Source organism: Vulpes lagopus, chromosome 8 (assembly GCF_018345385.1).
Source record: "Vulpes lagopus strain Blue_001 chromosome 8, ASM1834538v1, whole genome shotgun sequence".
Lineage (NCBI taxonomy): Eukaryota > Metazoa > Chordata > Mammalia > Carnivora > Canidae > Vulpes > Vulpes lagopus.
Window position 1 is genome coordinate 101,392,519 of NC_054831.1, and position 1,153,433 is coordinate 102,545,951.

The 1,153,433-nt window shown below is 41.1% G+C and overlaps 3 protein-coding genes across 3 annotated transcripts; 1 reads left to right on the forward strand and 2 right to left on the reverse strand.

Annotated features, from left to right (window-relative positions):
- Positions 1-139,877: 139,877 nt before the first annotated feature.
- Positions 139,878-678,690, forward strand: MAST4 (microtubule associated serine/threonine kinase family member 4). The gene is given in 31 exon segments (XM_041765742.1): positions 139,878-140,111; positions 140,113-140,398; positions 281,528-281,681; positions 306,922-307,046; positions 416,582-416,613; positions 430,887-430,922; positions 565,637-565,725; positions 602,462-602,531; positions 607,783-607,861; positions 611,987-612,144; positions 614,283-614,358; positions 616,301-616,510; positions 622,041-622,142; positions 624,700-624,832; positions 628,423-628,490; positions 631,070-631,155; positions 638,701-638,909; positions 640,488-640,626; positions 642,207-642,339; positions 643,183-643,348; positions 645,219-645,320; positions 650,634-650,756; positions 650,958-651,070; positions 652,925-653,052; positions 653,410-653,645; positions 657,571-657,771; positions 660,022-660,251; positions 661,187-661,309; positions 669,910-670,046; positions 672,152-672,333; positions 672,653-678,690. Coding segments are annotated over 31 exon segments (7,503 nt in total). The 5' UTR covers positions 139,878-140,028; the 3' UTR covers positions 676,147-678,690.
- Positions 678,691-686,783: 8,093 nt separating this feature from the next.
- CD180 (CD180 molecule) lies at positions 686,784-708,199 on the reverse strand. Its single transcript, XM_041765048.1, has 3 exons — positions 708,004-708,199; positions 699,694-699,860; positions 686,784-689,395 (listed from the first exon to the last, which is right to left on the reverse strand). Exons 1-3 carry the CDS (start codon positions 708,094-708,096, stop codon positions 687,667-687,669), a joined length of 1,989 nt encoding a protein of 662 aa, XP_041620982.1. The 5' UTR covers positions 708,097-708,199; the 3' UTR covers positions 686,784-687,666.
- Positions 708,200-860,198: 151,999 nt separating this feature from the next.
- LOC121498114 (dimethyladenosine transferase 2, mitochondrial-like) lies at positions 860,199-861,693 on the reverse strand. The gene is made up of 2 exons (XM_041768116.1): positions 860,732-861,693; positions 860,199-860,629 (listed from the first exon to the last, which is right to left on the reverse strand). The coding sequence occupies exon 1, from the start codon at positions 861,611-861,613 to the stop codon at positions 860,834-860,836; it is 780 nt and encodes a 259-aa protein (XP_041624050.1). The 5' UTR covers positions 861,614-861,693; the 3' UTR covers positions 860,199-860,629; positions 860,732-860,833.
- Positions 861,694-1,153,433: the final 291,740 nt, after the last annotated feature.

A 1,153,433-nucleotide genomic window follows, 5' to 3' on the forward strand; every position in this document is an offset into this window, starting at 1 on the left:
TGACACGGCTCCTCTGTTTGCCCTTTTACCTCTCTGGTCTTCTTGGTGATTCTCTTTGGCTACTGCTTTGCTTCAGCTCAATCCTTAAGTGTTGATGCTCTGAGGGTTCCATCCTCAGGTCTCATCACCTCTCACTCTGGACACTGTTCCAGCAGTGTTTCCTTTGTTGCTCTAGCTTCTATAATGATCAATACCTAACCCACATCTTTTACCTAAATCTTGTTTTTTTTTTTGTTTTTTTTTTTTTGCTTTCAAAACCATATGTTCAACAATCTCCTTTAAACTCAATACATCCAACACCAAACTCATTTCCCCCACTTTAATTCCCCTTTTCCATGTATGGCATTATTCTCCACGCAGAAACATAAGCCCAAAACCTGTGAATCATCCTTTGTCCTCCTTTTCCCTCACCTCCTCCTTCCCCAAGTCTAATTAATCATGTCTTTCTATCTACTCAGTATTGTCCTAGCTCAGGCTACTTTCTTCTCTCCCTGATTATCACAATGGCCAAAGCCGTTTCTCAAAAGTGAAAATGTCATAACTCTACATAAAATATTTTAACGTGTCTTTCATCCTTAGGAATGAACTCCGAGCTCTTCACTTGTCTTGAAGACACAGTGTCCCTCGCTCCTGTTTTCCTGTCTAACATCATCTCCTCCCATTCTTGGCCTCTTTCTACCTGCCCACCATCTCTCCAATTCTGTGCTCCAGCCATTTGGACCTACATTGGTTGTTAAATTTATCATGCTTCCTCTTGTCCCAGACTCTGCACATGCTCGTCTTTCTGCCTTGAACACAATCCTTTCCCACTCCAGGGCTAGCTAAGTCTTCCCCATGAGTCAGCTTCAGCTTAGCTGTTGCCATGGACTTTTGTCATTTTTGGGTGCATTCAGCCTTTCTTTAGCAATCTAATTGCTTTCTGGATAATTAACCCTTTTTTCCCTTTTGTGTATCCTTGTTAGATGGTAAAATGAAATGTCCGCTTCTATCACAGAACCCGAAGGGAGTTAGCTCTTTCTCTCATGGCCCCAGTATAATCAGGTAGATGAGCTGTGACCTAAGCTGCTCAATCAGATGTTTTCTTCCAGGACTTTGAGTCTTGTATAAATTGTGCCAGATGAAAGAAATCAAAGTTCCTCCCTGCCCCCGCAGGGCTCCCCCTGGACTGTTCTGGCTCCGAGACTCTGCCTGTGTTCTAGTTTCCAAGCTCTTCAAAACTGCCTTGATTTGTCTCCATACACCTGTTTCTCTAGCTGCTCCATTGATTCTGCTTGTATTCAATACCCTTTCACTAAATGTCCTAATTTTTAAGTTAAATTTGGATTCTGTTGTTGCTGTTTTTAATCTATAAAGTCTTTTGTGGCTCCTTAGACCTTCTGTGGGCTTATCCTTAGTATAGTCCTTACTACAATGTATTAAAATATTTACATTTCTGTCTGTCCTCCCAGACCATAAACTTCTTGGGAGTAAGAATAATAACTTGCTCATTAATTGTACACCCAGAAGCACAGACAGTGGCTTATATATAATAAGCATTTAATAAGCAATTAAGGAATATGTGAATCCAATTCATTCTTTGATAGGAATAGAATAAATGTGGAAAAGACTCATGATCTATTGATTTCAGTGTTTTCCAAACAGGCTATTGTCACCTTATATATTGTCACCAGAAAGTTTAATTAAGGCTTCCATATCTACCAGGTGGCAAAAACATGCTGATTGTTTAATTGTGTGTGATCTGCACAATTAAAGCCCAAACCAAATCGGATCAGATTCAAACTAAAAATACCAAAACAAAGACTTCCCCTTCTGGGTAGATAGAGAAGACCTATTTTTCTCTGTTCTACCCCTCAGAACAACAAACCTTTCTGGGGAAAGCTCACTAATCATTAGGAAATGCAAATCAAAATTGCAAGATATCACCTCACCCCTGTCAGAATGGCTATCATCAAGAAGATGGGAAATACGAAGTGTTAGCAAGGATATGATGAACCTGGAGCTCTTATGCACTGTTGGTGGGATTTTTAAATGGGTATAGTCATTATGGAAAACAGTGAGGAGGTTCCTCAAAAAGTTCAAAGTAGAACTGCCATATGACCCAGAAAGTCCACTTCTGAGTATATATCTGAAGGAAACAAAATCACTATCTGAAAGAGATAGCTGTCCCCCTAAAATCCTTTCAGCATTATTCACAATAGCCAAGACATCGAATCAGCCTAAGTGTCCATTAATGGGTGAATGAATGAATAAAGAAAATGTGAGATACACACTAGTCAACCATAGAAAGAAGGACATCCTGCCATTTGTGATAACTTGGAAGAAACTTGAGGGCATTAAGCTAAGTGAAATAAGTCAGAGAAAGACAGATAGTGTATGATCTCATTTATATGTGAAATCTAAGAAAATCAAATCCCTAGAAACAGAGATCAGATGTGGGGTTGCTGGAGGATGGGGTGGATGGGGGCGGAGAGGGGTCTGGGCACTGAGGAAATGAGAAGGTGGCCAAAAGGTATGAACTTCCTTACAAGAAAAAATAAGATGAACTTCACAAAATGATGACTATAATTAACCATGCTGCACTGTATAATTGAAAGTTGCTAAGAGAATAGATCTTAAAAGTTCTGATCACAAGAAAAAAAGTTGTGAACAGGGGAGGGGATGGATGTTAACTTATTGTGGTGATCATTTCATAATGTATATATGTATCAAATCATTACATTATATGCCTTAAAATTACACAATGCCATACATCAATTATATACCAACAACACTGGAAAAAACATAAAAGTGTGATAGTATTCATTAAAAATCATGTGTAATTAGTCATTAGGGAAATGCAAAATCATAGTGCAACACATACTGATGAGAATGGCCAAAAATGGAAGTGTGAAGGAATTAGCATTCTCATGCATTGCTGGCAGGAGTGTAAATTGCTACAAACAGTATGGTAAATTGGCAGTTTTTACTGAAACTAATCACATACATGCGGACTCTAAATAAATGGAGGGACGTACCATGTCTCTGGATTGGAAGAGTAGGTTCTCCTCAAACTGATATACAGATTTTATGTAATGTCTATCAAAAGCCCACAAAAACTTTTTGGGTAGATATAAACAAAATTTTTCTAAAATTAATATGGAAAGGAAAAGAAATTAGAATAGCTCAAAAAATTTTGGAAAAGAATAAAGTGGGAGGGGGTTGCCTGGATGGCCTAGTGGTTGAGCATCTGCCTTCAGCTCAAGTTGTGATCCCGGGGTCTTGGGATTGAGTACCATATCGGGTTGCATGCAGGGAGCCTGCTTCTCCCTCTGCCTTTGTCTCTGCCTCTCTCCCAATTTGTATCTTTTATGAATAAATAACTGAAATCTTTAGAAAAAAAGAATAAAGTGGGAAGAATCAGTCTACAGTGATCTCAAGATTTATATAACTATGGTCACCGAGTTTGTATGGTATTGGTGGAAGGATAGACCCACAGATCACAGACCCATAGAATAGAGAACTCATAAATAGACTCACATAAATATGCCCCACTGACTTGGATGAAGTTTCAGTAGTAATTTATTTAATGAAAGAAATAAAGCCTTTCCAACAATGGCATTGGATCTTGGATATTTACAGGCAAAAAAAAAAGAAAAAAAAAAAAGAAAAGTCTTATCCCCAATTTCACACTTCAATATAAAACTTATCTAAAGACACAGATAATTTAAAGAGATAAAAAAAGATATATGATGTAAACAATCATAAAAAAGAGAACTAGAGTGGTTTAATTAATATCAGACAAGGCAGACTTGAGAATAAGGATTACCAGCAGCCAAGCATCATTATATAATGAAAGAAATATCAATTCACCAAGAAGAAATAATTCTAAATGCATGTTCAGCTCTCATAGATTGACAAAATAACAAATTAGTCATCATCATTATTATTTTTAACAGTTTTGGCATTATAGGCAGAGTCTAAGAGAACAAGTCTATCAGAAATGAAAAGTCACACTTATTGTATCCTGTGATAGCTTCCAGAAAGAACCCTTAGTTGTTTCTCAATCAAACATCCCTTGGAATCATGTATTCTTCTGTCATCATATAGGGTAGAAATCTTGAGCAAATATGGCAAATGGCTTCTGACAGGCTGGCTCCTGATTTCTGACCCTAAAAGGTATGAATGTTTGAAGCTATAAGTCAGAACTGGAGTGAGCAATCATAAATGACCTCACACTTATTGCCCTCAGTCCCAGGATGCAGCTTGCTTTCTGCCTTCCGACTTAATGAAAACTCACACACACACACATAACACCTCTAGAAACCAAAGCAATAACTTTATAAATTCTCTGAACTCCCTGCCTCCACAGCCCCCTCCTTACTGGCAGCAGGAGGCCTTGATGGGTTGGGTCATCATCACCTGGCATGTCACTAGGAGGCATTTCCCAAGTTTCCTTCCATCATGGGATGGAGAGGCACCTGATTCTGATCCCTTCTGTATTTCTCCACAAGGTAAGTGAGAAATCACAGGCCAGTCTATTGACTGGCTTTTGACCCATCTGCCAAATGTGTTCTTTATTTTATTTTTTTCCAACTGTGTCTTTGAATCACAGAATAGAATGTATGGAGGAAAATCTAATCAAAAAGATGTTGGTAGGTTGCTGCAATAAAAACCTTAAGATGAAATTATCAGGAATAATCATCAAGTCCAATATTTACGTATAAGAGATTAGTTTGGTTGAAATAAGCATGAAGGAGGCCAGTGTGAGGAACCCATGGTAGCAGGGTCACCATCTGACAGCAAAGCTAGTAAAAGTCAACTTAAAATGATGAGGACATGTGATGAGACGAGCACTGAGTGCTATTCTATATGTTGGTAAATTGAATTTTAAAAAAATTTTAAAAATGGACGGGGACAAAGAGTACACATGGACACACATGTACATACCAACTTACAGACTGGCCTTACTCTTGACAAGCAATGCAAGAGGCCCAAACAAAGTATGTGCCAACAGATAGCATGTTAAAAGAGTGATAACATGTGACCAAAGGAATTTATTACATCAGTACAAGGTTGTTTCAATATTTGTATGTTTATTAATGTATTTCACATTAATTGATATAAATAGAAAAATCACATGATTATTTTTATGAGTGTTGCAAAGGTTTTGGAGAAAATTGAACACCCATTCTCCATTTTTTAAAAAAAGAGTTTTGACAAAATGTGGATCAATTGCTATTCTATTATGCAAAACCCAGCATTAAGCACAACAGAGTGGAAGCGTTCCTATTGAAATTGGGAACAAGGAAAAGACATACTATCACTTGTATTATTTCTCATGGTCTGCTGGTATTCTTCAGCACAATGAGAGAAGAGAAAGAAATGAGTGGTTTAAAAGTTGAAATAGAGGACATGAAATTACAGTTATTATAGTTATTAGCAGATAGCATAACTATTTGCCTCAAAAACCCAAGGGAGAGTACATTGAAATGCTGGTCCTATCAGGGAATTCTGAACAAAGATAACTGAACAACAATCACACAGGGAAACCAAAAGCTTTCTCATGTGCAAACTATAATCGATCAGAACAAGGGACCCCAAGAGCAAATACAAAATACAGAAAATACTTATGAATAAACTTAATAAGAAATGTGCAAAATCTATAGAAAGAAAACTTTTTTAAAAAATTTAATTTATTCATTTGAGAGAGAGAACATGAGCAGTGGGGAGAGGCAGAGGGAGAGGGAGAAGCAGATTCCCCGCTGAGCCAAGAGCCTAACTGGGGCTGGATCCCTGCACTCTGGGATCATGACCTGAGCTGAAGGCAGATGCTGAGCTGACTGAGCCACCCAGGCGCCCTCACAAAAAAACCTTCAATACTAGTGATGATCACAATAGGACATTTGAGCAAATGAATTATATATTGAATGACTAGCTAGGGAGTTTTATCACCATAAAGGTACTAATTCTCCCTCAGATATGCTAAAATAGTACTATACTTTCAATAAAATCCAAACTGGAGTTTTTTGGAACGAGGCAAGTTAATTTCCTAAAATTTGTATGGAAGAAAACAATCCAGGAAAACTAGGAAAATTCTGAAAAGGAAAAATAATGATAGGAGACTGTCTCTATCAGGTATGGAAACATAATATTCAAAATATTGTGACACTGAACTTTAAATAGACCAATGGGGGAAAAACCTCTAGAAGTAAACCCTCACACATGCAGAAGTTTACTTTGTGATAAACATGGCTTTTCCAATCAGTGGGTGGGATGGTTGTTAGCATTCTGCTCCATTCTTGACCTTTGTGGCTCTCACATGTTACAAAAGTTGTGGCTGGAAGCCACTGCCCAACATTTCCAGACTTCCTCATCATCTTCCTTTGGTTCAGGTCCATGAACGCGTGGCCTATGTCCATAGTCATTGGGTGAGGTATTTTGGAATTGGATAGCCCAGCCCCATTAAGCCTTGGGATGACTGCCGCATTGGCCAATGATGTTGTGAGAAGCAGCAAAGCAGAACCAGTAGGCTGAGCTCCTCTAAAATTCTATCTCACAGAAACTGAAACAATACATGTTATTTTAAGCTATTAGGTAGTGTGGTAATTAGTTAATGCAACAATTGATGACTAATGAACTTGCTCGCTCCACTCCATGGTGAGCGTGTGGAAGTAGGCACCCTCAGAAATTGCTGGTAGGAATATAAATCATATCAAAGCTATGGGCACATATAAAGCAATATTAATTATAGTAAACATGTAATTTCACATTTAGAAATATATCCAGCGATGTCCTTCCAGAGGTGTGAATTGTTAAACATCTGTTATTTAATAAATAAATTTATATTTTAAGATGGTAATACATTCAATAAAAGTCCTATTTGTGGTGGCGTTGTTTGTAATGGCAAAGACTGGAACCTAAATGCATTATTGGGACTATTTAAACACAATACATCCTTGTGACAGAGTTCTCTGCAACTGTTAAAAGGAATGTCATTCTATAACAAGAACAAAACACTACATATGCCATACTACCATTTGTGTAATACGAAAGAAGAGCATACGTGTAGATATTTTTGAACGGTAATGCAAGAGACTGATAACAATGGAGATGGGTATCAGGAGTGGGAGAGAACTTTTCACTATATGCTTTTTGGGGGATATCATTTGAAAAAAAAATCTTACCATGTACAAGTATTGCCTATTCAAATTATTAAATAATTGAAAAACTAAAATAGATGAGCGGTCATCCATTTAAGAGATAGTTTCCAAATGTGCAGCTGATGTAGAACTGGAGAACTTTTCTGCTACAATCGTGATAGCTGGGAGAGTATCTTCAAGCCTGGACTCTAACTTCAGAACATTATAACCTAAGCCATTATGTTTTCTTCTGTTTAGAGAAGGAATAGGTTTATAGGAAGTGAGTAGTCTGCTTTAGAGTCTAGATAAAGAGAAATTGGGGAACAAGGAATTTGTCAATGTTTATCCAGACCATGGGAGAAAGGCAATATTTAGTAGACAGGCATACTTAAGTATTGAGAGGAATATATATATATATATATATATATATATATATATATATATAAAGTATATAGTTATAACTATATATAAATAGTTATAGTTATAACTATATATAAATATATAGTTATTTATTCATGAGAGAGAGAGAGAGATGCAGAGACACAGGTAGAAGGAGAAGCAGGCTCCATGCAGGGAGCCTGATGTGGGACTCGATCCCGGGACTGTGGGATCACGCCCTGGGCTGAAGGCGGTGCTAAACCGCTGAGCCACCCGGGCTGCCCTTGAGACGAATATTTTATAGGAGTTGAGAGCATTCAGTTCCTTTGGTTTAGATTCTGTGCTCAATTGAGCAAACTTTTAATGACTAACTAGGCTTCCCCAGGTTTTTGCAGGAGATCCCTTACATATTAGACACCAGTATTGTCACTATAGCACTGTAGACCTCACTGGAAATTTTAAAAGGGTGTTTTAGGTTATACATCAATCTTAAGGGGGTTAGGTTTATCTGAATCAGGCCCAAGAGCTTGAACATCCAAGACTGCTATGATACCATGAAGTTTCCTAACACATAATTGAGAAGCAATGCCCTCTTAGGTGCCATCTTCCTCTGACGCCAGTGGAGTAGCCAACCCATCTCTCTTTTGAAAAGATAAGTCTCCTTTTTCTTTTCTTTTTTTTTTTAAGATTTTATTTTTCAAATAACTTCTACATCCAACATGGGGCTCGAACTCACAACCCTGTGATCGAGTCACATGGTCCCCTGACTGAGCCAGCCAGGTGCCCCAGATGAGTCTCCTTTGTTGAAATGTAGTAAGCATATGCAAAGCAAAAGGGAGAGAATTCCAACAACAGTTCATACGAAAAATCCTTGGGGTACTGGGTGGCTCAGTTGGTTAATCTGCCGACTCTTGATTTTGGCTTAGGTGAGGATCTCAAGGTCATGAAATGGAGCCCCACGTTGGGCTCTGAGCTTGAGATTCTCTCCCTCTCCCTCTGTCCCTCCCATGCATGCTCAATCTCTCTCTTTCTCAAATAAATAAATCTTAAAAAAAAAAAATGAAAATCCTTGTGTGATCTGATGGCATGTCCCAGCTAAGAAAAGAAGATCGAAGTTTCACAGTTGTCACAGGCATCAGATAATGAGAAATTGCCAGTTTGTGGGATTGTTAATCCATTTAGAAAATGTTTCACCTTTATAATTTGAGAGGAATATGACCTAAGATCTGGGAAATTTCCTAGAATTTCTGACACCATGATACGATATCATTTGCCCTATAAGACATATGCATAATAAAAGTCAAATTGAGAATTGAATATTGGAGTATCAGCTAGGACACTCACGGGCTAAGCGATTTAAATGACTTAAATGTCATACCAACCTGGTGGCATCAATCCAGAATTTTTTTTTTTTTTTTTTGCCATAAACCAAAGGACAAATTACTATAAGGTATGGGCCTTTAGAGTCAACATGATTAGTTAAAACTTCAAGTGTTGACGTGGTGATTGTCAAAAGTCAACTGTTCTTCGCTCAGTTCTGGGCACCTCGTTTAAAGAGGATTTTTGACTTGAGAGGGCAAGAAGGCTAATATCTATGTCCATCCAAGCATTTGGGTCCCATCCATTCACTTATTGATTTATTTAACTTACATTTATTGAATATATCCTGTTTGTCAAGAGCCGTAGCATGTTTTTTGGTAGTCTCATAGGGGAACTCTAGATGTACTAGCCAAAGAGAAGATTTGAAGGGGACATGGGGGGCACCTGGGTGGCTCAGCGGTTGAGCATCTGCCTTTGGCATGATCATGATCTCAGGGTCATGATCTCGGGGTCTGGAGGTCAAGTCCTGCATCGGGCTCCCCACAGGGAGCCTGCTTCTCCCTCTGCCTGTGTCTCTGCCCCTCTCTGTGTCTCTCATGAATAAATAAATAAAATCTTATAAAAAGAGGGGGTGCATGGAAACTGTGGGAAGAGGGAGGAGGCTTTTCCGTGTTTTTTTTTTCTGGTGGGCACAAGTAGCAACTGAGAAAGAGCACCCCACTTGGGCACAAGTTGCAGAAGAACCTTTTTACTTTGAAACAAGCTTAGCAACATTGGAGTCCGCTGCCTGGTCACACAGTGATCTTCCAGCTGAGCAAAGGAACCATCAGGACACAGACAGGGAATGTGAGGCCCAGAAGGACTGTGTGACCCGAGCAAGAGCCCACGGCCAGTTAGTGTGGCAGGGAGCCTGGCACCTGGAATCCCAGTCAGCCCAGGCCAGCCAACCCTTCACTTGTAACGATTTCACTGCTGTTCTCTCAAACTCAAAGCTCCACTATAGGTTGTAATTTATCATTTTGATGAAACACAGGCTTTGAGGCGAACATGTGGGAGTGAGTCCCTGGGCTGGCAAGCAACTACCCACATCTCAAAGACACTTTGAAGTTCTAGGCTCGTAGAGTACACAGTAATAATTCTTGTGATGTATCCCAGTTTTTCCATTACAAAAAGTAGTTGATGCTTCTGATCATGAGCAAAAAGTGGAGGTTCCTATCAGCGATATGAAATTTCAGACAATTAGCATGGCAGGCTCAGTTCAATGGTGATGCAGATCCATGATGTGAAATGGTTTCATGGACTGTCCTACAGCTTTGGCAATCTGCCACAGAGGCGGATGGGGAAATGTTCGAGAAGGACAAGAACAGGGGCGCCTGGATGGCTCCGTGGCTGAACATCTGCCTTCAGCTCAGCTCGTGATCCCGGGGTCCCGGGATCAGGTCCCACACTGGGCTCCCTGCATGGAGCCTGCTTCTCCCTCTGCCTGTGTCTCTGTCTCTCTCTCTGTGTGTCTCAGGAATAAATAAACCTTAAAAAAAAAAAAAAAGGAGGACAAGAATATATTGTTTTCATTCAACTATAGCCCACTCTCCCTTGATCTTTTTCTCTCAATAATTTGAGCAACACTGGTTTTAAGGAAGGAGAAAGGATCCCTAGTAAAATCTTACCATTCAGGTAAGAAGTGTGTGGAAGGACGTGAACGGAGTCTCATGATCCGTGGCTTCCCTGCAGGTCTCTGCAGGCAACTGGAGAATCAGGCCCTGTGCGGCTTGACCTGGGGTGGGGTGCCACAGTAAGGACACCAAGTCTGAGACATTTCTGTCTTCCCTTCAAGGAGCAGGTCTCTTCCTGTCACCTCTAGACCTGAGGAACTCTTTCAGCATCAACCGTTTCCCCCAGAATACCACAGGCAGTTCAGGCTTAAATATTGAAGACATAACCAGATTTTCAATGGATGAGTCCAGCTCTACACAACCCCCTCCTCCCCACCTTCCCCCGGTTTTCCTCATATGAAGTTTCTTAAAGTGTAATCCCTGGACTTGCAGCATCTGCATCACTTGGGATCTTGTTAGAAATGCAAATTTCCAATCCTCCCTACTCTGTCCCTTCCAGATGTGCTGAATAATGAACTCAGGGGATGGGGGTGGGGGTTGGTTCTTAGCAGTTAGTGTTTTCACAAGCCCTGGCAGTGATGCTGACAAGTGTTCCAGGTGAGGAACCGTAAAGATAGGCAAGACCCAGAAGAGTGAGTTGTGTTTAATGGTTGGTTGCTGTCCAGCCAGGCCTGTCCAGGCTCCATCTCAGCAGAGAGGAGATCTGATGGAAGCCAACAGCCATCAACACCATTCCTCTTTGCATCCAGAATCTACTGGGTTTCCTGGGGTTCCCAGAACTCAGAACTGTAAGTAGAAAATGCTGTAAGAAGCCTTCTGCTTGGCTCCCCGTGGCCTTGCCGAGGCTTAAGGGGCACCCAGGTTCTTCACAAATGGAGAACGGAGATGTCAGCACACCCATGATAAGTCATGAGCGCTGAATCAATTTGCAGAAATGTGCCGAGACCCCCAAACCAGCTGCCTTTTTGCATATTCCTACCTGCAAAGCTGTCAACACAGCATTTTTGCCAGCACTAGTTTTACTCCAGAAAGCCAAAGCTTTCTGACCATTTATATGATTCATATCTTTTATTCCTAGAACTTTACCAAATGAAATGTTTCATAACTAAGGTAACATTCTCTGCCTGTGTGTGTGTTGGGTGGTGGTGGTGGCGGGTGTATGTTGTTCACCTGGTAACGATTTCAATCGTGGTCATTTTCCTCCTCCCTTTGTCACTTGGTTCTTGTTTTTTTTTTTTTTTTCTTTGCTACAGGCTGTGTTTATGTGACAGCTGTTTTACATTGAAATAAACACTCACACCACTTCAGCGGAATAAATGTCAGGAGAACAGCAGGAAGTCTGTTTCTTCCTGTTGCAACCTCTCCCCCCTGTCAATGTGTGTGACCACTAACGACAAGTCACGTTTTGCAGAGTCCACACCTGGAAGCTAATAGGTTGTGCACATCCCTAGAAGGGCCCAGGGATGAGGGAGGCCCGAAGTCTAAGCCCCAAATGGACCTTACATAGCGGCACTTGATCCCCCTACCTCCTTGTTGATGTTCTTGGTGCGTTCGGGGAGGCGGTAAACAGGGGAGAGGGAAGGAGATGCTGACCAGGGGGTGTGGTGAACGGGAGGACCTGCAGCCTGTGGCAACACCTCCACAGTCGAGCCTTTTGTGATATGGGGGAGAAGTCACCAGCCCTGCTGGATCTCACCTGCTTGAAAACATAGACTATTTGTCAGTTCGGACGAGTCCTGTTTCCAGGTGGTGCTCTGGTTAGCAGATGGTTAACTGCTTAGTGAAGTCTTTTTCTCTTGTTATTGACGGGGCAGCTGATTTCAGGCCTTAACCCTGAAATCTCTGCTCTTTTTCCTGTAGTTTGTGGAAAGAAGGGGGAAAGAAAACACCCAAATTCAGATAGTAGGCTCAGAAATTCTTATTGTGGGGGAACTGAATACATGTTATGAGTGGAAAATAAACCTTAAAAATTTGAGATGTGGGGCACCTGGGCAGCCAGATGGCTGAGCCTCTTCCTTTGGTTCAGGCCGTGATCCCAGGATCCGCATTGGAGCAGCGAGCCTGCTTCTCTCTCTCTGTCTCTCGTGGATAAATAAATAAAATCTTTAAAAAAATTTTGAGACGTGGTTCCCTCTGGCTGGAGAGGGGTGAGGGGCTCTCCTGCATGCTCCCCATCTTCTCTCCTAGGTAGGGTGCTGGGGGCCAGATGGGGAACTGGCCCCAGTATAGCTGTGTAATGAATGCCTGTTGTGTAAAGTAATTCTGGGTTTATGGATAATAGTGGGCCTCTTCCTATAAACCTCTGTCCAGTCGTTAAAGAAAGGGCAATCTTGAATGAATAGAACAATCTGGGTTGGCCTTTACCTCGTTGGCAGATTTCATCCTGGTAGTGTGCGTGTTTTTATACAAAACCTCTGTGTGCTAAATAAAGGTCAGCACAACAGTAGGCAGCCTGTTCCGTCCCATTATGTCCTTGTCTCATCTCAAACCAGTTTAGCCTCCAAACCTTCCTGACAATACAAGGCTTTGAGGGTGGCTGCGCCACAGAACTCCAGGTGGCAGAGCTGTCCCACTGCTCTATTTACAGTCATTTCCTGCACAGCCTTCAGGATCCTGGTGGGAGCTGGGGTGGGTGAGATTATAGCTAAGTCATGGGGACAGAGAATGACTCAAGCTCCTGGAGGGTCCTGTGTCCCTACAGGCAGCCCTGGCATGGACACTGTCCCCTCCCAGACAAAAACTGGGGAGTTGGGGCTGGGGGGCTGGCAGGGAGTTGGTTGGAGGAAAGATTCATGACAGTATATGGGTTATGAAACAGGAGATCCCTAAAGAAATGGGGGGGGGGTTGCAGAGAAAAGCGGTGTATTATGGTTGCAAATATTTCACCACATTAAATCACGTTAGGATGAATGACAAGGGAGGGGCCTGAAGGTCACCTGTACTGAGCACTTGTTGTGTGGTAGGCATTGTTCATAATACGCTGCGTGCATTGTCTCTCAAAACAATGGATTCTCTCATGTAATCCTCATAATAATCCTTTGATGTAGACAGTCTGATCATCAGAAATTTCCCCAGAATGAATGGAGGTTAAAGAACATACCTGGGGTCAGCTGGGGGGGTGGTATAAGTGGAGAACCAGAGATTCTAATTTACATGCTATAAATCCAGCCTTTACACTGAACTGCTGTTAAGAATGAGTTTCAGACTTTGATGTGTGTCCAGGTCACCTGGAGATCTTATAAAAAGCAGAGACTAATTCCATGGGGCTGAAGAGGGTCCTGGGATTTGGCATTTATTTTCTTTCTTTAGTTTCTTTTTTGTTGTTGTTGTTGTTAATTTGTTGTTTTTGTTGTTAATTTTTAAGGAATCTCTACACTTAACATGGGGCTCAAACTCCTGACCCTGAGATTAAGAGTCACATGCTCTACTGACTGAGCCAGATGGGAGCCCCTGGGATTCTCTATTTCTATGAGGCTCCCAAGTGGTGTTGCTGGTGGGCTGTTCCAGGCTTCGGGCCACCCTGAAGCAGGAGAGAAATGATATGCCTAAGGGCCTGGGGCCTGGACTCACATCTCCAAGCAGAGCTGCATGTTTCACATTGTGTCACCTGCCCTGGCCACCCTGTGAACCCAGGAAGGACACAGGGGAAGGGACTTTTGGAATTTCTACTGTGACACTTGCTCCCAGCTGCAGAGAAAGCCTTTGCATCCATGACCAATGAGCTACCTACTGCTTCCCTATTTAACGACCCTAGGGGCCAGAGTGTGCAGCAGCAAGAACATAAAAGCCATGCTGCTTAGAGCTGTAGAATCACATCCTCCATCCTTACCCTCGGCTCTGCCCTTGGAGCCTAAATCCCATCTTATAGCCACAAGAAGACATTTTTGTGCGTCTCCTGTTTGTACTAGTGACATGGAAACAGCCCTGGATTGGAGGGCAGGGGCTTGAGTACCATCCTGAATTTACATCTTCATTTGGTCAGTGATGGGAGGCTGTAAGCTCAGCCTTTCTCAGGCTTCATTTTCTCTATTGCTAAATGGAGCTAATAAAACTAATGCCCAATCTATAGTTTAGGAATGCTCCAAAGATTAAGGAACTTGCATTTATAAAGCAATTTGTGCTCCCTTGGAAATAAGTTCTTATTATGGAAATGTATAAATAATAATATAATTATGGCCAAAATCTGTGAATGCCTTCTGTGGCATTCAGCCATTCGTTAGGCTTAATGACCAAGCCTTTCTCTTTGGTTTTAAAAACCTCTTCTCATTACAGCTTTTCCCTGAAGTAGTCAAAGGAAACAGCCTGCCTGAAATCCACACTCAATTTCACCATCAGTCAAAGCCCACTTAAGTACCAAGACACTGCATTTTTCGAGAGCGAGTCCTGCATCCAGGCTGGAGCAGCCTGTGGCTGGGCTTCCGCAGGGAAAGAGTCAAACACGGGTTGCACTCCATGTAGACGGGTTGCAAGGGAACCCAGATTGGCTCTTTATTTCCCAGAGAGCAGCCAGTCTTTTTGGCCATTTCCCAGCAGGTGCACGTTTGCACCCCCAGTGTCTCAGGCTGCATTAGTTTCAAGAGTCAGGAGAGAAATCTCTCGGTGGGCATCTAGGGCCAGGGAAGGTAGAGCAGGCTGTGGGGACACGTCTGACAGGCACTCTGAATCCCTTATCTGAGGTGCCACTTCTCCCCTCCTCCGCTGATCCACAGAGAAATTGTTCTTGTCTTGGGGCGAGATTGCTTTATTCCGAAGGGGGCAAGTTCACCCGGCGCACCGTCTGCCCGGGAACCAGGCAATCACATTGGGACCATGTTTTATCTTGTACACGGGCTGTCTTGACAATCTTTCCATCACTTCATTACCATGTTTTACTTCCCCTGGCTCCTGACACACAGCGTGGGGTCCTCCTGTCTTTTCCCATTTGATTCTCATTTGTTCCCCTGCCACCTGCATTAGGAAACGAGGGGTTCAGGGTGCTGGGGACCAGGCCGGTGGGTGGAGGGCTCAGAAATCATTTCTACACCTTCGAGCAGGGCGGCACCAATGCAAGTGCACTCGGAGCCCCAGAAGGTTGATGGGTTGGTTTGTTTCCTGCCAAACAGATGAGCTTTGATGTTGTTGTAAAGGGAGGGAATGGTGAGTGGGGTCCCCAGCTCCCCGGGGGCCCCCTAACTTTCCTCCTCTCCCAAATCATCCCCTGGCTGCCCTCTCTGGGCCGCTTCTCTCATTCCTAGTTTTACTCTTGCCCTTCTTCCTGGTCCCCTTCTGCTTCCCCTTCTCCCTGCTTTTGTCTCTTTTTCTCCTCCCAAGTCTGTGCTCTGTATCTGGAAGAGCTGTGCCTTGTCCTTGCCTCCACTTAGGATCCAGTTTCCACACTGTCCTCAGGTAACTCTCATCAAAGAAATCCAGGTGAAGTCCGCTGTGGCATCCCAGCGCGACCACCCCAAGTGCCCTCTGCCCTTGAGTCTCCAGTCAAATCTTTAATGGTCAGAATTGACTGTTCCCTTTCTCCGTGGGTTTGAATCCCTCACGGGGCCAGGAACAGGAGAAGGTGCCTACGGCTGCGGTGGAAACCAAATCAAACCCTCTTGACAAAGGGCAGAAGTATCCTCACACCTAATCCGATCGCTGGTTCTGTCTAAACTGGCAGGTGCTCGGTTCTCCGGGCCCTGCCCTCCCCGTGTCTCCCGGGACCCCGGAAGCTCAGGCCCAGGGGGAACTGGTTTATCTCCAGCTGCCCACAATCTGCCTCCTGCTGGTGATGCTTGCTCAAGTTGCTGGCTCCCTGCCCCATGGAAACATGGGTTTTACAACCAGCAGCTAGGTCCTTCTTCCTCCTGGCTGTAAGATGGGAACGATACCATGCACCCCCTGGGACTGCTGGGAGGCTAGAACAAAATGATCTATGTAGCATATTGAGTACAGAGTCTGGCATCTATTATGGAAATGATCGTTGATTAATTATTTCGGTCATCGAATACCTATAAAGCATGGAGATGAGTTCCATTTGTAACACGAAAGCACCCTCGCCCACCCCTCCCCGACAGCAGCCCTTTGTCACTGTCCCCAGGGAGCTGCATGAACTACCAGTTCACACATCAATACCCTCCCCACTCCGTAACTTTTGCTTTCAGTCCTGGATCCTGATTTTTTTCCAGTAACCTGAATAGAGATGGCTTTGACTCTATACAGTCCAATCCCTGGAAGAAAATATCTTTTTCTTCAATGTATTTTTTTTTTTTTTTTTTACCAGTAAAGAACCATAAGAATCATCATTGTTGTTACATGAACAAAACCTTCTCAAGGACTTTTGGAGAGGGCTTTGCTGGAGTGACTTTGAAATGCCACATTTAGAACCACAAACAATTGACATTGAGCAAACAAAATAATTCGCATTTTCCTCACAATAAGACTTTGTCTTGCTTATCGAATTCAATGCAGTTGGCAAAATATTGTTTTCAAGAGAACTTTTCTAATGCAGAAACCAGCTGCTGGATAGTTTATACTTGGTCCTAATAAAAACACACAGGATACTGGCCTGACTCCTCATGTGTATGTTCTTGCTGGTAACATATACTTAAGAGGCACTATTTCATTTTAAGTGCTTTGGATTTTAGGGAATTAAGCTTTGTTTTAATTTTTTTTTTTTTTAGATAGGAGTGGTGTGTGTGTGTGTGTGTGTGTGTGTGTGTGTGTGTGTGTTTTAGTGCCTGCCAACCGGTTGACCCTCTTCGCTGCCTCTTTCCTTTCTTCCTTTATATCTATTTTTTAAGGCTTCTTTTCCCAAACAAACGAATGATAGCTATATGTTTTTCAAACACTCACTAAGATTCAGCATCTTTTAAGCTCCACAAAGTCCCTCTTATACTTGTTTAAAATACAGATGCAGAGAGCATGGTCTAGTGTCACAAGACCTGTTTTCACTCTAAATCGGGTCATTCAAGGATCAATATACTGACCAATTGCAGGTCAATTGCTCACAGTCTCCAAGCCCTTGATTTGATTTGACTTACCTAGATCAACATTTGGCTTCAAATTGAATTGTTTTGCAATTTAATATATTGTTTGTTTCTCTACTAGTCATGGCTGTGGAAGCAACCCATTAGAAAAGAAAATTATTGAATAGATGTACCAGGAGAATGCTTTTCAACCTCTCTCTCAAAATTGGAGTCACTAAAAAAAAAAAATTGGAGTCAGAACCACTCAAAACTGCTTTGAATGAAATTCCTGGGTTGATCGTTTTTTTATTGATTTGACTGCTTACTTTGGTCAAAATACCTATCACCTGACCAAGTGACCAATTTGGCCGATAATGTATATATGACACTGAATTTACACCATAGTTTATTCAAAAATGGTCACTATAGCAACTGCATTTATTCACTGACTCACGCCTTCAACATAAGTTATAGAGCATCCTATTTTGTTCTAGGCGTTCTGGGAATTGGAGATGCAATGAGGAACAAAACTGTCCCTGCCCTCAAGGAATTACATTCAAGGGGAAAAATAGACAATAAACAAGAAAGTAAACAATCCACTTAGCAATTTTAACAGAGAGAAGTGCTCTAAAGAAAAATGAAGCAAGAGATTGGAGAACAGTCAAGGGGACCATTGGTCCTCAGTGGTAAGGGGTAGGCAGCCTGGGAAGGTGACATTGGAGCCAGCCATCTTTAAATATGGTGAGCCCACTAAGCTCTTTTCTTCTCAGCCTGCCGACCCACTTCTGGAAGGAAGCCTGGAAATTTAAATTTTTAATCAACTTTCCTTTCATTCAAAAGAAACTACTTCTTCTAAGCTGGTCTACCACTGCTGTTTCTCAGACTTTTCATTTCTGTGGGCAGAATATGGTATACATGAGCAGATCTTTCAAGAAGCCACAGAAAATATTTTATTACCTCCTCTTTGTTCATTCAAACATGCCTTCTCTACTTTTTTCCCTTCTTTTTTGATTTAAGAGCTCCTTTTGTTTTCCCACAAAATAATGGCCACTGTAAACAGAATTTAAGCAAGTACTCAGGCAAAAATCCATTTCAGGATGTAGAGATGAAATAGTTGTACCACAAATAAAGTCTCTTCCTTCCAAATCCTGTTTCTCAAATAGCATTTTAGTCCAATCCTCCAAACCTTGCTCCAAAAAAGCAAATGCCTTTGAAATTCTTCAAGTTCCAACCATGAAATGTGTCTGTTGTGAGTTTTTGGTTTCATTTCAAAGATTTTTTTTTCCTCCCTCATTGAAATTATCTAAATAAAGTATCTGAAGCAGTTGGGATTTTTTCCAGTTTGTTTAGTTGAACCGAAGATGCTAATTGAATTTAGGAGTTTTTCCAAGAGGAGATCATGGTTGCATGAATGCATCATTGCCTGCCCATGTGGATTCAACACATCTAGAGAAACAAGACTCAGTTCTGTGGATATAGGCAGATTTGCCCAAGGCCTAGGTTATTCTTCAGAAATAATGTTAGCAACCAACATCTATTAGTCATTTTCATGTGCCAGGCATTGTTCTAAAAACTTTTAAAAACTATGTTTTACAATTCTGTGATGATCCTCATTCTACAGATAAGGCAACTGACACAGAAGAGATTAGTAACCATCTCAAGATTATAAACCTAGAAAGTGGCAGAACTAGGGATTAAACCCAGTAAGACTGGATCTGAAACCTCTTAGCCTCTACCTGAAACTGCTCCTCACTGGTAATCAGTGGTCTTGGGAGGTCTAGCCAGTGTATAATGGTGTAGCTTTGCAGGTTGATTATGTCCTGGCATCCTTCCTGACTGGTTGGTTGATGGCCCATTCTGAGTGGTTGGTGTCCATACTACATTGATTGTTAAAAATTCTAATTCTATGGCAGCTTTATCCCATTTCTTTCATTCTTCAGGTAGAGAAGGAGAGAAGTTTTGTTGCTTTTTTTTTTAACGATTTGTTTATTTTTTGAGAGAGCGCAGAGAGGGGGGCAGAGGGAGAGGAAGAGAGAAACTCAAGCCGACTCTATGCTTAGCATGGAGCCCTATGCAGGGCTTGATCTCATCACCCTGAGATCATGACCTGAGCAGAAATCAAGAGTCACTTTTGGGGACATCCAGGTACTCCCAAGAAATTTTTTTGTTATGTAATGTTCCATCAAAGCATCTTGAGATATTGCCAAAATGGTTGATTTTTTTTTTTTTATACAATTGCTCTACCAATATTACTGATGACCCCTCTCTGGTCTTCTGTGTGGCTGCATTCTCCTACATATTTTATCTCTGTAGATAGATAGGTATAGATACTATATAGTCATATATATCCATCTATCTATTGAATATATAATATATTGATGCTCTCCGTGAGTCAAACCTCATCCTGCTACTCAAAGAACATATTCAAGGGACATCTGGGTGGCTCAGTGGTTGAGTGTTTGGCTCAGGGCATGATCCCAGGGTCCTGGGATCGAGTCCCGCATTGGGATCCCTGCATGGGCCTACTTCTCTCTCTGCCTATGTCTCTGCCACTCTCCCTGTGTCTCTAATGAATAAATAAATAAAATCTTAAAAAAAAGCAAGAATACATTCGAGCACATCTTCCTGGTTAACTTTCAGCTGACCTCGTTTCATTTAACCACTGATACATGAATGATCTATATCTATTTCCAGGCTCATCTTCTCTCCTAAGATACTAACCCTTATTCCCAGCTGTTATATTGCCTCCATGGCTCAAACTCAACACATCCAAAAATAAGGTTCATTAACCTTCCCCACAAATCAATTCTTTTTATAATATCCTTCCTCTGTAAATCTCATCTTGGTTAATGCCAACATTATCTTTTTTATTTTTAAGATTTGTTTATTTATTTTAGACAGCGAGAGAGAGTGAGGGGGGTGGGGCTGAGGGAGAGAAACTTCAAGTAGACTCCCTGCTGAGCATGGAGTCCAACCAGGGGCTGGATCCCAGGACTCATGAGATCATTACCTGGGCCAAAACCTAGAGTCAGACGATTAACTGACTGAGCCACCCAGGTGCCCCAATGCCAACATTATCAACCTGGCATTCCAAACACTGACACCTGTCTATCTTGCTCACCTTCTACCAATGATCAAGTTTTAATGATTTTACTTCTGAAATCTATGAAATCTGAGGACTTCTCCCCACTTCAATATTAATGCAGGGCTACTCATCCCTCCTATCTCTCCTGGATTTCCTTTTAAAATGTTGAAGTATAATAAGCATATAGGGAACAACTGAGATTGTTAGTGTACAACTGAACCCACCCGTGTGACCAATATCAAGGTCAAGAAGGACAATATTACATGACAGCCTTGCTTCCTTCATGATTGGGGTCTGAAATTATACCACTGATGTTTAATGAGGCTAGGGCTCTGATACTTAACAAAATTCAAATATCCAAGGTGGTGTATCATTTCAAGCCACCATTAGTTTTGTATATAACATATGTGAATCCTTTAAGAACACAGTTGAGTAAATGGAGAAAGGGAGAGTATAGGCCACTGTAATTGAGAGATGGCAATTTACCCAAGGGGTGAAGGTTCTGAGAAACATGGTTGGACATGCAGCTCTTGGGTGCCAAAGACAAGCTGCCCACGCCACGAATTTGCTGGGGTCAGGCTGTTATGGGAACAAAATAGGGTAACGAAACTCTTCCCCTCACATGTCCTGTTCCCTACTTGGGTACAATCATCTGTTGTAAAACTTGAAGGAGTCAGAAATAATAATAGCAGGACCAAAAGTCAGGGTAAAACTCATGGGGTCTTCGAAGTCAGAGTAGGTAAGACCAAAGAACTGAAAACCCACTTTGGTGAATTTACTTAATTCAGTTTAGATCAAATCCATTCTCAGTCTCATAATACATCAAAGTAAATTCTCTGCATTGAGCTGTATGTGAGGCAAAATCCTGAAAGGTATGCTCTGTATCCTTAGGTCCACAGGAGAGATCTCTCAGAGCAAGCCTTCTCTGAAATTCATTGTTGCTCTTCAGGAGGGGCTCTTTCTCTAACATTAGGATCACAATCTACACCCTCCACTAGACTTAGGCTTTTGGCCCTTACTGCCACCATTCCAATTAATTCCACAGCTATTTGTTGAGAAAAACTCTAGCCTTCTTTATAGCCGTTAGAAGAACATTCAGATTTATATTTGACGACCGGAAATTACAATAAGAATACTGGTCAAAAATTGTTAAAAAGAACCTCCCTTAGGCTGCTTGCATGTAGAGAACAATTGTTACCATTGTTGCATGTCATGGAGTTATGGCATGGTTTTTAAGCCCTACTGAATGGTGAGAAGAGATTTTCAAATGCAATTCTGTTGCTCCTAATTCTATCAGGAACTATTCAGTTGCCCTTGAACATGTCAACAAGCAACTCAATTGCATCCGATTTCTTCAGGAACAATTAGATTGCTCCAGAGTAACTCAACTGACTCACTTTCTCAGTCAGAGCTCAGTTGTACAGAAAATGAAGGACATGTGGTTAAAGAAATACTCAGTGGATGTCAGGCAAGAACTCATCAGAAGCCTTTCTGCAGAAGCCGTTGAGCTGGAGTAGGGAAAGAAAATGTGGAAGATGTGGTAATACTTACGTACCACACATTTATTCTTGCCTTAAACAGACTGCACTTGCCAGGTGGTGTTCTAGGGGGTAAAGGCGGGGCTAGGTAGAAAGATCATAGTCTTTTACTTCCACAGCTCAATTCTATTTGTGGTTATGGTGTCTGACTTTTGTGGTGAGGAATCCACCCTCCATTCTGGATCTATGCAGTTTGTTGGGGGTTTCCGAAGAGGGCTTTATCCCACGTTTTAGAGATGGAAGGTCTGATCATGGTTTAAGCCAATTACTTTGTCCCATTTCCCTGGCCACAGTGATCGATTCAAGAGATGCATGTGACTTAATCCAGCCCAATTAGAATGAATCTTAGCTTTTTTTTTCCTTTAAGAAATTCTCTTAAAGAATTCTCTTTCAAAAAAAAAAAAAAAAAAAAAAAGAATTCTCTTTCAGAGAATATTTATTTATTCACAAGAGACACACAGAGAGAGGCAGAGACACAGGCAGAGGGAAAAGAGGCTCCTCACAGGGAGCCCCATGTGGGACCTGGGATCACACCCTGAGCTGAAGGCAGATGCTCAACTACTGAGCCACCCAGGTGTCCCGAACCTTAGCCTTTTAAGAGGGCTTTGCCAAAAGACTTTTGTTTTTCTTCTATCTAAAAAGATCCTTGTTTTTTTGTCCACATGAGAGGTTTTAGCTTCTATATACATTTAACCACCACACAGAGAGAGAGCTCAAGCTGTCAAGGGTCACCATGCAGTTTGAGCACTAAGCCAGTGGAGCAAAAGGCTCAGCCAAGGGATGTTAAAAAACAGTTAAAATCAATTCTTTCATCCCTGAGTCTAATTGTACCTGGAGCCAGCCCTGTACCCCTTATACCTTATAAGTCCCATTCTCAACTTTTTAGTGAACAGATGAGGTGAAATGCTCAGTGGATCTTGACAAAAAAAAAAAAAAAAAAAGTGTGTCTTCAATCTGAATCAACCCAGGATCAACAAAATTGAGGCTGATAGGAAGAGAACAATAGAATATTTTATGGAGGAAGGGGTGGTTGGATTCTTTCTGTGTGTCATGATGATAGTGACTCAACTGGATGAAAAATTTAAAAACAAGAGAGTAAAGATTTCCAGCTATGTACCCCCACATAATCAACATGGTTCCCAGGTCTTTAGTGAACTGATCCTTTATATGGCAGTGACAGCCACTACCTTGTATATCTATGTGTGTGTGTGTGTTTAAATATAGATATAAATCTAAATGCCCTTGTCATTATTATCTTCATCATGGTGGGCAATATGGGGGATTGCACTCAACTTTTCATTCTTCTGGTTTGCTTTCCTATTCTTCAGAGGCTGGAAGCTACAACTGGCATTTTGCTAAACTCCCTTACATAAGTTCTTGAATAGATGTATGTTTCTACAGCTAGATGCACCCAACTGAAGTTTGAAAGGCACAAGTGACCTATTGGACATCTTTCTTCTGTTTTTGCAATATTTTGCTGGTTCACACACTTGGGGAGGCACTGGGTTTCTCTGCAGCAAGTTTCCAGTGCCCAGTCACTGGCTTCGTGGGTTATTGAGAGGTAGATGATAGAGCATCTATTTTTTTCCCCAAGTTCAGATCTAGTGGGCATTGGTATAATCTTAAAGCTTCCACTTGCAACGGCATTAACAGCTTCCTGATTCCTAAATCAGGTGAGGGTGCTATTTGGGAAGTCAGAAGAAGTTGCATTTGGAGCCTTGCATGTGCCTACATTCAAGACTAAAGCAGCATCTTCCCTGATGGCTGGATCTGCACAGCTGTTCTTGGAGGCCCAGCTTCCCCCACTACTTTAGGCTTTTTTTGTGAAGCTACAGACATCCATGGCCTTCTATTAAATCTGTTTCTACTTAAGATAGCTAGAGTCATTTCTGTTTGCTGCTACTGAACCCTGATTGAGACAATCACCATGATCAAAAGCATTTACAAAGGGTTCAGTTTTGAGTACTATAGAAACACAAAACTCTTGCCTTTCCTTTGAGAAATTCATACTCTAAGATAACACATAATATGCAGATTTATGTAGGATGAAAAGCAAAATTGGAATATTATGTACAGGTCAAGGAAGGAAAGTTAGAGGATCAATGGGAGAGGGGAGAGAATACCAAGACTGTCTGAGTTTGGTGCCCATACTGAGTGGAGTGAGAAGAAATACTTCAGACCAGGAAATCCACGAGAAAAAAATGACGTTGGATTCTTACCTTACAACATACACAAAAATTAACTTGAAATGAACCAAAGGACTACATGTAAGACTAAAGCTCTAAAATTCTTAGAAGAAAACAGGGGGAAATTTTTATAGCATTGCATTTGGCAAGGATTTCTTAGATGTGATACCAAAAGCAGAGACAACAAAAGTAAAAATAAAGAAGTCGGATTTCATCAAAATTAAGAAGTTTTGTATATCAATGGAAAATATCAAGAATGAAAACCTACATAATGGGAGAAAAAATTTACAAGTCATATCTGATAAGGGGCAATATCCATAATACATAATGAACTACAACTCAACCACAAGAAAAAAACATGATTTTTTAAAAAAATATTTTATTTATTTATTAATGAGAGACTCACAGAGAGAGAGAGAGAAGCAGAGACATAGGCAGAGGGAAAAGCAGGCTCCATGTAGGGAGCCTGATGCAAGACTCGATCCCAGGACCCTGGGATCACGCCCTGGGCCGAAGGCAGGCACTAAACCGCTAGGCCTCCCAGGGGTCCCAAAACATAATTTAAAAATGACAAAGAGTGGGACCCCTGGGTGGCTCAGCGGTTAAGCGCCTGCCTTTGGCCCAGGGCGTGATCCTGGAGTCCCGGGATCAAGTCCCACGTCGGGCTCCCTGCATGGAGCGTGCTTCTCCCTCTGTCTGTGTCTCTGCCTCTCCCTTTCTCTCTCTCTCTGTCTCTCATGAATAAATAAATAAAATCTTAAAAAAAAAATAGACAAAGAGCTTGAATGGACATTTCTCCAGAGAAGATGTACAAACGGCCAATAAGCCCATGGAAAGATGCTCAACATCACTAGTCATTAGTGAATGCAAATCAACACCACAGTGAGCTACCATGTCATGCCCATTAGGATGGCTATCATAAAAAAACAACAGAAAACAACAAATATTGACAAGACTATGGAGAAATTGGAACATTTATGTTTCGCTGGTGGGAATGTGAAATGGAGAAGCCTCTGTGGAAAACAGTATGGCGATTTCTCAAAAAATTAAAGATACAATGATTATATGATGAAGCAATTCCACTTCTAGGCAGATACTCAAAATAAATGAAAGCGGGGATTTGAGCGAATATAGTAGCATTATTCACAATAGCCAAAAGGTTGAAGCAACTCAAGTGTGTATTAATGAAGGGACATGTAAGATGTGGTATGTACATACAATGGAATATTATTCAGCCTCAAAAAGGAAGGAAATTCTGACATGGTACAACATGGATGTACTTCGAAGACATGATGCTAAGTCACAGAAGCATAAATATATGATTCCACTTAGTTTAGGTACCTAGAGGAGTCCAGTTAGAGCAGAAAATAGAATGATGGTTGCCAGGGGTTGAGGGGAGGGAGGATGGGTGGGTTTGTGGTTAAAGGAGATAGAGTTTCAGTCGTGGAAGATGAAAACATTCTGGAAATGGATGGTGGGGATTGTAAATACAGTGTGAATGCACTTAGTACCATAGAACTATATGGTTAAAAATAGTTAAAATGATAAATTTTATGTGCAACTTACCACATTTTTTTAAAAGGAAAAATTTTAAAGATGAGTTTTTGTTAGAAAACAGTGGAAGAGGGATTCCCCAGGGTGGTGTGTAGAGAAAGGAAAATTAGGCAGAAATCAAAGTAGTGGGCGATATGTTTAGGGGCTAGCTTGGGGGATGGGTTTTACTATTTCAGAGTTGCCTTGTTTGAGATTCAATTATCTCTAAACTTTCAAAAAAGCAATATCTGTATACACTTCAGTAGTATTTTTTTGTAAATGATGAGTAATACCTTCACACAATGCTGATGATGTATGTTACACTCAAGGCAGGATTTTGTGAATCTCCTATGTCCATTTTCAAGTCTCAGGTTTAATTCTACAGTAGGATATTTTAAAATCTATTTTACGATGTAAAGTAATAAGAATAGCATTTGAAAGCTGGCTTGGAGTGGTTATCCACGTCACCTCGTAGTGGTTCACCTTGTATTTTTCTTGCTCTAGTTTGTCTCAGTGACATCATGGTGAAAGTTTGATTCACTTACAGAAGATGATCTGTTAGGAAGAAGTGCCAATGATGTTTGTAAAAGGAGCTGTGTGTTCAGGAATACTTTGATTTCAAAGTAATTAATTCCAAGGGGAACCTTTCTGAGATGAAATAGGGAGGTTATTTGACCATGAGAGCTTTCATAGTCATGAAGAAAAAAGGAAGCACAATTCTTTTATTAAATTGACATTGCATCAGGAAAAAGGCCTAAAAATGATTGATTGCAAATATAATGTAGAGGATAGAAGCATCTGGTTCAGACATAAATAACAAAGGCTCTTCAACATATGGCACTAATTTGCGTTTATGCCTATGTAATCTCACCTTTTCAAATCGCTATGCCTTTCCCAAGAAGGGCTGTTCTGGGAATCAGTGTGGAGTCCTAGCAGGGGAGAAAAAGTATCTCCTTGGCCTGTTTCTGGAAGGAAAAGGTGCTCAATCTTATTACAGGGACTTGTGGCAGGTGTGTGTTTTTGGCTCCAATTCATCCATGATCACAGCTGCAAACCCAAGAATGGGGATGGCATTAGTTCTAGTGGCCTTGATTAGAAATCAGACTGCAAGTGCTAAGTGCAGAAGCACTTCAAGCTTTAATTGAGATTTAAATTCTCCTTATTTCTAATGCAAGACCAAAAACCTAGCTTTGGCAAAGCTGGAAAAGCTGGGATTTTTTTTAGGCCTGCATCTCCTTAGTGAAAGGAGTTAGACTGGGTTTAGCTTTAAGGAAACCACAGAGGACTCAGCAGCTCTCTCAAAGCTGGTGGGAGTAAAGGAATGTTATTAGTGTTTTTATCATAGTAAATTTATACTGATTTTGATGTTTTAGTTTGTCTACAACATGTTTTCCTTTTAAAACAAAATGTATTTAATTTCAAACAACAGCAAAAGTAATTAGTGTATTTTATAAATATTTTCAAATGTGTTAAATAAAAAGTAATTGAAAAAAAGAAAAAGAAAAAAGAAAAGATCCTTTCGTTGGTGTCTGATCGAGAAGAGGGGCAGCAACATTTTCTCTCCTTTGGGCTTTGGGGGTAGGCTGGTCTTTAGGAATTTGAATCCCAGGCATCCGTGTGAGCTCCAGGCCTTGGTCCTCTGCACTCTGCTCGGAAGAGCTCACAGAATAAGAAAGCAGGAGAGATACATTTGCAGAGAGGATTAGAGCTATCCAGTAGCCCTCACGTAATGGAGAATAATCTTGCCTTTGTATTTAAGTATTGAGAAAATGGTCCTTCACTCTTTTATAAAATGCTACATTTAAACTTGCCTTGTCTCAGTTTTTGGAAGAAAGGGCTCTAACCAGCGCCCCCCCCCCCCCCCCCAGCACTGTCCAGAGCGCTTCACTCTCACCTTGACCCTGACTCAGGGCGGCTCGATTACTCAGCCCATGGTCATCTGCAACCCTAACCTTGTGCGTAATTGCAGGCTGAGATTTCATCTTTGTGAATAGCAAGTCTTGTTCTTATAAACATTCTGTTTTCTCCTGGAAGAAACCATTCAACTTTTCATGATCCTCTTCTCATAAATCTCATTTTTATATTAAATTTTTCTTAAATAAAAAAAGTAGTTGCCTTCTGAGCTAAACGGTCCTTTCCTTCCCTCCAGCCAGCTGCTGGTTACTACCTGGAGCAAGAACTCTGATGTGATGCTCCAAGTGTCTAGGGCTCACCCTGGAGCTTTACTAACTTTAAACTGTTTTATATAGACTACTTCTAGCTTTCAGAATAAATATTTATCTTTTTTTTTTTAGCTTCCTTGCGGATACATACGAATTTTCTTGACAATTGAATTTCAAGTCTTATCTCTTTGCTGGGACAAGAGCTTCTATTTCATGCTCTGATCTAAAGAAACACAGCAATTGATTTAATAGAATTTTTCTCCCTCGGAAATGGCTTAAGTAAGTGGGTGTTTCAAGATTGTGTAGAGAGATACAGCGTATAGCTCCTCCATTCCTTTCATACTTGAAAAACCTCATTTTAGTGTCTAATAAATTTTAAATACTGATTTTTTGCTCAGATCTTCTAATTAAGAAGCTCATCCCATATTCTAAATTTATCTTCCAGAGATTTGTAATCTCCATGAAAATCAGTCGGCTGAATAGTAGATGAAAAATGTTTGGGACCCATAATAGTTCCCTGCTGCAAAGAATATAAACAACCAACCAAAATGCAAACAAACTGCACCGTTATGTCCAAAATATTTCTTCCTATAAATGTGATGGTCGCTAAAACGGTTCCATTCCTCCAGGAAACCACTTTTCTCAAAGAGTAACCCCCAACAGGGTGAGAAGGAATTCAGAGATGAAGTAAGGAGTGTTTTTGTGTGAAACTCTGTGTGACTAGTCTTACTCTGGAAGCCAAACTATATCTACCCAAATTATAAAAATTGTAAAAAGTGGTTTGCATCCATTTCTGGCAAAATTTCGGAAATGCCAAATTTTTAGCAGTTAGGACTTTCAGACTGTAGACTGGGAAACATAACAGCTACTTTTTGTCTCTGTGGTAGCAAAGGCTCTGGAAACATCCACAGGGAGAAGGAAGATAAAAGGCTCTGGGCACTTAGCGTTTTCCTTGATGGAATCATGGCTCCGTATAAGACTTGAGGAAACCAGAGGCAGTTGTCACCATGGGCGTGGACCACACTCAGTCTGAGCTTCTTTCATTGTGATGCTTCATCTGAATTGATGCTTGACCTTTGATTTAATCTAATGGAAGGAGTTTTTTGTTTTTAAGAAGTAAATGTTATTTTTTCAGGGGCTTGAAAGGTTATAAAGATAATTATTGTTACCATTGATGACTATTCATTCAGTTAGTATCTGGGAGACTTTATAGGTCTACTAGAGGATAGAGAAAGCACCCCTTCTTTTATAAGATGTTTAAGTCTTTTTTTTTTCTTGTTCTTCTCCTTAGCATTTTTTTTTTAAAGACACTAAACTGAAAGATAGATAATGTCAGCAGGATGTTGGCATAGTTTGTATATAGACAGCCTGAAAATATGGGAAAATACAGGTAATCAAATTAAAAGATAACTTAGGTAAATAATCAACAATGGATGAATCCTGGAGTAAGTTCTGTTTACTTCCTTCTAAATGTACTTTTGCTGTTGGGTCTCTTTTTCATTTCCCCTAGGTTGTCTTTTCTCCTTGTCTTTACCTGTTAAAATGACATGACAGCACAAAACATGAACCTTTAGGAGGCCAGACATGATCTCCACCTCAGATCTCTGTAGAACCTAATTTCTGTGCCACTTACCCTGCGATGGTTTGCATGAGAGTTAACATGACATAGGTCCTGATTTGACTGGGAAATCCAGATTAACTATTTTTCCTAATATCCCTTCTTATTTAGCATTTGTTGCAGGTTTTTGGGTTTTATTTGTAACAAAATCTTATTAATAATGGCGTTAAAATAAGCTGGGATGAGTTTGGTAGACCACCGCTTTGCACTTCCATCTTCTGCCCACGTCTCATCTGGTAGTGTGTGAGATATACCTGTGCTCAACAGAGTTCTCATTTTAACATATAGTTAAATATAAAGATGACCAGAAGTAACCTCTCTTTTCCTGCACTTTCTTATGTACGGTGTTGACTAACATTTCCCTTTCAAGGACAGGAAGCAGGACAGTTATTGATAAAAGCAAGCACTTGGGAATGCAAGTAGTGAAGGACAGCTTGCTCATATTAGCCTGTGGTGGTGATCAAAGTGATGGGCACTGTTGCTCTAGCTGGACAGTGACATACCAGCCGGTGGTGCCATGACCTCTAGCAGCAAAGGTCAAGGCCTCCAGGCCACTTGGCATGAGGGTCAATGGGAAATTGAGAAAGCTATAGGCTGTACCACAAATAAGTCCAGAAAACAGACTGAACAATCCTGCCACAAGACACACAGAGAAGATTGTTGGAATCCTTTTGTTCTGACATTTCTCTCATTTATTATATGATACAAACCAACATTAGTTTATTACTTGGCATCACCTTCTTCTTGCAAAAAAATCTTGTCATTGCATAAGCTTTATTTTTTAAAAAGATTTTATTTTATTTATTTGAGAGAGAGAGAGAGCACAAAGCCAGAGGTGGGGTTGTGGTGAAAGCAGGCTCCCCACTGAGCAAGGCCCATGAGCAGAGCTCGATCCCAGGACCCTGAGATCACAATCTGAGCTGAAGGCAGACATTCAACTGACTGAGCTACCCAGGCACCCCAAGCCTTATTGTTATTAATGAGATATGAACCACATAAAACTCACCATTCCAACAGATTTAAAGTGCCATAGTCAATGGTTTTTGGTGTGTGCACAGTGTTGTGAAACCATAACCACTGTCTAATTCTGGAACATTTCTATCACACCAAAAAGAAACACTGTGCCTGTTGGCAGTGACTTCCAACTTTTTGCTCTCCTTCTATTGTCTGGCAACTGTCAATCTATTCTGTGTCTTCATGGATTTGGCTATTCTAGATATTTTAAATAGAGTCATAGTACATGAGGGATTTTGTGTCTGGCTTCATCTCTTAGCATCATGTTTTTTCACGTTCATCCCCATTGTAGGAGGTATTGGTACTTTATACCTTTTTATAGTTGAATAATGTTTCGTTGTATGGGTATACCACATTTTGTTTATCCATTCATCATGTAATGGACATCTGTATTCTTACCCTTTGGGAGCTATTATAATTAATGCAGCTATGAGCATTTATGTGCAGGCATACCTCAGAGGTATTGCAAGGTCAGTTCCAGACAACTGCAATAAAGTAAATATTCTAATCAAGTGAGTCTTATAAATTTTTTGATTTCCCAGTGCCTGTAAAAGTTAGGTTTACATATACTTTAGTACACTCATATTAAGTGTATAGTAGCACTACATCTAAAAAAAGAATGCATGTAATTTAATTTTAAAATACTTTATTATTAAAAATTTCTAATTCTCATCTGAGCTTTCACCAAGTTGCTATCTTTTTGTTGGTTGTGGGTGCTGTCTCAGTGTTGGTGGCTGCTGAGTGATCAGGGTGGTGGTTGCTGAAGGCTGGGGTGGCAGGGGCAACTTCTTAAAAAAAGACGAGAGTGACGTTTGCCATGTCACAGAGACTCTTCCTTTCACAAATGATTTCTCTGTAGCTCGTGATGCTGTTGGATAGCACTTTACCCAAAGTAGAACTTCTTCCAGAATTGGAGTCAATCCTCTCAAATCCTCCTGCTGCGTTCTCAACTGAGTGTATGTGATATTCTAAATTTTTTATTGTCATTTCAGTAATTTTCACAGCATCTTACCAGGAGTAGATTCCACCTCAAGAAATGACTTTTTTTCCTACCCATAAGAAGCAACTCCTCAGCCTTTAGGGAATTGAAGAGAGGCTCTTGTTCTAGATTAGGCTCTTGTTTAAGAAAATGTTGTGGCTGGTTGCATCTTCTACCCAGACTACTAAAATTTTTTCCACGTCAGGAGTAAGGCTTTCTTATCATTTGATTATAAACTGGGGTAGCACTTTTAGTTTCCTTCAAGAAGCCTTGATTTAGACCTATTGCGATGTTTGACATGCTTTCCTCAGTAAACTTAATCATTTTTAGTTTTTGATTTAAAGTGAGAGACATGTAACCCTTCTTTTCACTTGAACACTTAGAGGGCATTCTAGGCTTATTAATGGGCTAATTTCAATAGTGTTGTGTCTCAGGGGATAGGGAGGAGGAGGAGAAAGACAGGGGAAGAGCAGATTGTTGGAGCAGTCAGAGCCACACACAACATTTTCAATTAAGTTTACTGTCTTATCTAGGTACTGTACATGGCACCCCCAAAACAATTACAGGAGTAACAACAAAGAGCACAGATTATAAATGACCGTAACAAATATAACAATAAAAAGATTTGGAATAGTGTGAGGATTGCCAAAATGTGACACAGAAACTTACAGTGAGCAAATGCTGTTAGGAAGATGGGGTCCAATGGACTTGCTTGAAGCAGGGTTGCCACAAATGTTAGATTTGTAAAAAAACCAAAAAAAACAAAACAAAAAACAATTATCTGAAGAGTGAAACAAGGTATGCTGTCCATACCGTGGACATATACTTTGGAGTAGAATTTCTGGGTCATACAGTTACTTTTCAAGGAGCTGCCAAACTGTCTTCCAAAGTAGCTACACCATTTTACATTTCTGCCGGGGATGGAAGAGACCAAACTTCTCCATGTCTTCATCAGCACTTGTTATCGTCTGGTGGTTGTTTATATCCTAGTGGGTGTGAGCTATTTTCTCATTTTTGGTTTTGATTTGAATTTACCTAATGACCAATGAATGATGTTGAACATCTTTTCAAGTGCATATTAGCCATTTGTATCTCTTTTTGGAACAGTATGTCATAAAATACCTTGCTGATTTTTTAATTAGGTGGTTTGTCTTTCTATTATTGACTAGTAAGTGTTCATAATATGTCCAGATATTTGACCTATAACAGATAATTACAAATTTTTCTTCTGTTCTGGGAGTTGTCTTCTCAAGTCTCTTGATGGTGTCCTTTGATGTACAAATGCTTTGCGTTTTGGTAAAGATCAATTTATCTTTTTTTTTTCTTGTGTGGTTTTCAATTTTGGTGTCATATTGAAGAAACCATTGCCTAATCCACGGTCATGAAGAACTACACATAGGTTTGCTTCTAAGCTTTTCTAGTTTTAGCTCTTAGATTTAAATCTTTTAACTATTTTGAGTTAATGCTTATTTATGGTGTGAGCTAACAACATAATTTTCTTTTTTTTTTTTTTTGCATGGGGATATCTGGATGTCTCAGCACTGTTTGTTACTTTGTCTAGCTAATTGTCTTGACATTCTTTTCAAAAATCAGTTGGTCATGGTTATAAGAGTTGATTGCTCAAGTCTATCTTTATGCCAGTACCACAGTATTTTTATTACTATAGCTTTATAGTTAAGTTTTGAAACCAGGAAGTGTGAATCTCCCAGCTTTGTTCTTTTTCATGATTGTGTTGGCCAAGGTCCCTGAAAACCCTTCGTTTGGTGTTTAGGTAATGATGGGACCAGGATTTCTTTCAATGCCTAGAAATGAAGAAATATCCTAATCTTTGCAGAGGGGCTTTGTGTTGGGGCATGAACACTTGGACAGGAATTAACAACCCTGTCTCAGCCTTCACTTCTTGCTTCTGTAGGCCCCAAATTCATTCAGAGGGGCGGGCTTAGAGCCTTCTCCTGTCTTTTCTGAGCCTGAATGCAGCTGAACCTGAGTGTGACCTGGGCATGTGTATGACTTCCTAAATTTCCTGGGATATATCAGAGCTTTCCTAAGCCCTTACTTTTTAAAGACATCTCACTCCAAGACTTCCCTCCCAAGTTTTTTGGTTCATTTGTTGTTTGCTCCAATGGTTACTTATTGAATTAGGCAACAGGAACTAAAAGTTTGCCTATAAATGGTTTCCGCAGTCCTGGCCCTCCTTGCTTTAGCACAAAGTGAGAGTGCCAGTCACCAGTGCCAGTCAGGTCAGAGAAAGATAAACCTTTTGAGAAGTTCCTCCTGAGAGCCACCAGCTAGATCAACTAAAGACAGTATGCAATGCTGTCTGCTCTCTGCTCTACTGTTACCATTAAGGTAGAATGTTATTTTCAAGGCTACTGTTGAGCTAGGGACAAGGAAATGGGAACAAAGTGAGTTAAAGTGTCATAAGTTCATTGTTTTTACTGAGATGCAGGCACTTTTCTTGAATAAGCACTTCCTGGGGTGCTGCAAGCTTTTGGTTAGTTTCCAATGATCCAAGAAAGTTGGTTATGCTTTTATCAGTTTTTTTTTTTATTGCTCTAATGGATGAGTTGGCTTTTGCAATTCCTTATGCCCCTATTTTGCGTAAGCAATGAGCTTTTCACGTGCACATGTTTAATGAAAAAAACTGAATTTTAGTTTCTCAAAAAATCAAACGTGATACAAGGCAAAAAGATTTTACCATTCACCATTGAGTCAGTGGTGACATCTTTGTCCGCTAAAAAAATAGGAGACACAAATGTGCTGAAGAACTATCAATATCTACTTGAAAAGTTGGTCGTTATTCTAAGAATATCATGTTCAAAGACAATTGAACATGTATAGCTGCAGAAAGTATGTTTATACATCACTTTGTGAAGTATGACTTTTCTTTGGATAAAATGACTGTTGTTATAAATTAATTTCTTTCATTTTTAATTGCAAATTCTCTTGTGCATATACGAAACAGATGAAGCAATAACTGTCAATGTGTTGCATCCATTAGCAAAGAAAGAATTTGCAAGTGGAAAACTGATGCCTGTTTTATGTCCATGACATTAGATGTTTCAGACAAAATCAGTTAATATTTGTAAGGCTTCAGTTTTTTTCCCCATAAAATTAATGGAGTCAAAGTAAAGCTTTTTAGAAGTTCATTATGTGGACTTTGAAATATCTGACATCATAGTGAATTTCACTTATAACTACAGTTCAAAGATTTACCATTGAAGAGAACATGATTTGTTTTTGTAGTCATAATACAAATACAAATTTTGGTAAGGCACAGAATCATAGCAATAACAATGTTCTTACTAAATTAGGAAACTATAGAGCAGAAATGTATTTGGAATTGGTTGTATACATGCATAATTCATAATTGTGTGTTCAAACAAGCTGCAGTACTCTACCAATAAAAATAGAAGTTGTAGTTGTTAAGATTTACAAATATTTTTATATATGCATAAAGGAACTGAGCCACAAAGTTTGTGTGTGCGCGTGTGTGTGTGTGTGTGTGTGTGTGTGTGTGACAAAGCTGGTGTTGAATTTAGAAAGATATTTCAATCTGGCTGTATGTGTTCTCTCTTTATTGCCCATCATCAAAATCTTGAGCCTTTGGAGAACTACAAATCCACACAAGTGACCCATGAAGGTATTATATTACTTTGTAAATGAGTCCTTTAAATCATGTATGCATTTCATTCATAAAATAGCATTTCTTACCATAAAAATTACTTAATCATAAACAGAGACAATATACTTGACAAGTTTTACCCTATAAAATGATCAAGGAAAATTATTCTGAATTGAGCCAAAAAGGAAGTACATGTGAAAATATGGGGCTCAAATATTTATAACATTTCAATTTTAAAAAGTAGAATGGGGAGAACTTGGTTGGCTTATTTGGTAGAGCATGCAACTCTTGATCTTAGGGTCATGAGTTCAAGCTCCATATTGGATATGGAGGCTACATAAAAAAAAAAAAAAAAGTAGAATTGAGAATATCTTCCATTTAGTAGAATTTGCAGTGAGCTTCCCATCTACTTCAACCCCTGTACAGAGTGTATTTTCTCATTTAAAATATTATGGCCCAGAGAGAAAAGTCAACAATTGCAAATTTAGTAACTATAAATATAAATAGCTGAGAATGAACAGCTGGACTCTCCAGGGCTTTCTGTACCCTGAACAGCCACTACTGAAAACACTGAATTCTCAGGCCCTCTGGCTCTTCCTCTATCCATCGACCACATTTATACTTCCTGAGGCAGAAGATTAGAAGATGCTTCCTTGGGGAGATTGAAGAGCTACAGAAGAAAGAACTACAAATATTGACAGTGAAACCCTCTAGTCAACAAGCCCTGCCTAGACCCAGAGTTTTCAAAGCAGCATTTTAGTGTCTCTCTCTCACATAGGAGCAACTGTATTGATCAGAGTGCTCCAGAGAAACAGACCCAATAGATTGTGTGTGTGTGTGTGTGTGTGTGTGTGTGTGTAAAAAGATGATTTACAATGAAGTAGCTCACATTCTCATAGAGATGGGCAAATCTCAAGATCTGCAATGTGAATTAGCAAACTGGAGACTCCGAAGAACCAATAGGTCCAGTGTGAATCTGAAGGCTTGAGAACCAGGAAGGCCAGTGGCGTGGTTCCCAGCCAAAGGCCAGTAGGCTCAAGATCCAGGAAGAGCTAATGTTTTGGTTGGAGTCCAAAGACAGAAAAGAATTCCCTCTTACTTGTGGGAGACTTAAGCCACTTTGTTCTATTCCCATTTTCAGCCAGTTTTATTCAAAAAACATGTAGTAATTCCCAGGACTGACGGACTACATCTCTAGACATAGAGGGTCCATCAAGTTCACTGCCAAAAGAATATTAATAATAATTTTAAAAAGATAAACATCAGTGTATATTTAAAAAGGAAAAAAGTAGGTCCTATACAAAAGATCAGGAGTCAAAATGACATCAAGCTTCCCTCAGCAGTACAGAAATCTTGAAGGCAATGGAGCTAGACCTTCAAATCCAAGTAAAGGTGACTATGGGTCTAAAAGTCTTAACCCTACTAAATTACCAATCAAAGGTGGGGTAGAACAGAGACATTTTCATTCCATTCCATTCACCCTGTCTTAAAAAACAACTAGAGAATGATCTGTAGCAAAATAAGGAAGTAGATCAAGTCAGGATAGGATGAGAGGCCATTGAAATGGGTCCTAGGAGAGCAGTGAAAGCACAGCCGCGGGCAACCATTCCCAGTAGCTGGGGGGTATAATCCAGAAACAGGGAATGTCAGGAAGGAGGTTTCCCAGGAAGAAATGGAACAAGGGAGGACATGGTAAGGCTGACCTAATAAAGAAGAACATCGAGTGGTTCTGTAGAGTTGTCAGAACTATAGCAAGAATCAGTGAAGGTTTTGTGGGAAATTGAGCAAATAGAAAAACAATGAGGTTAACAAAAGGAAATTAGACATATTAGTTGGCCCAGCAATCCACAGTGTTTATACATCCACAGTCATTGGGAGCATGACAGTAGAAGGGAGGCGCCAAAGATAGAAATATATGTTTGTGAAACACTCAACAGCACTTTCCTGGCTCCTATGGTGTCCCTGGCTCTGTGCTGGGCTGGTGACCCCAGGTGATGAAGTTGGTCCTGCAAAGACCATATTATATTATATTATATTATATTATATTATATTATATTATATAAAATATATATATTTTATAGGTGATGAAGTTGGTCCTGCAAAGAACATATTATATTATATTATATTATATTATATAAAATATAATATATTATATTATATTTAGTGTAGCCTGAAGGCTGAGATGGAAAAGTAACTTTGATCTGTGTTAGTAGGATGCTTCCAGCCTTTCCTGGAACCCTTGCTCAAAAAGGAGTGGCTCCTTTTTGGAAAGCCTTGATTGTGTCAATGAAGGGCAGTTTACCCTTGAAAAAGGATTTTTGCATTTTCCCCAGGGGGTCCTTGTCATTGTGAGCTTCCATTCTTTACCTATTTGTTTACACACCATTAATTAAGTGTTGCAGACTGTGAGGTATTCCTGGAATTCTAAATTTCCTCTTCTGAGAGGAGATAGAGTACTGTATCTTTTTAATATCTAATATGCTTCCTCCATTGCTGCACTGTCCCTTCCCTGCTCTGTACCTACCTTCTGGCACAAGATCAAAGCTCCTTCTTTAAGTCTCTATGGTTACAAGAGTTCCCCTAACATTTGTTCGAATGAGACACTCATGATAGGCCTCACAATGAGGCCTATCTGAGCCACCTGATTCAGAAACAGGATGCCTGTCCTGTTCAAACACACCATTGAGAGGACATCTGGTGAGGTTTGAAGGTGGATGACATTCTCAGCAAGAGAGAACATTTGGTTAAAAAAAAAAAAAAATGTTAGAATAAAAACATTAGAGCTCCCCCCTTAGAGGAGGGAATCTAGGACATCACTGCCCAACAGAACTTTTCTGAGCTGATGGGAATTTTGTGTATCATCCAGTACCTTAGCTGTGGCTCTTGAGTACTTGAAGTAGAGTTTGGGAGACCAAGGAGCTGGAGTTTAGATTTCATTTAATTTTAACTTATTTCAGTATATATTTGAATAGCTATGTGTTTCCGGTGGCTACCATATTAGACAATTGGGTCTAGAAAGAAGTTGTGAACATTTCTGGTTTCGTAAGTTACAGATACATCTTTTTAGGATTTTCTGAACTCGTTATTTCCTCCACCTTAGGGACAAATAATAATAATCTAGAACTACACTAGTCAGATTGATTATTTTAGGGAACATGGAAAGAGGGAGAACAGAGATAACCACTGGTTGCCACTGGAAATTAGAATGACCTAAGTAGTAACTCTCTTTGGAAGAAGAGAGGCCAGAAGGCAGGAAAGGGTGTTTAGAAAACCTGTCAGGGGTGAATAAGAGAGCCAGAGGGCCGCGGGCTTTCCAGTTGCTAGGGGCCCAGGCTACTGGGAAATCACACTGCAAATAATGTGACTAATTTTTTCATTCATTTGATCAAAATCAACCACTCCTTTCAGAAACACCTTCCAATTTAAATACTTAAATTTACCATGAGTAAATAAAACATGTTTTACCTCAGTAAAGTGTAATCAAGGCTCTAATTCTTTTTAAAAGTAATAGGTGACGTCTAATTAAGTGTTTACTAATGAATGGTTTGAACATCAAAACGTGTGCACAATGGCAAATGTGCACATACAGTGTTAATCTTACCTTACGCCTCTTCTGTACATGATCTAGATCCTTGTTTAATTTATTGACTGAAAGAAAGATCCCAAGGAACTCCCTGTTAGTTCTCTAGAATGTGTGCTGTCCTTCCCTCGACTTACTGGAAAGGGCTCTACCCTGAGTAGCTGAACGTATTTCACACACACGTGTGTGGACAAATGTGAATATCCTGCTTCGTTTTTTTCGTTCACCTTTAGGTAAATGAATAGGTGACCCGAGTCTTTTGGAGACCTACTTTCTCTCAGAAGATATAACCAGTTTCTTTGAGTCCAACTTTGGCCAAATGTCTTTTGTCTTAAGTATCAATATTTACTCTGAACTATCACAGATCTGTAAGTCCAGGACCTGAAAGATATTCCCCATGCAAAGTAAAAAGTAATCATTCAAATAATTCACATTTGACTCACAGCATTACGAGGAGGGCTCATTGCTTCAGTGGAACCATTAGTATATCATACGGCATTCTGGGAAGAATTCCTGAAAACTTTGCAGATTGCTGAGAAATCACTGACTCAGGGGCGTTTATTGACTATGAACAGAAGTAGCTATACCAGTACTCAGAATAACACACTTGATTATATTTAGGACTCTCAACTGGGTTCTGAAACCCTTCTCTGAAAAGTCACAACTTGATCAACAATTCTTTAAAGAGCTCTAGAGATTGGCAGGTTAGCAAATTTCAGCTGGTTAGTGAGAAAAAAAAAAAAAAGCACCATTCAGGGAAAGAAAAAGATATTGAATAAAATGTTTTTCAGAAAGCCTAGAGGGACACGTGGGTGGCTAAGTGGTTGAGCATCTGCCTTCGGCCCAGGTCGTGATCCCGGGGTCCCGGGATCGAGTCCCGCATCGTGCTCCCCGCAGGGAGCCTGCTTCTCCCTCTGCCTGTGTCTTTGTGTCTCTCATGAATACATAAATAAATAACTCTAACAAAAAAAAGAAAGCCTAGACATTTTATCTTTCCTCCCTTAGCTCTTTCAGTTCTCATATGAGAGGATTACAAGTGTCCAGGTACCTGAATAGTCATGTACGTCGGTCTGTCCGTGGCATTTGTCGGGCTTGTCCTCTGTGCAGACGGGTGAACCAACATGGTCCCAGGGGTTCAGAAGAATACTGCGTATTCAGATCTTCCTCTCAAGGAACCGTGTGTGACAAGAAATAAGAGCATATTCACAGAATAATATAGTGAGAGCACGTGAATAGAGTAAAATCTCCAGGTACGTAATTAATGAAGGCTCGTTGAGTAGAGAGATTAAGAGAATTGGGTCAAGTTAATCAGAGAAAGTTCCTAGGGGGTGATTTTGGAGCCAGGCTTGGAAGGTGAGAAAGAGAGTAATAGGGTGGCACGGCAATCCCTCCCCTGCAGCCTACCCCCCTGGCCCAAGGCGGGGGTGACAGGGGCTTGCCCCTCCAGTGTGGCCCATGTCGGTTGTTGGCATGACCCAAGCAGGGCAGACTCACACCGTGGGGACTTCAGATCCGACACGGGCCGGATCCTCCTTAGGAACAGAGGCCGTTGAGGGCAGGGAAGTGCACGGTGTGTTTTGCAGCAGATGAGCTGCCGCTTGCGGGTCCCAGGAAAGGAAGCAGGGTCCTTGGGAGGGACAGTGCCCTGGGTGGCGGAGGGAGTGCTAGGAAGCCAGGTGTTGCCAATCCTACGGGGGGTGTTGGCCACTCTGAGTACCTGCTTCCTTGAGGTAAGGTGCAGGCTGCTTTCAAGCAGGGCCCATGGGCGGGGATGGAGAGAGCCGAGCTCAGACGGCCACGTGCTGTAGCAGGTGCCCCGACAGAGCGAGAACACACCGGGACCCCGGTGCAGTTTCCCAAGGGCTCATGGGAAGACTTCCCGGAGCTGTGGATGACAGGCACCTCTTGCACTGAGCCCCAAGGACCGGGTGGTGGGCTCCGAGGCAGTGGGACGAGCTGGGAAAAGAATAGAGAAGCGTGAACAGGGGTGAGGCGCCCCAGGAGCCTGAGCTCTGCAGCGCGGATGGAGGGCCCTTCTCAGGGGCTGGGAGAGAGGAGAAAGACACTTGGGTTACCAGACCTGTTTGCCTCAAGCCCCAGAGAGAAAGCAGCTTCTGTTTTGCAGAAAATCTCCTTGGCAGGAGAACAGGTGGGCCTGGACCAGCCGCCAGCTGCCGGCCCCATCCAGGTGTAGCGAGCTCGGGCGGCTGAGCTGCGGGGTGCTTGGACAGGTAAATTCTAAGGAGAAGAAAAGGACGGGGGGGTGTCTGCAGACTGGAAGAGGCTTAAAACACACCCTTTCTTTTTACTAGGCAAGCCTAAACTATAGCTTTTATCACTTGGGTGCGAAATGATAGAGGAATCATGAAAGTCTTCTGTAAAAATCAGAGTGGTGATTCCTTGGAGGGGGAGCTGGGAGGCAGGAACGGAAGGGCTCCTGGCTGGGCCCATGAGGGGGCTGCTGGGGCTGTTTATAACCCTAATCGGGGGGTGATAGGGCTGTTTGCCTTCATCGTTTGCTGGGCCAAACATTCATTGGGTGAGGTTGTCTGAGTTTTCTGTATGAGAAGTTTTATTTTTTATTATTTTTTAAAGATTTTATTTATTTATTCATGACAGACAGACAGACACACACACACACACACACACAGAGAGAGAGAGAGAGAGAGAGAGAGAGGCAGAGGGAGAAGCAGGCTCCATGCAGGGAGCCCGAAGTGGGACTAGATCCCAGGTGTCCAGGATCAGGCCCTGGGCTGAAGGCAGGCGCTAAACCGCTGAGCCACCGGGGCTGCCCTGTATGAGAGATTTAAAATGAGCGATGCTTTTCCAGGAACAAACCAGCTTTCAGGCAGAGGTGGGTGTTGCATATGGAAGAGAACTGGCCGCCACCAAGCCCAGCTCCATCCTAACGGAGCCAAAGTGACAGCGATGGGTGACACGGGACACGCTGACTGTGACAGGGTCAGCGGTGCCGCCCCCTGGTGCTCAGAGCTCAGGAGCTGAAGGCATCGCATGCTCTGCTTACGGAGCTGTTACCTTCCACAGGCACCTTTCCAAGAGCAGCAGCTTGTGTTTAAAAAAGCAAAGCAAAACAAAACAAAACAAAAAACCCACAAAAAACAAAAAACAAAACAAAAACAACCAACAACAAGAGAGTAACAAACAGTATCCATGACCTGAGTTTCTCTTGGCCAAAAATCTCAGTTCTGTGCAACCTCCCTTGGATGAGTAACTTAATCTTAGTTAACTTGGCTTAGACTACATCCCTTCCCTCTTCCGTTTGCATCTTAAGAATGGGATCATGTGGTTCCAGGGCTGGGGGAAAAAAAAACCCACATTCGTGAAAACCTCCTGCCTTTTCCTTTTACCAAATCGTCTATGCATCGTGCAGGCTCGCTGTTAAGTTTCAGATCACATCTCCCGGTCCCTGAGACGCTCACACATGTTTGTTTTGTAGCAAGGAGCTGAGCATCTCGGCCCCTGGATTCCAGCGCTGGGCGTACACGACCGCAGCGACATTACCACATTAAACAGGAATAAAAATAAAGCAGCAAGTCATGCGGTCAAGCAAATATGTTCCCAGTTCTCCTCGTCTTCTTCAAACACCAAGTGCCGATGTCTCTGGCCTTAAATTAGCCAAGCGCTTTGCTCCTCTGTGCGTGCATGGTGCTTTTGATACTGGTCCCCGTGGTAATTCCGGCCTCCTCGTTTTAATGAGTCAGGCCTGGACCTTGGTGTCCCCATATGTATATTAAGTCATCACACAAAGGCGGGGTGGATATGGTGTGAATAACAAATCAAGGCTCAGAGGCTTCAGGTCAATAGGACCCTCACAGGCGCACACCGTTCAATGTTAGAGCCAAGGTCGATTGAAACTGTAATGCCGCTCGGTAAAGGGAGACAAGACCAAGAATGAACCTTCAGAGTGGAAAGGCATTAGCTATCGAGAGTTAACCAGCATGTGTTAGCTATTTTTATAAAGAGAGCTCACTTTGAATAGTTTTCATGCAGAAAATTCCATTCCTGTATGGAATTCATGGGAGAGTAAAATCTGTTTTCTGAAATCTCATTTCTTTTTGGGATGGGTCATTTCAGAGAACCAAGCAACCTGAGTAGCCAGAAATTCATCTAGTTCAACACAAACCATGTTAGAACCATATTGGTGGAACAACTTTCCGGAAAAATGTGTCACACGGTCTCCTGAATGGCCAGTAGGAAGCATACACGCTTTAGAGGGCAAGAGACGTGGACTGCTTAGAGCCCCATTTACTCATTGAGTGTCTTTGGTTAACTGTCCTTACTGAGCCTCAGTTTATTAATCTGTAACAGGAGTGTAGTTGTGCTATATGCTAAGTATATATAAGTTCATCGTATGACGTGGTAAGTACTCTTAGGTATTGACTTTTCTTTCTTTCTTTCTTTTTTTTTTTTTTTTTTAAAAAAGATCGTATTTATTTATTGATGAGACACACACAGAGAGGCAGAGACACAGGCAGAGGGAAAAGCAGGCTCCCTACAGGAAGCCTGATGTGGGACTCGATCCCAGGACCCCGGGGTCATGCCCTAAGCCGAAGACAGACGCTCCACCCTCCACCGCTGAGCCACCTGGGTGCCCAAGGTATTGAATTTTCTGAGGCCACTAGCCTGGCTCTGATCTTCCAGATGTTAGATAAACATCTGGGAAAGCACCAATACCTCGGAGGGGCACGGAAAGGATAGAAGGATCCCCGGTTTGAGAGTCTCAGAGGAGACTGGGGTGCTTTGGGTAGGGCTGGCACTGGTGGCTGAGTCAGCAGCCTGTTTGTGATGTGATTGAGAAGGATCTCCTGTCCCCACTCCCTCCCATCTACCTAGCATAATCAGGGTGCTCATTCGAGGTCAGATCTTTGATGCTTGAGGAACTTCCTCTTAAACAGAATTTTGGGGGATGTGCAGACATGACAAGTCACCAAACAGGTGCCCCTGCACACAAGGTCTTGCCACCCATCTTCACGGAGTGTAAGTAGTTGTAGCTTCCAGCTGATTTGAAAAAAATGAATTTCTGTTGTTTGTAAGGCACCCCAGCCTGTGGCATTTTGCTACAGCAATGGGATAGACTAAGGCACCGAGAGTGGGGCAGGGACCTCTACCCAAGTGAATGAGGACAAAAAAGGGTGGTAAAATTTCTAGGCAGCCAGGGGACGGTTCTAGGAGCTGCAATTGTAGGAGGGTGGGCGCTGGTGAACCCTGTCGTCTTCATCACAGGCTGAGGCCTGGTGTTGGAGGGATCCCCTTGGGGACCTGGTAATCAGACAGGAACACACACAGATGGAAGGGAGCAAGGCAAGCAGCTGAATAGTGCTTTACGTGGACAGTCTTTAACCTTGGAGCAGCTCTACAAGTTTGATACAAATGAGAAAAAAATGAGCCTCATAGGAGTCAGGTAACTTGCTCAAGCTAGTAAGTGGTGCAAGTCTGTGTGATCGTGGATCCCTTGCCCTGAGATGTCTCTGGGAACAGGGAGGTGAAGATTTATTCCTTTTGTTGTCTGCTTAGCATCTTTAGCCTTTGGAAATGGGCTGTCACATAGCTTTACCTTTCTCATTATGGGGATGAGGGAGGGGAAGAGAGGGGATGGACTTGGCTCGGCTCATCAGATGACTCCGAATCCTTGGGCCTAGTGAATTCTCTGGAAGAGCATGTGACCCAAGGGAGCTCTAGTATTTTCAGTGATGGATGCTGGCAGGGTGGGGAGAGGTTCTCTTTCTTTTAACTGGGATTGGAAACCAAAAGGCAGTGTAAGCCTGGAGCTACTGAGGTCATTTTTCCTGCCATACTGAGAGAGCGTATCTGAGAATAAAGCCATCATGAGGATATAATTTGAAGATACTTTAAAAAAATATTTTATTTATTCATGAGAGACACACAGAGCGAGGCAGAGACCTAGGGAGATGGAGAAGTAGGCTCCTCGCAGGGAGCCTGATGCGGGACTTGACCCCTGCGCCTGGGATCATGCCCTGAGAGGAAGGCAGATGCTCAACTGCTGAGCCACCCAAGCATCCTGAAGACACTTTAGATACATAAGAAAAATGTACTCTTTTTGATTCCTTGGGCTATTTTGAATCCCTTCTATGTTTTATTATCGTGTATTTTGACTAAGACCATGCCAGTTGCCCAAATCTATCCTGTTACTAAAACCGATATTGCCTCTGAAAAGTATTCAGCTGCTAATCAAAAACTAATGTGATTTTTTTTTGAAAACTAACATCTGTTTCTAAAGAGGATGGCCTAATACTGTTTACTTTTTAACAAGAAGCCAATTATAAACTCATTTGTGGGTCAAAAATAGCAATTTCTCTTAGATTTGTCAGGTTCTGTAATATCTTATTCTGATGTAGGCTATTCTATCAAAGAAATATCTAAATTTTGTAAAAAGGCGAGCATTAAACAAACCTACTAAACAAACCTACTTGAAATGGGACCGTTGGGTAGCAACACCAAACTGGATTTCTCAGGTTCTGAGAAAAAAATGAATATGAAGATGTTTTTAGATTCTAAACCTGTCCAGACTTCTGTGCTTCCTTCTGATAAGTTGAAAGAATGTCACTCTTTGAATTTGCTCATTAAGATGGAGAGAAGTAGACATCTGGGAAAATCGTCCCAGGAGTTAGTCTGCCTAGGAAATGACTTGTTAGTGGCAGTACTGCCAAGGCTCAGGTCTTTCCTAATTTTAGAAAAAGTTTTAGGTGATTCCATTCAAAGGAACCCATCAACTGAAAAACAACTACCGTTGTGGACAGATACTCTGTAATCTTGGAAATGGAGTGGCGTAAGGTCGAGTCTTGACAATTCAATACATAATATTAAAAAAGAAAGGTTGTTGAATATTCATCTGGATCTGTACATGGGATGAAGATATTGTCTAAGCCTGAAATCCCAGACTCTAATGACTGGCTTAACACACCTCCCCAGGCTCCTTCAGGCTCCCCTGGGCCCTGCTTCATGTTTCATTGGCTTTGTGAGACAAGTGCATTCGCTGCTGGTTAACATGGTTCCACCTTTGGGCAAAGTGCTCCCTCTTTCCCTTTGGTTCTAACATGTCTGCAGGGGCCCTTGAAAGTGCCTTCTGGCACTTCTTATTTCAAAGATTTTGATTCCTGTTGGATGCAGGTGCTCTGTCCCCACTCTCTCGGCCCCCATCCCTGCCACAAAGTTTGAGAGATGCGTTCAGTTCTTGGCTCATCTGTAAAACCTGATCCCCACTGACTTGCTCAGTCTACCGAGTTCTCTGTTCTGTCCTTTCCACCCCCATCACATTACAGCACTCAACAGCTTGGTTAATGTATTAACTAGTAATTACTGTGCATTTATAGGTACCCGGCCTTGTTTTAGGTATTGAGGCTGTAACGGTGACAAAATAGGCAAGTATCTGCCTTCTTGGATAGTTTGCAGGCAAATACAGGTCGACAGGTGGAGAAGGCCCTCAACTAGTTGCCCCACCTCATTCCATAAATAAACTTTTCTATTTGCACACACATCCTTCCCCTCCTTTTCATGGATAAGCTGTCCTTCCACCTCTTCAAAGCTTACCTTCTTACCTGAGATATTTCTTATCCCCTCCTGACTCCTCATGGCATTTTCCTCCTTATTCAGTTCCTTGTTCATGAATTGTGGCCTTCTTTACTCTATTAGCTAGTTTCCCTTTGCAGATATATACAAGCCAAGTATAAATGAAAGCCTCGTACAGTCTTTGGTTGGTGATGTAACATGGGAACGTGCAACAAGGGGAATACAGGTGGTGATTGCATGTAAGCAAACACACCTGTACAAATCACAGAACTTGAATGCATTTTATCCTTGGTTGTGCTTTATTAATCAGTTTCCTAGCACCCTTCCTGAATGGAAGAAAACTAAACTCTTGACAAACAGTGATCCCACAAAGACGCTATCAACTGAGAGTCTTTCTGAAATAATCAGCTCTCTCCATCTATCTTGGCTCAGGCTGCTATTACAAAATACCATAGATGGGCTTAAACAACTGACACTCATTTCTCATTGTTCTGGAGGCTAGGAGGTCCCAAGATTGAGGTGCTGGGAGATTCATTGTCTGGCTCAGGCCCTTTCTCCGGCTTGCAGGCTGTTGCCTTCTTGTAGTTTGTTCACATGGGGAAGAGATAAAAAAAAAAGCTAGTTCTTTGGTCTCTTATAAGGGTGCTGATCCCATCATGCATGCCCCACTCATGACCTCTTCTAAACCTAATTATCACCCAAAGGCTCCACATCCCAATATCATCACACTGAGGGGCAAGGTTTCGACTTGGGAATTTTGAGGGGACACAAACATCTGTCCATAGCACCATCTCCTGGTAATTCTGCCTAAATTTCCTTTGTATGTATTGAGACTATGTTGTTAGATGCATATTGATTAAGTGTTTTTTAACATTTGTTTATTTTTTTTTATCAGAGCATAATGTCCTGTTTTATCCCTAATATTATTGCCTGAAATTTTATTTTGTCTGACAACAACATTGTTACCTGTCTTTTTTATTAGTATATTTTTAATATATCATTTCCATCCTTTTAAACTTCCTGTGTTAAGTTCTAGGTGTGATTCTTTTTAACAGCTTACAATTGGATTTAGTTGTGATATTTTTAAAAACATAACCTGAGTATTCCTGCCTTTTAAACAGAGCATTTTAGCCCCTCTCTCTTTGATGCAAATTCTTGTATATTTGAATTGATTCCTGTCTGTTATTTTGTGTTTTCCATGTATTATTTTTTGGCTTTTTTTTTCTGTTTCTTTTTCTGATTCCTATTGAATTTCAACCTAAAAAAATTAACTCTTAATCCTTTTACTGGTTTTGGAAATTAAACATTTCATTTATATTCTTGTGGGGGAGGTTTTCTTTAAAATTTTTAACATGCGTAGTTGACTTAAAATCAGTATTATTGTTGCCCAGTATTGTGGTTCCATCCTGTTTTTAAGAACTTCAAAATCATTTATTATTATTAAAGCATATTTAATTTGCCCACTGAAAATAAGTCTCTTTGCTCATCATTGCATCCAACTCCTTTTTGGAGTGAATTGTACACTTTTCCAGTATTTGTTTCAGAATGTCCTTATTCTGGCCTCACTCTTGAATGATAGTTCCTTTGTGTATAGAAGTGAGGGTTGCCTGTTATTTTTCTCTCAGCTCTCTGATTTGATCCTTTTGGTTTCTAGATTCTATGTGGTAGTGCTGAGTAATGTACTATCAGCTGTTCTATTCTAGATACTCTGTTCTCCCTGGATGTTTATAAAGCTTTTCCCTTGATTCTTGGATTCTGAAATTTCATTATAGTGTGATCTAGTATATTTTATTTAAATTTGTTTATATTCAAATTGCCTGAAACTCAGTATGCTTATTCAGCCTAAAGATCAAGAATTTAAAAATTCAGGAAAATTATCTATTCTTGTCTCAGATATTGGCTTTCATCCATTATCTCTGGACCAGTGGTCAGTCAGCTACGGTTGATGGGCAAATCTGGCTACTGCCTGTGTTTGCAAATAAAGTTTTGTTGGAACACAGCTATGCTCAGTTGCTTACATATTGTCTGTGGCTGCTTTTGTTTTATAAGTGCAGGGTTGAGTACTTGTGACAGATTATATGACCCACAAAGTCTGAAAGATTTACTGTTTATAAAAATTTGCCACTCTCTGCTCTAGACTTTTACTCTGGAACTTGAATTGGACATTAAGTGGACTTTTCATTCTATACCTTGTGTCTATTAATTTTTAGTTCTACTTTTCTCCAATTTTATTTCTCTGTGCTGCACTCTGGGTAATTTTTTTAAGTTCAGAATTTTTCAGTATTAAATTCAGTATATTGTATTTTGTGTAGCGTTTCTGTGACTATGTATTAGGATTCGGGGCTGGGTAGCTAGGTCTGCCAGTTTTCAGAACCGAAAATCTGCCTATCCCATTAATCTAACATGCTAACTCAAACACTCATGGCAGCCATTAACAGGTAATCTAATCATCTGGTGTATTAGAGGTCTCCAGAGAAACAAAACCAATAGGATTCTTGTTTGTTTTAGAAGTTTGGCTTGCAAAATTATGGAAGGTGGTTAGTGCAAAATCTGCAGGATAGGTCAGCAGACTGGAGACCCAGGGAAAAGTCAGTTTTGTAGTTCAAGTCCAAAGGCAATCTGCTGCAGAATTCCCTCTTGCTCAGGGGCATTCGGTCTTTGGTTCTATTCAGGCCTTTAACTGATTGGATGAGGCTTACTCACATTTTGGTGTGCAATTTGCTTTACTCAAAGTCCACCAATTTAAATGTTAATTTCATCCAAAAACATCCTTACAGAAGCACCCAGAATAATGTTTGACCAAATATCTGAGCACTGTGGTCCAGCCATATTGACACACATACTTAACCATTTCAAGTGCACCTTTTGTCAATTTGGCAACCAGGTTCGTCTTCTTAAATCCATATTTAATCTCCATATAAAGATAATAATGTCATACTTCTGCTTCTCATGACACAAGTATCCTGCATGCAATAAAAAATGAACTTTTTCCCCAGAAAATGATGCACAGTCCCTGGTGACGTTTATTCTTCTCTTTGATATCCTGTAACCGAAGTATTATGATGTAAAGTTATCAATTATTAAATACTAAGATATAAAGTCAACATAACCTTATGCTACATGATAAGGGGATAAAAGAAGAAAGGCAACAAAGATATATAGTTAAGTATATATATGAGTGTATATATATATATTCAAATATATATTCATAACACTTAGATATATTCATAACAAAATAAATATCATAACAGTTACGGTGGTCCTTGTTTCTATAACTGGTCACATAGCTGTAGCTGATAGAATGTTGTCGTTTACTACCCATTCCACATTACCTTCATTCTCAATGAGCACCTAATTTGGTCATGGTTCTTTCCTTGGTGGGATGATGCAAAAGTTCATCCCTAAAGAATCTGAGCCATTAGAAGTCCTTCTTGGGTTGGGTAGTTATAGTTTTCCATGGACTTAAATCACAGCACATGGTAACACTAAGAGATATCCTAAGGGAGCTCCTGTATTCTAGGCCCTCTCTTTACCTCCATTGTGGAATAGCTGTCCACTTTCTCCTTGGTTGTCAAGATCAGTCACCCGAGCCAGCACAGTAACTGTTTTTTTTTTTTTTTTTTTTTATTTAGAGGCACAAGGAGGCCAGAATAACTAGGTGGCGATCTTCACATCTAGTTCAGTGGAATCATTATTGTGGCTCTTGGTGGAAGTGTTCTTCCTATGAGAATGAAAAAGTCTAGCCCAGCAGCAGAGCATAAAAGTTCTAGGGACAGAAAACAAAATTTTGCTCTTTTTTTTTCTTGGGATGACACTCAAAAGTACCAATCTCATTTTTATCCCTGGTTCCTGGACCTGTGAATTTTGGCTATAGGACAAAAAATACCATATGTTGGGCACTTAGAGCATGCCCAGCCTTTTGGAGGAAGTTTGACCCAGCCCCATAAAATCATGTCATCTAGCTAGCTGGTGCTATAACCGAGTCTTTAAAAGGCCATGCCACTTTTAAAGCCACTGTTCTATTGAGTCACCTGTTTCAGGAAGGTGGGAAACATCATAAGACCAGTGATTTCACAAGTATAGACTGATTGCTGCATTTCAAGTGATTTCCTTGATCAGAAGTAATGCTGTGTAGATTACCATAACGGTGGAAAAGGCATCCTAGGAGGTCACGGCTTGTAGTTTTGGCAGAAGCATCAAAGGCAGGAAGGGAAATGTATATCCAGGGTAAGTGTCTTTTTTTTCTTCCCGGTACACAATGTACTAAGTCTCTTTTCTAAAACTGTGTATAATCATAAACACAGCTGGTGGACTTGTTGTAGGTACCAGAAATAAACTGGAACTATGGGAAGCCTGTGCAAGGCTTGACAGTATTTTAAAACAAGGAAAAATGTAGTAAGTCTATATGACACCCCTAAACCCACAAAAGTATTGAAGCATTCATATTCCAAAAATCGATCTGAGCTACAGAAATGGTTGAGGGAAACCTCTACAAATATATATATACTCATTTCCCCTTCTACTAAACATAGCCATCTTTTAAAAAGAAACGCCAATGACCCATATTTTTAAATGAAAATACTACCTTTAGTAAAAAAGTAAAGTCCTTTAAAGCAGCTAATCGAAATGCCATTTCAGTAATTATAGTGGGTAACAGGATCACAAAACCACTAGCAAAGCAGAGCTATGTCTGAAGCTTCCATATCATCTAAAGGACAAGTAGACTGGCCAGGCTTCATAGACATCAGATAACTGAAGTCACCCAATGCCGTTATATCCTCACATTTCAGTGTCCTAGTTCTTTGCTGAGGAGCACTAGAGCAAAAAAGAAAAGGCTGTGGTAAGGAAAACACGCTATGGCCTCTGGTAAGGATTGGTCTGTTGGGCATAAGAGTTTAGTGTTGGTTTCTATCTATAAGCCATCTAGGTCACCTCCCAAATACTTGCATCTGTTAGTGTTTTGTGGGTGACTCTAGGGAAGGACAAGAGACACTTTTAGCTGTGCTTCATCCTTTCTGCCTTTCCATTTCTCTGGTAGCTACTTGCCTGCCTGCTGATGTGGCCTTGTGCTTCTAACTCCGTTCATTGCTCTTGATGGCTTCCATGGTTTCTCTGGCCTGTCCTACCAACAGATCGGTCATATTAGTGGGACTCTGAGTCCTAAACACCCCTGACACCTGAATCCACTGTGTCCTCGATGATTTCATTGTGGAGAAACTGGCAGAGGAATATAGTCCTCAAGGTGACTGGCCTCAGGAGCGCAGTGTTGGCATTCTGCTCTGCTCAGCCTTTCCATGTAGCTATTCTTCTAGGCCCTGTCCTCAACCCACTTCTTTATTTACCCTGACACTTCCTCTGTGGACCCTGGACAGTCTTATTTCCCCCTGTGGCTTCTCCCTCCATCTTTTCTCTGATGAATCCCTAGGCCATCCTTTGGGTTCCACCCTCTGAGCCACAAGCTATAGAGGCTAGCTCAAGCAAAATGCACATTATCAAAAATAGACTGTGTAGCTCCCAGAATTTTTGGAAAAGCTAAAGAACAAGACTCAGCAAGGTGAGTGTTCCAGGGCTAGGAAGTTGCCCCAAGCCCTGCTGCCTCAAGCACTGGACACTGCCATTGGCACTATCAGAGGGAATTTTTCCTTGGAAAATGGGTGTTTTTGGCGCCTGCAGAACAAATATTCCATTGGCTTTGTTTCTTGAAGCTACTCATTCCTTCTTCATAGTCTCAGATGGGTACATCTGACTGGTCAAACCTGGATCAGGGGCACATGTCCTCACCACAAGGAGGCTGAGAAAGCAAAATCTAGCCCTTTAAGATATTGTACCAGGATGTGGGCTGTCTCTCACTGGGACTCCTTTAGTGGGGAATTTCCCCCTAAACAAGCAAGAAACATGGGGAGTAAGACTAAATGAGGAGGAAAGGGAAAGGAAAGTAGAAGGAAAAACAAATGCCTACCACAGAGACATATGTCCAAGTGCCCATGTTCAACTTCATTAGCTCTCCTACAAACACCTCACATTCTATGTGTTCAAAAGTGAAATCTCTATCATTTACTCCCAAACAGTCCTCCTACTCTCTTTCTTTTCTTAGTGTCTGGTCGAACTCACCCATCAGGCACCTACCCTCGGAGTTCTTCTCGCTTCCTTCTTAAAGCCACTGGTCATCAAATCCTATGGATTGTACATGACAAATGTTTCTTAAATTCCCACTGTATTTAAATGAGATCCAAACGTCATCAATTCTTGCATAGCTTACACAGGCATGCCCTAACTATTCTCCTAGCCTCGAACATTACGCTGTGGCTCTTGGCACCATTGCTACCCCATTTGTTACGGGATTATTGACAGTCTGCCCCCCCCATCTCTAGTTCTACTTTCCTCTGCTCTGTTAGCGCCATCTCTTCAGTTATCTAAAAGTAGAACAGTGAAAGAACCATCTATAAATGGAATTAAATTGTTTGATCACAAGTTAGACTGCCGCTCTTGGCCTTTGCTCACTCTGAGGTCAAGAATGCTGTGGAATGGCAATGCTCCCCTGTAAAACTACTCACAGGAAAGAACAAATTGAAAAACAAAAAGGATGAGAGGTTAAGTACATCAGATTTCTTAACAGGCCATACTGACTGCTCTTGGGTCAGGCATGGTGCTTATTTTTTTGGTAGGCTAAGGGTTTGGTAAAAACCCCTTAGATGGTGCCCAAAGGGCCACACCTTCTAGTATACACCTTTTTTATGTTTCCATCCCAGGTTCAATGGGGGGACCTTTGCCTCTCTCGAACCATAGAATTTGGCAGAACTATCCTTATGCTAGTCCTGGGACAAAATCTTAGGAAGACTTGACAGCTTCTGCTTCTATGCTTTTGGAAATCCTGAGCTGCCATATTAGAGATGTGACTACTCTACTGGAGAAAACTGGTGGAGAAGCCATATGAAAAGGGAAGGGCCTTGAGATCACATGGGAAGATAAAGAGGTCCCAGTGACCCAGCTGTCCCCAGTATTCCAGCTGTCCCCACCAAGGCACCAGTTCTTATGAGCACACCAACTTGGATGATCCAACTTAGTCATGCCCCCAGATGACTGCAGCCCCAGCTGATGTCACATAGAGCAGAATGGCCCAGATGAGCCCAGTGAATTCACTGAATCATGCAGGTAATAAAATGGTTGTTGTTTAAATCCCCTGTTCTGAAGTGGTTCCTTTACACAGCGATAGATAACTGAAGCAGGGGTCGTTGATTATCTGTGTGGTCTTGTTTAATTATTCATTTAACTGAATTCCACTTGCAGGCATTTAGCTTTTTTTTTTTTTTTTTTTTTTTTTTTTTTGTGGGTTAACACTAGCTGTTCGATGCAGAACTCCTTTAGTTCATTATCATCGCAGGGCTTTGATTTTTTTTTTTTTTAAAAAAGATGGACTCATGTCACGGCCCTTATCAATATTTGAAGCCCAGGAAAGCCCATGCCTACCAAAACAACCAGCTTCAGGCTATAAATTAAATTGGCCAGACTCCTCTTCTTTTCTCCATCAGACTTAGCATACAGCATGATTGCCTTGACCCATGAAAAATAGTCGTTTGAGGCCCTGAAAGAGATAGATCTGAAATTCCTTTGGTAAGAAATCAGGACAATGATTGGTAGAAGAGGAGGGAAGTTTTAATCTGGGGAGATTTTGTGGAACCAGAGGTGAATAAAAGAAACCCTCCAAATCAAATAATGTGCATCATGTTTGAAGATGATTTGACCTGGTGGCGGCAAGGAATGACTGCTCTATTGTGTTGACATTTTATTCCCCCTGCCACAGGATAAGGCTGTCGCAGGGGAGCAGCTGCCTGGCCAGGGATCCTACTTCCTAGTCCCTTCTGCTCCTTAGGTGTGGCCATTGGTTGGTTCTTGCCAATGGAATGCCAGTGGAAGGGATGCATTTCTCTTAGCCCAGGATTTTAAGAAGTCAGTAAACCTTTTGTATGTTCTCTTTTGCCTTGTGCCAGCTGGACATGGATGGCATTAAGGTTCTAGGGGATGGCAAAACTTCCAAATGGAAGAATCTGGATGTATGAGTTGTGACAGGGAGGAAAGCTATTTGCCAAGTAGGAACCCACCATAAAGTGTTACGTGAGAGGAATAAATTTTTACTGTGTTTGGGCTTTTACAACCTTGAAGTTTCTTTGTTACAGCAGCTAGCATTCCCCTAATGAATATAGTTGTTCATTCTTTTTGTCTTTTTCATAGATGAGATCATTGCTAGTTTGTTTATTTATTTATTTATTTATTTATTTATTCATTCATTTATTTATTTTAATTAAAAAATTTTTTTGCTAGTTTTAAAATTGTGGGGAATTTGATTTGTTTTTTCCTTAGCCTCTGTTCTCACATCTATAAAATGGGACTATTGCTATGTACCTCATAGGGTTCTTATTGTGCTAAATGAGATATCACAGTATCTCATCTATTACAAATGTGCTAAAGGGAAGGACTTTATACTCATCAAGTCCTTCCAGTAACACTGTGAAATAAGTTCTACCAGTATCTATGTTTAATCGGGGATAGAAGGGAAGCTTGGAAGGGTTAAGTTCTTGTCCCATGTTGCATGAGGGGTTAAGTTCTTGTCCTGTGTTGCATGACTAGTGACTGCAGAGCTGGGATTTCAACCACGGCAGAGGTTCTGACTTCACAGGCCACATGCCTAAGCAACTAGACAGCTATCAGGCCCAGCACAGAGCCTGACATAATGAATGCACAAGAAATACAAATTTCATTTTCCTTCCACTTCCAGGAAAGAAGCAATACAAAACGTTAATTATCAGCGTACATCTCTGTGCCTAAGTGCACAACACACACACATACACACGCGGACGCTTAAGTGACTTCACCCTTATTCACACTCATTCAACCTGCTGTGTTGAAACTGATTGCAGACTAGAATTTACTCATGGTCCCTGCCAACCCTGCCACACAGCACACACAGGTCCTCTACCTGGAATATTATTTCATGCCCACAGTCCCAGCTGCAGCCGCACGGTCGAAAGGACCAACAAGAACACTGAAGAAATGAATCCCAAAATGACTAATGCATTTTAAAGTTGCTTGTGAAACATTCATGTTATCGACCTGCTGGAGGAGCATTGATGGAAAACCCAACTCAGGATGAACATTACCACGGGAAGTGGGGGGAATGCTGGGTCCCTAAAGTCTTTCTTGTCTCACTCATTATACCACATATTTCTTGAAGCAAACTAGTTTAAAGCATCCAGTCTGAGCTGTAGCTTAGAAATAGACTGCCCTTCATTGCTGTGGTCATGTGGCATTTTATATACCTTGAAGTACTTTTTAAAAAAATTATAAACCATGATAGAAGTGCTAGTTTCTTTCTCTCAAGTCATAGCGGCTATTATTAGATTGTCTACAGAACCAGGCTCACAGTGCTTTTTCAAAACGGTACAGCAATTTCCCCCAATTCTAATTGCTGTACCAGGAGTAATTTGTCTTCTGGGCTTTGGAGCTGCTGAACTACTTTCTTCTTTTGCCTGAAGTTTTATCAAGGCAATATGCTTAATCAATGTTTGCTGATGTTTATGGTCTAATGCTTACTGACAGCAGGTGCAAAAAAAAAAAGTAAATCCCCATCTGCATAAAGATCTTCCTTAAATTCACCAGCATGCTGTTTTGCTGTAATTTTAGTAGACAGGTGATTTTTCATGGCACCTTCATGCGTTGCATCCCCCCCATTGCTGGCTCCATTTCCCTACCTGCTGTTCCCTGAAGCTGTGCTCTCATTTGCACCACCGTGTGGTAGCTCCTTTCACACATCTACTTGGCCTGTTGATGATCTCTCCTTAATGCCTGGTGTTGATGTGCTGCTCCAGGAACTAGACAGTCTCTCTGAGTAATTTAGACTCTGTTGCTAATCCATCAGTTAAGCCGAGCCAGAGGTGGACTATGCAACTGTACCTTTAGGATATCGGCAGAAACCCTAAAAGAGCTTCATTGACCTGAAAGGCCTATTTCCTGTGATATACAATGGAAGGGAATTTAAGCAAGGGAAGTCCATTAACCTTGATGATAGTCACTTGGCTAATTACCCAACAAAACCCTGGAAATGTGCATCTAACTGTAGCCTCCTCCTCATGATTATTTGTTTACCGAAGGGAGGTGGCTCACCTTTGGGCTCCCCATTAGAGAGGGGTAGTTTGTAAACCGATGACAGTATACACTGCTGCAGGTGGGCATTTTTTCACTTTGGCTTCCTCATTTCAGTTGGCCTTTGATTCTTTCAGGCAAAGGGAACAGTTTGTCATGCATTTCTGCTAAAAGGGAAGAAAGGAAGAGGGTTTGGCCCTTGGAGAGACTCTTCTTGGCTCCTCGAGGTTACCAGTGCCCTCTATCAGCTGGCATGTCTCCTCCTGTCCTATCAATATGCAGAGTGGTGCTGAAAATCACATGAGGTCCAATATAGATCTGAAATTTTAAAGTGGTATACAAAGGTATGGCATGATTTTACTCTGTAGTAGTAAAATTATAGTAGCACCATGCATGGACAGCAGGTATCTTTGCATCTCAGGCAACTACAATAAAGACAGGCAGAAGTAAACCATAATGTTAAGTGACTAGTTTGCTTGTTCTCATTGAACATACACAACTGCTCTAAACGGAAGCACTCCAAAGACTGTGAGAATAAGATAGACATTTTTAAACGTAACGGAGTTGTGAATACAGCACTGCTGTTTTACTGATGCAGCTTCCCCCTCCCCACCCTACATTATTTCTAAAACACTACATGAAGATCATGCTAAGTCGGCCTTAAAACAATAAGAGAAAAAGGATAAAAGAAGAGGGTGGGGTAGAAATCAAGCCCCTCCAGGGGTTCAAAGGCCAGACATAAAACGAGGAGCAAGTGAGAATTAAACAAAGCTTTGTGAAAGAAATCTCAAAACAGGATGCATCAGAACCAATAGAAATTCAAGATCAATTGTGTCAGCAGATCAAAGACAAGACCTAGTCTAGTGAGAAGCGTTAACTATCATCAGGGGGGATGCATCCTACTTACTAGGCTTGCAATAGATGCTTTCCCTCTCCATGGTAATCGGGCTAGCTTTTGGGTAAAGATAACCAAATGGAGGAATGCAGATACATTTATCCATAGATTGGGGCTAGAAACTGAGAAAAAAGTATATCAAGCTTTGTAAAAAGCCATTCTAGGGAGCTTAGGTACTGAAGATTATAGAGGCTAGAGTTGATGGTCCTTGTTAAAGGAGCTCTTCTACCTAAACAGGATCAGTCCCCCATTGGCAGGTATTTTGTAGGAAGATTTCCTCTGACTGTGCTTCCGTGAGTAACCCTTGCTGCTTATCTGGCAGATAAGCAAAAAACCTGTTCCTCAATTTTAATTTAGCAGACTTAAATAAATGTATTGTTGGCTGAAAATCAGGACCATGGAGTGATGGTAACAGTCATGGTAGGAAGACTTGGCAGGAACAACTGCACAGATTTGTCCAGACTCTATTTAGAGACCTGCATTAGATGGAGGGTGATAGACTGCCAGTACTCTGCCTAGCTGCCAGGAGTCTATATTCATCTCAGTCCTGGAACATTTAAAACAATGCTCAAAATGAACCATACTGTCCGTGCAGTATGAGTGATACACATACCCACCAAAGTTAAAAGTTACAAGTGTAACTATGAAATTGAAGTGTTTTGAATGTTTGTCTTTTTGGTTAAGATAAGAAACAGTACTCTCTTGCCAAGATAAGACAAGGGCCCATTTTCTTGTTGGCCCATAGTCAATAGCAAAATAATTCTTGATTCCTAGGGCAAAAACCGGTGTAAAAGGAGCTAAGGAAAGCATCATGAATAACAAGTGTGATTAAGCAGGTGATTCAAAATGCAACTGAGCTGTCATATAGTGGTTATCAACAAGTGGAATAGAAGAAAACAGGAAATGGGACAGATTAGCTGTTAATCAAATATTTGTGTAAGCTCCATAAGGATTGTTATAAGGAAGTATATTATTAACACCAAGGGGTATTTGAGAAAACACACAAAGACGACCAGCTGATCTGCTCTATGGGGTGGACAGCTATGTCTCAGATAACAATCCGGTTTCAGATCTATTGGTCACCTCATTGTAACTTAATACTGTTAAATACATATTAGGAAAAATTTTTTTCACAGAGATAGTCCGATAAGTCCATAAATAGGTTGATATGGAAAATCATCTCCATGACATTCAAGGCAAGTAGTCTCTCTCCAACCTTTCTAAAAATCTCTCAGTTGATAAAGTTTAAATAGAGGAAAGGTGAGAAACCTTAAGATTTCAGATAAAACTTGGGCCTCACTTTACTTTCTTTGCCTTGAACAGAGAGCAAATGGTTTTGTTATCACTTAGAATAATTTTTCCTATAGAGAATGTATTCCATGCACAGCAGTCCTCTAACACAGTTCTTGCTGAATAAGGATACACAAGAGAGCCTAAATGAATAAATGAGCTAACTAATTTATTCTCAAAGTATTTTAAAATCTCCCAGTCTGATTGTGGATTATATATTACTCCTTGAAGTGCTTTCAATTTTTGCTTTATATATTTTAACATCATATTATTATATGCATACAAATTTAAAGAAGCTTTTCTTTCTGGTGAATTGAACATTTTATTGTTACAAGTGTCTCTTTTTATCTTTAATAATGCTTTTGGCCTTTAGGTTTACTGTATTTGGCATTAAAATAGTCACATTATTTTTGTTTGGGTTAGTGTTCAAATGGTCTATATTTTTTCCCTTGTTCTGCTTTCCATATCCTTATATTTTTATGTTATCTCTTATAAGCATCATATCTATTTGTTTTTTGTACAAATGGCTGGTGATCTTTGTCTTTTAACCGAGACGTTTGGTTCATTTAATGTAATTGCTATTAAATGGGGATTTAAATCTCCCATCCTAATACATTGTTTTTGTTCCCATCCTTCTGCCACCTTTTGAGTTGGTCTGAGTAGTTTTTATTGATTACATTCCTCATCCTACATCTTAGCTTGGTATCTGTTCTGATTATCTAATGTCACATAACAAACCATTCCCCAAATTAATGGCCATTTTAGTTTGGTTATGATTTTGTTGTTTGGGGACCCAGAAGGACCTAAATAGGTAATCTACTTCTGATTTCTGAGCTGACTGCCTATGCATCTCATCCTAACTTCGTGTTTATCTATTTACTTAAAATTTTAAAAAGATTTTATTTATTTATTCATGAGAGACAGAGAAAGAGAAGCAGGGACATAGGCAGAGGGAGAAGCAGGCTCCCTGTGGGGAGCCCGATGTGGGACTCGAGCCCAGGACCCTGGGATCATGCCCTGAGCCAAAGGTAGATGCTCAACCACTGAGCCCCCCAGGTGCCCCCAGCTTCATGTTTAGTGAATAGTGTTGGTAGCTTGAAGTCAGTCGTGATGGTGATATTTATACCATGGAATCTGGCAAATTCTATGACTCAGGGCTTCCTTTCCTCCCGCTGCCCTCCTACAAGAACCAGTTTATAGCATCCCATTATGACCATAGCATTTAGCAGAGAGACTATACAGATCCCTTTGTGTGACCCAGGGTTACAGTAAGTTCCCACGTGGTTTCTCGTTGATGGTGTTAAGGGTCCAGTTATAGAGAAATCACATAGTAACTAGTCCACCTAGATGGGTGTGACAGAGGAGAAGAGAAAGAATTACATGGAAAAATAGCAAATAGTGCTTGAAAAATAAAGCTGACTTTTCTCTACATACATGTTCCTCAATTCAGTCATATTGGGACCAACATTATTAAAAAACAACACATTGTGCCTGCAGGGAAGAATCTGTAGCAGAAGCTGATGAACTCTTAAAAACAAACATATTTTAAGTAGTCACAGAAATTAAAGTCAGGGAAGGAAAAAGTAGTGAAAATATATCATTTAGAGCAGGAACATTTTCATTAAAGAATTAGTGAGTGTTTCTTAAGAGCCCAGAGTAATCAGGACAGTAACTAGGGAGTTGGATTCCTATTAAGAGACCATATATGGTTTATGTAATGGCTCCAGACAAGGTCTGTACCTTTTTTTTTTTTCTGTCACATGTACTTGTAAAATAGGACTAAAGATAGCTTTCACCTACCTCACCCACCATCACATGTTGAGGTAATAAATTAGGTTGAAATAGAAGTTAGTAAATATCGGTTGACTACTTTGACTTAGAAAGAAATACCTGTGTATAGTTTATTGCTATTTGCAGCTAGAGACCTATGTGTTCTTTGCGTGGATTCAGTTCTTGTAAAATTTTTTTTTAATTTTTATTTATTTATGATAGTCACAGAGAGAGAGAGAGAGAGAGGCAGAGACACAGGCGGAGGGAGAAGCAGGCTCCATGCACCGGGAGCCTGATGTGGGATTCGATCCCGGGTCTCCAAGATCGCGCCCTGGGCCAAAGGCAGGCACCAAACCGCTGCACCACCCAGGGATCCCCGATTCAGTTCTTGTAAACCCCAGTTAGAGAGCCTAGTAAGTGTATGAAAGAGGCAGATGCTGTGGAAAATCCTCACCGAAGCACCACAGGAAACAGCAAAGTGGCTGACTTCCCTCGCTTCTACGTCGCTGCAGTCCTAGTTTATACAGAAAAAGTCCTATATTTTAACCACTGCCTGGCCACTGTCTGTTCTGTGGTGAACTCAGGGATTTCCATGCTTCTCCTGGGCATTCATGACATTAACATTTGAAAACCTATCTTAGGAGTTCAGACTTCAAACTGCCCTTTCAAGGAGCCCGTCACATCACATGTAATTTCCGTTCTGTTTCAAAACTGTAGAAAAAAGCCCCTTACAAAACAGGCAATATGATCTCAAGTTTACTAAAAACATAGATGCCATCAAAAAGAGGGGAGACTCTTTTCCAAATTATTTTTATGATTGTTTCGGAGCAGTGGATGATACTCGTTTACCTATCTGTGTATTTGCATATCCTAAATTTCAGAAACGAAGATACACTATCAGAAAAGAATAATGCACACACACACACACACACACACACATATTTGTGGTTGTTTTTCCATGTGTAAGCCTGGCACTTTCAACAGCACCGCATGACCTCAGATTCCTAAGATAATACCTTTGGAAAGGAGAGGTAAGGGCATGTGAGTTGACTGCCCTTTCAGAGAATTTATAGAACTGTAGCTATGGAATTTTTTGTCTGAAATGTATTTTGAATGCCTCTCCTGAATAATGCTCCTCACAGCTCCACACGAGGCTCCCCCTTAGAGGATGAGCTGAAGTTTCAGGATGAGCTGGTGTGTTGAGTCTCTGTGGAAAGTCAAGTTTTTCTCTCTCGGCGTTCCTTCCTTCCTTCTCTGGTTCATGGCACTCCCTTCCATCCTTGAATCCCTATGATTTGTGCAGGTGTGGCTTGCCAGCTGGCCTAGAGTTATGGCAAACTAAGTATTGACATCATCTGGCCAAACACCTAGCCAAGGAAGTGAACATGCCTGATATATGTGTGCCCTGATTTACTTTGGAATGCCAGTGCACGGCTCACAAAAAGTCAGTTGTACTTTTTCCATATGGCATCCCCCAAACCCACGTACTCCTGGCCAAAGGTCAGGGTGTTTTAAGTGGCTAAGGAAAGACAGGAAACCCTGCCTCATCATATGTCCTCTGAACTCTCTGATTAGGGAGGGATTATGTATTCGATGTGATGTTTTGAATATTTTAACTTCAGGACTTCCATGCTGGACTGTGTGACTTCACCTGGTTATAATTTGCATCTTACCAGAAGAGTCAGCAGAGCTCTAACCCCTTTGGAGACATTACCTCATCAATCCTCCCCATGGTCCTTTGGGAAAGATGGGGTCAAAGCATGTTAGGGAAGAAAAAGGCAGAAATCAGGCTTTTCTCTTCGGACGGTGACTCAGAGGCCTGGGCCCTGGCTCAGGAAGGAATGTGGGCTCCTGCATCCATTGTGGGGGTCCCGTACCTGGGAGGTACCTCCTTTCTTCCAGGGAACCCCCTGTTTCTAATCCACATGGAGATTCCAAGGACTTCTGATGGGAGTTCTGTTCTTTGTCTATAACTTCTTTAATTTCCCAGCCTATCCCAAATCCTTTTAGAGTTTAACTCCAACATATAAACCAAACATATCTTGTTTGGTCCCCTAAATGTCATTCTGTGGTGTTCAATCTCTTTGTCCAAACCGTAAACTTTTTATGGCAGGGATGGTATTTTATGATCTCTGTTATCACTAACAGCAGCTGCCCAGCACAGCACGACAAATGCCCGCCTCTCCCCGCCTCAGCCCTCCCCAGCTCTCTGCTCAGCATTGTATTCTCTTTTGTGCATACTACCTGGTGTGTGTCTTCCTCTCTAGAATGTGACTTCCATAAAGGCAGGAGCTTTGGCCGTTTTGTTCGTCTCTGCATCCCAAGCGCTAGGATGGGCCTGGCACATGGGAGGCCCCCATGAATGGGTAAGCATCACTGGGGGGAAAGAACTAGTGTTTGTAGGAGGAACTCAGTTACAGTAGGGATGTGTATTTTTGTTGCTATTAATTGTTGGGGGCTGGTTCTCCAGTTACTTTGCTCTGGCTGTTTTTTTTTTTTCCCTACTCTGAGAGTGACCAAGCCAAAGATCACAATTGATGAGTTTGGGTTTACAGAGATGGTGAGCCCATTTTAAAGGGAGTATAGATGAAGGAGGGCAGGGAACTCCCAGCTGAATGTCATGTTTAGAGGATAGGTGTTGACTGGCTTTGAAGAGAGTTTTTCATGCTCAATGACAGAGAAAAATGTACCATCTAACAGAGGGGCTCGGGAGAGTGCCATTGAACTGCCAATAGGGAATAGGACACTGTGCACATCCGCAGGCTCCAAGAGTCCCAGCACCAGCAGAATGCTAGAGAGGGAAACCGAGGTAGAGAGAGATGCAGGCATTCACTCCAAGTGGCATAGCTAAATAATGTCTGAGCTGACTTCTGACCAGTGCACTATACTAAATGATCCTTTAAGAAGTTTTAACTTGTGGACACCAGGGTGGCTCAGCAGCTGGGCGTCTGCCTTTGGCTCAGGGCATGAGCCCTGAGTCCCAGGATAGAGTCCCCCATTGGGCTCCCTGCATGGAGCCTGCTTCTCCCTCTGCCTGTGTCTCTGCCTCTCTCTGTGTGTCTCTCATGAACAAATAAATAAGTCTACCAGGACCCACATCTGGTCAGCTTCCATGGGTTCTCAGAATCCCTAAAAGGCTCTTAGCTAGTTTTATAGTTAGAGACCATGTAGAATCAGGTGCAGCATTTTGGGCAGCGTCTGGTTGTATCCGCTCAAAGCAAGTTCACCTGCTTTCAGTAAGTGAGGCAAACCTTACAGGAAGACGAAAATTCCTAATCTTACAGAGCACCCAGGTACAAGCCCACCAGATCCAGGAGATGCTCAGAACTGCCTGCTGCCTGCGAGGACACGAATTATCACCCTGGCAGGGTGCCCTGCAGGGCCTGCTTTGTGGCTGTCTTTTGAAAAGCTAAGCAGGGATAGAATCAGGCACTTGCCACCAGGCTGACAGCTTGAGCATAGCTTCTTGCTAAGAAACGGGGCCAGGAAGGCCATGCACACCCCCTGTGCGGGCTCTTGACGGCAGAGGGTGATGCTTTCCTTCTCTCCTGGGAGCTCATGGTAATCCCTGCCCGTAGCATGGCTTTCTCATCTCCTCTTCTCTCCCCTCAGGCAGGTCATACGAATGGAAAACAACACTGGAATGAATGCAAATTTTAATTCGGAAACAAATAAGAAAACCCCTTTTAACGATTGGGATCAAGTTGATACTCTATGTGTTGATGCAACACCTATTCTATGAAAATGTTAACTTTGACCTCATAGGTTCATTCAACAGCCTATGCATACGTCTTTCCTAATAGGACAAAAGTTGGTGGCAAGGTACTGCTCATTACCAGCTGTACCTTGTTCTTTCTCTCGCCTCTACAGTCACTCTTTATCCATCCTTATCTCTCCATGACCCTTTCTCCTTGCCTTCCCCCTCTTCCTCCCACTCTCTTCCCTCCCACTCTACTCTTGGGTCTTAGGCCTGCCAGGGACACTCACAGCCACCTTAGGTCTGTCGCCAGCAGGCAGAGAAGTTCCTGGCTTCTCCAGCTGTCAAGATGTTCTTCAATATGGTAATTTCTCTTAGAATATTCTAGGCTGTGGTTTCCTATTGCTGCTGTAGCAAATTGCCACAAGCCCAGTGGCTTACAACAACACAAATTCATTATCTTATTTCTGGAAGTAAAGAAGTCTTAAAAATAAAAGTATCAGCAGGGCTGCGTTCCTTGTGGAGAATCATCCCCTTGCTTCTGCTAGCTTCCAGAGGTCACCTGCAATTCTTGCCTCATGATCTCTTCATCTTCAAAGCCAGCATTAGAGCATCTTTAAATCTCTCTCAGCTTCCATCATCACATGGTGGCTTCTCTGGCTCTCACCACCCTATTTCCTTCTTACAAGGACATTTGTGATTACATTGGGCCTACTAGATAATCCAGGATAGTTCCCCATCTCAAACTCCCTAACTTCATCACATCTGAAAACTCTGTTCCGTCTTGCCACATGGACATATTTGGGGGCCATTATCCTTTCAACCTCAGCTGTGAAACCCATGACCTTACAAGCAAGTTACTAGCTTGAACATTCTCAAAGAACAAGCAGCGTTAGGTCCTCTGGTGGGAACAAGCTCATTTTCCAAAAACAGAACAATCATGAAATACATGAGCAGGGTCTTGCATGGAGATAGGATTGTAGCAGCTTGTGGGTGAATTTCAATCTCAGTGGTTTAGTTTGGGAAAGGGAAAGTGACAATACACTCAAGCAGATCTTTGGAATAATCTGAACTCTTGAGTTTGAAGTCTAGCTCTGGTGATCTTGGGTGTGTTTTTCTTAATTATAAGCAAACCTCTACTTAACTGTAAAATGGGTATGATAATTCTTCCCTCGTAGGGCTGGAAGACTAGTACAATTGTGTATATAATATGCCTAGCATGGTTCCTGGTTCACAGAAGTTACTTATTTTACCTCTTTTCTTGGTAAGTAGATTAAAGGTCAAGAGCGAAATTGCAATGTGGCTCAAGGTAATTAGGTTGAGAGTAATCAAATGGATGTTGAGCAATGGAATTTTAAAATAAACTCAGAGGATACATTTACACAATCCAGTGGAAACTTAAAAAATCTGTTTCTTTTTATCTGGCTTCATACTGATTACATTCTGATTACATAAATTGAATGAGGCTATGTAAGGGAAGCCTTGACCTGTCTCCTGTCTAGACCTGAAGAACTGTAGAAACATAACAAATATCTCTCATTCTCAAGTTTGACAGAAACATACCATCTAAAGATTCAGTGGGTCTTTGGGAACCATCCAGAACAACCTCCCAGCAAATGTCGGTGCTCCTCACTCATTTTTATTTGACTGCTTTCAGCAATGAGAAGTTCACAACCTCTTGAAATAGTTCATAGTGTTGTTGGCTGGTTCTTACTAGAAAGTTCCTCCTTATTTTAGCTAGGGAACTGCTTCCCTAAAGTTTCTGTCTTTTGATTCTAATTTTGCCATCAAAACGTACACAAACCTAATATAACTTTTTTGGTAACAATCTTACAGATGCACACCCCCTCAGCCTTGTCTTTACTAAGTTAGAATTCCAAGGTATCTCAAATTTATTGTCACTTACTATTCTTTTCAGGTCTTTCCAAATCTTACAGTTACCCTTCTTTTACTACTACCTTGTGTAGTTCATCAAGGTCTCCCATAAAGAACGTCGCCCAGAGCTAAACAGAATATTCTGGATGTGGTTGAGTTAGTGCATGGTATGCTGAGACTTCTATTTCTGCTGGATCTGACTTAACTTTCCATTGACGGAGTCTAATTTAATCAGTTTCTTTAAACATTAGTCTCATAGTTCTGTCATTTGGCTCATTCTGAGCTTGTAGTCAATCAATGCTTTATAAATAAGCATTCCTTTTCCCTATCCTTACCCGTCCAATTGATTTATTATAATGTTTGTGGTGCAAGCAATATTATAAGAGAATAGAAAAATATGAAATAGGTGACCCAGGATCTTACTCCGCCCACATGGGCAGTTTTCAATTGTCCATATTCTTTTTTTTGATTCTTTGCACAGAAACTTCCATAAATTTTACAGTTTTCAACATGACCTAGATAATTCTTCATATTCCCATTTTAAAGACTAGCATGTTAACATTTTCCCGTGCTGTGACATTATTTTTCATAATTAGATGTAAAGATGCACTAAATTCTTTAAGATGGACCATATTTCCTCATCCATTCCCTGTCTTTGACATTGAAGTTGTTCTATCAAGTGTCCATAAAATGTTTTTGCTTTGGGGAGATTTTAATAGAGTCCTTGAAATCAATGACTTTCTGGACCCAAATCAGGATTTTGTTTCTCTATTTTAAATTTCATCCTTTTTGGTTTTATCCCTTGTCCAAGCTACTTCTCCATCCTCCCACTCTTTGGTCTTAACATCACCTTTCAAGTCTAAACAAATATTAGAACACGAGGACTTTAGGTTTTACTATTCACATTAGTTCCTGTCCTTCGTTCATAACTCTGTGGCCCCGAAACAAAAGCTTCTTCATTGCCAGCCTAAGAACTCCTGTTTCAGGGCCAGTTAGGGAGCCCATCCCTTCCCTTAAACTCTTCTTTTTCTTACCAGCCAGCTGATGCCTGCAATTAATGGAAGCCAAAAGTGGTTAAGTTCCTTGGGGGCAGGCTCTGGGTTGCTTTCACTTGCTAGATTCCAACCTCATCATGGAGGGCTCTCAGTGAATACTTTGTAGTAGAAGGAATGAAAGAATATAATTAAAGATAAGACTTCACAATTTAAATCAGCCTGGGGAGCTACTACTTCATTCACACTAATGAGTAAATTACTGGTATTAGATATTTCCCTGGGCACAGACAGGTTTTACTACGTGAAGCAGAGGTTGTGAAGCGTGCCAGTCCTGTTGGAGGGAAGATAGTAATGGACTTGGGAAAGCTGAAAGAGGTACATTATAATTTTGCCCAGGGCCAGTCTTGGACTCTACAAACCCAGACTGTTAGCGCCGGAACTAGCCACATCCATTTCACTGCTTGGAAATTATAAGGCTAATGGATACTACTCTCAGATGCATGGGATGTTTCGTGGCCTTTTATGAGTTTTGATTTATCTGTTTAACTTGGGCTGATGCTGCCAAACGAGAGAAGGGCCTTCGACCTTTACTACAGGAAATGTCTAGTGGGGGGCAGAGAGAATAATGGGAAATAGTGAAGACTTGATAGTATCTATATCGTGCTCTACTACTTTACTAAAGAGCTAGCAGGGTTCAGATGGTGGATCGATATCATTTCGTGGTATTTGTCATTCAAGTCCAGGCCTGGCCTTAAAGAGGAATATTAGAGTGACCCATCATCTGAGTTTGCTTAGGGCTCTCCTGGTCCTGACACTGAAAGTTCTAGATCCCTGGAAACCCTCAGTCCTGGGAAAACTTCAACGGTTGGTCACCCTTGTCCAAAAGCTGCTAGCAGTCCTGATCGGATTCTCTGAGAATTAAACTGAAAAGGACCAAAGGAGCCTCATTTCTGTGGACATCTCTAACTCCTGGCCATATCCCTTGGCAGTGGCTTATGGAAGGTAAAGAGAAGCTTTCTCTCTACCTCTTCTTTTTGGGCTGGCTGTGAATTTTATAGGGTGTGACCTAAGAAGTCACACCAAAAGAACTTCCCTATCCAAACCTGTGTTCCCAATTGATCTGTCAAGCTGGCCAGGACACCTTTGAAGCCTAAATGATCATTTGTAAAAAATTATTTCTAGAAAATCATCTAGAATAATCATAAGTGCTACCACAGATTAATTCACTAGTATTTCCATCTTGGTAAGTTTACCAAACCATCACTTAGAACAGTGTTCTGAAATGAGGGGACAGCAGATAGGAATATTTTACTAGGGCCAGGGAAATAAGTAAATCAAGGAATGGTGCTCTTGTTGGGGCCCCAGTGGCACTTTTTGTCCAGCCAGGACAGGAAGAGGCACTAGATCCCTTGGAAGAAAGTTACCCATTATTTATAATCCAATTTATAATGCATGTTGACTCTAAGTTCCAGACCAGAGAGACTCTCCAAGTTAACCAGCTTAGACTTTGAACATTCATATGATTAGTCAGATGGTGTTTTTTTCTCTTGGCACCGCACAGCTACACTGCCCCTGCATGCAGGGCTCATCTATTAGACCAACGTTCAACACCTCCTGGTGGCAGGCAGGCTTATGTCTTTCTTTTCTTTTTCCCTTCTGTTTTCGCTCTTCATAGACCAATTCACTTCTTGTTCCGTACACACATGCTCTTCTTCTTCCCCTTCTCTTGATTTACAGATACCCAGAAAAATCTTTTTTTTTTTCTTCTCTTTCCCTTCTTGTGTCACTTTTACAAGTGTATACATCCCTACATGCATGTAGACATATACTTCCATGTACACACACACACACACACACACACACACACACACACTGATGTCTATATCCTCACAGCCTGCTTATATATACCTATTCAAGTAAAAAATGAGGGGCAGAGATTGGAAGTGAAATTCAACATAATAAAGACTCAAGACCTTCCATTTCTAGAGTATTTCCAAGTGCTCAGGAGATTTTCTTCACAATTTTAACAAAACTCTCCATCTGCCCTTTTATTCTCCACTACTTTACCTAGCTTTTCCTCAAGCACTAGCACTCCACATAAATAGAACAATTTCCTACTCTTTTTTTCCTTTTCCCCCCTTTGCTTAAAAAAATGATAACCAGTATAGTAGCAGCGATTTTTTCTATTTTTGTTATAAATCTAAGGCATGTGCGGCAGTATCGCATGTTAAACAAGGCTTTGTGGACAAGGTGGAGATATAAACACCATTTTATTAGGAATGATTAGAGACAGGGAAAGCAGGTGGCGTGTGCTTTATACAACAAGATTTATGTTTGAGACAATAAAAGACACAAGCAGGAGCGCCTGGGTGACCAGTCAGTTAAGCGTTGGACTCTTGGTTCCTGGTCATGCTATGATCTCAGGGTTGCGAGATCAAGCCCCACATCAGAATCCTTAGCGGGTAGTCGGCTTGAGATTCTCTCTCCCTCTGCCCCTCCTTCTACTCGATCTTTCTCTCTCTTTTTCTCTCTCAAATAAATAAATCTTAAAAAAAAAAAAAGACAGAAGCACATCAGGTTTTCGAGCTATGATCCTTTATTTGTTATGAGAGGGGCCTCAGAAATCTTCTAAAGACCCAAACTGTGGCATGTACTTGAAAATAGGGCAGAGGGCCTGGTCTGTTTTGGAAAATTCCATAATACTTCAGCAGTTCTGGCCTGAGAGCATAATGTCTCCGGGACCTTAAGGAAAATTTGGTATGTGGGTCTTGCCCTTCCAGCTGGATCTCCTGCTGAGGCCCTGGCTGCTGGAACCAGGAGGGCAGCCCTGGGCCATCTGAGTCCCAAACGATGGATTTAAACTGCATTTGTATGCCAGAGACTTCTTGTATTTTACAAAGGTCTTTTTATTAATTCACATTGGCAAACCTGTAAAACACAGCTATTATCACCATTTTATAGATGCTAAGTAATTTGCCCAAGTTAATAGTATATTTGACTTTTCTTTCTCCCTCAGCTCCAAAGAATCAAAGCCTTGTTGATTTTTACTTCAGCATCCCATTCACGCTGGTCGATCCCGTCTCATTCCACTGGGGGCCACCCAGTTCCAGGCTTGGGTCACTTCGTGCCTGCACCCCTGCAGTAGTCTCCTCCCCACCCTCTTGCCTCCAGCCTGCCGCGGCCTGGTATATCCAGAAACCCAAATGTTGCCGCTAGGGCTCAATGTCACGTTCTTTGTCATTGCGCTGCTCTAGCTGTATCCCTTCCCCACGCACACAGGGCAAGGACATCCCCATCCTGCTATAGCATCGTGTCCAGGGTCTCCCGTGGTGTTTCCTCAGCCTCCCCTTGCAGGCCTAGCTCCCTGCACCTGGTGTGACAGTCAAACTCATACATTCCTTTTGCCTGAAACACTTGAACTCCACATTCACACGGCTGCATATTACGCTTCCCCACCTGAAATTCCACCTCTTTTCCCTGCTCTCCATCTAAGTCTGTGCAGCTAAGACCTCACCTTTCTGTGAAAAGTCACACTTAGGGTCCACACCAGCCCTGGAGTATCCATCATGTAGATCCGTGTGACACCTCTGTCATTTCTGCTTAATATTGTTATTTTACTCTTTACAGTTATTAACTTTTCATGAATTTCCCCATTTTTCATGTTTTTCCAGTTATATAGGCAGCTTGGAGGCAAGAATCATGTTTTCTCCTGTTTTGATGTAGCAAGATAATATCTTGAAATATTAATCTTTGTGCTTTTGTTCTTCTTGTCCTTGCGAGTGACTTCCCGCCCACCCCCCCTCTCAGGCAGAGGCATCTACATTGCCTGAGGGAGGAAAGCAGGAGCAAGAGAAAAAGCAAGAAACTGTTCATGCTCCAAGTTTCTTTTTAACTTCCGCAACAGATTTTTTTTCTTTTTTTTTGAGAATCGAAAGAAGGCTTTCTACCCTAGCCAGAGTTTATGCCATAGCAGTTGAATTGGAAAGAGAGTGTGGTGTGTTGCTCATGGTCTACATGGCTGAAGAAGGCCTGCATCTGCCTCCAGATTCTTCCCAGACCCAGTTATAGATGATCCACATAGATACCTTCTACCAAGACTGTAGTCCGGGACACTTATAACAATACCAATCTGGGAGGGGGCTTTGATACCCTGGGGGACATGGAAATGGGAGTAAAGGAAAAACCCAGCACTGAGGCTTGGGAGGACAGATAGCAGAAAGCTCCCCTCTCTTACCTTGTATCTTGTATCTGCGCTGGCCAAAATGGTAGCCACTAGCCACATGTGGGTCCTGGATTCTTGAAACGTGGCGCATGGGATGAAGGAATTGAATTCTAGTAACTATGTATGGCTCGTGGCTACCATACTGCACAGCAGTTCTGGAGTGCCTGACTGTAGTTCGTCTGATTCCAATGATTCACAGCATCTAGCACCATTCCTGATGCATACTAGGTACTCAATAAATATTTTCAGTATGAATTAATGACTGACACATTTTAAAAGCAATACATATGCGTTGACCACGGGTTCAAGACAGACCTGAAGTCTCTCAGCTTCAATGTTCTCTGTTCCACTGATCACACAGAAGCTCCTGTGGTTTTCTCCATTTAAAAAGCTTTATGGGAATTGATTTTTCTAGAGGTGTATAATTCCCAGACCATTGACATCAGCAGATAGCTAGCTATTGAGCCTGACAATCACTGCACTGCTTTGAATCTGAAAGCACCTAGACCAAGCTTGCCGAAGCTTTAAATTACTCTCTCCACAACACCCTGAAGGGAACTTGGGTAACATGCTTTTCACTTTTAAAACAACTTTAGTTTTGTTTTATATTAAATTTGGGACCTCACTGTCCCAGGCTCCTCAATCTGTGGACAAAGAGATAAAGTCATATTGATATTCGAATGGCAGCAGCTGCTTCAGCCCCTTGCTAGGTCTGTGTCCTTACCATGATTTCTGTTTTATAGGAGAACACTTTGGAACTAGACGTAGCCAGGTCCCCTGGGAACTGCTTCACATCCTTGAAAATGTCCAGGTTCTAGCGTGGAACAGGGCTGACCTCCACTTTCCTACGTGGGCCATGAGGCAGCTGTTGATGCTCCAAGTCGTCCCCAAACAGGTTTCATTTTGTTTTGTTTTGCCGAACATAGTTCCTTCAGCTCCTGGCCCTCCCACTCCTTTGGGGATCCAAACCAGTTCATTAGGTAGAAGGACTAGACTGGATTAAATAAACAACAGATACCAGTGCATTCTATCATATGTAAAGCTTCTGTTTTTTCAATTAGTAGACATTGAGTATGTGCCACGCTTCCTATCCAGGCAAGACATCTTCCATGTGTCTCCCCTTCATGTGGGAAAACTGAAACTCCTGCAACATTTCAGTCCATGAAGATAGAGACCCATAGGGATCAGCATTCACACCAGTCGCCAGATGTTGAAACTTCGGGTTGGGTTCAGCTGGCAATCATTAGAAGTCATTCCTTTACACCAAAGGTTATCAAAGCTTAGTGTGTTTCGGAATCACCTGGAGGGATTATTAAAACACAAGATGCTGGGCTCCACCTGCAGAACTTCTTACTTAGTAGGCCGTGGGTGGGACCCAAGAATTTGCCTTTCCAACAGGTTCCCAGGTGATGCTCATCCTGGTCTGGAAAACACATTTGAAGAGCCACTGTCTTAATCATTTCGTGACTAGGGTTCTGGGAAAACAGCTTATGGATATAGGACAATCGTCCAACTTCACTTCATCTTCATTTCGCTTGTGCCAAACCTTAGTCGGTAAAGACCTTTCTTGCCTTGAATCCAAGAAGACGACAAATGTGATGAGAATTCTCCATACCTTCATGCTCAGTTTTAAAAAAATTAGTTTGTTGAAGGTTTCGATAAGCCTTCCAACAACCTGGTTTGTAGGTGGTAGACGGCAGTGATTCACTGAAGAGTCAAGGCGTTGAGTGATTTGAGTAAATCTCTGTAATCTCACCGTAAGGACTTGCGAAACCAGGCAGAGCCCTGTCTGCTCCATGAGCCTGTAGGAGTGTGTCCACCATCAGAGTGACATTGTTACTCTAATTATATAATAGAAATTATTCCAGAACAAGATCAGACAATAGGACTCCTATGCCCTTTCTTTATTTGGGTGAAATTTCCCCAAAGCTGCAAAACGTTTACTGAGTTCAATGAATTCATTAACAAATTCACTCATCTTACAGGTGTTTTATGCACATGACTTTAAAGGGTCAGCTGGATGAAATTTTCACTACTACCAAATGCTTTGTGTTAGGAAAACACAACTTCACTTAAAATATTTTAAGAGCCTGGATTCTTCTCTGTGCTGACTCACCCTCCTGGTCGATAAATTCTACTCTCTGTGATCAAACTTCACTGTTGCAGTTTAAACTCATTTCTGCTTGTTTCTATCTCATATAATGGGAATGAGCTGTACTGTTAATTATCTATTGGTAATTACTCTTAATTTATTTGAAGACAGCTAGTCACTCTTTTTCTTTTCATGCAAAATTACCTCCAACCCTCTGTAAAGCGTCTCTCATAGATCCTAATTTCAGTCTCCTTAATTTGTTCATAACTGTCCTCTAGACCCTTCTTTCCAGGCCTTTTTTTATTTTTATTTTTTAAGATTTTATTTATTTATTCATGAGAGACACAGAAAGGCAGAGACATTAGCAGAGGGAATCGATCCCAGGATCAATCAAGGATCATACCCTGAGCCGAAGGCAGACCCTCCACTCCCCGAGCCACCCAGGTGCCCCCACCCGCCCAGGCCTTTTTAAAAAGCCCGGACCCAAAATGTGCATTCTTGGGTCCTGACAGTTGTGCCCTCATCACAGGGGCCCTGAGTAGTGAAGATTCCCAATCCTATGATTCCTGGACACACAGCCTTGATGGGCTAAGTCTCCATCCCATGCAGTGGTAAAGCATTCATAGCGAAACCTCATCCGGTTTAAGGAACATCGTGATGTTGCAGAGTTCTGTTTTTAATAATCATTTTTTAAAAATATGAATTCAAAGAAGCTTTTGGATTTTTACAAATTAGCTCAGTTTGCCATTAAGTGAACTTAATACTGGGTTCTACTAACGAATGCAAATTTGTCTGATTCCTTTTCGCCCCTGAGTCACTCTGATTTATTTTAAGGTGTTGTTCATAAAAGTTAAGGCAGTTCTCATGGATATGTGATAAAAATAATGATTTTTTTTTAAGTTGCGAGAAACCTATTGCTTCAGGCTCCTTCTAGGGAAAAATTGAGATATAGACAACGTCAACGGTGTCCTCCACCCTAACCCTGCACCACCCCCCCAGAGGTGCGGCATCCTCCAGCCTCCGCTCTCCAGCAGGTTACATGTGGCTCAAATCCACTGACTGCAGTCACCATTCTTACATCATTCTCCTGTTATGAGAGAACAGGATGAAGAGGTCTCTCCCACAAGTTACACTTAGATTAACAAAGGGTATAAAATCCTTAGAACTTGTACCTTCGTTTCTGCTTGCTCATCTTTTGCGACATTGTTATAAATTTTACTTCTTCAAATGTAGTTAACATTTTCAGAATATATTGATATTTTAATTTAAACAATTACTTTAAAATGTTTTTTTTCGAAAGAGAAAAATATCCTTTTATCTACATATTTACCATTTCTGGCTCTCTTTATTCCTTTATGCATTTCCATCTGCTATCATTTTCCTTCTGCCTGAAGAACTTCCTGTAGCATTGCTTATAATTCATGTTGGCTGGCAGAGAGTATTGTTTGTCTGAAATATCTTTAGTTTGCCCTCAAATCTGAAGGTTTTTTTATGGCTAAAAAATTTTAGGTTGCTGCTTTGTTTCTTTCATACTTTAAAGATGACTTTCCATTATCTTCTGACCTGCATAGATTCTGTTGAGAAGCTTGCTAAAATTCTTATCATTATTTCTTTTTTATAGACAGTATCTTTTCCCCCCGCTTTAAAAAATTCTTTATCTCTGGTTTTAGTAACTTAATTACAGCATACCGCTTTTTGTGTGTGTTTATTCTGCTCTAATTCACTAAGCTTCTTGAATCTGTGAGTTTATAGGTTTCATCAAATTTGGAAAATTTTGACCATTATTACTTTAAAAGTTTTTTGTTCCCTCCCTCCTTTGTTCTGAGACTCCAACTGCATAGAAATTAGCCCACTTGACAGTGTGTCACAGGTCATGGCTGCTCTTTTTATGTTTTTCCAGTTGTTTGGGTTTTTTTTTTTTTTTGGATTTTTTATTATTGTGCCATGATAGTCATTGTTCAGTGTCTAGTCTTCTATTAATCCTACACAATCTCTTTTTCATTTCATATGTTATTTTTTCTTCCTTGAGTCTTTGGATCTTGTCTATATCTTCCAAATTTTTTGCTACATCATGGTAACATTTTCCTTTACCTTCCTAAACATATGGAGAATATTTATAATAGCTGCCCTAGTATTTATTTAATTTTTTTTTTAGATACTTGTTTGTTACTTCCACCCTCCCTCATTCCTGGATCTGTTTCTATTGATTGAATTCTCTCCTGGTTTTAGGTCTTGTTTTCCTACTTCTTTGTATGCCTGCTAGTTTGCTACTGATGCTAGATGTTGTGGATTTTACATTATTGATTGCTGGGTTTTGTGGTATTCCTTCTAATAGTGTTGGATTTTGTTCTGGCACCCAACTAATCTAACTAGAATTCATTTAGAACTTTGGAGACTTCCTTTTGAATTTTATTAGGGCAAATCCAGAGCAGCTATTAGTACAATCTAAAGAATATCTGAGGATTCTGCTTGTTATATCCTATGGATTATGATCTCTTTCCATTCTTGCCCTCTGTGAACTCGTGAACTCTAGATACTGTTTTGCTTACTTCTTCCTGATGGTAATGTCCCTGGATTCATGTAGTTTCTGCTCAGAATGCACAAATTAGTACTTGGGTAAAGACTCAAGGGGACCCCTCAGTAGATTTTCTGAGCTTTTTCTTTGTGCATTCAGTACTCTGTCTCATACACTCTTACTGCCTTGATGTTCCTGAACTATTTGCTCTGTATCTTCACCTCACAGAGACTGCTGGACTCTGTTTGATTTCTCCTTTCTTGTCCTGCAGCCTCAATGTGCTTCCTGGCAGTAAGCTACAACAGTTGTTCAACTGAACAATTCTTTGTTTCTCTTCTGTTAGAAGTCACAGTCCCTGGATATCTGTCGTTCAATGCCTACATGGTAGGCAGCTTCTAGGAAAGCTCTCAGTGGTCTCCACCTTCTGGTATTCATATATTTTTTTAAATATTTTATTTATTAATGAGAGAGAGAGAGAGAGAGAGAGAGAGACAGGCAGAGGGAGAAGCAGGCTCCATGCAGGGAGCCTGACGTGGGATTCGATCCTGGGTTTCCAGGATCAGGCCCTGGGCTAAAAGCAGCGCTAAACCGCTGAGCCACCTGGGCTGCCCTGGTATTCATATTTTATGTATCCTCCCTCTCTTGTGTGTGGCCTAGATCTAATGACTAACCATTAGCATATAGCAAATATAATAGGATGCCACTCCAATGATTACAAAAAGTTCTAGAAAACTATGACTTTCTTCTAGCTTGCAGACTCTCTCTTGCTTGCTTTGATGAAGCAAGCTGCATCCCATAAAGTCTAGAGAGTAATGGAAGCCCTAAGTCCAGCCCTCCACATGGAACTGAATCCTGCCAACAACATGAGTAAGCTTCGAAGTGGACCCTTCCTCAGTCCAGCATTCAGATAAGACCATAGGAGTGGCCAATATCTCAAGTGCAGCCTCAGGAGAGACTCTGAGCTAGAGGCTCATTCTTGGTATTGGTAATTTATGTAATTTGGTGTTAGTTAAACTATGCCTGGATTCTTGAAACATGAAAACTATGGGATAATAGATGTGTGGTTTTATTAAGCTGGTAAACTTGGGGATATTTACTCAGAAGTAACTAGTATGGTCTGAAAATCATTATTTCACTTAAGCTGTTTTTGTTCTGCCATTTAAGGCAGGAGGATAAATTAGGTCTCTATTACTTCATCTTGGTCAGAAAGAAGTCCAGATTATTCAAATGAGAATCTCTGGAGGTGGAACCTACACATCAATACTGTATAAAACCTTCTGGGTAAATATGACCCAGTAATTCCACTACTAGGTATTTACCCAAAGAACACAAAAACACTAATTTGAAAAGATGTATACACCCCTAGGTTTATTTATTGAAGCATTATTTACAATAGCCAAATTTTGGAAGCAGCCCAGTGTCCATCGATAGATGAATGGTTGTAGGAGATAGGGTATATATAGAATGGAATATTAATCATAAAATAGAATGAAATCTTGCCATGTTCAGCAACCTAGATAAATCCAGAGGGTATAGGGGGGAGGGGCAAGATGGCTGAAGAGCAGGGTCTCCAAGTCACCTGTCCTCAACAAATTACCTAGAAAACCATCCAATCATCCTGAAAATCTACGAATTCGGCCTGAGATTTAAAGAGAGACCAGCTGGAACGCTACAGTGAGAAGAGTTCGCGCCTCTATCAAGGTAGGAAGACGGGAAAAAAGAAATAAAGACACAAAAGGCCTCCAAGGGGGAGGGGCCCCGCGAGGAGCCGGGCTGAGGCCGGGGCGAGTGTCCCCAGGACAGGAGAGCCCCGTCCCGGAGGAGCAGGAGCTGCACCAACCTTCCCCGCGGAAAGGCCTCCCGGGGAATTGGAGCAGGATCCCCAGAAAGGCGGGGATGCCCTCGGGCTCCCTGGGACAGTAACAGAGGAACCTGCGCCCCGGGAGAGTGCGCCGAGCTCCCTAAGGGCTGCAGCGCTCGGCGGGGCCCGGAGCAGCTCACAGGGGCTTCGGCAACCGCTCCGCGGAGGGGGCTGCGCAGCCGCATTGCGAATCCAACAGCGCAGGCTCCGGAGACGGGGCGCCGGGACACAGCCCAGGATCCGGCCTCCCCCAGGGACAGGCAGAGGCCGGGAGGGCCCAGGACAGCAAGGACGCTCCTGCCCCGAGCTGAGCAGATCAGCGGCCCCGCCCCGGAGCCCCCAGGCCCTGCAGACGGAGAGCCCCGGAGCTACTGCGGGAGCTGACTCCAGGGTCCCAGAGCTGCCCCCGCCACTGTGGCTTCCTCCCGGGGCCTCACGGGGTGAACAACCCCCACTGAGCCCTGCACCAGGCAGGGGCAGAGCAGCTCCCCCAAGTGCTAACACCTGAGAATCAGCACAGCAGGCCCCTCCCCCAGAAGACCAGCGACACGGACCAGTTCCACGGGAAGTCAAGGGACTTAAAGTATACAGAATCGGAAGATACTCCTCCGTGGTTTTTTTGTTTTTGTTTTTTTTGTTTTGTTTTGTTTTGTGCTTTTTTTTCTTTCTTTCTTCTTGATTTCTGATTGCTTCCCCCACCCCACCCCACCCCTTTTTTTTTCTTTTTTCTCCTTTCTTTCTCTTTCTCTTTTTCTTCTCTTCCCCCCTTTTTTTTCTTCTTTCTCTTTTCTCCTTTTCTCTTTTCTTTCCTTCTCTCTCTTTTTCTCCTTTTCCCAATACAACTTGTTTTTGGCCACTCTACACTGAGCAAAATGACTAGAAGGAAAACCTCACCTCAAAAAAAAGAATCAGAAACAGCCCTCTCTCCCACAGAGTTACAAAATCTGGATTACAATTCAATGTCAGAAAGCCAATTCAGAAGCACTATTATACAGCTACTGGTGGCTCTAGAAAAAACCATAAAGGACTCAAGAGACTTCATGACTGCAGAATTTAGATCCAATCAGGCAGAAATTAAAAATCAATTAAATGAGATGCAATCCAAGCTAGAAGTCCTAACGACGAGGCTTAACGAGGTGGAAGAACGAGTGAGTGACATAGAAGACAAGTTGATGGCAAAGAGGGAAACTGAGGAAAAAAGAGACAGGCAATTAAAAGACCATGAGGATAGATTAAGGGAAATAAATGACAGCCTGAGGAAGAAAAACCTACGTTTAATTGGGGTTCCCGAGGATGCCGAAAGGAACAGAGGGCCAGAATATGTATTTGAACAAATCCTAGCTGAAAACTTTCCGAATCTGGGAAGGGAAACAGACATTCGGATCCAGGAAATAGAGAGATCCCCCCCTAAAATCAACAAAAACCGTTCAACACCTCGACATTTAATAGTGAAGCTTGCAAATTCCAAAGATAAGGAGAAGATCCTTAAGCAGCAAGAGAAAAAAAGTCCCTGACTTTTATGGGGAGGAGTATTAGGGTAACAGCAGACCTCTCCACAGAGACCTGGCAGGCCAGAAAGGGCTGGCAGGATATATTCAGGGTCCTAAATGAAAAGAACATGCAACCAAGAATACTTCATCCAGCAAGGCTTTCATTCAAAATGGAAGGAGAGATAAAGAGCTTCCAAGACAGGCAGGAACTGAAAGAGTATGTAACCTCCAAACCAGCTCTGCAAGAAATTTTAAGGGGGACTCTTAAAATTCCCCTTTAAGAAGAAGTTCAGTGGGGATCCCTGGGTGGCGCAGCGGTTTGGCGCCTGCCTTTGGCCCAGGGCGCGATCCTGGAGACCCGGGATCGAATCCCACGTCGGGCTCCCGGTGCATGGAGCCTGCTTCACCCTCTGCCTGTGTCTCTGCCTCTCTCTCTTTCTCTCTGTATGACTATCATAAATAAATAAAAAAAATAAAAAAAAAATTAAAAAAAAAAAAAAAAGAAGAAGTTCAGTGGAACAATCCACAAAAACAAGGACTGAATAGATATGATGACACTAAACTCATATCTGTCAATAGTAACTCTGAACATGAACGGGCTTAATGACCCCATCAAAAGGCGCAGGGTTTCAGACTGGATAAAAAAGCAGGACCCATCTATTTGCTGTCTACAAGAGACTCATTTTAGACAGAAGGACACCTACAACCTGAAAATAAAAGGTTGGAGAACCATTTACCATTCAAATGGTCCTCAAAAGAAAGCAGGGGTAGCCATCCTTATATCAGGTAAACTAAAATTTACCCTGAAGACTATAGTGAGAGATGAAGAGGGACACTATCTCATACTCAAAGGATCTATCCAACAAGAGGACTTAACAATCCTCAATATAAACGCCCCAGAATGTGGGAGCTGCCAAATATTTAAACCAATTAATAACCAAACTGAAGAAATACTTTGATAATAATACACTTATACTTGGTGACTTCAATCTAGCTCTCTCTATACTAGATAGGTCTTCTAAGCACAACATCTCCAAAGAAATGAGAGCTTTAAATGATACACTGGACCAGATGGATTTCACAGATATCTACAGAACTTTACATCCAAACTCAACTGAATACACATTCTTCTCAAGAGCACATGGAACTTTCTCCAGAATAGACCACATACTGGGTCACAAATCGGGTCTGAACCGATACCAAAAGATCGGGATAGTCCCCTGCATATTCTCAGACCATAATGCCTTGAAATTAGAACTTAATCACAACAAGAAGTTTGGAAGGACCACAAACACGTGGAGGTTAAGGACCATCCTGCTAAAAGATGAAAAGGTCAACCAGGAAATTAAGGAAGAATTAAAAAGATTCATGGAAACTAATGAGAATGAAGATACAACCGTTCAAAATCTTTGGGATGCAGCAAAAGCAGTCCTGAGGGGGAAATACATCGCAATACAAGCATCCATTCAAAAACAGGAAAGAACTGAAATACAAAAGCTCACCTTACACATAAAAGAACTAGAGAAAAAGCAACAAATAGACCCCACCCCCAGCAGAAGACAGTTAATTAAAATTCGAGCAGAACTAAATGATATTGAGACCAAAAGAACTGTGGAACAGATCAACAGAACCAGGAGTTGGTTCTTTGAAAGAATTAATAAGATAGATAAACCATTAGCTAACCTTACTAAAAAGAAGAGAGAGAAGACTCAAATTAATAAAATCATGAATGAGAAAGGAGAGATCACTACCAACACCAAGGAAATACAAACGATTTTAAAAACATATTATGAACAGCTGTACGCCAATAAATTAGGAAATCTAGAAGAAATGGACGCAGTCCTAGAAAGCCACAAACTACCAAAACTGGAGCAGGAAGAAATAGAAAACCTGAACAGGCCAATAACCAGGGAGGAAATTGAAGCAGTCATCAAAAACCTCCCAAGACACAAGAGTCCAGGGCCAGATGGCTTCCCAGGGGAATTCTATCAAACGTTTAAAGAAGAAATCATACCTATTCTACTAAAGCTGTTTGGAAAGATAGAAAGAGATGGAGTACTTCCAAATTCGTTCTATGAGGCCAGCATCACCTTAATTCCGAAACCAGACAAAGACCCCACCAAAAAGGAGAATTACAGACCAATATCCCTGATGAACATGGATGCAAAAATTCTCAACAAGATACTAGCCAATAGGATCCAACAACACATTAAGAAAATTATTCACCATGACCAAGTAGGATTTATTCCTGGGACACAAGGCTGGTTCAACACTCGTAAAACCATCAATGTGATTCATCATATCAGCAAGAGAAAAACCAAGAACCATATGATACTCTCATTAGATGCAGAGAAAGCATTTGACAAAATACAGCATCCATTCCTGATCAAAACCCTTCAGAGTGTTGGGATAGAGGGAACTTTCCTCGACATCTTAAAAGCCATTTACGAAAAGCCCACAGCAAATATCATTCTCAATGGGGAAGCACTGGGAGCCTTTCCCCTAAGATCAGGAACAAGACAGGGATGTCCACTCTCACCACTGCTGTTCAACATAGTTCTGGAAGTCCTTGCCTCAGCAATCAGACAACAAAAAGACATTAAAGGCATTCAAATTGGCAAAAAAGAAGTCAAACTCTCCCTCTTCGCCGACGACATGATACTCTACATAGAAAACCCAAAAGCCTCCACCCCAAGATTGCTAGAACTCATACAGCAATTTGGTAGCGTGGCAGGATACAAAATCAATGCCCAGAAATCAATGGCATTTCTATACACTAACAATGAGACTGAAGAAAGAGAAATTAAGGAGTCAATCCCATTTACAATTGCACCCAAAAGCATAAGATATCTAGGAATAAACCTAACCAAAGAGGTAAAAGATCTATACCCTAAAAACTATAGAACACTTCTGAAAGAAATTGAGGAAGACACAAAGAGATGGAAAAATATTCCATGCTCATGGATTGGCAGAATTAATATTGTAAAAATGTCAATGTTACCCAGGGCAATTTACACGTTTAATGCAATCCCTATCAAAATACCATGGACTTTCTTCAGAGAGTTAGAACAAATTATTTAAGATTTGTGTGGAATCAGAAAAGACCCCGAATAGCCAGGGGAATTTTAAAAAAGAAAACCATATCTGGGGGCATCACAATGCCAGATTTCAGGTTGTACTACAAAGCTGTGGTCATCAAGACAGTGTGGTACTGGCACAAAAACAGACACATAGATCAATGGAACAGAATAGAGAACCCAGAAGTGGACCCTGAAATGTATGGTCATCTAATATTCGATAAAGGAGGAAAGACTACCCATTGGAAGAAAGACATCTTCAATAAATGGTGTTGGGAAAATTGGACATCCACATGCAGAAGAATGAAACTGGACCACTCTCTTTCACCATACACAAAGATAAACTCAAATGGATGAGAGATCTAAATGTGAGACAAGAGTCCATCAAAATCATAGAAGAGAACACAGGCAACACCCTTTTTGAACTTGGCCACAGTAACTTCTTGCAAGATACATCCACAAAGGCAAAAGAAACAAAAGCAAAAATGAACTATTGGGACTTCATCAAGATAAGAAGCTTTTGCACAGCAAAGGATACAGTCAACAAAACTAAAAGACAACCTACAGAATGGGAGAAGATATTTGCAAATGACATATCAGATAAAGGGCTAGTTTCCAAAATCTATAAAGAACTTATTAAAGAACTTATTAAACTGAACACCAAAGAAACAAACAATCCAATCATGAAATGGGCAAAAGACATGAAGAGAAATCTCACAGAGGAAGACATAGACATGGCCAACATGCACATGAGAAAATGCTCTGCATCACTTGCCATCAGGGAAATACAAATCAAAACCACAATGAGATACCACCTCACACCAGTGAGAATGGGGAAAATTAACAAGGCAGGAAACAACAAATGTTGGAGAGGATGTGGAGAAAAGGGAAGCCTCTTACACTGTTGGTGGGAATGTGAACTGGTGCAGCCACTCTGGAAAACTGTGTGGAGTTTCCTCATAGAGTTAAAAATAGACCTGCCCTACGACCCAGCAATTGCACTGTTGGGGATTTACCCCAAAGATTCAGATGCAATGAAACGTCGGGACACCTGCACCCCAATGTTTCTATCAGCAATGTCCACAATAGCCAAACTGTGGAAGGAGCCTCGGTGTCCATCGAAAGATGAATGGATAAAGAAGATGTGGTTTATGTATACAATGGAATATTACTCAGCAATTAGAAACGACAAATACCCACCATTTGCTTCAACGTGGATGGAACTGGCGGGTATTATGCTGAGTGAAATAAGTCAATCGGAGAAGGACAGTGTCTGTTCTCATTCATTTGGGGAATATAAATAATAGTGAAAGGGAATATAAAGGAAGGGAAAAGAAATGTTGGGAAATATCAGGAAGGGAGACAGAACATAAAGACTCCTAACTCGGGGAAACGAACTAGGGGTGGTGGAAGGGGAGGAGGGCGGGTGTTGGAGGGGAATGGGTGACGGGCACTGAGGCGGACACTTGACGGGATGAGCACTGGGTGTTTTTCTGTATGTTGGTAAATTGAACACCAATAAAAATTAATTAAAAATAAAAATAAAAAAAATTAAAAAAAATCTAGAGGGTATAATGTTAAATGAAATAATTCAGTCAGAGAAGGACAAATATTATATGAATTCATTCATATGTGAAATTTAAGAAACAAAACTAACAAAGGAAAAAGAGACAAATCAAAAGACAGTCTTAACTATAGGGAGCAAATTGATGGGGGAAATGGGGGAAATAGGTGAAGGGGATTAAAAGTACACTTATTTTGGGGCACTTGGGGAATGCAGTCAGTTAAGCATCCAACTCTTGGTATTGACTCAGGTCATGATCTCAGGGTCATGAGATCAAGCCCTACATCAGTTCAGTGTGGAATCTGCACCAGATTCTCTCTTCCTTTCCTCTGTATCTCCTGCATGTGCTCTCTCTCAAATAAATAAATGACTCTAAAAGAATTTTAAAAGAGTACACTTCTCATGAGGAGCACTGAGGAATGTATAAAATTGTTGAGTTACTCTATAGTATACCTGAAACTATACTGAAAGTAAAATTTTAAAAAAAGAAAACCTTCCAGCTGATTCCAATATACTGCCAACTATGAAAGCCGCTATCTTAGATGATCATTCTTACCTCCTGATCACATGTGAATCACTTAAGGATCTTGTAAAATCAAGTTTCTGATCAGTAGATCTGGAGTGGAACCTGTGATTCTGCATTTGCAACAAACTCCCAGATCATGCTAATGATGCAGGTTTGTGGCTCATACTTTGAATAGCAAGGACTTAGATTATTTGGTACCTTCTATTTATTCCATCTATTGAGAAACTTGGAACTACTTCCTCGTATGTGTCCCAAAGAATATTTGAGTACTTCTGCCCTCTTATTTAAAAACACCCCTCTTCATTAACTGAGGTCTCATTCATTAATTCAACAAATATTTATTTTATATTTCTTGTATGACAGTTGCTTTGACAGATAAATAAGTCACAGCACTCCCCTACCACCACCCCCTCCCCCAAACATCCCTTGCCATCTGAAGCATGCTGTTTAGTCAAAGAAGCAGATAGGAGAGAAAGTACATTATGAAGCAGGCTGATCAGTGCAAAAGTAGAAGCCCAAATTAATTTTGAATTCTCTTTTGGCCATTCACAACTCCAAACTTTAAACAGCACCTCTTTTAGAAGCCTTCCCTGTGCGTAAATTGGGGAAAAGAATCCTAGAGTAAAAGTGAATCCTAAAACACTTCAGAGCCTTGATCTTGGTATCCCTCACTCTCATGTGAATTGGATTGCTCCTGGTCCTCCCAGAAGTCCCATACCCTGAGATAGGTATGGAGATGAGGTCCCTCCAGTAGACCTCATTGTCTTTACCCTCTGTATTTAGGCAAACAAATTTAAGAAATGTCTCAATTTTTCCTCAAGTCCATGTTATTATAGAAAAGTTTCAACCATCAAAAACTACCATCTTTTATTTTTCTCTCTTCTCATTTCTCAAAAGGTGGGATGGGGAGTGAAGTGGGTAGACAATGACATGTTTCACATTTATTTTATCCCATAGCTGAGTTCCTGACTTTTCCCTCTGGGGAAATTATTTTGTGAAATCTCTTTCAATGCTCTACCCAAATGTTTCAGATTAACTGGTCGCAATAACAAATGAACTTATCTATGTAGAAAACAAAGCAGAAATTGCTAAGCTTTACTCAGACGGGATCATGAGTAAGGGAATGTTAGTTTATTTTTTGTAGAAGAACCAGGGCAGTTAGGCTTATGAACTGACAACAACCCAGAGTTTTTTTCCCTGGAGGTGGAAAAATCAGTCCCTCAATATTTCTCTGCAATTTTTCAATAAAGATTAGAGAGGTGAGTAAGACTCTGTCCTCCTCACAGTTAGAACATGAGGCCCTTTGCTATTATTTCATATCTGAACCTACGTCAAACTCAGCCTCTCCAGAAAAAATATGGTTAGGGAGATGAGAGAGCTGCTAAGCAGTCCAGCTGAGTCCTTATACCACTCACAAATTAGAAGACTTGGAATTCTAGAACCAAATATAGGAATTGTGGCATCCAGGTTTGGAAGATTTATTTTCTTCTACTCCTAAGGACTCAGTGGTTTACTGACCCAAAGCCTAAGAAAAGAATCCAGGTGACTGATTGCTATTTGATGTCTATAATCCTGATTTGGATCATGATGAAGGGAGTGAGTGGGGCAGTGTATCAGTTAGCTTTTGCTGTGTAACAAACCGTCCCACAACTTAGTGGCGTACAGCAATAAACAGTTATAATCTCAGTATCCTGTGGGTTGTATGGGCCCTTCTTACCTAGGTCAGCTTAGCTGAGGCTGGATGATTTAGGTTAGCATCACTCCAATGGCTGGATGATTTTGGAATGCCTGGGAGAGAGCCTCTGTCCACTAGGTCTCTCATCCTCCAGAAGGCTAGCCTAGGCTTGTTCACCCAGTAGGGGAAGAGTTCCCAAAGAACACCAAGAGTTGTAAAGTCCAGCATGCCAGCAAATTTCAAGCTTCTGCTTGCATCACATTTGCTAACGAGCTGCTTGCCAGGGCTAATTACCTGGCCTCACCCAGATTCAAATAATGGAGAAATATACCCTCCCCTTGATGGGAAGCGTGGCCAAGTCCCATTGTAAAGGGCAAGCATATAAGGAATTGCGATCTATCCAAGGCACCCCCATCTTCTCCTGTTCTCAACACCCTGGTTGAATCATCCCAAGCTTCAGCTCCCCAGGGAGTCAACTATGCACAAACTGGTCACAAATGGTAATTTTCAGAGTTCTCACTCTCAGTCTCCAATACCACGAGGTTTCTCCTGCACCCCTTGTCTTCTGGCGATCACAGCTAACATCTCTGGCCCCTGCCTCAGGCTGGAAGGCCCATCTACAACGTAGTCATTGAATGAACTCCTACATGTACCCTGATCCTGGTTTCCAGATCACTGCTCTTGAATCCTCTCACGACTTCCTCAGCAGAACAGTAGATGAGCTCTTGGCCCTGTGCTCTCAGTTCACGTTGTGTAGAATTCCAGATTGCCCTATGACATCTCATCACAACCTTTATCTGTCACTTTCCCTGGCCTATAAAGGAGAGGCACCTTGTATTCTTGGTGCCTAGCCCAGGGTCCAGTGTGCAGTAGGCATCCAGTCAATGTTGATTGAGTAGATGCTATATGGCATAAATAATGTTGCACTTGGGTAGTTTATGACTTGGTTGGAAAGACAATACATTTACACGGAAATCCAAATAGATTTCTCTCATGCCGGAGGAGAAACCTGTGAAACATGTAGAGAATGATATAAATGGTTTGCTGTAAGAATCAAGGAAAGGGGGGAAAAAAAACAGTTCCTGATTCAGTTTATAGCCTCTTATTCACCTTGACTTCTCCCTTTTCCAGCATTCCTTTGTGTCTTACCCTGCCCTCAGATCTAATCTGTCATCATGTTCCATGGCTCTGGAAACAGCCCTTTGGGGGGCCTAATCCCCATCACTTCTGGACCTCGTACAAGTTACTCAATCTCTGAAAAATCTCAGTTTCTTCATCAGTTTTCTGAGGACCCGAGAGGACTGAATAAATTAAGACACCTAAAAGCACATGGCATGGTGCTCGATAAATGTCAGTTTTTATTGATGCTCATAATATTGTTATCCGTACTGCATTTCCAGCCCTGCTCCTGCTTCTGTCGGGCCTTGTCCTTTCTCTCCTGGACTATTAAACTCACCTTCTCAAGACTTTCCCCTAACCTATCCTGCAACTTTCTCTTATTATCTTTTTTTTTTTAAGATTTTATTTATTCATGAGAGAGAAAGAGAGAGAGAGAGAGGCAGAGACATAGCCAGAAGCAGGCTCCCTGCAAGGAGCCCCATGTGGAACTCAATCCCAGGACCCCAGGATTATGCCTTGAGCTGAAGGCAGACGCTCAACCGTTGAGCCACCCTCTGATTATCTTTTCTAAAGCACACATCTGGCCACTGCTTTTACATGCTTCGAAACCTTTTTCGCTTCCCTTTGCCTAAAGAATCTAGTTCAAACTTTTCAGCTTTCCCCCAGCAGTACTAGACAATTTTCAGTTCCCCGAATATGCCCTGCTATTTTAAAACCCTTGCTTTGCACAAAGGCAGATTTGCAATGATGCCATGAGGTTCGGGCTCCAGCCTCTCATTTGCACATGTACCTTCCAAAGCTTGGAATGATCTTCAGGATTCAGGGAGGAAGGAGCAGCCTAGCTAGGGGCCTGAACCCAGTATTATTGCCCCCCTGGGGTGGTAGTTCTGGGGCTACAGGCCAGACCAGAGTGTTGCCAACCCTACCTCTCCATCTGCCCAGACCTCAATGACGGCTTGTCCCTGGCAACCTCATTGAGCTTCTGGACTCTGTCTTTGACCCCCAGGAGAAGCTCTGAAGTAGAAGCTGCTGCACCCCTTCTTGGGGGGCGTTACGCCTCGGGCTCCCTCTTGCCCTCCTACCCCCACCCCAGGGTCACCATCAGGGAACAGGGCACCTCCCAGGCTTTCCTCCACTTGAGCAAGAAGCAATAGAGGAAGTTACAGATGAGGCAGGGCTGGTAACAAAGTTATGAAATGAAAAGAAATTTCTGAAACCATTAGTAACAAAAACCAGATGTCTCTCACCCATGCCCCAGGGAAGAGTGAATTGTCCTCCCAGTCTCTCTGCAGAAAATATACCATCAGTCAAACTAAAGGGCCAAAATATGGGGGGTGGGGGTGGGGGTGGAAAGTATCAGAGAAGTGGTTCAGGTGGTTAATTCACTAATAAGAACAACATCCAAAAAAATATGTTGCTCTTCTAGAATTTGTGATGTTAATGGTTCTTTATCAGCTTTTGACATTTTTAAGATTTCACCTAATTTACATTTGTGAAGTGGCATTCTTTTTTAATTGAGGACCCCAAGGGGCCTTATTGTCTTTAGCTCCCCATAAACTGAACTGCCCCTGTAGCACAAATGAGGTTCCTTGTTTACAGAGCACTTTCTCTGAAGACACAATTTAAATGTTGTCCCCTTACCTGGGTTGGTCAGTGGTTGAACGTCTGCCTTCAGCCCAGGGAGTGATCCTGGAGTCCCGGGATGGAGTCCCACATCAGGCTCCCTGCATGGAGCCTGCTTCTCCCTCTGCCTGTCTCTCTCTCTCTCTCTCTCTCTCTCAATCTCTCTCTGTCTCTCATGAATAAATAACTAAAATCTTTAAAAATAAATAAATAAAAATAAATGCTGTCCCTGATGTCCCCCTTTCTGAGCTATCACAGCCTCGTGCAGGTACCATTCCTGCTGTATGTGGCACACTGATCAAAAATCACTTACTCCCTCTTCAGGGCAGGAGGCCTCTTTGACCCATCTTTGTGTCCCCTACACCTCATGTTGTGTCTCTCCCACAATAATTGTTTCATAAACATGTGTTGAATACATGAATGAAAAAGTAAATTAATGCATGAACAGCAGGATCACTGGACGGGGGGGTGGGGGTGGGGACACAATCAGAAAGAATTTCATGACACCTGGAACTTGTGTGGTATCTTCAAAGATGGTTATCTTATAATAGTGATCATTACTTGAGTCTGTACATGTGTTAAGGTGTGTATAAGAGCACATCACAAGAAAGAAGGACATTTTATTGCATGCTAATTTCTTTTCTTAAAAGATTTTATTTATTCACGTAAGACAGAGAGAGAGGCAGAGACACAGGCAGAGGAAGAAGTAGGCTCCCTGCAGGGAGCCCGATGTAGGACTGGATCCCAGGACCAGGGATCGCACCTGAGCTGAAGGCAGATGCTCAACCACTGAGCCACCCAGGTGCCCCCTGCATGCTAATTTCCAAAATGAAATTTATGTTATAACAACTAGGACCAGACAAAACCTGGTATTTGTGATGGACAACAGGGAAATTACTTTGATACAAATAAGTATTAAGGTTTATTGCTTGCGTAATACAATTTCTAAAATAGAACAAAGCAAATAATTTGTATTGGGAAATGGTGTGAGATAAAACTGCACGGGCACAGCAACTAGGCCTCAAGTCAGGACAGGTATCTAACCTAGTATGTAGCAGAGAGACATGCAGGTGAGGAGAGAAGGGTCAGTGATCACAATGAGCTTAGATGACAGAGGTGGCAATAGCAATGCAGTGCAAGCCAGAGAGCAAAGATGAATTGAAGGGAAGAGCTGACAAGACTTTAGAAATTTTTCAGAAGTAGGAATAGAGAGGTCATTAAAAAAAATGGCAAGTTTCGGATCCACCAGAGGAGCAAGGAGGCTGCCATTGAGAGATACAGAGGGACTGAAAGAAAAAGTGGTTTGTGCAAAGAACAGAAGGAAGGCTCTGGCAAGCTCCGTGTCTCACCCCCTGCTTTGAGGAGGGAAGCCAGAATGCAGAGACTGGGGTCCCGGAGCATAAGAGACCCTGGCAGGAGGCACCGTCCTAGTCTCAGCTCCAGGGAAGCAAGTGTCACTGGAGAGAGCTTCTTTCTCCCTGGAGTGCTTACCAGGTGCCTGCCTGGGTGCTCAGCGTGTCACCTGCTGCACCCTCCTTTCGTCTTCTTGGTGACCCTCAGAGGTCAACACTCTTGTCATCTTCATGTTATGAATAAGGAAATCGATGCTTAGAGAGCTTAAGTAATTTTGCCCAAAGTTATAGCTTGAGTGTTTTTAAACTTTCTTTTTAATTGGAGTGTAGTCAACTTAACAGTGTTTGTATTAGTTTCAGGTGCACAGCACAGTGATTTGACATTTATATAAATTACAAAGTGATCGCCGTGCCAAGTCTCGTTACCATCTGTCACCGCAAAAAGTTATTACGATATTATTGACTATATTCGTCATGCAGGACTTTACGTCCCCATGACTTATTATTTGTTTTATAACTGGAAGGTCGCATCTCTTGATCGCCTTCATTTATTTCACTCATCATCTTACCTCCTCTTCTAGCAACTACCAGTTTGTTCTCTGTATTTATGAGTCCATCTCTGTTTTGTTTGCTGATTTTGTTTTTTAGATTCCACGTATAAGCAAAATCATACGATATTTGTCTTTCTGATTTATTTCACTTAGGGTAATGCTCTCTAGTTCTGTGTTGTAGCAAATGACAGGATTTCATTCTTTTTTAATGATGGAGTACTATATTGTACCGTGTGTGTGTGTGTGTACACAAACCACATTTTCATCATTTATTCACTTACCAATGGACACTTAGGTTGTTTCTATATCTTGGCTAAACAATGCTGGGTGTATAGATCTTTTCAAATGAGTTCTTATGTTTTCTTCAGATGAACACCCAGAAGTGGATATTGCTGGATCGTATGGAATTTCTATTCTTAATTTCTTGAGGAACCTCCATACTGCTTTGCATATTTGCTATGCCAGTTTATGTTTCCACCAACAGTGCGTGAGAGTTCTCCTTTCTTGGCATCCTGTCCAACACTTGTTATTGCTTTTTGATACTGGCCATTCTGAAGGGTGTAAGGTGATATCTTGTTGCAGTTTTGAATTGCATTTTCCTGATGTTTAGAGTTGGTGAGCATTTTTTCATGTGTCTGTGGGCCATCTGTATGTCTTTGGAAAAATGTCTATTCACACCCTCTGCCCATTTGTTAGATTGTTTTTTGGTGTGGAGTTGTCTAAGTTCTTCATGTATTTTGGATATTAACCCCATATTGGATATATCATTTGGAAATATGTTCTCCCATTCAGTAGATTGCCTTTTCATTTTCTTGGTGATTTTCTTTGCTATGGAAAAGCTTTGTAGTTGGATTTACCAATTTGTTAATTTTTGCTTTTGTTGCCCTTGGCTGAGGAAGCAGATCCAAAGAGAGTTCTTTAAACTCTTGAACCTAAGACCAATATTTATTACCTCTCTCCAATAGCCAAAAATGACTTTTAGGTTCTATTTATTTTAAAATATGGTTAAGAAAAAATCGTCTAAAGTGGTACATAATACTTAATAATACCACAGTTTCTACTCAAGTGACCGAGTCCTCTTTACTCTTGTTCATCTTTGCACCAAGTTTGCTTAGTTTAATGGGAGAGGTTTTATTGCCTTTTATACACATAGCAGTCACAGTTACATCTTGGTACACGATGGAGGCTTTTCCCAAGAACCAAGGTGCTTACAAATTAAATCTTTCTAGAACTGTTTGCATCTCTGTCAGGATCCATTTCCCTGAGTTCTCTGTAGTTGGCTCTTTCGACATTGAATGTACACTCTGTGCCAAGTAAGAATGCAAACTGCTTCTCTCTGGCCTAAGTAGGTTAACCCACACTATGTCTTTCTTGGCTTCATTGCCCTGGTATGTGGCTTTCTGCCATTGCCAAAGCCAAAGATGAGGGAAGCAGTGAGTCACGTAAATAATCATTAGTGTTTTCTTGACATATCACAAGGAAATTTGCAGATGCTTAAATGTTTCCATTCTTTCAGCTGATCCTTCTTACGTAGAACAAGAGATCAGAGCAAAAGGATGTGAATCATTTGGAAATGACGAATGGTGGCCTCTGGCAGAGAAAGGGATATGTCAGGTGTGTGATTTTTTCCAACCCTAAAATATTTGCTTTCAATGCACTTAGCAGGATTATAATTATAGGGTGTTAAACTCTTAGAAGTGTCATGCCTACTCAGCACTCCACTTGATGATGATAATAAAAAAATAACAGCTTTATTGAAATATAATTTACATATTTACAAAGTATGTTATCATTATCACTAATTTACTGAGTAGCTGTCACTTTCCATTCCTCCCTCCCCCAGGCCCTGGCAATCACTAATCTAATTTTTGTCTATGGATTTGCCTATTCTAGAGATTTCACATAAAGGGAGCCATACAATATGTTCTTTTGTGACTGGCTTCTTTTACTTAGCATAATTTGTTCTCATGTTGTAGCATGTATCAGTACCACCTTATTTTCTTATGACTGAATAACATTCCACTATATGGCTATACCACATTTTGTTTATCCATTCTTTAATTGATGGACATGGAGTTTCCTTTTTTTTAGCTACTATGAATAATGCTTCCATTATTCCATGAATAATACTCATGTACAGGTTTTTGGGTGGAAATTCTCTTAGATATATACCTATGAGTGGTATTGTTGGGTAATATGGTAACTATAGTAATATGTTCAGCTATTTGAGAACCTACTAAACTGTTTTCCAAAGTGGCGGTATCATTTTACATTACTACCAACAGTCTCTAAGGGCTCCAATATCCTTACATGCTCACCAGCACTTGTTATTACATGTCTTTTTATTTTTTTTATTTTATTTATTTATTTATTTTTACATGTCTTTTTAATTATGGCCATTCACTGGTTGTGAAGTAGTGCCTCATTATGGTTATTAACTTTATAATGGTAAAATAGACATAACATAAAATGTACCATTCTAACAATTTTTAAATGTACAGTTCCGTGGCATTAAGTACATTCACCATGTTGAGAAACCATTATAATTGTTCATTTCCAGAACTTTTTCATCATTCCAAACAGAAACAACCCATTAAACAATAACGTATCACTTCCCTCTATCCCTTCATTATAGTTTTAATTTTTATTTTCCTGATAGCTAATGTTTTCCTAATGGTTGAGCATCTTTTCATATGTGTATTGGCAATTTGCATATCCTCTTTGGAGATATTTCTGTTTAAATCCTTTACTCATTTGTAAATTGGGTTGTCTTTTTATTGTTGGGTTATAGGAGCTCTTTATATATTCTGGGTACAAGCCCACAAGATATATGATTTGCAAATATCTTCTCTGGTTGTCTTTTGTTTTCCTGGTGAAGGAAGCACAAAATTTTCAAAATTTTGATGGAGTCTCCTTACCTGTTTTTTCCTTTTGTTGCTGGGGCTTTTAGTGTGGTAGCTGAAAAGCCATTGCATAATCCAAGGTCTTGAAAATTTACCATTATATTTCTTTCTAAGAGTTGTATAGTTTTAATTCTTACATATAGGTCTATGATCTCTTTTCAGTTAATTTTTGTATACAGTGTGAAATGGAAATCTGATTTCATTGTTATATGTGAATATCCAGTTATTCCATTATGATTTGTTGAAAAGATTATTCTTTCCCCCATTGAATTGTCTGACACCATTATAAAAAATTAATTGATCATAGGGATGCCTGGGTGGCTCAGTTGGTTAACTCTTGATTTTGGCTCAGGTCATGACCTCAGGGTCATGACATGAAGCCCTACTTTGGGCTCCATGCTCAGCGGGCAGTCTGTTTGGGATCCTCTCACTCCCTCTACCTCTCCCCCCTCAGATAAACATATATTTTTTTAAAAAATTAATTGTCCATAATGAGCTTTCATGTAGATTCCATTGATCAACATGCCTGTCCTGTCAGGACCAGACTGTCTTGATTATTGCAACTTTGTCATAAATGTTGAAATTAGGAAATGTGAGTCCTCCAAATTTGACCATTTTTTTCAAGATTGATTTGGCTCTTCTGGGTTTCTTGCATTTCCATGTGAATTTTATGATCATACTAGAAATTTTTTTTCTGTGAAAAAACCAGTTGGGATTTTTTTCTTTTTTAAAGATTTCATTCATTTATTGATTCGTGAGAGACACAGAGAGGCAGAGAGACAGACAGAGGGAGAGGCAGGCTCCCTGCAAGGATCCTGATGTGGGACTTGACCCCCAGATTGGGATCATGCCCTGAGCTGAAGGCAGATGCCCAACCACTGAGCCACTCAGGCATCCTGCCAGTTGGGGTTTTGATAGGGATTGCATTGAATCTATAGATCATTGTAGAATTGCCATCCTAATAATATTATGTCTTTAGATTCATGATGTTGGCATATCTTTTCATTTATTTAGGTCTTCTTTAGTTTTGATGTTGAAAAAACATTATTTTATAGTTTTCAGTGTATAATCTTTTGTTAAATTTATTCTGAAGTATTTTTTTCTTTTTGATGCTATAAGAATTACAATTAGAATCTTAATTTCATTTTTTGTTTATTCACTGCTAGTGTATAGAAATATAGTACTCTACCCCCCTTATGTGAAGTTTCATTTTCTGCAGTCAACTGCAGTTCAGAAGCAGGTGATCCTCCTGACCTATTGTCAGAAGGTCAGAGGTAATGTAACACTACATCCCAATGCCTGTGTCATTCACCTCACTTCATCTAGTCATGTAGGCATTTTACCATTTTACGTCATGGCAAGAAGAAGAGTATACAATGTTTCGTACAGAGTACAATGTTTTGAGGGAAGCCACATTCACATCATTTTTATTACAATATATTGTTATTATTGTCCTATTTTGTTATTATTGTTGCTAGTCTCTTACTGTGCCTAACTTGTAAATGTGTATGTATGGTCTATATAGATTTGGTATTATCTGCAGTTTCAGGCATCCTCTGGGAGTCTTAGAATGTATCCCTCTCAGAAAAGGGAGGACTACCACACAATTAATTTTTGATGAGACTTCATCAAAATTTAAGACTTTTGTGTTTTCTTCACCAAGATAGAAAAAGATAACCCAGTGACAATATTTGCAAATCATGTATCTTGCGGACTTGTGTCCAGAATATATAGATACGTCTCTATATATCACATATATAGAAATATAATTTTTGAATATTGATATTGCATCCTGCAACCTTGCTGAACTTGTTTATTAGTTCTAATAATATTCTTGGCAGTTTCTTGAGGATGTTTTATATATAAGATCATGTCATGTACCAGTAGAAATAGTTCTTCTTCTTTTCCAAACAGGATGCCTTTTATTTCTTTTTCTTGACTAATTGCACTGGCCAATGAGTATTTTAAATCCAATTTAAGGAGAGTCCAAAGAATTTAGAAATATTTTTTTTGTCAGGTGAGGAAAAGTCAGTAAGTACAAGGCCAAGAATATCTAGGAACCCACTATCTTGCAAAAAAAAAAAAAAATATGTTGGTGTTCCTGTTTCCTCATTTCCCAGTGAAACCATCTCTTTTCTGACTTCCCCATTTAGGAAGGAGGTGTATTTGAGGCAGAGTACTTTTATCTTTTCTTTTAAAATGTGTGTTGTTAGATGTTACCCATTGTCCTGGTGATCAGTGTTCATTCAGTTCTCTTTCACCCTCAATCTCCTGTCTTATCTGAAACCACCCTACTGGATACAAAGGGCAGGAAAATGTAAACTTTAAATGGCAGAAACCAATGAACTTAGGTTGCTTTTTAATTATAAGCCTGGACCGGAATCCCCAACCACCAGGATAATGAATATCAGTTTTTCATTTTTGGTCTTCTCACCCTGACTTGGAATATCTCATTTTTTATTTATTATATTTCCTCATCTATGTCAATATTGGGAAATAAATGTCCTAACTTGGAGGCTATGTTTATGATTGGGTCCCTACTGCACATACATTATTTAGCCTCCTTATTACCTGGCCAATGTAGAGAATTTAAAGCATCAACATAAATCTGATTTTAATTTTCTCCCAATAAGAACTGAAAAATACATCTAATTATAAGGATTCTATAGACTACAATTGGAGAATATTCAGTTCCTGCTGATAACCCTGACAGGTCTGAAATACTGTGTGATTTTTGGAACTACTATATTACGCTTTGAGCTCATAGAGCTATTTTTCAGGGAAGCAGCTATAAAATAATAGAAAGCATTGCCTGCAATGAGTGCAGCCCTGGGTTCTGCTTCTTCTCCAGCCAGCAAGTTGTGTAGCCTTGGTGAAATGAAGGAATTGGACTAAAGAATCCCTGCAGGCTCTGCTGAGGGATTGTGATCCTCTGACTGAGGTGTGCTGTATGCAAGCCGAGTACCATGTCATTTCAAGAGGGGCATGACTTTCAGAAAGTGCAGCGCACGTGCAGTACAATCACAGCTAGCAGGGGAGCGGAGCCTCTGGAAGGAGGAGAGATCACATCGGGTTTGATTTTGAATCCTTACCTTCTAGTCTGTAGAGTCTTCACCTTCAAAGATCACAAAGGAGTGGGTGACCACATGACAAAGTGTCATAGTGAACGAAACCTATGTCTTCCCTGAGAATTGGTTTTTCTAGATAATGCTTAAGAACAGAGCTCATAAAAAGGAGAAGAAGAAGAAGAAGAAGAAGAAGAAGAAGAAGAAGAACAACAACAACAACAACAACAACAACAACAACAACAACAGAGTTCATTTAAGCAGAAGGCCACATAAACTTAAAATCTCCTGAATATTCCTAGCATACAGCCTAGGGATTTTCTCATTGATGTTCGTTATTCCTAATGACCATCCTGATGGGGGGCTGATGGGCCAGGTGAGGGTCCAGAGAGGGTCTGGTGACCATGGGCTCACACCCCTGCTTACTGGTAGGTGACAGTACATACCTGTTTGCCTAGGACATCCTGTTTCTACCTCTTACCCCAGATAAATTATTAATAGGGCCCTTTTTCTCTCCAAAGTCTCCTGGTTTTAGGGGCTCCTGGGTGGCTCAGTGGTTAAGCATCTGCCTTTGACTCAGGGTGTGATCCCGGCATCCTGGGATCGAGTCCCACAACAGGCTCCCCACATGAAGCCTGCTTCTCCCTCTGCCTCTGTCTCTGCCTCTCTCTCTCTCTCTGTCTCTCATGAGTAAATAAATAAATCTTTAAAAAAAATAAAGTCCCTTGGTTTATATAATAAGTTATATCACCACTGTAACAGGCTACTTATTCCTGGGACCACTTGCTCAAGCCGGCTTTTTTAGTAGTAAGATCATTTAAAATGTTATTCAATTATGTTTTCTCACTTGCTTTATTTTCTTGCCTTAATGGCAGTAAGAGCTTCCATTTTTTTTCTGTGATCACAGGTAGCACACACTGGGCCGAGATTTTACCCAGGACATCTTATTCATAGCACCTTGGGAGAGTGAGAATTATTAACTCCCTTTACAGATGAGGAAACAGAGGCTCTGAGAGGAAAAGCAGCAGATCCAGCATTTGAACCCAGGTCTCCGGGCATCAGAAGTCTTTTTGTCATTATGCCTTTGTATGTTCAAACCAAAGAATGTTTTTAATCTCCAGGAAGTGAAAATTGTCTCTTTCGTAGTTGTAGATGCAGACAGGTGATGAGGGAAGGAATAAAGCACTTCAAATCCTGGCAACCACACCCATTGTGTATTCTCTGTGTTCCTCTGTCTCCTCTTCAGGAAAATGGGGCTATTTCATGGTTCCTACCCCATAAGGGTATTGTCACGATTAAGAGCTAATATATAGAAAGTGCTTAGAACAGTGCCCCCGGGGGCGCCTGGGTGGCTTAGTCAATTAAGCATCCAACTCTTGATTTTGGCTCAGGTGGTAAGATGGAGCTCCCAGTGGAGCTCCCTGCTAAGGGGGTGTCTGCTTCTCTCCCTCCCTCTGCCCCTCCCGATCTCTCTCTCTCTCTCTCTCTCAGAAAAAAAAAAAAGAGAAAAAAAGAACAGTGGCCAGCACACTGAAGTCTCTCCATTCGTTAGTGATACCCTTCATCACCATCATCATCATCAACACCATTATCATTGATACTTGAAGTAAGTGCCACAGTGTGTGGGCCTTGCTGGTAAAGCTACCAGTCGCCTCCTCCCACAGCTGCGTGCCCTATCCTCCCTACCTCTGTCCTCTCACCTTGTCATCTGTCTCAGCTTATATTAACTTTTCATAAACAAGTCTTCACTATTATAATTTCGGTGAGTACAGAATATGTAAGAAGTTAGTGTTTCTACTGTGGGAACATATGTTTTTTGTTCTATGAAATCATTTATCCTGCTTTGAAGAAGCAGGTGTAGTCACACCTGAAACATGACTTGAAAAGGAGACTCGGGGATCCCTGAGGACTTCTCAACTTTGCCATAATTCACAGTGTCGTTTCACTCCTCAGTTTCTCCATCCCTAAGATGGATAGAACAACAGTTTGGAGATTCTTGTGTGAAACTTAGTTTTCAGTCGAAGATTTGGTAGTTGACCATTGACTTGATTTTGGCATCATAGTGACTGAAAAATTTGAAAAGTCATTGAAAGTTGTATACAGAAAGATTTTTATTTCAACTTATTTTATTTATTTATTTATTTATTTATTTATTTGTTTTGTTTTGTTTTGTTTTTGTTTTATTTTGTTTTGTTTTGTTTTGTTTTTAAGTAATCTCTCTACCCAACATGGGGCTCGAACTCACGACACTGAGATGAAGAGTCGTGCTTGAGCCAGCCAGGCGCCCCTGAAAAACATTTAAAGTTAAAAATTACTTTTTTTCTAATCACCCCCAAAGAATAGCATATTCATTGTTATTTAGATTCTTTGTGCATGTGGATTTTTTCATGTGTCGGTGTACATATACATATAAAAAGAAATGAGATTAAACGGAAGTAGTTTTGCAGTCTTTTTTCCACTTTACAGGGTATTTTTTTTTTTACCACTTTCTACTTTAATAATAATCATTCTGTTTACTACTATTTTTGGCAACAGAACTAATTTTCCAAAAGAAGGAGATAAAATTGAAGCTTTTGAGGTTAAAGCAGGAATGTGAGATCTAGGGCCCCACCCGCTCAGGCTCCCAGTGGCTTTTTGCCCCCATTACCTTTCATCCAATCACCACCAGGGAATCCTACAGCTCTAAGAGGTGCCAGTAATACTATATTTACAGATGTACCATGACATATTTAACTAAGCTCCCTTCTTTTTTTTTTTAAAGATTTATTTATTTTGTTTATTTATGATAGACATAGAGAGAGAGGCAGAGACATAGGAGGGAGAAGCAGGCTCCGTGCCGGGAGCCCGATGTGGACTCGATCCCAGGACTCCAGGATCGCACCCTGGGCCAAAGGCAGGCCCTAAACTGCTGAGCCACCCAGGGATCCCCAAGCTCCCTTCATTTAGATTATTTCCAACTATTTCCTGTTATAAAAAACACGGCGGTGAACATCTTTACAGCTAATCTTGGCACATAGGCTTATTTATATACTTATTTTCTTTGTACATTTTTTTAGAAGCAGGAATTCTGGATCAAATAAGATATGTATTTTAAATCAATTTTTTAGGTGATATTGCAGAAATCATCTTTTAGAAGCTCTATACAAATTAATCCGCCAACCAATGAGTATTTTCATAAAAAGTAAAATCCTGGCCAACATATTGGTTGGCAAAATCAGAAAATTTAGAACCCACACCACATACTTTAAAATTATTAGAGGCAGGGAGGCAAAATCTCCTACCCCTACAAGGATTTTGTTCTTAGATGCTTATAGAGAACCTAAAGGCAAAGGCCCTATCCTCAGAGAGCTTGTATTTGAGAGCAAAAAAATAATAATAATGATAATAATAATAAAACCTGGGGAAAATCTTGCTCATTCCTATGAACCAGGCTTAGGACAGTTTTAATATAGCCAACACTCTTAAAGTAGGAATCCAAATGAGCCAACTGGCCTGAACAATGTTGGCACTTCTGTGGGCATTGCTGGTGAGACAAGATACAACCTGACTTAATAATGCAGTTTTACCCAGTGTGATGATCATACACAAGGCTTACTGGGCCCTGGGCCCAATAAGTGGTCTCACTTCAGCCTAAGGGAGAGTTCTTGAAAGTGCCATCTGGGACTCCCTTCACGAGATCACTTTTAGCTCCCTGAGGGTACTGTCTTCCTCCTAGTTGCCGGCTACATCACCAGCCCTCTTACCCTGAAATTCTGTGGTGTCAGTAAAGTCACATTAGGTGGGGACAACAGGCTTGGGTGATGCAGCAGCAAAGCGACATCTCGTTCAAGTAGGGTACAATTTTCCTTTCCTTTTGTCCTTGTAAAGAAGAGATTGACTTCTATTCCCCAGGAAATTCTTATGGTTTTTTGCACTGATTGACTATCTTTAACAGTCATCGAACTCTCTGTAGATCCCTCTGCAGGGAGAAACTATTTACTTGTTGAGAAAGTTGGTCTGGGGTACCTTGGGTACAGAGCAATGCTATACTTTTATTCGATTCCTCCTGCTACAGTAGGTTACTAAGAGACCCTACACCAGCACTGTGCAAAAGTCTTTTTAATCAAACTAAGTGAAAGTTGGCCATAGATGATTTCCTAGATATAAATTATCCTTCAGATTCTCTTATGCCATAGGTTGCAAGAGACTCCCCATCTCCAAACACCACATTGCTCCTGGGCAGAAGTACCAAACTCCTGCTTTTTTGAAGACCCCAGGGGCCATTCACCAACCTGACTCAGCTCCCCTAGGTCTCAGCTCTGGCTACACACTGGCATCTCTTGGAGACCTTCACCTGCAGACACCTGGATCCAGTCCCAGATCTTCCGACGTAACTGGCCTGGGATCTGGGCTGGGCATGGGACTATTTTAGGAGCTCCCCAGATAATTCCAATGTGCAGCCAGGATTGAGAATCTGGACTTAACCCAGTACTTCTCTGATTTTTTATTTTTGTCTAAGAGCTGGGTTGAATGTAAGTCACTTGAAGGAAGCTGGGAAAAAGAAGAAGAAGGAGATTGGAAGAGAAATAATTTCTCTATTTTAAGAATGCCTGTTTCACTTTTCCAAATATATACTGGGACAAGACTGGGGTTCTTTGTCGTCATCAACTTCATTCCCCAGAGGGCGGTTGAACACCAGGGCAAAGACATGGGCAGTGTGGGAGAAGATCATTTGGAATTAGTATTGGTTTGACATAAATAATGCCTTCTTACAGCATCATTGCTAAATGGCCAGAGTGCATAGAGCAATCATTCCAAGCTCAGTTCTTGGCAATTCAGAAGAAGGCCTTTTTCCTCTGAATCAAGCGCTTAATTATTTAATTTGTCTGGGATCTCATTGTGGAGCTCATTACTAAATTCATCAGGACCCAGAGAATGTCAGAATGATTTAGCAGTCTTATAAATTTCTCTCTATTCCCTAGTAATTCTCATCGTATGTTAAATGCTGCAGAATGGCAGGAAGATGTAACTTATCAAAATGACTGGGGATGACTTTGAAAACATCTTTTTAAGAGGAGAAAAGAGCTGTGGAAGTCTTTTAAATCCCCAAGTTAATATTTAAGTTAGTGCTAAACCTGTTCTCATTCAAACCATTGATTGCTTTATTAGAAGTAATTGCTTATCTTGGTTTAAGAAGCTTGGTTGAAGCAAGTTACTCCCTTTCATGTCTTATTCATGCAAACTCTTTATCAAGTATTTTTAAATGTGTTTTAACTCTTAAAATTTTGTGAAGTAGACAGGAACCTACAGAAGGAAGAGGTATGCTTTTTTTTTTTTACAACAATATATTACTCCTATTAAAAATAACATTCCCGCTAATGTCAAATGGTCTTTTGGTACCTAATGATCTTGACAAGAACAAATACAACCGTGCAGACTTGAAATTGGGAGAGAATATGGTCATTTATCTGTGGTGCTGTGGGAGAGACATTTTCTTTTTCAATTTTCTCCCTCCATTTTCTTATTACAATTACTGTTTGGGTTCATTATGACAACTCCCATCATTATGACTTTTCCAGCTCACAAGCCAGAGAAAGATTAATGGTAGAAGAAAATACAGTCTTTGGCATTAGAGCTACATCTAGCTGTTAATATAACAGACGCACAGGAAATCCATTTATAAGATTTATGCTTGTGACGGAGAAAGTGGTACAAGGTATAAAATGTTAAGATGTAGAACCTGAAATCTTGGCAGACAGCATGTATATTTCATTCATTCACTCACTCATTCATTCAACAGATCTTGGGCATCAATTAGCTATGCATGTCACATACTAACATAAATGTAAACCCTAATAAGACCTAATCTCAAAGGGATGTGGGGTGAAGATGCAGAGATGGGGAGCTACTTACATGGTTTTGCCCATTCTGAAGGTTAGAATTTTGATTCTCATTATCTGGCAGGAATCCTTGGGTCTAGGGTGTCTATAATAATGAAAACTAGAGGTTGTTGAACACAAAGCTCTGTTGAGAACAACTGAATCTATACGTGAGAACTATATATTTACTAATTCACCCTACAGTGCACAACTAATAAGAGCCCCACAGTGAGTCAAATGTAGTTGTATATCTATGTGGTGTCTTTTTGTGATGGATTTGGGGATGCCTTTCTTGCTGCAGATCTCTTACTACTAGCCCCAGAGAGTTATTGGCTCTGTTTCTTCACCTTGGGAGGGACGGCTCCCAGTCTTGCTTACGAGGGCTCTCCACATGTTCCCTCTGCGGGATTTTCTTTCTCAGCCCTATGGCTTTGGGTGGGGCCCTTAAAAAAAGCTTTGAAGCAAAAGAGTCATATCCTTCTGGCAGGTCTAACTGTAAATGCCTTTGTCGTTGTTCAGCAGTGGGGAGTCTGGGACAATTGTTGTGCAACACCATGTAACACCTTCCCAGGTGGAAATAGGTTAGGAGTTAGCTCAAGGATGTTGCCCTTCAATCACTTCTTGCTCAGGATCAAGTCAACACTGTGCCAGGCACTGGAAATGCAACAATTGACAGCAGTAGCCCCATCCTCAAGGATCTCACAGCTCAGTGAGGGAGTCAAACAATTATAAAACTGTGTGATCAGTGCTGTGATAAGGGTATGCGGGTGGTAGCGGGGGTACAAGAGGATCACAGAGAAAGGTTACTTAATCAGGAAAGGCTAAAAATACCAAAAGTTAGGGTAAATCACACAATTTTTAGAAAGTTGATTTTACAAAATAACCAGGACCTTTCTCCAAGATTTTATAGTTCTATTTTAAAAATAAATTGGTAACTCTTGTACTATGCTTGTCAAGGCAGTATCCTGTTATCATTCAATTTCATTGACTTTTAAAATGTGAGATGTATGGGACGCCTGGGTGCCTCAGGGGTTGAGCATCTGCCTTCGGCTCAGGTTGTGATCCTGGGGTCCTGGGATCGAGTCCTGCATCGGGCTTCTTGTGTGGAGTCTGCTTTTCCCTCTGCCTGGGTCTCTGCCTCTCTTTCTCTCTGTGCGTCTCTCATGAATAAATAAATAAAATATTTTAAAAAATAAAATAAAATAAAATAAAATAAAATATGAGATGTATTCAGAGATTGTCAGGGATGATTTCCTACAAGAATCCTTCCAGAGCAGGGGGCAACAAATGACAGTCAACCAGAGAAAACCAAGAAATGGAGAGGGAGCGTTCTTTGCAGAGGAAACAGCCCTCCTGTCCAGGCTGGGAGACAAGGGGTGAAGGCTCAGGAAGGTTGGGTCAGTGCTTCCCATGCGGCTAGCACTGGGGAAGGGAGCTGAGGGCAGGGAAGGAATGAAGCTGGAGTGGTAAGCACTTAAGTGATTAGAGTCTTAAGTGCCAAAGACTCTAACCCCAAAGGGGTTCAGACTTCATCTTGAAGGAGTGGAGGAGTGAGAAATCATAAAAAAAAACTTTGAATAGGAATAAATCAAGATCAGACTTGTATATTAAATAAAACATTCCTACCTTGGAGGATAACTTGAAGGGACAAGGCTGGAGGCAGGAAGACTGAGGGGAGGCCGATGCTATAACGCAGGGAAGCTGGTGGCCTAAGCTTCGACAAGAGGGGTGGAGGATAGAAAGAAATGATGGGTAGACGGATCATTCATTGAACTGGATTTGGTGACTGGTGAATAAAAAGATGAGGGAAAGGGGAACATCCTCATCCCTGATGAGCCTGGGGTTCCTGAATGTGGTAAGACACATAGTAAACGTTCACTGGCAGGAAATAAACTCCCTCCCTTTATCACGAACACCACAATTTTAACATTTCTATGTTATCCTCTCTCTCTTCTACAGTTTTGTTATTTGTTTCGAACAAGTAATACATTTGCATGGTTCAGAATTCAAAAAAACCTCAAGAAGGTATATTTACCTTGATCTTTTGTTTTGTTTTGTTTTGCTCGATTTTGTTTCTTAATGGTCTATCCTACGTAACTTTCCGTATCCGCGTAAAATAGAGGACAACTTCTTTATTTTCTGTTTATAGCTGTATAGTATTCATGGATATATGATGATTGATGACATTGGTTTCCCTGCTGTGGGCCCTTGGATGGTTTTCAGTCTCTTGCTATTATGAAAAATGCTTCCATAAATAACTATTCATCGTTTTGTACTCGGGTGTATGTGTCTGTTGAAACGGGCTTGATGGAGCAAAGGGAAAAAGCATTTATATATTTGCCGTGCAGCACTGTGTTTTAAAAGTTGATCATCCCCAAGAGCATCAGGAAGCTCTCTTCAAGATGCTTTGTATTTGTGTATTAAAATATAAATTGACCGATCATGTGTCATGTTTGGAATGTCAGCATTCTGTTAATGTTCGACTTAATAACACTTTGAATGGCATAGGTGATACAGTAAATTAATACGCGCAAAAGTAATTTGGGATATCCGGGGCTTCACAGAACGTGGGTTTGGAGTCAGATACCTCACTTTTTTGGTACCAAAAACTGATAGATTTATCATTTGATGTTATTTTTTCCCTCATACTCCTTAAAACACCCAACTTTTTCAGAGAAAACAGGTCCTTGATGCAAGCAGGTTGAGCAGGTAAGAGGAGATGCATTCATTACATGTTCAATATCTCAAGACATTGAGATAGCCTAAGGCCTATGCTAGTATTTTTTACGCAGCAGTCAATCAAAACAAACAGAAACAAATATTTAAAAAAGTGTTTCCTTGGATCTGGGATGTTTTATTGGTAGAAATGAGTTTTAGATAAATGTGTCTGATTATATACATTTTTGATAAATTTGCTGTAGAGACAAGACAGCTCTTCCATTCAAATCTCCACTGTGTGAAACTAACATCTAGCCTAGATCTTAGAATGCAGATCCCACATGCCTGACACCTCCAGAAGGCTTATTGTTCTTTCTACCAGTTGGTATGGGATTTGGATCCTATGAAACAGTTACAATCTCTGTGCCAGCTCAGGCCACACAGCACTTCCTTTCTGGCAACGTCCAAGTCAAGGAGCCCTCCCTATCTTAACTCTAAGTCTGGGATTTGAGCCTATTGAGTCTGTGGTAGTTCCATTTGCTTTTTTTTTTTTTTTAAGATTTTTATTTATTTATTCATGAGACACAGAGAGAGAGAGAGAGGAAGAGGCACAGGCAGACAGAGAAGCAGGCTCCCTGCATGGAGATTCGACGTGGGATTCGATCTCAGGACCCCGGGATCACGACCTGAGCCAAAGGCAGACACTCAACCCCTGAGCCACCCAGGTCACCCAGGTGCCTCTCCATTTGTTTTTGATATTTAGTCAGTAGGAAAACTGAGAGGATATTGAATGTCCTTAGGTCTCACCTAGAAGCACAGATATTACTTGGACAACAGAAGAAGGAAAATGCTGTGGCAAAAACGGGAGGGTTGTCTTTGGTTTTCTTTTTCTTTTTCTTTTTCTTTTTTTAGGTTGATGATTGCTTTACTTTTTTAATAAATTTATTTTTTATTGGTATTCAATTTACCAATATACAGAATAACACCCAGTGCTCATCCCGTCAAGTGCCCCCCTCAGTGCCCGTCACCCATTCACCCCCACCCCCCGCGGTCCTCCCCTTCCACCTTTGGTTTTCTTAATGTCTTGCTCATTGTTAACATGAGCCAACTGCACCCCTGCGGACCTACTCAGCACGTGGTGTCTGTTGACCTACTGGGCGCCAACTCATCTTCCCCAGAAGTTCATATATGTTGCCTCTCGGTACTGAACTGTCCCCTACCTCCCTTGCTCTCTCTGTCAATATTCTGCTGTTGTGTTCTCATCACAAGACAGGGACTCTGGGATGAATTATCCCAGCAATTTGTAAACTTCATTATGCTTCAGACTCACTGGAGGGTACTTGTTAAATCCCCAGGCCAGGGCCTAGGAATCTGCATTTTCATCAGCAGGCTCCACCTCACACCCCTGGTGATTCTGACTTGGCCAGGAGACCACACGTGGAGCAGCCCTGTTCTTCCATCAGGAGACCTGGGTTTGGTTCCACCTCTGCCCCTGCCAGTTCTTTGGCTTTGGGTATGTCATGTCAACTTCCAATGCTTCTACTTCCTCCCCCCTAGAGCATGGCGACCAAGGAAAGAAATTGCACTGGAGATCTTAACCTCCTTTGCCCCATTGTCTTTCCTTTTCAGCTACGCAGGAAACCCCAACTTTGAGAGGCCCTACCATCTGCCTCCTCTTCCCTGCACTCTGGCTGTTGAATAAAACTAGAGAAAATCACAGCTTTCAGCCAACTGGTGCTGTCCAACTGAGCTTTCCCCACTGTGCAAATACCACAGTGCTCCAGCCACTCTCTCATTCTGCACAAGCACAGTTCCAAAAGTTCTTTCTCTCCTCAGACTTCAGACCTGGCCACTTCCCTCACAACTGAGCATATGAACTCTCCTTCCAACTCACAGAGAAAATAGAAGCCATGAGAAGGACATTCCTTGACTTCCGGCCACCAAACCTACAAATGCTCCCGCTTCCACACCCGTCCTGCCCCGCTTCCTTCCATTACGTTGTCTCTTCCCCTGGCTAAGCCAGTGTCTTCTTGAATGCTCTGGATCTCATTTCTCAGTGCTTCCCCATCTGTCTTGTATCTTTAGCATCTTCCTCTCTGCAATTATATTCCCACCACCCAGAGGTTAGCACTGCTAATGTGTTGATAGATTTCCTCCCAGTCCTTTTATACAGATATAAGCATACATTTTACACAGCATTCGTATTTTTGTCAGTTCGAGTTCAAGCAGGGAGGCAGAGTCACTATCCTATAGGATTTATGAAAGGAATCGGATCTTACACAATTGTTGGTGGAGAGAAGTGGAAGTCCACAATGGGGATGTGGGAGGAAGACAGGAGTCATTAACCAGTCAATGAAGAAGCCAAGGACGTTATCTTGGATTATCCCAGTGGGCCCTGCGTTCGAGTAAGTGTCCTTGTAGGAGGGAAGCAGAAGGAGATTTGACCACAATAGGAACAAATGTGATGACAGTTGGAGCGAAGTGAAGAAGGGGTCATGAGCCAAGGAATGCAGGAGGCCTCTAGAAGCTAGAAAAGGCAGGGAAACGTTCACCCCTAGAGCCTCCAGAAGGAACCAGTCCTGTAAACTTGTTGGCGTTAGCTTAGTGTAACTGATTTTGGACATCTGGCCTCTGTACCTGTAAAAGAATAGATCTGTGTTGTTTAAAGCCACTAAGTTTTTGGCAATTCATCACAGAAGCAAGAGGAAACAAATGCCACAGGGTGAGATCCCAAAGGGAGCACCTATGAAGAAAAGCTTCGTGAGAGCTGTTGCCTCTGTGTGGCTTTGTCCTCTATGGGTCCACAGGCGAGCTCCTAGCTGGGTCTGAGACCCCTGTTGGTGGGTCAGCAAGACCAGAAGCAGGAAATGCTGGATGTTGAGTGGAGAAGAGCTGGAACTCACTAGTCAACCCTCCATCTGTCCTGAGCTACATCTGACCACAGACACCTTCAGAAAGCAAAGCAGCTTTGTCATTTTTGCCTTTGAAATCCCACGCAAGTTCTTGTTTTGGCCAGCTCCACCTCACACAAGGAACAGAAACCATAGTTCTGGGACCCACAGTTCCCAGCTGAACCAAGCTGATGCAACACATTCCTTCCTAAAATCACACGGTTTTATAGGTTTTCGTCCCACTTACATTATGGCAAGAGCATTTTCCTATGTCATTGAATAGTCTTCCAAGCTTAGTTTGGAAGAAGTTGTGATGATCTGTAATTTATTTAGCCACCCCTCTATTATTGGGGACTTAGGATGTTGTCTTTCATTCTGTTACTAACAGCACTGCAGCAACTCTGTGTGCATACAGATCTTTGTCGGCATCTCTGATATTTCCTGGGAATGGGTTCCTAGAAAGGGGATTACTGAGTTAAAGGAAGTGAATTGCTACAAATTGTGATGATTCCTGCCAACCTGCTTTCCAGAAATGATGTATCAGCTTTCATTCCTATTAACACTGGGCCCTGGCCAGCATTAAATACTGTGTTTTAAATCTGTTCACAGAAGCTCTTCTTGACTATTTCTGATGCTGGTGATCATTATTGCTCGAGAGTTGGAAGTGAGATGAACTGGCTGCAATACTCGTCTCCAGCTGGCTTCCACCTTCCTCCTTTTACCTGCATGGGCACCTGCTTCTTCAGAAGCTAGACTCTTGATCAAAGACAACCTGCTCTCATAGGCAACCCAACATTTTCCAGTCAACAACTTGGGGAAGTATATTGCTTTAAGTAATTTATGCCCTCCGTAAACACTTGTGTACGAGGAAAACGGTGACTCCTATTTCACAAATAGAGAAACAGAAATGAAATGAGAGCAAATTATTTCTCCAGCTATTAAGTAGCAATAATCTCTGAGTAGATTAATACTTAGCATTAACTTTCCTGAAGTTTTCAATTATTACTTAGGACATTTCAAAGCATCTACATTATGCCAAAAACTAGATTCTGCATCAAATGTAGGAAGAGCATATTCTTTGGTTTACTGCTTAAACACTAGAACACATTACCTGGCTAATTCCCACTGCAAATATTTGAATTAATAAGGATGGTTTTATGGCACACTATTTTAAATAATCTTTTTGATTCTCAGCTTTACTGCAAAGGAATGAGAAATAAAACGTGATTGCATAATGCCAAAGTGACCCAGGGGAAAAAAACCCTCACATGAGAGAATTTCGTGTAGGAAATCATTAAGCGGTCTGTCTACATGTTTTTCCAATTTTATATTTCAGCTAAAATGTAATGGTTAGATGGATAAGCAGTAATTGGTACACTGAGAAAAGAAATTAATACTGACTTATCTTTTCTCCAAACTGCAAAGTTTATTTTTATACACAATCTCTGAATGCTAATAAAATAATCTAGTTTCCATTTTTTTCAAAATTAGAGATGCCTGAGTTTCTGATGACAGTTTTGCTTTATGAAAGCCTATTTTTGGGTTACCAGACTGTCTCTGATCTTCAGGGTTGTTGCAGTAAGTAAGCCAACCACTTCATACCTACTTAACACACACAAAATCCCAGGAAGCTGAGCTACAGGACACATGGCAGAGATGATGAGTAGTTCATAGGGTGGTCCCTGCATACCTAACAATATCAGCACATCTTGGAATTGATTAGAAACAAATTCTCAGGACCAGCTCAGACCTTTTGGATCCAAAACCTGAGGAAAGGGTTGGGCAGTTTGTGTTTCATTTTATTTTATTTTATTTTATTTTATTTTATTTTATTTTATTATTATTATTATTATTATTATTATTATTATTATTATTATTTTTGCAGTTTGTGTCTTAACAAGCCCTCTGCTACATGTTGAAGTCTGCTTAAGAGCTACTAATCTAGGATGATGCCTTCATTGTGCTGGTGAGGAAGCCAGAGCCCAGAGAGGATGGGTATTAGTCCCTGAATCACATGAGAAGTTAATGGCATAGCAGGACCAGACTCCCTAGCCTCTCAACGATTTCAATAGTCTTTTTTTCTTTTTTAACATTTTTATTTATTTATTTGATCGAGAGTGCGAGTGAGCAAGGTTACATGTGAGCTGGAGGGAGAGGGAGAGAGAATCTGAAGCGGACTCTGTGCTGAGCTCAGAGCCTGACATGGGCTTGATCTCACAACACTGAGATTACGACCTCAGCAGAAACCAAGATTCAGTTGCTTAACTGACGGACCCACTCCGGCGCCCCAGTGATTTTGATGGTCTTTTACAACATGTGGCTTCTCTGAGATACCCAGTGAGAAAGTGTACTTAGCATGCTCTGCCAATGCAGCTGGGCAACCTACGTGGAAACTTTTTCTAGAAAGGAAAACTTGGTGCTACAAGAAACAATCTATACCAAGCTTAGCCATGAAAAAATTCACTGCTGTGCAACAGCCAACCATTCCTTTAATGAACTAGGTAAATGGACTATTATTATACCTCTTGATTAGATGTTTTACTCATAAACACCAGGGAAAGCTCTCTGTTGAGATCACAAAAATTCTCAAAGAAGTCCGTATAAAATCTGACTAGTTATCCATCTTATAAAACATGAAAAACTGTGTAGCTCTACCCCTTGAGGGAATTTCCCTTTTCAAATGACCTTATTCATTGGAGGCAGATGAAAAAATGGGGAAAGTTTGCCAAATTACATCTGCATAGTTTCTCTCTGTGATTTCTAACCAAAGGGAAATTTCTATTTCTAAACGAAACTCTGGATATAATATCAATGGGAAGAGGATGTGATGTAATTGTTTTTGTGGTATGTTATGAATTTCATAGATAATAAAGAAAAGGGGAAAAATAATTTTAATTCATATTGTGACCTTATTAAATAATTAACTTTCTCTTCATTTAATCAAGTTGTATATCACCAGATGGAAGACGGATTTATTTGATTGAAGTTCCTTCCTAGTCACCAAGGACATCTTAAGCCCCACAAATATCAAGGATATGATACCTCCATCCTAACAGTTTCCCAGTTCAGCAAGGATCAAATGATCCATGTGGCATTGTCTTGGCTAAAACACAGGTTTATCTGCACAACATAAATGCATACCCAATATATGCACCACATTAGCACTTTTCTGTGTGTTGTAGACATGATCTGTGCCTTAAGAAATATTTGGAGGAAATACCTAATAGATTCCCATTCAAGAGTCCTATAATAGGCCATAGTGATTTTTCTGGAAAACCAGAATAAGACTATGAGCAGAGCATTATAGACTAGCCCAATAGAAATGGAAAAATGAAAGAGAAGAAGAAGTGGAATGTGAGCTACATATGTATTTTTAAATTTTCTAGTAGCCACATAAGTACAAATAAACAGATGAAATTAATTTTAATAAGTTTTAACCCAATTATCCAAAATAGTATCATTTCAACATGTAATCGACATAAACATTACTAATGAGATTTTACATTTTGGGGGGTATTCTTTGAAATACAGTGTGGACTTTATACACATCTCATTTTGATGAGCCATGTTTTAAGTGCTCAGCTAGCCACACAGGGCTAGGGACTACTGTACCGGACAGCATGGATATAGACTCAGTAGTCAGCTGAACATATTTCTAGATGCTTCCCTCAGCCTGCTTTCACCCCAATCCTCACTTCCAAAGTGTCAGCCTTACCTTCTGACCTCTTTAAGTCAGTCTTCTGAAATGCCTCTGGGTTTCATTCTTTGTTCGATTTTTCTCCACAATCTCTCCTTAGGTCTAAGGCTTTCAATGCTAGCCATATGCTCTCAAATTTATATATTCACCCTACACCTCTATTCTGAGCTCCAGCCTCTCATGTAAAGTATACACTCAGCATTTCCTCTTGGCTATTTAGTAAACACCAAAAGTGTAGTATAATTAAAATAAGTATTGATTACCAGCCCCCAGCATGATTACCCTATCTGCTTCCCCATAATCCTCCCTCTTGACAATAAATCTCACTACTACCTACACAGTTGTTCAGTTCAATAGCTCTCTTTCCCACACACCCAGACCCCACATCCAATCCATTAGCCAACTCTGTTGGCTCTCCCTTCGCCATATATATGTATTCAAATTCCTCTCTATCTCCACTATTATAACCCAAATCGAAGATACGATGTTCTCTCTCTGGATTACTGCAACCATCTCCTAACTAGTTTTTTGCTTATAGTCTAGTTTTTAGCAACCACATTGAGCTTTAATGCATACATCATATCATATCTTTCCCTTGCTTACAACTTCTCCATCGGCAATAAAGGCATGAAAAGATGCTCAACATCACCAGTCATTAAGGAAATGCAGGAGAAACCTACAATGAAATGCCATTTCACATCCAGTAGAGTGTCTATCATAAATAAGACACATAGGAACCAATGTTGTTGAGTTTGTTGAGAAATGGGAACCCTCATGCATTGCTGTCGGGAATATAAAATGGTGCAGCCCCTCTGGAAAAGCAGTTTGGTGATTTCTCAAAATGTAGAGCGTAAAACTACCATGCCACCCAGCAATTACACCTCTAGGTATAGACCCAAAAGAAATGGAAACATAAGTCCGCTTGAAGACTTGCACGCAACCGTTCATAGCCCCACCATCATTCACAGTAGCTAGAAACTAGAACAACCAACTTATCCATCAGCAAGTAAGTACATAAACAAATCGGTGATACTTCCATACAATGGAACACTGTTCAGCATTAAAAAGGAGCAAACTACTGACACGGGGCCTCAAAAACACTATGCCAGGTGAAAGAAGCCAGACACAAGAGACCATAAAATGTGTGGTTCCATTTATATGAAATGTCCAGAAAAGGCAAATTTAAAGAGGCGAAATGTTGATTGACAGTTGCATGGCGCTAATGGTGGGACTAGAGAATAACTGTAAGTGAGCTTGAAGGATCGTATTGGGAAGATGAGAACGTTCTAAAATTGATTTATGGTGATGATCGTGTTCTTCAGTTGAAGTTATTAAAAATCATTGAACTGTGCACTTGAAATTGGTGAATTTTGCGATATGTAATATACACCTTAATAAGGTGTTTTTGGTTGTTGTTGTTTTTTTTTTTTTAAAAACCAGAGACTTCCCATTACACTTAGAATGAAACCCAGACTCCTTACTATGGTCTGCAGAGCCCCACCACTACCCAACTCTCAGACCTCATTTCCTCCTGGCCTCCTTTTTGCTCACCTTATCCCAGGTGCATCAGTCCTTTATTCTATTTCTCTAATAGGCCAAGTTCTCCTCTGTCTTTAGGTGTCTGTTCCCCAGCGAGGGTTGCAATCCCTTCGGTTCACATGCCTGCTTCTCTCTCAACAGTCAGGACTCAAATCACAGAACTTCCTCAACTCCACCAGAGCTGAAGCAGCTGCCCCCGCCCACTGCAGCGCAAGTTCTCCTGTGCGGTGCTGCTTATTTCTCATCTGCATGGCCTTTACCAGGACCTGACATCATCTCATGTATCTTGCTGCTGTGACATGAATGTTTGTGCCCCACTTCCAAATTTGTATGTTGAAGTTCTCACTTCAACAAAGGTTGAAGGTGCTAGGAGGTGGGGACTTTGAGAGGTGCTTAAATCATGGGAGTAGGGCCCCTGTGGGTGAGATTATGCCTTTACTGGAGAGGCTCCAGAGACATCCGCTGCCCCTTCCACCATGTGAGGGCACAGAGAAAAGTCTGTTCTGGAAAAGGAGCTTCCTTCGACCACATCAGCACCCTGACTTTTTTACTTACTGTCTCCAGAACTGTGAGAAGTAAATTTTTGTTGTTTACGAGCACCCATTCAGCGGTGTTTTGTTATAGCAGCGCCAACAGACTGACACACGCTTGAGACACATGTTTACCCCCTGTCTCCCTTTGCTAGCTCCCACATCCCCCACTGGGGGACTCACCGCCCTGTGTGTATCAGAACCTATGTGCTGACACGCAGGAGGCATTCACTAAGCCAGACAGATTAATTGACCTGCTGAATATTCTGGGGTGTTTCATTTAATGCTCTGAGTTTCAGATGATTCTTCTGAAAAATAATAAATAATTATATCTGTTCCCTGCCCTCCTTCCTCCACCCCTCTCACAGGGCTGTTGGGGAGGGTTAAATCAGAATTCTGTGAAACACTCTGGTCACAAAGCTGAATGTTATCATTTTCACGGGAGGATTACCTCATGATTCCTTTGGACTGTCCTCCTGTTTACAGATTTTGGAGGCAGGAAGCTACTATAAGTGAAAGGCTGAGTTGAACACTCAATGCACCCCAGGATATGGATGACACAGCAAACCAGCAACCATTCTATGTGGTTATCCAAGGAAACCAATTCTCTACTGCCATGTAGGACAAACAATCCCTTTCCTGTCCCCTGATTCCGTAAGTGAAAGGCGACCTCATACGGCCTCATAGGAAACCAGCTATTCTTTTGGTGACAATGAGGAATCTGTGGGGAAGTAGATCTGTTTGTTTGCCCTTTGCCTTTGCCATGTAAAGGGGGACAAGGGTGGAGCACTTGCCATATTGGCTGAGAGTATAAAGCCCAAAAGTCCTCGTATAGGAAACTGGACTTCAAAACTGGCTCATTTCACATAAGTCACCCAAAAGATATGACGGTAATTACTTCTTCCTGCTTTTTAAGTAAGCTACCAAATACAGAGTTATGCTCAACTCTCCATTCTTTTTCTTTTTTTCCCTTCCTTTTGTAATATGTATATATAATGTAGTCTATATACATTATGTATAACATATATAATGTTATGGGTAGCATTATATAATACATAGTTATATATATGTTATATATAGATAATATATATAAAGACTTCTCTTCACAGCAAAATTAAGGAAGGCACAGAGTCACCTGGGTGGTTCAGTCAGTTAAGTGTCCATCTGGCTCTTGATCTCAGCTCAGGTCTTGATCACAGGGTTGTTAGTCCAAAGCTTGTTGGGCTCCATACTGGGCATGGAGCCTACTGGATGGATAGATGATAGATAGATAGATAGATAGATAGATAGATAGATAGATAGATAATAGATAGGAAGAAAGAACAGAGATTTCTCATACACCCAACATGTGCACAGCCTACCCCATTGTCAACATCCCCGCCAGAGTGGCACTTCTGTAACAACTGGTAGACCGACAGTCACACATCATAATCAGCCAAGTCCACGGTCTACATTAGGTTTCCCTCTTGGTATTGAACACGCCATGAGTTCACACAAATGTGTTATGACTCGTATCCATCATTGTAGTATCATGCACTGTATTTTCACACCCTGAAAATCCTCTGTGTTCTGCCTATTTATCACCTCTGATATTTTTACTGTCTCCAAAGTCTTGCTTTTTTCAGAATGTCATATGGTTTGAGTCATAGAGCATGTAACTTTTTCAGATCAGCTTCTTTTACTTAGTAATATGCATTTAACTTTCCTCCACATCTTTTCATGGCTTGATAGCCCCCTTCTTTTTAGCGCTAATATCCCATTGCCTGGATGTCCCAAAGTTTGCTTATGCATTTGCCTGGATACTGAAGGACATCTTGGTTGCTTCCAAGATTTGGCAGTTATTAATCAAGCTACAGCAAACATTCACAGATAGGTCTTGGTGTGGACGTAAGTTTTCAGCTCTTTTGGGTAAATATCAAGGGGTGCAATTGCTGGATGACATGGTAAGAGTATGTTTAGTTTTGTAAAAACCATCGAACTGTCTTCCAAAGTGTTCACTATTTTGCATTTTCACCCGCAGTGAATGAGAGTTCCTACTGCTCCTCAACCTCACCAGCATCTGATGTTGTTACTACTCTAGATTTTGGTCATCTAATAGGTATGTGATGGTATCTCGTTCTCATTTGCATTTCCCTGATATGATGTGAAGCATCTTTTAGTATGCTTATTTTTCATCTATATATCTTCTTTGGTGAGGTATCTGTTCAGGTCTTTGGCTCATTTTTTAACTGGTTGGGGTTTTTTTTGTTGTTGTGTTTGAAGTATTCTTTGTAAATTTTGAGTTAACAGTCTTTTATCAGATGTGTCTTTTATAAATATTTTTTTCCCAGTCTGTGGTTGTCTTCTCATTCTCCTGACATTGCCTTTGGCAGAGCAGAAGTTCTACATTTTAATGAAGTCCACCTTATAATTTGTTTCTTTCATGGATCATGCCTTTGGTGTTGTATCTAAAAAGCCATCATCATAACCAAGTTCATCTAGGTTTACTCCTTGTTCTAGGAGTTTTATACTTTTGCATTTTAATTTAGGTCTATGATCATTTTGAGTTAATTTTCTTTTTAAAAAATATATTTGTTTATTTATTCATGAGAGATACACAGAGAGAGGCAGAGACATAGGCAGAGGGGAGATGCAGGCTCCCTCTGGGGAGCCTGATGTAGGACTCGATCCCAGGACCCTGGGGTCATGCCCTGGGCTGAAGGCAGATGCTCAACCACTGAGCCACCCAGGCATTCCTTGAGCTAATTTTCTTGTAGGGTATAAGGTCTGTATTGAGGTTCATTTTTTTTTTTTTTTTGTATGTGAATGTCTGGTTCTAGCACCATTTGTTGAAAAGCTCTATCTTTGCTCCATTCTTTTCCTTTTTAAAATGTACATCTTTAGCAGTTTCATTGAATGTTCTCTTGAGAATTATTTCAAAAGCAATCAAAATCCTTCTTTCTCTCAGACTAAAATACAGTTTCCCAATTGCCTCAACATTTTAAAACTTTAATCCCCTTATAAATTCTTCAATGCAACAAGAGCTATTTGCACTTAAATTGTCATTTCTTGTTGCCCTATAACTTGAATTTTAGTTTCTTAGGAACAAAATACTCTGTTCAAAAATACTTTCTCCTTAAAAAACTGAGACTTTCTAGTGTCTTTTAGTATTCAGGGTTTTTTTTTTTAATTTTGTTTTGTTTTGTTTTCACATTTAGTGTTTCTAATGGCAGTAAGATACACAATTGATTCTCATTCTAAGTCATCTCTCTCTCTCTCTCTCTCTGGAAACTTTCTTTTGATCCTTGGTATTCTAAAATTTCATTAATTTATATTTATTTCAATCTGTTCAGCATTCTGTAGGCTCTTTCAACCTGGAAACATGTGCCTTTATTCAGCTTTGGGAACTTTTCTTCCATTATTTCTTTGATGTTTTGTCTCTGCCTTTTTATTATTTTTTCCGTTTTGGAGTTCCTCTTAAAACATTCTGACTCCCTCTCTAGTTATATTTGGTCTATGTGATTTGGGTGGTGGTTTCCTCTACCAATGTGATCACATCATCTTAGTTTTTTAGGATTTCTTCATAATTTCTAGATTACTAATAACATACTCTTTGTACTTTTCCAGGGCTGAATGTGTGTGTGTGTGTGTGTGTGTGTGTGTGTGTGTGTGTGAGAGAGAGAGAGAGAGAGAGTTAGTGCATTTCTTGTGATTTGAGGCTGGGAGTTAGAAATCTGTGACTAATATGCCATATCGATCTAGGCTCCTAAGTGATTATTTCTGTAAGGCTGCAACTTGTCCATTTCACATGTGAAAGTTCCTTAGTTGAGATTTCACAGTATCTTCCTCAGATAATGTTTTTGGAAGAAGTATGATTTTTATGGATATAGGATACAAAAATTAGGGGTGCTGGGGTGGCTCAGTCAATTAAATGTCTGCCTTTGGCTTAGGTCATGATCCCAGGGTCCTGAGATCAAGCCCTGCATCGAGCTCCTTGCTCAGAGGGGAGCCTGCTTCTCTCTCTCCATCTGCTTGTCCCCCAATTTATCTCTCTCTCATTCTTTCTCTCTCTCTCTCAAATAAATCAACCTTTTTAAAAAAAGAATACAAAAATTATTCCTTAATTGCTGTGATTTCATGTAAGTAAACCATTTTCTTTCTAGTCTGCCCCACTCCTTTCTAGGTTCTACTTTCTCTTAATAGTTATGAGTGTTTTCCATACTCTACTACTTTATATGGACTATCAATGCAGTCACTATGAGGAGGCAAGGGTTCAAATTTTCATCCTATAATTCTTGAATATCTGGAAAAGAGATGGTTCTTTTATGTGGTTCAGGGATGGAGGCTTTTTAAAACAAGCTGCTTAGAGAATTAACCTTATGTCAGCGACACCTTTATAGGTTCTAAACATTTTAAGCAGGAGAGAGATCATTAAAGAAAGAAAGTGGTCATGCCTCTCAACTCCATAGTCCTGGGAACCAGTCAAAGGAGTAATAATGTTCCAGCCAGAGTAATCAGAGCAGATATGGCTAATAGGTTTCAACTTGAATTGAAATAAATGATTGATAGGGGCTGCCTGGAGCACAGCTGTGTTGGAAAAGATTTTGAGGGCACATCTGGGTTCACGGGACAAAGTGTGATTAATGATGTCTGCCATGGTTATGAGAAGAGGTAGTGGTGGTAGCCATGCCATGTATATTGAATCCCTGAATAGGAGTCTTTTGATGAATAGAACTATTCATCCATGAGGTTGCCAGATTGCAGTTAGAAGATTATGGGCATGTTCTGACAGCATGGAGGTAAGATGCTAATACTATTTGGACTGATTTTATTCAACTTGTAGTCAGAATGATTTCCTGGGTTGCCAGCGCCAGTAAGTTGCAAAATAAACTGTGTCATATTTGCACATCTACTGCTTAGTTCAAACTTATGCACTGGACCATAACATATCCCAGTGCAGACACAAACAGAATGTTACACAGAAAATTGGGATATTAGGCTCTTTGGATAATCATTCTAATAAAAATCTTCCTGTGTCCTAAAAGGTAGAGGTGGATTCTTTTTAAACTTGCTTTATTTTATGCTTCATTCAATTAGTATAGAAATACAAAGAAGACAGTAGTATTTACCCATAGTATTTCTAGACATAATATTGCTATTATTTTGGTGTAGAACCTTCTAGACTCTTTTCTATGTACTCGTTTAAATTAATGGGATCATACGGTGCATCCTGTTTTCAGCCTAAATTTCAGCCTCTTTCTTTCTTTCTTTCTTTCTTTCTTTCTTTCTTTCTTTCTTTCTTCTTTCTTTCTTTCTTTCTTTCTTTCTTCTTTCTTCCTTTCTTTTTAAAGATTTTATTTTAAAATCTGTGTCTTAAAAAACAGACACAGAGAGAGAGAGAGAGAGAGACAGAGAGAGAGAGAGAGACAGAGACAGAGACAGACACACAGGCAGAGGGAGAGAAGCAGGCTCCCTGCAGGGAGCCCGATGTGGGACTTGATCCTGGGACCCCAGGATCATGTCCTGAGCTGAAGGCAGGTGCTTAACCACTGATCCACCCAGGCGTCCCACAGCCTCTTTCTAAGTTAATAATAAATATAACTGCACTATACTATTTAATGGATCAATAATATTTTGTCATATCTATATCCCATATTTATCTAATCAGGCTCCAAAGGTTGTTTCTCATACTTTGATATTACAAACAACACTTTGGCGCATATCCTTGTACATAAATATTTGTGCACAGATTATTTCCTTAGAATAGTTTTCTAGAAGAGCATTTCCTGGATCAAATGAATACATCTTTGTTTTCATTTTAAGAGTTTTGATACTGTCCTCCAGAAAGCTTCTAACAATATACTGAATAAATCCTGAAGAGTGTGACATAAAAAGCACCATAAAGTTGTTAAGATCACTACTGTGAGTGAAGAGCCTGAGCCATCTCCCACCCATACAGTCTCCTTTCCTACCTCATGATGTTATATCTCTTGATCATAGAGACCATTATAGTTAGAACTACAGCAGCCAGTTCAGAGGCAGGCGTAAGCACTTGGGGCCTGTGGAGCGGAGCCAGATATGATCATGGGGGTTGCTTCATTCCACAGACTAAACAGCTGCACAGTTCCACCTGTCTTGGGACTACCGAGCTCCCAGGAAGGATGAGGCATTTCTCCCTGTACTTCCTAGAACATGCTAGGCTCATGCTGACACATTATGCAGGTTCCAGTTGTATTCTCTCGGTTCATCTCTGAGGTTACCTGCCGGCATGCAGGGTTTGGAAGGCTGGAAAATGCCTGGCTGGTGGAGCCCGGAGGAAGACTAGGCTGTGATGCCCTGAGTGTCAGAGGGTGAAGGGGGTGTCGCCTCACACAGTGAATATTATAGGGAAGTTAGAATTGGTGACTTCCTTCTGGAAAGACTCAGATCGTCAATGGTCAGGATGGTGTTACTTTACCTACCAGCCTTTTCTCTCTTCATCTTGAGACACGTTTCTATTCCATTCTAGCATTTTCTTTTCTCTTGAAGTCCTTTTTGACCTCCCAAAAATCCCCTTTGTCATTTGTGGCGGCTGAACGAGTGTTTGGTGTTGTGTAGAAATACTGGGACGAAAACAAATCACAGTCAGTGGCATCGTAAATTATAGTTCGTGGTATCTATAAAAAGTAGGAAATTAAACTTCAAATCATCTATACCTACATGTGTTAGGGAGAAAGTTGTCTTTGCTCCATTTTCAAATAATAGCATGAATATGGAGTTATCCCAGCCTCAAAGGTTTCATTCTCCCTGGAAATTGTTGTGTTGGTGCCTTTTTAAAACTGGAAACCAGAGCAACTGGGACCACTCCCATATACTGGAAAACAGTGAGCTAGAAGGCACAGTACATGACTGCTCGCTCACAAGATTTGTAGGGCGGGTTTCTAAACACACCCAGTCTGAGGAGGTGGCATGAACAGTCATTATCAGTGATAACAGAGTTTAGTTTCAGACCTAGAAAATTCTAGTGGCAAACACATACAGACACACACACACACACACACATCTCCCAGGAGACTAGAAAAAATCCAATTGCTCACATTCCATTTGTTTTCTTTAAAAAACATATTAAGAGTAAAGATTTGCTCTTTCTTTCTAAAAGAAAAAGCAAAGAATTTAAAGACAGGAAGAAACTAAAAACAATTGGGGAATTAAACATATATTGAAGGGCAGCCCCTGTGGCGCAGCGGTTTAGCGCTGCCTGCAGCCCGGGGTGTGATCCTGGAGACCCAAGATCGAGTCCCACATCAGGCTCCTTGCATGGAAGCTGCTTCTCCCTCTGCCTGTGTCTCTGTGCCTCTCTCTCTCTGGGTCTCTCATGAATAAATAAATAAAATCTTTAAAGAAAACATATATTGAAATTTATTTCTAGAAATCTTTTACTCTTCGTTTTATGTGAGAGTCATAAAAACATGTTTGTCCATTTACAAAAGGTAGTGCATGTGTGTGCGTTGCAGAAAGTCTGGAAAATATGGAAGATTAAAATACAGAATTCCTTATATTCCAGCCACCCAGACACCACCCAAACATAAGCGGTTTGTCTCTTCTTTGTCTCTGTATACATAAATAAAATGTCTCCTCCTTTATCTTCTTCTAATTTTTTTATGTGCTTTTGTATCCTATTTCCCTCACTTAAAATTTTATCATGAAAATTTCCTTTACATTTTTGATATTTATTTAGCAACTATTTATTGAGTGCTTACAATGTGTCAAGTATTTTTTCTAGGCACTGGAGATATGGCAAAGAAAAAAATAAACATGGCCTTTGCCCTTTTGGAGTTTGTAGTTGAATGGGAAGACAATTAAAAACCAAGTGTAATGGAATAAGACAAGTGTCACAATGTGAAAATAGAAAATATGAGAGTAGCACTTAACTGGGAAGACTTTTTTTAAAAATTTGTTTTATTTATTTGAGACAGAGAGAGAGAGAATGGCAGGGATGGCAGAGGGGGAGAGAGAGAGAGAGAAGCAGACTCCTCACTGAGCAGGGAACCCGATATGGGGCTTGATCTCAGGACCCTGGATCATGACCTGAGCTGAAGGCAGACGCTTAACTGACTGAGCCACCCAGGTGCCTATGTGAAGACTTTCTTGAAGAACAGAGCAGATAGCTAAAGGATGAGCAGAGGTTAGCCAGCAACTACAGTTGCTCTTATGGCTACACAATATTCCCTAATATAAATAGACCACAATTTAACTAATCTCTTATTATTAGACAACTAGACTACATCTGATCCCTTGCCTTTATAAATAATACTGTAATGAGATAGCTTGCATTTAAATCTTTGTCAATGTTACTGATATTTCCTGGTATCATATCGCCAGGAATTAGATTACTGGGTGAAAGAAAACAAACATAGTGCAGTTTATTGATACATATTGAGGTGCTTTTCAGAAAGACTTCTCTACACCCACGCCCAGCACATGATATTATCCATGGTACTCCTCTCTTGCTGCAGTTGAATATTATCATTATTTTTAAATACTACATTGATAGACAATATATTTTACTGTGTTTTAATTTATCTGTCTTTAATTACCAGAAAGATGAAATATTCTTTTTTTTATATGCATTAGCCTTTTGGATTCTCATTTATTATCTCTTTATGCCTGTTAGTCAGTTTTCTATTGGAGGCTCATTTTAGCAGGCGTTGATTTTCAGGAACTATTTTTATATTACAAATTTGTGTGTGTGTGTGTATGTGTGCATGTAGGTAATTTTAGGAATGGTTTGCTTTCCAGATGTATCATATAAATTCAGATCATTTGTTTCCTGTCACCATACCTTGCTGTGATCAAGAATGGAAGGTTATTTAGTGAGCACATATGCAGAGCAATGTTGCTAAAAGAGTAAGCAATTGGACTATAATCTTGCTTTAGATTCTCCTGTTCCAAGTAAATGAGCCTCGGAAGCCATTTAACCAAAATGTCAAAATTCCCGTGCTAGACAAATATGAAGACAGGAAGAGATTTAAGATAAAGGTGACCCTTTATTTACCAACCCATCTAGATCCATTGCCTATCTTTACACACAGACAGGAAAAGGAAATGCCCACCTTAAAGTATTTCCCATTTCTGAATAGAGGAATGGTCATGATTACTGAACCCCAGGGCTAGGTCTGTGGGTCTGTCTTGACAATCCTGGAGACAAAGGTTGGTAAGGTGCCTCACCTGGAAGTAGCAGCTGTGCCTGTGTCTCTACCTCTCTGTGTGTCTCTCATGAATAAATAAATAAAAATTTTAAAAATAAATAAATAAATAAATAAATAAATAAATAAATAAAGCATGGATCAGAAAGCCTAATTTAATTGGCTTAACATGATTTAGAAAAGAACTTAGAAATCAGTAGGAGTGCTATAAATTTTTAATCCATGACTTAATCCTAACATAAGAATAACTATAACCCAGATAATTTCCTTCTGCTTCAACTGTGGGCCCTACACTGGAAATTTTAAAATTCCTTATTACCAAGCCATACATAGATTTGATTCCTTTTTCAATAAACGTGGACTCCGCTATATCGAGTTTGGCAATGTGCTATTTAACTTGACATCAGTTTAAAAACATCTTCCAATTCCTTAAGTATTCTCCAAACAATGGGACTTTATAGTTCTTCACTAAATAGACATTTCACATTAAATTGACCAATTTCTATTTTATTGATTTTTTTTTGTTTCAAGTTCCTATTTATTTTCAGAAAATCGTTGTTTATTTATTTTAGAGAGGAAGATTGAGAGAAAGTGGGGAGAGGGGCAGAGGGAGAGAATGTTCAAGCAGACTCCCTGCTGAGTAGGGAGCCCAATGGGGTGGGAGGCGGGTGTCTCCATCTCATGACCCATGAGACCCTGATCTGAGCCACCCAGGTACCCCTCAAGTTTCTATTTAAATTCTAATTAGTTAACATATAGGAAGTTGACCAATTTTTAAACTATCTTGCATTTTTTAAATCATAATAAACTCTATAGTGAATGTGTGCATAATTTTTTATGCACTTCTGATTTTTTTGTTAGGATAAAAATTAGAATTGAGTCAGCCTGGTGTCCCAAACATTTATATTTCTAAAAATTGATATTATTATATGAGGGGAAAAGGGGTTCACAGCAATCCCCCATAAGTCAGTAAGAGGCTCTTTGGAGTGTGGTGTGCTGCATACCCACCCACTTGGACCCATGCGGGGCAGGGGGAGACAAAGTCATAAACACATCCCTAAAATGTTTCAGTGCATCAGAGGTCAGCTCTCTGTTACAGCGCTCCCGTCTCTTGTTTTCCAGTAGAATTATCTCTGCAAAGAAAATCATCTCTTCCCTCCTCCTCTCCACATTTAGGCTTCCTCCGAGAACCTCCTTCCCCACCTTTTGTTACTCAACAAATATGTATTAATTACCCGCAAGAGACCCAACAAAATATGAGGCACTTGCTTTTAAGTTGTTTCACTCCCTGTAAATATTTCAACAAAGTTATTTTTTCCAACCGTAGGACCATTATTTCCCCAGTTCTGTTTTTTAAATCATCCATATGCTGCCTTCTTTCTCCCCTCCTTGAATTTAAGTGCTTCAGCTTCTCTTGGAAGCAAGCAAATGCAGCCTTCTTGTCTTCTCTTTCTCTCCCTTTTTTTTTCTTTAGTAACTTTCTGTTTTCTAATTTATTTCTCCCATCATTCATTCGTTTTTCTCAACGTTGTTGTATTTTCAGGCCCCCCAACTAAGATTTGATTGCATCTTACCTTCGAATTAACCTCTTTACTTTCTCTTCCTTGTAAAAATTAAAACAAAAGTACTGTCAAGGGCATGCATTCACCCTTGAAATTATGGCTTTGTTATTCTGCTAGTAGAAAGTTAGCCCAGCTAAGGTGTGAGGTCATTCTCTCTCTCTCTCTCTCTCTCTCTCTCCCCTCTCTCAACAATTGTAAACTCTAACTAGAAAAGGAAACTTTTTGGTGAGCTTTGCTTTGTATCTCTAGCTGGTTTGGGAAGAAGCTTTACATATGAAATCATGGTTTAGGATCAATTGCTAGATGGGAGAGAGTCAGACTTCCTCATAAGAGAGGGGGTTGGAGAGGTGGTAAGATGAACTTTCTTCTGGTTTGGGGAAGAGACTGTCCCACAGCACTCATGGTGTAATTGCAGAGGTAATATATATATATATATATATATATATATTCTCTCCCTCCCTCTCTCTCTCAATTTCCACTAAGATTTCTGAAAAAAGAACAGAACAGAAAAAGAACAAGGATATGCTTTAAAAAGAAGAGTTAGAATTTGTGGGAAAATGCTTTAGCAGTAGCCTGGAAAACCAGGCAGTTACAGAAATATTCCTTAATCTGAAATAGCCAAAGGTATGCCAATTGGGGAAAGTCATCCACAAGTTTGAGGTTTGATTCCTGGGGAGGTAAAGAGTTAGTTAATTCTGTTTAAACTTAGGATAAACCCAGAATTAAATTAAGCGATGCGTAACTTCAAAGAGCATGAGAAAGGAGGACATAACTGTATCAAGAACCTTACATTTCTTTAAATTGCATCCTAATTATATGTCCTATTTCAAGAGTGATTAGTAATATTAGTAAATTTTGTGTTTATATGTTTTAATAGGTTTACTGTCATGTAAAGGGAGACATACTAATCTTTATTTCTCATTTCATAATGCCTATGGGACATCATTTTAGGGGGCAGTAAAATCAGAACACTGATAGTACTCTGACAGTTGGCACTATTTATAGTTTAAATGTTTATATGTTTAAGTCCTATTAAAGGAATAAAAAAATCCTTTAAGGATTGACCTTGGAAACCCAAATGATAGCAAATGGTAGGCCAACAAAGTTGCCCATCTCATAACAAAAAGTCATCAGCAATATTTTAAATTATATGGTTTGATCACTTACTACGCATAACCAATATCACTGGATAATACATTTGAAATATTATCTGTTGTATATTTTGTTCCTGAAAAATCTTAGTCTTTTTTCTCCCCATGGTATCCATGGCATTTATTTGTAGGAAATAGCAAATGCAGTGTAGAATAAAGTAATTCTCACTTGGAAGAAAGTTATTAAAGCCCAGAGCAAAGAAAGTAGTCTGAAAGCCAAAACATTTTTTATTTTCAAGAGCTCTTAAAGCTCTTAAGAGAGCATAGGTTTGGAAGAGATTCTGAAAAATTTGGCTCTGTGTATGACATTCTATGCCCTGAATTAATATTGTGACATAATAAGAAATACATAACAGTGTATTTTTCCTTTTGGTATAAATTTGGAGAATTTGTACCATGAAGTCTAAAGAAGCTCCATATCTACTATGGCCCCTGGGTGGTAGAGGGGGAATGATGGGAGGAGATGCCCAGGGTTCTCAGGATCCCACCCACCATAGTGGAGGATAAAATAACGGGCTCGGTGGAGAGTGAAGAAGGAGTGATTTGCAGACTTGAGAAAGAACAGAGATGTTCAGGTCAACAACTAGGTCAACAACTCTAGGCCATGACAGGCTTTACATGTTAGCAATCGCTCTGATGAAGACAGAGCTTCACACTCAAGACCTACACTTGAGCAGAATCCACTGTGAGCAGTGGACCCTAGGGAAAGCAGTTTCCCTGAGATGACCACACATCAGCACCCTTGGAACTTGGACCATTTCCATGGGAAGACAAAGAGGAATGAGTAGAACCCTGGATTTGAACATGCACACAGGCTTTAAAAAGGTGTTTTAAAATAGAAAAAAAAATGACATTTACGTGAGTGATGGCAGGTGAAATCGGCCATTAGCAGAAATGGGGACTGATAGTTCATTTCAGTTAACGAAAAGTAGTTTTTGCTTTACACATCTGAATTGTACAACAAAGTGAAATTCAGATTTGTGACACAAATAATTCCCATCCACAGAGAGCTTATAACTTTAGAGAGACCTTAAAACCTAAAAGTGTTCTCAAATAACAACCCAAGATCACAGTGAAAGGGGCATCAGAGACTTCCAGTTGTCTATATGAAAGCTATGTTTTTTTCTTAGTTGACCACCGTGGTGTTTGGCACACCTGACTCCTCCCTGCTCCTCAAAACCGTCAATTACCTTGATTTGGGGGATCCACAGGCTTTGGTTTCCTTGCTTTTTCTCTGATCTTCCTCTTCCTTTGAAGGACATTCTTCCTTTGCCTTCCTGCTTGGGCTCTCTGCCTTTTGCACCTCTGCCCTGGAGGAATCTCATCCATGCTCTTGGGTTTCACTGCCATCAACATGCTCTTGCCCTCAAATCTAAATGTTCAGTCCACTTCTCTCTTCAGAAACCCAGGCTTCCAAACTCAATTATCTCTAAAATAATTTTGTGTCAATGTACCACAGCCTAAAAAATCAGTATTTCCAAACTCATCTCACGTATTTACTGTGGACATCATGTATTATAATTGCCTGTTTCCCTGTCCGTCTCTAACAGGTTATAAATATCTTAAGAGTACAGATAGTGTCTTTCTCAAAACCAGTTGCTTCCCCAGCACCCAGCACAGTGTCTGTCACTTAGTAGATGCCTCAGTGCTTCTTGAATGAATGAGGATAGAAAATAAATCCTTAGAATTTAAAAGAGTGAGAGGTAATCCTAGGATAGAGGTCAGAGAAAGAATTTACGAGGGCATTCTAGTTACTTTTGTCGTGTAACAAATAATCCCAAAGCATAGTGGCTTAAAACACCTATTTAGTTGGCTTCTGATTTGAGGGTCAGGGATTTAAGCAGGGCTTGGTGGGGGCACTTCTTTCCTAGTTCTTTCCTTGGTGGGGCAGTCATTTGAAGTCTGTGGGGGTGAATATCCAAGATGTCTCTCTTGATAAGTTATTATGCTGGAACTCAGATGCGCTTCAACTAGAAGGTCTAGATGTGGTCTCTCCAGCATGGACTTCCTACTTGGTGCCCGGCTGCCCCTAGAGCAAGTATTCCAATACAAACAGGTAGGAGGTACATGGCCATTTGTCACTGAGCCTTGGAAGGTATGCAAAATTCCATTCCCTTTGTTGTAGTCCATTGTTTAAAACCAAATCCCTCAAGGTCAACACAGATTTAAGGACATGGGACCTACACTCCACCTCTCAATGAGAGAAGTGTCAAGAACTGGAGGAAATGTTTTAAAATCGCCACGAGGGAGACTGGATTTTAGTCAAGTTTGGGCAGATACATAGAATTTGAGTAGTTGTCGGATTTGAATGCATGGAAAGAAGGTTAAATAAACTTCTAGGTGCATAGGAACCTATGGGTGACAAGACTGGAGCAGAATCTGAGCCCCATACGGTGAATAATCCAGTTTGGCATATGTGTAAGGTCTGTGGAGGGAGGTTTAGGAAGGTGAACCTGGAGAGACCTGGGGCCTTGCATGCCAGCCTAAGAATCTTGGCTTTTATTTTATTAACATGCAGGAGAGTGGCAGGATCCTAGCAGCATTTCTGGAAGATGAATCTGGCACGGGGATGTAAGATAAGTTGGAAGGGCTGGACAATAAGCTAGGAAATCATGAGAGGGCTATTGCAGTTATCTTAGAGGTCATGGGTACCTGAGTCAGGGAAGCAGAATTTAACATGGGAAAGAAGGGATGAATGGGAGAGTTAATCGGAAGGAAGAATCAACAAACTTGATGAACACTGGGCCATGGAAGGGTCCTAGAGCTGGTGTGTAGTGTGCTTCCTACAGAGGCAGCACAATGTAGCTCAGGTCTCCTGAGCCCATGGCAATGGGAAGAATTCTTTAATTCCTAGGAAAGTAGCTCCTGCTCCTGCATTAGGCATCTAATCGAGTAATTACAGTTAATCTTCATCCAGGCAATTTCGTATGCAAGATTATGTTTTGAAACTACAAGTTACTCTAGCTGGAAGAAAACATCAAGTGGAGGCTGTTTTCAAAATTTCTCCTTTGTCTCTTCTCCCTGCTACCTGCTGACTAAAAATATCCCATGTTGCATCCTCGTATTAGATACCACCGTAATTGTGAATTCTTCATGTCTTTCTGTATGAAGACCACTCAAACACATAAACAAGCAAACCACACAACACAGTGATGACAGCAAGAACAACAACCGACGATTGAACCTCATAGTATCTGGCCTTTTACCCTATTTGAGAAGAGCTCTTGACTTTCCTTGTTGATAATCTATATTCCCATTAGTATGAATGAGCTGAGCTGTGGAAATCACTCAGTGTTTTTATTTATGGCCTATTCCTCAGCTTTCAAATTAAGCTTATATTTGGTATTAGTAGATATTCATTACCTTTCTAAAATGCCATTTAAAAAACTGATTGCTTGGGGACTAGATGGCAAAGAAAGGAACATTTCACACTCAGGTGCTTGACCCTATTCATAAAATGTTAGATTTAGACCTTCTATATTTTGTATCCTTCTACTAGGAGACCAGGCTAACCCTCTTCTTCCCATCTTTCTGTTTTTAAAACAATTGTTACCTTGTTTATAGAGTAAAGCTTTTGCATTCTGTAAAATAACATGCATGTTGACAGCAAGACATAAATAATGAACCAGCTAAAGCAACATTCTAGCTAGCTAACACAATTTAAGAGACTTATTTCTATTGGATTTTTTTTTAATGTAAAAAAAAAAAAACAACCCACGATAAATGGAAAGGGAGAAGAAGCAACCCACTAGAAATGTAAAACTAAGAAATAAACAAGTTGTTCCCCACAAAGAACATTCTGTATATGGATGTCTGTGAGGCTCAGAAATCACTCAGTCCTGGAAGCTGTAAGTGAAGTCTTCTCTGAGGTGCTTTTTCCCCCCAAAGAAGTCATAACAGGTATATGCACAGTTCTATGATGCTTTTCTGTTGGGGAAATGAAAGTACTTCCAAAACAATCTCATAACATTGTGATGGAGGAAATGATGGCAGGTTTTATATTACCCCCATCACGCGGGTGATGGAGGCCCTGATAAATGGAGTCAGGGACAAAGTCACAAATAGATGGTAGGCCTTCTGGCGTACAGCTAGGACGTCAGTAGCTAAGTGAAAAATATGTTCCCATTTTGCTCAGCCCTTTCTCATTTTGGAGGGAGAACCTATCTCATTGATTTTAACCCCGGTTCATTTCTACACAGACACACATCCCCCCCCAAGGGGTAGGGCCCCTGACTCAAATTTTAAACCTGAATCTTATATCGCAAAATGTTATCACAATAAATGCTAAGATAAAAAAAATCAACAAACAGTTGGAGTGTTCCCTCCACTCATGTGACAACAGCTTTATGATTATAAACTGATCTACTACAACTTTGAGTAGTGCCGCTTGGGGACCATATACCCCTTTGGAAATCTGATAAAAGCTCTAGGTGACGTCCCCAGGGAGATGCACATTCCCAATTACAAGAGCTCCTGAAGGCAGGCCTCCCTTTGAAAGGTCCATGAATGCCCTGGTTAGAAACCCAATATTAGTAGAAAGAGCCTAACTCCAGAAAGACCTTGGATTAAATCGCAGCCCCGCCTCACTGTGTAATTTTGAGAAACACTATTTCATTTCTCAGCACTGATTTCTTTATCTGTAAGAATGGGAATTGTACCCTTAAATTGGACTTATTGAGGAGATTTCAAATATAATGCATCTAAAGCATTTGGTACAGCGTCTGGCATATAGAATGTGCTCAGTGCATGATAACTCTTTTCCTTCATGAGATAATTAGCAGGGGAATGACGGATGTGTGAAGCAGGCACCCTGAAAATGATACTCACGCCCACCTCTACCTGGCGGCTGCAAACATTATGCCAGGGGCAGATTAGTACAATTAATCAAGAGCTGGAGACTTTTAAAGTCTAAATCATTCGAGTTTACCCTGTTAGCCAAATCTTTTGACACTCTTCCTACATTATGATGGTTCCTCATGGTGTGAATCCCATCTTCCCAAGATAGAAAGCACAGCTCCCACATTTCTCAGTTTCTTTTGCCTCCAGGGTGCAGTCATGTGACTTAGGCTCTGCTAATCAAATGCACACACGGAGCCGTAGATACAGAAGGGATTTCTGTGAGGAAGCAGGTTGGGGGCAGGGCCTGCATTTTGCAGGCACAGCTGGTGGGAGGGCCTTGTGGTTCCGAAATCATCAGGAGCAGCAACTCTCTTTCCAGCCAGTTGTGCACTGACGTTCTGGGAATTGTTTCTGCAAGCTCACTCCGGAGCCTGTTTTTCTTCAGTTCTGCCAAACATTCTACTATCCTCTTATAAGTAACTTCCTTACCTTAACCAGGTTGGATGGATTCTCTGGCTGGCTTCTAAGAACCTTGACTTTCCATGCTGACATGCCCCACGATGTCAATGTCATCTTCCTTCCTGCCACCATACTTCCTATGCATGAATCCTGCCACACGCCTAAGTATTATAAAGAGTCCTAATATTCTTAGACAGGAATGGAGTTTCCATACGAATAGAGTTTTTTATAAACAAGGGCATGGAACCTTCCCACTCAGACTAGCATCCTGAGTGTTATCCTTGGGTTCTCATACCTTACGGAAGCCTTTCCTGCTTTGCCAACAGGCTGGACCAGTAAGAAATCTCAAGGGCCTGTCAAATGTTCCTTCCACCCTATTCACATCATGTGCAGGTAGTTCTCATTAGCTTGTCTGTTTCAGGAAGGCAAGTAGTTGGGAAGCAACTTTGGTGAGCATGATAGTAGTAGTGGTTTGAGCTGAAGATTTTAATGCAATTCTTATTTTATTAAAATCAGGGACTCTTTAGGAATGAGGCCACCTTATTACATAAACAGATTTTTTTCGCCTTCCTGCTAAAATGTCTTGGGTTCCTTTTCATCAAACTAAACAAGTTTTCGACTGAGAAAACTGTAAACCTAGAATTTTAGTAAAAGTGGTTTAAAGCCGTGTGATAGCAGTAGTGGCACATGCTCACTCCCTCGATATTTATCATGAACTCTTTTACATCAGATATGGTGCAAGATGCGGGCACAAATTACATGCTAGATTAATAAACTCTTTAGCCCTCAAGACCTTCCTAACCTAGTAGGAAGACAAGCAGACAATTCCTACAGAGCGTGGTGTTAGGATCCATTTCTGCCATAGCTGGAATTTTTTTTTTTCCTCCCAGGTCACTCTTTTTCTCAAGCATTTTAACCTCCAGTAAGAGAGATCCCTGCTCATACCTGAAATGTTAATGGTTTCCTAAGATCTGCTAGAAGCAGCAACCTTGTTGAAATCAGGAATACATCTTTAAGTTTAGAATCACTCATAACTTTCAGGTGACTTCTTCCCACCCGGACTGGGTGGCCAGTGGATTCGCGTCAGCACACCTGCATTTTTTGCAGTTTCTTAGTGGCAGGCAATAGCTTATTTTAGCTAATTCAACACAGAAGGAAGTTTTATTGGTAGTTCAGAGAAGCAAAAGGAAAGCCAGAGAATAAAACTTGGAAATGTGCAGAAACCACAGCAGCTCTGGATCTAGTGAATGGGAGATAATTGAGAGCTTTGTCCAAACACCACTGTCCTTATGTTATTCTTCTCAAGATTCAACGCCCAAGGATATCCCGCTCTAGGACTGAGACCATCAAAGCTGCTCACAAGGAAATCAACAATTTCTTTTTTTTTTTTTTAAGATTTATTTATTCATGAGAGAGAGAGAGAGAGAATGAGAGAGAGAGAGGCAGAGACAGAGGCAGAGGGAGAAGCAGGCTCCCCACAGGGAGCCTGATGTGGGACCCAATCCCGGATTGCAGGATTATGACCTGAGTTGAAGGCAGGCGCCCAATCGCTGAGCCACCCAGGTGTCCCAACAATTTCTTAAAAGTAAATTGGGGTGCTCTTCCCCAAAGGAGGCAGAACAGATATAGGGTGGCCAGATACCAGGTATGTCTATCATTATGATTATGTCCCAGGTGTATGGTCCCCCTGGCACCAGCCGTGGACATTTTTCTGGGCACAGCACTTACCTCAACTACCTCCAAACTAGTCCACTTGATGAGGTCAAGGAAGGAAAAAATTATCTTCTTTGACTAAGAAGAAAGGAAGGAAGAAGGAATTTGGCCATTGAGAGCTGGAATAGTAGCTCTCAACTTTGGCCACCATTAGATTCACCGAGGGATTCTTGCTTTTTAACATTTTATTTTCAACTACTTTTAGCCTTACAGAAAAGTTGCAAAAATAGTACAAAGACTTTCCTAATATCCCTTAATCTGCTTACCCTAAAGATAAGCTTACAGAATCATAGTAGAACCATCAAGAGCAGGCGTTAACATTGGCACAATATTATTAACTAAACCTCAGACATAATTCACATTTCACCATTTTTTTCCACGAATATTCTTTTTTTATTCTAGGATTTCTTCCAGGATCCCACATCGTACTCAGTTATTACTTCTTCTTTTCTGTAACGGTTGCCCACACTTTCTTTATCTTTCATTCCCTTGTGTCTATTGAAGAGTACTGATTAGTCTTTCTGTACAACATACTTCAATCTGGGTTTGTAAAAAAAAAATCTGGGTTTGTCATATTTTCTTATGATTTGAGTGAGGTTATGCATTTTTTTGTCAAGAATACCACAAAAATGATGTGTATCATAGCAAAGAGTTCAGGATGCTGATATGTTGTATTACTGCTGATATTTATATGGATAAGTTGATATCTGAGGGGTTTCTCCACTGCATGGTTACTTTCTTTAACTTTATATTGGTAGGTGTTTTGGGGGGAGGTACTTTGACCCCATGCAAATCCTTTTTCTCCTCAAACTTCAGCTTGTTAATTTAAGCACACATCCTTTAAAAAAATATGTTTATTTATTTTAGAGAGAACGACTGGGGGGAGGGGCAGAGAATCTCAAGCCGACTCCCCGCTGAGCACAGAGTCCCATGTGGGGGCTCGATCCCAGGACCCACGAGATCATGACCTGAGTCCATATCACAGTAATCAACTAAAGTACTCAAGCACCCCTTCGGCACACGTCTTTAAGTCTTATCTGCAACAATTATTCCTTTGGTGTTTGTCTATTGGTGATTCTCTATTTCCCTCTTCCTTTCCAGATTTGTTAGTGTGAGGAAGTACTATCTCTGTTCCTCCATTTAAGTTTTTATTTCATTATTTATAGGAGTTTGGGCCCATGGCTATGTATTTTATTGTATGGTTTAGAATCTAAAACTATCATGATTTATTTTGTTGCTCAGATTTGTCTAGTTCTGGCCACTGGGAGCTTCTTCAGGGTGGCACCTATGTTCTTCGGACAAGGTCCTTTCTTCTTCTTCTTCTTCTTTCTTTTCTTTTCTTTTCTTTTTTTTTTTTTTAGCATTTCCTTAATTTGTGGCACTGTGAGTTATTCTAGGCTCATCTTGTATTTCCCTGCCTTGACTCTAAAATGAACCATTTCCCACCTAGGGAACTTGTTAAAGCTTAGTTTGCAAGCCCCAACTCAAACCCACTTATCAGAAAATCTCGGAGATGGGACACCAGTATATTTTAAAGTTCTATAGGTAATTCCAGGACACAGCCAAGTTTGAGACCTGAACTAGAACAGTACTTTTCTGCCATTCATGTTGCTATCAAGTCCCACAAATCTGTTAAGATTCTGATAGAGTAGGACTGGGGGGTGGGGACTGAGATTCTGCGTTTGTAATAAACTCCTCGGTCAGCTTATTGGCAAGCCACACTTTGAAGATTTTTTTTTTAAGATTTTATTTATTGATTCATGAAAGACACATACACACAGAGAGAAAGAGAGAGAGAGAGAGAGAAAGAGAGAGGCAGAGACATAGGCAGAGGGAGAAGCAGGCTCCATGCAGGGGGCCTGACGTGGTACTCGATCCCGGGTCTCCAGAATCAGGCCCTGGGCTCAAGGTGGTGCTAAACCGCTGAGTCACCCGGGCTGCCTGCAAGCCACACTTTGAAGGGAAAAGGACTAGAAGGCCCTATTTCCTCAAGTACAAAAAGCCTTAAAAATTACCCATAGGGTTGCAAACTGTCTCATGGCTGTGGAAGGAGTTACTACTTCCTAGGTTACTATCCAGCATCATTTTATTTTCTAATTAGTTGGGGTTAGTGGTGGAAGGAACCGCTTGCCAAGCAGTATAGACAGAGTCAAGGAAATTGCTCTATGAACTGAAATGGGAAACAGAACCTTTGGACTCTGAAAGCAAACCACTATAATGGATAAAAATGAGTAAATGTGTTTGCTTGTTTTCTGTTTCCTAAATGGGCAAAGAGTACTGAATAAATCTTTTTGAAAAATGAAGAGCGATAATAAAAGAACATTTCATGCTGAAAGCATAACAAAAAAATCCCAGATGTGAAAATCCATCTTGTCCATCTTGGAAAGACAAATGTAAAAGACTGGAGTCTTCTGTGGGAAATAGGTCACCATTTTGAATTTTGTTTAAAAAGAATCCTCGAGGGAACAACATCCTCGATTCTTTTTGTGTATTAGCTCAGTTTTTCCAGCTGTTTTCAGAATATGCATGCTCCTGTCCAGCTGCTCAGTTGCCTTGGTCTCCCAAAAGTGGTTGCACTCCAAGAGAATAGGAACAAAGTGGTCCTAAGGGACGCACTTGCTGTCAGGCTCTTTCTAGTCACCTTTTACGGAGCCAAGCACATTTGCCCTATAAAATGGCTCTTTGATCTACAAATTGGGAACATCTTCAGTAATCCTCAAGCTTTCCTATACCTGACACTCCTTTGGAATGGCGCTTTAAAAATGCTGATTCCCAGACGTTGAGTGGGGCCAGGGAACCAGCATCTTTGTTATTGTGTTTGTGTCCTGATCTGATGCAAGTGTTTCACACGCGACTCACTGAGAAACATTGATCTAAGAGATCAGATCGGCAGCATCCTTCCCTTTGGTCTGCTGCAGGCTTATTTCGATTTGCTAACATAGCATAGTTTCCTGTCCTCCTCAGCCTCTGGGTCAGAGACTCCAACAGCCGCCAAGTAACGTTATTACTCTTCCTCCCTTGTCTTTTTCAACCATCATTTAAAAATTCTTCTACTTATCGCCTGGAACCTTGTCCTGTAGCCCAGCCTTTCCTAGAGCCTTAGATGCAAACAAAAGCCTGAGAAACCGTGGGAGCTTTTCCTCCTAGCTAGGTGGTCAGAAAGGGCCATGGGCTGTATTATGCTATGCCTTTTGGTTTAAATCAGAAACCCCAGTCCAGGCCATGTCAGTGATCACCTTTTCATTGATGTTCACTTTGTCCTGAAACTGCATTTCACTGGTCAAGAGGGAGCAGGCAAATCACCCATAATAAGAACAACAACAACAACAAAACCTGCCAAAAAGTGTAAAATCTCCATCTTCATAATCCAAGAATACGATAGTGCATTAAGTAGGAACATATTTACTTGTAATTTTGCAGGAATGTTTGTTTGGAGTTGATGATGCTCTGATTTCATGTAGGTAAGATGGAAGGACAATTGATTTCAACTTTATTAAAATCCTAAAGGTAATCCTTAGGAGGAAGGTCAAAACAATGGGAATGGACTAAAGATGTGATGACTTTTCATCCAACATCCTCCATCTCAGAGAGACAGAGCTTGACATTCACAATTGGCCTCACCCACAAACAGAGACTGGCAGAGGCAACAGAGACTCCCAGAGGCAGGAGTTACTTGCCTCCTGTTACTTAGGAGAACAACATAGAAAACTAAGGTAAGTGTTTAAACACTGAACACAATGAACCCTTACGCAAGTGCCCAGGGGAGCTTGTCCTTGAACCAGGCCCTTGGGTGACACAACGAATAGACACCGATTACCTTGTCCTCCCTTGTCTGTAGGCTGGTCTGGTTCTGTCAGATGAAGCTACACTATTTATTGCTTCCCAAGAGCTCTAAGTCATTGCTATTTTTCTGGCTCTTGCTTACAGTGACAATACAGGAAAAAAGCCATACTTTTCTACCTAACATTAGGGACATTTATGAGAAGTCCTTTTGGTGGGGCACTTCCCTTGACACTGGAAGGAAGATGATTATAATTTATCAGATAAGAAAGGTGAACCACAGGATTTTGATAAATCAAAACTGATTTTGTTTCAGTGGTTTGGCCATACCTCAGCATTTGTCCAGAGGTCTAGCTGTGATATTTTTGGGGAACTAGCCTGACCTTCTGATCACCCTTTATATAGAGAGTCATCCTTTGAGTTTGCCCAGTTCTGGTCTGGAAACTCTCAGCCTGAACCATAGTCATATTTCCCTTGTGGGTCAGCTCTGGGGATGATTAAATACACTGCTTTTGACTGCATGTGTCAGAGTGGAGTGTAAAATATATTTAGCTGATCACAACTAGCATTTTTATTTTCAACAAAACATATGAAAATTTCAGACCGTGTTGCTTATAGAAACTCAGGGTAAGTATTATTTAATGGGATTTTATTTGTAGTTGTATTTATGTGTGTTATGAGTTGTAAAATATATTTCTCATGCAGGGTTAAGGTTTAAAAACTTAAATACTGATCTAGCACCTGATTCTGATCGGTAGAGGCTGAGAGCATGAATGCCTGGCCCAAACCGTTCAAATCTGAATCCTGGCCCCATCACTTGCCAGCTGTGGGACTTTGGGTAAATTATGTAACTTTTCTGTGCCACAGTTTTCACACGTTTCACATGTGGAATATGAGAATAATGATCATGGCTACCTCATAGAGTTGATAACGAGGATCACAAAAATTATCATTTGTAAAGTGCTTAAAAACATTGTAAGTGCCTTATAAATGTTTGTGGGAAAAACAATCTGTTGTCCAAGGATCCTTTCATATTCTTTTACATACTGAATCAAGACAACAATGTCCTGCTCTATGGATATTTGTGATGGAGCAGGTATATGCACTTGAAAAGTGGCCTGTTCTGAAATAGCATCATACTGGGATGTTTAACAGTGCCTCAGAAGCAGACCAGTGGGTTCAAACCACAGTGTTGTCACTCATTTGCCGTGTGACCTCTGGCAAGTTATTTGACCTTGCAGATCCTCAGTTTCTTTATCTACAGAGCGGGGCTAACAGAGTCTGGCATGTAAGGTTGGTGGCCAGGGTTAAACGAGACCATCTAACAGGCAACGCTTAGGGCCGAAGCAATAATCGCCACCATCGTTTCTCCTGTTACTAATTCAGATCGTGTCATTGCCTCTTCTTTCCCGACGCACTGAAAAGCAACCTCTCCTTCTCTTTCATGTGAATGGTTTGCCTAAGTCCCGATTTCACTTTGGCTGTGGCGAATCAACCACATAGGGGTTCAGATAAAGAGCAATAGTCCTGACTAGAAAAGCAATTGTGAGGCCCAGGGCTGGATTCTGACCGCCCCACTGTGCTCTCTCTTCAGCCTTGCTGTCACAACTTAGCCAAGTCACTGGAATTGTCCTTTTGCCTCAGCAGGTATTCACATCCCCGCAGATAATCCTGAAGTGTCACAATGCAAGCCTGACAGCCAGAGCCCGCTTTGCAGTATGCCTGTCTGTGGCAATAGGCTCATGCCATGTTTCCTTCCCCTCCGTCCTGGGGTGGGGTGGGGGGAACTGGTCAGGACAAAGCTTGCTGTCCAATATAATGAAGCACTATGTGTGATGTATCACTTGTAAATACCCTGATAGCATGAAAGGGCTCATTAGCTGAAGGGGCTTTCAACTCCAGTCCTTCAGTTCTTAAGGACCTTTGGCAAAACTGTTCTGATAAAGAGAAATCTAAGATTCTTGAGGACCTGTTAACTGTTTTTCTAGAACTCCCCCCACTTCTCCCATGACACAGCTTAAAACAAATTAATAATGGAGCCATGTTATGCAGCATCATTCTCTTGTCTGACCAAAAGCTCCTCAAGGGCAGGGGACCTGCCTCGCTCATCCTGGTATCCCCTGCAAGCACCTGGCCCACATCTCAGTCAGTGTCTGTGGAATTTAGTCAGGTTGAATTTATATCTTAGGTCACAGGGGCAGATCTCAGAATAGGGCTGGAGCCCAAGGCAAGTGAGGAATCATTTATTTCCTGCTGCCAAACCGAGAAATTCAAGTCCACCCGGTCACCCTGAAAGATGCATTCTCCAGCCACAGGGGCGGGCTCTACGGTGATTCTCCTGCCTTTGGTCAAAGTTGTTTCTCCTGGTTCTTTGGGGGTAAGGACCACGAAGCACTTGGTCTTGCATCCTGCCGGCATCTCATCCTCGCCTCCAGGGCGAGGAGAAAGTGAGCTGGAAATGTAAACTCGTTTCATGCTCTGCTTAGCTGAGGTGGAGAGATGCACAATGGTTAGGGCCCCTGAGCCTTTTCTTTTCTTTCTTTTTTTTTTTTCAGGTTATTTGATAGTTTTTTAATTTTTTATTGATGTTCAATTTGCCAACATATAGAATAACAAACGCCCAGTGCTCATCCCATCCAGTGCCATCCTTATATCAGATAAACTAAAGTTTACCCCGAGTCTTTTCTAATTCAACTTTGTTTAGGACCCCGGGGCCCAGCGCTGGGCAACCTCTTGTTCCCCATTAAACAGAGAGGCGTTTATTTACTTTCTTCCCTTTCAGAGGTACAAGTCGTTGACTCCAACTTTTCGTTTATGAACAGAAATAAAGAAAACAGTCTTTGCGAAACTATCCATGCTTCCTTCCAAGCCCGGCGCTCTGCTGAGGCTGGTGTGTGCGTGTGCGTGTGTGCATGTGCGTGTGCATCTTAGACAGCCCGACAAGACAGGCATTAACTGGACAGTGCCCGTGTCCAGGTGGGGGCCCTGAGGCCCGAGGAGTTCCAGCCGAGGCTTGGGAGCGGGTCTCAGGTCCGTTTAGATGCAGTCGACACGCCCAAGGAGTTGCCCCGGGGCGCGCGGGGGCGTGACCGTGTCTGCGGTCGCTCTTCAGGTCCCAGCTCGGCGGCTTCTGGTCCGCGTCCCCGACCCCACCCCCCGACGCGGAGTCGGGTCTCCCCCAGGGCCCGGGCTCCCGGCCCCCCCCCCGCCGCCCCGCCCCCCCGCCCCCCGGCCCCGGGGCCCCCGCGCTCCCGCGCCCCGGCCCCGCCCCCTACCTGACGCCCGGGCGGCCGGGGGCGCCGCAGCCTCCGCCCACCGGCGCGCCTGCCCGGCCATTGGCTCCCCGGGCTGCCCGTCTGCGCCGCCGGCCCCGCTCCGGCCCCGAGGCGGGCTCGGCCGGCGGAGCCGCAGTCCCGGCGGCGCGGGCGCAGCGCGCGGGGCTCGCGGGTCGGGGCGCGGCCGGCCTGTCCCTGCGCGCGGGAGCCCGGGCGGCCGCCGGGGCCGGGCCATGTAGTCGCCGGCGGGGCTCCCCGCAGCCCGGGAGCCGCCGCCGCCGCCGCCGCCGCCCGGAGCCGCGCCGCGCTGCTCCTCCCGGGGGCGCTGAGCGCGCGCGTCCCCGCCGGACCCCGGCCGCGCACTTCGGGCCCGAGGGGGCGACATGGGGGAGAAAGTTTCGGAGGCGCCGGGGCCCCGGCCGGTGCCTCGCGGCTGCAGCGCCCCCGGCGCCCGCGCCCCCGCCCCCCGCCCCCGCGGTGGCCGCCGCGTCCTCCGCCGGGTCCTCCTCGGGCTCCGAAACTCCGTCGGAGGAAGGGGAGCCGCGCCGCTGCTCCCGCGAGCCGCCGCCGCCGCCGCCGCCGCCGCCGCCGGGTGGCGCCCCGGGCTCCCGGCCGCCCGCCGCGTGGGCCCCGGCGCGCGTGGGGCTGGAGCCTGGAGCCCGTGCGCCGCCGCCGCCGCCGCCGCCGCCCGGAGCTGCCGCGCCGCCCGCGCCCCGGGGCAGCAGCGCGTCCCAGGAGGAGCAGGACGAGGAGGTGGGCCCCGCCTTCCCCCGCTGCCCCCGCTGCCCCCGCTGCCCGGACCCCCGGCTCTGCGCCCGCGCGGCCGCTGTAGGGCGCCCCGGGGCACGGCGGGGGGACCCCAGGTGCCTGCCCCTGCCGCCCGGGCCGTGCCGTCGGGTGCTGTCTGCGCCTGCCCGGGGGGCGCGGGGGGCGAGGGGACGTGCGCTCCACGCCTCGCGGGTCCCCGCCGCTAAGCTCTTTCTTCCCGCCAAGCGGTCGGGCCGAGGGGATGGGCGGGGGGCGCGGAGGGGTGCTCCGACCCGCGCCCCCAGGACCCCAGGTCCCCCGGCCCGACCCCGCACCCCCGGCTCCCCCGGGTCCCCCGCGCGCCCTGGGTCCCCGGAGAGAGGGGTGCCCCGACCCCGCGCCCCCGGGTCCCCCTGCTCGCCCGCGCGCCCTGGGCCCCCGGAGAGAGGGGTGCCCCGACCCCGCGCCCCCAGGTCCCCCTGCTCGCCCGCGCGCCCTGGGTCCCCGGAGAGAGGGGTGCCCCGACCCCGCGCCCCCGGCTCCCCCGGCCCTCCCGCGCTCCCTGCATCCCCGGAGAGAGGGGTGCCCCGACCCCGCGCCCCCGGGTCCCCCTGCTCGCCCGCGCGCCCTGGGTCCCCGGAGAGAGGGGTGCCCCGACCCCGCGCCCCCGGCTCCCCCGGCCCTCCCGCGCTCCCTCCATCCCCGGAGAGAGGGGTGCCCCGACCCCGCGCCCCCGGCTCCCCCTGCTCGCCCGCGCGCCCTGGGTCCCCGGAGAGAGGGGTGCCCCGACCCCGCGCCCCCGGCTCCCCCGGCCCTCCCGCGCTCCCTCCATCCCCGGAGAGAGGGGTGCCCCGACCCCGCGCCCCCAGGTCCTCCGGGTCCCCCTGCTCGCCCGCGCGCCCTGGGTCCCCGGAGAGAGGGGTGCCCCGACCCCGCGCCCCCAGGTCCCCCGGGTCCCCCTGCTCGCCCGCGCGCCCTGGGTCCCCGGAGAGAGGGGTGCCCCGACCCCGCGCCCCCAAGTCCCCCGGGTCCCCCGGCCCTCCCGCGCTCCCTCCGTCCCCGGAGAGAGGGGTGCCCCGACCCCGCGCCCCCAGGTCCCCCGGGTCCCCCTGCTCGCCCGCGCTCCCTCGGTCCCCGGAGAGAGGGGTGCCCCGACCCCGGGCCCCCAGGTCCCCCGGCCCGCCCGCGCGCCCTGGGTCCCCGGAGGGAGGGGTGCCCCGGCCCGCCCGCGCGCCCCCCATCCGGACCGTCCCCAGCATGCGGTGCGCGCCCATTGCCCGACTGGATGGGGAACCTCGGGTTTGCCTGGGGGGTGGCGGAGGGGGGAGGGGGGATGGAGGGGGAGGGGAGCTTTGTCCACCCTGGTCTCTTGGGAGAATGTTCTTGCAAAACTTGCGGGTCGCGTCCGACGCGCTGAGCCTAAGTAGGACTTCGTGAGCTCTCACTGCCTTCCTGGGCTCCCTTCCGCCTTCGGAGCGCGGTTAGGGACGCACAGAGTTCTTCGTTTGCTTCGGAGGTTGCTTGGGCGGAAGTCGTCTTGGTCAGGCGGGGCTATAAATAAAACCTCATCCTAACATAGATTCCTTGTGATACTGATTGCTCCGTGCCAGAGCCCTGTCTCTCTTCTCCGGTGGGGTTAGCTGGAGCGAGTCATTGGCTTTGTGCCTCCCTCAGACTGTGCGAGTTAAGGTCACCGTCCTGACTTTGGCTCCCAGGGGCCTCAGTCTGTACCCAAGTTGTGCAGCTGGCACGAGGTGGTGGAGTGAAGTCCTAGCTGGCAGAGAGGGAGCAGACGCTGTCAGGTCAGTGGCCAACCTTCTGGCAGTAACCGTGGCTGATTTCCCAACGCCCAGGAGGACACCCCAAGGATCCTGGACAGGTGTCTGGAGGCCCACTTTCTAGTACTGTCTCTGCTCCTCAGTTGTGAGGCCTTGGGCAAGGTGTTGCATTCCTGACATTCCGTTTTATCTGTAGAAATGAAGGTTTTAAACCAGTTAACATAAAGTTCATTTCCCCCACAAATACTTTTTTTTTTTTTTTAATCAGAAATTTAGGATGGATCGAACGTTCAGATTGATCCTAGGCACAGAATGCCAGGAGTTAAGCTGAGGGCCGCACCTCCCACAGAGATGCCAGGGTCCCTCAGTGGTTAAGTCTGGTTTTGAAGATGCCAGGCACGTGACAGCTGCCTCAACTTTCAAGAGGAGCACACTTGTCGTTGAACAGCTGGGGGTATGCCCTAACTCATTGATTCACTAGCAGATTCTGATCTAGCGTTGGCGCTGGTAGAAAAAAATGCCCACCGTCTTCTGTGTAGCTAGGAGAGGGTGCCCTGGGGTTAAATGTCATGGTCTTGCCTATCTTGGGTAGGGGAAGGAGGGAACTGCTCACTTCTGATCCAGATTCTGTAGTTGATTTATTGCCTGGCCTCAGGGTGACAGTGTTTTACTTTCTCGGAAGTGGATGTAATGATAGCTTATTTCACAGGCAGCGCAGTGAGGATTGGTTGATGGAAACAGTTTTGGAAAGTGGGATGACTAAATAACATTGGTCAGTATTTGTGAAATCTCAGAATTGGATGTAAATGGATACAGTCTTGCAATTGATTGTGTGACTTACTCTGTGGCAGGGGTTGCTGGAAATTATCCAGGAGTGGAAATCTTGACTTGCTCTGAGAATTTTCAAGTGTGGCTGTCACGGTGGGGTTTTTTACCTCCTCAGGAGTACAGAAGTGATGGTCTTGGTGGGAGGCGTTGAAGTCTAGTGCGCTTTTTTTCTGTGTCTTTTTTTCCTTTTTCATTCTTTAACTTTTGTGGGGCTGTGGGCTTCTTTGAGAATCTAATGTAAGCTCTCCACCTGCTCCTGAGAAAATGCACATAGCTATAAACACTGTTCTCGAGGATTCAGTCAAGAGAGTCAGGTTACAAACACCAAGTTTACTGGGAAGACCTGTGTTTGCATCCCAGGGCTGCCACCTTAGCTAGGTGTGGGACTGTGGGCCATTCGACTCATCTAAGCCCTGGTTTTTGCACTGTTAAATGCGAATAATCATGATAGAGTTAGGCATTTTATACCTAAAATGCCTAAATGTCATTTGATTTAATCCTAGCACAGTTTCTGGCATATTGCATCAAGCACTAAGTACATATTAATTTTCCACAGTTAATTTGTGATGGAAATTTTTTGAAAGGGAAGTGCGAACTTGGGCTGGCTTGTTATTTTTGTTTAGGCACAATTATCCTGCTGCTTTGAGAGAACCTGAGGTTGTGTCTGTCCAGGTTAATTATCATTTTATTGGCATAAGCTGGGAAACATTTTATTTGTATCAGGTTGTATTATGGCAGGGCACCGTCAGTGTAATGTTAGTTATACTACAGCAAGGCCCTGAGTATAAAGCATTAAAAGGCTTAAGTGCAGCCCATAAAATGGGAAGAGGTTCGTTTAGATTTTGAAGTTGTTATGTCTAGCTTGGGAGAGTCACTGCTTTCCAAAGTGTTTTTCTTTTTGCAGTAACTTACTGCATCACTTTTTAAAAAATAGCAGAATTCAAGTTTGTAGAGTGTTTATTGCAGTGCTAAAATTTTTTTTTGTAACTTTAAGCTGATTTGAATGTGTCTAGTAGTGTCAGTATTATTTGACTTATTTTGTATTTTATCTATCAATATGTGTGTGGCCTTCTTAAGTATTACAGATTTAAGTCAGCCCTTTATGCTTCTGATGCTTAAAAATAATGGTTTAACAAGGCAGCAGTTGTAGTTCTTTTGCACTTAAAGTGAAACACTGGACAGTTAGAGCATGGCATTTGGTTTAATAAACTGCATCTGACTCCCTCTGCTGCTTTCCTAAGCCTGTGCATTTAGAGTCTGTAGGTTTTGAGGGGTAGTGGGCTCTGTCGATCTATGATGATCTAGATTGTTCCTTTCATCACATTTCTGAGATTGACCTTTAGGCACTTCACTTTGTCCTTTCCCAAAGCAACTGTGATGACACTAGCGAAATGCTCAGGTGCTATTTGCTGTGTCATGAGCGTCTTGAGGGTAGGGATTTTGTTCCATATGCCTTGCACAGTTCCTCTAATACATTAGTAGGGATGCAGTGAATATAGGTTGAATGAATAAGGGAAAAAATGACATCTTTGAAAATAGTTGTGCATTTGATTGAAGGGTGACTGTGTGTGTATTCATTTGTTTTTATCTGTTGCAAACTATGCTCAGACCTCTAGATCTCTTATCAAAAAATACCTCATGGGTACAGATCCTTTTTTTTTTTTTTTTTTAAGAAAGGGGGAGAAAAAGAGGGAAGGGGCAGAGGGAGAGGGAGAGAGAGAATCTTTTTTTTTTGGAGAGAGAGAATCTTAAGCAGGCTCCACGCCCAGCATAGAGCTGAATGCGGGGCTGGATCTCACAACCCTGAGACCATGATCTGAGCTGAAATCAAGAGTCCAACACTCAACTGAGCCACCTGGGCGCCCCAAGATCCAGGTAAATTTTGAACAAAGCCAAATCACCGAGGATCTACTCAAAATACCTCTGAAGGGACTTGTGTATTAAGTCTGCTTTTCACTGTGTATATTAGAACTTGAAACTTTGAAGGATTCTTAGAATGGCCAAAAAAAAAAAAAAAAAAAAAGGCTTAGTGGGTGAGAGGATTTTCAACTTGATATAAAGCAGCTCATTTATACTCTGTGGCGCTAAAGGGTTTGTTTTGTTGACATACGTTGGGAAACAGTTTCCTGTGTTACAGTAGGCATGGTTATGGGGCTTCTGTGAACTGTTCTATTAAATAGTGCTTGAGTTTGAGTACTGCTTTTAGCAATACTGGGTGCGTGTGTGTGGGGGATTCCTGCACATGATAGTGATGCAGCAGATGAATTTCTGGTGTTGACTGGTTAAGAAAATAAATAGCTAAAAACAACCATGGATTTAGTAGAGCTTTTCTTTTTTTTTTTTTTTTAATTTATTTTTGATAGTCACAGAGAGAGAGAGAGAGAGAGGCAGAGACACAGGCAGAGGGAGAAGCAGGCTCCATGCACCGGGAGCCCGACGTGGGATTCGATCCTGGGTCTCCAGGATCGCGTCCTGGGCCAAAGGCAGGCGCCAAACCGCCGCGCCACCCAGGGATCCCGAGCTTTTCTTTTTTTAAGATTTTATTTACTTATTAGAATGCAAGAGTGAGCATGAATGGGGATGGGGGCAGAAGGAGAGGGAGAAGTAGACTCCTCACTGAGCCCAGAGCCTGACTCGGGGCTCCGTTCCAGGCCCCGAAGATCACAACCTGAGCTGAAGGCAGTCGTTTAACCCAGTGAGGCACCCAGGTACCCCTCAGTAAAGCTTTTCATTGAGTTTGTATTTTATTAATCACAGCAGCTTCATAATTTGAACAAAAGTAGTACATAAATCTTGGTGCATTTATTATTTAGTCTCCTTTTTTGACTCACTATTTCATTAAGAGAGCCAGCCACGAGTTTGGAAAATCAGTCAAGCAATATATATTGCATGAGACTCTTGTGAAGCATTGGCTTCGGCATTAAGGACCAGAGAGAGTGGATGAGACAGAGATAGCTTGGACCCCACAAAGGTTCTAGTGTAGTTGGGGGAGATAGTCCCTAAACATAGGATTATTAGTTGGTTTCAGAGGTGGTAAATGGGTACAGCGGAGCAGGCTGTGAGGGCGGGTGTCTGTCTCATGTAACTCATTCAGTCTGAGGTGAGAACTGCCTCACTGAGGAGGTGCTGTGTGAGCTGATTCCAATGGGGAATGATTGGGGAATGGCTGGGAGGAAGGAAGGGCTCAAAGCTATGCATGGAGTAAGAGGCTGTGCAGCAGGAGAGAGAGTACGGTGGGTCTGTAGGTTGTCTGGCATGGGGCGGGGGGAGCATGGCATATGATGCTTGAGACAGATGCAGTAGGTCATCCAGAACCTTTTGGACTTCATTCCAAGGGTACTGGGAACCACTGAAGGATTGAGTCAAGAACATGGTAGGATGGCATTTGTGTTTTGGGAACACGGGAAACTTGGAGCCCACACATTGGTAACTGCTTGTGTGGCCTGTTTAAATGTTCCAGGTTTGGAGCTGATGACCTAGAGGAAGGCATCGTAATAAATGGTGTGTACCTGGAATGGGGGCTCATTCCTGGCGGTTCAGGTGCTCCAGGTAAAGACATGGGAAATATCATAGAAAAGGAATGTAGCTCTCTTCAAGAGATTATCATAGTGTGAATATTAATGCTTCTTTTCACTGCGATGTTGCATTAAGCCCACTATTTTCTTGGAGGAAAAGCTTTCTTAATGGGATTGGGGGCTGAGCAGAGGGCCTGGCAGTCGTTAACTTCCACAGTAAGCTGCAGGAAGACCTTTACCCAAGAGGACTACAGGGTGAAATTGCCCTGAGGTTGTATGAGATTCCCTGTTGATGGAAAGTGGGGTGTTTGTGAGCTAATACACATTCTGGGAGTCTAACTTGTTCGCTTGTATTTTTCTAGAGAGGGAAGGGTCGGCATCAGAGAACTAAGGATTTTGCTCTTTCCACTTCTGGTCTGAGATATTCTAGGGAAAAGTCAAGTATTTCTATTTTGCCTCTGTTTGACAGTGAGTGACAAAGCTATGCATTCCCTCGGACTTAGTGGATACAACGTATGAATGAGTCCAGTGGTTTCTCAGTTTGCCCCTTTGAGGAAGGGTATGGAAGGACTATAATGTGGGGTGCAAACATGATAAACTGTAGAAAGAGCCTGTTAGAAAATTTCTCACAATGAGAAAGGTCCATAACAAGGTGGCCTGGCGTTGGAAATAAACGGAGCGCTGTGTATGTGTATGCACGCATGCACCTGTATGTCTTAGAAGATGTGATTATCCTTTTTAGATGGAAAAAACACCATGCCATTTTTAATCACGTTATCACAACCTGTACTGTTGTCTGGAAAGGTCTTGTGCTCCTCTCCTTCATCCCGTCAGGGCTAGCCGCCAGTTTTTCTCTGCTCTGCGGTCAGGGCCAGTAGTGCCTGAAGGGACAGACTGAGGACACTCGTTCAGCCACTTATGGGTTGTGTGACTTTGGGAAGGTTATTAACACTGAGACTGTTTCCTCATCTGTAGAACGGGCATGACAATGTTTATTGCAGCAGGTTGGCATGAGAATTAATGAAATGCTTTATATAGAGTACCCAGCACGATGGCTGGCACTCAGCACGCAATTCATAATGGCATTTGTTGTTATTACTGAGTATGGAAGAGCTAGTGTAGGCACAATATCCATGCCAGAGCCAGGAATGATTGGAAAGTAGAGGTCCCTTCTCTAATGCGTTATGCTTACCTGCGTGTTTGGTTGGCAGTCATCGCAGGCCCTTGCATTCGTGTGTAGGTAGGTGGGTAACATAGTTATCACTTTTAATTTCATGGAGCATTTCTTATAATGTACTAACGGGGAAGCTTTATGGTGTCTGGTTCATTAACCCTTCTATTAAGGTGCTATCTCTCTTTTACTCATAGAACCTGCTCTTTGTGATTATTTATTAAATAATATCCTAAAAGACTCTATGCACGTGTAAATTACTAGCTGTGCCCAGGAATTTAGTAAGAAGGCAGCATGTCAGCTGTGTGGAGAGGCTGGTGACATGGCCATGTGCTTAAGCATCATAGGTAATGATTTGGAGGCTGATTTGATTAGCAATGATTTGATTAGCAAGACAAATCAAACGATTTTCAGGAAGCCAGCTTTGGTTCACCTAAGCATGAGGGTCGGGTGAGACCAGCCAGGGGTTCTGGGGGCCACCCGAGCTGCTTCGCAGAGAGGAAATCTGTCAGAAGTGCAATAGTACTTTTAAAAGTGCGAGAATTCATGCATGTAAATCACCTCCCAACCCCATTCTGTTTTTGTCCCTTTGGGGGAGTGTGGACATGTCAACCTTTAGGGCAAAAATAAAAATAATCTAGGAGTACTTATGCTGTAAGTCAAATGCTGGTGCAGGGGCTGCAGTTCCTTTCCCTCTCACCAGCCTGGTGCGCCGCTCTACACGCCTGTTCACGTTGCTGTTTCTATAGCTTTGCGTTGTTCAGAGATTCTTGTTCTCTTATGTCTCCGATATTTTGTCTGAATTTTTTATCTGGTGCTGTTCTTTGGGGTTAAAGCATAACATAAGGCTCAGCAGAAGTCCCATCCTCCAGCAGCTTCTGTGTACTTGTCTCTTCCCCTCGCTTTGCCTGTCTGCCTCAGCACACTCTCACCTTCTTTAGTGGGAAGGATGGGAGCGAAAACCCTTCCCCTCGAAGGCGAAATGTGGTTCAGGACCGTGGTCAGCGGCACACATCCGGTAAAGTCACACTTCAATGTATGGAGCCCGTGGGCAGGTTCTGGTGAACCCTCCCACCTCTCTCTCTCTCTCTCTCTTAAAGATTTTCTTTATTTATTCATGAGAGACACACAGAGAGAGGCAGAGACACAGGCAGAGGGAGAACCAGGTTCCCCGTGGGGAGGCCGATGCGGGACTTGATCCCAGGACCCCGGGGTCACGCCCTGGGACGAAGGCAGATGCTCTACCAGAGGCACCCAGGTGTCCCCCTCTCACTTCATGTAGAGCATTCGCTGCTTATTTCATGATTTGAATTCATAACTGTCTCACATGCGTTTCTGTGGCAGCCTATGAATCTGTACCCTAAGCTTGTACTCTTTTGCCAGCCCATCAATTCCTCTCTTGGACACAGTCGATATAATTTTGATTATAGTACTTACTTCCACTGAACCTTTCAGCCCAAGTGGTTTGTACTACTGATATTGGGGGCTGGGGGGCATTAGGTATGTGGGTGGGGGAGTGGAAATACTTACAAATTGGCATTCTTTTCTTAACTAATTTTATAGGCTATCATGTGGAAAATGAAAATTTAATTTTATTATTCTTGACTTTATAATTTAGTGGTATTTGCAGTGGATGGCAAGCTCACAGGTGCACCTAAATCAGTTTGGGCATTGGGATGTAGATTAATACATTCACATCAGATGTGGGCCTTTTGGCCTCTGTCTTAGAACTTGGTCAGCTCCTTTTTTGATAAGCTAAGAAGGTAGGCATGTAGCTCGCTCCTGGCTGATGATTTTGTGCCTTTCTTTGTTTTAACAATAATACCATCATTTCTCTGGCTTCTGGTGTTAACATTCGTTTCTTAGGCATTTCTTCAGGCAGATATGAGTATACCTTTTGCAATGTAGGAAGGGCCTCAGTGCATCATCATCAGTGGAAGGGAAATAAAATTGGGTTAGAATTGGTTAAAATCTTATATCCTGGGGACTTCAATTACAGAAATTGCAAATTTAAGATAGCTTCTTAAGGGCAGTCCTTGCTACCTAAACTACATCAAGGTGTTGAAATGCGATGCAGTGGTGAGGAAATCTATTCTGTGTATAAAGGTTAAAGGATTACTTTCACAAACGGGTTTTTAATGAATAAATCGTTTCTATTAGGAGGGTGTCCAGCTCCTACACACGTAACATAAACTCAGAAAATCGGCTTGGTTACTCCCTTAGTTTTAGCTGGAGTGCCTAGTTGAAATCACCTGCAGCTTAATTGATATCCTTTGCGGCTCCTTTGAAGTTGTCATCACCTCAGGCTTGTTTTAAAAGGGCAGCTGTGAGGATGCTCCCTCAGGTGAAGCCCAGAGGAGGAGGGGGTGGGTCCTTGCAGGCAGAGCAGCAGCCCCAGAGGCGTGTTTGGAAAAGTTTGACTGAAGGAAAACCTCAGACTCCTCTTAGGTCAGTAGAGTATCTATCAGGAACACTCAAGAAGATGCTGTCCTTTCATTTTTGTAGCTCTCTTGTGACTAGTGAGTAGGAGTGCCAGGTTAAGTTAGTGCATCTTTAGGGTGTCCTGTGAGCATCAAAGAGCCACAGAGAAGGAGAGGCAAATGGCTTGTCAGGTAAGGAATGACTCTCTTCTCTCTCCCTGTGTTTTCATGCTTCAACTTAGGTATTTATTGTTTGGGATGCTCCTTCGGTAAATTATATTTAACGTGCCACGTAATTTCTTTGGGATTTCTTGGTGTTTTGTTCTGTGGATATTGACTAAGCCTACTGCTGGTTTATGGTTCGAATGGTTCTAAGACCTTGTAAGACTAGTTTTCATCTGTGGTGGTCGGTGGTTTTTCTGCATGGTGCAGGTCCGCTATGTGAAGGAGAGAGAGATGGAAATTATAATTTGGAACTCTCTTAATTTTATGAAAAAGTCAACATCACTTTTATTTTCAGGAGTTGCACTTTGGAAATTAGAACATTTCCACCTGGAGCAAGCTGAGGGTAGCAGTTTTAAAATTAGGGAGTGAAGGCCAGCCGGGAGGAGTTGCACTGGTAGAGAAGCAACTTGACAATTTGGCACTTTTTTTTTTCTTTCTTCCCCTTCTGAAGCGTGGCTGTTGGAATCTTAAAAAGAACATGACAAACCACATTAGTTGAAAGATGGTAGTAAACCTTTAGTTGAGTAGAATATTTGGGGGAAAAGCCTTTTTTTTTGGTTACGGAATTGTATGATTCACTAAAAACTTAAAAGCTTTTCTCACTTTCTTGTTTTCCATCCCCCCACCCCTAATGTCCTGGTGTGTGGGTTTCCTGCCTTATTATTCTGTGAAGAGGAACGAGGTGCTTTTTTTTTTTTTTTTTTAACGATTTGACATCTTGTCATCCTTTAGGGCTCTCACTTTGGGCATCAATCGTCTTCGAACACTATTGAAGATGTAAAAGTCTGTAAGAGGAGGTAGGGAGTGAGGATAAAACTGCATGTACTGTCCATGAAAGTAGTTTTTTTTTAACTTTAAAAGTTGAAGATAGCTCACTATGTTGTACACCTGAAACTAATGTAACATGTGCGCCAACTGTATTTTAATGAAAAAGCTGAAGCAAGAGAAGCTCTTTTTCTGAGGGTTGTGCCCCATCCCTTTGTTCCTGGGCTATGCCAGACCTTGTATATGTTGTTAATATTGGCATAATGTTGGCGTAGCCTTCTCTGGTCCTTCCTTTGTTTTCTCATTCTCATTTTGTACGGTTGTTTTGTAGTCTGTGGAGTAATGTCTCTCTCCCCCACTACATAGTGAGCCCCTCTGAGTGGGAACAGTGTCCTCCTATCAACTCACATCCCCGCAACAGGAAGGATGTACAGTGGACACTAATATACTGCACAAAATTGCATTTTGGCATATTGTGTGTCAAGACCCCATTCTGAGGGTTTTGCATGCATGTATTCATTAAACTTTTACCAAAGTCTTTGAAAATGTCATAACTGAGTTGGTCCATACTACTGTACTGAAGGTATAGCTATGGGATCTCTTTGACGTAATACACTCGGCTTTCCTTCACGTCCCAGCCTCTTGATCCCAGCACAGAACTTTAGATGATGTGACGAGAATAAACGAATAATCATTAATGCAAAGACCACTTAGCAGATAAGCTCCTGTGCCTGTGGCATGAAGAGTTCGGTTTAAATGTCTGTTGGGAGAACTTAAGGTCAGAGCTAGGATTTAAAGCTATGATCCTAAATTTTAGGTCATCATCTAATGGACTGTGTGAGTTTCTACAAATGAAAGTTTAAAACTGTAAACCACTTTTAATTTTCTGGTTGGCTTTGGGAAACAATTCGGCTAGAATTAATTTTTGGTGATTCATTATAGTCATGCCGGTAGCAGTAAGCCATCACTGGTCCCATGTTGAAAGAAATTAATTTCTGGTGGACTATTGATGCCCAGCCTTACAACATTAGCAGTGATACTGGGCTGTACTCCGTGGTGCTTAGGAAAATGCTGCTGTCAGTGGAAATGGGTTGCAGGAATTCTGGTAATTTTATGAGTAGTGGCTGAGTATTGGTGGAGGAGTTGCAAGGCCCGAATCTGTCTTGGCTTCTTGCAAGGTGGATTATAGCCTCTAAGATTTTCACATGTGAAATAAGAGGTCCTTTTCAGTTACAATTTTTTGTTTCCCTCTTACATACAGAAACATTGGAATTTTAAACTTGTCATCAGTATATAATTTGTTCTAGAACTATTCACCTTTTCTTTTGACAAATTTGGTAGTCCGTTTTCTGATTTGTGGATAGGCACACATTCTTGAGAGGAATTGTCACAAAGACATTTACTCAGAGCTTCTTCCTTTCAGATTATGCTGACTTAAGCATATAGGAAAAGTTTCATGTTGCATTTTTATTCATCTTTTAACATTTTTTGGTACATTTCTGTCAGTCATCAGAATAAATTGAGGGTACTCTCTCTCTTAACCCCCAATCCTTGCAGAGGAGTTTAACTCTGGATAGCAAGGTGGTTTTGTATTTCATTTGATGCTATAGCATACTGTTGTGTGCATCAGAAGTGACTGTTCTAGGGGCATCTGGGTGGTTCTGTCAGTTAAGCATCTGACTCTTGATTCCCGATCCTGTCATGATCTTAGGTTTGTGGGATGGAGCCTTACTTAGTGCTCTGCGCTCAGCAGGGAATCTGCCCAGGATATTCTCTGTCTCCCTCTGCCCCTTCCCCCTGCTAGCACCCTATCTCTTTGTCTTTTTCAAATAAATATCAGAAAAAAACAATTGTTATAGGTGAAAATGATAAAGAATGGTTTTTTGGTGCTAGCTCCTGGAGACCCTAATTGCAGAATTGGATCTTTTCCTTTATTATTTTTATTTTTTATTTTTTGGATCTTTTCCTTTAAAAGCAGAATCTGCTTTTTATTTTACCCTGGGCTCCAGACAGAAAAGACTTGGGTTTTAAATTTTCATGCTGTGCAGAATTAATCTTCTTGGGCCATGTGTTATGTCACAAGTCTATCATTGCCATGTCCTAGACCCACAATTTCTGATTTTAAAAAATTGTTTCATTTAAAAGATTTGTGTCTGCTTGACCAGGCAGCCAGGGCTCTCCTGTACTGTTCTTAGCTCCTAGCTACCCAGCCTTTGGAGTAGACTAAAGTTTATGAAGTTACATCAGAATAAAGAGATTTTTTTAAACCAATGTGCTGGTTTGTATTTTATTTATTTTTTAAAAACAGAGGCTAATATCTCTAGCCTAAGTTGTTAGCCTTAGCGATCAGGGTTGTTTTATAAGTTTGTTTGGAAGTTCGTTGTTTGGAATTTGGGGTGTGAAGTCCCATGGAGAGGTAGTTTTAAGAGGTGATTGGGTTTCTAGATTTACCTACAAAAGCATAATTAGCCCACAGACTGAATGGGATACTGGGGAGCAAGCCTATAGTGTTGGGGGCAATATAGCAGCTTCTGGAGGTGGATGCTGGTGGCACAAGTAATCACTGGTGTTAATTCTCAGCATCTTCAGATGGGATGATGAGGGCCCTGCCCTGTGGGTTTTCACCAGGATCCCCCAGTATGCGGGGGACAGGGAACTCTCATAACTCAGCCTCTGGTCTGGCCATGTGATAGCGACCTTCCTTTGTCTTAAGGATACCTTCCTGGATGCCCAAGACCCCTTCACCTGTGGGGGCAAATCATTTTAACCAGAAGCACTGCCCACTGGTGGTTTTCAGTTCATTTCTCATGGGGGAGACCTGGACCTATGAAGGTCAGGAATTTACAGTGGAAGATGGTTACTTCAGAAAGCCCATCAGAGTACCTTCTAAGTAAACCAAGCACTGTTAATAGAAATAATTAAAACTGGGGGACATTTGTCCAAAACATGTGTTCTTTCTACATAAAATTTTGGTATAGAGCCAATGATTTTCTAAATTTGCATGGTCTGACTCTCCCTCAGCAGCAGATGTTATTAAATTTTCCTTTGCTTTTTTTGTTTTAGTTCCAGTACCCAGGTATATAGTTCCTATAGAGATGAGGTTTTATTATTTATTTATGTAAAGATTTGTTTTATTTGAGAAAGAGAGAGTGAGCACACATGCACAAGCAGAGTGGGAGGGGGTGACAAAGGGAGAAGCAGAACCCCCACTGAGCAGGGAGCCTGATGCAGGACTCGATCCTGAGACTCTGGGATCATGACCTGAGCCAAAGGCAGACACTTAACTGACTGAGCCACCCAGGTGCCCCTAGATGAGGTTTTAAATAATTGCCACACACCCTCCTTCCATTGGGGAGCTTGCCTGTAAGTGCTTTCCGGGGCCTCTGTTTTCTGAACCCAATTCTGCAGAGTTTGATAAAGGGTGGCTGCATCAGTCCAAGTTGCGGATGTTTTATTCGTAGTGTTGAGAGCTGCTTGCTTGCTTTCTCCCTCTCATCTGTCTGTGTAGCCTCCTCTCAGGAGAGAGTTAAAGCTAAGTTGTGGGATTAGTGCAGTCGGCTCTTGTAAAGAGGTGGTGAAGGCCCCATCAACGTCACTTATGGGTAACTAAGCTCCAGCAGTGGAGATGGCTCCATCAGAGCGCCTCTCTGTGTCCCTTGAGAGACTGTCGGTGGTAATTAAAGGGAAACAGAAACACTGATTGTAAAAAAAAAATAAAATAAAATAAAAATAAAAATAAATAAATAAATAAATACAGGCTTACCCAGGGATTTCATGATGGTAGGTATAACGTCCTGCTGAAAAATGTCAGGGGGTGCTCACTTTATACTCCAGAAAATCCTGTGATCACCTGGGCACTGTGTCGAATTATTCAGTTACTATTACCTGCAGTCGATAGGAATTTATTTTGACACTTAAGGACATCTAAGGATGGAAATTTAATTATTGCTGCTGTTCTTTCTGTGGGCTTAGATGCAAAGTGGCAGATGACATAACACAATTACCATTATGTTTTTTTTTTTCCATCTTTGACAGATTTGGTGGGCTCTTGCTGGGGGTGGGGTAGTTTGTGGGTAAAACAGTTGCTCATTTAGGATGTTCTTAGAAAACTAGGGCCTGTTACAGTGGTGCTTTCTGGGGTGGGGTGCTCATTTTAAAATAAACTTGGGGGCTAGAGCTATCTCTCTGGTATTATGCAGGTATAGGGCTGGTGCCTCTCTCTCCTTCCGTTGCCTTTTTGGCTGATATTTTTGGAGGACAGAAGGGTAGGGAATACCAGAGGGCTGAGTGTGTGGCCGCAGGATCCTGGGATGTCACAGTGTCTCCTTAGCATGTTGTTTTGATAATAGGTGCTGGCGAAGATGCCCTTAGTACCCAAGCTGCTGCCAGCCCTTCTTCCAGTGGGGTGGAGCTGGTGAGCAGCACACGTTTTCTCTTTGTCAGGTCAATAGGTGTTTATTGAATCCACTTCTTGGAAGGTCCTTGTAGGGGTTGGCAGGTGGGAGGGTAGGAAAGGCTATGCAAAAGGAAGTTTTTTAAAAAACCTGGACCTGGCTCAAGCAACACGTAGTTGGTTTAGGAGACAGCATGCCTAGAATGAACTAGGGGCCACCTAGGTGGCTCAGCGGTGGAGCATCTGCCTTTGGCTCAGGGCGTGACCCTTGGGGTCCTGGGATCGAGTCCCAAATCAGCCTCTATGCAGGAAGCTTGCTTCTCTCTCTAGGTCTCTGCCTCTCTCTCTGTGTCTCATGAATAAATAAAATCTTAGAATGAATTGACTTGAATGTGCACAGTGCACTATGAACCAGTGAAAATGTGGTTCCGACTGAAGGTGGGTGAGGGGAAGGAAGTACAGAACCTCCCTGATGGGATTTTCCTGAGAAAGGATTGCCCTGGTGCCTTGAAGGTGAAAGCATCAGAGGGGAGCCTGTTGTACCAGATGAAGTGATTTTTGATTTGCCCTAACAGATACGTTCTCCAAGTATAGTTGCGGTCTTGGAAAAGCTTTTTTTTTTTTTTTTTTTTTTTAAGATTTATTTATTCATGAGACACACACACACACACACACACACACACACACACACAGAGACAAAGACACAAGCAGGCTCCACACAGGGAGCCTGATGTGGGACTCGATCCGGGGTCTCCAGGATCACACCCTGGGCCAAAGGCAGGCGCTAAACTGCTGAGCCCCCCCCCCCCCCGGGGATCCCCTGAAAAAGTCTTTTATTTTTCTCTTCTAAAGTAATGCCGAGAAAGAAGAGCGAGAAATCGGTAGGTTGGTTTTTCCATAGGTTTATGGTGAATTCTTTGAGCCTGTGTAATTTATTTATAGCTTCATAACTTTCTAATCAAGATTTTTATTTTTAAAGATTAATCCTACCCTGGATAATCAATGTTTACCACAAATACTGTGTTAGTCACTCTGTTAAGGAACTTTGTGTTTTTCTTTGTGAGGGCAGAGTTCAGGGAGAAAGTATGTTTGGTAAGAATTTACCAGGTAAGACACTTTGGAGACCTCCCGAGGCTAGCACTGAACTTTCCTTGCTTTGAGATCCCTTTCGATTACTCATGACTTGAAATTTGCCAAGTTGAGAGCAATGATGATTTTGGCTCAGCTGGGATTTTAGACACTCCCTTAATCCGCCCCCCTCCCACCTCACCCCCCTTCTCCTGAAAGCACTCTTGCAACACTTGAAGGAGAAGCTGTTAACCTCTGGGTCTCTGGCAGGAATCCTGGCCTGTGTCAGAGTGGGGGCACCTGACCTAACTGAGGACCTGCCCTGTGGCCATGGGAGCTTTTTGAGAGCTTTTTGAGATCTCTGACCCACGTGGACTTGTTTTAAGGCCTCAGCATCCCTAGGCTAACTGGTTTTATGAGGCAGATCCTGTGATTTTTTTTTTTTTTATAAGGTAATTTCTCTGGGCCTGTCAGGGTTGGGAAGTTCCCAGTGCTGGAGGCAGGGAGGGAGCTGAACCTCCCGAGGATAAAACCTACCCTCTATAAAACTCCTGGGACTCGGTGTCTCCTTCAGGATTCTGCAAGCATGGGAAGAAATTCCTTCTCCAAAGAGTTTGCGATTCTGGTCTCCTGGGGTGGGGATCACATGTGATGTGGTGGCTGCTTCCAGAAGCCACACGAAATTAGAAAGCAAGGCAGCAGAGGATACTGGAGAAAATGAGTGTACAGCACGGGTGGGGAAAACTTGCTGGAGGTGGTGTTACTTAAAATGTGCGAACCAAGGTGGAATGATGAGGGCGGTTGTGCTTTTATAAGGAACAGTAAGTTCCCGAATGAACCTCCTCTTACCTCTGTTCTCTCTTCCCTGGCCCAGCATATCTTAGCCTTTGCTCAACTCTCTGGAAAAACACCTAAGAAAACAGTCTTTGAGGCCCTGGATGAGTGGCCTTCAAAGATCCTCTGTCCCAGTTATTTTTAGTTTAACCCAATGTGCGCTCTGGATTTGTGAAATTTGTAATTACCACTGTGCTATTAATTTTGACTCCTAAACCTATCGCCTTTTTATACCGACTGCTTGCAGACCCTGGGTTCATGCATGAAATGACAGAGTGGAAGCTATGTCTTCAGGACGGGGCTGTCCGGCCTGGATGGTCAAGGAGTTTAGGTCTCTATTGAAATGATATTTGGGGTATCTGGGAGTCTTTGCATTTTGAGGAGGGTGATGATCCATCCCAGTCTTGGTTTTCAAATATCTTATGGGAAGTCTTCTGTATTACAGAACAGAAGCCCATTCAGGGACCCCTCAGTCTTGCCATTCTTTGGGGGAGCAAGTTCCTCCTTATTCTTTGAGCTGACAAATTTCTTACGGACTGAAAAGGTGTGGTACTGTGCGCACTTCCCAGCATGAAGGTGCTGCTGAGACAGTGGTGTGGGGGGAGTAGGAACCTCAGTGTCCACACTGAGGGAGAGGCCCACGGAGCCTCCTGTTGGGACACGGTGGGGTGCTCCTACTGTGGATTGTTTATCTGTAGCATCTTGTGCTTTGTTTGCTGTGGGGGCGCATGTTGCAAATGAAACATAAAGCGATTACACCAGCATTTGGCTCTGCTTTTATTTTTTTTTTTTTTAATTTTTATTTATTTATGATAGTCACACAGAGAGAGAGAGGCAGAGACACAGGCAGAGGGAGAAGCAGGCTCCATGCACCGGGAGCCCGACGTGGGATTCGATCCCGGGTCTCCAGGATCGCGCCCTGGGCCAAAGGCAGGCGCCAAACCGCTGCGCCACCCAGGGGATCCCTTGGCTCTGCTTTTATTCTTCTTTGGTATCCTGGAGCTGGAACTGAGGTGTGGTGGTAATTTCTTGCTTTGCAGTTACTTGCCTGGTGGAAAACATGAGGTAGTTTGAAGTAGAGTTTCTGCTCAGTCTCTCTCCCAAAGTCTAAATCTATAGAATGGAGAATGTTGACCTACTTCTTAAGTGGAATAGAGAATGTTGACATCCCTCTTGGGGTGGAGGGTGGTTTCCCTTTGAGAGCAGGGAGCACAAAACAGATTTCCTTGGATGGGAAGGGAGCAAGGTTGGATCCTTGATTATCTCGCTGGCAGCACTGGCCAGGGAGGAGCTCACTGGGCCCTTGGTGGGCCTGGGGAGGCTGGACTGGATTTTAGATGTCGGCTTCCTGCCTTGCCAGGATGCTGGTGCCACCTGAGAGACACAGAACTGTAAATGTGTTGGATTTCAGGGCCCTTGGGGTCTAGTTGGCAACGAGGATTCAGTAGTAAGCATAATAGGCTTCTCTTTGTGTGACTTCCTAGGAATGGCTTTGAGAGATCAGTTTTTCGCCTTGGGCCTTGGACTCAGAATTAATTTGATTTCAAGAGGAGACTTTTTTTTTTTTTTTTTTTTTTGGTGCATTTGACTTGGTGAATTAAGGTTTCCTACCTGCTGTACCCACAAGCAAAACTTGGGTTCCTGAAGGTGCTGTAGCCCCATAAACTTAAAATCTTGGCCCTGCCATTTGTATAATTTGACTAAAGATTATAGTATGACAGTCTGGACAAATAAGGTTCATAGAGCTTTTTGTTTTATTTTTGCTCAAAGGCCTTGTGCTCCCTTCCATCTCTCCTCTTTGCCCGCCCCCAGTGAGTTGGTGGCTTCTTACGTTGGTCATCACCCGCAGGTCTGTTAATGCACTGAGCTCGTTGTGTTGTCATGTCTTCTGCCGTCACTAGACCGCGAGCTACATGAGAGCAGAGACCCTGTCTTGTTTATCTTCATACTCAGAACAGCTGTGTCCCAGAATGTAGTAAGTCCTTGAGTAAATAAATGCATGGAAGTAAGTTGATTCTGTGGCTCAAGAGAAGCTGAAGCTCTGAAATGAATGGCCGCACTGAGAGACTTGTACTAGACAAACTCAAAGCCGAGAGTTGCCTTGAGAATCATGGGCATTGTAGTGTTTGAATCGCTCATTTATTCTATGTCCTCATGGGAAGGTGAACAATTCAAATTCAGACTGGAATTCAAAGAAGAGTTGATTAAAATAACAATTTTTAAAATTTTAAGTGTTGTATGTTCAAATTTGATATCCGGATTCATTTCTAGAAGCCTGGCACTGCTGTCCGTCCAGTTGTCACGAATTAGGCAGCCTTGCTTGGAACGAGACCAGTTGAGCCTGGCTGAACACTTGAGTCCCTCGATTGGGGAACTCCTGGTTTTTTCCCCGTGGAATTCCTGAGAGGGCTGGTCCAGGAGAGGGTGAAGCTCAAGGCCTCCTTGGAGGTGAAGCACTCTGTTCCTGCAGACACATATTTTGAGAGGCCCTGGGGAAGCCAGGGTCTTGCTTTCTTAGCCTCCTAAGATGAGTCCCGGACAGGACCTTCTCTGTATTTGGGTGTGGGCGCTGCGTCTCCATCCTCTGAAAGGGCAAACATTTTTAAATATTTGTAAAAGCAAATTCAGGAAAGAAGACCGAGACTTCCTCGGGTAAATAGTTGGTGTAAGTACTGCTCCTTTCTTTCCTTTTACTAATTAATTTCCCTGACAGCTTGGCTGGCGGCTCTTATCCACAATTGGTTTTTGAATTGCAGTGCTCAATTATGTGTGTAATAACACGCTATAAAAACATATAAAGCCAGGAAAAAAAAATGGTTTCGACCAGAGAGGCTGAGCCTTGGAAGTAGACACCTTGCACATCCACATCTGGACTGAAAGAACTTCAGATCTGTCGCTAAGGATTTAATTGACTGAATTTCTTCCTAAAGGTGAAAGGAAACATTAAATTTGAGAATGAGGAACTTCAGTTACCTGGAGACCTAACCAGAAGCAGTAGCTCATTAAAATGTTTGGGATTTCTGATGGTGTTAATTTGAAATGGTGTTCCATGGCTATCTCGATGTTGCTCGTGCATTTCAGCCTAGGCCTTCCTCGAGGCCTACTGTGTGCTGAGCACTGCAGTGGTGTTTTGCATACATAACTTCCTAAAGTTCTACCTTCAGCCTTACAAGGAAGGTAGGGGTACCTCCGTCTCCTGGTTACGACAAGTGAAGCTCCCAGCTCCCCGGAATAACTGCTCACAGTTTATTTCCTACCAGAACTAGTGTTCTTTCCCACCGGGGGTCAGTGAAAGCAGAGAGGAGCTAATTTTTTTCTTAAGTTGTGCATAAACAGATTGACTTATCTTGACAGTTATTTAAGAAAATGTTAAAAAAAAAAAAAAAAAAGTGGAATTGCAGAGCCCTTCCTGAATTCCTGGCTCTGAAAAGTGTGAAGTAAAAGGAACCCTGTGGTGGTTTTAAGCCACTAAGTTTGTAGATAAAATGGAGCACAAAAAATGGAGCTCAGATGCCTTGATTCTTTCTCTTTCCCTTGCTCTGGAGGTTCAAACTCTCACCGTAACGTGTCCTCTCCCCACACGGTTCTTAGAACCTTCAGGGGAGTGTATGACATAAGCACAAACGTGGAAGGGCCATTTTCCAATAACAAGAAATAAAACAGCAAACTTACAGAGGGAGAAAGACAGTGTTTGAGACCTCCAGGAGCACAATAAGCAAAACAGGTAGCCTGTCTTGCTGGCATTTGTGTTTACATAGGAAAGTTGGTGCTCTGGCAGCGTTTTTGGTTTCTGCTTTGAGCACATTTGATTGTCCTTTGCAGCTTTGACATGTCTGGGAGATCCTGACTCCTTGGGCCTCTGGCTCTTTTTTTCTTTTTTTTCTTCAAGATTTTATTTATTTATTCATGAGAGACCCAGAGAGAGGCAGAGGAGCAGGCTCCCTGCAGGGAGCCTGATGGGGGACTTGATCCTGGGACCCCAGGATCACACCCTGAGCCGAAGGCAGACACTCAACCACTGAGCCACCCAGGTGCCCGGGCCTCTGGCTCTTAAAGGCTGCCAGGTGGTTCTGTGAGTGGCCAGGGGTGGGATGTAGAAGCATTGGCTTCACTGCCTTGGAGAAAGCTGATGTTTGCTGCCCAGTGGCATTTAACTGGACCCTTTGCGAGCAGGAGCTGTGCTAGATCTACTTCGTGTGGATCATCCTTTTCGTCCTCACTGCAAGTCATGAGGTCCAGGACAGCAGCCTCATTCTACAGCTGAGGAAGCAGGGGTTACAGAGAGCTCAAGTGGTTGGTACTGGTCTTCTGGTTAGTGACTGGCATGATTTTCACTCCTCTGTTGCCGTTCGACTGTCTAACTTGTGGTACGTGGATTTTTTTACTGGACCTTCCTCTTTGATCCAAGGCCTTGGCATAATGGGTACTGACCTGTGCCTTGAGAATAACAGGATTTTGCATACTTGGCACCCCTTTTTGCATTGCTCATGAATATTTTGTAACTTGAAGGTTCGAGATTGTGTGTGCGCGCGTGCGCTTGAATGTGTAATTCCTTGTAAAGTCATGTCCTCGCTACAACCTAATTTTTGAACCAACGTGAATGTCTCTGTTTATAGAAATAAACACTTTTCTCCCTACTGAGAAACAATAGGAACACTGGTTTAAAAGATCTCCAGTTAACTGGATGTGACTTCAGATGTTTACCCTGTTAATTGTTGAGTGGATTCTCAAATAGCAAGGCAGCCGTTAACATGTGTGATGCCCATTGAATTGATGGTGCTCTTCATTTCCTTTGGTAGTGTGCGAATTGCTGGTGAACAGCTAACGAAGAGGATTTTTTTGACTTAATTTTGCCGAAAGGATGATTATTTTCAGAATGTGAGGAAAGAGGAGCTAGAGAAGGAAGCCTTACCTGTCTGCCTTTCTAGGACATCAGTGCCTTCTTCTGGTCTTCTAAGCCAGCAAGAGGATGTGGTGCAACCACAGTACCCTTGACAAATGCGACGTTCCCTTCTTGGCAGTGCTCTAAGGGCCATCCTGTCACCCCAAGGCAGGCTTGTGACCCATGTGTTGGGGTGGTAGAGATCATGCAAATAGTGGCAAGAAATCCACCGAGGAAGAGAGTAATAATAACATTTGTATGTTTTTGTTGTCATTTGTTAGTTGATTTGATCCTCAAACAGAAGTGTGACTGTTGGGCGAGAGTAACTTTTATAGGAATAACTGTAGTAGAAGGTTTTGCACTTGGGAGTTGATGGGGTTCTTCTTTCTGAGCCTTGAGTCCCTCCTGGTGACAGGGGCTCACTGGATTCTGAATTAAGGCCGTGCCACCTGCACAGCAGGGACTTGGCGAGCAGAGCCCCGAGGCGTATGTATGTCACTTCCTTGGAGCTGTTCTGTCTTATCAACCTTTTGTTAGCAATATTTTTCTTCCCTGAAAACTCATAAAAATTCATGTTGTAATATCAGTGCCTGCCGGATTCTGTAGAATTTTGTTGAGCTGCTTATATGCTTCTCTCCTAATAGACACGTTCTGTTCATAAACAGGGATACAGATGTGTGCTTGTGAATCTATATAGGAGGCTCATATATATGCCCAAGTAGGTTTGCTGAAGGAAATAAACTTATTTTCCCCCACTGGTTCAATGTGACTAAGATAATTCTATGCATATTCTCAGAAGATTCCATTCTGGTGAGTATTTTAAATTTCATTAACCTTGTATACATTTTACCAGGGAACTTTCGGCCTGTTTGTTGCACAAGCAAGCCAAAGCATCATTAGGGTATCCGGAGAGAAATAAAATGAACGTATTTACTTCATGATAAGTATTTTTATTGAGATCACCTTTTGTGTTAGAAAAGATTTGTAAATTCTTAGCAAGACAATGTATGTACTTGTGTCCTTAAAAAAAAAAAAAAAAGTGTGATGTTAGCCTAACACATTAGACCAGAATTTCAGTATTTTAAATATAGGTCTTAAATTACAGGAAACTTTAGGTTCCTAGTGCTTTCTAGAATGAGGAGAGGGGCAATATGTAAAATGTTCCCCTGTAATTTTAGCACGCCATTACTGAAATCGTTTGTAGGGAAAATCCAATCCCATTAAGCTTTACAATGAAAGATGAAATCTTGGTGGAGTATCAAGTGGATAGCGTGTCCTTTTCTCTAGCATTTTTATTATTAAGTGATTATATTGGATATGTATATTTGTGAAGGGGAAAATAAGTGGATCTCTACAGCACTAATTTTCTTCTACCTTAAAACTAACTACATCTTTACAGCTTAGTACAATCTAAATAAAGGTTCATAGGACTTAACCTTTATTATGGATAATGAAGTTATGCTATGAAATGGGCAGATCAGTCTGTAATACTTGATGTTATAGCAGGCAACCCTAACTGATGACCTCTGGAAAAAAACAAAAAAACGTATATAGCATTTCTGGCAATACAGAACTTAAATCTGTGGGCAATACTTTCTTTTAGGAAATGTTAATTATCTATAAATGTAACTTAACATTTCTATGAATTTGATGAGAAAATATTGTTAGTACTTATTTCTCGAATCCTTTCTTCCTGCCTCTTTGTCCATTCTTTACTCCTACCTCCTAGGAGGACAATTGTGTTTTTATGGGTCCTGGTCCCCCTCCCCCCCCTTCTGTCTTATCAGAAGTGATAACTCATTTTGTTAGAATGGTAGTGATCTCAAAAGTAGAGGATTAGGACTCCACTTGGGGTTTAATCAGCCTGAGCAGGTGCATTCTAAGTAAGAGAGATACTGTTTTTAATGCAAATGTCCCCCCTTATTCAGAAGAAGGGAGACATGGATAGGAATTGACACAGCAGTTAAGTAGGAATTGTTTCTAAATAGATTGTTTTTTTTTTTCTTCTGAATTCTCTGAGCACCAGGCACAGTCTTGCTAATAAATGGAAGTGAAATATAAGGAAGAGAAGTTGAAGGTGATGGTCTTAATTTTTTGCTCTGAGGAATCACAAATACTTAAGAAAAATGAAATCAGAGGCTTACATAAATAAAAGGATCCTAAGTGGTCTGGTATTCATTTTAGAATGGAATTGGATTTGGGACCCCGGATAAGAGGGGATGGTTATATGAAAGTGCCCAAAACCTTTCTGGAAGGCAGCTTAACTGAAACGGGCTGAGCCTTTACAGTGAGGGTCCTGAATTTTTCCTATTCTTTTGTCCCGACGTGTGCTGCTGTGTGAGAACGGACATACTTTTTTGAATAGTGCTGAAGAACAGGAGCATGCAGAGTAATCCATAGCTCTCTGTTAGGTGAATATAATGTTGGGTTAGTTAACTTTGAACTTTAGAGAGACAGCATTTTTTGACAGAAATGGTCTTAGCCATACTCTACTTTTTAGATGGTGGTTACAGGAGTGTCTGTCATTATTACACTGTACTTTGATGTTTCAGATATCTTCTGTGCATTTGGAAAACCAATTTAGAGACCAGTCACTAGTGTGTCCTTCCAAAATTAGCTGTATCAATTCATTACTCATTCCTTTCCCATCTACTTAAAAAAAAAATCTTGAGTACCTACTATGCTCCAGGCAGTGGTAGTGGCCCTGGAAATACAGTGATAAACTAAATAGGTAAAAGTCCACATGGTCTCTTGCATAGAGGGAGACCAACACTATATGAAACAAGTGTTCGAGGGGGCATCTGCAAACTTTTGTCTGTAAGGGGCCAGACAGTAACTCTTCTAGGCCTTGTTGGCCAGGTGATTGCTGTCACAACCGCTTGACTGCCACGGTAGTGTGAAAGCCGCTGTAAGTTATACATAGGTGAAGGGGTCTGGCTGTGTTCCGACAAACGGGAATTTACAGAATCAGACAGTGGGCTAGATTGGGCCCCTAGTCTGTAGCTTGCAGACCCCTGCTAGAATGTGATGCCTTTAGGAGAAAGGAAAATGAAAGGGAATCATATGGGGGCAAGCAATGTTGGAGTTTGAGGGGTGATCAGAGAAGTCTTGGCTGAAGTTACTTGAGTAAAGAATAAGATATGTTCAGCCCTGTGTATATATATATCTGGGGCTGTATGTGTGGGCAGAAGGATGGTCTGTACAGAGGAAACCACTGGTACAAAGGTCCTGGGTAGAACATACTTGGAGATTTTGAGAAGTAGTAAGAGGGCCAGGGTGTTAGTAGTACAGTGAGTGAGTGATAGAGATACTGGAGATGAGATCAGAGGCAGAGGCTGGGGATGAAGGACAAGGCCCCATCACGATGCCTGGTAAAGCCTTTACAACTTAAAAACAATTTTTGTATTTGTCACTTGGGTAGTCACTGAAGGGTTTTGAGAAGAGGGAATGGTGCAATTTAATTTTTAATAGGATCACTGGTTTCATGGTGGGCAGTAGGCTGTTGAGGAGATGGAACTGAAACCTGGCGGATCTGTGAAGAGGTTATTGAGGTAATCCAGATAGAGATGGTGGTGCTTAGACTAGACTCCTGTTGGTGGAGGTGGTGAGAAAGAAGCAAGTGGTGGAAGTGCATTGACCCATGGACTCAACAGGATTTGCTTGTAGACTGGAAGTGACATATGAGAGCTAGAGGAGAGGAAGAGGACCCCATCATTTTTGACCAGGTAAATTGGAAGAGTGGGGTGCCATTTACTGAGTTGGAAGGATGGTAGAAGGACAACCAACAGGACAGCCAGCCTGAGTGTTTGCATTCTACCTGCATGGAGTCCCTGGCCTGATACAGCATGTAGCTGGAGGGTCAAGCCTAAGCACAGTTGTGTCATCTAGAAGCTATGTGTGTGCCCTGGTGGCCAGCATTGTCCATTTAACAGGGATGCATTCTGTGGCTTTCCATGGTGGGGTTTGTTCACATTTTCCAGTTTGTTGATGCCTCTGTGAATCCCGAAGAGCCTTGAACTTCTAAAGGGCAGGTAAAGATCCACATACAAATTCTTTGAGTAATTTTTTTTTAATCCTTAAAAGTTATTAGAAGAAATGCTAATACCCAGTGGATCATCATCAGGCAAACCTTCCTCTACAGGGAGATGTGCGGGCTGGCATCTGGTGTCTGATATCTTGGTGGATTTTTATAAAAGAGTCACGGATTCCACGTAATATTGATGGTTCTCACTGTGCTGCTTGGATAGAGTGCAATACTCGCCTGTTCCAGTGTTAGTGTGCATATAAATAACATGTAAAATTCAGTGCCAATAAGCAGTTGAGGAGAGTCATGCCTGCTTAGAGTCTCCTGTAAATTGTCTGCTGAAACATCTGCAGATTGTTTCATGAGTGCATTGCTGAATTTATAACCGTTAAAGGGCAATAATAGTTTGAAGACTGTAAGTGGTGGTTCTTATTTCTAATAAGACAGATGCTTTGGTCTTTATCTTATTAGGAAAATAGATGTCAACTGTGCTTAAAATGCTCTGCAATGTAGTACAGAGGGTACTATGTCCTTTCCAGGGGTGGGGTTGAGATTCCTATTAGACATGTAAGTGGCAGTAGGAAGAGGTAGTTAGATGAATGATGCTGGGGGTGGGGAAAGACATCCGGCTAGGGAAAGACATTTGGGGAGTCATTCATGATACATAAGGTTCTAGAATCAATAGGATCCCTCAGGGAGTTAGCCTAGAAGAGAACCAAATCCTGAGGTACTTTGGAACTTACATGATGAGGATGAGTATGAGATGAGGAGCAAATAGTAAAGAAGCCCAAGAAGGCATTGCTAGAGGGGAGAGATTGAAGAAGAAACCATTGGTGTCTTGGAAACCAAGTGAAGATGGTGTTTTGAGTAGGAGGTCATCAGCCACATCCAGTGATGCTGAAAGGTTGAGGAAGGTAAGACTTGGAGCCTTCACCAGGATGGAAGTCACTGATGACCGTCAGCAGAGCAGGATGGGTAGACTGGTATGTTCATCAGTTTTTAGATTGGCCACAAATAATTCAACTATGCATAAACGGTTTAGGGAACTGTGACCTATATTAACAATTACCATTTTTCTTTCAACCATATATCATCATAATTTTAGTATTAGTTAAGGCAAAACAACTTTGTAGAGAAAAACGCAGTGCTTATTGACTAACAAAGCTGAGGTAGGAAGATTTAAAGCTGCTTACGAAAAGAATGGTCTTTGCCCATTGAGCCATGTGACTTTGGGGTCCCATAGTCACTTCGGTGTCAGTGATTCATGCCAGGCTTTTTCAGATTTGCTGGAAATTCGGACAGATTTCTAAAAACTCTTCAGCTTCCCTTGGACACAGTGCTGTGCATCTCTTCTTTTTTTTTTTTTTTAATGTATATCACAGAGCTATCTGAAACGGGATTTGTGACAGTAGATCAAAGGTGGGGCAGTTGTGCATCTGTTGAGTTAAAATCATGTGTTGATTATGTACAATTATGTCATAACATGATAAGGTTGGATTTCTTCCTGTAGCTCTTCGGGGGAATTTTTACATGTGCTTAGATGCTTAAGTTAATAGATCAGGGAATTGGAGCAAAGGACAAATTAAAGGTAGCAGGGAAAAACACTAAAAGTCACAGAGTGGTTAGTACACAAGAATGTATGACAACAGGTCTGTGTACTTGCTAGAAGAGGGCTGAAACTTGATTTTGGACGTGATAGTGTTCCAGCAGTCTAGACCAAGAAAGAGACACGATCGATCTGCCATTCAGTGTTCTAAAGGCGAAAACAGACCAGTTACTCAGGCAAAGTGGAGTTTTTCTAGGTATTGAGGTCTGAAACATTTTCCCCTAGCAGGAGCAACCTTGAATGATGAGTGTATCATGTCCTCAACAATGTCCCTACAATGTATATTCTGGTTACCTAAAATTGCATCTCACATAGAGGGAGAATGTGAAATGCAGGCTTACATTAGGGGCCCAAACAATGCTGCTGTGGATAGAGAAAACCTGCATAGTGGCATTCAGTGTTGTTCCTTTAAGTCATCTCTGTGTGTTTTGACAGTTGAGTGAGTGGAGCACAAACTGAGGATTTCTTCTAGAAATTAAGAAGCCTACTGGGGCTGTGTGTTTGCATGGATAACCACCAACATGGGGGCGGGGGGAGTGATGCAAGAGAGGCCTGTACTTCTTACTGGAATCCCTTTCGATAAAAACATAGTTGGCACACAAACACTGGCTCTCCCTTCCCCCAGATTCCTTTGGGAGGCCAGTTGAAATTCTGATTTTTGACACTGTTTGGTACAAACTCAGAGGTGAAAGTAGGAGGAAAAAACCTCTCCAGCAGGGTCCTGCATCTGATACCTGTCTGCCCAGCTCTATGATGAGCCTGGCAGAGATCAGACTCCCAGAGCCACCTGTGGATCGGCCTTTCCAGCTGTAATCCTTTCTCTCTGCAGTCCCAGCTGTCTTAATCCCTTCAAGTTTTACCAAATTACTTAGAACATTTCATATTTAACATTACAAACCATTTCCACCTGGGCCTGTTCATATCCCCATTTATCTCCGGGAAAGAATTTCAAATAAAGCTTCAGGTGGTTTTTACAGCGGTTGCAGCACCTGCTCTCTGCCCGTCTGACATTTGTTGCTTTGGGCGTAGCTCAATATTCTGTGCGGCACTAGATGTCAGGCCACTGAGAATTGTCTGGTGTTTTGTCCCCAGCTCCTGGGGGTGGGTGCAAGAACAACCAGGAATGTGTGGATACAGGTGAAAACAACTTAATAAAAACCTAGTGCTGACTGCTTACAATCAACCAGAAAGGTGTTTGATTGAGTCTTTGATATTTATGTTTGAATAAGGGCATATTTTTATCTTATTTTATTTTTTATGGATAGGAGCATATTTTTATTTTTTAACACTTGAATTAATTATTGACTTACAAGTAACATGCGTGGAATGGTGAGCTTTCTCAGAATGGAGTGGAGGATTGAACATCCATTTTTAACTCTGTAGGTATGCTCTTCATTGATGAGAAAGGACAGTTGAAGGATGGTAGTGCTTATCCTTGGCTGTCATTTGAGTTTTGAGGGGGGGGGGGAATTCCCCAGTCACACCCCAGACCAGTTAAATCCTTTCCTCAGGGATAGATCCTGGGTATGGCTTAAGTCCCCAGCGGATTCTCAAGTGCAGCCAGTTTTGAGGACTGCTCCAGGTTGTTACCAACTTTGGCCATTAGCATGTAGTGATACTGAACCACAACTGGTTGTAAAGAGTCGATGGACCCTCAGAAAGGCCTTTTGCCGCCCACCCCCCCATCATTATCCTGCTAAATCTGCATCCTGATTCTGTGAATGCGCTGAGGAAGAAACACCTGTACACATTCCTTGAATAACAGTAATGGGGATTTTGTTATTTTGGCAGTTTGGGTGGGACCTGTTTATCCCTGTTCTATCTTGAAGAAGAGACTTCGATACGCTATCAGCGCGAACAAAGTTGTGAGGGAAGTTTAATATAGGTGACAAAACAAATGTATAAGCACTTCAGAGGGTATCTTGAAATTCAGACCAAATATTGAGTTATTTTGTGTATTTAAATCATTTTCTCTAAAGACTCTTGACAATTCCACCTGGCAATCCTCATCAACCAGTTTCTGTCCCAGTGTGTATATATATAAAACTAGGGCTTCTGGGGCTGTTGAGGATTATTTTAGCATCTCTTTTCTCATATAGCTCCATTTACCTCTAGAGAACATCAGAAGTTAAAGAAAAAGAAAAAACTGGTTCCAGAGAGAAATCTCTCTAAATCTCTACTTCTTTTTAGATTGCTTAGGCTGGTTAAATTTTTTAGTCCTGACTCAGAGCTAGCATTACAGACAGTGGTAACTGTGTTGGGCCTTCAGGGTGCTGCCTTCAGGAGTAAGTGAGAAGGTGTGCAGGGCCTTCATCCTCTTTCTTAGTATGCAGACTGCTCGGTGGCTTTGCTTTTCTATATTTGCATAGCATTTCTACAGTAGCTCCCCCTCCCCTTAAATTTGTAGCTTTTAATCTGCCACAGACCTGCAAACCAAAGGATCAAGTTAGATTTGTGGGTCAAACCTAATAGGCTATTGGTAAGGACCTAAGGACCTTTCTAAAGAACAAAATCTGGGAATGGCATTGCATGGACGTAACTGACTTGTTTAATTCTGATTCCCCCCCCCCCCCCCCCCCCCCCCCCCCGCTCTGTTCTAAAAAGCTGACTTGGGGTAATTTCCAAATTGGGTGGGGCTGAGGAGTTTTACTATATGTAAAGCATTGAAGTGGAACCTTCAGAACATTGTGGAATTGGGAGTTGCCATGTCTTACATACACTTGCATCTAGAAGTCTGAATCTGCTCTCTGAGTATGCAGTCTTGCTGAGGAGATGATGCACACAAATGTACATGAAGGAGAGCAGCCGCAGTAGGACCAGGTGCCACAGTGTGGGAGTGTGGGAGGCCGGGGTTAGGGGGATGGATATGAAGATTCATGTAATGACTTTCTCATGATAGGTCCATGCTTTATGTGTGTATTAACTGGACCCCCCCCCGACCCCCCTCATGTGCTCTAAAGTGTAATTCCAGATAGAAAGCTCTTTGGTGATAGTCTGGCTCTGTGACACCAACTGATGACAAAGCTAGGACAGAGGCCCGGACCAGATCCTTCCCTGGTGCTTCCAGAGGGATTGTGGGTCTGCTGACATCTCCTTCTCAGATTCCCCAGAATTGGGAAAGAACACATTTCTGTTCAAGCCGCTATTTTTCTAGTGCCTTTGGTATAGTGGCCCTAACAGTATCTTCTCTGTATGAACAGACTTAAGAGTAGAGTAGCTCTCCCGGAGTCAGAGATCTTGAGAGTATTTTTTTTTTTTTTTTAAATACCAATCTTATGCCATTGACATCATTAGTACAAATGATGTTAGTATTACGGGGGGGGGGGGGGGGGACACAGCATAGTGGTTGTCTGCTTACCAACACGTCGGTGAGTGTGGGATGAAGTGTATCTTATATACAGGTGTGTTTTATGTATATATTTTTATTTATATGCGTTTTGTGTATATTTTATATGCCATCTATAAAAAACAAATTTTTATGAATAACAAAATTCAGGCATTACAAATGAACTTGAATTCTTCGTACTAACCGATAATTAATACTAATTTCCTTTGCAATCTCTTCAGCTTTCCTGAATTAGTGATCATGAATGCTAATGCTTGAGGTTTGGCAATATGCTTGAGAGCAGCAGAATTATCTATGATGAGGTCTTCTATTTTTACTTCCAAAACCACGTATATTTTGCATCCTACCAAATATGTAATATTTGACGAATTTTTTAAAGGACTCCTAGCTAGTATGAAACGGATGTCTTTATCCCATGTTCCCTCTGAGGCTTACCTGTGCACATTGCCTGTTGTGCACCTTTTGGGGTGCAAGTACCTTTGTTTGCGAAACCTGATTCTGGAGCCTTGGATCTCTTTTTCTTTTTTCTTTTTTTTCCTTGTGCAGGAGAAGATCCTCAAGTTATCTTTTGAGGAAAATCTGGTCCTGTCATTTCCACAGTGGCTATTTCCATAGTCACTACTCCGCAAAGATGAGAATGCCTTCTGTTCCGGGCTAGGCCTCCCGAACCAGCACCGCCGTCTTCGTTAACACATTACATATTTGTGTTTGAGCGCAATTGAAGTGTTGGTTTTCTACTAGGAACTTAATGGGAAATAAGAACTAGAAATTAATAGCCATTGATGATATAATGCTAGATTGGGAGCTTAATAGTTAGAGAATTACTTGAAGAATATGCAGTCAATCCAACTTTTGTTATTAAAAATACTTTATTATCCTCATGCCTTATTATACGCACATCACTTACTCCATTTTATTATATACCCAGTTGTACATCTGTCTGAGTTAGATATTTCCAAAGACCCCTCTAACATCCTACTGGATTCTGATTGTGAAAATGTTGGACTTTTAATAATAGCTTCCGAATAGTTTCGTGGAATTCAAGTGCTTCCCTAAAGTGTTTACTGGGGGCTAGGTTGTTCTGTTTGTTTTTTTCCAACCAGGGTATCTGCCTTTACTAAAAACTGTCAATGTATGCATCCCTAATTCTTTTAGATACACTGTATTTGTTGCTGAATCACTTCAGCTCACCAGACTGTTGAGTTTCTGAAAACCTGCTTTGAACCCTTGAAATTGGTTGTTCTTCATGGTCCCTTGGTTGAAGGCTGGCTGCTTTCCCCAGCACTCTCCTGAGAAAAGTCCCTTGAAACCCTTAGTGACAGTAAGGATCCTATTACACAGTGACCTCATTATGAGGGCACGAGGGAGAAAATCCTTCCCAGGCTGGGCACCGAGAGTTGTGTTGTTGTAGAGGAACTGGTTTGTTTGTTTTTATGAAGGTTGCTCTTCATGTAACTGATGCTGTTGCTTCCTCGTGTTGCCTAGGAACATGCTCAAAAGCCTAATTTGTGGCCTCGCTATCTTTAGTGCACAGAACCTCAAATCCTAGTGTGTTGTGTTGTGATTTTTTTTTTCTTTTTTGAAAATTAAACTCCGCTTTGGCCTCATTTTTTTTTTTTTTTTGAAAAGAAAAAAAAATTCCTTATCGTTTTTCTCTTTGATTTCTTGGAGAAAAGTGTACACGTTGTGAATTGCATTAAAGTGCCTTTTTTCCCCCCTAAGATGCTTTTTAGGAATGCACCAGGCACAAAAGAATAAGTGCTCAGTGACGAGAAACACATTTACTGTAGTTCCCTCAGCAGTGATGAACAGAGGAATCATGTTTGATGGGAACCTGTGTCTTTCTGGGGCAGCCCCCTATCCCTAGCTGAGAGTGCACTGGGCTGGGCCCAGGGTTGGCCTGACTAATGGACCTTGCCTCTGATCACGGGCCCAGTCAACCCAACCCAGCCCATGCTTTTGGAACCAACCTGAGCCTGTCTGCTTCCCTGTCCTAGCCAGTGCTCCTTAGTGCTCTCTGTCCATAGGGCCCTGGTGGTCCTGCCCCAGCAGTGCTTCACATAGATCACCAGACTTGCTGAAAATCCACGCCTGCCACCAGGATGGAGTCTCGGCCATCTTAGTGTTGTGTGTGGAAATCTTGGGGTCCAGGTTCACCAGTGAGAGGTCTTTAGGTTCTCTTGAGCATGAATCCGTTTAGTGTGGGTGATGCTGCAGATGGAAACCCCACCCGGTCCTCTTAGCTTAAAGCACCAAAAGTCTATTGCAGGGCCATGGGGGCAGCCTTAGCAGCCTCTGTTTGCAGGCTTGTTCCTAATAGTGCCAGGAGGGAAGAGGGCTCAGGGAGTTTCCCTGAGCAGCTAAATATGCTGATTTGTAAATGACACGTGTCACATCTGCTCACCTCTCCTTTTCTAGAACTTGTTACGTGGCCTGTAACCAGAAAGAACAGTGTTGTTAAATGCCTTGCAAAGTGAAAACAAGAAATACATGGTTAATCACAGTAATGACTCTCACACTAAGTTGTGTGACTAGCATGATCTTTCATTGTTTATACTCTTCCTTCCTTTGCCCCTGCCCTCACTGACCCCCCTCCCCCACTTTTCTAGGATATGTGAACTTCAAAACAGTCAAAAGTTTGGGGGTAGACCTTGGTATAGCGGTGTGAACTGGAGCCAGGTATACCCTGCTGCATATACCTCTGTGAACTGTCGACCAGCTGAAGGTGGGCTTTCGAAATCAAACTTGTTGGCAGCCCATGTGGAAACAGAACTTGGGAGAAGGAAACTTGGCCTGTAAGATGGGGGTTCATAACTTGGGGCCTGGCGAGAGGTCGTTCAACTCCCTGATATTGTAACCAGAGTGCAGTGTGTGCCTGCGGAGAAGAGGAGCCCTGGCTTTCCTCGGGTTCTCAAGGGCACATGTGACCAACCTCACGCTGAAAGTTAAAGACCGCTGCTGTGAGATGAATACAGCCCCTTAGGTCAGACAAAGCACTGTGGACTTGTGATGCTAAGCCCGGGCAGGACTTGTTCCCAGGGAACGTACCTCTCTTTCACTTAGAGTAGACTCAGGTGAACTTCATAGGCGTGTTTATTGTAACGCTCAGTAAATTGATGGAAGTCAACAGAAGCGATTTCAGTGACAGCAAGCCTGGAAGGGACTGGAAAGTAGGTTTGATACACCCAGCGGTGGGCACTTGGGACACCAAGTAATGAGGCCCTAACTGCCTCTCTGTTGATCTGACCTAATCTAGATGCATAATAGAAAAGGTGGGTCCTGAATCCCTCAGACTGTGATCCCTAAACGTTGTTTCCTTTCACCCAGCCTTTGATAAAAATTTTTGGTAATACATTTTGGGGATTGTAATTACTAATACTTCAGGTGCTGTGATACGTGTTTGTATGACACATGTGGTCAGGAAAGCTACTGAGAAGGGTGTGCTCCCTGAAAGTGTCTGGGGGAGAGCACGGAGATTGTCCTTAGAATTACATTGCTTCAGAGGATGCTTTATTTCCATCTTACTGTATGACAGCGAGTGATTTTTTATTATAAAAGTAATATTATCAACAATAACAGAAAATTACTAAATTATTTTTTTATGTATAAACTAGAAGTGACAGCGCTATGGAAATCTTGATAGCCTTCTAGATTTTGTATACAGTTATGTACTTAAAAAGACATGGCTCATAGAAGACAAATTAGTAGTATAGTTTTTCCACTTAAGTTTCTTAAGCTTTTTCCATATTAGAAGTCCTAGACTTTTGTTTAAATGGTTTCCCATTGTGTGGCTATACGATCATGAATTTCCTTTTGTATACATGAGTTATTTTCATTAATTAAAAAGATGATTGTAAACCAGGCTTTGATCATACTGTGACATAAGTCATAGGTGTGATCTTCCTCTTAGGGCAAATTCCAAGAAGCTGAATTGCTGGGACAATGGGTAGATACATTTTTAAGACGCTGGATATGTATGTTATATTGTCCTTCAGGAAAGCAATATAGTGTATATGAATATTTTTCTCACACTTTTCATTTTTGTAATGGTATTTTTTTCTTGAAATTTATTGACCTCATAAATGACAATATTATCCCATTGTTTGAATTTGAAATTTTTTGGTTATTAATGAAGTCAAAAACTGTCATGTGTATGGGCAGTTTATTAGTTTTTTTTTCTCCTAATATGCTTATTTGTGTCTTTTAATAGGATCTTTTTCTTACCGATTTATAGGAGTTCTGTATAGGTTTACAGTACTAATCCTTTCTTGTCAGTTTTAGTAAGTGATGTGTTAATGGGGTATTTTAACAATTTTGTTATATCTTGAAAATATTTTAAAACTTTATTATATACCTATACATTTTCTTCCTTTTAAATCTTTCAGGGACTTTTGTTTCAGAATCAAAGACTTTAAAATTAGGTTCCTAATTAGTTTTAGCTCCTACTCTGGGATTCTTGAATCTTCTGTGTGTCATGAGCTCCATTGGCAGTCTGGTGAGATCAGTGGGGCTGCAAGGGGGGTGGGTAGAGTGATTCACTCAGGAAAAGGGGGATAGGTGACCTGGAGAAAATTAAAAAAAAAAAATAGTACAACTGAAAAAAGTTTGTCTTCTTTTTATTGCCACCATTTGCTTCCACTTCTAAGCAAGTCCGTGAATGAAATGCTTTTCCCCACCTGAATGGATCTCTTCTCTTACTCGTTTATTACATCACTAGGATGTAGACCCATGAGAAACTTCAAATGCATTAAAAAGGATTATGAAGGAAACCAATTAAATTGAAAGACTGGTATCAAAACAGTTAAATGTGTAATATAGGAAAAAAATCTGCTTTATTAAAGCATTGACTGACAAGCTCTAGCGCTGGGTTTCATAGTTGGAATTGTAAGGTAGTAATGAGTGATATTTTAAAATATCAAAATTATGAGATCTGAAGATTTCTAGTGGTAACAAAGTCACAGGCATCGCAACTAGTAGTTTGTAGCTCTCCTCAATAATGAGTCGACATGCTAACTAGCATGGGTTGATGGGGGAAGCAGATGGCGTTGTGTCACCCCAGTTCAAGACTCCCCGAATTCTGTCTTTGGGTACCCTGGGGGTCTGTGTACCTAAGGATGCTTTGCTAAATGCGATAGTTATGGTAGCCTTTAGTATAAGGAGTATTTCTCTGCCACGTGATGCAGTGAAATGAAATCAAGAGTTCGGCTGGATGTTCTGTCTTCTCTGGTAGAGTAGAGAGAATTCAAAGTTACCAAGGGAGGTGGAAATAGATAAGAGGTACTCCATGAGGCTGGGATTGAATCTGCCCCTGACTAGTGAGTGGTGTCCTGCCGGCAGTGTATTAGGTTAGCCAGTGTGGCAAGCAGGGCCCTGGGTGTCTCAGGGAGGTTGGTATGGTGGGGGAAACATAAGGCTATGTAAGTTGAAGTGATGGAGGGTCGGCATAATTGGGTGGGATTGTTAGATGAGATGGCGTTTAAGCAGAGACCTGAAGGAATGAGGAAGAGCCAGCCCTGCAAAGAATGGGAGAGGAGTTCAGGGGTGAGTTCGTAGGCCCAGGGAACCACACATGCTGAGGTGGTGAGACGGGGGGTAGGGGGGGAGGTTGGCACATGTGAGGATGGACAGGCAGTTATTGTGGTTCAGCCTGGGGGGGCAGGGAAGAGGACAACTAATTGGAAGAGGGTTGGAGAGGAAGGCAGAGCTGATCATGCAGGACCTTGTGAACCTTGAGACAATCTTGAGAATGGACTCAAATTACAGAAGGCCCTGGTGCATTTCACACTTTGGGGTGATGTGTTCAAATTGGTCTTGAAAAGGACCACTCTGGATGCTGGAAGGCAAATCGTGTGTTTGTGTTGGGGGGGGTCATGAAGTTAGGAGGTCTGTGAAGAAGCCACTGAGGTGCCTGAGGGAAGGCAGGTGACACAGGAGATGGAGAAGGGACTCAGCAGAAAAACAGGATTTACAAGATTGGGTAGAGCATGAGGCAGGGGCAGAAATCAAGGATGATCTTTGAGTTTTCAGTTGGAGCTGTTGGGTGCTGTTTACTGAGATGGTGAAGAAGAACAGTACTTAAGAGGGAGCAGTGGTGCTTTGAGGTTCTACTTTGTGCATATGTAGGGCACTTCTTAGAAACCCAGGCACCAACACTTTGTAGGTAATTGGGTCTGTGAGCCTGGAGGTCAGAGAACTGCTGGTTTGAGGTAGAAATTTGTATTCAGTAGAAATGAGGCTGAATGGCATAAGAATCGGTATATTGCTAGAGAGAAGGTATAGAGGTGACGGGGGTCCTGGCTGGAACCCTGAGGAGCTCCGTGAGGTAGAGGTTTGGGAGAACAGAAGAGGGAGGAGAGAGAGAATGGAAAAACCGAGAGATGAGGAAAACCTGGCTGGAAAGGATCTCTCAGGGGATGATTCCTTGGGACTGCTGAGAGGCAGCCTATGTTTAAAAAAAAAAAAAAGTAAGGAGCACCTGGGTGGCTCAGTCAGTTGAGCGCCCAGCTCTTGATTTCAGCTCAGTTGCTCAGTTTCCTCAGTTGTTACAAAATGTTTACTTCCTAGGAACAGAGATGCAGATAACCTTCATTGCAAGTGATTGATACATTTTTTAAAGTATTTTTAAAATTTTTAGTTTCCTACTCCATGTCTTAATCCATTGCAGTTTGTTGAAGAATCAGTACCATTAATCTTCTGTGCAGTTTCCCAGGGTTCAGAATTTGCCAACTGCATCCCTGTGGTGTCATTTAACAGCTTCCTCTTTCCCCTGTATTTCTTATAAATGGCAGATCCAGAGATTTAAACAGAATCAGAGTTTTAGGTATTTTTCTTTGTACTAGAATGCCCCCCTAGTTGATGTCATCAGCTGCCATCAGGAGATGCATATTTGTCTCTCGTGCGATGTTAGTAGCTATTTATGATCACTGAATCCATTATTAGGGTTTGCAAAAATGATCAAATTCTAAATCTAGCAATTCTTCATTAGCTAACATACTTATATTAAGTAAAGTATCAATCATTTGAGTATCTTGTACAGTTCTCATTGGGAAGGCAGGATAATGATACTTTTTCTTTATTTTTAAGGATTTTTGTTGTTTATTGTGGTAAGAACACTTGAGTTTTTACTCTTTATTTTTTTGGTTTGGAGAGGGACAGAGAATCTTAAGCAGGCTCCCTACCGAGCACCAAGCCCAACATTGGACTGGGTCACAAACCTGGAGATCATGACCTGAGCAAGCCAACCAGGCGCCCCTACTCTTGTAATTTTTCAATGCACAATGCCTTATTAACCACAGGCATAGTAATTTTTAAACTTTAACTTAGGTTTGCATTTATGTAAAACATTTACTTTGTTCCCAAGTGAAAGCTACAAAACAAGATGTCTGTTTATTCCACCTTCCCTTGCCTCACACCCCAACCATTCTTTGTTTTTTTTTTTCCTGTTTTCTCTTCCATTTTTTTTTTTAAGAGAGGGAGGTGGGGAGGCGCAGAGGAGAGAGAGAACCTTAAGCAAGCTCCATGCCTACCACCCAGGTACCCCTCCATTTCTTTAAAAAATGGCTGTTACTCCTATTAAAAATCACTAGCTAGAATTTTGATATTACCCATAGCTACCCATTCTGAGAATAGTCAATTCTGAGAATACTCAGGCAAAATCAGGGGTACAGCGCTTAGTCAAATACTTGTGTGCACTGCACTGTCTCTTGGAGTGTCTACTCCCCCCACCCCTGCACCACAGGGGTTTAGGATGGACACGGCATCAACAATATTTGGAATATCATGTTTCTACATCGGTTCTGCTCATGGAGCTAGAAAGCTGAAAGAAGCAGCACCATGTCCTTAGTTAAAAATCGAATCTGTAGTTTTATACATAAACCATCATGTACATGTAGATTTCTGAACAAGAACCATTTTCTCTTTTGGGGGGCTGAATGATTTTTTTGAAAATATATTTTATGTATACACACATACATGTGGCTGATATGGGCTTTTGTAGAGATTGGCGCTCTAGGAGAAAAAAGGGCTTTTGCTTTGGTCACGTACCTGGCCCTATAGAATTAAATAGGAGAAGTACTTGCAGGGTAGACTTAGAAGAAAAAAAATGTACTAAAATGTCAGGGAAGCATATGTCCTTGGAGGAAGGTACTATTTGGACTTCCAGGAGTGCTGACTTAGGAGGTCTTTGCAGAACTTATTATTGAGGTATTATCTGTCCGAGCTTTTGATGTGCCCTTTGTGACATGGTGTACTGCTTTAGGATATCCACATCTCCTGTTAACAGTTTGCTTCTGAACATTAGTTAGAGTCCAATGTAAGGTTCAAGGCGTGAAAGGAATCAAAAGGAGTGAGAATCTAAAAGTTGAAACCAAATGGATATTTGTGGACTTTGAAGAGTATTCTTCAGTATTTAACTTGCTGTCATACAGAGTACGGGGGTAACCCCATAACCTGTCCTCCTTGGACCAGGCATCAGGCTGCTGTGTTTAGAAGTTTCTCTTTGACTTTAGCTGTTTTATTATTATTTTTTAATGTTTTATTTTGGTTTAGTTTTTTAAAAACACTTTATTCCTTTTTAAACATTTTTTTGTTTTGTTTTGCTACTCAAAATAAGTTTTCCTTTTATTTTTAATTTCTATTTTTTTTTCTTTTTTTTGAAAGACCTATTCCTCTGGTCTCAATTCACTTCCAAAAACAAATTAAGCTGTATTCCTTCTGCTTAAGTCATCATTAAGTATAAATGCAAATGGAAAATCCATTTACATTCCTAAATTGTTGGGGATGTTTCTAAGGGATTTAATGGGAAGAAAAGAACATGGCTTGATTTTTATCATATTCAAGAGACTCAAATAACTTTCAGAAGCATAAAATGAATTTCTACCAAGACTTGTAATACTCAGTATTTTCCATGAATTACTGTGTTCTGTATTTTAGTTTAGAGTTCTTTATGTAAATAAGTGTTCATTGACAATTGTGGTTTTGTTTTTTGTTTTAGCTTTGCACTATGATTTTTAGTACTTACAGTATTTTGGTAGTTAATAAACTGTTGGGGAAAACTTCAGTTTGACCTAGTACTGGCTTGCAAATTGGAAAAAAAAAAAAAGATTTCATTAGATATGTGAATGACAATACCAATAGTTCTTAAATTATTGGAATAGTAGCAAACAGCTTTATATCATAAGGATCTACTGATCAGACCTTTGTTTCTCTAGGGATTATATTTGAGGGATACTTAGGAGCTTATTGGTTTTATTGCCACATTGCCTATAGGTAGAAGAAAGGATGGAAATCATCATTTAAAAACATTTATTGTGTCAGAGTGTTTTCTGTGGGTGGTCTCTGCTCACACACTCCCATCTTCTTACTCTAGTTACCTCATGGAAGTCTCATGAGTCCTTTTGAATTTATGGATTGAATTTCTCTGACAGGTTACTGTGGAATGATTGCTGTTCTACAGTGGGGTAGGGTTGATTGTCAAGGGCAAGAGGTGGAGATAGTCAAGCCTACAGATGGTAAAATGCAAAGTAACAGTATCTCACCATAATAGGTCTGGCGTTGGGCAGGAAGGCACAGTTCTAATGAGTTGGTGTTGTTTTGGAAAGCTATGTTTGAAGGAGTTGGTTTCTTTTTAATTGAAATTGAGTAAGAAGAGGTCATGTATAGGCCCGGTCCTACCTTTCTGAAATGTACTTGACCATGGTACAGCCAGGCTCTGACCTCTAGTGATAGGCGGGGGTGGCCCAGTCTGTGTATTTTGGGAGGTAATTTATCAAGGGGCAGTACGCCGACGACAGTGTTAGAGTATAGGTACCTGGTGGAACCTTAGGAAACCTCTGGAATGGGGATTGGATGTGGAATTGATGGGTGGTTTTCAGGGATCAGGGATGGTGGCTCCCCCTTTCCATACATAGGTATCAAAGTTTTTGTTTTTTTTTTTAGAAATGTTTTCTTAATTTTTTAAAAAAGATTTTATTTATTCATTCATGATAGACATAGAGAGAGAGGCAGAGACACAGGCAAAGGGAGAAGCAGGCCCCATGCCAGGAGCCCGATGCGGGACCCAATCCCGGGACTCCAGGACCGTGCCCCAGGCCAAAGGCAGGTGCCAAACCACTGAGCCACCCAGGGATCCCCAGGTATCCCCAGGTATCAAAGTCTTGAACATGTCTAACTTTTTTTTTGGTAGAGGGGGTTTCTTGGGCATTTCGTTAAAACTGACCATGAAGCATTAGAACCACTATCCACTCAGTTCTTTCATGTTCTAGGTGATGAAATTCAGGCTCCGAGAGATGAGAAGCCATACTTCATTTTTCTGAGTTATAAGAAAAGTCTGGCTTAGGGTCTAAGTTTCTGTCACTCCTTGTCCATTGTTTCTGTAGGCACACTGACTTCATGGACCATTACCTAAAATGTGGCTTCCTACGTTTAGGTCTTTTAGACTGTCAAGTGGAAGGGAAAACCATTACGCCAGTTAGATTCTCAGATGAGGCAAGAACGTGACTAGGCCAATGCCACTTTAGTATGATGAACCCTGAGATCTGAGTGGTGGTTGGCAGTTGAGAGCTACAGAATATTTACTTCAATTTGATGATTTTCAACTATGTGTGTTCAGTATCCCAGCCAGTAGGACACGGTTGGTGAAGCTGTTTTATGCTTTAACTTGGTAAATGTCTGCATGTAAGGAGAGACACAGGCCCCCTTCCCATAGCTAAATGTCTTGAAAGCACTCTTAAAATACTTAGCTGCCCTTTTATCGTTTCTTTTTAAAGCAATACCAGTTTCTTTTATTGAAGTATGATTGACATGTAACATTAGTTTCAGGTGTACAACATAATGATTGGTATTTGTCCCTATTGAGAAGTGATCACTATGGTGTGTCTTGTTAACATTCCTCACCATGCAGCCATGGATGTTGTTCTTGTGATGAGAACTTCTAAGATCGCCTGCCTTAGCAACTTTCAAAGATGATGTACAGTATTATTAACTGTAGTCACCATGTTGTGTATTACATTTCCATGATTTATTTAGTTTGTAACAGGAAGTTTATACCTTTACACCCCCTCCACCCATATTACCCACCACCTGCCACCTTTAGCTATATACCCTAATAGGTATATGACCTTGGTGTTTGCTTTTGTTTTTATTTTCTAGGGGAACGGAGGGAAAAACAATGGAAAGAAATCAGAGAGGGAGACAAACCATGAGAGACTCCTAACTATGGGAAAGAAACAGGGTGGCTGGAGGTGAGGTGGGTGGGGGATGAGGTATCTGGATGACAGGCACTAAGGAGGGCAGGTGATTTGTGAGCGCTGGGTGATATATAAGGCTGATGAATCACTGAACTCTACATTGGAAACTGATGATGTCCTATATATTGGCTAACTGAATTTAAATAAAACTGCCCCTTTATTTAAAAAAAAAGTAAGGGAAGCTTAGGTCTAAAGTTATGTGACTTAATACTAATTTAAAAGTGCTTGGAATTCTCTGGCAGTGTTTGGTAATTCTCCTTTGAATTTTTTACTTTTCAAATGTTGATAACCTTTATGTCGTTCTTCAGATTCTAGTCTTTCCACCTCTCATCTCCTTTCCTCCTCATCTGGTAGGACATTTTTCACAGATTTGATATTTTTTCCAACTTGGGTTTTAAAATATTTTACAGAGAATTTTTTTATTCTTGTAAGGCTTAAAATAATGGTGTTTTTGTTCTATATAGTTAATGCTTTGATTTTGCTCTAACAGGTTAAAGTGTTCTAGAAATGAGATTGATGGCATGGAGATTGTAAGGCATGTGCTAACAATCGTAACAATGGACCTTTTTTGTACATCCTCCACTCCCCATTGTTTCATACTGATTCCCTCCAGAATATGTGGTAGATAAATCTTAAAAACCTTTCTCGCTACCATTCAGTCAGGTATCAGGATGTGCGATCTTTTTGGTCATTAATCATTGATAAAGGATATACTTTTTTAAATGTTCTGTCCTAAGTCATTTTTGACAGTTTTTAGAACCCAACATTTATAGGGATGCCATTGGTTATAGGCAGACATCAGAAATTGAATTGTGACAGCAACATATTTTTAAAATCTCAATTATAGACTGACTTTAATCCTTTACTTCCTTCAAAGCAGACGCCATGAGCATCTCTAAGTGCCAGAAATTCTCTTCAATTGTTACCTTTCAAAAAGTGACCTTCTACATTACTTGTCCTTTTTGCCTATGTAGAAATAGTAAAAGCATAGTGATAAAGCATAAATCCAGTAGAATTTTCCAGAAAGCAAGTATTACAAGTTCAGAGAAAACAGTGTTCATTATCTGTGTCTGTAGAGATAATATTAGTTTCTTTGTTAATCTCTTTGAATACCAACTATGAGAAAACCATTCTACCCTTTATTTCCCATTTAACTGATTCATGTTTTGCTTATTCCTCAGCTTCATTAGATGACGTCAGCAGTGCTGTGAAACCATTTATCACAACTATTAGAACAGGCCAGATGACTCAAGGATGCAATAGCCCCAAGCAGCTGCCCTTGCTGGCGGAAGCAAATGTCAGACTTGAGGTGGACGTCACATTTCTTTATGATGTGTAGGCTTAAAACCTATAACATTTAAAAGCTTATCATTATCAATGTGATGGAAAACTTAAATGACTTTTAATAGGACCTTTCAATAAAGTGTCCAATTTAGCTGTTTTAAGTCATTCTTACTAATTTCAACCTTGGATATTTGCCCTCTGCTTGCAAATGTAATTTAGCATCAATTAATTTTTTTTTCTCCAATATACTTAACTACCACTGTAGGACTAAGGTTTGGGATTATGGAAGGTCAGTGCTTCCTAAACACATTTCTAAATGATATACTGAATCCCTGGCCAATTAAGCTGCCTGTTATAACGTGTATCCCCAATTCTCTTCTGATAAATTTGGATGTTTTTCAAAAGTTTGGTTCCAGGATCACTTATTGGGACAGGTTTAAATATTTTGTACTTTAATAACAAATCATAAAATCTTTAAAGAAACGGTGAGTTGGAAGAGCCATCTCCAAAACTAGTTATTCAGACCTCTCCTTGACCCTCTCCTCCCATTCCCAAGTGGCCTTCCTGTCCTTAAATTCAGTATCTAATTTCAAAATATTTGATAAAGCATTGTTACCAAATGACTCAGCTTTAGCTTCTATGGCTTTTAAAAAACTTTAATATCTGGAAATTCTTTTTTTTTTTTTTGTTTTTACTTTTATGTTTACTGAAGTTTGAAAAGTTCTCATCCGTGTTTTGCATAGGCTAACCAGTTCATAAAAGAAAAACTACCTAGAACTATCTGCAGGGTTTTAAATAAGGGGGAAAAAAAAGTTAAAATGCTCCAAGTAATCCAACTGACCTAAGTGGTTTATAGTTTGGATACTTAGTGTCTCTGTAACCAAGCAAAATTCATACGGCACAGGGGTCACGGATTTCAGGCTCTGTTAATGTAGAGCCAAGGCACATTATATACTCACGTGACCAACTCCTGTGTCTGTTGCCACTGGTAGGCTATAATTGCTTCTCGAGAATTTACTGGACCATTCGTTTTTCATGCCTCTGCTGTCTTACACATGAAGGGAAAAGGCTGATTTTTTTTTTTTTTTTGAGTTGAACTTGAGAAATACACAGGTCAAGGTAGGAATTTGAACTAAGCCTTATAGCTTCACCTTAATTATATCTGATAAGACATTTGCATATTGATGGGCAATTTGGGGAAAATGTCTGCCTTTTAGTGGTTAATGTAGCTTGTGAGTGAGCACGGAAGAGGGAGAGAATGAATTGCATTTCTCTCTGCGTGCTGTTTCAGACTTCATGACACTGTGTGACTTTGGCCCTAGTTTTTCTGAAAATCTTAATCCGGAAGCTGCTTTTTGTTACAGGTCCATAGCATCTTTAGGGAATCTTAGTTATTTTTACTAGAGTTTGTTGTGCTATGATTAGAACAAGAAGATCTGGGAAAGTTGAACTTGGCATGGCAGAGATTCTGCTGAGCAGAGAGAGAAGAAAGACTCAACTACATAAGATGCTCAAGAGTCGAGCAAAAGCAAGAAAATAAAACAGTGTGTCTGTGTTAGGTCTCTTCCACAGTTTATATTTTGGTTTCTATACCAGAAATTCTGTAGGTGTCTATTTAATGGTAGCAGAGAAAGGCAGTAATGATTTGGTGATTTAATTGCCTTTTCTTTTAAAAAACTAAATGATGATATCCCATCTCTGGCATTCCTACTTTTTTTTTTATTTCTGAAGAAAATGATCTTATTAATTTTAATATTTCAATGCAGACTCTCAGTCTTCCGAAGAAGAGATATGAGCTTGATCGAACTGTATCCTGAGATCTTTTAGGTGAGAGCTTTGTCAAATATTTTCCTTCTGTGTTTCAGTATTTGAATTGCCATCTAGTGGGATGACTTCTGTGTGCTTGATTTAGCAATGTGGCTAAGATGAAGTTGCTTTTTCCATTATTTGCACAATAGTCATACTTGTAGAATTCTTAAAGCAAAGATCTTAACAGCGAGAGTAGTATGTACTGGGTTAGTCAAAATGAAAAGACTGCATTTTAGAATCCCTTTATATTTCATTTTTCCACTTAAAATTTCTTAGTGGGTAAATTTGGTCATACTTGCCTCATTTTAAGTAACAGGTTTATACTTCGGATTTCAAAAAATATATAAAGAGGGATCCCTGGGTGGCGCAGTGGTTTGGCGCCTGCCTTTGCCCCAGGGCGCGATCCTGGAGACCGGGGATCGAATCCCACGTCGGGCTCCCGGTGCATGGAGCCTGCTTCTCCCTCTGCCTGTGTCTCTGCCTCTCTCTCTCTCTCTCTCTCTCTGTGTGACTATCATAAATAAATAAAAAAATTAAAAAAATATATAAAGAATGTGGTGTTTACACGTGTGCGTGTTTTCTTTGGGAGCAGAGCGGGTTGCTTGCTTCTGTGATGCAGTGTTTCCCTGAAAGCCCTGGCTCAAGTACTGAATTAATCTACTTGGATACCATACCAGTTACAGACAGTACTTGGGCATACATGCTCTCTCTGAGGCATTGCTGACCGAACTTCAACTGTTGAGTTTTGTTTCTGGGACACAATCAAGGTTGTCTGGCCAGTAAACAGAATGTCAGAGGAGAGGTGGGAGCCATTGCCATATTCAACAAGCAGGAATGTTGGGCCAGATGCTGTGTTTATCCATAAACTTGCATAGGTCAATGGGACCTCTACTTATGAGCAAGTCCCACCTGGTAGAGGAGGAGCAGAAATGAGCTGTACCCTCACCTAGTTGGTGTTCAAGTCCAGCTACGATGGTGCATCTTGACCCAAACACCCAGCAGATCCTACTCTCCCCCTCTTTCCCCCAGCATAATCTTTCTTTGTTCATTCTAGGAGCCGTCTTTATTACTCAGAGTTACCTCTAGCTGAACTCAGAGGTCTGAGCTGAGAAGCCTTCTTGGATCTCATGGGCTGGCCTGGGTGCCTCTGTGCTGTGCTCTTCCCCAGCCCCTCAGCACCCTAGGTTGGGATGGCCTCTCTACACCCATGTTCCTCCCACGATTCATGGGCACATGGAATGCTTCTCTCATTTTTCACCGCCGAGTCCACAGTGCATGGTCGGGCTAAGTATATTCTTGCTGGACATGCCTTTCAGGTCACCCTCCTTACACATCACAAAGTCAGCGCTCCTGTTTCACTACGTTCTTGGAGTGGGTCTTTTTTTTTTTTTTTTTAATCAGTGTCTCAGTGGTGGCTCATCAACATCTTACTTTCAGGGACTATCCCAATGTAAGTCTCTGCTTTTCCAGGTAGACTAATTTACCTAACTCCAGTTGACTATGTGGATCCATCATTCATTGCCCATGCTGTGGGAGAACTAAGTCTCATAAATCAGCTTATTCAGTTGGGGTTTGTGCTTAGACTCTGACTTCTCTTGGGTGACTGGATGGGTCGAGGCTGGGCTCTACTGGTGGCCCCGCCTCCAGCTGTGATCTGGCTGCACTTGTCTCCTTGCTGTGAATTGAGCTCAGGTCTGCTGCAGAAGAGCTCATTCTGGAGGCCCAGGCTCAAGAGGTAGAGGCCACCAGGAAGCATTTCTAAAGGCGATAGGACACAGATCAGCTCTCTGGAAGAAAAGAGAAGCCTGGAATCATAGCACTTGCCCATTTGTGTGGTCTATCTGCTCCTATTGTGGCTGATTTCAAGCTACCAGTATGACCTCACCAGGAAGCATACCGCTCTATGGTACTTTTCGTCATACAGAGATAATAGAAAACCTCAGGAACACATGGACTATAGAAATAAAATAATTAGGAAGTTAGGCAATTGAGCCCCTTTGTTTTTAATATAATTTACTTTTGGGTTTCTATAACTTAGTTTCTACAGATAGATGTGTCTAGCAGCTGACCTGTACATTTCTGAATATTTAACTGTCCGTTTTCCCCGGGTGAACACAAATGCACGGTGTGCAAGGAAGATCAGAACGGCCACGCAGTGGCTTCTGTACACGTTCCACTGGTCAAAGCAAGTCTTAGGGCAGAGCTCAGAGTCACTGGATGGGGGAGCTTGCTGCTCTGCACAGGGCTTGGTACAAGTGGGGAGAAGAATCTGTGCCTGTGGGTCAGCTGGTCACACATGTTGCCTTCTGGGGCCTTATCTGTATGATATAACCTGCACTTACCCCATCTTTGGAAAGCTCAAAACCTACTTGCCACGGAAGAACCTTGGATATAAATTTCCTTAGCAGATTTGCTTAAGATAATTTTAAGTGTCCTACAGTGTAATAGCTGTTATTAAGAAAAAACGTGGGCTTATAAAATGAAAAATTTTTTTTCTCTGTGTGTCATAAGGCCATGCCTGACAGTTCTAGGTGCAGAATTGATGTTTCCTAGTAAACTGTGACTGCTCCTTTATCGTTCAGTATATTCGTCTATGCTTTGTTTTCTCTAAAGACTTGCCTGATGGTAACACTGAGCTTTTAATCTCCCATTCTGTTTTGGCCCTGTGTGTGCTAAGTAGCAGTGATACCTTCATAATATTTGTTAATGTTCTTTTTTGATGGTTGGTTGGCTGGGATACAAGTTTGGGATACTAATAATTGATTATTACCACTGATGAGTTAGATAAATTGCAGATGCATTAGATGACAGTGGATAAACAATGATTACTTACATTAAGACAAAAGTCTTAAAAAGGAGTTTTAAAAAACTCCCTTTACCATGGGCTCAGGTAGAATTTTGTTTTTGTTTTTCTTTTTTAAGAATTTTTTAAAAATTTAATATATTCTGTTTTATTTTATTTTATTTTTTTAATTTTTATTTATTTATGATAGTCAGAGAGAGAGAGAGAGAGGCAGAGAGACACAGGCAGAGGGAGAAGCAGGCTCCATGCACCAGGAGCCCGATGTGGGATTCGATCCCGGGTCTCCAGGATCGCGCCCTGGGCCAAAGGCAGGCGCCAAACCGCTACGCCACCCAGGGATCCCTATATTCTGTTTTATAAATTGCATTTATGTCATTGTGTTATCTATTGTTATGCAACCAGTTATCTCCAAATCAGCAGCTTAAAATTTGAGCATTTATTATCTTTCAGTTTCTGATGATGAGGCATCTGAGTGTGGCTTAGCTGGGTGCCAGGTTTTTCATAAGATTACAGTTGAAGCGTCAGCCAGGCCTGCAGCCTCACCAGAATCCTCAGCTGGGAGGGCAGCCACTTCCCAGCTCTCCTTCATGGTCTTGCTGGCAGGATTCGGTTCCTGGTGGTTGTTGGACGGAGAGCCTCACTTCCTCACTGGCCGTTGGCCAGAGAACCCCCTCAGTTCCTTGCTACATAGGACTTCTCTCTCCACTGGAGATGAAAGTCCCAGACTTTTTCTAACACGATATTGGAAGTGATGGCCCGTGCTGCTTGCCATATTCTGTTCCTGCGAAGCCAGCCACTAGGTTCAGCCCACATTTAAGGGGATGAATTACACAAGGGTATGAATAGGAGGCGGTGATCGTTGGTTGGTTCTTTTAGTTCTTTACCTTACCACAATTATATTGTTGTATAGTGATATCACTATACAACAATATAATTCCTATTTTTCAGATAAATAAGCTAACCTCTCCAATCTGTTACTTATTTGTTTGAAGGCCAGGACGCCAGCGTACACTGTAAGTGGTTCTTCAGCTTTGAATCTTTTCCATCCCAGAAGACAGAATGAAACAATGAGGTCTACCTAATGCTAGGATGTAAACTGCAAGAAAGAAATGTTCATTGTGCCCTGTCACCCTGTACGGTGTCAGAAATAAAACCAGGATTGCAAGAATATGTAGTATGATGATTGATGAAACAGCAAGGATAGTAGCACTTTCTTTGCTCTTCCTGTTCTGGTGTCCTTTGTATGTATTTCCTTAGCTACCAAGAGGCAGTGCAGTAAAGCGAACACTTTTAAATAGTTTTCAAGCTTGAAAATAATCCATCAGCTTCGATTATTTCTCCTGCTCCAAGCTTCTTAAAAATGGATGCTCTCTACTGCCTAAATCAGAAGAGCAAAGTAATATGACTAATTGGTCGGCAGAGCAGTTACAATTAGATTTTGTTTTTATTCTAAGGTATACAGAAAAATAGAGTCCGTATCCATAAATATCCATTTATCTACCTAACTGTGGTGCCTAAGAGATAGAATCCAGTCTTGAATACAAGCTGAGAGAATGACATAGTTGTCCTATTTTTTGATTGATCCTTGGTCATAGTAGGTCCTAAGAGTCCAGTTTCTGGATTGTTGTTCTTCTCTTTTTCCTGAATACTATATTTGGTTTTAGAGATTTGTACATGAATGAGTAGACTACCTTTCACTTTATTTGGGTTTCCTTAAACATTTGTTCAAGGAAAACTGTTTTATTTTAGGCAAGGACTATCATTGCTTGCTTCTCTGCTCTGAGTACCAGCTTCGTCTTGTTAGGGTGGGTCCTGATGCCTTTGGGAGGCCACGTGGCTCTGTTCTTCAGCACATCTTGAGGGAGCAGTTCATGTAGTAACCTGTGGCTGGCCAGAGGGGCGGAACTGTGCTAGATGCATCATAGATTTTCAGTAGCTCAATCTTAAGATCGGTCTCACTGAACGAGTGCTAAGTGCTAACAGTTGGTATGAGGACCAAGCATGTGTCATCAACGGTGCTGTGTCGTCCTTACCTCCTGGACATGTGGTATACGTTAATCTGGGGCCAAGAATATGTGTAATTCAAATCCTGCCAACACCCAGTAGTTTCTTCCTTTTTTGCTTGTCTTCTCCTTTTCTAACATTGAGGTGATGGTTGTGGGAAGTTGGTAGTTTTAAATATTTGTTCCTTCTCTGTCCTCACTACTATTACCCTGGTGACCAATACCTCCTTCTTGTCTCTAGCCCTTGTTTGGTACCTGGTGGAGTGTAACTAGTAGGCTAGGCTCCCAGTGCTGGCGTCACTCTCTCTACCGAACCTGTGAAGGTTTTCTTGACCATGACATCAAGTATAATGACATCTTTATTGCAGTCGGGGCTCCTCCTCATCTGACCCTTCATCATCTGTTTCCCGGCTCTTCAGCAGCGTGAGTCTGCATGTCATTTCTGCACAGGCCAGGTTTATTCGTGGCTCCTTCCTTGGCCTGTGCTTGGCCAGCTTCGTCTCACTGTGGAACGCCATCTGCTCTCTTCTCCAGCCCTGATTTAATCCATCCACCACACACCAGCGGGAGTCCCACTTCATCTGTGTGACTTTCTCTGATGGCTGTGGTTGTTCATTCATCTCTTCCAATCCCGGTTCCTTTCCAATTGGATAGCTTATAACCCACACCATACCTTTGGTGTATTTTACTCTTGTTAGTCTAGAGTAACTAGAGTTACTCTAATTGTTTTCTCAAAACAATTATAAGTCTATGAAACTCTAACCTTCCCAAATAAAATTGGTCCAAAATTGTAAAGTTCCACTGTGGAAGGCCAAATCTGTTGTCCACTCCCCCCCCCCTACTCCCCCCCCCCCCGCCAGAGATTCCTGACCGAAGCACATAAGCATCTCAGATTCTCCTGATTGATTTAGTGATTTAATTGATTTAACATACATAGTGAATACTTTGCCTTCTGTGAGACCGTGTACTAGATATTTGGCCTGCATTGATAAATGAATGATTCAGGTCCCCGTCTGGGCTTACAGGCCAGTCAAGGAGTCAAGCATTAAATAATGTTGTGGTTAATGTAATAAAGGAAATGGTGTGACATGTAAAGAATAGGGCTTGATGTGCAACAGTCTTGGGAGACCTCTCTGGGATAGAATGTTTAATAAAGTACTGATGTTAAACAAAAACAGAAGTACGGGGTACTTCTCCATCAGGCATCCAGAAGGGAGAGTAGTATCCATCAAACATCCTATACCCTTAGTCTTTTTCAAACCAACCACGGGTGGTTTGATTCTAAAGGACTCGGCCTGCGGAGGGGTCGATAGTATCTCTGGGAGCTTCAGCAAGGGACTGAGGACCAGGAATGGCCATGGGTGGTCAGAGAAGAGACGGGAAGGGGGCTTGAGGACACAAGCAATGCTGCAGGATATGCTACCTTGCGACTCTTGATTCAGAGAAGAGAGGAAGAGGGGAGGGAAAGAGGGGCGCCTGAGGGGGGCTCAGCAGGTGAGTGTCTGCCTTTGGCTCAGGTTGTGACCCCAGGGTCCTGGGATCGAGTCCCGCATTGGGCTCCCTGCAGGGAGCCTGCTTCTCCCTCTGCCTGGGCCTCTGCCTCTCTCTCTACTCTAGTGCTTTAGTAAATGCTAGGCGTTGAGCTAAATGCTTTGTATTTGTTCCTGGATTTCACCTCCACCACACACAGGGACATGGTGAGGTAGACGTGCTCAGACATACTGCACTGAAATTGAAGTCTTAGAACTTTGTTGTTAAACACTTCAAAACTGTCTTCAGTGTTAGGGTATTAAGGCCTTTGCTAGAAGATTGCTACACTTAACACAGGTCTTAAATTTAGAAGTGCTGGAACTTTGATAGAAGAATAGGCTTATGTGCTTTGTAGCTGAGGGAGTGGAAGGACGGGGAAGGAAAAGTGATTTTTTTTCAAGTTCCATAGTTAGGTGGTGGCAAAGCTGGCCCCAGGACCTGGGAACTTACTTCCCAGTCGGTAATAAGGCAAAGAGATCATCTTAGGAACTGGAAGTTACCACAAAGGGCAGGCAGCAGTAATCTGAATGTTAAGAGATTCCATTTCTAAGAGCTAATTTGCCAAAACCCAATAATCTTCATGCTGGGGCCACCTTTGGCCCTTATTAAATTTTATTTAAATAAAATTTATTTATTTTATATTTTTCAGGAAAGCAGTCTTGGGTTGGCTCCAGCCTGCCCTGCAGCAAACACTCGAACTGGGGTGCTCTGGGTCACAGCACAGAAAAAGCACTCTGAGTAGTTTCTCTCTCAAGGAGCCTTCACCCTAGTTGGAGAAAACAGGCTGATCACTCTGTGATCATTCTGCACTTAACTCTTGTGTTACAACGAGGTGGAAAGCCCCGGTGTGTTAACGTTCACACTGTGGAACTGGCTTATTAATAAACAGGCCAGGGCAGCTGAAGTGTGGTAGTCCCTGTGCTAAGTGCAAAGAGTGGCATGATTCAGAACTAATATTGTGCATAAAAGAAAGAACCCCCCCCCCAAAGCATTAGCAGTACGTACTTTTTTTTAAATTGGAAACTCTTTGTTGATAATTTAAGCCTTTAGAAATATAATGACTTTAATAATTCACTAGGGGTGTATGAAAGTTGGGAATGGCATTTAAAAAATATTTATCTTAGAGTGTGTGGTGTTATGAGGAGGGAGACAGAGAGTCCTAAGCAGACTCCCCGCTCAGCACAGCAGGGTCCAGTCTCACGACCCTGAGATCATGACTTGAGCCAATACCAAGAGTTGGATGCTTAACTGACTGACCCACCCAGGAGGCCTCAGAATGGCATTTTGAAGGAGATGAACAAAGAACGTGGTAAGGATGAAAGTGGTACCCGTGGCTTATCAGAGGCAAGAAAGGCGAGCTTCCTGGAGGTGGCCTCTAGGGGCCAAAGCATGGAGGTGAGAGCGCTGGAGGAGAGACCAGATTAGCGTAGAGACCTTTCTGCTTTAATGGGCTGCTGCGTATCAAATACTACTCAGGGATTTTCTTTTTTTAAAAAAAAATAATCCTAAAACATGAATACTGTATGTACGTTATCTTTCATAAGATTTGTCTTCTCTAGCATATTTTCTTCAGAAATTGCCTGTTTGCTTGCTGATGGGTGGGGAATGTTGTTCAATCCTGTTTCATTACATTCCACATTTAACCCTTTTCCATTTATTCAGTAATTGAAATAGCTTCCTGGGTATGTTAACTCTGTTTAACAGTGGAAAATAAGCTTGTGTGTATCACCCTTCCGTCACAGGGTTATCTGGTCTTTTGTAATTGGGGAAGAGGAAGCACTGAGGAATATTGATGAAAAGACCATGTGGGTGGGATTCTAGATTCGATTGAAGAAACTCTGATAACCCCACTTGATTAGGTTCACTGGTTTTTTCCATGTAATGGAGAAGCTGTTCTCAGATAGTCTGTTTTATTGGCTAAAAGAATTGCTTTTTGCATTGCAAGTGCATCTTATGTGACTGGACTTTATGAAAAAAGAATACGTCTCACTTTTAAAGTACTCTAAAGTGTTAGGCTCGCAAACATTTTATAAATTACCAAATGAAATGTTTTCCTTTTCTAGTGTCTTGGAAAGGAAAAATGCTTTTGTTTACACCTGTGAGACCTAATTCTTGGTTATATAATGCATGTAAGTTCAAATATTCAGTATATTGATTTCATTTTTTCCTAACCAACATTGCATTTCAAAAGCCCACATGCCTTATTTTGCCCAGTAGTGCACAATATCTCTTGATTTCATGTATTTATTTTTGCAGTTGTAAATATTATTCACCGTATTTCTAAGATTCATAAAGGGAAGAAACTTAAAAAAAATATTTGTTCCAAGAAAAATGTTCGTTCCAGAGCCTTTATAAATTATTTCTATCTTGCAGACTGATGGCTGATGACCTGCATGAAACGGATCTGTCTTTGCCTTTTATTAATGACTGAATAAATTCATTATTCATTATTGTTTTGGTATTTGGATGTCCAACTAAATCAATAGCCTATCTAGTTTACGGGGTGACAAGCATAGATAAAAATTATCATTGTCTTAACAGGGAACACTGTCTTATCACCAAGGAGGTTATCTTCAGCGTCTCTAATAGGTTAGCAGTCTGCAGACTGATCACAATTGGACACTCCACCCAGATACCCCTTCACATTCTAATTGTATCCTCATAAAATAAATATAATGCTACCCTAAGACCGCCTGGTGAAGAAATTGCATATTCTGTATTAATGTGCTGATAATCTATTTCTCCCCGATTCAGTAGCAATGTCTTTCTTCAGCATTTTATAACAAAATGAACTCGGTATTTGTAGTATAATTCCCCGTATACATTTCCAGTTAATCGAATTTTGCTTTTGTAAATGTATGGTCCTGAATGAAAGATGCGTGTGTGAGTACTGTCGGCCGGGGAAGTTTAATTTCCATTCAGCTGAAGTTCTGCTTATTTCTATATGCTCTTTCTTCCTCCTTTGCTGTCTGTCATTTTCCTTGTTAACCATGAAGATGATGGGAAAGTGTGCCTTGCTTACTGATGGGTATGTGTAGGTTCTTTCGTTCTATCCCAATTGGGATAAAACATAGAAACAGTTAAACAACGGAAGCCACCCCCACAGGAGAAGGCAAAAAAGACCGTAAAAGAGGAAGGTTAAAAAGTTGAAGGCTACTTTGTTAAAATCCTACCGCAGTGCTCTTGTATGGGAGAATGAGTTTGTGTTAAACTGTACCAAGAGCGATCGCATATTTAGGATCTGCATGTAGACATTTATTTGGGCACTAGTGAGCTCTGGATTATCTGTTTGCATTTTTCAGTACCAGATGCTGCTGCTGCCTTTGCTGCCACTTCAAAACCAGTTGGTCATGTCTGAAGATCAATATTAATTGGAATATATGCAGTGTATAGATTTAGAGCCGAGGGCTAGGCATAGGTGAATACAGCCTACATTATCCCACTTTTTAAATGTGCATTATGAAAATATATAGGTTAAATAGTTGGCGTTTAGTCATCACTGTGAACATACCCTTGATTATTATTATTTTTTTTTGTTTCCGGCTATGCATTTAGTGTGGGCCTGTCTAGATTAAAGAGGAATGTCATTTCATTCTGGAGAAAACAAAGGCTCACAAAGACTGGCCTATTTCCAGACAGATTTTATGTAAGTTTAACTGTTAATTGTAGAATGGTTATGGGTTTTTTTTTTTCTCCTTTTAAATCAATATCAAATTAAACCTAAGCAAGTGGAATTGTCAAGGCAACAGCTAGCATATAGCCCTTCAAAAAGAAGTGAAAGAGAGCTGGTAACTGATATTTTTAAACTGAACTTGAAGGAAAGTGGTCTTTTGTGAAGAAGCATTACGAGCCCTGCAGGGTGTGGTGGGGAAAAGCCTGGTCTCAGGGTCATTCATCCTCTGAGAGTTGCGTACCCCTTGGGTGCCAGACGCAGTGCTCTGGCTCAGAGTGGCAACAAGTAAGAAACTTTACCACCTCAGCAGCCTGCAAGGTAGGTGGGAAACCATTTACTGTCTGGTAAGTTGGGGGGTAGCCAGGCTGGGACTTGAACTCGGGTCATCCAATTTATATTCTGTTATCTGTGGTCTACCAAATTGCCATAGAGTATCCACTTTATCTGAGTGCTGTAGCCTCATCAGACCGTGTATGTGCAAATAAATGCTAACCTGCTTCTTGAATGTAAGGTGGCCCTGATATCCAGGCCTAAGGGATGTCTTAGGCCCAATGATGAGCAAAGTAACTCTTTATTTTCCTTTAAAGATTCTATTTAAAGCGAGCTTAGCTTTATTTATATCATGTAAATTATAACTTCAATTCCGATGGACTTTTCCTATGATATTGCTAATAGCGCAATCCTATAATCATTGAATCATTTAGTCATTCAGCAAATTGTGATCAATTATATTGCCCTGGTTTTCATAGACTCGGGAGGCGTGTGAAGAGAAGGGAAGCATAATCTTCATGAGCAGTTTATAGCCTGTGAGGAATAACAGAGACGATTATGCTGTATAGGGCATGCTGTGGTAGAGGTATAAATGAAACACCTTGGGATAATCCTCACAGAGAGGACCCGTTGATTCTGGGTCTTTCAGGGTCAGCAGGAGTTGGCTGGGTGGGAACTGATGGGGGCATGGCCTTGGCACGTGGCGCTGTGCTTGGGAAGACAGCTGCGGTTCTGCATCGTGCGTTGCCCAGCTTTTGGGACTCGCTGTGCGGTGTGATGCCCATTTGCAGTAGCTTGATTCTCCCAAACCGGAGGGCCATGGGATGGTGAAAGCCAAGCCTCAGATCCTCTCCTGCCTCACAGTGACCAGGACTCATTCAAAGAGCACCTTTGAGTGTCTAGTGAAACATGATTATGTTGTCTGCCGCAACTGAAAATTTGTGATAAATGCAGTAAGGCCTGGCCGGACTTACTGATGGTGGTGCAGGAAACCTCATCTTCATGTTACAAATCTGTGGTTTTTGCAAGCTTTGGTAAGAATTTTAATTTATTGAATTGTTTTTGGATGGCAAATAGTTTGGGGACTTTTTTTAATAAAAAATTTTTAAAAGACTTATTTATTCATGAGAGACACAGAGAGAGGCAGGCTCCCTGTGAGCCCGATGTGGGACTGGATCTGGATCCTGGGATCACACCCTGAGCCGAAGGCAGATGCTCAGCCGCTGAGCCACCCAGGTGTCCCATAAATAACTATTTTGTTAATTACCAAGATGAAAGGGAGACCATTAAATTTTATTATTCAGAGTTTCAGTTAATGGTGCTCTGAGTTCCCAACCCCAGCAGGATTTTTTTTTTTTTTTTTTTTTTGGGTTAATTCAGTGTGTGTCTTAACAATTTAATTATTCCCTCACACCAGATGACTCCTGTCTGAGGACTGCTTGGCTAAAATGTGAAAAATCAGATACGAACATCTAGTTTGTTTCTACTTTTATATGTATACCAACTTAAAAAGGTTAAGGGAAGGCCTACCGCAAGCTGTTGCGTAGGATCTTTTTGTCCCCACTGATAACTATCAGTGAGGATTCAGCTGAGTGTCGAGAGACACAACCTGGAAACCGAGGCTTGGACTTAGCAGAGGTTTTATTTTTCTCCCTGAACGAGAGAGCGAGGTGGGCAGGTTGTACCTTATATGGTGGCTTCTGTGTTCCTTCAGGGATCCAGGCCTTTCTCAGCCATCCCAGGTGTGTGCATGTCCCGTCCTGGACCTAGGATAGCTGCTCTGCTCTCAGTATTACATTTAGGTTGCAGACAGGATGAGGGGGTAGGGATCACCCACACTCTTGCTGCCTGCCTGGCTACAACCCCATCTAGCTACTTGTTTGTTTGTGTCACTGGACAAAAATGTCACACGGCTATTTCTTGTCACAAAGGAGTCCAGAGAGTGTGGATGTCTTTTTTTTTTTTTTTTTTCATTTTAGCTGGGCCTGTTACTATTCTAAATAAATCTGGATTCAGCGAGAAAGAAAGAAACCAGGATATTTTGGTGGGTGGCTCTGCTGTGTGTCACCAGACTCCGTCTCGGGATCCTCAGGTATTCCGAGGCAGAGCCTGGATCTTACTTGCATTTGAGCATCACCTTGGAGATAGATTAACATTCCCTCCAGCAAGACATGGGAACGAGAAAGAGAATCCAAAGAAAGCCCAAGGAGACACCTGTATTTGTCCTTTATAAATTGGGAAATCAAATAGGCTACACACGGAATCTCTAAATAATTTTAACTGAAGGCTGTGTTCCCAAATATTTAACAAAATAGAATTCCAAGAGCCAGTGTCCGTGTTAGGTCTGCCCAGCTTTTATTTGGAAAGCAATGGTGGTGCAAGTAATAATACTGTCATTTTTAAGCTTGCTTTTCTCCCCATCCCCAACCCTGGAAATACAATTTGAGCACTAACCGAACCAAAAGGAAGCCAGGCCATCAAGCTGGTATTTTTTTGGTGGTTTTGGTAAGCAGAACAGGAAGGCTTGCACTACATCGTGAGTGCTATTCAGGGTATTCTTTGGCCCTTCAATATATATATATTTTTTTCTTTTTATTAGCACCTAGAATGTATCAGGCAATATTCTAGGCTCCAGGGATAACAGAAAAGAGGGAAAACTCTCGGCCCTTGTAGAACTTTCCACTTAGAGTGCTAGGTAAGCTCTTCATCATCTAATCAGAGTGATGGGTTTTGTTTTGTTTTGTTGTTTATTTTTAAAATGCTCTTGGGACTATTATGGGCCTTGCATTTTGTTTTTCTGTCTTTGAAACTTTTCTTGGCTGATGTGAAACATAATGGCTAATGAAATAAGCTGTAAGTCTTCGAGTTCAGAAAGGGAAAACACAGGCAATGAAAAGCTGTGAGCAGAAAAACATCTTTAGAGTGTGTTAAATCATTTCATTTTAAGCTCTTCATTTTATAGTTCCATCATGTCAGGTACCTTAATTACAGAATCTTTTTCTTAATTAAATACTGTAAAACAGTCAAGGATTTTAGTTCTTTAGGCGTTTCATAATGTGTTCAGAAGCACTTAATATTTTGAACTTTGGGCCTATAAAAAGTTTATCTTAAAATTAAAGGGGCAGTGGTTTTTGAAAAGTGCTATAGTCAAGTAATTAGAGCGCTGAGCTTGCTGGATGCCTTTTATTGCTTCCATCTGTTTAAAGATAATGAAAAGAAATTGGGGGAAGAAATGTAGATTGTAGATCATTAGCTATAGAAAGTGCTTTTTAAAGAGAAATACTTGATCTCTCAAAGACAGTTAGTGATGGATTCTTTAATGATTTTGATCTTTCATTGATGAGTTCCCAGTGTTATATGCTTGTATGCTTGTACTTGGGTTGTATGCTACTTTGGGTGCTGTGGATTTTTTTTTTTTTTTTTACAATATAACTTAAGTCAAAAATCCTAACAGAGATGCACCCTTTTAGGAATGGTCTTCATCTATTCAAGTAAGTCAGGCAAATCATTCATGGAACTTGGTTCTTCGTTATTGTTTCCTTCAAACAATTATCTGCGTACCTCCCACCTCCCACCAGTCCCTGATTTCCCAGCAGTGAACAACATAGGTGTAATTTCTGCTTTCATGTAGCTTGAAATCTAGAAGAGGGAGATAGTTGAGTAATAGACACGTAATAATGCCAAATGGTGATAACAGCTATGGAGAAGAATGAAGCTGAGCAAGGGGGAGAAGTGACAGGAGGAGCTGCTGGTCTTATTCTTTGGTCATTGCTGTGAAGTCTCCATTAGAAGGTGACATTGGAATAAATAAATACCTAATGGAAGTGAGGGAATGTGTCACAGGGCTGTCAGGGGACAGGATATGTAAGGTGGAGGAAACAGAAAGGGCCGAGTCCTGAAATGAGAGCGTGTCTGACTTGTGATTTGTTCAAGGACAGCAAGGAGGCCCCTGTGGCTACTACGGTACAGTGAGTAAGAGACCAGAGATAGGAGATGAGCTCAAAGATATCAGCGGGAAGGTATTATAGGGACTTAGGCACCATGTTAAGAACTTTGCGTTTTATACTGGTTGAGAAGAAAGGCCGGTTCCCTTTAAACAAAAGAGTGACTGATATTTCTTAAGTCTTATGACCAGGATCATGCCAACTACTATGATAATAGACTGTGGGAGGCCAGGGTAGAAACAGGAAGAGGCCAGCTGGGAAGTTGCATCAGTACCACAGGTGAGAGAGGATGGTGTTTGGATCAGGATGGCGGTAGAAGCAAAGGTGGTAAGAGGTGATTGCATCCTTGGTCTCTTTTACAGATAGATCTGAGGACTTGCCGAGGGATTTGGATGTAGGGTATAAGGAAGAAAGGAGATAAGGATGCCTCCAAAGTTTATGGTTCAAGTGAGGAAAGTAGAATTGCCATTTACCAAGATGCAGAACGTTGCTGGAAGAGAAAGTGATAAAATCGAATCTTATTTTGAACATAGTACCTTTGATGATAGGCTTATGAGACAGTCAAGTGTACATATATCCAGTAGACAGAGACAAGCATTTGATGTTAAGGGGGGAGGTCACAGCTGGGAATATTAACTTGGGAGTCATCTGCATATCGGAGGCATTTAAAGACGTGGGCATGAATGATGTCATGAAGGAAGGGCATAGAGAGGGAAGAGAAAATAAAAGGAAAAGCTAAGACTTTTCCAAAAAACAAGGGGATGGGGAAACCAATTCACAGGTCATTCAGACAGTGAACACAGACTTAGAAATAACTATGAGTATGTTTAAGGAACTAAAAGTGAAGATTGAGAATTATGTTAGGAAGCTGGAAATGATCAGAAAACTGGAAATGTTATGTAACCAGAAATAATCAAAATAAAGATTTAATGGGTTTAATGGAAGATTAGACTTATTTGAAAAGTTAACCAAACATATTCTTACCGTATGATCCTGCAATTGCACTCCTAGGTATTTTTATACAAAGGAAATCAACTTAGGCCCGCACAAAACCCTGAGCTTTGATGTTTATCGCAGCTTTATTCATAATTGCCAAAAGCTTGGAAGCAACCAAGAAACACTTAAGTAGATGTTGGGTAGATAAGCTGTGGTAATGTCCAGGCAAGGGAATATGATTGGGCACTAAAAAGAAACTAGTTATCAAGGCATAAAAAGAGATGGAGGGACCTTAAGTGCGTATTACTCGGTGAAAGAAGCCAATCTGAAAATGTTACCACTCTATATGGGACTATAATAAATGTGTGACGACATGTATCTATTGCCCAGACCCTCACAATGCATAATAATACCAAGAGTGAAGCCTAACGTCCTTTGAAACCCTAATAGAATTCGATGACCTTGATGTGTCGGTGGAGGTTCATCATTTGGAACGATGTACCACTCTGGTGGGGGATATTGGTAATGGGAAAGGCTATGCGTGTGTGGGGACAGGGGTATATGGGATGTCTCTCAGTTTTGCTGTGAACCTAAAATCTTAAAAGAGAAAGTCTTAAACATAAAGGTCGGTCCAGGCCTATGCAGAATTTTTAAAAGGTGGCAGAAAGAGAAGTCCTATGGATGTCTTTAGGCTGAAGACGAGAAAAGAGCTGAAGAGCTATATGGACTGTGGTGGCAAGGTCTGAACATACGTGTAACTGGAGTTTCAAAGTAGGGAAGAGGGAAAATAGAACAATATTTGAAGAGCTACTGGCTGAACATTTTTAAAAAACCAATAGAAAAGGAACAGGAGAAAATTGGGTGCAATATATGGGACATTGTTTTGAGTTTTGTTTTTGTTTTTTTTTGTGAAGGGGGTGGAGAAATAAGGTGAGGACAAACGGGACAAGCGGGCAGACAGGTTTCTTTTCTGGGTAGATACTAGAGCAGGCTTATATGCTGATAGGAATGTTCCAGGAGAGGGACTGTTGGTTCAGGAGAGGGGGAGGCGGCTACCTGTGCCGTGTCCTTCGGTAGGTCATTGACTAGGATCCAGTGGCAAGAAATCCTACCAATCTGCTGTATAACTGCTCCCAAATTTCTATTTGGCTTTATTTTTTTAAAGATTTGATTTACTTATTCAGAAAGATAGGCAGAGGGACAAGAAGCAGGCTCCCTGCAGGGAACCCGATGTGGGACTTGATCCCGGGACTCCGGGATCATGCCCTGAGCCAAAGGCAGAGGCTCAACCACTGAGCCACCCAGGCGTCCCTCTATTTGGCTTTAAGTTACATAATTAACAAGGATAGTCATTTGCTATAGATTGTGTTGTTCTGACTCTCTTTGATTTGCTCCAGCATTAATAGCACATGGAAGTAAAGTCCTCCTCATGCCTCATTCTGGTGATCTACTAACTCCCATGCCCCAAATCCTGTTAGTTACTGAGACACCTGCCTTAGACCCTGGGCCTGTTCTTTACTGACACTGTTTTTTTTTTTTTTTAAATTTTATTTATTCATGATAGACATCATGATAGAGAGGCAGAGACCCAGGCAGAGGGAGAAGCAGGCTCCATGCTGGGAACCCCATGTGGGACTCGATCCCGGGACTCCAGGATCACGCCCTGGGCCAAAGGCAGGTGCTAAACCACTGAGCAGCCCAGGGATCCCTAGTGCTACTGTTTGAACCACAGTGGTGGACAGAGCTGACTCAGCAGACAGACCGCTGAGGTTTGAAATCTATTTTCTTGACATAGTCTGTGTAGAAAATGGGGCAAGTTATTTAACCTCTTGGATTTTCCATTTCCTCATTGGTAAACAGTGGTGGATAGTGTATTAGTACCTACTCGGCAGGCTTATTGCGTGTGTTAAATCAGTTAGTGCATACATGTTTCTAGAATTGTGTCTAGCACACAGGGAATGCTTGATATATATATATATATATATTTTTTTTTTTTTCCTCACAAAGACTATGTATAACAGCACCTTGGGGGCTCTTAAAAAAATACTGATGCCTGGGTTTTACCCGTTGAAGTTTTTTTTTTTTTTTTTTTTTTTTTAATTTTATGTAAGTAATCCCTACACCCGACATTGGGCTCGAACTCAGGACTCCGACATCAAGAGCTGCACTCTTTTCCACCTAAACCAGCCAGGTGCCCCTGCCCTTTGAAGTTCTAATTTCTGCGTGGTCTAGGGTCAGGTCCCTAGTCCAATAGTAAGTTACTAAAAACGGAAGCCCTTCAGTTATTCTAATTTTGTAGCCAGGGCTGCCCTAGCCCTGGAAGTCACCAGCCTATTCCTGCCCTCAAGAAGCTTCTCTTAGGCTTTAGTTTGCCAAGGCATTTGCACGAGTGCTTTCAGTTGAGCTTTTAAAACGTGGCTCATATCTTTATTCTGGATGACTTTGAAATGTCTGCAACAGTGATTACGTTTATCTCCACGGACCCCCCCAAGCAGCCAGAAAAAGGACGTAGTGTTCTTGTTGCCCGAGTCCTATCTGGTAATCTGCATTCTGCTGTATGGATTGTTTCATACGGAACTTTGTAGTCTGGGAGAAATTGCAGAAATCACACCAAATGAATTGTGCGGCGTGCCAAAAATAAAATGGAATATTCATGCCTGGGTATTTGCTTTTTTATGTGACTTAAAACGTACAGCCTTTGGGACAATGTTATCACGTTGACTCCATTCTGGCAGGGAAAGCTAATTTAGTAGAGAAATTGGCTGGAGTGTCTCCTCTAATAGAAATAAACACAAAACCACTTTAGCGTCTCTTCTTTTCAAGGACTGCTGTTTTTTTTCATAATATTTGCAAGCCCACAGATTGATCCAGAAGCCCCTGTAGCTCATGTACCCGTGACTTGAAAATGTTTAAGATGCTTTTTTCCCCCCATGAATTAATAGTACCGAGAAACATGGGGCCATTTTTAAAATCCCAGCTTGTGCATGAAATTTAGTGTTCCTTTTTCGGCAAACCTAGGAAAGGGGCCAGATGGGTAAACACACGTCAATAATGCTGGGGTGAGAATAAAAGCTGGGTTGCATAGGGGTGAGTTAACCAGGGTCCTGCAGGATGGCAAGGGGTGGCACAGGGAGAGGCACAGTAGACCGACAACCACAGGATGAGTAGGGGTGTCCAGACCTGGGGTGGAGGAGCTGGGAGGGGGAAAGGGAGAGCACCATCCTTTGCGTTAAGGGGAGGAGCAAATGCTGGGGGTCTTGAGACATTGTGACCTGTGCGTGCCAATCCTGTGTAATTTTTTTTTTTTAGATTTTTAAAAAATTTATTCATGAGAGATACACAGAGGCAGAGACACAGGCAGAGGGAGAAGCAGGCTCCCTGCAGGGACCCTGATGCGGGACTCGATTCCAGGACCCTGGGATCATGACCTGAGCCAAAGACAGGTGCTTAACTGCTGAGCCATCCAGGCGTCCCTATCCTGTGTAATTATGAATGGCTTCGCTCTTTACTAACAAAAACAAACTCATCTGGATGGTAAGTTGGGTATCTAGTACCACGACCCATGGCAAAGACCTATACAGGAGAATGGTTCATGGTTCAGGAAACGTTGAGGTGTTTCTGTTCATTAGTTGCATTTCGTTCAGATAATATGTTTTGTACCTGGCTAATTAGTCCATTTGGAAAGTGACTTAATCTGTGGAGACTGATGTCATATTACTGCCAAGGTCTTTGTCTTCTGTGGGTGACATTTTTCCTTTTTTTTTTTTTTTTGTAAATGGAATTTAGTCCCATTTTAGGATACACGATGATCTTTGCTTCTTAGCACTTTTCCATTGGCCCCTGTGCTGTCTTCTTTTGTGGTGTTACTGCACTGGACCCCCAGTACCTCTGGCAGCATCATGGAAAGCAGTGACCCTCAGTTTGCAGCTCCATATGCATGGTTTAATCTCAAATTCCCATCTAGTTAATCTCTGTCCTTGCTGACGTGGGGTTCCCATGTCACCACCCAGTCACTGTCCATGGATTTTATTCTGTTCCTTGTTGTACTTCCCAGACTGTAATTTTGGGAGCATGATCTGTTTACCTAGTACATCGGTCTGTGGAATGGGGTTGCTGATACTAATAGCATCTCTAAAAATTGGTGGTTGAATTTGATACTCACATTCTCAAAATGCGATTCATTTTCACCTGCGCATTGGAGTTGGAGCAAGTTAAGGGTCTTTGCCACTGTTTATCAACACAGAAGCTAGCATTTCAAATAATTGCATTTTGAGGTTGGCTTTAATAGTCACTTAATTTCTCCCTCCTATATTGAATTTGAGATTGCTTAATTTATTGAATCACTTGCCTATTCCCCATGTGTTAAGGAAAATCTTGCACTTGAATTCAAAGGAGGAGGATTGCATTCCATGGGATCAGTGAGTTGGCCCATGCCTTTGTACCAAGTGCCAGACCATTCGGAGCAACCTCAAAGTTGTAGTTTGAAGCAACTTTATTTTGTAATGAACATGATTCAGGGTTCAAGGAAAGAACTACGGTTAAACTTTTTATTTTCAGCTTTATATCTGTTATTACACATCAGGACCCATGGTCAGGAAGCTGTCAATGACTCTAATGTTGGAGTGGATTTTATGTATCATTTTTATCCTGAGAGAGTCTCCTTTACTGCTCTTCTGAATATGTATTACCTGCATTTATTTACTTGCTTTGACATTTTAGTTCTCTTGACTGTAGCAAGTGCACGAGATGTTTGACACCCAACCTCGAGGAGTTTCTCCCCCTTTTTAACAGAGATTTGAAGGATGGCCTCTCTGCCGAGGTTGGCAATTTATATGTAGTTAAGAAAGGAGTGGAGTGAATTGTGGGAGATACTGAGGCTAAGGATCTTAGGGGAAACCTCGCGTCTTGACCCATAGTTGGGTCCCCCAGTAGAGTTGTCTTCTGTAAAATGGGCACAATAATAGTACCAATCCCACAGGATGGTGATGGAAGTCTAAATGTTAATTCACATAAGAGGCTTGGCATAGTGCCTGGAGTATAAGAGGTATGGCAACATTAATGGTTATTGGTTTGGTATAATTTTGCTTGAGAGAATAGCCAAGATCTTATACTTAATGTCTCGAGAAAACTGTCCAGGCTTATAAAATAGAGTTTGCTTAACATTCAGAAGGAGTAGAAGAAAGAAACCAGGGGTTGGAGGAAACATAGCCTTGGCCTAATCACATCTCCAGCTACTGGCTGCTCAGCGAGTAGGAGCAGCAGTACTTTGCAGAGCTCTTGTGGCTGAGAGTGGAGGGATCCAGCAGGGGAGAAATCTGAAAGCTACTCTAGACTTGCTGAGGGGAAAAAAAAAGAATGGGGAAAGTGTGCAAAGCTCTAAGAATCCTGAGCTTAGGGGGTGTCACAAGAACGCAGTATCTATAGTGTGAGTTCCTGTAGCTGATTTCTCAGTCTGGTTCCCGTGCAGGAATTGAGCTAGAGGAAAACTGTAGAAGCAGTGTGAAAGAGCTTTCCTCTCGTCCAGCATCAGTCCTATATCTCAGGCTTAGTTCTCAGAGAAGCTATTCTCCGAGACACATGAGTAGCATTCTCAAGTAATTTCTAGCTAGGCGTTCTCTATGCCTGGGATGTTTCGGGCACACCAGCAATTGAGAGAGGTCCTGTGGTCTACTGGTACAGAGATAGGGGTGCAGATTCTTGGTGATTTAAAATGAGAGGCAATGAATAGGGATAGTGAAGGCTATCCTTGTACTCAGATGGTTCTGTGTGTCCTTTGAGACTGCATGGCTAAAGCCTGCCAGGACCTGTTAGGAGTGAGGTCACAGTTGGGAATGTGGCTATAGGAGGGGCTGGTGGAGATGGGATGCTGGGCATAGCAGGCTGGTGCAGGGACCTGGGGTTGTCTCCCTTGGATTCCGCAATGGTGGGTGGTGGTGGGTGGGTGGGTGAGCAAAGACCAGCAAAACAGAGAACCAAGGCTGGCAGGTCACTGTGCTGGAAAGTCCTGCAGGTGAGGAAAGTAGGAACTTGGGGCCCACGGTTCAAGAGGGCGTTGGAAGTGATGGTTCACAGTGCCCAGACTGGAGAGAAGGAGGTTGTTGAGGGTCTGGAGGGCCCTGTGAGTGCCAGGGGGATCTGTTTCTACTGGAGGTGAGCCAGCACCGTGGGGAGCAAGAAGGGATAGCATTGCTCTTCTGACCTAGGTCACAGGGTGCTGGCATCTGAAAGAGCATGACATTTGAGTTGCCCCTTCAATGAAGAATAGAAGTTTGCCAGGAGAGAAGACGGTAGAAGCAGAATCGGAGGATGAAGCTTATCTCTCAACTTGAACTTGAATGTCCGGCTTTTCAGGGGTAGAGAGAAGTGATAAGAGATGAGCCTGAGAAGCCAGGTTACCGCTGGGACGTACAGGGCTTTATAATGCCTCGCTTAAGATGTGGTAGTTTACTCTGCAGAATTGGGGTGATTCCCAGAGAAGGCGTGGCAATTAACCTTCTGCACTACATGGTTAAAAACTTTGGTGAGGCTATTACAGAAGCTGACAATTCTGTGGTCCTGATCTTACTCAAAAGGAAGCATAAGAAAAAAAAAAAAAGGAAGCATAAGAACCAACACTTAAAAGTCACATATAAATGGCTCTTGGAGTTACTGTTACTCTGAATTAGTCAAGGCTCTGTAGATTTTTCTCCAAATCACCACTGCTCGGTAATGTATACATCTTCGTTTTGAGAAATAGGTCATTAAAATACTTTAATGTTCCATATAGTTGGTACAACTATAGTGCTTGTAGTTTGTAAAAATCTACCAACCCCTCACCTTTGTCTTTTGAGTGGATCAATTCTTACAGAGCTTGTTATAGGTCAGGGTTGTGGCAGCCGCTTGGTGATGTTACCTTGCGAACATGAGCTGTCCGATGAGGTTTTAGATTATGCTAATTTAAAAGGAGTTTGGGCTAGAGAAATTATCAGAAAAACTATTTTTTACTGAAGGTGTAGAGAAAAGAACTAAGCAAGAGATTATCTTTTCACCAAGGATTCCAGGCAGAGTGTCTCACCAGAGCTGGTGTGGACTTCATTATAAGACAAGCATAGAATTTCTTCCAAAGAAGATGAAGGGATAGGACTAGGGGGTTGGTTAGAGAAGGAAGCATGATTTTTTTTTCTCTTTTGTATAATAAAGAAGGCAAGATAAAGTTGTTACCTGAAAATTTTTGAACAAATCAAAACCAGGACGCATGTATTCCAGTTTGCCTGGGCCAGTGTCCATTTACATTGTGTCAGCATAATTATTAATAGTGCCCTCTCTCTCGTTCTAACGTGTCCCACTTTGGGAAGAGAAATGACTCTGTCACTTGTTGCACGTGAAGGCCTTCTTCCCTGACACAGCTATTACAATATTGTACGTTGCTGTTTAATCTTTGACCAACTACATTAGGTTTTTTTTTTTTTTTTTTTTTTTTTTTTTTTTTTGTAGCTTTAATGGTGGGCCTGGCGTCTCAGTCTTTTCCATTTAATATTCTCATATTTTTCTACATTGCTGCAGTTTTGTGCTTTTTTTTTTTTTAAATTGCTGCTGTGTCAGGAATGCATTGAGCTATAATTCGACTAGTAGTGACTTGCACAGTAAACAGTTGATTTTACTTAAGCTTGGAAGTAGATGGTCTAGGGCAGGTGTGGGTGCTCAAGGATGCTCTCAAGGGTGGAGACCCAGTCTTCCCATGCCACCATCTTTGGGATATGGTTCTTATCCTGCTGCCCTTCAGGCATTGCCCCTGTACTCCAGTGGTAAGATAGGGGAGGGGCTAAGTGCAAAAGAGGCCCTACTAGCTAATTTTTTTCCTCTGTAGGGATCTAGCCAGTAAATTGTGTGACTGTCTGACTGGTTGGAAGTGGGTTCCATGCTCGCTTCTAGCTGCTAGTCTTTCTGGGAAATTTTCAAATGCTATATTGGAGGATGACGAGGGAGTTGGGGCTCTGAATGGCTTCTTGATACACAGTGTACCAATGTCTGTCACAGCTGCAAGAAAGTACTTTGTAGGAGTGTGGTTGTTGGAATAATAATTTTCTTTCAAGGGTTAACTACTGCCACACAACTACAAAACCATGTAGCATCTGTGATGGAGCAAGGATTAAGAGAGGTTAAATCGAACTCCTTCAAAGAGTGAGGTACAGTGGCTCTTACATGGTGTCCAACTTAATTTCTTAAATTAATTCTGAAAACAAAGCTGATTCACCAACTCTTGCAAGAGTGTGTATTTCAATAGCTGAGATTGTGTTAGGCATGGCTGACTCTACAAGGTACTTAATGTCATTAAAAATTCAGAAAAAATGCTGTTCGATTTTTTTTTTTTTTTGGCTGTTCGATTTTTAAAAGCATCTTGTAATGTCAACTATGTTGGCAAACCAATTTTAATGTCTTCCATTTTTAGCTGAGCTAGAGACTCACCAAAGGTGTACGTGAACATTCTAATTCTTTTGAATCCTTGTTAAGTGCCTTGATCGTGTTTGATGTAAACATACAGTGTATTTTATGTAGTATCTGATGCTGCTATGATTCCAAACCATATTTAGTCAACGTCTAGTACAAGCAATGAAATGTCATTGACTTCCTTTCCCATTTTCAAAACTGTCCCTACACATAGCCCTTGGGATCTATGGTATTCTTTTTATAAGTTGAAAATTTTGTTGGGTAAGATCTGTCTTTTTTTTTTTTTTTTCTTCTTTATCCTTTTATCCTATGTTCAGTTTTATGTTCTCCCCTCTTGGGAGTCACTTTAATGTGAAGTCACTTTAATGTGCGTTATTTATTTGAATGACCTATTGTAAGTATTATAATTGAGTGTATTTCTATATTTTGTATTGCTTGTATTTGTTATTTGCATTTTTAAATATTATCTATTCCCAAGGATGATGGAAGAAAGAAAGGGAAAGGATACATAAAATCTTAAAATGTATGTAAAATAAATATTTCCTTTTTTTTTTCACTCCACGCAGTGTTTCTAAGACCTCTTCCATGTTGTATATAAGTACATAGAGTCCTTGTCTGTAACTGTTCCATGGGCTGTAGTTTATTTAACCACTGTCTCATTGATGGGTACTTGGGTTACCTCCCGACCATGTCCAGCATTTTCCTCTTGTTTCTTGTTACCCCCAAGATGGCCTGGTGGTCTTTTCCTAGGCTTTTTTCATGTGCCATGGAACACACCTTCATACCTTCTTCTGTCCTTGTTCATGCATTCGTCAGCAAGACAAGCAGCAGCACGGGCCAGTTGTATCAGAGCATGGCCTCTCTACACCCTAGCGGGGGGAAGAGTCTTGCTCCCTTTTTTGCCACTGTAAACAAGGCTCCAGTGACCATTCTTGTTCATGTTGCCTTGTAGACCTGTGTGAGAATTTCCATGGAACTTGAACACAGGAGCAGAACTGTTGGGTCATGGGATAATTTTATATGTCATTGTACTTAAATATAGTGCCTGAGCACTCTCTGTAATGGTCACACCACGAGCACTTTTCTTACCATTTTTGTGAGGTCTTCCCTTGTCCATGTACCTTGCTGCCCTTGGTATCTCTCAGCTTCTTAATATTTGCCAGTCTGTTTGACATACAGTAATAGCTCCTGGTTTTAATGAGGTTTTCTCTGACTTCATCTCTTTGAGCAAGCCATCAAATGTATGTGTCTCTTCAGTAAGCTGCTCGTTCACAGCTTTTGCTCATTTTTCCGTGATGCTTATTTTTGTTGATTTGTGAAGGTTTCTTATATACTGTAGGAAAAAAAAATCCTTTGTCAGATTTATGCATTTGAAATACCTGCTAACATTTTCTTAGCTATTGATTAACTTGTTTTTGTAGATTGCTAGGCCAACAACCTGGCTTTTTTTTTTTTTTTTTTTGGTGTTAAATTTTCAAAAAGCATTTATTGTATCTTAATTTTGAAGAAGCGTTTCCACTTAACATGCTAAGAAATCACTGTGCCTTTCTGAGACATAAATTGCTGTATTTTTATCTGTTGAAACTATAATACTTGTGGTTTTTTTTTTAACATCTGTGGAGAGAGTAGTTGAGAGCAAATTGAAATAGAAGTTGAAAGTTTAAGCTTCTTTTATAACTTTCCAGCCTTTCTCTCATTAGCATAATAAAGTGGTCATCTACGTGAAAGTATACCTTGCATTTTTATATTTCGTTAAAAAGTTTAAAACCACATTATATATGTAGTTTAAGGCTCTTTGGGTTACATAAAGTCTGAAAAAGTCATGAGATGCAAGTATATTTATTCAGCTTTGTTTCCCCAATAGAGAACTTGGATGTATAATGTGAAAGTTAAACCTTGTGACAAGAATGTGCTGATCATCAAATCATAGAATCTATGTTGCCTTCAACACGTGAATGAATATATTGTGTGGGACTTGTAAGATTCTAAACGTGGAAATAAAATTTATTAACCTGTGCCGGAACAAAGTGCAATGAGTAACTTTTTTCGAGGAGGGGAGAGGTAATAGGTCTTAAGAGAGTAACTGGCTTCCATTTAAACATAACCAGAAGCCAACTGCCTGCTTGGTTTGTTGCAGGAGTGGTTTTGGACCCTTTAGGCAAAGGCAGAGACAGAAGATCATTTCTTGGCTTGTCTGCTTGGATTACAGAGAAGGAAAAATACTAAATTTCTCATTAGCTTTTGCTTCCTTATTAGAGGGAATGATACAATGATCTGGAAGGGTAGCAACAAATCCTAGTAAGAGGGATTAGACACCTGAGATGAGTGAAAAAATGAGACACAAGTGCTTTTTTATCTTAAAAAGAGTTTAGGTTTTCTGGTTTGGATGTGTTGCATTCCAGCATCCTGAGAAAAGATGGAATTGCAGAAAATAGATTTCTCCTGCCTTTCTAAACTCCTGGGGGAGTGAGAACAGTGCCAGAAGTGGAGACAGTGGTGACTGATTTCTGAGGCATAAGACAGAGGTGAGTTTGGCCATGGTGGTTTGGGTTCCAGCAGAATTCCAGACTGATGAATGGGTAGATGATGAGTCTTGAGTCCTGGGTTATGAGCAACAGAACCCAACTCTGAATATCTAAAATACAAGTGGGTCTTATTAAAGGATGTTGGATGTCTTGAGGGGAAGACTTAGAGAGCTGGTCTCAGAAATTGGCAGACCCCAGGGGAGGCCAGACGTAAAATTTCAGCCAGCCGGTGCTGAGGGAAAGAAGCCAGGAGAAAGCTGCCACCAAGGGCTCCTGCTATTAGACAGGCATTGCTGCCTGCTGGACTCGGGCCCTGGCTGCCGGGACACATTCTGAATTGCCTTTGCTTTCTGTGTTGTTTCCGGCAACTCCCAGCCCTCTCTAGGCACAGCTGTTGGCCGACCTTCGGGAAGTTGCCCGTGCTCTAGCTGCCAGGGTTTTGTGAGGCTTTGCCCATATTTAGCCTCCTTTTTGCCTTCCATGGAAGGTGAGGTCTGCACAACCCCACCAAGGTTCTCTCTCTGCAGGAACCTCAGTCGTAGGAAGACTGCTCAGAAATGGGAGAGCCACCAGCAGGACAAATGTTCGCTACAGGAGTCCTAGGGAAGGAAAGAGCTTGCCTCTGGGAGGTGGCATGTTAGCTCTGACCCAGCCATAGCAGAGGAGACCTACTTTTTTGATGAAGTTCCTCACTTAGAGTGTACAGAAATGGTGGTTCTGAGTTTTAGAAAGGCCTTCGATGAATTCTCTCCAGAGAAGTCTCTCCTGTTCAAGTCCTAAGTGATGGAATATCTCCTCTCGGAGACTGTCGGGTAATGGAAGTGATGCCTTGAGGCAGCTCAAGAGGGCAGACTCTCGGCTGCTAAATGACTGGGCCCAGAACATCAGGGGATGCTCATCAGATCTGCTGGAGCAGTTAAGCAGGAAGGGATAGTGAGTGCATTGGAACACGGACCTGAATCTAACCGGGTGAAAGGTAATAAATATCACATCTTAGTCTGGTTTTCAGGAAGCCAGCTGCATATGTATATGATGAATAAAGAAGTCACCGCCTTCTGACATCACATGTAGAAATGCCTTGAACATTTTAGCTGAGTGGAGGCACCAGATGAGTCAATAGGTTGATTTTATTTTATTTTATTTTTATTTAAGATTTTATTTATTCACAGAGACACAGAGGGAGAGACAGGTAGAGACACAAGCAGAGGGAGAAGCAGGCCCCATGCAGGGAGCCCGACGTGGGACTCGATCCCGGGTCTCTGGGATCATGCCCTGGGCTGAAGGCGGCGCTAAACCACTGAGCCACCTGGGCTGCCTAATAGGTTGATTTTAAACAAAACTCCCAAGGCGGTCTGAAAGTATTCATGCAAATAAAGGTCCTTCACAAGGAAGAGATTTTTCTTTGTTCTTTGTGGATCCGATGACATGTGAAGTGTCCATTGATTCTTGCCCCACTCAAGAATGCTTTTTTTTGGCAGAGTTACCAAAATACAAGTGGAGGTGAAAGCATGGCATGTGAGGGGCACTTACAGGAAAGAGTCGTTACCCTCAAACCCTTTGAGACACAGTGGCTGTCTGCAAATAGAGGCAGGTGTGTGGAAGGAGGAGTCGGCCCTACAACCTCAGAGGACAGAGGTGAAACCGGTGGATGTCAGTCGCAAAGAGGGAGGTTCCCAACAGCTAGAGCTGGCTCCACCTTGAAGAGAAGCAGGTGGCACGTCTCTCAGGACCACTAATCGTGACCAACTTTACTGTTGGGGAATCGAAAGCATTTCACCAGTGTATTGGCCCACCTTACTCTCACAGGCTTTAGCATTCCCTGATTGTTAAAGTTGCCCAAAGATCTCTATTCACGAGGCTGTGAAACAATTTAAATATCCAGATGAGGTTGGTGAAAGACTCCATAGCTTTCAGAGCTAGGAATATTAATTCATCATAAAGCTGGAAGGGAAGGTCTAATAAAGAGCAACATGAGATGATAAATATTTGATTTGAAAAGCTGGGATCGTAAACCCATCAGAGCACTTGCTGAGAGGGAAGTTTTTTCTTAATTGGTGCCAGGCTGCCATAACACATGTGGCAGCGCTTCAAGAAGCTTGTCTTTTTCATATTCAACATGTTTTCCTTTTACCTTTTTATCCTCACGATGTCGAAATGTTGGAATTCCCTGGCTGATGAAGTAAATTCTAAGGGTAATTGCTAAGGGAGGTTCACTTGCCAGACACCTAGAGAAGTCTCTTTCATACTTTAAAACATATAAACAAGGTGCAAAATAATAGTTCTGTCAGGAAAATTACATATTGATTCATCATCCAGTATTGGGAATTGAACTGAAGAGTTTGTTCATAAAACGGCTCCTTTTTGAAGGTCATTTAGTGGAGGAGCAGCCTTTGAGGGGTTTGTAATGCTCTCTAGGCAGCGCGGATTGCCGTGTTCCTTGGTGGCAGTGGATCCAATGCCTCTTGCAACCTTTTTAAAATTAATAATTTTTTTTTTTTTTGCAACGGAGGAGGGTTTTGGAACAGATACTCAGAACAGAAATTTAAAAGTTTAAGAAGTGGTATTTTGAAGGTTTTAGGTCTTTACGACGCAAATCCATGCCTGTGTATCTTCAGGAGTAGTATTTATTGGGAGAGACGAGCATAAAAGTAGTGAGATTGCAGCATGATTGGAAAATTACAGCCTTATAAAGGATCCCCCCAGTCACAATGGCTGGAAACATGCCATCACCAGAAAGTATGTAGTAAAGTCTGTACTGATCCCCGGATGAATTTCCTTCCTTTGGCCCTCCTCTCCTCGCTAACCTCTTTTTTTTTTTTTTTAATAAATTTATTTTTTATTGGTGTTCAATTTGCCAACATATAGAATAACCTCTTTTCATGTATTGTTGAGGGATGATGAGAGGGTGTCTGAAGATACACCCTGCCAGCTCCCCAGTTGGGGTCTCCTCAAAGCTTCTGCAGTTGTTTATTTATACAAAATATGGTCAGCAACGTTGATGAAGAGCCTACTATGTGCCAGAGTGACCGTGGCGATTAAAAAAAAGAAAATGTGAGCTGGATGCAGCTCCGAGGCTTGTAGGAGAGATGGGAGGGAACCGGGGTTTGTTGATTCTGCAAAGGGAGCTGGGGATGCCCAGAGGAGCGGCGTGTACCTGGGGCGGGGTCCTTAGCAAGGGCTGCTCCATCTCATCCGGAGAGGCGGGTGGGGGGTAGCCTGGCACATCTGGGGGAAACGGGGAGTCCGGAATACATCTGCCGAGGTTCGGGGGAGGAGGGAGATGGGGTGGGCCAGGGGAGGTGACGGGCAGGGCCGCGGTCTGGACTCCAGGTCAGGGCTCTTGCGGTGTGGTCCAGAGTCACCTGATGTTGAACATAGAGAGGATTCCCGGACCCGTCCCCTCCTTTCTTCTCAGGTCAGAAGCTTTGGAGGGAGGACCAGGCGTATCTGCTGATGAAGCCTACCAGAGTTTGAGAACCGTCTTCTGTGGGAAGGGGGAGCGCTGAGAACTGTAAAGTCCTGCCTTGGTCGGGGATTGAGTTGTAGAGAGAGGGCTGCGGCGGTGGAGATGGATGAAAACGGTGGGACATGAGGCAGACCGGGAATTTGTGACTGTTCAGGAAGGAGGTGGGGGTGGGGTGGAGGGGCACAGATTTAAATCCTGCATCAGAGATAGGAGTGATCAGATGTAGCGATCAGCTGGATGTGTTCAAGTGGGGCCAACCGCTTGATTTCTGCTAGAAATTGAGAGCAATTTGTGTTCAGAAAGATACTTCAGGAGCACCATTCTGGAAGTGTTCATGGTGGCAGGTATGGGCTCGGGGCAGTTTCTGTGTGAGCATTTTCCACCTCTGGGCTCCTACCTGAGAAAAGAGGCTGGCTAGAAGCTCTGTCTGTAGGCCCCACTGAACAGGAGGCTTGGGGAGGCATCTTCTTGCTCTTCATCACTGCTTAAATTCAATGAACTTGGCAGGCCTAGAGCAAACCTGCTGTATGAAGAACGTCCATAGTTACACCATTCCAGCTCTTCCAAACAGGTGGAAAGTGCAGGCTTTTTGGTAAGCTTCTAGGCCTTCCAAGGCTGGGGAGGCCTATACCTGGGCACTTCTGAGCATGTACCCCTTCCAGATAATTGATGCAGCAGCCACTTGGGCCAGCTCTGGGCAGTACCATCCCTTGCCTCTCCCCTTGACTGATGCTCTCGTGCCGATGGTGGAATTCGTCATCCTCTGGAGTCTGGATTTGGAGTTCTTAAACTCAGTGTAGACTTTTTCCTTTCTGTTACATGTGATAATTATTATTTTTCTGTTATGCTCATGTTGATGAGCTTCCTGGCTGTAAATTAGGTCCTGACTCCCACTTTGCCGAAGACTGGTGATGTTCGCCTTGAGGAAGGGAGGATAACCTTGCAGAGAACCAGCGGGCATTGTTTGCACTGGGTCTTTGGCATAACTTGAAAATGGTGCACCTGCATGCAAGGGTGAGCAGGGGAAAGGCTGGGGTACACTGTTGTGAGCCTGGGTCACGTTCCACTGACTGTTTCCTGACTCTTCTTGTCCTGCAAAGCCACACTAAATTGAGGCAGAGTTCTGTTGACTTGACTTTATATATTTATTTATTTTTATATAGGATTCACTGCCTTGTAATTTAATGTATTTGGTTGTCCTGGAAGGAAATAAGGGAAGAGCCAGGCAGCAGTTGCTAAACCTGTCTTCCTTGCTGTCATTCATTGTCCTCCAGGGTGCCTCCGAACCTCATTGACAGTCCCCTCCGTGCCTGCGGCCGGCGCCCCCTCCCTTAGTAATTAAAGAGTGAAGGAGAATGTCAATTCAGCTTCTCACTGAGAGTTGGTGCTAACCACGAATCTGATTTTAGGGCAAGGCCTTTCCCCTCTAGCTTCTTTAAATCCCCTATTAATTCAGACACTTTATTTACTGAACAAACAAGCCGTGGTTTCACAGAGGGTAGTGAACAAGCGCTTTACTTCGATGGGAAAAAAGCTCTTTGGGTTATTACACTCATGTTGAAGCATGAAACGTTTTCCTTCATTCTTTGTGATGTCATTCTACCCCTGTCCCCACGCCCCCCTCTCCCCTCCCGGTCCCCTCAAGACTGCAGTGATGTCTGGTAGTTTTGATGAAATCTCTTTTCACTGAAAGAATATTCAGGAGCCTTCCCTACAGGAGGGAGTCCCCTTCAGTTGAAGCAAATACGCACCGGAACAAGCTGCTCTGAGGAGCCCAAGGGCACAGGCTACCCTGCCATCTGGGGGACTTGCAGATCCCCTTCTGTATGGTGGCCGGCTCTCCTGACCTACCACACAGGGGTGCCTGTTTCTGCCCACAAGGGGGGCCATAGGAGAGTATGTGTTTTGTTCCATGAAGTGCTGCCAACGTGCTACTTCCACACCCAGTTCTATCTTAATTCCCACACTCAGACCCATAAATAAGTATACCCAAGGTGCTAACTTTGAGAGTTCATGAAGCACACATGTACTGGACTACCTTCTAAAACAATCCCTGCAGTCACAGTATTCTAGGTCTAGAAGGGACCCAAAGAGGTCATTTCCCATCTCCTCATTTAGTGGAAAATGCAAAAGATCCAGAGAAGGTGAAATAACTTGACCCAGGTCCTCTAGTTTCTGAGCCAACACAGTAAGGACTCGAACTCTTTTCCAGCTCTTTATCTAGAAGTGCCTCCCCAGCTGCCGGCAAGGATGACCGAGCTGGTGTATGGCCACGTGTGGCCAGAACCATGTGTTCAGTTCATCTGGGGTCCACTGAGGTGCAGACCAACCCCCTGGGCCCCACTCCAGGCTGACTGAATCAGCATCCAGGAGGGGTGGGAGTCCGTGACCTTCATTTAAAGTCAGCTTGGCCGATGACTCTCAGCATACTGATGCTGGAGACCTGCTGAAGGAAGTCCTCAGGATTTCACTGGGGCTCTGGCCTTCCCTTGCTCAGCCACAGACTTCTCCTGAACGTGCTTCTTTGGCCTTAATTGCTTTATATTTGTGCTCCTCACCCCAAAGGGCACAGTTTGGCTGACAAGAGGGAATTCCAGGGAGGGTCTGGATGTTTAAGGAATGGACCGTGGTTGTGACAAGTGCAGTTATTTACTGCTGACCCACCTGTACCTCTGTCATTTTCTCTCTTCTCTCCAACTACTTCTTCATTAAGAGACAACAACAGTAGCAAAGATGTTTTCAGTTGTCACTGCTTTCCTGCACATCTCTTATTGAATGCCCCCCCCCCACCTCCATAGCTTTACCATCATAAATTCTTCAATTCAGGATCATTTTGGGGATGGGTGATGACAGCTGGACTATCAGTTAAGGTGACTGGTAACTCAGGAGTAAGCAAGAGGATGGGATGGCTGGATATTCTAATGTGTGGGTTTGTGTTAACTGCTTTAATATGTACACAGATGTCTCGGCTTTATTTCAGATCATAAAGACACTTGTTCCATGGTCTATATGAAGGCATTTGGGTTGGATGGGTCTCTTGCCAGTCCCCATGGTGCAACTTCCACATGGACAGTTATAAGACTGTCCCTTAAGTCAGGGCCCAGAGCAGTTGTGGTTGGACCTACACCACAGAAATAGGTTAAAACGTATTGGGACATGCCTAGCCTTAACGTGGTGCTGAAACCAGGGGGGCACTGAGGTTAATTTTATCAACGGTTTAATTAACTCCAGTTAAAAAAATTTTTTTAAGTGTTTTCATATGCTTGTGAGTCCCCGAAAGACAATGTGAGGAATCACCTAGACAGTAAATGTCACACATGAAAGATGCCATGTCATTGCTGACACTGATAGCTGTGAATCGCACCAAGAGGTAAGCTGAAAATAAAGGTGGGATCAGTTTACTTGGGCTTTGGAGTCTGACCTGATTCAAATTCTAGACCTGTTTGGATGAATGGATAAAGAAGAGGTCACTCACACACACACACACACACACACACACACACACACACACACACACACAAATGGAATACTACTTATCAAAAAATGAAATTTTGCCATTTGCAATGATATGAGTGGAATTAGAGGGTACTATGCGAAGTGAAACTAGTCAATCAGAGAAAGACAATTATATGATCTCACTCCTATGTGGAATTTAAGAAAACAGGATGATAGGGGAAGAGAGGAAAAAATAAAACAAGACAAAATCAGAGGGAGACAAACCATAAGAGACTCTTAATCATAGGAAGCAAACAGGGTTGCTAGAGGGGAGGGGGATGGAGGGATGGGATAACTGAATGATGGGCATTAAAGAGGACAAGTGATGTGACAAGCCCTGGGTGTTAGATGCAACTGATGAATCCCTGACCTCTACCTCTGAAACCAATAATACATTATATGTTAATTAATTGAATTTAAAGAAAAAAAAGTTAAAGCAACCAAAACATTTTGGTACCAGTACTATTATAGATGAATGAACGAAAAAGAGTATAGATGTAGATCTCTTTGCATACAGACAACTTATTTTTGGCAAAGGTTAAAAGGCAAGTAAATGAGAAAAATTTTTTTTCAACAGTTGTGCTTCATTACATGAATGTATGTATGGAAAACCAGTGAACATCCACGTGTCTCTTATACCATACAAACAAAATATTAATAATTTGAAATAAATCGGACTGAAATGTGAAGACTCAAACTACCAAAAGAGGAATACATAAGAAAAAACATTGAGCTAGTCAAAGATACCAAATACATTATTCATAAAGAGATATTGATAAATTCAGCTTCACCAAAATTAAAAATGGATGCTATTTGCAAGACTGTTTCAAGAGAATGAAATGATCAGCTACAAACTGGGAGGAAATATTTGAAAACCATGTATTCAATAAATAACATAAAATCCAATTATATGTGCAATCCTCAAATTCAATAATGAACAACTCTGTAGGAAGTGGGCAAAAGATTAGAACAGGACTTGACCAGAGAAGCTACTTGGATGGCAACTAAACACTTGGAAAGACACTTACCATCCTTATTCATTAAGGAAATGTAAATTAAAAACAAAATGAGACACTACTGCGTAACTGTTAGGATAGTTATAATTTAAAAAGGCCTGACTGTATCAGGAGGGTAAGAATATGGAAAAATGAGCTCTCGTAAATACCTGGAAGGAACATAAAGTGAAAGAATTATATTGGAACCAGTTGGGCAGTCTTTTTCCATTAAAAAAAAAATTACACAAAAAATTCTAGACCTGTTTGGCTAGCCTTATAACTGGAAAAGAGAGGAAACAATAAGACCAATCTCTTTGAATTGTTAAATTAGATAATATATTTATACTTCCATAGGTGTGCATTTAGTACAGTGGCTGGTGTAGAGTAATGAAGGAGTAAATGTTATTGATTGTTGTTACTGCCCGGGAGAAAGCGTGTCATTGGTAATAACCTACTTGATGGTAACGTTAAAGAGGTGGAGAGAGGTGAGGACAAGTTATGACATAAGTAAGCTGGAAGAAATCTGGATTTTCCTTCCTCAAAGATTGACCTTTGAAGAGGTTGTTTGTTGGATTCTAGATTATTCTTTGGCAGGTTTCTTGGCTTGTTGCTGAGGGAAGCCCTGGATGGAATGAAAGATGCCGGAAGCAATGGAGGGTTGTTGGAGGAAAGACGTGCTTGATGGAGGGGACCCAGCCCTTATGCAGTCAGAAAACAGGATCCTGCATGTTAGAAGCGGGTGTTCACTTCCTTCTCATGGGTGAGCGGCTACCTCACTGTCCTAAAACACGAGCTCCTATTTCTCCAGAGTTGTGTCAGCATCATTTCGGATGCTATTTAAGAAATTGAATTTTCCTCAAATTCCCCCAGCTGTAGCTGTGGAAGCTGGCTAACCCTTTGGTACCATGTGGGTCGAAGCAAGACTACCATCCAGATTAGAACCAACGTTTGAATGCCTCTTTATCGTTCATTTCCTTTTAACAATTATTTGGGTGGTTTGGACTCTTTGATACCTTTCTGCTGCCTGTTGACCACTTGGGTTGAAGAGGTGCACGTGGCCGAATTTCCCAGGCTAAGCTAGCGTCTAGTCTGTTGGCCGGAGACCGTACACATCTGTCTTCAAACTGCCCTTCTCGCGTGGACTATCCTGTTGTCTGCTATTTGGCTGGACGTCGAGCCTTTCTGTTAGCATCAAGGCTGATGGGTCACCAGTGGTGAGGAAAGAAGACTGTCCCAAAGATGACTAAGTTGATACACCAGCATTTCTGGAGCAGATTACCCTGGTCAGGTGTGCACCTGTAGGAGTCCTGTTCTAGATCAATGCAGATGGCCTGGCTGGGCGTCATTGAGGCTGTGTGGCCCCAGAGGCTCACCTGAGACTGGGGCTTGCCTGGCCTCTGTAAGCTAGACTCCTGTGATGCATCTTCCTTCCAGCTCTCTTTGCTGGCTCTGAGGTGACCAGTGGCTGCAGGTTAGACATCGCTTTTCACCCTTGGCGCTCTGAAGTGGGCCTGACATAATGCAGACCCTGGTATTCACGGTCACCTGGCACGCAAGCCTATGCAATTCTTGATGAAAGAAAAACTGGAGTGGAGGGTGCGGTGGGTTTGGTGCTGGGGAGATAGGTGTTTTGCCTTAGGAATCCTGGAGTCGGGGCATAGGAGGCTTAGGTGTTCTTCACTCTCCTCTTTTAGATTTTGGAGGTTTCACGCCTTCAAGTCCTAACGTGGCAGCCTGTTTTAAAAAGGCACAGTAGGGTGAGTGGGCATTTAAGGAAGGTCGTGTTTTGTCCTGTACTCATGAGGCAAGGCCAGGCAGCATTTGCTCTGCAGGGCCTGTGGCGGTGTCTTTCCAGCCAAGTGCTGCACAGATGTGAATGGCCTTCTTCCTGCAGGGCCTGCCTGTGGCGTGTGAACGTGGACGATGAAAATGGAAGGGGGGGGGGGAAGAAACTGGAGGGAAGGAGTCTACTGTACAGTTGTCACAGGGAACATAGGCATTTCTTGAATCTTCCAGCTGTAGCAGGACTGGTTTTTTGTTTTTTGTTTTTTTTTCTAGAAGAGCACGAGTTAATAATTCACACACATTTACCAGTTAAGTAGAAATTTCATTTGAAGCAACAGTAGGTTCAATTAAATGTTTAGAAATCAGGTGCATAAATTGCTCTGGAAGGAGTGTGTGTGTGTGTGTGTGTGTGTGTGTGTAACTGAATGTTTTATACATAAATATTTGGCAAAAAGTCAGGATTGAAAGATTTCCTAAAGGTTTAGTTGCCAGTCACATGTCGAAAACATAACCATTTGCTTTGTCACTTATAAGCAGGAGGAGTTTGGATTTCTATCCCAGGGCTCTTGGAAAGGGTGAGGTCCAGCAATTTTGGAAGGTTTATAGTAGAAGAGGAGGGGTGATGAAGGGGGTCAGTTTCTCGGCGGATGAGATTCGCTGTGGAGAGGCCCCCCCCCTTGGTGTGGTGGTCACCTGCTCTGCCCTTGTGGGAGCTAAAAGGGTGTGAGGCCGGCCCCTAGGATCCTGGGAGCCCTTAAGGGATAAGAACAGGAACAGATGGGTGTGGGCTTGGGCACACATGTACTTAACAAACACACATGGCCACATGAGTTCTACAAAGATAATCTGTTAAATTCTAAAGGACCAGAGAAGATAAAACAAGGAGCTAAAAGCAGGACAGAGATGTTAAGAACTAAATGTTTGCGGGGTTGTTTCAGGAGATGCAAACACAGTTGATCACTTTGCTCTTATTACTTTCTAGAGGACTTTTTCTTAAATCATTAATAAAATAAGAGTAGGTAGGGAAGAAAAATTTACCCCCCACCCCCAGAATGGTGCTGGTTGAGGATGTGTTTCACAGAAACAGATTCACCATAATTTTGCCCTTTGTTTCACCTTGGGGGGCCATATTTAGGAGGTAGCTCTTATCACCACGTCCAATACTGAAAAAAGAGGGAGTACCTTCTCCTGAACTTTGCTTTAGAGGGAAGAGTGATGGTTGATGCCATCAGAGCCCAGAGGTTAAGAATATTGGCACTATTAGGGTGCCCGGCTGGCGTAGTTAGTGGAATATGTGACTCTTTGTCTTGGGTCCTGAGTTCAAGCCTCACATTGGGTTAGAACTTTAAAAAAAAAAAAATTAAAAGGAAAAAAAAAGTGCTAGAGTCCAAACCACCTAAGTTAAAATCTTGGCCCTGACAATAGTTTTGTGACCTTAGGCTGGTGTTAACCTTTCTAAATGTCAGGCTCTGTATCAACAAAGCAGAGATAGTAACATTATTTAATCTCACAGGCTGGTTAGAAGATGAACTGAATCAATGTATTTTAATTATTTAGACCAGTGCAATCGTCCACACTCAGCTCATGTTAGCTATTACCACTTCCTACCATGATCATTGTTGTGTTTTTGATACAGTGGTGAACATGAAATTTTGGTTGAAAGGTCTTTTTCTAAGGAAGCCAGCTGGAGAGTCCTAATGAATTTCCTAATGTGGAGATTGAAACATTAGAAAGAAGATTTGTCATGGAAGTACAGCCTATTTTATAAAGATTCCAAGGAACGTCTGTGACTATTTCTCAGCTGTCCCTTGCTAGGACGGGGCTTACCTCCCCTGGCTCGGATGCTGTAGGTCACAGTGTCGGAAGTCTAGCTGCCTGCCCCAGGTCGGCTGCTTCCTCATTAGCCTGCAGTCAGCCCCCTGCCTCTGCTTCTTCCCCACTCTTAACCCTACATTTTATGTTCTTTTTTAAAAAATGGTTTTGTAAGTTCCAGTGTCTCCCTTCTCCGTTTCAAACCCCACAGCCTGGTGAGAGCTTGGGAGCCCCTTGGGCAGAGATGCTAGCGTGTCCGTTCCTACATCACCCGGTTGGTAATTGGGCACCTTATGTGGAAGGCATTTATACAGAATTTAAAATGTAAAATATAGCCATCGTGGTTTACCCTTATTTAGACAACCTTTCTATTTATGGTGGTCTTAAAGTGGTTGTTTATAAGGCTGAAAGGGACACGAGGAATGTCCTTCTTTTTTTTTTTTTTTTTTTTTAAGTGTTTTTAGTGGTTTGGTACAAATCCTGCCTTCAGTCACCTATCTGAAGTTGTTTGGTTTCATAACTTCCTTGTTTGCTAGCAGCTTTTTTTTAAAGGATAAAACTGACTTTAAAAAAGACATTGATCATGAATTCAGCTGATACTTTGTCATATTTGAATGTGAGGCAGCAATTTTCCAGGTGCACATGGATATAGCACAAAATATTATTACCTTGTGAGCATGTGACCTAAGTGGTTAGACTGTCTTTACAGCCAGGTCTTAGATCCATGAGAATTGTCAAATTTTTCCATTGTTAGGTAGACCTTAGGCTTGGTTGGGGCATTTAATGTGGTGTGACTCAGAATCCTTCTAAGGTCATGCTCACTCCATATTTGTTTTTTAAGCACAGTTCCGGGGCACCCGGGTGGCTCAGTGGGTGAGCGGCTGCCTTCGGCTCAGGGCATGACCCCAGGGTCCCGGGATCGAGTCCCACATCGGGCTCCCTGCAGGGAGCCTGCTTCTCCCTCTACCTGTGTCTCTGCCTCTCTCTCTCTCTCTCTCTCTCTCTCTCTGTGTCTCTCATGAATAAATAAATAAAATCTTAAAAAAGAAATCAGAGTTCCCATAAGGCTCAGGTTCTTTTGCCTTGGAGCCCATCTATGCCAAGTAGACTAAAGGGATGACCTATTTTTCAAGTAGCAGTGACGCTGGGCTTATTAATAAGGATGCCTGTAACTTTGACATGCTTACTCAAATAGGTATGATGTAACCCTAGGAATGTTCTGGCTACCATATCTCCTGAGGGCACTGTCTGGAACCAGTTCTGTTCATGGTTTCAGACCAAGTTTGGGTCAGCTGAGCCTTCATGGCCAGACTAATCCCTTACCATTTTGTAGAGCTGAATTCTTCAGTGCTTGAACCTGCAGGGATGGCCGGGATCCTGGGCTCTGGTGAGAGGGTAAGGAGGAAAAAGGATTGCTGAATCTTTATATCTTTATTCTTTTCCCGGTCTTTCCACATTCCCTCTTATTTATTTTTCAGTTTTTTAATTAAAAAAAAATCTTATTTGAGAGAAAGCAAGAGCACACACACTTGCACCAGTGGGGCAGGGGGTGGGGGGCAGAGGGAGAGGGAGAAGCAGACTCCCTGCTGAGCAGGGAGCCTGTGGCGGGACTCGATCCCAGGACCCTGGGGTCGTGACCTGAGCCAAAGGCAGACACTTAACAGACTGAGCCACCCAGGTGTCCCCACCCACCTTCTCTTTTTTAAATGGTTGGTGAATATTGCAAAATCTTTCCTAATGCTTCTGGAATGAGACAGGAAAGCAGGATCACTGTCTTGTAATGGACTACCCGATGGAAAAATGATTCCCGGTGAGAACAGTGATTTCCTGGTCTAAGAACAAGGGTGACATTTTGGGCTCTTAGCAGCGGGTGGGAGAGGTGGGAAAGGATCCTTTTTGGATCAAGACTGGCCACCATGGCTGATATAATCTGGGTCCAGGAGGGACCGTCCCATGGCAGTCATCCCAGGGTGGGAACTGGGGATAGAGTTAACTGTGAAGAGGAACATTTGGTAAAATTTGGCTTAAAAGGTCTACATTTAAATTTATGTCCCTAACCTTTCTGCATCAGAGTAAAACCACAAAAGAGCTTCCAGGCTTTTCAGGCATGTCAACGTTTATCCTATCACTGGAAAAAAAAGAAAAATTGAAAGGAGGATCTGAGAGTCTCTTAGTAACAGTGTCTTAAGAGCCAGTAACTGCTCTCCTTAAGCAGTTTCTTTTTTTGCAATTTAAGCTCTAGTGAAAATGAAGACGGTTGGTTACTTTGATCTTTATAAAAATGCTTCATATTCCTGAAGACCATTAATTGTCCCTTAGTTTTCTTTTCTTCAGGCTATCTGATCTTCTGTTGCTTCAGTATTTTATCTTAGGTCTCTGCTGAAACACTCTGCTGAGCTCTTAGAGGAGAGACCAGGGCCGGGTTCCATCTGTACCCTGGTCAGGGGTGCTTCAGTCCCAGAGACACAAGGAAAGGCCGAGCTCCTTGAAATACTTGAGCTTACTGAGCTCCATGGTTGATGGTTCGATGTTAGTCTTTTTTTCTTTTTTAAAGTAGGCCCCACACACAGCATGGACGAGGGCTCGACCTCACAACACTGAGACCAAGGTGCCCCTGCCTTGTCTATTTTTGTCACTCCTGTCGACTGAGGTTTCTTGTTTCTGATTGAGCTTTTCCCTTCTCAGAGGCTTCTCTGTCCTTTACTTTGCCTTCCTACCAGAACCTTCCACTGTTCCTTCTTGCCTATAAAACTTCAGCTCAGGGATGCCCGGGTGGCTCAGTGCTTGAGCGTCTGCCTTCGGCTCAGGGTGTGACCCCGGGGTCCCAGGATCGAGTCCCACATCGGGCACCCCGCACGGAGCCTGCTTCTCCCTCTGCCCGTGTCTCTGCCTCTTTCTCTGTGTCTCTCCTGAATAAATAAATAAAATCTTAAAAAAAACTTCAGCTCAGCACCTTACTGTTGACTTGCCTTGATCTTAAACATGCAGCGGCTTCAAACTCTTTGGGAATTCTAGGCCTACCCTTGTCCAGCCCATGCTAGTTGCCTTCATGGTGCTTGTCCTTGAAATTGGTGAATAACTTCTCCAGTGACTCTGTGACCTTAGCTCTAGGTTTCTCTCTCTTTTTTTTTAAAGATTTTATTCATGAGAGAGACACACAGAGAAAGAGAGAGAGAGAGAGAGAGAGAGAGAGAGAGAGGCAGAGGGAGAAGCAGGCTCCATGCAGGGAGCCCGACATGGGACTCAATCCCGGGTCTCCAGGATCAGGGCCTGGGCCGAAGGCAGCGCTAAATCGCTGAGCCACCTGGGCTGCCCTCTAGGTTTCTCATTAAACATGTGCCTTTTGATCCTGAAGGTCATTAAAAGGTACCGCGTCTGGGGGTGTAGTGTATTGACCAGCACTATCCACACGGGAAGCTCACGCATTACAAGGAGGTAACAGGATCTCCAAGTATATTCTCTAGATCTTTTCGAGCAGCAATATAGATCTCTCGGGTTGTTTTGTCACATGATTTGGGTACACCTAGAATCGGCCTCCTCTTGGAAAGCTTTACGTATGTCGTCGACATGGGATGTGGAAACTTTCTGGGGCAGTGAGAGTCCTTGCAGCTGCGTTAATCATTATAAGGAATAATTAATCCGCGTGAGGTGATGGAAAAGCCCTGATTTAGGGAAATGCTTCCTGTTCCCGCACTAAAAGGGCATGGGACCTCAGACAAATCCTTTAGCTTGTAATGCCTCAGTTTTCCTCATTTGTAAAACGAGACCCATGATAAGTACCTTGTCCACTTGACAGGCTCCCCCCTTTGAGGATTAGATAAGGAGTAAAGAAGTACTTGAAGAACTCTGGAATATCTTGCCAGTCTAAGATGTTTAGTGCTGTTACTTAACCAGGATGGGTATCTGGGAATGAGCCTAATTTTTTTGTGTCTCGTGTTTCAAAAACCACGTAACCTGTGTTGAGAAGCTGTACAAGTTTGTTTTCATTATCCAAGATTAGAAAGTACTTGCTGCGGTTTTCTTCTGGTTGTTGCTTCCTTCCCACCCTGGAGCTAAAATGTCACACGCCATCAGCTGTCAATTTTCGGAAGATTTTCAAACTCCCTTTTCTAGAATGTTACTAGAATGTTCTGCAAGATGCCTCCTTGCTTCCTTCTCTTGCCTTGATTGGAATTGTCTCGTCCAAGCTGTTACCCATTATGGGGCTTTCTCCATAGAACTTGTTGGAATTGTGAAAGAAGCAAGTACGGTTAAAGAATTTCTTTTTTTTTTTTTTTTTAAGATTTTATTTATTAATGAGAGACACACAGAGAGAGGCAGAGGCACAGGCAGCAGAGAGAGAAGCAGGCTCCATCCAGGGAGCTCCATGTGGGACTCGATCCCTGGCCTCCAGGATCAGGCCCTGGGCTGAAGGCAGGTGCTCAACCTGCTGAGTTACCCAGGTGTCCCTGGTTAAAGAATTTCTTATCCAGCCCTGTTCTTAGATGGCAACTTCAAAGCCAGGCCAGGCATTAGAACTTTGGATGGAGTTGTTTTTACTTCAATGACCTTCTTCCTATCGTTTTTGGGAGTGTGAATGGGCCCCCTGGTGACTGTGTCCACGACACCTGTATGTAGAACAGCTACCGGCTACTCTTCATCCCCCCTTAGGAGGCCTTTGGGACATCTTGAATTAAAATTGCTTTCCCTTTAGGGTGGTAATTTTGATTTCCCCATACTCGCTGTGCGGGTGTTGCTGAGTGCACTTTGCTAAGTGACTGAGACCAGCGTGTTTAGGAACTGCTGCCCTAGGCCTCGTCCACCCCAATAACTGCACACATCCTCCCGAATTTCAGTTTCAAATATTCCTTCATCTGACCACACCACCACTTTTTCCCCTCCCTCTCATGGACCCCACCACTGGTGCTTGGAAACCTCTAATCCTCAGGCTTTGCCTCAGTTTTACAATCTGTCCTCCTTCTCATGGCCTGGCTTCCTTCCTAACCCAGCGTCGAGTTACGTGGACTAAACCCCAGCAGATCGCTGAAGCTGCTCTCCCTCTGCCAGTGGGCAGGTCCTCCCCCAGCCCTGACGATGGGAGGCCCAAGCATGGGGCCTACAGCTGAGTCCCCTGCAGACCGTCCTGAAACCGAGCTCGCTGGCTCCCTGCAGCTCTGCGGTATCACGTTGTTCCCATTCCCTGAGACGGTGGTGTCATGACGCCTCGCCTTCTCTGTTCTCTCACCTTCTCTCCTGCTTTGCCTACCCTTACACACCCACCCTTCATCCTCAGGCTGCTGCAGGCCTCACACTCCTCGTTTTCTTCTCCTTCACCAGCTGCTGCTCTCCTGATTGTTTTATAGGAACCTCCTCCTCTGCTTGATCTTCAGGGGTCAGAGTGGTTCAGCACTTTGTCCCCGGCTCTTTTCTCCATCTAGGCCTTTCTAAAAAAGTGACCTCTTAGTCCCTTGACGATAAACACACCTGTAAGGGGGTGTGTCCTGCCCTCCTCTCTCCCACGAGCTCCAGGTGCCTGGTCCAGCTGTCTGCCTGGCATCTCTGCCTGGAGACTGAAGGGCCTTAATAAGCACAAGATGGGGTTCCACATTCCCCATCTCATGCATGGAACCCCGTGTGCGCTCAGCCCCCTAGGCTGTGGATCACTCTTCGTTCTTCTGCATCCTTCAGTTCCCCCGCCTGAGTCCTGTCTGTCACATGATCTCCGCTTCTAAACCACTCGTGGGCAGATCCCTCGTCATGACCCTCATGCAGCGCTGCCGTTTGCCCTGGCACCGTCCCATGGTGCTCATCTCTGCCTCCCACTTCGTCCTTCCTGACCTCCCTTCTCTGTTTATCAGCTTGTATCTGGTCTAAAGCATAAACTACGTCATGATAATCTTCTGCTTAAAATCTTCCAGTGGCATCTCAGGGCGATTAGGATAAAACTAGACTTCTTGCTTGCCCCCCGTCCCCGGCCCTATGTGATCCTGTCCCCTTCACCGGTTCTGAGACCCCCTTGCCCCCAGCAAGGCCTCCCCGACCCCTTGCTCCCCCCCTTGGGGGGAGCTCCCCCCTTGCTTCCCTTGTTAATACCCAGCTTTCGTCTGAGTCTTGGAGTTCGCTGCGATTTCTTCCTTAAAGGCCATCTGCCTGAGATCTTGTGGTGGTTTCTCCTCATTGTTTAATTCTCAGTCAGAGGGAATCATCAGAAAAAGGGCCTCTCACCCTAGCTGAGGTGCACCCCCTGCACCCCGGGTCTGGCATCCTGTAGCACACGCACTGCTGCATCTCGTGTGGGGACAAACCTGCCGTGAGTGCAGCCCCTGTGTCCCCCAGGTGTCCCCCGTGTGTCCCCGTGCTGTGGTTGCCCGCCGCCCGGGGTATTTCTGTGGGTACAGCTGTGGCCTTATTTACCACTGTTCTCCCTCCCTCCCTTGTAGCAGAAGGTGTTGGAGCTTAAATGGATAATTCTGTGTTTGCTCCACTGGCAGCAGAGAGAACAACGGCTATAGTTTTAAAAAGCAGAGTTACGTTACCTTTGCATTTCTTAGCACCAAGGCGGTTTGTAAAAATCCGTCTACCGGGTCATGATGGAAAATTCTTGTAGTTTCTCTCTCACCGTCGTAACCCCACACGAATCGTTGTTCTGTCCCTTTTTTCTAATTGATGCTTTTCTTGAATCTTGGTGAACTCCTCTGAGCCCTAGATTTTGGTATGCAAAGTGCTTGGACTTTTGTGTTAAGTGTTGTTAGAACTTGTCAAAATTGGGCGGCCTATTAGAATTTAATCAGCCGAAAAGTCACACCGAGGTGGAAAAGAATTGCTTACTGGCAGGCTTTATATTAACAGTTAAAATATGTATTGCTTTATTTTTCTTTTAAAACTTCTCATTGCAAAAAAAAACCCCAACAAAAAAAACTTCTCATTGCAATTCTTGCGTGGGCCTTTTAGCAATTTAGACCATTGGGAAGTGGGCCTTTCTAGTTCATTTTTCCTGAAGATTGTCTTGCACGCAAGTACCCTCGTCCCACCTTCTGCATCTGAATATTCAGCTGCTCTGATGTGAAGCAACGCCGGGAGCAAGTGCTTTCCCTGCATAACGTGAGGCTGTGACATAGAGATAGAGATGTCATCACTATATTGGGAGTTCTGGAAAACCTGTTGAGATCCTTTTTTTTTTTTTTTTTTTTCTCCTAAAGCTAATTGCTTAATGTGTGCGTTTTTGGGGTGGTTTTATCTTTTTTTTTTTTTTTTTTTGTCTTTATATACTTACTGAGAAAGAGGCCTTTGGAATGATTTAAGACTGCAATTCGGAAATATATTTTTTATTTTTTTGTGTTAGATTGTAAATACTATTCACCTTTACTATTTTAGTAGAATGGGGTACATTTATGACCTTAATCATGAATGTAATCGTTAACGTAATTACTAAAGTGTTGATAATCATGGCTAATGACGAATATTATGGAGGTCACTACTAACTACTGACTATTTTAATATCTCAGCGAACGGCGATGAAGTTTGAGCGGTAGAAGGTGACTCACGCTCGGATATTACTGCACAGGTTGGATGTAGATGATGTTAGAGATACACGACACAACTCGATTTTCTATAAACGTCTTAATTACATTCTGAGTTGGTGGCCTTCACATTGCATGTCTTGTAGCTATATTTTCTTTCGTCTTGTTTTGCCTTTGTTTCATTTTATAATTAGCAAAGTGCATCCCTATGTCTCTCTCATAGAACCTCTTAGAACCAGTTTTCTGTTTCCCTCACTGATTTTCGTGCTGGTCTGGGTCAGGCAAGGCCAGCCAACGTGCATTTACTTACCTAGTTTCCTGTCGTCTGTTAGACCTTGATTTTCTGATCTTGAGTTTCTCAAGGGCTTTAAAGACTGCTATTTGAATTTAGATGTTTCTTTAGTTAGGGCTTCGTTTTAAAGAGAATCTTACTTTTTTTAGAACTTGATCTTCAATAAACACAACATAAATGATGGGGGGAAAATTAGATTTGAAATGGAGGGAATAGGTCAAGGCCTAATGCTGGAATTTTACAACCTTGAGCCAATTGCTTAACTCCCCCCACCCCACCCCTGAGTTGCTTAACTTTTCTTAATCTCTGTTAGTTTTATTACCAGATGGATGTGGTGGGCATATCTACCTTATAGGTAGGTCATCGTTTTAAAAAAAAAAATGACACCTGTGAAAATGCCTTGGAAATACTGTTTTTCACCCTTCGCGTACTCTGCTTTACCAAAAACAAGGACTTTTCAAGTTAAAAACTTTACTTTTTTTTTTAAAGATTTTATTTATTTATTCACGACACAGAGAGAGAGAGAGAGAGACAGAGAAAGAGAGAGAGAGAGAGGGAGAGACACAGGCAGAGGGAGAAGCAGACTCCATGCAGGGAGCCCGACGTGGGACTCGATCCTGGGTCTCCAGGATCACACCCCGGGCCGAAGTTGGTGCTAAACTGCTGAGCCACCGGAGCTGCCCAAAAACTTTTCTTTTTTAAAGATTTATTTATGGCAGGGAGAGGCAGTGGGGGAGAGGATGAGGGAGAGAGAGAGAGAGAATCTCAAGCAGACCCCCCTGCTGAGCACAAAGCCTGACCTGGGCCTCAGTCCCAGGACCCTGTGATCATGAACTGAGATGAAGTCAAGAGCTGGCTGCTTAACTGACTGAGCCACCTGGATGCCCTTCCAGTTAAAAACTTATTAACAATTCAATTCGCATAGGGCTCAAAATCTACCATACTTTTACAATTTTCCTGGGCTAGTGTGATCCAGAGCTGATAATGAGGATACAGATTTGTGTACTTGATTTTTTTCCCCCCCTTGGAACCATTTCTCTTAATTATGCCATGTCTGTTTGGAGTATCAAAGTCCGTTCTTCTAAAAGTACCCTCTGTTGGGTTGATTCATTTGTTGATTAGAAGAATAGCTGTAGTAGAGAGGCCTTACTGACTGCCAAGTATCCGGCCTTAAGTTTCCTCATCTGTGAAGTGGGAATCCTAGTGACTGCAAAGACCACAGTAGGTAACCTATACAAGGACGTAGTCATGGCATTTAAGAAGGAACTGTTGAGTAATATTGTATTTACTGTTAGTCCTGTCTGTAGTCTCGTGGCCCCAGTTGTGAGCCTCAGGCTAGACTCCATATTCCCTAGCTGCTGTTGCAGCCTTCTACCTCCTTCCTGAAGCTTCTTGCTCCGTTCACCCTCTTGTGAGATGCCTGCCTCACATCTCCACTGTTATTACTTTATTCTTTATTCTTACTTCCCTTTTGTGCTTCTCTTCCTGTACATAAGAATCTGGAGCTTACTGTCCTTTAAGTAGCCAGTCAGAAATCCCATATATTTTAGGGTACTGGGTGCCCTGGAGGGGAGAGGTCACTCAACTAGCAGGAGGGTTTTTCTGGGGCTTCCTAATCGGGGTTCAAGCTGTGAATGTTTGGTGTCCTTCAAGCCACAAAACCAACCCTGCACAGTCATCGTGGTTCCTCTGGGGATCTAGTTGCTGGATGGGGATCCCTTCCTAAATGCTCCCAGAAATGGTTTCTGGGGGAGTTGGTATCGGAGGAGTGGATTTCACATTTTTTTTTATTTATGTGCAGTAATTTGGAATTCTGCTTGCACAAATTCACTTGAGATCATCTGAAGATTAAACTTACTGTGTGTGCTGTCTGCATTTCCCCATAGCTTCCTTTTTTTTTCCTTCTGTTTTTAATGGGTATAGCATGAGCATGTTTAGAATGATAATGACAGAAACCTCACCATAATTAAATACATGTGCTGCTTTAGTTCTACAAAAGTCCCAGGTGTGTTTCTAATCTCTGCTCTACTAGTACATAGGGATTTTTTTTAAAAGATGAAAACAAAAGATATAAATGATAAAAACAAAATCTGAGCCAAATACGTGATTATACAGGCGAAAGCTGTGGTGTGATTTTTGGATAGCAAAATCAAATAATGTTTCACAGGAATGGTTTCAGGTTTCCCCAGAGTCGGCTCTGACACCTCCATTTAAGATGCTGTGAAGTGAAAACCTTGTTGACTACAGAATTTGGTTTTCAGCATGTGTTCTATAGCCATATGCCTGGCATTTACCATTAAACATTATTTAAAATCGGAGCACTCAGAACCTTGTGACTTATAATCAGAAGACATGTTTCCATGGTTCCCTTAGAATATTCTTTGTTTTAATGTGTTAATCAGTGACTCAACCAAAATTAATCAATAAAATCAAAGTCCTTTTTGTATATTGTAATTGTAACAGCTCACATTTTTCAGTATGTGCTGTGGGTTAGGCAGCACTTTGAAGGCTTTGTGTAGATTATTTTGTGCACCCCTCCAGCACCTCTCAGGGGTAGGGACTGTTGTCCCTAGAATACAGGTGGGTAGCTGAGGTGAAGTGACTTCCCCACGATCACACAAGCTATAAATAGTGGTATCAGATGCCAAAGCCCCATGACGTGAGCATATACTATATGTTGCTTTGGGTCTTAAACGGTATCCCATATAAGAATACATTGGAAAGTTGATTAATCCAAAGATTTCTGGGCACTGCCCTGAGATCAGTACATCTGTTCTGATGTACTGTAGATGTTAGTACATCTAGCCACAGCCCAGGAATCTGCATTTTTAACTGCCTCCCCCTGTAATACTGATTGAGTTGATCCAGGGACTTCCCTGAAAAACAGTGCTTTACTGTCCCCAGAACTTTTTATCTTCAGCAGTACAAAGGACTTTAGGGTAACAGAAAGGCCTTCATGAATCTAATTTGCCTGTGGTGATGACCATAACCTATGCCTGGGGCAGGGAGGACTCAGTAAATAGGACAAAGTGAGTTGGAGGACATAGCCCAGCCCAGACACACCCCTTATTCCTAATGCCATGTGAAGTGGGATGGGGGGGGGGCAATTTATAATTTGAAATTTAAATTTATTGTAAAAGAAAGTAGCCTTTGCGGTTCATAAGACGTGTTATTTTATATATTCTTTTAAGGAATGTTAGTTGTTATGATGGTTATTCCATAGCTTCTTTTTACCTAACGCTAGTCCTGCAAAAACATGGAATTTTCTAAGAAAATGTGTGTTCTGACTAATGGTGGAACAGAGAAATAGTAATGTTCTGTTGTCTAAGATAATCACATGAAGCCCTCAAACCAGTGATTCATAAACATTCTTCATCTTCGGTTAGTCTGTTTCTTTCTTCAGACCAGGCATTTTGAATAATTGCCATTATGTAAAAAGAGGATTTAGCTCTCTGGGGACAATCCAGCAGAGTTTGACTTAGTTTTATAAATAGCCATAGCTGAATTACTCTGTTTAGTGAATGTTTTGAGTACAAGAAACTTTGCTCCTTGGCCTTATCTAAACATCTAAAAATAATAATGATGATGATAATACAATTTCTTCATAATCTGATGTAGGTCAAGAAACTACAACCACGGTGCAAGTCTTTGAAAACTATTGTAATTTTTTTTGCTTTACATTAGAAATTTTTTATTGAATAATCGACCTAAAGTATTCATTTCAGGTGTAAAACAGTGATTTGATATTTATATACATTATGAGTTAGTTACCGCAATAAGTCTGGTAGCCATCTGTCACCATACAAAGCTGTTACAGTATTATTGACTTTATTCCCTATGCCGTACGTTACATCCCCATGTCTTATTTTGTAACTAGCGTATCGTATCTCTTCATTCTCTTCACCTTTTCTCTCTTCCATCTCCCCCACTCCCCTCCCCTCTGGCAACTGCCAGTTTGTTCTCTGTATCCAGGAGTCTGTTTCTGTTTTGCTTATTATTTGTTTTGTTTTTGAGATTCCACATGTAAGTGAAATCATACAATTTTGGTCTTTATCACCCTGACTTAACTTCACTTTGCATAATACCCTGCAAGTCCATCCATGCATGGTATTGCAAATGGCAAGATACCACTCACAAAGCTATTGTAATTTTTACTTGAAAGTATCCCTGCCCTGGGTGGCTCAGTTGGTTAAGCATCTTCCTCGGCTCAGGTCATGATCCCAGGGTCCTGGGATTGAGACCTGCATGAAGGTCGCTGCTCAGAAGGGAACCTGCTTCTCCCTCTCTGTCCCTGCTCATGCATGTTTTTTTTCCTCTCAAATAAATAAAATCATATATATATATATATATATATATATATATATATATGTAAATGCATACATACATAAATATGTATATATATATACACATAATATAAAGATTTATATATATGTACACACACACACCTGCCTCGACTGCCCTTCAAACTCTTTACTGGGAAGTATGTGGACTCTTTGTGCTGACTTCAAAGGGTCGATTTCTTGAGCTAGCATGCACTCAGTAGTGCTTCATGAAATAATTACTACAAGGACAGAACCTGTGTTGTCATTGATAATACCAACAGCTACCATTTGAGTGTCCATAAGTACCAGATCTCTTACACATCTACTCTGGTCTTTCCAGGGAAGGGGATGGTACTTCCATTTAATGGATGAGAAGACTAGAAATCAAAGAAGTAACTCTTCTAAATTCACACAACTACCAAGTGAGAGTCAAACCCACTTGTGTAAAATGTGTCCTAGTTTAATTACACCCTGTGGCCCCTGCAGCCTATTTACCTGTATGATTTGTGGGAAAGAGTATAAGAGTTGGAGTTGAGTCTTGGCTTAATCACCAGCTTGGGTTACACTTAACTCCGTCTGAACTGCAGTTTCTTTTTTTCTTAAAACTAAAATCTTAAAAAAATATCTACACCCAACGTGGGGTTCCAACTCAGAACCCCAAGATCAAGAGTTGTACACTCTCCTGACTGAGCCAGCCAGGCCCCTCTGCACTTCATTCTCTTCTCTTCCCCTCTCTTCTCATCCTTTTTTTTTTTTTTTGTAAGATTTTATTTTTTATTCATGAGAGACACAGAGAGATGCAGAGACATAGGCAGAGGAAGGAGAAGCAGGTTCCATGCAGAAATCCTGATGTGGGACTCGATCCTGGGACTCCGGGATCACGCCCTGAGCCAAAGGCAGATGCTCAACCACTGAGCCACCCAGTCGTCCCTCTCCCTTCCTTTTTAAGATTTTATGTATTTGAGAGAGAGTGTACATGCGTAGCAGGGAGGGGCAGAGAGAGAGAGAGAAGCAGACTATCTGCTGAGCAGGGAGCCCGACTTGGGGCTCGATCCCAGACCCTGAGGTGATAATCTATGCCAAAGGCAGATGCTTAACCGACTGAGCCGCCCAGATGCCCCATACTGCATTTTCTTGATTTGTGAAGTGACACGGGTGTGACTGGGTGGCTGAAAGATGGCCTGACCCTGTAACGGGCCTCTCAGAGTCTCAGGGAGCTCTTGATCATGTTGAATTTTACTGGTAGAGGCAGGACATAATGACACAAAGAATCTGTTTTTGGAGCACCTCATACCTAACTGGCTTTGGTGAGATCCTTGAACTCTGAGCTTTAGTTGCCTTTTTCCTTAAGGAGGTTGGTAGTGGCTGGCATGTGGTAGCCAATGTACACTGTCCTGACCTCCTTATTAGGATTGAGTTTGCAGTTGGCTTTCTGCTTTGCCTAAACTTGGCTTTCTGTTTGTAAGTGGTAAACAGTCATTTTCCCCTAGTTACAGTCAGCTCCACGTTTGCCTGTTGTTCAGGTCTTAGATGGGTTTTCTGTCGTAAACCCATTTGTTAGCCATTAATCATTTACAACAGTAACGATAACACCCAAAAGAATTGAGTTTCAGTTTTCATGCATTTTCTTGAATTTATTCCGGGGGTGAATTTATTTCCTGGGGTGGTAGCATGTATTTGAGAAAATAGAAATTTTCTGGGGAAAAACACATTTAAAAATGCTGAAATTTTAAAATAATGTGAAAATGGGGTAGGTATTAATAAGATTTTACATTGAGAGGTAATTATGGGCTGTGCCAGTAGAAAGCATATAATTTTCTCTGGTAGGACTCTGTCTTTCAGAGCTAAGCTTGTCCTTCTTTCATGTATCTTACTGGATTTTTTTTTCCTAAAAGCACCCAAAACATTTTTTTACAGGTGCCTGTTTTATAGAACTTTCCTGTGAAATTCTCTTATTTTTCCTTCTGTTAAAATTGACAATTTCCACAGTTCTAGAAAGGCACCAAGAATATCACAGACACCACCCAGATTTAACTGTTGATGTTTTGCTTTCTTTCAAGTTTTTTTTTTCCTAGATCCTCAATTTCCTGAAGGTTCAAAAATCCTTCGTTGTCTTGCCTTACAGTTAACAGAGAATGTATGTTTTGAGGTTGGCCATATTACCTCCAGAGACATTGAAGCATCAGAATGCATTTGCAAAGCCAAATCGATGTTGTGACTGTTGATCTCTTCATTTCCTACTGAGTTTCATTATGAAACTCACTTTATATGATTTTGATGAAAATCTACTGAACTTAGAAAGCAGTGGAATTCAGTTGTGTGGTATTCATTTTACATCTGAATTTTGGATGGGAGTGCAGTTTTGAGCCTAATCCAGTATCAGTGTGTTGATGTTGAAACTGATTTTCCAGAGACTGGATGTGGGGTGAAAAGAATCACGAGGTGTTGGCATCCCCACTTTTCGACATACCAGCTTTCTCATTCTCATCGTCTCCCAGCCTCTTCTGGTACGTGTGGGCGTTGCAGTAAAGTGGATCTTAAGCTTTAGAAAAGGAAACGTTCCACCCAAATTTGGTACCATTCAGTCATGTGGCCTGCAGACTGTTTGAACTGTAGGACTGACTCTTACCTGTTCAAGCCCACCACCTGAGACCTTCATACCCTTGACTCCAGTAATAAAAGGGAAGAAAAAGTTACTGGTCTCTGCTGTCTTCCTCTGGATGCTGTTGAAGTCAGGACTCACCCTCTCTGGAACTGGTGTGACCTTTCTCTGCTTTGGTCCTACTTGGCATGCTTCAAGTTTAGCTTCTTCTGGATTTGTCTCTACTGGATTTCTGTAATTTCGAATCATAGAAACCATGTGACTTTGCATTCAGATCCATTCTGATCTGATATGCCAGAGCAAGCAATGGGATGTGTGTGTGTGTGTGTGTGTGTATTAGGGAAATATTATATGTTTCTTTTAAACCTTATCATGATATGATAGGAGATGTTGGTGGTGTTTTCTAGTATATAACCTGTCAAGGTCAGAGTGTGAATACTTTTATTGTTCTTGCACTTGATAAGAGTACAAGACACAAGGACCCTGTGGTAGCATCTTGACCTTGTTAGCTGGGCCAGCCTTTTCTCACTGATTGTTGTCTTTCTCCATCCTTTTCCCCCTAGATGTGAGTTTTCGACACATGCCCATCTTCCCTAGCCCGGTAGATTCATTGGAGAGCTATTCGACTACATTCTTAATCTGATTTTCTTAGCATGAAATGATAGATGGGATTGCTGGAAAGCAGGACTTGTAGCTCTAGACTTTTTATTTGCAAAAGCATCTTCTGTTAGAAACATTGACTTATTTCTGTTTCTCAGGAACCTAATTTTTCTGGTTTCTTGATCGACCGCTTGGGTGTCGTCAGCGGCCTCCTTATCGTTGTTTCTTTCCCTCACAGTGTGACAATGGCCAAGCTCTGGGATTTTTCCCAACTGGGACTTCCCCAAGAGGAATTTATTTTATGAGTCATTTGGATCTAATTATTCAAAAGAAAAAACAAAAAAAATTGTTTTGAAAAAGGAACCTCAAAACCTTTGCTCATGTATAGTAGTCGGAGAGAAAAGTCTACATATTTTATGTGTCTTATTTGGATGAATTTTCTGAGAGTACATCATGTAATCACAACCTGTATTTTTTTCTTATTTTTTTATTGAAGTTCACACAACCTGTATTAAGAAAAAGACTAGTCCTCTAGGTGCTTCCTTGTGTCCCTTTATGTCAGCAGCACTATTTCATAGAGACAACTGCTCTTCTCACCTCTAACCCTGTGTATTAGTGTGGCCTGCTTTTGAACTTCATATAAATGCCATCGTACACTGTGTCCCCTTGTGTCTTGCTTCATCTTCCACCCATGACCCCTGTGGGAAGCCCACTTGTGGTTAATATGTAACAGTCGTGTAATTCTTTCCCTTTTTGTGCAGCATCCCTCTGCCTCGACTTCCTCTTACTGTTGTAACAAAGTATCCCCCAGCCTGATGCCCCTGTGGTTCTGCAGGTCACAAGTCTGCAGGGCCTCTGGGCTGAAGTCAAGGTGCTGGTGGGACACCGTGGCTTTGTAGGCTCTGAGGGGGAGAATCCATTTCCTGATCTTTCCCCGTGTCCCACGGCCACCTGCATTCCTTGGCCTGCATTCTCACATGGTCAGAGCCTATCACTCAGCGTGGGCCTCCCCTTTACCTCTTCTGGCTTCAGATTTCCCTCTGTCTCCCTCTTGGAAGAACATGGGCGATTACATCTAGGGCCCACTTGGAGCTTCCCCCATCTCAGCGTCCTTAACCTAACTGCCCCTACAACCTCCTGTTGCCCTGGAAGGTAGTAGTCACAGGCTCCATGGATTGGGATGTGCAATTTGGGGAAGGGAGCATTTTTCTGGCTGCCACACCTGTCGTGTGAAGATACTATCGTTGATTTATCCCTCCTGCCACGAACAAACGTGTGTGGGGTTTTCAGTGTGGAGTCCCTAGGAATCCCACTGCCATGGGCACATGTACACGTGGGTTTTCCTGCCCATGACAGGTGCATGTGTGCACGTATGTGCGTGTATGTCTAGGAGTTGGTCATAGGGTGATGTGTCAGTTTGACCTTAGGAATCCAGGCCAGTCCATTTTTTCAAAGTGCTTGTATGGACTTAAACCCCTCCTAGCACTTTCATACGAAAGTGCCAGATACCTGTTTACGGGAACAGAGCATGGTTCTGACCTGACAGCTTTGTTTGAGGATTTAACCCATTGGTAGCTCCCATTTTATTTATTTTTTAAAGATTTTTTATTTATGTACTCATGAGAGATGCAGAGAGAGAGAGAGAGAGACAGGCAGAGGGAGAAGCAGGCTCCATGAAGGGAGCCCGATGTGGGACTCGATCCCGGGTCTCCAGGATCACACCGTGGACGGAAGGTGGCACTAAACTGCTGAGCCACCCAGGGATCCCCGGTAGCTCCCATTTTAGACCCTCTGTATATAATTGAGCATTTTTCAAAGTATGCTTATGTGAACAGAGTCCTGAGAAGTACTGTAGGGGAAGAAGTTGCCTTCTACCAAATGGATTTGGGAAATACTGGATCCTACCAGCAGATTCACTTTGCAAATAAACACATCAAAGATTTTATGCCTGTATTATTTCTACATGACCTGTGGATTTAACATGGATCCAGTTTACCTGTACTGAAGTCTCAAAGAAAGAGTTCCAAATAAAAACAAACAAACAAACAAAAAAAGCATTCCAATACTCTGAAAATTCTAGAAGAAAACCATTACTGAGGATGATTTTATTAATGTTTTGTTTTTAGAGAGAAGTTTATAGTTCACAGAAGAATTGAGAGGCAGGTATGAAGATTTCCTCTATATTCCCTGCCTCTGTACATGCACATTCCTTCCTCTATCCACATCCCCTACCAGAGTAGTGTATTTGTCATCATTGATGAACCTACATTGACCCATCACATCATGATTACCCCAAATGCATGGTTTTGTTAGGTTTCACTCTTGATTTTATACATTCTGTAGATATGAACAAGTGTATAATGACCTCCATCATTATGGGGTCATGCAGAGTAGTTTGCCCTAAAAATCCTGTGTTCCACCTATTTATCCCACCTGCACCTTCTCAACTTCCGGCAATCACTGATCTTTTTACTGTACCTATAGTTTATTTATTTGTTTTATTTTTTTTTAAGATTTATTTATTCATGAGAGACAGAGAGGCAGAGACACAGGCAGAGGGAGAAGCAGGCTCCAAGCAGGGAGCCCGATGTGGGACTCAATCCCGGGTCTCCAGGATCATACCCTGGGCTAAGGCAAGCACTAAACCACTGAGCCACCCAGGGATCCCCATGTCCCTATAGTTTAGCCTTAGTCATATGGTTGGCATCATATAATATGGCCTTTTCAGATTGGCTTCTTTGGCTTAGCAATGCACGTTTGAGGTTCTTTTATATATTTTCATGGCTTGATAGCTCTTTCCTTCTTAGCACTAGATAATACTCCATGCTCTTGGTGTATCCGTTTTCCCTGCTGAAGGACGTCTTGGTTGCTTCCAAGGTTTGGCAGTTAGGAATAACGTTGCGACAAATACCCATGTACAGGTCTTTGCCAGGATGTTAGTGTTCAACCTCCTTTGTTCAGATACCAAGGAACGTGATTGTCGGATCATATGGTACAAGTATGTTAGTTTTGGAAGAAACTGCCAAACTCTTCCAAGTGGCTGGGCCAGTCTGCATTCCGACCAGCCGTGTTGCTCCACATCCTTGCCAGAATTTGGTATTGTTGGTGGTTTGGATTTGGGCTCTTGACATCGGTATATGTGGCAACTCATTTTGTTTTAATTTACATTTTTCTGGGTGGCCCATGATGTGTGTGGAGTATCTTTTCATATGCTTCCTGGCTATATGTAGACCTTGTTTGGTGTCTATTCAGGTTTTTGGCTAAATTTTTAATCGGGTAGTTTGGTCTTTTTTTTGTTCTTGGGTTTTACACATTCTTTGTATGTTTGGGATAACAGGCCTTAATCAGATTTGTCTTTTGCAAATACTTCGTCGCAGTCTGTGGCTCGTCCTCTCATTCTCTTGACACTGTCTTCCCTAGAGCAAAAGTTTTTGATTTTAGTCAAGTCCAGCTTATCACTTTTTTCATGAATCACACTTTTGGTATTAAATTTAAAAAGCCACTTCCATACCCGAGGTCGTCTAGGTTTTCTCCTGTGTTCTAGGAGTTTTATAGTTTTCTATTTTACATTTAGGCCTAAGATCCATTTTGAGTTAATTTTTGTGAAGGGGGTGAGGTGTGCGCCTCGATTCATTTTCTTGCATGTAGATGCTGTTCCAACACCATTTGTTGAAAATCCTGTCTTTGCTCCATTATGTTGTATGTGTTCCTTTGTCAAAGGTTAATTGACTATTTATGTGGGTCTGTCTGGTTTTTTCTGTTCCATGGGTCGGTCTGTCTGTCCTTTGACCAGAACCATATGGTCCTGATTACTGTAGTTTCATAGTAAATCTTGAAGTCACGTAGTGTCAGTCTTGCAACATTGTTCTTCTCTTAAAATTGTACTGGCTATTTTGGATGTTCTGTGTCTCCATAAAAACTTTAAAATTACTCTGTCAGTGTCCACAAAATAATTTACTGGGGTTTTAAGTGGGATTGCACTGAATCTCAGAGATCACACTGGGGAGAACTGATGTCTTGGTAATTGTGACTCAGGATTTTTGCTAAACAAGTTATGGAAGCTGTTACACTTGCAGAAGGTAAAAACGCTAATTATATCTGAGTATTCTCTCCATAATGTAGAACTTTAGAAACCATCAGAAATTGCTTCTGTTTAGTTTTCCTTTAGTGAGGCCTATGCTTTTGGGGAAAATTTGTGTGTCAGCTTAATGTTGACCTAGAAGCCCAACATAAAAAAAAATAATTGCTGCTGGGAACATTGTTGGTGGGATTCATTCAAAAGGGCTTGTCCCTCATGGCCTGTCTTCCCTCTGGGTTTCTCCATGCATTATTCCCTTGCTCCTTAAACAGCCTGCAGTAGAGGGAACATCTTGCTCCTTGTTTATTCTCTCTCTTGGTCTATTTTGTTTTGGTTTTTCTTGTTTTCATCTCTGGTCTGTAGAGGGGAGCTTGGCCATGAGATCCTGGGCAATGAGCACTCAGCTAGAGGGGAGTAAAGGTTTCCATGGTGCCATGGACCTAGGAGGGAAGGTTTCCTAGCAGAGCTTGGACTGAATCCTAAGCTGAGTCCTGAAGGAGGAGGACCTGGGATTTGACCAGGACTTTTTAGCCAGGTGAGGGAGGATGTAGAGAAAGGATTCACTTTTGGTAAAAATGCTGTGAAAGAAAGATAGCCAACGTTGCTACCCCCACTTACGCCCTTCCCCCCCCAAAAGAAGTGCCTATTTCTGTGGTCTTTGAAACATTGCTCATTTAAATAATTGTCTTATCTAGGTAAAGGACAGAGTATTTTTAATGTTATAAAGTCACGGCTTAGGCTCCTCTCCATAAAGAAAAGACTCCTTTGGCACTTTTAGTTTTGACTATTTTCTGACAAACTGTGGGTGAGTAGCATATCCAATGTATTAGTTTTGACATATGGTTACACCCAGTGCAGCCTCAGCCAAGCTGTCTCTGGGGATTACAAAGGCATAGAGTTAAATTTCCCAAGTTGGAAAAGAGGCTTTCAGAAATGAATTTCTCGCTCCACTCTGAGTGACTTCTCTGCTATTTCCCTGGGGAGGTTGCTAGGCATTTAGCACATCTCCACGTTAGAAAATTCTTCCAAGCGTTTCAGTCCGAAGTGTGTGTGTGTGTGTGTGTGTGTGTGTGTCCGTCCTTGGCCTCAGTTTGGTGTTGTGGAGGCTGCGTCGAATTTCCTTTATGTTCATATTTACAAAAGGTTTCTGGAAGATTCTCTCTACCTGTTACCATGGGACAGCCCTCGGGTACTAGTTGTCTTAGTCATGCCCATTGAGGCCTAGCTCTGCTAAGATGGAAGGACGCCATGGGACAGCGGAGTCCAGGCTGGTTCCCACCACCTCCACGCAGCTGTTAGCCTTCCTGTATCCCTGAGCTCTTGCTGGGACCTAAGGGACTTCAGCTGTGACAATGTTTTGTTGCTCTTGGCCATAGCACAGAGGCTCACATCCTGTACATCTTAAAAAATGTCTTCTTTGAAAGATTCTTTTCAGTATGTGTGGGGTTTGTGTGGTATGTGATGCATATGTTTAAAAACAGGGTTTTTTTTTTTTGTTGTTGTTTGTTTGTTTGCTTTGACAGGGTAGTGAAGCATAAGCAGAATGAAAGAGGACTTATCGGAAGGTATTTTTTTTTTTTTAAGTATTTAAAGGTGGACCTTTAAGCATGGGCTATTAACTTACAAAGTCTTTTTGCTCATTAAATCAGACAGCCTCTTCCGCATGCTGGTGTTTTGTTGGTTTAGCGTAGGGACTTTTCTTAGTAAAGTCTCTTGAGAAACCTACTGAACTTGAGGGCTGGAGAACCAGTTCACCTGCCCAGTGGAGGCTGACCCTGGAGAACATAATTGGCTCAGCGTGTGGACGGGGCTGCCTCAGGGCTTCTGGCTCTGGAAGGTGGTGCACGCATAGTTGCTGTGGCTCCCAGGTGGCCGTTTGCAGAGGAGCGGGCTGTGAGCCTGGTGACCAAACTGAGACATGGCTGTCACAGGTTGTGTTTGTTGATGACACAATCTCATGGTTTCCAGAAATACCCTTGTTTGGCTTTACATGCCTCCCTAATCTCCCCAAATTGACCTTATTATGCTCTTTTTTAAAAATATTATTTATTCACAAGAGACAGAGAGAGAGAGGCAGAGACACAGGCAAAGGGAGAAGCAGGCTCCCTGCAGGGAGCCCGATGTGGGACTCGATCCCAGGACCTTGGGGTCACTCACTGGGCCTAAGGCAGCTGCTCCACCGCTGAGCCACCCAGGCACCCCGTGCCCTCTCACCATCATGCTTTGTTGTCCTCATTTCCTCCTGCTGAGCCTATGTCCCTTGTAAAGAGGTCTTATTCCTCCTTGGTTACTCTCTGTCAGTTTTTCTTCTATGCTTTTTGTTGGACTTCCAGTGGAGTTTTTCTTCAGTAAAACTTGGCTTTTTCAACGAGTGACCTCGTTTTGTTCTTAATACCTCTCTTTCATGTGCTTAATTCAGTAGCTCTGAACGGCCTGCCTTCTTTTGGTCTTTCACAGTGAGTACACTTAGGTCCTGGCATTTTCTTTTTTCTTTTCTTTTCTTTTCTTTTCTTATTTATTTATTTATTTATTTATTTATTTATTTATTTATTTATTTATTTATGGTAGTCACAGAGAGAGAGAGAGAGAGAGAGAGAGAGAGAGGCAGAGACACAGGCAGAGGGAGAAGCAGGCTCCATGCACCGGGAGCCCGATGTGGGATCCGATCCCGGGTCTTCAGGATCGCGCCCTGGGCCAAAGGCAGGCGCCAAACTGCTGCGCCACCCAGGGATCCCTCTTTTTTTTTTTTTTAAAGCATTTGTCTAAGGACTGAATCCTAGTGTGTGTTTTTTTTTTTTTTTTTTTCTGATAGTCATACACAGAGAGAGAGAGGCAAAGACACAGGGAGAGGGAGAAGCAGGCTCCATGCACTGGGAGCCCGACATAGGACTCGATCCCGGGTCTCCAGGATCGTGCCCTGGGCCAAAGGCAGGCGCTAAACTGCTGCGCCACCCAGGGATCCCCCAGTCCTAGCATTTTCTAAGAAGCAACGGATTTCCTGAATTCTCCAGAGGAGAAGCAGTGGATCTTTCAAATGCAGAGCAGTAGTAGTGAGTTATAGAAGTGACCTGCATGTGTGTGGGAATGTTTTTTCCTTTGGGAAGCTGGGAATCCGAGTCTAGTGCATGTCATGAGGTTGCCTTGCACTAGAGTTGACTACAACCAAGAAGGTAGCTCCTCAGTTCCTTCCTTTGGCTGGGCGATTCAAAAAGCTTTCTCAAATCTCCAGAGTTTCAGGTGAGGATGTAAGTAACTCTTTTCAGAGAAAATACAAACCAACTAATTCAATTCCTAACGAACTTTCTTCCCAATGGGAAATCAGTGTGAAATAAAGCTGGCAAGTTTTTCAGGTTTTCTTTTCCTCTTTGAGCTGAAGAATTTCTTATTTATAAACTATCAGCTGAGTAAATATTAAGACCAAATGTTCAGTGGGTTATACATTATCCTTACCTTTTGCAGAGTGAGCCGAAAGAAAATATTCATCATGCCTCACCATTCAGTGTTTTAGAAATCTGTTTTTCCTGAGTCATTGAAATCAGGGCACATATCCAGATCTACAATATTGTTAAGTGCAATTAAAACAGACTTTTTTTTTTTTTTCCTTAGAGAGTTTGTATTTTGTTTTGGAAAAGTTTGTGATCAGCCTGCCTGAATTTACACTTAAGTGTTTTTAATTAAGTGTTGGCTATTGTTGTCAGGCCCTTAACTCCCTTGAGGACAGGGAGTAGTCAGCTTTATAATGAGATGTTAAATATCTGTGGTAGGAGCACTCTTGTTTTAGTACAATAATAATAATAACTAGCTAATGTTTGCTGGGCACTGATAATGTGCTTCTGAGGGTAATGGGAAGGACTTTCGAAGTTCATTGTGAGATAGGATCTCAGATAACTGGCTAGTGAAGGATGTTGTTTAATGTGAATTTACTGAAATACCTTATCTGGAATGAGCTTTTGATTTTTTTTTTTTCTTCCAAATGCAGTTTTGGCCTCTAACAATATGATCACTTTATAGTTGTATGTGATTTGATATGTTAGGATTTTTTATTTATATTTATGAATCAGATGGATTTATATTTCTTACACTATTTTTTTAGTTTCCATATTAAGGTTGGGCTGGGTTTTATAAATGAAATGGGAAACTTTCCTCAATTCTTTTTCTATACCATGTAACATTTTAAAAGGAATAAAAATTCTGACTCGTAAAGATTGGATGGTGCTCCCACCATCAAATCACGTAAAAATTGTCAACATTGTCTGTTTCCACGCAGTTATTGAATTGTTCAGAGTCTACTTCTCGAGTCAATTTTGACAATTTATATTTTCTTAGGAATCCTCTCTTTTCATCTTCCCTTTCAAATTTTCAGCATAAAAATCATACATATTCCATTGTACTTGTATTAAATCTCCTTTGTCTCTTTGGCTTATATTCATTTTCTCATTTCCAGTGTTGTATAATTGTATTTTCCCTCTTGATGAGCTTTTGTGAGAGGTTTGTATATTTTATTGATCTTTTCAAAGAACCAGCTGTTCTACTGCTTATATTCTAATCCCTTAATTTCTTTTTTATCTTTGTAATGATTCTTTCTTTTGTTTCCCTTAGGTTTATTTGATTTTCTTTTAGCTTGTTGAGTTGAATAATTGAATATCTTCTTATATAATAATAAAGGTACCTTTTTTTTAGGGTGACTTTTTCTGATCTCTTTCCTCAGATTTTAAATATCTTTCCTTCCATCTCCACTCTTAGCTGAGGAGTGAAGCTGATGAACTTGATCCTTACGTTGGTGAGAACATTGAAGCAGAAGTGAGACTCCGCCACCCAGTGTCTCCACTCACATCCTCTCTCTTCCTGCTTGTTGCTTAGGTAACCATTTACGTTAGTCAGAGAGTAATCATGCTCATGTCAAAGGCCAGTCCCTCTCTTAGTGCCCCCATCCTGTCTCCTCTCACCTAACACAGAAGAAACCACCCATGGCCATTGGGACGGGTGGGTATTGAGGAGTAGTTGCTTAAAGGTACAAACTTGCAACTAGTAGGTAAATCAGCGATTTAGGGATGACAGCCAATAATACTAATATTGTAAACTTCAAAGTTGCCAGGAGATTGGATCATCATCATATTTAACCACAAAAAAAGAAATAATTACGTGTTGTGATAGGTTAACCCAATGGTGGTAATCGTATTGCAACATAAAAATTCATCAAATCAATGTAAAGTACACTGTAAACCTATACAAAGTGATCTGTCAATTACATCTCAATTTAAAAAACGAACGACCTTATCAGTTCTTCCCTCTCTTTACCACAGGCTCCCCCTCTGTTCTATCATGTTTGGCTGCACTCAGGCGCGCTACAGTAACCGCATCTCTGTAAACCTTCTCCTGCCACTTGTTCACACTTTCATTGCTGATTTGCCTCTTCCAAAAAAAGTGATTTTTTAAAAAAAATTTGTGGCCTCAGATTCATTCTTCTCCTAGTCTCTTGAGCCCCTTTCTAGAAGACTTTCATCGCCTTACTTCATAGAAACCATCTTGTTGAGGTTATCGGTTACCTCCAAGGCTCTTTGAACCACAGTGGTCATTTCTTAGACCTCCATAGGGCATGGCAAAGCCCTTTCTTTTTTTTTTTGTCACATGTGGTCCTCCTTTGACCTCCAGGACATTTCAGACTCTTGGTGGTCTTACTACCCCACTGGTTGCTCCCTGTTACTCTCCTTTGCTGATTCTTTTCTTCTCTGACCTCTTGATGTTGGGGTGCCTCAGGGGATAGCCTCAGTCCTCTTCTCTTGTGTTGTTTTCACTCCATCCTGTGTGGTCCTAGGTGCTGTGATGGCTGCACCCATGTGCTCATCATGATCTCTGAACTTGCATCTCTAGCCTTGACCTCTCCCACACTCCACACATGCCTTTCCAACTGCTTCTCTTTATGTCTTTTTGAATGTGGCCTCTCCAAGTTCACGTGTCCCAAACCAGACTTGTCATTTCATTGCTTCTCGATCCAGTGCTGCACTTCTTCTCTGTCTCAGTCTGTGGCTGCTTTCTTTATCCAGTTGCTCAGGCTACGTCAGAATCATCTTTGGCTGTTGCTCCTCTTTTATGGCACATCCAGGCCTTTGGACAGTTGTGTTGGGTTTGCTCTCAAGTATATCCAGGGTGGTCTGGCCTCTCCTTACTTTATTTACTACCATACCTGCGTCTGAGTCACTACTGTCTCTCACTGTATGTACTCTTGTGGTCTCTAAGTGCTCTCCCTGTCACCACCCCTGCTCACTGTGGTCTATGCTCAATGGAGCAGCCAGGGGGACCCTTTCAAAATGTGAGTCAGATCAACCCACTTGGCTGCTCAGATTTATGCAGTTCTTTCACATTGCATTCAGATTGAAAGCTGAAGTCCTTACATTTGACATGGCCCCTGTTACTTCTCAGACCTCACCAACTCCTATTTCTCCCTCCCTCCACACCACTCCACCCATGTGGCTTCTTTGTTACTCTTGGATGTGCCAGACATGCCGTTGTCTCCACCTCTTCTTTGACTGTTGCCACCCTCTGTTAGAAATTCTTCCTCTGGATGTCCAGGAGGCCAATTCCCTTCAAGTCCTCACCAAATGTCATCTTCCCTTTGAGGCTTACACTGACCCATCCTATTTAGAACTGCTGCCCCCAACCCCAACCCCATTTACCTCTCCATATTTCTTTGTTGCTGTTGACATGGTGCTTTTCATTATCTACCAAATTACCTAACTGCGACTATATTTGTTTATTATCTGCCCCCCTTATTGGAATATAAATTCTGGGAGAGCAGAGCTCTTTGCCTTTCTTTTCCACTGGTGTCTCCCAAGCATGTATAAGAGTATTTGGCACATGTTGGGAGCTCAAGGGATATTTGTCAAGTGACTGGTGAGTGCAGGGGGGTGATTTGGCTGTGAGAAATACTGGCTGCAGCTCATCAATTTTTGATGGTTGAAATACTCATTATCCTTAGTTTCTAGTTTTCTGGGATTTGTAGTGTCATTCTGAATGGAGAGAGGTTAGCATTTAGGGAGGTGGTCACAGTTGAGGTGGCAAGGGGAGGTACTCAGGGAGGAGTGCCCTCCTTATATCCCAGATCAGTGTCTAAGGCACAGGATGGGATAGCTGCTGTCTATTTTAGCTGAAAAGGGATGTGGATAGGTCAGAGAAGTGATAGAAAAATTACAGAGCAACGTCCCAGCTTTGTAGAGGAAATCTGTTAATGAAATCAAGTGAGGATGTGCGATGAGCAGAGGTGTGGGTATATCTCTGTCTTATACAGTGGATGCCTTCCAGGTTCTGACAGTACTTTGTGTTTTCAGCAGGCTTGGGTTTTGGAGGTTCTACAAATAGTCACTTCTTTCTGAACTTCAGTGACATCGAATGAAAAGCTGGGAGAGGCAACGCCCGGAAATTAGCCAGACACCATTTTAATTTTTAATTTTTTTAAAAGATTTTACTTATTTATTCATGAGACACAGAGAAAGGCAGAGGGAGAAGCAGGCTCAGGGAGCCTGATGTGGGACTCGATCTCGGGACTTCGGGATCATGATCTGAGCCAAAGGCAGACACTCAACTGCTGAGCCACCCAGGTGCCCCTGGACACCATTTTAAATCAGATGTATCTGCCTCTAAGATGTGAGTTCATGGAAGCCTCTGTCCCAAATGTTGATTGATCATTTCTAAGTTTTAAAAGATAGTTCATTCTCTTGGTTATTCAGAGGGTTCTTCTTCAATATGATGAGATCTATTTTAGAATTCTTTACTCTAGCTCTCCTATTAGGCTTGATTTATTAAGTGAATGAGAAATAGCCCAGAGCTTACTCTGTTTCACAGCTGTGGAAATGGCAGAGCTGTACACTATAGTTTTGCTAAAAGGGAGTTTAGCTGTGGCACTGCTGACTTTGTCCTTTCAGAGTACTTCCTTCTACAATTCTTTAAAATGATAGAGAAGCTTAGTGAGAAGAAAAATGCTAAATGTTCTTCATTTTTGATGATACATAGAAGTACAAAGAATTTCATAAGAGGGAGTTGCTTCATCCCTTATGAAAAAGAAAATTCAGCTTTCTTTGTGACTGGGCAACTGTAGGAAAATGGGAATCTTCAAAGGCGATACTTGTGTGTTTTTCCCAGTAATGATTTCAGATTGTTTTTCATTTTTCTTTTTCAATTAGGTGACTACATAATACTTTTCTCACTTAACCAGGTCATTTAAGAGGAAAGAACAAGTTACTTAAATCAGATTTTGATGACATTATGCCTTATAAAGCTTGACTTCTCTTAGTCTCCTATTTAAAAAACAACCACCACAACAAACAACAACTTTGGGAAGAACATTTGGTGATGGTGAAATTTATACCAGGCATATTCTTCTGGAAGCCATCACCAGAACACCTCCCCACCTTCTCCCTTTGCCAAATATATGACTAGGATATTTCTGGTGATGTAGGCTGAAGAGAAGCAGGGAGATTTTGCAAGTTTGACTCAAGGATGTAAAATACATATATAATATATATGTGTAAAATATTACTATAGAAATGAGTCTATATGGAAATTGTCACTTTTGATGGAATTATTCTAATTTTCAAGCACACATGGTTGGAAATGAGAAACACTGCCTCACCTTAAACAAGTAAGGTATTATTTTTCTTCTTGGCAGAGGGAAGGGTTCTTGTTCATCCCTTTTCCTTTGCTTTTTTACAACAGTTATATCAATGTTTAATTCTTGGTGTTTGGTTGTAAGTTGTTGCTTTAAAAATATGTTTAAAGGTGCAGAGCACAGAAATCCAGGTTAACCTGTCTGCCTGGTTAACCAGGATGTCATAGCCAAAGCAAGTTTTAAACTCAAATGCAGTAAACTATCCAGGTGGAGTTCTGATTGCTAATGATGAGTTGGGGATTGGGGTTTAGGTCATTCTTGCCCTAACTTAGTAACTGGAGAGTATACGTATGTATTAAGTTTCACATAGTGTTACCTTCAGTGGTTCCTCTGTAGGCTTATAACCATGCATTTGTTTCTCTTTAAATGTTCCATTTCCTTCTTAGAACATCGGAAAGTGGTGGTTTCATTATTTTTCATCCAAGTCCTCCTTGTTCTTAATGAAATATTATGTCATACTTAAGAAATAATGCTGCTTTTCTGTTACAGGATTTTACTCTTTCTTTTTTAGTTTCTGCTGGTTTTAATTTATGTTGTAAGGATGAAGAGATACACTTTCCTTATTAGAAATCTATATTAATCTTTCATTGGATCAGAAGGAATATTTTAAAAATGGTTTCATATTTCTTTGCTAGTTTCAAATATTGGACACAAATTTGTTTTAACAAAAATTGCTATAGTTCATGTATGAGCTATAGTTGTAGGCTTCAAGAACATATGCATATTTTATCATTCTCCTTGCATTCTTAATCTGATTTTAATCATTATAAATATTGGATATGCCCATGACTTAGTAGTATGAGAAAGACTCCTTCCCCCAAAAGAGTAAGATGCTTTGGAGTTGTGATGGTTCTAATGTCAACAAATCAGAGTGCTGAAAACAAGTCTATCAGAACATTTTAAACTTTATATGTTTATGCCACTTTAGGAAATATATATATTTTAATAGTATTCACTTTGAAAAGACAACAGATCCCTAAATATGTCTTAGATGCCTTGCCCATGTCCCAGGTATGGTGATACTCTTAAAAATTTCTGCTTTCCTTTCAGTCAGCTAACTGGTCTATCTAGCCTTGTATTTCTTTGTGTCCTCCTTTTGGCCACAAGGAGAAGCCTATGTGGCAAAATAAAGGATCTAGCTTATAAAGTTTGTATTTTTTACTTTTTATATGGAAACATTTATTGTATACCAACTCCATAGTGGGCACCACTTTGGAGACTCAACATTGAATTTAGTTGAAACCTCAAATCTTGATGGTAATTGCTTGTCTATTTCATTAAATAGTTATTTATCAAGTGCCTCTTTATGTGTCAAGCATTAGAATATAGCAATAGTAGAAAATGTAAAATGGAACTGGCATTCCTACATGTGGGGACAGATATTAAGCAAGGTAGTAGGTTAAAAATATGTACTATATACTAATATTGTCTGTGCATGTGCATATATGTAATATGTATAAATATAACTAATTCACTATGTGTATATATAAGTACTTACACATGAGTTAGATGGTGAGTGATAAAAAAAAAAAGAAAGCTAGTGGGGAGAGCTGGGAAGGCGGTGGGGAAGCAGTGACAGGGTATAGATTCAGATAAGGTGGTGAGGGAAGGCAGGGAAACTCTCACTGTGAGAAGGTGACATTTGAGTAAAGACCCAAAAAGGTAGATAAAATCCTTTGTGCCTAATGGAAGAGACAGGTACACAGGGAATCTAATTTTTGTGGGTAAGAGATCACACAGACATAGATACAGGGTGTGTTTAACACCATTCTGAGGTTCTGGGAAGACTGGAAGAGAGGACCCTCTGAGTGGGACCTCAGACAGAGAGCCTGAGCAGAGAGACAGCTAGATTATGCTGGATGTGAGAGCTGCTTGGAGGTTCCTACCGAGTGGTGACAGAGGCAGGAGCTGGAGGAGATGACTTTGGAAGGGTGCTTGGGGTTGGTATGCGGAGCACCTCGTATGCCATGCTGAGGGGCTTTGATTTGTTTGTGTATTCATTGCAGGGTTTTAAGTTGGAGAGTGTGATGGGGTCAGATCTGCATCTTGAATCGGTGATTGTGGCAAAGTGGTGGAGCTTGATTCAAGCGGGAGAGGGGCATGACATGATAACGGAGGCCGGTTTGGAGGCTGCTCTAATGGTTCTGGTGAGAAATGCTTACCTGGGAAGTGGCAGGGTGGGGAGTGGTTGAGGTGTGGGGGTTACAGAGGTCAGAATACATTTGCCAGGTGACCTCAGCGGAGTTTCTTGGCTGTATGTGAGAGGTAAAGGTGAGACGGGTCAAAGAATTCTTCCCACTTACACTGAGATACATATTTTATATCACAACCTAGGACATGTGCTGCAAATACACAGCTCATTGATTCTAGGACATGTTGCTGAGACAAAGTCTCATAAAACAATTTTTTACCTTAATGCCTGTAGAATATTCCGATATTTTCTATTTCATTCTATTTTGGTGTCTTTATTTTTAAAATTTTATTTAAGAGATAAAAAAACAAGCAGTGGGGAGGAGCAGTGGGAGAGGGAGAAGCAGGCTCACCACTGAGCAGGGAGCCTGATGCAAAGCTCATCCTAGGACCCTGGGATCATGAGCTGAAGGCAGACACTTAACTGAGGCACCCCTATTTTGGTGTCTTTAAAGTGCTGGCCTTGGGACACTTGGGTGGCTTAGTGGTTGAGCATCTGCCTTCGACTTAGATCGTGATCCCGGTGTCCTGGGATCGAGTCCTGCATTGAGCTCCCCACAGGGAGCCTGTTTCTCCCTCTGCCTATGTCTCTGCCTCTCTCTCTATGTCTCTCATGAATAAATAAATAAAATCTTTACAAGGGCAGTCCCCGTGGTGCAGCGGTTTAGTGCTGCCTGCAGCCCAGGGTGTGATCCTGGGGACCCGGGATCAAGTCCCACATCAGGCTCCTTGCATGGAGCCTGCTTCTCCCTCTGCCTGTGTCTCTGCCTCTCTCTCTCTCTCTCTGTGTCTCTCATGAATAAATAAAATCTTTAAAAAAAATCTTTACAAAAAAAAAAAAATGCTAGCCTAGACTTGATAACATAGATTCCACTGGTGGGTCGTGACCCACAGTGTAGAAAACACCACCTTCACAGGCTTCTTTAGGTTATTTCCTTATAGGTAAGATGTTCCCTCCTGCTCTGAGCTCTTTATAGGGTCATGTGTGCAGACACCTTCTACTTGGAGGAGAAAGAGGGTTAAGGCAGCACAAAGTATTATTTCCAAGTTCAATACGTTACAGAAGCATTTATTTGAGGAAATCGTGTGCTGAGCCAACTGATGAACTCAGTAAGACAGTTACAGAGGAACACACAATGTGTCATCACCAATTGCTTAGATAATGTATCTCTGCTGAGAAGGTGGCTAGTTTTGCTGGAAACGTGGGATTTTTTTTCTTTTTCTTTTTCTTTTTTTTTGTGGAGTGAGTGAGAGGCATGTTATCTTTCTCTTTCTACTTTCTTTGCTGCTGAAATGGGTGTTCTTATTAGGTACAGAGTGGTGGAATTTGGAATGTTTCATTTGTGGTGTTTGCTTGCAGAACCCTGAACTTAATACACTCACGTTTAAAACCATTGTTGGTTTCCTCTGGGCAAATAACTAAAAATTTTAAGCTGTAAAATGGGGGATATTACCACCTGCTTGGTTTGTTTCATGGAGATATTACCTGAGATAACACCTAGAAAGGACAGTGAAACCTAGAAAACCTTTCAAATGAATGGCTTCTGTGATTTTCTTCATGTAACTAAAGTATAACTGATGCAGAACTACTTTGATCCTGTTCATCAGCACTTGGAAAGGTGAGGAACCTTTCTAAGTTTTATAGATGAAGCAAGCTGAAATTAGAGTTCTTCTGTTGGTATGTGCTGAAGTTTTTAGAAGTGTGAATTTTCATGAAAAATAAAGATGCATTTAAATTCCAGAAAGATTATAGTATATCCAAGTTGAGACTGGTCTAGGGGTGGCTTCTGAAAGCACTTTGTTCTTTGGAAGAGCATGTCTTTAATGTGTTTAGAGTGAACAGCTTTCAAACAATACTAGCATATGACATACACACAAGTGTATATGTGTATGGACACACATGTATGCCACATGTGTGTCTATATATATATGTGTGTATGTATATACACTTGAATATTTTAGCATCTTCTCTATTGTCCTTTGGTGGCTTTCCGTTGCATTTTGAATGATTAGATCGCTTAAGTTTTTCAATATATGATTTCTTTGAATGATGGGGAAATCATGGCTGTAAGAGATTAGAAGAATCCTATTGAATAGTGAGAGAGTTTAGTGAACTCACTGGTAGAAGTCTGTGGAAATAGGTAACAGAGGATGCTTCCATCAGAAGAAGTTTACTGGAACTAATTCTTTCCTTTCAGGTCAAGTAGAGAAAAGAGGCTGAAGGAAGCTCATTTTCTTTTGGGGAAAAATTGGCAAAATACCCCTTAACAAAAGTCAGGACATCTTTCTTTACACCAGCAGGTGATAAATAGAACTGTCTAAAGAAATCCCACCTGGAAGTCAATCCCCAGTGTTTGGGGTCCAGAGGGAGGGGTGGAAAGGGTGAGCCACAAGAGTGGAAGGAGAGGGGATTATTGAGTGCTCCCTGGTTCCTGGGTTTCCTGCTGCACCATATGCCCTTTTTTGTAATTTTTTCCCCTGTGTTTATGAACACAGTACTGTAGTCAGAGTGAAGGTAACTAAAGCAAAAACCCTAATATTTAGCTTTTAAATTTCCTTCTTAGGAAAGGGAGAGAAAGGAAACAGCACTTAATTGACCCACTGGAAGAGAAGGAGAAGATACATGTGTGTGTGATTCCAGAGAGTCTGATGATGGTGGAGTTAGGGATGTTTAGTTGGGGAGTTCGCGGTGTGATTCGAGAAAGAATGGTGGGACCCTTACCGATGCTGGGGTTGGGGGAGGCATGCATCTGTTAAATGAAGGAGTACATTAGAAATAAGTGTGAGGGGATATGCCTGCGTCAAAGTGGACGTTTAAATCACAAAAGAAATAAGTGAAGGAGCTTTGAGTAAAATTCAAGAAATGGTGGTTGTTGATTACCTCTCTTCCTTGGAATTCTATCAATAATTCGGTACATGTTCTACTGCCTTGGCCAGGTGCTTGGTCTGCCTACAGTGTCCTTTTTTTCATAATGAAATGCATATGAACTATGCAGGCCCTCCATGGAGCGGTGTTTTAATCATTCTCTATCGATATATACATCACTTCGATGCTGCCTATTGAGGGCCTCTTCTTCTAATTCGGTTTTACTCAGATTCTCATTCTCTCTACCTGACTTGCATAATGCTTGGGGACTCTTTACATCCCCCCCCCCCATGGGAAGCAGTCATGATCAAGAAGCCACAAAAGGTCAGCCTTCGTGTTGCTTTCTCTCAGCTTTCAGAGGTGCACAGAACACATAATGGCATTAGAGAAATATTGTCATTGTCCATAACTGATAATGAGTTTCAGAACTTACTTAAAATTAATCAATGCCGAGTTCCAGCGTTGGCATGAGTCTGAATGATTAATTGCAAACTGCTGATGCCAAGAGAATCATTTACCAAAGGTAATGATGTTTTGCACTTACCAAAGGAAAGGGGCAGTGAAGAGAGGACTGTCCTGGTGCCTGAATTTCCTGCAAGGAGGGACATTTTAGGCAGGGCCATGAGCAGCCTCGTCAAGGGTGGTTGGTGGTGGTTCTTTGAACCTAGGGATGTTGCTACAAACTGGCCCCTACAAGTGGGATTATCTTATTTTTTTTTTCCCCTTTTGTCTTAATGTTAATTGGAGTGAGAGGGAAATAAATGTAGGTCTAGTTAATGTGGATGAAGGATGCCTACATGGACTTGCATAAATAACTCGAATCCCTTGCCCTCCACCTGCAACTTTTAGAATCTCATTTGGATTGAAAGACTAGAGCTCGATTTTACATATGAAGAAAACTCTGCTTGCTTCATTATTATTCATGGTCAAATCCCCAGATCTCCTCCCTGAAGAGATGTATTCTTCCCAGCAAATTAAAACGTCCTTTTTTTTTTTCTTAGAGCCAAATGATGATGGTGTCAACTATTGATGAAGATGAATAAGTCATTCTTTTCCCAATTTATACATTCCTTCCCCCCCCTACTGTTCAGGATGGGATTGCTCATTTGAATCAAGATCCAGTAATTCATTCTCTCTCCTCTCTATAAATTGTACGCCTTGTGTTAATGTCCTGGTTAGGTAATGGAGGAAAATATTTGAAAATGTGATAGCTCATGATAAGGGCATTTGACATAAGCATATTTGCTGATGACAGATTGCTGTTCGGGGGTAATTTGAAGGGATTCTGAGCAGTGGTTAAGCTAGAACATTTTCCTTGCATTCATCATTTAAGATCAAGGTAGCCTAACTTACATATACCTTTCGAAGTCTCTAGTAAAATGCAGATTGGGAAGCTGGCCATTATGTGACCCCTCTGCTTAATCAAATTATCATGAAACAAGACATGGGCTAGCAACATGCCATCTTACTTTCTGTGCCCATATATACCCTCAAAAAAGGAAAAGTTTTTTTTTTTTTAAGATTTATTTATTTTAGAGCGAGTGAGTGGGAGGAGGTGCAGAGAGACAGAGGGAGGAGTCAAGCAGACTCCTCACTGCGTGTAGAGCCTGATGCAGGGCTTGATTTTTTTTGTGGCCCAGTGCTATCATGACCTGCATTGAAATCAAGAGTTGGATGCCTAACTGACTCAGCCACTCAGGTGCCCCATAAAGGAAAATATTTTTGTATTTTTATTTATTTATTGTTGTTGAAGATTTTATTTGAGATAAGAGAAAGAGAATGAGAGAGCAGGAACCAGGGGGCTGAGGCAGAGGGAGAGGGAAGAGCAGCCTCCCTGCTGAGCAGGGGGCCTAACGTGGGGCTCCATCCCAGGACTGTGGGATCATGACCTGAGCTGAAGGCAGACACTTAACGGACTGAGCCATTCAAGTACCCCAATAAAAGTATTTTTAAACACATTAAAAAAATGAAGTCTGGGACTAGAATAGGATGTTGACTCTGAAGATTTTCACGATATTGGCCATGGGAATAGATAGCACATCCTACTCCAAATAGGTATTGGAACTTGAATCTAGTGTGTCTTCAGCAGTGTGATGCAATTACACATACTCCTTAAAATATGCATCAGCCTACCTCTGGAAATTATTGGGGTGGTTACGTTTTCCTTTGTGGAAAAACACCAAGGATGTGCCCGCAGGTGAGTAATGGTTGTTTAGAGGCCTTTCGGAGCTCCTAAAGAGATGCACAATTGCATAATAACCCTTCAGATTCATCATGACATGCTTTATGATAAAGCAGCATTGGGTGCAGTGTTGCAATATCCAAAGATCAGAGCAGCTGTTATCTGCAGAGCCGCTGGGGTGTATCTGTCAGGCGTTTGCATATAGAACAAGGTGTTTCCGTTAATGTGTCATGATAGTTTAATTACATCACCTTTCTTGGGAGTTTGCTTGATTCCTGGTCCAGGAGCATCCAGTGAGATGGCAACCTATCAATTTTTCTTTCACAGCCTTTACTTGGTATTGTTTGGCTCGGTTATATCCGCTCATTTCTAAAACACACATGGGGGGGAAAAATGTGCCCTTCATTCTACTCAGCTTCCCTGTGGCATTTAAAACCAGTTTGTTTTTTAAAACCACTGTGTTTTAAAACCACTGTGTTTTAAAACCAGTTTGTTTTTTAAAAACCAGTGGTTTTTTTTTAAAACCACTTTGTTTCATGATAATTTGATTGTTGTTGTTTTTCTGACTCTTCTTTTTTTTTTGTAAAGATTTTATTTATTTATTCATGAGAGACACGGAGAGAGGTAGAGACATAGGCAGAGGAGAAGCAGGGCCCCATGCAGGGAGCCTGATGCAGGACTCGATCTCGGGACCCCAGAGTCACGACCTGAGCCGAAGGCAGACGCTCAACTGCTGAGCCACCCAAGCGTCCCCGACTCTTCTTAATAAGAAAAGTCAGCTTTTCCTGTGGTTCCCAGTCTTCCAGTCATCCCCCCCTCCTAACTCCCGGTGGCCTCCTCTTTGGATTCTCACGTCACTAACTTCATTGCCAGCACCCCAGTGAACTGCTTCTGCCCCCTGTCTCTCCTGTTCCTCACAGCTGGATATTCACCTGTTTTTCTTGACATGGTCAAGAGGCAACCTCAGTTCCCCTTGCTCAAGGCCAGTTCTCTTCTCGTGTCTGTCCAAGCCCGAGCTGCCCCTGCTCCCCCCATGGAAGAGCTCCGGAGGATGTGACTTGTCCTTGGCCGTCGGTCCGGTTGGGCAGGTGCACTTGCCCTTTGGTGTTCACAGCCCCTGCCACCTGGCTCTTTTCCCCTTTTGCTGCTGGTCACACAGACCCTGCTTTGCCCACGGCCTTCCTTGCTGTCTCCCCCCTTTGTGGCTTCTTTTACCACCCAGTTCCCCTCTCACTTAGATAGTTGCTTGTGTTGTCTTTTTAAAAGTATGTGCTTCATTTGTTCTCTTTTCTGGCCCCAGCTGTTTGCCTTCCCCACGCAGCTTGCCAAGCTGTCCTTCTCCTCAGTGCACATGAGGTGGTTCATGCTCACATCCTTTACCAGCTTGCTGGCCCCTTCCCCACCGCACTCTCTGGCTCCCCTGGGGCCCTCCTTCCTCCTGCACACCATGCACTTCCAGGCTCCCCCCGGCTTTGCGGACACTGCGGCCCCTGATAGGAAAGCTTGGTGGTGGTGGTGGTGGTTGTTCTTCTTCTCGTCCTCCTCTTCCTCCTCCTCCTCCTCCTCCTCCTCCTCCTCCTCCTCCTCCTCATCTGACCCAGGGAGAACTAGTCGCGGGGTGTTGTTCATATCTGTGGTGCTTTGGGCCCATGTCTGGTTCTAGCCACTTTGTGCTGTGCTTATTTACGGAGCTGATTTTTCACTCTGGTGTCTTAAAGGTGGGGACTGTGCTTGGTGAACATCGTCGTCCCCCTGGTACCTGGTGTGTGGTAGGTAGCCATTGTTTGATTCATTGGCTGAACCCGTGACTGGGTACATGCCCTGTAGATAGGTGTAGCATCCCGACCTGTTAGGGACTGAGGGCGGAGCTTGGGCCTTTCTCCGGTGGGGTGTTGGGTCCCAACCTGCTCTAGCTCATTAGGGAAAGAAGCTGACCAAATGGGATCAGTGTGGCTTGAGGAGTGATTTGATGACCTTCCTTGTATCTCTTCCCCACATCCATCTATTTTGTAGTATTTCTGTCATTTGGTTTCAGAAGCTCATCTTGGCTTCAAAAATGGAAGAAGCATTTTTTCTCTTCCCATTTGGTTCCCCCCTAGTCCCTTCCTCTGCTTTTTCTTACTATCATATCCAGGTCTTAATTTCATTAGGTTCACATTTCTGTGCTTTGTAAGCAGCCGTGGCTGACCTGCTGGGTCCACATTTGCTGTATCGCACACCCATTTGCAATTGCACTTTCTACAGAGCTGCCAAGCCCATCTACCCCATATTTTGTTCCAACAACAACAAAAGCGGTTTCCTTTTGTCTGACAAACCTAGAAATTCACATACAAAATATTATATTAAACATGTCCTTCCACTACTCTAGTGTGTGCTCTCTCTCTTTCTCTCTAACATACACACACATACACGCACACACTTTTTGATCTTATTTGCACAAATAGGGCTCCCTTTCTTCAGGTCAACCATGTACAAATCCCTGCAGTAGAAATTCTTATCCCTTAAAGAAGTGTTTTATCCTATAGATTGGAACTCCTCAATAGGTCATAAAATTAGCCTACTAGGTCATCAGTGCACTTTTAAATGAAATTATAACGGGAAATATCAGAACATGTACATTGAAAGGAGCCTAAGTTATTGCTCCGTGAAATGTTTTTGTTGTATGCCTACTGGATAAATAATATGTCTTCGATAATTTTCAAAAATTTTGAAAATTATTGTCATATAATAATACAAAACAAATAGTCTCTTTGGTATTTAATGAGTTGATTACTTCCTTCATGAACCCTTAAAAAAAAAATCTCTACACCTAGAGTAGAGCTCAATCTCCAGACCCTGAAATCAAGAGTTAAATGTTCTAACAACTGGTCTAGCCAGATGTCCCTTTTGAACCTTTCAGTGACAAAATAGTAACTCCACCATAAGAACATTGCTTTTGGCTTTCTTTATAACAAATGTCTAAAAAAAATGGCTCAAACTGCATTTTTTGTTTCTCCATTATGTCACCTTTTCTAAATGAAAAATTATTACCATGTGAACCTCTTTCGAGTCACACGTGTTATGTAACTCTTCCGTAGCTCCTGTGTGTGTCTTTGATAATTCCCTAATTCCCCAAATTAAAAACTCTTTCCATGTTTTAGAGCATTCTGAGCAACCAGTAGAATCATAAGCCTTAGAGAACCAAAAGGAGGGAGAAACGTAGATGATTTGTTCAATTCTTTGATTTTTTAGGTGAAGAAAGTTGGGCTTTTCAGAAAGGTCCTATTTTCATGTTGACCTAATCTCCACCCATGAGCCAAAAGGAATTAGGCATGTAATGAAAATGAGTCTCTGGAAAAGATAATATTTGAATGAAAAGCAAAATGATCCCTCCCAGCAAAAATGCTTTTGCCTTTCCCCTAAATGCTTAAGATTAAATGCAGCATTGACTTTGATATGTGGCTATGGAAAATATGTGGGCTATAAATACATGAATCATAGATATATATCAAACTTTTTTTCCCCCTGTCCCTCTCCACTGAATTCTTGAAGTCTAAAACATGCCTTATTATTTTAGCACTCTTTCTCCACAGGGCATATATAGATATTAGGAACTCAGTAAATGTTGTTATTGGCTACTAAGGAAGAATAATCCGCAGACCTTCCACTGGCTTGGCAGCTCCCGAAGCCACTTGAATCTCAGATGGAGTCCAGAACGTGAGGCATTTTATTGTGCCATGTGGGACCAGTTCTGCGTTGTGCTAAAAATTCTTAATGGTAACCGTTCCGTCTGCTTTGTATCAATTTACATTCCTGCTTAACTGAAAGGACTTAGCTGAAAAATAGTTCATTTGAGAATCTGTGTTGTGTTCTGGTGAACACTACGATTCTCAGTGTTTTCTGAGTTTTCCCTTTCTGGCATAGTGCTGGCCATCAGAGCTTGCTGAGAAGGGCCGGAAACGTTCTAGACTCTGCAGTGTCACCGATGGTAGCCAGTAGCCACAGGTGGCTTTTAAGCTCCTGAGGAGGCCAGGGCACCTGGGGAACTGAATTTTTTGTAATTAATTTAAATTTGATATAAAATTGTGTCTAATGGCTACTATACTGGACAGCACAGTTCTAGAAACTGGAAGACACATCTGTTCATGTTTGTTCTGTCCTGTTACCTAGCTGTGTCCTCACTCTCTCTGCACCCCTTGCGGTGACTTTTTCTCCCTTTGTTCTAGTGAGTTCTCACTTCTTTTGCCAGACACACCCTGTTAGCATGACATGCTCCACCCTCAAGTACCTCCATCCTCTGTGCTCCATCTAAGAACCTGGCTCCTGGAAGACACTGGAGACTATGAGACAGAAATTTTAAAAACATCCCTGGTGTCTAATTCCCTTGTCATTCATGTTTTCCTTTTGACAGTGTAAATAGTTTATATAGAGAAACTGAGCTTATTTTAAAAATGAAAAATTCAAGTGAATCTCTTTTCCTACCAGCATCATAGGCAAAAATTACTTAAACCATTGAAACTAATGACAAGTTCTCAGCTTGGTGTCTTGCAACTACAGAAAGTGTTTTATATTCAGAATTAATCGTATAAAATAACCAGACTTAGTAGAAGGACGGGGTCAGAAATTCAGGTTTTACCAATTTAGGTTTCATGCAAATTTGATTTCAGTTTAGTTGCTATTACCTGTAAAAAGTGATGCCAGAAATATTAGTAAACGTTACTTTTACATAAATGTTACTTTCACATACCTAAGTGTTACTCATATGCGTGTATGCATTTGGCCTTCTCTGATATCTGGTATTTCAGAAGACAGAAGATTGTTTTTCAGCTGTTTGGAAGACGAGGTTAATAACTAATGGTACATATCCTGTAATAAATGTGTTAAAATAAAATTCTGCATGTTTTTCTCTCATAGTAGCTCAAATAGTGCTTGCCCTAGGAGTCATAGGCCTTGAGGGTTTACGAACAGCCTGAAATTACTACCAATTTTTTAAATTTATACATGTATTTGGGGAGAGGAGCTGTAATTTTAGGAGTCACAAATATGTTCAACTCATCAAAGGTTGATTCCCTCATTACAGTGAGATATCCCTGAGATAACTAACCCCCCCTTCCTTCCATGGTCCCTTCAGAGAGTAAATACTCAATAAATATTTTTTTTTTTCGAATGGAATAGGTGAGACACTGCCTTTCTTTTTATCAAGGCAAAAGAAATCAATGATGACCTTTATGTATATATATATATATATATATTTTTTTTTCGGTGCTTCTGATCTTAGCTTCCCATTATCTACCTGATAGGGTGATACGGGACTTTTAATCCTGGAAGAGACAGCAGTGGGATTTGGGGGTTCTGGAGAAGGTAATTTTGCCATTTCTACTGCTTGCTTTCTGTTGACGTGGCCTCAAGTACAAGTCTCAGCACCTTCATATTTTCTTTTTTTTAAGATTTTATTTATTCATGAGAGAGACACAGAGAGAGGGAGAAGCACAGGACTTGATCCCAGGACCCCTGGGTCACGCCCTGAGCTGAAGGCAGAAGCTCAACAGCTGAGCCACTCAGGTGTCCCAGTATTGTATTATTTATTTTATTTATTTGGGGGAGAGAGAGAGCGTGCACCAGGGGAGGGGCAGAGGGAGAAGGAGACTCTCAGGGGGTCTCCGTGCAGAGCTGGCCCTGGGGCTTGATCCCACAACCCTGAGATCGTGACCCGAGTCGCAATCCAGAATCGAATGTGCAACCGCCTGGGCCGCCCCAGCGCCCTGGTACCTTAACCTCCCGCGGCCCTCTCTCCCCTCTCTCCAGGTCCTCACCCAGCATGTGGGGCCGGCCTGCCCTTCTCCTGGAGTGTAGCGTAGGGACTGCTTGACGACCCCTCCCTGCTCTCCTCCACCCCCGCCCGCTTGGAAGAAGCAGGAGGTGTAAAATGCCAGGAGATGGGGAGCTCTTCCGTCACCACATGTTTGTCTACTCCTGCCCTTCTGGGGGTACATGCCTGGGCTCACACGTGCCCCAGCCTGCCGACGGGCTCGCACACACGCCGCGGGAGCCGGGCTTTGGCTGTGGCCCGACTGCACTGCTGCTCAATAAAAGATTAGACCCAGAGAAGCGAACGTAAGTTCTGAACCGGAGTAGCAAGGCCTCGATGACTAGCTAGCTGTTGGGATTGGCAGTGGGGGGTTAGCGTCAGGGGGAGGACTTGTTCTTGGGAAAAGCCCCGTGCCCAGGTGCTCTTAGCGGAGGTCCATCCTTCCTTTGCCGCTCTCTGAATTTTCTGAGCCGCGCTGGCGGGAGAGGCCTGTGGTAGATGGTGTGATCAAGAAACGGAGCTGGTTTTCACATGTGATACGTGGAAGGCTGTTGGCAAAAGATCAAGAGAGCAACGAAAGTTTTATCCTTAAATACCATGAGCAAGAAAACCTATGATTAGGAACTAGGGAGTGCTGTGCTTGGTCACGTGTGCATGGCCTCCTCTTGGGTGTATCTGGGCCCTCCGAGCCCATGTGGGGTCCCTTCCCTGCAGTGACTGTGACCTCGTCACTCGTCCAGCCTACACAGACACCCCCAGGCCAGAGGACGCTGGACATTGAGTTGTCCTTTGCTGTGTAAGAAATTCCTCCCAGTTCAGCTAGAACAAAACACAAAGCAAGACCTGACAATGTTAGGACATTGGCTAACACCCTGGAGCTCTCTTAGTAATCCAGGAGCCTAGCTGGGAGTTTGTGGCTCGGGGCCCTTAGTGAGCTTGCAGCCAGGCCTGTGGCCCTCAGGGGATCAAGGTCAGCTTTGAGATGCTGTGACTCAAGTTTGCCTTCTGACTTGCCAATGGTGGCGAGTGTTATTTAGCCAATTCCAGGCCTTTTGCGTTGAGAGTCACATCATCCACGTGGGCTCCTGATAGGTCCCTTTCCTCCTACTTCCTTGACCTTCTGCTTCTCACTTAATTACCTACTGTTGTTGATGATTAAATTTTGGTAGTGAGGAATTGTGACTACTCAGAATTCTGAAACCTAAGAATCCTGGAAAGGTCTTACATCGATTGCTTCCCTCTCATTGAAGTCTTGAATTATTGATACCTTCACTGTCATTTCCCTTCTTTTTTTTTCCCCCCTCGTCATTTTAATTACTACAATGATAAAAGGTGCTTTATTATGGAGTAAAAAATGCCATCACTGGGGGATCCCTGGGTGGCTCAGCGGTTTGGCCATTGGCCCAGGGCGCGATCCTGACGTCCCAGGATCCAGTCCCATGTCGGGCTCCCAGCATGAAGCCTGCTTCTCCCTTTGCCTGTGTCTCTGCCTCTCTCTCTCTCTCTCTCTCTCTCTCATGAATGAATGAATGAATAAATAAATCTTTAAAAAAAATGCCATCACTTAATTACCTAGGACATGATTTGTCTAAAGCCATTTTTGAGTTTCCCAAAAATGATCCTGAGAATTGGCTTGCTTGCCTGTTTTTGCCTGATTTCTCCTGAATCATTTGGGAAATGGGGGGATGGTACATAGCTTCCCGTTTTGAACGAAACATTCATAAGTAACAAAAATGTAAACTTGTTGTTCCCTTCTGGGTAATTTTGCCCTTGCTACTTCCCTCCCACCTGCTGCTTAGCCACATGTTTATATTCGGTTGTTGCAGTTGAGGCCATGCTTGTTGACTTACCTTGACCTCTAGACAACTTGGGACAGGAATTCTTGGATAAAACAAAGGAGATGGGTCTATCAGAAAGGAATAGCGATAATGCGTAAAAGATGACTGGGCCCTTCCTAACCCAGCTCCAAGGCATTTTTCACACATTTTATCCTCCCGTTGTTTTCCATGTATAGATGCATCTTAACCTTATTTCACTTTTCCTTTCATTCCCTCTCAGTCACGTGTCTCTTAACTCGTTGGGTTACTTGTCAGCTCATAATACCTTCAGCTATAAGTCGATACTGATTTCTGTGACATTTATACTATGGGTTGACTATGTCAAGCCTTTGCTCAGTTTTGAGGGAGAAGAAAAGAAATTAGGACTCAAAAAAAAATTAAAAAAAAAAATTAGGACTCATAGGGGCAGCAGGCATATGGACCGAAGAAGGGATTGTTTTCTGGTGTAAATGCTAAAATGGAGGAATTAGCAAAGCATTTTTGTAATTTTTTTCCCCTCTGAGCAGAGAAAGTTAATTTCAGTTACTTTTGCTGTTTTTCCCATTGCATTTTTGGTTGCTAATGTTTATTGGGGTGTGCTCTGCACTGTTTAGCGCATGCTGCTTTGGTACTTTTTTGTGAATGACTGTTGAGTTTCTTCGTAGTAGTAGACATTGACGGCTATGCTGGGGATTAATCCATATACCTGTTTTGGGAATATTTCAGAAAACCTGGTGGATAAGCCACCGAGAGTCTTAACTGCCTAGGGCTCCCACGCCTCGGGAATCAAAGTGTGCTTATGGTTAGATGGTTGCTTTAGGACTAATCACTTGTGAGCAAAGCATTAAAGTCTGATGCCAGCTCTTAAAAGAGACAGAGGAAATGGGTTGGAAGTGTCCGAGAACATAATCTGAGATAAGAATGACTAGAAGTTGCTGAGATCTTGCGGATGATGGTTAATCCTGAGGAACACGGTAATAGGTGCTTAAATTTTTATCGTGTCTGTTGTGGAGACTCCTTAAGCAGGTCCTGTGTTGGGGAATACCTACATCTGCATCGAAGATGTTGTGTTATTCTCCTTTGATATTTTTCACTAAGCGTCATCTCCCAGAAATAAAGTGAGCAGTTTATACCTTAGTATCCGGCACCCAGAGGCCGTCTGTAAATACCAGGTCCCTATCTCCTTCCATATTTATGCAAGTTGTTTCCCTGCATCATGAGCCTTCCAGAGCTCACTGGGTTCATTCTAGAGGTGTAGTATTAGAAGACTTTTATAATACCGGAAGTGGAGGATGTAGGGAAATTCAGTGAGAACATGGACTAGAAACAGAGAGTAGAGAAGGAAGCAGGCCCAGTGAAGCCTCTTGTCCCTGTACAGGAGGCCTGCAGCTTGCAGCACGTCGAGCAGGAGAGAAAAGCTGCTGGTCTGTAGCCAGGTGCCAGGGCTGGTGCTGCCTACACAAGGATGGGATGGGAAACAGTGTAGGAGGAGCTTGGGCTGGACAGCTGGCCATGGATCTGTCTTTCCTGGTCCCTAGCTTGGATACCTTGGCTAAGTCACTTGAGCTCCCTACTCCTCTGTTTCTTTACCTGTAAAATGGGGATGAAAACAAGATTAAATGAGATACATGCTTAAAGCAGTTAGGATAAAAAATAAAATAAAGCAGTTAGGATGGTGCCCGGCATGTAGCAGGTGCTGTGCCTAGCTGGAGGAGGGACTAGGGGATGGGACTATAGGGAAAGAGGACGCTGTCTGGCCACCTCGCTTGGTTTTACACAAATATGTGCAGCTCATTCTCACTCAGGGTCCTGGTGCACTCCTTCCTCTGGACCCTTCAGGTCTCTGTTTATATGGGACCCCTTCAGTGCGATCCTCCCCTAACCACCCCCATGGTAGAGTGGCTATCCTTCTCCGTCCCATATCCTGCTGATGCTTCTCCACAGCCCTATTGGCCCCAGAAGAAGGGAACTTGGCTGTGCTCACTGTTCTCTCCTCAGGACACAGACAGTGCTTGGCTCATAGGACATGCTTGGTCCATTTATTGAAGCAACTAGGCACTGGCACACAGGTTTGGTGGAGGGCCAGAGAGGAAATGTCATAGGCTTTGTGGGCCGTATGGTTTCTGCGGCGACTGCTTGCAGCTCAGCCGTGGAAGGCAGAGTGTGGACAGGATGTAGACGTGGAAGCGTGGCTGTGGGCCAGTGTAATTTTATTTGGCGTGTGTGGGCTCCAGTTAATGGCTCCCTGGGCTGTCAGGGAGCAGCGAAGGTCAGGCACGGACCTGGGGGGCTCTGGTTGTTTGAGCTTGGTGAGCGTGGGTCCTCTCAGCAGCAGGGGGGTGCGGTAGGGACGACTTGGGATTGGAAGACTAAGCCCGTAGCCCTGGTGGGGAGGCAGCCAGGGTAGCAGGGACAGCAACGGGTGGGGTGGGTGTGCGTGTGCTTCACCTACCAGGCGAGCCCAGGGGGCCTGACTTGGTAAATGGGAGCTGTGCTTGCAAATGTTGGGAGCTGCTTGCATTAACCTTTAAATAAAACACTTCCGTGGAGGAATTCATTGTTTAAAATCCTCATGTAGGAAGAAATCTAATTTATAAGAGCCATAGATCCCCCATGGATCTTCCATGGATCCCCCATGGATCTCCCATGGATCCCCCATCACAAAGTTTATACACAGTGTATTTTCCACGTACTAAGCGTGCGGCTCTTCCCTAGGCTTTACCTGTCACTGGACACAAATTCTTCATCTTAGTGAAAGAAGAGGCGGCTTGAAAGGAGGTTTGCCCATAGTGCAGTTCTGCCGGGTTCAACGTGTGGCCGTTCCCACTTGCTTCTAAGATCTGTCTGCAAACACAACTTTTTTTTTAAATTTTTAATTTTATTTATTTATGATAGGCACACAGTGAGAGAGAGAGAGAGAGGCAGAGACATAGGCAGAGGGAGAAGCAAGCTCCATGCACCGGGAGCCTGACGTGGGATTCGATCCCGAGTCTCCAGGATCGCGCCCTGGGCCAAAGGCAGGCGCCAAACCGCTGCGCCACCCAGGGATCCCTGCAAACACAACTTAATGAAAGAAGGTGTTACCCGAAACACGCATTTTACACTGCGTAGTTTCACTGGGGAAAGAATAGGTCAGTCCCCACGCGCTTCTGCACAGACACAAACGGGTCGGTCGGTGGAAGAAGATGTTGCTAGAAGCACGGTTCGCGCAGAACAGTGTGGCTCCAGCGAGGTGAGCGTACGGCTTTCCCCCCTGCTTCCACCCATCCGCGTAGGGACTTTTAATGAACAAGGTGACAAGAGAGTCCCAGATTTCTGGGAAAGGTTTGTGTCTGGAGTGGGTTGCTCCGTTGGGGGGTCGACTTGGAGCTCACGCGTGGAAGTGTGGACGCGCCTAACATCTAGCATGTCCTTTATTCCAGCCTTTAGTCCACAAGGACACCCGTCTCTGTCCACCTGTGAGTCTCGGGCAAGAAGGGGAAAATAAAGAGGTGCTGGGTGACCAGGCTGGGTCAGACGAGGACTGCCGAGTTGCTTCCCGGCTGGACCCGCCCAGTCCGTTGGGGATGGGGCCAGGAGTCCGTGTGTCCATGCTTTCCTAGGTGGGGACTGGGTGGCTCTCCAGCTTGGGCGCTTCCTTGGATTTCTTGAGTTTTGGCCGGTTCTGTTTTAGCTCTTTGGTGGAAAGGGAGACAGAGTTGCTTCCTTTTGTTGGCTAGCATGGGCTACGTTTTAAATAATTGTCCTAAGAACTATTGTTTACCGATGCCAGTAAGGAAAGAACATGGGGAAACGTACACCTTTTCAGCCCTTGGTTGTTGCGTGGATCTTATTTATGAGACCCTGCCCAATCCTTGGGCTGCTTTGCGACCTCAGGGGATTCTCACCAGGGAATTATCTTCCGTCTGTTTTTACTACACTGTGGTTTTGGCTGAATACTTTTTATTTATTTTAATTTTTAATTTTTAATTTTTTTTTTTTTTAGCAGTGTTGGGAACCTATACCCAAAGGCACAATCTTTTGCTTACTCGATTTCATATGGTCGCTGGGAACATCTTGATTTGTCCTTTGCTCCTGTAACCTGGAGAAGAGTTTTCTTCTTGGCAAATAAGGAGGGCCTCAGAGTGGAGGGCTCCTGTGTGTGTGTGTGTGTGTGTGTGTGTGTGTGTGTGTGTGTGTGTGTGTTTTGGGGGGGGGGATAGCAGGAGGTTTCAGTGATGGTCAGTCTGAGTTTCAGAGGACAGTGTGATCGGTAATCCTAGGATCCGAGCAATCAAGTTATTCCTGGCCCACATGAATAGAAGAATAGAAAAGTTCAGATGGATGCATTTTCTGCAGAACGTACCAAGCTGGTAGTTTGTCTTCTTTTCTCCTTCTTGATTCTCTTGTTGCACCTCCCACCTCCTCCCGTGTTCCCCTTCTGTATCTTTGTGGGGCACCTTCTCCTTCACACGTGGAGAGCTTTGGCTCACGTTCCCCTGGGGGGCTGGCGGCTTACACTGGGCCTGACCCGGAGGGCTGGGAGCTCTGGTGGTGGACGTGGCTTGGGATCGAGCCCTGAGCAGGTGCGCACCGGACTAAGGAAATCCGGGATGGGGGTGCTTTCCTTGAACTTGCAAAGCAAGCCCCAGATGCAGGGCAGAGGCCCCCAGGTGATCAGGGCCCAGGCAGTCAGGGAGCACCCATGCTGGGATCTGGCCCCTGGCGAGCTGGGTTTCAGAGGCAGGAGCCAGTCAGGGCAGGACCCTGGGCACAGGGCAGCCCCCAGACCTCGAGGGCTGAAGGTACACATCCGTTCAGCAGCTGAGAAGCAGAGAGTCCCATCCAGGAAACTGGGTAGGCATCAGGGTGGGGACCCAGTCAGTGATCCGGGAGTGACAGGGAGCTCCTTACTGAAGGCCTTGGCATTTATTAATTTATGGCTACGGAATATGTTTATTGATCATAGTTTCATAATATGTTTGTTTATTGTGGTTGTTTATTATTTGCTCCTTTGCCGAGAGAGAAGACCCATCTCACTAGGTGGGGGGCTGCCGGGGAGGACCTGTCCCAGGCCCTTGCCACATCCTTCAGCCTGTTTATAGCTTCCTCTCCCTCGATTTCTCCATCACTCCTTTCTTTTTCTCTCTGCTCCGTTTCCCTCATACTCCCGGGTCATTGTTTTGTCCCTCTTAAAGAAGAAATTAAGCTGGTAAAAATAGTTCGCATGATCCTCACCCCCCAGCCCCTCGGAGCCCTCATCTGAGTGGCCCGCTACTTGCCCATTTCTCAGGGACTGTTGCTCCCGTCCTTCTAAATGACTTCCGTTTAACCACGTGAGGCCTCACGCCTGCTGAGGGCCCAGGCCTCAAGGATTCCTAGGAATGCTTTTCTTAGGAATGTTTATTTTACCTCTTGGGTCAGAGTTTGGTTTGCTCCTGCCACCCATGCAGGCTCACTCAAACATCCCGTTTTCCCTCTTAATGTGAAAACATGAAATGAATATTAATTCATATGTTTATTCAGGTAAAGAGCTTAAATATTATACAAGGAGAGCATATTTTGAAGTTCTTTTTTCTTCTAGAAACTTGAATAAAGTTTATTTTTAGCTTTAATAGATGTTATTTGAAAAGAAATTTGGGTTCTTAATGATTTTTTTTTTTTTTTTTTTTAGTGATTCTGACAAAATAAACCAGGCTAAGATAAGGGATGGGGGAAGAGAGGAAACATTTGAGTGTCTTCTCTTGCTAGGAGCTTTGTATTATATCTTGATTGGTTCACTTAATCCACAGAAATCCTGTGAGGGAAATAGAATTATCCTTATTTTATAGGTGGCATGATAATTGAGGCCCTTTCTATGGCCAAGTGGCTGAATGCCCTCCTGGCTGTGGGCTCGCCTCCAAGCACTGTCGTCTTCCTCTCTGTTTTCTGGTCCTCTTGGGAGGCAGGAGGTGATGCCTTATACTACTCCTAGAGCACCTGGCCCGTGGTGAGCACCTGGCCCGTGGTGAGCACTTGGCTCCTCAAGAAGGATAGACGATGAGGATCATGCTGCCATGTAGTGCAGCCGGGGCGGGGCGGGGGGGGGGCGGCGGTTGGGAAAGGCTCTGTCTCTCCTCCACCTTAGGACGTGGTGGTTGAGTTTGAGAAGTGCCAATCCAGAAACAAAATTAGCAAGTGTCAACACCCTGCTCTGTGCTTCCCCTGGACTGGCTTCTGAGTATCTGAGAAGACCACAGTCTGTGCGAGTATATACAAGTCACACACCCCCTCACCCCCGCATTTCAGGCAGAAAGTAACACCAGCATTTTCAACCAACACAGACAAAATAATTAGATGCCAGGCCATAGCTCTGCTCAAAGCCACTGTAGTCCCTCCTACCTAATTCCATCCTTGCATCTGTCCTGTTTTGTGGTTGGGTTTTTGTGTCGGTCTCCTGCACTTGGGTAGAAGTGACCCAAGGAAGGTGACTCTGTCCCTTTCTTTTCTCAGTTTTTCAGTCCTTAGCACAGTGCCAAGTCCGTAGTACACATCTGGCTAAAAATATATATATATATTTAAAACAACCTTGAGTTACTAGAGCATATATGAATAAAAGCCCATAGAAAATCATGCAAGTCACTTAGAGTAGGGAACATCAGTCGGTTGCAGGAAGCAAAGTAGGTAAGAGAGCGCAGTGTGATGGGCAATAGATGGTAGGTCTAGAAGTGCGGGTTCTGGCCTCCCTCGTGCACTAGCTATCTTTTTAAACCTGGGTGGTTTGACTTGACATGTCTGAGCCTCAGTCTTCCAAAAGGCAGGAAAGGAGACTAGAGGTGATCTTTCTACTGCTAATATTTTGTGATTCTATAACTCTGGCTTAAGGATTTCAGCTCTAGAAAACCCTAGAAATTGCCTGTGTAGATTGCCAGTCAAGATTGAACTGGAGCATTCAGACTGGTTAACATCAGACTCTTAAGATCCATTCTCCTCTAGGGACTAGGGAGTCTTCTTGGACCAGAGATGGAAGAGAAAATCAGAGTTAACTCTCTGGGGCTTCCTATGCTTTGTCACTGTGAGCCCTTCTCTAAGAGACTGTTGGGGGGGATAGTGAAGGAAGCAGGGGCTTTGGGGTAAGGAATCTTGGGCTGTATTCCTTTTGTACTGCCCGATAAGCTGCTAAGTTTGGAGGGGCTGATCTTTCTGAATATGATTCCTCATCGGTAAAATGGGCATAAGAATAGTACCTACTTGGGGATCTACTCCCTCTGCCAGACGGGGCAAGTGGACGCATAACGTAAAGTTGTGTGGAGTCGTGAGCATTTCCCCCCTCTGACCTCAAATGGAGGATAGATGTGTGCAGAGGAGTGTATTGTCTCTTCCTGCCTTGTCAGCTGTGGTCTGCATCTTGAGTTAGGTCGCTGATGGAGACATGATGGTGCCAGGGGAATTTAATGACTTCAAATAAGTAAACAGTTTCAGGAATAGATCAGATCCCTAAATAAAGGTCAGGGAAACGTCAAGAATATTAAAGTGACAGGAAAGAAAGTGATACATATGCAGAGTCAAATCAACATATTCCCTGTGCTTTCCCCAATGTCATGGTTCTTCAACTAAACTTTGAAAAATACTATGTTTAAAAAAAACCCCATAATATTAGCTTTTTTTTTTTTCTAACATCTGTGGACTATTGAATTTATTGCTTAATGTAAACATCATAGATGCCTGCTGCGTGGTGCTCTGTCCTTGGGACTGTGATAATAATATTGCTTTCTGGTGGGACGTGTGTGTGTTTAGAGATGTTCATAAGCAAAGGAATTGACTTTCTTGAAGTTGAGTTGACAGACAAAAGTGAGGTAGTGGTATCAAAGTGCTAATTTACATATTTCTCTCAGAAGGGAAGAAAGAAAATCAATTCTCATAAGAGATGAAACCAGTGGTGCAGTTCTGTTTAGGTGAATGCCATTGTAGTTTGATCTAATAATGTGTTTTAGTATGTTTCTGAAACACGTTTTATTTTGCTAATTGAAGTTTGTGATTCAAAGAATTAATTAAAAACTGAAGATGGAAAATGGTACTGGTATCTGGTACATCTCCCAGTTTAAAAACGTTCAGTCGATGTGTTATTTTTCAAAACACGGTATTCGTTTGAGAACCTGAATTGCAATAAACAGCTAAGTAGGTTGGGTAAATTAATGTGGCTCAGGAAATTATTTGCTTAACAGACTTGTTGACATGATCAATTTTTTGCAAAGATTCCATCTGTGCTCTCCCTCTGTCTCTTTTCTTGTTCTCAAAAGGTTTTAAGATGACCTAAAATAACACATAACTCAGCAAGATAAGTAACTTAAAAATAGGTGAAGATGTACAAATGAAATGCTGTACGGAACAGCATTTCTTACTAGTGAAACAACTGACATTTTGTGCCGGGTAATTCTTTTTGGTTGGGGGCTCTTCTGTGCATTGACCTGTGTTTAGTAGCATCTGTGGTCTCTAGCCAGCAGAGAGCAGCAGCCTGTGCTCCCTTGAAACTGCAAAAACAGGGCACCTGGGTAGCTCAGTGGTTGAGTGTCTGCCTTCGGCTCAGGTTGTGATTCCGGGGTCCTGGGATCGAGTCCTGCATCAGATTCCTTGCAGGGAGCCTGCTTCTCCCTCTGTGTCTCTGTCTCTCTCTGTATCTCTCGTGAATAAATAAATAAAATATTAAAAGAAAACAAACTGTGAAAACAGAAAATGATTCCAGATATTGCCAAATGTCCCCTCAGTGGCAAGATTGGCGTGACCTGAGAACCACGCTGTAGAGGGTATTTTAGTCCGCCCAGCTGACTGTAACAGCATGTGATAGACAGGGGATTCAGACCATTTATTTCTCAGCATTTGGGAGGCCAGTAAGTTCAAGAGCAAGCCACTGGCAGATTCGGTGTCTGGCGAGGGCCTGCTTCCTGCTTCATAGAGCTTAGAGCTGTGTCCTCACATGGTGGAAGAAGCAAGAGAGCTCTGTGGGATGTTCTGCATAAGGCACTAATCCCATTCGGGCCGAGTCCACTTTGAGGACTTAATCACTTCCCAAAGGCCCTCCTTCCAGATACCATCACATTCGGGGTTAGTGTCCAACATAAGAATTTGGGGGAAGCTCAAACTTTGTCTACAGCAGAGGGTAAAGTAAAATCCAGTGTGAGGTTGGTGCTGCAAGCAGACCCATGAAATCTTGGTGGTGATGGGCTACACAGACTTTGCCCTGTGATTGCCAGTGATTGAAGGAGAGAAATATAATGAATTATGTGCATTGTGGGGTTCCCAGGGTAACATCAGACCATCACCCAGCAGAAGCACACCTGATCGTATTATCGAGAACTGACAACATTTTCTTCAGGTTTCTTTCTCCAAGTAGCCTGAAGCTTCTGGTGGGCAAAGAGTTTTGTCTCCTGTTGTGCCCAGAGGCATACCTGGCCCATAAGTGCTTCATAAATATTTTTATAAAAGAGGAGTCTTGACACAGTGGATACTGTCTAATAGAGGCTCTTCCTCACTTGGTACAGCAGGGTGGCAGGACTTCTATGGCTGTTTGTTACCATATCATTAAATGGAAGCAGGCATTCTGGGTGGTATCATCCAAAATGAACATCAGCAAAATCAATTAAATGAGCCCCCATTACAGCGTGGGCCAAGATTATAGCCCTGTCAGGGTCTGACTCAGTCTGTGTCGTTAGATTTTAGGATACTGGGGAAAAGGGAGGTTGCCTATTTTTCATGCAGTGGCGAGCATGATAAATGTTTTTGCTCTATTTGAGTAGCATGGAGTTAGAGGTAAGAACACCTGAGAGATGCTGCTCAGAAGGGGCAGGTGAATAGCCACGTGCTTTACCAGTCAATGAGCTAAGAGAAAGTAGAATTTGAGCTGAGCCATGGTGACCGTTGTCACCAACATTATTCATCAATGAGTACTTAAATGTGCCAAGCACTGTGCTAAGCCCTTTTCATGCATCATCTGCCTGCATCCTCCCTACCTCTGGGGCCCATACTTTGGAGAGGAGTCAAGTAGCTTGGCCACAGCGTGGCCCTGCGATGCACCCAAGAGTTCAAATTTGAGCTCAGGTCCTTCCGTACAGCTCTGCTTCATGCACACTGAACACCCTATAGCATGAGAATAACAGCCTGAAATAACTGTAAAGCAGTTCAAGCCAAGTTCTCCTTCGAGCCATAAAGAAAAATAAGACAACTCAGTAAAAAATCGTAATCAGTTTTAATTTCCTCGCAAGCCATTTGTGACGAAGTACTTATATGGAGATGTTTGTGAATGAGGTGACTTCCTATATGGCAATTTTAATAACCACCCCAGCTAACATTTATTGTGCACTTACTGTTTTCTGTGTGTTGTTCTGAGTGCATGTGTGAATTCTTTTACTATGCACAACAACCTCAGGAGATAGGTGGTATTATTACTAACATTTTGTAGATGAGGAAACGGGCATAGAAATAGTTAATTGTCTTAATTAGGTAGTAACTGTTGGTGTTTCTAACCACCGCGGAAATTGGTAGGAATCCAGTAATGACCGTTTTAACGATAGAATTATTTTCTATCAAATTTTAAAATGTTGTTTATAGGTTTTGGTTTGAAGGTTAATAAAATCCTGTTTTGAAATAAAGTTGTTTCAGGTGGTTGATCGGATTCCTTTTTGGATGGAGGCAGTTGGCAGTTAATTAAGATTATAGGCATGGTCCGTGCAGTTTTTTAAATTATTCATTTCCATACCTATAGTTTTTTAAAAAATATTTAATATCAAGAAACGGAATAGCTGAACATTGTCTTCATAACCCCATGTTACACGTCAGTCTCTCTTTTTTCTTTCTTTCTTTCTTTCTTTTTTTTTTTTTTAAGCATAAAAAAGACTACTGGTGAGCCTCATTCCGTATGCAGGTAACATTGATGATCCTGGTGAACTAATGAACTTTGGCCTTAGGGCACATGCATTCTGGATGGGTCTTTAAAATGCATGTGCCACATCTTGGGAATGAGTGAGAAATTAGAGAAAATCAAGAGTGGAGGGAAGGGCTTGGATTAATAGACACAATTGAATATGCTAGTTGGGATCTAGTTAAGAGGCCGAATAATTCATTATTTAGGAATCACCTTCAGAGATAGCAGTGTTAAAAAAATTAGCATATTAGTTTGTATATAGAAAAGATTCTTTAAAAAGATGGCGTTTGCTGTAACCCCAGGGTCTTTTTCATACACAAAGCATTCAATTTTGTCAAAATGATTGAGACTCAGTTGAGCGTTTTCACCTTGAGTAGCATTTAATATAATTTTATTCAACTTTTTCCAGCAATAAAAACACTTAATAGCACGTGTTTATTTTTCTATTGTATTTTAAGCTAAATACCAGAGGTTGCCGTTCATTTGCTCTTTCAACCAGTAGTGACAATGGTGCCTTTTATGTAGAGCAGTGGACAATTGGAACAGACTAGTACATAATATAATGCAACTTAGCATCTCTGGGAGAAGGACAATAAACAAATATGAAGGATCTAATATGGAGCAGTAGATGCTAGGAAGAAAAATAAAGAAAGGAGTGAAGTGGTGGGCACGCTGTTTTACACAAGGCAGTTGGAGAGGGCCCCCCTGGAAGAGTAACGTTTGAATAGAGACCTGGAAGATGGGGGGACGGTGAGGGAGGAGAGCGTGGTAGCTAATACCTGGAGCGAGTCCCAGACAGAGGCTGTGGTCAAGGTAAAGGTGCTGGAAGATGCCTGGGGCACCAGAGGTCCAGCAACAGACCAAGATGGGTTGAGTGGAGTGGTAACAGCTGGGATCAGAGACCTGTGGGTAGAGTGGTAGGACCCGTATGGCATTGCCATGTTTTGTGGTTTGTTCTGGGTGAAGGGGAAGCTGCGGGGGACTCCAGCAGGGGTTGTGGAGCATCTGGCTTATGTTTTAGAAGGGTTACTGGCTGCTGTGCTGAGGCAAGGATGGAAGCAGAGAGTGAGAGTAAGAGTGAGCAGTAGCAGCGGACTAGGGTATACGTGTGACAAGGCCGTGGGGCTGGCTCTCCAGCAGTCCATTGTCTGCTTAGTGAGGAAAATTCGAAGTGTGTGAAGGAAGTATGGTAAGTTCAGGCTTCGATGCCCTTAAACATCACTGGAAGTTTAAAGGCAAGCTCTTGTCGTTAGTTGAGCTTCTTGTAGTATGAGGGCTTTGGGAGTTTGGAAAAGTTGGACGGCACGAAGGTGGAATCATTTAAAGGGCAGTGTCCAAAGTGATATGTTGGATGTCTACTCTAAGCTCTAGGGTGTGCTGAAATATTTGTAAATGGAGCATGAGTGTTTGAATCAGAACAAAAAATGAAGAATAAATTGTAGGGCTGCAGTGGACCATTTTGAGAAGCTTTGACTAATTGTAGAAAGAAAAGTAGAGCCCCTGACAACCCAGCAAATTTGGAAAAATGATCTATTTAGAGAGAGCCCTGTTGGGACTGTGATTTGATGTGAAGAAGGAAATGGAATCCTGGAACATGGCACTGTGCTTACAGGTTTTTCTGCTTATATTGTGTTTGAAACATTTACAGCCCTCACAGTTCGCTGACTCCATTTTCCCAGAATTTAAAATAATACTCCCCTCTTGGGGTTGTGATTCTGATTAAAAATGCTGGCTTATGGACTAAGAGCTTGTGGCTATATATGTGATGAAATGGATTTTCTTTCTTTCTTTCTTTCTTTCTTTTCTTTCTTTCTTTCTTTCTTTCTTTCTTTCTTTCTTTCTTTCTTTCTTTTGTTACACTTTCTCCTTGATATCTTCTTCTTCTGCCTTTGTTTTGTCTTCGAGAGCTTTGTTTGAGATATGTAAGGGAATCACATAATTCTTATTTGGGAATTTATCTTTCCTCTGCTTATTTTTCCACCCTCTGTTAATATGTGATGTAAACAGTCTTCCCCAGGGAGAGTAATTGTAATTCTGCAAGCTGAAAAATTTAACTTCAGGTGAAAAATCAGTAGCAGAAGTTGATGAACCTTAAACAATAAATATTTGTATTTTACGCAGCTGCCACTAGCAATTAAGAGAAAATAACTAAGTGGAATGGAGTTGAAGTCACTTAGACACTCTGAGGGGTTCTGGGTGCATTTACAGGACAGGATGGCAAGCTATTAGGGAAGGTTTTGTTGAATGTCTATGGCACATTGCCACCTTGTGGCTGCAACTTTTCCTTTTAATGTAAAAGAGCAAATTCCTGATATTAAATCTACATGATAGAAACTTATTTTATCTTTTTCCAGTTGTTTATGATTTAAGTTGATAACAAAAGATTTGCCACCTCTTGAAAGGTTATATAATACAGGGTAGGAGAATTAAAGAGAACGCTCTTATTCTTAGCAAAAGTGTGCTGAAATTTTGAGGGGGTGAAGATCCATAATGTCTGCAAAAAACTACTCCATGTGGGGATTGGAGACAAAGAGAAGAGGAACAAAAACCAGTGGGGTAAAAGGTTAACTCTTCACCAGTGGTCATGGAAATCAGGGTGCTCATTGTAGTCTTGAAACATTTTTTTTATGTCATTGCAAATTTTGTTCTGAAATTTTTCAGATTAAAAAAAAATTGGCAGGAGGGGGCGCCTGGCTGGCTCAGTCGGTAGAGCATTTGACCCCTGATCTCGGGGTTGTGAGTTTGAGCCCCACTTTGGGTGGGGAGCCTACTTTAAAATTAAAAATATTTTTAAAATTGGTAGGAAAAAAAACTGGGGATAAGGGCATAAAATGGAGCCAAGAAGGAGGCAGAAATAACTTCTACATTGTGTAATGATAAGACTACGTTTGGACCACTGACTGCATTTTCCAGTAGCTGATGTGTCATTGATCAGGGTTCCCTTGAGCTAGTTTGGTGTCCTTAAGGTTTCAGGCCAAAGTGTCTAAAGTTAGATTCGATTCCTTCTTGGAGATCGTCCTAGGTAGGACACTGTTGTAGTGAACAGCAGACTCATCAAAGAGCTTCCAAAAGTGCAATCTGGAATTGGAATCCCTTTTCTCTACTGATCTGGCTTGATCCTGAAGTGGATGCACGCAAGTTTTTTGGGGGGACCTCTCACAAGAACACTAAGTGGCAATGAAATACAGTAAAAACCTGATAGGGAAAAAATTTGAGGTGGGTCTTACTGACAAGTGCTTGAAATCCAGCTGTTCAGTGTCACTAATGAATGCAGTGAGCTTGGAGGGGGGAGTTGGCTTCTTGTAATAGCTGAGCCAATGAGTCCGTTCCACCTCAGTGGGCTTGGGGGAGTTACTCACAGGGTTAAATTTCTTTTCGTGCCATGGTTTTGAATATGCTTCGGTGCAAAGACAGACCAATGGATGATTTTTGTCCTTCAATTTCATTTTCCTATAAAATATATCCTTGATAGTCTTAATTGGAAAAAAATGCAGACAGGTATAAGCAGAAATCCTTCTCTCTGCCCAGGAAAACCACACAAAATAAATCTCCTTAAAAATGCCTAGATTTGGGCAGTGCTACTGAACTCTTCTCTGAATTTAAATTTCTACCAAGTATTTTTCTGTGGCATTTGGAATTTCCACGAATACCTTCCGTACTTCTTTCTTGTTAATTAACCGTCTGGATATAGGTATATGCATATGAATATTTTTATCCTTAATAACCGTCTAGGCACATATATATGCATATGTACTTTGAAGGTGAACATTTTAGAAGATGTGGCCCTGTTCGAGTATGAAAGGTTTTCTTAGAAAAGGAGGACAGATCTTGAAATAAGTGTTGCGACACAAGGGATTCTTTTGTAGAAAGCTGTCTCTTGAAGTGGTTTTAGTTTCTCTGATTCTCGTGACAGGTTTTCTTTTAAAAAGCTATAAAGCAGTATAGGGATGTATTGATTTGCATTAAGGGCTGTGGTGCTTAGAAATTGTCGTTCCCTGCACATATTTGTGAGCACCAGAAGCTTGGGGATTATCTTTTGTGAACAACTAAAGCAGTGGTCTATCGATTCTCAATAGAACAGTATTATTCATTTTTCTTAGAGGTATCATGGTCCATAGAAAGACACATATTTGACCCAATGACTCAGGACACATACCCAAGTATCACTTTATCAGACATTTTATGACACAGTACTTCTTCCTCATTGGACTCTAACAACTTTTATTATATTAAAAAAATACTAGTTAGAGCTACTCAACTTGCTTTCACAACCCATTAATTTGTTGTGACCTAGAGCCTAAAAATGATTACTGTTGAGATTTTGCAGCCGGCCAGAATGTTTTTCAGATGCACGACCCCCTGAACTGTCTAACCACATGAGAAGCAGGCTTGGGGACAGGGAGTGAGAGAAGGATAAGAAGAGAAGAGCAGGTCACTGGGGTTGCCAGTTGGCTGTGTTGAGAGTGTCCTCAGTGAGTGACGTCCTTGTCTTTCTTTCTGCAGCTTGACCACATCCTCTCCCCTCCACCCATGCCGTGTCGGAAATGCAGCAACCCTGATGTGACTTCTGGCCCTGCAAAGTCCCTGAAGTTTAAAAGACAGCTGAGTGAGGATGGACGAGAGCTGCGGCGGGGCAGCCTGGGAGGGGCTCTGACAGGTGAGTACTGAGTGGTGGACATGGAAGAGGAGGAATCATGCTGCGTGGACCCCGGAGTCCCGCTGCGCAAACTGGCCTGCTTCAGAATGGGCTTGCCCCTCTGCAGACCGTTTTGCAAAAGCTGATCCAATACAGAGAGCAGTAAAGTTGAGGATTTGACTGGTAGTTTCTTCCTGAAACAAAAAAAAAAGGGACCTGTTTTAAGTGGACGTGTGTATGGATTTTGGCAACTGTGTACTGCGGCTTAGCTGCCACCTCAGTCGAGACATCAAGTGGTTTCTATGCCCTGATCTGATCATCCTCACGCCCACTCTTCATTTCTTGGCTGCAGGCAACCAGAGATCTGCTTTTCGTCACTGCAGCTTAGGTTTATCTTAAAAATTTGACATTAATGAAATCAAACAGTGCATGTTCTTTTGTGTCTGGCGTCTTGGGCTCAGTATATTTTTAAGATTCATCTATGTTGGTGCATGTTATCAGTCATGTATATTGAACTTTATAAGAAACTGCCAAACTGTTTCCAAAATTGTACCATGTTACGTTTCCCACCAGCAACAGATGAGCGATCTAATTGCTCTGCATCGTTGCCAGCTTGTGATATTGCCAGCCTTTTTAATTTTAGCCATTTTAATGGGTAGATAGTCCTATCACATTGTGGATTTAATTTGTATTTTTTTTGATGACTAAACGATGTTGAACATCCTTTCATGTGCTTGTTGGACATTCTTTTATCTCCAGTGAAGTGTCTTTCATCCGTTTTTTTCTTTGACACATTTTTAAAATCATTGTTAAAATTAATTTAAAAACTTTTCAAATACAGAGAATCCAAAAATCACTTGTACTGACTTGAAAGATAGCCAACCTAGGATAATTTTAAGCATTTTTTAATAATTCAGAGTATCTTTCATCCATTTTTTTCTTTCACACGTTTTTTAATCATGTCGTTAAAATTAATTTAAAACCTTTTCAAATACAGAGAACCCCAGAATCACTTGTATTGACTTGAAAGATAGCCAACTTAAGATAATTTTAAGCGTTTTTTTTTTAACAACTCAGAGTATAAATTTTCATGTTATTAAACTTTAAGTCACTGAAGGTTAGATTTCTATTTCATTCTGAGTGCTTTTTCCTCTAATATAAATATCGTTGGAAAAACTGTATTTTAAATCCCAAAGCAGTGTTTTCTCTGCACATTACGGGCCTCTCTGTCAGTTCTTAAATGGTCTGAAAAATAAGTTGAGTTATTCCCATTTTCTTGAGAATTACGGATTTTGACTTTTTGGAGTTGAAATTTCTGGGAACGGAAGTGATTCCAACATTAGGCTCAGTAGAGTCTAGAACCTTTGACCCATTGTGGCATACTGCTGGAATGCAGGGTGAAACTGAACTCAGGCCAAAGGGAAGAAATTTGTCAAAAAAAAAACAAAAAAAAAAAACACCCTGCACTTCACTAAGTTTAAGTAAATGTTCAATGCTTGAGTTTTACTGATGTTCCTTCAATGCTTGTTAGCGAATTTTTCTTTGCTTTCCTTTTATAGATTCGGACTCTTTGGGGTTTTTTTTTTTTCAGGGAGATCCTAAAAATTAGATAGTCCAACCCTTATTTTGTAGGTGGGGGAATTAACTATTAATGGTTAAAATACTCATCCCTTTGCTTACTCATTTCACTTAGGAAATGTACTTACTTTGGTTAGGCTATTTTTGATCAAAAGGAAGAGCAGTGATGGTTCTCTCCAATTTTTGCTGGAGGAGTTGACTTCAAGCTTTATTTTTTATTTTTTAAAGATTTTATTCATGAGAAGCACACAGAGAGAAGCAAAGACATGGGCAGAGGGAGAAGCAGGCTCCTCCCAGGGAGCCCTATGCAGGACTCGATTCTGGAACTCCAGGATCACACCCTGAGCCAAAGGCAGATGCTCAACCGCTAAGCCACCCAGGTGTCCCGACTTCAAGCTTTAAAACCACACAAGGGTATATAGGTCTTGATGCAGATAAATGACCTGAATCGTGAAATTGGCTTACAGCTTTAAAAAAAAAAATCTGAGATTGATTCCCATTTTGTAAATTGTGTGCTATACAGTTATTTTCGATAATTAAATGTTAAGTCAGATAATTTTCAAAAATGTTTATTAGCCCTTAGGAGAGAGAGCTTAAAAGAATCTCATGAACATCAGTCTGGTTTTTAAAAAGGTTGCTTGTAAGTTTTATTGGAATATGAAGAAAACATTCTAATTGGTCCTCTAAATAGCTTAGCTGAGGATTTAATGAAAGAATTTATGCAAAGCACTTAGCCCAGTGATGGGGTGGCTATTAGTACTATGTGCAGCATGAATTGAATTGCAGTTGATGGAGAACTTGGGCTTCTGAACATCAGTTTGGATCCACTGAATTTCTACTTCATGTCAGGCAGTGTGCTAAGAGTCTGGTTGGAGCAGATAGAAAACTTCACTTCTGATCTTTAGGAAACCTAATGTCTGCTAGTTACAGGCAACTTGAATAATCGTACGTGATCTCACCTTGGAATATACTTGTTGCTAAACTTAATTAAGTCAAACTGGTTTTTGTCTTCAGAAGTCTGTGCCTGATAGATTTTATACGTTAAAGACCAGCTTATCTTCCTATTGCTTAGTCTTGTTTTAATCTAAAAGTCTTTTTTGGGGGGCGGGGTGCTCTACTGCTTTCTTTAAAACAAAGTTTTTGTGAAGACTTGTAGCTTAAAACTTTTTGCCACTCAGATTCATTAAACTTAGCTCTTTGAGAGGAAGATCTGTGATGTTTTCATCTACTTATCACTAATAATAATGACCGCTGGGTGCCTGGGTGGCTCAGTGGTGAGCGTCTGCCTTTAGCTCAGGTCGTGATCCCGGGGTCCTAGAATCAAGTCCCACATTGGAGTCCTCCCATGGGGAGCCTGCTTCTCCCTTTGCCTGTGTCTCTGCCTCTCTGTGTCTCTTGTGAATTTAAAAAACAAAACAAATTAAAAATAGTAACAGCTAACTTTAAGAGCTTACTGTGTGGCATGCACTGTTTATAGAGAATTTATTGACTTAGTTCTTAAATATATTTATCCACTTGTGAGCGAGGCAGTCTTATCCCCATTTTATGGATGAAAACACTGAGGAACAGGTAGTTGGAACAGCACAAGATTGTGGTGTTCACGAACAACAGAGCCAAGACTTGAACCTGAGTGTTTTGACTCCAGAGTCCATCCTTGTAACCACTGCACTGTTCCTAACACAGTAGGTACTTAGTAAACTCCTGCAGGATTAATTGGAATGAACCCTAGGTGGGAACGTTTATGCTCATTTGGAATCCAGGGCTAACTCAATCCGTAGGGATCCTTGTCCCTTAATTACAAAAGTAAATTAAAACCATGCACTTAATCCATGATAAAAAACCCATGAAGTTTGCACATTTGTTAACCTAGCCATTCTCTTGCTCAGATTTCATCACAGGGAAATAATTGTGAATGTGTGCGGAGAAATAACACTAGTTATATTTATATCAGCACCATTTATTATATTAAAATTGAATATCATCTAAAGACCTGGCAAGATAATGGCTAAACATACATATATATACACATAAAATGGAAGACCATTACAAGCATTAAATATCATGTTGTAAAGAGTTATGTTTTAACACTGACAGAGACTCACAATATGTTTTTATAGGAAATCCCATTGCGGAATGGTCTCAGGGCATTGCTTGCCTCATAGGACTTGCTGTAAATGTGATTAAATAATTGTATGTTTAACAAGAAGGAGGAAAACAATTCATGTCTGCCAAGGAGTTTTCTCATACTGGGATGGGAGTCAGCTGGGTTCCCTATATTAATGGGCACACGAAGGATGCTATGGTCTTTCTTACACCCTGCAATTCAATCCATGAGACCATGTTTTTGCCACTGAGGTGTTTTGTTTTGGTTTTGATTTTTTTTTTTTTTTGGTATTAATTGGCTTATCAGTAGGTGACAGTAATATTGGAAAACAACAAAATTTCAGTGGTAGAGACAAGTGTTTGTTTCTCACTCACGTAGCTACAGATCAGCTGGGTTTTGGATATTTTCATCTGAGCTCTGCTGGGATTGGTTGCAGGATGCTGTTTGGGTCCACATTTGCTCCACCTGCCTGTCTTCTTTCTTGGACCAGCAGCTACCCAGAGCATTATGTTCTGGTGAAAAACAGGAACAGGAGAGTGCATGTCCACCAGGTCAGGCAGGTTTCAAGCCAAGAATTGGGACCAATAATTCTGTTTGTCATCATTGGCTTCTTTAGTTAAGACAGTGTTTTACAATAAAAATATTTGCATGTATTTGTTTTTTAAAATTATAAGTGATATCTGTTTAATATAGACAACTTAGAAAATGAAGGGGGGAAGTGAAAAGCCCTTACCTCTACCATACATTGTTAGCCATAGTTGAGCTTTTGGCATTTTCTTCCCTAACCAAAATTTGGGGTGACCTCAGGGTATTAGATTAAAGAAAAATGCCATCAGTACTTTAATTTTAATTTTAATTATTTATTTTACAAGGCTAGCTTTTAAATAATAAACCCGGAGCTTATGATGTCCAACTCTGCCTGAAAATTTTTTTTTTCTTTTTTGAGGCTAAAGGCATTTTTTTCTCTTCATGGTATGCAACTTGTTCGGTCAGCACCCAGAAGCATCATGTAAACGCTACATGGGCTCTGGAGCCCCCTAATGAGTAAAAGGAACATTATTCTAATCATTATATGGACCCTTAAGTCAAGGCATAAATATGTGAATAGGTGCCTGACAGTTCGCAGCAAGGAAGCTAAGGGGTGAAGAACACGTAAGGATCTTGCGTCCTGGCTTCTTGATAGGCCAAGGAATGCCCCGAACCCTGCTCCTGAATTTCACAGCCGTGATGTATGTTGCAGCCCTCATAGTCAGAAAAGGCAGGATTCTTTTCCTTTGGAGAAAGCTGTGTTTTTCAAAACAGAGTGGCTTGTTTGGAATGTAAAACAAAGAGGAATTATCTGTGCTTGTAAGGTGCATCTAGGAATAATTTTTTACCAAACCATCTCTGCAAGTATATAAACCAGGATTTCTGACACAGAATGTGGTGTTCTGTCTTGAGGAGAGGGTAAATAGATATTTTTCTTTCTCAAACTCTTGGAATCAGTTTGGAATAACCTCTGAAAAAATTTTAAAAGCATTTCAGAGTGAATTTTACTTCAAGAAGGAAAGGGGGAAACAGCCCAATCCTAGACAATATCTTTTTCTTTAAAATTAATCTGGAGGCCTTTGTGTTTCGGTGCTGTGTAGCATGGGTGTCTCATCCTAGAGGCCTCCTTAGCGTAGTGGACGAGCCAAAGAATTGAGATTACAGTGAATTTACATCAAATAAGACTTTTTTTTTTTTAAATGGGCAGCCTTGGTGTTTAGTAAATATCGCTCCTAAATATTCTCCCTGATGCCCTCCATGTCTTTATTTTCATAATTCCATCAAAAGAATGCTTAGATATAATGATGTGTGCTAGAATGCTGCAGCAAGCAAACCAGAACATACCAACAACCTAGCCCAGTACTCATTTATTTCTTGTTCACGTGCATAGTGCAGGTTAGCAGGCAGCTGTCTTCCTCGTGGTGAGTCAGAGAATCATGCTCCTTTCATCCTCTGGCTTTATTCTTCCTTGTGGCCTTAAGGTGGATGCTGTGCTTCCAGCTGAGAGAAGTGGAAAAACAGAGGAGAAAGCTTTCCAGCTTCTTAAGAGCCCCGGCCTGAAAGAGACATATTCTTGTTGTCCATTCACATTCTTTCTTTCAGGATTTTGGAACATGATCACATGGCCAAACCAGCCTGGCTGCTGTTAGGTGGGGGGTGAGGGGTGCATCAGAATGGTCCTTGCTGGTCCATTGCCTCTGTATGCAACTATACCAGGGACAGTGGCAACATGATGCTTGGTAAGTTGCAGAAGCCTGAGAGAGAAGTTGGTTTCAATAAAGAAAATGGAATAAACTCAGTTTTCAGTATGCTAAGTTTGAAATACCTCTAAGACTTGCTAGCTGGGCATGTCAGATAGGACCGTGGAATCACAGAAAGGGAGACAATTGTATTTGGGGCAGGAAAGGATGGGCTCCATCTCAGAGAGGAAGATGATGATAAGAAACTGTCTACGGAGTCAACAGTATGGTCACTGGTTATATTGGGGAGATAGTGAAGTGGGGGAAAGAGGCTAGTATGGAGTTGGGTTAAGAGCAACTGGCAGCTAAGGGATGAGAGGTAGCTAATTGGTTAGTAGTTGAGTGTAGGCAGCTCTTTCGAGGAGTGGTGCTGTGAGGGAGACTAGAGACATGGGTGGGAGCTCGAAAGGTATGATGGGTCAGAAGGAGATATCTTAGCATGGGTCCATGGGAGCGTGTTTGTCAGGTGTCGGGATGCTATTGAAGAAAGAGATGATAGTGCTTTGGGAGAAACCTGGCAATGTATCTGCAGCACGTGTAAGAAGGCTGGCCTTTTTATAGGAGAAGGGGTGCCTCCTTCCTAGAAATAGGAGAAAGGAGGAGCAAAAGGATACAAAAACAGGTAGTCTAGGTACATCTGGATCATGGGATACTGTTCAACAGTAAAAAGAAATGAACTGGTAATGGGGATGACAGCCTGGGTGAGTCTCCAGGGAATTACACCACATGAAAAAAGGCATGCTGTTTAATTCCATTTGCCTATGCCATTCTTGAAATGACACAGTTGTAGAAGTGGAGAACCGGCGAGTGTTGGCCAGGGCAGCAGGAGGGGGAGGTTGGGGGGCAGTTAGTGTGACTATAAATGGGCGACATAAGGGGTCCTCCGGTGATGGACATGCTCCGTATCTTGACTGTGTTGGTGTCTTCATACTGTTGGTTATGGTCTACTGGAGGCTCGCAGGGAGTTGCCATTGAGGAAGACTGGGGTCCCGTGTATTGTTTCTTCCCACTACATGGGAATCTACATGTATCTCGAGAGTAAGAGGTTTCATTTTTTAAAATTTTTTTTATTTTTTAGAAGTTTCATTTTTAAATGTTCCCTTTCCATATTGCCACTTTCAACGAATGCACTTAATAAAAAGTAGGTAGGTTAATAGATTTGGTGGCTTCACTTTTCTCAGCACCTTATGAGACCCCTGGGGAGTGGTCAGGATTATATGGGCGTCTAGTAGAGAAGGAAGTCACGTGGTCTTGGAGAACAGGAAGGGAGCTATACATGTAATAGGGTTTCTTGGAAGCATCAACAACCCCTTTAAGAACTGAGATCATGAATCAGAAGTGAAGGCTGTCTTACCTGTTTGAGGGAAAGGTGAAGATACCAGGGAAATGTGTGTACTGGGAATAGTACTTCCACAGAACATACCAGAGAAGTCTGTTTGAGGGTCATTTAAGACAGTGGTGGGAGAGTGGAGCCAAGCTGTGTAAGAATGAGTTTTGGTGCCCTGTAGTGAAATTTCTCAGTGGTGGAGACCAAGCCCATGAGAGCTTGAAAGGAGGATTGGAAGTGGGGACCTGGGCGTGTGGTGGTGTTGGGGACTGAGCACTGGGTGGGCTGAGTTGGACTTAACCAGGCCCTGAAGGACGAGTGAAATGTTAATATTTTGAAATCTGGCAAAATTTGAAACTCTTAAAGAGCAAAGGCATTTACAGTGGTTGTAAATGGTGCTCTCTCGTGACGCTCTCAGTTTGGGTTCTTGGTTCCTGGCCAACAGAGAAAAAACCCCCAGATCCACAGATAATTCTGAATTAAGGTTGTACTGGCTTGAACACCTCCTATTTCTGTTCATTTTGCTGTTTGTCAATATTTAAAAAAAAATCTGCAGGCTGAGGGTGTAGTACTGGGAGCAGTTGGTTTAATGTTTTACATTAGAACTTGTGGAAGTGTGTAGTTCATCAACAATAGTTATAAAACTGGACAATGTCCACCCATTCTCGTGGGTTGCTAAGCAATCAAGAGACAGATCCATTAGCCTCTTCTTCCTGGTGAGAGTGCCTGCTTTGCAGTAGCCTTTAAAACCACTGTCTTGGGATCCCTGGGTGGCTCAGTGGTTTAGCGCCTGCCTTTGGCCCAGGGTGCGATCCTGGAGCCCTGGGATCGAGTCCCACATCGGGATCCCGGCATGGAGCCTGCTTCTCCCTCCTCCTCTGTCTCTGCCTCTCTTTCTCTATGTCTATCATGAATTAAAAAAAAAAAATTAAAACCATTGTCTTCGCCACTCCTATGTCAGTTGGTATCTGGATATTTTGTTGATATCTAGGTGTTCTAATTATAAGAGGACTCTTGTGTATTTTCGTTGTACGATTTCTCCTTGTCAGAGTAGGAGAATCTCCAGAGACTTCTTAATGGGGCCTGCAGCTGTTAGCTGGTTCCTGTGGCAGATGCTGCCTCCCAGTGGCTCTGTGTCAGGGAGCCTTCTGCCGTGGCTCATCTCCCATGCAGATGGCTTACCAGGGACTCATTGCTCCCCCTAAATAGGTGATCATAAGGTGGTTTCCAGGCCCCTGGTCACCTGCTGCTTGGGAACTGCCATGTGGCCACCTTGTTCAGAGCCAGGCTGCAGAGACCTGCTGGAAACTCCAATACCTCTTTCAGGTCTTTTGTACCATGGAAGCCTTCCCAGAGGTGATGATATCAAGCATGCTGGGAGAATTAATTAAGAGATGATCCAAATGAGGACTTGAAGAATCAAACGTGTCTTTCTTATACCGAGAGTCAGATGAGAGACTAGACTGTTTGCTTTGAAGTGGCGAGAGCTCCAGAGAGTGCTGGAAGCCGTGCTAGGTCAGCAAAGCTGGCTCATCAGAAAGCTGTTGGACAACTTTGTACCAGATAGAGTTCGAAGGACTTGAAATTTAGTTTTGATTGTTAATTAAGAGGTTGATGGAAGACTCAGTTTCCCTTAAGTTTTTTTTTAAGATTTTATTTATTTATTCACGAGAGAGACACACACACAGAGGGAGGGAGGCAGAGACACAGGCAGAGGGAGAAGCAGGCTCCATGCAGGGAGCCCGATGTGGGACTCGATCCCAGGTCTCCAGGATCACACCCTGAGCTGAAGGTGGTGCTAAACCACTGAGTCACCCCGGCTGCCCTCCCTTAAGCTTTTTGAGGTGCCTTCTGAAGAGCAGAAAGTATCTTGGGACTTAAGTCATTGTTGACCTAGAATTTCAAGATTTCTCAAGTAGGAAAATCAGCCGAATGCTGAGAACTGAACCATCCTCACCTGCAAAATAAGTTTGCCTTCTGGATCTTCAACTGGATATGGTGTGGATGTGGCAAATCAAATGTCACACCTGAAATTCTTTAAAGTACACCAAGGAAGAGCGTCCCAGTGGTCTAGACAAGTTTTTGCAGGTGTGAGTTTAAAAGTCGTATGTGTCTAAACATTACTATAAGGAGGCTCTCTGTGTCAGGCTAGTAAGGAAATATAATGGAAACCAATGAAAGCTATGTGAACGCTGGAATCCACAAAGCGCTATGGATCCTCCCTCCCCCCTTTAGTCTCTCTCTTACGCTCTTGGTATCTCCCCCATATTTCTGGTGTTCTCGTGGGGTTCTATAAATAACGGGTTTTGATTATTCCTGGGAGAAAAACAAATTTATTGAATCCACATATCAAAGTTTCTAGCAGTTTGTTCTTAAAATTCTCTTTAGAATTAAAAGTTGATTTCAGGTGGGATTTGGGGAGTCACTGTTGGCAAGGGGTTGATTGCTCGAAAGGGCACAGTTACATTCTTTTTTGTTTTCTCTCCACTGATTTTATATTTGTGTACATCCCCAAAATTTTGTTTTGTTCCAGTAAGGTAGACTGAGGCCTGCATGGCTGGACATGGTTTTCCTGCCCTTTATGCATGGTACGCTTTCAGGTTCTGAAAAGTGTGCAGATTCCCAGCTTATCTTCTCAGTTCCTTGTATGTATCATCTATAAAAGATGACATGGTTTTATCCCTGTGATGCTTCACTGTCTGTGAGAAAGCCATAAAAGTTGAGTTAACTAAGTTATAGTTTTTTTTGGTTTTTGGTGTTTTTAAAAGGTTTTATTTATTTATTCATGAGAGATACAGAGAGAGGCAGGCTCCCTGCAAGGGGCCCGATGTAGGACTCGATCCTGGACCTCGGGATCATGCTCTGAGCCGAAGGCAGATGCTCCACTGCTGAGCCACCCAGGTGCCCCAACTATGTTGTAGTTAAGAACATGAAATACAAATTTAAATGATAGAAAATCCATGTTACTTATTAAATCCCACACCGAGCACTCCCTGGAATTATTACAGAGGGGGAGATAAAGTTGGGGAAGGCCACACTGGAGCACACATGGATCCAACATGCAGTTGGATATGGGCAACTGGCTCTTCTGGTGACATTTTCTTAACACGTACAATGAAACTGTAGCACACCTGCATAGAGGTGCATGCAAGGTGCTAACTGCTCATGTGCTGGAATCCTCTAGATAACACAGGCATGGTAGTTGGGTGTGATGCAGTAGCGATTAGGGGAGACGTGTGTCAGGAAGAGAATGGAACACACGGATTACACTGAATGGGATTTCGAGATAGAAAGCTAGTGACTTGGCCAGGTGGAGTTAGCATCTTGACGTGTTACACACCACTGTTTCAGGGTGTGATGGGAATCGTGAAATGGGGATCAGAGGCCCAGATACCAGTCAGAGGTACAGCTCTAAGTAAGGCGTGTCTTGGTTTCTGGCTCATGACTTAATCATCTGTAAAATGAGTGGATTGGAGCAGACGGTCTCCAAGTCCCTTCAAGCTTGAGTAGTAAGTAATTTTAGCTACCAAGAAGAGAGAGGGGGGAAAAATATTTGCAGAGACTGGTTTCCCTGCATTTTCCTCCCTTCTCACAAAAATACTTTCTCCATTGTTGGGCACGGAAGCCCGCTGTCTCCTCCAGAGGAGCATTCCAATGATGTCCTGTCATCGGCCTCTGAAACCCAGTACCCCAGGCCGTCCATCTCTTGTTTAAAACTCATTTTCAGTGGCTAATCAGAGATCAAGAATGTAGACCGTTTTTTTTTCTTTTTCTTTAACTTCCTGGCTGGAAACTGAAAATGAAGCTGACTTGATGTCAACTCCGCAGTAGAAGGAGTAGGCAAAGAAATGCAAATGCCACCAGCCGGGAAGTTTAAAGATTTATAAAAATTAGTGTTTCTGATATATTAATGACTCCGGTGGTGGTAGCCTGCATTTGTCATTGTCATGTTCCATTGTCATTCAAGTACTTAATCAACGCATATTGTCAGGACTACATTTATTTTCTTGGGTCTGCCCAGCTGGATCCTTTCTCTGTTCTTTGACAGTCCTGTGTCAGGTGCCCTGCATCACATCAGGGCCAGAGGGGAGAGCTGCAGGCTAAGTCACTTCTTTGCTTTTAACCCATTGCTAACTTGTTCACTGCTGGGGGTGAAACTTTTACAAAGGGTATACACTGAAGATGTCTGGTGTCCCGTGATGTAGGATATGCCCGTAGTTTTGCCCTACACCACTCTAGAGGACAGAAATAATTAAATATGTCTATGCCCTTGTTAAAAAAAAATCTGAAGCAAATTTCTCTGGGCTCAGAACAAGGCAAGACGAGATTAAATTAGTCTGAAAAATTTGAATTCTCTTGCTGGTTAAGTGGTGAGAGTTAGGTCACCCACCGTGCCTGCCTTGGTTGTCAGGAATGTTAGTGCAAAAACGTTTTGTTGTTTGGCTGTGCTCCATTACACGAGGTTTTGGCTGCAGTAGTATATAAATAATAAAAAGAAAATTAGGGGGAAAAAGATACATGTACAATCTTCACAGCAGTGAGGGGAGCCTGGGTGGCTCATTTGATTAAGTGTGTGGTTTTGGCTTGGGCCCTGATGTCAGGATCCCAGGATTGGGCTCCATATTGGGGTTCCCTGCTCAGCAGGAAGTCTGCTGCTCTCTCTCCCTCTGCCCTCCCCCCCGGCCACTTGTGCTCCTTCTCTCCCTCTCAAATAAATAAAATTGTTTAAAAACCAAATAGCACTGAGACATCTACTTAGGTGTACAAAACAGGGACGTGAAACTCACGATCCTTTACTCTACATTCTGATTCCATCCCAAACGCCTCTTCACATCACTTGCTGATTCTTCAACAGCTGTCTTTCCTCCTCCCCACTGCTCTCTTCTTACAGGATGGATCACTTTTAATTTTCTCTTATTTGTAGACCTATCATCCCTTTTACTAGTTTGTAAATTCCTCCAGGAACTCTGCCTCGCATTCACAAAGCAACGTTTCCTGCCGTTGCCCATATTAAGTGCTCAGTAAATAGGGTTGTCAGACAAAACGCATGACGCCCAGTGAATAATACCAGACAAACCACAAGTGATATTTTTAGTGTACTTCGGTCCAGTATAAAATATGGGGCCATGTGTATTCAGATTCATCTGAATCCAAATGTATTTAGGCATCTTATATTTTTATTTGCAAAGTCTTTCGGTAAAGACTGGAATGGTTTTGTACCTAGGCCTTCTCAGACATGCTGTCTCACAGGGCCATGCATGGTAAGGGAGGCAAGAGGTCAGAAGCCCTACATATAGATGTTAGTATGATATCCTTTTTTTTTTTTTAAAAAGTTATTTATATTTATTTATTCATGAGAGAGACGGAGAGAAAGAGGCAGAGACACAGGCAGAGGGAGAAGCAGGCTCCATGCAGGGAGCTTGATCGAGACTCGATCCTGGAACTCTAGGATCACCCGCTGAGAGCCACCCAGGCATTCCTACAATATCCTTTCATATGTTTTCTTTGACCTTCTGGCTGCTGAGTCCCCTCAGAGATGGGGCCATCTTGGTGGACAACTCCAAGCAGACCAGGTGCGTGATAGCTTCTTTGATGTAGGCAAGTCTGTATGCACGTGCTCTATTTCCATGCTTTCAACAGCCATGGTCCTCTCCCTGGATTCCAGTAATGGGAGGTCAAATGCATTGAATGAAATTGCTAGAAGAAAATGATCACACTGTAAGTCTTGACCAGATGGCTATTTGGAGGGTGTGTGTGACTGGAATAACCACATGGCTACGTGCCCTATACCCCCCCAGCACTGAGCACACTGATTTCTCCATAATCATGGTTGAAATTCTCTACAAAGGAATGTTGGCTTGTCTACTGATACCATTACTTTAAAACATGAAGAAGCGATCCTGTCAATCAAGGCCGCTTTCTATCCTCTAAGCTTTCAGAAGAACTCACTGACTAAGGAGTAGACCAGAAATGGAAGGCTGACTTCCAGCCCTATCACTTCTCATTAATTTCTAAGCAGGGCTGAGGCAATCGGGATAATAATCGTGGCTTTCCTTTTTCTCTTCTTAAGAACAAGGGCAGTGTTGTGTTAGGTTTTGGAAAGCACTTGGTGATTTGTGGGAGCTTAATTCCGGGTGTCGGGTTGCAGTTTAGATAAACATCCTTTCTTAGATTCCATTGCTTTTAAGCCAGGTGAGAGGGACATGAACTTTCCTACTAAGAGAGGAAGGAGAGCAAGCTGTACACTCCCTGGTGGAGGTCTCTCTCCCCAGAAATGGGGTCTTGAACAAACTACCATTAGGAATCACTGGAGGAGATCTCCTGTGGTATTTTTTTGAATTCACAGTGGTGTTGCGGATTTTTTCCCTTACTCATTAGCCAGTATCAACAAATGTCTCAGAAGACAAAAAATACTAGATTCTTCAGGAAGCATAGATGTTGTCATTGAGGAGGAAGAGTTTGAAATCCATTTGGAATAAATGTCAGCTTGGAACTAGAATCTGTTCCAAATAAATAATATGTGAAGGGACATCGTTAGGTGAACTAGAGTGTGTATATGAAAAGTTCCTTGGGTAAACAGAACTTGTTGGGAAATTTGGTCGTCTGGGAATTTATGCTCGGATTGTGATAGGGAGTTTGTTTTATCCCCTCGTGGCTGCCTTTGTTCTTTTTGTTTCTCTTGTAAAGCTCCTGACGGCTAGCTCGTCCTTGGCCTCTGTCATAAGCATTTAGATGTAGGGCAGTTGTCAGAAATGTTTAGCATCTCAGGGCTGCCAGTGACATTCGGATGTGTCAATCAAAGCATCTTAGGGTGCAAAAGAATGTAATTGAATAGGGGTCATAATTTCTCCAAAAGCAAGATGCTGAGTGCAAATTGTCATCTACCGTTTTGAGGCTAATCAGCTTACTTTGAAAAGATGCAGTATTTTGTGGAGGTGTCGGACTTCTTTGGAGATGCATTTTTTTTTTTTTTACTTATTTTTTGGAGATGCTTTTTAGAAGGGAAAGTCAAAACCAAGAAAAGTGACACGTTAAGGCTACTGAGTCTTTGCTGCTGTGGTTACAGAACAAACAATTGAACCAAGTTCGAATATTTTTCTAGGCAACGTGGAACCACAGAGTAATGGAAAAATATGAACCCCTGGTAGAAATAGAAATGAAAGGTAGAATGGAGAGTTACTATGCACAGACGTTAAGTTTGTGATCACGTAAAAGTTTGGTACGTTCTGTGTGCCAGATGTGACGAATGGCTGTAAACACATATGAGGTACAGTCCCAGGAGACAGAATTGACACTGGAGAGAGCATATTGTATATAATGATAAATTGGATTCTCTGCACACAGAGCCACATGGGAACAGGTGGTATGATGGGGAAAGAGAAGGCTGGCAGGGTTTGGGGTATGGATTCAATGCCCATGATGCCAAGATGGGTAAAATATCCTGGAGGGAGACTTAAACCACAACTGAACATAAACTATGTGTTCCACACTGTGCTGGGCACTTGACGTGTGTTACTTATTGTCATCATCACTAGAGATATGAAAATAGAGCTCAGAGAGGACAAGTAATGTATCCAGGGTTCTCTATCTAATAAATGGGGAAACTAGGATACAAACCTGTGTCCGACTGGTTTCTCACTCTATGATCCTGAGTTCTCTTGATGAAGGAATGAGAACCACTTATCTCTGAAGTGCCCTGTGCTGGAGAGAATTCGATCCAGTCTGAGGACGATGCCAAGGAGGCATGCCTTTGGCTGGAAAAGGTGTTCTGCATTGGAAAGAAGAGGGGATAAGCCATTGTTTATCCCAGGACTTCTCTTTGCTAGATGGCCCGAGAGGCTCTCTGTTCACAATCTTTAGTCCTCACAACCACAGTATAGGCTTGCTCAGTCACTTCCATTTTATAGAACATGTGCTGGGAACTGGGATATAAGAGAATAAGAAGTCTGACCAAGGCCACGCAGCTACTACACAGTAATAGGCTGTGAATTTTGGATTTGAATTCAACAGTTCCATGAGTTTAAACATTGAACATGTTTCCAGGATCTGGAGAAGGCAGTTTAGATGGAAAGCTATTTCGGAAGGAATTGGACAAGCTGGGTTGGGAAGTCGGAATGTGATGGGGAAAGAGGCGATGACTCCTACTCATTTGGTTGGCATTTTGAAGCGTGCAAGATTCTGGTCCTCCCGGGGGTTTTCGAAAGGTGTGGAGGCAGATGGGAAAGAGGAAGGAGCAAGAGGAAGGGAGAACCGGGAGCTTGACAAGTAGTTTAACAGCTGCTCCACATATCCGCAAACTGACTCTGAGAAAAAATGGTTCTATTTATTTGCCGTTTCCTTCCATATATCTTCCCAACAGCATTCATCAATATCTGTCATTTCCCAGGGGGTTTAGGCATGTCTAGCAATTCATTCTGCTGAATTATATTTCAATACGTGGATGGAGGGAGGCCAGATTGCAGATGTTAACTCTGACCTATGCCCAGCGTTGCCTAGACACGGCCACCACCCAGCTCCTGGGTGCCCTCACGCAGACAGCCGTTCCACGCGGCACCCCTCGCTGTCGGATTCTTGTGACCATGTTCTCATTAGGGTAGGCTCTGTTTAATACTTGTTTAAAAATCACTTGTAGGTTGGCCCATTAGCCTTTGGTTTGTACAGCTAGCGCTTAGGGCAAAACCATTATGTATTTTTCATAAGAATTTTAAATCCAGATAATCATCCTCTGCATGGAGACCTCTTGGTGATGTAGGTGCAGCAAGGATTTGCTGGCAGGGACTGGGTCTCATTGCAGAATGGGAGAACTTGCTGGGTGGTGTGAACGCTTGTGATAATAGGAACATTACAGTGTACCAAGCTCTGTTTCATGTACTCGTTCATTTGATCCCAATAGCTTCCCTTATTAGAGTTTGAGAGTGGTAATATTGGTGGATGAGAAGACCTACTTCTTCTTAAAGAGCAATTTAAGGTAAATGGATAGGTACAAAAGATGGGTAAAAAGACCAAACATATTTCTGAGTATGGATTCAGATTGTTCCACATGCAAATACATGGCATATTGGCTTTTTTTCCCCTTTCACCATAAAATGCTAGGGGTAACATGGTGGCCATCTGCAATCGAGGGTAAAGAGAGTACCTTTGAGTCACGTTACCATATTGCCCACAACTAAGATTGCTTTTGATTTAAAACTTCAGCTGTGGTTGATAGTGGCAGCGGCAGCTAAATATGGTTTGTCCAAAGGGTGTCACTTTTGTATTGTAGATGTGAGCATTCTGTTAGTTTTCCCCAGTCTATAGCATGCTCACAGTGTGCAACTGGCCTTTTGTGATGTCCCAAAACATGTGTCGTGTACCCACTCTGGACTTGGTCTGCTCGCACCATCCGCTATCTGCTTTGGTTGCTGCAAGCTTCCTTCTAAAGTGTCCTCTTACCTTTCTCACCAGGCCCTCGGTGGTTAGTATTGTTGCCTTGCCATCCTTTGTGATATAGGATGCTGGCGAGACTATTCCACGCAGTGAGGTTGGGCTTCTCCATTGGGTTTGAGTCTTGGAGCAGAATCGAGGTTTAGTGGTGGCTGCATGGTACTCTTAGTTAGGTTCAGGCCTTGGTGTCCCAGTGGCATTACATGCTTTGCCTACCACCCTCTCGGAAGGCATGTGCACTCTCTCCATTCAACATTCAGTTTCCTAGTAATCGGAGATCCCCCAATGGGAGGCAGTGATGTCTTTAAGGCCTTAAGGTCAAGGCGGAGCTTTGGACTTTGCTTGTGTGAGTAAGTACATACTTTTCTTTCTTTAAGGACGAGAATAGCAGCTCTCAGTATAGGAGTCGGTGAACTTCACTCTCTGGTCACAAGCCTATTGGTTTCTCAAATTATATTTATTTGTGCCATTAAGAAGAGTGATTTAGCAACGTTTCCGATGCTGTCTAGGTATAGTTATTCTTTTGCAGCAGAGACAAGAAATTGGAAGTCAGTCACCCATGTGAGAGGGAAGATGGAAGGAACCATGTCTCTGTGTTGTAGTAGCAGCTGAAGATGAATAAAGGGAGGCTCTAATTGCTGCGAGTGTGACAGTCGCTATGATGAGGGAACCAGTGTTTGGGAGTGAGCAGTGAAGCAGAGGAGGAGAGCATCTTGGGGATGATGGAGTGTACTTGAGGACAGTGGCTGCTGACTCATGCATTCTCCCCGGCTTCAGCCAGTGACTTGTCCTGGCCTTCAGCCTTTCTCCATTTCTAAACTTGGGGGTGCTCTGGGGAAGACTCAGTTCCTCTGACTCATATGTGATTGGAAGGGCTTAAGTTAGTTGAGTGGAATTTGCAAGAGCAGGTGCTGACATAGTTTAATGTGGGTGCCTCCTAGACAATAAAAACAGACCTTGTTTTTTCTCGGGAAGGTGCAGGAGTTTTAGCCAAGCAGATGAACGTGGTTTAGTGTGTGTGTGTGTGTGTGTGTGTGTGTGTGTGTGTGTGTAGATAGACATAACAGAATTCACCATTGTAACCATTTGTTGTGCAAATATCACTGCCATCCACCTCCAGAACTTTGTCATCTTCCCGAAGTAAAACTCTGTACCCAGTGTACAGCAGGATCCCCCAGGATCCATGGTTCTACTTGCTGTCTCAGTAAAATTGAGACAGAAATTCCATTCCAGGAGCCTCCCATCAGAGGAGTCATACAGTATTTGCCCTTTTGTGTCTGACTTCTTTTCTTGAGCATGTCTTCAGGGTTCATCCACGTCAGAGCATGTGTCAGAATTTCCTTCCTTTCGAAGGCCGAGGGGTACTCCTTTGAGTGTCTATACAACATTGTGTTCATCTGCTCATCTGTCATCTGCTCCCGTGAATGATACTGTGCACTTGGTGTACGCATATCCATTCAGGTCCCTGCTTTTAGTTCTTTTCTGCATATGCCCAGAGGTGCAAGCGAGCAAGGGAGGTTTTAGTGGCAAGTGGGGAGGGTCAAACAGTGGCGTGTCCCACTTGAGTGGTGGATGTGAGTGTTCAGGGAGCTGTGTGGAGAGCTTCAGCAGGTGCTCAGGTTGGCAGCGGGCAGGGAGCCGAAATGTAGAGACAAAGGCTGAGGGAGCTGAATGGGTGGCCCCTTTCTGCTGGGTTGCCAGGCCTATCCTCCTTCCCTCCCTCCTGTGGTTCCCCCACCTGGCCAAACCCCGTGACAGTAACACAGCCACTCCCTCAGCATCCTTGTGTCCCTGGCTGGTGCCTTAGAGGGAGAAACAAACGTTTTTCAGAGTTTTTAGGTATAACTGAGCCCCAGAAGCCATATCTAAAGACTACTTTGTTAGTAGTTACCAGGTCTTGTTTTCCCTTTGATGGCTTGTTTGTAATCCGAGAGAAATGACCCTCACATGTAAGATTGCCGACTGACTGCAGAATCTACGTTGCACTTCAGGTGATAAGGAACTTTTTTACTGGAAGCTTTTAAATCTAGTCAGGTACCATTATTCCCTGATGATAAAGTAGTTCTCCAGAGGCTATATTTAATTCTTTATAGAGCCATGCTGCTAAAATTATTGCTGACCTGGTATTTTCCTACTTCAGAGGGATACTTCATGCTTTGGGGGGCTTTGAAAGCATGTATTTCATTTTTGAAAGCGTGCATTTGTGGAGGTCGTCTTGTTTCTTGGGATTCAGGATGGAAACAAAGGGAAACACACACTCCAGTGAAGAGACCATATGTAGCCTACCAAGGCGCGATCTGGGTCTAGGCTCAGTACTCTGCATATTTTAAAATACAGTCTTAAAAGGCCTGCGTATCTTCCCCTCTGTTAAGTAGAGGCCCCGTGACCAAAACAATAACAATAACCAATATGAAAAGCCCATTCAAGTAACTTCTACCTGTGTGTTTGAAGCTTGACAAGTTTTTCAATCTGGCCAACCGATTTCTGCTTTAATATGGACCTCTGTTTATCTCCTCTACATTTCTAGTTATGTCAGGAGAATATATGTAATAAATGCTATAATAAACATATCAGAATTTTATAAATGTGTTTCCAAAGAGCACAGAGCCGATCACAGTTCCAGTTGTAATAGCAAACTCAATTTGGTATTAAAATAAAGCAGCCAGATTGGTAGGCAAGCTCACCTCTCCTCCAAGAAATTAGGAATGGTATTATCCATTAATTTCCACCCTGTGCAGCTGAATAATGCAGTTGACAGATGCTAATTTTCTTAAATTGTAGGCAGCAAATGATGCATGAATACAACAGCAACACACTTTTTAGAGGCTCTTGGTAGTCATCAGAAAGCGAATTTATATAAAGTTCGATGTAGTCACTATCAAGTATGGCACAATGTTAGTACCTTCTAATGACTGCCCTAAATCCATCTGTTGTCCTCTTTTTCCCTATTAACACTAATGGGGATCTAGGCAGGAATAAAAACCTCCCATGTGTTGTGCTAACAGACCATTCAATTTATAACATTCATGTGATTCCTAAGGATAAGACTCATGCAGGAATAATGACGTCTAAAATCTAACTGGTGACAGGATGATAAATATTTCATTGTATATGTGTGTGTTTCCTAATAGAATTATTTTTCCAGTGGCTTCACAAAAGTTTATTTCTTGCTCACCTTAGGATATATTGTGTCCTGGGTCGCTTTTTGTGTTTCTTACTTTTTTAAGCTGACATTACTGAAGGTCCACTGTATGATGTTTTTTCTTTAGGGGTATTCAGAACACCCCCTAAGTATACCCCTGTTTCACAGCTGGGGAAACTGAGACTTGGAGAAGCTCACGAAAAAGTGATGGAATCACTTGGAGGTCAGAGTTGGTGCTCAGGAAGTAGGCTGTAGAGACTACCGTAACATTACTGGCAGCTTTCATGGTTTCATGTCCTGTTGGGTTTGAAGAGCATATGGGGTAAATATACGGAGTAAATTGAAAAGCTTAGTTCAAACTGAATTCCAAAACGGGTCAATGATTGAACCTCAAAATGCCTCCTTTGGGTTAGGCTCTGTTGACATAATAAAAGAATCGAAGGCTGACGGAGAGTCTCTCCTTGACTAAACTCTAGCCGGTTTCCTCTGAGCCCTCCTTCTCAACCAGGCCTCGGACTTGGCCTGTAAAGACACAAACAAACACTGGCATAGGTTCTCACAGCTCAGGGCAACCTTCTTAGCATGACCCCAGTCCTCTTAAAGGGCCTGCCTGAGAAAAATGCTGTCAGAAATTTTTGTTTGGGCGAGTAAATAGGGACCCTGTGTCCCAGGCTCTGTGGGAGGGTAGGATCTGAATTTGGTGACTGCCAGCTGGCAGACAGAGCTGGCCTCATCGCAGTTACACTGCGTAACCCTGTATAATTTTTCACTTCCCTGACTCGACTGAGCCTCCACTGGCTCCCTGCCCTACTCCCTCCTTCTCTTATTAAAACACTCGTTACTGTGGACAAATTGAAGGTGAGTTCAGTTCACACTGAACTCTTTTTTTTTTTCCCCTGTTACAGTAGTTACTCCTGATTAAAATCTGTCCTTACCACTTGAGTGTCGCTCTTTGTTTTCCTTTGATAAGACACACATCAGGCCTGGTACACCAAGGTGAGACGTCCACATGGTACAGTAGCACATAAAATGTCCGGGGCAGTGGGAGGCAGAGTGACTTTGGAGGAGAGGATGCACAGGGGTCCTATAGCTGTGGTCTTTGCTTGCTTTCGAGTGCCCTGGGAGATCTGATGACACTGAAAGGTTGAGAGTGTGCTTTGGAGTATATGTGTGTATGTGTGTATGTGTGTGTGTGTGTGTGTGTGTGTGTGTGTGTGGCGGGGGGGTGGTGGTTCTGTTTGCTTGTGCCCTTCCCCAGTGTTTGTTCTGAGTCCGACATCCCCTCCAAAGTGGGGCTGGATTCCCTGAGCAGGATCCTAGCATATGAATTCCCTACACTGAGGATTTATTCAGGAACCATCCCTGTTTCCTTATGTGCCCGTGGGAGAACAGAATGCAGTCTTTCCCAGTATCCACTGCCATGACTTTCTTCTTCTTCTTTATTTTTTTTTAAGATTTTATTTATTTATTCATGAGAGACACACAGAAAGACAGGCTGAGACTTAGGCAGAGGGAGAAGCTGGCTCCCCTTGGGGAGCCTGATGTGGGACTTGATCCCAGGACTTTTTTCTGTTTTAAAAATACACTCCTAGGGAAACCTGGGTAACAAAAATAAAGATAACCTTAATGAAATTCAACTTAACTAGAATTAGTTAAAACTTTTAAATAAAATTTAAATCGTTATTAAGAGGCATCTCGGTGGCTCAGTGGTTGAGCATCTGCCGTTGGCTCAGGTCGTGACCCCAGGGTCCCGGGATCAAGTCCCACATCAGGTTCCCCGCAGGGAGCCTGCTTCTCCCTCTGCCTGTGTCTCTGCCTTTCTCTCTGTGTGTGTGTCTCATAAATAAAAGCTTTTTTAAAAAAGAAATTAATAGAGAATAATTTACTACAACCCATATATCTGCCAGCCAGCCTTAGCTAAACTTAATATTTGCCACATTCTTCAGATGTTTTAATATTAAATTTATTAAAACCACAAGTGACAACTTAATTCTTTAAACTTTTAAGTTCAACTCATAGACCCCCATTATTACCTGCAAACTATTCTTAAAATAATATTACAGCATTTTCTTCCCTGGACCTATTCCCCATTTTCTCTGCCAGAGATAACTCTAATTCTGAATTTGCTATTTATTCTTTTCACAAAGAAATACTAGTCTTTATTTAGTCTTTATTATGAAATACTTTTTCTTTATTTCCTTTGTGCTCCAAGAACACATTGCCCTATTTTGTTGCTAGGGTGGTGAAGTTGATATTGATGGAATGAAAAAGTTCTTCTGATAATGTGAAAAGTGATGGTGTATTGACTGTTTCCCTTGTCCCAGGTTGAGTGCGTTAAGTGCATTATCTCATTTAATCCCTTCTGCTACCATTTCCCATCTTTTTATAAAAGCCATTTTCCTTCTCCCTCTCCACCCTGCCTCCCCGTATATAATATTACCTAGCACACCATAGGGTTGTTAAGATATTGGAATTGCCTGGGATATAGTAAGGCCTTAGTGGATTTTTAGCTATTTATGCTATGCTACAAATGAAGTTTAAGAAAATTATCTGTTTAGTTTTATTCTTTTCACACTTGATCAAGTATTGATCAAATAGTGTAGTTTCACTGCATTTCAGGCAATAAACATTTATTGGGCACTTAGCAAGTGCCAGGCACTATGGCTGGTCCTGGGGATAAAGAAATAAATACCTGTTAACCTAAGGGAGGTTATACGGAGACAATCTAATAATTAATTTCTACTAAAAGAAAAAAGACTGATACATAAAATTATTTGGCCAACTGAAATGTTTGCCATCTGAGTTTTTCCATTGTTACATTAAATTCTTCAACTGTTTTTGTTTCTAAACTTAGTTTTCTTTCAAAGGAAGCATCTGGGGGCACCTGCATAGCTCAGCTGGTTGAGCTTCTGCCTTCAGCTCAGGTCATGATCCCAGGGTCCTGGAATTGAGCCCCCCGTGGGGCTCCCAGCTCAGTGGGGAGTCTGTTTCTCCCTCCCGCCCCAACTCATGCTCACTCACTCTCTCTCAAATAAATAAATAAATAAAATATTTTCAAAAAAATTAAATGAAGCATCAGGAGCACAACAGTGGTGAGGCCAGAGTAGATTTTCTCCACCATGCAAACCTTGGCATCACATAGCTTCTATGCCTTCTATCAGGTTTCTTTCTGAAATATGAATAAAGAAAATATAAAACATAAAATACAGAAAAAGAAATAGAAGAGATCAGAAGAAAAAAATCTGTGGATTCTGATCACTGGAGGTTGGTATGTTCTTAACAAATGATGTCCTTTAAAGACTTTATTTCTATGTTAAATCATTTCTTCATGTAATACTGATCTTAGTTTTCTTAAATGCAGTCTATGGTTTTCTTGTCTATCTTTATAGATGTCCTGCTTTTAGATCTAAAAGGAGGCAGATTGCGCAAAGCTCCTCTTAGTTCATCTTTTAGTTGATATTTTAAAATAAGGCAAGGAAAAAAATAAAAATATTTGACTTCAATTCTGTGACCTTTCCTGCATAAAAATCAACCTGAACGTTTTTGAGGTGGTGACCAGAATCAGAGGGTAATTATACTTGAATTTTTAGTGACAGAGCTTATGCTTCACTTAATTGGTATTTACTATATTTGTTTGTTTGGAAAAAGTCATAATCTCTTATGTGGGGTTGGGGGGACCAGGTGACAAAACTCAGTATGATCCCATTTTTGTAAGAAAATATAGGTTATGGAAGGAAAGCCCGGTATAGAATCGCTGAAATGTTGACAGTGGTTTCCTCTGATGTGATTATAGGTGACTTTATTCCTTTATATGTGGACATTTCCTACTTATGAGCCAAGAGGAACCAAACTCAAGTGAAAAAGATACTTAACATTTTTACTACTGTTATGGCTAAGTAGCTAACATTTACTGAGTGCTTTACTTAGAAAATTCTTTAATCCTTTCAACCATTCACACAGGCCCGTTCTCCCCATTTTAGAGACAAAAAAGCCAAGGCCGGGAGAGGCTGGCGAACTTCCTTTCCCATTGTCACCGAGGCAAGGTGAAGATCACAAAAGCAGATCTCATTTTCCCTATAGTCTATGCTTTCACTACATAATATGGCAAAAGAGCAATTTTGGCAGAATAAGTAATTGTTTCCTTTGCAATTAAAATAGAAATTTCTCAAAGCACTTGGATTAAAGCATTAGGCCTCTTCACACTGACAATGGCGGGAGCTGCAGCTCACTCCCGTACTTGGATAGTGCTAGTAGTTACCATGCACCCTGTTAGTAAATCAGTTAATATAGCCCAACAGTTATTAACCGGCAGGATATACTTGTTGCCTGAGGCAAGAGACTGAAGCTCTTTTATAAGGAACAGATCTGCTGGGGGAAATCCAGATGTTGCCTCTGCAGCAGGGCTCCAGCCACATGTGCTACAGTCCCTCCTGTTTCTGAGAGGTATGTGGCTGGATTCCCACCCCCCCACTCCCAGCCTTGCATGAGGTTCTCTGAGTTGCCTGCCATCTTTTCTCTGGGCCTGTGTGTGTTTTGTAGGGAAAGAAGAGCCCACTTGTTATTTAATCAGTCATTGGATATTTAATGAGCACCTACTATGGCCACTCATTGTGCCAGTATCAGTGTGAAGTACATAGACATCAAACATGGTTTCCACTGAGCTTCATTACTGGGTGAATATTCACGTCCATCCTAACTCCTTGATGTCAAGGAGCCTTATTTCCTGTGTTGGTAACTAGTTCAGTCCTTGTGCCGAGGAAGTAGTGGCATGCAAATTGGTTCACCTGTTTGACTATTAAAGCCATAACATATGTTACAGCTCAGGGTTGATGTGAGTTGCTCATTGAGCCTAGTCTGACACTGATGTCCTGATGATGCGGTGGGTATACCCTGTGGACATGGCTGGGTGGCCACCAGTTCTTTGGAGAGACAAGCTTTGAGAAGGAGGCACCAGCCCCATTCCACCTAGACAGAATTCCAGGTCTTCCTCTTGCTGGTCACAATCTCTACTTTGCTGACCCTTGGCTAGCTGACTTTGCGATCATTTTCCATGTCAGATACTGAAAGAGTCCCTCCGTAAGTGCACGTCTGCTTCAGTGATGCTGAGCATGCTCTGAGTACTGAGATGCGTCTCCAGCGAGTCCCTGTGCAGTAGGCAGTGGTAACGAGATACTTCAACCCACCCTGGCTGAAAGCTGCAGGCGCTGGAGCTGAAAACATGGAATTTGGGTTCACGTGGGCAGTCAGGGCAGAACTTGGGGCCGAATCCCTTGACCTGATTAGAGCACTATGCCTCTGGTTGCGAGTAATACATGAATGCAGGGAGGAGGACAAAAGAAGGGACTTGCTGTTGTCACTGATGTGCTGCACCGATGTGCTGCTCGCCACTTAACACTGTCTTCTCTTTCCCCCCCCGACAGGCCGGTACCTCCTTCCAAACCCGGTGGCAGGGCAGGCCTGGCCAGCTTCGGCGGAGACGTCCAACCTCGTGCGGATGCGCAGCCAGGCCCTGGGCCAGTCGGCGCCCTCGCTCACCGCCAGCCTGGTGAGTGTCCTCTGCTTTCGTGCACGGGGCATCCCCGTGCTCTTATCTCCCCACCGCCCTGGGGACTGGTTTAAGCTTCCTGAGTTTACCTGGATTTGAACTTAACCCATGTTTAACATTATTACGCAGTGCGAAACTTTTTGCCTGGAGTGTGCTGAGCGTTTCCAAGCCCCCTCCCCACGGCCCCAGCCTGGCCTGTAGAGTGTGGGTCGACTTGACTGTCTCCTCTCTTCCCACAAAAGAGATGAAAGTCTTTCTGACCTTCCTTTTTCCTTAAATACTTTGTTTGCAAATAATTTCAGACTTGCCAAAAAGTTGGAAGAATATGAAAAATAAGTAGAACAAGGTTGATCCTCACCTTCATCCAGCTATTTCTTGCCGAATTTGCTTTTTCTCTCTCCGTGGATATATGCTGATGTAGATATAAGCATATGTGTGTATTCGTATATATGTGCACACACTCAGATAAGGGCTTGAACTATTTAAGAGTACACTGTGTATGTCCTGGCTGTTTGTTATCATGGTTATAGACGTTGGTACATTTGTGGCTACTACAAGCCTTTTATCTATTCTTCAGTCTGTATTTCATTTTTATCAATTGGGTCCATCGTATCCTGTGTGGCATTTTTCCTCCAGTGTAGGATTGAGTCTGGGGTCATATATTGCATTTAATTGTCATCTCTATTTAGTCTCTGTTAATCTCAAATTTTTCTACAGCCTTCTTTTGCCTTTTATGACATAGACATATCTGAAGACTATCCTTCCTCTCCTAGTTTGTAAAGATGGATTGTTTCTCCTATTATCCATGCCTGATGTGTCTGATATTTCCTCTTGGTTCCAGGCCAGAATTGGGATTGGATGGTGATGTGTCCTCTCAGGGCTTGCCTTCTGTAGGCCCATCGTGTCCACCCACCCCTCGTCGTGTTGTTAATTCCCCCTTCCTCCCGCCCCCCAATCATGGTGTTGATTTCTCCATTGTAGTAAGACTTTTAATCCTATAATCAGTAAGCATTCTGTGGGGAGATAAATTTCAGGCCATGTGAATATATTTCTTGTCATCAGAAATATCCCCCAGATTTCTCATCCACTGGAGATTCTTGCCTGGATGCTTCTTTTTTGTGGAACTTGAAACTGGTCATTATTCTAACACCAGGACTCCAGCCACGTTTACCAGTTGTCTGTCAGTTGGCATCCATATTTGTGTATTTGTTCACAGCTTGGAGTCCTGCTTTCCTTTTTCACTTTTTTCCAGTGTTTATCTTTATTTTTACCCATAATGCTTCCTAGAATTTTGTTTTCTCTTGGGTCTTTTAACTTCTCTCCTTCAATCTTTGGCACAGACTAGAGTTCTCTACAAGTTACTTTTGTATTGGTGGTAAGGTTGTATGATTTGGTAACAGATTTTTAAATATCTTTTACTGATGGTGATGCAAATAATTTATCAGTGCATTATGGTGCCTTATACTTTTATGCGTTAGTAATAAATTAAGTCGGATGTTTGAGACTCATTCAATGCAGAGAGATTTGACTTAGGTCGAGACTCTAGTCTTACTTTTGCCATTAGGTAGCTGTATAAACTTGGGAAAATCACTTAGTTTCTCATATTTTATCAACTCAGCTGCACCTGCTAGATGAAAAGAGGTATTTAAGCAGCCTCTGGAAACCAACTTTGGAATTCCCTGATTCTACTTCTAGAATAATAAAGATTGTGAATGTAGTGAATAATTATCCCTAAAAAAGTTTCTCTCAGAATATTTTATGACTTCAAAATTGACTATAGTCTTTAAACCTAAGTTCATCTTTTTCCTCTCATGAAAATTTTAGGACTTATATTTAAAGGTACAGTTAATATGATGGTAGTTCGCATCTGCCATCATCCTATCCCCAAGGTCAGTGTTAATTTTTCTTCTTGGGGAATTTCATTAAAAGCTTATTTTATTGAAAGCATTTACTTTTTAAGGAAAGAGAAAAGTGCCTCACAATTAATGATTTTTTTTTTAAACAACAGTGCTTTTTCTGGGTCACTGCAATATTACTCTTAGTAATTACTCAGTATTACTCAGATAGTAATACTGTATCTTATGTAATACAGGTGGTCTCATACTCAGAAATGGAAATTGATTCATTCATTTGTAAAACACATATCAGGTGACCTAAGATACTTGGGAATAAGATAAAAAGATAAGGAGAATTATTAATAGAAAACACAAAAACTACTTCTCCAAGTACATCTGAAATGAAATTCTTACCGAAGAGTCATGAAATCATTAGCTCTTCAGTCCTGTGAGTTTTTATACTGTTGGCTTGAGCGCAAAGCTGGGGAAAGTGCTAGGATCCCATAGGCAGCAAACTTAAAATAGTACCTGGCACATAACAGGTCTCAAATGTTAGTAGTATTGATGCTTCTGTTAGTGACGTATTTTGGGCATGGTTGGGTACAGAAGCCAGAGCGTGGTTAGCCATTCTCTTGACAGTGAAGGTTTAAAATGTAACCCTCATCTTATCTTTCCTCCAGAGGCTTCATTACTTCCTGTGGGTGGGGTAAGGGAAACTATTTGCAGCCTCTTTAACCGAGTCTTCTCCCCCTGCCCCTTTCCCTCCTGTTCTCTCCTGGTCAGAGCAGCAGCAGCTGGAGGGGAGCCTCTAGGCAGAGTGCCATCTTGATTTCCTCCTTATTCTGCTCTTGGCCCAGCTTTCTGGGCCATATCGCTGTTTTTCACTCTGTCACTCAGTGTGGGCTAATGCCTTTTTCTACTTGTGGTACCCTTTGCACACCAGGAATCTGTTTCCTATGTCTTGGATTGGATTACATCTAAATTATCTTGTGGATGAAAATTCATTATCTCTCTAATGATAGAGAAGGATGGTTGAGAGGTGGAAATTTCCACTTATTAGAACTTTCTACATTTCCTTCTAAACAAGGGATGTGTCACATGGTTCACTGAACAACAGAACGGGCTTCATTCTGACCCTGTCTCCAGGCCACTGTTCTCAACCCCATTGCCCCTGGCCTAGAGCTGTAAGTCACCTCTCCTCCTGTGTTTGTCATGGTGCCCCTTAGTTTTACCTGCTAGACTGCAAGCTCCTTGAGGGCAGAGTTCCTGTCTGCTCTGACTTGATGCTCCTCACTGCTCCTGGCACAACTCCTTGCACGTAGGAGGCATTCAATAAATATGGTTCATGGAACGAAAAATTATTCCTGCAGCGTGACGGATTACTCTAGCTGCAAGGCGAGAGTGATGGTGTGGTTCTGGGTGCTGTAATGGGTGGCTAATAAGACGATCCATCTAAAACTCTTTGTTCTTGCTCTGTGTGCATCTTATGTTGGCGATTAGCCGTGAAGTCCGTGTAATGGGCCAAATCCCACGTAGTTCCACATCGGCCGCTCAAAAAATACGCTGACAATGTAGTGAAGAGAGAGGATGACTGTCCACATTCAAGGGAATTTGGTTACTATGCTCATAAGCCGTCAGGATGTAGTCACGTTGATTTAAACATTTGTTGGCTCACGGAACAAGCCAGTTGAAGTGGTATGTGTCCTCAAGTGTGGAAAAATAGGAAAAACAGGAAGCATCGGAGTGTCCCAATGACAGCATCACACTTGATAAAAGCGCGTTTCCTGTTCTACTCACCAACAGACACTTCAGAGAAGTACAGACTCCCAGCCTCAGAGCTGTTCTTAGGTTAGTAAGGTAGAAATGAAGGCCTCCTGGTTTGGTAGGTCTGAATCTTAGTAAATGCATAACCCATAGTGATGTAAATGCCATAGGCAAACTGGAGGGTAATGCTAACCACCTTCTCAAGGAGGAGATTAATTCCTCGCCTGAAGTATCTAGTTTTCCATGGCAATGCTAAATGTAGTCGTGCTCCCTCTCCCAGACACGTTGGGCATTTCAGATAAATGGCATGTTGCCAATTCATCCTAAGTAGCCTGGTAGCTAGCAGAATCCGTGCTCAGCCAGTGTCCGCCTGCTGGGACACCAGCCGGGAGTGCTGATGAAGTGTCAGATGTATACTTCATATACATTAATCTGAAGAGGGGAAAACTCATTTCTCCATTTGCTGCTTCCATCTTTCTGTCCCTCCCCACACACAGGGGTAGTTTGTCAAAGAAGTCAGAGTTGTCAGAAGCAGGGGGATTTATACAGATGCTGCTTTCTGGCAAGAAAGATGGAAATTTCAAGAGACAAAAAGCAGGACCAGTGGTAACTTATTTTTCTGTAGGAAAATAAGGTGGTAAGGCTTGATGATTAAAGTTTAAAAATAGTATGTGTGGCCATCATTTGAAATCCTCACTTCTTTTGTATTTAGGAGTAATGGATGGATGGCAGAAAAACAATGAAAACTAGTTTACAGTGTTTTTCTCCAATTTTCTCTTTGATTTGAATTGTGAGCTTCATCTACTTGGTGGGTCAGAACCTCCCCATGTCACCTTTCTTTCTTCCCCCCCCCCCTTTTTTTTTAAGATTGATTGATTGAAGGGAGAGAGAGTGCACAAAGCTAGTGTGAGAGAACATGAGTGGGTGGGGAGTGGCAGGGGAAGAGGGAGATGCGGGGTCCCTGCTGAGCAGAGATGTGGGACTCAATCCCAGGACCCTAGCATCATGACCTGAGTCAAAGGCAGATGCTTAACTGACTGAGCCACCTGGACGCCTTTCACATTTTTTCTTGTTGAGGTGTTCCTTTACCATCTAGTTTGAAACTGCTCCCCACATTGCATGCCATACATTTTCTCCATAGTTTTATCCCCTTTCAGGATACCACACAATTTAGTTCATTAGCTTATCTATTAACTACTCTAATGAAAAATTCATGACAGTAGAGAGAGTTTTTCTGTTTTCCCAGGGCCTGGAATAGTGCTGACACATAGTAGGTGCCCATTGAAGACTTGACGCGGGCATAAGCGAATATTACTTCCTTTCTATACATTTTTAGGACCCTACAATAGACTCTTGTTTATTTTTGCTTTCTTATTTTTAATCTGTGGTTAATGTTTTAGGGTTTAGCCTAATGAAGAAGCTAATCTTCAAGCCAGAGAGCAATTCACTATGGAAACTATATTCAGGAGGTAAACTATAGTGGTTAAGATGGACAGAGGGAATGAGGGGGAGAGCAAAGTGTTCAAGAGATCGGCTCCACTCTCTAGTGCCTTACTAGCTGTGTAGACCTTGGTTTATTCATCTGTGAAGAAGGGTAGTGGTTGTAGCAACCTCGTAAGGTTATTGTGAGGATCACATGAGCCAACTCACGGGCATTCCTTTGCCCAGTGCCTGTCTCTTAGGAAATGCCAGTGTTGATGTACCTGATGTTTATCAGAACAATGTTTCCTTGAGATTGTCAGGCTCAGTGGAGGTGGTATTATTAGAAGGAAGAGAAATGAGCCCTTTTTTAGATCACCTGCTAAGAGCAGTAGTATAACCTTTTTGTCCTTCTTCTGTGATGGTGAACTAGCTTGCTTCTTGCTTCCTCATTTTGACTCATTACTCACCAACCTGACAAACTGGAAGATACTTTCTAGAAGAGCTAGCATTTTTGAAGGGGGGGGGGCAGTGCTTTCAAGTAATGTTTTTCAACTTTTAATATGGGGTTCAGTGGTGTAATTTTATATTTTTTCTGTGGCCCTCTTTTGACATAGTATCCATTTCTTTTAATGAAAAAATTATGTTTCATGATGTACAATAAATATTAAGACCAAACTATTTAAACTGTAATATATTCAAAGAGCCTTGATGAATATTCATCTTTTCCATTTGCACAAATGCATTATATGAAGAGTCAGGGAAAATTCACTAAACATATGCAAAAGTGCATTTTTCCTTTTTAATTCATTCAGAATGCACTGGCATAATGTCAGCATTTATTTAGGGTACAGACTTTATTTGCAGTCATTTAATATTATATCAATACTTCATTAGCCTTATAGCTCAAAAACAAAAACCTGAGCTGAAGTCCAATTAGTTAACTCTGAGAGAGTGTCTGTTAAATATTGATGTAGGGACCATTTGAATGCCCTTGGATAAATTGCTTAACCAGAGTTGTAGAGTACAACTATGAGTTCGCATTCTCCTTAGCCTCTGTGACTCAATTTAAAGACTCGTGTGATATTCCAGTGTGTGGATTTCTCAAAATGTTTCCCTTTAGGTTATTTCCAAGTTTTTCCTATTGCACATAATGGTGATGAGCAGGCTTTTAATAACTCCTTGTTCACCTCTAGTTACGTGTTCAGGGTAACTTCTTGGAGTAGAATCATGGTGGCAAAGGATAGGAGCACTCTGGGAGTTCTCCATACTTCTGCTTAACCCTTGTTTCTATGAACGCTGTTCAGATTCATACATTCATGTATTGAGAAAGTGCATCTCACTATGCCCTGGCCAACGGTCAATATTGTCTTCTTAAAAATAAACAAAAGCTTTGCTAGTTTATTACATGAAATATAATTACTCTTCTAAATTTGTTAGATTTTTAGTGAAGTTGATAAGGTTCTTGGACGTGTTGAACTCTTACACCTAAGCCTCTGGATAAAGCAAATAGGAAGTTAGGGTTATCCATGCTGCTTTCTGCAACTTCTTCCTTCCATTCCCTAAATCAGCTTACCATGCCAACTGTTGGTAACCTGTGTTGCTCTTGGGATATAAGAACTCCTGAGTGTGATTACAGTGTTTGTGGCTGAAGGCATTATTCCTTAGTTCAGAATTTTTTTCATCTGGAAAGTAGTAATCTCAATTGTGAAATAGTGCCTTCAGCTGTGGACATTATAATCAGAGTCTCAAGAGTGCTTGTACTCCAGGAGTAATACATCTCCTAGTTATTACCCTCTGAGCTAGGTTCTGTTTATAGTGAAGGGATGAATTTTCATAACTCAGTGCTGAAATAGCCATAGGGAGCCCTGGGCAGATTATTATAGGTCAGGCCTAATCCATGAAGATAAATCTCATTATAGGCTCACCTGGGCCCATCCATGGGGTGTAGCTGGTTTAACATGAGTCTGTAAATCAGAGATCAGATTAAAAACAAACTGTAAAATCCTTGTCATAATCCCAACTACGGCCTCTGTGAAGAGAGATTCTAAATGTGCCTCCTTACCCTAAACATGCTTGGGTGCCATGAGAATAATTAGCAGAAAAACATAGGTTGAGTTCATTGTGATTCAGTCTGTTAACGAGTGAAAAGCTACCTATTTGGCAGGTGTGTGTATGTGTGTGTATGTGTGTGGGGGGGGTTCTAAAATGAAATTGCAGCCAGAAGTAGTCACTTAAAATTTCCCCTCTCAGTTTTCTGTTCCTTACATTTGCAAAGATTAAAAAATAGTCTTTATCTTCCTTATGTATTGCTGTTCCTGGGAAAGATGGGATGCCTGCTAAAGTGGCTCTCCGTATGGGTATGCCTGCAGAGACTGGGTCACGTATGGACTGGATGTTATCAAAGGCATGTGAGTGTCAGTTGGATGAATGGTGACCATAAATATCTTGGGGGATTTAAAGAATAGAAATGTGTGCCCTGTTTTAATTACAAATGAACTTAAAGCACTAATACCACATATATGTAAATATATTAGTGTGTGTGTATGTTAAAGCTTAGGTTTCACTTATTACCCTCTTAACCCAACCTGTATGCCTATTTGGGAGCTGGTCGACCTGTTCACCAAGCTTAATGAGATGATCCAGGGAATGCCAAGTCCTGGCACCTCAGCTATCTGACTCCCCACTGTATTTCTTAGCACCACAGGCACTGCCTGATACATATTTAAGACTTAGATAATGGTTGTTTAGTAATAGATGTTTAGGAGGTCTTAATTAAAAGACCCTTGAGTTTTCTGAAGCTCTCGTCCTTCTGCTTCCTGGAACCCAGACTAGTTGAATTGCTAGACTCTCAAAGATTTGATTGGCTTTTGCGTCTGGGGAGGTGATCAACATAAAGGTGGTAAAGCAGTTTCAGCTGCCATCATGGAAGTGTTCCCTGGTGCACTAGTGCACAAGTGCCACTCTCGTGGACTCCTGGTGTGACCCTGCTTGTCCTTTTGCTCCCCGGGTAAAATATAAGCACTCGATTACTTGCTGTCTCATTGTCAGAAGGGTACTGCAACCCTGGAAAAACCAACAAGCCCATAGTAATCAGACAGTGGTTTGTGGGAGGGAGGGTATTGGGATGGAACATTTCCTTTCTTGGAAAAAAATGAAAAATTATCATTTTACTTCATAGGCTTCTTGGGAAACTTTTGGTTTTTGTGGTTCTGGAAAAGCCTGCATGTTTTGATGCTTTTCCTACTGTATTTTTCTAGATATACTTTCATGGTTAGTCGAATGAGTGATATTGGTGAGTACATTTATTTAATTGGCACCTGAAGTATCATTCTCCCATTGGATTCTGAATCGTTTATCAGTTAATTAACCATCAATGGAATTCTTATTGCACAATTGGTATTAAAACCTATATGAAAAAAAGTAGAAGGAAAGCTTCCAAACACATTCTACAAGGCCAACATTGTCCTGCTACCAAAACTAGGCAAAGACACTACAGAAAAATAAAACTATAGGCCAGTATCACTGATGAACATAGATGTAAAAACCCTCAAAAAAAGAGCAAACCACATTCAGCAATACATTAAAAGGATTAATTCCTGGGATGCAAGAGTGGTTGAATATTTGCCAATTACCATGATAAATCACATCAGCAAAACAAAGGATAAAAATTACATGATCATCTCAACACAGGCAGAAAAAGCATTTGACACATTTTAGCATCTGTTTCTGATAAAAACTTCCAATAAAGTGGGTTTAGAAGGAACATATATAATTCAACATAATAAAGACCATATATGAAAAACCCATGGTTTACATCATGCTCAATGGTGAAAAAACTGACAGCTTTTCCTATGAGGTCAAGAACAAGATAAGGATGTCTACTCTCACTACTTTTATTCAACATGGTACCAGAAGTCTTAGCTGCAACCATCAGAAAGGAAAAAGAAATGAGTCATCCATATTGCTAAGGAAGAAGTTAAACTAGCACATCTGCAGATGACATGATAATTTACATAGAAAACTAAAGACCACCAAAAAACTGTTAGAAGAAGTAAATGAATTCAGTAAAGTTGCAGGATACAAAATTAATACCCAGATTTTGGTAGCATTTTTATATACTAAAAACAAAGCAGAAAGGGGAATTAAGAAAGCATCATTTACAATTGCATCAAGAAGAACAAAATACCTAGGAACAAACTTAGCCAAAGAGATAAAAACTATAAATCACTGATGAAAAGAAGTTGAGGGCAATGTAAACAAATGGAAAGCTACTTCATGGATTGGAAGAATTAATATTGTTAAAATCTGTGTACTCCTCAAAGTAATCTACAGAGTGTATGCAATCCCTATCAAGACACCAATAGCTTTTTTTTTTTTTTTAGCAGAACTAGAGCAAATCATACTGTAATGTTTGTATTTAACCACAGAACACCTCAAATAACCAACACAATCTTGAGAAGGAAGAACAAAGCTGGAGGTGTCATGATTCCAGATTTCAAGATACACTACAAAACAGTCTGGTACCAGAACACAATGGAACACATAGATGAACTGAGTAGAAAGCACAGAAATAAACCCATGCTTACATAGTCAATTGATTTAAGACAAAAGAGGCAAGAATATATAATGGGGAAAAGACCATCTCTTCAACAAATGGTGCTAGGAAAAGTGGACAGCTACATGCCAAGGAATATAACTGGATCATTTCTTTACACCATACCCAAAAATAAACTCAAAATGGATTAAAGACCTAAATGTAAGACCCCAAACCATAAAAATTCCAGAAGAGAACATAGGTAGTAATGTCTCTGACATCAGTTGTAGTAAGTTTTCTAGATAGGTCTCCTGAGGCAAGGAAACAAAAGCAAAAATAGACCCTTGATACTACATCAAAATAAAAAGCTTTGTTTATAAAGTGAAGGAAACCATCAACAAAACAAACCAACCTTTTGAATGGGAAAAGATATTGCCAAATGATATATCCAATAAAGGGCTAATATCCAAAATACCTAAAGAACTTAACACCAAGAAAGCAAATAATGTTATTAAAAACGGGCAGAGGACCCGAGTAGACATTTTTTCCAAAGAAGAGATGTACAGATGGCTCACAGACACGTGAAAACATGCTCAAGATCATCACACATCATCAGGGAAATGCAAACCAAAACTATAATGAGAGATCACCTCACACCTGACAGAATGGCTAAGAAATAATAAAGCATTGGTGATGACGGGGACAAAAAGGAGCCTTCGCGCACTGTTGGTGGGAATACAAATGGTGCAGCCAGTGTGGAAAGTGGTATGGATGTTCCTCAAAAAATTACTAATAGAACTACTATATGATCCAGTAATTCCAGTACTGTTATTTATCCAAGGAAGATGAAAACGCTAAATCCAAAAGATACATGACACCCCTATATTTATTACAATGTCAGAAATGTCAGAAAGGGAGACAGAACATAAAGACTCCTAACTCTGGGAAATGAACTAAGGGTGGTGGAAGGGGAGGAGGGTGGAGGGAGGGTGAATGGGTGACGGGCACTGAGGGGGGCACTTGACAGGATGAGCACTGGGTGTTATTCTGTATGTTGGCAAATTGAACACCAATAAAAAATAAATTTATTATTAAAAACAGATACATGGCACCCCTATATTTATTACAGTAGCCAAGATCCAGAAGCAACACCCCATTCCATCATGGAATATTACTCAGCCATAAAGGGTGAGTTCTTCCCATTGGTGACAGTGTGGATGGACCTGGAGGGGTATTATGCAAAGTGAAATAGTCATTTGTGAAATCTAAAAAAAACAAAAAAACAAAAAACAAAAAAAACCCAGAACAAATGTATAAACAAACAGAAAGCAGAATGAGATCTATAAATTGAAGTGATGCATTCCAGAGGGAAGGGGGTTGGGGGAGACGGGCAACCTGGGTGAAGGGGAGTGGGAGATACAGGCTTCCTGTTAAGGAATGAGAGTCATGGGAATAAAAGGCACAACATAGGGAATATAGTTGATAATAGGGTATTAGTGCTCTGTGGTGCCGGATGGGCACTGCATTTGTGGTGAGCGTAGCTGAGAAGTTGAATCACTGTGTCACATACCTGAAGCTAACATAACATTGTGTGTCAGCTGTACTCAAGACAATTTTTAAAAACCTTACATGAAAAAGATGTGACACAAAGTCTTTTTTTTTTTTTTTTAAAGAAGCTTCAAAGCTGGCCGAAATGAGACTTGTGAAACCTCAGAGAGCACAGTAGCAGGAAATAATGTGTTGAATAGTGTGCAGCTGTGAGAATTTATAGATCTAGAAGGAGGATGTTGGGCTCCGGGTCTCTGGCAAGTATCAAGATGCCGTGGAGTTACAGAGTGGAACGGGGCAGGGGTGGTAGATGAAAGTGGATGGTGTGCTCTGAGTAGTGTTGGCTTTTTTGTAGTATGTTTCTAGAACAGTCATGGAAGGCAGAGGAGCACATGAGAACCCAGAGGCTCACGGCTCTCAGTGACGGAATGGTTTTTGGTTTAATGTGAATCCTGGAAGACTACCACCATCTATCTGTTTGCAGGAAGAACGTCCTTTTTACTTAGGAGGTGTCCCAGATGCAGTCTGTTATCTGCAGGGATTTTAGCCAAAAGGAACTAAGTCTTCATTTTTGTTGGATTCGTGGCTAGATGGCAATAACGGCGTACTGAGTTACAGCTTTTCCTTGTGAACTGATACCGTTAATTTGTTTTTAAGTGAAGAATGGATCATGTGCAATTTCAACTCAGCTGTTTGTGATCTACTAAAACATCCATTCCGTGGACAGATTCATGTGATGGAAGGCCATGAGTTTTTCATCCTTAAGGGTCTCTGTGCATATTTCTTCTTTTTGGCTGTCTGTACTGAAGCCCATGTACATTCTCTTCCAGGAAGCCGCCCTTGACATCTCGACCCAGCCTAGTCTCCTTTCAGTTACGCACATCTGAACCAAAAGCATTTGTCACATAGGACTGTGAGCCTCTCTTTGCTTGCCCTCCTCTCCTTCCCTCTTCATCCCCAAGTGGTCTCATTGCCTTAAAAGGGCCAGGATAATGATCTGTAGCTGATAAAGATGTGGGCCTAGAATAGTTCATGGAATGGGCTCTCAGAAATAACCCGAAATGAAATATGAGCTTATATCAGGTGTGCCCGTAGAACGTCCGTGAGCCTTGTTTCTGAAAATGAATTCTGGAGTTGGAGAGTTTTATGGATGGAACAGACCCTGGGTCACCCCGCTCCCCTTCTTCCCTAGAGAGATTGTACACTACAGTGGCCTTTATCTAAATTGTGTTCTTTTTTTAAATTATTTTTTACAAGCCCTTGATTTAGAATTTAATTACTGTAGGCAGTTTAATGGTTAAGAGCATGAGCTCAAGGCCAGGCTGCCTACGTTGGAATGTGGACTTTACTACTTAATAGTTGTGTCCCCTTGACCAAGGAGCATAACCTTCCTGTGACTCTGAAAAATGGGAATATTAATGGGATCTGTCCTAGGTGGTTGTTACTGGAATCAAGGAGCACATTGGAAGAGCGCAGTAATGTTAACTGCTACTGTCTTGTTCGAGAGTAGTAAATTAATGGATTTACTAAACCAGGGAATGTAAGTTTTATTATTGAATGCTTATCTCAAGTCTCTGATTTGAAGAAGTGATGGAACTGGCCTGGTAAAGATAAGTTTGTCTCTGATTTTTTTTCAGATGACTTGCAGATCTACTCCATTTTCTCTAGGATCATTTGTAGTACATGAAGGTCGTTTGAAATAAAAAGACGAAGTGTAAATTGGCATTATCTTTTTTAAAAAAAATATTTATTTTAGTGAGACAGTGTGCATGTGTGAGTGAGTAGGGGGCAGGGGCAGAGGGAGAAGCAGACTCCCCGCCTAGCAGGGAGCCTGACGTGGGACTCGATCCCAGGACCCCGGGATCATGATCTGAGCTGAAGAGAACCGCTTAACCGACTGAGCCACCCAGGCGCCCCTGAGTTAACATTTTGTATCCCACTTACCACAGTGCCTTTGCATCTGGACCTTTCACGTACCAACATCTGTTTTGAGGTAATGCCAGTTTGGCCATCACTTTTTGCCATGGCCAAATTTTGCTGTCATTTATGCAGCTGTATCATCGAGGATGCCTGTTGGGCTTGGACACCAATGGGCTCGCTTGATCAGCGAGGCATTTTTGAACGTGCATCCCTACTGTGTGAATATATTTTAGAATAACGTGTACTTGAGGTGGTATTAAAATAAATAATTTAATAGACCTGTGCATCTACTAGGAAGCTGTGAGAACATTTACTGTGGGGTTTTAGTAGGGTCTGGAGGCAGCAACCTTTGCCAGCTTTAACCAGTTAGCTGCCAGGCCACGGAGAAGTTGAGGGAGTCCCGGAGGTCAGCGATGGGTGACTCGAAGTGTACGCAGAATGCTTGAGGCAGCAGCTGTTTGCCAACCTCTAAGGAAGTATGTTGGCCATCAGAACTGGGGCGTAGGGGCTGAGCATCCTCCTGAATATCAATTTAGGAAATGTACTGCAACCACCAGCAACAAACCAACAAGACTACTGACTACTCTAATATTTTACTAATGTATTCTAATATTGTTTCCTCAAACTCCATTTGATTACACGTACCCCTGGGGTGTCCATATTCTTCCATATTCAAGGTTGTGGAATCTTGAAATAAACTATGGGGTCTCCCTTCTAAACCTGCTGGTGTAGGGTTTTATTGGTAAAAGGATGTTTTGATTATTCAGGGAGGCTGCTTTTTCCTGTCTGGGAAGGGTTTATTTTATTTTACTTGTAAGTGGAAGGAGTAGCAGATCTTTGCTACACATGTCATTAACTGCCACTAAATTGACACAAATGTTGACAGTTACTGTGAGAACTGTTTCAAAGCTAATTATGCTAATTAGAATGTAACATACCAGTAATCGCGTGTATTCAGACATCATACCATCACTTTTTGTGTTTTCTTCTCCAGATGTAAGACATTCATTCATTTGTTGCTTGAAAAGCTGCGGAATTATAGCTGAGATAACAAATAATTGCCAGCAAATAAAATTGGTTCTTTTAGAAATATGCTCTAATTGGTTAGCTGTGTAAAAGACAGAAACAAATGTTAGCATGTTAAGCATATAAATTAGGAACATTGCTTATGAAATCCTTAGTTTTGGGCTTTTCATTTAAATAAGCCTTCTTATGGCAATTAATATTGCCGTTTGGTTTATGACCCTTAAAAATACATTCCCTTTCAGCATTTCTTGGGAGTTCTAATTTAGCTTCCTTATACATGTTAGATGATTTGCAATTTAGATTTTAATTTGATTTCCATTCTTTAAAATACCATTTTTCTTGTATTTCGTTTTTATTTAAAGCATGATTCTCTGTATTCGTAGAAGCTGGGCATAAACCACTAGACAAATCAAGCTCTTAAGTGAACCCGGAACATAAAACATTTTAATAGGAATTTCACATAACTAAACTAAGTATTTGAGAATCCAACCAAGAAATTACGGTTCTTCTGAAACAAACTTTATGGGGACATAGTGTTGCTAATTTACCCCCCCTTACAGTTATTTTTATTTTTATTTATTTATTTATTTACTTATTTATTTTTACAGTTCTTTTAAAAATAGCATTTCTTCTGTTGATTTAAAATCCTCAGCACTTCTTGGGATCCCTGGGTGGCGCAGTGGTTTGGCACCTGCCTTTGGCCCAGGGCGCGATCCTGGAGACCCGGGATTGAATCCCACATCGGGCTCCCGGTGCATGGAGCCTGCTTCTCCCTCTGCCTGTGTCTCTGCCCCTCTCTCTCTCTCTCTCTGTGACTATCATAAATAAATAAAAAAAAAAAATTAAAAAAAAACCTTTAAAATCCTCAGCACTTCTTATGTACGTAGAGTGTCATATAGGTCCTTCTCTGATGATTTTGGGACCATATCTACCTGAAGAGACAGTTTTGCTCTCTGTTGTTTTTCAGAGTTTTGAGTATTATTTCTTCCTCTAGAGAGTTTTGATGTCTTTCTCTTGTAATTGGAGTGTGTATGTGTACCTCCCCCACCCCCATTTGTGACCCACATAAATCAGCCCAACACTTGGGGTACCCTGACCTTTAATTATGTAGGATCGAAGCATATATACCCTTCTCAATTGAAGTAAACTCATGGCCTGGCTCTGGTGTGATGTGCTCAGAAGGGAAGAGGTTTTCTTTTAAACCCCTCTCGTAATGACCCCTCCATAAATCTGCTGGCAGGCCCTGTGCTTTGCCTATTCTTTGCTATGGTTTTTATTCGGCCTTTAGGGAGCTCCTGTTATCCTTAGTCTATGGGCCCTTAGTTGGGGATTATTTACCAACTTCAAAAAATAGCAGATGATGAGAAAGACTGACATGTTTGGGGTTGGAACGTAGGACCAAATTCTAGAGCCTGGCTCTGTAATTTTGCGACCCTCACTGAACCCTGGTATCTTCATTGGTAAAATGGGAATAGTTAATCCTGACAGTGTTTGTTGTAATAATTCAGGAACATACTATAACATACATCGGAACGAGCTGCCAAGCACTAGGCTTTCTTTGTGTATTTCTCTATTTCTGGGCTTCTCTTTCCTGTCATCAGCCTCGTTGTCTATTTCTGTGCCTCTATGACTCTTTATTCATTCCTCTAACTTCATAACAAGTCGTCTTATGAACTGGTCCAGAAAGTTTCCTTATGTCATTGCTCTTTAAGCGTGTTGGCTGGTTTGGCATGTTTATCTTTTGTGTAAATTTACTTGTAAGGTTCTTTGAGCTAATTAGATTTTGATTAGAATTACGTTCAGTCTAGAGATCAATTTGGGAAATTGACAGTTTTATGACGTTGAGTTTAACTATTCTAGAGCATAATATATTGCTCCATTTACTTAGGGCTTTTTAAATGTTCTTATCTACAGAATGAATCTATATATCCTTCATTAGAGTTATTAGGAATTGTAAATAACACGCTTTAAAAATAAACATGGGTACCTGTTTGTTAATATCTGGAAAGCAGTATGGACCTGATTGATAATTTCTTTTCTGGGGCACTTTTGACTGAATAAATTGTCTTAATAGACTATTCAGATTTTTAATTTTGTCTTGAGTCTTTTTTGGTATTTTGTAGTATTGTGTGAATCTGTTTATTGTGTTTAAAAATTATGTTTATTGTGTGCCAACTGCGGTTTTGACTCCTTTCCCCTTATTGTTTAGTTGAGGGGCACCTGGGTGGCTCAGTCCATTGAGCATCTAGCTCTTGATTTTGGCTCAGGTCATGATCTTGTGGTCATGAGATGGAGCCCCTGCATCGGTCTCCACACTCACTGCAGAGTCAGCTTGTCTCTGTCCTTCTCCAACTTATGTGCTCATGCGATCTCTCAAAAATAAATAATCTTAAAACATAGTATTTATTTGTGTCTTCTTTTTTTTCCTCTATCAGTTTTGCCAGAGATTTGTCCATATTACTAATTTTGAATGGTTCTGGATCTCACCTCATGCCTAGAAAGGTATTTTTTTCTTCCCACAGTCTAACAATGTACCTCCTATTTTCTTTTATGGGGTAATTTGTAATATTTAAATATAATCTGTTTAGAACTTATTTTTGTTGAGGAGTAAAAGAGCAGTTCAGCCTACTGTTCTTGTTCCCAGTGGCTAGCCTAGTTATTTCAGCACCATTACTGAACAGCTTCTGTCCCCCTCTAATTTGTAATACCACTTTCAGCATACACTAAACTCCCAAGTACATTATGGGTCTATTTCTTGGCTCTGTTCTGTTCCTTTGATTTGTCATCTTGTATTTATAGCACATGCTTTCATTCCTGTAGTTTCATGCTATTTTTAATAATCTAGTAGGGCTGGTAGGGGAACCTTATAACTCTTGTAGTTACATTTATTTGCAATTACATTTAAAAGACTGTCCCTCATTTTAACATTGTTTTCCCTCTGTCTCTGGAAATAACTTCCTTCTTTTCCTGAAAATCAGTAAGAGGGGAAAAAATCCCTTGTGAAAATACTGCACATCTACTTTTATAAATCATGTTTTTTTTTGCGGGGTTGGGGTTTGCAGTGGGGAGAGAAATCGTTAATTCTCTTGTCAGGTTTCTGCGTCAGCCTCTTGGCCTGTGGGCTGCACAGTGCTGTGGACCATTTACTGAAACTTGGATCTACAAAGTTCTCGTGGAGTGATGTGACACATAACCCTGGACCTTGCTGCTCTCTGGTGTGGGGCTCACTGATTATTGCTGCCACCAGCCTAAGAAACTGGGGCCTGCTGGTGGCTGCTCTGCGAAGGCTGAGGGATATTGTCAGAGACAGGAGTTGGGAATGCGAGGTCCGCACACTCCATGTACATGTGGAGAAGCTCTTCCTTTGCCAACCTCAGGGGCTCCTCCTTTGATTTCGTGCAGGGAGTGACCATGTTACCTTCTAGCTTGCGGTTGTGAAATCCTAATGCCACCAGCTACCGCACTGGCCACAGAGATGTCCTTTGCCATAGAAACCTCTCCTTGGTGGCAGCGTCAGAAGAGCCAGCAAAAGCAGTGAAAAGTTAACAATGGCATCGCTTGACTGGCATGAGCTGTTTTCCCAAACATGTCGTTTTTCTGAATTATTCAGAAGGTCTCTGTCCACGGTGCGTGCTTAAGGCGAAGGATGTGCTCAAAGGGGGATGGGCAGTGACAGCACGCAAGGAATAATTCCCCTCATCCATCAAGCCTGACAACCCTCAGATTTCTTGCCCTGTCAGAGAAGGGAGAGGCTTGAGCAGAATCGAATAGTCCCCACTTGTCTGGCATTTTAAACAAATCTGAATTTGATATGAAATTAACTGGATGCAGCTGAAGTCGCTGGTGGCAACAGTTCCCACTAACGCCCTAAGCTTATAGCCTGTCCCACAAGGCAGGAGGGGGTGACCTCAGACGTGCATCTGAATTATGACCATCTTCGAAGCCTGCCAGCGCTGCGAGCTCTTCATTAAGAGGTTAGGAATCCCAATATCAGGACAAATGAAGCCACATCTTTGGTCAGCTGGAACTTTATTTACCTTTCCATCCCAGGAGTCTTAGATCCAGCTCATCAATTAGGAAGTTCGGGCCTGGATGACTTCTGCGTTCAGTATTTCCTATTCTAGAAAGAAACATTGACGTTCGTATCATAAGATGATAAATTCCCAGAGAACATTAAAAAAAAAATTCCTTAAAAGGTAGGGATAAAAAACCATTTCTAACTTAGAACCACTCTCAGCCTGTTCTCTGGCCCTTCCAGGCCTCCTGGGAGCCCTGGGGGCTGCTGGGCCTTCCTGCTGCTCACGGGCCGTCCCCGGCCCGACGTCAGTGCTGGGCTGCCTCCCTGGCTGGTTCTTAGTTTCTCCCTTCGGTTTCTGTCCACCTGGAGTGGGAGCCTGGGGGTCTCGGGCCCAGGGCCACCTCTGAGCGCACAGCCCGTCTCTGATGCCCGAGAGCTCTTGCCCCTTGCTGGCCCGCGCCCTCGGGCCCACGGAGCCGCCCCAGTGCCAGGGCCTCCGCCCTGGGCGCCAGGGCCCGGGCAGCGCTCCTCCTGGCTGCTCTCCCTGCAGCCAGGGCCCCTGCTTCCAGAAGGATGGTGGCCCTGGGGGCGGCCGCCTCCCTGGAGCTGGAGCAATCCTCGCTCTTCCCCCTGCCACCCTGCCTTCTGGGTTGGCTGCTCGGCCATCAGAGGCCATGTCCCTGGAAAGCTCTAGATGGCAGCATCCGCCTCCCTCGGCCTCGAGGCTGGACTAGAAAATACTGACGGGAGCCCCCAGGCCGTGTTCCTCTGGTGGCCTGGTCTTTATAAGGAGTGCCCCCCCCCCCCCCGGTTTCTTCTGTTTCCTAGTATGTTTTCTTTTTTACTTTTTTAAAATTTTTTTAAAAAGATTTTATTCCTGAGACAGAGAGAGAGAGAGAGAGAGAGAGAGACAGAGGCAGAGACCCAGGCAGAGGGAGAAGCAGGCTCCATGCAGGGAACCCCATGCGGGACTCAATTCCAGGACCCCGGGGTCACACCCTGGGCTGAAAGCAGACGCTCCCCCGCCCAGCCACCCAGGTGCCCCTCTAAGTGTGTTTTACACGCCACAGGCAGCTGGGAAGTTGGAATATCCCTTTTCCTGGCTCCTTCCACAGCCTCTGACTCGCAAAGCCAGAGACTTGAATGGAATTACTTCTTTGTGTTTTATCCAGTAAAATTTTGTCGTGAGGGGCATTGCTTTAAAATGTAGCTTGAGAGGGGCAGCCCGGGTGGCTCGCTTAGTGCCTGCCTTCGGCCCAGGGTGTGATCCTGAAGACCTGGGATCAAGTCCCACGTCGGGCTCCCTGCATGGAGCCTGCTTCTCCCTCTGCCTGTGTCTCTGCCTCTGTGTGTGTGTGTCTCAGGAATAAATAAAAAAATCTTTAAAAAATGTAGCTTGAGGCTCCCCCTTATTTGTTTAAAGGGTGGCTCACGAGGGCTCATGCGTGGTGCTGCCAGAGGGACCCAGGAAGCTGGTGTACTAGACGCTGGGCCAGTTCCCTGGTTCCTGGTACGGACTCTGATGTGTGCAGCGTTGAGTTCATTCTGTGCCACCCTCTTTAACAGCGATGTCACATCTAGGGCCCACATTCAATTATGTGGTTTCCCAGTTTAGAGTCCTTAAAGATAATTACACTGTAGACGTGGGTTCAAGTGCAGAAGAGGGGTCTGCTATTTAAAACACGTATTACTGGGTTGGGGGGTTTGACTGGTTGTAATTTTTTTTTTAACCTGCCTGTTTCCCAGTGAAACTTTGGACACCGGGGAGCCCAGCTGAGCTGTGTCTTTGTGTCCTCCGTCATCCTAGATCCAGGCCAGCATGCACAAGTTTCTCCAGAAACCTCTCCTTTACTAATACCATCCTCTCTGCCCTACATTTGGTTGTGATTCCAGATACCGTAGCACAAACCATTTATCTCAGAATATTTAAACACGCATTCTCCCTGCCTTAACTTCTGTGTTCCGGTGGAATTGTGTTCAGCTGATTTAAAACAAAATATCAAACAGCTCCATGAGCACCTGCATTATATTAGCTGTGGTGACTATGTCCCAGGTCAGCCTTTTCTCTGCTGCTGTGGAAATTGGACTCTAGCAAAAGAGATGGAGCTAGACTCTGAATCCTAAGATGCCTTTATGTACGTCATTGAGAAATGTGCAGGTTGAGGATATACTCCCTTTCCTGAAGGGTATTTTTATTTTAATTATTTTCATTTATTTTATTATTATTATTTTTAGATTTTTAAATTTATTCATGAGAGACACAGGCAGAGGGAGAAGCAGGCTCCCTGCAGGGAGCCCGATGAGGACTCGATCCCGGGACCCCGGGGTCACGGCCTGAACTGAAAGCAGGTGCTGAACTGCTGAGCTACCCAGGTGCCCCATGAAGGGTATTTTTAAAATGAGACCTAGAATGTCGCAGGGTCAGGAGAGATCATATATAAGGATAGCCCCTCCAGAGCTTACCTGTGTGCCAGCCTATGTCCCCTTCATTCTGCATTTTTCTTCCTCTCTCCACAGTTTGAAACTGAAGTGCTTTTCCACCCCACATCGCATGTGGCATTTAGATGAAGATCTTTGAAATCCGAGAAAGGCACATTAATTCATCCGGGAGCGAACTTACTTGGAACTGGCTCTTCAGGCATTTCTTCCGTGATCACTAATCAGAAATGCTCTTGCCACACGTCACTCTTCTAATAAACAAGAGAGTCCTAAGTTCCATATAAGTAGGGGAACCTTATGGTCACTCATGACACCAATACAAATTCAGAATTATATAGTTGTAATTGGCAATCACTCGGCAACCATCTCGTAGTGTCCCCGCTTGGGAGTTGATCTGCCTGGGAGGAGGGGAGCACTCATTCATGCCACTGATGTGACCCTTCTTTCATGCTGCTGATTTATATTTTTTAATGGTAATAAATAAATATTTTTTCAAACACCCCTGTTTTTAAAAAATACATAACAGCCCACAGTGTTGCTACCCCGTTGACATTTTTGACAAAAAGTCCTACATATCCAATATGAAAAAATTGCAAGGATACAACAAGGTAAAAGGCAAGAAAATGATTTACCTCTCTTTGTCCCTCTCCCCAAGGGCATAAACATTACTAATTGCTTCTTGTTGGTTATGGAAAAAAGTTATGTATGTCTCCATAAACATAGGCAACTAACATTTTTTTGAAATTTTACAAATTGTTTTGACTTCACTTTTTTTTTTTTTTTTAAAGATTTTATTTATTTATTCATGAGACACAGAGAGAAAGAGGCAGAGACACAGGCAGAGGGAGAAGCAGGCTCCATGCGGGGAGCCCGATGTGGGACTCGATCCCAGGACCCCGGGGTCATGACCTAAGCCAAAGGCAGGTGCTCAACTGCTGAGCCACCCAGGTGCCCCTTGACTTCACTTCTTAATTTAACATGAAGATATCTCACAGTAGCACAGAAAGGTCTACTGTGCCCTTTGTAATGATGACACAATATTTCATCACATGGAGATACCATTATATAAATGGCCCAACCGGTCCCCAGGGTGTCCATACTCTCAACTTTGAAAGCCCTGCTGCTCTGACCTATGTGACGTCTCCTACCAGAATGCTTGCATACCATTATTTTTGCTTGTAGGCTGATTTGTAGTTGTTGGTGAGGTAAGTTTTTTTTTTTTATTTTCCCAGTGCTTAATCAGGATGATTTAAGGGTGCATTGTGTTATATTAAATAAACGCTGGCTGTCGTAACAAATACGCTCGGTTTTTGCTGATTTAGAGGTTTACGTAATTCTCTCATTATTTACCTCTCTCCGCAGTAGGAATTTATTTCTCCGTCACCTGTAGGCCGTCTGGGCAGAGATAGGCTTTCTCTTGCTGGTCCGTCGGAAACACAGGCTGACGGAAGGTCTGCTGTGTTTTTGTTCTTTCCAAGCACCCCTGACCGTTGGCATCCCCATAGGACATGGGGGGGAAGAGTGGCAGCTCCTGCACTCGGGCCCGTGACCATACCCAGGTCCATGAGGATACGTAGGCCCGCGGCATCCCTGGAAACAAGAAGACGTGGTCTACCGAGCAGATGGCCAGTTAACACGACCCCACACATGAATGGGAGCACTGCCCCAACGTCACTTGTCACCGAAGTGCTGCTCCCGCTGCCTGCCTTGTCTTCCCATGTGTCTGGGGTGCATGTGGCCTGCTCCTCTAAAGCTCAGGGTACCACGCTTCGTTTTTGCCAAGAACCCGCATCAGGGCCTGTTTTTACTAAAGTGAAGAACTCTAACGAGGATTTTCATGTTCGGAAAAATGCCCAAGGGCGAGAGTAGCTTTGGGTGGGCCACCAGCTGCTGCAGAGGTGGTGCGCGGCCCTGCAGGCGCCCCCCTCCCCCCCCGCTGGAATTACCCTGGGCCTCTGAGCCTCAGGCCGCCAGAGCTTTGAAGGGTATCTGGGAACATCTGCACTGTATCTTGGGGTGTCTTTGAGCAAGATGTGTCCTGAGTTATCAGAAGAGTTGGGGAGGTGGTTTTCTGGGGTCTGAGCATGCTCAAAAGGTTTTCCATGTAAATGAATGGTGGTGACTTCTTTGCTTTACCCTTTCTTGGCTTCTGTTCCAAAGGCTAACCTGGGAAATCTGTGTGGAGTGTGCTGGCAAGTGTAGCCAGCAAGATGCTCTCCCCTCCGCTCCCCAGTGCCTTTGCCTCCCCTCTCTGGCCTCCTCCTACCCTGCAGTTCTCTACTGAACTGTGATGGCATGGTGCCCTTGCGGGGGTGCCCATGCGGAGTGTGGTCGCACTTGAGAAGAAAAGAGACGGAGAGGGGATGGAATGAGAGGGGCTTGTTGGCCAAGTCCCCCAAAAGGCTGTCGTCTGAAAGCGGAATTGAGAGGATGCTGCTGTCGTTGTGTTGAAGGACTATGAGTCTGCTCTCTCCCGACTGTAGGGAGAACATCCCTGGGGCCTTTTGGGTGATGACTTTCTGCGTGGAGGAGGCCCACGCGTGCACAAAGTCTGGGCAGGGGCCCGGACAACCTGCCAGGCAGGGTGGGTCAAGGGGCTTCTCTGTGCTACTACCACCAGGGCTCTCTGACACTTGTTCCCTGAGCGCCGGAGAGAGAGATGTCATCAGTGCTCTGCTGCCCTTCGCCTCTGCTTGGGGGGCGGGTGGGGGGTATGGGGGGGAGGAGGGCCAGTTCCGGCCTGGCTGTGGCAAAAAGGGAGCTGTTCACATGCAGCCTGCGCATTTGAGAATTAGGAAAGATAACATAATACTCTGCATCGGCACTTTTTTTTTTTTTTTAAAATCCTGTTTTAGGGCGCGAGTGAAAAATAGCAGCTATGTTCTTGGGCTCTGGATATGTTTTCAACACGAGAAATAAGACAGACTTGTCCAAACACATTGGAACTTTAACTTAGAAAATGATCCAGGAAATGTTTAAGAAAAAAAGGGGGGGAGAGATTTGTCCTTCCAGCTTCTCTGCCTGACGACTCCCCCCCTCCCCCCGACTTTTTCTTGAGTTTATTTAAGTAATTTGGATGCATATCAGATCTTAGGCAAGCCTCAGAGTATTTCGGATGCCTGTACGTTCCAGGTAGGTTAACGTCTGTTGCTGTGTAAATTTCAGAATTCAGTCATGTCAAGAAAGTGTTTAATCTGGTCCGCGTCTGGATTTAGTCGTGTGGTGGGTGCTGCTGTAACAGTTTGTCAGGGAGGTAAATGGACACATTAAAAGACCTAAAAAGACCTGTTTCGTCACTCTCGATTGATGGAGGCATCGCACATCAGGTTTAAATAATGCTACCTGTCAGGTTTTTGGAGGCTTTTCTAAGAAAAGAGAAAAGATTAAAAAGATAGCCGTGAAAAAAAGAAAGAAAGAAAGAAAAATAAAAGATAGCCGTGAATGCAGCAGCAGCTGGTGGAGAACCCGGTGGCTTTGGGAATCAATACCCTAATCGTGTGCCTGAGCTATAATTTATCAAAGCGCACCTCAAACGCATTTTACAAGGGAGTTCAGGGGGTTCAATTTGTAAAATTGCTAATTTTACAAACGAAGCAATTGAGGGCGGGCCCGTAAACTGCTTCTGATCCACAGCGCAGGTCTGCGCTTGAGTGAGGCAGAGAACAGCAAACAATGAAATAAAAGGCCAGCAAGGGCCAGTGGGGTGCTGGTGTCCTCTTCTGCCTCGGCCCGCCGCCCAGAAGCATCCTTGGGACACAGCCATCGGGTGGAGCTGAGCGCGAAGCCACAGCACACCAGGAAGGATGCCAAGAAATGATCGATAGAAGACGTATTACTGAAAATTAATATTCTGCTGCTGAATTATTCTTATTGATTTGGGGGTTTTGGAAGTGGCCAGAGATCATTCTGTGAACAAAAGCATTTGTGTTTCTGAAGCACAACACCAGAGTAACAGAGGCCATCCCTTCTAGGGCACAAAGCCTTGTAACGTGGCTCAGGAAACCTAAAACTGGAGTTGAGTATCCTCAGGAGGACCTCTGCCCGTATTCTTGCTGAGAGAGGCGGTTATCCTGGGAAGCCACACGGTGGTAAAGCTTCATTGGCTGTGGCCACGTCTTTGCTCTGATAGAACCCATGTTTAATAGCTAGTCAGAAGTCACAGTAATGGCCTAATCTATAAGGAGGGAAAACAGAAATGCTTGCAACGTCTCAAGCAGGATCAGACGTTTGAAATGGGGGAATGTAAGGCTGAGTGTGGGAAGGGGAAGTCTCAGAGTTTGGGGATAGCGGGTTCTGGATTGCTCCAAAGGGTAGCTCTCCTGCATTGCCCTTGGAGCGTGGTTAAGGCTGTGTCATTTTAGGTGAATGTCAGTGAGTTTAGGGAGCTGCTGCCCTTGACCATGCCTGGCTACCTCCCATACTCCCTTCAGTCTCCTTCCTCTTGGTGTTCTCGTTGTCTTCCTATGTCCCCATGTCTCTTGCAATGAAGTGTATTATTTATAGCAGATACAAGGGGAAGCAGTCTCACTGGATCTCCACTTCTACAGTTCTAACATGAAATGTTTGAGATGATTTCTGGCTCTAAGACAGAACGATTCTAGTGTTCACCTGAGACTGACCCATCCTCACTGAAGCATTTCATGGAAAATGTTGATGAGAACTCTGACATTTTAAGAGTTTTTAAAGAAACCTAATTCCTGATAAAAATACTCTTGGGAAATCTTAATGTATAGTACTGGCCATTTACCATCTTTTTGTGGGCAGCCTTTTAACCTAAAGCACTTTCTATTAAGTAAAAAAAACACACACACACACATTTTTATCTACATTGTATTTTCACAAATACAGCAAAAGAAAACAGAAAAATGTTTGTAATTGGTGTTTGGAGGTGAAGAGTATATTTGTTGTATTCTTTTTCATTTTCTGTAGGATTGAAACAATTGAAAATAAAATAAGGGTAAAAATGGAGGGTAAAAATGGGCAGATGTCTTCTCCCTTAAGGAAGCTAAAACATTACAGGAAGCGATCTATTAAATGACTTTCCCAAGGGCAATCAAGAGCTAAGTGTAAGAACCTGGAATGGATTCCAGTTGCACAATTGCCATTCTTGTGCCTTTTTTTTTTTTTTTTTTGGCCATATTTCATCCCTAAAAGAAAAACAGATAGAGGAAGTTTCCTCCAGATCCTGCTTCTGAACAAAATGTCTGAGCCTGGCAACATTGCTCTGTATTCCCACTTACACATTATCCGAATGATCAAAGCAGGAGAGAGGTACCTGCTTTATAAAACTGCTGGTTGAATGGCATTATGTAAATATTTCACCCATTGAGAAGAAGTGGATGGTTCTAGTTTTGACGCTAGACCAACAGGTGTGGGGTAGAAAGTTTCTGAGGCTTCTTTCATTCAAGGGGTTTCATTTCCCACAGTTTGAACCCGAAAAGGGAGTCCCTGGCAAACAGTAGTTAATAGGGAAGGAAGGAGTGGTAGATACAAATCTGAGAGGCCCAGTGCACTCTTCCATTGTTTCCAGAATGGAATGTTCCCTTGAAGAAGGTATTGGGAACAGGAGAGAGTCTAGAAGGTCTTTAATTCTTTTGGAAATTTAGGGGAACGATGTTGAACACTCTGTGGACTCTGTTTGATCCCAGGCCTATGTGGGGTAAGAGGAGAGATGGGTTTTCAGGGGCAGCTTTGCATGAACAGGCAGTTTGGTATTTGCCTGGGCCCTTTCCTCATCTCCTCTGTCTCTCCCCTTCTGGAACCTCAAGGAAGGAGGGTCTCCAGATATTTTTCAAAGTTTTAGGTATGTTACCCAGACTACTAACAAACTGTGAAATCAAGGTAACTGTTTATGATTAGTACACACCTCATCAGTGTTAGAACATAGGTGAAAGGTTGAGAATCTCTTACTGTGTGTAGTCAAGGTGGAGTGAACTCCATGTGGATCAGCAACTTGTTGGAGAGGTGATCTCTTTCAAGAAGCATCATCCTTGCTTGGTTTGAACAATGATACTGCCTGCTTTAATGACCCTTGGTTGTCTCCCTTATGCTTCATCAAGCATGATGAGCAGCTGCAAGAGAGGCCAGCTTTGCCGTAAGTATCCTTTACCACATCACCAGCTAGAGCGCCATGCGTGGGGCTGGCTCTGATTCTCTTTGGATTTACCCTCCTCTGAAAAATAGTTTATCTGATCGTCCTCTACATTAACAGAGGAGAAAATCTAGGGTGTTAAAAACTCAAAGAAACAGGGTGAACTACGCTGATGTAAATGACATTTTATCCAGGAGGTGGCGCATTGGCAAATCTCATTTACAGCTGATAGAAGGAAATATGTTGAGGATTTTTAAAAGATGCATCCAAAATGCATGTATGAGAAAGGTTTACCCTACATGCAGGGTGGTCAAGTGGAAGAAAATGATTGGACTTCTTAAAAGTAATTTTTTAATTTTTTTTTAAGATTTTATTTATTCACTCATGAGACACACACACACACACACACACACACAAAGTGAGAGAGAGAGAGGGGGGCAGAGACACAGGCAGAGGGAGAAGCAGGCTCCACGCAGGGAGCCCGTTGCGGGACTCGATACCAGGACTCCAGGAACACGCCCCAGGCCAAAGGCAGGCACCAAACCCGCTGAGCCACCCAGACGTCCTAATTTTTTAATTGTTTTTAATTGTCAGGAGACTGTTGGGGAAGAACTTTTTAAAAGCTAATGGCTGATTGAAATCAAAATGCTTTATCGTGTCACATGGAGATTTTTTTTCTTAAAACATTTGGGTGGAGATCACTGCTGCGAGTTAGAGAATATGTAATCCTGATAGTATTTTGAGTTCTAGTGAATAATATACAGTAGATGTTTTGGCATCTTAGGTTTATATATTATGTTCTGAAAATGTTGAAAGCCTGAATAGCTAGGGCAGTGTCTTCCAATGACTTGGGGAAAAAGAAACATTTTAGTGGAACGTGGTGCATGTAGCTTCTTGAAGAAATAGACTTCATGCTACTGGAATACATTATTAGAAACTCCACTGCTTGTGCAATTAAACATCACGGGTAAGTGAGTAACTTCCATGCCAAAAGTCCATTAGTTACGGTTTTTATATTCAAAGGTGGTAAAAGATGCTTCTTCAGAAGCATGCAGAAGAGGTGACATTCTCACCTCTTAAATGCAGGTATCTCCTCCAAAAAGCAAGTAGCGAAATTGATGAAATATTTCTAAAACCTGTATTTCAGAAGACAAGTTAAGGATTAAGAGAAAATCCTGCTTTCCTGTAGTATTTGAATTTTATTATATATTTTCCCTAAAGACTTCTGTATTTTTACTGATGGCTTAGAGTGAGGAATCTCTGTGAGTTGTTTTACAAAATGGAATCAGATTTGGTCTATTAATATTTTCAGTAGGTAAAACATTCAGGCTATTATATTTAGTTTTCTTTAGGGGACAGTTAAAGAATGCCGTGAATGGGCTTTCCACAGATGTCCTTTTCTCCTGTCTCAGAGGAGAGCGGCGACGGGCATTCAGAGTCGTCAGGTGAGCGATGAAATCTTCACCAGAGAAACCTCAAAAGGAAAAGCTGAAGGATGCTGTTTGCTTTTGATAATTGAGTCATGAGTATGTTTAGGAAGGCCAAAACCGATAGGACTTACCCAGTTCACTGCACTTCAATTTCAGAGGAGGATTGTGCAAAAAGTGGCTTGTCTTTCCGTGAAAATATGAGTCCTTGGTGAAAAGAGTTTAAAGTCCTGTTCTTTCACAGGCGCAGGAATTACTCCTTCCTTTCCCTTCTCCTTCCTGTTTTCCATCCCTGGTCCCTTCCTCAAGCTTTATAATCACACATGGGGGAGGTTAGAGGAATTCTCTAGTAAGATGGTCGCTACTACTACCTGGCTTAGTATTCCTATGCTCTTTAGACTAGGGTTGCCAGACTTCTGCACAGTGGAATCATCTGGGCAGCCTCAGAAGCTTCTGATGCTTGGGGCCCACCCCAGAAGATTGTCATTTAGTTGACCTGGGCATGGCCTTAAATTTTAAAATTTATAAAAGGTCATGCAGGAGTGCCTGGGTGGCTCAATCGGTTCACCATTGGACTCCTGGTTTCACCTCAGGTCATGATATCAGGGTCGTGAGATTGAGCAATGTCTTCTTGACTTTCTGGACTCTTCTCTTCCCCTCGCCTCCTCCTCCTCTGACCCTCTCCCTGCTCATGCACATGCGTACGTTCTCTCTCTTTCTCTCAAATAAATCGATAAAATGTTTTTTAAAAAGGTCTTCCAGCGATTCTAGTGAGTGGTTACATGGGGAAACCTCCCTTGTTCTCCACATACCCTTTGACTTCATCCTTCCTTGGTGCTTGTGTGGAGCAGCTTGAACTTATGGCCCTGCAGCTCTTACTGATTTCTTGTGTTTTATTTGTTCATGTGTCTTGGGATCCCATGACTGCATTCTGGTGGGACCGAGTCTGTCTTCCTGGTGTTCTCAGCATTCATCATAATGCCTGGCTTACAGTAGGTGTCTAGCAATTGGTTTTTGAATCAAGGGGATAAAAAATATAGTAATGCCAGATGTAAACAAATTGATGCACACACTTCTGACTCCGGGCACTGTTATTGCCCCGGTAGATATTTCTCCTTCACTTGAAGAGCACAGATTTCCTAATCTTCTTTCTTTGCTTAAAGCGATGATAAGTATATAAAATTAAAGAAGAATTTGTTCTGTTGTGTGGTATTAGCTGGAGTCATAAAGGCCAGCTTTAGATAAGAGGACAAAGAAGGGCTAAGCCTGTATTCAATAAAGCTCAAGGAAGTGAGTGTCAAGAGTTGTCAATTTCTAACAGAGTAATTCCCTGTGGTCTTACTTAGAGAATATTAATTTATCTAATTGATGATAATCTGGTCAATTTATTGTAGCATTAAAAATGCAAATTAGTTACCATACCAAAATATTCGCTGATGTGCCTGAGACTTTTTAAATTTTATTTTACTGGGTAATAATGGGAGAGACATAATTGTTAATGTTTGATTCTGGCAAAATACAATTAGTTTCTGTGAAACACTTTGTACATTAATGATATCATTAAGATTAATGAATATAAATGAATGAGCGGGGGATTTCAAACAGAACATAGTGACTTTTTATCAGTCTGTAAAACTTGAGATAGTTTTCCGTGACGTTTTAAGGACAATGTGCTAGCGCTGCATTCTTCTATAGACTATGGAGAAATTAAATCTAAGAAATCAACTATTAACAATATCAAAGTTTTTAAACATTTATTGTCATATTTTTGAGAATATTAATTTTTGTTAAAGCCATTCCTTGGTCTTATTTGAACTGTTTTAAAGACAGCTTTTAATAGAAATTTCCAGGTCCTTTGTGTATAAAAGTGATGAATATTTTGGTGTTTAAAAAACACAAAGGTAATGTATCACTGGTTGTTAAAATTAAATAGGACTTCATGGTGGTCTTGTATGCAAACAGATGTTCTAGAATAGAAATCGATTATACTTATAATTTTGAAATATTAAGAAAGCAAGATGAGTGTTTATTTTTCTTGGGCTAAGAGAAGGAACAAGGAGAAATAGGCTGCTCATCCATGTCTTTGGGTAGAGTCACTGACTAAATGCATGATGTAATGCCAAGAGTCACATGGTGGTCCGAATATTGACATCTGACTGTATGCTCCTAGGGTATGGAGGATACTTAAACTCTTTTTTTTTGTTTTTGTTTTTTATTTATTTATTTATTTATTTATTTATTTATTTATTTATTCATATTTTTTTAAGATTTTTTTTTTTTTTAATTCAGAGAGAGAGAGAGAGAGAGAGAGAGAGAGATGCAGAGACACAGGCAGAGGGAGAAGCAGGCTCCATGCAGGGAGCCCGACATGGGAGTCGATCCCAGGTCTCCAGGATCACACCCTGGGCTGAGGCAGCACTAAACCGCTGAGCCACCTGGGCTGCCCTTGTTTTGTTTCTTAGTGGTTGTCTATGATTTGTGCAGTTGATATTTAAACAATCTTTTTTACTTCGTTTTGCTGAACTAGACAGACATTACTGTTGTGTCATCAGGCAGTGATGACTTAATGTGACATCTCCCTAAAGCATTTATCCTTGGTCTGACCTTCATTGGGTGCTTCTCTTTCTCCCCCTGTAGGCGTATGTATGGTGGGTGTGCACACATTAGCTCTTTATCTGTGTGTATGTCTATTTGGCCGGGGAACTCTTTCCCTTGAATTCCAACTGAAGACTTGGTGGGACGGATGGTGAAGGCAGAGGAGGAAAGGTGGAGGTATTTTGGAACAAGGCTGGTCTGGGCACTGCCCCAGAAGCCTGAATTCTTTTGTTTCCTCGTTTTGTTTTTTTTTTCTGTTTTGTTTGGTTTTTTTCCTGTTTTCATGACCTTGGGCTTTTCTTTTAACCTCCTTGCCTTACGTTGCTTGTTGGTAAATTGGCCGATTCTCTTGCCTCGCTACTTTACGGGGAAGTGATGAGGATTAATGAGGTCGGCTCTGGAGCACATTCTGTGCTTCTGTGCAGAGCGCATTTAAGGGAAGCTGGAAGTCGGGGTTCATGCCGTGGGGGAGCTGTGTTCGATCACGTTGCCGTGTACACGGTGGAGTCCCAAGGAGGCCTGCCCGCCGTTCTCCAAGAAGGATGGATTTCTATTCCCTTCCGAATTGAATGACATGTCAGTGCAGGGTGCCAGCAGGAAAGGGCAACTATCCGCAGGGATCAGCCGAGTTGCAGGTTTGGAGGGCGCTGTATGACTTAGGTTTGCTTGCCTGAAACAGGCCAAGCTGTTTTTTTTTTTTAAAAAATCCCTCTTGTATGTACCTTGTGGGCTTATTTGGCTCCTTGGTATTTGTGGAGGAGCCACCCAGGTGCTTGACTCTGTGTACATAATGCAGACGAGATCTAAAAGAGGTTCCCAGCCAAAACCTCAGAAGAATTTGCGTACACTGGGGTCTCAAGGTGGATTAAGGCTCTAGACACGATGGTAGGGTTTAAAACAGCCTGCGCACGGTTCTCCACGTCTGTATTGTATGCATGTCAGTGTAGACATATATACGTTGAAGGCACGCCTGACTCCTTCAGGTGTGCAATCCCATCCTCATTTTATTTCGCATGCTGTCTTTGGACAATCAGGTTTTAAATTCCAAGGTGACTAGCTCAGTTTTTCTCCCAAGAAGATTTTCCAGAACCTCCCCCCCCCGCCCCCGCCGTCGCCCATGCTTACTTTTTAAAGAATGTCAGCTAGTTACCAGTCCACTTAACCTAGAACTTGGCTTCCTGTCAGTGTGAGATTAAAAAAAGAGTTTAATACATGTGTAGTCTGAAAGTGCTGCTGTAATGTCTGTAGTTGGAGTATAGGCAATGCATTTCAAAACTCTTAAAAATTACCTTCATCTTTTATCTCTTGGCATCTCTCTTCACTTTAGGAATGGTTTTAGGACTGTCTGCTTTTTTTTGGAAGCTCATAAAATATTTAGTTGATACCAGGAGTGTTCCCACCTACCTCATACATATCGGCTTACTCGTTCCTAAAAGCTCATGCCGTTGATAGGCATCCTGTAGTGGCAGGACCGCCAATGTCACTTCACTCATCTACCTCTGATCTTGATCTATCTATTAATATGAAATACAGGAGTTCACTAACTACTAGCTCACGATCCCAGTGCTAGCTGTGTATCATTTAGAGATGAAGGGACATAATTGAAAAAAATATATTGGAGCCATTTCCAATTGTCAGATCTTCATAAATGCTCTCGTATGAAAAAAATGAAGTTGTATTACCCAGTTTTATTAGAAATGCTATATTTTGTTGGATCCGTGTGTTCGCAAACTAGAGAATATTTTCCCCGCTGTGATTGATGTTAGGGCATTTATGGGGATAGTCTGCTATATTTCATATGTATATGAGGATGTCATTGTTAAAATGTTCAAAAGAAAATTATGTATGTGATTTATATTTTATTATTTCCTCCTAGGATGTAATTTTTTCAATACCATGATTCCTGTCATATTGTCAGTAGTGATTTGATGGGTAATATGCCAGAAATAATTAGATAAAAAAAAGGTGATGCAAACGTCAAGACAATATAGCTTTCTGGTGAAAAGCCTCAAGCGAAATCATGCATGTTACATTGTAGAAATCACCGATCGCATACATTTAAGAAGTCTTCAGGATAACAGGCATGATGGAAAATGGAGCTAAATGCAGGAAGCGTGGGATGCAGCATATTTCATAGGCATATGCTTGCTACTGACCCCCACCTGCAATTTCTGCTAAATGAAACATGTGTTTTAGAAAATGCTACTCTTTGGATAAATTCAGACTTTGGTGTATTGTCAGTGGGAAGGTGTTAGATCCCTCCCTTTTCCTTTGAGTAGGAAAAATTTCATCTTTCTCTGGAAGGCAGGCAGCTGTCCTTTGTTTTTAGTCCTTTTCCTGACAGGTTTGAAAATTTTTCTTTGGGGGAGAAAAAGACCTGCAGTTTGAACTATTTTGTTACTTTCGTTGACCTTAGAGATTAGAGCTTTATTTTAAAATTTCAAATGACTGTTTTAAAATTCAGGATAAGGTCATCGATGGTTTTGGTGTGGCCTCCTGAGTGTAATGTCTCCTGGGACTTCAAAGAGCACAGAACCTGTACCCAGATATCTTTTTACTTTTGCGCATTGGTGGCGTGGGTGATACATGTCTGGTTCACTTGTATGTTACTTTAATAAGTAACAAATATTTCTAAAGATGAGCCAGTAATAACTTTGGACAGCAGTATTTTCATGTTACAGTATTAATATCAGGCAGGAATGAAGATGAATGTCAGCTGGAGCGAAATATGTCACCTGTTTTCAGAGTTGGCATGGGGACCGGGGTGTGTTTAGGCCCCCATGCTCTAGCCCACCCCGGGTGTCAGCATGCTCACTGCTTTCTGACCTGGGAGGACAGTGATGAGAAGCAATGGTCTTCTCTCTCACGTGTTCCTGGTGAAAGGAGCCTTGAAGCCAGAAAATGCCTGAGTGGTGTGTGATGTAGATACTCTGGGGGCTAATAGGGCCTGCAAGATAATGGAAGAGGAAGGAGAGTGTACAGATGTGGCTATGGGGCCAGGAGGGACGGAGTAGGTGTCCAGAGTGGTCTGTTCTCACCTGTAGGGCAGTGAGATCAGTTTCTCAATTTCCCAGCAAGTGGCCTCCTTCTTTTCCCCAGCTTCCTGATGAAATCCATAGTCAAACTTGAGTTTTATGTCATCGAAACCAAAGCTCAAGGAAGTTGACAGACTTGCCCCAAGCTACCGGGTTCCTCTTTGGCAGAGCCTGGACAGGGATAGCTGTCTGGCAGGGTGCTCTCTTCTAAAGACACTGGAGAGTTATGACTTCTGGGGAATGAGGGGAGGTTCTCCGTGCTGTTGAGAACAGGGTTCAAAGCCTTAGCCTGAGTCATTGTACCTGAAAGGCAAGAGCTATTGAATGAGTGCCTAGAGCGGTAAATTCCAGAAAAGATGAGGAGTATTAGGTTAGGAAATGAGGAGCTGTCCAATGTCCCCACAGGTGAACGGGGAGGTGTAGCATGTCTGGCACAGTGACTGAAAAGGGCACCTTTGGTTTTGTGGGATCTACATGTTTGTAAAAAAAAAAAAAAAAGGAATGACACTTTATTTAGAATCGGATTGTTTCAGAGCAGCCAGAAAGGTCATTTATTGACACTCAGGAGTCCCTGGAGGCCCAGAGACAGCTGAGAAGAAAGTAGAGGTCATACTGTGTAAATGGTCTCTCGCCACCCTCCTTCTCCTCCTGAGTCCCCAGGGGAGCCTCTAGCTTCTGTCCTAAAGCAATAGAGACCCTGCCCCTTTGCTCTTTGAAGACACAGGGCCCACGGAATCTGGAATTCCTCATGCTCTCTTTGGTGTGTTTGATGACCGACAACTTAGAACATGGTCATTTTTTTCCTTAGGAGCTAAAAATGCCTGACACCTTTCCTGTGTTCCCTTCACCTTGAAAGCACTTTTTCCTCCTTGGCGTAAAGCCTAACAGACAGTAGGGTGGTTAGCAACTAAAATTGGAGAGTCAGCCGGGAAGAGTTGATATCCCAGACTGCCTTTCCTTGACTGTGTGGTCTTAAGAAGTCAGCTGACTTCTCTAAATGCCAATTTCCTCGTCTGTAAAATGGGGATCAAGTCTAATTCATAGAGTTAGTGTGAGGATTGAATGAGATGAACCATATGGAGTGCTTAGAACAGGGATTGGCACGTAGTGTGTGTGGTCAATAAATGCTGGCTATTAATTACTTAGAAGTAAAACATGGAAGAAAATAAAGTGCAAAAACCGAGGAGGAATTTAAGTGTAAATACGGAAATTTGTGTTTTTGAACAGATCTCACAGCTGCATTGGTCATTGGCATCCTGGGTTCTCTTTAGCACTCACATTGCAGTCTGGTTACGTTCCCAGTAATGGATGCTTAGGTATGTTCCTTGGAATGGTCTCTGTTTCCTTTGTAATTTTCTATGATCTCCATATTACCTTTTCTTAAATACAACACATCCTGTAGCCATTGGCATTGATCTTACACGTGGAAGAAGTCATCGAACAGTGAATGGAAGATTTATCCACTTGGCCACATAGACTTATCTGGTCAATGAACATAAATAAAAGACATATGAGGGGCACCTGGGTGGCTCAGAGGTTGAGTATCTGCCTTTGGCTCAGGGCGTGATCCTGGAGACCCAGGATCAAGTCCCACATCGGGTTCCCTGCATGGGGCCTGCTTCTCTCTCTGCCCCTGTCTCTGCCTCTCTCTTTGTGTCTCTCTCTGTGTCTCTTATGAATAAATAAATAAAATCTTAATAAATAAATAAAAGACACCTGAATTTTTGATCTGTTGTTTGAGAGTAACAACCAGGATATGGTAGTTAATGCATCTTGTGGCTTGTAGGTCCACTTTGCAGAAGCGGAAGTAGTGATCGCTGCCATATGTGTATAAAAAAACACAATGGGACAATCCTATGATGGATTGTGTTGACGGTACTAGAAATTACATTCAGAGCATCCTGGCAACTCTTGCTGGTGGGATGTGGGATGGGTAGCAGCGCTGTTCTTCTGACTCTCCTCCCTGTGGCTGTTGTGAAGGGAGAGACCTCCTCCGTCAGGAAACCATTCTCACAATCCCCACTCACCAGGGCTCCCTTGGCTTGTAGGTTGGTGGTCCAGGAGCCACAGGCTGAGAGCTGCTGGTAGGAAGTGGTTTAGGTCAGTGGGGTGCGGTGGGCGAGGTTAAGTCTGGAAACTTCCCCGAATTTTGGTTTTTAAGAAACTCTTCACAGTCCTCAGTGAACATTCAGTTCCTGAAGAGGGGGGGTTAATCAGAATGAATGTTTCTGTTAGGGTAACCAAGATGGAACTAGTGAAGAGACGTCACTTCTTAAATTTGTCAAACAAACAAAAAAACCTGACCAGGTAAATCAGATGGCAGACCTGTATCCTTACACCAAACATTACCATGGACAGTGATGACAAAATGTCAGTCTACCCCTTTGTTAAAAATATATGTAAGCAAATGCTTCCTCTGCCTCCACCCCCATTTTTCTCAGGATTTAGAATTGTTGTTGGTGAGCCATTTATTGTAATAATGATTAAAATTTAAATTTTATCCTATTATAATGTCGATGGATTTTGAGTGTCCTTGTAAACTATGCCTGTGATAGGGTATGCGTGGGGTGTATTCATACAAATACTTTTTTTTTTTAAGTACCATGAAGCCCTGGCTTTAGATTACAATTAATGACAGAGCCTAAGAAATTTTATTTGAATACACACGCAACAGCATTAAACATTGAGGTTGGTATTTTTTGATTTGACTCATAATATTGTGAACATATTCCACGACGGTATAAAATCGCAGGAAAAAATGACTTTATTAACGGAAATTAGGCTAGATCCTAATTATTACCTGTGAATAGTGTCGTCATTTGAAGTTTTTATTGCATTTTAACACATGGCTTATCTTGATGAGAAAATATGTAGCAAAGGGTAAATGTAGCAATTTCCTTTTACTATTCACTCTGCTAAGTCATTATTGCTTGATGTTATTTTTCAGCAGCCTTTCATTTTTGTCCCAAATGTTTTTGCCTCTGGCTGGTTTTATTTCTTTAAAACGTATGTATCACTTCTCAAAGTGATGCATTTTGACAGGTAATCGATATTTTTTCAAACTAGATTTGATGCTGCAATGGTCATAATCTTCATTTTAGACTTAGTTAATGGTTGAATACTAAACTGGATTTTTATCTCAAAATATTCTTTTGTTAAGAAACATACTTTGCCCCTTAACCAAATTCCTTTTTATCGCTCCCACCCACCAAACATCCCTAGCTGCCACAGTGGGGGGGATGCATAGAGTCCACTTATCTGGGATACACATCACTTGACTTTTTGACAGTGTGTCCTCGAAATGTCTTGAGATAGCATTTCCAACTTGCTTACCCGATTGGTCACAGAAAAGGTACTTCTGGACACTCCCTTTTTTTCTTATTTTTTTTTTTCCCCTCCTGGCAACTATTATTTTTATTTCAAGGGGAAAAATCTTTTCTTTGTTTTTCTTTTTTAAAAAAACATTTTATTTATTCGTGAGCGACCCAAAGAGAGAGGCAGAGACACAGGCAGAGGGAGAAGCAGGCTCCATGCAGGGAGCCCGACGTGGGACTCGATCTTTGGACCTAGGATCACAACCTGAGCCGAAGGCAGATGCTCAGCCACTGAGCTACCCAGGCAAGTGTCCCGGGAAAAATCTTTTCCCTTCCTTGTTTGCATTGAACACTTGGTACCCTCAGACTGAGGGTACTGACCAGCACAATGAGGATCCCAGTATTCAGAGCATAAGCATGTGTGAGGACACCATGCTTGGCTTTTGCTTCTGAAAATTCAGCTTCTTAGGTCATGATTTTTTTTTTCTTTGCCTAAAACCAGCTAGGGCTTCCTTCTGCTTCTGTGTGCAGAGGACAGTGATAGTCTGAGTTGGTAAATATATTCTCACCTGCTGCCAAGGCACTTTGTCTAAGATGGCACATCAAATTTCAGGCAATTGTTTGTGCTCCTCCCTCAGGAAGGTGACTTGAGGGAGGAAGGTCAACAACTGTCACACCTTTTGTTTTCCTTGAAGGAAAAGATGAAAGTACAGGTGGGCCTGTCACGAATGGGTATCTCTCTCCACCAGCTTTGCAGATCCCCCACAGGTGGCACGCCGGCCTTACTCCCTGGGCTCTGAGACTTTTTCTGTGGGTTGTTTCCTTTTTAGTTTTGGTTTTGTTCTTGTTTTGTCCTTCCATGTAAACAGACGCGTACGGTTTTTTAGAAAATTGTTTTATAGATGGTCGTTTGTACCAGAATTTGTTGGTACCTTCTGGCTTGCACAGTGATCACTTAGGTGCTGTTTCTTTTAGAAATTGTACTACTTCTGCACATGAGAGAGAGAGAGAGAATATGAGAGAGAGAAAACAGAGAACTCCCTGGGGTTTTCTTAAGTCGTGTCAGATGAGTACACCTAAGTGCAAGAACACCCTAATACCCTTCTCCGCCAGTGCCTCTGCTAGTGGTGCTATTTCTTGACAAGGTTTCTCTTTGGGTGTCTGAAGATATATGCAAAGACTGTTTGAGAACATAAAATGCAATCAATTTTCCTCAGTGGTTAGACCCATAAATCCCCAAGCTATTTTTAATGACATAATCTAATCAATTGATGGCACTCCTAATAGTGCGTTGACAGCTAGAAAGAGACAGAAAAGCGAGTGTAATAGCAGGTGGATGGGGAAGGAACCTCTAGACACTTTCACCCCCTCCTCCCACGTTTAGAAATGAGATATCTGGATTCAGTAAAACCCGGGAAATGTGGATTTTTGGAAAAAAAAATATTCCTGACCGCCTTTCTTTCAAGAGGCTGTCTAATGGAGGGAGTGAGGGAAGTGGGGATGTTCTGACAGATTGCAGGTATTCCTAGAATCCCGCATCCTCAGAAGCAAAGTATAATAATCTCAATTTAAATATCTTTAGAAATTGGAGGGGGGAGGAATAATTTATTATAAATTGGCAGCATTGTATATTGTTACTACTGTGCCAGGCCAGTAATGAAAACTTAATATTCATCTCCTGGTTGCTTCGAATTTGAAATAAGATGAGGATGAGCAGAGTAAACAAGCTGTAACAGACTGTGAAATTGCACATGATGGGAATCTTTTTTTTTTTTTTAGCTGCTTATAGACTGGAAATAGGTTAATATTCCAACTAATGATGGCTCTTATGACTTCTTCTGCCTTTCTACATTTTGGTCAGGTATCAACCAAACTAAGTTACTATCAGGAGGGACATTCATATGTGAAATGTTTCTATCTTCGGGCCAGGAGTCTCCTGGCAAGGTATTTATGTAAATGAATTGGCTTTCACACCGGGAGGTGGGGAGGTAGCAAGTGCTCTGCTGAGGCTGGAAGGGCAGCCACCCGGAGCCCTCTGTTTGCAGGGTTTCAGGCAGCGTGCGTGTTCTGCTACATTTTTTTTTCCTTTGATGCCATCAGAAGAGGTGAGCGGGAGGCTTGGGTGGTGCTGTTGGCCGACCAGCTGTGCCCTAGTTTCTCACTGGCCCAGTCGCTGGCTGCCTTTTACAGAGGTGTCTATCCCCACTGATTTACTTAGCCACCCTGACCTTCTGGTTGCTTTCACGAGGGGCTCGACCCGGAGCTCCCTCCCTCCCAAAGCCATTTACCGTCCAGAATGCCGGAGCCAGCATTTTGAAGAAGGAAGAACAGGGATCCCAGCGTTTCCAGCCCGCCCGCGGGGCCACCTCCTCCCGGCTCCGCCCGGCTCAGTGCATTAGGTACCTGAGCCCACTTGCTGCGCTCTGGCTCGGGAACTGCAAGCGGCCGCTATCACCGAAGTTGCTGGAGTGCATAACTAAGCGGGACCAGCTGACTCAGGGGCTCCAATCAGCTAGGGCGTGATGTAAGTGTTCGGCAGCTGCCGGCTCCGAATTAGCGTGCCCAAGTAGAGGTAGCGCAGCAGGGCCGGCCGCTGGCGCGGCTCAGAGAAAGCGGAGGGGGACATGGATGAGTCCAGCATCCTAAGACGAAGAGGGCTCCAGGTAGGAGATCCTTCCGTTCTCGAAAGGTAGCATCCCCAGTGGCCGGCCGGGGAGGCTGTCAAAGTTCCCTTGTCATTCCTTTACTGGGCGCGGATAATGTGCACGGTCTCCCCCGGGCACCGTGATGCACCACGCCTCTAGTTCCAGGGCTCGGGGACACCTCACAGGGTTTGGCGGGCAGAGGGCTCTTTTGTCAAAGACAATAGGTGGGACTTTTCGTTGGCTACTTGGAGCCTTGTTTTTTCTGCTGGTTGTTCAAGAATAGTGAAACCGTGGCTGGCGGTGACAGCTGATGAGCCGCCCTGGCGTGCTGTCAAGTGTCTGGGAAGTCTGGCCGAGGGTGGCAACTCCGTCCGGTTCTGGGAACACGGGCCCCAGTGTTGTGGCCGGGATCAAGCTGCAAGGGGCAGCGGCATCTGTCTGAGGGTCTTGCAGATGTGTGCAGCTGCCGAGAGTTTTCATCTGTCGGGGAGACGAAAGTTTCTGCTGCCAGCTCAATCAAAGTTGGCTGTCAGTTGTTTGTGTTGTGATGGGGGAAAGATCCCCATCTTACTGCCTTCAGTTCTGTGCCCAAGCTTCCCTAATTAAATTACTCTGACTTCAGAGTACAAATGTATTCCAAGTTAAAACTTGGCAAATCAGACAACTTAAAGAAAAAAAAAAAAAACATCTGCTTAGCAGTTTGTAAGTTTAAGGAAGCCAGAACATAAGTATGTTCAAAATTAGTATGTTTAACTCTTTGATGAATCCTTTTCCTGTGTGTGAGGGTTTTTTTTTTTTTTTTTTTTTTTTTTCCTGGAAGACTCTAACGATTTAGCCATTGTTAAACTCTCATTCATTATTTTGGGGGGAAAAATTTTCAAATGCATGCTCGACAGTACAGATTATATAGCACATTGAGAAATGCTTTCAGATAGTCGATAATAGGCTTCGACTCCCCGCTGGTCCAGTCGTCTGCTTTTTTTGTTCTAAGTGTCCGTTACTAATACTATTACTATTCATCTTATGATATTGTGGGCGAATTAAAGGATGATTTGCAGGTAAACAGAAGAGGGGTTAAAGAAATTGGGGTCAAATGTCATGTATTGTTCCCCACCTAAGTAAACAGGCTGCCTCTTCAATGATTTTCACTGTGGTCATTGTTTTGAATGTACAGTGTGGTTAGTCACGGCCGTGGATTTCCTCCTCTTTGTTTTCATCACATCTATAAAGTTCTGGTAATGCACAGCTGTTTGTTGTGGCTCCACATCCTCTTTGGGGTCCGTGGTTAAATATGGAAAAAAGTCTCTTTGTTAAGAAGATGATAAACTGTTAAGCTCCCTGGTGGTTCAGCTTATCCAGAAGGGGCAGTTCTGCTAAGTCTTCTCTTTCCTTTTTTGCATTTTAGACCATTGTTTAATGTATATTTGATAGGGAACTCCCTTCTTGTGGTTTCTTTCTGGGTATATAGTCTCAATACAATACATGAGGACACGGGTGGTTGAAACATATGGTGCTCTTGAGGGGTGGGGATCTCCTGCAACTTTTAATTTCAGAGATCCGTAATGACCGTGGTTATTTAAATCACCGGAGTTACTTTCCATCTAAAACGTTTGCAACGGAACAAAGGAAGCGCACCTCGTGCATACAGTACTTAGAGTCCTAGACCGTCCTCGTACTCAGAATACTTTTCCTACAGCTGCCACGACCGACCGACCGCATAGTGACAAAGAGCATCTGCTGTGTCGCGAATGAGATAGAGGTCTCTGCGAGCAATAACAGCATCAAAGTGTCTAAAAGTTCATAACTTGACTTTGGCCCACATGAAGCTTTCCTTTCGTTCCTTTTGTATCTATTCTTCTTCTTCTTTTTTTTTTCTTTTTCAAAAAGAGGCCTCTGACACAGGGGAGCTGTTTCAAGAAATTCCTGTACAAGGAATCGACGTGCAAAATACAAAATCTGAGTACTTTTAGCTGTAGGACAAAAGGTGTCACTGTGGAGTTGGCGGGAGTGACGCCACCTAGTGAGTTGAAGAATTAAGTTACTTTTCAGATTTGCACTTTTTGGAACTTCCCAACCTGGGAATGAGGCGCATCCATGGTAGTGAAGCTGGTCTGAGACGCGTGCGTTTCGTACTCAGGATTCCGACTGCCTGTCTGTGAGGTCACCTTGAACCAGTCCTCCGTGTCTGTGTATTTTTCCATAAAATGCACATTTTTATTTTTATTTTTTTAAATGCACATTTTTAGTTTAGTGTGAGTGTCCTAAGGAGGAGATAGGTATAAATGAGGGTCTTTAAAAGTGAATGGCTCCATAATAAACACACTGGCCTGTAGTAGGCACTCAATAAATTCTGTGTGGTCGAAAAGCAAGGGATACTTTTTGTTCTTTATATATAACCTGTCGTACCTAGCAAGGTGACGTAGTGACATCGTTGCTCCATGTACGCCATTTGAGTTTGTTTTTAAGTTACAAGACTTAGCAGGACAGACAGTACACGTTACTTATTTACAGGGATCGTCTTGACAGGCCTGCGGGATTTTATATACTAGCAAGAGTCAGGTTGGCGTGCCAACCTGTGTGTATGGCACAGACCAGTTTTTTAAGTAACAAAGAGCCTAGTCAAAAACCTGGAAAACACAGATATTCTAATTCCCCAAAATGTGATTCTCTAATAGCGTGGTATGTGTTTAGCGTGAAATAATGCAGTATCGGTTTAGAACCTACTTTAGGCTTCAGTGCCTCTGGCTCTTCCAACACGGGATTACTAGTGGTTTTTTTTAAAACGGGGTCTTGGCGAAATTTTTTAATCAGAACGTGTAATTTCTCAAGGCAGGACTACCCCATGGAAGGGTCACACAATGGGGTGGCTTGTCTTAAATGCACTTTTCCTTCTTTTCTGTGTATTAATATGTCCAGTACTACTGACATAAAAGTAAGAACTTTTGGTAGTTACGAGTACAAGACCAGGTGTGGCCATACCCCTTGGACGTGGGGTGATTGGAATTTTTAGACAGGTCTCATTCATCAGAGGTTAACTGGCTCCTTTCGGGGCTAATATTCCTTGCACATGATCGTATTTTGTGAATGTCAGGGAGGTTGATTGTTCCGGTGATTTCGTTACATGTTCACACTGTATGTGTGTTAAGGCAAGTGTCCCAACCCCGGGTACCATGGCTCCCAGCATTGTCGTAGGGTTCCCGTCTTGTCCATTTGCTTTTCCCTCTTCCGCAGTTTCCTTTTACCATTTCATTCCACTTTCAGACCATCACATGCAGCTGGAAGGTTGAATTTTTTCCCCTCTGTGATGCAGCCAACGACTAGATCTTTTGAATTTAGACATGCAGACTGGTGTGTTTTGTCTTGTTTGCTTTCCCTTACACCTGACTTCTGTCTCCCAGCCTTAACTGAAACGACGACAGAAAGCTGACCGTACTCTGGTCTAGGCTCCGGTTCTCCAGTGGCTGTCGTCTTGGGTTCAATGTTAGTGAGCGGAGAAGCCGGAGGACCCTTTGGTTCTCTGTCAACTTTAAAGTGATGCTGGGTGTGTTTACCCTGGACCCCTAAATTCTGTCTCAGTATCATTGTGTGGGGCTCTTACTCTGTTCTCACTCATTCGAAGATCCCGTGTAGTTACAGGGAAGAACCGTAGTGAGAGGATTGATAATAAAAAGTCATGATAAGGGCAGCCAGGGGGGCTCAGCAGTTTAGTGCTGCCTTTGGCCCAGGGCATGATCCTGGGGTCCCGGGATTGAGTCCCACGTCGGGCTCCCTGCATGGAGCCTGCTTCTCCCTCTGCCTGTGTCTCTGCCTCTCTTTCTCTCTGTATCTCTCTTAGGGATAAATAAATGAAATCTTAAAAAAAGAAAAAAAAAGTTATGATAATAATACCTTGGCATAAGGTTCTTTTGTTCTTCAAAGGTTTCAGGGACACAAAGCGGGTTTTTGGGGACAAGAGGAATGAAGATGGTAAATGAACTTTTTTAAAAATTCTTTTCTCTTTCCTTTTTTTTTTTTTTTTTCAATAGAGCACATGCAAGAGGAAGGGCAGGGGAGAGAGAGAGACTCCTAAGCAGTACCCCCCTGGGCATGGAGCCTGGTGCGGGGCTCGCTCCTGCGGCCCTGAGATCATGCCCTGAGCCGGTAACAAGAGTAGGACTCTTAACTGACTGCCCCCCTCCCACTCCCGGCAGGCACCCCAATGGTAAAAGAACTTTTGGTAGTTACGAGTACAAGACCAGGTGTGGCCATACCCGAAGTGGAGTTTCTAGGCTCTTGAATGTGTTCAATTTTTGTCTCTGAGACGGCAATAACAAGTTGCATTTCCTGGTTCACAGAGGACAAGGGTAGGATGCCCTCACAATCTTATTTTCCCTCAAATTTCTATTTTGTGCTCAAAGAGTTTTTTCTTTTCTTTTCTTTTTATTTATTTATTTATTTATGATAGTCACACAGAGAGAGAGAGAGGCAGAGACACAGGCAGAGGCAGAGACAGAAGCAGGCTCCATGCACCGGGAGCCCAACGTGGGATCCGATCCCAGGTCTCCAGGATCGCGCCCTGGGCCAAAGGCATGTGCCAAACCGCTGCGCCACCCAGGGATCCCAGAGTTGTTTTTTCTTGAGAGACCTGGGTGGCTTAGCGGTTGAACACCTCCCTTCGGCCCAGGGCGTGATCCTGGAGACCCGGGATCGAGTCCCACATCGGGCTCCCTGTGCGGAGCCTGCTTCTCTCTCTGCCTGTGTCTCTGCCTCTCTCTCTCTCTCTCTGTGTGTGTCTCTCAGGAATAAATAAATAAAATCTTTAAAAAAAATGAATTGTTTTTTCTTAACACCTTTTGGTAGCAGTGTAAAATAAACAAATTTGAATACTGGCTCCCGTTTTGCACCTTCTTATCCTCTGATACAGCTGATAAACTGGAAAATTGTCATCTCTGCATTTGTCAAGGAAAGACTAATTCTTCAAGTCATCTCATTCCCACCTTTGATTTCTCCATCTGTTGCCTCCCGTCCCCAAGCCCTAATCATTCTACCATAAAAATATGTCCAATGTCTAGGGCTACTCTCTTTCCCTCTGCGTTTCTGAAATGTTTGGTATCTCTTTGTGTCTAGGCCCTCCTCCAATCCATGCTGGTTGTCAGCCTGGATCCGCACACCAACTCCATGGGTTAAAACTCCCCTGTGACTTACTATCTACTGCTGGATAGAGTTAAAACCTATCCTACTCTTTTTAGTTTAGCCACTATTTTGGTTTCTTTTTTTTTTTTTAAGCTTTTATTTCTTTATTTGAGAGAGAGAGAGAGATTGTGAGCAAGGGGGAAGAGCAGAGGGAGAAGCAGACTCCCCGCTGAGCAGGGAGGCCAACATGGGGCTCCATCCCAGGATCCTGGGATCATGGCCTGAGCTGGAGGCAGATGCTTAACTGAGCAGCCCAGGTGCCCCTACTTTTTTCATTTCATTGCCAACTGTGTTTGTCTTCCAAAACCCTATCCTATCACCCCTTCTCCAGATATCATAGATTCCCTTTACCTGAAAGGTTCTTGCCTTATGTTGCCCAAATTCTTGCTGCTCATTAGAGACCACAGTAAATTCTCATTCTTTGATGAAATTTTCTGTAATGACTGCAGTCCATTCTGGATTTTACGATGGTCATCATCTATTTTATTTGCACACCTAATCGTGGGGCGTGATGCATTGTTGCAAAATTATTTGAACATCTGACACTGAAATGATAAACCCATTGAAGATTCATGGTTTTAGAGTAGGATATGTGTGTTCAGTGACCATGCATAGCTCCGTAACTTTAGACAAATTGCTTAACCACATCTGTGAAAGAGAAATAATCAGGTCTTTGAAGACTGGAGGGGGTTGTAAATTGTGTAGGCACTGTATCTGGCACATAGCACTTACTAAGTTAACCCAAGTACACTTGCCTCTGTATTGCCACAGAGCCTTGCATAGCCTGATTTTAAATAGTTCCATGTGGCTATCAGCCCGGGTCTGGGCGCTAAAAAGATGGCGTGTGTAAATCGGATAATTTGAAGAGAGTTTAATGAAAGGGAAGGTGTAAACAGCTTAGGCTGGGTGTGGGGTAAGTGGAAGGCATGGTGCAGAGCCAGCGGCTAGGACCATGGGGAGCCATTGTCTTCACTAGGCCTGCAGGAGCGAGGGACGGAGCAGTTGCAGAATGTCCAGACAGAGAAGGCAGGTGACAGGTGCCTAAGGTGAAGCTTAGGCGCAGGCCCATTGTGATTCTGTAGGGAGGTGCCCAGGGGCCACACAACCTTATTTTCCTCCATCTTTCTGAACTCTTATTGGTGCTTCCCATCGGCAAAACCCGGTCAGAATCCGGAGGAGCAAGGGAGCCCTTACGGATTGTCCAGATTGTCTGTGCAGGCCGACTGCAAGGCCTAGGGCATGGTGGGGAGCGGGTCTGGATGGGCCATGGAAGCCCACACAGTATGTCATATAAGGAACATGTGTTGAAACCCCTCCTTGCTCTTTTTGGCAGCATTTTGCCAGCCATGGTCAACGTTCAGTTTTCATAGTGCAGATCTCTGGAGCCTGAAATGAGTTCAAGCATTTGAACAGATTTCAGAGCTGCTCTTTGGTGAAAAGCCCTGGCCCTCCAACCCTTTCCCACTAATGCATGATGATGTCTTTCTAGGCAGGCTCTGGATCCTCTTGAGAAAATGTTCCTCCCCCTTCCACGTTAGTGTCTGAAGGGCATGGGTCTCCTTTGAATCAATAATGCAAGACACCTGCACTGGGGAAGTCCTGCAAGCAGTCTCATTTTTGAATTGCTCTGCTCAGATCCTGGCTCAGAGAAGTAAGGTGGTGAGAGGAATATCCCAAGAGATCTCTTGCCATTCATCCCCTGGCTTCCCCGAGGTCTGCTCTGTCACAGTCTGACTGTCATCTCCGCTCCCCTGGAAACTCTTTGACAGAGTTACAACTTCACATCATGGCCTTGGCTCTTAGTGAGAGTTGCTCCAAGAAATAGCTGTGATTGCTCAGCTCTGCACTTTCTGTACAACTCCCCTCGAAGCCCTGTCCCTTGTGATCTGCATTGTCTCTCGCATTAGGCCCGCAATGCTAAATTAGCTTAGTGTCCACTACTCACAGACGTCCTTCCTTTCCAGGTGAACCAGTTGGCTCCTTTGAAACAGATTGTGAGAGCTGGCACTATCTGGCCCCCTCCCTCCCCTTTTTTTGGTTTCAGATGATCAGAACAGTTTCATACTCAGCTGCAATAAGTTTTGAGGTTAATGTAGCCACCACTTCTCCACTCTGGGGTTCTTAGTTCCCTCTTTGAGGAGTTGTGTGGCATTATGTGTTACATCTTTAAAAAGAACAAAAAACAAACAAACAAAAACAAAAACAAAAAAACAAACCTGAGTTACCTGAAAAAGTTTTTCAAAGTAGATGAGGCCTGAAGATTTGATAATATTGCACTTAAAGCAGTGATATCGTTTAAAGAATATTTTTAGAAGACGACTGAAAGACCAGCTAATCAATAAACTGGGTAAACTATAAAAACTGTGAATTACATGAACTTAGAGATCAATATGGATGCAGCCACCAATCATATTATTGTGGATACCAGGGTGTTTGGTTTTACTTGAAACTTAAATTTATTTTTTTTTTTAAGACTTTTCATAGAGATGCAGAGAGAGAGAAAGGCAGAGACACAGGCAGAGGGAGAAGCAGGCTCCATGCAGGGAGCCTAACATGGGACTCGATCCCGGGTCTCCAGGATCACGCCCTGGGCTGCGGGCGGCGCTAAACCGCTGCGCCACCAGGGCTGCCCGAAACTTAAATTTAAAGTAAATTATGAGCAACGGTAAAGCTTTTTAAAATGTCTTAGAAATCATGTGTTTGTCTTGGGAGTAACCAAAAGCAAGGAGGTTGGCAAATGATTTCAGAGACACGCATGTTAGAATTAGAAGCCAGTGTCGCCATTAAAATCATACTTTTGACAAATGTTTCACGATGGAGGAAAAACTGACAATAATAATGAGAAGGGAAAAAAGGAAACTGTCTACGTAACGTGTGTATAAGTCTATAAAACTGTGTAGCGTATACACACACATTAGTCTGTATGAGGCTGAGATGAGACGTTGGGGGTGGTGGAAAGAAACCAAAGAACTAACTCATGTCTAACATGTATTAAGAACCTGTTTTTTCTTCATGTAAAATAACAGGAAGAAAATGCACAAAGGGTTAACTGTATCCTGGTGGGATCTAAGAATTTTTTTTGTAACTATTCTATAATAAACATGTATAAAAAAATAAAATAAACATGTATAATCAGTCAAAAGTGGGACTTGGGGCCCTTTTTATTTTTTTGCTCTATTGTCTAAGGAAAGTTTTATACCACTAAGATCAATGAAAAGCTCTTAAAGATGGTTTTCTATATTGCATCTTTATGAAATTGAGGAAGGTTAATCAGTTCTAATGTGATGCATAGTTCCAAACCTTAGGACAGTGGTTCAACTGAGGATGTCCTTTTGACCCCCCCACCCCCACCCCCGAAGAGCCTCTAAAACCTGAGGCCTAGATGCATCCACATGGATTAAATTACGATCTCTCACTGGTGTAGCCAGGCTTGAAACCCACTGCTCCTGGGGGATTACTTGCCCAAGGAACCCAGAGTCATGGGGCTTCCTACTTCTCCATCTCCAAATGGAGAGAACAAAGTTGAAACAACCTTGAAAAGGTCTGTGGCAGCTTTGGCCTCCTTTCTTCTAGTGAGACGTGGGTTTGTTTTTATGGAGAGGTAGTCGGAAGTGGACGTGTACTCCTCATATTTGTTTCTTGACTCTCTAATAGCAATATTAGTAATGTGATAGCTCAAGCCATTAACAAACCCCCCTTCAGCGGGCAGTTATTAGGCTGGAAGCAATCCTAGACCATTAACCTGAAAGGATCCGGGGTACTGCTGGTGTCCAGTTCCATTTTTTAAAAAAAGATAGATTTATTTATTTATTTATTTATTTATTTATTTATTTATTTATTTATTTGACAGAGAGCACAAGCAGGGGGAGTGGCAGAGGGAGAGGGAGAAGCAGACTCCTTGCTGAGCAGGGAGTCCGACAAGGGGTTCGATCCCAGGACCCTGGGATCATGACCTGAGCCGAAGGCAGATGCTTAACCGACTGAGGCACCCAGGTGCCCCTGTCCAGTTCCATTTTTACATTTTTTAACATTGCTGGCATGTGCCGTGTGGTTTACATCTAGAAACCACCTCAAAGGCACCATAAGACCGTAGCTTTGTCCCTTGAAGCGTTATCCTAAATGCTAGTGCTAACAAAACCTGGGGTTTGGAAGCTCTTATTGTAGATACTTTCCCATAGTGCCCTTGCTCGAGTCCTCAAAACATTTGCTACTCTTTGATTGTGAACACAGATGCTTTCGATTCGGGCAGCCAAGGATAGAAGTCCGTTCTTTGCCTTTCTTCTTTCTTCTTCTTTGATTTTTACTTATTTTGACAGACAGGGAGGGGGTGCACACAAGCAGGGGGAGTGGGAGAGAGAGGAGCCGGTTCCCCACCAAGTAGGGTGCCCAATGCAGGACTCAGTCCCAGGACGGTGGGATCCTGACCTGAGCTGAAGGCAGGTGCTTAACGGACTGAGCCACCCAGGTGCCCCCTCTTTGCCTTTCTTGCAATAAACATATAATAGTAATATCAGCAGCATATTTTGACTAGGTGGGTGTCAGACGACTGAGTATTGTGCCTTAGGTTTATAGAACTGGTGAGTGGGGGCTTCTTGCATGGTGGGGGAGACACAGAGCTGGGGTGGGGTCCCGCGTCTGTCACAGTGCAGGGGGCGCGGGTGCGGTGCCAGAGGCTTTGTGCAGGTGGGGATATTGTTGCCTGGCACAATAGAGAAGCAGCTGCGCCGTGCCAAGCCAGGGTGGCCCTGGGAGGTGCCCCTCCCTTTGGCAGGAGCTATAGGTGGTGCCTGGGAGAGGGAGGCAGTGACCAGCTGGAGGCCGAGGAGCCACGCCTTGCTGAGGGACCTGGACGGTGCTGTCCAACAATAGGAAGCCGCCGAAAGATTCTAAGCAGGTCACAATGATCTTGTACCAGCTGTCAGCTGTCGTCACTCGTGAATGGAGAGTGCCCGGGAAGGGGCTGGGAACAGCTAGAAGGCTAGGAGTGGGCAGGTGAGCAGTGCCACTGCTGCCCCAAGGCTGTGGCTGCAAGTGTTGAGAAGAGGCAGCTCAGTACATTTAAGGCACGGTGACCTGTTGGGGTGGCCAGGGAAGGAGCTGGGAGGAGCTGCAGGTGAAAGCTAGGTTTCAGATGGTAGGTGCAGCAACAGCTAGAGGCCAGAAAGAAGAATGGTCTGGATGGTGAGAAGATGACTAGCTGTGTGCATATGGTGGTGGAAGCGCCTGTGGAAGCCGGTGGAAGCACCTCGTAGGTATGTGAGAAAGCAGCTGTATGTATGGGGTTGAGACCTGCTTCCACAGAGAGGTCAAGGCCAGTTATAGATTCTGAAGTCATCTGCTTTAAATAATTAATCGAACTGCGTTATGCATAATAAGAGTGCAATTTCTCACGGACTAATAGATTTCTGCTACAATAGCTTTCAAGAATTACTATTATGTGTATTTTAATACTTAATCTTGCAGGACTGGTTACAATTATGTAAGGAGCAAAGTCGTTTTATGCTTTAGTGTCAGGTCTTGAAAATAACGTATCCGATTTTGAAGAGGTAGGGGTTTTGTGTGTGTGTTTTTGTGCGTGTGCGCATGTGTGTTTTTGCAGATTGCTTCCAACTTTGACAACTTGCCTACAAGTCTCATTTCAATACAATCTTGAAAAGGCAAAATGAAACATCTCAAACTAGAGGCTGTAATGGAAACAGCAATTCATTCTTAAATGAAGATGATGAGGTTGGTACCATATTGCATGAAACAGTGAGTGAATTTAAAACCTGAGTGTGAGTACGTCAAATTCAGCCAAGATTTTTGTTCCCTTTGAAGGGAATATCTGTCACTGAAGATAGGGGATACAACCAGGAAAGACAGATGGCATGTGTACAATCTTATCAATTTTCCGACACCCTGTTGCCAATTTGCGTATGTATACACAAAGACATTAAATCACATTGATAAAAAACTGAACCATCTCGGGAGTTAAAGGTAGCATGTATTACAATGAGCACAAAATGATTGTAGAAAACATTAGGTATTTTTAATGGATTGTTTTAGCCTAGTGCTCATAGTTAGATATTGGCTAGCTACATGTAGAAATTCATTTTATAGGATTTTCATCATAATGGTATTTTTTCCTAATGAGACAGTGGCATTTTTGTATTTTCCAGTTATCTTAGTCTTTCAGGTTTTTTTTTTTACAGTTTTAAAATTTAAATTCAATTTGCCAACATATAGTATTTTTTTAAATAATAAATTTATTTTTATTGGTGTTCGATTTGCCAACATACAGAATAACACCCAGTGCTCATCCCGTCAAGTGCCCCCCTCAGTGCCCGTCACCCATTCACCCCCACCACCCGCCCTCCTCCCCTTCCATGCCAACATATAGTATAACACCCAGTGATCATCCCATCAAGTGCTATTCTTTCAATTTTAACGTTGTTCTGAAGGTGAAGGTGGAATAATGTTGATTTGACTATTTACACTTTTGCATTAAAACTTTAAATATAGGGGCACCTGGGTGGCTCACATGGCTCGGTGTCTGCCTTCAGCTCAGGTCATGATCTCTGGGTCCTGACATTGAGCCCCACATCAGGCTCCCTGCTCAGTGGGGAGCCTGCTTCTCCCTCTGCCTCTCCCCCTGCTTGTGCTCTCTCTCTCTCTCTAATAAGTTTTTTTAAAAATCTAAAAAAAAATTTTAAGCTTATTTAAATATAAATTATTGGGCTCAGATTCTTTTCCCATTAACTACTGATCAATCCACCTGAAAGATAGGGTAAATAGAAATCAAATTTGGTTAGTGTGATGGATACAATTACTACCTTATTTTTTTAAAAGATGTCATTTATTTATTCATGAGAGACACACAGAAACAGAGACACAGGCAGAGGGAGAAACAGGCTCCCTGCAGGGAGCCTGATGCGGCACTTGATCCCAGGACCCCAGGATCATGACCTGAGACAAAGGCAGATGCTCAACCACTGAGCCACTCAGGCGCCCCAATTATTCTAATTTTTCACTCCTCCATATATATTCCCTCCCCTGACCAGGCCTCATGGCTTCATGGTGGACAGAGGTACTTGCCTTCAGTTGGCTTTGGGCTCAGCTTTGTGACTTGCTGGGGCCAATGAGCTGTGAGTAGATTTGTCACCAGCAGAGGCTTGAAATAAGCTTGTGCATTTGGATTTGCCATCCTGCTCTTTGCTGATTTTCTGTAAGAAGAATGTGCCCTGAGTAGCCACTGGGTCCCAGAACAAGCTCTCCTGGAACTGATCTATAGAAACCTGGAGCCAGGAGCCAAGACCAGCAGACCCATAGTCGACCTGCAGACGTGAGAATAAATACTTACTGTTGGAAGCCACTAGTGTTGTGTGGGTCTGTTACCCAGCGTTACGGTGGCAGTGGTGACCATCCAGGGGATAAGCTCGTGTTGTGGTTAAGAGCATGAGAGCAGTGGCATTCACGTCTCCTCGACTTCAGTGTGGCTGTCGATCTCGGCACCTGTTGCCTTGATTGTCCTGGGCATACTGCTCTCTTCTAACCATCAGTTTTCCTGTTGGTAAAATGGGAATCCTGCTTACCTCCTGGAAATGCTATAAAAATCAGTAAGATGTGTGCACGTGAATTACTTTGAAAAGTGTCAAGCAGGGGGCAAGAACACCATAAGTGATCACGGCCATCATTAATGTATTTCTCAGTAGCTGAGCCTCTGTCTTCCTCTCCTTCCCTTGTACTGTTAGTCACTTTGCCACATCCTAGTTGTGTGACTCTGGAACGGGTTCAAACTTTTCTGCGGCTTAGGGGTGTGTGTGTGTGTGTGTGTGTGTGTGTGTGTGTGTGTTTTCCTATAATGTCAGGAGACTAACACACAGCAGGATTATGAGTGGACGACAGCAAAGGAAAGGAAATACCTGCTTGTCTTAGTTCAGGCCGCTATAACAAAATAATATGGACCGGGGTGGGGAGGGATCTTACAAATCAAACATGTATGGAGGTTGGAAATGTCAAGGTCAAGGTGCTACAAATTGCATATTTGGTGAGAGCCCTCTTTCTGGCTTTCAGATGGCTACCTCCTGCCTCTGACATGGTGGAGATAAATCTCATGCCTTTTCCTGTGTGTGTTTTTTTTTTAAGGGTATTAATCCCATTACAAGGGCCCCACCTTCATGACCTAGTCTCCCCTCTGATAATTTCCCAAAGGCCGCCCCTCCAAATCCATCGTATTAGCACTTCACCCTATGAATTTGCATTGGCAGAGTGAGGGTAGGGCCCAAAGACCTGCAGTCTGGGCACTACCCAGGGCTGGGTGAGCGGGCGCGTAGTGAGAGTAGCTCTCTCCTAATGGGTTTACTAGCCACACATTCCCACCGCTTTTTTTTTTTTAATAAATTTACTTTGTATTGGTGTTCAATTTGGCCACCGCTTCTTTAAGTTCAAGTCTCTGTGCCTAATTCTTGAATGCCTCCTGTGGGCCAAGCATAACACCCCGTACTTCGGGCTCACCTCTGGTTTTCTACAATCTCTGTTCTTATTGAAGAGAAAGAAGCGTGGCATGTAGAAGAGGAAGGGTCAGAAGTGCTGCGATTGGAGAGGCATATTGATAACGTCCCTGGAATATGTCATGTGTGGGTGTTTGACTAATGCTCCTGGGAGTGTTAACAAGGAGCCCCTTTGGAGTAGGGGATTTCATAATTGGGCAAAGAGAAGCCCATATGGTGCCAGTAAAGGCTTTCAATGGGAAGAATGGAAAATGCTAATGGCGGGACATTGAGCATTAGGGTACATGGTTTGGGTGCAGTGTGGAGTCTTACGGGGGCTCGAGGTCATAGCTTGTCTCTATTAACCAGCATAGCAGGGCTGACCTGTGAAATGCCATTGTTTTTGAATGGGCAAAATTTGCTAAACTTCCCTTTTTACCTACTAGAAAAATGTTTTGGTGTGTTGGCTCTCAGGCCCCAGACTTTTGCCTGTTCTTGGCCTTTCATATAAACCTTGTCATGTCCTGCCTTGGCCGTTTCACTTGCGTGTGCACGGCCCCTGGCCTCGTCAGCTCTTAGCTCCTGCCTCCCTAACTAGAATCTGCTCCCTAGGAAGCCTGTGTCCTCAACATCCTTGCATCGAAATTACTTTGATCTCTATCAGCTGAAATAGATTTTGAGATGCTGGATTTTAACAGCTGCATGCTACTTTTTCTAGAAGCTAATTGACTGATTGGGGATGGAGGAGAGATGAGAGTCTATACATTTGCCCAATTTCACAGAGCTTACCTTGCAAGCCATTGAAATGCAAATACGGACAACTCTTAGAGACTCCAGAGAACTCACGCATTCGGGGTCTTTGTTTTCTTCTGAAAAATAAGCATTCAAAATTCATGCACATTCTATTATTCATGTGGTTTATATTTAGGTTCCGCTGGTATGTCTAGATAAATCTTATCACCATTATTTAAAATTTCATGAATGAAACTTTGCATCTCTAATGCCACACTAGCCTAGACACCTTTAACCAATCAGAATAATTCGAAATGCAGCCCTGACCTGAGTTCCTGTGTGCGCCTGGTGTGTCTGCATTTACATATGTCACTGCCTTAGCCATGGCTGTTTTTGTTTAAACCTACCCTGTGTAAAGTGGGTGTGAATTCAAAACCACCTTATTTTGTCGTGTCCCAGAAAAGCTGGAATTTTTAGCAGGTGATGTTCGTAAAGCTTCGACGAGATAGAGTGTTGATGTCACGGCACTTCTCTTTGTTGGATCACTGTCACATTTGTGGTCCTGAAACAAGACACCTTTTCTTGTACTGTCCGCTCACCTGCATTTTCAAGGCCGTCATTGGCCACCTCTCATCTGTCAGCTCCTTTAAAAGAACAGGGCATGTCGGCAAGGCAGCCCCTCTGTCATTCAGTTAGCTTTCCCTGAACACTTAATGCCTCCAGGCCTCCCTTTTTTCCTGAGCTGTGGTTGCTCCTGATAACCCCATCACTGGGTAAGTGTCCTTGTACGTGCCCCTATTGTATCCTGTTGTGTATTTACCCTATACATCTATCCATCCTTAGGAGGGGAGGATAGTTTTCCTGGCTGGGGCCGGGTGCAGAGCCCTCCCACCCATTTTCCTGCCTGACACGTATTGGTGCTGGCACTAACTTTTTCTACTGAGGTCTTCATATGTGGGAGGCTGACTAGCCAGTGTTATGTGTGTGGGAAGGAACACAGACTTCAGTAAAATCCTTAAGTCTTGAGTCCTTGTATGGTGGTCCTGGAGAGAGTTTGAACGAAACTTTCTGGGACCTCCTGGGAGCCATGTGGAAATCTGTGCTCTCCTGGGCACTCTTGCAGGTTCTATAATTTCCAAGTAGGATAAGTTGTTCTGGGAAAATAGTAAAGGTTCATGGGGATTTTGATATAAAATCAGGGCCTGTGTGTGTATACACAGATCTAACTGTGCCCACGGTTAGAGCAGAAAGGAGTTGCACAAATTATTGTGTTTGGACACCCTTTCCCTTGGGAGTCATCTCAGTTTTGAGCCTTTTCTCTTTTTCGTCCTGGGCCCTCAAGTGTGTTTCGGTCGATATGCCGGGGTAGGGAGTGGTGGTGGTGCACAGTGGCTGCATCATTTCCTGCCCCCCTCACGCTAGGAGGGTGTCTCTCATTATTATAGTCCTTCCTGTCATTGTCAAATGCTTTCCTTAAGTTGTTCTCAGCTGAAAACTGGTGTGAAGTCTGGCATTCATCATTAACAGCTGGTCCCAGTCAAGGGAGTGTGTGTGTGTGTGTGTGTGTGTGTGTGTGTGTGTGTGTGTGTACACATGCACGCTTGGGGGTATATGTTGGTTATGAGCTGTTGGTTTCTGCTTTCACCATTTACTCCTCTCAGTTCTCTCAGTTATGGACTATGACCTTGTAAACCTTCAGGCACACATTTCATCATCTTTCCATCTCTATGAAAAACAGTATTGCTTTGGACGTAGTGTTAAGAATGTTGATTTGAGATTTGGATTTTATGTATCTCTTCACTGAAAACAGTGATCGGCTACAGTCTTCTAGGATCTTCTTTCTTTTGTCCCTGCTATTAACATACCATTTAGGGGAAAGAAGGTGTTTTTAGCTCTTAGTCATTGGACTAGTCTCATGGGAACAATCATTCCCTCACCCACTGGGTTTTTTATCACGTGTCTTAACTTTATGCAAAGCTGGTGATACAAGGACTAATAAGCTCCAATTCCTGGCATCTTCTGGGAGCTAATGACTCAGAAGAAAAGAAGGCAGAGTAGTAACTAGACCACTGGATGCCAAGTAATGTGTGTTATAATGTCACATAGTAGGTGCTCCATGGATGGAAGGATGGATGGATAGGGTAAATATACAATAGGATGTCATAGGGGTCTGTAAGAGGACATTTACTCACTGAGGGGGTTCTCAGAAGCATGGCATCTTATGGAGTAATTGAGGCTAGCAATTGATTCCTGTTCATTTCTTTTTGATGTTTTGTTCTATTCCTGTTAAGTTTCCATATATTCAAGGGGAGATATCTAACAAGATGGCATGTATGAGCTTGGAGAGATGAGGACAAAAATGGCCTGGGGATAGAGATTTAGATGGCATTATCCCGTGAGTGATGACTGAGGCTATGGTCATTGATGAAATTGCCCAGTGACGGTGTGAGGCTCGAGAAAAAAAAAGGACCTAGAAAATAACTCGGAGCCATTAGCATCACTAATCTTTAGGAACACTTTATTAAGGACCAAATTAATACATAAAAGAGTGACACCAGCAGCATTAATTGGGTTCTATTCTGTGCTCTTAGAATAGCCATCATATCCGGTATGAATCTAACATTTACTGAGCTTCTGAGTGCCAGGCATTTTTCTGAGTGTTTTACATGTGTTGCTCATTTTACTTCTGCAGTGGCCTCTTAAGAAAGGTGGGGTTAACATCAGTTTTCAGAGGTGAAAACTAGGGAGTGAACTAACCCTTCTGGGTCTCAGTTCATTTCATTAGCAAGTTGCAGAGTCTGGCTTCACAACCTAGATGCCTAGATTTAAATCCAGGTTGTTTGAGTACATTCCTAATAATCTTAGAGATTTGTTTTTTGTTTTTTGGTTTCCTGAAGTGGGTAAGACAGCCCCGCTGATAATTACCATCTATTGTGACAGGTTCAGAAGGAATTGTATCTGGGATAATATGGAAGCCCAGGCATGGGGGTGGTAGTATGTCCATGTAAAGGTTGTAAGTTGGATATGGGATAGTAATGAGTTCCCTCATCCATACTCCTCTCATGGCCTTGAGGAGCTAAAGCTCTGTTGAATTTTTGCAACAATAGGCTTCAATATTCTGAATAGTTTTTCCATGGAAGGCAGGGTGAAATAATGTCCGCTGTCCTTAGGGGCAGGAGGGCTTGGTCTATGGAAGGGCAGCTAGTTTATTGATGACTTGAGTCCTAGAGAAAATATAGCTAATCCACAAGTGTACCTTGTAAATTGTGTAATTGTATCAGAAGAGGTATATTATGGTTTAAAATCCTTGGGCCATGCTCTCAAAGCCTGGAAAGATTTTGTAAAATAGTTGGCATATGGACAGCCATGCTAAGAAATCGAGAGAAGTGAATAAGGCAAAAATATAGGAGATTTTATTTATTTAGTATTTATTTATTTATTTATTTATTTATTTATTTTAAAGATTTTATTTATTTATTCATGAGAAACACAGAGAGGAGAGAGAGAGAGAGAGAGGCAGAGAGAGAAGCAGGCTCCATGTAGGGAGCCCAATGTGGGACTCGATCCTGGGTCTCCAGGATCATGCCCTGGGCTGAAGGCGGCGCTAAACCATTGAGCCACCCAGGCTGCCCTATGGAAGATTTTAAATTTTGGTTGCTATTTCAGATAATTTTAGTCCTTGGAAAGTAGGAGTAAAGTGAAGCAAGGAGCCTTGGAAATCAGATGGTTTCCAGGAATAGGTATTACTGCTGTTATGAAAAATAACTTTGAATTGTTGCTGATGACTTGCCTGACTTAACCAACTTGAGATTTGAATGAGAAGCCGTGGCCTAGGCTAAATATTTTCCTGATATGTATTCTCCCTTTGCTCCTTCTCAGCACCCCCTGATTTCCATTTGGGGGAATCCGTGTGGTTTTGGACATGCTGACTTGGGTCCAGATTGAGGGGGGCATGTGGTGTAGGTTGGTCCGATGAGCTTATTTTCTCCTGTAGGCCACAGCGATGGCGGGGATGGCAGGTGGCCCACTCTGAGTCTGGCAGAGTGAACTTCTGTCCCTTTCCTGGGAAGGCTGATGCCAAGATGCTCTTTCTCTGGCTGGACATTAATTAGGAAATACATAGCCTCATGAGTGACTGAACGATATTTTGGGCGTATGAAGAAAGCCTGCTTTAGGAAGGGGGCAGTGCTCTGGAAAAGCAGGGTCAGAAGACTCAAAGAAACCAGTGGGAGCTGCTCAGTCAAAGCTGGTCTGAAGCAAAGACTCTCACCGGACTTGGCAGCTACACCACTGGGTGCATCCTTTATATTGTTGGAGCCACTTTGAATTGGGTATTTTGTTAACAGGGAACTGAAATCACCCTCACTATTTTGAGGTTTTCATTTCGGTATTTGCTTAAGAGAGCTATTTTTCTTTTTAAATATTTAGACATTTTTTATTTTAATGCCAAAATAGATTATGTTTCACCCCTAAAATATTTTGCCCTTTTCTTCTACAAAGAGGTCTTAATTTTATTTTACAGCGTAAATAGATTTTAACGTATGAGTGTTGTGTTTATGAAGAGGTTAGAGGAAGCACAAAAATGTGATTATTAAGGAATGAAAATTTATGACATTGCAATAAAAATGATAAAATATTTTCTTCTTTGAAGGATTAGTAGTTTGTGCTCTTACTCTGCTAACCTCTTAAAAGCAGGCGGTTATTTGTTGAGCAAGAATCAGTAGGCCTGACTTCACCATTGATAAGTTAGCCTAAGTTGTTAGAACTTTATCCTCAATGATTTGATGATGATAAATAGCTGATGTGGCGTGTCCGCATGAAGCTTTCTATTGTTACTGCCTTTCATCCTTTCTGTTCTAAATAGTTGTTCAAATCTGTTGGCTATTAGGTGTAGCTGTGTGAGGATTTGGAGGTGTGGAAGCAGAAATCCTGGCTAGTAATTTTCTTCATCCCCTGTTTTCTCTTCTGCCTTTTCTTCTCAGGTTGTTTTCTCATTCCCAGGGTATTGACTTACTGCAGTGTTCTCTTTATGAAATGCTATGCCCACCATGGGAAGGTTCGATTCCATAGATGCTCCGGCCAGCCCCACTTAGGTCCACAAGGCGTAGGCAGCTTGGATGGCTGGTGCGCCCACGGCAGGCAGAAAGCTGCCTCAGACACCTGGAGGACTTGCATGCTGCCCTCCCTGACTTCAGGTTCTCTCCACATAATTAGCAGATAGGGTCACTGCCTCTGCAAGATAAGGAGCCTGTTTGACTCAGGGACAGTAATTGGGATGGTTGGGGGTGTTCACGTTCTGGGTTTCCTTAGTTCTTCTGGGCCTCTGTGAATTGTGATGCAGCCACCTTGATGTTCTGTGGCCCAGAGGTGGACCACCAAGCATTCTTGCCAAGTTGATGACGATGGTGAAGGATCTGTGGACAATTTGCCTGATTTGCCCCTTTCTGCTTCCTGCCCCAGTGGGAGACTGAAGAAGTGGGAGAAACCAGTATCTGTGTCAGCTCTGCCCAAGGAACCATTTCCGCCCTCTCCCTGGAGCACCCTACCCCCCTTTCCTCTGCTGCCTGAAACCTCTTCCTCCTGCTTCTCTCCCCCTCTCTGTTCTCCCCTCACCTGCCCTTCCCTCTCTCCTCTCTCCTCTCTCCCTCTTTTCCTCTGCCCCACCTATGACTTGTCTCTTCCTTTAATCATATACTCCAGTCCTCCTCTTTCTTGAGTTTACTTGGACATGCTTTTGCCCAGAGCAGCAGTTTTTTACTCTCAACCCCCAAACCTGGGCAAAGTCCCCATCAGGCCACATCTCAGTTGTCTGTTCTCTTGTCTCTCTCCACCCCAGAAGTCTGTAGGCCTTGTGAAATTAAGAAAATTATCTTATTTCCTGTTAGATCTCAAATGCATCGCCAGACATGGTAAATGATCAATAAAGCTGGTTATTGCCAATCATTGTTCCAGGTGATTTTAACTCTGTTTTTGAGCCATTCTATTATGAATTTATTTTAGGTGGCTTTCCCCTCCCTAATTTTATGTGTTTTTATCACCAGAATAGGAAGCTTAAAAAGGAAAGCGAGAAAAAGCTATGTGTGAAAATAAAGGAGAATCTTTCAAGGTCTGTTCAGTTGTTAATGGGGTCTTTGGTAAAAAGCATATTACCTCACAGGCATGAGGCAATTACTTGTAGTGGTTACATCAGCCAGAATAAGGAGGATAAATTTAAGAGTCTTGTCCCTGCACATCCTCTGACTCACTGCACAATTCCAGGTAAAGAATTTGCCTGGTTTGCTCTTGATTGTTGCTGTGAGCCCTCCGGGGTCCAGGCTTAGAGCTCTCCTGTAAGAGGAGCGCCCCGTTTTCTTCAGCTCATGTCTGAGATGCTGAGAATGAGCAAAGCACAGAATTTTAAGTCCAAGAGAGGAACCTTAGATTTAATCTAACTTAATTCCTACATTTTTCCACTAAGAACACTGAGTTTCAGAGAAATAAAGTGACTGAAATTCAAGTTATCAAAGTAGTGAATTTCAGAATCAAGCGTTTGCATTGAGTCTGTTCGCTGTGCCCTCCTGCGCGTAACAAATGCTTGAGTTCTTTTGTGTGCTCGTAATCGAACTTTGAAACAATAAATAAGAAAGTAGTCCTTGCTTAATAGATGATCCTATTGCAGGAAGTTCATTAATATCCTTGAGTGAATCTTCTGATTCAACCTAATTGCGAGAGCCTGTCCCATGCTGTTGCCACCTGTCATTTTGTGGACACTGAATAAATATTTATTAAGTTTTTCATTTTGTATTTTAAGAGTGTGAAGGCAAACAGACCCTCAAGGGTGAGAGGCATAAGATACACACGTAAAGCCAACTGGGGGCACAAGAGGAAGGGGTGGAGCTGTGGTCAGATCAGAGAATATATATCACGCTTTAAAGGTATTTAAATTCCATTTTTATTTAGAAATCCTAAACTGAGCATAACTGTAACCTTTGAACTTTGTGTGTGTGACTCTTTTCAAATCTAGGCCCTCAAAACTGTATAAAGAACCCATTTTAAGCCTCTTTAAAAAGAAAAACACCTTGTAAAATTGCATCCAAGTGCAATTTGGGGAGGGTTTCTCCTGCCTGGAGAGGTTGCTCAGGCGGTGTCCATACTCAGTGCGTGCTGTACATTTCCCCATAGATGGTAATCTCCATCTTCTGTAATTTCGAATGGTTTAAAAATCATTGTAAAAACAAATGAGAGACTTCAGCAGGGTAGTCCCTCCTGGCCCTATTCGCGTGTAAGAACCATAATCTTACCTACTTATCTCACAGTCTGCCTACGTCAAGACTCAGCACAAAGGCTGGATGTAGAATCTAATGCAGCATCGCCTGAAGTAGGGTTGACTAGAAGAGTGGGCAGTGTGATTGGTGAGGCTGCTGGGCGATCTGAACCGACCCATAAGTTGCAAATTTTTGTTACGCAAAATTTAACACTCACTGGAGTGAGCCGGGAGGATGCTGCACATAGGCTCAGATGCATCCTTTTTGGGGCCTGGCCATTGCTCTTAGAGGACAGTTTCATTTGCGTGAGATACTGTTCCAGCTTGCTGTCTCTTTCATTCCTGGGGAAAATGACTCTTTAGAGTCACCATTTTCGTAATGTGTTAAAAACCCGTGCTACATATCTAAAACCCTTTTTGTGTTTATTAGCACCACATATCACTGGGTTATCGTAGCAGGCGCTCCCCTTCTCTCTGCTGGGTCTCTTTTTGTTATCAGCATTATCTTGGTGCCCATTTCCTTCTGAAGGAGAGCAGTAACTAGTTGCGGAAAAATCCTCCGGAAGAACAGTTTCTATCCGTACCATTCCTTTTGACTGTTTACAGACTTGTCAAGCAGTATCCGATTTTATTGCATGGTTTATTTAGAGCTGGATAGGTCCTGGGAGATCACCTGGTATGATCACCTTCTTATGGAGCCCGGTGCAGTTATATGACACTAGATAAACTCCTGTTATTTTAATGAATAGCAGTTTCCATTAATAGTTCTAGTATTGGGCTCAATGTGGTGAAATATTTTTGGAAAGACATAATAATAATAAGCTTCCATGGTGTGATGGATGCCTACTAAATATTAGATGCTCCGCTCGACACTGTGTATTAGCCTTAATTCCCAAAATGACCCGGCTAGGCATTGTTAACCCCATTTTATGGAAGAGAAAAAAGAGACTCAGACATATTCAGTAAATTGCTGGAAGATCATCAGGCTTATCTGTGTGGATATAAACCTGTCTGTCTTTGGCACCACGGTCTGTACTTGTCCCTTATACTGTGGTCCAGTCCTTCCTTACTCCAGCGTGATTTGGCAGGAGAGATTGGGCTCAGAGACATTTTGCATAGCTGACAGCCATTAATTCGCACTACATTTTTTTTTTCTCCCAAATTAGTAACAGGGCTAAATCTTACGTGTGAAAGCATGATTGCAGCACATATGTGCAAAGCTCAACTGTGTGCACCAAGTTGACAAAGTTGCACGGGTCTACTCGGTGTTCTTTAGAGGATTCCCTTATAAAGCATGTGTATAAAATAAGGGAATTCCCATTCTTTCTATTCCTGTTGGCGAGTGAGGACAGGGCTATGTGGGAAATATGATGGGATGAACAGTGCAGTGCCGGGATGTTTGGAATTGGAAAACAAACCTGAGTGACATGCTCTGCTTTCCAGTGCCCCAGGTGGGTGGTGTCTCCTGGTTGAGGCCCAGAGCAAGTCTAAGAGAGGATGGTTCATGAATCTTAAGTCCTTTTGGGACCTTCCCCCACCCGCCCTGCCCCACTGTGGCTCCTTTGTTCCACGGCCTTCTTCCAAGACTGCTGGAGCGTCGAGGTAGTCCTTCTATCAGAAGTTAACATTTGTTAAGGCCACGCTGGTTAAAGACGTGTAGGAAGGTAGTAGGCATGTTTGATAAGGCTGCATAACCAGTGTGATGGTTTAGGTCACATTCTAACAGATAAAGCCAGGATAAGTTTAATTTTTCTGGTCATATGGATTTGAGAGGCCTGAGTATGCCTGCGCATGTTTAAATTCTTCACTGAAAAAAAAAAAATCATTTCCCCCTTATCTTTTTCTTTTTCTTTCTTTTTTTTTGTCCAGATGGTCCTATTTCTTGTAAGTATTCCCAGAGTTGTTCGTGATGCTGTGGAAAAGCTGATGGGATCTTTCAAAATACACAAATAGGGCAAAAGAAATCTTTGATGAATAAGCAGGAGAATAAGCTCCTCCTTTTATCACTTTGGTCTTTCCAGTGAGTGTCGCGCGAAGGGAGAAAGTCCTGTCTCAAAGGATGAAAGTCTCACATGTGTAATATAGTTAAGAAGTGTTTAAGTGTTTGTCCTGACTTTGCACAGTGGTTGCTGAGTCTCATTAGAGAGTAAGAGGAGAATGTAGACTTCCAAGGAGTCGATTTGGAAAATATTACAGAATGTTTGGACGTAGTTTTCCAGCTCACTGCTTCACGGGCTTTTCTGCCTCTGGGACTAGTTTTTTGAATGAATGGAAGGAAAAGGCCTGATTCCTGTAAGAATTTTTGTGGACAAGAAAATCAGAACCCTCTGCTAAATATATAACTTATGTTTTGAGCAGATGGAACAGACCCTTAGGTATATTGCGCTGAGCACAAAGTGCATTAATATAGCAAAGACATTTAATTATATATTTAATAGACTACTTACAGAGTCAGCAGAAATTAAACATTTATACCACGTCGTAGTTTAAAATAAGCTTAGTGAAGTTGCATAAATAGCTTTACCAGAAATTTTGCAAGCCTTGCCTTTTCCAAGAGGCAGGGACAGTATCCTTTTAAAGTTAACTTTGTGTTAACTTTGTGTCCACACGATCTAGCACTCAATGCTGATTGAGTGAATACAGGTATTGGACATCAGACGTGCTGTGTCAAGACCATATCCATATCACTAGTGACTTCTATTTTTATTTTTTTAATTTTTTACTTATTTTTTTTTTATCACTGGTGACTTTTAATTGTGGTTGTGTGTATTGTTTAGCCGTAGCTGCCTAACAAAACATCCCAAAATGTAGCTGCTTCAAACAAACATGACACCCTAGTGTAGGTGGGTCAGGAATCCAGATGTGATCTGTCTCATGATCCCTCACAAGACTAAAATCAAGGGATTGGCTAGAACCACGGTTACCTCAAGGCTCGACAAGGAGAGGACCCACTTCCAGGGACACCGAGTGGTTGTTCGTAAGATTCAGCCCCTTGCCAGCTGTTGGAGCGCGAGGTTCTCCATTCCCCACTGGGTGTTGTTGGGAGACCAGCTCCTGCTCCTTGGTATCTTGCCCTCCCCGTAGGGCAGCTCACATCATGACAACTCACCTCCATCTGAGTGAGCAGGTGAGAGGCAAGGTAAGACAGGAGTCACAGTCTTCTCTAAGCTAATCTTCCAGTCTCCAGGAATGAATCACTAAGGTCCACACCTGGGGGAGGAGAGATTGTAAGGTGGTGTGAATACCAGGCACTGAGATCAGTAGGAACCATTTGGGAGGCTGCCAACCAGTGTTGGAAAAGGTAATAGATGTGTGGTGGGAGCACCTCCACAGACAGAAGCAACCACCCCTACTGCAGGACATGGTTATTTTATACATGTCTTGTCATATTTACTGTGTGTATGTGTGCGTGTATGTGTGTGTGTGTGTGTGTGTGTGTGTGTGTCCTCTCCTACAGGATTGTACGTTCCTTGGTGACTGGGATCTTACCTTGCTTATTTTTATGTCTGCACTACACATGTTCTTTAGCCCTTAAATATTTAAAAAATAACAGAACCCAAGAATTAGGGAAAAAATGCATTCAGAGTTGGACTGGCTCGTTCTCTTTATCTGCCTTCTCCTGGAAGCAGAGCTGGATACAGGGTTTTGAGGGCACGTAGGAGGCGTATGGAAGGAAAGCCAGTCTCAGATCTCTGTGGTGGGCCCTGGGCATGTCTGTCCATGGGGGACCTCCCAAGGCACACATTGAAAGATCCCCACCTGGAACCTTCCATTGGAAGGACTCAGGACAGGTATCTGGAGCCTTTATTCAGCACCAGCTCCTGTCACCCATTGGTTGAAGGTTATACCAGAGGAATTAGCTCCTCCTCCCTCTGGGCAATGACAGATGAGCATAGTCTTGGGGAGTGACTGGGGCCAAATTAGGAATATGCACAGTGTGTGTGTTGAGGTGAGTTAGCTGTTAGCATCAGGTCCGTCTGAGCCTGCTCTGAATCCCCGCTGCAGCAGAGACTACAATCAGGAGGCATGTCGGGCGACTCTCAGGGACACGATGCAAGCTGGCTGCGGTGTCTGTGACATGTGCAGTGGTAGCAGGTAGGAGCAGAGGTAGTCCTTGAGGGTCAGGGTGGGACAGTGCAGGAGATCACTGTGTGACCCTTACCTAGAATTCAGAGGGACTAAATCCTTTTGTGCAGTAGTTTCTCGAAGGTCTGTGCTATTTTATTTTACTATTTCCACTTGGGCAAAAGGAAAAGCAAGATATTGATCTCAGTTCTGAAGGGTTATTAATTGCCCTCACATGTGCCAGTCAATGTCAGAGCTGTCTGGCGGAAAAGATTAGAAATTTCCTGTGTGTTGTCTTTATCAGGAAAACACATACTGGCTGATTGCCTTTCTGATTTTCAATCTGATTTTCTTTTTATCTGATTATGAATCAAATACTGTGCATTGTGCAAAGACAGTCCTTATGCCCATATCATCGTAAGAAGATCTTTTGATTGTGCTTGGTATGAAATTGGAATGTCCTTGTTTTAAATATTGACCCAGACAAGAGTGAGGGTTACATGACCAGCAGCAGTGCTCTTTAAAAAAAAAAAAAAAGAAAGTGAAAAGTTTAGAAAATACTGCAAAAAATAGAGAATGACATAACACTTCTATACCTGGCATCTAGAATTAAGTGTGTACGTTTTGTCCTTTTTGTCAGATAGTAGTTAGAATAAAAGTAATTGAATATTATAACAAGAAAAATTCATTTTAAAACGTTTATAATGTGAACTGAAAACTCCTTTCTGGGCCTCTATTTCTTTACTTACCCTCCTTTCCAGAAATAACCCCCCATCATCAATCTGGTGCATGTATTTCCAGTTCTCTCTCCCCCCACCCCCCTTATAAATAGTTCGCAACCTTTTTTCCACTCAGAAATTTTTGGATACGTTTACATTGGTTCAGATATTTAGTTCATTTATTTTTTTATTTTTTTAATTTTTAAAATTTTAAACTTCATTTATTTTAAACGCTAGCATTTCATCTTAAGGCTAGGCCACAGTTTCTGTCCTTTTCCCTTCATAGCAGACATGTTAGTTGTCTGAGTTCCCTGTTACAAGAAGGCCTCAGTGGATGTCTGTGTCTGGGTTTCTTGCTTCCTGTATGTAAGGATTATCCAAGAGCCTGTGCCAAGGAGCAAAATTACTGGTTTCTAATAGATGCGTATTTTCACCTTGAATACATACGGCTAAAAATTTTGTCAACGTCTTTGACCCAATGCACAGTGTCTACACCAGACTGTGATTTTCTTCCGTATTCACCGCACCTGCTGTTTTGAGGCTTTTTCTGATTTTTTGCTTTTCTCATGGGTTTAAAGGGATTATTTTGCTTTTTTTTTTTTTTTTTAAGATAACACTAAAAGAGGTTATGTATCTTTTCGTATGTCTGGTGGCCTTTTGGGGTTTCATGTTCCCTCATTTGTTAGGTCCTATCTTTTGCCCACTACTATTTTTTAAATTAACTCCTATATTTTATGCATCAGGAATATCTTCTTTAAAATGTATGACATTATTTTGTCATACGGAAGGCTTAAAGTATGATGAAGTCTACTTTACTGATATTTTTCCATGAGTTTTACTTTTCATACCTGTTTAGGAAATAGGTTCCTATTCACAGATTTTTAAAAAAAAAGCTCATACTTCATTTTCTCTTGAAAATATTTATTTTTTTAAAAGAATTTAGATTCTTTTTTTAAAAAAAGATTTTATTTATTCATTCATGAGAGACAGAGAGAGAGAGAGGCAGAGACACAGGCAAAGGGAGAAGCAGGCTCCACACAGGGAGCCTGATGTGGGACTCGATTCCGGGACTCTAGGACCATGCCCTGGGCCAAAGGCGGGCGCTAAACCACTGAGCCACCCGGGGATCCCCTCTTGAAAATATTTAAAGTTGTGTTTTGACATTAACGCTCTCATTCATCTGATTTTTTTAAAGTATGGTTTGTGGCATGGATTAAATTCCATTAATTAAATTAAATTTTTTAAAATTTCAAAATCGATTTTATTGTAGCCAAAACAGTGGAATTAACTGTACATAATAAACTATTATATACATACACATTTTAAGTTATAGGGAATAAAGTTTATTTTGGCAGATAGTGTTAAAATTAAAGTTGCATACATTAGTAACATAACTCAACATCCTTAATTTGGTATAAGTGTGACACATTTTCCTGTTTTCCTGTGTTCTGCTAAATCACCATAACCTAAACTGCTTTATAAAACTGATATGTTGAAATTTAACTTTACTGTTTTCGCTTACGCTCTGATTCCAAACAAAACTTTTCATAAGCTTCTTCTATCTCTGGGTCCATAAATTCATATATTTTTCTAGGTGGAAAGTGAGTTTTTTCTGTATCATTTACTGAATTAGTGAATCTTTTCTTTAGTATTCTCTATTTTTACTACATTCCCATTTGTGTAAGGGTCTGTTTTGGGGTTTTCTAGTTGCCCCAATCTGTTTATTCTTTGGCGAATACCACAGGATTCAATTACTACGATTTTAAAATAAAGCTTGACTTCTGTAGGGTAAGTCCTTTATTTTTATGCTGCTTTTATTCAGAACGGATTTGGATATTTTTTACTATATAGGCTTTGAAGTGAATTTCAGAAGCAATTTGTCTAATGCCACCAAAACAGATCTACTTGGAATTTCTATTAGAATTCCAATGGCCCTTCAAATTGATTTGGGTATATATGAGTCTTCCCATATATACATGACTTAATGTCTCCATTGATTCCCATACTCATTTGTGCCCATTAAACTGTTCTTTACAATTTTCACACCTTTTTCATCTTTTTGTCTGGTTTTGTTTTATGGTGTTATCTGTACATCTGTTCTACTGATAAGTGACTTTATATTAATTTGAGAGGTACAACACAACAGTCTGATGTATGATTATGTTGTGAAATGAACACCGCGGTAGGTTTACTTAACATCCATCACCTCATGTCGTTTCTTTTTCTTGTGGTGAGAGCTTGGTCTAATCTAATCTCTTAGGAACTTTCAAATATCCAATATGGTGTTGTTCACTATAGTTACTATACTTTACCTTATGTCCCCAGAGTTTATCTTCTAACTGGAAATTTATACCTTCTGACCACCTTTGCCCATTTCAGCCACTCCCTCATCCCCAACCTCTGGCAGCCACCAAACTGTTCTCTATCAGTTTGTGTGTTTTGGATTCCATTATATCTTATATTATACAATATTTGTCTTTATGTCTAACTTATTTCACTTAGCTTAAAGCTTTTTTTTTTCTTCGTAATCTTCCAGCCCACATTTTCTCTGTCCATTCATCTGTCAGTAGACACTTACATAGTTTCCATGGTTTGGCTGTCGTAAATGATAGTCAGTGAACATGGGAATGCAGATATCTCTGTGAGTTAGTGACGTTGTTTTCTGTGGATATATACCCAGAAATGGAATTGCTGGGTCACTTAGGAATTCTATTTTTAATTTCTGGAGGAGCCTCCATACTGTTTTCCACAGTGGCTTCACCAGTTTAATTCCCACCAACAGGTACAGAAGGGGCCCCTCCTGTACTCATCCTTGCCAACATTTCTCTCTTACGTTTTGTTAATAGCCGTTCTGACAAGTATAAGATAATATCTCATTGTGGTTTTAGGTTGCATTCCCTTGATAGTGATGTTGAGCACCTTTTCATTTACCTTTTGTCCGCTGATATATTATTTCATCTTTTAATAGGTGTATTTCTAGATATACTGTGACATTTATTGCTATCATAAATTCTTTTTTCTTTTTTTTTTAACCCTTTTACGTTATATGGTTGGTTTTTGCTGGTGTATACAAATACTGTTTATTTTGTGTGGGATCTGGTGTCTAAGATCTCTTTTGAGCTCCTTTCATCATTCAAAAAATAATGTCTGTAAAATCTCAGATTTTATTTAGAAACATCCTGTCAGCTGTAATTAGAATAGCGTCCCAGTTATTTGATTCATTTTTTTCTAACCGCATTGGTGGGGACTTCTAGTATGTTGTTAAATCATAGCAGTGTTAAAACAATTCCTGTTGCTGTGCAGCTGGAGAATTATACACCTTCTTTCTCCTAATCTTTCATCTTGCTTTTGTTTTGTTTTGTTTTTCATCTTGCTTTTGTAATCACTGTTAGACATACATTAAAATTTCTTATTCTGCTCTCCATATCGGTAATCACCATTCTGCTCTTTGGCATTTTGGTGTTCCTTAAAACTCTGCAATGTTAAGTAGCAGATTAATGGAATTAATATTGGTGTCCTACTTTTATTTAAGTCAGTGGCTTCCCTGATTCTTGGTTTTCTCTCCTAAGTCCCTTTGACCATTTTTTTCTCCCATTTCCCCAAACCTGGTACCTACCCCATAGACCCTCCTTCTCCAACCGAAATAGGACTAAATCAGAGAGCTTTGTCTTGGTCTACTTTTAACTCATCGGCATCTTTAGACTACATTACAGTTTTCTAAGGGACGTTTTTATCTTACTGTCTATTTTGATCAAATTCAGAGATCATTAGAAAGCAGTGATACTGAGGAACTAATTCAGTGTAGCCCCTGGAAGCCACATGAAGGCTAGTCAGTGACTGTGATGTCACATGAAATGAATGATTTAAATACAAGGAGAATACCTAATGGGGACCAATGTGGTCTGTGAGCGTCTCACACCCTTCCGAACATGAGTGGCCTCAGTGGTGGCAGCAAGAGTACTGTGCTGCCCTGCATACGGGCTCTTTCCCCTGGAAACCAGGACATTCGCTGAGATTGCAGGGCACATTGTGTATGGGTGTCCTAGAATCAGGCTTTGCATAGAGCGGTAAGGTTTTGGTTTCAGTAGGTATTTGTATGTCGTTTATAAAACATCTCCGACTCCTTAAGGGTCACTGAACTTAAAAAGCCAAACGGTTCATCAGTACTACCTTGAATAAGTGGTTTGATACATCTAGTTAATGATGTGCTGTGGCTAGTAAGAGGTTCTTTGGGGTCATAATTGAAAGCACAGACTGTGTGGCCCATCTGTCGGCTTTGAATCCCAGCACCGCTTCTTAGCAGCTCTGTGACATCGGCACATCGTTAAACCTCTTTATACCCGATGTTGTCATCTGTAAAATGGGGATAATCCCATTACCCAATTCATAAGGCTGCCAGGAGGAATAAAGAAGTTAATATACGTGACGATCAACAGAGCCTTACACACAGTAAGTGTTACATATAACTGTTAAGTATTTAAAAACTCAGGATCACAAGAATATGTATTCCCTTCTGTGGATCTTGCAGTTTGGTGGACACAATAAAATATGCTATGCTGGTTTTTTGCTGTTGGGATTGCACAAAAAGAGACGTTCACATTTAGAGAGGTGTTGCTCGTGGCTGTAAGTCACGGAATACCCCTTTATTCTTTCAGGAGTGTTTTAGGATAAGTATTCTTTCAAGATTAAGTGTTAAGGAGTTAAAGGCAAAAGTCTTACAGTGTTTTTTTAAATATCTGTTTCAGCTGCACAAGATTAGCACATTTTTCTTGGCAAAGAACACCTTTTCTTTTTTTTTTTTTTTTTGGTCCATGGCCTTTCTTGTTTTTTTTTTTCCCCAAACACTTCCTCTGAGGCTCCTTTCTATCATTTGCCTTCATTCTCTTCCCCATGCATCAGCACTTCCCTCCCACCACTTCCCATCATCTGACTTAAAAAAAAAAAAAAAAAAAAAAAAAAAAAAGCCCCAAACTTGTTCATCGATTGTTTAGCATGTTTCCTTCCTATTTTGCATTCCCGTGGGTGTCTGGGACAATCAGAGTGGAAGTGCCCTGACAGCATGGGAAAGTCACTGTGTCACTGGGGATGGACGTCACTTTAAGAGTGCAGGCAGGACGCATGATGGATGGGGTAACCGAAGCAGTGCCCAGGCCTGGTGCTCAGGAAGCCGGTTAGGAAGCCATCAGCTTCTAGTCTTGAGTCACTGCTCAGTTATTTTCAAAGAGGTTAGTTGGCTCAGGATTGGCTTCACTGTTAGATAACTGAAGGTATGTTTCCTATACCGTGGCCATGTGTGATTTCTTTATTTGAGGACAGAGGATACAAGACATCAGTGGTCTCCCCAAAGCCTGGAAGTCCTGGGTCTAAGCTCTATTGCTGTGTTTATTCATAAAGGTAAAAAACACTCAAAATCCTCCCAAAATCAATGACATCCAGTTTATAAATAGAAGTGAGCTGGGTGGATGTCAGAGGCACTATGAACCAGCAGTACGTAGTGCCATCGCCGTACCTCCAATGGCCAGCATTTATTAATCACTTGAGGCCAAGCATGTACTGCACATGTCAGATCCCTTCTTTCATCTCACACCCTGTGGAGACAGCCATTGTTCCCATTCTACAGATGCAAACATGTGGATGTTTCGAACCATTTTCACTGTGATGGAGTGCCTTTCACGTATGCTGTGTGCACCTCACAGGCCAGAGCACGTGCGTGTAGCTACTAGTAAAGAAGCCAAGATGCAATTTTTTTTATATTCTCTGGATCAGAGTAGGTTTCAGTTACAGAGTAGAAAGATGGAATTACAGAACTGGAGGACAGTTCTATTTGCACTTGTTTAAAAGTTCATGCCTCCATCCCTCTCTCCCTCTCTCCCTCTCTCCCTCTCTCCCTCTCTCCCTCTCTCCCTCTCTCCCTCTCTCCCTCTCTCCCTCTCTCCCTCTCTCCCTCTCTCCCTCTCTCCCTCTCTCCCTCTCTCCCTCTCTCCCTCTCTCCCTCTCTCCCTCTCTCCCTCTCTCCCTCTCTCCCTCTCTCCCTCTCTCCCTCTCTCCCTCTCTCCCTCTCTCCCTCTCTCCCTCTCTCCCTCTCTCCCTCTCTCCCTCTCTCCCTCTCTCCCTCTCTCCCTCTCTCCCTCTCTCCCTCTCTCCCTCTCTCCCTCTCTCCCTCTCTCCCTCTCTCCCTCTCTCCCTCTCTCCCTCTCTCCCTCTCTCCCTCTCTCCCTCTCTCCCTCTCTCCCTCTCTCCCTCTCTCCCTCTCTCCCTCTCTCCCTCTCTCCCTCTCTCCCTCTCTCCCTCTCTCCCTCTCTCCCTCTCTCCCTCTCTCCCTCTCTCCCTCTCTCCCTCTCTCCCTCTCTCCCAGATTTCCCTATGGAAAATTGGTTCTCTTAATTTAGGTATCTTGTAATTTTTCTCATTAAAAAATGTGTGGCATGTGATATCATTAGATTTTTTTCCCTAAATTGAAGTGACTTAAGTGGGTTGACATATGTGCTGCAGTATAATTGTGCTGTGTTTTTGGAGCTCAAGACAGTAATTACATCCATAAACTTACTGTCTATGGTAAAATATGTTAACTGATCATTGACATAAAATTCATTAATTTGAATCAATATATAATGCTCTGAGAAGCCCTAACAAAGGATCATTGACTGATGGGTAGGATACCGTCGGAGACCCAAACATTTCTCTGTGAACAGCAGTCAGCAGTAAACATTTCTAAACAGCAAGTCAATACCATGATTCCCAAAGCACACCTAGCATGAAGCCTACAAGAAATTTAAACTATGACATGAGCCCAATAATTGAATTTACTTGTTTTTAAAAACAAAGGTTCTCTTCTCTATTTTTGGGGGACTTCTGTGATCGGAATTTGACATGCTCAGATGCATCACGCCTGGTTACAGGTGTGGATGCTGAGGTCCAGCAGAGCTAAGTGACTGGGACCCCCTTCCATCACCCATCAGGAATGGGATGGCCCTGGCCCTCGGGTCTGCATTTCCTGCTGGGCTGCAGAGTGCTTTCCCCCTTTCCTAAGATTGAATAACTTTATAAGGCAAACTGAAGCATTCTTGGGCTGGGAAGTGATTTCAAATTCAAAGTAAAGAATTTCCTTAGGAATCCAATCCCAGGATTTTCTTTTCACTTGAGACTGCAAACCTAAGGATATCACATGAATGCAAAACCTTGGCAAAAGCAAAACCCCTGTCATTAGATATGTGGTTGCTTTACGGATAATACCTGGTTTACCCCTTCAGTATTTCTGGGAAGCAGGAGCCGGAGGAGAAACGTACCACATGGCTTCTCTGCTTAAATTGCTTGTCTCTGCTCCCTTCAAACACACGGGCACATCCATCGTGCTTTCGTGCTCATGCTGGTACCATAGGCAGTTTGGCAATGGCATTTTTTTATGGTAGGGATTTATTTTTAATTCCAGTATAATTAACATGCAGTATTCTGTTAGTTTCAGATGTTTAGTCTAGTGATTCAACAATTGGACACATTACTCAGTGCTCATCAGAATAAGTATGCTCTTCACCCCCTTTGCATGTGTCCCCCGCCCCTCCGGTAACTATCAGTTTGTTCTCTATAGTTAAGAGTCTGTTTTTGGGTTTGTGTCCTTTTTTCCTTCTTCATTTGTTTAGTATCTTAAGTCCCACCTCGAGTGAGATCATATTTTTTATGGGTAGGGATTTATTTTTAATTCCAGTATAATTAACATGCAGTATTCTGTTAGTTTCAGATGTTTAGTCTAGTGATTCAACAATTGGACACATTACTCAGTGCTCATCAGAATAAGTATGCTCTTCACCCCCTTTGCATGTCCCTCCGGTAACTATCAGTTTGTTCTCTATAGTTAAGAGTCTGTTTTTTGGGTTTGTGTCCTTTTTCCTTCTTCATTTGTTTAGTATCTTAAGTCCCACCTGCGAGTGAGATCATATGTTGCTTTTCTCTTAACTGACTTCACTTAGCCTTATGCTCTCTAGATTCATCCATGTTGTTGCAGACAAGATTTCATTCTTCTTATGACTGAGTAATATTCCTGTGTGTGTGTGTGTGTGTGTGTGTGTGTGTATCGCATCACATCTTTTCATGCATTTATCTGTCATTGGATACTTGGGCTACTTCCATGTTTTGGCTACTGTAAATACAGCTGCCATAAACATAGGGATATATATCTTTCCACATTAGTGTCTTTGTGTTCTTGGGGGTAAATACCCAGTAGCGAGGTTACTGGATCGTAGGTTAGTTCTATTTTTGACTTTTTGAGGGGCCTCCATACTGTTTTCCATAGCAGCTGTCCCCATTTGCATTCCCACCGACAGTGTGCATGAGTATTACTCTTTCTCCACATCCTCGCCAACACTTGCTGTTTCTCGTGTTTCTGATTTTAGCCTTTCTGACAGGTGTGAGATGGTAATTCAGTGTGGTTTTGATTTGCATTACCTGGAGGATAAGTGATGTTGAGCATCTTCTCATGTGTCCGTTAGCCATCTGGGTGTCTTCTTTGGAGAAATGCTGTTCATGTCTTCTGCCCATTTTTTAATGGGGTTATTTGTTTTTTGGGCGTTGAGTTGCTAAGCTCTTTTTTTTAAAGATTTTATTTATTCATGAGAGACACACTGAGAGAGGCAGAGACACAGGCAGAGGGAGAAGCAGGCTCATGCAGGGAGCCCAATGCTGGACTTGATCCCAGGACCCCGGGGTCACGCCCTGACTACTGAGCTACCCAGGCATTCTGAGTTGTATAAGTTCTTTATATCCTATGGATACCAACCTTTTGTCAGATGTTATTTAGCAAGGGCAATTTTAAAGGTGGAACAGCACATGCTGTTTCAGAGTCTGGACTGGGCAGAGAAGAGAGAAGGGAAGCAGTCCCTATGCTTGCTGGTGTTAACTTTGGCTCAGTTGTCCTATGGTTACCTTATAGCTTCTCTCTGACCCCCAAATCACTTTGTACCGAGCTCCCTTCCTCTCTTTCTCCTCTTCGTCTCCTCTCTCCCTTTCTCTCCCACTTCTCTTCTTTTACTTCCTCTCTCTCTTCTCCCTCCCTTCTTCTCTCCCTCCACTTCTCTCTTTCCTTCTCTCCCTCTCTCCCTCTCTCCTTCCCTCTTTCCTTCTGCTCTCTCCCACTACCCATCTCCCCTGCAGACTTGCATCAAAAGGCTCCATGCCCTTTAGTGTCAGGTTGGCTTAGGCCCAGTGGGCAGCGGCTTTGGAAGCAGGGAGGGGGAATAGAGAATATGATAGAAGTCATTCTCTGACTCCCTTCCTGTGGCATTAGGCCCAGGCTGACTGAATGCTCTTCTGAAAGTTAAGGGCACTTGTCAGGTGACCCTCTCTACCCAGCTCTGTCCTGCACGTTCTGGAAGCAGCTTCCTCCCTTTGCCTCTTCTGGTCTAGGTGTGAGGAAGGAGCCCTACTCCTTTTACTTCTTTGTAAATAATTCCACTATCAATTTTTGTCTCAAATCATCCAGTCTGAGTTATGCACTCTTTTTGCTGCAGGAACCCTGGCTGAAACATTGGGTGTGAATGAGCTGGTATAATTGTGCGTTGTGTCTGTAAATTTGCTTCATTTATTGATTTGGTAATTATCTATCCAGCATCCACCGAGTGCCAGGCAGAGGATAAACAAGACCAAACTCCTGGCCTTGTGGAGCTTAGAGGGGGGGAAAAAAAAAAAGAAAAGATGAACACATACATGTACAATATAATGTCACAGAATAGTAACTTTTATGAAGTAAAGGAGAAGTGGAAAGGAGTGATGGGTGGTCTTTTAGGGGAAGGGACATTTTAACATTGCTGAATGCGGTGAGTCATGCATGCTTTGCAAAAGTACTCATAGGAGTGTTTTTTAGTGAAGGGAATCACAGGGAACCTGAGTTGGGAATGTGCTTGAAGAGCTCTGGAAACAGCACAGAGACTAGTGTGGCCAGAGAGCAGTGGGGATTGGGATGGGATGAGGACCACAGGATCCAGACAAGTACCCAGGGCTGGGCTGCTTGAGGCATTGCAGGCCCTCAAAGGACTTGCGGTGAGTAGAAGGGAAATATACTGGAGGGTTTGGAGAGAAGGAATGTTACCTGTGTTTTACAGTGTGGTTCTGTCTGCCGCTGGGAAAGTGGAGTTTACCGATGGCAAAAAGAGCAGAAGGGATGTGAGGTATTGCTGGATCCTGGATGACTTGGATGCTAGTATGTGTTGAATTGTGTCTGCCCCAAAATGCATTGAAGCCCTAGCCTTTGTATCTCAGGATGGGACGTTGTTTGAAGAGAGAGTCTTTACAGAGGTCATTGAGTTAAAAGAAAGTTGTTAGGGTGGTCCCTAATCAGGTGGAACTGGTGTCCTTATAACAAGGGGAAATTTGGAGAAGGAGGCAACCTGTGGGAAGGAAAGAGCCTTAAGAGACTTAGGGAGAGGAGGGCCATCTAGAGGCCAAGGAGAGAGGCTGGGACAGAGCCTTCCCTCACAGCCCTCAGGAGGAAACAACCTTGCTGACGTCTTGATCTTAGACTTCTGGCTTCCAGAACTGTGAGGAAGTAAGTGTCTGCTGTTGAAGCCATTCAGATGGTGGTATGTTCTCACAGCACCCCCGAACCAATGATACTGGTAAATGGTTTGGATGAGGTGCTGATGGTAAAAGCAGGCACGGTTGAATTTGAAATACGTCATGAAGTGAAATCCCCTAGAATTTGCTGATGGATTAAATATGGGGGGGAGGGGGTTGGTGGTCCCACGGGAACTGAGATTAAGAATGTGACAGCAAGGCTGATGCCAGGTCGTTGCTTAGAATGTAGGAGTTGAGGCAAGATGGAGGTGAGGCCACTGAGGAGAGAAGTGCGGGGGACAAAACATCAAGAATCGCGTCATGGGCTTGTAAAATTTGCAATTCCTGCTTAACATCTCAGAGTAGGCAATTGGGGTTGAGGGGGAGATGTGGTGAGGGCAGAGTCATAAATGCCCATTTGGGGTCACCACCCACCCTGCCCTCCAGATCTCCCTGAAGAGCTTGGGCTGCTCCCTGCTGCCTGTGTGGTACACCACCAGTTGTACACAGAGGACTAGAGTCAGTACGCAGGTATTTTTATATAATGTTCAATGTAGTTATCTTAATTTATGTTAGAGGAAAAGTAACTGGGCGGCCTGGGTGGCTCAGTCTGTTAGGTGGCTGCCTTTGGCTCAGGTCATGATCCTGGGGTCCTGGGATCGAGTCCTGCAGGGCTCACTGCTCGGCGGGGAGCCTAATTCTTCCTCTCCCTCTCCTCATTATCTCTCTCTCCAATAAATAATTAAAATCTTTAAAAGAAAGAAAAAAGAGAGAAAGAGAGACATTTGTAACTGGAACAACAAAGCCAAGATTTCAAGATACTATTACTTAGGCTATCATTAAAAATTGAAGTATTTCATTTAAAAAAATGGAGTCATCTTTCAAAATAATTAAGAGTAGTATACATAGTAGATGTCATAGTAGACAGAGTACATGGATCTGGAAATATGAGTAAGTGAATGATTGACATTTGGGTCGCAGCCTGAAGCTGCAGAGTCTAAAGATTCCTGCTTTATTATGGTCTAAGAACCGCTTCCTTAGTGTGGTTTTGAACCGTAGGTCAAATCCATCTCATGTGGCAGCCAGAGCCTGGCATTTGTTTAAAAAGAAACTATCCTAGATGAGCAAATAGTGTGCCTTGCCAGCAGTAGGAGTCATGTGTTGTTGAAGGAGGTGAAACGTATTTCTCGCTGAGTATCGCAGTGACACAAGTTAGAAAGCCATTGTTTTGGGGGTTTGCTTTCACAGGTGGGAATATCCCTTCCACTACCCCATTTTGGTGACTCTTAACTCCAGCCAGAAGTTTGAAAGAAAAAAAATGATGTACTTTCATCTTGACCAAGTTATAAATTATGGAAGTTCTCATAAATTACAGTGGGATTAATTCCATGGGTTTTAGAGTCCTACAACGTCCTCCTCGAAAATGTGTTGTAGCTTCTAAATGGTACATTTCTTGCATGTTCATTTGGGTTTTTTGATCCGTATTTTGATATGCTTGGTAATTGTTAAATCTCCCCAGCTTGTGAATTCTTGGAGTCAATTTATTTTCAGGAACTTTCTTGACTTTGGTCCTCGATTGCTTGATAGACGTGCAGGGGCTCCTTTACTAGGGCCCGTTTGCAGGAGCATTGTTGTATTTTAGTCAACTCTTTAGCAGGGGCTTTGGTTGGGGATGAAACACATTCATCACAGGCAAAAGGATGTCTCAGAGTTTGGTGAAAAATCTTATTACCTGAGAATGCATATGATTCTTTCCAGAATTAAAATTGTTTTGAATGGACTTTTAAAAGACATTGTCTGGGAGCCCTTGAAACAATTATGTTTATTTTGTTTGTTTGTTTTCGTGTATTAAAATATCTAGGCTGGAGATGTCTGACAGTAGATTTTTTTTTAAACCATGGGATTAATGCCAAAATTGTGGATATACTTGGTTTAGAATTTTTCTCATGGTTCTAATTTTGAGATAGAGTACCTTATCCATGACTTAAAGAACTAGTTATTTTATAATCCGACATCAGCCACTAAATTCACTGGACACCCATTATTTCATGCCTGATAAATCATTCTCCACTGAGTATTCTTTGAAGTGTGTTTGTATGATGCAAATTACGTTAAAGTACTATGCTATCAGATCTGTACTGTTTAGGGAACAATAATTTCTTTAAAAAGTATGATCTGCAGTGTTAAGGGATGTTTATGATTTCTAAAATGACTTACTTAACAGGAGTCTTGACGAAAGCATTTAGCACGGACCTGAAGTGTGTCTCATTAAGTTTCCAGATTATGCACATGTCAACACTTCCCTTGTCATTTTTTGTCTAATAGTTTATTTACACAACCAAGGGCTGCTACTTTTATTAGTAGTGGTTATGATGGCACAAAGATTTTGGTTAAGTGAACCTAAGCAATATAATGTTGCCATGAAACCGATGGTGAGGCTTCCACCCCTCCTTCTCTTGTCCCCACACCCCCCTGCAGTAAAGAGCCTCTATTTACGTATGTAAATAAGCTGCTCTGTAGAGAGCCCCCTGGGCCACCCAGGTCCAATCTGTTATTTTGCTGAAGTTGATGGAATTAGCCAGGAGGTAAATGCTACCAGGAGACTGATGTCTCAGTTTGGGATGACAGATACCAGAGTCTGAAGGCTGTCATTTAGGAGGAAAAATGGCTTCTTGGGACTAAAAGTTTGGGAAAAGAAAATGAAGTCATCTATTTTGTCTTTCACATTAGCCTGAATGTTAGAATTCAGTTTTTCTTGAACATGGGAAGTTGTAGGTACAATTTTTTATATATATAAGGTGTTGATTTCCGGGGCACCTGGGTGGCTCAGTGGTTGAGCCTCTGCCTTTGGGGTCAGATCCCGGGGTCCGGGGATCAAGTCCCGCATTGGGCTTCTTGTGGGGAGCTGGCTTCTCCCTCTGCCTGTGTCTCTGCCTCTCTCTGTGTGTCTCTCATGAACAAATAAATAAAATCTTTTTTAAAAAAATAAGATGTTGGTTTCCTGCATTGCCGTTAATAAGAGCCCTGTTTGCTTTTTTAAAAATGTCAAGTATTTAATAATTGACTTTATGTAACTGCTTGTGCTCAGAGGTGCATTGTCTGTACTTCTCCTGGTTGTGTCAGGGAATCTGGCAAGACTAGAAACAAGACTAGAAAAAGGAAAGAAGGAGCTTTTACATGCCTTCATTGAGGTCTCCCTCAAGTGAAGAAGCAGATGTGTCTAGCTTCTAATGAATTCAATTCTTCTCAAAAGTTTTTATCCAGTCCCTAGCTATGTACATCTTTCCACAAAGCCTCAGTATCATCCAGCTGATTCCAGAATATGTGAGTAACTGACCATGACTGACTTGTTTTTTTTTTTTTTTTCCAGTGGTAGAGTGCAATGCGACTGTTGAATTCTGTTGAAAATTAAGATTAGTTTAAGATAGGAGTCACAGGGAGGAAAAACTTGGTGTGAGCTGCTCACAATTCCTTTATTTTCACCCCGTATGCAATTCATTAAAATGACATCAATCCTCCAGGGTGTTCTTTGGTTTCTATTAAGATGTATTACCAGAATCTGTATAAATGTATTGATTATTTCATACCCATATTTGTTCACTGCAAGCAGACTATTGTTACAGACTCATTGTACTTGATGATAAATGAGATAGAATGGAAGCCAGGTTTCAAAAAGCCACCTCCCCCCAGCCCTCCTCCCGGAAGGATATGCTTAGTCTCTTTAAACTGGCCTTCTGCAGGGGAGTTGAACATCAAGATTCTAGTTTTAATATCAACATCTGCCCCCTGCTGAGTTCATGGTGCAATTTGCTAATTAAAAAAAAAAAAAAAACCACACCACTTTCACCTTGCAGTCAGAAGAGCAATAAACCACAGGCCTACGATTTAGTTAATTTGCACATTGACTGTAATTGTATATTTAACGCCAAGATTAATTTTTTTCCTCATAAGTGGAAGCCTGGCACTGTGCATTGGAACTCTTAAATCAGTTCTAATCATTTCATAGGAAGGTTAATAAGGGCAGATAGATCTCCAGATATATTAATGAGGCTATTTATTTATTTATATCTAATGGCTTTTTTTTTTTAGGGAGAAAAAAATTAAAACCACTTTCTGATAAGCCATTGCATTTAAAGGAGAATTTTCAAACCCAACTAAATACATAATCTCGTGATTTATAAAACATAGAGTAGGGGCACCTGTGTGGCTCAGTCCATTAAGCATCTGCCTTTGGCTCAGGGTCATGATCCCGAGGGATCGAGCCCCAAGCCCATCTGTGGTAGGGCTCCCAGCTCAGGGGGGTGTCAGCTTCCCCCTCTCCCTTTCTGCCCCTCCTTCCCTTGCTCACTTTCTCTCTCTCTCAAACAATAAATAAAATCCTTTTTTAAAAAGTCTTAACGGTATTTCTCCTGCAAAACTATTGATTCTTTTGAGTGGGAAGTCATACTCAGGTGTTTTTTTTTTATTTGTTTCTGTTTTGCCAAATATTCAGTGAATTAATGAGCATCACTTTTGCTGTTAAGCCTTTGGTCCATTTTTCTAGGTCATCTGAGATTTAAAACTGTTTCCTTGGATTCTTCCAGAAGAGAGTAGGGAAAGAATGCAGGTTGGCAGGGCAGTTACTAAAGAAAAACATAATTCTGACTCGTAGTCTGCTACTTAATGACATTTCCTTTTTGAAAGGTAAGCATTATACATTGGACACCAAAGTAGTGATTGTTGGCATTTCAAGTGGATGTGATTGATCCACGTGTTAGAAGTAATAGAGCTGTTATCCCTGGAAGAAGAAGAATTGTTAAGTATTGTACTATAGATGCTGCATTCTCACCTCAGTAGAAGGCCTTGTACTCTGCTGTGTCAACAGGGCTGAGCTAACTATCACACTCATGCGAGGGGCTCTGCTCCCTGTGTGGCCTCTCCCTTGGACCAGGGGCTTTAGGCACAGGGATGTTTAAGACCTTCTCTCCATTGCTTTCATCTTCCTATCACTGAAGTTGATGCTCACCATGGATCGATTGTTTGCTTCTCAAATTCTTGAAGGAATGGAGAAGTGAAACTCTGTACAGTTGACATGGACCTCTATTCTAAACTTGCCCTTTATAATTTCTTGGATTTTTTTATGTATATGTTTGGCATGGAATAAACGATGGGAAGCGTTAAGTCTTTCTATGGGATCTATCTTTATATACAAGAACATTCATAGGACGGGTCTAAGGAAAAAGCACCCTTTCTCATAGATTAAAGTACCAAAGCTCAGTCTCTGTTGGAGCCAATAAAATTTAATTGCATTCAGGGACAGAAATTTTGGTGGTTTCCAGGTACCAGGAGTTCTTCCAGGATGATGCAGGGAGGCTGGAAGTTTTTCCATGTTTCTGAGGAAGGCTGTGATTCCCATGTCATTCTGCTGATACTTACATGAGTGGCAAGTCCAAGAGTTCCCTTTAATGCCTCTTGTTATTCCGGGAAGATTGACTTCAGTGTTCAGGGAAATCGGGTTCCAGTCTTCCTTGATGTCCTTCAAGTACAGTCAGAGAAAGTATCAGATAAGGGAAGAATGAAGATTTGTTGGGCAATGTCTGCATCCTGGGCTGCGTTCTTAACTTTATTACTCAGGTGTATATTTAAGGCTGGTGTTTAACAAAAGGACTTGAAGGTGGCATGTGCTTCCGTGGGGGGAACACGTCGTGTTTTTATTATTGGATATCGGCTAAAAGAAACAAGTACAGTGCCGTTAAACACTGTCCCTCTCCCTTTTCTGACCATTTCCCATCATCCCATGCCCCACCTCCTCCCCTTCCCCTCGCTCGTTCATGCCCCATCTTCCATTCACTGTCAGGAAGGGCAGCCTCCGAAGAGCCACTTCAACTCAGCCCGACATCGGCAGAGACTAGTGGACCCAGCTGCTTCAAAAGTGAGTGTGTCCCGTCGCCCCAGGCGGCAGGTGTGCATGGGGGTGTGGTTCCTCTGTGCAAAATGAGGTGGTGGGTTTTTACATGTGCTGGTGAATTTGAAGGCCTACGAGGAAGCAAAGTCTGCTGTATTAATTCAAGACCATCCATACCAGTGCAGTTGTGGGTTTGACAACCAGCCCTGAAAACCATCAGAACCCTGATAGGTAGTATTTGCTGGTTTCTGTGGGTACTCCTACCACAGCTGGCTTTCAAGTGCCGCTGTGACAAAGCTGACCTCACAGCTGGGAAGAGATGGATACCACGTAGAGCACCGGTACATAGTTTTTCCTACCCTACAGATGAACTTGATATTAAGTCCTAGTAAAATATAGCAAAAGAAATCGGAAGTCGAATCAGTTTTGATTATCTTTTACCTTTGTTTCCAATAGAATGTATTTCATTATAAGTTTAGATATTTCTAACTCATAATAATGACTGTGTTTAAACAGCTGACTTGTACAGCTCCTGAAAACTCACAACTTGGTGAGGGGAGGCCTCCAGAGCCGTAGTTAGTGTTGTGTACCTGTTGGGAATACTCAGTCCAATTCGGTCATGCTCAGCTCTTCCCTTGATCTTAGTCAGAAGGCCAAGAAGTGATGGGTCATGCTCAGCCCTTATGCTCTGTTTGATGAATAGCAGTAGCCACAGAAAAGTGGGTGAGATTTTGGGTTAAGGCTTGCTAACCCCACACATCTCAGGTAAGTCACGAGCCAGTCCTGCTGCACACGGATTTGCATTGACAAACGTACTAGCAAATAGCCACAAAGCGTCTTGCACCCTGTCAAATAAACCCAGGGAAATCCCTACTCTCTGGCCTCTGAAGTCCTCCAACCAAATCTTTTCGGAAAGTTCCACTCAAGGTCGATGACCTGACAGCTTTCCACAGGCAGGGTTCTCTCACCCTTGTAGTGGGCATCCAGCAACAGGGCTCCTCTAACCCAGTTCCTAGACATGAGGCTATTGAGCATTTGGTCCTCAGGGGCCAATCCTGAGGGTACAAGTTATAGGCTTCCCTAGATCCTTAACACTGTTCATACAAGGGTGAAGAATGTCTTTAGATTGATTTTGCCCACTTACCCTAAATACCTCTAGTTTCAATGATGACTGCCTGTTTGTTAACATCCATCATGCCAATCAGGGAGCCACTGATTTTCATTTCAGCACTGAAAGCCTATTTCATTATGCCACTTGGCAAACTCTCTAGGGTTGACTGAAATGTATATGCCTCTTATGTATTACTAGTTGACCACTCTGGGGGAGTAAATTGTGATCAGGGCCACTGACTGTACAGGGGATAATTTAAACCAACATAGAAAACCCCAGTGCCTCTGGTAAAGTATTTGAAAGTGAACTCCAGGATCCGTAACCCTGTGTTACATGTATTAAGTGCCTAGAGTGCCCCCTCCCCAAGCTCTCCAGACAATTCACTTTGGCTCATAATCCTTATGATGGAGTCTTGGAAGTTCTCTTGGTGTGGGAGGGGAAGATATAAACCAGCTTTGAATAAGTTGGATGGTTTCATCATGTAAGAGGTGAATTTTGGTGAAGGAGAGCACAGCTCCAAGTATACCAGGTCTTTCACCCCTAAGGACTCCACTCAGCACGTGCTTTGGTTCCTCTTTCTTTTTTCCTGTATTCAGTTCATTCTCCCTTGACATTTCAGAAATACTGTGCCTTACCATGTAGTGTGTTATTATATTACACTCTAAGTTAGCTAATTTTCTTTTAATGCTGAAGAAAATTGTTTTGTTGTTTTATTTTGAGCAAGAATCCTTCCCTTCCAGATAGAGCTTAAGAGGAAAGTCACTAAACTACTGTAAAGAAGTCATCTGGTGCTTTAATGTGCTATGTGAATAGGTTCAACCATGTTACCTAGTAGGTTTTAAAGGTCAACTCCTTTCTCGCCCCAAATACGGCAGTACTAGAAATTTGAGAAGGGCCTAAGAATCTTTTCTAGCATTAAGATATGTTGGGGAAGCCACTGTTAGCTGTGTGGGTATGTTACTTGGACGATAAATAGTAAATGGAAATGTGCGCCTGTGTAGCCAGTGACCTTTCATTATAAGCACATTGCTTTAGAATCTGTGGTGTATTATTTTCAATTCAATAACCCGAGCTGCAGTAAAGAACCCTTGCAAATTATAGGTGCCCATGTTGTGGGGGGTCAGAAACAATTTATGGTAAACCAGCTGCCAAATCTTCTGAGGGCATTGATTTTGTTCTGAGTCAGTGTTGTGTAATCTCAAGAGAAGTGTGCTCAGCTAGAAATGTTTAGTTCCCCTGTAGCAATATAGAATATACTAGACTGGGTTGTACTTTGCACTTTGCCATAAGCCAGCTCTTGGGTAGCCACTTACCACGGAGCCTCCGTTGCTCTAGATTTTTCTCCTCTATTAAATGAGAGTATATGAAATGTTCTCTTAATCAAATGAAGCAATTATTTTTCTTTTCCCCTCAAGGCTATTTATAACTAGTCACTTTACCATCTAGTCTGAGGTTTTTGAATGGCATTTCTCAATCCTAAAATCCCTCTACCAATGACATCATTCCTCATTACTTGCAGACCATTATTATTAGGCAGTCTTCTATCACTGTCTTCAGTGGAAGTTAATTTTTAGAACAGAATTGCATTAAAGCTATGGGGAAAATATGGACCAGACATAAGGGGCTCATTGTCTGCTCAAGGAGTTGGTGCTTTTTTTTTTTTTTTTTTAGCTTGGGTTTTTTTTTTTTCCTCCTCTTAGAAAGCTTTTTGGTGCTCTAAGTATAGGAAAACAAGCTTTTAAATCTGTTTTATTTGAATAAGAGGAAAGGGTTAGGAAGAAATCAAAGGTAAGTAATCTGCCTCTGATTGGCTAAGCTTGTCCACTGGGAATTTCTAAATATTTGCTTTCACTTTGAGAATATTCTCACCTGTCTCTCCCCCAGTATGAATGCTGTAACACTGTAAATGAACAAAGAATGAAGCAAAACGGGCGATAGGAATAATAGTTCAAAGACCGCAGAGCAGTTATTGTGGAGTGGTAAAGACCTCTGTTAAATAAAAATCAATTTGCTATGGAAGCACCAGGGACACGATCTGGGGAGACAGGAGGTACACAAGGCAAGAACACAGGAGAGTACAGAGGATTACTTTTCAAATCCTCTGGCATTTCTGCCCGAAAGGATGATGAAGATTTATTCTAGATGAGCTGTCGTCTTCCATTGGAAGCTTTGCTGATTCAGAATAAATAGGTTCATAAAGATTGTACTTACAGGTTGAGCTTGTGAGAGTAAATAGGGGTTCAAAACCAGAAAAGGTATTGTAACATTCTATCTTCCTTTAAAAAACAAACCAAATGACCTGAATGCCCTGGTAATCCAACTACCAAAAACCCGCATACAATTCTAAACTATGTTGTGGTAGTCTGCTGTAGGGCCTGAAAATCCTTTATACTAATTCTCAGCAATTTTTCCTTTCTAATGAGAATAAGGTTTATAAAACCTGGACTGCCCTGCTGGGAAAATCAGCCCAGAGCCATCTCAGAGCAGATGGTCTTCTTTTCTCATGACCATAAACATTTTAGAATTGATCTTCTTTTTTTCTTTTCATTTTTTACCTATCTGAAGAGTAAATGTCTTTGAGACCTTAGAAACCCACTGTTGAGAGGGGACAAGAAGCTATGCTGAGTTCACAGTTGCATAGATGAAGTGGGATAATGACAATAGGAATCAGGGCATCGTGTTTCTGTCTGTAGTAGCAGAAAAAATCGGTTGATTTTTTTTTTTTTTTTTTTTTTTTGAGCAGTGAGGGGTTTGGTTTTAAAATGTCTGCATTTTGAGTTTTGTTATGCATTGAGTTTCTGGATGGTGACGAACACCTAGTCCCAAGAATTTCAAGTGTTAAAGAATAATTTCTTTTTTGGAGGATGTAGTATTTGTTACTCTATTTAAGGATGTTGGAAGATGGGGAAGGGGTTGGGAAGACCAGTTGCCATAATTATTCTTGGAGTATTTTAGTCACATAAAGTGTCATATTATTGGTGGGTTTTTTTGTTTTGTTTTGTTTTTGCCAAGGCTAAAAGAGATGGTTGATTTCTATCAGAAATTTTTGAGGTAGTTTATGGTTTGTGTTTGTTTTGACATCAGCCATCTACAAATTACCTTTGGTCCCAGTTAAAATGAATGTGAATCCATATCTGAAACTTATTAGCTGTAACTTTGGGCCAGTTATTTAATCATCTGAAGAAAGCCTCAGTTTCCTCACCTGAAAATGGAGAAACAAAATAATATCCCTCTATCAGATTGTTTGAGTTCTAAATGAGAGATAATGTGTAAAAGTTTTTCCCACACAGCCAGTTAAGGAATATCAGACAAATCAGAGCTATCCTTTAAATTATGATTACTGTTGTCATGGTTACTAGTTAATAATGAATTCAACTGGAATTTTTCTCTTATTTTATAAAATAAAGGGTTAGGACCAGATGATTTTGGGGGAGTAAAACGTCTGCATTGTTAAAAGTCTGTTCTGCTCATGAATGCATACCATGCACTCAGCTGTATGTTAGGCGTGGAGGGATATAATTTGCAGGATCGGGTGCTTACCTTCAAAAATGTAATAAAATTAGCAAATAAGTAAAGCTGAGGCAGTAATAAATTGTATGGTAAACAGGATCAGTGCGGTATTGGGTATTGATTTTGAATTGAGAGAGATCTGTGAGCGGCAGTCAGAAAAGATTTCCTAGAGCTTGTGAGTTTTCATCTAGACCTTGAAGGAGGAACAGGACACTGTAAGCAGTGTGAATGCAGATGTGAACGTTCCGTAGTGCACACAGGAAAGTTGTGTGGCAGCCCAGAATGGAGGGAGTGTGACCTGAGGTCGACATGCAAGGTGTGCCCTTGATGTGACCCTCCGTGATGGGATATGCACAGGCTTTGAGGTCAGGCAGATGTGCAAGAGCTGCGGGACCAAGAAGTCTCTTCTTTCGGCATCAGCACGCTGGAGGCATGACATTACCTCCCTCATTAAGAAGGTGGTTGTCCTAAAATAACCTGGTGTGGCTAATCCATGGAGTAATAACACTGTTTGGGGGAGTCAGCTGGAAGTTCTTAGTTAACCTAGGCAGGGTCTGCCCTGTGACCTCGACATCTCCATCTGGAAAAAGTGGCCTGTGTCCAAGGACGTGTGCACAGATGCTTCTGGCAGTACTGTTGGTGTTCCAGAAAGTTTAGGGTTACTGTGGATGTAGGCAGTTGAGAGAGTGACTGGGAAAGTAGGGTGGATGGCTTCCTGTAATGTCCAGCAGATAGAAGCAGCCGCCTGGGGTGGAGGTGGGTGACCCACAGCAATGAGGGCAGAGCCTAAAACATGTCTCTGTGTGAAAACAAGGTTAAAAATTCAGTTCTACAGTACCACAGTTTTATCATCAATTAAAAATACAGGCACACCAGGGGCACCTGGGTGGCTCTGTCGGGTAAGCGTCCAACTCTTGGTCTCAGCCCAGGTCTTGATCTCAGGGTTGTGTGTTCAAACCCCATGTTGGGTTCCATGCTGGGCATGGAGCCTACTTAAAAAAAAATACATGCACACAATAAAATTGACATTTTCCAGGAGTTCATGCAAATAGCTAGATATCCATCTGGGGCCTTAGAAAGGTCGCTTGGCACAGAAGTGGAAAGTATTGTCGAGTATGTAAGCCGACAGGTGGAGTCCTGAGCTCTGGGCCGAGCGGTATGATTAACTCTGTCCCATCCCCTACCCTCGAATCTCCCCAAGCAAGAACACGTAGGCCAGGAGACAGGTTAGAAGGGAGACACACGTGCGGCCAGAGCACAAGCAGCCTGCTGTGAGGGAGATTGAGCTGATGCTTATGCAGCCCGGGCATGTGCCCCATGTGGTCCCAGGTCCTTGACACACCGGACCACCCCCTGTATCCCTCACGACGACCTTGGGGGGTAGTACTTGGCAGGCAAGGAAGTGGAAGCAGGGTGAGGTTCAGTCGCCTGCATGAGATCACACAGCCAGGAAAACAGGAGGCCACATTCAAGCCCGGTCAGCCTGGCTTGGGCTCCCTGTTCTTCACCAGGAAGCCTTGCTGCCTCGTGATGGGTATAACTGAAGTGGGGAGGGAGGGATAGACGCTTCCCCCCACGTGATGCCCTTGGCACATGCCTGGCACTTGCAGCTGCGTGGACAAGTGTGTTTTGTTTTTGTTTTTAAATTGCTTATGTTTGGTATGTCCACGTGTGTAATACTTTTTATTAAAGTATGATACACATTCAGAAGTATGCAGCTCGGTGAATATCCACAAACTGAACAGTCCTGGGCAACCAGCAAAGCACCCCCAGATCGAGAAACAGAGCAGGATGGGCCACCTGCTACACAAAAGCTTTTGTCATTTTTACTGGGCACTCAGTTATGGTGGCTGCAGAGCAGCATCATGTGACCTATGAGCCTTCAAAAGCAAAACACAAGAGAAATATAACACGTTCCAAAACGTGTCGCTGCAGCTATTGGATGTTTCCAAAGAATAGGGAAAAACAAAACAAAAACAGAAACCCTACCTCTTCATTGATTTGACCACAGTTAGTTGCTTCTGTTAAGACCGGCTGAGGGGCATAGACGACTCACGAAGGAAAGCAGAGGAGGCTCTCCCTGAATTTAAGGCGACCTCCTGTTGACGAGAGCAGAGCACACACTGAGCAGCAGGTGTCAGATATGAATAGATGGGTAAAGGCCTCTGTGGTTTGGATCGAAAGGAAAGCCTTGCAACAGGGGGATGAAGGCTCTTCTCCCTTCTCCCCTCTCCCCTCTTAGGGTTGGTGGTGGTTGTTTTTACCTCTACTGGGCAACTGTCTTTGAAGTTCATTCTCACTAAACTCATGGGCCCCAATTGACAGGGCACAGCTAGGACAGCAGACATCACACCCAGAGCCTAACGTCTTCCCGCATTACGAATGATGGATTGCCTTTCTTCATGGCCAAGAAGAAGCCTTTGTTGAATTTGGGGACTACACTCCTATGGCGCTCTTCTGCTTGGCAGCCTGTGCAGGATTGTTCTCTGCCTTTGGCAGGACTGCCTGGAGAAGTTCCCGAACCTTGTGCAGGTTCCAGAGCTGAGTACAAGGGGAAGCCAGGACGCAGACCCGGTTACTCCCCGTACATAGCTTCTGTGTCAGGTGCTTTGTCAGCACCAGCTTTAGAAAGAGGGGCTGTGCCTCTTTCCTAGGGGATGCCCTGGACCAGCCAGTATTTCTCAGGGTTCACAAGGAAGGCAGTCCCTCTCCTGAAGGGGATCATCTTTTTGCCTCAAGTGTCAGACGCATCCTTTGGCTTACCTACCACCCTCTTCCACCTGGTAATACGCTACCCTGAATCTCTGTACTGCTGTGAAGCTGTCGGAAGAGTGTTTTATTCTCCTTATCGTTCCTAAGCGTGTTTCTCCTGATTTATAACCATTTGGACTTCAGTAGAATTCCACACTCCTAAAATTTCAACCAAAGAATTGGCAAAAGGTGCCCCCCTTTTTTTTGTCAGCCTAACATCTTTCTACATAGACACAGAAGGGTAATTTTAAGGAAAGGGGATTCCAATTGCTTCTTCTCTGTGATGCTGTCTACAAGGTGTGATGTCAATCCAGCACTAAAGCATTAAAAATGGCAGCTACAACGTGCCTTTTGGAATTCAGTTCCAGTAGAATATGCTTACTGTCCATTTTGTAGTCAGGCTCTAGGATTTAGTGCCATGATTTGAAGGTGAGTACAGCCTGTGGCCTTCTGAAGAATTCCTACCTGGTCTTTTAAAAACATATTTTTACTGAGATGTAACACATATTTTAAGCTTGCTGTTGCCCCACAGATCTTAGATACTCATTCTTCTTCTGTAGGAGTAACACCTCACTACAACGTGCAGATGTCTGTGAACACATGGACTATACCCATGTAACAACCCCCCAGACCACAAAAAAAACCAGCTATGGCAACATCTCAGAAGACCCCTTGTTGCAATTTTCAGAGCGTTTTAGGTTTCTCTTTTTTGTTTTCAGAATCTCATGGCTTTCCTGACACTTTTTTCCAACAGCTGATTTATTATCCAGTAAGTGGTATTTGGTTTTGTTTGCCTTTGTTTTTTGTTTGTTTTGTTTTTGTTTTGTTTTGTTTTTTAAGAAAAGGGTAGGATTGGGCTTCAAAGCATGGGTAAAAAGTAGAAAAAACTTGTAAAGACTACAATCACCGTGGCTTTCAGAATTTTGGTTGCTATAATTTCTCCTTGAAGTCTGTTTGACGGTTGCGGCTGAAAACATTAAGGAGGAAAAAGTAGTTGGGCCCGTGGCTCCTCTCAAACAGATTCTTATGGCATGATCTTTCTCCTTTTTTTTTTTAATTTCCAGCTGGCAAAGGTTAAGTAAGCATAGGTGCCTTGCATGGTGTGTAGCTCAGCATCTTTTACCCTTAGGTGGATCCCCACCCGTCCAAGGGCTTTAAAAAAGTCGTAAATTACATTTTGTTGACTTTTCTCAGAGTCATCAGAGTTGTGCTTGCCAAAGATGTGTATAACAGGTAATTGGACAAAATGAGATTAGCAATTTATTTGGAGGAAGGGTGGAGGAAATCTTTTTAATTTAGAGGTAAAAAGGTCACAGAGTGGGTTAAGTACAGGTTACCCAATTTGGCTCTAGATTTAAGAGGAAGTACTGAAATCATCCCTTTGCCCTCAAGGATTTCGGCATCCTGTGTGCCTCTATAACCCCCTTAGCCATCAAGCAGAAAGAAAAACAGATTAAAACATAAACAGCTACTCTGAAAAAGTAATTTAGACATTTAGCTGGGCTACTCTTATCTTGCCTGGGGATTCTGCAACTCCTGGTAGGGTTTTGGAGGGAGTTTGTTTCGTCACAGTACTTGGGTAGAGCATCCTCAACAGCCGGACACACTTGCTGGCCAATGCTCACTGACTATGATTATTTTGGTAGCTGGACTGCTTATATAGATAACTCTATTGCCTGTGTTCACATTTTTATGTTAATTTTTGGGGAGCAGCATACGCTTGCCATTCCCACACTCATATTTACCTACTTCCCACCTAAAAAAAGAGATTTCACTGTGATGTACCCAAGTATGGCTTTCTCTGTGTTTATTTTGCTCAGGAGTCACAGAGCCTCTTGGATCTGTGGATGGATGCCTTCCATCATTTTTTTTTTTGAAAGTCCTAAGTCAGTGTCTTTTCAATTGAATATATCTTCTACCTCATTTTCTCTCTTCTCTTTCTAGGACTTAGTGTATACCCATGTAAGCTGTTTTATACTGTCTCCTGGGTCTTAGATACACTTTTTAGCTTTTGGCTTTGTTTTGTTGAGCTTCTCCTGGTGATTCATTTTGGAAAATATCTGTCATTTTCACTTAAACTTTCCTTTGCTTTGCCCAGTCAGCTGGTAAGTCCATTTCATTCTGGCATCCTGTCTTTCAGTCTCTCTTTTCCTTTTTGTTCTTCATTATAACTGCAGTTTTTACCTCTATACAGAAATGTCCTATGTCTGCATGTTGTCACGCATGTTTTCAACTGTATCCTTTAGCATAGTTATCTTTGAGTCTTAGTCTGATAACACCCAGATCTTGGTTATCTGTGCATCTGTTTACACTGCCCATTTCTCTTCTTATCTGTGGGTCACAGCAGTACCCAGACCTAGCTCAGGTGGATAGTGCAGTGACTCAGCACCCATGCTCAAGTGGTGTGACATAGAAGAGACACACTTTCCCTGGACCTAAATACTGTGTACCTCACTTTCTACTGATTTATTCAAAATGTTTGACCTCCTCAAAATTAGGGACTTCCAAAGAAGCAAAATATCCTATTTCTCAGATTTCCTTTTCCACTTGGGATATAGACAGTGACAAGAGACTGTTGCTGTTACCTTAACAATCAAAACCAGCAAGGTGGGCTAAAATACCATAGTTTAAAAAAAAATAATAATAATTTAAAAAGCCAGGGACATAAGTAAACCTAAAAAGAAAAGCAAATTCCAGAGAGTGATACACTCTTGAAGCAAGAGGCCCATGGCTAGCTCCTAACCACAGTGAAATGGCGAGGCAGGGAGGAAACAGCCAAACTCCCACTTTTCGTTTCTCGTTTTCCTTTATCTGTTCATTCATGTTGTTGAGAATAATGGTGTCTTGTGACTGCCTACATCCTAAGTGGAAATCCAAGGCCCAGAAACAGGAAATATGTTCAGAGAGATCAGGAAATCTACCAGTAGTGAAAAGAGAATAAAGATAAGTCTTGGCCATTGATAACTAGGGGCCCAGCTCTGTTATGCCATTGCTGTTATAAACACACGGATGTAGTAATAATTTTTGTTTACTGGGTTTGTCTACATGAACTCTAGGCCTATGGAATACTGGTGTTTTTATGCTTTGTGTTTAATTCTTTAGAGATCTCATCATTAGGATGCACCAGGGGTTGGTTTGTATAGCTCTTGTGTTCAGTCTCCTCTTGGATTAGATGCACTGTATTGCAAGGTGTTGTAGGGGACACTTGATTGAATTACAGCATAGGTCACCTAGCTGCTCCATCGTTGTACAATACAAGACTGTGAAATTCACAGTGACTGAATATTATGAAGCAGTAGCCTGGTCTCTGCTTTTCTTATGGTCATCCTACCATTGTACTAAAATGAGGGCTCGGTGAAACATGCATTTCTCAAAGCATGTTCTACGCACATGCCTTGAGTGGGGTTTCCCCACACAGTGTTCCATGGATGCATTATTTTAGGGAGCACTGCTGACTGTGCCCCTTGCTCTGGCTAGGTGAAGTGCTACTCATGGGAAAAATCCAGCATCAAGTAAGTGCTCTGCCCTTGTAATGATGTGCTGCTCCAGCTTACTTGAATACAGAACCTTTTGTCAAGGAACTTTTTTTTCTGGTCAAGCGATACCTACTAACCAAGTTCTTTGGGAAATGTGAAATTATGTGGGCCCTGTTGCTCTTTATTTCAAGCACTGTGAATAATTCATATTGACTGCCATTCTGTACACCTGGAAAACCTCTTCCCCACTGCTCTCCAATAAGCAGGCTTTCATTTTTGGAGGAAAGAAGAGCTCTAACCCAGAAGGCTCTCCGATGACAGCATTACTGTTTAGGGTTTCCCACTTACAACAGTGTGAATGTTGTAGTGCTATGTCATTGTAGGGTGTACTGGTCTCGGCTGCCTAACTTGTCCAAGGACTGTCCTAGTTTGCTAGTCCAAGAAAATAAGCTAGGTCAGCTGTCATATCCCTCTAAATGAAAAAAGACAGCTAGCTGCCTGGACTGCAATTGGAAGGAAAGGTCAATCAATATATTACCTTTCCTTCGGTGTGTTCTTGCCTGCCGGCTGAGTTGTGCCTTCTCAGTAGTGGTGGTAATGCCTTCTGCTAAATTTTATTTTAACCTTGCAAATAGGTTAAAGGAAGGGCACAGTTAATAACGTCTTACTCTTAGACACATCTGAGCATATTATTTGGGCTGAATCTTGGCCCCCACCCATCCCCCTCGCCCCAAGCCCGGCTCTGTCTTGTTTAGATGGAGAGTTATGCAGGTAGCTGGTCTTATTTATTGTGGGAATTTCTCCTAGAGCTTGGTCATGCTCTTGCACAAACAGAATGCAAACATTTTTTTGTGATTTTTGACAGTAGCTGGGGATCTATGTGGAATAGGGGTTTTTTCAAAAACATTTCTCCGTCAATATGTTTACTCTCCTTCACCAGCCATGCAGTGTGACACGGTGCATCACCAACACTTGAAATAGACTGCAACAGGAGGTCAGAATGGAGCATAGATTTTCCAACACAGCATGTTAGATGAAATGATTTTGTGTACTTTGAAGTGGAAAATTCAATCAGAATTTTCCACACTTTTTAGTTAAAGCAACACTGTTACTTATTGATGAAAGGTAGACTGAGAAAAATACAGAATGCAGAGTCAACAACACATCGAGCATTATTCCTGGTCAGAGCAAGAAATACCTTTTAATTTGTAATTTAATGAAAACTTACACATGGTAAAAAAAAGAGTCTGCTTAAAATATGCACAATAGAATGCTTGGAACATATGCCGACTCGTTTAGCATGTGCGTGGATAAAAATGGAATCTGGCTTTTTAAGGAAGTTTGGTTTCCATTGAGATGGACTTCATGCTTGATACATGGCATTTACAACTGCCTAGGTGATCTGTTTTGGCTTAGTCTTAAAGGAGCAGAGCTCATTTGGAAAGCACCTGAGAGTATCAATAAGCAATGCAAAGATGGACTCTTTAACTTTTCATTCAGCAGGCTCAGAGACTATTTAAATTTATCACTGGATTTTATCTGTCCTTTGGTGCACAGAGGATACATCAGCATAACTACCTATTATGTAGATCGACACTTTATACTTTTAAATTGCCAAACCTTAAGGTTGCCATGTCAGATTTGTGCATGAATATTTAAAATAGAATAATCACCCAATTTTAGCCTGCTCGATGTATGCCAGTCACTTTTCTAGGTACTTTATGTGTGTTATTTCACTGAATCCTCACAGTAACACCAGGAGCTATTATTACCTATAATTTCAGTGAGAAGAGAGAGCCACAGAGAAGTTAAGTACTTGCCCAAAGAACATACTCCTAGCTAGTTTTTTTAAAATGTATTTGAAACACACACAGAGAGAGAGAGAGAGAGAGAGAGAGAGAGAGAGAGCAGGGGGAGGGGCCAAGGGGAAGGGAGACAAGCAGACTCCCAGCTGTGCAGGGAGTTTGGCGCAAGGCTTGATCCCAGGGCCCTGAGATCATGACCTGAGTTGAAATCAGTTGTGGGATACTTAACCGATTGAGTCACCCAGGTGCCCCTCCTAGGCCAGTATTCTGATCCCTTCTGGCTGCTTGCCTCTCTGAGGCACATTCATCCTGCTGAGCCTGGGCTTGTGTGGGTTATCAGCTTGCTTCAATCAGCATATAGCATTCAACACAGAGGATTTTTATATGTACATTCTTTCTTTAAAAGAGACCTATAATCTCTTCAGTGTGGAATCTATAAAAACCCAAACTTGAAAAAAACCAGAAGAGTGATGGTTACCGGGGAGCTGAGAGTATGAAGAGTTGTGGTTTGAGTACATCCTTGAAACCGATGGATAAATAAGTCCTGGACAGCTAATATACAGTGCAGGGCTTATAGACCATAAGACTGTATTATAAACATGGAACAGGCTGGGAGACTGGATCTTAATTGTTCCTCCCACCAGAGGAAATAGTAGGTACGGGACACAATAGAATGTGGCAACCATATTGCAATATGATGTATCAAGTCCATGTGTTGCACAGCGTAAAGATGTCCTATGTCAATTTTATCTCAATGAAAAAAGATCGAATTCCTTTACAGTCTGTCTTACTTAGGTACTGTTTTTTGCTGTTGTTTTTCAGATAAATAATTCAGCATAATTAAGTTTATTTTTTTTAAACTAGCATTTAACAGTGATAGAACCCTTTATAAGCATTAGTGTAAATTCATGTGGCTTCGAAAGATAGTTCAACTGCCTGTAACTTTGTTTTCTTTAATGATCTAAAGTTAATTCCCCCTCTTTGTTCATGGTCTTGTATAGTCAGGTTTTTTTTTTTTTAAAGATTTATACACTGTAGTTTCTGTTGAGATAAGGATATGACTATTTCAATATCCTACACATATGTCTTGTCAGCTTTTACTGTTATTGTTGTTTGCTTTCATTCAATAGACGGTGAGTCCAAAATCAACTGTCAGTTTCAGGTTTCCAAGGTAGTCCAGTGTAATCCATCATGAGAACACAAAGCTTCTGTGTGATATAATAAGCATATCAATACAGTAAGGTCTATTATGCTTCTGATTTTTCAGAGGAAGAACCTAATTAGTGTAGTACAAACTAAAGTGGAAACCACTTAAGTTCACCCCTGAATTACAAATGGGGACATTCGCATATTATAAAGGGAAAATCTTCCTTCTTGGAAATTGCTTTATTTTTTCAGTCAACAAAAATGAGAGGCCACCTTACAAAAACTTTCTTAGGTCTCAAATTTAAACATGTAGTCCTCGTGATCCAAAAACATCACAAGGGATCACTTTGACTTTGAGAGAAGGATTCTATCTTTGCAATGAGAACAGAATTCAATCTTTGGGAAGAGGCAATTAAAAACCCAAAGCCTTTTATTGCTTTTGATGCTTAAAAAAAAAAAGACGAAAACTTCACTGCACTGTAATATTTTCTGCTAATTAACTGTCACAAATGTGATGCCATTACGTTTGGAGTCTCTTTGGTTAACTTCAAAGTCATTAACACACACTGTGCAGCCCTCCCAAATCTGTTTTGAAAAAAGGAACCACGTCGACGGATCTGTAATCAATGTTGTCAAAGTTTTGGTTTCTTGTAGAATCTAATCTTAATTGAAAGAACATTTGGTCATTTTCTCTGGGTAACGAACACCAGCCCTTCTAGTGCTCATAGTTGATGGTGCCCAGGTTGTCTTGACACCTCATGTGCCTTTGGATACACTGCTCCAAAGGTGACTTGGAAAGTTCAGTATGAGCTCTTTTTGGAGAGTATCAGGAATATACTTAACTGTAAATAACACTAATAGTTTAAACAAATAAGGATTTATTAAATCTCAGATAAAAATGTTCGCCAATTGAACATTGGAACAGTCCACGGCTGGTAGACTATGGAAACGAGGTCAGTCAGCCTTCCCTTGTCTTTGCTCTGCTGTCCTTAACATGAGGTCTCTGATCTTGAGCAAATCACAGTATAACTTTTCCAAAATTCAGTTTCCTCTCTGAAAAAACATGGTGGTCACTCTTTCTGTAATTGCAGGGCTGGAGTGAGTCTTTGGGGAAATCCCATATGAGAAAACATGAAGCTCAGTGCCCAGCACTTGGTTGGTGGCACTGAGACAGCAGGCACAGCAGGGCCGGTTTTCGTGGTGGTTACACAGGGGACGGTGTGAAGTAGGAAATAGGAGATACCTTACCTCATGTTCATCAGTCTTAGGGCTCCCAATTCCAGCATCTTCTATTATTTGAAAGAGCACACTGGGGGAAATAATTTTAAAAGTCACATACTGTACCCTTTAACAAATAGGACCTATTACTTACTAAGTAAAATATATCCCCTGCAAGCCAATTGTTTATTTTTTTCTGTGACCTCTTCACAATAAATTTCAGTACCATTAAAGGCTTAAGTCACATTATTGATTATTTGAATATGTGTGTCATTAATCTTCCATCACCCTCGTACATTTTATATGTACATTTTAAGTGTCGTCTTTTGCATTTAGATGGAGAAGAGTGTCAGAAGAAAGCAGGCTTGTGGGTATTAGCTTCATTCGGCACTTCAAGATCTCCCTGGAGCTGATTTGCCAGTAAATTTCTACACTAAAATGGGCTTTCAGAAGAGTGACTGCTAGATAAACTCTAAGGTGTCCTTAGTAAATAAAAATGATTAATCTCGGCTGAATAAATTCTCTATCACTGGTCTGATAGTCTCATCCAATTCCGATTCCTGGTTCTATAAAAAGCCCTTTTCTTTTTGTATTAAGGCTGTCTGTAATTTTAATGGAACCTGTGAATTATTATCTGATTTTTAAGAATTGGTTCATAAAAGGATATTGATTCTTTGAATTAAGGGCAGTTGAAATATTGTTTATGGGCAAACTGGTCTCCTTTGATCGAACCTGGAAGCTACTGTCAAGAAAACTTATCTTCAATCGGTGTTAGGTACACTTTTTAAAAAATGACCACAACTCTTTATAATTGCCTCTGGATCGGACAGTGACGTGAGTGTGGGAATGCCAGGGGGCCAAGAGGTAAAAGTGAAGATCCATTAAGCAGGGTTCTTTCTAATTGCTTAATTTTTATTTCCAGTCATAGATATGTTTTCCCGGGTAATGAGAAGATTCTAAAATCGAATAAGGTTTTTGAACATTGAAGTTGTTTGCCAGCTACTGTTCTATTGAAGAATCCTATAGATTTCTACTGATCCTAAGAGGTGTCTCATATCCACTGTATTAACTAGCTTTTTAGAAGCTTATGAACATTGTAGCTTTTATTGATTCCAGGGAATTGTACCCAACAATAAGCAATAAAAGTCAATGGTAACTTTCTTCCCATATAGGGGTGTGCGGATCAATATTTTGAATTTACTATAATTTGCGGGTAATGGATGGAAGAACTGAAAAAATTGCCAAGCCTGGTGGGGCACAGCTGTGCAGCGTTGCCTTTTTATCTAAGCTCACGGTAGGTCACAGGCTTCCCTGAGTAACAAGAGGCCTAGTTAAGTGGCAAGGCCGATACACGTATTTATCAAGATCTTCAAAAAAAAACTCTTCTAAGAGGCAAAAAGAAAATCACAAAACTTGTCCACAGTGATCTTAGTTTTATAGTCCTGAAGGATCTCCAAACTTGCACTTGTCTTAAAGGCAATTAAAATTCGAAACGTCTAGGCTTTTGTGTTTGATCTTCTGCTAGAGGCGTTTTCCTGATGATTAGGAAGTGTGTGACTTCTCTGAAGCCCAGTTGGACTTCAAATCCTCCAGGTGGTTCCAGAATAGTGGCCGAGTTCCACATTGAGAGAGGAGGAGGAGGAGGAGGGCTGGAGGGGTGTTTTGTGCTCCTTTGATCTCCCCTGTTTGTGTGGTTCTCGGAGCTCTTCTCAAGTGCCCCAGGTGCCTCGTCTAATGTGAGTAGTGTGCTCACAGAGCTCTAGAGGACGGTTAGGGACCTCTTGTGTTGGAGACCTGGGCTAAATGCAGGGCCCATATTCTCATTCATCTTCTTAACACCTTGGAGCAGAAATTGTCGTATCCTCACTTTATAATTCAGGAGACTGAGTCCCAGACAAGGTAAGGAAAATTTTCAAGGACGCTCTCTAGCCTTGACTTGTATTAGAATACACGCATCTGTGAATCTAGAGCTCGTCCATTTGATCACTGTGAAGTATACAATTAGCTTAAATGAGGCTCTTTTTTTTTTTTTTCTTTCTTCTTAGCCTGAAGTTTGGTTGATTCTAGTATGTTCTCTTGTTTGGCCTCTTTTGTTGTGAAGGACTGTGGCTTCTCTAATTGGATCAAAAGGAGTTTCTTTAATTTTGACAAGGACACGCTTTCTCTTGAAAGAAGTAGTCCTTTGTTCTGAGAGGACAAAATGAGCACATAAAATAAAATTGCACCATGCCGGAAGCTACTAACCCTGGGGAAATAGATGCCCTTCGCTTAGTATACAGTAAGCACTCAGCGAACTGGAGCTGTTGCGGATGTAAGTACTGGCTGTTCCTCAGCACCCCATGTAGGGAAGTGTAGACGCTGACTTTGAAGTAGGTTTCCCTTATATAATACCGAATTGGAAGGCAGTCGGTTACAAATACCTGCTCCCCAAGCTTGATTTTTCGAAGTCAGGGGTCTAACATGTTAGGAAACGTCAGGAACCATCATAATCGGCTGCTAGAGGAAGCTTGTTTCATTTGTTCATTTACTTGGACTTAGCCAGATATTTGACTCATTACACTTTTTCTACTTTCAAAGGTCTGCGTTACAAGTAACGTGTTTTTAGGGCTCGACTTCAAATACAAACAGCGTGTAAGAAACAATTTGTGTGAAATTTGCTTAGAAAGAGCAGCCAGACTCTGTAGCACCCCTTTCTGGGAGTAACTGCCAGCGTGTTGTCCACTTTGAACGCTGCTTGGTGGCCTCCATGAGGTGGGGTCCTGGGACAGACAGACCCTTGGTGAGCATGAAAAATAATTAAACTGCTTTGGACTCTGGCTGATGCGTGTTCAGAGTGCGGCTAAGCCGTTCCCCAGCTCTGCGACCTTCTGTGAGCTCCTCGACCTGCCTGTGTCTTGGTTCCATGGAGGGGAAATGCTGCTGAGGAGGGGACGAGGGGACGTCCGTCACACAGCAGATGCGAGATGCTGCTCTTCAGTGGATGGAGGCAGATGACCTTAGTGAAGAAGAAACGCTTCTACCCTGGGTGTAGAAGCCGTAACGTGGAAAAGGGGGTTTGTGATGACTGATGTCACTTTCAGGTAAGGGAGACCCAGGTGCTGACCCCAGGTGCTGGCCCTTGCCCTTACCTTACACTGGAACTTGATCTCCTGTTCCTGCCCATCAGGGACCCTGTGGTCTCACTTAAATGGTTTTTCTGTCCCCTCGTCCATTCCTTCTGAAAGGTTCTCTGTGCTTTTGGATGGCCCTGTTTTCCTGATCTCTGCGGCACCCTGCCCTTAGCTCCTGAGGTTCTAAATCTTCCCATTAGTTAAGCATTTATTTTCCACACTTTGCGGATCCTGTACACATTAAATGTCTTGAATCTGCTCCTCTCTGACCCCCTCGCCGCCTCTTCCTTGGTCTCTACTCCACCATGCTTCCCAGGCAACTTTGCCAACCATGTAATTCCTTTCCTGTTTGTCCTAAGCCATCTGATACCCTCGTGGCAGAGTGATCTTTTTTAGATGCAGATCTGACCCATCTTTTTCTCCTCTTTAAAATACTACAAATATTTCTCCTCTTTAAAATTTTAGAGGAGCTCCCTGTTGCCTGAAAGGGGGGCTCTTCCGAACACTTTGTGATTTGACCCTGTCTCTGCCTCCACGTTCTCGTCCTGTTGGCAGACAGGACCTTCTACCTTTTTCCTTCCGCCTTCTTTTTCCTTTTTCCCTCTACCTTCAGTGTCCAGCCTTTTCAGGCTTATTAAGAGCTCTGTACTGTCTCACTCCATCCTACCTTGCTGTGTCTCTTCCCTTTTCTGGAATACCTCTTCTCTTACCCACTCCTGGGGATGCCTTAAGCCAACTCCCAGATGCTGCTGAAGAAAAACCAGGTGCAAGTGGTAGGTCACTGGAGAATATTTGAACTGCAAGGAACAGAAGACACAAGTTAAACTGGTTCCAACGGTAAAGGGAATTGACTGGCTCATGTATCGTGTATGAAGTCGTCACCCAAGACCCAGTTTCTAGCCATCTGTCTTCTCTGCCACCTTCTGTGTCTGTCTCCCCCAGCCATTAGCTTCTTGGGGTTAACGCTCCTTCTTTCTTGCTAGCTCTCTTGGAAGGTGGAGGGAGTTCTTTCCTTGGATCCTGGAAGAAACATTGTTCTGCATCTTCTTTTCCCCAAATTGAATCACACGCCATCTTTGAACCCACTTACTTTGGCCCAACCTAGTGAACTTTGTCATTAGTGTCACTTAACCTGAGCTAAGTCTTGAGGTCGAGTGTAGTGTTGGGTCCACCAGGTTTTTGTTAGCACAAAGAACAGGTGGGTGGTTGGGTGATAAGCAGTACTGACCCTCTTTACAGAAAACTGATGACCTCCTCCCGTGGTACTTATCGGATACATTCCGTTTTGTAGCAAATGAAGCCCTTTATCCCTGGGACCCGGCACAGCAACTCCCACAATGGCCCTTATTAAAAACTACATGATACAATAAAAGACCCCCGTTTGCTTGCTTTGGTCCCTACGTGCGCCCCTTGGCTTCACCCTTGGCAGAAGATTGCGATTTATGTGTTTCTGAAATTACAGACCTCCGAGTAAATGGCTTCACTTTGACTTTGCTCTTCTTTAAAAGGTACCTGTTCACAACCAGTACCTTTCTTCTTCTTCAGAGGAAAGGCTGTCCTCTTTTGTTATTAATTCCAGCCCTCTCTGCACGTGTACTCATTCAGACCCCCTCTCAGTGCCTCACATCACCACCACTCTGCCCCCTGTCTGACATTTTCACAGTACGTTTTAGGGAGATGAATTGGAACTGGATGACCCTGGTTCAGATTTTGCTACCAGCATCTCCTGGCTTTGTGTCCATGGGCAATTGCTAGTCTCCCCTGGGCTCCCAATGGGAAAACGTGGTGAGTGACCTGTCAGGTGATTATGTTATAAAATTTCTTAGACTGAGTTTTTGAGAAGAATGTACAAAACCAAAAGAGACAGCTAGCCACATTGTGACTTAGAAACCTTGTCTGTAGAAAGAGCCTGTGAGCCTAGTGCCAAGTCATGAGGATGATAGCTGATTGCTTGGGTTCAAAGCCAAACCTGGCAAGAAAGCAGGATGGTAGCCACTTTCTTCTGTTACTAAAAGAAAACGAGTATGTGGTTTTGATCAAGGAAAGTTGATAGGAAATTTCACCCAGCGAGCATTTTGTGTATACCTTTTCTGGTTGATTTTGTTGAACTTTGCTACCACAAATAAATACATGTAAGCGTTTATGGATACAAAAATAGAATGAAACCGAACCTGGAAGAAAGGGACGATCCTTTGAGATTCTCCACCCATCTCACATTACCCCTGGGGGATTTTAGTCATGCTTTATAGGTTGAATGGGATGAATGCCCAAAGCTATCTGTAGAGGTCTACCTGCTGCTTTTCCAGCTTTACTAGCTTTACTTTACAGGATTTTGATGCAGAAAACCAAGTACTTGATGGGCCGCTGAAGCGTTGCTTGAACATAAGCTGTTGTTGATCACAGCTCTAATTCTAACCCAAATGTCACATAGTGTGATCTGTGCTTCTGCCCTCACAAGGGACACTCAGAGATGGAGCCCAGAAAAAAAGGGAACAAAATCACTTCTTCAGGGGATCCAATTCCCAGATGAATCTATACCCCTAGCTTACTTTACACCCTGCGGGGTAGAGGGAGCTCCACTAGACCTTCCCTTGCCCTCATACTTGCAAAGGAAATAACCGAAAGCCTAAAAATAAAAAGCTCCCTATTGTAATGAGTGCCAGAAAACTAATATATCCCATAAAGGAAAAAGTCCAAAGACAAATGGTTTATGAATACTCATTGTCCTTAAGGGGACTTAAAAATACTGGGGCCACCCGGGTGGCTTAGTTGGTCGAGTGTTCCACGCTTGGCTTCCACTCAGGTCACGATCCCAGGGTCGTGGGATCGAGCCCCCGCCCCAGTGTAGAGCCTGGCTTAAGATTCTCCCCCCCCCCTCTTCCTTTGCCCAACCCCCACCTCATGCAACTCATGTGGGTGCTTTCTCTAAATAAATAAATACATACATACTAACCTCCACTAAACAAGTTACACAAACCACTCTCCCTCTAGATCTCTAGGGGTGGGGTTCAGGCATCCATATTTTTAAAAGCTTCCTGGGTGATATTAATGTGTAGCCTGGCTGCGTTCAGAACCACCGCATCTCCTTTTATTTTCTCTCCACTGTCAGCATTTCACATTTGAGTAAAACTGCATAATCTCATAGCTGGTGGCACCTTTTCTTGTGTGTGTATGCGTTTCCCCAGCTAGCTTTTAAATCAGTCATATCTTGTGTCCTCCTCAGGTACCCCTAACAGTGCCTGATACATTGCCCCACATCTTGGTTCTTTGAACCCTCTCCCTAAAATTAATGGTTTGTCTGTACGTGCAGAGTGCTTGTACCGCTCAGTGATCTGGTGAGCTTATGAATGACTAGTTCTCCCAGTGTGCTGGTGAAGGGATCTCGTACTCTTCTGTTACTTAAAGAACGCGAGTATGTGGTTTTGATCAAGGAAAATTGATAGGAAAACCCAGCGAGCATTTTGTGTACACCTTTTCTGGTTGAGGCAGAGACCCAGGTGTGATCACCCTAATACCCAGAGGGAATGGGAACCTGCCAGGAGTGATGAGGGAAAGGTGCACAGGTAGTTAAGATATACTCCCTGGAGGTTGGGCTTGAGTTGAGCATTCAGTTATGGAGATGTCTTAACTGAGGGTGTCCCTGTTTTCTGGGGTTTAATTTCCTTGTTCCTGGGCACCTGGCTTAGTGGTTAAGCATCTGCCTTTGGCTCAGGTCGTGATCCCGGGATCGAGTCCCGCATCAAGCTCCCCACAGGGAGCCTGCTTCTCCCTCTGCATGTGTGTCTGCCTCTCTCTCTCTCTGTGTCTCTCGTGAATAAATAAATAAAATCTGCAAAAAAAAATTTGTTTCCCTGGTTCCTATTTTCTGATCTTGTCTGTGCTTCCATCTTGTCACCTGTGTGAGAACTGGTATCTACGGAATCTATTGTTTTTATTTGCATTTTTTATTTGTAGCCTTACTCAATTTCTTTTATTATCAAGAACCCCGATGGCTGCATCGTGCAATGTACCATTTAACAACATGTAGCAAGATTCCGCCGCCTGCAGATTTTAAATGTTGTGGTACCCATGACCTTGCATAAAGGTGCACTTCTTTTTTTTTTCTTCTTGTTCTTTTCCTGTCTCAGCCAGCCCATGGCTTTATCTACCATCTTAAAGGGTCATAAAGCTCCAAAGTCTATATTCAGCCCCAATGTCTTCCCTGAGTCCAGGCTAATAGAAGTCCAGCCACCTATTTGGAAATTTCTGTTTGGGATCCTTAGAGTCCTCTTGGATGAAACGTGTCCAAACAAAACTGTTCTCCCGTCAAACTGTATTTGCTCAGAAAGAAAACTTGAGACCCTTCCTTGATTTCTCTCCTATTCCACATCTGGTTCTTTTATAGGCTCTATAAAAATGTTTTTCAACTTGGCTGTCTTCGTGGATGGGCCTACCCAAGTAGGTTCACATAGATTATAGAATCTCCTAAAAAATTAAGATTAAATGTTTCCTTAAAATAAGCTTAGAATATTTAGATATTTGTTTCTTCATCCCTTCCATCCTCCCCCAGTTTTACTTTTCTCCCTACCTCTGTCTCTTCTGTGTGAGAAAGAACTTTTTAGATTTTTTGAAATGATTTTAAATTTACAGAAAAGTTTTAAGACCTTTGAGAGAATTTCTCTATACTTTCCCACTATGTTAATATCTTTTCTTTTTAAAAATTTTTATTTGAGAGAGATAATAATTTTATTTATTTATTTGGGAGGGAGAGGGAGAAACAGGCCCTTTATTGAGCAGGGAGCCTGATGCGGGGCTCGATCCCAGCACCCAGAGATCATAACCTGAGCTAAAGGCAGATACTTAACCAACTGATCCACCCAGGTGCCCCATCCACTATGTTAATATCTTATATAGTCTTAATTTATTTGTCAGAACTATTAAATTAATATCGGTACATTATATTAACTAAATTCAGACTATTTGGACATCAGCAGGTTTTCCATTAACGGCCTTTTTATGATATAGAACCCACCTCAGGATCCTACACTGATTGTGTTTCGTCATCATCTTTCCCTTCTCCTTCAATCTCTGGCGGTTTATCACATGTTCCCTGTTTTTTACATTCCTGGCAATTTTAAAGAGTACTGATCAGTTCTCTGGAATGACCCTCAACAAGGGTTTGCGTGATGTTTTTTCATGATTAGACTGGACTTACGGATTTTTAGCAAGAAAACCGTAGAGGTGAGGCCTCTTCTCATCACTTCACTTCAGGGGCACGTGATAGCAACAAGACTTATCAGGTGGCCTTAACTTTGATCACTTGATTAAGACCTTGTCTGTCAGGCTTCTCTCCTGAAAAGTTGTTATTTTTCCCTTTCTCTGTTCGATTTTTGGAAGCAAGTCACTAAATCCAGCCCAGTCTCAGGGGGGAAGAGAATTAAGTTCCACCTCTTAGAGAGGGGGTACCTACGTATATTATTTGTAACATATTCAAATCTCCTTTCTCTTTCCAATTACAAAATGACCCATCAGTTAAAAAGAATAGCTCAAAGATTGCCCAAATATATTTGGCCATATCGTTTTATTTGTGGATGTAAAACTATTAAATACTTACTAAATAGTATATATATTTTAAATTACCATTGTGGAAATTGCTTGTCCATATTAAACACTGCAGATTTCCTCTCTTGCCTTCATGAATAAGACAAGTTATTTTCTCCCTTCAAGGCCAAGGTTGGCCAGGGGAAAGAGGCAGAGTCATTTATGAGGGCTCTTTTGTTCCTGGATTCTCTGGGAATTCTCTGACTGGATTTGAGGGACCCTTGTTTGTCCTCACTCTTACCTAGGAATCACAAGAAAGTGACAGTGTTCTCAGACAAGATTAGCTTTGCTTCACCCTTGTTTTCAGTGAACATTCATGCTAGCAGCACTCTTATTAGAAACGGGGGCAGAGGAAATCCTATTGTCCAGTGAGTAATGCTACACAGCGATCCTAACAAAATGTTAGAAGTCACTGAGAAATCAGAATTGGTGAAAACCACTTTAAAAACCTTAATGTTCTTAAAGGTATCCTTAGGAATTTCTTTAATCCTGTGATGATTACTGATTCCTTATTGTTTAGTTCAGGTTGATACTTCCTGTCCTTTTTTCTCTCTGCCCCACTCTTCTTCCTTCCCCTGATTCTTACCTGATGCTGAATTATTAGCGCATGTTCCAGAAAGACTAAGCGGAAGCTCTGGTTTATGACTCGGACCAATAGTATATGTCTTGTCTAATTATCTAAGTATGTGTTACTGACCTTAACCTGACATTAAGAAAACGAAATGAAGACGCATCCACAGTGTACCACGGGGGCTTCGGCAGTAAACGCCGTGATGATGCTCATTTACTTCAGGGCGGGTGCAGATTGATGAGCGTGTGGTCCCCACGCATGAGCCATCGTTGCTCATTCTGCAGGAGCAGAATCCTCCTGGCATCTGCAGCCGCTCTTCACTAGGTCTTGGCCACAGCACATTCATTTCTCTCACTTTATTACCATCACATCTGATTCCAATTTGCTACCAAATTGAGTTTCCAGTCCCGAGTCTGACATTCAGACCGTCGGGTGGATTAGCTCCTTCAGCTGGGTTAGCGTGGAAGCTTCAGGTCAGTTGACAGTGGCCGATTAAATGTCCCCTGCCCCTCATCCTGGCATCTCAACTGCCATCCCGGGGAGCGGCAGGGCCGGGTTACCCGGCGTAACCTTTCTTCTTGTTTGGAGCTCATCACGCTAGACCTATTGGAAGGACCTCTGATTAAAAACAGAGTTACAGAGTTGGTTTTTATCCTTTATCTTGCTGTTTCAGCAGGTTTGGTTTTTTTCCCCCCTCAGAGCAGAGCAGTAGCTTATAGTTGGGTCATTTGGTGGAATGTGATTGATTGGACTATTTGGGGATCATTCATTTGGGCCCTTGCCTCTTGAATCGTCTGAGTGATCTATTTGCATATGAAGTTGAAATAATACCTGACTTACTCTGTTATTGATGATAACCCATCAGCCCAGCCTCCTTTTCTTTCTGTGCTGCTATCAGATCAACTTCCAGGACCTCAGTGTTTTCCTGCGCTATAGGCCTCTGCGGTGCAGCGGGGCTTCCGTAATTCCTTTCTAATAGACGTAGTCTGGTGAACGATTACTTCTAGGGAGTTCTTCTATTCCTTTTCTTTTTTCTTTTTTTTAAGATTTTAAAAATTTATTTATTAGAGCGCACGCATGAGTGGGAGGGGCAGAGGGAGAGGGAGAAGCAGGCTTCCCCCTGAGCAGGGAGCCTGAAACAGAGTGGGGTCCCTTGATCCCAGGACCCCTGGATCAGGACCTGAGCCGAAGGCAGACGCTTAACTGACCGAGCCCCCCAGGCCCCCAATCATATTCTTTTTTTTTTTTCACCTAAATCCAAAACAGATTTCTCCAATTCTTGTCATAACCCAAGATACACATACAGAGAATTACTCACTGGTTTTCTATTTACATTTCAGTTCCCAAGGCAAACAGTCTTGGTCAGCAGCTTTTCTCTTGTCCTTAGGGGTTTTAATAAATGAAGGTGTATTTATGTTTCACAATCAGGCATCCAAGTTGATTAAACACTGTAATTTCTTAGAGATAATCAAGGATTAGAGGGAAGAAAACGAAACAAAACAAAAATACAGCATTTCACCACTGAATCCTGCAGCCCTTGAGAGGAGGAAGATCTCCTGCTTCTAGAATGGTTCATTGTTTCTTCCTGTAATTAGGCAATGATATGATTATTAGAGCTGCAACAGAATATATTTGCCGGTGAATAAGGTGTGTTCTTAGAGTTAAAGCAGCATCCTCCCCTCGGTCTGCTACTTTGAAGGCCCTGTTCTGTAAGCTCTGCTGGAATAAACTGCACTGTTTAGAAGATCTGCGGCCACTGTCTGTGACACACATTTAAGGATCCAGTAAAAATACAGGACAGGAAAGGTGAATGTGGAGCTGAGGGGGAAGTACCTTTCAAAAGATAATGCTCAAGCTCCTGGAAGGAAAAAAAAAAAAAAAGTAATTATGGGAATGAAAAACTAAATTTAGTCAAGTCTTTCAAATTTATACTGTGTTCTTTGGGGTTTAAATAGCCTGATGACTCATGGCTTCCTATTCTTTAATTATTGTTATCAAGTAAGCATCCCTGGGTACCCAGGCTTCTGAAATCTTCAGTCTTGAGCGGAGCTATTTCTGTATCCCTTTTTGTCTGGTAGGTTGGTTGGCTTTTTTGTTTGTTTGTTTTCACAGCCTCCCCTATAGTTAGGCGGATAGTGATCTTAATTTGTGATAAGTGTGAGAGCACCCCCTTTTAAGACTTTAAAGCGCTCTATTAATTGTTGCTGTCTGGTTACCTTTTGAGAGATTCATTAACCTACTTTTGAATATCCAAAGTCATAAATCACATTTACATTAAGAAACGAAACCAGAAGGAGACCTTTGGCTTTTTTTTTTTTTTTAAGAAAATCATAATAAAGTATATCTTTGGTATGCACAGGGTTTTGTGTGATTTTATTGCTGTTGGGGTAAGTAGTCTGATTCAACTGCCTTTTTTTCATTTCACCTTTCGTTTAATTATAATCCTGTAAAATCTCCACTCCTCCTTCTATCTCTTTCCTCTTTAAGTAAGTCCTTTGGTTCCTCTGGTCTTCCTTATGCTCAATTTTAAAGCCATGTGGCTCAACTTAGTATTTTGCTGTTGTTGCTTTGAGAGGATTAGTGTCTTTTCCTTTTGGGAGTTGAGATGAACTGTGTTTATACTCAGCACAGCATATAAAGAGAACAATGTAAGAAGGGACGCAGCATAAAATCATGACATCAAGATCTTTTCATTGTGGAAAATGTTAAATCAAGCATAATGAAGGATGGTACATTTTATGCTGTCTGTTCGGTGCCTTACCAGGCCAAGGTTAATGTGGTGTCTCATATATATGTTTTGTTTTGTTTTTCTTTCACAGAAGGAGCTGAGTCTCCCCAGAAGAGGAAGTCTGTAAGTAGCCTGATTTTGTTTCCTTATTATATTTCGTACAGTTTGTAATGTGATTATTCCCTGACTTGTTAGGTTTTCAGTGACAAGTGGAGAATTAATGATAATGAACTGAATTCAGAAAACAGACACTTTGCATTGATTTATAAATGCCACATATCAATGATTTCAGGATAACTTGAAGAAACGTTTCAGATTTTGTCCTTAGGGACATGGTCAGCAAAATGCTTACTTATTCCTGGGAAAATCTTAATTAAAAAAAAGTCTTTTATGTAGTCAAGCAAAAACATTATTTGGTCTGTGAGTAGAATAAATTGATCTGAGTCAGGAACCAGTGTTCTTCTATCTGTTCTGGAATTTTGTGATTGTTTTTTATGCTATGGATTTTATGCAAAGTAAATTATAAACTTTTACTGTGTTGATGAAGACTATAAGCCAACTCATCTTTCTGTTAGATCTAGATCTTACTGAATTGACTCATGCCATGATCTTATTTTAAAAAAGCAGATGTATGAAACTTGATTTCCTTATACTTTGTTTCAACCTTTTGTTTTGAGGACTAACAACATATTTGCACAAATCATAGTTTTTTACCATTAAGAAGTTGCAGAATGAATTGAATTGCCTTTAATGTTCCACTAAATTTAGGGTAGATTTGTTACCACTAGTACTGTGTAAGGGCTGGTCTAGAAATACTGGGATTTGGATTGTACGTTGAAGAATTGAGTGGATGGGGCAATGTCCTTTTTAAAGAATAAATATAGTATTGAAGGGAGGTTGATGCAGATCTCAACGTGTGGAGTATTAGAAACGTAAATGATAACTGTTTGAGAATGGCATTCGTTTTGTTGACCAAATTTTGAAGGTCAGCCTTTGCATCTGAGAACCAAACTTCATCTCCTATACTCAATACATCTCAATGCTATCCATTTGGGTTCTTACTGTTTTACAGCTTTAGGCTGCCTGGGGGATAAAGAATCATTGTTCTTGAAGAACATGTCTAGATTGTCACTAGTTTCCAGCTTATATCTCTGTGTGATAGAGGTTAATGGCCTAAAAGTTGGCCATAGAATCAAAACCTTGCCTTCTTCCAAATGATTAGAATTCTCACCTAGACTCAGAAAAGTCCAAACATTTTGATATTTTTTATTTTGATATTTCTAATTCATTTCAGTAAACAAGAAAAACTGAAGTAAAACTATGTGAAATATCTTAATAGAAAAAATTATCTTACCTTGTACCTTTATTTGATGCTTAAGGTAACTTACATTTGTCTTTAATACTTGATTGAAAACTTCAGAATTTCAGTCAGATCTTCCTTTGAGCCTTTTATAATAGATTGCATTTTTTTTTTTTTGCAGTTTCTGAGTTAGGTTTCCTGTAAATTTTTATTAAGATAATGTTAATTACAAATTAGATTTCCCATGTCTATTTAAGGGCTATATCTCCTTTTCTAGTTTCTCCTTATCTCATATCTCCTTGTATAAGCCTGTTAATATTAGCTGATAGCTGTAAGTTAGTGGGGGAAATAGAAGATAATATTTAAATTTCTTGACTTGGGAGCATGGCATCTTTCATGAATAAAAAGGATGATGGATGCTATGAATGAATAAAGGATGTATTCCTCATTGTGTGTAGTTACAAAAGGATGATGACATAAGTTTCTTTGACATCCGTGCTTTGAAAACTTACTAAGAGAAACAGAATTACATTTAAGCCATTTAAAATCTCTTCTGTAATAAAAATTAGTTATCTATCAATCAGATGATAGGAGTAAAACAGCATGTATGTCAACATAAATCTGCCTTTTCCTTTTTCAGTGAATTCTTGGTTAATTAATACTTTCGAGTAAAAGAAACAAAAAATCAAGATTCTCCTTTGTATTTTTTATTAAACACAATATTCCCAAAAGAATTAATGGTGTATAATAGACATGTCCTGAGACTTAACACCACTCAGCATTTTCAGTGACTCCCCCCACCCCCCCCCCACCCCCCACCCCCCAGCCATACAGAATTACTTTTCTCTTGCTGGGTTGTTTTATGACTTGGAGAAAAAGAAAATACTTTAAAAAAATAACTGCAAGAGTGATTTTAATAGATCACATGAGGAAGGGCATGAGTGGTGCTAGCCAACATAACCGGACCTGATTATTAAGCCTATTAACACTTCGCCCATGCGTTTACTGGTTAAATGCCTCCGGCATAAGTGTTTTCCAGTCTTTTAGTATCTTCTCCCAGAAAGATTGCAGATTTAATCCCACTGTTTTGTTGAATCTTTTTTTCATGTTAACAGTGAGCAGAATCTACACAGGGTGATGTATTCCTCATTGTGTGTAGTTACAAAGTGATGTGATTGAATGTATCAGGGGGTGTAGGTCTTCAGAAAGGCCCAGCTCCTGGAAGGCAGTGCCTGATTTTGTTACATCTGCTGCTTCTACTTCCTATGTCTTGATGGTGGATATTTTTAAGATGCATTGTCCTCATTCCAGCGCATAGGGATTTATCAGATTTTCTTTAAAAATTTAGTATTGTCTTACTGATAATTTTTATGCCTGGAATCATGATAGCATAGGTTTCATATATGTAAAAGTTAAAGCTTTCACCAAAAAACACAGAGAATAGATTTTTCTTTTTATTACTAACTTAAACTGTAAAAAAGCAAACTATCTTCTGTCCAGAAAATCATTCAATTCCCCAATAGTTTGTCATTTATGATCATTTTCTCAAGAAATCACTTGAAATCTGTGTTGTTTCATGTATGTTCTACAAGGTTGCAAAGGCAGTGACTATGACCTTAGGGCAACAGTGGAGAAGGCCAAGGGACTGCTTTCCAGGCAAGATGTTACTAAATAACCAAGTGACTACGGATCAGTTTTCCAGAGGCTTTTCTAGCCCTTTATCAGCTGAAGAGTCCCAGATGTCATCTCCACTCTGACTCATTGAATAGCTGGCCTTCAGCTAGTCCTCTTCTTTCAAGAGTAGCCACATGCCAAGGCTTGTTCCTAGATTCCTCCAGTACTTTCCATCTCCTTTCTTCTTGGAACTAAAGTTGTGGTATTCTCTGTTCTTTCTCCTCGCAGCTACCTGTCAAAAACTACATATCTTTTGAATAAATCGTGATATAATCATACAACGAAATACTGTACAGCAGATAGAATGAATGCATCGGAGCATATGTATCAACTCATATAATTCTCGAAAAAATAATGGAGAACAAAAGCTAAAAGCCAATTGCGTATAGAAGAAAGCGTTTACATGATAAAATTTTAAAATATACAAAACAAGACATTTTGTTGGTGGTGAATACAAACACATGTAGGAAAAATATAAAAACATGCATAGGCAACAAATTTACAGTAAAGCTTATCAGTGGAGGGAATGAAAGAAATGGGATTTTAGAGGACTGTACAAGGAGGGGGTTTCATGTATATGATTAATGTGGTGGGTACATGGATGTATACCCTCTACATTTTGATAATCTCGAACTTTTATTTAAAATACTCAGTAATTATATGAAGGTGAGATTCTGAACTGTTTTATCCAGATATGGAGATTTAAAAATAATTTGAAGAAAAAAATTCTAATATAAATTTTATCTGTTTTGACTGAAAGGGTATAACCAAGCCTGTATTGATTTCTGTTTTACTGTTTTGTTTCAGTTTTTTGGTGACTTGATGCCGATTGGCTCAAATGAGTACGGTTTTACAGCAGTTGGAGTATCTGCTGCGGCGGGGCGGGGACCTACTAGTTGATGCTGGAGCATCATAATAAATTTTGATACTCGTGGAGGCAAGGGGGCACATGAGATGATATCTGTAATGGGACATTATGATGTTTAGCTGCAGAACTAGATTTGTTGTCTTGAATTGTCAGCATTTTAAGAGAAGTGACTGACTAGTCTTTGTCTACTCCACGGGGTACAGTACAGTAACACGCAGAGTGTGGGTGTTGGTAGATGATCCACATGTCTGTCTCCCCCAGCGGGGCTGTGAGCCGCCCAGCAGGATGAGCTGTCTTGCTTTTGCTCTGCGTTCCCATCACCGTGTGTTGAGGACTAACAGTGATTCTGGGGCTGGCTGACTCATGCCAGGTTGTTCTTGGTTTAAATTCAGGGTGGATTAAAAAAAAAAAAAAAAAGAAAAAAAATTCAGGGTGGAATACGTAGGCTCTCCTGATGTTACTGTTATTTTCCTAATAGCAGTGAGTCTAAAGTGTCCATACTTATATAAGTGTTAATAGCGCTGAGTGAGGGACCCGTATCTAGTCTTTACCCAGAGTTAGATCTTGGGTCCTGAAATGCCATTTCCCCAAGTGGAAAAACTCTCTGGGAGGTGTTTGTTTTCAGACGGGGAATGTGGTAAAAGGGTAAAAACGCAAGATGTGAGCTAATATATGGTTGGAAGCAAAACCAAGGTGTCCCTGGCAGCTATGCTTTATTCTTAAAAGATCCCCTTGTGTTTTGTTAATTGTCCAAATAAACATTTCTCTGGGACAGAGAGGGTGTCTTTTTTTTTCATAGAATTCCCTGGGGAGAGGTGCTGGAAATTGACTGGGGCCAGTTCCCTCTTCTCCTCCAGTATTTTTTAGTTGTCTTTCAGATTTCTTTATGCAGAGGAGGAAACTGTACTATCTATTCTTAGCGAGGAAATTCTCCTTGCTACTTAAATAGCACTTTTTTTCCCCTGTGTCTTTTTTTAATATATTTTTTTAGATTTTATTTATTTATTCATGAGAGAGAGAGAGAGAGAGAGAGAGAGAGGCAGAGACACAGGCAGAGGGAGAAGCAGGCTACATGCAAGGAGCCCGACATGGGACTGGATCCCAGGACCCCAGGATCAGGCCCTGGGCTGAAGGTGGCGCTAAACCGCTGAGCCACCCAGGCTGCCCTGTGTCTTTTAATCCTGAGCCTAGAGGGTGCTGTTTCATGGAGCCCTGTTGGCGTAGGATTCCTAAAACCCTATGCAGTTACCACTTTATTATGGCAGAAACAGTGACTTGACACTTAGCCACTCCTTTGGCCATCCACGTTTTAAAGGCACATCTGGCAGCTGAAACCCCAAGCAGCAGCAGCAGCTCTTGGTGTGCACACAGGTCCTGCAAAAGTGTGCTCCTGTGTGCCCAGCCATCGGTGGGAGTACTGAAATCCCTAAAAGACACCCTAGGAGTCTCGGCTTATTTTAATTTCTTGATGTAGCAGCAGTTCTAGTTTCCAGTTTTGTCCCTTTCCCAGTCACGCTTCCCGTTCGTCATCTCTGGGTTCCGGAGGTGGCTGGGGGCTGGCAGGGTGGGCATGGCCCATGTAGATAGGTGTCTGTTGGTGGACAGCCGCTCCTGGTTGGCCAGGAGGCCCACCTCCCTGTCCACAAAGAAGACGGGCCTCTTACGTATTTGTGCCACCGTGCCAGGCCTCCCAGGGCTTCAAATGCATTCAGCTGGACCTCAGAGCTGTTTTCTCTCCAGCCTCCCACTGACCTGCGTGTGCACAGCTTTGGGCAGCGTGTCACCGCGCTGCGTTTAGCACAGCCGCCGACGGCTCATCCCTGGAATGCGTCTGCTGGACTCCTGGGACGTGGGGCTCCCAGAGAGGGCAGCAGCTGTCAAGAGCTCTCTCGCCCCATGTGTAAGTGAATAAATGTATGAATGGGAGGCAGACTGACTTTGCTTCTTTCTAATTTTGTCTCCGTTGGCGGGGGCAGGAAAGGGATGCATGATGAGCAAGCGGCAGGAGGGAGGGCCCTGTTGTCAGGGGATGGTCAGGGCTGCGGAAACAGAAGACCCTGATGGTTGTTGGAAACTTCTGGAGGGAGCTGGGCCTGCTGGCTGTGGATGATGGCTTGTCTCACTGTAGCTATATTGAACTGGAGGTACTGACTTAGGTTGGAATTTCTCAAGTGGCCTTCTATGGGATTGACTAGGCTTAGGTTGATGTAATCGGCATATATATAGAAATGTCTGTGTTTTTTTTTTTTTTTTTTAAAAGAAGACTTCTATTCCCACTGGATGTATTGCAGCCAGCACATACAGCCTCGATGAACTGTTGAGAGAAGTAGTTTGAGTAAAATGAGCAGTTTCAGTCTAGCCTGCAAGGAGAGGGACTCACCTTCATTTTACAACCAAGTTGAATTTGATTTGTGAGTTTTTCAGCAAGGTGAAGGCAGCAGTTCCTGAAACAGAGGGAAGGGCTTAATTCAAGCAAAACAAAGGCCATGTAAACCACGCATGTATTTGGATGAGTTTTAAAATAAATTTAGTTGCCTTTTTAGTACTTTCTCCCCTCCCACACCCAGAGAGGGATGGAAGCCGGAATTCAAAATATCTCTTGTCAAAGCCAAATGGAAGTCCGGTGTCATTTTGAATGTTAGAAACCCAGAAACAAAACGAACTAAAAATTGAGTGTTGCATCTGAATTAGCATTTAAAGTGGCATGTTTATATCAAAAGAGAATGGTGTAATGCATCCTGAGAGTAAAGAGAGGATTTCAGCCCGTGAAAGAATGTCAATCGCATTTATATATTCATCGACGAGCCAGTTTGGTATTTGGCATGTATTTGCAGCGCCCCTTATCACGCCTGCCCTCAGCTCCTGTGAACTGGGTAGGGAGGACACCTGCCAGATAGAAGCAGTGTAGGACTGATCTTCTTACTTTTGAAAATTGTAGGAAGACCTTAATTTTGCTCCAAAGCAAGGAGAGTCAGGTCCCCTCGGGAGGTTTATCAAAATGCATCCACATTTCCAAACACACTTGGGAGCGCAGATTAGAATCTGTGTGGGTAGGGGCGGGGGTGTTGGCGTGGAGGCTGGTGGAACTTCAGTCAGATCTCAAGGTGAACCTGCAATGGCACCCTAAGTTTGAGAAGTGTTGTTAGAGCTTCAGGGTGTGTAGGGTGGCAGAGTGGGTTTCTGGATGCCCCTAAGGCCCGGAGGGGGCAGTTCTCCACTTCAGATTTACTAGGATGACTTCTTATCAAAACCAAATCAAACAGGAATTTGGGGAATTTTTCAGGGAGGCTTCTATAGGGTGACACCCCCACCCCCACCCCTGCCGAGGTTGCTTGACGGTTGCCTGTGCTTTCTCACTAAAAGCCACCTTTTCGGGTCTGTTAGTCAATAGACCTTTCAGAGCGTGGACTGAGGAGCCCCACTGCTGGGGTTTCAATCCTGTCTTTGCCATTTAACCAGAGCTGCCACCTTCACAAAGTTAGTGGGCCTCTGGGCGTCTTTGTTTCCTTGTTTGTAAAATGGGGAGTGTCTTGAGAATGAAGTCAGGTCATACTTGTGAAGCGTTTATTACATACCTGGCCTACTCTAAGTACTGCGTAAGCGTCAGGAGTTAAGCCCTCTCTCTACCACCCCCTCTCCCATCTCTTAGTTTTGTTCTATAAAGTTGGACCAAATACTTGCAAAGTAGGCTGAGAAAATTTCTTTAAAGCTCTTTAAAGGCTTTAAAGAGCATTTTCTGAAGAGCTGGGTTCACCCCACCCCCCTGCTTTTGTCAATGGTGAGGTTTTAAAGAGGGCATGAGTCCCCACGTCCTTAGAAGATCTTTTCCCTTGTATCCTATGATGGCCAAGCCTGGTAATGGGGTTTCTAGGCGTGCTGTAGGGACAGACCCCACACGTGTTCTGGCTCCATGTCATTAGACTGTGAGGGAATGTTGGGGGCTCGGCGGCCCCTCTTCTAGAATAATCTATCACTTTGGACCTGTCCATTTTCTCAGCAGAGTGTACAGGTCACTTCTTGAAATTGTGTTTTGGGATAGACAGGTGTTGGGGGAAATGAAGTGGGATAGTACTTATGTCCATAAGTAAAATTTTAGTTAGAATTTCATACCTGGGAGAAATCGGAAGAGAAATGTGTTGGAACATACCTCTATTTGAGAAGTATAGCACTAACAACACAAAGGATTTGAAATTTGCTTGTGTTCAGGATAGTTCTGAGTCACTGTGAACTGTGCCCAGCTTTCAGGGCTCCTGCCCACCAGGGGTTGGAAAGCAACCTTTCCTTTTTAAGAGTGTACTCGAGTTGGAAAGACGTAATCAGCAAGGATGTGGCTGTGATTGGTTCTGAAAGGAATGAATTTTAGCATCGACGGCCACAGTGTGGATCAAATAAACGGTAGACGCCAGCGTGCTTGACTTCACTGTGCTTATCCTGGCCTCTTTGAACATTTTAGAAAGCTTAGCCCCCCTCTTCTTGGGTATTGACACTTAAAACTGCAACCAAAGGGAAGATCTTGGAGTACACTCCAGAACTGCCATGAGGTACCCTGGAAATTTGGTCTAAATTTACTCAGACTGATAAAGAGCCTACGGATGACCACACTGGTGTGGTGGGGGGACTCCCAGCTGCAGTAACTGGTGTGTCCATTATCCAGTGAGACGGGAGCAAAGTGGCCGAGTTCTGTGTTGTCCTCTGTACCCTGTGGTGTGGTAGTGAGTCAGGCCCTCCGAAGGGAACCTTGGAGGGTGGGTGGTAGCTGGAAGATTGCACATGTGTCTTGGTGTTTCTCCCTAGAATCTTTGCTATTGCCTCAGCTGTTCTGACTCCTGAGAATTCACCTCCCTGCCCTTTTACTCTTTGTGGCAGCTGACTGCCCAACCTAAACAGCTGGGGATAAAATATTTGTTTTGCTGCACTAGGGGTCTCACCCTCTGAGAATCCTGGTGGGTGGTTTCTTTCATCTGAATACACATGCATTGACTCCTAACGTGTTGTTATATAAGGTCCCCCCTTTCCTTAGGTGAGTTTGAGGGCTTCTCCATGCCCAGGTTTTGGAACATAAGATATGACCATAGAACATGCCAGCAACTGTACACATTTCTTCCCATGGTCTCCTGGGCTCTGCTTCACCTCGTCCGCCACCCAGGTAATTTTTGCGTGGCACCATAAGGAAATCCTGTGCATATAGTTCTGTAATGAGGGGGCAGAGTTTCACTAAGTATGTCCTATTAATTTTATTTTCATATATGAATAGGTGATGTCAATTAGACCTAGCAAAAAAGGATGAATTTTTATTTTTAAAGAAATGAATATTGTAATCCTAATAAAGTCAAATATGCATATGATGTTGAGGGAAAGATTTTCAAGTGCCTTTATTCTAGAACTATAAAAATCCTTCAAGAATTATTTGCAGACTGTGTAAATGTTTATGTGAAAGTGTTCTTCTTCTTTTAGAAAGGATTAGTTTGGCATATGTTTTGTGCATAGAAAAAGTGATTTCTAACTTTTATTGTGTCGTCCAGATCAATGGGATTAACATCGGAAGGACCTTAGCACTGGGTGCCCAACTTTTATGAAAACCTGATTTTTTCAGTACCATCTTTTAATGCTATTGTTGGTGGTCATCTTTGCTTTTCCTTAGATCAACTTTGAGGCAGAGCTTATCTCTCGGGTTTATTTATATTTTTCAAAAATCGAAGAGGGTGTTTGCTTTGAGACGTTGCACCATATGACATCCCCCTGTAGCTGCTGTGTAACAAATGATAATGTTTAATGCTGGGACAGTGGGGACCGTCCCTCTGTGCTGGCAGCAGGACAAAGCAAGAGGGTGTTCCCCTTGGCCTCTCTGCTGAAGCACTAAATGGTATTTGCTCTGCATGGGGCACATGAGTGAATTCACCAGGGGTTTTGCATTTCAGGGTATAAAGCGTAGTGTTTAGTATCTTAACAAATCAAGAATCAATTATCTGGGAGAATAAGCAGAAGGTTTTTTATGTCTAGGATAAATTAGTTGAAATGCTAAGCCCAGTCCTTGTGGATTAAAGAAGCACTTGGAAGCAATGAAGTATATTTTTAAAATGCACCTGACATCATATGCCGAAAAGAAATTAATAGATCGGTGCATGGGCTTCACATGTTTTAGGGGAACAATGGTGGCTTTTTTTTTTTTAAGGTAGGATTCCAAGGTATTATCAATTTGTATGTAAATGCAGTTGATTCTGATAGAATTACAGGGGGAATTACAGGGGAAAACCCTGTCATCAAACATCTGGTTAAAGCTTGTTACTTAATTATCGTCTTTGAGAATTCAGGCCACTTAGTTTTATTCTCCTTTTTTTTTCTGAAAGATGTTGGTCAGACTTATCTTTGAAACCACAGGTGGAACAGTCACGGGGGTGGTTGTCTGGGGGAGATAGTTAAGGGGAATTACAGTAAAGGCAGTAACAATTACTGAGGCTCTATCAAATCTCTCCCTGTCCAGCACACACCTTTATGTAGTCCTCTATTTAACATCACTTAGGCTGAATTATGTTAAGTACCCAGAAATTGTGATTTTTATTTGTATTACTCCACCGCAGAATTTAAAACAGTATGAAACAAGTGCATAAAACAGTCCAAAAAAAGCTGCTTCTCATGAAATTCTGTGTAGCATGAACCAGTTTCAGCTGTGCCAAGAGCAGTATAACCCTACATGGTCTAGCTTTTAATGTTTTCCCCAACAGCTAACAGTGCCCCCACGACCATGACATTAAAAGGGGAGGAAAAAAACCCAGCTTTTTGGAAGAACAATTGGCATAGGATAAACTACACTTAAAGTACACAGTTTTAGAAGCTTTGTCATATGTATGTGTACCACCCACATCGAGGGAATGAGACAGCGATCTCGCCCAGAAGTTTCCTCTGACTGACCTGTTGTTACTCCTTTCACGCCCACATGTTGAATCAGGCAATTACTAATATTTTCCATCCCTAAAGATTAGTTTGCATTCTCTAAAATTTTAAATAAGTGGTTTGTACTTTATTTTTTTGGCCTGGTTTCTTTCACTCGGCTTAATTATTGTGGGATTCAGCTATGTTGTATCATATGTCAGTAGTTCATTACTTTTTATTGCTAAGCGGTACCCTGTTGAATGGGTACAGTTGGATGAGCCATGGTTTGACTATCCATCCATTTGTTGATGGGTGTTTGGGTTGCTTATAGTTTTTGGCTGTTATAGATAACACTGCTATATACGATTGACCAATTTCCTCCCAACTTATGGCTTGTGTGTTCAGTCTGTTTTACAGCATTGATAGCAGAGCAAATTGTTTTTAATTTTGATGAAGTCTGTGTTATCAGTTTGTCCTTCAAAGAACATGCTTAGCCATCTTTGCCTGATGCAGATCACAAGGCTTTTCTCCTGTTGTTTTTCCGGAATGTTTACAGTTTTGGATTTTACATTAAGTTTATGATCCATTTTGAGTTCATTTTGTATATGGGTGAAGTGTGGATTGAAGTTCATGTTCTTGCATGTAGGTATCTAATTGTTCTGGTAACATTTGTTGAACAAATATCCTTTCTCTGCTTAATTTTTTTTTTATATACCTTTGCTGAAAATCATTTGTCTTTATTTGTGTGTGTCTGTTTATGGGCTGTGTTCTGTCTCATTGGCCTATTTGACTTTATATAAATACCACACTATTTTGATTATTGTGGCTTTATAATAAATTTAGATATTAGGTAGTGTTTCTTCTCCATCTTGGTTTTTTTTCCAAAATTGTCTTGGCTATTCTAGGTTCTTTAATTTTGGAATCAGTTTGTTAGTTTCTAGAAAAATAAAAACCTGTTGAAATTTTTACTAGAATTGAATTAATTTCATAGATCAGTTTGAGAAGCTGTGAAGGGCTTTCCAGTGGTTGTTACAATGCGATCCTAGTCTTAGTTACAGGTTAGGGAGGATGAAGCATGAGCTGTCATAGCATGGAGAGACAGGGATGAGGTTGCCCCCCCACCCCAGATGGGCTGATGGAGGAGCTGGGTGGCCCATCTGGGGGAGCCTGAGTTGAGAAATGAATGACCATAAGTGGGCAGATACTTTGTCAGAAAAATCCCCTCAGAGAAGCCCAAGGGAAATGGTTGGGTGGTTTGTTCTGGAAGCAGCTGAGGTAATGATTTCAAGTTGAAGTGAGAGGGAAGTAGGCACATTTCTTCTGGAGAGAAGAGTGCAATGGAGAGCTCAGGGTAGTCAGGAGAGGAGAAGGAAGATGTGAACAGATGAGATTCTAGAACCTCATGTGTTCATGGAAGGCTTGTGATGCAGGGAACAGAAGGCTAGCGTCATACTTTAATGTTTTCTGCAATGACTCAGTCTAATGGAACAGTTAAGGTTACTTGTGCATTTGAACTGGTGGTTGATCTAGAACAGTGGTTCTCAACCATGGGTGATTTTGTCCATCAAGAGGACATTTAACAATGTCTAGTGACATTTTTGATTGTCACACCTTCTGGGAGCATGTGATTTCTTTTGTCATCCAGTGGGATGGTGCTAAACATTTTACCATGTTCAGGAACACTGCCCGCAACAAAGTCTTAGCTCCTCAAATGTCAATAGTGCTCAAATTGGGGAACCCCGGTCTAGAGAGGGAGCAGAGAGGGAGGACTAGAGAAGAGGGTAGAATGAGAAGTAGAACCAATAGGTTTCCCTGGCAGCTCATATCTGTATCATCTTGAAGAGAGCTACTCTCATGTAGTGACCATGGACAGTTACCCAGGATGATCAAGAATTAGTCTGTGGAAATCCAAGCATATTTCCAGAAGCTGTCTAAAAATGTCACCAAATAAAACTAATCTAACAAAAGCATGGCTTCACGCTGAATAAATGGAAGAAATATTGAGCATCTGACTTCATTTGCTTAAGAAGAATTTATTTGTTTAGACGTGGCCTTGGCCATAGATGGGTATCAATTAGGATACTTTGATTACAAGTCATAGACAACCTAACTCAAAGTGGCTGAAAAAATAGAGGAACTTTACCAGATCCCATAGCTTAATAGTCCAGGCCTCTGGCAGGGGTTGATCCAAGGCTCAGTGTTGACAAAGGACCCAGTTCCTCCTTCATCCCACTTCAGCTCTCCTCCAGAGCTCACACGTGGTTACCAGCAGTTTTCAGGGTTACTTTTTTCTTTTTTCATTTTTTAAAGATTTATTTATTTATTTATTTATTTATTTATTTATTTATTTATTTATGAGAGACACAGAGAGAGAGAGAGGCAGGACACAGGAGGAGGGAGAAGCAAGGCTCCATGCCAGGAGCCCAATGTGGGACTCGATCCCGGGACTCCAGGATTGCGCCCTGCGCCAAAGGCAGGCGCTAAACCGCTGAGCTACCCAGGGATCCCAGGGTTACTTTTTTCTTACTCATTCTCATCATGAGAAGATTATTCTTCTTTTGCCATTATGTGATATTCTTTGAGTGGGCCATTTTTTTATTATGTGTCCCCTTGAATATGGTAACAGTAAAACAGGCTTGGCCTGATGCTATCCAGAATGGTAGGTACTAGCCACATGTGGCTGTTGAGCTTTGGAAATACAGCTAGTCTAAATTGAGATATAAAGAACAGAAGAATGTGGAATAGCTAATTAATAATTTGTATGTTAAGTGTATGTCGAAACAGTAGTATTTGGGGACATACTGAGTAGCATGCAGATATGTGATGGAAAATACCTCCAAGTGTTTCGTTAAAAAAAAAAATTTTTTTTTTGATGTGATGACTAGGAAATTGAAATTGTAGAAGTGGCTCCAAATTGTGTTTCTCGTCGACAGAAGCAGCTTAGCCCATGTTGGAGTCCCTGGGAGTCCAGCGCACCCAAGCCACATGGCTAATAGGCACGTGGGAGAGAGTTGGAATAGTTACTGGGCAAGCAGATAAACATGAGTACTGTGGTGACTGGCATAAGCAGAGAAAGGAATATTTGTTTGTTTGCTACGGTTTCCCTGAGGACAAATGTCTGGAAAGACTGCCCTGCTCCCACTAATGAGAGCTAATAATTGTTTCTTGAATATATTTGTGAAAATTAAAAGATTAATGTGGTGCCCCCAGCAACTAGTGAAACAGCACAGAAATACAGGGAGAGAGAGTAGATAACCCTTACCCTTCTCACCCCTGTTCCCACTTAGAGCCGTGGGTAGGCGCTGGCAGTTTGGCCTGTATCCCACACCTGCCTCCACGTATGTACGCGTGCGCTCACACATCCCATTCTCTTGCTGCCCTGGCTGCCATTTTGAGGGTGGGATTATAGCACTCGCTCTTCAATTTGCTTTTCTCACCTTACCCATTTGCTTTTGTGACCTCCACATTAGCACCTACAAACTTATCCTGTTCCTTGAGATAATTACATATTATAGATAAGATCACATTTCATTTAACTATGGCTCCCATTGTGGGGCATTCATGCTATTTCCAGGCCCACCCCCCACCCCCCCACCCCCCCCAGTCACACAACAAACAATGCTGCAGTAAACATCTTTGTACCTGTGTCCTTACGTACTGGTCCTTTTTTTTTTTCTTCTATAGGATAGATTCCCAGAAGTGGAATTGCTTGGTCAAACGGTATGTGTATTTTTAATTTTAACAGATAAAGCTAAATTATTTTCCTCAAAGGAATAGCAAATGCTATTTGCACGTGAGAGTGCCCATTTCCTACATTCCCATCAGCATTAGATGTCATTGCTCCTTTTAATTCTTACCAATCTAATTACCACTGACCATTAATTTACATTTTTGTCACCACTGTTGATGTTGAGAATATTTTCATATGTTTATTATTCACATGAACTTCTCTCTTCTTCACTGCATATTCACGTCCACCCCCCATTTTCCTGCTTGGTAGTGTTTTTCTTTTATATCGTCTTGGAGTTACTGTGTTTTAGAAATGTTAATTCTTGGTTATATGTATACAAATGTATCTTTACTGTTCTTTGCTCTGTGTGTGATGTCTTTTGCCACATGAAAATTGTTAATTATTGTTTAATCAAATGTGTCTGTCTTTTTCTTTATTGCTTCTGAGATAATCTGTTTCGCTCAGGGTGGCGCATCCATCTCAAGGTCATATAAATATTCTCTTATATTTTCTCCCCAGTTTTTAAAACCTTCAAATCTTACTGCAATTTTAAGTTTTGTACATGATATGAGGTAGGATTCTGTCTTTATTAGTTTCTAGGTATTATAAGAACCTCTGTCATGGGATTGATATGTTACTCTTGTCACATTATAAAGATGCCATATATATTTGGATCTATTTCTGGACTCTCTATTCTGATCCCTATCTATTTCTGTGCCAACACCATTCTCTTTTGAATGCAATGGCTAGTGAGTGGTAATGTCTGGTAAGTTGTCCTTCACTGGTCTTTCTCATACTTTACATTGTTTTTAGCCATTTTTTTTCCATATTCTGGTTAAGATAAATTTAAACCTTAAAGTTGGGGAGTGTTATCTTAAATGTTTTGAATATAAAAGGTAATAGAACTATGTGATAAATAGAATTTAAAAATTAGTAATTCTCAGGTTGGGGATCTCTTTATTTGATGTTACTAATTGGAAAATATTTATTGATAAACTGAGGCCTTATTTCTGTGACTTTTGATTCTTTATATATGATTTTACTTTCTCTCTGTGATAATTGTACAGTTACCACAAAATGGAGAAATGGGGATTACGGGTGTGATATGTTGAAATCTATCCAAAAATTCGATTATTGCATTAAAGCTACAGTGATTAATGCTCTCAGTGACTATGACCTTATAATACTCTGTATTTCTGTTTATGTGCTAAACTATAAAGTGCACTCATATTTGGATTGGTTGATGGGTATATAAATAATGTAAACGAAGAACTGTAGATGTGCAAAACCATGTATTTTGTGATCTCTTATGATTCCATTCTTCTTGTTTTTTTTATTTTTTATTTTTTATTTATTTATGATAGTCACAGAGAGAGAGAGAGAGGCAGAGACACAGGCGGAGGGAGAAGCAGGCTCCATGCACCGGGAGTGCATGGGTCCCGGGTCTCCAGGATCGTGCCCTGGGCCAAAGGCAGGCGCCAAACCGCTGCGCCACCCAGGGATCCCTGATTCCATTCTTCTAAAACTTAATCTTGACAAAAGAAATTGTCATACCTAAAATTTTGGGTAAAATTTATCTAATATTTTACATGGTTTTCATGATTCTTAACTTTATGTTAATACGATAATTATGTTCACTGATATTCTCAGTTGCTTTTTGGAAACTTTGCTTATAATATTAAAATACGAATTTTGTGTTTTTTGAGTGGGATTTGTAAGATTATAGCTAAACACTAAAACTGGATGTGATTAAGAATGATACTAATGTTGTCTTACAGATTAATACATATACAAATACACACAAGGTCTGTATTTTGCTTCTGAAAGCAAAAGGACATCCCCATGTAGGTTCCACCCATGTTTACTTGGTGAACTAGGAAAAAGCCTTTAGTTTTGTTAACCAAAAATGAAATGATAAAATAATTAATACATTATGATTATTATTAATGAAATACTTGGGAGAAAATACAATTAGGTTTTTTTAAAAATGAGATTCCTTGTACTTTTAATGGTGTTATTATTCAAATAAATGAATTGGTATGGCAAATTTCGGCATGTGTATGAATATTAAAGATGGTAATTTAGAAAAGAGAGAGGGAATTCATTTAAATTATTCACACCGAGACCAAAAAAAGGACTTAGTTTAGTTAGAGTTAAATTTAAACCGTCTGTGTGAACTTTGAATCTTCATTAAATCATAGCCAAGTAGAATTTTCTCTTCTGTTCTCAAGAAGGTAATGAGCGGTTAGCTCCCCGGCTTCCATCCAGCCCATAGATCCAGTACCATCCTACAGAGACTCCATGTACCCCGATTCTGGCCTCTACTATTACTTTCCGTAAAGGTCAGCGAGACTCTTTCAGGAACATAACTAGATGCCATGATCAGGGTAGGGAAAATTTTGTTGGTTTCAGAATGGCTTTGTTGGTTTGTTTCTGTTTTGTGCTCAAGATCAAGGATGCTTTCAACAGTGTGCGGAGGTTGAGCTGTTAACGTCCGATGAATGAAATGGAAGGAACATTCTCTGCAGCCCCATAGTGGAAGTTTAAGTGACAGAGTACTTAGAAGCCATTGAACAAGTCGAGCCTCCCAAAAGCCAAGAGCATCAGATCATGTTCTGTCATAGGTAACACATGATATCAACTGTTGCTGAATAAAAGGTGTATCGTGGTCCTGGTGTTCTCAAATAAGCTGTATTTCGATCAACTCAGATTCTGTTTCCTGTACTCAGGTTTTAATCAAGACCAGCATTGGCAGTTGATAAACATAAACTTTCAAATATACTCTAATGATATTTTAGTGCAATCATGTATGTGAATTCTCCATTGTCAATTTTGAAATGAAATTGTTCTTCGACATTTGTAGGCTATTGCAGAAACGGAAAATAACAGTAAAAAAAAATAGTAAATAAGGGTATGATAAGGTTAATAATAAAAGAATCCTTAAAAAAGTAAGTCAAATATTTAGGACTTCAGTTTGCTCCAGGGCTGCCTAATCCTAGAGACGCTGGAAAATTTGTCTAAAATCGGATAGAGAACCTCTCCGTTCTTGTCAAACGAGCATCAACAGCCATCATAAGTGAACAACATAAACAACAAACATAAACAGCCATCTGTGGTCAGGGGTTGGAGTGACGATAGGTGATAAACAGTTTTTCTGTTCTTGAAGCCAGAAAAACTGCAGTTCCTACACTGTACCAACCACATGTTCAAGATCTGTGACATTGGATGGAAATCATCATCTGTGTTGATTTAAATGAGTCAGCTAGGGTGATGTTGAATCTCTGCACTTTACGTAAAGATACAAAGCAGGTGATGATATGCCTGTGCTGACCAAAAAATAATGGCATACCTCCCAAACATTGCAGGTATTGGGTTCAAAGCGATTTTCCTGGAGGCTAGGGGCTGTCTGTCGTTCCTGGCCGTCCTGAGATAGGAGGTAAACCAGAACCCACGTTAACTAATAGCATTCAGAATCTAGATCAAACTGAAACAAAACAACTTTACATGATACTGTACTTTTAAATAATGAAAAAAAAATCTTCAGCTAGCAATTACAGCTGAATCAAGGTAAATATTTTTATGCAGATTTTCAGTTTAAGATTTGTAAAGGTCGCTTCCAAATGATCAAGGTAAAACGTAACTTCACTTTGTCATAATTTAATGCCATTCTCTTATCCTTGCAAAGATGTTAACCCTCACTGAATATCACCTTCGTGTGTGTGGCCTGGTCCTAAATTGCCTCAAAGTAGAGTATTACCAGGCTTTCATCTTTATTTTGCTTTCATCTGCTGCTAGAATATGTTAAAGCTTCTACACATGGCAGGTGGAAGAAAATATTGATGCAACAGATCCGGTGTAAGTGTGAGACTTCCATATCGCTTTGATTTTAATCAGGTCTGTTGGCAGTAAGGTATAGTATCATCAGAGAAGATTCCTGTCTCTAGGAGTGAGATCTCACCCTGTCCCTGGACTGATTGCAGCAATTATAAATCGGCTGTGATTGTGGCATGAACATGTGCCGTTTCTGATGTCCGGCTGTCGGGCCACTGAGGCTGCTCCATTTATTTGGGTCAAGCCACTGGGTCAGTAGTCAAGACCCTTCCTCTCTGTGCCTTGAAGAGGAATAGCTGCTTCCTTGGGGAAACCTCATGTGAGCCAGAGATGTGCACTGCCACCTGCCTTTAACTTCTAGGTTATGTCAAAGGGCGTTTTTTTTTTTTTTTTAATGACACGTTAAATTTGACCCCTAGTCATTAATCCTCGCAATATTTTTGTACATCGAAATGTCAAAATGTCAGTCTCCTTGAGTTTTCTGTTGTCATTTCTGTCACTATTCAAATTCTAGTGAATGAAATAGCTATTTGCACAGGGGGGAAAAAAAAGAACCACCACCATTGGTACCTTCTCCTACTATGGGATTTTTCAAAGGCCAGCTTGCAGTCTCTAGAAAGGAGAGTAGGGCTATTGAAATGGATGAATAGAAAGCTTCAAAAGTGAAACTCTCAGAGCAATAGAATGTAAAGATATTTTAAATATAATTGCAGTTGAAAAAAAATATATATATAATTGCAATTGTATTCAGTAGTAGGAAAAAAAAATCAAAGCATTTTTCCTTAATGCCATCCTGAGGTATGAAATGTGTTGTAAGAATGAGTAGAATATTTCCAGGAAGGAGGGCACCTCAGCATTCTTCAATTTAGGATAGCACATGTCCCCAAACCTTTAATTTATCTGACCGGGTCCCCGCCAGATCTGTAAGGCCCCTTCATTTTCATCTTCTTAGACACCCAGCCATGGAGCATAAGATCACATTTGTAGGGACCCTGTGACTGACCAAATATTTTCCTTTACACGATGCTTTCAGAAGAATCCTTTTATCTTCTAGAGGGCCAGGCTCCTTGGATGTCTGAACAATGAAGCATCTTGGCAAGCTATTTCTACACCAGAACCCTTGCAGCTTAACATACTTTGAAGTAGATTGCTCCCCATTGCAGGGCCACAGTAAAAAAATGGGGTTTTTCATAGCCCTTGCATTGATGTTTGCAAAGCCAGATGGCTTTGTAAAATGAGCCCCAAAGCAGTATAACTGATTAAAAGAAATGCCAGGTAGTTGAAGGCTTTCGTACCCAATGTGAGCCTGGCAGGAAGAATTGTTCTCTCGGGATACGTTAATATTGGGGAATCTCACTCCCATCTTTAGGGGTCAGCCAATGACAATTGAGACAGGTGTTGGCAGCAGGAGCCTTAAAAATGAAGGCTGGAAAAAAATGTCTCTAGCCAGCCATTGGGAGGCCTGCCTCCAAAAAGAAACGGGATGGGCCAGGGCTTTGAGGGTCCTAGGTACTTGGCAAGGTTGCAGGGCACATACTTCAGGTCATCCTCGCATTTTGGGCTTGTTAGTACTTTAGCCTAAATCTGCATCCCCCTGAAGGGCTCCTTTGCCTCATGCCTGGGGGTGCCTGCCACCCTGCTTCTGAGTGACTCGGTTGAGGCTGCCGGAGCTCTAGCTTTTGTTGTTGTTGTTGTTGCCCACATAGAAATCCTTCTGCTCGTGTTTGTAAAGCCTTAGCCCTGACCTTAACCTAAGAGCCCGGTCATATATTTCAGGTTGTTTGGTGGAAGACTGATGGAATCTGGCCTTGGAGGTAGAGGCATTCAGAGATGTTGCAGATTGTTCTCTGGCCTCCTAGGCCACCATCCAATCATTGGAAATGGGGTTCAGAGCGAAGCAAGCTGGGAGACAAGCTTTAAAACCCTGTCGTAAAAGAGGTAGCTGGCCCTGAGCTCAGTTGTTTATCCATCATCAGGAAACACTTCCATCCTGCGATGCATGTTATATGATAAAGGCTTGAACACCAGACCTCCCCGTCCCATTTTCTCCCTGCTGCCGCCTCCTGTCACCGACTCATCAGACTTGCCACTAACGTCCTGATGGAGCAGTGATGGTGGCAGATTGGGGACCAGTGTTCCACTGAAATAGCTAATTTATGAAGGGTTTGTGTGTTTAAATCTCTCTAAACACCGGTTCTTTGTAGAGTGGGAAATAGTTCAAACCTGGAGGCGTTTCCAAGTATTGTTTTGGTGACATAAACTGATACGTGTGTTTTCCTATTGTCAACTTTTTTTGAGTAATGTATAATTTATAGTATCTTAATAAGTTACAGCCAGTTGTTCTTTGTAGAACATAATTTAAGACTTGTATCAGTCGCATTAGGTGACCGTTGTAAAACTAGAGAATACAGCCTGGAGGAAAATGCATTCGAAATTACCCCTTATCTTACCACTTAAAGAAAAGATAGTTTAAAAAGCAAAGAATGTGGCTTTCACTGGTGTCTCTTGATGCATTAAATAATTTTTCCTTTAGGTATCTACATTGTTAGAGTCTCCCAGCATTTAAGAAGTGGAGTAGCATTTTATTTTACTGTGAAAATTCTCAGATCATAAAGCATTTCTCATTTTTCCTCATTATTTCCATTTTAGAAAAATAGAGAAGTATAAAGAATAAAAGGTGTTCATCCATAATCTCACCATGTAAAGATAGTCCCTGAAAGCATCTTTGTGTATTTCTTTCCAGGCTGTTTTTAAACTCCTCATTATTTGATTATGATTGATTTTTTTGGTGTGCATTTTCTTTCCAGCTGGGAAGTACTTTCTGGAACTGACCAGTCCTATGTGAGCTGAGTACTCGGCTTATCCACTTTGGCTGTGCCTTGGAACAGAAACAGCTAGGAGAGTGGACTGCTGGACTGTTTCTAACGGTCATGTATACTTGTTTAGGGCACTGAGGCATCTCCTTATTATCAGCAATTTTAGAAAACTCAGAATGTCAACTTTTTTTTTTTTTCTACAGCTGTTGACAATCTTTATTTAGGTTCAAGGAAGCTTTTTTATGTGCAGAAAATCACTCCTCACAACACATTTTAATAGGTTCTGGTAGTCAATAAAGACATGATAAATTCATTTAGGGGATAGAACAGGCTTCTTTGGTGTTGCTCTCACACTTGGGGCTTTTTAAGATTTCCACCCAAAACCGGCACTGCAGCCATTCTTAGCCAAGTTGTAGTTTGTGGAGTGATTGGTCCGTCAGGGAGTGTTTCCCCCGAGATGCTCAGGATGTATTGTTAGTGTTCCTTGGTACACCCTTTCCTGCTGGAATGCAGGCTCCCCAGAGCTAGGAGTTTGGGGTCCCTGATATATCTTCTGTGCCTAGAACCCTGCCTGGCATGTAACAGTTGTTCCACAAATACTTGTATAATACTCTTGCGTGTGTTTCTAATTCCCATATTTCCCCTACTGCTTCCCACTCTCATTGACTAACCCACTAGTTAGTTGACTGAGGAAATTACTGAATTCCTACATTAAGTTGTTCCAACTTCTAATAAAAATGTCATGAGCTCTTCGGGGTGCCTGGGTGGCTCAGTTGGTTAGGTGTCTGACTTCACCTGAGGTCTTGACCATAGGGATCTAGGCCCGTGTCAGGCTCTGTGTTAAGTGGGAAGTCTGCTTATCCCTCTGCCCCTTCCCTCACTCATGCTTGTGCACTCCCACCACCCAGTCTCTCTCAAACAGGTAATTTTTTTTAAAAAAAGAATGCAATATGCTCCAAATATGATGGTAGACTTTGGCTTGTCAACTTAATGTATTTGTGCCTTCTGCAATGTTATTTCATTTTTTGCACTTAAGTCTTTTATGAAAACAAGTAAAAGTGATGGATTTAGTTGCCAATTGATGTTTTTCTAGTCCTATACATAAAGAAGTGCAAGGGACGCCTGGAGAATTTTAAGCATAGGTGATGTACATTTCCTTTTACCAATCTGAATCGAATGCCAGAAATAGATAACTATTCAGAGTGTATTCCCCATTGTTCTAGCTTGATTTTCCTGTGTCGCAGATTTACAGGTGGAGGGAACAAGTAACATAGGTAAATAAAATAGATACTAGTTGATAGAAATAAAGTAGGCTTTTGTAGTTATTACTCCCATGCTTTTGAATACATTTATCTGATAATTATTCTTCTGATAGATGAGAGAGAGAAAGGGAAGAGATAGAGTTAGGAGAAAAAGGGTAACCAATGGGTCTGTGGCCAAAGAGCTCCATCATTTTAGGTGGGTTGTTTTGGTAGAAACAGTGTAAAGGCATGTTTGAGAATAATGAAGACCAAATTCATGGTGGTCCTTACCTCTTGGGGGAAAGTGGGAAACCAAGATCATGAAGTGGGAGCAGGGCTTTCAACAGTGCTTATTTTTGATGTATCAGGTTGAATAGTTGTTGATAGACAGGTAGGTGGTCGTTATGCTTTTCCCTTCTTACATTTTTTATTAAAAACAGTGAAAGATGGAGAGTGGATGTACATAGAAGTGAGACTTCCTCCAGTTCACTTCTATTTATTAAAAAGTTCAGCTTTCTTTACCAGTTTTTTCAGCCTCTGCCATTTCCAGTGTCTTCTAACTTCATCCTGCAGCAAAAAGACTAGGAGAGAGGGAGAAGGAGAGAGAGAGAAGAGGGGGGAGATCATAGAAGCAGAGAAACACATTTAAGAGATACTGACCAAGAGAATACATTTCCACATTTGAACCTGTTGAGGCATGAGAAGTGAGTGATTACAATGCCTCTTATGCATAGTCATTTACTATTATTTTTCTTTGACTCAGATATGTCTATTTGTGCACAAGCCTTTGGCAGCCACCTATGGGTATAGTGCTATCACATGCAGACTTCGAAACATAGATATCCAGCTGAGCTGTGTCTGACTTCTCATGGTCTTGGTCACATGGTCATGATCCTTCCTAGGGTGGACGGTACTGTGGCTTCCCCTCATCCTCACTCTGGCTTGGCGAATGTTCCTGAACGACGCCTTGAAACATGCATGGCTGGGGCCTTAATTATACCAGTGATGGGAAATGGTGGGCCTTGAGAAGTAGCTTGAGGTGTGGACACTTGAGAGAAAGGGAGCTTTGAGCCAGACTCATGGAGGTGGGTGAATGTGATCCAGTCACCCCATGGATTAATGTGCTAGGGCTGCCACAACAAAGGTGCCACAAACAAACTTGGTGGCTTAAACAATAAAAACGTCTTGTCTCACAGTTTCAGAGGCTAGAAGTCTGAAATGAAGGGTTCCACAGGGTTGGTTCCTTCTGAAGTCTATGAAGGAGAATCTGTTCCAGGTCTTTCTCCCAGATCCCAGTGGTTTGCTGGCACTCTGGCAGTCCCTGGCTTGTAGATGCATCACCTTGATCTCTGCCTTCATCCTGACCTGGCATTTCCTCTGTGTGCATGACTCTGTGTCCAAGTCTTCCCCTTTCATGGGGACGAAGGGACTGGGTTAGGGCCCACCCTAATGCTCATCTGCAGAGATGCTATTTCCAGATGAGGTCACATTCACAGGTACTGAGGGTTAGGACTAAGCATCTTTTGAGGGACACAGTTCACTTCAAAAAGTCCCTCCACTCTCCTTCCCCCTGCTCAAATGTGGAATATAGATTCCATCCACTAGTAGATATTATCCTGCTTGAGCTTGTTGTAACCTGTGCAATGTTCCCTTCCTTCTTCCTGATATTCCCCATATGGAAAAATGCAGGAGTGAGACCAGCTTCTTGTTCGGGAGGGGGCAATGAAAGGGCACTTGTCAGAGAGCCAAGCCAGCAAGAAATATGAGTTGATCTTTGCTCTTTCTTTTTCTTTTTATCCCGGCTCTTCCATACACCTCATTAGAGTAATCTATCGAAGTCCAGTCAATTCCCCTTGAGATGATGGCACATGAATCCTCCTCCTGCTGCATTACCTGTGAAGTGATCCTTGCGAATAAGCCCAGAGACCTGCCACTATTTATAACATTGTTTCTCTGAGAATTGTGATTTGTTGTATTAACTTTAAAGATAGACCTTTGGAAGCGCTGCCTTGTATGTTGTTGAGATGAGCTGGGACTAGAGGCCCTGGCGGCTCTCAACACCCGCCCCCCCGCCTCGGTCAGGGTGCTTGGGGGAAGATGCAAAGGGACACTCAGAGCAAATGTGCTCTTCCCTACTCAGAGACTACCATCTTTGGCAGTGGTATCTGGGCCTTCACGTGCTTCGAGGATTCCTTTGAGACATGGCTCATGCCCAGAGTTAGAACTGGCAGGGACATCCAGCTGTGGATGCCATATCCATGATTCCATTTTGGTTTCCTGATAAAACTCTGATTTTTGTCACGGTGGTAATGTGCTCAGCCTTCTTATATCACAGCTAGAGTCACACACGGCATTACATTTTGGCCAATGAGATCCAAATTAAAGCTGTTCAAGAGATAGATAGTTTGTGGGAATCATTTTTCTTTTGCTTTGTCCTTGCAGTGTGGCATGCATTCATGTTGGCTAGAGCTCCTGCACCCATACTGGTCCCTGAGGTGACCATGAGGATAGACTACCTACCATTGAGGGTTGAACTGAGAGGCAGAAGTCACTTGAGTCAGACGATTTGGTAGCTGCCACACCAACACTGGATTCCCTGCTTTGCTTAAGCCACATATTTTCTCACTGAGCACGTTTTCCCTTATTTTTAAGAAGTTTCATACATTTACCAGAGTGTCTAAAAATTCTCTCCTAACCTCATCTCCTTATTACCCTATTTTCCCCTCAAGCTGTTGACTTTATCACTGGTGTATCTACCTTGCTTGTACTTACCAGAGTCCTGCTTCCTTATGATAGGGGAGGAATTTCTGCCCTGGTTTGGGGTAAATGTATTCTTTCCTTGGTTGACTGATTGAGTGATTGGAAGAGTGGGGAGTAGAAAGGTTGGTAAACGGAGCCTAACTAACTGACTCACACGGTTTTCGTAACCTGTTCCTGATGAAGTTACAATGGTTAGCAGTTGAACATAAAAAAAAGTTTGGGTATGACATTCTGTTGGTTTTCATTTGTTAATTTCTAGTTGTTGATCTGCAGCAATCTAGAAACTTCAGAAACTGTATTTTATGTATCCATACTATCTATCCCTGGCCTCTGTCGCCAAAATAGACTATAGTGAAGGCAACGTTGCTGCCAGGAAGGGATGTATAAAGATACTATTTAAAAGAGGGCAGCATTCAGTTTCTCAAATGCAGGACTCAGTTTCCCACTGAAATTCCAACCAGTGTGGGAATATTGACACCTGATGATATATCACCACTTTTTTTTTTTAAGATTTATTTATTTATTAGAGAGAGCAATCATGCTTATGCTTGCAAGCTAAGGGGAGGGGGAGAGGGAGACAAAGAATTTTAAGCAGACTCTCTGCTGAGCATGGAACCCCATGTGGAGCTTGACTGCACGACCCTGAGATCATGACCTGAGGCAAGATCAAGAGTGGGACACCTAATTGACTGAGCCACCCAGGCACATCTCACCTGTTTTATTTTGTTTTGTTTTGTTTTGTTTTGCTTTGTTTTGTTTTGTTTTGTTTGTTTTAAGATTTTATTTACTTATTCACGAGAGACACAGGCAGAGGGAGAAGCAGGCTCCATGCAGGGAGCCCGACGTGGAACTCGATCCCGGGTCTTTAGGATCATACTCCGGGCCGAAGGCAGTGCTAAACTGCTGAGCCACCCAGGCTGCCCTCTCACCAGTTTTTAAAGTACAATTGACCCTTAAACAATGCAGGGTATCTAGGGGTGCTGACTTCCTATGCAGTCACAAATACAAGTATAAATTTTGACTCCCCCAAAACTTGACTTAGTAACAGCCTACTGTTGATGAGAAGCCTTATCCATAATATAAACAATGGACTAACACATATGTGGTATATGTATTATATACTGTATTACTACAGTAAAGTGAGGTACGGAAAAGAAGCTGTTAATAGGAAAATCATAAGGTAGAGAAAATACATTTGACAGTATGGTACTGTTTTTATATTTTTTAAAAATCCACATATAAGCAGAATCATACACTTTAAATCTGTGTTGTTCAAGGGCCAACTGTGCATGTAAGGAACCATAAAGCCATGTTATCTTCGGGAAAGTATGGAAATGCTATAAAAATAGGTTGGTATCCAGCGTTCTTTTTTCAGCGGTGGTGATGATATGGATGCTGTCTTCAAAAGATCACCTGGCTGGTAAGAAATATGAAATATGGACTGCCTTCCATTAACTGTCCCTTCTGAATTGCTCTACATAAAATCTTAACCAAGAGGGCTGTTTGATAGTTAAGTTTGTCAAAATTCAGTTTGGATTATTGGAGAGGTTTCTGGAGATGAATAGCTAAGCAGTGTTGATCAGGAAAAGATCTCTTCCACCTTTCCTAGGAAAAAAATGGCAAAACCTTGTCAGTTTTCGATGAACTTAGCCTTTTCATTAGGAATTCTTGGGCTTGGAAAGAGGGATCCAGGCCTAGAAATGAATGTCTTACTTCAGTTCAACCTGTAGTTTGCTCATTCACACAGCAAATTCTTAAGGTACCCTTTCCATAGAAGACTTTGGTTTTATTATTTTCTTATAGCTGGATAGTTTGATTTCAGAAGTGGAGGTGACGAGAGAACTCCAGGCCACCCTTGTAGGTTATGTATTTCAGGAATTAACATGATTTGCTTTCTTCTGAAAATAAAAAGGAAAAAATGGAAGGGAAAAAAGGGAGATGAAGTAAACATGTGTTAAAATTGTACTTGCCCTTTGAATTAAATTCCCTGCATGACTAGTTCTTATTAAGACCAGAAATGACAAAACCTTGATGTCAGGGCTACATTATAAACTGAATAGACGATGAAGGTTGCTCCATATTGGTTGGTAATTAGCTGTGTATGGGTCATGGGTCGATGATTACTTCTGTTCCTCAGAGCATGTCTGCCATCTCTGATATCTACTTAAGCTATGTAAATAATTTGCAGTTTTTATTATGATTTTTCTATTAATCTTTGGTAGAATGAAATTTGATATTTTTCTCTATGACACACCATGAAATTTAGCAATTAAATCCTTTCATTGATTCACAGTCTGCACTTGGCTAAAATAAATTCCAACAAAATGCTCTGTTGGGGTTTTTGAAATATTACCTAGTGGTGCTTTTACAACCTGTAAACCTAACTCTTCATTAGTATGTCTAATTGGATGGATATATCCTTTCATTTTCATCTAAACAGGAGTCATATTTTGAAACTTGTAGATACCAGGAAGCCAGAGATTCTTTGGTTTTGTAAAGCCTAATGTGACTTTTGCTTATTTCAAGTTTAGTATCGTCTGTTACCACGAAGAACCATCCATAAATTGTGTCCATATCTCGCACTGGAGTAAACTGAGTACTCCTATTTCTGATAACTGTCTCTGCCTGCCTTGTACTTCCATGCGCCTCTTATGTAGAAAAATCTCTGATAAATAAAAATATGTCAGTAATGAAGAAGTGTTTTTTTAATTTGACCCTTTGAAAATGAGGTCATGAGATCTCGAATTGTGTGTACCTTTATTTAAGCAAAATTTTCCCAACCAGACCTCAGTTGTTCCTGCTTCCTTTACTGATTGAGCTGATTTCAATTTTGGAGGCCCTACTCTTCTCTTTCCTGGTTGCAAGTCCCTTATTAATTAAAAAAAAATAATTCACCTCCTCTAAACTATACTTATTTTCTAATATTTAAGTGTTTTCATCCTGGAAACCTGACAACCTTTTGGAATCCCTGACATTGCGTAGGAACATGTGTGTGTTTTCTTTCTATAGTTTTCATGTGATTCTCAAAAGCCTCTTTGGCTGCCAGAAGGTGAGACTAATATTTTTTTCCCCTCATAGGGATATTTTCTAACTAAACTCTGAGCTACTTGTGGTAAAGTGCTTTGCCTCGTACTTGTTCCTTGTGGAGTACACAGTAGCAGGTTGGCAGCGTGTGACAGACTGCTGATTGATTTCAGGTTCCCAAACTAATGTGTGGTTGACCTTTGAACAACACAGAAGTTAGGGGCCCTGAATACCAGGCAGTCACAAACCCACTTAGAACTTACGACACCCCAAGAACCAACCGCTAATCATCTGCCATTGAACAGAAGCATTTCCCAGCACATGAACAATAGATTAACCTATAATTTGTATGTTATATTTATTCTGGACTCTGTTCTTAAACTGAACTGGAGAAAAAACTGTCAAGAAAATCATAAGGAAAATACCTTTACAGTACCCTACTCTATTTATCTGGAAAATTCTGTGTATAAGTGACCCTATACCATTCAAACCTGTGGTGTTCAAGAGTCAACTGTAGTTTGAGACCTTGCCTTTAGAGATGTTCCTTTAATTTAAATGATGTGTAAGCTTCCTTGAAAAAGAAATGTTTTCACGGCTACCATGTTATGTAAATATGTTTATTTTAATGATACTTTAAAGAAAAAAGGCAGATATAAACTCATGTTCAACACTTGTGCGACAGCAACTACAACAAACACAACAAAAACTGCCCAGAGTAACACTTAACATAATAATATTCATGTAATATTATGTATTAATGCTGATACTTGGCTAACATGGAATCATCCTCAGGATGAATAGGTTGTTGACTGGTACGCCACCTGCTGACTTTGTTTTTTGAGCTGGCGTGTTTATCATACACAGTACGGAGCCCAGGTCTGTTGTCACCCTTCTGACAAAAAGCATTTAGTAATGGTTCCTTAGCGCTCTGTGATAGCGCTTGGCCCTCACCTTACTTGTGTACTTAATCCTCTGGTGGTGGTTTTTTTGTTTTTTTTATTTTTTTGTTTTTTGGGGGTTTTTTTTCCTCATTAGCTCAGGAAAACTGAAATAGTAATACTTGGCCAACTCAATCATTAACCACACATGGGAACATGGCACTAAAATCATGGGGCAGTCTGAATTTAAAGGGGAGTTCTTACAGAGTTCATATGTTTTTAAGACTCACAATGAAATGCCCACACAAATTTTTAGAACGTATTAGGCGTTCATCTCCTTCGAATCATTTTTAGACTCTAGTTTGAGGAACAGTGGCATAGAATGTATATGAAGGGCCAAAACTGATGCAGATTAATTCTAGTGTGTTAATGGATGCAACTTGAGTTGTTAAGGAGGTTGGCTTCATAGTTAGACTTGAAATGGGTGAGCCTGGGTTCAATTAATTCTTATCTTCCTGTTTTTTACTGAAATAATTATTTGCACCTGAGCTTTGTGGGGTTTTTTTTGGGGTGGTTGTTGTTTTGTATTTGACCCTGGTTGTCTCATAGATAAAATCTATCCTTTGCCTTTGGCTTTATTACCTACTGCAAGTAAGTGAACTTTGCAACAAAGGAAGGATCCAAGGGCAGGGGTGGGGAAGAGAATCAACAACCCACATGTTAATGAGGTAGGAGGTGATGATAACCTCTGCACTGGGTGGAGATGTGGTTCAGTGAGTGGAAACAAGGTGCCCTGTAGTTATTCCATATTTCCTCAGAAGATGCTTCCCCCAAACTTCTGCATCTGAATGTAGTAGCTACTGTAGCTAAAATCATATGCTTTTTTCCAGGAGATAACATTGTCTTCTAGCCCAATTCTCCTACCCTTTAGCTGTGTTACTTTGCCTCTGCTACAATGAGGATGACAGAAATGAGACCATTATGAGGATTCAGTGAGAAAATGTTTCACAAATGCCCTGTATGGTGCTTGGAACATGCTGGGCTCCAGTAAATTTTTTCCAACTCCTAGTGGTGCTGGTAGTACTATAAGAAAGGGATTCAACATATCATGGTTTGTTTTTGGTTTTTTTTTTGTTTGTTTGTTTGTTTTTTTAGATTCATTGTACCTGCAGAGTAGACAAAGGACTGAGAAGAGGCTTCCTCATTTCTCAGTGTAGTCATTCGATTTGGATACTACCCAGTGTGGTGTTTGCCTATAGAAGGTGATTACTTTTATTATTGTTAATTCTTTTGTAAGAGGAAGTAGCATCTTCCAAGGTGCCCATGGAGGCTCGCTGTATTGTGTTAAACATAACAAACCTTGCAAACAAGGTTTGGCTGCCCACTGAATCTGCCCTTGTGCCCTTTTCCAATCTGCTCTACCCTCGACCCCACCAAATTCTCAGAGCCATCTTTCCAGTTCTATCCTTTCTTCCCTCTCTGTCCTGGGAGACCCCGTGGTGAGCTTTGCCAACTCAAAGCATGACTCTCAAAGCTAGCGAGGCTGGAGCTGCATTTGCTGCCATGTGTTCAGAGCTTTGGCTTCCCTCGTTGCCAAGTGCTCCTCCGGAGACATTCCCCCCGCCCCCCCCAGTCCTTAATTCCAAGGCTATCTTGTCTTGTCTTCATTTAGCTGATGTGACAACGAAAGCGTGGAAATGTTATTTAACTTGTCCAGAGTCTCACAGCTTTTAACTGATAGAGAACTCAAACTCAGCTCTTCATCACTGCTTAGACCCCTCCCTTAATTTCTTAACGTTCTGGTATTCCCATCTTAAAAGGATTTCAAAAGTGTTAGTTTGCCTACCATGCATTTGGAATGAATTACATCAATGGGAAATTACTTTTAATGCCTGAATTTAAATCCTGGCTTTGCCACTAAATAGCTGCATAATCTTGGTCAAATTACTTAGTCATAATGACACCTGAATCATGGGTTATTGTAAAGATTAAATGAAACAATATTTTTAGAAGCACTTGAGCAGTTCCGTGTGTGTGTGTGTGTGTGTGTATTTTTTAAGATTTTACTTACTTATTCAGGAGAGACACAGAGGCAGAGACATAGGCAGAGGGAGAAGCAGGCTCCATGCAGGGAGCCCGACATGGGACTCGATCCCGGGACTCCAGGATCATGCCCTGGGCCAAAGGCAGACGCTCAACCACTGAGCCACCCAGGCGTCCCTAAATCCCTAAATTCTAACTTCAATCTTTGGGACAGCCTTCCTGGACACTCAACTGATAGTATGGTGTGGGTCCTTGCCCCAACTCCTCTCTAAACCCATGACTAGAACAGAGAAATTAGTATTCTCATTGTAGAGCCAACCAAGACAGTGCTCTTCCTATGAAAAGGGAACAATTCAGGGCACCTGGGTGGCTCAGTTGGTTAAGCCTCTGCTTTTGGCTCAGGTCATGATCCCAAGGTCCTGGGATGGAGCCCCATGTTGGGCTCCCTGCTCAGTGGGGAGCCTGCTTCTATCCTCTCCCTCTGCCCCTCCACCTGCTTGTGCTCTGTCAAATAAATAAATAAAATCTTAAAAAAAAAAAAAAACAAAAGAAAAAGGGAACAATCTATTAAATTCAGGCAATTTATTCATCTCTGTAAGCCACTGTCTCTTTCTGGATGGCAAGCAACTCTCAAATATGCAGAAGGTATTACATGACACAGTTACCATGTAACTTAAAAGAAATTCAGCTATATGCCCTTTTAAGTGTAATATTCCTGACATCATGGAGTATATTTCACACTTAACAGCCTATGTTTATCTTAATTGGACCCTAGAAACATTCCAGGAACAAACCACCTACCATGACTATTACATAATGTTTATTTGGGAACAGGCAATACTGGAAAAGAACAATATCGGAGGGAAAAAAAACCAACTATCATCTGTTCACGATATAATTTTGTATATAGATAGCCAAGCAATCAATCTAAAAACTACTGGAGTAAATAAAAGAGTTAAGTAGCTTGGATATAGATCCCACAGATATAAAATCTGATAGTTTTGCTACCAGTGGAAAAAAATAGAAAATATGATTTATTAACAAACCTTAGTCACAGATAAATAAATAAAAATACTTCAAAATGAATGGTTACCAGAGGGGAGGTGAGAGGAGGGCTGGGTGAAATAGGTGAAGGGGAAGAAGGGTTGGGTAACCTATAGAATTGGTGAATCACTATAATGCATGCCTCAAATAATATAACACTGTATGTTAACTATACTGGATTCAAAATAAACTTTCAAATAAATAAATATTACAAGGTATCTTAAGGAGAAACATGTGTGATCTGTAAGGAAAAAAAAAAAAAACACTTTAGAAAGAGAAATACCAGGACCATTAAATTCATAAATGTTCCTTTTAGGAACATAGCTTAAGATGACACTCTCTTCTAAATGAGGTGTACACTTAAAATTCCACTTAGGGAACTGTGGCGTGGTAGGTGAACCCCAAATATGATTCCAACATTTATCTAGAAAAAAAATAGATGAACTTATCACTTAAACGTCTCAAAAATAAAGGCAAACATGGAGATAAATTCTACAGTTATTAAGTATAGTCCTAGTTAAAAAAAATTTGTATGATAGAAAGAGAAGAGACAATAAGACATTTATTACCTATGAGATATAACCAGTCAGTGGGGTGGGAATTATTTAGTAATGACAGGAGGGAGTAAATGGTTAGCAAAATGGGAAGAAAATTTTATCCTGCTATGTACTATCAATTACAAACCCATGTAGACAGCATTTATTTTGTGCCTACTAGATACCAGATAAAATGGGAAGAAAATTTTATCCTGCTATGTACTATCAATTACAAACCCATGTAGACAGCATTTATTTTGTGCCTACTAGATACCAGATAAAATGGGAAGAAAATTTTATCCTGCTATGTACTATCAATTACAAACCCATGTAGACAGCATTTATTTTGTGCCTACTAGATACCAGATACTGCTAGGTACTGGAGATTTCAAGAGGAAAAGCCAGTCGAGCGGTGTAAGAAACGAAGGAGCACATATGGAGGTGCACAGAGGCCCCAGTCCCATCCAGTGGGAAATATTTTGTTATCCTAAACTGAATGAACATTAGGAAACTTGGAAAATACCACATGTGCCCTATTCCCTGCCCCTTCCCAATGCCTTCACACCCAAATCCTCAGTGCCTGACGCATAGTAGGTGCTCCAGGATTTACAGAATATGAAGTTACAAAAAATGTTTGAAAATAACAGGACTGCTTTTCTGTGTAATGCTTCCCGGAGAAAACCATGGGTTCTTGTCCTTTTGCTTCCAGTGTTGGAAAGCTTATTGCAACTTGTCATTTGCAAGGTGATTTGAGGAACGGAAGGAGGAGATTTCGTTAAAGAAAATTTTGAGGACATATTTTTCTTATTTTTCACTTGATACCAAATGCTGTACTGAGGAGGACAGAGGTAAAAGAGGCGTTCAAGGTCAAAGCAACTAAGTTAAGAAATGGTTTAAAGTATGTCTGAGTGGCAAAGAAGATATTGCTAAAGATTATGAGCTTTAGTAAGACCAAGGACCTCAACATTTCAGTATTACAACTTTCTAAAAGCAAAGACTGGCAGCAGAGGAGCTCAGAGATAAAGATTACCTAAGAAATTGGTGGGAAAAGAAATTAAAAAAAAAAACTTTTCCAAAAAATAAAAAATAAAAGACTTTTCATTGAGTTCTATTCGGAGGTCATTTTACTATAAATGTTTAACACACCTACATGATGCTTACTATACACCAGGAACTGGGGCACCTGGGTGGCTCAGCGATTGGGCTCTCTCTCTCTCTCTCTCTCTGTGTCTCTCAATAATAAATAAATAAAATCTTTAAAAAAATAATTTAGGGACTTAAAAATAATCTGACTAGATGTTCTAGGAAAAAAAAAAAGAAAACTTGGAAAATTTCACCAGGAAGTTGACATTTGGAGGGGGGGAGGTAGAAGCAGCAAATAGAAAAATTGATAACTGAAAAATACAATATCTGAAATGAAGGACTCCATGCATAGTTTAAATAGAAGATCAGACACAGCAGAAGACATGTGGAGGACAGGTTAATAGAAAATACCCAACCTGAACCCCGGAGAAGGATGCACGTATTTCCCCTAGTGTTTGAGAAGCACATTTTTCTGTATCCCTGCCAACAATTGGTATTTTGACACTGTTTATATTTTGCTACTTTCTGTGTGAAGTGAGACTTTGTTTAATTCACTTCTCGCTAACAAAACATTTTATTATCTTTCCCTTTAGTTTGCTATTTAGATGTTATTTTCTGAGAAATATCCATTCATATGTTTGCCATTATGTCTCTGGGGTTAGTATTATCATGTTTGTACATTTTTTTGTACATGAGTTATAACCTTTTATCTCCATTACAGACGTGTTTTCTAGATGTGTAAAATATTTTATTACTAAGCTATTTTTCTTTAGTGGAAGAGAATGTGGATTTGTACAATGAAAATTATACTAGAAGATTATATATGATGGTAAAAAAAAAAAGCTTTCACAACATGATTCTAAGCTACTTTCATGAGAATATAATTATTCTCATATTACTATATTATAATATATAAAGTAATTTTCTGTGTTCTGGACTGTCTTCCACGTAAGTTTGTGTGTGTATCTTATAATTACACCGGTACTCGGGCTTATTGGAGAAGAGTGTTAGAACTTTGTGATCAGTTAAATTTCCTCCTGACTTTGTTTTTGGTCTTGGATTAATCATGTCAAGTTACTTTATATGTAGAGATTGATTGCTATAGCCATCATATGATTAGCAAATTAAGGGTTTATTTAGGTATAATTAAGTAGCTGGTGCCTTTCCTGTAGTTTGAGGTTTCACTCTTGATACTCACATGAGGTTGTGTCTACGTATAATAGAAGGCAAGGATGCTGTGTTACCTTGTGGATCTAACATTGTTAGATTATAGGGATACCTGTGCACAAAAAATTTCCATTGATTTCTCCCTGTCCCGGTAAAGTAGCCGTGATAGATGTCATGCCTCTGTTTCGTTAAGGTTAATTATACAAGATAGTTAAGGATTACTTACTTATTTTGGGTTTGGAGATTGGCCATGCCAGTGCTATCCTTCACCACCCAGCCTAACCTTGGATAAGTTAAATAATCTTTTCTGGGTCTTCATTTCATTGTCAACGAAAGGAGTTTTATCATAGAATTGAGCATGGTGATGCATGTTGTGCACTAGCCCAGAGCAAGCGCTTAAGAATGGAAGCTGCTGGAAGCTGCGGTTAGCATTTCTAGTAAAACATGCCTGTTCTTCTGCAGATAACATGCAACGTTTTGAGCAAAGAGTTACCAAACACGAACATACAGAGGCCAAACTCTGAGAGTAAGGACTATGTAAAGATGCTTTGCCATTTCCTGAAGTTGTTACTGCTTTTAAAAAGTGAGGGGTGACTGCTGAGGGCTTTCAGGGGCCTAAGTAGCAATTGTTGTTGTCATTTTGTGGAATCTGTGGCATAACAGTTGAAATATATGTATGTGAAATTAAGATAGCAAATTTCAAGAGGCTCATTGGTGTAATGGAATGGCATGGTGAATTCACTTCCTGAAGTTTTTTGTCTTTAAGCAAAAATCATTAGTAATGCTACTTAAATTTTTTTTTTAGTAGTTGACTCTTTCCATTCTATCTCCTGAAATACCAGGCTGTCAATTATATCCCTGGGAAATATTTGCTTCAGGATGAACTTCTGTCTTTTTCCCTATGATAGCATTCCAGAATGTTGCACAGCTATGTTGATGCTCGTGCTTTTCTTCTTTTTCCTTTTTTTTCTTGTTTTTTTTTTTTTGTCTTGTTTTAAAGAATCAAAGTTAGAGCATGATAAATGATAGAAATTTCAAACTAATTCTGAAGTAGCAGGGGTGCGTTTTGCATTCATTGGTCTTCTCTAGAAAGTCACTCTCAGTTTTCAGGGAACCTCAAGTGTTCCTGTGATGATAATTTTACAAGTCTTAAATTAGATGTTGAGACCTTTTAAAATACAGGTAACCCTCTCCCCATTTTTCCCCTGTAAATTTGTTGGAGTTTATGTGTGCGATTTCTATTTTTACAACATTGTGCTGGTACTTTGTGACTTTTGCCGCTTAAAAATAGTGCACAATTCATAGATTATTGTGAATGTTTTTGGCGTAGCCAGTTGCTTTCCGCATTGCCATATGGATTGCATCTCCTCTGTTTCTAAACTACAGTGTTTCTCTCAATCTTATTCCACCGGTAGAAAAAATTGGTTCTGAATCGCCTGTGGGATAAGCGCTGTTTGGTTTTATATAGTTGCTCCACAGGTCACAATCACCTACTGCTGGGTCATTCTCAGGGTCTTTAAAATTTCTCAAAACCGTCTTTGGATTACATCCTTTTCTGGTTAAGACATTTCTATCATGATAAAGTAAAACTCTTTCATTACGTTGGTGGTAATTTGGGGACACTTGGGGGGCTCAGCGGTTGAGCCTCTCTGCCTTTGGCCCAGGGCGTGATCCTAGAGTGCCGGGATCGAGTCCCACATCGGGCTCCCTGCATGGGTCTCTGCTTCTCTCATGAATAAATAAATAAAGTCTTTAAAAAAAAAAAAAGTTGTTGGTAATTTGGGTTGAAATGGAAACTTTATATTAGAATAATAGACACTAGAACTTCTTTCTAAATAAAACTCTTTCTAGGAGAACGTTTGTTCAGGATCTGCCAGGGTGCCTAGCACAATACGTCTCCGGTCTCTCTCCTCTGTCTTCCTTTATCCTTCTAATACATGTGCACTTTGTTATTTCTGATGCCTCTTTTTCCCCAGAGTCCTAGAAACACATAAATTTATAGCTGTGTTCTGTTTCAGCTTTCCGTTGGTGTGTAATAAATTACCATAAACTTAATGGCCTAAAACAACACCCATTTATTATTGCGCAGTTCTATAGATCAGAAGTCAGGACAGGGCTCAGCTGGGTTCTCTTCCCAGCTCACAGGTTTGGCAGGATTCAGTTCCTCCCAGTGGGAGGCTCAGGGTGGCTTTCAGCATCTTCAAGGCAGGTGGGAGAGCAGCTCTCAGGGGAGTCACCCCATGAGGTCAGATGCACCCACGCATGATCTTCTGACTCATTCAGAGCTGGCTGATTCGGAACCGTATCACGGGGATAATGTTCCTTCATCTTCACGGGGCTGCCCGTCACAGTGGACAGGGAGGGGGACTGTGTAATCATGGAGGCTGATGCAGGTCCCTTTAGAGTTCTCCCTGCCACAGCAGAGCCAAAAAGTCTGCATAACTTTTCTATGGGGAAGGACCTAGGTGACGTCTGCCGACTGCCTCCAGGAGCTAGGCATGCTGGCAGACTGCCTCCTGGGGCGAGGCATGCTGTTGTGACCTCCCTTTGCAGATGAGCATGACTTGGTGTCGCAGAGACTCCATCACCGGCTCAAGTTCTCACTGAGTTCAAGAGCCAAACGCGAAACCTTGGAAATAGAACCTCTGAGTAACTGTGAGCCTCATTTTCAGTTGCTTTTTTTTAAATTTTTCTGTAAACAGCCGTGGGTTTTCAAATGAGCTCTCTCTCAACAGTTCAGATCTCGATGGGTTGTTGAAAACCTGCGAACACCTTTCCCCCGGGGAAGCTATGCTGTAAACGATGGTGGGTTTCCAGGCCACGCCACAGAATCCACCTTAACCCCTATTCTCAGGAAGGTGGTCCTGGGAGTAATCCGGAGCCCCTCAGGCCCTGAGCCCCGAGCCCCTGGAGGCAGGCAGCGTTCAGGTCTGTGCACCTGCTGTGGTTGTCTTGTGTGGGACAGCTCCTCAGACACGGAAGCCCCACCCCAAGGCCCCTGGGCCACCCAGGGAGGGCAGGAGCAGGTGCCAGCCCCTCAGCTGCAGGAACACTTCCCAGCTCTGAGAAATTGAGGTCATGTTTGGCCTATCGATTAGGCAATTATGTCCTGTGCTATGTCCAGAAGCTGATTAGCTGCATTATCTGTTAATATCAAATCAGTTACCTTGCGATATAGCAGGTTTTTGGTTTGTTTGTTTGTTTTTTTTTTTTTGATATAGCAGGTTTTTTAATAGCATCATCAAACTTGGGCAGTAGTTTGCGGGTGAAAGTATTTGGCGATTTTTTTTTTTAATCCTTCAAGTTTTCTTCAACGTGTATATAAAAAGCTAGCTTCCAAGGCTTCCGTCCAGCTAATAGCTACACGTCAGGTGGACTCGTGTGAAAAGGCAGCCTCCCTTCTCCCCCTGCCCACCTCAGGTGCCGTCCCCTTCCTCCTGCCTTGCCCACGAGCTTGAGAAAAGAGGGGGGAAAAAAAAGAAAGAAAAGAGGGGAGCCAGCGGCGGTGCTTAGGGAGTCTCCCCGGGAAGCAGGTGCCACTCTCAGGCTGGCGTGTTGGAGAGAAGGGAGGTGATGCTCAGGACTCCGGGGTGCTGCATCCTGGGAAGGGCAGAGCCAAGGAGGCTGTGGAAGGAGGGAGTGCGAGGCAAGAGAGGCCGGCTTTGATTTTTCTCCCTTTACCTCTTTTTTTTTTCTTTTTTTAAAGATTTTATTTATTTATTCATGATGGAGAGAGAGAGAGGTAGAGGGAGAAGCAGGCTCTATGCAGGGAGCCCGACGCAGGACTCGATCCCGGGACCTCAGGGGCACGCCTTGGGCCGAAGGCAGGCGCTGCACTGTGGAGTCACCCAGGGATCCCCACCCTTTCCCTCTTCTTGTCACTGTGGCTTCCACCGCAGTGTCATCTGGGCTTTGTGACTTAGGAGATTACCGACCTCCCTGGATCTTGGGCTCAGAGTATCGATGGTTGCCTAAATTCAAATTTTTTTTTAATCCTAAATTTTACCTTCTCTCTGTTCGTTGCCCCCCACCCCACCCCCGCCGGCCCCCGGGAAAATAAATAAATAAACGAATCATGTTCCCTTTTGATCTTCATTTCAGGCGATTCAAAATGTGTGGTCGACAGCCTTCAAAGGAAGGATGCAGGGCCCTGGATGTTCTCCTCGGCTGTCGCCATCCTCTGGCGCCGCCAGCCGTGTGGCCTCAGAAGCCCCTGGAAGGCCGTCGTGCCTTCTGCCCACGGGAAGCACCGAGGCTTGTGCCATCGGTGGGGACTGTCCGTGGCTGCCCAGGAAATGGCCCTTGTCGCCTCTGTCTCACGGAAGTTGGTTGGTTTCTCGTGCGATGCTCAGAGGCCCGTCGAGAGTCTTCGGGTGGGGACAGGTTGGCACGGCTCACCTGGCACGGCCATGGGGAGCACGAAGAGTAGAGGCGACTGGGGCGGGAAATGCGTCCAAGCATGTGGTCCCTTTCGAAGTAGCTCATGTGTGATGGTTCTGGGGACAAATGCCGTCCCCTTCAAAAGCACCCTCCCCCCCAGCATGCCCACGTCCTCTTTCCTGGGCCACACGTGACATCTTTCGAAGATCATGACCTTCGTGCCCCCTAATGAGATGTAAATAGAGTGAATGACTACAGCCTGATTGTGGGCCCAGTGTTTACGAGGCTCCTGGTAACTCGCTGCATAAATTTAAGTACGTGAGTAAATTCTCTCTGGGACAGTCAGCGTGAGAATATTTTATTTTTTGTTCCTATTTTTTATGACGTACTAATTCTTTTCACCTCTGAATTCTTTATTGTTGTTTCTGCCCTGGAAGAAGCAGGACCCTGGAAAATAGATTTTTTTCTCCCCTGGGTGACTTTGACGGTCCCTGTAGGGTTTGGACCAGACCTGAGTTTCTTCCTGGTTCCCGACCCGTTGTGGAAATGTCGAAATAGAGGAACACAGGCTTGCTCTTAGTTCCCCAACTGTGTCCACCTCCACACGGAGCAGGACGTACGGACAGGACTCTCTTCTGCCTTTTCTCGAAAATCCCATCGAGGGGGGCAAGTCCGTGTTGCGCCGAAGTCACAAGGGCATGGGTTGCCGTCCTCACTGATCGCTTGGGGCAGCAGGTGTTGGGGCTCTGTGCTTCCCCAGCTGGATGCCGGGGAGCCTGCCCCCCCCCCCCCGCTCTGCTGCTCCTCCCCACTCTGCCCTGCAGTCTTTTCTATCTGGAAGAATTACTCTAGTAACACGTCCACAGGGCGACTGTTCTCTGCCCTCCCCTTGCCCGCCACGGAGCATCTTCCGTGGCAGGAGGCAGAGTAACCTCGCAGGTTTGGGCCTCTCACCCACCCTGGTGGGCCCCGCGGGAAAAGAAAGGTGAACGTTACTTTAGATTTGAGACCCTGGGCACGGTTCGCGTCGGGATGTCGGGTCTCGGGAACCCCGCTGTTTTCAAGGTAATGCCCTCTGATGTGTGGAGGAAGCTTGGAAGCGAAATTGGTAAAAATATATTTTACACTTAATTATTTGTGCAGTGTGGATGGTTTTGTTTTTGTTTTTAAGATTTTATTTATTTATTCATGAGAGACAGAGAGAGGCAGAGACACAGGCAGAGGGAGAAGCGGGCCCCATGTAGGGAGCCCGACATGCGACTTGATCCGGAGTCTCCAGGATCATGCCCTGGGCTGAAGGTGGCGCTATACCGCTGAGCCACCCAGGGATCCCCTGGGTGGGTTTTTTATTGTTATTGTTGTTTTGCTTTTTTGCTTTTTAATTTCTTTTCCCTGCAAGACACGAGGGAAAATAGACGATCTGGCTGACAGGTGTCTCTTAGGAAGTGACTGTCCTGCATCCCCCCACAGCAGGGGTCACACACGGGCCCCGAATCACTCTGAGGAACACATTTGGGAGGAAGGCAGTGAGCCCATGAAGGAGCTCAAAGACGGATTTCCCAAGTTGGCTGAGCACACAGAAGAGGAATGGTGGAGATGCAAACCCTTGTCATGTTCTGCGTTGGGTCATTTGTCGAGGAACCAAAGTCTAAGGTCCGTTGGCATGTGAGGAAGATGAGGGATACTTCCAGTGTGATTCCAGGTTTCCGATCTTCTGGGGAAAGGGTTAAGACCCTGCTGGTATCCTCATCTAAACTCTCTTCAGTGTCACCAGAGGTTTCTCTTGAGTAGTTGCCAGCTGTTGGGCTGATGACAGAATTGTCAAAACTTGTAGTCTCTCACTTCTCCTCCCCCGCACCCTCTGACACCCAAGGCCTTTCGTTACCTCCACTCCCCCCACCCCTCTCCAATCCCTGGTTCAGGGCAGAGCAGAGCACTTGAGCCTCTCTGTCTCCCAGAGTAGCTCTCAGCTTTCCTCCAAAGCAATTTCTAAGCCAAATGCCACCATCGCTCTTTGTAGGTGACGCCATGTGTATATGCTGTCATTGAGGTGAGTAGGCTGTGGTGTATTGGATTTCTCAAGACAGCCCAGAGTAATCCTGATTCTTCCAATCAACAATAGGAACCAAGCCTTCGAGAAATTATCCCCCAGTTGAATTTGATGCCTTCACCCCCTGTGCTTATACTTGTAATAGTTTTATTAACCATTAATTAACTCTTTGATTTGTCAGTGTTTATTGAATGCCTCCTATGTGCATGAGCATTATGCTAATTGAGCATTTAGTATAAAATAAGCAGAAGAGGCATGACCTCTGCTCTCATGGGGTTTATATTAATACTTTTTACTTAAAACGTATCCTGATTGTTTGTAGATGTTCTGAAGGAAAGGAGCAGAATGTTCTAGGCGAGGGTAATTGTGGGTCTAATTTAAATTGGGAGGTCAGGAGCACAAGTGATAGTTGAGTTAAATATTTTAATTAGGTAAGTAGAAGAAAGGCATTGTTTTTCCTAGGATAAAATTTGCATTCTTGTTTGATCATAGGGTATTTCAAGCAGTTGACATCACAGATCTTTTATGTATATTTAAAATCTTAAATAAAATCTTAGAGCGCTAATCAAGGAATAAACTTCAGATGTTACCAAAAAAAGAAAAAAGGCCGAGTAGAATAATTCAAAATGTAGAACATATTTATAGATAATCATATTAAGGGGAAATAATATTGGGGATTTGGGAAAAATAAGTATTGTGGTAAATGACTGACTATGGGGGAAAAAATGGGGGTTAGAAACAAATGTACCACTAGAGAATGAGGATTATTTTGGAAAAAGGAAAAGTGTGAATTCAGATCCACAAACCTTGAGTCGCTGCCATGTGACAGAGTGTGTGCTAGGAGATGAGTAAGATGCTATGGCACCCCTCCACTAGTATGCCATTTATTTCAGAAACAAACGATGTCCTTCAATGATCCTAAAAACCAGAAATATTCAGATGCTGTTCCAAGAGGTGCTTGTGTTTTTGGAAGGGAGCAGGCATTTTTAACACAACATTATCAGTATTAGGTAAAGTAAATAAACATAAGTTAATTAGGGTTTGAATGGATCCATATTGAATGTTACATGCTATAAATACAGACCATATCTTCCCACTCCACCTTCCAATACTTAAGGAACATTCGTCAGATCGATCCTTCATTAGACTACAGAAAGCAATCTCAGTAAATTATCCAAAGTGTACTATTAAAGGTTCATTCTCTTCCTAGATGGGTGACCTTGGACAATTTAATTACTACATCTCTACCTCCCTTTCCTCACTTGTGAAATGAGAAGAATGCCAGTAGGTGGAAGTATGTGGAATTTACACAGGTGTTAAACTTTTTAGTGCAGTACTAGAAACTAATAATGTTTTCAGAAGTTTTTGAAATAATACTCCCCTAAATAAATATTGGCTAAAAGAGAAAAAAAAAAATTAGATGTTCTTGAGACGATAATGATGATCAACCCAAATGTTACAGTTCTTACAATTCAAGTTCTGCTCAGGATAAAATCAATAGTTTGTAGCATATTTTTCAGCGTATTTTTATAGAATATAGTTTGTGTTTTCAGGTGACCCATCTCCACATCAACCTCAGTGATCGCTTGATATTCTTGGAAACCTTATTGCTCTTGAGATGTTATAAGATGCTTATTTCAGCAATTCCTAGTGGTCCTTAAAGGGTTCTATACTTTCATTGAAACATAGTATTATTTAGCAATTTCTGGAAGATACAGGAATTGGAAAAGGATTTTCATGTTACTAAAAAGTTAAATTTGTGTTTTGGACTACATTCTCTTTTTAGTTTTATTTTTGGGGTTCACAATGCCAAACAAGCCAACATTCTTTGTACTTGGGTTGCAGCTCTTATAGGTTGCAGAAAAAAATAGTTGAGAATGAAGGAAATGAGACAAAATATCCTCTTCTTAATAACCTTTAAAAATACACAATGACAAAGATGTGAAAACACCATATTAACAACAACAAATAAGTTGTTTTGCATTGCTTAACTAACAAAAATATTCAGGGGTAAGCCCTCATTTCTCTTTTGCTGACTCAAAATGCTTAAATTCAGGCAGATACAGTGATCACAATGCTAACCTGAGTCTTTCCAGTCTTCCAGCTGACCTCCTTTATTGCTTATTAGAATTTTGAATATCAGGATAAAAATCAATTTAAAGACCATTATTAAGGCAAATAAGTTTGAGCCAACTTGTTCCTTCCACCCTCTCTTCCCCCAGTGTATGACCAATAATGTCTTTTCCACAAGATTCTATTTTCATAAAATTCACAAAAGCCAAGAAAACATTTTTTAAAGATTTTATTTCTTTATACATGAGAGAGCGAGAGAAGCAGAGACACAGGCAGAGGGAGAAGCAGGCTCCATGCAGGGAGCCCAATGTGGGACTCCATCCCAGGGCCCTGGGATCACACCCTGGGCCAAAGGCAGACAGTCAACCACTGAGCCACCCAGGTGTCCCGAAAAAATTTTATAATAAAGCTAAGAAATACTAATTTTCTTTATTCTGGTACTTTGCCCATGGTAGATATTCAGTAAATGTTAATTAAAGGAATGATGGCTACCAGACATGTGATGTAAAGAAATAACATTTCTTTGCTCTCCTAGTGTCCATAGCATACGTTACACCCAGTCATGTTAATAAACATGATTTTATAGGTTTTTTTTTCTTTTCTGCTAACATGATTTTGAAAAGCAGAGAAATACACCCATATGGATCATCTCTTACGGATTGTCAGGTCATCATAGCATTTTATCACAACCAAAGGGTGTATGTGAGTTGGAAATTTTAAGATATGTTGGGGAAAGAAAGTTCAGAAAGAGGAGCGTTTGTTAATAGAAGAATATAGACCTTCAGTGATGATGCAAATGTTTGTGCCCTTTCTTTACACATTATCTTCCCCAGGTCTCAAAACTTGGTGCCCATGAATGCTGATAATAAGATTTCCATAGAAGAACCTCATTAAGCTCTTGCATATGGCTTTTTATGTTTAAAAGTTACTGCTGATCATCTGAATCTTTTTTTCAACTGCTTTAAGATTTACCATTCTCCCCCTCATAAACTGTTTAAAAGGTAGGTTTTTTACTTGTGAATCTTCACATTACTTCTTTTTGGTGCTTGTAATTCTGACCTGACCACTCTTGGTCCCATATTTAAAGAAAAAAAAAAAAAGAAAGAAATCCTTCACTATGGTTAATTTTTAAGATACTGTCTCTGGATCGATGAAGAAATCTTTTTCCCAAAAAAAAAGAAAGAAATCTTTTTTCCCTGTCTAGCCTTGGAAATGTCTGATTTCTCTTCTTTTTCTCTTTGTAGGGGAAAAGGGGCACCTCTCATCCCTAATCCACACCACAGATGTCTCTTAAATGAAGGGTTCAGGATGTGAGTCTACCGTGAGGGACCCACTTAGGCTAGTGCAAGGAGGGCGAGCGTGTCACAGATGCCGCTGTGCCTCGAGCGGTCACCGCGAACCCTCGAAGTGGAGACACTTGGCATCTATTTATAAAAATCTTACAGAACTTCAACTATGCAAAGTATCTTAGTTGTTTAATTTGCAACTTGAAAATTAAAAATCAGGACTCATTAGGATAGCCTATTAAAGAGGGCCTTTCTCTAATGAAGAACTCTGCTAATCAGGCCACATGTGTTTAAGCCATTAACAAAAATGGAAAATATCGAAGGTAGTGCTCTGTTCCACAGCCCCGATAATCTGTCCAAACAGGAGATGATCACGGTGTTGCTGAAGTCACCCTTCCCCATCCCCCATCCCCTCACCCTATTTCTCTAAGACTCCTGCACAACCCTCATCCGTACTAGTGGTGCCTTCAGCCCCTACCAAAGACACCAGAGAAACCCCTTCCCTCCCAAACACTGACCTCAGAGGCCCCACTCTGGGCCCCCAGCCTCTGGCCGCCCTCCTGTAGCCCATTTCAGCACCCCTCACCTCTCAGTACCTATGATGCTTGGTTCCCTCCAGGCGCTGCCCTGTCCTCTGCTCCCTCAGAGGGTAGATCTCAACCTTCCTCCTTGTGCCATCCCCCCCAGAATCTCCCCGCAACTGTTATGAGGAGCTAAATTATCTATATTTTGTACAGAGCACTCTGTATTTGTAGGGGATGCAGGTGCCCAGGCTGGGTCCCTGTCTCTGTGTATCAATTATACAGAGTGTAAAAAAATAAAAATAAAAAAATTTAAAAAGAAGGAAATAGAAGATGTCTTTTATCAATTACCTCCTCTGCTGTGTAGCTTCTGAAGCTTTTTCATAAGTCCTCTGTTATTTAACCTGTTGGTTTGGTGTGTTGTCCATTTTTGACAGAGGTTCCTTTAACAAGTACCTCCAAGCTTACCTTTTGGGTTATGTATCCAACATGTATCTGACTTTATGCAATGTTTTCCAGAATGTTCTTGAAAATCAATTTTTGGAATGACTCAAACATGTTGAATATATTATCTAAAAAAAAAAAAAATGTTCCTGGAATCACTTGGCCAAAACACTCAGTATCTGTACTTGATGATCTGGAAAAGCATGGTATGCTATTATTGAAACAGAGGAGTTGTGGTCAGGGAATCTGATTTACAATCCTGCCTCCATCACTTAGTAAATGTATAACGCGAAGCAAGTAGTTAATTATCTTGATCTCAGGTAGCTCTGTAAGGCTTACCCCTCTACTTCAGAATGCTGTATTTTTTGCATATTTTCCCCTGGATTTGACATTATATTTTTGATTTTTCTATTTTTTTCTGGTTCTGATTGAATTTCCTTTTTTTTTTTTTTTTACTTCATTTGTTAATTTAACAAATAGCTATTTAGTAGTATATGTGTGCATTTGTATGTAGTGCCTCAAATCCTGTGTGGAATGATGCTGGGTATAAATAACTTTCTAAAAATAAGGAATATATTTGAAAAGTGTGTGAGAAAGCTGTAAAAATCTCTGAAATAGATTTTTTTGCTTTCATGAAAGATGCAGCTTGAGACTGGAAGGAATCCCCATATTCACAAGTTTGAGGAATTTTCACAACTGCACACCCATGTAACCAGCATCAGGTCGAGACACAGAACATGATTTGTACCTCGGAAGGTACAAAGGTGATACTTCCTGTCACCAACCCTCCCCCCCGCAACGCTGCCCCCACCCCATCCCCATAGCCCCTCTGTTGACTTGCAGAGGAACAGATTGGTTTTGCCTGATTTTAAACTTCATGTGGGTAGAATCATAGGATAGATACACGTTTTCTTTTCTTTTTCTTTATTGTGGTTAAATGTACGTAATATAAAATGCACCGTTTTTAAAAAGATTTATTTATCAGTGAGGGAAGTGCAGAGGGAGAGGCAGTGATAATCCCAAGCAGATTCTTTGCTGAGCGCAGTCCCAGGCCCCAGGATCATGACCTGAGCTGAAAGTGAAAGTTAGACCCTCAACCAACTGCACCACCCAGGTGCCCCTAAAATACACCATTTTTAAGTGAACAGCTAGCTGTACAGCATGAAGTACCTTGACTGTGTTGTATAGCCATCACCACTGTCCATCCATGGAACTTCATCATCTTTCCAAATGGAGACTCCATGCCCATACACAGCAACTCCCCACTACCCCCCCACTCCCCCAACAGCCACCATGCTACTTCCTGCCCCTGTGACCTTGGCTGTTCTAGTGCCTCGTATGAGGGAAGTGGTGCAGTATTCTCCTGTGGCTGGTTTACTTCACTTAGCATAACGTCTTCCAGGCACATCCACGTGATAGCCCAAGTCCAAGTGTCCTTCCCTTTTAAGGATGAGTAACATTCCATTTTATGGATTGATCATGTTTTACTTATCTGTTGATTTTTTTTTTTTTGATGGCCAGTGGGGTTCCTTCTGACTTTGGGCTTCTGTGGAGAACAGTGCTAATGAACGTGGGTGTAACAAATATCTGTCCAAGGCTCTGCTTTCGTTTCTTTTGTACATATACCCAGAAGTGGAATTGCTGAATCACATGATAATTCTATGCTTAATTTTTTTTGAGGAATCACCATGCTGTTTTCCACGCCGGTGGCACCCTTTGACATTCCCACAGCGTAGTTACACTCTGTTTTCCTCAACCTGCTTACATGCAAGATCCATTGCTATGTAGTTATAGGTCATTTATGTGTGCTGTTGCATCGTATTCTGTTCTGTAGAGGTGCCGTGGTGGTTTTAGCAGTTCTCTTGGTTTTGGGTAGTTTCTAGGTTCTGGCCATTGTAAGTAGTACTACTGATATTTTATAGTCAGTGCATCTCTTAAAATTAGATCTTAAGGTTCTGTCACTTTGCTTAGCTTTTTAATTTTCTTATGGCAAGGAAAATGGTTAAATTTATGAAATTATTTGTGCACCTAACAAAATTTCCTGATTTTGATTTTAAAATCTTAGTATCACCCGTATCCAACCTGTCTTGGCTTAAGACAAGGGACTTGTTGGATCACATACCTGGAAAGTTTGAGCGTCCAGCTTCAAGTATGGCTCAGTCCAGCGTGCAGACAATTTCATTCACACTCAACTCTGCTCGTGACCATGTTGGTTTCCTAACAGATGCCAAAGGCAGGAAATTAGGCAATGTTTCAATAAAAGTGAGTCAAGTGACACCCGGAGATACAGCAAGGGGTTTCTGCTATCCTTTCTTCTTTAAACTTTATCCTTACCAGAATAATGTCCATACATGGTTTTAAAAACTAAATCCGTACTCTCAGGGTTATGGAAAACTGTAGAAATCTGCCTCACCCTTCCCACTGTCCAGTCCTGCTTCCCTGAGAGAACTGCTTCAACGCTCAGAGCTCTTTCTTTAAATGATGTTCTCCATATTTCAGAATTCCGCAGCTTTGTTGCTCTCTTCTCTTTCCCAATCTGTGCATTATATATTGACTTCTTATTAAGGAACGTGGGAACTTAACTCTTATTTACCCTTTCTACCTCACTTTTCCACCCCCCAACTTGCCAAAATAGTTACACCACTGTTATGGGACAAGGTATTGGTTAAATCCATATTCAGTACTCATCTTGGTCAGATTATATACGTACTGGTCTCCTATGGCTACGTGACAAATTACCATAAACTTAGTATCTAGAGACAACACACATTGTCTTGGAGTCTGGAGGTCAGAGGCCTGAGCTGAATCCTATGAGGCTAGAATCAAAGGCTGCATTCTTTCTGGAGGTTCTGGGGGTGGGAATCTGTTCCTTCCCTATTGTGGCTTCCAGAACCGCAGGTGTTCCCAGCTCCTGGCTGCATCGTTCAGACCCTCCTCCCATCATATCTCCAGCTCGGACTCTCTAGTCTCCTCCTTTTCCCCTATAAGGACCCTTGTGATTACATTGAGCCTTTGCAGATCATTTAGAATGATCTCCTCCTCATTAAGCCCTCATGTAATCACATCAGTGAAGTCCCTTTTGCCACTTAAAGTCACAAATTCACAGATTCTGGGGATTGTGACATTTTCATAGGGGGTCATTATTGTGCTACCACTACATATATATTTCCCCCTTCTTTTCCCTCCTCATCTCCTCCTTCTCTTCCTCTTCCTCACAGGTGATTCTATTCCCTCTCCTTTATAACTGTATTTCTCATAGAGTGATTAATTTCCTCGTTTCCTGAAAGTTTTTTTTCAACCATGCACAGCTTTTAAGAATGTATAAATAATTGAACATGCAGGGAGAATGATGCTCTTGCCTTAGGATTACGTATACTTTGCTTTGCAAAAAACTAGGTTGCTGGTCGGGTGTGGCCCAGAGACACTGTTAATTAGGTTTCTGTGACTTAGAGATGCTTGTGGGGCTCTGGCTATAAAAAGTCTTTCCCCCTAAAAACAGGACAGAAGTGTATACATACACTTAGGTTGGTAGTATTGCTGAGAGAGAAGACACAGGGAAGGAGAAATGAAACAGTAAGACAGCTCTTTTCTTTTTTCCTAAGCTAAATGCTATGAAATCAGAACCAAAAATGTTTGAATCTATGGCAAATAGAATTTAAATAAAACTTAAAGAAAAAAAAAAAAGAAAGAAAGAAATTGCCCCTTGACTTTAGAGCAGACTTTCTAGAGCCACTCTGTGCACTTGTGTTTGGATCATTCTGGGTTGAGGGGCTGTCTTGTGCATTGTAGGATGTTTTGCAATGACCCTGGCCTCTGCACCCCTACCTCTCCAATTGTGACAACCAAGTATGCCTCCAGACATTTCCAACCCTGGTTGAGAAACCAACATTCTAGAGTATATGTCAAATGACCCAGCCCTAAGCCATGCCACTGGGTTTCCTTGGACCCCGTATTTCCACCATTAGGGGCAGCGGTGTTCCCTCCCCATAACAACAGGAAGCTGCTTAACCTCGGCCTTGTTCTGTATAGTGCCTTCCTGCAGGGACATACCACGTAGTTGAGGACAGTGGCCTCCCCACGTCCCACCAGAACACAGCACCTACTCTAGTGTTACCTTAGGTTCCTCCTCGGCACACGTGTGTGTGTGTGTGTGTGTGTGTGCGCGCGCGCATACAGCTGTTACTTGGTGTGTGCTTTCCAGCCAGTCGGGTTCTTTCTGGGTCTTTCTGTGGTATCTGAAGGCATCCCGCTTGTCCAGTGTCTTAGATGCCACCCTCTGAGATGCTGATACCGTCTGGCTGGTTCTCTGTCGCTGAAGATTTCCTGTAATTGTAGGAAAGAGGAGGGGAAGTGTCCTTAGGTGGCAGTTTAACCAATGTAGGGAGAGTCGTTCATTCATCTTGCAGCAGCTTGTTTTTCTTTTTTTGTTGAGGGAGAGTTAACATAGGGTGTTATATTAGTTTCAGGTGTGCCCTATAGCGATTCAGCAGTTCTACCCACCGTGTACTGCTCATCACGAGACGTGTACCCTTACTCCCTTGCCCATCCCTGCACCAGCCTCCTCTTCGGCAGCTACCAGTTCTCTGTATTTAAGATTCTGTGTTTTTTGTTTTATTTTTCTCTTCTTTGTTCATCTATTCCTTAAATTTCCCATATGAATGAAATCATATGACATTTGCCTTTTTTTGGGGGGGGGGGTCTTATTTCACATAGCCTTGTATCTTCTAGGCCAATTCATGTTTTTGAAAATGGTAAGATCTCATTCTTTCTTATGGCTGAGTCATATTCCTGTGCGTGCATGTGTGTGTGTGTGTGTGTGTGTGTGTACATGCTCATGCACGTACACACTGCATCTTCCTTATCCATTCATCTATCGGTGAGCCCTTAGGTTGCTTCCGTATCATGGCTATTAGAAATAATGCACTAAACTTGGAGGCACGTATATCTTTTTGAATTAGTATTTTCATTTCCTTTGGATAAATATCCAGTAGTACAATTTTTGGATCCTATGGGTAATTCTGTTTTTAAGTTTTTGGAGGAAACCTCCATACCGTTTTCCACAGTGGCTCCCCAGTCTCCATTCCCGCCGGCTTGCATGAGGGTTCCTTTTTCTCCACATCCTTGCCCATGCTTATTTCTTGTGTTTATTGTAGCCATTCTGACTGGCGTGAGGTGATACCTGAGTGTGGTTTTGATGTACATTTACCTGAGGATTCGTAATGTTCAGCATCTTCTCATGTGTCCATTGACCATCCAGGTGTCTTCTTTGGAAAAATGTCTACTCAGGCCCTCTGTCCATGATTTATTTTTTTTTTAAGATTTTATTTATTTGAGAGAGAAAGAAGGAGAGGAGAGAGCATGAGGAGGGGAGGGGCAGACAGGGAGAAGCAGATTCCCTGAGGAGCAGAGAGCCCGACTCCAGGCTTGATCCCAGGACCCTGAGATCATGACCTGAGCCAAACGGCAGACAACTTAACCTACTGAGCCACCCAGGTGCCCCCCTCTGCCCATTCTCAATTAGATTATTTACTGTATGAGTTCTTTCCCCTTATCAGATATTTCATTTGCGAATATCTTCTCCCATTCAGTAGGTTGCCTTTTCATTTTGTTGATGGTTTCCTTCACCATCTAAAAGCTCTTTATTTTGGTGTAATCACAATAGCTTAATTTTGCTTTTGTGGCCCTTGGGTGAGGAGATAGATCTAGAAAAAATGTTGCCAAGGCCGATGTCAAAGAAATTACTGCCGATGTTCCTTCTAGGAATTTTATGGTTTCTGGTCTCACATTTAGGTCATTAATCCATTTTGAATATATTTTTGCATATGGAGATAGAGCGTGATCCAGTTTCATTCTTCTGCACGTGGCCGTCCAGTTTTCCCAGCATCGTTTATTGAAGAGACAGTCTTTTCCCCATGGCATCTTCTTGCCTCTTTTGTCTTGGATTAATTGACAAAATAACAGGTTTATTTCTGGACTCTCTGTCGTGTTCTCTTCATCTATGCGTCTCTTTTTGTGCCAGCACCGTACTATTTCAATGACTACAGCTTTGTAGCATGTTTTGAAATGTCAGCAGATATTTATTGAATACTGGTATGTGGGCAGTCCGGGTGGCTCAGCAGTTTAGCGCTGCCTTCGGCCCAGACCCTGATCCTAGAGATCCAGGATCAAGTCCCATGTCGGGCTCCTTGCATGGAGCCTGCTTCTCCCTCTGCCTGGGTCTCTGCCTCTCTCTCAGGAATAAACAAAATACATTAAAAAAAAAAAAAGAATACTGGTATGGACTGTTTTTGGCACTGGCGTTCCAACACACCTACCTTCTTGGAGCCCACATTCTTACAGGGGAGAGGTAACAGACAAATATAAATTCAGTCTCAGGGGTTAGGTACTGAGAAGAAAAATACATCAAGATGAGAAGGAAACAGTAGGTGGAGGGGAGGCTGGTCAGGGAGATTGTAAAAGATGCAGGTGCAGGATGTTTAGACATTTCCAGGAAAGAGAGTTGGAGGCAGACAGAACAGTGAATGCAGAGGCAGTGAGATAGAGTGTGTTTGGTGTACAGGAAGGACAGTGAGGAGTTAAGGAGCTGCAGGGAAGGCAGCCAGGGAGGGTGGGTGTGTACATGTTGCGTGGAGCCTTGTGGGCATGGTGAGAACTCTTCAGCTTTTTTACTACACAAAATTTCAGACCTGTACTACAGAGAACTTCATGTACCCATTACCCAGGTTTGATAGTAATATTACTATTATTAATTAATACTGTATCTTACTCCCTTTCCCCAGATTATTTTGAAGCAAAGCATAGACACTTTATTTTACCTGTGAATATGTTTATATATATCTCTAAAAGATGAATAATTAAAAGTGATCCTGATCCCAGCATTCTTAAAAAATAATTAATAACCGGCATATCCAGTCTGTGTGTGTATATCTGTTACACCGATTATTTCAAGAATTCGACTATGTGTGTGTTTGGTATCAGGACCCACACGTGGCAATTAATGGATTTATATCTTCATTCTTATTTAACCCCTCCATCTCTTTCATGTCCCCACTTGAACATTTTCGTTAAAGATACCAGGTTGTGGTTTTCACTTTTCCCAGCCTAGCTTTTGCTGATCACATCTCTGTGTCCCTATACATACCGTAATTGACACTTTGACATAGAAGCTTGATTGTATCCTGGGTTGGCGTGACTTCTTTTCATAGGATTATCTCGTATATGTTGCCCCAAGAGGCACAGAACACCCAGTCAGCAGTCATCATGATCATGGCCTAGATCCATTCATTTATTAGGGTTTGAGAAATGGTGATACTCTAGTTGTAGCACTCTTTCCTTATTTACCAGTTTTAATACTTACATAAAGAGAATCATTTTCTCATCCATGAGGTGCAGGTCATAGGGAAATCAGAAATAAGATAAATTGTTGATTTTTCCTGTTCCAGTTTTCACATATAGGGGGTAGTTCCCCAGCACCTTCCATAGGGGTCCCCTGCCGCTGGTTGCCTCCATCTCTCCTCCCCTCCTCCCCTTCTTTCTTCTTTCTCAATTCTTTCCTTACCTCCTTCCTCCCCTCTCTCCTTGAACGCATGACCTTAAACATTGGGTATGTCCTAATACATTACCACTGTCACTCCTGTTGATGCTCAATTTTCTGATTTTTTTTTTTTTTTTTTGGCCAAGTTTGCAAGGTTTTTTTAGCTTTTACTCTGAGCAAGAGAGAAACTGTTGGTGTGTTTTGAACACAGAAGTGATATTCTGGGAAAAAAATCACTCTGGAATTTGTGTATCTGACAAAGTGTAGAGGGTGCCAAGGAGGAAGTGGAGAGATCACTCAGAAGGAAATTATAATAATCCAGCCAGGATGGGACATTCCTTGGATCAGCGTGGTTCAGGAGGAAAGAATGGTGAGAGTCTGAGTATTTTACATTGCATGGAAACTTATTTGGCAGGGAGATGAGGATGGGGAGTTTGGGTTTGGGTATTTTAAACCAAGGGTATTTAAAGGAAATTCGAGTGTAACTATTTTGTAGTCCATTGGCAATAGGGAACCGAAATTCACTTAAGATCTGTATAGAAAAGCCTATTGAAGAAAATTCTAATGTATCCTTAAGATGAGGTTATTTTAAGAAAATAAAAAGTTTTAGAGAATTTAGCTTTTTGGAAGACCTGAGTGGAATTTTTTATTTCTTTCTCCACCTCCCCTCCCACACTCACCACCACTACCCCCCGCCTTTTTTTTAAATCGTAACCTGGCTTTTGGCATGCTTCCTTTCGTGCTTTCCCCAACTTTAATGCACAAAGCTGGTCCCCCTTCTTTGTGTTCTATTATATCTTTATCATTTCTTGTTGTTCTGTTTTTCACAGTAGTTGAGATGATTTGTTTACATTTCTGTCTGCCTCCCAATGGTCACTACCCAGTGACTATGTTCCCAGTATGGATTTAGATTTTTTATTTTATTTATTTATTTTATTTATTTATTTTATTTATTTAATTTATTTATTTATTTATTTATTTATTTATTTATTTATTTATTTATTTCAAAAAATTTTTATTGGAGTTCACTTTGCCAACATATAGCATAACATCCAGTGCTCATCCTGCCAAGTGCCCCCCTCAGTGCCCATCACCCAGTCACCCCAACCCCCCGCCCACCTCCCCTTCCACTACCCCTTGTTCATTTCCCAGAGTTAGATGTCTCTCATGTTTTGTCACCCTCACTGATATTTTCACTCATTTTCTCTCCTTTCCCTTTATTCCCTTTCACTAATTTTTATATTCCCCAAATGAATGAGACCATATAATGTTTGTCCTTCTCCGATTGACCTATTTCACTCAGCATAATACCCTCCAGGTCCCTCCATGTTGAAGCAAATGGTGGGTATTTGTAATTTCTTTTTTTTTTTTTTATTAAATTATTTTTTTTTTTTATTTATGATAGTCACAGAGAGAGAGAGAGAGAGAGAGAGGCAGAGACACAGGCAGAGGGAGAAGCAGGCTCCATGCACCGGGAGCCCGATGTGGGATTCGATCCCGGGTCTCCAGGATCGCGCCCTGGGCCAAAGGCAGGCGCCGAACCGCTGCGCCACCCAGGGATCCCGGTATTTGTAATTTCTAATGGCTGAGTAATATTCCATTGTATACATGGACCACATCTTCTTTATCCATCATCTGTCAATGGACACCAAGGCTCCTTCCACAGTTTGGCTATTGTGGACATTGCTGCTATAAACATCAGGGTGCAGGTGTCCTGGCGTTTCACTGCATCTGTATCTTTGGGGTAAGATTTTTTTTTTTTAAGATTTTATTTATTTATTAGTGAGACACAGAGAGGCAGAGACAGAGGCAGAGGGAGAAGCAGGCTCCCTGCAGGGAGCCCAATGCAGGACTCGATCCCAGGACCCCAGGGTCACAACCCGAGCCAAAGGCAGATGCTCACCCCCTGAGCCACCCAGTGCCCCTCCCCAGTATGGATTTGTTACCACTGAAAGGTAGAATTGGTTAGTTCTCTGTGAGCCCACACAATAAGAGAAGCTGTTACCTGGTTAACAAATACCCCAGAGCATGCTGGAGGGTTAGGGGTTAGAGAAGGATTCTGGGAATATCTTAGGAACCTTTGTAGAATTAGAAACTGGTGACTCTAGATGGACACAAAGCTGAGGTAACTTTGTGAAAATGGGGTGGAGGGAGAAATGGGTGGAGTCGGGGTAGAAGCAGCCCAGAGTCATGCAGCAGGCTTGGCAAGGTGGGAAGCAGGTTGGACTTCAGCCCTCACTTCCTCTTTGCCCAGCAGCTTTGTGCAAGGCACGACCTGAACAACTGCACCTGACATCCCTGCAAGCGAGGGCCCTTTAGGATAGGGAGTAAATACACTAGCATCTAACCCCAGCACTGCCACCGGTTGTATGTTCTCAGTTTCTTCATCTGTGAAATGTTGGAAGTTGACTTCATGGCTTTTCAAATGTAACTAGTTGACCCCAGCTGTTTGATCACCGCCTGGCTGTGTGCGGGTGGAGTAGCAGCAGCGCCTGAAAATTAGAATCCTTGCTAAAGTAAAATTTAATTTGATCTGGTACTTCCCAGCAAACCGGTGGTTACTGAATCTTAAAACATTTTTAAAATGCATTAGAAGAAGTGAGTCAGACACGTTCTTCATACACAACAATGGAAGTACACTTAGTCCCAAGTTGTGAACACTGTGAAAAATTGAGTTACTTGAATAGATACGGGATGAAACTTTCGGGCTTCCAAAATGTGTGTCCTCCCTCTGCTTCCTTATTCATCCTTGGTCGCTTTTGTAAAGTAGGTAGCCCCGCGGTGATCTTAAAAATCACTTTTCAGAAATGAAAGGACAAGCTCCCGTCTCTTGCATTTCCAGTTGGTACTTCCCATCGTAGGGTTTTGCCTGTTGATGCAAGAGTTTGCCTCACAGCAGAGTTCAGCATCCCCCAAATTAATGCAGTTAGTTTATTCCTCCTTCTGATGATTGCCTTATATAGAAAAAAAATCTAATTGTTTTCATTCGGCACCATTCCCCATGTCTTTCTGGTGGCACATGGAGTGATTCTGTTAACTCCACCAAGGGAGGATCTTGTAAAGGGAACTTCCTTGGGGTGGCCGGCTTCTGTTTGAGAGCATCACGGGAGGTGGGAAACAGTTGAGGTTTGCTGAGATAAACTCTTTCCCGAGTATGATACTGTGGCTTTATTATTTATTTCCTCCCACCGCCTCACCCCCCAGTCTGCATGATGAAAGGACTTTTCCTTTCACTGAGGTGAAAACTGGGTCTGTGAGTGGAGCGACTTTGTTTTAAAAAAAAAAAAAAAAAAAGGAAAAAAAATCAGAAACCAATTACTTGATATGCAGTGCTGAAAGCCTCATTCCCTTAACGAGATCATTGCCGGGTGCACTGCTGTTAACCTGAGGAGAGGCTGACATCTCCTGATTCCGGCTAGAGGTGGAAGGACCCAAACTTGCAGGATCCCCCTCCCCCTAGAGAGATTGTTAGTCCAGTCCTTTATAGAGGTTCCTTTTGGCTCTCTGTCATCACCGGGACGCTGGCAGGGGATGTGTGTCATGGTCACAATACAGTGTGCTAACCTCTAACAACCATGAAAGCCCAGCGGGAAAGGCTGCAGATTCCGGGGCTGACCTTGGAGTAAGTATTGTCTGGCTTTAATATTTTAATGCTTTCTGCATGGCACTCGCTTTCCTGCCACCAATAGCTCTTTAGCATTTGTTTGTACTGACAGCCTCAGAGCACTGCAGTGCGAGGTGCAGGGACGTGTCTTAAATGCATGGCACTGGGTTTCCGCTGAGGTGGAAAGCCAGACCCTGCATTTTTGCACTGCAGTCAGAGGAGAAGCGTCGCTGCATATTTAAAGTTACTAAACCTCAGTGCTGGAAACATCTTAACAGCTCATTGTGAAAGAATGCATCAGCAGGCCGTGGTGGAGCTGTCTCTTTCTCCCCTCTCCTCTCACTGTTTATTTATCCCCATGCTGCCTTTCTCTAAAGAAAGGCCTCTGTCTGCATTGAATAATCGAAGACATTACAATGGATTAGAGTACAAGAGAAGGGTTATTTGTCACATTCATTAGATGCGATCCGTGTTTTATTTGTGCAACAGAATATTAATGAACTGTAGTGCATTTCGAGTCCTCTCCGCAGTCTCCAGCCACTGCATGCAGTGTTTACCTAGTTGAGATCTGTGTTTGCTTAGCTGTTTTTTTTTTTTTTTAACCCATTAACTCATCTGACTGCCTTCTGATTTGATGTAGCCACGTGAAAATGCCCACGTCTCATTTGTGGCGCAGAAGTTAAACATCTGTGATGCAGGAAGTGTCAGCAAATTTTTATTTTAAATCTGTTAGTCAAAGATGCAGAAACTGTGAGTGAGTCTGGGCTTGGCACCCTTAAAATAATAAACAGTCGAATGTAAATCTGGTAGAAAAATAGAAATAGCCCCTTCTCTAACTTCCAGTAAAGATATGAAATTACATTTTGGTTGAAATTCATGCAATCCCAGTCATTTTTATACTGGCTGACTTCCAGGAAGAGCCTGCAGGAAAAGTACTGTGCCCAGTTCCGAGTATTAATTATTCCTCTTGAACCCTGGAGGTGCATCATACGAGGGAAATTACTTTGTAATTGAAAAATTAAAAAAAAAATTAATAAAAGCACTACATTTCTGAAGTGATGTGAATGCTTTTCTTGCTCTAAAATTTTACCCTTGATTTTATACTAACAAGTGCTCACTTAGAAAAAGTTAGAGGGCTCTTACAGCCTTCTTGCTAGTTGTGGCATTTTTCGTAATGGAGACAGAGGCAGTATTTCCCCATCGCCCTGATATTTCGTCTCCATGTCCAACTCCAGCCTGGTCTTCAGCCCTCGTCATCCTCATGGAATATCTCCGTGGCATGCACTTATTCTTCCACTAACCCGGCTCTCTCCAACGTTCTGGAACTGCACAGCTCAGATGCCAGTGCTCTTCTGTTCGAGACCCAGGAGCACTAACCCCAGCGTTGTTTCACCTCTGTTTCTAGTTGTTCCACCTCCTTACTTTTATTTTTTTCAGACTTAGTAGTATACATCATTTCACATTATGCCTTTTCTTTCATTTTTAGCCTCTTGTCCACATTAGGAGGAGACACTTGAAAGTAACTTTTTAACATCCAAGCTCAGTTGCATCAAATGTTCCGACCCTAATTTGGGAGTCTGAGATATGCCACACATTTTATGACTTTGTCGATGATGACGCAGCACATAGGGGTCAGCTGAACACAGGGGATTCCCTGGATTTTGTTTTGATTCAGGCCACACCCCCTGGGTCTAGCCTTTGAATGTTAACTGTGCATTTAAAATCGATTACTCCTCCCTCCCCCTGAGGAGCTTGACACGGTAAAAGAAGGGTCACTCTTAAATTTCATTGTAGCGTTAGCATTAAAATTTACTGGGAACATTTTGCTTACCTTGAAATGTAAAATCACTCTTAGGTAGACATAGTTTTCCATTCATTTGTGGGGAAAGCTAATTCTGCAGTCTTTGAGTAAATCCGTCTTCTAACCACTGAAGAGAAATGTTACTTAACATGAAAAGTCTTAAAAAATCACTGAGTTTATTAAGAGCAGATTTAATAGGTATATTATTTTAATTATTCCACAAGACAATACTCTTTTCCTTTGAGGAGAGTGTATTCTGTAGGTACCACAGCCATGGACTGTTGCACCAGCATGATTTATAGTCTGTAGATGCAATTCAGAATTTTCTGACTTAGCAATAACATGAATCAGTTCCTGGCTCTTATTTCAAAAACTGAAATTTCTGGATATGAGACAACATATACATAAGTATTTCAGAATTAATGACTCATTAATTTATTCAGAAATTTCTGATATGTGGGTAACATATGTGTGGTTTTAGAGTTTCTGAGAAAGTATGTTGCTTTTTTCTTTTTTTTTTTTCAGTTTAAGGATAGAAACTGGTTTAAGTATGGAAATATAGAGACTTGGGAACCCATATGATCCCTTTCTCAGCTTGGAGACATGGAATGGCTTCAGTGCCTATGTATGTCTATTTTTGGACCAAAGGGACAGATAAGACTGGGGTGAGGCTAAATAATGTCTGTATCAGTAGACATTCCTGAGAGTTTTCCAATGAGCTGCTAAGTTAAAGTACAGCATGATTAAGAGCAGTGGTTTTTGAACGTGCTCTGAATGTATGAGGAAATCAGTTCTTCAGTTTACGAAGTCCTGGCGCAAACCAGAGAATGGTCTGAAAAGATTAAAAAAAAAAAAAACAAACTTTGTTGAAACATTTTATTAAATAAGTGGGAGCATTTTGAGCAATAATTTTATATTTGTTGAAGACAAACACAGCCAAATCTCATTTATCCATTATAATGGGAAACAAGGGTGGAACTGATAATATGATGAGCCCAAAGGTGCAACCAGCTTGAATTACCCAGCTTACAGCTCCATTCCAGGACCCCTTCTCTAAGATAAGCAAACATGGTGTGGTGTGGGCAGGAAAATGTTCTTAAACTCATTGCACATTAGTGGGAGTTTCTCCCGTTCACTTCAGCCAAAGACTTGGTATCAGAATACCTAGCTAATTCTAATTTTGATTTTGCCATGTAAAAATAATAGGGAATTGAGTAATATTAGCTTCATACTTTGATAAATCTCTTGGCAAAAATTTTATAAGTAAGATATCCGACAAATTTAACTTTTATCTCTTCCCTTAAAAAGGAGAAGTAGGAGGCCAAAAGGAAAAAAGATAAAGGAAATGTAGGCTCACCACCCTGTGATGAATATTTGAGAACTGGCTGATTACATGTGTTCCATGGTTTGGATAGGTTGGTTGGGGCGGGGATTATAAAGGCCTTTTGATAGATGAAACTCAAAAAAACCTCTAGAAAGTGAAATAATTTATAGTTACATGCCTAAGACGATTTCAAGGTATCTTTTATAAATGTAAGCGTAACAACGTTTTTTACCGTTGCCCCCTGAGGATTACAGAAAATGTTGTTAGGTGTTTTTCACTGCAAAGTGCTTAGAAACATATCTTCCTATTTGGAAATGTTTGCTGCTTTGCCTTTTAAAAACTGCAGTACTTAACTTAAGTCCTATTGTCTGATAACAACTTCCCCCTAGTTCTACTGATTTCCCATTGATTGTTGATCAGAAGTAGAATATACTGGCTGAATAAAACAGGACTGGATTTTCTTTACACACACCACAGAAGTACCTGCTAAGTGGCTTGGTGACAAAGAAAAGGCCCAGATGCAGATGGCAGCAGCAGCGCTGAAGAGGTCAAATTCAGCAGGCAGCATTGGCCTTGCCCTGAGAAGAGGCAAGTGGGGAGCTGATGAGCCAGGGGTGTTGATAGGCATGCCACAATGGTTCTGGCCTAAGGGGAACACAGTCCCTTAAATGAGCATTGCTGTTTTTACTGCCATCATTTCCCCAACTGGAATGACATTATTTTAACTTTCAGTCTCACCCCAAGGAGCGTGAGCCCAACCCCATCCAGCCCAGGCAGCCCCTGTAGTCCTCTCTTCGCTTTTCACTTCTGGAGGTAAGCTCTCTCCAGTGCCCGGCCCCTGGCTGCTTTGTCTTTGCCTTCCCTTCTCCAGGACCCCCCTGCAGGTGTTGGACCGCTGGGGACTCTGCGGTACACAATCAACAGCCCTTCCCGAACTGTCCTCTGGGTGTTAACAGAGTCCAGAAACTGGTTGAGTTGTTTGCTTGGTGATTTACAGAAACACCTGGAAAACGTGCTTGGCTTATCCCATTTAGCTCATCTTAATATATTTGATTTAATGCCCGATGATGAGTTGTTTTAACTCCTGTGCGTACATTAGTTTTCCTGTCACTTTCTTGGGGAATGATCTGCTAAAGTCTACACGTTTTGACCTCTCTCTTATACTTCATGTTATTACAATTTCAGGAAAATATTTTATAATTCTTGTTAACGTATTGTAATATGTATTGCCACAAATTATTTCATATCCTGTGATTTACAGGACAAAATATTTAAATTGTCTAAAAGGATTAGAATTCTTCATCTCTTTTAGAATTCCCAGCTACATCTCCACCCTCTCATTCACAGGCTGATGTAAATTAATTCTTCTCTGTTCTTTAGACAAAGATCTCCAAGGAGCTCTACTTACATTGTAGCCCAGTTTGTGAAAAGAATCCATGGTAGGAAGTGCTGTTCACATTGTATATATAATACCTATGTTCTATTAAGATTTTCATGAATTCAATAGGGTCTGGATAGGGTGAGTCTCCCCATATTTAATTAGAAGATGTAAATAGACTATCCAGCACCCTTCCCAACCTTTTTTTTTTTTAATCCTAAGGGGAAAGTAGAGTGAAATTCTCAATAGATGGAAAGAGTGACTCAATTATTTTTTATTAGTGAATACATCGTTCTGCACATATTAAAAATGAATGAAAAAATTCATGAACAGTTCCTTTAAAATAGTAACTTACAAGCTTTATACTTAGATGATATCATTGGGTCAATTTAACATATTTGTTTCTCTCATTTGCTAAAATAAGACTGAATTACAATCTGTGAAGAAGAATTGACTGGGGAAATGAATTAATGACTTTGAACTTTGGTTCTACTCTTCTGCTGATAGGATTATATTTATTGTAAAAGTGACTTTCAACATGAAAGTTCTATGCAATAACTTTCATAGGGCATATAATATATGCTCTCTGAATATAATAGATCCTAAAGCATAGGAAGAGTTTTCTGATAACCCAGAGAATTCTACTGCCCTTGTAATTTGTCTATTTTTGGCGATCCAACCAAAAGTAATTGGACTCTCTTCTGAATTTTTTCTTCACTGTAACATGTCTTCATTAGATGCTCACATTCCCTTTCCTTTTTTCCTTCCTGAAGGAAATAAGCAAATAAGCTATTCAAAATGCAGGTGCAATCAATAGTAGAAGAGAAAAGAGTATGAGGTAGCACAGAGGAGGAGGAAGTTTGGGGGAGTGTTTTTAGAGAAAGATTTATTGGGCCAGGTGATGCTTGAACTAGACCGAAAAATGTTGGTGTCCCAATGGGAGAGAGATGGTGGTAAAGGACAAAAACAGACAAAAAGTAAAGTGAAAGAGGTATGCAAGTGTGGCACACTATAGAAATGATGTATGTAGCTAAAATTTAAAATGGATAAAGGTGAAGAGAAGCAGGACTTCTAAAGAGCTTGATACAGACTTAAAAATTAATTTTGGGAACACCTGGGTGGCTCAGCTGTTGGGCGTCTGCCTTTGGCTCAGGGCGTGATCCCGGGGTTCTGGGATCAAGTTCCGCTTTAGGCTCCCCACAGGGATTGTGCTTCTCCCTCTGCCTGTGTCTCTGCCTCTCTCTCTCTGTGTTTCTCATGAGTAAATAAATAAAATCTTTTTAAAAATTAATTTTGGATCGTCAATACTGAGCTAAAAAGTGTGACTTATATTGTGTAAGTGTTCCAGAGTTCCAGAAGATATTTTTCAGTAAGGAAGTGACCAATCTCAGCTTAGACTGAGAAGAGTTACCTTTACCCTTAGTACTCTTTTTAGGTATTAAGAACAGACTGGATTTTAGGTAGAAACTACAGTGAGGGTGCTGGTATAATATTTCATGAGAAACAAGTACTGGATTAGGACAGGTGTGATAAATTGAATTAACATGTGCAAAGTCCTTTATAGTTGACCAAATGCTTTCATATACACGATCTCATTCAGTTTAATCCACTATCGTTAGACCAAAAGGGATATTGCTTCTGTTTACAGATGAAGATGCTAACACACATAAGAGATAAACCAGCTTTACTAGCCTAGGATTCAAATTTATGAAGTCCCATATTTTTCCACTGTGACTAACTTAAGATACACATTGCTCTGAGATCATTTACATTGAATTTTAATTATCTGGTTTAGGCAGACCTGTGACCTCCTTCAGTCATTTTTATTTCCCCAGGGCTTCTCTCAGTGCCTGGAATATAGTAAGTGCTTCAGCAATGCTTATTAAAGAATGATTAAATGAGTGAATTGGAAGTAGAAGATGTGTTAGTTAAATCACAGTTCACACGTGAACCCCCAAATAAATATGGAATGTCTCACATACAGTGGGTTGTATTTCTCATGCACAGACCAAGATCCTGAAAGACTATCGGCTCCACACGGTCATTTAGGGATCCAGGGTGGGGAGGCTCTTCAGCACATGCCTTCAAGTTTGCCCTGGACATCAGCTTCCAGCTGGTGGAACAGGAAGGAACCTGGGAGATGGTAGACTGCCAGACCTGAAGAAGGCACACATCACTTCTACTCGCGTGTCATTGATTTACTATTCTGACTGCACCCGTGGACGAGGAAGGCTGGAAAGTGGAGCTCACTTGGGTTCAGCAAACCGAGGAAATGAGTTTGGTAAATAGCTACCAATCTTGGTCACAAAAGTTGATGAAAGAAAGGCACTCATGGCATGTCTTCATTAGATGGTTGTGACTAAATGATTGGCACTGATATTTCTAGCATTAAGTGAGCCGACCCTAAGAGAGCCAAGCTGGGGAGGGAGGAAAATCGTCATGATGCGTCTGACCTTGAACACACCAAGACCCGTCTAGGTAGCAATATCTGATTGGCAGCTTGGATTTGGGCTTCTTGAACCGGGTGCCACCAAATAATGCCCCGGTGTGAATGGAGAGATTCCAAATATGTTCATGCTATTACCACCGAAAAGGATTTGCTGTAACCCTGTGTGGGTTTTTCTTTCCTTGATTGCGATGGATCAGATTTCCTCTCTGTTCTTTTTATGTAAGTGGGGTTTGCACGTCTGGGGGAGAGGGGTGGTGGTGAGCGTTAACAGTGTATGTGCCCTTTTGAGGTGCTGACACGCCGTTTCTAAATATGGCAATGGAAGATTCTGTTCCTTTCATAGTAAAGCCCTGGAGGCTGGCTATGCTGAGAAGGGAGTTAGCTTTCCAGCTCAGGCTTCCTGAAGTTTGCCCAGAAACGAGAGATCTGCAGATTCTAGGGCAACTCTGGTGCTAAATGAAGTTTAAGTTTAGTTTGGTCCATCTCAGGAGTGGAACCGGGCACTGCTGCGTGGAGAGACCACAGGGCAGTTTGAGGGGAAGAGTTTTATAAGGAAGTTTCCTGAATGCAGAATGGGCTGCCTCATTAATCCTTCCACCTCATGGCCCTGGAAGTCTCCCAGGAAGGCCGACGTCCCACTTAGCTGGAGGGATACAGAGACCATTCTATGGAGTGGAGTAGACCACAGGATTCCCAAAGGCCCTTCCACCCTGAAATTCTGACACGTTTGTTGTCTTCCAGCGGGGCTGGGGAGAGAGATATGGCCCCAAAAGTGGTTTATTAGTACACATGTGACAGAGAACATCTTAAAAACCCTGAGTGGAATTTACATATGCCTTCCCTTCCCCGCTTCTGAGGCAGCCAGAGATTGGGCAAATTCTACTCAGAATTTCCACAATCCTCAGTACTTAATAAATTGATGGCAGTTTAGTGACTTCATGCAACGATGATGTCAGTGCCTCATGAGTAATGGAGATATGACCCTTGTCCACTCATAATCTCAACTCTGATCACATAGGAAGATTCCAAGGGACGCTGCCTTATTTATACATCCTCAGTGTCTTTCTCGGCATGTAGCCTGTCTTGCCCTCCGCAGGGATTCAGGAAGTAGCATCCATTGGTGTACCATGGCACTTTGTACCCTCCTCGTCTTTAACTTCATCCATCCCTTGTTTACCTCTCCATTTGGTTCCCGGGGTCTCAGGGAGGAGACACACAGCCAGCTATACCAGAGTTGGCAATAGAACACATATTCCATTCTTCCTGAGCTCTCCTGAGCCCCCCTCGGCCTGTTTTAGCTGTGACTAGGCTCATACCTGCCACGTTGTGTGGTAGGATACAGTGCTAGTTTCAGAGAAGAATAGTGCCACTGTACCGCACACGCCACAAGCACAATGTTCTACATCTATTTTTCTTCACAGATGTATCTGCAAGGTCTAAAATAGTGCCTGACACACATCATAGGGGCTCAGAAAATATGAACTCCTGGAAGAATGTTCATTATCCTTGGGGCTCAAGGCTGTCCTGATGGTTTGTAACCTGTGCTTGAAACATGACGTGCTTATGCAGTATGTACGCTTTGAGGATGGTGTTGACATTTTGGGGAGGTAGGGCATGCATTTTGATTCTTTCATAAATATTAAATTACAGCATCAGAATGTTAAAAACTGACCATGTTTCAATAATAATAAAGTCAGGTTCAAGGCCAGAGTAGATCGACATTATTAAAGAAAGGTGAACCTCAGAGTACATTGGAGCCCATGCCTCACTCTGGTTAGGGACCGAGAAAACGCTCTCGAAGTCACTGGGGATCCCATGCTGAAAAGCCTACCTCACCTGAGGGAAAGGTATTCGAGTGTAAGCCCCATGGAGTGGGGGCCCTTTTCTTCTGCTCACTGCCATCTCCCTAGCACCTACTAGCCCCTGATGTATAATAGATGTTTAATCAAATTAATTAATTGTTGTCATTGCATGTGCCTTGAAACAGCAATTTCTGAACTGGGGACTTTGGAGGCCTACTTTGAGAAACCCAAGTGCTTCAGTAAGTCGGTGTTCCCTTGTGGCGTGATTCTAGTCTAGTTTAGAGCCAGGTCCCTGCTACCCATTGTATTGTATTGTATCGTATTGTATTGTGTTTTTTCTGGTATTAAAATTAGATGGCCTAACTACCAATTTCTATTTTGCTGCCCAGGTTTGTCTTTTTTTTTTTTTACATTTTTAAAATTTAAATTCAATTTGCCAACATACAGTATAACACTCAGTGCCCATCCCATCAAGTACCCTCCTCAGTGCCCGTCACCCAATCACCCCATCCCCCTGCACACCTCCCCTTCCGCAAACCTTTATTCGTTTCCCAGAGTTTAGAGTCTCTTATGGTTTGTTTCCCTCTCTAATTTTTCCCACTAGGTTTCCCTCCTTTCCCTTATAGTCCCTTTCACTATTTCTTCTATTCCCCATATGAGTGAAACCATAGGATGGTTGTCCTCCTCCGATTGCCTTACTTCACTCAGCATGGTACCCTCCAGTTCCTGCTACCCAGGAGGCCCCTTGTTCTCTGGTGCCTCACAGAGCTGACCTGGCTAGCTGCCTTCATTGATGATACCTGTCCAGTCCCAGTCCTGGAGGAATTGATTTGGGGACCCCAACAGACTAGGAGTCATAGTGCCTGCGTCTTGGTCATTGCCCCTAACACAGGCAAGCCCTGTGACCTTGGGCAAGTCATGAACCTCACAGACCTTCATCATCTTCAGCTGCAAACCCCTGGCCTCATTGACAAGAATAAGCATAATAGCTTATAGATATTCAGTGCAGTCAATGTGTATTAGCAAGGGTGGGGCCTGTCGTGGCCCGAAGGGTAGTGAGAAGGACAGGTGCTGTGATGGAAGAGGGCATCAGCAATAAATGTCACCTAATCGAGTTTTGCTTAAGTAAGAGCTTGTCCGCTTGTCCTGTTGCAGCCAGAAAGGCTCCTGGGAACCCACGGCTGTCTGAAGGCCCCTCGCTCCACGTGCTGCCGTGGCGGGGGCAGCCCAAGTATTTCCCAAGTACGTGGTGGTAGGTGACCGTTCTGTGTCTCCTTTTCCTGGGAAACCTGGAAGCCTAAGGAAGTCACAGGACTGCCCCACCCTTTCGGTTTCACTTACTTTATAGGAAGCGCAGGACCATTTCTTTTTTATTCTGGTTCCTCCCCTTTCACTTTATGGGAGAACATTGAGAAAATCGGAAGAAGCTGGTACCAGATGGCAGTTTTTTTGTCCTGTACGGATTCCAGTTCCTGTGCTTTTGTGAATGTGATGGTTTAATGAGTTGCCTTTTGCATCCTGGAGTTTTATTTCGGCATCGCTGCGTAGAACTGAATCTGTTTAGTGCACACGCTCCAAGGAAGGACTCGGCTCAGCGAAGCCGAGCTTGACCTGTGAAGCCGGTGGCTGGTCCCGGGTGGGGGTGGGGGGGGGGGGGGTCTGGGCCGACGTGGGCAGGATGGCGTCCTGGGGGTCCTGGTGCTTGTCAGAGCCCAGTGAAGTGAGAACGAGGATGTGCCCATGGTGCACCCGGGGGTGGGCCAGGAGCAGGCTTGGGTGCAGTAATGGGGAGGGGGGTCCAATCATATTGCTGCAGAAAGATGCTTAGCTAGTTTGCCTTTGTTGGTTTGTGTGTGTGTGTGGGGGGGGTTGTTGTTGTTTTTCAAAGATTTTATGTATTTATTCATGAGAGACGTAGAGGCAGAGACACGCAGAGGGAGAAGCAGGAAGCAGGCTCCACGCAGGGAGCCCGACGTGGGACTCGATCCCGGGTCTCCAGGATCACTCCCTGGTCTGAAGGCGGCGCTAAACCACTGAGCCACCCGGGCTGCCCCTGTTGTTGTTGTTTTTGTTTTAGATTTTATTTATTTGACAGAGAGCAAAAGTGCTCAAGCAGGGGCAGTGGGGGGAAGAAGGAGAGGGAGAAGCAGCTCCCTGCTGGGTAGGGAGCCTGATGCGGGGCTTGATCCCAGGACCTTTGGGATCATGATCTGGGTCCAAGGCAGATGGTTAAACGAGGGAGCCACCCAGGCGCCACCCCCCCCCCCCTTATTTTTGAACTGATACACGCGTACCCATTACAAAGTTACTGAGCCTGCGGCCTGCAGTCCCGGGAGGTGGGTGCAGGTGGCGCCTGCAGGTTCGCAGGGCCCTGGGACACAGCAGTCCTTTCACAGCCCGTGCTCACGCTCGCGTGTTTACTGGTGTCTGCGTGTGGCAGGCCCGGGGGAGCCGTGCAGGGCTTGGGTTTTCATTGCGAGCATTCTCAGTTTTGTGTTGAGCGTTTATCCTTTTCCTGGCTCTGCAATCTGGCTTAAGGACTTGGTTGAGAGTCCAGCACGGCTTAGGTATCTGCATAGGTCTTGCCTTAGTTTCCCTTTGTCAGGAGCTTGCTACTTGCCTGGCGCTGTCCTTGGACCTTCCCATGCACCAGTTCATGTAGCTCGTGCCTGTGGAGCAACGCCACTGTTGCCATTGAACAAAGGAGGGAACGGAGAAACAGAGTTACACGTAGGGACTGCACATCTTCGTGTGCCCGGGTTCTGCTCAGTGGGGGCCTGTTGTCCCAGTGTGGCTATTAAACGTGCCTTCCCTGACTTTCAAACCCTCCAAGTTTGGGCAACCAATTTTACCACCTACCCACATTGGGAAAGAGGCCTTATGTGGCTCAAACTCAAGCATCTGGGGGTGGGGTGGGGGGAGAGCCCACATTCTTACTCTGTGGCATAGAGTTGCGCCGTCTACATTTCCCTTCAAGCAGCTAGGGTTTGCAGTCAGGGTAAATTTGCCTCCTGAATAGAATATTCTGTTTACTGGGGAGGTGATTTGGTTACTCCAGGTGGAGTTCATATGCTTCATTCTCTGTACAAGTAGATTTCTCAGTCCTCTGTTGAGAGTGTTGGTGATGGGACTGGGGAGCACATTTTGAGTTGGGGTGTCCTATTTTTCTCTGCATTAAAAAACTTATTTTAGGCAGAGCCTCAATCATGCAATGAGGGTTAAATTGCTTTCATTTGGAAATCAGGCCGTGGGCCCCAGCGGCTCTGCTGTCCGTTGCTGCTTTAGCCTAAGCAGCCTGTGCAGGCTTCCCTCAGCCAGGGCTGGCCTGCTTCGGCCCTGGGGGGTGACAGTGTCTCACCATTGGTCTGATGGCCCCAGGCCCTTGGAGCTCTACCAGAAGAAACACCACCTCAGGCTTGAAGAAGGAGCCCTCCCCCATGTTGTGCAGGGAGCCAGGCCACTTCCTCTGTTACCTTCCCTATTAAGCACTGGTTTGTCCCTACCACTCAGGCATAGTCATTATTACAGTCTTTCTGGACCAAATACTGTGACCAACCTTTTTTTTTCTTTTAAAGATGTTATTTATTCGTGAGAGACACAGGCAGAGGGAGAAGCAGGCTCCCTACGGGGAGCCCAATGTAGAACTCAATCCCAGGACCTCTGGATCATCACCTGAGCCAAAGGCAGATGCTCAACCACCAAGCCACCCAGGTGCCCCATGTGACCAACTTTTTGAATTTTGGTTTTGGGATATATTGAAATTACTCTTGGGAGCTCTAGCAGCTATCTCTTATTTACTAGGTCATCCTGGGGCAAATGAAGAAATTACTCTGTGGGGGGGGGGGGCCGCCCTATATTTTCTTTAGTTTCTGCATTGCTTTGAGACTAGGAGAAAGAGATTTCGCATCGTTTTTTTAAAACCTATTTCCTATACTTAAAATGTTGCTGCAGCCATTAACACCCACCCTGTTGATAAGAGAGTTAAGTTGTGATATTCTTTGAAAGCATAAGATGGTGATGATCATATGAAGCACGGAGGTGTCTGAGTAAGTGAATACAAATGCAGAATTAAAAAATTCTCAAGTTTCTCCAGCAGTAGCATGAGGATAATAATACTTCCTGGAGGTGTTGTGAGAATTAATTAGGTAGCGTTGGTGAAAAGTTCCAAGGTGAGTGTTCTATTTTATTATTATTAGCTTCATATTGCTCTTGGAAACACAGTACTGCAGCTGAACTCTGGAGCCCGACCCTTGTATGAAGGATATTGCATATTCTAACGTGACAGTGAACGATGAGATATTATGAAACTGTGATAACTGTGCTAATGATCTCGAGTGAATAGGAGATGAGCTAAATTTCACGGGTTCTTAGGCTTTTCTACTACTATTCCCATGACAACATGCTCTGCTGAATTATTACCTGATCCAGTTAATGAAACAGGATGGAGACCCCCAAAGTGAGAGAACATTTCTTTTCCACCAGTGGCATTAGAATTGTCTTTTTTTTCCTTTTCTCTTTATATGAAATATGTATTTGGCTCAATCTGAACCAAGTTCAGAGTCAAAATCATCTTTAATTCCTCCCCCCTCCCCTGTTTTTGTAGTATGTGTGGATGGGGCCATGTGTGTTCATCCAGAAATCCTATTGATTCTTTGCAGTCTACTTTGTTGATTCTTTTGTCCACTCGTGTTCCCACTTTAGTACCGCCTTAGTCTGCGCCACTCTCACGTATCCCTGGATGTTTGTGGAAGCCTCCTAATTTAATGCTTTGGTTCAACCTGTCCCCTGCTAAGGTCTGGGCTCCAGCCAACATTCTGAGTCATCTTTACAGTATAAGTCACTCCTCTGCTCAGAGCCTTGCAGTGGCCGCCCTCCCATCTTCCATGGACCTGCCTTCCTGCTGCCTCTCACTCATTTCCTTCTGGCCACATTGAGCTCTGCTTTTTCTGGACCATTCCACTTACGAGTTTGTCAGTGCATACTGCCTCTCCCTCCATCCTGCTCCTAACCTTTCACCTTTAAAAAATAAAAAATAAATGCAACCCTACCAAAAAATTGGAAAAATAGTGCAGGGAACGCCCTTACTCACCTAGATTCACTAATTCACACTTGCCCCATTTGCTTTATCCTCCTGCCTCCTTCCCTCTTAGCCCCTTGGGAGATTTAAATTTTTTTTTTTATTTTGCTGAACCATTTGAAAGTACTTTGCAGGCATTCACCCTACCCCTCAATACTCCAACATTTATCTCTGGAGAACAAGTACATTCTCCTTCATGGGCATAATACCATTATGTCATTATTATCCTCTCAAGTTGAACATGATGACAGTATTATCTGATATGCCGCCCATATCACATTTCTTTAGTTGTCCCCCTCCCCCAAAAGTTCCTTATAGTTGTATTTTTAAATCAAAGATTCTATTCAAGAGGACATATTCCATTTAGTTGCCGTGTCCCTTTAGTCTCCTTTAAGAACAGTTTTACCATTGAGTGGGGGTTGTTCTCTTTATAACGTTGACATTTTTCAAGAGAGTAAAACTGTTCTGTTGACTGTCCCACAATTTCACTTCTGATGCTGCTGCTTCACTAGGTTCACGTTAAACATAGTTGGCAGGAACAGACAATGTTGTCTTCCCAAAAGCATCGCATTGGGAAGCCCAGAATCCAGTGTCAGCCAGATTTTTCCCTTGTGGTACCATGTTTTTTGCTTTATGAAGTAATCTCTGGAATGACATTCCGAGTCCGCATGAGTAATATCTTCTTCTTAAGCTTTCACCCGATGGTTTTTGCATTCATTGATGACCTTGAATGAGTTAATATCTTGCCATTGGTCAAATGGCAGTTTTCTATTTGTTATTAGCTGGTGTTTTTCAGTTAAATAACTTTTCTCCTTCTCCTCCCACTGTTGGGAGTATTACTACTGATTCATGCATTTTTAAAGAATAAAACAGAAAACAAATATATATTTAGTGTGTAATGACCCATGATCATCATTGCCCTTTTTGTGGGTCAGGTTGTCTCAAAATTCATCAGTGGAAATCCTTTCAAGCTGCCTCCTGGGTCCTTTTGAGATGAACCTCTTAGGTGTTTTTTTGTTTGTTTGTTTGTTTGTTTGTTTTTTAGGGAGGGGGTTGTTTTTTTGTTTTACTTTAGCATTTCTTTTTTTTTTTTTTTTAAGATTTATTGATTTATTTATTCATGAGAAACACAGAGAGAGGCAGAGACACAGGCAGAGGGAGAAGCAGGCTCCTCACAGGGAGCCCGATGTGGGACTCCATCCCCCGACTGGGGATCACACCCCGAGCCCCAAGGCAGATGCTCAACCACTGAGCCACCCAGACATCCCTGCTTTAGTATTACTTCATATTCTAATACAACAAGTTCTAGATGTGCAAGAAAAGTAGAGGATCCTGATCATCAGTCACCTAATCTCTCCTTTACTTCCTTAATGTCTGAACTAAATGGCCCTGCAGTAGAGAGGCCCTCTGTAGCTCCCCCATCTCCCTTTAAACCTGCGTCATGATGTTTTCTGCTTCCTGGTGCATATCCCCCATTCAATATATAACATTTCTTTGTTGTTTATCTTACCCAACAAGAATGAAACCTCCAGATGGGCAGGGATTTGCCTGTTTTATTTACCCCTGGGTCCCTAGTGTCTGAAAAAGAGAATGTTCCCAACAACACATAGTTGCCAAAAAAAAAAAAATTAGTTTGCCCCCATCAAACTCTTCCAGATTAGCTGCTGCTTTTTTGTTCTTGACACTCAGATGAATTGGGCTACAGGGGAACCTCACTCATTTTCCTGGATTTCATCCAATTTTCACTTCTAGTAGTAGAAGTGAAGTCCAGTAGCCTTTGGAGTCTGGTGATATTTGAAACTCTATTTATGAACAGTGCATCACGGATGCCACTCTAGGCCAGGCACTTGGCAGTCGGTGAAGCAGTAAGACGCAGTTCTCTCTTCTTCAGCTACTCTGAACAGACGGTCTGGCTATTTTAGAAATAACAAATGAGGCACTTGACATTATGTTAGAATTTTTACCTGTGTACTAATGTTGGAAACCAAAAATTAAGTAGAACAAAGGTTTTATTTTCTAAATGAGCGAATAGTCATTCATTCTGTACATAATATGTTAAAAGCCTTCATGGGACTTAGTATAAGAGGCCTTATTCTTGAAGAATTTCTATTCTAGCTGAGATGATAAGGACCGAGAAAAGAATGTGGGACAGGAATTGTACATTAATACTCAATGTAATTGGTGGGTGTGTAGTGGGCTGAATGGTGGCCCCTAAGATATCAGAGCCTAATCCCCAAAACCGGTAAATGCTATCTTAATGGGAGACGAGTCTCTGCAGATGTGATTAATTTAAGGATTTTGAGATGAAGAGATTATGCTGGATTATCCCAGGGGGCCCTAAATCCAATCACAAGAATCCTTGTAAGAGAGAAGCAGAGGGACGTGGGCCACACGGAGACGCTGGAAGAGGCAAGGAACAGATGTTCCCCGTGTGCCTCTGAAAGGAGCAGAGCCTGCTGCTGCGTGGATTTGGGCCTAGTGAGACTACTGATTTCAGACTTCTGGCCTCCAGACCTATGAGAGAACATATTCTTGTTGCTTTAAACCACCAGCTCTGTGTTGGCTGATTACAGCAGCAATAGGAACAAAGTATGGTGTTAAACTGTACATTCTTCTACTGTGATTGTGACTGTCAAATGGCCCCGTCTGAGTGGTATAGGGGATGACTTCGGCCTGTGTTTCATGGAAAAAGGAGCACAAGGCCTGAGGGAGTCATGCCACTGGAACCAGCTTTCCCAGTTCCAAGCCTGCTGCTGCTGCTTTGACCCGGGCACCTGCTTCCCACCGTAACGAGGGCCAGTGAACAGCCCAGGCTGCTCGTAAAGAGAGTTCATGAGAGACAGACCTACAAGAGGTGGAACCCCAAAGGCATCCTCATAGGACCAAGAAATCTGAAGAGTCGGAAGATGACCAGCCTGTTGCCCACAGTCCAGGGTACTCATTTCTTCTTTAAGTGGCTGCTTCAAGTGGCTTCCAGACTTTGGATACCCTTGAGCCGGGTGTGTGTCCGTGGGTCTCTATTTACAAGGCAGAGAGAATCCTTTGCGGTCTCGTTGACAGTACCTTTTAGCCCCATCCCCTGGCACCGTGGCCTCTGGTTTCCATGTGCTGGTGGCCTCCCGGCATGGCTCAAGCAGCGGGATCTGGGTGGGCCTACACAAGGCTTCAGAGAAAAGCCACGCAATGAACTGCAGTTCCAGTCCCCCGGGGCCCTCACACCGTGTTGGAAAACACCTGCTGTGGCTCCCCCTTTCCCCCCAGGAAACATTAACATCCTCCTGCTGCAACCCCTGCCGCAGATGCACACTCTGGGCCTCGTGGCCCAAACCTCTGTTCCCCCTTATCCCGGAGGGGTTGGGGGGAGGACTCGTGTCTCCTCCTCTGTTCGGTTATTTTGCCTCCGAGAACCAGGTGTGGTGCTGGGAGAGATGGACGTCAGTGGGAGTCTGTCCATCCCCACGGGAGCTCTGGTGTGGATGGGAAGCAGACGCAGAGACAGCTCAGCTCATGCGACAGCAACAACAGGGCAGCGATGCTCCCCAGTTAGAAGGACACAGCAGTGTGTTTCCTGCAGGGGGCTCTGAACGGTTAGCGTCCCTACGGTGCAGATCTGGACACGGTGCATGAATGATTGTGAGGGTCTTAGGTTTATCCTGCCTGTACCTTTGTACTTTGTAGAACTTAAAGAATTATCTAGTTCATACATGCATCCTAGTTAGCTCAGCGTGAGGTACGGTATGGATAACTGAACACCCCTTTTACTCTTGGAAGACCCGCTGACCACCCTCCTCATCTCCTTTGCATCCATATCCTTGTATCAATGATGGAAGGTATAAAAGGGGCTAAATTTTGTAAACATAGCACAGAGACCAGCAGCCAGAGAGCTTGAACAAGCCCCAGGATTTTGTGGCATGGGGTGATACCTGGGGTTAGCATCAAGGATCTGATACAGTCTCATCTTTATGACTCTGGGGATTCCTTTTTAACGTGAGGCATTTTGTAGATCCCCCACATGATGCCCTGATCAAATGTGTCTCTTGAAAGAGAAAAGACAAAAAGCAGAGAGTGACTGCAGATTCCAGAACATTTAGAATTGTCTAATTTATGGATCACAACAACAGCTGTAGGCATTGGGAGGGGTGGGTGGAAATCTGCCTCGCTGTGTGGCTTTGTTTGTTCAGGCTCTCGGCAGGATTTGGACTCCGATACCTCATTATAGCTTCACGAGTGGAGTCCCTATTCTTCACCCTAATGACCCAGCAGGATGTGCCGTGAGCTTACACTGGCCTTGTTTCTTTCTGAGGGCGGGGGGGCGGGGGGATGATAAACCACCAGACTTACAGACATAAGAGAGATTCCCTTTGATGCTATATTCTTTTTTTTTTTTTAAGATTTTATTTATTTATTTATGACAGAGAGAGAGATACAGACAGACAGGCAGAGGGAGAAGCAGGCTCCAGGCAGGGAACCCAACATGGGACTCGATCCTGGGTTTCCAGGATCACACCCCAGGCCGAAGGCAGCACTAATCCGCTGGGCCACCAGGGCTGCCCTGATGCTATATTCTTTTGTGAAAACAACACTGAAGAAATCTGACAGAAAATGCAATTTATTGCTTCGTCAGCATTTGCCTGATCGTGCACATTCCAGTGGCATTTTGATATGATGGCAGGGACTACTGAGGACTTGAACTCAGCGCGTGGAGCTCTGTTTATCCTGTCTCCTAAAGCATTTTCATTTCTATTCTCTACTTCTTTGGAGCTTCCAAGCAGGTTTTATTTTTCCATTCGAATCTGTCGTGTAGCACTGCTATGAAACCACACATCAATTTTTACATCACTTGCTTATTTTGAGGCCGTTTTTATTCTGTTTAGTTTAAGTTTGGCTGTGCATGAACATGAGGGAAGATACACTTTGAAATTATTGTGATCATTTTAGCACAGCGTTAAAATAAAAAATAATCATTTCAGAGAAGTATAATAAATTCTTCTCTTGTCCCCTTCCCTCCAAAAAAGTGATAGTTTCTTTTTCTTTTCTTTTTTTTTTTTTTAAGTGATAGTTTCTTAAGAGCTCCCACCGTGTGGTGGCCATTGGGCAGATTATAATAACGAGAGCAAGGTTTACTCAAGGCAAAACCTGAAATGCCTCCCCTCTACTTTCCTCTGTGTTTTAAAAATCAGGCCTTAGGAATCCTCTCAAAACCATCTGTAAGTTGTAGCCTATCAACCAGTCAGCAAATAGAACCACCTATGGTTGGTTTGCTCTACTAATATCATGGAAGAGATCAAGAAGAAATGCTCTCTTTTCCTTAAAAAAATTTTTGTAACAATTTACTTAAGCCAAAAATACCTGGAAAAATAAAATGTTGTGGTTGATATTACCAAGGCCACTTCAGTGGTGCAGCTGGAGGATTTAGGAATGCAGGAGGAGGATCTAAGTTAGGCAGACGATGAAGGTTGATAAGGGGCTAGGAGAAGAGGGGAAGAAGGTAGGTCTTGACGGGGAGAGCCTGGGAGTAGGAATGGAGGGAGTGGTGGAGACGTACATGATCAGCGATGGGGAATAAAAGAGCTTGCCTGAGAGCTTGCGGAAGGCTAGACTGTGCATAGAGGGGATTTCATAGGAAAGAAAGGTTGGGAACAAAGTGGAGACTGTCTCATAGGCCAGGCTACAAGCCTTGCATTTTACTTTTTCAATGTAGGATGTGTTTGAGGTTTTTTAACCAGGGAATTTGTCTGATGAACTTGGTAGTTCGTAAGATTTCTGCCCGTGGTGCAGTGGAAGGAGTGCGGCCCAGGAGAGGATGATCCTTGAGAAGGGGAAGAAAGAATGCAGAAGGTGCTAGGAGGGACGAGTCCATAGACCTCGCTGAAGAGTGGGAAGCATCATACCAATCAGAGGAACTAGGTTATATCAGGAAGAGGGAAGTTCGGAGAAAAATGCATTTTCAAGGTAATGATTTCATTTTAGCCATGTCAACACAGTCACGTCTGAATATGATATTGAGACGGCCAAGTGGAAACATCCAGTGTGCTGCTGGAGGTGGATCCCAGAGCCAGGAAGCGGTGCCAGGACCTCGTGCATGATGTGGGTGAAGGTGTGGGGGGGCCCATTGGACCCTGAGAACTCTTTCCAGTTGTGGGAGGGGAGGCAGATGCTCTGCAAAATCCACCTTGTTCTTTTGTGCCCGGGGTTTGGGTCTCGACTTGGGAAATTAAACCGTGAATAGTTCCCACTTGGGGAACAGGGACGAGCCCCGGGGAGGACGTGTGGAGCTGCAACTTAGAACCGAGCTTTCTCGAGTCCAGTTAACTGTGGAATAAGCCTCCACAAGTGGAGACTTGGAGAGACACCCAAACTGTCTAAAGCTCCAGTTTGGCCTCTGTGTCTCCTAGAAATGCCCCAGAAGCTGGGCAGGGGAGCTCCTGCTGCTTTTGATGCCAGTAGGGAGCCTGAGGAATTCTCACAATAACACAAGTCTTGTACTTGTGGAGGTGAACTGCAGCCCATTGGGGCTTTTTGTTTTGTTTTGTTTTGTTTTCTCAAGAAAGAACAGAGCTATGCTGAAGAAAAAATAGCTCTGGACTGAGATCCCAAAGCTCAGTGCAGTGGAGTGTGGGAGAGATCATTTGGCCATAAAAAGTTTACAGGCAAAAATTTTTACAAATGGCTGCCTTTTCCATGTACCTCATGGTACAGCACAACATGCGACTTTGAATAACATTGCGTATTTTTAAGCCTCTGAGCGTGAGGTTACCTCGAATGGCTGAGCGTATTGGTCTCCTGAATGAATTCAACCTCGATGCTTTTTGTTTGTTGGACATTATCAGCTCAAAGTAGAGATTTCCATTTTGGAAGGCATTTGCCTCTCAGTCTGTCGCTCATTTGTGTGTTCTAGGGACGGCGAGTGATAGATGCTTCCGATCTGACTGCTCTTCTGGGATCCACCCAGGCCTCCATGCTGAGAAGACGCTGAGGCTCTATGGGAGGCTTAGTGGGGAAAAGCCATAGTCAGTCAGCAATACTTATGTGGTCACGGATGAAAGTGGAGCTCCTATGTCATAGAACATAGTTTGCCAGTGGAAACTGGGTTCCTAAATTGGCATAGTTGCATTGAACTTGTTTCAACAGAAGTTGGCCAGAAGCTTTAGGTATTTCTCCAAAAAAAAAAAAAAAAAAGAAGCCATTCCTACTTTGATTTACCTAGAGATCATGCGTTCTACCACCCTATACTATAAATCGATAAATCGATTCGGGTGTTGAGGGGTAAGGGAGGTGAGGGCCAGGTCTATTTTTGCCCCATTTAATTTTGGGATTCCATTTTCTCAAGAGACTCTCTGACCCACTTTGATTCAGAGGGCTGGGTAGCTGTACTGCTTCTGGAGAAACATGAAACACTCAGCGTCTCTGCCAAGATCAATTTGGCTCAGTAATTGTCAAGTGCCGTCCAGTTTAGGGGCACTTCTCACATATAAACTCTAATTGGTTCCTCATAAAAACCCAGTGAGGTCATTTTTACTGTTTGTTTACTTGAACTTTGTCCCGTTATTTATTTCTGTGTGATGGTTTGAGGCAGCCCCAAACGATTTGAGGCCTCCACTCTGTGGGAAGGGGTAGGGTAGGTGGCCTTCCTCAGTAGCGTTATTCCCATTTTATAGGTGAGAAAATGAGCATTTACAGAGATGACGTTACTTGTCCAGAGTCTCACCAATGAGAAAGCAGCAAGGTCAGGAGCCCCCTTCTCCTTGTAGAGGAGAGGCCTTGCTCATCTCAGCACTGCACAGGTCAAGCGTTCTTTTCACTTTACCATCACTGGGCCTTATCCCATCTTGCACCGTGTGTCCATGTTCACGTTCACCTTTAGCCTCTCCATGCTTCTTTCCATAAAGAGGCTGAATTTGATCTTCATCAGGGTCTGGTAAACGGTCTTACTCGGACAGTGACTCAGATGTAAGTGCCGCGATAGGCACGTGTCTGGACACTGTTACCTGCAGAGGTAGGAAAGTGATGTCACAAAAGAGCATGAGAGGACGACAGGCCACTTTTTATTTACCTGAGTGTGTAGCTCTGAAGTCATCATGACAGTCGATTGGAATCTCCTGCTGGTAGTCTGGGAGAGCTAGCAGGCCCTAAAAATATGACATCAATAAAAAAATCACTTAGCGAGCTGACATTGGAAACAAAACTCGTGTTCCTCCTGAGAATGTCATGTTGCAGCTTACGTGCAAACCCGGGGCTGTCTTGGCTTGGTTGCAGCGTCTTGCTTTGACAGCCTTTTGTTCTCCCTAGCTGATATTTTGGCGGCGGATATCAGCACATCAGTTAATGTGCTTTCCCTCCTGTAGGATCTGATGTGACTAGTTACGTTGGCTTATATTTTCTCCCTCATTAGAGTGCCTATCTGCAATGTGTTCAGAGGAGCCTGCACCCACTGCTGGAGCGCGGCGGTGCCCTTTTGCCGATGATTCATTCGCCCACCACGTCGGCTTCGTTGTCTGGTTAGATTTAGTTTTAATATCAATCCAAGGGACACTAAAATATGTACCGGGTAATGCTACCCCATTCATCAGCTTTTATTTAGCACATAGCATCCCTATAGCATTTTTATTTAAGGAGCTCAGTGGTGACGTTGCTCTGGGTAGTTGACTTCATGTCACAGGGGTGGGTACACGAAGGTCTGTCCGGCGAGCTTTTCTCATGGTCTCAATGTCTACGTGTAGCTTCTTGGTTAGGGATATGAAAGATCACTAGTGGATAGTTTGTGCTCCGTGGGAGCATCTGTGGCTGAGGCCCTGAGTAAAGCCACCATGCAGGTCTAGCTCTGGAGGCACTAACTGACATTGCTTACCTTTGTGGTGCTGCTTCGCCATGGTAACAGATGGACACCAGTTCACTTTGTTCCAGAAATCTGAATATGCAAGTCTGGATCTGATCAGTCTCCTGATTCTGACAGAAGCTGGGATTTGGGATGCCGATTTAAAGGTGAAAGAGACCAGTATTCACTTCAATATATGTAGCCCTCCCTCTGAGATGTTTTACCCTACCATTTGTGAGGGATGGCGGGCTTTGTCACTCTTTATCACGGACTTGGGACTAGTTACGCCGTGTCTCTCTGAATCCCAGTTTCCTCGTCTATATAACAGGGAAGTTAATGCACATCTCCAGGTGTTGACAATGATTGAGGACAAGACATAGAGAAGATGAGGAGTAGACATAGCTGTCAAGCTGAGGAGGGACGGGTGGGCTTGGACTGGCTTCGTTATGTTATGTTGTAACAGCCGGGGGGCTGCTCTATCGGCCCAAGGCCTGCAAAGTCTTACTAAAGATTGGAACCCTGGAGAAGTACAGCGATGTAACCTGTGACATCAGCTTAGAGGCAGAGTGTGCAGGATATCATTACCTCTAAAAAGAGGGCAGAGAAGTCCTGAGCAATGCTTCTCAGAGTGTTTTGGCCAAAAAGGGTTGAGGGGTGACACAGGGAGACACAGGCATTGGGTCTGACCTTCATTCATACGACGCTTGCTCATTTTGAGTATCAACCACTGGTGAGGCTATGTTCCAGAGTCTGAGGGTATAGCTCTGAGCAGCACAGGGAAGGTGTCTGTTCCCATGAAGCTTATATCCTAGGCGGGGATGGGGATGGGAGGCAAGAGGATCTACCGTGAAACAAGCAGGGCATGCAGATGAGGTAGGCGGTTGGCAGGGCCAGGTGTGAAGGCTTCAGTGGTCAGAGTCAGGGATTGGCTTTTCCCTCAGCCTGAGGAGGAGGCACTTGAGATTTTGAGGTAGGAGAATGATGGGATAGGATCTGCAGTTTTTTCAAAGATTGATTGATTGATTGATTGATTGATTGATTGATTTGAGAGAGAGAGAGAACACGTAGGAGGGGCAGAGGGAGAGGGAGAGAGAATCTCAAGCAAACTGTTGAGCTTGGAGCCCAATGCAAGGCTCCATCCCGTGACCCTGAGATCACAACCTGAGCAGACACCAAGAGCCGGAGCCTTAACTGACTGTGCCTCACAGATGCTCCTAATCTGTGTTTTTAAAGTTTCCTCCAGGTGCTGTGTAGTGGGTGGGTCGCCCTCAGTTTTGTGGTTTAGGTTAGGGAGTAGTCTAGAAAGAGAGACAGTGGTGGCCTGGACTAGGGGTTTTGGAGAGAAGTGGTTAAATTCTGGCTGTCCTGAAGGGAGAGTGCAGGGGAGTTGCCAGGGGATGAGTTGGAAAAGATGTTTGAGGGAAAAAGCAAAACCAAGATGAGTTTCTAGATTGTTCTAGATTCTAGATCTCTAAATCAATAGAGAGTTTTTGCTCTGTTGGAGTAACAAAGAGATGGTAGGTCTTCTTACCAACGTGGGGATGACCTGGGGAGGAGTTGTTTATGGCAGAAAATCATGAGTTCAGCTTTGTTCACGCCAAGTTTGAGAGGCCTCTGTGCTCTGTGATACACATGTGGAGTCTGGAATTGCCAAGAATGGTTAGGTCTGGAGAAGCCGATTCAGGGCTTTACGTAAGGCCTTAGGACCAGATGAAGTCAACCGGTGAGAAGTGGCTCTGGGCTAGATCCCGAGATACTGCAGATCCAGATGCCAAGCTGAGGAGCTGCAGGTCACATGGCCAGGGCTCAAGGGGAAGAAGAGACGAGTAGCTTCACAGAAGTGAAATAACGGGAGTGTCAAGCGGGGGAGGGAGTATTCCCCTTTTAGAGTGATCTGTGTATAGGCCATGGAATTCAGGGGCCTCTGGTGAGGGGCCTGATGGGTGGGAGGTAGGAAGCAGATGCTAGAAGAATTGCTGGACAAAGGACAAAGACCCTGGTGCTAGCAGTGACATGAGGGCTCTTGATGGGCTTTCTGGGAATATTGGGGCTTTTGGTCATTGTGGGACATCTGAGTCTTCTCCGTTTTGATACATTTTCCTTCCCTGTTACCACATCGGATTTATCTTTTGTGCCACCTTATGTGAGTAGTAGGGCTCGAGTGACTTTATGACCTCATTTTTCTTTTCCCTCACCCTGTAGCTTGCCTAGGCATGTCTATATAGTTGCAAAAGGCCTTTAGGGGGAGGTATGACAGGAGGCCAGGCTTGTCATAGGAGGTCCAAGGCCTATCCTTGGAGGAAGGATACGATTTGGGTAGGCAGAATGGGGGTGTGGAAGAGGGGGAGGGAAATAGTGACATAACTGAGTTAGAAAGAAAATCAGCAATTTATTTAACATGGCAGTGAAAACGCTAGTGAGAGGTACAGTAACAGTGGGCACTCAGGCTTCGCTCATGACTTAGGTCCCACCTACCTTCTAAGAGAGATTTAAAACCACCTACATGTGGATACACATTGTAGAATCACTTACTCATCCTACAAACATGTATTGATCGCCAGTAATGACCCCACAGAAGAGACTGGGCCACCAAGATGGATGACCCATGACCTTCCCTCAGGGAAGACAGACATGAAAACACTTAACTGTAATATAATAACAGACAAGGGGAGAGAGCATTAATTCTGTCCGATTCAATTTCAACAGGGAGCTCCCACAGGAGAGGCTGTTTGGCTGTAGGAGGATGAAAAGATGTCAATCAGGAAGAGAAGAGGAGCTAGCGGGGAAGCCAGTCCTGGGCAAAGGGCAGGGCAGAGACAGGTCAGGAGGCTCAGGAGCGAGTGTTGTGGTGACAGCGAGGAAGTCGTGTTTCCTGGTGTGCGCAGCAATAGGAAACCCAAGACAAGTGTTCAGTGCTGAGGCTGGAGAGGGTGGCTGAGCCCAAGCTGAGCTTTATTTTTGTAGGGAGGAAGGATTAGGGGTTTGGTTTGGTTTTGTTAAATGATGATTTATCAATAATCTTAGATACCTTTTGGCTTCAAATGGGAAGTTTTTAGATTTTTACTTGGTTTTACATCAAGTCATCTCTACAGCCAACGTGGGGCTCGAACCCATGACCTTAGGATCAAGACTTGAATGCTCCACTGGCCAGGTACCCCAAAATACAAATAAGAAAACTAAAACCTTTTTATTTCCAGTTGACTTTATTTTCCTTAGAGCATATTTAGTTTCAAAATAAAATTGAGGGGAAGGTGTGGAGATTTCTCATACACTCTCCTCCCTTGCTCATATACTCATATACTCCAGACCCTTGCTCCTCATCAGTGTTTGCCACCATGGTGATTAACGCTGGTTCCAGTGGGTGAACCTGCAACTGATAGAGGATGGCGTTTGTGTTAGGATTCGCTCTTTGAATTGTACATTCTGCAAGTTTGGACAAAAGTACGATGACAGGCATCCATCATGATGGTATCGCCCAGAGTATTTTCACCGGCCTCTAATTCCCCTGTTGGCTGCCCATTCATCCCTCTTCTGCATTCCCTGGCAACAGTGGATCTGTTTACTGACCCTGTAGTTTTGCCTTCTCCCCAATGTCATTTAGTTTGAATCACACATTATGTGGCCTTTTCAGACTGGACTCTGACTTCATCACGTGCATTTAAGGTTTTTTCATGGCTGAGTAGCTCATTTCATTTTAGCCTTGAGTAATATTCCATTGTCTGGATGGACCACCGTCTGTTCATCCATCCACCTACTGAGGGACATCCTGATTGCTCCCAAGTTTTGGCAACTATGAACAAAACGGCTATAAACATCCATATGCAGGTTTTCGTGTAGACATAAATTTTCAGCTCCTTTGGGCAAATTCCAAGAGGCAAAGTGTTGGATCACATGATAAGAGTATGGTTAGTTTTGTAAGGATCATTCTTTTTTTTTTTTTTTTTAAGATTTATTTATTCATTCATGAGAGACACACAGAGAGCCAGAGACACAGGCAGAGGGAGAAGCAGGCTCCATGCAGGGAGCCTGATGTGGGACTCGATCCCGGAACCCCGGGATCACGGCCTGAGCCAAAGGCAGACGCTCAACCACTGAGCCACCCAGGCGTCCCATATCATAGGTTTTTAAACAGAGAAATAATTGATCTTTATTATAGAAAGCGAGTTTGTAAATGGGCATATCAGTTTTTCACCCCGCTTATTTCTAGTCCAGTTGTGTCCAAATGCTGAGAGAAAAATCACTCCTTAGCTGAATTGGCACCACATCAAATAAAAATGTCGAAAACTCTTACTCTTCCTTCCCCAGCACTGTCTGTATTTTGTTTCACACAAATATGCATGTGCGTCCTATTACACACTGCTCAGTATCTTGAAATGAGTATGATATTATGTAGATTTATTAGATTTGTCATGGTACTTTATGTGCTAGAGAAAATATTTCTGATGTTTGTGTATTTAACAGCACGAACCAATAAAATACACCTTCTAATGGGTGTATTTTAGATCAGAGGTTTATAAAGTCAAATGTGTGTTTATGGTTGACGTGGAAGAAAAAAACAGGAGAGCCTTGTTTCAGGAACATCTTCTGTGTCTCATAGACGACATTTTTTAGCTTCCTTACGTGAATTTATAAATGAAAAATGAGCCACTTTTACAGTTTATGTGGTGTAACCTTCCTTCCTCAGTATAGAGACATAGTGTATGCTGATGAATCATGTGCAATGGGATTTTAAAATCAGAACATTTCAGAAGAGCTGGATGCCTGAGTGTCTGCAGTGGCTTAGAACACAAACTGCTAAGAAATAATTTCAGTACTCTTCAAGAAAATCCAGTTGCCTTTGTTATGTATTCCTCATGTAACACAACTGTAATGAAAGATGTCTTTTTCTTTTTCTTTTTTTTTCCTGTCTCCCCATACCCATGAGAAGTTAATGGTTTAAGGAAAATACTCCAAGCCCAGCAGATCATGTCAAATATTTGGTTTGGTAGGATTAATATTTCACTGCAAAGCGACAGTGGGAGCACTGTCCTAGTTTTAGGGATGATTATGTAAACTAATGAGCCCCATCCATTAAAAAAAACTTAGAGAAAGAGAAAGCTATTTATCATGTGGACTACACTGACTATACTTAGAGGCTGCTGAAATAGGTATTAAATACTTCAAGCGGGGTTACATTAAATTAAAATTGTTCTTTCGGTGATGGTAAGGTTAATAATTAGGACACTCTGCAAAGGTTTATTACTTATTTACTTTTTAAAAGCCTCAATGGTTTGTTATTCTGTGTCTCACTCCCCCACTGGCTTAAAATTGGCTTCTCACTTTACCATCCTCTGAATTATTTCCATTACAACACATCTCAAGAATTACACTTGGCCGGGGCAGTTGTAATTTTGTATCTCAGCCACTAGAGGGAAGTGACTATTATCTGTTCTGGGGAGAGGTCTTAAATCTCTGATCCTGTTCCTATTCCTGAACCCTTAACCCAGAACGGTTCTAGAATGGAGAATGTTCAAAAAAAAAAAAAAATGACTATAAACTGGTTCTTAGAGTTTCTGTTATTTTTTCCTTCTCCAACACAAACTGGTTTGAGAAAACCAGGCTATTAGACAGTTTGGTTATCCTTAGCACTGGGACCACCCCTGCCCCCTATTCCAGAGAAGAAGCTGTGGGAAGAAAAAGAATTACGGACATTGATCCTAGGATTTAGTTTGTCGTTAAGTCTGCCCAAAACGTCAGGTCTATCCATTTCTGCAAGACAGCACCCACTGGATGAGCAGCTTTGCTAGGGAAAACGAGTGTTTCTTCCAAAAGCATTTCATCTGTTACTTTTGAAGTAACAGTAACATGATTAATATTTTTAAAATATCAGGCACTGTTTGCAGCACTTAGAAAACACTAACATAATCCTAGCAACAGCCCTATGAGGTAAGTATTTTTATTCTAATTTTGCAGAATAGGGCACTAAGACACCAGGAGATTGAATAACCTACCCAGCATCCCAGAGCTAGTAAGTACTGGTAGTGCAATTACAATCTGGGTGGTAGCTCCAGTCCACATTGTCAACCGCTCTGTGATGCTGTCTCCCCAGATGGAGGTTCCATGCGTGCAGAGACATTCACAGAATTAGGACCAATTTGAGTCTGCAAGAGGGGAAAGACATTCTGGTTCAGTAAACAAAAGGAAAACCACAGAATCAAAATTCCTACCATATTTTATCCATGAAAACATACTTTTTATATATATGTATTTTAACATATCCGGCATCAGGTTGCTGGCTTGCAGCTTTATTAGAGGAAACTAGATATTTGAAAACATATCAACTCCATTAATCATTAAATTTAACAATCACAAAAATGTAGCTCTTGGAAACAGTTTCTATTTTAGATCTTTGCACTTCAAGAGAATTCCCAAGTGCGTGTGATGATTGCTTAGATATGCAGCAACTAGAAAATAAACATGTTTCATGGGGGAAAAAACATTCAGTGTGGGGTGTGGGAATGTTTGACAGTATGTCAGATCGGACTTGCAAAGGTAAGATCCCTAGAACCTTGACCCTTAAAAAAAAAATGTCCCTGAATTCTTCTCCTGATTCTCGGAAGCATCTTTAAACCATGTCTGTCTCTCCTGACCCCTTCTTGTGCATCATCTGCTTGAAGTTGTTTATTTTCCCTAAGGAAGCCAGTTATTTTCATAAAAAAAAAAAAAGTAACAGTAAGAACATTTGGGGAGAAAGATTTGTCTTCAGAGTGATTTTGCCCAGTCGTTGATTAGTGGAAGTTCTCACTGTCCCATGAAAGTATGTGACACAGCCCAGAATTATTCAAGCAAATTGAGCAGTCTGTGGTATTTGGGAATGGAGGCACAGCAGCAATGTCCACGTATGGGTCTAACCAAAAGCTATATTTTCACACAAGTTGTAGCCATGCGAAAGTACTGTTTTATATGGTAAATTGTTATTTTTCCCCCCAGTGACATTTTGAAACGACCTCTTTTGAGGATAGAAATATCATTGCAGATAAACAACAATCTGCCATTAAATAAATATTCACAACTAGGCCAAAGCTCTTTCAACCAAGGAAGAAGGATACATTTTTCTAGAAAAAGTAAAACGTGATCAGAATTTTCGGCTGAAACGTGAAAGAATTTTTTTAGACTACCTTAAATTTATGCTTTATATTTTTTTTAAGATTTTATTTATTTGTTCATGAGAGACACACACAGAGAGAGAGAGAGAGGCAGAGGCAGAGGGAGAAGCAGGCTCCATGCAGGGAGCCCGATATGGGACTCGATCCCGGGTCTCCAGGATCAGGCCCTGGGCCAAAGGCAGGCACTCAACTGCTGAGCCACCTAGGTGTCCCTAAATATCTATTTTAAATGATACTTGTATTCCATGTCCTATTTCTATTAATTTTTTTTATCTGTAGTCAATCACAGAATAGTCAAAGACTATATATAGACACATACACCCTGAGAATTTTGCTTTTGTAGCTTTATTCTAGATCTCTCCCTTAGGGCTTTTTTTTTTTTTTTCCTCTCCGGCAAGCCTGCATATGTTTCATAGGAAGATGTAGAAGAAGTGAAATTCAGACTTCAGGTTTGCCAGGTGTTGACAGCTCTATGGAAGGTTTGGTGAGAAGTTAAAATAATTTCATAATATATGGATTATCAGGGGATTTCTCTTATTCATGTTTTGCTTATTTTTTAACAAAGAAATTAACACAAATTTTTATATGGCCTTGGACACTCAATGAATAATTTTGAAATCAATAATAAGCTTTCATTAGAAATATATTCTATTTATGAAGTCAGTTTTCATACCCAAATTGAAAGAGCCATATGACCACAACTATTCTAATTACTTCATCTTTCAGTTCACAATAAATTTATCTGGTTCTATTTCTCTGTGAGATTTTTTTTTTTTTTAATTACTTAACTAGTCTTGGAAAGTTCTAGATAGGAATCTATACTAGAGTTTCCTGGAATCTGACGTGTAGATTAGTCGCGATTTCATTGGGGAAACAGATGTTATTTATTCATTTTTATTTACTGGGCTTTTTCTAGGAGCGTAGCTTGTTATGATTTAGTTATTCCCTCCTGAAATGCTCTTTGGATGAAGAATAAAAAATAAGCATGATTTGGAATTGTGTTAGCGAAAGCTTCTCAAGATGTGACTCTGAAATATAGCACCTTAAATTCCCACTCCTCTCAGAGAAGCAGTTATGCCCTAATCTACTGAGGTGTAGTGAGTGGGGTGGGAGAGAAATGGGGTTGGGGGAGCGCACACATGTTGATCATATCCCCAGGAGGATTGGGTTTCCAGCCTTGGGAAAAGGTCATCCTGCCCAAGTTCATTTTTGGTCATCTTTTCAGAGGGAGCAGAGTAACACTTGACTTCCACTATACTTGATTGTGAAGGATTATAAAAAGCTAAGTGTTTTGGGTTTGGTTTGGTTTTGGGTTCATTTATTAAGGTTCATTTATTAATGAACCATTAAAATCTGCCTAAAAATCACAGACTGACATTTTCATTATTCTTTTTACGAATCTTCATGAAGATGGTCAATAATGACAGTGCTTAAAATGAAAAGTCTTCAGGATGCCTGTGTGGCTCAGTGGTTGAGCATCTGCCTTCAGTTCAGACCATGATCCCAGGGTCCTGGGATCAAGTCCCACATCGGGCTCCCCACAGGAAGCCTGCTTCTCCTTCTGCCTGTGTCTCTGCCTCTCTGTGTATCTTTCATGAATAAAAAATAAATTTAAAAAGTCATCCAACTAGTTGACAAAAGGCAGCATGGTTTTGGCAGCATCCCCATAGGGCTTGTATGTAGAAGTTAGATAAATAGGAAAATAACAGGTTTGTGTGTGTGTGTGTGTGTGTGTGTGTGTGTGTGTGTTTAAACCTTACAAAGTAATGTAAGGTGTGCATCCACAGAGTCTGCGAGTATCTCTGATATATTCAGAGGCCCGACACAAATGAACAGAAACTATCCTTGTACCCAGAGTGCTTAAAGCCTCATGGAGAATTGGACCTATAGATATTTGTTCTCTAGTAAAATGACTGCTCTGAAAGGCATGTGTGTGTGTGTGTGTGTGTGTGTAAAGTTCATTCGAGATCCAGGAGAAAGGTCTCCAAGAGGAAGTCAGACTTAGCTGGAGAGGTGACCTTACATCTCTCATTTGAAAGATGAACAGAAGTTTTCCAGGCAGAGGAGATGGAAATTCTAGGAACAGAGAGAACAGGATGTGCAAAAGCAATGAGGGATGGCACAGCTCCGACGTCTGGGGAGCTGAAAGTAATTCACTATTTCTGACAAGTACATATTTTTTTTTATTGGAGCATAAACCACAAAGGGACGTGTGTCAAAAGGATGAGGCAGGAGCGATAAGGGACTGTATTCGTAAAGTATTCCATTTAAAGAGGTTTTGATTTTCCTGTGAAGAACCTCTCAAGCTCTAATGTGCATAAGACACCCCCCCCCCTCCGGCACTTTGGAGGAATGCAGATTCCTGGGCTTCATGCCCAGAAATCCTGAGTCAGGGGATGTGGAGAAGCCTCCTTAAATCTGCATTTCTAACAAGCACTCCAGGTAATTCGCTGATGGTAGGACAGAAGTGACATGAAGGAATATTGCTTGACCCATGAGGAGGGGCACAGAATTTCTTTCACGGAAGGGAGGGTAAAACGATTGTGTGCACATGTTAGGGCTGGCGGCTTTGGAGGAGTCTGGCGTAGGGGGGTGGGGAGGAGGAGGACTTTTTATTAATCCAGGCAAGAAGAGGTAATGGAGGCCTTGGCCAGGGGGCTCCATACAATGTGAAAACCTGTTGCTTTTTTAAAAAAAATATTTTTATTTATATATTCATGGGTGGGGGGGCAGAGACCCAGGCAGAAGGAGAAGCAGGCTCCATGCCAGGAGCCCAGTGCGGGACTCGATCCTGGGACCCCAGGATCATGCCCTGGGCCCAAGGCAGGCGCTAAACCACTGAGCCACCCAGGGATTCCCCCCCCCCCTTTTTTTAATGTCCAGTAAGAACTTAATTTACTCGTGTCTCACTTCCTAATTTTCCCAACGAGTGTATTTTGGTTATATTTAAGTGAGATATCTTTTTCCTACTCTCTTGAGTTGTCTGTTTCTGCTGCATATATGTCATCTGTCCTTTTATCACTGGTGTATTAGCATCCCTTATAATACTGTATGAAAGAGGAGGGAGCACAAGTTGGGGGGGGAGGGAGAGGGAGAAGCAGACTCCCCACTGAGCAGGGAGCCCGATATGGGGCTTGATCCCAGGACCCCCAGATCATGACCCAAGCTGAAGGCAGACATTTAACCGACTGAGCCACTCAGGCACCCCCCCCCTTTTTGTTTTTTGGGGGGTTTTTTAGGTTGTAAAGTTTTACTTTTTCGTGTCTGCTTATAATTCTGAAATATGTGTTTATTCATACCGGTGATGCCCACCGAAGACTACTCAGACATAGTTATGGTCAAATGATGAAGGGTTATTAGCCTCTCTAGTGAGGGAGACCTTATACCATGGGGAACCATTTGCTGAAAGCCACTTTGTAGAGATCATTCTTACTTCGCACCAATGGATATTCATTTATCACCCATCTGCCACTACATTGGATGACGTGATTGATTACTGTTACTATAGCTCTTAAACCTGGAATAACTTCTTTTTGAAAGTTCTTTGATAACCATCAACTTTAATATAGTTGTCATCTCTGATATGTCTTACAGGACATTGGTTCAAAGAATATTTCTTTGATTGGTACCAGAAAGTTGGTCTGTGCCTTTCAGTTATCGTAATCTAGTTCAGTAAAGATGGTAAAATCTAAATTATCTAGCCTCATGGGAAATAATGAGTTTGTGTTTGTAGGAGAGAGGAGAGAGGTCATCCCAAATTAATAATATTTTGAAATTAGGAACACTTTTTTTTTTTACTGCACATATGTTGGCTAGTATTTAAATAGCACTTGTTTTGTCAAAAGTGAATGATTTGGGGGGGTGCCTGGGTGGCTCAGTGGGTTAAGTGTCTGCCTTCCACTCAGGTCCTGGTCTTAGGATCCTGGGATCGAGCCCCAAGTCTGCTTCCAACTCCCTGCTCAGTAGGGAGCCTGCTTCTCCCTCTCCCTCTGCCCCTGTCCCCCACTCATGATCACTCTTTCTCTCTCAAATAAATAAAATCCTGTTTTTAAAAACGTAAATGATAGTTCTGAGTAATGAAATAAGAAAGTCATCGTGTACAGCACAATGAAGTAATTCTGGAATTCAGAACTGATCTCATAAAATGCACAGCATGACCATTCTGCAAATAACATATATATTCAACCCAAAACACAGACAGCCCTGTATGGATTTATAACCCAGTCAGCTTTGAAAATACCCATTTGCCCAGTTGCCATAGGCAGGTAAGGATTTATGTGTAGAAACAGTTATTTTTCATTTTTATATTATGAAATTCCCAGGAGTAGGAAAGCCTTCATTTTTAAAGCAATTTTAGTATTTCTAAGGTTGTTAGAGCTTTTACATTTGCATTTTATTTTCTCAAAAGATGCCAATCCAATTTTATGAAAATGTCCATGTAAAAGTGTATCATTTCTAAGTTTGAACTCTTGACACTATTCTAAAATTCCAGAAACGTGAACTCCCAGGTCATGATAAAAAGACTGTCAGATATATGGTTTCTAGGAATGGAATTTTTTTCTTTTTTAAGATTTTATTTATTTATTCATTCATGAGAGATGCAGATAGAGAGGCAGAGACACAGGCAGAAAGAGAAGCAGGCTCCATGCCAGGAGCCCAATGTGGGACTCGATCCCGGGACTCCAGGATCATGCCCTGGGCCAAAGGCAGACACTCAACTGCTGAGCCACCCAGGCGTCCCTGGAGTTTTTTTTCTAATTAAAAATAATAGGACTCACGGGGGGGAAAATGTATACACACGCACACATATACATGTATAAATGAATAAAATCAACTGCAATTCCACACTTCTAGATGGCCACTAAAAATACTTAGTTCTGTCTTTTGTCTTCATATACATTCATGTATATAAGTAGGGTAATATCATAACTGCTCCATTATTTTTCTTTTTTTAAACATATTTCAGGAGCCTTTCCTATAATGCATACTTTAATGTGGTCTTAGTTTCCAATGGCTACTGTAACAAACTATGACAAACTAAGTGGTTTAAAAACAACATATATTTACCCTCCTAGACTTCTAGGGGTCAGAAGCTTGAAATCCGTTTCCCTGGGCTAAAATCAAGGTGTCTGCTGGGCTGAGCCCCCTCTGGAAACAGTAGGGTGTCACACCTGTTCTTGACTTCTCCAGTGTCTTTCTGGAGCTGCATTCCTTCCATTCCTTTGTCCATGTTCAAAGTCAGCAGTGCTGCATCTTGCTTGTGTCACACTCCCTTCTTCTATAGTCAAACCTCCCTCTGCTTCCCTCTTATAAAGACACGTATTATATTTCGGAAATAATTTAGGAAAATCTCTCCATGTCAAGACCCTTAATTTAATCACATATTCAAAATTCCTCGTGGGGGCACCCGGGTGGCTCAGTGGTTGAGCGTCTGCCTTCGACCCAGGTCGTGACCCCATGGTCCTGGGATCGAGTCCCGCATCGGGCTCCATGCATGGAGCCTGCTTCTCCCTCTGCCTGTGTCTCTGCCTCCCTCTGTGTGTCTCATGAATAAATAAATAAAATCTTCTTTTAAAAAAGTTCCTCTTGACATGTAAGGTAATATATTCACAGGTTGCAGGGATTAGAACCTGGATATCTTTGGAATTTATTATTCTCTCTTTATTGGTTTTATAGTATTTAATTTTACGGCTATTTTGGTATTTATTAGCATTTGCCCTAATAAAGTAACATTTTTTTTAAGATTTTATTTATTTATTCACGATAGACATAGAGAGAGAGAGAGGCAGAGACACAGGCAGAGGGAAAAGCAGGCTCCATGCAGGGAGTCTGACGCGGGACTTGATCCCGGGACTTCAGGATCACACCCTGGGCCAAAAGCAGGCGCTAAACGACTGAGCCACCCAGGGATCCCCCTAAAGTAACATTTATTTACATTATTAAGATCTTGTACCTTTGGTTTTTGTCACCCGTATTGTGCTATTATAAGGAACTCTGAGGTTAATTTCCATATGCATACATGTTTGTGTGTACAGTTGATTGTATTTGTGTAAGTTCCAGGATGTCCGTTTATAGTTAAAATGTATACTTGTGTGTGTGTGTGTGTGTGTTATATGCACATGTATGTAGCAGACATATACAATTATGTATGTGTACCTGTGTATATGTGATGTATGTGTTGGTGTGTGTGTTTTCTTCTCTAGAGAGTTTTCCAGATAGTTGAGAGAACTTATCTCGTGCTCTCACCAGCACTGATAGTATCTTTCTTTTTAATCTTTGCCAGTTAAACAGGTAAAAATAGCTGATTGATGCTTTGCTTGCATTTCTATCAGAACTAGTTAGGTTGAACACTTTTCATTCTAAACATTGTTTATTCTACAAATTGATACTTCCTTTAAAATCTTTGTTGGTAGTGAAAATGATATAACTTAATAGATATAGATACTAAAGGTTGCTTGAGAACTCCTTGGCTAAAATATTTTGTTTCTTCCCTAGAATAATAGCCTCTGATTTGTGGAATAATGTGAATCAACTTTAACAGTGGAATAAAATCCTGACTGTTAGCAGAAGCACATGCTTTCTACCTTGGTCTCTATATGCTCCCTATGTTACTTTGATGGAAATTCTTATCTCTTATTTTAGTGGGATAATTTTCCATAACTTTAGATGTCTGACCTGGAAAAATATTCAAGAAGAGAAGAACTGATAAATTAACTTTAATCTTACATTACAGAAAGGTCTTAGTGTCAGCTACTAAAGGGCTAAATATAACCACCCTGACCCACTTAAACCAAATTGACACTTGTGATAATTGCACTGTAATTCATGCTTAGGAGCCGGATAAGAAATGATGAACCTTAGACCCAAGCTTCTAGATCAAGAAACTCCATGTCCTTGAAGTTAATTCCAGACTGAGAGACTAATGCAATGATTATTAACTGGGGGTCATTGTTTCAGTCAAAAAGCATTTAGCATTGCATATAAACTAATTATCTATCTATCTATCTATCTATCTAGAACTATATAGCTGTGTGGTCTCTACTTTTTGAGATTTTCACATCTGAGACAGTAGGCATGCCTAACAGGCACAGCATTGTATAGATAATGGAATGGACTCATGAAATTCAGAAGGAATAGATCAAAAAAAAAAAAAAAGCTTTTGAAAACATGTACAAGCTGTGTCTTCAAAATAACAGGATTCTATACCTGACTTTGCTATCAAGTATCATGTTAAGTCTGAGCATGTTTTTTCTTTTTTTTCCCCTTCTCCCAACATTCATCCCAATGATTGTATTGAGGATTTAAAGATGATGAAGAGAACACCTGGGTGACTCAGTGGTTGAGTGTCTACCTTTGGCTCAAATCGTGATCCCCTGGGGTCCTTGGATCAAGTCCTACACGGGGCTCTCCGCAGGAAGCCTACTTCTCCCTCTGCCTGTGTCTCTGCCTCTCTCTGTCTCTCATGAATAAATAAATAAAATCTTAAAAAATAATAATAATAAAGATGAAGGAGATAGAGCCCTTCCCTTAGAATAGGGAAGAATAAGATAGAGCTCTTATTCCAATGGGGATTGATCTGCAAACAGATTTTGATGTTGATACTGTGGGAGAACCTTTTCTCAGGACCAGAGGCCAGGTGGGAATGAGGAACCTACTAGGAAGGCTGCCCTAGAACAAGTGGCAAGAAGTTCGATCTTAAAGTAAGACACAAGCTAGACTTCCTGTTTGTCAGATGAGGGGGCTGATCTTCAAGGTGTGGGCTCTGCTCCAAAATTGGATGGCTTAGCTGTGTTAGAGGGGGTACTATGTGTCACTTGTTGGTGAGTCTTCTAGATCATTCCAGGTTTAGAATGGAGTGACTCCCTTGGTGTCATCTCCTGTAGGCTGACCCCTTCACAGCAGCCCTGTGAGGATGAGAGATCTTTTCTGTTCACCTCCTGTTGTGGGGGAGTAGAGCTTTGACAAACCTACTGTGCCACTCCTCTGGGATCTTTCCTTGCTGGTAGGACAGAGGATAGCGTGCTAGGGTGATATACTTACAAGAGGTAATCAGGAAACCCAACCCCGTCCTGTCTGCTGGGCTGCTACCATGCATGTTCTACTCTGCTTCTCTGTCCTACCCATCAAGGAGTCACTAATTTGGGAGAGAAATACTTTATTGCCTATATTCATCTGTTCTCTCCTTTTGGATTTTTTTTTAAGTTATTGGTTATTTGCTACATTTCCTGAGCCTATGATTCTTCTGGATTCCAAGGAGTGCCTGAGGAAAATGTTTTGTTGTCTTCTAGCCAGCCTTCCGCCTGTCCTTTGCTCTTTCAGACTTATCGTTCAACCAGTCCTTGGGGGTTATGCAGTTCTCTTCTCAAGCTGTCAAGAAATACAAATCAGTTTTATTGTGTTTGCTTTGTTTTATCTCCTCACTCTATAAATGTGAATCTACCTTGTGATACAGTTTAAAAAATTTTTTTTTCATTTTCCAAGGACGATGTAACCTTATTTATTATCCATCTTCTGGTATCGAGCCTTCACATCTATCCCTACAAGTTAATTTTTTTTTTCTTACAAGTTAATTTTATTTATCTTTGCTATCTTCTTTCATAGCTTGGTAATGGGAGCAAAAAAAAAAAAAAGTTGTTAAATAATGCTAGTAGAGTTTCCTTTCAACCCACTCCACTTTGATGCAACTTTCTGAATAGCTCAGCCTTTAAGCTTCATTTTTTTTAAGATTTTATATATTTATTCACGTGAGACACACACACACACACACACACACACACAGAGAGAGAGAGAGAGAGAGAGAGAGAGAGAGAGAGGCAGAGGGAGAAGCAGGCTCCATGCAGGGAGCCCGACGTGGGACTTGACCCCGGGTCTCCAGGACCACACCCTGGACTGAAGGCAGCGCTAAACCACTGAGCCACCGGGGCTGCCCTAAGCTTCATTTCTTAAGATGTGCACTGATTGCAAGGACTGCTTATTTTGGACAGGCATTTTGCTACTCACCTGGCTACCCTTGAGTTCACAAGGCAGCATTTGGAAAGTGGCCAAAGTAGTCCTGTAGGTATGGGCAGCATTGGAGAAGTAGTCCCTTCTAGTGCTCTAGAGATGGGGGTGGATAGAGATCAGAGTTTATAGCACAATTCCCAGACTTGGCCAACATCAGGTAGGATACATTTGGGAACTCGGTATCTATACCATGTTTCATGGTGTCTTCTCATCGGGACTGGCCTTATGGCCAGAGTGTCAGTGCAAGGAGCTGCCAGTTTCCCAGGCTACACACCTTCATTAGCAAGCTTAGTCTCCCACTGTGTTTAAGTCCAGGGAAGGCTCCAGGGATGTTACCTTCAACACTGTTCTGTGTAGGGTGAGAGAAAATGCTATTGAGCAGGCGTGGAGTAGTGGGTGGGAAGTGAATGGGAAAATTCGAATCAGTGAAAAGAACATGGAATTCTTTGTATATTGGCGGGGGTGGGAGGTGCGGGGGGAACAATGCAGAATTTGGCCCATTCTTAAGTACTCATTTCATCCTAAGTCAGCATTTCAGTAGCCTGACAAGCTTATTTTTCATTCACATACCTTTCTTATAAAAACAATGGCTCATAATATCATCTGGTTCAGTGAAGGAGCATTGTGGATCACAAAGCTTGTCCATTACTGTGTAGGCTCAGTTATTGTGCAATAAGTAGAAAATCTTGCTAAACATCTGTATATTGACTTAGACCAGCTATAGTCTTAAGAATTTCCAATAAATGTCCACTTCCTCTTAGTCTGTAGCCAGTTTCACCATACTGGCAACTAAACTATACTCTAGTTTTTGCCCATGTAATTATTTTGTCTGTAGGAAAATGTCAGGAGTTCTGACAATTTTTAATTCTTGTGTTTGCTGACTGCATTATCTTCTGAATCATAGGTTCCCAAATCAAGTCAAACAGGTTAGAAGACAAGTTACACTTGAGTGTCACACCTACTCTTATCTTAAGTGAATGTGGGAATGTATCAGCCACTTTCACTGTATTAAGTAGTTCATTTCTGGCTCCTTATGCCCTTTACCTATTTTTATTTTTTCATTTTGGACACAGCCCAAATTTCCCCAAGCCTCCCAAGTGCAAAAAGAAAAAAAAAAAAAAACATGTTATAGTACATGTAGTTTAAGAAAAATAAAAAATAAAATAAAAAAAAGAAAAATAAATTGTTTTTCCCCCATCCCTTTGAAAATCTGCAGAGTAGATTACCAGAATGTACAGAGTGAAGATTGGAATGATATCTGGACCAGGATATCTATCATTCAATCAAGAGAAGAAAAACATGTTTTATGTACTCATTGACCCATTTTAGTTTATTGTGTATGGGTGTTGCTCAAATAATAGGGCTTTTCTAGAAAAAACAGAATACAGGAGTTAGGAGGTACAGAGTCATTAGCTCTTGCAACCATCCAGAACTTGAGTTTTGTGCACTGCATATCCTTCAAGTTACCTCTACTCAGACACACTTAGAAGACATCCTCTCTTGGCCTTTCAGGCCTTTTCATCTTTGGACCCGAGGACTTGTCCACGTAGTAGTTATGTCAGTATTTAAGGACCACCGTCAAGCTCCCTAAATTTTCTTTCTGCACTTTCAACACACAGTTTCTTCACATGAGATATATAGATATATATCTCACACTTTCATATCTCCTTTCACCATCTTGATTGTTCTTCTCTGGGCACTCTCTCATGTGAAATTTTCCCTCTTAAACGTGAATACCTATAACTGAGCACAAAAATTATTCCCTGGGCATACCTTTGGGGATGGGAGTGGTGGGTGGGATTCAGAGAGTTGCTCTTAGTTTTGGTTGTGACATTTCTCAGAGCAACATTAATACATTGAGGAATGATAGTACTTCTGTTTTCAGTTACAGCCTGTAGATAAACATTAGTCAATAAGAGAAATTCTTTAGAACTTAAAAGTATCTTTATGGGATTCATAAGTTATGGTTCTCTGAAAAAAAAAATCAGTTGACCTGCTATCACTGACCATTTTAGGGCATTTTAAGAGAAACCCAAGCATCTGAAGTGTCTCCATTCAAAAAGTATTCACTAAGTGCTTATGTAAATCAGAAACCATCAGAGTTTAGAAATATGGAAATCAATAAAGCATGACTCCAGCCCTGAGGAAAGCACAAACTAATAGGGAAGGCAGTAAACAACCTGACCAGTGTGTCCAGCACCTCAGGGGAGGCATGTTCATGCCACCATGAAAGTAGAGGGCACAGTGTAGGGTGTCCTCTGCTCTATTCCTACACCTCTCAACATCGTATATTCTTTTTGCTTCAGCATAGTGCTGACACTGATGTGCAGTGTGTCCTAAACACTGCTTATAGGGGCTGATGTATGTCATCTCACTTAGGTATGTTGATTTCTGAAAGGTTGGTCCTATCATGAGCTCTCCAAAATGGTGGAAAAGGGCAGATTAAGTGACTTGTCTTATTAATTCATAGTAATAATTGGATCCAGAATTGAGACCCAAGATTTTTGCCCTTTGCCAATGCCCTGTCTCTTTGTCAGAGAGATGCTTTATCTAAAGCAGTAGGTCTCAACCAGGGAGGATTTTGCCCCCTATGGAACCTTTGGTGATGTCTGTAGACATTGTTGATTGTCACAACTGGCATCTAGTGGTTAGAGGTCAGGGATGCTGCTAAACATCCTCCCATGTACAAGACAACCCCCCCCCCCCCCCCCGCCAGAGCAAAGAATTATCCAGCCTCACATGTCCAAGTACTGAGGTTGACCAACTGCTCTGGAGCATGGGAAGTACAGTCCCCTTTTAAATCCTTAAAAATGTAAAAAACAAACAAACAAACAAACAAACAAACAAACAAAAACTTAGTATGGAGAACATAGTGAACCAAGTTCCTAAATGTCTGAAGTATATTTTGTCACTTGTTAAATTGAGAAAATATCGCCTTCTTTGTCTACCTTAGTAGATCTCAAGGATCTGAGGAGGCTCAGTGAGAGTTTCAGAAGATAACACACAAAAAAGCCCTGCAATATAATCATTATCAGAAATTCCTAGCGTCTTGGGGTGAAAATATTTCAGGAGTCCTAAGAATAAGATAAAGCAGATGTCACAGTACAGTCCTGTTCTTTGCTTACCCCACCTCCCTTTGTCAGCTCACCCCTCACCCCTAGTGACCCTCATAATTCTGTAGGCAGGTTTGTTTCCAGTATTTAGTAGGGGAATGAAACCATTTTTATGAGTTGTTGTTTTTTTTTTTTTTTAATTAAAATCTTGTCTTAAAATTTAGTAGCTCCTCGCCCTGGAACAGCAGATTTAAGGCAGCTCATTTAAATTCTGATTTTTCCCCTTCATAGACTTTTCCCACAAGCATTTTTCGTTGGAGGGTTGGGGGAGGTATTTGAATACCATGCTTGTCTTCAAGATGAACACCAGGAACGGGGATTAGCCTCCCTTTCATTCCTTCAAGTTCTAACACACGTGGAAGGACAATCGCACGTGCATTAAATGAATGCGGGAGCGTCCTCACGGGGAGTCGCCTGTGGTCCCCGCGGTGCTTGCGTCTGCGGAGCCCAACAGGTGTGCCCAGCACAACTGGGCAGGTGCACTTGTAACCAGAGTCGGCCGAGGGTGTGGGTGAGTGTGGCTTCTCCCAGGTGAGTGTGGTTTCCCAGGTGAGTGTGGCCTCCTGAGCGAGTGTGACGTCCTGGGTGAGTGAGTGTGTCATCCCCCCCGGGGTGAGTGTGGCATCCTGGATGAATGTGTCATCTCCCAGGTGAGTGTGACATCCCGGATGAGTGTGGCACCTCCCAGGTGAGTGTGGTCTCCCAGGTGAGTGTGGCTTCCTGAGCCAGTGTGGCCTCCCGGATGAGTGTGGCACCTCCCAGGTGAGTGTGGCGTCTGGGATGAGCGAGGCCTCCTCCCACCGCGTGGGGCAGAGTACTCGCCGACTGCCCGGGTCCCGTGCTCCGCCCCCAGTCCCAGTCCCGACCCGTGCACGCAGGCTCAGGTGCCTCGATTGACTGATTGGGGGGGGGGATGCTGGGGTCCCCCCGCCGCGAGTGCCCCGACCCCGCCCGGACCCCGCCCCCACCCACTCCACCCCGCCCCCGCCCCCCTCTCCCAGGAGGCCCCTCCCCGCGCGGCGGGGCTCCGGCTCCTGCTCCCGCGGGAAGGCCCCCCCCCCCGCCCCGCCCCCGCCGCGGAGGCCGCACAAAGGTGTCCTGTTCCCGCCCCAGGCGGCCCGGCTCCTGGAAGTGCTGCTTGAGTTCCTTTTTTTTTTTTTTTTTTGGAGAAGGGGGAGAGGAGGCCTCCGTGCCTGCCCGCGGGCGCGCAGCCTGAACCTCGGCACCTCGGCACCTCGGCCCTGGGGCCCTGGGCACGTTGGGATGTGGGACGCCCCGCCCGCCGCTCCCGGAACCCGAGACCTAAATAGCCGCCCCCCCCCCCCCCCCCCCGCGGGGCCGCGAATGGTATCTGCCCAACAGATGACAAAGTCCCTGGACTGAATCGCACACAGACAGCATTTTGTGCAGAGCGCACGGCCCGACTCGTGTAATTACTGTTTATAGCCGCCCAGGCCGCGGCCCAGGGCAGACCCGAGAGGAAGGAAGTTTCCTGAACCTCGCAGAAATGGCTGTGTGCTCCTGAAAGGCCAGACGCCTGCCTCAGATGGGCTCCGAGTTGCTCTGGACATCACACTGCACGTTTCCCCTGGAGGGACCGACTTACATCATTGGGATTTTTTTATTTTTTTATTTTTTTGCCTTTTTTTCTTTTTTTTTCCTTTTTCCGTTTTACCCACTAAGCCCCCCGCCCTCCACCCCCACCTCCTTCCCTGGTCTGGCCTTATGGCCTTGATCCCACGGTGAATTGAAGAGAGGAAAGAAATGGATATGTCTGACCCCAATTTTTGGACTGTGCTCTCAAACTTTACTTTGCCTCATTTGAGGACTGGGAACAGGCTTCGGAGAACACAAAGGTAAAAAAAGAAAAAAAAACAAATGGGGGATACTTTGCCTGGAGAAGGGACTGTGCTTGGAGGCGGCCCGACTGCCCAAGCCCCTCAGCAGCTGGGGTTTTGTTTATTGGGCCACAGTTTGAAAAGTTTATATCCTGCCAGAGGAGGGGGATACCTGTTTCAGGTAATCTGTCATCCTGGTGGATTTCCTGGGGAATCCTGGTTGCCTGGGCTTCTAGAGTTGTTCTTTGGAAATGTGCGTAAAGAAGGGAAGAAGGGAGGATGAGTCGGGAGGGGACGGGGGAGGAGAGCTACTTTGTCTGTCTGTCTCTGATCTGATCAGATTCATCCGTTTCCTTCGCTCGAGGCTTCGGCGTCTCTTTGTGGAGCCCCTCCGATGCTCCCTTCTTTTAAATATTTGACCTTTATAAGATGCAGATGTGCAACGCGACGATAGCTCAAGTGAGCCTGTTTCACGTTGTCTGCTCCGAAGAGCCAGGTCTGCGTGACTTTGCCACTTTGTTTTTTTTTTTTTTTTCCTGGTTTGCTGGCATTTATGCCCAATACAGGCTGGCCTTTTCATTCTGTAACACACTTGATAGAATAGGTGGGGGACAAGGGAACCTTCAAATCAGGATGAAACTGGTGGCAAAAGTGAAAGGCAGCTCAGAGTTAGTTGCTGACACTCAGATTGAGAGAGAGCATGTGATTTTTAAAGGGAGTCTTTCTCCCGCGTGTGTCCAGCACAGAAAGGTGGCACGGTTGTGGTTTTAGAGGGGACACACCTTCTGAGTTGCGTAACTACAGATTCTCAGTTTTTCTTCAAAACTTGACTTGTGCGTATGCGTGAATGTGTCTAAGCGCAGTGGTGCGGTCAGATAAACAGGATGCTGGCTGTCGGATTTGGAGCTTCATAATCTCTGTGTTCCAGGGTTTAAAGAACACAAAAAAAATGGTGTATTCTCTTTGTTGTATCTATTAACTTTTTGTAGTGCGAAGTCAGATACCTAATACTTTGGAAAACTCAGTGAATTTTCCCTTTGAAATTTCCCATGGTAATTTTTTAGATTTCAGAAGCATCTGGGAATGATCTCACAAGCCATAGTTGTGTATGCGCGTGCAAATACACGTATATAAAACACATGTATGTCTGATACCGAGTAGACGTTAAACAAGATAGTCACCTTGTTTATGTAAAGGATCTCACGTGGTTTAGTGGCACCAATGCTGTATTAAAGGTAAATATGACTTCAGAGACCTGACCTTTTGGGGTTGGTCATTTTTTTGTTCAAGATGTGTCATCCATGTACCAACCCCCAGCAAAAGAAGTGCAGGTAATTCATTGAAGGGATGATGCTGTCTGTGAACAAGACCACGACTTCCACGGCAGCACGTTCTATGACTTTTTACCTTTTGAGGAAGGTCAAGGGCCCTTAAATATTTGCGAGGTGTAGTCCTGGCTACGATGCAGCCTCTACTCTCACCTGAAGTCACTTCTCAAAGACCTCTGGCATCGGATCTGTGCGTCTGAACCTGAAAAGCAGTTGGAGCCTTTCTTCGCCCCATCTACCTGTTGATGATGTGACTGAGACAATTCTCAGCCTAGTCTGGCCCTGACTTTCCAGCCCGGGGCATTCCAGCCCAGAACACTGCAACTGAGACAGCTCATGCTGGCCAAGAGCCTGAGTTCTGAGTTACTTTAGAAGTCACTTAGGCTCTTCCCAGCAAAATGAGAGGGTGTGGGAGGCCTTTCTCCATTCCCCAAGTCATGGATCCATTTTTTTCAATTCAGTGAAACAGAAAAGGGGATGGATTTTCTTCCCTCCCTTCTATTAGTAAAGGTTGTCACAGCCTATTGGTTACTGGGGATTTCCAGGATTCTCGGAATTTGGAGATATGGGTCCTGAATTTCATTTCTACGTACATCTGCTTATTACTGGTCTCAAAGGACCAGCACTGCTTTATATTTATTATGTAGATTTGGAAACCTGAAGGGCAGGTGTCTTCCCGTCCAGAGCAGCATATGTAGCTGTTGCATTCTCTTATTATACAGTGATCAATTCTGACTCTGCGCCCTTCCCTGGGACGTGTAGCATGTGCTTACAGTGGCACTCTTCCCATCCTGTGACCTCCCTTCACTGCTCTAAATCCTGTCTCCTCCTCCAACTCCCACATGAACCCCATTCCTCACCTGGCTGATCAGGTTCCCTTAATCTGTCCTTTCGAAAGGACCTTGCCATCCTCAGGTTGTCCTTTTGCCATTGTCCAGGTGGGGACGCCTGACCCTCACCCTCCAGTGTGTGTGCCTTAGCCGGGGAAACATCTCTCCTGCCCAGGCCCAGCTGCTTTTCTCCATATTTGTTGACTTTGTCCAACAGATCATTCATTTTCCGTGGTTTTTTTCCTAACTATGTGTTCTGGTTAACATTATAAGTTAGAGGATTTCGTCTTGACCATTTCTTTATCCTCAGCCTCTTCATCTATCAAAGAGTAAATCTAGCTTTGAGCATATGAATGAACATCTTAGAGCTTTTTGAGGGTTAGCGTATTCGCACCATTTAGACAAAAGAAAGAGCGGTTGAAGGATTTCACGCTTCCCCTTAAGTCTCTGTGATGGTAGACATTTTCATCATGGAAGCCTTCTTGGTTTGGTCCATGCCATTTGCCTTGCCAGTTCAACACGGTACTTGTTTGCTGCTTTGCTCTGTCACAGGAAAACTTTGAAAATTTCTTTTTCAGCTGGGCCTGCCTGGGCCTGTAACTTTTAACTCCCTGAGTTCGTAGGGAGGGGATCATACAGACCTAATCTCAGGTCCAGATTTTTATACAATATTAAACTGACATTCCTTGACCTGAGTCCCAAAGATAATTTATCGTTGCCTTCAATCCTTTTTGTCTTGACTGTGGTAGACAGTAGGTTGTCTGGATGCACACTGACTTTGTCTGCTCTTTTGCTGTAAAGCTTACCTATTCCATTAGAAACTGTTTTATTATTTTTTTTAAAATCACATATGCTTTGTTTTAAGGGAAATTTTCTTTTTTTAATTTTATGAAAACTTTTATAAATACTCTACACCATCTTAAACCTTTCAAAATATCCATACTTTCTCTTGCCTTGCCTGTCCTTTAAATTCTGTGAGTGAGCTTACGTGACACAGTCTTACAGTTCATACTTCTAGAAGACACTCACATGGAAAAAATGTCATACGTTCTGTTAGCAAAATATTAAATCCAACAAGGTATGAACACAGGGGCATCTGGGTGGCTCAGTCAGTTAAGCGTCTGCTTCAGCTTAACTGAAGCAGGTCATGTCATGACCTCAGGGTGCTGGGATAGAGCCCCACCTCGGGCTCCTGGCTCAGCAGGGAGCCTGCTTCTTCCCCTCTCCTCCTGCCTGCTGCTCCCTCTGCCTGTGCTCACTCTCTCTCTCTCTCTGTCAAATAAACAAAATATTTTTTTCAAAAAAAATATGAGAACAGTTATATATCATGACCAGTTTATCCCAGATACGCAAAGATGGTGCAGCAGTGGAAAATCAATGTAATCTGTCACATAAACAAGCTAAGTAAGGATTATCACGTGGTTGCATTAGTGTATGCGGAAAAAGCACGGGACAAAATCCAGTACTCACTCCTGACAAAAACTGTCAGAAAACCAGGCAGAGAGAGGGACTTCATCAACCTGATGAAGAACATCTACAGAAAATGTAGAGCTAACACCATAGCTACCACAGTAGTCTCTCCCCCCCACCACCCCCCACCCCCAGCCTGTGCTTTCACTTTCTGCAGTTCCAATTACCTGTGGTCAGCCACAGTCCAGAAGCAGATGATGGTGGCCTAGAACTAGGTCACGGTGCCTACGTCGTTTGCCTCACTGCATCTCATCACATAGACACTGTATCATCTCACATTACCACGAGATACAGAGAAAGGCCATATTCACCTAACTTTTATTATAGCATTTGTTATCTATTTTGTTATCAGTTGTTACTCTCTTACTGTGCCACATTTATGAATTACATTTTATTGGTATCTGTCTCCAGGAAAAAACATGGTGTAGATGTAAGGCTCAGTACTATTTGCAGTTTTAGGCATGTCCTGGGGGTTTTGAAACATATCTCCAGTAATAAAAGATATTATCATAGTGAGAAACTTGGAGTTTTCCTTGCTTACATCAGGTAGGAGGCAAAGATGTCCCATCTCATCACTCATCTTCTACAGGTAACAGTTTCTTTTTTTTTATGTCTGGCTTTGTTTCCGCCGCTTCTCCATTATTTCCACAAGGCTGATTTAAGATAGCCATCCACCTGTTGCTTTGAGGAATGGAAATCTAGGGCTGCTTTATGTTACCACTTAGGTTTATAATGTTTTTCCCCAATTCGATTAAAAACTTTGGGTGGTGGGGAGATCATCAAGCTCATCTTTTTTTTTTTTTTTAAAAAAGCTTCTTTTTTATTTGCATCACCTATGTAAAGAAAGGACTACCATTGATCTATAAATATTGCTGCTCAGTTTTGAGGTGCAACTTTAGTTTTGGTAAAGCACAATTTAGAGATTCTAGAAGATGTTTGGTTTTTAACCTTAATGGTCAGAAATCTGTCATATTTTCATTGAGCTTAGGTGACAGTATCCAAATCTCAATGACAACTAAATCAAGCATCATTACCCATGCCAGCGGGCAGCTTGTGACTCAGTTAATCACTTGGAACAAGTTTCCTAGTGTATTTGCTGAGAACCCATGGGATAAAAGTTGGTTTTGGGGTTGTGTGTGTGTTTCTGAGTTCACATTACTCAGCAACTGTCCTGAACAGCAGGTTCATTCAGAGATCTTGAACTGCTACAATTGTCAGAATGTATTGAAGTTTTATGTATGCTACATCTTTTCAGAAACATCTGTAGTGTTTGGTGAGTTTCTGTTTTGCTCATGAATAGGTGTCCTTACCAAGTATAAAGAATACACTTCTCTCTTGTCCTGACACGTTGTATATTACCGATTTGTACTCACCCCTTTTACGGAAAGTCCAGCTAAATCCACATTTATCGAGCTCTGTTGTGTGCCTGGGTGCTGTGGCCCAAAGGTGAGTCATAGGATTGCCTTCAGTGAAGACATGTGTATGAATCATTGCAAACCAGGACAATAGAGAGGTATTTGTAAGGTACACATAAGCCATAGGAGTGGTCATTGGGTATGAGAGACTGTGGTCTCAAGGAGCCAAAAGAGACCACATAGGAAAGGCAACACCTCAGGGAGGCTTTAAAGGCTAGGTTGGTATATACCTGACAGAAGGACTGGACCTTCCCAAAGGGCAAAAGAAATGGTGTGTACAAAGGCAAATTGGCCTTCACAACGGAGTTCGAGGGACTATACATAGCTCAGTATTGCTGGAGCATAAAGAACCAGAAGCATAACTCAGTATTGCTGATGCATAAAGTTTGAAGAAGCCGTATAATACACCACAGTGGTTAAAGGGATTGATCTAAAGCCAGTTCACCTGGGTTTGAATGAAATTGGGGAAGTTCGTTGGACTTCAGTTGCTCCATCTATAAAACAGGGACAAGTAAATTACTTATAGGATTGTTGTAAAGAGTCAAATAGTTCATATGTGTTAAAAACATAATGCAACGACTGGCACATTAAAAATTCCCTCTCAATACTAAGTGCTCACATTGTTTCTATCATGACACCAAGGGGATGAGGAGTGGGCGATGAGGCTAAGGACCAGAGTTGAGGCACTTGATGCTTGTGGGAGCTTGCTTGGCCTTTACCCAAAGGGAGAAGGCATGCCCAGCAGCTCTGGGGAGTTTAGGTCTGGGACGGAAGGATGAGACCTGGAAACCAATTAATCTGTTATTGCAGTAGCCTGTCTAAAGGGTTTTGCAGGTCTGGCCAAGGAATATGGTGAGATTGTGAATTTGAGAGACACTGAGGATATAGAGTTGATAAAGTTGATGAACCATTGGCTCTGAGACACAAGAAAGCAGTCTGCAGTGGCCCTGGGGATTTTGGCCTTGCAGATAAACAAGCATTTAAATAAGTCAGTTGCCCAGTGGTGGTCAGTGTTCCAAAGGCTACAAGCAGGTGCTGAGAAGGGAGTAGCAGTGTGAGGGGCTGCTTTAGATCATGTGGTCCAGGAGTGTCTTTTGAGGGGTTGACATTGGGCAGGAGACCGAAAATAAGTGAAGGAGCCATCTATGGGAGGTAGGGGTGGGCATCAGGGAAAGGCAAGGGCTCTGGGGCAGGAGGGAAAGAGTCCCAGGTGGGCCGTTGGGTGTGCAGGCTCAGGGCACCAGGGAGATCGGACCAGGAATAAGAAGCTTGAGAGTCATCATCGGGACCATCTGAGAAACACGTGAGATGAGTCTGTGGGAGAACCAAGGATGCCCTGTTTAAGGGGTGGGCCAAGAGGCAGCAGCGACAGGGAAGGAGGCCTGAGGAGAGGCTGAGTCCTCAGAGGGAGGATTGGGGAGAGGCTGAGTCCTCAGAGGGATCCTGGCAGCACTGTCACTCCACAGGGAGACAAGGCCAGTGGGGAAGGCGGGGATGACCTCAGCATGAAGATGGGGGGGGCGGGGGTGAGGCCCAGCAGCCAGGAACCAGCCATGAAGGGAGGAAGCACAGACCAGGGGTGGTAACCACTCTCTGTGGTTGTGACACATCGCTGTGCCCCAGCTCCTTGCACATTCACAGCTGGCCCGTCAGCTCTCCTCCTGAATCATATCCCCTTACTCACTGTTGCTCACTTTGTTGTCTGCTTCATCACCCAAGTGGGCAGTGACAGTTCCCTTTTCACCACCTCAGAAGCTCAGGCTCCGTTCCTGGCCTTAGGAGTCTCCTTTCCGAGCGCTCCCCTTTCAGATCCCGGGCCCTGCATGCCTCTCACTCCCTCTCCTGCCCCTTGTCTCCTCCCTGCCTTGAGCTGGGCCTGGCCTCTCCCCAAGCCTGTTTCCCTGGAGGGAGGCTGAACCTGGCTCGCTGGCTGGCCTCCTCTCCTGCTCTCCACACCTGACCTGCAGGCTCGGCCCCTCCCTGAGTCCCTGGACCCATTCCCTCCCACTCCCAGCTCTGCCCAGGCCTGTCTCCCACTGCTTCCTTTCATCCTGCTCCTTTCTTCCTGCTCCAGAGGGTGTTTTCTGCAGGTGGGACCCGCCGGCCTGTCACTGCAGGACTCACCCTTCAGGCCGCCTCTCTTAGCCCCAGTGTTGGTACTATCCCTTGAGCCTCTCACTCCTGGGTCCTCCTCCCCCAACCTAGTCAGGGAAGGGGTGCTCTCAGGGAGGAGGAGAGAGTGGAGACCCCCAGGTCCGGAGCTTTCAGCAGCTCTCTGAGTGATATCCAGGCAGGGCCTGGCTGCTCCAGACCAAACCAACGTGTTCTTACAGTCTCCTTGTGTATCCTGTACCCTGTTAAAGCCTAGCAGGTACAAAGGACATGAGCAGGAATAGACATACGATGGAAATGTCGTTTTTATTCTCTAGTATGACGCTTTCAGTAGATTACAGATTGTTTTGCTCCTTGAGTGGGTAGGTCTCTTGGGAGTTAAGGGGGAGGGAGAAAGGAGCAAGCAGGTAAGAAATGAGAAGGGAGGAGGGTGAGTGTGAGAGAGTGCAAAGGTGGATTTTAAAAGTTCTTTAAAAATAAACCGTTTTTTTATGGACAAGCACAGGCTATCTCCATTACTACAACTTGTCAATGCTGGGAGGAGTGTGTATGTGTGTCCCTGAGTTCACAGTGACAGGGTACAACACTATATGCTTTATGGCTTTGCTTGCTTCTCCGTACCCATAGATCCTGTTATCAGAAGCCCAGGTAGTGTCTTTAAAACAAGAGGATCCTAAGCCCCAAGATAGAGACCATCTGCCTCCTGGGCTGAAAACTGACAGATGTCAGGGTTAAGTGATCACTTGAGTGAGTCCCTGTGTGGAAATGGGCCATAGGGGAGACAGCTTGGAATAGGATTCCTCCTGAATCATTTGGGAGACTCCTCCTCATATTGGTTGAAATGGAAACAGGCTAGTTTCTAGCCTTGGATGAAGGCTAGAAGCCCTGAAGCCCCTCTTCACCCCCATACACACCCATGTCTTGTGTGAGTGAGTATGCACAAGCTGCTGTAATCTGAGCTGTCTTTACTACATGTAACCTAGTCATTTGGGAGTGACGTCATGGTAACTGAGTAATCCCTTTGAAAGTTAAGTGGTAGAGCCAAGATATTAAAATGGTCCTGGGGCTACCTGGATGAAAGTGGGTGCAGGGTGTGTAGAAATCCATTTAGTAGAGGCACAATCTCTATCAGTGGAGATCTTGGCTGAAAAATAGCAAATTTGGTTTTTGTGATACATGGGACATTGTGTAACTAGAAAGATCTCTAAATAGAAATTCCCATGGTCCTTAACGCTTGTAGTTCTGGTTATTTCCTTTTCCTCTGTCTTGGTAATTAGGAGAGTTCCCTTGTGAACTTGGTTGTAAATTCTGAAAATGTTGACCTTAAAACCTTATTAATAGAATGAGATGATCTGCAGGAGGCTTAGCTACGCTAATCACCATTGGACGCGCTTATTAGGGAAGGTAATCCTACCATTATCAGCCTGAAACATCATCCTGTTTTGTTGTTTTGTTTTGTTTTGTTTTGTTTTGTTTTGTTTTGTTTTGTTTTTAAAGGCCTGAGCAGAGAAACTTAGGCTTTGATCGGCATCTGAAGGTAAAACAGACTGGTAGGGAGAATCGACCGTCATTGAATGTTTCTCTCTTAATCTTCACATTGCTTGGGTTGTTCCAGAACCCTGGGACTTTGTATACATTCCACTGACTTTGTGATCTTAGATTTATCCGTGGTTCAGATTATGCCAGTCTGGGATCTCTTAGGATACTGCAATTGCAGGTGAACATACAGGCACAGTCCACATCCTGGCCTGTGGTTGGCTAGCTGCCATTTATATCCTGAAGTTCTCAAGTAAGCTTTTGCTCTTCGAAGTGAGAACCAGCTCCATGTCCCAGGAAACTTTCTACCATGACACGGCAGTTCAAATTCCAGATATCTTTTGGAGATAATATATTAGGTTGTGAGTGAATCACCTGGGCTGGAGGGATGAGGAAGTGAGAAGTGATGACACTTGCTGAGGGCTCCTAGGGTCATAGAATCAGAGAGGGAGAATGCTGATGGATTCACCAGGCTCGTTTTTGCCTTGTGAGTATTCACTGAAGCTGTCTTTGCTATGCTTTATTCTAATTTTAAACATTACAGTGCATGTTGATGTCTCAGGACCCTGACTGTGACCTTACTGCATTTCTCCCTTGAGTCACTTAGAATTTTCTAGCTGCTGCTAGAATTCTTAGCTACTAAATTTGAAGAAAATCAGAGAAACTATCCATAGCTTGTATTAAAACATCACCTACGTCCCTTTAATACTAAATGATGGGAATCTTTAAATTAGAAATCATAATTTTTTAAATGTTTTGCATTTACAGGTATATGGAGGGGTTAAGAAAATTAAGTGTGTTTGTCATGGGAAAAACTGCCTGCTGAATAAAGCACTCTAGGAAATATGGTAAATGAAACCTTTGTTACCGTAAAACAATAGCCATTAAGTGACTATTATGTAATGTTATTTCTTACGTCTGATTTGGAATGGCTTGTTGATCTTGAAACTTGAGATAAAATTCCTGTAAAAATACTACTTTCATTTGGCTAATCTCAAGACTTTTGATACAATCAAAAATCAAAGACTTTTCCAAGTAGATTACTTCGGTCAGACACTGAGCCCTAGAGATATTGAAGCCATGTCAGATAGATTTTTCTTTTCTTTCTTTTTTTTTTTTTTTTTGTCCATGGAAGGAGTAATGTAATTTTACCTACTTGATATTCTCCATTTGAGTACCCATCCAAATAAACACAAATTATTTGCTAATCCAAAAAAATGGTTCTTTGTAAAATTAGCCCATGCTTGCTCAACCGCTCCAAAGGGCACATGGGTGGCCAACCAGCTGATAGGCCCAGTCACCTAACTTGGCGGGTTGAATGGATGATGATGAATCTGTACTTTCCATAAATGATACCTTCTTAAATAAAGGAAGATTTTTATTATCTTAGATCTCAATGGCCATAGTGACGAAGAGTGGAACAGGGAGTGTATGGGATAGTTCAAGGGTGTTCCAGGTCATAGTTCTTGTTATGGATTCTGCAAAATGAGCTTCTTTGCTTACAAATTATAATTTCCTGTATGTTTTAGTATTTGAGTTAGGGGTTAGATGTTTGGACCAGAGAGCTAGTTAGAGATAAAGCTTGCCATATTTTTACTATGAGACCTAAAATTTGTATGTAGTATTCTTTTTCAGTAGTTGTTTTTTCTCTAGTCCATTTCAGATGAGTTAGCCTTGCAAATTTAGGATTTTTTTTGAAGGTGAGAAATTAATAGTGGTTTGTATAAGCTTCCTTCGCTTAAGATCCCAGGCTTAGGTGTTCTGGTCCCTTCAGACCTGTTCATAGATCTTAGGGGTTTTGATGTCATTTTACCAGCATCATCATTGCTAAGATGCCTTCTAGGTAGGTAGACTTCAGTTTTCTTGAAATTGTGATTATTTGCATATTATTTGATGGCTTCTTAAAAGAAACTCTTTAAATAATAGAAATTGTGGTTGGTCTTACATTATGAGACTTAACATTAAAATTAGTGTACATTCTCACACCAGACCTAAGGTGACTTGGGAGTCAAAATGTACAGATAATTGAGCTGTTAAGACATTAATGCGATACAACCTTTTGATGCCATCCCTAGGAAACACATTCCGTGGAATGGGTTCTGGGTTTAAAATCCAAGAGTTCTGACTCCTGGCACTAAATAGGCATATTCAGAAATGTTGTATTCAAGCCAGAGTAAATATATATGCCCTTTCCACTTTCTTTCAGTTAGCAGAAGTCACCTCTAAACACTTATTTTGGCATTAAGGAAGCTCGTCATGACCTATTGTTCCAGAAAGATTATAGTTCTCATTTTAAGCCAGTGTTCTAGTTCCCATGTGAGTGGCATGCCCAGCCCAGAGTCGAAGAAACAAGCTTTGCTTTTCAGACCTTCCATTCTTTTAGGTGTGTCCCGCAGGCAGTGGCTTTAGCTGTTTCTTCAGCCACGTAACAGGTTTGATTTCAAATCTATTTAATAAGAAACTAACATGTTTGGAGGGGATTCATGGCCCAACATTTATGGACTTTGTTGGGAAGTTCCAGGTGTGTATATATCTTGAACTCTATGTTAAGGTGTATTAGACTAAAATGATGTCGGTTTTATTTTGCTTGTTTTGTTTTTGCCTTCTAGTCGTAGGCTGAGTTCCTGAGGATGTCTTAGGGATTGGATCGGGATGGGATAGCCCCCGGTACTCAAGGCTGTGCAGCTCCTCATTCAATTTCTTTTCTTTGGCAGCACTAACGAGGAGTCAAATGATCATAAACTGGCCAGAAGATAGAGCAACCAGAACCTCAGACGGGGGGGATTAACCTCTGACACATGGGATGTTATTTTTATTTAAAAACACTTGGAGCACTTGGAGGGGTTATTTATGAGTTACACATCTCTGTATGATCTTTCTCCTGCCTTGTGGCTTCTTGATAGCCTGAATCACCTTCTCAATCCTGATAACCTAATAACCCAGTTCGGCTACACTTGACTTCTGTGGACAGGTCTGGGGTAGGGGGAGCCATCGTGTTGCTTCATTTACTTATTTGTGTACCAAATGTTTATGGAGGACCTTTTGTGTGACCAGGGCTGGAGTTATCACCTGGGAACCAAAGTTGTGCATGGCATGATCCTTTTCTTCGATTGGGGTTAGAAAGCAGTATAGCCAGGTAATTATAGGAAACGTGTCATAACCGGCACAAGATGGACCAGCACGAGTGAAGGAAGAGGGAGAGGCAGCAATCTATTGTGGCACTTTGGTATATGTTGTCTCATTTAATCCTATCTATACTACCCCTTACACAGGTGAAAACATTGAGGCTCAAAGAAATTAATTAACTGTGCCCAAATCTCAACAGAAGTAAGAGGTAAATCTGGGTAGAAACTTTTAACCATACTAACTGGTCTCCAACAGATACATAGCCCTAACAATATTCTGATTATTGAAAATGATATTTGTAAGGTAAGATTTTAGGTTTTTTAGTACTGAAGCCTCCTGGCAATCTGAAGACCTGTGTGGAACATAGAAGCCCTAATAATTTTGATCTTTGCTATAGAAATGCCACCTGCTGTCTGAGCAAAGAGAGTGAAAAATAGAAGTGGGTTTTACTTTGTCTTAAAATGCCACCTGCTGATTCTCTCTCAGAGCCATTAATGGAATATATATTCTCCTGTAATTTCCTCATGTTAAAGTATCAGAGTTTATAATGGTATTTGAGTGGGCTTGTGCTTTTAAATTTGAGGTTTTACTTATGGTATAGCTCTTGAACAGCTGCTGTCTTACAGGCCTTTTGAATGAATAACATTTCTCTGCATTCGTGCTTACTTTTCGAGATTTCACTCTGTGTGTTATAAAAATCCTGTGCATTCACATGAATGTATATAATATGGATGCATCTCAGAATCCTTGCTGATCTTGTAATAGTGCTTATAGCTGATTTCATAGAAAGCCAAAGTTCTTGCATCTTATGTGAGAGTACAGTATTAATGCCCACCCCCCCAAAAAAAAAGATGTTAGGATTTTAAAGATGAATTGCTTGTAGACGTCTTCATTTCTTAAAAATACAATAATTCCTTTTGAATATGCTAACGCTAACTACCTTTATTAAAAAAAAAAAAGATAGTGGTGTTCACTTAAATACATCTTTTCCTGGGGAAAGCTGCTATATTTAAAGAACTAAGAAGTAACTACTTTGTTATACATGACATGATTGTAAAAGAATAAAATGTAAGTAATCTATAACTTGCAAAGGGCACAAAGATTGTATCCAGAATTCTCCAAACCACAGAATCCTTCACTGGCCATCTCATGACTCTCAGTGGTACAGTATGTGAGCTGTTTCTGAGGAATGGCTGCCCCTCCCTGAGGATGGGAGGGAAGAAATCTTCCTTACAGGTGCTTTTTCAATCGTTCCAGATGCTTTTCTTCACAGCCACTAACCCAGGCCAAGCCTTCTTCAGGTTCCTACTGACACAATGTTTATCAGTTGTATTTACTTGCTCTAGAAAAGCCAAGTCCAGGGAAATAGGTGTGTTTCATTTTGTTTTAATGAGGTTTACTGAGTTAGAATCTACAGACAGTAAAATCATTCCTTTTAGATTTGTAGTTCCGGAAATTTTGACAAATACATAAATTTTAACTACCGTCATGATGTCCATCCCCTGAAAAACTTTTAGGTGTTTTTTAGTTGTTCGATAATACTAATATAGAATTTGAATAAAATGGTTTGTTTTGCTGTTCCCATACTCCCCCCCCTTTTTTTTTAAAGATTTTATTTATTCATGAGAGACACACGGGGGTGGGGGGGCAGAGACACAGGCAGAGGGAGAAAGCAGCAGGCTCCATGCAGGGAGCCTGACATGGGACTCGATCCTGGGTCCCCAGGATCACGCCCTGGGCTGAAGGCAGCGCTAAACCACTGAGCCACCGGGGCTGCCTCCTCCCCTTTTTTAAAAATTAATTTCCATATGTTATTAAGACTGGCCTTATTTTTTCCCCTAATGTCCTTTTTCTGTGCCAGGATCCAAGCCAGATACTATGTTATATTGTGTAATCCTTTTTAGAAGTCATTTTGATGAGGAAGATGATTAACATATAGTTCTATTACTTGGTTGATAATATCCAGGAGGTACCAGGGAAATGCATAATGAGATACTTGAAAGGAAAGCATAAACTATCTAAGTCATGTAGCACATTATTAATATATAATAGTCCCTTTGAACCAACATAGGTGAAGGAGTTGTAAGAAGCCAGATTAACTATTTCCTGCTAGTCAGACTTGTTTAAAACAATCTGGAGTTGTTTAGTAAGGGCCATGAAGTGGAATATTTGGAAGGTATGTAGTTTAAAACATTGATTATGGTTGTTGGAAAATACATGCAGAGATTCAGAAGGAACCCTGGTGTTTTTCAATGCAAGTGAAGACAGAACAAAACATACATTTTATAAAAGGTAAATTCAAGATCCTTTAATTGTTTTACAAAATAATTTATCAGGCCTTACCAGTACTTTTATTATATTTTAATTTCAGTGGGATGTATATAGCTTTTAAAGAAAAAAATTAAACAGAATAGATGCTGAAGACAGAATGGAGAAAATACAGCTATAAAATAAAAAAATCTCCCCAAATTCTAGCACTGAAGCATAACCAGTATTAAAAATGTGGGGTTGGGGATCCCTGAGTGGCTCAGTGGTTTGGCGCCTGCCTTCGGCCCAGGGTGTGATCCTAGAGTCCCGGGATCGAGTCCCACATTGGGCTCCCTGCATGGAGCCTGCTTCTCCCTCTGCTTATGCCTCTGCCTCTCTCTGTCTCTCTCATGAATAAATAAATAAATAAAATATTTTTAAAACAATTTTAAAAACACCCAGCTTTACAGTGGTTTAATTTCCAGAAAATTAGGTGTGTGAGGTTATCCATGAAGTTGTGTGGAAGCATTTAAAACCATGTTCTGAAAGCCACTGAGCTAATGTACAGCCTTACCTTCTGTGGGAGTGTCCATGGCCCGCTCTCTAGTGTGCAGAGTGAAGGCCAGGCCATGACACCAGTGATGTCACCTTGGATGGTCTCCCTTTTTAGGTTCTGTTTTTCTCTACTTGTATTCAGATCTCTCCTGAAATGTTCTCTTTGAAAATACTAGTGCTAACTCAGAAAGATTCCAATTACCATCTCCCCACAGACTTAAATGTTAAACCTCAAGTTCTAAACTCGATCCCTTATGTATGTGAGCAGGCTTGCCAGATGGCAGGCCAATTAATATATTTTTGCAAGGTGTAGAAATGTTTTTTCTCCATAGGGGAACAATGAATCCATCTGCTCCACATCTTCCTTTCCCCTCTGTCCTTTGGGGAAAATCATCATTTAATTTTCAGAAATAATTGTGCAACTCTCTAAGTGCTACTTTCTGCTTTTTAAAAGGAGTTAGTTTTAATAATTGAAACTTTTTCTTAACTGTAAGGATTCAAATAGCCCTCTGTCACGGATTGAAAATATATGGACATCTGAGTGGCATCCAGGTTATTATTTCCTTTTTGATTGTTGAACACAACACAATTGTGTTTAAAAAAAAATCATTCAGGCAAGGTTTAACTTTGAAAAGATGTTCATAAATCTGTAGTCAGACCCCCTCCCTTACTGTGAGATGAGGAAACTAATATGTAGGCATCACACTTTCAAGCTGGTCAGCACCTTGGAACCTGGATGTTCTTGCATCCTGGTCTTCAGGTTCCAAATTCGGACAACCGTGGTGAAAATAGAACCTTTGATTTCCCAGGAGGAATAAAAAGAGCAAGAACCTTGAATAAGGTTCACATTCAAGCGACCGCATACTCCTTTTCGTTGCCTCTTCTCCATTGAGTTGCAGGCACCGAACTGTACACACCACCCTTATCGTTTCTTTACAAACTCAAGTGGCTTTTCACATCAGCAAGTGATGATTAACTGGTAAGTGTCTCTGTGTCGCCTCCAACTTTGTAGAAGTTCCTGAAGGACAAACGCCACGGCCTTCACTGGCATTTTTGCTGTCCTCCGTATTTTGTCATAGGTAGGCATAGATTGGTTAATGTAGAACGAGAGGAAGGATTTAGATTTATCTTTTTTGTCCTTTCACTCCTATTGACTTCTGTTTCTGTTTTCAACCTAAGAGATGCTTTTCAAATGGAAAGAGTTCAGACTTAGGCTTTACCTTGTTTGAAGTCCTGACTCTGTAACAAACTAGATCTGTGGCCTGGCAGGTCATCGTACTTCTGCTACTTGGTTTCCTCATCTTTAACCAGGAGAAATAACCAGCACACCTTTTGGGCCTTGTGGAAGATCCAAGCTCGGAGGTCAGGCCTGATCTGGCCTCCTGCCTGTCTTCGTACATGAAGCTGTTTGGTTCAAACTCAGCCACCAATTCATTTAGGTATTGCCTGTGGCAACTTGTGCTAAAGTAGCGGAAACCAGTCGTTGTGACCTGAGATTCTAGCCTGCAAAGCCAAAAATGTATACTACCTGGTCCTTTACAGGAGATTTCCCCAGCCCAGAACCTCCGGCAGTGCCTAGCAAATGTAGGCACTCAGCGTGGTAATCTTACCTTGCCTTTAGTCTTCCTGTTGATTATTTCCAGTTCATTCTTTCTCTTTGGGCCCTCTTTATTTTTTCTTTCCTTTTTTTTTTTTTTTTTTTTTTGAGATTTTATTTATTTATTCAGGAGAGACAGAGAGAGAGAGAGAGAGAGAGGCAGAGACACAGGCAGAGGGAGAAGTAGGCTCCCTGCAGGGAGCCCGATATGGGACTCGATCCCAGGACCCTGGGATCACGCCCTGGGCCACCCAGGTGTCCCTCTTCGGGCCTTCCTTAAAGATAGTTCTGGTATAGCCTTCTCATACGTTCCTTCCAAAGCCCCTATCCACCTCTGGAGTGTGGCCAAAGCCTTGAGCCATGACACAGGACAGAACACGTTGAAAGAGGTATCTTCACAACTCCTACACCCTGGTATACAGCATGTCCAGACTTGAATTGGGTGGTGTTCGTGTTGCAGGAATAGAATTTGCTATAATCCAAGTGTAAATACACGCATTCTGTGTAGCTGGCAACATGCCCCAAGTTAGTTTAGATTATTTCTTACTCTCTTACCAGGTGTGTCCAATCCATACATCTTCAGAACCTTCCCATTGCAACCCCTACTGGACTTTTTTTTTTTTCCATTTCTAAAGATGTTAACAAATTACTACCAATGAAAAATACCATGTTTAGCAAAGGACCTCCTTAGCAAAGCAGGAGTTTTCTGACTGAAACGATGGGTCCATTGGAGAGAGGAAGTTCTCGAAGGAGCGATTAGATTTTTCTGTTTGTTGATTTTGTTTTGTATCTTAAGCAAAATGAACTCGGAGTTCTCAGCAGTTTTGATGAGGGACGCCCTGGTGTCTAGTAGAAAACTAAAGATGGGGAATAGACTGGTGGAATGTGCCCAGGGAGGACTTGGTGATTGATGGGTATACACCAACCCCCACAATTGGTGGAGAGAAAGCTGGCGGGGGTTGGGTGGGGAGCTTTCAGAGAGCTTTAAGGGCAATTACATGTGCTTGTTATTTTTTATTTTAAGAATATATTGACGGAGGGACGCCTGGGTGGCTCGGCGGTTGAGCATCTACCTTCAGCTCAGGGTGTGATCCTGGGGTCCTGGAATCAAGTTCTGCATTGGGCTCCGTGCAGGGAGCCTGCTTCTCCTTCTGCCTGTGTCTCTCATGAATAGATAAATAAATAAATCTTTGAAAAAGTATATTGAGGGATTTTTTTTCGGAATCATAAAGAAATTCAGTGTTTTAACATTCTCTGTGTCTCTAAAAAAAGTACTGTCAAGAGATGATAAGAGCATTACCTCAAATTTTGTAAAAGTCCTTCTTGGCTGTCTTTGCTCTTCTTTCCAACGCATTTCAATGTTTCTAGTACTTCTGTACAGGCCTGTTAGCATCTATCCCAACATGTTATAATTCTGTGTGTACTTATCTGAATTCCCAGCTGATGTTGAATGTCTTGAGGCAGAGACTTCATGCCAGCATGGTACCTGGCACATAATAGACACTTGATCAAGGTTTATTGAATGAAAGCACTCCACAGTGAGCATATTCATGCACAGAGCCTTGTGTATCTTTTGGAACTATTTCCTTAAGATAAATTCCCAGAATAGAGATTTCTAGGCCAAAGTGACGTGCATATATTTATGAATCTTGGTGTGTAGTGCCAAGTAGCTTTTATGTCTACTTGAGATTCTTTCCAAGGTTGTGCCTCTCCTGTTGCATGGTGTGTTGCTAGATTGGCAGTCTTGATGTTCCACAATTTCCCTAGCAAAAGAAATGGAAGGAGGGTACAGCATTGCCACATTTAAGTATGGAATGAACATTGCATATGTTTTAGGATGAAAAGCTTCTAAAAGAATCAACATCTCTGCTGTGGAACTTGGGAAATGTAGGGAGGTAGGCAGCAGAGGCAAGGTGTAGGATGAAAGATAGGTTACAGGGACAGAGCACTTCAGACTTTTACTATATTATTTTTTAAATTGCTTTGAACTTTATATTGTTATCATTATTCCAAGAAAGCGTTTGGATATTATTATTTGCTTTTTCCCTCTCAACACGTTTAATGTTCAAATATGAAAGATTACTAAATGCAAATTGCTGTTAATGCACACCCCAAGGCCTGCTTTTCTCAAGGTTTGAAACTGTCTACTGTATTATGCATTTCTGTCTTCATTTCATCTGATTTGTGTGTGAAGTAAGATTGGGTCTCTGTGCCGTGACGTTGGGTAGCTGTAGCTTTTTTTGAGTTTGATAGTTTGCTCTCCCTCATCTAATATTTGACTGGCTCATGAATTACCAATGATAAATAGCAGTATCTACCTTTTGGTACAAGTATGCTATTAATGAACACATAGAATCACCTAAGTTTGTGGGGGCTAAGCTGAATAGAGCAAAGGCAGTGTTCAATTAAAAATACCCTGTGTGGAAATTGAGGAGTCCAGTGAGTAGGAAGGTTCAACCAATGTTCTATAGAGTTTATGAGGGTTCTGTGTTATATACTCCATCATATATATGGATATGGATATGTGTCTATATGATTTGCTTGGCTGGGAAGTACAGGGAAAAAATGTGCTGTGTTTTCATCACTTAGTTTACTGAGCCTGTTGGTAGTAAAGCCTGGAAGTATATTAAAACAAACAGTAGGAACATGAGAGTGGTAGAGGCAGTTGTCACCCTGAAGGACCCAAAGGCCAAGACCTGTGGAAATGTGGCTGCATCCTCTGTTCCTTATGTAGTAAGTCGTGTCCTTACTTTAGAGGAGCCTGTTTCTTTTAGCATCTTGCCATCAGAGCATCATCACCTCTTTACCATAACCACATGCACTCCCCTAATTAACTATGGCCATGAACATGAAAAAATCATGTGCTGTGCTTTCCTACTTACCAGGCTTGAATTAACATTGTCAAACTGAAAAATAAGATCTTTGACATAAAAGGAAGTTAAGGAATTAAATTGATAAAGCGCTTCTCATTTGCTAGTCTTACAACCATCTTCTTTCCTAGAGTTTGTGTTTTAAGGATGAAAGTTTTGAGTCTGTTCTAAATACGAGGAGTGGCAAGCAGAATTTATTCTAATCCTTTCAGCGAATGGAAGCCATTGCTTCTCATGGCCTGCCTACCACCTTCAATTTTGCATCTTGGGAAGAAGAAATTTTTTGGAAGAGAGAGAGAAGTATGAACGCTTTTGAGTGTCGTGCCCCATGACTGCTAAAACATCCTCTTATGGTATTAGTGTCTCAGCAGGAGAGAGATTCTTTTTTGGCTTTGCAGTTAATAAATGCCTCCCTGTTAATCTGGATACAAACTTTTAGCCTAAGACCTGTGAGTGGAGCAAAGTGTTGAGATTTGATTTGTCTATCTCCTTGTTGAAAGGTGGTTCATGTGACCATAAGAATGCTTCCAGGTTAAAAGATCCTCTCCCAAATTAGATAGGAAGCTTGAAGCATAGGCTGTAAGCATTTTTTCCTCTCTTGGTTGCTGCTGTGGATCAATATATTTTATTGACTCTTCCAGGGTTTGCATGCAATTTTCTATCATGGTCGTTTATGCTAATCAGCCTGAAACAGAATCATTGTAAATTCATAGCCCCTTAGGCACATTTTCCCCTCCTGTAATACTTGAAACCACGGAATTCTGTTCAGAGGAGATGAAGAAAACAATCCATCATTTTTTGTGACACATGGAACTGACATACATGTGGATGGGAAAGATTCCTTCCCTCCTTCTCTTTGGGCTCCTCCTTATATTTCCATTCTGATTGCAGGTGAAAATGAAGTTCACTCTGACCACCCCCCCCCCCCAAAACAAAAGAAAAGGTTTAAATTAGCCAGTTACCTTTATTTGTGGAAGTCCAAATATATCACATTAAATATAGAAGGTAGAACAACTATAACACGTTCTCTTTTACTGTTTTTACATACGATTATTAAAAGTTATCTTCATCAGGAAGGAATGTTTATGTAATTACTGTAAATTATCAGAGTTGTTACTTGAAGATGTATAAGGATATTTATTATCTACATATTTAATGATACAATTCAGATAATTAGTGTAGAAGACAGCAGTTTTTTACTTTAATGTTGTACCAAGATAGATGGTTTGACTACGGTTCACATTTATTTGTAGCGCAGAGCTCATCAAAATATATAGTTATTACAAAAACAAAGCAAAATCTATCTGTCTTGACCAGTAGCTCATGAATAAGTGTTTTATTCTCTTCAGAGTCCTAAATGTGCCATGGAAGCAAAGTCGACTCTGGCTGTATTTCCATATCGCTGTCCACATCCCCAGGTGAAGGCAAATGTGTTAGGCTAGTCTGTTTTAAAAGCATTTCAGACAAGAGACCTCCTGGGTTCTTGGAAGCCATGCCTCAGGGGAGGATGTGTTGTTAAGGCCACCTGTGAGTTTAAGAAGGTCTGCCTCAAGCGGGAGAGATGTCCTTTGGGGGATGAGGCACGGGATGTGGAGTTGAGTGCAGTCTGCCCTCCATCCTCTGCATCTGTTTGTTCATGAGTTCAGTAAATATTTGCCAAACACCTTCCTTATGTTGGGGCGCTGTGCTAGGGAGGGAGTGGTAAAGGAGACAGATGGCCTTGCCCTTTTGAAAGCTCACAGTTTCATGGGAATTGCAGTGGGGAGGAAGATGGATTCACAGAAACTCACAACATTGTGTGTGATTGTGTGTCTGTGCTTACCTCTCCTAGCCACAGGTGGAGAGTCACCAGGGAATGGAAATGGTTTTGAAGGCATCCCAGGGTCGTGTAACTGAACACGGGTTATGAGGGAAGTAAACCCGGTTGGTGGCTGAGAGAGGAGCCAGTATATGGTGGAGGAGAATATTCCAGGTAGAGAGTCCTTGGACAGATTAGGGTGCTGCGGGCCTGGAACTGACTCCTGGCAGGAGAGGCCGATGAAGGGTGTTGCCTAGGACAGTGAGTTACAAGACTCCATTTGCCCATTGGAAAGATTCCTGGTGTTGGAGGGGGAATTGGAATGGGGCAAGGAAGAGGCCAGGCTTCTAGGCCAGAGATGGTGATAAGATGGCCGTGTTGGTGGCAGTGAGCATGAAAGAAGATGGAATCCACAGTACTGGAAGACCAGTGGGATGATTAAAGTGAGAAAAAATTAGACTGGGAGCACAGGAAATAGGACAGGTTGAGCAAAGATGATAATTTTGGTCTGCTCCTGTAGATACCCGAGTAGAAGTGTACAGCTGACTATTAGATGCAAGGGTCTGGAACATAGGAAAGAGTTCCAGGCTGAGGATTGAGAGTCATCCACATAAAGATGAAAGATTAGATTCTGTCCCTGGGTCTAGGCAGCCTCAAACACCGAAAACTCCTGGAAGAGAAATATTCACAGTGATCAACTTTGATATTTCTCTAGAATCTAATCTTTCATGCCCTCTGTGTTCCCAGGTGAAATGACAGTGAGGATGGGAGATGATTTACACATGACTTAAGTAGTGAACCATATACTCATCTTTTCCATAGGGGTGTGTGTGTTTTGTTTTTGTTTTTACGTAGGGGGAGTGTTTCGGATTTAACCATCATTGGTCATAGAATTGTACAGCTACTAAAGTTTCATGGTACTGCTGGTGTTTTCCTTCTAGTTAGAAGTATCTTGGGGAACCTTACCATCATGTATATTCTTTCTCTAAGGAAAAAAAATCAGGATGGGAAGACATGATAGGAGTTGAGTAAGACACTGGGGTTGCAAAATTCTGTGGCATAGTCATAGTGTGTGTTTGATTGTTGTTTGTTTTGCTTTTTTATTACCCTCTTTCTCTTGAACAGAGGGTATTTACAAGTCTTCTCTTGGCAGGACACTGGGTGGCTCAGTGGTTGAGCATCTGCCTTCAGCTCAGGTCATGATCCCGGGGTCCTGGGATCCAGTCTCATATCAGGCTCCCCACAGGGAGCCTCCTTCTCCTTCTGCCTGTGTCTCTGCCTCTCTGCGTGTGTCTTTCATGAATAAATAAATGAAATCTTAAAAAAAAAAAAAGTCCTCCATTGGCTGCATGATTTCTGGGTCCTTAAAGAGGAAAAATGTGGTGGACAGAATGGTGGTTTTAGATAGAGAGCCTAAATTTGCTTATATGGGGAAAAGAGGAGGAGGAAGCAAAATAGAAATTAATTATCACTGAGTTTATAAGTTTATAATCTGATATTAATCACATCATTGAAATGGCTGTCGGGACGCCTGGATGGCTCAGCAGTTGAGCGTCTGCCTTTGGCCCAGGATGTGATACCGGGAGTCCTGGGATCGAGTCCCATGTGGGGCTCCCTGCATGGAGCCTGCTTCTCCCTCTGCCTGTGTCTCTGCCTCTCTCTCTCTCTCTCTCTCTCTCTCTCTGTCTCTGTGTGTGTGTGTGTGTGTGTGTGTGTGTGTGTGTGTGTGTGTCTCAAATGAATAAATACATAAAATCTTAAAAAAAATGAAGTGGCTGTGCTGTATGTACAGGTGTATACAATATTGATCCTAAGTAATCTCAAGATTTAGACATTTTTATACATTTTAAACTTCTCTGATTTACAGACTACAGAACTTCATGTAATGAAATTTGTTTAAATTGAAAAATTTAAAATTTTTCATGTTACAAAGTTGAAATGTTACAAAGTTGAAATTCACTATGATTTCACAATTAAATGTCAAATGTTACTATATTTTAGGAGCATGTAGAGAATTGCAAATCCAAATTCCAAAATAAGTGCATCTATTTTTTTTTATTACCTCAATGTTTCATACACATGTGAATGAATATCACTCTCAACATTTTTATAGGTTTTCATTTAACAAATAATTGTTCAGGGCAATATGATATAAAAGCTCCGTAATTAATTCAGTAATTCCGTGATTATGATACCTCTCTTCCAAATCTCATTTGTTCTGTGATCTCAGGCAGTATTTGATGGTTTCAGGTTGTCCTTTTATACTTTGGCTTGAACCAGGTTAGTACTGAGTGAAAGCTCTGAGTGGATCTTCTGATGGTCATTGGATAGCTGTTATAAAATGACATGTTCATCAGTTTGGTTCTTGGAGAGGTACCCATAACCCTGGTGGCAGAAATAGATCATCTGAGTGACATTTTAAGTCAGGAAAAAAAAATAGCTTTTCCTTTCTGTCAACTGTCATTCCACAGCACTCTTGAGGCAAATTAGTAAGAGTCCTAGAGGTGATATTTGGGAGAAGGCCTGTTCTGTATACAGTAATGAGATTGTGATTTCAAACCCCTCCCTTCTGTTTTGTAGTTTCAAGTGGCTTTAGTTTGAAACGTTAAGACCACATAAGCTTTATATATTTGGAGCGCCTACTGTTTTGTAAATGTTCTTGGCCTCAGTACTTTCCTGTCTTGAGTGCTTGTGTCACTTTCTTACAGTGTTTGATTTTATAGAGCCTTGGGTGTCTCAGTAGCTATAATTTTTATTCAGTATCTTGGTTCACTAGAGCATTGTGCTAAAGAGGCCAAGGGCATGAGTGTTGATCCCATACTAGTCAACTTTTAAAATGAAAATTATTCTTCCTACAATTTCAACGGGAGTTTCAATGGGTGCTATAGAACTGGCTGAAAATATTTGACTACTTCTGTTCAAAGTATGGATGAGGCTGCCAAACTCATCGACTATCCTGGAAAAAAAAACAACAACAACAATGTCCATTGGATGGAATCTTTCCAACTGGGGATAGTCTCTTTTCCCATGTGAAGGAAAGCATTTACTTTTATCTGTGGATAATCTCCCACTAGAATAAAACACATGCATTTCAACAGACACATTTTAATGTAAGTTCCAGGAGAATGGAGACCATCAGTCTTCATAGCAAAACCCCATCCTGATGTGTTCTGCAGAGACAGAAATGATCAGCTTTCACTGTCTGCCACAGCAGAAAGCACCGGGCATTTCCTGGAGTGGATGGCAGAGGGGGGTCATCTCTTGCCACCTTTTTAACCTGATTTATTGCCTTTGAATTTTGTAATAAGGACATATTTTAAGTTCTGTCTAGGGATTGAGCGCTCTGATCATTCATGCAGTGAACTTTGAATAAGTTGGTAAGATTGGCTGGACCCTATTACCATAATGGATGGTGACTATTTGACATTTACAGTGGTATGCTCCATTTGCACTAAAATAAATGAATTTGTATTTAAAAATAATTTACCAGGTTGTTTTTTTTTTCCTGCCAGACCTAAAATAGAGGTTATTTGCATTCAAAGCTAAAAACTGAAAAACTGCATGCAGACTTAGTGAAATTTGTCGAATATATGTTAATTAGTGCGGCCCCATTAAACCAGATTGCACCGATCTGTTAGCTGGAGAAAGAGCCGGAATCACCTTGCTCTCATGTGCCTAAACTCATAAGTTACTAGATTTTCTAACTACTCAAGGATTTTTATTAGGTGCATGTTACCTGTCCAGCCTGTTGACCCTACTGCCTACTGACCTATTTATCGGTTAGGATGGTGGCTGTCTGCACCACGTCCGTTTTAATGGGAGCACTGATTTGTATAGGCCTTCCTGGTGGAGCGTTAGATCACTGGTATCCTTTGCTGCCCATGATACATGTGGAAATGAGTCAGTGGAAAATTCACTTACTCATCATGACCTACTTCTGTCACTTGCGTTGAAGGTGTGCTTATTTGTCAAAAGCCATCTGTCCCCCTTCCAGAAACTCTTGCTCAATTGCTCCTTTAACCCTTTAGCCTATAGATTCTTTCAGAATGTCCTCAGTTGCCTGAATCTGGCTATCGGTAATGCTGTGGCGCATGTAATCCGTTTTAGGTTGACCTTTGGAGACCAGGGTTAGTCTGACCTTGTGCCGACCATGTCAGCACAGCCTGATTGCCCTTCCCCACCCCACCCCCATCACTGCTTTCTAATGAAGATTCTAGGCTTTTGAGGAGAAACCACAAAATGGTAACTTTCACTTAATTTGAGAAAGGAAGATTTATTAGGCCATGGTTTATTATGAGCACGCTCTCCCCTGCCCCATTTTTCAGTAGAACTTTCCTTTTCTCACTTTTATTAGCTTATTCCTAGGCTCTTGTGTCCAGCGAGGTTTGGTCAAGGATGACTTTGTTGTGCCCGGTCCCTCAGGGCACACGAACACGGAGATGAGTGCTTGCCTGCACGGAGTTTGCACTCTGCAGAGCTGTGAGGGGTCGTTTTAGCGTGAGACCACTCTTCAATTCCATTTTAAATGTGGGGAAGTACAGAATATTCCACCCCAAGACCCAAACACACTTTATTGTTGTCACATCATTGCTGCCTGTCTTGGCAGGAAGGTTCACCTGTGTCACACGGTCACGTGTGTCAGTGTCTGAAATCGTGTCCCATAGACATGTATGCAAATACGAGAGGATTTATAGAGAATAACAGAATTCTAAATTCCAGGAAAGGAAAGTGATGAATATTATTTTATATATTTCAGTAAGTACGACTAAATGTGCATGCGTATGGCCACTGTAATCATAGAAACAAACAGTAGCTCAGATCTATTGCTCTTTCTTTCATATCCAGTATTGCACCTCAAAGTCTTAGATGTCATATGCCGTATTTACACATTAAACAAGATAAACCTCAATTCAGCAATATTTACAACAACTATTTCATCTTAGAAAAATATAAAAAGGCTTTTTGCCCTGTTCTCACCATATTTACAGACTCACGGGTTAGGAATGAATTGTCATACATAAAGAAAATGTAGAGAGGAAGTAAATGGAAACCAGCATTTAATGATAGGATAGTATTCTTTTTGAAATCCATCTCATTCTTGGCTGTTAATTACTTTACTCCTTACCCAAAAAAAAAAAAAAAAAAAAAAAAAAATTCTTACTGTGAATAGTTCACCCTTAAAAAAAAAAAAACTCTCTTGCTGACTTGATAGCACTTTTTAAAAAGTGGCACCTATTTACATTAAAATAACCAAGTGGAATTTTGTTCCTTGCTAACTGACAAAGTTGTGAGCGTTAATTTGTTTGGATCTTAACTTCTTTGTACTTTTTTCAGGTTGTTACAGATACTTCTGCTTTTGAAGGAGACCTTGTAGGGAAAAAAAATTAGGATCCGACTGAGTTCCTCAGTTGAGATTCATTACAACACAGGCATGGTTTATATTGCTGAAAAATGACCTATGCTTTTTAAACTAAGAACCAGAAGCTTCTGCTCAAAGTCATAAGTGAAACAGCCAATTCTAAAGTAACTGAGAGCCAGTTAAGCTGAATTACAGTGTGGAAGCAATGATGTGTGGTGCCCTATGAATTTTGTCACATTCGAATGATCTGGATTTTGCAATATGATAACTGATTAACTTTGATTCTACTGTGGGAAGACGGTCTGCTTGTGTTCACTTGCTCATTACAGTTGTAACCTTTATCTTTGCTTTTGCAACCATTGTCTGTGATGAGCAAAAATAAGTTAAAGTTTCAGCGGGAGGAATCAGTTTGTCAGGTAATGTGGCTTTGTGAACCTGTGAATCTACATTGCCATATACCGTCCATCTGGAAATCCATAGAAACAATGAAGTCTAAGAACAGGTTTTTACACTGTGTTACATTTCATTATACGTACAACCCTGTTCATCTGTTTGGTTCTCAATGAAAGAGGCCCTTCATGGCAGCTTACTCTTCATACCAGACCACATTTCAGACAAGAGATTAGAGCATAAGCCAGTTGGCCAGTGATTTAAGTATAAAGTGTCTTACCTGGCTTTGCACAATCTCTTCATTTAAAACTGCCTGCCTAAAAGGCTTATTTCTTTTGTGGTGGTGTCATCACGGGCCACACCTAGAGAATTTGGAATTGTTCCTTAGAGATTATTCCGATGTTTTTTGCTAAGCTGTCTTTAAGTAAACTATTGAGAGGCAACAGATCCTTTCTGAGCCCTGACCTCCTATGTGATTAAAATGCTCTGTCACCATGAAAACCTGGCATTTCTGCAACCTTTGGAAAAGGCTAAGGAGGGAAATGGATGAGATCCCTGCCAAGTGGTACTTGCAGGCATTTGAGTGGGGTGTGGGGCAGAGGGGGAACAGGGAGCTGTGGAACTGTGATTCCAAAACCACAAGATACCCCTGTTCTCCCTGTGGTGCTGGATCCCTAATCTACGCTCTCCCCACCCCGTCCTCCCATCTGTTCTCTACCCCTCACGTTCCGTACTGAGGACCAGGGGCTACGTAATAACAGATGATTCGGTCTATATAACTAATCCCAAAACTGGGAGCTTTCTTAACACGTGACCCTAGGTTCTGCATTGTGACTTCAACTTTGTCAGTGTGCTGCATGTTGAACGGGAGATGCTCGATGTTCCAACGCAATATGGTCATCACCACCTGAATATAAATTCAGAAATTAAAGCTCCTAGAGGAGTGACAGTATTTAACAGTCAATGCTGGGAAAAGCTGATGTCTGTAGAGTTGTTTATTGTAGTAGAGGACCTGGTTTTGTCTGCCCCTCTACAAATAGTGTGTTCTACGTGGATATCCTAAAAGGATAGTCTTCACTTAGGGAGTATATTTGTGTAATCGAGGGGGTTAGTTGATGAACCCAAAGGTTCTCTTGAAGGATGGAAGCCCTACGAGTTTAAAAGGAACCAGTGAGGGGATCCCTGGGTGGCTCAGCGGTTTGAGCGCCTGCCTTTGGCCCAGGGCACCATCCTGGAGTCCCGGGATGGAGTCCCACGTCGGGCTCCCGGCATGGAGCCTGCTACTCCTTCCTCCTGTGTCTCTGCCCCCTCTCTCTCTCTCTCTCTCTCTGTTTATCATAAATAAATAAATAAATACATACATACATAAATACATAAATACATAAATCTTTAAAAATTAAAATAAAAAATAAAAGGAACCAGTGAGATTACCTACTCTTGCTTTCAAGTCTCTGCAGCTCCAGGGTTGTATGGGGTGTTTTCATTGACATTTTAAGGTAAGGAGACCTTTTTTTCTCTTGGCTTTTCTGTTTGTCGAGTTGCCAAAGTCTGACTCCATCCCCCACATGTCATTAATAACTATTAGAATTGTGCTGCCCTGGCTTTGATTAGCACTACTGGGTCTGCGCAACCAGAAGCAATCCGACTGCAATTAAAGGGGTCGCTGCGATTCCTTCCATTAGCAAGCCCTGTGGTCAACATTCTGTGCTAAGTTTCTGTTTTCGTGTTTAAAATCGGGTTCTGAGGAAAGATGAGCTTTTGCTAAAATCCTAAAACTGACATTTATTGATGATGTCCTGAAAGAGACACTTCCCTGGTGTCCTGGGTTGCGGCAAGTGAGTTAACGTTCACTGGTTGTTCCCACCAAGGTGATCTGGTGTGGCTTTCTTTCTTTCTTTCTTTCTTTCTTTCTTTCTTTCTTTCTTTCTTTCTTTTCTCTCTCCTTTCAATGCTTTCTTTCTTAAAAGTCACTTTATTGGGGTTGGTTGACATAGAAAAGGCTGTACATATTTCACGTATACAACGTGATGAGTTTGGAGATAAGTATGTATTCCTACAGTCGTCAGCACAGTCTGTGCCCTACTACACCTGTTTGGTGTAGCCTCTCGGAGAGGGTCAAGTGATGTGGAAACCAATAGTTGCCTCCTACTCATCTGAGTTGTTTACAGTAAAAGCCTACGTGGGATGATGAGGCGTGTTCTACGCTGGGGTGTGGTGTTCCTGGATGCCTCCAGTGGGCATAGACATCCGTAACTGGCACTCGCCAGGCAGGCATGACTCCTGTTCTCTAAACTCTGTCCTGTTCTCCTTTATCCCTTGGCCACATGCATGCCCACCACATGGCCTGTCATCTGGTACCCCTTGGAGCCCTGCGTGGCAGAGGAGAGACACGCACATCTTGGCCCCTCCTGTCTGTTTGGGCAGGTCCTCCCATTCCATTCCCTGCAGGAGCAGAACTCACAGGCTCTTTTGTCCTCACGGATGAACCTGCATAGAGATTTGCCTCCTTGGCTGCCTCTTGACTTCTGCTTCTGCTCCTGAAACCCAAATTCCCCACGACAGGCCCTCTAAGTCCTGGGAGCCAGACTCTGCACACAAAGATTTCTTCTTCGAACTTTGCATTCTTGCCTGGGGGAAGGAAGACCCCAAACTACTATCTCCATAAACCATCCTGTCACAGGACACATCCATGGTCACTCTCTACCTCCATCCATCCCCCTCGGGAATCATGGCTAGCAATATTTTAAAAAGGTGTATCTGTTTTAATTTTCAGATCACACACGTATTTTTCCAGATTGAGAGGCTCTGGCATCCTGGATAGGCACCGAAATTCCCACATTCCTGCCACTGTGGGGTGATCACCATTATCGTTAATGGAGGTTTCCTTCCAGTCCCTTTTCTTTTGCCTGTTTGTCTATTTGAAACATGTTTGATCTCACGTTTGTCTTTCACCTGTGTCTTTGTAAGCGTTTTTGGAAGAACATCCCATCCTGTAGTCACAGCCTGGCTTACTGCGCTTTCTCATTCAAGGTTTTTTAGGAGAAAAGACTGATCATCCTCTTTAGTGTTAGTTCACAGTGACAGGTCCAAAAAAGGATGTGCATGTAGAGGGAGAAGGGTGGGAAAAGGGCTTGACTAGAAACAAAACAACCTTCCCCAGAGGAGGGAATGCAGTTAATTCTAGAGGATTGTCAAGTGATCATAAGAGGAAAACAGTGAGTAGACTTAGCACACAGGTCTTATTACAAATTCCAGCTCCTGCGTCCCACCCCTGGGCCAGGACCCACCCGTGCCTGCCTCCGGCCTGGAGCCGCCTCAGACCACCCCCCACCCCCCCACCCCCCCCCCCCCGCCCTCTGTTCTAGACTTTGCCATCATTGGATTTCAGGCCACGGTGACTCAGACAGAACTAGGACTAGGTCTTTATTGTGGGGAAGATTTTTAAAAATAGATATTTCATTTAGCACGTAAAACGCATTTGGAGGACAGAATAAATGACCAAAAAAGGAGCTCTCCTAAGAAAAGTTGCCAACCCTATCTCTATTCCTGAATCTGATCAATTTTTTAAAAACATTTCAAAAAAAAAAAAAAAAAGATAGGGAAGTACCTTCCTTCATTTCTCTACAAATTGATTAACTTTTTCATAGATGAGTTAGAGATTAATCTTGTTGAGGTGAAATCCGATCTTGCAAGAGGAGGTAGAAATCTAATCAAAGTTCTTTCTCTAAGAGGAAGTTCTCACAGTTGAAAAATGACTCATCTCTGAAGCCAGGCTGCGCCTCCAGGATTTGGGAGATAGACTTATCATTCGTAATTAGTGTGCCATTAACTCTTTCTAACTGTGGCGCCAGACTTGTTGCCAATTCTGTTGTTGTTTTAGACTAGAAACAATATTTTATTTTTTTATCCTGATTTTCCTTTTTTTTCATTTATATATATATATATATATATATATATATATATTTTTTTTTTTAATTGGAGTTCGATTTGCCAACATATAACACCCAGTGCTCATCCCATCAAGTGCCCCCCTCAGTGTATTGTTTTTTTTTAACTAGAACACAAACATTATATTATTGGTTTTTCTGGTACCTGTTGTCATAGAATAACTTTAAAAATTATTTTGTGAATGGAATTGTATGTTACAGTGTGACCGTGTATTATGGACACATTAAATAGCCTTTCTGGGATTTCTGCTTCACCCTCATTCTCTATTTCATGTTTCTCAATGATAAAATTATTCCCCATCCTAGCTAGGCATCTTTACTTTCTGTTATATGCACTCGAGAAAATGCCCTAATCTGACAAGGATCAGAACAATTGGCCTAACTGGATACTGAAACCCTCAACAGTTGCATTTCTAATCTAGGTGGTTATGTATTAGTTTCATTTTATTTTTCTTTGGTCTTTTTTTTTTTTTTTCCTTTTTCTTTTTTTTTTAACTTGGCTGCCTGGTTTCTGTCAAACCTTGGATAGGCAGGGGGTTTTTTGGTTGAAGTTTTTTTGTTCTGTCTTGTTTTGGGTGTGTTTTTTGGATTTTTGGGGGGGTTTTTTGGTCCTTCAATACAGTGTCGCCTAACTTAACAATGGAGTTATTTTAAAACTCTGAGAAATGTCTCCCTCCCCAGATTTCCTGCTTGCTAACTCCTAGGCACATCTCTTGGGTCCTGGTACCAGTCTTCCCTTTGCCTAAGGCAGAGACATTCTTTAAAAAAGGGTAGGGGACTTTTGGTGTAGTAAAACTACCCATAAGAAAGAGGAGTTAAAACTAGAAAACCCTGTTGATGGTTATATCCATGGAGGGGGTTAGGAGATAATTCTATCTTATGAGAATTTCTCACTAGAGACTCGTCTCCAGTTTGTAGAAAGGTAATGTGGCCTGTTACTAAGCACTCATCTACTTTCTTTTACATTATTTTGAAATATTGAAACTTTTGGATGCAAAAATACGTAATTAAGGTGCTTGTGTAATTTTTTTTTGATAGAATAAGAAACGATTTTTGTCATTCAAAGAACATACTATCAAATTTTTGGTGTACTATCTGTGAGGCAGAATAATGGTACAGATGGTACCAGTGGTACTAATGGTACCAAGTGGTGTGGGAGTTCGGAAACTTTGGTGCCCCTCTTAACAGCCAGTGAGGCTAATATCTGAAGACCCAGCCAGAAAACACTGTGTTATAGAAGTGAGCCCTGTAATTCTATGATTATGCTGTGAATGAAAATATGATATGGCCACAAAGCCAAAGGAATGACTCACTCGGTAGCTATTGACCGATTTTATTTTAAAGATGTTTTAGCTATATTGTTGTTTTCATATGTATTATGTTCTTTCAACAGGATTTAGGGTCTCTTTAGAAAAATAACAAGCAAAGAGTAGCCAGTGAAAGATTTCACATTCATTTCTTTTCATCGGATCAGTGATTTGTTTTCAGTGATATGCTGAAGTATCCTAATTCTTGTCTTGATACGCAATTTAATCACATGTGGGCAAGTCACCTAGGATCCTTTTCAGTATGGTAATCTTACACAGTAGGGTGCTCTCTCTCTATAGCATTGAATTTCTACTTAGAAATGTTGTCATGTGAAGGTCAGATTCCCTAACTTTCATAAACAGGAATCCAGGAACACAATGAACAGGAACTCTGTGAGTCACTGCGGGGAATGCAGAATGAGTTTGGGTTGGTTGCCTGGTGAATATGGTGAAGAGGCGGAGTTAGTGTGTGACTCTGGAGTTCAGGGTACTTACTTATAAGGGCCAAACCCCGGGCTAGGGACGAATGAGGTCACCTCTTTGAACACAAGGCTAGCCCTATGAGAAATAGGTGGCCATGCCTGTAAGAGGCATGCCAGCGACTTCAAGGTGAGTGATGCCAGCCTTCCACTTTTCCTGAGCAACTGATGCTTTCGTGGCACTTGTCTGAACTCCTGCCATAGCTGTAACAATTCACAGTTTAGTGAGAGCTCTCTCTACTCCCAGACACCTCCCCATACATTCTTAAAGTCTTGGAGGTCTTTCGGGAGCAAGAATCTGAGAAGACGCCAGATCTTGAAAGAATAAATGCAACAGAAAAAAATCCAAGATGTGGGGTCACAAGTTTCAGGAAGTTGTAAATATGGACATTTTAGATTGAGTTTGTTGTATTTTGAGATGTGTCATTTGGAAGTATTTCAACTTACAAAACAAGTTTATCTCAGTAATACATTCAGTGTAGCTTATTATACACTTTGCACCTTCTGTTAGCCAAGTTCACTTCTTGATGCCTGGTACAATGTGTGCCATCGACCCATAGCCAGTGCTCATCAACACGCTTCCCGTCAGAAATCTGATTTCTATATTCTCTAATACTGAGAGATCTAGCAATAGGGAACTTAAAGAGCCATATTAAATGGAGCATGATCCAGAAATTTAGATTTAATCTTAAAATCTATTGAGAAACAATGGAACAAAAAAAATCTGACTCATACATACTTAAGCGCAATTCTTTTCTCTAGTTTGTCTGTCGGGACCAGCTGGTTTGGGGAGGGATAAGGAGGAAGTGCCTCTTTGCCATGGATAACCTGTGTGTTGGGTCCCCTGCCTTTGGATCCTCGACTACCCTGAGGAGATGGAAGTGTCCACATCCTGATACCTCACTTGTCTGTCTACCATGAGCCTGAACACTATATACACGTATATCCCAGGATAAAAAGCAGGCCCTGCTTGGTGACGTCAGGATGTCTGTCTGCCTACATCAAGATGGCTTCCTCCAGAAAACTCTCACAGTCTGGTGTGAAGCTTGATGACTTGATCTACCTTCTGTAACTGAATGTTAGGTTATAGGCACAAAGATCTGGTACCGCCAAGATCCCCTCCATCTCTTGGGCATGGATCTGTAGTTACCAGGCTAACTGGTTTATGCACAGGCCCAGAACGCCGAGATACACTAATTTAGAAGGATAAATATAGTCATTTTTGAGCTTACACCCCTCAGAGTTCTTTCTTTCTGTCTTGGAGACACTTTAACAGAAGGACAAAAAGCACAGGTTCTGACAGCGTGCTGCCTGGATTTGGATTCCAGTCCTACCACGTACTACTTGTGTGATCTTGTCAGACAAGCTTCTAGACTTCTCACTCGTTCAGTTTTCACATCTGTTAGATAGAGATAAAAATAAGTCCTACCTCATAGGATTGTCACGGAAATTAAACCATTTCTTGGCATATATTGGACAGTTGTCAAAGTTAGCAGTTATTATTATTATTGGTGTTTTCTTATTCACACTTGGGCACACCTCTCCATGAGAGTAGTCAGAGGGTTGCCAGAGGAGTATGGTAGCTGGGTGATTTAAATGACTGATGGCATTGAGCAAAGGTGGACTGATGCCCATGGTTTTGACAGTCAGTCTGGAACACTGATAATCTGTTGAGTGGAGTCCCTTGTATGTAGCCTCCACCTTGACATTGCCAGTGTGAAGCCCTTGGTCAGCCCGTGTTTTTATATATATATATATATTTTTTAAAGTTTTTATTTATTTATCTATGAGAGAGAGAGAGAGAGAGAGAGAGAGGCAGAGACACAGGCAGAGGGAGAAGCAGGCTCCATTCAGGGAGCCTGATGGGGGACTCGATCCCGGTCTCCAGGATCAGATCCTGAGCTGAAGGTGGCGCTAAACCGCTGAGCCATCCGGGCTGCCCCAGCCCTTGGATTAACACTTGACCTTGTGGTTCTGCAGCTTTTGTTTTTCTATAAAGTTTCTAAAAGCCAACCCATAACCCTTCATGTTGTTACTTTTTTTCCCCCTATAACAGTGTTAATATTTTCATTTACTCTCAAGTCTTGTTGCCTTAGAACTAGCCTCTTTAGCTCTTGCATAAGTCATTATATCGCCCTTAGAAGTTAATTCTGTGAGTGATCTTACATTTCTTATTTTAAGCTCCTTGAGGGAAAGCCTCAAGGTCACATTATAATTATTAAGACCTATAGGCATTAAAGAACATATGCAAGAGGGAAAAACCAAAATGTTTTATTTTGACAGATCATGTTTATGAAGCACTTGCTGTGTGCCACAAGTTGTGATAATTTCTTCATATGCATTATCTCATTTAATTTCTACACAGCCCTCCGAGGTAGTTCATATTCTTATCCCTATTCTGCAGCATAAATTGAGGCATAAGAGGTTTGGAATTGGAAAACCCATCTACCAAAGGCAAGTCCTTATATTCCAGCGTATTCCATGAAATCTCAAAAAGATCTAGCTCTTTCTCTATGGAATAGAACTATTATGCACTCATGTAGGTAGTTGTTAGATGTATCTTTATGTCTAATGCAGATTTCTGACTTTGATGGTACCCTGCTTGTAAGAGCCACGTGACCTCCCTTCCCGGGCCCTGTTTACCACTAGTTGGTGGTGCTGCCTTGGCAGATACCACATCATCTTCCAGAGCTAGAGCTCTATGGCTTAATCTACAAATGGCAAGACAAAGGTGAATTCGCTACCTAGATTGAATACTGAGCAACTAACTTATCAGTCAGCATCTTCTGGTATCTCTCTAGCCTCCTGTCTTTAGCAACAGAATTGATTCCTTGTGGCCAATTTCATCTTTGCAAAATGAGGGACCCACTGAGAAAACATCAATGGACACAAATGAGGGGGAAAAAAAGATATTTGTCCAGTTAATTAAAGGAAAAGCATGCTTACTGCTACTACTACTTCTTGGTTGTTGTTGTTTTTTTTTTTTCCCTGTGCTTTTTACCAAGGTAAGCCATTCTTCACGAGTCTTAGAGGACTCCATCCTTTTCATATAGGGAACAAACAGGGGTGGGGTATAAATGCTTTAAGTATGGGATGAGCACGCAACTAATGTTCGTATCCATTTGGCAGTTTTCCTGTTGTTTCTCCATCTAGGAAACGTTTTCTTCTACTCCTGCCCATTATCACAGTTTTGACATTCATGCCATTAACAGAATGTCATTTTGCAAGATACTGAATTAGGCACAGCTAGCTACAAAACATACTGAGCAGAAAGATAATGGCTCTGTGCCACATGACTTTTCTTCACAGAAAAGAACAAAGTGGAACTCTGCTGTTGGTTTTTGCGTGTGTGTGTGTTTGTGTTCCGACTGGAGGCACAGGGACAGTTCGCTTGTGGGCAAAGCATTAATGCCAAATTGTGGTAAATGCAAAATGCTTTAGAGCTGGAATGGTGTTAAATAGTCATGCTGCTCATTCTGTGTTTGACATATATTTCTGTTGAGTGTCACAGAAGGAGATGGGGTGTTTACAGAAGCAAACTTCCCCCACCTTTGTGAGTCAGAACTGAGCCATCCCAGGGTCCTCTGAACCAGAAAGAAGGAAAGAGCTTTCGATTTTTAGGGGTCGTTTTTAGCTCTGTGGCTAAATTACCCTACTAGATGAAAATATACCCACCAAATTCAGTGTTTCTGGCTGTAGCAAATTAAGCTGAGATTTAATTTCTGTATGGAGAAGTCTGGAATGGGTAAAACAGAATTACATAGAACACTTAAGCTGTTCTATATACGTCCAAGTAAAATTTGGATTAAGAAAATCTTTGCATCGAGCTTTACAAAGGTGTTGAGCATTTCTTAAAAAGCAAAAAAAGTAGGAGACAGGAGGAGACAGGCTACAGGAGAAAGGAGTTAATAGTAAAACCTTATTATGGTATTTCCAGAAAGGCAGATCAGAACATTAGATTTAATGTGATGGGTTTACTCTGGTTTGGTGCTGCCACCACTTTCTAAGGCTTTTTAAAGCCTTAAACATTCTCCAAGCCTTTTTATTTCCTCATCACAGGCCAACTGAGAATGGCTCAATGATACTAAATTGATTAAAATTAATTTTTATAGTTGGACTTTGAACTTGGTTTGCTGCTCCTCAGGAAAAAAAAAAGTATCAACTTAAAACTTTTATCTCTATTGAATATTAAACATGGGAACTTAAAAAAATATGTTTAAATCACAGATTAGCCCACTCCCTTCTGCCACAACAGACAGACAGACACACACAAACACACACACACACACATACACACACACGAAGCAGAAGTTTAGAACAACAGTAGTTGGTATTTGCATTTTGTTTATTCTTTCTTAACTCCCTAATAGGTCTGTAGACTTCCCTTGGGTCCCTGTCTATAGCTGCCCAGAGAACCACCAAAGGCTTGTGTGTCTCAGAAGAATTGGACCCTGGGCCTTTACCCAGTTACAGAACCAGGGCTACCACCCTCAGCTGTCCCTCATTTCTGCTCTGATAGCCGAGCAATAGGTGGGCTTGGCCGGGTGATATCAGCTCTTCAGCTTGCAGGATAGATGAGACTATAGTTTTTGAGTGACTCCATACAGTGTTTTGGCCAGATCAGCCCTTGGAGCAGGTTCCCAAGCCATCACCCCTGCCCTTCAACTCTTAGATCAAAATTAATTACCTTGCCTTTCCAGAATTCTCTTCACACCTTCGTCCCAAGTAGAAACAGTCTTTTTTGTGTGTCTTGGATGTGAGGTTTGACTCTTATGTCCTCCCTGAGGACTCCTAAGTTCACAAGTCACCTGCATCTCATCATTGACTTTCCTGGCCCTCAGATATCCTCGTTCGGATAGACAACCTGCCCTGAAATCTGAGGATTCCTAAGGGGCATATGGGCCGGGTACCTCCTCCTAGATTTTGTTGCAGATAAATTGCACTAAAAAAAATTTCACAGGTTTTGAGATGCTCCCCACTTGAATTACTTTTTACTTCTAACATTTTTAGCAGTTCAAGTTACCCTGCTACTATAAATACCCCTATCATTACCAACTCCTTTGAGAGTTTGACTTTGAGCATGGTGTTATTCCTCTCTTATTTTTTTTTTTTATTCCTGTCTTTTAAATCCACTGATCATCCCATTGTAATTTTATTCAAAACAACATGTATGTAGGAGGTTTTTCCAGTAAGTTGTGTCACACCGTACATTCAGCCCCACAATCCTGTCAGTTTTTTGTGTCCTCTCCTCTCAGTGATACTTGGCTTTGATCAGTGTGGCAGTATTAGACTATATTATGTCAGCATGGATCAATCAATAAGTTCCACTATGTGCTCCAAGTTAAATTATAAACTTCTTAAAGATCAGAACCATCGACAGTAAAGATTGAGTAAATATTTTTGAATGATTACCATTAGTTCATCTTTACTGAAATCATTTATTTTATTTCCTGTATTTTTTCAGGTATCCAAAGAGATTCACTGTCATATAAAATATAATGTTCGGTGTCAAGGAACTCCTCTCCCCTCCTGGATTATAACCTCCCTGTAGAATCCCCAGTTACATTTACTGAATAAATGAGTGACAACAGAATGGGTGCTGTGCTTGCCAGGATCCCTCTGGAACAATGTGGTGAATGTCAGCCACCCATCAGCCATGTGGCTAACATATGACATTGGAGTTCACCATGTCAGCCATGTCGAAATAGCTGCGTTGGTAGATCCTGTTTTGAAATAGCCAGAAAATGAACTAAAAAGAAATAGGATTTAAAAGTGTTTTATGTCCAGCAGATCTCTGAGATTAAGGGATCATTTAGAGAAAACCTATGAAAGGGAAGGATGTTTTGCCATGCACGGTGCCTACTGTCAAATTCTAGTGATCATTTATGAAAATAGGTTTCCAAGCTGATTGGGTTCTGTTCCATGCTTTAAACAGCAACAAATTTTCTTTTGTACCTGTCTTCCCGATTCTGCCTTAGAAGGCAGTTTTCTGTGAGTTATTCTTATCTTATTTATACTTTAAACCCTTGGAGAATGTTTTCTTCATGTTCTTATCTCCCCTAGTACTTCGCACATAGGAAAAGACATTCCATTACTACCTGTTACACTGACTAGTGTCTTGCTAATATATCTCTGTTCAGCCCTCCCTCTCTTCCTCTATGAAGACAGAAAACTGGGCGAGACTTCAGTATAGGTTATCTTAATGGATTGGATAGATTTCCAAGATGTACTGTATACAGCAATATGTATTTTTTTCCTGTTGATTTCCCTCAGAATTTTTGAAAGCTTGGGAGACCTGTGCCTTCCTCTAGTATGTAATTAGCCTAAATTTTTTCATAGGTGAAAACAGTATGAACAGCTATTCATTTCTATTATAATTAATGCCTTTAAAAAGGATTTTTTCCACTAATGGAAAAGTTTCGGTTTCAAGCCGATAATATCAATAGTAAGTGTTCATAAGTATGTACCCTGAATAACTGTGAAACTAGATCATTACATTAGTGCAGAATATGCAAAGACTGGTGGTGCTCGGGCTTGGCATCACCACACGATGAACGCTGGCTATTTCTCCATTCTTTTGGTGCTGTTCAAAGGAATATGGACTGGCATGATGCTTGCCTTGGATTTGGGAGCCGTGCTTTAAATATATATATTTATAAATATATATATAATATAAATATAAATATTTATTTATATAAGTTAATTTATTTTTATTATTATATTTTAGCTGCCAAAACCCAGGATCAAACAAAAGTTAGTTTTAAAAATAAAATATTGTCAAGTATTGTCACAGAAGTTGAGTTGATTAGCACATACCTTAACTTCCTAACTGGCCTCCCAGCTTCCTCCTGTGGTTTATTTCAATCTACTAGCCTTAATGTCCTCTCTAGACAAAAGTCAGATTATGTTCCAAACCTTCCACCAGCATTCCTTTTCACCCAGGTTAGAAACCCATCTCCATGCCCTGGCCTTGCAAGCTGCTAAAGACCTGCCCCTGCAGGTCCACTCTCTCCACTGTCTCTTTGGCTGCTTGCCTCCGGCTCACTCTGCTCCTATCTCAGTGCCTTTGCCTCTCCTTCTGAATGCTGGTTGCCTCATCCTTCCAGGCTCATTCACTCCTCACCTCTCCAGGCAGGCCTTTCCTCATCACCTGTGTACAAATGTGATTTGCCCCGCTCCACATTCTACTTTCTACCTTCCTTTTCTCCATCACTGTCTCTCCTATCATAAATGTCATCATCATCTCTCATAGTATAGTATAAATTGTGCTCATTTATTGTGTTTCTTGTCTGCTGCTTCCTTCAGGAAGTAAGCCCATTGAGGGCAGAGGGCAGTACTCTTTACTGTTTAAGAGTATACCTAGTATATATTAGGGACTCAAAAGGTAACGTGTGGTTGTGAATTACCAAAAGCCTAAGTGGAGCTGTGATTTCATGGACTATAAGATATGTGCCAGCAGGACCTGGCTTCACCTAAGTAGCAAAGAATGTCACAGAGATAGAAATATTAATGTTTGACTCTCTGCTGCTTTCTGAACTATTCAGAAAAAGGAAGAGATCTGTAGCCTTGAAGAAGCCCAGAGAAAGGGATATTGATTTACATCAGAAAGACAAAGAGTATTATGCTGAGTGAAGTAACTCAATCGGAGAAGGACAAACATTATATGGTTTCACTCATATGGGGACTATAAAAAATAGTGAAAGAGATTAAAGGGGAAAGGAGAGAAAATGAGTGGGATATATCAGAGAGGGAGACAGAACATGGAAGACTCCTAACTCTGGGAAACGAACAAGAAGTAGTGGAAGGGGAGGTGGGCGGGGGGGACGGGGTGACTGGGTGACGGGCCCTGGGGGGCACTTGACAGGATGAGCACTGGGTGTTATACTATATGTTGGCAAATCGAACTCCAATAAAAAAAAAATACAAAAAAAAGTGTTACTTCTGGGAGAAGACAATAGTGTGAAGGCAAAAGTGGAGATGGGGACAGAGCAGCCTCTGAAGGAACAGGCAGGATTTGGGGAAAGGTGTCCACAGATTTTAGGGACGATTTGCTTTATGTTACTTTAATACAAGTTTTCTTTCAAAATACAGCCTCAAAGATACTTGCCATGGCTTTTGCAGTCCAGTTTGCAAACATACAGAGGCCTCGATCTTTCATGTTGCAGAAGAGGAAAAAGAAATGTCCATGATACTGTAATTTTAGTGCATTTTGAGAATTCTAAAATTTGCTTCAAATGAATAATCTGAAAAAAAGGAATGCATTAGGCCCGTATATTTATGTTGCCATGGTTAAATCTCTAAAATAAATGTTGGGTGAAAAAAGTAAGTTGCAGGGTACCTCTAATTCATGGTGTGTGCTATAGGATAATCTCTACAAAAGCCAAAAAGCATGCCTGTCTCCGAAACATAAAGTGACCAGGTGTTAAATATTTTATTTGTTATTAATTAACGAGGGTAGCCCTTTTGCCCACCCTCAGAGAATCGGGTCAGCCCCTGGGGGATCCGCCCATGAAGCCAGAAGAGCCCTGGAGAGGAAAGGCCTCCGCCTCTTCTGCACACTCCCCCATCTCAGTCGTTTCTTCCTGGAATGTGAGAGCGCTAGTGGGACCGTAACCACACACACGAGCGCTGTTCATTCGATGCTCGGAGGTGGAAGAATGAAAGAAAAGAATGCAAAAGCCGCAAGCCGCAGTTTTTAGGAGTTGTCTGGTTGGGGAGTGGAAAATGTTGATTGGTTTGCGTGCCAAAGGGTACCCTCCCCCCATCTCTACTATATGATGGAGAACAAATAGGACAAAATGATACGGTGGTTCATCCCAAGCAGTGGGAATTACTATTTTCCCTGTATTTTCTAGATTTCTAAAAGATCTTAGACAAAAGAAAAACAGATTGATGACTCTCTTTCTCAGCTGTACAGAGGGGGGACCTGAAGCCCACCTGCCCATGTCTTCAGCAAACGCGCATGAGCTGCACGCTTCCTGTCTCCCGACCAGGCCCACTTTCCACCCCTGGAGCCTTCCTCTTCCTTGAAGGAATATTCAAATGTTCCGATCCTCCGAAGGTATTCAGAATAACAGATGTTCGCATCTGGTAAAGCTTTGGTCTCTAATTGGTCTGCGGTGCACATCGATCAGATTTTTTTCGTCGAGATGAACTGATCCGTTGTAGCCTCGAACCTCTGACTTGCCAGGGCCTCCCCCCCACCCCTGTGTGGTTCCCGGGGGTGGGGGATCATTGCCCCTCAGCCACGGCCTGAGCTTTGGCCCTTCGAGTCAGCTGGGAATGTTCGACATGACCGCCTGTTGGGCTCTCCCTCTGCAGTCTGTCCTGCTACGGTCAGACGTGATGAGTATTCACGTCTCAAAATGAATGTAATTTAAAATTAAACTGGGTTTCAGCTCCTCAGAACGGTTGCAAAAGGCTGCAGCCGGGTGGGCCTTCCCGCTTTCACGGACCTAGCCAGGGGTTAGCAGGTCCTTGGGCCAGGAGACAGATTCAGAAACGTTTGCAGGCCCCGCCAGGCTCTTCGCTGGAACCCTGAGCCTCAGGACAACCTGGGCAGATGAAGAATGTTGTGGCCTCGGCCCCAGAAGACATGCACCACATTCCCCTCCTCTCCGTCAGCTTGGTGGCTCACATGCCTCCTTTTCCCTCACACTTTTGAGTCGGGCCTGCCGACTACGATGGTAAAAGGCAGGCTCAGTCTCCCCATCCTCCTGGCAAGTGGAAGGCACCATTGGCCTTGACCAGGGGATGGAGCAGCACCCTGTGGGACGCTCTGGTGATGGGACGGTCAGCGTGGGGCAGGAGGGGTGCCCTGTGTGATCCTCATTTCACTTGCCTGAGCCAAAAACTAGGGAGACAGGACATCTCCCAGGCTGGCCCCGTGTCTCTCTACAGGCCATGCGCCCCAATGCCCATCCAGCTGTGACCTCCTCCTAGGGTGTCCTGCCCCTCCCTACCTGGCCTCCGGGCCCCAGGGCCTGGCCAGGTACACTCACTCCAAAGTGCCGTCGTTGCCCTTCCACCTTCCCTTTTTCTCACACCCCAGGTCCACGGTCAGCAGCGTTTGTGTTCCCAGGGCACGCGTGCATGTGTGTAGTTCATCCGGGAGTGGAGGAACCAAAGGAATGCGGCAGAAAGAAACACTTACCTGGCATCATCATGCTCTGCCCAGGTGCACTGCTTGTCTTTGCCTCTGTCTCATGTTGTCTCTGGACACTTCATGGGCTGAACTCAGATTTTGCAAGAACCTGGGCCCCTGCGTCACCTTCCGAACTGATAGAAGAAACTGAGCATATTACCCGGGGGTGTCTCCCTGGGTTGCTCCAAGCGGAGAAGTAAGGAGGAGGAGGTGCGTCGTGGGGAGTGGGTATTCCTGCGTTGGCCTTCCAGATCCAAGCCCAGGCAGGGAGAATGGCTTCGATTCCTTTTTAAAGAGTGAAGCAGGACGCATGCACTGTGGCATAGATAGCCAAAACTGGACTTTGTAACTGTTCTTCGCTTTTGCAATGGTACACCTTTGTTCTGAAGGCTGCAAACTGCAGATGCCTCTGCAAGCTCAAGTGCTCGGATGAGGATAAATTTTAAGCAAGTTGAGATTTCTGCTGCAGTAGAAGTGATATTTTTGCCTTTCTGGTAGGGTAGCCCCTGTTTTTCCCTGGGATGACTCTGCTTGAGAAAAAGCAAGCAAGGCTGGTGATGGGTAATGAGCCTTGATTCTGTCCAAGTAGCATTGTATCTACTGGTTCGTCACTTGATTCAGTGAGTATGGTGCAGTCCCCACCACCTGGGGAGGCTGTTTTGCGCTTGGATGGCATGAGCTTCTCCTTACATCTGCAGGAAAAAGCGTGATAATCAGGATGAAGAAATGATGAAACCAAAGGTCAACTCAGCACTTTGTACCGGTGTCATTAACATGGGCAGTGCCAAGTGTTGCAGCCGCATATGTAGTCAGCACTCATAGGTCCTGCCAACTAGGAATTGTTTTACTATGGGTTAAAATCAGATTTTATTTTATTTTTTTATTCATTTTTTTTTAAGTAGGCTCCATGCCCAGCGTGGAACTCAATGTAGGCCTTGAACTCACAACCCTGAGATCAAGACCTGAGCTGAGATTGAGTCAGACACAGGTGACTGAGCCACCTGGGCACTCCTAAAATCAGATTTTAATTCATTTATTGGATTATAAATCCAATATATTGGATTTATATTTATATAAATATTTATATTTATATTTATATAATTTATATAATTCATTTATTGGATTATAATTCATTTATATATTTATCCTAGTGCAATAAAATGAGGTGACTGTCCAAGATATCAGAAGCAGGTTGTATTGAGATTGGATGACTGCCACTCCCTACCCACTGCAACCCCTCCCCTCCCCCACCACCCCCCAGGGAAAGTTATGTACAGACTATCTCAGTAGGGCCCCAGGATTTGAAAAGCCCTAATATATATATTGATAATTAGGTATTTTGGGGTTAATTACAGTATAAAATTCCTCTTTACCCGTAAGAATGTTAGCAATAAATAAATCCATTTGTGAGGCCAAGACCCTAATTCATGAGTATAGAGATTTATTTTGTGTATACATAGGAATCTGTCTTCGCCTGTATTTTATAAATTCTGGTTTTATATTTCATGTTTAAAACCTTCTTGTTTGATTATTGAGAAATTGAAGAAAGTTCAAGTCTCTTGTAATTTTAGAACTGTCTCTATCTTCCTGCTTGAGATCCATAGAGAAGACCCCTTCAGCTTTGATTGTTCATAGCATTTGTCAGTAAGATATGACTCTGATTATTTAAGGTTTTGTATAAAATATTCCCTGTACCTTGTTTTTAACTCTTCTTCTTGCTCCCATATTCATAGATGAAGAATCCTTTTTTCATTTGCTCAACATTGCATTCATGATTCCTTGTTTGTAAAGATTACAAGTCTTTAGAGGGAGTATGCAAACACAAGATGAATGTAATATATACTTTTTATCATATTTTTATACTTTGTATTTTTATATTTTTTACAGTGAGCAAACAAATATATTCCATTTCCAGGTTTTATGTAGACATTTCTTTGTGAGGTATTTTTTTGAGTTACATTTTTAAAATCAGAACCTTCTCTTTTTAAAAAAAAAAGATTTTATTTATTTATATATGAGAGACCAGAAAGAGAGAGAGAGAGAGAGAGAGGCAGAGACACAGGCAGAGGGAGAAGCAGGCTCCATGCCGGGAGCCCGATGCGGGACTCGATCCCGGGTCTCCAGGATCACACCGTGGGCTGAAGGCAGGCGCTAAACCGCTGAGCCACCCAGGCTGCCCTAAAATCAGAACTTTCCTACCATTTCTTGGTAGGCTTTAAATAACTCACATAATTTAAAATTTTCCTTTTGTTTTTCTTTGTTTCAAATTTAAATCATTGTCTGTTTATTTTACTCATAGTAATAGTGCCATAGTCATTCTATATGCTTGTTAGGGAAATTCAGTTTTTTAACGTTTTCTTCAGGAAATACTATTTTCTGTATTTTAAGTCCACATATTTCCCCAGTATCCCTATTAAAGATATTCATTAGGTTACTATTTTTGTTAATTTACATTTTTAAAATTTATTCATTCATTCATTCATTCATTCATTCATTCATTCATTCGTGAGAGACACAGAGAAGGAGAGAAAGAGAGGCAGAGACACAGGCAGAGGGAGAAGCAGGCTCCATGCAGGGAGCCCAGTGCGGAACTTGATCCTGGGTCTCTAGGATCACACCCTGGGCTGAAGGCAGCACTAAACCACTGAGCCACCCGGGCTGCCCTAATTTACAATTTTTACTGAAAATTGAATTTATATATGTAAACACTAATGAATGCCAAGAGAAAATCTTCATAAGTGATTTAGATCAAATACTAATGTAAAAAATAATAGCCACTTTTCTAGTAGTTAACTCGTGTTTCAGTTAATTTCCTCATATTAACCAAAAACTTTGCTGAGATTTTCAGGATATAAATCTGTCATATGTAATTTCTTTTATTAACATTAGCAAGTTGATACGTTTAATATTCCTGTATTGAAATGAAAGAAGACATTAATTTGAATTAACACTAAATAAATTACACAGTATTTTTTCAAAACAATCATACTGTCTGATTTAATGATTATGAATTTACTAGGCCAAATATAGTTCTTGATAGATGAGTTGATAATATCAATTCACCTTTTATAATTAAGTATCAAGGGCCTGTTCTTAATCAGCAATTTTTTTAAGGCTGAGTAAACATGCTGTTAATTAAACTCACAGATAATGGCAAGGGATGTTGATTGTTCCAATAAAGAAAATAAAATGATGCAGCCTGACCTTAAGAAGTTATAAATCTGGGAATGTTGACAAATGATAATAAGCAGCAAACCTTTAAAGAAGAGGATTGGTTCCCAAGTCAATATTGCTGAAAGAAATTGAATTCAGATTTGAAATGTATAACTTGAATATCCTTTAAAATATTCTATGCAAACTCTCAAATATGTCCACAATACCTAATTTAGAAATCAGGTGAAAACTTCTCTTTGAAGAGACTGTTATAACATGTACATTCTGAATTAAAGAAGACATCACAATAAATTTTAAATGGTGGTTGAGGGTGGCCCGAGTGTAAGAGGACATAATCACAGTGCCCTGAACCTAATTATAGGTGAATTCGATGAGGTAGCCTGGTGGCTTTTATTCCTCTTTTTCTCACTACTGTACTGCTAATAGGGAATGAAGTGCCAATCTGCACTGAAGGAAAATTAAATTATTTTAGGGGGGATCTTCTCTATCTCTTGGATATGAATGCCTGTTTGCTTCCCCAGATTAGGGGAAGTTCTTGGCTATGATTTGTTCAAACATATTTTCTGGTCCTCTCTCTCTTTTCAAGCCCTTATCCCAATAAGGCAGTTGCTATTCTTTCTTAAACTATCACTTAATTCTCAGAGTCTCTCCTTGTGCACTCTTAGTTGTTTTTCTCTCTTCCTCAGCTTCCTTTCTTTTCATCAACTGGTATTTTATGTCACTCACTCTTCTGCCTCATTTACCCTAGCTCTTAGAGCACCCAGGTTAGACTGCATCTCAGTTAAAGTATTTTTAATTTCAGCTTCATTAGATCTCATTTCTGCACTAAGAGAATCTCCAGCATCTTTTATCCTTTTTTCAAGAGCCACTGGTAATTTTATAATTGTAATTCTGAATTCTATCTCCAACATTTTACTTAAATCCATATCCATTAGATCTGTGGCAGAGAATATTACTTCTGGTTCTTTCTTTTGTGGCAAATTCTTCCTTCTAGTCATTTTGTCCAGTGCAGAATGGCTGTCATGAGTGAGCAGAGTCAAAAGTATCAATCACGACCCAAGCAAAATACACTCCAGACAATTCTGAAGAGGTCAGGGACCAGAAAATAAATTTAAAAAGAGACAACTAAGGTGAAAAACAAATTTACAAAAAAAAAAAAGTAGTAAAAATTTTAAAAGGGGGGTGGTGGAAGGAAATGGCAGGGCAGAGAGAATATAGTCTCACAGAGTGGACCACGATGGTGATCCTCTTGGTTCTGAGTGTATTTTGGTCCATATATTTGGTGCTAAATTCCAAATTTACATTAAAAAAAAGCAAAGTTTATATAGAGAAACAACAGTAAACAACAAAAACAAAAAGAAAAAAGAGGCGGGGGTGCGGAATGGGAAGGAGGAGAGAATATAATCTCAGAGAGTGGACCAACCCAGCGCTCCACTTGGTACTGAGTGTATTTTGGTCTGCGTGTTAGAATGTACTAAATTTAAAAATTAGAAAACAAAACAAACCCCAAAACTTACATATCAACAAAAATTAAATGCAATACATTGAAAGGAAGCCAAAAAATGAAGAATATATCTATGACACGTAATTGTAAAAATACGAAAGAAGGAAAAAACTTAGAAAAGAGTAATTGATACAATATTGTAGTTAAGACAGGAAAAAAGAAAGAAAATTGGAAATTTTTAGCTTGAAAGATAAACGAATCACAAGAACAAAACTTCAAGTTCTATATACTATTTTCCTTCAGTCCTGGAGCTTTCCAGTGCTGCTTGGTTAGTAAACTTGCTGTTCCCAAGTTTAAACTTCCAGCAGTTCCTATGGGGGAGGGGCCTGCTGCCCTGATTCTCAGGTGTCTGTGCCTGGGTGGGGATGTCCCGACCCTTGCCAGGTGGCCAGCCTCCGTGTGAGCTATTTGCCCTGTGAGACCTTTGTTCCTGGAGTCCGCACCTCTCTTGCAAGAAGCAAGCACTTTTCTATCTGCAGCTCCCCAACTGTTCTTTCTTTACATCTCAAGGTGGATTCATAGGTGTTCATGATGGTTTGAAAGTTATCTAGCTAAATTTGGGGGACCACATGAAATGAGGACCCTTATTCTTCTTTCATCTTGCCTCTTCCTCCGAAGGAAAAGTAGATGAAAGGGAGATAATATTCGCCTTATCATCAACCAGTTTTGCATTTATCTTATTCTTTGCTGCTTGTAAGAGTTACTTTAAAATCCAAATAGACATTTTATAACTTTGTCCTGGCAGAAACAGGAAAACATAGTTGCCCAATGCCCATATATAGCAGTTTGTTTCTGTTGAGTAGACACCCAGGATAAAAACAGTGTAAGTAGTGTGCCTCTGGCAAAGGGCTTTTGCTATTATTTTAATACTAACTGGAATCTGTTTTTATGATTCCAAAATATTTACCTTAATGAGGAATTTAAATGGAGTATACAAGATGAAAAATGAATCTGTAGTGAAATGCATCTTAGGCATCGGCTGTTCTATTGACAAAAGGCACAAATAGGAAATTTGCCTAAATAATTAGATTTTTAATTAGTGCATCATTGTAAGATGAATGGCATTGCGCTTCATTGCATGTAATTTTGTATTAGAGATTTCGTGTCAACAGAGATGCTACCTGTGGTTTGCTGATTTGAATCTTTAATTTATCACTTGGGTGTATAGCATGTCACCTATTTGCAGTCAGGAGTGGAAAGAAGGCATTTGATTATAACTTCACTGGTGGTGAGGAATATTGATGATATGGTAAATGAATACATTATATTTTCTAATATTCAAGAGGCAGCCACCCCTCCAACATTAGTGAGTGCCTATTAACTTGCAAAAATTTAAGCAACAGCGTGAGCAGATAGGTTGCTCAACCTCTAGTGTATGTGTATGTTGAATGTACCTGGACATTACTGATGTTATATTTGCTTTTTAAAACTTTGATTTTGTCTTTCCTTTTGACAGTTGCCGAACAAGCAACCGGAAAAGCTTGATAGGTAATGGACAGTCACCAGCATTGCCTCGACCACACTCACCTCTCTCTGCTCATGCAGGTAATTACTTACCCTTTCTTGAGTTGTGTTTTACTTCTTTTTGCTGGTTCTTAAAATACTTCAGGCCTTCTGAAATTTCAATTTCTATCTTGGTTTTCCTGTGGTTTTATCAGTATGTTGTTCTTTCTGATAAGTTAGCCCAAACCTCATCCTCTCTTTCAGAGTATTTGAACTCTGAAATTGAGAATTTCTTTGTAGATGGAATCCTTTTTTTGGTTATTTACTTCTCCATTTCTGAATTTGTGGATGATGCAAGACATGTTTCCATGTTGGGATAATCTTTGGGGAGTACAGATGTATTTGTTCACATGAAGAGGATCAGTGTTAAGAACTCTGGGAGAGGAAATCTGTCTTTTTCCCTACCCTTCTAAGTTCTCAACTGGGAACCCTCATAACCAAAGACAGATTAACAAGAGAAGAGCAAACACATTGATTTAAAAGAAGATTTCTGTGTCACAGGAGCCTTCATAAGAAAATGAAGACCCAAGGAAATGGTTAGCCTGAGTGCATTAATGCTAGGTTTGATGAAGAGTGAAAAGTTGTGCAAAGACAGGACAGGACAGAAACAGGCTAACTCTAGTAAACTGGGGCAAATTGAGCAAAGGCTCTACAATCACAGCCTTCTGTGTCCCTTGTTCTCAGAAATAAGGATGCTCCTTCCTCCAAGTTCAGGGAGGACACCTCTTACTTGGGGACTTGATGATGTGCGTTAGGCGCAGATCCAAAGACCCTTTCTGCACATGCCATTTCTCCTATTTCTTCACCTTAAAATACTGTTGGTCAGGATGCTGTATTTTGAGGCCACATGTCTTAACCTCCATCAGAACCATTTAGCATTTATTCTCCTAAAGTTGAACTTACCCATTACTTACATTACAAATAATGCTGCTATGAGCACACTAGAATGTGTCTTCTCTAGTATGTGTGCAAGAGTTTATCTCAAGTTTTGCCTGGCAGTGGCATATATAACTTACTTATTACATCTACAATCCTTATAGGGACAGTGGATTTAAATATGAGCCCTAGGCCTCAAGTACTAATTATAAGGAAGGTACAGCTGTATTAGAAAAACTGTACTGAAGATTGCTTTGTATGTTGGGGGGTTTTCTTTGTTTGTTTGTTTTTAAGTTATGTCCATGATGATGCAAGGAAGAGAGAAGGGTTCATTCCAACCAGGAAAACATGAGAGAGTTCAAAGGAGCCACTTAATCAGGATGGTGAAACCCAGGCAAGACTTGCCTTGGGCTGGTAGAAATAGGGTGAGAAAAGAGGAATTACTAGTGTGCCTTGGGTGGGTGGGTGGTGGATTGTAAGAGAATATGAAGGTGGAAAGAGAGATGAAAATTAAGAGAGCATGAGGAATTTTTATTTTGATTGTCTCTCCAGGATTTGGAGGAGGATCTATGTTTTAGGGAGCTGTCTTGAGGATTGTGAAGGATGATGAGTGGGAAGGATGAGTGAGTAAGCCCTAAGTCATTGACTCTGGTGGAAACTCTAATCCTGATGGGCTTTCCAATGATACTCATTTCCTATTTAAAAGTAGGGCTGTGACTCTTTCTCTGAAGGCAATCCTTTTGCTCAGCTGTTGGCTTTCAAGTTGAGTGGGAGTTACCTGTAACACATTTGGGGAGAAGAAAGGAGCGAGAGTGGTAGTTGCCCCTCTGGAATGAAATCTTATTTTCTCTTTAGTAATAAATAAAAGATGGCAAAGTAAAAAAGGTAAAAAGCACTAATTGATAAAATTGTGATAGTACAGCAAGACTGCCGAAGCCCAGAAATGGCGCTCTCAAGTAGAATTTCAGAGAAATTCATGCACATATACACAAGAAGGCATGTTCTAGAATGTTCATAGCAGCATTGTAATAGCTAAACATCTGAAGTCACCTCAGTAGCTATCGATTGAAAAAGGGGTAAATGAGTTGTGGCATAGCCACAGAGCATAGAACACAAATGTACTAGCGCACATGTATCCACACGGATGCAACTCAGTGAGAGTGTTGTAAGCAAAAGCCAGGTTGCAAAAGAAGGTTACTGAAACCATTCATGTAAGGTTAGCATGAGGCTCCAAAGAATATTTTGTTTAGGGATACATGAGTGTGCCCATAAATATGTATATACATTTCTCATAAGAGTCTGAAGGAAAACATGATAATTTTAAAGACCAATTTCATGGCAGTAGTTACCTCTGAGAAGGTGTGAGGGAGATACCACTGGGGAGAGGGGTGAGCCACTGGATTTCCACAGCTGATGGATGGGCACCTGGCTGTTTCTATTAATACCATTTATACTGTGGAGATTTGTATTACATTATCATCAGAACAGTAAAAGGTGACATATAGGGGCAAGCAAGGCCAAATACTTATTTGGGGACTGGAGTTCTATCTTTTTTTTATCTTTTTTTTTTTTAAGAGTTGCAGTATTTTATTTTACTTTATTTTAGAGAGAGTGTGCACATGCACGTGCAAGGATGGGGTTAGAGAAAGAGAGAGAGGGAGAGAGAGAATCTCAATCAGACTAAATGCCCAGTGCAGGGTATGACATGGGGCTCAGTCTCATGACCCTGAGATCTTGACCTGAGCTGACATCAAGACTTGGATACTCAACCAGTGGAGCTACCCAGTCGCCCCTGGAATTGTACGTTTACATTCACCTTGCAAAGCACTCAACAGTATATACAAGTGCTAAGTGTATCATGAATTTTATTTCCTACATGTAATTCATCAGTGATTAAAAACTTTAATCCTACTTCTCTTTGTAGTGCTCTGTAGTCGTTGTACCCTCATTTATGTGCCTGTTGATTAGGCTTTTATTGCTGTGGTTTTCTTCAGTGCTAATATTGAGAATAGAGAAAATGTAGCGAAGACTTTAATGATCCTCTTAATTATTTTTCTTTCATTCTACGTAGACTTGAATTCTTTTCTCTCCAAACATATTTTTAGTGTTTAATCAGAGGAGTGGGCTGAGAGAAGCCTGTCTTTCGGGTTCTGTTTCCTTTAGGCTGTTAGACCCAGCAGGTTTTTATTTGCTCAGAACCTATAGGACTCTCAGACCTTTTTGTGAGAAATGGCATTTATTGTAGTCTCATAGTTTCCTAATTACATATAATGAAGGAGAAGATGAAAATTAAATAAAGTCCAGTCCTCATGTCTCGGTGAGGTGAATGCCTACCTTCTCTCCATGCCTCATCACCTCTTGCTTCCCATTGCTGTCCTCTGTGTCATGTGTTTGATACACAGGATGCCAGGTGAGAATCCCTAAATGTCTTTATGAAAAACAAGAGAGAGAAAAACTACCACCTCTCAGCACTTTCTGACCCAAAAGATAAAATTAGACTTTCTATTGTTTTTTTTTTTTAGGCTGGGATTATGTGAATCAGGCCACTCATCGCGGACACATGAATTAATACCTATCAAATGCATTGTGGAGATGAGAACGTGAATTTATTTGTGTAGATGTGTAAATAGTGCTCCAAGGAAAAAGAGATACTGGCATAGTGTTCTGGAGCTTATCTCTACAAATAAAATAGTGTTTGTTGAGAGCCAGGGACTCCAAAAAGAATAGTGAATAAGAGCCCCATTAAAAAAAAGAAAGGTAGAAAATCACAGGCTCCTAGTTCCAGGAAGATTCTAAGCATGAAATTTAATCCAGAAGCCCCAAAGGAAAAGACTGGTGTATCTCTTCTAACATGAAAATTTCTCTGTAGTAAAGAAAACCCAAAGAAAATAAAGTGTGAGAAATATTTTTAAGCCCATAATAAATATCTGATTGCCTTACACATAGAGCTTGTTTAAATTGACATGAAAATGGTCAGTGTACCAGGAAAAAAATGGGCAGAAGATGTAAAGGGCATATCCTAGAAAAAAAGTCAAACCGTCCCCCCCAAAAATATGAGATCATGATTCACCTCAGTCATAAGAGAAATGTAAGCCAGAATAATGGAGTATCATTCACCTAGCACATTGTCAAAAATTTTATAACATTGACAGAACCCAATGACCACAAGGTTGTGCAGAAGCAGGCCTTGCCACATGACGTAGGTGTCAACGCGAACTGATGCATCCATTTGGGTTGGTTTGCACTGTTGGTTACATTTCAACTGCCTTTGCCCTTTGGCCCAGCAAATTCATCTCTAGGAATTGATCTACTGAGATTCTCACAAAATAGCCGAAAATAACAAGTCTAGCTACTTGTAAATAGCAAATGGAAAGTTAAGTTGTTACCTCTTTATCATTTAATGTGTCCTTCAGTAGGGAACCAGTTTCAGTTTCATAGAAAATGATTCAGACCTACAATCCAGCACTGCATGGGGTTGTTACAAAGAGTGAGATAGACTTTCATGTTTTGTTATTAAATTGATGCCCAAGATAGACAATTAAGTGAAAAAATACATTGTGCATATTGTGTGTGTTTTTTAGACTGCATATATACGTTTAAGCACACTTTGCATATCATGCATATTCATAGGAAAATTTTGGAAGGAGAAGCTTAGCATTGTTTATCTTTGGGGAATAGGAAGGTAGGGAAATTAGCATATAGTGGTTTTATAATAAAATAAGGCTCTAAAAATAAATCCATAAAGAAAACAACAACAGCAACAAAATACCCACCTTAGTTTTCTGTTGTGTAATAAATTACCAAAGATACAGGGGCTAAAAACAATACCCAGTTTTTTACATTTTAGGCTCTAAAGGGCATAAGTCTGGGTACCCTTGACTTGAACTCAGGGGCTTCTCCAGGTATCCTAAGGCCAAAATCAAAGAAAGATGGAAAAGCACAAGTTACTAGCTCCCTAGGAACCCTCACCTGGTGTTTCTGCTTAGGATATCATTAAGACCACAATCAGAGTGTTAGTTGGGCTGGGCTCTTATGTGGAGACTAGGAGACTCGAAGCTCCTGTAGGTTGTGAACAGATTCAGATGCAGTGCCAGTGTAGGAACAGATCCCTATCTCATCCTGACCATCCAGCAGAGCACAGCCAGTCATTCCCAGGCTTCAGATCTCTAACTTCTCTACCCTCAGCCAGAGCACATTTTTCCTTTGAAAAGGCTTATCTGATTGGGTAGTGACTCCAGGCTTTTTAAGTCCTAAGAGCAAATGTTGCCCCCTTCCGAAATACCTAACCTCTTGTGTCTTCAAAAGTTGTTTTTACTGGGAGTTTGCAGGTGACTGTTCCAATTCATTTGTAAGAATGTTTCGGGAAGGAAAGATGAAAAGGCGTCTCACGTTCCCATTGGGCAATGCCAGGCATTATTAAAGGCAGGAAATATCCCTAAGGTTAGATTAGTATGTTGTTGGGGAAAGTTTCATAAATTACTTTATAGTAGTAAAGGTGCCTCATTTTGGAAGGATGAGTCACCACCATTTTTGCCCCCGCCCTGTTCACCAAGCCCCTCTTCAAAGCTCTAACTCAACTAGAGGAGGCCCCTGGAGACGGAAATAATCCGAGAGCTGCAGAGCTGCTCTTCCAAGTAGAAACTCAAAACCTGCAGAACAGTGTCGGGCTGGGCACCTGGGAGTGGGGCAGCCCAGCCAACAGCTCATTTCCCACTCTTGTGAAGGAGCACACACGGTGGTGCACCGCCTGTCACCCCCCTTCCTCCCCACCTCCTGGGGGCCCGGGGGCCGTGGGCCTAAAGAACCCAACCCAGTTCACACATTACGGGAGAAACCATGAGATACCGTGGATTTTTTTGCAGCACAGGTTTTCTTAGTTCAGAAAACTGTGAGGTCCTTCTTCTCTGGGCCTCGTTCCAGGAGCCTCTTTTTGAGCCCCATGTGGGAACCGGCGTCCCCACTTACCATGTGCCCCGCGTGCATCTGCGCTGCAGGGGTTCTCATTCATCACACGTGACACTGGAGCCGATGGGGGCACGGGCGGTGGTTTTTGCGGACATGCGTTGCTGATGCAAAGAGCTGGGGGTTAGCAGCCCGGCAATGAGATAGAGACGGGCAAGGAAAGACACACCGTGGAGCAGAGGTCAGAGAAGATAGTCTGGGATAGAAGGGGGGAGCGAGCGTGCCGGGGTGCCAGCCGTGCCCCTGAGAGCATCCCCCAGGTTGGCGAGCAGCTTCGTGCCACCACACCGTGCACAAGTGGGAACCCCAAGCGTGGAAGGTGTGTAGCCGGGCAATAAGGGATCTTAGTAAAACCTGAAATTTGCGTCGTGGGTGCCAACCAAGTCCTTAATCGGCTCGCCAGCATCCCACGTGACTCTGTGCCATTTTAAAGAAATGGTAAATCTCATAAATTTTATAGGCCGCATCTCTGTGACTCTGATCCTGCAACCTGGTATGGTTAAAAAATAAAATGTGATATTATAACAGTGAAAACTGATTAAGTATGTAGAATATAGGAAAAATGACATGAAAAATAGGAATCTCCTCCAAACCCACTACTCAGAGACAACCCCTGCTCACATTTTATTGTATTTCTTGTCCTTTTTTCCTGTACTTGTGTGTGCTTGTGCGCGTCTGTATGCGTATACGTGGGATTGCAACGCATTATGTTGAGACTTTCTATAGTAAGTGCACCCTTGCCGGTGCTCATGGTGTAGAGTTTTAGGTCCGATCGATAATATAAGCCAAACACAATATCATAATAATTTTTTTCCAATTTTACTGAGATATGATTGACATGGATTAGTTTAAAATGTACGACATAGTGGTTTGATATTTTTATATATATTGGGAGATAACTTTAGTGAACATCTATCATCTCATGTAGGTGACACGTTTTTTTTTCCCCCCCTGTGATGAGAACTTTTAGGATTTACTCTTTTGGCACCTTTAAATATACAATACAGTATTGTACAGCAAAGTGACTTTAGTTCACATTACATTCCAGAACTTATCTTATGGTTGGAAGATGGTCATTTTGTATTTCTCTGTTTGCCTTATTTCACTTAGTATAATCTCCTCGTGACCCATCCGTGTTGCACATGCAGAATTTCCTTCTCCTTTTATGGCTGATTGGTATTCACATACACTTTCTTTATACATTTGTCTTTTTCTTTATACATTTTCTTTATACATTTGTCTCTTGATGGTTACTTAGGGCATTTCTGTGTTTTAGCTATTATAAATAATGCTGCAGTGAATATGGGCTGCGTACATCTTCTTGAGAGGGTGGCTTTGTTTCCTTCAAATATACACCCAGGAGTGGAATTGCTGGATCATATGCTATTTCTAATATTATTTTTTTGAGGAACCTCCATCCTGTTCTCCATAATGGCTGCACCAATTTACATTCCTACCAGCAGTGCACAGGGGTTCCCTTTTTTCCACATCCTCACCACTACTCAGGACCTCTTTTGACAATAGCCATTCTAAAGTGTGAGGTGAATATCTTGGTACTTTTAATGTATATGTTTTATTAATCTTGTGTCATGTCACTGATACTCATTTCTGATTTGCCATTTGAATTTTTTTAATGGTGCTTTCTGAGTAATGTGAGGTTTTTTTTGTTTTCTTACTTTTACTTTTTTTTGTGGTCTAGTCTATTTCCTTCTGATTTCTTTCACTTTTGTTGTCCTTGTGTCTAGTTGCTATAGTTTCATTTTTTCTAACAAGGCTGATCTTGCTCTAAGAATGGTCTGCTCCGACCTCACTGTTTTCTCCTGCTCTCTTCATGCTTGATAAGTTCAGTATCAGTCACATGTTTCCTTACCTTCTCATACTCTTCATCTGTTGTATAGGGTGATGGTTTTCCCAAGCAGTGAGTGAGGTTTTGAGCAACAGGAGCTTTTCTGAACATGCTTATGTGTTTCTTCTCCAGTGTTCGTGGTACCAGGTTTGTATGTTGCACACGGAGGGAAAGCTGTTTCTTGTGAGTTTTAGCTTACTGGTGGGAACAACTTAGAGATTAGTGACCTTTGGGTATCAGTGAAAAATGAGATAAAGTGAGACTAGAGACATAGCCCTGAGTGTGATAGTACGTCTTTTTCATTTATTTTATAACTGTCATTCAAAAGCCTTCAGCAGATTTTTCATACCTGAAATGATATTTGCCAAATTGGTTAAATTGGCTTTGTAGATCTTTAGCAAAAATTTTCATTCGGCATTCATATCCTTCAGCCTTATAGACATGATGGTAGGAGACAAATGGTTCCCCTGCTTCTTTATATTTGGGGAATAGCCCAGAGCAAGATCATGTCCCCACAGGGCCATGACAAATTGATTGTGACCCCTAATGGAAGTTGTTCTATGATGCCTTGTATAACCAGTCTTTCTTTAAAATGATAGAGACTTTTTTTTCTCGAGGAATCTCTGATACGGTCACCTGTGGTCTTTTTTTTCATAGTTATAAGCAGATCTCAGTTATACCAACTTAAACTTGTAAAACTTTGTGTTCAGTCTGGAGCTTCTGATGTCCTCAGAATTTCATTTTATGGAGCTTAAGATCAGCAAATCATGTGGATAAACTTGGTCAAGTAAAACATCACCCTGGAATCATCTGGTTTGATTAAAATCTTCAAAGGGCCCAAGACCAGATTTCCTAATCTAGTGTGTTTGTCCACGCTGTATAATTTCACAATGCATCTATTCGATGACATCAGGTATTTCCTAAATCAGGTTCTCTGAATTATAGAGAATACTACCCTTCTTATTCCATGCTACATTCAGAGTTCTATATTTTAATTCTTAGCCCTTGTGTAATTGCCAATTGTTGGCTTGAGTAATGACACATACTTCCCTTCCTGCTTAAGGAAAAGTATGATAAAATCAGGTGGACTGACGTCAGTCAGTGTATTTTCCTAGTGTTGGATATTGCTTTGTGTTGAATCACTCATCGGGGGTATATACCAGCATCATTAGAACTTAATTCCTTCATGCAGATCATCTGCCTTGTGACTTCAATTTGTCATTTTTAGTCCTTTGAGAAGACTCTAATGTGTATATGTAATCTTTTCCTAATATTAATTTAACAATTAACATCTTTCATGTATCCTGAAACTCTAAATGTAGACTTTAATCTGAATGGCCTTTGATTTAACTTTTTATTCTCTCCTTCAGTTATAAATGGAAGCTTTGGGGAAGCTGCCTTTTAAATTTATTTTAAATCTCCCCTGTATTAACAAAAAGTGATAATAGTTTTTTTTTTTTATGTTGTTTATAGAAGATGGCAACTCCTCAGGAAGGTTTGACTCTGTCATCCATTGGGGACGGCTCTTCATTTTTTAAATTGAAATTTTATAACTTTTTTTAGATTATGCATTAACTGAATTTTCTTCGGCTCGGTTAAGTTGCTAAAGTACTAGTTGGATCTTAATTGCCTATTTTCGAAGTTAAAATTGACAGTATTTAGTGGTATGTTAGATGTGGGATGAGAGAGAATTGATCAAAGATGGTGTGCAGGTGTCTTGCTGAGGAAATCGATGGATGGAAGGGCATTTCTCGAGATGGGGCAAAAAGAGCAGATCTGAGGTAATGCTGAAGAGTTCACTTTGCTGCATAATAGGTTTTAAAAGTCCATGATACAGTTCAGTGACCTAAAGAAACAATTGTTTTATGGATCTGAAACTCAGAGGTTGAGTCAGTGCCAGTGATACTAGTTTGGAAGACATTCATTCATTAATTAATGGTGTTTAAAACCTTGGGAGGGAATGAAATCAGTGAGGGAAAGTGTTGTGGACTGAAAAGAAGACCGAACCTGGCTGAGTGGGGGTGCTGAGTCTATAATGCCAACATTTAGACGTCCTGAGAGGCCAAGTCGCCAGCAGGGAACTGGGAGGCAGCAACCAGAGAGGCAGGAGGGAAAGCGGAGAATGTAGTATCTCAGAATTCAGGAGGAGACAGAGAGCCCAGAAAGAGGGAGTGGTTAAGTTTTAATAGCAAGTCCTAAGTCTCCACCAGGCACTTAACAAATATTTATTCAAAGAATAAATAACTGTTCATAAAGAAATGCACAGAGCTTCATTTTACCCTCATGACCAAAAATGCAGCGTACTCTCTGGGGTCTATGGCAACATTTGTTTCCCCCAAAGAGAAAGTCCTCTGAAATATCTTATTACTTAGAAAGCCCCGCAGATTTTAGTGCATTATCTTAGTAACTTTAATTTGAAAGTAGCTTTAACAAATCTTTCACTTACCTTGTCCATAATGTGATCTGTTGCAATCATTGTTAAAAGCTGAGAGGGAGCTCCTGCCTTTCATAACTGTTTGGTGGTTTGGATGCTAAGGTGCTGTCCCATCTCCTGAATCCACAGAGCAGTCAAACAAGGCAGTGTTTCACCAAAATTAAGGAAATCTGAACTGTGGAAAATAGACATTGGAAATTCATGAAGTTATTTTCGCTATGAGAAAAAGAGATTTTTGCAAATTTGAGAAGGGAGAGGATTCTTGAGAAACAACAGTCTCAAAATAGCCTGGTTTCTTTGAAAGTTAGTGAGGTAGAAAAATCTTTTTAAATTTCATATTTTATAAAACAATTAGAAATGAAAATAATGGCTTATTGACTGTTAACTTTTGGGTTAGACATTTTAGGACTTAAATCTCGCACGGTGTGATAATTACATATTTTACTGTTAGAAAATAGATAAACAATATGTGTCATTCGGTCTTCAAATGTCTAGAAGTTTATATATTCATATTGGCTAAAAAGATTCTTTTTTGAAAAAGAAGAGATTGGCTTATGTTTCGGGTGGCTTTTATGTTAATACAGATGGTAAGTAAATAATCACCTAGAACATAAAAAGCTAAAAAAGGTGTATTTAAAATCCTTGCTTGACTCCCTGCTCTCCTCACCCTCAAGATTTTCAGAGCTTGATGGTCTCAGACTGAACACAGCTTTGGTGATTATCACAGTGACTTTGATTTTTCTTGTACTACGGTGCTTCTGGCACCTTGTCACCAGCATAACCCCAAATTATCTCCGACCTTAAGTTAGAAATCCCTAGCTGTGTGTATGTGTAGACTGTCTTCTTCAGCCCGTTAGCTGGGGAGAGTGTCTGGATTTGTATCACAGACGGTTCCGTAGAGATGGAGGAATGTGAGGCAGGGGTCCCATTAGTACGGGATCCACCAGCTGCCTGCATTCAGTGCCAGCACCCTTGTTTAGAAGGCTAGGTGCTCACTGTAACCTAGTGGCCTGCACCTAGTTGGCAACCTCAAGTAAGGGAAGTTTCTAAGTCTATATTTTAAATTCAAGTACCTATGCTAAAGAGCATTTTCTTAAATATGCACAGTAATGCCATCTCTGTCTTTGAACTTCCTGACTCTGGTATAATTACAATTTCAGCTTTAATGATGCTTTAATGCAGATTTTTTTTTGTATTTATTACATCAATGGGTGAGTACTTCTCCAGAAAGCCATGCAAATTGCAGGCTTTTCAAGCTGTACACTTCTATCTTAGGGGTAACAGTGGGTAATTACAGAGCTTGTCACGAAATGTTAAGGTGTGCGTATACTGTGGCAACCATCACCAGTTTAGAGGCTTCAGCGGTGGGGAAGGAGAGCCAGTCAACACTCATGCATTGGAGTTGATAGCAGATTTGGTATCCCTACACGCAGGAAGAGAGAGGTGGAAAAAATTTAGAAGAGCACACGTACAAGCAAAGTCAGACAGTTTTAAGGAAAAGAGATGATTTTTGCTTTGAAAAAAAGAAATATAAAAAAATAAATAAAATAAAAATTAAAAAAGAAATATTTTACATTTTTTAAGTGTCTTCAGAAACCTTTCTTTTTTCTGTTTCCAAAAGCTGTGCGTGTTTATTGTAGGAAATTTGGAAAATACAAGAAAGTATAAAGAAGAATATGAAAATCATCTGTGTTCTTATCCACCACTCAGAGCCAACCACTTAGTATTTGGGAATTTGTCTAAATATGTTTATTGTATATACGTACATCTGTGACACTTATGTATACATCAATTGTGCATAAAATATAAATTTTTATATATACATATATTTTGTCTCTACATGTATGTGATCTGTGGGATCATAGATACAACTTTGTATCTAGATCACTTTTCTTCGGTTGAGATTTTTACGTATCATTAAATAACTTTTTTTCTTCAAACACTTGGTTTTAAAAAGTATAAAATACTTCATTTCTTGAATATGCTATCGTTGCCTTCCCCTAGTGAATATTTTGACTCTTTTCCTGTTCCTTGTTCTTAGAAGTAATGTCGTGGTGAATAACATTACGCATCAGTCTTTGTGATCAACTCCGATTAGTTTCTCAGCCCAGTCTGGGAGGGTTTTCTAAAAAGTAAGTGCTCACCTTCTGTTGTCTTGTATTTACGGGGTCAGGCCATTACTTTCTGTTTACTGGAGCTGTTGTTGAGGCCCTCAAGTCAGATTGTGTCCACAGGAAATACTGTGTAATGCTTGCTGCAAATGACATCTCACGAGCATCAAGAATGTGTGGTGTAGGCCCCAAAGTAACTTGATGCATATCCAAGTACATCTCAAGTGTGTTCTCACTAGGTGAAACAATAGCTAGTTCTATTGAACTTCCAGGAACTTTGTACCCAGTGACATCATGGTGACCTAGTAAAGTTAGTGAAGTAAGTGAAGGAGGAACCACATAGCACAAAGCTGCAGAGCTATTGACACTCCACACTGTGTCCCTACTTTCCCAGACATTGGGGACTTAGCCTCTAGTGTAGAAACCTCCAGCTGCTATGTGACCTTGATCCTCCTGCCTGAACCCTTTTAATTTTGAGATCTTTAACAATTGATGAAATAAGTATTAGATGATGTATGTAATAAACCCTAGACCTCAGGTTTAAGATCAGGATTTTAGCTCATCTCTACTATGTATCAGCATTTTGCTCCCTTGGGCAAATCATTCTCTATTCTCAACGTCCTTATATCTAAAATGTAAGGAATAGAACTTGCCTGTATCACCTCCTATGATGGCTTAAACTTGACTATATTTGCAGTATTCTAAAGTCCACACCAGTGTGAGGTTTTCAGGAACTGTTTTTTTTTTAAGATTTTATTTATTTATTCATAGACACACACACACAGAGAGAGAGAGAGAGAGAGAGGTAGAGACACAAGCAGAAAGAAAAGCAGGCTCCATGCAGGGAGCCCGATGTGGGACTCGATCCTGGGTCTCCAGGATCACACCCTAGGCTGCAGGCGGCGCCAAACCCCTGCGCCACCAGGGCTGCCCAGTTTTCAGGAACTACTAAGGTATCACAACCGATCTGAATTCATAATGTTAAAATAATAGAACACCATGGTGTGTAAATACAAAGCGAATTAGAACACAGGCCTGTTACAGTCTTCACATGGGTTGCTGACAGTGGAGTGTGGCATCCTTGTAACTGTCCCTATTGCAGTACCTTTGTCATAGTCTGTGATATTTTCGTTTTGGCATTCCAGCTTTTGGAGATCCCTCAATTACGTACTTAGTCTGGTTTAGAGATGACTTGGGAAATGAATGCCATTTCTTTTAAAAGTCAATTCCAGGGGTCCCTGGGTGGTGTAGTCGGCTAGGTGTCTGACTCGTTTCAACCCTGGTCATGATCTCAGGATTGTCAGTTGGAGCCCCATGCCAGCCTTGCGCTCAGCATGGAGTCAGCTTGGGACTTTCTCCCTCCCCTACTGTGCTCGCTCTTTTTTTCTCTCTCTCTGTCTCAAATGAATAAACAAAGAAACAAATAAATAAATCTTATAAAAGGGATCCCTGGGTGGCTCAGCGGTTTAGCACCTGCCTTCAGCGCAGGGCCTGATCCTGGAGACCCAGGATTGAGTCCCACATCAGGTTCCCTGCATGGAGCCTGCTTCTCCCTCTGCCTGTGTCTCTGCCTCTCTCTCTCTCATTCTCTCTCTCTCTCTCTGTGTGTGTGTGTCTCATGAATAAATAAAATCTTTAAAAAATAATAAATAAATAAATCTTTAAAAAAATAAGAAACAAAAAGTTCCAGTGGACCAGAACCACAGCAGTTCCATAGGGCCTGCCCAGGGATAGGGATAGGGAAGGATGCATAGCCCCCTGCTTGACCTTTGCTTCACAGAGCAGATCAACCTTTGTCACATTTTGGGCTGAAGAGTTGTCTTTTGCCAGAGCATAAGATTCATGTACACACGTGCATGCACACGCAGATGCATGTTTAATTTTTTTTTTATTTATTTATGATAGTCACACAGAGAGAGAGAGAGAGAGAGAGAGGCAGAGACATAGGCAGAGGGAGAAGCAGGCTCCATGCACTGGGAGCCTGATGTGGGATTCGATCCCGGGTCTCCAGGATCGCGCCCAGAGTGACCTTCCCCCATCATTGGCCTGGGCCAAAGGCAGGCGCCAAACCGCTGCGCCACCCAGGGATCCCCAGATGCATGTTTAAAAGCCATTCTAAGAAACTGAGACCTAGGCAGCCAAGGGTTCAGGATCCCATGACTTGTTGGTATCAGACCTAAGTCTGGAACCCTGTTTCCCAGTCAGTACCCCTGGCACCCTTCCCAGCAGGACCCTGTAAGATGGCCCTGACCTTCAGGGTCTTTTGGTGGGATCAGGGAAGACAGGGAACATCCCCAGACTTAGCTTTGGTTCATTCTTCTCTCTTGGGCCTGACGCAGTATCTTGACCCATGGTTTTCTTCATTTATGTTTCTTCTGTATTGCTCTGTGAAAGAGCGTGGGGTCTCTCACCTGAAGTGGGGGGGGGGAGCTCACTTTTCACAAGTACATGCATAGATTTATAGGCATCTTGTTATTATAGTTACCATTTATGGTGTGTTTGAGGATAGAGAAAAATGTTAGATTATATTAGGAATGAATTAAGTTGTTGTAAAACATTGAAAGAGGAACTGTTGGTCAGGGGAGGAGCGTGTCAGGAATACGCTAACAAGACCCCACATGACTAAACCAAGTGAAGGGGGGTCAGCAGGAAATCGCACCTACCTAGTAAACAAGTGGGCTGAGAAGAGAGTAAGCTTCATTTTTATAAAAACTGTGCATTTCCTCACTATACTTTTGCTGACTCTCCTGTCAACATCTCCCTTTCTGGTGCAGGATCTCTGTCTGATACAGGTGCACTGAGAATTTTCCTCCAAAGTGTAAACATTCCTGACTGGTCCACTTATTAAGGTGTCAGTTGTCAGTGAATAAAAAAAACCAGCATTTAATTACTTGGACCTTTTTTGAGTGGATATAAAGAAGTTATATTCCAGATGAATTTTCTTATAGTTCTGTAGTGGTTTGCTATTAATCAAATATGCCTTTGAACAGTTCTCTTATCTTCACTTGGCTTTAATTTCCTTTTCTGTTAAAGGAGGAGATTGGATTATATGTATTTATTCTAATATTCCTTTTTAATATTTATTCCAAGGCTGTAACTCCATATTTCTAGTTCTTTTGTTTTAAAGAATTTTTTACCCCTACACTGTGCTATCAAGATTAATTCATCCTGGCCTTATGTTTTTCACTGGGTGCATGCTCTTAGTATTCAAAGGGCAGATGAGAAATGGTCTCTCAACATCTTAAATAATAAGGAAAAGATTTAGGGTAAGAGCATAGATTGGATTCTCCAGACCTAAGATGGAGGAGAGGGACATGCCTGAGTGACCGACAACCATGTCCTGGATATGGTTACAGATACCATTTTAGGATGGATATTCCATCCAGAAGGATTTTTCTTTCATGAAAAAATTGGTTTTCCTATGTCCTGGGCTTCCCGGGCATAGTTTGATAGCCATCCCTGTGTTTACTGGAGTAGCAGTTCACCTTAGTTTGTAGTAGGTATGTCTGTAAACCGGAGTAGTCAGGCTTACAAGCCTTATTTTGCATGTGGACATATTCTGGAACTCTCCAGTAGTTACCAGAGTGACCTTCCCCCATCATTAAAGGAATGAATTTAGTTTTGAAGGTTTGAGGGTGAGGGGAGCAATCCTGAGTATGTGTGTATGTGAGAGAGGGAGAGAGACAGAAAGGCAGAGAGAGAGAGGTCCTCAGGCTAAGAATAAGCCCTACTTCAATGTTTGCAGATGCAAATCATTTTAAATTGACGAAACATAGGAAATGAAGCAAGTTCCTTGACTGGTAAAACAAAGCCCTCTTCCTTGTAGGATCTGTAATTTGGCGTGGGAATGAACACATTCTAGCATCCCTGAAATCTAAAGAAAAAAAAAATTATGAGCGGGTTCACATTTGGGGCTTCTGTGCCATTATTTGGGTAGGAATTGTGGGTTTGAAGCTTATCCCAAGTTATTTCATTTGACGCTTTTGATTTTCAAAAGAGAAAGGCCAAATGTAAATTCTTTCCCTTCTCTGGAGACCCAGGCAGACTTTTAACATCAAGATGTACCTACTTCCCCTGACAACAAATTTCCCACAAGCAGTAGCAGTCTGCTTTGTCAAGAGCTCTGCGAAGCTGTCGTATTTCACTTCTCCTGTACTTCTTGTTGACACGGATGATGGATGTTCATTTCTCGTGGTGATGGGAGGCTGCCACTATTTCTGTCATGATTATGTGCCTGTCTTACCTGACTCCTGCTTCACATTTCATTTCCGGAAATTGTCTTCCCCATCAGGGTAGCAGTCACAATGCCTAAGTTTGTAAAGTTCCAATACCTAGCGACTAAAGTCACTAACATTAACATGCCTCACCGTAGTGGCTGGCTTAAAAGTTCTGTGCTTGTTAGCTTATCTGTAACATCCCACCATCCCCAATCTGTGAAACTTCGGTAACACAGGAGATAAAGAAGATACTAATGATGGGTCACATCTTTGGGAAGGATTACACGTGTAGCATAGAATCTCATGATTCCGATACACCCAACACATGGCTAGACCTCAGAAACAGGGTAAGTAAGAGCCTGATGGACACAGATAAAACATTTCCACAGGACAGTGGATTTCACTTTCCTCTACCATGTATTCTGACGTCAGAGACGTTGTACCTCAGCCAAGAAGCAAAATATTTAGTGGTCTCCTCCTACCACAAGAAAGCTGTTTTACACCCATTGTTCTCCCAACAGCCTTATCTTTCTCTATTATATTTGAGAAACTACCCTTGATAGCATTAAACGTCTACCTCAGATAAACTGAAGATTCATTAATGAACTTGTAACAAAATATTTTTCTGGAACCAGATATATGGAACAAAAGCAATAATCAAAGATACTGTTAATGAAGACTCTCCATGTTGGAAGAGAGATAAAGTAACAAAAATAAACAACAAAAACTAATCTCTGCCCTGGATATAGCCCTGTGATTTTTTTTTTTTTATTTTTAAGCAATGAAGGAAAAACACAAGTCTACTTCCGAACGGAGAAGAATAAACTGATTGCTTACAAAGGAATATAATTTGTGCCTCAGACTTCCTTCCACAAATTGCCAGATACTGATATGGTGGCCACAGAACTCTATTTGATAAGATAGCGTATGTATGTATGTATGAAGGCATTGTCATTCATTTGAGGTCACATAAAATACACTTTTCATGTCTTTCCTGAGGAACTCACTTAAAGATATATAGCTCAGAATTAAAATAAAGAGCTTAAAGAATTGGGAAGATGGGATATAAAAGTAGCATGTTGAGCATACTAAAAGTTTGAAAAGATAGTTTAGAAATAAAACAGTGTAAGTAATGATTCAATAACAACAGGATAGCTCTAGAACTCCTATCAGCCAAGATGGAAGGTGGAGATACAGAAGTACACACATGCCAGGTTTCTTGGCTTCCTTCGGGGAGTGAGGCAGGGGGACAGGAGTTAAACATAATCCTTTGGAATCTCTTAATTAGCAAGATAGACATTCAACTATTCAGCTGTTTGTGTGTGTGTGTGTGTTTTTTAACATTTAAAGAAAATGTACTAGCATGAAAAGCAGTCATTCCTTTGTACATCACAGAAGAAAAGAAGAAAATATCCCTACAACGCAGAGTAAGAAAACTACCTACCACACCTGCTTTGAAATATCAATGTGAAAATTGTAATGGAACACTGGAGAAGTTATTTACTATAAACCACTGAGGTTTATCCCAAGAATGCTGATTGACTTGATGTTATGAAAAGTACCAATACATCAAAGCAGTGGGTCTGATGTTCATCTGAATAGATGTTGAAAGTGCACTTCGTAAATTAAACATCCATTTTTGCTGAACGTGCTTTAGGAAATGAGAACACACAGAGAGTTCCGTAATACAGTGAGACACATCTCATTTAGACGAATAGCCGGTGTCTTACTTTAGTGAAAGACTAGCAGCATTTTATTAAAATATCTCCCCATTAATATTTAACTTTATTCCAGAGGTTCTTTGTACTCAAGGAACACCTAAAACTAAAACAAAATCTATAACTAAAACCTGGTAAAGTTTGTTATATTCGGATGACATAAATAACATAGAATATGCAAGAGAATTAAGTTTGTAAATACTAAAATTAATAAAAAGTATTCTGGGCAGCCTGGGTGGCTCAGCGGTTTACCACCGCCTTCAGCCCCAGGGCCTGATCCTGGAGACCCGGGATCGAGTCCCACGTTGGGCTCCCTGCATGGAGCCTGCTTCTCCCTCTGCCTGTGTCTCTGCCTCTCTCGCTTGCTCTCTGTCTCTCATGAATAAATAAATAAAATCTTTTTTAAAAATTAAAAAAAAGTATTCATTAGGCATATTGTATATAAGATGAATGTATAGAAATTAGTGTGGAATATTACCAGCTATAACCAGTTAGAAATGATAATGAAAGAAAGGGATTAATTCATGATAGCATTCCACTGTCTTCCCCTACCCCTTTTTCACCAAAGAAATGGGACATAAATGCCACGCCTTTGAAATAACTAGAAAGAGCCTTGAAAAAGATTGCTATGTAGAAGCAACAGAACTTTGATAGGAAATTCAAGTATTTTTCAATTTTTAATAATGGAAAGACATATCCTGTTCATTGGGGTGGAAAAGCTAAATAATATCATTTTGCCATATTAAATCATGGTTCTAAAGCAACTCTAATCCAAATCCTCTTGATTGTGTGTGTAACTGTTTTATTGCAAGCACCATATTCACTCTATAGTTGAAGCAGAGGAGGAATTTATTAAGGTACATAGGTAGCTCAAAAATTTTCAGGAGGGCCAGAGAGTGAGCTCTGAAGTCCATGTGGCCTAGAAAACCACATGGACCATATCATGGTACTGTGCAGAGCAACTCCTGGCTACTGGTGCCCCTGATCCTGAATTCCAGAAACTTAAGACACTACAACCCCCATCCTGAAGAGCAGTGCTCCTGAAAATTAATTTTGCTGTGAAAATAACTGTGTCACCTACTCCTATATATTGCCTTCTCTAAAGCCAAAGTTGAGTTTAGACTTAATTGGCAAAGCCTCGGCTATGCTCTCATTGCAAAGAAAGCTGGGAATCTGGGAGGTGTGGATGGAGGCATCAGTCTTGGGAGGCAGCTCTGCTGATGGGAAATTCCTCTTCTCTAGGTTGACAGCTCAGAAGACACTGGATGAGCATAAAGATGACACATACTCACTGGGCATAATGGCTGTAAAATACACCAGGAAGACTGTGTAGATGTAGTTGGCCACATAATTTCAAAGAGTTGGACCTGAGTTTATCAGACATCATCTGGGGTGATAACAGTGCAAGCAGTCAATCACACGTGAAATAATAATTGATTATTATTTCAGTTATTGCTATGATATTATTTTAAATATTGATAATGATATGGTGAGGGAAACCACACACAGCACTGAGAGAGTGCTTAATCAGCGAATGGTATTGGGAATATTGGCTATCTACATAAAAATACATATGTGAGGTGGACTTCATACTTCCTAAAATGATTTTCATACAGATATTAAATGATGTGTAAAAATTAAACCCTAAAAAGTAAAATTAATATGTAGTTTAGGATGAGGAAATATTTTCTTAGCATGAAAAAGTGGAAGAAATAGCTCAGGAAAAGATTGATAACACAAGTATACTAAAAGTTTACAATTTTGCAAATTAAAAACACCATAAAAAAGTAAAATACTAGGGACACCTGGGTGGCTCAGCGGTTGAGCATCTGCCTTCAGCTCAGGGCATGATCCTGGAGTCCTGGAATCGAGTCTCACATCGGGCTTCCTGCATGGAGCCTGCTTCTCCCTCTGCCTGCATCTCTGCCTCTCTCTCTCTCTCTGTCTGTCACGAATAAATACATAAAATCTTTTAAAAAAATTAAAACTGATATTTTCTCAGTTGCTGAGAAAATATCTCCAACAAATATAATGGGAAGAAGTTTGATATTATTAAGTCATAAAAAACCTCTTAAATGAAAGAAAAAATTCTAACATCCTACTAAAATAGGCACAGGACATGGACAGCTCACAAAAGAAGCAGTAGAAATGACAAATGAAAAAGTCTGATCTCCCACTAATCAAAAAAAATGCAAATCAAAATAATGAAATACCAGTTTCACCTGATTTGCAAATATTAAAAAGCACACACAGTAATAATCATTTCTAGTGATGATGTAGTGAGATAGTAATGCTCAGTACATTAATGTAAATTTATGATCTTTTTAGAAAGCAGAGTGGTATTTTGTCAAGAACACTAAAAATAGTTTCCATCACTTGAACTATTATTTGCACTTCATGAGATATAATTTAAGGAGTTAATCAAAAAAGCACTCAAAAATACATATTTAAAGGTATTAACCACAGCATTATTTATAATAGCACAAAAATGGGAAACAACCTAAATATTGAATAGTGAGAGAGGAGTGACGCTCAAATTGTAGTCTGTCTGTCCAACGAATAATCTGTAGCCATTACAAAATCATCACAGGGAGAAAAATTTAATGGCATTGGGAAAATTATGATCACAACCTAATTATAAAGAACAGGATACAAAAACCGAATATGGCTTGTGATCCCATTTAAAAGCACGTTTGTGGGGGGGGGGTGCGCCTTGATCTCGGGGTTGAGATGACTTAAATAAAAGTACGTTTGTATGGACTTGTCCACACTACCAGAAAACAAGCCGAAGAAAAATACCACGCTCCGTTAATAGGATTACCAATTTCGTTTTGATGGTTTCTTCTCCACCTCTTCCACCGTGAGCATGTGTTACCTTTAGAATAAGGTTGGTTGTTTTTTTTTTGTTTTTTTTTTTAAGTTATTTTAAAACTGAGCAGTTCCTCTTCTCTGGATTTTAAACATTTCACCAGCAAAATCCCGTGTGCATATTGCTTCCAGCCTCACCATCTGCCTTCAGCTTAACGCAGTTAAACAGTTTTATGTTTAGCATTTTCCAATATTAGCAGCAGTACTAAAGTTATCCCCGCTGTCTGATTTATCCTTACTCAGCCCCTCCGTGGTGATGGGCATATGCTGCTGTGCTCTTCCCACCCTCACCTGGAAAAACACGCCTGCCGCAGAGTGGCCTGGAGCCTGGGTGAAGATCGGGGTGGGTTTTCTTTTTAATGACACGTACTGTTAAGTAAAAATGAGTTTTGCAAGTGACGGGTCATCTGAGTTCATTGCTGCTGTTGGAAAACATTACAAGACTACTTAGCAGAACTGCTTCATTTTCTAGTTAATATGTTAATTAGAAATATCCTAAGTAAAATTGGCCCGTGCTTAAGATCCAAACATTGTAAATCCTCTGGCCTCTACCGGAGGAAGAGGCTCCGTTCCGCTGTAGCTTCATAGCGGGAAAAAACGCAAAGGCTCCCCCTCACATGGGCCTTATCTCATGCATTTTCCACCTGAGAGCACATTTTTAATATGAGGTTTTTAAATCATTGTTTGAAATGATGGGCCATTATAGCAGTTAAAATTTCTTTTAAAACTATGACTTGATTTATTTAAACTCATAACCAAGCATGGGTGTTGTTGTTGTTATGTTATGTCTGGGTGAAGCTGAGCCAGCAAGTCCTACTCCTGCTCTTTGGGAAACTAGTTCAGGTCCAAGATTGGCCAGGGTTCACTGGTGACGTGCCGAGAGGCATGACACTGCTCCGCTGCTCCTGCTCCACTACAACCTTCCTCTCCCAGTGGTCAAATCCGGTGATTTCTTTGTAAAAGAGTATTACCCAGCCTGGGCACCCTGCGACATTCAACCAGGATTTCCCATTTCTGGATGATTTCCCTTCCTTCTCTTAATTCTTTCTTCAGTAGTTCCATCCCTCACGCTGGCTCCTTTCTGTGTCCTCTTCCATGTTCACTAGCAGAGGCCCCAGCGTTACATCCTTTGTCACCCTTTTACTTGGGACCGGCACTCCTTTACCAAGATCTGCTGCTTCATGCCTGTGCTGATTCTTCCTACTGTTGCATCTTGGGCCTAGACATTTTGTCTGAACACAGATGCACATTTCTATTCGCTGGAGCCTCCTCCACCTGAACGCGTCCCAGCAGCACCTCAGATGCAACTGATACTCAACAAGCAGGTTTATTGCCACCAGTTCTGTTAACTGTGACTTTTAGTAGTGTCCTTGTACCTGGCCACCCAAGCTAGCAAGCTCGTCAGCATCTTTCATTACACCCTTCCTGCTGCTAAGTCTTCATTTCGCTCTGAAATTTGATGTCTGGAGCTTCACTCTGGCCACTGCCCCCTGGTTCAGGGCTTCTGCAGCGGAGTGAGGACTGGACCTCCTCTTTGACCTGCTGTCACTGCCTGTGTCCACCTCGGTCACATTTTTCATCTTTGTTGAAGCCCCCCCCCCTTTTTTAATACAAGAATATAATTATGTCTTTAAAGACATAGGTTGTCAAGACATACACGAGAGGAGTGGTACCCAGGTGTGAGTCCCGGATCAGCAGCAGCAGCAGCTCCAGAAGCTCTAGAACTAGTTATAAATACAAAGTCTAAGGCTCTAACCCATCCTTACTAATTAAGCAACATGGGGGTGGTGCCCAGTAATCTGTGGTCTCCCTGGTTCTCCAGGTGATCCGAGGCACTCCGCAGTTGAGAATTACAGCTCTGTAAGTTCTCAAGCCTGACCGCTCATTAGAATCAACTGCAGAGCTTAAAAACATACCGGGCCCCAGACCAATTAAATCAGACTCCATGTGTCTGACCTGGCATCAGTATATATCTTTTTAAAAGCTCCCCAAGTTTGATACATAGTGAGGTTAGAGAACAACTTAATCTGTAAAATTCACTTTCTGTAGCAGAATCTAAAACAGTGTTTTTCAAACTTGAATGGACGTTGGCATCACCTGAGAAGCTTTCAAAAGGATCCTGCTCCAGCCCCAATCCGCATTCTGATTTAATTGGACAGAAGTATGACTTGGTCATTGAGGGTTTTTTTTATTGTTGTTGTTTCTGTTTGTTTGTTTTAATGCTCCCTGGGATATTTTAATGGGAATCCAAGGTTAAGAGTCACTGTTTTAAAGTTACGATTCTGAAATTTTAGTGTGCTAGAGCATCACCTGGAGTACTGGATAAAAATAGGGACCCCGGGGTTCCAGCCAGGTGCAGAATCACCTGGAATATTGCCTTTGGGGATAGTTCCACCTGGCCATACAGGTTTTTCTAGTTTAATCTTCTCTCATTCTTTGTGCTCCCCACCATTCACTGCCCTACCCTGCCTTAATTTACTACAACTTTCCTTCTATGACATCAAATTACTTGCATCCCTTAAATGTGCCTGGCTTAAATCTTTCAAAAAAAAAATACAGATTGTTAAAGCTAATTGATGGTCTTGAATCAGTTGATTAGTCACTTAGGAAAGGAATAAACTGGACTGCTATCTCAATCCGTACACCAAATAGATCCCATATAGATACAGGAAAGAACTTAATTAAAAGAAACCCGAAAAGGACTAGGAGAAAACATGGCTGCATTGAGGAAATACTTTGGAAGCGGGGAAGGCCTTTCCAAACAAGGTACAAAACCTAAAAGTCATAAAGGAAAATGGTTGTTATAAATTTGATTAAAAAATTTATCCTTGGAGAAGTTACCCTACCCAACATCAAAAGATAAGAACAAATGTGGAAGAAACATCTTCAGTGTATTGCCAGAATTGCCTCAAGGTGTAAAAATACAAAAATAAAACAAATCTATAAAAACGAAAGACTAACCTAAGAATTCAGAAGAATAAAGTACGAGCTAGGTATATTTTGTACAGAATGAAACACAGATTGTTAACTTATTTTAAAAAATGCTCAGGTTCACTCATAACCTAAAGAAGTACATCTCACAACTGCAAAGCCACCAAAATTTTTTTTTAAAAATATTTGATTAATTTATTTTTTTAAAAGATTTTATTTATTTATTCATGATAGAGAGGTAGAGACACAGGCAGAGGGAGAAGCAGGCTCCACGCTGGGAGCCCGATGTGGGACTCCATCCCGGGACTCCAGGATCATGGCCTGGGCCAAAGGCAGGCGCCAAATCGCTGAGCCACTCAGGGATCCCCCAATATTTTATTTATTTATTCATGAGACACACAGAGAGAGAGGCAGAGACACAGGGAGCCTGATGGTGGGACTCGATCCTGGGATCACGGGATCCCAGGATCCCGACCTGAACTGAAGGCCAGTGCTCAACCACTGAGCCACCCAGGTGCCCCAATGCCACCAAAATCTTAAAGTCAGCATTGGCAAGGTTGAGAGGACACGGTATCCCGTATGCCGCCAGGAGAGAGTACGTTAGTGCAGTGATCCCGGAGAGCTGTTTAGCTATCTGCACCAAGGTGAGAAGTGAACCCAGTATGAGACCCAGCACTTCTGTTTCTAGGAATTCAGCCCTTGGATGCAGTCACTTTATTGTTGCTTCACAAACTGGCCCACCTACACAGTGGGGGAGGAGAAACTGAGGAAAGAGGCAGGCTGCTCCAGATTGGGAAGTGGCAGCCCTAAAAGCAAGGGAACTTATTTACGAGGCTGTCTTGAGGGGCAGGGGCCTCCAGATGAGGAGATCTGGGCTTCGTGACCATCATCTTACAAGTGTATAGAAAGGACAAGTATCCTCTTACAAGTATATAGAGGGGTTCAGTTCCGTGTTGAGACCAGCACTCTCTCAGGGCTCTGTCCACAGAACAGCTTCCCCTGTGGGAACCGCGAGCAGAGTATGCATTCTTTGGACAGGGGAGAGGGGCAGGAGCCTCCGATTACCTGGGTCCAGCTGCCAGGTCATTTGAAGATCACATGCCCTGAATGACCTCCTCCAGGAAGTGTTCACAAGACATTCACTGAGTCATTACAACACTGACATCACTCTGAATATCCATTAATAGGAAACTAAGTAAATTCTGGCACACGCATCCTGGAATTTTATATGATGATAAAGATGATAACAGATTTAGGTGTAGCAATACAGAAAGGTAGAGAGAGACTGATAAGACAAAGGCAGCAAATTTAGAGCTGTTTATACACAAATATATGGCATGATATTATTTTTAGATTTTTTTATATTGCACATCTATATGTATTCTGGATAGATCCATACCCTGTCATAAGAGGTTGTACCTGAAGAGTAGACCTGGGGGTTGGAAGACAGGCATGTGGGCCCAGAGCTTGGCACAGCACATGATACACAGTGAGATCATAATAAGAGTTTGAATGAATCAGTGAATGTGAGTCAGATGTTGGGAGAGATTTTTAGTCTTTATGGTGTCCCTTCCTGAACTGTTTTCATGGTGGGGTTTTTGGGGGGTTTTGTTTTGTTTTGTTTAACCATGTGTACCTAGTTGCTTTGTAACAAAAGTAAAGTATGTAAAAATACGCTGTTCTCTTTCGGTGCTCTGTCCTTCTGCTGGTTCAGTTTCCTCTGCTTCAAAAGTCTCCTTTCAATCTTTCTTTTTCTTTTTTAAGATTTATTTATTTATTTATTTATTTATTTATTTATTTATTTATTGAGAGCGAAAGAGAGGCAGAGACACAGGCAGAGAGAGAAGCAGGCTCCATGCAGGGAGCCCAACGTGGGACTCAATCCCGGGTCTCCAGGATCACACCCGGGCTGCAGGCGGCACTAAACTGCTGTGCCACCGGGGCTGCCTATCCTTTCAATCTTTCATCTCCCATTTTCCCTGGAGGTTCAGATCAGACGTCGCCTCTGTGCGGCCGTCCACCCCTCTTCTGAATTCGTGGCTTCCTCGTTTTTTCATACCGCATGAGTGCAGTATCTTGTCACGTTCTGTTCTGTCTTTCTTCCTTGTCTGATGGTTAAGAGAACGTCGTGCAGGGATGGTCTGACTCCTCTGACTTTCCCCAAAGGCTACCAAGGTTCTGTCATGGTAAGCACCTCACTGTTTTCCTATGGAGCTCCTAAGCACTGGTCTTCCTTGTAGTCATGCTTGGTCATGATTGGCTGTTTCCAGCCCCTCACGTCCTCTAGAACACAGAGCTGTAGTTTCAGGCACAGTCTCCAGAATGGTCAGTAGCCCATTTCCTCTATCACACCGCCAGTATCACTTGAAGGAAGCCCCCACCCCCAGTATCAATTATCGTAGACTTAATGGATCTAATGAAGTACCAGCATATATTGGCTTCCCCCCCCCCAAGGTTTATGGAGACTTTGTTTGTTTTTTATGGAGACATTGTTGATCTATAACCTATGTAAGGTGTTCAGTGGGATGACTTGATACATGTACACTTTGTAAAATGCCACAGTAAGGTTAGTTGATACCTTCATCCCCTCCCATAATTATCATTTTTTGTGTATGTGGTAACATTTAAGATCTATTCCCCAAACTTTCAAGTATGTAATATATATGTTAATTAGAGTCATAAATTGTACATTAAATTGTCAGAATTTACTTATCTTGTACCTACAAAATGTACCTTTTGAACAACATCTCACCATTTCCCCCAGGCCCTGACAGCACCATTCTGCTCTTTGTTCTTAGGAATTCAAGATCTGTAGACTCCACATATATGTGTGAATATACAGTGTCTGTCTTTCTCTGGCTTATTTCACTTAGCATAATGCCCTTAAGGCCATCTATGTTGTTGCAGTAAACAATATTCCTTTACATGTACCCCACAGTTTGCTCATTCATCAGTGGACACTTGGGTTGTTACCATACGTTGACTGTTGTAAGTAATGCTACAGTGAACATGGGGTGCAGATATCTTTTTGAGGTGGTGATTTCCTGATCTTTGGATGAGGACCCAGAGGAGGAATTTTTAGTTCATATGATACTTCTGTTTTTAATTTTTTGAGGAAACTTCGTCCTGTTTTCCATAGCAGTTGCTGCCCCAGTTTACATTCCCACCACTTGTGCTCAAAGATTTCTTTTTTTCCACATCTTTGCCAACACTTGCTGTCTCCTGTCTTTTTGCTTATAATTATTCTGATAGATGTGATAGATGTGAAGAGACATCTCATTATGATTTTGATTTGTGTTTCCCTGATCATGAGTGATGTTGAGCATTTTTTCATGTGTCTGTTGGCCACTATCATGGAAAAGTGTCTAAGGTATTGGCACATCTTTGAATTGGACTGTTTGTGTTTATTGTTATCAAGTTGTATAAGCTCCTTATGTATTTTGGATACTAATCCCTTATCAGATAGATGGTTTACAGATATTTTCTTCCATTTGGTAGGTTACCTTTTTGTTGTGCTGTTTCTTTTGCTTTGTAAAAGCTTTTTAGAAAGTTGAACATAGGGGCACCTGGGTGGCTCAGTGGTTGAGTGTCTGCCTTTGGCTCAGGGAGTGATCCCGAGGTCCTCAGATCGAGTCCCACATCAGATTCCCTACAGGGAGCCTGCTTCTCCCTCTGCCTATGTCTCTGCCTCTCTCTGTGTGTGTCTCTCATGAATAAACAAATAAAACTTTTTTTAAAAAGTCCTACTTCTTTCTTTTTTATTTTCTTGTGTGCACCTTCGATGTCCCACTCCAAAAATTGTTGCCAAACTGATGTCGAGGAGCTTTTTTCCCTGTTTTCTTCTAGTAGTTTTACAATTTCTGGTATTGAATTTAGGTAAGTATTTGTCACATAATTTAATATACCAAAATTTGTACCTGTTATATACCTAATTTTTCCTTCAAAGGGCCACAGAGACCTGGTCTTGCTGTTTAAGAAGAATAATCACAACTTGGTTCCCTACATCAGTACCCATCAACATACCTAAAGGGTTCAACACATGATTAATAACTGTGGCTTTTGAAGTTAGTGATTTTTCTGAAAGCTGGTATTTGTGCATAGAGACTTTCAGGGTTGTATATGGTTTGAAGCAAGCTCCCCTCACCCCACCCATCAGCAATTTAGGATTGTATGCTAAAAATACCATGGATATATGTATAGAACATAAATAGAATAAGCACCCAAATGCTTCCATCTCTATCATGGAAAAAGCCAAATCATGTTTGTTTGTTTGTTTTTAAATTTTTTTAAGATATATTTATTTATTTTGAGAGAGAGCGCATATGCGCATGCTCCTGTCAGAAGGGAGGGGAGGGGAGAGGGAGAGATAGAATCTCAAGCAGACTCTGCTGAGCATTGGGCCCTGCGTAGGGCTTGATATCATGATATTATGGACGAGGAACCACACAGTTTTCATAAAATCTGGGCTCTCAGGCCTATTTGGGTTTCCCGTCCTTTACTGTTTATTGATCCTTCCTCACCCAAGGACCACTCCTATCTCACTGATTAATTCATTCAGTACATATGAGATCATGACCTGGGCTGAAACCAAGAGTTGAACACTTAACTGACCAAGCCACCCAGGCGCCTCCCAGATCTTGGTGGTTGTTGTTGTTATTGTTGTTGTTAAGATTTTTTTCTTTGATACAGAGAGAGAACGCGCAAGTGAGCAAAAACAGGGGAGGGGCAGAGGAAGAGGGAGAAGCAGACTCCCCACTGAATGGGTCGCCTGATGTGGGGCTTGATCCCAGGACCCTGAGATCGTGACCTGAGCTGAAGGCAGACACTTAAGCAACTGAGCCACCAGATGCCCCCAAATCCTGCTTTCTGTAAGAAGGAAGGATTAGAATAATTAGAGTCATCTAATTTTTGTTCCTGATAATCATGTGTTGCAACACACAATCAATACACATGTATTGATTTTTCACTATGCTAATAATTTTTAAAGTTCCAATAGTACATGAACTAAACATTGAGCTTTGTGCTATGAGAAAATGAAAGCATGCGATACACAGTCTTAAGGCAAATACCTTACTCATAAAATGTTAGGTGGTGATTGAAATTAAAACTGACATTTAACGTCTAATAGTCAAAAGATTAAACTTGATAGTGAAAGTGTAAACAAGATTATGGTCAATGAATGGGGGGGTGTTACCTATTTTTTCCTTTTACAGAGACTTTTATTTATTTATTTATTTTCTTTTACAGAGACTTTTAGTCTTCATCTAGGAACATAGTAATGATACACAGCTAAGCTTGGGACGTGTTCCTGTCTGAAAAGAAGGGAGAAATTGTGGAAATCATGAAGTGAGTGTAGAGGAGGGTAGCAGTAGGATTTGGGTAGAGAAAGTATAAATTTTTTTTTATTAACCCAGAGGACATCTGTGGGCAAGTGGGATTTCCAGAATGTTCACATGGTAGGTAGGATGCTCTTTGGATTGAGAGCAAAGGAATTTCAAGTGTTAGTCCTGTTTTGACAATACTTGGAGGTTACATGAAGTGAATTTGTAAAAGGGACATTGAACTATTGTACCTGAGACAAGGAGGGAAGTTGCATTATAGAATGAAACAGGGAAGTGAAAAAAAAAAAATCCAACACTTCCCGGTTAAGAATCCCAAAGGACAAATGAAAGTTTTGGATTTGATTTATAGTGTATACAAGCGAATTCTAAGGTCATGGTTCTCAGTCCTGGCAGCATGTTACAATCACTTCACTTAAAAAAGGGTGTGTGACGGCCTGGATATCAGCATTTTTAAAGCTTCCCAAGTGATTGTCTTATGCACTCCAGATGAGAACTGTTTATTGATCTCAGGACATGAAAGAAGAATGAAAGAAAAAATATTAGGGCAAGGTCTCAGGGCCAGGGAATTTCCAACATCAGTATGGTTTATGGGAACTGAGAGTCACAATTCTGAATTGTTAGATTCTTGGCACGTTGCATATTATTTTATAATGAAGCAATAGAACTGAATGTCTGATTCTTTTAAGTCTGAACCTGTTTCTGGGGTTAGAAACTGTAAATGATTAGGTAACTCTTAAAAGAACAAATAGACATATTTTGCTTCCTTCAGATAGAATTCCTGGTTACTAGCAGCGAAAGGAACCTTTAGTATTTGTTGAATGGGACCACCTTAAATCAAATATGTATTTTTTTAACTATGAAGAACTGAAAGAAAAGTTGATAATAGAGAATATATTTTGATCATAGTTAGCAAGGTCCATGGATGTGCACCATGTCATTTAAATGCTTCCTCTTTGACTAGAGATTACTAAGCAGTTGAAGCAAAGAGTCTGAGAAGAACCAATTTCCTGATAGCACCCTCCCCTCTTCTAGGTAAAAAGGAAATTCTTTGGACCTAATTACGTTAAAGAATTGAAATCCCTTCATGTATGACAGACAAAAAATATGCACACCTCCGATTACATTCTTTAACTCAGTTTTTTATCCTGATTCAGATAGTAATTAATTATCTAAGATGAAGGAATACGTCAAGTTTCAGAAAATTGCATGAGAACTATGAATACCAGTTACGGTAGCTATGTCCTTAACTCATCTTCCTTGACCTCACAAATGCTACTCAGTAACTTTAAACAAAGACTACAGATAATCTCTTCTCTACTCTGGGAAGATGAATGACTGTAGATGGGAGGAAAATATACAACTAAAAATCAACTTTCTTCATCACTCTTGACATTCACCAGTCTTTACGTGGGATCACCTTGAGCTGTGACATCAATTCAGAGTAATAAGGAAGGGTCAATGAAAAGCTAAAACATTCTCAGGAACCCATTATAACGCATCTCCAAGGGATTCGTGTCAATGCCACAGCTTTTCAAATAGAGTACACAAATTCCAGAGGAACAGCCTCGTGGAATGGAGACAATAGGCATCTGCGACAGTCTTACGACATAGAAATTGAACTATTATTGAATCTCTCTTTTACTCCCTACATGTTTTCCACCCTCCAACCTCATCAGTCATTCCTTAGAAAGCATTATTTGTATTGTTGAGAGCCTTTTGTGACACAGTACATTCTCCATCTGGTATTGTCATTGAGAGTTCATTTTTAGTAAGTAATCTTGATACATTCAAGGGCTTTGGTTTAAGGAAATCTCTTTCTCACATGAATTTGGATCCAGAATTGGTTTTATAAGATGAGTCTAGAGCTGGAGGATGTCTAGATTTAGCTGCCTCTGTCAGATTTTTAGCTCTCTGGGTCATATTCACCACTTAATCTTTTGTAATAGGTAGCTCAAAGCTCCGTGCCTGAAAAGAACTTAATACATAATTACTGGGTTTGGGGGAAAAAATGTTTCTAGTTTTGTATATTATAGAGACTAAGCTAGGCATTGAAAATTCAAAATATACTTCCTGTGTATCAACATGTACTACGAGAGTTTATCCCTCACCAGCATTGAGGAGGAGGAGCAACAAGAGGAGAGAAAAGGAACAGGGAACATGTTAAGTTCTATTGAGTCTTACCTATGGTGACAGGAGACAGAATGATGGAAGTTATCAGTACTCAATCTTCAGTGTTTAGCCTGTAGAATTTTCCTTCTCTGCAAACCCTTCACTAGCACTCTCGAGTGGTTTGAGTGTCTGAAACAGATCAGGATTATTCATTCTGTTGGCACTAAATCTGAGTGAGGAAGAATGTCATCTGCTGTCACGTGCAGTAATAAAAACTGTAACAGAATTTTTGAATTGATTGATAGATCTATCAATTTTTAAATTGATAGATTGATAAATAATGTGTTGAATGAGTTAAGTCGGTCAGATGATAGGACTGGTCCTTGGGTGCAGAAGGATCAATAAACAGTAAGGGATGGGAAACTCAAATAGGTCAGAGAGCCCAGATTTTATGAAAACTGTGTGGTTCCTTGTCCATAATCCTTTATTTACTTGAAACCCCAGGCAGATGAGCCTACTTCTGTTCATTGGCCTGCTGGGGACGCTTCACAGCCTGCCCAGAGATGATGCCTCTGAAGGCCCACAGGGTTTTTCGGTGGCCACTTAAAGAGTCTCAACAGTTGCCCAGCTTTAATTAACATTCCACCATTGTATTTGGAGAGGAGCCAGTTGCTGAAACAGCTGTCTAAGTGAAAGGAAGATTTTTTAACTTATATTCGCTGGGTCTGGTAAACTTTTCTCTATTATCTGAGAGTCCGAGTTCTCAGGTGATAGGAACTACTGTTTTTTGCAAGTTCGCTCAGCTTGAGGCTCCCGCAGAACTGTTCTAATGCCCGGCGGGTCTGCTGGCATTTACCTTGGAAGGCGATGCCAGGTTTGATTCTTTGCGATTTGGTCCTCAATTCCAAAGCTGTGGTAGCAATGTGTTGCTGAGAATCTCCTACAAAGCGGGAAGAAGCACACTACTGATCATTACAGCGTAAGACACCACGAGTCATTTAAGCTGATCGTCAAGTAATGACAACTAGGATTCAGATGGGGCCTTACTCTTGGATCTACCCGGAGTGTGAGATGACAATTCTCATTACTTCTTGGATTCTCCCAGTCCTGGTAGAAAATCAAGACGAGCAGAAACTCTCATTTTGTGAACAGACAGCTATTAAAAGCACATTAATAATCTGTAGTGGGTATAGCATATGCCTTTTAAAAAGATTTGCTGCTTGTTTCTCTGTGGTAGAGACGCAGGACTTCTCCAACCTAATTACAAAGCAATCAAACAATTTAATTAATCTGGAAATCACTTTCTTAACCATAACTGCCTCTAAAATGAGGCACCCTGTGCACAGCCATTAGGTCAAGTCCCATTTTGTTATATTGCCTGTGTATTGGCTGTGCTGGTCCCCCCCGCCGCCCCACCCCTGGGATCCTGGAGTTAATTACCTACCAAATGTCTGACCACAAGGAAGGTTTCCTTTACCGGGTCAAAACATCAGCGGTGATAACAGCACTCTATAAAGTGTCCTAGCACTCGAACATCCAAGAGCCAGCAAATCCCGGGGAGCAGCAGGATTTGAGTTATAAGCAAGTGCTGCACATATGGGCAGAGAATTCACTGGCACCAGTTTTCATTTGAGAGTCTCTCAGGTATTGCTTTGCAGATGGGTGGATGAATTCGGAGAGCAGTGCTATGAGGAGTGAAGGTCATGTATAGGACTCTGCTTTCAGTCCCATCTTGCTTTCTCATCCTAGGGACTCACTCTGCATGTCCTCGGCAGCCTGGCCATCACTTCCCAAGTTAAGGTTACACATAGAAGATGTGTAATTAATTCACTCTGTTCTAAAGGAGCGGTATTTTGCTCACTGTATAACAAAATGTGTCCCTACGGCTTCGGAGACTGACTACGTAACATAGAAATCAGCTTTTATTTCAAATCAGAACACAGCTTTCCAAGATGGGCTGCGTCAGTGACTCTGTTGGTTAAGCATCTGACTCTTGACTTCAGCTCAGGTCATGATCTCGGGGTCCTGGGATCGAGCCTGGGAGTCAGGCTCTGTGCTGTTGGAGCCTGCTTAAGATTCTCTCTCTCCCTCTCCCTCTCCCCTTCTGTCTCCAAAAAAAACAAAAACAAAAACAAAAACAGAAACAAAGGTTTCTATCCTTTAGATAGGTTCCCACCTATCTAATCTCCTAATCTTGTTACTCCTCCCTAAGGAAAATTGAGAAATATTCTGTAATAACCCAAAAATCTACAGAATACTCATCTACCCTTTTCATATCCCTTTTTTCCCCCTTTTCATATCCTGTTACAACCATTCCACATCTCTCTCGAAACTCCCTAACCATAGGCAGTCATTCTCCCACGATGGGTTGTCTGTCAGCTGCCCATAGCCTGCCCATGCTGGAAATGTTGGTCACTTGCATCCATAATATTTTCATCACTTCATTTCTAGTCCATCACCAACTATGCTTGGTTTGCTCACCAAAATATGTTTTCTGTTGGCCTTTCACATCCTTATCTAAGCTCCTATACTTCTGTTTGGCCACTCATCTGTCCACCCAACACAATCATGCCAGGTGGAAATCTCCAGCATCTCTCTCTTGCCCACTGATGTGTTAAGGCCCTCCCTGGGTTAATACCAATAAACACAGTCCACGACGTATTGGCTTTATCGGTCTGAATCCCCTACTGCCAGGATATCTATCTCTACTGTGTTGCCCTCCTCTGTTTGGGTTGTTTTTGTCCCCTGCCTCAGCCTTTTTCATTTCTTCTCTTGGGCTTGCTCAGCTGTCCTCAGGTTAAGGTTTAGTCTGTTGCCTTTAATGAATTAACAGGTATTCTAGTTCAGATCACCATCATTTTCTCTCACATCCTACTAGATTTAAGAGCCTTTAGGATAGTGTGTGGGGTGGGGGGAGTGTGTACGTGTATACACACATTGGCATTTAAACCCAGCTCTCGATCTGTCATGAAACAGGAAGAAAGATCTGTTAGTAGCGAGATTATGCAGATGGCTCTGTACTCTTGAAGTTAGAAATGTGGGAATTTGCATTTGATTTTCTAGCAAGGTAGGAGTCAATGAGAAGAAAATGAGGAACATTTTCAATTGATGGGCTTAGAAGGGCAGCACAAAATGGTGAGGCAAAACACAAGAGATGAGAAATGGTTAATGGCAGCCTTGATTTTTTTTTTTTAATTATTATTAAAAGCAGAGTTGAACTCACCTCACTCTTGTATATCTCTGTCTGTGCATGTTCATCTTCAAGTGATGGGTTGCCATGTGCGATAAGATGTTACATGGCTTCCTGCGGACCAGTCATTGAAACCTCTAAAAGTGAAAAGGATTTTAAGTTAACTCCTTGTTTTCCCCTTCTTTAGATTCTTAAAAATATTTACTAAGCTCTCTCTCATTCCAGTTCATCTCATTATGATATGCAGATACAGTGGTCACTTTATGAAGAACATGGGGCTAAGAACTGGGTGCCCGGTTACATTGATTTCATTATTTATTCTCAGTGAATTGGGCCGCAGGGATTGTTAAACCTCTCATACCTTGGCTTCCAACAATCAATTGTTTTGTTTCTCCTAATAACTCACTGATCGTTTGCTCTGTATGGGGTGTGAGCAAAGTGAACATTTTTTTCCAAACAGACAAAATCTACACTAAGATTTCTGGCATTAGATTCATTTTCCCTTCAGGAAACAAAAGTTTTAGCCATCTTGAGTTTTTCCAAGATCTTTTAAGGCCATGAAGACTGATATGTAAGCTAAGTTGGGAAGAGGCAGGAGGGGGATGGGAAGTGGGGATGAAGGTTGTTGAGAAGAGTTGACGGAACTTAATTTAGCCGTGTAGGTAAATGGACAAAAAGAGTCCTGGATTCCTGGATGGCAAAAAATGGAATCCATTTTTCCTGGGACCCAAGGAATAACAGGATAAATTTCATTGCAGCAGAGGGGGAGATGCTTCTAGATTGTCCATAAAGAAATAGGCTTTTCGGTGCTTCCTAGTCAAATGGCTTTAATTGTGCTGTCATAAAGTTAATGGCATCTGTTGAAGACATCACTATAAAATTTGCAACGTTAAGGTAATTGAAAAACGTCCGTCGAGACGTACCCAGTCCAGAGTCCTCAAGGTAACACTACATTTACCCTCTTTTGTGAGGGAGTCTGTTCTTTTTGTGCACCAGGGGTAAATTGTTTACCGCGAGGGACTGACTCGAACGTGCAATCTTGTGTTCCTCATGCCTGACTACAGCTGTCACTTCCATCGTGACATCAGTAATGTGGGAGCTGGCTGGCCGTTAGGGATTAAACGTATCTTCCTAATCTGTTTTCCATGTTTCAGGAATGTACACGATTTCGGTTGGCCGCCTTTTCTCACCTCTTTATTTAAACCAGCTACGGTTCTCTCCGGGGCCTCAGATAATTCCGCCGAGCTAATTAAACATGCAGAGGGAAGCCGGGTGGTCTGTAGTGTCCTGAGCTGCCCCCCACCAGCTGCCTGCCAAGCTCTCTCAATGATCAGCAGCAGGTTGCATGTTCTGATGGAGAAAGTAACGAGCCCCCTAGGAGCTGCGCTCCTTCCAGGCCTTCCAGTCGGAGGGCTGCACTCACCCGCCTCGGCAGGATTCAAGGAAAATACCCTCTGCCAGCCTTTGTGTGCTGGTGGCTTTAAAGCCTGCCTGGCCACTCACAGTCCAGATGCCTAGAAGCAGGGGGACCATTCAAGAAAAATATCTATGGGGGCTAATCCAGCTGGGCCCCTCGGGCCATCGATCTGGGTCATTTGAGAAATGGGTCCAAACTGCTGGGTTCCCAGTATTTTATGACTAATACTGACACATTTCCGCCTTTAAAATACGTACTCTGGAATACAAGGATTTATTTTTGAGGGCTCAGACATGGACTCAGTTTTCGTGATATAAAAATGCTAAGCAGAAAGTGCCGCTGCCACCACCACCACCACCAGGTGGAGCATATACTTCCACATCAGTCCAGTTGTTGAAAGGGCTAACATCCAGAAGACTAAGAAGCAGAACATTTGTATATACGATATTCTATAGGACTGAAATATTTAGGTTATTAATCTCTGGAAGACTGCTGCTTGGTGATAGATGGGTGTGCTTATTCATGTATCTTGCACACGCAACCCGTTGTGCTGGGACTCACACCCCTTCCCCTGCCCATTCCCCCCCACCCTACCCCTGCCCCTGCTCCCTGCAAAACTGAAACATTTTTAAAGAGATGGACATTGGATGAGGATGTACAGAAATGCATCACTAGCAAGGAGATGATTCTGGATGTGATACTGATATAAAAGCCAAATCATGTTATGATTCTTTTTTTCTCTTTTTTCTCTTTACAGGAAATAGCCCTCAAGATAGCCCAAGAAATTTCTCCCCCAGTGCCTCAGCCCATTTCTCATTTGCACGAAGGTAAGGACTTCCTGTGAATGGAATTAGTAGAATGTTACATAGAGAATCACATCTCCTGAGCCCCCTCTTCCTCATTTCCCCCCACTCCCCCACCTTCTGCCTATAGGATCCTGCCCATCCTCAGAGATGACCTTCTCTGGGGCTCCCTGCCCAGAGATAGCTCTAGACCACCACACAACACCACTTTAACAGTTTGATAATGATTTCTCACTCGTGTTAAAGTTACGTGCACCTCTCTTGGGTCTTCCCTGGATGATGTGCTCTCAGTGAGGGTGAGAAATGACTGTTGGCTTTTTTTTTTTCATAGTGCAGTGCCTTATACACACTTGATATTCAACAGATTTTTACTGAACTCTCTGAGCTCACATTACAAGGACTTGACTCATCTCTGTGTTGTGATGCTACTGTTTTTGTTGTTTTTGAAAGAGGTTGGTTGATTTTTTTTTTTTAACAGCCTTTCTTGGAATCACAGGGTGTAAACTCAAAGATGCCTCTTTAATTGAGAGCATAAAGCCACCAATTTAGGGACCCCCTTGAGATAAAACCATGCATGGACTAAATGATAATTTATGATTTCTCTTCATATCTTAGTTAGAATTTGGTACCAAGTGTCAAAGATACATGTGTTCTGTCTGGGTCATTGAGCCGCAAAGACATCTTGTTGTTTGGAGGATCGTAGACCTGTGATGTAACATCACACCTTGTCAGTTCTGGATCTTCTTCAGTAACTTCCCCAAGTGAGAGAAGTTTACACAGCCATGTTTTCTGTGTTCTGTATTTGGGATCAGTGTACTTCACTTTGTTAGATTCCATCCGTCACCTTCCAAGGCTCTCACACATGTACCCTGGCCTCTCCTGCCCAGGAAAAACATATAGAAAACAAAATGCTCTTCCAGCCAGATCTCTGAATATTCAAGATAAATTCAGTTTTTGGTCTGTGTGTCCAGCATATTTGCTTATTTTCCTCAGAGACATAACTATACCATGACGTGGATTAACATCGCACTTAATAAAGACATGTGTAGTTAAAAAAAATATATAGATTTGTTTTAAGACATTTACCAGCCAGCAAAACCTACAGTGTCCCCAGTGCTATTGTCAGCATGCAATGCATTTACATTACAAAATCCAAAGAAAAGGACCTGTTGGCAGTATTTTCAGAACTCTCTATAATTAGAATTCCCTTGTAAATGTTACACATCCCCCTCCGTAAGGTAAGTGCCTGTGTGTGAAAGGTACCAGTCTTCCACCGTGGGCAGGACACCAGAGCAGTAAGACAGGCTCTCTAAGGAACTTGAAACCTCCACCCTGACTCTTGCCCCAGTTCCAACTTTTATTCTTTTAGCAACTCGTTCCAAGCACCATAAAGAAAATGTGAAAATTAACTGATACCGCAAAGCCTGTGTTTGCCCAGTTAATATTAATTCGTGACAGTGCTACTCCTCTAGGTAGGAGGGAAAAAATCTTATAAAAACTAATAAACAAGAACCTACCATAGTCTTTAAAACACATCTCTTAAGAGAATGTGCTTAATTACTTTAAGTAATAAGAAAAATGCAAATCTCATTATAGTGTGCATTTGAACATGAGAGGAATCATAGTTTCTTAATCCTGCCAGATTTATAAAAATGAAGAGAATCTGATAATTAAGTGGGAGACTGGAGGATAGATGAATCTGGTTTCTCTGCTGTTTAAAAAAATAAGCAACACCCAGGCATGTTAATTTTTGACAAATAAACCATAGACCATGACAGAAGATTATCACAGGAGACCTCTAGTTCATTTTGCATGAATTTCCAGATGGAACTCCCTCCACACTCTTCAAAAAATATTAATTTAGATAGGGACATGAGCAATCATCTTTTAAAACTTGTATTCAAGTAAACAGAACTCTGTCTTTGCTATAAAAACTCAAATTGGTGTATTTTTATTTAACATCTGGTGTCTCTCTCTTCCACTTTGAAGTTGATTTTTATTCACCACTTGTGGGGTCCCCATTCCCTTCCATTCAGTATGCGTTTTCGAGCCTTTAAAAGTGATACCATTTTGAGACTCTCACATGTTATTATTTTGTATATTTAGCCAATACAGAAGAGACTGCGCTGTTTTTAAAATTATTCTTGAATGAAGGGATAAAGATCAGGCTTATTAATGTTTTTTTTTTCATTTTACTTAGACCATATGATAATACTCCCCCAGTAGACATCCCCTATAATTTTTTACTAAGTTAAAAGGGATGAAAATGAGCATTGTAGCATAGTAAATTTTGTCAGGAGCAAGGAAACATATTTTTACTTTGCTAATAACTGTAATACTGATTTACAGTCCAACTAATTACAGAATTAACCTTTTTTTCCTTGGCCTTTCCGGGAAGTTGTTGGAGTTCACAGATTATATACTGCTTTCACTTCCGTTTGGAAATATAGAGCCCTGAATACACACCATAGGTGTTGCCCAGTGGCCTCATTGTTCCTTACCAGGGTAAATCTCCGAATGTATTTCCACACGCAAATTACTAGAACAGACTTGCCTGCTAAGTTCAGGTCACTAGACACTTGTTGAGTACTTGGCATAGTTCAGCAGGTTCCAGTATCAACCAGAATGTGAAATGTTCCCTCCAGGGGACTATCACAACTAAACAAGTAAATAAATCTGCTGCTTCTTTATTACAGCTATAATAGGTAGGCTCGTATTGGAACTTTTCATTCTTTGTTGTGCACCGTGTTAATCGGTGTAAATTTTTGTGAATAGTGTTGAAATGATGTGGTTTTTTGTTTTTTTTTTTGCAAAACTTTTTGTATTCCATATTCCCATCAGATGTTTTTCTCTTCTTACCTTTTCACTCAGTTTAACACTAAGCGATTTCTACCCACCAAAAAAAAAAAAAAAAAGAAAAGAAAAAGAAAAAATTCACTCTTCAAAAAAGCCTTGTTGCTTTGGCTAGAATATAGTGTCTTCGATATAACATTTTATTGGTAGCTACTGCAAAGAGAAGACAACACAGTTGGCAGGATCCAAATTGCACTTGTGTGATAGCTTTCTTTAAAAAAAGGGCATGCTCTCTCTTAAGTACTGTGTATATATAGCATATATAGTAACTTCTGATGTGCTGTCGCCATGGTAATGAAAATGCAATGGTCCTTTGTGCTCCATTTGAGTCAATAGACATGGAGAACTTGTGGAACTTCCTGAGACATAAATTATTTCTGGTCTATGACTGCACATTCTTGTTTAAACTTCTTCTAGTTGTATGTTTTCCAGAGTAGGCAAATGTAATTTATGTTTCAAAACTAATAAGAACATGTCTTTTCTTGGAATTGTTCATTCATCTGAAATATATTCATTGATACCTGAGGGAAAGGAGAGTTAATGAATCACAAAACAAAATCACGATGGGGGAAATTGTGCCCGTGCTATTTCCAGAGACTAGTTTCTGATAATTGCTATTAAATGGACTGAATAATCCTTTTAAAAATCGTATCCTTTTTTTTTTAACTTCAAAAAATTGGAAGTGTTTAAAATATAAAGTACAACATGAAGTTTTAAGTCTTCAATAACCTATTGAAATAAATATGACCAACTTGTGTCCATTTAATTGATCTCTTCAGAAGCATGGTTTTACAAGTATTTTCTTCTTCAATCTTTAACATTTTTAGTTGTCTAAAAACATTTTTTAAGGACATATGACTTAATTGCTCCCATTCCTTGTATCTGGTATATTTACAAACATTTTATTTTGCTTCTTTTTTAAAAAAAAAATACTTGATTCAATTGTACTCCAATCATGGTCACAGAAATGACAGGTAAATTTTACTAAAATTTTAACATTGTAGTATTTCTGTGATTTGTCCACTTGAATTTTTCCATTTTGTCTTTGTGGACCATTTGCGTTTTTTGGAGGCAACATCCATGGTAGCCTGTGATTATATTTTCCCTTGACTGTAACTTAGTCTCAAGTATCAGTTGTTTTTTTGTTTGTTTGTTTTTTGTTTTGTTTTTGGGGTTTTTTTTTTACATAAACATCTAATCGTGACATTTCTCAGATTGAAGTCTAGTGCTGTTGAATCCTCTGACTTCGACTTCCTGTGAATGTGTCTGTGGTAAATTTGGCCCCATCTTATTTCCCACTTGGTAAATTCATACAATCATATGTTACAAAAAGTCTGCATACAATGCTCCATCTACAGAAGGCAGCGTGGGCCTTTATAATGTGATTTTCCTGTTTTTCTCTTGGCAAATGTGCATCCGTTTGTTTTCGCGGTGGTATATGATTTGGAAGTCACAGTCTTACTTAGAATAAATAATGACTCTGGGATGCCAGAGGTTTCAGAAAGTTGTTTTCTGGTGTTTCCTGGCAACAGTATTGTCTCCACTGCTTCATTAAATCATCTGAGATCCTTGTAAGCCTCTAATTCATAACCAGAATCCCCTCCCGGAGGCTCTCCTTTGACCATTTGGAGAGACAACCACTTTCTTCAAGGACTCCTGACAGTTTGGCCTCTGACTGAGGTACACAGTTGTACTCTTTGCATTAGCTTCTGCCCCTAGTGGAGAATGTTCATTCTGCCCCTGCTGTCATGGGCCAGAGCTGGGCTGCATCCTCACAACCTCTGCAAGGGGCTTTTGTTGCAACACTTGATGAAGCCAGGTCATGTAGGAAGATAGTAACTCTTCAGAGAGTCTGAATATAAGGTCAGTCACTTTTTTGGCATGAAAGGTTTTTTTGCTTCTTGAGGCTTAAACCAGTCCTGAGCCCCCTCAATCCCTTCCCTGGGATGTGATGAGTAGGACCGTTCCCTTGAAAATAAGTAGAGTCCTTAGGGGGTAATCCAAGTCCCCATAGGGGCTTGTACCTTGCTGGATTTCAGGCTTTTCCAAAGACCCATGGCCTCTGTTACCAGCTTCCAGATATGAGTATTTTTCCTCCTCCCTTTCTGTTTTTATTCTTTTGAATCTGCTGAGTGTGACCATTGTAATTATCCCTGGTATTCATTTTGTCAAAGTGCGTTAGTGAGAGATCAATAGTATGGATCAACCCATTCACTTTCTACTTGTTTGGGTGTATTGATTCAGTTTAAATAAAAGTCAACCTGCTGTATAATGTTTGTTTACTCTGGCCTTTGCTGAGCATTCCCACATCTTCACTGACCATATCTGTATCATTCGTTTGACTAAAAATACTCGGTTTCCCTGGGGTTCCCGTGTAACAGTACCCCAGCACTGGCCAACGCTCGTCTCCCCCTCTCCACAGGACTGATGGACGCCGCTGGTCCTTGGCTTCTCTCCCCTCCTCTGGCTATGGGACAAACACACCCAGCTCCACAGTCTCCGTAAGTGCCTAACTATTGTCCTCTTGCTCACAACCACAGGTCTCTCTCGCACAGGAGGTGTTGGCTCTGGGTGTCTCTTGGTAGGACAGAGGAGGTCACTTCTGCATGTCTGCCGCTCTGAATAGGTGACCCATCACATGAGGAGCTGACAAAGAGAAAAAGGACTTACTCTTTTGGCTGCAGGCTTTTAAACTATGGTGCATAAATTGAGTTAAGTCCCAGGATCACAAGTTTGGAGGAGATTGGGAGCTTTCATTTTAATGCCATTTGGTGTAGTTGGGGGTGGGGGGGAGGGAAATGCAATCTGGTTTTATTGCTTTGGTTCCACACCAGTGATATCAGTACTGAAAACACCATTAAACTTTGATGGCCTAGGTCTTTTCTTTTTTCCTTGCGTGGCTTAGATGCAGGGTTTTTTTGTTTGTTTGTTTTTGTTGTTTTGTTTCTTTGTTTTTCTCCTTCGAAGAAAAAAAATGGCAAGCCTTAAATTTGTACCTTCTAGGTAAGAAATTTTTTGAAGGAGAGATTAAAAGAATTTAGTAGTAAGTTAAGACAAAGAGACAAGATGAAACCATGAAAATAGAATAGAAAAAAAAAAGGATACTCTTGCCCCAAACCGTAACATTTCAACAAGAGCCCTAGCAATTAATGGAAACGATTCCGTAAGTTAGATAGATGCTTTCTCAGTTTAAATTAGTGATATTGTGGGATATCTGTCTCTGCAGAGCTTCAGAAGCTGGTGGTCATTAAGAAAGACCAGGCATGTTGTAGGTGTTCAATACATACCTAATGAAATGGTCCGAATGCCCTTGATGAACAAGCCAGGAATGTGGACCTCATGATTTCAGATTTCTTTCTGGGACATTTCCATCTTCATTTTTGTCAAAATCTGTGTTTTATTGTATAGGGTTATGCATCCATTGTTTTGTTGTGGTGTTGGTGCTGGTTTTTCACAGACCCCAGCCCCGTGCTAAGCATGTAGGTTCAGCCACTTAATAGTACTTGCATTGAAAAGACACAACAATTGAGGTGCTTGGGTGACCCAGTAGGTTAAGCATGCAGCTCTTGATTTTGGCTCAGGTCACAATCTTAGGATCTCAGGATCATGGGATTGAGCCCTGGGTCAGGCTCCTCCCTCAGCAGGGAGTCTGCTAGAGATTTTCTCTTTCCCTGCCCGCTCACTCACTCTCTCTCTCTCTCTCTCTCAAATAAATTTTTTTAAAAAGAAAGGACACTGTAATTAAATTCATAAACTAACTGGCATCATCACTGCCTTATATTATGCGTTTCCAGGATCCCAGATCCAACACAATGTGAGTTTTCTGGAGCACCTTTAATATACTGCCTTATTAAAATGTGCTGGATTATTTTTACCATCTCCTTTGCATTTTATTGAGGAGAGGTCATTTATTTCCCTATCCTCTATTCCATTTTGTTGTGGTATGTGACTTTATTGTCCATTTTGATACTTTTGGTGAAGTGTCCTGACAGTCCTGAGTAGTTTCAGTGACACAGAAACCTCCCATCAAGAGAGGATGCTTCAAACTCATGAATGGCTTCAGCAGATAAAACCATCACTAAATAACTGTGAAGTCACCCTGGGCTCCTGTGTCTAGAACCATCACTGGTCACTGGTTGATTTTAGCTCTCTTGAAAATGTGGATAACTCCAGTGTAAAAATCAATGCTAAAACTGACCAAAAAGAAAAACAAGGGTACTTTCTGAAATTTAAGAATTCTTCAGATTTTTACTCCACTAAGTGAGTCCCTGATCTCTGCTAAAAACCCTTACCTCATATTTCTCTATTGTCCAACATCATCATCCTTTGTGGACCCCATTTGGTACCTTCTGAGTCCCTGGGGCCATTTTGCTGGCCGACAGTTGTCCCCAGTGCCATAAACCCATCCTTTGTCACTTAGATATGGTATCCACCCTCTGCCCATTTGTACCTCGCTTGTTCCAACTGAGATGAGAGAGACTCTCTCCCCCAAGGAGCTCCTTGCCTCCTCGCTTACTCAGTAGTGTTAAGGTCATAACACTTACTCACTAACCCTGGCGTTGTGCATTTTGCTATATTCCCCATCAGTAAACCCGAGGCACTTTACTTAAGGAGTTGAGTTCTTTGGCTACATATCATGGTATAATCACAAAATTTTCCTCTCAAGAGTCAATACTTGCTAACATTTTGTTACATTTGCTACCTACTGTTTTTAAAATAAATCGTTATTTTGTTTAATAAATATTAAGGACATAAGTAAAGCCCTTCCCACCCAGGCCCTTTCTGGTCCTTCCCTCCATAGAGGAAACCAACCCTCCTGAGGTGGGCTTGGTGTCATTTCTATGCAAGTACAGGCCCTTGATTCTCTACGTGAAACTCTAGAGCCCAGTGGGTTTGGGAAACAATTTTCATATTTTAGGAAGGTAACACAATCCCTGTACAGGACACAACAGCCCAGCAGCAACTGGGCTAGCAATCAAACATACTAATATTTCTTCAGCAGTCTGAATCAACATTCACACTAAGTGGATTGAATACATATTTTAAAGAGCTTTCCATCAGCTCAGTTGATGCTGTGCCACCAAAAGGGATTACTGTAAACTTATGAATAAACTTCTGGGTGTTACGGTTTTGAAGTCTTGGATGTAGAACCGTAGACATTGAGTTTCCTCTGAGACCTATGTACAGATTCTTAATTCTGTTTTTTTTATGTGCTAATTTATTTATCTTCCCTTTTATCACTACTGCTTCTCTCCTGCTTGCAGTTATTTTATTATTCTTTTCCTGATGGTTGAGTTGACTTAGTTTGTGTTTTGTTTTCTTTCCATAGTGAAAAGTATTTAAGACCGTGCCTGTACCTTCTGAATAGAGATTTGGTTTATCTCATAAGTCTTTCTAGTAGCGTTCTCATTTTTATGGCTTATAAAACAATCTCATTACATTATAAAAATTCCTCTTTGTCTCAGTATGTACTTATAAGGTGTTTTATAATTTCAAGGTATGAGGGTAAGTTTAAGCTTTAGTCATTAATTTCTACTGTTACTACATTGTGATGCGTCGGTGTTTATGAAGTGTATTGTGAACCTAATGACAGCTTTAAAAAAAAAAAGACTGCTAAAACTGAGATTTCAGATGAATGTTACACTTACAAAGATGCGTATTCTAATCACGATTCTATTGCTCAAAAATTTCTCAATCTCCTTTGTTAGAATTTCTTATAGAATTTACCTCTCAGTAAAAACAAAAAGGCCCTTTATATTACATTTCTCATTAAAAACAGTGTTATTTAGCTATTCACCTTTCCTACATTACCTTGCTCTAAGTATCGAGTTCAGTTTTCAAAAAACAAATCTATATGCAAGGTATTAAAAAACTGACCACCACTGAAGCTGCTTTAAAAAAAAAAAAAAAGTCCTAGCTGAAGGAAAAAAGAAAAAAAAATGCAATTTTTAAAACAATGACATTAGTGAAAAAAGGATCTTCATCTCTTGCCCTTTTTACTCAAGGCCTATATATATCAAGGCTCAAAAAGAAAAAAAAATGCAATTTTTAAAACAATGACATTAGTGAGAAAAGGATCTTCATCTCTTGCCCTTTATACCCAAGGCCTATATCAAGGCTCAAAGATAGCAGGCTTTGTAGAGGAAGATTTCATTACCTTATTTATGATCACACATCATAAAATTCATTTTATGAATGAATTTTATGTTACTCACCTGAAAGTCTCAGTGTTTCATCGTGAGCAGTGTTCCAAGCAAGGGTACCATCCGCAGTTGAGAACTAATCTGTCGCTTCATGCACTCAGATTCTCCAGGTGTTAACTTTTCTCTTTGCTTTGGCTTTGAATGTGTCTTGCCCATTTTCAGAGGCTGGGTTTTCTACAAGACAGGAAAGTATGTTTTGGGAAATGGTCTTATAGACAAAGGAGATGAAATATGGAGGGCATTTTGACCTCGCAGAGAAAGCAGCAAGGATATCTGTATTTTAAACGTTGATGATTGTAATTATAACCTGAAAAGGCAACAATATAAAATTGTGCTGTCCTCTAGGTTCACTGTTTTAATTGCTAATTCACTTGAAGTCTTTCATTCGAAGGTGGTCCCTAACCTCACTGTGGTTTGTTGTAGTCCTCCTCTTCCTCCCAGGAGAAGCTGCATCAGTTACCGTACCAACCAACACCAGATGAATTGCACTTCCTCTCGAAACATTTTTGTACTACTGAAAGCATCGCCACGGAAAACAGATGCAGGAACACGCCCATGCGCCCCCGTTCCCGGAGTCTGAGGTATGTGGACCTGATTGAAAAATGTGACTTCATTGGATTATCTGTTTTTAACCATTTCAAGGGAAGCCTCTTGGTCCTCTAATTCGTCTTTGTGTAAATTGATTTGTGATCGACCCCCAGATATAGTGTGATTTTTTTTTCCCATCTCTACATGCTATTATTAATTACTGGAAAGCATCTGACTGTTTTCCTTTTAATTTCTCTCAGTTTGTTAATTGGGGTAGTAGCAGTAATCACAATGGACTAAAGGGACCTCCTGTGAAACCTTCTTGCCATTGGAAATTGCAAGACCGACCATTTGTGGTGTGGGAGCGCTTCATGTTCCTATGTGAAGAGGGGTAAAGCTTGGCTGAGAAGGAAGGACAGCAAAAATAAAAGGATTTTCATTCAGATTCCACTTTATAAAAGTTTACCCCTATTTTTCATTCTTTCTTCCCAATCATGAGTTTTACTTTTTCCAAGATTATGAGTAGATTGTTAGGTAGGGGTTTATGTCCCTTGAATTTAGACATTGAGTAGGGCCAGATATAGATAGATAGATAGATAGATAGATAGATAGATAGATAGATAATAGATTGATTAGAGGTTTATGTCCCTAGAATTTAGACATTGAATAGGGCCAGATATATACATACATACAGGTAGATCAATCGATTGGTCGATCAATCTTACGTTTTTTGTTTTTTGGGATGTAGACTCTAAAACAGAGATTTGTTCAGGATGTTTATTAGGGAGTGCTCGGGATTTATACCTAAGGAAGGCAAGCAAGCCAACTTGGGCAGAGAGAACTACAGCTGCCACACAGCCAACACCATCAGAAGCTCTAGGGATGGCAGGGCGCATCAGAGTTGTCCCTCTGTGCCAGTTGGCCCTTACTTTTTCTCCATACCTCCGTCACTGAGTGTGGTACCCTGGGGAGGAGGTGGCCTAGGTGAGGTGACTGCTGCTGAGGCCATCTCTGAAGAGACTAAGGGCTGATGGCTTCTGCTGTCCCAGCAGCGGCGGGTAGCAGGTCCTTCCCTGTGGGATGATCAAAGCAGTCCGTCTCCAGTGTGAAATCTTGATGTTGCAGAATTGGTGAACTTTCCTGTTTAAGATTTCGTTATAAAATTATTTGGTTGGGTGTTCAGTTGAATATCAAGGTTTACTGAGGAAGGTTTTCCCCTGTATCTTTTTTTCTTTTTTTAAGTAAACTCTCCATCCAATGGGCTCATACTCATGAACCCAAGACCAAGGGTCGCATGTTCTACTGACTGAGCCAGCCAGGGGCCCCGTCCCCTTTGTACCTTTTTTTTTAGTATCATAAATGAGTAATAAATGTAGCCATATTGAATGATTTGGGAATGGGTTATTGTGTTGAGTTAGTGAATAAAAGGTCAGTTTTATGGATTCACTTAGAGGTGGTGTATTTTACCATGTGGGTGCCCATTTTATGGTTTAATGAAAGGACTTACTGGGATATCCGGCACAGGCTCTCTTCTCCCAGGAATGTAAACATGCTGAAGTTGTACAACTGTGTACCACTAGGAAGAACCACGACCCTACTATTTTGAAATAAAGAAAAGTGCACCACAATTATGTGCCTCTGTTGCATATTGTACGTAGTGCTTACCTCAGCATCCCAAATACATATTTGCTAGGCTAGAAAATGGATTTCAGTGGCGACACCTGTGCCGTGGAAGACTCTCAGACCTCTCCCGTGGCATGTGGCCAAGCACAGGTGTATGATAGAGCCGTGAAATTACACCGCTCACTGTGTCCTAGATGTTGCCGTTTGCAACCATCCTGTTTTGTTCTATATTGCAATTCATTAATTGGTTTCCAGAACTACAGAAATGCATTCTACATACAGGGCATAATCTCAATCGGAGAACGTTTCTGAACTAGTTTTATATTGTCACAATCATTACTTTGTGGCATTCCATTTCTTGAGCTTCCCTTTTGAGTCCTATTCAGGGTGTCACTGCTTATGGGCATTTATGTGTGTACTAATGACTGATTTTGTAGTTTATTACCTAATATACTTTTCTTATGAAGGTCATATAGTACTTTTGATCCCGCCAATTGTTGATAAATAAAAAGCTTATTTTCATTTCATGCTGAGGCAAGTGTAAAAGGGTAATTTGCTTTGCTTGCAGCCCTGGACGTTCTCCTGCATGCTGTGACCATGAAATAATTATGATGAACCATGTCTACAAAGAAAGGTTCCCCAAGGTAATGAATTGAATTGAAGATGCCGAGCATCCAAACAAACAGACACCGTGGGTGTCGCATCTATAAGGTGGCTTTGTTATGGGAAGTAATGGTCCAATCCAGTAGTAATGAGTTAGACTTGTGTAAAACAGCACCATAGCTTCTAACAAAGGTGAAAATCACTAAATATCTTTTTGAAACGACTGAGGACTTGCCACACTCTTCCGTGTGCTAAACTGCCACTAAGGTGAATCCTGCTGGTTGCCCTACCCACCGGGCGGGCCTGATGAGGTGCCCCAGGGAGCACGAGCCTCTACACCCTCTCGCCCCTCTGCCTGTGGTCTGGGCCTGCTGCTGTGGCGTCAGGCAGCCATCGTTTTTCTTCCTTAGAAGCCTGCAGAGTGCTATGTGATGAAAGTCTTTATTTAAAAAAAAAATAGGCAAAGAAAACCTCATTTTTCTTTTCTGTGACTTTCTATCACTTCAACAACTGTATGTCTAAAAAAATATTCATTTAGAAGGGAAGGGAAAATTGCAGTGTTCCCCACGAGACTGGCAAAGGGAATTCAATTTGAACCAGAGAGGATTTGCTGAAGAGCCGTTGCCAGGTGCCCTGGCTGCACAAACCTGCTTTGACACTACCCATCATCTGGTTCCCACGGCCTTTCCCCTCCACGTTCCTACACATTCAAGAGGATATAACCTTTCCGTCATGTTCTTGTTCCTCCCCTACTACTTGTGTAGCCCAAGGCAAGGAAACGAAGGGAAAAAAAAAATCTCTGGTTTCATAAATCACAAGTAGAGTACTTATTATTTGTAATGAACCTGACATTGATGTCCTTAATTAAAACTGTCTTAGCTATTAATTACATGTCCCTTGTTCACCAGGGAAATAGGTCCTGACTCTATGCAGTTCATGCTAGTTGGGATTTTAGAGAGAGGAGGAATGGGAGGTAGAGGGAACCCCCTCCCCACCCCTGCACAGATAATTAATATAAGCAGGGGAGATACTGATTAGGCAGGAGAGCCTCACAGAGAATAAAATCAAAGTTGGAAAGGGAATTTTTGATATATGTTACCAAGGGAATCTCCTTGGCCTTTTGCTCATGATAGAGCTTTCTGAGAGTAGGATAAGGATGTTCCTGGTACGTGAAAACAACTCTTGGCCTGCCCTGTGGGATTCTAGCAACGGTCCTGAGTTTTGAATAGGTAAGAACGTAACTTGATATTTTTGAGCATCCATCGGGAGAAAGAGCTCAAGATCTAAAATGAAAGCATAACAATGCACGGTTATTCTTTGGCTTATTTGAAGAAGCTTACATGGACCATTTTATATTTGATAGGATAGGAAAAAATAATAATAATCACCCTAAGGTGTCAGTTTCCCTTGCATCCTTCAAATCTTCCATGTGATAAGGCTGCTGTTGCTGCTTTTAAAAAAGGGAGACTTTAAACGCGCGCCGGATGTTGCATGCACCTGCCAAATCACTGAGTTCTGCCTCCAAAACGAACAATACAGTATATGGTAACTAAACTGAATTTAAATTAAAAATTCTTTTTAAAAATAGACTTTTTCTAGAGAGGTTCTAGGTTCACAGCAAAATTGAACTGAAAGTACTGATGATTCTCATATACCCCCCCACCATGCCCCCCTCAACCCACTCCCTGCATCCCGACACGCACGCCCATGTACCCTCCTCCCACGAACATCCCCCACCAGAGTGGTTCATTTGTTAACAATGACACAATCACCCAAAGTCCATAGTTAACCTTAAGGTTCACTGTTCATGGTGTATATTCTTTGGGTTTTGACAAATACGTAATGACAGGATGTATACACCATTAGTTTCTAGAATTCTATTTCATGATTTGTGGAGATCTCTGCAAATGCTAGATATGTGTGATGATTGTGCACGTGTGTGTTTTGTCGTATTTCATCTGTGTTCCTGTCTTCTCTAATTAGGCTACGGCTCAGATGGAAGAGCGTCTGAAGGAAATTATCACCAGCTACTCCCCTGACCACGTTCTTCCTCTAGCAGATGGAGTGCTTAGTTTCACTCACCATCAGATTATTGAACTGGCTCGAGATTGTTTGGATAAATCCCACCAGGGTCTCATCACCTCACGATACTTCCTTGAATTACAGCACAAATTAGATAAATTGCTACAAGAGGTATGAACCAGACACCATATATGGTTTTCTGAGTTGTTTTTGCTTTCCCCCTGAAAAAAGAAATATCTCGTGAGTGCATTTGCTCCCGCGTTTTAACCATGAGGGTAGAGTTCATATTCCAGGGAAGCAAAGAAGAAGAAAAAAACCTGATTGCTACTTGCTATAAATTGATTCCCGTCATCATTTATAGTAATAGAAAGTTAATGTAATAACCTTTACAGGAACCTCGGGACCCAACAATCTATGGCTCTGGGATAAGTGGATTGTGAAGGATTTTGAGGCAGCGATTTTCCCCCTACCCCCAACCAGAAAGTTATAAATTGCCTGAGTGCATGTGTGTTATTTGATGATGCTATCTGGTTCTAATATCTGGAAAAGCTAAATGGAAAATGGTTGGCTTCTTCCAGGCCGTGTGTCCTATTAATTAACCTAAGCATGGTATTGGGTAGTAAATGGGAACTTATATTTTCATTAGTGTCAGTTCCTCTTCTAACAAAATATCCAATTTCCAAAAGACAGATAAACACAGGACCTGCCTGAGCCTAGCACTTGAATGTGTAGCTCCTGATAACACCCGGGACAGGAAGGGACGTGTAGGGCGGGTGCAATTAGTGCATATGTTGCTCTTGTGACTGAAATTGGTCAGCCACAGCTTACAAGGGAAACCTTATTTAGCCCATATATTTGGATATATATATATATATATATATATATATATATATATATAGTGTTTTTCTCCCTCTTAGGGCAGAAGTTACGCCCACGTCAGCATACTTGTAGGTGGTTTTCCCTAAGCATGAATATGTACATAATTGCTTGGAACTGAAGCAAAATGTTAGCATCCTGGTTTTCCGGAAATCCATCTGTCTTTGTCCCTACTGAATTTAGTTCTGACCAGGAGCCACTATTTTTCTTTTCTTTCCCATCCACACATCCCAACAGAGTTTCCTATCCTCTGTTTCCATTACTCCTATTTCAACCTTCTGTAGTCCATCAGGCAGTGTTTCTCACCCCGTGCTTTAGGGGTGATTTTTTTATTTTGATTTTTTGTTGTTCGTTTCCAATTCATCTTACACCAAGTCTCCTGTCAGTTAAAATGAAAATAAATCTATGGGAAAATGAGCGTGCATTTGGGTGTATAAGAAATGTAAAAATGGGAGAGTCGACACTTGCTCTCAGTAATGGTCCTTACCTCGTCGCAGACTGCTGACAGCCGAGGGACTGGCACCAGCAGACGGTACAGGGGCTGGGTGGGCAGGGACCTCTGTCTGTCGTATTCATCCAGGATAGTGTCCACCCCACAGAAGAACTTCTGTGGAAGGACTGGCTTCCGCCCTCCTGTCACTAAACTCACTGAAGTCCTCTGTCCTCCTCACTGTCATACCCGCTGGACATCTAACTGGAGCAGGCCTGTTTTACTGGAATATTATCAAACTTAGCAACACTCAAAACCTCAGGTGCTGTCTTATTAACCTCCCTCCTTTGAAGACTTTCTTATTCTTAGTCTCTCTGTTTCTTCTCTGCTTATTCTTAACTCGTATTTTCTGAAAGTTAGTTTTTCCTGTGACCGGATCTGTGGCCCACCTTTGCCCCCTCCTGTGACCTCGTTGGCTCTCTCAGAGGCCTGTGAGCTCTCACGGCTCCCCTTCTGTATCTCAGACCAGCAGCTGTCCCTAAGATTTCAGATTCACGTGTCTGCCTGACTACTGAGTAGCCTTCTACCGAGGCAGTAATCCTAACCCTCAAATTCTTGCTTCTCTGTGTTTGTAAGAACATCTAACAGTCTTTGGTGGTGCCATTCTGCCTACAAGGAAAGACCCTGACATGGCCCGTTGAGCGCAAGGCGTCGTAATGATCTGTTTTGGGGCTTCGCTTCAACATCGTGCGAGGGCTCTGGGAAGGGATAGGGATCGTATCCACATCACCTTGAACTCTCTGGTACTTAGCGCCGTGGCTAGTCCTTGCTTCCTCAGTAACTGTGGAAGGAAGGGAGAAAGAAGATATGTAGGTTTGTATGCCCAAATATTTGATTTACCATCATATAATGCACTTCTGTTCATCTTAATCAAATTAGCTCTTGAAAAACGCTAGGAACACTGTGCATATTACTTGCTATGAGAATGTCTTAAAAATATTTGTTAAATGGTACATTTTTTAAAAAAATATTTTATTTGAGAGAGGGAGAGAAAGCACAAACAGGGAGTGGGGTGGGGCAGAGAGAGAAGCAGCCTCCCCACTGAGCAGGGAGCCTGACCTGGGGCTCGATCCCAGAGCCCTGGGATCATGGCCTGAGCCAAAGGCAGATGCTTCACATTGGACCATCCAGGCCCCAAATGGTGCATTTTTAAACAGAAGAAGCAGGTAAGAGAGCAACTCTGTAGTCAGCCTCTGCAAGATCCTCCTTCTCTAAGTCCACAGTTCTGTCCCAGGGTATTATCACAATTACTAGTTTAGTCCTGTGTTTTAAATTCCTTCAGAAGCTTTCTCTGAAAAGGATGGAATCAATATCCAAGTCTATTCATGTTGAAATCCCCCCAGCCACCCACCGTGGGGCACCTGAATGGAGCCTGCTTAAGATTCTCCCTCCCTTTCCCCGCCCCTCGTGTGCTCACTCGTGCTCGCTCACTCGCTCTCTCACACACACACACAAAAAAAAAACCTTAAATAATAAATAAATTGTTGGTTTATAGGAAAATGCGTCTTTGGGGCAGAGAAGCATGTATACTTGTGGTATGAAAAGCCTTGTTGGTATGAATAAGAATGTTTTCTTGTTTATCTGCACAGATAAACATTTTCTTTCGTCCTTTTGTGAAAATTAAAACTGTCTTTAGAATCACATTGACAGCGTCCTTCCAGACTTTGGAGCTAAACAGTCCCAGGGGAACTTAGGCCTTTTCGATGGAGCCCTTATTATGGGAATTGGCTTTGCCTTCCCCAGGAAGCAATGGTTGTCACTTCCAGCTGTGACATTGTGTGCCCCCCAGCTATCTCCTGGCCATTTTCCCTGTTGTCAGTTTTTTGTGGACCCAGACAGGGTCCCCCTGTGATTTCGAGCAGCAGCTTGATTTAACTGATACCTTTTTAAAGTCCTGAGGTCCAGGTCAATTCCAGATGAATGCTTTTATGCCCCCATGTGTTATCTCACTTAGGTGTGTTTACCAAAGAAAGTCATATACATAGGAAAATATAACCTGCTCAAATATGGGCCTTAGTATTTTTTACAGCAGCCAGCACTTAAAATACAAACACAGGGTATCCATTAGTGTTGGCGCTTGCTGTTGGCAGCCTAGAAACTCTCTCTCTTCTCATGCTAAGTGTGTGATTTTGTTTGGTGTTGCCTTAACAAAACTCCCTCCCCAGTAATGTTAGTAGATAAAATATTATTTGAGTTAACATTACCCATTGTATGTTTTGGCTTGAGTTACAGCTGATAATCCTTAGAAGCAAGAAGCAGGAATGAACTGATTATTTTTACAGTTTTTAAAATGGAATTTGTATAATCTAACTCAGCTATTTGAAGATTTTTTTAAGATACAGAGTTCATGTTTCTCTTTGAAGAGAGCAGCAAAACATGTCCAGGCTTTTTAGATTTTCTTTATATTCCTGAATTCCAAAAGCAGTTAATTATTACAGTAAGAGGAAATTCTGTATGTAGCCCAAATTGTCCATCAAGAGGTTAGGTGGCTTTTTTGCTTCATCTTTAAGATTTTCTGTTTAGTTTTTATTAAGAATAAGCTATGGGGATCCCTGGGTGGCTCAGCGGTTTAGCGCCTGCCTTTGGCCCAGGGCGCGATCCTGGAGTCCCGGGATCAAGTCCCACGTCAGGCTCCCGGCATGGAGCCTGCTTCTCCCTCTGCCTGTGTCTCTGCCTCTCTGTCTCTTTCTCTCTGTCTATCATAAATAAATAAATAAATCTTAAAAAAAAAAAGAAGAAGCTATAAAGAAGGCATATAGCTGTACTTTTTGGCGTTCATTAGATCTTCCAAAGTCTCTCTTTGGCTCAAAACAAAAATTGGAAAGAAAACTTAAAGACAGTTTAAATATTAGGTATATCTCCTTATGTATGTTCTTTTTTTTTTTTAATTTTTTTTTTAATTTTTTATTTATTTATGATAGTCACAGAGAGAGAGAGAGAGGCAGAGACACAGGCGGAGGGAGAAGCAGGCTCCATGCACCGGGAGCCTGATGTGGGATTCGATCCCGGGTCTCCAGGATCGCGCCCTGGGCCAAAGGCAGGCGCCAAACCGCTGCGCCACCCAGGGATCCCTCCTTATGTATGTTCTAACGTCCCAACTGGATTCCCAGGACCCATAGTTGTAGTTACAAGTTGGTTTTCTTGGAACACATTCTGTTCCACAATTCTTCACCAGTGGTCATTTTCCCCTGTGTTTTTTTTTTTCTTTGAAACGTTGGCTCTTTTGCTTTTGCCTGTATATGTTCCTATACCTACATCTTGAAAAGTTGCCTTTGATTTGGTGGCTTAAAATCAGTAGACATGTTCCTACTAAGTTTCATGATTTCTCACAGATTTGGTCTGCCTCTTCTTTCCATCAGAGAGCTGCTACTTAGAATAAAACACCTTCAAGAGTGATTTTAAATGTTTATTAGTATGTCTGTGAAATTCTATTCTATTGCACCAGCATCTTCTTGATAGATTTTCTTTAATCCTCAGAGGAAAGTAAATCATAACAATTTAAAAATTTACGACAGCCTTAAAGTGAGTGTGCGTAGAAGTTTATGTGTTTAGACTTTTACAACTTTGGTTTTATGTCTGCCTTGATAACAGATTTACCTCATTTCTTCAAGAAAATATCAGTGAGAATTAAAATGACTCTTATTGTCGGGATATATTTTTTGGTGCTTGATTAGGCAACATCAAATATAAAATTTAAAAAGAAGGAAAGTCTGCTAAATTTTACTGAGTTGAGTGCCTCAGTATTATTCACTGTGTGAAATCAAATTTGTATGCACATGTCCAAGTATAAGCATTATCCACCCCCCCCCCAACATTTGAAATAAACCACGCACGCTTCTTACATGGTATAAAATAATTTATAGACTAATAGGGGTGTACATGTAAAATCTTCTTCCTAAAGGTGTTGAAGACCCAGGATAACAAAAGCAGCCATTCGTTGTGTTAGCCATTTCATACTTTATTCTGCAACATCTGGCAAATCAAGGCTCCTTATCAGCCATCTACTCTGTTTGTACCATGTGCTTACCGTATAGAAGCTGTGAAACCTCTCCACCATTCGTGGTTCCCATTGAGAGTTTCAACATTTGATTTTAACACAGAATAAAGCAAAGTTTTACAATGGAAATTTAGCCAAGAGAGCTGTTTTGTGGATAAATTTTAATGGTGTCCATTTGTGAAGAGATAATATCCACTTATCAATCTTTGAAAAAGCATTTTCTCAATCGCTCAATTTTCAGGTATCTGCAATTATCTAATTAGCGTGCTTTGCTGATTTTCTCTTCCATTTAATAGAGCAACCCTGTCTCATCATTTCTTTTCATTGCTTTCTCATAGGCTCATGATCGTTCAGAGAGTGGAGAATTGGCTTTTATTAAACAACTAGTTCGAAAGATCCTAATTGTTATTGCCCGCCCAGCTCGGTTATTGGAGTGCCTGGTAAGTTGCCCCTAGATGAGACTCCATTACTTATTGTTAACTGTGGGAAAGCAGTGACCATCAGAAACCTCCAGTTTCATTTGGCTTCAAAGACCAGAGTTAAATGGAAAGAGTCAATAGGAGCGACAACTTGTGAATGTTTATGGGCACAACCCCATGTGATTTTGTTTTCTGGTTTTAAGTAAAAATTCTAGGACTTGTACTGTATTAAGTGATAATCATATCACATTCTGGTCAAACTGGAAAGATCATCATGAACTAATGGGCTGAACTTTATCTCAGGACAATTACTATGTGACAGCTCATTTACAGCACTTGCTGGGCTGCGCTTTTTTAGAGTTGGCAGGATGCAGAGAGAGGGAAGTCAGAGATAGGATTTATCATAACCCTCAGTCACTCGTATTTGTTTTTAAAATGTGGCATGTCAGAAATAAATGCTCAGCAGCAACCCGATTGGGAGAGTGTACTAGGGTCCCATACAGACCAGTAGAAGTGAGACTTTCAGAGATTTCTTCATTTTGTTAATTATATTGCCCTTGGTCATTTCCTATTTTAAAATTTTTGTTTCACATAATTTTGGTTGAAATTTCAGCCCACCCTGCGAACACATATGAAGCTTTGAACATAAGAATAGTTTTAAAGGAGGGCACCTGGGTGGCTCAACTGTTGAGCCTGCCTTTGGCTCAGGGTGTGATCCTGGGTCCCATGATTGAGACCCACCTTGGGATCCCTGCAAGAAGCCTGCTTCTCCCTCCGCCTGTATCTCTGCCTCTCTTTCTGTGTGTGTCTCATGAATAAACAAGTCTTTAAAAAAAAAAAAAAGAAAGAAAGAAAGAAAAAAAGAATAGTTTTAAGGTAAGGGGCTTAACATAGCATCAACACTCACTTTTAAGTTCCGCTAACCATTAAAGTATTTGAAACACTATGTGCAGCACAGCTTTTCAGAATTCCGCATTCACACATACACATATAGGGTGGTGTTGCTAGGATTTTGCCCTTATTTTGAGTAACATTCATGGCTTTTTATAATAATGAAATGTTCACAGCCCCGTAAATATATACTGATGCATAATGAGTCATGGAAGAGGGGAAATCTTGAGGAGACAGGGAGGGGTCTGGTGGAGTAGGTGTTTCCATCAGTGGCCACGACCCTTAGAACCACAGAATTAAAAGCACCATTTGGCATTGTCTCTGGAAGGATAAAGGGGAAAAAATACTCTGGATGCTTCTGGGAGAACCGTGTGACTGGCAGATGCAGGCAAAAGGAAGTCTGATTTTTGTACTGCGCCTTCCATTGTACTTTGTGAATTATGCACCACATGCTTGTACTTCCTGCATTTGTTTAATTTGGGGGAAAATACCATTCAGCAGATACACTAATAGAAGATCTTGCCTTAAAAGAGGAAATGAATTTTTTCAATAATCACTCCTCACCAGTAGAGAAAAAGTAAAAGTGTAGCCTCTCAAGGATAGAAACAAGTGAACTTAAACGTAGAATTGAAAATGTTGCTGCTTTCAACACTATTTAAAGCTCAGATAAGACTGGAGCCTCAGAATTTTAGGGGTGGTTTTCCAACCCGTGGTCTTACACCTTCTGTTTCAGACCTGCGCTCTGTGTCATTGTAGGTTTCTAGAAAGGGTGCTGAGCGGATGTTGGTTTTGGCTTTACTCCATTTGCAGCGAGCTTTTTTTTACATGACCTTTAGAAACCTTTGAGTAATTCTCAGGTGAAATGCCAATATTCTGAAGGTGCCTACCTGGGGAATTAATCAAAATAGGAAATATCCTGAGGGGGTAAAATCTAGGAAATATGACTTGAAAATAGCCACTGTGGTTTAAATATGTAAACATAATCGTTTAAAATAAATCCAAGGCATCCACCTACAGTGATAGAATCCCAAAGGTTTTTATTATGTCCTAGAAGTAACAGACAGAGGGAGTAAAATGCTTAGGTAAAATGTGCTACCAAATGTTAAAAATAGACATAGGTAATCGAAAGCATTAATTTCGTAATTTTCTGTCTTAATCGTCACATTATATGAATATTAATTTTAGTGTGCACGGATAAAAACTGGTAATTTTGACATTTAAAAAAAAATACTTTTGCATACCTTTGTCCTAATGGAGTTTCCTGAAAAATCTTTGAGAATATGTGTTCTAGCATTCCTCTTTTTGTGGCTGTTTACATGGAGAGAAACTGAATCTTCTGGATGAGATTTTGGATCTTAAGATTTTACTAAAAAGGCATAATTTAAATTTTAAATGTGTTCATTTCCAATAAGATGGCAATGGGAGATCTTCAAAGCTACAGTACCAGGAAATTGAAAGTGGTCGCTCTAGGAGGTACCAAGGACCTCCCTGTATTGCCTTAGAATAGGAAAGGCCTCAAATCCAAAGTAAGAATTACATACTTTGTAAAAGTCTCTTGCTTCCTTTCTGTACAAATAACCCACAACCATGTATATCCAGCAAATTTTATTGTAAGAGGAATTTGTGTAATAAAACCTCAGAGAATTTTGGCTCAAATAACTATCCATCTGTGTTTGTCTTCTGCTAGGAATTTGATCCTGAAGAATTTTACTACCTATTGGAAGCTGCAGAAGGCCATGCAAAAGAAGGACAGGGTATTAAATCTGACATTCCCAGGTATATCATCAGCCAGCTGGGGCTCAATAAAGATCCTTTGGAAGGTATGTACCTTGGTTGGGCTGACCTTCCACTTGCCTACACACTGTGACTTCAGACAAGAACTTACTAGCAAGTCTTTACTTTTTCCACGTGACTTGGCTCTGTCTGTTGAAAAGTACAAATTTGGGGTGGGGGGCAGTTGTGCTTCGAAGAAAAAAGCAACCCTTCCCTGTGGGGTTCACAACACGTTGAGTGAAGTCCAGAAGAGCAGGTGAATGTGGCCCATTTTGTGTTGTACCCAGAGTGTGGGGCGAGCCCTTGAGATCCCAGAGGCCCCAACAATGCCAGAGTCCTGAAAGGGTTTACATTCTAGCCTTCCCTGAGTGCTTTCTCTCTGGCGAAGCTCCGTGGGGTTCTTCTCAAGTGTCCTTTTAATTTTGAAGTTGCTGCTAAAGAAATTAATTATAATTAAGTTAAAAGTGACATTTAAAGTAATTGGGGAGTAATGCATCTGATGATAGATTTAGATCAGATGCCGTGTTGGGAGGTATATTTTTGCATGTGACAACAAAATTATGAAGAGTGATAATGTACAGGAATGCCAGTGAGGGGAAAATGTTTTTTCAAACTTAGAGATCTCATGCTATTAAATCCACAGAAGACTAAGCACCTTGTTGGTGGTGGTTTTGTTTTTGTTTTTGTGTTTTAATCTAATATGGGTAAACTACTCCCCTGCATCCCTACCCCTCTACCTTTTCCTGCTCATTATTGTTTGGATTGTCCTTTAAAACACTTTAAGTTACATACTACCTGAAAAGAGTCAGAAACAATCAGAGACTCCTTCATTCAAAATCATCTTCCTGGTTCGTTAAATTGAATTTGCAAACAGCGTTTATCTTCGCTAAACTATTTCTAATGATGGTAACTGTTGGCACAGATATCTTCCCATCTAAAGCCAGGGAACCTGCTGCTCTCTGCCCTGCTCTCCTACTTCCCCCTGCTTTGTTTGCTCTTACGGCCATTCGGATCTTTGCTTCCAGGGAAATGGTGCATGCATTCCTGGGAGATAATGCCAGATAAATTTATACTGTCCTGAAAGCAATACCACAACAGATTCATCACTTATCAGAGACTGGTGGCTGCTTCTCTGAAAAGTTCCCTGGGGAGAGATTTTTCCCCATGGCTTTTAAATTACCATCTTTACCTTTTTGAATCATGAGTCTTCAGAAATGGTTTAAATCAATGAAATAAAAAGGGCAGATGTTTAATGGTATTTAGATGAGTTTTAAAAATCTCTTCAGGCATTACAAAACGATGCCTTAGCTTCCTGCTTCAAAAGCTGACTCCTGGTTCCATTCCATTACTACTCACTGCTTGCAAATAATATGTATTTCCCAGATAATAGTTATTTAGCAGAAATCCTATTTAAAACAGAACCATCTTTTAATTTGTTTTTTTATGAAAATAATTGGAGTGGGGAGGCTGTCAAAGTATATTAGAGTGACTGTTCACGCTGGTAGAGTTGAGGTGGTTTCAGCTCTTGAATTGTAGAGCGAATGAGCTCTTCACAGTTTTCTGAACCCGGCGGTAAAGATCACTATCGGCTGAACTTTGGTAGGTGAATCATCTGAGGCCTGTCTATGTACCTTTATAGGGGCTCTAAAAAAATTTTAATGGTGATCTTGGACAAGTTTTGAGTTTAGTAAAACAAACTTACCCCTGAGACTTGTGTTTTTAACTCTTGACACTTCATTTCCTTGATTCAGATCTGAGGATGGTTTTTCATCTATTTGTCATCACGGAACATGCCTTTATTATAAACTCTCTGATCTACATTTGTTTCCCCCTTCTTGGCCACATCTACACTAATAGACCTGCAGCCTGACCTTTGAACGTTGGGGGTGAGGGTGTAGAGTGGAAATGCCCAGGTCTGCTCTGGGGCACCAGCCCTGCAGGCTATGACCTTGACCATGCAGGCTGACACTTGAGCCTCTTTGTGCTCAGTGTACTTTATATAAAACCAGGGAAATGGTACCCAACCGTAGACAGTTGTTTTTAGGATTCTGTGAGTTCCTCTCTCTCCCCAAGATGCAGTAATGCTTAATAAATATTAGCTGCTATTGCTGTTTTATTTGAACAATATTAAAGTTAGTCCTGTCCTTGAGAGTGCCGGCAACCAACTACGTTTTAGCTCACCTCCCAGTGCACCGACCTAAAGTGCTCATCATACAGGATGTTGACATCATTTGAATGACACTAAGAAAGCAGGTAGTTTGTACTAAGCTCATTTTTATTTTTGAATATCCCCTATTGGTAAAGTAGGAACGTTAGTGTCAGTCTTCAGTTATTTTAGATTCTGGCATTTGTTAGTTTTTACCTAAAGACAACACTCCAGTGTTGTTTTGTTTCATATCTTTTATGTGTAATCTCTCCCAAAATGAATGATTATATTTATAAGAATGTGAATATGTAAAATGAGAGTCTAAGGACTACTTTTAGATGCATACAAAAATAGGTAACTAAAAACTATAATTTATGCGTTGTTATTATATATATAACTTAGTATACACATTCAGTTTTGAAAAAAGCAGAAAATGCAAAGTACCTGTGATCTTACCACTCAGAGATAACTACCTGTCAGAGCTTTAGAGAGAATTCTTTCATGTTCTTTTTTTTTTTAATTAAGCATCTTTTTTTCTTTATGTGTAAAAATTAAAATGAACAATAAAATGAATTAGATTTCTTCATTTACTTATGTAGACTCCAAGATGGATTCCATTGTGGATTGAGCAATTAAATGCCTTTTTCTTTTTTTATTTTGCTTTTGTCTCCTTTAACTAGATCACCAGGATAGTACTTAAGCTGATGTCAGGCATGTGGCATCCAGCCCAGGATTAATTACTCTACAGGATGTAACTAAAATCATAAATAACCATCAATATTCAGTGAACACTTAATTTTTGTTAGTCAAATGCTAAGGGCTTTTACATGAATATCCTACATGATGCTTACAAGAAACTCTCAGAGATGAATACATTGTTCCTATCTTACAGAGGGAGAGCTTGGGGGTGAAAGGTCCCTAGTTAAGTGTCGATCGTGGTGGTATGCCAAGTCTTTGCACTGTCAAGTCCCTCTCAACAACCACTACTTCCTTTGTGACAAATTGCAAAATCTTCATATACTAGGCAGGGGATTTTGCTCAGTGGCTATGAAGGAACAGAAGGAGGAATGCTTAGCCGCCAAGTTGAGAATCATCTCTGAGCTGCAGTCAGTGAATCTTTGATGCCTGCCAGAGCCTGAGAAGACTTGCGTCTCTTAAGAACTCACTCATAAGCACACTCATTGATACACACACCTCCCCACCCCCAAACCTAAGTGGTGGTGATTGCATTGGCCAATCAGTCCTCCTGTCTGAAGCAGAGGCTCTGCTCTCAAGTACCTGTGTTTAGGGTTCATGAGAAATGGGGTTCCAGGGAAAGGCATAGACTGAACCATTTCAAGAATGTCTGTTGTTGGGTCTTGCCATTTTTTATTTAAGATTTTCCCAAGGCAATGAGTAGAGAGTAATTTTTTTTAATAAAGAAGAAGTTACTTCTTGTCTACTTGAAATTGTCCTGTTTTTCTTAAACTTTGGTTGTGTTTCTTCATTTAGAAATGGCTCAGTTGGGAAACTATGATAGTGGGACAGCAGAAACACCAGAAACAGATGAATCCGTGAGTGTAAGTATCTTTCTTGATGAAATACAGTGTTGGTTTTTCTGTTTATCAGCATCTGGAGAGATTTAGAGTGTGTTAATTACTTTATTTCTTCCATAAACATGTATTGTGCTCCGATGTGCAAGGCAGTAAGCATACAGTTTTAGCCTCTCTTCTCAAAGAGAAAGAGATTGATAAAAAGAAATCATGCACAAAAAATAAAAACGATAAGCTTGAATAAGATCTATGAAGAAAAAAGGCCGTGTGCTACTAACACATAACAGAGAGTGGACCTTAGCCTTGCTGCTAGTCCAGAAAGATCTCCTGAGGAAATGGCCTGGGAGTGGTGTGAGAAGTTACTAGGATGAGAAGGGGGCAGAGGGAACATTCCAGGCCCAGGGAATATTGTGGGCAAAGACTATGCCACAAGGGAGCAGAGTGCATGTGAGGGTAAGGGCAAGGAGACCATAGAGACTGGAGAGCTGGAACAAAAACCAGACATAGAGGTCCTAATTGTTCATCTTTGTCAGATCTTTTCTTTCTAAGAATGGTGGGAAGCTGTTGAACTTGGAGGGAAATGTTTGTGTGTAGGGGTTGGAGACAGGTGGACAGGAGCCCAATCCTGTCAGCATTACCGCTTAAAAACAAACTTAGGATGGCAGTAGAAAGCAGATGAGGTGAGAGGGGCAGGCAGGAGTGACAATGGGGAACCCATGCAGGAGGCTGTGCAAGTGGCACAGGTGAGGGTAATGGGGGATGCTGGTGCCATCGTCCCTAACTGTGAACACCGGAAAGGAAAGCAGGCTGGACTGAGTTGGGGGTGGTCAGGAAAGAGAAGTAGCTGGGTAGGCTAGGGGGCTGAGGACCCAGGCTCTGGAGTGAGACTGCCCTCATTCAAAAGCTGGCTGCATCTCTTGCTAGCTGTGGGAACTTACTCTGTGCCTCGGTTTCCTCCTCTGCAAAATTATATAAAAGATGGTAAAATATTAAATGAGATGATTTATGTAAAATGGTTAGATCAGCAACACTAATAAATGCTAAATAATGATAGCTGTTTTGTTTATTCATTATTATTATAATTTCGAATGAGTTTAGACTGAAGTTTTTTGGAGATATTTGAGAAGAGCCATCACACTAGCATCTGTGTACATGATGTGGGATCTGCTGGCACTCAGGGGGTTTTCAGTGGCGTTCTGAAGGACGTAGGAGTCATCCGTGGGCATGAATGAGGTCACCTGGGTGGGCAAGAGTTAATGATACAGGTAGGCCTTGAGTAGGATCTTTGCACCCAAAGCTGTGGGGACCTATCAGAGTGGATGACAGGAACCAGTGAGTGACTCCAGTCTTGAATTATGTTTTCTGTGATGGAGCATTAGCAGTGATGACTAGACCCAGGGCCTGTGGCCAGAGACCAAGGGGGAAATGGAGGAGAGAAAGAGTTGTTTGGTTCAGATGCCAGAGTGTTGGGTGAATTACCTGCTTGCACACTGAAGTCACGCAGGGTAGTGAGAGAACATGAGCAGAGAAGAACGTGGGCAGCTGGGCACCCAGGACTTCCAAAAATAAATGAGACAGCATGTCAGCGGTTGACAGCATCCAGTGAGGGAGTGTGACCCACACGACAGTCTCATGGGGTTTCTTCCACAGTTATAGGAAGGGCTCTTTGGGTTCTGCAGCGGGGAAAGAGGCTGTCAGTGCTCACCCTCTCAGTGCTAAGATTCGCAGACTATGAGATTATTTCCCCCCAAAAAACCAAACAAACCCATTTTACTTATTATTGTCCTTTGAGCTCAACTTGTTAAAGAGCTATCTTTTTAAAAGTAGATATCTAAACCATGGTAAGATCAAAGTCAAGAGAGACACGCACTGTCTGTTTGGGTGCCCCTTGCCACAGACTACCTTTTCCAAACAAGAAGGGTGGCCACAGGGAGGACACAGACATTCTCTGGTCAGGGACAGAGAAGCTACACCATCCGTCAGCCCATGTTGAGCCACGCAGCCCATTCTTTGTTTTGACTGACTGAAGCCAGAGTTAAGGTTTGACATTTTGGACTTCTATCTCAAAACCTGAAAGGGCTAGGATGAGGATAACCCGAGTAGTGTACAGAGGTAAATTAAATTGGAAATTTCTTTTTGTTATGTAAAGATTTTATTTATTTATTTGAGAGTGAGAGAGCACACGAGCACAGGGGAGGGGCAGAGGGAGAGGGAGAAGGCGAAGCAGGCTCCCCTCTGAGCAGGGAGCCCGATGCTGGGCTTGATCCCAGGACACTGGGATCATGACCTGAGCAGAAGGCAGACGCTTAACTGACCGAGCCACCCCAGCTCCCCAAAATTGGCAATTTTCAAAAGCCTTGTGCCTTCATCTCCCGGAAATGAGGGTTCACTTAAACGAGACCGGGGCACTGGCAGGAGAGGCAATCCATCCACGCTGCTCTGCAAAATTGATCTTCAAAGCTGTGTGCCAGCGTCCTTTGGCTCCAATACTGCACTTCCAACAGATTCGAAAGCAGAGCAGAGAATGCAGATGTTGTTTGTGTTGCCATTAAAATCATTTTCTTGAGTTCTCAACTATTTTCTAACTTCCATATTTTGTTTCCAAGAGCTCTACTGCTTCCCTGAAACTTCAAAGGAAACCTCGGGAAAGTGATTTTGAAACTATTAAATTGATTAGCAATGGAGCCTATGGGTGAGTAATTCAAGAAAACTCTCTATTGTATTTTAACACACCTGAGTAATATATTCTGCACATTTATCTTAGGCCAAATAGATGTCATTAGAGACTTGAGGTTTCAGATCACTGCTCCTTCACTGGTGGGTATAATGTGTAGCCAAAATCGTTTTTCATTTAGATACTCCATCAAGAAAACATATCAAGTGACCTGGAGTTATTTTAGAGGTATGGGGAAGGAGACTTTACAAAGAAAAGGAGGATTTTTATCCATGCCTGATTCTGCCTCCTTTATTGGGCCCTTGTGGACGCAGAGATCTCTGACTCTTGGGCGCATATACGCACACACATCTCCATATCTGGTTCTGTAAAATCTGTATCTCTGAACACATATAAACTCATATATAGCATTAATACTTAAGAATTAGCCAGAAAAAAAAATTAGCCAGTACTTTCTGTCTGACAATCATTCTTACAAGAGAAGTACTTAAATTAGAAGACTGCTTGGAAACTTCACACAGTACGTTTCTTTCAATCTTTATATTGTACCAGGGTTTTATTGTTTGTTTTCAGTTGAAATCTGTGTTCTGATCTGGTCACATTAGAGGTGCCCCTTTCTTCATTTTTAGAGACATGAGGTTTTCTTCTCATGGCTAGGAAGGGTCAGTGGTGACGAGGTCCTTCCGAGTTACTAAGAAACAGTTAGGAAGGGTAGTTAATATACATACTGTGTCCCAATCCATTTTAGACAGCCCAGGAGCTCTGGTTTAATTAAGTATTAATCTCACTTCTATCTGTATATGGAGAGCAATAAACAATCCCATAGACGTTTATTGCCATTTATCACACGTATGAGCAGATGAGATAAGGCGATTTTTGTTATGCCACAAGGGATGTTTCTCCTTACGATTTTTTTTTTACCTCTAATATTTTCCACACCATTAACTTAGTCAAGAACTTCAATATTTGTGAGTCCTTTCTGTGCTTCACTGATTTATTTTCAGGATTATGTCAAATGGTGTATTTCTCGATGCGGCTTGTAAATGTTTTGGGATGTTTTATTGTCATAATATTTTGTTTTGTTCAAGGACCTCATGGAAACTTCTTCCCCCCCCCCCCCAAAATTGTTTAAGCATACGGTGGCTTGCGAGTTTCATTGATTACACGGTGTTAGTTTGTTTTCGAGATCATCTGAGGATTTCTTCCTTCGTCAGGGAAAAAAACTGAACTTTGATTTAATGGATCTCTGGGTTTGAGTGCTGATGGCTTTCATTGGCAGTGGAATTCTAGAATAAGATTTTCTGCGAAGCACCGCTTTTATAAAATTTGGGCATGTATCTTAGCAGTATTTGGAGCTCTAATTGGTTAAGTAAACTCATTTGTAGTGCAATTAAACCACTGTCTAGTAGATGAGGTATATCACACTTCGGGGACTGGTTGCGAATATACAAGAAGTTAAACAAGCTGTGAATCAGTGAACACCCAGGATGCAGGCCAAGTCATTAATGGGCTGACGAGCTGCCTGCGGGAGCTCCTACCCATCAGCCAAAACTTCTTTCTCCCTTTTGCTCTTCTCAGATTTAATCTCTCATTACATTTCTGACAGATTTCCTCTTCATTTTAATTATTTTTAATTCAAGATTGGAGTGGAGCTGCCTGCCCAGCGGCCCCCCAGTCCCGACACTGGCCGCGGCTTCGAGGGGGACTGAACACCAGGCTCTCCAGGCCGGTCCCTCCCCGGCCCCCGGGCCACGGAGCACGCAAGGAGGCTGCTGTGCCTGCCACGCTGGTTCCCTCTGTCTCCTCCCCACTTAGGGGAGGGCAGACCCCATCCCCGCCAGCTTAGCGCCCTGGGGAAGGCCTTGCCTTGTGCCGGCGCCTGCTGGCTCCCACGGGCTGCTGCGTTGGCCTGGACGTGGGAGGGGCCCGCAGGTGGGGGTGGCAGGTGCCCGGGCAAGCCGCGCTCCTTGCTTCTCTGAGGATCCTCCGCTGCCTCGGAGCGTCCTCCCCTGGCCCTGCCCAGACTTGTAAATCACAGTGTTCAGGGTTTTCAGAGTGACTGAAATTGACTTAAATTTTTTAAAAAACTACATTTGAAAGGCGCACCGTTTCTGTCCCACTTGGCTTTAGTTTCCAGCTTGGCTGCACGCCCTTCTCCTTTACTCCCCAAAGGTGGCCCTGCACGTGGGCACCCATGCGTGCGGTTGATGCCCCCCCCCTTGCCCCCGTGGCCTTTCCTCGGACGTATGCATTCGCGTTCCCACCTGTAGACGAGCCCACGCGGACTCACCTGCTGGGCTTTCAGATTCGTGCAGAATCTGTGCAGGAGACATTCACGCCCCCGGTAGGACAGGTTCCTTATGCTCTGGGTGCCATCAGCCTCCGATTCCCCTCCTCCCACCTTGTGCAGAAGGCGAAGTTAAAGCCTGACCCAGAGAGGGCAGGTGCCCCTTGCTGTGCATCACCAACCAGCCTTGGGCCTTCCTGTTTGACGGGCAGGTCAGCGTAGGGAGAGAGGCAGAAGCAACTGTTTCAAAGAAAGCAGCCTCTGAGGCTGGAAAGCAGAGAAATGAGGGGCTGAGTCCCTCCAGCCCAGTTTTATAACCATGCACGGTGTGCAGCTCAGTGTTAGACTCCTGTCCGTCTGCTGGCTGCTGTTTGTCTCTGTTTCAGGCTCCTTCTCCCTCTCTCTCTGCTGCCCTAAGTAGATTTGGAACATCAGCTTCCAGGCGAGGAGGAGACGTGTACGTGTGAGAGGACAATCACTGCTAAACAAGCAGATGTCAGCATGAAGAATAATAGTCCTAAAGCCGTAAAAAAAAAAAAAAAGTAAAAACAAGAACATAAAACCAACAGATAACTAGCTATGGTGGATTCTAATTAAGAAGTCTAGTTGACTTTTGCAACTTGATCAAGATATGCGTGTCCTGCGGCAGTGATGTCTCAAGCTACCTGTAGGATTAATTTCGGTTGGTTTAGGTAAATTTCCCTAGGGAACAACTGATGATTTTAAGCACAGCATAGCAAGGCGCAAAGCACAAAGTCAGATGAGATTTGATGAATGGCAAATCTGAGAGTAGAAAAGGGGAGTCCTTCGTTCGCACGGTGCCGCTGGGAAACCTGGTCTGGATGCTGGTCAAATTGGGCCTGCTGAGTGGTTGCTTCTGTAAGAAACACTGATAGTTGATTGAAAATCCAAACGCTGAGAGTTGATTAACAGTCTACAACTGAAGCTCCTGGTATCAGGTCTGAGGATGCTCAGCATGACAGTGACTCAGTGGGAGATACTCAAAGAAGACATAGAGCGTTAGCTGTATCCCACTTGATTCTTTATAATAGGCGGGGGCTTGCAGAAAGATACTGTTGTTGTTTTTTTTTTTCAACATTTCAGATTCTGAATTTCACTTTAGAAGGTAAATTCCTGTGTCACAAACTCTTCTTCATACCAGTATTTGTTCACCAGTGTTTGTCTTCTGTTTCTGAGGAAGCCAGATTATTTTCTTTGGTTCCTTTGTGTCTGTCTGCCTTCCAACAGCTGATTAGGAGAAGCTCAAGGTTTTGGGGGGAGGGGATCTTGATTTTATCCAATCAGTATTTGAAAAAAGAAAAATACTGTAAAAGCCTTTCATCTGACCCAGAAAGAAAGGGGTAGCTGGTTGGTTAGTTAAGAAGTTGATCAGAGGATGCGGAGAAAAGGGAACTTTACCTGTGGTGGGAATGTGGAACTTGTGAGCCAATTGGAAAAAACTGTGTGGAGGTACTCAAAGAGTTAAAAATAGAAGTGCCTACGACCAGGCAATTGCAGTGTTGGGGATTTAAAAGTTCAGATGCAATTAAACGTGGGATGCCCGATGTTTTCATCAGCATGGCAAAAGCCAAATGTGGAAGGAGCCTCGGTGTCCTCAAAGATGAAATGATAAGATGGATGTGGTTTCTGTATACAATGGGACTATTACTAGATAGAACGAAATTGACCCCCATTTGAATAGTGGCTGTGCACAGAGAGTGTATTATGCTGAGTGAATAGTCAATCGGAGAAGGACAAGCAGTGTATGTTCTCATTCATTTGGGGAATATAAATAATAGTGAAAGGGAATATAAAGGAAGGGAGAAGAAATGTTGGGAAATATCAGGAAGGGAGACAGAACATAAAGACTCCTAACTCGGGGAAACGAACTAGGGGTGGTGGAAGGGGGGGGGAGGAGGGCGGGTGTTGGAGGGGAATGGGTGACGGGCACTGAGGTGGACACTTGACGGGATGAGCACTGGGTGTTTTTCTGTATGTTGGTAAATTGAACACCAATAAAAATTAATTAAAAAAAAATTAAAAAAAAAAAAAAAAAAAAAAGAAAGGGAGACAGAACATAAAGACTCCTAACGCTGGGAAACAAACTACGGGTGGTGGAAGGGGAGAAGGGCGGGGGGTGGGGGTGAATGGGTGACGGGGACTGAGGGGGGCACTTGACGGGATGAGCACAGGGTGTTATTCTGTATGTTGGCAAATTGAACACCAATAAAAAATAAATTTATTATTGAAAAAAAAAAAAGTTGATCAGAGTCAGAAATCATTAAAAAAAAAAAAAAGATGCATCCTTAAACATACTTTTAAATTCAGATGCATACTGAATTTAATCTAACTATCTCAGTTTAAATATCTATGAATTGGGCAGCCCCTGGTAGCTCAGGAGGTTTAGTGCCGCCTTCAGCCCAGGGTGTGATCCTGGAGACCTGGGATCGAGTCCCACATCAGGCTCCCTGCATGGAGCCTGCTTCTCCCTCTGCCTGTGTCTCTGCCTTTCTCTCTCTCTCTCTCTCTCTCTCTGTGTGTGTCTTTCATGAATAAATAAATAAAATCTTTAAAAATAAATAAATATCTATGAATTTAGGGTTGCCTGGGTGGCTTAGTCAGTTAAGCATCTGACTTGATTTTGGTTCAGGTCATGAGTTCATGGGTCGTGAGATCCAACCGCACATTGGGCTTTGTGCTGGGTGTGGTGGCTGCTTGGGATATTCTCTCTCTCTCTCTCTCTCTCTCTCTCTCCCTCCCTCCCTCCCTCCCTCCCTCCCTCCTTCCACCCCTGACCCCACACTGCCCCTTGCAAACCTCCCCCTTAAAGAGAGAAATATTAAATATATATATTTTATATATATAAATTTATATATTTATATTAAGAATATTAAATATATATAAGGTTACTAGTATTCTTATGTAAGTCCTTTCTAAGACAGCCTATATAAACCATACTTCTAATACATCGATTTTATTTACTACTTTTCACTGCTTTATTTTTTTATCACTAATTTTCACAAATGGAAATAATTTAGAAATAGGAAAGTCAGATCTGTTAATGATCAAATTAAATGATTTTTAAGGAAATTTTCTTAATTCAGAAGTGTTAAAACATAGTTACTACATTAATCTTATTTTAAATTTTTTATTTATTTGTTTATTTTAATTTATGATAGTCACACAGAGAGAGAGAGAGAGGCAGAGACATAGGCAGAGGGAGAAGCAGGCTCCAAGCACCAGGAGCCCGACTTGGGATTCGATCCTGGGTCTCCAGGATCGCGCCCTGGGCCAAAGGCAGGCGCCAAACTGCTGCACCACCCAGGGATCCCAACTTTTCACTGCTTTAAAGGTGAAGCAAGAACTTGAAGCAATCTGAACGTAGGAATCTGGATATGTAATATTTTTTCCACTTTGGAAAACCTTGTCACTCATACTAAATCAGTAGGAATTTTATTTAGTAACTCACATTTAACGTATTTATCAATACTTTCCAAAGTATTCCATTTGTTTTTTTTTTTATAAGCCACAAAGCTTTTCCCTTTCAACACTCCTGTTTCATCGGTTTAAATATTTGTTTAAATTAGTTAATCCCGATATCAAGCCTCGCCAGAAAAACAGGTGTAGAGATAAACCCAGCTGGTGAGAGCCCAGCGTCCGGCATCCCACAGAAGGCTGCTAGCCCGCCTGGAAAGTGTTGGCCGCCCAGCTGGCCAGCAGCTCCCTTGGCAGTGCTTGTACAGTGGGGATAACAGTCCTAGATTCTTCCTTGAGTTGGTCATATGAAGTGTGGATGAAAGAGATTTTTTTTCTGGATAGCAAAGGAAGAAAGAGGAGACCAAAGAAATAATGAGAGAAGAAATAAAGAGTAAAACAAGCCAAACAAAAAGTCAGGTTTCAAGAGAGAACCCCAAAAATGTGATTCTACAAGTGAAGGAAAAGTATGGATACAATGAGAAGACACACATACACAGACTTGAAAGAAAAATGAATTCCTAGTAGTTGAACCCTTGAGCGGAACATGTGAATACCAATTAAACTGAGACTGAATATACTTAAGATTTATGGGAGTGGATTATTCTGATATGTTGTTCAGCAGGGATTTAGGGTGTCCTAGTCCGCCTTGCATTCATTTGTCAGGAGCAATGAAAATAAGCAGTGGCATATGCATCTCAGATCAGAAACCCCTTGTTTTAGGAGACAGACATTCGATGTACTTTACTGTGAATGATTGCTGTTTGGGTAAATTATTATTTATCTGAGCACTTCCTAACCTGAGAGTTCAAATCTGTTCTCCTCCAATAATGACAAGTGAGGAGTAACCTAAGAGAAAATGAGCCGATCCAAGACATTTTCCTCTTCACTTACCATTTCCAGGTGAGGTTTTAAGCCTCCCCCTTCTCTTGACTTGTTTCTTCCACATCAGGCTTCAGGGAGACCATTGCCTTTACCCAGCCAGAAATGGTTCTCTAGAGCATAGGAGTGAGTCTTGCAGCAGAAATTCGGTGCACCCTCCTCATTTTATAGTAAAGTTGGCTGTCGCCTTGGCCATAGATCGGATGGAATAGAAATACAGTGTATTATTGGCCCCCTTTTATGTTGGGAAATGCATTTTCTGTTGAAACAGCTATAGGTGTAAATCATGGCAAGGTGTGTAGTGAGGAAATATGCTACTCTTCATTGCAGGACAGCCTCATATGACCTATTACATCCTTCGCATTTATCTGGAATTTCATGGGGAATAAATTACCCTCAAGTTGGAAGCCACCTAACCCTAAGAAGCTTTGGCCCTTTGTGCAGATCCCAAGTGTATCCTATAGAAAATGATTGCTTTAGTCACTCTAGAAAAAATGCCTAACATATATCTAGTGCTAGAAAGGATATGGTTCACGGTATATATGTACTTTTGTTAATTCTTTTCCTGTTGTGACTTATATATTGAATTCTGTTTTGTCTGTGGAAAAGCTAAAACCATTAGCTGGCCATTGGAAAATAGCTCACTCTGGAGACTGTCCATTTGTGTCCTACACTGAAGTTGAATTTGATGCCTTATGTATGACCAGTGACCTTTACCAAAAGATTAAGAAATAAATAAATGTGGCCATAACATTTTAACCTGGACTGGGTTGTTTGTAGCTGCTGGGATAGCATGCATGAGCTGAATTCAAGCTGTCATGGGAATGTTAAAAAAAAAAAAAAATTGACGATCACATTGTTCACTGTACCCAGAACCATCCTCACTTCTCACGAACCCCAACTTTTGTGCTTCTTTTCAGGGCAGTCTACTTTGTTCGACATAAGGAATCCCGGCAGAGGTTTGCTATGAAGAAGATCAATAAACAGAACCTCATCCTCCGAAACCAGATCCAGCAGGCCTTCGTGGAACGGGATATCCTGACGTTTGCAGAGAACCCCTTTGTGGTCAGCATGTATTGCTCGTTTGAGACAAGGCGCCACTTATGCATGGTCATGGAGTACGTGGAAGGTAAATCAGTGTCTGACACAGAGAGCATGACACCTGCACCCAGAAACTGCATGCTCCTTTGTGCGGCTGAGGCTTTCTCCGTTGTCCTACGTGATGTTCCTATCCACCTCAGGGCGAAGCCAGGCAGTGAGATGGCTGTATTCCCAGTCATTATGTTCTGATAATTGCTTGTAAAGTGGCTGCTCTGCTATAACAAAGGGAAAATTAGTGCTATTTGGAAAAAAAGGTTGTTTTTCTTTTTTAATAGCTTTTAATCCTAACTACCTCCTCTCAATTGGTTGTTAAAGTTAGAATATAGGTGATGGGATTTTTTTCTTACTTACTTTTATCACACGGCATAAAATCTTTCATTGCAACTGATCCTAAAGGATGAATTAAAAAACATATCCTTGGGATCCCTGGGTGGCACAGCGGTTTGGCGCCTGCCTTTGGCCCAGGGCGCGATCTTTGAGACCCAGGATCAAATCCCACATCGGGCTCCCGGTGCACGGAGCCTGCTTCTCCCTCTGCCTATGTCTCTGCCTCTCTCTCTCTCTGTATGACTATCATAAGTAAATAAAATAAAATAAAAAAACATATCCTTTTTGGCCAATGGTATGAAATTAAAAATGTGTTAAGGAAAAAAAAATGTGTTAAGGGAAAAGGAGATATAAGTCAAGAAAATTTCCTTTTTTTTTTTTTTTTTTTTTTTTGACGCTTAAGGCTTACCTTTTAAATGGTCTTATTTCCATCAGTTTTACATTCAGTTTCTACACGTTTGGCCCTGACTTACTGATATAAACAAAATTAATAAAAGGAATATATTAGGAAGGGCTAAAGCAGTCTCCAAAGCATCTAATGTAAGCTCTTAAAATTGTTGGAGCAGAATCCCAAAACTATAAGACTCAAAGAAACATTAAATATCATTTACTTCAACCTTTTCATCTTGCAGACAAGTGAACTGAAACCCAAGAAGCAGAGCAGACTTACTAAATATTTCACTAATGGATACAAGGCAAAAGTACAGCTTGCCCTGAGTTCCACCCGTTGATTTTGTTTTTATTCCCCTCCTCCCCATGCTGGCACCTGGCTTTATTAACCTTGGTTGTGGTTACAGTAACTAACATTTATCATGTGGTTTAAGTGTTGGCAGTATTCTAAATTCTTTACATAGATTACCTCATTTAATCCTCACAATAATCTGCAACGGGATAACAGTCTTACTATCCTGGTATTAGAGGAAAGAGCCGGGACTGGGTTGCCTAAGGTCTCCCCAGGTAGGATTTGAACTCAGGGAGCCTGCCCAGAACCCATGCTTTATACTGGTATATTTTGTTCTTCGAATTTCAGTTCCACTTTGAAGCCAGATCTGCTCCCTTAGGAATATTCCTGCCTTAAAAAAATAATAATCTCTTTCCTTCACACCACATCTTAATTAAGAAATGTGATTACTCGGTGCATGGTGTCCACTTAGGAATTTAAGATGCTGTGTGTGTGGGTAGAGGCCATTCTGCTCTGAAGGGGTGTAATCTGAACGGATGGTCGTCTCCTGTCCCGGCCGCGACTGCACCTGCTGAATCTTGTGCTTGGGTTTTATAGGAGGTGACTGTGCAACGCTGATGAAGAACATGGGGCCTCTCCCTGTCGATATGGCCAGGATGTACTTTGCAGAGACCGTCTTGGCCTTGGAGTACCTACATAATTATGGGATTGTACACAGGGATCTGAAACCAGACAAGTATGTACATGAGGAGAGGTTTCTTTTTTTTTTCCACACAATACACAAAATTGTCTTATGTGTCTAAAAATGTTTTATTAATGGTGCTTTGCACATTTTGAAATTCTCCCATTGTGTCCCCAAAGAAGTTACTTTGGCAATACACGGTGATAGTTTTTACATAGTACTTTAAAGGCTCTGGTGCTTATAAGGAATGAAATAATAGCTTATAAGGAATGAAAGAAAGACCATTATGAAGCCAGGGTCAGTTAAGTTTTTTTAAGTTGTTGTTATGTTTATTTTTGAGCAGCTTCATAGAATGGTACTAGTTGTTTTCTGGATAGTTTCTGCCTTTGGTATTATACTTGGATAGCCCTTCGCTACTCTAAGATGATACACTTGATATTATATTCTCTCTCACTATTTAATTTTCAATCTATGTGAGGTTCATTATACTGTCTAATTTGAGATACAGAGAGACTCTTTTCCCCTCAAATGAATAAGTTATTCGTCTTTACAGCATTTATTAAATGTTTTATGCTTTCTCCACTAATTTCAGACACATCCAAAAATATTGCACGTTAATATGTAAAGATTCTAAGCGTGCTTAAAATTTTATGATAAAATTAACTCATGCTCATTCCAGAAAATTTTGAAGTTCAGAAAAATGTATGAAAAAATTGGTTGACAACATTACCAAACAAAGACAACTATTACAATTTTGGAATATTTCCTTCCAATAGCTATTTTTTCCTCTTTTCTCATGTCCTCTGTTCCTTTAATTTTGTAATTAATTAAAATTTTGATTTTTCCACTTACAATGAAATTTTTAAAAATTTAAATTCACAAAAGTGTCAAATGTGAATTCTTTGCATTACATAAGAAATTTACATTTTGTGCTTAATGAGTAGAAATTTAAATTTGAGCCATAAGTTGAAATCTTAAACAACAGTACCCTTTTCTGTCCAAGTGCTTTATCTTATGTCTCACTTAAATCACAGATGGATTGCTTGTCTTAGTTTCTTATGTATGCAGTGGGATTATTGGTAACCCTTTTCTATTTTATTATTCTGAAAATAGAAAGATATCAGAGTCCCATACTTGAATTTTTCTAAGACTTTAAACCTGAAAGTGATACTGTATGTGGCTACCCCTACAAAGATCAGCTTAAGCCTGGTGTCTGGCCCTCCCTTGTGAATTATACTCATGACCCAGATACATGTATGTAATATGTTCCTGTGACTTTGTCTCTTCCCAGGCTGGGTTTTATATTAAGATTGATACCTCAGGGTACCTGGATGGCTCAGTCAATTAAGCCTCTGGCTCTTGATTTCGGCCCAGGTCATGGTCTCAGGGTCATGAGGTCTCAAGCCCCACGTTGGGCTCCATGTTGGGCTCCATGTTGGGGTGTGGAGCCTGCTAAAGATCCTCTCTCCTGTCTCTCTGCCCCTCCCTCTCACTAAAAATCAGTAAATAAATAAAAAAGCTTGATTCCTCTCTACTAAACACTCTCAATACAAATTGACAGGGGAAGGAGAAAGCTTAAGAAAAGAGAAGAATTTCAAAACAAGTGTTATAATGTGTGTCCTTCTGCTTCATAGTTTGTTGGTCACCTCCATGGGGCACATAAAGCTGACAGATTTTGGATTATCCAAGGTGGGACTAATGAGCATGACTACCAATCTTTATGAGGGTCACATCGAGAAGGATGCCCGCGAGTTCCTGGACAAACAGGTAAGCTTGGCCGCTGCTCAGTTCTAAAGAAAGATACAAAGTACGATAACTGCGAGTGACATTCAGAATCTACTTGTGCAGGCCAGCTCTGCATTAGGCCTGGGCGTTTAGATGTCTGTATGAGCCTTACGTTTAATAAAGTGCAAATTGCTTCCATTTTTCTCCCTGGGCCTCTTTGAACTGTCCGTTCCTCCACATTCCTCCCCCAGCATTATGGTCTATTAGCAAGACGAATGATGTAATTGCACACAAGTGAGAATGTGAGAGAGACAAATGGAAAACTGTTTTTGTAAGGAATTCAGGAGTCTCAGTAGAGTACTCATGAAACTCATGATGCATTGTACAATCACGGGTGCTAAAATCCGAGCCATGGCCCATTTCCCTTTAAGCATGCCTCATTACCATGTGCCCACAATCTGTTCATTGTAAAGTTACTTAAGGTAAACACATCTTAACTGTCATGCTTTTATGAAGTAGCCAGGATGTGGATATATTTTGGGCCTATCAGTGCTAAAACCATCCGTGGTGGTGACAGATTAAAAATGCGTCATCATATAGACTTGCAGGGTTAAAAATGTTTTTAATACCATGAGATAGGTAAAACTACCCAATAGGGTCAAACCCTCAATTTGAAATCACTCATTCCACATACCGTAACATTAGAAGAGCTTAAACTTCCCTTTCGTGATATTTAAATATCTCCTTACTGATTTGTAACTGCCCTTCCTCCGTTCTTTGTCCGTGCAGGTGCGCTCTGGGCAAAATAATTGCCATTCACCCATCTTGCTCATTTTAATTCATGTCTAATATCCCAATCATTCTAATATCGCAATCATCTTTTAGGTCTGCGGCACACCTGAATACATTGCACCAGAAGTGATTCTGAGGCAGGGCTACGGGAAGCCAGTGGACTGGTGGGCCATGGGGATTATCCTCTATGAATTTCTGGTTGGATGCGTGCCATTCTTCGGGGATACTCCTGAAGAGCTATTTGGACAAGTCATCAGTGGTAAATATCATCAGGAGTTATCTTTGAGCGACTATTGGGAAACCGCTATTTCATGCAATTCTGTGGAGCTTTGCCATTTTAGATACTAAAATGTTAACCTTTATCAAACGGTTTAGCCAACAAATTAAAAGAACTCACTCATCATAGCGCATAACTGACTTTCACAAATCTCAGGAGATCAATTTGTGCTGAAAATTGATCTGAGGAAGTGTCGGCAACATGGAATTTGGAAATGGACTGGCAGTGTAACCAGTTTTTATGGTGTGCTTTTCTGCAAAAGAAATTCACATGGGATTTGCAAATCATGTCATTGCCGTCCAGCCTTCCTTTCCATAATAGGAAGGTTGCACCAAGGAAGAAAAGGTTAATGTGGGTAACATTTACATAAACGGGGGGGAAATGGCTAATGGCACAATGAAGAAATTAACAAAAATGTAATAAACCCTAAAACAAATGTCTACCAAATAACAAATAATGAGAACGGGAAGGAAGCAAATTTAATCCACAGATTGTTAATGATTTCATTGGTGTTTGTTATGGTGTAATGTTATTTCTGTAACAGCTGTTCATCTTTCATTTAAAATTCAATAACCTTTAGATCTTCACCTACATGCTGACCCTCACTATTGTTATGCGGCTTGTGGCAAAACTAAATGATCATTACATAGGCTCTATTACTACCCTACCTGCTGTTTTGATAAATTTCCCAGAAGCATAGATCAAAAAGGCCTCTCCACCCCAAAGTTTATCAGCCATCATCGACACCCCCCATCACCCACTCTGACACCTTCTGGATTGGGCTACAGGGTCGAACAGTGGCAAGAGAGGGAGGATTCATATTGACAGGGGAGTCCCTTAATCATAGCATTATTCTCTATCATTAACTTTGCAAGCCAGGCCTATTTGTAAACTTTAACAGAGTAGATTTGTGAGTTGCCTGCAGTGTATGACCCTTTTTCTACAATATCTGAGCTGTTTATGGATTTATAACTAGGCTGTTTTCTGATATACCAAGGCCTGAATGGCAAGAAGAATCAACTGTTTAATTAACACAAGCAGCAAATGCTGGCTTTGTTCTTGATTCCTTACGGCTCAGATGCATATTCATGTTTTATTTTCCAAATCAGATTTAAACTGCAGCAGAGGAAGCTGGAAGCAGGCACACACAGAAATAACTCACGTTTTTATTGCATTTCCATACACAAAAGCACGCACACCTTATCTTCAGGCAAACTCCTGTGGAATGTGGAACATATTCTAATATTTATGACAGATTTTAAATACTTCCATTATTACTTTGATTACTTTGGATTTTTTTGTTTTCAAGCTTAGCATTTTGGCCTTCCATTTGTCTTTAGAGGTAGTTATTTTTGCAAAATTAATTTGCATTTCTCGAAGCTGAAGAACTCTAAGGCTGGGGCCAAATTCTCATTTGAGGAAAGTAGGAGAGAAAAATCTTACTCTCTTGATTCCCTGGAAGGGCGACCATCTATAACACAGGTGTTAAGAGTGTCCACCACATTAAGTCATCATGATAACTAGAAGGATCAATTTGTTTTAAGTCTGCCAAAAAGAAAAAAAAAATACAAAGAATCAAAAAAGCAAACAGAAGATACTGCTTATTGAAGTATTTTCTCCCTGCCTTGCTGAAAGCAATGCTGCTGGTTCATGTCTCATGAAGCAATGCTTCTCAAACTTGACTGGGCCTAGGAATCAACTGGCAATCCTGTTAAAATGCAGATTCTGATTCAGTCTGGGATGGAGCCTAAAAATTCTGTTTCTCTAACAAACTCCCAGGCGACGTCCTGGCTGTTGGAACCTGGACTGTCATTTGAGCAATAAAGTTGTAAACTACGTGTCTCTTTTCTAGATGAGATCAACTGGCCAGAAAAGGATGAGGCACCACCACCCGATGCCCAGGATCTGATTACCTTGCTTCTTAGACAGAATCCACTGGAGAGACTGGGAACAGGTTAGAGCACGTGTCTTAATTTTGTTAAATATGCAACAAAAATAATGCCTTTGTGGAACATTCAGAGGTTTTTGTTTGTGTTTTCTATTTTTTGCGTAACAAATATCTGTTGGTCGATGTAGGAGGTGACTACAACACATCATAACAATGATATTTTGGATTTTTTTTTCTGATTCAGAGCAGTATGTCCAGTATTATTTTTTTGTGAAGCAAAAGTTTATCTTTCCTTGTTTCAATAAATAAAATTTGTCTGGAAGGAAACCTCCAAGGGCACCACGTAGCTCTTCTATCCTGAAAAGCATGCATCTGAAAGAAGTTAGAGGATTTGACATGTGGAGCTTTTTTTGTTTGGATTTTTTAAAACTGTGTACTCCCAGAAAGATTTAACCTAGCCCGTTGCTATCTATAGGCTTTGAAATGGATTATCAGCACTTGAACTAATTAATTACTAGAAATGAGTGTCTGGAGTTGAACTATGCTGTCTCATCATGGTGCTCAGCACTACTGCCCAAGAAAAAGGATTAAAACCATTGGCGTTCAAGATTAAGGAGATAAGATTTGTCTCTTGCTGATTATTTTTTTCCTCCGACTGTTCTACTTATAGTGTTTGTTTCTGCTCCTTTTCCTTCTCTTCCTTGTATCCCGAATGGACAGAAATCCCAATATAGAGTCCCAGCCAGCCCCAGCGTGTGAATTTATCTAGATGGAACTATTAAATATAAACACAATACACACACACACACACACACACACACACACACACACACTGCAGGTAGTATCCATGATTTTCACCAGTGAAAATTGTTGACTTGATGGGTCATTTACTCTGAGCTATTTCATTCTACCTCATTGTGATAGAAATATCAGAAAATACTGAACAAATCATTCTCTCCCTCAGTTTTGCCAAGACAAAAATAATTTGCAACAGCTCCAAATACGGGTTACTCTTCCATGTTTGCCCACAGTGTCCCCCAGTTGGGGGGCTCTGTTCTTGCTTAAGTGTGCTGTGCTACTAGAGTTTATGATGATGCATTGAAACCCATTGGCCACATTCTTCTCCTGTAAATAAAGTTTTACTCAAACACGGCAGTGCCATTCATACGCATTGTCTGTAGTTGTCTTCATGGGTCAGAGGCAGAGTCGAGTCATCAAACTGCATGGCCCACAAAGCCTAAAGTATTTACTCTTTGGCTTTGTACAGAAAAATCCCATTGACTGCATTAAGCAAATCAAAGAAGATTGAAACTCTGGGCTCACTTGGAAACACTTTTTTGAGTTGAGCCTTTTATGGGGGTACCATGGGCCTCTCTGCCTTTTGCAGTGGATAAGTGGGCCTTCGACTAAGAGAGGCAATATAAATGGAAATGAAGGGCACAAACTCCAGTCCGATAGTCTGAGTTTAAATTTCTGCTGTGTGACGGTGGGCAGGATACGTGCCTTTCTGTGCCTCGTTTTCTCACCCGTTAAATGGAGCTTAGAGAACTACCACCTCACAGGATTTTCATGAGAATAAAAGGTCATCCACTCTGGCTTTTAGGACTCGGTATGACACTGCTGCCTCTGGTACTGTCATTTTATCATCCCGCCTGCGTAATCTCAGACTTGACCCTGTGGATGTCCAGGAGACAGAAATGGTGATGGTGCCCCTACCTTTGAGCTGCCCAAACTCTTTGAACAGAATACTTGATGTTTCTTCCCACCCTATTTGGTATTCCTGTTGTCTGAAGTGACTAGCAAAGTCGTTACCCCCTGCCCTCTGGAACCAGTAGTCACATTTGCTTTCTGGCTCCAGAGATACGAGTAGCTATCAAAGAATTGGTGCCAGGGCTCTGGATGGGGCTGAGTTTTGAGGAGTGATTTTTACCCACTTGAGCCAAATTCAGAGAAACAGTGGCATTTTCAGATTGTCCTGCAATAGCACAAATCTCAATTTCTGTGTCCTACTCAACTGTCCCGGAGAAGTGTTGTCCTGAGGTGTGACCAAAGATAACAATAGAATTGGCACATCCCTTCCCAAGAGCCTGCTTCTCTTTGCCATTCTTGGGTCATTTTGGAGAGTTTTCCCAGAGTTTTGTCTGTTTCCTTCCTGTAAGAAGACTTGGAATCTTGATTGGGCTTGATTTCAGCCAAACAGGACTATGATGATGGTCAGCATGGCCATGTTGATATATGTTTTATATGCTGTGAGTTACCTCTCTGCATTTTTCTCCCTGACTGCCACTTGCATTCTTTTCAGGGTTTGACAATTTGAGACACAAGTCCCCTAGCAGACACTCAAAAGAGACATTTAAACGACCCTTCCCTAGCTCTTAGGGTTGTCAGAAAGCACTTGCCAAAGGGGCAGGTCCAACGTGACAGATCCCAGTAGGGCTCGGAGAATGAGGCTGAGATCCCGCAGGCCTGCCATGCTGCTTCCAATGACAGCATTTTGGATTTAATGCATATTTAGCGGGCAAAATAATGCACCGTGAAAATGTGCGAATTCACATTTGCCCGAGAGAGTAGAGAGGCTGAGAAAAGGAGTGTGAAGAACATAATGGGTGTTTAAGAAACTTCCATGAAAGGGAGAAACTCAAGGGAGAACATTACTGTGAAGCATAACTTACAGTGTGGAAACTTGTCCTACTTGGACTTGACTTTTGAGGTTGTGAAGCTTGAGTGGCAGCCCGGTTTCTCGGACCCACCTCAGATGTGACTGACTCCCACCTGTGCACCAGCTGCGAGGTCTGGAGTGGTTTCTTCATGAGCTGGGTCACCGTTTCCTAATCTAGGAAAATGGGCACGTTATACCCTCGCAGGATGATTGTGAGGATTGAATGCAGACGTGTTCACAGAACTACCAAGTACGTGAACATAGTGCATCATGGGAGCTGCAGCCATGACCAGTTCCCCATCCTTCCCTGACTGGTGAATTCTCGCAGTGAGCGCTGTCACTTGCATGAGTTCCTGTGCTTGGTCATTTGTATCGGGCTCTGATGCCGTCATCCACATTGTACCAACAGTTTAGCCCAGAGGTCATCTCTCCCCATGCATCCTTTTCATTCTCTTGTTCCCCATGTCTGCAGAAGTGCTTGAGGAACAAGTACTCACCTGTGGTGAGGGGACCTCTTCCCAAGGGGTCACAAGGGCCAAAGGGTGAGAAAGGTGAGCTAGGCCACCAGTAGGCTGTGACTCTGTGGGGAAGAACCCATCTGTGGTCATCCACAGAAGATGGAGTGAATGTTCTCACGGACTTGGGTTCCAAGGAGTGGCACCTCCGATACGGTCTGGAAGTGCCCTGTGAGCCCTTGGATCTAGAGAACGGTGCTTCTCTGAGTGAAGCTGAGCGACCTCAGAGTATCAGATGTCACCTGTGTGTCCCCATGAGCAGCAGCTGAAGTGAGAGTCACTGCAGTGTAGCGTGTGGTACGCCACTCACTAGGGCTTGACACTTGACATCGGTGTTGGAGGCACAGTGAGGGAGTAAGATAGATATTTAAGATCTTTTAGCATCTCTGAGATAAGAACACTGGGAAAGAGTGTGTCTGGCAGCTTTGTGTAGGGGCGTTGGCATTATGACCTGAGGATGGACCTGGCTGGTTTTAAACAGACCTCAGCTCAGCCTCTCCAAATTTTATTAATAAGTGATCGTGGTCCAATATGCTTGATTGCTTATGCTTAGTCTCCCCATCCAAATATGGAGTTGACGTAATGCCTACTTTGTGGGGTTAGTTTCAGTGATTTAACTAAAGGAGACTAGATGCCTCTAGCATGTAGTGCAATTCTTGTCCAAGGCAGCCTTCCTATCGGTGCTGCCTCTGTTAGGGTCAACGTCAGACTTTACTCTTGTGCCGTAAACATGATTAGTGCTGGGAGAGGATCCTGGATAAAGATTCTAATCAAATGCTTAGTAAAGAAGAATCTCAGGGCGCTGGGTAGCTCAGTCAGTTGAGCATCTGCCTTCAGCTTAGGTCATGATCCTGGGGTCCTGGAATCAAGCCCCACATTGGACTCCCTGCTCCTTGGGGAGTCTGCTTCTCCCTCTCCCTCTGCCTGTGTGTGTGCTTGCTCTCTCTCTCTCTCTCTCTCTCTCAAATAAATAAATCTTTTAAAAAAGAAGAATCTCTTCTTCCTTTCTTGGGTGATTTTCCCACTTTGCTCTTTTCTTTCCATTGTTCTCGAAACACTAGTTTGTCCTGGCTGGGTTTGGGGCTCTGACCTGTACCCTGTGCTAGAACAATCTGATGGGGACAGAGCCACATCTCAGAAACACGCAGGCCCCACCCCAACATCCAGGCCCATCTCTCCTTCAGTTTGCATTTCTCATCCTATTTTTTTGTACCGTACCGAGGACAGGGTGGGAAGCATGACAGCTGTATGAAAGAGACATTTACGTCACACCTACAGGGCATCTCCTGGCAGAGAGGTGATTAGAGCCTGTGTTAGTCTTGTGAAAAACCTCACTTCCTGGCGTTTTTCTCAGGATAGATTCTTCTTTGTCTCCCTCCTTAACACTGTGTGTGTGTGTGTGGCAGGGCAGGGGCTTGATTTTCATACTAGGATGGTATAACATGTGTACCTTCTCTTTACTGGGTAATTGTGTGATATTTTGGTGGGACCTGCCCATCCAAATACTTCTTTCAAATCATGAACTGAATTAAAAACATTTTATTCAATTGCATAGTCATGCTGACTATGCCAAAAAAAAAAAAAAAGAAGAAGCCCTAAAACTTAAAAATTGTGACTGATTTCCATAACCTGCCCAACAGATTTGTCAGGTTCTTACTCAAGAATCAGTAATCCACAGAATCAAAGTCCTACCTATGGTAACGAGCAATCCAATAAAATTAAATGGAAACTATTATATACTATTTAGGGAAAATTCATCTTTATTAACCTTGTCTCCAGAGGAAATATTGCTGTGAACACGTTTTTGCGCCTTGTTGGAATTTCTTTGGTTTTGTAATGAGTGAGACTGCTTTGGGCCAACGTGCGTCCACGTCCCCAGGTTCAGTATAATGTGATTTTAAGTGGCCGCATCATTAACCTTTGAAAAACGGAGGAAGTCATGGAAAAATTAACAAAGAAGAACTGTGCCATAGCAACTGCTGTTAGCAAAATCAGATCCTCTGCTGATAAATTATGAGGGGAAAGTTTTTTGTGTGGGGGTGTTGGTTGCAGAATGAAAAAGTAAGATTTTTTTATGATTCTTTCATTTATTTCTCTATTGATAGGTTTGATGAGGGCGGGGGGCAGGAGTTGTTCTTAAAAGCTTTGCTTGGAGGGTAGTTTAACATTTTCACCCCTGTCCTTTCTCTCCCTCCCCACCCCAAGGTGGTGCCTATGAAGTCAAACAGCATCGATTCTTCCGTTCTTTAGACTGGAACAGTTTGCTGAGACAGAAGGCAGAATTTATTCCCCAACTGGAATCCGAGGACGACACAAGTTATTTTGATAGTACGTGAATCGTCTGACGGGAAACATTGTTTGACCTTTACTTTGTAGGAAATTATCTCCACTTGTGATAGAACCTCCCAGGCTTGAGCCTATGAGTTCTTAGACATAAGGCTGCTTCGGTATAGAAATTCCTAATTAATAATCTAAACCCAAAGCTGAAATTCTGAGTAATGGGAACCGTTGCCAAACTTCTCTCTGCAGCTCGGTCGGAGAAGTATCATCACATGGAGACGGAGGAAGAAGATGACACAAATGATGAAGACTTTAATGTGGAAATAAGGCAGTTTTCCTCCTGTTCACACCGCTTTTCAAAAGTAAGTGAAATGTGACAGAAGCATGAGGGTCTCTCCAGGGAATGTCCCTTGAGCCAGATAGTCGATGTCCCTAAACAGCTGGACAAGATCATAAAAACCACCTGCAGTGTTTTGGGGATTGGGGTCTCCTGTACGTAAAATTCCTTTTAGTTTAGGAAAAGTGACCCCACCATCTTGATAATCCAGAGCCCCTACCTACTTTTTTCACTCTCTACAGATGAATATCTTTTTTCTTGGAGGCTTATGCTCATGGTGCCGTCTTTGGAAAACACGACCGTCCTAACTATGCCGACCTCACCCTGCAGGACCGAGCCTAGTTCATTGCCAGGCTATAGGGGAGTCCCCTGTTTCCCTGATCCTTTAACGGAGAATGTTGAACTTGAGTCCCTATGTGTACAGCCCTCCTCCTAGTATCACAAAGAACCCGAAGGAGCCATATGGGTCCTTAACGTCAGCTAGGACCCTCAGAGAGAGTTGATGTGGAATGAGAAAGTCTTGTGCCCAATAATAGAAAATGGAAGTTACATGAAAGAGGCCAGTGGAAGTCAGGCTAGAATTTTGGAAATGGGAGAAGATAATAAAATCAATGTCTGAGAAGGATGCTTTTTCCTGATAGTGGTAAGATTTAAAAAAAAAAAAAAAAGGAAGAAAGAAAGCCGAGAAACCTGACAGTCCTGAGACAGGGCAGGGCCCTAGGAAAATGGAAAAGAACCTAGAGGGCCCCTCACCTCCCTTTTGCTATTTTCAGTAGCTGTGCATTTCCTGTTGCCATGGCGTTTCGCGTGATGATTGTTCAGCTCTTCCCTAACATGGGCTTTGTGGGATGTTCTGTACCTTTCTCTGCGTGATACTACCTAGAGAGCCTCCACACATGGGCCAGCACTGCCCTCACTGCATAAAGGAAGGCCATGGCGAGCTCGGGGCTCCCCGGAGGGGCTGCCCGCCGGCCTGTCCTGAGCCGGGGCTGACGCTTTGGCCACGCTGGCTATAGCCTTTGCCCCGTGCCTGTGGCCTGTGCTCTGGCCCATCCCTGCTGGACCCTGAACCCTCTTTACTTCCCACTGTCTCTTCTGTCCATCAGCCACCCTGGCCCTGACCGCAGTAGGCTCTGGGCCACCTAAGGGCCTCTCCCACAAGAGCAGCAGGTGACTGCGGTGCACGGTTGGGAGTGCTTCCTGCACTGGGCTCTCAGCTCCCAGTTTTTCTTTCCGTCATCCCTGTGGGACCACGGAGATCTCAGGTCGGCCCGAGCCCTGATCCCCTTCAGAAACACCAGTCCCATCACGGAAGCCGCCTGCATGTGTATGTGATTTATGAGCCAAACACATACCTCTGACTCAGAACCAAATATGCTCTGCCTCCCTGCCCCCCAACACACACACACACACACACACACACACACACACATCTTGAAACAGGTAATTTATTCCTCTCTTCCCACTCAATTCCAATTCACTTTTCTCCTTCCCACTCCTGCCTGGTGGCCATTAGATCTTTTTCTCTGTGGTTTTCTTTTTCTGATAGACTTTCATGGTTAAAAAGTCATCTAAGATGTGGATTGATCCCCAGGCCTAGAAACTCCAAAGCGTCTGTGGACATTGTAGATGCAGAGTCCGTAACGAGACAAGAGGGTGATGAATTCAGAGCTTCCCACTCCAAGAAGAAAAAAATAATAGATACGTGGACCACTCATCTCAGGACTCGAATAGGCAGCATTGGAAAGTACCCTCTGCACACACGGTCCCAGTGGAGACCTTAGTCATGCTCTCAGGGCTTCTCTCCCAAGGTTTGGGGGGTTTTCTAACAAACTCTTTCAAGAAGGTACTAATAAACACCCAACGCTTTGCCTCGCAGGTTTTCAGCAGCATAGACCGAATTACTCAGAATCCCGGAGAAGAGAAGGAAGACCCGGGAGACAAAACCAAAAGCACAGTGTTGCCATCCACAGAAACCTTCAGCTGGAGTTCGGAATATTCTGAAATGTATGTGAAATGCCGTTAAGCAGGGTTCATAAGCAGCAGCTGCTAGAGCAGTGGTTCTTCAGCCAGAGTGAGCATCGGAATCTCCTGAAAGCCCTGTAAGAACACAGGTCCTGGGCCGATTCTAGCGTGTGTGATCCACTAGGTCTGGGATGGAGGCCGCGAGTGGGCCTTTGTAGTCCGTCGCGATCGCATACCTCCGCTGCCAGTCTGGGGACTGCGCCGTAAGAACCACTGCGCTAGACCTGCGTTGGTTAGGCTTATCTGAGTTCCATTTTTACTCCCTTTCTTCCAAAAGTCTCCTTGAACGCAGTTTCCTGGGATGTATGTATACATGACTTTGTTTTGTTTTTAATTAAGGCAACAGTTATCCACATCCAACTCTTCAGACACTGAAAGCAACAGACATAAACTCAGTTCTGGCCCACTTCCCAAACTGGCTATCTCAACAGAGGCAGAAAAAGATGAAGCGGCTCCCTGCCCCAGAGACCTCCCTGAGGAGCCAGAAAAGCCAGCCCTGCCTCCTGCAGAGAGCACTCAGGAGGAGCCAGAGGTCACCACTCCCGCCAGCACCATCAGCAGCTCCACCCTGTCAGGTGAGCGTGTGGGCCTAGCGCCTGCTCCCCCCGCCAGGCCCCGTGGAGAAGGGATTGCTGGTGTTCTGAACCCCGGGCCGGCCTTACTAGGCCACAGCGATGGCTCTCGTGTGCTGCTGTACTCCCTCCACGGCCCCACGTCTAGGACGTGAGGCATCATCAGATGTCTGAGACCCCTCCTGACCACGTGGCCATACAGCAAACCCTCCTGGCTCCAGGTTGACCCCAGAGCCAGCCCACACTCTGCACAGCGGGGTTTCAGGCGGGATCCTCTGACGGCGGGCAAAACGCACTGAACACTGGGTTGTGTTCTCAGCAGAGTTGTGTCTACATCAGAGATTAGGAGCAAGGAACTGTATCAGTGACATGCTCAAAATTACCTTCAAAAACGGCTTAAATCCCCCATAGGGTAACAATATAAAGCCAGCTTTCCTTCTGGTGTTGAAGTGGGTGGTGGTTTCTTTGAAGGAGTTGGTTTGTTATGGGGTCATGTTGTGCCAGATAACTTAGGTGTCCACGGTAGACCCTGTGCAGCAGATGCTTATTCTGGGAGATTCCCAGATGCTCTCCACATGTCTCAGGCTGAGAGAGGAGGAGGGAGTGAGAAAGACCAACACGATTCGAGTTGGCATTGAACGTCCATGTGAAACGTCTCCACTACAGACCCAAGTCATCCTCTCAGTCTCTGGGTGACTGGAGGACAGAAACTCCTGAGACGCCGTTCACTGTTGGTGAGGCAGTCAAGGGGCATTGGGCTTTTCCTGGAGAGCACTTTACAGTGTCACTTTTGTGTGAAGGAACCTTCCTGACAGCAGTCACAGTATCTCCACAGGATCTCAAGAGGCTTTAATGTATCATTAGATGATCAAACTTGCATTTTTCCCTCAGACCAAGCCAAGTGTGCTTAAAATATTACTTGGTCTATAATATTTTTTTTTTTTTGCATAGCATATCCTTCCACAGAGCAGTGTGCGCTTATGCCTTTTTTTTTTTTAAACAAATAAAACATGGATATGGCTTAGGCTTGCTATGATAAATGTTTTCATTAAGCTATATTCACTATGCTATATTGATAACCATGAATGATTCCAAGAATTTTTATGAACTTTTTTTAATCTAACTGAATATTCATAGCATAACTCTCTTTAAAAATCCTTTCAAAGAAAACACATTTTACTGACTAGGTTTATTTCAGCCTTACTGAAAAGTTTGCTTGCTTCTGTGGAGCTCTACATGTGCTTCTAGGTTTTTCATGGGGACAGATAATGTGGGGTTTTTCTTCTTTCTCTCTCTTCCCTTCAGTTTTTTTTTTTTTTAAGATTTTTATTTATTTATTCATGAGAGATAGAGAGAGGCAGAGGGAGAAAGACTCCCTGTGGAGAGCCCGATGCTGGACTCGATCCCAGGACCCTGGGATCACAACCTGAGTCAAAGGCAGATGCTCAACCACTGAGCCACCCAGGCGTCCCTCTTCCCCTCAGTTCTTTTACCATGTAGGATAATTCCCCTTATCCTTACCTTTTTATAAAGCCACAAGAATAGCAACTTAGTGTAGACACAACCCAGTGGTCTAAGATCCTTAATTGTTTTTACTTCATCTTGGCAATGAAGTCCAATGGAAGTATATCAGTATTTTATATTTCCGGTTACTAGTTTATATTTAGTTTATATATTAGTTTATATTTCTGGTTACTAGATCTGTGTTTCCTAGTTTATTATCATGCTCTGAAGAGAGTATACTCACCTCCATTTAAAAGTTTTTCTTAATATGGTGGATGGCTTAGTCTCGGTGCCCTGGTCCCCATCATCAGTGTCAAAGGGAAAGGGAGGGAAATGGTATCTAAGCAGTTGATTGATTACTTTCATAATTAAAAAAAAAAAAAAAAAAAAAAACCTACTTAGGTCCTGCCATGCATTTTGATTAATTGATTGAAACCACCTTTCTGTCTCCCCCATATACACACTAAATATAATCAAAGGCCTTGGGGGCTATACAGAATAGAGAGATGAGCCAATCCGCTCCAGGCCAAGGGTAATTAGGAAATCTGAAAACCGTGACTGTAGTAAAATTAAATTTGTTGATTTTTATATTGCTCCACCATCAAAAAGAAAGAACCCTTGACATTTACAGAACATTAAGGTGACATTATCCACCACTGGCAGAGCAGAAATGCACATGCTTCTATCTGGCGCTGTGAAGCCAGGTGGCAGAGGCCAGAGGGAGGGATGAGAGAAGAGAACACCCTACACTCACACGTGGGCATTTAGGGAAGGAACAGCTCTGTACCTGTTTCTCTTCCTTCGTGACCACGTTGCATCTGAACCTGTGAAGCCTGACGTGTAGGGCTCGCATAAACCCATTATTCATTGTAAAGAAATTCAGCTTTCCCTTTTGTCCTTGTCAAAGGACACAGCAGCCTCCCAAGTGCCACCTTCCCCTAGCGAGGACCCCACCTACTGGGTGGGCACCCCGCCTTGCACACCAAGGCCAAACTTGAGCGGGGCAGCTGAGGACTATATTCAGCAGCAGAACAGAAATGTGAATTAAGTCTTAGCCAACCTGACACTTTCCTAGGAAAGAGCCTTGTGGGCTTTAAGATGCGCGGGCCGGCCTTTCCCAGGATCATCTGTAATGGTAGCAAATTCTCTGCATAGATGGCACAGCTGAAGGTGATGATCATGCCTTGATGGTTTTTAAAGCACAGGGGGCTTGTAGCACAGCATTTACTTAGAAATAAAAATGAGATAAGCATTGCTTTTTCTGGATGGACAAAGATAAACTATCAGCGATTTAAAGAAAGGAAGGAAGAAAACTGATCATCTGCGAAAGAAAGAGTGGGAAAAATCAAAGGGGTGACCGTTAACCCTTTCTCTGAGGGACTCCACACGTTCCTTCTGCTCAGAAACTTTCTTGATTCCTGGCCTGCACCGTCACCCAGACAGACATCAGTGATTTTCCATTTTTGCCACCTCCTACATGGTTATATTCTCTTGTGATCCTCTCCTGAGGCTCCTAATTTTTTAACTAAAAACAACCAAACAATAACAACAAAAAAAAGAACACGTCCACTTTCTATAAAGGGTTAATAAATTTAAAAATAATAAAGAAGGCACGGCTGGCTTCTTGAGGGAGAAGGCCCTCAGCCCTGGTCCAGTAACTTCAAGGCAGATAGCGAATGACACGCTGTCTGGGGTGAAAGCCCAGGAAGGAGAGAGTGAGCCGTGGAGTCACGGAGTGGGTGACGTGCTGTGCCGTCCTGTGAGGTCTGCAAGGAGCGCAGAGTGTGGGGGGCGCACGGCGTGGGTAGTCACAGGTGACACTGCAGGTGCCCTTCTGTAGTGAACGCCAGAGCCGAGGCGTGTCCTAGGAAGATAGTAGGAGGTGACACAGGCAGGAAGTCTACGCGAAGAAAGGAGGTGATGTCCCCTTACACCCAGCAGCATGCTCCACACAATTCACAGCATTGCCAAGGACGATCACCGATACCACAGGGTACTCGTGACACGTAGTGGGCCGTCATGCTGTTTATAGATGGTGCCCGGTTCACAACATGGCCTACCGTGGGTTGGAAGTGGTGGGGGGTCAGGGGGCAGTGCAGGGTGGGAAAGGAGTTGTCACTGCGAGGGTTGCAAAATAGAGATTCTGGAAAGGAATGAGACTCCTAGTGAAGGGGAGTCCCGGGCTGAGGATCAGCAGACGCGTGTGCAGGTCGAGTGACACCTGAGTGGACGCCTCTTTCACCTCCTCGTCCACGTCGCCTTTCTCTAACCGGTCATGTGTTTGTGACATTTGCCTGACATCACATGGGCTCGCAAGCCACAGGGGAGGACGGTTCCCAGTGGCTTCTTCCTCCCCTCTCTTCCCCTCCCTCCCATCCTATCTCAGATTTCCCTCAACCGTGTTTATCCCTTCTTCTTTGCACAGTTGGCAGTTTTTCAGAGCACTTGGATCAGATAAATGGACGAAGCGAGTGTGTGGACAGTACAGATAATTCCTCAAAGCCATCCAGTGAACCCGCTTCTCACATGGCCCGGCAGCGATTAGAAAGCACAGAAAAAAAGAAAATCTCGGGGAAAGTCACAAAGTCCCTTTCTGCCAGTGCCCTGTCCCTCATGATCCCAGGAGGTAGAGAGATGTCTACTCGCATGAACTTGTGTGATTTGTGCATGTGTTCCCCACCACCACCCCTTCCCCAGTTTGGACTGCTGATGGAGATGCAAGATTGCTAGAAGCAGGGGCGGGGGCCTGGCCCAGCTCCCCCTGGAGCTTCTCCCTGTGGGAGCTCCCAGGCGGCATGTGTTGTTGCCCATTTCCTCTTTCTGCGTCAGGAATGAGACAGGCTTCCTTCCCACGAAGCCTTATTTCTTTTATTTGCTTTCTTTCCTTTTCTGCACCCCCCTCCCCAGGTTAAGTGGTAAAACTACTTCCCCTGAATAATTTTTCTTCCCAAGACTGTGCATCATTTGTATATTTTAGCAAGCTGTGTATGGCATCTGTGTTGGAAAGCCGAGTATCGTTTTTCCTCATCTAATTAATGAGGAAGTAGACATGGAGGACGTAAGTGTTTCATTTCTGGGGATGCAGAGTCCCAGACAGCACTGAAATTACACATTTTCCCAGCCCTGTCTGTTGAGCTATGCTTCCTCCTACTGGTAGTCAAATCCTTTCCTTCCCTGTGTTGGAAGAGTGAGCTTTAATTGTGGTTTTGTGGGATTGCACTATTTTTCAAAACTGAGTTTTGCCTCCATAAGTTTACAGCTATTCCCCTGGAAAAGATGAAATACACAGCCTTGTGTTTGTGACTTAATCCTCAAATGGCAGCAAGAGAGTGGAAATGGCAACTGAATTATATTGCAGATGGCTTGCATTTAGAAGAACACAGACCATGTATAAAGGGAATTGTGTTTTCGAAATTTCCTGTTTGTGCAGAGAGAGATTTGATAGAAACAAATGCTCATTTGGGGATACTGCTCAGTCTACCCCACTCTTTTCTGAGAGACATCCTATTTAGCACCATAAAACAAACACCTGTCTCCCTAGTGACCATGTATAACCCAAAGTCAGTGGCCCCAGAGCAGCTGCAGTTAGGAAGGTAAGTCCACTTATCAAACCTGAGAGAAAGGCCACATCTTAGTCAAGTAGAGCGATGGTTCAGTTTGGGGCAGTAAAGGAAACCATCATGAGAGAAAGGATCAGGGGCTTTGCTTTCCAGAACTTTCGATGTGTGTGTGTCCACTCTGTCCCATTCCTGCTTGCATGGTTCGAAGTTCCCTATCACCCAGCCTTTTGACCTTTAGATAAAGGGTAGCCAGCAAAAGAGTACCAGGATGCCACATGCAGTCACAAAGTGAAGGAGCATGGCTTGTGACACATCTCACTTTGTTCTGTTTGGACAGACCTAAGGATTGGAAGAAAGGATAGTGCGGGTACTTTCCGCCTGCTGTGGCCACAGTGTCCTCACTGCACCTGCTGAGTCTTAGCAGCCTGGCTCTGACTGAGCTCGCCTTTAAACCTCAGCGTCTTTTATAGATTCTTCTCCTTGTCAAATGCACACACGATTTCACGTGAGCAGTTAAGATCTGTTTGGATTCACATAGATGGAACAGTGGTAGTGACAATAAATTAGAAGTGTGTGTGCTTGTAACACAGGAGAAACAAGTAGAATTGGTATTGTGGAGTGTGAACTGAGTTTTTCTTAAAATTTCTCTAGTGCACCTATGTTATCTCAGGATGGTTGTTAGAATCGTGGATACTATATGGAGACAATCAGTGGGAATCATAGTAGTGAGGAGTGGTTCTTCCATAAAGAAATTGGCGTTTTAGTGCTTCTTGATGAAAATCACTTAATGAGTACCAGGTCAATAATACTGTGAAAAGCACCTCGTGCACTGATAAATCGCTCTCCTGACCATGTGTGTTTGAGAAAGACCATGTTAAAGGTGTTTAGGGCAAGATTTGGAGCCTGAGGACCTCTCCCTATAGCCCACACAGTCTTCTGCGTGTAAAGGCATGCTTGAAGTGTGTGCGTCTATGGTTTGTTTCTTTAAAATAAAACGTACTAAGAACTATCCCAGCCAGGAGCTAGGTTTCGTGTGTGTTTTAATTAGTGTAGAGAATTAAGAAATGATAACTTCAGAGAATTAATTGAAAAATTAGTTAAAATAAAGCCGCTTTTGAAGCTTTCTTAAGAGCTTCTCTTTGGAAAGCCATGCTAGTTAGCAATATGGATGTTTTCTGGTTATTTCTTTATTAGAAATGAATGGATTTGTCTTGCAGCCAAGCTCCCCATCACAGCAGGGCTAGCGTGGCGTGGGCTGGCTGCGTGGATATTTGCGTGATCGGGACTGGCTTTGATGCCTGGCTTCTGTGTTGCAGATATGTTTGCCGTTTCTCCGCTGGGAAGTCCAATGTCCCCCCATTCCCTGTCCTCGGACCCTTCTTCCTCACGAGATTCCTCTCCCAGCCGGGATTCTTCAGCAGCGTCTGCCAGTCCACACCAGCCCATCGTGATCCACAGTTCAGGGAAGAACTATGGTTTCACCATCCGGGCCATCCGGGTGTATGTGGGAGACAGTGACATCTATACGGTGCACCATATTGTTTGGGTAAGACCAGCAGCCTCTCATCCTTGGGGGTTTTCACTCCCACCCATCCTAGAGAATGAATAAGTGGGCTAAGTCATATTGACGAGCACTTTTTCTGTTAAGCTGGCATGTGGGACCTGTTTCAGGCTCTTTCGCTTTATGTAGTGGCATTGAACTTGGCCAAAACTAGTCATGTCTCATAATTCTGCCCACTTTTCATGTCCACTCTGCATACCAAGATGGTGGAAATCGTTACAGATAGTCCTACTGCCACCTTTCTTTTTTCTTTTTCTTTTTTTTCCCTTTTGTTTGGTAATTTTTTAACTTTTTTATTGAAGTTCAATTTGCCAACATATAGCATAACACCCCGTACTCATCCCGCCAAGTGCCCCCCTAAGTGCCCATCACCCAGTCACCCCAGTCCCCCGCCCACCTCCCTTTCCACTACCCCTTGTTCGTTTCCCAGAGTTAGGTGTGTCTCATGTTTTGTCACCCTCACTGATATTTTCACTCATTTTCTCTCCTTTCCCTTTGTTCCTTTTCACTAATTTTTATATTCCCCAAATGAATGAGACCATATAATATTTGTCCTTCTCTGATTAACTTATTTCACTCAGCAGAATACCCTCCAGTTCAATCCACGTTGAAGCAAATGGTGGGTATTTGTCATTTCTAATGGCTGAGGAATATTCCATTGTTGTTTGGTCATTTTTATCCTGTCCTTTCATTAAAAAAAAAAAAAAAAAACTGCCTTCTCCACTCACCTGAAATTTTGTGAGGAATGGTCCTATTTTAGGATGATGACAGAAACGGAATAATAACCATGGCTTCTGATTTCCCCCGAGGAGCTTAGGATCGTTTGCTGGTTAGCTCACAACATTGTCCCAGAAGAAAGAGTAGATGTTAGGGTTGCCCTTTGTTGGCTTACGAATGTGCACTCTCTTCTTGGACTTTAGAACGTAGAAGAAGGGAGTCCAGCATGCCAGGCAGGACTGAAGGCTGGGGACCTGATCACGCACATCAATGGAGAACCGGTGCATGGACTTGTCCACACGGAAGTCATAGAACTCTTGCTGAAGGTATTATCTTTTTACATCCGTTCCGTACCGATGAACCGGGTCATCAGTAAGAACTGGTCCCAAGCATTCCCTCCCTGAGTTCTTCTGTTCTTCTCTACACTATACGCACACAGACTCAGTGTAACCATGGAGAAAGTAGTCAGTAGTCTCAGGTCTACTATTGAGGAGAGAATATGAATTCGCTGGGTATTTATATCATGACAACCATGTTCTCCTCTCCACACACTCCCTTCCTAAGTTAACTTCTTATCCCAAATCACAGATAAAACAAGAGTTCTCTTCATTTTATGAACCTCCCATAGTAAAATCTATTTGGAAATCACTTGCCCTACGGGTGATGTTCTTCAGGAGCACAAAGTTTAATTCTAGTGCGGTAGAGGATGAAGTGATATTAAACTGTGGGGTCAGAGGTGAAAGTTTGGTCTGAGAGTTGGCTTTCTTTTGAAAGATAGAATTGTGAGTACAGGGGCGCCAGGGTGGCTCAGTCAGGTAAGCATCCAATTCTTGGTTTTGGCTCAGGTCATAATCTCCGGGTCATGAGATGGACTCTGTTCGGGGGTGGGGGGGGGGCATCTGCTTGAGACTCTCTCTCTCTCTCTACTGCCCATGCTCACTTGCTCACTTTCTCTCTCAAATAATCTTTAAAAAAAATTGTGAAAATATACACATATACTGTAAATGACAGAAATAGGTACTGATGGAGGATGGGGTTCTAGCAATCATTAGGCCTTTCCCGCCACATACACAAATGAATTTGAACGTAAATCATTTTCTATTTTGAATGTAAGCTGAATAAAGCCTGTGGAGTTAAGACCACAAGAAGCATGAACATGAGTGGAGAGAGAAAATTTACACTGATCCTCTCAATTCTATTGAGTTACTTGCTGTGTCACTTGCTGACTGTAAAATATAAAGTTATAGCTTCCAAATACCGATCCAGTAAAAACAGGGATGAAGTTGTGTTTGATGTTAAGTTTGTTCAGAAAAAAGAAGTCTGTGATCAGAATTATGGTCTCTCATTGGAGGATCATTTGACAAAAATCAACAGATCTATGGATGACCTCTTGCTTTTTGAGCACCAAAGGGGCTGTAATGGACTTCTCTACAGAGAGGTGTGAGCCATAGCCTCAAACAATGAGAGACAGAACAAAAATACATATGTGCCATTTAAACGGTGTCCATTTAGACCGTTTGCAGAACACTTGCTCGGAGTCCGGTGCCGTGGTAGATGTTGGTAACACAGGAATTAAGGTATAGTCCTTGCCCTTGAGAAGTATGGGAGATGGAGGAGACAGATGGAAGCAGATAAAGTTTAATGTAATTAGGCAGGGCTGTAGCAGAGGGAGGAATGTCATACTTTTGGAGAGAATATTCTATGAGTGGGGAGGGACACTACAGAGAAATTTCATTGAATTGCAACATAAAAAGAAAATTAGAAATGTAGAAGGCACTACAAAGAAGTGGGTGTGCTAAGCCTTCCAAAAATAAGTACAATTTAATGACTTTTCTCCTTTTTGGCCATCCCGCCAGCTAATATGAATGCATTCGTCAAAAGACTAAGGGTCTGGCCTTGGTTCGGAGAGTAGCAGTAGCGTGTATATTCAAAGGTCCATTGTGAAGTAGCAGATTGTAGGAAAGTTACTGCCATTGATTAGTTCACAGTATTAACCAAATTTTGGTCTTGGGCTCAAAACTGAAGTCTGAGGGGCAGGGGCATGAGTTTGCTGTCACTCATACCTACAGGTTGTCCCCCTAACGCTAGCCAACTTTCTCACAAGCGCACGTATCGATCATTGGAGGGAGAGGACTCAGTATTGAGAGAGCATTGCAGCGCCCTAGGCCGTGTGGAAATCAGCTGACAGGCATGCTGAACACGGAGCAAATCTGACGGAGCCCCGTGGGGGGGATGGCAACCATTAGAGCTTTCCACATCACCCCAGCACTTACCCAAGGCCTCGGATATAGAAGGGCGCACGGTAGCTGTGGAATTGAGGTGAACCATGGGGTCCTCCTTTGCCTGCTCTCCAAAAGTTACCGTGGGAGGAGCCAAATACCACACTACTACTTTTGTCACGTCTAGACTCCTGTCTCGATACACGTGCCATTCCATTCGCCATTCAGCATTAAATGGCTGGCGTCAGTCTATGCTTTGCAGTGTGGCTCCTGAACAGAAACAGATGACACGTGGGCAAGACCTGAGTTTTTGAGTTCTGTTCACCATCTCTCCCTGATACTATTCTCTGTCCACCTGGTATGCAACACCTCGCTCACAGGAAGTATCCAAGAAATGGGACGCCCCAGCAGGGTTGCTGACTCAGAGGTCCTTTGGCTGTGAAAGTCACCTGAAATGACTTTGGGCTCTGTAAGACAAAATTCTAGAGGGGATATAAAGACTCAGTCTGGCCAGCAGCTCCTCTCACAGTGCCTACTGCTGTGGTCCAGGGCGGCCTGTGGCTCACTCACAGATCGACCCTTTGTGGGAAACAGCCCCCCCACCCTGAAATTGTTTTGTGTTGTCCCCCTCCTGTCCGCATATCCACTATACAAACCTTCCCCCTGCAGAGGTGTTATTTCTAAAGTGCTCCTCGCTCTTGTCTAGGAGCTCAGCCTTTGTTTCAGATAGTAAGTCTGTGTTTTACAGGTGAGGTTCTCTTAAGAAAAGGTGACCTCTTCTTAAAAGAAGGTCAAAGGGATTGTAAATGGTGACATAGTTTGGCTTTCTACCTCCTTTATGGCGGCGCTGTGTTACAGGCCGCACAGCTCCAGCCACAGCCTGTCTTTACATCATTTCGTGTATCTGCTCGTAAAATCAGAAGGAAAAATACTAAACTGAAACATATCTTCAGAAAATAGGCGTCTGTGTATTTTGCTGAGGCATTCGATGATTTTCATAATTTATTTTATATCGAGAGCATTCTGGATTTTTGAAACTTCCTTCTGTGAAATTTGAATACAGCTTTCTCCTGACGGTCTCTGGCAAAGTCGCTCAGCAGAACCAAGTCCCATTTGTAATGTTCTGCCCCCGTCTGTGCGGGGCACCTTCATTCCTGGATGGAGTCAGCAAGCCTGTGAGGTTGCGCAAATGCAAACACACCGTGTTGGAGGGCCTTGGCACCCTTCGGGGCCGTGGCGTGCTTTGTCACAGAGCCAAGCAGAGGATCCTGCCTCTGGTTCATAAAGGAAGCGCTGGAGGGGAGCAACCAATGTCATGAAACAAAAAGGATACAAGGGACTTAATTATCTTCCCAGTGAACTGTGTAATCACGCAGCTTTCTTCCAAATTTGAACAGCGATTCTTGGACAAAGTGTAAAGTGAGTGGTATCCACGTTGGGCTTCCTCACGCCATCACTTGTGGAGCATCAGGGTAGCAGCTCTGTTTTGGAATTCTTGGATGCCGTTTACTTGATGCTTTACACTTGCCAACTACTTGCTACGAAATGCCATGCCACCCTTAGGAGAAGGTGGAGGCTGCTGAACCATGGCACCCTTAGGAGAAGGTGGAGGCTGCTGTGTGTCTGTTGAGAAATGCATATGCGGTGTTCATTTATCATTTGGAATCTGAACGTAAGAAGCATTGTCCACCTGTAATGTCCTTGTGTTCGGTCTCCTTTGCCCTCACACCTTCAATGAACCTGCTGTGGAAGCACTTACGTCCACCGAGAAGCTTGTCCAAAGTCAGTTCACAACATAGGCCCATGGAGTGACACCATCACGTGGTTCTGGGGTTCACTTCCCCCCCCGGCCATGAATCCCATGCAGGGTGCTCCTTCCCCTTTGCTTCACATCTCTCCTGCCACGAGGAGATAGTCACCTCCTTTCGGCTCTCAAGTCGCTTCCTGAAAGGACTTCGTGAAAGCAATGACCTCCTCCTCCACCCGCCGCAGAGTTGGGTGAAGTCCATAGGGACCCACACAATAGCACGCTCGGCTTCACCTCCCCAATACGGGAAACTCTTGGCTCGACCAGGTTGCTCTTCCAGGACGGCCTTAGTTTAAGCACCCAGTGCCCTAAAACTTCCTGGGCCCCTGCTGCACAACTTGCCCTCCTGTGAACTCTGAGCAGCTTCGCGGTACTAAAAGGCAAGCCGTCAGATAGCATCGCCATCGCCGTCCTCACGGACTCTGAGCCTTGTGGCGGGCCTTGAGGAGTCGTACGGCCCAGGACACCGAAGACGAGGCGCCGAGAGGGCGTCCCTAGATGAAGGCCTAGAATGCCCTCGCCCCGTGAGGTCGGTGCTGTAAATGACCATGTGTCCCCACTTTCCAGATGAAGAGATGAAAGCAGGACAAAGTTAGCAAAGCAGCCCGAGGTTGTCCGCCGGGAAGGAGCAGAGCTGCGGCCCGCGTGCGCGTGAGCGGCGTCGGGCCCTGGGGCTCCTCTCCGCGCCCTCTCCGCCGGCCGGCCGCGCAGCTCGGTGCCCAAGTGGGAACACGGTGCCAGTCCGCGGTCCAAGTGTCCCACAGAGGAGCAGCCCGCCTGTGCGGCCCAGACTCCGAAGGAGGCAGCTTTGCGCTAGGCTCCACGCGGAGGGGAGTGGGGGGAGCGGTGCAGGCCCGGGGGGCTGGTGGAGAGGGGGCGCACGCCAGGGCGTGTGGGGCGGCTCTGCAGCCCCAAGGGGGTGTGCGCAGACGGGAGGGCAAGACAGCCCAAAGCGCCTGGGGAACGTGAGTGGCTCGGGTGGCAGGGGCCTGGGCTTGCACGTGGGACGGAGCCTGTGAGGCAGCTGGGGCTGGCTGCTAGAGGGTGTGAATCAGGCCGACCCGGGCCTGCCTGCGGGGCGTGCGCCCCTCCCTGCATGCGTTATGCGCAGAGAGGCGTGTAGGCAGCGTCCACGTCCAGGAGACATCGCAGGCCCCCTGCTACGGGACCCGGAGCCACGCTGAGAGGGAGAGGCCGGGTAGCGTGCTGTTGTGTTCAGGTCAGCCAGCTTACAGGGATTTCCCTCCCACTGTGCGCAGTTACACAAATAGTTGATAGGAAAAGTGAACAAATTGAACAATTAACCATCTGCTGGCCCCATTTTTTTTTTTAAGTAAGTACAGAATTTCTCTTAGAAGAGTTCACTGGTTCTTCAGAAGAGCGGATTGAGGATAAACCGAGCCCATGAGAGGCAGCGCAGAGCTCAAGCCAGCCCCCCGGGTAGCCGCGGATCCGCCAGGCGGCAGGCTTTACGGTTCCTACCTACCCGGTTGTTGATGAAGTTATTTGTCCATTCATTTACCATTTTAATTATCATCCATGCTCCCAGGGAAGTGTTTGCACTCTGGGTCTTCTAGGTCATTCTAGGTCTGTAGTTCCTCCTCAGGGAAGTTACCTCGCGTATTTACGTAAATCCAGCAAACTGTCCTCTGGAACAGCCATATATAGAAACATGAAGGAGAAACTGGGTTTGTTTTTTATGGAGGAAGGGAACATTTGTACGGAGCTCAGTGATGGGCCCTGATTTAAAAACCCTGGTTATAACTACTTTCTGATGAGCTGTGTTTATCATTTCTATTTGTTTCATTCAACGTTGATGCAGTTTTCAGTCTCCTCGATTTCTTTTTGACCGTCTCCTATGCTGACCATTCACTGTGTTAATCCAGTGCATGGTTCCCTCACCACCACACATGAAGTATAAGCCGCGTACTCTGCTGGGAGCAAGAGAGGCGGAGGATCAGGACATGCCATAGCCACGGGGCGAGCGGCCACAGGGGATGAGGGACAGAGAGCCAGGTTTAGACCCTTGCTTGGGGCTCTGTGACCTTGGGGAAGAAGAAAACTCTGTGTCCCTGACTCTCTTTTCCTCATCTAGAATGCAAGGATAACAATTCTTTCCCACCTCACAGGGTTGTAAAAAAATAGAGCAGCCCTCACAACTTGGTGGGGAAAATAAAGTAAGAGGATATATGTGAAAAACGCTTTAATGCGGAAAATGTGCTCTAAAAAGGCTGCGTGGCATGTTAGCCTTTCTGTGGTGAAGATGTGAAAGCCAGTGGTGAATCACGCCAGAAAGAGTAGAATGTTGTCAGTTGTTATGAAGATTTGTTGGAAGTCCCATGTGTTTAGGTTTAGTAGGAATCATGCACCTCAGGCTCAGGACTCATAGAACAGCGTCAGGGATCACGATGGCTCTCTGGGCCCCCACTGCAGACGAACATGGACAAGGATTGAAAGAACTCCCAGGAAGGACAAACTCCGGCCACACTCGCTCTTTTCATTCACCTGAGGCACACAGGACAAACTCTGAGTTTAGCATGGCCTCCCTCAATTTGTGAGGAGATCCCATTCCAAACAACCTCCCTTGGTAGGCCTTTCACACCTAGAAGCTAAATGTTGTGTTCAAACAAGAACTAGAACGTCAGTCTTCCCTAGCAGATAAAGGTTTATTCTTAAAGTTGTGGCATTTGCATGCAGAACATATGGTTTTTTCTCTCAGAAAAATGTTTTTTTTTTCTTTTGTTTCAGTTCTAATCCTATTTCCCTGAAGTATTTTTTTACAATTAGGACCTTAGGTGTGGAAGACATGTTCTTAAATATCCAAAAAAACCCTATAATATCAGTCATAAAATGCTAAGACTTGCTGATTCTAAAGTGAATACAAGACATGGACAGATCATCTCCTAAGGAAATTAGAAATGACCAAAATAAGTGCGACAGCATCAAAGAATGAAGATTAAAACTTGACACAACTTACTTATAGTATAAAATTGGTCACTTGTTTAATGCTAATATTCAGTTCTGACAAACCTGTGGTAAGAAAGATATTTATGGGGACCCCTACATGGCTCAGTTGGCTAAGTGTCGAGCCCCAGGTCAAGGCATGCGCTCAGCATGGAGTCTGCTTGAGATTCTTTCTCCTTCTGCCCCTCCTCTCGCTCTCTCCCTCTCTCTCAATTTCTTTCTCTCAACCACTCTCTCTCTCTGTCAAATAAATTAAAAAAAAAAAAAGTATTTATGTGCTGCCGGCAAAAGTACACATTGACATAAGCTTTCTGGAAAATAATGTATTAATATGTACCAAGAGTTTTTAAAAGGTTGAGATAGACCCTTTGATTTGCTGCATTGACTCTAATTATGTAATGTAAGGAAAATGACAGAGATTAAGGCAATGATCTATAGATAAGAATATTTATGGCAACTCTTGAAAGAACTGAAAGGAGAAAAGAATAGCAGTAGGGAAATTAAGTTTTGATTCCCCCATCTTGTGGAATATTGTTGCACAGCCAGCAAAAATTACGTTCTCAGTGAACATTCGATGATGCGGGGAAGGTTTTCCAAGTTATGTGAAATGGAAAAACAATATAAAGCTAAGTATCTGATTAGCTAAGATTAAAATTATTTGTGAGATATATCTGTTTATGTGCTTCATTTATACGTGCCTGAGAAAAGGTCAGGAAATGATGCTGAAATATTACCAATGTTAGCTGAGGGATAGGCTCTTCGATGATTTTTAGTTTTACTTATACTTTATAATTTCTTCTTCGTAAGGTGGTATATTATTTCCCAAATTGGAGAGGGGGAATCGATGTTAACATGAAAGCAGTCAGTCCCCACGGGTTTGGTGCTCTGCCCCCACCACACTCAACTCCCCGTCACTTAGTACCACTTAGAGCTGGGCTGCTAGGGGTTTTCCAGGCGTAGGCTTCTTTAAAAGATCCTTCTCCTTATGTTCCTTGTCTTTTCCAGGTAATCAGGGCCATCTGTGACTTTGAAAGGACATGTTTCTCCCCTGGGTATTAAGAAATTCAAGAAGAGGTCATTGATGCAGGAGGGAAGGGGGGATCAGCCTACCGTCTGCCCTAGGCGCCCCTCAGCCTGGCTTCTGACTCCACCTCTGCTGTCCACCCTCAGGGCCTGCCCAGTAAGCCCTGTCCCAGCACTGAGCGAAGGGCCTGGAAATCCACCAGGAGTTACCTCGCCGTGCGTGACCTGGTTAAAGAGAGGCTGTTTTGTACTCGCCGGCATAAACTTTGCAGCTCTGCAGGCTGACAGGTTTTACGATGACAGAAAAGGAATCTTTTAAAATAATTAAAAATAAAAATCTCATTCAGTTTTGCTAGGCTATGATTTCTAGGTCAAAGGAAAAACACAAAAAGGAGAAAAACAAAAAATAAATCAACCAAGAACAGACAGCCCCTGGGCACATTTATACTAAATACATATGGATGAAGATAACTGCTATTTATAGAGTCCTCTCCATGTGTCCCACTCGGTGCTGAAGGCTTTACTAACTCCATGCCATGTAATCCTCCCACGGCCCCCGTGAGCCAGGTAGGACTCCTCTGTTACACGGTGCAAGTGTTTGAGGTATAGGAACCAGAAGCAACCTGCTGAGGTCACAGAACTTGGATTTGAACTCACATCTGTGGAGTCCAGATCCTGCCCTCTTAAAGAAACCTGTCATTAAAAAAAAAGTCATTTTTGCCTTCTGCCCCCTTTGTGTTAGGATGTCATTGCTCCAAAGGTTATTTAGAAATAGAAGGCTTTTGTCCGTATGTCTTTACGTACCTTTATTTGTCTTTGAATCTCTCGTCCAGGTTCTGATCTCGTTTCCTCCCAGAATTTCCCTTTAATACCACCACAATTTTTCTTTTTTCTTTTTTTTTTTTTTTTACAGAGTGGAAATAAGGTGTCAATCACTACTACTCCATTTGAAAACACATCAATCAAAACGGGACCAGCCAGGAGAAACAGCTATAAGAGCCGGATGGTGAGGCGGAGCAAGAAATCTAAGAAGAAAGAAAGTCTAGAAAGGTTAGTTCAAGCAGCATTTTTGTGAGCTTGGTATAGACCCTGTTGGAGGAAAGCTTCTCCTTACCTAATTTAAACGCATTATGAGAAAGGTCCATTTCTCTGTGAGGAATTTCATGCTGTGGTTCAAATATTTATACATTAAAGTTCATATTCATAACAGCATCATTTTTCACAATGAAAAGATTTACATGTTACCTCATAGAAGAATTCAGATTGCTTTTTCTTTTTTCTTTTTTTTTCCCCCTGTGTGAGTACCATGTAAAGCCCTTTGCTGTTACTTAAGCCTCTAGACTTTACTTCAGGAGAGTTGGATTTAAGGCACTGGACCTTCAGGCAGTTTTTAGCATTAAATCTCCATTTACTAATGTCCTTTATGTTATCTAAAAACAAACAACTGCTATTTTTTTTAATACTAGGTACTCGAAAATAGTGATCGCTTTAAAGCATCCAAATAAGCCTAAAAATAAAGGGGTTTTGCTTTACTGACTGAAGATCTAACTGGGTTACACATTTGCAATCTGGGAGGCAGTCTTTTTGTGCTCTGTGCGGACACTGGCGAGATGCACGTTTGTGTCTGAGTGGGGACATTTCTTGCCAGACAACTGTCTGGATGGGCTCCCTGCATGATACCACAGCAGCATCTTTCCTTTGCCCAGGTGGATCTAATGTGTCTGACTGTATGAGGATTTTTGATGATAGAAACGTGGGGAAATAAGCAAATAAAATGGGAATGCTTATTAACTCCAGGAAAGACGACAGCAAGCAAGAAAGGAAATGGGATCCTGCTTTGCGTAGCCCAGCTGTGAACAATTATTTATAATATAAAATAGAGGGGGAATAAGAAAAAAAAAGCGGGGGGCAGCCTTTTTTCTAACTGAAAGTTTTGGTTTAGCTCTAGAGGGAGGGATAGAAATGCAGTAGTGTATTTGGTCAGAGGGTGGGAGGGGCTTGTGTCAGAGCTTCATTCTCATCTTCTGAGCTAGGAAATCAATAGATCGTTTCTGGAACTGAGAAACGAAAACATAAAGAGATCACTGAGCAATGTGCAGACAGGTAGGAGAAGAAACTGCTAATGGAGAAGAAAGTGGTTTCTCTGGTGAGTGGGCCAAGGGCAGAGTAGCGGACTTGCTTATTTTCTTTATGAACTATAGAGAATGACTTAATTGTTTAACCCACATACATTTATTACTTTGATTAAAATCAAATGCACAGATTCTGAGATGTACGCTTTATGAGCTAAGTGAATGGTTTCTGTATTTTTTTAATGTGCGCTTTATATTCTGATTGTGCTTTTAAGTCAGAGAACACACTGTTGCAGAGGGGCAGCGGTGTTGAAACTTGTTTAAGCTCTCTGGGGGTGAATGAGGCTTGCATGATGGTAAAGGCAAAAGAACTTTTTACAGCCATCTGAAGCTTTCCTTTTTTTTTTTTTTTTTTTTTTTTTTTTTTTTTTTTGCTTTAAGATATGCTTGTTGAGCACTAAATACACATTTGCTTCTGCTGCAGCTCAGTGTCTGGTGCCCTGCTGATACGATAAGCTTCAGTTCACCTTTCTCGCTTTTTCTATGTTAATGTACAACCTACATTGTCATTAGGAATTTTCAAGAGCCCAGGGTGGAATAAGCAGAGCAAACAGCCCCTCCTAGATACAGCCTCTGCTCAGTGTATCACCATTAAAGAATTCTATATCCAAGGTGATGGTTCCTCTTCCAGAGATTTACCTGGTATTATCTCTTATGAAAGTGTGTTTTGGGATCTGAGGGGGCGCATGCTTAGAAGCATTCAGGTGAAGGACGCCCTCCTCATAAACCTGACAAATAAATAAATGAATACATATTTTGTATTTTTCCTCATTTCCTCAGCTCTTCCTAAAGTCTTTGGAATTAAGAGAGCTTCCGATGTATCCTATCAAAGACTCTTCCTTTCTAAGTCATTAGAAGGTTTTTCACTTGAAAAGTGAGAACCAACATGCCTTTAGCGTAGAACCTGCCGCCGTAAGGCCTTCCCTGGTGCAGAGGTGTAAAGGGACTGTGCTGGTGTTGTGGGGAGATGGTAGGGGACCCCGAGTGTCGAATCTCATTGGTTTCCTCTTGCTTCCACTCTAGGAGGAGGTCCCTCTTCAAAAAACTAGCCAAGCAGCCGTCCCCTTTACTCCATACCAGCAGGAGTTTCTCCTGTCTCAACCGGTCCCTGTCATCAGGGGAGAGCCTCCCAGGTTCCCCCACGCACAGCTTGTCTCCCCGCTCCCCCACGCCCAGCTACCGCTCCACCCCTGACTTCCCATCAGGTGAGTGAGGCCCCCCAGCAAGGGACAGGTGAGAGGAGGTCAGGATCACTCTCTGAGCTCCTGAGGGACAGGAGGCTCAGGCCCTAGGTGGTGGTGGACGGGATTGAGAGGGTGGCCCTGAGACGAGGCTGCGTAGACCCTTAGGGCAGGAAGCACTGGCCTGAACCCCGGCGTGGGGAGGGCCTACGTGAACAGGCGTGTATCCCTGGGTTAAGTGCAAAGCTGGCCTTTATCCGACCTGATCTGCAACAGCTGGGGCAGGCGGGAAGCACAGGAAGAAGAGGGAGGGAGTGCTCACAGCCTTCTGTTTTCCACGCAGGTACTAATTCCTCACAGAGCAGCTCCCCGAGCTCCAGTGCCCCCAATTCCCCAGCGGGCTCAGGACACATCCGGCCCAGCACCCTCCACGGCCTGGCCCCCAAGCTCAGCGGACAGCGCTACCGGTCCGGGAGGCGGAAGTCGGCCGGCAGCATCCCACTGTCCCCCCTGGCCCGGACCCCCTCTCCCACACCGCAGCCCACCTCCCCACAGCGGTCGCCATCCCCTCTGCTGGGTCACTCGCTCGGCAATTCCAAGATCGCCCAGGCCTTTCCCAGCAAGATGCACTCCCCTCCCACCATCGTCAGACACATCGTGAGGCCCAAGAGCGCAGAGCCCCCCAGGTCCCCGCTGCTCAAGCGCGTGCAGTCGGAGGAGAAGCTCTCCCCCTCCTACGGCAGTGACAAGAAGCACCTGTGCTCCCGCAAGCACAGCCTAGAGGTGACCCAGGAGGAGGTGCAGCGGGAGCAGCCTCAGCGGGAGGTGAGCTTGCAGAGCCTGGAGGAGACCGTGTGCGACGCGCCCTCCCTGAGCCGCGCCAGGCCCGTGGAGCAAGGCTGCCTGAAGCGCCCCGTCTCCCGGAAGCTGGGGAGACAGGAGTCCGTGGACGAGCTGGACCGAGAGAAGCTCAAGGCCAAGGTGGTAGCGAAGAAACCCGATGGCCTCCCGGACAAACAGGATCCCCACCAGAAATCCCACGGACTCGGCAGCGATTTGGAGGCCCTCTCTACTTTCAGGCTGGAAGACAGGGAGAAGAAACTATATCCAAAGGCATTAGAGAGGTCGAGTCATTTTGAAAGCAAAGTGGCCTCGCAGGAGCCGCCGTCCCTGGGCAGTCTGCTGAAAGGGGCTCTTCACAAGCAGGCCAGCGTTCGGGCCAGCGAGGGGGCCGCCTCGGAAGGGGCACCCGGGGACCACAGCCAGGGCGTCTGTGACTTCAAGCGCACCTCTGCTCCCAGCATCCTCCAGGACGGCCTGAGTCACTCCGCCGACAGGTCCAGCTCTGGGAAGGCTGAAAACCTGGAGAAGGCCCCCCCGGCCAAGGAGTGCCTCCGATGTGAGAAGTTAGACAGCAAACTGGCCAACATCGATTACCTCCGAAAGAAGATGTCATTTGAAGACAAAGATGACAGCCTGTGTCCCGTGCTCAAGCCCAAGATGACCTCTACTGCCCATGAGAGCCTGCCCGGGAACCCAGGCCGGGCCGTGGGCGGGCAGCAGGAGGCCCTGCCCGCCTCTGAGGGCCGAGCGTTCATCAGCGGTGCCCACCCGGCTCAGATCAGCGCCGTTTCCTTTGTCCCTCTCAAGGCCCTAGCCGGCCGGGGGGACGGCGGGGTGGAGAAGGGGGGCCTGGTGGCTCCTGAGTCCCCAGTCCGGAAAAGCCCGTCCGAGTATAAGCTGGAAGGCAGGTCTGTGTCCTGCCTGAAGCCCATTGAGGGCACTCTGGATATCGCTCTCCTGTCTGGGCCTCAGGCATCCAAGACCGAGCTGCCTTCCCCCGAGCCCGCGCAGACCCCCAGCCCGGCCAGGGACGTGGGGACCCCTGTGCCACCCGCCCCCCCAGGCGGTGGGGCCTCTAAGGCGGAGACCGCCCAGAGGGAGCCTTCCCCCGCCGGCCTCAGGATGAGTAAGTCCTACCTGCTGGAGCCCCGCTTCCCAGCCAGCCGAGGCCTCCAGAACTCTCCAGGCGGCCCCTTGCCGGACCCTGAGCTGAAGCGGGACAGGAAAGCCTCCCGCGGGGCCAGGAGCGTGGTGACAGCCCCCGAAAGCGACCCCCAGCCGAGAGAGGGGGGCTGCAGCCGACACCAAGGCCACGCGCCCGAGCCGAGACCCGGCCCCTTCCTGGGGCAGGGCCCCCCCGCGGCCGAGCCACCCCGGTCCCGCGGCCTGACGCCTGCTGACCGCGCGCCCTCCAGAGAGCAGCTCAGTGGGAGGCAGTCCTCCGACAGGGGCCCTCCGGCCGCCAGGGGCCAGCGGGCCAACGCCAGGCCGGACACCCCCCGGGAGCCCTCCGCGGAGGCGTGTCCAGCAGAAGCTGCTAAAACCGGCGACGATTCCAGACACGTGCCCTCTGGGGCAAGGACCCACCCGGAGGTCCACGCACAGCCCCACACCGCGGAGAGGGCTTGGGGGTCCTGCGGGAAGGCGAGCCACGGGGACGGCCGGGACGAGGGGAGGCCGCGGGCCCCGGAGGACCCTTGTCTGCGCTCGGCGGGGGCTCCCTGTGAGAGGGAGCCGGGCCGGGGAGGAGGGAGGGGCGGGGGGGGCGGGGGGAGAGGGGGGGGAGGAGGGGCGGGGGGGGGAGGCGGAGGGGGGGGGGCCCCTCCCGCGCGGTGGACCCTGCAGCCCCCCGGCCCCGAGAACGGGAAGGGAAGGCAGCTCCCCGGTTGCCCGCCTGTGCAGAAGGACGCCCCCAAGGAGCCGGAGAGGAAGGAGCGGCCGGTGCAGCCGCGCGGGAGCAGCGGCCCCCCGCCCGCCGCCCAGGAGCTGCCCGGCCCGCCGCCGCGGCCGCCCCGCGGCTCGCCCAGCCCCTGCTCGGCCGGACAGCCGGGGAGCCCGCCCGGGGCCGCGGCGCCCAGCCTGGGCCCCCAGGACGGCGCCCCGAGGTCCGCGCCCCCGGACAGGGCGCCCTCCTCGCAGAGGCCGAGCGCGGCGCCCGCTGTTGCCGGCCCCGAGGGGCAGGGCGGCGGCGGGGCGGTGCTGGGCGCGGCTCCCCCGCACGCCCAGGGGGGCCTCCTCGGCGCCAGGCCGACCCCGCCCGGCGGGGGGCGCCCCCCCGACGAGCCGCCCCGGAGCGTCGCCAGCGCCGGGGAGCAGCAGAGCGCGTGCCCCAAGCACCCCAAGCCATCCACTGTGAAAGACTGCCCCGCTCCGTGCGGACAGACGGACGGGAGCGTGGGGCCGCGGGCTCCCGCCGACGGGAAGGCCCAGGACAAGCGGGGCCCCGAAGCGCCCGACGGGCCGGCCGCCGGCCTCCCCCCGGCCCCCCGCGAGGCCAAGGCCGGGGCCCCGGGGGCGCAGACGCCGGTGGGCGGGGCGAGCAGGAGCGCGGCCACGCCCACCGCTGCGGCCACGCCCACCGCCCCACCCGCGGCCACGCCCACCTCCTCGGCCGCGGTCACGCCCACCGCCCTGCCCGCCGCCCCACCCTCGGCCGCGGCCCCGCCCGAGAAGTCCCGCAGCTGCTCCGCGGGCTTCCCGGGAGCCGGGGCCCGGGGGGCCGCGGGCGGCGGGGGCGGGGGCCGAGCCCCGATGCCCAAGAGCGACTCGCTGCCGTCCTTCCGGAGCTCGGCGTCCCTGGAGCTGCAGCAGCCTGGCCCCGCGCCGCCGCCTCCCGCCCGGAAACCGGGCGCGGCCCGCGAGGTCACCAGGGCGGCCCCCGCGCCCAACCCCGAGCGGCCCGCCGTCGCCCTGTCCCCCGAGAAGGACTTCGTGGTGCGGCAGAGGCGGGGGCGGGAGCCCCTGCGGAGCAGCCCCCACAAAAAGGCGTTGTAGCGGGGCGCCCAGGGCAGCCCCCGGGATGTGCACCAGCCATGCACCTGCTGCACACCTGCGCCTCCACCTCCTTCCAAAGCAGCGCGGCCGCGGGCGGGGCACAGGCGGATCCCCTTCCACTTGCCCCTCCCCCCGACTGTCCCCGGTAGAACTGACACCGTTCGGTGTTTGGACAAACAGCGACAACGCGGACCTTGCGGTCGAGGGTTGTCGAGGAGAAGGATGTGCGCTGTAAATACCCTCCCGCGTGTTTGGCTTGGGATGTAGAGTCGGTACCTTGCTGCTGATTGCGTTGTTTTACCACGGCTTTTTTTTTTTTTTTCTTAATTTCTTTCTTTCTTTCTTTTCTTTCTTGGTGGGTGTTTTTCTTTTCTTTCTTCCAGTTAAGATTTTTGCTTTACCACTTAATCCTAACCTAGTAAGGAAGCCACAGCGGTTAAAATCGGGTGTATGGAAAATGGAAAAGTCTGGCTACACTCCTGTCCGTGTATATACGCATCCAGCCACATGTTTTGGCCTGTGGTCTAGGAGGAGATTTCAAGGCTACGTTTTTCTAAGTTAAAAGATTCCGAGTAGAGTTAAAGAGGAACGGAAGCCCTAGCTGCAGTAGATCGTGAGTCTGTGTGTGTGTCTTTAAAGAGAGATTTTGATAGTCGCTGTATCTGGCCACCTGTGTTTCCAGATCTTAGAGCGAGAGCTACTCTGATCGCGGCGTTTGGAACCTTCCTCCGTTCGGAATGGCCGGAACCAGTGGAGCTAACCATTTTCACTTCACAGCCATCCGAGTGGACGTTCTGATCCGGGGTCCAACTGTCTGGAAGGCCCGTTGTCCTTGTCCGTAGGGGGGGATGTGCAGGGTCTTCACCCTGGCTGTCGTGGGGGCTATAAACACACGTCAACTTTATTTTTGTTACTTTCCCTTCTTTTCATGCTCTTAAACTCAGGCCTGTATGCTATGAGTCACTAGTCCAGAAGCACACATTTTGTAGTAGTTTTGCACCAGCCCTGCTCTTGAACAAAAAGGAAAAATCACTGGCCGCACACAAATCTGATAGTATTAAATTGAGTTAAGAAGCATCAGGCATTGGAAGAGGTTTTAAATTTGCTTTTTTTTTTTTTTTTTTGAGGGAAAACGGGGGTGGATTTTGGCATCATAGCATATATATTAATGAATAATCAGGACATCAGATACATTTTAATACATAGCTGGGGCCTTATGTTGTAGATGAAGCTTGCTGTTTTTAGCAAGTTCCTGGGTTTCACATTCATTTCTGACGCATCGAGTAGCTCCATACATTACATAACATGATCTCTTTATTTGTATGCAAAAAAAAAAATACTGTATTAATAAAGAGCAGCATTTTTTAACAAAAAGACTTGGTGGAGCTATTTGGTGCTTGAATGTGTCCTTTTTACTTTTGCTAAGCCTTATTTAAATTTTGTATACCATGGAATATGTAGAATTCGTCAAATCATTTTAGTGCTGAGGGGGGTTTTTTGTTCGTTTTTGTTGCAGTTGTCCTGGTGGCTTGTTTTGTATTGTAAGGTGACACTTGCTGACACGAGTACTAAGGCACTAAGAGGAAAAACACACAGATAAGTCTTTATAAGATGTTTGGGATCCATAGCAGGATTTTTTTAGTTTTGTTTTTTAAGAGGGGAAAAAATTACCAATAAATACTCATTTAGCACCCAAACCCCCTCGGAGGTCTTAGTATCTTCAAGCTATAAAATTGTTCATCTAAGCACAGCCCGTGGAGTGTAAATTATTTAGCGAGGCTGTAAACCCTGCTCTTCTCCAAAAACAAAAGCATAACTTAACCGTCTACTTGGTTGTCCTTCATTGTACAATGAGTTGGCAATGGCAAAAAAAAAAAAAAAAAAAAGTCTCCTTGCCCATGGTTTTTTCCCCGTGTGTTTTAGCTATACCCCATCACTACATTGTGAAATTGCAGAAGAAACAAATACCGTAAAAAAACTTAAATCGGTTTCCAAAGTGGTCTCGACATTTATAATTCATATCTGTGTTGGGTGGTTGTCATAACCCCATCCTCTGTACTCAGACATCACGACAGGTCTATCGGGGAGGTAGTTCATGGTTTACAGCCTTTGCTTTTTAACTGTCCCGTTTCCTTTAAAGCACAACTAGCTGCTTGTTTACAAATGATATTTTTATGTATATTTTGTATAGTGTATTACCATTTTTGCCAAATATGTTTTTGCATTTTGGATGAGTAAAGAGTACTTAAGGTTGCATTCATGTAATACCTGTTTGTTGTTGTAAACCTCTCCAATCAGCTGGTAGAAATTCTCCTGTGTTCTATTTGGTCAGTCTCCTGTGATTGTAAGATGTGCTCCTCGGTATTACTCCCAGCTGTAGATTTACCAGCTTAAAAGTTTGTTAGGATCTGTGCAATAAAGTGTTTGCAGTCTTATTTTCTCTAAGAAATTCCCTATGGATGTCATAATTGTTGTATATTGAACAAATATTTATACTTATGCAGTTGCATAACATTGAAATAAAAATTTAGCATGAAAACATAATGACTAATATGTTCTTTTCTTGTATATACACATCTCCAAAATGCTACTGAATATAACTGTATATTATGGTAAGTATGGGGTTTTGCAGATTGCTTTCTGTGGAAGGGAATGGTTTGCTAATTTCTTTTAAAGATGTTATTTATTTGGGAGAGAGAGAAAGAGGGAGAGAGCACAAGCAGGGGGAGTAGCAGAGGGAGAGGGAGAAGTAGGCTCCCCACCGAGCAGGGAGCCCAACATGAGGCTCGATCCCAGGGTCCCGGGATCATGACCTGAACTGAAGGCAGACATTTAACCAACTGAGTGACTCAGGTGCCCCTAATTTTTTTTAACTCCTACAAATATTCTATTCTTAAAGATTAATATGTTCCTATAACACCTCCCTACTTTTCTACCAACCGTATGCCTTGCCTGTAAAACTTAACCACCTTCCACACCACGGTCACTGCCCTCCTAAAGTCTCTTCCTCAGTGACACCATCTCCTCCGTTTCTCCTAAAACCTTCCTCCATCAATTAGCACCGTGCCTTGTTGTCTTTCATTTCCTCCCCTTCCTGTGTCCTTCCTCATAATCAAAGCCATCGAAACCACCAGGAAGGAAAGAAGCAGCCTGACATTTATTGTCTACTCGTATATATACACGTAGTGCTGGGCAGGATGCTTTTCATCTCCCATGTCATTTGAACCCCAAACCAGATGGCGGCAGCAGCCCCATTGTACAGGTGAGCAAACACCCAGAGAATCTATGTCATTTGTTTAATATACACCCTGGAAAGAGGATTGGGATTAGAATCCAGATTTTTTTTTCGGGCCCTAAAGGCCTTGACCTTCCTAAATGGTACCAGGTGTCCTGTGAAGTCAGATCTGGGCCCCTCTGAATGATCTAAGCCATCCCATTGTCTCTTTCTTCACATGGCAAAAAATCACAGGGCACAAGATTACATGTGTGATGATTGGTGGGAAACCACGAGCCAAGGAAGCTAATCGTTTTCTGTAATAGGGCGCCTTATTAATTCTAATTAATCAGTAGGCAATCACCTAGCATTTTCGCTTCACCACACAAACATAACATGAAAAAGCGTCACTTTAGTGACTACAGAAATCTGCTTCCTTCGATACAGGCCAGGCATTAAGGAACTCAATGGTAGGGCAGCTCTCTAAATTTAATTTCCCACCTACCTGTATGGTTTTAACTTACTCCTAAAAGCAGTTATTTGTGTTATTCCTTTATTTTTCCAGTTCTCCGCCCACCCCCAACGAATATTGTACATGTCTTAAGTATCTGTGAGAGTTAGAAGTGACCACAGCTTGGTTGAACCTTGGTTCACACTACTTTTTGCACACTAAAAGGCAGTCACTCTGACCCAGGTTCCCATACTAGCAGTTCAGACCCCTTGGGCTGTGGGCTGGAACCTTGGCGCCTGTCCTCACAGAAAAACATGCAACAACTTGCCCCTGATGTCTGGGACCCTGCCTACCAGAGACCAGGTAGACGGCTCTTCCACAGGCTGACGTCGGGACTGTCCGTCCCAGCAGGTGCATGCAGGACAGCGCTTCAAACAGGGAACCTGCTCTGGGAACTTGAGTGCCCCGTGGACTCGGTGACACGCCCGTCTAGTCTATCCGGATGCAGAGAAAAGAAAGTTCTGCTGTGCGTGGCTGCTAGGTGCGGCCGCCGCCCCGCGCAGCAAGAAGCCTATCAATGCTGCAAAGCTGGAAGCCGCTGAGTGTGGCCTGTTAGGTTCAGCGCCGCCTGGAGCCTGCCATCAGTATGAGGGAGGATGGAGCTGTTGCGAGGCCTGGGGCAAGCACGTTGCGGTTCCCAGATCTTCATATGTCAGGCTGGCAGAGCCATAAGCTCCAGCCCTAGAACGTGTCTAAGTAAAAATCCTTGGCCTGAAAATTCCATCTCTCCAGAGTACACGTGCGTGTCCAATGGTGCCACACCGACCGGGCACTCCCGGCCAGAGGCAGGATCGGGGCGACGGCCAACTGGCCACCCCCAGCCGTCGGGCAGGTGCCACCTGCAGCCCCGGCTCCTCGGCCTCCACTCGGCTTCCGCGGGCAGCCTCGGGACAGCTGGGGCTCCCTGACCTCAAGGAAAAGCAAAGCAACCAGTAAAGCTTGGGCTTGACCCTTTGTACCTAAAAACACAAAGCCCTAGGAAAAGGCTGCCTCCTTTTTTCAGTACCTGTCAATTCGCACAACTGGTGACCTCTTCATTCTTCTTGTCCCTCTGTAGAAACCAAAAAAAAAAAAAAAGGCTTTCTTAAAAAAAAAAAAAAATAACAAAACTGTCTTTTCATTGCATACCATGGTCATGGAAGGCAAATCAGAAATACAGAGCAGTGCTGCGATCCCCCCAGCCACTCGGCCATTCTCCATTTGAGAGAGGTTTTTAACTTTTTTCAAAGAACTGAAATAATAGTGGATACGATGTTTGCTGATCTCTTTTGTTCAGTATCAAATCACGGATACACTTCAACATCTATAAATACACTTCTGCAGTATTGTTCATAATGGCATTTCACTTTATAGACGTGCCATCATGCTTTAACTCCCAGCAGAGAGCCTCAGAGGCAGGCCATTGAGGCGGTCTTGCTCTCCACTGTTTGGCCAGTTCATGCCAGAGCTCATTCACTCTACCCCCACACTTCCTTTCATTCCCCCACCCCCCCCCCACCCTCTAGGCAGCCAGGCTAATGAAATGGTTTATCTTTTCATGTTCTTAACAAAATACTGGTATTGTTTTGAATGTGTGTATTTTTAATTCATAAAAATGATAGTGTTACTATATCATTTGGGTGTTTTGGGTTTTTTTGTCCCATCAAGCTCTCTAGGTTGGTTCCCAAACTGGCCCCTGGCCCCGAAGAGGGAGGAGACATGGAAGAAAGAAGCAAACAAGTCCAGATGGGTAGGTGGAAAATTTAATCAGCCAGGAAACTTACATTAGGAGGCTTGTCATGGGTGGCCACGGACAAGTAGATCTCTGCAGCCACGTGTCAGGATCTTAAAAGTTTCTATAGAGTTCTTAACTGGGTTCAGTTATGTGTACTGTCCAGATCTACAGAACATTGCACTCTCAAGGTTGCTCCTTGAAACCAGCTCCCATGGTGGGAGCAGTGGGTAGAGTATACGTTCCAGGAACAGGGGAGGGCACGAGGAGCCTCTGATTGGGCAGGTCCAGCTCCCGGGTCAACCAGTCATGTCCTATTGATGACCTCCTCCAACACCAGATGTTTGAGATTCAAGGACACTGCTATAGTTTATCTAACCCACTGCTTCTGACTACTGTATAATACCCGTGGTGGGTGTCTTCCACATTTACCTAACCATTTTCCCAGGTTTTTAAAACTTAAGTTCAGTTTGCCAACATATAGTATAGCACCCAGGGCTCACCATTTTCCTAGTGATAAACACTCAAACTTCTTTGAACTTCCCCTTCATAAATAATGTTGCACTAAATATTATTGTGGAAATCTGAGATTTTCTTGGAGAGTATACCTTAGCAGAATTTGTGGATCACATGTTTAATTTGACTAATTGTTGTCACAGGGTTCTAGAACAACTACACCAATCTACATCCATAAGCCATGCACAAAGTTCCTATGGCCCCACATCCCACCGATGCTGTTATTCAGCTCTTGCTTTTTGCAGGCTAACAGAGATAATCCTTTATCTCATTTTAAGTTGTATTTCTCTAATTCCTGGTGATACCAACAGGTTTCCAATGTTTTTATCCCACCTCGTATGGAATAGAGAACATCTCCCAATCTGTTCACATCATCTCCTAATTTATTAAGTCATTTATCTATTATTGGATATTTAGGTTGTTTCCAAAGACAAGAGAAAGCAAAAAAGGGAGACCCAAGCTGTTTAGAAAGCCCATGAAAGAACATGCAGGGAGAAGGAGATGGGTGGATGCTCCCATGGCCACCTGTCCTCTGCTTACCTTTGTGGGATCTAATACCTTGTCTTGAACAGTCAGATGCTTCGAGAATATCTAAATTTGGGGAGATGACAGTTCAATGGAGTTCACTGTTTAATTTTTCATGAACAGTAATGGCTTTTTAAAATAATCGGTAGACTAGTTCTTTCCTTTTTCAAGGCTGGCCTTATTCAATAAATGATTTCATAGTGTAAGTAGATGAGATGGAAGGGGAATAGAGGAGAGGCAGGGCCTAGGTGGGAGAACAAGGGAATTTAGCAGCCAAGTCTCGGGCCTGGCAGGGGTGACAAGAGGTTAACAGGCTTCACACCCAAGATGTTTCACCCTTGGATTTGAAGGCTCCTTAGCCCTTTGTTTCAAAATTTTGTTACAAAATTTCCTTTTAGAGAATAGAGAGCAGGTCCCCTCAACTCATTTGACTCATGGAGCCTAACGTCTGACTTTGCTATTGGTTGATAAAATTAGGATTAGGGAAGGATATTTGGCATGAAATCATTTGACTTAGGGTCTAGGGCCAACCCCAGTCTAACACAATTCCACTATCTAGAGGTGGGGCAGAGGAGTCTGTCTGGTACTGAATCACGCAAATGATTCTGGTGATATCTGGGAGCCATACCTCGCTGGTCCATTCTTCTGCAGCCTTCCAGCTAACTACTCCCCCACCCCCACCCCATATTAGACATTCTACCTCTTAACATTCCAGACAATTGATGCTAATTAAACACCCAGGACCCCCAGTTGTGACTTGCTTAGAAATAATCACATCCTGTCTTATTGTAACTCAAGTTAACTTTTTCTTTAGCATTCAAGGCCATTAGAAAACAGTGTCAGCTGCCCCTCTTACATCCTGTACTAATCTACAAAAACATTTAAAAGCCATTTACCTCATTCTTGTGTAAACCTCAAAATTGCAAATGACACTTATTGGGGAATTGGACGAGTAGGAATGATTTGACAGTTTCCTGTACTGAAATTCTACAGATCGTGCCTGTGTTTGGGTCTGTGCTGTGTTCAGTTAGCAGTGATAGCTCCTGGTTCTGGGGAAAGGTATCATTTGCTACCAGAATGTGGGAGCTGCAGCTCCGTGATGGAGGCCGGTCGGCTTTTATGGACTTCCATGCTATTTGCTTCAGTACACTTTGAAATGCAGGGTCAGCTCACTGAGCTACAACATGCAATAATAACACATTTTTATAGGAGTAGCTTGTCAGAGCAGTAACAACATGCGATACATAAAACCAATAAACACACCATGTCTACAGATTCTATCCTAGTAACCAGGATTAAGCAATAAAATTGACAGCAGCTATCAAAAAGCTCCCTTTCTGACTTTGCAGGGTGAATTTACTGTTGCTTAAAACAGAGGAGCTGTCACAAAGCCTTAGATCAGTGTGCAGTTACAGAATAGCAAGTTGTGTTACATAGAAGGGGCGCATGCCTGATAAATGGAAGTGAGATGGGCAATTACGTTCGGCTAGGCCTTAAGACCCCGCCATCATTCATGTGGTGCATCCTGCATCATGGCTATCCTACAGAGTACTTGCGTTTTTGTGTTTACAGGTGAAATATCGTGGAGGCTTGTGCGGCCATGGAGTGGTAAGTCAGCAATTAGCATTTCCTAGCTACAGCGTGAATCCTGAAGTCAGGGAAGAGCCTGAATTTGCTAGAACGCACAGGGAACTCAGTGGGTTGGTTCTGTCTTAGACTGGATTCACAATGTTGACTTCCATACTCTGTGATGAAGATGAAGGAAGAAAGGAAGGAAAGCATAAAACCAACAAAAAGAGGGAAGCGCAGAGAGAGAGAAGGAGAAAGGGGAGGAAGTGAATAAATGGCAAAGAAAGAGGGAGGAAAGAGAAAGAAGGGAGGGAGGAAACAGTGAGTATGATGTTTGCAGCTTCATGGTCACCACAGGGAATATCTCCCAGAGTTTCCAGAGCTGGTCATCTGATTGGCCACAAGCAAATTAACACAATCAACAAAACAAATGAACCTTGTGTTCTGCTGTCTTCCTGCCCAACTCTACAAAGGCGGAGGTTCTTGCACAAGAGTGAGCAGCATGGGGTCGAGTACTCAGCAGGGATGCTCTCTCTTGACTTGGGAGGGTTGGCTGCCTGAACTTTTAAACTAACTACCATTGCCTCCATGTCTCTAGAACGAGGGGACTTGCCCATAGCAGCAGCTAGGAAGCTGCCTGGAAGACCCCCCATCCCCCACCCCGCTCTGCATGCTGGCAGAGCCTGGCCAAGGCAGCTGGGCCTACTTCTGCATGAGGTCCCTCCTGAGCCCAGTGCTCAGCGAGAAAAAGTTAGCAGTGATAGCTCCTGGTTCTGGCCTTACAAGGTCCAAAGGGTCATACTTATGGACCCTTGGTCCCTGCCAGACTCAGGGCCAATACCAACCCAAGCAGCGGCTCAAACTGGCCTTCTCAGAATGTTGCCCCACCATCCTAGGCCCAGGGAAGGAAGGAAGCTAGGTGACGGTGAGTCCCAATCTCCCATATTTCTACCATTTACTTTCTCCTTCCACACACATCTTTGTTTTTGTTTTGTTTTTTTTTTTAAGATTTTGTTTATTTATTCATGAGAAACACAAGAGAGGCAGAGACACAGGCAGAGGGACAAGCAGGCTCCCTGTGGGGACCCCGGGGTCACACCCTGAGCCAAAGGCAGTTGCTCAACCACTGAGCCACCTAGGTGTCCCTACACACATCTTTAAATGGCTGCCTTAGGCACCTGTTTTCCCAAACACTGATATGCAAGGTAATTAAAGCCACTAATTGTGTGATGTTTCATTTCATTAGCAGAGTGGTGCCCTGCTTGCCCTCGCTCATCAGGTCCAGGCCTCCTAGAGCTCAGGGGGATATGGTGCCCATTCATCTCTGCCTGCCTGTCTTGGCTTTGAAGGAAGGTTGCCTTTGAGCTCAGGAGTTGGGAGTTACCTGAGGATGAGGAACAAGGTATAAGTTCTTGGACACTTTGACCTGCTTCCAGAAAGTAAGGGACAAGGGGTAAGCACTTCTGAGTAAAACTGAGATAACATGCCTGCTAATAGGCCCTGGGTGGACTGTGGCCTGGGAGTTAGCTGGGAACCCCTACTTCTATGCATTCCTCAGGGTGAGAACAGGGTGAGGCCAGTGAGACACCCACCCTGGGCGCTAAATTGAAGGGAGCACTGAAGAACTCAATAATGAAGACAGTATTTTAATGTGACATTAAGTAGAAAACTGATACAAAATCTCAAATGTGAACAAATTATCAACATTTTAAACAAAGGCGGGATCAGCATTACTGATCTTTCCTTTTTCCTCAGGTTCTAATGTGGTTCAGCATGAGGCTATTATTATGGATCCTGTTTTTTAAAGCTTTGATATTTTACTTACCATGGATTTCTTTCATTAACCTTTTTTGAATATTGTTTTTTGAATATTGTATTAAAATATTTTTGTCTTGCACACTGAGTTTTTTGGTTCCCCTTTAAATTTTGCACCCAAGGCAAATGCTTCTCTCATTTTACCTTAGGCCCCACCTTGTGTTCTTAACCAAGAACAACTGAGACAACCTGGCCTCCCACCGAATACTACAGGCAAAAAAAATCCCCCTAAGAGCATTTGCAATAGAGGTTTGTGGCATTTCTTCACTATTTCCTGTCTTTCTTGCTGTTCTCAAGGATACAGAGGTAAAGAGAGCTTGCTCTCCCCACGTTTCCACCCTTAATATGTTCCCCTCTTATGCCCTCACCTGAAGAGCTAATATATTCCAGTTGGATATGAAAGTTAATCAATGTTATTAGTTCTAGAATTCCAGGCCATATAAATGTAACACCTGAGTAGAGATTTCAGCTCTCGGTCAGCCGGTGCAAACTGCAGAAGGTCAAGCCCTCCATAAGTATGACCCTTTGGACCTTGTAAGGCCAAAGTCATAACACCTTCCCCTGCCCTGTCCTCTCTCTCTCTGTCTACATTCAATGGTCTTGTCCTCTCTTTTCCTTTGGTATGACCATCGCTGACACCCCAGCCTCAGCAGAAGCTCACTAAGCCAGCTTCTTGTGTTCTAGACAGCTAGTGTACGGAGATGCTTTCTTCACCTGGTGTTCACTGTAAATGCGCTGTCTCAACTGCTGTCCCAGGTGAATAGACTTTTGAGAGCTGGCCTGGGAACCAAACCACCATTTATTTCATAGTTCCTATAGGAAAGAAGCTTTTAAAGGCCAGACATCCAAATGAGAAGAGCATTTGAACCACAGCCCATGTGTAAGGAGCATTTGTAGCATAAGAGCAAGTACACTGGACAGGGAGAAGGAACATCCAAGGGTTCTGAAGAGAGAGTGGCCAATGCAGCAAAACTCTTAGACCTTGGGGGCTACAGAGCTGGTGGGGTTGCATTTTTTTTTTTTTTGGTAGCTATTTGTACTCTAAGTGGCTTCCTAGAAGCTGTAGAGACTTGAGGATTAAGGAGATTAGTGTAGCCGATTTGATGTCAAGATTCATTTCTCAGCTTCTTCTTTTAAATTCACTGTGTATTCCCTTTTTCATTTAAAATAAGCATTGAGACTGTCCTCAACAAGTTTTTCAAGTGACTGCCTTACTGAGGACTCAGAGGCAAGCATGATGTCCAAGCTGTGGGAGGCAGAGTTTGCGCTGGGGCAGTCAGCACTGCCTGGTTATGAGAGTTGATTTCCTTTTAGGGTCAGGGTAGAAGCTGCTTCGAGGGGGTGTCCACAAGCAGAAGGGAGATGGCCTCTTAGCACATTCCTCTCCTGGCTTTTCCATGCCACAGGTCCTCCAACCACCTTCCATGTGAAGAAACAGCTCTGTGTCTCTCACAGCTGCTGCTTGGCCCCCTGGCCCTGGTCCATTTATGTTCCAGGAAGGTTCATTAGCTCTAGGACTCAGAGAAGCACAGAGAATCCCTGCCCAGCTGCAGGAACCGTCTGAAAAGTCTGACAGACTGAGAAGGAGCACAACAAGTTCCTTTACTTGGGGCAATTTCGCTAAACACACTTACTTGCCATCTCTAGAAACCTTCAATGTTAGATGTGCTGGTATTTCCACCTCAGAAGGAATTTAATGAAAAAAATGAGCAGAACGGTAACCAAGAATAAAAATACTACAAGAAAGAAAATGCCCACGGCCGTAATACCACAATACAGTTTGACGTCAGACAGCTTAACCCCCCTTAAAGTTGGGGGGTTTGCACACACGGTCTCCTCCGAGCCCTCAAATTTCTGCAGGTTTTCTTTGTACCATGTTATAAAATGAATATTCAAACAGGTGCAGTCCAGGGGATTGTGACTTAAGTTAATGGTGCTCTGCTGGGACAAAGTGAGAAGGAGAGGAGATGGGATGATGTGGATGTTATTGGCGGCCATATTAAGGTAGATCCCCCGAAGATGACTAAGAGCATCAATGCTATTGCCTGTCAGGCTGTTGTAGCTTAAGTCAACATGATTCATCTTCCCAAGGCTCTGGAACGCTTGCTTGTCTATGGAGAGGAGGTCACAGGAGGATAAAATAAGAATCTCCAAGCTGCTCAAGGTCTGAAGTAGGCTGGTCTTTGAGATACTCCCATCTTGAAAGTGATTCCCCTGTAAATTTAGATGGCGGAGACCCTCCAGGCCTTCTAGAAGGTGCTGATTGCTGGTGTCCAGGTGGCAGTAAGAAAGATTCAGAACCTGAAGGAGATGGAGGTTTTGGAAAGGACTCTGTGGACCCTTCATGTGCAAGTGGGTAAATGCCAAATCTAGACCTTCTAGCCGAGGACATTCTTTGAACGCCTGGCTCTGGAGAGTAAGAGGCTCATTGTAGCTCAGGTTTAAGTATTGTAAGTGGTGCAGGTTTTTGAGCTGAAGATTACAGCAGTCAGAAGCCTCTATATCACTGTGGCTTAAATCAAGTTTCTGAAGGTTTTCGAGTTTTTCCAAACACCCAGCACCGAAGTCAAGTTTCTTCATGTTGCCTTTTATAGAAAGGTCTGTAAGGGATGGAAAACTGGCAGCATGGATTTGACACAATTCATCAAACCTATTTACATTGAGAACTAATTTCTTGAGAGCTTTCATACCCTTGATCCCAGAGGGTAACTCACGCAAGTGATGTGCCGTCAGATCCAACTCCTGGAGTTGAGTAAAGCACCGGAATGTAGCAGATGAGAGATCAGAGATATAGTGCTTCTGTAGATTGATGCTTTCAACAGACATTTCACAAAGTCCGTCAAACATGGCTGAAGTAAGGTCTCCGTCATCAGTGTCCTCGTATGACCCCAGCCAGAGAGACTTAGTAGTAGTGTTCTGTAGACCTTTTAATATAACAGATAAGTTAAGACTCCCTCCAAATTTCAAACTTTGGAAGATTTTTGAATGGAAAGCTCCAGGTTCAATGTCTTTAATATCATTGCCATTGAAATTAAGGCTTAGGTTGGTGGCCTGCTTCAGAGTGTTCATGTCTTCACTAGAGAGGTAGTGTATCACATTATTCTGAAAATCCAGGACTTTCAGATTCTGGATTGGGAAGTTTTCTGGGAACTTAATAGAGGAAATATAGTTGCTTCCAAGATGTAAGCTTTCTAAGTTTTCCAGATTGTGCATTGGGATAAAGCCGAGACTAGATATTCCTGTTTGGGTTAAGAAAAGATGCTTCAGCAACTTGGGCCCATTAAGAGATGTTTCTGCCATGAATATCAGGGGATTTCCAGTCAACACAATTGTGTTCAATTGATGATGGTTTTGAAAAGTATCTTCATGTACCCAGTTAATCTGGCACCTTGAAAAGATAATAGTATTGAACAATAATTAGTTGGAAAAAAGAAAAACTCTGTCATAGTGACCTGTATTAACAAAGCCATCTTTTGTGTTTAGTAAAAAGAGTATACATTATTATTTGAAATAAAAAAGAAAAAAACTATCTTCAGTACCAACAGATGATCTGTCGAATCAATGGTTAGCCTCAGTTCTGAAAACTCTGATTTAGAATTTCTTCCAGATGTCTTGCCCCTTTGGATTGAACTCTCAGAGATTTATGTTTAGAATTTAGGGAACAGTTAGCAGTTTGATTGTGGGCAAAATCCAATGATTTACTATTTTAACTAATATATAATATGTCATCTCTAACATTTAATATATAACATATGATATGTAATGTATGTATCTGTGTCATCCTGGGCAAGTCACAATGTATCTCAACCTCTGTTGTTGCTTCTATAAAGTACAGAAATGGTGAGCACGTTGATGTGCAACAGCTGTTAGTCAAATGATACATATGAAAATACTCCATAGAAATACAATAAAGGTTTCATCCTGGTATTTCACCTGAAAATACTGGATTGTGCATACACACACACACACACACACACACTCAAAACTCCCTGGGAGATCAATAAGGGAATTCCTTAGAATTCTAATTCCCTTAGAAAAAGAAGTTGGAATCCCTGGGAGCAAGGGAGCCCTAGAGCTAGCCTTGTCCCATCTGCCACTGTCTGCCAGGCCTGAGTGGCCTAGAGCCGGAGTTAAACTAAGTCACGTGCACCATGGCAGGTGACAAAGGTTGGGATCCAAACAGGTTAGGAGGTCCTGTCCAAGACCTGCAAACCATCAAGACCCTCAAAAGGGATCCTTTCAGTGGATGACCTTAAAAAAAAGTTCATAGAGGATGACCTTGAGAATATGTGTTTTCTTGGATGGAATAACAACAATAATGAAAGAAGTCTCCTCTGCGATTCTCTAATCATATGCTTCCATTCATGAGGAATGTGGCCTGAATTGATGCTACCTCTGTGGACCACCCAAAAGAAGGCAGCATAGAAATTGACTTTAAAGTGGTTCCATTTTTTTTATAAATTAATTTTTATTGGTGTTCAATTTACCGACATACAGAATAACACCCAGTGCTCATCCCGTCAAGTGTCCCCCTCAGTACCCGTCACCCATTCACCCCCACCCCCCGCCCTCCTCCCCTTCCACCACCCCTAGTTCATTTGCAGAGTTAGGAGTCTTTATGTTCTGTCTCCCTTTCTGATATTTCCCACACATTTCTTCTCCCTTCCCTTATATTCCCTTTCACTATTATTTATATTCCCCAAATGAATGAGAACATACACTGTTTGTCCTTCTCCGATTGACTTACTTCACTCAGCATAATACCCTCCAGTTCCATCCACGTTGAAGCAAATGATGGGTATTTGTCATTTCTAATTGCTGAGTAATATTCCATTGTATACATAAACCACATCTTCTTTATCCATCATCTTTCGATGGACACCGAGGCTCCTTCCACAGTTTGGCTATTGTGGCCATTGCTGCTAGAAACATCGGGGTGCAAGTGTCCCGGCGTTTCATTGCATCTGAATCTTTGGGGTAAATCCCCAACAGTGCAATTGCTGGGTCGTAGGGCAGGTCTATTTTGAACTCTTTGAGGAACCTCCACACAGTTTTCCAGAGTGGCTGCACCAGTTCACATTCCCACCAACAGTGTAAGAGGCTTCCCTTTTCTCCGCATCCTCTCCAACATTTGTGGTTTCCTGCCTGGTTAATTTTCCCCATTCTCACTGGTGTGAGGTGGGATCTCATTGTGGTTTTGATTTGTATTTCCCTGATGGCAAGTGATGCAGAGCATTTTCTCATGTGCATGTTGACCATGTCCATGTCTTCCTCTGTGAGATTTCTCTTCATGTCTTTTGCCCATTTCATGATTGGATTGTTTGTTTCTTTGGTGTTGAGTTTAATAAGTTCTTTATAGATTTTGGAAACTAGCCCTTTATCTGATATGTCATTTGCAAATATCTTCTCCCATTCTGTAGGTTGTCTTTGAGTTTTGTTGACTGTATCCTTTGCTGTGCAAAAGCTTCTTATCTTGATGAAGTCCCAATAGTTCATTTTTGTTTTTGTTTCTTTTGCCTTCGTGGATGTATCTTGCAAGAAGTTACTGTGGCCAAGTTCAAAAAGGGTGTTGCCTGTGTTCTCCTCTAGGATTTTAATGGAATCTTGTCTCATATTTAGATCTCTCATCCATTTTGAGTTTATCTTTGTGTATGGTGAAAGAGAGTGGTCTAGTTTCATTCTTCTGCATGTGGATGTCCAAATTTCCCAGCACCATTTATTGAAGAGACTGTCTTTCTTCCAATGGATAGTCTTTCCTCCTTTATCGAATATTAGTTGACCATAAAGGTCAGGGTCCACTTCTGGGTTCTCTATTCCGTTCCATTGATCTATGTGTCTGTTTTTGTGCCAGTACCACACTGTCTTGATGACCACAGCTTTGTAGTACAACCTGAAATCTGGCATTGTGATGCCCCCAGCTATGGTTTTCTTTTTTAAAATTCCCCTGGCTATTCGGGGTCTTTTCTGATTCCACACAAATCTTAAATAATTTGTTCTAACTCTCTGAAGAAAGTCCATGGTATTTTGATAGGGATTGCATTAAACGTGTAAATTGCCCTGGGTAACATTGACATTTTCACAATATTAATTCTGCCAATCCATGAGCATGGAATATTTTTCCATCTCTTTGTGTCTTCCTCAATTTCTTTCAGAAGTATATTATAGTTTTTAGGGTATAGATCCTTTACCTCTTTGGTTAGGTTTATTCCTAGGTATCTTATGCTTTTGGGTGCAATTGTAAATGGGATGGACTCCTTAATTTCTCTTTCTTCAGTCTCATTGTTAGTGTACAGAAATGCCATTGATTTCTGGGCATTGATTTTGTATCCTTCCATGCTACCAAATTGCTGTATGAGTTCTAGCAATCTTGGGGTGGAGGCTTTTGGGTTTTCTACGTAGAGTATCATGTCATCGGCGAAGAGGGAGAGTTTGACTTCTTCTTTGCCAATTTGAATGCCTTTAATGTCTTTTTGTTGTCTGATTGCTGAGGCTAGGACTTCCAATACTATGTTGAATATCAGTGGTGAGAGTGGACATCCCTGTCTTGTTCCTGATCTTAGGGGAAAGGCTCCCAGTGCTTCCCCATTGAGAATGATATTTGCTGTGGGCTTTTCGTAGATGGCTTTTAAGATGTCGAGGAAAGTTCCCTCTATCTATCCCTACACTCTGAAGAGTTTTGATCAGGAATGGATGCTGTATTTTGTCAAATGCTTTCTCTGCATCTAATGAGAGGATCATATGGTTCTTAGTTTTTCTCTTGCTGATATGATGAATCACATTGATTGTTTTACGAGTGTTGAACCAGCCTTGTGTCCTGGGGATAAATCCTACTTGGTCATGGTGAATAATTTTCTTAATGTGTTGTTGGATCCTATTGGCTAGTATCTTGTTGAGAATTTTTGCATCCATGTTCATCAGGGATATTGGTCTGTAATTCTCCTTTTTGGTGGGGTCTTTGTCTGGCTTTGGAATTAAGGTGATGCTGGCCTCATAGAACGAATTTGGAAGTACTCCATCTCTTTCTATCTTTCCAAACAGCTTTAGTAGAATAGGCATGATTTCTTCTTTAAACGTTTGATAGAATTCCCCTGGGAAGCCATCTGGCCCTGAACTCTTGTGTCTTGGGAGGTTTTTGATGTCTGCTTCAATTTCCTCCCTGGTAATTGGCCTGTTCAGGTTTTCTATTTCTTCCTGTTCCAGTTTTGATAGTTTGTGGCTTTCCAGGAATGCGTCCATTTCTTCCAGATTTCCTAATTTATTGGCGTAGAGCTGTTCATAATATGTTTTTAAAATTGTTTGTATTTCCTTGGTGTTGGTAGTGATCTCTCCTTTCTCATTCATGATTTTATTAATTTGAGTCTTCTCTCTCTTCTTTTTAATAAGGTTAGCTAATGGTTTATCTATCTTATTAATTCTTTCAAAGAACCAACTCCTGGTTCTGTTGATCTGTTCCACAGTTCTTCTGGTCTCGATTTCGTTGAGTTCTGCTTGAATCTTAATTAACTCTCTTCTTCTGATGGGCGTAGGGTCCATTTGCTGTTTTTTCTCTACCTCCTTTATGTGTAAGGTTAGCTTTTGTATTTCAGTTCCTTCCAGTTTTTGAATGGATGTTTGTATTACGATGTATTTTCCCCTTAGGACTGCTTTTGCTGCATCCCAAAGATTTTGGATGGTTGTATCTTCATTCTCATTAGTTACCATGAATCTTTTTAATTCTTCCTTAATTTCCTGGTTGACCCTTTCATCTTTTAGCAGGATGGTCCTTAACCTCCACGTGTTTGAGGTCCTTCCAAACTTCTTGTTGTGATTTAGTTCTAATTTCAAGGCATTATGGTCTGAGAATATGCAGGGGACGATCCCAATCTTTTGGTATCAGTTCAGACCCGATTTGTGACCCAGTATGTGGTCTATTCTGGAGAAAGTTCCATGTGCACCTGAGAAGAATATGTATTCAGTTGAGTTTGGATGTAGAGTTCTGTAGATATCTGTGAAATTCATCTGGTCCAGTGTATCATTTAAAGCTCTCATTTCTTTGGAGATGTTGTGCTTAGAAGACCTATCCAGGGTAGAAAGAGCTAGATTGAAGTCACCAAGTATAAGTGTATTATTATCTAAGTATTTCTTCACTTTGGTTATTAATTGGTTTAAATATTTGGCAGCTCCCACATTCGGGGCATATATATTGAGGATTGTTAAGTCCTCTTGTTGGATAGATCCTTTAAGTATGAGATAGTGTCCCTCTTCATCTCTCACTATAGTCTTCGGGGTAAATTTTAGTTTATCTGGTATAAGGATGGCTACCCCTGCTTTCTTTTGAGGACCATTTGAATGGTAAATGGTTCTCCAACCTTTTATTTTCAGGTTGTAGGTGTCCTTCTGTCTAAAATGAGTCTCTTGTAGACAGCAAATAGATGGGTCCTGCTTTTTTATCCAGTCTGAAACTCTGTGCCTTTTGATGGGGTCGTTAAGCCCATTCATGTTCAGAGTTACTATTGACAGATATGAGTTTAGTGTCATCATGATATCTATTCAGTCCTTGTTTTTGTGGATTGTTCCACTGAACTTCTTCTTAAAGGGGAATTTCAAGAGTCCCCCTTAAAATTTCTTGCAGAGCTGGTTTGGAAGTTACATATTCTTTCAGTTCCTGCCTGTCTTGGAAGCTCTTTATCTCTCCTTCCATTTTGAATGAGATCCTTGCTGGATGAAGTATTCTTGGTTGCATGTTCTTCTCATTTAGGACCCTGAATATATCCTGCCAGCCCTTTCTGGCCTGCCAGGTCTCTGTGGAGAGGTCTGCTGTTACCCTAATACTCCTCCCCATAAAAGTCAGGGATTTCTTGTCTCTTGCTGCTTTAAGGATCTTCTCTTTATCTTTGGAATTTGCAAGCTTCACTATTAAATTTCGAGGTGTTGAACGGTTTTTATTGATTTTAGGGGGGGATCTCTCAATTTCCTGGATCTGAATGCCTGTTTCCCTTCCCAGATTAGGAAAGTTTTCAGCTAGGATTTGTTCAAATACATATTCTGGCCCTCTGTCCCTTTCGGCGCCCTCGGGAACCCCAATTAAATGTAGGTTTTTCTTCCTCAGGCTGTCGTTTATTTCCCTTAATCTGTCTTCATGGTCTTTTAATTGCCTGTCTCTTTTTTCCTCAGTTTCCCTCTTTGCCGTCAACTTGTCTTCTATGTCACTCACTTGTTCTTCCACCTCGTTAAGCCTCATCATTAGGACTTCTAGTTTGGATTGCATCTCATTCAATTGATTTTTAATTTCTGCCTGATTGGATCTAAATTCTGCAGTCATGAAGTCTCTTGAGTCCTTTATGCTTTTTTTCTAGAGCCACCAGTAGCTGTATAATAGTGCTTCTGAATTGGCTTTCTGACATTGAATTGTAATCCAGATTTTGTAACTCTGTGGGAGAGAAGACTGTTTCTGATTCTTTCTTTTGAGGTGAGGTTTTCCTTCTAGTCATTTTGCTCAGTGCAGAGTGGCCAAAAACAAGTTGTATTGGGAAAAGGAGAAAAAGAGAGAGAGAAGGAAAGAAAAGAGAAAAAGAAAAAAGAAAAAGAAGAAAAAAAGGAAAAAAGAGAAGAAAAAGAGAAAGAAAAAGAAAGAAAGGTGAAAAAAGGGGTGGGGGAAGCAATCAGAAATCAAAAAGAAAAAAAAACAAAAAACACGGGGGAGTATCCTCTGATCCTGTATACTTTAAGTCCCTTGACTTCCTCTGGAACTGGTCCCTCTAGCTGGTCTTCTGGGGGAGGGCCCTGCTGTGCTGATTTTCAGGTGTTAGCACCTGGGGGAGCTGCTCTGCCCCCTGCCTGGTGCAGGGCTCAGTGGGGGTTGTTTACCCCGTGAGGCCCCGGGAGGAACAGCCTCAGTGGCGGGGCCAGCTCTGGGACCCTGGAGTCAGCTCCCGCAGTAGCTCCGGGGCTCTCTGTCTGCAGGGTCTGGAGGCTCTGGGGCGGGGCCGCTGATCTGCTCAGCTCTGGGCAGGAGCGTCCTCGCTGTCCTGGGCCCTCCCGGCCTCTGCCTGTCCCGGGGGGGAGGCCTGGTCCTGGGCTGTGTCCCGGCGCCCTGTGCTCCGGGGCCTGCGCTGTTGGATTTGCGCTCCCGCCCCACAGCCCCCTCCACGAAGCCGCCGCCCGAGCCCCTCCTAGCTGCTCCGGGTCCCGCAGTGTGAGCTGCAGCCCTTAGGGAGCTCGGCGCACTCTCCCCGGGGCGCAGGTGTCTCTTAGTGTCCCAGGGAGCCCGAGGGCATCCCCGCCTTTCTGGGGATCCTGCTCCAATTCCCCGGGAGGCCTTTCCGCGGGGAAGGTCGGTGCAGCTCCTGCTCCTCCGGGACGGGGCTCTCCTGTCCTGGGGACACTCGCCCCGGCCTCAGCCCGGCTCCTCGCGGGGCCCCTCCGCCTTGGAGGCCTTTTGTGTCTTTATTTCTTTTTCCCCGTCTTCCTACCTTGATAGAAGCATGAACTCTTCTCACTGCAGCATTCCAGCTGGTCTCTCTTTAAATCTCAGGCCGAATTTGTAGATTTTCAGGATGATTTGAAGGTTATCTCAGTAATTTGGTGGGGACAGGTGATTTGGAACCCTACTCTTCCGCCGTCTTGCCCCTCCCCCTCTACGTTTTTTTCTTCTAGTGTATCTATTTAATTAACTTTTTTTTTTTTTTTTATGATAGTCACACAGAGAGAGAGAGAGAGGGGCAGAGACATAGGCAGAGGGAGAAGCAGGCTCCATGCACCGGGAGCCCGACGTGGGATTCGATCCCGGGTCTCCAGGATCGTGCCCTGGGCCAAAGGCAGGCGCCAAACCGCTGCGCCACCCAGGGATCCCCTTAATTAACTTTTAATATGGAGAACTTACACATTCACATAAAAGTAAAGATTGCAGTACAACTTTCATAGATCTGTCACACAGTCACAACAGTTCTTGAAATGTTGCCATATGTGCTGCTTTGTTTTTTTTTTTTTTTTAAGATTTTATTTTTTCATGAGAGACACGGAGAGAGAGGCAGAGACATAGGCAGAGTGAGAAGTAGGCTCCTTGAGGGGAGCCGCACACGGGACTTGATCCCAGGATTACACCCTGAGCCCAAGGCAGACGCTCAACCGCTGAGCTGCCCAGGTTCCCCCTTTGCTGCTTCTGTTCACACCTCTCACGCCTGAATTATCTTAAATCAGATCCCAGATATGCCATACAGATTTCATTGTGCAAATCAAAAAAAAAAAAAAAAAACCTACATCAGCTTATTTTCTATAGCCATAATGCCATTGTCTAATTCCAGGAAAGTATTTTAAACAAAGATTTCCATCAAGTTTCAAAAGACAAATGAGCTCAAAGTAAAATTTCAGTGAACACATAAGGGAGTTAATTAGTCAGTTAAAAGAAATGTTCTATGGAACCACGGGGGGGGGGGGTGCAGTGGGTTAAGTGTCACACCCCTGGTTTCAGCTCAGATTGTGATCTCAGGGTCATAACATGGAGCCCACATCGGGCTCTGCACTCAGCATGAGTCTGCTTAAGGTTTTCTTTCCTTTTCCCTCTACCCCTCCTGCTCATGCTCTCTCTCTTAAGTAAATAAAAAAATCTCTTAAAAAATGTTCTACATAGTCAGGTAGATAGCAGATACCGGAATTATGAGGTATATCTGATATTATATATATGATTTATAAAACTGATGTGTCATATTTATAAAAACGAAAAGTCGTTGAAATGTACTGAAATAGGAAGTTAATGAAATTGAAAAACCAAAGACAGTTTATACAAGAGATTAGACACAGTTGAAGAGGATACTAATGGAGTAAAAGTAGATGTGAGAAAATGACCTAGAATATTGTCCAAAACACCAAATTGATGGAAAACAAGGAGAGTATATTGGCATATATGACTGATGGATGAGAAGATGCTATAAATCAAATCAGAGATCCAGAGGATATGAAAGAGTGAATGTAAGCAAGCCAGGTTTCAAACAAACAATGGCTAGACTATTTTTCTTTCTTTCTTTTTTTTTTAAGAATATTTTAGAATTGAGGAAAGGCACTGTTTGCAGATTCAAGGAGCCCAACAATCTACATGGTGCAACACTGTGGTATTACAGAATGCCAAAGACAGAGAGAACCTACTGGAAATGCCCAGAGAGAAAAGATAATGTGCATGTACGCGGTGATTAGATAGGTGACTGTCCAGCAGCGACAAGGGAAGATGGCAGCCATCAACAGGCTGAGGGAAAAAAAACAACAATCAACTTGGAATCATGTCAGGAAATACTGTCTTTCAAGAATCAGAGTGAAATAAAGACCTTTCTGGAAAAACAAAAACCAAGGGAGTTTAGTGCAGAAAGACTTTCACTAAAGAAACTGTTAAGTGTGTACCTCAGGAGAAAGGGGAAATTATGCCAAGGGAAAGTCTGAAAAGCAAGATGTAAGAATGAGCCAAGAAAATGGAAAACACAGTAAAGCTCAAGAAATGTGGCTGTTTAAAGGAATAAAAATAGCATCTGATTGGTGATCCGGTAAAGAGCAGGGGCTGAGGGAGCTAAGGAGAGGGAGTTGAGAAAAAATAATAAGGTCACGTTTTTATTTGAAAATAACAGAAGAGGAAACTTAGAGTCCAGCCAGTCCTAGCTGGAAAAGCTATCCTGCCCCACGCGTTCCTTCAAAATGTGGCCAAACCCATTCCATCTAAAAATGAGAAATGGTAAAGCAGAGGGAAGGTGTATGTCCTGGGGACACAATGGGTAGGGAGCAGAATGACCTTTGTCCCTGTCTGAAAGACCATGGCTCTGTCTCAATGAAGTGTTGCTACGCAGCACCTGGAATCTTGCCCCTGGAAGAGGCCTGGGGTCATTTGGGGGATCCTGGACTGGGAGTCAAGAGAGCAGAGTCCCAGTTTCCTTACTTTGTGACCCTAAACTAACTCACAAAATCTCCTGGAGCCTCTGTTTCCTCGTCAGACATGAGTTGGAGATAATATCCAGCATGCCTGCCCCCCAGGGGTGCTCATAAAGATGGAAGCGTCTCACGGGTGTGAATGCTCTGCCGCGCTGTTGGAGCTTACATTGAACCACCAAAGAAATAGAGCTGCTACAGGGGACGCAGACCCATCCACACGCAAAGCCCTCTCCTGCTACACACACACACACACACACACACACACACACACACAGCACGTGCACGTGCATGCTGCATTTCCCTTCTGATTTCTGCCCTTACATCCTTGTGATAGTTCTGCTCGCTGGTTCACAAACACTGGTTCAGCATTTGGAATCCCAATTCTGCTTCAAAAATTAAATAATGGAACTATTTTCCCAACTTATGGGGGGAAAGGTTAGTAGCTTATGCATTTCTCCTGTAAATTTTTCTTAAAATGTCATCATGCAAGAATAAACTATGGCATCTGATTTAATACAAGATTTGTTTTCAGGGTTTTTTTTTTTTAAATCAACATTCCTTAGAACTTCTTAACGCTGCTGATGCACTCTAGTTTGAAAATAATCCATTTTTCTCTCCACTGACTGGGTTTTTTAAATATTACACTTAACTTGCAGAAAAATATTTTCTGGAAAGAGTGAACACGCAAGATAGAGTGTCCCTGTGCTCCCAAAAGAAGGTCCTGGAAACAATCTGAATGCAAGTTGTATTATCACATGAGTAAAACATCAACCACAGACAAGGAACTCAGATACATACCTGGTTAAGTCCAAAAAGATAAGATCTATGAGTCTACTGAAAGTTGTATTTTCCACTGTAGGCAAGAAATTAAAGCCAAATTCCAAAAATTCTGTTGTGTTGGGGAGAGTGTCCGGAACTTCTGCAAGACCTAAATTTTCACAGTTATAGGTCTTGTTGGCCTCTTTCTGATGAGAGAAACAATGTACATTAATATCAGAGCTGGTAATTTGATTAACTAGCTAAATTACATATGTTCTATCCTTTGAGCAGCAATGGCACCTCTAGCTCTTTACCACGTACATTCCTGTATTCCCATGAATACACAAAGTGATTGTGGATTATTAACTTCAGTCATTTCTGTAATATCAAAAGATGAGCCATAGCCAAATTGATCTTCAATATCGGACTAGTCGAACAAAATACGGTACCTTCACAAGATGGAACCTTCTACAGATGAAACTGGAATGAGTAAGATCTCCACATGCTGATATAGAGTAGAATGATATCCAGGTATGTTGTAAGGTATAAAAAGCCAGGTACAGAAGGACATATAGTGTGTAGAGCATATGGTATGTAGCATGTAGCATCTTGTATGCTACTTTTTCTGTAAGAAAAGTTTGCATATTTCTTATATTTGCAAAAAGAAACCATGGAAAAAAGCCCAAAACTCATCGCCTTGAAGGGGAAGAAAGGAACCAAATAGAGAAGCAGGGAAGGAAACAAGATTTCTTTGATGAAACTTGGTTTCATAGTTTTGATTTTGGTTGCATAGAAATGTGTTATGTCAGCCTGAAAACAACTCTGCATTAGCATCACTAAAACAAGACAATCCTAACATTACATACTTTCTGATGTAAGACAATATTAAGCAGACAGTTCCACTCATGAGGTATTCGTGCCTCTCCCCGTCCCACTCCCCCCAGCATTAAATCTGCATCCAAGACTTTAGGCTTAACATACAGTCTCCAGGTGATAGGAGGGATTTAGGTCAACTAGCATCACTAGGTAGCAGTCAGCTAAATGAAGAAGGTGGGGCATTTTATTGAATTACTTCCTTTCACTGACTGGTGAATGTGTTGGGGAAGTAGAGAGAGGGGTGGGTGGGACAAGAGAGACAAAGAGATAAAAGCCAAAAGAGACAAAGAGATAAAAGTTCTATAAGAAATAAAACCAACTAATAATAGGGATGCCTGGGTGGCTCAGTGGTTGAGCATCTGCCTTTTGCTTAAGGCATGATCCTGAAGTCGGGATGGAGTCCCTCATTGGGCTCTCTCCATGGAGCCTGCTTCTCCCTCTGCCTGTGTCTCTGCCTCTCTCTCTGTGTCTCTCATAAATGAATGGATAAATCTTAAAAACAAAACAAAACAAAAACCCTAAACTAATAATAGAGTAGCCCTTGGTCTGCAGGGAATGCACCTGGGGGGGCCACCTCTCACATCATGTCAGACTCCATGGGGTTTCATCTACCCTTTCAGACACTGCCTTTCTCCTCACCATGCAGTGGTCCTACCAGCAACCCACTGAGACTGCCCGGTCTGGGCAAGACCTGCCCCATCAGACTTGAGCTCACCAGCTGTCCACACACTGAGCTGCAAACAGTCCTGCTTAGCTGGAAACAGAAGACTGAGCACATCCTCCACTATGAAGCCTGGTGCTTTAGGCACATCCCCATTTTAATTCCTTTTTTGCTTTATTCCAACTTCTGTTCAGTGGCACTCATTTTTGTAGGTGCACTGAGAAAGCTCACCTACAGGAAATCACCAGTTTTCTTCTCTGTTGTGATAATATTATGAATGTCATTGATGAAAACGCTGTATTTTTATTTCCTTACAATTCATTCTTCATTTTATAGGCCCAAAGTCCTCTAGCCGCTGCCACAGATCCACCTAATGTCCTTGAAATGCACACTTTGTGTTTAAAACTTAGCCGAATGGGGAGAAAAACACATGTTGCTAGACCTCTCTTCCTTGTCCATGAACATGGATGGCCCCAAGAGGAGAGGTATGTGCAGTTGCTGCCTGAGTAGCTGCTAAGATTTGGGGTAGCTTTGAGAAGACATTTCCCTTTACTCATCTTCACTGGCATAACTGATGTCACATACACTTGGAAAAAAGGGACCTTTCCTCAATTTGTCTTGCTCTACTCTACAGCAAAAGCCTCCACGCTGGCAATTTCCTCCTTCTCCTGAATATATAAGTACCCATGACACCTAAATGAGTCCTCTTCTGTGCTTTACTAAGCACTTTACTGCATTAATGCAATTCAGAAAGTTGAGAATACTGCAGGAGCTCTGCCGAGCCAGTGGCCTGAGGGAGCTTCTAGCAAATTCAAAGATAGATAAATAGCTCAGTTTCAACCCAGTGAAAAACTGAGAACCAGTGGATACACAACCACAGAGTATTGAGAAACCCACCATGAGTTCATGTCATACACGAATCTCTAGTTAGGTATAAATTGCAATCAACTCTCTGCCCTTGATTCCTGAGAAAGAAGCAAATGAATTGCAGCTTATAAGAGAATTTGAAAAATAAGCACGTTTGGGAGAATGTGCTAAGATACACACACACACACACACACACACACACACTCACACGGCCCCTCCCCTTTGACTTTCATAGTCACACTCCTGTACAATCACAGATGCTATTATGGATAGTGACACAAAGCTCCCCATGCTCTGGAATCACTCAAGCAGCATTAAATTGTTTTCAGTCTATCATATTTTTTTTAAGATTTTATTTTTAAGTAATCTGTATACCCAACATGGGGCTCAAACTGACAACCCCAAGATCAAGAGTTGCATGCTCTACCAGACTGAGCCAGCCAGGTGCTGCAGTCTATTGTACTTTTTAAGGCAGGAAGTACACACACACACACACACACACACACACACACACACACACTACTCTCATTCCTTTTATTGTTGTTGAGAGTAAATTGCAGACATGATGTCCCTTTGCCCCTAAATCTCCTGAGAACAGGACACCTCTTCCGTGACCACAGTGCCATTACCAAATTCCAAATATTGAACATTGGTACAATATTATCCAACATACAATTCATATTCACATTTTGGCCATTGTCCTAATACTGTCCTTCATAGTAATTTTGTTTTCCTAATCCAAGTTCACACATTGCATTTAGTTTTCATGACTCTTTAGGCTCCTTTGGTCTGAGACAATTCCTTGGCCTTTCAATGTCTCTCATGGCATATATATAATATAATATAATATAACTTAATATTAAATATATATGTATATATTTTAAACCAAACACAGCCTCATATATTATAGAATGTCTCTCACTTGGGGTTCAGATCTCTCCTCATGATTTGATTCAGGTTACACATTTTTGCTAGGAATTCTGCACAAGTGAGGTTGTGTTCTTCTCACTGTCAGGATCCATCTCAAACCTTTATGAGAGTGAGTCGAATTAGCAGAGTACAGCATTCCAGGACGGTAGAATGACAATGCGAGAGAGCAGGAAGGGACAGGATGCAGAAAACGAATACAGCGTGGCCATTGCCACTCTGCCCAGGGCTCGGGTGGCTGTCAGGGACACGTGTTCAGTTGCTTCTCCAGAAGACACCCACCACAGTCTGTGCAGCCTCTCTGGTTCCTCTGAGCTCCACATGACCACTTCCTATGAAACCAGCTTTCATTCTCTACCCTCAGTGCAAAGTCACCACCTAAAATGACCTCCTCACTCTCCTTCTTTGGTGGTTCCATTTCGACCAGGTCCCCTGTGGACGTGAGCTCACGCAGGCAGTAGGGCCGTGCAGGGCTCCATGGTGTTCACAGCAGCCACCTCATGCCTACCCCTATTCTAAGTCGTGGGGCATTTATTCAGGACCCAGTGTGCCCTGGAACCTGCACCGACCACTTTGTCTCTAGCTTCATGTCAGAGCTGTGCCTTTTCACAGAGCAGGACTCCCAAGTGTTACCTCTGTGTTTGCAATCCCTTTTCTTTCCAGGTATTCGTTTGCATTTTTTCAGCCGGGATCTTATTTTGCTTCCTTCTGCTGTATCTCTAACTTTCCCATTGTTTTTTCTCTTCTCAAAAGTGTTGAAATGATTTTCTAATTTTGAACCTTTTGAGTTTCACCAAATGCTGATTTCCACCTTTCCAATGTCTCGTCTGCGTTTGGCACACACCATGGCCAGATCGCCCATGCGTGAGGAATCTGGGATGCTGAATGCTGACCCTCCCTCCATTTGTCACTCCTCTTTCCAGAGATAGCACAGTGCGACTGGATCAAATTTTGGAGTAACAATCACTCTCTGAAAACAAAATATTCCCAAGAGGACACAGTCCTAAAACTTGGTTTTCTACGTGACTCCTCTAGGCAAAGGGCATCCCAGTTATATGCAGTTCATTTTCTATTTGCCTTGAGTCAGACTGCTTGGGTTCAAATCCCATCTCGCAGCCAGTGGGTTCTCTGAGACTTATCTTTCCCCAACTGTGGATGGGGGATAACCTTCTTTGTGGGCCAACTCTGAAGGTTAATGTGATAATTAACAGGAGGAGTTCAGGTTTCACAGGATCATCAGGACATCATGCCATTGTTGAGGACTCTTGAGAAGGGCTTGAATCCGTGAATTTGTGAACTTAGAGTTCTGAAAAGAAGCTCTATTAAGTGCTCTCCACCCCGCCCTAGGACTAAAGGACTGCCCCCTCCCATAGTTTTGAGGGGACAGGGTAGCCAAGATGAGCCCATTTGAAATGAGTAGGCACGTCTATACTCCAAAGTAATTATTCGAGAGTACGTCGAAAGTGTTAGCAGAATCCAAATCACAGAACACTTATTCCAGTTATGCTTTGCACATTTGTCAGCCTCCAAACACCTGGTCATGGCTCTAATTTGTTACTTATGACACACACACACACACACACACACACACACACACAGAGAGAGAGAGAGAGAGAGAGAGAACATGTAGAATAGAACAAAGGAAGATTCCACACGAGGTGTTTATAGATGTTCACTATATTTTTAGAATTTGTCTAGGTTTAAATTTTTTTCAAATAAAAAGTTTACTAAAAAAATTCATCTTGACTCCCGCCTTACATAATATGCAAAGAAAAAATAATAATTCAAGGTGGGCCATAGATTTAAGTACAAAGCATACTTCCAAAAACATAGGATATACCTTTTATGGCCTTGGGGTAAGCAAAAATTTCTTAAGCAGGACAGAAGTGTACTGAAAAAAAAGGAACAATAACAAGTTAACCTACATTAAAATTAAGAACTTCTGTTCACTGAAAGGTATCATTAAGAGAGTGGGAAGGCACGCCATAGAGTGGGAGAGGATATTTGCAATCTGATGAAGGACTTGTATCCACAATTCATAAAGAGCCCTTAACAAAGCAATTTTAAGAAGACCAATAACCCAAGGGAAAATGGGCAAAAGACTTGAGAAAGTGCTTCTCTTTTTCTCTCCCCTTTCTCTTTCTCAAACACACACACACACACACACACACACAGACAAATACACACATAAAGATATGCAAATGGCCAATAGAGTTGAAAATGTACTCAATTTAATCATCAGGAAAATAAAAATTAAATCCCAGTGAAATACCACTACTTATCCATCAGAATGGTTAACATTGTTAAATAATAGGCTAGTAATGAGGATACAGAGCAATCAGAACTCATAAACATTGCCAATGAGTATACATGGGCACCATCCCTTTGGAAAACTCTACAATATCTACTGAATTTAATACATGTACACCGGATGACCACATACATCCCCCCTCCGCCCGGTATATACCTAATCAAGATTGGCACATCTATTTTCTAGAGACATAGATACAAATGTCCAAGGCAGTAGCATTTATAATAACCAAGAAATTGAAAGCAGTGCAAATGGCCATTAACAGAAGAATGAATAAATAAATAGTGGTTCACTAATAGAGCAGCACACTGCAATACACAAAGAAAAAAAATATACAATATGCAATAAAATCAATGATTGCTGTATGTAGCATCTTTGGTAAATGTCATGTATTTAATGCTGAACAAAGAAGCCAAAAAAAAAGAGTCTATACCATGTGGTCTCCTGTATATAAAATTCACAAAGAAGCAAAATCATTCTTTGGTAATAGAAGTTAGGGTACTGGATACCCCTGGGAGCTAGTGACTGGGGAGAGGCAGGAGGGGGCTTCTGAGAATGTGCTGTTTCTTGATCTGTGTGCAGATCATGGGGACGTGTTCACTTTGGTGAAAACTCATTGAACTGTGCACTTAGGATTGGTGAATGTTCTCTCTGCGTGTTATACTTCAATGAAAGGCTTATTGAACTCAAAATAATGCAAAACAAAAACCTTATTTTTAGGATAGGGTCTGATAAGCCAATGAAGGCCATAGAAACATTATAAACAGTATGTGGTTCTGCTTAAATTGGAGGGAAGCACAAAAGAGCAAATATGGCAAGGGGGAAGGCTAGGCAAATTTGGGTGATTTGCACTTGAAAAAAGGTCAGTGCTTCTGCCTGCCACCACTCCCCATCTGGGGCTGCCCAGAAGTTCCTTCCTTACCTTTGGAACAAACTTTCATTCATCTTTGTATCCCCTAGCAACATCCCGGTATTCACAGAGTGACAGCTCAGGAAACAGCCTGAAAATCCTGTTACCAAGAACTCCTACACGATAGAGGGTATAAATCAAAGTAGAGATCTAAGGTTAATTGCGTTGGATCCAAGGTGTTGAAAATCAGTCCTTTCAGAGGGAGAATTACAAATAGGTTGTTGTATTAAGAGGTGTCAGTCTCTCCTGACTCAACCAAAAGGGAAGGCTCTTGCTGTAGCATAGGGCCGGGACTGGACATCCTGGGACCCTCAGCAACACTTCCGCCACCCCGGTAGCAGGCAGGCCCTGGGATAGGCAGCAATATGAGCCTGGGGTGCTCAGCCTGCTGCTGTTCCCTCTCCTCTGCCCAAGCTGGGGCCATTTGCAAAAACAACTGGCGACTCTGGAACCTAGTGTCCTCAATAGGAAGCTAGACTGGTTCAGTATTTCCATGGGCTTTCCAGAATCTCCCATGCCTCCCTTGTGGGCTTCTGAAGAGCTGTGTGGGCTTTGTAGCAATGCAGGGACTTAAAAGTTGAGCTGGTAGGCTGAAACGTGGGGCATTTAAAATAGCTTGCTTGCCAGTGAGCTGGAATTTAATTGTGCTGCTATCCTACCTGAGGATATTGTCAGATAATGGGTGGCCTACCAACCTGATCACTGAGGAAATGGTGTGCCCACTCCGACCCTCTTACCATGTCCCCTACATGTCTGTGTGTAATTGACCTGCCAACCTGCGTGATGAAAGGCGGTCTCCTGGGGTTGATAAAAACTGCTTCCTTGACCCCTTCTGTTGTGAGCTGATTTGTGTTGCCCCCAGACGCATATGTCTCAACTGAGTATCCCAGAATGTGACTTTATTTGGAAAGAGAATCTTTAAAGAAGTTAAAGTTAAAATGAGATCTTGAGGATAGGCCATACTACAGTTTGCCTGGTGTCCTTATGAAAAGAATAAATCAGGAATAGCCACAGCAGAGAGAAGACAAGGCGGAGACACAGGGAGAAGATGGCTGTCTACAAGCCAAGGAGAGAGGTCTCAGAAGAGACGAACCCTGCCGACACTTTGATCTCAGACTTCTAGCCTCCAGAATTGTGAGAAGTTTCTCAGGGGGAGGAACGTTACAGCATTTTAGAAGTTGGCAAGAGACTGAGGCCCTTCTCCTTTCTCTCTCTCATTACCCTCTCCAAGAACTTCCCACAAGTTGGTAAATATTGTTATGGGCCAAAACAGAAGATGCAATTTGGCTCTATTCTCTAGTGTTACTCTTGTGGGTTAATGACACAGATGGAGAGCTGTCCAATGTGAGGAGAAAGCCAGTCTCATTCAGAGTGATCTTTATTTGCTCCCAAATCTGGCACAAGCCATCTTCATTCATCTCCAGGAAACCAAAAAACTGTTTGGAGTAGTGGCCGTATGCTAGCATGCTGCACAAACAGCACCTCCATGCTGGAAGCACGTTTGGAGAACTGCCCTTTGCACTGAGACCCTGTTGGTATCTTATGGCCCAATTAGGATCATGTTGAGGGAATTGTTTGCAGAGGAGGAAAACACTCACTCCTTGCAATGAAGAATCTCGCAGATCAATCCCTGGCTGTGCTCTATGGCTCCTTCTTCACTCCAAAGAAAAACTTCTACATACCGTGTCACCTTTTTAAAGACAATGGATATTGGGAGGCCAAGGCTCAGGTGGGGCTACATGCTGAAACTCCCGATTCCCAGTTTAATCTGGATAAAGACAAACAGTTCAGACTCACCTCAGTGCACATCTGATCCGAGGAGGTGATGGCTTTGCAGCTGGCAGAAAACATCACCACCAGCAGGAAGCAGCTGGCACAGGGAGCCATCATCGGAACGAGGCAACCCCAGCTTGGTGGGCTTATCTAGTGTCTGGAGCAGAGAAATGGAATTAAACTGCAATGACCTTAGTAATTCGGCAGGCAGAGAGGTGCTCAGAAGGGTGATATGGGAACAAGAAATGCTGTTGATGGCTCAGTTTTTGCTGGGTCTGTGAAAAAAAAAAAAAAGGGGGAAGTTCCTTTTGCATACCAAAAATAGCTGAGAACCCAGCCCCAGAATGGCCCAGTGCATTTCCTGGCAAGCATGAATCATTTGAGCACCCCTCTGGTGTGGGTCACCCAGACTCTCAATGTGATGGTATTGACTGAGGCCAGCTTCAGGGGTTTGGCTAACTCCAACAGCTTCTGCTCCCTTTCCAGAAAGGGAAGTGAGAAGCAAGAAGCTGTCCTCACAAAGGAAGCCACTTTGGTCATTGTCCTACATGAGGGATGTGGAGAGGTGCCACAGCACGCTATGGGGGCAGATGGGAGGTGTGAGATCGGTGGTCGGGCCTGCTGGAGGTGGGAACTGGAGCAGGAGGGAACAGGATCACCTCCAGAGAGCTAGATAGCTGCTCTCCTTGCGCCTCTGCTGCTGCCGAGGCCACTTGGTTCACCTTCCTCTGGTCTTGGTACAGGAGGAGGACATATCCATCCTTTGACCCTGTGATTCAGGCCTAATAAAGCAGCTGAGGTGAAATCAATCCCTCCTTTTTTCCTTCCAACCTGACCCAGGGAAGCAGGGAACACTGCTGTATACAGAGCAGTCCAGCTGAGAGAGAAGAGTTAAGGATGTCAGCCTGGGCTCTATTTCTTCTTAGAAATAGCTGGAAGCAAGACTGCAATTACCCTCATCATGGTGGAAGATGGGGTAGTTGATTAAAGAAAGTCAAAGTTCAGACATTCCTCCCTGGGCTGAATTTAGCTGCCTCAGACGTAGTTTTCCAACCTTCTGGCATAGAGGGGCTGCTTGGCCTCACCGTTGCCCCATTCCATTACCCAGAGCCCAGTTCTTGGCATCAGCATTCAGAGTAACTTGAGACGCTGTTCCCACTACTGTTTTATGACTGCTAATCAAGAATTAGAGGAGCTACTGTTTATTGAGCACCTACTATATGTCAGACACCAGGTTTGCTGTTATTTCCTCTTCTTTATGGATGTAAAAATGGATCCTTAGAAAAGTGAAGTTACCTCTCCAAGGCCACACACCTAGGAAATGGTGGATGATGGCTTCAGATCCACCGTCCCATGGTGGAGACTGTGCTGTTACCCTCCGGAGTTTGAGAAAGAGTTTTGCTTCCTGAAAGAGTGAAAAATGGATGGGCTGAAGACGGTTCTTCATCTGGAGAGGTCAGAGCAGATGCTAAAACGCAGAGGAGGTTGGAGAAACTATGGCCTAGGCTCTGTGTGAGGGCTGCTACTAATATTTAGGCTTTTCTAGTCTCAGATCCTCATCAGCAGAAGCAGCTCTGAAGATGCTTTTGGTAAAATACAGCCCAAGTGAGCTCCCTGACAGCCCATCTTGCTTCCAAGGCATCATGGTGCGTGGCAAGAGCTCTGGTCTCCAAGGAGCGTAGTTTTCAGCCTCGGGCGCACTGATTACCAACTGAGTGAACTTGGACAAGTCATGCCACTCGTCTATTTTCCATCTGAAAAATACAGAAATTGCAATTCCTGTTCCGCTGACCTCACAGGATAATTATGAGGATCAAATGAGATCATACATGTGAAAATGCTTTCTTAACCTTTAAGTCCTACATAAGTGTAAAGAATGTATTACTCCTCTGATTAACCAAATCCAATGTCATGTAAATATCACGCTCAGGAAATTGTCTCCTGCCCCAGAGACGTTGAAAAGGTGTATTACTTTTCTTTTTCAAGAACGGTTTGATGGCTCAGTTAAGGCCATAGGATTTTGTCATTTTCTGAGGCCATGCTATTTGCATATGATTTGCATGTGTTTGCATAATGGATTCAAAAGACTCACTGCAAGTGTAGAAGAGTAAAAGAAAATAAATGAATATGAGTGACCTTCTGCCACAGCATTCAAATCAAATATTCAGGGCATAATACCCTGAAATATGAAATAGATTAAAATTTAAACTATTGCAAACAGATGGGAAGATAGGTTTTGGAGTTCAAAGGCAAGAATGAAACCCTTATTTGGTGCTTGGTTGTAAAGAATCACATGCTCTTAAAGGTCACCCCATCCAAATGATTTTCATGCCTGAACTCTTTCTTCCACACCCCCTTTGCCCCACCCCTTCCGTAGACAAAACACAGTACATTACCTCCCAGTCTATTCTGAAATCCCTCAGGTGATGGAAAACTTACTGTCCCCCGACAAATTGTTTTGGAAAATTTTGACCTAAACCATGAAAGCACTAAAGTCTTCCCTCTAACTAAACCTAAAACCATGAAAGCACTAAAGTCTTCCCTCTAACTTCCTTCCAATGATCCTCCTTTCCTTGGGGTCAACAGAACAAGGTCAAGCCCTCATCCATTTGCTGGTCCTTTAGCTATTTGGCAATAGTTATGATCTTGAAATCATCCCCTTCCTGGGTTAAAAACCTCTAGTTCCTCCAACTATGACAAGCATGCATGCATCATAGTCCCTGACAGTCTATTTGAATATTTTCTCAATCTCCCAAGAAAAGCAGGGACTTGAATTCGGGTTCTAGCTTTGCCACTAACTCATGTGCCATTGGGAAGGTCCTTCTGTGTCTTCATGTCCTCTCTGTAAAATGATGGAGTCAGATTCACTTACCTGTGTAAGGCACTTCTTCAACTAAAAATCCAGTTTGTCTGTTTCAGAACAGTGATTTCCATTTTACTTATGTAACTGATTGGTTTGAGCCCATAAAATGGATTTACACTGCTATTTGTTGACAATGATTCTTATCCAGGTGGGTTTGTCCCTTCTTAAACGTAACACATAGAGAGGTTTGGCTGGAGTAATGGGTGTGATGATTGCTGCAGTCCCGATTAATTCACAGTGCCATTAAGGGACAGAACTGTCATCCCCTATTTTAAGAGCCGGTTTTTGCAGAGAGATGGAAAGAGAGAGGAGAAAGTGAGAAAAGACGCCAGAAATTCATGTATTTCTACTGACCGGTAACCAGGTCAGTTATTGTTCCTTTATTTAACATGTTCTCATGCAGTTCGTCCCTTGGGTCAGCTGCTACCCCATGGGTGACTCCAGAGAACTGCCCACTTTCATGTCGGGGAGGCCCATGCCCTCACCATCTTGTGTTTCCATTTGATTATAGTCTGGGGAGTGACTTGGGATGGTAGGCTACCTTGTTTGGCTTGTCAAGCCCTTTCTTAGCTACAACCCAAAGGCTAATATGTCTTCCGAGGGTTTGCAAACCAGAATATTCTTTGTCATCCAAGTTTAGCAAAGAACTAGATGTTTAATTTCCATTACAGCGTATGGGCACCAGGTGGTATACAACTATCCTTTTTTTTTTTTTTTCTCTTGTACATTTAGTTTTTGTTCTGCTTTTGGGTCATGCCTGCCCTTCCCCCTGGTTCCTCCCCCACCTCCAGGTGGTTGAATCTACTTGCATCTAAAATTCTACTTAAACTTGAATATTCTAGTGCCTTTTGTGATCAGTTTTATGCCTTATCATTATATTTCTCCATATTTATTTATGTTACTAAACTATTAAGGTCTAGAGCAATGAAGTCTGGAAGCAAAGCCCTCTTTAAGTCATTGCCACCTCTCTGCCAGGGTTTCCTGGTGTACTGCCTTGTGGGCACGTTGGAGCAGAGCCCTCAAGACTTCTTGTCATGCTCTTCACCATTGCCTTTCAGTTGGTGGCTCTTGTGAAGTCCCCGGGCTACACAGAGCAAGCAGTGCTCCTGCCCCTTTCATACCTGGAGAGGAGACGTGGCTCTTCTTACATCCTGCTTGAATTCAAGTTCATTTGTGTTGGTGGCTTCCCCGCACTGCCCTTGGTCCTCTTGTTCCAGAACTGCCTATTTATCTGTGCTGTTGTTGATGATTCTGTTGTCGTCGCCGCCACCATCACCACCACCATTAACAAAGGAGGCACGTTATGTTCACGTGGCATGTGAAACTGAGTTCCTGGGACATCCCTTCTCCTCCACAAAATTACCCTCGGCCTTTTCACATCTCAGAACCCAGGCCTTCTTGGCCTTTGTACTCAGAGAAAGGGCAAGTTCTTCCCCAATCCAGGGACAGTTTGCATTTCCTGTTCCAGGATTCACCCGTTTCTGAGATGAATGATATCAAGAGTAGCTACTCACTGGAATTATAACCACTTAAACTAGATTTAAATGTTATAGCATTTTAAGTTTATACTCATTTAAAAAACTGATGCTTTCAACTGACATTTCCCCAAATCTAGGTTTCATTGTTATCGGTGGTCATCTAGTTACACATATATGGTTCTGGAAATATGTGTAACATATAAGAATATTTATCAAGTTTTAAATTCCAATTAACCATGAGGTTAGTGTCACTTACCAACTTATCTTTCATCCAGTATATTTTATAAAGGCATAAATGTTAAAGGCATCCTTAGGGTTTTTCTCTCAAGCTCTAAAAAAGTATATTAACAGGTGCTGGGGTACAGGGACTAGAAAATAGGACTGGGATTTGGGATCCCCAGATAAATCCTTAAGTCTGAAATAAAGTGGTCTTAATATGGTACATTAATATCATCAATTTTAAAACTAAAAATAAGCCTTAAATTAATCTCATCCAACTCTGTCATTTGTTTAAAATTTAGGAATGTAAAAGAACAACATGACCCTGACATTCCCAGGATTGAGATTATTCATGTTATTATTAAACCATTTACTTTTTAGCCCTTCAGGAACATTTTTCACATCCTGTCTCTTGTCAGGCTTTTTACTCTGAGCATTGTATTAGATTGAGTTCCCTTAGGCCTTTTCAGTGAAGCACAGGAGGAAAGGATTTGCTGAACTTGCAGAGGCAAGAGGTAATTTCGGTAAATAGTGGGATGGCACCCTTTCTTCATTCTAGTGAACCCCAGGAAAGTCTCATGGTATGAGGGGAAGCATTTGTTGCAGGTGGGATGGTGGTAGCTTGAGGGGATCTTGGAGCTTTTGTTCATTCCCTGCACCAGGTGCAACATCGACTTCCTCATGGGAATAGGATTAGCAGCAGACAGGAGTTCAGCAGCCTTTATGGGTTTCCATCTTCAGACTCAGCTACCTCTGTGACTTCAGACAAGTCATTAGTCCCTCAGTATCTTGCCTTCTTCTCTAAAAGAGAAATAACATCTGCCTTGCTTACTCACAAGCATGCTTATGGTAGAAGGGTAACCCATCAAGAACTATGGAGAATAATTTATTATGCTCCAACATGAGGCATGTGTGGATGCCTAGTCTGGTTCATCCTCCCCACCCCCATTCAGTTTTCTGTTTCTAAGAAGCCAGTCCTTTGAAAGCAAAGTAAAGCTAGGGGCAAAACTAAAGAAGACTCCTTCTTTAATAAAATAAATGCAAGGAAACTTTGCTAGAAAGGAGCCAGGTAAGTACTTGACCTGCATTATTTCAAATATTTAGAACCATTTGTTGAGGTAGGTCCTGTTGTTATCCTAGGTGAGTAAACGGAGGCCACGGTAGTTTAGGGATATGCTCAAGGTCACAGTTCAGAATGTGGAGGATCCATGACTCCTAATCGACTCCATCGGATCCCAGAGTCATGATCTTGCACCTCACCACACTGGCTTTCCAGAAATTCCCTTGCTTGTAACAAAGAATTCCAGAACCCCAGCCATGTGGCAGGAAATTTGCACAGTGTATATGTCCCAGACACTCCGGTTCCAATTCGAGCCCTCCCAGTTTGCTGTTGTGTACAGAGATTCTTCTGGCACTTATTTGACAACCACATTTTCATAGGATGGAGAAGGTATTTGGAAGAGATGTCAGCCCTAGAAATTTAATCAGCTGGGCTGAAAGCAATCAAGATGCCATCTGGACAGACTCTGACTTCCTGCCCAGAAGATAAAGACATCTGGACCTAGTAAATGCCAAGGACATGCTGACTTGGTCCCCAGGCCTGTGGGCTGCTCCTTGTTTCACACAGATGCATTTTCTTAATTGTGCATAATCTACAGCCCTGAGCTGCTGCTGGGGCCGCTGAAGGCCCAATGCTATTGACCACTAAGGGCTTCCTTGCTCACAGCCAGTGACTACTGTGAGCTGCAGAGACTTTCCACTGCTAAGGAGATGGATTGCCTGCAAAGGCCACTGTAAATAGCCCTCTTTGCAGGGGCAGGAGGTGGCTGCCCCAGGCCCCATTGATGGTTGTGATTAGGCCACATCATGGCTGCGGACTGGTACGTAGGGCCAAGGGGAAATATTTATACAAACAAAGAAGCTAATTAAGGGGGCTCACCAGGTTTGCTTACCCAATCTCTGCTTGCTGCTGCCATCTCCTGTGAAGGAAGCTGTCTCCAATCACAGGGGTTCTTGAGCAGTCAGCCTGCATGTGGGTGCCCTGGGTGGAGGACAAAGGGCTTTGGGGAACAGCTGAGGAACTGGAAATAGGAGGTTAAATTTCTGCAAAGAGAGCTTTTCTTGTGGCAACATCTGAACACTTGCAAGTGTTTTGTAAACACATTTCTAGAGAAGGCTTGAATCTCACACACTAGCTTCTATTTTATTTGATTTTTTGATTTTATTTATTTATTCATGAGAGACACAGAAGGAGAGGCAGAGACATAGGCAGAGGGAGAAGCAGGCTCCCTCTGGGGAGCCCAATGGGGGACTCGATTCCAGAACCCCAGGATCACAACCTGAGCCAAAGGCTGATGCTCAACCACTGAGCCACCCAGGTGCCCTGCTTCTATTTTAAAGCACAGCTCGGATCTCCAATCAATGCCCAAAGCTACTGAGCTTGGCAGGGCTGGAACCAGCCTCCCCTTTTACTTTCCCCAGAGAGTCCCTATTTGTCCCAAATAGACACCCCAATTACGCTCCAAACAGGTGTCTCTTAGGTCCTGCGTAGTTGGAACAAATTGAAGGTTTTTGGTTTCGGGGGAAGATTTGCTTATCTGGGACGATTTGCATTTGGGAGCACTTTATTTCAAAATAATGAAAAATATCGTATTTACAAGTGTTTACAAGTTACTATGAGCTGTGACCTATAAAACAAGACACAACCAATCCCAATCGTAGGAATTCATCAGTTCAGAGAGAGAGTTGGGTCACAGCCCTGCGGTCCCCCGACCTGTGTGCTCAGGAAAAGGCCTCTTCATGCTTCTCCTTTGCTTCTCCCATGCGTGTGCTTCCTTCCTTGCGGGGCTCCCACTCCACTTCCCTTGCACCTCCTTTCTGAAAACCTTTTTCTTGTAATGTTTGTCTGTTTTGTTAGCATTCAGTTCTTGCTTCAGTTATCTTTATCTCTAACTTTAATTTCTCTTGGATTTTTATATTCCTTTTTATTTTTGAGCCTCGTCTTTAGTTATGGCTGTTCATCATCCTAGCACCCCATTTACCCCTTACTCTTCGGAATGTTTTTTTCCCATAGGATCATCCCGTGTCTTAGTCTCCAGAAGGCCCAGACAGCATCCATGTGTTTTCTCTCCATAGGAACCCATTCTTCCAAGACCTTGTGGGGTTGCCCAGATACCTGATTGAGTCAGCAGCCAGCATGGTCTTGGAGAACAGCCTCACATCTCAGTTCTGAGCTTCCTCCACTTCCAAGGCTGGGTCCCAGTGGTCAGCTGAGCCTGGCCACTGGGTTGTGCCTGGCCAGAGGGAAGACAGGGAGTAGAGGGCCCTGAATACCTGAGATGCACCGTGCCCTGCAGCCCTGACAGGGACAACCGAGGTAGGCAGTTCACCTCCAAGATGGTACACATTTAGCTTTTGACCTTTTCTTTTTCAAATGAGATGCAAGCATGTGGAACCTGTAGGGGAGAAAAATAGGAAGCCAAGAAGTAGTGTTGGGGCTTTCAAGAGAAGAAAGAAAATCCATTTTGTATTCCTGCATAAACAGATGGTGCTAAGATCTGCCATAAACATACATCAAGGTAGAGGAAAAAAAACATCTTTACATGGAGATATAATCAACAATGGCCAAGAATGGGAAAATTGCGAGTATAGCTTCAGGTCCAGCATAGTCTTCCTCTTTGGAACACAGTTTCTTTCCATTTCAGGACTATTAAGAAACAAACCAAAAAGAAAGAAAAAAAAAAAGGAAGAAGAAAGAGGAAATTCTAAAACTTCCTTTTCACTTTCTAAATATACTTTCATTCATTTTAAATAAATCTACCATAAAAATTGAAATTTGTTTCACTGATGAAATAGAAAGATTTATTTTAACAAAGGACTCCATTTATTTATCCATGACTGCACTGCACACACTTCTTTAAACTGTAACAAAATCGAGTGCATTTTTTTTTGAAAACCTGGTTTTTCAAAATGTAACTGTACATATATCTGCTGTGTAAAGTGAGGCTGACTTGTAGCTTTGAAACATATGCACAGTAAGAATTCAAGAGCCAAAAATAAACCAAACAAATGACAAAAAAAAAATGTTTGTTTCATATTAGCATGAGCCAATAATGTCAGAGCCACCAATGGAATTGTCTTAGAGCTATCCCAAGCTGTGGTTTTCTGAGAAAGATAGCCTGAGCAGGGGCAGTGCAGTTTTGTAGGTCTGGAGAAGTCAGCTGTGATATCGAAATGTGCTAATATGAATGTCTGAGCTAGCAGCACCGTTAAGACCGTGCAGGTTGCTCTGCACACGCTGATCAAGCATCAGGCTGTTTTTCTGCTGGAGACAGAAGAATGGAGGAATCTGGATACCTGAGGCTTTGGGTGCTTCCCAGGGCAGGAGGTGGCCCATTCCCAACCTAAAACTCTACCAGGAAAACCGCCTGTTCCAGAACAGATATGCCTTTTATTGATCTGTCACTTTCTTCTTTATACTTTCAATGGCAAAATTGAGATTGGAAGTATTTTTGTCTTTTATGTTTTTTTTTTAAATTATGACTTGGAGTGTCAACTCTTTATCACCTTCATGAAAAAGTTGAAAAAAAAGTCATGAGAAAATAATAATGATAACTAGCACATAGTGTTTATTATGTCTGTACTTCACAGACATTTTTTTTTTCATTTAATCCTTATGACTACACTCTGCATAGTCATTTCTGGGTAAAGAAACACAAGGAAGCTAAATAAATTGTTCAAGGTCATTTAGCAATGTGTACGAGACAGGGCTTGAACCTAGGGAGTCTGGCACCAGAGGTAAAACAGGAGAAGGAAGGTGACAGGGAAATCTGAAGAAGAGAAAAAAAGAAAAGAGACAACCATCAGAACAACTAGCTTTTCCCAAAGTTTTGAAGAAGACTTTTAAGTCTGTTCTCTGTCCCCCGAGCCCCACGTTCCCTTTGAAAAACCTGTCTTAGGACAGGATCTGAATTGAGACCAGTGCCCCTGAGAACAGAGAGGGATCCAGCTTTAGAAGTGGGGGGTTGTATACAGGAAAGGCTCTGGTGAAATTGAAAGACTGTCTAGCTACCATGTCTCCCTAGAACTTGAATCTACTGTCCCCTTGGGTTAGAAATGGAAAATACCCCTTTGGTCAGGGTGTTATGCTAAAGAGCAGAGCAAGGTGGGGAAATACCAGTCTGCCGCTCGGTGACCCCCAGCACAGCCTCATTCCCTAGCCACTTTCGTGTCCTACATTCTCCCAGTCTCCCATGTCATCTCATTAAATGGAACCCCCATTGCTCAGGTGACCTCAACACATCATTCTGAACAACAGTGCCCAAGAGAAACAGTGGGAACCATGTAAATAAGACTGAATCCCTGATCTGATAGTATTTGTAGGTGGGGCTTTTGAGAAGTAATTAGGCCATGAGGGTAGAGCCCTTGTGATGTGATTTGTGCCCTGCTAAGAGACACAAGAGAGATGATCTCTCTCTTTGCCAAGTGAAAATAGAATAAGAAGGTAGCTGTCTCTAAACCAGGAAGAGGGCCCTCATCAGACACTGAATTTGTCAGCACCTTGACTTAAGGCTTTGCAGCCTCCAGAGCTATGAGAAGTGAATGTTTGTGATTTAAACTAACCAGTTAGTTGATGGTATTCTGTTACAGCAAACAAAAACATATACATTAAAATATCAAAAACTAGGTGAAATTAATTTTTGTCATGTATTTTATTTAGTCCAGTAGATCAAAATAGTATATTGAATTCCATGCAATGTAAAAATCGTGGTAGTCAATGTAAAATATTAGCGAGATATTTACCTTTTATTTTTCATTATGTGTGTTTCACACCTACACCACATCTCAATTTCACATTACGTTTTCTTTGGAAATTCTCGGTCTGTTTTTAGGTGTTAGAAAATTCATAGTTGAAAAGTCGGAGATTGACATATCCAAGTTGTTCCAAGCATAATTGAAATTTTTGCAGTAATTGAACATCAGCTTTTACATTTACGTGAATCAAAGAAAATAAAGCTGTTACTTTCTCATTTGCACTAGCCACACTTCAAGTGCTCAAGAAGTCCATGTGACTAGTATTGACTACTAGTAGTATTGGACAACGTAGTTGTAGAGGCTAGAGTACACGAAACTAAATAGCCATGGGTTAATCACCTCACGTTAAACGGTGACCTAAAACCGTCATTATTTACTGTTCTTCTCCTTGCTGGTCACAGTAGCACAGAAAAGGCTGGGAAGTTTGCTTTGGGGCTCCAGAGGGTATCTGATTCCTTCCTACACCCTATCCAGCCATTGGCAGTTATTTTGCAAATGTTAATCCTGCCATCTAGTGACCACTTTCTGAATGTCACATGGAAATTACCGTGTAGGAGATGCCATGCTGACCTCTGCATTGGCGCCCCTTCTGACAGCTCTGAGACTTTCTCCTGCTTGGAGAAGCCCTGCGACACTGTGCTCCTGATAGGTCATTACTGTGTTGCAGCTGCTGTAGTCATGCCTGGAGAATAAAAGCCGAATTGTCACGTCAATTTTATGTCATCTCTTCCCCCACAACAGTAAAGTTCTTGGAGTACAATGAACATGGGTCAGGAGCATCCAGGGTGCCAAGCATTGTGATGGAAGGAGATGCCTCCTGTCCCCATAAGGACTAGAGTCCCCACTCTCCCTTTGATTGGGTTACAGTTCCTGAATCTTCTCTTTCCATATATGGGTCCCTTCTCAATTGCATTGTGAAATCTGTGAAGACAGGGTCTAGCTTACGTTTTATCCTTACTGTCTCGTTTGGTGTCTTTTCGACAGATGACAGCAGAATGGATGGATGGATGGATGGATGGTAGGGATGTAAATCCACAGCTGTTTCTAGCACTCTTACCACATTTCCCCAGTTGGGGCATCTTCCCTTTTCCACTCTCAGTATGAACAAAGTCATTTTCCCCCTTTTCTTCAGTTCTCACTCTTCCCCTGCTTTCATTATATGCTCTGTACATACTTAGCCCATGACCCTGTCTTGGATTTTGAAAACACAGAGGTGAAGGTGGACTCTCCCTAACTTATGCCCACCAAACCTCCAAACCGACCTGCGCCTGTGCCTGAGTCTCCCTGGATTCAAGGCCATGACTTCTGACTGTGCTCTGAAGGCCCTGGCCCACTCCTTGGAATCACCTGTGAAGGTTTCCCAGCATCTGGGTCCGAACTCAGGAAATCTAATGTCATTTGTCTTGGGTGCAGGCTGGGCATCGAGCTTTTAAAATTATCCCCCAGAAACCCTAAATATCAGCCCGGATTGTGACCTGCTCTCTGCATGCTTCCCCTTTCAGCCTTCTCCAGCTTCAGCGGGCAACCTCACCCTCTTTTGCACTTCCGATTGTTTCTATTCTCTTGAATCATTTCCCAAAGCACACAGGATGCCCTGATGCCCTAAACTGTCCTGTTTAAAATAAGAACAAAAAAATCCTCCCCGGATCATCCCATATTCCCGGCAACTATCTGCTCTCTTTATTTACTTTCCAAGCCAAACACACTTCAAGAGTAAGTTGCCCACACAGGCTGTTTCTGCCTCATCAACCATTCACTCTCAAATCTTCTCCACACTGGCTTCTGTTCCAGAGTTGATGACCCTGTAATTCAAAAACACCTCTGTTGGCCCCCAAGACCCTGTGCTCTCCTATTTCTCTCTCAGGTTATCCTTTCTGACCTCTCGCTGTTGAGAGTGCCTCAGGATGTGGTGCTCAGCTGTCTTTCTTTTTTTTCTCCATTTTTTATACTTTCCAGTCCCTGGGACCCAGGGTTTAGACACCTGCTTAGCCCATTCCATCAGTTCCATACCTGCGTGTCAAATCCTGATTTGGCCTGTCTCTCCCTTAGGTGTGTGATAGGCATCCCGGATTACACATTCCAAACCCAATCTTGATGCCTCTCTATCTCCTCTTATTGTGATTCCCATTGTGTCAGTTTCCTGTGGCTCTTGTAACAAATTACTATAGTCAGATTGGTTTAAAGCAGCACACGTTTATAGTCTCACAATCCCGGAGGCCAGAAATCGAAAATCAGTTTCACTGGGCTGAAATCAAGGTGTCAGCAGGACCACAGCTCCTCTGGAGGCTTGAGGTGAATCTGTTTCTTGGCCCTCCCATTTTCTTATGGCTTCCAGCATTCCTTGGTGCATTAGTGAAGGTTTTTCAGAGAAATGGAATCAATAGTGTGTATGTGGTTTAATTAGAAGGAACTGGCAGGGCGCCTGGGTGGCTCCCTTGGTTGAGCATTTGCCTTTAGCTTGTGTCAAGGTCTCAGGTTCCTGGGATCAAGCCCTGCGATGGGCTCCCTGCTCAGTGAGGAGTCTGCTTCTCCCTCTCCCTCTGCCCCCTGATTCCTGCTCTCTCTCTTGCTCATGCTCTCTCTCATAAATAAATACATTTTAAAAAGAAGAAGAAGGAACTGGTCTATGCAACTATGGAGGGTGAGTAGTTACAAGATCTGCGAGCAGATACTCAGGAGGATCAGTGGTGTAAGTTCTAGTCTGAGGGCAGAAGACTAATGTCTTAGCTCCCATCAGTCAGGCTGGAGGAATTCCCTCTAAGTCTTTTTGTTCTACTCAAGTCTTCAATTGATTGGGTGAGGCTCACCCACATTAGGGAAGCAATCGGTTTCACTCAGTCTTGAGATTCAAATGTTAATTGCATCCAGAAACACCGTCAGAGACACACCCACAATGATGTTTGACCAAATGTCTGGGCAACCTGTGGCCCAGTTAAGTTTACACACAGAATTAACCATCATAGTTGGCTTGTGATCTCATCACTCCAATCTTCAAGGCCAGCATCTTCAAATCTCTTGTCCAGAAGTTCATATTGCCTTTTCCTCTGTGTGTTTGTATCTTTTGATCTCTCTCTTATGAGTGTGGATACATTACATGCGTTATAAGGATACATGTGATTACATGTGATTGCACTTAGGGCCCACCCAGATAATCCAGAATAATTTCCTGTTCTTAAGATCCTTAAATACCTGCAGGGGCTCCTGGGTGGCTCAGCAGTTGAGTGTCTGCCTTTGGCTTAGGTCTTGAGCCCAGGGTCCTGGGATCAAGTCCCGCATCAGGCTCCTCACGGGAAGTCTGCTTCTTCCTCTGCCTGTGTCTCTGCCTCTCTCTCTCTCTCTCTCTCTGTGTGTGTCTCTTATGAATAAATAAATAAAATTTAAAAAATTAATCATACCTGAAAATTTCCTTTTTCCAGGTAAGATAGCATTTACAAATTTCAAACATTAGAACATGGATATCTTTGGTGGAACATTATTCAACCCACTACAGTAATCTAGTAAAGGGCACTTTTTTAATTTTTAAAAAGATTTTTATTTGTTTATTAATGAAAGACACAGAGAGAGGTAGAGACATAGGCAGAGGGAGAAGCAGGCTCCCTGTGAGAAGCCCAGTGGAAGACTTGATACCAGGACCCTGAGATCGTGAGCTGAAGGCAGATGCTCAACCACTGAGCTGCCCAGGCATCCTGCAAAGGGCACTTTAATCCACTCAGTTAGTTAAACCAGAACTTTGGGACTTTGTCATGTATTCTCCCCGACCTCATCTAATATGTCGACATCTCCCATTATGTTCTTTCTACTAAATAATCTTTAATCTGCTCAGCTCTTTCCATCTCCTCTACCACCAACCCAATACAAAACATAAAGTTTTTCCTGGACCATTTTAAAGGTATGCTAGTCAGTTGTAATCTCATTTGTACAGTTACTTGTTGAATATCTGTCTCTAGTCACTAATTTGTAAGTTCTATGAATGCAGGATCTTGTACATGTTTTGATCACCATTGTATTTTAGACTCCAGCATAGTGCTTGGGATAGATTAGGTGCTTGATAAATACTTACTGCATGTGTGAATAGATGGATGCCACATTTCCTACCGTGGAGGAGCTCCTGATCTGACAAAGGAACCATTCAATGGCTTTTGACTTAAATGACTGTATTTGTTTATTTAGACTATTTGTGTTGAGAGCCATCGATATGCCTGACAATTTAGTAGGCTCAAAGAATTCACTAGTTAACAAATTATGTAAAACTTCTTGTGCTTAAGGAACTTTGCATTTTAGTGTGGGGAAAGACAGGTAGGAAATGTCATAAAAGTATAATAAATGCATTTAATATGTGTAAATGTGCTTATATATAACATTAGAAAGTGATAGATGATATGAAAAAATGAGTTTAAGTGGAATTTGTATGTGCTCATAATTTTAAACAGGGTAGAGCTTTCTTTGAAGTTGATATTTGAAAATAAGCCTGAAGGAGCTGAGGAGGTGAGTTGTTAATATATCTGGGGAAGAGATTTTCAGGCAGAGGGAACCGTATTTGAGGGAGTCTCTGAGGCAAGAGTGGTCCTGGTCAAGTTCCAGGCGGATGAGGAGGCCGGTGTGTCTGTACTGAGAGAGGCTGAGAGGAGGAGGAGAGGTGAGGGCCCCGAGGCCATTGGGGCCACATGCTAGAGGACCTTGTAAAGCAGTGGAAGGACTTTAGCTTTTCGTCTGAGAAGGGGAGCTATCACAGGGCTTCCAGTGGAGAAGGGCCACTGCTATTAGACTTAACATTTTATTTATCTGTTTACTTTTGCTGCTCACGTATTTTTTTCTCCAAGTTTAGTTTTTAAGATTTTTATTTACTTATTCATGAGAGACACACAGAGAGGGGCAGAGACACAGGCAGAGGGAGAAGCAGGCTCCATGCAGGGAGCCTGACATGGGACTTGATCCCGGGTCTCCAGGATCACACCCTAAGCTGAAGATGGCGCTAAACTGATGAGCCGCCCGGGCTGCCCTCCAAGTTTTTATTTAAATTCCAGTTAGCATACAGTGTAGTATTAGTTTCTGGGGTAGAATTTAATGATTCATCACTTACAAAACTATCGCTCTGGCTGCTGCGTGGACTGTAGGTGAGCAAGGATGGAAACAAGGACCCTGGGGGTTATTTTGGTAATCAAGGTGAAAGATGACTTGGGCCAGGGTGATAGATAGCAGCAGCAGTGGGGAGAAATGGACAGAAACAGAAAAAATGAGAAAATAAGGCCCACACGATTTCCTGGTAGCCTGGATGTTGGCGGGACCGTGGAGGAGATGGGTGTCAAAAATGACACCAAAGTTTTTGGTCTGAGCAACTGGAAGCTAGACTAAATTCAGTGTTTTGTCTGGGAACTCCTGCTCCAAACATCTTAATTCCCTAAAGTCACTGGAACAGCTCGACAGCCCTGCACTTTCCAGACAGCTGCACGGAGCTGTCATCCATCCTTCCCTGGAGAGTGTCTGATCCCTTCCCTAAGCTTCTGTCCCACTGCTCTTTCTCTGGCATCTGTGCCTGGGGGCCGGGGTCAGCTTGCCATCAGCACGATGCTCGGCTACATTCCAGCCCTGCCAGGCTGTCCCGGTGTGGCCCGGGCCCTCCTGGGGGGGGGGGGGGGGTTGGTCCGACCCTGCCGTGGTCTTTGGACGCTCGCCTTTATGTTCACACCGAAGGCTCTAGGAGGTCGGCCTGATTATTATTTGGCTCGGAAAAGTTTCTCCTTGTTCTGATCCAGCGCAGGTGAGGTCCTTCAGTAGCCCCTGAAGCTCCGTTGGCCCAGGTGCCAATTTAAGTCAAGGATACCCTCTTTACCCAACTTCTTCCTGCATTTTTAAAAATATTCTCATTGACAGGGGGGCTGCGGGCTAGTGTATAGAGCAGGCTCAGTGAAAAGCCCACCCCCTTAAGAAGCTACAGCTGCTGGGGCGCCCGGGGGGCTCAGTGGTAGAGCGGCTGCCTTAGGCCCGGGGCGTGCCCCTGGGCCTGCTTCTCCCTCCACCTGTGTCTCTGTGTCTCTCTCTAGGTCTATCACGAATAAATAAATAAAATCTTAAAAAAAAAAAAAAAAGCAGCTACAGCGGTCAAGCAGGCTCCTCTCCCCCCTCCGCGTGGGGGCGCCTGTCTGCTGCTATCCCCTCGGGGCGTGTGAGCGAGGCGGTGGCGAGGATGGGGGTCTAAGGCCGGGTGGTGACCCAGCCCCTCACCCCAGCGAAGCCTCCCAAGCGAGGAGCGCACAGGGGTCAAGCACCTCGGGTTCCTCTCCCCGCGAGACACAGGAGCGCCACGGTTTCCCCCACTTTTCAGTTGCCGAGCGGCTCCGGGTGTGCACGCACAGGTGTCCTCGAGCCTACAGGGGTGCACGTGCTTGGGGAGCCGCCCCCGCAGGGCTTGCATTTAACCGACCCCCAACTAACCGTCCTGGAGCAGCGTTCGAATCACCAGCATGCCCTGGGCCCACCCCGCCCGAACCTCAGTGCTCCCCAAGCGCTCCCCGGGGCCCTGCTCCGAGGGCCCAGCCCTCCCGCACCCGGTTCCCGGTAACAAGGCGCAGGCTCGGGAGGCTGCGTGAGGCTCCCAGAAGGCTCCTCGGGTATGCAAATGAACCGGAAGTGCAGCGTGCGTGCATGCGGGCAGAGGAGATGGAGATGGCGAACGCGCTGGGTAGGCCGCGCGAAGCTCCCAGAAGGCTCCTCGGGTATGCAAATGAACTGGAAGTGTAGCGTGCGTGGGTGCGTGCGTGCGGCAGAGGCGGGCTGCGTCCCTCAGGGCGTTCAAAGTTGTGTGAGTCCAAGCTGCTCCTGAGGGGGGCGGCGGGGACGTCTCCGGTCCCCTCCCACAGCCGCCGGAGCACGCGGCCGTGTCCTCGCCGGCGTGACACCTGAGTTCACACCTCCTGTGAGTGCCCCTAATTAGGGGACCCCGGGAGGGCCGGGACCCAGCCGGGTGCACAGGCTGCCCCTTCCCTTTTAGAACCCCCGCCGCCGCCGCCGCCGAGTTTCGGGCGCGCTGGTTCCACACAGCGAACTGCGTCTGGCCCAGTGGGTCCTTCCTCGCCGCGTCGGCAGATGAAAGCATGAGAAGGTGATTTCCCTGCGCTTGGAAATCAGCCGCAGCTGAAGCCTTCATGAAGCCTTTGCTGCTCCGTGTGTTGCTTGGACCTGGTGGGGGCGGGGCGCAGGGGGGGTGTCGGTGGGATTCATTTAGGGACTCTGAGCCCCGGGGCCCCCATTTCCTCCAGATGCTGCCCGGGGGGAGGTGATGGCCAATTCCCTGGTGATGTGAGGGGGAGGAAGCACCTCCTAGCTCTTGCCCAGGAGAACCCCGCTGGGGTTTTTTTTCTTGGGGGGGGGGGTGCATCTAGGGTCTCTCTGGTATAAATCCTTGAGTTGTGGGCCGTCCTTGGATACACGCGCCCTGCACTTACTGTGGGCCAGGAGCCGTTCTAGGGGCTTAGCACGTATTGACCTTAATTCATACGTTACTAAGTACGTTAAGAACGAAAATCGAAATCTCACAAGAGTATGCATTGTGATTTTTGTGGCTATATATGTATTTTTAAAAAAGTAAATATCTGTGAGAGGGGGGGAAACTTCTGGAAGGGTATCCCCCAAAATGGTATAGTGGTTACCCTTCAGGAGACCGAGAGACTCCCCGACTGAGGAACTACGGTGTTTGGGAAGGAGACTTTTCATTCAGTATTTCACTCAGAGCGGTCGTTCCGTTTGGATTATTATTATTATTATTATTTTATTTTTTAAAGATTTTACTTATTCATGAGAGACTGAGAGAGAGAGGGGCAGAGACACAGGCAGAGGGACAAGGGGCTCCTCACAGGAAGCCTGACGCAGGGCTCGATCCCAGGACCCTAGGATCACACCCTGGGCTGAAGGCGACGCTAAACCGCTGCGCCACTGGAGCTGACCTGTTTGAATTATTTTTAACCATGTGTGTGGTATATTGGTGTTTCCGTTAAAAACACACCGCATTTATTATTTATTTGTTTTTTTTTTAAAGATTTTATTTATTCATGAGAGACAGACAGGCAGAGACAGGCAGAGGGAGAAGCAGGCTCCATGCAGGGAGCCCGACGCGGGACTCGATCTCAGGCCTCCAGGATCACGCCCTGGGCTGAAAGCGGTGCTGAGCCACCCGGGCTGCCCACATACCTCATTTATTTTGAAGAAGGAAGTGAACTTTTGCAGTTCAGATAGCGTTGTGGATAAGATGCTAGGGCTGACGCCTGGCGGTGGACACGTCCAAAGTAATGTAATGGACGGGGCACCTGGGGCAGGATGCAGGGGGCAATGGTGGAGGAGGATGGAACTTGTCCTGGGGACTACCCAGTAGCTGGAATATCAGATTGGAAGGAGAATTGGAAATAGTAGCGAAAGTTCACTTGACCTGAATCGTCAAGCTTAAATGTGCAATTTTGCACCTGAAACTCCCCTGCAAATGTATATATACATCACTCTAATTCCAAGACGGTCTCAGCCTCCAAAGTCAGCCTCACTTTCTCCTACAACTAGACTCAACCCCAGGTGGTGAAAACCTATGATGTGATTGTTATCAGCAGTGTAGACAGTCACCTGGTCCTTAATACGTATATGGACATTGCTCTTCTAGTGTGATGCAGAGTCCGAGGCAAATGAGAGCCAACCCTGCCACTCTGAGGAGCCCACGGTCCCAGAGACAACACATGCCCCATGAACTCTGACGGAGACTCTAGTGTGATAAGTCCTGCCAGAGGAATAGATAGAGGGTTATAAGATTTTCAGGGAAGAAAAGGGTTATATTCTTCAGGAGGCAATGGGGTGGTTTACAGAGTACTCTGCTTGCCATTTTGGATTTTGATAGAGGCAAGGGAGGACAGTGGCTTAAAGAGTGAAGTGTGTTTAGGAAACGGGTAAGGAAGTTTGGTTGAAATGCTCTGGCCTTTGAAAGGAACTGGTAGGGGGAGGGTCAGCTGGCAGACGGTCTTGAGTTCCAATTTGGTCAGTAGTGGGGAACATTTAATTGTGAGTGCAGGAGGGTGAGGACTTGAGGCCCTCAGGATCTAGCAGAATCTAGCAGCACAGTGGAAGTGAAGCTTTGAAGGAGCTGGGCCTGGCAGGTGGGTTTTCAGGCTCTGGGATTAGTTGTCCAGCTGAGAGCTAATGAAAGCCCAGGAGGAGGAAAGGGGAAGAAGAGATATTCATGGTAAATTTAGCAAAGGGAACAGAAGTGATGGCTGAAGTGGGTGTCAGAGGAGAGGAAGCAGTTGGTGAAGTTTTGAGACTGGTTGGCTAAGAAGGGAGAGATGGCATGACTGGATTTGGTGGCAACTAAGGAAGAGGTTGAGTCCATGCAGGGTGTTTTGGGGGTCCTTGAACCCAATACATAGACATTTGAGAATGGAATTCATGAGTAAAGCTGAAGATTCTGGGGGGAGCTCTGTGGTGGGAGTAGTTGGAGCCCAGATGCTAGATGATCTTTGCAGTGAGAGGTTTTTGAAAAAGGAAAAAAGATCATCAAGATAAGCCTAAGAGGAGACAACAGTGAGGAGAGGGTACATGCAACAGAATCATAGCTATGGCAGCTTAATACAGGGGTTTGTGGTAACACCTGCCGCTCACAGAGGGTTCAGGAAGGTGAGGTGAGAAAGGCCATTGTTTATGGCAGCAGACTGGTCGGTCGTTCATGACTTTTAAGAAAACTGATTTTAGAAAGTTGAGTGAAGGAGGCCAAAGGTTTCCAAAGCATAGATTGCGAATTTCAGGGCCTTAGGATGAAATTGCAACCCAAAGAGGTAATTTACATGTTCCTCAATATTTTAAAAAAATCTAATAAATTGCTGCTGTTTCAATATTAGCTTTCACATAAAAATTCCAAATTCCAAACCTAAGCGATGTGGCCACCCTGGGCCCCCATTCCTCTCAGATGGGATATTGGCTGGAGACCCTGAATCAGGGGAGTACGGGAGGTGGGGACTGCCCATACCAATTTGCCTGAGATGCACTCAGCCTCATGCTCACATACTTGCTGCCTGGTTGCATTTTTGGTTAAATCATGTGGAAGTGGTAAGGAAATAAAGGTCATTTACTCTTTCAAATAGACTGTTGCTTTCAAAGTTTGGCGATGATATGCAGAACAGCAGGAGACTGGTAAGACAGGGTGCTGTGGAAGGGAGAATGGGTGTGTTAGGGCCCATATGGTTTTACTCAGGAGGAAGTACTTAAATAGAGAATGGTAGACCGAAGAGGCAAGGGAAAAAGTGATTGATAAAACCAAAATTAAATGGTGGGAGCTGAGGAAGAAGCAGTTTGAAAAGGAAAGAAACCTTTCTGCTTTTGAAATAGAAGCAAGAGAGAAATGGCAAGCAGGGTGGGGGGGCCACTTGTGAGGCACAAGAGAAAATAGCAGAAGAGCTAAGATTGATGTTCTGTGTGGGTGTGCTCATAAAATGGGGCTGGGGTCAGAGCGGGACCAAGCATAGGTGGGAAGGATTCTGGGAGGAGGGCTATAATTTGGCAACCCTCAAGTGGCTTTTTTTTTTTTTTTTTTAAAGATTCAGAAAAATATTCTGGGTTACCTGTGTTGCTCAGTAGGTTAAGCATCTGCCTTTGGCTCATGTCATGATCTCAGGGTCCTGGTATTGAGCACCCTGTCAGGCTCCCTGCTCAGCGGGGAGTCTGCTTCTCTGTCTGCTCCTTCCTCCTGCCCATGCTCTCTCTCTCTCAGATAAGTAAATAAAATCTTAAGATATATATATATATATATATATATATATATATATATATATATATTTTAAGTTTTTAAGTAATCTCTCACTCAACCTAGGGCTTGAACTCACAACCCTGAGATCAAGAGTCACGTGCTCTACCAACTGAGCCAGCCAATTGCCCCTCAAATGGATATTCTTCAAGTATTTGTTTGATAGTCATTTTGTAATGGCAGGAGAAGCTGATTTTCTCTTTAAAAATTGCAGACCTGGGGATCCCTGGGTGGCGCAGTGGTTTGGCGCCTGCCTTTGGCCCAGGGCGCGATCCTGGGGACCTGGGATCGAGTCCCACGTCGGGCTCCCGGTGCATGGAGCCTGCTTCTCCCTCTGCCTGTGCCTCTGCCTGTCTCTCTCTCTCTCTGTGTGACTATCATAAATAAATAAAAATAAAAAAAATTGCAGACCTATGTTTATATTTAAAAATTTGAGTTTATTGTGTATTTTGAATATAGTACAACATTTAGACTTGGCTGATGTTGCCTTTCCACCTCACATATTTTTTGTAGTGGTGGGTACTCTCATTTACTAAGTATAGGAAAAACTACATAAATAGTCATCAAGTTTTGTTCAAGATGTATTTAAGATTTTTTTCCTGTCCATCATGGTAGCAAAACATTTCTCATTTTCCTGTAGTTCCCACTTTCTCTTACTCTTTTTTTTTTTTTTTGAGGATTTTTTTTTGAACCAGACAACTCATAGAAGTCTTAACTGAGTGTTTCAAATTGAGATAATAATGTGATTCACTTGTTATTGTTACTGATACATAATACTACACCCCGCATTCTGAAGTTTCTGCATTTTGTGGGCCCCTCAGTGCTGACCGTGGCTATTCTGTCAGCGGATCTCAAGATCGTGGAAAAGGTGGTAGTAATGTGGGGTGATTTTAAATATACACGTTGGTGGGAGCCAGGAGTGGGCTTACATTTGGCCAGTGTGTGAAGAATATTTTATGGAGAGCTGAGTTCACTGGCAGCACCCTGGGAAATTTTTTCCCATGTTGGTTTAGTGCTCCTATTTAATAAACTGAAAATTGTAGGTGCTTGGATGGCCCACTCCTTTGTATGGATTTGGGTAGGGTTTAGGTTGCAATGTGGAATTCATTTGCTGTTGGCATATAGAGGATGTGAAAGTAGATCTATTCAAGACAGACAAAAGGACCAGTAAGCCTCAGAGGAGGACTTGCTGGTTTGTGGCAGAGGAACATAAGGAGAGGCCAACAGGGCGAGCAACGAAATGGTGGATTTTGCAGGCTTATGCCAGGCCTAGGGAGTCAGAGTCGAGCGTGCCCCAATGGTGGTGTCTTGGAGTCGGAGGGGGAGGAGAAGAAGGAGAGGAAGCTCTCCTCAGATTTCAGACTTCTAACATTTTGTGAAATATTCATTCTAGTGAAATATCTTCAGAGTTTTAAAAATACAGCCCTAAAAAAAAAAAAATAAAAAAAATAATAAAAATACAGCCCTATAAAAATGATAATTTAAACAGTGCTTCTCTATGAATTACTTGGAGGGCTATCACTGCAAGCTTCATGTGACTGGACACACATCTTATTTCCAAATTATCTCTGGTCTGATATGAACATCCACGTTGTACATTTGTGGCAACCTTCCACAGAATAGATTTCTTATGTGACAAAGCATGACATAATCACTTTCATTTCAGTTTTTCTATCATAATTGAGTAGCATTGGTCACTCATACGTGCTGGGAGGAGTGACCTATGTGATTATTGTTAAATCTCATTAAAATGTTTTAGTTAGCATTCATGGAGGGAAGGATCAACATTAGCATCATTAGGGCAGCCCCAGTGGTGCAGCGGTTTAGCGCCCCCTGCAGCCTGGGGCGTGATCCTGGAGACCCTGGATCGAGTCCCACGTCAGGCTCTCTGTATGATGCCTGCTTCTCCCTCTGCCTGTGTTTCTGCCTCTCTCTCTCTCTATGAATAAATAAATAAAATCTTTAAAAAAAACAAAACAAAACAAAAAACATTAGCATCATTATGATGTTGGACATCACTCCACCTTCTGAGTCTTGGTTCCCTTATTTTAAATGGTCACAGGGTGAGAGTAGAGTGGGGTAGGCCAGATTGTCTCTAAAATATTTTCCCTTTTTATTTTTATTTTATTTATTTATTTGTATATTTTTTTATTGGAGTTCAATTTGCCGACATATAGTATAATACCCCGTGCTCATCCCGTCAAGTGCCCCCCCCAGAGCCCGTCACCCAGTTACCCCGTCCCCCTGCCCACCTCCCCTTCCACTACCCCTTGTTCGTTTCCCAGAGTTAGGAGTCTCTCATGTTCTGTCTCCTCTGATAATTCCTACTCATTTTCTCTCCTTTCGCCTTTAATCCCTTTCACTATTTTTTATATTCCCCGTAAGAGTGAAATCATATAATGTTTGTCCTTCTCTGATTGAGTTATTTCACTCAGCATGATACTCTCCAGTTTCATCCACGTTGAAGTAAATGGTGATTATTCATCGTTTCTAATAGCTGAGTAATATTCCATTGTATATATAGACCACATCTTTATCCATTCATCTTTCAGTGGACACCGAGGCTCCTTCCCCAGTTTGGCTATTGTGGACATTTCCCTTTTTAAATGTCAGACAACATGACCATAAGCTAGGATGGTATTCAGGATTGAGTTTGATTGTGCTAAAAGGTAAACTGAGGCATATTAAAATGTTTGCTTGAGTAAATAGGGGTTCTGATTGGGCAGAGATGACACTAGAGTAGTTAGGAGCCAGAGGCAAGACTTTCAAAGAGAAGACTGGGAAGCAAGCAAAGGAATGATTCAACTGGCTGTGGCTTAAGCAGTTGCCTAGCTTGGGAATCCTCATTGGCTGTTTGTGATTGCTTGTCCTTAGGTTTCAGTTTCTTAACCTTGAGGCATTGATGGGCTTAGGTTTTGGTTTGCTTAATGAGCTACTAAGGCATTAAAGCCACCTCAGTCTAATGGCTTCCTTGTTTAATTAATTTAACATATGTGACCAGAATAAGCTGTATAAAGTTCTCAGGTTAGAGTTCGTGTTTGTTTGGTTTGTATTAGGAGAGCTAGACCATTTGTAGCACCGCCTCAAAAAACTCTACTGAATTCCAGGAAGATCATTATTACATGTTTAAAACTTCTTAGAGCTAGAATACATTTGTAGGCTGAATACAGTAGAGCTGTTTAGAGAACACAGGCCTTGTATTATCTATCAGTGCATAAGATATATTCTTATTTTGCAGGATTTAGGTCATGGTGTACTTTAGATGATGCCAGAGCTTATAGTTTCCATTCTGTTGTTTTCCCATGTGTTATAGGATGATCTGTTGTCCAGGATCTGGCATCTAGGACTCATGGACGGGGTGTCTTTCCTGAAATGGTCCCATTCTTACCCCTTGTAGGAAATAAAACTTTTGCAGAGAAATTCTTAAGGAACGTTGCAGGTCCCCACTGTTGCAGTTTTATCTCTTTTCCTGGTCTTTAAGTCAGTCTCTAAGAACTGTCCTTCTGCTGTTGACCACTGTTGTATACCATAGGACTTCATGGGGGAACTCTGGGAAAAGGAGAACCTCGTGGATTCCACCTGGATGGCCCTTTCCAGGGACCAGAATCCCGCCTCTTACATCAGTATATTAATCTTCTCCACAGAAAGATCATCTGCTGCTCTTATATTGGGTACATAATGAATTTCTTCATTGGATGTCTGCAATTTTAACTTTGTAGCCTGGCTTTCTTTCTGTGGTTTCCTCTGGGCACTTTTGTTTTGGAACATGGCTGCACTTACCAAGGGGTCATAAGATGTAGCTGATGAACTCTGATTTCCTGATGCTTAGCTACCGAGTTCCCCCCAAATTCATTCCTTGTGAGTTTAGTAAAACATTTCCCAGAATATTCCAATATTATCCTTTTTTTTCCCTCTTGATTGATCTTGCTATGGCTATAAATTTTTTTTTTCTTGTCAAGTATCTGTTTTCTACCTCAGTATCTGCTCCTATTTTGTCTGGAAAATAGTTGGCTAGTTTTAATTTGTTAGGGATCTGCTTCACCCTGGTACCAGGGGATTACAGTAGCTAATGATAACTAAGAGGTAATAATAAAGCATTTATTAAACATCCCTGTGGACAAGGTATTGTGTCATGCACTTTACACAGAGCATCTATAATCTTTAATGCTAAGTATTATTCAGCGATTTTGCTGTGAAGATGTAGAAGTTCAGAAAGGTCACGTGCCTTGCCTTGGGCCATACAACTATCATTGGCTGACCAGGAATTTGGAAGCAGCTGATTGCCAAGCCCTTGAGCTTTCCATTATACCATACTGTCTTTTCACAAGGACTTGAGGGTTTTTGTTTGAGTTAAAGGATTTGATTTCTCTTGTCTCCAGCGTTTTCCTGTCCTTCCAGTCTCACTCAATTGCTCCTCATGTCTTCTCCATTTTCTGTCAGAACATAATCCTCCTATTTTAAATTTTTTTTTTTTTTCAGAGAGAGAGAGAGAGAGAGAGAGAGAGAGAGAGGCAGAGACACAGGCAGAGGGAGAAGCAGGCACCATGCAGAGAGCCCGATGTGGGACTGGATCCGGGTCTCCAGGATCACGCCCTGGGCTGCAGGCAGCGCTAAACTGCTGAACCACCCGGGCTGCCCTAATCCTCCTATTTTAAACCTCCGTCAAACACAAATTTCTCTTCAAAGCTGAAACTCAGTAAAACCTACCCAATTTTGATTAACCTGTCCCATTGCAGGTGTTCTGGTTATCCCTTGTCTCTGGATGAGGTCTGAGAGCACAATTTCATCCTTAAATATAGTACTTAATTAATAAATAATTATTTACTTAAAAAATTTTAATTCCAGTATAGTTAACATACAGTGTTATGTTACTTTCAGATGTACAACATAGGGATTCAGCAATTCTGTACATTACTCAGTGCTCATCAGGGTAAGTATACTCTTCATGCCCTTCACCTATTTTCACCAGCCGCCACCCACTTGCCCTCTGGCAACCATCAGTTCTCTTTAGTTAAGAGTCTGGTTTTTGGTTTGTCTCTCAAATTTCACGTATGAGTGAAATTATACATACTGTCTTTTTCTGACTTATTTCACCTAACATTATATCCTCTAGATCTATTTATGTTGTTGTAGATCTTAAGATTTCATTCTTTTTTATGGCTGGGTAGTATTCCATTGTGTGTGTGTGTGTGTGTGTGTGTGTGTGTGTATAACATATCTTTATTCATTCATCTCTCCGTGAATTCGTATTTTTGTATTCTTTGGGTAAATATCCGGTAGTGGAATTACTGAGTCATATGATAATTCAATTTTTTATTTCTTGAGGAACCCTCATACTGTTTTCCACAGTGGCTGCACCACTTTGCATTCCCAACCAATGGTGCAAGAGAAGTTTTTTTTCCCCTCTACATCCTTACTAATATTTGCTGTTTCTTTTGTTTTTGAAAACACTAACTTTTAAAAACAGGAGTTACGTGGTTTTTAATGATTTCTAGCTAATTCTCAAAAAATACAAGGCAGCTTAAAATAGCATATGTAACACTGTGCTAGATCTTTTATGTACATTAATACTTTTTCCCTATTAAAAATAAACCTATGAGATAAAAGAAAAAAAACCTATGAGATAAGGATTATTTTTTTTCCAAGTTCAAATACTGAGAAGGGAGCAGGCTCAAATTAATGCCTCCTTTCTCTAATAACTAAGCTCTTTCTCCCACACTTACCTACCTCTTTACTGAATTGTTTACAATATTTATTGCTGTATACCTCTGTTATATTAGTGTTTGGAGATTAGCATTAACATTAGAATTTGCTCTGTGTTTCCTGGTAGAAGAGAAATTTAGATAAATATATGGGCAGACTTAGGAAGATTGGCACAGATTGAAAGGAGAAAAGCTTAATAATAAGATATACATATTCTTAAACATTTAAACAAAAATTTTAAATGATAAATTTGACAGAGTTTTTCACTACAAATTGTAATTCAATGAAAAATAGTTGAAGTTGCTGTAATTGAATTCCAAAATGTTTTTAAATGTTTTGAAAGTGGATTATTTCAAGCACTGAATCCAGTCCCCCCACCTCTGCCCCCTCGATAACAGGTCCTACATGCCATTCTGAAGGTGATCTCATTCATTGCAGAAAAACCTAGTGATCAAAAGGCCCCTTCTGTGTGTGTACAATACAGTAATCCTCCTCTCTCTATTCCATTGTTCGTGTCGGTGTATTTTTTGTTTCCACCTTTGTATTATAGACTGCTTGGGAGTGAAGACTCCCCTCTTCTTTTTTTTTTTAATTTTATTTTTTTAATTAATTTTTATTGGTGTTCAATTTACCAACATACAGAAAAACACCCAGTGCTCATCCCGTCAAGTGTCCGCCTCAGTGCCCGTCACCCATTCCCCTCCAACACCCACCCTCCTCCCCTTCCACCACCCCTAGTTCGTTTCCCAGAGGTAGGAGTCTTTATGTTCTGTCTCCCTTCCTGATATTTCCCAACATTTCTTTTCCCTTCCTTTATATTCCCTTTCACTATTATTTATATTCCCCAAATGAATGAGTACATACACTGTTTGTCCTTCTCCGATTGACTTATTTCACTCAGCATAATACCCTCCAGTTCCATCCACGTTGAAGCAAATGGTGGGTATTTGTCGTTTCTAATTGCTGAGTAATATTCCATTGTATACATAAACCACATCTTCTTTATCCATTCGTCTTTCGATGGACACCGAGGCTCCCTCCACAGTTTGGCTATTGTGGCCATTGCTGATAGAAACATCGGGGTGCAGGTGTCCCGGCGTTTCATTGCATCTGAATCTTTGGGGTAAATCCCCAACAGTGCAATTGCTGGGTCGTAGGGCAGGTCTATTTTGAACTCTTTGAGGAACCTCCACACAGTTTTCCAGAGTGGCTGCACCAGTTCACATTCCCACCAACAGTGTAAGAGGCTTCCCTTTTCTCCGCATCCTCTCCAACATTTGTGGTTTCCTGCCTTGTTAATTTTCCCCATTCTCACTGGTGTGAGGTGGTATCTCATTGTGGTTTTGATTTGTATTTCCCTGATGGCAAGTGATGCAGAGCATTTTCTCATGTGCATGTTGGCCATGTCCATGTCTTCCTCTGTGAGATTTCTCTTCATGTCTTTTGCCCATTTCATGATTGGATTGTTTGTTTCTTTGGTGTTGAGTTTAATAAGTTCTTTATAGATTTTGGAAACCAGCCCTTTATCTGATATGTCATTTGCAAATATCTTCTCCCATTCTGTAGGTTGTCTTTTAGTTTTGTTGACTGTATCCTTTGCTGTGCAAAAGCTTCTTATCTTGATGAAGTCCCAATAGTTCATTTTTGCTTTTGTTTCTTTTGCCTTTGTGGATGTATCTTGCAAGAAGTTAACTGTGGCCAAGTTCAAAAAGGGTGTTGCCTGTGTTCTCCTCTAGGATTTTGATGGACTCTTGTCTCACATTTAGATCTCTCATCCATTTTGAGTTTATCTTTGGGTATGGTGAAAGAGAGTGGTCCAGTTTCATTCTTCTGCATGTGGACGTCCAATTTTCCCAACACCATTTATTGAAGAGACTGTCTTTCTTCCAATGGATAGTCTTTCCTCCTTTATCGAATATTAGATGACCATACATTTCAGGGTCCACTTCTGGGTTCTCTATTCTGTTCCATTGATCTATGTGGAAGACTCCCCTCTTCTTAATCTCTCCTGTCTTTTCAGGAAACTGATCAGGATCAGGCCCCCCTGTAAGCTCACAGATTAGTGGCAGACAATCACACGTGTTTTGAGGCCATGGAAAGAGATATTCATGAGTAAATAGGGGAAATAAGGCAACATGGGTGCCTGGTGGGAGAGACTGGTTGTGTAAGAGCATAACCAGCTCTGTAGTCTCACTGTCTGCATGCAGGACCTCTTGTTTGTAGTTTGGTAACCTCAGCTATGGAGATCCCAGCACTTAATGTCCTTACCCCTCCCTCCACCACAGATGGGGACACAGGTGGGGTCACAAGGCATCAGTGATCTGCCATGATATCAGGTTGGGGTAGATGTGCAGGCAGATATTTGTTTTTAAACAACCAGACAGGCTGTCTCCTGAGATCTGACCAAAACTGGAACTTGGAGGAGATTCAGCTGGCTTTGGTTCAGACCAGACAAAGTAAAACAATGCTAACAGCCAGGGGAAGGAGTCTTAAGACCCTGCCGGAAATGCTTACTCACCTTCAGCCTGATGTCCCTTAAGTCTAAGCATAAGTATGCCAGTAGCCTTTGAGTCCTTGTGCATTCCCTCACTGCACAGAACCATGGATCCTCTTTCTTCTATGGGGTGGGATAATGGTTGCAAATTTATAAATAATAACATTAAGTGATACTGTAGCTATGTTAGAAATGACAGAAGCATATTCACTATATGGAAGATTCTTAGGTTGTGGGAAATAGTCTCAACTTCTTAAATCCTAACACTGCTCTTTATTGAGTATTAACCATGACCAGAATGTTAGGCACATATAATTATGTGGACTCAGGTGGGTGAAGAAGGTAATGTCTCTAAGAAGAAAATAAAGTGGAGTGGAGAACTGTCAAGGATGTTGTCCATATTTGTTAATACTTTGGAAGCAAGTGGTCTGCTAAGTCTAGTGACAGCCCACCATGGCACCTTCGGACCTGATGCCTCATTGCATGGGCTTTATACAGTCCTTTTGGGTCAGGGCATAAGAGGTAGCTTGAAGCATAGCTGCCACGCTAATTTCATGGCTTTCGGTCTCTCTGTCTTTCACACTCACGCACACACATGCATAGGCGCATGCGTGCACACACACACATTTTTATGAGGCAGGGCAAGATGGAACGCAAAATGAGGTTTAACTTTCAGAACTTTAAATGAGAGCCTCTTTGTTAGTGAAAAGCAAACAAAACAAACTGGCCACAGGGTCAGCATGCTTTGGAATGCAGAATTGTTTGTCGCCAGTCAAACAGCCGCCTGATGTTGGGTTTACATAATGTTTCAGCAAACTGAAACAATGAGGACATTTACCATTAACTCTAGGCCTGAGCCATAAAATCAGAATAGGGAAGATCAGGGTCACTAACTCTGATCCTTAAGACCTTAAATGCACAGCTTTACCCAGGGCAAAATAGCTACTTAGACCAAGTCGTACAAATTTATTAAACGCCTAATATTTTGCCAAAGACTCTGTGGATAGGAAGATGCAAAGGTGAAGCCCTTTCAGAAGGCATGTGTTCCAGGACTGCAGTGAGATCTAGCTGGCAGGCAGAAAACTAGTAATGGTAGGGTGCCACTGTTAAAGTGATTTTCTTTTTAGCCAAAATGCCCTGTGTGAGTATAAACAGAAGAGAGTGTTAAGTTCACCTATGGAACAGTCAGAAAACTTTTCCAGGGGAGATAGCATTTTAATTGAAACTTCAAAGAAGAGTAGTTTGCCAGGACAACAAACTAGAAGTGATGGGGTGGGCATGGTGGGTGTAAAGATAAATAAGTGTATGGTGTGAGGAGCATGGAAACTACTAAAAATAACTAAAAATAACTTAGTGGTATCATATGTGAAGTGGAGACTGGCAAGAGATGGAGGAGGAGGGTGGTAGTCTGAATAAGAAGGGTCTTATGTGTGCATCAGGCTAAGTGCTTATATTTAATCCTGGGCAAGGAGGAATGCCAGTGAAATATTTTGAGCTGAGGTAATGATTTTGCCATGTTTGTGTCATAGATCAGTGCAATGGCCTCAAGGAGGACGAGTGGGAGGTTGGGTGACTGGAACAGGTGAAGCAGTCCTCTGGAGGTGGGGGCAGGCAAGTTTGCTGTGGATGCTCTGACTGGAATACACTGAGGAGTTGTTAGGCCCAGGTGAATTGTTAGAGACCTGCACACACAGCCACGGGATTCACTAGGGGAACAGTGCAACAACAGGAATGATATGTATGGTCAGTCCTAGCTCTGAGCGAATGCCGGGGCTCAGGAATCGCTGTGCATGGCCCGAGAGCCTTGCCTGACTTCTAAGAGCCATTCTGAATTCTGGGCTGTGGGTTCAGCACTGCCCTGGGGCATCGGGGATTGGAGATCCAGGCTGTGTCAGCTTCAAGCAGGTCCTGCTTGCTCTGCCAGTGACGGGAGCATAGCAGTGGGTCTTAATAAATGCTTATTGATTGAGTAGAGCCCAACACTAATATAGGAGCAGGGATGAAGCAATGAGCATATCACACAAAGATCCAGTCTTGGAGAAGGGTATATTCCAGGTGGAGAGAAAAGTGATCAGCAAAAAAACAATGCCTAGAAAGTTAGATGGTGAAATACACTGTGAAGAAAAAACAAGGTAGAGAAAGCGGTTTGCAGTTTTAATTAAGAAGTTCAAGATATGGGACACCTGGGTGGCTCAGAGGTTTAGCGCCTGCCTCTGGCCCAGGGCTTGATCCTGGGGTACCGGGATCAAGTCCCACATTGAGCTCCCTGCATAGAGCCTGCTTCTCCCTCTGTCTGTGTCTCTGCCTCTCTCTGTGTCTCTCATGAATAAATAAATAAAATCTTAAAAAAAAAAAAAAGAAAGATGTTCAAGATAGATTTTTCTGAGCAAAGACCTGCAGGAGGTTGGAGGTACCCATTTAGATATGTGGGAGAAAAGCATTCCAATAAGGGAAGAAGCAGGCCCCAGATGCTGAGTTGGGCATGTTGTTAGCATGTAGGGAGAAGCAGAGAGGCCAGAGTGGCCACAGTGAAGTGACCAACAGTGAAGTGTAGTGGAAGAATGGAGCTGGGAGTTAGTCCTCCACTCTGAGTGTGATGGGAAGTCCAGTTTGCTGTTCCTGCTAGACATAGGCTGGACACATGCAAAAGTCATTGCATTGAAATAAGAGGTAGGAAGACTGCTCTGTATTAAAGGGGCCTAAAGAGTATAGGATGAGGAGGGAGATGGGAATGTGGGCTAATACTAAATATTACGGAATTAGTTTGCTTAGGTGTGATTATTTCTATCAATAGGAGAATGTCATTCTGAGAAGCATGCTGAAATCTTTAGGGGTGAATTATCATTATATCAGGAATTTATTTTCAAATGATTTCAAAGCAAACACAAATACACGCACGCACGCACCTCCCCCCCCCCACACACACACAATGGAGTGGGTATACACACAGATAATGCCAAAACATAAAGTTGTATCTGTGTGGCGGGTATACAGATACTGCTTATACAAGTCTGTCTGCTTTCATTTTAGAGAATTTTCAAATTGTAAAGTTGGGAAAACCCTTTCTGCTATTGTCCATTTTTCTTGGCCCTGTTTTTGGTTGCAGTTACTTATTCTCATGAGGTTCTACCCAGCCCTGTAGGCAGTTTATTTACTTTGGATCAGAAATGTTTACCTCTGGAGACTTAGAGGAGACACAGAGCATAGGGGTTTGGATGGCATGTTGTGTGGGTGGTGTTCCAAACCCTTTTTGGCTAATGAGCCTGAAAAGAACAGGACTGTGAGTGGAAGGATGGTGTGTGCCTCACAATTTTAAAAGACACTTCTAGGCAAGGGGAGGGCAAAGAAGAAACACAGCCTTGGAGAGGCTAATTGTTCTCTGGAGTGTGTGCTTTTCCCTGATGTCTGAGGTTCTGAATTATTCCACCGTTTACTTGCTCTGTGGCTTGACGAAAGGGTGAAGTGATTTAGAAACTCGGCAGTCATCTCGAAAGTCTGTTTCCAGTTAGGTGCTTACCAGGCTCTGTCAGGGGATTGGGCTCTGGTATATTAAATCCCAGATTTAATCCAGGGGCCAGTATGTCTGTGAATATTAGAGAAGCTCAACTGCCCTTTGCAAGGGTCACATCAATTCTATATGGTATTTTCCATGTGAAAGCAAGAAGTAGTGCATCCAGTAAACTGGGATTAGCACATTGGATCTCCTGATAAAATTTCAGCATATGGTTAGGATGTGAACTTTATACACACACACACACCCTCTGTCAGCCACACAAGATAAAAATAAAAAATAAGTCTGGAAAATAACTTAGATCTCAGAGAAAAGAAGAATGTAGGTGGTAATATATAAAGGACTTACTAAAAATCAAGTTGTTTGAGGCCTTTTATTTGGTTTAAAAAAGTCTTTGCTGTAGGAATAATCATTTCAAGCTGTGGGGGGAGGAGTAGAAAAATGGTTGCAAATTGTAGTTTTGCCTATTGTCAGTAGTGTAATAATAATAATACTAGTAACTCTAATGGCAGCTATCATTTACTGAGCGCTTACTATGTGCCATTAATAGTATGTATTTTTTCCTTTAACTGATGGAATCTTCATGACAGCCCTATGAGATAACTACTATTATTACTCTAATTTTTAGAAAGCTGAGATCCAGAGAAGTTAAATAACTTGTGTGAAATCACATGATTAGTTATTACCAGAGAAAGTACTCAGATGGTCTTTTGAGGTAAGCTAAATAAAACTCTCTTATTTTTCTAGAGTCCCGTTTATATTTTCTGCTCTCTCCTTGGCAAGTCTTCTCCGATCCCTCTGTAGGATTAGAATATGTTGAAAATGTTGGTCTCACACATTCCTAGCAAGCCAGGTCTTGAGAGGAGTGGTTCCAAATATGTGACTCTGGACCTCTGGGGCATCGATAATTTACTGTTATCACTAGTGGTAGTTTGATGTGTGCTATGTGTTCCACTATATGCTTTGTATGTTTTATTTCAGTATTAAAAAATACCTTTATGATCTGTTAAAAAAGTAATGTTGTAAGATAGGACTAAGTTATACCTATATATCTGGAATAAAAGTTTCACAAAACTTTTTTACTATATGTAATACACTTTGGTATTTCCCATTTTATTCTATTTCATTTTAAAAATGCTGGTTGTGACATGCTAATGGATTTTATGTCTTGCTTAATGATTTATGACTCATTTTGTAGAAAAACACTTCTTTGGCTCATTTTACTTTTCATAGTAATCTTCTGAAGTCAATATAATTTTAACACTCATCTTACAGATGAGAAAACTGAGTTCATTTGATCAAGGTTATAGGAAGAGGTCAAAGTCTATACCTTATCCTTGAGATTATATGTTTTTTTTTCCAAAATTGATGTCAGTGTGTTAAAACACAGCTGTCTAAATTCTTATGTGCTTAATGCATTGTTTGTAGCCTGAATACATGGTCTTGTGCATATGGAAATATGGGTACTGTTCTAGATCTAATATGTGAAGATGGGATTGTGATTTATCAAACACAAATATTTCTAAATAAAGTTGTGGTAGCTTTTAGTTATTTTACCTGTTTTCAATTATTCACTTAAAAAATTACAACTTCTGGGGATCCCTGGATGGCGCAGCGGTTTGGCGCCTGCCTTTGGCCCAGGGCGCGGTCCTGGAGACCTGGGATCGAATCCCATGTCGGGCTCCTGGTGCATGGAGCCTGCTTCTCCCTCTGCCTGTGTCTCTGCCTCTCTCTCTCTGTGTGACTATCATAAATAAAAATTTAAAAAAAAAATTACAAATTCTATCATATGGAGATCTGAGGAGTTCTTTGAAATTAAGAGTTGTTTTTTTTCCAGGGAAAGGATTGAAACACAGAAGCCACATATTCAGAAGTGTGGATAGCAGTCTCAACTGGGGATTTGTGAATTACATCTTCAGTCTTATCGGCCCCCAGTGTAACTTTAGTGTATGCATCAATTATTAGTAGGCAATAGACCATAGCAATATTAGAAGTGCATAAGAGTTTGTCACCAATAGAAATTACCGGTACTTCATATTGCCTCACAATGTTGCAGATATTTCAAAATATAATTTGTGCTTATCACTACATTGAAATTATGCTAGTTATCAGAGTCACCATTAGATCCTGATATTTGAAGCACTGATAGAGAAGCAAACACATGTTTTAGTTTATCACAAAAGCTGTTGTTGATATTTTGGTAATTGCATTTCATTATAATTTTATGCTTCCAAATACATTAGAAAATAGACATAGGAAAGGGTCTATAGGTCTTACCAGGCTGCTGTGGGCTACGGCTCTGAAATAAATGAAGACCTTGGCTATAGATGGGGTAGGGGTTTCAACACAAGCTGATGGTCTCTGGGTGCCTCTTTAGAACGGAGTCCTTATTTCTAGCCACTCAACATCAATATCACTTACTGTCCCAGTTTGACAAAGGGAGAAATGGGGTATTTGCTCATTCTAGGCAATGTGGAAACTGAGGCACAGCAAATTCTTTGGTCCTTTACGTTATTTTTCTCTTGTCTCTGAATCTGTCCCATCATGTTCAATTTCCTGTCTTTGCCGCCTTCTTCATTGATAGGACTCTGCATCTTGTATTTGGCACACAGATTCATAGAAGGGGTGTTAGAACTACTCTGCTGTTTTGCTGAATTTAAGTTGAGAAAGTCAGCTTTACCAGATGCTCATTGTTTATGGTGACTGATTTTCTTGTCACTAGGGTGGGAAAAACCTACATTTCTGGACTGAGTCCTGGCACTAGTCTTCCTGAATATTCATTTTGCTTTGCAGAAGCTAAGGGCCAGGGAAATGACCAGTGGTTTAAATTATTTCTAGGCCTGCGTTACAGTGCTGTGAACATTAAATAATAAATAACAGACTTACACTCTCACAAAAGTCTCTGCTTTGATGAAGTCTTGCAGTGGTTTTCGTTCAGTCTTGTGTTAAATTTAGCCATAATGTTCTGTATATTTACAGAAAAATAAGTTATTGTGTGTTCTATGAATTGACATGTTTGACGGAGCTAAATTATTTTAATCTTGGGATCATCAGGATACACAGAGTTTAATTTACTGCTGAAATTCCTTTGAGATGATATAAACTCCCTTCCATGATGTTATCGGAGTTATCTTTCTCCTTAAAAACAAACTGAATAACTCCATTCCTTTTTTATAATCTTAACATGTTCCCTCTGTTGTCCATGGAATGGAGTTCAAGGTGTGTAACAAGGGACATAGGATTTCATGGTCTGGGCCCTGCTGTCTCTTTATGGATGACCGTTTTCCCATGTGTTACCTAGATCTTATCCTTTCTGAAGTCCTTGTATTTTCCTGTACTCATTCTGACTTCAATTACTGTGAGTCTACATAGATGATTTATTCTCTTATTCTGTTCTACTTCCTGAAAAACTCATGTTAGTCCTTTCAAATCTCTGGGGCATCACCCTCTTTCCGAAGACTTCCTTTCTTTAAAAATTTTTGTTTTAGGGGCACCTGGGTGGCTCAGTGGTTGAGCATCTGCCTTTGGCTCAGGCTGTGATCCTGGGGTCTTGGGATCGAGTCCTGCATCAGGCTCCCCACAGGGAGCCTGCTTCTCCCTCTGCCTCTCTCTCTCTCTCTTTCTGAGTCTCTCATGAATAAATAAATGCAATCTTTAAAAAATTTTCATTTTAATTCCAGTATAGTGTGATATTTGTTTCAGGTGTACAGTATAGTGAATCAACAGTTCCATGCATCACCCAGTGCTCATCAGAATAAGTACATTCCTTAATCCTCAAGAAGACTTCCTTTGTATTGACCTCCATTCATTGCTCCCCATCCAATTGAAGTTGGAGGATCTATTTGTATAGTAACTGGTGTTGTTGATCTGAAAGCATTAATATGACTTATTTTCAGAATTATATCCTCCTTTAAGATGGGATTCTTGAACACAAGGACAGTGTCTTCATCTCTTTATTTCTGGTGTCTAGCATGAGGCAGGTGCTCTTCTGATTTTGCCTGAAGGAATATTGTGATCATGCTGACTTAATTGGTGGTGTGTTAAGAGGATGGGGTAGTAAAATTTAAGCATTATATATTGTGTGGGTCATTTCTTGTGCTCTTACATCCTCTTAGCCTATTTTTTAAAGAGGTTTATTTATTTGAGAGAGTGAGTGCGAGGGGTCAGGAGTAGCAAAGGGAGAAGGAGAGAGTGTCTTGCGCAGATTCCATGCTGAGCGTGGAGCCTGATGTGGGACTTGATCTCATGATCCTGAGATCATGACCTGACCTGAAACCAAGGGTCCGATGCTTAACCAACTCTGCCACCCAGGCATCCCTGCCTACCTTTTGACTCTAGTCATTGTTATAGCAACCATATGCACTTGTGACCCAAGAGCTCCTTGTCTCACCTGCACCACCTAACTTGCTTCTTGACCTGGGGCTTTTCTCATGCTTCTGCTTGTGGAGACCAGGCCACTCATTCTGTACCATGTTCACACTGGAAGTGGGAGTAAACTAAATCCTGTGGAGCAGCGGTGATAATTGCTCAGTAAATAATATAAGTCCCCATATTCCCCAGGAAGACATCAAGGTTCATTCTACAAAGCAATTCAAAGCATCCCAGAGGGGTGGAGCTCCAATTGTAATTGCCCATACCAGTGACCATTTCAACAAAGGGTCCTTGGATTGGCTTCCCCACCCCTCCCTGTTTCAGTCGGCCTCGTCCTTTACTCCTGTACCTTGGAATCAGTTCCCAAAATAAATTATCTTGTCTTAGGCTCTGCTTTTGAAGAAAGCCCACACTAGAGCCCTGACTTAAAACAGTCTTCCCTATGTCATGTTTTTCTTAGCTTGAAAGATGTTTGAAGACTATTTGCAAGTCTCATAAAGTGGCCAGATGGTATGGAATACAAATAAATAGGATAGCATCAACTGAATTTTATATAAATGTGATATAATGTATGAAATGTTTTGTGAATTAGGGATTCTTATTCCTTTAGTCAGGAGACAGACTCAGACAGTTGTTCAGTTTTGTAAAAACACTTCTCCGTAATTCTACAGCTGTGCCTTAGGTGGTAACTGATAGTGATGTTTTGATCACAGCTTTACAGATGGTGAGGCCCTAGACGCAGCAGCTTTCTCTGAGCAAGTGGTGAGGCCCTGAAAGACACATGCCTTTCCCATAGAAGGTCAGTGTAAGGTTTGGATGTGAAACCCTATTCTTGTATCCATTAGATGGCTTGTTCTGGTGTGTGTGTATATGTGTGCCTGTGTGGGTATACTTCCTTTTTAAGCACTAGGTATTGTTTCTAACATAATGATTTTAAATATCCCAATCTTTGGATTACAAATAGAAAAATGACATTTTTTGTAAAATGTACATTATTAGGCAGAAAAATTGGCATCTGAAACTTTGTGTATTACAGATGCATAAATTACAGAATTGTTATATCTTTTGCAGCTTAGCAGAGTCATTCAGAGTTACTCAGAGCTGGAGATCTATGTAGTTTTAGCAGAGCCAGGACTAGCCCCTAGCCTTTGGAGTCTCCTTCTCCTGGTCCTTGTGGTACACCACTCTATCTTCTCTTGAGGATCTTTCTGTTAAAGTGGAAGTTGGCATACTTTCCCCATAAAGGCCATATAGTGTAATGTAGGCTTTGCAGGCCAGTGTTTGCTGTTGTAGCTGTTCAATTCTGCCATTATGTGGAAGCAACCATAGAGCAAACTAAAATGAATGAGCATGGCTGTGTTCCAATAAAACTTTATTTATAAATAAAGTAAGGTGGCAGATCTAATTTGGCCTGGGGGCTATAATTTGCCGACCTCCTTTTTTTATACCATTGTAGTTATAGTGACTTCTACGTGTTGGTCACTAAAAGGCTGCTGGGTCCTAGAGAGTTAAAACCACCACCCAGCCTGGTGGTGAGCTGGGCTGTTGCATCACGGCCCACACATGATTGGGCTTCCTTCCAGGTTGTGTATGGTCAGACTCTGAGCCAGCAGCCAAGACAGTGAGCCTGGCACCCACAGTGCTCCAGTTTCCAGAAGGAATCACAAATACCCTTCCTGTGCAGATAAAGGAACAATTGTATTATGGGAGAACTTACTGGAAAGTAATGCAGGGTCACCAGGAAGGAAAAGGAATTCACTCCTCAGTCACAGTCTTCAGTCTGGTTGGGAGTCACTGAGACCTGGAAAGGTCAGCTAGGATGCATGTCTGTTTTTGGCAGTCCTCCAGGGCTCTGCACTCACGTAATCATGATTTGGGTTTGGTGATTACAGTGGCCCACTCAGAGCTTCCTCTGGCTGCTCCTGTTGTCTCTCCCTCCTCACAGTACCTGGTTCCCCCAGTATTTTAAACCCTGGCTTGGCATATGCTGATGCTAAGATTTCTTTCTATTAACCAAAATCTCCACACAAATCGTGTGGAGATGCAATTTGTCTTCTCTCACTTTTATCTTCCACAAACTTGACAACTTGACTTTTGAGTCCTCTATCCCATGCTTCCATCCCTAGATTTGGTCTCAGGTCTGAGGCCCTAGAAGACAAATGCTTTTCTATGGAAGGTCAATGCAAGGAGCTGGGGCTGAACCTTATTACGCCCACAGACTGGACGATTATCCCTGTGTGTGTGTATTCACATATGTGTGTGCTCATGTGTGGGTATATCTGACCTTGACCTTTAAATCAGAAGGTCACCTTCCCTTTGTGCCTCTTTGCTGAGGGAAGCTCCTTCTGCAGCCTTGGTGCCCTTAGATAGACCCAGGCATTCGCTGGCTCTCATTCCCAAGTCGTCTCTCTACTCTTTTTCATCAGGTGGATACACATCATGGTCTGTTTCAAAGTTGAAATAGTCAAGGGCTTTCAGAGGCTGAATGAAGTTTTCAGTGGACTTAATGATCTAATACTAAAAAAAATACATGTTTTACCTATTTCAGTGACCAACTGGCCTCACATGCATAAAAGCTCTTAATGCAGGTTTACACTTTTAGTGTTGAGGTGCTTGAGGGGGGGAAAAAGTCATGCATTATTATTTTTTTCCTCAAGTAGCACGCTGGCTCTTGGGAAAAGGAATGCTGGTAGTTAGAGGAAGCAGAAACGAGAAGGAAAGAAGGTAGGCAGGGATATTGGATTATTTCTTCATAAACAGCTGATTCCTTTAGCACCTGGCTTTGGCTCCTGCTGCTGTGAGAAGAATATGAACGGCTTTAATATTCCACTGTTTGTGTCTGCAAAGCATTTGGTTGCTGTTCTAAGCTGCTTGGATCTCAGACTGGCAATGGGGGCAGAAAATGTGGATATAAGAAGAAAACTAGCCAAAATGCTTTAAATCAGGTTAGCTTTCCCTTTAAAACCCATTTGGGATTCCTCTCTCTCTCCCCCTTCTTCTTCATAAATCTCTGATTTGTAGCTGCATCTTTTGCCCGGAAGAGTGGCATATTCTTAAGTGTACAGGTTCTACTGTTCTGTCCACATTATTGCTTTTTGGTTAGTATTTTTAATGGTCTATTTTGTTTTGATGAAATCCTGTCTTTTTCAGTAACACCAACGCTGACAAATGATTAATGAATACAAATGAGAAAAAAAAAAAAAAAAAAAAAAACACTTGCAGAACAGAAAAGGTGGGGGAAAAGACTGGGTAGATGGAGTTGAAATGGCTTTACACCACAAGGTGGCGCTGTTAAAACACCTCATTTTAAAGTCCTAAAAACAGGTTGCAAATAAAGAAGAAAAACACAAAATTAAAGAGCCTTTCACAAGAAAATACTTTGTATCACGGGAGTGGAGTGCACGTGTGTGATGGTTATTTGTGCCTGCATGTATTTTGAACATGTAATCATTTCAGGGAAAATAAGTGTTGCAGGGAGCAGTGATGGAATTGTGTTTATTTTTTTGAGGGAGGTGTTCAGTGATTGATACCTTTGCAATTCAAATATTAAATATTTTTATTGGATTTTAAATCTGTTTGGTTCCAACCAGATCCTTCCTGGAATCTTCTGGAGCATGACATTGTAGACATCAGAATGATGGGTTAAGTTTACCATTGCTTAATCTGCTTGCATTCTACATAGACAACTTGCACACTAGAGGCATTTATTTGAAAACAATTAGTACCCCATCAGTGGAAACTTGAGGCTAACCAGGGTCTCAGATGTTCTTGACTGCTGTGGGAACTTGGTGTGTAGAAAGTTGGTAGGTCAATACTTGGAAAATAACTACTTACTTTAAAACATATTGTCTATTATGTGACTCCCTTGATGCCACCACCATTGTTATTAAAAGCGAACATTTTCATGTTTGTGCACTCTCTGTGTCTGGAGTATCATTTACTGATGGACAGAGATGAAAAGCTGATTTTTTTCAAGCTTGTGCTTTGGAAGGAAGAGTGTTTATATAATGGTTCAGATAATCTTACTCCTGAAGAAAGGCAGGAATGGAAAATTAACTAACACAAGTGAGTAGAAGCACCCAGAACTTTTCATGGATGTTCACTTACTTCGTCCCCATAGCAACTCTCCGAATCAGATGATGATAATATCTCCATTCTCAAGAGGGGTTCTGAGGAGTTAAGTAACCTGTCAACTGTCACAAAGCCACTGTGTGGCAGATCAGGAGTTGAGCTCAGAAATTATTCAAGGAAGGAAATGCAAGGAAATAAAAAGGAAAAGGTCTACGTTGTCTTGCAATTTGTATTTAGATAGAGCCTCGTAACGTAATGTGGTTCTCTTTGAAAGAGAAAGCAACCTGCTTCTCCTACAAGCAGATGAGGGCTATAGATGCAGTAATACACACACACGTGTGTATTCATACATACATACATACATTTTTTCTACTTCTCATACAATTTTCACCGACTTCTGTCTTAGCAGAACTATAACATTTCCTACACTATCCAAGAAGCAGGAGGCCTGGGAAAACTAGATTTTTACTGTAGCTAGGAAAGCAGTACAAGTAGATGGTAAAGCTATAGCTGTGATAGCTCACAGCTAATTCATACTATAGAGGCGTTGACCCAGCTGGAAATGTAATTCGTGATAGAGAAATCAACTGGTTCCTGCTTAGAGAAAAATTATGTTAATGGAGTCTGTAGCTCTAAGGACAGTGGTACTGAACATGCTGCCAGAATCTGAGCCTATAGGAACCTAAGAAGATCCTTTTTATTGTTTAGAAGTATCTGAAAAAGAATTACACATCTATCATTAGACTTTATAATTGAATTATATTTAGGGCAGTAGTTTTTAGCTTGTATTTGGCAGAGATACCTGTGTATCCACCTGAGAAGTTGTGTAGAGGGAGGTATCTTGTATAGGGTGGGAGTACTAGTCCGTGTGAAGGAAGAATGATGTGGCAGGCGGCCACGGTCATCGACCTGAGCTTACTCTGGAGCAGGCAGGCCATTTCTAATATGTATGGTACTTTTGTATATGTGGGACATTCAGTTTTGTTGTCAAATCCCATAGCACATCGGGAATCTCTAAATGGTTTGTTTAGGACAATTCATCATACAGTCATACTTAAAATATTCAGGCATTTTGATGACTTTTTTTTTTAATGAGAAAAGATCTCCTGTGTCCTATAGCTATCAGAATTGACTGTGACATAATATTTGAGAAGGAAAAAAAATCATTCTAGATCTCAGAGAGGTGCATCAAAAAGGATTTAAATTATTAATTTGATATTTAAAAAAAACAGGAAAGAATCTCATTCTGTGATGATAATTCTTGAACCAGCTAGAGCCTGATTAATATAGAAGTAAAAGCAACTGAGAAGTGTTTTGACAAGCAGAAGACCTGGCGTTTATGCTGCAGGTTCTAATTAAGTCCTCTAGGGGTTCTGAAGCAGTGACAGGAGTGTCATTTATTTGGCTGTTCCTGTGCTCATTTATGCATTTATATATATTATGAAGGGGTCTCACATGCCCACTGTAAAGAAGGGAATCAGAATACCTGGATGACCTGATAGCTTCAAGACTTCTTTGCCTATGAGAAAGGTGTGTTACCTGTCTTCTAGAGCTTATTAATTGTATTGTCAGGATAACATCTTTGATGTCAAAAAAAACTGCCACCTGCTTGTTGTTGGAATTGTACTGCTGCCATTTATTTCTTTTGCTGCAGTTGAAACATGGTGTGACTTGGTCTAGTTCCCACCTCTTGGAGACCTCAGGAAACCCAGACAGGTACCTGCTTGGTTCTCCAAGGCTGCAGATGTTTCTTGGTGTGCATCAGGTAGTATACACTGCGCTTCCTGCATCCTGCCCATGCCCACCTGTCAGGCCCTCACCCAGAGGGTTTGGGGAATACTTGGGAGAATTTTGTTGATTTGGGCTCAAGGTTAAGCAATCTGTTTTAGACCTTAGGAAACTTACTGTAAGGAATATTAAAAGGTCCCATAAAAGAGATTTGAAGGGTTGGCTAGAAGTTGGTTTCCTAATGAGACTGGAGTCATACTTATCTTGGTACTTAATCAGCTAATAAATTATTTTAGTATGATATTTCCTTTTTTGTTAACAAAAAGTTTTTTTCTGACTGTAAGGGTTGCCAAGAATATAGCAGCATCTTTGGTGATTTCCTGTGGTGTGCACCTTTTGCCTTTCTTTTCTCATGACACCCTACTCCTCCTCAGTATAGAGAAACAATAGAATAGAGGAAAGAGGAGACCTAGGGAAAATAACCAAATGCAGGATCAGGACTCAAACTGAGATTTTTGGGTTCCAGGTTCAGTGCACTGTCATGGCATTGTTAATAGCAAACCAAGTATGTACTAGCTAATCAACAAGAACTTGAGACTGGAGCTCCAATTTTGAAATTCATGTATACCAACCGCTATTAGGAAGCAACACCCAAAGTGGATATTTATTTCTAATCTGTTTACACAAAATCTCATTCTGCAAAGGAAATTAGTGGTCTGCAGCAATGACATGTCCAATAAATACAAAATAGAAAACAGAGGAGCTAGAATATAGAGATCAGGGCAAAAAGGTGATATGAACTTATCCAAAGGACTTCAAGAATGTTACATGGTAACTCTCATCAGCTGTGTTACAGTCCAGCCTCCTGCCTGGCAGCAAGCCAAGCTGAAGTCAAGTATAAAAAGGACCACAGGAAAAAAAAAAAAAAAAAAAAGGACCACAGGCAGAAAATCAGGAACATGGAAGCTTTCTCTGACAAACACATCCTCTCTGAGTGCCCAGAATTTTCATCACTCCTTAATTACTCATGCACTGCACACTAGATCCTGAAAAAGCTTAAGATGATTGATTTATCTATCATTGAATCACCATTTAGGGTGATTAGGGTGGGGCAGGAAGCAGGTATATTTTGTTGGCAAAAGGGGCTCAGGTCAGGAGCTTAGCATCCTGAGGCTGGTCCCAGTTGGGCAAACCAAGGGTCTGCTACCTGGTGAGGGAGAGGCAGTGTGCAGGTCCGGAGCTCTGATGAAAAATGTGATCTTACCTTAGTTTTATTTTTTCCTTTCATTGGTCCTAGGATAATAGGATTACAAAGTAAAAGGAAGCCAAGATTTATAATTGCTTTCTAGAGAAATATTTACCCTTATTTCTAGAAAGGAAAGGAACCTGGGTAAGGATGCCCTCTCTTCTTCTAGAAGATACAGAATGCTTTATTTGGCATTAGCCATAACAGAATCATCGTAATACAGGCAAGTCAAGACATGAGGAAGCAAAAGATTCAAGTTAGCCTAATTTTATTTCAGTCTTTTGCAGACTTTCACGGGTCATACTGTGATGCAGGAAACAGGTACCTGCAAATGACCTTAGATGCATGCCTTCTCTGGATTGCCTCAACAATGATTCAGCTGGTTCTGGGGGGCTTCTCTCTGCCAGAGGGAGATGTTGTGCCAAAGTTCAGCTTCTTACCTGAGGTGGCTTTTCTCCCAGCAGGGAGGCCTGTGATCCCAGCTGGGCCTCAAAATCTCTGGATACTAGGGGTCTGGCTTTCTTGGACAGTTATGCTAACAGTTAACAGCTAAACATAGCCTACCTAGCAAAAGGAGCCTGTCTGCATTTCCTATAACAAGACCACTTTCGGGATCCCTGGGTGGCTCAGCGGTTTGGCGCCTGCCTTTGGCCCAGGGCGCGATCCTGGAGTCCCGGGATGGAGTCCCGCGTCGGGCTCCCGGCATGGAGCCTGCTTCTCCCTCCTCCTGTGTCTCTGCCTCTCTCTCTCTATGTCTATCATAAATAAATAAATCTTTTTTTTTTTTTTAAAGACCACTTTCTCCTGTATATCCTTAATAGAGGTCCCAAGGAAAGGGCACTGGGTTCCTTTGCTGGACCATAAGCCATACTGCTTGTCTAGCAGGATGCCCTGGCCACTCTCTAGAGGGCAAAGAGTCATCCCACCTCCTCTCCTCTGCTCTTGCTGAGCCTAGCTGTGTGCAAGCCTCCACTTTCCTCAATAAAGCCCTTTCCTTAATCCATATTTGGTGACATTGCAGTTCCTCTCAGGTCCATGTATAACAGGTTGCAATCCATGAGACTCACCTTTAGAGCAGTTGTAAAAGCAACAGGAATGGTAGCCTTTTGTAACCCACATTTTAAGTAACCCAGAGGTTGATAGAGTAACAGCAAAATGGAATTTTCTTCATGATTAAATATCCTCTTGTGTTCAAGATTAGCTCTGAACCTGCAGCTAACTGATTTTTCTTAGACACCATTACAGCCTCTATGGGTAGGTAAGGGTAGAATGCTCTCTCTGCCTGAATTCTAACTTCATTCCTGTTAATTGTGTTGCTCTCTGTAGGTTAAGGGTTAAGCAGGCCCTAAAATGAAGTGTTTATGGTCAGAGTTCATAGAGTCCTGAGTGAGTGATACACAGCACTGTAGATAGCTTCGTCAACAGTCACTGTCACTAATGAATATTTATCCACCTCATACTGGGTGCTCTGCTCTACTGACTGCATGCTGAATGATCCTGGCATTGGTAACAAATATAGGTTCTAATGTCATGGAAACAGTAAAGCCTTATGCAAGTGTAAAGTCATCACTCAGTTTTTATTCTTTTTATTGTTGTTGGAACATTGGTTAATTCAGTTCTGTCCTCTGAATTGAACTTTAACCAGGATTAGTTTTTATGACAATTAAGGGCATTTCTCATGAATGAAGGAAAACAAGGATTGAATTGATTTTCACAAGTCCTTTTAAGCTTTGTGTCTGAGTATCATAGAACCCTGTTTTTATTTATTTATTTTTAACATAGTTTATTGTATAGATTCAAATATGTCATGAGTCTATAGTGTGCCCTAAAATAGAACATCTGCTTGCAATTAAAGTCTTATGTCATATGTTCAGCTCACGGATACTGAGTGCTATCACTTTCCATATTAACAAATAACTTTATTAAATTTCAGAGAAAAATCTAAATCATTACATGAAATAGAACACTGAGTGCTACTTAAGTTGAAGTGCTATCCAAAGATAGATAATTGTAAAATAGGTTGAGAATTACACATTGTAGGAAGATTCACTCTCTTTATTTTTAATTTTATTTTGGCACAAGATTTTATTGATCATTGATCATAGTCTTTGGTTCAAGACATGTAGTTCATTATTTTTAATAGAATAATGAACACCTGTGAACCCACTGCCCAACCCCAGAACAAGGCCATCACCAAAAATAAAACCTACTCTTACTACTACACTTCATGGTAAATTAACCTGTATTGCCTCTTATTCATTGTTTGTCATCTGCAGAGCATCATTATTATTTCGTTGAACTGATATGGTGTCTACTAAATTTTACCCCTACAGGCTATGCAAACTGCCACAGAAGATAAAGCTTATAACACCCAATACTGGATACTTTGGTTAATCAAAAATTACCATGTTCTCTGGGGAGTCCTGTTTTTGTGGTTGTAGTGTCAACTGCATATCTAATGAGTGAATTATACTCCTAGCAGGTGTCAACATCCCATGTTCCTAAGGCTTCCTGACCATTTAGTTGTAATCCTTGGTTGATTGATTGATTGATTGATTCATTCATTCATTCATTCATTCATTCATTTTTTTCAGAGAACATTTCCTGAGGGCCAGGAATGGGGGCTTGGTGCTAGGGTTTCAAAAACCAGACTGGGGAGGCAGAGTTGCAGAGAGGTCATTGTAAGTGGAAGTGATAAGTGTGAGAGAGCTATGTGCAAAGAGAGTTGCTTGTGCAGGAGAAGGTGAGGACCATTTTCTGTTTTGAGAGAGCTAGAGAAGGCCACCAGAGGAGGTGATGTTGGTCATGGGGATTTTCCTGATGAATAAAAGATGGAGGTTTAAGTCAACCCTGAATAAAGTTTACTCTAACAGAGAACAGAGGGAGTTTTGAGATTATATCTTAGTTTTGAGATTCTTAGTTTTGAGATCACCTCTTGCTCCTCTGAAAGCCTGCTGGCTTTGTCAAATTGTTCATACCTGCCACTAGCTAGAAAATGAAAAAACATCAAACTACCTGGAGACCCAGTTCTTAGCTAAGGTTTATTCTGTGCAGATACTGACATAGCTAAACTTTGTGGGCAAATGGAACAATAATACACTTGCACAGTTGCCTTGTCTCAGAATGTGCAATGGGCAAATATAATGAGCATGCAAGAGCATAATTGTGAGAAGCTTTATGGCTGCAACATCTTTCCTAATCCCAAAGATAAAAAGGTGTATTGTAATATCAGTAATATTACAGTGCTATCCCCTAAGTAATTGTCAGGAGTCTTGTCTGTTATACAGGCACTCAATTTTCTGTCTTTTCTATAATAGAAATGCAAAATCCATTTGGAAAAAAAAAAAAACCAGAACCAAACAGAATACAGTGTCCCTTGAGGTATCTCCTTCATCTCTTCGCTGGAGGTAATGGGGAAAGACTAGTAAACAAAGATTAGAAAAGCATCATTTTGGTGTACAGTCTTTATAATGATGCTATAGCAGTAATTCTTTGTTTCTTACAGTAATCAAGTCAAAGGCTTGTAATGATACGATTCTGAAGCCAGAGCAGACGGCAGATTTCTGTGGACCTGAGTCCCTCAATTAGATTTCTGTGGCTTAGCATACAGGAAGCCATCAGAGGTTAAAGACTTCATTTTTCTCAATAGTGTTTCCTGAAGAAAAATGATCAGTGTGCACTTTTCCTAACCACCTCTCCATCTTGAAACATTTTATTTTCTTTGCTTTCTCCTTCCATTGTCATTATGGCTATTCATTATTGTAGTTATGATGAATGGACTCTTACTGTCTTTGTTCTCACTTTCCTGAACTATCTTCTAGTTAAGGAAAGTCTGTGCTGGTTGTTGGGGAGACCCATAGCTTATCTGGTTGGCCCAAATACCTGTGAGCAGCCCTCTGTGGTGAGAATCCAGATTAGGTTCTTCTCACTACAAACCTTAGTTTTAAAATCACTCCCATTTCATGGTAAAAAAAAATAATAATAAATTTTTTTCTCAGCAGATGGGCTGCTCTCATGACATGTACTGGAAGTTATTTCCGGATTTCAAAGAGAACATCCAGTACTCAGGGGGCAAAGGTGAGACAGCATGGTAGTGAGTAGTAAGGTATGGAGCACAATCAGATCAACCCTCTGAAGAGTTTGAAGTGTTCTTTTTCTTGCCACAGCTTTATCTTCTTGGGAGCATTAGAATGATGTTGTCTTACTTTACTTCTTTTGACTCTGTGGGGGCCCTGTGAAGGAGGAGGAAATTTTGATACTCTTTACTTAGCCAAGCAGTGGATACTTAACCTTCAGCATCTTTGCCCTGAGAATAGATCACAGTTTGTTATGACACCTGTAGGAAGTTATAGGAAGGCCTGGAAACCCAAGAGCCAGGGTTCAATTACTCTATCCTCCTTTGATTTTTAAGAGGAGTGGGATTGAATTTTTTTTTTCATTTCACGGATGTCACTTTTTCATTGATAAAAGTGAGTGGGCAACTCATGCTTACCTCTTCCACGTTGTGGGACAGGAGGAACAAGGTGGGGTAACATGAAGAAAATTCCTGTTCATCACTCCACTAAGGCTGTGGGAGGGGTTTATCCCTTCTCTTCTCACGGAGAGCACAAGTTCACAGAACAGAAACATTAATATTCTCCCTTGACTTGTAACTAGAGTATATAAAGCCTTTTAATAAGCTTTGGTGATTTCCCTGAAAACCCTAACTCATTAAAACCCTATGGTGTACTATTACCATCTTTCTTATTTTGCAGATAAGACTGAGGCATAGAAGGGAAAGGTAACTTGCCCAGGTTCACACAGCTAGTAAGATGTAGAACAGGGATTCAGACCCAGTGGTATGTTCTGAAAGCCCCACTCTCAATTGGTACGCTTGGTTGATACTCCTTTTGGTGCTGGCTAGTTCTCTTCTAGTATTCTGGGGAAAACATATGCTGCATGTTCATTAAAAAAAAAAAAGGCTCACATAACCTCTTCATAATAGGGTATGACCTGTAATTTTCCGAAATCAAACTGCAAGTGTCCACTACTTTACAGGTAGTATTCCAAATAGAGTGAGTCCTAATCTTTTTTTTTTTTTTTGAGTGAGTCCTAATCTTAAGAAGGGATGCTCATGATTGGGAAGGGTGCAATAAACAGGGATTGTTGGCCTTCTTGACAACACAGCTACCCTTCCTAAGATTTGGGAAACTTGACACTATGGGATTAAAACCCAAAAATATAAACAAAAGAGGGAACAAAATGAACTGGCTTTACAATTGTAAAATCTGAAGGAAAGTGTAAAAAAAAAGAAAATCAGTGATGGTGTTTTGGTAGTCAAGGTCAAAGAATTAATATCCTTTTTTAGAATGAACCACTTTTATTGTATCAGACTTTATAGCCTTATATAATTTATGTACTCCCCTGATGTTGGTGGCTCATGGAAACTTAGTAAAATTGCTCTAGGAAACCATAATCATCGATTTATATGAATTTTGGATCCCCCTCTGGGGATTAAGTTTAATGCACCTTTTTATAGTTCCAGGATGCTATATGACATCTGAGCTATGAGTATTTTCCCCTAATGTGGCATTAAGATTAAAGATCTTAATTGTGTTAATTTGCAGCAAAATGAAGTTTGTTGTTGACTATTTGACTGTCCTTGTCTTTGACTCTGTGTTGCAATTTAGAGTAAGGAAAAATTTGCTGAAGGGTCTTGTCTATTCCTTGTGAATTTCCGAAATCAAACTGCAACAGAGATCTATCTCAGATGTCAATGCTTCCTATTGTGTACCTACCTGAAAGTCTGATTTAACCTAATACTGAGGCACTCAATTTCTTAGTTTCCCAGGTGCAACATAGGTAAACGTGCTAGCTAGTTGATGAGTGAAAGTCTTTTGGAATGGATGAAGAACAAACAGATCTTGAGTACCTATTATGTGCTAGGAATTATACTAGTGTTTATATATGTTTTCTTATTAAATTCTCAAATTCTGTGATGCAACTACTAATCACTCCATTTTATGACTGAAGAAGGCAATAGACTTTGAGTGTTTTTCCCAGGAACTCAAATAAGGACTAGGACTGAGATGGAGACACAGGTCTGCCTTGTTATAAAATACATGCTGCTTCCACCAAGCAATACTTACCATGACCCAGAAAAATGTGAGTTTGTTCATTCATTCATTCCAACAGATTTTTTTTGAGCATCTGCCATGTACAGGGACTTACCCAGCCCCTGGAAATTCAGTAGTGGTAAACACAGAAATTATGACTATTTTGAGACTTTGCCTTCAAGAAGGAGATGGAGGAGGTAGGCTGAGAGGAGATGATACACAGTACACAAATTCAAATTTCATGATCAGTTTTTTTATAAAAATAAAGTAGGAAGCACTGTTGGTGGGAATGTGAACTGGTGCAGCCACTCTGGAAAACTGTGTGGAGGTTCCTCAAAGAGTTAAAAATAGATCTACCCTATGACCCAGCAACTGCACTGCTGGGGATTTACCCCAAAGATACAGATGCAATGAAATCCCAGGATACCTGCACCCCAATGTTTATTGCAGCAATGTCCACAATAGCTAAACTGTGGAAGGAGCCTAGGTGTCCATTGAAAGATGAATGGATAAAGAAGATGTGGTCTATGTATACAATGGAATATTACTCAGCCATTAGAAACGACAAATACCCACCATTTGCTTTGACGTGGATGGAACTGGAGGGTATTCTGCTGAGTGAAATAAGTCAATTGGAAAAGGACAAACATTATATGGTCCTATTCATTTGGGGAATATAAAAAATAGTGACGGGGATTAAGGGGAAAGGAGAAAAAATGAGTGGGAAATATCAGAAAGGGAGACAGAACATGAGAGACTCCTAACTCTGGGAATCGAACTAGGGGTGGTGGTGACTGGGTGATGGGCACTGAGGGGGGCACTTGATGGGGATGAGCACTGGGTGTTATTCTTTATATTCTAATAAAAAATATTCTATATTTTATTGGTAAATTGAACACCAATAAAAAATAAATTTACGAAAAAGAAATAAAGTAGTCATGGGGTCTCCTTTAAACTGGATGATCAGGAGGATCTTACTGAGCAGGTGACACTTCAGGCAAGCTTTGAATGGTCAGAAGGAGCAGCCATCTGGAAGAAGAGCTCTGAGGCAGAGGGATGGTGAGGGGAGCTGAATGAAGGCAAGAGAGGTAGAGCACATTGAGAAGGGAGAGCAGGTAGGAGGTATGGTTGGAAAGGCACATGAGCCCAAGATCATGTAGAGCCTTGTTGGCCAGAGGAGGACTCTTGGATTTAAGACTCCCCTGGAGGGACACGTGGGTGGCTCAGCAGTTGAGTGACTGCCTTTGGTTCAGGGCGTGATCCTGGATTCCCGGGATCAAATCCCACATCAGGCTTCTTGCATGGAGCCTGCTCTCCTCCCTCTGCCTGTGTCTCTACCTCTCTCTCTCTCCCTCTGTGTCTCTCATGAATAAATAAATAAAATCTTAAAAAAAAAAAAAAAGACTCCCCTGGAAAGTATTAAACAGGAGTGGTATGGTTTGTTTCATTTTTGAAATTCAAAGTATAAAGGGAGAGAGTGAAATCAGAATTGTCACTTAGGAAGTTAAACAAATAGGCCATCCTAGGCAATGTTGCTGGTGCCATGAGCAGGGTGGTGGGGGCAGAGATGAGGACTCGTGGGCACATCTTTAGGGATGTGTCCTGGAGACAGAGTCATCAGAACTAGCTGCTGCCTCTGATATATCAGGTTGTGTTGCAAATGAAGTGGGTGACTTTGCATATCAGCTTTACCCTCATCAAAATGAGGACTACCTGGATTCCAGTTGTTTAAGTTTCATTGTAGTTGTAAAATATAACAGGGAAAAGATAATTTTATCTTTGGCACACATTATAATGTATATGAAGAAAGTGAATGCATTATTGAGAAAAATAAAACTTGAATATATGGACATGCCTTGCTTGTTCCTAGAAGGAGCAAGTTACTCAAATTGTAAGGCTATCAATTCTTTCCAAATTGTTCTACTGATTTAACATAGTTCCAGTAGTAATGTCCTTTTTGTTTGAGGGGGAAGTGACAATAATTATTAAATGCATTTGAAAGAATAAACAGTAGGTAATAACAATGAGAAAACTGCCCCTGGAGACATTAAGATGGCTTATAAGACTATAATACTGATATAGATAATAGTGTAAGAATCAGAGGGAAAGTCCATGGAATAGAGCAATAATGCTAGAAGTGAACATAAGTATATATGAAGTCTTTGTATAAAACCATTAAGTAATTACAAATGAGTTATGAATTCATAGATTATTTTGTAAATCATGTTTGGCCACTGATTTAATAAATTATAAGAAATAAAACATATCTTACACCAAGAAATGCTAGATAAATATTGAAATGTTAAATACTTTGAGGTATAAGAAGAAAACTTAGATATTTTTATAATCTTAAAATAGAGATTCTTTTTATGGATGATGACGATGATAGAAGCCCAAGAGGAAAATGAAAATTTTAAGTTCTCTGCAATGGAAAAAAAAATTAAAAATGAAAAAATTGGGAAAAATATAGAAAAAAATTGGGAAAAATATATTTAATACATTATTTTGGCAAATGATTACTATATAATGAGCCCTGAAAGGAAATCACCAGTGGACAAGAGTAGAGATTTCACGAAAGTACTAATGACGAATACCAAAAACATGAAAAATGCCCTGCCCTAGTGCTAATTAAGGAAGAGCAATTAAAAGATCAATGAGATCTTATTATTTCCCCTTTAAAATTGGCAGTGGTTGAGTGTCTGCCTTCAGCTCAGAGCGTGATCCTGGGGCCCTGGGATCAAGTCCCACATTGGGCTGCCCACAGGGAGCTTGCTTCTCCCTCTGCCTGTGTCTCTGCCTTTCTCTCTCTCTGTGTCTCTCATGAATAAATAAATAAAATCTTAAAAAAAAATCAGAGATTATAAAATGCTAAAATATGTGATGAGTCTATGCCTTGTTTCTAGAAATTTATCTTAAGGATGTAAAAATGTGTATAAGAAGTCAGCTATTGGGATATTTATATTATTATTCTGTGTGAGAACCAAAATGTCCCAAAGGAGAATTGATTATATACATTATGGTGTAGGGATAACAATGGAAAACAGTCATTATATACAATGTGGTAGAAGCATGTTGACATGAAAGACCTCCACAAAGTATTTCAAATGAAAATACAAAGCTCATGCAACAGTATATTAAGAAAGATTTCTGCCCCCTTTTTGGTTAAGTTGTGGGGATATGTATGATTATATATTGAAGAGATTTTGACAAGTTGTCTCTGAGTGAATGTGATTGTAATTGGTTTTGCTATCTTTTTTACATATCTTTTTTTTTTTTTTTTTTATGATAGTCACAGAGAGAGAGAGAGAGGCAGAGACACAGGCAGAGGGAGAAGCAGGCTCCATGCACCGGGAGCCCGATGTGGGATTCGATCCCGGGTCTGCAGGATCGCGCCCTGGGCCAAAGGCAGGCGCCAAACCGCTGCGCCACCCAGGGATCCCCTCTTTTTTACATATCTTATTTAAAAAATTTGTACTGTAAACCTATTTTAAAGCATCGTACCTAACAGCATGGGTTCTGGGTTCAGGTGGACCTGTGCACACCTACCTAGTGTCCTTTAACACTGGTTAGCTAACTAAACCTCAGGTTTCCATCTATAAAATGTACATCATAATAATACCTACCTGGTAGATGGTTATGTTAAAATAATGCATAAAAAGTGCATAGCATGTTTTTGTCACCATTATTCCTGTTATATATTTATTTTAATTTATTTGTTACTATTGATACTTTAACAATAATTTAAAAATACTCTTTTAGGGGCACCTGGGTGGCTCAGTTGTGTCCAATTCTTGATTCCAACTCAGTATGGTAAAATCAAGCCCCACATCAGGTTCCGCTCTCAGATTCTCTCTCTCTTCCCCTGCTCCCCACCCTCTCTTTCTCTCCCTAAAAAAAGAAAAATAAATCATTAAAAGAATATTATACTAAAAAAATTAATATATTATTTTAAAATAGAATGGATTGACTCTATAATTCAATGAGGATTGGATAAGTGTCAGCTCATCATCTTGGGAAGTCAAAAACCAATCAATTTGCTTATTTCTCAATTGTCCCCAAATGTTTTCTCTGGATTGCACAATGCAAGTTCCATCAGTCAGGACAAAGCAGTTACCACTCCTTACCAGGTTTATAAAACCTGGACATTGAATCTTTTTGGGTGCAATCCCTGAAAATCCCACTGCTTTACAGTTTCAGTTTATCAGCTGTGAGATGACTTGCTTTTGGAGAAGAAAAATAGAATAGTACCTGAAAACACCCCTAAGCAGTCCTAATGTCTCCCTAAATTATGGATAAGCAAGATAGAGCATATTAAAGTACAGTGAGAGCCTTTAAAAGTTTGGTTTGGTGCAAAGGTTTTGTGGTACAGACACAGTACATGTGATTTCCTTGTGAAATATGCTCAGAAAGGGCTGGTGGACCTTAACTCTAAGCCCATGGATTATTTATCATTAAACGGGTCTTTGTTTACTTACACCTATGGTAATGCCATGTATGTTCTAAAGGATAATATTTTCTGGGGAATCCCTGGGTGGCTCAGCGGTTTAGCACCTGCCTTTGGCCCAGGGCGCGATGCCTGGATCCTCCCGGCATGGAGCCTGCCTCTCCCTCTGCCTGTGTCTCTGCCTCTCTTTCTCTCTATGTCTATCATAAATAAATAAAATCTTAAAAAAAAAAAAGAAATAATATTTTCCAAAGCAGTGCTTCTTAGGCTTTTTGCTCAGTCACGCATACAGTTATCTGGGGCTTAAGATAAGGAGGGTGGATTGATTATGCCTTTTAGATGAGTGTCTAATTATTGTAAAACTCTTCATTCCTCATTCATTTCTTCTCTTGTTCAATTACTCCTTCCTTATCCATGGAACACATTCATCAACTGTTAGCACTTTTTCATTCAGGAATGGCTAGATTTAACAGTTGTAAGGAGGGCTTTACCCACAAACGTTTCATATTTTTATACGTTTAAACACATTGGTCTCGTCTGAAGACAGCAGGGAGTAGGTGGATAATGAGTTACAGCACTGCTTTGCCTTGTTAAGGAACATCACCAGAATTTTTAAAAGGGGTTTCCATCTAGTCCTTCATGCCGTAAGTTAAGAAAGTGGATAAATCTCTAGAACTAGCCAGTAGAATTTTTTTTTCCATCAGGCATTCATTTGAATTACAAAAGAAGAACTGGATCCAATAAGATATATGCAGGTTGACAAGTGGCTTATTTAACTTAATATGGAAAAATACAAAATAATGGAAACTAGGTCAAAAATGGCAGAAAGGATTAGGGCTTAAATGGAGACAGGCTTCCAGACAATGAAGGGAAGAGGATCTGGCAGTAATAGTGTCTGTAAAGCCCAAACCATCAGCTTCATGTCTGGCAGTAATTAGGAGGCCGAAGAAATACTTGAGTGTATCAATTGAGGACAAGAATGGAAAAGAGAAAGGTTTGATAGGCTCAATGGTCTTACAGAGGAAGGAGAGGACTTGTAGGAGGCAGTCCTCTGAGTTAGAAGTTTTAGCAGGGGAGCCTCCTCACTGGTGTCTTTGTGGGTGGCAGGGGATTGACATGGGAAGGAAGGGAGACAGAGTAGTCAAGCGAGGAGTGGTAGGAAGAGCAGGAGACTTTCTATTGCCATGACCTTTTGGCAGTTCAGGTGCTAGCACCCGTGACTTCCTCGGGTTCTGTAGTTCGCCCTCCCCTCCTCCCTCCGTGGGCCTTGTGGCCCACCTGTCCCTGCTAATTTTCATCCATCTCCTGGTACTAGAACACAAGAAAGCTTTTTAGTAGGGTCTAAGTTAGGACCCCTCCATCTTTTCTGACATCCTGCTACTGAATCCTTTTCCCTCCAGCCTCCTGCTTCCCAGGGAGGGCAAGCATACTCAGACTTGACAGCTTTTTGGACTTTAGCACTGGGTTCTCCAAGACTTGCCAGTCTGTTCAGTTATTTAACCAGGACACATACCAGCTGGGTTGAAGAGTGCAGCTGGATGTCTTTCAAGGCTCATCTGAACTTCAGCTGCAGTGTATTTTTTGTGTTTGTCTACATCAGGGTTGCCAGTTCCTGCTGGGAAGCTGAGCAGGAATCCTTTCTCTTCCATTTGCTCTGCAGAACACCATGTGCAAGGCGGTGTCCAGTCAACATTCTAAGGCAGTTAGGATTGCTACAGAAACAGGAGAGTGAGCTGTGCAAAAGGAACCATAGGCTCAAATAGACATGCTGGGCTTTGGAATCCGAATTCAAATATGGCTCTTTTCTGGCATTTGAAACAAACAGAATATCCCAGGAGGATGAGAAAAGCATGGTACACATGATGTCTTTGTTGAGTCATTTGTCAGCAGGGGTGGGGTGAGGCTCTGAGGCCTCTTGGGGTATGAGAAGAAATATCAAAGAGCCTACCTTAGCAAGGAGGGAAATTAACTCTCATGGGTCACCTGGCATGCCCATAGTATACTGTACCAGGAAGGATTCAGGCCTTGGCCTGTAGTGGTCTTACTGTGAGGACAGTCATGTTGTTCACATGGATGGTGTCTCCTCATATGCCTGCATGACAGTTGAATGCCCAGTTATAGGACAATTAATGTTGTGATTTGGAGGGTTTTTTTTTTTTCATATTTGTCTTTTCAGGACACTTTCTAGCTACCAAGATATATCTATGCAGACCCAGCCATCCCTTTGAAGACTAAGGATAACAATTTTTGCCCTCTAAGATTGTACCTTCTTGTAGGTAGTCAGAGATAACACAAAATAAGGTATTACTTATAGAGTATGATGGATGGTGATAAGTGGTATGTAAGGGAAAGATGAGAGGGGCATTAGGAGTGTCAGGGAAAGGGTTGAATTTGACTGCCTTGAGATATCCAGATGTTTGGCAGTATACCAATGCAATTTTAAATGTCTGGGCATTTATTTTCAGTTATCTGGTAGATACTCAACTTGTATGAATAGTAATATTCTTGTATAGTACATTATAAAATTTCTAAGCACTTTCATATCTGTTCTTTCTACAGACTCTGCCTCTGCCAGTTTCACGTACATAAGCACTTAGCTCTGTTCAGGATTGGATTTGAACTCTATTACATTTGGGTTTAACAACACATTTAGGCAACTTACTGGAAACATGCTCTTTTCCATCCTATGAATGTCTTAACAGTGAACGGTATCAATCATTCCATCAGGAAGCCAAATAGTGAGATGTCTCCCCCGTGGCCTTGGATGACTTTTGAGAAGCTCTGGAATGAGGAATCATTGAACACAGCAGCATGTTAGGGTTCTCCTACGCTGCCTGGGATAGGTTTCTCTGTCATGTAAGCCTCAGAGAGCAAATCATCCTAGTCATGGATACAGATAGGGACACTTCACAGTTGTTGTCACACCCAGGCCCTAGCACCTCCTCTGGATCTTGGCTATGCATTTTACTTTCACATTGAAACCACTTTGTCTAAATGAAGCTCATCATCCTTGTTTGCCCCTTCTAATCTGAATTCTTCCTTGAGTCTTCAATCTTTGAGGATTCCTTAGATTCTCCCATTTATCGCCCTCCCATTTAATAATCTGCCCATTCCTCCTGTCCTTTCTTCAGTCACCTCTGAGCCAGGTCAGGACTTAGAAACTCCGAAGAAATGTCTGAATAATTACTCTCCTTTCCTGGTCGCTTCAATTTCAGTGTCTGTGTTAGTGTTGAGCTTCTCATCCCTCCTGAGCACAGACATCATCCTCTTGCCAGACCAATCTGAAAATTCGCTGTTGGGTTTCCATTCTTTTTGCTCTTTGCCCCCCTCCTACTAGTCTCTGGTGAAAAGAACCAGCCCCCTTTCTCTTTATCCTCTCTAAATCTGACTCATATATCAAGTTCTTGCTCAGATGCAGCCTCCTCAAAGATAGGCTTGCCAGATAAAATGCAGGACACCCAGTTAAATGTGCACTTCAGATAAATATTACTTTCAATATTTTATCAAATACTGTGTGGGATATACTAAAAAAATTCATTGTTTATGTAAAATTCAAATTTAATTGGATATCCTATATTTTAATTTGCTAAATCTAGCAACTCTACTCAAGTCTTTTCTGGATATTTTGTGTAGTCCCCAGAGCCATAGAAGACCTATAGGACTTACATTCTTGAATCTTTGTACAAAAGGATAGAGTAGTATAAGTAGTAAATTAAAAACTAGCACTGTCTGCATTCTTTGATTCAGCAATTACTAAGCAGCTACTATGTGCCATGAAATGTGTAAGGCAGTATGGGTGCAAAGGTAAAGATAGTCCCTGTTCTCAGTGGTGCCTGGCTAGAGCAGCAGGCCCCACCAGCACACAATTACAGTGCAGCATTTTCATGGCCACTGTGCTTGCTCTGGGGTGACTTCTTGGAGGAGACAGGTCTTGAAGGATGACTAGGGAGGAGTCTTTCTGGGCAGAGAGAGAAATATGCACAGAGGCCCTACTGAAGGAGAGATTAGAGTGTGACCAGGAAGTTGGTAGAAGTTCATTGTTCTAGGGGAAGTGTATGTACAAGATAACAAACTGGTATGTCTGGAGGTCTGGTTATTAAACATTTACCAGCACACCCTGAAGATGAAGTTTGGAAGGTTAGACAAAAATTAGATCTCATGAAGGTTTTATTTTTATTTATTTTTTGAATGAAGTACTTGTGTATTTTTTTTTAAGATTTTATTTATTTATTATTGAGAGACACACACAAAGAGAGGCAGAGACACAGGCAGAGGGAGAAGCAGGCTCCATGCAGGGAGCCCGACTTGGGACTCAATCCCAGGTCTCCAGGATCACGCCCTGGGCTGAAGGCGGCACTAAACTGCTGAGCCACCGGGGCTGCCCAGATCATGAAGATTTTACATATCACACTTACGAGGCTGAATGTTTTCAGGAAAGCTGTGGAGAACCGTTGAACTATTTTAAAGAAATGACACACTCAGATTTGTATTTTGAGAAGGGACTCAGAGAACAGATTCCAAGGGTCAAGACTGGCAGAATGGACACCAATTTGGTGGCAGCTACAGTGGTTCAGGCTAGTGATGCCAGGGGTGCAGGGATTTGGGGATGTACACATTCGAAAGATGTGAAGAGCATAACATCAGCAGGACTTGTGGTCAAGTTGGACACAGGGTGATGGAGAGGGAGAAGTGAACATTTCTAGCTTGGGCAACTGTGGGGATGACAGCGATCTCAATCAAGGTAGAAGGCGCAGGAAGTTAAGCAGGTTTGAGAAGGTGAGGATTAGGAGAAGATCCATCTGAACGTGTTTTATCTCCCACTTGGCATTTATTATAGTTGGTTGTATTTAGTTACTCATCTCTTCATGTGCTCTGTTACCTCCCCAGGTGGACTCTGATCCTTCTGAGTTCTCAGACTGCATTACCAACCTGGGGATGTTCCAGAGCCTTTAACTCGTTACTACCCTTCACCAGGTCACCTCACTGCACAGGGCTGGGTGAAGTCCCAAGCTAAAGCTGCCAGCAGCTGTAAGCAGTATGGTCTGCAGAGTTGAACATGGCAGGAACTTTGAGCTGGGACATAATTTCACCCCAAAGATGTGTTTCTCCTCTGAGGGAAGCCAAACACCCAAGCTGACCTTGCCCCCTTCTGAGAAGGAGGACCATATCTCACAGTGGCAGCAGGAGGTTGCAGGTCAGTGGGGTGATGACCAGGCCCTCAGAGACCCTGATTTCTCTCTTTATAGAACCCCATAAATCCTTCCAAAGGGAGTAATTCTCTCAGGATCAAGAGAGTCCTCTACATTCCTAAAATCAGTGAAGGCAAAAATGTACAGGGATTTCTGAGAAAAGTAAATGTGGTGTGAGCATGATCCCTGGGTGTTACTATGCTGCAGAGAAGGTGCCCCCCCCACCGCCTTCCTCCCTGAATGGTGTTCTTTGCTCTCAAGTTAACTCATGCTCTGGATTTGGTCCAAGTACATTTTGTTTCTTGATTTCCAGCCAGGCTTCTCTCAGCTGTGGTGCATTCTCCTCTTTGCTCCCCTCCCTCCGCTGTCCCCTTCTCTATTTTTATAATTATTTCAGCTTTACTGTGTGACTGAACTGATACAGAGGAAAACTCACAGGCTTAGGTAGGGCTTCCACCAAAGTGAGGCCAGAGGGACTCTGAACGGCTGGCCCCTCACTCAGCAACAGCCTGCATGGCAAGGTATGTCTAAGAGCAGCTGAAGCAGAAAGCGTTTGAACTCTGCCCCTGCCAAATGACTTCCAGATGTGTAAACCCCAGCCTCCCTCTGCTCTCTGACTGTAGCCCTGCCAACATACATCTGCAGATTTCTGGTGCACAGGAAACATGAAAGAGTATCTTCGACAACATCTGTTCTCTTTCCCCAGCTCCCCCACCCCCCCATCTTCTCGGACTTTGCCCTATATTTCATCTCCCCCTAAACAAAGTCATTAAGGAATCACTGCACAACTCTCCTTGGCTCATGGATGCCAGCTTCTTACTCTCCCCCCAGAGCCTGTTCTTGGCTCTCTGGACAGTTGACTAAAGCACCATTAAAATAATTAAAGGCATATTGACTTGCTGCAGGAGAGAAGAACCGAGATTTCTCCATTTGGCTGATGCTAGTCCACAAGTTGCAAAGGGAGATTTTGGCCACCAGGAGAACAGAATAGAGGCCTGAAGATGAAAACATGGGTCTCCATGAAAAGTTTGCCTGCTGGGCACCCTTGGGAGAAAGTGAGGTCTTCTTTCAGGAAGAACCTTTTTCTATGGATGTTCAGTTTCTTGGAACAAACCAAGCAGACTTCCGGAAAATTTATGTGCAGAATGAGTTCTTTGCCTTTCCCCCATCCCCTAGGGTATGGTACCCATTAGGCTAAGAGGACCTGTTCTTTTTTTTTTTTTTTTTTTTTTTGAGGACCTGTTCTTAATGTAACTCAAAGGGGGAGAAAAAAGAGATCCTTTTTGCAATAGGGAGCAGGAGATTTTTATGGAGCCACTTACTCTCATTAGGAAAACGACTTGAGGGGGATCCCTGGGTGGCACAGCGGTTTAGCGCCTGCCTTTGGCCCAGGGCGCGATCCTGGAGACCCGGGATCGAATCCCACGTCGGGCTCCCGGTGCATGGAGCCTGCTTCTGTCTCTGCCTCTCTCTCTCTCTCTCTCTCTCTCTCTCTCTCTCTCTATCATAAATAAATAAAAATTTAAAAAAATTAAAAAAATAAAAGTAACAAAAGGGAGATCCAGTTTGGTCAAAGAGGTTTTTTTTTTTTTTTAAAAAAAAAGGAAAACGACTTGATTGCTGTGTAAATAAATGCTTGACCTTCATTCTGCCCTTCATCCATATGGACCCAGAACTCTCTCCAGCTCCATCCTGGGGGACATGAAATGGAGCCAAGTGACAAAATCTGGGAGAGGGAAAGAGGGTACATTACAAAAGGGAGCAGAGAGGAACTGTTAGAGGTGAGAGGTCCTTGCTGCCCTGGGACCTGTGTCATAGGCATGCAGGCCCATCTGGGAGCTAGTGGAGATCCCAGAGGTTAAGGAGAACTGCTCCTGATTACCCACCCAGAGTGGGCCTACCAGGTGGCTTTATTGGCGACTGTCTGGACCCTGGATGAGACTTTTCCTGCCCTGTGATCTGAAGGGTATAATAGAGAGTGGGTATCATGGATGTTCTAAGCACTTAATTCTCTGGCTTTCGAATGAAGCCCTACAATTTGGCAGATACTGCTATGCAGTCAACTCCCTATTTAAAGTGAACAAGTAATCAATACAAACACCATATTGATCTCATACATAAAGCAGAACTTGTTGCAGAAAAACAACTGGAGGAGATAAAGTTAGTTTTGGAATTCCTGTCCCTCATCTGTCTTTCTGTGCAGCTTCCCCAAAGACATTAGAATACCCCTATGGCTACAGTAGATCTTCCTAAAGAAGAGTGGAGTCTGTAGACCCTTTTCCTGTAAGGATGGTTGGGGAAAGGTTAAACTAACCTTTCTCTTCTGCATAAGAATTTGATCTTTGGTCAACTATATAGCTCCATTACTTTGACAGCCTCTTCAGTGTAGAATGCAAACTATACCGTCTTACAGTAAAACTGACCCTTGATTGGGGAATTTTTTTTTATTGGAGTTTTATTTGCCAACCTATAGCATCCTTAAAAAACGATCTCACGAGTCTATTACAAGTATATACAATAGACATTCCCTCCATCCTTTCCCAAAGTGACCTGTGGCCACTTCTCAAGAGTAACAATATAGGAGAAAGGGAAATTCAGAGATGGTTTGACCTTACATTACTACCAAGAAATCATAACTGTCATTTACTACTATTCTTTAATTAGAAAATAAAATATGGAAAACAGGTAATACGCGAAATTCTGATCCAAATGCCTCTCACAGTAGAATCATTAGTTATTTCTCCAGTAAGTGAGTTTATAATTGGGATAGATAAACTCTGAATATGGAAACCCTCAACCTAGTTCCCTGAATTCTGAACTTAGAGCCTTTATAATAAGAGCCAAGTGGAAGATCATTGCTGGAAGAACTTTGCTGGCTTGGATGAAGCAAGTTGCCACGCTGGAGAGGTCCTCATGGAAGGGAACTGGGGGTGGTCTTCATCCCACAGCTAGCAAGTAGCTGAAGGCTTAATTCCAGCAGCCTTGAGGAACTGAATTCTGCTAATTACCACATAAGTGAGCTTTGAATCGGGTCTTCCTGTAGTTAAACCTTCAGAGATCTCTGTCCTCTCTGAACTTGGATTGCAGCCTTGGGAGAGACTGAAGCAGAGGTCCAGTGAAGTTGGGCCTGGTTTCCTGACACACAAACTATAAGATTAAAAAAAAAAAAAAAGTATATTTTAGGGCATTTTGTTACCACAATGACCAATAGTCCTGGTTTGCCTGGAATGGTTCTAGTTTTAGCACTGGTAGTTCCTTTGTTCTTTATTTATTGGGATCAAGCGGACACATAACATTATATTAATTTTAGATGTACAGCATAATGATTTGATATTTTTATGTGTTGCCAAATGATCACCATAATAAATTTAGTTAATATACATCACCTGGGCAGCCCAGATGGCTGCCTGGGTAGCATCGCCTTCGGCCCAGGATGTGATCTTGGGGACCCAGGATCAAGTCCCACGTTGCTTCTCCCTCTGCCTGTGTGTCTGCCTCTCTCTCTCTCTCTCTCTCTCTCTCTCTCTCTTTCTCTCTCTGTCTCATGAATAAATAAGTGAATAAAATCTTTAAAAAAAAATATCCATGGGGATCCCTGGGTGGCTCAGTGGTTTAGCGCCTGCCTTCAGCCCAGGGCATGATCCTGGGGACCCGGGATTGAGTCCCGCGTTGGGCTCCTTGCATGGAGCCTGCTTCTCCCTCTGCCTCTCTCTCTTTCTCTCTCTCATGAATAAATAAATCTGTTTAAAAAAATCCATCACCCTACATAGTTAACACATTTTTTTGTGTTAAGAACTTTCATAATGCACTCTCCTAGCAACTTTCATATATGTAGTACAGTAATATTAACATTTCAAATATGCGTTACATTTGCCTTGATACGTATTACATCCCCATGACTTCTTTATTTTATAACTGGAAGTTTTTATCTTTTGACTCCCTTCAACCATTCCTCCCACCCCTCCACACCTCTGTCTCTGGCAACCTCCAGTCTATTCTCTGTGTCTTTGAGCTTATTTTTTGTTGTTATTTGTTCATTTGTTTGTTTTCTTAGATTACACAATATTTGCCTTTGACTTACTTCCCTTATTCTAATACCCTCAGGCTCTATCCATGTTGTTACAGATGGCCAAGATTTCATTCTTTTTTATGGCTGAGTAATCTTCCACTGTACGTACATATATAAACCACCATTTCTTTTTTTTTTTTTTTTAAGATTTTATTTATCTTAAGAGAGAGAGAGAGAGGCAGAGACACAGGCAGAGGGAGAAGCAGGCTCCATGCAGGGAGCCTGACGTGGGACTCAATCCTCAGACTCCAAGATCACACCCTGGGCCAAAGAAAGCAGGTACTTAACCGCTGAGCCACCCAGGCGTTCCCCACAGTTTCTTTATTTATCTCTATCTTGGCCATTGTGAATAGGGTGGCACTGAATGTGGGGGTGGTGGTGCAGATATCTTTTTGAGTTTGTGTTTTGTTTCCTTTGGACATATACTTAGAAATGGAATTGCCGGATCATATGGTAGTTCTATTTTTAACTTTTTAGAAGCCTCTATACTCTTTCCATAGTGCATGTGCCAATTTACATTCCCATCAGCATTGTACAAGTGTTCCTTTTTCTCCACATTCTTACCAGTGCTTGTTATTTCTTGTCATTCTGAGGATGGCCTTTTGAACAGGTGTGAGGTGATACCTCATTTTGGTTTCAATTTGCATTTCCCTGACAAATAGTAATGTTGAGTATCTTTTCATGTGTCTGTTGGCCATCTGTATGTCTTCTTTAGAAAACTATTTAGATCTTCTCATTTTTTTAATTAGATTTTTTTTCTGTTTTTGTTTGTTTGTTTGCTATAAAGTTGTAGTTGTATGAGTTCTTATGTTTGGATACTAATCCCTTATCAGGTATATGATTTGCAAATATTTTCTTCCATTTGGTAGTTTGCCTTTTCATTTTGTTAATGGTTTCCTTTGCTGTGCAGAAGCTCTTTAGTTTGTTGTAGTCCTACTCGTTTATCTTTGCTTTTGTTCCTTTTGCTTTTGGTGTCAGATTTACAAAATTATTGCCAAGACCTTTATCAAGGAGCATATTGCCTGTGTTTTCCAAATTTTAGAGCAATTTGTTTCTAGGATTATCAGCAGCCCCAGTTTGGTGGGTCTGTCTTAGTTTTAGCATTGAAAGTTCTGAGTTTCAGTAATCCCCACAGTCCTATACAAATCAGGATGGTTGGCTGCAATGTTTATAATACAGCAACAGATACTTAATATACTTATGCATGTGTTATTTTTTTACTTACACAGGTATTTTCAAAATAGATTCCTTGAAGTGCGCTCTTTGGGGCCTAAATGGTAGATTCATCTAGAATTTTAGTAGATATTACCAATTCCCCATTGTAGGGTTTGTACCATTTTGTACTCTGATCTGCAATATGAGAGTGCCTGTTTGTTCATGCTTTCCTAACAGTTTGTTCCCATTAGCTATTTATTTGATAATTAAGTTAATTTAATATTTGATTTTACATTGAGTATGCTGACTCACATTGTCTTAGAATGAAGAAATACATTTAAACATTAATTAGTACAGAATTAAACTGCATGATTTATACTTTGTTTATTCCCACAAATTCATTTCATTGAATTTATAAAGGGTGCAAATAGACTTAACTGAATCTGGTCAGTTTATCATAGGTTGGGCGTGTGTGTGTGTGTGTGTGTGTCTTTGTCTTTCTCTCTGTGTCTCCTTGGTCTCCCTCCTCCATTACTTGGTTTCATTTAATTGATTGACTAAACTTTCCATTTCACATGCAATCTGTTTATCCATCAATGAGTAGAATAGCCCAGATGGCGTGCTTAACTTCACTACTGTACTAGGGTACGAAAAGAACATGCGATGTGGTAGAGGCAGAAAGGAGGGGGGTTTGAGGGGACACCCTTGTGATTGCTACCACATCTGGCAGATTCAGATGTCTGTATTGTCAGGCAGTTAACTCATGAGAATGAACATAGTTGGGGTATAGGAAGTCAATGAGCTGTATAGTATAGGCCCTGTCTAAACAGTCCACTCCATCAGTCTTGTGGCCATGGAGGAATGCAGGCCCTGTGTTACCATTACAGTTTTTCAAGATAAACTGAAATTGTAGTTTAGAAATATATAATATAGAAAATACAGAAAAATAGTTGTGTGGGTTCATTTCTGAGTTTTCTATTCTGTTCTCTTGATCTCTGCATCTGTTTTTGTGGCAGTACCATACCATCTTGATCACTCCAGCCAGTGTAGAAAACAGGTGGAAGTTCCTCAAAAAGTTAGAACTAGAACTACCCTACAACCCAACAGTTGCACTCCTGGGTATTTACTCAAATACACAGAAATACTAATTCAGAGGAATACATGTACTCCGATGTTTGTAGCAACATTATCAACAATAACCAAATTATGGAAAGAACTCAATGTCCATTGACTAATAAATAGATAAAGACGAAGTGGTATGTGTGTACACACACAAACACATACACACAGTGAAATATGACTCAGCCATAAAAATAGTAAAATCTTGTCATTTGCAATGATGTGGATGCAGCTAGAGAGTATTATGCTAAGCAAAATAAGTCAGTCAGAGAAAGGTAAATACCATTTGATTTTACTCATGTGAAAGTTAAGAAAACAAATGATCACCGGGAGAAAAAAATGAGGGAGGTAAACCGAGGAACAGATCTTAACGACAGAGAAGGAACTGATGGTTACCAGAAGGGAGATGGAGGGGGATGGATGAAATAAGTGATGGGGATTAAGGAGACCACTTGTGATGAGCACCAGGTGTTGTACATAAGTGCTGAATCACTGTGTTGTACACCTGCACACTCTGTGTTCACTAACTAGAATTTAAATAAAAACTGAATACTTTAATTGTGGCTCCTTAAGAAACACACACCGTTTGCAACAAAAACCTGTCTTTAGGCCAGCTTTGCCCTACAGGCTGCCAGTCTGGGGATATGGGAATATAGAGAACGGGCAAAGGAATCAGGATTTACTGAGCTCCTGTAGAACATTGTTTTTCACTTCATCCGAGAATAAATGTATTATCAACATAATATTCCTGATGAAGAAACTGAAACTCAGGGAGGTTAAGTAACCTAAGGTTGAATAAGAAAATTGTGGCAGATTCATGTCCACGTCTTCAGATGACTGAATCTTGATTCTTTCCACCCTTCCAAGCCAAAGTCACTGGGGTGTGAATGAGCTTTCAGTTTTCCTCAGAGAAAGTTTCTGAGCTGAAATTCAAGTGTGATTGAAGTGACTCCTTGTTCCTCTTGACTTTGTTACCCAGTGGCATAAACAGAACAGAAACATTGATGTTGTTTTGGAAGCATCCTAGATGTGGCTCCCTGGGGAGTGCTCCCTCGGATATGGATATCATCCTCCATGTGTGTATAGTGGCTTCCTTTCAACTAGAAGTATACTCCATGAAAATGTTTCACTTTTGCTTTTGCCTGCAGTGTTTTGAACCTCCCTGTTTCAAAACATTGCAGGGGTGAAGGAAACTCAAATGAGGGTAACATTAGATTAGGAGTCCAGTGTAGACAAACTATTCTACCTTATGTTCCATACCTGGTAATGCCTGTGATCTCGTATATTGTGCCCTCTGCTTATACTCCTTGCATTCCCCAATCTGCTCCCCTAGGACAGTGTGTGAGGTGATGTGAATGGAGGATTTGTGAAGTGGTGTGAATAGGGCTCTTAGAAATTAGGCCACTGGGGAATCAGTCACATCAGCTGCTGGTCCTCTTCTATTTTATAACCTGAATAGGGTTTTTAAAAATTATTATTCTTATTTTTTAATCATTTATTTGAGCTATTCTTTTATAATTCTTTTAAAGATCTTTTAAAATTTATTTGACAGACAAAAACATGAGCTGGGGAGAAGAGCAGAGGCAGATGGAGAAGTAGACCCCTTGCTGAGCAGGGAGCCCAACATGGAGCTCAATCCTGGGACCCTGAGATGATGATCTGAGCTGAAGGCGGACGGTTAACTGACTAAGCCACCCAGGAACCCCTATAAATCTACTTTTTTTTTTTTATCACTTTAGTCAGTAATTCTCCCTATTTTCTTTCATGTGGGGCTTTACTTTTTTTTTTTTTTTAAGTTTTTAGAACTTGAATTGTCTGAATTCTTTATAGTCCAAATAAATCTGCTTCTACAAAATGAAAAATTACATAGTTAAGTGTTTTGATGCTCTTTGAATTCATTGACTATTAATATAAGAAGATGGAGGAATTAGTAATTTGGCAGCTAAGGTAACTTTGTCCTGATTGGGAACAAGTAACACTCTTTTCCTATAGTTCTGGGCACATGGAGTGGTATGACTTATAACTTCTACATTTCCCCCCCCCCCTTTTTTTTTTTAAAGATTTTATTTAATTATTTATTTGACAGAGAGAAAGCAGAGGGAGAGGGAGAACCAGGCTCCCTGTGGAGCAGGACAGCCAATGCAGGGCTCTATCCCAGGATCCTGGAATCATGACTGAGCTGAAGGCAGCCATTTAACCGACTGAGCCATGCAGGTGCCCCAACTTGTACCTTTCTATCCATTTTCAGTTTAACTGGAAAAAAAAAAGAGCAAACTTTAGTGGATTAAAATAATAGAAATTGTGTATGAGGTCTGTAAATTGTTCTCAGAAAGCTAAACTAGGGGAAAAACCAAGCTATCAACAATTTTTTATTTTTAACTTTCTAGTTTTCAGTAGCATTTTATAAAGTTAATTAGATCCTTGAATCATTTAGGAATTGATTTTGACTGCTACTAATAGAGACTCAAAGTAATGATGGATTAAACAAAATAAGACCCTTTCCCCCAACTTTTATGTAAAACAGAAGCAAACATTCCAGGACTAGTACAGTGACTCCATGGTCATTAGTAACCCAGGCTGCTTCTGTCTTTTTTGTTCTTCCATCCTTATTGCCTGCCTTCTATATTCAAGGTTATCCCACTCTCAGGAGATGGCTATTGAAGAAGCTCCATTGATCACTTCTGCCCTGCAGACATGAAGAAGAAGGAAAAGAGGTAGGAAAGGCACCTGTAGTCAACTTCTTTTCAGGGTTTTTCCCTCTTGAAACATTCCCCCATAACTTCTTAAATCTCACTGCCTGCCTTTATCTCTTAAGGGAGATAAGTCTCACTGCCTGCCTTTATCTCTTAAGGGAGGTTTGTAGATGTGGTTTTACAGCTGGGCACATTGCAGTGTCTTCTTCTAAGGAAGAAAGGAGAATGGCTCTTGGGTGGGCAAGTAGCAGGCTCTGATGCAGTTGGTGTGGTTCTGCTTCCCTGACTGGGCGCTTACCTCTAGGTGAGATGGTGAGAATGCAGAGAGAACTCAATTGTTCAGCTCATACAGAGACAGTAAAGTGAGAAGGGGTCTCACCCAGCTCTGTCTGACTTCAAAGAGTCCGAACTTGAAATTTGGATATTACATTGTTACAGAGCAGATTGGCAAAGAAGGAGCAAAATGGGGAGATGTAGAGAAAATAAGTGATGGGTTTTTTTTTTGAAGGTTGGGTTGGCACATTGTCATAAAAATAGAGGAGTCTTTTGTATCTTCTTTCACATACAGTAATGTTTATGAAATTCATCTATGTTATTTTATGTATTGGTACTTTATTCCTTTTTTATGACTCAATAGTGTTCCAATATATACATACACTGCAGATAATCTACCTTCCAGTTGATACTCACTTGGGTTGTTCCAGCTTTTGACGATTATTAATAAATAGGCTGTAAACATTTATTTGTAGTTTTTTTTGTGTGAACAGGTATTGAAAGAAATTTTTTTGAGTATCTAGGAATGGGTATTACTGGGTTGTATGGGAAATGTATATTTAACTTTCTAAGAAATTGCTGAAGAGTTTTCCCAAGTGGCTATGCCACTTATTAAGCTCACTGGCAATGTAGGAGAGTTTCAGGGACTCTGCATTCTTGCCAGCCCCTTATAATGCCATTTTTTTGTTTGTTTACATTCTAATAGGTGTTTTGTGGTATCTCGGTGTGACTTCCAGGTACATTTCCCTAATGACTGATGGTTTTTAAGAGTCTTTGTGTTTATTTGCCCTTCATGTCTCTTTGATGAAGTATCTCTTCAACCCTTTTGCCCACTTTTAATTTAAGTTTGTTTTCTTACTGAGTTATAAGAGTTCTCTATGTACTCTGGATACCATTCTATTATCAGATATGCCTTACACAGTACATGGCTTCTCTTTTTATTTGTACAATGGTTTTATGCAATATAAACTTACAGTTTTGGTTTTGTCTGGCTTATCAATTTTTTCTTTTCTAGTTCATGCTTTTTGTTTCCTATCAAATCTTTGTCAAACCTAATGTCTTGAAGATTTTCTGTGTTGTTTTCTTAGAAATTTTATAGAATTGGGATTTTGCACTTAGGACTGTGATCTATTTATAGTCACTTTTGGTAGGTGGCATAAAGATATGGATTGGGGTTTATTTTTGTTTATGGATGTCCAAAATTTCCAGAATCATTTTTTGAAAATCCTTTCTCCTTATCTTGACGTCTTTGTCAAAAAAACCGTTGACTATGAATATGTGTGGGTCTGTTTCTGAACTTGATTCTGTTCTATTGTATGCATTTATCCTTTCACCAGTATCATAGTGTCCTGGTCCGTGTAGCTTTACAGGAAGTCTTGAAATTAGACATGACAGTTTTTTTTTTTCAAAGATTTCATTTATTTATTAGATATAGCAAGAGAGAGCATGAGCTGGGGGTGGGGAGAGGGAGAAGCAGGCTCCCCACTGAGCAGGGAGCCCTATTTGGGGCTCAATCCCAGGATCCTGGGATCATGACCTGAGCAGACGCTCAACCAACTGAGCCACCCAGGCACCCCTAGACATGACAGTTCTTTATTATGAAGTAATAGAAAAACACAAACATAATACACACACACACAGACACACACACACACACACACACACACACTGGTCTCTGCTCCTGGATCTTAGCACAGAGCTCCTAAAACTCTTATAATTTTGTAAGTGATAAGAGCACTAGGAGCATCTGTTGTTCTAATATTTGGTCTTAACCCTGTATCCAGACCTGGGCCCCTAAATCCTTTGGAATTTCCTGGATGATTGGAGTGTTTTGTTCTAATGAGGTAACTCTCTGGGTGGGGTCCTAGATAGGGACTTGTCACCAGAAAGACCAAGCCATGATTAGAAGCTTGGTACTTTTTGTTCCATCCCTTATTCTCCAGAGGAGAGAGAGGCTGGACATAGAGTTAATGATACATCATGGCCACATGATAAAGCCCCCATAAGTATGGGGTTCTGAGTGATTCTGAATTGATGAATATGAGCATGTGCTGTGAAAGTGGCACACCTGGACAAGGTACGGCAATTCCACACCCCTTCCCTGTGTATCTCTTCATCTGGATGTTCTTTTGTATCATTTATCATAGTGTTTTATAATATGTTTTATAATATACTGGTGAATGTATGTCCTTGAGTTCTGTGAGCCATTCTAACATATTATTGAACCCAAGGAAGAAATTGTGGGAACTCTATAGCGAGTTAGTTACATGTTTAGGTAACAGTGTGGACTTGTGACTGGCATCTAAAGTGGGAGGTAGAGGGAGGGTTTGTCTTGTGGGACTGAGCCCTTAACCTGTGTGATCTGATGCTGTCTCCAAATAGATGGTGTCAGAATTGAATTAAATTGTAGGATACCCAGCTAGTGTTGCCAAGAATTGCTTGGTTATGAAGAAAACCCACACATCTCATGTCAGAAGTATTGTGATTGTGGTAATCATGTGAGAGTAAAAGAGACTCAAAGGAGGACAAATTAGATTTGCTAAAACGTACACCTTTTTTCTTATTTTTTTCAAAAGTGTTTTGGCTCTGTCAGGTCTCTTTTCTTTTCTTTTCTTTTTTCTTTTTTTTCTTTTTTCATATAACTTTTAGAATCACCTTGTCAATTTCTTTTAAAAAAGCCTTCTGGGATTTTCATTGGGTTTGCCATGAAGTTGTATCTTAATTTGGAGAGAATTGGCATCTTAGCGATACTTAGTCTTTAATTTTCTGAACATGTTTTAGGTCTCCATTTACTTAGGTCTTCTTACACATCCACTTTAAATATTTCTCAATTTATAATTGAATTCAATTTATAATTCTTTTTTTGTGTATGGAAATTATAATTTTTAGAATATATCAGTCTTGTTTTGTGAGACCTTGCTAAACAAATTCACTAATAAGTTCTAGTAGTCTGTGTATGTGTGTGTGTGTGTGTGTGTGTGCGTGTGTGTTTGAGTGCTGTAAGATTTTTCTGTGTAGGGAATCATATTTCCTGGTTATACAGGAAGTTCTCTTTCTTCCATTCCAATATGGATGCCTTTTATTCTTTTGTTGCCTTATTGGGCTGGCTAGGACCTATAGAAAAATGTTGACTACGGATGTTAAGAGTGCACCTTCTTGCTTTGTTCCCAACCTGAGTCAAAAAAACATTCATTCTTTCAACATTAAGTATGCTGTTAGCTATAGGTTTCCCATAGATATCCTTTATGAATATGAGGAAGTTCCTTCCAGTTCTTAGTTTTTTAAAAATCATGAATGATATCAAATTTTATTAGTTATGTTTCTGCATCTATTGAGATGATGATATGGTTTTTCTTCTTTAGTTTGCTAATAGTGACCTACACTGATTGATTTTCAAATGTTGAACCAACTTTTCCTTCCTGGGATTAATCCCATGTGGTGAGGATATATTACTCTACTGTATATTGCTAGTACAGTTTGTTCATGTTTTGGTAAGGGCTTTTGCATCTCTTTTCATGAAGGATATTGATCTACAGTTTTCTTGTCATATTTGTTTTTAGGTCTCATAGTAGGTAATGTGGTTTCATGCCCACCCAGAAATACATTATTAACTACTTATTTCTGAAGTGTTCTCAAGCAGACTTATGTGTGTTATATTTTATTCCTGTCTCCTTTTATCTTCTAATATGTCACTAAGTTGACTTCTGTGTATAAGCATTCTTCTCTAATATGAATATCAAACAAAACCACAAATAAATGTGGTGAAAATACGATGAACTATCATCTATCCTGTCAGTCCTCTATGATTTCCCTAAAAAAAGTCAATAGCAAATGAAAGAATGGTATAGGGGAATGAAGGGTGTTTGTGTAAGAGTTTTGGATTTCAGTCCTTGTTTCCCATCTACCTTCCTATATGCCACCATTAATTGGATAAATTCTGTGTTCTAGAAAGTATTTAAATATACTTTATACAGTTTGTCTCATAGTCTTTCTTACACCAGCTATATAAGGAGTTTATATTTTCTTATTAAAAAATAAGGAAATAAAAGTTTAGATAAACCTAGCTTGTCCAAAACAGTACTCCAGCAGGGATTTGAAGCAAGTTTGCTTGCATGTATTACGTTGAACTGCCTCCATGCCAGCTTCAGCATGCTAAGACATGGAGGACAGCTTTACCCGATCCCACTGGCTTCTGACCACATTGTTCTCTTCTTGTGGCAAGTTTGGGGAGACCTGGTCTAATTTTGCCTTCAATATCTCTTTGGTGGCACTCAATGACATGGACATAGCTCCTGGTAGGGGCAGAATTGTAAAGTGGATGGTGGAATCTTTTCCATTTCATACCTGTCTTATATTATAGACTCGGAAGGTGAAGCTCCCTTATGTCGATGGAGAAGTATCTATGGGCTAGTGGAGCTTATAGCTAAGAATCTATGAAGTACTTAGGAGAGGACCTCCACCCCCAAACCCATCCTAGTTTAGGTCACAGGAGGAACCAAGAACCAGATGTGGCAAGTGGCAGACAAGGAAGAATGAGGTAGCTAAAAGGTATGCAGAAGGTCAGTGGGTAAAGAAGGGAGTAGTGAGGGGATGTGTTTGAGAGAGAGAGCTTTGAGTATGTCTTCTCTCAGGTCTCTCTTATGCAGAATGTGTAGGCTAGAGGCCTAGGAGCCTGCTTTTCAGGATTTAGGAATCAGTGGTTGTGAAGCAGAGCATCTGTGGGGTTTAGAAAAGCTGAGTTGTGTGGAACTGCTCAAGGAGGCTCCCTGCCATTTCTCCACTACCCTGTCCCTATACTTTATTCTGAAAAGCTGAGTTGATAATGTCTCTAGGGTGTGTTCGTCTCAGACTCAGGAAAGCCTAGAGATAATTTGGCTTCCCCTTCCTGGCTCATCCCATCACTGCCTCCAATTGCATTTCTCTAGCCTCTTGTACTCTGCTAGCCTGGAGGCAAACAGAGCACTTACTCCCTCCTTCTGCTTTCCCTCCTGTGGCAGCACCCATTCTGCAATCACTTCTTAGTACCCACTGCTCTGGAGCTACTGAGGTCCGAGTATCCCCCATACAGCCTCTCATCCTATATCATTTGTGCCATTTGTCATCATAGAACATCCTTATTGCCATGATTTCACTTGCTGAAAATTGTTAGTACTCAAGATCCTAGAGTAGTCAGGCCCAGCCATCTTCCTTATTTCAGTGGGGAAAAAAGGACTATTATCTGATCAGAGAAAAATCTGAAAATAAAAGAAAGCATAAAGGGAAATAAAAGTCACCCATAGCATGCCACCCAAAGATCACTATTGCTAACGTTTGTATTGCCTTGTTTCTCATTTCTAAAATGCATTCTTCAGTCAAGGTTTGTATCCTGTTTCGTCACTTAATACTTTATCAGGAGATTTTTTTCTGTCTTTAAATATCATTTGAAGATAAATTATTAATGGCCACAGAGTATTCTGTTGTATGGATGTAAAATAATTTAGTCCACCATTGTTGGACATGGGATTGCATATAGAGAAGCCTCCTAGAGTTGGGGTTTTGGGAAAAAATTTGATTTTTTTAAAGACTTGTCTTGTATACTGCCAGATTCTTTCACAGAGAGCATGTCCCAGTGTGTACTCAGAGCAAAAGTACCTGAGATTGCACATCCAACCATGTCAGCAAAGTGTTTCAGTTTTTATTTTTGCCAATAACATAGGTAACAGAGGGCAATTCCTCGAATCAATCAATTTGTTAATCAGTGAGTGTTGGAGTTGTAGCTCTGCCACTTGCTGTTTATGTGACTTCTGACATCCAGTCTCTTTCCCTGTGACAGCAAAATGGGGAATTTAATAGTACTTCCAATAGAATGGGTATAGTCATTACAGCTTATTTGCTTTCATTTCAAGGAAATTTTTTGTTTTAAGATTTTATTTATTTAGAGAACGAGCATGAGTGGTAGAGGGTAGAGAGGGAGAGAATGTTAAGCTGACTCTGCGCTGTGAGTGTAGCTTGACATGGGGCTCAGTCTCGTGACCCTGAGATCATGACCTGAGCTGAAATCAAGAGTCAGATGCCCAACTGATTGAGCCACCCATGTACCCCTCAAGGTACTTTTGATGATAAAATGAATTAGGAAATGTAAAAATATTTTGTAAACCGTGAAGTACTTCTACACTTATTGAGCACTGCTGCATGGCCCTTGAGGGTGGTGTGATGTAAGGAAAAGTGGAACATAATTTTTACAAGTGAAGAACTTTAAAAATTCGTGCTATTTTACATGTGGCATCATTATAGCAACCACATATCCAGTATTTCCTGAAACGGTCATCCTTTTCCCTGCAAATTCCATGTGTCAGACACTGTGTTTCAATTTTTGTTCATGAAGATTAAGTATTAATCTGACATAATGCCTGTTTTATAGGATTGTTCATAAACTTCACTGAGGTTAATAGACTTAGGAATTATTTCTTTAATCATGTTAATTTTTTTTTTTATTTTTGAAGATGCAAAAGGCTAGTTGTATGAACATACTCCTTTTGCCACTTTTGGTGCCTGACACATAGGTGTGTGTGTGTGTGTAGTGTGTGTGTGTGTGTGTGTATGTATCTATGAATATCTGTTTTTAAATATATTTTTAATTGGTAAAAATGCTCTCTTCTTTCACGAATAGTATTTACATGATCAGTTTCATTTCTCCCTTCTTTGATATAAAGTTGATTTTGAATCAGCTAAACACAAAGGAGTGCCTTTTCTCAGATGTTTTCTTTCTTTTTTTAAAAAAAACTTTCCAGAACTTGATCCAGCCAAGCAAAAATCTTTAATCTTAGCCAAAAGTTTGTTCTCAATTATAAATTGATATTATCCTATAGTCTTGTCCCAAAAGAAATAGTTTTGCTAAAGATAAAGGTTCTACAAAAGAAGGCATTTTCACAAGGAAAATATAAAACTATTGTTTCTGATCTGTTACTGAGTGGGGCAGCAAGTTTAGCCCATTGGTTTCTGTACAACAGGGCTCCTGAAAGAGGAGCAGACTTTATTTTCAGTGATTACTGTGTCATTTGCAATCCTGTGTTTTGTCTGATGCTGAACAATAGGGTTAATGGATTTTGATAGGGAGCGTGTGCCCTGCATCTTACCACACATAAGACTTTAAATGAGTGCATCAAAAACATGGTACTTGTCTGTCAAATTATTCTTGGTCTTTTCTGACATAAACAGTAAGCAGAAAACTAAATTACGTTTCCAGGGGCCTGCTGATCTGCCTGTACCTGACATGAACATAAAACCAAACAAGAGTTTCTAGCTTCAGAGCCCACACCTAGATTCTGAGCCTTTCCTGGATGGGTCTTCTGGAGATTGGCTGGGAAGCTGACAGGATGGGGCTCTTCTCCATCCCTAGGCAGCCGTCTGTTTCCCTTCTTTTATCCTACTCCTCTTCTGCCACTGAGAAGCCCTCTGAACCCTTCCCTAGGGAGCCTGAGGCTCCCAGGATGGACTGGTGTTGAAGGCCAAACACTCCCCTAGGTTACCTTGCAAACATTTATCCTCTCCATTTTTGCCCCAAGGCCAAATGGGAGTGGTGGGATGCAGGCTATCTAAATTTACAGGAAAAAAAGTTTTGAACGGATGATTTCCTGAGTAGATAACTCTAGGAACTACTAACAACCTCATAATGCCCTGGTGAGGCCTGATCATTCCTCTTCACATGCTGGAAGTGGGGAAAATAGAGAAAAGCTAGTGCTGAATCAAGATTTGTTGGTCTGTAACAACTCAGTCATTGCTAAATTCTGGTATTCTCCTACCTGGATACACCTCGGGGTGAACACAATATCAAGGAAAGAAATGAGAATAGCCTGAGGGAGCCATGATTTTGATAGAAAAGTGTTATACCCTTTAGTTCAGGTGAGGGTAGAAAAAGTTAGAAACAATTTTGCTGGGGAACTTTATAATGCCACAGGCTTGTGACCTCGTGCTGATTTGCATGGCCATACTTGGCTTGCCCTATGTATGAGTCAGTTTTGCCTGGAAAAGCAGAACTGGAAGGAGATAGGTATTACCAGAAGGCCTTGGTTTAAATGGTTGTGAAAGCTGAAATCCCAGGGCAGGCAGTCTGGGAAGGAAGGTGGAGAGCAGGTTGGAATCCCCCAGGCACAGGGGGAAGCTGTTCAGGTAGGCAGGGAGGGAAGCTCCTGTGCAGAGACAGCAGTGGTAGGCCAGATGCCACTTGGAAGATGGCTCAGGGAATGCCCGAGTCTTCTCATGGTAGTTTCCACCAATTAAACCAGGTCTACCAAGATAATCTTAGAGTCAGTGAACTAAGGATTTGAATTCAGTCTGCAAATCCCTTCATAGCAGTGCCTGGATTAGTGTTTGTTTGAATAACGAGGAGAAAGTGTGTATATGTCACAAAATGGCTGCCCCCCACCCCCACCCCTCTGTCTCCTAATTTAGCCTAGCCAGTTTGGCATACCAAAAAAAATCACTCACTCATTTCCTCCCTCCCATTGTCCCTCCATCCCTCCCTCCCTTCCTTCCCAAAGAGATTCAGAACTTTTTATTTGAGACTTAGAATTCAGGCATTTCTAAAGTGCAGATTGAATTTTTTTTTTTAGAATGTCTTTTATTGGAAAAATTCATGCTGTAAGCTAGAACTGTGTTGTTGTGTGTCCTCCATGTCCAAGCGCTCCTTTGGCCTCTTCCCTTCATTTCAAGATGACTGTTCATCTTTACACTCAAGGTACTGGCTGTTCTGTGTGCCACCCCCATCCCCAAATCATTCCAAGCTGGGCTGTCAGGTCCAGGAACATGGTGGGCAAAGATTTATGTGACTGGAGACTCAACTGCCAAACACTCAGAAAAATGACTTTAATATGGAAATCTCTCCCCTTGCCAAATCTGTGCACATGAAGCAGCCACAACAAACAGGGCTATAAACAATGGTAATTGTGCTCACTGCACAGCACACACAGATGCAGCAGCTTTTCAGATTCATTTTAACAAAGGGATGAATCAAACTTCTTGTTGGCCAACAATCCCACATTGTCTTCCCACTGTACCCTCAAATGGGGCAACATTCTCTGAGCTGTGAGGAACACTGCTTGGGTGCGAAGCTATTTGGGATGGTCAGTAGATAAATGCCAACCATCCCAGGACCCAGACTTGCTTGATACTTGATCTGAACATTATACAAAGAAGGCAGCATTAAATTCAGTTCAAATAATTTTCATCTCGGGAAGGTTCTTTTATCAATAAGGCAAATCTAGGGGTTTGACCTGGGTGATGTGTGGAATGTCTGACAGATTACTCAGCCCTTTGCCTCAAACTGGGAGACTATTTGCCTCTTTTTTCCTCCTCTGTGTTTAGCTGATGTAGTGACACGTTTGTGTGATTACAGTCTGTTATTTCCATGAGATATAGGGGAGGCCTGAGCAGCTTGAGTGCAGGAGCTGAAAATGCACAGATCATTTACTGTAATGACTGCACAACCTTGGAGATGATCAGTGGGGTCAGAATCCTGTGACAGAGTCGTTTGTCTTAGGCATGGTGTCTGGGTTCCTACCGTGGTGAGAGAATCTTTAATAGGGAAAACAGGTCTCTTTCCTCATGGTTCTGGAAGAGATGTCCAGAATATTCCCTGTTCTTCATTCTTTCCCTCCTGTGATCTTAGAGAGAGGGGCAACTTTTTTTTTGGTATACAGTCAAATAAGAAATAACTTAGGCTTTGTGAACTGAGATCGCTTTTGCAACTATTCAACCCTGCCATTATAACTTAAAACTCAGCCATAAGCAGCATGTAAATGAACAAGTGGGGCCACGTTCCGATAAGACGAACACTGAAACATTTGAATTTCATGTTATTTTTACTTTTTATCAATTTTTTTAATCAAATATTCTTTTGATTTGAAAAACCATTCTTAGCTTATAGGCCATATTAAAACAAGCAGTAGACTGGATTTGGCCTACGGGTATAGGTGTTGACCATTGTCTTAGAGCATCTCTGGTTATCACTTAGGATTTGGAAGGGGAGGTACTTGAGGGTTCCTTCCAGATACGAGGGCCTGATATTTATTTGATCAGAAGCCCTAGACCTGGTTTTAGTTTTCTCATGTGCTCCCTGAAGCCATCCTTATTTCCCTAGCCCCCTGATTTAGAATAGTTGACAAGTCTGCAAAGAACCATATATTCAAGTCCAAACATCTTTTTTTTGTTTTTACTTTCAGTTTTGTCACGTTCATTGTGGTTTTAAAACATTTTGTTTCATTTCAGCCACCTGTACTGAGAGTTTTATTGGTTTTGAGGATTGTAGTAGTTTGAATGACTTAAGTGTGTCATAGATTTTGAAGTGTGAAAAGTCACTGAATGTCAACATGCTGATGGGGCCATTTGAGGTTTTGCTGGTGCTACTTCAGCAGGGCTGGGCACCCAGCAGAGCCCACTTAAAAGCTTTGTCTTGTCCATTTCTTTGCTCTTGTCCCTGCATAGAAGAAAAGCTTTCTCTGATGTCTTTTTATTTTCACTGTGATATATTGCTTTTGTGAAGCTTTAAATGAAAGAAATACTTTTGAACATCTCTGTGTCAGGAGTGATTCTATACTTGAAAATATAATAAGGTCTTTGGATAACATTCCTTGTGAGAACTTAACCACACCTTGTAATTTTTGTTTTCCTTAGGTTTGAGCCACCTTAAACATGCTTTTAATTTTGCTACGTCTGCTCAGAGGTTTTCAAGGCCCCATGACCTCAAATAAAAGACCAATATAGAGGGATAAGAAAATGTGAGAGTGGGTCACAAAGGGCCCCCTCTTGCCTTTGTTTGCATTGAGTCTGTCCTTACAAAAGAGCTGAGAGGTAGGCTTACAACGCTCTGTCATCCCTTTGGCAGAGAACAGAACCACATCAACAGTGCCCTCTCCCTGGTATTCTTTGGCAAAGGAAGACAGAGGTAACAGTTTTGTCCATTTTAATGCACTGAAGTTTGGAAAGGATTTTGAAGTAGGGTAAATTAGATTGAAAATCACAGTGTCATTCTTCAGTCAGACGACACATGGCCTCTGAAAATGTTCAAAAGCTTTATCATTCTCATGCAAAATGTTAGCAAGTAAACAAGGCCTTAGCCTGCTCTGCTTAGACGCACAGCAGAAGCCAGGGCCCAGTTGAGCCTCCAGTAGGCCAAGGAGCAATCAATTGCCCCAAAGGGAGAGTCCAGCCCTATGCTGTTGTCGCTGTTAGTGGTTGTTGCCTGTTTGGGGTCATTTTCAGCACAAGGGCAACAGCTTTTGTGTGCTCCACCTACACACAGGTAGGTGGAGATAGCCTTGAGTGTGGCTCAGGTTTTCCTGCTCTAGAAGGTAGGGGGATTGAGGAGGCTCAGGATTTCATCATAGTGACAAAGAATTTACTCTGCTTCAATTTCACTGTCACCCACAAATATGGCTTGATGGCTTATGTCATACTTCTTGCTACAGAAGGCCTTGGTGGCTCAGGAGCCACAGTTCTGGGCACACACCCCCGTTCTTTCTCACCACCTGCTGTACCCACCTCACCTGCTAAAGTTAGTTGTTGCATTTCTGCCTCTGCCCTGTTTCTCCAACACATATACATATGCATGCACACATGATTTCATAATTTCCCATACAAGATCAAAGGCCAGGTGTGATGCTTATCTACAGCCTGCCCACAGTGTGATTGTACCTAGGTATGTAGGTGACAGGGAAGGCAGCTGTCATGCTAAGATTGAGTGCACCCTCAGAACCTTTAGCCCCAGGTATCTGTTCCTCTCATTTGCTGGTCAAGTGAATCCTAACAAAAATAGTTTGCATTTCTGTTCCCTCTCTTACCTTGCATCAAGAAGCAGAATGAATGGCTCCATGTAAAATATGACAAGCATTCATTTATTATATCAAATAATGATTGAGTGACTAACATTCAGGCACTGAGTGAGAGATAAGGGATAGAATCATGAGACAAATGATATGGCACTAACTAGGTGTGTCAGTAAGCCGTGTGACCTTGGACAAGTTACTGAACTTCTCTGGAACTGGACCTAATCTCTGCTCTTGGCTCTTTCTCTGTTAGTGTGAAAATCCAACAGACATGGTGGAGGGGGAGGGGAGGGGTGGCTTTGGTTTCATGGCAGAAATGACTCCTGAAAGGAAGTTCTCTTAAGTGGCATTACTATCCAGAGGGAAGAGTAAGAAAACTGTGAATAAGACAGTGTCCACCTGGAGACCAGGAGAAAGCAGCCCATTGTCAGGGGAACTAACTAGAAGTGGAAGTTATCTTTGAAAAGTGATCATTTGCTTCTTTCATAACAAGAGGCTCTTCTGTCATACAGGTCATCTGCAGAAGAAGGAGGAGGAAGGTGTTCTCTTTGGCTGATTGTTGCCTTGGTCTTGTGTCCCTTCCTTGAGTAGGCCAAGGGATCTGAGTACCTTTCAGCAAATGGATGTTGCTTGGGTTTTGAGGATTTAGAATATAAGTGGAATGGGTAAAGCAAAGCAAGCCTTGAAGCCGCAAAGAGCCTTGCATCACACTTTTTATTGTCTTGATGTGTCTCTGTTTCTTTGTTTCTGCAAAGGGGGCTGGTCGAATTCTACATGTGTAGGTGGTTATGCCACTTCAAAGTGGCCTCATACACATGCTTATTTCACTCCACCGGGGAAGCAAGAAAGAAAGGAAGGCAGATGCTGATTGGTGCCTTTGGTAATGGGCTGTCCTGTAAATAGCCTCTCTCTGAGAAGTTTTTGGACCATGACCCTCATCCACCTAGGGTGACTTCTGATTCATGTTTTTGGAGACCTTCAGCCTTGAGCTCCTTCAGACTTACACCAGGTAGAAAGTTTTCATTATAAATATCAGTGGTCATACTCAGTGCCACATTCTGCACATGTGAGCTGGACCTATCTCTAAGGAATGTGTCATACTGATCACTGACATGACAAGCTCTTAGAAGCATTAAATGTTGCTGAAGCAGGCATGAGGGATTCTAGATGCATAGAGTTATTGCTTCTCAGGTATTGCCATTGTAGATAAAGTACTTAGTGTATATGAATGGTTCCATCTAGTTATCTTTAACCTTTCAGAATGAACTTAAGAATGAAATAGCAGTTTCTTTTATTCTTCATCCCAATAGAATGTTGAGGGAGTCTTGCTGTATTGTGCATTGAAAGCCCTCATTAGCAATGCAAGCACTTCACAAGGCAGTGAGTGACTCATAAAGGTCCAGAAATAGTAGTGAGGAAAATTGCTTTTATGTAATTTTTTCCTCAGAATATCACGCTCCGAATACTTATCATTTCAGTAGGAACACATGGGAAAGATGACATCTTCCAGGGCCCACAGGGATGCTCCGTCTCCCAGAGCCATGTTACTGCCTCCAAGGCATCTAGGAGCCACCAGCAGCGTTAGGGCAACTGTTGAGGCACAACAGGGGAGCAAACAGTAAAGGGAAGCCTAGAAATGACTTCTATCTACAATTTTAGTAGTATTGCATTCAGCACATATACTTTAAAGACACTTAGGTTTATTTTTTGTTTATTATTGTTTGGCTTCCAAAAATAGACTCTTAAAAATTTCTTAAATTGGGGCAAAATACATATAAAATGTACCATTTTAATCATTTGGCACTGTATGGTTCAGTGACATTAAACACATTCACAATATTCTGCAGCCATAACCACCATCCATCTCCAGAACTTTGTCATCTTTATAAACTGACACGCTGTACCCATTAAATAATAACTCCCCACTTCCCTGCTTGACCCCCAGCCTCCCCCACTCCTGGCAACTACCATTCTACTTTCTGTTTCTATAAACTAGAGTCCTTGAAGTAACTTGCATAGGTGGAATCACACGGTATTTGTCCTTTTGTGTCTGGCTTACTTCACTTACCATAATGTCCTCAAGGTTCATCCATGTTGTAGTCGTGAGTCAGAATGTCCCTCCTTTTTAAGGTGGGGTAATATTCCATCATATATATATGATATATATATCACTTTTAGTTTATCCTTTCATCTTTTGACAGACACTTGGGTTGCTTCTTCTTTTCAGCTATTGTGAATAATACTGCTATGAACATGGGCGTATAAGTATCTGTTGGAGTCTCCACTTCCAGGTCTTTTAGGCTTATACCTAGAAGTGGAATTGCCAAAAATGGACTCTTAAGAATGAAAAGGGAAGGTCCTGAAGGGAGTGGGTCATATAGTTTATACTGTATCAACACACAGGGAGAGCACTGGCAGAGGTTGATGGTCCAGGATTCTGAACTTAGTGGGACCGATAGAGATGGTCACCCAGACAGAGTGGGGAAGGTGACAGGGGTGGGCTTGATCTTCATAGAGGCCTAGCCCTCTGTGAGGATTTGATCTTTATTTTTTTTTTAATTTTATTTATTTATGATAGTCACAGAGAGAGAGAGAGAGAGAGAGGCAGAGATACAGGCAGAGGGAGAAGCAGGCTCCATGCACCGGGAGCCCGACGTGGGATTCGATCCCGCGTCTCCAGGATCGCGCCCTGGGCCAAAGGCAGGCGCCAAACCGCTGCGCCACCCAGGGATCCCCGGATTTGATCTTTAAATACTCTTTTGTGAGGTTGTGGCTAGCTTAGTGAGAGCTCCAGAAAGATAAGCCAGGACCAGCACCTCCAGGAGCCATTCAGATGCACACCACCAGATGACCATGCAGAGGAACCATACCAGCTCTTCTTCCCAGTGCTGCCAGTGAGCCCTGCCACACACACTTCTGCCCCTTGCCAGAGATAGTCCAACATCAGAATGTCTGCTGGTTCTTCTAGGTCAGAAGTGAGGATCATATCAGCAGTGTTTTGGTCGTAAAGCTGTTCTGAGGTGGTAAAGATGAGCACATCTCCTGCAGCTTTCCGAATTCAGCTGGCCCTTTGGAGCCAAATCAGACTCTGGAGTTTAACACATGTCTCCCAAGGGGTTCTCAGAAGGGGGCTGTGCTGTGTGCAGCCTCCCAGCTGTGAAAAGCCTCTGGATGAGAGGGCACAAGAATTGAGTGTAAGCTTGCAAGTTATGGCAAAGGCTTAGGAGAGTCACCCTTGGTGGCCTGGAATGATCTGACTTGACACCAGGACATTCCCTCCTTGGGATAGGCCCAGCCAGTGTCTCAAGGACCCACATTCTTGTTCTGTGTTGACTCTCCCATTAGGCAATGAGTACAGCACCCTAGATAATGAAGTCTTGGAAAGATTAGCATTCTGCATACTTGGTTAAAAAAATTTTTTTTTGCAACTGGTGTTCTACTTTTTCCTAGAATCTTTGCCTCTCTAAGGATTAGTCCGTCCTCTCACAAAGTGAAGAAAGAAAGGGATCCAAAAAATATTGGTCCACAATAGCTTTCAATGAGCACCCCAAGCCAAGTGATAAAGATATATTACATGCTTCGAAGTTCTGTGAGAGCCCTCCCAAATCCTTGCTTCACTGCATAAAGGGGCCCTTTGCGTTAAAATAGCTTACACTTCAGGCCTGGATTTCCAGAGGATTCATTAGTCAGTGGCAAGTGGGAGTTTTGGCCCCATGACAACTTGGAAGATTTGCCGTTGATTTGGAAAGAAGGGCAGCCTTCTGAATGTTCTGAATACAGAAAAGGGGACAGAGTTCTCAGTTGAACACTAATGAGAATAAGATGAAACTGCTTCAAAAAGATGTCCAACCAGCAAAGAGACAACTACACTTGTGTGTGTGGTGGACGATTTGAGCACGGTCATGGCATGGACTGACACAGATAAATAGGTTGCTGTCTTTAAGAGTATCCAGGGAGCTCTCATCAGAATGTTTTTTTACCCCAGAATTAAAAACAAACAGAAAAAAACCCAAAACAACTGTCTGTTTATAAAGGGAAGGATGTTTTTGTTGAATTATCTAGATCTCTTAGGTTTTGCTCTGTGGCCCCTTTAGACTTGAGTAGTAACAAAACATTGCAATTTTTATGTAAGTTACCTTGGGGTTGAGATATTTAAGAAAAAGGATAGAAAATTTTAGCGATTCACAAAGCAATAGTAAGAATTCTGCCGTAGGAATTAAAGGAAATGCGACTAGCTTTGGGCCTGCGACAACTTTGGCTACTCACAATTAGGGGTATTATTTTCCCCTTTGGGTTTTCTGCTTTCTCATTTTATAATGGAGTAGGGGTGGGTGGGAACATCTATCTGGGTCAGATGTCTTGCTCATGATACAGGGAGCTTCAGAGATCTTCTGAGCCATCTGAAGTAGTTGGCATTGTGTTATGTCTTTATATATATGGGCCTTTTTCTGAATAGGGCTCATGACTTTGTCATACTCCTTAAAGTGGTTTATGACTCCCCAAGTATTAAGGAACCCCTGAAATTGATCTCTAAATATCTCAACAGTTTATGAACATGCTGTGGCACATCTGTGATTTGCCAGATTATTCTGGTTTATTCTGAAGAGGGGGGGTCTGTGATGGTGTTTTCCCTAAATCTGTTGTTTTCATTGTAACTTGAGAGCAGTTGTAGGTGCATGCTGTGGTTAACTCTGTTTCCCCAGTCCCGACTGGACTCTTTTGGGGAAACAGTAAAGAAGTAGGAAATAGGGAGTCTTCAGCCCCTTTAATCTTCCTGGGTCCTGACTGTGCCTGTTTAGCCCAGCCTGGCAGGAGGCTCAGACAGGCCCCACTGTGAAGCCCTGCAGTTTTTGCTCTATAGCCTTTCCTGCTGGGTCCCTTTCACCCTCCCTCCAGCCTTACATCCATATCTGCCCATTTGATGTCCCCTTCTTTTTAAAAAAATTTTATTTGAGAGAGAGAGAGAGAGAAATAGCAAGAAAGAGCATGAGCAGTGGGGAGGGGGAGGAGCAGGCTCCCAACTGAGCAGAGAGCCAGACTCTGGGCTCAATCCCAGGACCCTGGGATCATGACATGAGCTGAAGGCAGACACTTAACTGACTGAGCTCCCCAAACCCTGCAGTGTCCCTTTCTTTAAATAATTGACTATGATTTAAAAGTAAATGGAAAGTAATCTTTGGGCAGGAAAACATTTTAATACTTTCAGGATACCCTCTGCCTCTGGGAACGTATGCTGAGTTATTAACATATGTACAGTCAGAAAAAAGGTAGAGATGGGGAGGGCTGTGTTCTTTTTGAGGAGGAGAGTTCCTGGGGTGGATTTTCATACTGGGTGAACTTCTTGGGAACACCCACAAGAAGTGGCACATCAGACCGTTCTGCCCACGAACATTTGAAGAAACAAGATGCAATCAAATGATCCTCTGTTCGACACACACAAAATTCAACTGTTTCAAAACACTTTCAACATGACTTTTGTTCCTTTAGATTTCTTGTTCCAAAGATTTTGCTCTGCCCAGCAGGGGATTACTGAATATTCTGAGAACTGTGTCTTCTGCCCTGAGTCTGACCTTCCCAGTGCAATGCCATGGTCCTGGGATGTTCACAGAGTGTGAGGGTGTTGGGGTGGGGAGATCATTTGACCTATATTACCATATGTTGTTTATTAGGCAACATTAACAACTTTACTTTCCTTCAGTTGTGGGAAGGCTGTTTCCCTGAAATGGCACCTGGGATTGTTCAGTTCTAAGGCACAGGGTGAAGTGAGCTGACAAAGGTGCCACTGAGGTCCCTGCTGTTAGAGGTTAGCTTCTCTGCTCTGCCTGGGTTGCTGAAGTATGAGTGAGGGTGTGATACTGAGATGGTCCTGTGTCTCTTACATGCCACTGTCATTTTGTTTTTGGAGGATAAAAAGTTGAATTTAAGCCATTTGGATTTTTTTTTCTTCTTTATTCTTCTCTTTCCCTCCTTGAAGCTCTTCTCCATCTAAGGCATGTCAGATGCGCAGTTTTTTTTAAAGCAATTATTTTGTGGTTACAAATTCATGGATTCCATTTTGTACTTCTTTTCCTTAAAAAGGAGAAGGTGCATGTTTCAGGTGTTTGTCAGCATGAATGCATGTGACCCCATAGTTCAGTTCACTATTTATGAAGGATGTATTTCAGTGATTTTTGAAAACTAGGGCTGATCAGTATTTCCCTTCTAATTTATGATTCTCTTTAGTCAGATTTAGCATTTTTTCTAGAGTATTTTGAGAAAGAAAATGTATAGAAACATTTCTATTCACATCACATGTTATCAAAGCCCTCTTGTGGGATGAAGTTTAACTCTTGAAAGGGGCTCTGTGATAGCTACAAATGTGGTGTTCAGCGATTACTGCTTGTTGAGAACTCCCAAGTATACCCAGCATTGCAGTTTTTGAAACAATTATCCCTTTTCTCTGGTTTCTCATCTCACTTGGCTCCCATAGAGAGCTGAGACAGGCCCTCTGTTTCTGTTTAAGTAAAACAACTGACATTTATGGCCTAGCCAGAAGTATAAAGGTGGGTTGAATGATTCAGGCTTCCTTTTTTTTCCCTCCCAGCTGAAAATGTGATATGGGTTTGTTATATATTTGTTTAATCTTAATTCAGGCTCATCTATAAAAATCCTGCTGGGAAAAAGAAAGCAAAGCTTCAACATGTGTTGAACTTGGAATAAGAAACTTTAATCGTTAGAAAAACAAGAATGTGTAAATTTCAGATTGTAACTAATCACAATATATTCAGACAGTGGCAGGAACATTTTAGTTTCCATTTTAATATTTAGTTCACACAGTCATGCATTAAAGTGGCCTTTTGAATGTGTATTTTTCTTAAAATTTTTTAGGCTTATGTTTATTTTATTTGACTGAAACTCTAGTGGCTTATATGAAATAAAGCAGATGTTTTCCATTTACAGAAGGTGCACCTGACAGCTTGCACAGGTTTGCTGCTGGCCAGCTGTTTGCTTGCAGCATCAGTGGAGATTTTAACTGCAGAGAATAAGTAAAAGGCTCCGTTTATTGGGCTCTTATGTGCTGGTCCCTAATTAATTGATTGATTAGGTACATGATAGTGAGAGGCTTACTAGATTAGTTTATTGGAGAGAAAACTTAGGATCATAGAAAGTAACTTTTCCAAACTCACAGAGATCAAAGTTAGATAGGAAAAGTGGGGTTTCTGACAACACATGACTGCTCTATCGCCTTAACACAAACATCATTGGGTCCCTCCTGCCACTTCAGATGTGAATACGTAAGTTTGCCTTGAAACTCACGTTGATCCAAAAATGTGAGGAAAAGTCCAGCAGCACTTTTTAAGTTCCTGGGGATATATCTTGTTTTCAGGAGAGGTAGCTCAGATTTGTGATTCAGAGTGTGAGCTGTGGATCATGTGATCAACCTGTCCATGCCTCTTCATCTATAATGTGGAGGTAAGCATGGTTCTTCCTTCAGAGGGTTGTTATGAAGACTAAACTGTTTCATTCACGCCAGTGCAGGGTAACCTTGCAGGTAAGCTGTTAAGCTGTGGATGTTACTTCTGAACCCCGCGTCCTACTTCTCAATAAATTCAGTTTATGGACGGTCTCATCCTTGAGGAGCTAGGTGACACCCCCATGCCAACTCCAACCTAGAACTCAGTTTTTCTGATTTTCATAAAACTGTCACTCTTTCCCCAGGCCTCTGTGTATATGTGTTTAGTAGAATTTACCAAGGGCTTTGGGGATTCAGGGGAATTTACATCTTTACTTCTCAGAAAAAGTACATGATCTCATTTGGAAATTGGGTGCAGTTTTTCTTAAAAGTCTGTATTGTTCATGTTATAGCTGTTGTTGCCTTGTTTCCTGCTAACCCTTGTCCTCACAGTCTATAACCTACCTTGTGAAGTTGTTTTCATAAATTAACAGTTGCCTAAAGAGAATTCTAGAACTAGGTGTTAACCCTGATATTGATTTCAGGGAAGATGATCCTTTGTTGTGTAGATCCTCCCTTTCCCTTTCTCCCTCTCTTCTTTCCTTCCATATTCCAAAACATGAGAAAGTGCTGAATCAATCGGTGGGGTATTTTCTAATATCAAGATTGATAGCTATCTTGAAATGTCATATTGTCCTGTTTCAGTGCTGTCAAATGTTTCAAAAATCCTTCCTTTTATTCCCACTTACCTCTTGGAAGAGTTCCCTGATGGCGTTCACCTGCTAGCTTTCACCCAGACTGAGTGTGGAGCCTCTGGGGAGCCATCATCTGATGGCAGGCTGCTCCCCTTGCAGATACATACAGTGCCCCCCCCCCCCCCCAGAGTTCTGTTCTGTCTCCCTTCCTGGCTCTGTGATCCTTGGAACACACCATTGATGGGGTCAGGATGCATCTCTAGACTGCTTACCTCCCTTCAGGGTAAGAGCTCATTCCCTCAGGGGAGAGAAGTAGGGAATGAGCAAAAAGGTGGCAAGTGGCTAGAGAAGGGGAGAAGCCAGGCAAAGAAAAGAGGAATTGATTAGAGCTGGACTGACCTGGCAGACAAAGTTTGGTTAATATAAACTCTGTGTGTGTGTGTGTGTGTGTGTGTGTATGCATTCATGCCTGAGTGTGTGTGTATGCATACGAACACAAAATTGCGTATGTAAAAGTGTATAAATAATGCATTTAAAATAATTATGATTGTAAAATTTGGAAAATATGGACAGATCCAAAGGATATAAATAAAATACTGAACATTTTACCATTTACCATTTTACCATATGCCAAAGAGAAATCTTTGCTAAAATATCACTATTTTTCTTTCCACTTGTCTTTGCATGACTACACACATATCTGTATAACATACTTTAGCCCAGAAATGACCTATGCTTGCCCATTATTGATACCTCTGTTTAGGCTTGAGTGAAATACATACACTTTTTTCCCCCTGGACAGAGGAAACTCACTTGCTACCTTTTCTGATTTTTACAACGTTTTCAGGACTTATGTTCTTTTGCAGTGATGGAGCCATTTTGCTCAGTTCAGTCATGTATATCTTTGCAATTGCATTCTTGCCCACCCATTTTTGGGAAGCTTTCTTCACCTATTAAGTCGAAAAACCTCAATTTTCTGTCCCTTTGCTGGCCCCATCTGAAGCTTCACAGACAGGAGTGCCCATTTTGCAATAGTTTTTATACAGGAGACACATCTTGTTCCTTCACAGGTGCCTGTGAAATGGATCATTTCAACGTTGAATAGCAAAACAGAGTAGTATTAGGTTTGCAGATATAAGCCTGGGTTCTGGTTCATTTCTTTATGCAGACTTGTCATCTACTAAATGGGATATTAAAAGCAAGCACCTGAAGCAGGATATTGTAAGGAGAGATAACTTAGGAAATGTGCTAATGTATATTGAACATGATATGGGAAGTACTCAATTTATGAATGTTATGGTTCGTCAACTGTAAGACTATAGGACAAAGTAATAGTATTCAAAGAATGTTCTCCCAAGTTAAACCATAAAGATGGAGCTTTCCTGCAAAGAATAACTGCCCTGGGGATGAATTGAAATAGAATTCATAGACTACTACAATAGTAGCAGTATCTGTATGAGCACTCCTATGCTCTGAGCAATTCACAGTGTTCCATTTAATTTTCACTGCATTCCTATGAAGTGGGTACCACCCCTTTGTCAGTTTGAATATTTGAAATCCCAAAAGCAAGCTAGCTTAAGTGATAGGAAAATTCACTCTCTCATGATAGGAAGTTCAGAATTAGAGCCGTCTTCTTAGTTGGTTGATACATTGATCCAAAATGTCAAGTGCAACCCTGACTCTGTCTCTCAACATCCCCTATGTTGGCTTCAGTCTCAAGCTAGAAACAAGATGGTGGCAGTAGTCCCAGACATGACAGCCAAACACAGCAAAGTCTAGAGTGAGATCATTTCTTTGTGTGGCTCTCTCTTCAAAGTGAGAATAATTTCTCCCAATGTCTGCAGTGGATTTTCCTTTACATTTCATTGTTCAGAATGTTGCCCCTTTCTGAACCAATCAATGAAAAAAGCAAAGATAATTACCCTTAGATCAATTAGGTTCACTTCTGGAGTTAAAAGTGGGATTAGCTGCCCTGAGGTTCAGGCTTGCATGAGAAGGAGTGGATACCTGGCAAAACTGGAGTCTTGTTAAGAAGGAAGAATAGATGCAGGGTTGGCACCCAGTAGCATCCAATTAAAGGATCATGTCTCTTTTTCAGATGAGGAAGCTGGCAATCACAAAGCTTAAGTAAAGTATCTGATGTCCTGTGGCTAACAAGCGGCAGAGGCAAAATTGTAATCTATAGTTCATGTGATTCCAGTGATTACACATTTCTGAAACAGGTAAATACACAGTTGTCCTGGTTTTTTGCAAATACTCAAATTATTAGAGGATGATTGAAGCATGATTCTTGCAGGAGATTGTAAAAGCTTATGGATCTTCTGAAACCCAACACTGAGCAGCATGGAATGCTGAGAGTACTGTGTGTAGCCAGTGTGATCTGGCACAGAGCCAGGAGTGGGGTGGTGCCTTTGGAGAAACAGTGGAGGTGAAAAGGCTCATGCTTCACCAGTGACACATTGTACAAAGGGTATGTATAGTCTTGTGCCAGAGTCCAAGCTGTCCAAAAGATAGAGAGACAGAAAGTAGAGTCCCCATTTTCATCAGTAATGTTTAATGTTTCCAGGCTGTGTATCCTTTACAAATGACTCCTTAGCTGTTAATCATGAGATCAAATAGAGGTAAATACTCTTCTCATCGATACACTTGATAAAAAGGAGAATCAAGAGGAGTTACAGTTTAGCCTGATAGCTGGTAGCACAGGATAGAATTCTTGGGATGATTTTGACACCTGACATCTAATGGACATCCAAGTGGTCACCATGTTGTATTCCCACCTCTCCTGTCTAGTAGTCTTCAACCTCTCTATTCCTGTTGACTGTGTCCTCCTGTAGGCTTTTATGCTTGGACTTTTTTTTTTTTTTAACCATTGTTGCCTGTCATCTCTCCCTCTCTCTGTCCCCAGAAAGCCTATCCTACACACTGCCCTTGAAGGTATCTTAATGAAATACAGACACAGTCATACCACTTCATCCTGAGTAGACTCTTGACAGGTCCCCCAAGTTCATCTCCCTCAGAATCTCATATAAAGCCTTTCACAGTCGGGTCCCAGTTTGCCCCTGGAGGACTCTTGTCCCCTTGATAACTAATGCATGTCTTTCAAGACTCAGGACATGTGTTGCTCCTGAATTCCCTGTGCTTATGGCATTACATTGTAGTGCATCTTTTCTCTCTTAGGCTGTGTCCCTCTAAACTGTGGATCATGGTTTTCTTTATATTTGTGTCTCCCATGTAGCTAGTAATTGGACCTGCAAGATCAGTGTTGTTGGAAATGAAGTAACTTCTCTCAGTTATGTATCTTATATATAGTTGATACTAGACTGACCAGTGCCTATGTTTCAGTTGTTCATGTTTTTTTCTTTTTTTTTTTTAAGCCTTTACACCATTCACTTAGGCACCCATGTCCCTTGTTAGCAACTCTTGTTTGGGGTAGTGATGCTCACCCTTAGACAAGAGCATGGATAGTGATGCCCTCTGTGCTCCCTGTTCCTTGAAAGATCACTATTACATCTTAATTTAGTATGTTTGAAATCATGAGAGCTATCAGTTTCAAGTTTGTAGTATGTGCCAGACCTTGTTTGTCATTGCTGCACATGTATTAAGTCATTTAATTATTTCAGCAACAGGTTGATTTTTGTCCTACTGATTCCCTAGTGTATAAGTGAAGAAACTAAAGCACGGAGAGGTTAAGTGACTTGCCCAAGGTCATATCACTCAGTAAATGATGGAGCAGAGGTGGGAGGCCCTTGGATCAGATGTTTTTTGCTCACAATCGAGAGAACCCAGGCTATCCTACTCCAGAGCCAATGATCATGACCACTTAAGGCTCTTAAACCACTAATAATGGCCTCATTTTCATTGTATAGTCTGTTAATCATTAGTTTTTATAAAAGATGTTGTACAATTAAAAGCATGAGCAGTTGGGAGCAAGTATGAATATGTTTGAATTTCCTCCTTATGATATCTCATTGCTGGGACTCAGTTAAAATCAACACATTCTTCTTGGAATGCTTGGACTCAATACCTTTTATGTTACACTTATTTAAGTTAACAAATGACTACTCACCAAGATGGGTAACAAGAGGTCTGAGTCATTAATTTGCTAAAATGTTTTCCCTGTTGGGCACTTGAGAATTTTTTCTTCTTTTTTTTAAAAAAGGTTTATTTATTTGAGGAAGGGAGAGAGAGCAAGCAAGCGAGCAAGTGAGCGAGAGCACATGCACAAGTGGGGTGAGGGACAGAGAGAGAAGCAGACTACTTGCTGAGTGGGGAGCACAGTGCTGGGCTCCATCCCAGGACCCTGGGATCATGACCTGAACAGAAGGCAGACACTTAACTGATTGAACCCAGGTGCCCCGAGAACTTTTTCTCCTTTACCCTTACTCTAACACACCCATCTTTATCCTTCCTGCCTTGATAAGTAACAGAGTCTTGCTATAGATTGTTAATTTGCTGCCTTGTACCTTGAAGAAGGTAAACTGAATACACAACTAATAGCCTCTAAAGGAGGAGGGCTCTAGGCATCCTGCTAGGATTTGAACCTCTGGTTCTAGGGAGTCTGAGCATTTCAAGCCCTCAGACAGAAAAGGACTAAACTTTGCTATGTGTGTGTGTGTGTGTGGGGGGGGAGGGTAGGTGGGTTATGATAGGTAAATAGTGTAGAAGAAGAGGAATAAAATCAAATCCACTTTCAACATCAGGGTATAACCATCAATCTGCTTATACTTTGGAGAGAAGTAAAAGGATCCTGTCATTTGAAATGTATCAGAGATTGATCTACAGCTATAGGTCTTTCATTCTCTTGGCCTCCCCTTCTCTCTCCTCACCCAGAAGGCATTCTGCTTAAGGCCTGTGTCTGCTTGTTTTCTCTCCACACTACCACTTACGATACAATGTTTGATATAAAATATGTGCTAAACAGTGTCTTGGGAACAGGCTGCCTCTGTGGATGGGACTCTGTTCCCCAGCCAGCCTTCCATGGCCCCCTGTTTGTACAGGGGTGACCAAGCCCTTCTTTGTTCTCTGGGTCTGCATTTTTCTTTCAATCAAGTGTCCCTGCTTAAATCCATGATACTAATGTGAAGGCTGCTCCTAAGAAGTCCCTCCTTTTAATTGCTCCCTAACTTCTTTTTCTCCACAAACACTTAAGACCTGCTCAGGATTCCCTGGTGGAAGATCTTCTCATGCTTCAAGGTGGCGTAGGGAGGGAGCTGGAATACAAAATGTGTGGACTCAGTCTCATTAGAATCCACTTGGCAATGTAATATTGTTTGCCAGATTCTGTGCTGGCAGGTTGTCCTTTTACTATGCATCATGACTGATACCGAGTTATTTAAGCCTCATCTCTGTCTGTGGGAGGCAGACAGGGACAGCGAACAAACAAAAAATGCGAACACACACATTTCTGATGATGTATTGTTTGTTCCACAGAGTGTGAAGGGTGCCATGGTTTTGAATTCCCAGCCTGGTGACATGTGTTCCTCCTGCGCCCCAACCTTCCCTATCTCGTCTAGGCCTGTTGTGAAATTCTGGATGTTGGTAGATCTTTCTAGTGCTGCCCTCAGGAGAGAGAAATCCTGCTGCAGGCTAACTCCGAGATTGGAAAAATGGAACTTCCATCGCTGACCAACTGAAGCATGGAATTATTCATTTCCTGTCATTAAGAGAGTGAAAAAGATGTCGTTCACAGAGTTCTTGAGGCTGGAAAAGCACATTATGCTAAATACCCAATTTCCTGATGGATGGTATCAGCTCTCCTAATTTTCTTGCACCAGCAGCAGCAACACTGCTTAGAGGTATTTCGGATTTTGGAGGCTGTTGGAGCACATGCCAAGTGGTCCAGGTGCTCTGTACAGTAAGGGCAGAGGGAGGATATTACACTAACTCAGACCTGGATTAAAAGAGTGATGTCAGTTTTTTCCTGAGAGATGTAGTGATGTTTAATCCTCAAGTTGCTGTAGAACCTTTCTAAATATTTAGGGATTGGATCTCAGATTAAAACTTTTGAGGTTCAGGCCCACCTGAACTGGGCATAAAGCAACTAAAACAAAACAAAAGAAAAACCAAAAACCAAACTCCCATTTAAAATTGCAGTGGTATTATTTGTAGATATAACCCTTCTTAGGAGATAGATTGATCTTTCAACTAGAAAAACAAGATTGTAACAAATAGTCTATTTAGTTCAGTTTTTGATACGATAGGTTTATATCATCATAGGTTTGACTATATAGGATACTTTTCAAGAAGTTCAAAGAATTTCATCTTCTTTCCTATCTAGTTGCAGAACACCCTCAGAAGAAACAAGATGGCAACTGAATTTCCCTTCTTACTGGTGTCAAAGGCCCTTGAGTCACAGAGAGGTTAAGTGATTTGTCTAGGGTCCCACAGCTAGAGTTGTGATATGGTGTAAAAATATATATGCTCATGTACTGTTTATTGCTGCCAGCACTTGATCTTGATCATGCATTTCAAATGATAACACCTAAAGAATATACCATAGGCTACAGATTGAGGTTCAGCCTTGCTTATGCTTGGGGTTTCCCCAGTTCATTTGCCTACCACAGGAGCTGTGTGAAGTTGGCATTGCTATCGCCATTTCATCAATGAGAAAACTGGGACCCAAGGTGATACAGCTGCCAAAGAGAGTGATATGGTTTAGACTCAAATCTGACTCCCCTATACTGGTTGCTTGTGGAACATAGACAAGCAAAGAAGTCTAGGCATGAAACAGATACAGCAGGCAGTGTGTTCAACATTCACTGACATCTGCAGGGAGTCAATATTCTAAGAGAAACCAAAGAGTAAATATTTCAGGTAAAATTTGATTCGCTTGTTCCTGGTTACAATAAAATATTATGTGTTTCCTTCTGGCCAGAGCTAACATTCTGAAAGAAAGTGAGGGTTGTTGTACACAGGGTTTTGCTATGAGTGTGGAAAGGACAGGAGCTCCAAAGGAAAGGAGGAGGGCTGGAGAGGACTTCCCCCAAATGCAGCCTTGGTGGTCCTGTTTGTCTTAGGAGAGATCTGAATTTGGGCAAGGACAGCAGGCAGAGTGAGAGAAGGGGCCCTAAAGACAGCTGTTAGTGAGATGCAATTAGCCTTGAAGGGCCCAGGAACCACCTCACTTCAAGATGCTAGCAATACCATCTAAAATGCCAGAATCTCAATGGGGCAACTGAGAATCTGGCAGGGAGGATAGAAGCCCTTTATAAGTGCCAGGCTGGAGAAAGGAGAGAGTTTTGGGTTCAGGCCCTCTTTGCTGATCTGGCAGGAAAAACCTGGCTTGGGAATCAAAGCACTGTGCTAGTATCACTTGGGAACCTCTTAGAAATCACCTGCTCAGGCCTTCTACCAGAAATCAGAAGTGCTGGAATGGGGGCCAACAGAGCAGGTTTTGGTGAGCTGTTGCGGTTTTGGATACACCTAATCTTTGAGAAGCACAGCTGTAAAACATACAGGGCCTTCTAGGTGATCTCTGCTAATGGGGGAGGGGGGCTTGTCACAGGTATCATTTTACATTTATTGGCGTGATGGTTTGATTAATAGCCATGTGGGGTACTAGGCACTAAGTTCAGACTCTGCCGGAGATGGCTGGATGTTTACTAATCTTGTGTGGTCTACTGGGCACAGAGGAAAACTACATTTCCCAGCCTCTATTGCAATTCAGTGAGCTGTGTGGGTTCTGGCCTATGGAATGTCACGGAAGTGAGGTAATCCACATTAAGACATGGGTCCTGACATTTACACTCCCAGCCTATCTGGGGCTGTGAGAATAAACTTCTTTTGTATTAAGTAACTGAGATTTGGGGATTGTTCCTCATAGCAGCTTCTATTAACTACCCTAAATAATACAGACTGTAAAGTAAAAGACAGCAAGAAGTGGTCCAGTTTTTGCTCATTATTTCTATCCAGTGGTGATATTCAGCATGTTACCAGTTTCTGTGACCCAGTCAGTCCACACAGACACTGACTTGAACATGGGTACATCCCAGGCACCCTCTGCATCACCACATGTTCACTCTGTAGTTGAAGGATTTGGGGGGGAAATGGGTTCCAGAAGGAAGAGGTGTTGGGTGGAGAGTATAGAAGATTTTCACCAGCTGTGGTGGTGAATGCCAGTTATATCGCTGATGCTTAGAACAATCCTGGCATAAGTAGGTGTCTAATTAATACTTTTTTTTAGTTTAATCCAGATAATTTGAATATAATGTAGTTAAGGTCCTAATTTTAGCATTGAAGGTACAGATTGCAGACATCTGGAGTCTCTTTCAATGTAAATAATCCATAGAATCTTGGACATCCATTTGGGCTAGTTGATCTACTTCTTTGCCCTAAAGGATGGATGAAGAAGACCTCCTTTTAGAATTATGAGTCCTTGACCTTTGTTGGGTTTCTGAATCCTTTTGGTGTCTAATGAAATGTACAAGTTCCCTTCCTAAATGAATGTAGATATACACATAAATGCAAGGGAGTGGGTTCTTTTTTAGGGGTTCATGTATCATTTGAGCTCCATTTGCAGGAATAAACAGGAAAACATGGAGGAATGCAGTTTTCTGGAAGTTGCTAAGTATGGGCCAGAACTTACTTGCCTTTGAGAGAATATGTATAACTTGTAAAAACAGGACTTGGGAAGCTTCTGTGGCATCTTGTAAATTCAGTAATGTTTGAGTTTTCTCAGTTCCTGTCTTCCAGCCTATAGTAAATAGTGGCATAAACTTAAAAAAAGAAAACTCAAAAAAGGATTTGTGGCTCTCTATAGAGACACATATTAGTTTATGTCATAATTTGTAAATTGGGTTTGACTTCTATAATAGGGCACTGCATAAAAACCTTTGTGTTATGTCCATGTGCTTCCTTCTTTGTCTCAGATTCTTCTTAGAGAAACGAGGTTCTTCACGCTGCCCGAGCCTGTTTATTTTAACACCCACCATAGGGGGACCCGCCTTCCTGTTCCCCTGCTAGATATAAAAACTGTTGGATGGTGAACCCTGCAGATCTAAATTTCTGGCAGGTGGGAGGTTCAGTGATTCACTTCCTGATGTTGGTGCAGTGAGAAAAATCTCATTCATAAATGTTCTCTCACTTGTAGCAACTGTGGCTTTAGGAGGTTTTTATTACTGAATCATTCTGACTCTTTGGCATGGGCTGGAGGGATGTGAAGACACTTGTTATTCCACAGTGTAGGGCCACCCCAGGGACCAAAGATAGTCTTCCTGAAGCAGAGGTCAAGGTGATGCCAGACAAAACAAAGTGGCAAATTTTTTAAGGTAGTACAAACTCAAAGATAACTCACATGAAGGTTAAAAAAAAATGTTGCTACCTCTGTTGCTATGAAATGAGCCCCTACTCTTTCGTGTCTGAGAATTGAGTACTTTAAGGGAAGGGATTTAGAGAGCCTCTGCAGTCTACCAGTGAACCTGAGGTCCTGAAAACACTGTGCTGAACACCAGTGTCTGCACAGGGGCTGGCAGTGCTTCTGTTTGATCATAGGTCTCTGCAGAGAAGTGTGGTGAGAGGAGAGCCAGAGGTGGGTCAAGGGAAAGGATGGGGGTGGTTTGGAGTGCCTCAGCAAGAATTTGATCTTCATTCTGTTTGCCGTAAAATACTATTCAAAATCTGAGAGTGTGAGATTGAGGGAAGCAGTGCCATGATTTGTCCAGGAGATAACCGAGGAGTGGGACAGATTGGACACATCTGATGGGTGTACCAAAACAGATCAGCTACTCAGCTAACTTTGCTTTGGCCCTCTGTGGGTTTGGTGGTTGTCAGTTTCATGCTATGGAGGAGCCCCATACACATGCGTACACAGTGGCCTGGCAAGGCTGACCCAAGGGCAGAGGCTGATTGGGGAAGGAGAACATGGTACTGGGAAAGAGAGAGGTGAAGCAAAGGTCAGGGATGAGGATACAGACAAAACCAGAACCAGAGAGGATGTCAGAGGTCACAGAGTCAGAACCAATGAGGAGCCATGGAACTGAGGTTTTAGAGAGCCTTATGGTGTGGCTCACTGGAGCCAGGTCCAGGACGGCAGAGCAGCAGTCTTCAGAGAAAGAAGCATCGTGAGTTGGCCTGTGACAAGGGCCTGTGCGCTACCCCATGGGCTATGTGCAGGACTCTAACAGCTGGATCCCCACATAACCAAGTCTCAGAGAGGTTTGGTTACTCGCAGTAAACCACACATCCTGACTGCCAAGGTTGGAGCTTAGACTCCACCCTGGATATGTGTAGTAGCCACATGGGAACTTAAAGCTGGCTTTGGAGAGGGTTTGGTGTTCATCCTCATATAATAGGAAGTGGGGACTGGTCTTTTCCTTCAGGATGCACGCCTATCTACTTGCTAAATGAAGATCCCAACAGGTCCCAGAGGAGCTGAAGACTGTGAAAGCTGGGCTCTGCCTGCCTTCTTTTCACGTAGATGGTGGATGCAAATCTGATAGCCAGACTTTCTATGAAAGTTAAGGCTATACTGGGCTTCAGGCTGAGCTGCCTTCTCCCTCTCTGAGATCTCTGCCATTCTGTTAGGTGGGTGAGTGCTCTTGTTTTTCAGAAGGAAAGAGGGAGAGAACAGAAAATGGGTGGAGTGCACAGGTCATGAGAACATCCTTTTCTGGGGAGATGTCTTTTGTGTTTTTCTGTGGGTTCAACTTTGAAAGACTGCTGATAAGATAACGAGCTCTGGAGTCAGAATGTTTGCGTTTTATCCTGGCTCTATCACTACCTGCATGCATCAGCTTGGGTAAGTTATCTACTTTCCCCGAGCCTCAGTGTCCCCATCAGTAAAATTGGCTAATAATAGTTTCTCCCTCATGCGTTTGTTTTTTAGGATTGAATGAAATATAGGAAGAGGACTATGTTAGTGCTTGACATAGAGTATGCCCTCAAAAATGTTAGCTACAACCAGGGTGGTGATAATGACCTCATAGTCTATACCAATGACTCACAACTACCCATTTTCACATTAGCACAAAGACATTTCTCATATGCAACTGGGAAGGTGACACTGAGTAGGGATATTTGGGTGGGAACTAACCTTATAAAGAGTGAGAATTTGGAGGGCTGTCCAGAGGAGTATATCAGTCCTGAACAATTACTTCTTAACTGGTAAATCCAGTCCTCTTGGATGACTCGCTGGAGGAAGTGAACTACAGAGTCAGTCCCCCCCACCCCCTGCTGCAAAATGGGTGAAGCTGTAGGCCAAGTGCCAGGGGGAAAGGAGGTAGAAGGGTGATGTAGAGGGGGAAAGGTGGGGCTGAGTGGTGGGGGAGAGAACCAGTGGATAGAAACCACACCAGAATCTTACCTCAAACAGAAGACAGCTTGTGAGTCAGCATTAAAAATCCCCCTTAAAGGCCATATGTGTGACCCCATGAAAAAGTTTATCCTCTAGATGTGACATTTAATGCGATTAAAACAAGCCTTGACAAAGTTGAGCCAGATGGGGGGCAAGGGGTAGGGGTGGTCTGTGAACTCCCGTAGGTTCTTTGTGAGGTGAAGAAAATGGGTAGGAATTCTCTCAAAAGCCTCAGCAGACCAGTAATTGCAGATTTTGTGTAGTTCTAATGAGAAAGTGTTTTAGTTTGGCAAACACATCTGTGCTGCGTGTCCCCAAAGCCCAGCAGTATTCGCCTGCTTGCCTTTTGAACTCTGAGAAGGGGCACAGCAATCTCCAGTAATCACAGGAGATTTCAGATTGCCAATGGGTTTATACCAGAAACATCTTAGCACAGGGCTTAAGAAAACCTCACACTCCAATTATGTGCTGAAAAAGGTCATTGGGTGGAATTTCCTTAAGAACAATTCCAGTGTTTCATACAGAGAGAGTCCAGCAGGCAGAGCCCATTTTGTTGTCCTGCTGTAAAGCCAGCTTTTTTGGCACAATTTCCATGGAAAAGTGGCGAAAAATTCAGTAGCTGTTAAGACTGCAATTTTGGACTGCTTTTCTTTCTTTAGGGGGGCATTGGTAAAGAGGATTCTAAGAGAGTGATGTATGTGGAAAAAACAGGCAGATTAGGAAGATTTGAAAATAACAAACAGATTCTTGGGGTTCGTGTGACTAGAACTCTCTTGTGTGGTTTGAAGTGCTGGGTTCTTGGATTGAATTTTCAACCTCCTCTCACGGTGGCCTTTGTTCACAAATCTTTGTCATGGTTCCTGCTGAGACAAAAAGAGAACAGAGGATAATTTTCCTCCCTGTTCACACTACCTTTGGATTAGACAGGGTGAGCTCTCACTGGAGAAGGGGTGTGTGTGTGTGTGTGTGTGTGTGTGTGTTTGTGTGTGTGTGTGTGTGGCATTTTTCTGTGGCTTGTACCAGATGCAGCAGTAGTGTAGTCCTCACCAGGTTGTATGAGAACCCGAAGGTCAGGAGAGGCAGTAGGTGCCAGAGGTGTGCTCAGGGTGCACGTCTGTGTATGCCTACTTCTAAGGCAGGGTCTAGTTGGTACGAGCATGTAGGTAGGTATTATTTGGTATTTACTGTTCTAGGCAGTGCATAGGATTGAGTTTACCTGTTGAGATAGACTTATCTGTCAGGGAAAAAGCTCTAGAAGGTTTGAGGTGAGCAGATTATCTGTTATAGCCAAGACTCTTTTCTGGAGCCTGCTCACCACTGAAGCTGTCTTCTAAAAACAACATGAAGACTTTCTACTACTATGTATTAAGAGATGTATTAGGGTTCCTACTGCTAATAGGATAGGACTTCTTACATCGAAAATCCAAAGTCCTAAGAGCCCTGGGTACTGACTTCCAGCTTTTAGCATGGCATTCTTCCCTGTCAGCCAACCATAACTGTTCCCTCCCTCCTACTGTTGACAGCAACACTCAGTGATCACCTCTGGGGTATGTCTCTCCTCATCTTATTTTCTGGTTACTCTGATTCTGGATAGTGCCTCAGCTTTTCTGGGATGGAAGAAGAAAGGTCTGACATTTGGTCCTGTGGGGATTTTCTCTTTGCCGGTGCAGCCTGTAGAACATAGAACACTGTGTTGGGTCACAAGCGCAATTTGCCAGGTACTTCTCATTCTCTCTCCTGGGTGTGTGTGTGTGTGTGTGTGTGTGTATGTAGGCTACATGTCCTAGCCTGATCGTTGGGAGAGACCATTTGAGTGGACCTGGCCGATGAATTGTGAGCAAAGGGATAGACATCGCCTCTGAGTTGGAATATTTCATTGCCAATAAGAGATTTCCAGTGCTCTCTTCTCTGGGGAACGTTCAAGATGGTGACTTGACTCTGATAAAGGGACCATTTCTACTCACCTGTGATCAGCAACCTGCATTGCTTTTAAGTGGCTAACATTTTGAAGTTACTGTTATGGGACCATGACCTGGCCTGACCAATGTAGGCAGTTACCTTTTATGAGAATTCAGGGTCTTCTTTCCCTGTTTTTTGTGTGTGAGTAGCCTGCTGTGTTTTTAGAGGTTCCAGAAAGGCTATTCTACTTTAGACTATTACTATATACTCATAGCCCCCACCCTGCTCCTGAGCTTGCACCACCTAGCTGAGTCCATGTGACTTAGGGCAAATCACTCTTTGTCTTTCTGAGCCTTTGCTTTCTGATTTTAAAATAAAAGATTGGGCGAGATGGCCTTCAGGGCCACAGTTGGCCCTCTGCTATGGGTCTCAGTGGATAGTTGGTCTCCTAGGTACCTGTTAGCTGGTAAGGCTAACAGCCTGAAATGATTGTGGTAGAGTTCATGGATCCTTCTCTAAGGCCACAAGTACTTCTACCCTCCACTCATTCTATCTCCATTGTCTTTACGTATTTTATTCCTTCTGCCATCATCACTGGGCCACAGGGAGGTCCATTGTCATCTCCCCAGAGAGGACTCCCTTGAAATCCAGTGTGATACAGGTCACTCACTCTCATGTCATCCAGTTTTACTTTCACCAGGGCCCTAACAATGCTTGCCATGGCCACATCTATTTATTATTTTATTGTTTATTGTCTGTTTCCCTCCAGAAAATAAACTGCACTGGAACAAGGACCTTGTCTTTGTTGTTCATGACTGTATCCCCTACACATAAAACCAAGCCGGCATGCAGGCTCTTAATAAATGCTGGTTGGATTATTGCCTCCCGTGCTAGGGTCCATGGAAGCTAAAGGAACAGCAGCCTGGGCCATATGTGAGCCGGCCAGTGCCACGCTAAGCAGTCTGCCTCCCTGCACCTGCCCTTCTGGGCGCAGTATGCATACAAGAGCTGGTTTATTGAGAGCCTAATCAGAATAGAGGCATTTCCCCTGTTGGCTACTACATCTGGAGGATGAAACTCTCAGAATTTAGGCATATATTCACGGTAAAGTCAAGGTAAAGTTTGGGGATTTTCCAGCAACAAATGCAGTCTGCAGTCTGCCTGTGTGGAGCAGGGCAGCAAAAGGGAGGCAGGAAGAGGTGGCCTAGGACCCCAGTAACATGGGCAGTCTTTGTGGCTCTCTGCCCCTGGCTTCAGACGAGTCCCAGAGTAAATGCTGCTTTATTTGCTTAGAATAATTAAAAAACTTAAAAGGAAGGGCTTTTAAAGAGATGCCTCCATCCCCAAGATGCTCACTGTATACATTTGGCAATAAATTTCCAAGGAAGTGTGTGAACTTTGGTTTCATAAAATCTTGGTCTTCTTTTCATGATCCATTATCCCTTTAAAATATATCTATTCAATAATAGCCAGAAAGTGAAATAAAACTCTGACAATAGAATCTCATTTGGTTTTGAATGGGAGAATAGACTAGCTGTTTAAGTAGCATCCAAATTGCCTTGCAATGAGTTGGAAAGGGTTAGTTTGGGAGCAGACAGGTCTGCCTTCTTTTTTCACTTTTGGGTGGTATAAAATACAAAAGCCAGAACATTGAAGAACTGGTTTTTAGAGTCCCTGGCACTTTTGGAAAATGCTCATTTATTGCCAAACATCTGGTCACTTGGTTACTAATAATGTTGTATGAGCTAAATGGATGTTGGGCAAAAAGCTGGCTAAGCAAATTAGGGGGGGGGGCTATTAAATTGATTAGGTGTTTTGATACTTTCTTTAAGCTTCTGGAAAGTCAGTGAATCCAAATGTCTTATTCAGAAAGTAGAATTAATTTACCTTAAAAAAATTGGATTTAAAAAAAAATTGGATTTTATACATTATGCATTTTTCCTTTTCTTTCGGAATGCGAAGGGAATAGCCAAGCTACTGGCTCCTGCTTTCATACCAAGCCATTTCTGGTTGCATGAGAGGACTTTCTACCACCCAGGGGCTTCAATCTGCTTGTGATCTGGCGGGCGAGCATGCTGGGCGGCTCTTAGCTTGCTGCAGAAAATTGGGCTCAGTATACTCTGAGCACAAGGTCCAGTTTATTCATCTCCCACAGTTGGCAAAGCAGCAAATTGCTCTTTTGTGGAAGTTGGGGAGGTCACAATTGGCTGTCTGTTTCTTGATGGACACAATAAGGAGGCAGGGTGGCCCCTTTTCCCCAAGCCCAGGACAAGCATTCGGGAGCTTTGCCTCCTGCCTTCAGCTCTCCCACTAATGGGCTTTGGCCCTGTGAGTCATTCAACCAAAAACCCTCTGTGATTTAGCTCCTTTCTTTGCAAATTGAGGGTGGTCAGATTAACTAGGGAACTGTGAGGCATGTTTGAAATGGCCTTTGCAAATGCCAGCTCATGTAAGAATGACTGGCTATCTAGACTGTGTTTTAGGGGGAATTTTCCTTCCTTTAGATGGAGGTCTGTGGGTTTTCCATTTCAAAGGTAGGGCTGTCCTGGTGTAGAATTCTCCTGATCTGGTCCCCTTCCTCTTGGGACCTGAGCCCCATGGTTAGGACTCTGTCCTTGACATCCAGAGCCCAAAAGCTCTACCATGTCCTAAATCTCTTTTTACTCTTTTTGTTTCACAAAAAATCTTACATTTTCTAAGTGCGAAAGAATGTGAATACATATACATGGCTTACGTAGAAGGAAATATAGAAAGTCAAACATCACGTGGAATAAATGCATAGCTTTGAAAATAACTGAGGACACTAAAATGCAAACCACTTGAGTTGGGACAAATAGCTGCCAACCCCTAGTGGGCTAGGGGACACAAACACATGCACATTAATTGCTTTGTTAACGGCCTCTCTCTTCTTCTAGCCTTCTTCTAGGCCCCAAAAGAAAGAATGATTTATTTAAAAAATATCCATAGCAGTGAAGTATACCAGTAAGTACATACAAGAGAGAACTGCCACCCAAATGATGATCAGTAAAGTAACCCTGGTTCCTCATCACTGTGAAGTGACATGTATATATATATATATATATATATATATATATATATATATATATATATATATATATATATATATATTGGTAAGGCTTAGAATAGGGGGCAGGGGGCTATTCAAGCTCTATTCTGATAAGCTGTTGACCCTAGTAGGAGGTTGTCATCTTAGTAAGGTATATTGGAACAGTAAGGAGGATAAAAATTACTATTAGGCACAATTATTGAAATGGTAATATTTAGATTCATGCAAACACATGATATATGTGACAATATTTATTGAAAATTACTTCAAAAACAAGGATTGCAACTGTGTAAAAAAACACGTCTGTATGACTCTCCAAAATGCATTCAGAATGATAACAGTGATGTGAATTTGTTTCCATGTTTATTATAAAACAGGAAGCTTTATGATGTTGGTAATAACAAAGCAAACTAAACAAGATCCTACCACTTTCTAGTGTGGGCAGAATAGAGAGAAAGATTTTTACTTCTCTTTTTTACTAGCACCTGGTACATAGTAAGTGCTCAGTGTGCAATAGCTGGAAGTTATTGAATGAAATCCTAGGTTAGGAGTAGGCTTTCTGCCAGTGAATCTGTGCCAAGTATCTTGACCAGCTAATATGTAGCCATTCCCCTTCCTGCCTTCCCCACATAATAGTTTCATCCAGGTTAGATTCAGATGTGTCCAGAGGGTTTTTAAGAAAGTAATTCAGTGCCAGGTAATTAAAAACAACATGTCAGGAAAGAAAAAAGGGACTGGATGGCTTTGGTGAGAAAGTCCTTCATTTGCCATTCAAATTATACAGTGAAGAGAGTTGAATAAATGTCTTCTAGTAGGCCTTGTCCTTGCTGAATAGTAATGAGGGGGAACATGTCTCCATGTCATGATCTGCCTTGTGATGTCCTGTTGTGAGTCAAAGGAAAGTGGAGAGCCATGTAGTCATCTAACTCAGACTTCTGAATGGGCATGATTTTCTCATCACCTCATATAATAAGCTGAGATTTTCTCTGAGGGGAAATAAAAGCAGTCCTTTTATGACAGGAAGTAAGGTGGCTCTTGAGACTAGAAGAGGGAGGGAGATGGTGTGTGTGTGTGTGTGTGTGTGTGTACTGAAAGTATATTGTAACACACTGCAGTAGTATTGGGAACCCTGGCTACAATGATATAGAGTAAATAGAGTTGCATGTAACATATATGGAAAAAGATTTTCTCTTTTTACTGGGAAAAAAAGATGTTTCCCTTTCATCAGCAGAGGTAGATTCTTAGCCCGGATTTGCTGGAAAATAGCCTGAGGGGAAAAAGCTTCTGTGCTTGCCTGTGCTTTATGGGGAGAGTACCATTCCAGGGGAAGTGAGAGTGAAGAGATAAAAAGATGTGAGGCAGGGAGGGAGGGAGAGAAAAATACAGGGAATGTGTTACAGAGCAGACCACAGCTTCAGTCACCAAGCACAGGTGACTTCTCTGTCATGTGGGATGTCTTCAAAGCAGCCTTATGAAGAGGTGTCTCAGAATTGTTCACCCTCTTGTACTTCTGTATTGTGTAACTGATCACCCTGGGAAACAGCTGCAGCAGCCAGTGCAAGGGTCCGTCTTGGCCACTTTGGACATGGAGGCCCATTGGTCATGGTGGTGACAGTAATACCAGTAACAGCAGATGTTCCACCCATGGGAACATCCAGAGCCATTGTTTGAGGCTCTGTGGCTAGGAACCAATGGACGAGATATGTGTCTAAGACCCAAGGCCTAAACAGCATAAACAATCCAATACTGGTGGGCACATGTTTACTTATTTTCTTTTAAAGAATTTTATTTATTTTTTTATTTGACAGAGACAGCACAAATAAGGGGGGCTGCAGAGGGAGTGGGACAAGCAGGCTTCCTGCTAAGCAGGAAGCCTGATTCGGGCCTTGATCTCAGGACCCCAGGATCATGACCTGAGCTGAAGGCAGATACTTAACTGAGCTACTCAGATGCCGCAGGTGGGCACACATTTAGATCACTGCAGCTCCTTGAGATCTTTATTCTTTTGGGTTGCCCAGTGTCAGCAGGGTGAAGGACACACTGACTTCACTGCACTGTTCTAGCAGTTGTGGTGATTGTGCTGAGTTGCTCTTTCAACAACACCAAGTAATGGTTTCAGCAGTGGCAGCAGCACATAAGTTGGTCATTCCATGGAAGATGCTCAGGTTAATTTTGGGATTTTCTTTCCACAAGGTGATCATTAGGACTGATTCCTCGCTGGGTAAGTGTTCTTGGAATCTTGGACTTTTTGAAGGTAGAGAAGACAGTCAGTCACTCATTCTTGATAAGGAAATTTGAAGTAATTTAATTAGAATATTTAAAGATAAGTGACCTAGTTTTTATATCCCAACACAGTGAAAAGGGGCCTATCCAAGATTAGTAATCATTTACTATACTTGATCACATTCCTATTTATGAAGAATTCCCTTGTCAAGGTAAAAAGAAGGAACACGAAGTAAAGGGTAAAGGAAAGGGGACTTATTTTTTATTACTGGGTAGTGATTTTGTTTATGTCAGTCCATATGTGATGGCTTAGTTCACCTGTGCTGTGCTATTTTGGAGGGTAAGTAATAATTGGCTCTGGAAAACTTGAATGACAAAATATCACATGTGAATGAGAACTGTATTTTCTCAATCACTAATAAATATTTACTGAGGGCTAAATTGAGTTTTAAATGGTCTTTGGTTTAGGCCCAAACTAGGGGTTTTGTCTTGATATTATATATATTTAAATTTGAGATTAGATTCAATGAACTTTATGTTTGAGAGTCTCCCATTCCTCCCAAGAGTACAATTGGTTAAATATAGCAAAATTAAATTCTTATATGTCAGACATTTTCCATCTTGAAGACTAGTTTTGCTTTCTGGGTTTACAAGGCTACCAGATCATCTCATTTGTTTAAGTGGCCTAGTTATCTTGGTGAATTTATAGCTGTGGCTACTTGAGAAAGTAATATAGCATATAGCATTAGGCCACAAAATGAATAATTGACTTGAATAGTGTATCGATTAGGACCCAATCAATAAAGAATAAGAAACTTTATGGGTTTGTGTGTGTGTGTGTGTGTGTGTGTGTATGTGTGTCTGTGTGTGTATGTGTGTATGTGTGTGTGTAGAGAGAGTATCATATTATTTGGAGATGGAATAATAGATCTCCGAGTTTTGTTTTGCTCTTTCTATACGCCTACACAAGATTGGTGCCTATTTGCTATAGTATCCTATAGCATTTATCACATCCTGCTTCATATTCAGGCTGTTCATTTTATATCTCTCACTTTTTCAGCTAGGTTTTAAGCTCCAAGAGTTCTGTGATTATATCCTAATTTCTGTTATAGCCCTCATACACTTTTTGAATTTAATAATTTGTGTGTTTTGATTAAGAACTGAAATTTCTACTAAATTATCCAGAATTAGCTAAGAGTATACTTAAATCACCACAGAACTCTGTAGCTTTTTAGAAGCATTCTGACACCTTGCTTTGAATCGCATCTTGATGAAGATTCTTATAAATAACCTCCAAGAAGGTGAATGTTTCTGAATGCATATGTGGGGAATCATCTGAGACAGGCATTGACTTACAACTTCTTGGTGTTACTGAAGGTACATTCCAAGGTTGCCTCATTACACAGACCATTGAAGATGTCTGCTAATGTCCTAGATCTTTGAGGAAACCATAACCACTTGCATAGTTGCTTCCTCTGAGCAAACTTCTTTATTTGCTTGGCAAACTCTGGTTCTTGTGCAACCTTGAAAACTAGGCTAAGCCCAGGTAACTGAGAGAGAGGATTCAGAAGTGCTTCTGGAGAGAACTACAGGATATTCAGATTTCCATGGAGCCAAGTTTTAGGTTGAGAAGTATTACTCTTCTTTTGGTTCTGCATATTCAACAGCAGCATTTCTATGGTAGGTTCCTGGTAAAGGTCCTAGGAACTGTTAATACTCTGACCTTCTAAGGCTTAGCAGAGAGACAGTATTCTTGAAATCAGCCTAAAGACTTTTAAAACAGTTTTTACATGTTCTGAGCAGCCATCTTTGTTTGGTTCTATTTTCCCTTGTTGCTTTCAGCCATGAGCCCCCAAATATTCAGCTGAGCCTTAAAGGTGGTAGTGGACAAGGTCAGACTGGACACCCATGGTCACCTCCCAGCACATTGGAGACTTGAATGTACAGGAAGTGGGAGGCTGTAATATCACCAACATGCCCAGTCTCTAGGGGGTGATGATGTAGAGATATGTGTGACCACATGGTACTGCTTTTCTCCTTTGAATTTTAAACTCCCTACACCCTTTTGAAAGATAGCCCAGTGAGTTCAAGCTGCCTAATACCACTTCCCTAGACCCTCTCCAGGGTTTTGAGAAAAGTGTCCTAGGGGAAATTATGTATTTTCACCATGTCTAATTGAAGAAAAGAAAACTGTCCCTTCCGGGGCATCTGGGTGGCTCAACTGGTTAAGCACCCGACTCTTGATCTAGTCTCAGATCATGATCTCAGGGTTGTGAGGGATCCCTGGGTTAGGCTCCATGCTGGGCATGGAGCTTGCTTAAGATTCTCTCTCCCCCTCTCCCTCTAATGTTACCTCCTGAGCCCCCTCACCCCCCAAAAAAAGCACTTTCTAGCCATGTCAGCAGGTTGAGCACTCACAACAGCAGCCTTTGCAGGGGGCCTGTTTGGCACTCTCCTTTAGGGGAATCTGCCCCTGCAGGTAAGCTCCTAATATGTGCAGGTTCCATTCCTCCCTCCCTGTCAGAAATACGCATGATTTTGCCTATAATTAGGTCATAGAACAGGTGCTATTAATCAGATCATTACCAGTAGAAATGATATATGGCACCATATAACCTCAGATACTGAGGTTTTATCCACACTTGGAGCTGCTTGCTTTCATTTACAAAGAGATTGTAAAGAAAGGTCTCGTATAAAGCTGAAATACGGCTTTCTGTTTAAAACAGGGCGCTCTCAGGAGCAGATGTTATCTGGCACAGGAGGACTTGCTTTCTTGTGCCAATGATGATTAAACAACAGCAACTAGAAAGTAGCCGTGGTACCTAGTGCCCACTGCCATTTCTCATTATTGTCAGAATGTCTTCAATTGCCCAGGGGTGTATTTTTTCCTTGTTGCTATTGGTTTAATTACGGCAGTGCCATCCTATGGGAGAGAACTAATTAACCTTCTGTTAAGAAATCAACTCTCCTATATTGTATGTGACATTAATGGCTCTGTGTGTTTCAGGGCAATTTTTAAAGGCACTTTTCTGTTGTGTTGTTATTGTTGACACCTTGAGAGGAAAATTTTCTAGAAAATTCAGATGTATGCAACTCTTCAAGGCTGATGTGGGTATTACATTGCTGTTAATAAGTATAAATAAAATGATGGTAAACAGAAGATAATTTAGTAAACTAGAAACAATTTCTCACAGGAATGTTTGCTACCTGAAGTAAGCAGAAAGGGCATACAGAAGTGAGAAGGGAGAGAGAAGAGAAACAAAGGAGCAGAATGCTAACATTCCCTGGGTGCCTGCCACAGGTAAGGCACTTCAGGGATTCACCACCCTGCAAAGTGGGATTTATTCTTCTCTTTAGAGGGATGAGAGAAGTCGAAGTTCTGACACAGAGCCAGTGGTCACACCAAGATTGGTTGGCATATCAAAGCCTGGGCTTTTTGTAGAGAAGCAAGTAATAGCCATGGTGCTTGATACCTTCCCAGGCATTCTTCTGGCTGTGATATCCTTCACTGTCCCCAGCGGTCCAGTATGTGGCTTACCTTCTTGTAGCAGATATTTAGGTCTTTATGCAATGAACTATTTTAACTTTATTTCCAGATACATTTTATATCACAAGATCACAAGTCTTGTTTTTTTTCTGTCTTTCCTCAGTCCCATTTCAGCTGCCATGTTGTATCTTACATTTTCACAGTACTTGTCTTAAGTCCTTTCTAAAAGACTGTGAGGTGTAAATAAATACAAATGATTTTCACAGCAACCCAGTATGGTAAATGTAATCATTCCCTTTATATTAGAGAAGTCACTTGCCTAGTCCCACACCTTTTAAGTAGAGGAATGGGGCCTTGAACCTAGTTCTTTTGATCCTGTGCTTGTTTCACCATACCTTGTGGCTGATTTTTAAAATTACTGGTCATGGAGGGAAAAGCACTAGAATCAAGGACATATTGAATGCATAACTTATGCTGAGGGGTGGAAGAATGACATACTCTTTGAGAAAAGAGAAAACGAACTGGAAGGAATATTTTCACCTTTGTAGTAAACCAAAAGCTAAACTGGACGTAGAATATTATTAGAATGTTTCTGTAGACCCAGTACATTAATTTTCATAACTTGTTTTTGTTGTTTGAGTCTATTAATTCACATAAGTATAGGAATAATTTACAGACCCGAGTTGGTGGCCAAGATCTTATTTCTTTACTGGACTCTTGCATGAGAGTGACTATTAGATCTTACTTAAATGTTTTCGTAGGATCTTCTGAACAGAAGGTGTTACATATAATTTGAAGGCACAGTGTCTTCTCTGTTGAGCTTAAAAAATAATAGTAGACTTACCTCTGTTAAGCAAGGTAATGCACAAATAAGTAACACAAATATGTGTTACTTCTTAACAGGTAACATTTGAATCCATGTTTATATGTAAATACTCTTCCTTTTCAATGTTTGAGACCTCTGGGAAAAAGACCTTAGAGTTAAGCCAGTCCCACCTCTTCCCACGGTGCACATGACCAAACTAAAGCAGAGAAAAGGAATGTGGTTGAATAGTTATTGAATAGGTGATAGCCTCTTAGCTCTGAGTAGCCTGGCTGTAAAGACTGGAGTTACTTGTAGACGTTTTACAACAAACTTCTTTACTACAGATGCCTATGGATTTTGTCAGTGCCTTCACTGAGCAGAGTTGACCTCTTGTTTAAGGCCACATTTCTCCAGCATGGTGATGAAGAGCTGCATCCCTCACTAGTCCTTCAGTGACTTTTCTTGTCCTAGTTGTATCATAAGAAAGGTCATTCATCCCACCCCCCCTAAGAAACTAGAAAGCTTCTAGGAAGTAGTTGCTTCTGAACCTCAGCCTAATAAGAATGTAGCTCCCTTTCTAAGAGGAAGCTATGCTGAAATGACTTGGTCAGATTTCAGGACATTGAAAGAGCCACATTTTCTAGTGAGAGAAATGCCACCCCGTGGTCGTTGCTATCTGCTGCTTCCTCCATCTAAATTATCTTTAGAACAAGAGGTTGGCCCTAGATTTGTTTGTCTTGCTCTTTTTATCACCATGTTGCCAGGCAAGTGGGGTCTTTCTCTTCTTCTCACAGAAACATTTAAGTATTGGAAAGTTCTCATTATATTTAACTTAGTGGCTAGAAGGGAAAGACTGTCCTGAAGTCGTCCTCCATCAGGGACTCTGGTTGAATTTACCAAGGAGTTTTGCTTTGTGGGTGATGTGCACCTGGCAAGTGGTAAGGGTGGAGCTTTTATTTCCTGGTTTCCATTTTCCTATGTACATTATTTTCCCCAGGAAACCACAAAGCTGGAAGGGAGAGATGGAGGCTGGTGGGGTAAGGATGAGGAGCAGTGTTTACTGGGCCAACATGGAATTGGGATTTTTCTGGATTATTCAGGCCATAGTGCCATATCACTGTCTCATCTTGCTCTCTAACATGTCTTTCCTTGGATGCAAATTAGGAAGCATTTCTCCTTGAGATCTTCCCTGGGAAAGGGTAGTCTCAGGATAGAGACAACACTAAGAATATGAAATAAAGAGATGAGAGACCAAACAGAGCCTTGCCCCCTTGTTTGCGCCCAGGATAGAGACTGTTTTGAAATTTTCCCTATTTCTGGATCTTCTAGTAATTAATTAAAAAAAATCCTTTATTATTTAAGCCATTTTGAGTTTGGGGTTTCTGTTAATTGCAACTGAAAAAATTGTAAACCCTCAAGGGTGATTTCTGAGGCAGGGGGAAGTTCGGAGGAGGAGGAGGAGGGCAAAGCAAGCGGGCAGAACATGGCCAGAAAAATAGAAACTTTGCTCCTTTCCAATTTTGTCTGCAGATAATCTTCATTCCAACTGGCTCTCCCTCCTGCCCCTCCCTCCCTCCCTCCTTCCTTTTCTCTCTCTTTCTCAATCTCTCAGTCTCTTGCTGTTTTTTAGCTTATTTCCAGGGCAATATGGCTTAATGATCATATTTTTCACTTTAATAGAAAACAGAGCTGAGTTCAAATCCCTTTGCTAGCAGTCCCAAGATGTGGTCTTGTCTATGACACTTAAACTCTCATAGTCTTGGTTACCTAGTGTGTAGAGGAAAGATCATACCTGCCTCATAGAGATTGGGGCGGGGGGGTGATGAATAAAGCAAGTGCATGAAATTCATAGCACATAGGCTGTGCTCAGTACACATACATGTTCTCTTTCTCTTGCTTTGATTATCTGAGAAAGGATGGCCTCACAATGAAGTCCTAGATGGAAGCTGAAACATCTATTCAAAAGTAGCTAATCCTATGTAAATGCGGTTTCTGAATTGCTGCCACATTTTGTAAGGCTTGGAGTTTTCTATAATTAATGAAACACTTTCCCAAAAAACTTCTCAGTAGTTAGAATCCCAGTGGAAGAGCAAAATTTGGCTTTCAAAAGAGGTACTGACAAATTTCCTGATAGTCTCTTTTCAAGCAGAGCAGCTGTGACGTAGTTACATGGTATTGCTCCCCTAAAACATGGTGGGGCTAATTGAAGGGTACCTAAATTAATGTGGAAAGATATCATTACTTGTGCCTGGAGAAAGTTTACAACTATGGTAAATGCTTAAAGTCATATGTTTTATTTACTATCAAATCCTATACATTTATGTTCATGAGACTCAACAGGCTCTCTTTGGACTTTTGAGTGAATGGAACCCAATACATGGCAAGATCTATGTTTTTGTGCTACTTTCCCATGATAAACCCAATGCTTTTCTTAGAAGTAGTTGACCTGTGGAGTTTATGCAAACTCCCAGTGTCCCCTCCCTGATGGTAGAGGTAGGTGAGAGCATATGCTTATGGTCAATTCCAGTTTTGAGTCAGTTTTGTGTAGGGCCTACTGTGTGCTTGCCAGGAGGACACTTTACAGCTGAATGTTCTAGGGCAGTATGTTAAGGTCTCTGTGGTCTGTTTTAGTATTTCTTCTCAAGTTTATTACCAGAATTTTATATATGTCATTTGTTTCCTATTTTATGCTGTTCCAAATTGTAAACACGCCACAAGTAATTTCCCCTTCTCTTCTTCTTTTAAACCTTATTTATTTTCTTTGGAATACTCACAGACACATCTTGATGTTCTGAGGCACTGTCGGTTATGTGCCCCTGTGAGATCAGACTGATTTTGACCACGAGAATTGGCATCTTCGAGATCTCATGAAAAAGTGCTCCAAATCAGCATGCCGAACCTGGGAAATGCCATCCCTTTGTTCCATTGAGTGAATGTGGGCCACAGAGAGACAGAATGATGGATGTACTGTGATTCTTTGATGCTGTGGATGAACATTTTTAAAAATAACTTTGATTTTGAAGTAATGTTAGATTTGTAGAAAAGTTGCCAAGAGAATACAGAGTTTCCAAACATTCCTCACTCATTTTTCCCCATTGTTAACATTTTATATTACCACAGTACATTTGTCAGAACTAACAAATCAACATTGTTACAGTACTATTAAGTAAAATCCAGATTTTATATGTATTTCACAAGTTTCCACATTAATGTCCTTTTTCTGTGCCAGGATCCAACCCAGGATACCACACTGGAATTAGTTGTCATGTCTCCTGAATCTCTGGACTGTGACAGTTTCTTAGTCTCTCTTTGGTTTTTAGGACCTTACAGTCTTGAGAGGTTCTGGCCAGGCATTTTGTCGATGCTTTTCATTTTGAATGTGTCTGATGTTTTTCTCATAGTTATACTGGGTTTATGGGTGTGGAGAAGCAAACCACAGAGAATGTCCCTACTTGTCAACTTAACATGTTACTGGGGGCACATGAAATCAACATGACTTTTCACTAATGAGATTAACCTTGGTCATTTGTTAAGGTAGGGTTTGCCAGGTTTCTCCACTATAAAGTTAGTATTTTACTTTTCTGTACTCTGTTTTTTTATGCAAATTACTGAGTCCAGCCCATGCTCAAGGCAGGGTGGGGTTGGCATTTAAGCTGCACTTCCTGAAGGCAGGTCATCTATTTACAGTTTCTTGAATTCTTCTATAAGAAAGATGTGTTCCCTCTCTCCTGAATGATTTTTTTTTTGAGGTGTGGCTGAAATGGAATTCCTCCGAATCAGTTAGAGGTCTATTGCTGTTTGTTTGGGAGAAGTATAACTTTGGTTTTCCTATGTAGTTCCTTGGGATCATTAAGAGACATGAGGAAATTTCTGGGGCAGTCGTTTCTGCATCACTAGGACAGAAGGACCATATTCTTTAGATCCTCTCTGGCCTTTGTCCAAGCATGTGTTCCTCATGCACCCACCTAGAGCCTGTACCAGTCCTTCAGGGTCATGCTTCTGGTACTGAGGACCCTGGAATTCTCCCCCTAGATGGCCCTGCACCCACTTCCAGGAACTCTGTGGTCCTCTTCTCCAGGTGTGTCTCCAGAAGCAGACTGGGCCACTGATGTGCAAACTTCTAGGCTTGGGGATAGTCAATAGCTGCTGTGGATGGAGTCTGGAATGCATTCTAGGTGTCCACAAATGTGTGGATAGAGATGTTGGATTGAGCTGGGTTTGGGAAGGCAAGGGGACAGTCCACAGCTCAGAGGGTATGATTGCTTCTCCCCTTGATGCCATCCTCTGATGTCACATTCTCATCCATTTCTAAGAATTCTCATTTTGAATCTCACTATGCAGGTTGTTAGGAAAGTGTATCTGTTAAGATAGGAGAATAGAACACATTTTTAAAAAAAATTTTAAAAATATTTTATTTATTTATTAATGAGAGACACAGAGAGAAGCAGAGACATAGGCAGAGGGAGAAGCAGGCTCCATGCTGGGAGCCCGATGTGGGACTTGATCCCGGGACTCCAGGATCACAAGCTGGGCCGAAGGCAGGTGCTAAACCACTGAGCCACCCAGGCGTCCCATAGAACAAATTTTATTTAATAGTTTGCTGGGCTTATAATTGAGATATATGGCATGTGGGCTTCCATTTATATTCTGTGTATGTCTTTAAAAATTTTTTTAAATTCAGTTAATTAACGTATTACTGGTTTCAGAGGTAGATGTTAGTGATTCATCAGTCTTATATAATATTTAGTGCTCATTACATCACATGCCCTCCTTAATGTCCATCACCTACTTACCCCATCCTCCTTCCCTCCTTCCCTCCAGCAGCCCTCAGTTTATTTCCAATGATTAAGAGTCTCTTATGCTTTGTTTCCCTCTCTGGTTTTGTCTTATTTTTTCCTCTCTTCCCCAGTGATCCTCTGTTTTGTAATCTTTTTTTTTTTTTTTTAAATTTATTTATTCATGAGAGACACAGAGAGAACCAGAGACATAGGCAGGGGGAGAAGCCAGCTACCTGTGGGGAGCCTGATGTGGGACTCCATCCAGGATCCTGAGGTCAGGACCTGAGCCAAAGGCAGATGCTCAACTGCTGAGCCACCCAGGTGCTCTGATCCTCTATTTTGTTTCTTAAAATTCCACATATGAGTGAGATCATATAATTGTCTTTCTCTGATTGACTTACCTTGCTTAGCATAATACCCTCTAGTTCCATCCACCTTGTTGCAAATGGCAAGATTTCATTTTTTGATGGCTGCGTAGTATTCCATTGTGTGTGTGTGTGTGTGTGTGTGTGTATACATACATACATACATACATACGTGTACACACCACCTCTTTATCCATTCATGTCAGTGAACATCTGGGCTCTTTCCATAGTTTGGCTATCATGGACATTGCTGCTGTAAACATTGGTGTGCAGGTGCCTCTTCAGATCACTACATTTGTATCTTTGGGGTAAATCCCTAGTAGTGCAATTGCTGGGTTGTAGGATATAGCATATATTTTCAATTTTTTATAGTTTAACATTTAGTTATATTCTTTCTTGCACTGACTTGTTTTACTCATTCAACAAATCAATATTGGGCATCTTCTGTTAGGCTGTGTTCTAGGTATAGTAGTGCACACCCACGTAAAAATTAATTCCCTCACAAAGCTTCCATTTTAGGGAACGGAGACAGTAAAAAGAAATCAGTAAATTACACACACTTTTGGATGGTGGTAAGTGTTAGAAGAATAAAACAGGAAAGAGGGCGATAAAGTGTAGGTGGGGAGTTGCAGTTTAAATAGCATGATCTCGAAGACCTTACAGCAAAGGTGAGGCTCCAGCAAAGACTTATGGATGTCAAGGAGCAGGGCACTTGGATCTGGGAGAAAAGGCATAGGAAACAGCAAGTTCAGAGTACTTGAGGGAGCAGGGCCTGGTGCATTCGTCTCCAAGCAGGGAGGAAGTGGGTGGTTACAGTAGTAAGTGATAAAGGTTAGAGAAGATGACTCTGGAGTGCCAAGTGGGGGCCAGTTTGTGTGTGGGGGCCACTTTGGCTTTCACTCCAGTGTGATGGAAGCCATTAGAAGGATTTGAGAAGGACAGTAATATGAACTGACTTAGGTTTTCAAAGGGTCATGATGGCTGCTTGTGGAAAAGGGTCCAGGTAGAGCAGTAAGAGAAACCAGTGGCCAGTCAGGTCCAGAAGCTGCTGCAGTAATGTAGGGGTGGGGGATGGCTTGGGCCAGTGTTAGTCATTGAACAGATCCTGAGAAGAAGTCAGATTGTAGGGATACTATGTGTGTGTGTGTGTGTGTGTGTGTGTGTGTGTGTGTATACACACACACACGTTTTTTAAAAACAGATTTATTGAACCAAACCGTCCATTACACCCATTTAAAGTGTATATATAACTCACTGGCTTTTAGTATATTCACAGATTTGTGCAGTAATTACCACAATCAATTTGAGAACATTTTCATCACCTTAAAAAGATGTCCAGTACCCTTTCGCCATCATCCCTTAATCCCCCTTCCTTCAGCCCTCACAGTCACTAGTGTCTATAGACTTGCCTGTCTGGACACTGCATATAAATGGAAGCATACAACATGCAGTCCTTTGTCATTGGCTTCTTTCAGTTAAGAGAATTCATTTCGAAAATCACACTGAAAGAATTTATTGTCTGATTGGATGTTCAGTGTCAGAAAAAGAATAAAAATGATTCCAGTGTTTCTAATTGAGCAACTGAGATGGGGAAAACTGTAGGAAGAACAGGTGTGGAGATTATCAAAAGTTTATTTTTTAGAAATTCTAATTTGAGATGCCTATTATATATTTAAGATGAGAAATTAAGCTGGCATTTGATATATGATTTAGAAGTTTAAGGGAGGAGATCTGGCTAAAGATGAAAGTTTGGGAGTGCTCAGCATATATATGTCAACTTTATATTAATGAGATTGTTAGTTCCTGGATGCCCGCCAGATTACATAGACCTTCCCTGTAGATGTCTCACGTTCATATTAATGAATTGCTGCCTAGAAGTTGGCTTGGTCCCCACTTCTACCAACCTTGTAGCTCAACCAAGATGGCAGGCTCCACATGAAGGAGCTTTTGACCAGCCTGATGCAGCTCTTTTAAGCTATTGTGTCCGTCCACAGCAGCAGAGGAGCTCAGTCTGCAACTATGCTCCTTGGCCCACTCCCTGCACTTTGTTTCTCCCTATCCACCACTCTCCTAACAATTGGATCTTTTAAAATTTTTATCTCCTTTTTAGTATGTGACATGTAGTGTCATCTCACCTACACTAAACCTTGGGAGGTCAGATCAGCCATTCTAATCCTCTTCCCCATAATCTTGCTATAGAAGAATCTGAGGAATCTTCAGCCAGCTAGTGACCATCTTACCTCTTTCTCTTTTATTTCCATGGCAGTTTCTTGGTCTCAGCACTATTGACATTTTAGGCTGCATGAGTCTTTGGGGATTTCCCTGTGCACTGCAGGGTGCTTAGCACCATCCTGGACCCCAGATGTTACCAGATGTCAGTAGTAGTCCTCCACCAGTTGTGACAACCAAAAGTTTTTTTCAGATACTGACCACTGTCACGCAGGGAGAAAAGTCCCTTCTTCCCTCCATTTAAAAAACAGTGCTTTAAGGGAAAATGTGGTCATTGTGACTATGGTTCCTTATGCATCTAAGCAGTTCTTCACTCATTCATATACTTAACCTTTTCATTCCTTTGACTGTAATAGACTCACTAGATTGTGATCACACTTTTCTCTTTCAGTTTCTCTTTTCTCCTTTCTCTTCTTGTTGTGTCCAAGATTGCGAATCTGAGAAACCACCAAGGAGCCGACACCGATGCAAACACACGAGGGTTTATTACAAGCTTGAGCTTGGGTCCAAGTGTACCTGACAGCGGAGCAGGGACTTGGACCCCAAGGCTAAGAGGCAAAGCAGCTTTATAGGGGCCAGTGGCCAATGGGATTGTAACATACACAGAAAGTTGCACAGTCACGTTGGTCCACAAGCAGGTGGCCGATTGAATTACATTTTACCCTATAGTATCCATTTGAACTGGCCTATCACTCTGGTCGGAATTGGCGTGCAGTTTTGGTGGGCACAAGGCGAGGTTACATTGTTATGAGCCGATGTCTGGTAAGGGTGTGCCCAGCCGCTTGACTAGGATGGGGCAGCGCCTTAAGCAATAAGCAGGTCATGTGGGGGGTCATACAGGAGGTGGTGGGTGCAGCACAAAATGGAGTTAGTCCTGCTCTGCTTGTCCAAGGGTAGGGGATTTTTGTTAAATTTCCTGGGTCCCACATTGTGAGTTCATCTAAGAGCCATTTGTGAACGACAGAATGGTGATACCCATGGAAAATAAGTGTAAAAATTAAGGCACATCCACATATTATGCAAGAAAAAGGTAAAAGAAATTCACTCTGAAAAATTAACACTATTCATCTTTAAAAAGCTTTTACATCTATACATTCACCAGAATCTGTAACATTATCTTTTCCTACCTCCTTTAGTCTTTTGATTCAAACTGCCTTCAGCATCAATATCAAGTTGAATGAAAGCTCATTTGGATTTAATTTAACATTGTTGCTATTGGTTAGTAGTATTTTAAGAGTATGGCTTCCCACTCATAGTATCCACCTTGGCTGTAGAGTGAACCAAAAGGATTGTTTTTGGGATAATACACATGAAGTTCCAATAAAAGACTTTGAAATGAACTCTTGGGAACGGTTTTTAAGCTTGTGACACATCTGCTTTTCATGATTGAATTACAGTATAGAGTCAGTGTGTGGAGGCAGGTGGTGAGTTTTGTGGAACTGAGGGTATTCAGTGTGGCTTTAAAACAGTTTTGTTTCTAGCTTAGGAGATGGAGCACTGAGATAAACAGTGTTACAAATGCTTCCTGGCATCACCCAGCAACATCAATTTTATTTCTCACTAAGGGCTGCTTTGCTAGGTATTGTGAGGAGTTAAAAAAGCAATCATGGATATCAAGTAATGCTCTATGGAGGCAGGCAAGAAAAATAGAAAATGTATAGAAAATGCAAATATGTTTAACTGCATGTAGGTTTCTATTATCCTGGGGGTGAAATAATTGTTGCTGTTGCGAAGAGAATGAATAATGAGAGCCAAGTGGGGTCAGTCAGTAACGCCCCAGAATAAATTGCTAATCAGAAGTGGAGCTAGCACAGGCTGATGAATAACAAGGTTACTTGATCTGAAGAAAGAACCTGCTTCCCCTCATGTTGGTAATTATATCAATATAGGGAAAGAGACAACTTGGCTTTTATTGGGTTATAGCCAGATGATGTTGTAAATCAATTACCGGTTCACAGGCACCCTCTCCTACAGTGGCCTGCCAGGGGTATATAAGCAGCAGCTGACCCCACTGTGAATTGCTCGGGCAGCTTAATGATTGTCTTTGTACCTAGCATATGTCTGCACAGAAGAGCTTGGGCTCAAATCCATGTAGAGCCATGCTTTCAGACTTTACCGTGCATAGTAATTACCTGGGGATCTTGTTAAAATGCAGATTCTGGTTCAGTAGGTCTGGGGAGGGGCTTGGGATTCTGTTTCTAATAAGGTCCCAGGTGCTGCTAGTGCTGCTGATCCATGGAACATATTTTGATTGGAACAGTACAGGGAAGGGGAGTCCTGCAAGGGGAAAAACAAGTGCGATTTGAAAGGAGTGGGAATTGAAGTAAGAATGATTGAAATTCATCTTTTTCTCCAGTTGTTTGGATTTTTCTCTTCTCTCACTTCAGGGCTGTCTACCTCTTCCCTTCCTTCTATATACACTTGTCTAGGTGATCTGGATTCATTTGCCATGGCCAGGCGCCTGGGCATTCCTTTGTAACTGTTCCCCAGATAATTGTTGCATGCAGATCAACTTGAGAGCCACTGGTTTATCATCTTTAAAAACATTACTTATGTTGATGTTTGAATCTGTCTTAATTCAACACATAGAATTGTTATATGCTATTGAATTGGTAATAAATTATTTTTGTGGGTGAGAAACCATATCTATTATGTAACACTATCATTGCCCGTGAAAAGTTGAATGACACTGCTCTTTACCTAGACACCCAGGGATTTGCCAAGGCCTTGGAAGTGGACCCCTTGCCTCAGTCCCTTTGCACATAGCATCTGGTTCTCTAGGTCCTAGACAGCCTGTGGGGATCCCCGGGAGCTTGTTCCAGATGCAGAATTCCAGGTTCCTGTCCTAGACCTACTGAACCAGATTCTCCATTTTAATCAGATCCTCCCTTTCACAGTTGAGCACATCACCCTTGGAGTGTCGCCCCTGTCCTATCTTCGCTGCGTGTGGAGAGGCCCAAAGCTCGGAATTCTGATGTCCCTGTGGAGAACAGGAGTGCCTGCTGCACCTTCACCTACCCTTTTTCTCTGTGCTCATGCTGTGTGTTTCAGTCTGTCAGACTGTGGGGTAGCATGATTCATCTTGTGCAACCACACGTTTGTTGGTGGAAATTTTTCTCTTATGAAGCCAGATTCTGCCTCACTGGTTTTTGGGTCTGCACCGATTCACGAATACCAGGGTGGGGGCGGAGAGGGGCAGTACTGAATTCACGCTCAGGTTGGCGTGCAGGGTCCAGCTGGTTATGGTTTTGGTGCAACATCTTGCATTCTTGTCCTAGGACTTGTGCTCGGAGAGGGCTGCAGAATTACACTTTGGGTCTCTGTTGCTCCTCTCTGGAATATCATTTTGACAGCCCAGATTTCATGAATGTCTCCATTGATGAATGGAAGTGTCTGTACTCAAAAGTGAACATGCCAAAGGCGGCTCAGACTATTTTTCCCCCTGCAGCTTCCTGTCATTTGTGGTGTTCTCTTCATAAACCACAGGGCTCAGCGGTAACTAGCGGCTGTTTACAGAGCTCCGGCAGTAATTAAGTCAAATTGGATCTGCTCTCCTAGTATGGTGAGGACGTATACTGACATCCATTATGGAAAAGCTGGATGGGGGGGAGAAAAGCAATTCTTGTCAGTTTTGATACATGTTCAAACTGGGGAACGTGGGAAGGAAGAAAAACTTCTGTGGGTGAAGGCAGAGAACCGAGTGAGAAGTGCTGCCTTTGGAACTCGAGGCACTGATCTTCTGGAGAGGAGTGGAGAGGAGAGGCCAGATCTCTGGTTGGCATGAGAGGAACACAGTGGAATGGAAGGGGTCGCACTCCCTGGAAAGTGCTGGCTGGATTAGAGAGAGACATTGTGGGTAGTGTTAACACTGTGTGAAGGTCCCAGAAATATCCCATTGCAAAAGGTGGTATTGCCCCACCTCCCCCCTGGTCATCTATCACTTGATTGTTTTTTGTTTTTTTTTATCAAATCAATTACCTTCTGAAGTAACCTGTTTATTTTGTTACTTGCTTAGTGTTTGTCTTCTTCACTAGAGTTTTAGCTACAAGAGAACAGGAACCTTACTTGTCTTGCTTATTGCCATCCTTTTTGTGCTTGGCACTAGGACTACAAAATACCAGGAACTGTATTAGTTTCGTGGGGCTGCCGTAATAAATCACCACAAACTGGGTGGCTTCCAACAGCAGACACTTATTCTTTCCCAGTTCAGAAGGCCAGAAGTTGGAAATCAAGGTGTTGGCAGCATTGGATCCTCGAGGAGGCTCCATGGCACCATCCTGTCCATACCTCTCAACTCCGGTGCTTGCTGGAAGTACTTAGAGCTAACTCCTTGGCTTGTGGCTGCATCACTCTAGTCTCTGCCACTATTGCCATATGGCCTTATTCTCTATGTGTGTATCAGTGTGTCTTCTCTTTTTATAGGGATATCAGTTATTGGATTCAGGGTTCACTCTATTCCAGCATGACTTTATCATAACTAATGACATTTGCAAATGACCCTATTTCTACATAAAGTTATAGTCCTGAGTGGATGTGGATTCTGTGGGGACCACTATTCGACCTACTACACATGCTCAACAAACATCATTGAATAAATGAGTCATATGAGGTTTCCTTTGACTTTGAGGCTTAAGCCCCAGAGTAAATAGTGGAGAAGAAAAAAGGGAGGGGACACCTTTGGTTCTAAATAATCGCAGGATAGTTTACCCTGTCTGCTGAGTACAAAAACCTATTGTTCTCAGAAATACTTCATTAGAAAGACATTGGAGAAGGAGCATTGTGTTTTACTGTGTGTGGATTTTTAAGCGGAGGCAGCTGTGACATTAGCAGGGCTCTGGGATTAGCTCCTTGTGTGCAACTAGGGGGGCTCTGACACTAGACCTGGTGGTGGGCTTCTCTAAGAAACTGAGTGAGCTGGGGGCACCAGTAAGGAGAGATTCCAAAGAAAATGAAAGCATCTTTAAAAGCACCAAAATCGTCATAGAAAAATGAGAATTCGTTTGGATTTCTTTATACTTAAGCTATGGTTTTGGATTAATTTTGAATTTTGTATGTGTCATATCAAGTCTCTTCAATGGTTTATTCCCAACTTTATCAAGTCCCTATATTTCTCAACTTTCAATCAGAATAAAGTATGGGACTGAAGACATAGCTGCCCCTTCTAAGCTGTTTGTAGTTTCTGTTTAGTGAGAGGTTTAAGTAACCACCTTAAGTTTGAAAACTGGTTTATGTAAGACAAAGCTCAAATCAAGTTTCGGACCATAAAGAGTCAAGAGGTTCTCCTCTTTCTTGAGGTCAGAGTCGCGTTACTGTGGGATACTAGCCAGAAGGGCCAACCAGTGACTAAGAGTACAAGGGAAGCTGTGTTCTAGTGGAGATGCCTAGCGGTCTTGTATTACTTGAAGTCCAGTAGAGTGAAAAACAATGCCTTTCCTTTGTCCTGTAACAATTTGTTTAGGAATCAAGGTGTTTAGGAATTACACCACCTAAAGAGTGACCTGTGCACGCTTGGATAGGTGTTGTCCAGTGACTGGTTCAAGGTTTTCTTTCTGTATTTCTTTCTGCATTGTTCTTGCTTTGGGTATCTCCTAGCCTCTCTATTATTAGACATTATATTCTGGTCTCAGCCATTCTTGAGGGTGTTTATGTTCAGGAAAAAAGAAAAGAGACCACACAACTAGTTGTGAGCCAGCAAATAATGACCCATAGAAGGGACAAGTTGCTGAGAACAAGATAGCTGATAGAGGTAGCAGGTGTCAGAGGTAGAGGTAGCAGGTGACAGTCAAGACAGATCCTGTGGACATGTCTCCAGGAAGTTTCAGAAATAGTTGAGGGAGGAAAATTCCCCAGAGTGGGTTTCTTGAAGTTGTGCAATGTGGGTCATCGGACAGGTGTTCAAGGCAGGAATGACTCATGACAACTCAGAAGATAGGGAACTTGGATTGCACACTCATTCATATTCTTTTGGAGTTGCTGGGTTTTCCCTTTCAATATATCCTAATTCAGATTGTCTGCTGTTGCATTTCCCCCCCTCACTTCATCATTCTTCACTGTCCGTTGCTATTTTGCTTCCCCAGTTGATCTTCGTGTTGCTTATAAAGCGCCACACCAACAGGCACTGCACCGGCAGCCTGCTGCTGAGGTCTGGCAGCCAGCTTCACCAACGCTGTGTGTGGGACTCATGTGGGCCTGGGGCTTTTGCCAGGTCCTGAAAGGCAGTTAGTGATGTTTGCTAGCAAAAGTGCTGGCTGTGGTAAGGTATTGCATGGAAGAATAATTAGCATGCAATTTTTAAAGTGTTCCTTAATTCAGAGAAGCTGTATTCGTTTTTATGTAAATAACTGACAGTGTCCTGGTGAGTAGACTCTGGAAATGAATGTTTTAAAGCATGTGGACTCATAGAAAATAGCTGGCAATTTGCACACATTTTGCATTGTATGGTTCTCATTCTTATGAATAAAGTGGGAACATGGTCAACTGTCGTGAGTGACCCAGACCCTCCCCTTAATGCAAGGAGGTTTCCTCTGTTCCAGGGTGAGGGAGGCCCAGGGTTGCTTGTGCTACTTGCACGTGCCGAGGCCTCCATGGGTACCTACTTGATCCCAAGGACCCCTTCTGATTTGGAGTCAGTGACATCTTCTGCCCTGCATTACAAGATTGAGTTTGAACTTTTTATGGGTTCTGATAACAGCTGGGGATTCCTTTCCCCTTCTGTTTTCCTGCCACCCACAGCCTCCCAAGAGGCAGGATAAAAGAGAATGTCTTTGCTTTTCCTTTCTTCTCTGGCTTTGATTTCCTCCTTCTCCTTTGTATTTCTGAAAACTTTAAAACAAGCAAACAAGTAAAATACTATAGCTCATCCCCCTTCTGAGCCTTGCTCTCCTCTGGTGTTTCCCCCCTTATTCTTACTGATTTTCTTCTCAGTTCCTTGTTCTATTTTCTCTATCTTTATGAGTTAGGATTTGGCTGCCTCAAAGTAGAACAAAGACGGTGACTGACAGTAGCTAAATGTTTTCTAACAGTATGTGCTGGTGGGTGATCAGGAGGACTGGACAGGTTGGCTGTGTGTGGTGGTCTAGGACCCAGGCTTCTTCTAGTTTGTCCTCTTGGCTCTGGTCAATGTTAATATTCCATGACCGACCACATCTGATTTCTCTCCTGAAGGCAGGAACAAGGATGATGTGGAGATAAAGCAGATAGGTCCTAGGAGTCATTCTCAGCTCTTCCACTCACATCCTTGTGGCCATATCTAGCTACAAGTCCTGTTGGGAGAGCAGGTCTCTAGCTAGTAGCCAAGTGTTCAGTTAAAGCCAAGGGGCTCTGTAATCAAAGGAAGAAAGTTGAGAATGATGTGGGGAGACAAATACCCATTCCCACCACACCACTTATGCTATTGAACTCTGTGTTGACAATGATTGAGGGTTGGGGTAGAGCAGACTAGACTGCAAGTTGCTACTAGGGAAGAATAAAAAAAGTGATACACTATTTCAGTCATTCCAGACATATCAGTTGCCCAGTGCATGCTCTGTAAATATATTGACCCCAGAAATAACACTCAGCAGGTTCTTTGGGAAGCTTAAGGAATTAAACGTCATGGGCCAATATTGATGCCAAACCAACATGAGTACCAACCCACCTCTCCCTTTCACTTGCTGTTAGATTTTGACAAGTGACTTGACTTCCCTGAACTTGGATTTCCACAAGTCTTAAGTAGGAATAATAATGATACCTACTTTATTGTAATGGGTAGAGATAGTACGTGAGAATTGATTTTTATGATGCATGGTACATGGTGAGCTGTCAAGAAACATTGACTGGGGCCATTTCCCATAGGAGTTGTTTTGAAAGCTCTATATGATGTCCCTAAGTCAGAAGTCCCCAAGTGGAAATGGCAGTTGATATAGTGCCCTTGATGGAATGAGGATGGATGAAGAGCTGTAGGAGCTCCTTGTGGAGCCTGAAGGAAGGAACTTTTTGGGGGTTAGATTGGGTGTTTCCAGAAGTTGACTCTGAGGACAAGTATGCTGTTTGGGGGGTGTCCCAGCAAACACTGGTAGGGAAGTGGGGAAGTGAGAGAAGGAAGCCAGGGAGGGCATTCTTGAGCAGGTACTCCTGTGTGCAGCCAGCACACTTTCCTCCTAGGGAGTTCTGGGAGACAGGGTAGAAATGTCTTAGGTTGTTCCATTCGAGGAGATAGCCATCCACCAACTTGTACCAGTTATTTGTAGAGGTGAGGTCCACTCTAGGGGATATTGACTCGCTGGCACTTCTGCCTGCCCTCCACCATCTAGCTGAGTGGGCCACAGAAAGGCAGAGAGCCGCGGTGCATTCAGCTGGAAGTACTGGGTTGGTTAGTGCTAAGGGGGCATAGATGAGGCACTCGCAGGCTAGCCTGCAGGGTGGTCTGATACGGCGTATAGACTTTCAGCCCATGGTCAGGTTGGTGTCAAATGAAAGTGGTAGAGGATGCCCATGCTCTTGTATTTTACAGCTATGCTGCCACTTTGTGCATTTGAGGATAATGCCGTCATTTGCATTGTTTAATAGTAACTAGATCCCATTGGTAACTGCCACAAATCAATGGCCAGGATCGTTTTATTTTTTCCCAAATGGAAGTTGATGTGGGAAGTGACCTCGTACCTCATGGATCAAAATAATCTGGCAGTTTATCTTGCAGTGTAAAGGCAAGATTCCTCCTGTACTGAAACATAATTATGGTCATAATGGATTGAGTGCTTTCTTGGTACTAAAAACTGCTACACACACTGCTCTGTTATCTTACTTAATCCTCTTGACTTCCCTGTGATCTATGCATTATTCACTTTTTGCAGATAAACTTGAGGCTTAAAATTTGAGACAAAAATATCAAATGAATGCTTCTTTGCTTTTTACAAGGCAATGCATGCCTATCCCATGAATATACTTGGGAGTGTAGGTGAGTTTGTGCAATATTACTTTCAACTCTTCAGAACCAATATGTCACACCACCCACATGGAGACCTCTCTTCTGTCCTGTTCACCCTCCAGCTCTGCCTCATCACATACTCTTTTCCTTTTGTCTTTTTCTTTTTTTGCTTCTCAAATCTCTTAAGCCTGGCAGAAGAAAGAACCTTGCTAGAAGTTAGCTTGTCAAAGTGCTGGCGTATGTGGTGAGAGGAGAGCAAAAAGAAACACAAGGTATTTCAGGGTATTTCACTGTTGGGCCTCAACCAAACCATGCCAGTCTTAGTGTGTGGTAGTCAGAAGGCAATCTCTATAATTTAGACGGGGAGTGCTCTGTGTAGAAGGCTAGCTTTTCAATTTACTTTAAAAAATAAATCTTGTACTTCCAAAAGGTCATATTCCTGTTGAGTAAAATCAGAGAGTTCAGATCAGTGATGGCTTTCTGGCCATTCTGCCTTAACCCTGTCAGAGCTGGCCCACCTGGGATGCAGCTAAGTAGCTGTGATGTGTTTTACATTCTTGGCCCTTTTTTCTAGGCTGCCATTATGCATGCCAGTGAGGAGAGCAAATCCTGTTACGTGGACATATTTCCAATCTGTTAGCCCAACATTTAACTCCTTTTATACAGGCTGGTAAATAGCCCTCAGATGGTAATGAATTCTAAGTGTAGCCAAGGAGGAGGAGAGAAAATGGAGCCAGTGATTTCGATGTACAAAACTCCATCCCTGCAATCCCTTGGAGCAATCTGGTCCTTCAGAGCAGTCTGCCATCAGGATGCATAAATGAAAGGTCTCATTGAATTTGCACCGGGCAGCTCTGGTGAGTGAATATATTGGTAAAAATCCTTGGATGTTCTAGGGGATGCTTGTTAGCAACTGGTTACTCCCTGTGGTTTCTCTCTTATAATTGTGCACAGCAGGCTGGCATGAAGAGGGTAACCTTTTTTAGATGTGTGAAAAAGCATGCAGTTGTGCTATTATTTTGAAGTCATGACTAACACCAAAGTGAGCAACATGGAGTACATATACACAGGCGAAGTCTGCAGCAGGAGCTTTTGCAGTCTCTTCTTTTTTTTCATTTCCCAAAGCACACTTGCACTTGCTTCTTCATAGGCTTTCAAGAATAAAATCTGTATGGCAGTTTATGTATGCACATAGATACATTTAAAACTTTTTCATGGTGGTACAGGTCAGAATAAAGCACTAACTTTTTTGTTTCAGAATTACATTCATCTGTTAATTAAACATTAATTGAGCAATGACTCTTTGCTAGGCCCTGCACTGAATGCAAGTACATAAAGACAAAAGAAGACATCGACTTACAGCATTACTCATAAAATAAATCAATAATGCCATATTGCATGACTTCTTGGGTGTAAATAAAGAATGGAGAGACAATTATAAATTCATACAATTATTCAGGTATAAATGACAGCCCGTTACAAAGCACTAATTGTACATAAGATATGAACAAAAGAGAATATGTTTTTACTATAGATATTAATATGCAAACTCCAAATTCCTCTATTACAGGGCTGCAGCATAGAATTTTATTATATTTTTCTTGTATCCAGGGAAATTTCTGGAACCTAAGACAGTGGTGTATATGAATGCTGGCAGTTGGACAGACATGCCTGTGTTGTCTTTGCTTTTTCCTTTTCAGGTACTTTGCAGCAATAGAAATGTCTCTCCTCCTATCCAGGCTTACCTTCTATACCTTTTCTCTGAGTCCCATCCCTTCTGATCCCTCTGAAATGTCTGTCCTCAGTCACTGCACCCATTCCTGCTTCTGCAGAAGCTCTTTCAGGTTGAAGTGAGTTTCATGAAGATGTCGAAGTATTCTCAACTATCCATAGTAAAAAATCCCCTCCCTGACTCCCAGCCCCTACCTGTAACTGCTGTACCTCTTCCCTTCTCTTTATAACCAGTCTTCCAGATTGAGTTATCTGCACAGATTTTCTCCTCTTCTTCCCCCCCCCCCCCTTTTTTTAAGATTTTATTTATTTGGGCAGCCCAGGTGGCTTGGCGGTTTAGCGCCGCCTTCAGCCCGGGGCATGATCCTGGAGACCCAGGATCGAGTTCCGTGTCAGGCTCCCTGCATGGGGCCTGCTTCTCCCTCTGCCTGTGTCTCTGCCTCTCTCTCTCTCCTCTCTGTGTTTCTCATGAATAAATAAATAAAATCTTTAAAAAAAGGTTTTATTTATTTAAGAGAGAAAGCGAGCATGAGCAGGAGGGAGAGGCAGAGGGAAAGGGAGAAGTAGACTCTTCGCTAAGCAGGGATTCTGACATGGAGTTTGATCCCAGGACCCTGAGATTATAACCTGAGCCGAAGGCAGATGCTTAACTGGCTGAGCCACCCATGTGCCCCTTCTCCCATTTTAAGACGGCCATCTACAAATGCAACCCTATTACTCCACCAGAAGGATTTCCACCAACCCACTAATGATCTCCAAGCTAACGAACACTTTTCGTTTTGATTTTACTTTCTCTGTGCCATTGATACTGTCAGCCACTCTCACCCTTTGACACTGATTTAAACTTGAGTGCAAATATGAAGTGCACTCAAGGCAAACTGTTCCATCAGTACTGGAGGTTGACTAAGTGGTGATTCAGTCATCTCCTCTTGTCTGTGACTCTCTAGTCTCACTTTCTTAAGACCTGTTTTTGACAGTCTCTTATTTGGCCTTACAGAAATATTCAGTTCAGTTTCAGTATAAGAAAAAAAAACCCACAAGGACATTATACCTCACATACTATTCTTCACCTTGCTCTTTTTGTGTGATTTATTTTGAACCTTCTAACTTGTCAGCACATATAGGTTCCATTTTTTGCAAAGTACAGCGTCTTGTTGTAAACTCTCTCCTAGTAAAAGGTCCTGTTCTCCAGACCATAGAAGCTTCCTGCCTTCCTCTGAAGGCACCTCTGCAGCCCCCTTGGCAAAGATTGCTCCTGGCCCTGTTTTTGTTCCTCAGAGTCCCACCTCCCCCATCTCCTCTCCTCCTGTGCACTGCTATGTGCTTTCTTATCTCTACTGCCTGTCCAGCTCTCTTTCCTGACATCTCTACTTACCTGCCTACTGAGTACTTCTGCTTGAATGTACTGCCAGATGTAGAAGTTAGCATGTTGCGAACTCTGTTTTCTATCCTCCTTCGTCCCCTTCCTTAAACTTGCTTTTCTTTCTAGTTTCTTTCTAGTTTCCTATCATAGCACATCTAGTTTCCCACCCCACAAATTGCTAATGCCAGACACCTGGAGTCATCCTTTCTTTCTCTTTCTTCTCAACTTTCACATGTAATCATCAATTCTTAGATTTCAGCTCCTAAATATTTTTGAACACAGCAACTTACGTATATCTCTGTTGTTATCCCCTTAATACAAGCCATCATAATTTCTCATCTGAATTAATGCAGAACCTTGTCATAAATAACTCTTCCCCACTGTAAGCCATTCTACCCATCAAAGAGGGATATTTCTAAGACACAAGACATGACAAAGTTGAAATTTCTTCATGTGGCTAATAAGAGACTTCAAAGCCCAAACCTTGTTTGTCTGGTCTCCTGTCTTGTTTCTTTGTATCTGAATTTTACACAGACCAGTTTGAACTTCTTTTGGAGGTCTACATGAATCAGGCTGTTTCTCATCTCTGGGCCTTTGCTCATACTGTTTCCTTCTTTCAGAGCCCTTCTTATATGTTCACATTCCCCTTGCTGCAGCACGATTAACTCTTATTCACTGTCTAGTTTCAACTTAGATATAATTTCCTTTAGCAAGATTTTCTTCATTCTCGTCTAAATCTGGTTCTCTTCCCATTTCACATGTCCATATATAACTTCCTTCCCACTTCGCGCCATCTCACTCATTATATTCTGATGACAGTGCTTTGTAAGTGCGTGTTTCCTTATTTTCAGCTACCTGTGTGCTGTAGATCTGTTGAACCAGCAATCGTGGTTATTTTATTTGTAGCTCTGTCAATCTATCCTACTAACTAGAGGAGACCTACCAGAATGAGAGGAGATTCTCATCAAACATCCATAGAATAATTCCTAAAATGATGTCTTAGCTTCATGGGACTTGACAATTCTTTCCCAGTTTTCTTCCTGTTGATTGGGATAGTTAGAGATGTGCTTATGCCATGTCCTTCCCTTCTCCCAACCCGATTCCCCCAAATTCTACATCTTCTAATTTGTTCAGAGAACTCAAATAGAAATTGGACTCCTAGGTCGTTCCTTAATAGGATTAGGAAATGCCTAATAACCTTTTCTAGTGTTTGCCCTAGTTTATATGCACATTTCTTTTGCAGTGGTGTCCTCCCAGAGGAAAAAGGGCCCAAGGCTCTTTAGGTCTTGGAAACCTCTGCAAGTACAATTTGTCACAGTCATGGGGCTGCAGTATCATTTTGATTCCTTGGGGACCCCTTCACCATAGATAATAGAAGATGATGTCATTGAACCAGCAGATCTGAATCCTAGAATTCTCAAGAGATGATTACATGTCAAAAGAGAAATTAGAAGGGTAAGAAGAATGCAAGATATCAAGGAAAATTAAAATTGCCCAGCAATTTACTACAGGGGCAAAAACTGATTACTGGCAGGGGAGAAAAACGTGTGCGGCCACAAGAGTGATGTGTCTATTGAGCTGTCCTTGAAACACAGTGTCAGGGCCTATGTATCCTGAATTTAATCGCTGGGGCTAGCCTGGGGCCAGAGCAGAGTAACCTCTAGAACTTCATCCTTCTTTGACTTAGTGATGGAGAGATATGATGGATCCACAGAGTATTTCAGTTGCAGCATTTGTAAGATTTCTGATAGGATTTGGCAAATGGGAGTGAGGGATATGGGGAATAAGTTTCTGGCTTGGATGACTAGATACATGGTGATCCCCCCAAAATTGTGAAAAAACAGCGAGAGGTAGGTTTGAAATTAGAAGATGAATAAGGTTATTTTTGATGTTTTTAGTTTGAGTTCCCTGTGGGATATTCAGGTGGAGATACAAGGTTGTAAAGCTTGTGAGAAATACTGTGCTGGACATGAGGAGTCCTCAGCATATAAATGGTAACTGAAGTCAGAGCAGTAGGAAAAATTGACTCTTAATTTTCTTTATGACTGGTAGTTTAGACAGAGGTCCCTGTTCAACTCTGCTACCCCTTTGCTCCAGATTTTTCAAAAACTATCTTTCCCTTCCCTGGGTCCAGCACCATCTCCTAAAACCCCAGCACACATGGGCTATCCAGGTGCCTCTTTGTGCTAGAAACGGAATCTGAAAGTGAGCACGTATAGCATAGGAAAAGCAGAGGAGCCCTCACATTTTAGAGGTAGGGCAAGGCAGAGGAAATCACTGGGGAAACAGAGAAGGACCTACCAGAAAAGCAGGAGGGACTCCAGGAGAGCCTTTGTCACAGAAGTCAAGATAGGAAAGCTTCAGGAGAGAGAATGTTCAAGAAACAACTCTAAATTTTCTTCAGAGCTGGTCAAGTATGGGGTGCCTCAGATAATGTTCTCACAAAAGGCAGTGACCATAATTTCTCTATCACTTGTTGTTTGCTAGGTTATTTATTTATTTATTTTTAATGAAGTTTCTAGAAGGAGTCCATGTAAAGTAAGATGGAAGGTTTCCCTTGGGGAAGCCTTTCATTTGGGGGAATTACCTGCTAGGAGAAGCTGCATTTAATGTGATTCATACACCAAATCTTGGTATGGGAAGCTCAGTCAGCTCCTATTCAGACTCTCATGCCTGGGGCAGCAATTCCATCGGCTTTCTACCTTGAGCAAGATTGCTTCTTTAATTTTGGCTCTATATTTAAGAACTCTTTCCTTTTATCAGTGAGTTCTCCTCTTGACCACAGAGATGTACATTTTACTGTAAGATGACTTTTTAAAAATTTTTAATGTTTTTAAAATTTGTTTTGCTTTTAAAGCTTTTAAGTAGATTTTATTTTTTAGCTCAGTTTCAGGTTCACAACAAAATTAGGAGGAAGGTACAGCAATTTCTCATATGTATCCTGCCTCGTACATATATAGCCTCCCCCACTATCAACATTCCCCATCAAGGTGGTCCAATTGTTACAAGTGATGAGCATTGATACCTCATTATCACTCAAAGTCCATAGTTTTTACATTACAGTTCACGCTTGGTGTTGTGCATTCATATGGATTTGGGCAAATGTAAAATGCTTCTCAACCTATATGTTTGGACTAGGTTACAAAAATAAGCACCAAATTATCCATTTAGAAAAGAATAATGTGGGAAGTAGGTATCCTTAATCCATCTCTAAAGGAAGAGCTTGAGTCATGATGAAGGTCATGGATAGAATAGGTATCAGTGATATCTGCTTTGTGCATTTGTAATTTTTTTAAAAAGTCATTTTGTATTTTTTTTCACAGCTGTTTCGATGACGCCGTGTCCCTAATGTTCTCTACAAATACACAACTGAGTCAGAATATTCTACTTGGGCGAAAACACTCCCAAGTACATATTCTCTTGTCTTATGCTGTCAACCACTGCTCTTTCAAGTGTGAAGTGGTAATTTCAACTACTTGGGGCCATGTTTGTGTCCGGGGTAATGGAAGGGGAGTTTTGAGTGTCTGGTATTGTGTTGGGTGCCTCCCACACACACATTATTGTGTAGGTATTATTGCCCTGGTTTTACCGAAGAGGGAACGAACAGTCAGAGAGAAAGGCCATTCCGAGTCCACATCATGCAGGTTGCAAACATTCACGAATCATTCATGAAGTCCCCAATGCAGGAAGATTTAAGAAAAAGATGAGGCATACGCTTGATTTGGAGAACATAGAGCCTTTATTTTAGTGTTATTTTTGTTGCAGTGCCAATAACCACAGTATCTTTTTAGCAAGATACTGATGTTTTGTCTTTTTCCCCACTTGCTCAAATGAGTCAGAGACTTTTAAAAGCTTAAAAAGGGAATTGATTAAACCATCCTTGGGGAAAGCATTGTGGGCTTAAGAAGGTTTGAGTGTTCTAGCTTATTTTAAAGATGAAGAATTATATTTTTAAGATAATTACATGTTCCTTTTGATAAAGCTAAAACATTCACAAACACAGGCAGAGTTTCAGAATGGTCTGCTGAGCTGGCTACAGGCTGTGGTTAGCTTGTGTTAACGAGTCTTTTATTCCCTAGGGAGAAGCAAATCCTGCAGGATCTTAGAGCATAAAGGGAGAGCAGACAGGCTCAGTGGGTCCCCCTTCATATGTTAACTCAACCCTGCCTTACTTGGAAGGTTGTGAGTGAAGCCTCACTGATGTTTAAGAAAGGATGTAGGAGGTTCTGAGAAACATTAACTGAAGTTGTAGAGCTACTTGCAGTATGTTGTTTCTAACCCCTGAAGCCTTCCATAATTTGTATTGAACTAATAATATACATTGATTGTTCTTTCTCCATGTCCTTTGCTAGTTCCTTCACATCATCCAGTCTCTACAGTTTCTAGAGTTAGGACCCACTTCTTCCATTTGCATTCACTATCTTAAACCAACACAGCAAGTACCATCTAGAAGTTGCTGACTTCCAAAGCCAAGTCTTCAGACTGGCTCCTGCCCTAAACTCTAGACTGAGTTCTAATAGTCTCCTTGACGTTTCCTCTTGATGTCTCATAGACTTCCAAACTCATTATGTCCAAAATGGACTGATCTCCTAATCTCCAACCCACTGCCTTTCATCAGCCTGTTCTTTCTGTATCTCAGTGAAAATCTGTTTTTCCAGTGGCTCAGGCTAAAGAATAAAGAACTTTTGAGTCATTCTTGACTTCTCCCTTTCCCTTACTCTCTACCTTTAAACTTTCAACAACAAATCCTACTAGTTGTATCTTCAAAATATATCTGGAAGCCAGCTGCTTCCTAACCTGTATTTCTATCACCCTGTTATAAGCCATTGTCTTTTCTTACCACCCTGGTGCCAACTGTCTGTTCTCAACATAACAATCACAGCGATCCTTTAAAATGGGATTTAAAAGACATAGTGTGTTCTCCTCAGAACTCTTTGGTCATTTCCTTATCACTTGGAACACACGTCAGAATCATTCAAGGTTTCTCCAGCCCTCACCACCACCATCCCATCTCCTCTTCCCACTCTCCCTCTGGCTACTTCGCTTCGGCCACACTACCCTCCCTGCTAGTCATTTAACATTCTACATTACAACCCTACTGGAAGGGGTTATAGAAGCACATTTCTGGGCCCCACCTCCCGAGTTTGTGATGGATTAAGGCCAGGGTGTGTCTGGTTAATTTGCATGTCTAAAAAGATTCCAGGCAGTGTGGTTACTGGTGTTGCAGGACCATACCTTGAAGACCACTGGTGGTGTGCCAGTAAACCAGACCACTGGCAGGAAGGTCTGATTTCTAGTGTCTGCTGATTTCTGCCAAGTGAATACTCCCACTGTGGCCGTTGTTAAGCTCCCAACAAGACATCAACCGATTCACAAAATTCCTGGAATTAAACATTTGGCTCTCATGTGCACACGACCAGAATGGAACCATTGGTCTAGAACAGCTCTCCAGGTTCTGTTTGGGGGAGAGGTTGGGAAGAGAGTGGTCATTTATTCTGCACTTGCTATATGCCAGTCATACAGGATGCTGTTTTGGTCCTTGACATAAAATGTTTCACTTGGTCCTCATAACAAATCTATGAGATTGTCTTTTTTTTTTTTTTTTTTTTTAAGATGAGAAAAGTGAGAAATGAAATGGCTTCTCTGAGTCACACAACTGAGATAAATCCAGGACTGCCTGAACCTAAGTCTCTTCCCCTCTTAAAAAAACAAACAAAAAATCATACCTCGAGTCTCTTTGGGTGGCATCCTCTTTTGGGAGGTAGGAGATGAAAGATGTGGGCAGCTAAAAGTAACCCACAGCATAGGTATAGATGTAGTCTGACCTTAGGGGTGACTAAAATCTGTTCAGTTGAATCTCTGGAAGGGAGCCCCGATGAGTAAGCCTATCAATGAAGTAGGCTAACTACGTGGCAGCTATAGCCCTCATTGCTGATCACAGCCCACAGGCCAAGTGCAGTTAGAGAACATGTTCTTTCCCTTAGTTACTGCCTGATAATCCAGGAACTAGTAAGTGCAGATCAAAGGGGACTGGAGAGCTCATATATTGAGAATTCTGGTGCCAGGTGCTGAAATAACCTTCCTTTGAGGGCAAGTAAATTCTCTCAATTGATGGGATAGAAGTTGCTCCAGGCGAAGGCCCCACTCCTTCCCCTGCTTAATTGCCTCACTACCCTTATTCTGGATTGAGCTTCAATCATTTTACTTTCTAAGCTTAGGAAACTCCTGGGACAGGTTTCCACTGGCATGCTTTTTGCAAGCAACAGGGGTGATTATCCAGGCATCAAAATTGCTTTTCTCAGGTCTTTTCTAGCCAAGCTCAGTCTCCATTCCTCCAAGTTGCCTGGAACAGTGCCCTCTCCCTCACCATCCTGTGCCGGTAGAGACCTGGTCTTAGGCTGGGCGGTCCAGCTGTCTGGTCCCAGTGAAAATACTTGAAGCCTAAGTATTAAAGATCTTATGCTAACCCCAGTGTCTAAGGCACTGCAGGGCAGAGTCCAGTGTGATGAAAATCAAGCTGCATGTTCTCACACTTTATTATGTTACCAAATGAGGCACTTCTGATCTCCAACTGGCCCTGAGACTTTTTAGTGGGGCAGAAAAGTAACCCTGAAGAACATCAGAGAAGTTCCCATCTCTCTTTTACAGATGGGCAAGCAAAGGACATTCCATTTCTTTTATCATTACTCATTCATTCATTCAAATGCCTTTAGGCAAGATACAGTGAAAAAGTAGAGAGTAACATCAATCTGGCTGTCAGAGACCAGAGCACACTTCTAGGAAAGCTTTAGGAAGGATTTTTGGAGATGTAGTTATGGGAATATGGTAGATGGGAGGAAAAGAAGAGTCCCAAGACAGTTATGAGCCCAGAATCCCTGAATGTCAGAATGCTTTTTACCTGCCCTAGAGGACAAGAACCAAGTTAAAGTAAAGGCTTCAAAAAGTAAAGGCTTCCTGAGATGTTCTGCTCCATCTTGGGGCTTTTTTGTTGCCGTCAGGGTAGATTGAGAAATCTGCTCCTATTTCCCTTTCTCCTAGTAAGGCCTCCTACATCGTAAGAGCAAAGAACAGAAAGCAACATGGTGCTTTCTGTCCAGTAAAAATCTCAGAAAGAGTGAAGGCCATTTTTTTTTGGAGTTCACATCACTGTTCTCATCTGCCAGGGTTCTTTGAAGGGACCTAATAGCAGATAGAGTACCAAAATGTCACCTTTACTATGTTAAAACCTTAGTTTGGATGATGATTCTATGATTCCAGGCAAGATATCCAGCTGTTGCTTAGCCCAGACTAAGCAGACTCACCTGCCTAGGAGCCACCATGGAGGAACAGAAGTGACTTAGCTCCTAGCATGAAAGAAGCAAGGTGCTAGGAGAAGCAGGCTCAGGTTTGTTTTTTTTTTTTTTTTTCTCATTACTACTTCACTTCCTTGAAGATAGAATAAGAGAAGGGGAGATAGACCACGATCACTGTCCCAGCAGAGCCCCCTCCAACTAGCATGTTAGGAATGAGGAAGAAGCAATTATTCCTAATATTCTATACTAGTCAGAGAAAGAAAAGGTGGCGGGGGGTGGGGGGTGTGGTTGTATGGAAGGTCTTCCACAGAGAGTAGGTGAAAGTCTTCTACAAAGCATAACCATTATAAAATATTTCAAGCAGGGCATTTTTTTTTCTTTTTTCTTTTTCTTTTCTCACCTCCCATGAGATGTTGGGATGGGAAAAACTTACCTCACAGAAACTTGAGTCGCTGGCAGGCCGACCCTGAGTGGATTCCATTGACAGTCATTTCTGGCAGTCATGAATAAGAGGAGGTAAAAGAGAAAAGGCCTAACTCAGTGAGAGACCAGACTGTGGGACCTCTGAGGCTTTGGGATAAAGCAGATTTAACTTGACTCCATCTCTCCAGGACCTTATTAATGGAAGAAAGGACAATGGGGATTTTGTGTGACGGGAGTAGAATAAGGCTGAGTTTGTACTCTCTTATGCATTCAACAGAGAAAGAAGGAAAGAAGGACCAAATATGGAATTGGACTTCATTTCCAAGCATGAACCTTCATCACTTTCATCAGTAGCCATCTGGCATGCAGTGTTCTGTGGCATTTCTCTAAAATGACTGGCAACCTCCAACAGTTTCCTTGGCACTGCTGCTGAGAAGCCTCAGTTCTTAGCAATGTGCTAGAAATAGTCACAGCTCAACACAGGCAGGTAATGACACTTATATAATCAGCACCTTATTCATTCCTGATACAACGAAACCTGCGTCCCTGTGTGATGCCTCCAGATGCATATTCAGTATGTCTTTGTTTTGCTTCTGTCTTAGGAGGCTTCTTGAAAGAGATGCCAGCAAAAGGGGAAAATCACACAAACAAAAACAAAAATCCTCCCCTCTTTTGGGTTGCACATCACTATATTCACATACTCTCTTGTAGCATGTATTATATAATACTAATTACCTATTTATGTAGCTGTCTCTTCCAGTAGATTTTAGCATTTAGAGGGGAGAAAACATATCCATTTTGTCTGTTTATTCTCATCACAGAGCACAGATGCTCAAAGATTTGGATGGACAAATGTTTTGGTTTTATGCTTTGTACCTTTTGTACATTTGGTTCACAACAGTTAAACCAATCACCCTTTCTCAGAATATAAATAAAACTTCACTTTTTAAGGAATGGGTCTTTCCAAAAAGGATTTTTTCTCCTCCCAACAAGTACAGACCTTTCCCAAGATGCTGTGCAAGGAACCAAGCCAACACCCAGAGCAGGGCTGACCAGTAACCCCAGGACACTCTCCACAAGCACAATTGTGTTCTAGGCAACATTTGGAACTGGCAATTTGATTTGACTTAATCCAAGAATTGATTTAGGTTTTCAGGAGACCAAATGGAATCTCTTAGCATTTTGGAAGAGAAAAGAATATACACGTGAACAGAATCACACACAAATATGAGAGGCCCTTTAAAAGTTGGTGATGATTATGTAATCTTATTCTATACCAGAGGGAATGGAAAACACATAGAATGAAGGATTGGACAGAACTAAGACCTTTGAGGAAAGAAGCCCCTTAGCATGGCAAGTTCTGTAACATTTTATGGAAAAAAAAATCCCGATTAAGCAAATAACTTTCATTAATTTGCTTTGTATAATCAAATAGCTGTAAATACTTGCTCTATGTTACACCTGGTTTCTAAACCTGCTGTTCTTGTGTGTGTGGATGTGTGTGCTTACCTTTACTCGCTAATACCCACTGATGTCGAAGGCTTGTGTGAACAAGACAAGTAGCCTCAGGTGATGGCTAACTTATGTGTTGTGTTTGATACAACAAAATTTGGGGGGAAGTAGAGAACTTGGACTTCATCTTAGAGACTGTCGTTATGGTTTTTGATTTGTTACAGATTTTTCTTGTGTAAGTTCTCCAGCCAAATGTTCTGGTGCAGAGTAACTTCTTCAGTAGTCAGTGCTTCTTGAAACTGTACACTCTGATCGTAGTTGTTTGTGTTGGCATTTGGATATCCTCTTCCAGACTCCACTTAGCAGAAATTTCATTATTCAAATGTACATGTAAATGCCAAGAAAATTTGGAATATTTGTACAAAACATGCATTTCCTACCCTATTGCCTCCAAAATAACAAGGATGTTTCGTTTGTTAAACTATCTAGATATCACCTTTGGAAAGCAGTGTTTGTCAACTTGGGAAGCATTGAGGCTCCTTTTAAAAGTAAAAGAAAATTCCTCATTATTCCCTTGGAGGTTTATGAAAGTATCTTTTCAAAAGGGAATATCAAAGACCCATGCTTCCTTTGATGGTCATTTAAGGAAACATATAACAATTATTTGGTAGATTTTTATAGTCAGAATTATGAAGGAAATTGAGAATAAAGTGTGTACCTATAAATGAATTCTATTGAACTCTACCCTCCAAAAGCGAATATTTTGAATCTCGATTAAATTAATGGTAGGAAAGAACTAGTGGTTTCTCCCCTTAAAGACTTAAAGATTGAAGAGAAGTAAGCTTTTGAATAATATACAAATAGTTATTTTAGACTTCACTTTAAAAGTACTTCAGAGTATGCTGTAAGAGTGTGCACTTAAAGCCTGAGCTTCCATAATGTATGGTATTAAATTGCAAATCAAATACAATGTCAATTCATTAAAAGGCACAAATTGAATGGGGCCGACCCATTGTTTGAATATGTGTGGAATTTATAACTAGCATCCCCAAATAAATCAAAGTTCTGCAGAAAAAGTTGAAGTACTTTGTTTGAATTGCTGGCCTTCATTTTTCTATTTCTCATTGGTGTTTGTGATATGATTGCCATCAACACTGTTGAGGGCAGAAATGACAGAGATGATGGGGAGTCCTCTGTGAGGAAGGAAGGGCTGACAAGAAAGTAATCACCTTTGTTCAACTTATTTGTAGCTTACAATAAGAATATACACACCAAAAATGCTTTGGTTATTAGAATATAAAGAACATTTTATTACGTAGATATGAGCTTCTCTTGCTTTTAACAGATTTTTTCTTCTTTAAAACACGTATCGTTTTAAACATTTTATGATAACCTGATATTTTTAAAATTGGAACTATCATATTACTCATGAACAGGTTGATTTTAATGTTCTATTTTCAAAATTAGGAGCTTTCTATTCCCTTGTAACTGCTGATTGAATGGAAAAAGGGTCAATAATTCAGTTGAATAATAACTGTAGTTGAATCCTGGCTATTCAGATTATGACAGGATGCTGTTCCCATTGTAATGGCAGACTCTTAATTTAAAACCCCCCAGACTTACAGGGAAAAGTCCATATTCAAGGCTTTATCCACCCTGAGCCCCATCTCTGAATTCATCTTTATGTCCCTTATCTTCTGCTATAGCAGTCTTCCCATGGAGACTGAAAAACAGGCACTTTCATTTTACCATACCACTTTTTATGCTGGTTAGGTATATTTAGAATCCCCTTATTTCATTGTGGCAAATTTTTGCCCATTTGAGCCAGTTTAAATGTTATGTTCTCCAAACCAAACATCCTTGTGTTTCTTTCTTCATGCCATGTGGACGGCACAATTATTGGGCTTCTTTTGCTCGATAGTTCTATATTAGAATGAGAGTGTAGGGCAGCCTGTATGGCTCAGCGGTTTGGTGCTGCCTTCGGCCCAGGGCATGATCCTGGAGACCTGGGATCGAGTCCCGTATCGGGCTCCCTGCATGGAGCCTGCTTTTCTCCCTGCGCCCTTCTCTCTCTCTCTCTCTCTCTCTCTCTCTCTCTCTCTCTCATAAATAAATAAATAAATAAGTAAATAACTTGGAAAAAAAAAAAGAATGAGCGTGTAGATTTGAGTAAGAAATACATAGTGGTAGATTTATAGCTTTCTCTTAGAAACTACTGGTTCTGAGGTCTTAAGTTACTGAACCACTCTTAGGCTCAGTGGTCTCAAAAGAGAATAGGATTAATTACCCTTCAGGAAGTTTATAAGGCCTGGAAGAAAAGAATATATAGCCTGGTCACTCTCATATAGTAGACACTCAGTAAATGGTTAGGATGATTTTTGCTGTGTGTATGTTTGTTTCTCATTATCTGGACCACTTGAATGAAGTCAGCAATTGATTGTCTTAACTCATGTTAATATTCCTAGCATGTCAAAACCTGGAGTAGGGTCATAGCTTAACGAAAGTTAAATAATGATTAAATGAATGCATGGCAGAGAAAACTACCTCCTGAATCCTGGGCTAACAACCTATTCATTTATTTTTTTTATTTTTTAAATATTTTATTTATTTATTCATGAGAGACAGAGAGGAGTGGGGGAGGGAGAGAGAGGCAGAAACACAGGCAGAGGGAGAAGCAGGCTCCACACAGGGAGCCCGATGAGGGACTTGATCCTGGGACTCCAGGATTACTCCCTGGGCCAAAGGCAGGCGCTAAACCACTGAGCCACCTAGGGATCCTGCAACCTGTACATTTAAAGTGTTGAGAAAACCTCATACCCACTTCTAAAGTCTATTATACTCTTTTACTTGTAATTAGCTTATCCAATTAGAGCGTGATACTAAAGAATTTGAAGGCTTTGATTCCTAAATGAAGAAGTTAACTGAGGATATTCTTAGCCACAGTGAATTATTTGGACATGTTTGCCAACTATTCTCCTGGTAACTTGGGATGGGTTGGGGGGGGCGGGGAGTATGATCAGCCCAACAACACTTAAAAATTGTTGATTGCTCTACTTGCCTGTTAAAGATGGGAATTTTACTTTAGAAGTTCTATCCTAAAGATGGCACTAAGGCTGAAGAACTGATGAATCAGATAATTAGGGAGGTACGAGATTATGATCCATGTCTCCCAAATCTTAACTCCTTGTATTGGATAACTTGACTGTGATGGTTAATTTTATGTATTGACTTGACTGGATCTCAATGCCCAGGTATTTGGTGAACACAATTCTTGCTGTTTCTGTGAGGATGTTTTGGGTGAGATTTACATTTAAATTGGTAGACTTTGAGTAAACCTCATTAAACCCTCTAATGTGGGTGAGCCTTATCTAATCAGTTGAAGACTTGAACAAAAGATGACTTTTCCTTGATGGAGAGGAGAGGATTCTCCATCAGACTACCTTCAGCCTTGATATGCCACATTGGCTCTTCCTGGTTCTATAGCAGGCTGTCTCTGGACTGAGATGGCAGCTCCTTCTTGAGTCTCCAACTGCCAGACTACTCCATCTGATTGTGGACTTGGCACACCTCCACAATTCCTTGAGCCAATTCCTTGAAATATATTTCTTTCTCTCTCCATATACATCCTATTGTTTTTTTGTGTGTGGAGAACTCTTAACACATGGATGTATAAGACCTATAATTTTACAAATTAATGATTACTTTGTTACTCTCATCTTGGCATCATTAAGCAAAATGAAACCAACTTTTACCCGATGATATTTTAGAGTGTTTCCCAAAAGGGTCTTAATCTTTTAGATTGTGTACCTTTTCAATGGATTGCCTACATCAGATTCACCTGGGGAACTTGCTGAAATTCACATTTCCAGGGTTTACTTCAGACATTTTATTATTTTATTTTTTTAAAGATTTTATTTATTCATAGAGACATAGAGAGAGAGAGAGAGGCAGAGACACAGGCAGAGGGAGAAGCAGGCAGGGAACCCGACATGGGACTCGATCCCAGGTCCTCAGGATCACACCCCAGGCTGCAGGCGGTGCTAAACCACTGCGCCACCAGGGCTGCCCGACCTCAGACATTTAAAATCCAATCTGGGGTTTGGTGATCTGTAGCTTTGACCAGTTCTCCTGATTCTTGTGCACATAAAACTCTGAAAACTACTGGTTTCTATGGTATGTGGTTTTTTATTTGCCTAGACAGTGTAATTGTTGGAGAAGGGCCTCTAATAACTAAGTCCAAGACTAGTGACTGAAGTAGGATTTAGCAGTAGGAATAACAAATACTTGGATGATAATTTCTGTATGGATTATACATTTTCTCTTAAATATGGTTGATGGGTAGATTATATATTTTACGTATGAAATCTGGTTGGTTTTATTTAGATGGGAGTATATGACAAATTCAAATTTAAAACATCATAGAAATAGCCCAAAGTGTAGTTTTTTATTTTAAAAAATTATTACGGTATAATTGACATATAAAATCATCTTAGTTTCAAGTATATAACATAATGATTCAATATTTATATATATGGCCAAATGATTATCCCAGTAAGTCTAGTTTACATCCATCCCCCATACAATTTTTTTCTTGTGATGAGGACTTTTAAAGTATACTCAGCAATTTTCAAATATGCAGTACCATATTATTAACTATAGTCACCAAGCTGTATGTTATATTCCCATGACATATTTTTATTTTATAACTGGAAGTTTATACTGTAATTATTTTATCTAAGGGGATAGGGGGAAAATCCTAAGGAAGTGTACAAAGATGCAAAGTGATTGGAGGGTGACCCTGCAGCCCACGAAGGAGAAACAAACAGGTGGGTGTATAGAACAGCAGGCAAAGACTGTCACCTGGGGCCTGGGTTTTAGAAATGCTTCTGCAGGAACTGATGGAGCACATACAGTATCCAGCTTCTGTCTGTTGCCAATCCTTAATTTTCTAAAGGAAGGTGGGGGAAAGGAGGAGAGGGATGGACCCTGACTCTTGGGTAGATACCAATTGTGTAATGTATAACATATGGGATACGCTTTTCATCAATGCTATGCCAAAAAAATCATGACCCACCTGGTTGAGAAATGAGTGGGTTTGTGAAACAATTAGCATATGGAATAGATTCTGAAGAAAGTCATCTTAGCATCTGGTTTACTGAAACCTCACATTTCCTATAACTCTAGGACATAAGAAGAACAATTCCCATAACAGATTAAGGCCAATAACATTTGAAGAATGACTTACTTTGACCTAGGGTGACTCTAGTATTTATTAACATGGTATTGAGTTCCTGTTTGCTTTTTCTAAGTCAACAAGGAAAGTGATCTTTAACCCCTAAAAAAGTTATGAGGACTAAATACTCAGACAAATGAATGTTGATGAAAGAATCTGAATCTTTATATTCATTTCAACCTCTCAGTGTGCTATTCATATGGGTTGATGAATTTTTCAGAGAAAGATTCAATGGTTAAGTTTAGAGTGCTGACAAGTAGTAAAGTTTAGCTTAAGCTCAGAAGCCCAATTCTGTCTCCCTTTTATATCCAGAAACTTTTGGAAATAACACTATTTGAAATCTTTGGAAGTTTAGACTACCTAGGATGTTTTTAAATCAGAGGGGTTGGACTGACACATTTTGCTCTTCAGAGAAGTATAGTCAAATTATTTAGCTATTTTAGGCAGAAGAATCTGTTAGAGACCTATAAATTTTTCATTTACTTTTAGAACCTTTGGAAAGAGAATTAACTATGAAAAAAGAATCCAAAATCCTATAATTACTATTGAACAAAAAAACCCACAAAAAACAACCAAAACAAAACAAAACAAAACAAAAAAACACCACCTCCCCTATAAAAAAAACAAAAACTAGTGGTAAAATCTGAAGGCATTTTAAAATTTTATCTGGCTCATGGGACAGGGTAAAAAGTAAAATGCAAATCATACATCAACAAAATTGTTCTAGTCCAGAGGTTGACAAACTGTGGCCTGCAGGCCAAATCCAGCCCACCACCTGTTTTAATGTGTCATGTAAGCTAAGATTTTTATATTCTCAAAGTGTTGGAAAAAATGTGGTTAAGATGAATATGCAACAGAAGCCATGTGTGGTTGCAAAGCTTGAAATTATTTACTATCTCTGTCTTTCCAGAAGAATTTTGCTGACTCCAATCTAGTCTAAATAAGAAAGAATGTAGAGCTGTTCCTTCACCTCTGTGATCCCAAGCAAACTGCACATCTACTCTGCGTCTGCCTTCTTGTCTCTGACTTTAGGATGGCTAAACCTGGTTGTCTCACACCTAAAAGTAAATGGGGGGAAAGTATGAAAACCATCACCTACAACTAGATATTGGTTGGTGGTATCAAAAACTTGTAGCCTCCTTCCATTGAAAAATAAGAGTTTCAATGGGACTGCTTTTAAATTAGGTGGAGAAAAGGCAGAATTTTATTTTGTAGTGAAATCATTTTAGGGACAACACTTTTCATCCCATTATTTGCTTTGAGCTCATATTGGTCATTGTCCCCAAATTAGACTCTGGTACTTTGGACCCAGTCTGAGCCATTGGCTTACCTTTGTTTGGCACATGAAATCTTCCTTCACAGATTTTGTGAGTTATACCTGGAATAGACTGTTTTAGAGTGAAGGAAGGAAGACTATTTAAGATATTGAAGACTATTTAAGATATTTAAGATATTTGAAATCAAGCTGTTTCTACCTTCACTTTGGAGATATCTTCATATCTCCACATAAGATCCTGGATGCTGGGAAATCACCAAGGTTTAGATACAAGTGGAATGCCAATGTCCAGAACAAGAGAACAGGGGAAATTAAAGTTTACTTCCTCCCAAGGGCTGAGAAAATTGGGAGCACACCCACAGCTGAGGCAAATAGAACTGAGGGTATCTAGTGGCATGGGAATTGCAGAATGAGGCAGTTCAATTACCAACAAATCATACTAATGGTAATCACCATGATTTAAGACCTCAAATACTCCAGATCTGGGTTAACCACTTTATGTGCGTGATCTCATTTAATCCTCACAACTATGTTGGGAGGTAGACCTGGTTATGTCTTTTTTATAGGCAAAGACATGGAGCAACTTACAGAGAAATTAAATAATTTGTATAGGGTCAAGCTGGACAAGAGTAACAAGGAAGTTCTCAGAAAGAGAAGCATGGATGGAGCAGGCAGGAAAACAGTTAACTGGCCCAGGCCCTGAAACCTCAAATGTGATCAGTAAACATCTGGATTTTATCATGTTGGTTACATCTGTCACCCTGGTGATACCCTGTCTAAAATTAGTTAGACTGAGAACCCTGCTGGTGGTGATTACAAACCTGGTTGAGTAGTGAATTTGAGGCAGAGGTTTAAAGAGTTGTAGTTTTGTTTTGCTTTTAACCACTCGCATGCAAGTTAGTGAAATAAAAAATAACCACATTTTCTCTTTTGATTAAAGTAGGTTCTTTACTAGACATTTGCTTAGTTTACTTGAAAGCAACAAAACCTCACGTTTCACTTTTCAGACTGCTGTGAATTTCTCTAGTCAATAGTAATTGAGGTAATTCAAGAGAAGGCTTGCTATGCATCAACTCACAGTTAGAGGACCACCCCCATCCCTATTTAGGGATATGTCAGATCTTCATGTCATAGAGGTTCATAGTGTTGGACATGGAAGAGGTTTCAGGGAACATATAGTCCAGTCTCCCTTATTATTCATTGAAGGATACTGAGATGCAGAGAGGCCATGTGATTTGCCCAAGGTCATGCAGTGCATTTGGTGGTGTGGACAGAGTAGTGGCCATGAGTTCTACACCATCATCCGTAGCCCTTGCTGCTTCTAAATGCCCTCCCTGTCTGCAAGAGAGCCAGATCTGAGCCCGTGTAACAGCATATTCCTTGAAGAGTCCAACTGGCCACTTGGTGGCAAAGTGGCTACATGGGCCTGCCCTGGAAAGGCTGGTGGCTCATCCTCACAGGGATAGATATCTACTCTGGGTATGTGTTTGCTTTTCCTGTCTGCAGAATCTCAGCCAGCACCATTATCCAGAGACTCTCAGAAAGCTTGACCCAACAGCTATAGATCTGATTAGGGATCTGACTTTACAGCAAAGGAGAAGTGGGAATAGGATCAAGACCATAGTTTCTGCCGATCTTACCTTGTTCTACACCATCCATTATTCAGAAGGAGCTGACCTCAGAAAATCCTGGAAATGTTTGAAGCCATGGTTGATGCACTACCTTGGAGGCAGTTCTCTGAAAGGGTGGAGGGCTTTCCTTTATGATGCAGTATATACATTAAATAGAACCCTCTCTATGACACCATGTCTCCAATAGGAAAAATACAGGAGTCTGGGAAATATGATTAGGCCATAGGGAAATCACTCCTGGTGATTTTTCCCATTGGAGATTTTGTGCTTTCTATCTGTCTCATTCTGGGCTGGAAGACTTGAAAATGATAATCTGCCAGAGGCCACAGTCACATCCTCTTGAAGTCCAAACTATCTCTGCGGTCAAAGTACTTTAGACAATTTGTGTTCAAGGGTCCTGAACAGGCAAGAAGTCACTGTCCTGGCAGCAACGGCAGTAGACCTGTTTGCATAATGGGGCCGGGGGAAGTGTGTGTGCAATCCTCCAATCCACTTTGGCATCCGGGGGATTCCCTCACCCACTGGATATGTGTAGCCATCTCTCATTCGGAAGGGTGTGATTTCCCAGAAGAAATGAGCATTTGGGTCACACTGACAGATAAGCCGCCAAACTCTGCCATGATAATAGTGGAGGATGAAGGAATTTCCAGTAGATGGTAGAGGAGGGAGAGATTGAGAGCCGGTGTTGCCCCCAGACCGCTAACCCTGAGTAAGAGATGGTATCCAAGAGCCATGGAGGAGCTTCTTCCAAGCGACAGAATTAATTTCTGCAGCACAAGTGGAGTGTGGTGGCTGTGAAAATGAAGTCTCAGGTTTTCTGCTGCAGAAGCATAATTGACTGATGGCCCCTGCTGCTGTCCTTCTGGACCCACCACCAAATTCTCCTGCTGGAGCCTCACTTCTATAGACTCCTCTCAGCCAGTGACCAGCACAGACTGACACTAGCCCTTTCTCCTATAGGTTATAGGCAACTTTGGCTCGAGTACTTCCCATTGGCCTGGCCAAGACTTTCTGGGACTCTCCCTGCCCAAACTCCTCCTGCCTCTTACTCCTTCATAGGAATCAGACCTGCATCACAGTCTCATAGTTCTCCCCTGCCTTCTCTGGCTCCCTTCTGCTGCTATCTTTACAAGTGCTTCCTCCAACACATCTCGGGTACATCTAATTCTGTCTTGGTTTCTAACACTCAGAAGCCCTGAACTAACACAGAAGTGTTCCTGATCTTTTCATTGAGTTTCCTGTCACTAATGCTGGATGTGGGCTACCTCCCGGCTTCCTGGCTTCCCATTACAAAGGCCTGTCTTCCTCTCCCTCCTGCCCAAAGATTCTCAGTTTTCCTGGCCCAAAGATACTCCATGATAGAGTGGACATCTCTCAAAGGCCCTGTCCACTTGTGGGTCCTTTTGTCTACTACCTGCTCAGATTTTTATGTCTAAAACCTTGAGTTCAAGTCCATAACCCCTCCTCAGTAGACTGCATGCTACCCTCAGTCTCTTTACTAGAAGTGCCTCCTCTGTGTTACAGTGAATCCCACATCACTGAGGGACATCCTCAAGTGTAGTAGCCAGTCCAAGTCTGCAGACTTGTGCAGATCCAAACTTAGCATGGCCTTGCAGTGTTCCTCATGAGTCTAGCACTCTTTGCAGGGACTCATTTAATCCCTACAGTAGTTCCATGAGGTATGGACTCTTAGTATCCTCTTTTTATAGATGAAGAAATAAGGGAACATCATTTATTATTTTATTTTATTTTTTTAAGATTTTTTTATTCATGAGAGACACAGAGAGGCAGAGACACAGACAGAGGGAGAAGCAGGCTCCCTGTGGGGAGCCCGATGTGGGACTCAATCCCAGGACCCCGAGATCATGCCATGAGCCAAAGGCAGATGCTCAGCCACTGAGCCACTAAGGTTTCCCCTTAAATAACTTGCCTATGAACCTACAGTTAGTAAGTCCTATGGAAGCAGGATTTGACCCAAGGCAGTAAGTGGAAGAGAGAGAAAGGAATTGACAGAGGAGAACATTAGGTCAAAGGAAGGCCTCTTTTTGGGGTCCCTGCCCCCCCCCCCACCTCTGGACCTGCTTTTCTTTTAAAATCAGGAACATGCATTTGTTAGACCAAATGATTTTCTGCCTGCTGGTTCATTTTCTTTCTTGCTTGTTTGTATAATGATGGCAAAACCCCCCACTGAGCTGCAGAATTCTCTGTGACTTTTAGGCTTGCTTGCTTTGTCTCCTCTCAGCTCTTCTGGGGTTGGCACCCAGAGTGCTGCAGCTCCTGGACATTCTTAGTTGCAGATATGCCAGCCACAATTGTAACCCCTGATACTGCAATAATCCGATTGCTTTCTTTCTCTTGTTCTTTTTTAAACAAAAATAAAGAGGATATACAAACTCTGATAAGACCCTGCACAACACAAAGCTGGGGACAGATGGATGATTTTCTCCTCTGAGTTTGTGGACACCATGTGTGAACCCTCTGGCAGTGACACGTGTACAGGGCAGGGATGGGGATGGGACAGTCTCGGTGAAGTCCCTTCTTGTCACCAGCCTGGGGCCCTCCTGACACCCAGCATGTTGGAGCAGAGTGGGACAGAGCCTGGAGGATTTGTGCAGGTGGGACAGAACAAAAGGACAGAACGAGCTGATCAGCTTTTAATGTCTAGGCGGCTAAATCAGGATTAACCTTTTTTTGGCTTTTGTGCTGATGAGATTCAGAGAGCCCGGTAGGTCATCCAGCTTATAAGGAGACTTTCTGCTAAATAAGATTTGTGTCATAAATAGTAGCCTAGATATGCAGCACTAGTTAAAAAGTAATAATGCGCCTAAATTGAAACCTATGTTAATTTCAAATTCTGTTGAATTAATTGGACTAATATTAGGGGAATAAAAACCTTTGTCAATTTGTTTCAAGCTTTGCCCTAATGGAAAAGATAAAACAACATAGACATTTTTTCCCACCTTCATTTTTCAGTGTATCTGTGGATGCTGTCTTCTTTCTTCCCACAAAATGATTAAGTACCTTGATGCTATTTGTTTGTATATTGTGTGATATGGAGCAAGTGCCTGGAAGTATGTATCCAGGTTAAGTCTCTGTAATTCTACTAAATGGCTAAGGATGAATGCACTTTGGGGGTATAATATTTGTAAAGTTTTACTGCATGCCAGGCACTGTCTTTTCTTTGTAAACCTTTTTACTTCTTCAAACATCCCATGTTCGAATGAGGACTCCGCCATTCAGAGATGTTAGGTAATTTGCCTGGGGCAGGTGGCAGAGCCAGCATTCGGATTCACACATGGTGACTTGAAATCCAGTGCTTTATTCCCCCCCGTATGTTTGCAGATTTACTGTGGAGTCTCTGCAGGAAAAGGTGAGATGCCAAGAGCAGAAAAACTCACTATCAATAGGCATCTCCATGGCTACTGTGGTTGTGTGACCCTTGGAAGCCTCTTAATTTCTCTCTTTTTCCTTATCTTTAACATGGTGATAATTTTTAACATCCTGAGCTGTTTTATTTTATTTTATTTTATTTTTTTCACAATTAACTGAAGTTTTCATTTTATTTTCTGTGAATATAATGGCATCCATGGTTTAGGAAACTATCACCTTCAAAAGAAATTATCTGCTCAATCTGCAAAACAAGAAGAGTTATCTTCTGTTGAAAGGCTGGAAGCTTTTTAAATGTGGTTCTCTTCCATTTGTGCCATAATTTTCAAATATATCAATGGCTCAGGTATGGGCAATCAAGTTCCTACATGATCATCTCTTCCATACAATCATCAAAGAGCCACCTGCAAGATTCTCTGAAATACTCTATAGCTTCAAAAAGCTGTTTAAAGTCTTGAGGATACAGATCTGTTATTTTCGTGTCTCCATCTTTCCCTATTTGCTTCAATATAGCTGCTGCATTAACTGGACTCAATAACTGTAAATGGTCCATTAGCTTGAAATTGCTCTTCATAAAACACTGCTTTAACATGAGAAAAAATACATCATAGTTAATAGATGTTAAATTCTCTGTAAATAAATTCTGATGAGGAGTCAGTTGAATTAAACACATGTTTTGTCCTACTTGTTTGTTTACTTTTCTAATGGTTTCTTATTCTTCGGATCATCCAGTTGCCCACTTTGGCCATATACGCCAAATGAGGACCGAGGCTCCACATGCAGAAGCTTAATCACAGGCTACTTGCCAGAGCACACTTAATACTTGATACAAGTGTGGAGTTTCAGGACTTGCCACCAGTTTCTCATATTCCCTTTCAGTAATAAACATATTTAGTTGTACTCGTCCATAACTATATACAGAAGTTGAAGAATATAGGTCATATAAAAGTTTCCAAAGTATCTTTTTCTCATTTTTTGCTGGGAAAATTCCAACTACTCTTAGTGGAATATCTTCTGACCAAGGAACTGCTGCTATTCCCAAATGCTGAAAAAGTGTTTCTGAAATCATAATGGGTGGTTTTACTATTCCAAAATTTCTAGGATCCATTTTAAAGAAGTCACAGTAGATCACTTCTAGTTCTCCATCCACCTTTTTTCGCAGGGACTGCAAATGTGGAAGAAAAGTTCTGTTACTTTCAAGGGCAATCACTTTGGCCTTGCTTTTAAGTAATGCTTGAGTCAGAATCCCAGGACCTGGATTGCACTCCAGCAGGAGCCTGTCGGCGGTTTTCCTTTCGTTCTCCAGGATATGCGCCAAGGTCGTGGCCAGTTTCGGACTGGTGATGTAGCTCCTGGGCTCTGAGCGGCATCTGGGGAACCAGGACGGTGAGTCCTTGAAGCCCTGCGTGGGCACCGGCTGCGGGTGGAGGTCAGACAGGGCCCGGCGGTGCCCGGGGCACACGCCCGTCCGCCTCGCCGCTCCCGGCCCCAGAACGCAAAAGCGCCCCGCGCCGGCCAAGGCTGAGAGCGCCAGGCGCGGGGGCAGCCCCGCCGCGGGAACCGACATCCTCACTCTCCGAGGTCTGTGCCAGCGTAACCGGCGAGCGTCACATCGCCCGCGAGCTCCGTGCAGAGCCCCCACCCCCACCCCCCACGTGCCGCCGGTCCCCACCACCCTACTAGGCCCAGCGCGACTCCTGAGCTGTTTTAGTGATTACTGACATGTAGTATGAGATAGTGTGGATAAGCCCTTTAGCACGTTACCTGGTCCGCAGTTAGCTCTGCTTTCCTGGCACTGGTTCCTAAGCTCTTCTTGTGGTCATGCCTCGTTTTAAAGTCAGTCCATTGGGTATTGTTGGCAGAGCAATTTACAGGGAATAAATGTTTAAAATATCACCCTTTTTGAAGTATGTTTCAAACCTCCTCATGTTTTACCACATCTCCTCTTGTGGTGGAGTTCTATTATACACAAGTGAGGTCACATAAAAGAAGAAAAATAAAGTTTGAATCTGGGCTGGTGGAACTCTGATCAGTGCCCTGGTAGTAGGGCTCTGGGGCTTAGTGGCCTTCTATTGTATCGCCATCTGAACTCCCCTAAGCTTGCTCAGTTATTTAAGGATTGTTTTGTTTCAGTTTTTCTGCACATCTCACTAGATCAGACCAGAAGTTTTGGGTCAAAGTTAAGAACACAGTAGTGTTAGGATTTGGATATTTGGGGAGCTAAGATGTGGGATGAAATCTCTCTTTATAAGGCTTGACTCCACTTCTCATGATACCAGGCTCTGTGCTGTTAGTTGTGCCATCAGAGAAAACCGCTCTGTCACAGAGGGCTTTGAGTCTTTTACAAACCCTTGGAGGGGCTCTAGATGAACCCATCAAATTCCTATCTGTAGAAAAAAAAAGGTGCAGCCAGTTTTCGAGTCATATATAAATACCACCTGAGCTAATTTGAGTAGCTAACAGCCATGCATACTAGTGCCTCCAGAATTAGACTGGTCCCACAATAAGGCATCCATCTATCAGCAGAGTTGGCGAGTGCATCATTGGATGTGCACCTTTACCTCTCATTCCTGTTAAGGTTACTCTTCAGCTTTACCTTCTTTTCGTTATTCCAGCTACCTGTTGTCCTAGGATATGCTTCAATTTTCATTTCCTGCAAAGTAGTTGTTCCTTTTTACTTACACAATCTCCTATATAGATGCTTATGCAATACATGTTGTTCATATAGAGAAAACTTGTGAATACATAACCAAACCATTTCCTGGCTTTGTAACATTACATTTGACTTTAGGGGTGAATCATGGTTACAGTGTCTTTGGTCCTCTGAATCAAACTATTTGATTTTCATCACTGTCAATGCCACCCAGTTGTAATGGAGAAAGAAAATATCAGAATGTGCTGATTTGACTACATAAACATTTGTATCACACATATATCACCATGTGAAATACATCACACGCAAAGCCTCAAGTCTTCGTAACCTGGGAATTTACTCTGTCCACTTTATTCATCTTCATTTTATTGCTTAGAGGTTGGTGATTATGCACAGATTACTGTGAAAATGCTCCTTAGCACCTAGGGAGTCTGAGAACTGGCTTGGGCAGGTGTAGGCAGCTGATGCTTATTTAGGTTAACAGCCTCTTTGTGTCATTCCCCGCTTTCTGGAGCTGATTGAAAAATACGATTGTTCCATCACTCACAACTTATTTATGTGCACATTATATTTTGTAAGGATATATGAACCTGGATAGAGAAGTCACACAGTCAACTTTTTTTTTTTTAAGATTTATTTATTTGAGAGACTGAGAACGAGCAGGTGTGTGGGGATGGAGAGGAGCAGAGGGAGAGGGAGAGGGAGAGATAAACCCAAGCAGGCTCTGTGCTGATCGTGGAGCCTGCGGCTGGGCTCTGTCTCATGACTCTGAGATCATGACTTGAGCCGAAACGTAGAGTCAGACGCTTAACTGACTGAGCTACCCAAGCATCCCCACAGTCAACTTTTAACATTGATTTTCATGGGTGGCCAGGATGAGATTACTAACCTTTTACACTTAAAATTTTATATCGTTTGATTTGTTACATCAGATGTACTTTTTTTAAAGTCCAGTAAAATGAAACCAAAGGCAAAATATGCTGTTATAAGAAAGAAACCTGAATTTTCTTCAAGAATTTTGATGAAGCATATTTAAAGATTCTGTTATTCAGACTTAGCCTCTTAAGTATAGGTGCAGAGTTTTGAACACGGAAGGATGAGATTGAGGATGGAGGTGCAGAGACATCAGGAGATTTTGTGTGCATATCGTTCACCTGTGGATCTTGTCAAACTGCGTTCTGATTCACTGGCTCTTGCGTGGAGCCTACATTACTGCAGTTCTAATAAGATGCAAGTGACAACAGTGCCATGGACCAGTCCCCAGATCACACTTCGAAGAGTAAGGACTTATGACCAGAAATAGTTAACTTGGTCCTCATCATGAAAAGCAAGAAGGAAATAGTATTTTGTAGTTCTACATCAGTTCCTCCTACAAAAAGAGGGGAGTTGCCAGTAATTTCTCAAGTCCTGATTAACTATCAGGGAGTTGATTCCTGCAGTGCAGTGCTCGCACAGAGTAGGTATCTCGTATAAGCGATTCTATTGAAATTAGTCAAGGATGTATTTCCTCTGAAAGCATTTGTCTTAGATGAATTCATCGTTGCCTGTGTCCTCAAAGAATTTATGCTTGTGTGGTAGAAATAAGACTTAAAAGTCCTTTGTGCCTGGTAGAAAGTAGTGCTGTTTGTAGGAAAGTAGGAGGCAGGGCAGCTTGAAGGCAAGGATGAGGTAAGTAAAAGGGCTGGCATCATGGTGGGAGGCTGAACTTGGATGAAACTTATAGACCCAGAAGGGTTGGGTGGTAGGGTACAAAGAGCAAAGGTTGCCCTTTAGATACTGTCGTTGTTTCTAGAAAGTGACTCTTGAGTGCTTGAGAGAAGCTGAGAGTTAACTAGCTTCAGGTTTCATGCAACCCAAGTAGGATTAGCCACTGATTAGCTAGGAATTGCTGACCAGGATCAGCTCTGTTCGGCAAAATCTCATTCTCCTCATCACATCCTCATATTCAATTACTCTGACTAAAATAAGTATGGGAGTTGTGTCTGCCAGATGGTCAGCTTTGCTCTAGAAGAGCTGTTCATTAAAGTGGATTAGGGAGAAAAATATTTGGTAGGAAACATATAAAAAAATGAATTACTTATATCTTTGTGCTGTTATTTGAAGATTCCATACAGAAATGGAAAAGGACAGAAATACTGTTCAGGTCAAATACCTGGTATTCTCCAAGCAGATTTGGCAGACAGTGGGCCCTACTGTCTGTGTCTTCAGGTTTCACACTGCAAAGCATGGCTTATGGCATGTTAAATTTGTGACTGACTTGGAGTAGAGACTTGCTAGCAGTATTTTTATCCATTGTCATTTTTCACATGGATAGCTTTTTATGAATATTAACATTGCCATGTGATTTTACAGTGTGCATTATTGTTTGCACACGACTTTTCATTTAAGAGCCTATTGTTTTTCCAGTGCAAGACAAAATGTCATCTGTATGAAATCCAGTGAGATGAAAGGACTCCTTATAATGGAAACTGGATTTGAAGCAGTTTTAAAGAATTATGTTCATGGTATTAGGTTGAGGCTACTCACATTACCATATGTAATCCAAATATAGATGGTTGTCCAACATAGAATAAATGGATTTTCCACATTTCCAATTAGCTGAGATGAATTGGTGACACTTTGTATTCATCAACCCTGTCAGGTCTGTGACCTGTGATGGTATGAACATAAAAGTGTCAACATGTGAGCATTTGCAAATTAATGCTAACCTTACAAAATCAGTGAATTCAGCATTACCTGAATTTTCTTCTAGAATTCTGATGAGGCATATTTAATGATTCTGTTATTCAGACTTAGCCTCCTAAATTAAATATAGGTGCAGAGTTTTGAACGCAGAGGGAGGAGATTAAGGATGGAGGTATAGATAGACCCCAGAAGCAGAACTGTCCAGAAGCTAAGGGTTCATCAGATCCCAGTTCTTCAACTTACCATTTCTGTGATCTTGGGTGAGTTGCTTCACTGAATTTCTTCGTTAAAACGATAATCTTACACCTAACAATTTCAGAACAATTACTAAGTGTCAGATATGCTTCGTAAGGATTGCTTCATTTAGTTATTACCAGTAGGAGCAACCTCACAGAGGTGTGGGGGTAGAGATACATGAAACAGTGCATATAAAGCCTCCAGAAATGGTAGTGGCTGCCAATGGTGAACATGATTTCTGCGGCTCTTCTCATCATCGTCTTCATCACTACTATCTGGAATGAAGTCTTTGTGTAAAAGAGGGAGGTCATACTTTGCTTCTCATCAAGCAGAGTCCAGCGCTGGCTGTGTTTCTTGATCCTAGCAGTTTGTAAAGTGCTGATTGAGAGGCTCTTAGGTCTGTACTGGATATATTTGAAAGATATAAATTAGGCTTTTCATTCTTCCACAGATAACTTAGAACTAAATGCCTCCCAAACTTATATGTTTAATCGCTTTGTTCAGAAACTTCCCCAAATATTTATTGATTTGTTGTACATTTTGAGGACTGAAGTAATGATGTGTTCAACAGTTATTTAGCAAGAGTAACACGTATCTTCAAATGAATAAGCATTCATTGGTAAGAGTGAAGGTGACTATAGCTCACTCAAACTCATAGAATGCTAGTTTATGACCATTGACCCCAATATAGAGTTTAGGTACCTAAAATAAGCACAGTTTTGATGGTACTAAATAAAAATTAGCATAATTCTTATATTCATTTCACAGATATTTACTAGTGCCTCCATATGGCAGGCACTGTTACAGATTTTGAGGATATAGCTGGGAACGCTGCAGACACAAATATCTGTGGTCCAGAATTCATATTCTAGTATAGGAGACACACACTCAGGTAGCAAACACATGTACACATATGTACATAGATATGTGCAAATGTATGGGTAGTGTGTCTATGTATGTGTGAGAGAAGGGGAGAGCAAAGCTACTATAGAAGGGCTAGGATTAAAATTTTAAACAGGGTTCAAGGGAGGACCACTCTGAGAGGGTGCATTTGAACATTGATAAGCTCAGTAATGTAGATTGTTAGAGATACCGCTTCCTCTCTAACGAGGGAGATGATACCCATGGTGTATTTTGGATGCCCTGAGATACATACTGTTAACTCTGTTTCCTAGTATATCAATACCGTGTGAATGGGAATTAGCTAGGATGAATGGCCCACAAGGAGGAGATGACTGAGTCCCTTGTGGGGCTGCATATCTCTGAGCTCAGCAGCAGTGACAGGCAGCCAGACCGGAATGGTGCAAAGAATGGGACTGAGGTTGCTTTGGCTCAGCCAGCACATGCTAAACATTTCAACCATCTAGGAAGAATTCTTTTCATTTTCATATCTTCCCTACTTCCTTCCAAACTGTGTTGGGTTTTCTCTCCATGGCTCCTTTCTCCCAGTTTTTTAGACTGGCCTGCTCCAGAAAGCCCTGGCACATCTGCCAGATGGAGCACTTGACCTTTCTTGATTTGAGAAAGATGGTGGGAAAGAATGGCCTGTGAACTCTGTGTGGCATTATGAGCATATATCCTACTTCCTCAGGAAGTACCCTGAGGTTGCCAGTGGCACTTAAATTATATGTTCATTCTTTTTTAATGTCCCATCTTAGCGAGCATTTTACCGTTGTTTTGCCATATCACATTTTGGGGCTTTTGAAATCAGAAGAACTGTTAACAACTGGTAGATGTTCTGTCTTCATTTTGAGGGAAAAAGAGACTCCTAATTCCTGACAAATATATTTACGTATTTTTTCAAATTTAGTTTTTTACTTGTAGGTAAAGAAAGTCCTGAAGTAAACCTAATTTAGGATAGGGAAAAAGATGGGAGGAAGGGCCATGGCTTCTGATGCGGGATCTTTGAGTACAACGGTCAAGGAAGAATTTTTAAGATGTTCCACAGTGCAAAAAGGGGTTTTTATTATAGCACAGCAACGGGACCCATGAGCAGAAAGAGCTTCATTGTGATTATAGGGAGTGACTGATGACATAGGGTTTTCTATCTTACAGAGATGAACGTGATGTTAGGACTCTAGGAAATTAAGTCTTTGGGTTCCTGGAGGTCTAAGGATGATTAAGATTGTGTTTTTCTTGTAAGTCATTTAGGCAGTTACAATCTGTAGAGGAGTTTCATGTCCTGCATGACTGTGATCTTTATCAGTTAACCATTGGTGTCTCTGCTGCCTTTGTTCTTAGGCAGTCACAGGGGCCTTTAGGGGGTGGTGTGGCATGAGGTGAGCGAGTCCGCTCTGGCCTGCTCTTGGCTTGCCTTTTGTTCTCTCATCAGCTTCATTTCTTTCTTCCTTCTCCTGCTATGAGATACATGAGAAGTTTACCCTATAAAAGACTCTGGGTCTTTCTCGTTGCTGACCTGACAGTCTCGAGGGGTTAAAACATTTTACACACACATACCTCAAACCACACCATTTAGTAAGCCTTTTAAAAGATGGAATTAATTTTATGATCTCTTAAATCTTTTCTTATATGGAAAAACTAATATTTCTAGGATGGGAAAATGATGGGTACGGAGAGCTTCCTATTTGGGTTTAGCCAGTTATCTTCTCAATAATAGAAAACCTATAAAAGACAGTGAAAACTTTAATTATTTTACCCATGCATTTCAAAAATATTTTCGTTTTTTAAAATTTGCATTTACCCTGATACTACTTTCAAATTTCATTTTGTAGTTCTTGTGCCTCATTTATTTTCATTTTGTCTCTGTTTTTCAAGTTCTATTGGTAGAATGTGTTTGCAGCTGCTTTTCAATATTGAATGCTGGGCTTTAAGCACTTTTATCTGTATTGAGAAGAATAGATGAGCCTATATTTCTTTGATGAAGGGACTTTTATGTCCGATTGACTTCCATTTACTGCCCATTAAAGTTATGGGTTTCCTAAGATGTATCAGAAGGAAACTTTTGCTCTTTGTCCTCTTGATTCCTGCTGTCACACTGCTTATCCATCCTTGATGCTAGTATCACATTTACAGAGATGACATAAGTATCTCCTTCTCTGGGCCTGACTTTTCTCCTAAGCTTTGGTTTCATTTCCCTCCCTTACTTGTTGGTCCTAGCCATTTCCCACTCTAAAACTGTGCTCACCTTTCTCTGAAGTCCCATTCTGGGTTTGCCTATTTCTTCCATGTACTGCCAGTATTCATTGCAGCTGAAAACTTCCATTTGCCTTTGTTTTCCTTTCCCTCCAATCCCTGACATACGTGACGATCATTCAGGACCCCATGCCATTGATGCTTCCATTCTGCATCCTTCCCCTCATTTTTGTGTCCCACTACCAGCACCCCAGATTCATTAACCCCATTCTCCTCACACTCAGATTATAGCAAAGACTGTTGGACTTGTCTCCCTGTTTTGCTCCCACTCACCTCCCTTTTCTTATTTCCCATGTGGTCAATATGTATGTTAAGGATGGGACTCTACCTTAGAGCTCTTGTATCCCCAGAAGAAAAATTTTTACAATGCATTAAAATTCTGTTTTTTCAAAAAGGCAAAAAAGGTCATTTCTGATACTTGCCATATGTCTCTAGTCAGAAATATGAAACTCAACATTGTGCAGATGTCTGAAAGTCATGTTATTGCAGATATGTTTATTTTCTGTGATTATTAGTTGACTACAAGAATCTCTAAGATTTTTCTCAACTTGTAAATTTCTCAGCTCTAAATTTCCATGATAATGGTACTATAAGCAAAATCATTACCTGTGCAGCACAATGTAGGAAAATGTATAGTTTAGGATTATAATACATGTTAATATTTGTAAAAGGCTTATTTAAATTGAGTAAGAACATCTTTTTGTCTTAGTTTTTCAAGTTAGTTAAAATTAAAGATTTTAAATTTATAGTTGTACATTCTCCTGGAAAGAGAAAAAATAGATTTATGAAATATCTATTTTAAGCAAATATTTAAACTCAAGAAGAAATAATCCAGTCTGCCAAATGATCTTTAAAAAAAACCAGAGCAGGAATGCCTGAAGTTAACCAATAGTAGTTCTTAGTCATAGCAGGATGCAAATCATTTACTCTGAGGAAAGAATCATAATTTACTGAACCTTTCTTTTTTTGATGTGATGAACTTGGGAGCATAGCACATGCATCATTTAAAATGTTTGCCTAGAAATATGACACTAGTGCTTTGGATGGAAAACAGTACATTTTTCCTATGCCACAGTTACAGATGAACTTAGTTTTAAAACATTATATTATCTAATAGCAAATAATGACAGCAATAACAAAACAACAGAATCTATCATCACTGTCATAAAACCAACACACTAGAACCTCTGTACCTTTCTTCCACCAACTTAGATCCAGTGTTTTCTGGTGCTCCTTGACTGGGAAAGGGAAGTCATTGCGGTCATATTTCTTAGCTTCTTTTCTCTATCCACCTCTTGTATGCATGTATCATCTATTGTGAAAGGAGCCCTGAGAACACTACTAGACCTATGTCTCCAAAGATGATTCATTATTTATTTTTGCATTCTGTGGAAATTTTAATTGCCTCTTCTCTGCAGGATGTCTGAGTCCTTGTAGGACTCAGTTTGCTCCAAAAAGGTGAATTCCTATGTCTCTATGGTTGGTATCACACATGGCCCTTTGAATCATGTAATTGAGCAAATCTTCAAGAAATCCAGACCATCTTAGTGACCTGATTTAACATTCAAAAACAGAGGAATCATGTGGCAGAGTGATTCTCTGTCCAAGCCACTGACGCCTGGATTGTACCCCAATTCCTTCCCAGAAACAATTTTCAGTAAAGTTACCAATGACTTCCCAAATTGCTAAATCCAATGGACATGTTACCATCTTCTGTGACCTCTCAGTGGTTAACTATTCCCTTCCTTTGAAAAATTTTATCTCTTGATTTATCTCTCGATACCACATTATTTGGAATCCTTCCTTCTCCTCTGATAGCTCTTTCTCAGGTTCTTTGATGGTATCTCCTTATCTTACCACCCAATAATCGTGGGAGCAATAGGGCCTACCTAGTCTTGAGCCCTTTTCTGGACTTAACCTGATACTTTCCCTCTAAGCATTTTCATCTACATCATGGTTTAAAGCCTAGCTATACACAGACAAACCCAAAATTTCAGCCTCAAGCTCATATGAAGACCAGAGCCACATTAGGTGTACTGTCAGCATCGCACTCTTTCCTCACAGGTGTTCTTCCAGTTTTCCCCTGTCCATTTGTGGTACCTCTGTAGCCTAAGTGCGTGAGCCAGAAACTGAGAGTCACCTGTGACTTCTGCCTCTGCTGCACTCCTTGCATTCCGATGACACTTGCTCATAGCATATCTTAAATCTCTGTCTCATCCTCTTTGCCTTCCCCACCTTGGATCATCTCAAAATCATATTTGTCCTGAAAGTGCTTTCACAGCTTTCTGCCTGGAGCTTCCTACTTGTTCTGATCTTCATGCTAGCTCTGCCTTTGTTCAAGTTTCCTGCCTTTGTTCTTTGTATCCAGAATGGCCTTTAACCTTCAAATAGCCTTTTACTCCCTTATTTGAATCTTGCAATGGCTTCTTACTGCACTTAGGGCAAAACACAAAGCCTTCGACATGCCTGGTGTGCAAGACACTGTGGGATCTGGCCCCCACCTGCTCCTCTGATGAATTATTGTGCTGCTTTTTTACTGGCTCAGGATAGATCCTTAGTTACTATTTTTTGTTGTTGCTAAATCTTCCTCCCCCGCCCCACACTTTATTAAGATGAAATTGATATACAACATTATGTAAGTTCAGGGTGAACAATGTGGTGATTTGATAAACTTCTATATTATGAAATAATCACCACAATAAAAGTAGTTAACACATCCCTCACATCACATAATTACCACTTTCTGTTGTTGTTAAGGTCTATTCCCACAGCAGCTTTGAAGTATACAATATAGTGTTGTTAACTATAGTCACTGCTATACATTAGATCCCTGGAATTTATATATTTTATAACTGCAAGTTTGTACTTTATGATCAACATCTCCTGTATTCCTCATCCTCTGGTAATTGTTAATCAGCTGTTTCTATGAGTTTGATATTTTAAGATTCTATATATAAATGTAATCATACAGTATCTTTTTCATATTTATTTTACTTGGCACAGTGTCCTCATGGTCCATTCATTTTGATACAAATAGATTTCCTTCAGATGGATAATATTCCCCTGTGTGTGTGTGTGTGTGTGTGTGTGTGTGTATCACATTTTCTTTATTCATTCTTCTGTCTATAGATACTTAGGTTATTTCCATGTCTTGGCTTTTGTGAATAATGCTGCAATGAACATGGAAGTGTGGACATCTTTTTGAGGCAGTGATTTCATTTCCTTCAGATATATACCCAAAAGTAGGGTTGCTGATCATATGGTAGTCCTATTTTTAATTTTTTGAGGAACCTCTTAACTGTTTTGCATTGTGTCTGTGCCAGTTTGCATTCCCACAGCAGTGTGCCAGGTTTCCCTCTTTACATCTTCACCAACATTTGTTAATATTTTAAAAATCACTTTATTTAATAGCAAATAACAGCAGTCATTTGTCTTGTGTTTTTTTGATAATAGCCATTCTAACAAGTGTGTGGTAATACATCTTTGTGGTTTTGATTTGCAATTCCCTGATGCTTAGTGATATTGAGCACCTTTTCATGTACTTGTTGGCCATTTGTGTGTCTTTTTTGGAAAAAATGTCTATTCAGGTTCTTTGCCCATTTACAAAAACAAGATTTTTATTTATTTTTTGCTATTTAGTTGCAGAAATTCCTTATAGATTTGGATATTAACCCCTTATCACATATTTGATATGTGTGTATTTTCTTCGGTTTCCCTAAGTTGCCTTTTTCATTTTGTTGATTGTTTTGTTTGCTGTGCAGAAGCTTTCTAGTTATATGTAGTCCCACTTGTTGAAGTTTGCTTTCATTGCTTGTACATATCCAAATCAAAGCATTGGATTTGCATTTGGATATGACATATTGTATTCTGTCATATCCATTGCATTGTGCTTATGCATTTGGATATGACCTATTGCTGTGTCATATCCAAAAAATTATTGCCAAAACTGTCATCGTGGAACTTCTAGCCTATGTTTTCTTCCATGAGTTTTATGGTTTCAGGTCTTATGTTTAAGTCTTAATTTATTTTTAGTTGGTTTGTCGAGTGGTATACAATAGAGGTCCATTTTCATTCTTTTGCCTGTGAATATCAAGTTTTCCTAGCACTATTTATTGAAGAGTTTATCCTTACCTCATTGAGTATTCTTGACTCCCCTGTGATATACTGGTTGACCATACATATGTAGGTGTATTTCTGGGCTCTCAATTCTTTTCCATTGATTTATGTGTCTGTTTTTATGCTAGTACCTTGTAGCTATATAGTAGAGTGTGAAATCAGGAAATGTGATGCCTCCAGTATTGTTCTTCTTAAGACTGCTTTGGCTATTTGGAGTCTTGTGGTTCCATATGAATTTTAGGATTGTTTTTCCTATTTCTTTGAAAAATGATATTGGAATTTTGATAGGGATTATATTTTATCTGTAGATGGCTTTGGGGAGTGTGGACACTTTACCAATATTAACCCTGATTCATTAACACAATATCTTACTATATTTTTGTCTTTAGTTTCCTTCATCAGTGTCTTACAGTTTTCATTGTATAGATCATTTATTCCCTTTGTTAAATGTAAACAAGTGTTTTATTATTTTTGATGCTATTCAAATGGTTTTCATTTTTAAATTTCTTTTTTAGATAGGTCATTGTTAGAGTATAGCCAGAAAACAGATTTTTGCATGTTTATTTTGTATCCTGAAACTTCCCTGAATTCATTTATTCTAACAGTTGTTTTTGTGGGGTTTAGAATTTTGTATATATAAGGTCATGTCATCAGCAAACAGACACAGTTTTACATCTTCTTCTCCTGCTTGGATGCCTTTTATTTCTTTTTCTTGTCTAACTGCTTTGGCTAGGACTTCTAGTACTGTGTTGAAAAGGAGACCCACTCTATGGTGAGAGTGGAGACCTTTCTCTTGTTCTTGATCCCAGAGAAAAACAGGTGCCTGAAGAGTGGTAGGGGTCAGCTGCAGAAATAGAATTAGTGGTGTGGGCCATGGCCACCAGCAAGGGCTAGAGCCAACTGCAGGTGTACTGGCAGCTGCAGGGGCCCCACCTGTTAGTGTACTCCTGTGGCTGCAGAGTCTCACCATGGATGTTTCACAGTAGTGAAGCCCGGTGTTGAGAATTAGGCCAGTAGGGGGCAGCTACATAGCTGGAGGAACTAGCTGCAGGCAAGCCAAGCAGTGTAGGCCAGTGTCAAGAGCCAGGGCCAGATTCAGGTCCATGAGCAGCTGTGAAGGCCCTGGCTGTCACAGATACCTCTGTGGCTCCAGGCTCTTGAACGGATTCCCATGGTAATACCAGAGGAAAAAAAAATCCCTTTCTTAGTTTTTAAAACATGCTTTCCCTATATCATGAGTTTTGGATTCCAGTTCCTGGAATATCTTTGCCCAAGTCTTCCTGGCAATATGTATTCATTCCTACTAATCAGCCTAGAAGTCACATCATCAAAACTTTCTTCTAACCAGGTATCCTTGTTATAATCTCTTATTAACACCTTTCTTTTTCACTACTAGGACTTAACTCATATTTATTTGAGACATCACCTGTCTCATATCATGCTCCCATGGAAACCTAAAGCCCTGAAGGTTCTCTCTCACTCTCACTTTCATTTCTCTTTTCTTAATGTGCAGGTCAGCACAATGGGGCTCCAGTTATGCCCATCTCTTACAGGCTCTCCAGTTAGTGAAATCAGGTTGGTAGCTTGAAATTGGCCATGGTGAGAGTATTTACCCTATGGAAATTAGTAAATATTGCAGTGAGGCACCTTTCTCCCTAGATAGTTATTAAACATTTACCACCAAACCACTGTACACATATATGCATACATATAATCTATTGACTAATTGATTTAACTGGTTTGTGCTAATTTATGCTTTACTCACATATTATAATTATGTCATAGATATTATTATACTGGTAAGAAAATAACTTTAGGAGGTGCCTGGGTGGCTCAGTTGGTTAAGTGTCTGCCTTTGGCTCGGGTCATGATCTCAGGGTCCTGGGATGGAGCCCCATATCAAGCTTCCTGCTCAGTGGGGAGCCTGCTTCTCCCTCTCCTCCCTGGTCCTGCTCTCTTTGGCTATCTCTGTTGCTGTCTCTGTCTCCTTATCTCAAATAAATAAAATCTTTAAAAACAAGAAAATAACTTTGAAATTTCCAGATTCTCATCACCTGTAGCACCTACGTAACATAGTTGTCACTAAACACTTTTATACAATTGAATAACATTAATTAGGTGAAGGTAAGCCTGCAAAAGAAACACTGCTGCTTATTTTGTTCTCTTTAATAATTAAAATCCTGTTGTTGACCTCTTGCAACAATCATAATATTAATCTTCTGTTTTAAATGTTTTTAAATTGTAGGACATATTCATGTTTTCTTAGTATCCTAACCCCTACTACCTTTCCCAAAGCAACAATAAATAATAGAAGACAGCTGAATATTGTCTAGAAAGCTTAAGGGGAATAAATATGAGGAAGAAGCTGTGTACCAGCCCAAATGGTCTCTCAAGTGTAAAGGCAACAGACTGACATTCTCAACATGAAATACTTTAGGGAAATAGAGTTCTTCTTGAATAATCTACTACACTATGAAATCTGGCCAACCAAAAGGTGAATCAAAATAAAGAACTCATGAAAAAGATGTAAAAGAAGTGATACTCATCTTGGAGTCCTTTTAGGTTTTAAAACTTGAAACCATTGTGAGAACTTTTTTGGTAGAACTGAATCTAAATATTACAGGCATGGTGCATATAAAATGATATAACTAACAAAAGAGATGTGCAGAAAGGTTAAATGGGAAGATATGTTAGATTAATACATTTTTATAGGGTATCAATGGATATTGCCTGAAGTTAAAGAAAATTGTTCTTATTTCTTGAAAGTTCTCTATATTTTTAACATTTGAAGAATCTAAAATCTAGCTATTACTTTATTCTGCTAAATTTGAGTAAAATTAAATTCAAGCTTTTTGTTCAAAATTAAAATATGTAATATGGATTTATTTTAATAAAATGATCCCAGTCTATCCATAAATGTATTTACTCATCTTTTATTTATCCATATTCATAAAGAGATGTCTAGAAAGTTGTCTACCAAACATCTGTGGTAATTTGGGAGACTGAAGTGATTTTTAAAATTCTGTGTTGTTACTTGATTCTTTGGGAACACACATCAGTTTTACAAAACAATATATCCTTTAGGCTTCAAATAATCACCACTTTGTTTATTGCCCCAAATCTGGTGATTATGAAGAATTTGAACTTAGACAAAATATCACCTAGGCAGTAATTTTGTTTTGTGTGATTTAGTTAAACATATTGGTGAATATGGAATCGACTCTGAGCTAGTCTTAATATGTAAATAATTTGGATATTGGAAATTAACTCTGCTTTGAGTTCAATTGAGGACCAAGGTTTATACAATCTTTCCTCTCTTCATTAGTGAAAAACACTGGTGAGGCATCCCAGGGCATGTTCCTGGGAAGCAAATGATTTAATTTCCCCATTTAGCCACCTTTTCTAATTACGCTAATTATAGAACAAGCTGCAGGGAGCAGGCAAGCATGATGACTTGAATTCTACTCTAAAAAAAAAAAAAAAAAGAATTCTACTCTAAGGATTAGTTATGAGTTGCTAAACAGAGGCACAGGATGGACTATGAAAACCCTTTTTGTATCTATAATAGGTATCTGAGCAAAGAGAAGAGAAAAACTGGTCGGTTAGTGACTTGATGCTAAGTTGAGGAGAGATTCCTTTTAACAAATGACTTTAGAAATAAGACCTAAGGGATACCTGAGTGGCTCAGCAGTTTAGCGCCTGCCTTTAGCCCAGGGTGTGATCCTGGAGTCCTGGGGTCGAGTCCCGCATCAGGCTCCCTGCATGGAGCCTGCTTCTCCCTCTGCCTGTGCCTCTGCCTGCCTTCCCTCCTCCCCTCTCTCTCTCATGAATAAGTAAAATATTAAAAAAAAGAAATAAGACCTAAAACCACTGTACACTCAAATACTTATGCTTGACATATTTTAAGGGGTATACCAATACCTTGAGAAACATTTTCCTCATTAATTGGTAAATTATAGAATGTTCCTATTTTGCTTCATCCCCTCCACCCCATGCTGCCTTTTCTTTTCTTTAATGCAACTGGCATGTAAAGTTTTTCTTTGCAAATGAGTCAAAATGAAAATATTTTCATTTGAACTGGTATCACTATTCTTTACATTAAAACTGCTTTGTGCTGGTTTGATTTTTCCTCATGTGTTGACACTCAAAGAAGCCAGATAAGGAATTTTTTGGATGCTACTGATTTTGGAATAGGGTGGCATTTTGGGTTAGGATCTGTGTTCTCTACTTGCAGTGCTTTTCACTTTTGGAAGAACTCCTTGCCATAACTACTGAATGCTTTTACTTTCCAATGGCACTCTGTATGATCTGAGATCACAAACTTCTAAAATGATCATTGCAGCCTTCTATTAGTATAGTTTTCTCTATCTTTTGTTGTAAAGGTAAAAACTATGTTAGTTGTATATTTGTTCAAGAATCTTTCATGGACTACTCTGAAGACCTAAAAGTACTATATTTGACATTTCTTTTAATGGGGAAAAATGGACTTGGCTTTCAAGTTCAGGTTTACAAATAAAATTTCAGAACACAAATCATTTTAAAACTGTGGATTGCTAAAAAGGTAGAGTACTGAATCTATGATGGGTACCTATTATGAGCAAGGGTTATTAGGAGGAAACAAAGTACCTACCCTTTGGGGGTGGGGACATACAATATGCAAGGAACTTATAGTGAAACTATTAATATAATACAACAGTCTTTGAGTGCATTCATACATATAAGGATGGTTTCAAATATATATGTCATTGAAGTCAGAACCCATAAGATTATCCAATTGTGAAAGGATATACTTTAGTCTGTCCAGAATTGCCTTTACTTAAATCATTTGTCATATACTCTCATGTATCAGAGAGGAGATGTACATAGCAAATGTATAAGAACTATTTTCTCATACTGAGATTTTGAAGAGTCTTCCTGTAGAGGGAAATGAAGTATACATCTTAATTATTTATGCTATTACATTTTTATTACATTGCATACAACAAGTACTTATTGATTAGTGGTAGTTGGGAAGGATACCTTATAAATACGTTTGTAAACATAGTTTTAAAAAGTCATTTGGGTTTGTATTGAAGACTTGCATCAAATATAAGTGTATGTAGTTATTTTGTTTTTGTTTTAGTATATGTAGTTATTAAGTGCAAATGATCACATTTTCTCCAGAAGAACTGCATTGTTGGCTCTTGCCTTCTTCAAGGGAACAGATAAGTCACATTTTTTTATAGTAGAACCATGTGAATGATAAGGCATTTATTGTTTTGGATTGTTACAGGGCTAGTTGTAGAAAACCTCAGTGTGGGTAGCATGTCTTCCCTCACTAACTCCTCTCTGGAACCTTCTTCATGTCCTCCCCTATCGTTCTTGTTGGTATTCTCCCCTGTGGTTATTGGAGTCAAACTCAGTTTCTCTACCTTTCCTCTAACTCATCCCTTTAGTAGTAGTCAACTTTCATTCTTCTTGCCATCCTCTGTGCCCAGAGAGTCCTGATTTGGTGTAGACATCCACCCTCTTCCTCAGGGCCATGTACTTCAGGAGGGGCTGACCCATCCTCCCTCACAGAGAGTGGATTCTAATTAATGGTTTCAGTTTGCTTGCCAGTGATTGGTTCTAGCGTTGGCTTGTGATATGTTTTAGGGCAACGCTACATGAATAAAAGTATTCTGTAGACTTGTATGTAAAAGTTAGAAAAAAAGAAAAGCTTCATTTGTTCTTACAAAAGATACAAGACAAATACGGCTTTCTTTCTGCCTGGGAACATTGCCATACTTGGATGTGATAACTGGAATATCTACCTTTTGACATGGGATAAGCAAATTTTGAGCATAGAGTCAATACATGGAAGAGAGCAGAGCCTAAAGAATTATAAGAATTTAGAGGTAGAGCAGAATTCAGTGACCTTTTTATGTAAAAGGCCAGATCACAAATATTTTAGGCTTTGTGGCCTATGGTCTGTGTCATAACTACTCATCTCTCCTGTTGCAGCACGAAAGTGGCCACAGACAATACACACATGAATGGCCAAGGTGTGTTCCAATAAAACTTTATTTACAAAAAAGAAAAAGAAAACAAAAAACAAAAAACGAAAGAAGAGAGCTGCAGTCCAGATTTGGTCTGTGGGTTGTAGTTGCCAAGCCCTGAACTAGAACCTACCTTGGTATGTATTATAATCTGTTTCTACTCACAATACTTCTGATACCAATGTGGGTCATTTTCCTCACACAATCAGTTCTCTCAAGAGTTTTTTTTTTTTTTTTTTTTTGAGAGCTTGATCTCTATACCCTTCTCCTGTTCTGAAGGTTTGTGGGTAGGGCTGAAAGTTCCAATCCTCTAGTCACTTAATTTTTCTGGTGACCAGCCCTATCATGGGGCTGTTTGGGGGCCTTAGCCTATCACCTCATTAGCATAAACCCAAGTGTGATAGAACAGGGCTCATAATGAGTAGCAAAAGATGTCCCTATCACTCAGGAAATACCAAGTGTTTTAGGAGCTTTGTGCCAGGAATCGGGGCAGAGCCCAAATACATTTCTTATTATACTGCAGTGTGTGTCTAGAGATTGCCTATATTTGTACTTCTTTATATATGAGATCATTAATTTTAATTGGAAACTCTGATTTTCTAATTTCTAAGTGAATCTGTGTTTTTTGTTACTTGTAGCCATAATCATGATCTGAAACAGTATGATAAGACCTATCTTGTCTGCTCCTAAGTAGTACCTATATTGCAAAAGAAGCTTTCTGCTTTCTGGAAACAATATCACTCTTTGTTCTTTAATAAACTCTTAATTTCTAATGACTCAAATCTTAGGCAAGTCTAAGTTGGTAGGAGGTTAGTTATTCTAGGGCAAATGAGGTCTGATAGAGAATCCTAAATGCCATTGTGTTGGAAGTTACCTTACTCTCACAGCACAGACAGAATGTGCTTTGTTGGTGGCATACTCTGGTTGGTGGTTTGATGATTGCTGACCATTCTAAATGTGGATATCCCTACTAACTTTTCTCACAGAAGATCTGGTCTTCCCATCATTGTCACTTGTGAACTTCACAGGGTATTTGAAAATGTTGGTGTGACTGCTCTTCAGAAACAGTGACAAACAATGCTGTGAGAGAGGAGACCAGTTGGTTTCCTGAGAGCGATGTAATTAAGATGCTCTGTGATTAAGTCCTTCCAGGCTTGGGTACTTCTTGCTTCTAGCCTGGGTATAAATCTTCATAATGTAACCATGAAGCTAGTAATTAAATTCTTCTGGCTACTTTGGAGTATACCAAGAATATTTTAATTACTTTTTTTATGGGTTATTGTCATATATTTCCTCAGGGGGCTGCCTCATTTGAGTAATTCCATTATTTTGGATTACATGTTGCTATTTTTAAAATAGCAGTTATTCTAGACATAGTTCTCTCCCTCTCATATTGTATTTTTAACTAAACTGGGTGCACAGCCTCTTTGAGGATCATTGTGTTGGAAGTCCAAGTACTGTTAATTCTTTTGAAATAGATGAAAGCTAGAAGGGAAGAGGACACATGAGAAAGAAAACTTGATGGCAGAGACAATGAAAGAAAGCTGTTAAAACTTTCAAAACTCAAAAAAGCCTGCTTGAATAATAGAGTTGATAACATATTAAGACCTTGACCAACAAATCTTCAAGATACTGGAGGTAAACTTACCCTTCTGCATTCAGGTTTGGACTCTACTCTCTGATTGCCCTTAATTTGCTCTTTATTTCTACCTTTGTCCCCGCCCCCCCAGATATTCAGTTAAATTGTTTTTCTTGGATGCAGTCTATCTCAGATGATTAAAAACAAAGTAAATAATGTTAGTATCTGCTTACGTTAGCAAGTAACACATCCTTTTATGAGGATGATGGTTTTACCATGCCGTGTGTTCTGTCTGTGACCTGCAAAATTACCATCAACAGCCACTATAAAACCAGCAGGAATAATCACAAAAGGAATTCCTTCAGAACGACTAGTTTATCTTCCGGTGGAAGGAAGTCCTCAGGGGGGCTCTATCTACATATCTGTGTAGTGAAATTTAGAATTCTTTGCCTATTCCATTGTTTTGAAGCTTTACTGTTGCCATCTCTGCTTGTATTCACACTGGAAACACTTTATTTTCTATGCTGACCAGAAAGAAGGGATAGTTTGCAGTCCATTGTGTGCAAAAACAAAAACAAAACTTCAAATGTTATGCAATACCTGGCTCCTTCTTTAAATCTGCAGGGAAGTCAGTTTGATGACTTAGAGTTTCATGGGTGAATTTGATCTACACATGGAAGGTGGGAAAAAAAAAAATAAAAGATCAGGTTAAATGTCAGAGAGCAAGAGGCAGCCTTGTCTGACTGTGATCTTTTTTCTGCCAAGTCAAAATATTGCCTAGATGCTTGGTTTGTAAGGATATCCAGGGAAGAATCTTTCTCCCATAGCTCCTTATTTTGTATTCTACTAGTTTTTGAAGTTTCCAGGGTTGAGAGATTTGAATTATTTAAACTGAAAAAATAATAAAGTTGCTTTGGCTCTTTGGATTATTTTTTATTTTTTATTTGAAATCTAAAAAAATTTTGTCATTAGACACAGTGGTTATGTGAACAGCTTTATTTTCTCCAAGCACATAGAGCATCAACGGCTAGGATGGACAGGGGAGGAAGTAGTGGTAGATTTGGGCATTGTATTTTACTTGCAGGGAGAGCATCTCTGTCTGCTTGGTCATTAAAGGATAGTTTTTTTTTTTGTTTTGTTTTGTTTTTTTTTTTTTTAATTTATGATAGTCACACACAGAGAGAGAGAGACAGGCAGAGACACAGGCAGAGGGAGAAGCAGGCTCCATGCACCGGGAGCCCAATGTGGGATTCGATCCCGGGTCTCCAGGATCGCGCCCTGGGCCAAAGGCAGGCGCCAAACCGCTGCGCCACCCAGGGATCCCTAAAGGATAGTTTTCAGTTAGACACCCCTCCCCCATTTTTTTTCTCGATAAGCACAGAAGAATCTAAAGTAGAAAATTCTTTTTCTATTATCTTAAGGAGAATTAAGCATAATTATTTTTTAGATTGATTAGAATTTCATTTCAGTACACTGTAATGAAAAATAGAGGTATATTTACCAGGATGAAGGAACTTGATCTTCCAGGACTTGGTCCTGTCTTCCTTGCATTCCTGCCTTTGCCAGTTCTCTACTGTCTCTTACCAAGTACAGCAAAATGTAGGAACAATGTGTACCCTGAAAAGAGTTAGGGATGTATTTTGTATAAATACAAAGTGTGTAAATATAATTGAAAACCTGATGAAATAGTTCTTGATTTGATCCAAGATTGAGTTGAAATTATAAATGTCAGTTATTTTCACCTGCCCTGATTTGAAAATTGAGAGTAGAGTATAAGATGATAAAAAGAGGACCAAAACTCTGAGAACAAAGCCTACTACCCGTTCCTTAATACTTATATTTCCCACGGCTCCACTTCCTTTTTTTCTTTCTTAGTCTAAGGATTCCCCTTAGGCATTTGCACCCACTCCCAGTGCCTCAGTTTTCCTACTGTATTGCTATTGATTCCAAAATCTGGATCTGCAACCAAGAACTCTATCCTAAAATTAAGGGCTAGGTGTGCAACTATTTCTTCACTTTGTAATTTGATGTCCCATAGGACATGTTTAGAGCTCAAGTCATTCTCTTTCCCCTTCAGTCAGATATTTCCCCTCTATTCCTTAATGCTGTTCATAGTAGTCACACCATATATCCTGTTGCACACTTGTTCTTTCAACCTCAGAAGGAAACCTTATGTTTATTAATTTTCTTCATTCCCAAAGTCACCTTTTAAAAAAAGGTTTGTTTATTTATTTGAGAAAGAAAGGGAAAGAATGAGTCTGGTGGGGATGGGCACAGGGGGAGGGAGAGAGAGAATCTCCAGCAGACTCCCTGCTGAGCATGGATCCTCCTGACATGGGGCTCAATCTCACGAACCTGAGGTTTTGTATAACCTGAGCTGAAACCAAGAATTGGACACTTAACCAACTGAGTGACCCAGGTACCACTGAAGTTACCTTTCTAAGTTGAGTCTTACTCATTTCTCCAGTTGTCTCTTGTTCTTATCTCCTAGATGGATTCCTGCCTTTGCACCTCAAACCTGGTCATCATCATTTTTTTCAGACTTAATGAGGTATAATTCACTGACAATAAACCACATATATTTGAAATACACAATTTGAGGGATTTTCAAACCATCACCACAATAAAAATCATGAACATAACCTTCATTCTCAGAAGGTTCCGCATACCTCTTTGTAATATGTCCCTTACTCTCCTCCTCCACATACCTTTATTCTCAGGTAGCCACTCATCTGCTTCCCATTGCTATAGATCAGTTTGCAATTCCTAGAATTTTATGTAAATAGAATACTCTTTTTCTGAATTATTTCACTCAGCATAAGTCCTTTTTTTTTTTTTTTTTTTATTTATGATAGTCACAGAGAGAGAGAGAGAGAGGCAGAGACACAGGCGGAGGGAGAAGCAGGCTCCATGCACCGGGAGCCTGATGTGGGATTCGATCCCGGGTCTCCAGGATCGCGCCCTGGGCCAAAGGCAGGCGCCAAACCGCTGCGCCACCCAGGGATCCCCCTCTTTGTTTCTTTCCAATTAAGATTCCTTTTGCTTCTCTATCTTGCTTTATTACCTTTACTAAAAGCTCCAGTACAGCGTTGAATACAAGGAGTAGGAGAGGATATCTTTGCCTTGTTCATGCCAGTCTTTGAAATTAAATATAAAGTTAGCTGTAGGTTTTGTATAGCTGTCTTTTATCAGATTGGGGATTTTCTTTCTATGTCTAATTTGTTCTTATTTTCATGCATTTTACTTTTATATATGTTATAAGCCCTTGTTGCCTTAATCACTTATATTTTAGGGATCCCTGGGTGGCTCAGCGGTTTGGTGCCTGCCTTAGGCCCAGGGCGTGATCCTGGAGTCCCGGGATTGAATCCCACATCAGGCTCCCTGCATGGAGCCTGCTTCTCCCTCTGCCTGTGTCTCTCCCTCTCTCTCTCTCTGTCTCTCTGTCTCTCATGAATAAATAAATAAAATATTTTTAAAAATCACTTATATTTTAAATAGATTTAAAAATTTTTAAAAAAATCAGTTCCAGTGCTTTTCATTCTTACGGTAATCCAGATTTCCTTAAGGCATTATACTTTCCTTCTACCTGAAGGACCTCCTTTTAATATACTTTTCAGTACAGGTCTGATGGCTCTCAATTCTTTTGCCTTCATATGTTATGAATAAGTCTACATTTAATCTTTGTTTTAGAAAGTTATTTTACTTGGGTATAAAATTCTACATTGACAATTGTATTTTCTTTCACTCTTTTAAAGATGTTACTCATGCCTTCTACCTCATACTATTTCTAAAGAAAACCCTGCTGTCATTCTTGTCTTTGTTTCTCTGTATGTACTATCTCCCCCTAACCCCACTTTTAAGATTTTATATTTAGCACTAGTTTTTAACCAGTTGGATTGTGATGAACCTTGGTGTCATTACATGCATGTTTCTTGTGCTTGTGCTTTATTTATGTCCCTGAGTCTGTGGTCTTATTGTTTATAGGCATTTTTAACACGTTTTTCCATTATTTCTTCAAAATTGTAGGAATGACCAAATGACCTTTTTTCTTTATTCAGAGACTCCATGCATCCTACAGATCACTAATACTCATTTCTTTTTTGGGGACCAGAAGGATTTTCTCTGTGTGTGCCATTATGGTTAGTTTCTATTCCTATTGATGCTTTTTTTATTAGTGTCTAATATTCTGTAATTCTATCAAGTTTATTTTTTATTTTAGACATTGTATTTTTTTTTTGTCTCTAGGAGTTCAATTATTTTTTTTCAAGTATTTTTTAAATTTCAATTCAGTTTGCCTCTGGGAGTTCAATTTAGGTGTTCTAAAAATATCTTTTATCTCTGCTTAAGTGCTTAGATATTCTCCTGCTTTGACATTTGCCCATTTGGATTGTAGCTATAACTTTTAAGATACTTGTTTAACAATTCTGTAATCTTTGTTATTTCACAGTCTCTTTCTGTTCATTGATTTTTATCCTCATTATGTGATGTATTTTCCCTCTCTTGCACTGGGGCTTAGAATCTCTCTCCATGCAGGAATCTGGGCAAACAGGCTTAATTCATTTCCACCCCCACTCTTTCAGGAATCAGTGTCTGGCAGTGCTTCCTGCCAATGTCGAAAACCTTGTTTCATATATTTTGTTCTTTTTAGGTGTTTTAATAAGCAGGAGGTTAAATCTGATTCCTCTTATTCCATCTTGGCCCACAGCCACAAGTTTAGGTTTTGTACTATTGCTTGAATTATTATTCTGAATCTCTTAATTTTCTCATTCTGCTACTTAAAAACTTTTAGTGATTACCTTTTACTTTCAAGGGCAAATTCTAACCCATAGTAGAGCATCTCAGGCCCTTCATATTATGGCTCTTTCTACATTCCTTTTAGGCCATTAGTTTTCCTCTTCCTCACCCTACCTCCTACACAGATTGACACTCTATAATCAAACACACTCAATTAACCACAGTTCCTGGAATATACCATCCTAGTGTTTTGATCTTGTTTTTTCTTTGTGCATAATCCTTTCCCTTCTCAGGCTTATCAGATCTTTCCTACTCTACAATACACATGTCCTAGTTCAAATATAACCTCTACTGTATAGTCTTCTGTGACTTTATCCCCACTGTCCTCAGCAAGATTATTACTCTGGTGTTCCCTCACCAGAACATTTCTGTTCCTTATGGAGCACTTAGCATGGTATTCACTAGTTTGTCTCACTAGACTGAGAACCTTTCCAGAGCAGCACTTGGAAAATTTATGCTGTAAAGGGCCAGATAATATTTTAAAGTTGGAGGGCCCTATGGGTCTTTGTTGCATATTATTCTTTGTTTTTCTTTACAACCCTTTGGAAATATAAAATTCATTCTTAGACTAGGGCCCAAGAAAAACATGCTACCATAGACTGTAGTCTGCTTAGGGAAGAGAGATTATTATATTTCATTCTTTTACCCAATAGAGTGCCTGACCCAAGAAGAAGCGCAATAAAAACATACAGTTCTTTATTAATGACCACAAAATCTCCTATAATATTTAAATGCTTCATGTGTGAAAGTAACTCTTCTAAGAACATAACATAGATTGCACCATTTGGTTTGTATAACATCAGGTCATATTGTCAGCACCATTTTATAAATTAGGCAGTGCTGGCCTGAAGAAGTTTAGGGATTTGCCTAAATCATGAAGCTACATGTCTTTAAAAAATTAGAAAAGGAGTAGTAAAGGTTCAGAGGCAGTGAAGTTAGAAAAGTAGTAGTTTAGGGACAGAAGCAATCGTATATGTTCTTCCTCTATTGGGTTAGATTCCCAAAGAGGACAGAATGTCCCTGCATTTGATCTATTCAGCATCTCTCTTTCTGAAGGAAAACAAATGTAGATTAACATGTATCTAGTCTTTGACCTAAAGATCCATCAGTTTCAAGGGTAAGTAATCACAGCTGCTCACTTTTATGTTTATCTTATAGTTTGGAAAAAATACCAAAATTGGGTTTCTAGGAAGATAGGTTTTACTTTTAAAAAATATGAAAGTCTCAGACGTATTACCACAATCATTTTTCTCCTTAAGTTCTAGAAAATTCTTGTTCCTCTTTAAGTTATAATAATATCCTTCAAACAACACACTTTGTCTAAATTGGTTTTCTTCAAAGCATATATTGTTGAGTTAGACACTGAAGAAACATATTGTTTAAAAGCACACACAAATGCTTTGTTTATTTTTTAAGTTTCTTGACCGAAAAGGAAAAGATAGTTGTCTTTATGTTTTATAGAAAACATTACCTCATGGCTGACGGTTTGTGACAGAGTGAACTAGTGTGTGCTGGTACTGAGAATCTTGATGATGCTTTTTGGAAATCCCAATAAACTAGACTTGTTAACTTAATGGAACTCCAATAATCAATCAAACCATCATCATGAACTAAAATACCCTCAATGCAGCTGCCATTTATAATTAAGTGATAATGATCTTTATAGGAAAGATTACAGTGGCATAAAAAGCACCTGCTGTCAAAATTAGCTTTTCAAAAAGCAGAGGCTGTTTCATTGCCATAATTTTAAACAATAATTATTAGACCAATTTAAAGCAAATTAGTAGGTGGTTTAGAGTTAAATATACAATATATTTACATCAAGAACAATAGTGTGAAGATAGTTAATTTTACTCACTGGAAATTAAATGCGTTTTATCAAATGACAGCTCTGCTCTTCCCTAAGTTGAAGTCTGCCAGCCAGAAGACAATCAGAAGAGGGGTATGTGGAGAGACAGAGGCACAGAACTTGAGGTGGGCTGCTGGCCAGGCAAAGGCCAAATCCTTGGAATAATGGAACTGGCATTTCTTTCATTTTCTAAGTATGAATCTCTTTGGCTTTTAATCACTGACATTTCTCCTTCCTTCCAGCATTTTGTGTTGCTTATGTCATGTATTCACACAAATCATTACAGACATCCCAAACAAAAAATACAATAAAACTTAAAAAAAAAATGACGCAGTTGCAGCATAAATATGAGATACAGATGGGTTTTTACAAAGAGATCACTGCTAATTCTTGCAAATGTCAGGGTTACTTGTGAGAATTAGGGAAAACTAGAGTTTTAAATGTCGTCCAACGTTCCTTTAAAAGAGTCCTATGCACTGCCCTTCTGTGAAGACACATCATTTCTAATCACTGTTTCAGTTTAAGTCAGGTCTTGAGGTTGAGAACTGAGGACAGGGTGAGTCAGCTTAGCTTGTCAGGGAAAACTTGAGAGGGGACAGTTATTGAGCCCCTGCTCTTGGCTTACTTTGCATAAAGCCACACATATTCCTGTAGCATAAGTAGCTACCAGGCAGTGGGGCTGGGGATGAGAGCTCCTGCCCCTGACTAAATTCAAAAATGAATTTCTCTCATATCTTATGTGAGTTACAATAGCACATGCAGTGGGGGGCGGGGCTGAGAGGTCCTCTAGCAAATGAGGTCATGGGATTACCTTTTAGTTGGTGAAATTAATCATTTAGAATGCATTTCTAAAGAGTGGAGCAAATGCTACAGGTAAGTTGGGACTGCTTATTTTACTTCATATTTTATTTATCTACTTATTTTATTTTTCACATATATAAATAGTGGCTCCCTGAAAAAAAACAAAACATTTTTTTTTCATGTCCTTGATTGTGAGTTAAGTTTCTGTAGAAATGACTTTGCTTCTTTGGGATCCTATGAAATATCAGACTTGGGATCCCTGGGTGGCGCAGCGGTTTGGTGCCTGCCTTTGGCCCAGGGCGCTATCCTGGAGACCCGGGATCGAATCCCATATCGGGCTCCCGGTGCATGGAGCCTGCTTCTCCCTCTGCCTGTGTCTCTGCCTCTCTCTCTCTCTCTCTCTCTTTCTGTGACTATCATAAATAAATAAAAATTAAAAAAAAAAAAGAAATATCAGACTCCCTGGAAAGGGCTTTCCTTAGGCAGTTTTTACTTTCTGTGCCTCAGTGTTTGAAATAATAGAACTTAGTTCAAAGCACTGTTGTGAGGATTAAATGAGTTTGCTTACTTATTCTCAGAACAGTGCAAGGTACACAGTAAACATCCAAAAGATGTGAGTTGTTATGGTTATTATTAGTTTTTGCGGGGACCCTCTCCCATTCTCCCTGTAATGATGTTAATCCAGGCACTTGTTAGTTCTTGTTTGGACCCTGTAGTAATTCCTGATTGACCTCCTCATCCCCAGGATCTTCTCCATCCAATTCACCTTCCATTCTGCCACCAGAAAGATCTGGCAGATGTCAGAGATTTTTACTGTCCTGCTCAAAAAGATTTAACTTGGAAAAAAAGCCTTGGGACCTGGGTTGCACAGTGGTTGAGTGTCTGCCTTTGGCTCAGGGTGTGATCTCGGGGTCCCACATTGGGCTCCCTGCAGGGAGCCTGCTTCTCCCTCTGCCTGTGTCTCTGCCTCCTTCTGTGTGTCTCTCATGAATAAATAAATAAAATCTTAAAAAAAGAAAAGAAAAGAAAGTCTTTAACTCCTTTATTTGTCTTTGCAGATTCTGTACTGTTTTCCACTGTCCAGAATGGCAATAGTCGATTCACAAACTGTTCATCTGCAACACTGGTCATTTGTTCATTCCTTCCCTTCCCTCTATCATAAAATCCTTGTTTCTTTCCCCCTTCTGTGAAATGTCACTCAGAGAATGGTTTTCCTTATCTATAAAATATAGATTATAGTGTTAACTTCATTGGATCTATGAGCATTTAATAAGAGAATGTGTCTAAAGCACCATGCAAAGCAAGTGCTTGGTTACCATTAGTTTCTTTTTCTTCTTTGTCTCCATAGGATATATGTTGCCATTCCCTATTTTATGCTCAAATTAGACATGTCAAAATCTTCCTAATACTTTCTGCTGTCTTCAAGGAGGGCCTTCCAATCCCTTTCAAGCACTACACTCCAGACAGCTGCTATCAATCAGATGGGGTTCACAAATGAGATAAGACTCATTTGCCACCTTGTCCTGGGAAATGAGAGATGACTTCCCAGACTTCTAAATACGGTTCAGCTACATCTGTCTGCTTGTTCCCACCCCATGTCAGTCTAGCACTTTGCCTTCTGACTTTGTTTTAGTTCACATTCTAGTTCTGTTCTCTTTTGATTTCTATTTATTTCCCCATATTCTAAAAATGTTTCAAAGAAACCAAAGATATGACTTAATAGGGCTTGGATATATAAAGTTATGCTATGCTGAATTGATTGTAGTAACTTTGTCAGTTTGGTTTTCTTTTTCTCAAAAGAAAAATTAATTTCCCTTTTATTTATTTATTTAGATTTTTTAAAAAATTTAAATTCAGTTTGCCAACATATAACATCCAGTGCTCATCCCATCCAGTGCCCTCCTTAGTGCCTGTCATTCAGTTACTCCATCCCCCTACCCACCTCCCCTTCCAAAGTCCTTTGTTTCCCAGTTAGGAGTTTCTCATGGTTTGTCTCCCTCTCTAATTTTTCCTCCTCAGTTCCCCTCCTTTCCCTTAGAGTCCCTTTCAATATTTCTTATATCCCTTTTGTTTTAGAAAAAAAAAAATTTAATCCAAAACATTTTTTTAAGTTTGCAGACCAGAGTGAAAAACCAAAAATAAAAGAATCTGAAAGTAACATTATGTAAACAATTCCTGTAAATCAAAGAAATGTTAGTTTGAACATTTTCTCTTTTTGAATTTTGGAATTCCTTGAGTACTTTCTAGTCCTTAACTATAATCTGAAAAACCAGAATAAACCTTTCTCTTGGTTATGAGGATTTGCAAGAGATAATTCATGAAGAGTGCTTTCTTAATGCATAACCTGTCACTGAGAAAGGGTTCAAACAATCACAGAAATTGCCATTGATTTATCCAAGTGTATTTTCAATGTAAAAAAACAAAGTAATTCTGTAAAATTTCCACCAGGAGAATAGCATGTCATTTCCTTCTTCTGAAAGAATGCATAACCTTTGATAAAAATCTCAAACTTTTAGGCAAAAAGAAATTGTTTAATGAACGAATTTGCCAGATATTGAGAGATATAAGAAAGATCTTTTACATGTGGATCCTCTTTTCTTTCTTTTTTATAAAATAATTATCTTCAAATGGTCTCTATAGAAAGCTAAGACGATTTTTTGAAAAATAACCTTAACCAAAGAAAATAGTGTAATGGAGCTGAATGCAAAGTTGAACTCAGTCAGCATTAAGGTCATACTTTGAATTTAAATGTATCTCAGTAGAATGTTATAGACTAAATTGTTAAAATAATGTGTCTTGATAGGGATAGAGTAAGAGCTGGAGGTGAAGATTCATTTTTTAATCTATATTTTTGTATTACTTGAATTGTTGCAATGAGCATGGACTATTATTTTTTGATGGTGAATTTTTAAAATGCCATTTCCTTTTTTAATACAAGTCGTTTTTAGTTTTGGCCCTTGGTAGAATTAGGATGCAGCAGAAATTTGTGATCTGAGTCTTCTGCCTCTTTTTCTGTAAGGTTTGATTCCATTTCCTTCTCTCCATAGTGAAACCTCTATATTACTTTTCCTTTATAACTTACTGCAAAAAAAAAAAAAAAAAAGGGCATGAGAAACATATGCACCCTTAAGTATAAATGATTTCAAAGAACAGATGTCAAAGAAACATATGCACTCTTAAATATAAATGATGTCAAAGAACAGATATTTTTGTCCTGAAATATATTTATTATTCATTGAAGATCAAAGTCATAGGTCAGACATATAAATCTCTCTACTTGAATTTCCATAATCTGTCAGTAGGAGAGGGGTTTTTAAGCAAGGGCTTTGTGGATCCACAAAGTTGTATCATTAATATGTTGGAAGCCATCTATTCTGCCTTCTAGGATTATTGACTGATTTATGCTGGTGATACTGTACCAGTATGTGTAGATCATATACACAATGATGTGAACTTTAAGTTGTTTGTTGTTATATCAGTGAAGAGCTCTTTAAGAATTGAGCAAATGAGTAACAATATCTCTCTTAGTCTTTTTTGAAAGGGTATTTATTTGAGAGATAAAGTGTGAGCAGGGGTACGAGAGATGGAAGGGAAAGAATCTCAAGCAGACTCCATGCTGATTGTGGAGCCTTACGTAGGGCTGGATCCCAGCACCCTGAGATCGCAACCTGAGCCAAAACCAAGAGTCAAGGCTCAACTGATGGAACCACCCAGGTATCCCTCAACCTTAATTTTAAAATGATTGCTCCAAACATAAAATAAAATAAAAAGCGATTGCTCCAAAAAATAAAATAAAATAATTGCTTCAGGTATTGAGTTGAAAGTAGACTATGGGAGGTAAGAAATGGCAACAGAAAGATCACTAAGGAGGCTACTGCAATAATTTAGTTGAAAAATAGATGGTAGCATGGGTAAGGTTGAAGCATTTATGCTACTAAGAATTTGTGAGATGCTGAATATATTTGAAGGTAGAGCCAATAGGATTTCCTAGTGGATTGACTAAAAGATGCAGGATTTTGGCACATAATACTAGAAGGAAGAAGTTGCCATCAGGTGCTATGGTGAATGGTGTTTCACACTGATTCTCCTCAACAAAGTGTAGGTGAGAAGTTTCTCTAGCAGCCACTAAGGGAAGTATTGGCCTTCATCTTGATGGTCTGTCTTCTCTCATCTCCTGCTTTTGTGAAGTTCTCCCACTGTTTCCAGTTTATATATGATTTAGGTCAACTGAATAATCTTTTTTTTGTATCAGAGAGAATTTTTTTTATCACTTTCTTCAATTGCTGAGAGATCACATTTTAAGTTCAGAATCTTCATCAACTGTCTTAATAAAGCTATGATGATTTATGCTCTGATTAGTATTCATGCATCTGTATGGTACTAGAATTTAAAGAGATGTAGTTTTCTGATGACTGCACTGGGAATAAATGTCTGCTGCAGAACTCTGAAAATTTTCGAGGCGTGCCTGTTCAGATCACTGCAATGCATCCAGGGTTGCTGAATTAAATGCTACCCCCAGCCCAAACTGCATTAGAAATTTTCTTTCCATTTAAATATCTCCTGCCCCTTTATGCATGGATGACATCAGACCAATGAAACCACTGAGAAATCTGTTGATTATACACTATTTTTTACTTATGTTACCCATACCAAGAACATTGCTTGTTTCTTAATCCATCTAATTAAGAAGAAACAATAGAGAAAACATTTGTTCATTTCTCCTTTAAAAATGTTTCCTACCTGATCTGGAGGTAGGAAACTTATAGGGCAAACAAGGATTTTACTTTTGCAAGAACATTATTATACTTCCTCCTCGAACCCTAAATGGCATGAGAACATTTTGTGATTATATTTTCTGAGCACAGTTAAATAAATCAATGGAAACCAAGCTGAATGGCTATAAAATGTTCTGGAACAACTGTTAAATAGAATCAAGGGACTACAGAGGAGGACTGGGGATGCTTTAGCTGCAAGCCTTTTAAAAAAGGATGCGGATAAAACAGTTCTCAAGGACTAGAATAAAGCTCTCTTTACCAAACTACTTATGTTAGTCCTTGCATGATCTTTCCTTTTCTTCTTTGGGTGATTAGTATTCCCACTAATCATAATGAGGTAAACAATCTGTAACAAAGAAAGAATTTTACTTTGATGCCATCATACAAGGGCTCTCAATGAAGACAATACAACAAATGATGTAATTGGTCTGAATAGGACCTGAACACCATTTCTCCAACTTTCGACAGAAAAGATAAAACCAACTTAAATGCACCTGTCTAGAAAAATAGCAAAACATATTTCTCTTTTTCACTTTCTTCTCTCTCCCTCTTCTTATTCCCTCACACACACAAGCAGGATATGCATAGTGGTCATTCCTGCACTTAGAAGGAAGTGGTCTTTCAAAACATGACAGGAAATATAATAAAGAAGAAAGGTGAGGACTGGCCACTTGAAACTAATGGATCTGTAAGCCTCCATAGACTTCTGTTTCTCCTAACAGACTTTCCCGTAATTTGCTGAGTATAAGTTATTAAAAGAAGTCCTAGAACCACCTTGCTTTCTCATCTTCACAGCTCCAGGCAAGAGATCATTTGAACACAGTAAACAGATTGACTATATGTTCTAGTTATAGTGTATGACTATTGTCCTTGCATATTTATTAAAACTGTCAAAGCTTCCCAGTCTGAATAATTAATTATATGATCATCTGAGCCATAAGAGATTCTGATCTCGAGAAGTTTCCTTTTGACTAAATGGATGGACTAAATGCCACTTTCAAGGTTATGAGAAATTCACATGTGTAGAGCTGATAATCAGTCATACATAGGAACAAATTTAGACTGGTTCAGCAATTCAGGAGGTAAACTCTATAGTCCTGTGCCATATGAGGCTAACTTTTCAAGTATACTTTGTTTTTTGCCTTTTTTTTTTTTTTTGGTCTTCCTATAAAACAAGCAAGAAGTGTTGCTGCCAGTAAATACCTGTTTGTTTGTTTGTTTGTTTGTTTGGGGGGGTGTAATTTAATCATGAATGGAAGCACACAGGTCCTAAATTTCAGACATTGGAAAGTTTTAGGTATTTAAGAGTTTCTGTTGCACTATAGCTATTGGAAGTATATATGTGTGTTCCCTCTACTTGGGATAACTTCTAGTAATAGTCTTTCAGTTCCATCCATTACAGAAAAATGATTATCATACTTATCTTTCCTCCATTAACAAATATAAAACTGGATGAAATATTTGAAGCATCTTTTTTCAGGCATTGGAAAACAGACTGCACAGATCTATGATCCTTGGAAGAAGGGAAATAGACAAGATGAGCTCCACATTCACTCTGGCTTTTTTGTGTGTGGGTACTTTCCAAGTGGTAACACATGGAAAAAGAGCCCACACAGAAAAAAGCTATCTTGCTGAACAAAGGAAGTAAAATTCAAAGTTTGTAGGATGTTGAAACTTGCAAGGTAAGATATTAAAGAAGAAATATCGGCAATCAGAATTTGTATTTCTCTATAGCTGACTATGCATGTATAGATGAAACTCTGCCAGTTGTGGCAGAAAATAGTTACTGATGGCTTTTAGCTGAGTGGATATTCTGAAAACATAGGGTTGGGAAGTGTTGGCATTCCCAACATTCACAGGAAGAGACTGCAATGAACATACTAGATGTTTAGTTGAGACCAGAAAGGCCATGCATCAGGAGTAAGCTACTTTAGACCTACAGCAAGGGTTATTGTATCCCTGCTCTAACAAAGCCTTTAGCTAAGCCTTTGACAGGATAGAAGTTATCTACTACTCTATTTGATGCCTTACAAGGAAAGAAAAATCAACAAGCTTTAGAAGAAGAGAATAAGATCCAGAGTCTCAGCAATGTAACATTCACAATGTCTAAGTAATAATAAAACGTTATTAGACAAGTGAAAAAACAGAAAAATGTAAACCACAATAAGGAGAAAAACAGTGAATAAAATAGACCCAGAGATGACATAGATATTTGAAGTATTAGACAACATTTTGAAAAACTATTATGAAGGGTAGGTGGTTTAAAAGAAAAGAGCTTAAAGATTTAATCCATGGAAAATCTCAGAGAAATAAATATAACCAACAAATATAACCAATAAAATAAAAATAACCAATGAAAGCACTAGTGCTAAAAAATACATTATCTAAAAGGAAAAATTCACTGGGTAAGATTATTAACAGACTGGATACAGTAGGAGAAAAATCACTGAATTTTATGAGTAGGTACTAGAAATTATCTAAATGAAAGCATAACAAAGAAAAACATAAAAATGTACTTTGTCCTAGCCACCTTGGGGGCAGTATCAAACAATATAGCAATATATGGTTGGACTTTCATAAAAAAGGTATGGAGAGATTAGGAAAGGAAGATACTTGAACACATAATATCAAAACTCTTCCTAATTTGATGAAAAATACAAACAAACAGATCTAAGAATATCTGCAAACCCCATGCAGAATAAACATAAAGAAAATAATGTGGGTACATCATTGTCAAGTTTCTGAAAGTCAAAATATCTATAGGAGAAAAGTCATATAAATAAGAACAATATTCAGAATTACTGTTGACTTAATGGAAAACAGTGTATGCCATAATACAGTTAGTGACATCTTTAAAGCACTGAAAGAAAAACAGTCAACCTAGAATTCTCACCTCAAAATCTCCTTTAGAACTTAAGATGAAGTGCCAACTTTAAAAACCAGCAAAAACAGGGGGATCCCTGGGTGGCGCAGCGGTTTGGCGCCTGCCTTTGGCCCAGGGCGCGATCCTGGAGACCCGGGATCGAATCCCACGTCGGGCTCCCGGTGCATGGAGCCTGCTTCTCCCTCTGCCTGTGTCTCTGCCTTTCTCTCTATCTCTCTGTGACTATCATAAATAAATAAAAAATTAAAAAAAAAAAAAACAGCAAAAACAGAGTTAACCAGAAATGTGAAAAGTAGTTCTTCAGACCCAAGGGAAATAATACCAGGTAGAGAGAGACACAGATCCATATGAAGATATTAGGATGCTAAAGAAGTATTTACATAACTGTGATTACTTAATTAATTTCTTAACTTCTTATAAGATAACTAAAGTATATGATAATGTCACAAAGAATACATATTGTATATGCGTGTTTGCATGTTTTGAACAAAATTACCAACCAATTTAGCCAATCAGTATCTATAGAACCCTTCATCTAAAAAGTCACAGCAGAGATCCTTTTTCATGGTACGCAGAACATTCAACCAGACAGATCATAGAATGAGCCCTAAAATTATTACCGATAAGCTCAAAAAGATTGAAATACTTACTGGAATTCAACAACTGGAAGACATTTAGAACATCCTCATATATTTGGAAATTAAACAGTATGTTTCTAAATTGTAGAGAGAACTCAGGAGGGAAATTTTAAAATATTTCAAACTGAATGACAGTGAAAACCAAATCAAAACATTTTGTGGGATGTGGATAAACCAGTGATTAAAGTTAAATTTATGATGTAAATTCTTATTTTAGAAAACCAAAAATAGATAAAATATACAAATATATAAAAGATATATGTGTATATGTATATATGTACATACCTGTTATATATGATATGTGTACACATATGTATATGTAAAATATAAAATCAATAATTACAACCAAGTGGAGTTTATAGCAAAGTGCAAGATTGGTTTATTATTGGAAAAATCAGTCAATGTAATTCCTCATCCTAACAGATTAAAGGGAAAAACAGTATAATCATTTGAATAGATTGAATAAAGCACTGGACAAATTCAACACTATTCACCATTAAAGCTCTTAGGAAACTAGGAATTGAAGTGAACTTTTTTGATTTAATAGAACTCATCCATGAAAAATGTACAGGTAATATCAGATTTCATGAAGAAAGTCTATTTTCCTCATTAAAGCAAGAATAAGGCAAGGATTTTCCACTACTTCTATTCATCATTGTACTGGGGATTGTAACCAGTGTGATCAAAGAAGAAAAAAAATCATATGGATGGGAAAGAAATGAAAAAAAATTTTATTAACAGATGAACTGATTTTGAATATAAAAATATCCTGCTTTAAAACAACTACTAAAATTAATAAGTGAATTTAGCAAAAATGTTGGATACAAACACCCGTATTGCTAAAACTAATAGATTCAATACGATCCCAGTTAGTATCCCAGCAGGGTTTTTGCTGTTGTTATTGTTGTTGTTGAAATTGACAAGCCAATTCTAATTGTTTATGGGGAAAGTAAAGCACTTAGAATAAAACAAAGAACAAAGTTGGACAAGTTCCATTACCTGGTTTCAATATAGAGCATAAATCTACAATAAATAAGTCAGTGTGATGCTGAAGTAGGCTAGACAAATAGATCAATGGAATAAAATAGAATCCAGAAATAGAATCACACGATTGATTTTTGCCACATGTTCCAAAGCAACTCAGTAAAGTAAGAAAAGTTTTCAGTGAAAGTGCTAGAACAATTAAATTTATCTGTATGAAAAAAAAAACCTACCAAACTCCTCTCTCTTATACACAGAAGGTTATCAATAAAAAATAGTCTGGCAGAAAATATTCACAAAACGTAAATCTGACAAGTTCTTAAAGAATTCCCATGATTCAATAATAAAAAGAAATAATCATTAAAAATTGGGGATCCCTGGGTGGCACAGGGGTTTGGCGCCTGCCTTTGGCCCAGGGCACGATCCTGGAGACCCGGGATTGAATCCTACGTTGGGCTCCGGGTGCTTGGAGCCTGCTTCTTCCTCTGCCTGTGTCTCTGCCTCTCTCTCTCTCTCTCTGTGACTATCATAAATAAATTTTAAAAAAATTAAAAAAAAATTGAGCAAAAGACTTGAACAGACATTTCACAATGGAAAATGTGTGAATGTCCTGTATAATAAATACGAAAAAGTCATCAATGAATTTAGTCATCAGGGAAATGCAGAATAAAACCACAACGATATATTATTGCATACCTATTAAGTTGTTTAAAATTAAAAAGACTGATCACAGCTATGTCTGTTGAGGATGTGGAATTATAATGGTTTGCTAGTGAGAGGATAGAATATTGTACTATCCAAAGAAAAAAGTTTGGCAGATTAAAATTTTTTTTACAAGTTTAAATCTGTTCTATGATCCTTTTTAGTATTTACCCAAAAGAATGAAAGCAATAGACCCCCAGAAGTTTTCTTATGGTATATTTTTGGCAGATTTGTTCTTAACGGCTTGTTTGTTAACTAAAAACAGCCTAAATATCCATCAACAAGATAATGGATGAACAATCATGGTGCAGTCATAAAATATAGTACTACTCAGCAATAAAAAAGAAACAGAGTACCAATATACTCAGTGGCCTAGTTGAATCTTACATACATGCTGAGCAAAAGATGCCAGACACATACCAAAAGAACATGTGGGATGACTCCATTTTTATGAAATTCTAGTACAGCCACAGGTGTTCTATGGAGGTAGAGATGAGGGATCGCAGGAACTGACTGGGAAGGGGGGCATTCAAGGGAAAGTTCTCAGGTGGTGGAAATGTTCTCTGTGGTGACTTAGGTAATGACTACACAGAATTAAACATTTGTTAGAATTCATCAAACTACAATTAAAAATGAGTTAATTTGAACTAATAATAGAAAAAAATTAATGGCCAGAAAAGAAGAGCCTACTCCCCAGAGAATGTAGCAGGAGAGGGCACTGTACATCTTAAGGGAATAGGAAGAGAGGGGAGGGGGAATTCTCAGCAGTTCCAAGCAGAAATGCACCGTTTCAGCAGGAAAGATACAAGATCTATGAGATTTCTTGGCCCTCAGTCACTAAGGTGGAGGGTGTGGTGGCACTGAATTGAGGTGTTTTGGATTAGTTACGAGGTGACTCAGAGTTCATTTCCTTTCTGATTTATAGCTCATTCTTTAAAATGTTGTCCAAAGCTAGTTTGGAAGTAGAATGGTAGATTGAGCACTTCAGCCTTAAATCCAGCACCATCTCTGCTTTCCTGAATTAATGTATTTGTGTCAGATTCTTAACCCCTGTAGACTTCAGCTGTGGAATAATTTAAATTTTATTGAATAATACTGGCCAAGGATATTGGGATGTAGGAATGAAAAACTGATGAGGAAAATACTGGTCATTATTTTTTTACCGTAAAAGTGCTTTCTATCGCTCTCTCTCCCTCTCCCTCTCTGCTCTATTTCTTTCTTCTCTCTCTCTCTCTCTCTCTCTCTCTCAGTGAAACTAGGCTGTTACAGTAATTGATTCATGTTGTTAGCCCTTATGTAAACATCTATTTTGTTGGTAATTCTGGGTGTGTTTGCTCAAGTAATTGTGTTAACTATTAAAAGCACTTATTATACTCTGACCCTTCCTTCACATTTGTTTTTAGGATTTAGAGTGCTTTCCCTTCTGAAGAAAGGCATGCTTTTAATAAATAGCACTGTTAGAAACCTTGCAGCTCAGATTGAAGATGAGACTTTTAGCAGGGTTTCATTTAGAGAGAAACACTTAAAGTCCAGTCAATGTGTTTTTATTTTTAGACTCTTCCAAGACTTACTCAGGATAAAAAAAATCTCATTAACTTAATATTTGATTAAACCGAGCTCAACCAGGGAAATTCCTTCATTGCTCTCCCATTAGCCTTTGGGCTTTTTTTCTTTCAGCTGTTACCTTGATCTGGTGTACTAATAAGTCACCTTTTGGGGCCAGTCATGGCTGTTTTGTCCATGTAAGACCCACCTCCATTGAGGCCATGGTTAAGCTTTGAGTGTTGATTACTCTGTCTTATGTGCCTTGTCAGCTGGGCTGTGGGCATCCTGAGGACAGGGGCTGTGCTTTATTCCTTTTAAACACCAAGAGTGGTTTTAGCACACCATGCTAAATTTGTGCTGAATACATGGACAAATGAGATATTAGTGATAGTGAATAAATGAACTAACCTTGTTAATTTTTTAAAGTTCATTTAGACTTTGAGAAAAAGATAAGAGGTTTTTTTGTTTTGTTTTTGAATAAAATGTAACGTAAATATTTTATAAAGGAAACTCCATTTTATATAGAATTGTAGTATATTTAAAAGTATAAGTGAGCTTGTTTTTATATCTGGAATAAATGAATGCCAAGGATAGGTATGAATACTTTTGCTTATGTGGCATGAAAGAAGGCACTTTTTTTTATTATCTGCAATCTTGGGGCTGTGTCCTAGCTGAGTTATCTCAGTGACCCATTACAAGGCCATTTTCATCAACAAGCTACGGGGCTTGGTATAAACACATAATATGCTTCTCGGTCTTTTGTGAAGAGGATTATCGTAACTATTTGAGGAACATTACTTAGTATTTCAGCCTCATTTACATTCATGGTCAGCTAAATGGCCAACATATGTTTGCCCTAATTATTTGCCCCAAAAATGACTACCCTAATTGTTTTTCTGAGTAGAGGTAGGGTTCTTGGGAGATAAAACACCAATATTGTCTGTGTTCATAAATGGATTTTTGGTAGGTAGACATTTTCAACCCGACATCCATCTTTCATGGCTTCCTAGCTGGGAAAGGGGAGCACTGTGATACCTTATGGGGCATGGGTTCGAGGGGACTAGATTGCCTGGGTATTGTCAAGTTGAAAGACCCAGCATGTTGTTTTGGTGATTCTTAGTATTCATACAGTTACTGTGCTTTCCTAATAAGACTCTGAGCTGTACTGTGGTGGGGTCATTAGTTTTTGTCATTTTTTTATCCCCCATTCTTTTTGCTGAGGATGTGGAACAACAATATATTCTGATGAAAGTGTAAAATGTTATACCCTCCAAAGAGAAAGGATTTTCAGGTTAAATATTTTTTTGACAAGTTTGCACTTTGTGAGTGATTTATAAAGTCATTGTCGAATGAATGGTTATGCTACTTAAGTAGATCAAATGCTACTTTTTAAAAAAGATTTTATTTATTCATGAGAGACACAGAGAAAGAGAGGCAGAGACACAGGCAGAGGGATAAGCAGGCTCACAGGACTCGATCCCAGGGCCTGGAATCATGCACTGAGCCGAAGGCAGACACTCAACCACTGGGCCACCCAGGCATCCCTCAAATGCTACTTAAAAGCAGTGTCTCCATCCTAATACTTAGAAAGCTAGATACGTAATATTTTATCTGGACGGTTTTTGCATCGCTTACTTTCAACTTATATTGTAGCTATTTAAGTGTATATTTAATCTTACTAATATATTGTCACTTTTTTGCCAGAGGAAATATTTCGAATTTACTTGTACGTTTCCTATAGTGTCTACCCTTGTTCAATATCAAATAGATCATTGTTGAATGAATGAACCATAAGGAGCCTTGTAAATGTTAAAGTGATATTTATTGCTACCTGCTTATTAATGCTCTACACGTTTTATTGGAAAGCAAGGAATTTTATCTCCATTTGTATCATATCTATCAAGCATTTAGTCAATGACCATTGCTTTTCTTCCTGGACATGTGAAGATGCCTGGAGGATGCCTTGTTTAGGTAGGATATAGTGTGGGCAGCACATCCCTCTGTGGGTTCCTAATTCCAGTATTCAGAATTTCTTTAATTATTTTGCCCTCTATTAGACAAACATGCGGATTCTCACAGAGTGCATACAGGCAAGAGATGCTTTTAATTACATATCAATTTAGCTTATGACTGGTCAGCAACAAAATTCTAGTTATTAAAGAATCAAAGTAAGTGTGTAGCCCTTGTGCTATGGTCCTTGGTATCTGGCTTGTAATAATGAAGGTAAAACTATTTGCTCCCACCTTGTGGAACACTGTGGCAGAGAGGTCTGTAAGCTTTCCCTAACCGGTTGGACAGCCTCATTCAGCCTGAGATTATGTAGGTCTAAACCCAAGGAAAATTCAGTGGTGTCTCATGCCTTTCTCAAAGTTTGAGCTAGATTCTGAAAACACCTTATATTTGCAAGTAGGAACAAGGGACCTATTTCTAAGATGCACTGGGGTTAACACATAGATTTTGAATCCTTTTTGTGGTGGGAATGGGGAAAATAGCAAAACAGAATGAGGGACAGGGATTAGCAGAATGCTCTATAAATAGAAACAGAATAAAGGAGAGGAGTAGCAAGTAGAGAAACAGGGAAGAGCCAGAACCTTGATATGTTACAGAGTCTGGTGGCATGGCAGGTTTGAAGAAGGGGAAGTCAACAGAATTAATGATCTAGAGAATGTAGAAAGCAAGAAATGAGAAAAGAAGCAATTTTACTCCTCAGGAAGGCTATTGGAGACTCCGAAGTGAGCTATTTTAAAAGCAGTCATGCGGAAATAAGCAGTGAAGAAATGGAAGCAATGACTATAATCCGCTTATTCTAGAAATGTAGCCGGGTTCTCTGGAAATCATTTTTCGTGTCTGTTACCTTTACTTTTCCTTTCTGTTGGCCTAGCTTGAGTTATAAAAACTTTTCGTATGAGTCAGGGCAGGAAAAGAATTTCCTGTAGCTGGGGAATCTGGGCAGAGTTGGCAAGGTCACCTCTTTGGCCATCTTCACATTCAATTTCTTCCTCTATTTTAATAATGTTGGATGATGATGAGTGGTTCTGTTTTGACATTAGAACTACTTTCATGGTTTCCACATGCAGCAAAATAAGATCTGAGTTACCAAAAGGGCAAATTTGTTGGAATACGGAAGTGACGCTGAGGAGGAGTGGAAGAGAGGAAGCTGTGGAAGATGCTTGTGAACCCTAAGTTTTGGGGATGTGGTGGTGGAGGCTGAGGGCAGCACACTTATCACAGAGGCGGAAATTCAGGGGCTTGGTGCTCAGCGTTGGCCTTGGCGAGATGGATAGGCTCTGTCAGTGCTCTCATAATGAAAGTCAAGAGAAAAGATTGCTAGTGGTTTTGCTCTTTCTGAGTTCCTGTGGCTGGGTGTGGCTCTGGCTTACCCAGGGACATTTTTTATAGACACTGGTGTTGTTGAAGTAAAGTCTGTTTACCAGTTGCCACTTACTGCTTCAAGGGATGGAGGGAGGGGGACAGTTACTGGGTGACCTAGAAGGTCAGTCAGAAAGCCTGGGTTCTGGTGACCATTTTGTCTGATATTTGCCTAGTACACAAACATCTTTGCCTTTCACCGAACATCTCTACTCAACATCTCTAAATCTTTGCTTTCTTGTCTGAAAAATGGCTTTAATAGTACCAGCCTATCTTCCAGGGTGGTTATAGGGCCAGAAGAAATGCATCAAAAAACACTTCAAAACCAAAAAAAGTATGTTACAAATAAAATGCAGTATTATCAAGCAAGGAATGAAGGGAAGTAGGAGACAGTGAAGAATTGAGTCAAGGCTGGACATCCCTTCTCATTCCCATTCCTCTCATCCCTATGGGTGTAGCTGAGACCCAGCCTCCTCATGGGCTCCATAATTCAGCACAGCTAGGAAGTGAGGAGATGAGCTCCAAAGCAAGAAATCAAAGCTCTGGGATTCTTTGGAAGCTCCAGTTTGTACAAAATGCCTTTCATTGGACCTAGCATATACTTAGCACTCAGTAACTTTTGCTATCATTCCCTCTTTTCAGATCCTCTCCTTCCAGCCAAACAATGACCTTATTAATACTCAGCAATAGATATAAGTTTTTGGGGTCAAAAGCATATACAACATTGGGCCCTTTTTTTTTTTTTAGTAGAAAATCACAACAATGTTTCTAAATTTTTATCAAAACATGTGGTCAGTTTAGCACATTTCTAGAGACATCTTAAAACTTCTGTGAACCTCTGTAGTCTGTGTCCACATTTTGTTTGGATGTTTGTCTTCAGTAAAACTGATGGGACCTTCCAACCTGTGTCAGACCATAGCCAATTTCTAGTTAGTGGAATCATGTATCATCGACTGTGCACAAACTTTAAGATGAAGATCCGTAACAGAATGACTGTTTTCCAGGGACTTGATGGCAGTGGTACTGTGTGTGGTTGGTGAGAGAATCCAGTGTGTGGTTTGGCTTTCAATTATTTTTACCTTTATTATAAAAAATTCCAGAAAACTTAGAAAGTGAAAACAGAAATTACCAATGTTTTACAACACAAATGTAACAACTATTAATATTTGGATGTGTTTTCTTCTGTTTTCCTATTTATGGATGTACATATTTACAGCAGCTAGAACATTTTATAAAATCTTTTTCTCTACTTCATAATTTATAATGAACATTTTCCCATAGTGCTAAAATCTTTTTAAAAACAAAAGGTATATGATACTTCATCATACAGATACAGTTCTGTTCACTGCTATTTTTCTTTGATCTGATTTTTTGTTTATGCCAGGCTTGTGGAATATTAATAATAGTTTTAGGTGTTTTTTTTTTAAATTAAATCAGGTAATATACCAATGTATTTTCATTTTAAAAGTCTCAGTTAAACAAAGTTCTCCAGTATAGTCCATCCCCAGACATAACTGTTATCAATCTTGTATGTATCTTTCCATACTTTTTTTATGCATTTGCATTTGTATATGTGAACATTTAGAAAAGGGTTCTTTATAGCATATGCTTCTTTATAATTTCTCTAACAAACCCTTTACTATTAATTATTTAGATTGTTTCTAATTTTTATTATAATAAAAAGTAACAGCTTTGTACATAAAAGTTGAATACATCTCTGATCATTTCTTTGAAATAAATGTATAGAATTACTGGGTTTGAGCACATGGTTCCACAGAGATGATCTTGAGAAGATAGTATATACACTAATATATACCTTTCGTTATTTCAAATCTGGAGTGTCTTTAGTGATGAGCAAATATACTTATCTGTCTAATAAAAAATACACATTTGGACGTCTGGGGGAAAAGTGATAGGAGAAAACCATGGGGCAAGCTAAAATATTGTAGTACTCTGAGTAATTGTGTGTAAGACAGTGTTTGATTAAAGCCAGATCTTCACTGGACAGGTAAATCAGGAAGGAGACAGACTGATAATCTGAAATCATGAGTAGTATCTTTGTATTTCAAATTGCTAGTAATCAGTATTAGCTTCAGCTCCATATAGCTTTATTTTTTTCTTTCTCGTCTTGTATGTTAATTTGTTGTAGCTTGGCATTCTGTTATTGTTTCTGGAAAACTCATCCTACCAGTAAGCTTATGTTTTAAAGTATTTTATGTGTATAAAAAATAGAACGGGACATTTGTGGTTGGTTGTAAGTTTGTTTAGACTCCTGTTTTTTTATCATAGAGTTGACTAAACTTTATTACTTGAAAATGGAAGTAGATTCTTATTAATAAATACATACTAAAAATACACATTGAGACACATTACAATCTTAGTTCACAATATTTTACCTCATCTTTTGAATTTGGAAAAAAATCTCTTGAGAAATAATATTGTTAACTGTAAAGAAGCTTACTGGAATATTCATCAATTCTGTCAATTTTAAGACAATTAGATTTTTCTGCTAATTTCAGGGAATACTGAATTAAATACTTTTTATTTTAAAATCATGTATAATGCAGTTTTTAATTGTTATTTTTATCTGTTTGACTATATGCATAAAGAATAGTGTGAAATGTTTGCCAAGTGTTAATGCCTATTTTTGGGTAAAATAATTTTAGATGATTTTTTGCATTCTTCTTTTACTGTTCCTTATTTCTTAAATTTTAAATACCAAGCATGTATCATTTTTACAAAACTATCAAGTGACTTTTTAAAAATATTGTATCAGTTTACATTTCTGATATCCTTGTATGGGTGTATAAGTCTTATTATACTTTCACCATATCTTTTTATTTTATTTTATTTTATTTTTAATTTTTATTTATTTATGATAGTCACATAGTCACAGAGAGAGAGGCAGAGACACAGGCAGAGGGAGAAGCAGGCTCCATGCACCGGGAGCCTGATGTAGGATTCGATCCCGGGTCTCCAGGATCGCGCGCTGGGCCAAAGGCAGGCGCTAAACTGCTGTGCCACCCAGGGATCCCCCATATCTTTTTATTTTAATGTTAACTCTTGATAGGCAAAAATGATGCCTTACTCTGTTATGTCTAAACATTATCTAGATTGGTTATTTTTCATTATTTCTTATTAATCATTCTTTACTGGTAAATATGCTCTTTGTCAATTTTTCTGCATTTGTCTTGTCAGTATCTGTATCATGCATGCAATTGTAAAGACTCTTCCTATTAAGCACTTTCTCTTTAATTGAAGTTTTTATCAAGACAATTGTAAATTCGCACCTAGTTTTAAGAAATAATACAGAGCAGCCCATTCCCCCAGTCAGGACATTGGTATTGATAGAATTTAGAAATCTTAATGAAGATTTCCTCTGTTTCACTTGCACTCTGTGTGTGTGTGTGTGTGTGTGTGTGCGTGTGTGTGTATTGACTGCGACACAGTTTTGTCACCTGTGTAAGCTGGCATGTACCCCACTTCAGTCCAGATTCCGAACAATTTCCACAGGCAATGCAAGGATCCCTTTTATAATCACAATCACCACCTTGCAGCACTCCCCACAGACCTCTGCAGCCCTGCATCTACCCTTCATTTCTAAACACTGTCCTTTCAAAGATGTTATAAAAATAGAATTGTACAGTATGTAACCTGAACATCTGGTAAGGTTGAAGGGAACTTGCATGTCCTGCGCCCGTGATATTTTCTTTTTTCTCCTCTCATAGCCGAGAGCAATTACCCAGCCTCTCTTGGCTTCACTTTTCTCTTCTAAAGCTGTTGGCCTCTAGAAACCCTCAGCTTTTCAAAGACATCCATTCTCATCTCAAGTGATTTCTGGCTGTTATAAATAGGTTTTGAAGTATAGTAAGAGCATGGAATGGCTGAGGCCAATGTTGAGAAGGAAATGAAATGAAACCTTGTCTTAAGTTTTGAGAGTGAGAAACCCCCAGAGCAGTGAGAGTACGAGAAGTTTCTCAAGACTGTCATAGTTTCTCTCTGTAATATGTGCCCAGAGAGAAGCTATCGCAGAAATCCAGAATTCTGCCCGAGTCTCCTTATCAACACAGCCAGGCAAAATTGTCAGAAAGTTGAGGGAAAAGAAGAGACTCCTTTCTGTTTGCTGTCTTGTATCAAGGAAGGAAATAACACGGCCATAGAGATTCCCCAATTTTGCCAATCTGCCACCATGTCCAGATGTCTGGTCTCCCTTGGGCTGCACAGGTCCTACCATGGAACACGTCCAGGAAAAGAACTCCTGCCTATGAGGCTCACCCTTTCCAAGGCTCTGGATGGTTCACATCAGTATGATTGTCCTATTTTGGTAAATTAAGCGATTTTACCCTGCTGGAGTTGGAGCTTTGAAATATAATCAAGCTTAAATAAATTCGTAATAAATACCTGCAAAATGCAATTCAAATATGTTTTATAGGAGGAAAAAATAGATGAATATTAAACTATTAGAGTAGATATTAACATTAGGGTGTTGCTACTATAATGAGTAGCATCTCATTCTGCAACATTATACTGTGGAATATAGCTTATTTTTTCTTATGACATTATTATTTGAGCTGTCATTTGGGAAATGAAAATAAATCCCAGTTATTTCTGGTCCTCTCAATTCCCCATTTTCTCTTGAGTTGCATTGAAGTTCTAGGTTTTATCTGGTGCCATGTGCTATGTCAATATAGGTATTTAGGAGAGGTGAAGAGTTCAGCTTTGACGAGACTTAAGACCTCAAAACCTGATCAACATTAAAAATTGTTTTCCTTCCACCAACAGGGTTATCAAGACTGACATTAATTCAGAGGTCCCTTAGAAGCCATATACACTTCTAGTAGGGCTGGCTTCTGCTTCACCTCCATGCTTCAGGGTAATGGTGCTAGGGGTGAGGTGTGGGAAGAAGAGGACTCTCCTAGCTGTCTTTTAAAGACCTCAAGCTGCTTAGAAGAGACATCCAACTGAGCAGGTCTTTGTGTCTAAGCCCATGCTCTGACTTCTCCCTGTCAGTCCTCATGCCTCCTGTCCCTCCAAATTCCTCCTTTCAGCAGCATGTCATCTCAAGTATCTATCCAGAAGGAAGGAATGGAAGGAAGCTAATGTGTACAGAACATTTGCTAATGTTAGGCTTTATTCCCCTTCATTTACGTCCTCTAACACATCACCAGGTTCTGCTCTCTCAGCCTTGACAGCATACCCCAAATCCAGCTGCTGCTGCCGCCCATCCTCTGGCTGCCCCATCCCCCCCCAGCCAAGCCACCACCCTCCTCCTGGATTGTTAACTTGGCTTCCTAAGTGGACTCCCTGTTTCTCTCCTTGCCTTTGCAGTTTGATCACAGTATGAGAGCTAGAGTGATTCTTTTACAACAGAAGGCAGCCATGTCCTGCCTTTGCTTAGAATGTACAGAAGCTCCATGTCATGCAGAATAAAAACCCAAAGCCCTTATACTGGCTTGCAAAAGGCCCTACATAATTCTCAGCCCTCCTGATTCTCTGACCTTATCACCTACCACTCACTCCCTCACTCACTCCGCTCCAGCCACTTTGGTGTTGTCACTGTTGTGTGAAAAGGCAAACACACTCCTACATCAGAGCCTTTCCACCTGCTATTTCCTCTGCCAGAAAGGCTATTCCATCAGATATCTGCATGACCAGCTGGGGGCCATTGCTTAATCACCCAGTACAGAAATGGAATATTCTAAAACATTGGCGGGCAGCTATTTACTTATTGTCTGTCTCCTTGAATCTTGCTCCCTCCTCCACCTCCAAGAAGGTATGGCTATTACCTATATTGTGAACTGTTGTGTCCCCAACTCCTGGAAGACTGTCTGGCACAAAGTTTTCAATAAATGTTTTAGAATGAATCAATGAATGAATCTATATAGTAATCTGGAAAGGGAAATATTTTCTCTTCTTTTTATAAATGAAATCAACAGTGCTCAGAAAGATAAAACTATGAATACTCACATAGCTACTAGGAGGTAGAAACAAATACCCCAGGAAACTTTTCTAGTCAGAATAGGAAAGAGACAGGACATTATGTACAAAAAGATCTTGCAGATAAATAATATTATATTATCTTTTCTAACATTTGGATTAATTTAGAAGGAGGTTATTTAGGAACAAGCCATGTCTTAACCTGAGGGAATGTGTTTTTGGTGGAATCTCAGACACCCTGGCAGTTTCTGCTGGGTGGTGTCTTGGCATCAGGAAACAGCTATGCTGCTGGTCTTCTGATGAGGCTGTGTGCTGGCATATGCACAGAAACTGAAAGAATAGATTCTTGGCCAAGCTCACTTTAATATAAAATACACTTTTGTGGCATTCTGTCCCTGGCTCAGTGCACCTTCCTAAGGTTTCTTTCGTTAAATTTTGAAAGGAAGATTTCTTGTGAGCATTTAATAGACACCCTGTTTGGTGTGTCTGATCTACTAATTAAGCTGTTTCTGTGTAGGAAAATGGGGGATACGGTGGGTTGCTTAATGTTTCTTTTAGAAATATGAGAATTGATGGCAAAAGTCAATAAGGGATAAATTCTTAGAAATGAAGAAACATTAAATATCTATAATTTTATAAAAGTGATCTAATTGTAAAAATTTTCTTAAGTCTGTTAAATTCACCCTTGGAACATACTGTTCGTTATTTTAATAGTTGTAAATTAATAGCTTCTTTCCCCCTTTCCCTCTTTTCTTGCTTAAAGAGAAATTTAAATACAGAACTCTAAACCCAGTATGTATGAGTTTACTCCATTAGAAAACTAAACAGATTATTTATTCCATGTAGAAAAGGTATAAAAGACAACAATACAAATTACAACTGAGTAGATTCTATGATAGCCAATCAGTTGAAATGAGGGTTAATCTCTCCTGATAGGGAAATCTGTTTTATGGAAGAAGATAAGAGCGTCATTGTAAAAAATGAGAGACATGAAACCTCTGAAGTTTCTTTCAAATGTATCTATAAACATTATAGACCTGCTCTGCCATTGTTTTAGTCATTGGCTCTCTCAAGTTTTTGTTCCAACCAGCAAGACAAGTGGGTAAAACAAGCTTAGTTACCATAGTATTCCACCATTTGGGGACCGAGTGGGCTATGGGCAGAGATAAAGTTCTAAGTCAAAATGAAATAGCATGTTGGAGCCAAGCCAAACATGAGTTGTAGGGAAGAAATTTATCACAAAATTCACCATTACTCTGGGGAGTAATGTTTTTAAAGTCACAAAGGAAGAGGTAAAAAAGAACACAAAGGTAGTAGTTTTTCTCTCTTTCTCTGTTATTCTCCTCTTTTTTTTCCTGCCTTTTTCTTAGTTTATCTTTTTCCCATTTCTTCCATTCTCCCACTTTGGATTTTACTCACTTGGCTTTAGCTTCCTTTGGGGGCCCCTTCTTTGAGATTTATTATCCTGCTGTGGTCAGAGCCACACCATTAACTTTCCCCTTCCCTGGATCAATCTTTTCCTTATCTATATTCTTGGAATCTGTTCCTCCAGCTGAACTTGGTGGGCTCAGGTGGGATTTGAGCAGGAGGTGAGGGAGGGGTCATGGGTTGAACTCGCTTGCTAATTCTTCTTCTGTCCTCTGCTCCCTTCATGTATCCTGAGGCTCTAAAGTTGATCAACCCTGGAATTTACAGAATGGAGTAGGTGTCTCTGCAGGAAAATGGAAGGGATAGAAAACCACATCAAACAATGGTAGGAAAGATTGTATATCAGTGGTGTAATATTAAGTGATTGATTTTTTAAAAGATTTTATTTATTCATGAGAGACACAGGGGGAGAGGCAGGTTCCTCACAGGGAGCCTGATGTGGGACTTGATCCCAGGACCCGGGGGTCATGCCCTGAGCCAAGGCAGACGTTCAGCTACTGAGCCACCCACGTGCCCCTTAACAGTGATTTAAATTTTATTTAACAATTTTAACTAATTTTAGTTAAGCTGAATTTCATTAAAGTTAACTTTATTTTCATTTCCCAGTTTTCCTTAAGAATGTATTTTTAAAACAGAAAAAAGTCCTTATGTTATACTGTTATGTGAAAATGAAAATTCTGCATTATGTATATAATCCAGCTACAAATACATAAAAATGATGGCAGAGAAATAAAACTAGAAAGAAATATACTAACCCATTAGGAGTAGCTGTGCTTGGATGGTGGGTCTAATGCTTATTTTGATATTGTTATTCTTGTTTCTAGTTTTGTAATGTCTAATTTTGCTCAAATACATATGTTTTACATTTGGTATAGAAAATATAAAGCATATTTCACTAAAAGCTCCCTTTTCCTTTCAATTAACGATGAGTTACAAAGATATGTATGTATTTAATTAAGACATTGTATATAAATTATAGTTATACTCTTCTTTTTCTTGTATAAAATAGTTGCCATGGAGTAATGTAAAAACAGTATTAGACTAGAACCATGCAACTCAAACCTCAGTTCCACATGTGCCCCCCATTCACCTAGGTGACCTTGGGAGACGGGCTCCCTTCCCTTCTGTAGTTTGCCTACATTTGATACTGAGAAGATTGGGCCAGGTGATGCCTTCTGGTCCTTTCTGCCTCTAGATTACTCTTGCAGTATCTTCTCTGGCTTTGTGATTTCCCTGGTGTCTCTCCTGCCTCTCTCAGAGAGGATCTACTGATGATGGTCCAAGTTACCGTAGCCTCGGAGATTTGGCAGAATGTGAGAATTTTCTTTTTTAACATAAGCAACATTACATATGAGACAGAGTTTTTGTGACATTTATGCGTCTGTGGTATGACTATATTTTTGCTCATACATACAGAACCATTCTAGTTCTGCTTTTCCAACTCAAGAAGCAAAGATATTTTAAAGTTTAGCAATATGTTTTTAAAGAAGTTCTTTTTTTAGCCCAACTATAAAATGATTAACTATGAATGGAAGCAGTAGTGTTATACATTTACTGTTGCTTCCAGGGAGACATTTGAGGGGATTACACAATCTTAGTGTCGGGCATGTTTTCTTAGCTCCTAATCCAAGCAAATAGTCAACATTGTTGAAAATATCCTGGTACAACTTTGATGAAGTCCTTTTGGAGTTTTTAAAAAAATACATTTTATTTATTCATGAGAGACACAGAGAGGCGGACACTTAGGCAGAGGGAGAAGCAGGCTTCCTGCGGGGAGCCCGATGTAGGACTCCATCCCAGGACCCTGGGATCACACCCTGAGCCAAAGGCAGACACTCAACCAGTTAGCCACCCAGGCGTCCCTGGTCCTTTTGGATTTTTGAGGCTTACTTGGTTTTGTTTGTTTCATCAGTCTGCCCACTCCTGATATTTGTGAATATACACCTAATAAAGGTACAGAAGGTACAAACCGTGCAACAGAAGGGTGACTGGAATTGTAGAATGGGTTGGTTTGCATATCTGCAAGGAAAAGAATTTCCTGCAGGTAAGATTCAGTCAGGCTAAGGAGTAAGCTAGCTAGCCAAGTAAATAATAAAGTTATTGATGATTGTAATATCAGTGGCTAACAACACTTACTGTGTTCCAGGCATTTAGAAAAACTTTCCAAGGTTTTAAATCATTTAATCCCTGTAACAATTTATGAGGCAGGTGTCACTGTTACCTCCATTTGAGAAACAGAGAATGAGTGCCTTGGCCAAGATCATGTGACTGATGAGCAAAATTGGGATCTTGGCCTCAGTCAAGTGTGACTCGAGAACCTGTGGCCATAACTGCCTGACTCTTTCCTCTCTGCTAGTCAGTATTTGGAGATCCATGCAGAATCCAGACGTGAGTCAGGAGCCACTTCCAGGCTCCATGGAGTATGTATGCTCCTCAGTTTCTGTTCTCTGTTTCTGTGGCCTTGGCCTGCTATCTCTGCTTACTGACCACATGGAGTCATCTCCCTCCTAATCATATATTTACTGGGTCTGTAGGTAGAGATTTAGAAACAAATATAACTTTAGGCAGGATATATGGGCTCCAAAGTTTGGGGATAAACAATAAAGCCACAAGATAGAAAAGAATGCCTATCCAGAAGTAGGGGGATCTGGGTTCAATTTTCAGATATTCCCAACAAAGGGAGGAGACTCGGATCCAGTGTTTGAAGTACGGAACCTTATAACTGTGTTTTTGAAAAGTTTTCCCCAAATAATTCTGGCATTCATCCCAATTTTGAGAATCCCTAACTAGAGCTTGGAGAAAGTGAAATACTCTAAGACAGAAAGGAATGTGAATCATCATTGCCTATTTATGTTCATTAGATAGGATGATAGAGTGTATTAACAGCCTAATCCTGGAGTGCAACAGGAAAGAATAGGGATCTAGAGTCAATTTACCCGTAAGCCCCTATATTTAAGCAAGATAGGCTGAGTAGCTCCCCAATATCATGTGACTAAAGCCTCCCCAGGACCCTCCCATGTGGTGGACCTTGCTGTTGTAGCCTGATGGACCTGGAGAGGAGGCCTGGAGAGTCAGGGTGATTTTAGATAGAAGGTGTTTATAAATTGGGTCCTTATCTGCACTAAAATCTTGGAGCATTTTAGAGCCTGGACATGAAGAGCTTTATCTGAGAAATTAAAACCGTCGGTGAGCAGCTCATTTTCTTCTATCTAATCAGTATTCCACCCACAGATAGTGAAACCACCTCCCTCATCTCACTCTGCCCCACCCTAACCTGGCCTCCTTATGTCTTCCTCTTTCTGATGAAATCTAAGCCCTTCAATTGAGAGCATATGACTAGAAACTGAAATAGAAATTTTAACAGACATGTCAGTATATTTTTATTCATCTCAACTACATGCTAGCTTCTGCCCATTCTGGATTGTGCTTCCATTTTTTTTTAGTTAACTTAAATATCAAATATTTGAAACAATTCAGAAAATAAAATACCCATATTCTCATCTTCCCGGAAGTCTTTAATGTTGCTATTTTACCCTGTTTGGTCCAAATTATTTTCTTCTGTGAAGAAATAAAATGTTACGGAGGCTGTCAGTGCCCACCCCCACCTTGCCTATGGCATCTTGATATTTTTTAAGGAGAATACTTAGTAACATTGATGTTTACCCTGGAAAAATGGGATTACTTGAGAACAGTAAAGGACCTTAGGGATAATATATTCCAACTTCCTTTGACAACGGAGTCCTGAAGATTCTAGAAAGCAGATAGAGTTCTGGGAATATGGTCATCTAACGATGTTTGTTTTGCTATTGATGGATTTCTGTGTTATGTTGGGATTATTCGCATTAATGTTAGCAAGAGGGTAACATTATTACCATTTGGACTCTGAGAGTTTGTCCTCCCTCCCGAGAGCATTCTACTCTTCTTTATTCCCACTGCAGTTGGGTTAATTTAGGACCTGTTAACTCTGGATGATAGTAGTAGTCACTTTGCAGGCTTTCCTGCCTCCAGGCATATTCACCTCTTCTCACACATAGTGTATGTCGGATGTCATCAAGCCTTTTTTTTAACTGAAATATAATTGGTATACAATATTAATACAGTCTTTTTTTTAGTTCATTGGTGTACCCATCTCCATGCAAGTTTTGGTAAGGGGAGACAAAAGAAGAAGAAATTCTAGTGTTTGATGCCATCATCATCATCATCATCATCCCAAACATTTATTAAAGGTTTGCTATCTGTCAAGAATTATTCTATAAACTTTGTATGAATTAATTCTTTAAGTTCTCATAGCATCTCTGACACCAGTTCTACGATTATCCCTATTTTAGGGTTGAAGAGGCTTAGGCACTAAAAGAGTAAGTGATTTGCTCAAGCTCTCCAGTTAGTATGTGGCAGAGCTAAAACTTGGATACAAGCCATCTGACTCCAAAGCATGCACTACTCACCACCTTGCCCTGTTGCCTTTCAGTGCAGCTCTGGGTGACAATAAATGGAAGAGCAAGTCCATTTGGCTTTATGTTTTTGTTACTCCCTAATGCATAGTTCACTTTGTCAAATTTTTCAAAAGTCAGTGTTTTCCTTCTTTTGAATGAGTTCTTTTTGGGAATTGTTTTGAAGTTGAAATATCTGGAACACCAGTATATTTTTTTTCCCTGGGAACAACGTCATGAAGAATAGTTCAGTTTTCAGACAAATCCGTAGTCTGTTTAAGCCTTGAGAGAGCTAAATACACTCATTTGCAATAAAATTAAAGAAAAAGAGCAATCCTGTCAAAATATTAGTAAAAAGAGAAAGCCAACTGTTAGATTTTATGTTTAGATAATTGTGTTTAAGGGAAAGGAGGAAAGAGAAGTAGATAGAAACTTTGGAGAAGATTTTAGGTTTGTGAGTTCTTTTAAGGGCTTTAGAAATAGATGTTTATTTTATCTCATTGCACTTGAAACTTAAAGCTTTTCCTTTTGTTTGATATAGTTGTGCTAGTAATGTTTTTATATACCTACAACTCTGAGACAACAAGAACTTTTTATTGTTGTTTGTAGCTGATGAGAAGATGAGAGGTTTTGCTGAAGTAATTAGACAAGAGTTTAAAAAGGAGAAGAGGAAAGGGCTTACAGAGAATATATATACTTGTTTGGTAAAGAGATCATTTGAGATATAATTAGTTTAAAAAATAGGAATAGGTAGTGTACGTACATGCCTTTCAAGTGAGAAGATTATTGTGAGGAAAAGATTTTGAGTGATGTGTGGGTGCTTCTGCCAGCCAACAGTGGCACCATTTTTTTTTTTCAACAGTGGCAGCATTGACTCAAACCAGTATGGTAAATGGAAGGAAAAGGAAACTGTGTAACCCACTAAATGCCGATATTCTCAAAGGGCATTTGTAATTTAACATTTCTTTCTGTTTCTCTGGTGTAAAGTACATTCTATCAGGTTAAAAATGGATGAGGTATGATTTTGAGAAAATGACGTCAGAGTTCATTCATAGGACACAAAACTAATGCACTGTGTAATTCTTGTTGTTGTCTTCCACCAGTGGTGTTTTCCTTGCCATTTTCTGTGTCCTCTGTAGCACTGCTGGTATACCTCTACAGATCCTCTTCTTTTATGTCTTGTTATTCCTGAGTTCTCATGAAGGATGTAAGGAGTGTTGCAAGAGTGGTTTCAAATAATCTGCTGTTTATTGTGGTGGGCCAGCCTTGCCCAATTAATTAGGCTCAGCACTGTCCCTATTCTACTTTTCCTATGTTTTGTTTCTTTGTTTCATGACACAGTTGGTCACTGGAGTGGACACATGTGTTTTGGCCACCACAGAAACAGAAAGCCTGTTTCCTTATTATCCGCGAAGCTGGAACTTACAACCTTGGCTGTATTGAGAAGGAAGTCCTGGATTTGACATTGCTTTAGGGACCTAGAAACATTGCTGTTTCCAAAACATGTCACCATTTTATTAAACACTAAAGCAAGTGACTTGAACTGAATCCGTTCACGAGAACCCTACTGCGACCCCCCCCCCCCCCGGCCTGCTTCTATTTTAGCCCATATAAAATAAACACGATTTAAATCTTACTGACAATTTCTAAGGATGTCAATATTAACAGTTAGAATCATAGGTAATAATATATTTGTGAAAGGAGAAATAATAGACTTGAAAAACTAGATAATTTTCTTTTTCATTACCTAGTTGATAATATCGGCATACTTGATTTAAGATACTTACTGATTTGAAATGTTTGTGTATAAAGCTTAATAAGCCCTGCTTGTGTGATTCCCTTTGAAGTTAGTCCTGGAAACAATTTGTTCTTAGAAGATGTTGGAATGAGCTCTAAAAGGGACATCATTCCCCAGAGTGTATCAAATCTTACTTGTCTAAAGTTCTTGGAGAAGTTATAAATACCATGACATCCTATCTATTTTTCACTTTCTACTTAGAACTGCAGCTTGAAATCTTCCAAGGAAATAGTTCAGTTGCATCACCCAACTAAAATCACTGGATGCAAAGCTTTTCCTTCTGATTTCTGAATTTGTAGGTCCCACATGAACTGAAACTGGCAATTTCTTTCTGCTGAGTAGCAGTTTACAGAGGGTACTTTTGAAATTTTTCAAAATAAAATTTCAGAGAAATGCCTTTGGATCTTTTTCCTGGGATATAGCAAGCAGGAGGGGAAAAAGTGGCTAGATTCACCATCCTTTTGTGGAGGAGTATTGTAACACTCTAATTCTGCATTGATGTTCCTAAAAGTTTTTAAGGCAAGAATCTTGAAAAATACTCTATATGCACACATTTCCTACCCCTTTTATAGTTTAAGACAGGATTGAAGATGGCCACATTTTTAATTCTCAGAGGTAAAGTGCATTTTACTAGTGGAAATAAAATTAATGAAGACGATTTTTATATTTTCTTTTGCTACTTGTAACCATTCCTAGTGAATAGACATAGAAATAAAATTTTTAGTCACTCACAAAAGAAAGTTTATTTTTAAGAAATCCTCTTAATAATAATTATTTAATAATACTTCACTATTTTCTGCTAAATGTTCCATTGGTACTTACTGGAGAAGCCACTTAAAGCATAGACTGTGCTATGTAGGGGACCTTCATCACAGAGTTAAAGAGGTTCTGGTCAGTTAGGTGTGTGTCTTGCTCCCATAGGGTACATCCTATTGCAGGTACAACAGTTGTATTTGGTAGATGGCTCAGTGGGGGTACATCTGATTAGTAGCATCACATTACTTTTTTAAAAAAAAAGTAGAAACAGTAGATAAGTCAGGTATAAATTAGCAGAAAGAGAAGTGTACAGAGCTAAGAGCTTTATACTCAGATTCAGAGTGGTTTCTGAAATTTATGGCCTAGAAATACTGGAATGATCCAACATCTGAACCTGTTGTTCCAACTATAGAATGCAGATGACTGTTTACTATAAAAATTAAATGGGATACTCCATGAAAGTGATGGGCAGATTATAAGATCCTGTACAATTGCAGCATGCCTCATAACTTTGTGACTTCTTTTTTTTCTTTTTATTGACATATAATTGACCTATAACATTGTATTAGTTTCAAGTGTACACCACAGTGTTTTGATATTTGTATGTATTATGAACTGATTGATTACTACAACAAATTTGGTCAACATCCATCACCATATGTATTTACAAATTTTATCTTATGGCTTTTTAAACTTTGGGCAATACCCATTTCTTTAAGAAACTTCCTTTGTTAAAAAAATAACTTTTAAATGAATAATTATAGGTTTGTGGAATTGAAGCTTGAAACGTGGGTCTGTATTTGGAAGGAGAGCACATGGCAGCCATGTTGACCCCCCCTACCTCCACCTCTAGATGGAAATACCAAGGATGCTTAGATCCCAGAGACAAGGGCTGCAGATTATGCCATTTATTAGCCATGTGACCTGGGGCTAGTTACTTCTCTGAGGTTTTATTCCCTTCCACTTGATGTAATGATACATATCTCTTGGGGTTGTTTTGCGAATTGGAAAGGACCCCAGTGCATCTAGTGTACAGTGCTTGGCAGATGGGCATAGTGGTAACTTACATATGTAGATCTTACTATCAAGATGGTGCTGAGCACATTAAAGATGTTAACTCATCGAATCGTCACAGTATCCAATTGGGTCCATAATAAGTTATCTCCATTTTACCCATGAGAAAACAGAGATGAAGATTAAATAAGTTGCTCAGCATCAGCTATCTAGTAAGTGTTGGAATCAAGCTTTAAATCCAGGGAAGACTGGCATAGTGTTTGTGTGCTTAACCATTTCACTGATCTCTCTCTCAACAGGAGAGGTCTTTTCTTTAAAGGAATCCAAGTCTTTGATTGGGATTTGTGGATACTTGTGTCTTTCTCACATACAGGGTACCTTGAGTTCTACAGAAACTTCTTGGAGAAATGCTTTTTCCTAAAATAGTCTCTTAAGAATAGCATAAATTTGGGGTAGTGATAAGATTCAGTGGATTTAGTGTATACAAATTTTCAAATACTTGGTTTCTTACATACACAAGCTGAGAGAAGCAAAATGTGCTTGACTGCATTACTTACAAATACTATGCTTGTATTAGCATACTTGTCATTATCTAATTTCTTAGAAATTTCTTAAGCCCATACAATTTAATGATTTCAAATAAAAGTTACTTTAGTAAGTAGACTGGTATTAGAGGAAGTTAATTGTGTGACTTTAGGCAAGTCCCATAAATTCTCTGAGTCTTACTACTATTCTGACCTGAAAAGTAGGAAATATAATCCATCTTGTGTTCACTGTGAGAATCAGATTAGAACATTGATGTAAAAAAAAAAAAAAACATTGATGTAAATGGCTTTGGCCAACTCTCAAGTGTGACCTAAATGCAAGGATTGTTTTTGGGGTCAGAAGAGTTCCAGGATTTCATGTGATTGCTCATTCAAGTGCCTGGAGAGCTGGGATGTGAAATCTGCATTCTTAATCCTAGACCTTGGCCAGTCATCTGAGATATCACCTTACTGGCAAGACTACATGGCACTTAGACCACACTGCTTAATGGACTCCTGTGAGAGGAAAGGGGTTGGCTCATCAAGCAAGATGGTCTCTCTGAATCAGGTAAGAGCTGGCCTGGTTGCCATTCACGATTCACAGCTCTGAAAAATTCAGAAACCTAAAATTAAAGTAGAGAAGTTCTTCTGCAGCTTCATTGAGCTTGAAAACGAGAACTTCAAGGTGATTTAGTATTCATATTTTATAATAGGGCATTTGTAAAGGAAACCAAATGTGATCAGTCCCAGCGTTTTGAGCTGCCTCAAGTTTTTCCACAGGAAATATTTTCCATTTTAGCCATAGGAATTGTTACTCTTTATTTCCTAATCCCAGTGTTTTGTGTCTGGAAGTGTCTTGAGCTCCTCAAGCCCAGCGCATCATCCGGACCCCTCCCCCCTTACACCGCTGAAGTACACTCTTGCCTTCTTTACACTACCTATAGACTCTTGACCTTTCTCCTCCTCTTCTTCAGTGTTCTTTCTCATATTCTCCCTGTCCTCTTCTCCCTGTATTCCCACTTTTGTGTCATTTGCCAACTTTTAATTATAGACATCCAAAAGCATGGAAAATTAATGCCAATAAGTTGACCATTTTTTCACACTGTACTTGGGGTCATGGGAGAGAAGGAAAAGGAAGGGATGAACTTGATATCAGAGGCCAGCCATTCTGGATAGAGTAAACAACTTTCTCTTTTAAATGAGAGCAGCTTCCTTTCTTGGCCCCTTTGGAAGAGCTGTTTTCCCATCATGCCTTGCACTTTTCTCCCAGAACAACTGTGGCTTTCCTTCTTCCACCCTTTACTGCTGTCCTCTGGCAGTCTTTCAGTCCTTTCTGCTCCCTTCTCTTTGAGGCATCAGTGCTGGCTGGGCTGCTTTCCTTGTGCCTTTCCAAATTCTTCACACTTCTCTTGCCAGTTTTGGGACGATTCATGATCTCTGCATCCAAAGTATTAGTTCTAGAAAAAGATCTCCCTGATTTCCTGGTCTCAGTTGACTGAGACCTAAGCCAGAGAATGGTGCAGAAGCAAAGTTGAGATTCTTGCTGGCCCTTGGCCTGGTTCACTCTTCAGTTGTCATGTTTGCTGAGATTTCCAAGCGTGATGTGAAAGTCACAGTCTGAAATACAAATGTTTGCACTTGGTTATTCTGTTCATTTCACATTTCAAAGTAAAGCAGATGTGGGCTATTATCTATTTAGCTCTTGCTTTCAGCTAAATTTGCGTTAATGATGTTTGAGAAATTCATATTTTGCACTTCGTCAAGTTATTTTGTATCATTGGTCTTTTTCACTTTCCTTTAGATACTTAGATATCATGTTGGCTCTGGGTGTAGTTAGAAAAGTTGTTTTCTCAGATTAAAGTTAGCCTTTCTTCCCTTTGCTGTGTCATTCCTAATTATGTCCCCTTTCCCCTTACCAAGACCACCCAGAAAAATTTCTCCCTCTCAAGTGTTTACAATCTTTGAAATCTTGCACATCATAAATGAAACATGGCTGGGTATTTGAACTTTGCAAGTACACCTCATTAATGGAGAGTCAACACAGTATATGGCATGATGAATGAAACTGTGTTTTTGACATGACTGTTTGCTCTGATAAATTTAAATGATTCTTCACCCACTAGTGCTACCCTGAGCTTTCAGAAATACCCTAAATGTTTTGATACTGCTACATGTTGATTTCTATCACATTCACTCTAAGACTTTAGTAACATCCCTGACAGTGATGATACATGGAATCTTCTATTCAAATACATAAATTTCTTCTCTGTTCACTTTTTAATGAATAAAACAGGTGCTTTTACTGATACTATTTAGGTTAAATTATAGCATTGTAAATTTCTCATTTAAGTGAAGACCTTGGCATATAGGTTTCACAGAACATCACAGTTTGTTCAGATGTAGTATGATGGGTCTGCAATTAACTTCAATGTAGGAAAGTAATAAAAGCAAGTTGGCAGAACTAGAGAAAATGTAACAGGTAGAGAATAATAAAACCCTGTGTTTACCTAAAACATTAAATACATTGGTTTGACTACTTTGCTATAGCCTTATTACTAGTTGTCAGTAACCATTCCAAATGTACTAGGTTTTGCAAACCGTTTTTTTTAACACTAGGGCTTCATGGGGAAAAATAATAACAAATTGATCATGCTTTTAGAATGCTTACTATATGTCAGGCGCTGTATTAAACACCTACATGTGTTACTTTATTTAATTCTCGGGAAAACTCAATGCAGTAGGCATGATTATCATTCTTATTTTATATATATTTTGAGACTGGTTAGACAGATTAAATAACTTAAATTACATAGAGGATGAAGCCAGGATTTCAGTACATTTCTCTCAGGTTACAGACCTTGCCCTCAAAAGCATATTGCCAACCTGGAGGGAAGCTCACTTTGGGTGCCATGTTAACCTGTGGCACCCCCGTTTTTTTCCCCTCATTGATCAAAGTTATTAGCCTCGCTCTTTCAGGGAAGGATGAAATTCCTTTACAAACCTATCTTAAATATGTCTCTTTTTCTTGAACAAATTGGAATTTACCACTCCCGCTTTTATTATAAAGTCTTAAATGACTAAACTGTTTTCTTTTTTTTTCTTTTTTTTTTAAGATTTTATTTATTCATGAGAGACACAGAGAGAGACAGAGGCAGAGACACAAGCAGAGGGAGAAGCAGGCTCCATGCAGGGAGCCCGATGTGGGACCCGTTCCCAGGTCTGCAGGATCACACCCCGGGCCGATGGCAACACTAAACCACTGAGCCACCCGGGCTGCCCAACTGTTTTCCTTTTATATCCCAGTGAGGCTCACTCAAATTTCTCCTCTAGCTGTTGAGGGAGAGAACAACAGATAGCGGTCTCCAGTTTGGGGCAGCAGTTAGTCTGAGGTAGATCAGAATAATAGAAGAGAGGAAATGAATGTAGAGTAGTGAAACAACAGTGCTCTTCTACTTTCTGGTTATTTCAATCCTTGGAGCTTAAGGAAAGCCAAGTGTTTGGTTTAGCACCCTACTTACGTTGTTAGTGGAGTAGCTGCAGTCCGTAATGTAATAATTCTAAAACACCAGATTTTTGTTTCGGGAAGACTTTGAAAATGATGTTTGATTCTCATATGGAGTTTTACAGGACCATGAGAATAAAGGAGAGGAGTGGAATCTTTAAGTGGGAAAAAAAAAAAAAAAACAGAATTGTTGAGGCAAAATCCCATAACGATTTCAGACAGACACAGTTTAGGGCAACAGTTATCCATTTGATTAATTTTCACCAAAAAAGAGCCATATTAGGAAGGTTTTCCTGGTTAATTACCTAATGTCCGAGTCTGTCCTCAGGAAACGCAATCAGATGATTTACACACTGATGCAGGAAAGAGTTTTAACTTGAAAAAAATTCTGGGAATTTACTTATTTTCTGAACAGGGCCAGTAAATGATTTGCAAAACAGTAGAATAAACTGGTGCTTTGTTACGTTATCTACCATATGTAAAAATTAAAGAACATTGTATTACTTTGCCTTTCAGTATACCATATGATCTTTTTCTAATGTGGAAAAAGTTGAAACCTATTTTGTTTCTTTGAAAAATATTCCTAGGATAGAGTGAATTCCCACACCCACAGACCATAAGCTCAAAGTGTTTAAGAAAGTAGCTTGCTAGTAAATGTCATGCCAAAACCTTTGAGTCCATAAAATTAACTACATGTTGAATAGACCATCTTTGGAAAGGTAAAATAAAAAAGAATGTGGAAAGAAGTATAATTCAAGCCTCTGTCTTGCTAATCTATCTGGCTCATGCTGTAAGAAAAGTTTTTTGTATGGATTCCTTTTGGAAACTTCATTAATGAATGAGAAAGTTTAAGGTTTTGAAGTCAGAAGGGTCTGGTTTAAATTGTAGCCCTGTCACTTGTCATGTAACTGAACTCAAGAGGTGCACTGCTTGGAGTACATCAAATTGAACGCAAGTAAGTGTAGAAAGCAAATAACTTTACATTGCTTGTTATAAGTAAGGAGATGGGGAGAGGTTCTTTGAGAGGTCTCAAAGAACTCTGTTCTTGTGGGGTTAGTACAGGAAGATCATATTCACTATATCAGTGGGTAAGGAGTCCTGTAGTCACTTTGGTTCAACCATGCATGCCTAGTGTGCCAGTCAACATGCTGGTGCATACATCCTGTGCTCAGAAAATGGCAGAAAACTCTGCCAATAGGAGGAGACCATAGTATTATATTGATCTAAAGGTAACAATTTAGGGGGTTTCTGCGCAGGTCTTCAGCTCCAATGCAACTCAGCACACCTATCCTAGCAAGGGACTTTCAGGTGTAGCACCTAATTGGTGTCTCCTTGGCTGCAAGTGTTGGTTCTGCAAAACGAAACACATCCCTTCCTGCTTTTGTCCCTTACCCTCCTCTCTTTTGTTGATAGCTTTCAGCCCTCTTATTTGAGTAACTCCCTGTTGCATCCTAGGTAGCAGTCATACCTCTTTAAGAGAATTGCTTAACTTACTTATCTTTTCACTTACCTGTTTTCACTTTTTCTCATCTGTATAATGGACTTAATAGCAGAATATCCCTGGCAGGGTGATTGTGGAAACTCACATTAACAAGCCAATGCATACAAGTTTTTAACAAATTGGTCATATGCAAAACATACCGAAAACAGAATTCACAGGAGTAAATTTGAACACCTGACTAGTTTTATTCATTGATTCGCGAATCAGACAACATCACATCTAGCACTTAGAAGGGAGGAGCTGTACAAAATAGGAGGCTAGTATAGGCAGAAGGACAAAGAGTGGATTATTTCAAGCAAGGTCATTATCCTTTGGGGATAAGAGAGATGTATCGGGTTGATTACCTCACTAGTGCTGACCAGGACATTCCAGACTGATCAATTAAGAATATATTTTTGAAGGGGCTGAAAGCTTCAGTTAGATTAGATGGGTTTAGCCTAAGTGACTCCACTGAGGACTTATTTCTTTTAAATAGTAGGAACTGTTACTTAAAAAAAAATAGCACATTTTCTTTTATCATAGTCATCATCATTAATAAATTCTGTTAGAGGTTTACTTTTTATTACATAAATCTTGGCCTAAGATGTGTGATCAGAGAATTCAACCACTTGAGGTAGAATGGAGTGAACCCTACACTGATGCAGTCTGGACCATGTAGGGTATGGCATAGTATCTGGTCCAAACAGTTCTTGGTTTTGACAGGATACCAAAGTGAACTGTTGTCCAGAGAGAAGGGCTGCAGGTAGACCAAAGACATCTGTCAACCTCTCAGGAATTGCTCCAGGCTGGCTCTTGTATGTTCTCCTGTGCTTTGCTTGTGGTACTTCTCAATGCCCCTCTCTTGGTTTTAGCTGCAGAGGCGAGCTGGGGTTTTTATTTCACACTTGGAGACCTAACAACCTAGACTCACTCTTTGAACCTCTGTTGGACCAGTGCTCTTCATTTTCACAAACTTGTAGCTGTACTAAGAGGTCTCATACCCCTCTGACACTGAGGTACCTGCCTTGGTAGGAAAAGACAGAGTTTTGGTCAGAAGCAGTCAAAGCATTCACATGGACTCTGGAACCATCCCTTTCTGAAGGGTGCATGGCTTAATAATTACCTGGAAAGGAGATCTTTCAGAATAGAAAATTTAAATAACTTGGCCCCCCCTTGCTATTCTTAGATACTTAGTATATATGACAATTTAGGGTGAGCCCTTCTTCTCAGAATTGGAAAGCCCTGCCATGTAGGTAGTCTTGGGAGTTCCACCTGAGAATGAGAAACTTGTCAGTCTGTATTTCTATCAGAATTTATTTTGTTCCTCACTCTCATTTGGTTGGAACCGTACCCTGCATTTTCCTTTTTGATTTTTTGATGGGTAGCCAGGCATGGGATTAAGGGGTGATCAAAGGTGTGGGTGTCGGTTTATTACTGTCTGGTGTTAAAAACAAAAACTAAAAGGACAAACCTCCTTTTAAGAACTAAAAAAAAAAAAAAAATCTACCAAAATGGCCATGAATATTATTTTTTGACAATCATGTGGAGCCATAATTCAACACAAATGATATCAATGCATATTTGGCCCACAAGATACATGTGATATTTTACACTGCGTTTCCAATGGTCAAGACTTATTTTCATATTGAATAGGTATAATCAAGTGAAACCAATTTTAGTGGTACAGTAAAGGCAACAGAACAACTGTCTACACTCATTCACTTTCCTCCATTTCCATCCTTCTGGGTGTTTTCACCATAGGCATAATGAGCTAATAATCAGTTGCTTGATGGACTGGCAGGAGAGCTCCTAGACATCACAGCCAGTAGCTTTATAATCCCTGTTGAAAGTCAGTAGAGCCCTGCGGACATTCCCAATAATGGTGGAACTGAACAGATTCTTTTTTTTTTTTTTTTTTTAAAGATTTTATTTAGTTTTTCATGAAAGAGAGATAGAGAGAGAGAGAGAAAGACAGAGACAGAGACACAGGCAGAGGGAGAAGCAGGCTAGGCTCCATGAAGGAAGCCTGATGTAGGAATTGATCCCAGGACTCCAGGATAACACTCTGAGCTGAAGGCAGATGCTTAACCGCTGAGCCACCCAGGTGTCCCCATATTTTTATATGAAGCTATTTTCCTCTAGAAAGTGGCAAGAATAATAGAACAAATGTGAAGATTTTCCTTAAAGGATGAGGGCAGATTTGGGACTTAAACTTGCATTTAAAAATTGATTATATGTGGAGGATGATCATATATCTCAGTATATACTTATTGTCCTGGTAAAATTATTATTGGTGCTTCTTATTACTCTCAAAAGTTCTTGGGTTTAGATACTTAATGGTCACTGGAACGATGAAGCACATAGGAGTTTGAAGCCTGAGCACTGCCTATGCAATATTAAAATCAAAATTAGAGTACATAGAAGATGTCACTTGGCAGCAAATATGACTTACAGAATCGTTGATATTCTTAAAAGATCTATGGTAATGAATGCTTTCTCATGGGTGTGTATTATCTGAATATTTATTTTTTTTTAATTTTTTTTTTTTATTATTTATTTATGATACAGAGAGAGAGAGAGAGGCAGAGACATAGGCAGAGGGAGAAGCAGGCTCCATGCACCGGGAGCCCGACGTGGGATTCGATCCCGGGTCTCCAGGATCGCGCCCTGGGCCAAAGGCAGGCGCCAAACCGCTGCGCCACCCAGGGATCCCTTATCTGAATATTTAACTATGTCCCTTGTGCAAGATTTGAAATAATCACAGACCATTATGTTTGTTATTTATACCCATTCTCCCTTTTAAACATAGTGGTGACATCTTATAAAAACAAGTCTAGGGGATGCCTGGATGGTTCAGTGGTTGAGCATCTGCCTTCGGCCCAAGGTGTGATCCTGGAGTCCCAGGATCGAGTCCCACATTGCGCTCCCTGCATGGAGCCTGCTTCTGTCTCTGCCTGTGTCTCTGCCTCTCTCTCTCTCTCTGTGTCTATCATGAATAAATAAGTAAATTTTTAAAAAAAGCCTAAAAGAAATAAAATTAAGTGACAAAAATTGATGAAAGGAAGAAATAAGTTTAGTAGGAATAAAATGAAACCGGCGACATCATCATTACTCCAAATGTATGCTTTAAAGTCTTGTGAGTGACAAGCCAGACTTGTTTTTGAGCTTCCTGGCAGCCAATGAAAATAAAAATGATCAATCATAGAAGTCACATTATCCATAGAAAAGAAAACAGAATGATAGGGGTATAAGAGACATTCAGGCTGTTCAGTACTAATACTGATTACCATGGTAACTTAAAGGTGCTTAGAAAACTCCATCCCCCACCTTCACCCTCACCCCACTTTTTGTCCTGCCCCTTCCTTTGGCAGCCATCCCATGGCAATTACCCTCTACTTCTCCCCCTCCCCTCACCCCCCCCTCTACCCCAGAATTCGACTCTTACAATATTTCCTTGTACTTTTTACCCACCTGGCCAGCAACTCAACAGAGCACAGTGGATAGTTTCCTTACCTAAGCATCAGCAGTCACTGGAACCACTACCCAACCAGAGTTCTATTTGCATCTAAATTAACCTTGGCCACTCCTATGCAATAATTATACTGTACACCTGAAACTAATATTACAATGTATGTTAACTAACTGGAATTTAATAAAAACTAAAAAAAAAAAAAAAGTGATTCACAAAGTGTCTTAAAATGATAGCCACTTCTCAAGCTACCAGCTTCTCTAGGAATCCATCTTCTTACTTACATCTTTTCTTACTTACATCTCTTATATTGTAGCCTTGTGTTTTTTTCTTCTCATCCTTTTTTTTTTAAAAAAATATTTCATTTATTTACATATGAGACACACACACACACACAGAGAGAGAGAGAGAGAGAGAGAGAGAGAGAGGCAGAGGGAGAAGCAGGCTTCATGCAGGGAGCCTGATGTGGGACTCAATCCTAGGACTCCAGGATCACGCCCTGGGCCGAAGGCAGGTGCTAAACTGCTGAGCTACCCAGGGATCCCCTCTTATCCTTTTTTTTTTCTACTGCATTTCCTGCCTATCCTTCCTGCCAACCTTTCCTTCACCAGTCTCCCCAATATTCTCTTCCCTGAAGTTTCCTCCAGTGTTTTGTCCCTAATGGAAGTCTGACTGGTCTTTGAAAATACCACTGTTTATTTCATCTTCTTTTATCCTGTGAGGTTGCTCTTTCTTTGACATGCCACATGCCATTGAATCAGGATTGTATTGTGTTTCTCTAAATTCCTATTTCTACTTCCAGGTCAATACATAGTCCTGTGTAAAAGAGCTTATCTTTTGAGGTCTCTGCCCTTGTGATCGTCCATTTCTTGATCCAGCCCCTGCATATGAGTCACACTTTCACTCATCACTCCAAAATTCAGGTGGACCACACTCGTAGTACCTTAGCCTCCACATTTCTTGATCTCCTTATCACATATGCGTCTGCTTCAGCAACTTACTCCAGTTTTATTTTCTGAATTCATAACTGCAATGTCATTAAAAAAAAAACAAACCTCTGTGTCTTATCAATCTTACCTCTTTGCTTCCCTCAACCTTCTCTTGAAGCTCACTGAGACCTAAGTGTTTGAAATCTTACATCGTGTCTAGGTCTGTCACCATTCTAGAGGCTGTGTTTCCTCGTCCATTTAAATACCCTCTCTCTTCACTGTTGGCTTACTCTCTAATTTCTGCCACCAGTGTTCTTTTTCCCTCTTGTCTTTCTGCTGTACCTTTCTCACAGTCTCAACTCTGGACCCATGTAAGCCTCTGCATTTTACTTCTATACTAGCTTCCAGGCACAGCCAGAGGAAATCTCATTCCATTCAAGTGTTCATATTGATGCTATTAACAGTACCCATTCTCCAGCCTTGTTGGGGTGATCCTTCAGTCTGCAACCAGTCAGTTGTGCTTAAGGCCTTCTGGCAACTGTTGGAGACTTTTTCCTGTCATAGTCATACTCCTGTGAGCAACTTGAATTCAGTTTCTGGCCCTGACCAGCACACTGTAGGTACTGAGTAAGTGTTTGTCGAATGAACGAAATGTTCATTCTAGACTCCTTTTTCTCATATGACTTCTTCCCACTTCACTGGCAACCAATAATCTTGCCTCTTTTTCATGGAGAAAAGAGAATCCATCCCAGGGAGTCTGTCTCAACATCCTGTACCTCTCTTCTTTATTTCTAACTCGATGACAGAGGTATTCATGCATGTATCCAGGGCTCATCCCTGGATTTTGGAGGTTGTTCTCTGTAGAAGCTTCAGCTTAACTTTTCATACCACTACTATACAACCTCTAGCAATATCATGCCATACTGCATCATTAAGTTCTGTTGAATTTCTCATTTCCTAAATGTATCAGGCTTGTGTCAGATGATCCCCTCAGTTCCCTAGACCTTTAGTATTTTCGAGGCATACCTAATCATGAGAGGATGTGACCCAGGCAGACAGAAATCTTGTTTCTAGTGTCTGTAACAGGGCATCCTCACCCCGTTTAACTTTGGACTTATGAACTTTCCATCTGGGACTATGAGGCACCTGATTTGCATCGACTATATACAATCTCAAGCTCTTTGGCAGTCCAGAATTACATTATCTTGGGGGAAGGAAATTCAGCAATATGCTAATTTTTCATTGTACATTGTACCTATAGTGCTTGGTTTGCTCTGGCTCTCTTTCCTTTTCTTCTTTACTTGGAATTGTGTTTCCTGTTTATATGAACTGGGGTGATACATAGGCCTCAACAGGCAATAAATCCTGCAAGTCAAAGGTAGACCGAGATAGGAAAACATTCTTTCCCCTAGCACAAGGCAGCTTTGGAGCCTGCAGTATGGTTTTTATGTTTTTTTTTTCTCTCTCAATTCCCAGTGTGGATTGTGAACAAGGAAGGACCAAGAGTGGCAGATTATTTTTCTCTATTCCAGTTCTCACTCAGAAGCTCTAGGAAATAGATTGGAAATTGTGGATGGGAATAGTTTTACTTGATCTGATGACTAAAGTTTAATTATGAATAGAATCAGGGAGAAAGTTATTTCTGAAGTCTCTCCTTGCTGCTTGTATTTAAATTCTCCGAGATAAAATACAAGAAAAAGTTTGTTTGAGCTATAGAATGAGCTGCATTTGGAGAAGTGACTCTATTTACTTCTGAGATACTTGCTTAATTTATTAGTATGGTTCAAATGATAGAATATTATTGTATTGGGCTTTCAAGTCAAAGCTCCCATTTTATAGATGTAGGAACTGAGATTGAGAGGGATGATAGATCTTTGCTTAATATACAGGATTCCCCCTTTCCCTATCTGTTCCTTTTCAGTATATATTCGCCTCCTTTGCCTGCCCCCACCTCCACAAACACACTTCCATGTTACCAATCCTAGTTTTATTCAGGGTCCATTTGCGGTGGTAGGCTGAGTGTAAAGCTGCAATTCTGGAAATGCCCCCATGCTGCAACTGAGCAGTTACAACTCAATCACTTCCTCTGTGCTCATTTCAGAAGAAAATAAAAACAGCAGGTATGTGTCCTTCAAGCACTTTGGAGCATAGAAGGAGAAATTTATAAGAAATCATATCTCACATCCTTGAGACCATACATAATACTCAGTGAAGGCTGTCCAATATCAAATTTCTGGACAAAAATATAGGAACTACCAAGAAGAGTTGGATTGTTTTTATCAAGTAAAGAAGATAAGAGGAGCTATGAAGATGTAGAAGAGAAAAGGCAAGTCTGTTTAGAGAAGGGTTAAAAGACAGGCAACTCCCTCAAGTGACCAATTGGCCCAGATCTGCGCAGTAAATTTCTAGACAGTTTTTCAAAGTCTAAGAAATCTATGCTTATAAGTCAACTAGAATACCTTAAATTTCACTTTTGGGTTGCTTACGTTCTACAGACCTTAGCTTCAGTTTTAGAGGGTGTGAGTGATTAGTGAAGCTGACCCTGATCCCTATTGAATTTCTCAAATTAAATGAATTGTATTTTGTTCAGATAACATGTGGGTACAGCCTCAGCCATCAGTGTATTTGAAGAGGAATAAACAATGGGATGAATGCTTAACCATTCCATTAAATTTTTATTTTAAGCTAGTTACAGACCCTGAGGAGGTTCCAAAATATAATATAGAGAAGTTCCACATGCTCTTTACTCAGTTATTCCTCCCCCCCACCCCTAAGTAACATCTTTGTTATCAAAGCCAAGAAATTGATGCTGACATAATCCAATTACTTAGACTATGAATTTTACTGCTATTTCATCAGTTTCTATAAGTATTCATTTTGTGTGTGTGTGTGTGTGTGTGTGTGTAGTTCTAAGAAATTTTATTCTATGTCTAGACTCATGTACCACCACCACAACCAAAATACAGAACTGTTCCTTCACTACAAAGGAATCCCTTTATACTGCTTTTCTGGAGTTACCTCCTCTTGACTTTTTATATGACTGAATATGCCATGTAGCTCTTTACCGATCTTCATGAGATGGGAAACTTTTTTTCTTCTTGGGAAAATGATAATTCTTTTGTCTTTATTTATTTTTTTTTAATTCTTTTGTCTTTAAAGAATATTGTAAAAAGTTGATATGAAACTTCCTATAATATACAGCATAGGTGATATATATAATATGGCCCATGTTATGATAAAGCTCATATGACTAATATTGTTTTTGAGCAATATCAAAGAAACTTTTTGGCAGGTATGAGTGACAGGTTTATAAGGAGTAAGAAGATGCTGTGTCGAATATAAGGAAAACTCTTCTGTCTGGTTCTGTTGAATGAGGCTTTTAACCAAATTATGTAGTATTTTTCTTGTTAATAGAGTTGAAATTGATGCTCCAGCATTTCATCCTTCTTATTATGTATCATGAATAGACTGCAGAGTGTTTTAAAGGCTCATTCTTCTTTCAGGACAAAAAGAAAAGACATTTTTGGAAATTCTTTACCTAAAGGTAAAAAGTTAAAAAGCAGATGGTTTTTTTATAGCAGGACTTTAATAAAAAACCTTTATGTTGATTTGGCATCAAAATGCTGCTGTAAACTTCCGCAAAGTAAAAGAACCCACCAGTCTATCCTGATAATTAACTAAATTCTAGTTGGTGGTGTTTCCGTTCCTCTGAGACCATGCATTCTTACCATATTTCTTATAGTTAGCACCTGGGAAAAGGTGTTCCAGGATATACAGGAAGATGCCTAGGCCTTTCTTCAACATCACAGTTTAGTGGATGGGATGATACTTACCACTGTAGATACCTCTTTACACTATGCCACCCTGGACTGCAGATGGAAGCTCACCATGGCTCTGCCCAACATGTATTGGGGGAAAGTGTTGTGTAAGGTAAGTTGGTCCCAGTAGGGGTGTCTTCTGCAGAACCATTAGTTAAGAAGAATGATAGAACTTGAATCTCTTCTTTAAAGCCAATGATATGAGGTGGTCACCAGTTGCTGATCTTGGAGCCGTGGCTCTCAGACTTTATAATGGATAGTTATGGGTGGGGTGCTTATTAAAAATTCCTCCAAGGAATATTTCTGCTGAGCAAGGCCTAGGATGGTACCTTCTCACTGAGCCCCCTCAGTATGTCTGATGCAGATATTCTTGCCCATAGGCTACATTTGGAGAAATGTGCCTAAAGATTGTGTGGTCTGTCATCCTCATTTTGATGGTTATGGAAACTGAATCCAGAGCAGTGACAAATGCCTTCTAAAAAAAATCACAGTGCCTGGAATTTATCTTCTGACTTCCAAATTAACAGCTCATATTGAAATGACAACTAAGAACATTGCTTTTTTAAAGAAAAGGAAAAATGCATGATTATGGACATAGGAAAATTTTCTTTTAGACCTAAAAAAAAAGTTTGGCTGGAAATTGTGAAACCTTGGACTGGCATGTCTAAATATCAAACAGCAAAAGCTGCCCATATGGAAAGAATGCATAGGCAACATGGCACTAGGAACCACACAAGGACAAAGTCTCAGAATACAAATGATAAACTGTGTTTACACGGTTTCCCAGGAGCTCAAAGCACTTGGTAGACTATTTTCTCTTTATTGTGAATAATTCTAACACTGAACTCATTATTATTGATTCTATCTTGCCGCCATGGAGACTAAAACACAAAGAGAAGTGGCTGGTTTGTGGTAATGAAGACGACAGTGCACACAGCTAAGTGGCTGGGTAACTGCCCCAACCTCTCTTCAAATGGATGCCAGCCCATAATTAGCTGAGTCTTATGCTTCCTTATGGCTCCATTTGCATCAAGGAATGCCTTTTTAATATGATCTGGGAATACACCTTGCCAATACAGGCTTGAGATTATTTAGGCATAATGTTTTAAGGCATTGTTTAAGGTACTGTTTTAAGGACACCTGTGAAACTGAACACTCAAGCAGAATAGCTATGCCTTAGAGTAACAATGTTTGGGCAGCCTGGGTGGCTCAGTGGTATAACACCACCTTCAGCCCAGGGCGTGATCCTGGAGACCTGGAATTAAGTCCCACATTGGGCTCCCTGCATGGAGCCTGCTTCTCCTTCTGCCTGTGTCTCTGCCTCTCTCTCTGTCTCTGTCTCCGGTGATAAATAAATAAAATCTTAGAAAAAAAAACCAGAGTAACAATGCTCAAGACTGGGAGTCCTGAAAATAGAATGGAGAAGGTTAATATACATATTGACTTGGCCCAGCACAGGCAGTACTTGAAGTTCAGGATGATGTTTAAAGTAATACCTGTAGGATCACAGGAAAATGATGTTGAACCCTTCATCTCAGTATAGAAATTATTTCCTTATTTTGTGAGTTAATTCTTAGGCTTAAATTGGGCACTAGAGTATGAGTCTTACTTCCCTCTTTTAGTTTTTGGTAGCTGAGAACAAAGAAAATTGCTGTATAGGGCTGAAACAGTCAATATATTGGACTACCTGACTTTTTAAATAAGTTGCATATTTCGCTAATAAGAGTTATAAATTTCTTAGGTCTGCTCCCAGGACTATGCATATGTTTATTCAACCATTCTTTACTGAGAATCTGTTACATGTCACCCAAGCAACAGGGATATTACTCAAAGTGAATAACCCATTTTCATTTATTAGCACAAAGTATTATACAATAGGTTAACTTTTTCTATTTATATGCCGTTAATTATTGCTTTACCTTATAACTATTAGGGAAATATTCGAAGGATTGGCTTAACCACTATGAAGGATAAGGCAAATAGTGATTGTTTGGTGAACTAAGAGTGTGAACAAAATTTGTCCAAATATTTCCTTGGCTTAAGGAATGGATCTTTTATATTTTGCAATAAATATCTTTCTTCAGCCATGTGTTTTTATAGTCCTGATCTTTAGTGTTGGACTAAATTATCTTGCTAAGTATAGCTTCTCTGCATACTTTTATTGCTTTCTCATAAGCCATAAGGATTTTTATTTTGTTAGAGGAAAGGATAAAAGAGAGAATAATTGATGACTCCTATTTATCTTAAAAATTGAAAGAGTTAATGCCAGAAGTGCTTCTGTTTTCAGCTTTAATTTTTCATTCTTGTGTCCAAGGGGGAAATTGGTGCAGCAGTAATTTCACAGTATAAAGATTATTTTTCTTTAGATGCACATAGAATATTTGCTTTGTCAGAACAACTTTCTTTTTCTTTCTTCATTCCACTAAGTTGTTTGGTAGTTTAGATAATAAACTCAGGCTTAGAGAGGTATTAAATGACATTCTCAAGCTAGTACATTCGTTTTGTGACCCAGCTGTGACCAGAATAGGTGGTGATTTTTTTCACCAAGTCATATAACCGTTAGTCTGATAGCTGAAATACAGAATATTCTCCTAGTTATAGACAAATGCACAATATGGGTAAGTTCTTTGCAAGTCATAACACATGGAGACACTACTTGCAATAGATCATGAGTATTTGTTTGCATCTGTAATTAGTCATAAAATGTTACCTATTGTGATCTTTGGAAAGAATGGAGCACATTTTTCTAGTGCTATCCTAAATGTCTATTTGCAGATTTATTGCCTGGAACATATTTACTTGTTCATTGCAACATCTGCTAAACCTGTTGGTGTCTTATTAAAATAGCAGATCTAAGTATAAAGTGGTATCATTGGATATCACCCCGGGATTGGTGAGGCATATTTAATTTGGATTAAAGGTTATGTTTGAAACATGTGACACTCTCCTTATTTCAGTAACAGAGTTGTTCTGATAATAGCCATTGAGTATTTGGGGAGGAATGCCACTTGAACTCCACCCCATATAGACAAATTAATAATGATATTGACAAGTATTTGCATTATTGTTGTCAAAGGACTTTAGCAGGTATCTCATAAAGTGGGTAGATATGTAATGCTAATTAGGGAAACAATGAATACCAAGCATCCATACAGAACTCAACTACTCAACCTGAGCAATTCAAGCAGCTTTTCGAGTTGGACCTTGATACTTTTTCCTTTTGGAAGTGGCTGGAAGATTTGGAAGTTATCTTCCTGTCTACACATTTTGAGCTTCTGTCACTCCTATCACTTTTTCAGGGTTCAGCTCAAACCTAACCTCTAAATAAATACCCTGTTTTTTCCTAGTCCATTTCTCTTTCTCATTTCTGGTCTCCTAAATATTCAATAACTCAATATTTTTATACTTGAATGTATACTGTCATTATTATATAACATTTTTATTTTTATTTTTTTTTTAAATTTTTATTTATTTATGATAGTCACAGAGAGAGAGAGAGAGAGAGGCAGAGACACAGGCAGAGGGAGAAGCAGGCTCCATGCACTGGGAGCCTGATGTGGGATTCGATCCCGGGTCTCCAGGATCGCGCCCTGGGCCAAAGGCAGGCGCCAAACCGCTGCGCCACCCAGGGATCCCTTATATAATATTTTTAAAGTTATTGTGTGCATGATTGATTCTAGAGGATGTCACGGCAAATGTACACAGTCTAGAAAAGTCTTTTATTTGAAGGGAACATGGAGTCACTAGCTCATCTTCACATTTTCTTTTTTCTTGTACTCTCATACACACTTGCTCCAATGTTTCTCTTCTCAGGGGCCCTTCCATTACATAGCCACACACAAAAATAATCATTTAGAATAAATGTGCTTCTGGGCATGACAGACTAGTCTCAGACTTTTCTTCTGCTATAATTAGGAACCTAAGGGGAAAGAAAACACACAAAGCAACTGGTTTCAGACATTAGATGATGGGCAGGCAGGATTATGTCTCATCAGAGAGGAGAACCAAAAAAGGTGAACCCTGTGACTCACCTAGCTTTCAGGCTGTAGGTCTTCAATGGGCCCCATCCTAGAGAGAGAAAAGTAGAGTATCCAGTGGTTTCACTGAATTGATGTGACAGAGATCAGAGTTACTGGAAATGGAGGCAGTCAGAAGTGGTGGACAGAGTATGAGAATAGAGGAAACTTCTCAGAGAAGAAGCTCCACAACCCAGTTTGGGGCTGGAGGGTGAGGAGAGTGGGAACTAAACTGTATAGGTACATGGTAAAACTGCAGGAGGACATGGGATGACCCAAGAATCTGTAAACCAAACAATTCTAAGGGGGTAACATTTTAGTTTTAACCAGGCAGAGTGGAGAGACTCAGTGAACAAACGTCATTCAGAAGAAACTCCTAAAAGGTCAAACTTTAGATCTGCCCTAACAGAGCCTGGAAACAAACCTTTAAAAGACCGAGTTGATCTTCTCAAATTTAGCTGCCTGACAAATGGAAAGGCAATGTTCTTTAAAGGAAGATAGTGTAATTTAGATACTTGGCAACATAGAATACATAATGCAGCAACCAATTCAAAATTATCAGAGATCAGAAGAGGCACAAACATGTAACCAGTTACTCAGAGAAAATTCAGGCATAATAAAAAGACCCAGAAATAACAGAGATGATAGAATTAGCAGACAAAAACTTTAAGAGACTTTTAAAGTCTTTTGTTAAATATTCATAATTTAAACGTGAAAAAAAAATAAAGTAAACGTGAGAGAAAAAAAGGAAGATATATAAAAAAGAACTACAGAAACTTTAAGAGACTTTTAAAGTCTTTTGTTAAATATTCATAATTTAAAGTAAACGTGATGAGAAAAAAAAATGGAAGATATATAAAAAAGAACTACGTGGAACTTCTAGAGCTGAAAAACTAAGTACATGAGTTGAAAAATTCACAAGATAGGCTTACTATGTCAGACATTTATAATTCAATAGTATGTTAAGCAGATCTATTAAAAATGGACAAAAATTTGAACATTACAAAATAAGACCTGGCCAATTAGGCGTGAAAAGATACTGTTATGAGTTATCAGAAAAATGGAAATTAAAACCACCATGAGATACTGCTGTTTACTATCAGAATGGCTAAAACCAAACTGTACCAGTGTGTCCCTCATTCATTGCCACTGGTACTATAATATGGAACCACCACATTAGAAAAGAGTCTGGCAGTTTTTGAAAAAGTTAAATCACCTTACAAGTTGGAGAGAAATGGATTTTAACCCTTTGGAAAAAGCTTTTGTTAACGTTAAAAAGAGAATATTCCTCCAGCCTGTGCCACTCTGTATACCTTGCCTTACTGAACTATTTTTTCCTTTATTTTTCATCAGCTGTTGCAAAAGTCTGATAAAAGACAAATTGAAGCATATTAAAAATTTTGAGAGTTTGAGTAAATTTTTTCAAATCAGGTAGCACCAAACTAAAAGTTGGTAGAAATGCTAAGGGCAGGAGCTGGGAGGGACTTTCAAAGGAAGAAATAGAAATAAGTAAGGAAGCTAGTTGGCAAATTGAACTCCAATTTAAAAAAAAAAAATAAAAAAGCAAGGGAGCTAGTGATTGCCTGTAGATTAAAGCCTAGATGGCAGACCGTGGTTGGTTGTTCTTGGGTTTTGATTTCCTAACTTTGAGGCATTACTGGCTTAGATTTTGTATTGCTCATATAGGCTGCCTGGGTATTAAAACCACCTTAGTCTACTGGCCTCCTTGTTTAATTAATTTAACAAGTCCATGCATTTAGGTGGTTAAGCAGGAGCTTCTTGAACTGTGAGAGGTAAACAGAATGCCAGGAAAGCTCACATTCACCATTATCATTGTGTCACTTGCACTGTTCTTATTGATGACCCACTCAGTTTACAAATTAGATGCAGCTTTCCTTTCAAGCATTATTCAATGTTATTAGAAGGAAAGGAAGGAAAAAGAAGGAAAAAGTCCTATGGAAAGTGGCATTATAACAAGTTCAGAGTATTACGTGGGTTCACGTCCATTTCTGACATAGATTTTGCAACTTCATCAGGCTCAATATCAGTCTCAAATCCCTATGTTTGAGGGGGCAGGGGATAACATCCTGAATGTCTGCTATATTAATGGAAGCGCCCCACCCAATGTTAAGATCAGAAATAGTGCTCTATAAACTTAGATGATTGCTTGATGAGTTTGTTAGTATTAGGCTTGGCAGAAGCCTGAAACAGGAAATCCAAATAACTGACATTAAAAAGACCCAGGTTTCCTTTTTTCTTTCTCCTGTGAGCTGTAAGATGTCCAGGGCTGACAAATCCGGACCATTGTTATCAGGGACCCAGGATCCTCTTCTTTCTGCTTCATCATCTTTCGCCCCTCTCCTTCACCTTCAGAATGGTCCAGAAGGACAGCTTGAGTGCTCTGTCCATCATGTTCATGTTCTAGTCAGAGAGATGGGGTGTGTAGTGGTGGAGAGAGCTGCACATGAGCCCCTCCTGGAGAATCAGCTCCCCTTAAAGAGCTTTCTCAGAAGCCCCACCCAGTTACTTCCACTTAAGTCTCACTAGTCATTGCTAGATGCTGAAAGAGTAGGAAATACACCGTTAGCTGGGCATACTGCCTTCCTGAAATAAGTCAGATTCTCCAAGTAAGGAGGAGGGGAAAATGAAAGCTGTGTGGTTCAACAACCATCCTTGTCATGATTCATTTCTCGATGATCTCAGGCTTGTGAAGGCTCAAATAGCTGCTGTCAACTAACTAGGTGATTATGTTTTCCTTTTTATCCTAATTCATGTGAGGGAAACTGTCAATTCATCCATTAGGCACAGAAAGCCCTTGACCCCCAATACTGGCCACATCAAAGAAAGACCCTGTTCTGTAAGGCTGCTGAATAAATACGTTTCCCAAGAATCTGTCTTCTTATAAAGTGGTTACAATTTTGATAATCCCCCTGATCAGCTTTTTGGTTATACTAACTGATCCCCTTTCTACCACAAAATACTCAGCCACTAGAGCTAGAGTTTTTAGGTACCGTGTGTGCTTCTCTTCTGTAGTGTTGAGATCTTTTTTGGCACACAGGAGAAATAGCTTTCATGAAGTGCAAAGAAACATACGGAGACAGAGAAGCCTCCCTAATAAGAGATGGGATGTGGAGATTGTGGGTGACGCAAAGGTAAACTGATTACAAATCAGCCTTCATGGGGATGCCTGGGTGGCTCAGCGGTTTAGCACCACCTTCTTCTGCCCAGGGCATGATCCTGGAGACCCGGGATCAAGTCCCATGTCGGGCTCCCTGCAGGGAGCCTGCTTCTCCTTCTGTCTGTGTCCCTGCCTCTCTCTCTCTGAGTGTCTCATGAATAAATAAATAAAATCTTAAAAACAAAAAAACAAAAAAACAAAAAGCAAATCAACCTTCAGGATCATTATGCCAGTTGGTTAATGTTGAAGGAGAAAGTGAGGGTGCTTTGGAAGTACCTGAGACAAGTGTCTGAGTCAGATGAACCACCCTGGGCTTCTTGGCAGAAGTCAGAATGGGTTCATTCTCCTACAAACAAAAATAGACAAATGCTGTTTATTTTAATTTAGAAGTCGTTTTACTGGTGCCCAGTGGCTAGAGATAATAATTAATATTAGCTGCCAAGGCCTCAGCAAAACGGAGGAAATTGAATTATTACTTTATTCATCCCTCAAATAAGATGATGGGATATTTTTCTAAATCCTTTTGATCTGCAGCAGGAGGAATGTTCCATTTGAAAGCACTGCTATTATCAACAATAATGGAAAGGACAGTAAATGGCATCCAGACATCAGTTCTCTGGCAGGTGCTCTGTGCTGGGTGAAGTTAAGTATGGTTTCTGCCCTGTGGTCCAGATCAATTTTGTAGTCATTATTCTGTTTCATTTAGTTTCAGGACTAAATGCCCAATTGTGTAGTTAGATTCTTGCCAGTGCATTTGTCTACAGCAGCAGCATCCATTTTGTGATGAGTCATAAGTACAAAATTGAACAGGAAGAGGAAAAATAAATGAATCATAAAGCCCCTTGAAAGCCAGCCCAAGTGCTAGTAAATGCTAAAGGGAAACATATTTACGGTAGTCAAGATAGCTTAAATGGATTAAATTGGTAGATAATTGGGAAAGGTATGTGGGAAAATTGAATGAGTGTAATGTGTAAATAGCATAGTACAAATGGACAAGTTTTGATGTCTCAATCAGGCACAGCCAAGGCCAGTGCTTACGTCACCCAGATGAAGAGGCAGGAATTTGCTTGGGCCAGAATGTTTCTGCATGTCACGCACATCTGATTTGAAGCATCTTTAACTTAGTGTTGGTTTTCAAAAGGAGTGCTTTAATTAGGTGGAGAAATGGGGTACGGTCCATAATAATGAGTTTGTTATGGGAGGGCTCAGTAACCATTGTTTTCATCTCCTCATCCCAGAGGAAAGGTACTGAAGTAGGTGGTATCTGTGTACATACCCTTAGCATTGTAGAATGCTGTTTGTGATGTGCATCTTCTTTGGCATAACTGTGTAGAATTAGAATTGTTACACTGCTTTTGTTCATGATAGTTTGTTCTTGCATTCTTTGATTAATTCATTCAACAACTACTTAATAATTGCTCTCTACATACAAAATACTGGAAAATAAATATTGTTTTTTAAAAATTCATAGTTATTTGACTTAAAAGAGTCAGACATTTTTATTTTGGGAAGAAAAAATATAAAGAGGGTTCATTATTTAGGCCTTTCACAGACATTGGGGTGGTAAATACCAGGTGGTTGAGAGAACTAGTCATTTGAGTCTTTTTCCTAGAAACTTGTAAAATGTCCCTTGAGGAATGAAATAGAATATAGGATCTTAAGATAAAGAATTGAAACCATCAGCCTTCCTTCTTTGTGGTTCATAAATACCCATTAAAATTTTTTCAGTGATGTGGCTGACCAAGTAATGATGACATCAATGCATATTATTTATGGTTTATTGCCAGAGGACTTTTTCTCATTTTGCAAAAGCTTTTTAAAATATCCATTGAGATTAATTTATATTGAGTGAATATTCTGATTATTTGAGCATTTTGATATATAAATTTGAATTCAATATGATGTACTTAGCAATAACACCATCTCAGAAATTATTTAATATGATTTGAATCTGTAGATACTTCAGGAATTTCAAAACTAAAACATAAAGACAAAAACCACTAGGATAAACCTAGAAATTATTATGCAGGACCATGTATGGGAAGGGAAATTGAACCTTTAGGAAACCCAGGACATATCCCTATGCATTATTTTGAAATAAATCTCTAATAATGGCTTATCACTTGTGTTTTTCCCATAAAAGTAAATGAAATATATACAAGGGAAAGGGTGATAAAAGGCAAAAATCAGATGAAAGATAAGGGTGATGTGGAGGTGTTAGAAACATCTAGAAAAACTGAGCTGGGATTGTGTGTAGATAATGTTTTCTTGAACACTTCAGAGCAAAGGAACATCCTGTTTCTTTTCTTTTAATATACTTAAAACCATGGCAACCCTTCCCCTAACTCTTGCCTTAAGCAATATTACCATGGTCTGTAAAATGACTTTTTTTCTCTCTTCTTCCAGTCTTCTTGATAATGGTGATAGTTACAGTCCTCTCTTCTGTTATCTGTGGTGTAACCATTATGGCAGTTGGCCAAGGACTGCCTAAGAAGAGAATGAAACCATACTTGAAAATAGTCTTTTGCATTGTAGTTGCAGTTCTGGTGGCTGCAAGGTATGTGAAGCTTGGAGAGTTCACCCCCTTCACTCCATTCTGTGAAGTGGAGCTCTTGCCTCCGTCTTGAATTTTAGATTTAAAACTTAGATTTTTCAATAATAGGGCTACATGATAAACTCCAGGAATGGCTGAAACCGTTTCTGAATTTGCAATGCCAAATGTAGGGTTTTATATTTTAAATTTGTCATACAGTAAAACTAGCCTTTTTGATGTGCAGTGATACTGATTTTAACATTTGTATAGATTTATATAGTTACCACTCTAACGAGAAGACAGAGCAATTCCATTAACCCAACAAAAATGCCCCCAATACCATCCCTGCCTTTTCACGTACCACCCACTGCCACCCTAACCAAGACTTCTGGCAACCACTGACCTATTTTATCCATTTTATTGTATCCGTTTTATTGTATGTGTCAATGGTTGATTCTTTTTCATTGTGAATAGTATTCCATCTTATAGGTGTATTATGTTTCATATTCATTCTCTTGTTGAAGGACATTTGAGTTTCCAGTTTTTGCTGTCACATATAAAACTGCTATGAACAATCCTGTACACATTTTTTTTTAATGAACATAGCTTTCTTTCCTAAAAGGTAAATACCCAGGCATGTTGAATACTAAGTATATGTTTAATTGCCAAACTCTTTCCCAGAGTGAGTATATCAATATAAGCAGTATATGAGAGTTACAGTTGTCATGAATCTTGCCAGCATTTGGTATTATTGGTATCTTTTATTTTAGTTGTTCTAACAAATGTGTAGTACTATCTCATTATGGTTTTAATTTGCATTTCCCTCTGACCAGTGATGTTATGCTTTTTCCCATGTGCTTTGTTGCCAGCCTTATATCTTCTCTAGTCCTTGGTTTATTTTTAAATTGGATGGTTTGTTTTCTTATTGTTGGATTTTGAAAATTCTTTATATTCTAGATACAAGTCCTTTGTCAAATATGTGATTTGCATATATTTTATACCAGTCTGCAGGTTATCTCTCTCTTATTCTCTTAACAGTGTCTTTGGTAGAGCAACAGTTGTCTTATTTATCAATTTCCATTCTTGTGGCCTGTGCTTTTGTGTTACTATTTCATTGATCTATGTGTTGATCCCTTCACCAATACCATATTTCCTTGACTATTAATAGCTTTATAACAAGCCTTAATATTGGGTAGTGGTATTTCTACAACTTTGTTCTTATTTTTCAGAATTGTTTTAGCTATTCTAGTTTCTTTGCCCTTTTATATAAATTTTATAATCAGCTTATCTGTAGCTAAAATCCTGCTGGAATTTTTATAGGAACTGCATTAAATCTACAGATCACTTTGGGGAAAACTTACATCTTTATTATGTTAAGATTTCTAATTCATGAACATGGTATGCCTTTCCATTTTCTTAGGTCTTCTTTGATGATTTCTTTCCTCAGTATTTTTCATGGTTTTGAATATACAGACCATGTACATGTTTTTTAAGTTTTATATTTAAGTATTTTCATTTTGGTTCTATTGCAAATGATAATGTAATTAGATTTGGGTTTTTGACTTCTCACTACTTGTGTATAGAAATACAATGGATTTTTGTGTCTTTACCTCATATCTTGCAACCTTACTGAACTTACTTATTGGTGTACACTGGGCACTTTAAAGAGATTTCATGAATTGGCATAGAAAGATGTCCCCAGAAAAGAACCAAGAAAGGTGTTTGTTCAGAAGAATCAAGTTCTCACTAGTGGAATCTCACTGAGTGTTCTTTAGCAACAGAAGATTGGGGGCAGCCCGGGTGGCTCAGTGGTTTAGCATTGTCTCCGGCCCAGGGCATGATCCTGGAGACCTGGGATCGAGTCCCATGTTGGGCTCCCTGCATGGAGCCTGCTTCTCCCTCTGCCTGTGTCTCTTCCTCCCTTTCTCTCTGTCTGTCTCTCATGAATAAATAAATAGAATCTTTAAAAAAAAAAAGATTGGAAATCGTCAGAGAGACAGGGTTCTCTAAGCAGTGAATTCCTTTTTTCTATTTTTATGAATTCTCTCCATTTCTTTTCTCTTAAATGGCTTTTAGCTATAAAAATTGTCATTTTTACAAGGAAAAATTGGAATTATGTAAAATTGTCTTTTTTTTTTTTTTCGTCCAAGAATATGGGCTTAGACTTGTTTCTTAGTAGATTCACTCACCATTCCATTAATAAATGGAGTGTTGGTTAAGGAGAGTCCAAGTCACCCTACCTCAACCCTCCAGATCTCCACAGCTTCTTTTCCCAGGTTTTTATTGTATATTAATGATTCTGTTCTCCCTTTTTTCCATAAGGGATTTAGTTGAGTAATATCACACCTATTTTAGTATTTTACAGTACAGTATTCAGTTCATATGAAAAAGGGCTTTATAAATAGCCAAAAAAATGATCTTGAGAGGGCGTTAGATAGATAAGGCACGCTGAGTCACCTAGGGGCACAGAGTGACTGAAACTCCATGTATGTAGCAGGTGCAGATGTTTTTCATTTGGGAGACAGAAAGTTTTGCTAAAGATAGGGTGCATACAGGCATCTGGATATAGTGATATTTCAGAAAAGAGGCATTTATGTCTTTGAAAATTTTCCTGAGAAGAGGTACATTTCAATCTTTCCTACTCATGCACTCACTATTAAAATCTTAAGGCAATTCTGTAAATGAAAGAAATGTATTTCTGAGAGGTGCCATATTGTTAAGGACATTTAAAAATATAGTCATCATGCATAGCTCCTAAGCTAAGATGTATCCTATCTTTTCCTCCTTTCCAAAATCAAAATATTCACTAGTTAATTTACGTCTTTCAAAGAATGTTTCTATAAAACCCTGGGTTGATTCTGTGCCCCAATAAGAAATACTGAGTTACTTTGCTCTCATGTAGTAGAAAGCAAAAGTAATAAGGAAGAAAAGTAGGTTGCCTATAAAGGAGAAAATGGATCCACGAAGGCAGATGTTGAGAACTAAATTAAAAATTTAGTTTTTAGAATTGACACCAACATCATGGCATTTAAAAATTTAGGATTCAAGTAGATAGAAGATTTGGTAGGGTTGAAGCTGATACATAGAAAATTATTGGATACATTTGTATTCCATGGTGAGCTAAAGTGAATCTCAATTCTTTGGATTTGCTGTCATGGAAACAAATGCTATATTTAAAGTTTTGAATTTCAGGTCATCTTTGTGTTTGTATGTGTGTATATATATGTGCTTGTGTGATTTTTATTTTCATTTAAGGCCTCAAAAATAGAAAAGTAAAATCTAAGGATTAAAAGGACCATCACCATATCATTTAGTTTTTTTGCCCCAACTCCAAGTAGATTAGAACACTATGACCATTACACTGAAATGGCTATGTCTTCCTTTCTTCCCTGCCTTCTTCCCTACCTCCCTCTATTCTCTCTCTTTTTTTTTTTCTTAGCAATCTCCAGTAAAATTTTCATACCTGAGTGATCTGTTCCAGTGTCTGAAGACTCACTCAGTAAAGGAAGAAAAGAAGCTCATTCTGCCTCAACGTTAGCTTTATGAGAAGAATGCTGGAGGTGCACATCCCATGTTAAGATATTGTAAGGTTTAATAAAAGTTAAACTATACAGGTAGTACTGAGGAAAAAAAAAAACCAACCCTGTAGTACATCACTAGATAGAATTAATGGGTTCAGAGAAAATAAATATACTGCAATCAAAGTGAAATTAGTTTTTAATCTAATCAAATTTGGTTCTGGAAATTATAGAATTTTTGTTTTTTCTGTCAGAATACAAAGGGTCTCGTCCTAGCTTTACATAAATGTATTTTTTCCTGTCTAACAACATATTTTGTGTAGGTTATGCTCTTTGCAGTTATTCCCTTGTCTTTGTGTGTCTTATTTGTGAGGGAGATGTTTTCCATCATTATCATATGTCCAGAAGTAGAAAACCAAACTGGGCTCCTAACTCAGCTTCACTCAATAATATCTTGCTATTGACCATTTTAATTCTTAATGAAAATTTGAAAATTCAGATTCGATGGAACAAAATTGACTGGACACCACTTCAAGTGTTTAGTGATAATTAAATGGTCAGACTTAAATATGATTACAAATCACTGACAATATCTTCATATTAATTGCTTTATTTTGCTAGTTAGATAACTTTGGTATCGAACACCAGAGTAGCTTGGACAAGTGTAACTAAATTTCATTCATTAATAGAACAAGTTTATTTAGCACTAACTCTGTATTTGGCACTGGTATATGTCTTTCAGTGGTCAAAGATAAACAGTGTTATTTCTCTCTTCAAGAGGGCATAAAATCATGTGTGAATGATGGAACAAATAGCCAAATGGCTATTTATATGTTAAAATACTAGTTCACAATTATTGAACTATTACTATGAACTATGTTTCATGTGTTTCAAATTATTTAACATTATGAGGAATTTAAGTGGTAGAGATTATTAGCGTATCAGTTTTTTTAGGTGATCTGTCTGAGGCTTAAGAAGCTAAATAACTTGCTGTAGTCGTACAAATAGAAATGCAGGAATTCAGACCTATGCCATCTGACTCTTGAAGATTAAACCTTTTAACTTACAAACCTTTTTTAGTCTGCAAAAATATAACACAAAAAATGTTTAATAAAACACGGCAAAGTAGATGCAAACGTGTGCCTAGGACATCAGAATGTAGGTGTTCAAATGTTATTATTAGTCTCTTAGAATGTATGGATTTTCACAATTCTTAATTGCCTAAACTCTACCTCATGACAGCTTTGTCATTAGAAATAAGCTAGTAATTTCTGTGTACTCCTCCATCCACAGTTTTGAGTGGAATGTTTACTGTCATTTTCTTTCATTTTAATTTTTTCCCTAATTGGGAAGTTATTTAGGAGTGCATTTTGGGTTTTCAAAAATATTTATAAATTATCTTTTAATTGTTGATTTTTATCTAAATCGCATTGTCAATTATAGTCTTTATATAGGTTATTTGACATTTGTTTTGTGTCTAATATGGCTTCCATAAGAACTGGAAAAGGAGTTTTGTGTTTATTCGGTGTATTGTCTTAAAGATACATATATATATGTATTGTTATTTTCTTATTTAAACCTTCCATAGTCCTAGGTGTTTCCTGGCTTGATAGAGAACTATTAAAATATCCTACTGATAGTGTGGATTGGTTAATTCTTATCATTCTGTCAGATTTTATTCGATTTATATTGAGATTCTGTTTTTACTTGTAGCAAATAATTTCACACTTGTTAGTGTGAAACTCATTGGTGGAATAAGTCATTTTTATTATAAAGTACTCCTCCTTATCTCTATTAATAATTTTCCACAAATACTACTTTATCCCCATAATTTTGCCATAACAACTATTTGCCCAATGGAACTTTGGTATAGCTTTGCTTTCAGCATTTATTTTTATAAGCAGAATTTAGTTGTCTGTGTGTTGGGAGGGGCAGTTTTTGTCTGTTTTCCCTATTGTTGTTATGCGTTGGCAGCATAAGGTTTGCGTCAGAGGGCTGACTTTCTGCCCATCTTGGCTAGAAGTTCTCTGCTGGGCTTTGGGTAAAGGTCAGAGTGCCGGTATTCTATGTTACTGATCCCTGTGAATTTTGGGAACCCTATGATCTCGTGGTATGGTTGAGCAGACGGTTACCCTGCCTCTTCTTGGTTGGTAGGTGGCTCTGTGGTGGACCCAGCACTTTGATGGAGCGTCAGACAGCTTGAATTTGTAAAGTGTGGCTGACGCATGTAGGTAGTGAATTTTCTAATCTAATAAAAATAGATGTGGAAACCAGTAACTTAAAATGTAGGAAAAAACTATAGCTGAACATATCACAAAAAGTCATTCTCCCCGACCCCCCAAAATCAAGAATAATAGAATCTGGAAATAAACGCATCATTTGCTTACTTGAAGTCGCTATAAGAACCAGAAGAGAAAAGAAATTGGCTGTAACCACAGAAAATTTACCTCAGAAGATAATCTGAGGTTATTTTAGGTACCTCTGCCTTTTGTACTTTTCTCAGAAAGTATAGAAAGTAAATGTTAATGGTGTCTAAAAGGTGTCTAAATGTTAATGGTGCCTAATGGTCTGGCATCCTGGGAATTTACTCTGATATCTGCTTGATAGAAGCTGTCCAATCCTGATGATCACTTCCTTCCCCTCGACCTGGTTTGCAGTGGCTACACTTTTAATACTTAAGAATATCTTCCTTCAGAGAAAATGAGTGGGGAAATATCAGAGAGGGAGACAGAACATGAGAAACTCCTAACTCTGGGAAATGAAAAGAGGGTAGTGGAAGGAAAAGAGGGGGGAGGTGGATGGAGGGATGGGGTGCCTGGGTGATGGGCACTGAGGGGGGCACTTGACGAGATGAGCGCGGGGTGTTATACTATATGTTGGCAAATTGAACTCCAATAAAAAAATAAACAAAAAGGAATTGTCTTCCTTCTAATTATACCCTTTGGCTTGATGGATGCAGGAATTGCAGAAGCAAATCAAGTCAGCATGATAACTCATCTTCAGTGGGTGCTTAACTGAAATGATCTTGTAAAGACACAATGTTCTCTTCTGTTGCATGTACAACCAGGTATGTGAAATGGGGCAACTGTTAATGAGTTGAAAAGTTTATTTATTAAATATGAGTCTCATTTTAAATATAGAAACAGCCCTGGGAAGGGTTTAGGTTTTCAGTGTCAATATCTTGTGTATATACTTGTACAGGAGTATTTCTGGGTCAAATTAGTACATACTTGATAATATGGATGTTCTGTTTGTGCTGTTTTAAAGGCCATAGTAAGTGCCATTAAACATAACAGTAGAAAAGAAAAGGCACATCTGTGTAATGATTGGTAATTGTCCACACAATTCTCAGTTGTCTGATGCTTGTTTCTCATTCTCTTCTCTTTTCCATCAGAATATTCAGGGAAATGCCATAGTCTGTACACTGATGTCTTTCTAGATTTGTGCTTTTGTACTTGACCTGTGAGGGAACTTTGTTGGAGTGTCAGCATGGCTTCAACTGACTTAAATAACAAACGGAGTAAAGTTAAGAAAATATAGTAAGTTTTTCTAATTCTAAATTATTTTCTCATTTGTATCCTTTTTCTTTGGGTTAAAAAATCATTTTGAAACATAATAAAACAGGGATAGTAATTGGGAAATTTTACATGTGCTTACTTAACAAAGTAAATCAATAATTTAAGTAGCTCCCCTGGCTTTTTTTCTTCTATGTATTTTTACAGTATTATGAAATTTAAAGCCCTGGAAATTATTGACTGAAGTCATTCACTGGGAGTTCTTTCAGAAAATATGAAGGTTGAGTGGTATTTTTAAGAGGAGAAAGAGTATTCCCAACATTCTTGTGGAATAGATGAAATTATTTAATTAGAAAAAATACTAGATTTGAAGATATTCAGTGTTTTATAGCCATTCTTTGATCTACCCACTAGTTGTACTCCTTATCTAGTAGAAGTGGGTAAATGGGCCTGAGATGCACTGAGGCCAAAGCAAGGCCCCTGACTCTTGAAAAAGATTCTGTGCTTAGCATTTTCTGAGGCAGCAAAAATGGAAAACCTGTGAAATTGCTGTGTCCTTGAGCATTTCTTGAGCTTGTTTAGACCATGAGTGTTCTTTCTGTGGTGATGTGGTTTGCAAGAGAAAGATATATGTAAAATTGGAGATAATTTGTCATAGTTGACAAACTCACTCTTTTCAGAGAAATCCAGAAAATCCCTTAAGCTAATATTTAGGATCCATCTACACACACACATACAGAGATCCATTTTATTTTGTGGGGTTTTTTTCCAAAACATTCAAAATGACTCTAAATGAATGTGCACATTATACAGATGTGTTGTCTTTCAATTTGGATTTCTCCCCATGGATTGGTAAAATCCTCAACCCATAGGTGCTGAGAAGCAGCATGCCAGCTTCAGTGCTGGTTGTGCTCTGGGATGTCCTTCACCTCACTGGTCTTTACTAGGCTGGCTCCCTTATGATGCTGCCTCTTCTGTGAAGGTGGTGATGATAGTAGTTTTTCAGGTCAGTACTTTTAGTCTTGGCTACTCTGGCTGCTCAAGTTCTGACTACTTTTCATGTCATTCCTCCCCCTATTTGCATTACATATATTTGTATACTGTATATATAATAGACAGCCTTGGCTAGTTTGAAAAACATGATACTTTTGTCCAGTAGAATTTACAACAGTGATCAGTGATGAGCTCAGTTTCCTGTGCTTTTGCTAACCAGTACTCTCCTCTCGAGCTGTCCTAGGAATCTATTTCCTTAGGTCATACTTTCTAAGTTCTTGAGTCCCAGAGCAAAAAGGCCTCAGTTCTCCTCTAAGAAGTGTGCACTACATTCTTCTTGACCAGTGTTATGATTCCTCTGTACTATAGCAACATTTTGTTGGGAGCTGCATAGACAATATTGCATGTCACCCCATGGATTATTTTCTAAATTCTAATGTCTTTATGACCCCTGTGGGAACTGGTGTTTATTTATTGCTGAGATTTGAGAAAGGAAGGATTGTAATAAAATGCTTCTGAAAAAACTGTCTTTGGGAACAACAGATCTTTCTAGCATCGTGTTTGTGCTGTTTCTTCTTCAACACCAGCTTTCTTTCATCCCCACAGCTGCTGGGCAAGAACTGTAACTTATATTTTAATTCTGCTATCCCAGGAGAAAAGCCTTTTTCTGTGCTTCTAGTAGCTCTTTGCCCTTGTACTGAAAATGACAAGACAGAAGAGATAATTTATAGGTGGAGGGAAATCCTCAGGCCCTGTGATGGTTTTCCTACAGATGATAATAAAAATATCGGTTAAACAATTACCATCTGAAAGCACTTTAGGGAATCATATACATAAATATAACGAGCAGCCTCTATAACATTAGGATGACGTTAAAGTATGTTTATATGTTTACATACTAAACAGAGCCTACAATGCTTTATTCTTTTAATATTTACAGAGCACCTTTGCCAACTACTGTACTAACTTCTAGGGATTTAACAATGAATTGGTAATGATCTCCACCCCCATTGCAGAAGTTCCAAACTTCAGGGAAATAACCACTGTTTGAACTCAGGACCTGGATATTTAAACATAGGCAGTTGATATCTCATTAATAAAAGACATAAAGGTATCTATCATTCACTATGATTTCACTTACTTTCTGCCTATCTCCTGGTAGCTAGTTATTTTTGATAGCTTTCTCTACTTCACAGTTAGAAATTAAGTTAGAAATTAATGAAGCCAAGAGAAATTCTTAAGCTTTGATTCTTGTATTTCATCTTGAAGCTACCTAAACTTGAACTCTTTGAGCAAGACTTCTTGCAGAGATATACCAAGAGGAGCCTCTGTGCTGTGAAATTCCTTACACTCCTCTCCACTGCCCACTTGACATCCCCACCAGGGTTAATTGGTTGAGCTAGGTCACAGTGCCAAGGAAAGGGGCTCAGCATTCCAGGCACCCCTGTGCCAGCCTGCATACCAGAGATTGGATTTGAATCCATCCAGCACAGGATGCCGGGCCATGAGAACACAAGGCAGGCCACACCAGCCATAGCAGGCTTCCTGGATACCTGTGGTCCAGGTTTGAAAGCTTTTTACCTGGTTCACTTTATAAGCTTCCATTTTGGTCACTCAGACAGATGTTCCAAACTTCTATCTCTTTGTTTTGTCCTTGGTAATGAAGAAGAGGCCAGTTACAATAAATGATCCTTAGGGCTACCATCTTTTTAGGCAAGTAAATGATAAAGCAAGTAGATGATAAAATATCCCATTAATGCTGAAATTCAGCTCTCTTAGTTGGAAGTGTGCTAAAAAAGGACAAACGTAGTACATGATTGACAGGGGTCTGCTCCATGGGAATGTAACGCCTTTTATTTTTAAAAAACCCTATTTTTGTGAAAAAGAGAAAAGCTCCTTTATATGTGTAAAAGGTGGCTTTTGTTTCACAAAATATTGAGAGATGGTGTTAGGTATTATCAAACATTTTTGCATACACATTTGTACATACAAGTATGCTCTATATATTTGTGAGCAAATCAGAGACCTATATCTTATAAACTTGAATATTCAGTGCTTCCAGGTTTGTGGAGATTGATTTAAAAAAAAAGTTATCCTAAAGTGAGGGATTTTTTCGTATTTGATGATTTTTGACATCAGAGACCAGAACTGGCCTGATTTTTAGTATTCCAGGTGGATAGGGAAACCAGGCTCTGCTTTTATCTGTGTGATACAACCTTTATTTATGACCCTAGACCAGAGCCCTGAGGATCCTGTGCCTTCCCATGTATGCAAAGTATCTACAACTTGCAGGTTAAAACCAAGACCTTGGCTTTGGTTTGAGAACAGTGTGTACTAGGTTCCTTATTCTAATGTTTTAAGTTTTCCATTTTATAGTGATCATAACCTATTGGGGGCTTTGTTTTTAGACCAAGAAATATTTTATAAAGGGTATGAAAGCTTCAAGTCTGATGACAATAATGATCAGATCCCATGTTCCTGATAGACAAAAATGTTTTGATTATGAAGATGACTTAACAGGTCAGGTGTTTTAATGTAAGTAACATAGTTAGGTCTCTTTTACAAGGTGCCTGCGCTAGGTAGAAGGCAGAATTCCTCAATCAGCAGAAACTTGGGCATAGACTTTCTTGCTACTGCTTCCCTGCATACTGAGATAAAGCAAGTAGGAAATCCTAAGTGGACCATTAATTTTACAAAGCACTTAGAAACTGAATTGAAAGTGCCAATGGAGACCATTGGAAAACTATGTTGTGTGCTCTTAGTGAAAATGCTACTTACTGCCCAGCTTTAACCAGATGTAGTGTTATAACTGGCAGGGAATCAGATTGTTAAGAGTGTAGCTAACAGAGTGTAACATGATGAATCCAGGGCAAACATGGTTCCCATGTCTTGATTTCAGATTGGGACTATCTGTTAGGACATAAGTACATTATCCAGATCCATTCTCTTAGAAATAGTTCCAGAGATTTGTCCAGAGACATCAGAAAACATCCCACAAACCCACAAGTTATTTTCTGAACATATTACTTAGGAATTTAATGACCATATCAGTTATCATTCAAAATTCTGTTGGAGAAGAGTGTGAAATAAGATGGAATGGTGAGATTAGGACAGTGAGAAGTGTGGCCACAGTATTTGTGAAGAACTTGCCCATTGGGCCAGGTATCTGAGGACAGAGAGAGTGACTGATGGTTTCTTCATGTTGTCTCAGCAAAGCTTGTTTATTGGTAATGCTTCCATTTACCATTCCTTTTATATGAACGTGATGAGCTAGTAGTGAGTTACCATAGGTTAACCATTCTTGAAAGATAGAAAAAACAAAACTTAGGTTTTCTGTTCATTTGTTAATTTTGTAGTCATTTGTTAAACCTTTTTGAAGCAGCTTTCACCCCAAGAGTATCTAGGACAGTGGCTTCCAGTCTCCTTCTTGTAGCATGCCAAAGCGTGATCAGTCATGAGGTATGTCACAAATGATAGGGAAGGTGTCAAAAGTTGTAGCATTGTTTTTGTATAAATTTAGATGAATTCAGGGTTACCACGATAATAATGTAACTCTCACTTGCCTGTGTTCTAAAATGCTTTCTGGAAAACCAAATGAATTAGATAAAGGTAGAGCACCAGCCTGAATATTTTAAACATCTGGTTGAGTTGAACAATGTGTCTTATACCATTGGGTTTCTCACCTGTGTTAAGGGAAAAAAGTTGAGAATCTCTGTTTATCTATACTTTTCTACTGCTACAAAAGAAGCCAATCCAAACTGAAATGGCGTAAAACAAAAACATACACTTTGGTCCTAAATCTATCTGCAGCTTGGGTAAGACCCAGTGGGGGATGGCTTCCCCCCCCCCCCCACTCAGAATCAACTGGGTCAGCTCTAAAACTAGAGATTAGAATCATCTGAGGACTTGGGGTGCCTGGGTGGCTCAGTCATGTAAGCGTCCATCTCTTGGTTTCAGCTGAGTTCATTATCTCAGTGTTATGAGATGGAGCCCCACACTGGGCTCTGTGCTCAGCGTAGAGTCTGCTTGTCTTTTCTCTCTGTTCTTCCCACTGCTTGCACTTTCTTTCTCTCCTTCCCCCTAAAATAAATAAATACAATCTTAAAGAAAAAAAAAAAGAATCATCTGAGGACTTGCTCACTCTAACATCTCAGGAAGGAATGTGAATTATTGTGGCCAGAGGACTGTGGCACATTGGATTTTGCCTAAATGGTCACAGCTAGCTATATACCTGGTCTTTCATTCTCTCCAAAACCCGGCACTCACCATCAGCAAGTGAAGACTATGTTCTCTTCCCTTGATCCTAGGGAGGATGGTGAATTCTCTGATTAATAGATATGACCGTAGTCTTGATAGCCTTTGACTTCAGAGGCTGGGCTTCAAAAAACAATAGGGCTTTCTACCTGTCTCTCTCTCATACTCAGTACTCACCCAAACCACTTAAAGAAGACATGGCTAAGTGACCAACAATCGCAGCTAAATCTCAACCTACAGTGAGGATCAGTGTTACTGGGTCTGTGAGTAAATGAGCCTGTACTCACTCCAGCTCCCAGGTTTTAAGCCATTCTAGCTGATACCATGCAGGACAGAGACTAGCTAGCCCCACAGAGGCTTATCCAAGTTGCCAATTTGTGAGGAGAATAGATAGTTGCAACAGATAACTGAAGTACTTTAGAGATTAAAGACAGAATATATTCCAATTTTGTTTAAAGATTCCAGAGATTACTCTGGAACAACAATGGCTCTACTTAGGGTTCTTGCTGATAAATTTTTCTTGTGTGATTAAATTGACATGAGGCTCTTCTCAAATTTCACTCCTTTCCAGAAAGCATCCTTGCTATAGAATGTAGACTCAATATAGCAAAATTGATAATCTGCAATTTCTGTTATATTTGGCAATGAGTGCCCCCATTTCTTCACCTCTGTCCTCTTATTTCAGAGTTTGCTTAATGTGATAATCTTAAACTCTTAAGTTTTGAGTTGTATGGTAATGATGGGAGAACATTCTTAGTATGTTAGTGTTGGTGAATGCCAGGGTTTTGGGTCTTAGGTGTTAGGGTGAGTCCGAATTAATGAATGTACATAGGGTATTATGTGACAGTGTATAATAGAAGATAAACAAAACCAAGTTCCTTTTAATAGGATTTTGCTGTCTTCACCATGCTCCGTGCTAAATAGGAACACATTGCCATATGGTTTTGCTTCTGAAATGTCAGTGTTTATTTATCCTAAGAATTCTGATGTCACAATTTTCACCTCTTTTCAGAGATAATAAATGGTAAACAAGATTTTAAAATTTATACAAATTCATCACACAAAAAAATTTTCCTTTAGATATTAGCCATGCTGTCATTCTGTTCTTTGAGAGTGTACATCAGAGACTGTCTAGAGCAGTCGTAGTCAAACTTTATATGCACTAGAATCATTTGACAGCTTGTTATGTAACTAATTGCTGTGCCCTGATTCTGGAATTTCTGATTCAGTAGTAGAGTAGAGCCCCAAAATTTGCATTTCTAACAGTGCTGTTGCTCCAGGGATCACACTTTGAAAACTATTAATCTAAAGAAATAAGATAAAGGCCTATTGTGTATGTGTGTAGAGCTTTTTCTAACTGCCACTCTCTGAAATAAACTCTAAATGTAAAATAGTTCTCAAGTCGCCAGATGACAAAATAGTTTTCATTCATCTGGAGGTTAGATAAGCCATTTTTTCTCTTTGCCACATTTCATCACATATTGGGGTAAAGTTAAGAGAGGAAATAAATTGGTTCTTTCAGTCTGAATGTCATCAAGTTCTAAATGGATTCTAAAATCGAGGACGTGTCATGAGAAAGTTATTGCAGGCATTTCTCACAAATGCAAAACCAGAGAACTTGGTTAGTTTTGCCGACTTGGTTATAAAATAGCCAGAATTGTGTCTCAAATCTTTCATTAATAAAAGATACGGAAGACACATTAGATTACTCCTGAAAATTCAGAAACTGAACTAGTTCTGGTCTAGATGCCTTGGCTAGCTGAGTCTCAAGAAAACAGCAGTATCCTTAAGGAAAGGATGATAGGGTTTCTCTCCTTCACTTCTGAGACAGAAGCACCTACAACCCTGAAGATTTTTTTTAAGCCTTCTAAATATTGTCAACTAACTGGATATAGTTGGATTATTCAAAGAAAAGGCCCGATCAGTAGCTGTAGGTTGGCACTGGAGTCATGGAATCACTTCTTATTGCAATAGTTATTACAAAAATTTTCTTCATATACATATATACACACACACACACACACACACATATATATAAATATAATGTGTGTTTAACTTTCAAAAATATAAATTAAGAGCCATATTCTAGAATTTTAAAGAAATTTGTTTTTAAAAATTAAAATAAGTAAATAGAAAAAGAGTGAAGAACATTATAGCTTATGTATATCCTCTCCAACCCAGGTATTATGTTTATTTACATTTTAGTTTGATCTCTTCAGATATTTTGTAATGTATATAAATGCATTTTTCTGCATATGGAATTTTCTGCTTATATTGCTTTGTTCCCCTTTTACTCATAAGATTGCGTTGGTAAATATTGATGAATATATTTTTTTCCTTAGATATAATTCTATAAAAAGGATTTATATATTAAAATGAGTACATCTTTTTAAGGCTTTTGTAAATGTAATTTCCAGAAAGTTGTACCAGTTTATTCTCTGATCAATAGTAAGAGTGCTTTATTCCCTTACTCTTTTTTTTTTTTTTTTAAGATTTATATATTTATTTGAGAGAGAGCGCCCATGCATGTAGGCTGCAGAGATAGGGGCAGAGGGAATTTTTTGAGTAGATACTCCTAGCTCAGAGCCAACTCAGGGCTCCATCCCACCACCCACGGCATCATGACCTGAGCTGAAACCAAGAGTCAAATGCTTAACCAACTGAGCCACCCAGACACCCCTATTACCTCACTCTTAAAGATACTATTATCTTTAAACTATCTTCAGCATTTTGATGAACTACAAATGGTGCCCATTGTGTTTTCTCATGCATTCCTTTTTCTACAAACACAATTTTCATAGGTTCATCAACCATTTGTATTTTTTATATTCTGAATTGTCTGACCATAACTGATGTCTGTTTTTCTATTATCACGTTTATTTTTTTCTTTATTTGTAGGAAAGTCATTATATGTTAAGTATATATTGAAATTTTTAAAACCAGTGCATCACTTGCCTTTTTGAGTTTTCGTGTTTTTTTTTGTTTTGTTTTGTTTTCTTTTTACATACAGAAGTTAACATTTTTATGGCATCCAATACCAAAGTTTATTGTTTTAAAATTCATGGTGCCTGAAAAAGGCCAGCGATTTTTGTTACTGTTTTTCATTGAAAAACATAATGAAAAAAATACCCATTTACATTTTATTGTTGATGGTTTTAGTGAAGCCATTCTCTTTGTTCTTTTGTTCATACATTTCTGTAATCATCATCTAGGTCAAGATATACATATTACTTGGGCTCTTAGAATCCTCTCTCATGCTTTCACTCAGGTATCTCCTAACTCCTAATGGTAACCAGATTCTGATTTTCCATCACAATAAACTATTGTTTTTTTGATTTTAGATTTATACCAAAGGAGTAAAACTGAATATGCTCTTCTGTGTCTGGAATATTTCACTAACATGTAGTTCGTAAAAGGCATGCGTATTGTAACTAATAACAGTAGTTTGTTTTTATTTTTCATTGCTATGAAATATGTAATTGCTTGAGTATTCCAAAACTTGTTATTCTTTCTACTATAAATGAACATTTGGTAATTTACAGTTCAGAGCCATTGCAAATAATAATTCTCATACTTGTTTTGTGATACACATACATATGTATTTTTGTTGAATTGCTGAAGAGCTCCAAAGAGTATATGAGTAAATATTTAGGAGTTTTTGCTACTACTTAAATATCTTTACAGTTCAGACAATAATGATAATTTATAGGGCTTATAAGATATGTGTTAGTAATCTGTGTGGAAAAAACTGGCACAAAGATTGGAAGGGGAGAAATTAAAGTACGGGATGATAAAGTTCTTTTTTACATAAAGATCTGTAAAGTGATAGAATATCACATGAAAGCAGACTATGATAAGTTAAAGATGCATATTATAAACTTAAGTTAAAAAAAGTTCTTGGGATGCCTGGGTGGCTCAGTGGTTGTGTGTCTGCCTTCAGCTCGGGTTGTGATTCCTGGGTGCTGGGATTGAGCCCCTCATCGGGCTCCATGTAGGGAGCCCGCTTCTCCCTCTCCCTATGTCTGCCTCTCTCTCTCTGTGTCTCTGATGAATAAATAAAATCTTTTTAAAAAATTAAAAATTAAAATCCTTGCTAATAATACAACAGAAAAATGAAGTTTTTAAAAAAATTCCCGAAGTAAACAGAAAAAGAAGGGTAAAGGATCAAAGAAGAGAGGAGATAAATGCAAAACAAATATTATAATGGTAGATTTAAATAAACCATATAAATAATGTTATTAAATCTATACGATTTAAATACTACATTTAGAAGTTAGAGATTGTCAGATTAAATGAAAAAATAAAAGACCCAACTATATGCCATCTATTTTAAAGAAACCCACTTAAAAAAAAAAAAAAGATTTATTTTTAGGATTTTCCTTAGGCATTTGGTAAAATTCACCAGGGAAGCCATATAGCCTGAACTTTTCTTTGTGAGAAGGTTTCTTAACTAAAAATTCAGTTTCTTAAGTTGATGTATAGCTATTGATGCTCTTTATTTATTTATTTATTTATTGAGTGTGCCCGAGTATTTAGTGCTTTTCAGGGAATTTGAGCATTTCATGCTATTGTCAAATTTACTGGCATAAAATTTTTAAGATTTATTTATTTATTTGAGAGAGATAACAAGCAAGAGAGGGGAAGATAGAATCTCAAGTAGACTCCCTGCTGAGTGTGGAATCTGAAGTGGGGCTCAATCTCCGGACCATGAGATCACAACCTGAGCCAAAACCAGGAATTGGACACTTAACCGATTGTGCCACACAGGCACCCCAACATAAAGATTTTTATTATTATTATTTTTTACAATGAAGAATCTATAATGATGTGCCTTTTTTTCATTCCTAATACTGGCAATTTGAATCTTTTCTTTTTACTTGTTTAGTTGTCTAGAGTTTTAGTGATTTTATTAATTTTCTTTAAAAAATCACCTTTCAGGTTTACTCATATTCTGTATTTCTATTTCATTGGTTTGTGTTTTGATCTATTTTATTTCCTTCTGCTTAGTTTGTGTTTAAAATACTTCCTTTCTTCAGTTCTAAATATTTCCTAGTTTCTTTTCTGATTTCTTATTTGATCCATGGGTTATTGAGAAATGTGTTAGTCGATATATATTAGGGTATTTTGGATAGCTTTTTGTTATTGATTTCTAACTTAATTCTTTCCTACATTTCATATACACCATGAATCCTTTTAAATGTATTTAGAGTTAAAAAGGAAAACATAAATAAATATGGAAAGAAATCAATCAGCATGACTCCCTATATTAACAAACCAAAAACCATATGATTATTTGAGGAAATGTATTTGACAAAATTCAGCATATGTCCACAATTTCCAATGCTGCTGCATTCTCTGCAAAAGTTCTGTGAGGTAGGATTAATGGGTAGGTAGAACTAAACTATATTTGCGGCCCCTGTAGATTCTAATCTATCATGCAAGCCAAAGAGATCAATAACAGTTTCTCTCATTTATTTATTTAAACAGAGTCTCCATGCCTGTACGAGGTCTGATCTTTCACATGCCCATTCATTTCTAAGTAGGAAAGTAGTCACCTGTTTTTGCTCATGTAGAACTGTCTTAGTTCTACATGACTAGACTTAGTTTAGTCATGGGACTAAGTTTCTGGGACTTAGAAACTCTCTGGGACTTAGTTTCTTTTTTTTTTTTTAATAAATTTATTTTTATTGGTGTTCAATTTACCAACATACAGAATAACACCCAGTGCTCATCCTGTCAAGTGCCCGCCCCCAGTGCCCGTCACCCATTCACCCCTACCCCCCGCCCTCCTCCCCTTCCACCACCCCTAGTTCGTTTCCCAGAGTTAGGAGTCTTTATGTTCTGTCTCCCTTTCTGATATTTCCCACACATTTCTTTTCCCTTCCCTTATATTCCCTTTCAGTATTATTTATATTCCCCAAATGAATGAGAACATATAATGTTTGTCCTTCTCCAACTGACTTACTTCACTCAGCATAATACCCTCCAGTTCCATCCACGTTGAAGCAAATGGTGGGTATTTGTCATTTCTAATGGCTTAGTAATATTCCACTATATACATAAACCACAGCTTCTTTATCCATTCATCTTTCGATGGACACCGAGGCTCCTTCCACAGTTTGGCTATTGTGGCCATTGCTGCTAGAAACATCGGGGTGCAGGTGTCCCGGCGTTTCATTGTATCTGTATCTTTGGGGTAAATCCCCAACAGTGCAATTGCTGGGTCGTAGGGCAGGTCTATTTTGAACTCTTTGAGGAACCTCCACACAGTTTTCCAGAGTGGCTGCACCAGTTCACATTCCCACCAACAGTGTAAGAGGCTTCCCTTTTCTCTGCATCCTCTCCAACATTTGTGGTTTCCTGCCTTGTTAATTTTCCCCATTCTCACTGGTGTGAGGTGGTATCTCATTGTGGTTTTGATTTGTATTTCCCTGATGGCAAGTGATGCAGAGCATTTTCTCATGTGCATGTTGGCCATGTCCATGTCTTCCTCTGTGAGATTTCTCTTCATGTCTTTTGCCCATTTCATGATTGGATTATTTGTTTCTTTGGTGTTGAGTTTAATGAGTTCTTTATAGATTTTGGAAACTACCCCTTTATCTGATACATCATTTGCAAATATCTTCTCCCATTCTGTAGGTTGTTTTTTAGTTTTGTTGACTGTATCCTTTGCTGTGCAAAAGCTTCTTATCTTGATGAAGTCCCAATAGTTCATTTTTGCTTTTTTTTCTTTTGCCTTCGTGGATGTATCTTGCAAGAAGTTACTGTGGCCGAGTTCAACAAGGGTGTTGCCTGTGTTCTCTTCTATGATTTTGATGGAATCTTGTCTCATATTTAGATCTCTCATCCATTTTGAGTTTATCTTTGTGTATGGTGAAAGAGAGTGGCCTAGTTTCATTCTTCTGCATGTGGATGTCCAATTTTCCCAGCACCATTTATTGAAGAGACTTTCTTCCAATGGATAGTCTTTTCTCCTTTATTGAATATTAGCTGACCATAAAGTTGAGGGTCCACTTCTGGGTTCTCTATTCTGTTCCATTGATCTATGTGTCTGTTTTTGTGCCAGTACCACACTGTCTTGATGACCACAGCTTTGTAGTACAACCTGAAATCTGGCATTGTGATGCCCCCAGCTATGGTTTTCTTTTTTAAAATTCCCCTGGCTATTCGGGGTCTTTTCTGATTCCACACAAATCTTAAAATAATTTGTTCTAACTCTCTGAAGAAAGTCCATGGTATTTTGATAGAGATTGCATTAAACGTGTAAATTGCCCTGGGTAACATTGACATTTTCACAATATTAATTCTGCCACTCCATGAGCATGGAATATTTTTCCATCTCTTTGTGTCTTCCTCAATTTCTTTCGGAAGTGTTCTGTAGTTTTTAGGGTATAGATCTTTTACCTCTTTGGTTAGGTTTATTCCTAGGTATCTTATGCTTTTGGGTGCAATTGCAAATGGGATTGACTCCTTAATTTCTCTTTCTTCAGTCTCATTGTTAGTGTATAGAAATGCCACTGATTTCTGGGCATTGATTTTGTATCCTGCCACGCTACCAAATTGCTGTATGAGTTCTAGCAATCTTGGGGTGGAGACTTTTGTGTTTTCTATGTAGAGTATCATGTCATCGGTGAAGAGGGAGAGTTTGACTTCTTCTTTGCCAATGGGACTTAGTTTCTCAATCCTTGCTTTGTGCCCATGGTTCTCTTGTCTCTTTAATAAAATACATATTGATTTTAGTGCATTCTTTTTTTTCAAGGTTTTATGGCAGGAACAGCAGTCTATCACTATCTTCTGCATCCTAACAGTGAGAGGAGCTCTGTCGTAAAGGAATTAAAAGTAACTAGACAGTCATGAAGGATCTTACTAAGGAATATATAAAGAACTGTCAAAAAGCAATTTAAGAAAGCAAACAGCTCAATTAAAAAAAATAAACAAAAGATATTCACAGGAACTTTACCAAAGAAGATACAGAGATGACAGATAAACACATGAAAAGATGTTCACTATTGTTAGTCATTAGGGAAATGCAAATTAAGTCCACACCAAGATACCTCTACATGTTTATTACAATGGCTAAAATTAAAAAGTCTGATCATAGCAAATGCTGATAGGGATGAGGAAGAGCTGAGATTTTCATGTACTCCTAGTGAGAATGTAAAATGCTCTAGCCAATTAGGATAACAGATTGACAGTTTCTTAAAAAGTTAAATATACACCTACCATATGGTATACATGATCCATCCATTTCACAAATAGATATTTACCTAAGAGAAGAGAACACATATGTCCATGCAAAGACTCATACACAAGTGTTCATAGCAGCTTTATTTGTAATAGCCAAAAGTGGAAACAATCACATATTCAACAACAGGTGAATGGGTAAACAAATGTAGAGTGTCTGTACTCTGGAAAGCTCCACAGCAGTAAAACTAAGGAACTATTGATGATATAACAGCATTAATGAATCTCAAAATAATAATGCTGAGTAAAAGAATCCAGACCAAAAAAAAGACTATAGCTGTATGTTTTCTTATAAATAAAATTCTAGAAAACAGACTATCTTTAGTGACAAGAAAGCAAATCAGTTGTTTCCTCAGAACTAGGAAAGCAGGGAGAAGTAACAGGGATTGATGATAAAGAGCACAGCCACACTTTGGGCATGTATATATTCATTGTCTTGACTGGTGTGTGATAATGTCAAAACTTACCAAGCCGTACACTTTAAATATTTGCAATGCATCAGTTATACCTTAAGGAAGCTGCAAATATTCTTTTTCAAAAAAAGGAAGTTTGGGCTTATTCTTGGCCCCGTTTTTGGGATATGGGTCCACACTACATGCATAACTCTATAAGAGACTTGTTATTTCAGAAGCATTAATGATTAGAGAATGACAGTGTGAGTATATATATATGATAAAATTACTTTATGCCACCTTATGATACAGGATCAGTGGAAAAGAGAGAGTGGGATCCAGGTGGCAAAGCTAACTTTTATCAAAGGAGGGTAGTAGCTCTTTTATGTTCTGGTATTCCTGAAGAAGTGAAAAGATTTCATTCCCTGCCCTGACCCCCCCCGACCCCCGCCTGCTACTGCAAGGGTGTATTTAACAATCTAGCAAACAGTGATTCCCTCTCTCACATCTCATTTCCCCACATAGGAGGTAGGGCATAATAACTGATTTAGACAGTGATTGATTTAGACAGTGATTCCCTCTCTCACATCTCATTTCCCCACATCGGAGGTAGGACATAATAACTGAAGTTGGAGAACCTGATAGAAGACTGATAAAGAGAGCTTTTGGGGTATCCTCCAAATGTTGCTTCACATTCACTTGTTACCTATCACGTGTACTTGGTATTTTTTATGTACCTATTACATACATGTGACAGAAACACATTAAAGACAAGTTTTTGCCTTTCTAATTAGCTCAAAGCTAAATGAATAAATAACTGAGATGAGACTCAAGAGTTCTTAGAGCATAGTCCTGTTAGAAGGAGAGATGAGGTGAGGCCTTTGTACCCAACAAACTATGCCAGATTAGCAAATTTGTGGGCAGACTTAAATTACTGTAGGATAAGAAATGTGTGCTTTATTTCTTAACCATTTCTCATTTCTAGTTGACTGTCTCCCTGATTTTCTTAAGAAATTTCGTCTAGTAAATAATAAACTTACTTACACAGAAATAGTAAAATTAAATTAATTAAAATTAAATTATCATATTTAATAGAAATATTTTGGAAGATTGTCAAAGCCTCAAGTTTAGAGGCAAGTTTAGCTGTTTTTTCATTCAGCCACTGAATTAACAAATATGGTCTATACTTCTAATAAGTAACATTTTTATATAACCAGTCTTTTACTGATGGATATTTAAGTTGTTTCAAATTTTTATTATTACAAACAAATTGTAAAAGGCATGTGTATGTGTCTGTGTATAATCTTTGCTTGTCTGTGCACCTTTTTCTATTAAACATATTCCTAAAAGTGGAATTGCCGGACCAGTGACATAAATATTTTAAATTTGCACAGATATTGCCAAGGTATTTTCTGCATTGAGTGGACTTAGCTGTGGATTTTATCTTTGACCTTGGCTGGAGTATTTCCACAGAAACATAGTCTGAAGCCAGATTATAGGAATGCAGGGAAGGGAAGAAGAGGAGACAGCCGGTGGAAACAACTCTTCAGAAGTTTGGTCATAACACTAGGTATAAGGCCCTTCCCTCTCTCCTGATGGGAGACAACTTTACTGGACAGTCTCAGCTTCTGAGTTCCCATAGGGATCATCTGAGGACTTTGTTGTGATATTGTGACTGAATTATAGCTCAGTTTCTCCTTCCACCCAAACCATATCCCTTCATCCCCCCAGAGGCGTTGCTAGGGAGATCAAGTTACTGCACATTCATTTCCATCCCAGTCTTTTTCTTAGGCTTCACACATCTGCCAATCAAGTATTCTATACCAAGTAAAATTTGCCTTTCAAAAATAAAGTATAAATCAATTCTTGGTTTTTACCAAGAGAATTCTTTGCCTATATGAACTCAAAAAATTTCTTCAAATGAAGGGAAATGATCACACATGGAAACACAGATTTTTCAAGGAGAAAGAAAGAGCACCAGAAAGGATACACAGGTGGGTGGACATAAAAGTAAGCCCCCCCTCCCAAAAAAAAAGACAAAGTCACAGTGCATGGGGATTATATGTAGAAATAAAACATATGACAATAACAAAAGGCAGAGTGAGTGGTAACCATAACATTTGTGAGATCATAAAATATTCAAGTTAAGCTATAATTAATTGTGGTTGTGTATATTAGCTTCCAATGTAACCATTCATTTAAAAATGGTACAAAAAGATATAGTTAAAAATCCAGTTGAAGAAATACAGTGAAGTATAATATTTGCTTAATTCAAAAGAAGGAAGAGAACAACAAAAGATTGAAGAACAAATTATACAGAAAACAAATATCAAATGTAGAGCTAATCTCAACTGTCAGTAGTTACATTTGCTATAAATGGGTTAAACATCCCAGTTAAATGAGGTTATCAGAATGGACTAGACAAGACACATGCATGCATGCTCTTTCTGGATTGGCCTCAAAGTAGTAAGGCACTTTGTATGGTTTTATTTTATTTACTTACTTTTTAAAAGATTTTATTTATTTACTCATGAGAGACACAGAGAGAGAGAGAGGCAGAGACACAGGAAGAAGCAGGCTCCCTGTGGAGTCCCAATGTGGGACTCCATCCCGGATCTCTGGGATCACACCCTGAGCTGAAAGCAGATGCTCAACCACTGAGCCACCCAGGGGTGGGTTTGTAGGGTTTTAAAACTGTCTTTACAATGGAATTAGCTGCATGAATCTTGCCTATAAAATGTTCACACACACAGGCACGTGTATGCCATTAGGAGAGCTATACTTCAAAGATAAAGTATAGGAGTAATGAAAGTAGAAGAATAGGAAATGATATGTCATGCAGGTCTCTTGAGGGATCCTGTGACTATTCTTTATTTCCAGAGGTGGGATTTCCTCACTGGGCTTCAGGAAGGGGGAAAAAAAAATTCAAAGAGAGAACAAAAGAAAAGTTGGGAGAAGGACATAGAAAATAGAAGAGAAGGGGAAGAATGGAGAAGAGGAAGAAGGGAGAGAGGGAGTGTCTGGAAATCTAAAAGGGGAAAATAGTAGAGAGAAGAAAGGAAGGAATAGGGAAGTAGGGCAAATCGGATGGAAAAATTGCTATCATAAATTTTGCAAGTAATTTCTCTTTGGGCCCCAAATTTCTGGCAAACGCAGCTCCCAATTCTATGGTCTCTTCTAGTATGAATCACTCTCTAACCTTTTCCTTCTCATTTGTCTATACATTGCATTTTTAAATGCCCCCCCCCGCCCCCCCCCCCCCCAGGAAACAAGCCTTTGCTGGGTTAGGGAATAGAGCAAAATGCTTTCAGTGTGCAAGTGCCAGTAATTATTTCAATTACCTGCAGTCTCCTTAGCCACTCCCTGGGAATGCTAAGTGCTCCATTCCATACCACATAGCCAACACTCTGTCCTCTGAGGAGGTGATTTAATAGGTGACTTCTCCACTAGAGGGATTTTGAAAGAAATTTTATGAGAAGATTTTATGTTTGAATTGATGATGAGGCTATGAACATTGGCAGCACAAAGCTACAGAAATATTTAGCAAGACTGGAAGTAGCTCACCCAAGGACAGGGGAGTCTCAAAGAGGCCCTAGGTGAGATTTTTTTTTTTTAATAAGTAACATTTCTATGGAAGGAGAGAAATTGTTTCACATTGTTATTCCTCAAGTGGCCTCAAAACAGAGAAGGCACTTGGACTTCCTAAAGTTTTAGGACTTTAAAACTATCCTTCCAATGGAATTACCTGCATAAGTTTTGCCTGTAAAATATTCAGCACTAGCGGGCTCTGAAACAAACTGCAGTATGACCCAGTCATAGTAAGAAAATAATAAATAAATAAAATCTTTATAAAAAAAAGATTACCTGATTCAAACACAGTGATGAGTATAAATAATTTATCTGTATGTCTGGTTACAACATGAAGATGACATAAAAATATCTCATTTATCTGTTGACAGAGTCACAGATACATACCACTGTTAATATTTTTCCCATCCAAGTGAACCCCAAGTTAAGAATGCTCTGAGTGAGGGGGTCATGAAATTTGGAACTTCCTGACTTTTAGCAAGAGCAATTAATAGACTAGATAGAATAAAAGAGACTTAAGTGATTGTTTTCTTTATGGCATAAGAATTTCCCATGATAAGAAGTAGGTTAAAAATCTGAAGCTCAATATTCAAGGTTAGTATAAACTATTAATAAGACTAGCATTCATAATATATTTTAGGCCACTGTTGCCTTTTATCATACTTTATCTTGTTTCTTGAGAGAAGGCAGACCTTTCCCTTCCAAAGTTGTGGTCTTAATAGCAGCCAAAATCTTGATATGGAACATACTTTGCGATTTGTGGGTATCCAGAATATGACAATAAAAATGACATATATCCTAGTAAAGGTTGGCTATGTAGTTCTATGTTAAAAAATAATCTTTCCCTTGCTTGTCCTGGAAGATCTCTTCTATATTTGGGTTCCTATCTACACCAGTGGGGAGTTGGATGTAACAATCCTTGGAATGTGAGGTCCTCTCTGCTGAGAATAAACAATCAAATCTCAGGAGATGGATATATGTATGACCCTGGAGTTTATAGGTGATCTGGGCCTCTGTTAAAAAAAAAAAAATCTGAGGGATTGGAAACCTCAGACAAAATGCTGAGCCTAGGTGAGACCTATACTGACATCCTGTTCCCTTTCCTGCTTGATTAAATTGTTACTAAGGAAACACCTTTGGATTGTGAAATTGGCCTTTTCTATCCACCATTCGGATGTAAAAATTAACAAGTGGGAAAGGAGGGAGCCATGAAGTACTTTGAGAACATGTGACTAGTAAGAGAGTTGCACAAAGCAGGGATAATAGCCCTTTAAGGGAAAAAAAAAAAAAGCCTTTCAGAGGGAAGAAACTTAGAAGAGGATATAATAAAGTAATCAAACAAGTCTTGTCAAGTTTTAAAAAGTACAATTTAGAAAATGAATGGTTAGAAATTCAGTGGGGCATGTTCATCACAAAATGCTATATAATGTTTGAAACTGTATCCTTTTGGAGCCAGGCAGGAGGCTGTCATTACTGGCCTACCAGAGAGTACTTTCTTAGCTATATTAATTCTCTTAAAAATAATTTGTTTTCTACTTTTGCTTTTCTTTTCCTGTTGAAACTGAAAAGATAGTAAATGGAAAATGAGCAGATGAAATTAATTTTCTCTATCTGGGAGAAAAGTTATTAGATGTTATGCAGTTCTAGCCATAATAAATAGCATATGTGATATGAGGAATTTTATATGATTGCTGGTATACTTTGTCATCTTCCAAGAGGAAGCTGGCTCTCGAAATACAAAATATGTACTTTTAATAAGGCACTTGGGAAATTCTGCTGGAAGTATTTGTTGAGTTGACTGGGGTGACGCTTATGTAGTTGATTCATATACAGGGCAGTCTTGCCAAGGAAACCGCATTTTACTACCCCACGGAAGTCTTCATGAGCCTGTGCACTCTTTGCCAGCCCAGTTCATCCTGAAGGAGGCCCATATGTAGATGGCAGCAGCCCCCTGATCTCCCAGATTGCAAGCTCAGCACAGCAGGTACACAGGGTTCTGGAAGCAGCATGATCACCTACAAGACAGCACCAGCCGATACCTGTGCAAGCTGACATGGACAGCTCTTTCTGCTCATTGACCCCAGAAAGGCAGGAGGAGTAAGGGGTATCACCAGGACATGGCTTTTCTAACACATCAGCACCTCTCTCCCCCAGAAGATGCCCAAACCACCCACCCTTGCTTGACACTATGTGTTCCTGCACGTGACACCTGTTTCCCAGGGGGCTTTTCCTCAGATGTCTTGTTTTTTATACAGAAGCTGAAAAGTCTGTAATAGAGAAAAGAGAAGCAGCTTTGCCAGTCCTGGCACATCCTTTACTTCTGGTGAGCCCACCACCTAGATCTGGAAATCCCACCCCAGGAGCTCTTCCTAGCTAGTATTATTTTGATCCTGTGTTGGAGGCTGTGCGCCAGCTCTGAGTTATTGACATCTGGGTCAGATACTGTGCCTTGAACAAGGGAACCTCGGATTGGAATTTGCTGTCCTGATCTGCTGCCTGAGATTTGTGAGTGGAGAGGACATGCCCAGCATGTGTGCACAGAGTCCCTCATGAGTCATCCTGTATTGTGCTGGTTGAGCCTCGTCTTGCCAAGCACCATTTAGAGCTTTTGTTGGTGGGTCGTGTTGCTTTCAATTGAAGGACATGATGTACTGAAGGATCACATATCCAAACAACACAGCCTCTCTTCACTGAGGCAACCGAACCTCTTACCTTTCAATCACTCTCCCGTTGGTGAATAACAAGCCTTTCCTCCTGGCGGTGTCCTCAGGGCAGGGAGCTTCGCTGCTCCAGGCTCTGCCGCTGCCGAGGCCATGGAGGGAATGAAGAGAATCCTGGTGGCATTGTTGCCGACCTTGGCATAGGCCCTGGGCGTAATGTGATAATCCCAGCCTGCCAGCCTGGGGGAGGAGGCCGCAAGCATACCTTACTCAGGAATCAACTTCTGACCTCTTGGCTTTTCTACACCCCTCACCCCCGTCCCCAAAACAATTTTGGTTAAAATGCTAGTTGCTCTGTTATAAATTATCCTTTAGTTTAGGGGTTTGGCTTCTGGGTGAGTTACTGCGGTTTGAAAAGAAAAAGAAAGGAAAAAAAAAATTGGAACATCTTGGTTTAGCCAAGACCCAGTGTTCCTAACCTTCCTAACCGAGGAGAAGTGAAAGCAGGCTAGAGAAGGCAACATGCAGGGGCCTGGGGAAAAGTTTTCCTCACATGCTGGTTGAAACTGTAGGCTCAGAACTTGCAGATAGTGTAATTTTTTAGAAGTATCCTTTTCTGCACCTGAGTTTCTCAGGGGAGCAGGCTGAGAAGAATATGCCTTTTATGCCTTTCGACGATAGTTATTTAGGACTGTGTTTTTCACATTCTCCACATGTGTCAGAGGGATTCCTGAGAGTGCTGGAGCTGCTTCTCTGACATGGACCTGACAGTGGTGCAGCAGGCCTGGGAGCAGAGCCTCCTGGGCAGAGGTTTCAGAGGCCCACAGGCATCGTGTCGTGTCCACCAGCAGCACGGGAGAAAACCATTGCAGCCCGCAGCGTGCCAGGGGAGGGCGGTTAACTTGCACCATCGCTTGGTTCTGCAGAGAAAATGGACTACTTTTGTTTGTAATTTAAGGGCATTTCTGTGTGCGGTCACTGGCTGCTGAGTAGAAAAACAAACATGGAAAAAAATGCCCTGTTGTTTAATGTTTTACTTTTGTCTCCATCATTCCATCCCTCTTTTCAGAAGAATAAGTCTCTTTTCAATAAAAATACTTTGGGGGTGCTTGGGTTGCTCAGTGGGTTGCGAGTGTGACTCTTGATCTCAACTCAGGTCTTGATCTCAGAGTTGTGATTTGGAGCTCTGAGTTGGGCCCTGTCCTGGGTGTGGAACCTACTTTAAAAAGTAATTAATTAATTAATTAATTAATTAAAATTTAAATCCTCAATCTTTCTTTTTTTTAAAGATTTATTTATTTATTTATTTATTTATTTATTTATTTATTTATTTATTTATTTATGATAGAGAGAGAGGCAGAGACACAGGAGGAAGGAGAAGCAGGCTCCATGCCAGGAGCCCAACGTGGGACTCAATCCTGGGACTCCAGGATCATGCCCTGGGCCAAAGGCAGGTGCCAAACCGCTGAGCCACCCAGGGATCCCCTAAATGCTCAATCTTTCAAAAGTTTTTTCCTGCCCGTTTCTCTCCTTTCAGGGGCCTCTGCTTGTGCTGCCATAGGGAAGAAATGGGCCTCTGGCCTCCGGCTTGCCCTGGCATGTAGCGGCTCCTAGCAGCCATCTGCTAGGTACTGCCCCTTGGCTCCCTGGGGCTCCTATCCTTACTGGCTCCATATTTGCAGCTGGTAAGTGTGTGGCTGCTTTTGGCATAGGATGTCCCCTGCCTTCTTGTGGATATGACCTTCCCTTAGCTCTCCCTGACTGCACAGCATCACTCCTGCATCTGCAGCAGCCTTCTCTGCTTTTTCAGGGTTAACTAGCCTTGTTCTGGTGACAGGCCTGGCCCAGTCTCTGCCAATTTAGCATGTGTGCGACCCCTGAGGGAGTTGAGATCAGCATGAGAACAATGCTCAAGCCTTTGTGATGCCCTCCCTTGTTGTGGGGTCCAGTGCATGTGGGTGCCTGGCAGCCTGAGAGGCAGCACCTAGACCTCTCGGGTGCCTCTCAGGTTTCCCACCCTTGGGAATAAATCCCATGAAGGAGCAGTCAGGAAACATGTGTCCACTTGCTACTCTTTCCCACCTTGGTTTCCCTTTATTTTCCTCAGGAAAGAGATGAAGGAATAGGATTTTCTTGGACCCCCTTCTGCCTCTTTATCCTTGTTAAACCTTAAACTTGGGTACTGGAATAGCATCTTCATAATTCCACAGAAGTCAATTAGCTGGGCCCTCTAGGTTTGCTTTTGATATGCTAAAGAGTAGACAAAGGAATTTAGCAAAGCCTCTCTTTGCTCAAAGGCTGGTTTTAAAGCCTAAAATCTCCCTACAAAATGAAATTCCTGTTACATATTTCTCAAAAGCTTCATCTCCATGATGAGAAAGTGTTGTAGAATATGCATTAAAAGAGCAAGTAAAAATCATCCGTTTAATATTTGTTGAAGCATTTTCAATATTTAAACCTCATGTGGCCAGGACTGCCACACTGCACATCTCCTGGGGGATGAGATCAGTGTTCCTGGCACGGTGCTGTGTGTCACTGCCTTCGGTTCTTACTTTCAATGCATGTGTCCATTGGTAGTGGAGCTTTATGTAAAAGGAGAGGATGCCGGGAGGTAGAAAAATCTTTGTAGAATGAGGTGTCAGTCAAATTCCTAGCCAGGTTTTTTAATCATGTTTGCTCTTGTAATGGGATAATAATCAGGAAAGATTCTCATTCAAGTCAATGAACACCAAGAAATTCTAGGTGAAATATATTTTGACTCTGTTCTTTGACTTTCTTCAGCAAGAATGCTTCTACTTTGGCACCAAAACCATGGATGTTTTGTGTTTAACCTTTCAACTTTGCCCATGCTTCAGAAGCTCCTGTTGCTTCTGTGTTTCTACTCTGCTTGGGTAAACAGTCTGTGCTCTAGGCTTCCCTTGGTTGTTTTCTGTGACAGTTTAAAATGAATATAAAAATAAATGACATGCTGAATTGTACCCTATGAGACAGTGAATTATGTCAGTTAAAGATGTGCTTTTTAAAAAGGAAAAAAAAATACCACACACAAAATTATTTTTTCTCATTAAAAATAAAAAGATCATATCCCAAAAGCTTCTCTGAAACTTGATTTCCTTGCTGAACCATACACTAGAGAAATACCCTCAAATTAACTAGCTTATATCCGATGTATTCCTTTTAATGCTGTCAGATACATTTTATGAATGTAATGACATTTTCAAGAATTCCTCTTTCAATAAACATTCACTTTAATACACTTTAAGTACTCTTTATTAAATACTATAAAAATAATTTTTTAATGTCTGTGTGCTATTATATGTGGATTACGGTATAGATATTTTCAACTTAATGAATATTGTGGATTGCTTTCCAACAAAACCCTCCAATAATTTACATTTCCAAAAGCAGTGTAGTAGAATTTTTCCTGAATCCTTGCCAGAAATAGCTATCCTAAGTCTTTATTTTTTATAATCTGATGGCTCTAAATTATCTCACTGTTGCCCTAACAGAGTTGAATGCTTTTGGTGTTTTGCTTTCAACGGACTCTTTGTTATCCCAACAGCTATTGGGTTGTTTGCCTTGCTTTTTTTAATTTATAAGACCTGTTTGTATACTAATGGTATTAGGCGTTTACCTATCACATATGTTGTAAATATTTGTTCCAATGTGGTCCCTTTTTCAAGCATGATTTTAAATTTTGAATATTTATTTTTTTTAAATTTTGAATATTTAAATAAATCTTTCTTTTTAGTGTGTCTGGGTTCCCAGAATTGGTAAAACAGTATCTCCTGACTCTAGAACTGTACATAAAGAATTTTGAACGGTTTTTATTGTTTTAAGTTTTTACACTTAAGTCTTTAATCCATCTGGAATTTATTTTTGTATTTGGTGTGACTTGAGGTCCAACTTAGTTTTTTTCTGGATAACCAGTTCAAGCTCCATTTATGAAATTAATGACCTCTTCCGACTGAATGAAATATCACTTTAGTCCTGAATTAAACTTCATTTTATATTAGGTTTTATTTCTCTTCACTATCTTTTATTCCACTCACTTGTCTATTCCTGCACTGCTATTATTTTTCATAGGCAGGTCCTCCTTTCACTAGCCTCGGTGACCAAAGAGAAGTATAGGGAAGAACATCCAGCAGGTTGCTCAATTAGTTCATGAGAGGCGAGATGAAAGGGTAATGGAGAGGTAACACGGTAAAGAGACAAAGGGGAGAGAGAAGGCAAAGGAAAAAAAAAAAAGACTGCAGGATAAAAGCTGTCCATGAAAAAAAAAAAAATACATGTAAGATAAAATCCCGATACTGCCTCTTTTTCTTCCTCCCACTCCATAGAGAAGGATGTTGTGAATATTAGCAGTGAGACACATTACCACTGTCATGATCACTTCCAAATGAGCATCATTGTGTTACTGCCAACTGCTGTGCTTGGGAAGGCCCATAAGAAAGTGGTGAGATTTCTTCCCTATGACGAGCTTTCAAGTGAGTTTGAATTGTGAATTCAAAGAGGAACATAGTTGATAAAAATGACCCTCTGGAAGGAGAATCTTCTTTTCTACAAAATAATCAACCATACTGAATTATTAGCAGCAGAGCTGGACATTGTTTTCAAAGGTTAAATATCATGACAGATCCAACTCATTATTGCACATTTGTATTGCATTCTTTATTTAAATAGCTAAGTGCACAAAGAGAAAATTGTTTCAGTTTGAAAAAGCGTAGATTTTTCCCTTGAGTGAAAGGATTCTTTCTGCCTCAGGAGTTTTTATTTACACCAGCTCTCCCAAGGGTCTTTCCATCTGCTCATTCTTTCTCCTGGCCTCAGTTAGTGTTCTGTATTAAGAGTACAGATTTACATAATTGGCTATTCCTTACTGAAAAGGATGTATTTTAACCCATTTTGGGAAGCATATAGTAAAAAAACAAACTCATACTGTAGATATTTGGAAGCCTTGTTTATTTCTTTACTTTTATATTCTTTCTTGTTTTCTATTTCAGGTGCTTTTTTAGTCTGTATGATTTTTTTGCCTTATTTAGTTAACTTACGTTATATTCTTTATAAAACTATTACAGACAGAATCTTTTCACTCTTGTCAATGAGAAGAATGTATCATTAGAACCCTTCACCTAATGTATAGTATTTGTGTTGAAGGAATGGTGTGGGAAAAATTAAGAAAGTCATTTTATTAAAGCAATTTGCAGTGATTTTGTTTGTGAACCTAATTGGGGAAATTGGGAGTTATTTGTAGAAATAAGATGATACAGAAAAATCCAAACGTCTGCTTTCTCTTCTTCTCTGCATTACCTATCAATATAGTGTATTTATATTCCTCCTGTGAGGGTGGTTTATGTATAATTCTCCTAGAATAAAAGTAAACATTACATATTATACTTCTTTGTAGTAATATTTTTGAATATTTTAATTAGAATCATCAGAAATTGGGATCCCTGGGTGGCTCAGCGGTTTGGCGCCTGCCTTTGGCCTAGGGCATGATCCTGGAGTCCCAGGATCGAGTCCCGCTTCGGGCTCCCGGCATGGAGCCTGCTTCTCCCTCTGTCTGTGTCTCTGCCTCTCTCTCTCTCTCTCTCTCTGTGTCTCTCATTAATAAATTAATAAATCTTAAAAAAAAATCATCAGAAAGATTTGCATGAACTAGAGCTCGGAATTGTTAATTTGAAAAAATACATTAAAATGGTATATGGGATGAAGGTTTCAAATTATATTCATTTTTTATTTTTTTATTTTATTTAAAAAAATACTTTATGTATTCATGAGAGACACAGAAAGAGAGAGAGAGAGAGAGGCAGAGACACAGGCAGAGGGAGAAGCAGGCTTCCTGCAAGGAGCCCAATGTGGGAGCCTGATGTGGACTCAATCTCAGATCCCGGGATCACACCCTGAGCCGAAGGCAGACGCTCAAACACTGAGCCACCCAGTCGTCCCATATACATTTTGTTTTTAAGTAATGCCGCTACTCCTTCTGAAACTACATCAAAAGATACATTCCAAGACCCCTTGCCCAGCTCTTCTGTGGGATTTTTAGACGAAGACCTCTTAATTGGCTGTCAGTAAGTAACACCTCATTCTTTTCCATCCATATGATATGGGAGAAATAAGAGAGACTTAAACAACACAATATAATATTGTTGGAAATTGTCTTATAGACACAAGCTTTGATTTCACATCTGGAGACCTGATAGTAGGGAAAAGATTCCCCTCCCCTTCCTCTCACCATTTTTCTAAAGCTGGCCTCAATTCAAGATAAAAAGAAAGTTCTAAAATTTAAGATTATTTTAGTATCAAAGGGAGACAGTGAAAACTGCGTTTTCACCAAAATTGTAGGCTTATGTCTTCTTTTTAAATTAAGCTTAAAAAAAGCCAGCCCCAAAATTTTAGCATAGAAGCTCACAAAGGATAGGGCCACTGTTTAGTCAGGGGCATTCATAATACAGTGTTAATCTGATCTTGTTAATATTTTAATAGGAAAAGTATTATTGTAAATTAAAAGAAGAAAATGTATTTCTAAAAATATTAAAACTAAAAAAACAAAATTAAAAGCAACCTTTAGAACTTAATTCAAAAATTTTGAAATGAATAAGACATAGTGAAAAAAAGGACTACGTAGTAGGAACATATTTCTGAAATTAGTATCCAATATTTTTTCTCCAAATATTTCCCACTTCTTTCCTTTTATTTCAGTTTGATAGCTGGCCAGGGCGCATTGTTTTCTAGATACTTTTTGGATTGAAAATTCTGAATGTCCGATATTTAAGGTAAACAGGTGGTGGTGGTGTGGATTTCAAGAGAGTGCACCAGAATGGTCCCCATGTCTTAAAGATTCTTTGGAAGTAGTGGAGAAGACCCAGTCTTAAAGCCAAAGGGACAGAAAATAGGGTTGCCTAAAATACTTCAGGGATCAGAGTTAATGTTCAAGAAGATAATAGATCAGTACATGCCTGTGTAGCCAGAAGGCCTTGAGAATCAGAAGAATGTTGCATACTCTACTATACCTTCATACTTGGTCAGCCCCCTAGAACTTAGACCCAATGCCGAAGATGAAAGGGAGAGAGAGCACAGCATGCTGATGAAAATTAGCTCTGTCATCTGACATAAAGGTTCAGAGTAGAAATTCAGTTGATTTAAAGACAATGAAATTATCTCACTAGGAGTGTGAATTGAGATTCAAAGTCACTATATTGAAAACAATAGAGAGGGAGAGAGAGGCGGAGTATCTATCTCATCAGTGGGCTTTTCCCCCTTTTTACCTTTAGCTGCAGCCAGTAAAGGAAAGTTCATCTTTATCTGGCAAGAGTTTAATTTTCTTTGATGGCTGTTTGGTTGTGTGTGTGTGTGTGTGTGTGTGTGTGTGAGAGAGAGAGAGAGAGAGAGAGAGAGAGCGCGCGCGCGAGAGAGAGTGCCTGTGCGAGTGTGGGGAGGGGCAGAGGGAGAGAGAGAATCTCAGACTCCACACCCAGTGCAGAACCTGATGTGGGTCTTGATCTTGTGACCCTGAAGTCATGACCTGAGCCGAAATCAAGTGTTAGATGCTTAACTGACTGAGCCACCCATGGCTTTTTAAAGCATGGCTCATATCAGTGGAATGGCAGGTATTAAATGGAGCTCCTAAGGGCTGTCTCCATGTTCTGCTGTGAGATAGTCTGCAAGTGGGAAGCCTACCATCCATACAGTGTCAACATTTTTCCTTCTCTTTCACTTTAGTCTCTTGTCTTATGTATTTAGAGGTGTCTTGTGTTTTATTGATCAGAAAATAGAAAATAGTATAATTTTAGTATGTATCTTTGCTATGATATAGGCTATGTAGTACTTTAAAATGTTGGCTTTAGTTTACTTCTCCAGTTTTCTTTGTATCCTTTCACTGTTTTTTTCTCATTGCCTTTAAAGCTCTACTGTCATTAAATTTTTTTCTTTTGGATTTCTTTTTTACTTTATGTGATGTTATTAGCTTCAGTGGCAATCCTTTTCTCCTTTCTGGTTATGTGTTTTGAATATATTCTCAGTTTTTATCCTTTATCTTATATTTTGTTTTGCTGCCTTATATTGTTTTTCCTTCCCAAATGTTTTATCATGCTGGTGTGATTTTTCTTGGTGTTAAGATTTAATCCTCTTACTCCTCTATCTTTTTTATATTCTGTTGCTTTATTTTCTTTATCTTGAGGGGAGTGTGATTAATTTTTTCAATAGCAAATGAGAAGCCAAGTTCAAAGCATGGTAGCACTGAACAGAGAACACTGGAAAGTTGAATGGAGAGTGTAATCATCTGGCCTAGTGCATGCTTGCTGATACTCATGTGACATTTTGTCAAATTATAGTTATTATCGACTTGGCTAATGATTTACGATATTTTAATTTAACCAATTGTCTGTCTAGACACAAACTGGAGAAACCCTCAAACTGATTTTTGAGAAATGTCTTAGCCCTGTTCATGGATTGACCTTTGACTCACTTCCATTCTGCAACAGGGAGTGCCATATACTTGTTGGACTTTCCAATTCTCAGAAAAGACTAGCAGTGCTAGGCTGAGAATGAAAATGTACATCTTTGTTATAGCTTCTTCCAAGAGCAATTTGAAAGTTTATGCCAAAATTTGAAATCTGCACAGAGCAATTCCCCATTGAAGAATCAAGAATATATTCTATGGAAATACAGAAGTACTCAAGGAAACCCTGTAAGGCATGTATATAATTTGAAAACAATCTAAATGCTCACTTAATAGGACATTTTATTTTATTTAAATATATGCTACATATACGTTAAAGAATAAGTTGGTCCTCCGGGCCCAGCAGTATTAAAGATTGAATTTCTGAAGGTCCCTGCTCTTACAAACATAGAACATTTAGGGGGTGCCTCAGTGGCTCTGTTGGTTAAGTGTATGACTCTTGATTTCAACTTAGGTCATGATCTCAGGGTCATAGGACAGTCAGGCCCCATGTCAGGCTTTGTGTTGGGTATGGAGCTTGCTCAGGGTTCCCGCTCTCCCTCTCCTGCTCCTTCCCCCCAACCCACCCATCCTTAAGAAAAAAAAAAAAAGAAAGAAAGAAAAGATTAAATATACATATATTCATGAAAAAATATGTAGGAGCCAAAAATATAGGGGAAAAAAAGCCAAAATGGTAAGTATATGTGTTGACATGGTTACATTGGGAGGATTTCAGTATACAGTGTACAACCAAATAATTGGTAATAACAATTTAAAAAACTTAGAAACAGGAATTTCACCCTTGAAACTTATTTCTATAGAAGTTACCTAAGAGATTAGTAGGTAATGCAGATTTAGTAATGATTCCTGGGGAATAATGAGTATAAAAGGTTAGAGTTATAAATGTTGATTGTCATTATATATACACCTTTTAAATATTGCTTTAAAAAGTTAGATAAGGATTTTGGGAAAATGATGAAAGTGGCCTAATTTTTAATCCTTTTGATTCTCTCTACAAATGCAGACAAATAATTAGGATGTCACTTTGGAATAAAAGGACCACTATCTACAATAAAACTAACAGACAAGATATTCTTAAAATTGCATGTTTAGGACAAAGCATGGCATTGTTTAACCTAGGGGTAGGCAAATAGAAGCAAAAAATCAGGAGTATTTAAAGATAATCAACAAAAAAATAAAGATAATCAACAGGTACACAATAGAAGATATTGTAGACCAATTCAAAAACAGCAGCTAAAAATAGAAAATTTTAAACATTTTTATAAATAACATTTTTAATATAAAAATGTTAACACATTTATAAAACATTTTTATAAAACACAAAACAGATAAAACCATTTTTATATATAACAACTTGAGGATGAGTGCAAGGGATATGGTAAGGTCTAAGAAGTCCAGAGCAGTGCTATTCACTCTTGAAACAAAACACAAACCTATGAGAAACTGACAGGAATACATTTAAATTAGTCAGAATAGTGTCAGTAGGAGCAGAAAGAAGTTTACATAGAAGTGGAGGAGGGGCACAGAGGCAAGAGATTGTCAGAAAGTAAGAGGCTATAGCTTTTAACACTTCATTAAAACTACAAAGCAGAGTTGTAGAAAAATGGTTCTAGGAAAGCTCTTACAACCTGTCCATCTCTCCTATAAATTAAGGAAAACTAAATTGGATTCCATAACAAGTAATTACGAGGGAAAAAAGAAAGCAAGAATAAGAGGCATAACAATGTTCCCACAGAAAATTGAAGCCAAGAAGACATGCCCATAAAACAAAAAAATGTAACCTTATGACATAACTTTTCAAAGTGAGCTAAAAGTTATAGATGATTTGAAAGAACATCATGAATGAAACTAAAATAGGAATTAATGATCGAAGAAAAAAATCATTTCAGAAATACAGTGTAGAATCAACAAGAGAATAAATGTATACCACCAATAACACCTGGAAGTAAATAGTAAGCAAAAAGGAAAAAATATAGCACTAGAAAAGAGTTAAAAAAAAAGTGCAAAATGAAGATAGGCAAAGAAGGTCCAATATGCCTGTAATTAGGGATCCTTGAATGAGGAAACTACGCCAATGGAAAAGAATAGTAACAACTGTAACTCAAGAAAATGTTTTTAAAATTAAAAACAAGACAAAACTATACATTGAAAGAACTCACCTTATATGTTGAGATTTGGCATAGAATTGTGTCACTTAAAATATGTACGGAACTGCAAAGTCACATTACCATAAAACTACTGGACTTTAAAGAAAGAGAAAAATAAATTGAGCCCTAAGAAAAAAGACCAAGACATTTCTCAAAAAAAAAAAAAATCTGATGACATCAAACTTCTTGATAGTAATGCTTTATGCTAAAAGATAATAGTCTTTGGCTCACATTTTCTTTTATTGAGTAAAGACTTTATAACCAGCTAAAATGACTTTCTAATAGAACATTTGCTGACAAAGTTATGAACATTCAATAATTCAGAGAATATTTTTTTCTGAAGAATTTACCAAAGAATGAGCCTTCAGGAAATGATAAAGAACAAAAGACAATTAACATAAGTACTGGTAATAAATATTGCACATATATTTGCACATAAAACTAAAACCAAATGGTAGTTATATGAGAAAACTTTAGTGTGTAATGGCTATACACTACAAAAATGGAGATATACCATAACTATCAAAATATTAGGGGAGAATAAGAAAAGCATGAAAAGTTTAAAAAGCTTACTAATTATTTCATAATTTATTAGTGGGAGTACACTAATATTGTTTCAAGCAGGATGTTCAAGGAGATGCAGAGAATAGAAAACTAGATTATTGTCTTATAATATTCAATTTTCAAATAGAAAATAACCAAAATAGGGAAGGTGCCAAGTGTTTTATGTAACATAAAACAGTATGGCAGAATTGGAGCCAAAATACAGATCTATAAAAAAAGGGGGGGGGGTTAATTGACCTCGTAACATTTTTTCTGATTGATGAATAAAGCAACATCTAAAACTACATTATATATAAGATGTCCCTAAAAGAAAGAGATTTAGAAGAGCTTAAAATAAAATAATTGTCAAGGATGTATCAAGTAAATAAATCAGTGGTCAAAATATTGATATTTGACAAGGTGGAATTTAAACTGAAAAATAATGATAAGATGTTGTTTTTACTTACTCCATATACAAAAATAAATTCAAAATGGATGAAAGACCTAAATGTGAGATGGAATCCATCAAAATCTAGAGAACACAGGCAACAACCTCTTTGACATTGGCTATAGCATCTTCTTACTAGACACTTTGCCAGAGTCAAGGGAAACAAAAGGAAAAATAAACTATTGAGACTTCATCAAGATAAAAAGCTTCTGCACAGGGAAAAAAATAATCAACTAAAAGGCAACCTTTGGAATGGGAGAAGATATTCTCAGTGACATATCTGATAAAGAACTAGTATCCAAAATATATAAAGAACTTCTCAAACTCAACACCCCCCAAAACATGATTCAATTAAAAACTATGTAGAAGACAAATAGACATTTTTCCAAAGAAGACACACAGATGGCCAACAAACACATAGAAAGATGCTCAAAATCATTCATCATTAGGGAAATACAAATCAAAACTACAATGAGCTAGCACCTCACGCCTGTCAGAATGGCTAAAATGAACAAGACAGGAAACAACAAATGTTGATGAGGATGTGGAGAAAAAAGAACCCTCTTACACTGATGGTGGGAATGCAAACTGGGGCAGCCACTCTGGAAAACAGTATGGAGGTTCTTCAAATAGTTAAAAATAGAAGTACCCTATGATCCACCAATGGCAGGATACTAGGTATTTACCCAAAGGATACAAAAAAAATATACTAATATCAAGGGATGCATGCACTCTGATGTGTATAGGAGCATTATCAGCAATAGCCAGTTATGGAAAGAGCCCAGATGTCCAACAACTTATGAATGGATAAAGAAGATGTGGTATACATACAATGGAATACTATTCAGCCATCAAAAGAATGAAATTTTGCCATTTGCAATGACGAGATGGAGCTAGAGCATATTATGCTAAATGAAATAAGTTCATCAGAGAAAGACAAATACCATATCATTTCACTCATGTGAAATTTAACATCAGGGGGAAAAAACAGAGAGGCAAACCAGAAAACAGATTATCAGCTATAGGGAACAAACAGTTACTGGAGGGGAAGTGAGAGGGGGATGGGTTAAATGAGTGATAGGTAGTAAGAAGAATGCTGTGATGAGCACTGGACATTGTATGTAAGAGATGAATCTGTAGGTTCTGCACCTGAAACTAATATTGCAATGTTTGTTAACAAACTGGAATTTAAATAAAAACTTGAAAAAAATTTCTAACTATACCATAAAAAAGAACAAAAAAGGTAAATAATGAGACATAAAGATATTTTATAAAACTAAAGACTAAAATTCACAATGAAAATAAATTATGTATATTTGCACAAGACAGAAGCATCTCTTATAGGAGATTGAGTGGGAAATAGACAAAAGTTAAATAATATATCAGAAAATCTTAATACACATTTAAAATCCAAAAGAGATGAATTCGATGAAAAATTAAAGATGCTGTAGAACAAGACCAGCAAATGTTTTCTGTGAGGCGCCAGGTAGTAAATATTTTAGAATTTGTATACCATACTGTCCCATTGCAAGTACTCAACTCTGATGTAGTACAAAAACAGCCAGAGATACATAAATGAATAGGTATAGCTATTTTTCAGTAAAACTTTATTCCCACAAGTATGCTACAGTCTGGCCCTACTGCCCTTTTGCTAACTAACTCCTGATCTAGGAAACCTTAGATTTCTGTGTGTATGTATGTATCTATCTAGATATATATACATATATATCTTCCTGTGTAATTAAATAGATCATATATAGCTATCTAGTCAAATCTATACATAACAAATACATTTTTTCTAGTGTATGAGGAGCAATCCAAAGATTGACACTAATGTAGGCCATAGAAAAATCCATAAATTGCAAGTGTTAGATATAGTACAGGAGCATTTTTTTTCTTTATATAATTACACTAAAATTAATCTCACACACACACACACACACACACACACGCACACACAAGAATACAAAACAAAACAAAAAACCCAAACCCACAAAACATTCTAACACTTGGAAACTTCTGCCATTAAATCCTATATCCATAAGACTAAAAACTGGAAGATACAGAATTTAAAAATATAATCTAAAAAGTTAAAAATTAAAACCCAAATAAACCAAAATAAGCAGAAGACTTCAGTTAAAAGCATAAATTACCACTTTAGCAAACAAAAATACTATAAAACCAAAAGGTGTGTTTTTGAACAAAATTGATGTCCTTAGCTAACTTGATCAAGAAAAAAGGGGATAAAGTATATATGTACACAATTAGAAAGTACAAAAAATAAGCCTGAAAAGAGAAAATTTTTAAATATTTTAAGAGACTACACAACTTTATGGAAATATTTTGAATGCCTCAACTAAGTGGATAAATTTTTAGAATAAACGAAAACTACCAAAAAAAATTACACAAATTAACCTAAAAATATGGAGACATTGGCTAAGTCCATCTCCACAGAAACCACTTCCAGTGGTTTTGTGTGAGAATTCAACTAAAACTTTTATGATGACATGACTATAATACTACTTAATTATTTGAAAGAGTTTTTACTCAAAGAAGAACAAATTAAAGTTTATTTTTATGAAGTAGAGGCCATATTTTAAAAACTAATACAAGAAAATACCAGAGAAGAAACAATAGACTAATCTTACTCATGAATATTGATGCAGAGGTCTCAATGAAATGTTTATTAGTATACTAATATTTGTCATTATGTTACCAGATCCTTTTCTTTATGTTGCCTTAGTGGAGTGCACACATCTTACTACTTGAATTACTACAGTAATCTTCTCTCTGATCTTCCTGACTCCTGCTTGTTTCTTCTTATCAAGGGGTTCTAGACTCCATTGGTGCATTAAAATCGAAATAGGAACAGGTAGGGTTATGCAAAGATGGTTTAATGTCAGAAAAAGAAACATTAAAACCTATCATACTAAGAGAGCTACATTGCAAGAACATACAATTATTTCCATAGGTGCAGAAGCCCAGAGAAAAATCCAGCTGCTGATGTTCATGACAGTCAATTAAATGGGACTGATGGATCCTTCCTATTAAGAATAAAGTACATCTAATAACATAATCCTACCTTATGATCTGAGAATTCCACTCTAAGGAGCATAGGTCCAAAAATGTCTATGATAGCATTGTTGATAATAGCAAAAGCTGGAAATAAGCTAAACAGTCATCAGGCTGTTATAAGAGTAGTTGGTATGAATTAACTAGCACTAAGATACTGGCTGTATACTAATCTAACATCTACCTATGTGACTTTAGCAGAGCTATTCTGTTTCCTCAGGCTTTTGGTGTTCCTTTCTGTAAAATGGAGATAACGGTACATACCCGGCAGTGTGGCAGTCAGAGAGTTAACATACGTGTGAAGCCCTTTGCACACACAGCATGAACTGCGGCAGGCACTCAGATGATGATTATCTCAGAAGTGTGCTAATGCTGCCAACCTTACTTAGCCAGGCCATATATAGCAGGGGAACCAGTAGAGCCTTAGTAATAAGACAGAAGTTACCAGTTCCTTTTCATTTTGTTGCTTCCATTGAGTTCATGGCTCTTACTACTTGCATTAACTGCAGTGACCTTCTTTCTGTGAGATCTTCCAGACTGTAGTCAGGTTCCTCTTATGCAGGGGCTTTTAAACCATAGGCCGCATCCCATTAGAGTGCTGTGGACTCAGTTTAGTAGGCCAAGGCCAGAATTTTTAAGGATGAACCACAATAGAAAATATTAGCGCCTCCCAGGCTGTGCAGCTGGGTTTTGTGAAGCTCTTTTGTAATTTGGTTTCTGTGTTTGAGTGTGCTAGGTTGGTAGGGAAGAGCATTTGTCATGGGTGGCCGAGTTTAGTAGGTCTCTGCGGATGACCCATTCTCTGCAGGTCAGCTGGAGGGATTGGTTGGGATGCCACGTATTCATACAGAGCTGGCCGTAGCTTTCATGAAAATGTTTAAGTTCTTTACTCCTTGAGATCTTAAGCGATCTCCCAAGCCCTGTCTCCTCTCCGGGATCGGCACCCAGTGATCTTTTTGGAGCTCACTGGACAAGTTACACTGTTGGTATTCACGTCTCTGCACCAGCAGTCCCTCCCCCTGGTTGCCCCTTTCCTCGTCAGGTGACTAATGTCTCCTCTTCAGGGTTGAAAATTTAGCTTATGCCACTTCTTTAGGGAGCATTTCCTGATTCTCTGTCTCCACAAGCGCCGTATCATTAACTTGACAATGGTACTTGTTACAGAGTATAAAAATTTTAGTTTATTAGTCTGTCTTGTCCACTAGAACATACATTTCTTGAAAGCAGGGACTGTGTTCTATTCAGCTAGGAGTCCTCAACTAATAGAGAGACTGGCATCTTCCAGGTCCTCAATATGTTTGTTGATTGACTGATTGGTTGTGCTTACTTGGGTGGCAAACCCAGTATACATGATGGAAATACTGGGAATACCTTTGTTTTGTTTTTTAAGTTCAAAACTGGGCCTTGAATTGATATCTAGTGTATTATTTTTTATTGTAAGGCAAAGGCAAAAAAAAAAGGATCATTTGGAGTCACTGATAGAAAAGCAGATAAATGTGCTTACCCTTTGATATATTATGGGCCTTTGTCTATTAACTTTAACTAGAGTACTATAATTATGAAGCCAGGGCTTTAGTGCCTTTGATATATATTTATATATATGATATATATAATATGCTATATATGAAAGACAGCTTCCTCATATCTGAAAGCAACTAGTTAAACAAAGTTTATCTGCAGAGCCGCTTTTGTGGCAACTCTCCCAGTAAACACATCCCTTGCATTATAGGGTGATAAGTCTTTTGAGCCAAAAGATATGTCAAACCATTAGTTATCAAAGAAGTGACACATGGGTAGTGAAAATTCCTTTAGATAGATTGCATGTGGATCTGATATAAATAAAATATTTTGTTATTCTTCAAAGATGGATTTTCTGGGTTTTAGGCCATTTTTATTTTACATTTTCCCTCTCATTTCCTGTCTTTTGATCATTTCTTTATGGCTAACAGCTTTGTAAGAGCAGGAATATGAGGAGAATAGGGAAAAATCAAAACGCAATGCTAAGTTCCTGATATTTGTGGAAATGCCAGTTAAGTTGTTCTATTTGCCACTCACTATGAGTCAGGAGCTATAGTACGGGATGTGATGTGTGGTATGCATGACCCCATTAAGTCCTGACACCAAGCCTACAAGCCTTAGCTGAGGAAATGAAAGTTTGGCAAGGTAAAGTAAGCTGTCACAGTTACATAATTAGAGTTGGTTTCTTTTTCTTTATATTTTAAAGTGGCAAAAATAAGATCAGAGAGAAGATAGAAATGAGGTGTTAAACTGAGAATTTGAGTTTGTCTTTGTATTTGCTTGCTTCAATACAAACCTGCTTCCTGTCCATGGATTATAGCAAGTATTCTGGACAATGGAAAGACATACTATACTACATAGAGTTTTTGCTTATTTGGTTCATTTTTCTGTACCATTGAGAAATTAATAACAATCAAGAAATGTATTTTATACATTCTCTCATTCATTCATTTATTCATTCATTCATATTTTAGACTCCAGAGGTATAGCAAAGGCAGGAAACTTCAGAATCCATGAATTAAGGATCTAGACATATAAATAAAAGTTACAGTATTATAACCAGGGGTATAATTGATATGTATATGCAACAATAAAAGAAAAATAAAATGGCTATTTAAGTACTTACCTCTTCCTGGAAAAATCAGGGAACATTCTGAAGAGGTACTCAACTCACAGTGCTGAAGAATGTGTTGGAGATTGCCAGCTGATTCATTGCGAGTTGATTCATTAAAAGCATGTTAACAAATATGGAGTGTGTGGTAGCTGTGCCCTGAAAAAGTGCCTCAAAGAGGAAACATCTAGAAAGCTGATAAAAGCAGAAACCAAGTGATCAGAGAACGTGAAGATTTCCTGTCCTATAGGCTTTAAAGTCTGCTGAGATGACAAGTGACAAGTGAACCTGCTTGATGAATATTTGGTGATTGTCTGATGATGGAGAATGAAGGAAGGATTGGGAATGAAGGAGTTGACAACTGCTCTGAAGTACTAGGTGCCTTATCACTTTTATTTTTTCAGATTTTCTATGTTGAGTGAGGCATAATCATAATAATGCCATTTCCGTGAACATTGGCAGTTCATCACAGGGTAATGGGATAAGGCTTGTCCTTCTGTCCTTCATCCCTCCTTAACTACTTCTCTTCTCTTGACAATAGCATTAGTTAGAAAAACCAAAAGAATGTCATTAATTAACATTGAACTTTTTGGAAGTGCCAATGTTAAGGAAATCCCCAAAGGATCCTTCAGCTATTTTTTTTTTTTTACACGTGAAATAATGGAAAAGAGTAAAATCAAGAATAGAATGTGTTTTGCTTTTCCAGATCTGCTTGGTGCAAGTGCGAAAGAGACCACAGATGGAAGCTCACAGATGGAAGCCTGCTGATCATACAGCTGTTTCTTTGTTGGTATGAAAAACCAATTGTGGGTGGGAGCAATGGAGAAAGAGACAATATTAGAATGCAATGGCATTTTAATTATACCTACCATAATTCTAATGTTCTGTTCTGTGGTGAATTGTTTGGGGAGTTGTCTTGAAATTAGAATCCAGTCCCACAAACTTGAATCAATTAAAGTAGTACTGTTTGGAAATATACAGAGAAGAGAGTTTGCAAAAGATTTTCCAGTAATCTTGCTTTGTAATGTTTAGACATCCTCTGATGACTCTTGGGTTGAGAGGAGAGAGAGGAGAGAAGGCCAAGATTTAAAGTGCCCTAGTACTGCTCCCTAGGGATTTCCACTGGAGAACATTCTTAACTCCTTGAACTATTTAAACTGTCTCTGAATACTCTTAACAGAAGTCACCCTGCTGGCATTGAATACAACTTGCCTGAAAGAGGTAATGTGAAACTAAGCTTGTGCCACCAACCCAGTTTTCCAGGAACAGAGACTTGAGAGCCAATTAAGTAGGCTACTCTCTGAGGGTTGTACCAAGTTTCATTTCATGAGTTGCTATGAGCCTTCTGTGTTCCAAGCACAGGATTGAGTGAGAGAGACACTGTTCTCACCCTCCTGGAGCTCATTGTCTAGTAGGGAAAACAAGTATAAACTAGTGGATTGATTAGTGATGGAAGTAACAGATGCAAAGTAACAAGTGGTATGAGAACATAGAAGAGTGGAATGAGAAACAGATAAGGGGGCAGCAAAGGCTCTCCTGGGCAACTCGAGGTTTCCATACTGAACAGAGTACTGTGGGTTAAGGAGGAGGGGGAAAGAACTCTCAGTAGAGGGAAGAGCATGTGTGAAGGCTCTGTGGTTTAAAGGGGAGTGACTTGTTAGAGGAACTACGGGAAGACCAGTGTGTCTGGAGTATAAAGACCTAGTACAGGAGGCAGGACTGTGGGCAGGGGTTGGACTGAAGAGAGCCTTGGAAGCCATACTAATATTTCACTTGATTCTAAGAGCCATGGGAAAACAGAAGACTTTAAAGAAATGAGGGACATGCTCCAATGTGAGCGTCCTTCAAAGGTCCATTTGACAATTGCATGCAGGTTGATTTGGAAGGTGGTAAGTCTGGAAGCAGACATGGTGATGGAGAGAATCTCGCAGATCTGAGAGAAATTTAGAAACCACATCAGCAAGGTTTGGTGACCAATTAGATGTAAATTAAGAAGGAGGAAAGGATGATAAGGATATAACCCCAAGTTATCTCACTGAACACGTGGGTATTTGGTTGTGTCATTCACTGACATTAAGACCCAAGAGAAGGACCGGGCTTGGTGACTGAATATGAAGCAGGAAAACTATGAGTTCAGGTTTAAACAGTTAAAGGTGGGATGCCCTCTGAGGGACACCCAGGTGAAACAGCAAAATAAAAATGAAAAAGTGGAGGTCCTGAATGACACAAACCTGAATTTGTAATCTCTCTTCTGTCACTTACTGTCCAAGAGACCTTGGGCACATTTTTAAATCTTCTTATGCATCACTTTCTTCATCTGTAAAATGGAGATAACAGTGACACTACCCTCCACCAAGTTGTTGTGAAGATTAAGTGAGAATATGCATCACAATAACAGTAGATACTTAGGGATACGGCTGTGAGATGAGGTGGCAAAGGAAAGAAAGTTTTATAAGAATATATATGTTATATGTACACTTAGAAACAAAGCAAATAGTAAAATACAACAATGTATAAAAGACTAAATTAAAAATATGCACGTCAGTACTTGGCATAACATTTGGTGAACAGTCTATGAGTGTTAGATGTCTATAGCCACAGGGACCTAGAGGTCAGAGAGAAGTCTGGTTTAGAGGTATACCTTTAGTAGTCCTGGCTGTGCTAACAGTAATGAAAGCCATGGGAGTTGTGGAAATCATCTGAAGAGAGAGTGTTGAGTAAAGGGGGTCAAGGATTGAACTCTGAGAAATTCAGTGGCTAAAGATCAAGTAGAGGAGAATGAGTCAGTGAAGGAACCTTAGAATGGGATAGACCATAAAGTGGTGGAAAACTGACCATGTGGGCAAGGTGTGCTTACATTTGGAAGAGTACACAAGTAATACGGCATGTTGCAAGCTGTAGGTGTGGAGAACCTCAAAGTGTGCTTGAACCGGCTCTTTGGATAATCAGGCAATTATAATTATCTTTGTTGGGAAACTATCTGGTTCTTTATTTTAAATCAAATCTTGGCTTCTTTCCTGGAAGCAAAGCCAGTCAGCTGGTCACTTAGAAGATTTGAATCCATTATTTCTTATGTGATTCTCCGTCTTGAGTGAGGTACTACTTAAAACTTAGGCAATTTATATAAAATGAAAAAATAACACTGATGTCAAAGAGGAAAACAAAGCACAAAGAAAGGAAATTTCATTCTGTTCAGAGTTCTGACCAGCCATATAACCTTTAACTTTTCAAGAAGAATGATTTCATTTTCTTGAATTATGATTTTGTAGACACCTATCCCTCCTCCCAATTTTATTTTTTATAAAAACTGACACTTTTTATTTTATATTTGGAGAAAGTGATGATTGTCTGACCTCATAAAAAAGAGATGAGTCTTGCGGAGCCTCAGTGGCTTAGTTGGTCGAGTGTCTGATGCTTGATTTCAGCTCAGGTCATAATTTCAGGGTTGTAGATTAAGGTCTGTCAGCATCCAGCTTTGCGCTCATTAAAGAGTCTGCTTGAGATTCTCTCCACCCTCTGTCTGTCTCCCCACTAATGCACACTCTAAAATAAATAAATAAAATATTTTTTTAAAAAGGGAGATTAGTCTTTTTTATACTATGTATGTATGAAAACTACTTCATTTCAGATAAGTGGAAACTTTCCAAAGGGAGAGATGGGTTTAATTATATGCCCTCCTTTTCATTGCATACATACCATTTTCCATTAAGGCCCTGAAAAATGCTAGTTTTATTGGGAAATAAAGTAGTTAGCCATAATCACACCATGGAGAGAGCGGGAAATGAAAGAAGTAAATGGGTCGTGATGAATTTGTAGTTTCAGATGGCATTCTGGAGAAAGCGAGGGTCGTAACTCTTAATCGTGCTTGGATTCTGTGCCAAGGGGGGGGGGGTGAGGAAATGAGAGTAGTGTGGTTTTATCACCCCTCCTCCTTTGTATCAGTTCTGCACCGAGTGAGAGCACCAAGGTTGTTGGACTGTTTGGCACCTTAACTTCCTACTGGCCCCGTTCTGAATCTGAAGCAGGTCGTTTACTTCTCTCAACACTACTTTTTTAAATCTGAATTGGAGATAATAGTCCTGCCACCCTCACATCCTTAAACATGAGAATTCCTTCAGTAGAATTGTGGATCTGCTCATCTTCATCTGTCTCAAGTTCATTTGGAAAATGTCTTTATGTTTTCCTTAATCACTGTCTTCCAAACTTCAAGATTGTCTTTATAAAAGTTACAGGCATGACTCTCAGTCAGCAAACTCACTTATGCAAAATGAATTATTTATTTTTTTCAAGCTCAATCTGATTTTTATTTTTGAGATCTTATTCTGCCAGGAAGGGTAGAAATAACTTCCATCAACTTGAAGATCTGCCTTCCCCTCTCTCCACCCCTTTTCCTGAAGTTTTTATATAAGTGTAGGAATCATACATGATGCCAAAGCTTATTCTGAAGGGGGCATTTCTTCTTGATTTTGCAGGAAGTGGCTGTAATGTATGTGCTATAACTTGGCCCTTATCATCCATCATCACTAGTCCCACCGGGAGGTCATGGGTACATGGTCTCATCTTGTCTTAATGTCTCCCCTAATTGCATGCATGCCAAGATGTGGGACTCTTTCCCTAGAGTCAGAACATAACTTCTGCCCAAGCTTCTACCAGCTATTTGGTCTATACTAAGTTCTATTGCAGATTATTTCTGTTCCCACGCTTGTCACATTCATCATTTGTAGCTCTGTATGCATAGCCAGGTACCTACATGGTGAGGAAAGACAGAAGGAGACCACAAGAGAAGGAGGGACCAAAGTCCAGTATCTCAAATGTACTGCCCTGCCCCTTAAGTTACAGACATATAATGGAAGTTAATGCTTTCAATCATGGAGCACAGAGATGAAATGTAGTATTTGAAATGCCATTGCAGAACTTATTGTGTATACCCAACTCAGCAGAAAGGCATTTAACAAGTGTGAGTTTTGTTTTGCTTAGAATGGACTGTGACTGTAGATACTGACCTAATTAATTTAAAAATCTCCCATAGGTAATGCAAGAGGGTTCATTAGCCTAGTCAGGGGGATCTTTACATCAGAATCATTACACCTATATTAATAAGGTAGACAAGGTCTGAAACATTATGCATGCTTTGAAAAACAAGCTCGTTTTCTCTAGTGTTTGTGCTTTGACTGAAGGCCCGATTCTATGCTTTGAGGTATTAAGCATTTTTCTTGACTTCCCCTGGATCCAGTAATTCTGCATAATTTAGCAAAAGGGAAAAAAATGTGTGCGCTCACCCTCTATAGTCCACTCATAAATGTGGCTTTCTTTTGCCCTTGGTTACTTCTTGCATTAATAGTAATAGGAAGGAAAATAATTCAAAATTTAGTTTTCAGAGGGACAAAGGGATTGGGAAGCATTATTTACCTACTAGACTGAAGCAGACCTTGGTGGCCATCTGGTGCACCATGTTTTTGGGTAATTAACATGCATCCACACTTCGATTTCATTTCTTTTCTAAAGTAAATCTGAAAATGTGTGCTAACAGACTGTCTGTAACACAAAGGAGCCAATGTTAAAAAATGATTGTACTCATCTCTCTGCAAAAAACAATGAGAAAAAAAAAAAAGCCCAAACTTTGTTTTGCCACCAAAGACAGAAGCTACCCCGAGAAGCTGCCAGAGTCTCTGGGTCCCAGACGGAATTGCTTGTTCTCTTTAGTCAGCACATTTGGTGAGCAGTGTTTTCAGCCCAGTAGTCCCCCTTCCTCTCCATCAGGCTTGTCATCCAGAGCCTTCAGGGAGATATTCACGTGACCAAATGTTCACGGCCATGGCTGTGTGGCCCCATTCACGGACTGGATTTTGAATCTGGGATTAGTCCTCACTGGTTAACAGCTTGAGTTTGTTTTTCCAAATGACTTTATCATAACTATAAATTCAAGTGAGTCAACCTCCTGGATGGTGGCTCAGTGTGTCTGTGTGTTGGCAATATATATTTGATTTCATCTGTAGGGAGAAAAAATTGTTTTTCCTGGCATAAAGCCTTCCAGGAGAATTCAGCAAATAGGTCACATGCACAAGTCTGAACAGTCTCTTTCTGGGAGATTTTACTTTATAGTGTCAGTGCTATTACTTCATCCACAAAATATCTAGATGTATTTCAAGTCAACCCGAACGAATAGATGAAAAGACTCAGACTGTCATGGTGAGCATAAATGCACACATTTATTATATAAATAAAAATCTTCAGCTGAAAAAAGTGCTGAAGGTGTAAGGGTGAGAAGTAAATAAAATTTCATTGTAGAACATGAATCTCACAGCAGGAGCCTTTAAAATAGAACTATGATTGCTTTTAACACAAATTGATATTTAATATTTACTTTGAAAAATGTTTACTTTGAAAAATGTAGAAAGGTTAGCCTGTTTGGACTGAAAACAAATTGTTTTCTGATTTAAGAACAATTCTAATTTTAGATTTTATCTAGAATTATATATAGTAGAAAATAAATATTCTAAAGACATTGTTATATTCCCCTTTAACAGATGAGAAAACTAAGGTTTAGAAACATCAGATTCCTTGTGCGTGTTTACTTGTTTAGTTAGATTTTAAGCTTAAATATGCCCTAGATCCATTTAGTTCCTTCCTCTCTTCCTTTCTCCTAGAATTGCCCTTACCATGATTTTGCTGTTGAGATAGGTGCCTGTGGTACAAAAATGCATGAGACAAAAGACTTTAATAATCACTCTAAAAGTGGTTAGAGTTCATCTAGGTAGAGAGAGAAGGTATAAGAGTTGCACAGGTGTGGAGAACTTTGGGAATAGAGAAGGGGTCCTAAGATAGTGTGTGCATGTATGCACGTGTATGTTTGTACACGTGTGGTGTGTTGGAGGAAAGAGGTCTAGGGAGTTCCTAAATTCAGAGCATTAAAGAATCCTGTATTTTTTCCAGGCAAAATGAGATATAACTGTTGCATTGTTTTTTTCAATGGCTCCTTTTTTTTTTTATCAATTCCAGAGATGCCAGAGAAAAAGCCACAGTTGAGGCTACTTCTGACTTCAAGATGTCCACAGGTAGATCTAAGAGTAGCTTTGAGTGAATTAGGCCATGGACATTCAAAATCAAACTCACAACTCCTACGGTCATAAACCTTAACTCTCAGAAGTTCTTTAATGCATAGAAGTGAAAATTAAAAGTCAGAAAGTAGTGAGAGGCAAATGAGTAGGGCAAGAAATAACCTGTCCATGTGTAAGACAGCATAAGTTCAGTGGAGCCAGAGTTGGAAGAGGTGGAAGATGACTTGAACCTTGTCAGTTGAGATGATCTACCAGTGCTTATCCAAATCTAATGACTGTCTAGGTAAGCACACAGCCATTTATCAAATTTTAAATCAAACTGTCACCACCATCCCAGGCAGTGGGGTGTGACCCCTATTAAAGCTACCAAAACAGACCAGAGGGACAAGCACATGGGACAGGGATAGCGGGGAGGCAATGAAAACAGACAAAACACACTGAAAGACTGGGAGCCAGAAACATGCTTAAGAGGAAGCTCTGCACAAAGTGAGTTCAGCTCCCAGGTAACCACTCTCCAGGACAACATTTAAGATGAAAAAGAGTATAGTCCCATCTCTCAGAAGAGTGAGCATCAGTGAGTCTTGATTACCCCAGCAATGGGATCTCTAGGGAAAAAGGGTATCTCAGGAAGACAAAATATACTGAAGGAATTAGACAAGCAGTGCCTGGATGCCCTGGGCTTGCCAGGGCCAGAAAGTCAGGAGGAGGAAAAGCTGATAAGATCTTCTGCAGCCCTCTCTGGGAGCCCTCTCACCCTACCTATTGCTTCTTTCTCCCAACCTCTGATAAAGAGTAAAAGACACATTTCCAGTCCCCTGCCCATCTTATTCCCCCCTTTTCTCTAAATCTTATAAAGAAGGGAGAAGTTATAAATGAGGTAGAGGGAACAGAGCTCTTGCAGAATTTTTCTATGAAAGAACCATTTTGTGGGTGTGCTAAGTTTTCTTAGACTAGTACTTTTAAGATACTGTCCCTTTTCCCTTTCTATCTAAACTGCATGTGCTATGATGAAGTACAGTAACATTCTTCTTTTCTGTAACTGTGTGCTGTGATGTCCTTAGGAAAGGAAAGAACACAGAGTGCTGTGATCAGAGTCTCTCTACCCTTCTTGGTCATTTGGGTCTTTGGGGATACCCACATGAAATTCAAAGTCCCAGAGATGTGATAAGGGCAAGGCTAATGAAAGATGGAATGAAGAAGCAGCAAGAGTAAGCGGTGAAAACCTTTAGATCATGATGAAAGATAGAAGAGAGGGAGGGAGATTTAGGGAGGAAGGGCTTCAGACTGCAGTGTGGCTCTGGAGAGTCTTGGCCAGGCCAATGTGGCACATAGGTTACCCACAGAGGCATCCCACATGGTCAAAAAATGGTGCCTTGGTATCTCTGTTGTGCTGAGATTTGGCTAGATACTGCCAGGGAAGAGCATGACCTTGGTGCTGTTGATAGCTGACTGGCATGTTCCTTCTTGAAGGCAGGTGTGTACAGTGAACCTCCTTGTTGCCACACAAAACAGGGAACAGGGCAAGGCTGTCTTTGGGGCCACACCCCCCATGGCAACCTGCTTCTTAGATTGTTCTGCATAACATGCCACCAAAGAAAGTGTTTGGTCCTTCTAGTTACTATGAAAGTCCCAAAGTAATCTATTCTGTTTTACATCCATCAGAGAAAAGAATTTTAGAATCTTTCCCTTAAGGAGGTGATACATTTTTCTTTTACATTTAATGCTCATGATACAAGGAAATTCTTCTGATAGATGTTTTAAATCTTTCATGTTGCTCTGTTCAACCAATTTTGTCTCAGTTTGACTTAGTAAAGAAGAAACAGCTGATTTTCACACACCCTATAATAAATGCTTCCTCTTGCTTGCTTTACTCATTGAGGTTAAAGTAGTCAACTAATTTTAATTTTATACAGTGGCCTTATTTTTTTTGGACACATATATACATAAATATGCATTATAATATATATTTTTGTGTATATGTGATATATAGTATATATGTAACTTATTAATACACACATATATATACATATGCATATATATCTGCATAAAATTGGTTTATTGCTAATAAACTAGCTGGCCTAAGAAAAATTCTGAAAGACAGTAGAAACTGCAGATGAGTGATTTTCAATACTACTTCACTGAAAAACTAAGCTGTGAAAATACTCCACTAAAAACCAAACTGGCTTTTCTACCGTTTATTGGCTGGATGAACTTGGGTATGTCATAAAGCCCTCTATAAAATGAAGAGCTGAAGTTAAATGAAATCTGAGGTTTTTTCCTGCCTCAGCAGTCTTTAATAGTGCCTTCCAAACTATTCATGCCCTGAAGTTGTAGGATTTTATGAAGATGTTACTGGTCTGGGTTGATGAGATGTGTTAAGGACGATATTTGGGTAAACTGACCGAGGCCTCTCATCCTCCATCTCAAACAGTGGAGCTAGGTTAGACCTGTTTTCCCTGTGAAATTTCAGTGTCAGATTCCCATGTGAAAACTTCAAATTTTGTAAACATCTCTCTCTGATAAGAAGCCTTTGCTAAGTCAAAGGTAAGTAAGTTAATTGGGGTGAAACAGTGTGTTTGTTCATTGGCTTAAACCTTTTTATTATAAAATGTGATACAAAGAAGATTGTGTAAGGTTGTAGGTGCATAGAAACATTTGTCTGTAAAGCAGATACACATACAACTCCATCAAGTCATGAAACAGAGCATTACTGGAACCACAGATTTCACTTGCATCCTGTACCTCTCTATCTTCACTATGTCACCAATAAAATAACTTATGGCATCTTAAGGTAACTATGGCCCTCCCTTTCCTAGTACTTTTTTCTTTCTTTACATTTTTTTTTACCACCTATATATGCATTCTTAAAAATTAGATCATTACTGCCTCCTCTTGAACTGTTCAGAAATAGAATAATTAATTACTTCTTTATGACTTGCTTTGCCTACACACACATTTGTAAGTTTATCTACATATCTATAATTAATTCATGTCCTTTTATTTTATTTATTTATTTATTTATTTATTTATTTATTTATTTTTAATTCATGTCTTTTTAATGTATCCCATTGTAAGAACATAAAACATTTTATATATCTATTCTACTAAGGGTGGACATGTAGGTTCTTCCAAAGAGTTGGTAATTATGAGCAATATTGCCATGAGCATTTTTAAATGTGAATCTTCCTATACATAAGCAAACATCTTTAAGATGTAAGTGTGGAATTACTGCATCATAGTGTTTACATACTTCAGTTTTACCAGATAATGACAAACAGTTTTCTAAAGTTGCCAAAACAGTTTACACTGCTGTTGATAAAATAGCTCCTGATGCTTCTTTCTTTGCCTTTGTTAAGCACTATCACACTTTTATTCTTTTCCAATCTGCTGGGTAAGTAGTGGTATCTTCTCATGACTTTTTTATTTTTCTGATGTTCAGCATATTTTCATTGGTTAATGGCAATTTGGGTTTCTTCTTTTGAGAAATGCCTGGTCATTCTACTGAATTGTCTATGCTTTTCTAATTGAGTTATAGGAATTCCTTATATATTCTGGAAAATAGCTATGTTTTGGTTAATACATGTGTCAAATATTTCAAATTCTATATTTTTATTTCTGTATGATATCTTTCAGTGAACAGAAGTTTTAATTTTAATATGGTCAAACTGATTACTAAAATATGTGTCTATGTTAAGAATTTTCTGTAGTTCTTCAACCAACTAGGAATGCAGGGCATCTACAAGGCTAACATCATCTTGAATGGTGAAAAACTGAATGCTTTCTCCCTAAGACCAGGAACATGACAAGGATGTCTGTTTTTGCCACTTCTACTCAACATTGTAGTGGAGGTTCTTGTCAGGGAAATTAGGCAGGAAAAAGAAGTGCAATGATTTTTTTCCCCTACCACTACCAAAGAACATGAAATTACGAAAACAAGTCTACTCACTACAGGACCAAAATCAATCAATCAATCAATCAATCAATCAATCAATCTTAGAACTAGGTTTAACAAAAGAAAAGTACAACGTATTACTTGAAAATTGTATTAAAAGAAATTAAGACCTACATAATGGAAAGACATCACATGTGCATGGATCAAAAGACTTAATATAGTTAGGATGGCAATACTTTTTAAAATTAACTACATATTCAGTACAATCCCTATCAAAATCTAAGTCGCATATTTAGCAATAACTGACAAGCTTGTCTTAAAATTGGTGTGTAATTGCAAGGAACTCAGAAGAGCCAAGCAATCTTGAAACAAAACATGGTTAGAGGTCTGACACTTCATATTTTCAAAACTTATTACAAAGTTGTAGTAGTCAATACAGTACCATAAGAATAGACATACAGATCACTGGAATAGAATTGAGAGTACAGAAATAAATCTTTGCATTTATTATCAGTTGGTTTTCAGCAGGGATGCCAAGAACAATTAAAGGAAAAGTACAGTCTTTTCAACAAGTGGTGGTGGAAAACTGGATATTGACATTCAAAAGAATGAGTTTGAACTTCTGCCTCACACTATACATAAAAATGAGTTCAAAGTAGAGCACAGTTCTAAGTGTAAGTGCCAGAACTATAAAACTCTCAGAAGAAAATGTGAGGGTTAATCCTTGTGACCTCGTGTTGGTTATACAATGGTTTCTTAAATATAACACCAACAGCACATGTGACAAAGTAAAAAATGGATATTATATTTCATCAAAATTAAAAAAAAACTTCTGTTTCAAAGGACACCATCATGAAAATGGAAAGACAGTCCCACAGAATGTGAGAAAACATTTGCAAATTATATATTTGGTAAGAAACTTGTATCCAGAATACATAAAGGCCCTTACAAGTCAACAGTAAAAAAAGAAAAAAAGAAAAACATTAAAAATATGAGCAAAGGATTTAAATATGACATTTGTCCATAGAAGATACATAAGTAACCAAACATTCAACTCTTGATCTCAACTCAGGTCCTGATCCCAGGGTTGTGAATTCAGGCTCTAGACTGAGCCCCACACTGGGCATGGAGCCTACTTCAAACAAATACCACGATGATATACCACTTCACAATCCCTAAGATGGCTAAAAAAAAGATGGACGATAACAAGTGTTGACGGATTTATGGAAAAACTGAAACTCTCATATATTGCTGGTGGGATTGTAAAGTGGCATAGCCACTATGGAAAATAGTTTGGCAGTTCTTCCCAGTGTTAAACATAATGATATCAAGCAACACAACCATTCTACTTATAGGTAATGAAGACATAAGAAAAATGAAAACATTTACATACAAAAAGTTCTGTATGAATGTTCATTTAAGTATTATTCATAGCAGCCAATGTAGAAACAACCCAAATCTCCATCCACTAATGAATGAATAAACAAAAGTTGTATATCCATACAGTGAACTATTATTCAGTTATAACAAAGAATGAATTACTGACACATGATTTTTATAGTGTGGATGAACCTTGAAAACATTTGCTGTGTTACAGAAGACAGTCACAAAAGACCAAATATTTTAGGAATCCTTCTAAATGAGATGTCCAGAGGAATCAGATCACAGAAGCAGAATGTAAATTAGTGGCTTCCAGGACCTGAGAGGAGGAGAGAGTGAGGTGATGGCTAATGGGCGAAGGGGATTTTTGGGGGAAGGTTTGAAAGTATTTTAAAATTGGATCATGGTGATGGTTGCACTACTCTGTGAATATACTAAAAGTCACTGACTTGTACACTTTAGAAGAATGAGTTTTGTGGTATGTCATTTATATCTGAATAAAGATTCTATATAAAAAGAGTTTGTATGTATCCCAAAGTTGAAAAATAATTCTCTTAAAATTTCTTCTAAAAGTTTTATAGGTTTGCTTTTTATATTTAGCTCTTTTTTTCCAGCTGGAATTGATCTTTGTATATGGCATGAGGTACGTGTTCAAGTTCACTAATTTTGCTTACAGACACCTGTTCTAGAACCATTTATTATGAAGCTTATCTCTTCTCACTGATCTTTGGTGCCATCTCTCTTATACAGCGAGCGTACATATATTTCATGAGTCTTTTTATGGGCTCTTTATCTTATTCTAATATCTATCTGTTATTTTCCCTACTGATACCTCAGTGTCTTTATTGGTATAACTTTAAAATGTTTTCAGTATCCAGTAAAATAGGTCCTCCTATATTGTTCTTTTTTATTCAGGAGTATCATTTTTATTCTTGGCATTTTCATATTATATGTATTTCCAAATTTTAAAAGTAACTCATCAAGTTGAAAAAGGAAACACACACACACCAAAAAAAGAAAGAGGAAACACACATGTATAAGCTCATTAGGATTTTTACTGGGATTGCATCACACCTACAAATCAATTTGGGGAGAACTGACATCTTTTCAGAATCTTCCATATTAGGAACATGGTAGGTGTCTTGTTCATTTAAGTGTTAATATTTCCAAGTACAGTTTTATAATTTTTTATCTGGAGGTCTTACAGACCTTTAATAAGATTTACGTCTTGGTTCTTGATTTTTTTATACTATCATAAATGAATTCTTTTAACTTCTGTACGTTGAATTTTTTGTCCACTGATCTTGGTAAATCTGTTAACTTTAAGGTTGACATGTACATGCTGTTGGATTTTCTGTATGCTTAATCCTATTATCTGCAAATAGTGATGGTTTTTCTTAAAATTCCTTTATCCTTCTGAAATTTCTTAAGTCACTGGATAAGATCAAAGTTGCAGAGAAGTGAAGATAGCAGGAAACTTTATCATATTCCTAAGACCAAAAGGAAAACTTCCAGCTTTTCACCATTATAGGTGACACAGGCTAGACTTTCTATAGCTATTCTTTCTCAGATTAAGAAAATTTCCCTCTGTAACATACTGGATCATTGTTTCTAATTGTTTACTCCATCCCTGTGTTAGAATCATATAGTTAACATGTGCTGCCATGTACGTGCTCATTAATTCCCATTGTTGATGAAGTATATTTCCTTTTCTCTCTTTTTTTTTAAAAAGACATTTATTTATTCATAGAGACACACACAGAGAGAGAGAGAGGCAGAGACACAGGCAGAGGGAGAAGCGGGCTCCATGCAGGGAGCCCGATGTGGGACTCGATCCCAAGTCTCCAGGATCACGCCCTGAGCTGCAGGTGGTGCTAAACCGCTGTGCCACTGGGGCTGCCCCTCCTTTTCTCTTGATGTTAGACTTGGCCATGTGACCTTTCTTTGACCATTGGGTTATCAGTGAATATGATATAAACAAATAGGCTTGGTTAAGTCCACCAAGCATTGCTGAGCCCATTAGAGCAGAGCCATCCATAATCTACCTACTGACTTATAATCATTGTTGTAAGCCACCAGACTGCAGTTTTTATTATATAGCATTACTAGAGTAAAAAAAAAAAATCCTTTGTGTTTCTTTTGTTCCTAGTTTACTCGAAGTTTTTATTATAAATGGACTTTGAACTGTATCGAATATTTTCATGTAGTGAGATGATAATATAATTTTCCCTCTTTATTTATGTATAATTTATATTGTTTGATTTTTTTTTAATGTTAGACAGATTTCGCATTCCTGGATTTAAAAAAAGAGCCAGCTTCGTATTGAGGTGTTATTTTTCTTCTTAAATTTTACTAGATTTCACTTGCTTTATCTGTATGTATCTATTTAATTTTGTGCATTTATATTCATGAAGAAGATTGGCTTGCCAACTTTCTGTATCACATTGTGCTTATCTGGTTTTGTTATCAGTATTATGTCACTCTTTGGAAGAGTTGGGGTAGAATTGGAATTGTTTCCCCTTTGAATAGCATTGTTAGCATTCTTTAATGAAAACATGTAGGCATAAGATTTTCTTTGAGGAGATATTTACAACTGATTATTTTTTTAATTTCTTTTTTTTTTTTTTTGAGTGAATTTAGTTAGAATTTGCTTTTGCATTTGTGAGACACCTGAGGCTTTATTTGGGTGGCCTCAAACCAATTTCAAGGTTTCTGAATACCTTTATTGTCATACCCTAGGTCCAGTCATGCTAGGGTTGTCTTCAAACCACAGCCCTTCAGAGACAGCTTCTTTCCCTCTTCTTGTCCTTCAGTTGCACATGTTGTCAAGACAGCCTTTCCATAGTCCACCAGGGTTGAGAAGAGGTGGGTCAAGTCTGGGTTTTTAACCCTGAGGCAGTAGGTCCTGGGGACTCCACATCAGGAGGGACTTTATCTTACAAGTCTTGCCACTCAGGACAGAGCCTGGGTCTCTGAACTCTATCTTTGTGGTGTACCTGGAAGCAGGGTTAAATGCTTGATTTTCAGACAGAAGCAGCTTTTGAAACTTCAACATTCTTATCTTTCTGATTATAGACTTTTCAACCAAAAATTGATCAAGAACTTCCCCTATGTCTTTTTAGATTTGTATTGGGAAAGAGTCCGAGGGAAATCAAAATAACACAAGGGAGATGATAAAAATTACGAATATTTTAAAAAGAATTAGGCTGATGGTTCCTGATATTCTCTGGTAATGATAAATGGAAGATACTTTAGGTTCTACTTTGTTTTTATTCCTGTGAATATGTTCCATAGTCTGTTTTCTGACCTATCAGCTAAAATATTGAGAAGCTGTACTTTCTAGGACAGATTCTCCTTTCAAACTGGAAATGTGGTACAGGTAGTAAAGAACCATCCCTCCAGCTACAATTCCCTGTGAGATCCATTACAAATTTCTAGAATTACTACACACGTTATAAAGGAATAGGGAGGTCTAGGTATGCTCTTAGCTTTTCCTTCTTTTTTAAAAATTAAGTTTGCTGGCAGTGACAGAAGTCAAATCCTTCCAGAAACAAAATTGCTTAGGGCCACTGTGTAAGACAAAATACTGTGAGCTGGATAAATCTTTGGGCTATCTGAGAGTGGCATTTCTTATTAGACTCTTAGGGGGATCCCTGGGTGGTGCAGCGGTTTGGGCCCAGGGCGCGATCCTGGAGACCGGGGATCGAATCCCACGTCGGGCTCCCGGAGCATGGAGCCTGCTTCTCCCTCTGCCTGTGTCTACGCCTCTCTCTCTCTCTCTCTCTCTCTGACTATAATAAATTAAAAAAAAAAAAAAAACTTATTAGACTCTTAGCCAGGTAATCACCTCCAAGGCTGTCATTTCTTCAAATAAGTATGCCTCTTTCTGAGTGCTGCTTGTCCTCCTGCCTGCATTTTTTTTTTGTCCTCTTAGTCTTGACTGTCTATTCATATTTTGCCTTTTCACAAAAGGCTCCATTATGTTTATTCCCTCTGCTTGATAGAGGCTTTTCTCATGTCTTTACAGAAGCAGCTGTGATATTTGGTTTGACATTACAAATGAAGAAAGTAAACCAGTTTAATAAACAGTTACTAATAGTTTTTCAGTGACTTGGGAGTTTCTCCTTCCACCTAACCCCCATAGTCATGCCAAGAGGCACCTCTACATAACAGTGACAATGACTGATATGGTAGTGCCCTGGAGAGCCCATCTATCACATGTGAAGTCAGTTAAGTGCTACTTCACTTGTGCTAGATGTGTCCTCCAAGATTGGAGTTTGGCTGTGCTCCAAGGCCTTTTTCTGGCTTCTGTCCTGGTGTTTTTATATATGATATGCAGGTGTTACTGATATATTTGTCCAGGAGTTGTATATGATGTCATGCATTCTAACCTAGATTTTCCTGCGGTCAGTATAGTACAAGACAAACCCTAAAAATGGAATCACTGATAATTACATAATAAAATAATATCTAGAAATAGCTTTATGTGTCTGTTACTGAGATGAGAGCATATGGTTATCTCTGATTTAGATTTGCTTTTGAAAGTTAATTTAATTTGGAATGAGAGATCAAGACCAATATTTAGAAGCCAACACATGACTATAAATTTAGAATTATGAATAAAGATGATTTGATCTGTTTTGTGCATTTTAGAGATAAGGTGTTTGAAAGGACCTAGAGGAGTGGCTTGACTTGAAATGGTCTGATAGGGGATCCCTGGGTGGCGCAGCTGTTTGGCGCCTGCCTTTGGCCCAGGGCGCGATCCTGGAGACCCGGGATCGAATCCCACGTCAGGCTCCCGGTGCATGGAGCCTGCTTCTCCCTCTGCCTGTGTCTCTGCCTCTCTCTCTCTCTCTGTGACTATCATAAATAAATAAAAATTAAAAAAAAAAAAAAAAAAGAAATGGTCTGATAGGAGCAGATGCTGTGGATTGAAATTAAGGGTGAGTTTTAGGCATGCTGAATAAAAGTGAGTTTTCCATGGCTGTTGTATTGCAATTCACTCCAAGTACTTTGAACTTTGAACTACTCTTTATACTTCTGTCTTCCAAAACCAATTTAGGTGGTTGGGATATACCAAATGACCTATCAGTAAAGAAGAGTGATTTCTGGGAATATAATAGGACTATAAAATAGCTTCATTTGGGGATTTTATTATATCTAGGTTTATAGTAAGAAAAATGCCAAAGCAAAATAACAACTGACCTAAATATAAATGAGGTCCACATCTCCCATGATTTGCATATAACTGAAACAAAAACAAAAACAAGAGGAGAAAGGGCCTTAGGGGTCCTTGGAATTATTAAGATTTGTGACAGTTCCCGTCCTGGTTACATAATAACCTTGCTCCTTCCAAAGAGCTATGAGGAGTCTGGTAAAAAATTCAGGAAGGCTGAATTAAATGAAATGTTCTAGAAAATGAGCCAGGACATTAGACTGGATGTGGATGCTTTCTGTCCCTAAAATATCTCATCTTGTTTTTACTCCTCTCATTTTTCATCTAGCTTGTAGACAAAAATATTTCTTTATACAAATGGTTTTTCTCACTCAAAAACTTTTGGATATTCTCAATTGTAGCAATAATGAAGTTAATAATATATAATATTTATTGAGCATCTTCTATACTGGGCATTAAATATTTTACATACATGATTATGGATCCTCATAACAAATAGTAAGCTGGCTAGTATTCTTTTCTGTCTTACACATTTGAGAGAACTGAGGTTCACAGACATTCACTGTTTTTTTTGTTTTTTTAGGTTCATATAGTTCATCAATGATAAGGTGGGAATTTGAATACAGATCTGATTGGTTCTAGCGCTGTAAAGCTATATTCCTTCTCCTAATGATATATTCCTTTACGTATTTACAGTGAACAGGTATAGCACACTATCTCAGTTAACCAAATAACTATTCTGAAGGTGCTATTTCTGTTTTATAATTGAGAAGTTAAGAAGCCAAAGTTCAGAGAATGGAGTGGTGTGCTGAAGTCTGCTCAACTAGAAAGAGGCACAGTTTGGACTGAATTTACATCTCTAGACCCTCACCCATGTTGCTTCCACCATACAAACTTAGCTTGGCCACAGGACTGTAGATCGGCAGCGCAGTATTAGATATTAATGCAATTTCCAAGTAGTAAAAGTTGCTATTCCTTCAGACATAGTCAAAACAATTAAAAAGAAGGAACCACTTAGTAAAGAAGTGTTACTGACCTGTTTCTTCATTCTGTAGTCAGTGGAATTTAATTTAGTTTTTGGCGCTGGTCAAAGACTCACACCAAATGTCTGTTTAAGAAAAGTCTCTCCTATATTTCTGTAGCCGTGTATTAGCAAAGAAGCAAGTGAGAACAAAGAGGAGTCCATGGCTCTAAACATATGACAAAGTCCTGGGGTGCAGTATATAAAACCTGAAATTATCACATCTGAGTTTGGAAAATCAGCTCCTAAGAGTTGCTAGAACAACAGCATAGGTGCGTAAGTGCAGAGATTGGTTTTTCTGTTTGAATGAGTGATGAGGCAGGGAATTCTGTTCTAAAGAATCAGCTCAGATGATCAGTATAGCCATAGATGTTTAGTGAGAATCAGTAACTGTTGTATGTCCAGGTTCCTCTTCATACCACTGTTTGTAATTGTGGGTATGGGTGTGTATGTGTGTGCATGCGCGCGCATGTGTATAGGCAGAAAGACAGGTAGAAGGAAGAAGAAATAAAGTGCAACTATGAAGTCAAAGAAAAGAGAGAAAGATCTCTAAAAAGGATCAAATGCATTATTTACAATTTATTCTACCTCCTATTTATATTTCAGCTTGCTGAAAATATAAGGCCATTGTTGACTTAGCAACTGTCAGAGTCAGTCATTGCTTTACTTGATTTTTCTGTAGCCTTTTGAGTTTATTAATCATCTTTCATATCTTGATCAAATGCTTTTCTCTTGTGTCTTCTATATCCTATTTCTTCATTTGTAATCTCTTTTTTAGGCTACTTTAATGTTCCTTAAATGTTCAGTTTACCCCCAAATGAATCAGTACTTAAGAAAAAAAAACCTGTACACTTAAGACTTAACTCCAAATACCATTTGTAATAATAACTGCGAATGGAATTAACACTGCTGAAATATAACACAGACTCTCAGAATGTAACAAAAAGATTTGAAAAAAAGAGGAAGAGTAGAGTTATATTAGGCACATGCTAACAATTAGAATTAGGCATTTGACATGCTAGTGTAAACAAAGATTTACATAGAAATTACTACAAGAAACTCAGGGGTATATTTTTATATTGACTTGAGGATAAAACATGCTGAAAATACAGCACTTACCACTAACAGATACATTTTTGTGTATTTGATTGCTTATCATATTGACAGACTGATTAGAATGCAAGCTTCACGAGGGCAGGGACATTGGGAGCAGTTAATGAGAAGTTGCCACACACCATGGAACACCACTGTACTGAACTACTGTTCTTAATTCAGTCTTTGATTATGGAGCCAAAATCCAAACAAAATAAAAAGAGATAGACTGAATGATGAAAATAACAAAGTTCGTTTATCACATTTATCTTGAAGGTTGTCTCTTACAGCAGAGAATTAACTAATTTATTTAACATACCCGCTAGCACCCATGGTTTTTAATACCAGAATTTGTGGTTTGTCTAATATAATTCTATATGTGTAAGTGCATATAAGCATTTCTTTTTTCTCATAACTGCCTCCTCCATAGGCTTTTGAGGTGGAGATTGAATGTCTGAGAGAAAGTGTCCCCCGTGTCCAGTCATAATCAGTCCCTGCCAGAAGTGAGTTCTGACCATAATATTAACTGGTTATTTGCTTCATGTGTATAAAAAAGTGAAACTGAATAAGCTTTAAAGTCTGCATGCCAAAAGCATGTAAGAGAAACTATTCTGAGACTCTACAAAAACTTAAAAATGAGGGAGAGAAGAGGTACATTTTAAAATCAAGCATTTAAAGGTTGTGGAAAAATGAGAAAGCGGAATAAAAATGATAAAGTATTCATGAGGGAATGGTTTCAGTAATCATCTCAGCACTTGGCTGATTTTGTAACAACCCATTTTTATAGAAATTTTAAGATTTGACATAGTTTACATTCATATACTTAAAACTCTGCCCAGGAGGAAATACTTGGCATGCTTGACTTGCATGTTCTTTGTAAATGGGTGTAAGATGATTAAAAATTAATTTGATTACATAGAGCTTTGTTGCATAACTGGAAATAAAAGAATGAATTTCATCTCACATTGGGAATTGGCTATCAAGTCATAAAATTATGAGCTCACTTTCTATTAGATGAGAAATTACCTGGACCCTGTCCTGGCCCTGACCAGTTCTTGGATGCCTTGGAGGATGTGTGCACCAGACCACAATCACCAATAAAGACCCCAGACCCCAAGCAAAGATGAGACTCATGTTCATCCCTTTTCTGTATCTCTCACTCTCTCTTTGTATCTTTAATAAACTCTACTTTCACTACAAAAAAAATAATTTGATTCAATTTTATAATTTAAAAAATACATAGGGAAGAGATAAGGCAAACATAAATCCAGCAGTAAACATTTAGTATAGGTCCTGTGATTCAAGGTAAACAGTACTATGATAATAACCAAAGATTTTTAAGCTACAGAGTATCGTATTCATTGGCAATGTTAGACACCAACACTTTTGTTGGATGATGAATACAATAAACGTTCACAAAAGGAGTTCTAAAATTATGCAGAGAAAAGATTCATGACTCTAAAGAATAGCTTTACACAGAAGGAAAGAGGATATTATAAGGACTTTTTTTTAATTACCAAATTGAGTTAGAAATGATTTTTTATCATTTATGATGGTGAATTCAAAATCTTAGGATTTGATACCATGGTCCCCAAACTGAGATGAAATTCATTCTTTTTCAGTTATGTAACAAATCTCTATGTATGGCAGTGCTTAGGCTAAGTTTCAATACTATATGAAGTATTGATGATTGTTTTCCTGTATTGTGTATCTAAGGGTCATTAAAAATATGTCCCACCGGGATCCCTGGGTGGCACAGCGGTTTGGTGCCTGCCTTTGGCCCAGGGCGCAATCCTGGAGACCCGGGATCGAATCCCACGTCGGGCTCCCGGTGCATGGAGCCTGCTTCTCTCTCTGCCTGTGTCTCTGCCTCTCTCTCTCTCTGTGTGACTATCATAAATAAATAAAAATTTAAAAAAAATATGTCCCACCTTTGGTCATAATTACTATAGGAAATTACAAAATTGTTGATGAGACAGAAAAATAAAATACTCTTTAAAAAAGAAAATACCAGAAAAACAACTATTTTGGAAAAAAATCAAAAATTTTTTGAGGAAATGACTTTTTTTTTCTTTTTAAAGATTTTTATTCATTTGGCAGAGAGGGGGAGAGCATAAGCAAGGAGGGCAGCAGGCAAAAGAAGAGGGAGAAGCAGGTTCCCTGCTGAGCAGGGAGCCCAAAGCAGGGCTTGATCCCCAGACCCTATAATGTGACCTGAGCTGAAGGCAGACACTTAACCAACTGAGCCACCCAGGTGCCCTGAGGAAATGACTTTTTAATATGAGACCTGAAGAATGAGTTGGAGTTCAAGTGAATAGTGAGAGAAGTCCCTTTCAGAAATGGGGAATAGTGTGTGCAGTTGACCCAGTACAGAAAGGAATTGAGTGATAGTTCCATAAATTCAGGGGAAAGATCGAGAATACTTTATACCAAATTATCAACAATAATTCCCTTGCGGAAAGGGTACTTTCATTTACTCTTGTATATAATTAAGTGGTACAATTGTGGTGAATTCAAGCATTATTCAAAGCAAAGAAATTCAAACTCTTCTCAACACATATTCAAATTTAGGAGTTAAGACAGATGAGAAATGCTACCTGAGGGTCAATTAATGAAACATCCATTTTAGAAGGCCTGAGCTAGGCTGCTTCTCAAACGTGGTTCTTTAAATTTAATAGGGATACAGATTATCCTAAAATTTTATTAAAATGCAGATTCAAATTCAGTAGATCCAAGGCCTTCACTTGAAGATCTGCATTTTGAACAAACTCCCAACTGATAGCAGTGCGTGGCATCCTTGAGGAACAGAGTCTCAGATGATTATAACGGGACTGTTAGAATTGAGAAATGTTGATCTAGAATGTTTGGATGTTAGTGTCATCCTGACCTCCTTTTCTTGTCTCTTTTTTTTCTACCTGTCAAATCACTTTTTCTCTAAGTCTCAATTTAGGGAAGCCACACACATCAGTCAGGTGTAGAGGTTCCTCCAATAGGTCTCAGTAGCAGAGTTTCTTATTCAAGTGTTCAGAAGAATCCCTTGAGGGGCTTACTAGATATGCAGCTTTCTGACTCCCACTCAAGAGGATAAGGATCAGCTTGGTCTAGGTGTCTAGAAATTCATGATTTCTAGATAAAACATTTCTAGGAGACTCAGATGTCAGTAGTTCTGGGATTTAATTGAGAAATACTCTGTATTTCTTTTGTCAAGGACGGTGCTCCCCAAATGTTTGGTATATAAATGAGTAAATTAGGCTCCCATCCTCTTTTCTTTTGTGATTATAAAAGTTATAAATGTTCAATCTAGGGAAAAAATATACTAAAAACATAGAAATGTAGGAAAATTTGACTGGTCATCCTCCCACTAAAAAGGTATACATTTTTTGACTTTTTTTTTTAAGATTTTATTTATTTATTCATGAGAGACGCAGAGAGAGTGGCAGAGATAAATGCAGAGGGAGAAGTAGGCTCCCTGCAGGGAGTCTGATGTGGGACTCCATCCCAGGACCCTGGGATCATGAGTCAAAGGTAGACGCTCGACCACTGAGCCACCCAGGTGCCCCCATTTTTTTACTTTTAATATACTTCTTCTGGTGCTTTTTACTATACATTTTGTTTCACTTGACTCAATATACTATATGTATTCTATCCTAAATACTTTTTTGAATGAGAGAGTCCAGAGTGTTTTCCACTGCAGGGTTCAAATGAATGCATTATTTCAAAGGTTGAATTGGATAGCCCTTCAAACATTTATATATCTATTATTGACTCATTCTTTGACAGCAGACTAATTTACTAAAAAAATAAAAAAATCATTACCTGAATATGGGGATTCTAAATTTTATATTCTCAGTTCATATTTCGTCTCTTAAAGACCATTCTAGATTTAAAAAGTTCTGATTTTCTCAGAAATTTGCAACTGAATTATTTCTACACATAGCCATTTTCATTCCTATAGTTGAATCACAATGGTTTTTATGTGTTAGATGTGTGTCACCTTTTTTTTTATTTCTAGCCAAAAAACTGAGACTTAATTATTAGCTTTTTAGTGGCCTGCCATTTATTTGAAGATGCTGACATTTGCATAGCAGTATTGTGAGAAAGGTGCCTGCATATTTAACAACCTAGTATTACCTCTTTTGTCCTTGAAAAACCAGCCAAAGGCATCATCTTTTCACTGTTCAAATCATGTGGTTTTCTGGCACTTAGTGTAGTGGAGAAGACAGGTAAGATTCAGTTCTTTGTACCAGCAGTGCTCTGCTTTACTCTTAATTCTTAATAGCATATTGGATAACTTTTCTCTTTATTTCCTCTTTTTTTTTTCTACAAGTAAACATAATTCATTTATTACTCTCACTGTTATATTCAGAGACAGATTTAAAACTCAATTTGTATTTTGAGTCTATGAAAAAATGCTGTTAATTGATAGAAGAGTACAAATTGATTTCCTAAAAGAGACTTAAAATTGAACAACAGTCTAGCCCTAAGTAGCCCAGAAGATTTAAATCAATTTTTTTGTTGATCTGAATTAACTGCCAAGAAGTAGATTAGCTATCAGGAGAAAAATGATCCAGTGATATATAACAGTATATGAAATGTGGCTCCTCATTCTTAGAGAAAATTGCTAAACTTTGTGATCAGAGGTATTTATTGTTTTTCAGCTTTGATAGCAGTGACAATGCACTTTTCTCCTCAAGGAAATTGTGTATGAAAGAGTAAACTGTAACCTATATTTGGGTTTGGAATGCTCAGTTAGAACTTGTAGTGCTCTGAAATGCTGGAATCAAATTCTGTATAGTCACAATTGCATGGAGTAATCATTAAGTAAAAACAGGATTTGGTTGGTGTTCGTTCTGGGTGATTTGTTTAGGCCTGGGATGGCAGGGAGTGAGTGTAATCAGTGTTTACTGAGCTTTCTTCATCTTCAGGTATCACCATTCCAGATTAACTGAAATGACTTTTAATACCCTGAACTCCGGTCTCTACACAACTTAGACATATTCAAAACTTCAATTTTCTTAACTTTAATGTCCAAACAGAGAAGGATGACACATGATCTGAATCAATTGAGGACTAAGAAACATAACATTGTAAATTGTTTGCAGTTGATTTACTCATGCAGATGACTATGTTTGGATCATCAGTATAATCTAGTGACCAGATCAACCACCTCAGTAATTGGGGGGAAAGAAAAACCATTGCATAGATAGATGATAGATAGATAGATAGATAGATAGATAGATAGATAGATAGATGTTTAAATACTTCAAGTAACTCTCAAGATAAAAAAGATAAAATTAGTCTTTAGTAGTAAAACTATATTTTGGAAGATTGCATTTCATAGGCTTAGGATTTTCTTTCTGTAAGAGTTCAAGACTCAAAATATTCAATTCTAGAGCAGGAATGATGTATTTCTCTAGGTTATACATTGCATAGGAAAAGTTTTTCAAAGCTTAAATGTACTCATCAACCTTATGTTTATAAAATACTGGTAAAAGAAATGTGTTTTTAATTTTCTTTTGGATGTTCCCAGGAGGCAAAGACCCTTCAACTTCTCATTTCAAATTCATTGGAAAGAGAAATTGGAGTCAATCATTTCCAGGAACAAGAAATCTCTATTTTTAGCCTCTGCTGATTAAGACCACGTTATCTAATAGGAAGAATGTGAACTGAATGTACCTTTATACTCCTGAACAATACTTAGGGGGTTTTCATGATACTGACAGGGTATGTTTTTGAATAGATGCATGGATAATAAATCACTCTTATTTGAGTTCACTGAGGAACATTGTTGGGTCAAGTTGGGTCAACTGTGAATTGTGCTTCTATTTTGTGCTTTTCAAGGGAAATTCAGTTAAAGTCTTATGTCTTAAAATTTTTTTCATTTTGCTAATGTGGATCTTTGAAATTACTTCAAGTAGTAAGATTGGGACAGAGAAGCAAGTTGGTTAAAGCTAAAGAGAGCAAAACAGGAAATCATAACCTAAGCTGGTCATGAAGAAATCTGTGACCAAAGCAGATGAGATGCAGAGAGTGAGAAATAATAAATGTGGTAGGTGGGTGCCGAAGAGTGTGACAGAAGGAAAGTAATGGTTAGATTCTAGTCAAGAGCTTTGTAGAAGTGGGAAGTAGAGGTCACAGAAGCAGAGGGAGATCTTTTAGGGAAGAGCTCAAAAACATAAATGTATCAGAAATGAGAAACAGAGAAGTTACCATTAATAAAGTATGGTTGGCCAGAATTTGGCAACAGAGACTTAGAAGAATAAAAATCACCTGATTGCAAATTCAGAGCAAGGTTTGGGAATAGATACCCATGACAGTAGGAGAAAAGTAAAGGAGAAGCTGCTGTTGTGTAGATTTAAATAACAAGATAGAATTATAGAGAATGAGAAGATCCAAGGTCTTTCAAAGAAAAGGCAAAAGCAGACCACTTCTTTCTACTTCAAGGCAGGTTGTATCCATAGAGGATGAACCACCTGGGAGAGGGCAGCTAAAGCAGTAGGAAGAAGGTGGGTAATGGCCCGAGCACTTGGAGGGGGACAATACCTGGATTTTTCCACATTTGTTGATACCTTAAATCTTATTTCTTCTTTTTCTCCTGAGATCCAAATTGCTTTCTCCCCTCTCTGCAGGTTCTTTAAATAATGACAACTTTAAAAGACTCCAGATGGTTTTGAAAAACTTGAAAGTCATCCAAGGTGCACTGTAGGCCTTTGTAGACACTCCATGTGGAGCCAGGCTGAAAACTATAGTTTTTGTGTTTGGATTATGTTTTGGAGCTGAGCTGAAGTTGCCAGAACACACACAGAAAATTTTTTAAATTAAAAGTAAGCTAGCTCCAGCCCATGTAGACTCCAGCAACAGAAAGACAGTGTGAACTCATGTAGTCTCATTGGCTTTGGTACAGTGGCACCACTGGCTTTGTGTATCATTTTGTACCCTGTTTGGCCTTGTTGTGAGCAGAAGGCAGAGGACACAGAGATCAGAGGAGTAACTCTTTGCCTGCCTCTCAGATATCATTATAGCACCCACTCCTTCAGTGGATTTACTGTACTTGCATAGAATATTTAACCCACCATGGCTTCATTGGGAATATATCAGATTCATACACTCAACCAGTTTGTCTAGTTTTTTCTCAATCTGTTATGTAGAAAGCCAGTCTCAGGAATTAGCTATGTTGAAATGACTTTAATAGCAACCAACAAGTGTAAGCAAGCTACTTTTAGAGGATAGGAAGAGTACAGAAAGCTGAATTTTAAATTATTTTTCAATGAATTAAGTGTTTAAGAATCAAAAAACAGTCAAAGGGTTGTTTAGATTTACTGGTTTCTTGGATAGAAATAGTCCAAAGTTTTAAGATATCAAAATCTGAGAACTTTGAAGGATAAAATCCACACGTGGATTCACATTCTGGATAGGTGGTGTATGTGTGTATGCGCGTGCACATGTGCGTGTGTGTATGTGTGTTTGTGTGTGTGTTTGAAAGAGGAAAAGGAGAAAGAGGGGGAGAGGAAAAGAGGAGGAATAAAAATTTGTCCTCTTAATGTGTTGACTGATTTATAATGATGATTTGTGCTAAAAAATATTTTTTTCCAGGCTTTCCAGACCGTCTATCTGCAGACAGGTTGGCAGGGAAGGAGAAGGAGTGGATAGAAAGGTTTAGGTGTTACAGGAGTGTTACTTTTGAATATGCTTAAACTTAGGGGGAGATATTTTATTTTTAACACTATTGCAGCATCAGCTCCTCTTGTATCTCCTGTGTGAACATGAGTCAGGAGAGATGGATGGATACTTAACAGATATTGGCTCAGTTGGCAAAGTTGACCCAGTTAAAATATCTTTGCTTTGGGTTGAATTTTCAACTCCTTCTAGGGTACTTAATGACAGATACCAGGATTTTTAAAAAATAATTCTGGTTATTTAGTTGAACAAAAAATTTCAGTTACCCCCTCTTGTCACCAGGGAGGCTGTTTGCCCTCCAGTAATTGATGTCATAAGGAATCCTTGAAACAGTTGTTAGTTCATCAGTCAGAGATGGTGTATTCATGATTGTTGCTTGTTTTTCTTCAAACTCACATCAAGAATCTTTCCAAGGGGGGTACCTGGGTGGCTCAGCGGTGCTAAGGTCATGATCTTGGGATCCTGGGATCCCGGGATTGAGTCTCACATCTGCAGGGAGCCTGCTTCTCCCTCTGCCTCTCTCTCTGTGTCTCTCAAGATTAAGTAAATAAAATCTTAAATTAAAAAAAAAAAAAAAACTTTTCAAGGGATCAAGGGTAGCTTGCAGATTCAAAGAGAACTGAAATCACATACTGGTTATTGATAGAATATTCATATCATTAAGAAAGTATTTAGACACAGGCTAAGAGATTTCCATACATTTTGCAGTGATAAAAATCACCGGTAACTCCGGCTTTTTGAGCAATGCACTGTCTAATGGTATGTGAATCCGAGAGGAAGAGGGAGTTCAACAGATTTGCTTTTAGCTCTTATGAACCAAGGACAGTGTCTTCCTAACTTCAGTTACAGTGCTCTAACTACAGTGCTCTAACTGGTTTTTACAACATCTAAACTCACTTGTACTGCCACTTACTGAATATTTGCTTTAAGTAGACTCACTTTTGCTTGAATCAGTTTATTTTAGGCAAAATTAAATACCATGAAAATAATGTCATTGAATTCTGGCTACATACCACTATTGTCTAAAGTCTGACCTCAGTTCTATTCTCTTCCTGTGCAAAAAAGAAAACTAGCAGGGTTAGAGGAGTGTTTGCCACTATCGTGGAACAGAGACTTCCTCCTGGTCAGAGTCACGATTAGGGAAAAATAAAAGGCAGTAACAATATTATTTAAGGTGAAAATCCTGAATCTCCTGTAAACATATGCAGGACACCCAGATCTTGTCCTGTCCTGTGTCCTCAGGGCAGGTGTCCCATATCTGTGCAACTCTGGAGAAAAGAAAGTGGGCTCATCACTGTGATCCCAAGTTACTCATTCACCCGAGTGTCTGCTAACTCGAGATAGGTGACTCTCCATAGTCTCTGCAACTGGGACCTACACAGCGGGATGGGAAAGGCAGCCACTGGTGCAAGGCTATATTTTTTAAAATATTTATTTATTTATTTATTTATTTATTTATTTATTTATTTATTTATTTATTTTTACTTTCCCATCATTCCTCTGCCACAGGAGTTTAGGGAAGCACACATAGGATGAGATGGTCCAGAGAGAAAGAGAACTTCTGGTTCTTTTACACAACTTGTCTGACACCTTCCCTGACTGCTTTATTTACAATAATATCATCCCTCATCTTATTCCCTATCACCTTTTCCTGCTCACTCTATCTATCCATCTATACTATGACACTTACCACCACTTACCATCTTTATATTTTGGTGTATATGTGCACATGATAATAATAAGTTTACATTCGTTTTTCTGTTTGCTTTTTCATTTGATTAATCTATCAGTTGTGTCCCTCCTGGAACATAAGCCTAGAGTGGAGGTATCTTGGCTTCTTTTGTTCACAGCCACATACACAGCCTTGGAGTAGTGTCTGGCCTATAGTAGGTGCTAAATAAGTATTTGTTTAATGAATAGCAATGAATGAAAGAATAGGCCTTCAGAAAGGAGTTAGGGAAAAGGGATTTTACTTCACCTATAAACATTGATATTCGTAAAGATCAGTTGAGTTATGAGTGATACAATGCATGATACAAAGTGAAAAGTGTGCATTTGTTGCCTGAAAAAGCACAACCATTGGCATAGAGTTTGGGGTGTTATTTTGAGGAAGGGGGAGGGGAATAAGACGTTGATGTTTTTATCCCGCTACAGCCAGTAGGAGAGGCTTTGCAACAGGTCTTCTAACAGGTATCATTGACTTGTCATGTGTCGCAGTAATTGATATTCTGAATCCTCTGCAGTGAAGTAAGGAAATGAATCCACTCCTTGGCAGAGAATGCTGCTTACCTGTATGCCTGAAGCAGAGCTTGGGCCCTTCTGGGAAAGCTCACCTGAGGCAATGAGGTTGGCAACAGACATTCCTTAGTGCAAGATGCAGTAGGTGAGTTCCTCAGAATGTGACTCTGTGGGATAAATAATGGGTATGTAAAAAGAAAAGTAAAGGAGAGAGGAAAGGTGGTCCAACCAGTTGGAGAGACCCAGGTTCAGCAAGGCCAGGCAGCCTATTGTAAGGCATTGATGGGCCAGTGTGCTAGTTTTTCCCAAGTCTATTTCATGGCTCCCCCTTACCCCAGGATCCCACAGGACTGGTGATCTGACAGGCTCACTTTGGAAGTCTTGGGGTATGTCTGTGGGGTCCCTGACAGCCTTACAATAGGCCTGGGAGGGGCTTTACAGATGATATTCCAGTTCCTGAAACCAGGTGAATGGGTGTTATTTGCGTTGTTACGTATACACTACTCATCATACAGGCTCATTTTATCTAGCCATGACTTAGAACACATTAAAACTAAATTTAAAATATATAAATATGAATAACAAAACAGACTCTGAAAAGAAAAAAGGTGAAGCATGCATTACCTTTATGACCACACTGAGTATCTTTTAGTTGTTTTTTTTTTTTCTTTTTTTCCTTTCCATAGCATGTTCTGCCATCATGACTTTTTCTTCTTGGTCGCTCCTGAAGTGGCCACTGCTGATGAACCTCTCAGGCTTCATCTCCCACCTCTCTTCCCCCAGCCCTCCTCTCAGCAATTCCAGATTCATAGATCCTCATCATTGCCTTTCCACATGTAGTTGTTCTGGTTGGAATGCCTCCTCCCAGCCCTGCTCCAAAAATTCCTATGTCTTCTTTCAGTTCAATCTCAAATGCTTCTGGAAAGCCTCTTCCGTCTTCCCCTAGTGGACTTGGGTGCTCCTTTCCCCCCTGTGCCAGTAGACTTTGTGAATCTCTGTATTGAAGCAGTTGTGTATTATACTGATTTGCACATCTGGTTCCTGCCGGATTATAAACTCCCTGGGGGGAGAAATTGAATTTTTGTGTGTTTGCAGTCAGGCTGCCTTGCACCTGTCCATATTCATCTGTCTCATCTGTTTATCCATTTTTCCTTTTCATCTCTTTTCATGAGTACTTCAGGTGGTTTCAAAATATGGCTGGTCACTAAAATGTGGTAATAAATACATACGGAGTAGATCTTCATTAGTGCCAAGGAAGGGGGGAGGCAGGGAGGATTGGAGCAGTGGATAGGAAGGGTATGGTATAAACAGAAGTGAAAACACTCTTGTTAGTGGGACCTGGGCTTGACATTAGGAGCTCTGAGGCTGGTGAGGGTTGCAGGCAGCTGGCTTGGCTTGGTCACCATTATTATTTGGGGATGACTGAGGAGGATTCATAAAGTTTCTCACAGTTGTCTGTTGGGCATTTCGACTTTAGCTGTCACCGTCTTTTAATGGAGAAAAACGCTGTTTGTTATTACTTTTTACTACATAGAGGCCAGTGAGAATTATTGCCAAAGAAGATACTTTAGATTTAGCAGGACTATTTGTTAACATTTGATTGATTGTCAATTGAATAATTTTACCTTTAAGTTTCAGGAAAAATATCTCACATACACAATGCGTACGCACATACCCACAAAAACCAAAGTACATCTAATTTGTTGTTGAGGTGTATTTCTATTTTTTTTCTGAGTACTCTCCCATCTTCATCTTACATTGCTCCTCTCTATTTTAAGTCCATTAAACCTAAAACAATTTGTTCTTGGTACCATTCTTTCATTCATATTTGCTGTACTCCTAGGAGATCCAAAATGTACTCCCTGAGATCTAGGATGACGATTGTTTCAACACTTTGAGTTCTGTGAGCAGTTAGTCAATGGTTAGAGGGTTTTCATTGGCATATGAGCTGGGTTGATCATAGTTTTGCATTTCTTAGAATTTGGAATCACTACTCAGATTTTGTATATATATATTTTCTTCCCAATTTGGAAAAAATCAGTTGCATTTCTTATTAATAGTTACAAGCTTTAAAAATGTATTATCACCTCAATATTATTAATTCTGTAATGAATGCATTTTGCTTATAAATCTCCATGGACATCTTCAGTCATTTCCTAGGGTTAGACTCCTAGACATCGAATTTCAGGTCAGAGCACATAGACCTGCTTAAAATGCATGTTTTGGAGAAAGGAAAGAAAATTATGATTTGACATGTGATGATGTGGAAGGAGATGTTATGGCTTGATTTTTATAGATTTTTGTTCCCCTCCCCCTAATCCTTTCTTTTCCTTTTACCAGTTTTCCTTCATCATCCATCATAAAAGGATGTGAGTGTAGTACACTGGAACAGCCCTGTCAAGATGCCATTTCATATGGTGTACTTTGTAACTCATTTTGACCCCTCTGGATAATATTTGTGGCAGTTCAACACAAACTGCCTTTCTCTTTTCCTAAAACAGTTCTTTAGGTCAGGATTTTTATAAAGACAGAAGTAGGGTTAGTTGACAGTGAATAAACTCACACTCTTATGAGAACCATAGATGTGGCTGTAAATGTGAGCATAACTTTTCAGAATAATTCACAGTTTAAATGTATATATATATACAGTCACATGGCTATTGATTGATTACTAGTGTACACTGCTATTAATATACATTCCACCCTCACCAAAGAATCACTGAAAGCCCCAGTTTGAGGTTTCTTAAAAAAAAAATGGTCTTGATTACATTCCCAGCCTGGGTGTACAGACCAGTCTGCCTTGCACAGACCACCATTTGCTGATTGTCCTGTGTGAACCCAACACAGTTTTATTCTTTGAGGTCCTTGAAGTTACGGAGAATCTGTCTTTGCCTACACACTTGCTCAGAGTTCACCTTAAGCAGGTTCAGGCATCATCAGTTTCAGCTAGGGAGCTTTAACTGCTTTCCATGAGCTCTGTGAAATTCTTGTCTCTAATTACTTCCTAGTGAGATGTGGCTTCTTGTCTTTGCTGTGGGGCTCTGCACTTCTCTGGCTCTTTCATCTGAGTACACTGTGTTCTCTGGCTTGCTTCTCCTGGGTTCTGCCTGTATGTGTTCTGGATTAAATTTTGCTCTGGTTAATCAAGAGCATAACTTTCTGATGAGATTTTGAGCTGAAAATGATTATTTGCCATGATGTATAAACTTGGATACCATGACATTTACCCCCTCCTTTGTGGTCCCTTAGAACACAGAGCACATTTCTCCTTTCATAATCTCCTGAATATCTGCTTTATCCAAGAGTAGAGTGTAACGGGTTGCGTTTTTCTTTTATCCATCCAGCATCTTGCTCGATGGGTATAAAGTTTTGTTAAACTATTTGTTCCTACACTGCTGTCAGACAGTTGAAATACTACTTAGTTATTTCTGGTCATCATTTTGCTTCATTTCACTTCACTCTTGGAGATTACATTTATTCAAAAAATATCAAGTATTGACTCAGTGCCCAGAATGAGTTTTGGTGTGCTTCTGTCTTAGCCCATGGAAGGCTGTCACTGATCTGCATCTAGAAACTGTGTTTGTAGAACTAATTTAAGAACATGGTGTGACCATAATTTTTTTTCAATTAGTATTTTTTCTATAAATACCCTTATAGACATATAAAGATCAATTCAAATTTGGATTTCCACTTAACTTTATTGTTACAACTAAGTAAATGCATATAATGCCATTGGGATTATATTGATAAAGACGGATGGAGTTATGGTAAAATATAAACAAATTTAGTGGTTTAAAACAACAGCGTTTATTTGTCACTCATACTACATGTTCTTTTGGGTTGCCAGGACTCTGTTTAATATTGTTTTTGCTTAGGTTTGTAGGCTGATAAAGGCTCTACAATGTGAACCCTCACTAATTTATACAGGGAGGCGATGGTGAAGCACTAGAGTTCTTAAAGACTTCAACCAGGAACAGAACACATTATTTCAGCTTCTATGTTATTAGCCAATGCAAGCCACATGGTTTTCTAAACTCCAGAGGGGTGGAGTGGTGTAATTCATTTGTCCAGAATGAGAAGAAATATTTGATATTCAGAACTAATGACTCCTCTGTATTCTACTATCAAATATTCAGCTCTCTTCCCCTCCTTCTGCCAAGTGACCTAATAATACCATTTCCAGGGAAAGGAAGACCAACAGTGGAAGTACTCATAATTTCACAAAAGGGTGTGGATGAAGCAAGTGCACAGTGGCCAAGGGAGAGTGGGAATCTAGATTAGGAGAGTCTGCTAAGTACAGCAGAGAGGGGACTGAATGCCAAATATGTGTTTGGAATTGGCAAGTCTTAAATCATTGGGCTGGTTCCTTGGGTTCACGTAAGCTAGAGGTTTAACCCAGGGATACAAGTCAAATAAGCATCAGTCACTCACAACCATAACCATAAATCAGAGCAGAATAAGACTGTCCCCTATAAACACCACTGAAGAAAATTCTAGGTCTTATGCTCATTTCTCTTTTATATCTTCAGCTAGGGAAGGAAGAAGAGGGCTTACGTACACTGTTTGAAGGCAGAACATGAAAGAGACCCACAGCATGCTTGCTTTGCTGTAATAAGATCTAGGAATCTTCATGAAAGCTCTTTTTATCTCAGACAATTATCCTTAGCCTTTTTGACTCACATACCCTGTTTAGAGTCTGATAATACAATTCATTGAAGGAAGGATGGCCTTTTATTTTTTATTTTTTTAAAGATTTTATTTATTTATGAGAGAGGGAGAGGGGGAGAGAGAGAGAGAGATTGGCAGAGACATAGGCAGAGGGAGAAGCAAGCTCCATGCAGGGAGCCCGACACGGGACTCAATACAGGGTCTCCAGGATCACACCCCGGGCCGAAGGCAGCACTAAACCACTGAGCTACCGGGGCTGCCCAAGGATAGCCTTTTAAATAACTGAATCTTGACCTAAACTTCATACTTCATACAAAAATTAACTAAAGTTAAAAATAAAATCAAACTATAAAACTTTTAGAAAAAAATATAGGAGAAAAGTCTTTAGGACCTAAGCGTAAGAGGAACCCTCAAACTGACACTAGTAAGACCTGTAAGTAAGGAAGTAAGACCTGTAAGAGGAAAATTTGATAAATTGGAGCTCAATAAAATAAAAAAAGAATTTACTCTGCAAAAAGACCCTGTTAAGAGAATGAAAAGACAATCTATAAACAAGAAGAAAATACTTGCCAACCACATACCCAAAAAAGGATCAATGTCTAGGCTATATAACAAAATTTAACTGTAAAGGCAAGCAAAAAATCTAATTAGCACATGGGAAAAAGACATTAAGACATGTTTTATGAAGAGGATGGGAAATAAGCACATGAAATGATGTTCACTGTAATTAGCCATTTGGGAAATGCAAATTAAAACAACAATGAAATGAGATACCACGTATCAGTCACAATGGCTAAAATAAAGACTAACGGCAATATCAAATGTTGGAGTGAGTTCAGAGAGACTGATCACCACACATTAATGATGGGAATGTGCAGCAGCTCTGGAATACAATTTGGCAGTTTCTTATAAAAACCAGGCATGTGTCTTGATTTTCTTGGGGCGCCATAACAAAGTAGCAAAGACCAAGTGGCTTAAGCACAGAAATTTATTTTCTCATAGCTCTGGAGGCTGGAAATCCAAGATCACCTTTTGAGGCCTCTGTCCTCGGCTTGCAGTTGGCTACCTTCTCGATGTACCCTCACGTTGTTGCCCCTTGCTCTTTATGTTGTCTATATCTCACTCTTTGCTTCTTAGGATGACCCTCGTCTTACTGGATTAAGGCCCACCTGTATGACTTCATTTACCTTAGTTACCTCTTTAAAGCCCTATTTCCAACTACAATTACCTCACATTCTGAGGTACTGGGGATTAGGGCTCCAAATTTGAATTTCAAGGAGACACATTCTAGCCTATCGTACCATGCAACTACCATATAACCTAGCAGTTGCACTTGAACATTTATCTCAGAAAAGGTTAGATACATGTTTTTAAAAATTGGTACATAAATATTCATAAGGGGCCATCTTCCTAACAGCTTAAAACTGGAAACAAGCCAGATGACCTTCAATGGGTAAATGGTTAAATACGGTACATCCATACCATCGAATACTACTCAGCAATAAAAAGGAATGAATTATTGAGAAATACAACTTGGATCAATCTCCAGGGAACAGTGTTGAATGAGAAACTCCAGTAATAAAAACCATACTATAGAATTTCATTTATATATATCCTTAAAAAGGTAAAATTCTAGGATGTAGAATAGTGATTTCCAGGGATTAGGGTTGGGGGGAATGGAATGAGGACAGAGAGCTGGTTGGGGCTATAAAAGAACAAAATGAGGGATTCTCATGGTAATACAAGTGTTCTGTATCAACTGTGTTGTATCAAACAAAAAATTTTTGTTGAATATTTTTGTTTGCTCTTTTTGCCTTAATGAGTCTCGCTAGGTATTTGTTAATGTCATTAATGTTTCAAATAATTAAATTTTAGTTTTGTTAATTCTCTGTATTTTGGGTTCATATTCTTTTCCATGGATTTCTGCAAATTTGTCTCTCAAAGTAGACACTCTGACAGAGTTTGCCATGCAGGGGATTTACTAGAGATTAATTCCTATGGCAGGGAGAAGGCTGAAAGCTCACTGGTCAGAAGTCTAACTGATCTATCCTGAAAAAGCTCAGATAACCCTACAGGGAGCATTATGGGTAGATAGGCTATCAGGAATGTCTTGCTTTGGACTCAGATGTCTGGGGCTTCATATCTCCACCTCAATCAATCACTGGATATGGGCTGCCCAAGAAGGGCATGCCCTTGGGTGAGGAGGTTCTGTGTAATTGAGGCAAACCCTGAAGGCCCTGGACCACCAGAGGCTATCTGCTGATAGCTGGGGCAGTCTATCGTAATTGTTATTGATGGGTGATTGGAGTGCCACACTTCTGGTTTCACTAGTTTCCTTTCTTCTTCCCTTGAGGATACTTTTTTTTTTCTTTTACTAGACACTTGAGAAGGTCTCTTAGATTATTGCTTTTAAACCCTTACTATTTTTAAATATAAGCATCTAAAGTCAGTCCATTTTCCTCTAGGGGCTACATTAACATCATCTCATAGCTTCTGATATGTTGTATTTTTTTAAATTGTATTTATTTATTTGAGTGAGAGAGAGAGAAAGCACAGAGGGAGAGGGAGAAGCAGACTCCCCACTGAGCAGAGAGCCCTACAGGGGCCTGGATCCCAAGATCCTGAGACCATGACCTGAGCTGAAGGCAGACACCCGACCAACTGAGCCACCGTGCCTCTGATATGTTGTATTTTCATTATTTCTAATTCAAAATATTTTCTCATGCCTGTTTTGATTTCTTCTGTGACCCATGGGCTATTTAGACTTATGTTTGTTAATCTCCAAACATTGGGGACTTCCTAGTTAACTTTTTGTTACTGAGTTCTAGCTAATTATCATTGTGGTTAAAGGACATACTCTGAATGAGTCAGTCCTTTGCAAGCTACTAAAAATTAGTTAGTTTGGGTGCCTGGGTGGCTCAGTCTAGTCAACCTCCAACTCTTGGTTTTGGCTCAGTTCATGATCTCATGGGTTGTGGGATCACACCCTGTGGTGGGGCTCTGCAACTCAGCAGGGAGTCTGCTTGAGATTCTCTCCTATCTCTGGGAAACGAACTAGGGGTGGTAGAAGGGGAGGAGTATGGGGGGTGGGGGTGAATGGGTGACGGGCAATGAGGGGGGCACTTGACAGGATGAGCACTGGGTGTTATTCTGTATGTTGGTAAATTGAACACCAATAAAAAATAAATTTATTATTAAAATAAAATAAAATAAAATAATTTTCTACTTGTAAAAAAAAAGAGATTCTCTCCCTCTATCCCTCTCTCCACTCATGTACTCACTCTCTCAAATAAATCAATTAATCTTTTAAGAAAAAGAATTAATCTTTAAAAAAAATGCACACTGTATGGTTTGTATTGTTATTTCATGTATATTTGAAAAGTATGTGTATTCTCTGCTTGTTAGTTGTTATATAAATATTGGGTCAAGTTCGTTAACACAATTTTTCAAATCTTTTACATTAGCTATTTTAAATAACTTGTTTTATCTCTGGCTGAGATAGGTATGTGCAATTCTCTAATTATGATTGTGGATCAGTTTCTTTATCCTTTTAGTTCTGTCAGTTTTGCATCATATATTTCAAATTAGTACATGAGTCATGTATACATTTAGACTTGTCACATCTTCCTATAAAATTGATCCTTTAATCACTGTGATATCTTTCTCTTTAATGCCAGTGCCTATGTGGCTTAACTTTTTCCATCCTTCTACCTTTCTTCTGTCTGTGTCCTTATATTGAAGGTGTCTTTTGAAGATAGCCCATACTGAGTCACAGTGTTTGAAAAAAAAAAAAATCTCTTCTTATAACTTTCATCTTTTAATTGGAGTATTTAGGTTTCTTTGTTAGTTTTCCATTTAATGTAATTGCTTGTCTGGTTAAGTTCAAGCTGACTGTTCTGTTTCCTGTTTTTCCAATCATTTTTGGTTGCTTTGCCACTCTGTCATATCTTATTTTTGGTTATTCAAGTATTCAAAGTATTTCATGTTTTGTCATCTTTTTATTATTAGCACAATTTTATATTCCCTAGTATTGTTTATGCTTTGCATTAAAGTATGCATCTTTAACTTAATAAAACCTGGAATTAAAATTTTGCCATCTCACAAATAATGGACAAAGCTTTCAGCTCTGCCTGCACTTCTTTGCTATTGTTCTCATATAATCAACTTTCACATGTACTTTAAATCCCATAAAACATTATTATTTTTGCTTTAAAACAGTCTTTTTGCAAAGTAAAAAATTTCATTGCATATTTACCTATCCATTTACTCTGTTCTGTTTGTCTCTTTCTGTAATCCCATGCTTCCATGTGTAATAATTTTCTTTCAATCTGAACAAAGTATTTCTTCTAGTATGGTTCTGCTAGCAACAAATATTCTCATCTTGTCTGAAAATATCTTTATTTAACTCTTATTTTTAAAGAATTTCTTGCTAGATACATAATACCTGCCTTTTTTTGCCCTCTTTCACCTTGAAACTGCTGTTCCATTGCCTTATGTCTTCCACTGTTTATCTTAATATCTCAGCTCTTAATTTTTCTTTTTCCCCTAAAGATAATATTCATCTTCAGCTGTCTGGTGGGTGGTGGCCATGGTGATGGGGGAAAAAAGAAAAAAATTCCTTAGTTAAGCACTATATCCTCTTGGCAAAAGAAAAAAACAAGCCACTAGCTAAATCCAACAGCCTGTATTATCTCATTGGCAATAGGGAAGCCCCTGGGAAGGAAATAAGGGCTATGGACTTATTGGACATGGGGTAAGGCTGTGTTGGGGAATTCCCATGAATAGTAAGAAAAATCTGCAACAGCAGCTGCATTGACCTTTTTGGTGTGAAGAGGTGGTGAAGGCAATAGTGATCTACCTACACAACCTCAGGAGTAATACAAGCTTTTTCTAGGCCTGTTCCAGAAAGGAAACAGGTCAATATATGGATTTCAGTAAACATATAACCTTAATCTGGAATAATGTATTAGGAAGATACTCCCTTTTTCTGTGATACCAGTTTTAAATGTGACCCCCTTCCCTTGGCATTACATAGTCCTAGTATAAATGACACTGCTCAGATGACAGGCCCTCATTTTAGGAGACAACCACTGAAAGGCAGCTAAGCATCAATAGTGTATAAGAAGACACGAAACTAAGTATGGAACAAAGACTGTATTCAAGTGGTTATCACATGAGGGAGGAGTTACACTATTCCATATAGAATCATAGATCAAAACCAGGGTATATGGTTAATCCTCCAATGAGAAGGATTTTTATTTAAGAGAAGGAAGACATTTCCATATTTCAAGATAGTACTTTCCCCGTAAAGGAAGTAAACAGCACATACTGGATGACTATCAATTTGGGATATTAGTGGGTGATGATAGCTATGTTTGTTTGTTTGTTTAAAGATCTTTTTTATTTTATTTATTCATGAGAGACACACAGAGAGAGAGAGGCACAGATATAGGCAGAGGGAGAAGCAGAATCTATACAGGGAGCCTGATGTGGGACTCGATCCCGGGACTCCAGGATCATGCCCTGAGCTGAAGGCAAGTACTCAACCACTGAGCCACCCAAGTGTCCTTGATAGCTATGTGTGATGGTTTTCTGTTGCCTCTTCCTTGCTGACAAGTTCTGTGATGGGCAGCTGTTGGGAGTAGACATGTGAGATTACCGTGAGTAATAAGGATACAAAAAATGTAGCAATATGTATAGCAATAGAAAAATATTCTTTTAGGCAGTACACTAATGAAGGAAGAGATTTTAAGTCACTTGAGTGCTATGTATGTTGACTGATCAAGACTTTATTCCCAGAAATAGGAAACACGTTAACTGAGTCATAAAATATTAAGAGCTAACAATATGTGCAATTCTTATCTAATCCAGCTCCCTCATTTTCTGGATGTAGAAATTGAAGCCCAGAGGAGTTAGCTTGCCTAAGGTAGTGATTCTTAAAGTGTAGTCAGAAGAACAGTTTCTGGGGAATTTGCTTAATATGCAGATCTGTGGTCCCCACACTAGAGCTACTAACAATAAATATCTAGAAGTGGAATCCCATAATCTATATTTGAACAAACATCACAAATGACTCTGTGCACTTTGAAAAATATTGGCCTCCATCGAAATATTGGTTACTTACAGAGCCCTGAGGAAGACACAGGACTTTGAGCTCCCAATCCATTGTTCCCATTATTCTAAATGGCCTATCCTTAAAATAAAGTCTGTTACCATCTCCTGTAAACTAGTTCCCAAGCTTAGAAACAACCTTAGGAAAAAAAAAAAAAAGAAAGAAACAACCTTAGAGATGAAATTGTGTTACTATTATAAAATTGTTACTTTTTTATAAAATGCAAAAGAATAGTTTGGAAAATATTAACTAAGTGAATAAAATCAGGATGAACTCCAGGATCAGAGGCCCTGAACATTTTCCTGGTTTAGAAAATGTTGGAGCAGTTCTCTCCAACCTTGCTGGAGCCTGTCTTCTTGATGTGGTCTAGTCAAAGGCTGGGACCTCGGTCCAGAGTGGTAAAAAATAAATACTTTGTGTATATATTTATGTTCAATACATTGACATATTTCTCATCATTTCAGAGTACAACTGACATAACTAAGCTTGAGTTAATATTTTGTTGATTAAGCCCAAATCTTTCTATAGGTATATAATGAAAAGCATTCTTTACTAATTTTTAATAGTTTATATGGTCTATGAGAAAATACAGTAACTGAAAATAAGGAAAAGTTGGATTTTACACTTAATGCATTAGGAAGAAGTAGGGCATCAAAACAGAACTGGAAGTGGTAAAAGATGAGCTGTGACTGAATATGGGCTTTGAAATATCCATGTGGTTCCAGTGTATAGAGCTTGATTTAATAGTTAAAGTTCTGCAAAGGAAGGAAGGGTACTTGGAGGTTTGTTATTAATGTCAATTCTGTTAATAATATACTTTCTAGGAATCAAGAAACCCTGTTTCTTGAATACACAGAGTTGAGAAAATAAAGTTCTACTTTTATTACCCATGGCTAACAGTCCAGTCAAACCTGTAATTAACTGTAACTAAATCTTCGGTGTCTGCAGGTATTGTACACAAAATACTTAATAATTTTAGACCACTGCCATAGTAGAGTTCTAAAGACTTCCTCCTGTGTGAGGTTTTAACTCCTTAAATGCTGCTTTTGGAGTTGAAAATCTAACAAGTAATGGGAAGCCATTTTAAGTGTGATCTGGTGAAAAGAATGCTTTAGCAATATGCTTGTGGTGTAGTACAGGTGTAAATTCATTGGAGGGAGAAGGAATTTGAAGGTAGGAAAACTGAAGTTATTCCACTTTTGTAAGGTGGAAGATGATAAAGATCTGATGTAGGGTGTCATTTTCCACAACTATATGTGACCATAGTATAATCAGTGCTTTAAAATAAAGAATAGAGAAAGAATAGTTGAAGAGAGATTTAACTTTCAAGTTTGGTGACTGGTGTAAGATTACCTGCAACAGGTGTAGAAAAAAATACTGAAGTGACAACTGGGTTGGAGATAAGGATGAATTGCTTTTAGATATGTTGATTAGACTAATGATTGTCTAAAATGTACTTGGAGATAGGACAGTGAGAATTTGTGAGAGATTAGGGGGCTAGAGCTAGAGATTTGGAAATGACCTGAATTTCTATAATGATTACAACCTTGAGAGGTGAGTTTTTTAGAGGAAAGGAGAAGGAGCAGAATGCCAGAAACTGAAGGTTGGAGAATAGCTCTAGCTAGGGAATAGCACAGTGTTTCTGTTCTTGACAACAGTGAAAAGTAATCAGAGACTTCAGAATCATGTAATGTCATGAAAGTCGAAGTTGAAGAGTTTTCAAATGAGAAGTTATATATTATAGAAGTCAAGAAGAATGCATATACAGGAAAAAGATGGCAAGCCAGTTTGAGAGGTTTTTTTGAGGAATTAGAATAAAGGGAAGAAAGAGAATACTTCAGGGAGACAAACAAGTTGATGGGTACGTATGGATATAGAACAACAAGCATTGAACAATTTGAGGTGTCAAAGAGAAAAAGATAAATTCTACCGGGTGAGAAGCCAGCTGAGTTAAGCAAAGAGGAGAGTAATAAGAGCAATGGGACGAGAGCAGTTGAAAATGCTAGAGAATTGAAGTTCCTGAAGGAAACAGGGGAGGAAAGAGACACAGAGCCCAAATGGTGATTTTTGTATTGGTATGAGAGTGATATTTTCTCCTCTAAGAGTAGAGTCACAGTTATCTACTAGGGAGTCATGACAGAGGCAGAGAATAGGGGCAGGCCGGGGAATTTATGCTAAATGACTTTTATCCTCTTAGTGCAGAAACACAAAGCCCATAGTCTTCATTTGGTCGCATATAATAGAAACTTGATGACCTGTGGCTTAAAATATAAGTATGTTTCTTAGTTACTTAATACATAACCCAGAGTGAAGGGGTTTCAAGAATAATTTGACAACTCAAAAATGGATCAGACCAAGCTGTATCTATCTTTGTCTTTTGCTGTCCTTAGAGTGATTTTTCCCCCTTGATCCCCAAGCTGTTGCCTCATGGTGACAGGTTGGCAATTTGTGTTGCAGACATTACATTCTCCTGCTGCCTTAAAGACAGAAAGACTTAAGACAAAAGGCTTTTACTTTAAGACTTCTTCTTTTTAAAAATGTAGCTCTTCTGTCTTCTGGTCTGCACTGTTTCTTGGTAGAACTCTGCCTTTATTTCTGTTATTCTGTAATGGAGCTCATTTTCCTCTGGCTGCTTTTAAGATTTCCTTCGTAGCAGTTTTTCAGCAACTGAAGCACATGGATGTCCTTTTCTTAATATTCCTTCTGTTGGGAATTTGCTGCTCTTGGATCTGTGGTCTACAGATTACATCAAATTTGGAAAATTAGCAACCATTGTTTTTTCAGATACTTTTTCTGCCTGTCCCTACTTCTGGGGAAGCCATTTGATGTCCTCACAGCTCACTGATGTGCTGTTAACATTTTTTCTCTCCGTATTATATTTTGGGTTGTTTCTATTGTTATATCTTCTTTGGTAATCTTTCTTCTGGAAAGTCTAATCTCTCAATCTCATTCAGTGAGTTTTTCACCTCAGATACTGTATTTTTCATCTCCAGGAGTTTGATTTGGCTTTTTTTATAACTAATATTTCTCTTCCTATTAGACTCATACTCTCTTCTACCTTCCTGAACATGTAAAATATTTATAATAGTTGTAATTTTACATTGTTAGGCACTATATTTTAATTTTCTCTCTTTTTAAAATTTTTGTATTCTGTTAAAAATTTGGGGATTTGTTCTGATATGAAATTACGTTACCTCGAACCAGTTTAATCCCTGGTTTTGAGCTTCATCAGGATGGTCCAGAACAGCCCTCACTTATCCCTCACTACTGAGGCAATACTTTGATGAGGACGCTGTGTTAGGAAGTCTAGTCTCTGGATGTTGGAGAAACAAACTACTCCCATTTTTTTGCGTGTAAATTCCAGGCATTGTTTCATCTACCTCTTGCTGCTGATTTTCCCTTAGCCTCCATAGTTTCTCTACATGCATATTCCCCCCAATTCAGGTAAAGACTTGAATTTTGCCCTCTACAGATCTCTGCAGCTCTTTCTCTCTCTATGTAACTCTTTCCTCTCTGGTATTTTACCTTGAAAATTCTAACCACCTATTAAATTCTAAACGCTGTTTACTTAACACAGGGAACCACTAGGCTCTAATTGCATTCCTCCTCCTGTTCTGTGGTCGACAAATATTCTCAAGGTTGTGATGGGGGACATTCATAGAACTCACTTTCTGTTTCTTTCCTCTGTGGCATCATAGTCCTGTATGGTCTATTGTCCAGTGTTTGAAAGCTGGTCCAATTTTCTAGATACCTCAGTCAGAAAGGTAAGCCTGTTAGTCTACCATTGCTATAATCAGGAGTACTTGCATGGGCAATGATCATGCATTTAATGTGTCCCAACTTGAAGCTTGCTCTCTTGAGGTATAACTTCTCATAGTCTAACAACTAATAAGCTAAAATAGAAAGTTTTACTTCCTTCTGGTCTGCTGAGAATAGAGGCATAGTAACAGAATTGGGCATTAAGAAAACCAAAGAAGATTTACAATAGCTGCCATGGGGAGTGTCCTAGGGAAATAGTAAGAAATTAGTAATAACCTAGGAATTATTATAGAGCTGTCCTAGTCAACCTTAGAAAAGCCCTTGATTAGAATACTCGTAACTGAGAGATGTATTTATTCACAGCATATTTTATGTTAGCATAAGTGTCTCTCTAGATTAGTGCTGTATTTACATATGCTTCAACAGAAAAATAGAACTTCAATTTTCAAATTAGTCTTTCAGTAGAGTTGAATATTAGCTTGACTCTAAAAGACCATTATATAGTTCAAGCTGTCTCACCATTTAACTTAACTACAAACACCCTTCAGGTTTCTAAAGGCAGACCACCTTTGCTTTTTGAAGGATGTAGATTGGAAGTGGTACATGGTGGGTTCATAATAAAATATTGTTAACTGGTAGCCTTAATCACCTTGATTCTGTGAAACACTTAAGTGACCCAGAGCTTTATCCAAAGTAGAAGTGCATTCAAATGGCTGGTTAAGGAGTTAAGCTTATCTGTGGTTTAAGCTTTACTGTGGGTTAAGGATGAGTGGCATGGTGGAAGTATTAAGAAATGCACTTTTTTTTCTGTCCATTTTATACCAATCTGGAAGACATAATGATAAGTTTCATTGGTCTATAGTTTTCAGGCCAGCACATTTTCAAATCACTCACTCATGCTCTCAAAGTAAATTATTTTCAACTTTCAAGAGAAAAAAAGAATCTTCAAGTCCAAGCACACTTAGCTCTATGGATTGAGGGCAAGAGGCTATTTCTACAGAATATACATCCATACAAATCTAGCAAAGTTGGGAAATTTAATGGGAGTCTAAGAAAATCTAAAACCGTGTGAAACTGAACTGGAAGTGAAATTCATTGAATTTGAACCTGAGGTCCACATGTTTCCATAATACAGTCCATTGCTCACAATTATTTACTTGCTATTAAAATTGAGCGAACGTTGTTGGATTACAGCTGTTTAGATTTTGATAAATGATAAACAGCATTTTCTCCTTTCAAACAGGGCAAGACATCAAATTCATACTTGAGAGGGAAAAAAAAAATGAGATTGAGAGAGACTAACAGGAAGTGGGTTCTTTCACTTTGGAATTCTATTTATAAACAGACCGAATCAGATGGACCCAAAGCCAGAGGGTGGCCACATCTTGATCCCATAAACACAAAATTCTAATCACCTTTTAGACAACATCTTTTTGGCTTTTGTTTGGTTTTATGAATAGTAAAGTGCATCAACTATTTATATTCCTGCATGTTGGAAAGGATGGGCCTGGTTTGTATGGTTTTTTATTTTTAACAAAAATGTTCAAGTCGATCTACCTCACCCTGATCCTGCTGTCAAAAGACTGTAACTGCTGCAATTGCTGGCTGTATGAGGAGCCAGTGACTTTGCTGCCTAAAAATATAAAAAAGAAATGAAAGTATTTTAATTCTTGTATTAAAAGCAGTTTATGAAAACATGAAATTCTTAATAAAGTGAAGGCAGAATAATAATACACTATCCAAAAGTTGCTGATTTTTTATGTTCAAGATATTTGTTTTTTTTTTTTTTAAGAGAAAGAAGCAACATTATTTTCTTTTTTCCACTTATTGGAGATGATGAACACCTACCTGATTTTTATTAATCTCAGGATTTTCATTTCAAATATGCATCTTCTTTATACTCTACCTGGTGGTTCAGAAGAAGCTCCTATATTTTGACATCAGATCCTGAGACCGGAGAGGTTAAATTACCTGCCATAGGGCACCTGTCTGGAACTGATAAACCAGAAATTTCATCAGGATTTCTCCAACATGAGAGTGATCAGAGGTCAGCTCCTGTCAGGCAGTCATGGTTATAAAGTGTGCAACTTGGGTGCAGTTGATGGCCATGTCTCCTGCCCATCATATAGAAGTAGGTTGTTGTGAAAAAGATTAAAGGCAGCGTGTGGTGACAAACAAGCTGAGCCAATACTTTGTTTTTGGGACCCACTGTGTTTTGAACCACTGGATTGCAGTTAGCCCTTGTAGTCCATTATCTTAGAATACATGTAATGAGCCTATGAAAGAAGTATCTATGGGAAAGAAATGAGGGTTACACATGCACCTAACAGCAAGGACCCCCTTGCACCAAGAGTAATCTGGTTATTTTTTTTTAAATATTTTATTTATTTATTCATGAGAGACACAGAGAGAGAGAGGCAGAGACACAGGCAGAGGGAGAAGCAGGCTCCACACAGGGAGCCCGATGTGGGACTCGATCCCGGGACCCCAGGATCACGCCCTGGGCTGAAGGCAGACGCTCAACCACTGAGCCACCCAGGTGTCCCTAATCTGGTTATTGTTGATGCATGTCCAGCCTGTAGACAGCTGAGATATTCTGAGCCTATGATATGGCTCCATACCTCAAGGAGATTAACCAGCTACCTGAAAACAAGTTGATTGTATGAGACCCCTTCTATCCTGGTAAAAGCCATGAATTGTCCTAGTCAGGATACCTGATTTCCAGTTACGAGGTTGTCTTTACTGCCTCTGGTACTTAAGCTAGCACTTTGAATGTCTGATTTATTGACATTGCCTCAAATCAGGAGAATTATTTTATAGTGGAGATATGCCTAAGGGCACATGACCATATGATCCACCTATCCTACCACATATTACATAGTGCACAAATGGTTAGCCTGAGAGAGCATTAGAATTGCCTTCTTGAAAGCACAACTGAAGTGTCCCAATTCGGGATGACATGTGAGATTGAAGTACTATCAAGATACATATTTGTATACATAAAATGTAGGGTAAAATATATGTCAATAGCCATTTTATTATTGTGTCTCCAATTAGTTAAATATATGAGTATAGACTAGTATTCTCTGATAGAATTTCCTGCAGTGATGAAAATGTTTTGTATTTTCCAATGTGCTAACTAGTAACTACATGTGACTGTAGTTCAGATGAAATATAGCTAGTATGACTGAGGTATTGAATTTTAACTTACTTTAAAATTAAATATCCACATGCAGCTAGTGTCTTCCAAATTAGAAAGCATAGATCTAGAGGTCTTATATCCAAGAAGGGCTGTTTTTTCACAAAAGAATCCTACACAACATAAAACTGCAGATACTGACGGGCAAACTCCCCCTCCCTCATTATAACTTGGGTAATTTGGAGTTTCTCACTTTGATCATAAAGAAAAGAGCTACCATATTGGCAGGGGTAATTGATGCTGATCATCAAGAGAAGATTTATTTTGCTGTTACATAATGGGACAGAGGCTCCATTTTGCAACTGAGGAGATCTAGTGAGTTATCTCATGGATGGATATCCCATGCTCAGATTTACCTGTAAGTGAAAAATTACACTAAGGGACTGACAAGCATGGTAACGAGTGAGCCACAGGGATGAAGTTTGAGGTTACTCCCATCAGGCTAATCAGTTAGGCTCACAGATTCACTAGCTGAAAGGGAAGAGTATTGAGATTTTGTTGTAGAGGATGAAGATGATGAACTCATTTATCACCATTGTGAGCATATCGTTTCTCACCATTGTGAGCATATCGTTTCTCACCATTGTGAGCAAGTGCAGTAATGGGGCTATAGTTAATTCCACCAACTGTCCTCTTGTAAGATCCTTTCCTGAACATATATTATGCTCCACCATTTTGAAGAAGCTCTGTTAGTTTAATGTAATTGCCAGTGAATTCTTAGTAATGTTCCATTTCATGATCTGGATAGTGGTTACATGAGTAAAAGTTTGGAAAAGTTTATTGAGCTATACATTTAATACTTGGGACCTTTACTACATGTATAGCATGGTTCAATAAAATTATTTTAAAAATTAGAGAACTTTCATGCACTTGCTACTGCCACATCTAGAAGTGTATATGCTTCCAACTTTGTGTACTCTGCTTTCTCAAGCACACATAGAACATTCACCAAAATAAACCACATTCTGTGCCACAAAACATACTGTAGCAAATTTAAAATAATAGGAATCATACAAAGTATTCCCTCAGGCCACAGTGGAGTTGAATTACCAATCACTAACAGAAAGATAGCTGGAAAATCCCAAAACATTTAGAGATTACACAGAATACTTCTAAATAACACATGAATCAAAAAGAAGTCTCAAGGGAAATTAAAAAATATTTTGATCTAAATGAAATTTCAAATACAATTTATTAAAATTTGTGGAATGCAGTGAAAGTGCTTAGAGGAAAATGTACAGTATTGAATGCATGTATATTACAAAAGAAGAAAATCTAAAATTGATAATCTAAGCTTCTGTAATAGGAAATTAGGAAAAAAGCGAATTAAATTTAGCATGAGCAAAAGGAAACATATATTTGAGGAGAAATCAGTGAAATTGAAAACAGGAAGTTAATGGAGAAAATCAACAAAGCCAAAGTTGGTTCTTTGAAAAGATTGATAAAATTTTTAAGTCTATAGCCAAGATAACTAAGAAAAAAAGAAAGAGAAGACACAGATTACTAATATCATAAGTGAAAGAGGTTAGTAAAGTTAAAAAGATTTAATATCACAAATTACTGATGATTCCATAGACATTAAAAGATAAAAAAAATAATGAATGACTATGCTTACAGATTTGATAATCTAGATGAAATGGATCAGTTTCTTAAAATATAACATTTAAAAAAATTGAATAGGAAGAAATAAATCATTTGAATAGACCTATATACAAGAAATTAAATCAGTAATCAGCAACTTTCCAATACAGAAAGTAGCTAGTTCAGATGGGTTCACTAGTGAATTCTAGCATTTTAAGAAAGAAATTACTCCCATTTCTCTACAGTCTTTCCCAGAAAATGGAAGCAGAGGAGACACTTCCTGACTTATTCTATGAGGCCAGCATTAATCTGATATCTAAACCAAAGACATTACAAGAAAGGAAAATAACACAGTGATATCTCTCATGAACATACATATCATAATCCTCAACAAAGTGTTGACAAACCAAATTCAACATGGTGTGGAAATAATTATAAACCATGTCCAACTAGCATTTATTCTAGATTTGCAATGCTAGTTCAAAAATCCAAAAAGCATTTAATGTAGTCCATCATATCAATAAGCTAAAGAAAGAAATCATATTAACAATAATATCAGTAGATGCAGAAAAAGCATTTGATAAAATTCACTACCCATTCATGATTAAAATGTACACACATACAACTCTCAGTAAACTAGAAATAGGGAATTTCTGCAGCCTGATAAACACCATCTACAAAAAACCTAAAACGTACCTAAAGTGCAAAAACTAGAGGCTTTCTGCTCTGATCAGGAACAAGGCAAAGATTTTGCTTTGGTCACTCTTAGTCAACATCACACTAGAAGCTCTAGGTAAGACAGTAAGACAAGAAAAGGAATAAAAGATATACAGATAGAGAAAGAAGAAATAAAATCATCTTTGCAGATGATGATTATCTATATAGAAAATCCCAAATAATGAGGAAAAAAAATTCTTTCAAAACTAATAATTATAGCAAGGTTGTAGGGTGTAAGGTTAATATTTAAAAGTTAGTTGCTTTCTTATAGAACAGCAATAACAGATCAATAACATGATCTAAGTGAGAAAATGTAAAACTGATGAAGAAATCAAAGAAGATTTGAATAAAGGGAGAGATATTCCATGTACATGAATAGAAAGATTCAGTATTATCAAGATGTCATTTCTTTCCAAGTTTATCAGTAAATTCAATCAAATCTCATCAAAATCTAAGAAATTTATTTTGAGAATTTCATCAAACTGATTCTAAACTTTATATGAAAAGGCAAAAGATCCAAAATATTAAAGGAGGAAAAGAATCTGAAGACATTACTTGACTTCAAGACTTACTTTAAAGCTTACAGAAATTGAGACAATTTGGTATTGGTAAAAGAATAGACAAATACATCAATGATGAATCCAGAAATAGACCTGTGCAAAATCGACTGATCTTTAACAGAAAAACAAAAGCAGTTCAGTGGAGGGGGAGGGTACTGTTTTCAACTAATGGTATGGGAAAAACTGGCAAAAAATGAATCTAAACATAGACTTTATACTTTTCACAAAAATTAACACGGAATTTATTATAGACTTAAATGTAAAATGGAAAACTATAAAATGTAAAATTCTTAGAAGATAACATAGTAGGAAATCCAGGTGACCTTCGGTTTAATGATGACTTTTTAGTCACGACACCAAATGCACAACACATGAAAGAAAAATTGAAAATGACACCATTAAAATTCAAAATTTTTGCTCTGTGAAGACATTATTAATGAAAGAATGAAAAGACAAGTCACAAGAAATAAAATAGCAACTAAAATAAGACCCTAATAGAACAGATGAAACCTAATGAAACCAAGAGCTTTTCTTTAAAAAGAATGACAAAATTGATAACCTTTTGGCCAGACTCATAGAAAAAAAGAGGACTCAAACAAAATCAGAAGTTAAAGAGGAGAAATAACAGCTGACATCACATAAGTACAAAGGATTATAAGAAGGGTATTATGAAAAATAATACTGGAAGTCCTAGCCACACCAATCTGATTAAGAAATAAAATGCACATGGTAAGAAAAAAGTAAAAATTTCACTCTTTGCAGATGATGTGATGATATATATAGCAACCCTAAAGACTCTACCATAAAGAAAAAACTCTACCATAAAACTACTAGAATTCAGTAAAGTCATAGGATACCAAATAAACATACAGAAATCCACTGCAATTATATATATACTAATAATGAAGTAGAAAGGAATTTTAAAAGTCCCATTTACAATTGCACCAAAAACAATTAAAACCTTGGAAGTAACTTAACCAAGGTGGTAAGAGACCTGTACCCTGAAAAGTATAAAATGTTGTTGAAAGAAATTGAATATGACACAAAGAAATGGAAAAGTCATTCCATTCTCATTGGTTGGAAGAACAAACATTGTTGAAATGTCCATATTACCCAAAGCAATCTGCAGATTTAATGCAATCCCTATCAAAATACCAACAGCATTTTTCACAACTAGAACAAAGAATTCTAAAATGTGTATGAACCACAAAAGACCTCAAATAGCCAAAGCAACCTTGAAAAAGAAGAACAAAACTGAAGGTATCACAATCTCAGATTTCTAGATGTACTATTCAAGAATAGAATAGAGAGCCCAGAAATAAACCAAGTCTTCAACAAAGGAGGCAAAAATATGCAATGGGAAAAAGTCTCCTGAACAAATGGTGTTGGGAAAACTGGACAGCTATGTGCAAAAGAATGAAAGTAAACCACTTTCATATGCTAAACACAAAATAAACTCAAACGGATTAAAGACCTAAATGTGAGATCTGAAACTATAAAAATCCTAGAACACAGGCAGTAATTTCTCTCATATTGAGTATAGCAACATTTTTCTAGATATGTCTCCTAAAGCAAGGAAAGCAAAAGCAAAAATAAACTATTAGGACCACCTCAAAATAAACACCTTCTGCACAGTGAAGGAAACAATAAAAAAAACTAAAAGGCAACCTATGGAATGGGAGAACATATTTGAAAATGACTTACCCTGTAAAGGATCAGTACCCAAAATATATAAGAACTTCTAAAACTCAACACCCAAAAAAACAAGTAATCTGGCTAAGAAATGGGTAGGAGACAGAGAAATTTCTCCAAAGAAGACATCTAGATGGCCATTGAACATGTGAAAAGATACTCAATATCAGTAATTGCCAAGGAAATTCAAACCAAAGCCACAATGAGATGTCATGTCACACCTGGAAGACTACAGTCAACACAAGAAACAATAGGTATTGGTGAAGATGTGGAGAAAAAGGATGCTGTGCACTGTTGATTCCTGTCTTAAGAGTGCAAACTGGTGCAGCTACTGTGGAAAACAATATGGATGTTTCTCAGAAAGTTAAAAATAGAACTATTCTATGACCCAGTAATAACACTACTGGGTATTTACTCAAAGAATACAAAAACACATATTCAGAGAGATACACACACCCCTGTTTATAGCAGCATTATTTACAATAGCCAAGATGTGGAAGCAGCTCATGTCCATTGACGGATGAATGGATAAAGAAGATGTGGTATATGTATACAGTGGAATACTATTCAGCCATAAAAAGGTGAAATCTTGCCATTTTCCATGACATGGTTGGAGCTAGAGAGTATAATGTTAAGACATTGTAATGTAAAGACATTGTAATGTAAAGACAAATACCATATGATTTCACTCATGTATGGAATTTAAAACAAATGAGAAAAGGAAAAGGAAGAGAGAAATCAAGAAACAGACTCTTCACTATAGATAACAAACTGCTGATTGCCAGAGGGCAGGAAGTTGAGGAGGGTGAGTAGAATAGGTAGCTGATGGGGAATAAGAAGGGCACTTGTGATGAGCACTGGGTGACATATGGAAGTATTGAATCACTATGTTGTACATCTGAAGCTAACATAACACTGTATGTTAACCAACTGGAATTAAAAGAAACATTTTAAATGAAAAAAAAAAAAACATGTGTTGATGAGGATGGTGAGGATGTGGAGAAAAAGGAACCCTTTTGCCTTATCAGTGAGAATGCAAACTGGTGCAGCCACTGTGGAAAAGAGTGTGGAGGTTCCTCAAAAAATTAAAAATGGAATTACTGTATGATCCAGTAATTTCACTCCTGGGGATTTACCTAAAGAATATGAAAAAACCAATTTGAAGAGAAATACGTACTTCTATGTTTATTGCAGCATAATTTACAATAGCCAAATTATGGAAGCGATCCAAGTGTCCATTAATAGATAAATGGAGGGCAGCCCGGGTGTTTCAGTGGTTAGCGCTGCCTTCAGCCCAGGGTGTGATCCTGGAGACCCGGGATCGAGTCCCATGTCGGGATCCCTGAAGGAGCCTGCTTCTCCCTCTGCCTGTGTCTCTGCCTCTCTCTCTCTCCTCTCTGTGTTTCTCATGAATAAATAAAATCTTAAAAAAAATAGATAAGTGTATAAAGAAGATGTGAGATATAGATTTTGATATGCAATGGAACATTACTCAGCCATAATAGAGAATGAAATTTTGCCATTTGCAACAAAATGGATGGATATAGAAGATATAATGCCAAGTGAGACAAATACCATATGATCTCACTCATATATAGAATATAGGAAAACAAAGATAAAATGAGACAAACTAAAAACTAGACTCTTAACTAGAGAGAACAAACCAATGGTTACCAGAGGGGAAGTTGGTGGGAGGATGGATGAAATAGGTGAAGGGGATTAAAAGCACACTTATTGTGATGAGCACTGAGTAATGTATATGAAGTTGATATGTACTGTGTGTTAATTTTAATTATACTGGAATATTTTTAAAAATGAATAAAAAAGCCACAAACTAAGAGAAAATCTTTGCAAAACACATATTCTTTATTTGATAAAGGACTGGTATCCAACATCTACAAAGAAAGCTTAAAGCTCAACAATAGCATAACTCAATTAAAAATGAGGAAAAGAGGGATGCCTGGGTAGCTCAATGGTTGAGTGTCCGCCTTTGACTCAGGGCCTGATTCTGGATTCCCAGGATTGAGTCCCGCATCGGGCTCCTTGCATAGAGCCTGCTTATTCTTCCTCTGCCTGTGTCTCTGCCTCTCTCTCTCTCTCTCATTCTCTGTGTCTCTCATGAATAAATAAAATTTTTAAAAAATGAGGAAAAGATATGAACAGACACCTCAGTGAAGTTAAACAGATGACCAACAAGCATATGAAAAGATGCTCAACATCAGATATTAATAGGGAATTTTACATTAAAATAACAGTGAGATACCACTGTAAACATATAAAAGTGGCTAAAATCCAAAACACTGGGAACACCAAATGCCAGTGAGGATGTTAGGCAATAGGAATGTTCGTTCACTGCTGGTAGGAATGGAATATTATACAGATATTTTGGAAGATACTATAGCATTTTCTTACAAAACTAGTATCTTCTTACCATGCAGTCTACCCTGTATGCTCCTTGGTATTTACCCAGATGAGTTATAGTCTTATGTCCACATAAAAACCTGTAAACAAATGTTTATAGCAGTTTTGTTAATAATTGTCAAACTTCAGTAGTAACCAAGCAGTCCTTTAAGGTGATAGATAGGGCATCCCTGGGTGGCTCAGTGGTTTAGCGCACCCCCTTCAGCTTGGGGTGTAATCCTGAGGACTCGGGATCAAGTCCCGCATCGGGCTCCCTGCATGTAGCCTGCTTCTCCCTCTGCCTGTGTCTTTGCCATTCTCTCTCTGTCATGAATAAATAAATAAAATCTTTTTTAAAAAGTTGATAGATAAACTGGTTCATCTATACATGGACTATTGCTTAGCAATAAAAAGCTGAGAGCTATCAAACCAATCCATAAAAACAGATGGAAGAAGCTTAAATGAATATTGCTAAATGAAAGAAACCAATGTTAAAAGTCTACATACTCTGTATCTTTAACAACATAACATTTTGGAGAAATCAAAACTATGGAGACAGAAAAAAGTCTTTGTCATGGTTTTCGGGAGGAGTTGAAAAGGGATGAGTAGGTACAACATGGGGATTTGAAGGGCAGGGAAACTATTCTGTATGATACTGTGTGATGGATATGTCATTATACATTTCTCAAACCTCCCCTAGATTATACAACACAAAGATTGAACCCTAACATAATATGGACTTTAGTTAATAATAATGTATCAATGTTGGTACATTAATGCAAGATATCAAGAATAGGAGAAATTAGGATGATGGGAATTGTAAGGGGGTATATGGAAACTCTTCCTTCCAAATTTTTCTGCAGACATAAAAGTGCTTTTTTAAAAATAGTCTCTTAATTTAAAGCAACAAATAAAAAAAATCCCCCACAGAATTTTTTTTTAAAAGAAAAAGGGTAGATATCATTAGACATTGCAGATTACATATGGAATTTAAAACCACAAGGAGATACTTTTATATATGCACCAGAATGGCTAAAATTATAAAGACTAAAAATACCGAGTGTTGACAAGGAACTATCAAGACATGAATTATTTTATAGTCATACATTGCTGGTGTGAGTGCAAAATGGGACAACTACTTTGAAAACCAATTTGTTTCTTACAAAGATCAACATATACTACTATATGATGCGATAATCTGTATAAATAAAAATATGTCTAAACAAAAATTTGTACAAGAGTGTTTAAAGTAGCTTTATTCATAATTGCCAAAAACTAGAAACAACCAGAATGGTCATCACCTAGCGAATGGATAAACAAATTACCATATATCCATACAGGGGAATGCTATCCAACAAGAAACGGGGATGCAACAACATGGAATTTCCAGAGCATTCCACAGCATGAAAGAAGTCAGATAAAAGGCTGTAAAGCAGATAATCCAATTGAATTGTAAATGAATAATACAGCGCTTTGTAAAATATATTGGCAGTTGCTCAGGAAGGGTAACATAGAATTCACTGTATGAACCAGAAAGTCCACTTGTAGATATATACCCAAACTAATCGAAAACATACATTTATGTAAAAATTTTTACTTGGATCCCTGGGTGGCTCAGCAGTTTAGTGCCTGCCTTTGGCCCAGAGCGTGATCCTTGAGTCCTGGGATCCAGTCCCACATCAGGCTCCCTGCATGGAGCCTGCTTCTCCCTCTGCCTGTGTCCCTGCCTCTCCCTCTCAGTGTCTCTCATGAATAAATGAGTAAAATCTTAAAAAAAAATTTTTACTTGAATGTTCCTGTTCAACATTATTTATAGTAGCCAAAAGTAGAAACGGTCCAAATGTTCATCATCTGATGAGTGAATATACAAAATGTTGTATATCCATACAAAGAAGTGTTATTGGTGAAATAAAAGTACTAAAATATGCTACAACATGGATGAACCCTGGAAACATGCTAAATGAAAAGAGCAAGACACAAAAGGCCACGTATTGTATGATTCAGTTTATAAGAAATGTCCAGAATACACAAATCCATTCCATAGTGATAAGTAGATTAGTGGTTTCTTAGGCCTGGGAGGAAGAGAGGAATAGACAGTGAATGTTAATGGGCATGAGGTTTTTTTGTTTGTTTGTTTGTTGTTGGTTTTTTTTTTTTTTTTGATCGATAGAAATATTCTGGAATAAGATAGTTGTGATATGACCTTGCAAATGTGCTAAACAGCACAGAACTGTATACTTTTAGGGAGTAAGCTTTATAGTATATGGGTTTCTCAAATTTTTAGAATGCTGTATACTTTATGATTCCATTTATATGGCATTCTGGAACAGACAAAACTATAGTATTAGAAATTCAGTCCCAAGGTTCATGGGTTGGAGGAGGAGGGTATTAACTAAAAAGGGGTAGGGACTTGGATGATGGTAAATTCTACATTCTGATTGCGGTATTAGTTATACAACTGTACAGATTTGTCAAACCCATAGGACTGTACCCTTAATATAATTCAAATTTAGTGTATGTAACTTACAGTTCAATAAATCTTACCAAACAGAGAGAAACAGGAACAGAGAATGACCAAGAATGAGAGACTATCTGAATCATGTAACACAGATCAACTTTACTTCAGGCCATATTTTTGGAAGCAGTTCTGTCCAGTAGAATCAACAGGAGCTTAGGCTTCCCTCAGTCCTAAACTCATTTCGTAGGACCAATGCTTTTATATTTGTGACTTTGGCAAGATTCTTAATCTCTATGAGCTGCAGTTTCTTTATCTGTAAATAGCAAAACAAAGAGATAAGAGAGATTAATGGTGATACCAGAACTAAGCTGAACATTTTAAAATAAGATTGTAATTCTAATATATATATATATATATGTTATATATAATATATTATTATATATGATATATATATGTTATATATAACATTATTATATATAATACATTATTATATATAATACATATATATAATATTTAGGGCAGAACAGAATATATATATAAAATATATTTGTATAAGGTGGAACAGTCATATATATATATTTTTTATATATTAAGGTTAGAGAATTCTAGAATAGTTCATAAATGTACTGTACCAGAATGTTTGAAAGCATCATTCAAAAGCAGCTGACTAGAAGAGCCTGCTTGAGAGTCAAGAACAGTGACAAGAGTGTGGTTGCCAGAGAACCGTTTGTCTGATGGAAAGGTGACCGCTGCTGGGTTGTGTGGGGGTGTGTGTGGGGGGTGGGTGCCTAGGTAAGCAGCCCGATGGACACCTGTTTTCTTTTTTGACTGTGAGAGGCAGGTCGGGGCCTGCAGGTAGCTGCTAGCAGTGTCACACGGAGTATTCAGCTAACTTGACCCGAGTGCCATGAGCAGCCGCCTGAGGGGCCTGGGCCGTGAGCTGCTCTGTCCGGGGCAGCCTGGGGCGGCCCCTCAGGTCACACGAGGGGAGCTCTGTGTTCCCAAGCATGACGTGAAAGTAGGGGAAGGTTTCTCTTCTGCACAGGTTCGGGAAAGGCCAGGGTTAGGGTAAGCAGCAACTGGGTCGGCTTTGGTGTGAAAACCCCTTTGCTCTCTTCTCCCCTGGTTGAAATCACAGAGTTTCACAGGCCTGTCTGTTCCCTCCTCCTTCCTGAAATCATAGCCCTGGCTCTCGCCCTCCTTAACAGTTTTGTCTGCCATATGGTTTGGCACTTTGCGAATATACTGTCTCATACCTTTTGTACCTGATTTCCCTTTTCCCGCGGTAGTTTTGTTTGGTAGGTGAAAGGAATATCCCCGAGGGTGGGAGGATGTCTTGGTGTACCTGCTGTTTATCCTTTAGCACCTGGAGGTCGGGGTTTACACTACCTCCCAATGAACCGGCTGGATTTACTTGAACTCTTGAATAATCTAGTCTCAACCCTCACATATATGTCCTCAGAACTCTTAGCAGGGGGGATCCCTGGGTGGCTCAGCGGTTTGGCGCCTGCCTTTGGCCCAGGGCGCGATCCTGGAGTCCCGGGATCGAGTCCCGGGATCGAGTCCCGCATGGGGCTCCTGGCATGGAGTCTGCTTCTCCCTCCTCCTGTGTCTCTGCCTCTCTCTCTCTCTCTCTCTCTCTCTCTCTCTCTATGTCTATCATAAATAAATAAATCTTCAAAAAAAAAAAAAAAGAACTCTTAGTGGGGCACAAGTTACTTTTACCATTGCTGTTGAGACAAAACCGCTTAGAGAGATACGTCTTTGGCCAGCTTACAATCTCTCTGAGCCTCAGCTTCCCTCTATAAAACGGGGTAAAATTCTTTTCTGGACTGTTGTAGAAAAGCGTTGATGATATAGCACAGCCCCACGTACTGTGAGCTCAATAGATGATGACAGTGCTTGCCATGTTCTCTTTTAGAGACATTTACAAACAGCCATAAACAAAAATAGCTTGAGGAACATAAGTAGGAAAAGTAGGACTGGCCGGGAAAACTCTACGGGATGACTGGGGGTGGGGAATAAATGGGGTGAGGCACCCGCAAAGCCCTATCAACCCAGCTCAAAAGAAGAGCCGCTGATGGAGTCAGGGATAGTGTCCCTCACACGATATTTGAGGAACGTCAATAGGGTGGGGTATAGAAGGGAGAAAGATGCTGATTTTGCATCCTGGAACCCCTCTGTTTGGCATTTCTGTGTAAGGATATGGAGTATTTCCTCCAAATAAATTATAGCAATGAAGAAACCACTGAAGAAAGATTTCTGCTTGTGAAATTACTTTAAAAGTATCAGTTTTCAGATTTCTCTTTGCTTTATGCATTACGATGCATTGCTTAATTTGCTGGTTTCGAGGTGGTATGGCCCCTTGAAGCAAAAACAGGTGCTTTTGAGAAGTAGCGAGAATTCAGAATTAATGGCATGCAAAGTTCTCTTCTGTGTCTGAAAACAGGCTATGTATCTCAAACCTTTCTCTGTGTCTGTGCCACTTAAGTGCTGGAATCATAAAACACAGGATGAGACCGAACAATTGTGTGATTGTTTTAACATCCTCAAAGAGGATTTCGGAGTACCATAAGCTGCTAATGATTTTCAGGAGGCAGGTGCAAGACATGCAATTACTTTTCCACTTCCCATCCCTTTTTATTACTTGAGAGCACTTACAGATTATTCACTGATTTCCGTGGCAGAGGCTTTTTGTGAGAAAGAAATATTCCATCAGAAAACAGCAATTAAGCATTGTTCAAGATGTCTGTATTTAGAAGGAAGATAGGAAAGACAATTAAAAATGACAATTTCTCAAGTCTAAAGAATTTCAAGTAGTTCCAATTAAGTTTTAAATGGTCACTGTACTTCAGTTTACTAAGATGCTGGGTTACTCAGACTCACATTGCAGACTCTATGCAGTTTTTCTCCACAGGAAGTCAGGTGCTTTGCTTATCCACACTCATCTCAGTTGTCCTTGCCTTGTTTTTTATCTGCTGCCCATGCATTGCTTTTCCCACTGTCTTCCTAGATTCTGACTCCTTGGTACAAAAGTTTAGGCCTTGGTGTCCGAAGTACAATCCTGGGAGAACCTTAGGGCTTTAAAAACAGTCTTATTTCATGGTTGTGCAAAAGATGCTCTTAGGAAGGTGGATCGGTGGCTTCTCCTGGGATCTCCTAGCCCTCAATCCTACCACTTTCCCCTCTATCATCAGTAACTACTTTGGCTTTTACATTTTGAAGAATTTAAAAGGTATCACTGTTTAATTGCAACAGGCTGTGGAAATGCATTTTCTCATGTTCCCACAATTGTGGCTATAGCAGGCGAAAAGTAGATACCAAAATCACCATGAAGGCAATTTATGAAGTCTGGAGGGCTGCCAGCATTGACAGATGTCGTCCCAGTTTAAAAAGCTTATCAAGGGGCCCCCAAATCAGCTCTATGAATTCAGCTACTCTTCCCTCCCCGCACCTGGTCATTATGCCAAGAGGACAGGATGGTCACATTTAGGAAGCCTGGTATTCTTGGAGAAAAGCTCTTTTATGTTCACGCTGTGATACTACGGTGGGAGCTTCAGCTTCCCTGAGGCCAATGTAGAATGGTCACTGGAGACTCACCAGTTCAGTTGGGAGCACTGCCTTTTCATTATCCTTTTAGGCAACTTCCTAAGAGAAGTGAAGAGAACTGGAGAATGACTTTGGGGCCAAGAGAAGAGGCAAAGACCAAGCAGCCTGTACTCCAGCCACCCAGTGTGGCAAATATGTGTGAACTGTTTTTAGACTGAGTGCATGAACGAAGGACAGTATGCTGGTGTCCCACCAAAGTGGGCAGCAGAAAGGCAGGAATGGATCACCAGTGGGTGGTGGACCACTAAGGAGGTAACTGAAGGAGGGGTTGAGGAGGAAGGTTAAGTCACAGCTAAATCTTCTCAGCAGAAACCATGCATCGAGGAGATGCGACGCTAGCTGTTTTCCTTGAGGAACATAGGTGCTTAGCTCAGGAAATAGGCAGTAGCCCCTGGACGGAGACCACGTGAAGGCTATGCTGTAATTGGTCAGTGCTGGAGGAGAGCCCGCAGCTACCCACCCATGAGAAGATGGCCTTCCCAGAGCAATCCCCTAAGAAAAACTGCCTCTCCGTTTTCTTCTCCGGGCCTCTACACCCAAGGGAAAGAGCTGGGGATGGGGGCGGGAGGGAGAAGAGGTGTGTGGACAGCATAGGGTGTTCCTCCTCCCCTAGACAGGCCTGGCCAGTGCTAGCAGGGCAGAAGAATGCACTCTGCAGTGAGTCTGACACTAAAGTTTTAAGAGAGGACTGAATGTTAATATACCAAAGCCATTCCTTCATTGTGTGAATATTTATTCGTCACCTGCTATCTGCTAATATTCCCCTGGGTGTGGAAAATGATGAGGAAACAAAATAATAGACTCAGAGGAGACTGACAGATGCTAATGCTGAAAATGATAGGAAAACGATAAAACCTGTAAAAGGAACCACAAACTAGTGGGTGAAAAGACTCCACAAAGCAAATTTGGTGGACTGCTGTTTGAAAAAATAAAGCCATCTCATGTTTATATCCCAAGGAGTTAAGGCTCCTCAGAACACACAGTTGACATCTGCATTTAATGGGCACAGGGTGGATCTCAGAGGGAATGAGGTTCAGATAGGAAGAACAGCAGCAGCAAGGACAAAGTGGAGAATAGGGCAGTCAGGGAAGCAAGAAGGCCATAGGATCCCTTCTAGGGTTTTTTTGTTAGGCTAACCTTGGGGTCATTGCTGAGAAACCAGTTGAGCTGTTAGAGCTTGAAAAAGCGAATCCCTGCCATTCGGCCTCCATCCCACAGTAACACAATGAATACAGCCTGTGTGCAAGATGGCGACTGTGAGGGAGGCAAACACAAAGGAGCTGTGGAGCCTGTCCCGAGAGAGTCTGGTGGCCAAAGAAGATCTACACATAGGTTACAACTGTATTATCTCTTATTTGCATAATGCTTCATAATTTACAAGGTGTCTTCATGTATGTTTGATTTTATTTAATTATTTTATTTTTTTTAAGATTTAATTTATTTATTCATGAGAGACACACTCAGAGAGAGAGAGAGGCAGAGACACAGGCAGAGGGAGAAGCAGGCTCCATGCAGGGATCCTGATGTGGGACTTGATCCCCCGTCTCCAGGATCACGCCCTGGGCTGAAGGCTGTGCTAAACCGCTGCACCACCCGGGCTGCCCTATGTTTGATTTTAGAACATTGCTCTCAGGTAGGCTGTTCATTTTTGCATGAGGAAAGTCCAGTTCAGCAAGGTTAGGTAAATTGACCAAGATGTAGAGTGCTGGCAAGTAGAGGCTTGAGCTACATCTTCGAATTCTACGTTTTATTTCCATGATGTCTCACTGCATTCTAGTATTCATTCAAAGCAGTGTGTGATAGGGACACCTGGGTGGCCTCTGCCTTCGGCTCAGGCTGTGATCCTGGGGTCCTGGGATTGAATCCCGCATCAGGCTCCCTACAGGGAGCCTGCTTCTCCTCCCTCTGCCTATGTCTCTGCCTCTCTCTGTGTGTCTTTCATGAATAAATAAATAAAATCTTAAAAAAAAAAAAAAACCAGTGTGTGATAGGTAGTGAAAACATGATATTGTCCTAGAGAGTGGGGCTGGGAAACTTTCTGTAAAGGTCCAGATAATATATTAGACTTTGTATGCCATAGAGTCTCTGTTGCAGCTACTCCCGTTTTGGTGGGAAAGAAGTTGTAGACAATGTGTCTGTGAACAGGTGTGGCTGTGTGCCAGTGATACATAATATATAAAAACAGACAGCAGTTCACATTTGTCACATAGTTTGTCTGTCTTTGCTATAGAGGATAGTAGGAGACAGGCTCATCTCTTCTTGGCAGTGGTGTATGAGTAAATATTTAATAAGTAGATCTCTGGGTGAGGAAAATCTGATTTGTAATGTTTGCCAATTTCTGTGTTGTAAATACTCCCTTCATGGCTGATATCAAGCTACCAGCGTGAAGTTACTGAATGCTTGGTTGGGAAGAGATGTGTAAGCCAGTCCCAGCACATTGGTGCCTGAGAGTGTCACTGAAGTTTCTGAGCTATAGGTGGGATATCAACAGGTAAAGGTAGAGTATAGATGGAAGAGAAAGAACAAAAGGAACATCATAAAAGTGGGCATGCACCATGCATGTTCTGGGAATGATGGCCATTTCAGTTGGGCTGAAGCACAGGGTATGAGTAGGGGGTAAAGGCAGGTGGATGAGTGGTCCCACCAGGTCTGCAGTGCTGACAGCCTCAAGTGCCAACCAAAGAGCTTGGGATTTGTCAGGTGGGGCCCTGTGGCTTCTGAAGCTTGTTAACCTGATGACAGTTATGGTCAGAGTTGTAGTTTAAAGATGTAGTTAAAGATGTAGTTTTAAGATGTGTGTAGAAGCCATCTGAAATTAGCAGAAGAGAAATTGGAGGAAAGGAGGCCTGTTGAAAGAAAGAACTGTTGCTAGGATGCAAAATAGGTCAGATAGAAGTGTTAAATTAAAATGATCAATCTAGTTTGGTGAGCAAAGTAGGAGAAAGTGGGATAATTTCCCACCCAGGGTAGCATAGGTCTGATGGATTCTTTGTCCGTTTTCTTTCTTGCCTTCAACCCTTTTTTATTTCTATTCTTCATAGATTGGCTGTAGTCCCCTGGGTCTCATCTTTGGGAGTGAATCAGAATCACCTAGAAGCCTTGTGACTCGAACCCATATCTTCAGAATTCCAGGTGTTATTTCCATGATATCTCACTGAATCCTGCTCTTTATGAAAAACAGTGTGAGATAGTGAGTTTTCAGTATAAGGAGACTGGGCTCTAGAGCAGGGCCCCACCCCAGAGTTTCCACTTCAATAAGTCTGGGGAATAGTCTGAAAATGTGCATTTATAACAAGTTCCCAGATAATGGTAAATCTGCTGGCTCTGTAACCACACTGTGAGAACAACGGTGTGGCAAATACTAGGACTCTTTCAGTATGGATATTTCTGTCACCTCATACCCAAGTATGGAGTACTGAGCTCACTATTTACTCCCTAAACCTACCACACTCCCCACTTTTCCCCTATTGTAGTAAATGACAGCACATTGCACCTGTTTTTTTTTTAGCAAGAAGCCTCAAAGTCGTCTTTTTCTCTTCTCCCTCAACTAGTTAAATCCTGAAGCTCTGTTGCTTCTGTTCACTAAGGGTCTTTTCAGTCCATATACTGTCCTTTAGTCGCACTGCTGCCACCTTAGTTCAGGCACCAGCATCTGATGGTTCATAGGGACCTTCTGCATGAATTCCTACATTCATATGTGTCCTTCTCCAACATTCTCTGTGGGCAAGGTGACTTTTATAAAATACAAGTCTAATCACGTCACTCCTCGGTATAAAGTACTTGTTTTCATTTGCCCTTGGGATAAAGCTCCAAATCTATAACATGGTCTACAAGGCTCTGGGTGACATGGGCTGCCTGTTTCTCCACACTCACTTGAGGGCACATCCCTCACTGTCTACACTCCCATCACACGGATACCCTGTCAGCCTTTGGAGCCTGCCATTCTTTCTCTAGAAACTGGGCCTTTGGCATATAACCTTTTTCTTCACACTTTGCTTGTACAACCCCCAGCTGTTCTCCAAATCTCAGCTTAGGGGTCCCTTCCTCAATGAAGTGTTGATTTATCCACTGGATTAAGTTAAATGGACTCACTCTAGTTGTCCATGGCAGCTCTGCTTTTCTTCTTAGTATCCTCATCAAAATAAAATTACTTCTCTGAGTGTATGGATTCCCAACCAGAGTCCAAAGTGTCTGGAGAGAGAGAGACCATTTGTCTTATATGCCATCTTATCCCTAGTACTTAGTGCTGTGCCCATTATATAACAGGAATACAATATTTGTTGAATTGTACTCCTTTCTTATGACTTCCTCCATTTATCTCCATTCCCTCTCTTGAATGCTGTAGAACACTCTAGTAGTTTTTTTTTTTTTTAAGATTTTATTTTTTATTCAGAGAGAGAGAGAGAGAGAGAGAGAGAGAGAGGCAGAGACAGATGCAGAGACACAGGCATAGGGAGAAGCAGGTTCCATGCAGGAAGCCTGATATGGGACTCAATCCCAGGACTTCGGGATCATGCCCTGAGCCAAAGGCAGACACTCAACTGCTGAGCCACCCAGGCATCCCCACACTAGTAGTTTCTTATCCAATATTTCCCTCCCAGCCTTCTTCTTTGCTAACAGAACCTTGATTTTGCTCAAGTTATTGTCTATAATGTGGCCAGAGATAATTGAGGAGATTCACTGAGGAGAAAGTCATTTTCAGTGTTGATGTAGAATTAAAAACAAAGTGAATAGAAACTAAAACAAAAAAGTTAAAGAGCAACAAAGCTGTTGACTTCCCAGTATGAAAGAAACTCTTCCCTTCACCCATCTACTCATCCAACAAGCAGTAGTAGGCATTGGATGCTAATGGTGAGCAAAATAGATAGGACTCTTTCCCTTGTAACAACTAGGAATTGCCTCTGTGTGTGTGAGTGTGTGTTTGTGTGTGTGTGTGTGTGTGTGTGTTGGGAGTGGGTAGCCATGTTCCAGACAGAGGGAGTATCATGTGTAAAAACCTGGAATTGAGAATCTTCATGACTTATTGGAAAAACTGAAAACAGTTCAGCTTGAATGAAGTGGGAGATGGTGAGTTATGTGGGCTAATATATACGTAGAGGAGGATCGTGAAGGTTTTTGGTCCATATTAGGGGATTTATCCTAAGAATAATGGGAAGTTTTGGAAGGATTTGAACCAAGGCAAGGTATTTTCTACAATATCCAGGTTGATCCTGTTAGAGATTAACCTAAAGGGTGAGAGAGGAAGCAGTGAAAACAGAGCAGGCTACAGAAGGTCATTAGTCCAGTTGTATCTAAATTTTTTTCACCATGGAACACATGAAAAAATAATATTTTTCTACACATCGTTTAAACTGGAGGGCATTTGTAGCCCCTCCTTCAATAGGCTTCCAGCTGTTGGGACAGGCCTGGGGAAAGGTGCTCCCAGGCCAGAAGACTGTTCCACTTGTTGAAGAGGATATAGTATCTCGGCATTTTTTGCATACCGGTAAGCCACTTCCTGCATCTTTATTGGAAAGCTCTGATTTAAGCCTATCTCTGACACTTACCTTCTATTTTTTAAGACCATCAGTGCAAAATGTGAAAAACTTCAAGGATAAAGAGGTCCTCTGGCTGAACTGCCACCATTTGCTTTCCAACTTCCTACTACCTCTCTCAGTCTGGGCCTGTCCTTGGGCTTCTAGATGACTCGGTGTTTTCACATTAATTGTGGCTTCTAGGCTATCTAACTTTCTGTACCTCCTTCAACTCCATACAGCCAAACCTCCAGGTACCTTACCTCGGGGCTCTATGCCAAGCAGATGACAGCGGGTATGGCAGTGATAAAGCCAATTAGTTCAGTCTCACTAATGTTTAAGACAACACAGTTCTGCCCCACCAGAATATAGCAACACACAGGTGTCAGGAAGGTCATTAACATGAGATTATACCTGTGGGATTTTTTGACAGGAACACACTGAAACAAACTGAGGTGAGAAGTAAAGAGGAATGGGAGTAAGTAGCAAGGATACCCACAGGGCCCCTGACTAAACCTTGCTGATAGCACAGTAATTTGCCAGGTGGATTAGAGTGGTGCTTAATTTGCATAAAAAAGGAGCTAGGCCTCGCTGGAGAAGGCGGTGCCTCCAGGCTAGACCTCCATATTAAACAATACTTTGTAGTCAGAGAATTTGCTTCATCAAAAGGCTTCCTGGAGAGTGCTAACAAGCATTTAGTAATTAAATTTCAAAATATCCCCATGAAGCAGGCAGTGTACTATTTTCCTGCCTTGTTCAGAAGGAAGCTTACTGAGATATGAAGAGGTCGAAAGGCTTGTGACACGTGATGTCAGTAGAAGGCTAGTCTCTTCATTTCTGGGCTTCACACACATCCAATAGGAGGTGATGATTCAGTAAAGGTCTCCATGAAAGTTAATACTGCATCTGAAAAGATTAAGGCTATCAATATGGTGAGCAGACTGATGCTTCACCAATTCTGTAGACCAGTGGTTTAGACTTTGGTGACATCACATGTATCACTAGCCCACTTTCAAAGTTTGTATATAACCAGGGCCCTAACATGTGGACACTCTCATTCAGTTTGGTGGGTTAGGACCAGGCCTGTGTATCTTTAAGTAAGTGTTTCTGAGTGATCTTAATATAGCCTGTGTTAGTTTGCTGGGGCTGTCATAACAAAATATCACAGACCCGGTGGCTTAAACAATAAGAATGTATTCTACCACAGTTAGAGGAGTCTGAGAGACCAAGGTATAGGCAGGATTGGTTCCTTCTGAGGCCTCTCTCCCTGGCTTTTGGATAATCATCTTCCCCAGTCTTCACATAGGCTTCTGTCTGTACTTGTCTGTGTCCCAAACTCTTCTTTTTATAAGGACACCAGTCATGTTGGAGGATCCTCCCTAACAATGGACCCTGTTTCCCAATATGGTCACATTCTCGTGTACTGGGATTTAGGACTAAAGCACAATGTTTGTGTGCTATGATGGGGACAGGGTGGTGGTAGAGTGGGTAGATGAGGAAATAGTGGGGTGGGATACAATTCAGCTCATAGCATAGACCAAATGTTTGGTACTGCTAGAGGCTGACTCACCCTTAGTGGGTTTTAAGATAGAATGGGCTTTAAGATGGGGAGTCTTTGCCATTTGCTTTATAGAGAAGAGAAGCCTAGAGACTAACTCCCTTCCAAAGCCGAGTGATGGTCAGCACCACACTTTCCCATCTCCACCCAGGACTGCAGGAACGTTCGTTATTTTTCCACAGAGCTGAACACGCTGCCAGACGCTCAGTCAGTATAGTTCAAATGAATGAGTGAGTGAGTGAGTGAGTTCATCCAGTGTTACTTGCCCTGGACCACTTGTTCTCATATCATTAGAAGAGGTTATTTCCATGTTGTGAGGGGAAATAAAGAGATGAGGATTCTAGAAATACAAATTCTCTTTTTGAGTGGCAGTTCAGATAAGCTTGGTAAAAGGAAGAGGTATTTTCCCCTTGGATCTCTTTCTTTTCTTGGAGATATTTTCCTCCATAAAAGTATACAACAAACTTCTCTTGACCCAGAATCACTGAGAGAGGGGTTATTTGGCTCTTCTCCTTCACTTTCTCAGTACATGTCCCCATCTGGTGCCATTGACTTGATGAGCAACTAGACAGCAGCATAGTGGATGGCTGTGTCCAGGGCCAGGGGAAGATTCCTAATCCTATTCTATGTGTTACTGAGGTGGGGAAACTATCTGTAGCTTTGCTATTGAAGGTGCCTACTATGTGAAGAAAAATTGTACCTAGCACTCACTGCCACCAATCATGTTGTGGCAACTGGGACTAGAGATGAGGAGGGATTTGAGGGAGACAGCTCCTTGCCACAAAACAGTCTGCTTCCCTGAGCTTACACCTATAAATGGAAAAATTATTATTCTTACCAGTGTAATTCAGAAGCTAGGGTTTCTAGAATCCCCAGGTTGTTTGACTTTTCCCATCTCTATGCCACGGAACTTCCTTGAGAACATGGTGACTAAGTACACTTGCCCCCTGGGCCTGGTGACCACATCCCATGGCATGTGACAGGTGGCCCTTGGATTTTGAAGAGGCTGTGTGGACCCACTGTGTGGCAGGCAGGGTGTGCCCTCGTAGCCCTTTCATGTGCAGTTTTAAAAGTCAGCAGCTGCAGTAACACTGTGAACTCCCCACAAGGCTTTTGAACCTAATAAGTAGATTACATGATTTTACAAGAGCAAGGATGTGTCACCTCTACAGCTCACCTACCACAGCATATGTAACAGTTAGGGGAATTTTATAAGATTCATGGCCCACCTCTCCAGAAATGCAGAAAATTGTTCTAACCAGGCCATATGACCTTAACTGCTTTGAGACCACTGAAGAGGGAGAGAGGTTGCTTTAGTGGGACTTAACCCCTTCTCCATCTTTGTAGCCCATGCCCCAGTGTTTATACCAGTGTCCTGCACATGCACATTATACCAGTGTCCTCTCTCTCCCATGTGGACTCCTCTCTTGGAGGTTTGAAGCCTTTGGGCCATGAGAGCCTCTTGCTCCCTTTGGCACCTCCTGTCTCTCTAAAACCTGGTGCTTGTCCACCAAGGGTGATTTTTACATCTTCCTCAGAAGATGTTTGGTAATATCTGGAGACCTTTTGATTGTCACACCTGCTACTGGCATCCAGCAGGTAGGGGTCAGGGATGCTGCCAAACACCCCACAGCCACCCATAACAAAGAATCATCTAGCCCAACATGTTCGCAGCATTGAGGTTGAGAAACCATCCTATGAGCAATGACCACTTTCTTACCCTGCCCACAGTTCTTGGTCTGGATCGGAACCTCTTCGTGCTGTCCCCTAATTCTGGTCTTTTAGAGGAGGAGATGCCCTGCACCCTTGCCCAACTCAGGAGCCCTTACTTCTCCCCCAGGGCTCCACTGCTCTGTGCATACCCCTCTTTCTCTCGCATTCTTCATCATTTTCTCCTACAGTTCTTCCTTTCCTCTTTGTCTATAGATATGGAGCAGGTTTTCCTAACTTAGTAGGAATCCACAAAAAAAAGATAGTAAATGATGGATGATTCAAAAACTCATCTCCAAACCTTTTCAAATACATACCATCTTTCTTTTCTTTTTAAGATTTTATTTATGTATTCATGAGAGACAGAGAGAGAGGCAGAGGTAGAAGCAGGCTCCAAGCAGGGAGCCCGATGTGGGACTCGATCCCAGGTCTCCAGGATCAGGCTCTGGGCTGAAGGCTGTGCTAAAACCACTGAGCCACCTGGGCTGCCCCCCATCTTTCTTTTTTATTGCAGAATCTCTCCTCTGAATAGAAACATCTTCTTCCCTCTGTTCTTCCCCCTTCCTGTTCATCATTCTGGATTCCTTTACCTCTGTCCCATATGAGGCCTTAGCTTAGACTTCAGGCTTCACTGGATTCAGCATCATTGACTGCTCACTTTTTCATAAAGCTCTCTTCCTTGCTCATAGTGTGGACATTCATCTGCATCTGAAGCTTCTCTGCTGCCTCTCTTTAATAATTGTTAATAGATGATACACAGGCAAAATTCAGAATTTTTTTAAACTGAATTCTCTTGCCACATGGTGTTGATAACACAGCTCTCAGCATCTGATGTGTGAATAGTGAATTGGCAACAGGTTTTGGGTAGCATTAGAAATCTCTTTCAACAACATTTTTATAAATCAGAAATGCTGTCCCTGCCTTTGAGCCTCCCTTTCTACAGCAAGACAGAGAAATAAAAACTTGCCATAGTGCACCCTCCATCTTTTACAGTCACATTCCTTCTTCCTATATGATTGGCTCCTATTATTCCACCCTTCTAAGATTTCATTCATTAGTATGACTTCAGTTTTCACTTTTATTTGGATGAATCCTATATCCAAATACCCAATTGTATTTTCTCTTAGAATAACAGAAGACACCTGTATTTTTCTCTTACATTCTTGAAATTATCTGATTTAACAAAACTTTTGCTGTGACCTTCGGATTTTTGCTGGCCTCTGCAGCAGGAGTGGCCAGACTGGTTTACCCTTTGGATGGCTTCCTGCTGAGGCATGACTGGCCCATTTGGCTTTTCAAAGTGTTCTTTCAGTACTCAAGGTCTTGGAGCCATTGTTGATTTCCTGCCCACAGAGGCATCTTCCATTCTTCCCTGAACCTTTGCCATTCTATGGTTTTTCTTACAATGTCTGCATGTCCTTATGGAAAACACAAGGATTTCTTGGGCTCCCTCACATCCCACACAGAGTGTGGTGTGTTGAAATGCCCTTGCAACGTTTTTCTGCCTGCTGCCTTCTCCAGTATGCTCATTTCTGTGTTATCTCTAAATTGATGCCAAATTGTAGGCTGGGATTCCTCTAGGGGGTTACAGGTGAGTCTTCACTGTGACTGGGAAGGCAAGCCAATACCTCCCAAAGTCAATCATCTACTATTTATCAAGTTCTCCCCTTACCTCCCATTCCTAAGTTCACTCTCTCTTTTCCCCCACTGTTCCTCATATCAAACCAAACCAAACCAAACCAAACTAAACAAAGCTTCAGGGGTTTTCTTTTTGTGTGTCTGCCTTTCCTGACACGTACGTACAGGTACGTACAGTAACCTCCACATCCACCTTGGAGGTTGGGTTAGTCCAGGCTGTTCTTGCCCTGGGTAATTAAATGATTACCTACTCTCTTTTCTGAATGCCTATAACAGTCTGTAATACTCAAAAGATGATACTTTGTTGTATTGTTAATTATATGATGTCTCATGTCCTACCTCCACAACTTGGTTGCAAGACTTTCAAGGTCCTTGTGATAGTGTAGTAAGATATTTGACCTTTGTCCCCAGTTTCTGGCATAGAACTTCTAAAACCCTTGAAATTTCCTAAGTGATAAGGGTGATGGGAGCATCTTTTGTTCTCAGGAACCTGCAAATTGAGTTAGTCACCAATGGCCAATAATTTAACCAATCATGCCTATGTAAGGAAATCTTTTTAAGAGCCCTTTAATGGGGATCCCTGGGTGGGCCTGCCTTTGGCCCAGGGCGTGATCCTGGAGACCCGGGATAGAATCCTACGTTGGGCTCCCGGTATATGGAGCCTGCTTCTCCCTCTGCCTGTGTCTCTGCCTCTCTCTCTCTCTGTGTGTGACTATCATAAATAAATAAATAAAAATTTAAAAAAAACCTTTAATGTTGAGATGTGGGGGGCTTCGGGCTTGGTGAAGACATTGGTGTGCTGGAGGATGGCATACCTGAAGAGACTAGAAGTGCTGCATACCGTCCTCCTCCATGCCTTGCCATATAAATCTCTTCCATTTGGCTCTGAGTTGCACCCTTTATAAAACAAACAAACAAACTTGTAAATATAGCAAAGTGTGTTCCTGAGTTCTGTAAACCATTGTAGCAAATTATTGAATCTGAGGAAAAAGGTTGTGGGAAATCCCAATTTATCACCATTTGGTCTAAAATACGGAAGTCTTGGGATATGCAGTATGGGGACAGTCTTGTGGGACTGAGCTCTTTACATGGGGGATCCGTGCTAACTCTGGGTAGCTGATGTTAGAATTTAACCGAGTTGTTGGACACCCAGTTGGTGTTTGGAGAATCAGAGAATCGTTTGCTGTGAGGGAAAAAAGAAAACCCTCTTATTTGATGTCAGAAGTGTAAAAATGAATAAAAATAGCTCACTATCATATATAGCTTTGCAATCCCAAAGTTTAGGCGTATACCATGTATTTCAGTAGTTTTGATAGATTCTCTACTAGTATCCAAAAAAATGCTTTGAACTGGTGGGGGCAGGTCATCATATTGTGATTCATTTTGAGTTGAAACTCAAGAAAAAAAGTCAGAAACTATTAGTCGAATTCTCATACAGGGTTCTATCCTCCTTTAATAATAGAGATTGTTGCATTTCATTTAAATCCAGGTGCTTAGCTATCTTAATCCATCAGTAAATGGAGGTCATTTTCAGGTTCATTTGGCTCATGCAGTAACCATGAGTGAGATACTGAACCTCCACAAGTACCCTGTGAATATGGATTAGAAGGAGTGAAAATGGGGAGATAGGAGATATCCTAATAAAGTAAAAATAATGACCCCAAACCATGATTCTGAGAAAAACTCTATCTGATATGGTTAAGTTACAAACACCTTGTTGGAAGACCATTGTTGCCTTAGCTTATGATAAGACTTTTTAAAAGCTGTTGACTGATGAAACATCCCTCCAGAGATGAAATTCAACCCCCAGAGTACAATGCTGTAAAGACACAATCCTCCCCATTTGCTAAGTGTCTGGTGAACTAGCAGTAAGCTGTATGTTACTTGAAACCTCTTCCATGGGAACCACATGAGCCATCGATCGTTTACCTCTGCCATACATCTAACATTTAGATATTTTCCCCTGATTTCAAAAAAGAAAATGTGGAGATAAGCAGCCTCATCTGTTTACTGAGATCTATAATGCCGATAATTCTCTTTTTTTGTCCTCGCGTCTGCCATCCAGCTACATGTTCCTGAGAGGTCTCCCCAGCTAATTCCACGTATAGAAGGAAGACAGATAAAGGTAACTGGATTTGGTGTGATTGCATTTCACTTGCTCCTCTGAATTCTTCTCTATCAAATGGCATATAAACTCTTTGAATTCATTTGGAACTCCACGTGGTGGCCATCTGTTACAGATGCAGCGATCAGCTCCCCCAGTGGTGTCAGTGGTGCTGTGGGCTCCAGAACAGCAGTTTCAGTATCATCACCCAAGAACTCGTTAGAAATTCAGATCTCGGGCCCCATTTCAGACCTACTGAATCATAAACCCCTGGCCATCTGTGTTGTACAAAATATGAAGCCCCAGAGATTTAAATTGACTTGATATGAGATGTAGCCTGGGCATTTGGATTCTTAAAGCTCCCCCACATAGTTCTTGTTTACAGCAAAGTTTGGGAACCACAGCTTTATGTCACTTTAGAGACTGGGATACTATGTTTCTCAACTATTTTATGTTTTCAGATGACCCACTTCCACCAAGTAATTTGTATCTGAGTATCATTTGGAAGGCATACGTGAAGCAGAGTCTGACTCTGTGTTACTATGCAGTTATGGTTTTCCTGTGGAAGCAGTTAAGGCACCCCACTGTTCATCCCTAGTTTCCCAGACATCAAGAGGTGAGGGATCCATTTTACTGGGCATAGGTGCAGTAGATTTAGATCCTACAGTGCGAACAGAAACTCCCTGATTTCCTGGGTACCTGGTGATGATGGGAAATAGTTGTCCTGCTGAGCAGCTTTTTCAGTGTTAGTCCACAAATCATCTATGCAAAAGTTAGCTTAGAGCCCTTCTACCCGTTTTGTAACCATTTAATTCCTTTTAAATCCTTTACCACTTAAAACAACTAGAGTGGTTTCATTATCTGCAAATGAATTCTCACAGATCCATCTATATATGGTCTGAAATTATCATTGATTGTGCCTGAATTGAGCTGTTTTGTGTAATATGAGCCCTTTTCTTTCCATTTAAAAATTAGATTTTTGTCCATCAGAGACAAAAATTAGTCATAAGAAAACTACTCTGCAATCCAAACTTATGATCCTAGTTAAGAACAGCTCTCTTTCTAAATATTATCCCTACCCTTCCCACCAGTATATATCCCTCCCCAGCTTGAGTGTTCAAGTCATATTTGTGACAATTATAAAATTTTGTATACTGACACTTGCCCTATCCAAGTTTTAAAAACCCTTTCCATTTGGAAAGGCAAGAGTGATTAGTGATTCCCTTACTGCCTGGCTAAGAAATATGAAATGATTTTTTTCACTTATTTCAGGAGTCAAAAGCAAACATGAGTTTGATCCTATAAATTCATAGATCTGCTTTATATCTACCAAAGAAAGAGAGCCAAGTTTAGTAAGCAACACAATTTTTTTTTTCAAATGATGTTTGTGATGACTACTTTGTTTTTGTTGTTGTTGTTGTTCATGTTTTTATATTAGGCATCTCTCATTTTTCAAGAGTATTTTCTACACAAAGGGTTATAATTGCTTTTGGTGACAGAAACTGATGGTCCCGCCAGGGAACAGATGGGAAGATAGAAAGCAGGAATGGGGGAGGATGTGGAAGAGGAAATGCCCAGCATGACCAAAGTGGCCACAGATTCCCTGCATCTACAAGATAGAAGTTGCCGATAGGCCCCTACCCTGCATTTTAGATATAATTTAGAATTTTCTGAGTGTTTTTTAGATGTTTCCTCCTGGGTTGGTGATTGGAAGTTTTAAACCATTCTCCAAAAGCTGTTTAGATGGAATCTCTTACATAGGGATGAATGGCCATTCTTTATGGGACTTTCACACAGTGACTTTTATTCTAAAGAAGCATAGTAGCCAGGGTCAATGAGCCATCCTTAACATGACTGTCTCAAGTGCTTTTTTTTTTGTAGATTATCTCATTGCCTTTCCCAAACGAGTCTGTGTTTACCAGAGTAGGTGGGTCATGACACTTTCCTACTTGGGCCCTCCCAATAAGGAGGCTTCCTTCCCCATTACCTTTGATCTTTCTTTGAAAATCATCTCAAAGAGTAGCCCCAGAATACATCAGCTTCACTCCCAGATGGTGCTGGGTTATGTGTACTTAGACTCTCATTTACAAGAGAGACAGGAGGAGAGACCTGGCAGCCTAAAATGGACCAAGACAAATATGATCTTTGTGCAGCCAAGTTTTGCAGATATGTAATCATTAAAGATTATCTTCATCTACAGTGAGTCGAACCTAAATCCCACATGGAGGTTGACATACTTAGAGACACAATCTTTATTTACACTCTCCTTCCTACTCTTGTGTGTTTATCATGTTTAATTTATTGTCGGTTTTATGCATTTTTCTTTCACTGGTTGTGGAGGTTTGTGGTTTGCCTTTTAACTTTGCAAAAGTTTGGTACAAAGGAAATTTAGAAGACCAAAACATTTTCCAAACAATTTCAAAATGAACTACGTCCCCAACTAATTTGATTTGTAGGAAAGAACAAAGTCTTGTTAACAGAGAGCTCTAAAATATAATTACTCACACGTGTGAACATGTTTAAGTGTGGGTTCTCAGTGAATGCTTATCATGCAGTGCTTTCTTGCTCTGACTGTTGCCCATTAAAAACCTCCTGTGCCATATGCAGGTGTGATTATACAGCCAACTGCCAATTTTCACTGGCTCAAGGATCCTTTTAAAAATGCCCAGATGGATATGAATGTCAGATTTGGCAGTTAAATTATAGAGCCCAATATATCTCTTCTAAGTACTCAGGCACTAAAGCAAAGTATCGATGCTTTCCTCCACCTCTGACTAGATTTCAAAAGAACAGTCTGGCTTTTAAGCTGGGAATTATATTTCCTCATTCTTCTGAATCTCAGGATAAACTTTATTATGACTTTTATCACTTTCTTTAGTCCATATATCTTATGAACAACATCAAAACTTTTTTTTTTTTTGTAAGCTGAAAGTCAGAAATTGGCTTTTGAGGCGACTTGGTATATTTAAACAAGTGCACAGTGGAGGGGAAATAAAGCAGTGGCATTATAGCTCCCCTGGGTAGCTCCCGTCTACCCTTCAGAGAAATGGTTTACAGGAAAAGGACATGAGAACAGAGAGACAGAAAGGCATCTCCTTGATTCTTGATGGTATGAATCACAAATGCAAACATCTGCTACCTCCAAGAGAACAAGACACAGCAGCATTTGTCATCAGCACTGCTGTGGGAAACCTCCATAAATATCACCATTACTACTTCCCCTTGCCCAGATTTGAAGTCCTTAGTAGTAGTCAGGAAACTCCAGGCAATTGGTTACCTTTTCAGACAACTTTTGTGGCTGATAGAATGGGTTTGCTTCATCTAATATGCTGTGTGGTGCTTCCTTCTTGACGAGCACCTGCAGTGAATTTCTAGAGCCTAGCCATGGTAGGTGTCTCAACAAGATGGCTCAGTGGGACAGGTCCCACAATAGACCCAGCATAGCATAGGTAGAGGGTATGGCAAGAGGAGGCATGGGGAGTATTTAAAAACAATGAGGTATGGGGAGAGGGTAGAAGAAACAAAATGGTGTTTTCATATTGTGCCTGGTTCGATCCAGGTATAAGGCAACACTGTGATGGTATTTGTAGTGATGGCTTGAGGTGTGTGTGTGGGGGGAGGTGGGCAGTAAGCTGGTAGTGGTCCAGGATTCCCATTGTCAATAGCCAGATGACAGCCAAACTTCACTGTTGCATCTCTCATATTTGAAAGTAAGGTCAGAATAAACATTTAAGATGAAATGTAACAGGGAAAGTAGAAGGAAAATTTGGGAGTCCTGTAACTTCATATAACTTTTAAATGCTTTGGAGTGTAAGCTTTGGAGTGTAAACAGTGACAGTAGAAAGAGAAAGCAGGTTAACAGACAAGATTAAAGTAGTAATCTCACATTTTCTGGCCTGAAGGTGAATTCCCTGCAGGCAGATTCTCTCTGAACAACCTACCCCATCTGTTTCTTCCTTATATAGATGTCCAAATTGCAGAATTTATTTTACTTGAGCATCACAAAAATATATATTCATGGCTAATAGATGCTTCAAATGTAACATACCTCAAGTTGAACTCCTGATCCGGCCCTAAAGTCTATGTTCTGTCTCATTGATGGCAAGCCCAGCCTTCCCATTTCTCAGGCTGAAAATCTGAGTGTCACCCTGATTCTTCACTCTCTCTCTCACCCTACATCCAATTCTTCCTTGGCCTTCTCTCTTCAAAACACTTTTCTTCACTTCTCCTGTCATTACCGTGCATCTGAGGGAACATCACCTCTCCTGTTTTACCCTACTAGTCCCCCAGTTGGCACCCTTGTGATTCTAACGTTGATTCACAGCCAGAGTAGCCTTTCAAACATAAATTGGATCAAGTTACTCCACTATGCCAGACTTTGCAATGGCTTCCTGTTTCATTCAGAGTAAAACCCCACATCCTCATCAGGCCCCCCCAGAGCTCTAATGACCTGGCTCATAACCTCATCTTGTACAGGCCTTCCCTGCCCTTATTCTTTAAATACTGCAGACATGCCACGGTCTCAGGGCTTTGCCCTGCTGTTGCCTTTGCCTAAAATGCTCTCCCTCCATAGCTGACTGCCTTATTCTCCCACTCCATCTTTTCTCGCATGTTACCTTCTCAATGAGGCCTGCCCTGACCATCCCATGTATTATGATAACTGAGCCTCTCCAGCACTCCCAACCCCTCCAACACCTTACTTGCTTTATTTCTTTTCTCTTGACTACTTTGCACTTTTAATCATACTGTACCATTTATTCATTTGTTATGTTCATAGTCTGTCACCCCAGTAGACTGTAAGCACCCTAACCGCAGAGGGTTTTCCTGCAGTTATATATATATATATATATTTATATATATATAACATATATATAAACATATATATGTTTACACACACACACACACACCATGAACTTAAAATACAAACCTCCTGACTCCTGGTTGAGTGCTCTTTTTGTGATCAGGCTTACTTGAATACATGAATGTAAACTGATGATGTTTGAATTCACAAATCGTAATACAAAGAGATGTATACAGCAAAATCCCAGCAAAAAACATGAGGCTTTGCCTATATTTTGAGAACAGTTATTACTCAGTTGCAAGCAGAATTATTTTAAGCTCAACTTGTTTTTCATGGAGTACTATCATAGAAAATACTGGGAAGAGCCAATCAATAATTAAGCTTTGTTGACCAAGAAATAAGTTCATGCTGCTTTGGGAGCTTGGATTAGTTTGCTTTCTTTTGAGTCATTTTATAAAGGTGTGCTTTTACTTGTTAATCATGTCCTCAAGTTGGGTCAGGTCCTAGCAACCTAGAGATTATAATGAAGGATCTTTCATTTGAGGTATATTTGCAGTCTACTGGCTGCTAAATAAATTGTTATCATGAGTATTAAAGTGTATTTTCCCCCATTATGATGCAAAGTATATTGAGGGGACAAATCCCTGATCACTATAGGATGTCAGGTTGGGGTCATCTCTCCTTCAGCTTACCTGCACTGATGTCTAACTATGGAGATTACAAATGCTGTTTACCTAGATCCAATTCTCCCAAGACTGGAACACTGCCTGACCTGTCCACAGAATCTACTTAAACCCAACCCCCCATCTGCTGGTTCTTCCCTTGACCTCATCTTTTTTTCCCTCTTAATTCTTTACTTGAATAATATTAACCTGCTTCTTGAATTTTTATTCTTTCTACTTTAAAAAATGTTTTTAAAAATCATCTATAGGAATAAGATCAGGAAAACATCAAGGATGTCTGTTCATCATTCCATCCACATTTTACTGGAGGTTCTAAGCAGTGCAGTAAGACCAGAAATCAATGAATGAATGCATGCATGCATGAATGAATGGATAAAAGTAATCCAGATTAAAAAGGAACAAGGAAAGCTGTCAATATTCACAGACAATATGAGAAACTATCTAGAAAATCACATAGAAACCAAACAGAAATAAAAGCTGCTAGGACTAACAAGTTTAGAAAGGCTGTAGGATTGGGCAGCCCGGGTAGCTTAGAGGTCTAGTGCTGCCTTTGGCCCAGGGTGTGATCCTGGAGACCTGGGATCGAGTCCCGTGTCGGGCTCCCTGCATGGAGCCTGCTTCTCCCTCTGCCTGTGTCTCTGCCTCTCTCTCTCTCTCTCTCTATGTGTGTGTGTGTCTCTCATGAATAAATAAATAAAATATTTTTAAAAAAGGCTGGAGGATACAAGATCAATATAAAGCATTCCATTCTATTTCTATATACTAGCAAGAAACAATCAGAAATTTAAGTAAAACATTTCAATAAATAGCATCAAAAAATGAAACGCTTGGGGATAAATCTAACAAAAAATCAGAAGGAGCTGCGCACTGAAAACTACAAACACTATGCTGAGTGGAAATAAAGAAAACTTAGGTAGATGGAGAGATACATTACATTCATGAGTAAACTACTCAGTATTGTTAAGATAACAGTTGTTTCCGGATTATCAGTATAATCTGGTCAAAATCTCAGTAGTTAGCAAGCTAATTCTAAAACTCACATATACAAAAAAGAAAGCCTAGGAATAAACCCACACTTTACTGTCAATTAATTTATGTCAAAGGAGGCAAGAATATACAGTGGGAAAAGTACAGTCTCTTTAATGAATGGTGTTGGAAAAACTGGACAGCCACATGCAAAACAATGAAACTGGACCACTTTCATACACCATACACAAAAATAAATTCAAAATGGATTAAACACCTAAATGTAAGACCTAAAACCATAAAACTCTTAGAAGAGAACATAGGCAGTAATTTCTTTGACACTGGCCATAGAAACATTTTTATAGATGTCTCCTTAGGCAAGAGAAACAAAAGCAAGAGTAAACTACTGGGATTATGCCAAAATGAAAAGCTCTTGCACTATAAAGGAAACCATTAACAAAGTGAAAAGGCAACCTAATGAATGGGAGAAGGTATTTACAAACTATATATCTGGTTGATATCCAGAATATATAAAGAATTTATACAAAACTACACCAAAAAAAAAAAAAAAAAAAAAACTCCAAATAATCTGACTTAAAAATGATCAGAGGACCTGAATGGACATTTTTCTAAGGAAGACATACAGATAGCCAATTGACACACGAAAAGGGGCTCAATATCACTTACCATTAGGGAAATGCAAATCAAAACCACAATTAAATACTACCTTACACCTGTCAGAATGGCTGGAATAAAAAAGACAAGAAATAACAAGCATTGGTGAGGATGTGGAGAAAAGAGAACCCTGGTATACTGTTGATGGGAAGATAAATTGGCATAGCCACTATGAAGAGGTATGGTGGTTCCTCAAAAAGTTAAAAATAGAAATGCCATATGACCCAGTAATTCCACTGAGTATTTACTCAAAGGAAACAAAAACACTAATTTGAAAAGATATATACATCCCTATGTTTATGGCAGCATTATTTGCAATAGCTAAGTTATGGAAGTAACCCAAGTGTCTATCAATAGATAAATGTACATGTATCTCACATCTTCTTAATATGTATATGTATATACATATGTATATGCAATGTATATATATTTCACTATTGGCCATAAAAAATGATGAGATCTTGCCATTTATGACATATGGATGGACCTAGAGTATCTCATGCTTAGTGAAGTAAGTCAGAGAAAGACAAATACCGTATGATTTCACTTATATGTGGAATCTAAAAACAAAACAAAACAAATGTATAAGCAAACAAATGAAAAGCAGAGTCAGACCTATAAATATAGAGAACAATCTGATGATTGCCAGAGGGGAGGGGAATGGGATAGGCAAAATGGGTGAAGGAGAGTGAGAGATACAGGCTTCCAGTTATAGAATGAGTCGTGGGGATGAAAGGTACAGCATAGAGAATATAGTCGGTATGGTAGTAGCCTTATATGATAACAGATGGTGCCTGTACTTGTGGCGAGCATAGGGTAACATAAAGCTGTCAAATCACTATGTTATACGTGAAGCTAATGTAGCATTGTGTGTCACCTATATTAAAAAAACTTACATGTAAATGCAAAGAACTTAACATAGACAAAACAACTTTGACAAAAAAGAACAAATTGGGAAACTAACACAATCACATTTTAAGACAATATAAAGCTATGGTAACCAAAACCCTGAGTTATTGACACAAAGATTGGCAATGCAGATCAATGAGACAGGATAGAGAACATGAAAATAGGCCCACCATATAAGTGGACACTTGATTTTTGACAAAGTATAATGGCAACTTAGTGTAAAGAGTAGCCTTTTCAAAAACTGGATATCCATATACAAGAGATAAATTCAGTCCACAACTCACACACTATAACAAACAGAAACCCAAAATGGATCACAGACTTAACCACAAAACCTAAAATTATAAAACTTCTAAAAGAAAACACAAGTAGAAACACTTGAGACTGAGTTAGTCAGAGATTTCTTAACTGTGACACCAAAACTCAATCCTTAAAAGAATAAACTGGTAAATGGGATTTCATTAAAGTAAAGAACTTGGGATCCCTGGGTGGCGCAGCGGTTTGGCGCCTGCCTTTGGCCCAGGGCGCGATCCTGGAGACCCGGGATCCAATCCCACGTCGGGCTCCCGGTGCATGGAGCCTGCTTCTCCCTCTGCCTGTGTCTCTGCCTCTCTCTCTCTCTCTCTCTGTGACTATCATAAATAAATAAAAAAAATTTAAAAAAAAAATAAAAAAAAATAAAGTAAAGAACTTATGCTCTTGAAAGACACTGTTAAAAGAATGAAAACCAAATCACACACTGGGAGAAAATACATGCAAACCTATATCTGATAAAGGGCTTCTATGCAGAATACTTAAAGCACTCACAGAACTCAGTAATAAGAAAACACAAGACTTAGCTGAACAGTGGGCAAAAGATTTGAACAGTGAACAGACCCTTAGCCAAAGAAGGTATACAGAGGGCAAATGGAGGAAAAAATAGGAAGAAGAGATTCAGCAGCATTCGCTACTCGGGAAATGTAAATTGAAAACCCAAGAAAATACCAGTACTCACCTATGAGAATGACTAAAATTAAAAAGACTAACTATACCAAGTGTTGGTAAGGATTTGAAGCAACTTCCATTCTCTTACTGACTCTTCTTAATGAATAGTTAGAATGGCAACAGAGGCTCTTACTTCCCTTGTAGGATAGTAGCTCCCCCAGAAAACTCATTTAAGATTTTATAGGCTTCACGTTATTTCAGTATTCTTATTTCCACCCCCTGGTTTTGATCTCCCTTCTTTCTTTTTTTTCATGGTTAGGATATCACTTTACACCCCCTATATTCATTCTGCTCGTGCTAGCTTCTTCCAGAAGATGGCTGAATCTCCATGCATTCTTGTAAACATTAGAGGAATTGCCTTTTCACCAAGTCAAGACATCTTCCTTTGGGGACTCTCAGGAAGAAGCAAGATGAACCAGATCCTTCTCAGGACATGCCAAGGGCAGTCCTCTAGGTTTTTCCTTACTTTTCCACCACTAAACTGCTAGATCCTGTCCAAAACATATGAGATCTTGGGGAGATGTTACCTTTCCTGCATTTGCTGCTGACATATACAAAAAAGAAAGCCTAGGAATAAACCCACCTTTAAAACGTGGGAATGGAGCCAGCCTACCACCCTTCTCTGGTCTTGGTTCTTAAATGCCTTGTACCTCTGTGTCACCAGTGGGTGAGGTAGCGTGAACAAGTAAGAGTTAGCAGTTTCTTTCATCAAGTCCCTACAGAGTCTTTGCAAAGTTCTATGCTCCAGATAATTGTGTGGTTAGGAAAGTAGTAAAGGAATTTTGAAAGAGGAACTGAGATTTAAAACAAAAGACACGCTAGACTTCCACTTTAGGTACACGTTTCCCTACCCCTTCATATCCAGGCTGGGAAGAAGCTAGCAAGTCCATACAGATGGTACCATATTGCACTAAAGGAACACATGATTTTAGGGTCAGTTTTCATGTGAAAATTATACAGTGAAACCTCATGGCAATTTTGCGTGTGAAATTCCACTAGTTTTTTTTTTAATTTCCTGGCTTATAATTTTCATTTTAGAGTTAAAAGTTGAAAAACAAAAGTTAACTTACATTGAAGTGTTCTTTGACTTAAGGAACTCCACTGTTACTATGTTTCTTAATGGGTCTTCAAAATAATAGCACTGTTTTTTAATATCTCCTCTATCTCAGCTCGTAAGGTGCCACTTGCATGGTACGCTGCAGAGGAAGCTAGGGTAGTACTCCTGAAGTCCTGGTTTGGAGAAATGAAGAATGTGACTACAAGTAAGATAGATACATGCTTCCGTGTTGGCCCCGCCAGTCAGTAGCAGAGTGGCCCTGAGCCTTCTGTACAGGTGTCATGTAAATTAGGACCAACAAATATTTTCGGTAAAGGGCCAAATAGTAAATAGTTTCAGCATTGTAGGAAAAATGTCTCTGTTGCAGCTACTACTCAGTGCTGCAATTGTAGCAGGAAGGCAGCCATTGACCACAAACAAATGCATGTGGCTGTGTTCCAATGCAATTTTATCCTCAGTCACAAACTCCAGGCCAGATTTGGCCCAGGGGCTGTAGTTTGCTGACCCCTGAGACAAATAATCCCTTCCTCCCAGGGTCCCTGGAGGGCTACAGGCCATATGTAAAGTGATTAGAGCAAGGCTGTTGTGACATCAGCTCTAAGAGTCAGCTTCCTCATCCTGGGCCACTGTGAGTCCCTGTGCTGCCACCCAAGACCCCAGTTACAAGGTATTGGGGTGAGAGAGGACGTGTCTGTCAGCAGGGTATCAGACTGTTCAGGAAAAGAGTTTTCTCTCTGCATCCTTCTTACTATGTGTGAAAGTACTTTTAAAGCTCGGAGCACAGTATGAATGCCAATTGTTGTTTGTTTGTTTGTTTTCCTTCCTGGTGTCAGGGCATGGAGAGAGGAAAGCATTCCCAAAGGAAGTGACCCCTTGGCCCCAGGCAGCCTCTGTTAAATCTCCCTGTAGACTTTTGAGAAAAAACAGAACTGATTGGACAGTGCCCTTCCCTGCTTCCTGATAGGTTTTCTGATTTTGTAATAAAGAAGGTTAAGGTATATGTAAGAATTTAGTTTGAGAAAAAGGTGGCATGTTCCCACAATTTCTGTTTAAGCCTCATCCCAACATGGCAGGATAAAGATGATTTACAGGGAAATGGCTGTTGCTTTTGAATAGCAAGAAATAGAATTCGCTCTATCACTGGTCTAGAAGATAACTCTTTTTTTTTTTTTTCTGGGTGTGTTTTGGTCTGCTTTTTTTTTTTTTTAATTAATTTTTATTGGTGTTCAATTTACCAACATACAGAGAAACACCCAGTGCTCATCCCGTCAAGTGTCCGCCTCAGTGCCCGTCACCCATTCCCCTCCACCCCCCACCCTCCTCCCCCCTCCCCTTCCACCACCCCTAGTTCGTTTCCCAGAGTTAGGAGTCTTTATGTTCTGTCTCCCTTCCTGATATTTCCCAACATTTCTTTTCCCTTCCTTTATATTCCCTTTCACTATTTGGGGAATATAAAAAATAGAAGATAACTCTAAAAGAAAAATTTGGTGGGAGTCTTTATTTTTTAGAAAGTGATACATTTCTACTTTACAATATTTGTGAAATGGAGGAAAGTATATGGGCACCAAACAAACAAAACCCAACAAAGCTTTCCTCTCCCCCTCTAATGTTGACGTATTTTACTCCTTTTCATCTTTTACAATAGATGGAGACTCTCTCCAGCATTTTGGTTTACACAATTGGACTCACCCCCCCCCCCCACCACCACGTTTTTACGACATCATTTTTAGTGGCTGCAGAGGATTCCAAACGTTGAGATAAGAACATTTGGAGGCTGATCTTTCGAGACTGCCTTTTAGGAACTTTTACTCCTCCTTCGCACCTTTGTCAGAATTGGAAAAAGGAAAAGAGAGACACAGAGACAGAGACAGAGGGAGACACTCCCTCCCCAAAGCAGGGAGGGAGTGAGGGAGGAGGAAATTAACACTCAATCAGTTTATTTGCCTCCTTTTTAAAGCAAGCAGTGTTAGGTTTGGTGCAGGAGAATCCTAAAGCAACATTCTAGCCCTTTCCAGCTGAGTCAGAGCTGCAGTGAGGCAACTGAACAGGAGTCTGATGTGGCAACAGGCGAGCAGGATCTACCAGTCAGCGTCAGGGGCCAGCCTGTGCTAGCTGGGGCATTGCCTCAGCCACAAGGCTATGTGGTGACAATTCAGGAGTTGACAGCATGTATTCATATTGCAGAACCACCACATACATGCCCCATCTTGATTAATTGGGTTGTTTCATCTTAGACCTTCTCCTGTCACAGAACATTCCGTGCTTGGGCTAGGGATAATGAGTTACCCCAGGGATAACCTCTTCAGAACTCATAAATCTGTAACTCTTAGAGTAGTGAATATATCAGCCCTTGTCTAAAGATACAAAGCAATACATTAATAACATTTAATATTATAACATTTGTGTCTGGATGGATATGAAACACTGTATGTTAGCAATTAACCCCTTTTTTGTGGCAGTAATGAATGAGATTAGAGTTGGATTTAAGGATTTGTTAAATGACAAAGTCCAGTGACCTTAATTACTCTAATCTGATCTGACCTAGATGAATGAAATGCATTTCTAGCACATAAAATGGTAAGCATTATTACCTTAATGCATAAACTGCTGGTTAGATCTCTAATGTTAAAAAAAAAAATGGAATGAGAAATAATAAAATGTAAACTAATTTATGCATAAATCTCCCAAAACAAAATTAAAGGTACCTCAAATCTGGGCCATATAACATCTCCCTTCAGTCCTTCTCTAATTTCTGAATAAAAATCACTTTCTTGCTCCTCATGGTAAAAGAGCTTTCCCTACCCACTGTAAAGACAACAGATGAAAAAAGCTTGCAGAGAGAGTTAAAAAAAAAAAATCCATGATCTGATTATACAGATAGAACCAGTGTTCACATTTCTGTTTATATCCTTCCAGCAAATTTTCACACACATGTATACACAGAAATATGTTTTAGTCAAGGTATGTTTTAGTAGTATGTTTAAATAGGTTTAGTTTCCTAATATAAGATACATATTTATTTTCCTAATATGTAGGAATAAGGGCATGTTATACATATTATTAATAACATGCTCTTTTTAGGATTAACAATACATCTTGGGCCAGTATTGTTCTTCTTCTCCCTTCAGAACACAGAGGCTTAATTGCTTTTGTTTCTCTTCAGAGCAGCTGCTACCACCCCAACTTCTTGAGGTCTGTCCCCCAGACTCACTACAGAAGACAATACAGCTTTCCAGATCCTACTTTCCTCATTGTGCATGAAGCTCACCACATACACTATTGTTAAAGATTTCACTGCTAATTAAGTAGATAATAAAACAGATGATAAGAAAAATAACCATCACGGTATGTTCTATAGATCTGACGTATGTAGACCTTCCTGGTTCTCTGGCTGGGTGGTCCCTGCGTGGCATGAAAGGCTGTCGATTGTCATCTTTGACCTGGCTAGAAAGCTCTTCAGACTCCCTCCCTAGGCCTTTTCCTACCTTCAGCCTCTGTAGATCTGTGATTCTTAGGCTATCTGGGAGAAGACCCAGTTGCTTTTTATTTTATTTTGCTTTGAAGTATTCTCTTTTGTGATAAAACGCACATAATATGAAATTTACCCTCTTGCCATTTGTATAGTTCAGGGTCATTAAGTACATTCAACTGTACATTCAAGGACAATGTTGTGCAACTACTATCATTACTGTCCATCTTTAGAACATTTTGCATCTTCCCAAACCGAAACTCTGTACCTGTTAAACAATAATTCTTCATTCTCCTCTTCTCCGAGCCCCTGGCAACCACAGTTCTACTTTGTGACTCAGTTTGACTCTGCTGATGCCTCATTTAATTGCGATCATACAGTATTTGTCCTTTGTCTTTGGCTTATTTCACTTAGCATGATGTCTTCAAGGTTCCTTCAATCTGTGACATATGCCAGAATTTTCTTTGCCTTAAAGCTCAATAACATTCCATTTTCCATCGTATAAAATATACCACATTTTTTCACCCATTCATTCATTTATGGATACTTGTGTTGCTTCTACTTTTTGGCTTTTGTGAATAATACTGCTTCAAATATGGGTGTACAAATATCTGTTTGAGTCTCTGCTTTCTACTCTTTGGATCCAGTGAAATTGTTGGATCATGTACTAATTCAGTTTCTAATTGTTTGAAGAACCACTGCTTTCTATAGAGTCTATACTATTTTACATTCCCATTATGGATGGAGGTTCCAATTTTGCCCTTGCCAAGATGTGTGATTTTCTGGGGCGGGGGGGGGGGCATGTTGTTAGCATTGTTTTTGATAGTAGCCCTTCCACTGAGTATGAGATGAGTATCTTATTGTGGTTTTGACTTGCATTGTGGTTTGACTTGCACTAATGATTAGTGACTTTGAACATCTTTTCATGCGGTCATTGGCCATTTTGGGTATCTTTGGTGAAATGTCTATTTGAGTCATTTGGTATTTCTAAATTGAGTTGCTCAGGGCTTTTTTTGGCTGTCATTTTGCTTTGCTTTGTTTTTTAACTTCACTTCCATTACAAATTTATACTTTTATAGAATACAGTAAAATTCCTATCTGTGAATATAGCTGGATATCCAAAATGAAGGATGTTAAGTCCGAGGGCATCTCTTTCTAGCCATAATGAAGTAGGAAGTATCGATTACCCTTCCACCTTCAATGATTAGGAAACCAACAAAATATATGAAACAATGGTTTTCAGTATTGGAAAAAAGTCCCTTTAGGAGTATGATCCTTTCAGAGAAGGGAAACAAACAAGGGGATTCCTGTTTGGAGGCAGCCCAAAAGAACACATTGAGAAGATCAAACTGATCTGTGGTAATGTATATTCATTTCAGAACAAAGCTGACTGCTATGTAAAGGAATATGGCTAAATCCAGCACCCATCAATGGAAATTCATATTCTCCACAATCCAATTAAAAAATTATCAGGTATGCAAAGAAGTAGGAAATATGATCTATAAGCAGAAAGAAAAATCAACTATTAGAAGATGAACTATGATAATGAAACAGAAAAACAGGACACATAAAATATAAGTCCCATTTAAAAAATATTAAATTTAATAGATAAAAAGTTACTCCATCAGATTCTGTAATAGTTTCTAAATGTTTCTAATAGTTTCTAAATATTTACTCCCAACATTTATACATATCTTAATAATTCACGGGCCATCACCCAGTCCATAGGGAACATTTGCTGTAGCTCTGCTTAGACCAAATTTTTTTTTTTTTTTTTTAGCTTCTTGTAGATTGACTTAGATATGTGGTTAAGGCAAAAACCACTTTTGACTATATTGCCATACAAGAGCCTCGTGTCTCCAAGTGAATTATATATCTCAGGGAATTGTAGACAGAGTGGCTTCTGCCTCACTGGGTTTCTAGCACCTTCCGGACCCTGAGGGAACACCTGAGGTGTGGTCCTCAGAGTGAAGTGTGGCAGGGAAATTTATGAGAATCCTAATTAACACTGTCATTTTAGATAAGTAGAGGCACGAGGTTTTAAGTAAAACCCTTCTGAGCCTAATTATTTCTTATGTTAGCATCAACTTTAGAGGAAACTGTACTAAATCATTTTGGGAATAAGTCCTAAATTCACAAGATGCTGAGAACTAATTATTTAATGGATTGCATTGTAAGCATAACTCCACAGTTTAAAGACATGATTGGAAGAGCCATCATGGAATTTCTCCCAGCTAACTCTGTGAGGCAAATGTCCATGGACACATTGTTCCCGAAGAGAATGGAGCATTTTAGGTTGTTAATTAGCAGCTTTCCTTTACACTCCTAAAGATTGCTGCTCAGCCTATCCAGGTTCACTAGTTACCTAATAAACATTAACTGTCTATAGCTATATGTCTATGCATATTTACCTCTTCTTTCATTCATTCAGATTTGCTCAAGAAATGTATAATATCTGAGGGATTAATTTAAAAATTACACTATTGGCCTTCTTAAATTAAAACCTCTTATATAATGTTACAGAATATAGCTCTTTTGGATTCAAGTGAGATAGTTTTTCTTCTTTCCTATGGCAAAAGCACATCTGCCCAAGGGCTAGGAGTTAAGTACTTAGGTGTGGGCTGCAGAATCATTTAGCAAGAACTGGCTGCCTAACATTTACTTTGTTGTCTACAGAGGTTCATCACTCCCTTTGGTTTCCCCCAGAATTGTTAGTGTCCATTTTCTGTGACTGAGCCATTCTGGTCTGTTGGTGAGGAAACAGGTGGCAGAGCACTGAGTGATCCCTGCCTTGTCTGGAGGTTGGCTCAGAAGAATGACAGAGGTGATGTCCTAACTGGGCTAGGTCAAAAGTCAAAGGGGGCGTGGGGAACCTGGGTGGCTCAGTTGGTTAAGTGTCTGACTTGTGATTTTGGCTCAGGTCATGATCTCAGTGTTGTGAGATCGATCCCTGAGTCAGGCTGTAGTTCACTGGGGGTGGAGCCTGCTTAAGTTTCTCTCTCCCTCTCCCCCTATCACTTCTCTCTCTCTCTAAAAAAAGAAGGAAAAAAATGTGAAAGAGGGCAACTAGTTTTTTCATTTTGTAATATCAAATCTGTATCCTTTTATTCTGCTGTTCATGATCACATCTTAGGGGATGCTCTGCCAAGGTACGTGAAGAGGTGTCCCTGACTAGGGCATTCATATCTGAAACTCCTGATGAGTGCCTGGCCTGGCTGCAGACAACTGTAACACCTTTCAGAACAGCCCCTTTCCTGTTTTAGTGGGGCACTGATCTGTGGGCTACTAAGTTTCTTTATGAATTTCAAAAGAAATTCCCTATATACATGTGGAAGCATCTTATAATGTGACAAATGGCCACTAGGGATGAATGTTCTAATTACTTTTGGTAACAGTAAATAAAATTATTTAGAAATGGATTGGAAGTTTTCTCTATGGAGGAAGGACCCTTAGTTATCATTGAGGCTTGGATAAAGTGGCTTTCTGAAATGAGAATGTAATATTCCTGAGAGACTGAGTGTTGTATGGAATCAGTTTCATTTGAAAATTTAAGGGATAGAGGTGAGTTCTTGTGTTAAAATAGAGGTGGCAAAAAATTGGATAATAAGGACTTAATTTTTTTTTTCTGCCTCCTAGCTTTCCTCTTTGGCAGTCTCTGAACTTCTGTTATTGGTCATTTTTTGGTTATTGTTTTGTGTTCTCTCTTGACACCCTTGGCCTTGGTTTCAAATATCACTATCACTTCGTAAGACAACCAAATCTCTCTTTATAGCTATGGACTTCCTGTTAGATAATAAATCTCTGTCAGTGAAGCCATCTTGGTTGGTTTTCTCTTGCTTGTTTCCAAAAGCATCTTGACTCTTTTTCCTCTAAACAATAGTGAGAGAGTGAATCATTCTGAAACCAAGTCATGATAATATCACTCTCATACAGTAGTAGCCTTTGTTAGTTCCTCACTCCCTACCAAAACACTGCAAATTTCTAATCTAGCATGTGAGACTTTCCTAAATATTGTCCCAACTTGCCTCTCAAAGCTCATTTCTTTTTATTTAAAGGTTTATCTATTTATTTGAGAGAGAGAGAGAGAAAGCAAGCATGTGAGAGTTTATATAGGGGGGGGGGCCCCGCGGCAGAGTTTTTTTGTACATATGTACAGTTTTTATTGTACATATGCAGTGTTTTATGTTGCCTATGACTTACTTCAGAATGCTTCAGTATTAGCTGCGCAATATACCTTATTTATTCTAAGATGCATTTTTTTATTATAAATTTATTTTTTATTGGTGTTCAATTTGCCAACATATAGAATAACACCCAGTGCTCATCCCGTCAAGTGCCCACCTCAGTGCCCATCACCCAGTCACCCCCATCCCCCGCCCACCTCCCCTTCCACCACCCCTAGTTCGTTTCCCAGAGTTAGGAGTCTTTCATGTTCTCTAGAGAGAGGGAGAATCTTTTTCTTTTTTTTTTTAAACTTATTTATTTATGATAGTCACAGAGAGAGGGGCAGAGGCATAGGCAGAGGGAGAAGCAGGCTCCATGCACCGGGAGCCCAACGTGGGATTCGATTCCGGGTCTCCAGGATCGCACCCTGGGCCAAAGGCAGGCGCCAAACCGCTGCGCCACCCAGGGATCCCTGAGAGAGAGAGAATCTTAAGCAGACTCCTTGCTGAACAGGGAAACTGATGCAGGGCTCAATCTCATTACCCTGAGATCATGACCTGAGCTGAAACTGAGAATCAGATGCTGAACCAACTGAGCCACCCAGACACCCCTAACTTTGTTTCTTGTATGCTTCATTTACGTTGTCCCTTCTAGTGGTTAAGACACTTTAAGGGCTGCAGGGGCTAGAAGAGAAGGAGCTTCCCCGCCTAGCAGCTGGCTAGGTCCTGGACCAAAGCCAGCCCGCTTTTCTCTACCCTGATTCCACCTCCAGAAACAACATGGAACTAGCTGATGTCAGCCAGATTTTGCCTAGAAATTCATTTCTGTTTGAGAGGTAGAGATGATCTTGGAAAGTTCTTCTGTAGTCCCAATGTAGAAAAAGAATAATCAAATATCCTGAAAGGTAAGGATTGCCTTTGAGATGGTCCCTGGACCCCTGAGCTCCAGAGATCAGTAAGTTCTCTCTGTATTGTTGTGCCCTCAAGATACGAGGTTCTCCTCTGGCAGCAGGAAGCTCACCTAAAGAATGGTGGAGCTGCATGACCAACTTCAGTGCACAGAAGAACAAAGAATAGCAGGGCCTTCAGGTGGCCCACGTGAGGGGACATACCCAGAAAGCATCAGGTCACTGTCACACAGCTGTTTCCATAGCCGTCTGAGAAGAACTCAGAGTCTGTTCTGTTTGTAACTGCTGGCTCAGGAGTTCAGTCAATTCCAGTAACCCTAAAGGGAGAAACTCCTCATCATGAAAATGAGTCAAAACCCAAGTTAGAGTACGAGGTCATGAGCCTTCCTCCTGCAGTGATGTCCCCTTCTGCAAACCCCCATATGGTTCCTAAATTTTCTAGGCAGACTAAACATGGAGACTAGCCAGTTCATCCCAGTCTCCTTCCCTCTTCTCCTTATGACTCCAAGAAGGTGGGCTGTACTCCTCAGGCATTCCTTGAGTCAGATGAGATCATGGGCCTGAAGAATGGAGCTGGAAATGGTGCCAAGGGAGCAAGATATCTTCACCTACTCCTTTGGTCAGAGAGCTCCTGGGACTATGGAAAGTAATTCTTCTGCTGACCACAGGAAGTCCCAGGATTCTTAGCATACTACACATTGATGACCCTATCAAATTCCATTACCCACAGGTCTTCCAGACTTTCCCACAGCCAGACTTGTCCAAATCCCAAACCTGCTCAGAAAATGTTAGCCCAAGTGGTGCATGTGTTTTCAGGCTGCAGAAGTTGCACTGAGGCTCAAGTTGAAACCTCCATTCCTTTTCAAATCCATGACATCCTGAGCTGCAAGACAGAGACCAAAGCACCTCTGAACACACAGATACTGCCTTTGGAATGATTCAGAACCTCTCCTACAACAGCCCCCACTTCCAGCTCACCAGGGCCATAATTCCTCTCTGAATACCAACTGCTCCAACTCTGCGTTCTGGCACCAGCACCAGACCTGCTGTTCCCTTGTGTCCCCTGGCCTAGGAAAGACCTAGAGAATGCTTAAGATTCTCTCTCTCTAGGGTAGAAAACAAACTGATTCCTTCTGTAGGTAGCCTGGCTAGCTCTACTCCACTGCTCCTACGTGGCATCAGGACAAACAAATCTGATGCCCCCAAACCAAGTGGTTTCCTCTGTTTCCTACTGGGGTAATAGCTCTTTGGAAAATCTCCATTATCTTCCTCCCCTCGTGCAGCTCCTCCACTAATGTGAGGTGGAGATACCCCCAACCTTGGAGAAAATCCATATAGACTGTTTTATGAACAGCTAGAACATCAGTAGCACCCCATTCAAACCCTCAGAACTATCTGGCATATGCTTTTACCTAATGAGAAAGTATTGTAGCACAAGCAATGAATGCAGAACGCTGAGGGTATTCATGGAACTCCAAAGGAACTATAACTTTTTTCAATAGGTCATGATGGCTCCATACCAAAGTCTGGGTAAGGGATTTGGGCCCTGGACAGAGATGGGGTTCTGCTTGTCCTTCCTTATAGGATGCAGACCTGCATCTTTTTCTCCAGATGGAGTGGATCTACCTTCCATGAATTCCCAGTCTGGGCCCATAGGACCGAACCACCCAGATCATACAGCTTCTGAGCAAATATTTGACTGAAATTACAGGAGGTGTTTTTATAAAGAGTAGTAGAGGAATAAGGGACACATGGTTGTACCACAGTACTCCCTCCAGGATATGAAGGGTTATTAACACCGACTAGCAGATTGATCCAGGGGGCTCTCCTCTGATAGCAGATGACTCCTAATGAAAGCTAGGTACCTGGGCAAGAAGAGCCATCTTCTGATAATAATATGCCACATTCTGTGCCCCTCAGGTCATTGTCTTCAACCCCAACATGTCAGAGGGGGCAGATAGGCCTTCTTGGATTTGCAGGAATGGTAAGCTTAAAAATGGAAGGGACAGATGTCCAGTTGTGCATCTAGACCTGGTCTTTCTGCAGTCATTGGGCCAGACGATACATCAAAGATCCCAGATGATTGAAACTTCTCACCTGGCCAAGCCATCTTCCGTGGTCTTGACTGAGGGAAGCACTTGCAGAATCCCCAAATGTTGTCCACAGAGAGGTTTCAACAGCAGTTGGCAAAGAAATGCCCAGGCCTTGTCCTTGGGGTAAGCATGGCAAGCATCAAGCCCAGCATGGAGATGACCAGGATGATCCCAGGCTCTGAATGAATGTTTCCATTTTCCCTCTAAGTTTTACCAGGATGACTTTCTAAAACCGATGCCCCGCAGATGGGCCCTGGTTGGGATTTGAGTTTGGGATAGTCCTTAATGTCATGAAGGGAGATGTCAATTTAAATGTCAACACAGGATCCAACTCTCAGATGATATCTTAAAAGATGAGAAGCTTGGTGTGCCCTGGAGAGATGATGAATTACACTCAGGTGGCTCCAAGATGCTGCCTGCTTAGCAGAGGATGGTTTCCCTGCCATCTGGTGAGCATCCTCAGCAGTAGGAAGGCCTGGGCCTCAGGCCATTCCCTCCTGTGTCTCAAGGTCCAGGAGACAATAGTCATTTTGAAAAATCTCAAAGAGCCAGTCAGACCCACCAAAAGACTACTGGCCAGCTTTGTCATAGTCACTGCTACTTCTCAATTCTTCTTAGAAACCCCATTAGCTTCCACACGGCTCCTCTATTTTGACACAGCTGAGGCAGAAGCCCATGAATAAATCTGTGGCCAGCCACCATGTACATTCCACTCCTGTGTTTCTCTGAAACCTCCCTCCATGTGCAGTCCATCATCAATGCTGAACTTGCCACTGGGGAACCTCAGTCTCTCCCAGATTCCATTGTATATGGTGGGCCCGATCATAGGTTCAGATGTTGGTACTTTCATTAAATAACCCCATCTTAGTGTTTGCTGCTGCTTTGCTTGTGGTTCTGCTTCTGTGAATATCCAGATGTCTTCTCTCTAGTACAGCTTGTCTCCAGAGCTTTTCCTTTCTCAAACCTGCTCTCCATCATGACGTCTTAAATATCCAAGTTTGCAGTGCCCATTTCTACCTGATACCATCATATGATCAAGACTGCAGTTGACTCAGATGACAACTAACCTCCAACTCTTATACCTAGCTTGCCATCAATGAATAGCATGCCAGGAATGGGCATTAATTACCCCCAAATCCTCAAGTTTTATGTTCTAATGCCAACCCTCAGTCTAGTGGGAATGACCTAGACACTTCTCACTCCAACCATATGCCCTTCCTGGATGCCATGGGAACCAACATGTTTTCAGTGGAGCCTGATTTGATGTCACACAAACCTGTAATGGGTCATGGAAACAGGTACCATTTCCTTTCTGTGGCTCCAGTGGAGACAGAGGAACTTCCCAAAAGACTTTAACGTTACAGAAGAGGGCACACTTGGCCATACCAATAACCTCCCTCAAAATTCAGCAGATGCAGCCCCTTGCAAGCTTGGGGGCCTTAGAGGTCCTGACTCCTTCACTGTGCTAAGGAAAGGCATGCCTTCTGTGTTTTTGTACCCAGATCTCTAGGAGGTCACAGAGTTAGAAGTGGCCTTTAGCACTCCATCCAAGAAGCCCAGCCAGACACTGAAATAGTTCCCATGAGGAGAAGTCCCAGGCTATACACAGCACTGGGGTCCTAGACCTGGGTTTCTGCATGCAGGATAATGGCAAACCAGCCTTCAGAATGGCACTCACATTACTTGCTTGGTGGGTCTGGGGTCAGTAGAAATTCTGAGTACAGGCCCATCCATGGCCCATCTCAGTCCAATGAGATCCCTGACCTCTCTCAAGCAGGAGCAAAGTATTAATAAAATGCAAGGAGAAGGAGAAGGAGAAAGAGAGAGAGAGAGAGAGAGAGAGAGAGAGAAAGAAAGAAAGAAAAGAAATGAGGAGGAAAAGAAAAGAAAAAGGGACTAAATTATTAACAGGTTGGGTGTAGGATAGGGATGGCAAGGACATCTTCCTTTTTTAAAAAATAATAAAGTTTAGGACATTTGTTTTTCAGTTTAAGAGCTCCTCAGCACTGTATGTCTCTCCAAATATAGCTCCTTCACCCTTTGCCATCTGCTCAGTTAAGCATCTCCTTCCCTTAGGCCTGCCCCCCACCCTAGTCTGCTCCCTCCCCACTGCCCTCTCCTCTCTTCCCCTGGGTGCTGCAGCAGGCAGCGATATTTTGGGGACACAACCGAGCAGAGCCTCAGCTTCCCAGCATAGTGTCCTCCGGATTTGGGGAAGGGGAGTGAGGTCTGTCCTTGGGCACCCTGTGGCTTTTTTCTCCTGCCATGACATTTCATTCGCCAGGATGCCCTTCTTTATCCCACCCCCCCCCACCCCCCAACCCGCTCTTGTGGTCTGTTTCTCCTTCTGCTCAGAATTCCCAGGTGAATTTCATTAATGTGGGAGTGGAACAGATGCTAAAAGTTACCCAGGATTTTGTTTTTGTTTTTGTATTTTTGAATTTTGTGGTTACTTCTCTTTCTTCCTCCTCCCATGCACAAAACATTGTGTGTAACTTCCATTAAATTTGGTAGAAAACCACTTGCTGGGACTGTGACATCAGAAAAAGGAAATAGACTGTTTCTTATAAGATTTTAAAAAGCCCTTATAAGGGACTTCTTTCTTATAAGATTTTTTTTTAATCATTTTTTTAAAGGATTCTTTAAGGCTCAACCAAAAAATGACTTCCACAAGACTCTTCTGACCTCCCTAGAAAGACTAAATGTCATTTTCCCTTAGAACTTGCCATGCTACTGACATCTAACACTTTCTTCTGTCCTGATTTGGTTTGGTTTTGTTTTAGATCTTGCCTGTAAGTTGAAACTACATGAGGGTTGGGTCTGAGTCTGATTCAACTTTGGATCCTCCAAAGTAGTTTTTTGTTGTTGTTGTTGTTGTTGTTGCATATAGATGGTTTGCATAGCTGTTCATTGAATGTTAGGCAGATGCGTGAAATTTTTTCTTTAACCACTTTAAAGTATCCCTCACATGCAGAATAGTGGAGGGAGCAATTAGAACAAGTTGGGACATGATACTCAGTTTATGAAATTAGAAAAAAAGAAGTAGCCTGGAGGAGGACATAACCTGAGCTATAAATAGCTTCAGAGAAACCAAACAGCAGATGACAAAGGCATTTCCATGAGCCGAGGGTAAAAAGCTAGCCTTCCTTAAAAGGTAGGGAAAGTTTATTGGATTGCTTCTTATCAGCACAGTTAGGCAGTATTAGGGCCTACTGTGTGGCTTCATCTGTTTGGCCCCTGTCACAAAATACTACAGGAGACTCAGTGGCTTCAAGAAACATTTATTTCTCACAGTTCTGGGGGCTGGAGGTTGGACATCAAGGCTCCAGCAGATTCACTGTTTGGTGTGGTCTGATTCCTGCTTCACAAATCACTGTCCCCTCACTCTGTCCTCACATGGAAGAAGGGGCTGGGATCTCTTTTAGGAAAACACTAATCCTACTCCTGAGGGCTCTACCCACAGGACCAGATCATCTCTCATAGACTCTCCCTCCTAATACCAGCACACTCGGGGAGTAGGCTTCAACACATACGCATATGGACACATTTGGTCTATAAGACCGTGGTTCTGGACTGGCTCAGAAACACCAGCCACATCAGATCAAGTGAAAAGTGAAAAGTCATGCTGATGATAGCTCTACACTGCCAACAGATCCTCTTGAAGCTGTGGAAACTGGGAATTTAAATACAAATCTTTTACACAGCGTCCCTTGGGAAAAGTTGGAGTTTAAAAGTTTATCAGGTTCAGTGGCATTACGAGATGAATTTTTTGGGGGCATCCTCAAATTATTTTCTTCTTCAGAGCCACTTGTTTCAGACAGACCCTTCTTAGTTAAATGAGGGCTTAGAAGTACAATTGCCAGTGAAGAAGAGAAAAAGGCCTCTGTGTGTCTCCATTTCAGAAAATACAGTTGACCCTTGAACAAAACAAGTTTAAACTGTCTGAGTTGATGAATAGGTAGACTTTTTTCCCTCAAAACAGTACTGTAAATGTATTTCCCTCCCTTATGATGTTCTTTTTTTTTTTTTTTTAAGATTTATTTATTTATTTGCGATAGACATAGAGAGAGAGAGAGGCAGAGACACAGGCAGAGGGAGAAGCAGGCTCCATGCCGGGAGCCTGATGTGGGACTCAATCCCAGGACTCCAGGATCGCGCCCCGGGCCGAAGGCAGGCGCTAAACCGCTGAGCCACCCAGGGATTCCCCCCCTTATGATGTTCTTAATAATAGTTCTTCTCTATCTTACTTTATCATAAGAACATAATATATATAACATGCAAAATATGTGTCAGTTGACTATGTTATCAATAATGCTTCTTGTAGTAAAGTTTTCAGAGAGTCAAAAGTTACCTGCAGATTTTCGGTTGTACTGGGGATTGGCACCCCAACTCCCCTGTTGTTCATGAGTCAACTGTATTCTGAGCATATGCCTACATCTCAATTTTTTGTGACCATCTTTTATTTTAGCTGACATTTTCCATACTGTATTTTTATTTATATTCAAGAAGGAATATTGTGAAGACTCATCATTAATTTTTTTTTTTAAACTTGCTTAGATGTTCTGATGATAGCACTCTGATGATAGCCTCGACAGATGGGTGTAATAAATCTGTGCTTTTTAAAAAAATATATTTTATTTATTCATGAGAGACACAGAGAGAGAGGCAGAGACATAGGCAGAGGGAGAAGCAGGCTCCCTGCCGGGAACCTGATGTGGGACTCCATCCCAAGACCAGGGATCACAACCTGAGCTGACGGCAGATGCTCAACCACTGAGTCACTGAGGTGTCCCTAAATATGCGCTTTTTAAGAAACATCATGTTCAAGATGCTTAACTTCTAAATTCACTGATAATGAGGAGGCCCCATGGCATTGATGTTGGGCACCAAATGCAAGCCACCACTGGTTCACCAGAGATTTTGTCCCTTTCCTGAGTTAATGCTATTTATCCTCAGGAGTAATCACTTTAAATAAACACAGCTTATGAAAGTTTCAACTTGCCAAATAGAAAAGCTGACAGAAGGCTATTGGCTACAGGAAGGGATCCCCTACCATGTCAGTACTTTAAATAACAAGCTGCTCTGGAACATCTTAAAGTTTGAAAAAATTATTTCTCAGTAACTCCAAATTTTCTAATTTTCTAGAAATGTGACATACCTGTAGTCTCTTCATTGTTCTAACACAGACCTTGACAACTTCTAAAGTTCATTAGAAGCATAAACAGCTAACTGCCTGTGTGTTGTACTCTGTGGCTCATGAGTCTAGGATAAGAAACCAAAGGGAAAAAGAAAACTATTCCAGGACTGATATGCTATAAATCCATTTTGGGCCTCAAAAAAGCTTTTTTATTTTATTCACAGGGAAATTCTATTAAGCAGCCTACTCATGTAAAGTAGTTTGGGTTTCTGTGAAAATACCATTGGGTTTGGCAGAGAAGCATATTATGTAGGGGAAAATCAGATCATCAGCAAATATTGCAGCTTAAATGATCCTTAGCATTCTCTTAATCAGTCCAAATCCTTCGTACTATAGATGCAGAAAGTAGGGTGGGCATCTTGGTTTTATCTGTCTTGCATTTCTTTGTTCTCAAATCAACATTAAAAGACGGGTCCACTTCCAATGGACCGTTCCAAAGCATTCTGGCATTATTTGTGTCATTAGTTGAAGCAGTCCGAGGTGGCTCCTCTGTAGGTTCTTGACTTAGGTCACACCAGAGACACACAAGTTTTTCATGTATGGTGGATACCAGGGAAAATCAGCTCATCATGTAAATTGGAAGAATGCTCCACATTTATAACTGTCATCAAATGAAGCAAATTCTTAATTTTCTGTTTGTTTTGATCCATTTTGCTTTGGCCGAGCTTGGGTAGAACGGAGAATGGAATTACAAATTAGGTGGCATAATCACACATTGACAGACACACGAATTTAAATGTAGCATTGCATGTGAATTAGTCTCCATAATGTCTAAGTCACACAGTCCTTCCTTCCCTTTGCTAGTCCACCGTAAAAAATCAAAGGTAAATCAGTCTCTGGGTTAAGATCTAGGTCTTATACTCTGATCTATAAGGATGAAGAATTTGCTGCAGTGGCTTGTTATACAGACATATTCTGTCTGGAAAACAGATAAGATATTTCTGTTAAAAATAGATACAGAGATTAGTGGTGGATAAATATCATTAAGTTTGGAATCTGGGTTAACTTTATATGAGGGTTCCAGGATTTCTGAGGCTTAATGACAGATTACAGAAATATTTGGAGTTTAAAGAGCTCATCAAATTCAGAAAAATTATATGGGCTTTAAGGACTTTTCAGACACATACACATATGTATGTATGTACTTAGAATACATCTATATATCTATATATAAATATCTGTATGCACACATACTTAAGGAAGAAGAATGAACGACCAACGATCTAAACTTTCAGAGACTTATATCTTGTCCACTTCTATGGGAGAAGAGAACACTATACTGACCCCTGCTTGCTAGAGCAGGCAGACCAAAGAGAAGGGCACACAGTGCTTTCTCAATGGCCATATTAAGAACTAGGCTCCCTTGTAGGTAGAAAGGGGAGGCATCCTCTCCTGGATTCAAATCCTGTCTCTCTCATCTTACTGTTATGTGGCCTATTGAAATTACTCTACCTCACAGAGTCTCCATTTTTTCCACTTAAAGTGGGGGGTGGGGAGGAAGGAGATAGCAGTGTGAGGACAGATTGCCTATCACAAAATAAACTTTGGAGACCATATTTAATTTTAAAAATAATAAAAATTTAAAAAACAAAGAAGAAAACCAAAACCTCAAGGTCAAAAAATACCTTTATGTAACTGGGTTTTTTTGTGTTCCTGAAGATTCTTGCCTACTCTAGACCTCCAAGGGGAGGGAGCCGTGCTTCAGTATTCTATTTATTCCCAGTTCAGTAGTTATTTATGGGTTCTAACACAAGGAAAGACAGTGGTCCTTAAAGGAGAGAGTCCTAGACTTATGGAAAAAGAATTGGGCTTCAAATCTGATTTATCCTTTATCTCTGACCTTGGAAAAATCATTACATTTGCTTGCATTATGATTTCGTTCTGTAGGTTGTATTATGGACCAAAAGTTGGTGTCTCTCTTGCCTAAATTCATATGTTGAAGTCCCAACCCCAATGTGATGGTATCAGGAGCCTTTGGGTGGTGATTGGTTTAGATGAAGTCATGGGGGTGCAGCCCTCACAAATGAGGTTAGTATCCTTATAAGAAGAGAAGGGGACGAGAGCTGTCTCCTTCTGTCTACCAAGTAAGGCCCAGTGAAAAGGTGGTTGTCTGCAAGCCAGGAGAGGAAGCTTTTACCATGAACCAAACTGGCTGGTACCTTGCCCCTGGACTTCCTAGTCTCCAGTACTGTGCGGAATAAATGTTTCTTGTTTAAGATACTGAATCTGAGATATTTTGTTATAGCAGCCCAAGTTGACTAAGACAGATGGAAATAAGAATACCAATCTATTTTAAAGCATTGTTAGGTCACAAATAAGACATTGTATATAAAATTGCTGTGAACTTTCAGTCAATAAGCAAATTACAAGTGTAGCAAATTACAAGTTAGGACTTAGAGAGATGTAAAGGTGAAAAAACAAAAAGAGCCCTATTTGTTCATTCTTCATTTATTCATTCATTTAACAACTATGTATTAAGCATCTACTGTGTGCCAAGTGCCCTTCTAGATTTGGGGCAGCAAATCTCACTCAGACTGTTAGTTGTCACTTTCTGGGACAGTCAGAAATTTTACTCAGATTTTCAGCCATACAGGGGAGTGCCATCTCTAATGCCTGTGTTGTTCAAGGGTCACCTGTATTTTATGTTTTCTACTCGTTTGTTTAGATCATATCTCACAACTTTCTGTCCATAGGTACATATTTATAGTAATTATCCAAGCCTCAAAGCCCTATCTCACTTCACTTCCCTATAAACATAATAAATGGACATTGTTATTAGTCTTCCCTTTGCCATTTCAGATTTTCTAGTTATTATCATCCTCAGACATAGAATCAGTTGTATTGAAACCTATACTTTGGAGTCAGACAAAAGTTCACATCCCAGTTCAACTACTTACTAGATTTTTGATTTTGAGAATCTTGCCTAGGCTTTCAGAACCATAGTTTCCCTGTTTGTAAAATGGAAGGAACCATATTTAATGAGTTCATTGTGAGAATAAGAATGTTCTGAGATTTTAGAAACATACATACAGTACTTAGCACAATACCCTACATAAGGTAAATAATCACAATAACGATTTAAAAAAGAAATAGAGGCACCTGCGTAGCTCAGTCAGTTAAGCGTTGGACTCTTGGTTTCAGCTCAGGACGTTTTCTCAGGGTCATGAGATCATGCCCCGTGTTGGGCTCCATGCTCAGTTGGGGAGTCTGCTTAGATTCTCTCTGTCCCTTCCCACCAGTCCTTCTCACTGTCTCTCTAAAAAATATATAATGATGATGATGATGATAATAATAATAATAATAATAATAATAATAATAATAAAACAGCATTTTTTTCTTTACCCGTTGTCCCTCATGGATGTGATATTGAAAAATGGCTCACTGATGCTATTCATTTTTACCTTCTCCTTATTAAAATATTCACAGACATCATAATATAAAGCAAGAAACACAGTCTAAAAGTCATATGATGCAAAATTTATCCAAAATAAATGGAAGTAGAAAGTATGAGGGGAAGTAACAAGAATAAATATTTACCAAGTCATTACTGCATAAAAATGCTTTCAAAGACATTAATCTATTTACTCTTGGGTAGTAAACCTGTGGCCTCAACATTATTCATCTTCCCCCTTTAATAGACACAAAAATATGACTCAGATAGTTTGAGTGATTATGGCTAAAATTGTACAGCCTATTCAGTGACAGGGGCAGAGCTCATGTTCAAGTCTTCTGATTCCAGGTCCCCAGGGGTGGTTACTGCTGCCCAAGAAATCCTTACAAGACTGGGGTAAGTTCCACATGATTAACTAACTTGGCTGCATTATGGGCTTCCCTCCTAATTGTTGATTTTGAGGATTATTAAAGAAAGGTGGCTAAGCTGCTTCGTACAGCATCCAGAGTTCATAGGTATGTGACAGCTAAGAAGTATACAAGTCTTCTTATAGGATGAATTCCAGAGGAGCTAGAGTTTCACAGCCTCAGTAGAAAGTAAGGTCTCTGTGATTAGTGGGCTCATTGGATCACTTGTCTGGGGTTCTGCAAGGACAGCGACCACATCTTACTCCTCTGGACCACAGGTGCCAGTACAGAGCCCAGTACATAGGAAGCATCAGGTGGGATTGGAGCGCCATGCTGATGGGCACCATGATTGACACCAGCATCACGAGCTCCACCCCATCTTGCTATGTGAGTGGAGCAGATGTCAGCAGTCCTGAGAATACATGTCACATGTTCGTTTTTCATTGTTAAATTCTGCCTCCAAGTCACTGGCCTGAACAATGAGATCAAAGAGCCCTCCAACCTCCGTATCTCCCATCAGGTCTCCTTTCTTTCTGGCCTCTCATCCCAAGAAGCTTCTTTTGTAGAAGCTGAGCCAGAGCTACAGCCCTTGTTTGCCTCCCTAGGGAAAATAATTTGAAAATCAGGATATTAAATGGCCTTCTCCTTTGAGTCTCTTGAATACCCGTGTTGACTTCAACCTTCCCTATGGAAGAGAGAGGCGCTGACTGGCAGGGTGGTGAGTGGCATTTGGAAAGGAGCTGTCCTAGGCTGAAATATCTGCAACTATCACTTAACCCTGGCTGAATTTACTGACCAGTTACTGTACTCATCACTTTCCACATGTTACACTATTTAATCCTGGATGGAGTATTCTGATGATTATTCCTAGGTTCCAGATGGGGAAGTTGGAGCAGAAAGGTGAAGTGACTTGCCTGAGGTCTCAAGAGTAAATGGCAGATCTAAGATGAAACCAAGTGTGATCCCAGGGTCCTAGGATGAGTCCCACACTGGGCTCCTTGCGGGTAGCCTGCTTCTCCCCCTCTGCCTGTGTCTCTGCCTGTCTCTCTGTGTCTCTCAGGAATACTTTTATTATTTTTATTTTTTTTATTTTTATAATTTATGATAGAGAGAGAGGCAGAGACACAGGCAGAGGGAGAAGCAGGCTCCATGCACCTGGGAGCCCAATGTGGGACTCGATCCCGGGTCTCCAGGATCGCGCCCTGGGCCAAAGGCAGGAGCTAAACTGCTGCGCCACCCAGGGATCCCTCAGGAATAATTTTAAATAAAATCTTTTAAAAAAGAAAAAAGAAAGAAACCAAGCCATTGGACTTCACAGTTATGCTCTTTACTACATGACCTCTGGCAATAACCTTCTCAGCAGCTCCATTTCCTCATCACTAGAGTGAATAGAGTACCAATCACTTCCCCAGGTTGTTAGGAAAAGTCATTGGGATACGATGAAAACACCCGACACTTAGTAGGTGCTTGGGGTATGTCAGTTCTCTCCTTTCCCTCATATAAACCTGATTGAAGAAGCTTACCTATTGAGCAATCCTTTAGAAATATAAAGCTAAAACTAATCCAAACCACACCAGAGCCAATGACAATAAAGTTGATTTGTTCAGACTTATTATTTTGTTGCAATAAGAGACCTGTCTCCAGTTTCCTCAGCAGACCCATGGAGCCAACCCAAACTGAAAACGCACTCAGCGATTGCAAACTCATTACTGAAACACAACAGACACTTCAAGAATCAGGAAATTCCTTTTTTAAAATGATTTGCTTCTTAGCCAAAGCAGACATGGTTAAACAATACAGCAGTGCCGCTAGGGCCTTTGGGGCGCACAGTGGGTCTTTGCATTCTGGAGCAAATGGAAATCCAGGGCCATGCTTTCCAGCTGGCACACACATCCTGGGGACAAGATATGCATGGCCTTGCCTTCCAAGTTGAGAGCAATTGCTGGCAGTACACTGTGAGCATGTCAAGTTAAGGGAATCTTTTTTTTTTTTTTTTTAAAGGCCCCACCACTGTTTTTCTTTCTTTAGATGGTAGCCACTGAAAAGTTATGCAAACACCTCAGCTGTGGAATATTTAATCTGACACTTGGCATGGTTCCCTTGTTGATCCAAGATGTCAAGTATGTAGTCTTTGCCTTGCAGTTGTTTCACTGCTTACTCAAAAAAGATAAACCGGTTACAACAATTGGATTTTCCTTCTCTTCGGTTCTAACTGGGTCCCTATCTGGATCCCTCTTTGATTCTCAAGTAGTAAGATGAGAGTTATAGACCACAAGGCCATAAGATGAATAGCTTATTTAACCAGGTGGATGGATTTAATACTCTCCCTCCACCCCATGTCCCCTCTTTTGGCCCTGCTGAAAGCTTTAGGAGTCCCTGTGGTTGTGGTTTTCTCAAGGGTTTGGCAGTTCTCCTTGGGTCTGGTATTTCAGCATTTCATGTGCTCTTGTAGAAACCTTACCAGAACTGTCCTCTTATCTTCCTTGTCAATGGGCTTTTAGTAAGAGGAGAAGGAGTATCTTACTGGAGTCTTCTATGCAGTCACCTTGGACATGTCCTGGCCATATGTATTCTTCCTCTCCATTGAGGAAGTTTGCTCATTCTGCTTCTTCTGAAACTATCCCACTGAGAGATTTGTTTTCCTAAAAAGGGAAATCTCCTACAGTTCTCTTTGAATACCAGTCTCATGGTTTCTGATCCCCAGCAGGTAGGGTGGATGTTGCCACTCCTCAGAAAACACATGGATTGTAAAAAACTGACTTAGTCGGCAGTTCACATTTCTTACCAAGTGCAGAGAAAAATGGAGCTGTGGCCAACATTCCAAAGAGAAGGAGAACTTTCCAAATGTTCCTAAGCTGAAGAGTTACAACAGTTGCTTAATGAAAACACAATTCCTAAAGTCCCATCCTTCCTGCAGGTGGGCCAATAAGGCTGAGGAGCATTAGAAATCATAACAAAATGCAGGCATTGATTCATTTTCCTCCATGTCAATGCTTATTTATAACAGCACCGGTTTATACATCAGGTGGCTGCCCCTCAGCCCGCGTGATGGCATAATTCTGCTTCAGACAGATACTGAAACAGTGTTCATCCTTCTAAAAAGCAATGGATGCCGGATCTCAAATGCCTACTAATGGTGGCCTGTATAAATAAGTGATATACTCCCAACCAAACAGTACATAGCAATGAGACTGAACTGTTTACTCTGTGCAGAAAATACAGATTAATCTCACAAAAATAGTATTACACGAAGGAAGCTGGAAATAAAAGTAAAAGCTGTATGATTCAGTTTATATAAAAGTATGAAGTAAGTCCAAACAATTTTGTGCTGCCAGATGTCAAGTAATGGTTAACCCCTGGTGGGGTTCAGGGGAAGGATGTGATTCCAGAGTGAGAGTTTGTTTCTTGTCCTTTATGATATAAAGTGTGCTTAGTTACTCATTTTGTGAAAATAGACCAAATCCTACACGTATGCTATGTTTACTTAAATAGTTTTTTAAACACTGAAGTAAAAATAAAGGCACTCATGTGGATGAGTCTATGCATTGATGCTGTGAAAGGGATGACTGGTTTAGAAGGAGGCTAGAAATACTGAATAATGCTGGATGTTGCTAGAAAAAAATTTAGACAAGTATTTACATTAAAAATTTAATACTAATAACTAAATATCTAATACACTCCACAGCTTCAAAGTCAGCAGAAGAAAAAAAAAACAAAGAATAAAGAACATTTCATCAAGGTAATAGAAGGTAGGAAAGATGGGAAAAATGAAATAAAATACATAGTAAACAGAAACATAAAAAAGGTGATAGAAATTATTCTGAGTATATTATTCTTCACCATAAAACATGGATGAATTAAATTTACTCTTTAAAAGGCACAGATTATAAAATAAGATTAAAACATCCACAGTCCAGATCTTGGTTCCAAAATACCACTCTCTAAAAAAAATCATAACCTCGGCTACTTGGAGACACGCTTGATTTCAGAGTTAGGGAAAGATAAATACCTATGAGTTCATGATGATATAAATAAATAGGTGAATGAGTAAATAAGAATGAAGAAAGGATTAGTCTTCCTTACAGAAGAAATCCGGTTAATAAATGTAGAAGCCACGAGCAAGATAGAAAATGCCGTAGGATACCATAATAATTGCTGCAGGCAAGATCCACAAATAATTACTAAAATTATTGACTAAAAGTTTAAGAGAGACAGGATATTATATAACTTCAAATTATCATCCATTCCCAGAATACAGTGAAGAAACTTGGCAGATAATACCTTAATCAAGTGATTCCAGTTAACATCATCACTTGTAAGATACATCAATATTCTTTAAACCCTGATATGATACATTGTGAAGGGAAGATCTCTCTGGTGTTCTTCCCAGGAAGCATAAGTTTAATCCAATCCTGAGAAAATATCAGACAAACCCACACAAAACCACACATTCTAGTAGACACCTGATCAGTATTCTGCAAAAGTATCAAGTTCATAAAAGATAAGGAGAGACCAAGGAACTGCCACAAATTGAAAGAAACATGACAACTAAGTGTCATGATCAGAATCCTGAATTGGATCCTAGAATAGGGTTAGTGAAAAAACTGGTGAAATCCAAATGAAATCTATAGTTTAGTTAATAGCATTGCAACAATGTTAGTTTTTTTGTTTTTATAAGTTTCTATGGCTATATAAAACAATAACACTAGGAGGAGATAATAAAAGGGCTATGAGTACTTTGTATTATTTCTGTGACTGTTGTGTAAGTCTAAAGTTATCTCAAAATAAAAAGATTATTTTTAAAAAGTCAGACCTGATTAAGTTGTAGAGACCTCAATAGCTTTTTAATTTCTCTATAACATAATTGATTAATCAGGTTTCTTCTATATTTTTGAGTCACTACTTATGAAATATTCTTCTAGAAAATGTGAATTATCAAATGACTCAAATAAATAGCTCAGTACCTTGATAACTATCAGAGTGTGAAATTATACCAAAAATAATTTTCCCACCAAACACCCCCTCCCCTTCCCCGCCCAAGCAGATTTTTAGGCAATTTTTACTAAATTTTAAGAAACAGATAATCTGTATATTATAAAAAAAAAAAAAAAAAACTTGTTAAGGCAATAAAAATTAGAGGAGAAAAAATGCCTAACTCATGTTGTCAGGGGAGTATAACCTTGATATCCAAATCAGATGAAAAAGTTAAAAAAATATCTAGTCCCATTACTTTTATGAAGGTAGATAAAAAATACTAGAAACTCTCTGGTTAATGGGATGCAGTGTGTGCCTGCAAGTGTGCTGAGTGTGTTTATGTGCATGTGTGTCATGCCAGCCTGGAATTTGTCCCTGGAATGCAACAGGAAATCAATCTATCAGTACCGTTTAGCATTTTCTAAGAGGCTAAATGAGACAATAAAAAAGAATGAAGGAAAAACCCTTCAAAGAAGAAATACAAGTTAATCCATCTGACAAATTATTTCATCATTATGTAACCAGAGGGAAACACATTTAAAGTGCCGCATAAAAAATGCCAGTTGGGTCAAGGTGGAAAGATGGAACCATGTAGTGATGTTGCCCCTGTGGGTTAAGGGTACAGGTCGTTACAGTGTTCTGGGGGATCTCTTTAAAATAGATTACATTTTTAAATATTCATGGTTTTGAGTCTGAAAAATCCCCTTTAGGAGTATGTTTTAAGTAAATAATAGGACAAGAGTACAAATATAATCTACAAGGATGCTTCTTTCTTAAATGACATTTACAACCAAGGGGATGTTGGCTCTTATTTCCTTTCAACCATGGATATGATAACCTGACTTGGGATACCAAATTGGGCCTAAAGTGAGGACTTGACACAGCTCCGTGGATCAGAAGACAACTCATAATGACTGTATCCCCTACTTCTGTGTGTTTGGGCTAATATTTAGTTGTTTACTCCTGCAAATACTAATTGTTGACTATTAAATGATCAACAGATGGCAGAATCTTAGGAGTAGCCTGAGCCAGTGGTCCTCATACTTGACTATACATCAGAATGACTTGGAAGTCTTGTTAAACCACGTATTGCTGAGACAACCACTCCCCCCCCCCCCCCCAGACTTTAGTAGACCCAAGAATTTACTTTTCTGACAAATTCCCAGGTGTTACTGATGTTATACCCAAAGGACCACATTTTGTGAACTGCTATCAGGGAAACCTCTTGATTCTTTTTCTTTGTTTATGTAGTAATTGACCCGAAAGAAAATGGAGACTGTAGGACAAAAGCCATTTCTCTTTCCTCCTCTCCTCTGACATCCTGCCTTTATTTTACTTTCAGAGGAACATTTAGAGCATCCATTCTACCTGTGTGCTCTGAAACCTCACTGTAATAACCTCCTCTTGCTACAGTAAAAACAAAGAGTAGGGGTGCCTGAGTGCTTCAGTCAGTTAAGCTCCTGAATGTTGATTTCCGTTGAGCTCATGTGTCTCAGGGTTGTGAGATCAAGCCCTGTGTTGCCTCCGTGCTCAGTGAGGAGTCTGCTTGGGATTCTCTCTATCTCTACCTCTACATCTTTTTATCTATCTATCTATCTATCTATCTATCTATCTATCTATCTATCATCTATCTATCTATGTATCTATTGCTATCAAAAAAATAATAATAATAAAAAAGTCAAGCCTGAAGAGGCCTGAAGCAGATTCTCCTTGCAGCTCTTCTAATGGGATCTAGTTACCAAAGTACCAGGATCTTTCCAAAAAACACACAAGGACACTTAGCTCTTCCTACTATGTTGACACTGAAGTCATCCTTCTAAACAGGACTCTGCCTTGTATTAGTCTTCAATATCTTGGGCCACATTTTTCCAACAGTCTCTTTACATATGGCCTTCTTATCAAAAGGAAAAGAGAAATAATGATAGAAGATAACAATAAAATTATAATTTGTGTATAAAATATAATTTGTCTTATAAATAACCTCTTTGAGAAAAGATACAAAGAAAGAAGCATTTGGCACTTGGGCCAAAATGTGGCAAGGTCATGGTCTGATCACCTCCATCAGTAGGGAAGATTGAGAATTGAGTCTTTCCAATTGATCTGTTGCCAGAAAACACATCAGCACGAGCTGATGACTGCACTGCATGGTCTAACTTCACATTTCATTAAATTACAAAATGTAATTCAATATAACTGAGGTAATGAGGCTTAATGTGTTGGCTTGGTACACATTAGAAGACGCAAATTGCTGGCAGCCACAATTCAGCCACTTGGTGTCTAACCCACAATCCTACCCAGAGCTCACCTGACTTAGAAACCTTTTTGTTCTTGAAATAACAAAATTGTGATTGTGATTTTATTTCTTTAAACGCATCATAAATTTCCAACTCTATATTTACTAGACCAATTTTTAATCAGAAAAATTGCCACCAGTTCTCCCATATTCAGTTTTTTTTTTTCTTTAACTTTATCAAATAGCTTGGTAGTTAAGAATATAGTCTCAGAACCTGGATTCAAATTCTGGTCTGGCCATTTTTAGCAGTGTGACCTTGGTTAAGTCAGTTATCTTTTGGGTGAGGCTTATTTTCCTCAACTGTAAAATTTTCTCAGATAAATTAATTAACATAGGCAAAGTACTTAGAACAATATCTGGAATTGGGTATGTACTTAATAAATGTTAGGTCTTATTAAATATTAATTCTTTTGATGTTTTGGTAGCAGTTTCTAGGACAATCCTGTTTCAGGACCTGTTCCCATAAATTAATACAACCTCATTTCCTAAATGAGTGGACACCTGTAGGCCTTAAATAAAAGCTGCCTGACACAAGGTGAACATAATATAGGAGCTTAAATTTAGCTTCCAACATTATTTTTGTTAGCATGTAAAACTGGAAAATCTTTTAGTATGAAGTATTGAATAATTCATGGGTGACTTGTGTGTCAGGAGTAGTATCTGGAGAGCTGACCTGAAAGGTCCTGGTACAGTTGGACTTGCTGAGATGTGCCTGCCTGAGAAGTTGCTGTTCCTTCCTGAGCTGCACACAACAGGGCCTATTTCTTTTGGGTCCTGGAGGTTGGGAAAGGAGTCCTACTCATCTCCTCGGCAAGATCCGCAGCCTTGTGCATGGCCTGAGAGATGAGAGGCTCTGTGGGTGAAGACCTGACCATTCAGAAAATAGAATTCTGGAAATTGAAAACTCACATTTCATGAAACACATATATCGTGATGAATTCTTTCAGATAAATATTAAATATATTAAATATTTGGTTGCCAGCCATGATGATAGATTTTTAGTCCAGTGATGGGCAGCACGTGACGAATAGCTTTTTAACAATTCATGAGAGAAAAAAAAAAAAACAATTCATGAGAGGAAGTCCTTACTAAAAAGAAGGTTCATTTTTTTTATTTTTCAACCCTTTTGACATCATAATTGATATATAAGACTGTGTAAGTTTATTGTTTTTAATTTTTTTTTATTTATTTATGATAGTCACACAGAGAGAGAGAGAGAGGCAGAGACATAGGCAGAGGGAGAAGCAGGCTCCATGCACCAGGAGCCCGACGTGGGATTCGATCCCGGGTCTCCAGGATCGCGCCCTGGGCCAAAGGCAGGCGCTAAACCACTGTGCCACCCAGGGATCCCTCTTAGCAACTTTCAATTGTATGATACAGTCTTACTAACTATAATCATCACGTTGTACCTTAGTTCCCCAGAACTTAATCTAAAAAGAACTTTTAACTAAAATAAGATGAGAACTCTCTGTAATTATTTTCCAGTACAAATATGAAATATTCTTTCAGCAAATTCATTGTCTGCCAATATACAAAAGTTTATACTATATAATATGTTCTTACATTATATGTGTAAAACTTCTATTTTTGTATCTGCATTCTTTTGCTAAGGAAAAGCAGTATCTCATTTGTGTTTTAATTGCATTTTTTTGATTACTAGTGAGAAAGTTTCATTGTCCCTTTTTAATTCTTCTTTTGTGAATTTTGTGGGGAGGGTTTCACTTCTTTGTATAGTTCAAACAGTTTTACTCATTGCAGTTTGCTGGGGACAAGGACCATTTCAGTTATTTCCCAATTAATATGTCTTTGCTGGGCACTTATTCTCTGCCTAGAATCTCGACAGGCACCCTTCTGAGTGGCTGCTCTCGGGAGTGTTAGCAGGCAAAGCAAAGGTCTCCATCCTTTGTGCCTATTCCTGGGGACCCATCCCCATTCTGTTTTCTCACACCTTCTTCTTTATCTTTCAGTATTCCTTCTAGATCTCTGAACAACCAGCGAAACCACTCACCACTGCCCAATAATCCACATCTCTTTCTTCCTCAACTGTTTCTCTTTCTACAGAGTCAATGGCTAGATGCATTGCCCCAAATTCCACCCATTACCAGGATTATTCTTCACCGCCCTTTTCCTAGACCATCCCTGAGTGATACTGTGGTAGAGTCCATTTCAATGGGTGCCTACATTCCAAACTGATTCAGCTATGAGTGAATAACCTGTTTTTCTTTCTCTGCTTCATCTGGTCTGAAGGACTCCCATGTGGTCTTAGATGTGAGCTGAAGGAGAGAAGCCAAAGAAATAGTGCTTAATGACATGGTATATTCATTATATACCATGGGCTGCTTGACTGTGCAGCTTACTTGGGTCTCTGGCCTTGTTAATTTCTGATCCTGGATGTGCCACTTCCAACTTAAGATGGGCACTCTTATGACTTTATGACTTATGGCCTAGTGGACAGAACCCAGCTATAATGGACAGCTGTGGCTTCATGGTCTCTCATGGCCCAGATCAGAAGCTCAGTCCTTTCCAGGGCCTCACAGCATGATAAGAGCTGTATTTGGAATGGTGTATATGGTTCCAGACTTCGGATGGCATGACCTTGCTCCAGAATCATAGCAGTCTACATTGTGATTTTCTTATAAGGGATGACTATAACCACCACTGAATGTATTCTTTTGCTGCAGATGTCTCTAGTACCATCATATCTGTAGATTTTTTAAAAAGGTTTTATTTACTTATTCATGAGAGACACGAGAGAGAGGCAGAGACATAGGGAGAAGCAGGCTCCCCACTGAGCAGGGAGCCTGATTCAGGACTCGATCCCAGGACCCAGGGGATCACAACTGGAGCCAAAGCAGACGCTCAACCATTGAGCCACCCAGGTGCCTGTGTAGATTTTATTTTACAGGACTGATTATACCATGGCTTGTATTTGCTACTTTGGGTTGCACCTGAGCCTCTCAGCTTTGTGTTACTCAGTAAATGGGTTAGAGCAATATTCTCAGGCATGATATATGCTGCCTCTAGAACCTCTGAATATCTAAGCATGCCCTAGACCTCTGAATTTTTAAAAACTTCACTGATGAGGAAACTCAAATCTTCTTAGAGTTTATCACCCACATTCAGGAGCAAAAGTGTTTTACAATGGCTCTCAAATCCAATGCCATTGTGCTATTCTGTGGACTGTCCCTTCATGTTGCATTATGGCATAGGGCTGAAAAATTGACAGAACCCTGAGGCAAGACCTTAAATATTGTCCTTACTGCTTGAGAGGGAATTGCTTCTGATCCTCCTTCTTGATAGGGATGAAAAAGAATGCATCTGCCCGATTATGTTCCTGAGGCCATGTTGATCCATTTGAGTAGAAATACTAAATATAGTGTAGCCTGTACAATTGAGGCTAATGCTTGGTTGAGTTAATGGAAGTCCATTCTCATCCACTAGAATCCACCTGCTTTTTCTAGTGGCCACACTGGTGAATTAAACAGGGATAAAATGCTGACCTACACACTAGGTATCTAAGGGTAACACTAACCACTTAGATTCTGCTCAGTGATGCAAACATCTTTTGGATTTATTCTCTTGAATAGAGTAGAGGGAAGTTTCATCAATTTCTACTTTACCTTCCCTGTTATAATAGCTGTTTCACTATAAGCCAAGGGACCAGTCAGTCTAGGGTTTCTGCTAACTACTAAGCATGATCATCCAAAATATAAATTACTGAATGGATAAATGGCCACTAACTGGACCCTTTATGAACCAGACATGGGATATGACTCCATTTATTACCTGGAACTCAGACATCACAACTCAAACAAGGGCTATGATGATGCTTTAATTCCTTGGCCATCAGTGTTCACACAGAACCTTTGCCAAAGAGTCCTCAAAACATTTAGTTATGCCCCTTTCCCCCTTAATAGTTACCCAATGAAGAGGATATTGTTCCCTTCTGATTGGAAGACACATTCCTGTACATTCTTGCAATGGTGCTGCAGGTCCTTTCTTACTAGAGCATGGACTTCTCTTTCTATCATTGAGTTTGAATCTAAGATACAGGCTCAAGTTTAGAAATTGATCTTTTGAAGCAGACTGATGGGAGTTAAGAATTCCTTTTCTTGAGCTCTGTTACTCTTCTAATTAAGTACTGCTGGTTCTCGAATTTTTCTGCCCTTCTGTTACAAAAGGAGTGTCTTTCTATGCTGCCAATAAAACCTTCTAACATTTATATTTTGTCTTGCATTGAGGATCTGTCTCCCTCAGGATTTTGCTGTCTCTGTCCAGTACACCAATAGGACCAGAGCAGCCATCTAGTTTCATACTCTTTCTGATGACTACTTTCCCCATACTTCTCATACTATCCTCAAATATTCCACCAACAAATGCATTCTTTTTTAGCTCATGTCCCATTCCACCTCTCCACTGATGTAATTAATAATCGCTCCAGTGCAACATACCCCAGGGGCTGTTAGTACTCTATCTACCACTAGTTGATGGGGTTCTCATTGCCAAGCTAGCTGGCAGATACCTAGTTCAAAAATTCCAATTTAGAGTCTTCTTCCTAGCTAGAACTACTGTTGGTATCAACTCTCCTTTATCTTTTTTTTAAATTTTTAATATTTTATTTATTATCAATTCCCCAGAAAATAGCCCCTGAGGTTGAGATTTGTATGCTGGAAGTTTGCAAAGGAAAGAGAGAAGCAGTGCTGTGAAAAGGAGAAACTGAAGCACTGTGTGGTTGGAACAGAGGCCTTAGCGGGTCTTAATGGCATCTTTGGCGCTGTGATGGTGCTTCAGAGATTTCCCAAATTGAGGCAAGGAGGCCACCAGAACTAGTCATTGGATGTCAGCTTCTTTTGTCCACAGATACTGACCTGAGACCCAGCTGTGAGCCATTAACAGTCAGCAATTGTGGCAGTTGAGGAAATGAGTACCTAGGGCCTGAAGGGGGCATTTGAGTGGGTCTAGGACAGGATCCATCATATCATCATCCAAGTATCAAGATCCCAATGAATGCCACAGCAATTTTTGTCCTCTGTTGAATTTTGAAACTGGCAAATCAATTGAAAAAATCAGCCAAAGATAAAGAACCTGAAATTTAATGGAACAGGAAAATACCCCGCTGGGCAATATAAGCAAAATCTTTGCTGAGAGAGATCAGATTTCTTTGATTTATCTAAGAATTAACCCAGACTTTTGAAAAAGGAAGTATGTTTTTGAAACATTAAATAAACTATCTACAGCCTGTGAGGGTAAAGGCTACCATGGCTTTTTTGGGGGGGAGGTAAGTGTATACAGTTGTTCTCCAGGCAGAAGTTCCAATTATATCTGCCAAAGATAACATAAACTTTCTATACAGGATGGAGTCTTCTTTTTCCTTCACTTTTGCTTTCCCCTTCAATTCTCCCCCCCCATGACCATTTACTTCAGTGTGAGTCTATTAAGATGCTCTCAGTTTCTCTAGCACATTATAAACCACAAAGATTGGGGCTAGTTCATCATGGGCATCATTTCTTTTTTCCTAGGGTAGACACAAAAAATTAAGAGCACAACTACATCTGAAACTAATGATGGACTGTATGTTGGTTAATTGAATTTAAATAAAAGTAAACTAAAATTTTAAAAAAAAGAGCACATCAAGAAACTATAAGGAAACAAATGATTAAGAAAATGGAGAATGTAGATTCTTGTAACATTTTAACACTCTACAAAAGCCAGGGGAACATGATATGCCAACCATAGGGAGAGACTACTATCAAGTATTCAGCAACAGTCCTGTGCATCTGTCAACCAAAATGTTAGATATTTCTTTAGCCAAAGCCTGGAGGATTTAAGAGGGGAATCAGATTATATGATCTCCATGCCTTTAATAAGAAAAGCCCCTGAGACCTTAATTGAATGTAGAAATAATTAAAGCCCTACAGATACATACACATTATGCTAATAAGAAAATACTTAAAAAAAAAAAAGAAAATACTTAGACAACTGAAGATCATTCATGCATGCATACACACACACGTGCACTTGCACTCACATGCACGCACACACACTCCTATATATGCTCCAGGCATGACAAAGACAGTGACACTTTAAAAACTAAACTATGTTTGAAGCTATAAAATGAAAATAACTACTATTCTGTGCATAATGACACGTCCTCAGTCTGTAACAGCATAGATCTCATTATCAAAGTACATTGGCCTTCATTATGTAAAGAATATTAGAACACTCATCTAAGACTGTGAATTAGGGATTGTAAACTGTCATTCCATAAATTGAGTCTGGTTCATTGATTTTCTTTTTTCTTTTTCCTTTTTCCTTTTTTCTTTTCTTTTCTTTTTTCTTTTCTTTTCTTTTCTTTTCTTTTCTTTTCTTTCCTTTTCTTTCTTTCTTTCTTTCTTTTGTCTCTAGTGTCTGTTTTATCAATTTCTTTTTTCTTTTTTTTTTTGTTTTATCAATTTCTAAAAAATCAGAAGCCTTAGCAACACCAGGCTTGCCCATGTGGCATATGGACTCATCATTTCTTCTCAGCCTTCTATATGCTCTTGCCACTCTGTTTAGGGACTTGAATATCCCTAACATTCAACCCTTGGAAACAATATCACAGTGGCTAAGGAGGCAGTTTATAATAAATGAAAGTTACAAGAAGTTAAGGATACATTATATTGTTGCTTACTGAACCCTAAAGATGTGACCAAGAAAAAGAAACTAAATGAAAATCTTACTATACAAGGGCCCTTATATAAAGCAACTAATTTGACCAATTAGGCATTCATGTGGTGAAAAAATTAGACAATATAATAAGCTAAAGAAAGATAGTGCCTTCTAGATACCCATGTTGCGTGGAAGCTGCTGCTTAATGACATAAATAAGCTGTACAATAAGAAAAAAAAAACACCACAATTAGTATTTCTCTCTCAGTAGTTAAGATAGACAAACACTCATAAATAATTATAAATAGACTTCTTCAAATAGATTATTAGATGAGGCTTATTAACCACAGATAACACTGAGAAGATAGTTACTTGGCAGTTGTACTAGGAACACTCTTACTATCTTAGAGGCAATTCCAGGAACTAGAAGTCAAAATCAGCACAATGAACGTAAGACTAGTGAGCTGTACTTAGGAGGATGAACTTGGGAAATCCACGGTCTTTGAGATAATGGAGACTTCAGAGAATCCGTGAGGTTAGCACATTCACAGTAGCTGCTTTTGAAGGCCTGAGCACAGTTAAGCCATAGGTGTTGTGTTTTACAGAGGTGGCATCAGGTTCCTGGTGAGCTGGCCTGGAACGAAGGAAGCAATGACCTCATGATATTTGCCACACCATATGGCAGGTGGAGATTACTCAGGGTGCCATCCAGCATCACCTCAGGACAGGAACTGTTTTAGTGACAGCAATTTGATACCTAAGGCTTGTGGAGGCTTTCACATTCTCACAGATGATTACATTCTCCAGAGAAAGACAGGACTACAGCCCAAGGACTTTACAAGAGCCATGCCAAGAATGTACTAGCAATTAGAGGTGCAGCAGATGTCACAGAAGCAAATCATTGCGTTAGTATTTATCGAGCTCAGAATGAAGTGGCTGAAGGTGTGGGACCCAGGGCAGACCCTGTTTAATATTACTTTGTCCCTATTATCATATTCACCATCATAAACATACGTCCTTTTTATCACATGTTTCTTACATGACTGTGATTTCTTGTGTTCCCTCTTTAAGCTGTTTAAGGGATGTTTGGTGAATGAAGGGTAAGCTAATTCTTCTAGCCATTCTGCAGCAATTGTATGGTTGAGAAGTTAAGCACTTGCTCAGGCTGCCATGGCAAATAGGCAAAACACCAAATCTAGGTCTGCTTCATCCCAGATCCCATGAATTTCACATTCTGATGTTCTGTGCATAGGGCTGGAGAAAGAGTGAAGTTATAGGTCACCAGTAAGCATACAAAGAGTAGTACTGCAGTGGAATGAGCAAGAGTGGCTGAAAGAGGTCAGCGAGGAGGATCTAAACAATAGCTTAGAGTCATGGAAGTGCCCAGAGATTGAGTGGCTTGGACAGATGGAAGCTCAGTAAGGTGGGCATGCTGGACTTAGCTTAGGGTTCAGTCTCAGACCCTGTTTGTCACAAGGCACGGTAGTATGCAGGTTACCTCTAGCTGCTGCTCTCTGTGTGATGTTTTCCTTCAAGGGCTGAGAAGGTGAGAGAGATGAACGAGAAGCTCGTGCAGTAAGGCTGTGGTCTCAGGTGCAGGCCATCCTTGTCTCTGAATGCCTGTGTGGTTGTTGGATCCAAAGTCTGAGGTTTACATAAGGTTTTCTCTCACTCTATGCACACAATGAGCTTGAAAGGAGGAATAACCCAAGCAGCCACACTTTGTATCACTGCTTCTATCCCCACAAACACTCATCTGTAACCAGCAATGGGAATTATGAGGTAGGATGTGGGAACCCATTTGGCATTATGCCTGCAACTCATCATGACCCTCTATCCTTTGCTTGAAGAATTCTCAAACAGCTTTTCCAACAAAAACCCAGCAAGTATGTTTACTCTCCAGGAGTGGGGGCCCTGTCGGTCCCAGCTGGACAGCATTTTGCCTTGCTCCAGTCAGTATACATCACTGCAGAACGTGCAAGCTATCCTGGCAAGCAGCTAAGCCATTAGGCTCTTGGGTACAAGAGTTAATCTGTTAACAATGCCATCTTGCTAATGTCCTTCAGTGTGGGACAACTACAAGAACAAATTGAAGCCAACAGACTTGGTTTTACACATCTAGCTGGTTTTCAACTTTTCTGACCTATGAGGCAAGAAACTGCCTGAGAAAAATGATAGAGAACTCTCAAGCCATACCCAGCAAAGCATGTCTCCTACAGAAGGGTTATAACAAGGCCACAGAAAGGGTATGGGTCTTTGGATATAAATAAGTATGACACCTAGACTGAATTTTGAGCTCCTTTCCAAGTCCTACTAATGTTAAATATTACACGGTAGCAAAAACAGATGGACTTATCTCCAAAAAACCAAGGAGGGCTGCCAAAGAACCCAACCTAACAGATTGCTCTAGCCATATAAATAGGTCAAGTTAGGACCTCATGCATGCTTGCAGGGAAAGCTCTGAGAATAATGAGTGTGTATATACCTATGAACAACTAAGCATAAAGTGATAGAAACTATTTTTTGTTAGAGGCTAATGTTACTGTGGTATGGGTGAGGTGAAGGATAGCAAGATCCCTCTGATATTGCAGTAACTGACCCCTTTGGAAGGTGTCCTAAATTAGCTTCAGCAATCCTGAATTCCAAACAAGTGTCCCTATTGTCCTGGAGGAACTCTTGTGTTGTGAGTCTAGAATACCAGTAAAGGCAACATGTTACAACATTCTGGATAAAATTCCAAGCATGGGAGCTTTTCACCTACTTCATTATGGAAATCTGTTTCAATTACTACCAACAAAGTCAAGCGTCTTCAATTGGTTAAGTCTGTTCCAGAGGAATATACATTGTTTCCAAATTACCCTGGCTTCCTCCACTCTTATAACCTACTGTAACTTTTTCCATAAGGGTTTTTAAATTTTTTTGTTTGTCTAAAGCTGCCCACAGAGTATCCCTTCCAAATAGTATTCTTTTGCATTTTTATTAGGGGTAGAGTATGTTGAATGATGCCTCGTTGTTAGACCAGATTTATGAATCCTATAAAAATGCAGTAACAGGTGATGGTTAGGATGTGTGTATGTGTGTGTGTGTGTGGGGGGGGGGGTTGTTGAGAAGGCAGATGTATAAAAAAGATTTCCAAATACTCTTAGTGGACATGATCATTATGGAGGCAGGATCACATGCTGATGTTTGCACTGGCATTGCCTGAAGTGACCTTGATAGACATTTTGGCCTGATACCTTGTCACAAACTGTGTCTCTGGACTTTAGACCCCCCCTTACTTGTATCACTGTACATGTCCTTTTCTCTTCTCCATCTGCTGGGGAAGCTCGGGATGATCCAGATCTCACTTTAGAACTTTAATACTTACCTTCAAAAAGAAAAAAAAAGAACTTTAATTCTTAACCTTTTAGCTGCTATAGAATGAACTCCCAAAGCCCCAACCAAGTCTCATTTTGTGATTCTTGCCCTCCTACCTGGTCTTTTATTTTCCTTATTATACCTTCTTCTAAACTTGGCCTTTCAATATGAAGGTGGGAATTCTGGAAATCCAATCAGAAGGGCCTCTGGAAAGTTCTGTGCAGTTGAGTAGGGTCATTTGTCTAGTCATTGCTTGTCAGTTCCTATGCTTTCTGAAGGTCAAAGTAGTCAGTCATACAGAGAGTTGGCTGTAAGAACAATAATTACAGGAATTTTGACTTCAGAGTTTGGGAGGTGGGATGGGAAGAAAGATGTCTCTATTCTTTGCGAAGAGTAAGTTTTAGTGCACAATGAAAAACTGAGCATTTAGTTTCTTCTTTCCTCTGAGTTCTCTACTTGTTTTGTTTGTTTTTTAAACTATACATTATAGACCGTTATTGTCTCATCAAACAAAATGAACTTACTAAGCCATATCTAATATTTTCTTTCTAATAATTCTTTTCTTTCTTTCTTTCTTTCTTTCTTTCTTTCTTTCTTTCTTTTTCTTTCTTTCGAGACAATGAGTGGTGGGAGAGGAGCAGAGGGAGAGGGAGAGAGAGAATCTTAAGCAGGCACCACCCTCAGCACAGAGCCTGACTCAGCTCGATCTCATGATCCTGAGATCATGACCTGAGCCAAAAATCCAAAGTTGGATGTTTAACTGACGAGCCATGCAAATGACCCTAGTAGTTTCAAAATAATAAAGTACCTCAGTAATACGGGTATGTTCTTTCACATACACATGTAGGAAATTAGTATGTACTAGACAAAGATTAGAATGCATTTATCTACCACAGATTGAGCTCTTTCCTCCTCCTCCTCCTCCTCCTCTTTCTCCTCCTTCTAAATATTCAGAGTTCTGTATCAAAACACATATTCAGAGACCTGAAGGGGCCAGGCAGATAACATAAATTTTACTCAGGCCGGGTACTAGTCAGAACCACACAGTGGATATGTTACATAACTGAAGATGCATGCCCTATGTAAAGGCATGAACAATTCAGTATTTTAAAGCAGAAAATCTATTGTGCAGGCCTAAAGGGACACATTGGCATAGCAAGCCTTTACTTCAAGGGTTTGCTTAGATGCCATCTCATCAGGGAAACCTTTCACGAGCTAGGTGAGGATCCCCTGTTATGTGATATTCTAGCACTTTCCATTGAATCACATATCACAATTTTATCTAATTATCTCAGTGACAATTTGTTTAATGATTGTTTAACTATTTGTTTAATGATCTGTAGAATCAGGGCCTGTGTCTGCCAGGTCACTTCTGTGACTGCATTTCCTCACCTCACATTAGGTGCCTGGCACCTAATAGGCACCTAATAGGCACATAATGAGCATTTGTGGGTTACATAAACTCTTTTGGAGGGATCGTAAGGAGTACAAGTTTAGAAGTGCAGAGTAAAAACATTCTTTTCAGAAATAAATTTACTGCTTATTAATCTATCAGGCAAAGTCATATTCAATACCTACAGCATTTTCATTCGTGTACTGCATATTGAAGAAAGAAAATAGTCACTGCCCTCATAGCAATTCACAGTCCAATTATTCAATGTGTTTTGTATTTTCTTTTTTATATTTAAATATTGCTGAATAAGATAAATCAAAGCACCTTTTTAAAAGAGAGAAAAATACTTTCCAAAGATTTTGTAAAACACAGCACCTAGTTTACTCTGATTCTGCTTATCATCTTTAAACATACTAACTGTCCTTATAATGTTATTTTTCATTAATATAACTCTTTCCCAAGCTGATGAATTCACGGAGAAAATAAAAGCAACACAATCAGAATCATGCTCTGCAGTACTTGACAAATCAAAAGAAAAGAAAGGACTAATTTGAAATTATGAAAATAACAGTATTTGCATTACGTGTAATAGGCTCTGGAATCCCTTTTACCTATTATTAAATTCCCTTTGAAAGGAGGCAGTAAGCATGTTGTCTGAATAGAAGATTCAGTTGGCCTCTGGAATAGGAAAAAGGTAGAAGTAGAAATGGAAAATGGAAGTTTCTGGCTGCCAAGAATAGCTGGAACATGAGTCTGGATGAATCCTTGGCAATTAGAGAAGTAAGGAAAAGTGGGGAAAAGCATGGTCTCCCAAGTGACCATTTGTCCTTGCCCTTAGGAAAAGAGTATGATGGCAGAAATAATTTGGGACCTTAATTTCAATTCTTCCTCATTTTTTATGTGATTGTGGACAGGTTACTTAAGTAATCTGACTCCGTTTTCTCCTTTGCAAGATGGAAATATTAATACCTATTTTTAAGTGAAGATTATAGTTACTGTATTTTAAATAAGTAACACATACACAGATCATAGTGTTACATAAATCAGAGCTCTAATTATTATTCTGTGATGTCCACAAGCATACCATAATTTCAGCTCATTTTAATGATAAACCAACTAAATTCAGAAAGGGAATTATAAAAGATATTTTATTTTTACTTTGGTTTTCTATTAAAACATTTGGATATTTTGAATAATCATATAATGAGAAATTATGTACTTCTTTGGGAAGGCTGTTTGACAATATCAATGAAAAATGTTTCTAAAAACCACATACAAAGCCTCAAAAAAATTAAAAGGATTGAAATCATACAAAGTATGCTCCTCCCCACTATAATAGAATTAAATTAGAAATAAAAACACAGAGAGGAACTTGGCAAAGCCATAAAGATGTGGAAGTTAAACAGCATACTCCTAAATAAGTAATGAATTCAATGAAGAATCACAAAGATTAGTAGAAAATACATTGAGATGAATGAAAATAAAGACCTACGACACAAAAATTTATGGGATGCAGCTAAAGAAGTACTTATGGGAAGATTTTTAGCTGTAAAGACCTATATCAAAAAAGAAGAAATATCTCGAATCAGTAACCTAAACATCCATCTTAAGACACTGAAAAAAGAAGAGCAAGGTATACCTAAAACAAATAGATGGAAGGAAATAAGAATTGGAATGGAAATCAGTGAAATAGAGAATATATAAGCAATAGTGAAAGTCAACAAAATAAAAAGGTGGTTCTTTGAAAAGATCAATGAAGGTGACATATCTGGGCTGACCAAGAAAAGCAGCATACTTAGAGAACTCAAATTACACCCCAAATATCCATCAAGTGATGAATGGATAAATATACTCTAGTATATCCATACAAGGGAATACTGTCAATCTGTAAAAAAATGAAGTACTGATGCATGCAGTGATGTGGATAGACTTTGAAAACATCGTGCCAAGTGAAAACTTCAGATACAAAAGACCACAAATCGTATAATTCCATTTATATGAAGTGTCCAGAATAGTCAATTTCAGAAAAAAACAGAAGTAGATTAACGGCTTCCTACATCTGAAAAGGATGGGAGGACTAAGGAGTGATAGCTAAAGGTATGGGATTCATTTTTAGGGTGTTGAAAATGTTTTAAAATTGATTGTGCTAATGACTGCACTGGATTGTGCACTTTATTTTTTTTTGTTTTTATTTTTAAAAAAGATTTTATTTATTTATTCATGAGAGACACACAGAAGAGAGGCAGAGACACAGGCAGAGGGAGAAGCAGGCTCCTCACAGGGAGCCTGATTCCTGGACCCCAGGATCACGACTGGGATTTGATCCCTGGACCCCAGGATCACGACCTCGGCCGAAGGCAGGCTCTCAATCACTGAGCCCCCCAGGCATCCCTGGATTGTACACTTTAAATGAGTGGATTGTATAGTGTATGGATTAAATCTCAAATAACATGTTACCAAAAACAATTTGTTTAAACCCTCCTATATCCTTCTCCAAATTTTGGATGTCTGTCCTAGAAAAACCCATATGTTCTCCATGAGTTGAGTACAGAATATTAATAAAAAAAATGTTTAAGTACATCAATGAGAAGTTTAAATAATTCATAGTAAATGTATACAATGAACAACTCACTGTCATTAAAGAATGAGATAGATACTTTTCTGTAGTAACACAATTGTATCTTCCACACATTGTTAAGTCCCATTCATGAAAAAACTGTTTTCATGTGTACATATACCTATGTAAATACACAGAGAAGGGACTTACTGGTGTTTGCCAAACAACCAACAGTATTTTCTTCTGGGGTAAGGAGATGAGTACGTGGATGGGAAGTAAAACGGGAAATTGGATAGGGAACTTGCACGTTTCACTGGATAAGCTTCTGTATTGTTTGCATCTTTCCAACAACAGAGTGTTTCTGTAACACCAGTATAAAATAGAAACAGAAAGCTACCTAAAATGGATGTGGCACAGGAACCAAAATCCCAAGGCATTTTATACCATCATATTGTTGCCGAGCGTGATAAACTGAGGTCTCCGGGCAGGACTCACGTGTTGCTAGCTACTCTTATTCGAGTGGAGTTTTATTCTGTGTGATATTTATTTTGGTAGAACAAGGAAGATGGCATGCTCTGACAAGAATTATGTCTGGTGCACGTTCAGGACTGTGTGTTTATGATTCCCTCCGCCTGGAATACTCTTCCCACAAATACCCATGTCTCGTTCTCCCCACTCCTTTAGACCTTGGCTCAAATATTTCCTTCTCAGCCATTCTTGCCTCTCCATCCCACTCGAAGGGTAATAGTCACCCCCCACTAGCCCATCCCTCTTCCTGCTGTTTTTTTGTTTAGCACTTTGAACCATTGGACAGCCTACAGCATCCACTTACTTGTCTAATGTCTGTCTCCTCTCACTACCAGTGAAGTCTGTGAAGGTAGGGACATTTGTCAGATGTTTCACGGCTGTCACCCAGGATCTAGAATGATATCTGGCATGTAATATGTGTTTAATAAATTTTTGCTGATGCAGCAGAAGAATGACTCAATAACATCATTCAAGGAGATGGTGATTGTGGGAGCTACTGACACAGCTGGTATGGAAAAGAGTAGGCTTTCTGAACACTCATTGTCAAATCTTGCCCAGTGAGTGAAATAATTTAAAAACTAGACATAGGTGGCAACAAGACAGCTTCCAGATTTTTCTGCATTTGGCCCAAACCCTTGCTCTCTTTCATGTGCTAGTCATCACTGAGACTCGTAAAGAGGAAAAACACGAGAGCAGAAATGACATTTCCCTTTTTCTCCACTTCTAGTCGAGCTGAACCAATCAGAGAATCACCCAGAAAGTCTGTACTTTAATTGGGAATGAGATTTCAGGAATTTCAAAGCTTAACTTGCACGCATCAGCCCATTTTATCTGCCACCTAAGTTGGGAGATGCAATGAACATAGCTCTACTTCTTTAGTAAGCTGATTTTGCCATTTCTCTGTGATTGTGTCCTTCTTAGTGAGTCCTTATTTAATTACACTGTTTCTTTCTCTCTCACTGTGTCTGTGGGATGTATGAACATGAAAATGCTCCCTTCAGTTTCCAAGTCCAACAAACCAAGATACAATATGGCGACGAGGTGAGTCCTTGGATCTCCCCTTGCCTGTAAACTTACCGAGCTTGAAGGCAGAAGGTGTTAAGCTGTTTGTATCATGCAGAGGCAATTTTGCAAGACCACAGGAAAGAAGGAAAAGGAAGGAAAAACAGGAAAGACTCTAGAAATCTAGACCTAAAACTGAGGCACCATGTAGGCTTACAGGTTTCTTTGAGATCTTTCGAAGTGCACTGAATGTAGATCTCCCAAAAAGGGTGGAAAATAAATCTATGTTGTCATTGTTTAAAACTCCCCAAGGAGATTCTGAGTTCCCTTAGAAAGACAAGCCATTCTAATTTTAGAGAGAGCCCTCAGCTCTTCAGATTTCATCTACATCTCTTATTTCCATTTAGAAGTTATGCCTCTAGTGTTTGGAGTGAAGAGAAAGACTGCCTTTCCTGGCGAAACTGGAGTAGCTCAGTGTCTCCCGGCTCTCTGGCGGAGTGGGTCGTGGCTTCACGCAGGGTATTTTATACTGAGGTGCACAACACGGGCTTCTGTAAGCATTTCTAAGAACTGGTATCAAGTCTTGAGGTCATTCTGCCAATCAGATCCCAGGCGAGCTGTTACACTCCTCACCCCGTCATGACAGAGGACTCGTTGCTTACAGGTCTGCCTATTAAAATGACAGAGTAGTGCTCTGAAACAGGTTGAGTGAAGGAATAGGAGCCCCATGAGTCACCCTTACGTTAGTTCTGACGGGTTTTGGAAGTGTGGCTGGTTAAGGTCTGTTTGGGTGGATACCCTCTGCTGCTCTGTCCTGTCCGAATTGCTCAGAAAGAGTCCAGAGCCCTGTGTGTGCAGGTGGGGCAGGTCAAGAATCTGGGGTCAGAACAGGAGCAGCAATTCCAAAAATACTGTCAGCGGTGTGGATGGAGCCTAATGTCCCGTTCAGTGCAAATGGCATGAAGCCAAAACACTAGACCAAGTCTGGGGAGGTTAACTATTGTTTGGGCTGCTTTTTTTTTTTTTAATCTTTTGGGTTTTGTACAAATTTGAAAACCACAAGCAATCAGTATTTCTCTTTCATACCCTGTCTTTCTCCATTCCTGTTTTCAGTAGATTCCACTCCGCAGGTCGAATGGAAGAAATATACTGCTCAGATCTCATATTTCCATAAGCACATCTCTTTACTCATAGTACAAAGTAGTAATTATCCCAGTAAAACAGTGATGAAATATTAATGAAGGTGAAATTATGAGATCGGCACTGCTGATGGCAATACAAAGATTTATTTTTTCTATCACCTAAGTGGTTTGTATCGTACTCCTTGTCCCAGGCCTCAGGGATAATTAAAATTCTTTGACTACGCAAGTGTCTCGTGAAGTGTGTTAATGAGATTGTTTTCTGATATGCAAAAATGTCCTGACATGGTTTTCAAATGCCTGCTGCACATCCCCAACCAATTATCATACAAAATGCAACTATTTCTCTTTGTCTATCATTAGATCCTGAATAGACAGCGTTTGACTCTACTGCCTAATTCTGGCTTCATTTTCCTGTCTGATCCTATGGTAATATTGTGAGGCATTTACTTAGCAACGGGGGTAAATGTTTATTTTAAATGCGATTTCCTTTCTTTAGCCTCTTTGGAAACCTGCTTCAATTAAGAAGCGTGCCCTCCGTTTCTTCAGGAGAGTGAGCATGTGTTTGCACACACACACCTTGGCTTGTTTTTTCTTCCTCCCTGTGGTGATTCTGATGAGGTGAGGGTGTGTGCTGGCAAAATTCTGAAGTGTGGGCCAGTCATGGCTGCAGTTTTATTAATGCAAGATGGAAAATATAATTGATGCCTGCTCAAGCTTTGTGTTAGTTTGCTAGGGATGCTGTAAGAAGGTACCACAAACTGGGTGGCTTCAACAACAGAAGTTTGTCTCCCAGTTCTTGGAGGCTTCAAAGTCTGAGATCATTGTGTTGGCAAGGGTGGTTTTTCTCTGAGGGCTGGGAAGGAGGATCTGTTCCAGTCCTCTCTCCTAGCTTCTGGTGGTTTGCTGGCTCTTTGGCGTTCTTTGGCTTGTGGAAGCGCTGCCTTCATCTTCACATGACATCCTCCCTGTTTGTGTGCGTGTTATCCAAATTTCCCCTTTTTATAAGGACATCAGTCATATTGGATTAGGAGCCACCCTTCTCCAGTATGATCTGTCTTAATGTAACTAATTCTATCTGTCATTACCCTGTTTCCAAATAAGATGCTATTCTTAGATCCTGGGAATGAGGATTTCCACATAGGAGTTTGAGGGAGAGCACAATTCAACCCATAGCAAGCTTCAAGTAAATAACAGACCATTTAATTCTGTGAGTATATATTGAATTGTAAGTGCAAAATAATAGAGAAGTTGGTTTTTTTAAGATTAACATGACATTTGCTTTCCATCTCCTAGTGTCTCTCCCAATAGGGCCCTCGTGTGACTTCCTGCACCAAGTATTAGAAAGAAGAGTTACAATCAGCAGTTAGAGGTATTGCTGTCCATAGAAGTTTGGTGTAGACTTTTCTAATGTAAGATATAAAAGGACCTGTTATCACGTTCTTTTCATTCCAGGCACTGCTTCCTTCACTGCTTCTGTTCATTTTGTTAGACATATGACACTGTGCTTCATTAAGGGGGCATAGGCTTCATGGGGTTCTGACCCTGTTCGGTCACAAGGTATCTATTAAATTGAGCCTAGAGCTTTTAAAGGTTTGTGGATTTCTGTAGTACAGTAGGTTATAAGTGTAAAACTCTGTGCTCACAGGCTGTCCTCTCGACCCTAAAGAATGCTGTCATAGGATACTGAGTTGGAATGGTTGTAGTAAATGTCATAGTAAGTGTCCCGTATGGAAAAAAGAAAAGTTTTAATACTTACTGCTTACTTTTTTTTCTGTTCATTGAACAATAAAAGACATATGCTCATAGGCCAGAACATAATAAAACCACGTTTCCTTATTTCCTTCAGTGTTAGATCATAATGAGGAAATACTCTGCCACTCGTTCACTTTGCGAGCAGTGGAATTTTAGCAAGCTCCGTTATAGTCCATGGCAGTGGTGCCTTTGACCCTGATCCCAGTACACCTACCTTGTGAATAATTTTTTTTAAGTGTATGTGTTTATTTTTTATTTTATTATTTTATTTTTAAATTCAGTTTTTATTTTAATCCCACTTAACATGCAGTGTTATTTTAGTTTCAGGTGTTCAATACAATGATTTGACAGTTCCACACATCACCCAGTGCTCATTAAGGGAAGTGCTGCCTTAATCCCCACCACCTATTTCACCCATTCCCCCCCCTCGCCCCGCCCTTCTCCCCTCTGGTGCCCATCAGTTCTCTATAATTAAGGGTCTGTTTCCTGGTTTGTCTCTATCTCTTTTTTTCTTTGCTCATTTATTTTGTTTCTTAAATTTTACATAGGAGTGAAATAATCTGGCATTTGTCTTTCTTTCACTTATTTCTCATAGCATTACACTCTTTAGCTCCATCCATGTTGTTGTAAATGGGAAGATTTCATTATTTTTTATTGCTGAATAATATTCCACTGCCATATATATACATCTTCCTAACCCATTCATCAGTTGATAGACAGTTGGGTTGTTTCCATCATTTGTCTGTTGTAGATAATGCTGCTGTAAACATTGGGGTGTATGTATCCTTTGAATTAGTGTTTCCATAATTTGTGGCTAAATACCCAGCAGTGCAATGCTGGATCATAGGGTCATTCTATTTTTAACTTTTTTGCAGGAACCTCCATACTGTGTTGCACAGTGGCTGCAAAAGTTTGCATTCCCACCAATAGTGCACAAGGGTTGCTTTTTCCCTACATCCTCGCTAACACTTGTTTCTTATGTTGTTGATTTTAGCCACTCTGACAGGTGTGAGATGATATCTCATTGTAGTTTTGATTTACATTTCCCTGATGATGAGTGATGTTGAGCATCTTTTCATGTGTCTGTTGGCCATCTCTATGTCTTCTCTGGGGAAATATCTGTTCATGTCTTCTGCCTATTTTAAAATTGGATTATTCATTTTTTAGGTGTTGAGTTGTATCAGTTCTTTATATATTTTGGATACTAACCCTTTATCAGATATGTCATTTGCATATATCTTCTCCTATCCCGTAGGTTGCTATTTAGTTTTGTTGATGTTTCCTTTGCTGTGCAGAAGTTTTCTTGTTTTGATATAATCCCAACAGTTTATTTTTGATTTTGTTTCCCTTGCCTCAGGAGACATGTATAGAAAAATGTTGCTACAGCCCCTCATGAGTCATTTTTAACTATTTGTTAACTCACCTAAAATGTCCTCTTGTGATAGCATGCCTTTTTGATATTGGCATAATAATATATTGATCACTTCTCCTTCATATATTTTCCATATATGCTGAGAAATTATTCAAATTCTATACATCTGCAATCTTAGTCAAATGTGAAGCAAAATGTATGCTAGCAACTATAAACACTTGTACACATTCTGTGGTATTATTTAGCTTCTGAACTAGGGAATTGACTGTATTCCCTGGCATCACCAAAGGTTTATGGATCACACTTAAAGAAACAGTGCTACCTTGATGGGGAGACAATAAAGCTGTTTTAAAAATTATGTTAAAAACATTTAATGGAAAGGTGAGTAGGAAAGATGAAATGAAGGAATGGTGGGATGAGGGAAATAGCATATTCTTTTATACAAACTCATTCTTCTAGTCAAATATGCCAAGGCAGGAAGTGACATCAAGAGCAACTGAAATCCTATGACCAGATGGTCCTATTCCTCCCACCCTCTCCTCCCAAAAGGAATGAAAGAGATTGAGAACCAAGTGCTCTCAAGTCAGTGGCTCCAATTTTTCCTTGTTGGGGGTCCTCTCAGAGCAAAGTACATTCTTCTTTCTTTCTGCTGTTGCTGATCACCCACAATGAAACTCTGGGGCATTGGTTTGCATGTTTGGCAGTGCAATAGACTAAATGTCTGTGTCTTCCCAAAATGTATTTGTTAAAACCCTATCTTCAGTATGATGGTGTTTGTAGGTGGAGCCTTTGAGAAGATTTAGGTCATGAGGGCAGAGTCCTCATGAATGAGAATAGTGCCAGTAAGCTTCCTGCCCCTTTTTGCCATGTGAGAACAGGTCATGAAGATGGTGTTGAACCAGGAAATGGACTCTCACCAATGTCAAATCTGCTGGATGAGTTTAGACTTCTCAGCCTCCAGAACTATGAGAAATGACTTGTTGTTTATAAGCCATGCAGTCTGTGGTATTTTGTGATAGCAGCCTGAGCTAAGACAAAGAGGGAGCAGTTGGAGCAGAGTTGGTTACTACCCTTACATGTCACACTAGCTTCTGCCTCTGCTTCTCTCTATGCCTGACCATCATCAAACCATTTCCCAGCATAGAGTGTAATACCAACCACATTAATACTGTAATGACTCTAAATTTGACTTTCAGAATGCTTTCACCTTGTTGTTTCATTTGGATGTGACTAAACTGCCCTGTCCAAACAAAGAATACTGTCCCCCTGAGCTGGAAAGAGGTTTTTTGAAGATACAATTCAGTCATAAAACCTCCTCCCTTTTGAAGAGAAACATTTATACAGTTGATGGTCTTTGCTACAACAGGAAAAGAACAAGAACTTTCTACCATCTTACCTGTTGCTGAAATTTAGTTTTGGCCAAAAGAAAGGATGTGGAAATTTGTAAGAAATCTATCAGGATGAAAAGAAAGTTTAGGTCACTAAGAAAGGGAGACATAAAATTCTCAAAACACGGGTGCAGCTCAGAAATATTTGACTTATCAGATATTCAGATTTGCTGACTTGGTGGCATGCTCCTCAACACTATTGAGACTCTGAAGTATCCTACTCTACTGAAGACACACATTCTTCTAGTTCAGACATGTAGCTTAAGAGAGTCTTATGTATCTCTGCTGCAAGCAGCTAAAATCTTTAATCATATTAATGGTCTCTGCAAGACTTGGAATTGAAGAATATGAAGTCATTCTTAAGGACACCTGTATTTATCCTACAAACACCCAGTTTCTGGACTTAAGTTTTCTTTTTCTCTGTAGGTATTATAGTGATGGGTAGGAGATGCCTCCTCCTACCCTCTCTCTTTCCTTCTCTTGCTTCCTTCCTTCTCTTTTTTCTTTCTCCCCTCTTCACCCTCTCCTTCCTTTATTTTTTCCACAGTTATTTAGCATCTGCTATGCAGCAAGTTTGATGCTCTCCATCACAGATTATGAGATAAATACATCACTTTGCCTCCCTTAAAAATTCCTATAAACTAAGAAAGGGACCGATATTTCACCCATGTGTTACCCACTCAAGATGAGTCTTTTCTTGCAAGTATCTTCCTTTATGTCTCAATACACTTCTGCTTCTTGAAAAGAGATTTGTACAGCTGTGAAACTCCATCTTATCTCACATTCTTAGGGCAAAAAGCAGTGAGTTCAAATTAGTGTATGATACAGCCAGTGAACATAAAATATAATTAATGTATTCCACATCTTAATCTGAGCCCCCAAACTGGGATGTGGTTTCTCTGTAGTCCCAAAACTTGAGTTTCAGTGCTACGTGTTCCATAAGTGATGTGACTTCAATTACCTGAACCTTTTCCTCAAACACATAAAATATAACATTGTTCAAAAGGCATGGATGAGATACCAGGGGTAGTAAGCAAAATGCCCACATGGAGGGTAATCTGGAGAGTAGGACGTAATCCCAGGAGGCATAGGTGAGGTTCCCTTGGTTGGTTAATCCTAGGTGGGAGTGTGTGGGAGATCAGAATTAGTGTATTTCTGGTTAAGTACCTAAGAGCTTTAACTTGAATATTCTCAGAGTAACAGAATAAAGCCTGCAAGCCTGTGATGGCAGGGCTGGAAACCTTGAAGTTCTATGCCTCAGTAAAATATAGCACTGAAAAAGCTGTGACCAGTGACACAGGAAGGCAACAGGGAAGTTTGTCTATCTCTGCCTGAATTCCAAAAGTTATACTTTGGATCTTCCATGCACAAATGTGGGCTTTAAATTTATGTACCTTGAAGTCCTCAAGATGTAGGAATTGCCAGAGTAAGAAATTAATATCATCATGCTCCTGCATCAGTGATGTACTGATGATAATTCTGGGGCACTGACTACACTTGAAGACAACATCATTCCATGGCATATGTACTCCATGACTCCCATTGTTTAAATGCCTCTCACACTGAGCTTTCACGAGTAAATAATCTAGAATGGGGGAAGAACTAAAGACATAAGAGATCACATAAGAAGATCAGTCTTTTCTATTATAGCATATTTTAACAAAGGATATAAAATCATTGTGTTCAAATAATCAAGTTAAAAAGAATCAACTACAAAAATATACAACAAACAACAACCAAAAAGGCTTAAAACAAATGAAACAGAACTTCTAAAGTTAAGCAATAAACAAACAGCTTAGTGGAACATATTAGAAACAGCTGAAGTAGAAATATTGAACCAGAACATAGGTCTGAGGAAATTAAGTAAACTGTAAGTGAGAAAGTTAAAGAAATTAAAAATGTGAAAGAGATTCAGTGTCATGGGGGAGTTAATGAGAAGGTCTAATATATGTCTGCTGAAAGTTTAAGAGGAAAAAGAAAAAAGAATGATGAAGAGTCAAATAGTAACAAGATGATGGCTGAGAATTTTATAAATGATGAAAAACATGGCTCTTTAGGTCCAACAATAAAATGTTTCAAGTGAAATAAAGAAAAAACTACTGACAATAGACTTGTCATAGCAACAGTAGAGGCCAGGGTACAGTTGAATGATATCTTCAGTAGAGACCAGGGTACAGTTGAATATCTCCATGTTGCTGAGAAAAAGTAACTGTCAACCTAGAATTATAAAGTAAAACTATCAATCACGGGTGGAAGTATAATAAGGACAATTTTAGACACACAAGAAGACAGAGGCGCTACCACCCATGTATTCTCGCTAAAGCAATTATTCAAGGATTTACCTCAGAAAGAAGAAAATGGAACCCAGAAGGAAGAGGAGGATTTCCAAAAGCAATAGTGGGCAAAACAATTGGCAAACATATGGTAAACCTAAACACATGTTAACAATATAAAAAATGAAAACAATTATGAAGAATGTGTTCATAAAAATCAAGTTGGACTAAAATTTTGAGAAAAATGACCTTTAAAAAAGGAATGGGTAATCATAGTTAGTTTCTAAACTTTCCCAGTTTCTAAACTGGTAACATTTGGAAATGTGGTAAAATTTTTTATTCACTTTGGACTTTATTCAGACAGGCATGCATTTTTAAAATAAATGGATAAACCATTAAGCCATAAAGATTAAATGTACAATTGCCTAACTAATGAAACAAAAGGAAGAATTATGGAAACCAATCATTCCAATGCTTGTTTTGGGAGGGGGGGAGAAAAACCCGAAAAATATGTGAGAGAGAAATCAAAATAAAGTGACAAAAATGAAAACTGTCAGGAATAGACTAACTTTAAATGAACTAACCTCATCAGTTGAAAGACAAGGATTACCAGATTGGATTATGAAAACAAAATCCAGCTATTTGATATTTACAAAAGTTCTACATTGTCTTATTCTGTGTATCTTAGTCTGTTTGGGCCGCCATAGCAAAATACCAGGCTGGGTGGCAGAAACAACAGAAATTGCTTTTCTTAGAGCTCTGGAGGCTAGAAGTCCAAGATTGAGAAGCTGTCAGGGTTGGTTTTGGTGAGACCTCCTATCCTGGCTTGTAGATGTTTGCCTTCCTACTATGTCCTCACATGGCTTTTCCTCAGAGTATACACAGATACAGAGGGAGGAAAAGATAGAAACAGAGACAGAGTTCTCTGTTCTCTTCTTATAAGAACACTAATCCTACCAGATCAAGGTCCCAGTTTTGTGACCTCACTTAACCTTAGTTACTTCTTTAGAGGCTCTGTTTCCAAATACAGCTATGCTGGGGGTTAGGGTTTCAACAAATGAATTTGAGGGATGGAGCATAAATGTTCATTTTTATAACCCTGGGCTTTCAGAAAGCAAAATACCAGGCAAAAATTCCAGTGCCAACCCTTTATTTGCTGAGTGCCAGGATAGAGCAGGAGAACGAGAGGGGAAAAAGGAAGTAAAACACTGATGAAAAACAACAAAATAGGAGGACTCATGATACCTGATTTCAAAATTTGCTGTAAAGTTACAGTAATCAAGGCAACATGGTGTTGGTAAATAACAGAAAAACAGATGAGTAACACAGAATAAAGGCACACACAAATACAACCAACTGATCTTTGACCCAGGAGAAAAGGCAGTCTGGTGGGGAAAGGATAATCTTCTCAGAAATGATGCTGAATGTCAACAACTGGATGTCCATTTGCATGAGAAAGAACCCATATACAGACCTTATACCTTCCCCAACAGTTAATTCAAAATGGGTCATGGGGAAAAAAAAATGGGTCATGGAGCTCAGTATAACATGAAAAACTATAAAGACTATATATATATATATATATATATATATATATATATATAGTCATAGTAATTGTACTATTATTGTACTAGTATATATATAGTATATAGTAATTGTACTATATATATAGTAATTGTATATATAGTATATATATATGGTTGACTTTATATATATACACATATATATATACATACACACACATATGTGTGTGTATATATAAATTTATATATACACACATGTATGTGTGTATACACACATATATTTATATATACACACACATCTGTGTGTGTATGTATATATATATGTGTATATATATAAAGTCAATTATATATATAAAGTCAATTATAAGGAGAGTTGGCTCATAGGATTATAAAGGCTGAGAAGTTGAGAAAAGTCAGGATCTTCAGGCAGCAAGCTGGAGACCCAGGACTGCTTTTTTTGGTTCCAGTCTGAGTCAAAGGCCTGAGAAACAGGAGAGCCAATGGTTTAAGTTCCAGTCCAAGTTTGAATCTGAAGGTAGAAGACTGATGTCCCACCTGGAAAACAGTCAGGTAGAGAGTCTCCTGGCAGGATGGATTTTTGTTCCAGATAAGTTTTCAACTGACTGCTTGAAGTCCACCCACATTAGGGTGAGCAGTCTGCTTTACTAGATCTACCACTTCAAATGTTAAGCTCATCCAAAAACACACTCACAGATATATTCAAATATGTTTGGCCAAATATCTTGGCATGCCATAGCTCAATCAAATTGACATAAAATTAAGTATTATAGACTTGTGTCCAAAATATACAAAAAATTCTTAAAGCTCAATAGTAAGAAAATAGTCCAAATTAAAAACCTAAATCTCCAATTAAGATATTTGAATAGATACCTCATTAAAGGAGATATACAGATAGACATATGTAAAGGGGCTCATTATTACCTGTCAGTAAGGAATTGCAAATTGAAGAAATAATAGATACTAATACACACCTATAAGAAAACTAAAATAATATTTTAAAAAACACTGACAGTACTAATTGCTAGAGAGGGTACAGAGCAACAGGAACTCTCATTTATTGCTAGTAGAAATACAAAATGGACAACAAATTGGAAGATAGGCTGGCAGATTCTTACAAAGGTAAAAATAGATTTATTGGACAATCCAGCTATTGTGCTCCTCAGTATTTATCCAACTGATTTGAAAGTTAAGTCCACACACAACCTTCACAGAAATAAAGTTCATGGTAACTTTATTCATAATCCCCCCCCCCCCAAACTAGAAGTAACAAAGATGTCCTTCAATTGGTGAATGGATAACTGTGGTGGTATTATATCTATATAATGGAATATTATTCAGCAATAAAAAGAAATGAAGCCATGAAAATACATGCAGAAGGAGCCTTAAAAGCATATTGCAAAATGAAAGAAGCCAGTGTGAAAAGGCTACGTACTGTATGATTTCAATTATATCACATTCTGAAATAGGCAAAAGTGAAAAGTAAAATGATCAATGATGCTGATCCTGGAACAGAAAAAGGGATTAGAAATCTGAATAAAATATCAACTTTCAGTTAGTAATAGAGTCTTAGTATTGGCTCATTAATTGTAACAAATTTATCATAATCATATAAGGTATTAACAGTAAGGGCAACTGGAATGGGGTATTTGGGGCTCTCTGTGTATTATTAATTTTTCTGTAAATTTAAATTGTTCTTTTTTTTAAATTGTTCTTTTTTTTTTTTAATTTAAATTGTTCTAACAAAAAATATTTGTTTTTCTAAAAGAGTGTGGCAAGAATAATAGAAAAGAAACCAATGCAGTGTGTTGCTGCACTGGCTGCCTCTTTTCAGCAAAGTCAGACAGCAAATTAAGCTGCCATGCTCACCTGGAACACGAGTTTTCTCTGGAATGGTGTAAGGGACAACTTACACCTTTGAGTAGTTAAACGGAGAGAAAAATAAGGAGAATTTGCAAATTAATAAGGAATATATAACTTTTCCAAATCTATATGTACATAGTAATATAGACTCCAGGTATGTAAAGTTAAAATTTATAGAATTTCAAGAAAAAACTTACAAATCTCCATTATATATGGATTACAATATATTTCACTGAAGAATTGAGTTCACATTCAAATAAAATTCTATTCTGTCTCAACCACAAGATAAATCTTTATGCAATAAAAACTGAGAGATAGCTGTGCCAGTAATTAGAGAATAAACATTTTATGCTCACATAAAACATTTATAAAATGTTCTTGTATGCTAGGACATAAAACAATTTTCACAAATATTGAAAAACTGGTATTATATAGCATACCTTTTCTAATCACAATGCAGTGGGCTTGGTTCAAGTTCCCTAGCAGCACATGTTAAGACCAGAATTGATTGGAGTTGATTTATTTCTCTTGAGGCCATGAACACTAAGCAGGGGGTGAGGAAGGACCAGAGTGGATAGCTCGAGATTAAGCCCACAGAGAAACTCTGGTAAATGAGGTAAGTGTGTCTCAAAATTATCCCATCCAAAAGGTAATGGCGCTGGGGTGTTTAGGCACAAACACCTAATGGTCATTGGCCAGGGGTTGTTACTCGTAATTCCCCCAGCACTTCCAAGCTGCCTGTATGTGGACAGAACAGTCTTCTTTGGTTTCAGAAAAGCTCTCTGGCTCAAAGCAGCTAATTGCAATCAAAAGTTACTTGGAGCACAATGAAATAATAGCATCTAAGGAATATTGATAGGTCACTGAAAAAAATCTACCATAGCAATAAAATAAGAGGGTGATACCAAAAATATAAGAAGAAACCCTATATGACTGTAAATTAAAGAATACATACATATATACATACATACACATATATATATTTATTAATTCACAGAGCAGAGAACTTAAAATTACAACTAAAGGCAAATCATAGGGACAGTAAATGGAATAGAAGTTACAAGGTAGGGGTAGGGGATGGGCACTATTGTTTAATGGGTACAGAGTTTGTATCTGGGATGGAAGTTCTTGAAATGGATAATGTTGATAGTTCTGAATTAACTTAAGGGTGACTTGCACCTTTGAAATGGTTAAAATGATGAATTTTATTTACTGCAACAGGAAAAGAAATACAATTAAAAACATTTAGAATAGATAGTGGAAATCTTATACATCAAAATTTTGGGACAAGGAACAGTGGAACTTAGAGGGAAATTCATAATCCTGAATGGACATACAAGGAAATAGAAACATACTGAAAATTAATGAGCCAAGCATACAACTCAACAGATTTTTTTAAATGACTAATTTCTATGAATGTAGAAAAAAACAAATAACTCATACTCGAAAAATTGTACTAATTATACTGTCCAACAAAAAAGGTAAGATGACACAAATTATAATGGTGGAAATAAGAGAAGGGGCAGGAATTCAAATATAAGAGAGACTAAAAAATTCATGAGTAGACACCCTTAATTCTGGGTGTAATGGAACAATGAGAATCACTCACTTTCCCACTGTAAATACCTGTCAAAGTATATAAAGAAGCTCTTCTTTTGGGCACAGGCAACACAGGCCTCTGATGCTCAAGTGAAGGAATGAAATGAGAGGATGAGGTGAGCTTCACATTTGCCCAGTTCTCTGCCTGAGGACCCTTTCCAAATGCAATATCAGAGAGTAGGGACCCATCAGGGAGCAGTAGTTGGTAGGCTTGCAAGGAGGATCCAGATTTTGGAATTTGGACACATACAGACAGTTGGGATTTGTGTAAGCAAGGTCCCAGGAGGAGAGAGTTGTGCAGAGAAAGAGGCCCAGAAATCTCTAGAAGTGTTAGTTACCTGAACTCTTTAGCCAAACATTCAGCTGTGCATGTACAAAGCAAGACTCTGGGATGCCTGGCAGAGAACAGCTTCTGGCAGACTGTCACCAAAACAGGGATTCCAAGAGTGACACGGTAATGGGGAACAATGGAGCTTTGGCAGGACGGGGTGGAGAGACCTTAGGAACAACTCAGCCACTCAAGTGAAAGAAACCCCAGAAATACCAAATCTGAGCAACGGAGCCACCTTGCCTCCATAGCGAGCATTATTATAGACTCATCCTAAAATGTCTCAGAGGAAGTTTCTATAGGATAAAGCTGATCTACCATAATATTCCACCCTCCTTAAATGAAGACAGTATAGACCAAACTGTCAACAATATAGTATCCATTAAGTTGTGCACACCATAAAAATGACTAGATATATAAAGCAACGGGAAAGCATGACCCAAAGTAGGAGAGGAAACAGTCAATAAAAAAAGACATGAGGCAGATGTTGAAATTAGCACAGAAAGATATTAAAACAGTGAAAAAGGAAATATATTCAAGAGATTATAGGAAAGCTGGCCAGAATGAGAACATGGGTGGACAAGCTAAGCAGAAAAAGAGAAACTACAAAAAAAAAAAAGAAAAGAAAAGAAAACTACACACTAATTCTAAAACTAAAATAATACAATATCAAACAGTTAAAAAAATATCTGCGTTGGTTTAAAAGTAGATTAGGTGTTTAGAGTACAGATCCTTTACATTTTTTGATAGGTTTATTCCTAGGTGTTTTAAGGTTTTTGGTGCAATTGCAAGTGGTATTGATTCCTTAATTTCTCTTTTTTCTGTCTCATTGTTAGTGTATAGAAATGCAACTGATTTCTGTGTGTTGATTTTCATATTCTACCACTTTGCTAAATTCCTTAGTGAGTTCTAGCAATTTTGGGGTGGAGTCTTTTGGATTCTCCACATAAAGCATCATGTCATCTGCGAAGAATGAGAGTTTGACTTCTTTGCCAATTTGAATTCCTTTTATTTCTGTTGTCTGATTGCTGAGGCTAGGACTTCTATTTTTTTAAAAGATTTTATTTATTTATTCATGAGAGACACAGAGAGAGAGAGAGAGACAGAAACACAGGCAGAGCGAGAAGCAGGCTCCATGCAGGGAGCCCGATGTGGGACTTGATCCCGGGTCTCCAGGATCCCATGCTGGGCTGAAGGCAGGCACTAAACTGCTGAGCCACCCGGGCTGCCCAAGGCTAGGACTTCTAGTACCATATTGAACAACAGTGGTGAGAGTGAGCATCCTTGTTGTGTTCCTGACCTTAGGGGAAAGGCTCTCAGTTATTCCCCATTGGGAATTATATTCACTGTGGGCTTTTTGTAATATGGCTTTTATGATATTGAGGTATGTTCCCTCTATCCCTCCACTGTGAAGAGTTTTAAATAAGAAAGAATGCTCTACTATGGCAGATGCTTTTTTTGCGTCAATTGAGAGGATCATATGTTTCTTGTCCTCCCTTTTGATACTATGATATACCAAGTTGATTGATTTGTGGATTTTGAACCACCCTTGTAGCCCAGGAATAAATCCCACTTGATTGTGGCAAATGATGCTTTTAATGCACTATTTGATCCTATTGGCTAGTATCTTGGTAAGAATTTTGGCATCCATATTCATTAAGGATATTGATCTGTAATTCTCCTTTTTGGTGGGGGTCTTCTGTCTGGTTTTGGGATCAAGGGAATGCAAGCTGGTACAGCCATTGTGGAAAATATAGGTTCCTCAAGAAGCTAAAAATAGAGCTACCCTATGACCCAGCAATTGCATTACTAAGTATTTCCCCCAAAGATACAAATGTAGTGATCTGAAGGGGCACCTGCACCCCAGTATTTATAGCAGCAGTGTCCACAATAGCCAAACTATGGAAAGAGCCAAGATGTCCATTGACAGATGAATGGCTAAAGAAGATATGGTATATATATGTATGTGTATGTGTGTGTGTATATATATATATACACACACACACATACAATAGAATATTAGAAAGGATTAGAAAGGATGAAATCTTACCATTTACATCAATGTGGATGAAACTGGAGGATATTATGCTGAGTGAAATAAATCATTTGGAGAAAGACAGTTATCATATGGTTTACTCTTATGAGGTATATAAGAAATAGGATCATAAAGGAAGGGAAGGAAAACTGAATGGGAAGAAATCAGAAAGGGAGACAAACCACGAGAGACTCTTAACTAGGAAAAAGAAACTGAGGGTTACTTAAAGGGATGGGGCGTATAGGGTAATTGGGTGATGGGCACTAAGGAGGGCATGTGATGCGATGAGCACTGAGTGTTATATGCAACTGATGAATTACTGAACTCTACATCTGAAACTAATCATGTTCTGTATGTTAGCTAATTGAATTTAAATTTAAAGGAGTAGATTGAAAAAAAAAAACAAGTAGATTGATAACTGCAAAAGAAAATACTAGTGAATCTGAAAACAGGTCAATAGAAACTATCCAAGTTTAGACCCATAGAGAAAAAAAGTGAAAGTAACAAATAGAGTCTCAGTGACCTGTGGTACAGGAAGCAAATAGATGTATCACTGGAAACCCAGAAGGAAAGGAGAGAGAGATTAGGACAGAAAAAAGACATTTGAAAAAATAATGACTAAAAATTTTCCAAATTTGATGGTGATCATAAACCTGTATTTTTAAAAGTTTTTAAAAACTCGGGGCATCTGGGTGGCTCCATGGGTTATACATCTGCCATCGGCTCAAGTCATGAGTCCAGGGTACTGGGATCAGGGCCATGTCTGGCTCCCTGCTCAGCAGGGAGTCTGCTTCTCCCTTGCCCTCTGCCTCTCTCCCTACTCTCTCTGTCTCTCAAATAAATAAATAAAATCATTTTAAACAAATAAAATCATTTTAAAAATCTTTAAAAGAAAAAGGCTTTAAATCCTCCTAGGAGAATAAACACAAAGACAGCCACACCTAAGCATGTCATAATCAAATGGCTGAAGATAAATAGAAACATCTTAAAGGCAGCCAGAGAAAACTATTAAGGGAAAAATAACCTTTAAAAACCTGCTAATGGGGCACCTGGGTGGCTCATTGGTTGAGCATCTGCCTTTGGCTCAGGCTGTGATCCCGGGGTTCTGGGATCGAGTCCCATGTCAGGCTCCCTGCAGGGAGCCTGCTTCTCCCTCTGCCTGTGTCTCTGCCTCTCTCTGTGTCTCTCTGTGTCTCCCTATTTTGTGTCTCTCATGAATAAAATCTTTAAAATAAAACAAAACCTTGCTAATATCTTATTAGAAACAACGTAGCCATAATAAGGTAACAGAATATTTTTAAGCACTAAAAGGGGGGAAAAAACTCAACAAAATCCCTGTTAGCCTAGAATTCTATCTCTAGTGAAATTGTCTTTCAGAAATAAAAACAAAAAGACATTTTCTTATAAGCAAAAGCTGAGAGAATGTGTTGCCAACACAGATTTGCCACCTGAAACATTAAAGGAAGTCCTTAAATGTCCTTGTTAGAAGGTCTCTTCATCTAGAAATGAGCGCAGTGTACATTCTGAAAGGACATGTGTGTTTGAGCCAGGCATGGAGCAGAGATGGCAATGGCACTTCAGTCACCTGAGGAAAGGCTGAAATCTGCTGCTGGCATCGCGGAATGTATGTTGCAGCAGTACCTCCTACCACATACAAACAACTCTGGGTGAACTAAAGACTCAAATTTGAAGAGCAGGAGTTTAAAAGTATGAGAAGAAAAAGTAATGTCACTGGAATAAAAAATATCTTTTTAATTAAGATAGAAAAAACCCACAAATAATAATGTAAACAATGACAAATTTGACTATAATGTCATCAATAATAAAAACATATACTACTAATAAAATCTTTTTCATGTCAAAAACTTCTCACACCGGGGAAGATACTTACAACTCATGTATCAGACAAAAAGTAAAGTTCTGGAATACTTTTTTTTAAAGATTTATTTATTTTAGAGAGAGACAGACAGCCCTCTGGTGAGGGGAGGGGCAGATGGAGAGGGAGAGAGGGAATCCTCAAGCAGACTCCCTGCCTAGCACAGAGCCACACTCGGAGCTCGATCTCATATCTCCAAGATCATGATCCCAGCCAAAACCCAGAGTCAGATACTCAACTGAATGAGCTACCAGGTGCCCATAGCATACATCTTTAAATCTCCTTAAATGAGTAAGAAAAACGCAATCAACCAAATAGAAAAAAAAAGAGTCAATTTTATCATGGCAATTCACAGAGAAAAAAATAATGGCCAGCAAACATAAGGAAAACATTTCAGCCTCACCAGTAATCAGGAAAACAGAAATTAAAACAACATCAAAGTACCATTTTAAACTCCCCCAAAATACAAAATAATAACTATCCTAATAGTATCAAGTACTGGCAAGAAGGTGGGAAAACAGGGACTCTTCCATATTGATTCTGGGAGTCTACTTATGCCAACCATATGGAGAGTAGTTTGACCATATATGGTCAGATCAGAGATGTGTGTGCCCCAGTGTCCTGTCTTTCCCTTTCTAGATGTTGGCTATAGGAGCGTTCTCAAACGTGAGAACAAAGATGTATGTACAGTGATGTTCACTGCAGTGTTGTTTTTAATAGCAAATGTGTGGAAGCCATCTACTTGCCCATCAATAAAGGAATGGCTTATTCGCACACTGAAGTTATGTAAATATGACAGTCTAAATGAATAAATTCGATCTATACATTTCAACATGGGTAAGTCTCAAACATAATATGGAGTGATAAAAGCAAATTGCAAAAGATACATAGTAGAATTCTATATGAAATCTAAGACCCAAAATACTAGACTAGATTCTTTATGAAATTTTACTGTATATATAGTACTTTATGTATATCTACTATATATTTTATTATATATATTACTATAGTGTGTGTGCATATATATGTATATATATGAATGATATAGTAAAAGTACAAATCCATGCATAAAAATGGTGTACCAACTTCAGTATATGGTGTTTTCACTAAAGATGGGAAGAACACAGATGTGATAGAGCTCTGGCTATATCCAAAACATTTCATTTCTTATAAATATGGAAAGAAATATACATAATGTTTTAAGTGATAGAATCCTTTTAATCTTGGATTCATAGGTGTTTTATTATTTTCTATGTAATCTCTTTCATTTGGTTTATTTCAAATATATGTAATTTTTTAAAAATGTAAGTATAACACACTTATTGAAATTACAAAAATTCTGACCTCATAGCTTGATGAATTATCACAAAGGAAACAAATTTGTGAGTTTGATGAATGCTCAGCTCAGGTTCTTTTCAGAATATACAGATGCCTTTAGAAAACAATATGCTTCACCCCCTAGCTTTCTCTTCTTAAAACACAGCCCTAGCATTTTCTCTGTGATGGTTATTTTGGTGGTTTTCTCTGTGATGTCCTCAAAAATTTAGAAAATTTTGTCAACTCTTCTAGTTCTTCCTTCAAATTACCAAGCCTATGCCCCACACCATCAAGCCCATCCTCCATCTCTGAATAAAATAAAACTTCTTTCACACACACATGCTCAAACAGCAAATCCAACAACTGGAGACTCTAAAGGGCAATTTAGAGTCTCAATTTAGTAGGACTTGCATATTATTGTAATTGTTATAGCAAGCAAAATGAAATAAAAGTTTAGCTTAATGTCCCAGGCATCCACCCATCAGGGAGCAATTGCCAAGCATGAGCAAATAATACCATCAGTATAAAGTACTTGCTGTTGATGATTGATACATAGACAAATGGGAAGAACCCTCAACTCTGATGAAGGTATATAAAGTAGGGCCTGGAAGTACATTTTGTCCCGAAAATAGTAAGAGTCTTGAAAGCCAGGTGAAATGCTAAAGGACCATAAGCAAATTGGTCATGAAAAATAAGAGACCCGTGAAGTTCTAATAGGCGTACATTGCTTCCAGTCCAGAAACCTCACTTCTAGCTTTTACTAGCTGGGTGTGGTCACACAAGTAACTGAGTTCCAGCCAAATGACTGAGAACCAGAGTGATAGTAAAAATTTTGAAACTTGCCCTTAAACAAAGCAACAGGACCTTTCTCAGATGAAGGCAGGAATCAGAGTAGCTTTTGTTTAGAACACAAATGGAAGCTGGAGGTTGAGGTTGGCAGAACAAAAAATCAGGAGTACGGCCCCTGACACCATCACCACTGTATAGACTATTATATGAAAGAGAAATTTACTCCATCCTCTGTAAGCCATTGGTAGTTTTGGATCTTTGTTACAGAAGCTAAGCTTGTAAGCAAACTCACACACCATCCAAATTGATGATGCTTCTCCACTGTTGAAAGAAATATACAAAGGTAGATATCAAACAAAAAAAGAGATAAGGAACAAGACACCATTATGAAATATCTTTTTAGAGTCAGTGCCCATTAGACTTTTTTTTTTTTAAGAGAAGTAGGGAGGAACAGAGGGAAAAGGAGAGAGAGAATCTTAAGCAGGCTCCATGCCCAGGCTCCTTCTCACAATTCTGAGATCATGACCTGAGACGAAGTCAAGAGTTGCACGCTTAACTAACTGAGCCACCCAAGGGCCGCTAGACCTATTTCTTATTTACTATCATTTAACACTGATGCTGTCAGCATCTTGTCCCTATGGTCTGTCCCTGTTCAGTGCTTATTTTCATTGCAGAAACCTTCTTTTAAGTGTTTTTCTTTTTTCCAGTCTACCCTACTTTTTTTAATCCTCAGTCTATGGTAAAATGAAGGAACTAGAATCTATTTTTCCCAAGAAACTAGGTATTGACTTTGTTTTGGATCAGTATAATGGCATATTTTTTCCTCTTTTGTCCCCTTCAGATATATCTCTTAGTATTAATCAGAAAAATCATTGCAGTGATTTCTCCCCCCCCCAAGGGGAGGGGGGGACAAGGAACCCTTTTTTGCAGCATATTATCTGTATTTTCTGTTTAATCTTTAGTCTAAATAGGGCTTTCTTTAACTGTAGTGTACAAGGCCTGTTGTCTGTTATTGGCTTCTTTTTTCTCATTTTTCACTTTATGCGGATTGACCAAAAGATAACCATGGCCCTCCCCCCTCCCTTTTTTGCTAGTGGCCCTGGATTATTTCTGTCAGTTGGCTGATGAGTGAAAGATGTAAAAAAATACTCTCCAATTAAAATCTGGCTGAAGTCCCCAGTATGCAAAAGAATGAAAAGGTCAGTCCCAATGTGAAGAACATATTGTCATGAACGATGCTTTCCTTCTAGCCCCATTCACTCCCCTCCAGTGTTTAGTCACCTAGAAATTGTCAGCATCTCAGAAAAATGAAAATACTTGTAAAATTCATCTCAGTTGAGGTAACATGTTCACCAAACGTATGAAGTTTTTCAGCCTAGAACATTTTTACAAAATGATCCTTCCCTGTAAACTATTTTTAAGCCAAGAACTATATTATTCTTGTAAAACTATTTAAAAGAAACTCTCTGAAAATTGAGAAAATACTCATGCTTAAAAGCTACTGCCCTTAAAATGTCCAGGAGTCCTTTTTTATAATCTTTGCCGAAGTACATCTAAACATCCTCAATTAGATTCCTGCTCAGCAACTCAAATTGCTTTATAATTGTAGAGAAACCACTTACAACGTACATATGTTTGCTTTTCCAGGGAAGAACATGAGCGTTCGAGAATATAAAATGCTGAGGTGAGGAGTTTGTGGTGGAAAAAAAAAAAAAATGTTGCGCTCTGGCTTCATGTTTTACTAACTCACATCGTTTCATTCCCAGCCAGCACCGCTGCATCTTGAGGTAAAGAATCGAGGCCTTGTTCTGTCATTCGTACAGGCTTCACTGTTTAAGGATGCTCTCCTTTATTTTTCTAACATTATCTTTTGCTTCCTTTCATTCAAAGATGCTACAGTTTACTGGAGTTTTAGTATAAAATCCCAACAATAGCAGTGCGTTATTTTTTTCAGTATTAAAGACTGGTTGTGTGAGAAAAGTCACCTTCTCTTGGCGTTGTACTGCCAGTGCCTTCAGAACATTTATGTTTTCATAGCTGAAATGGAGACAAATGCTGTGGCAAAAATATCCTCTTTCCTTTACTCGCTGGCAAAAAATTACAAAGGCAGCTCTGAACTGAGACAAAGCTTTGAAAAGGAAAAAGAACATTCAAGAGCCAAAGTATTCTCAAATTTTAATTTTCTTTTAGTCAAAAGTAGCATTTCAGAAGAAATAAAAACACTCCCTAAGGTTTAATTAATCATTTTCATGGACTTTATTTATCATTTATGTCCTGATGGAGGATGGAAGAGCACATGTGTTTACAGTCCTACGCATCTTCTTTTATTGTCCACAGAATATTGAAAACACAACACAAGACCAGGAGGGCCCTCCTGTGAATTAGGAAGGACACATTTGCCACAGAGTTGTCCATGGAAAGAACATTAGAGTCTCTGAAATAACCCTAGTGTCTTTAAAATCAATCAAGTAATCAGTGGGAATTTACTACGTGCCTTGAGCCACGCTCATCTCTGTAAAGGAAAACACATAATCCTTTGTTCATGGAGGAAGTGAGGAGGAAATATGACACACATTAAAAATAAGAGAATAATGACAAGTCAAAGAGTCAAAGAATTGTGTACCCAGAGAGCATTGTTTTGACACAACTTACTTTACTTGAATTAGACTTTGGAGTGTTCCCATCAGTCTGCTTTGAGGGATTTCTAAGAAACAACTTGAAAGACATTCACTACACTATTTGTTGTAAAGTTGTTGAAAACATCATTTGCCTTAAGCAAATAAACTAAAAATCATAGAAACAACAAGCAAGGAGATGTTGTGAGGTACAGATGAAAGTGCCAAAGAAGCGAGAGCAAAGCTGGGGAAGGCCTTCTTGAAGGAGGGCAGACTTGAGCTGTATCTTGAAAAACGAGGGAAGGTATGACAACCAAAATGGCACCTGCAGAGAAGTCAAGACTGGAAATGTGGTCATTTAGTGTTAATTCCACAAAGGTGGATTAACACATGCTTCCCATACATCCAGTGCTGAATTGATCACTTTAAATAACAGAGTTTCTGTCCTCAAGGATCTTACATTCTAGTGACAAAAATAGCAAGATAAGACCATGAAATACTTAACTGGCCAAATAAATGATCTATTTCTTCTTTTCCTGCATTTTTAAAAAATATTTTATTTATTTATTCATAGAGAGCCAGAGACACAGGTAGAGGGAGAAGCAGGCTCCATGCAGGGAGCCTGACATGGGACTGGATCCCAGGTCTCCAGGATCACACCCCAAGCTGCAGGCAGTGCTAAACCACTGCACCATGGGGGCTGCCCTATTTTCCTGCATTTCTTGATCATAACGTCAAGTAGAGCCAGGTATGGCTGTTCTGTCTACAGAAAACCTGTAATTATTAGGGTAGGAAGAGAAGAAAATAAACAGTAAATATTTATTGTTGCTTTCTTTTTCATTCCTTGCAGGCCAAGAAAATCAGAAACAAAAGGCCTTGAGCAGAGTGGCAGTAGGAACTTCTGACATGTACGCCACACACACCCAAACACACAGAAGCAGAGAAGGAAAATCATAGGATATAGAGGAGGTGTACGTGGGCTGAAAAGAGAAATAGAGTCATGACGTTGTACTTTGAAAGAAATCAGTTGGAACTAGTGCGAGGGAGTCAAGTAGAAAGGAAACTTAACAAAAAGAGAACACCAGTAACTACCAGCAGAGGCAGGGACCACATGGCAGCTGAGCTGGTTGCCGGGGCACCCCTGGCCTGTGGGCTGGGAACACCTGTTGGTTCTGCAGGGAGGTGGCTGCTCTCCTCATGGTGACAAAGGGCATTGCATTGGCAGCTCCTAGTGTGTGTCCTGCCACAATCCTACAACTGAAGGGTGTGCCTCTCAGTTGAGAATTTGCTGAGCCTCTGTGAACTACTCAGCATGCTTTTACTTTCCTGTCACACTCAAAGAAAGGTGTAAGTTCTGGAACCCTGCAGGAGTAGTGGCACTTACAGAAGGGGAGATCTCAACTACTTCTCCAGTTAGCTGAGTAGTAGAAAAACCCATCCTTGTCACATACGCCTGCCCCAGCACTCACCCACCCCCCCCACACACACACACACGTGTGTGCAAAGTACATACAGCTGTGGAGGGCTGGTAAATTCAAATAAAGTTTAACTATGAAAATTTTGATAATTGGATCCATAAAGCCTAGAAGTGTAGGAGTGGTGATCCTAGTGTTTCCCAAACTTACTGAATCATAAGAATCACCTGGGGCAGTTGTTAAAAATGCCATTTCCAAGGCACCTATCCTGCCAGTTGTGAGGCTGTGCCCCAGACCTGGTAATCTGGCTTTTTAGCAAGTCCTCTATGCTTCCTGTATCAGGTAAGCTTGGGAAACACTGCTTCTCCCGCGTGGCTCTCCCGCCTCTAGCATCCAGCGGGAGATTCACCAGTGAATCTTGGCTCCTTCCTGCTGAGACTGCATACAGCCTCTGATTTCTCTGCAACAGCGTCCCAGGCAGTCACTATCAATCTCTCTGAGTTGCCACACGAGAGAGGACAGAGCCAGTCGGTGTAATTTATGGGTGATAGAAGAACGTGATGAGAAACCTCATAAGGCAGGCCTTGTGCTGCGGGAGAAGATGCTCTCTTGCTGGCGGTGACTCGGGTTGCCGAGGTCTGGTGGCCCCTGTGGAACCTGCTTTTAGGCATTGATTCTGTACAGTCCCTGATGCAAATGTTGGTACTAATCAAGTCTAAGTTACGATGTGATTGTGGCTACACAGAGTTTCACATTACGCTTGACTACAAGGCAACAGGAAGTATGTCGATGTAGCAGGGGGCTCCAGCTCGCTGTTGTGTGCAAACCACATTGTTTGGAGAAGGGCTTATTCTTCTGGTTCAAGTGGATAATTAGCTAGTGCCCCGCTGCAGTTAAGCTGCCATGGTTTCTACTTCTCTTTCCAGTGTGAGTTTCCCAACAAGCAGGCGCTGCTTTTCCAGCTAGTTAGCAAATTGGTTAAGACTTAATATTGTGATATCTTCCATTCGCTGCTTTGCATCTGTGCACCTTGGACATATATCCTAACTTCTCTCATCTTAGTTCCTTTCTGCAAAGTGGGGATAAAGATACTACCTCACTCATGGGCCATTTGTTAGGACAACACCAGATAGTGACTAGAGAGCACCTTGCCTGATGCCTGGCGGGTCATGTGGTCTCACCATGTGGAAATTCCTGTCATTATCCCTAGTCAGAAAATCATCCTTGCTGTCAAAAGCTGCCCATTGATATAGTGTGTGTGTGTGTGTGTGTGTGAGAGAGAGAGACAGACAGACAGACAGACAGACAGACAGAAAGACTTTCTCATTCAGGCTCTTTATGTTGGTTGTGGTGCCTTTAGAAGCTTGGACTGTAGACTGTTCTCTTGTTCACCTAAACACTCTCATATTATCTTTTTTCCACCGATTCACTATTTAAAGGCTTTTTCAGAGGGTCCTGTCTTGACTTTGAGAATTACTTCAGGGCACCTGAAAGAATACAGATTATACTTGCCTAGCAAAAATACTGAAACGCTAATAGTGACAGGATAGATATTCTTCATATAGCCAGGAATCCAGATTGCTACATTTTGGGTTGTTTCCTTTAAAAAATCATTTGTTAAGGGGCACCTGGGTGGCTCAGTGGTTGAGCGTATGCCTTTGGCTCAGGTCGTGATCCCAGGGTCTTGGGATCGAGTCCTGCATCGGGCTCCCTGCATGGAGCCTGCTTCTCCTTCTGCCTGTCTCTGCCTCTCTCTGTGTCTCTCATGAATAAATAAATAAAATCTTTTTTTTTAAAGCATTTGTTAAACCCAAGACTAAGTCATGAGCCTCTAATAAACATTCTTCTAACTTTTTTTCAAAGCACTTCACAGTTTATTGTGTCCTATTCATTTGTGTGATTTTTGGCTAAAGAGTCATCTTTTCTTTTTCAACCATATTTTAAACATAGTTGGCATGGGCAACGGGTCCACTTCCCATGTTCCTACATTGAGGACAGAACCCAGCACAGAGCTGGTGCTGGACCCTGATGGTGCTCTGGTCAGATCACCTAGAATCCTCGTAGAGTTTCTGTGTCCCTCTCTGACTGTGTGCTTTTGTTTCCAATACAATTTCTTGACTTTTTTCATGAGGCTCCCGTGGGACATCTGGAGTCTCATTGTTGGGATATTCAGAGATCTGGAAGTGCCTGGGGTTTTCCATCTGCCTCAACCATCCTTAGCCAATGGCCCAGCCCCCTGACCCCATAGGAGAAAAACATGCTCCTTTACAGGATTGAAGCAACCAGGAGACATTGTTGGTCTCCTCCTTCTTCCCTACTCTGCTTCCTGCACCCCTTAGAATTTCCTCTTGCATCTCTTTAATAGATCACCTGCATACAAATCCTCAACTCAGGGTCTGCCTCTGGGGAATCCAAAGTCAGACATTAAGTAAAGTGTTTTTATAGGAACAAACCGTCCCTGAAAAGTAGGAAATCTTTGTTCATCTAATATGCCCCTCTAAGGCTTAGAAAGACTGGGGGTTTGGGGGTAAGGTTTCCACTGTGTACATTCTAGAAGACACCAGATAGGAGCCAGAGATACATCAATAGAATAAGGATACGGGAATAGCTCTTTCTGTGGCTAATAAATGACTGTGTGCCACACAAGCAGGAGAGAATGGGAAGATGATAGGGGCTTTTTGAGGTAGAAAAATGAATCTGTATTAAGAGCACCTTTAGTTTGCTGATACAAAGCACACTTGAGAGCCCTGTTTTCTTGGTAAATGGGGATTAAAAAACCTTGGCCTTTAGCCAGGTAGTGAAAAGAAATGCATATTTTTCTTAGGTGTGCCTAAAGAATTTTTAAAAACCCTTTGAAAAGCTGAGCTATGTAAACACGAGCGGAAAGGCCAAAGAAATTTCAGCTTTGTAATTGTGAAGACTGCATGCAAAAGGGAACAAGGATATTTGCAAGCTGTCATAAAAGACCCCGCTATGTGTGGGTGTGATTATAAATCTGAATGTTTGCAAGGGATTATGTCCATGTTAAAAGACTTTTTTTTAATAGCAAATGGACAACATAGAATTTCCTCAGTGTGAAGACATTTCACATAAGACCACAGAAGATTTCAGAGGGAAAAGGCCTGAGCTAAACCAGAATAGTGCTTATTCCCATGACCACATGCGTTTATACATAGTTAAGTATATATACACTCAATTTAAATGAAATTCCTAAAAGTAACCCACTTTCTTAGCTAAAATTACTCATGTTAACCCTTGCATTAGAAAACAAAATCTCCTAGACTTAGATACTTCTTTATATATCCTTTTCTTTTTTTTTTTTTAACGATTTTATTTATTTACACATGAGAGACACACATGAGAGAGGCAGAGACACAGGCAGAGGGAGAAGCAGTCTCCACACGGGGAGCCCGGTGTGGGACTTGATTCCGGGACCCCAGGGTTATGCCACGGGCCGAAGGCGGAGCTAAACCACTGAGCCACTGGGGCTGCCCTTTATATATCGTTTTCTTAAAAAATATTTTATTTATTTATTCATGAGAGACACAGAGAAAGGCAGAGACATAGATAGGCAGAGGTAGAAGCAGGCTCCTTGCGGGGAGCCCGATGAGGGACTAAATCCCAGGACCCTGGGGTTCACGCCCTGAGCCAAAGGCAAATGCTCAACCACATAGTCACCCAGGCGCCCCACTTCTTTATATATCTTAAAGACCCTGACGCTGCTCCAAATTTTAGCCAACCTGTAAATTTTTCTCTGGGAATATAACTTTCTGGATGGCCACTTCTGCTCCCAAAACCATGTCAAGGTTGATTTGATTCTAGTCCAGTGGTGCAATTAAGAAATTGTGACTATATAGCTGGCTTCCTGTGATCTTGAGGATTTGTCTTCTGTAGATTTTGACCCATACAAGTGTCCTTGGGATTACATAGACTAAAGAGCAGATAAACTTTTGTGTACTTATATAATTTTGTTCCTTAATGCTGTAAAATGTAGAAACAATTTTGAAAGTTGTGGGAGGAGTACGTGGAGGAGAAAAAGAAAAGCAAATATCCACAAAACTTTTGGCTACAGATCTCTACTGGAGTTGCCAAAAAAACTAGAGAATTACACTTGTGGCTTACATCTTGAGTTCTGTAGTTTAGATGTCAGGAATAGGCCTCAGGGTCCTTATTCCTTGTTTGACTTAAGAGTCCTTTTCTGGTCATATCTGATCCACAGCAGGCACAGATTCTCCAGACTAACCTATGGAAGAGTAACAGAAATTGAAGAGACTCCATCATCCTTTTAATAACGTCTCTGCCTCGTTTTCTTTAATTTTTTTTGAGTGAGGGAATTCAAAACTCTTGAGAGTAAAAATAAATCCTTCTGCTTTAATTGAACAGATTTAGAAACTGAGGTCCAGAGAAGTGGTGAAGTTGTTATCTGAGTTACACCTCAAGACTCCTGATTCTCAGACGGAGCTCCTCCTCCAAACCAGCACTACCTCTTTCCAGGACTTTGATGTAGTATTTCACCCAATCAGTACATTGCCAGTTATTTGATACCTGAAAATCAGGTAGTAGTATTCTCTTTTTCATCTTTTTCTCTCCAGTCTGGGGCTATGAATAGATCTAAGTCTTTGTATGATTTAGACTTTCATTTATCTTCTAACTTCTAGGGGTAAAATGATACATGTTTAACTTTTTAAGAAATTTTCAAACTGTATTTTCAAATGGTTGTACCATTTTACATTCCAAACAGCACTGCCTGAGAGCTCCTAGCTTCCTGAATTTCTCACCAACTCTTGGTATGGTGTTTTAGCCATTCTAACAGGTGTGTAGTAGTATCTCATTGTGATTTTAATTTGTACTTTTCTTACGATGGATGATGCTGAACATGTTTTTGTGTGTTTACTTGCCATCTGTGTATCTTCTCTAGTGTGGTATCTGTTCAGATTTTTTTTTATCAATTTTTACAAAACTAGATAATTTGTTCTCTTATTATTGAGTTTTGAGAGTTCTTTATATAATCTAGATATAAATCCTTTATCAGATACATGATTTGAAATATTTTCTTCCATTCTATCTCTTATTTTTATTTTCTGGAGAGTATAAAAAAACTCAAATCTATACATTTCCTAAAGTCTAATTTATCAACTTTTAATATTATAGATCACACTTCTGGTGTCACAGCTAAACAGTCTTTGACCAACTCAAGGTCACAGAGATTTCCTCCTATGTTTTTGTCTATGTGATATCTTTATTATTATTTGATTTTATTTTAGTCTGTGATTGATTTTGAGTTAATATATTTTTTAAAGATTTTATTTATTTATTCATGAGAGACACAGAGAGAGAGGCAGAGACACAGGCAGAGGGAGAAGCAGGCTCCATGCAGGGAGCCCGATGTGGGACTCAATCCTGGGACTCCAGGATCACGCCCTGAGCCAAAGGCAGATGCTCAACCGCTGAGCTACCCAGGCGTCCTTTGAGTTAATATTTTTATATGAAACAAGATATGATTCAAATTTCACTCATTGCATATGGATATGCAGTTTTTCCAGCACCACTTGTTGAAAAGATATCTTTTCTCCATTGAATTACCTTTATATCTTTGATGAAAAGTAATTATCCATGGGGGACATAGGTGGCTCAGTTGGATAGACTCTTGATTTTGGCTCAGGTCATGATCTCAGGGCCGTGGGATTGAGCCCTGCATCTGGCTCTGTGCTGGGCATGGAGCCTGCTAGGGATTCTCTCTCTCCCTCTGAGCTCCCCAACCTCTTGCACTATCTCTCTTTCTCTCTCTCTCTAAATAAAAAAACAACAAAAAAGTAAGTTATATATGTATGTGTGGGTCTATTTCTGGATTCTCTGCTGTTACATTATATTTGCCTTTGTTTGTCTTTGCCACCCTGTCTTGGCTAATGAAGTTTGTCTTTTTTAAAAAAGATTTATTTATTTTAAGAGAACGAGGGAGAGAGAGAGAGAGTGAGCACAAACTGGGGGAGAGGTAGAAGGAGCCGGAAAGGGAGAATCTCCAGCAGACTCCCTGCTGAGCCCAGAACCCCATATGAGGTCGATCTCATGACCCTGAGATCATGACCTGAGCCAAAACCAAGATTCAGTCCCTCAACTGACTGAGCCACTCAGGTGCCCCTTGATTAATGAAGCTTTATGATAAATCTGAAAATCAGGTAGTATTATTTCTCTTTTTCATCTCTTTCAGAATTGTTTTGACTATCATAGTAGGCCCCTTACATTTTCATATGAATTTTAAAACCAGCTTGAAAGAAAGCCTGAAAATATTTGGGTCTTACTTTTTGGTCCAATCTGACAATTACTGCCTTATAATTAGGATGTTAAAAGCATCTCCATTGAATGTGTTGACTGACGTTAAGTATAATTGTCACCATATTATTTGTTTTGCATTTATTCCACTCATTCTTTGTTCTCCTTTTCCTCTTTTGTCATCCCCTATCCCTTTTTTTGGCTCAACTGAGGATTTTTTATGATTCCATTTTATCTCTGTTGGCTTATTAGTTCTACTTCTTTATTTTGTTAATTTAGTGGCTGCTTTTGGGTATATACTGTACATTGTTAACTTATCATGATCTACCTTTAAGTGATATTGTGCTACCTCATACATATTTTAAGAAGGCTACCACACTATACTTAAAACTCTCCCTAGTTAGCCTTGGTAGTATTGGTGTGTTTTAATATCCTTTATCTATTATAAACCCAATAAATACTGCATTACTGATTTTTGTCTCAACAGTTAACTATTCAAATTATTTAAATCACCAGTAAATAATCTTACATACTTACTCATGTTGCTCCCATTCTGACACTCTTCATTCATTTGTGTAGATACGTATTTCCAGGTGCTGTCATTTTCCTTCTGCCTGGTGAATTTCCTTCCATATTTCTTGTAGTGTATTTTTGCTGGTGATGAAGTCTTTCAGCTCTATATGGTTGAAAAAAGTCATTTCTGGCTTTATGTTTGTTTAAAAGGTGTTTTCCTGGAGCACAGAGTTTTAGCTTGACACTTTTTTCTTTGACATGTTGGCGGCTATCTTTTTACATTGTTTCTTGTTTTAAAAAAATCTATTGTGTTTCTTGTCTTTATTTCTCTGTATGTAGCACATCCATTTTCTCTATTTTTAAGATTTTCTCTTTATCACTATTTTTGAGCAATTTTATTACAGTGTTCCTTCCTGTAGTCTTTTTTGCCTTTGTGTGTGTGTGTGTGTGTGTGTGTGTGTGTGTACACTGGATTTTGTGTAGCTTCTTAGATCTGTGGGTTTATAGTTTTTATTTTTTATCAAATCTGGGGGGAAAATTCTACCATTATATCTTTAAATATCTTTCTATCACCCCCTCTATTTCAGGATTTTCAGTTATGCATGTGTTAGGCTACTTGAAATTGTTCCACAGGTGACTGGTGTTCTTTTCACTTTTTTTGATATTTTGTCTTAGTGTTTATTTTGAACAGTATCCATCGCCGTATTCTCAAGTCCACTCTTCTTTTCTCCTGCTGTGTCTAAGCTGGAGTTTATACTATCCAGCTCATTTTTTCATTTTGGACATTTTCATTTTCATCTTCAAAAATTTGATCTGGGTCCTTTTTATATTTCCATTCCTAACTTAGTGTTTTGAACGTGTGGAATATAGTTACAGTAAGTGTTGGAAAGTCCTTGTTTGTAGTTCTAACATTGTGTCAGTTAGGGACAAGTTTTGATTGATTTTTCTTTTCATATTTTCCTTCTTTTTTTTTCATACCTGGTGATTTCTTACTGGATGTTAAAGATTGTGAAGTTTTACCTTTACCTTCATGTAGGTGTTGGATATATTCATATTTTTATAAATATTCTTGTGTTTTATTCTGGGCTTTAGTGAGCTATTTGGAAACCCTTTGATCTTTTCAGGTCTGTCTCTGAGATTTGTTGTGTAGCTCCAGAGCCATGTTTAGTTTAGAGCTAATTATTCTCTACTACTGATGCAAGACCCTTGTTACTACTACCCCAGTTGCATGTGGCTTACAAAGATTTCCTCTCTAGCTGTTGAGAATAGTGACTTCCTGACTGTATGTGAGCCGAGGGTTCTATTCCCTCTAATCCTTGTGGGTGATTCTTTTCCCAGTCTTGAGTACTTTTACCACACATATGCACTGATTAATGCTCTGCTGAATTTGAAGGTGGACACGGTGCCATTTTCTGGAGTTTGCTATCTATGTGAGACTTTCTTCTCCCCAGTCTGTCTTATGCACTCTAGGTGCATTGGTGTCCCTAGAAACTCAGCTCTGTCTCTTCAAATCAGGGATTCTCCTGGGCCATACCTGGTTTTTCCTTTCTGCTCAGGGATCAGGAAACTTTCTCAAGGTAGTAATCTGGAGCAACCACAAGTCTCACTTCCTTTGTTTCTCCTATCCCAGGGTTACTGTCCTTGGTTATCTAATATGCAGGGTCTTGGAAACAAATGCTTCTTCATATATGTTGTCTACTTCTTTATTTGTGTGAGGCCAGAGGGAAAACCTTGTCCCCAAAAGGGCATTCTGAAGTGGAAGAATGGAAGTCCTAGCATCGTATTTAATCAAGGTTACCTTCATTTTCCAGATATAAAAATTAAGGCTCAGAGAGAGTAGATAACTTAATATCACAAATCAGGTAAGAGTTGTAGCCAGGATTAAGAATCTGCTTGTCTGAGTTCAGAGGCTTGGTGTTTCTTCACTGCTTTACATGACCCTAATGCTTGATATTTACAATCTAAGTTTGATATAGAGATCATAATGAAGACTTAACTGCAACATATTTTTAACCAGAGAACACCAACTAGCAGAGCATTTACTGTAGGACTTTGGATGACTTTTCAATACTGAGCCCCCTGCAGAGGTTCATGGCTTTAATTTTCATATGTATTACTCTACAATGCATGACACACTTTCCTATCTGACCTTTTAAAAATAAATAATCCACTATGCTTAAGTAAAGAGCATTCTTCTGTCATACCATTTCACACTTCTCTTTGCCTTTCCAATGTACAAAGAGTGAATGTGACCAGAGGAAATTGACCATCTGCGACATAACACATGGCTCCTTTTTCTACAGTAACTGGGAGATCACAGCCCTTTCTCCAGATTTCAGAGAAAACAATGCTTCCATGTAGACATTCAGAATCAAGCATATTTGTTGCAAATAATCCTGGCCCCTTAGCCTCTGCCAGCAAAGGCAAAAGAGAAGTTTCACCAAACAGTCACTTCTTCTTTCCAACCCTAGAGTTAACTTGTTTTACTGAAATTTATGTAAGTTCATATTTTTCCTGAAAATCCTGGCATTGTATTTCACTCATGCTTATTCAAAATTTGAACATCATTAGGAGTCTTTCTCATAGATATATAAATTACCTGTTAATTACATAGCTGAATTAGAGGAAGGTGTTGAGTGAACCAGTGGCCTTTCTCCTTTTGATTATTCCACTCAGATAGGCTTTCATATCTTTGAGCAATGAGCAAGACTTAGGAGAATTGCAGGTAGGTAAAATAGGAGGATAGAGCTATGAGCTGTCAGCATATTTATGAGGTTACTGGAGATGTTACCCCTTTTTAAAAGGCAGCATTAAAGGTATAATTTATATGAAAATAATTGAATATGTATTGTGAACTGTTTAGAGGAGGAACTGAAACTCAGTTTGGAAAATGGCGCAATGTTCTTTCTTGCTTTGTAACTTCTCAAATATCTTAATTTTTATCTGCAAGGGTTTTGGAGGCTTGCTGTTTGGGGAATCTGCCTGTAAAGCTGTTTCATCTCATTGACAATCTGAGATATTTCTTCTTGCTTTGGCTTCACTGTGTGTTCTTTTACTTTGTACGTTGTCATCATTTTGAAAGATACTGTGCTGTTCTTGGATGCATTGATCAGGAGGATTCATTTAAATAATTTCCTAAAAAAAAGTAATGCATATACCTGCTAGACTTTCAGGTACAGAGAAGATAAATAGCTCAATTTGGAATTCACTAGAGTAGACCCAATGCTCCCATCGACACTAGGATTCATCTTTTAGAGCAATGGCCTGCTGCATATGACTTAGGATAGTTCTGTGTGCTGAATTATTTCCAGGGACTTGAATACATAGGTCAGTGAACCATAGTAACTCTTTTGGTTCTTTAAATAATCATGAAATCTTTCATTTGCATATAGTATTATAAATTTGAAAACCTTAGTCCACATTCCTAAAAGAATTTACAATCTATCCAGGGAAACAAAAGACAAATATATAGAACATTTATGTGTTAAACTTATGGTGTGGATTATATTGGCAATAAGAAATTAAGTATTGACTAGAGAAGTTGAAGAAAGCTTTATGTAGGTGTGACCAAACTTGCTGGGTAAACAGAGGTTAGGAGAGAAGTTCTTATAAATGATGAAAAACAGCACAGGCAAAGATTGAAGAGTTGGAAATACTAGTAGAATACATGAAAGAAAGTGAGCTGTGAAGGAATCCTTCTGGGGAACCCTGGGAAATAAAGGTACTATCAGATGACGAGTAGTCTGGAAGGCCAAATAGAAGAACTTAATGCCAAAGATAACAGGACACCATTGTAGATTTTTGAGCAGATGACAACTATGAGTACACTTTCATGAAAATTAGCCTGGTCTGAAATGCAAGGTAGGTGAGGGAGAAGATGAAGCAAGAGAGACCAGCTTGAGCCTAGGTGTGTTACTCAAGTTAGGAAGACTCTATCAAGTATCCCAGAAGGGACAAAAGAGATGGAAAGGAATAGTTAATATTCTGAAGAAATAAATAAGGAGGCTTGAATGTCCCACCTTTCAGTACTCTGCATCACTGCAGTGGGAGATTTCAGACAGAGAGTGGAGGACAGAGCTGTGGATCTGCCCAGTTCTGACATCATCTTACATAGATGTTTGCTACTCAACCAGTTTGGATATTAGCTCTCTGATTAACTGAACTTTCTCTAAGAAGGGACAGAGTGTGGTATGGTCTTTAAATGCCTGAGGCTTAGAACAATGAATGGCACTTTTCCCCCTTCTGAGAATAGACTGAATATTCTATTTTATTTTTTTAAAGATTTTATTTATTTATTCATGATAGACATAGAGAGAGAGAGAAAGGCAGAGACACAGGCAGAGGGAGAAGCAGGCTCCATGCCGGGAGCCCCAGGACTCCAGGACAGCGCCTTGGGCCAAGGGCAGGCGCCAAACCGCCGAGCCACCCAGGGATCCCCCTAGACTGAATATTTTAAAAGGTAAAAATCTAGAAACAATAGTTGCAAAATGAAAGAAAAAGAATTTTCCAGGAAGGAAAGCAACTGAGAGTCAGGAAGTATAAAGAAAAAGAGAAAAGAAGAGAGGACAAAAAGTAGACTGCCCAGCTCTGGAGGGTTTGAATTCCCTTAGCTAAGATTCTGTCCCCACGTAACATCTCTGGTCTACCAGAAGAATGATAGAATTCTAAAGCTTAAAAACCTACCCCTTCCTTTTGATTCTTGAGAAAACAGATGCCAGAAGAGTCAAGTGGCTTGCTCAAAATTAGATGGCTAATGAGTACTGCAGCAGGATGAGAACACCGGTCTGTAACTCCTGCTTCACATCTGAATTCCAGCCTCACACTTCCTTTCCTGGAAGGGATTTAGAGATTTATTCCAGCACACGGTGTTAGGACTTGCCCACTTTACACAACTACTTTTGGGTCACTCAATTAGGCTGTCTTGTTCCATCTGTCTCCCAGATGTGAAGGATGCAGGACATACAAACTATATAAGAAAAAGTGCCATAATTAGAGAAAAATGTATTTAAGGAATGAAAAAATAAAAGAAGGCAGCCCGGGTGGCTCAGTGGTTTAACGCTGCCTTTGGCTCAGGGCATGACCCCGGGGTCCCGGGATCGGGTCCTGGGATCGAGTCCCACATCGGGCTCCCTGCAGGGAGCCTGCTTCTCCCTCTGCCTGGGTCTCTCATGAATAAATAAATAAAATTTAAAAAAAATAAAAGAATGAGAAATCGAAGCTAAAAAGAAAAGCATTATGAAAACAATCTTAAAAAACAACAACATTGGAGCTCTCATATTTGCTAGTTTCAAACTTAATACAAAGCTGCAGGAATCTTTTTTTTTTAATTTTTTTTTATTTATTTATGATAGGCACACAGTGAGAGAGAGAGAGGCAGAGGCACAGGCAGAGGGAGAAGCAGGCTCCATGCACCGGGAGCCCAACGTGGGATTCGATCCCGGATCTCCAGGATCGCGCCCTGGGCCAAAGGCAGGTGCTAAACCACTGCACCACCCAGGGATCCCAAAGCTGCAGGAATCTAAACAGTGTTGTACTGGCATAAAGACTGACATATAGACCAATGGACTAGAATAGAAAGTTCAGAAATAAACCCCCATCCACCTGGTCACATGATGTTTGTTTAACAAGAGTGGTAAGACCATTGAATGGATAAGAATAGTCTCTTTAATAAAGCTTTAGGGAAATTGGATATCCATGTGCAAAAGAATGAAGTTGAACCCTTATCTTATACCATATACAAAAATTAACTCAAAATGGATCAAAGACCTAAATGTAAGACCTAAAACAAAAAATTCTTAGGAGAAAACATAAGGTAAAAGCTTCATAACACTGGACTTGGCAAGAATTTCTTGGATATGACATCAAAAGCACAAGCAACAAAAGAAAAAAAAGGACAAATTGGACTATATTAAAATTAAAACCTTCTGTACATCGGAGGACACAGTCAACAGCAAAAAGTCAACCTAAAGACCAGGAAAATAGTTGCAAATCATATAACTGATAAGAAGTTAATATCCAGATTCTAGAAACTCCTCAACTCAACACAACAATAATAACAGAATGACCTGATTAGAAAATGATCAAAGGAGTAAATAGATATTGCTGCAAAGACTTATGTCCACTAAACACATGAAAAGACACTTATGACTAATTGTTAGAGAAATGCAAGTCAAAACCACCATGACATACCACCTCATACTTATTGGCTTTTATGTATAAAAACAAACAAAAACAAATTAAAAAAAAAAAAAACAAAAGAAAATAGCAAGCATTGGTGAGGATGTGGGGAAATTAGAACCTGTGCAGCACTGATAGGATTATAAAATGGTACAGCTGCTATGGAAAACAAACAGTACAGTGGTTCCTAAATAAACTAAAAGCTGAATTACCACATGATTCAGTAATTCTGCTTCTGGCATATATCAACAGGAATTAAAAGCAGGATCTTAAAGATAAATGTGTCCACCCGTATTCTTAGCAGCACTATTCACTATAGCAAAGAGGTAGAAGCACCTCAAGTGTCCATTGACGGATAAGTGGATAAACAAAATGTGACATATATTTACAATGGAATATTATTCAGCATTAAAAAGTAAGAAAATTTTGGCACCTGCTATAACATAGAAAAACCTTGAGGACATTATGTTAAGTGGAATAAGCCAATTACAGTAAGGCAAATACTGTATAATTCCGCTTGTACAGAGTACCTAGAATAGTCAGATTCATAGAAAGAGAACACAATAGTAGTTTCCAAGGGCTGGAGGGAAGGGAAATTGTCAAGTTGTTAATTAATGAGTATATTTCAGTTTTGCAAGCTAAAAATTTCTGGAAATTGGGTGTACAAAGATGTGAATATATTTACCACTTCTGTACAATTAGAAATGCTAAAATGGTAAAGTGTTATGAGTTTTTATGTCAATTAAAAGTAAAAATAAGAAAAAAATACATTCAATACCATCATCTATTCACATCTTTTACACCCCACTCTCAGAGATGTTTATGTAATTAATGTACCTGAGAAAATTAAAATTGGCACATTTGTTGATATAAACATAGATTTGATCTATTCATGAGTAGAAAAACATGGCTCATTTGCATAAACAACTACTCTTTTATATTAATTTATTTTTATGTTTTTAATTAAAACATTTATGTATGGAGGAAAAATGTGATTTCAATACTTATTGCTAACATATTATTATTTAAATATCATAAAGCATAAGCACAAGAGTTTAAAGAATATGAATATTTTATGAAGTAATAAACTGAAAATAGGATTAAGATTATTTATAGTCAGGAATAGTTATTAGAGAGTTGAAGTAATTTTCTAGGTAATTTTTTTAAAGGTTTTATTTATTTATTCATGAGAGACAGAGAGAGAGAGAGAGAGAGGCAGAGACACAGGCAGAGGGAGAAGCAGGCTCCATGCAGGGAGCCCGACGTGGGACTTGATCCTGGGTCTCCAGGATCACACCCTGGGCTGAAGAGAGGCGCTAAATGGCTGAGCCACCCAGGGATCCCAATTTTCTAGATAATTCAGTTAAAAATCACTGCTATTGAAAAAAATTCTTGAGAGTTAATAGTCCATATTCTATACCAGTTAAACCCAGTGGGTAATTATCTAATCTACTCTTCATCTTAACTCTATAGCTACAGATAAAGTTTAAACTTCTCACATTAAGCAAATTGATTTGAGAATTGCAGTTTTATTATTCTTGTCACAATAAGCAACTCTCTCACCAAAGTTAGATTTATCTCTCTTTCTTTTAAGAGAATTTCTTTTCTCCATTGAAAGAAGATTGTTGGCTTCTTTGTCAAATATTAGTTAATAGTACATTCTTTTTAAATTTTATTTCCACTATGGTTAATATACAGTGTTATATTAGTTTCATGTGTACAATATAGTGATTCTTCAATTCCATATATTACTCAGTGCTCATCAGGATTAGTGTACTCTTTAATCCCCCCTCACCTATTTTATCCATCCTCCCACCCACCTCCTTTCTGATAATTATCTGTTCTCTATAGTTAAGAGTCTGTTTTTTGGTTTGTCTTTTTATTTCCTTTGTTATTTTTTTATTTCTTAAATTTCACATATAAGTGAAATAATATGATATTTGTCTTTCTCTGACTAGCTTATTTTGCTTAGCATTATACTCTCTAGATCCATCCATATTATTGCAAATGGCAAGATTTCGGTTGTTTTTTTTTTTTTTTTTAAGATTTTACTTATTTATTCATGAGAGTCACAGAGAAAGAGAAGCAAAGACATAGGCAGAGGGAGAAGCAGGCTACCTGTGGGGAGCCCGATGTGGGACTCGATCCTGGGACTCCAGCATCACGCCCTGAGCCAAGGGCAGATGCTGAACCACTGAACCACCCAGGCGTCCCAAGATTTCATTCTTCTGATGCCTGAGTAATATTCCATTCTAGGTATATGCCACATCTTCTTTCTCCATTCATCAGTTGATGAACATTTAGGCTCTTTCCATAGCTTGGCTATTGTTGATAATGATGCTACAAACATGCCAAGGGGCATGTGCCCCTTTGACTCACTGTGTTTGTATCCTTTGGATAAATACCTAGTAAGTGCTAATTGCTGATTCCTAGGCTTCTCCAAAGTGTTCACTAACTCAAGGGTCAAACAAATGCACCTAGAAAACCTTCCCTGGAGGAGATGCAACCCATTGATACCCATTTGACTAAAGGGCCAAAGGAAGGGAAATGAAATGTTAAGGCAATTTTAAAAGGTTATGGCCAATGAATTTGGTTTGTTGCTCAGAATTGTATAGTAGAAAGTGCAAAATCTCTTTCACATGATGGCTTTTGTCAACGTTGTGATAGAACACAGAACCAGGAAATTATTTGAAGGATAAAATACAACTGCCTAAACAGAGCCATGCTTTCTTGCTATTCCTTGTTTACTGTTCTGTCCCTTTCCCTTAATCTTAACTGCTGTCCCCGCCTCCAACTTCTTGAAGAATGCAGTGGGGAGCATTGTTAGTCCTCCTACTTTCAGCCAAAATCTTAAATCAGCCATGCACATTTCAGTGTAACAACCAGACAAATGTTTATTCATTTACAGCAAAAACTGAGTGCCTCTCCAGTGCTTATACTGAAGCATAGGACCCCATGCTTTTGTTTCTACTTTGCAGATAGAAATTTTATGGAAGGGGAAGAAGTCTTTCCATGGGCCCTTGAAATCACAGCTCAACCTGTCCTGGCCCTGACCATCAATGCTTAGGTGTCTGTAAGGCAATGAATGGTGTCTATACCAGAACAAATTTCCCTCAAGAAGTTCTGTTTTTGGAAAGGACAGGTGTTGTGGCCCTCCAGGACTGTTTGCTCTTTGTAGAACTGAATCGCTCACAACAGAGTTTCCATGACAAACAGGTCAAAGACCTAGTTTAGGTTTACACCAGGGGAAAGACAGCATTCCATAGCACCTCTGTCTCTACAGAACCTCAGGGTGAAAGTCAGCAGTTTCAAGGCTGTCTCTCTAATAGCTTTGGGCAAAGGGAAACAATTGCATTCCCCAGAGACCTGCACACATGTGTTTATGGTCATGGAAGCTGTGCTTGCCCCCGGAAGACATTTGTCAGAGTTTGCTCCAGTCATGGTGTTTTATTTGTGCTGTTTTCCTTTGCCAAGAAATCATCTTCTTAAAAAAAAAAAAGTAATCAGTAAGGGAAGGATAAGATACATAATTGTGAAGCTCTAACGATGATAATAGTAATGAGAATGACGCTGATGATAGCTAACCCTGTTTCGCACTCACAGTGTAACAGGCATGTGCTCTCTGGGCTTTACACATTACTATTCAAAATGGTTCTCTTAACGCATTTATGAAGTAAGACAATATTAGCATTTCTGATGGACTAATGAGGAAACTGAGGTAGATAACTTCAAATACTGAACCCACACTATGTAGCTAGTAGGTTATACATATAAAAATTAGTTCTCACCAAAATAAATTCTAAGCAATTTAAGCAGTTAGATGCACAACATGAGATCAGAGAAGAAATAACTAGAAGGGAGCTTTTAAAAATACGTTTATCATGTCTGACAATGTGGTGTGTTTTCTAGGCCATGCATACAGGTAGAAGAAATCACGAATATATCCAAAGACCTATTTTTAACTTCTAAAAGTATATATACAATTAGGAAGCAGACTGTTTTATAAAAGCCAAAAATATTCTTAATGATTAATGCCTTCAATATGTAAAGTGCTCATGCTTCAAAAAGAAAAACAGCAATACCCTGAAAGATAAATAGTCAAAGAATAGGAACAGACAATTCACAAAAGAAAAAATAAGCAGTCCTCGTACTATATGAAAAAGAATGATAACACTCTTATTTAGTTACTACTTTAGGTCAAGAACTGTGCTTAATACTTTCATTATCTTATTAAATCTTTAAAACAACTGTGTATGATGCATGCCCAAGATCTCAAAGCTAGTAAGTAGCAAGACTGGAAATCCAAGTCTGACCAACTTCAAACCCATCACTTAACCATAAAGCTGTACACTTCATCAGTGGTATGCTGGCACCAGCTCATGCCCACCCACTGGAGTCCACTGTATGTGCCTCTTCCAGCTCTCTTTGTACCCTTGTCTTGGTGGTAGCTTGATGAGAATATTGATACCACAGCAATCAGCATATGCTACAAATGTAGCCCCCTCGTAAAACTACTTGTTAAATATTTCTCAGCACATGGCTTACTGTCTCCCTAGAACTGAACATAGGAGCTTTAAGAATCATGTTCCAGGACCCGAACAGAGGAACTTTATCAAAGCACAAGTAATATTGCTGAACTGTTTTCCCAAATGTCAACCTTATCACTCAAATGTGAACCAAAATAAGTTAGAATACCACATTTGTCTACAAATTAGCAGATATTAAAAGAGAACAATGGTAAATCAAATCAAGATGCCAAAGGCATATAAGTTAGTTCAACCTGTATGGAAAAGCATCTGGTACTGTATCTCAAGGTTCTTTAGGAAGCTCATCTATTTCAATGTCATAATCTCATTCCTGGAAATCAGGAGGAAATTCTCAGTGCCACAGACAATGACCTGTGTGTAATGATGTTCATTTCACCATTGCTTAGTGTAAAAATTTGGAAACTGCAAACTACTTAAATAGCCAACAGTAGGACAACAGTTCAGCAGGTGTGCAGCAATCATGTGATGAGATGTAGTAAAGCTATTTAAAAAATGAATTTTTTAAAGATTTTATTTATTCATTAGAGACACACAGAGAGAGAGAGAGAGGCAGAGACACAGGCAGAGGGAGAAGCAAGCTCCATGCAAGGAGCCCAATGCGGGAGTCAATCCCGGGATCACAACCTGAGCCAAAGGCAGATGCTCAACCACTGAGCCATTCAGGTGTCCCTAAAAAATGATTTTTCAATTCAAAAACATTATAAAATGATGTACAAAATGATCCATATGTTACTCAAAATATGTTTCACCTACATACATCTTTTTGTTATATACCACAGCAAAGTTTTGCATGTTTCTTCATAGAAGTCCTGCATATATTTGATCATATCTGCATCTGTACCTAGAATGTGTGTACATATAGTACATATATTACAAATAATGTATGTGACATTGAGATATTTTTGCATATGTATATATACACAGATATATTTCTAAAATAAACAAATGGAAATGTATACCATGCTTACAGAATTAAAGTCTGAATATTATAAAAATATTAATTCTTCACAAGTCAATGTGCAAGTTTAATGAAATATAAAAAGAAATCTAAAATACATTTCCAATAGAATTTTTCATTTTTGTGCTTGATTAAATGATTCTGTAGTTCATCTGTAAAGTTAGGTGAGATGATGAATAATTCTCTTATTTAGGAGTTTTATTTTCCAGATTTCATAGAATGAGCATATATCACTTCTATATCTGAAAAAAACCTTAATAATAAATAATGATAATATAAATGTTTGATGCATAT

Bases quoted from the DNA above. Each gene is read 5' to 3' on its own strand.
- LOC121498114 (XM_041768116.1), bottom strand. From the start codon at position 861,613: ATGTCGGTTCCCGCGGCGGGGCTGCCCCCGCGCCTGGCGCTCTCAGCC.
- CD180 (XM_041765048.1), bottom strand. From the start codon at position 708,096: ATGATGGCTCCCTGTGCCAGCTGCTTCCTGCTGGTGGTGATGTTTTCT. The intron at 699,861-708,003 runs GTGAGTCTGAAC...TTCTCTCATCAG, and splicing joins CGGATCAGATGTGCACTGAG to AAAGAGGCCAACAAGACCTA. The intron at 689,396-699,693 runs GTATGTATCTGA...TATCTTTTCAAG, and splicing joins ATCTTTTTGGACTTAACCAG to GTGCCAGATTAACTGGGTAC.